The sequence below is a fragment of the Orcinus orca genome, chromosome 8, assembly GCF_937001465.1.
Source record: "Orcinus orca chromosome 8, mOrcOrc1.1, whole genome shotgun sequence".
Classification (NCBI taxonomy): domain Eukaryota; kingdom Metazoa; phylum Chordata; class Mammalia; order Artiodactyla; family Delphinidae; genus Orcinus; species Orcinus orca.
In genome coordinates this window covers 68,135,593-69,289,025 of record NC_064566.1, presented here as the reverse complement: position 1 = coordinate 69,289,025, position 1,153,433 = coordinate 68,135,593, and the positions used below count along the sequence as shown (strand labels likewise).

General features: G+C 41.0%; 3 protein-coding genes, 4 long non-coding RNA genes and 1 pseudogene across 20 annotated transcripts; 6 read left to right on the top strand and 2 right to left on the bottom strand.

Annotated features, from left to right (window-relative positions):
- Positions 1-10,909: 10,909 nt before the first annotated feature.
- Positions 10,910-81,076, top strand: LOC117202158 (uncharacterized). Its single transcript, XR_004484351.2, has 3 exons — positions 10,910-11,426; positions 61,273-61,343; positions 80,998-81,076. It is a non-coding gene; the product is annotated as an uncharacterized LOC117202158 (long non-coding RNA).
- A 28,239-nt stretch (positions 81,077-109,315) lies between these two features.
- On the bottom strand, positions 109,316-213,175 carry DEUP1 (deuterosome assembly protein 1). 6 transcript variants are annotated; one of them, XM_033431926.2, is made up of 15 exons: positions 211,279-213,175; positions 209,454-209,526; positions 181,917-182,088; positions 180,429-180,524; positions 173,299-173,433; positions 168,725-168,838; positions 166,479-166,721; positions 160,418-160,563; positions 156,908-157,013; positions 151,833-152,030; positions 150,040-150,126; positions 132,170-132,193; positions 128,845-128,996; positions 123,258-123,372; positions 109,316-110,386 (listed from the first exon to the last, which is right to left on the bottom strand). In XM_033431926.2, the coding sequence occupies exons 2-15, from the start codon at positions 209,498-209,500 to the stop codon at positions 110,210-110,212; spliced, it is 1,812 nt and encodes a 603-aa protein (XP_033287817.1). In that variant the 5' UTR covers positions 209,501-209,526; positions 211,279-213,175; the 3' UTR covers positions 109,316-110,209. The 6 variants fall into 6 exon arrangements, with proteins under 6 accessions (XP_033287817.1, XP_049569604.1, XP_049569603.1 ...); XM_049713647.1 differs by having other exon boundaries at positions 211,354-213,175; XM_049713646.1 differs by lacking the exon at positions 211,279-213,175 and adding an exon at positions 210,684-211,264.
- A 123,116-nt stretch (positions 213,176-336,291) lies between these two features.
- SLC36A4 (solute carrier family 36 member 4) lies at positions 336,292-386,620 on the top strand. 5 transcript variants are annotated; one of them, XM_004271888.3, is made up of 11 exons: positions 336,292-336,423; positions 351,235-351,358; positions 352,514-352,604; positions 354,025-354,113; positions 355,138-355,233; positions 357,288-357,372; positions 362,225-362,452; positions 364,415-364,513; positions 367,904-368,073; positions 376,282-376,451; positions 382,342-386,620. In XM_004271888.3, exons 1-11 carry the CDS (start codon positions 336,372-336,374, stop codon positions 382,647-382,649), a joined length of 1,512 nt encoding a protein of 503 aa, XP_004271936.1. In that variant the 5' UTR covers positions 336,292-336,371; the 3' UTR covers positions 382,650-386,620. The 5 variants fall into 5 exon arrangements, with proteins under 5 accessions (XP_004271936.1, XP_033287815.1, XP_049569607.1 ...); XM_033431924.2 differs by lacking the exons at positions 352,514-352,604; positions 354,025-354,113; XM_012533784.3 differs by lacking the exons at positions 336,292-336,423; positions 351,235-351,358 and having other exon boundaries at positions 352,548-352,604; positions 354,025-354,084.
- A 130,226-nt stretch (positions 386,621-516,846) lies between these two features.
- On the top strand, positions 516,847-519,346 carry LOC101288576 (elongation factor 1-alpha-like; annotated as a pseudogene).
- A 13,441-nt stretch (positions 519,347-532,787) lies between these two features.
- LOC117202156 (uncharacterized) lies at positions 532,788-540,761 on the top strand. 3 transcript variants are annotated; one of them, XR_007478731.1, is made up of 4 exons: positions 532,788-533,474; positions 538,255-538,414; positions 538,523-538,995; positions 540,657-540,761. It is a non-coding gene; the product is annotated as an uncharacterized LOC117202156 (long non-coding RNA). The 3 variants fall into 3 exon arrangements; XR_007478732.1 differs by having other exon boundaries at positions 538,255-538,627; positions 538,908-538,995; XR_007478730.1 differs by having other exon boundaries at positions 538,255-538,995.
- On the top strand, positions 535,598-538,143 carry LOC125965158 (uncharacterized). Its single transcript, XR_007478734.1, has 2 exons — positions 535,598-536,104; positions 537,903-538,143. It is a non-coding gene; the product is annotated as an uncharacterized LOC125965158 (long non-coding RNA).
- Positions 540,503-1,115,444, bottom strand: FAT3 (FAT atypical cadherin 3). Of its 3 annotated transcripts, XM_033431923.2 has the most exons (27): positions 1,112,156-1,115,444; positions 934,763-935,077; positions 758,511-758,572; positions 694,916-695,230; positions 692,379-692,589; positions 683,631-683,770; positions 656,609-656,884; positions 653,951-654,161; positions 645,049-649,122; positions 640,724-640,920; positions 639,552-639,705; positions 636,771-637,004; positions 601,743-602,136; positions 598,992-599,202; positions 597,610-597,747; positions 596,336-596,479; positions 593,158-593,355; positions 589,271-590,069; positions 578,056-578,190; positions 575,877-576,034; positions 568,000-568,468; positions 555,084-555,237; positions 552,105-552,760; positions 548,333-548,446; positions 546,173-546,232; positions 545,387-545,422; positions 540,503-544,758 (listed from the first exon to the last, which is right to left on the bottom strand). In XM_033431923.2, exons 1-27 carry the CDS (start codon positions 1,115,442-1,115,444, stop codon positions 544,133-544,135), a joined length of 13,770 nt encoding a protein of 4,589 aa, XP_033287814.1. In that variant the 3' UTR covers positions 540,503-544,132. The 3 variants fall into 3 exon arrangements, with proteins under 3 accessions (XP_033287814.1, XP_049569260.1, XP_049569259.1); XM_049713303.1 differs by lacking the exons at positions 545,387-545,422; positions 546,173-546,232; XM_049713302.1 differs by lacking the exons at positions 545,387-545,422; positions 546,173-546,232 and having other exon boundaries at positions 598,992-599,206; positions 601,747-602,136.
- LOC125965159 (uncharacterized) lies at positions 841,904-842,528 on the top strand. The gene is made up of 3 exons (XR_007478735.1): positions 841,904-841,983; positions 842,174-842,231; positions 842,458-842,528. It is a non-coding gene; the product is annotated as an uncharacterized LOC125965159 (long non-coding RNA).
- Positions 1,115,445-1,153,433: the final 37,989 nt, after the last annotated feature.

Here is a 1,153,433-nt window from a genome sequence, read left to right as displayed (position 1 = left end):
GGGTTGCTGAGCAGGAGAAGGATTTCAAAACCCAGGCAGAGAGGGAATTATGAAGGATGTGAGAGGGGCTTGTGAAAGGTTAATCCCCGTCTGCTCTGACGGAGGCTGGCAGAGACCGAGAACTCTGATGGGAGACACTGAGGTCCTGGAGTTACCGGAATGGGAAGCCTTTCAGTGATCTCTCAGACCCTGCTTGAGGCCATCAGATCATGTCGGAAATCTTTTCCCGAAAGCTCTCTAGAGCTCTCAGGCGGTAGGGGCTGCCAACCCCCAGTTCCCCCAAGCAGAAGCAGCATGTGAGGGATAGGACAGGAGAGACCCTCCTCCCTTATCAGTCATCACTGCCAGCCGTTTTTCACTCCAGCAGAAATTTAGCAGGTATATTAAAATGCATCCAGGCACAATAAAACCTTGTTTGAGGTTTAAAATACAGCTTGTCAGATGAGTATTTAGTGGTGTGTTTTAATATGCGTAAGTGCAAACCGGAATTTAATGTGTAGGCTAAAGTACCCATTAGCAATTTCGTAAGTGAGCTAAAATTGTAGTGTACATGAGCAACTCGGGGGGCCTGTGGGGGGAAGGGGAGAGAGGAAACAAAATAGCATAAAACTTTGGGATCTTTTTTTCTCTTTATTATTTATTTTATTTTATTTTTTAAATTTAATTTTATTTATTTATTTTTTATACAGCAGGTTCTTATTAGTTATCTATTTTATACACATTAGTGTATATATGTCAATCCCAATTTATTATTTATTTTATTTTTTAAATTAAATTAAATTTATTTATTTATTATACAGCAGGTTCTTATTAGTTATCTATTTTATACATATTAGTGTATACATGTTAATCCCAATCTCCCAATTCATCCCACCACCACCAACCCCCGCTTTCCCCCTTGGTGTCCATACGTTTGTTCTCTACATCTGTGTCTCAATTTCTGCCTTGCAAATTGGTTCATCTGTACCATTTTTCTAGGTTCCACATATATGCATTAATATACGATATTTGTTTTTCTCTTTCTTACTTCACTCTGTATGACAGTCTCTAGGTCCATCCACATCTCTACAAATGACCCAATTTCATTCCTTTTTATGGCTGAGTAATATTCCGTTGTATGTATGTAGCACATCTTCTTTATCCATTCGTCTGTCGATGGGCATTTAGGTTGCTTCCATTTCCTGGCTATGGTAAATAGAGCTGCAATGAACATTGGGGTACATGACTCTTTTTGAATTATGGTTTTCTCAGGGTATATGCCTAGTAGTGGGATTGCTGGGTCATATGGTAATTCTGTTTTTAGTTTTTTAAGGAACCTCCATACTGTTCTCCATAGTGCTGTATCAATGCACATTTCCACCAAGAGGGCAAGAGGGTTCCCTTTTCTTCACACCCTCTCTAGCATTTGTTGTTTGTAAATTTTCTGATGATGCCCATTCTAACTGGTGTGAAGTGATAGGGGTATTTTTTCTTCATTCCTCGAAGTAGGCCCTTGAATTCCCAGGTGACTTTATAATGGAGTTTCCTCTGACTTATTGACTTTTTGAAAGATTTATTTATTTATTTTTGGCTGCATTGGGTCTTCGTTGCTGCGCGCAGGCTTTCTCTAGTTGCAACGAGTGGGGGCTACTCTTTGTTGCGATGCGTGGGCTTCTCATTGCAGTGTCTTCTCTTGCTGTGGAGCATGGGCTCTAGGCGCTTGGGTTTCAGTAGTTGTGGCACGTGGGCTCAGTAGTAGTGGCTTCGCGCTCTCGAGCGCAGGCTCAGTAGTTGTGGCACATGGGCTTAGTTGCTGTGCGGCATGTGGGCTCTTCCCGGACCAGCGCTCAAACCCATGTTCCCTGAATTGGCAGGCAGATTCTTAACCACTGTGCTGCCAGGGAAACCCTGATTGATTATTTTACCATATGTTTTACTGAGATAGAATTCACATAATATAAAATTAGCCCTTTTACAGTGGATAATTCAATGGCATTTAGTACATTCTCAGGGCTATGCTCTGCATCCATCATCTCTTTCTAGTTCCATAACATTTCCATCACCCCAAAAGGAAACCCTGCATCCATTAAGCAGTTACCTCTCCTTTCCTCCTCCCTCTGGCGCATGGCAACCACTCATCTATTTTCTGTCTCCATGGATTTAACTATTCCAGATCTCTCTCTCTTTAATTTTAAAATTTATTATTAATTTTTTGCTTTTTTCTGTCTTATGATTCATAGAAGTGTGTGTGTGTCTCTCTGGATCACAGGCAATAATGCCTGCTGCTTTGGAGAAATTCAGAGGTAGCAATGCTGGGAGCCAATATGTCAGGTTGTTGAAAGGAGAGGAACTACAGGATAGAAGGTATACAGGTAAGGCTGTAGAACCAATACCCGTAAGGCTAGGAGACAGTCCTACCAAATTTTTCCCAAGGGGGCTAGTAACCTTTTTGTATTATCAGCCCCTCGGCAGTCTGATGAAGCTCTTGGACCTTTTCTTAAGAGAATAATTTAGATGAAATAAAGCATACAGGATTACAAAGGAAGCCAATTATACTGAGATGCAGTTATAAAATATTAAAGTATTTGGTGATCAAGTGTTATGTATACCTCGTTAATACATTGACTAATGAAACCTAGCTGTGGATCTAATAACACTGCAATTTTAAAGTAGTGAGAGGTGTAAATTATATTTTGAGATATCTGCAACACTATAATGTGATATGAAAATATCTGAGTTCTATTGATGCCAAAGTCACAGGTATTGCTAATAATACTGTGGTTTGTTGCTTATATTCATAATGGAAAGGAACAAGCATGGAAGCTAGTGAAAGCAAAGATACCATTTTCCCCCAACCAGATTTATCCACAGACTTTGCTTAAGAATCCTTGTTCTGGAATCAGCGGTTTCTAACCTATTTTCAGCCACGGATTCTTTGAGAATCTAATGAAAGCTATCTGTAGGCCATCTCACCCCCAAAATGCATTATCTACAGGTATAAAAATTATATCATATTTGTGGAACTCCTAATGGACATCCATGGACCATTTCCAACCATGGACCCCCGGTTAAGAACTCCAATTCTACGTGTACCAGCAGTCAAGGGCAGTGTATGATTTAGCATTTCTTAGCTGTAAATAACAGAAACTAACTCTGGAGCCAGGCATGTTTAGAGGACCTCTGTAGCAGAAGCTTCTGGACAGTCTTATCTGTATCCCATATCTAGAATAAGTAAGTTCCATCTGGGGCCAGGTTTTCAACCCTTGATCATTGTTCCAATGTCTGAGTGGGCCTAGCTCAGGTCAGGTGCCCATCTCTGCACTAGGAGAGCTGGGCACCTTGATCAAATACCTCAGCAGACTGTATCTAGTGAGAAAGAATAATTTCTCAGAGGAATTTGAGGCACTATTATCAAAAAAGAAAGGAAGAAAACAGAAAAGAAAAAAAATTACTGTGGCTATAAGGCAGGCAAAAGAGAAGATAAATTTTAAGTCCCATGAAAACTAATGATGAGTACTGATTTTTAAAATTATTATTATAAGACATACTTTTTGGGAACATGTTGATGTTTCTGAAATCAGGATATCGCTCTCAATATGTGTATACACTGAAAGCAGCTCTCTCGTCCCAATGCCCAGAGAAGTAAACTGTTGTTCAATCAAATCAGTGTTGCATCTTACAGCTGAGTCTTAGAACCAGGGAACTGTGGTCTCTCAGAGTCAATCAAAGCCATACAGGCCAGATTTCCTGAAGCTTCAGAAAGTGCTTCTATTCCTATACTCATCATGCCATTTTCTTTTTTTCTTTTTTTTTTTTCCGTACGCGGGCATCTCGCCGCTGTGGCCTCTCCCGTTGCGGAGCACAGGGTCCGGACGCGCAGGCTCAGCGGCCATGGCTCACCGTCCCAGCCGCTCCGCTGCACATGGGATCCTCCCGGACCGGGGCACGAACCCGTGTCCCCAGCATCGGCGGGCAGACTCCCAACCACTGTGCCACCAGGGAAGCCCACCGTTTTCTTTTAATCTCTGCTCTTCTAAAGCATACTTACTTTGTCTAGTGTGGCTCTTCTTTCATATCAGATGTTTACCACACAAGTAAACGCTGAGATGAAATCCAATTCAATTAAGCAGGTGTTCACTGAACAGCAGCTACGAGGCAAGCTCTTTTCTAGGCACTGTGAGCATCGTGCAAGGAGAATAAAACAGAGTCACCTGCTCTCCAAGAGCTTACAGCTTAGGTGTAGAGGCTGCTCACACACAGGAACCAGGAAAAACACTCACCTGGACTGGTAACCTAAGTGATCCTCACTTGATGTGCTCACCCAAGTGCCGCCGCCGGGAATCAGGAGTTGAGAGAGCGGAGTGTGGGTTGAGTAGTGAAGGAAGACCATCCCTGTCCTGTGTCTGTACCTGTGAGGCCACAGGTCTCCCAGGACCCCTCTCTGAAAGCAATGAGGTACCGTGGAGTTGCACTCCTTGTCCTGGCCATCATCCAAGAAATACAGACTCCCTGGGTGAGGAGGACCACGTACCCCAGCATGGGCTCCCCATGGAGCCACCCCCCATTCATTTCGCAGGTCTCTGCTTTAAGGTCACTTCCAGAAAGGTCGTCCCAGACCTCTCAATTTAGAATTAGGTCCTGTTATTAAACTTTCTCAAGGTGCCTTGTTCTTTTTCTTCAAAACACTTAAAATCATTTGTAATTACATGTTTATTTTTCTCTCCACTGGTCCGTGAGCTTTTCTAGGGAGGGAAAGGACTGTGTCTTTTTTGCTTGCCTCTGCATTCACGAAACTCAACAGCAGTGCCTGCACATACGAAGTGCTCAGGAAATACGCGTGGAGTGATGGGAGAGTTAAGTATAGGCTAGAAACCGCATCAGTGCTTTCTGATGATGATGAAGCTCCTTTGAGGACAAGCGCACAGTTGATAGGAAATGCCGTTTGATATTAAAAAATGTGCCAGACCACAGGGGCAGCTGGTATATGAGTCATTGATGAACATCTTAAGGGTTATGAGTCTGAGAGTTAAGGTAGTTAAGAAACATTGCTTTTTGGTTTGGAATTGAAAACCTGTGGTGAAATACTTACAACCTATGCAATAAAGGTGGGGTCTCCTGCTCTGTTCCACCCACGCCAACCATTCCAACTGTTCTGCCTTTAACGGGGCTCTGGGGAGTTGTGTGTTACTGTGGTCTTACTTTCCCGAGCCCCCCCCCCCCCCCACAAAATGCCATGAAACCCTGAAAGGAATTAGATGACCATGAAGACAGGCAAGTTAATGAAGCTCTTATTTCTGTTGAAATAGAAACTTAACACTTGTCAGCAGGGAGAAAGTTGTGAAGAAATTAAGTTGAAGGAATCCACTGGTGTTGCTGGCTTGAGAGTTTGCTTTGGTTGCTAGCGGTGGGGTGGAGTAGGGATTCCTTTCCATTCTTTAGCTGAAGACTTAAATTTCAGAAACCCAGAAGCAGTGAGCATGAAGATCTTGGTTGAACTTTTCATTACTGCTCCAATGTCTTTGTACAAATGAAAGCAGAGATCCTAAAACTTTCCTTATATGGGATTTTACAGCTTTATAAAAATGGGCAAGTCTCCCTTTACTGCAGAATTGAATAGGTATAAAATTTGGTTTCAAGTCTTTATTTTTTTAAAAAAGTATATATGTATGATATTACTACCAGTGAGAAAAAGACTTTTTTTTTTTTTTTTTTTTTTGCGGTACGCGGGCCTCTCACTGTTGTGGCCTCTCCCGTTGCGGAGCACAGGCTCCAGACGCGCAGGCTCAGCGGCCATGGCTCACGGGCCTACCCGCTCCGTCGCATGTGGGATCCTCCCAGACCGGGGCAGGAACCCGTGTCCCCTGCATCGGCAGGCGGACTCTCAACCACTGTGCCACCAGGGAAGCCCCCAAGACATTTTTACTATAATATTGATACTTATGCAGTAGTCTTCTCTGAGGAATTCAAATTCCAGCTAAGAGTATGAAATGGGTAGGCTAGCTTCTGGTGGAAATGTAAATGTATGGGACTTAATGCTACACCGCTTGTCAAATACAAGAAATTGGGTATTTTCCTCAGTTTAGGGAAGATAAATTTCACCCCTTTTCTAGTTCTAGAAGAGTCTTTCCAGAATGTCAGCTTCTGGGAATTCTTATTGGATTTAACTTTAACACCAGTTGTGTACCTGTGGAGGGAAACATTGCCAAAGGTGTTAACTGTTTGACGTCTGTATTCAGTTGGGCTTTAGGTGAATTACTTAAGTGTGCTAGGTCTCAGTTTTCCCCTTTGTAACACAGGGATTAAAAACAATATCTCCTCTTAGGAGTAAGTAGCCCCCCTCTGTTGGAACAGTGTTGGTGACCTAAGAAGGACTCCCTTTGTCACAAGCACACACCTACATGCCTGCATGCATACACACGTGCACACGCACATACACACGTACTCTGTCATTGACCAGACCCCAAGCCCAGAGCCTCATTCCTGACCGGACATCTCCGGAGCCACCACCAACCTCCTCCTGACCCACGGCCACAGACGTGGTCCTGGGAGTGAAGCCTCTTTAGGCTGTACATTCTAACCAGCTAATGTGTCTGCCACGTAGGCGACAGGCAGGAAAGGAAACAGAAGCACGATTCAAACAACAACAGCTGAATGAGTGATGGTCTATTGAGTCTGCTGAGCCTTTGCAGGGGTCACCCAGGTCTCTGAGATTGTAAGGTAGTAACGTCCAAGGCTTTCAGATTGCATGGCCCTGTAACATTACAAAGACGTTTGGGGGGGGTACTGAGATTGCCAACTTTTTATTTTGCTGAAAAATGGCTGAAAACAAAACCCCAAGCTCTCACAAGTCTCATATTCATTGATACAAAAATGGAATGCATTTAGCTTTACATTGCTCTAATAAGATCTTGTTTTGCCCCTGAGTAGTAAAAACATCTCCAAGGACCTGCGGCTGTCAGCAGATGAGCCTGGAACCCTGCTGTAGAGGCTGCACAGCCGGGTACGGAAGGGGCCGAGGGAGCAAGTTTATGAACATACACGGCTAACCTGTGCTCCTGGCAGCTGCAGCCAGGCCACGAACCCAGTTTTAGCTTTGAGGCTTCCTACTTCTGCAAACACACTCTGAGGCACGCTGCCTTCACCATTCTAGACCTCCCCTTTCTTACTTCACTGCTTCTATAATTTATCTCTCAAGACTGGCACAGCCCAGCGCAACATGGCACATCTAATGCACAAGGTAGTGTTTCCTCCTTCATCCTGAGTGTGAGTTCCTGTCCTCTCCACAGTGTCACAAGGTGTGTCTTCCACAGACCTATACCCTCATGTTCTCTTTGTTTTTTTTCACCATTCTTACAAAGCTAATGTCATGCGGACTGAGTCAGAAGAATCATAAGGCCCATATTATTCATTCATTCATTCATTTAATAAATATTGAGAGCCAATTATGCCCTAGGCTCCACACCAGGTGTTGGGGATATAGTAGTGGGTAAACAAGCACAGTCCTTCTCTCATGGAGGGAGACCATGACAGAAACAAACAAACAAATAAATATATATTTATAAAATGTGATGAGAACAGTGAAAAATCAGGAGTGGCATGAAAGAGTATCACAGCTGGAGTAGTTAAAAGCTTCCCTGAGAAAATGACATTTAAGCTGAGGCCTGAGAGGTAACATAGTGGACGTTCATTGGCTTTGGTCACCTTCCATCCACTTTCTCTTCTTTTGGTAACAACACCTGATGATTAATTTTGGGGGATTTCATTCGGGGAGCCCCATTCTTCTTGGGTTGGGGTTGTGATCAAGCTAGGTCATGTGACCAAGCCAGGTCAAGCTGGCTTTCATTCAGGGCTTGGAATCTTGTATGGAGTGACGCGAGGACAGAAAAAAATTGGAGTGGGCAGAGTGTTCTGAGGGATGGGTTTGCCAAACGAATGCCTCTGGAGGGCTAGCTGCACCAGACCCTGTGGGGCAAGATGAAGACTTTGGATTTTATCCTAAATGCAAAGGAAAGTTGTAAAGCTCTTTTGAGCATGGGGAGGATATTTTTAGTAGCAACCAATGTCACAAAGAAAAAACAACCCACCAAACAATCCAATCCAAGAAACAGCGTAAAGATCTTTGAGTTGGTCATCTCAGTTTTGCTCTGAGCCAGCTCCAGGACCCTAGGAATTTGTAAGGCTCTTCTAATCTCACTTAGCCCCAGTGTCTTTATCTATAAAATGAGGTGGTAGATTAGCGGATCTAACTTCCCTTCCTTCTCTGATGTTCATGATCTATAGTCAAACCTTGTCAAATTGGACAGGGTGTCCATCATCAAGAAGTTAATAATAAAATAGAGAGATAAGGACTTCCCTGGTGGTCCAGTGGTAAAGAATCCACCTTCCAATGCAGGGGATGCGGGTTCCATCCCTGGTAGGGGAGCTGAGATCCCACATGCCACAGGGAAACTGAGCCTGCACGCCACAACTACTGAGCTCACATGCCTCAACGAGAGAGCCCACGTGCCGCAAACTACAGAGCCCACGCGCTCTGGAGTCCGCGCACCACAACCAGAGAGAAGCCCGCGCCCGCAACGAAGAGCCTGCGCCCCGCAACAAAAGATCCCACATGCCGCAACTAAGACCCGATGCAGCCAAAAAAAAAAAAAAGAGAGAGAGAGACATAAATACCCAACCTCTGTAACACCTGCTGTGCTCCAAGGAGTTATAATGTTTAACGTGGTTTTAAAGCTGATTTTGCCAGCTTATTGTCCTGTTGGCTGCAAAAGGATTTTAACCAGCACTAGGCTCCATAGCCATTCAATGAAGAACTTTGAAAGAAGGAATGACTTAAAGTGTGATACTCTGCTAAGCGGAGACACATTAACTTCAATTGAATGCTTCATGACAGAAAACACTAGTGAGAGTATTGACTCTTGGCCGAATTTCACCGAGACCTTGCACCTGTCGAAACGCCTGTGTGTGATGTGTCTATCAGTTATCTATTGCTGCCAGCACTTAGTGGATTAAAGCAACCACCATTTTATTTCTCACAACTATTGGGTTGTCTGGGTCATTTTGGCTAGTGGCGCCTAGGCTCACTCATGTGGCTACATTCAGCTGGTGGGTTGGCTGGGGTTTGCTACAGCTGGGATGGTGAGCCTCTCTCTGCCTGAGCCTTTCATTTTTAAGGAGGTTGGACCAGATTTCTTCACTTTCTTCACAGTGTTACAAGAAGGCAAGGAGCGAGGCACACGTGCTCATCAAACATCCCTGCGTTTGCCATGTTTGTTGATGTCCCAGTGGCCAAAACACGTCGTGTGGCCAAGCCCAGGGTTAATACGGGAGGGGGCTACATCATGGGCATGGGTAGGCGGTGTGATACATTAGAGGTCCACAGTATGTGGACTTTCCCTCTTAGATATGCATTGCAAGATATGCAACTTTAACTTATAAATTCTGGTACTCTCACAAAAACACAATGTACATGTTATTTCTAGTATAAGGAAGCATTTGGAGTCACCTTATTAAGGGACTGAACCCTACATCAAATGGTTCTGTTTGCCTCACAAAATCATTCATTAATTTTTTGCAGTGGTCTTGGAAAGTTATGTACATATTTAGAGGAAAATGGCATTTACAATTATAATGAATTAAAGCAATCTATATTGCAGAAACACTGCCCCAATTTGGAACTGAGGCTTCCTAATTTCATATTAGCAGCATGTATATCCTCCCAACCCCTCTGCCCTAGCATGTGGGTGCCTGTCTCATCCACTAGACCTCAGACTCCTTTGAGGGCAAGAATCGTACCTCACCAATGTTTGTTTCCCTCACTCTTCCAGCACCTACAACACTCAGTGGATGCTCCCTAAATGCTTGTTAAATAAATGAATCGATAGTTGCCTTTTATTAAACACCTATATGTTCCAGGGACTTCACTCACAGACTGGATCACCAATTCTCTCAATGTCACAGATAAGCATCATTCTCCACAATTTACAATTGAGGGGACTGAGGTGCAGAAAGCCCAAGGCAGATGGGCTGGGATTCCAGCCCAGTCCTGTCTGATGCCACTTCATTGCACTCACTGCTGTTTTATGTGCAGAGCAGGAAGGAGACTGTTAAAAATGAAAAGACGGCCTCAAGGTGTTGAGAGAGGGCAAGGAGAAAACAGGAAGAATCTGTAGACCACGGGGGCCCTTAAACATTGACTGCCTTTGCAATAAAATAAACACTTGTTCATTAAGAGATTGGCCACTGAAACCCCGGGGGAAAACCTACAGGAGAGCCAGTTCTACAGCTCTTAAGACCAGCTCATAACTGGTCTTAAAACCCAAGACCCGTTAATTCTTCGGGGTGGGGAAGAAGAGTGACTGGAAAGGCCTTGCTCCCGGGGCTGGCTCTCCTGGGTAGGTGACAATACCCCACATACAAGGGTATTAAGGTGTCCCCAGATGAAAAGGTAGCCATAATTTTAATTTTTGCCTGTAGTTTTTATTACCTACTAGATTAGTAATAATAGTAACAGCAGCTACCACTTAGATACAGTATAGGTGGGGTGGAGGGGTTGAGCAAAGTGCTTTACACAGAGTGCAGGATCTCAATTAATCCTCACAACAACTCCATGAAGTAGATTTTATTACTCTTAATTTATAGGTGAGGTAACTGCCCAGGGAGATTAGCTTTCCCGAAAGTTCCCAGCTTTTAAGTGGTAGATCTATGTAAAACCTAAGTCTGTTTGACTAAAGGCCCTGAGTAACTTTGAGCTGCGGGCCTTGTGCAACTTTGGTGCTAGTCTGAGGTGGGGAATTGTGAATCCTATTTGTTCATGCAACGCTGCGCAAGTGTGTGTGTGTGTGTGTGTAATTTACAACAACAACAAAAAATCCAGATGGGGATCTGTCCTCTGGAGGTTTAGAAGCCTACGTGGGTGGAGAGCGGCCAAAATCTCTACTCATTCATTCACCCTTTCACTGCTTCAGGAAGTATTTGTTGCGCCCTTGGGTACTCCAGGCAGGGCGCTAACCTAGCCCTAGGAGAGAGAATGACGAACACGAGAGACGTGGTGTTTGTTCCCCAACCCTATTTTACTTTTTCGTAGGCGAGGCATTCAGATTTAGAGAAGCAGGAAATGTATCGACCCAGGTGGGGCACGGAGGAAGGGCGCCGAGAGGCTGGCTGGTCAGGGCAGGCTCCCCGGAGGCAGCGGCGGGGCCGGGGCCGCCACAAGGGAGGGTCTCCGGCAGAGCGGAACCGGGCTGGGAGCGAGCCTTAGGGCGGGGGCGGCCGGCGAGTTAGGGTTAGGGCGAGAGGATTCGCCTTCCCGGCGGCAGAGGGCGCCTGGCGCTGCGGTCCGGCGCGCCGGAGCCGCCCGCGCGGACGCCGAGAGAAGAGGCGAGGCGGGGAGCTCGAGCGGCGGCCACTGCCACGTCTTCCCGGCAGTGGCGGCGGCGACGCGGGAGGAGGTGAGCGGCGGCGGCGCGGGCGGGCAGGTGGGCAGGGAGCGGTGCGGGCGGGCACCGGGCACCGGGCACCGGGCGGGGGTGCCGGCGCCGGGATAGCGCGGTTCCCGCCACGCCGGCTCCTCCTCTGCGCCGGGCGGACAGCCGAGGCCCGGGCGCCGAGCGAGTCCCGAGCGCAACTCGTGCCGGCGGGGCGGGCCGGGGCCGAGGGGACACGAGCCCGCGCGCCATTCGCGGCGCGGGACGCGGGATCCCCGCCGCTGCGGGGCCGGCGCCGGGACCGGGAAAAGTTGGGGCGGACAGAGCCCGAACGGGCCGGGCGGGAAGTGCGGGTGCACGGCTGACACCCGGGGCGCGGAGGGACGCGGGGAGAAGGGGGTCTGGGCCGGAGGCGGGAGACGCGGGTCCTCTGCGGGCGGAGAGAAAGGGGTGCGCTCAGATTCTCGGGCTGGAGCAGGCAAGTGTCCGGCGGGGACCCCGCGAGTGAGGAGGGAGGGAGGCCCACGGGGGGCGGCCACTGGGGGGACCGGAGGCGAGTGGGTGGCGGGGTAGAGCGATGGGCAGTGGGCTTTGCCTCCTCGCGCCTCTGTTGGGGCAGACGCTGAAAGAGGGGTCGGGCTCAGAGTGGGGGACGCCTCTTGGCGTCTGAAGATCCGGTGGGGAGTTCCAGTAACTGGTGGAGGAGGGAGCGGAGCGGTGCTTCCTCTAAGGCTTGGGTCAAATACCGTCCCTCCCGGTCTGCCAGATTCACCTCCCAGACTGCAGTGCTTTTGTCCTGGGGAAGTTGAGGAGGGACCCCTGAGTGGATGGGATATTTAGATGTTCCCAGGGGAGTAAGATTGGGCTGCATGAAATCATAACTGTTGCCGGGAGAAAACGCAACTCTGACCCTCCCCTAGCCACCCCCCACCCCCCATTCTCTCTCCAGTACCGGCAACGTCTGGATTCCCTGGGCTGGGCTAGCAGATCCCCAAAGCCCTGCAGCGCATCTGCTCACAGGTCGTGGGTATCCTAAAGGGGCACAAGACATGGCCTTTTATTCTCTGGGACTGAGGTTGGCTGTTTCAGAAACAAGTGGTTCTGGAGATGCTGGATGCTTTATTAGAACAATCTGTGTGGTGCCCCTTGACAAAGGAGATGACTCATGTTAGCTTTTTTTTTTTTTTTTCTTCCCCTTCCAAATAAACTTCGTATTCACGACACAAGTATGCCAGATCATTTGCAACAGTGATAGAGCTGGAGATCTACATTGTAGGCCTTGAGCCCTTGTGCTAGTCCTAGATATATTAGCAAGGATTATGGCCTTGGATGCATCACTTCCCCTCTCTGGAACTCAGTTTCCTTATCTGCAAAATAGTGTATAAATAAAGAGCTAGACAGTCTGATGGCGCAGGAGAAGGTGTCTGAGGGAGACTGACATCTTTTTCCTTGTAAGTCGAGATCGGCCACACAAAATCAAACTCAGCCTATTACGAAGAAACTAGGGTGGACTGAACACAGCTAAGAAGCAAGAAAGGCTGCATAAAGTAAAACAAACCCCAAAACTAATAATAATTGGTATTAGATTTACAGTATGGATATTGCTCTCATGTAGGCAATTAGTGTACATGGCTGTCCAGCTGTCATTACCATAAAGCTGTTAACTGTGCTTAAAAAAATTACGTATGTTTCATCTGTGGACCTGAATTTTATTCTTTTGTTTGAACCTTCAAGCCTGGAGTAGATGCTCAGTTGGATGGGTCTTGGCTCAGCCTTCCTCGAAGGACCTCCCCAGGATCTCTCATTGCCATAGTAGCCTAGATTTCCTCCTGTCTGACTGATGCTGCCTTCCTTGTACCAACACACTTCTGTCATCTTTTCCGTTCTAGCTTGAGAAGTGGGGAGCTGATCCCTGTTGCATCTGGCATTTCTGAACTTCCCAGGTTTCTTTCCAAGTGAGTAAAATTAAGTGAGGCAAACAATGCATTAGATGCAGCACATTAAAAATAGCTCAAGGTAATAATGTATCTGCCCCAGCCCTATTCCCTAGACCTCCTGGGCGACCTCTCACTAGGACATCCGTGTCACTTGCCGGCCATCTCGTTTTGGACGCTCAGGGTCATCACAGAGCTGAAATGACATGGTTGGGTCAAACAGCACATTCATGATCAAGCCGTGATGCTGGAGGGAGAGGAGGATTTTTTGTGTATTTTATCATAACTGAATGCTCCTGCCGTGTTCTCTTCCATTCGTAGCTGTCAAAGTCCGTATTGGGTTTGACCACATCACGTTCAGTAATCCTTTTCTGTCAGTGTCTTGGCAGCAGCAGTTAGTGGTTATCTCTAAGTTTGAGGTAGTGGTAAAATTATATCCTCTCTAGCAGGTAATTAAGTTGAATCTTTAAAATATCTGTAGTTTATATGTGTGTGTGTGTGTGTGTGTGTGTATAAATTTTACTTTAGCTGAGGGCTATTAAATGAATAAAAATCATGTTGCTAATAATAGTTGTCATTTGAGCCCCTACCATTGATCTTGCGCTGTGAGGTGAGGAAACAAAGCTTCGACAGGGTACAACTCTAAGTGCTACCACTGGCTTTCACAAGTTACTGGTGATCTTTGAAACCAAACAGTGTTTTACAATAGTGGAAAAGTAATTCTTAACTATCCTATAGGGCTGTGATATTGAATGAGATCTCGTATATGAAAAGCAATGTGGAAACTTGTAAAGCGCCCTCCAACCTAGGACAGTGTTTTACCCTAAGCACCTGGGTATCCCCAGGTGCTTAGGGTAAAGCTTATGAGTCCATGAGTCTTGATGTCTGATGGGCCTGGTGTACATGCTGAGCCCATCGCCTGATCCCTCTGAGCCCGATTTCCCCGTGTGTAACATCAGGATGATAGTATCTGCCTTGCATTAAATGAGATGCACTTGTGAGTTGCAGTGGGTGCTCAGTGACGGTTGGCATCCAGCCCTTTCTCTCCCCTCGCCCATGGACACTTGGGATAATGGGATTAAGTCTTCCAGTAGGAATTGTCCTCGAGGGAGAAAGGCTTTTAAAGTACATTTTTGTACTTATAAATAATTCTTTTAGCTTTTAGCTGCCCACTCCATCCTCAGCACATGCAGTGGATATTCTAGGACCTACCGTCATCTAAAAGGAGGGAATTGCTGGGACTGGCACAGCATTGTGAATCAACTATATACTTCAATAAAAATTTAAAAAAAAAGAAAAAAAAAAGAAAAGGAGGGACTTGAACCAAGCCAGAAGCCAGAAGGGACACGTCTTTGGTAGGAGGCTGAAGATGGATGTAGCTAGTTTCCCCTTTGCCCATTGTGTGCCCTTCTCTCCTCTTTTATTCATTTTGTGGGACAGGGAAAAGATACTGAGTTTTGGGACTTCGAGCTGGTAGGAGGCATTGTTAGAGCTATAGTATAAGGTGGGAGGGCAGTGCAGATGTGGGCTGGGAAGGAGATGGAAGAGTTGACTTTGCCAGTAAAACCTGGACAGTTTGGTGTGGGGGAAGTCTCTTTTAGATGTAGGATTTGGCTAAATATGGGGCCAATTTGTATCGAGTGCTATAGGCTGTCTTGTGGGGCTTGGAAGTTCTTATGCTCCAAGCAGAGTTTGACTGGTTGCGGTGGCATCATAAATGAGTTGCCATAGTAAGTTGTATGCGGAAAAGGAAATTAAATTCCAGGAGGGTGTTTGTTGTGACTGATGCCAGAATTTCTCTGAGAATTTTATTAAGATTCAGTCAGTCTATAAAAGTACTTCTTAGTCCTCTGAAGGTATTAATTAAGAAATAGTTTTTTAAAAAAAACCAGAAGGGTCTCCTTTGTGAGCTTTTGAAATGTAATCTTCCTAAATCTTTGGAAAAAATGAAGTCTTTAAAAAAAAAATCACAGAGCTGTCTATTTTAAAAGCAGTCCCTCCAGAGTAATGTTTCCTTCTCTTCCCATCCCTTCATTCCTCTCACATTATTTTGATAATGAGTTAATTTTGGGGTCCTCTACATCTTGGGAGCCTAATGTGTACGCCCCTTCATTTTTAGATCTCGGATATGCCTTCTTCTGCGTTTACTCGTATTCATTCGTTACGAGGAGGTAGCACCGCAAGGTGGTGAAGAGCAGAGAGGCTGGAGCCAGCTTGGGGACAGGGAGAGTCGTGGTCATTCTTGGAGAGCCGGGCTCTCCTCAGCTTGGATTAACCCCCGTAGAAGCTCTGGAGGGCGATCCTGTTATTCCCGTTGCACAGATGAGGAAACAGAAGGCTGCGCATCCTCATGGTTGGGGGCGGGGTGGCATGTGTCACAGTCCGAGCGGCAGCTGTGATCTCTGTGACGGCACAGCCTGGGCAGGCAGAAGTCGCGCCCACCCTGCCAAGGTTGGACTCCGTCCGGAGGCTGTGGTTTAGAAGGGTGGCTCCGTAGGCTGTGTGGACTATGAAATGCCCTGAAGAGAGACAAGGCCATCAGGGTAATGGGCATGAGAGAGGATGAGGGCTTGAACTCAAGACGTTAAGATGGTGGCAGGGGTGATGCAGCAGAGGGAACGGGCCAGCATGGTTGGTGCTCAGTGCTCTGGACTGGGGTTGAGAGAACGAGCAGTCAAGCCCTCTTTCTCTCCTCACCCCTTCCCTGTTGCCCCTCTCATCCTCACAAGCTGGGTAGTGGAGACACTGTCTGTAGACTGCAAGCATCTCTGTAGAAACTCAAATTTGCCTCCTTTGGTCTCTCATGACAGCCAGAGAAAGGTGCCTGAGGAAAACCCCAAAGCGCCTTCCCCTGTCTTTGCCCACCCACCCTGGGCTTAGTTTCTGCCTTTCCTGGAGCATCTCAGGATGGAAGTCAGGTTCTCAGACCCCATTCAGAGAAGTGCTGGTTTGAACATTCAAATGTGTAGTGAAACTGTTGAAGGGGAAAAGCCCCCAAAGGAGGAAGTCTCCCTGGGGTGCAGTCGGCACCCCACAGTTCCCTGGTGGACCCAGTGGACCACAGTGGCTGTGGTCCTCAGTTCGGGCTGTTCCCCAAGGGCTGATCTGCCTCTAGGCGGGGGTGACTTGTGGTCACCAAGCATGCAGGGGCTGGTCGGGAACGGGGAGTGGAGGTGGGCGAGTTCTCAGTGGTGGCCAGCCCTGCAAGGAGGGGAGAACACCCTCCCCCGAAGGGTGCAGCCTCGGTGGGGAGCTGAGCCATACTCAGGAGAACCGGAGTCAGAGCGAGGGGACACGGTTGGTCCTGGTTGCTAGCGTCCGCATGTCCCCACCATAGGACGCACCACTGCCGCATCAGAAATATGCTGGTGCCGTGCCCTCTCCCCTAGTCAGTGCCAGAGTCTGTAAGAAACTTGCCCAGGCGTCCATTTTCCAGAGTGCATAATAGCCGTGCCCTTCAGATAGTTTGTTCTTGCTGGGCTCTGGCCAGTTGGTCGGGTTCTGGCTTTGCTTGGGCTGCGTCCTCATGGAGAGGAGGCTGAGAGTTACTTTATTGGTCTGCCTGCTTCCTGGTGTCCGCAGTCACGGCCATCTCTGCGGACTCCGCTCCCCTACTGTTCGATGGTCACCCCTTTCCCTCCGAGATGGGACTTCTTTTCCTTGTCCTGTGGGTAGCCCCCAGCCGTGGACTGTTGAAGTGCCCAGTGAGTGTGGCGCACTAACAGGGTACCTATTTAATGGGAGGAGAGCGTTTTGTGTGGGGATGTCAACTGTCAGGCTGCCTCCTGAGCAGCATGTCCTAAGCAAAGCCCCTCTGTTTTCCTTTTTGCTCCATGTTTAGCTGCGTGTGTGTGTTTGGGCTGCGTGTTTGTTTTAATTATTACTAGGAAGCCAAAAAAGGTATTTATCAAATGTTTGAATTTACAGAAGTGTTACTATGGACAAGCAGAAATAGTAGCTGTATGTTTATCCAGGATACCACTGATTTATCTCTCCTTATTCCACCTTGTTGCTGTTTTGTTGGAAGAACCCTCTGATTTGTATCCTGGTTCAGTTTGGATTTTACTGTTGAATGTGAATAGAGGCTGGCCTGGTTGTTTGCTGAAGTGGAGGGACTCGAATGGGTGGGCTTCAGGCTGCCAGCCTTGGCTGTCCCTGCAGCCCCAGGAGCCTGACACGCAGTGCCTTTGTCGGGAAGGTGGAGTTTGGCCAGGCTTTTTCTTTGGCTTCGCCTGGGAGCAGCTCTGCTGGCCACAGCAGGTGGCCTCCTCTCTGCTGCGGGAAAGGGAATTCTCTCTTCATCTGGTTTTTACTTTCTTCTCATCCTATGGAGGTGAGAGGGAAGAGAGTCTCAGAAAAGTGCGTCCTGGAGCCAAGCGGGTTCAGGGCAGGACAGGTTTGCAGCTTCCACAGAGCTTACCCCAAAGTTTTCCTTGCACCCGGCATTTCCCTTCTTCCCTGTTGATCCCGATCCAGTCTTGTCATCTGTGGTTTAGAGACTGCACTTGAACTTTATCAGTCACTCTTGGGAAGACCTTGGAGTGTGGCACCAAAACTTGTCCAGATTGCTCTGTCAGTTTCACACCAGAACACGAAACCCTGTTTCGGTGGCTGTGGTGCTATTTTTAAATCAGTTCGATGGCTTTTTTCTAAATGATATAGGGGATACATGAATATATTATGCTCATGCACCTCACCCTCCCGTCCAAATAGTGGAGAAGTGAACAGCAGATGTAGAGTCCTCCTTCCTCTGGCACCCTTCCCCCCTGTGCCGCCTCCCTGCTGGGTCCTCAGCACTAACTAATTGTAATTTCCATCAGCCTATACAGACGCAAACACATACAGTTTTGTTTCTTTTGTAAGCATAAATCTGATTGCACGATATATATTGTTTCATTATTTTATCTTTTCACAATGGATCTTGTAGACCTTTTCTTGCATGTAGTTCTTCTCTCTTTTAATTTGTCTACAAAACATTTTATAGTATAGATATATCATAATTTATGAGTCAGTCCCCCATTGATAGGCATATAAAGGGACTCATTAGTTTTGCTATTATATCTTCATACATACATGCTGTTATGCACACATGCGTGTGTTTCTCTAAGAGTGGAATCAGTATGCCACAGGTTCTACTCATTTAAACTGTTACAGCAAATCCCGACACTGTGCTCGCCAGGGCTGTACTGGTTTAAACTACCAATAGTGTATGAGGCTGCCCATTTTCCCACAGGCTGCCATTCTGCTAGGTGATAGAAATGGACAGTGTTTAGTAGGCATTTCACCCATCACTGGTATGGCTATGAGACTCGTTTGGCTTCCGGATCTTAATTGGGCGGGGGGAGGTGTCTATCATAACCATGGAGGATGAGGGAGCTGAGCCCCCGAGGACCAAGGCTCTGCTCAGGGTGTCCTGCCGCCAGGGGTGGCAACGTGGCCCTGGAAGCCAGCGCTCCTGGTTTCACGTTCTCTCCGCTTTTCCCAGAGGCTGGGCACTGTAATAGAGCACTATAATTTTGGTGTCACCTGCCAGAGTCTTTCTGCGAGCCTCTCCCCGAGGAAGCAAGTGCTTATAAGCAGCACATTGATACCAGTTGTGTTCTGCACAGCCAAGGCAGGGATTCCAGGCTGGTGAGCTGAACTGGGGGAACGTATAAGGATCACATGGTGGAAAATCAGACTCTCTTGCTTCTGAAATAGGCTCCATGCATGTAGTGAAGCGCGGTTCTGCGTGTGGTGGGGCTTTCCTTCCAGCAGTGTGGTGATCCGTGCCCCACTTCCCTGGTTTGTTATGGGAATATTGTGATGGTTTGTCTCTGAGCAGGGTTCCTTAGAAGGTGTTCCAGGGGCCTGATCTGGTAGAGGACACATCTGGAGGCCGTCACCTGGGCCGTCCCTGCAGGCTGAGCAGCCCAGTGGGTTTTGGGAGGCTCTGACTTACTGAATGACAGCGTCCTTTACCTGTGGTTCAAAGAGGGCCAGGGAGAAGGAGTGATAGAGGGGCAGCCCGGGGTGGTGAAGAGACTCTAGGATCATTTCCAGCTCCCACTCCGTCATTTATGGCTGTGTGACTTAAGCACGGTTATCCTTTCTCCCGGGGCCTCGGTTTCCTCATCTGTAAACCAGGAATAGTATCAGTACCCACCTCACAGGGTTGTTCCGGGGATTCAGAGCGTAATGTTTGTAAAGCTCTGAGCATATTACCCAGTGAGTACTCAGCAGTTGTAAGCAACTACTACGCTTGTTTGTGTCCTCCTGTCCTTAATAAGTGTTTTTTAAATGCATGAACGAGCGTTACATTTGCTAAATGTAAAAATACACATCCTCTAGTAACGAATGTCAAGGAGGGCAGAGGCAGACCTGGATCAGCTGGGGTTGTGGGAGGGTAGCTGGCGAAGGTAGCAGGTTGGGCAGGAGAGCACATTTGATGTCCTCTTCCGACACCAGTCCTGCTGTGAGACACCGAGGCCCCAGAGCAGAGGCCTTCCCTTTTCTTAAGTAGATTGTGTGCTGGGGATCCTTCGTGCTGCCTCTCCCTTTTGTTTTGGAGGAGGCCGAGCCAGGCCCTGAGAGGTGAGGTGCGGCTACGGGCCTGGTCGTTCAGAGCAGAGGTGGGACCAGGTCTCCAAGCCCTGGGAGGTTGAGGCTCCTTACCCTGCTCTCCACGCAGGGTAAATGGGCCACGTGCTGCCCATTTCAAGATGCAGGAAAAGAGAAGCACACGGTGTTGGGCACTTTGCAGAGCCTGCTGTCTGCTGCTACTGAGTTCGCTGTGAGCTGAGGTCGCTCAAGTGCAGGGAAGGTAACGGAAGCGTAACCCGCAGTGGGGCGGGGCTGGGGCTCACGCCTGGGTCTGCCTGGCTCATGCTTTACCTTCTGCCTCGTCACAGCCCTAACGGTGCTGGCCCTGGGATGCTGTCTGTGCTTGTTTCACACCCCCGACCATGCACGTGTGCCTGTGCGTGTACGACGGCAGGTTCTTGTGAAGTCCCTGATTGTTTGCTGATGGTTTACCCAAACTGGAGAGACCTGCGGTTGAGTGTGGGGAGGACTGTACTCAAGGCTCCAGAGCCGCCCAGGCCGCCCAGGCGCAGGTGGGCAAAAGGAAACCTCACTCCTGGGAGTGGAGCTCGGTGGAGGAGCCTGGTGTCTGCGGGCCTGGGAGGACCAGAGCTGGCTGGCGAGGACACGGGCAGGGCCTGGGCAGACTGCAGGGCTTACAGAATGCCAGGTGCAGAGGCCCGAGATGTGAGTCCGGTAGTGTGTGTGGAAGTGAACTACGAAAGCAAGATCAAGTGGCCTGCGGTGTGAGAGAGGTTTCAGAGTAGCGTGTGGTGCGTGCCGGAGGTGCTGCCCTAAGTGTGCATCAGTGGCACGGAGATGTCACCTTGGCTCCCGGGGTCTGAGAGGGCCTCTCAGAAGCGGCACAGATTAAAACAAGCCTTGCTTGCTTCTTGGAGAGCAAGTCGACCTGGCTTGTGATCCACCCTCAATTTGCAGATGCGGACCCTGAGACCCGGTGACCTCCCTGGTTCGGGGTCACAGCCCTAACGAGGACAGGCAAGCCTGGCGCCTGCCCTGCCTGCCCTCCGCTCCACACGTGTGCTCACGGAGTGCTGCATATAGCAGCTGTTTGCTCGGCACCTGGAGTTGCTCAGGGTTACTTCTCAAAGGAGCAGGCTGGGTCCCAGTGCAGTTCTGGTCCTGGCTCTGCTGTCTCTGAGCAGAGCTGGGACGTTAGCCCCTCAGTTTTGCCCTCTTGTAGGGTGGGTATAGCACCCCTGTCTCCCTTTCTAGGCTTGTTTTTGTTCACTCAAGAGCTGTTCAGCAAATACATTCTTTTATTCAGCTGGATGCTATTCTGTGTGTCGGGCGTTTTGCACCAAGCAAAGGATGTCAGAATCTTGTTCTCCTGGAGCTTATTTTCTCCTGAGGGGCAGCAGACAGTAGCTGGTTATAGTTGATGGTACGTGTCCTAGTTTCTTAGGGTGCTGTGACAAAGGACCACAAGCCGGATGGCGTAAACCTCAGGACCTTACCCCCTGGCGCCCTGGGGCTCTGAGGGAGGACCTGTTCCCTGCTTCTGCCCCAGCGTCTGGTGGTGCCGGCGTGCTTGGTGCCTGGATCTTGTGGCTGCACAGCTCTGCTCTCTTGCCTCCCTTACCACACGGCCTCTTTCCCGGGTCTGTGGCCCCTCTTTTCTTATGAGGGCCCACCCCCCTCCAGTGTATCCTCATCCTAACTACGTACTTCTGGGAAGACCCTCTCTGCAAATGAGGTCACATTCTGAGGTTCCAGGTGGACGTGGATTTGAAGGGACGCTGTCCGACCCAGAACGGTATGTGAGGTAGTAATGGCTGCTGAAAAGTCCGGGCAGTGCCTGGGGCAGGGGGTCGGTGAGGTGCTGAAAGGTGGTGCAGGCAGGCCTTGCTGAGCAGGTAGTGTTTGAGCTTCCACGTGGAGGAGGGGTGAGGGGTGGAGGAGGGGTGAGGGGTGGAGGAGCTGAGGTATGGAGGGGATGTGGTCCAGGCCGAGGGAACAGCAAACACGGAGGCCTTGAGGTGGGCATGTGCGCCTGCCAGACTGGTACGGGGACAGTGACGTGGAAGTCGTGTGTGTGTGTGTGCATGCACGTACGCGCGCGTGTGTGTTCATGAGGCTTTGGCCTTTTGCCCCCGCGAGATGGGAGCCACTGTTGAGTCTGCGAGCATGCCGACAGCAGCGTTGGCGTGTGGACCAGCTCGTCAAGGGTTTTTCCAAGTTCAGACGGCCATCGCAGCGCCTCGTCCGTGCGCCGTGATGTTTTGCAGTGATGGTTACTCGGCAGTTTCTTTTTGAAACGTCAGTGCTGTTGACCCTTGATCCACCGCCCTTTCCAGTCGGTTCTCTGTTCCTTCTGGATGCCTTTCCACCCACCCGCTTCCCCACACTGAAACCACAAGCATGAAGAAGAGAAAGTAGACAAGGCTGGGGGTGGCCAGGGCTGCTGGGAAGCCCGGCACGCGTGGCAGCCCTGGTGGGAGCTGCGCCTTCCCGCCAGCCCCGGGCCATCTGGTGAACGCTGTGCCCATGGTGAAGGTGTTCCTCGCCCTGGCAGATCTAGAAACTGCTGAGGTCAGTGTGAGGTCAGTGCGAGCTCAGGGCGCTCAGCTCCCCGCATCCTTCTGTGGATCAAGCCACTATGCCGTGAAAAGAGGTGAGTCAGCCGCCTCGGGCAGCGGCCTCCCTTGGCCTGGAAAATACAGGGCAGGGAGGGACTTGCAGAAGCACCTGCGGAGAGCCCAGGAGCCTGTCGGGCAGTCACTGCACTCACTCGGCCTGGGGCCCTCACTGCCACCCACTTTGTCACTGGCCTGCAGAGCTTTACATTCTCATTCACATTTGCTATAAAAACAGTCAGGCCTGCGATGCGAGTGCCGTCATTACAGAGAAGAAGGCACCCCAGGTGTGGCTGGCCCCATGGTCCGGGGCCCATGCCAGTTTGGTTCGCGTGGTCCTGGGGGGAATCATAACTTTGGATTCCCTGGCGTCAGAGCTGAAGGGAATCTCCTTATCTGGCTCACATTTAATTTCCTCCCTAGGCCTCCAAAGGAAAGGGCCTGGCATGTCTGTGACTGGGGCTCCGGAGGAGCGGGCCACGGGTGGCCTTGATTTCAGGCGCTCTTCCCGGCCTCCGCCTGCGAGGGCGGTGCCAGGAGCAGCCCGTCCAGGGAGGTGATCCGGGAGCCCCCTGGCGCCGCCGCCCCTCCGGGGAGCACCGCTTTAGAAGATAGTTCCGTGTAAGCGGAGATGGAAATAGAATTCCCCGGCGCTAGGAGCAGCTGCTCCTCTGTAGGATTTCAGGAGCTGCCTTTGGGCACCAGTCACTCACTAACCCCTGCCTCCCAGCAAAACACACACCCACGCAAAATGAAAGTGAGGCAGACTGTGCCTGGCTAGAGACGGAGCGTTAGAGTGTGTTTTGTGGGACTGTAGTTCCTCTCCAGAGTCTTTTCTGAGGGTGCTTCCCCAGTACAGCAGAAGAGCTTCCTTGTTTGCCAGACGCTACAGGAAGCTTTGAATCAGGTAGCGTCCCCAGGAGTCTGTGGAGTCTGGCCTCGATTCCGCATTAGAGGCAGGGAGGCCATGCCCAAGAGTGGGAGCCAGGCAGGGCCCCAAGGGTTCTCGTAGAACAGGCCACTTGTCCTGTGCCCAGGTGGCCTTTGTCTCTGTGCTGATGGATCTCAAGCACTTGGTAAAGAAGTGCTTGTACATAAGTACAGGATATGGGCCCTGATTTTTGTTTGTTTGGTTTTGGTTTTTGTTTTTTAAACTGGGCAACTGTGAGTTAGCTCAGGACCCTGAGAGCTCAGTCTCCTGGCCCCGCAGCGAGACTGGTCTCATCCCTGCAGCCTTGGGGCATCTTTAACCTGGGGGTTGGATGACATGGTTGTCACGCGTGTCTCCTTCCTTGTGCTCCTCGCAGCCCTTTGCACAGGTCCTGGGGTGATTTGCCTGCACCTACGGTGGGAGCTCCCTGAGGGCAGTGGGAGCCTGGCACATGCGGAGCTTCCAGGAGCTTCCCTGCGGCCCTTGTCCTGCTTGGCCAGATCCCCAGTGTCTTGCTTTCTGGGTGAGCGTTGAGGCGGAAGGAGGAACAGGTGGGGGGATTTGATGTGAACCCCCCTCCTGGCTCTGGGGGCAGGCGTCCCCAGCTGTTCAGCATGAGCTCCTTGTTCCCGTCTCAAGTTTCATGCAACTTTTGATCCTTGTGCTAAACAAAGTGCCTTTATTTCTGGATGTTGTCATGAGAGTTGTTTTTGCAATTATTGGTGAGGCAGAAAAGAACGGATCATGACGACAGAGTTGTCTATATATTCCAAATTTAAGAAATGTCTCTGCATTAGAAAAATACTACAAAGAATTTAATTTCAGTGGTTGTGTCTGGATTTTGGTATTACAGGAGGTTTTTTATCTTTCTGTTTTTTGGCATTTTCCATGTTGAGCATGTATTGTCTAGATAATAAAAGCTATAAAAATTACTACAAATAATAAATAGCTGTGTATTAGGATCCAGTATGTGCTGTACACTGTAAGAACTTGCCATTACACTCTTATTTGATCCTTACTATGAACCTGTAAGGTTCTCTTTTTTAAAAAAATACAAATGCTGACATATTTTATTTTATTGTGGCGAAATCTACAAAACTTACCTTTTTAACCATTTTTAAGCTCTGTGGCATGAAGTACATTCACCGTGAGATCCTTTCTTTAAACTCCTTATTTTATAAATGAGGAAGCTGAGATTTGGAGAAACACAGCTGCTTAAGGTCACAGAGAGTAAGGAGTTCCAGAGGCGGGATGTGGATGTAGGGCGATGATACTCGGAGGTCTGGGATCTCTGGTTTGTGGCTGTTGGAGTCTGTGATTACTTACCCTGCCCCACGATCGCCGCTTGATCGCAGAAAGCCTGTGTGTGTCTCGTGTGTGTGTCTCCTTTGACAGCTCTAGGGTTGGGCTTTGCGTTTTTACAGGGAGGAGCGTGGTGAGCCTGGCTCGGGGCATGAGTGGCTGACATAAGTGACACCAGGGTTGATGATTTCCGTAATCCTGTTTGTCTTTGTTTGACCCGTGGAAGCGTGTGTGTACATGGGGTGGCAGGGTGGCGAGGCCTGTGTGTTAAGAGCTCTGTCTCCAGCAGGTGCTCAGCCGTAGGGGACAGTGGAAGGAGCAGTGGCCTAGAGCTTAGGTACCTGGCTTCCTCGGGTCTGGGCGCACGGCACGGGGTGATTTTAGAGAAAGGGCATTGCACTTGGAGTTACAAGTTCTGTGCTGCAGTCCTGATTTTACCACGTGGTTGACACGCTTTGGCCTCAATTTCCATATTTCTAAGTGGGTGATAAAAATGCTTGTTCTGCTTGCCTCCCGTGATTGCAGAGGATTAAATGTCATGATGGGGGAAAAGCACTAAGTAAACGAAAGGCCTACCAAGGAAATGTCTAAGATGGGAATTTTGAGCGCTCAGTGGTGGGGGGAGGAGTGTCTGTGGCTGACCCCGGAGACTTGAGAAGGGAGGATTTGGATGTGAAGAGTGGCAGGTTTGCTTTGGCTCGTTTTCTTTGGTTGGGGCCATCAGCGTGCTTCCTCCACCATTGCTTAGTTGGTGACATATAGGGTCCCATTGCCTGCCTGTATGTTGGGATGCTCTGGGATTTTACTGGCATGTGACTCTGCCAAGGTCCTTGGTCCACGCCCCCCACCCCCAACCTCCCCAAGACTCACATCCGCCTAGTGAAATGAATTGTAACGGAGGAGGTCACTTTGTAGCCACATGGTGGTTGAAACTATGCAGCAACTTTCCCTAGTTTTGTCTGTCTTCCTCCTCTTTACAGCAAGTACCAGTCTGTCTGTTTCTATTCCCTAATCTTGAGGAGACAAACACAGGAGTGGGTGGGGCCTGGAGGATTGTTGCTGGTGAGGGAAGGCTCTCCCCATCTTACGGTGGATGCAGCGCTTGCGTCTTTCTGCACCAAGACACCGTGCTATGCAAGACACTGTGGAATATCACAATAAAGAAGACAGGGTCTCAGCTCTCAAAGAGCCCACTGTGTCCTGGAGAAGACGCAGCTACTCCAGAAACATCTAGAAGGGTGAGGGATAGGTAGCTTGCAAAGCAACTGTCAAGAGAGGTGGTAGCCCTTTGTCTAAATGAATGAAAATGCATCATAGGGGCTGGTCAGGGGGCTGAATTGTCAGCATGACTTTGGGACTCTTTGCTTTTTAACAACCACTTGAATCAGCTGTTTTAAAGCTAGGGCTTCTGTCTGGCTACCCCCAAGATAATTTTTTGAGCCATCACTGTTTCAGTGCACATTTCAAATGACAGGAAAGCCAAGGATTCTGTGTAGGGCCCTGCGGAAGTCAGTGGTCCCATCTCACCGCCTGCTTGCTTTTGGCTTTGGGAATGGTACTAGAAGACTAAGTAGGTCACGGAGATCTATTTTGAACTGAGTGTGGCTGGGCTGCCCGGACATTTAATTTCCGGATCAAATCCTGTTGGACTTGTTTGCCCAGGAGGTTGGCAACGGGCATTCTCTGGTCAGTCGTGTTGTATATTTATAAAGTGTGAAGAGTCTGGAGGTAGGGAGACATGCCAGCCACTTCTCCGTTCCTGTAGGTGCGCCGGTGGTGGAGAGGTTTCAGAAACCTTCCGGAAGCCAGGGGAGTGTAGTTTTCCCACGCTGCTTCCTTGAATTTTCTGAAAATGGTCAGTCCTCACTAACTTCATGAAACCTTTTTCTTTTAAAGAATGAAATTTAGTTAGTACCCAGAGCCGGTTGGCTTCTGTTTATATTAGTAAGCACTGCTAGTTGCTGATTGGACCTTTTATGTACATTATTTTTTTTAATCCTCACAACAACTTTGGAAAATGGGGATTACTGTCCCCGTTTTGTAGGCCAAGAAACAGAACCAGAGTGATGCAGTAATTTGCCAACAGACCCGGTGTGTAAGTAACAGGGCCAGGGATTTGAACCCAGGTCCTTCTGACCAGAGTCTGGCCTTTTGTACCACGCCTCACTGGTCTTGGGAGCCCTGGGAATGGAAGACGTGCCCAGTTGGGAGTGGGGAGTGTGGTAGCAGCTCCTGGGCCTGCTGTGAGGCAAGGTGTGGCCTTCCTCCCAGGAGGGGCCAGCCGTGGGTGTTGAGGTTGCAGACCCCCCAACTCAAGGGGGCTTCTGTGTGCAAATGGAGTTATGTTTTAAGCTATCGCTCTGATATAACTGGACCACAGAATCCTCAGAATTTTTACTCTTTGTTGGATTTGTCTCCCGTTTCACTCTTTTGCTCTAGGTGTTCTTGCCTAAGACCTAGGGTGAGTGCAGTGAGGGGGTGAGGTCCATGAGACAATGTAGGTGGTGATGGAGTCATTTAAACCTCCTCCCCTGCGTGCACGGGCTGTCCACCTGAATATCCCTCTATCTTCCCTACATTTTTGAGAAGGAAACACAAGCTTTTGGGTATGCGTTTGCTTTGTCTTGCTCTGCAGTTTCTTCCCCCGAGCTGCTTACAGAGTCCCAGCGGTAATGCCGCTGCTCGAGGTTGTTTATATTTGTAGATGTGTTGGAGTTTTGGGTGCTTTGCACAGACATGGCCTCACCTGATGTTCCCAGCAAGGCTTCATCACCCCCAGTTCACAGACAGGGATTCTTAAGGGACATCACAGACCTGAGACTTGGAGGTAGCATACGCCATAGCCTCCTCTGAAAGTTTCGGACACATCAGAGGAGGAGTTTATTTAAAATCAGTTGTCTGGGGACTTCCCCGGTGGCACAGTGCTTAAGAATCCGCCTGCCAAGGCAGGGGACACGGGTTTGAGCCCTGGTCCGGGAAGATCCCACATGCCGCGGAGCAACTAAGCCCGTGAGCCGCAACTACTGAGCCCACGCGCCACAACTGCTGAAGCCCGCGCAACTAGAGCCCATGCTCCGCAACAAAGAGAAACCACCGCAGTGAGAAGCCCGAGCACTGCCACAAAGAGTAGCCCCCTGCTCGCAGCAACTAGGGTAGCAACGAAGACCCAACACAGCCAAAATAAATAGATAACTAAATTTAAATAAATAAATAAAAATAAAATCAGTTGTCTTCTGAAAGTGAAAGCATGGCCCTTCAAGTGCTGTCCCTGCTGGCAGGTATGCAGTGGGGCTTGGGGGCAGCATCCTAGTTGGCTGCTGGACCCAACCTAGTTTCCCTCCCAGTCATTTCCTAGCTTTTTACTTAACCTCTGAGTCTGTATCCTATAAATTGGGCATAATAATAATATCTAAAAGAGCTGGGTGAGATGTAAATGACACAGTATACATGAAATCACCCAGAACTCAATGAACAGGTTATTATTTTCTGTCTTTATTTTATTTTATAATTAATTTGGATTTTAATTTACCTTCATTATGTAGAAAATGACACTCTTAAAAAAAGAGAGAGAAAAGAAAATGGCATTCTAGACCTGAAATTCAATTCAGAAGCAACCAGTAAGACAATTATTGGATCTCATTCTTACAGAATTCTGAGCAGATATATAAACTATGTGACACCATAAGCAATCTATTATAATATTAAACACATGTTCTACACATGTTCCATCTTTGTTTTAAACCAGCATGACTTGGAGAAATCAGTCCTCAGCTATAGGAGCAGAGACCTGGGAAACTCCCCTCCCTAAGAGCCTTAGTAACTGACCTCTCCTGTAAACTCCCTCCTCCAAAGCAAGAGGGAGAGGATGAACTATAAGGACCCTAATTTTAACTAGAATTTTCCCAAGATTTTCCTATTCTTTTTGGTTTTGCAGTGGAGTAGCTGATGTATGCTTCATTTGCTGGGACCAGAGCTCTGAGGAGTCCTTATTAATAACCACATGGCCACTCTCAAGTGCCCAGGCCCAGTATTTTAAAAAATGAAGAGATGCTGAAACAGGATTTTAGAAACAGGTATTTTAAATTTACACACTGGACACATTAATACTTTTAGCCTACACACATGCAATGACTGTATAATTATCTTGAGATGATATTTTTTAACATCTTTATTAGAGTATAATTGCTTTATAATGGTGTGTTAGTTTCTGCTTTATAACAGAGTGAATCAGTTATACATATGTCCCCATAGCTTTTCCCTCTTGCATCTCCCTCCCTCCCACCCTCCCCTCTAGGTGATCAAAAAGCACTGAGCTGATCTCCCTGTGCTATGCGGCTGCTTCCTACTAGCTATATTTTACGTTTGGTAATGTATATATGTCCATGTCACTCTCTCACTTTGGCCCATCTTACCCTTCCGCCTCCCCGTATCCTCAAGTCCATTCTCTAGTAGGTCTGCATCTTTCTTCCCATCTTGCCCCTAGGTTCTTCTGACCATTTTTTTTTCTTTTTTTACATTCCATATATATGTGTTAGCATACGGTATTTGTTTTTCTCTTTCTGACTTACGTCACTCTGTATGACAGCCTCTAAGTCCATCCACCTCACTACAAATAACTGTTTCGTTCCTTTTTATGGCTGAGTAATATTCCATTGTATATATGTGCCACATCTTCTTTATCCATTCATCTGTCGATGGACACTTAGGTTGCTTCCATGTCCTGGCTATTGTAAATAGAGCTGCAGTGAACATTTTGGTACATGAATCTTTTTGAATTATGGTTTTCTCAGGGTATACACCCAATAGTGGGATTGCTGGGTCGTATGGTAGTTCTATTTTTAGTTTTCTAAGGAACCTCCATACTGTTCTCCATAGTGGCTGTATCAATTTACATTCCCACCAACAGTACAAGAAGGTTCCCTTTTCTCCACACCCTCTCCAGCATTTATTGTTTCTAGATTTTTTGATGATGGACATTCTGACGGGTGTAAGATGATTTCTCATTGTAGTTTTGATTTGCATTTCTCTAATGATTAATGATGTTGAACATTCTTTCATGTGTTTGTTGGCAATCTGTATATCTTCTTTGGAGAAATGTCTATGTAGGTCTTCTGCCCATTTTTGGATTGGGTTGTTTGTGTTTTTAATGTTGAGCTGCATGAGCTACTTGTAAATTTTGGAGATTAATTCTTTGTCATTTGCTTCATTTGAAAATATTTTCTCCCATTCTGAGGGTTGTCTTTCGTCTTGTTTATGGTTTCTTCCCTTTGCTGTGCAAAAGATTTTAGGTTTCATTAGGTCTCATTTGTTTATTTTTGGTTTTATTTCCATTTCTCTAGGAGGTGGGTCAAAAAGGATCTTGCTGTGATTTATGTCATAGAGTGTTCTGCCTGTGTTTTCCTCTAAGAATTTGATGGTGTCTGGCCTTACATTTAGGTCTCTAATCCATCTTGAGTTTATTTTTGTGTATGGTGTTAGGGAGTGTTCTGACTTCATTCTTTTACATATAGCTGTCCAGTTTTCCCAGCACCACTTATTGAAGAGGCTGTCTTTTCTCCACTGTATATTCTTGCCTTCTTTATCAAAGATAAGGTGACCATATGTACGTGGGTTTATCTCTGGGCTTTCTATCCTTTTCCATTGATCTATATTTCTGTTTTGGTGCCAGTACCATACTGTCTCGATTACTGTAGCTTTGTAGTATAGTCTGAAGTCAGGGAGCCTGATTCCTCCAGCTCCGTTTTTCTTTCTCAAGATTGCTTTGGCTATTTGGGGTCTTTTGTGTTTCTATGCAAATTGTGAAATGTTTTGTTCTAGTTCTGTGAAAAATGCCAGTGGTAGTTTGATAGGGATTGCATTGAATTCGTAGGTTGCTTTGGGTAGTAGAGTCATTTTCACAATGTTGATTCTTCCAATCCAAGCACATGGTATATCTCTCCATCTATTTGTATCATCTTTAATTTCTTTCATCAGTGTCATACAATTTTCTGCATACAGGTCTTTTGTCTCCTTAGGTAGGTTTATTCCTAGATATTTTATTCTTTTTGTTGCAATGGTAAATAGGAGTGTTTTCTTAATTTCTCTTTCAGAGTTTTCATCATTAGTGTATAAGAATGCAAGAGATTTCTGTGCATTAATTTTGTATGCTGCTACTTTACCAAATTCATTGATTAGCTCTAGTAGTTTTCTGGTAGCATCTTTAGGATTCTCTATGTATAGTATCATGTCATCTGCAAACAGTTACAGCTTTACTTCTTCTTTTCCAATTTGGATTCCTTTTATTTATTTTTCTTCTCTGATTGCTGTGGCTAAAAGTTCCAAAACTATGTTGAATAATAGTGAGAGTGGGCAACCTTGTCTTATTCCTGATCTTAGTGGAAATGGTTTCAGTTTTTCACCATTGAGGACGATGTTGGCTGTGGGTTTGTCATATATGGCCTTTATTATGTTGAGGAAAGTTCCCTCTTTGCCTATTTTCTGGGGGGGTTTTATCATAAATGGGTGTTGAATTTTGTCGAAAGCTTTCTCTGCATCTATTGAGATGATCATATGGCTTTTCTCCTTCAGTTTGTTAATGTGGTGTAACACGTTGATTGATTTGCATGTATTGAAGAATCCTTGCATTCCTGGGATAAACCCTCCTTGATCATAGTGTATGAACCTTTTAGTGTACTGTTGGATTCTGTTTGCTAGTATTGTGTTGAGGATTTTTGCATCTATGTTCACAGTGATATTGGCCTGTAGTTTTCTTTCTTTGTGACAATTTGTCTAGTTTTGGTATCAGACTGATGGTGGCCTCGTAGAATGAGTTTGGGTCTGCTATATTTTGGAAGAGTTTGAGAAGGATAGATGTTAGCTCTTCTCTAAATGTTTGATAGAATTCGCCTGTGAAGCCATCTGGTCCTGGGCTTTTGTTTGTTGGAAGATTTTTAATCACAGTTTCAATTTCAGTGCTTGTGACTGGTCTGTTCATATTTTCTATTTCTTCCTGGTTCAGTCTTGGAAGGTCGTGCATTTCTAAGAATTTGTCCATTTCTTCCAAGTTGTCCATTTTATTGGCATAGAGTTGCTTGTAGTAATCTCTCATGATCCTTTGTATTTCTGCAGTGTCAGTTGTTACTTCTGCTTTTTCATTTCTAATTCTATTGATTTGAGTCTTCTCCCTTTTTTTCTTGATGAGTCTGGCTATTGGTTAATCAATTTCGTTTATCTTCTCAAAGAACCAGCTTTTAGTTTTATTGATCTTTGCTCTCGTTTCCTTCATTTCTTTTTCATTTATTTCTGATCTGATCTTTATGATTTCTTTCCTTCTGCTAACTCTGGGTTTTTTTTGTTCTTCTTTCTCTAATTACTTTAGGTGTAAGGTTAGGTTGTTTATTTGAGATGTTTCTTGTTTCTTAAGGTAGGCTTGTATAGCTGTAAACTTCCCTCTTAGAACTGCTTTTGCTGCATCCCATAGGTTTTGGGTCGTTGTGTTTTCATTGTCATTTGTTTCTAGGTATTTTTTTGATTTCCTCTTTGATTTCTTCAGTGACCTCTTGGTTATTAAGTAGTGTGTTGTTTAGCCTCCATGTGTTTGTATTTCTTACAGATTTTGTCCTGTAATTGTTATCTAGTCTCATAGCGTTGTGGTCGGAAAAGATAATTGATATGATTTCAATTTTCTTAAATTTACCAAGGCTTGATTTGTGACCCAAGATATGATCTATCCTGGAGAATGTTCCATGAGCACTTGAGAAAAATGTGTATTCTGTTGTTTTTGGATGGAATGTCCTATAAATATCAATTAAGTCCATGTTGTTTAATGTATCATTTAAAGCTTTATTTCCTTATTTATTTTCATTTTGGATGATCTGTCCATTGGTGAAAGTGGGGTGTTAGAGTCCCCTACTATGATTGTGTTACTGTCGATTTCCCCTTTCATGGCTGTTAGTATTTGCCTTATGTATTGAGGTGCTCCTATGATGGGTGCATACATATTTACAGTTGTTATATCTTCTTCTTGGATGGATCCCTTGATCATTATGTAGTGTCCTTCTTTGTCTCTTCTAATAGTCTTTATTTTAAAGTCTATTTTGTCTGATATGAGAATTGCTACTCCAGATTTCTTTTGATTTCCATTTGCATGGAGTATCTTTTTCTATCCCCTCACTTTCAGTCTGTATGTGTCCCTAGGTCTGAAGTAGGTCTCTTGTAGACAGCATATATACGGGTCTTTTTTTTGTATTCATTCAGCCGGTCTATGTCTTTTGGTTGGAGCATTTAATCCATTTACAGTTAAGGTAATTATTGATATGTATGTTCCTATTATCATTTTCTCAATTGTTTTGGGTTTGTTTTTGTAGGTCTTTTCCTTCTCTTGTGTTTCCTGCCTAGAGAAGTTCCTTTAGCATTTGTTGTAAAGCTGCTCTGGTGGTGCTGAATTCTCTTGGCTTTTGCTTGTCTGTACAGCTTTTAATTTCTCCGTCAAATCTGAATGAGATCCTTGCTGGGTAGAGTAATCTTGGTTGTAGTTTTTTCTCCTTCATCACTTTAAATATGTCCTGCCCTCCCTTCTGGCTTGCAGAGTTTCCGCAGAAAGATCAGCTGTTAACCTTATGGGGATTCCCTTATGTGTTATTTTTTGTTTTTCCCTTGCTGCTTTTAATATTTGTTCTTTGTATTTAATTTTTGATAGTGATTAATATGTGTCTTGGTGTGTTTCTCCTTGGATTTAACCTGCATGTGACTCTCTGTGCTTCCTGGACTTAACTATTTCCTTTCCCATATTAGGGAAGTTTTCAACTATAATCTCTTCAAATATTTTCTCAGTCCCTTTCTTTTTCTCTTCTTCTTCTGGGACCCCTATAATTCAAATGTTGTCCCAGAGGTCTCTGAGACTGTCGTCAATTCTTTTTTCTTTATTCTGCTCTGCAGTAGTTATTTCCACTATTATATCTTCCAGGTCACTTATCCATTCTTCTGCCTCAGTTATGCTGCTATTGATCCCTTCTAGAGAATTTTTTATTTCATTTATTGTGTTGTTCATCATTGTTTGTTTGCTTTTTAGTTCTTCTAGGTCCTTGTTAAACGTTTCTTGTAATTTCTCCATTCTATTTCCAAGATTTTGGATCATCTTTACTATCATTATTCTGAATTCTTTTTCAGGTAGACTGCCTATTTCCTCTTCATTTGTTAGGTCTGGTGGGTTTTTGTCTTGCTCCTTCATCTGCGGTGTGTTTTTCTGTCTTCTCATTTTGCTTATCTTACTGTGTTTGTGGTCTCCTTTTTGCAGGTTGCAGGTTTGTAGCTTCTGTTGTTTTTGGTGTCTGTCCCCAGTGGCTAAGGTTGTTTTAGTGGGTTGTGTAGGCTTCCTGGTGGAGGGGACTAGTGCCTGTGTTCTGGTGGATGAGGCTGGATCTTATGTTTCTGGTGGGCAGGTCCATGTCTGGTGGTGTGTTTTGGGGTGTCTGTGGCCTTATTATGATTTTAGGCAGCCTCTCTGCTAATGGGTGGGGTTGTGTTCCTGTCTTGCTAGTTGTTTGGCATAGGATGTCCCTCACTGCAGCTTGCTGGTTATTGAGTGGAGCTGGGTCTTGGCGTTGAGATGGAGATCTCTGGGAGATTTTCGCCATTTGATAGTACGTGGAGCTGGGAGGTCTCTTGTGGACCAGTGTCCTGAACTTGGCTCTCCCACATCAGTGGCACAGCCCTGATGCCTGGCTGGAGCACCAAGAGCCTGTGCTCCACATGGCTCAGAATAAAAGGGAGAGAAAAAAAGAAAGAAAGAAAGAAAGAATAAGATAAAATAAAATAAAGTTATTAAAATAAAAAATAATTATTAAGAAAAAAAAATTTAAGTAAAAATAAACAGACTGATACAACCCTAGGACAAATGGTGAAAGCAAATCTATACAGACAAAATCACATACAGAAACATATACATACACACTCACAAAAAGGGAAAAAAATATATCTATCGTTGCTCCCAAAGTCCACCTCCTCAATTTGGGATGATTCGTCGTCTATTCAGGTATTCCACAGATGCAGGTACATCATGTTGATTGTGGAGATTTAATCCGCCGCTCCTGAGTTTGTTAGCGGAGATTTCCCTTTCTCTTCTTTGTTCGCACAGCTCCCGGGGTTCAGCTTTGGAACTGGACCCACCTCTGCATGTAGGTCGCCTGAGGGCGTCTGTTCTTCGCTCAGACAGGACGGGCTAAAGGAGCAGCTGATTCGGGGCTCTGGCTCACTCAGGCCGTGGGGAGGGAGGGGTACGGATGCGGGGCGAGCCTGCGGCGGCAGAGGCCGGCGTGACGTTGCACCAGCCTGAGGCGCGCTGTGCATTCTCCCGGGGAAGTTGTCCCTGGATCCCGGGACCCTGGCAGTGGCGGGCTGCACAGGCTCCCTGGAAGCGGGGCGTGGAGAGTGACCTGTGCTCGCACACAGGCTTCTTGGTGGCGGCAGCAGCAGCCTTAGCGTCTCATGCCCGTCTCTGGGGTCCGCGCTGATAGCTGCGGCTCGCGCCCGTCTCTCGAGCTCCTTTAAGCGGCGCTCTTAATCCCCTCTCCTCGCGCACCAGGAAACAAAGAGGGAAGAAAAAGTCTCTTGCCTCTTTGGCAGCTCCTGACTTTTTCCTGGACTCCCTCCTGGCCAGCCGTGGCGCACTAACCCCTTCAGGCTGTGTTCACGCCGCCAACCCCAGTCCTCTCCCTGGAATATGACCTCCGAAGCCCGAGCCTCAGTTCCCAGCCCCTGCCCGCCCCGGCGGGTGAGCAGAGAAGCCTCTAGGGCTGGTGAGTGTCGGTCGGCCCTGATCTTCTGTGCAGGAATCTCTCTGCTTTGCCCTCTGCACCCCTGTTGCTGTGCTCTCCTCCATGGCTCCGAAGCTTCTCCCCCCCTCCACCACCCGCAGTCTCTGCCCACGAAGGGGCTTCCTAGTGTGTGGATACCTTTCCTCCTTCACAGCTCCCTCCCACTGGTGCAGGTCCCATCCCTATTCTTTTGTCTCTGTTTTTTCTTTTTTCTTTTGCCCTACCCAGGTACCTGGGGAGTTTCTTGCCTCTTGGGAGGTCTGAGGTCTTCTGCCAGCGTTCAGTAGGTGTCTGTAGGAGTTGTTCCACGTGTAGGTGTATTTCTGATGTATTTGTGTGGAGGAAGGTGATCTCCGCGTCTTACTCTTCCGCCATCTTGAAGTTCCTAGAGATGATTTTTAAAGTCTAAATTTGCGGCCTCTGGACTTGCCTCTCAGAAGGCCTACTTAAGCATCTAGCAGATTCAGTCTCACTTTTTTTTTTTTTTTTTGCGATATGTGGGCCTCTCACTGTTGTGGCCTCTCCCATTGCGGAGCACAGGCTCTGGACGCGCAGGCTCAACGGCCATGGCTAACGGGCCCAGCCGCTCCGTGGCATGTGGGATCCTCCTGGACCGGGGCGCGAACCCGTGTCCCCTGCATCGGCAGGCGGAGTCTCAACTACTACGCCACCAGGGAAGCCCCAGTCTCACATTTTTGACCGTCTAATGGGAGGCCTTTCATCCTACTTACCGTCCCTACCTCTTGTAAGTTTGATTCTAGACAAGTATAGAGCAAGTTCCAGAGGAACTGGAAGAGTGGTCAGCAATTTTCGATCATTGGTGATTCCAGTTTTGTGAATACTTGTTATGTGATCTTGAGCAGTTCACCTTACGACCAGCCGAAGGAACTTATCGTCTCATCAGGGGGGCAGCCCTGGAGTTGTGACGGTCCTGATATTGCTGTGGGTGCAGACAAGGATGCTTTTCTTCCAGGCTTGTTGGTGGTGGTTTCTAATTCTTAATACATGAGCAATTTGTTAGCTTTGTTTTTTTCTACTAAAAGAATTATAAATAGGATTGTGGAGTGGACTTTTCAGCATGAGCTGCTCTCTCCTTGGGCTCCTGGGCTTCAGTTACACCGTCTGGCACAGTGGGTTACAGTCACCTGTTTACCATTCCATCTGCCCAGCTTGACGGCAAGCTCTGCAGGGGCAGGCACTTGGCCTCGGCCCTGTTACAGCTTACATGTCATGCTTTCACGTGGGACACAACAGTTACCTACAGAAAAGATTTGAAGGCGTTGGGATCACTTGACATGGCGGAGAGGCTGTCGGGGGAGTCGTCAACTGCAGCCGTTTATTTTGCAGAATTGGCTGTCAACCACCAGGGGGCGTTGGGAGCTGTGTGGGCCCAGAGAGGCTGACAGTCCTCGGATGTTCGGGCCAGTCCTACAGAAGAGGCTTGTCTCCCTTCCCCACCCCATGCCCATAGCACCTCTGTTGAGTAACGTGGAACCAGGTACCAGGCAGGTGTCTTATAACAAGCCCAAGGGGTGAGTAGTATTATCTCCTATTTTATAGGCCAAGATCTGGAGGACTCACCCAGCTAATACACAGGCAGGTCAGTCACCATTTGAATGCAGGTCTACAGATTCCAGATCCCAGGCCCTTAACTAACATGACACACTGCTGCCTCTGCCCTGGAGGCATATCCAACCATACATATTTAATTAACCTGACAGCCCAAGAAACTTAAATTAGACGTAAGGGAGAACTTTCTGATATTTTTTGCCTTTTTTAAAAAAAAACTTAGAGTTAATGGGGCATTCTAGAGCAGGACTTTTCAAGCTGTCATCCAGAATCCGTAGTCACAGAATGAGTTTAGTGGGTTGACACATTAAAAAAAAAAAGGGAAAGGGACCTAGGGGTAGGAGATTAAGAGATACAAGCTGCTATGTATAAAATTAATAAGCAACAAGGATATTCTGTACAACACAGGGAATATAGCCACTATTTTATAATAATTTTCAATGGAGTAGAATCTATAAAAATATTGAATCATTATGTTGTACACCTGAAACTGTAATATTGTAAATCAACTGTACTTCAATTAAAAAAAAAAAGGAAAGAATTAAAAATATCAGTGCCTCACACATGGTAAGGCTTAGTATATGTGAATGTGTCCCAGATTGTGATGGAAATACATTTCTGACTGGAAATACATTTCATGGCCAAAAATGCCCTAGAGAGATAGGGATTCGTTTAGATCAGTATAGGTTAGATGGTAAAGTCCTTGGGGGTAGGGATCTGCTTCCTCTTCCTTTTTATGCTCCCACCATCCTTAACCCAGTGCTGGGTACACAGTTGGTCAGTTGGTCTGTCTGGGAGAACTCGTTAGAAGTTTCCCTTCAGACTGGAAGAAGTCAGAACCCGCCCTGCACTCTCCTCAGGAAGAGATGACAGTGGCGGTTCTTCCTGGGCTTTGTGTGTGAGGAGAGCAGAGAGCCACCCAGCGTGCGATCGTTTAGAGCTCGGCTCTGAAGTCCGAGCAACCTGGGTTCGTATTGTGTGTGCAGCGCCCAGGTGTGTGGCCCTGGGTCACTCTCTTAGCTTCTCTTACTAAGCTTCACTTCCTCTGTCTTTAAGCTGGGCGTAGTAACGAGGGCACCTACCGCAGAGTATGGTGAGGATGAGAAGAGAGAACTTGAGCTGAGGGCCTTTAGTACAGTGCTTGGCATCCGTTGAGTGGCAGGAAGCCTTATCTGCTGCTCTTGTTTCTATGATTCATATTAAGAGAGATTAAGTGACTCATGCTGGACCTACTGCAGGTGGCCCCTTTTTAGGGCTCCAGTCCTGTGATGGTTGTGGATCTTGAACGGAACTAGCAGCCCAACCCTGTGGTTTGGTTGTGTAGTAAAAGGACGTGGTTGTTGCAGTGGAGCAGGTGTCTGTGCAGGGAGATGTTCTGGTTTCATAGTTTCGAGAGAACAAAGCATCTTCCGCATACAATGGGATGGCACTATTGTTGTAAAATCTGAGAATATAATGGCATTTCTTAGAAAAGTCAGGTGCTTTTTATTTAATCAAAGGGCATCAGTTTCAACTTAATGTTATTTTTTTTAAACCACAATTTTCAAAAAGTAACTGTTTTCTGAAACTGAACATAGCTATGTATATGATTAAACTGGTGATTTTGTAATTTTTTTTTATCTTTATTGGAGTATAATTGCTTTACAATGGTGTGTTAGTTTCTGCTTTGTAACAGAGTGAATCAGTTATACATATACATATGTCCCCATATCTCTTCCCTCTTGCATCTCCCTCCCTCCCACCCTCCCTATCCCACCCCTCTAGGTGGTCACAAAGCACCGAGCTGATCTCCCTGTGCTATACGGCTGCTTCCCACTAGCTATCTGTTTTACGTTTCATACTGTATATATGTCCATGCCACTCTCTCACTTTGTCATATTCGAAGCTCCAAGATCTGGTACATACTGATTTCTGAAATCGCCACCTGGGCCTGGCAGCACCACCGTCCAGTCAGAATTAACTATGTGAAAATAAATATGTGACTTGTTGAAGGTGTAAGACACTGGGAAAAATCCCAAAGGGATGCGATGTTGGCTTCAGCTTCTAATTTTTCAGGTCTGAGTCTGATCAGTTCTGTTGTCTCGGCTGGAGAGTCTTGAGCCTTCTTTCTCCCCATAGTTAAAAATATTTTTGTTCTTTATATCCCTTAGTGCTAATTGGTTTTTTTTTATGTCTTGGAGGGAAAGGTGATAGACACTAAAAATTATCCAGTGAAAGAAAGTTTCTGGTGTATACTTTAGTTGAAAATGTGATTTCCTCCCTTCCTTGGAAGCAATGTTAAGAGCACGGATTTCAGCTAGACCTAGATTTCCATCCTGCCTGTGTAGCCTTTTTTCCCTCTTATTTTTTCCTGCTTCATTAAGGCATAATTAACAATAAAAAGTGTATATTTTTAAAGAATACAGTGAGATGATTTGATATACATATACATTGTGAAATGATCGTCACAATTAAGTACATTGACACATCCATCTCCTTACATAGTTACCACTTTTCTGTGTGTGTGGCGAGAACGTTTAAGATCTACGTAGCAAATTTTAAACATACAACACAGTATTATTAATTAGTCTCCATGTTGTACATTACACCCCTAGAATTTATTCATCTTATAACTGAAAGTTTGTACTCTTTGACCATCATCTCCTTGCCTCCCTGCTCCCCCAGCAAGCACCATTCTGTTCTCTGCTTCTCTATGAGTTTTGACTTTTTTAGATCCACATATAAGTGAGATCATACAGTATTTGTTTCTCTGTGTCAGGATTATTTCACTTAACATAATGCTATCCAGGTTCATCTATGCTGTTGCAAATCTGCCTGTGCTTCTAACAAGCTGTGTGACTTTGGGCAAGTTGCTTAACCTCTCTGTACCTCATCTGTGAAATGGGCTAATGATAGTACTACTGCCTTATAGTTTGTTGAGGACCGAATGGGATAATATATGTGAAGCCCTCATTGTAATGTCTGCTCGTAAACTCTTCAGCACATGGGTGCTATCGTCGTCGTCATCATCATCATCATCATCATCATCGTCATGAATATTGTTTAGAGGAAGGCCTTCCAGGAGACCAGGATTATAGACCTGGCTTTGCCATTGTTAACAGTTGGTCCTGGATATGTTGCTGAACCTCTCTGTACCTCGGTATTGTTTTCTCTAAAACAAAGGAGTGGCACGGATGCCTCACACTCCTTCTGGCTCTAATACTCGGCTTTGCATGCCAAGCATTCTGATTTTTCTTGGGCCCGAGTGATGTGATGCTGGTTGCCAGGAGGATCCCACTTTCTGTGAAGGAACTGTAGCTCTCTGCCAGCTGTTGGTCCTGATAACCTTTGTTTTTCTTTCCTAGATTTTATATTCTCAGCGAATATCTCTTCCCCTGGCTTCTGTCAAATGACTCCTTGTGCTTTTCTATATTCCTTCCAGTGTATTCAGACCATACGTATGCCTGGTGGGCTGGAGTTCTCAAGTCTCCGTTTGACAGAGCCTTGCATGTAAGGGTTGTTACAGATAAGGGCGATCCCATCACTTTGCTGTTGGTTTTTAAATCACGTCTGTGTTTGTCTTTATCACATTCCCCTGTCCAAGCACCAGGGCTGCCTGTATCTGAAGCAACCAGGGAAAGCCACTCACAAGAAAAGCATGACTTGTTTGATTCATAATAAGCTACCTTCTCGCTTTGTTTCCTTCCTGGGTTTAGTTCGAACTTCAAAGGGCTTACTAGAACTAATCTGGGTGTGATTTTATCTTTTGCAACTGCATCTTTGCTAGACTCTGCTTTTGCCAAAAGTGGAGCTGTGGAGTTAATCTCTGGCCTGCCGCTGGTATTTCAGGTGTATCTTTGTGTTCTCTGGGACAGGCGTGCACAGTGAATTAATTGAGTTGTTGTCAGCCCGCTTCCTAATCGAACACCTGCCCAGCGAATGCCACCAGCATGCCTGCCTGTTTCCTGACTTGCCAGCCGTCCCAGTCATGTCGGTGTCTTGCTTGTATCAGAAGAGTCGGTTTTGTCATTTGTGGTTAGCTGACTGTGCCTTCAGAGAGCTATTTTCCTCTTCACTTAATTTAAAGGTGTCGACGTGTCCTCTTTTGGTACAGTCCCTCTGCGTTCCCATGTTGCTACTGTCCTCCCAGCTAAAATCATTGGTGATTATCAGCCTCATAAAAGCTTCTGGAAGCAGATGTAGAGAGAGGGTATATGTGCACCCTGGGCTGCTTCTCAGGCTCGCTTCACTCTCCCTTGGTCCCAGACTAAGTTTCAAGTGAGTCATTCTTAAAGTGGTGCTCGTGGTTTAGAGCTGATTCGAAATATTACTTTAAGGGACAGGACGTACAGTTTTTTTTATTAAGACTTTACCTTTTTAGCACAGTTTCTGGTTCACAGCAATCTTGAGCAGGAGGCACAGTGATTTCCCACGTTCTACCTGCCTGTCCCCACCACATACGTAATCCCCCCATTATCAGCCTCCCCCACCAGAGTGGCACGGTGGTTACAATTGACGACCCTATGTTGACACATCGTAGCTGCCCAGAGTTCATAGTTTCCCTTAGGATCCACTCTTGGTGCTGTACATTCACTGGGTTTGGACAAATGAGTAATGACATGTATCCATCATTACGGTATCATACAGAATGCTTTCATTGCCCTGAAAATCCTCTGTGCTCTGCCTGTTCGTCCTTCCTTCCCCACTAACCCCTGGCAACCACTGATCTTTTTTTTTTTTTTTTGCGGTACGCGGGCCTCTCACTGCTGTGGCCTCTCCCGTTGCGGAGCACAGGCTCCGGACGCGCAGGCTCAGCGGCCATGGCTCACGGGCCCAGCCGCTCCGCGGCATGTGGGATCCTCCCGGACCGGGGCACGAACCCGCGTCCCCTGCATCAGCAGGCGGACTCCCAACCACTGCGCCACCAGGGAAGCCCAACCACTGATCTTTTTACCACCTCCATAGTTTTGCCTTTCCCACAATGTCGTATGGTTGGAATATACAGTATGTAGCCATCTCAGATTGGCTTCTTTCACTTAGTAATATGAACTTAAAGTTCCTTCATGTCTGTCCATGGCTTGATAGCTGATATCTTTTTAGAGCTGAATAATACTCCATCGTCTGGATGTATCACAGTTTATCCATTCACCTACTGAAGGACGTCTTGGTGGCTCCCAATTTTTGGCAGTTGTGAATAGAGCTGTTATAATCATCCAAGTGCAGGTTTTGTATGGACATAAGTTTTCACATCTTTTGGGTGAATGCCAAGCAATGTGATTGCTGGATTGCTGGTAGAATGTGTGTAGTTTTGTTAGAAACTGCCAAGCTGTCTTCCAATCCCAACTGCTTTATATTTCCACCGGCAGTGAATGAGGCTTCCTGTGGTCCCACATCCTCGCTAGCATTTGGTGTTATTATCAGTGTGCTGGGTTTTGGCCGTTTTAATAGGCGTGTAGTAGAATCTTGTTTTAGTTTGCATTTTTCTGATGACAAATGATGTGGCAAGATGGTTTTTTAAAGGGTGCTGGGGGGGTTTTTTTGGCACCAAGGGTTTGTCTTTCCCAAAAGAAAAATGGTTTTACTAAAAATGAGAGCCAGAGCAGAGAATCCAGTCTTCCCTGATAACAGAAAACCTTCCCAGTTTCGGGCCTGTGCTGGGTCCTCTCAGCTGTTTTCTTTGGTTCAGAAGTCTCAGAGCCCACCTCGTGGTTTTGAGTGGACCCTTGGCTTGGGTGTGATTTTGTTGTTAAAAATATTGTGGAGACACTGCAACCCTTGTTAATTATTTGCTAGAATTGCATTTCTTAACTTTCTCTTCTTAGTGTTTTTGGCCTTTTAAAAAGAAGTGTACTGTTTGGGTTCCTTCTGCCCAGATTCGAACTTACAGAAAGAAGGGATGAGACTAGAAAAACATTTTTTTAAAAAACTTCTTTGATCTCACTGAGGTTTGGCATTTTGCTTTCAGTGTCCTTTTGGCTTTTTGTAGTATTTCATAGTTTCAAAATATTTTAAAGGGTTCCTCAAAAAGTTAAATGTAGAATTACCGTAGGATACAATAGTTCCACCCTCGGTATATGTGTGAAAGAATTGGAAACAGAGATTCAAATCTTTATACACATGTCCATAGCAGCACTGTTGACAATACCCAAATGGATACAACCCCGATGCCCATCAGTGGATAGATGGGGAAACCAACTATGGTATATCCATACAATGGACTGTCACTCAGCCATGCAAGGGAATGGAGTACAGGAAGATACTGCAACATGGATAAACCTGGAAAACGTTATGCTGTAGGTGAAAGAAGCCACAGAAGGCCACATGTTGTATGATCCCATTTATATGAAATATCCAGCGTAGGTAAATCCGTAGACAAAGAGGAAGCAGGTGGTTGCTAGGGGCTGGGGCGAGGGGAGCATGGGGATTGACCAGTTAATGGTACAAGTTTTCTTTTGGGGTGATGAGAATGCTTTGGAACTAGATAGAGGCGGTAGTTGCATGGCATTGTGAATGTCCTAAATGCCACTGAATCGAACACTTTACCACGGTTAATTTATGTTATGTGAACTTCACCACAGGTAAAAAAATCTTTGGAGGGCCAGCCCATATGTGTCCTTGCCAAGGGTGGCTTTTCCAGTGCCAACACACAAGAGTCGCTCTCCAGTAAGGCTCTTCAATGCGGGTGCAGCAGGGAGTGTGCAGCCCCCCTTCTGGGGCTGGGCTGGGCCTCGCTCCTAGGCTCAGCTGATCACCAGCGGGGAGTTAGTCCAGAGAGCTGCCTGCCCTCCCCTCCTCCCCTCAGCCTTTTCCCTCTTCTGTAAAGAGGGCTTGCCGTGAGCATCAGGTGAGACAAGGGAGGAAGAGCTTGGCACCCTGTAAGTGGTCAGTAAATACCAACCTTTGTCTCTGGTCTGTGGAAGGAGACAATGAAGTGGACTCAGCTCAGGGAGAGAAGCAAAATGTTGGAACTAGAGAAATGGGGGTGATTTCAGTCATCTAGGTTTAGGTTAGACCTTTGAGAAAAGTATCAAAAACTCCCACTTCTTAGATTCCTTTTAGAAGCCACCATAACCACGTGTAGCCAGGGGAGCCAGCGAGAACAAAGAATATTTGTAGAGCATGAAGAACTGTGCCTGGCAGGTAGCGAGGGCGAGAGAAGTGTTTGATTAAATTAAAGGAGAAGAGGGACTTCCCCGGTGGTGCAGTGTTTAAGACTCTCCTGCACTCCGAATGCAGGAGCCCCGGGTTCGATTCCTGGTCAGGGAACTAGATCCCATATGCATGCCACAACTAAGAGTTCACATGACACAACTAAGGAGCCCACACGCTGCAACTAGGCAGCCGGCGAGCCACAACTGAGGAGTCCGCGAGCTGCAACTAGGAGCCTGCCTGTCGCAACTAAGAGACCCGGGACAACCAAATAAATAAATAAAAAGAGGACTCCCCTGGTGGTGCAGTGGTTAAGAATCTGCCTGCCAATGCAGGGGACACGGGTTTGAGCCCTGGTCCGGGAAGATCCCACGTGCTGCAGAGCAACTAAGCCTGTATGCCACAACTACTGAGCCCGTGCTCCACAACTACTGAAGCCCGAGTGCCTAGAGCCCGTGCTCCGCTACAAGAGAAGCCGCTGCAATGAGAAGCCCGCGCAGTGCAACGAAGAGTAGCCCTCGCTCGCCGCAACTAGAGCCCGTGCGCAGCAACGAAGACCCAATGCAGCCAAAAATAATAATAATAATAAATAAATAAAAAGAGAGACACGTAGATCTCTTAAAAGAAAAAAGGAGAAGGAAGAAAACCCCGGGTGGATTGTAGCCCTGCTAACGAGGCAGCGGCCGGGTCCGTGCCTCCTGCCCACTCCTTTCCCTTACACGGGGCCCCTGTGGGGGCTGAGTGCGTTAGCCCGTCAGTCTCTGCAGAGAATTGCGCTCCCGCCTTCAGCTCGGTGGACTTGGGTTTGTGTTTCTGATTCCTGGTTCCTTCCTCAGAAGGGACTTTAGCAGTCCTCTGTGCAGAGTAGAGGACTAAGAAGACGTGGACCTAAGGAGAGACCACCTTCACTCAGTTGTAAGAACGGAGAAGGGAGGAGGGGAGGAAAGTCTGACTTTCACCGATGAAGAAACACAATGTGTATTTCTTCCTAGCACAAAATTCTGGCGTGGAGATCTCTAGCTTTAGGATATTACTCAGATGTAGATGGGTACGTTGATCTCTCTCTTTTCTAATTCTGTTTGTACTAAGCGTCTTTACCGCACGATTAGCACCGTATTACGCCCTGGCTGTTCTTTACTGTTGTTGCTTCACATTTTAGTGCCAAGTAACGTCAGCTGTGGTGTAGAACGAGTGAGGTCACTGGACTTGGGGTCTGAAGAGCAGTGGCTTAGCAGTTGTGTGTGCAGGATTTCTACTTCTTTTTATTATTTAATCTGCCTTAAATAAGCCTTCTTCCTTCGTTTGGAACTGATACTTCTTCCCCCTTCTGGAGAAGTGCTTCTCTTCTGCCTACTCTTGGGACCTGCCAGGTGTGGTTCCTGATTGGTCCCCTGTGCCATCTGTGGACCACTGACCCGACTGGGCCAGTCGGGGCCCTCCTCGAATCTTTTTTTTTTTGTGTGTGAAAGGGAAGAATTTATTATGAGGCCCCAGGTATCTCAGAGACTCCAAGGCAGTAATTTCAGCCATGTGATAAGGAGGTTAAAATGGGGCTTGACCCCGCCTGTTTCTACAGAGCTGCCAGTGCAGGGCTATCCTGTACCAAAGGGAATGTGAGGCAGCCTCCTATGTGGAGATTACAAAGGAAAAGCGTAAAACTGGTTTTACCACTTTGGGAGCCCTCAGCCAGATCAAAGAAATTAAGGGGAGGCGGTGCAGACTGTGGAGAGGGGAGAGGATTTGATGGAGGGATGTCTTAGGACATCATTTCAAACGCATCTCCCTGGAGTTTTGAACTCGAGGCCCACGAGCCTCTTCGTCTGGGGTGGTGAGGCCGGGGACATGGGGGTCTGGCACTCCAGTGGCCCTGGTTTCCTGTCTGGAGGAGAAAGCTGGGCTGCCCGGGGGTGGGAGGAAGCTGCAGGCAGAGAGAGGCCGGGAGAGGGACGGGGTCGCTGGGAGTCCCTAGCTGCCCCACGGCCCCGTCGCTACAGCTAGTTTTCTCTTGTGCCCGCACCACTCAGAGGTGCTTTCTTTTGTTGCTTATAACAAAGTTCTGAGTAATAGGCCTGGTGACCCTCAGCGACTCACTGAACTTCTCTCAGTCTGGTTTTCTCTCACGTGTGCAGCAGGTAACCATAATTGCCTCAGTGACTGAGATGTTCAAATAATGTATGTGAGAGCGTTGGGCGGAGTGATAATAGGAGATAAGCCGTTACGAGTTTTGTGATTATTTTATTAACTACTTGACACTAATGATTTGATTATTCTGAGCGTTGTTTGTTTCTTAGTTTAAGTTAAGCATTCTTCTTTTTGAAAAGTTTATTTTTATTTTTTTTTTGGCCCCGCTTGTGGGACCCTAGTACCGGGGGCCGCTGCAGTGGAAGTGCGGAGTTCTAACCACTGGGATGCCAGGGCATTCCCTAAACACTCTTTCAGAAACAAGTGATGCCTTTAGCACGTTCCATTTGTTGAAGTCATGGAGTTAAAATAATCTTGACCTACGTATTTGTAGGAAGTGAATGAATGGGTCTTGTTAAATTGTGGCCTTCTCAAGCCTAAAAAAGCTTTCTCCGAGCTGAGCCCTGTTTATGTCTTTGGTGAGTATTGAGTGTGGACTTCATAACAGATGGGCTGTTTTCCAGCCTCTGTGCCAGGGAAAATAGTGCTAAAATTCTAGAGTGATTGCATGCTTATTTGACTTTGGAGTTGAGCAGCCTTGGGTTTGAATCCCAGTGTTGCCACTTACTAAACTATGTTGTCTTTTTGAGTCTCAATCTTGTCATCTGTAAAATGGAAATAATCATCCCAACCCTGCAGATTGAGGATTGTAGGAGATGTATTTAAGGTCCTTAGTTGTGCATTGTATGTGGTAGGTACTTAATAAATACAACTGTTACTATTAAAAATGCCAGCTTTAGTAACAGTTGCAACTAAAGGGGGTAAGACTAGAAAATATGAATTTGGAATTTGATGCCAAAATAAATTAATCAGTATAAAAATCAGTCAACTACTATGGGGTGCCTTGTCTGTGCAAGGGATGGGGGTGGATGAATAAGAAGGTGTGTAATACCGTTCCTGTCTGTTGGGGGTATAGGTCATGTATATGTAGGAAAAACAGGTGACATACAAGGAACTGGGCTTTGGAGATGGCAGAGGATCGGAAACAGAGAGACATGCCATAGAAGGCCTTGAGCTGATGGCAGAATGTAGCAAGCGAAGTGATGTAAAGAGTTAAACATCCAGCATGACCTTTGGACGTTTCCTGTTTTATATTTGGTCTTCCTGATTCTCTCCCAGACCCGCTTAGTGTTTCTCATCATTATAATGAAGATCCCCACACCCATCGTGCATTCCAGAGTTTTAACATTTTTTGAAGACTCGTTTTCTCTGTGAACAGTTGGCCTTTTGTTGGCTCACACCCTTAAGTGACCAGAATTCTCCTGGCAGATTCTGCCTCCCCACTCCCATCTGCCGTGCCTTGTCTCAGTTTCCTGAACTGTAAGTGGCCTTTTCGGGAGTTTTATCCTGTTGCATCGCTGAACTGAGCACCTACCAGAGGCAGTGGGTAGGGCAGCGTGCTAGGGAGGCCTTGCGAGCAGAAAGATGGTGGGGTGAGCCAGGGTGGTCCCTGCCCTAAAGCAGCTCACTTAGTAGAGGAAACAGATGGGCAGACGGACTCTAATTAAATGTGTTTAGTGCTGGATGTTGGTCAGATAAGGAAAGACATTTGGCGGGAGCCCCAAGTCCCCGGGTCCTCCATCAGGCACTCACTCACTTCTGGGCATGGTTCACAAAGGCTGTCCACCTCCCCAGCACAGTCTGGAAAAACGCATTCTGTATCAGTAGCTGTGGTTCTGGTGTGAGATCTCTCTACGTGGTTCCCTGCTTGGTGGAAAGCGTTTAAGTGAAGGCTCCCTTTGTCACCTCACCCAAATCCTCCTGGCAGGAAGTTTAGAACGTAGAGTCTGATCTTTCCATCTCCTCCCACAGACGTACACCTGGTCCCCGCCCCCCCCCCCCCCCCCGCCCGCCACCACCAGGTTCCCGTCTCAAATGGTACCATCATCATTCCAGAGGCTTGAGAGTCACCTGACACCTCCCTCTCTCCCCTGTAACTGACTAATCATTCCCCAATCCTATCAGTTCTCTCTCCTCCATTGTCATCACCCAGGTCCAAGCCATCATCTCCAATTGGAGGTCATGACCCCAGTGACTGGGTTCTGAAATTAATTTAGAGGGTCTTTACCAGCGTTAAAAAAAAAAAAAAAAAAAAGAAGTAGAATGGAAAGCGTGAGAGTGGAGTACACATAGTAAGGTTGAGTTTTATTTTGTGAAAGTTGTGTTTGTGTATAATAAGAGTTTTACAGAAAAAGGTTAATGTTGCGAAGGGCTTTTCATACACTGACTTACTTCTCCCTGCAACAGCTGATGCAGTGGTATCGTTGTTGTTATCTCTGCCTCACAGGAGAGGAACTGAGGCTCAGGGAAACTAGCCAGGTCAGGCTGGTAGCCTGCCTCTCAGACACTGTGTGTGTGGACACATACTGGGTTACACAGTAAAGTGTCTTTCTCACTCTGCAAGTTGTGGTAAAAACAAAAGTTGGAAAGTTTCTGTTTGACAGACATCTGTACCTTTACTCTTATCCTCTCCGCCTCTCCAAGCTGCAGCCCCAGTACTCTGCATTGCAAATTGGATGCTGCTGCTTCTCTGTAGCAAGGCCCTAAGCTTTTAGGAGGGTGTGCAATCTATGTGGTCACAAGGCCTGCCTGCGCAGCCTGGTCCTGCTGACCTCCTGAGCCTCGCAGCTCTTCCTGGCTCGAAGGAAGGCTTGGAGAACTGCCGGGACCCCTGCCTGTGCTCCCATGACCTCTCAGACTCAGGCCCTGCATGACCTGCCCCCATGGTACCCTGGACTGCAAGTTCCCAGCACCTACTACATCTATAAAGAAATAGTTCCTTGTTCACTTGATGTCTGTCTGGGGTCCAGGGGTGCAGAGACTGGTGTTCCATTAGCTATGGGTGGTGAAGAAAGGTGGAGCCTCGCGTTTGGCTTGAAGAGCTGTTGGTCCACGTCTGTTGGGTGGGCTCTCAAATCCCCGTGAGGGTGGGCAGTGTGGTCGAGTGAAAGAGTCCTGGGCCTCACATCAAGAGATAGGGGTCGGGGCTTCCCTGGTGGCACTGATGCAGGGGAAACGGGTTCATGCCCGGGTCCAGGAGGATCCCACATGCCGCCGAGCGGCTGGGCCCGTGAGCCATGGCCGCTGAGCCTGTACGTCCGGAGCCTGTTGCTCCGCAACGGGAGAGGCCACAACAGTGAGAGGCCCGCGTACCACAAAAAAAAAAAAAAAAAAAAAAAGAGATAGGGGTCCTGGCTACACCACTTCTTTGCATTTCAGCCCTGAGATGTAAAATGGGGGTGATGACACTGTACCCATCCGTATCCTGGCTGATTATGACAATCAGGGGAGATAAATTGTGCATGAAAGTTACATGACAGAGGGCGTTGGCTGTTTCGGAAGGTGGTGGTTTGACTTTTTCTCCCTTCTTACTTGGGACTTCTAGTGCTTGGCATGTCCCTTTGAGATTGGAGACGCCCTCGGGGCCCGGTGGTAACAGGCCCACAGGGTCAAGGGCAGTTCTCTCATCTGTTGAGTGAGTGTAGCCCTGGGCCAAAGCCATTCAAATTCCTTCTTTAAGCTCACATATTGGTGATTTTTCAAACCATCATCTTTGACCTTGGGAGCTTTCTGTCTTAGAGTAGCCTAGTGTCAACTCTGTATTCTACATAGGCCCTGAAATCATACCTACAGTGAGAATAATTACAGCTTGCGTTTACTGAGCACCTGTCACATGCCAGCTGCACGCTCACTTCCCTCTTCTCCCACCAACTTTGGGGAGTCCATGGTGGACTTCCAGTCTTGCTGAAAAGGAAACTGAGCCCAAGTTCGAGAAACTTGCCAAGCTCTTCTAGTTGAGTTCTTTAGAGCACACCATTCTCATTTTAGTTATAACTATCCTATTGATTTTTTGTTTTGTTTTTGTTTTCTTGACTTAGAAAATAATGACTCTAAGCTCCTCGAGAGCAAATTTTAATAGCTGTCGTTTGTCTCTTCTCTGTGGTCTGTGTTCTTGATTGGCGTAATCCACCTTTTCCTGGGTGAGACTCTTGTCGTCCCGGCGAGCATTTCCGTTCCAGTGGTGGACTCTGCTCGGGCCGCCTTCCTCTCCAAGTGCTTCCTGCACCCTTTGCCCCCTGCCCTGTGGTGGAGTGGATAGATTGCACGCTCTGGAAATAGGAGCTGATTTTCCCTCCTCCCGACTTCTGTTTATTTCTAAAGGCTTCTGTTTGTCTTCTCTGGGCTGCATCCATTTTCCCTCTTTACTGCTGCGGTTTATTGCTCTTACTGGCTCCTTTATTTTTATTCTTCAGACTTGCCCCAAATGCATCTTGATTTTGGTCTCTTTCGATTTTTAAAGCCCTGGACTCTGTTACTGATGATTTCCCTCATTTTGCAGTATTCTAGTTGGTTGCAAGTCTATTTTGCAAGACCCTGCTTCTTTCGCTTCCATCATTAAATTTTAATACATTTCTGTTCCTACTCTTTTATAGAAATTTATATTTCAGTTTTTAGATTGTAGTAATGGACCTTCAGTGTGCTACAGCTTGGCTTCCCATCAGACTGACTTGCTTTTAGAATCATAAGTTCATGGAGCAGAGGGCAGCTTTATGTTGTCCTTGCTCTTTCTTTAGAAGGCAGATCTGCCGTGTCACTTTGGTGCACTACACCCCTTCTCTGGTTCTTGTCTGATCAGTTCTGAACCCCTCATCACAGTGCGGGAGGCCACTGCTAGCCCTCTCCTGCTGCCTCTTCACCCTTCCCTCCTCACCACCCATGACCCGCAGCTCGCCAACTTTTCGTTTCAGGACCCCTTTAAAAATTCTTAAAAACTAGTGAGACCCTCAAAGAGCTTTCAGTTATGTGGATTATATTTAGCAATATTTACAATATTAGCAATCAAAATTGAAAAGATTTTAAAGTATTCATTAAATTAGTTTAAATATAGCAATAATAAACGCATTACATAACACAAATAACACTTTTAATGAAAAGTAACTATTTCTAAAGCAAAAAACATTTAATGAGAAGGGCGCCATTGTTTTAGTCTTTTCCAGGTATCTTTAATGTCTGCCTTAATGGAAGACAGCTGGATTCTCATCAATGCTTTTGCCTTCATTCTGTTGCAGTATGTTGTATTGGTTGAACTGTATGAAGAAAATACAGCCTTACATGGAATGTAGTTGGAAAAGGGAGGAATGGTTAATAACCTTTTCAGTTAATTGTGGAGAGTCTTTGAAACTACATCGGAGCTTGACAAGGGATAGTTTCTTAAAGGTTTGTTGCAGTATAGAATCTGAAACCATGTATCAGTGAACTTCTCATATTCTGTTCCATTAAAATCTTTTGGTCTGTCTTGCACTTTAAAAGGATCTTTTATGCATTTTGTAACATCATGCATGACTTATTTGGATAATATCACGTTTGTTAATGTCACTGCTGCTGTCATCTGAAAAGCCAAGTACTGAGATGCTCTAAAGCTCACAGTGGCCAATACAAGTTTTTCCAAATTTTAATGTTTGCTTGAAAGCTCAAATTTTTCTTTAGCAACAGATACTGTCAGTTTTCCTTGAAATAACAAGCTCACTTTATTCCTTCTAAAAATACCCAAATCTGAGTCACCGTAGTTTTTCTGTCAGTCACTCTTCCAGTTTAAAATGGTGTCTGGTGGAAAGGAGTGGCTAATTCAGCTTGCAGCTCAGTTGTACGAGTGCTTTGTCTTCCCAAAAACCAACCACCCTACTTTGGCTTGTAGCAGAAGTGCTTTATGAGTGCTTCTCATTTTGTCACAAGGGATTTTAAAAAGATGTGCACTCGAGGTTAATATTTAACGAAATTCATAATTTTTACTGCTTCATTAGGATAGTCTTAGTTGAAATTGACCTTTTTTTTTTTTAAACCGTGAAAGTATGGCAGTAGAGAACACAATGACTACTAATACAGTCAGATGCCACTGCCTTGCTAAGGCACCAGCAGTTTTCCCCACCATTGTTTTCGCACCATCAGTGAAAATATCACACCGTTGAAGTTAGTTTTGACCTGGCAGCACCCTCCGAGAGGGTCTTGGACCATACTTTGAAAACCACTGGAGAAGAACAAACTGTCTTCATTCCTCTGCACACATTGGACGCTCTTGCTTCCCGTCTGCCTGGAACACTCTCTCCCTTCTTGTGTCTAAGAGTGCAGGTATTCACATATGTATGTATATATATGTATACATGCATATATGTGCATGTGTCTGTCTGTCACTTCAGTTAATACTGGTTGTACTCATCATGTGCTTGTGGGTCTCTTCCAGTAGACGGTAGACTGTGAGCCAGGTTTCTTATTTATCTTGGGTGGCAGTAGCCCCAAGTACCATGCCGATTAAATGTTAACTTGTTTAATGTTGCCTGTCTTCATCATCATCATATTATGATCATTTCAAGGGCTTAATAAATGGTCTTTGAACAAATGAAGAATCTGTGTTAGTATTTTCCCAGGGTTACCTTAGAACATTCGTTCCCTGATATCAGTAAGTGTTAATCATGAAAGGGCTTCTGTGGTTAAGTTGATTTGGGAAGTTCAAATAGGTATTTAATTGAAAGCTTTCCCATATTCTTTATTATATAATATGCATTGTGAATTTTTAAGGGGGATGGGAGGCTACAGAATGTAATATTTCTCCTGTTGAATAGCACGTGAACCTTCTTTTCTTGGTAGATCTCATAGGATTAGTTTCCTTGGAATTTTCTTTGGGAAATAATTTCGTAGACTGGCTTTTCCGTTTTTACAGATTATGAAATTGATTACCCATGTTTATTCATGCATTAATTTATACCTCAGGTATTTAACGAGTACTTCTTAAGGTTAGACGCTGGTAGGTTTAGGCATACAGTGGCAAGCAAAAAGAAAAAAACAGACTTTGAGAAAATAGTGATACACTATTTGTGTGAAGTAGATGGTTAAGTGGGAGATTCACGTATCATCAACTGATCCCCCGAAATTACAAGTGTTGTGTTGATAGTATGTTGGAAGGTACAGCTGTCTGTTGGTATCCAGGGGAGATTGGTTCCAGGACTCCCGCAGATACCAAAATCCCCAGATGCTCAAGTTCCTTGTATAAAATGGCGTAATATTTGCATATAACCTCTACACATCCTCCTGTATACTTTAAATCATCTCTAGATTACTTATAATACCTAATACAATGTAAATGCTACGTAAGTAGTCGTAAATACAATGTAAATGCTATGTAAATAGTTGCCAGTGTGTGGCAAATTTGTTTTGCGTTTTGGAACATTCTGGAAATTCTTTTTCTTTTTTCGAATATTTTTGGTCTGTGGTTGTCGAATCGGTGGATGTGGAACCTGCAGACACAGAGGGTGGACTGTACACAGTGCTAAACCATTTGCTTTCTGTTGTTTTCATTTTCAAAGCTCTGCCGGTCCTGTTTAGGTATCCCTCCCAGCATTTTGCTACTGCTGGCATCCCTGTGATCCAAAAGACTGATGAAGAAGCTCAGTAATGATGGGGGCCGTTTGCCCAGCCGTATCATCTGAGAGTATAGCGTGTTGGAGATAGAGTCTTTTAAAATGTGAGCCAACCTCTTCTTAGTGCCTGGCACATAGTAGGTGCTTTTATATGTTGATTGGCTGGACAAAGAGCGAATAAATGTGCTCAGAGACTAAAGGATAAACCCCACGCTGTGGTCCCATTACTCCAGTGCCCGAGCTTGCTGCGCCGTACAGGGTGGGCTGAATAAAGCCGTATATATGCTTTTCATGCCTCGCGGCTCTGACCTGGCCCATGTTGGAGGGAACCAGTGACTTTTACCTTCTCTGCCCCAAAAAACAACACACGAAGCACATCCTCCTTTCTGTTCTGATCCAGTTCTGCCCATATATTGCGGGAAAATGTTAATACACTCTTTATATGAAAATATTTAATCAAAGGATGTGATGTTGATACAGTAAAATTGGGCTTTGGTCCTCTGACTGCCTGGACAGATGATAGCAGGAGGGTTTTGCAACACAATAGGATTGGACTCCGGGCTTCGGTAAGAAGATTAAGCCGGTGTTTCATGCGATGATTCATTCTGTGAAGTCACCTACAGAGAAGTCAAACATTTCCATGCTTATTAACCAGAGCTCTTGGTTTTTGGTGTGTGGCCCACACCACTTTGGGCTGGCTGAGCTCTGGGAATGCGTAAAGAACTCCCTCTGGTCCCTCCTCCCCATTGCCACGTGTGGATAGAGAGACAGGAAAACATGCAGCAGCTCAGATTATCCTCTTGTTTCAAAGCCTGAAACTTCTTCAGCCACATCATGTTCCTGCCAGAGTCTGAAAACAAATAGGCTTTAGAGAGGCTGAGGGTTGAGTGGAGTCACTTAGGGAATGGAATGCACCTGGGTGGCTGATTTTTCAGGTTTTGTTCTGAAACTGAATTAAGAAAATTCTCAGGGAGTTTTCTTGATTTCTGATTTTTATGATTGAGTTAGAGTTGCAGAAGTATGATGAGTTGCTAATTAAAAAATTTTTTTTCTTCGTTTCTTTGTAAAAGGAATTCACATTAATTGTAGAAATTTGGAAAAATACCAAAAGGCATAATGCTGAAAATTACCCATAATTCTAGTATTCAGAGATAATCACTACAAAACGTTTTGTTGTATTTGTATGCATTTTTATATGCATAATTAAGATCATTGTGTATAAATTTTGATTTCTACTTTTCCCATTTAACATATGAATATTTTATCTTGCATTGAGAGCAGTACAGCATGGGAGCTTGTGTTAGTTTCCTGTGACTGCAAATTTCCACAAACTGGTTGGCTTAAAACCACAGAAATTTATTCACTCAGTTCTGGAGACCAGAAGTCTGAACCAAGGTATAAGGATTGTACTCCCTGTGGAGGCTCTAGGGGAGAATCCATTCCTTGACCCTCTCAGTTTCTGGTGGCTGCTGGCATTCCTTGGCTTGTGGCCCTATCTCTTCAATACCTGCCTCTGTTTTCACATGCCTTTCGTGTGTGTGTGTGTGTGTGTGTGTGTGCGTGTGTGCGTGTGTGTGTGAGATCTCCCTCTGTCTCTCTTTGAGAGCATTTGTGATGGCATCTAGGGCCCACCCAATGATCGAGGATATCTCTCCATCTTAAGATTCTTCATCTGCGGAGATGCTTTCTCTATCTAAGGTAGCACATACAGGTTCTAGGGTTAGGACCTTTGGGGCCATCACTGTATTCAGACTATCACAGGATTTAAGAGTATGGACTTTTTTTTGTTTTTTTTTAGCTTATGATGGTCTGCTTTATTTAATATCATGTTAATGTATGTTTTCTTCAATGGATATATATTTTTTTATTTTTCAAATTCTTTTCCCATTTAGGTTGTTACATAATATTGAGCAGAGTTCCCTGTGCTCTACAGTAGGTCCTTGTTGGTTATCCATTTTAAATATAGCAGTGTGTACATGTCAATCCCACACTCCCTAACTATCTCTTCCCCCCACCGTTCCTACCTGGTAACCATAAGTTCGTTCTCTAATTCTGTGAGTCTGTTTCTGTTTTGTAAACAAGTTCATTTGTATCATTTCTTTATAGATTCCACATATAAGTGATACCATATGATATTTCTCTTTCTCTGTCTGACTTACTTCACTCAGTATGATAATCTCTGGGTCCATCCATATTGCTGCAAATGGCATTATTTCATTCTTTTTAATGGCTGAGTAATACTCCATTGTATATATGTCCCACATCTCCTTTATCCATTCCTCTGCTGATGGACATTTAGGTTGCTTCCATGTCTTGTCTATTGTAAACAGTGCTGCAGTGAACATTGGGGTGCATGTATCCTTTTGGACCATGTTTTTTTCCAGATATAAGCCCAGGAGTGGGATTGCAGGATCATATGGTAGCTCTGTTTTTAGTTTTTTTAAGGAACCTCCATACTGTTTTCCATATTGGCTGTACCAATTTACATTCCCACCAACAGTGTAGGAGGGAGGGTTCCCTTCTCTCCACACCCTCTCCAGCATTTGTTGTTTGTGGATTTTTTGATGATAGCCATTCTGACTGGTGTGAGGTGATATCTCACTATAGTTTTGATTTGCATTTCTCTAATACTTAGCAGTGTTGAACATCTTTTCACGTGCTTCTTGACCATCTGTATGTAAGAGCATGGACTTTTGAGTCAGATTGTGTGGGCTCAAATCCCTGTGTGGTCTCTTACTAGAAGGATGATCTTGAGCAAGTGTCTTAACACTTGGTGCCTCCATTTTCTGATCTGTAAAGTGGGAATAATAACAGTACCTACTGGGAATTCCCTGGTGGTCCAGTGGTTAGGGATGTGTTCTTCCACTGCAGGGGGAACGGGTTCCATCTCTGGTCAGGGAACTAAGATCCTGCATGCTGTGCAGCACAGCCTAAAATAAAAATAACAGTATCTACCTAAGTAGATTAAGAAGGTTCATATATGTAAAGCACCTGATAAGCTTAGGACAGTTCCTGGCCCATGTAAGGATTAACTGTTATTATTGTAGTTGTTACTTTTATTAGAAATACTTTGTAAAATGTCATTTTTATGGCTGCATAAAACTTGATTCATGCATCTACCATAATTTGTCTAATCATTTCCTTTTCTTGGCTATTAACTTCATCTCTAATTTTTTTTTTTTTTTTTTCGGTACTTGGGCCTCTCACTGTTGTGGCCTCTCCCATTGTGGAGCACAGGCTCCGGACGCGCAGGCTCAGCGGCCATGGTTCACGGGCCCAGCTGCTCCGCAGCATGTGGGATCTTCCCGGACCGGGGCACGAACCTGTGTCCCCTGCATCGGCAGGCGGACTCTCAACCACTGCGCCACCAGGGAAGCCCCATCTCTAATTTTTTAACTCTCATATATAACCCTGCCATGGATATCTTTGAGCATTAAGTTTTGTCCCCATTTCAGATTCTTTCCCTAGTGTAGAGGTCTGAAAATGGAATTACAACATTAAAGGGTGCGTACAATTTTAAGCCATTTAATAAGAATTTGTCAAATTGCTTCCAGGAAGATTGTGCCTGTTACACTCCTACCAGTAGTTGAATGATGGGAGTGCCCGCTTTGCTGTGGCCAGAACTGCATCAAGTGTTATCATTTTAAACATTCTCTGGTATTTTGACATGGTCTGCCCCTTAAGGCTGAAATGTAACATAGCAAAAGGAGTCAACATAGTAGTTCCTTTGATAAGGAGTGTTCTTGCAAGGCAAGAAAACTTCTAATGAGAAATGAAATCCTTGCTTTGTCAAATTTCCAAGCGCTGCCTCCATCCTGTTATGAAGCCTGGAAACTTCCTGAGTGTTTTCTGAGGTTACAGGGCAGGATGTTGGGGGAGAGGATATGTCAGCAGCAGGACAGGTACACAAGGATTTTAATAAACCAGTTTTGTTTCTGTTCTCAAAGTTGGACATTGAAAACTCTGAGCATTTGATGGGATGAGGGAGGCACACTTGAACAAAAAACCCTGATAAATTTAATCACTTTACAACTGAAGCCATTTGAGGGACGGGAGGATGGGGCAGGGAGGGAGCGGCTCCTGCACTGCCTGCAAGGTAAGGTGGGAGACCAGCCTTGGGAAGGGCTGAGGGAACAGTGTGCACCTGCCCCTCACCGCCCTGCCACCCGGCAGCCTCCTTTCCTTTACCAGGGGTGTCCGTTGCCGTCTGGTCTTGCCCGGGCTCCTGGGCTGCAGAGGAAGAGCTGGGGTCACAACTGAGTGAGAGGCAGGGCAGCGTTTTTTTTCTCCAGCAGTGAACTGATGTGAGTGTACAGTGCACAACAGGTACAACTGGTCACGCATGAATTCCACAGTATCCAAAGCAGTTGTAGTCGGCGGTATGGTGGCCCCAAAGATGGGTTTTGCTCTTTACATTTTCTTATATTATTGTTGTATATTTAAGTTTGGTTCTAATATGCTGTTGAATTCGGTTTGTGAGTATCTTGTTGAGTATTTGATCAGAACTCTTGAGAATGAGGAGGTGTTACACTGGCTTCATTTACTCTTTTATGTGTGTCCCTACTCATATCAGGGCCCTGGAAGGCAGGAATTGAGAAGCAGCTTATGTATTTTGTATACCTGTGTTAGGAAGCATAGTATACCCTGTTGCTCCCTCCCTCCAGGGTGATCTCCCTTAAACCACGTCATTACGTTGCCTTAGCAACTGCTATTTGCTATGCTTTTCTTTTCAGAAAAAGTTGTATAAGCTTTTCCAAATAAGGTCCAAGTAATGTGACCTTATTTGGAAAAACGGTCTTTGTAGATGTAATTAAGATAAGGATTTTTTTTTTAAAGAAATTAAGATTTTATTCTAATGAGAGTCCACCAAGATTTCTACCCAAGGAGTGACATGATTTAATTAACATTGCTTAAATCTTGTTGTCCTTTCTTTTTTCTTTGGCCCCACCATGCGGCCTGTGGGATCTTAGTTCCCTGACCAGGGAAGGAACCCGTGCCCCCTGCAGTGGAAGCTTGGAGTCTTAAGCACTGGACTGCCAGGGAAGTCCCAAGATAAGGATTTTTGAGATGAAGTCATCTTGGATGACTTCTCTAGTGGGCCCTAAATGCAATGACAAGTGTCCTTATAACAGAGAGGAAGAAAGAGATTTTACACACACACACACATGCACACACGCACACACACACAGAGAAGGCAGTGAAGCGGAGGAGTGATGTGGCCCCAAGCCAAGGAAAGCCAGCAGACACCAGAAGCTGGAAGAGACAGGGAGCATTTTCTTCTTCCCTAGAGTCTCTGGAGGGAGTGTGGCCCGGCTGACGCCTTGATTTCAGGCTTCTGACCCCCAGAACTGTGACAGAATAAATTTCTGTTGTGTTATGCCACCCAGTTTGTGGTAATGTATTATGGCATCTGCAGGAAACTTGTACACCAGTCTGTGATCTGTTCAACAAGACATTTCCACTGATCGCGTGCTTGGCTGTGTAGCAATGTCATAAGCAGTAAAAGCTTCAAAGCTGCCCTTAATTTCTGTACTTATTGTGAGCCAACAGCAAGGAGGTGGTGGATGGCACTGGTTTGCAGACCACCCTCTGAGTGCCACAGGTCCTGTCTCCCTCCCTGGTTTTGTGGACAAGGAAACTGAGGCCCGGAGGGGAGAAAATGGGTCTGAGTTTAGAGCACAGGTGCCTCTGCTGCTGGGAATGGACAGATAGGATGTGGCACCAGCCTCCCGGGGGCCAGGTCTGGGGTGAGCGGACAGAATTGCTGCCCTTCAGCCTGTCCTGCAGGCCCGCTGGTGTCCCTGTCGCTGTTCTGCACCCTGCAGAGTGAAAGTTGATGCTCCAATGAGCCCCTGGAGCACTGAGCTGCCTAGAAGGCCCAGAAGCCTTTGCTGCAGCTAATGAGCCGAGAGTAGCAGGCGAAGCACCCTGTCAAGGGTAGAAGTCACAGCTCGCTGTCGACTTAATTTCTAGCTGACTGCTTCAGTCTTTGTGGTTTGGGTCATATTTTCTCTCTGTAGCCCAATTTTAACATTCTACATTTTCAGAGGGGTAATTATCTCTTAGAGAATATGGGATTAGACTACAGTCATCTAGACTCTTAATGCTGCTTGAATAAAGTCCGTCCAACTTAACCTGGCATTCAGACCCCCTGAAGACCCTTCTGCTCTCCAGCCCTGCCTCCCAGCCCTCTGTTTCACACACCCTCATCTTTGAACTTCACAAAAACCATGCTCCCTAGTAGAGGGGACTAGAAGGTGTTAAGAGTCTTGAAGCCCTACAGTAGGTGAGTTCATGATTGACCAACTCAAGAACCAATGGAAAAGTAGGTCAAGGGGTTAGAGGGCATAAATCTTTCAAGATCTCAGGAAAAAAAAAATGTTCACATTTACTAAAGTAGACTCTAAAGGCAGCACAAACAGCTAGTACCAATCACTAGCATATGAGCTAAGTCATCTGGTCTACCATCCGGCTCCGTTGAGCCACCACATGACTGTAGCCACATGAGTAGACCAGAAGAAAAACCACCCCGCTGAGCCCAGCACTAATTGCTGACCCACAAACCATGAGTAAATAAAATGTTGATTGTTTAAGACAAAAAAAAGCACAGCGCAGTAAATCAAGACTTATCCTTGAGTTATTACATTTCTCTTTTTAGTAATGATAGGCATTGTATAGTTACTCAGTTATTCCTTACTTGCTATAGACACTTTCAGAGTCTCCCACCTTTGTATTTCATTGAGATTCTTATTTTGTTTTGTTATGGATAGTACCCATATTAAGAGCCCCTTTTCCCCAGTATCTGGGTCTCCATCTTAATATTTAATACTGCCGGGACTTTATGAATTATTTGTTGGATCTACTCTCTGGGTTTCCCACATCTCTCTCTTCCTTTCCTCTCAGGTGTTATGGGACAGTAGTTCAGAGGCCCAGGTCACTCCCTCTCATCTTTTATTTTTTCCCAAGGCTTTGTTTCAGAAGCCTTTATTTCTTCACCCTCTGCTTGTGTTTGTTTTTTTTAGTCCCAACCCTGGATCTCTTATTTTTAAATAAGTAATTTTTGTTTGCAAGGAACAGAAATGCTCTCGTGCCAGCTGTAGTTAGCAGAGGGTCTGTTGCAGGAATCTCAGGAATGCAGGGAGCAGGCTGGAGCAGGAAGGCTCCTCTAGTTCAGGGGCTGTGCGGTCCTGTTCATCTCGTGCGTGTCTGCGTGTGTGTGTGTGTGTGTGTGTGTGTTTCTCTGGATCAGGGCTCACTGCTGCCTGCCTAAGTTTGCATGTCTTTATTCTCAAATGAGGAAAGAAGGAAGGGAGGGAGGCAGTGTGGCTGCTGCAACACGCCAGTCCCTCGGGGGAGGGGGGTGACTGACGCGAACGGGCTTGGCGGGGGTGTCACAAAAAAGAGGTCTGTGGAGGGTAGTCCCACCAAACCTATTATACCTCTTTTTCTGATTTCTCGACAGGAATAACCCAAGTCACCTTTCCTGGAAATCAGTTTGCTGAAACTATTGAAACAGCAGTTCTTGAAGAAAAGGTAAATACAAGTGAATCTGTGTCCTACTAAAATTCTCTTAAGAGGGAAACCATGTTTGGAGGGTTGACCGTCCCTGTCATTCCTTAAACACACCCAGTTCTGTATGTATTATTTTACCTTCCTCTGCCTGGCCAAGTTCCTAGTCATCCCTCAAGGCCTTTATCAAGTGCTGCCTGTTTTGAACCCCACAATACTCTCTCCTTCTAACTGACACGTATCCCAACGGGCTTTACGTTACCATTCGTGCCCCTCCTCTGACCGTTCTCTTGTGGCTGTATGGAATGCAGGCGCTCCTTCTCTGTGACCCCCACCCCGTAGCAGTTCCACACTTGATTGTAGTTGCCTGTTTTCCCCAGTTACTTTCTCGAGACATATCTGAATTGTGCCTTGGACATAGTAGATGCTCCGTAAACGTTTATTGAATTCACAGTGAATTGGCCTCCACTCTAGACGGTCAGCTCCCAGGCGGATTCACTTTGTACCTCCACCACTACACCCTTATAGGGTCTGTACTATAAATCCTTCTCCAATCGATTCTGTTCTTTGAGCATGCATCAGAAATTGTTAATCTTCTCTAGTTGTCCTTTGTGTTTTGGCTGGTGGTGAAATGAAGCAAAGCTTTTATATCTAGTTTTTATTTTCCATGGGCAATTTGGGTCCATGTTAAGAGGAGTAATCCAGAAGCGGGAGGGGAAGGGAGGTGACAGGCGGGTCAGGGAACCAGTGACGGTGGGAGCATGGCTCCCCACCCTGCCTCTGCCTCCCTGTGGTTGAATGGGATTACTGGAGGTGGAGTTTGGTCATGCCCCTCTTGTCTGCTGGATGGCAGATGCCCTCCCCCATCCATCCATCCATCCATCCATCCATCCATCCATCCATCCATCCATCCGTATGATCTTCCGAGCTGCCTCAATCAACAGACAGTTGTATCTGAACCCACCTCCCTGCTCCAAACCTTTTTTGCTTTAAATCATTGAGTCAGCGGATTCCTTTTCTCACCTGCTTTTACTGCACCTGCTGAATATCCCGAAGACGTTCCTCACTAAGGTAGGAATGTCATGTAATGTTATCTGTTTTGTTGGTCACCATCCTCTTAAGAGGACTTGTCCCAGCCTTTCCTACCTGACAGTAACCAGCAGTTGTCTCTTCCATTTGAGGAGTTCTTCTCCTTTTAGAGGGTGCTTCTACACACAGCACCAGAGTTTCTTCTCCTCCCAATTCTAGGAAACAGGCAGGGGCAAACGGTAACTTCCCATTTCAGTAAACAGGCTCAGAGCAGCTAGGCGTCCTGCGTGAAGCCACGTCGCCAATGCGAATGGCATCTGGTTTTTCTCTCCCCTGCGCCACCTTGCGCATTCCCCTTGGAAGCAGCCGCTGCTCTCACAGAACCCAGGGGCTCTGTCTCACCCACTCCAGTGTTCCTCTCAGTGCGGGGAGCTTTGGCCTGCTGTGGAGAGATGCCGTCTGACCCTGGTGTTTCCTCTACCGCCAGCCAGGCCGCTTTCTTGAAAAAGTAGGTCTCTTCCTCCCGAGACCTTCCAATCAGTCTTATAAGTTTTATTTTGGTTGGGGTTTATTTAAATGCAGGAACTTTTAATTAGTTTACGTGAATGCTGTGCTGTCTTACTCTAGGAATACATAGGAAGACACTCACAGGGGCTAGAGCAGCTTAATCTAGCTGTATCTAATGATTTTCTTCCCTTGCCTTCTCCTTTAAATAATTGCAGATGGTACCATCAGTCAAGGTGGCAGAGCACACTGCTTTATTGCCATGTAGAATTGTTTAGTTAACTGTGATTTTTAAAAAAATGGCTCAACTTTTAATTAGAAAGCAGATTGTCAAAGAGATTGGAAAATAGACCCATCATGATAGGAAACCAGGTTCCGGTCCAGAAGGGAACATGTTAACTTAAGAGCAGGATGTGATTTCAGTGAGTCATTGTTTTCCTAAAATAGGCCGTCTTCTCCGGTGTTTTTTTGAGAGAGAGACCTTCCTCTACATCTGTACCGCCTTAGATTAACATTTTCCTGGGGGAGATTCCACTTGTTATCCCCCAAACAGGATGGTACAACCCAGCAGCGGAACTGTCAGGGCACAGGGCTAGATACCGAAACCCTTCTGCCGGGACGCCTTGAAAACATCAGTGTCAAGAAATCAGCAGACCTGTTATGATGCTTGTAATTGAAGAATTATCAGGCTACATACTTTACTTCCTATTGTGGTGTGATGCAAATCCCATTTTACTGTTAACAGCACTGTTTTCTCAGCCCCAAAGCTGGTGGTATCTGCTTTACTACTGGAGATCATCTTAGAAGCAGCTTGCACATGTCCTGGCCGAGTTTGGCCCCATGAGCTCCCTGTGTGGTGCACCCCCCCACCTTGAGCTGGCACAGTGGTGGACACACGAGCACCCCGAGAGGAAGGTGGGAAGGATCACCTGTGAGAACGGCCCCAGGCGTCCATCACTCCACACGACTCCTCTGTGCTTTGTAGGTCCTTTTATACCTTTGATAGCAGCTAGTGAACTTGGATAGGTCATGGGCACCTCAATTTCAACTCTTGCTCTCCTATCACAGACCCTTTCCAGACCTCCCTTCCCCCCATTTCATTAAGGTGCACAGCTGTTAATTCACTTTCTCAAGCCAGAAACTGGGGAGTCATCTGTTATCTCTCACCTTTCTCTTCCTCCAAATCACCAAGTCCTAGTGGTGCTTCTGAAGCAGATCTTGAATTCTTCTGGCTGCCCTTCCACATCCGTCTCCCAAGTCCAGTGACACCGTCATTTGCCTGAGTCACTGCAAAGGCCTTTGAACGGTTGCCCTGCTTCCACTTTCCCTCCATTCTGCTCACCATGTGGGACCCAGGGCATCTTTAACAATGCTTGTCATATCATTTCACTCCCTTGCTCAAAGCTGTCAGTGACCTCCTCCCGCACTGGGATGGATCCCACGTGCCCAGCATGGCCCACAGAGGGGACTGTGCGATCTGGGCTCCGGGCCTGGCTGGAGATCCCACAGCATTGTTGCCATCATGTTGAAGTAACTTGTGAGATGCTTTGCCCTTTCACTTTGACTTCCTCGGCAGATCGCAGTGACTGATTTTCCAGGTCGCGTTCCATGCAGTGGAATGCTGCCGGGGGACTTTACACTGGGGAGATCCTGGACGTTTGATTTTACAGTAGGGATTCTGTAGGCTGGGTCTCTACTTCTGAGACTCCCTCCTGGATGGCAGTGATCTGATTCAGACATGCAAGTCCTTTCATCAATTCCCACAAAATTCCACAGACTCCCAAGTTTAAGGCATGACTGCAGGCTATCTACTAGTAATCACAGGGATGTCATTAAAAGTTACTGGAAAAAAAAAACAACAACAGGGTAATGGTGCGATTTCAAGGATTGGATATGATGCGATGGCCACTGTCTCTAACTTACAAGATGCCTTCCTCCCTCAGAAGAGGCAAAACCCACCTGCATCTAAAGTGGAAGCCCACCAAGGTCAGTCACAGGGTTCTCAACCTCCTAAATAGGGTTCAATGGGTCATCTTCAAAACTACTTCCAATATAAAATAAATGGCAAAGTGCAACTTACTTGAATTTAATGAGAATTTAATACGTAATACTATGTACTGTTTGCTAATGCTGAACTTTTCTATTTTCATGAACTTTCAATAATTCATAAAGTTGTACATAATCTTAAGAATAAATCTCAAGATTAAGGTTATCTTGAATAAATTTCATCTAGATAAAACCACACAAAAAAAAAATGTGATTGATGTTAAATTACAGTCCATCCTCCATGCAGGTTCTGCACTGGGGGATTCAACCAACCATGGATAGAAAATATTTGGAAAAAAAAATGCCAGAAAGTTCCGAAAAGCAAAAGTTGAATTTGCCACATACCAGCCTATTCACATAGCATTTACATTGCATTAGGTATTACAAGTAATCTAGAGATGATTTAAAGTATATGGGAGGATGTGCCGTAGCTTATATGCAAATACTATGCCATTTTATAGAAGGGACTTGGGTACATGGGGGAGGCGGGGTCCTGGAACCCACCGCCTGCGGATCCCGAGGGACGACTGTACTGCAGGCTGGAGTTTCTGGATGACTGCCTCATCCTCCACTAGGCCTCGCCACGCACGCAGCGGTGTGTTCCAGGCTCCCATGGAGCGTGGACTTACGCAGGCCCTTGGATTTCCCGTAGAATTTGGAAACAGTACCCTAAGAGTGCACTGTCACCACCGTCTTGAATTTGTGACAGTTTTTAATTGCTAGGAATCTAGATGTTTAATTGTCAATCACTGTTAGCTCGGCTTTCTCATTACTAGTTTAGGGGCTTCCCTGGTGGCGCAGTGGTTGAGAGTCCGCCTGCCGATGCAGGGGACACGGGTTCGTGCCCGGGTCTGGGAAGATCCCACATGCCGCGGAGCGGCTGGGCCCGTGAGCCATGGCCGCTGAGCCTGCGCGGCTGAAGCCTGTGCTCTGCGGCGGGAGAGGCCACGGCAGTGAGAGGCCCACGTCGTACCACAAAAAAAAAAAAAAAAAAATCCTGCTTATCATTATTAGTTTAGCACCATTTGGTTGGTTGTTGACCTTGAAGAGTGAAGTGGTGCCTATTTACACCAGGGATGTGTTTTGGCTAACAAGTTTCCAACAACTGGACTTTAAAACATGTGTGAGATTTAAACGAGTCATTCATCCCCCTTTCCTGAAGCAGACGTGCACCTCTCCCGCATTTGCTTCTACAGTGATTCTGCACAGTTAACCACTGCATATGTTTTGCTGGGAAGGGGAAAGTGTGTGGGGCGGGTCCACACCCATCCACGGGCAGTGATTTTAGAGGGATTTAGAAGTGTTTGTCCTAGTTAGGGCTTGAGAAAGCGGCGAGGTAAGGCAGGGAAACACAGGTTAGGCTGTTGCAGAAATCCGTATGAACCAGACGAGGGCCTACTGGTAGTGGGGATGAAGCGGGAGGATGTGCTGGGAGATGTTTAGGAAGAGGGGTTGGTAGGTCTTGGGGGACAATTTGATACAGGGGGTGGGGGGGAGGGGAGACATCGAGGAAAACCCCCAAACCTCTGGCTTGGGCACCATTAGCAAGAGGAACAGGCTTAGATCATTCATCAAATACTTACTGAACCCCTGGTGGGGGAGGTGGACAGAAATGATGAACTCTGAAAAGAAAAGGTGGAACGGAAGAAGGGTTATTTTAAAGGTGTAGAAGTAGGTAAAAGGGTCCCTAATTTTGACTAAGGGGATCAGACAAGTTTTCTCAGCAGAGAGAGTGTGTGATGCAGGCCAAGACGAGAAGCCCCGGGCATAAATGCACGTTGCCTTGTTCTGTACCACGTGCAGCAGGACAGGAGTAACGGCTGCACTGAGGAATGGGGAGGCTGGAAGCAGGAAGACGTGCGGGGTGAGGCCTCGGTGAGGGCGGGGAGGACAGACGGGCTCTGGGTATGGGTGCAGCGTTGATTTCACTTGGAGGTGGGGGGTGGGATCTAGAGTCGGGGCAGGAGGAGAATAATCAGGCCCTGGTGAGGGCGGCAGGGGGAAGCGGAGGTGAAGGAGACCAGGGCTGCCTTAGGAAGCAGCCTCACCGTGGTCAGCGGGGTCTCTGTGGCGCCTGCAGATGGGCCACAGGCAGAATCAGCAAGGCCGATTTCGTCTTCAGCGCTCCAGGGCCTCTTGTTCTGTGCCCTTTGCCCAAACCGTCCTCATCAACCGTTCAGGTTGGTAAACAGGCTTAAGGTTCAGCAAACAAGGCGGCCTTCAAATTAAAGATCAAATATGTATCACTTTGTTAGTGGCAGACCCCACTTCAGCAGCCCGAGTTCATTGTCTGACGGGGTCCTTCTCCTCCCCCGACCCCAAGCTGACCCTTCGGAGACTCCAGAGAACACCTGGCATGCCACCGGTTAAATATTGGATAGCAGCCCAGTTTACCGCCTGCCTTTTGCAGAGTATTTGGATTTTGGCAGCGGTCGGGGCCTGCAGTGAAGCACAGATGATGGGCTTGGAGCCTTCGCCAGCGGGTCTGTAGCGTCCTCTTTGGAGTGATCTGCTCGCCTCTGCTCCTCCTCTGGCTCACCGGCTGTCAGCCGCAGGCCCCCGTGACTCTGCATCGCGGTGCTGCAAAGCCACACTCGTTTCAGGCGCCCTCCTGCCCTATTTTTTTTTTTTTTTTTTTTTTTGCACTACGCGGGCCTCTCACTGTTGTGGTCTCTGCCGCTCCGCGGCATGTGGGATCCTCCCGGACCGGGGCACAAACCCGCGTCCCCTGCATCAGCAGGCAGACTCCCAACCACTGCGCCACCAGGGAAGCCCTCCTGCCCTATTTTTGCTCGAGGCTTGCTCCCACCTTTCTTTGTGGCCTCTGCTCTCTAATCAGAGATGCAGCCCCTTGTAATGCTGTCTGTACTACAGCACGTCCCCCGCTCTCTGTCACCTTACGCTGCTTTGTCTTCCTTCATAGCACTTCACTCCTTGACACGCTACATATTTATTTGTCTCTCGTCTGCCTCCTTTTCCTGGAATGTACGTTCCGTCAGAGCCAGAACTTTGTGTTGTTCATTATTCCATCCCCGCTGCCCGGACAGTGCCTAGCGCATCGAGGTGAATTGGTACCTGATGAGATGGACCAGTCAGTTCATCCGTCTGTATATGCACAGCAGTTGAGCAGTGCCTGGCCTGTGGTAGGTGCCCGCTAAGTGTTTGATGGAATGAATTGGTGAGTGAGTGTGTGTGACTGTGTGTGATTGGCTCGTCCCCAACACTTAGGTGCCCAGCAGGTGTCTGTGGAATAAATGAATGGATGTGAGAGCTTGCCCGTCTCTTTCTGAAGCTGGCCCTCTGGGTGGGGTGAGCCCCAGTCTCTGTATCTGAGGAAGGCCCAGGCGTGCAGCCTTGGGCGCATGTTAGTTGCGGCTGCTGTTTGCATTTGACGCTTCCGCCAGTCCCTCACTGTCTCTCAGTATGTGTGCCATCAGCCAGGCGCTGTAATTAACTTGCTGTAATTTAGCTTAGGGATGAATTTTTCATTTTAAAAATGCCATAAACAACTGGTGCTTGTGATATGTTGGTTGTTAATGAAGCTCATGCCTAAGAGAACATGAGGGCGGTGCTCCGCATCTGGGAGAGAAGGGCTGTGAGCCCGCTCCCGGCCACAGGAGTGTGAGGAAGGCAGGGGAGTTCTGGCGGACCTGTGGCTCTGCATGCCCGAAGCGTTCCCCAGTGTGTAGGCAGAGCCCTGGGGTGCATGTGGGTCCTGTTTACCCAAAGGTTTGGGGGAAATAACATTTAAAGAATATTAAAACAAATATGGTTGGTTGTTGGAGGAGAATTAAACATAGCTTCGTGGTTACAAGCAGGGCTCTGGAACCAGACTGGGTGCGTTTGAATCTGTCCCACCACTTATTTGCTTCGTGGTCCTGGGCAAGTTACATAACATCTCAAAACCCCATTTCTCGCCTCTAAGATGGGAGCCTGGGACGCAGTGAGAGCCACGGCAGGCTCTTATCACAGTGCCATGCCCGTTACGAGTAAACAGCAGGGGATAATGCTATATATGATCGCTTGACATTTAAAATAAGACACAATTAAAATTTTATTCTTGCAGTGGCTTTGCCCCAGACTTGGCCTCCAGGAATGAATGTCCCCTCTCCATATTTGAGATGGAAAAGTTAGAGAAGCACTGCCTGAAAAAAAAATCCAAAACAGTGCATACAATTGGCTGGTGTGCATGTCTTCATGAATTTCCCCCCAACCTCGCCTTAGTCTTGAGCTGCCACAGAGTTGAGCTGTCAATAACAAAGGGATAAATTAGTGACTCTTGCTTTCAGTACCTGCTGTCTTAAAGTACCTAATTGAATAGCACATGAAATCGAGAGAACCTGCAGGTTTGGATAAAGAATTGCTATTTAAGGAATGACCACACCTAGAAGAGCTTGTAAATTTTCTCGTTCATTACTTCCTTTCATTCTCATAGGAGCTTATTATTCATCAAGGTAGAAAGGCTGTCAGGGTGTTTCCATGACTTCTCCTGGGAATGGGATTGAAACACTTACCAGCCCCTTCCTGCCTTGAGGTCTTCTTCATCCAGTGTTTTTCGAAGGCAAGTCACTTTCCATGGGATTAAACTGACATTTTTTTTTAATGAAATGAAACAAAGTAGAAAATTTCTGAGTGTGTTGCACATAATAAGCTTACATACCATGGCATAAAACTTTGGTTTTAGTTTGTGCTGTTAATTGTATTTCTTTCTGTGCCTCTTAACCGTTTCAAAGCAGTGTTTTGTACCTTCTTACGGGAATTTCACTTAACTTCGTTTCTGTTTAGTCATCTCCTTTGTCCTTTCCATGGTTGAGTTTGCTTCAGGTCAACTAGTGAAAACAAATTACTGTGCTTGAAGTTGCTGATCGCTGTGAATTTAACTCTAACTTGTCTGGGTTACATAACGAGATCATCAAAGGCTTTTTTGCCCACCCGTCTTCAGTGGGAGGAACTGATGGTTGAGCCGCACCTGCAGAGCTTGGTGGAATTGCAAGGCAGGTCCCGGAAAGCCAATATTTCCCCAAGGCTGGGAGAGCCTCTTCACCGCTGGTTCTTGGAAGAAGCGTGCGGGGACTAGTCTGCCCTCACATGACCTTCTTTGTTCTCTGAGACCAGCAGGAGAGGCCTGGGAAATGTGACAGTAGCTTGAACAGAAAAGGGAGGGAATTGGCTTAGTGGAACGAACAGAATTGAGGCTCCTGCAGAGTTTTCCGCTCCTGAGCTCTGTGTGTGTTGGGGGTCAGGGAGGCGCACGTGGAGGGAGTGGGGCTCCTTGGACAGGCCGCTGAAGCCTGAACAGCGGCAGCGCTTCAGATGCCAGGTCCTGGGCCAGGCGCTTTTCTTTTGCAATCTCATGTAACCCTCACCTTGTGTCATAGTGGCCTGACGAAATCCTGTCCTGGTTAAGTCTAACATCCCCCGACTCCATCCCCTGCACCTGCACCTGTGCGTTGGTGCCAGCCCCCAGCCGCCTTGCTCTAAGCTCTGAGGCCTCTGACTGCAGGCTGGTGGTCACCCGTCGTGCTCCGATGCATCCATCCCGCTTGCCCGCTGTTTCCCAGCTTCTCTCTCTTCAGACTCCAGCATCTCCTCCCTCTTCCTGCCTCCCAAGCTGATGACCTTCTTCCCATTTCACCGAGAACCAGCAATAGCCCTGCGAGAACTTGCACAGACTCCCACCATCACCTTGGGCCCATCCGGGGCCAGCCCAGCTGGTGCTCCAGCTCCCCTGGGCGGCTCGCCAGCACTTCTGTTTCCTTCCTTCTCCTGATCCATCTTCCCCTGTGACACAAACCTTCTATAAGTGCCTTAAAAAACAAACAAGTAGAACAAAACTCTTGTCCTTATATCCCCTTCTGATTCTGACCCTATTGTCATAGTGACGATGAGGATGATGTTGCTGATGGATGACGATACTTACATAGTAAATACTACGGGCCAGGCATTCTTCTCATATACCAATTCCTTAAGGGATTGTTCTCCCCATTTTTCAGATGAGAAGTGTGAGGCACGGAAAGATTAGGGAACTTGCCCGAGGTCACAGGGCTGATAAATGGCAGGACTGGGATTGCAGTGCAGACACGCAGCCCCCGGGTCCCGCCTTGAGAAGCGTTGGCGACTCGTGGTCTCCGTTCTCTAGCCTGCTCCCTCCCTCCCTGCGACCCCCTCAGATCCGGGCACCCTCCCCACCTCGCCACCCCACCAAAACTCTCCCCTCAGGTCACCGATTACCTATACGTGACCAAGCCTGATGAGCGGCTCCTTCTTCCTGGAACACTTTCTGCACTTGCCTTCCAAGACACCTTACGCTTCCAGTTTTCTTCCTTTCATACCTTTTTAGTCTCTTACTCGTTGCTCTTCAACTCTGCAAGTCCTAAACCTCAGAGCACACTGGCCCTTCTCTGTCTGCGCTCGCTCCCCAGCCTGGCGGCTTGCAGTGCTGACAGCTGCCACGCTCCTGTCTCCAGCCCAGCTCTCTCCCCAAGCACAGCCTCATGCATCCAGCTGCCTGCTCAGTGTCTCCACTGGGGACAGCTAATCGCGTCTCAGACTTGACGCATCCCATTGTCCCCACACCCCTACGTGGCGCCGCCATTCCTGCACTTCCTTGGGCCATAGAGCCTTTCATCATTTTATGTTTTCACACTCCAGTTCCAATCTGCTGGTGAATCTTGTTGGCTGTCCCCTCAAAGTACCCGACCACTTTTCCCCACATCTGCCCCTCCCTGGGACCAAGCCACCACGTACCTCCTGAATAATTCACTCATGTCCTCACCGAGCTCCTGGCCTCAGCCCTTGCCCCTTGCAGTCAGTCGTCCAGCAGTGCTTTTCCTTAGCACAAGCAGAGCCCCCCGGTGGCCCCCGTCTCGCACAGGTCACTTCCTCACCTCCTTTGAGCCTCTGGTCCGGTGTCACTTTCTCATGAAGCCTTCCTTGATTGATTTCTCTAATTTTGCAGCCTCTGTTCCCCCAACCTTTATTTTCTCTAAAACACGTAGCATCATCTGACACATATTCTGTTCATTTGTTGGTTGTCTGTCTCCCACATTCCCTGTAAACTATCCAGCATGTCTCCCGACATACAGTTGATGCTCAAAAAATATTTAAATGCTAGGTAGTTTTATCCCTGTTTTATAGACAGAGTAATTGAAGGTCTAAGGGCCACAGACCCCAGAAGTGCCAGGATGGGGATTAACACCCAGACGTGAGCTTAATTGCTCTGTCTGCTCTTTTTCTTGTAAAAAAGGACAATAATAGGTAAGATAAAGAGTTACCATGAGGAGGAAATGATTACTGCACAGGAAAGCACTTTGCAGGAATGTTACTTATCCGATTTATTGAGAACCCTAGCTCTTTATGTCTGTGTTATTCAGCAACCCACCCCAAAGTTCTTTTGTGTTCTCGGGTTTTTATTTAGGAGTAGCTGACACTGCCACCGAATTACATAGTTTCTTCTTCCTTCACCCTTGGTGAGAGAAGTATGTACACGTGTTTGTGCCTGTCAGCTTCCGTCTGTGGCTCTGACCCTCCCCACAGGCCGGCCGGTCGGGAGCTCCCCGACCTCTGAGGCCGGTCGGCAGCGGGGCGCTGGAGCCAGCGTACGTGGCTGTCACTGCTCACGTCTGTGTTCCCGGGAAGGCGCTTGCGTTATCAGCTGGTGCCTAGCGGGTGTCGGGAGCCCCATCCCGCTCAGTTCTCCTGGCGGCCTGCCCAACCCGTGTCCCCGTCTCTGCGGCAGACAGAAGTGAGGTACTCACGGCCCATTACGGCTAAACCCCAGGGACGTACAGTGAAGTGAGCACACTCCATGAGCCACAGAGCTGCTGTTCTCGGCGCGCAATTTCGGTTTCCCTGAACTCAGGGCAGCTTCCCTGGGCTCACGGCGTAGAGCATGGAGTGGTGCAGCCCTCCTGACGCTTCATGTTTATAATGACGCAGCCAAGAGCAGAGCTGGTGGAGATCTGCCCCACATACACCCTTCTTACGTGTTGTTTATTCATTTGTGTTCCTGATTTTGCAGTAGGAGAAAAACGCAGCCATTTTCTCAGTGAGCATCTTACACCGCCTTTTCTGGAGACAGGAGAGCTGCAGGGCTTTGAAAAGGTGGACAGCGTGGAGGATGGGCGGGCAGTCTCTGGCCTCCATCCCTGGGAGCGGCCCTCCAGGCGGGCCGCCACCTGGGCTGGGTGTCTGTCCTTGCATTGACTGTGTGGGGAGGAGCGGGTGCAGCCGACAGTCTGCGGCCACTTAATGGGCGCCCCTGCAACAGCCTGGGACATCCTGGGGGCCTTCTTACAGAGCAGCCTGGCCCACCATGAGAGTTCAAGCAACCTGCAGTGCGTCTTTAAGCCCAGGACAGCTTCTGGGAGTCGGAGCAAGTAAGGAACAGGCTTTATCCGCTGCCAAGTGAGACAAGCACCTGGAGGGCCTGTGCTTCTGCTCACATACCCTCCCTCCTCGTGTCCTCAGCCTCCAGAGTTGACGGGCAGGAACCCGCCGTGGACTCTTGACCCTGTGTCCTGTGACCCCATGGGATGGCCCGGCTACCTGGAGGCAGCTGGGTTGGATGGGAGGCAGACAGAGCTGGGTCTGAATCCCAGATGCACTCTGACTTACTACCTGGGCCCTTCCCTTCTCTGAGCCTCAGTTCCCTTGTCTGAAAAATGGGATAAAAATCGCAGTGCGGTTTGCGTGTTTGTAGAGGGCTTTAGTGCGGTAGCCTGACAGGTAGTGCGCAGTGCGGTTTGCTTGTTTGTAGAGGGCTTTAGTGCGGTAGCCTGACAGGTAGTGCGCAGTGCGGTTTGCGTGTTTGTAGAGGGCTTTAGTGTGGTAGCCTGACAGGTAGTGCGCAGTGCGGTTTGCGTGTTTGTAGAGGGCTTTAGTGCGGTAGCCTGACAGGTAGTGAGCCTTCGGGATGTGATAGCTACTGTTCCTAATTGTGGGCTGACCTGGAGGCACTGTTACTGTGGGGTCATGCAGAGAGGATGGGTGCACTTTGGAATTAGGTCTGAGTTCAGATCCTCAGTCCATTCATTCACTCAATATTTAATGAGTGATTGTTATGGATTTTATACTAGGGTTGAGACTGTGCTGGTTTCCTAATGGTCTTTGATCTTGGGCAAGTCACCATACTTTTCTTTTTTTATTTTTTCATAAATTTATTTATTTTATTTATTTATTTTTGGCTGTGTTGGGTCTTTGTTGCTGCGTGCGGGCTTTCTCTAGTTGCGGCGAGTGGGGGCTACTCTTTGTTGCAGTGCGCGGGCTTCTCATTGCGGTACCTTCTTTTGTTGTGGCGCACGGGCTCTAGGCATGTGGGCTTCAGTAGTTGTGGCATGCGGGCTCAGTAGTTGTGGCTCATGGGCTCTGGAGCACAGGCTCAGTAGTTGTGGTGCATGAGCTTCATTGCTCCGTGGCGTGTGGAGTCTTTCCAGAGCAGGGATCAAACCTGTGTCGCCTGCATTGGCAGGCGGATTCTTAACCACTACACCACCAGGGAGGTCCCCATACTTTTCTGAATCTCACCTTCTTCACGTAAAATGGGAGTGAGCATACCAATCTTGTGTTGAGAATGAAATGAGCATTTCTAAGTGGTAGCTAGCTGGTTTATTATCTTCTGCTGTAACCTTTTCTCCTCTCCTGTAGAATTTTCTGCTGTAACTCTGTGCTTAGTACATGAGATGACTGCTTGTCCTCCAGCTTTGGTGTTCGATCCAGAGATGCTTGCTGAGCACCTGTTATGTGAGAGGCGTCCTGCCAGCCCAGGGCAATATTATTCCTAACAAGACACATTTGCTCGCAGAGGAGTGCTTAGTCCAGTAGGGACATCAGGGGCCCAGCCAGTTAGGCGGCGGCCACCGGTCAGTGCTGCAATAAAGGCATAAACTGAGTGCCGAGACGGCACTGAGGAGGGAGTGCTGAAGGCCAGGCACAGGAGTGACCAAGGACGAGCGTCTGTACCAGGAGGATGCTGGTGCATGGGGGAGGGCACACGGCAGAGCTCCTGCACGGACACGGGCATGGGATGTGAGCGTGTGGGGTGGGCACTCAGGCGTGTTGGTAGCCGTGGGTCATGTGAGGTATGATGAGGCTGGAGAGATCCATTAGGGCGGGGCTGTGAGGGCCCCGGCGTCCTTACCGCTGTGAGTTGAGGCTGTGATGTGGGAAGCTTATCAGGGGGCTGGACCTGGTGCTTATTGCATGGGGCAGGCACAGCACTGCCCAGCTGAAGTGTCATGTGAGACACTCATGGAATTTGAAGCTTTTGAGTCACCCACATTAAGACAGTGAGAAAAAACCAGGGGAAATTAATTTAATAATACGTTTTATCGAACCCAGCATATCCAAAATGGTATCATTTCTCGTAATTAGTATGGAAGATTTTAATGAGACAGTTTATATTCTTTCTTTTGGTACGGAGTCTTCAAACTCCGGTGTGTATTTCACAGTACAGCTCAGCTTGGACCACAGCCACATTTCCAGTGCTAGTAGCCGCATGTGACGAGTGGCTGCCATACTGGGCAGTGCAACATCAGCCTGTCTGGGATACGGGAGCTGGGGGTGGTCGCTGTGATTCTGAACCTTCCCTCAATTGCCCAAGCCAACCTTCTTCTCCCATCAAGCCTCTGGGAAAACCTGCCCAGCAGCAGACTGGTAACCAGTGGTTTTCAGCAGGGAAGAGAGAGAAACTGGGGGGTTCCATCACCCAGGGGTTATATGGTTCAAAACCAAAAAAAGGGCAGCATTCCCTGGTACCTCCCTCCGTACATGCGTCTGCACTGGAAAAACCTCCCTGGAAAGGGAGTTACTCTGTACCATTTACTGAGCATCTGGTTTGGCCTGTTAATCAATATCTCAGATAATACTTCAGTCTTTCTCTCCCGATGACTCTACAAAGCAGGTTTCCTTATCCCATTTTACAGAGGAGGAAAGTCAGGACATGAGAGATTAAGTACATTGCCTGGGGTTGTATAACTAGACATGGCAGAGCTGAGGCTCAAACCTGGTTTCAAACCCACGTTCTTACCTCTGCTCCTGGCTGTTTCCCTAATAGGTTCTAAGGCTGTCATGTACATTATGGTTTCTAAGTAGGAAGAAATATACATAAGGATTTTAATAAGCGTGTGTGTGCACAGTATACGTATATATATGTATAGAGAAAAAAGACTGGAAGGCTTAGCCAAAAAATCATAAAATGATTCTGTCGGAAAGGATGTGTTTCCCCTTCCTCTCTGCCCCCCCCGCCCACCTGCCCACGCACCCTGGGGACCGGTTGGAACATTCCAGTGCTGACCAGTTGCCATGGGCTTGTTGGTGGGGGAGGGGCACCGGTGGAACTCAAGTGTTTGTGAAGGTTCCGATCCCTTGGTTAGGGGAGCCAGAGGCAGGGGGTGGCCAGGTGGCAGTCGTGGTCGGGTTGTGAGGCTGGAACTCGGCTAGTGGCTTCTCTGTCCTGCCTGGGCTGCTTGCTGGGAAAGAGCCAGACTGCACCTTACAAGCTTCATCTCTGATTTCCTCTCTGCAAGGGGCTGGTGAGCAATGACGTGGCCCCAGAGTGGGTAAAGGGCTGGGAAGGTACGTGGGGAAGGCACTGGAGGATGCTGACTCTTCAGGCTCCGGGGTCAGGCTGATGTGTGTTTGACTTTTGACTCTGACACCCCTAATTCTGTGACAGTGGCAAGGCTTTGGGCTCCTCATTTGCAAAACTGGAGTAATCATTTTAGCCGGGGCTCCTTCACTGGAAGGTACAGAGACCCACTGGAGCCAGCTCAAGTTCAAAGAGATGTCTATCCTAAGAGTCAGAAACAGGTCAGCATAACTCAACTCAGGAGGCTGTATAGAGCTGGGCCTTGCCGGGGCTGTGCTGGAAAGGTAAGAGCAGAGTCCCCAGTGTCCAGCTCTCAGAGCGCTCCCCTCGCCTCCCGTCTCCTCTCCCCAGCTTGGCTTCCTCTGTTGTCTTCCGCACGTGGCATCGGATGGCCCCCATCTGCAGGATTTTCCAGCTTGTGTGCCTTCATGTTTCTTGGTTTAGATGTCTGAGATAGAGGCTGATTGGCCCACTCCACTGAAGTTCCTCTGGTCAGTTCTCCAAGCCGCCGGATCCAATGGCCGCTGCCTTACCTTCACTTTGTCTCGGCGGCGTTTGGAAGCCGTGCTCTCTTCTTCACTCTTGGTCCCTGGGTCCACACTTCTGTTCTCTCTTCACTTGCGTCTTCTCCACAGGCTCCTTTGCTTGCCCTTCCCCTCCTGTTCTCTGACTGTCACATGCTCAGGGCTCGGGCCTGGCCCTCATCTCCATCTACCTTGTCCTTGGTGAGCTCACCTCATCCGTGGCTGATGACTTCCAAATATAGATCTTCAGCTCAGACCGAGCTCTTGACTCATGTCCTCAACCGCCTCCTTGATATTGCCATGGTGATGTCTAATAGGCATCCTCACACATGGATAGATGTGAACAGAGCACTTAATGTCCTTTCTCAAATCCATCGCCCCTTCCTGCCATTCTCCCTACACCTCATAAGGCCGGATCACCATGCAGCCAGGTGCCCAAGCTCCAGACCTTAGGTCCACCCGTTATTCTCTTTCCCTCACGCGCCATGTCTCATCTGCCATTAGGTACCCCCCAAATAAAAGCCCACTCCATCCTCCTGTCCATCACCACGGGCCCTCCCTGCCCTGCTCTAAGGGCCTCCCTTTTCATTCCCCTGTACCCCAGTCTCCACAGACCGGCCAGAGGAGCTTTTTGAAACTTGCACCTCCCCGTGTGAAGCCCTTCAGTGCCTCCGTGCTGCTTTCGGAGTGAAACCCGACTCCTCACGGTGGCCCGCCAGCCTAAGGATGGCCTGGCCTCTGCGCCCTCTGCACTTCCCCTCCTGTCACCCTTCTGGTTCCTTCCGCTCCCTCTGCCTGCGGCTCTTCCCCAGCCTGTGTCCTGCTGGGCCCTTTTCCCTCGCCTCAGCTGTCATCTCAGAGGTGTTTTCCCTCCCTCCTCACCACTCTCTCTTCAGCCCCAGGGAAAGTGCGGGGCTGCGGTTTGAGGCCCACAGCTCAGGTGAGTGAGATCAGGGAGGCCACCCACTGGAGCCTGACCAAGACCCCAGACTTCAGGCTGGCGTGTTTGTCCTTTAAATCCTGACCAGACCGGCACTGTCCCCAGTGACGAGGCCTTTTTTTAAGCCTTGGAGAACTTCTGAATGCATCTCACAGGTGTCAAGAGCTGGTCGTCACGGGGGCTGCTGCCCATGTATGTCCACCACACCTCCGTGGGAGGATGCAGCCAGCAGCCGAAGGAGCGGGGCTGGGGCCCTTGTTAACTCTGGGCCTCTGGGGCTACCTGCCTGCGGCCAGTCCTCTGCGGGGGCGGGGGGGGGGGTGCCCTGTGAGGGTCCTGTGGGAGAATCCTGTGAAGGGTCCTGTGGAAGAGTCCAGCGAGGGGTCCTGTGAGGGGCCCTGTGGGGGGCTGGGCGACGGGCCACAGCGGGGTCCTCCTCTTTTCACAGGCCATTAGGTCCACAGGGAAATGGCTACAAATCAGGGTGCTGCCAATGGCCTCTTTTTAGACAATCTCGTGCAGCTGTGTCAGGGAGCGAACAGACCATGGCTCATAGCTTTGGACGAGGGATGCCATCCACTGCTCTGTTAGATACTCTTTACAGACCAGCTGACTGTGCGCAAGACGTTTTTCCTCTTGCCCCTTGGTGTCCTCATCTCCGAGCGGGGGTAGCGAGCCTGCCCGTCTCCCCGCAGGCTGTCTGTTGGGTGGGCTTCGGGAGCGTCAGCTCACGTGGATCCGGTGCCTTCTCCGTGCCAGGTGCCGTGTTACCGGGATTCTTGTCTCCTCCTCACCACGGTCCTGCGGGCGGGGCACTGCCATTATGCCACCTCCCCGGGGGGCAGCTGAGGCTGGTGAGCTCCGTGAGCTCTGACCAGGGCCCCGGAGCGGGCAAGCGGTGGGGAGGGAGGAAGCGGCTGCGTCCGGCTGGCCGGCCCGTCCTGCCAGGTGTGGGCGGGCCAAGCGCCATGAGGAGTGTTTTCTTTTCAAACCCTCAGTCACTCCTTCCGAGAGAGAAATTGTCCTCATTGTTCACATGATGACATTGAGGCCTCCTGAAGCCCAAAGCCGTTCAGCCCGGAAGTTGTATGTCCTTAGTTTGAACCCAGGCCTGCCTGCAAGTTCTCTGAAAGATTTGAAAAGGAGAATTTGTAAAGCTGGGGGTTCCTACACCTGTCAGGTCTTAAGGAAGTTAAGAGTGGCTATTTTCAAAAGCCTGATAGAAGGCGTAAATTTGCCTAAATGGGGCTCTCCAGAACTTTAATATGTGCTTTTGGCTGGCATCATGTCATTCCAGGGCAATAATTTCAGCCCTCTTGCACTAGGAGAAACTCCACCTGATTATGGAGAATAGGAAAAAATTTCCGGGGTCCAATCGGGGATGAGAGGAGTGGTGAGATTAGGATCCCTCTACCGACAGGGAGATTCGCACAAGACTTTTCCCGCCTCGGAACCCACATTCCACGTCCTGCCTGCCACTTGACACGTTCACTTAGGTGTAAATGTCATCTTCCTCATCAGGGTGGTGACAGGCCACCCACTGTCCTGGGGCAAAACTGGGTACACAGTATCATGATACAGAAGTCTCTCTGTTAGAGGAATATTGGTGTACACTGCTCGTCTGCCTCAGAGAGCACCTCTCTACCAGTCCCCCAGGATGTTTTATGAAGGACATTTGTCTTTTTCATTTCCCTGCCCAGTAGCCAACCCCCCCGCCCCACTCCTTCACTGTGTTTAGAAACACTCCCCCTGCTTATAGAGGTTGGAAGGCTAGGCTGTGGGTATATTGGGTCTCAGCTTGGCTGGTCACATGCACCTGGTGACACAGAAGCCAGGGCCCTGGAGAATTCGTCCTGAAGGCAGTGACAGCAGCTCCGTCTGGTTTCCAGGGGCAGTAGTGGTGGCCTCAGTGCCCCCTGCTCCAGCGGCAGTGTCCAGGTGATGATACAGCCTGAGGCCTCCTCCAGGCTCATGGTGTGAGTGGGGCTCAGGTGACGGCTGCACAGCTCCTTGCCCTGCTCATTTCCTGAGCCAGGTCCTCTTTTCTGGGGATCCTATGAGGTGCCAAAGTCCTCTGTGTAAACTCCATCTCAACTTGAATCAGCCAGAGTCTGTTTCTGTTGCGTAAAGCTCCGAATCGGACTCGTATGGAGCTGTTGCTCTATAGTTACCCACGGCCTTCGATTCATCCCCCAGGCCCCTGACAGCACCGCTTCACCGCCTGAGCACCTCCACGGGGCACAGAATTTACGAGATCCTAGGTTGAGTGGGTGGCTGGACCGAAGGCTCAGCTGGTCTCTGTTTATCGTCTGTCTGACCCAGCTCTCGACTCTGCTCGCAACCTAGGGTGCACCCCTAGACCGTGGGCTCTGTGAGCACAGCCCCGCGTGTTCCACCTCTTCCTCCGCACCTCGAGCAGAGCCTGGCACATAGGAGGTGCTCAGGAAGGTTTGGGTGGATGGGTAAAGGATCAAATGGAGATCAGAAAAGTCGGTGCCTCCGGGCTCTCTTCGGCCCCAGTGAGGCTGCCGCAGCCTGCGATCGGGTCCTGGGCTCGGGCAGGAAGGGAGCCACGGTCCTGGGATCTGCAGGCTGCCGGCGGTTCAGCGCTGGAGGTTAGCTGGGGAGATGGTAGGATTTAGAACAGTGAAGTAAATAGGTGGAGCCTTGGAAGGGAGAAGGGTGCCCCCCTTTCCGCTGAGTGGAGGCGGCATAGTTAGTGCTTCCCAGTCCCTTCGTGTCATGAAAGCAGTCTTGTTCATCTGGTGCCCAGCGCCTGGCCAGCTGCCCCTGGAGCTGAGAGGCCCTGTCTCAGTGTGCCGGTCACCTGTGCACAGCACACCTGCGGAAGCGCTGACGGTGATAGAGCCCCAGGAGCATCCTGCTTAGCTCCACCACCCACCACTCAGAGGGGCTGCAAGACCTCTTCTGTCCTTAATACTTGGGCTGCTAAGTTGCAGATACTCTTCCTGGTTTAGCGTTTGCCTTTGCCTTTGCGATTCCTTTTCCTTTCACTCCGTTCATTCTTGATCATAGTTCTCTCTACAGGAGATTCTGCACCTTGACCGGAGGAGCGTGACCCTTCCTTCAAATCCCTCTCCGGACGCACCCTCCTAGCATCCCCTAGGAAAGATGCGGCAGCTCAAGGGGAAGCCCAAGAAGGAGACGTCCAAGGATAAGAAGGAGCGAAAGCAGGCCATGCAGGAGGCCCGGCAGCAGATCACCACGGTGGTGCTGCCCACGCTGGCTGTGGTCGTGCTGCTGATCGTGGTGTTCGTGTACGTGGCCACGCGCCCCGCCATCACCGAGTGAGGGACCTCCCCCCCAGAGCGGAGGCACGGGAGGGGAGAGCAGAAGAAGAATGGCTTTCATCCGCAGAGATTTTCGTGATGCTGAGCTCTGAGCCAGAGGACCCCGTCTTCTCTGGTCTGTGACTTGATTAAAGTTTCTCCACTTTTCTTGGGAGGGAATAGGGAACGCTTTATCAGTGAATGTGCCACACACCTTATGGTCCACTTCATGTGCCTTTCAGACTTCAAAGCCGTGTGTGTGTGTGTGTGTGTGTGTGTGTGTGTGTGTGTGTGTGTGTGTGTGTGTGTGCGCGCGCGCGCGCGCGCGTGTGTGTTTCTCACCTACAATTGATATGTAGCTCCACCTGGTGAGAGGAGGAATCTCTGGGTCATGGATCAGTTGGAATCAGTGCTCACCCCATCCCCTTTGCTTTGAACATGACTCTTTGCTACACGTGTTCATGATTTCCAAAGGGACTGTATTTCTTCTCTGTGCTTCATGTGATTTGAAATATGTCGACTCAAAAGTGAAATATTTATTTTTTGAATAAAGGAGATAATAGCCTTAAACTGGATGTTTACCTTGTTTTGCCAGGAGGTGGCCTTGCTCTCCCGGGAGCACAGGAAGGTGCTGTCCGTGCGGGTCCCCTGGCTGGGAAGTATGTCCCTCTCACCTAAAGTCCTCTGGGCTTTCTCCATCTCCCCCCTTCACTCCCTGCTGTGAATCACTTCTGGTAACATTGTGTTTTTTGACTGGCTCATTTTAAGTTTGAGAGACTCTTGAGAGGGCCAGAAAGGATGCATGAATTAGTCTGTTTCAGCAAAAATAAGAGTTCTAATTGGAATGAGACCACAACTGCTTTTAGCGAACAGCAGCAGCACAGACGTGGTCCTGGAGGTAAAGGTCAGGCTTGGTTCAGTTCCTGCAGGGGTACAAATTGTCAACAGTCCAGCTGAGTTGGGGATGCAAATTGGCTGTGCTGGAAGGGTTGCTTCATTGTATTTTAGGGCATCGTTAGCCGTCCTGGTGGCTGGTGGAGTGGGCCCCTTTTGGAAGTCAGATTCATGGTAACTGCTCTGAGGGTGTCTGCTCCTCTGTCGTTGCTGATTAGGGGGAGATCTGTGGGGAGACAAGTGCTTGTCTAATCTCGGTGGCTGCATGACTCGCTCACTGATTGCACAGGCGTGTTCTGGGGGCATGGAGCGTCTTGGAGTGAGTCTCTAAGAAGACGAAGCAGCTGCTGGAAGGAAGGGCTCCAGCTGAAGCTCGGATGCTGGGCTGGGCAGGGCCGACGGAGCTCTGCGGGCCTCCGAGGGAGACCCTGTGCTGCCCCACGTTCACTCCAGTGCCTGTGGCCCTGGAAAGGGATTCGCTGAAACATTTATCAAATGCAGAGGCTGCTAGCGTCAAGTTCCTCTTAGGTTTCCGTTTTCCTCCCCCTTATTTGGTTCTCTGAGGAGCCTTAGTGCTTGCTGGCCCGAGAAAGCCTGGAGCCTGCTGCCCCCAGGACGGCTCATTGGGGTGAAGGAGGGGGCGGGGCTTCTGCACCATCCCCGCCCTCACGATGGCCACTTAGCCACGAAATGCAGCGCTCCGCCCCCTCCCTCCCCAAGGACAGCCTGTGTGAGGACAGCCTGTCCGCTCCAGAAGGAAGAGCCCAGGTTGTGCTGGGTCCTGGCCTCATCTGTGTTCAGTTTCCAGCCTACCCCTCAGAGCTGTGGATTTCCCAAACCCCCGGAGCTCAGTTTCCCCATCTGTAATAGGCAGTCCAGGCACTTTCAGGGAAGTGGGCCTCTCGGGGAAACAAGGCTTTTAGAGCCAGCCTGACTTTTTATGCAGGTTTTGCTGCCAGAACCCCCCTCAGTCCACTTCCTCCTGTGAAAATGGAGGCTCTCTTGCCTCGTAGGACTGTTGGGAGGAATCAATTGAAATAATACATTTGTGATGCCAAGTCTAGCACCTGGGATGTAGTAGTTACTCTGTAGTAATTTCTAGCATTTCACATGTATTCATGTAATCAGGTAATGTATATATGCAGTTTTCCACGTATTAACTCATTTATTTCTCATATAGCCCTAGGCGTAGGTACTGTTAGCGCTCAGTGTTACTGCTGAGGAAACTGAGGTGGGCCAAAGGACTTGTTGATGTCATACAGCTAGTCAGCGGAGGAACCCAGGTTTGTTTATTTTAATGCTTTTGTTATGGGAAGTTTCGCACATACACAAAAATAGAACAGTAATACAATATACCTCACGTACACCTCGACCAGCTTCAGCAAACCGCAACACATGGCCACTCCTGCTTACCCATCTCCACTGCCCCTCACACCCAGACACCTTCCTGTGCACACGCACACCGGATTATTCTGCAGCAGAGCAGGAGATGGGATTTAAACCCGGGCAGTCTGGCTCCAGAGTCCATGCTCTTCATTATGAAGACCTGTTACCTCTTAATAAACACTAATTTCCCCCTCTCCACTCTCCCAGCCTAAAGTAAGCTTTCCTGCCCAGGTGTGTGAACAGCCCTCACTTGCCCACAGCTGCCGTGAACAACCTTAGATGCCATCTTTGGACCAACAGGCCATAGTTTAGCTTTACCCACTGAGTGTCTGACACCCTGCTCAATCTCTCACCCTGTAGCGATCAAGGAGAAATACCTGTTTCGTGGGCTCCTTAGAAAAGCATCTCAGTATTCGTGCTTAGGACATTTCGGGTGTGATGTGAAAAGAGCCTGAGGTTTGGGAAGCAAAGACACGTGTGAATCCTCACCCCACCACTTTCTAACCAGATGACCTCAGTCAGGTCCCGTGACCTGAGCTGTAGTTGCCCCACATCTGTCAGGTAAGGTTCATTTTAACTGTGTAGAGGATGTTGGGAGGATAAATGGAAATAAAAAAGGGGTGTGACATTGTTCCTAGGACATTGTAGATGCTCAATAAATAGCCATTCTCTGTTTGTCAGTGCGTTCAAACCTCACAGGACATGCATGAAGGAAGGCCAGCCTCCCAGGGTGTCGCTTGCCAGACTGACACTAGACCTCACACTGGATGACATATCCTGAGGTGCTTCTGGCCCTTATTTTCTCCCACTGTTTTTCTCTTTGTTGTCCATCGGGAAGCCTGGTGGAGTTGCACTGGATTTTCAGGTGAAGGCAATTACCAGGCAGGCTTGGTGAAAGCAGGCTGAAGATGGACTTCTGAAAGTTAACAGAACTTTGATGTGAGCCCCCTCCTGGCAGGAACGAGGTGCCAATTTACTGTGGACTTGCTGGGTGGAATTGAACAATTCTCAGGGTAAATGGTACTCTCATGTGGAGGCACTGGGTGATGATTTGAGACACCAGCTTCCAAACTGTGCTCAGTTATTCAATGGCTTCAAGGCAAAACCGAGTGATTTATTAGGAGTTTCACAGGTCATGCTGGGGTTCTGCAGCAGGATCTGGGGCTCTTGGCTTTCGGGGTCCTCATGTCAAAGCCTAACATTTCTCGAAGAGCAAATTCCAAAAGAGGAATCAGATTAGAAACAGGAATAGAAACCATTGTCATCAGTTTGAAAGGCGTCACTTGTTGTCTTTTAAGAAAATCATACCAAGATGTATTTGTGTATCTGCTGGTTCTAAAACCACCAGCTTTAATTCCTTCTCAGTCGGTTCAAAGGCAGAGCAGCACACTCCCGTCTTTCCTTCCTGCATCCTTCATGAGGTAACAGGAAGGAAACCTGTAGCCAGACTCATCTGTAAATTGGAGATGGCTTTTAACACCTGCCTCAGGTTTGTTTAGGAAGATTAAAGAGATGATTGTCTTTCCCTTTTCCCCCAAAGGATCTTACATCATTATTTACTTGCTAGAGGTAGAAAAAGAAGGAAGTCAATTATGGCTCTTGGATTTCGTTTTGGAAGGCTGCCATCACATATATGTGTGTGTGTGTATGTATTTGTGTGTGTGCATATACATGAATATATTTATCTTTTATAGCTCCGTGTTGAAAATGCCCCACATGCTCTGTCACCGGAAGATGTCTGCCTTACTTTGAATGCAATTTCTTTTTCGGGAACCACCTTTAATTCTGTGTTCTCTACAACAGCGGTCCCCAACCTTTTTGGCACCAGGGACTGGTTTCGTGGAAGACAATTTTTCCGTGGACTGGGGGTGGGGGGATGGTTCAGGCGGTAATGGGAGCGATGGGGAGCGGCTGTAAATACAGATGAAGCTTCGCTCGCTCACTGCTCACCTCCTGCTGTGTGGCCTGGTTCCTAACAGGCCGCGGACCGGTAGTGGTCTGAGGCCCTGGCGTTGGAGACCCCTGCTCGACAATATTTGTCATGGACTTGCTTAAGCATTAAAAATCAGATACAGAATCTTTGGATCAAGGAGATAGATGAGTACCTTCCTCAACCCTTCCAGAACATCTGTACTAGGATTGGGTAGGGGCTTGCACATCCTCGGAGGCCTGTCCCACCTGCCCCTGTGCTTCAGAGATCAGGGAAGAGCAGTTGTGCACATATGTTCTGCCTCACCCACTGCATCAGGCTTAATTTTTCCTTATGAGTCTATGTCGTGCAGTAGCCAGGCTGTCCTCTTCTGTTCTGAGTATTTTCTCATTACTCTACAAGGCAAACGTTTCTGACTTCAGAGTATGTCAGTTGGGTCATCTGTATTATCCCCCCGCCTGCCAGTTCTGTGGAAAGGAGCCAGTCTTTTCGAAAAGCTTTTAATCACTTGAGCTGTTGAGTAATAACTTCGGGAAGGTAGACCAGAGTGAGCTTTGGGTGCTCAGTGATGCCACGGTTCAGGGTCTCTCTCCTTCTTTTGTTCACTTCCTAATCATTGCGTGAAGGTTGTCTCTCTGAACCCTCCCAGGAAGGAAACTTCTCCAACCTGTGACTGTTTCTTTTCCAACTGAAACAAAGCACAGCTGGCCACACGGATCACAGCCACTCTTTCAGAAAGCACAGTGAACTCTTTGGGATAAGGCCCAACTCCCAAGGCATCAACTCGTTTGGATTGGAATAAATTAAGAAAGCCCACGATGAACTCCTCCTGCAAGGCCCTCTACCTGGAGTTACTTCTGCCTCTTACTGCATTACTGGTGCATTGAAAGTCTTCCATTTAGTTCATCCACCCACATTCTCCAGAGACATTGTAATTCCCTGCCTCACACAGTCCTCCCAGGTTGGGTTTTAAAAGATGTAGCAATATCTACAAAAGATATATTTAAAGCAAAAGTATACTAAAGATTGAAAATTTAAAAGATGGAAAAAATATATGTCAGGCAGATTGAACAAAAGCCATGGCAGCAATTTTAACATTAGCAAAACAATTATAAGATGAATATGCCATAAGGAGCAAAGGATGTCATATATTAGTAGTAACAAATGATATTTTATCGTGGATATGTATGTTGCTAACAATATAGCCTCAAAATATATAAAGCAAGTGACTGTCACCAGACTAGAAAGTTTTAGTTGAAGATTTTAAGATATACCGTGCAGAAATGGATAGATCAAAAGCTGAAAAGAGCAGAGATATAGATTTGAATTGTAAAATTAATGAACTTGATCTAGTAGATAAATATAGATCTTTTCACTCAAGAGAGAATAAAGATTTTTTTAAGAGCACACATGGTACAGAAATAAAAATTAGCTTAAACATTTTCAAATTTGATGAAAAATATAAACCCATAGATTCAAGATGTATAACAATTTCAAGTAAGATTAAACACAAAGAAAATGACACTTAGGCACCTCAAGGGCAAATTGCTGAAAACCAAAAGTAAATTGTACTGGGGTAGAAATCAGAGAGGCCTCAAACTTCTCTCTTTTAGCATTTGGCACTAGAAAAGCCATGCTGACAAAATTCTCAGAAGGAAAAAGCCCAACCCCAAATCTTTTTTGTAATTTTCCTTTGTATATTGTTCATTTAACAAATATTTATAGTGCAACTATGTGCCAGCTATTGTTCTTGGCATCGGAGATACACCAGTGAGCAAAACAGACACACGTTCCTGCCTGTGTAGTGTATACTCTAGTGAGGGAATATGTCAGACTGCCACTTATGTTTGAGTGTAATACATCGACGTTTATAAACATGGGAAAATTAAGGACTGTATTTCTTATGAGCATTTTATGAAAAAACTGCAAGAGGATAAGCTCCAAACAAGCGGTAAATGAGAAATCACAGCAAAGGAATTTGCTATAGGATGAAGACAGGATCCACAGTGGAAGTTACAGTTACAAAAGTTGGAAGTAAGAGAAGGTAAGAGATGGCATAAGTGTTCTGATTTCTTACTCTTTTATTATTAGGAGTAAAAAAGTTCATAATATACTTTTTCAATTTATTTATTTTTGTCTGCATCGTTTCTTCGTTGCTGCACGTGGGCTTTCTCTAGTTGCAGCAAGCGGGGTGTGCATGCTTCTCATTGCAGTGGCTTCTCTTGTCGTAGAACACAGGCTCTAGGCGTGCGGGTTTCAGTAGTTGCAGCACGCGGGCTCAGTAGTTGTGGCACGCGGGCTCTAGAGCGCAGGGTCAGTAGTTGTGGCTCACGGGCTTAGTTGCTCTGCGGCATGTGGCATCTTCCCGGATCAGGGCTCGAACCTGTGTCCCCTGCATTGGCAGGCGGATTCTTAACCACTGCGCCACCAGGAAAATCCAGTAATATACTTTAAAGTATAAAGGTAAGTACTGAAAGAATAAATAGAAATAATCAGCTAATTTAGCGGAGAGGAGAGCATGAGGAAGTAAAAGCATACTATTATTTTATTTTTTATATATGGTGTCAGTAGATAGAAGCTAAGAAATAGAGGGTTCATCAATAAGATAACCGCTGAAAGGTAAGACAACGTAAAAATTTTTTGAATGATCAGAACACGTACATGAGCAAAGGAAACAAGCCATATATTGGAAGTTATTTTAAAGCATCAATGGAAATAGTTCGTGGAATGTAAAACACGATGACAGAAACAAGACCAAACAGCCATCCTATCTGTAAATGTAAACGGTCCAGATATACTTAAAGAAAAAGGCTCCAATTGGATTATAAGGAAAACCCAAGTATATGCTATATAAAAAAAGATACACCTTGAAGTGATTCAGAACAGTTGAAAGTAAAAGGATGGGCAAAATGTATGTCAGTGATACATGTGGAAAATAACAATACCATTAAAGGAGTGCTGAGAGGAACATTCACAGCTTTAAATACTTATATCTGTAAACATGAAAAAATGACACTGTCAGAGAAGAAGGAAGCAGTGTTCACAGCCTCACTGTTAAAGTTGAATGGGAACAAAATATAAGAGGGAGAAAGGACACATGATGATAAAGTATATAATTCATGATGAAGATCTAAAAATTATGGATATGTATAAAAATCACATTTTTCTCAACAAAAATTACAGGAACTACAAAGAGCAATAGAAGCATATCAGTAAATGGAGACTTTAGTTCACCATTTTCAGCCCATGACAGAGCAAGTAAGTAAAAGATAAGGGTTTATAAGACCTAAACGACATAATAAAATAGACCTGACTCATATATATCAAATTCTGTCCTGAAGATAGAGGCTATGTCTTTTCAAGTTCCAGAAATATTTACAAAAATTGTTACTTATGTTTGTCTACTTCCTGTAAATGATGAGCTCTGTGAGATGAAAAGGGAAATTGTCTGTCTTGTTAACCCTTTATCCCAGGAAGTAACAGAGGTGACCAATAAATATTTTTGAGTAAGTGAAAGAACAATGCACAAAAGAAAAACATAAATGGTCAATAAGCTGATGGGGGAAAAAAAGCACAACTTTATAACCAAAGTTATTTCTATTCAGATATCAAAAGAATATTTTACCTATCAAGTTGGCAAAGCTTAAAAAAAAATAACATGCTCTGAATCCTTGCTTTATATATATAAATGCATACCTAGATACTGTGTCAGCTCTGCAAAATGTCAAGCAGAACAGGTAACACACACGGTTTTTCCCAGTTCCAGATCCTCTCACGCAAACGTCCAAGATGAGCCATGACCTTGAGGAAATGTACTACTTGTGTTAGGTCACATTCTAACTTTCCCTTTATTTCAGTGGGTGGCGTGGCCACAGGCAGGATGGCATCTCATCCTGATAGGCCCACAGCTGAGGTCGACCCATTCCCGAACAGCGCCCAGGAACTCTCTGCTTAGCTGCTCTTGCCCGTCACTGTGAGTCTGCCCCGCTCTGGTGCTCTCCCCCAAGGGAGTATCTACCCCAGGCTGACATTTAGCCTATAGCTGACGTGTAAATTTGCTACATGAAACTCAGAGTGCATTTCCACATAGCAATAAAGGTGCATATTTCATGGTTACCTTTCCAGACGGGCCCACAAAATACTGTTTGAATTTTAGAACCTTAGAGCTGAAAGCTCTATAGAAATGACTGGTTTAATCGCCTACTTCTTCCTGTATCACCCTGATAGATTCTGATTAGGTATCTAGGATTAGGAGAGCCTACAACTGGAGAGGATGGGCCCCAAATGCTTGTATTAATGAAACAAAATAAAAAGCAGGAGAAAGGATGTTGAAGAAGATTCCACATCCAAATACTTCCTCCTTCAAGTTAGGCTTGGGATTTGACCTCCTGCCTTCTTGTCTAACCACCTCCAGTTATGATGAGAGCTCATCTCAGCTACATCCACAGTGGTAATGTGAGTCCATGTGCTTGAAGTAACCATGGGGCTGGGGCACAAGAATGATGACAAACCCAGATGTCATGTTAAACCCTTACAACCACTTTCATTCCTCATGTGTTGGCTCAGACTATGATTATTTAAATAAAGACCTCTGGTTAATGAAGGCGAGTCAAACACATGCTCCCTCCTGATGATAAAACAACAGTGAAGGAAAAGGAACTAAATTCCCAGGATGAAGAGAAAGTGAGAAGCCTTTTTTCCACATCTAGCCCCCAGAATGCATCAAGGAGGATCATGAACTTCAGACAGAAGAGTATCTTCTCCAGGTAATTTAATAGACCCAGGAGAAAAGACCTAAGGACTAATGTTGTGGGCTCCCCAAAGAAGCGATCTATTTGGATTAGCCTTCAGTAGAACCCTGGGCTTCAGTAAGCTCTACCAAGCCTCACCCGTGGACACAGAGCTTTTTAGTGCCTCACCCTTAAATATAATCAGACAGCTAAGGATCACAATACAATTGTTAAGAGGCCAAAATAAACAATTACAAAGCAATGCAGCGGAAACAGAGGCCACACCGAATGGCTGGGTAATGACTGCTGTATTGGATGAAAGAGTTCCTAACATGAATGTGAATACGGATGCTTTAAATATGGTGTTAAATTTTTTTTGTGTGCTGCACAGTGGACAAAACTGAGATCGTTAACGGAAAGACAGAAAGTTAATACCAGTCCATGCAATTCAAACAGAACTCCTGTTCAGAGAGCAATCATATTTACATGGACCACAACACAGTTGAATAAAACAAACAACTAGCGTCCATGATGCAGTGAAAATCCAGGATGTAGGAAAGTAGGGGTGGCATATAACTGGAGAAGATGCGCTCACAATACTGATATGAGAGCAACGATAAGAGAAAGAGGATTTTGAAGATTCCAAATCCAGAGGGGGTTACATACCCACTGCTCTTATCCCCTTCCAAGTTAGCTTTGGGAATGGACACTTGCCACCTAGGAAACCACTGCAAAAAGTGTAAGAACTAACTACTGTAAACACATTTTAAGACCTCTGATTGTGTCTAGATTTCTCTAAAGTTTTAGCATCTAAGACAGCATTGAATGAACATGTAGTGTTTCTTGTTGTTTGCATTAAGCTCTATAAACTACTACAGCCTGTGGGCCAAATTCAGCCTACCACCTGCTTTTGAACAGATGGAGAGCTAAGAATAGTTACTTTTTAAAAAATTAAGCCTTTTATTTTGAGATAATTGTAGATTCAAATGCAGTTGTAAAAAGTAATACAGAGCGATCCTATGTTTCCTCTACCTAGTTCTCCCCAATATTAACTTCTTCAAACCTGTAGTACAGTGACCTAGTACAACCAGGATATTGACACTGGCACAGTCAACAGAGGCCACAAGGATGCTCTGTTCCCCTTTTATAGCTACACCGACTTCCCTCTTGCCCCACTCCCTCCATTGTCCCGTGGTGACCACTAACCTGGTCTCTATTTCAATGGCTTTGTTATGTATATATTTGTTATATAACAAAATGTAGCCATTTAGGATTGACTTTTTTGCTCAGCATAATTCTCTGGAGAGTCCTCTAGGTTTTATATAAATCAGTTTTTTGGTTTTTTTTTTAATTGCCGTGTGGTTATTTCATGATAAGGATGTACCCTGTACCACTCCCCCCGTTAAACTATTCACCTGTTGAAGGACATCTGTGTTGTTTCCAGTTTGGGGCTGTTATGAATAAGGCTGCTATGAACATTCATGTATAGCTTTTTGTGTGTGAACATAAGTCTTTACTTCTCTGGGATAAATGCCAAGGAGTGCAATTGCTGGGTCATGTGGTAGCTACCAAACGGTTTTCTAGAGTTGCGGCGGTACCACTTTACATTCCTACCAGCAATACAGTCCAGTTTCTCTGTGTTCTTGCCAGCATTTCGTGTTGTCACTATTTTAAAATTTTAGCTACTCTGATAGATCTGTAGTGATATCCTACTGTGGTTTTAATTTGCATTTCCCTAACGACTAAACATGTTGACCATCTTTTTATGTGCTTATTTGTAACCTGTATATCCTCTTCAGTGAAATGTGTCTTCATTTTTTTACCCATATTCTAATTGGATTATTTGTTTTTTTGCTGTTGAGTTTTGAGAGATTTGTGTACATTCAGATGCTAGCTCTTTTTCAGATGTGTGGTTTGCAAATATTTTCTCCTGGTGGTAGCTTTTTTTCATTCTCTTAATAGGGCCTTTAGCAGAGCAAAAGTTTTAAATTTTGATGACTTCCAATTTATCAATTTTCCCTTTTATGGAATGTGCCTTTCCTTTACATCTAAGAACTCTTCGCCTAGCCCTAGGTCTCATAGCTTTTCTCGTATGTTTTGTTCCAAAACTTTTATAGTTTTACATTTAAGTCCATGATCCATTTTTGTATAATTAATTTTATAATTTTTTAATTACCAAAAAAGTTAATTATTGTATAAAGCATGACAAATTCTCTTGGTTTTCCTTCAGCTGAGAGCGTCTTGACTTCGCCCTTATTCCTGAAGGACTTTTTCACTGTGTATAAGATACTGGGTTAATAGTTCTTTTCTTTCAGCCCTCAAAAATATTGTGGCAGTTACTTCTGGTCTCCATGATTTCTGATTAGAAATTTGCTTTAATTAAAATTGTTTTCTCTTTATAGCTAAGGTGTTGTTTCTCTCTTGATGCTTCCAAGATTGTTTTGTTTTGTTTTCAGAAGTTTGACTATAACATAGGCTTCCCCTGTTACCTGAAAGTAGAGCGTTCCTATGAAGCCTTTTGTAAGCCGAAATGGTGTAAAGCAAAGAAGCAATTCTTTTTTTCATAAAAGCAAAGATTTTCTTCAGATTTCTTTTAGTGAGTGAAAACAGGTACTAGCATAGGTCTTTTGTAGAAGCAAAGTGGTTTAAAGCAAACTTGCGAAAAGCAGGAGACACCTGTATGTCACAATGTGGATTTCCTTGGGTTTATCCCATTTGGGGTTCGCTCAGCCTCTTGGGAAATTTTCATGCATGATTTCTTTGAGTACTTTTTTAGCCCTGCCCTTTCTCTCCTCTCCTTCCAAGACTCCAGTGACACAGTTGTTGGGTCCCTTGTTATAGTTTCACATGTTCCTGAGAGTCTGTTGATTTTAATTTTCATTGTTTTCTCCATGTTGTGCAAGTTGGGTAATTTCTATTGTTCACTGATTGTTTCTTGCAACTCCTCCATTCTGCTTGAGCCCCTCTGCTGAGTTTTTATTTGATATGGTATTTTTCAGTTCTAAGATTTCCATTTGGTTTTACTTTACATCTTCTATTTCTCTGCTGAAACTTCCCTTATTTTCATTTTTTCCTGTTATGTTTCTGATTGCTTGCTGAAGCATTTTATGGTGGCTGCTTGAAATCTTCGTTGGCTCATTCTAACATCTGTGTCATCTCCGTGTTGTCCCTCATTGATTGTCTTTTCTCATTCAGGTTGAGATCTTCCTGGTTCTTGGTATGACAGTTGATTGAAACCTGGATATTTCGGGCATTATATAATGAGATTCTGGATCTTAATTAAAGCTTGTGTTTCAGTGGGCGTATTCTGACAATGTTAGAGCACAGATGGGGTGCAGCGTCATTCCCGTCAGATGGTAGTGGAAACCCCAGTTTTTGACTCAGCTTCTATTGACACCTGGGGAGAGGGGCTCCTCGTTACTGCTGGATGGGTGGGAGTTCTGGCCCCCTGGTAGTCTGTTACTGATACCACCCTGGCTGAGAGGGGCAGGGGTTCCTCATTACTGCTTCTGACATGGACTCCAGTCTCACTGTGGGGCATAGGAGGGTGGCCTCATTACCACCCAGCTGTGGTTAATATCCTGACTCTCCACTAGACCTCACTGATGCCCCCTAGTGGAGAAGGGTAAGGATGCTTTGTTACTGCCTCCTGGGGGCTCCCTACATTAATCTCCACTGGTACTGCTGAGGTGATGCCTCCTTACCTGCTGGTGGGGATGAAAGTGCTGCTGTTCTGCTGCCCTACTTAGCCTTCTTGACACCACTTTGGTGGGGGATTTGGGTTGAGGGTGGAAATCTAGGTGATCCGCCTACCTTTGCTGGTGTGGTGGGAGAGGGGCTCCAGTTTGGTCTGTGGTGTTTGGCTCAATTAGAGTGGTTGTTGTCTAGACGTTTTCTGCCTTGCTCTGCTGCCCCTTTCCTTGTCTTTTGTCTAGAGAGAGCAGACTCTGCGGGGGCTTTTTTGTTTGGGCCCATTGCCCTTTCAAGGTTGTCAGCGTTTTCAGCTCCAAGTCTGGGATATATAAGTGGATTAGTTTGCCTGGGCTCCTGTAACAAAGTACTACAAACTGGGTGGCTTAAATAATAGACGCAAAATTTGGAGTGCCTTATATATCTAGCATAGTGTCTTCAATTAAATAAATGCATTTTCTCCAAAATGAAGCTATTATGTTTGGCCATTAAATTCTTTATTTCCTAAAGTACTCTTTTTTTTTTTTTTTTTTTTTTGTGGTGTGCGGGCCTCTCACTGCTGTGGCCTCTCCTGCTGCGGAGCACAGGCTCCGGACGCGCAGGCTCAGCGGCCATGGCTCACGGGCCCAGCCGCTCCACGGCATGTGGGATCCTCCCGGACCGGGGCACGAACCCGTGTCCCCTGCATCGGCAGGCGGACTCTCAACCACTGTGCCACCAGGGAAGCCCTCATATTTTTAATATTCAAGTAGTGTCTAAACTAAGTTTTTATTTTCTAAGCTCTGAGACTTATTTTTTTAATTTATTTTATTTTTATTTATTTTTGGCCATGTTGGGTCTTTGTTGCTGCCCGCGGGCTTTCTCCAGATGCAGCTAGTGGGGGCTACTCTTCATTTTGGTGCGCAGGCTTCCCATTGCAGTGGCTTCTCTTGTTGCGGAACATGGGCTCTAGGCGCGCGGGCTTCAGTAGTTGTGGCTCACGGGCTCTAGAGCGCAGGCTCAGTAGTTGTGGCACACGGGCTTAGTTGCTCCGCGGCATGTGGGATCTTCAAGGACCAGGGCTCGAACCCATGTCCCCTGCATTGGCAGGCGGATTCTTAACCACTGTGCCACCAGGGAAGCCCTGAGACTGTTTTTAAAATTAATTAATTAATTTATTCATTTTGGCTGCATTGGGTGTTTGTTGCTACATGCGGGATTTCTCTAGTTGTGGCGAGTAGGGGCTACTCGTGGTGAGCGGGCTTCTCATGGCGGTGGCTTCTCTTGTTGTGGAGAACAGGCCCTACGCACGCGGGCTTCAGTAATTGTGGCACGCGGGCTCAGTATTTGTGGCCTGCGGGCTCTAGAGCACAGGCCCAGTAGTTGTGGCGCACAGGCTTAATTGCTCAGTGGCATGTGGGATCTTCCTGGACAAGGGCTCAAACCCATGTCCCCTGCATTGGCAGGCAGATTCTTAACCACTGCGCCACCAGGGAAGTCCCACTGAGACTGTTCTTGATTCGTGCTTGTTTTTGTAAACTACTGTATTGAGATATAATTGACAGATTAAGAAGCTGTGCATATTTAATGTATACAACTTGATGAGTTTAGAGATAAGTATACATCTGTGAAATCATCTGTGCCATTAACTTCTCTATCAACTTCAAAAGTTTCCTCCCTCTCTTTATTTATTATTTTATTGATGATTATTTTCAGAACATTGTGTGTATATATGTATGTATGTGTATACGTTGCTTACATATACATACATGTCTATGTACATATACACACATTTGTGTGTATACATATATACATATACATATATATGTATATATTTATTTTCCTGAAATTCTTGGATGCAACTCTTGTTAATATAAAAACCTTTTGTTATAAGCTAAACTTTTAATGCAGCAAATGAAGCCAAAGAGCAGTTTTAATTTGGTTACTCATCATTTTATCCATCAGAGTCATTTGGGAATGACTCATCAAATAATTTATCTCAGCTGAGAGATATGTTTGGGATTGGAAATGGTTTGAACTGAAACAGTACTGACTTTTGGAAGATTTTCCTCAAGCTGATGAAAATGAGGAATTTCAAAGCTGTTCTGATTTTCAGAAACAAACAAACAAAAAAGAAATCATACCAAAATGGGAAGAATGTTAGCTCAGTTCTTTTTTTTTTTTTTGCGGTACGCAGGCCTCTCACTGTTGTGGCCTCTCCCGTTGCGGAGCACAGGCTCCGGACGCGCAGGCTCAGCGGCCATGGCTCACGGGCCCAGCTGCTCCGCGGCATGTGGGATCTTCCCGGACCGGGGCACGAACCCGTGTCCCCTGCATCAGCAGGCGGACTCTCAACCACTGCGCCACCAGGGAAGGCCAGCTCAGTTCTTTTCTATTTTGTCACTTTAATGTATAAAATTTTCTGATATAGATCTGTTATGTGCACCTCAAGTACAGCATAGCATCTACTTAATATGGGCCCTTTGGCCTCATATAATAATCTTTAGGCGGTTCACCATCCCTGATAAAAGGCATGTTGACCCGATAAGTGAGAAGCCTAGTTCTTTATTTTATGTGAAGCACACAGAGCCAATAAATTTTATCGCTGATGGTTCTTCCTGTTAAGGGAGCAACCGTATCATTTCTGTGTGAGTAAACAAAATTTAGGGAGTCACACATCAGGCTTCTCTTAATCTAGAAGCGGTCTTGATTATCAGTTGTCAACTGTCATTGTCAAAACAAGTGTGGATCAGTCTAACCACTTATGTCCTTGGGCATATTTTGTTTTTCCCCTCCTTGGCAGGCAGGGGAGGAAGGTGTATCAGTTTAAACGGTTAAGTGCAGCCTCTGCCATTGGGTGCCTTCCCAAGAGGGTTTACCTGTATCCTGCTGAGTGGGATTCCTAAGGCAGTGATTCTCGATGGGGCTTTAAAGAAGGGAGAACCCTGGGCTGTGGGTGGCATCCCTGCTGCCAGCAACTCGTACTGCAGGGAGTCACAAGTCTTTGATTTAAAAAAACCCCCAAACGTGGATAGATTAAGGCATCCACAAAAAAGGGTTGTTTTTAGTGGTGACTCTGGGGGTTGGGGGTCACCTTATAAAGCCCTATGTCTGTTTAGAGGCAGTGTGACCTGGTAGAAGCAGCATGGACTTTGCAGTCCCACTGACTGGACATTTTCCTGATATCTTACCCTGAGATAAATCACTCAATCTTTTAAGTCTCAAAATAACATGGGCCTAATTATTATTTTGAGGGATTATTATAAAGATTACATTTAATGTAAAAGTCACCAATCATCGAAGTTGACTCAGGAAGAAATAGAAAACCTTAATGGATCTATAACAAGGAGAAAAATTGAATTAATAACTAAAATTTTCCCACAAAGAAAAACCCAGGCCCAGATAGCTTCACCAGTGAACTCCATCAGATATTTGAAGAAATAATGCTAGTCCTTTACAAACTCTTCCAGAAAATACAGGAGTAAGGGAAACTTCCCAGTTTGTTCTGTGATGTAAAAATTGGGGTTCCCCTGCTGGCGCAGTGGTTAAGAATCTGCCTGCTAATGCAGGGGACACGGGTTAGAGCCCTAGTTCAGGAAGATCCCACATGTGGCAGAGCAACTAAGCCCGTGTGCCACAACTCCTGAGCCTGTGCTCTAGAGCCTGCATGCCACAGCTACTGAGCCCATGTGCCACAACCACTGAAGCCTGTGTGCCTAGAGCCCGTGATCAACAACAAGAGAAGCCACCACAGTGAGAAGCCCGCGCGCTGCAACAAAGAGTAGCCCCCGCTCGAGGCAACTAAAGAAAGCCCGCATGCAGCAGTGAAGACCCAACACAGCCGAAAATAAATAAATAAATAAGTAATTTTTTTAAAAAATTAAAAAGATAAAATAAAAATTGCCCTGATACCAAAGCCAGATACGACATGACAAGAAAACTACAAACCATTATTGCTTATGAATATAGACGCAAAATCCTCAACAAAATGTTAGTAAACCAAATCCAACAGCATGTAAGAAAGGATTATACATTATGATTAAGCAGGATTTGTCCCAAGAATGCAAGATTGGTTCATCCTAAAAATAAGTTTGTATAATATACTATATTAATAAGAACAAAAACCACATGATCACCTCAATAGATGCAAAAAAAGCATTTGACAAAATCTAACAGCCAATCATAAAAGCTTTCAACAAATTCGGAATAGATGGGAACTTCCTTAACCTGATAAAAAGCATATACAAAAAAACCTACAGCTAACATCATGCTTAATGGTGAAAGACTGAAACATTTTCCATAAGATCAGGCACAAGGAAAACATGGTTGCTTTCACTACTTCAAGTTGACATTGTACTGGAGTTTCCAGCTAGTGCAATCAGGTATGAAAGAAAAAAAAAAAAAGACAGTGCACCCAGAATGGAAAGGAAGATGTAAAAGCTGTCTTTATTTAAAGACAACATGATCCTTATGTAGAAAATTTTCTCTTTTACGGACTGTGATTTTGGCATCATAGCTAAGAAATATTTGCTTGACTCAACATCACAAATATTTTCTCCTACATTTTCTTCTAAAAGTTTTACAGTTTCAGGTTTTACATCAGGTTTATGATCCATTCTTAGTTAATATTTTTGTATAGTGTAAGGATCTAGATTCATCCTTTTACATGCAGATAGATACCCAATTGTCCCAGACCATTTGTTGAAGACTATTCTTTACCCCATTGAATTATCTTGGTACTTTTTGTTGAAAAATCAACTGACCATAAATACAAGGCTTTATTTCTAGACTCTTAATTCTTTCCCATTGATCTATATGTTTATCTTTATGCCACTACCGCAGTCTTTTTTTTTTGAATATTGGAATTTTATTTCATTTCTTTATATAACAGGTTCTTATTAGTTATCTATTTTATACATATTAGTGTATACATGTCAATCCCAATCTACCAATTCATCACATCCAACCCCCACTGCCCAGAATAAATGAGCTCAGCAAAGTCACAGATGACAAGACCAATGTACAGAAATTGATTATATTTGGGCTGGCTAAAAGTGCCTTCGGTTTTTAAGTAAAAATAAAAGACACATTTTTCATTTTCACCGAGAACTTGATTGAACAACGTATTCATCCTTTTGTTCCACTACCTTCTGCAATTTTTCTGGGACAACATTAAACACAACATTTGCAGTATAGGGGTCCCAGAAGGAGAAGAGAGAGAGAAAGGACCCGAGAAAATATTTGAAGAGATTATAGTTGAAAACTTCCCTAACATGGGACAGGAAATAGCCACCCAAGTCCAGGAAGTGCAGAGAGTCCCATACAGGATAAACCCAAGGAAAAACGTGCCGAGACACATAGTAATCAAATTGACAAAAATTAAAGGCAAAGAAAAATTATTGAAAGCAACAAGGGAAAAACGGCAAATAACATAAAAGGGAACTCCTAAAAGGTTAATAGCTGATTTCTCAGCAGAAACTCTGCAAGCCAGAAGGGAGTGGCATAATATATTTAAAGTGATGAAAGGGTAGAACCTACAACAAAGATTACACTACCCGGCAAGTATCTCATTCAGATTCGATGGAGAAATCAAAAGCTTTACAGACAAACAAAAGCTAAGAGAATTCAGCAGCACCAAACCAGCTCTACAACAAATGGTAAAGGAACTTCTCTAAGTGGGAAACACAAGAGAAGAGAAGGACCTACAAAAACAAACTCAAAACAATTAAGAAACTGGTAATAGGACCATACATATCGATAATTACCTTAAACGTGAATGGATTAAATGCTCCAACCAAAAAACACAGGCTCGCTGAATGGATACATAAACAAGACCCGTACATAGGCTGTCTACAAGAGACCCACTTCAGTCCTAGGGACACATAAAGACTGAAAGTGAGGGGATGGAAAAACATATTCCATGAATGGAGATCAAAAGAAAGCTGGAGTATCAATGCTCATATCAGATAAAAGACTTTAAAATAACGAATGTTACAAGAGACAAGGAAGGACACTACATAATGATCAAGGGATCAATCCAAGAAGAAGATATAACAATTACAAATATATATGCACCCAACATAGGAGCACCTCAATACATAAGGTAACTGCTAACAGCTATAAAAGAGGAAATTGACAATAACACAGTAATAGTGGGGGAGTTTAACACCTCACTTACACCAATGGATAGATCAACCAAACAGAAAATTAATAAGGAAACACAAGCTTTAAATGATGCAATAGACCAGACAGATTTAATTGATATTTATAGGACATTCCATCCAAAAACAGCAGATTACACTTTCTTCTCAAGTGTGCATGGAACATTCTCCAGGATAGATCACATCTTGGGTCACAAATCAAGCCTCCATAAATTTAAGAAAATTGAAATCATATCAAGAATCTGTCCTGACCACAATGCTATGAGATTAGAAATGAATTACAGGGAAAAAAACGTAAAAAAACACAAACACATGGAGGCTAAACAATATGTTACTAAATAACCAAGAAATCACTGAAGAAATCAAAGAAGAAATCAGAAAATACCCAGAGACAAATTACAACGAAAATACGATGATCGAAAACCTATGGGATGCAGTAAAATCACTTCTAAGAGGGAAGTTTATAGCAATACAAGCCTACGTCAAGAAACAAGAAAAATCTCCAATAAACAATCTAATCTTCGACTTAAAGGAACTAGAGAAAGAAGAACAAACAAAACCCAAAGTTAGTAGAAGGAAAGAAATCATAAAGATCAGAGCAGAAATAAATGAAATAGAAACAAAGAAAACAATAGGAAAGATCAGTAAAGCTAAAAGCTGGTTCTTTGAGAAGATAAAAAAAATTGATAAACCTTTAGCCAGACTCATCAAGAAAAAGAGGGAGAGGACTCAAATCAATAAAATTAGAAATGAAAAAGGAGAAGTTACAACAGACACCACAGAAATACAAAGCGTCCTAGAGACTACTACAAGCAACTGTATGCAACTACAATGGACAACCTGGAAGAAATGGACAAATTCTTAGAAAGGTATAACCTTCCAAGCCTGAACCAGGAAGAAATAGAAAATATGACCAGACCAATCACAAGTAATGAAATTGAAACTGTGATTAAAAATCTTACAGCAAACAGAAGTCCAGGACCAGATGGCTTCACAGGTGAATTCTATCAAACATTTAGAGAAGAGCTAACACCCATCCTTCTCAAACTCTTCCAAAAAATTGAAGAGGAAGGAACACTCCCAAACTCATTCTATGAGGCCATTCTATGAGGCCTGATACCAAAACCAGCTGAAGATACTACAATAAAAGAAAATTACAGACCAATATCACTGATGGCTATAGATGCACAAATCCTCAACAAAATACCAGCAAACAATCCAACAACACATTAAAAGGTTCATACACTGTGACCAAGTGGGATTTATCCCAGGGATGCAAGGATTCTTCAATATATGCAAATCAATCAATGTGATACACCATATTAACAAATTGAAGAATAAAAACCATATGATCGTCTCAAAAGATGCAGAAAAAGCTTTTGACAAAATTTAACACCCATTTATGATAAAAACTCTCCAGAAAGTGGGCATAGAGGAAACCTACCTCAACATAATAAAGGCCATTTACAACAAACCCACAGCAAACATCATTCTCAATGGTGAAAAACTGAAAGCATTTTCTCTAAGATCAAGAACAAGACAAGGATGTCCACTCTCGCCACTATTATTCAACGTAGTTTAGAAAGTCCTAGCCACAGCAGTCAGAGAAGAAAAAGAATTAAAAGGAATACAAATTGGAAAAGAAGAAGCAAAACTGTCACTGTTTGTAGATGACATGATACTATACATAGAGAATCCTAAAGATGCTACCAGAAAACTAGTAGAGCTAATCAATGAATTTGGTAAAGTTGCAAGATACAAAATTAATGCACAGAAATCTCTTGCATTCCTATACACGAATGATGAAAAATCTGAAAGAGGAATTAAGGAAACACTCCCATTTACCACTGCAACAAAAAGAATAAAATACCTAGGAATAAACCTACCTAGGGAGCCAAAGACCTGTATGCAGAAAACTATAAGACACTGATGAAAGAAATTAAAGACAATACAAACAAATGGAGAGATATACCATGTTCTTGGTTTGGAAGAATCAATATTGTGAAAAATGACTCTACTACCCAAAGCAATCTACAGATTCAATGCAATCCCTATCAAATTACCAATGGCATTTTTTACAGAACTAGAACAAAAAATCTTAAAATTTGTATGGAGACACAAAAGACCCCGAATAGCCTCAAGCAGTCTTGAGGGGAAAAAACGGAGCTGGAGGAATCAGGCTCCCTGACTTCAGACTATACTATAAAGCTACAGTAACCAAGACAGTATGATACTGGCACAAAAGCAGAAATATAGATCAACTAATCTATGACAAAGGAGGCAAGGATATACAATGGAGAAAAGACAGTCTCTTCAATAAGTGGTACTGGGAAAACTGGACAGCTACATATAAAAGAATGAAATTAGAACACTCCCTAACACCGTACACAAAAATAAACTCTAAATGGATTACAGACCTAAATGTAAGACTGGACACTATAAAACTCTTAGAGGAAAACATAGGAAGGACACTCTTTGACATAAATCACAGCAAGATCTTTTTTGACCCACCTCCTAGAGTATGGAAATAAAAACAAAAATACACAAATGGGACCTAATGAAACTTAAAAGCTTTTGCACAGCAATGGAAACTACAAACAAGACGAAAAGACAACCCTCAGAATGGGAGAAAATATTTGCAAATGAATCAATGGACAAAGGAGTAATCTCCAAAATATATAAACAGCTCATGCAGCTCGATATTAAAGAAAAAACAACCCAATCCAAAAATGGGCATAAGACCTCAATAGACATTTCTCCAAAGAAGACATACAAATGGCCAAGAAGCACATGAAAAGCTGCTCAACATCACTAATTATTAGAGAAATGCAAATCAAAACTACAGTGAGGTATCACCTCACACCAGTTAGAATGAGCATCATCAGAATATCTACAAACAGCAAACGCTGGAGAGGGTGTGGAGAAAAGGGAACCCTCTTGCACTGTTGGTGGGAATGTAAATTGATACAGCCACTATGGAGAACAGTATGGAGGCTCCTTAAAAAACTAAAAATAGAACTACCATATGACCCAGGAATCCCACTACTGGGCATATACCCAGAGAAAACCATAATTCAAAAAGACGCATGTACCCCAATGTTCATTGCAGCACTATTTACAATAGCCAGGTCATGGAAGCAACCTAAATGCCCATCGACAGATGAATGGATAAAGAAGATGTGCTACATATATACAATGGAATATTACTCAGACATAAAAACGAATGAAATTGGGTCATTTGTAGAGGCATTAATGGATCTAGAGATTGTCATACAGAGTGAAGTAAGTCAGAAAGAGAAAAACAAATATCGTATATTAATGCATGTATGTGGAACCTAGAAAAATGGTACAGATGAACCGGTTTGCAGGGAAGAAATAGAGATGCAGATGTAGAGAAGAAACGAATGGATACCAAGGGGGAAAGTGGCGGCAGGAGGGTGGTGGTGTTGTGATGAATTGGGATATTGAGATTGACATATATACAGTAATATGTATAAAATAGATAACTATTAAGAACCTCCTGTATAAAAAAATAAAATTCAAGTTTTCAAAAAAAAAGACTGTGGTAGTGGCATAAGGATAAACATATAGATCAATGGAAAATAACTGAGTCTAGAAATAAAGCCTTGTATTTATGGTCAGTTGATTTTTCAACAAAAAGTACCAAGATAATTCAATGGGGGTAAAGAATAGTCTTCAAAAAATGGTCTAGGACAATGGGGTATCCATCTGCATGTAAAAGGATGAACCTAGACCCTTACACTATACAAAAATGTTAACTAAGAGTGGATCATAAACCTGATGTAAAACCTGCAACTGTAAGACTTTTAGAAGAAAATGTAGGAGAAAATATTTGTGACGTTGAGTCAAGCAAATATTTCTTAGCTCTGATGCCAAAATCACAGTCCGTAAAAGAGAAAATTGATGAACTGTACTACATCAAAATTCAAAACTTTATGTGCTTCAAAAGACACCATGAAGAAAATGAAAAGAGAAGGCACTGACTGGGAGAGAATATATGCAAATCATATATCTGATAAAGCATTTATAGCCAAAATATATAAAGAATTCTTATAGCTCAATAAAAGAAGAAATAATTATGAAATGGGCAAAAGATTTGAACAGACATTTCACCAAAAAAAATATGAATACTCAATAAGCACACAAAAGATGCTCACATGATTAGTCATTAGGGAAATGCAAGTTAAAACTAGCATGAAATACCACTCACACACACTGAAATGACTCACCAAAAAGATAGTACCGGGTATGGGAGAGGAGATGGAGAAATCGGAACTCTTAGGCCTTGCTGGTAGGAATGTAAAATGGTGTAGCTACTTAGGAAAATAGTTGGACAGTTCCTTTTAAAAGTTAAACATAAATTTACCATGTGACTCAAATTCTACTCATAGGAATGTACTAAATAGAAACAAAAAGATGTCCACACACAGACTTGTATGTAAATGTTCATCATAGCTTTATTCATAATAGCCTCAGTGGAAACAACTCCGATGTCAATGAACTAGTGCAATGGATAAACAGATAAATGGATAAACAGAACACTATTCAGCAGCAACAATAAAAACAACAAAATATCAATACATGCTACAGTATGGACCACAAAAACATACCAAATGAAAGAAGCCAGATGCAAAAACCCACACTGTATATGAATCCATTTATACGAAACGTCCAGGTAAATCATAAAGACAAAGTAGTTTAGCAGCTTCCTGGGGTCGGCATGGGAAGGGGGGGTGACGGCAAATGGGCACTAGAGATCTTTGGGGAATGATGGAAATGTAAAATTGGGTTGTGGCAATGGTTGCAAAACTTTGTAAATTTAGTAAAAATCATTGCATTATACCCTTGAAATGGCTGAATTTTATGGTTTGTAAATTATTAATAGAACTGTTAATGATTAAATGAGTATATATTATAGTGGCTGGCACATGGTCCTCCATAAATGATAGTCTTATTCTTTGAAGAGGTATTTTCTCTTCTGAGCTCAGACCTAATGCCTCAAGAGGGCAAGGATGGCACGTGCTCACAGCTAGCATTTACTGAGTACTCACTGTTCTGGACTCTATGCTAACCGTTTTATGTGTATTGCCTTCTTTAATCTCACAACCCTCTGACATTGTGCCTGTTCTACAGAAAAGGAAACGGAAGCTTTGTTATGGTCCTGGGGTCAAGGCATGGAGAATACCTGGCCTCCAACAGATCTGACCTGTCCAAATGTGTCGGGAACCTTTAAGACCTAAGAATTTCTAGCCTGGTCATGGGTCTGGCTAGGTGGCTCTGAGCATCTCCTTTGTGCTATGCTTGGCCCTCCTGAAGCCTTTGCTGTTTGAAGCCTTGCTGTTCTAGGTTACCTGGCAGTTCTGCTGTGCAATGAAATTGCTGGTCACCATAACAATAATTACCTGGCTGACTCTGACTCATGTTTCTCCTTGTCACAAGACTGTGACTGCTCTTCTTTGAGGTGTCAAAGAATTTTTTTTAATGAAGTATAGTTGATTTACCATGTTTCAGGTGTATAGCATAGTGATTCAGTTTTGTATATATACACACACACACATATATAAACATATATATGTGTTTTTCAGATTCTTTTCTATTATATGTTATTACAAGATTTTGAGTATAGTTCCCTGTGCTATACAGTAGGTCCTTGTTGGTTATCTATTTTATATATAGTGGTGTGTATCCGTTAATCCCAAACTCCTAATGTTTCCCTCCCCTGCCTTCCCCTGTGGTAACCATAAGTTTGTTTTCCATGTCTGTGAGTCTTTCTGTTTTGTAAATAAGTTCATTTTTATCATTTTTTTTAGATTCCACATAGAAGTGATATCATATATTTGTCTTCCTCTGACTTACTTCACTTAGTATGATAATCTCTTGATCCATCCATGTTGCTGCAAATGGCATTGTTTCATTCTTTTTTATGGCTGAGGAATATTCCATTGTATATATGTACCACATCTTCTTTATCCATTCATCTGTCGATGAGCATTTAGGTTGCTTCCAGGTCTTGGCTATTGTACATAGTGCTGCTGTGAACATTGGGGTGCATGTACCTTTTTGAATTAGAGTTTTTGTCTTTTCTGTATATATGCCCAGAAGTGGGATTGCTAGATCATATGGTAACTCTATCTTTAGTTTTTTAAGGAACTGTTCTCCATAGTGGCTTCACCACTTTACATTCCCACCAACAGTGTAGGAGGATTCGCTTTTTGCCACACCTTCTCCGGCATTTATTATTTGTAGACTTTTTAACGGTGGCCATTCTGACCGGTGTGAGGTGATACCTCATTGAGGTTTTGATTTGCATTTCTCTAATAATTAGCAACACTGAGCATCTTTTCATGTGCCTGTTGGCCATCTTTATGTCTTCTTTGGAGAAATGTCTATTTAGGTCTTCTGCCCATTGTTTGATTTGGTTGTTTGTTTGTTATTGAGCTTCATGAGCTACTGTGACCCCTCTTGACCCGTGTTGGAGGATGGTGCTGTGTGGCAGGTAGCCTCTGAACACTGCCCAGTTGGCTTCTGTGACTTGTGCCAATGTTTTTGCCTCATGCCTGCCTTGGGAGTCCCTGGCGGTCATGAAAATTTTTCCCCAGGCTCTTCCCTCAGCCAGGACTCATAGGCCCATTGCCCATTCATTGTCATCCCTGGCACAGTGAGTGCATCCTCTCTGTAGCAGGAAAGAGCCTTTCATCAGTTTGGAATGCTTTATCCCTTAGGGTTGAGCTCTTGGTGATGCTCTAGGCTATGGGATTGGGAGGGTAGGACAGAGTTTCAGTTGCTAGTTGGGTATAAGTCCTTGGGCCCAAATCCCTCTCACACTAACTTCTGCATTCCTGGGATTCTAATGGTTTCATTTGCTCTAACTATTAAGCACCATGGCTGCTGTTCTATATTAGATTCCTATTAGACATTAGTTAACACATATAAAAGAAGTGTGTAGATGCTCAGATGGTCCTACGTTAGGTCAAGTATGAAGTGAAAATCTCCCCCCACGCCCATCACCATTCAGACAAATTCACAGTTCTGTGCTCCCTTCTGCAGCTGACAATTTGATATGGCTAATAGTTTGTCTTGTATCTAAACTGCCTCAAACTTCCTCTACTTTTTGCCTTTGCTAAAGGCATTCCCCATGTTTGGATTCAATCCACCCACTGACTGCTTCTTATCCAATACCTCCCTGTGCTAGGTGCACAGGGGAGGCAAAGAAGCCTAATACTCCTCTTTTCTAGGAGCTTTCAGGCTAGTTGGAGAGACTGGAGGTGCATGTATAAAGAGGAAATGTACATTAAGTGAGATAACGGGATGGGGAGGGGATAACTGCACAGCACTGTTAAAACCACGATTACGGATTGCTTGGGTCAGGTTAACCATGGTTGAGGCATGGCAGGGATCTAGACAAACTCACCGCAGGGCAGGCCTCTATTTAGGCAGCCCAAGCTGCTGAGCTGATTGCTCTCCCAAAGGGGAGGGCGCTGTCTCAGGATCATGGTCCTGGGGAGACTGCGTCCCACTTAGCCAGAGCGGCACTGTTGACAGATAATCCAGAGCTGTCCATCATTTTGTTTTAACTGACATTTGGGGGTTATCTGTGTTTTTCCAGCAGCCTTCCCTCCTTCAAATTTGGTTGATTCTCAAACCAGTTTGCTCCTGGATAATTAAGAAGTAAAAGTATATATTTAGGCCATTACAAGGCAAAAGTTAACTCAAGTCCCACCTCCTCTTTGAGTGGACTCCCAGCGTTAGGTGACCTGATTGGTCTTTCTCCTGCGGCTCTGCTTCTACTCCTTTCGTTGTGTTTTAGCTCAATCATGGGCTAAGCTGACTTTTGTAATATGAAGGGGGTTATAACCCTCTTCATGGCATGGTTTCTGTAGGAAACTGTATTCTGTCCTGAGGTAGTAACAGCACAGCTGCCTCTCCTTCGACCCCTCCCACAGCAACACATGGGCAACTGCTCTGTCAACTCCCTGGGTCCCGGGAGGGGAGGGGAGGGGCTGGGAGGGGGGAGGGGAGAGGGGAGGGGGGAGGGGAGGGGGAGGGGGAGGGGAGGGGGAGGGGGAGGGGAGGGGAAAGGAGGAGCAGCAGGTAGGCCTCACTCCTCTCCTTTCAACATTCAACCAGAGCTGCTTGCTTTTTATCTTGACTGTATATATATTGGGCTTCAGCATATGATTCCTTTCAAACGTTGAATCCTGCTGTTAAGCAAAAACTATTGAAAACCACTGTTTTAAGAAAGTGGGTATGAAGAGGAATGCCAAACCTAGTGATTTAAAAGAAGTTTGCTTGTGGACTTGACATAATAATCTGGAGGGGCAAATGCACTGTGAGTCCTGGACATATTCCAGGTTCATGCTCTCTTGACTTTGTTGTTTTAAAATCATTGTAGTCTAGAGTCTTCGATCCAGCATGCAGACGTAGTGTATTTTAAAGATACGTACCTTTAAATTTTTGCATTGTTTGCATTTGCATTAGGGATATAAAGGTTTTAGAATTTGTTTATGAACTGTCCTTTACCTAAACGTACTTTTTCTTCCCATCTTCTAAAGATAACACTGAAAAGTATTCTATTTTCTTTGTGTCCAGGCTAGAAATTACTAAATTTCTAATTAAAGCTATGGTAATGGGTTATTTTCCTCATGTGGGTCATTGTACCCTCTGATGTTTTGCCATGAAACATGGCTTCTGTGGATAGAGCACTGCTCACCACCTGCTTGCTGACAAGACATAATGCTGGGAAGTGGTAAGAGCCAGAGCTGGGAATCAGAGGCTGGCGTTTCTGACTCTTGCTCACCGTGATTCTAGTAAGTTCTTAACAGCTTGATTCCCAGGAACAAGGATACTAGCCTTGCTGACTGCACAGGCTTGTTTTGGGCTGAAATGAATAATGCTCTCTGAAGGCTTTTTGCAAATGTCAAGAGCTCTACAAACCCACGTGGTTGTTTCAGTTGAAGTGGACAGGGCTCTGCATTTCCCGTGGCAACGACACTTGTCTAAGGACATTGTGACTTATCTTTCCGTATGTGGAGATTTAGTTTCTTCAAAGAGAAAAAGAAAACTATAAAAACTGTAGGACTTAACCTGGAGTAATGACATGGGGATTTTTCGTAATCTTTATATAAATGTCATTTTTAAAGAAAGAAAAGTGTATTATCATGCTTGTATATCTGGAACTTGAGTTTCCTTGTTCACCACCATGCTATTACTATTCTTTACAGACTTGGCATTTATGTTTTAAGTCCAAAGAATTTCTCATTCTTTAATTGTATTTAAAACAGAGGTATGACAAAGGAGAAGGTAACAACAGCAATGCTTTATAGTTTCTTTATCTTATGTCCATGAAGTAATAATTAGTACTAACAGGAAAGCATTAATATTTGGCACATATATTTTAAGTGTGCAAACAGCACATTCCAGGTCTTTTGTGTTAAAAGAGAGAGACAGGGGGCTTCCCTCGTAGCGCAGTGGTTGAGAGTCCGCCTGACGATACAGGGGACACGGGATCGTGCCCCGGTCTGGGAAAGATCCCACATGCCGCGGAGCGGCTGGGCCCGTGAGCCATGGCCGCTGAGCCTGCGCGTCCGAAGCCTGTGCTCTGCAACGGGAGAGGCCACAACAGTAAGAGGCCCGCGTACCACAAAACAAACAAACAAACAAAAAACAGAGAGACATTACAAAGATGAATGCAGCAACAGTAAGCTGTATCTTTTTTTCCTAAAAGAAATGTTAGGATGTTTACATAGCTATTCATTTCAAAAAATCATTGGGTTTTTAAACGTAGTACAACAGAGCTGCACTTGATCCGTTTGTATTTAGAATATAGTGTGTCCCTTTCCCTCATCATGTGTTGTTACAGAGGAAATGGGTTTCAGTATACATGATTCAGGTGGGAAAAAACTGCATATTTAATTCCAAACTATTCCTCAGACTGGAGAAAAAAATCTCTTTTGGAGAAGTCATGTTTATTTTAGAGTAACTGTAGCTGAACAATTTGTTTGTTAATGCAGAAATACAAACAGCTTTATTGAACAAAATACTATGTTCTAGCTGCCTTACAGAAATGATTTACTCAGGAAAACAGAACAAAATTTCTCAGTTTCACGAATCAGCTTTGTAACTATTTTGCCAGAGCTTTTTTCCTTGGGGTGGGCGAAGCAAATAAAAAAGTTTAAAAGCTCATATGTGTCTGTTTTGTTTTAGCTTGGTGTGTTTATTAAGAGTAAATTCTGTGTGTCTTTGCAGTTCATCAATATGTGTATTCAGAAGTTGTTCAAGTTCTTTTGCTCGCTTCTCCTCCTCCAGAAAGAAATGCTGTGCGGCCAAAGAAGCGGGGAAGGCTATATCTGGGGGCAACTGAAAAAAGAAAAAGAAAAGTTAGATGAGGAACACAAGGTCTTTTACAAAAAGTTTTCATATTTCTTGGTATGCTTCACCCCTGACAGAACACTGCAACTCTTAATGAAATAATGTGTCTTGAGCTGAACTCTCTACACCAGTGTAATACAGTTGCTGCTAATGAAACCCTTAAGGAACGAAAACAGCAAGTGAAGAGTATAGTCGAGTCGGGCAAAGAAAGCTTATAGAGGAAAGAAACTTAAGGCTGGGCTTCAAGGGGGCTCGCTGCTGCATGGAGGTGGCCAGGTGAGGTGGGATAAAAGCATGATGTATAGTGGAGGTGGGTGCGTAATGCTGGGCTAGCTTGTTTGTCCAGCTGCAGTTGAGAACACTTCAGTGATGAGTGCCTGCTTCCACCCTTCATGTGGTATGGAAGTGCTCAGTTAACTGTGACCTGTGTAGTGCTTATTTACACACACACACGCACACACATACAATGGGTGGCTGAGGAATAAAGGGCAATGATACCATAATTTTACAGTGTTTCGTTCAAAATAATTTGTTCAGTTAATTTAAAAAAATAAGTTGGGGAAATCTGTACTTTAATTTTTTAGTTCTGCGGCACCCCCCAGACTTTTCTTCAACTTTTGTTTTATGGGAAGAATGGGATTTTTATAAAGCGTTTGGAGAGTCAGCGATCCGTATGCAGGTGAACTCTGTCATAGGGGGATGTAGTTCACAAGTCTGGCCTCTGCCAGAAGTGTAGGGATTGTGGCAGATGACAGTGGAGTACTGCCAGCTTATCCAAGTAGTAGCCCCAACTGTAGCTGCCGTGCCAGGTATCACATCTTTACTGAAGTAGAATGTCACAGTCTTGGGGACATGGTATGCTGCTGTTGATCTGGAAAATGCATTCTTTTTAATACTCAGTAAGGAGGAAGATCAGACGCAGTTAGCATTCTCACAGGATAGACAGTACACATCCATGTTCTCGCTCCAACATTATGTTTTATGTTAACGATGCTGTCATAATACACTCTCAAGGAGCCTGGACCACCTGGACGTTCCACGGACTGCAGACTATAGGACATGATACAGTAACATGAACATCATGCTAAGCCCTGATGAGCAAGAATTGGCAAGCATGTTGAAGGCTTGGAAAGACACAGGTACTCCAGAGAGTGAAAGGTAAACCCCAGAAGCAATTCAAGGCTTGACACTATGTTTGTAGGTGTCTGGTGATATGGAACATGTCAGGACATCTCCTTTTAAGCACAAATTAATGCGCCTTGCATTTCTTATCACCGTGAAAGAAGCATAAAGCTTGGTAGGTCTCTTCAGGTTTGGAAGGCAGCATTTTCCACTCTTGGGAGGAATAACCTGACTCATTTATTACGTGGACACAGAGGCAGTTTTGTTTGTTTTTGAGCAGGGCCCAGAGCAAGAAAGGGCTTTGCAGTAAGTTGGGAATGGGGGGAAAAGCAGTCCTGCTAGTTGGGTGAAATGACTTAGCAGCTCTCATACTAGAAGAATTTCTCATAGAGAAGAGTGCTCTGTGGAGCCTTTGGCGAGGTTCGGCAGGGAGTTGTGTTACAAACCCTTGAGATTCTGCAGCAAGGCCATGCCATCTGCTGCAGAAAACTGTATACTATTTGCAGAACAGTTCCTGTCACGCTAGTGCGCCCCGGTTGAGACAGAGCATCTAAGAAGTAGACAGGATGACTTGATCTAGCTTCTGTCCTTGGCCACTCCAGTGGAAATTATGCATGGGCCGAACAGCACCATCTCCCTTTTACCCAGGTTCATCTAGCTGCTGTTCCTGTTGAATGGCTGATCTGCTTGCAGTAGAGGCCAAAGCTGAGCTTCTGATGTGGCACCGTCCCTCAAGGACATCAGCCAGCCTCTCGGTGGCAATTAGATTACATCAGGTCCCTTACACTTTGGAAAGGGCAATGTGTTATCCTTACCAGAACTGATGTGTATACTATAATCTGCCTTTCCTGCCTGCAGGGCCTCGGTCAGCACCACTATCCGAGGGCTCACAGAGTAACTGATTTACTGACATGAGATCCTGATTAATAATAAACGAGCCTACTTTACAGCAGAGGAGTGTGGCAGTGAGGGCATGACCGGGTATCTACTGGTTCTACCACATACAGCATGAAGTGTCTCCAGAGGATGCTAGCCTGATAGGCTTCTTGAAGGCACAGCTGAGGAATTAGCTTGGAAATCATATCCCACGCGGATGGGGTGCCATTCTTCAGCGTATGGTAGAGACTTTAAACCAATGGCTGTTATAGGCTGCTGTGTTCGTAACAGTGATCTGGGAACAGAAGGGAGGATGTAGGAATGGCTTCACTCTCTGTTGGCCCTCTTGGAGAACTTGTTCCTTCTGTCTCTGTCTGGTTGGTCTACAGGTCTTTGGTCTCAGAGAAGCAATGCCTCTCACCAAGTGAGACTGTAAGAGTCTCCCTAAACGTAAAGCTTTGGCTGTACCTACTCACTTTGGCCTCCTCATGCTGACAGATCAGAGGCACAGAAAAGAGGGACTATACTGGCGGCGGGAACTGACCCCAAGCATCATGAAGAGGTAAGGCTACTACTACATAATGGAAGCAGTGAGGAATAGGTTTGGAACTCGGGTAATCCACTGAGGTGGTCTTTTGGTGCTCTCATGCCCAGATTTAAGTGTAGATGACAAACCACATCCTGATAAGGGCACGGGAACCAGGGGCTCACCCCACAAGGCAAGCCACCTGGACCAACAGAAGTGCCAGTTGAGGGGGGCGGGAACCTAGAGTGGGTGAGGAGATGATGAGTATCAGTCAAGCCCTTGAGACAGCATCAAGGGCTGTAGTTTGCTCTACCAACCCTCCTCTGTAAATTCTCCCAGAAATTATAACCAGCCAGAATCTTGGAGAAGCTATGCCTGAATGGAATGAACAACATGAAAAGCACATGGCTCTGAGTGGTTCAAGAAGTGGACCGCAGTGGATGCCGCTGGTGCTCTACCTGGATCCCTTCACCAGGCTGGTGCATCTGTCCTCCAGCTGCTGCGGGTTTTGGCTGCTAACAGCTCAGAGCTGGCCACTTCTCTGGAGATCTGCCTGTGGCTAAACTGGAGCCTCCCGCCTCACCTGGGAAGTTACTATTCCCCCCTCTTCTCAGAGGCAGTGACTGATTGACACAGGGCCCGGAACACCAGCCAAGAAGATGGCAGAGTAGAAAGGCCCTGAGCTCACCTCCTCTCACAGGCACATCACAATCACAACTGTCTGCAGAACAACCATCGAAGAAAAAGACTGGAACCTTCCAGGAAAGATCTTCTACAATGAAAGGCATAAAGAAGGAACCACAACAAGATGGGACTTGCGATATAATCAAATCCCACACCCTCCCAGGTGGGCGACTCACAAATGGGAGAATAATTATATTGCAGAGGTTCTCCCACAGGTGTGAGAGTCCTGAGCCCCACATCAGGCTCCCCAGCCTGGGGTTCCAGCACTGGGAAGAGGAGCCCCCAGAGCATTTGGCTTTGAAGGCCAGCAGGGCTTAACTGCAGGAGCCCCACAAGACTAGGGAAAATAAAGACTTCACTCTTAAAGGGCTCACACAAAATCTCACGTGCACCAGGACCCAGGGCAAAAGTAGTAATTTGATAAGAGCCTGGGTCAGACCTACCTGCTGACCTTGGAGAGTCTCCTGGAGAGGGAAGGAGTGGCTGTGGCTAACCCTGGGGACAAAGACACTGGTGTCAGACATACCGGGAAACATTCAACTGCATGAACAGTCCTGACAACTGACATCTTGGATCATTAGCACCAAGACCAGGCCCCACCCAACAGCCTGCAGGCTCCAGTGCTGGGGTGCTTCAGGCCAAACCACTAAGTGCGCAGGAACACAGCCCTACCCATCAGCAGACAGGCTGCCTACAGACTAAAGAGCCCACAGCCGCCTGTGGACACACCCCTAGACAGGGCCCAGCCCACCAGAGGGCCAAGACCCAACTCTACCTACCAGTGGGCAGGCACTGGCGCCTCTTGCCAGGAAGCCTGCACAAACCTCTAAATCAGCCTCACCCACCACAGAGCAGACACCAGAAGCAAGAAAACTACAATCCCACAATGCAGGCCTCCTGGGACTAGCTGGGCCCTGGCCGTGCCCAGTAGCAGGCCAACGCAACCTTCCAGACACCTTGGACCCCATAGTCAACTGCCTCCCCCCGCAGTGATCTGAAATGAGCTCTGGGATCCCAGGGCCCTGCAGCCAGACTCTAGGAACCAGCTCTCCCTGCCACTATTCCAGCACTAACCCCAGGATCTGGCTTTACCTGCCAGTGAGTTGGCGACAGCCTCAGTCTTTGGGACCCTGATTCCACCCACCAGTGAGCACTAGCCCCAGGGCCCCCTAGGATTCCACAACCAGCTGCCTCGTGACCAGGCCCCACTAAACTGCAGCCAGCAGCAACTGCACAAGGCAGGGCCTGGCAAACAACCAGACTAGGGGCCAACCAAGCCTTCCAGACCACCCACATAGCCTGTCATAAGAGGAGGACCCACCCAGCCCTCTTAGGGGGAACCCCTAGAGCATATACCGTGGGTGCACTGCTCAGATGCATAGGATGCCTTCTCCAAGGTCGAGAAACGTTAACTTACCAACCACATACATAAAAATACAAATAGCAACTTAGACAAAATGAGGTGGTAGAGGAGTATGTTCCAGACAAGATAAATCTTTAGAAGAAGAACTAAGTGATATGGAGATAGTCAATCTACCCGAGAAAGAGTTCAGAGTAATGATCATAAAGATGATCAAAGAACTCAGGAGGACAATGGATGCACAGAGCAAGAAGTTAGAATTTTTTAACTAAGAGTTAGAAAACATAAAGAACAACCAAACAGAGATGAAGAATACAATAACTCAAATGAAAAATACACTAGAAGGAATCAATAATAGAATAAATGATTCAGAAGAATGGATCAGTGAGCTAGAAGACAGAGTAGTAGACATCACTGTCGCCGAACAGAAAAAAGAATGAAAAGAAATGAGGACAGTTTAAGAGACCTCTGGGACAACATCAGGTGCACTAATATTCACATTATACGGGTCCCAGAAGGAGAAGAGAGAGAAAGTGCCCAGGCAAATATCTGAAGAGGTAATAGCTGAAAACCTCCCTAACCTGGGAAAGGAAATAGTTACCTAAGTCCAGGAAATGCAGAGACTCCCATACAGGATTAAGCCACAGAGGAGTACACTAAGACACACAGTAACCAAAATGAAAAAAAATTAAAGAGAGAATACTAAAAGCAGCAAGGGAAAAGCAACAAATAACATACAAGGGCATCCCCATAAGGCTATCAGCTGATTTTTCAGCAGAAACTCTGCAGTTCAGAAGGAAGTGGCACAATATATTTAAAATAATGAAAGGGAAAAACCTACAATCAAGAATACTCTACCCAGCAAGGCTCTCATTCAGATTGGATGGAGAAATTAAAATCTTTACAGACAAGCAAAAGCTGAGAGAGTTCAGTACCACCAAACCAGCTTTACAACAAATATTAAAGGAACTTCTCTAGGCAAAAAAGAAAGGCCACAACTAGAAACAAGAAAATTATGGAAGGAAAAACCTCACCAGTAAAGGAAAACCTAGGAAATCATCCACACACAAAGCTAGTAGGGAGGTTAAAAGACAAAAGTAGTAAAATTGTCTATATCCACAATAAGCAGTTAAGGGATACACAAAACAATTAGATGTAAAATATGATATCAAAAACAGTAATCGGGCTTCCCTGGTGGTGCAGTAGTTGAGAGTCTCCCTGCCAATGCAGGGGACACGGGTTCGTGCCCCGGTCTGGGAAGATCCCACATGCCGTGGAGCGGCTGTGCCGTGAGCCATGGCCGCTGAGCCTGCGCATCCGGAGCCTGTGCTCCGCAACGGGAGAGGCCACAACAGTGAGAGGCCCGCGTACCACAAACAACAACAACAACAAAAAACAAACAAACAGTAATCATGAGGGAAGGAGAGTACCAATGCAAGGCATTTAAAATGCATCTGAAATTAAGAGATTAGCAACTTAAAACAATCATGTATATATGTAGACTGCTATACCAAAACCTCATTGTAACTACAAATGAAAAATCTATAATAGATAAACACACAAAAAAGAAAAAGGAATCCAAACATAACACTAAAGATAGTAATCAAATCACAAAAGAAGAGAACAAACGAAGAAAAGGAAAAAAAAAAAGACCTACAAAAACAATTAACAAAATGGCAATAAGCACATACATATCAATAATTGCCTTAAATGTAAATGGATTAAATGCTCCACTAAAATACACACACTGGCTGAATGGATACCAAAACAAGACCTGTATATTTGCTGCCTATAAATTACCCACTTCAGTTCTAGAGACACATACAGGCTAAAAGTGGGGGGATGGAAAAAGATATTCTATGCAAATGGAAATCAAAAGAAAGCCAGAGTTGCAGTACTTATATCAGACAAAATAGACTTTAAAATAAAGGCTGTTAAAGAGACAAAGATGGACACTACATAATGATCAAAGGATCAATCCAAGAAGAAGATATAACAATTGTCAATATATATGCACCCAACATAGGAGCACCTCAATATATAAGGCAGATGTTAACAGACATAAAAGAAATTTACAGTAATACACTAATAGTGAGGGACTTTAACACCCCGCTAACATCAATGGACAGATCATCCAGACAAAATCAATAAGGAAACACAGGTCTTAAATACCACATTACACCAAATGGACTTAATTGATATTTATAGAGCATTCCACCCAAAAGCAGCAGAATACACATTCTCTTCAAATGCACATGGAACATTCTCCAGGATAGGTCGCATGCTAGGCCACAAAACAAACCTTGGTAAATTTAAGAAAACTGAAATCAAATCATGCATCTTTTCTGATCACAACGTTATAAGACTAGAAATCAACTACAAGAAAAAGAATTGCAAAAAGCACAAACGTGGAGGCTAAACAATATGCTACTGAACAACCAATGGATCACTTAAGAAATCAAAGAGGAAATTAAAAAAAATATCTAGAGACAAATGAAAAGGAAAGCACAGCAATCCAACACCTCTGGGATGCAGCAATAGCAGTTCTAAGAGGGAAGTTTATAGCAATACAATCCTACCTCAGGAAACAAGAAAGATCCCAAATAAACAACCTAACCTTACACCTAAAGCAACTAGAGAAAGAAGAACAAACAAAGCAAAAAGTTAGTAGAAGGAAAGAAATCATAAAGATCAAAGCAGAAATAAATGAAATAGAGACTAAAAAAAAATAGAAAAGATCAATTAAATTAAAAGCTGGGTCTTTGAAAAATAAATAAAATTGATACATTTTTTAGCCAGACTCATCAAGAAAAAAGAGAGGACCCAAATCTTAGAAATGAAAAAGCAGAAGTTACAATGCAACCAACACAACATAAAGACAAAAGATCATAAGAGACTACTATGAGCAACTATGTACCAATAAAATGGACAACCTAGAAATGGACAAATTCTTAGAAAGGTATTGATACAATCTCCCAACACTGAGAAATAGAAAATATGAACAGACCAATTACCAGTACTGACATTAAATCAGTCATTTTAAAACTTCCAACAAAAAAAGTCCAGGACCAAATGGCTTCACAGGTGAATTCTATCAAACATTTAGAGAAGAGTTAAGACCTATCCTTCTGAAACTATTCCAAACAACTGCAGAGGAAGGAACACTTCTGAACTCATTCTGTGAGGCCATCACCCTGATACCAAAACCAGAAAAAGATATCACAAAAAAAGAAAATTACAGACCAATATCACTGATGAACATAGAAGCAAAAATTCTCAACAAAATACTAGCAAACAGAATCCAACAACACATTAAAAGGATCAAGTGGGATTTATCCCAGGGATGCAAGGATTCTTCAATATATACAAATCAATCAGTGTGATACACCATATTAAGAAATTGAAGGAGAAAAACCATATGATCATCTCAATAGATGCAGTAAAAGCTTTTAATAAAATTCAACATTCATTTATGATAAAAACTCTCCAGAAAGTGGGCATAGAGGGAACATACCTCAATATTAATAAAGGCCATACAGACAAACCCCCAGCTAACATCATACTCAATGGTGAAATGTTGAAAGCATTCCCTCTAAGATCAGGAACAAGATAAGGATGTCCACTCTTGCCACTTTTATTCAACATAGTTTTAGAAGTTCTAGCCACAGCAATCAGAGAAGAAAAGGAAATAAAAGGAATTCAAATTGGAAAGAAGTAAAACTGTCACTGTTTGCAGATGACATGATGCTATACATAGAAAGTCCTAAAGACGCTACCAGAAAACTACTGGAGCTCATCAAAGAATTTGGTAAAGTTGTAGGATACAAAATTAATATACAGAAATCTGTTGCAGTTCTATACATTAACAAGAAAATATCAGAAAGAAAATTAAGGAAACAATTCCATTTACCATCGCATCAAAAAGAATAAAATACCTAGGAATAAACCTACATAAGGATGCAAAAGACCTGTACTCCAAAAGCTATAAGACACTAATGAAAGAAATTGAAGACCACACAAACAGATGGAAAGATATACCATGTTCTTGGATTGGAAGAATCAATATTGTTAGAAATGATCGTACTACTCATGGCAATCTACAGATTCAATGCAATCCCTATCAAATTACTAGTGGCATTTTTCACAGAACTAGAACAAAGGATTTTTAAATTTGTATGGAAACACAAAAGTCCCCAAATAGCCAAAACAATCTTGAGAAAGAAGAACGGAGCTGGAGGACTCATAATCCCTAACTTCAAACTGTACTACAAAGCTACTGTAATTAAAACAGTATGGTACTAGCACAAAAACAGACACATAAATCAATGGAACAGGACAGAAAGCCCAGAAATAAACCCATGCACTTATGGTCAATTACTCTATGAGAAAGGAGGCAATAATATATAATGGAGAAAAGACCATCTCTTCAATAAGTGGTGCTGGGAAAAGTGGACAGCTACAGGTAAAAGAATGAAATTAGAAGATTCTCTAACACCATATACAAAAATAAACTCAAAATGGTTTAAAGGCCGAAATGTAGGACCAGATACTATAAAACTCCTTGAGGAAAACGTAGGGGAACACTTCATTTCAGGCACCCACTCCCATGGTCATATCCTTGACATTGTCATCAGTGATAACTGCATTACTTACTAATAAAGATTTTATGCAACCCACCTATTATCCTTCCATCTGACTTAGTCTAGTATTCCCACTTTCTCATATCTTCCTTCTTTTCTAACTCTGCTCATATTCCGTATCCATTATGATAACCATTCCACAACTTGTCCCTCCCTATATCCTGGCTTTATCCTAGGTATTTGGTAAAACCCAGGCCTAATTAAACTGCCTGCACCATGCCTGTACCTGAGCAACTGAATGCTGGGCAGGTGGATGGAGGAGAAATTACATTACTCTAGGGACTGGTTTCACTTGAAATTCATGACCACAAATTCAAAGGGTTAGTTAGCACTGCCTGGCCATTCTACTGCACTTCCCTAGTATGTTCACTTTCTCACTCATGGCATTGTGGCCTTGCCTCTTTCTCAGGTGGAAACTCCTTCATCTCTCCACACCACTTGCACCTGGAGCCATATTTTAGGCCATACTCTGTTTCAGAGTCTTCCTTCTACCTACACTGTGGATTCTATTCCTTCTTACCTGCTTAATGACTTTGCTTCTACAAATGAACCTCATCCCTCCCTGGGTCCCACCCCACCTCTTTCACCATCAAACTTTCCTCCTCTCCTTGAAGATGCCCATTGGACCACTAAATGTTATGGTCTAAGGCTCTGTCTTGGGACAACTTTTCCATTTATACTCTTTTAAGTATTATCAACCAGTCTGATAGATTTAAGTATCAGCCTTATGCTGATTACTCCCATATTTTATTTCCAGCTCTGATCTCTTCCTTGATTAACAGGTTCACATATCTATTGCCTATTTAATATCTCCATTTGAATGTTTAATAAACACTTTAAATTTAAATGTCTAACCTAGAAATCATGATTTTCTCCTCTAACCCTGGCTCCTTCCTAGCCTTCCATGTCAGAGAGTGGTATGAGCATCTACCTGAGCTCAGGCTGAGATCCTAGGAGTCATCTTTGAGTCCTCTCTTTCCCTCTCTCCCATAGCCAATCCACTGTCAAGTCTGATCTCTCCAAAACATTTCCTGGATCTAACATGGGATGCCTAACCAGTTTAAACATTTTCTGGGGTTTTTTGTTATTGTTTGTTTTTATAATTTGTATCTAATAGTGCTATATCATGGAGAGGCACTGAAAAATTACATAATACACTTTGAATACAAGCAAAGGTAACTGCTAAGAGTACTACTAGTTTCTGAGGTGAAAAACCTACATATCTTTTAAAAATACGTGATTATGTTCAGTAAATCAAATCACAAGGTAGAAAATTTCAGCAAAGAACTGGAAACTAAAGAGAAAAATCAAATGAAAATCCAAGAACAGAAAAATAATAAAACTGAAATTAACCTACATGAGACCACTTCCTCAAGGCTGGCTCTTCATCTTATGCAGAGACACCAACACAGAGAGTCAGGGAAAACGAAGAACAAAGGAATATGAAATTTAAAACCCTTCCCACCTGTTTTATGAGGTCGGCAAAATATGATACCAATGCTTGACAAAGACAACAAAGAAACATTACAGACTAATTTTTCTCATGAACATAAAGCAAAAATTCTAAACCAATACGAACAGACCAAAGCCAGTAATCAAGTGTGTTTATTCTAAGAATTCAAAGTTGGGTTAACAATCTAACGTCAAGAAAAAAAACACCACATTAACAGAGCAAAGGAGAAATTATATGGTCATTTCAATAGCAGTGGAAAAAGCATTTGATAAATTCAATATCAACTCGTGAAAACAAAGTTAGCAACGTAGGAATAAAAGGAACCTTCTTAATCTTTTAAAAGGAACCTACAAAATATATATAGCAAATATTATGTACAATGATGACATATTGAATGCTTTCCCTTTGCAATTGAAAATAAGAGAAAGATGCTGGCAATACCACTTTTACTACTGAACATTTACTAGAGGTCCTAGTGTACAATAAGGCAAGAAGAAGAAAAGAAAGGTATAAAGATTTGAAAGTAGGAAGTCTAACTATCATTATTTTGATTCTGAATATAGAAAATTCAAAGAATCTACAGAACTGGAAAACATGTATAAATTCAATTGAATATTTCCATGGAAAAAGGGACTGAGGTCATACCTTGCATTATATGCAAAAAATTAATTCCAGGTGTATACTTAAGTAAAAAATAAAGAGTCAAAGCTTCCGGAAGATAACATAGGATAATATCTTTTATAACTTTGGGACAGGCAAAAGCTTTAAATAGGACACCAAAAATATGAAGCATAAAGGAAAAGATTCATAAGTACGAATGTATTAAAATTAGGAACTTCTGGTTATCAAAACATTCCATTAAGGGAAGAGGCAAGCAAGAGTGGGAGAAGATACTTGCAATACATATACTCAACAAAGGGCTTATATCTAGAATATACCAAGAACTCCTATAAATCAAGAAGAATAAAGAGAATCCAATAGAAAATTAGGCAAGAAAATCAAACAGATACTTTACAAAGGAGGATATCAAAATAGCCAATAAATTTATGAAAAGGTGCTCACCTCATTAGTCACCAGGAAACAAGAATTAAAATCACAATAAGATGTTGCTACACACTGACCATAAAAGTTAAAATTAAGACCAATAACACCAACTGTTAGAATATAGAAAAGGAGAATACTCACACACTACTTGTAGGGATATGAACTGACTCAAACAGTTAGGAAAACAGCTTGACAGTACCTGCTAAAGCTGACCTTATGCATATTCTATAACCTAGCAATTCCACTCTTAGATATAGATCCAATGGAAATATGTACACATGTGCACCAAAGGACACTTGCAAGAATGTTTTTAGAAGCAGTATTTGTAATTGCCCCAAACAGCAATAATTCAAATATCTCTCAATAGTAGAATGGATAAATTGTATCAGTATCATTATATAACAATCATTATATATAGTATTTATATACAATGTAATACTATAGAGAAACAAAAAGGGATAAACTACAGCCAACAATATGGATGATGACTCTCATCAAACAATGTTGAAACAATGTTGAGCAAGGGAAGCTATACAAAAGAACACATATAGTGTAATACCATTTATATAAAATTTACAAATGGCCACAACTAATTTACGATGTTAAAGGTCAAGACAGTGGTTATTTTGGGAGCGAATCAGAGTGACTGGAAGGGCACAGAAGGGAGCCTCTGGAGTACAACTAATGCTCTTTTTATTACTTGGGTAGTAGTTACACTGCTGTGTTCCCTTTTCAATAATTCATCAAGCTGTCCAATTCTGATTTGCACATGTTTCTGTATGTATGTCAGAGTCAATAAAAGAGTTTTTTTTTTTTTAAAAAAAAAACAGGCACAAAAAATCACTCGTAGCTCTTTAAAATATACAGATCTTTGAGGGGTCTTAGAATGTGCAGAGGTGACTTGCATTTTTTTTTTAAAAAAAGTCACCAGTAATTCTGGCCTGTTCTAGAAGTGAAATACTTCATGAAACATTATGGATCCTTTCCTTCTATAGGTAGTCACGGCCAGATGATTCACAAGACCCATCTTGGAGTCCTATTCAAGGAGCAATGTTTTTTTTTAACCACTATGTACACATCAGTATGTCAGTATCAGTGTAAGAGTAATCACCCCATAAAGGAAAAAAAACAATAACCAATAATCAGCAACTCACCATTGGGAATACTTCATCATCACTAACCAAAGGACTTGTCATTTCTTTGGTTTGAAATGGCGAAAGTGGCAACGAAGGTGTTGCACTTCTGTTTGGCTCACGATCGTGGCTAAATCTAAAAGAGAAGGACTGGTTGTCGTTATTGCTCCCAAGGACACCTGCTTATTTATGGGGCTAAGGATTTAAATTTCTCTGATATCTAACTGTGAGGAAAACACAACAAAACGTTTGTGCTTGTTATCTGGGTATTTCTTGGAAAATAATTTTGCTGATAATTTCTATTCCACTTAAAAGACTTAGAACAATTAATAATGAAGCAGAAAACTTTTATAATTGTTAAAAAATATTCTGCCATTCTTATTGCCTACGTTTTTTCCCTTTCTGTGTTTTACTGTTTTATCTCTTGGCCATTTAATTAAATAATATTAAAACAGTTTGAGAAAAATTTCAAAACAGTTAACACGGCTGCCCTTGACAGTTCTAAATAGGTACTCTTTTTTTTTTAATTTTCTATTTCACTTAACCTCACTGGCTTTCTTAGCAGAGTTATTCCTTTTTTTTTTTTTTTTGATGCTAATACGTCTCTGTATAATAATAATTCTAATTTCTAAGGAGCTTAATAATTTATAGCATGTTTTCAATTTACATCATCTCCTGAACTCCTCCACCCTTAGTTGTATGACCTTGAGCAGGTGACTATATCTTTCTGTGACCTTAATTTTTTCATTTATAAAAAAAGGTTGTTATGAGAATTGAACTCCACAATTTGATGAAAGGCACAGTATAGAATTTGCTGTTTGTGCTAAGATATGGGGTAGAAGATGAGACTGAACAAAATACCAGTGAGATTTTAAATTTTGGTATGCTGACTAAACAAATGAATAATGAAACAAAGAAACAAACCAACTTACCCTAAAATTTTACACAAAAAGGTCCTAACAGTAGGGGCTGTTTGGAGCTAGATAAATATTTTTTCTGAACCTTAATTCATGAAAATGGGGTTTAAATTTAATCAAAATCATCAAAGACCATGAAAACATAAAAACCCCCTGAATTTAAAATTATTTATTTTTACTAATAATTCAAATTCTCCACAGGTATTGATTAACCATTTTCAAAGTCTTCATATTTTAACTTCACACCGTTCAAAAAAGTTACATTCTTTTCCTCTGTTCTTATCCAAAGACTATCTATATAAACTTGTTTTTTATTATGCAAACATTTTCAAAGCTATGCATACAAATAGCAATAAAAGGTAAGTGAGGCATCTGTAAATTGGTACATAAAAACAAACACAACATGCTTTACATTTTTACTTATCTTGAAATAGATCTTTTTTTAAAATCCATTCTTCCAAACCATAATTACCATGGAAACAGGACAGCAAATTAAACTGAAATAACATGGTTTATGATGTGCACAATAAAATGAAACCTCCCACAATTCAAATAGAATTACAACAATTGCCTAGTACATCTGCACAGAATCTTCAGCTGAACCTTTTAATTTGAATGAGGCTACCATCTATACTTCAAAGCACAGTGGGGAAAAAATAAGATAATTATAGAAGTGGTTCAAGAAATATACGTCTCTCTATAATCTCAATTATACAGAGAATTCAGGGAAAGTATTATTTGTCTTAAATTATCTAAATAATTATCTCAATTATCCATTTGGCTTTGGATGTATAGATACAATTTTACGGTCTTAACTACTAAAATTTATGTATGAACATTCTCTTTATTGTAAGATCAATAAAATGTAGAAATTGAAAGGAAAGACTACATTATGAAGTAAAGTACTTTTGCTTTAAATCATCTTTATATCTAAGTTGTTCTTCTAGAATACAGTTATTCAAATACTTCATAAAACTACCTTGCAAAAACATGCTAAGAATATCAATTTAAAAGCTATCTTAAAAATTATTTCAGAAGGCTTTTAATACACTCTCACAAGCCGGTCTGTTCAATTAGCTTTTCCACAGGCCCCATTCTAAGGCCTCTGCCTACTTTGCCAGGAGTGCAGGACCTGGCTGCTTTGCTGGGGAGCAGAACTCTATCCAACGGGAGTCAGCTTGAGACCTCAGTCAACTCTGCACAGTTTACAGAGTTGTCCGACTGTACATCCAATCCTGGCCCTCCATTAATTTTATAACCCTCCTTGGGCTGTCGCATAATGTCCTCAGCATGGAACAGGATCCCTGCACAAACTATGCTAATTTACCTGCTTCCAGCCTTGCCTTCTAACACTCCACATAACGCTCCCTTATTCTATGAACTACTCATTATTTCCTGGCCTAGAACTCTTTCGCCTGCTGTGTTTTTCTCCTGATTAAGCAACACCATGGTGCCAAAACTTACTCAACTTACTTTTTTGCTTCTAACCAGCTATTCATTCCTTGACAAGGGATCCTGTAGAGTGGTTAAGACAAACCTGACTTTGTGGTTTTTTAGTATTACAAACTTTTAATTTATTGACTAGATTTGCTTGTGATTACCAAAACCTTTCCAGTACAGGATATAATTTTTAAAGCCGTATATTCAGTTTTAAGTATGAATCGTATATAGAGATAAAGCTCCATTTATTATAAAACTGATTTGCCATTAAAATTAGTTGTATATTAATAGCTCTGGATACCACTACTCTAAGTGAGAATGTAAATGATTCTTAAACTTCAAAACTCTAACTTTAAAAACCTTTTAAAACATTTAATACATCCTCACCAAATTTAATTTCATCTCATTCATTAATTTTTTTTAAAGTGCTGAATAACTTTCTTATTGGAAAGTAAATCCTCTGGAATATCCTAAAAGGCTTCACATTTTAAGTGGATGAGCATGAAAATTTTCTTATCACTTCTAACAGGAGTGAAAAACAACAACAAAAACTGAGTCACCTCCAAGTGGATAAAAGATTATTTTAAGAATACAGTATACAAATCTTCCTCAGGTAAAAGCAAGAAGTGGCTAAAAATTAGACTACAGACTTAAAAATTTTGTGGAACGTTACCTTTATATACCTTTACCTAAAAGCCTTTTCCTTTCTAAAATAGCTTAATATGACCTTATTGCATTAACCATTGATATGTAAATATGACTATGTATTTTTTAAAATTATTTTCTGCCTAATCAATACACACAGCTTTCACTATTTGACCTCACTGAGCCGTGCTGTGAGGGAAGGAAAGCACATTGCCTTTTTCACTTGCTAAAATTAATAGATATGTGCTTTACAGTTCTCCACTGGTGAGTTCACAGTGTCCTTGCCTCTCAACAACTCTTTCCCCATAGTGGGTTTTATATGGTAATAATTTATTCAGAACATTTGAAATGCTGTTTCTTTTAAAAAAATCAGGTCACTGGAGAACACTGAAATCAGACAAGCCATTAAAACAAATTTAATGAAACTTTCAACAAATCAGACTGGCAGGACACAAGGCTTTGCAGCAGGAATAGTCACCCAAACTGCTTATTAAGATAGTCTCCTGCTGAGCATTTTACCTCTTATGCTGCTCTCTGTGTCCCCTACTGTCTTGTTTTCGTTAGGCATGTTTAACACATTCCCTACTGCCTGGCAAAGAGAAAAGGGAGCAATCCAAACAATAAAAACACTCTTTAAAAATAGTAAAAAGCAGAGTAGCTGTCTTTTTGTTTAAATAACAACACCTAGTACCTTCATCCAAGGCTTTCAAAGTTATTCCCAACAAGCAAGAATAGGAAACAGTGTTGTGCATCTAATGGGCACTCAACACAGACCAGTGACTAAGATACACTGGAAGATCCTTTGTAACACAGGGGCCTGCTTTCTCCTACAATGAGAAACTATACAGATGGGGTGGTGAGTTGACCCATGGAGAAATGAATCCATAGTGTAGGGAAGCACTTTGTAAAGCGTTCATTCTATATTAGAAAATACATTCTTACCCTCAAATCAAGATTAGGCCCCTTTGGACAGATTTTCAGTTATACTGGCCGGTCAACGTGGGCACACTCACCAGAGAACCGGGCCCTGGTGGTGCAGTGCCCGCTTTCATCCTCCCCACACTGCTTTTGTGCTGCTGCTCCCACCCCATCACAGCACCCCACGCACAGTGCTTGTTTTGGGTAGCAGCCAGTCTTCCCTTATTCCCTTCCCTAACCACCTGAAGAGGAGTTATTACTTTAGCACTTCTGAATGCTTTCTGTTTCTTACATCAGTTTAGAATATATCCCTCTAATACATACAGGGCTGGGGCGGTGAAAGTGGGAGAGAGCTGTACTACATCCGCAAGAATGCTGAGCAGACATTTTTAGTACGGCCCCTGGATTTATGGATTTATCTACCTGTAGAACTGGACCGCTTAATTACAAAGATAAGCCTGGCATCACTCCTCCCCAACAGGACTATCTTTTGAGGAAATGTCAGATTCAGCCATTTGTTTATCCACCAAAATAATATACTTTTTAGGTACTGTGAGTTGTTGGAGTAGTATTAACATTATTATAAATACTAACAATTTTGTTGGTAATAATAACATCAGTGATAATGGCTAACATTTAGGGGACTATATAGTTTACATGGAACTATGTTTTCTCGTATAATCCTCAGAAAACCCCTATAACTATTATCTGTATTTGTCAGGTGGGAAAACAAAGGTTAACTGAATTTCCCAAAGTTGCAAATATTAATTATATTTTATGAAAACAATATGTAAAGTTTTCATGCTAAGCATTATGAGCTTCAAAGCAAAAGTTGTATTGAAGTTGGGTCTGGACTTATTAATTTGCCGTTTCTAAGCACCATGGAATGTTAATAAATGAAATAAGTTTGGGGAATGTTGCACATCACACCTGTTCCTGGAAACTCACAATGTAATTAGCAATATTAATGACTTTGAGAAATCCTGTAGAAAAGAAACTTGTTTGTCTTGCTGAGCATTTTCCAAGTATGGGAAAATGGTGAAAGAACTCCAGAGACAGCTCTGACTCCATAAATACTTTACTAAAGTTGAAGAAATTAGCCAATTTTATGGCTGATGTATTTACTTAAATTTTGAACTAAGACATTTTAAAGAGCCTGGGGATAATGAGGGCAGCAGATAGTGATTTTCCACACTCTTCTTTTCACACAGAAAAGACCTCTCTTACACATTCATAGGTTCTTTCCTATGAAATGACCACAGTTTTTCACCACTGCCAGAGTGTCAATATAAAGTGTATATATATTTGAAGTAAAGTCAGACATGCTATCTTCCTATATTTTGACGTAAAAAATAAGATTACTTATTTGTATATTTTGTATGCCACATCAGGTTCTAAGAAGGGTGTGAAGTGACGAAAACTCATTTTAACACTCTACCCATTTCACTGTTATACTTTGAAAGCTATTGGCAACACAGAATTTCATATAAAAAATGGTATATCTAGACTATTGAATTATCACCATAAAATAAATGTTAAACAACTGAAGAGAAAGTATATAAAATTATAATTTGAATTGTTTAAAAATAAATGTCACTTAAATGTCTGTACATTTATGTCCTTATGTAATGGTGTCAGCATACCAATCTTCATTTTTTCCCTTATTTTTTTGGCTCTGATAGGCATACCTTCCTGTTTCTTTGTAGGTATTTTGGTTAGCCCATGCTGATTTTCCAATGGCCTGAAGTTTTGCAAGATCATTTTGAAGCCTTTCATTCTCATATTCCAGTTTGTTAATAGATGTATGCCTTGCATGTTCCCTGTTAGTGAAGTCCATACTCTAGAGAATAAAATAAACTATCATTGAAAAAATTGTTACTTACAAGTGACGCATGTTTTCTGTGCGTTTGGACACACGTTGGAAAGACCCTTTAATTTGAGTCAAGTGATGTCGCTCTACTCCTGTGTGCCTCCTAAATGCCTCTTCTCACCCCCGCCTTCTCACAACACAGGTACTCAGGGACAGCTGCCACTGAACACATCCCAGTAAAAGGGGTGCACACACTACTGCCCACGCTCCAGTACAGAAAAGGCTCACTCCACGCATTACCGTTCTCTGCAGCTAGAAGAAATTGGCTAGATAAAGGAGTTTTTGTGTTTATAGGGTATGCCTTCTAGTGCTGATTAATAATGGAACCAGAATTAACATAGCTTTCAATTTTAAAAGATTTTTTTCTGATTAAAACAATACGTGTCATTATAGAAAATCACACATCAATTCCCCACTGTTGGGTGATGCAACAAATTATATACTAAATCCATGTAGACTGGGATATGATTCTGGACCATTCTATACCAAGATCATTAGATCCTGGTTGAGAGCGTGCCAATACCACACAGTTTTGAGCAATGTAGCTACATGATGAAGTTTTACTCTCTAGTACGGGCAACCCAATTTTAATGTCTTCATAAAAGAATAAGCAGCATATTTAAATCACAAAATGAGAGGTTTAGAGCAAGAAGAAAGATTCCTGATGCAGTTTTAATTAAATGCTGTAAGAAGTTTTTTAGGGAGAGTCTAAACTTTTTTTTTTTTTTTGCGGTGCACGGGCCTCTCACTGTTGTGGCCTCTCCCGTTGCGGAGCAACAGGCTCCGGACGCGCAGGCTCAGCGGCCATGGCTCAGGGCCCCAGCCACTCCATGGCATGTGGGATCTTCCCGGACCGGGGCACAAACCCATGTCCCCTGCAGGTGGACTCTCAACCACTGCGCCACCAGGGAAGCCCTAAACTTTTTTCTCACAAAATTTTAAAAAACAGGATATATACTCACATGAAAACTCATGAAAATGCTTTAAATGACCCCATGTAGTCCTTTATAGTGTTATGATTCGAATACCCATAAATTATGTAGTTGCTGATTAAACAATAGCTCTCTGCTTTCAGAAGGATAATATTTTAGCACAAAAAGCATGACATGAGTAAAATATCTTTTGAAGCTACAAATGTCTATGTTTCAAAGCTCATAAGACTATAGTTGATTATGGCTTAGAACTTTCATTTATAAGTTTCTAAATTTAAGGCTTTGAGTGCCATTTCATATGGGCTGCCATGCCATAAAGTCATTCAAAAATTTTTGACTAATTGCACATTTAAAATTATTCATATACTATCATATTAGTATCAACATTGATAAGTATAGAAATATATATTAGGCATTTAAAATGTTTACCTATTTGTCTTATTTTTTGCTTCACAGGCAAAGTCTGTTTATTAAAATTTTTGTTTACTGCCTAATGTATTATAGAAGTTTATGAATTTTAGAAAGATCTTACTTTTGAATGAAAAAAAAAGTGCTCCAGGAGATCAAGTGTCCTCAAAACAGTACAGCAAGGGTTATATGCTTATATGTCTATTGACCAAGATGCCCTTTGGGAAAGAAGGGCCATTCAAGGTATTTCTCTGCTTGTTAGGCCCTTGCCTTTAGTATATCTCAACTTTGCTCATTTGAGATACACTGCTGCATATAAAAGAGTAATCTATAATCTGCTTTAAAAGAGAAAGGATTGTTTATTCTAAAATTAGAGCAGATTTGTGATAAACATAAAGGAGGCAGATCTTATAAAATTTGTACGCATAAGGAGAATACTCATACGCACAGATCTGTTTGAAAAAGATCTTGGAAAAGATTCAAAATTTTACTCCTAAAAAGACATCTACTGGTCAAAATATATAATTCTTGATGGTCTGCTGCTCTGTTACAATTTTATTCCAAAATTTTCTATAAAATTAGATTCCATCTGTGACTCTTTGGCCCAGTGTTGGTTTAAAGTAATTAAGAATGATAGTAATGATTTTTTTAAAAACCCAGAATTTTCTAAATGCACCAAAATTAAATGTGGTGTGAGCATGACCTGAAAGAATTACACAGGTAATGTATCTACACGATTTGTATTTAAAAGTGTTTTCCAGTTTCCTGGACAACATTTTGGGGCTCTCTCGTTTTATTTTTTTCCAAAATACTTTTCTAGGGATTCCAGAAATATATCCTCCACTAGATGGTTATCATGCATTGATTAAACTTTACCTCTGTACTGCTGATCAGTTCTTTTACAGGCCCATTATCTCAATTTCTTGTTTTTTTCCTCCCAAATTTTACGGTTTCATAGTTTTTTTCTTTCGACTTTTTTTCTTGAAATGGAAAAACCTGCTGGTGCCTGTTTACTTGAACTCACCGGCTCAAGGCTAGTTGAGGTGCTGAACCGTCTGAATGATAGTACTTTGTATGTGCACTTTTTCTCTTAAATTCATGTGTATTCTACAATAGTAATTAGGCTAACAAAGTACTTCTACAGAAGGACTGGCTTTAATCATGTTAATTTAAGGTTACTATATTAATTTTTAGTATATAAATGGATTTTTAGATGCTTATGAGGGTACTAATTTTTTATGCTGTTATTTTGTTTAGCAAACTTTATGGATAGTGAAAGGCAAATTAGTCTTAAAAATTACCATAAATTCTGAGTTCTGATTAAATCTAACTGGATTACACCTTCATTAAATAAAAGAAAATTTAACAAATACAAATATAGGTCTAAATAAATATGGAATCACAAAAATCTATCATGATAAAATTGATTCTTCATAATTTACCCAGGAGCAGAATAAAGATAAACCCCTCACTTTTCTCCATACAGTCAAGTTTTTGCACAAAAAACCTCTTGCTAGTACTGTTCCTATTCTAAGTGTCTCACTGAGACCGGAGGACAACTTACATACCAGGTGGATAGTCCCAACAGTAAATTCTCCAGAGGAAAATGGGGGTGGTCACAGCCCCAGGTATGCAATAGGTTAGAACTGAGTGCAGGGCTGCTGTTCCTACCTGGGTAGGTCCTACCACTGGGTGGGTGTCATTTTTCAACCTTTTTTTCCCCTAAGTGTAAATAATCAGGGAGTTTCACAATTAATTAAGCAGAAAAGTTCTCAAAGCTCTAGTTATTCAGAAATGACCTACCTTTATATCAGTAATTCCATTTGTCTAGGAAGGAAAAAATAATTGTTATTTTAATATTATACAAATGCTACATATTTTAGAAGATCTAAAAATAATGATGTAAATATTATGTTTCTTATTGCGTGAGGTAACGTTTCAGCACAAATTATTTAATTGTATGTTTACTTATTAATTTTAGTGATTTCAGAGCAAATTAACTATCTAATTATGGGATTTTAACATATAGCAGATATGAGTTTTCTTTATTTAATCTTTAAACAGATAAGTGCTAAATAGGTGACAATAGATTATAAAGGCTTAAAGAGCCGAGTCATATTGAATTCTTTTTTATTATTCAATAGACACAAGATTTTTCTCTTTGGGCAGTGGCTTGACTATTTCAATTATCAAAGTCAATTCCAAATCTTCATATATAAAAAATGGAGAGCAATTATAAAGTCAACTTCCTATGAGGGGAATGTGTTCAAGATGGCATAGTAGGAAGATCCTGAACTCACCTTGTCCCAGGGGCACACCAAAATTACAACTACTTATAGAGCAACTACCTATGAGAACAACCTGAAGACTAGCAGAGAAGATTTTCCATGACTAAAGTTATAAAGAAAGAACCACAACGAGACGGGTAGAAGGGGTGGAGACACAGTATGGTCAGGACCCACATTCCTGGATCAGCAACTTTCAAATTGGAAGAATATCATAATTGCAGAAGTCCTCCCCAAGGAGCAAGGGATCTGAGCCCCACATCAGGCTCCCCAGACTGGGGGTCCTGTACCAGGAAGATGAGCCCCTAGGATGTCTGGCTTTGAATACCAGCAGGACTTATGTTAAGCCAGAGGGCTGTAGGGAACAGAGACTCTGCTCTTCAAGAAAACACACAAAATTTCTCATGCTCCAAGTCTCAGCACAGAGGCAGAGTTTGAAAGGATCCGGGATCAGATAAACTTGCTAATCTTGGAGAGCCTCCTGGAGCGGCAGGAGGCAACTAGGACTCCCCTGGGGATGATGATACAGGTGGCAGCCATTCTTGGGAGCTCGTTCTACCACATGGATACCAGCACTGGCAAGCGCCATTTTGGAGATCTCCCTCTAGCCTCTTAGTGCCAGGGGTTACCTGCCCACCAGCTGGATGGCATCAGTCCCAGGACTTCATGGGCTGCACATCCAGCTGTGCCAGGACATGGCCCCACCTATCAGAGGTCTGGAACCAGCCTCAGGCCCCACAGGCCCCATGGTCAGCTATGCTGGGGCCCAACTCCACCCACCTGTGGGCCAGCATTCACCACATGAGGCAAAGCCTGGCAGCCACCCTCGCAAGGGCCCAGCCCTGCCAACCAGTGTGCCCACAGTAGTTAGCCATGCCATAAGAGAAGGGTTCATGCAGCCCACATATGAGGCATCCCAAGAGCACACAACTCTGGTGAATAGAGGGGAGTGTTCTGCTGGGCCCCATAGGACATCTCCTACATAAAGCCACTTCTCCAAAATCAGGAATCATAATCAACCTACCTACTATGAAGAAATAAAAACAGAAAATTAGGCAAAATGAGGTGAGAGAGATATATATTCCATATGTAGAAGAGGTAGGTGAAGGGAGATAAGCAATCTACCCAATAAAGAGTTCAAGGCAATGATTTTAAAGATGTTCAATGAGCTCAGGAGAAGAATGGATGAACACAGTGATAAGTTTAACAAAGAGTTAGAAAATACAAAGAAGAACCAAAAAGAGCTGAAGAATACAATAACTGAAAAAATACACTAGAAGGGATCAATAGGAGATTAGATGATAGAGAGGAATGGGCCAGTGAACTGGAAGACAGTAGTGGAAATCACCCAACCTGAACAGAAAAAAGAAAAAATAATTTTAAAAAATGAGGACAGTTTAAGATACCTTTGGGACAACATCAAGGATACTAATATTCACATTATAGGGGTCGCAGAAGGAGAAGGGAGAGGGAAAGGAGCAGAGAACTTACTGGAGGAAATAATAGCTGTAAATCTCCCTAACCTGGGGAAGGAAACAGACATCTAGGTCCAGGAAGCATAGAGAGTCCCAAATAAGATGAACCCAAAGAGGCCTTCACCAAGACACATTATAATTAAAATGGAAAAAAATTAAGGTAAAGAGAATCTTAAAAGCAGTAAGAGAAAGCAACTAGTTACATACACGGGAACTCCGAAAGACTGTCAGCTGACTTTTCAGCAGAAACTTTGCAGTCCATCAGAGGATGGCATGATATATTTAAAGTGATGAAAGGGAAAAGCCTACAACCAAGAATACTCTACCCAGTAAGGCTATTATTAAGATTTGAAGGAGAGACAAAGCTTTTAGCAAAAGCTATAAGTGTTCAGCACCACTAAACCGGATTTACAGGAAATGTTACAGGGACTTCCTTAAGCAGAAAAGAAAAGGTCACTACTAGAAATATGAAAATTAGGAAAGGAAAAACTCTCATTGGTAAAGGCAAACATACAGAAGGTAGTAAAGCTAGTAGAAGGTTAAAAGACAAAAGTATTAAAATCATCTATATCTATAGTAAATAGTTAAGGAATACACAAAACAAAGAGATATAAAACGTGACCTCAAAAACATTAAACGTGAGTGGGGAGTAAAAATGTAGAGTTGTCAAAATGCATCTGAACTTAAGAAATCATCATAAACATAGTCATCAAATCACAAGGAAAAAAGCAAAAGAAGAAGAAAAGAACAAAAAAGAACTATGAAAACAATGAACAAGATGGCAGTAAGCACATAATTATTAATAATTACTTTAAATATAAGTGGCCCAAACACTCCAATCAAAAGACACAGAGTGGCTGAACAGATTAAAAAACAAGACCCATATATATGCTGCCTACAAGAGACACACTTAGATCTAAAGACACAAACAGACTGAAAGCGAGGGGATGGAAAAAGGTATTTTATGCAAGTGGAAATGAAAAGAAAGTTGGGGTAGCAATACTATCAGACAAAATAGACTTTAAAACGAAGACTATAACGAGCCAAAGAAGGACATAGCATAATGACAAAGGGATCAATTCAAGAAAAAGATATAACAATTGTAAATATATATGCACCCAACATGGGAGCACCTAAATACACAAGCAAATATTAACAAACATAAAAGGAGAAAGTGAAAGTAATACAATAATAGTAGGGGACTATAACAACCTACTTACATCAATGGACTCATCATCCAGATAGAAAATGAATAAGGAAATACTGCCCATAAATGACACACCAGAGCAGTTAGAATTAATAGATACATACAAAACATTTCATCCCAAACCAGCAGAATACACATTCTTTTCAAGTGCACATGGAAAATTCTCTAGAATATATCACATGCTAGGCCAGAAACAAGTCTCAATACATTTAAGAAAATTGAAATTATATCAAGCATCTTTTTTGACTACAATACTATAAGACTAGAAATAACTAAACGGAAAATTGTAAAAACAAAACAAAACAAAACAAAACATGCTGTTAAACAACAAATTGGTCACTGAAGAAATAAAGAGAAAATACAAATATCTGGAGACAAATGAAAATGGAAACACAATTCGAAATCTATGGGAATGAAGCAAAAGCAGTTCCAAGAGAGAAGTTTATAGTGATACCAGCCTACCTCAGGAAACAATAAAAATCTCAAATAATCTAACCTTGCACCTAAAGAAACTAGAAAAAGAAGAATAAACAAAACCCACACTTAGCAGAAGGAAAGAAATCGTAAGATCAGAGCATAAATAGATGAATTAGAAGCTAAAAAAATAGAAAACATTAATGACACTAAGAGCTGCTCCTTTTAAAAGATAAAAAATTGATAAACTTTTTAAAAGATAAAAAATTGATAAACTTTTAAAATGAGTCAGACTCATAAAGAAAAAAAAGAAATACAGCCCAAATAAATAAAATCAGAAATGAAAATGGAGAAATTACAACTGACACCACAGAAACACCAAGGATTGTAAAAGATTATTATGAATAATTATACACCAATAAAATGGACAACCAAGAGGAATGGATAAATTTTTAGAAATGTACAATCTTCCAAAACTGAATCAAGAAGTAGAAAATATGAACAGACATTACCAGTCATGAAATTGAAGCAGTAATCAAAAAACTCCCGATAAATAAAAGTTAAGGATCAGACAACTTCATGGGTTAATTCTACCAAACATTTAAAGAAGAGTTAATGCTGATCCTTTTCAAACTATTCCAAAATATTGAGGGGGAAGGAATGCTTCTGAACTCATTCTGTGAGGGAGGCCAGCATCAGATTGATGCTGAAACCAAACAAAGACACCATACACATACACATACACACACACACACACACACACACACACACACACAAACACACACACCCCACAGGCCAATATCACTGCTGAACATAGATGCAAAAGTCCTCAACAAAATACCAGCAAATCTAGCTCAACAACACTTTAGAAAGATCATACACCGTGATCAAGTGGGATTTATCCCAGGGATGCATGGATGGTTCAATATCTGCAAATCAATCAATTTGATACACCACAGTAACAAATTGAAGAATAAAAGTCGTGTGATCATCACAATAGATACAGATAAAGCTTTTGACAAAATTCAACATCCATTTATGATAAAAGCTCTCCAGAAAGTGGGCATAGAGGGAACATACCTCAACATAATAGAGGCCCTATATGACAAACCCACAGTTAACATCATACTCAACAGTGAAAAGCTGAAAGCAATTCCTCTAAGATCAATACCAAGACAAGGATACCCACTCTTGCCACTTATTTAACATAGTACTGGAAGTCCTAGCCACAGTAATAAGACAAGAAAAACAAATAAAAGGATTTCAAATCGGAAAAGAAGAAGTAAAACTGTCACTGTTTGTAGATGACACGAAATGATATATAGAAAACCCTCAAGATGCCACCAAAAAACTATTAGATGTAATAAATGAATTCAATAAGTTTCAGGATACAAAATTAATATACAGAAATCCTTTGCATTCCTATACACTAATAATGAACTATCAGAAAGAGAAATTAAAAAAAATTCCCATTTATAATCACATTAAAAAAATAAAATACCTAGGAATAAATCGACCTAAGGAGGTGAAAGACCTATACCTGGAAAACTATAAGACACTGATGAAAGAAATTGAAGATGACTGAAACAAATGGAAAGATATACTGTGCCCATAAGTTGGAAGAATTAATATTGTTAAAATGACCCTTTTCCCCAAGGCAATCTACAGATTCAATGCAATCCCTTTCAAAATACCAACTGTATTTTTCACAGCACTAGCAGAAATAATTCTAAAACTTGTTTAGAAATGCAAAAGACCTTGAATAACCAAAAAATATCTTGAGAATGGAGAACAAAGCTGGATATATCATGCTCCCTGACTTTAGACTATACTACAAAGCTACTGTAATCAAAATAGTATGGCACTGGCACAAAAATAGTACATTGATCAATGGAACAGACTAGAGAGCCCAGAAATAAATCCACACTTATATGGTCATTAATCTACAACAAAGGAGGCAAGAATATACAATGGGAAAAAGTCTCTTCAATAAATGGTGTTGGGAAAACTGGACAGCTACATGCAGAAGAATCAAACTGGACTACTCTCACACCATTCACAAAATAAACACAGAATGGATTAAAGATTTAAATGTAAGACCTGAAACCAAAGAACTCCTAGAAGGAAACATAGGCAGTATACTCATTTACATTGGTCTTAGTAATATAGTTTTTGGATCTGTCTCCTCAGGCAAGGGAAACAAAAGCAAAAATAAACAAGTGTGTTTACATCAAACTAAAAAGCTTTTGCACAGGGAAGGAAACTATAAACAAAATGAAAAGGCAGCTTAACAAATGGGAGAAGATATTTGTAAATGATACATCTGATAAGGGGTTAATATCCAAAATATATAAAGAACTGATACAACTCAACATCAAAAAATAAAACTGATTAAAAAATGTGGATGTCAATAGACATACAGATGACTAAAAGACATGAAAAGATGCTCAACATCACTAATCATCAAGGAAATGCAAATCAAAACCACAATGTGATTATCTGTTAACACCTGTTAGAAAGGCTATCATAAAAAAGACAGAAAATAACAAGTGTTGGTGAGGATGTGGAGAAAAGCAATGTTCGTGCCCTACTGGTGGGAATATAAATTGGTACAGCCTCTAAGGAAAACAATATGGAGGTTCCTCAAAAAATTAAAAACAGAACTGTCATATGATCCAGCAATTTCACATCTGGGTATTTACCTAAAGAAAACAAAAACCTAACTCAATAGCTAAGATACGGAAACAACCTAAATGTCCATCAATAGACAAATGGATAAAGAAGAGGTGGTGTATATATACAATGGAATATCATTCAGCCATAATTAAAAAAAAAATGAAATCTTGCTATTTGGGACAACAAGTGGATCTAGTGGATGGATCTAGAGGCTATTATGCTAAGTGAAATAAGTCAGACTGAGAAGGACAAATACCATATAATCTCACTTATACGTGGAATCTAAAAAACAAAACAAAACAGACTCAAGGATACACAGAACAAACTGATGGTTGCCAGAGTGGAGGGCGTAAGGGTGGATGGGTGAAATAAGTGAAGGGGATTAAGAGGTACAAATCTCCAGGTATAAAATAAATAAGCAATGGGATGTACTAAACAGCATATGGAATATGGTCAATAATACTGAAATAACTTTATATGGGACAGATGGTTACTAGACTATTGTGGTCATTTCATAATATATGCAAATGTTAAATCACTATGAGGCACACCTGAAACCAACATATTTTATGTCAAGTACATTTCAATTAAAATAACCTTCCTATATGAAGTAAAATGTTACATAAAATATATATGATTAAATGCTATTTTAATAAGATCACATTGAAGGCTATACATCAATGGCATTCCATTTTATGATAGCCCATTAACACATCTTTAGACATATATATTATATATGTGTATATATATATATATGTGTGTATATATATATTATATATGTGTATATATATATACACACATATATATGTGTGTGTGTGTGTGTGTATATATATATATATATATATATATATGTGCTAAGTTCTCCAGATGTAATCAAATATCAAAAAGTGACTCTGCCTTTATGGAAAATATAATAAAATTGAGTAGGCTAAAGTAACATGTATGAAAAAATAGTAAATAATATAGATATGGTATAATTATGTGTTAAATTATGTTGCACCAAGTAGGAACTCAAATGTTTTCTGAATCAATGAATGTCAACAATTATTGGGACTGAGATCATCCAGAAAGTGAGATAAGACAAGGCTTCAGTGATCTTTTTAATGATATTAGAAACGATTTTCATGATAACTTATTCATGCTTCTTAGACTACAGGTGAGTCCCATAAATCCGCAAGTATTCATTGAGCCCTACATTATACCAAACCCTATATGAAGAAAAAGTATAAAACATAGTCCACTTCTTCCCTCAAGAAGTCTATGATTGATGAGACAAAACATACCCATACTAAACAATTAAAAAAATAAAAGAAGACAATTCTAAACTTAGTGCTAAACTGTTATAACTAAGTGCTAAAGAAAGTCAAAGACAGGAGAACAAAATGGGCCCTAGAGTAATGGGAAATGAATTCATGGAGGAAATAAAATTTAATCTAGTCCCTTAAGGGACTGGTAGGATTTTTTTTTTTTTTTTTTTTTTTTTGCAGTACGCGGGCCTCTGACTGTTGTGGCCTCTCGCATTGCGGAACACAGGCTCCGGACGCACAGGCTCAGTGGCCATGGCTCACGGGCCCAGCTGCTCCACGGCACGTGGGATCCTCCTGGACCGGGGCACGAACCCGTGTCCCCTGCATCGGCAGGTGGACTCTCAACCACTGCGCCACCAGGGAAGCCCGGGACTGGTAGGATTTAATAAAGAAAAGGGTATGTCTTTACTCTCATAAAGTAAAGGAAAGGTGGAGGACATATAATAGGTTAATTAATTCATCATTCACTCATTCATTTATTCATTCACTCATCCAACAGAAGATTTTTTCAGTGCCTCCTATATTCAGGCACTATAGTAAGTGCTGAGGTACAATGGTAAACTAGGACCATAACTGCCCTCAGTGAGCCTACTGGTAAGGGGATGGGTAGCTGACAAGAAACAGGTAATTTTAATATTGCGGTATGATAGGTGTTAAGTAAAGGATGCTATGATGGCTTCGAGGAGGGACTCTTAACAGAGGAAAATCGGGGAAGATTTCGTATAACACGTAAAATTTATGTGGAGAGACTTGAAACACTGATAGGGCATGGCCATGTGAAGTAGGGAAAGGGGATTTTTAGGTAGAAGGAAAAGCATGTGCAAAGGCCTGGTAATAAGAAAGAACATGAGAAATGAGCATCACACACACAGATGAGAATAAGCTACTCTAGCTATAGTGGAGGCTTTGTGTAAGTCACTACAGGGAAACAAAGTGGGTGAGCCAGATTAAGGAAGCCGTGGAATGTGAAGAGTTCTGCTTCCTATGGGAAATTGAGCACATGTTCTACAAGGAAAGTTTATGTAAAGAAAGCATATCTGGTCTGAGAAGTGCCCAACTTGGAAGCCATTCTATGATCCAGAAGAGATAACTTACGTTATCTCTATCCTTTAAGAGAAAGTACACAGCCAGAGAAGCAGAGGGCCAAGGCCAAATCTGAAGGATGAGCAGAGGAAGAAGGGTGAGGAGCCAGTGGAGAAAACAGAAGAAACAGACCACGGGATATAATAACAGTTAATATCATGCACTTGGAGTTATCAAGCTATGTGATCTTGGGCAAATTACTTACAAGCTATGTGATCTTGGGCAAATTACTTAAAAACTTAAAGATTTCATTTCTTTTTCCGTGAAATGGGGATAATAATACCTACCATACACACACGGTATAAGGATGTAGACACTAATGTACGTAAAGTATTCGGCAGAGGGCAAGGCATGTAGTAAACACCCAATGAACAGCAGCTCTTTGTTGTTATACAGTTCTACCAGTCTCCCTGACTTTTTATCTCTAGTCTCTGTACATTATATTACCTTATCATGACTCATTCCCACCACTCTGTCTGGCTAATTATTCCTCAGATGCCTTTTCTGACTCCCAATACTGGGTTAGGTAATCCCTATACAGCCCCCTGCACTCTGCAATTTCCTATCACTCTTTAGCATAACTATCTAGTTAATTGTCTGTATCCACTAATGTATGTCTCCTTCCACTAATATTAAGCTCCATGAATTCAAGGATGTAGTCTGACTTACAATCCTAACATACTGCCTGACACATAGCAGACATTCAATAAGTATTTATAGAATGAATGAAAACATTCTGTGGTGACTGTGGCATGCGATAAATACAGAACAGAATAGAGAACCCAGAAATAAACCCATACATGTACAGTCAACTAATCTTTGACAAGGGCACCAAGAACACACAATGGGGAAAGGATGGTCTTTTCAATAAGTGTTGTTGGGAAAACTAGACGTTCACAAGCAAACAAATGAAACTAGACCTCTATCGTAGACTACTCAAAAAAACTAACTCAAAATAGATTAAAGACTTAAATGTAAGACCTGAAGCTGTAAAACTCCTAGAAGAAAACACAAGGGAAATAGCTGTTTAACATGGGCCCTGGCAATGATATTTTGCATATAACACCAAAAGCACAGGCAACAAAAGCAAAAATAGACAAGTGGGACTACACCAAACTGAAAAGCTTCCTGCACAGCAAAGGAAACAATCGACAGAGTGAAGAGGCAACCTATGGAATGGGAGAAAATATTTGCCAACCATTTATCTGAAAAGGGGTTAATTTCCACAATATATAACAAACTCATTCAACTTAACAGCAAAAATACGAACAATAAAAATTGGGCAAAGGGCCTGAATAGACATTTTTCTAAAGAAGACAAACAAATGGCAAGAGACACATGAAAAGTTATTAACATCACTAATCATCAAGGAAATGCAAATCGAAACCGCAATGAGATATCACCTCACACCTGTTAGGATGGCTAGTATCAAAATGGCAAAAGATAACAAGTGTTGGTGAGAATGTGGAGCAAAGAGAACTCTTGTACACTGCTGATGGGAATATAAAGTGGGGAAGCCACTCTGGAAAACTGGTCGGAGGTTCCTGAAATAATTAAAAATAGAACTAACAGATGACCCAGCAAACCCACATCTGGGTATATATCTAAAGGAAATGAAATCAGTATTTTGAAGAGATATCTGCACTCCCATGTTCATTGCAGCATTGTTCACAATAGCTAAAATATGGAAACAACCTAAGTGTCTATGAATGGATGAATGGACACAGAAAATTCCACATAATGGAATATTATTCAGCCATAAAAAGAAGGAAATCCTGCCATTTGTGACAACATGGGTGAACCTGGAGGACATTATGCTAAGTGACATGATTCAGACAGAGAAAAACAAATGCTGTATGATTGCAGTTATATGTGGAATTTCTTTAAAAAGTCAAACTGATAGAAGCAGAGAGTAGAATGGTGGTTGCCAGGGGGTGGAATGAGCAGATGTTGAATCAAAGAATACAAAGAATACAAACTTTCATTTATAAGGTGAAAAACTTCAGGAGATCCAATGTACAGCATAATGACTATAGTTAATAATACTGTATTGTACATTGAGAATTAGCAAAGAGAGTAGATCTTAAGTGTTCTTACCACGTACACACACAAATGGTAACTATGTGAGTGAAGGATGTGTTAAATAATTTGTGGTAATCATTTCACAATGTATATATACATCAAATCATCACATTATATACTTTAAATATAAACAATTTTACTTGTCAATTATACCTTAATAAATCTAGGGGGGAACAAAAGAAAGCTTTAAGAAACCAATGTGAAACTGACTAACTTCATTAAAACGTGAGTGCTAACTTCTCTGTGGGATATATATTTTCTAATATTCTTGTTTTGAGGAGGGAGGGAGACTTGAAAGTTGGCATCTTGCTGCATCTCCCCTGTACCATGTTTATTTCTAACCTTTTGCTCCTGAGCCAAGTGAGTGAGGCTCCTGTCAGGGAAAGCTGGTGAAGACTCCTTCCCTCCCTCAGAGCAAGCAGGGCCACGTAACCCAGGAGGGGCTTGGCTGGGTTATATTAGCCCTCTTGGGTGTGCCTGATCGTCCAGTTCTCAGAGACCAAGCCCACTCTATGACTGGCAGAGTGCATTTGAAGAGAAACATATAGGAAAACATTTCACAGCAAAATTGATGGGATGCAGCAAAAGCTATATCCAGAGGAACACAGAGAGCTTTAAAAACCCTTACGATTAAAGAAAAAGATATAAACTTAAGAAATTCAGTTTTTATCTTAAGATATTAGACAAAGTACAACAAAACAAATCAGGAAGAGGAAATTAATAAAAGACAGTAATAATGAAATTAGGAAGAATAAATAATAACAAATCCAAAGTCAATACTTTTAATACTAATAAAATAAGCAATGATTCTGTGTGCCAGACTTAAAAAAGAGAGAGAGTTAAACTATACAAACTTAGAATTAAGAAAGGAAACAAATACAGAATATAGAAGAGATGCAAAGAACTTTAGGATATCACTCCCTTTGGTAACAAGGAAACATACTGGAATGGGTAAAGATTTCCTAGAAAAATAAAAATGACCACAAACAACCTAAGAAGAAGTGAAATTTGAATATACCAGGTACCCTGAAAGAGAATAGAAAGGTAATTGAAAATCTACTTCGCTGAAACTTCAGTTACATATATATACATTCTTTTCCATTATGGTTTATCGTCACTGGTTCAACATCCAGACAGTTTCATAGCTAAGCTCCTTCTAACGTTTAAAGAACTGTAATTCCAATATTATTTAAACCATGCTAGACTGCTCATAAATACGGAAAGCCCCCAATTTATGTTATAAAGCCAGCATAACTGTATAACAAGGAAGACAAAAGAGAACTATATACAAATCTCATTTATACACATACATCTTAATTTCTAAATAAAATATTACCACATAGAATCCAGAAATATATCAAAACTGTTAGAGTATGACTGTGATATGTTGAAGTCCTAACCATTATTAATGCCTTAGAATGGGACTTTACTTGTAAACAGGATCTTTACTGAGGTAATCAAATAAAAAATGAGGTCATTAGGGTGGACCCTAATCCAGCATGACAGGTATTCTATAAAAAAGGGACATGTGGACACCGGGAAAGACATGCACAGAGGGAAGATGATATGAAGAAACAGAAAGAAGATGGCCATGTGAAGACAAAGCATTGGAGTGATGCATCTACAGTCCAAGGATTGCCAAAGATGGTTGGCAAATCACTAGAGGCTATAAACAGGCAAGGATGAATCCTCCCACACAGGTTTCAGCGGGAGCATGGCCCTGTTGACACCTTGATTTTAGACTTCTAGCTTCCAGAACTATACAACAGTTTCTATTGTTTTAAGCCACCCAGTTTGTGGTACTTTGTTATGACAGCACTAGACAGTGAATACAATGACCAAGAAGGTTTATTCCAGGAATTCAAAGGTGGATCAATATCAGCAAATCTGTCAATCATAGTCTATTACACATCAACAAATTAATGGACAAAAACTACATGATGTCACATATGCTGAAAAGGCATTTGATAAAACCGGCAGCAAATCTTAAAAACCCTAATTAGGAATAGAAAGACAAAATAAAGACCGTAAGTCAAGAACAAATATTATCCTAAACAGTAAAACTCTAAAACAATTTCATCAATTAGACAAATTTGTCAACAATCACTATTATTATTTAATATTCTCTTGGAAGTGTTAGCAAGTTCAATATGACAAAAATTACTGATATGAACAGGAGAAAGGAAGAGATACAACTACTTTTGTTGAGACAACTGCATATCTCAAAAAACTTAAGAACCTCTAGTAAAATGCCTACTAAAATTAAAAGATAATTTGGCTCTTTTTTCTATATTAGCAGTAAGTTTTTAGATATGGAAAAAGGAAAATATTCCACTTACAATAGTGACAAGAATTATAAAATGCTTGAGAATAAATTTAAAAAGAAAGGCACAGAATTTATACAAAGATGATTGTAAGGTCTTATTGAAGAGCATAAAATAAGAGATGAAGAAATGGAAAGCCATGCCATATTCTTGGATGGCAAATTTTACTATTATAAAAATGACAATTCTTTCAAAGATAATATATAAACTTAATTCAATTCCAGATAGAATCCAACAGGAAATTATCAGGAGAAACTGGATTAACTGAGCTTAATATTTATATAAAAATTTAAATAGGATTCCTGTTTTATGTCACATGCAAAAGTGTTATTCAAATGGATTAAAGACTTAGATGAAGAATATAAAGATCTTTGAATAAACTATATGTATTGTCTAGAAGTTGGAAGAACCATGTTACACAAGGAAGGAAATTCAGATGCTATAAACAAAAGGATGTACATGTTTGACAAATAAAGGTTTAAAATTTTTTGTATGATAAAAAGATATCATAAATAAAATTAGAAACAACAAATTTAGAAAAATGCTGTTATAAATTGACAAGAAAAAATTGTCCAAAGAAAATGAGTTTGAGTTTTGCTCGAGAAGAAGGAGCAAAGAATATAACGAATTTATAGTACATTGTCAATAAATACGCAAAAATATGCTCACTGTAGTCAGGGAAATGCAAATTACACTACTATTGAGAAATCACTTTACACCCATCAGACCGACAAAAATATAAAAGAGCAATAACACCTATTATTTCCACTAAGGATGAAAGAAAAGGGTACTCTCATACAGAGACGGCAGAAATACTATTCAACAACAAATATTTTAAAATTAAAACATATTCTTTGAATCGGCAATTCCATTCTCAGAAAGCTATTCCAAGATGTATGTACAAGGATGTTTTTGACAGTATTGTGTATCTGTGTAAAAATCTAGAAACACGGGCTTCCCTGGTGGCGCAGTGGATGGGAGTCCGCCTGCCGATGCAGGGGACACGGGTTCGTGCCCCGGTCCGGGAGGATCCCGCATGCCGCGGAGCGGCTGGGCCCGTGGGCCGTGGCGGCTGGGCCTGCGCGTCCGGAGCCTGTGCTCCGCGACGGGAGAGGCCACAACAGTGAGAGGCCCGCGTACCGCAAAAAAAAAAAAAAAAAAAAAAAAAAAAATCTAGAAACAGTTATTAATTATGAATGAATTACAGTTGACCCTTGAACAACAGGGGTTTGAACTGTGTGGGCCCACTATCCATGGATTTTTTTCCCTAAATACATACCACAGTACTACAAGACCCAGAGTTGGTTGAATCCTCAGATATGGAGGAGGGCTGACTGTAAAGTTATGTACACACTTTTGACTGCATGGAGTTAGCGCCCCTGACCCCTGCGTTATTCAAGGGTCAACCATAATTCTGAAAAAATAGCTGAATAACTTTTGGTACATTCACATCATGGGATATTATTAAGCTACTCTATACAATCAAATAAGACCTAAACTTGTTGACATAGGATCTGCAAAGGATACAAGACACAGAGAAGTGTGTAAAATCTAATCCATTAAAAAAAAAAATTAAAACCCCTAAATAGGTATATGACTACACACACACACAAACATGTATGAAAAAACACAAAATGATACATAGTGAATAGTTAACGTGTTATCTGGTGGATGGGTTAGGAGGTTGCTAGAGAAATGGAGGAAAGGGAAAGGGGAGAAGCAAGAGAAAAAGAGAGACTGCACTAAAATCACTAGTGTGTAAGTTACTCTTCAATTCATTAAAATTTGTATATACCTTACATGAGTATATATACATTTATTTTTTCTAAGAAATTAAGAAAAATAAAAAGGTGTTTCTCTACTGACTTGTAGAGTTGTCCGTGACACATAGTCAAAAGCCAGTTTAGAATAATGTATATATTACACATGTATTTCTGTAAAACAACACTCAGCTCATCCCTCCTAAGTGTGTACACAAGCAAGGAAAAAGTTATAGAATGCTACACACTAGCTGGTTAGCACTGAATACCTCTGGAGTCCAAACTGGGATTGGGGATAGGAGCAGAGATAATTAGCTTCTTCTTTACACATCTTCACGTGTTTTATTTCTTGAAAAAATGAAAACCAATAAATGAACAAAGCCAAATGCCTACAGGAGCCAGAGTGAAGCAGGCTTAGTGGGGGCTGTGACAAAGCAGAGTACACAACTAAAAACATCCAGATTGGGGGCTTCCCTGGTGGTGCAGTGGTTGAGAGTCCACCTGCAGATGCAGGGGACACGGGTTCAGGCCCCGGTCTGGGAAGATCCCACATGCCGCTGAGCGGCTAGGCCCGTGAGCCATGGCCGCTGAGCCTGCGCGTCCGGAGCCTGTGGTCCACAACGGGAGAGGCCACAACAGCGAGAGGCCCGTGTACCGCAAAAAAAAAAAAAAAATCCAGATTGAAATGTAAAAAATTAACATAAAAACCATTTATTTGAGAGAGAAAAAGACATAGATGAGGGCAGGATCCTAAATAACGTTTTCGTGTATCCAGTTTAAAAAAAAAAGTCCTTGTGTTACACAGATTTTCTGTAACAGACAGGGAAATCACACATACTTTACTTTTTATCCATTTATACTCCAATCACAGGATCCATAACAAGGCCCAAAGAAGAATGCAGAATGCTTCTATTCTTTGATGCTGGAATACAGACTATTAGGAGAACAAGCACATACTATCACAGAAATATAGTATCATCATCGGCAGAACACGCTTTGACATAAACTGTAGCAATATTTTTTTGGATCTGTCTCCTAAAGCAAAGGAAATAAAAGCAAAAAAAAAACCAAATGAGACCTAATTAAACTTAAAAGCTTTTTCATAACAAAGGAAACCATCAACAAAATGAGAAGACAACCTACTGAATGGGAGAAAATATTTGCAAATGATATGACCAATAAGGGTTAATATCAAAAACAGCTCATACACTCAACATCAAAAAAACAAACAACCCGATCAAAAAATAGGCAGAAGAACTGAATAGACATTTTTCCAACGAGGACATTCAGATGGCCAACAGGCACATGAAAAAATGCTCAACATTCTTAATCATCAGAGAAATGCAAATTAAAACTACAATGAGATATCACCTCACACCTGTCGGAATGCCTCTCACAAAAAGAACACAAATAACAAATGTTGTTGAGAATGTGGAGAAAAGGGAACTGTCACACACTGTTGATGGGAATGTAAATTGGTGCAGTCACTGTGGAAAACAGTATGGAGGTTTTTCAGAAAACTAAAAATAGAAATACCATATGACCCAGCAATTTCATTCACGGGTATGTAACCGAGAAAAACAAAAAACACTGATTCAAAAAGATATATGCACCCCAATGTTCACAGCAGCATTATTTACAATTGCCAAGATACAGAAGCAACCTAAGCGTCCACCAACAGATGAATGGATAAAGATGATGTGGTACACACACACACACACACACACACACACACACACACACACAATGGAATACTACTCAGCCATAAAAAAGAATGAAATTTTGCCATGTGCAACAACATGGATGGACTTGGAGGGCATTATGCTAAGTGAAATAATTCAGAGAAAGACAAACACTGTACGATCTCACTTATATGTATAATCTAAAAAATACAACAGACTGGTGAACATAACAAAAAAGAAAGAGACTCACAGATAAAGAGATAGGGGTAGGGGATTAAGAGGTACAAACTATCATGTATAAAATAAACTATGAGGATATATTGTATAACACAGGGAATACAGCCAATATTTTATAATAACTATAAATAGTGTATAACCTTTAAAATTGTGAGTCACTATGTAGTATACCTGTAACTTATATAATATTGTAAATCAACTATACTTCAATTAAAAAAGCAAAAATAAAATACTGACAAAAAAAGAAATACAGTATCCTGGCTTAAGAAAGGACCTTGGAAAATGCCCGATCCAACTTCCTCACTTTACAGCTGAGGAACGTGAGGCCAGGTTAAGCACCTGCCGTACTCGATTCCCTCCATTCCCTGCATGGCAGAAAATTATTTTATCTCAGAATTTTCACTCAGAGCAAATAAATGGTAGACAAGTAACAATGGTATTTCATTAGTTCAATAAATAAAAGTTCTTCTATTTTACATGTAAAAAACCAACCCTCAACTGTTATATTAAACATTTGAAATGAAAGGCACAGAACCTGTTTAAGTTGCCTCGTGTAAACCTCTAAAGACACTGCTTGAAACCACACGGTCAGTCCTCAATCATTCACTGATCCATCCTTTTTATTCAACCAGCATTCACTGAACACTGTCTATACTCCTGACGCTGGGAGGTACTCTTGATACACACATTAGTGAGGCACAGTCTTTGTTCACCATCCAGTGGGGAAGTGATAAGCTATGTAACAAGTTGGACCCAAAATACAAACCAAGTGTAGATGGAATGATTTATTCTGACTGGAGTTTCAGGAGCAGCTTCATCAAGGGGAAAGCTGACACATGAGTCAGGCCATGTAGGGTTTAGGATTCCAGAGGTAACAGCAAGAGCAAAAGCAAGGAAGTAGTGTGTTTGAGGAAATGATCAGAATTGAGCCCAATGCAAGAAAAGAACAAGGGAGAAAACTAGAAATTCACATGTTCTAGCCTGAGGATAAAAGTAAATTCAAACTAAGTGCAAGATAATTTGCCACCCCATCTCCTGCATGCCTGACATGTGGGAAGCATTCAGTAAAGAATGTCTGGGTAAATCCTGACCAACTAAGTAATCTCTCTGTTCAAGTTACTGAATGATTTCAGCATATTACCATGTACCGCCCAGGGTCTAAATCTCCCATCATGCCTTTCAGGTGTGTGATTTCAGTTCTGACAGCTTTATCTCTCTTATCTGAGACCTGAAAGGAGATTAGTAGTTAAAAGTGAATGTAAAATTCATAATAAAAGTTCACAATTCTATGAAAATTAATTTTATTTTGTTAATGTAAATATTTTCAAAGTGTAGTGAAGGGAAACACTTCTTAGGCAGGATCATCATAAATCAGGTATTTTCATTCAGTTCTCAGGTCTTCAGCAGGCCCCATTTTACCCTCCTTTTCTGATTGGTGCTAAATTAAAAATAGATACTTACAATAATGATTCATTATACTTTTCTATTCCAAAATTCCATTTCTCACTTCTATTTTTTTATGGTATGCAAATTACCATCAGAAAAATTACAGTTTTAAAAACATGCTTGAATAATAGTGTCCGTTAAATTTGTTCATGACCTGATTAATTTTTACAATACGCAAATATGATTTCATGTTTAATTTTGTTCCTCTTGATACTTCTGCCAAATTTCCTTCTTTTTTGTGACAACTTCATTTTGTCTCCTCATTTATTTTTTTCCCTAATTTCTTCTACTTAAGAGCACTTAGACATAGCATTTGCCCTTTTATTTATCTAGGGCTCATTTCCATATAAAACACTTCCCTTAAAAAGGTTTACTTTTGTAAATTACAAAATATATTCTCCTTGACAAAAATCTAAAAATATAGAAGAATATAAATGTGAAACTAAAAATCATTCATGATCCAACTACCCAGATCACTGTTAACACCTGTAAAAATATCATTTCCTTTACAGGTGCAACCAATGCTATTGTCCTATCTGTGCTGTTTTCCTGTAATATTATACAAATTAATCACAGTTTAAAGCTTATATTTGGGCAAAGGCAGAATCTTTTCTTGTTTTTACAATACTCAGGATTGAAATATCCCTGTTATTTATGAAGTAACCCTCATATGCCTAGAAAATTATTGAATGGTGCTCTCAAAAACCCTATTTGGTGGTGAGATGAATTGGGAGATTGGGATTGACATATATACACTGATATGTATAAAATAGCTAACAAATAAGAACTTGCTGTATAAAAATGAATAAATAAAATTTAAAAATCTCTCTATATTTGGGGTAAAAACACTGAGAAACCCTATACTTTCAGTAGCAGGCCACCAGTTTGATGATGAGTATGGGACTGAGGGAATTTCAAAACGAATAGGAGGGGAGGGAGGGAGGGAAGACTTAGAAGTCACTTGCAGTATTTTAACAGTAGAACGTTATAATGGCTGTTTTTCCCCATGAACCAAGCTATGCATTGAGTGAATATTCAGTAAATATGAAGTAATCTTCGTGTTTCATGTCCATTTTTTAAAACTCTAAAACAAAGGTATGAAATGGGAGTGGGAAGTGTCCAAGAAAAGCTGGAGTAGAAGCTTTTTTTAAGATACAAATGTTAATAGAAGAGAACTCTGGAAAACAAATTCAGGAAGAAATCTTTGACCAGAGCATGCTGTGGGAGGTGATCAGAATATGGGTCACTAGAAAATGTTAGCATGAGATTTAAAGAAATTTTCTTGTGCTGTCACTTGTTTCCCTGGTTCTTGTTTGATGACACTTCGCATTATCTCACCAAGGTTTTATGTGACTCCACAAAGCATTTCTGTGCTGTTAGTCTCAGAAACAATACAAGAAATACAACCCTTTTATTAATCAATAAGGAAGGCGACTATTTGCACTGAGCAAGAGTGACCTGGACAGGTGCTTCCTGCCGCTTGCATACCTGTTGTTTCGCCAACATTTTCTCTTTTATTTCTAACTCCATTTTTAACTGTCTCTCCAGAAAGGCAGCTTTCTTCATGATAGTTGCTATAGTGATTTCCTTCTGATGAAGCTCCTCAGTTAGGTCAGAGATTTCATTCTTCATTCTTTCCTGCTCAGAGCTATGGTACTCTTCCTCCTGATAGAGTTGGCTTCTTATCTGCAGCAGATAGTTTCCAGAAAATAGTAACAAATCCTTTATACAGCAGCTAAAAGGTTTTATTGGCTATGTTCGGTCTTCCCATCCTATCTTAAAACTTTGCCAGACCTCACTTTACCCTCCTTTTCTGATCAAAGCTAAATGAAAAAGATACTTACAATAATGATTCATTTACTTTTTCCTTCCAATTTCAAAATTTTTTTTTCACTTCTATTTTCTATTGTATGTAAGTCATCACCAACTACTGATACCACTTTAATGACGACTTTGACAGGAAGGTGGGGAAAGTATTATCAAGCACTTTTCCCCCAGCTTCATTGACGTATACTTGCTATACAAAAACTGCACATAGTTCATGGATAAAATTTGGTGAGTTTGGACATACACTTGTGTTACTATCACCAAAATCAAGAAAATAAACATGACAATTACCCCTAAAAGTTTCTTTGTGTCCCTTTGTTTTTTCAATTTTGTGTACGTGTGGTAAGAATACTTAACTCAAGCTCTACCTTCTTAACAAATTTTTAAGTGCACAATACCTTACTGTTTACTGTTGCACTGTGTTGTGCAGCAGACTGTGGAACTCACTCATCTCGTGTAACTTACTTGATACCCATTAAACCACCACTCCGGATTTGGTGCCATGGAAGAGCACTGGACCCACAGCCCAGAGGCTGATGAACCATTTTTTAGGGAGAAAAAAATTGGCTTAGAGAGGTTAAGTGACCTGCTCAAATTCATAAAGCTATTAACTGGCAGAGCTAGGTCTAGAACTTAGGACTGTTGGATCTAAATTCAGTGCTTTTTTGGACTAAATCATGCTGTACTATTTGCGACTGAACACTATGTTTTTAAGAATCTTGTTACAATAAATTTCAAACTTAAGGTGTCCATCAGAAAGCATCACCTACACTTCTTAAGCCGGTGGAGTCTCATATTCTTAACTTTAGCTAAACCTTCCACGGTAGAAACCTCTGGATCACCTTGGACTCCTCCCCTCCCTCATCCTCCCAAATCAAGTCAGGTAGCAAATTCTGTCCCTTCTATTTCAACCTCTCTTAAATCTCACCTCTGCTTTCCATTCCTACTACCACTGTCTTAGTCCAGCCTCCTCCCGTCTTTCTAGAAATCTTTCACTCTCTCTAATTCTTGAGGATCAGAGATAAAGTATGTAATTACCGGTCTCAAAAAAAAAAAAAATCACAGTCCATCGGGGGAAACAGGAAAATAAACAGTTAGAACACAGTGTAGCAACTGATATAAGCAGTATGTAGTGGAGTAGTGCTTACTCCAGCCTGGGGATGCCAGGATAGGATTCCCAGAGGAAGGGACATCACACGGAATACTGAAGGATGAATGGAAGCCAGATGGAAGAGAGAGATGGAGGTGAGCTCCCAGGCAACGAATGCAGTGAAGGAGCGGGGTCAGATGGAGAAGGCACACTCAGTGAACCCAAAGGAGCTTGGAGTGGCTGGGACTTGGCGCGTTGTGAGAAGGCAGGCTGGAGAGTTAAGGAGGGGCCATTCACAAAGAGATTTATATGAATTTACCCCTCAGAACTTACTTCAAAAACTTTTTTTTCATTTCATCTTTAAACATTTCAGGATATATCTCTAAAAGAATAGCGGTGTGCTCTCTCTCTTTTCTAACGTAACCAGAATACCATTATAATGTCTTAAAAATATTAACAACAATTCCTCAATATCATACAGTATCCAGGCACTATCAAATTTAAAATTGTATCAGAAGTGTAATGAATGGTTTGCAGGTTTGCTTATTTGAATTGAGATCTAAATATGGTCCACACATTGCGATTGGCACCTATCTTTTTTTTTTTTTTTTTTTTGCGGTACGCGGGCCTCTCACTGTTGTGGCCTCTCCCGTCGCGGAGCACAGGCTCCGGACGCGCAGGCTCAGCGGTCATGGCTCACGGGCCCAGCCGCTCCGCGGCATGCGGGATCCTCCCGGATCGGGGCACGAATCCGTGTCCCCTGCGTCGGCAGGCGGACTCTCAACCACTGCGCCACCAGGGAAGCCCCTGGCACCTATCTTTTTAAAGCCTCTCTTTGTGCATGCATGTGCGTGTGCACGTGTGTGTGTGTGTTCTGAGTACTCTGCATACATCGTCTTATTTAATCACCACAATCTCTATATTCCAGATCAGAAAATTAAGATACATAACTGTTCACAGTCACATTCTTGGTGACAGGCAGTCTGATTCCAGGTCCTTAACCATTGTTCTATGTAACCTCTGTGAGCATAGCCCTAGAACGTGGTTCCCACATTGGAAAAAAGCCAGAGTGGGATGACCTAACATGGAAAGTTCTCAGGTCAGTAAGGCAACCATGGTCCAGCCTCAGGATTTATACCATCAATCTCTCATCTGAGTCTATTCTTTTTACCAAAATTTTTAGAATTTCAGGGTTGGACATAACCTTAGAAATCACATGGCCTAACTCCATCATTAAAAAAATGGAAAAACAAAGGGTCATAGGGAAAGGAACTGACTGGGTCTAAGTTATCCAGCTCCTAAGAGCAGAAGCATAGACTAGGAGACTGAAGTACAAATACCCTTACCCCAGGACAATATTATACATCTCCATTCATCTCCCATCTTCTCTCTCCAATTTTTTTCTCTTACAGTTTATTTGATGAACAATGGGGTTGTTCTATCATTTGCCCCAATTTGGATTTTGCTGATTGCATCCCCATGGTGTAGTTTAACATGTTCTCTTAAAATGGTATTTTTAAAATGTGGGAAAAAAATGAATATATTATCATGAAGAAGGAGTAAACTATTTTCATTATTTTTACAACATTTAGATATTAAAACATGCTATACTGAAAAATTTCTTTTTAAATGAGATTAATTTACCTAGCTGTAAATGACTTTTGGCTTTATTAAAAATGTCAATTTTATCACAAAATAAGTTACTAAAAATCATTCTATAATTGACAAAAGAGAAAGAAATAAAACACTTGCAAGATTCATAGTACATGGCTCTTGTTGGTTTTATTACAAGAGAATGAAAATGCTCTCTACAAACACTTCCCAGAAACTATAGCTATTTATACACAATTCATTTGTTACCTTTTCTGCACAGCAATGCATTATCTAGAGGTCTCCCAGAGTCTGTAAAGAGATTTGTGTCTTGCAGTCTCTCCCTCCACATCAAAACTGTGCAAAATCAGTAGATTCCTTCTAAGTTTTATTACTCTACCTAAATCTATGAGGTTAAGAACGGTGTAACTATACTTTAGGAGGATTTAATCAACCTTTTATCATAATGTATTCACTGGGGACTCCAGTCAAGAACAGTTTTTAAAGTTATATTTTAAAATATCAGTAAAATAAGTTTCATGGGATTATGTGAAAAATATAAGGAAAATGATCAGTAATTCATAACACCTTTTCTACACTTAATAGTTGCCTGACAGTCAATTCTTCAGGAGATGGGATTTGGCTTTTACATTATTATATTTCCTACAGAAATAAGCAGTACAGCAACAGTCCTACTAGATACTCAATAAATGTTTAATTTATACAAACAACTGAATTTATGACCCTATACAATTATGGGAGACTTCAGCCTTAATATTAATTAATTTGTTCTCTAAATATTTATTTTCACTCATTGTGTGTCAGGCACTTTGCTGGGCACTGGATGATAATTCAAAGCCACATCCAGTATTTTCCTGCTTTTAACAATTGTTTAGACTATATAGCATTGAATATTCTGTGTAATCCTTAAACTGAAAGACCAGAGAAGTGGGTAGCAGCCGTGAGAAACTCATGGGAAAGCCACTACTGAATCTGACTAGAGGAAGAAGAGAAGACAGTTTTTGTAGCTGCCTAGCTCCTGGCAGAGTACTTGGCACATGTTAGGTGCTCAATGACAAAATGTGGGTGTCACCAATAACAAGAGCAGCCAACATCTATTAGGTGCTTCCTCTGAGCTAGGTAGGCCCCGTTTTAAGCACTTTACTTGCATTATTTTATGGATTTAATGGAAGAGTATGAATTCATACTCTTAAAGGAAGAGTATGAATTCTGGAGCCAGATTGCCTGGATTCAAATCCGGCCCCTGCTACTTACTAGTTGTATAATATTGGTGGAAATTGCTGACCTTCTCTCTGTGCCTTAGTTTCCTTAAATGTAAAAGAGGGTAGTATTAGTACCTACCTTATAAGATGGTTGTGAGGAATACATGAGTTAGGATTTGTTAAGCCCTTAGAACAGCTTCTGGCACATGGCAAGAGTTGTTTAAGCTTGTTTAATCCTCATCACAACCTTATGAGGTAGGGCGAATTATCCCACCCCCATCCTAGAAATGAGAAACATAAGCAGCTCGCATAGGCAACTTCCCAAAGCTCATGCACCTAGCGTGTGGTTGAGTGCAGGCCTCTGCTTTCACACTTCCTGCGCTCAGCTACCCTGCACTGAGCCACAGGCCCTCTGTGTTTCCTGGGCAGTCTCCCAGCAGCAGAGTGATGACCTAAGGTTTGTCTTTCTTGTAGCATCACACAGAAGAGTGTCAGAATTAGCAGCTTGGTAGGTTATTATCTTAGGAGAAAACACAGAAGGAAAAAGAAGGGAGTGTGGGGGCTTCCCTGGTGGCACAGTGGTTGAGAGTCCGCCTGCCGATGCAGGGGACACAGGTTCGTGCCCTGGTCTGGGAAGATCCCACATGCCACGGAGCGGCTGGGCCCGTGAGCCATGGCCGCTGAGCCTAGGCCACAACAGTGAGAGGCCCGCGTACCGCAAAAAAAAAAAAAAAAAAAAAAAAAGAACGGAGTGAGAGGGAAGATGTTTTTCCCCCTTTGTATTCAGAGACTTCAGATCTGCCTGGAAGAACAAAGCTCATTATTTGCCATACCTTGTTCAATTCTTTTTCATGATTTGGTTGATCTGGGGTCACTGCAAACAGCTCTTTCCGTTGTTTTTCTGATTCTTTAATAGATGGTGAATAAGATGATTCAAGTCTACAAATTATAATGAGTAAAAATTAAGCTTAACTTGATAAATTGTTGTGATTATATTGTTAATTTAGGCCATCATAGGATGCAGAGATAGATTATTAGTCTGCTGGAAACATTTCTAGTTACAGAAATGGCAAGTTCTAATACATTCAGGTCCCATAAGTATTTGCATATTTAACTGAGTGCAAATAGTCTTAGTGAAAAAAATAAAACCTAGTTATTAATATGGAATTTCAATTATACATTAAAAATTGGCTGAATACTGGATTTGCATATGTAGATAAGATTTTTGGATAAGAAGAAAAGACTGTTTGGTATAATAAAATAGCTTGGGAGCCAGTTTAAAAAAGAAAATACACCTGACCTGCTTCTACATCGTGGAAAGGAACTATGTCAGGAGATGTCCGAGGGGAGCCGCTACTCTGTAAAAGTGATTCAAAATGATTAAATCTGACAGGCTACCCGAGAGAGTGCAAATATGTCTATTTTTTGGCTGCTCAATTTATAAAATGGAATAGCAACCATATATGGACACTAGAGAGGAAAGGCAGAAACTAGTATAAAAAGTACCATTTCCATAGGAAGGTTGGAGAACTAGAAACAGGTAATGTTCACTTCCACATCAGGGAGGTTGGTAAGATTAAAAAAACATTAAAACAGAAAAATAAAGATAACCAGGCAAGAAAAGAAACATGCTTTCCACTATTGCTGGACTAACCTGGTAGAGTCTGGGGTTTTGAGGAATGTACCCACCTATAAGTGAGCATAATTTTAGATTTCCAAAGAGCTTTTTAAAAAGTTCCACAAATCAAAAACTTAAGCCACACATTCAAACACAACAAAATCTGAGTAATGATAGAGAAATAACTAATGTAAAGATGGAAAATAAAGGGCTCTTTTCAAAGGTATAAATTAATAGTGATATCCCTGAGGTACATATGTCTGGACTGGACTGCTTTTATTCTGATTATCAAATATACATGTTAAGTGTAGAAAACAGTTTATCAGAGTATATACTGTGATAAATTGTCATCTAGGAAAAACTGTTGTCAGCATTTTTGTGTATATTAATTGTCTTTTTTGCCTGTGCATATGTGTATAAAAACATACCTGTTTCCTGTACAATGAGAATGTACTGAACACATTATTTTTCAGTCCCCTTTTGTTTCCCACTCAGTAATATATTGTATTTTATCCAATATTCTCCTAAAACATTATTTCAGGATCAACCTTAAATTTCTCTTATTTGCTATGATTTTAAAAAGGTGAAAAATGAAATTTCCTAATTTTTTAATTCTTCTTAAGCAATTCAGGGAGTGGAATGCTGAACTGAATGGTAAAACCTCATAATGACCTTATAAATTTCAGTAAGTGAATGGAACAAACATCAAGCTTTAATGTGGACAAGTTTAAAGAAGAAAACAATAATCATGCTAATATAAAGATATAAAGGAACTATCATTTATCTTGTAAGAAGGGAATGTAGAAATTATTTTTATAACTCTCAGAACATATCAGCCCAAGGTGTTTCTATAAGTAAGACAAGAAAAAGCTAACAAAATCTTAGCATTATGGAGAAAGGTTCTGAAAATGAATGAAGACATTATAATGCTACTATTATAAAGCTATTGTGTGTCTACACTCAGTAGCCATGGCTGCTTCACCTTAATACAGCTGTAAAGACAAAACAGAGTCTAAATTCAAAAAAAAACCCAAAACAATAAAGAGGATAGAATCATGCTCATATGAGCACAAACTAAAAGAATTAGAAACTTTCAGTGGGAAAGATGAAGGCTGAGAAGACTCTGCCCAAAGTCTGAAATACAATGGAAGCTGTGAAAAGTTAAATATCTATCTTTTCATCAAATCTCAGAATACTAGAACTGAAGAATATCCTCCAAATTAGAAAGATGTAGCTTGGAGACCAAAATATATACCAACTTAAATAGAAGATGGCAAGCAGGCATACCAGAAGAGTCGTATTAGCCAAATATGTGAATAACGGCAAGATTTTAGATTAAATCATGTATTGAAGGACAGTTGGCAATGTCTGGAATTCAGCATTGGCCTTGTGAGGAAGTTCCAGAGAAAATACCTACAATGCTCTTCACAAACCAGAGCTAGACATGGGTTGAATGGTTTGCTCTTGTAGGAAACTTCTTACGTTTTTAGGCATATACATTCCTTGTGCAAAGACATTTCTCACCAACTCACCACACTGGGACAGTGCCTTGCACATAATATATTTCCAATGGATTTATTAATGATCAGTGGTGATGACATATAGCTTATATATCTGAGCACTCTATAATGCTAACTGGCTAACAGGCATTCTACCATCCCTGGTTAGATGCACAGTAGGTCATTTTTACGGATCTTAATTTGCCATTTGTTGTTAAGCGTAGACCTCAAAGAAATGCTAGCAGATCCCACAACTTTGAAGAAATAATTATTGCCTTTAAAACAATGTAATTATCCTTCAATAAAATATCCCTTACCATTTGGCTATTCAGTTTCTAAAATCCTATCATTGGTCTGGCATTCGCCTTCAGATGTATGAAGGATTCAAGTTCTAATGAGAATTAGAACATCAGTGAATAGTTAGAACATTCAAACTGTCTATTCACAAACATAAACATTTAATAATCCTCTGAAGTTCCATTTCCTTTGTGGTTATGTAGTACACAATATCTGTCTGATTTTAAAAAAGGGAAAAAAAGTCTGGTCTAACAAAACCCTTAATGGAACTGACACGGTGGTGAGTGTGGAGGCCAAAATAAATACAACATTTATGAGTGAAAAGTTAGTAACAGGTTTAAGGCCAACAAAATAAAAATATTTGAAAAATATGGAATAAATCTTATTTACCAACACTGATAATTAAATACCAGCTCTATACTATTGTTTTTACGATATTCTGAAGAATAAAGTTCTAAGAAAGTCTCTGACTTCATTATGACACATAAATATCCACATATCAGAGCATGATATAATTTTCTAGGTGAGTAAAGATACTGATTTTGAAGATAAATAATCACTAACTTTTTTTTTTTTTTGCTGTACTCGGGCCTCTCACTGTTGTGGCCTCTCCCGTTGCAGAGCACAGGCTCCGGACGCGCAGGCTCAGCGGCCATGGCTCACAGGCCCAGCCGCTCCGCGGCATGTGGGATCTTCCCGGACCAGGGCACGAACCTGTGTCCCCTGCATCGACAGGCGGACTCTCAACCACTGCGCCACCAGGGAAGCCCCCATTAACTTTATTTTTAATATCTAATATTACCTAATAATTAACAGCATGTTAATAGAAAACTGACTTTTAATTCTAGTTTCAAATATAAAACTCTTAAAAATATTCAAACATGATGTTTTGAATAGTTTTTCTCAGGCTGCTGAATATAAAAATATACCTTTTTTTATTTTCTGGAGCACTTTGGCACTCTCCTAGTTTTAATAATTCTCTGTACAACTGCAATCGTTCCATTTCTATAATTCTCAAGAGATCATCACGTGATTGTAACTCACTTTTCACCTCTGAGAGTCCTGCTGCCATGGCCTAAATAAAAACATCAAAAAATTTCAGTCCTCACATTTGGATATCATGATGTATAATACTTTTAAAAATATTTAACATCTATGAAGCAGCCTAATTTCAAATGAACTGATATATAATCCTTTGCTATCTCTGTCTTACAGAATTTCATTCATTTATTCAACAAATATTTACTGAGCTCTTACTCTATGCTCAGCACTGAGGATACAGACACAGGATCTGTCCTCATGAGCTTACAGTCTAGTGATAAAGACAAAGAAGCATCCAAATATGGCCATACTGTATGAAAGAGGGAAATATAAAAGTATGAATAAAATATCAATGCATAAAATTTGAATGAATGCAAATAATTCCTAATTTAAATAAGATAATAGCCAAGAAAAATCTAATTTCAAAGCTGGCCAACAAAGTGAATTATAAACCATGGTTTACGGTTCCACTATTGCCCAATAGTAGCCCTACTTCAGCTGGTAACTAGAAATACCAGCAATCCTGTGAGCCCAGTGTTTTATTTGGCTAATAGCAGGGACTTGAGCAAGTTTAGAAGCTGTTGGGAAGGATCTAGTTGGGAGAGAGAAGGGGTAATACTAACAGTGTCAGGTTCCTGAGAAGGCAGGTGGGGTGGGTCCCAAAGCACAAGTGAAAGAACTGCCTAAAGCAAAAGAGTCCCTCTGCTCCTGCAGTAGGAAAGAAGGAAGGAAGATGGAATGGAGACACGTATATGCATTTGGAAATGGGGAGCTAGGAGAGGGGCTACCTGTTGGCTTTTATTTTCCTTGTGAAGGAAAAAGGCAATGTCAGGTCAGTGGAAGGAGAGGTGGAGGTGGGGGTAGGGGAGGGGTTTTTGAGAGTGGAGAAGGTTTGAGATGGCCTTCAATGGGCATGGGAGAGTTAGTTGTTTGGAGCAACACAGTAGGACTCCTGGCAATGTTGATACTCATTTGAGGTTTGTGCCCATGACCTGTTGAGTGATTTTCTCCAGCAGAACTTGGCTGTTCTCTGGGAGAGAGGAATGGAAGAGTCCTTTCATATCAACAGGTCTCCTCCACTCAATTACACAGAGAAATGAATATTTATTAATGTAATTAATATTAAATACATATTAATATATTTGATGACCCAAGTCATCGAATCCATCGCCATTTTTATAGATGAGGAAATTGAGGGCCAGACTTGGTCCAAAGTTACATAGCTCATAAGTTGCAGATTCTGGAATGGAAAAATCCAGATCTTTTGTCTACTAGTTCAGTTAGAACATTCAAGACGCAAAAATAATTGTTTCGTGCAAAATAAGTAAAGCAGACCTGTAGCTTATCGGTAAAGTTGGGGGGGGGTGTTGTTCTGAGGGCACTGCTAATAAAGGCTGTAAAAAAACACTGTTGATATTTTCAAAAAATCATTTGTTCAATAATGCTTTATATATCAATAATAGATTCATTCAAATATAATCCATATACCATAAAATGCACCCACTTAAAGTGTAGAGTTCGGTGGATTTGAGAATATTCACAAAGTTGTGCAAGCGTCACCACTATCTAATTCCAGAACAGTTTCATCACTCCTAAAATAAACCACATACCCATTAGCAACCACTCCTCATTTTCCCTTCCTTCCAACCCCTGGCAACCACTACCGTATGTTGTGTCTCTATGGAATTACCTATTCTGTACAACTCATACAAATGGAATCATATGACATGTGGCCTTTTGTGATTGGTTTCTTTCTCTGGGCATAATGCTTCCAAGGTTCATCCATGTTGTAGCATGTATCAGTACTTCATTCCTTTTTATTAATAATATTTAATTGTATAGATATACCACTTTATTCATCAATTGATGAACGTTTGGGTATTTCCTTTTTTTTTAGCTATTATGAATAATGCTGTTATGAAATTCATGTATAAGCTTTTACGTGGACATACATTTTCTTATTCATTAATTCTTATGCAAAAATTCACAGCTTAGAATTATAATCATGTAGACAGTATAGGACATATGGGTTCCCAGATAAACTTTCTTTTTTTTTTACCAAAGTCTTAAATATAATGTATTATTTTCCAGGAGACCTAGAGACCTGGGCTCAGTAAAAGACCTAGCTGCAATACTTTAGCCCCAGAAATTCCTGGCTGATTGGGAAATAAGAATGAAAATATATTCAAATAGGTGACCTAACAGACTTGTTTGGATAAAGTCCTTGTCTCAAATAGTGGGGATTTTTCAGATGAGGTTAAAATTCCAAAATAAACAAAAGAAATATGAAACAATAGATTAGCAAATAGAAAGACAAATTAACTTGATGTGAATTTCATCGATTACTTTACCCAATTGAGGAAGGCACTCTCCCGGCTCCCTGCATTGTAGATTTACTACCAGGGAGCAATCTAACATGAACCTGCATGTAGAAGAGTGGGCCTGCCTTCACTTGGGGAAGGGGTGGGGTACAAAAGGGCTCTAACTCCAGGACAATGAAATGTAGTGTCACCATGGAATTCTGCAAAATGTGATAATAATGGAGTCTATTTGTGTACTGTCATTAGAAAATAATACCTAAAAGAGAGACATTTGGGGCTTCCCTGGTGGCGCAGTGATTGGGAGTCCGCCTGCCGATGCAGGGGACACAGGTTCGTGCCCCGGTCCGGGAGGATCCCACATGCCACGGAGCGGCTGGGCCCGTGAGCTATGGCCGCTGAGCCTGCGCGTCCGGAGCCTGTGCTCCGCAATGGGAGAGGCCACAACAGTGAGAGGCCCGCGTCCCGCAAAAAAAAAAAAGAGTGACATTTGGAGATATCATTAAGGGAAAAAAAAGCTTCTTTGTGATCTAGCTGCACAGGTAGAAGAATTTATGTTAGAATTGAAACTTTTACAATAATAATGATTTGACAGGTTTTTCTAACATGAAGGAATATGTGAAAGTTTTTAATTATAATTGACAGCGTTATGTAAAATTGATTAGAAAGTGCAAAAAAATAAGCTTTGTTGATATTGATAAATTGAGTTGTTTTTTGACTTGTGTAATATCTCTTTGAATTCAATGTTAATAATACTGAGTTGACACAAGAATTGGTGATTTAACTTAGATTAGGTGATTTAACATTAGCATGCTTTTGTATAAAAGTCAAATCAATTATTTGTCAGTGTGGATGCAAATATTCAGGAAAAATGATTCTTTGGTACTTGATTCAGTTACTGGAACACTTTCAAGTTTGCTTGGAACAACTTGGGTATGTAAATCTCTACTTTTTTAACTGTAAATTTTATGAAATCTTAATACAGTTTGGGAATTTCCGGTGAATACTAAACATCCAAATTGAGATGTGTAAGTGTAACATACACACCAGATTTTGAAGACTTAGTATGAAAAGAAATGTAAAATATCTCATTAATAATTTTTTACATTGATTATATGTTGAAATGATAACTCTTTGGATATATGCTGTGTTACATAAAGTTTATTACAATTATCTATTAATTTCACCCATTTTGTATTACTTCTTTTAATGTGGCTACTAGAAAAGTTTAAATTACATTTGTGGTTTGCATTATATTTCTATTGGACAGTGCTGCTCTAGTACCTTAATGACACATTAACAAGCAAACAAAAAAGGTCCATTTTTTTGGCATAGATACTAGAAAAAATGCAGAACAATTTATTTCTGTCATTAACTGCCAATGGGAAATATTGTACACTTTCAAAATGTGAGTAATGCAGCACAGTAAATAAACATATTCCATGGAATTAATAGCTATGCTGACACATTTCAAGGTTGTGGAAAGACAAGTGAGAAGGTGTGATTCGTGTGAAAATTCAGATGCAGCTGGCATTAAAGTGTGTTGTAAACTAGAGAGAATTTTATATACAATAAGTGACAGTAATTCAGACTGAAATGGTTGTCTTTTTAAATTCATGTGCAAGACGTGGAACACCATCATATGACAGTTTTGCAAAAAGAGAAGAGAAACTTCTTTCTAAATACATGCACTGGTTACAGTGATTATTCACTTCTAATTATTCCCATTTGGTAAAATATAAATTTTGTAAAACTAGTTTGAGGCCCATCTGTTTAGTTAGAAATTTGCTTAATGGTTTGAGAGAAGCAGTGAGTTTGAACCCTCAATCAGCTATCAAGCAGTAAATAATTGATACTTATTCTAAAGCAAAAGAATGAAACGTAAGTAAAATTTGGAAGTAAAACAGGGAAAAGACCAAACAAAAGCATCATTTTCAGCATTTTTTTCTAGTTGCATCAAAATTAATTAGTGTTTTCCTGGAAGTAGAAATCTTAGCTTTTAGACACCTTGAAGTTTTTGAAGCAAATTACTTCTCAAAAATCTTTTCATTAGAACTATAATATATTTTTTTTGTGTGAAACATACTCCAGAATAATTTGCTTTTTTTTCCTGCAAGTGAACCCTTGTGATCCTGGTGCAGCCTCTAGCAGTATAAAAACAGCTGCAAACTGTAAATTTAAGTCGTCTTTAAATCAGGGCCAGAGGTGTGACCCGTGGCCCCTGTCCAGGGGGATGAAGGGGAAGCAGCCCCTGGGAGGAAGGGGAGCCTGTCAGAACTAGCAGTCACGCAAACCCAGCTCCACCAGGACTGGTGGGCTGATGGCGAGCTAAACACTAGAAAGCACCTGGACAAGCTCTAGAGCAGAAGAGGAGGGGCTCGTCTCACTTACATTCTAGTGAATCCAGAGAAAACATCATCAATAACTTTTCTGTTTCTAGAAGATGTATGACTTTCTCAGTGTTTAGCATTTGTGGTTTAGCCTGGTTTGTGTACATCTGCTTTCTCATTTGTATTGGAATAACACCCCCTCCCCAAACAAAGCTGGAGTTTGGGGTGGGAAGCTGTACTTCTCGTAGAAATGCCACAGGATAGGAGAAGCCGGGAGCCTGTGCTCTGTCCCCTTGCCAACGTGGGGACAGGGGAACACAGAAGATAGATGCTGGCAGAGAAAGAAGTGAAAGGATGAATCCCACATGTAATCCCACATACAATGTGGCAGAAGGAGGGAAGGAGAAGTCGGCCCAACACTAAGAAGTGACCCTGGGAAGAAGAGCCTGAGGTGGAATATCTTAGAGAAGTGGGAGTCTGCTCAGGCAGTGACCTGGAAAGGTGACCTCAGCCTGAGGAGGGAATAGAGTGGGACTAAGAAATGGGCCAACTGACACAGAGGAATCAGTAGAAAGAGGCTGAATGTTTGCTGGTGGGAGATAAGACCTAGAATGGGAGAGAAAACCACAGAATGTCTCAAATAACTGGGAGAGCCATGAATAAGAGATACATATTTAGTCGAGAAATTGGTAATGATCAATTTTGATGAATGCTGCATAACCTTCTTAGCGGTTCCAAGAGAGAGACAAAAAAAACATTTTTGAGTTAAGAAAAAAATTAATCCTTGGAAAAACCATCCATCACATCTACCAAGGTGGAGTTACCTCCTATTTGGTAAACGATTATGATAAGGTTAATGGCGATAAATCACAGGGAGTGACCCTCATGCCTCTCAGGGAGGTGATTAGATTGTCAAACCCTTAATCATTTCCTGGGTCTCCAGCCCAGGACTCCTGAGAGGCAAAGAGGCACAGTGTCAGAGAGAATGAACACTGGGGGCAGAGGGTGTGGTGTGGCTAAAGGGCCATGGTTTTTAGGAAGAGAGGTCTGTGAGAGACCACTGTTCTACGGCACTGGTGATATTTATTATCACGTCGCTGCAGAACCCGAGTGCACCTAGTGGGGAAAAGTACCCACGGGAATACTGAATTTACTCATCAAGTAAGAGTTACTTAGTAAGAGGAAATATGAGCTGAATTTACATATGCAATAAAAAATTAGCTTTCTAATCCACATGCCTGTTGAGTCATCATTTGTACAACTCATGGGCTATAACAGTTGAAAAACAAATAAATCCTTACCTGGCACTGTCTTTGGTACATTTTCAGTTCTTGTAAGAGCTTCTGATTTTCATCTTGTAACTTATTCCTGCTTAGCGCCATTTCACTCACAGCTGATTTTAATTTTTCAATAATGAACTCATCTCTTTCATTGGTTTCACAACTGGTATCTGGTTCGCATATCCAAGGAATTTCAGAGCTGCTGTCTTCTTCTATGCCCTGTTTTTTACTATTTAGTGGGGTTTGGTAACTTTGCGCCTGTTTCTGAGAAATATGAAAATTGTGTCAGTTAAGTGAAGAATATCGTATTTAAGCTTACATAAAGTTCAAGAATGATAGAAAAGAATTAGTAAAAACATCTTTAAATATATTATTAGATAATGAAGCTTTGTCCTTCATAATTCAGTCTTGTGTTTATTCTAAAACCTCAATTTCAGGTGGCATAAAGAGAAAATATATCTGTATAAACTCAGAGCAAAGATGCAGAGTAGAGTAGATGGCTTTTGCTAGGGAATTCTTATTCAGCAAAAAAGAAAATATAGAAGATATGAAAAAAAGCATGGATTCAATTACATAATAGCTGAAAATGTCTCTATGACAAAAAATAAACAAAATAAAAAAAAACTGGATTGTACAAAGAAGTTGTCAACATGTATAACAAGGGTAATTTCTGATGTACAAAAACTTCTATACATCAATAAGAAAAAGACAAACAACACAAAAGAAAAGTGGGCAAAGTTTATGCACAGGCAATTCACAGAAGAGGAAATGAAAAAGGCTGAGAAACACAAGAAGAGATGCTCAACCTTACAAGTAATCAGAGAAACGTAAAGCAAATGAAGTCAAGGTTACTATTAGTCCATCAAGTTAGTAAAAATCAAAAGACAGATAGTCCATGCTGGTGAGAGTAGGGGTAGTCTTGTTGCCTGTTCATGAATTATAAATTACTATCATTTTTAAGAAAGGAATTTGCTAATATTTATTAAAATTTTGAATGAACACACCCTTTGGCTCAGCAATCATTTCTAGGATTTTTATTTAACAAAACGAAAGTATTCGTATTTAAAGATGTACATACAAGGGTATTTGTTACACTACTGTAATAGCAGAAAACTGGAAACAACCTGAGTGTTAGTTAATAAGGAAATGATTGAAAGAATTATGGTACATCTGCGATATACTATGGTATATATGATATATATACACTATATACTTTGAAATATTTTAATTAAGTAGTGACTCAAAAGGCTATTCATGGCTTATTAAGTAAAAAAGCAAAATTTAAAAAAGAAAAATATACAATTTCCACACAAGCATATATTTACATATTTGTACAAACAAAAGAAAATGTATGTGAAGATAAACACCTAATTGTTAACAGTGTTTATATTAAATGGATAAGAATGAAATAGAGGATGAGGCTATCAGTTTTACATCACATTATTTTGTATTGTTGAATTCAGGGAACATGTATAACATATAATTCAAGTAACTTAAAGAAAGAATGAAAAGTAAGTATATATCAAACAAAAATGTTTCTTACCAGCTTTAATAAAAATTCAAAATTCCTTAGGTAAGCCTTTAAGGCTTATTACAATCTAATATCCGACTCGCCAGCCTTCCCTCCCGCCTACTGCCCCTTCACCTCCCACATGGACTTCCAGCCAATTGGCCCACTTTCCATTCCCTGAATTTGCCTTATTCTCTCTTGCCTCAGTGACTTTGCTCATGTTATTTCCACCACCTGGAATACATTCTCTCTTGTCTCAAAATATAGCCATTCTTCTAGGCCCAGGCCTAGTCCCACCCCTGCTGGAGGATGTTTCCTGACTATGTCAGTCCAAATTTTTCTCGTACTCCTTCGACCTCCAAAAGGATTTGTATCCTTTTCATTCACTTGTCATTAATTATCTGTAAACCTGTACATGTATTATCTGTGTCTAGGCTGTAAGGTTCTAGAGTGCCAGGATCAAGCAATCTTAAGACTTTCTAAATGACTTGCTCATAGGCATGCAAAAACATGTTATTTAATGACATAATAACAATGGAGACTTTCAATAGCACCACCTTCTGAGACATACAGACTAAAGTCACCATTACAGATATTTCATGCACTTGTAACTCTACCCAGTGTTGGACCTACCCTGGTTATTTTCCCTTAGTTGGCATTTGTATCTGTAGAAGGATTACATGTTGAATGGTAAAGAGAGTAATAGTATTTAACTTCTAATTTATTCTGATTTAGAGGATAGTATTAGATAAGGTACCTGAAATGGATTACACTTCTCAGATAATACTTTTTGTTGAGCATCTAAAGAAACCAGATGAGTCTGATATAGTATCTCCTGCTTGTCCCATTCTCTTGACTTTGCTCTAAATTCCTTTAAAAAGTGGAGAGAGAAATATAAATTGAAAAAATTATTCATTTTAAAGCACAATGAACAGGGCTTCTTTCATTTGTACATCTTTCTTCTGAGAAAAAAAGTAAATCCATTCTTTCCCCATTAGGAAAACAAAAAAGTATCAAATCACTCATCTTGGATTTAGTAATAGATATATCTTCTAATTTTTGCTAGGAAAGTATGGAATTGAATCCGCTATTTTATTTTTAATTTTTATTGGAGTATAGTTCCTTTGCTGCATCTTTTTAAAAATAAGGATTTTTGTTTGTTAAAAATATAAACAAATTTTTATAACAAATACTGATAACAAATAGCGGAGTTTCAAACAATTTTTTGCATCAACCAGTACTTCCTTTCTATTTCCTGAGCTGACACCAGAAGTTTTTTTCCCTTCTTTCATTCTTTACACTCAGTCACCAAACCTGCTCTCTTGTTTTTGAGGGGGTGGGGCTTGGACTGATTTAGTGACTTTGTACCCTGTGGCTTTCAAAACTGTTATCCCAGGTGAAGCCAAGATTGACCCATTCTTGAGAACAGACAGAACAACCATCTCAGGCCTCCTTTAGGCAGTACCAACTGGGCTAAGCTGGGGAAGAAGTGGTAGAACTACTTGATACAGCATGCTCTCAGTTCTTCACCGTTTTGCTCAAGTAGTGTCTTCATGGAGCCTGGTTATCTGTTCACAGATTTATAAGAGGAAAGAATGTGGCTTTGGGAATCCCAGAGAAAACTTCACTGCTTCTCAATTTTGCCTAGGGCTGGCCATCATATCTCATCTTTCTGTCCAGGCTGTAAGCAACTTAAGGGTAAGGACTATGTATTTCATTACTTTTGTATTGCTCACAGTGCATGACAAAGTGCCAGGCACCACGTACAGGGATGCACAAACAAAAGCATGGTATTAATATTTCCAAAAATGTAAACATTTCTCACTAAATTTTGCAAAGAAAACAATGTGGTTGGAAACAAACTCTATAGCTACTTAGTCCATAGCGATATATTACTGAATGTAGATACATGGCATGAATGCATTGATGTTTCCAATTATCAGCTCAGTAGTATTAATTGTAGTATTAGTAGTATTAGTGTCCAGCAGGTACTGTGGAGAGAGGAGAATTTGGAAATATTTCATGATTAAAAGAAACAAATTTTCGAAAGAAAAAATCAATTTATATATAAAATAAAGTAGGGAAATGTACATGTAAATAATTGTAAATTATTAGTACAGTAATAGTGCCACATAAAAGCCATGCAGATGATGCCATGATTATCTTAGCCATCCCCAATAATATGTCAATTAGAAAAGAGTTCATTTGGCTAGAGAGATTGGCGATGTTTTGAAGATGGTTGAAATGACTGGATTGGCTAGCTGGAAAATAAATATACTAATTTAGAGAATGAAAGCTACAACTTGCTTAAAATGAGAATATGGCATTTCATATTTTCTATAGAGAAATGATTTTAAAGAATATTTGGGGAAATCTTCATTTTATAAATCCAAAAGTCCCAAAATAATCAGTGAAAGAAGGCTATAAATTGGGAGGCTTTTATAGTAATTAAAGGTGACCTGAAATTGTGTGGTGGTAAGAAAAATGGAGAAATATAGATAGACCCTGTTTTAAATATATAATAATACCCTGATAAATAGACCATATTTATTAAGATAAATGGAGACAGTTCATTTAAAGTTATTGATTTTGATTCTGACATTTGACAATTTAAAATTAGGTACATGAAAACAGGGTCTTCAGAAATAGTGACAAATTTACAAAACTAGGTACACTTCAAATCAGTACAACGTGGATTAAAAAATTGCTGTTTAATTTAGAAAGGAGTATTTGGAGTCAGAAGCCAAAATGTGGGCAAGGTTGACTTGCACAGTTCATATCTTTCAATGATATTAATACTTAACACCCAACAATCTCAATCTTGACAATAAATATTTCCCAGCATGCTTTAGGAGGAGGCAGGAACATCAGCCTCACTTCCTTACAAATTCTACAACAGGTAGAAATGAGGCCAAGAATGAGGCCAAACAAGGCTAAAAATGTGTGTCACAAACATATAGGCTGGTCCTTATAACTGTCCTGGCTTCCTCGGTCTTACAGATGTATTGGTTTCAAGATCAGCAAACAAGTAAGCACAATATCTCCAGCAGTCATGGGGCCGTGCAAAGACAGAGAAAAGCTTTATGAGGATTTTGTAGAGACTGGAGGTGTCAGCCCAGGCTCCAGTTCCAGAGGCTCTGTACACTTGCTTAAACCTCTAGAGTACGTTTTCCACAGCTAGAAACCTTTTCTGGGTCTTTAAGTTTGAGAGTGGATCAGAGGCATTAAAATCAAAGTTTCTAGCAGAAGCTATATTATTATATATAGTTTTTAATCCCTCTACTAAATCTTGAGAGGCAGAATGACCATTTCTTTAGTGATTACTGTATGTCAGGGACTCTACAAACCTCCACTTGCAAGATAGTTTTAACTTTTTAGTATGAAAATGTCCATACTTACATAAAAGTAGAGAGTAAAACAAACTCCCATATACCCTTCACCCAGCTTAACTACTGTCAACTCAGTCCATCTATATTTCATCTATCGCTCCACCCATTCTTGTTGGAGTATTTTAAGGCAACTTCCAGACTTCATGTATTTTTACCCCCAAATGCTTGAGTGTGCATCTAAACACACATACACACACATATATTTTTTTCTTCCATAACCACAATGTCACTTATATTTTTAGCCCCCATTTATTGGTGAAAACTGTAATCTCCTACACATTAAGTTTTCAGATGGTTCTAAGCAAAAACTGGCACATGAAGCATTTCTGTAATAAAGTAGATTAAACTGTATCTACATAGTGTGCTTAAAAATGATTGTATAAGTACAAACATATCAAGTCATACTTTGCTACTAATTTCCACTATAATTTCATGAGATACATTTTATATAAATATTTAGCTCCCTAAATGTAAAATGTATACACACAAAGTACTTAATTTAAGGCTTTTTCTTTGTCCAAACAATTTATATGAATGTAATTCTCCCACTAATCCCCATGAGAAGTCAATCAAATGGAACATCAGTGACTTAACTGCATTTTCAGTGAAAGCTCGTGTATATTATGTCGCAATCTTTGGGCATCTTCTGTGAGACCAGAATATTTCAGAAGCCAGTCGAGTTACACCATTGCAAGAGCCAGGGAGTTATACACAGTGCATTTTCCTAGAGGGTCAACCTTACTCAGTGGTAGTAATTTTGTATTTAAAAGAAGGTACATTTATTATTCAGTACAATATAAAATTTGCAGGAATTTAAAAACTAAAACCAAAGACTTCCAACAAAGTTCTTGCAATAGGCTGGTTTTAGGACTGTGATTCCAGATTTTTTTTTTTCCTGCTCTTAAAAATATTTTGGAGGAAAAGTTTGAGAAGGACTCAAGAAGAGTCATGATAAAGATGAAGAAGTATGAAACAGGGCAAGGACAATTAGATAGGAGAAAGACAGAGATAAGAGGCATTAGACAAAGGAAAGGGGCAAATCTGGGCTGGAATATGAGAGTAAGAGAAAGGAACAGATCAAAGATTCCTAAGAGGTTTCTACCTGGGTGATTGGGAAGTACAGAACCATTACCTATTAACAAAGTAGAAGAAACTGAAATCATTGGCTGACGGTGGGAGAAGCTGGGGTTTAGGGCTTGAGAACAGTGAAAAAAAAAATGACTGGGATAACATGATAGGGGTCAACTTGAGGTCAATTAAAAAACAATGATTGAGCAGCACTGGGAATTTAGCTAAGGTTAGAGAACAGGGATTCATACTAGAATCTATTTGCTGTTATGTGACCAGTAGCAGGAATGCTCAAGGGCACAGGGAAGAAAAAGAGCTGGTTTATTTTTTCCAAGGTTGGAAAGTTAAGGGCATTAAAATAAGTGTATCTATGCCATAGTAAACCTTTATAGGGACTGAGATTTTAGAAGTTCCGGGTAACATGGGGTAGCTATATTGGAGTGGCACTACCTCTTCAAAGAAAAGATCCTGAAACTACAAGCTCTGTTCTGAAAACTGCTATGAGGCTTCTTTGGGATTTAAGTACCTAATAGTTAAACAGCCATTAAAAGATTTACTAGACACTCGCTTTAAGTGACCCCAGGGATGTCCTTCAATTTCACTCAACATCTGCAGTTCCTTTGAACTTTTTTTTTTGCTCTCCAAAAATGCTGATACACATAAAAGATGTATAAATCGAAGTGATGTTTTAATTCACTAAGTGCCTGAAGGGAAGGTGCACTAAGAAAATATATTCAATGAGAAGTTGATTTCTAATGGAGTTTGTTACCACAGCGGTACATGTCATTGTGTACACTAGAGACAAATAGCCCTCAACAGCAACAACAAAAACCAATCTCAATACACAGGGAGAAACTAAGAAAATATAGCTCACCTCTAATTTCTGGTTCAAATTGCTCAGTTCAAAGGGTATTTCTTCTTTGACGTGTAGTACTTCTTTTTGTCGAAAATTATTTTGTTTCATCTGGTGTAATCTCAGTTTTTCAAAGCTATTAGTTAGTTTGGAGAACTGTAAATAATACAGAACGATAACATTTTACTATTGGTTATTTCTAACTCGATTTCACGATAGTTCTTTTCTTGTGTACCTCTTTCAAAATTTAAGTCACGATTAGGAAATGCAGTAAAGCTTAAATGTTCCAATTAGTGAAGATAGAACTAGTTATTAAAACTAAATTATTGAAGCTGAACACAATTCAGCTTTCATGTAAATTTGGAACTTCATTAACTGCACAGTTAAACAGCGATTCACTTGATAAAATGTTTTGTTCAGTTTTGTCTTAACCATATGTAGCAAGGCTCAAAATTTAAAACAACCAAGTTTTTTTCTTATTTTTATTTAGTGACATCTTGTGTTGACGATTTTAATCTCAGTAACTCAATCTATAAAATAACCAACTTATACTCCATTTAAGAAAACTGAGGACTTAATTTAAAAGATACAAACAACATACACTTATTCATGTTGATATAAGTTTAAGTAAAATTAAATATCAAGCTTGATATGATCTTTTTCTTACCAGTAATTCTTGTTCTAACTTAGACTCTGTATTATTTTTTTTCTTGCTTCTACCTTCAAGTAATTGATTATAAGTGTCATGGTCTATCAACATCTGTTGATAGGAAATTTCTAAATAACTTAACAAGTTTTTTTGTTTTTATTTTTTATCTTGAAATAAGTATAGATTCAGAGGAAGTTGCAAAGATATTACAGAGAGGTTCTGGGTCCTCTTCATCCAGTTTCCCCAAATATTTACACCTTATTGAACTATATAGTACAGTATCAAATCCAGGAAATTGATGTCAGTACAATATGTGCATGAGTGTATCAATAGTTCATTCCTTTTTATTGCTCAGTATTATTCCATGGTATGGATGTAACCACAGTTTGTTTGACCATTCACGTATTGAGACGTTTTTGGTTGCTCCCAGTTTTTGACTATTATAAGTAAAGCTGTGAACAATTGTGTCTACTTTATCTGACAGTAATGTAGTCATTGCTACTTCCTTTTTCCTTCTCACATTGTTTTTAAAATTGATATATAATTCACCTACTATAAAATTCACCCTTTAGAGTATATACTTCATTGGTTTCTAGTATATTCATAGTTGTATAACTATCACACTATCTAATTTCAGAATATTTTCATCACCTCCATTAGAAACCCTATATCTATTAACAGGGACTACACATTTCCTCCTTCCCCAAGGCCTGGCAACAACTAATCTACTTTCTGTTTCTATAGATTTGCCTATTCTGATCATTTCATATTAATGGAGTCATACAACATGTAGTCTTTTGTGTCTGGTTTCTTTCACTTAGCATAATGTTTTCAAGGTTCATCCATGTTGTAGCATGTATCAATATTTCATTCCTTTTAATGGCTGAGTAATATTTCATTGCATGGATACACCACATTTTGTTTATCCATTCATCAATTGATGGACACTTGGATTGTTTCCACTTTTTGGATATTATGGAAAAATGCTACTATGAACATCTGTGTACAAGTTTTTGTGTGGATATATATTTTAATTTATCTTGGGTATATACCTAGGAGTAGAATAGCTGGGTCACATGGAAACTCTAAGTTTAACTTTTTAAGGAACTGCCAAACAGTTTTCCAAAGTGGCTGCACCATTTTTCATTTCCAGTGGTAATGTATAGGGTTCCAATTTCTCCATATCCTCACCAACATTTGCTGTTATCTATCATTTGGTTAGCTATTAGCAGGTGTGAAGGGGTATCTCATTATGGTTTTGATTTGCATTTCCCTAATGACTAATGATGTTCAGCACTTTTTCATGTGCTTATTGGTCATTTATATATCTCCTTTGGAGAAATGCCTATTTATACCTATGCCCATTTTAAAATTTGGTCTTCTTTTTACTGTTGACTAGTAAGAGTTTTTTTTTTTTTAAATTATGGACACTAGTCCCTTATCAAATATATGATTTGCAAATGTTTTCTCCCATTTTGTCGGTTGTCTTTTCACTTTCTTTTGGTGTGCTCTGAAGCACAAAGGTTTTTAAAATTTTCATGAAATCAAGTTTACCTAATTTTTCTTGTGCTTTTGGTGCCAAATCTAAGAAACTATTGCCTAATCCAAAATCATGAGGATTTACTCCTATGTTTTCTTCTAAGAGTTTTACAGATTTAGTTTTTATATTTAGGTCTTTGATCCATTTTGAGTTAATTTTTGTCTATGGTAAGGATTGAACTTAATTCTTTTCCATGTGGATATCCAGTTGTCCTGTCACTGTTGAAAAGACTATTTTTTCTCCATTGAATTATTTTGGCACCACTTCTGCTTTCTTTTGATTAATATTTGTAGGGTATATATTTTTCTATCTTTTTTTGTTTTTTCTATTTTTTACTTTCAATTTACATATGTAGTTATATTTGAAGTGAGTTTCTGGAACACAGCATATAGTTTGGTCATTTTTAAAATTTACTCTGTAAATCTCTATCTTTTAACACGTGTATTTAGACCATTTTCATTTAATGTAATGATTCCTATGTTAGGGTTGAAGCCTGACATTTTTTTTGTTTTCTGTTTGTTATCCAGGTTTTGTTTTCTCTCTTTTAGCTTTCCTGACTTCCTCTGGGTTCTTTGAACATTTTTTAGAATTCCATTTTGATTTATCTATAGTATTTTTGAATGTATTTCTTTGTATAGCATTTTTAGTTATTGCTCTAGGTGTAATATTATAGATACATAGCTTATTACAATCTACTGGTGTCAACATTTTACCAGTTCAAGTGAAGTGCAGCATCTTAGTTCTCTTTATGTCCCTTTGCCATGACCCATTTCTAACATTATTGTCTTTAAGAAATTTCTCAATATACATTAAGAATCACTTTAGACACTGTTATAATTTTTGCTTCAGCTGTCAAACAATTTATCAATAGAAAACTCCAGAGAAGTAAAGTCTATTGCATTTACCCATGTTTTCACTTTTTCCATTTTTTTTCTTCCTTCCTGATGTCTCAAAAGTCTTTATCATTTCCTTTCTACCAAGAGAACTTCCTTTGGCTATCCTTTTAGGGCAGATCTATTACTGACAAAATCTCTTAGTTTTCCTTCATTTGAGAATTTCTCAATTTCTCTTGATTCTTAAGGATATTTTCTCTGAACATGGAATTCTGGGTTGACACTTTTTCTCTTTCAGCAATTGAAAATCATTCCACTTCCTTCTGGCCTCCGTGGTCTCTGATAAGAAATCCATTATCTGAATTGGCTTTTCTATATAGGCAAAGTGTTATTTCTCTCTTCCTGTTTCCAAGACTTCGTCTTAGTTTTCAGAACTTTGACCATGATGTGTCTTGGTGTAGATTTGTTTGGATTTATCATATTTGAGTGTCACACAGCCTCTTGAATCTGTAGATTTACATCTTTTGCCAGGTTTTGAAACTTTTCAGTCATTACTTCTTTGAATACTTTTTCAGTCCTACTTTTTTTTCTCCTCTTTTCTGGGACTCTGATGATACAATTTTTCAACCTTTTGTAATAATACTACAGGTCCTTGAGGTTCATTTTCTTTTAGTCTGTTTTCTCTCTGTTATTCAGATTGGGTAATTTCTATTTTGCTATGTTCAAGTTCACTGATTATGTCCTCTATCCTCTCCATTCTGCTTTTGAGCCTATCCATTGAATTTTTTTAGTTTGGTTATTGTATTTTTCAGTTATAAAATTTCGAACTGCTTGCTCTTTAGTTTTATTTCTTTGCTAAAATGTTCTAATTTAATTTGTTTCAGGGATGTTTGTAATTGTTCACTGAAGCATTTTTATAATAGCTGCTTTAAACTCCTTGTCAGATAATTCTAACACCTATATCAACTCAGTGTTGGTGTCTCTTGATTGCCTATTCTCATTCAAGTTGAGATCTTCCTTGTCTTCAGTGTGATGAGCGATTTTTTAACTGAGGCCATTTTTGGGTATTGTGTTACATGACTGTAGATTTTATTTAAATATTGTGTTTTAGCAGTCCTTTTCTGACAACATCCCAGTAGGGAAAAATAGAATGCTGCCTCGTTGCTGTCAGCTGGCAGGGAAAGTTCAGGTCTTAACTTGGCCTCAGCTGGTAACTGGGAGGAGGTATTCCTCATTACTGCTGAGTGGGAGTGAGAGTTCAGCCTCCCCACATTTTCCACTGACAACACTTTGATTGGAGGGGCATAGGTGCCTTGTTACTGCTTCTCACACGGCCTTCAATGATGCTGTAGTGAGGGGCGTAGCCCTGTTACTATGGAGAGGTGGTGAATGTCCTGACTCCTCATTAGGCTTCCTTGGATACCATTCCAGAGAAGAGGAGGAGGGCTGCCTCATCACCACCAGATGGGCAGAGAAGTCCAGGCTCTCCACATGGTCTCCACTGACACCATGGGCTGGGGAGGGCCTTGTTGACACCCCGTGGCGATGAAACTCCTGGATTTCCACTCAGTCTTCTCTGACTCCATCCAGGTTGGGGCCTGAGTTACCTCATTATAGATAGTAAGGGTGGAACCGAGGCTGTCCACTCAGTCTCTGCTGGTGAAGTGGGTTTGCAGCCATAGTCTTATTCTGTGGCCTTTGGCTAGTGTCAAGCAGTTATTATCTAAAAGTGTTTAATCTTGGTAGGTTGTCTGTTCTTCTGGTTTTTCAGTTGTAGGCAGCAGGCTTTCCTTGGGGCTCTTTTTGTTTGATTGTGCCCACTGGAGTGTCTGGGTTGCTGGCTTCTCTGTTATCCAGTCTGGGATATAAGAGGTAAAAAGAAATTCCAGGAACTCACCACCATGTTGTTCCTTGGGTCCCAAGGTCCTAGTTGGTCTGTCTTTCCTCTCCACTTCTCAGAGTCTTCTTATTGTTTTATAAATAATGCCCAGGATTTCTAGTTCCATTTAGCAGGAAGAATAGGGGAAAGTACATTGACTCCATCTTTCCAGAAGTAGAAATCTCAAATATATATATAATTATAGTTTTATAATGGTTAGAAGGAAAAGAAAACATCCCATTTTATAAAAGGAAGCAATTTCTACAAGAAAGTTTTGACAGAGTTGAGTTTTTTAAGGCAGAGTGTGGTAAAATGTACCCTTAAGAAATTTTAGGGAAATAAGGTTGTAAAGAAATGAGGAATTTCAAAGAAAGAAGCAGTAGAGTGAGCCAGCAGCAACAAAAGCATGTTTGCCACAAGATATCATTTTCTGGTTAGAAAAATGACATATTACTAGTTATTATGCAAACCAAGTCAAATACATAGTACTTTTCTTTTTCTCTCTGTCTTTTTCCCTCCTTTCCTCTTCCTTCTCTTCTGCCTTCCCCCCCTAACTCTCTCCTTTCCTTTCTTTTAACCAGAGAAGAAAAGAGAGGCAGAAAACTGCACCGGAAGCATATGGCTGTTCTCTCAACAACAATGTAGTGTTTCCAAAGTGTATTCTATGAAATACCTGTTTATGGTGTTTACATTGTAGCTGTGCTATGGTGTTAGTTGGTTTTAGTTTAAAAAACAAAAGGGTTCCATGGTCAAATATGTTTGAAAAATGATGGATTAAAAAGGCTAAATGGATGTTTTTAAAGCAAGACTTCTCACAGCCTGTAATACGCTACTATGCACTGTGAATGTCCAGGAGAAGAGGACGAGTAAATAGCATTTCCTAAGCTCTCAGTGTTAGTACACAGAACAAATTTTTGTGAAAATTGCCGTAAAGACATTTGTTGGCTAGCTGGCAGCTGAGTAATAAAATAGAGCTGCAAAGTATCAAATGGCAAGGATTCATATATTAAATGACTGCTCAGTGCCTGTAAACAAGCCCAAAACTTTTTAACAACAGACATGAAAAAAAAATCCAGAAATTAAAGATCTGGTAAGCTACGGCTGAACTCGTTCAATATAATTTAGAGATGGTACTTAACTTGTATCTAGATTTCTGTATTTTTTCAAACTTATTCCAGGTTGTGATCTCTTTGTTTATACTGAAAAATTATAGTGATTCAATATTTATGTTGCTATGTTAGAGCTTCATCTTTATAGAAAAAGTAAGGTTGATTGACTTAAGTGTTAAATGCTTAGAGTCTTAACTAGGAAAACCCATATAAAGTTTCATAATTCAAGCTACCATCTAGCAGCAGCTATTTAAATTGCAGGCAAAATATCTAGGTAGACTTAAGAGCTAGTCTTGTAAGATCATACCCATTAAGTGGAATCAAATGCTTCATATTCCTATTGTAATGGCTGATCACCTCCCTAAAAAGGTACATAAGGAGGAACTTTAACTTCTTTGGGCTCTTTTAACTATATTAACATCTGTGAAATCTCTGCACTCCAGAGAAAGCTGGTTGTAAAGTAAAATTCATAATCAAACCATATTTCCCATTGATTAATTTACTAAGTGAAGCAAGGATACAGTACCTATGAGACCTGAGATGCTCAGATGCTTATTGCCCTATGTGTCACCTGTGGGAAGAAAGAGAAGACTTTTTGCTTCCTAGCACAGTGGGGAGTATAATATAGGGATAAATCAGAAAGAAATCAGTATCCCTCTCATCATATATGCAGAAGCCTTCTCATTTATGAAACAGCCCTACCAGTAATAAAGCAATAAAGACCAGTTTTGTTCTTTCAAATATCTATTTCATAAGAGCAAACCTCCATATTTTAAATTGCCATAGAAGAAAGGACACCCCTATTAGGAAGTAGTGACTACAAAAGATAATACTTTGTTGTTGTTGTTCACAAAGCTAATTATCATGATATAATTAACCTACTAATCACTTGATAAATAGAAAGCCATTAGTCTAGCACTGTGCTAAGAGTTAAAGGGATACAGAGCTGACAATCTAATAAAAGAGACAAAATCAATACACATAAAACAATGAAAGACAGGGCCAAACATATAACCTGTAGTTGAAATACTAGAACTTTTGCTTGTACTAAAAATAATTCATTTTAACAAAATTAACACAATTTTATAGGTCAAAACATATACCAAAACATATAATATTAAATTGGAATAAGTTTCCTTACTTGAGCTTTTAGGGTTTGTAGTTGTCCTTCGTAATTCTGAGTCATTGCTAAGTTACATTTTTCCAAACTGTCCAACTTCTGTCTAAGTAACCCCACCTGAATTAAGAATAAAATTTAATTTTTCTAAATTTTGCCTGACAAAATCAGAAAATGTACAAAAGAGGAGTACAGTTCAAATAAAACTGCTGTACCAAGAATAAATATTTGTACTGTGGTTCTTAGAATAGTTATTAATAATTAAATTCACAGAAACCAAATGTAGCTAGCACTATTCCACTGGGTACACATTAAGACAGTATGGTATGGATGTTTGACAAAAGATCCTTCTCGCTGGCACATTCTAAAGCAAGATTTAAAATTTACTTCGCATTGTCTTTTTGGGAGGCTTATGTCATCGTTCCTGGGGCAGAACCCCTGCAGACACACTTCAGCCTTTATTTTAGGTGCTACTACCTTCAATGGGAGCTCTGTTTTAGTGGTGTTGTGGAATAATTGTTACATTTTTATAAGGACTAACAAATTAAAAAGAAAAAGAAAAATGTCTAAGAGGAGTTCTTAGGGATTTGGCTTACAGAATTTGTCTGCTTAAAAAGTAGGCGAGGCCCCTGCTCGCACATCTGTATTGTGACAGGTACAAAAATGAGAAAATAGTCCCTTCCATATGTCAGGTCTTATGACCTGCCTCTATTGATAACTAACTAGGCCAAACATTAACTTAGTTAACCATGACAAAAAACTAAGTTCCATTGAGAGGCCATTAGAGGTAGAAAAACGGCCACTGAACAAGTTGACTTGATGTTTTAGTTATTAGCATGTGATCAGTAAACATGTTTCTTATGCCTCACCCCAAAGAAAAATTCACAGACATGAAAGTCCACATCAGGTGAAGCGTATGCCTTTCCTGAACTCCTCTGCAGGCCCGAGAGCACTCAGACCTCCTTCTACCATCACCAGCTTGGCCACAAGCACCTTCACCGGGGCCCAGGGCATTCCTCCCAAGTGGGCGCCCAGGTACACACACACTCCCTTCACCAAACTGTTTTCTCTCTTGTTCTGCAATCAAGGCTTTACCTTTTACTTCTTTTAGGAAAGATTTTTCTAGCAGATGAGAAAAGGCAAATGCTCCTGAACTCTGCCTCATCCAAAGGCACAGCTTTGTTGACTACTTTGTTTCTACAGCAGCAAAGGCACATCTTTGCTTGCAAACAGCATTTATTTCACATACATATTGAATGTTTGTTCACTTTCCTAGATGACATTGACTAGACTCTATTTCTGTCTGCATTGGCAAATTACTACCAGTTTAAGCTCTGCTTGCCGCTTATTTGATAGAATACATTTAGCACACTGTGACAGAATTTCAAGCTATAAATGCTATTGCTGATGCCCGATAAAAAGTATGTGTAATGAAAAATATATTTGGACAGGACAAATACTATTTATAACAGTCTGAGGAATTAACAATTTATTAACACATCTATGCAGTACCTCTTGACCTTTCTGTTCTAAACAAGTTTGTGCACTTGCCAACTCTTGATCCCGTAGATCTAATCGTGTCTCCAGAGCCCGCATCTTCCTTTCCCAATCCAGTTTTTTGTTGTTTACCATGATGTCAATTTGTTCCATTAATTCCTGAAGCTCAGCCTCACAAGGAGAAACTCTGGCAATTGTAGAAAAGTAAAATACATTTAAAAAGAGTGAAATGTGAGAACAAGAAAAATTATGGTCTTGCTTTGAATAGCTTGATCATTATTTCCTCAAATTGTTCAATTATTTAAATAGGAAGAATTCCGAAAACCAGAGGTTAACGTTTTAAATTAAAACTAAAAGCTAATTTCAGAGCTAACAGTGTACATACTTTTCAAAGGCATTTTAAAAAGTACAGTTGCTGCCATAATATAATGCAATATATTGATAAAGTCACTGCCTGCATTTCTCTTATGTACTGGTGGTAATGCATGGATCTCCCTGACCCAAAAGTTTTGACTTAGACAAGGGAGTCCTAAAATGAAAAAATATTGTGTGGATTACATCAGAAATAAGGTCACAATAAAGAAAGTTAGTTTAAAAATAATAAATTAATTAATTAATTAATTTTAGAGTGGGCTAATTCGAAGGAAAATTCTAATTATGAAAAATGATTCCATGCTCTTACATGTAAATATACATATACCTATGTGCTTATCATAAGTTGAGGAGGTTTGACGGCAGGTCAGCTGGGGCTTCAATTGTGCCTGCCAGGGAGAGAGGAATAAGCCCAGGCTAGGTAGGACCAGATTCAAATGTACTATCTGGGCTACACTGCTGCTCCTTCGGGAGAGAAACTTGGTGTGATCTGGCTGGTGGTATCTCTTTGGAAGGAATCTAAGTGGGCAGGTGTGGGCAGAGTAATGTAAGATTTTAGACAATGGGGATACTATTAGTCAGAAAAGTGGTAATATTTTGAGTCTAGGAAGGTCTACCGTGTTTGAAACAAGACGCTTGATGATAACTAGAATTATAGAGACCGAGAGTTGGAGAGATTGCTAAGTGCTCCCAGGGCAGGGTTCTCCTTCATAGAAGCTGAAGCATTCCGCAAGGACCTGGTATAAATCCAGTCATTCAGCCTGGATAAGCAGGTAGATGTTGAAGCCTCAGACTTCAGCTTAAAGAACACACAAATGTCCAGATGAGAAAAGCAAGTTACTTCAGTATCCATTCAATGGTGCTGATAGGGCTTCCAATATATTTGCGTAGCTGGGAGGAAGGCAGGAGAGGCAGGTGTAAAAGACATCATTTCCTCCATTTAGTTTCACCAAATCAGAATTTTAGGGCTAATTAAGGATCATTTAGCATTTTTAAAAAACTGAAGCCCAGCGATATCAAGGTCACACATTAATTAATGGAAGAGCCAGAACTAGATCTTAGATGGCTGCTTCCCATCTTAATTAAGCTCCTTCCTGTATACCACACAGCAAAAGACATGGTGTTTTGCATAAGAACTTGCTTGAAAAATGTAGTACAAATTAGCTCTGTTGCAATAGGTTTAGAAATAGGTATTTGAACTCAAAGAACTCAGAATTTCCAGAATCCCTTTCTCAAGTACCCAGAATCATCCTGAACAAGAGATGTCCCTTTGATTGGCTTATTCAACAGCAGATTCACCAGTTTTGACACCACAGAGGTTTTAAGTACAAAATGCCATTCTTAAGTCTTCTAACATTCCTGGGCTAAGGCCCAAAGGCTCTCAATTTTTACTTAAAACCTAAAACAAGTCTGAGGAAAGGAAATACTGTTCCTCTATAAAAAGCTTGATTGGATTTTGGTTGGAGTTCTGATGTGGGGAAAAAAAAACAGAACGAAAAGAATGGTTTTCATACCATTTTTATTTCATAACACCATGTATCACCCTTTACTGTAAATACATGTTGTCTATTTATTTCTGCTGGTGTAAGCTCTGAAAGAAAAAGGACTACATCAGTCTTGTTCATCACCATCTCCCCAAGGCTTAGCACAGTGCTCCAGCACATAGCAGATGCTCAATAAATCTCTGAAGAGTCAACAAATGAGTTTTTTCCATTACTATCTCCTTGGCATATAGGAATGTACCATACTAATAGAATTAAAATATAGGCCTAAAGTAGAGTGTGGCATAATATGAGCTACTCAATTGGTATTGTTAAATAAGTGAACAAAGTGTTTATTTCCTGGTTATGACTATGATATGCAAAAGTCAGAATATTAGACTTCAAGGTGGAAGGGCTTTTACAAGTCATCTAGTCCAACTACCCATTCAGTGTTTGCATACCTTCCACAAATGTTTCTGGAGAGAATCATCTATCATACCCCACTGATCAGATTCAGCAAATCTAGGACAGAGCTCAGATTCTGCATTAGTAACAAAGGTATCAAGTACATGCCACTTGGTGCATGCCAAAGTTTGTGATCTGTTTTGTAATATCACTGCCAAGAGGTCACCCAGCCTAGGTCTGAACTTTTCCTTTAGCAGGTAACCACTGTCTGAGATTGCATCTAGACAGAAGTGGGTTTTTAAAAGTTCTTTCTTATACTGAAGAACTTTTTCATCCACTGGTCCTAATTTGATCCATTGTAACCACTGAGAACAAATGCCTTTTCAACACTGTAGACTATAAAATACTTGAATACAGTTATCAATATGCTGAATACAGTTATCAGTGTACCTCCAGATTCTCCCTGAGTCTTCTCAATGTTCAATATTTGAGACTGAACATACTAACAGACAATGCCAGAATATACGGTAATGGATTCTGACCCAAAACCTTTGCGGCAACAGTCCTAGAATGGTCAAGACTTGGTCAATGACTGACAGCTTCCCCAATTTTGCCTCCACTTCCAACTCAGGACCAACCAGAGAAAGGCAAATATGTTCCCCAAACCAATCACATAGGAGGCCCTGCTTCTAACGATCCTGCCTCTAGCTTCCCCATGTCGACAGCCTAGGGCTGAGGCATACCTGAAGCCTTCTGGTTTTTCACTGTTAAGCCTTCCCACTCTCCTGCCTGTCTTTGAGTCTGCCAAATGCAAGTGATAGCTGACTCCCTTTTTATAGAAATCTTTGAATAAATAGCCTTCATTTGTTCTTATTGGGTGGTCTTTGTTTATTTTCACAAGTTATCTTTATTTCCTTCAATTGCTTGTAGAGATTTTTTTTTTCTCTACCATTCACTACCTAGTATACTGTCTAGGAAATACTACATGCTTAATATACAGTTGTTGAACTGTGTATTAGTTGAAGAAATGAATGACTATTTTAAGATTTTCAGAACCTTCATAATCCTGGCGGCTCTCCTCTGAACAAGTTCCTTCCTGTTTGTCGATTTCCTCCTTGAAATGTATTGTTCAGAACTTTAACATGGTACCCAAGGTATGGTCTAATTAGCTCAGAGAGGGACTCTCACATCCTTTGTTTTAGGTGATACATACTTTCATTCAAGCAGATGAAGATCACCTTAGCTTTGAATTTGGGAGGGGGAAGGGTAAAGCAGTGATATCATATGACTTTTAAGGCCAGTTTTTTCTTGCTAAACACGCTTTTTCCTTTTCATGAATGCTTTGAGTAGAGCCACCTACTCACTATCTTGTGATTGTTTCATTTTGGGGGATGCTCCAAGGGCAGGGATTTATATTTATTTTCATTACATTTCAGTGTTACAGTTTCAGCCTCGATGTAGGTTGTCATCACTGATTCTTTAAGGAAGCAAACATTCACAGGTGACTTCTCCCCACTGTGAGAGGAACTAGGAAGATAGAGACACAAGACCAACTGCCTGTGTATAGGAAGACTTGCAAGGCAGGCAGGTACAGTAACAGATTGATGAATACATACAGTTCTTTTGGGAACAGAAAGGAGGGGCCCGAATACCCCTTGGGTATTGGACAGCGTGGACTATCACAGAAGCCTTCCTGAAAAGAGGTAACACCTGAACATATATTTTGTGATCCTGGTACTGTCAGAGAATATATTCACTATACCTCCCAATTTTGTGTCAGCATTACTTGTTTTACATATACAGTTTTTTTTCCATAGAAGTGATTGTTAAATGTCATAAAGGACAGGAGACAGGACAGAGCCCTCTGGCCTTCCATTATCAAGCCCTTCAGGGTCACAGTGATCTGTTGATTATTTCTTTTATTATAATCAGATGTTAGTCCAGTTAATTAACCTTACTTTTTTCTCCCACAAAATATGTGGTGAAAAGCCCTATAAAATATGCCAAAGCCCAAGTACATCTCTGTCTATATGTTCTCTGATGTACCAGCATATATGCACTTTGAAGCAAGGCTGGTCTAGCATGCAGTGGTCCAGGCGCATCCACGCTGAGTCCTGGTGGTCACTGCTTCCTCTTCTGGATGCTCACAAACCACTGATAATCTTTTCCAGAGTCTTACCTAAGATTTAGTCAAACACACTTTTACATCAAATTCAGCTTTTGGTCATATTTAATACTCCCTTTTGAAAGTCAATTGTCTAATCTTGTAGTATATTTTCCCTTCTTCAGTTTCTCAGAGATAATTAATAGCAGTTCAGCTGTCTCAGTATCAATATCTGTTCCAAAATCTAGTGAACTTTAAAATAAAATACAAAAGGCTTAGTTTAGCCTCCTCCATAACTGGACAGTACATCATTTATATTTTTATTTCTTCCTTTAGTCAAATGCTGACTAACACTATGCTAATTACTTTCCTGTACTTCCTGTCATGAATCCTCATAACATCCCATAAAGTAGACCTTATTATTCCAAGTTTAGAAAAGTTGACTGAGGAGCTAAAAAAGAAAAAAAAAATTCTCTGAATCTTTCAGCATTGGAGACTGGTTGGATTGTGCTGGATAACACTACTTAAGACATGTAAACCCCCGCCCTAACTATTGGGTTTATCCTTGGGAGCAATTCACAAGAGAAAAATCCTGAGGTCAGGACAGCAGTCTGAATGCATTAAGCCAGAAAGGAGGGGGCACATTGAGACTTGCAGGGTAACATATCAGTCTGGGGATCCTAGAGTTAAAATATCAGGACATCATTATTTGGAGATGAAGAGAGAGCAAACTAGAAAGCTGGTGATGTAAATGGAGGCAGTAGTGGCAAGTGTGTTGGGAAAGGGCAGGGGAATGGAATGTGGAGAGAGCCATTCAGAGTAAAAGGGGCTAGAGTAAGATACATGTAATATATGTCACCCCAAAGTCCTTTAACAATGGGCTTAGGTGCTGATTCTTTTTTTTTTTTTTTTTTTTGCGATAGACAGGCCTCTCACTGTTGTGGCCTCTCCCATTGCAGAGCACAGGCTCCGGACGCGCAGGCTCAGTAGCCATGGCTCACGGGCCCAGCCACTCTGCGGCATGTGGGATCTTCCCAGACCGGGGCACGAACCCGTGTCCCCTGCATCAGCAGGCGGACTCTCAACCACTGCATCACCAGGGAAGCCCAGGTGCTGATTCTTAAAAGGCAGACCTTCATCAGACAGATAGCTATGGTGACCACATGATTTGTTATCCAACCCAGGACAATTTTAAAAGTGAAAGGGGCACTAATATTAATTATTCCAGGACAACAGGTATAAACAGTGGCTGTTCTCGGCAAACTGAAATGTAGAGTCAGTCTATACATCACCAGTCTGGAAAACAGAAGGGGATAACAGGTCTATTTAAAAAAAAAAAAAGAGTGAGTTCAGTTTAGGACATGAGAGATGTCTGACAGAAATGGATCTTCACCTTGGGAGAGAGAAGAGGGGCTCTGCCTTAAAAAACAAATATAGAAGTCATCACGGAGAAAGGGGAGGGAGAGAGGAAGGGAAGCAGGGAGAAAAAATAAAGAGGACACTATTTCATGCAACATGGACAAGCCTAAGAAAATGAGTTTCCAAAAGGCTGATGAGCAATCTTATCAGGTCTTACCTTTTTCAAAATATTCTAATAAAACTCATTTTAAAAATGTATTAACATACTATCTGTCTTAGTTATATTACTATTATTTAGTTCTACTAAATGTATAGTGCCACAATATATTCAAAGTGGTGAAAGAAAAAAATTTTCAACCAAGACTATTCTAACCAGCAAAGTTATCATTCAGAAAAGATATAAAGAATTTTCCAGAAAAGCAAAAGCTAAAGGAGTTCATCACCACTAAATTGGCCTGACAGGAAATGTTAAAGGAACTTCTTGAAGCTGAAAAGAAAGGGCACTGATTAATAACAAGAACACATATGAAAGAATAAATCTCACTGGAAAGATAAATATATAGTAAAGGTAGTGAGTTAATCACTTATAAAGCTAGTAAGAAGATTCAAAAACAGGTAGTAAAAATAACTATGATTACAACAATTAAGGGATATACAAGATGAAAAGATGTAAAATGTGACATCAAAAACATTAAATGCAGCAAGGGAAAGAGTAAGAATGTTAAGCTTTACAATGGTATCAAACTTAAGTTATTATCAACTTTATATCAACTGTTATAGATAGCAATTGTTACATGTAAACCTCATGGTAACCACAAAGCAACAACCTATAGTAAATACCCAAAAGATAAAGGAATATAAGCATACCACTAAAAAAAGTCATCAAATCACAAAGGAAGAGAGCAAGAGAAGAAGAAAGGAACAGAGAGGAACTGTAAAAACAGCTAGAAAACAATTAACAAAATGGCAGTAAGTGCACAGCTATTAATAATTACTTTAGGGACTTTCCTGGTGGTCCAGTGGGTAAGACTCCACACTCCGAACACAGGGGCCTGGATTCCATCCCTGGTCAGGGAACTAGATCCCACATGCATGCCACAACTAAGAGTTCACATGCTGCAACTAAGAGTCTGCACGCCACAACTAAGAAGTCCACATGCCACAACTAAGAAGCCCTCATGCCATAACTAAGAGTCTGAATGTCACAGCTAAGAAGTCCACATGCCACAACTGAGACCCAGCACAGGCAAAATGAATAAATAATAAATAAAAATAATTTTTAAAATTAAAAAAAATAATTACTTTAAATGTAAATGGACTAAATTCTCCAATCAAAAGACACAGAGTGGCTGAACAGATAAGAAAATAAGGCCCATCTATATGCTGCCTACAAGAGACTCATTTAGGATGTAAGAACACACATAGACTGAAAGTGAAGGGATGGAAAAAGATATCTCATACAAATGGAAACTGAAAAAAAAGTTGGAGTAGCTATACTTTTATCAGACAAAATAGACTTTAAAACAAAGACTGTAACAGAGACAAAAAAGGGCACTGTATAATGATAAAGAAGTCAATCCAACAAGAAGATATAACATTTGTAAATATTTACACACCCAACGTAGGAGCACCTAAATATATAAAGCAAATATTAACAGACCTAAAGGGAGAAATAGACAGCAATACACTAACAGGACACTATAATACTCCACTTACATTAATGGATAGATCATCCAGACAGATAATCAATTAAAAAACATCAGCCTTTAAACAACACATTAGACCAGATGGACTTAATAGATATTTATAAAATACTCTATCCAAAAGCAACAAAAACACAGTCTTCTCAAGTGTACATGGATCATATGTTAGGTCACAAAACAAGTCTTACTAAATTTAAAAGGACTGAAGTCATATCAAGCAACTTTTCTGACCACAGTGTTATGAAACTATAAATTTATTATACAAGGAAACTGGAAAATTCACAAATGTGTGGATATTAAACAACATGCTACTGAATAACCAAAGGTTCAAAGAAGAAATAAAAAGAGATAGTAAAAAATACCTTGAGACAAATGAAAATGGGTATGTAACATACAAAATTTATGGAATGCAGCAAAAGTAGTCCTAAGAGGGAAGTTTTAGCTATAAATACCTACCTCAAGAAAAAAAAAGTCTCAAATAAACAATCTAACTTTACACCTCAAGGAACTAGAAAAAGAACAAACAAAACCCAAAGTTAGTAGAAGGAAGGAAATAAAAAGATTAGAGCAGAAGTAAGTGAAATAGAGATTAAAAAGACAATAAAAAAAGATCAGTGAAACTAAGCTGGTTCTGTGAAAAAGATAAATAAAATTGACAAACCTCTAGCTAGACTCACCAAGAAAAAAAGAGAGGACTCAAAATCAGAAATGAAAAAGGAGATATTATAACTGATACCACAGAAATAAACAGATCATAAGAGACTACTATGAAAAATCATACACTAACAAATTGGACAATCTGGAAGAAATGGATAAATTCCTAGAAATATACAATCTACCAAGACTGAATCATAATGAAATAAAAAATCTAAACAGACTGACTGCTAGTAAAGAGATTGAATCAATAATCAAAAACCTCTCAACAAACAAAAGTCCAGAACCAGATGGCTTCACTGGTGAATTTTACCAAACATTCAAAGAATTAATGCCAATCCTTTTCAAACTCTTCCAAAAAAAAGGAGGAGGGAACTCTTCCAAACTCATTTTATGAGGCCAGCATTACCTTGATACTGAAACCGGACGAGAATGTCACAAGAAAAGAAAATTACCTGGTGAACACAAATGCAAAATCCTCAACAAAATATTAGCAAACCAAATTCAACAGGCATACACTACGATCAAGTGGGATTTATTCTAGGGATGCAAGGATGATTCAACAACCACAAATCAGTCACTGTGATATGTCACATAGACAAAATAAAGGATAAAAATCATATGATCATATCAATAGATGCAGAAAAAGCATTTGACAAAATTCAACATCCATTATGACAAAACCCCTCAATAAAGTGGGTACAGAGGGGACATACAAAAGAACTTCAACATAATAAAGGCCATATGTGACACGCCTACATCATACTCAATGGTGAAAAGCTGAGTTTTTCCTCTAAGATCAGGAACAAGAAAAGGATACCTACTCTTACCACTTTTATTAAATTTAGCATTGGAAGTCCTAGCCAGAATAATTGGGCAAGAAAAAGAAATAAAAGGCATCCAAATTGGAAAGGAAGAAGTAAAACTGTCACTCTATTAAGATGACACTATATATATATATATATATATACGTATATATATATATATATATGTATATATATATATATATATATAGTATAAAGACTCCATCAAAAAACTAATAAACAAATTCAGTAAAATTGTAGGATACAACATCAATATACAAAAATCTGTTGTATTTAAATAAACTAATAATGAATTATCAGAAAGAGAAATTAAGCAAACAATCCCATTTACAATTGCATCAAAAAAGAATAAAATACCTAGCAATAAATTTAACCAAGGAGTTGGAAGACCTGTATATTGAAAACTACAAGACCTTAAAGAAATTGAAAACAATACAAGTAAATGGACAGATATTCCATGCTCATGGATTGGAAGAATTAATATTGTTAAAATGTGCATACCACCCAAATCAATCTACAGATTCAATGCAATCCCTATCAAAATCCCTATCCCAATGGAATTTTTCACAGAAATAGAACAAATAATCCTAAAATTTGTATGAAACCATAAAAGACCCCAAATAGCCAAAGCAAGCTTGAGAAAGAACAAAGCTGAAGGTATCACACTCTCTAATTTCAAACTACATTACAAGCTATAGTAATTTAAACAGTATGATATTCAGAGAAAAGCAGACACACAGATCAAAGGAACAAAATAAAGAGCCCAGAAATAAACCCAAGCATATATGGCTAGATAACTGATGACAAAGTAGCCAAGAATACACAATGGGGAAAGGACAGTCTTTTCTATAAATGGTTTTGGGAAAATTGGACAGCCACATGCAGAAGATTGAAACTGGACTAATACTTTTACACTATACACAAATATTAACTCAGAGTGGATTAAAGACTGGAGTGTAAGACCCGAAATTATAAAATTCCTAGAAGAAAACAGGTGGTAAAGCTCTTTGACATTATGCCTTGACGATGATTTTTTGATTCTCACACCAAAAGTACAAGGAACAAAAGCAAAAATAAACAAGTGGGACTACATCAAACTAAAAAGTTTCTGCATAGCAAAGGAAATCATTGACAAAATGAAAATGGAGAAAACATTTGCAAATATCCAAAATATATAAACAACTAATACAACTCAATACAAAAAAATATGATTAATAAATGAGCAGATCTGGGGCTTCCCTGGTGGTGCAGTGGTTGAGAGTCCGCCTGCCGATGCAGGGGACACGGGTTCGTGCCCCGGTCCGGGAAGATCCCACATGCCACGGAGCGGCTGGGCCCGTGAGCCATGGCCACTGAGCCTGTGCGTCTGGAGCCTGTGCTCCACAACGGGAGAGGCCACAACAGTGAGAGGCCCCCATACCGCAAAAAAAAAAAAAAAAAAAAAAAAGCAGATCTGAATAAACATTTTTCCAAAAAAGACATACAGATGTCCAAAAGACACATGAAAAATGCTCTTTATCATTAATCTACATCACTAATCGTTAAACATAATGCAAAAAAACCCCACAATGAGATATCACCTCACACCAGTCAGAATGGCTATTATCAAAATGACTAGAAATATATAGTGTTGGCAAGGATGTGGAGAAGAGAGAACACTTGTACACTGTTGGTGGGAATGTAAATTGGTACAGTTTTTATGGAAAACAGTATGAAGGTTCCTCAAAAAATTAAAACTAGAACTACCATACGATCTAGCAATTACACCTCTGGGCATTTATCTGAAGAAAATGAAAACACTAACTTGAAAAGATATATGCATCCCCATGTTCATTACAGCATTATTTAACAATAGCCAAGTTATGGAAACAAAGTAAACGTCCATTGATGGATAAATGGATGAAGATGTGGTACATGTATGTATATGTGTGTGTGTGTATAGACACACACACACACAATGGAATATTATTCAGCCACATAAAAGAGTGATATCTTGCCATTTGCAACAACATGGATGAACCCTGAGGGTATTATGCTAAGTGAAATAAGTCAGACACTGAAAGACAAATACCATATGTACTCTCTTATATGTGGAGTCTAAGATATATATATATATATATATAAGATATATGTATATATACACCAAACTCATAGATACAGGTAACAGATTGGTGGTGGCCAGAGGCAAGAGGTGGAGGTAGGAGAAATGGATAAACTGTTTTTTCAGTTTCAAAAATAATAATAAATAGAATTGAACATTTCTGTGGTGGCTCACAACTCCTATTTGCACGTCACATTCTGTACTACACCTGAAACATAATTAGAACCAAATGAGAGAGACTCCAGCAGAACTCCTAGAACTCACTTTTGTAGACATGTCTGTGGTGTCAGCCTGCTCTTTAGTCAACTGTCTCTCCTAAAACAGTAAATGAAAGATTTATCACTTTATGATTTTTAGGTCATAGTTTCATGGTTGTCCTTGTTCAAAATTAATCATTGAATTATAGTTAAAAGTAGCTTTTTCTCAAGCACTTTTTTTTGTTGTCCAAAAAATGTTATTTACTGTCACCATGAGTGTTTGCTGACATACTAGCATTGCAATGCCTATTCTTATTGCATATTTGAGATGGTGGCTCATATTCAGCCCATTCTTTGCTCTCATTTGTGACAAGCTTAATGTTAGGATGTGGAGGAGGTGTAAATCCCACTATTCCAATAAAGCATGCTTAACTGTACTTATAAAGGCCTTATTCTAAAGCCTTCATTATAATCATCAAAAAAAGATGTTTATAGAAAGAAAATGCAATGTCATAGCTTTCAAGTCTCTATCAATGTTTTATAAGAATTCTAGGAATATACAAATTTAAAATCTCATTTTTTTTATGTTCTAAAGGGAATGGAAATTCTGTTTAAAGATCTACATTACAGATAAACTTTTTCTTGAAACTTTTCTATGATAATTATTCACATTCTGAGTAACATCTTGGTTCACAGATCGAATGAGGTAAGGAGACAGTGAAATGTTAGCAAGCACTAACCCTCTTTCTTCAGGGTGATTTCTACAATCATCTAGAAGCATAAATAATTATCTGAAAAATTATTCCATATTAATACATACAAACATAGGATACAATTAATAGTAAATAAATATTTACACACGCATTAGCTTAGATTTTTTTGTTTTTTTTTTATATTTCTTTTCTCAAGCCTATGGGAGAGGTTGAAAGTAAAGCAAATCTGGACATATTATAAAGCCACTGAAAAAGTATGAACCCAAAATCAAATTTGTATCTGACGTATATTGCTATCCCATTTTCAACATCTATAATTACCCTTTGTAATTTTTTTGACTATTTAAACATTTAAATATTTAATGATTGACTTCCACTAATAACCATAAGTATGGATTCTATGAGCCAGTCTCTTAAGACAATTAAAATTCCCTCCTGCCAAAAGGTCTATCTGATGAGAGACTGCAGTGTTAGTACATGCGAGGACAGTCACTTTACCCTTTTTCTATTTAAAACTACAGCCGTCTATTTCACTGGATCCTAACAGTGAAGAATTAGGCAAACACTGATAAAATCTGTTTTTCCAATGCTAGAAAACTAAGAAATATACTGTTCCCTAAATGTTAGAAATTTCTAATGAAACTTCTAATGCCAGCTTGTTCTGGTAACTTCCAAATCTGTATCTGCAGCCTGAGCTGCTGAGCTCCGGACTTCTCTAACCAACTACCTATTCAACACTGACATTCCCATAGGCGTCTATAGGCATCTCAATCTTCACAAGTTCAAAGCCGAATGCTAGACTCCCTGTGCCACAAACCTGCTCCCACTCCAGTCCACTCCATTTCTTTAATTGGCACCATAGTTACAGTTACTCAAGATAAAAAACTCTTCATGATTCTAGATTTGGGTTTTCCTCAAACCCCAGAACCATAGTCCTATTGGCACTGCCTCCAGTATACTAAATTCTGACTACTTCTTACCATATCCAGTGATAAAACCCTAGTCTGAGTCATCCTTATCTCTTGTCTGCTTCCATCCTTATCTCCTATGTGGCTAGTTGCCTACTCAACATCCAGCTTTCCTTTCTTCCATATCAACAGAGCTCTGATGTCATTCAGCGTGGAAATGTGTCCAGTGAAAAAAACAACTACATTTCCCAGTCTCCCCTGGAGCTAGGCATGGCCATGTAACAAAATCTGGCCTATGAAATGTAAGCGGAAGTTGCCGTGAAGCTGTTGAAAAGAAGGCCACGGCAGTTGCTGTTGGTGTCCCACACATCTCTCACACTTACCACTTCAGGGCACTCAGCCTGACTTCCAGTGGACAGAACCTGCATTTCTTTGCCTAAGTGTCTTCTCTTGCTACTGGAGTCCTCTTTGCCTCCTGTGTGATAGGCCAGCAGTGAAAGGGAATTGAAGCTGTCCCAGGAGCAACCTTCAACCAATAACTGTCGGTTACTGGTGTATAAACATTCATTTGCTTCTTGGATGGAAGAACTCTGAGGAGTGTGATTTATACTGGGTTCCAGAGTTTCCCCATCAGGATTTTGCTCCAGTCACCCTCAATGGTACTTGGTTTGATAACCTGCCTTTCCTTGTTTTACTTCCCCAACCCTACAGGTGATAGGCTGAAAAATGGCCACCAAAGATGTAAGGTCTGAGTCCCCAGAACCTGTTCATGTTATTTTATTTGGAAGAAAGTTCTTTGTATAAATTAAGTGTCTTGAGATGGGGAGATTATCCTACATTATCTGGGTGGGCCCTAAGAAAGAGGCAGAGGGAAATTTGACACACACAAGAAAAGGGGATATGAAGATGAATCAGACACAGATGTGAAGATGCTGGCCTTAAGGATCAGAGTGATGTAGCCACAAGCCAAGGAATGCTGGCAGTCACCAGAAGCCTGAAGAAGCAAGGAATGGATTCTCCCCTAGAGCATCTGGAGGGAATGCAGCCCTGCTGACACCTTGATTTTGGCCAGTGACACTGATTTTGGACTTCCAGACCACAGAACTGTGAGTAAATGCATTTTAGTTGTTTTAAGCCACTGAGTTTGTTATACAGCAGTCATAGGAAACTAATAGACCATACTTTCATCTCCCAAATAAACTACTTGTATCCAAATCCTTGTTTCAGGGCTTTGGCTTCTGTAGGAACCCCAAATAAAATGCTGGCACGCTCTCTTTTGTTTTTACCCATTGCCCTTCCTCTGCTCCCTTCCTGGAAGGCAGATGCGATGCTGGAGATGGTTCTGCCATCTTGCAATCATTAGTTGGGGCCAAACAATAAAGCCACACACTGAGGGTGATAAAGCAGAAAGATACATGTAGACTTGGATATACAGCTAATTATTTGATCTTTACTTGGATGGCTAACAGGCATCTCAAACCAAGCTTGCATTTTCTCCAGTCTTCTTTATTTTAATAAATGACAATCTTATCTTTCCAATTGGGGGGACAAAAGCCCACCATCGCATCTCCTTCCTGCACACTCCACATTCAATCTATGATTTCTAAATATTATCAGCTTTTCTGTCACAACATCCCCATTTGTCACTATTTCTACCAACCTGATCCAAACCACTGCCATCTCCCACTGAATTAGAGTTCAGCTTGTCTGTCTTTTCTACCCTTGCTTTGCTATGGTCTAGTCTTCACATAGCAACCAGAATGAGCCTTTCAAAACTTTAGGTCAGAAAATGTCACTGCTTTGCTCAAAGCCTTCCAGTGACTTCCCATTGTACAGAGTGAAACCTAAAGTCTTTACCAGGGTCTGGAAGGCCCTACAGGACTTGGTTCTATTTGTCTCTCTGAGGTCACCACCTACCACCTTCCTCCCGGCTTGCTCCTCTCTAAACACACTGGCCTTTTTTTTGTTCCTTGAAAATACTAAGCATGTTCCTGCCCCAGAACCTTTGCTTTTGCTGTCTCCTCTGCCTGGAATGCCATTCCCCAGGCCATATTGAATATATATATATATATATGAATTATATATTTTCATATATAATTCATATATATATTTCATATATATATTCATATATATGAATACATATGAAGAGAATCCTCACTTTCTGTAGGTCTTTCTTCAGATGTCACCTTATCAGATGTACTTTGTAACTCTCTACTACCATAACCTGATTAATTTTCCTTCAAAGCAGTCACTACCATCCCTCTGACAGAATATACCCTCATTTATCTGTTAAAATCTGTCCCCCCACTGCACTGTAAGCTCCATGAATGCCTGATGGTATGGTAGAGCCAGCTTCAGCTCTGAACTGCCAACCTGCAGAAAAATAAAAACCCTAATCTGTTTGGGTATTGTGTTATGAGACTCGGGATCCTTTATAAAATTTGTGCTCAACAGGCCTTTTCTGAGAATGCACCATCAGAGAGATGGGGCGCTGTCTCACTCCTGCCAGGCCATGGTGGAAACCACGTTCTTGACTAAGCATCTGTTTGCTACTTGGGAGAAGGGACTCCTCATTGCTGCTGGGTGGCCAGGGGAGGGGTTCAGGCTCCCCACTAGTCCTTCGCCAATACCACCATGGCTGAGAGGGGCAGGGGTGTCCTCATGGCCCCCATGGACACTGTGGGAAGTGGGTGGCCTCGTTATCATTCACTGCTCAAAGTGTCTGTTTTTCTTTGCCATCGTAAGTATGTATGTATCTCCCTGAGACTGTCTGTGATCTGAGGCAAGATTTGGGTATTCCAGGGTCCCTGGGCCACAGCACCAAATGTGCCTCATATCCCACTTCAGTTTCTTATATGAATGGTACAGACTTCATCTGTACTCTGACCAGCTGTCCTTCATGAGTCAGCTGTTTTGCTGATCCACCCATTTTTTTCCTATTCTTGAACTTTTTAAAAGTATTTTCATAATTTGAAAATAAGATTATCACAAGATATTTGCATTTCTGCTTTTCTCTTTTTTAGAGAAAATTTGGAAGCCATTTCACTGCATGATTCTATAGTGCACCTGGCTCTGTTATGCTCTTTTTGTACATAGCTTTTACATGAGCTACGGTCCAGTGAAACTGCTTTTTCCGCCGCAGGGGAGAGAACTAACGAGCTCCTCCTGTTTCTATCATTTTCATGTTTCAACACCTCTCTGTTTCACCAATGCTCTGACAAGAGGCTTGCAACTGCTCCAAGTGGTTCCAAAGTGCCAGACCACGGAGCATCTGCAATGTCAGGTCAGGGTGAGTGTGCCTGGATCCTGATGTACATGCCTAGGTTTACACATATCATGGCTTATTTCTTTTTCATTTTTTTAAAAATGTAACTTGTAACTAATACAACCAACCTTTTGTAAACATTGTTCTGTAAAAATTACGTGCAAATTTATCCTACACTGAGGTAATCTTTAATCTTTGCCTTAACTTAATAGCAGCTTAACAAGTCTTTCAAAGGAATCTTTCTCTTCCCTTCTTTCTTCCCTCACTCCCTCCTCCCCTCTATCTCACTCCCTCCCCTTTCTTCCTAAGTGTCTTTCCCTCCTTTCAAAGTCACTCAGTGAATTCCTACAACCACTTAGCATTGTGCTAACACTTCAGGGTCTAACTTCAAGGTCTGAGATATCAGAATTCTACCCTAGGTCCACTTCACTTTGCTTCTTCAGAGAAACAAGAAACTAGAACTTGTTAAATTTGATTACTCTGGAGAGGAATATGTGTATTTTGTGGGGGATAAATTATGAGGGAGGGAGAATAATGGGGTAGAGTCTGGGCCACTCAGATACGAGAATCAATCAAATTAAAAATAATTTTCAATGTGCAAAAATAATACATGACAATTTATTAAACTACAAATATATATTGACTTATATTAGAATTATTTACAAATTATAATTAAAACTGTATTTAACTCATAAGAAACAGGTAAATAAAGTTGTGATTATGAATAGGCCTCAGAGGGAAAGGACACTCTAAAGGTTAAGAAAGTTGTATACTCGGGGTCTTTTGTCTTTCCATAAAAATTGTGAATTTTTTTTTTTTTTTTTTTTTTTGTGGTACACGAACTCTCACTGTTGTGGCCTCTCCCATTCCGGATGCGCAGGCTCAGCGGTCATGGCTCACAGGCCTAGCTGCTCCACGGCATGTGGGATCTTCCCAGACCGGGGCACGAACCCGTGTCCCCTGAATCAGCAGGTGGACTCTCAACCACTGCGCCACCAGGAAAGCCCAAATTGTGAAATTTTTGTTCTAGTTCTGTGAAAAATGCCAGTGGTAATTTGATAAGATTGCATTGAATCCATAGATTGCTTTGGGTAGTAGAGTCATTTTCACAATGTAGATTCTTCCAATCCAAGAACATGGTATATCGCTCCATCTATTTGTATCATCTTTAATTTCTTTCATTAGTGTCTTATAATTTTCTGAATACAGGTCTTCTGTCTCCTTAGGTAGGTTTATTCCTAGGTATTTTATTCTTTTTGTTGCAGTGGTAAATGGGAGTGTTTTCTTGATTGCACTTTCAGATTTTTCATCATTAGTGTATAGGAATGCCAGAGATTTCTGTGCATTAATTTTGTATCCTGCTACTTTAACTAATTCATTGATTAGCTCTAGTAGTTTTCTGGTGGCATCTTTAGGATTCTCTATGTATAGTATCATGTCATCTGCAAACAGTGACAGCTTTACTTCTTCTTTTCCGATTTGGATTCCTTTTATTTCTTTTTCTTCTCTGAATGCTGTGGCTAAAACTTCCGAAACTATGTTGAATAAGAGTGGTGCGAGTGGGCAGCCTTGTCTTGTTCCTGATCTTAGTGGAAATGGTTTCAGTTTTTCACCATTGAGGACTATGTTGGCTGTGGGTTTGTCATATATGGCCTTTATTATGTTGAGGAAAGTTCCCTCTATGCCTACCTTCTGGAGGGTTTTTATCATAAATGGGTGTTGAATTTTGTCGAAAGCTTTTTCTGCATCTACTGAGATGACCATACGGTTTTTCTCCTTCAATTTGTTAATATGGTGTATCACACTGATTGATTTGCGTATATTGAAGAATCCTTGCATTCCTGGGATAAACCCCACTTGATCATGGTGTACGATCCTTTTAATGTGCTGTTGGATTCTGGAGGAATCAGGGGCCTAGACTTCAGACTATACTACAAAGCTACAGTAATCAAGACAATACGGTACTGGCACAAAAACAGAAATATAGATCAATGGAACAGGATAGAAAGCCCAGAGATAAACCCATGCACATATGGTCACCTTATCTTTGATAAAGGAGGCAAGAATATACAATGGAGAAAAGACAGCCTCTTCAGTAAGTGGTGCTGGGAAAACTGGACAGGTACTTGTAAAAGAATGAAATTAGAACACTCCCTAACACCATACACAAACATAAACTCAAAGTGGATTAAAGACCTAAATGTAAGGCCAGACACTATAAAACTCTTAGAGGAAAACATAGGCAGAACACTCTATGACATAAATCACAGCAAGATCCTTTTTGACTCACCTCCTAGAGAAATGAAAGTAAAAGCAAAAATAAACAAAAGGGACCTAATGAAACTTAAAAAAAATTTGCACAGTAAAGGAAACCATAAACAAGATGAAAAGACAACCCTCAGAATGGGAGAAAATATTTGCAAATGAAGCAACTGACAAAGGATTAATCTCCAAAATTTACAAGCAGCTCACGCAGCTCAATATCAAAAAAACAAACAACCCAATCCAAAAATGGGCAGAAGACCTAAATAGACATTTCACTAGAGAAGATATACAGATTGCCAACAAACACATGAAAGAATGCTCAACATCATTAATAATTAGAGAAATGCAAGTCAAAACTACAATGCGATATCATCTCACTCCGGTCAGAATGGCCATCATCAAAAATCTACAAACAGGGCTTCCCTGGTGGCACAGTGGTTAAGAGTCCGCCTGCAGATGCAGGGGACACGGGTTCGTGCCCCGGTCTGGGAAGATGCCACATGCCACGGAGCAGCTAAGCCCGTGAGCCATGGCTGCTGAGCCTGCGCATCCAGAGCCTGTGCTCTGCAACAGGAAAGGCCACAACAGTGAGGGGCCTGCTTACCGCAAAAAAAAAAAAAAAAAAATCTACAGACAATAAATGCTGGAGAGGGTGTGGAGAAAAGGGAACCCTCTTGCACTGTTGGTAGGAATGTAAACTGATACAGCCACTATGGAGAACAGCATGGAGGTTCCTTAAAAATCTAAAAATAGAACTACCGTACAACCCAGCAATTCCACTACTTGGTATATACCCTGAGAAAACCATAATTCAAAAAGAGTCATGTACCCCAATGTTCATTGCAGCTCTATTTACAATAGCCAGGACATGGAAGCAACCCAAGTGTCCATCGACAGATGAACGGAAAAAGAAGATGTGGAACATATATACGATGGAATACTACTCAACCATAAAAAGGAACGAAATTGAGTTATTTGTAGTGAGGTGGATGGACCTAGAGTCTGTCATACAGAGTGAAATAAGTCAGAAAGAGAAAAACAAATACCGTATGCTGACATATATACTGGAATCTAAATAAATAAATGGTCATGAAGAACCTAGGGGCAAGATGGGAATAAAGACGCAGACCTACTAGAGAACGGACTTGCGGACACACGGAGGGGGAAGGGTAAGCTGGGACAAAGTGAGAGAGTGGTAGTGTATATATGGACATATACACACTATCAAATGTAAAATAGATATCAAATGTAAAATAGTCGCATAGCACAAGGAGATCAGCTTGGTGCTTTGTGACCAGCTAGAAGGGTGGGATAGGGAGGTTGGAGGGAGGCAGATGCAAGAGGGAAGAGATATGGGGATATATGTATATATATATAACTGATTCACTTCGTTATAAAGCAGAAACTAACACACCATTGTAAAGTAATTATACACCAATAAAAACGTTAAAAAAAAAAGTTGTATACATAGAAGAGTACTCCTTTAAAGGAGTTTTCTGAATTCAGATGTGAGAATGTGCTTTAATATTCATCTGCCTTGGTCTTTGAAAATATGACTTTCACAGCAGATAAAAACATTTTGGTAGATCATGTAGCAGTACCTAGATTTTAGGAAGGATTTTACAAGATTCTATGAATGAGATCAATGACTCAGATATAAGTCACAGAATAAAGAGTAAATGATTCAGTAGAGAAAATGAGACTTTTGGTTGAAGGTGGATGAACATACAAATTTTGCTCCCTTCCCAAATCCTACTAAAATAAAGCAAAGGAATATTTTTAACCTACAAGGTTAAACCTACAGGACAAAAAAAATGGGAGCTAGTATTGGAAAAAGCCAAGAAGCAACCCACTAGATATTTCTGGAAGTAGGAGGTGAACGCTGGCTGCCCAACTTATACCCTGTAAGCAGGAGGATTTCGAATCACATTCTCTGGAAACTGATCAGCCTGAGACAAAGGAAAGAGACTACCCTGATAATCAGACAGTGAAGACCACTATTAACAAGCCCTACCCCTGTACACTGGATCTTCCCATCAGCTTCCAATGCCATTACTCTTAAATAGGAGCAAGCAGTCAGAGATCACAGACATCTGAGGGAAGTTCACACAGCGAGGTCAAATACACACAGAAAGACATTGTTTGAAGAAAATTATGCAGAAAGAAGAAAACTTCAAAAAATTTATGATTAAGATACTAGAGGTATTAGCTCCAGGAAAAACAAAACATGCAGGAAAGGAAGAGTAATCACAGTATACTATATGGCTCAGAGGTGAAGAGTATTTATAAAGGTAGAGGTATTTATAAAGTTATAACAAGGCAAACAGAATATTGATCCAACCAAAATTATAGTGTATTGAGAGAACGGAGGAATGGTGTGTGTGTGTGTGTAGCAGGGATGACGAGGTGACCAAAACTGAAAAATCAAGAAGGAGCAATGTAAGCATGTTCTTTAGAGATATGGAGATAAATATCAAAGGATTAGCCAGAAGAAATGAAAGTGGTTGCCCTTCGGGAGTGGAAAACTGGAGCAGGAATAGGAGATTGCTGTTTTTTGGTAACAGTGACAAAGAACCAAATGACTTTTTAAATTACACACATGAGTAACTAAGTAAAGGAAAATCTGGATAAATATTGTTTTTCAGTTAGAAAAGATATTTTAAAGAAAAAAATCCATTATATGTGCATCCACTTATATTGTACAAGGAAAATGACATTTTTCAAAACATCACTCCAGAATTCAGAAATTTTGGGACTCTCTGTGTTTTATTGACCTTAGCATTGCTCAGTGCATTTGTGGAATTCCTATTTAGAAATGACCTTCAGAGATAAGTTTATTAAACATAAGCTTTAATAATCTTAAATATATTAGACTGCACAGCACATTGGATGGTGGTTATACTGAGCCCTTAGGGAGCTGTAGCTGCACTGTAGTTGGTGCAATGATTTCTCTGGAAACGTAATTGATTTCTCTTCTAGAGTAGCAGAGGCTGGGAGAAAGGCAGTGCCGTGGAGTAACTGTTGGGGTTTGGAAAGAGGCACAAATTGAAGGATGTGGAGAAATATACCGGAGCCACACCCACAGAATGACTGACTGTAAAGGAGTTAATATAAGAAGCAAGAGATAATTTCAAACACTTCTTATTCACATTTTTAATGAGTCAAAGGGTGTATTGCATTGATAAAGAAAAGCAATTTACTATGTAAAAGGAACAATGAAATAAACATACAAAAAAGAAGTATTGGAAATAAAAACATGGTTGTCAATACTAAAGATCTCAAGAGAAGCAATAAAAAACCAGAATGTAATCATTGCTGAAATAAAAATGACAAAATGCAAGGAATTCCTCCAGAACACAGAACAAAAAAGACAATGATGGAAATTATGAGAAAAAAAGAAAAAGATGTAGGCATTCTAGTAGATTGAAACAAGATGGTGGAAAATTACTAATCAAAGGAATAGAAGAAAATTTCACTGAGCTGAAGAGATTTGAATCTTCAGTAATAAAAGTGTTCACCAAATGCTGTGAAGGATTATTGAGAAAGGATCTATACCTAGAAAGTTATCTTGGTAAATTTGTAAATTTCAAGGATAAAAAGAAATCCCATAAGCCTCCAGATATGAAAAAAAGAAAAAGAAAGGGATAACAAAACCTGGAGGAGAGAATGAGACTGGCATTGGACTTTCCATCTTCAACACTACACTTCAAGACCATGGGAGTAATGACTGTTACAGAGTTCCTGTGTAAGGGTAAAAATAAGACATTTGGACATGAAAAAAGTTAAGAAGTACACTACCTATGTTCATTTTTATGAAAAGATTACCTAAGGCAGTACTTCAGTCAAATTAAAAATGAATTTCAAATAAATTAAATTAAGAACAGGGAAAATTTTATATAATAGTAATAAGTGATGCAATAAAATTTACAGCTGTTAAAGAGGAATAAAATAGATAACATTATCCTATATATAATCATTTATATATAAATTAATAGAAATCAGGACTAGAAATCCAGATTATTTCTTGGAGGTGAGGTAAGGGAATGCGGAAGCAAAAACAGTACTAAAGGTGAAGTCTTACATAGGATTGAGGGAGGTCAAAGTTACACTAAAAATTCGGGAAGCCAGACTAGAAATCCAAATTTTAAATATTTGTTGGGCTTCCCTGGTGGCGCAGTGGTTGAGGGTCCGCCTGCCGATGCAGGGGACGCGGGTTCGTGCCCCGGTCCGGGAAGATCCCACATGCTGCGGAGTGGCTGGCCCTGTGAGCCATGGCCGCTGGGCCTGCGCGTCCGGAGCCTGTGCTCCGCAGTGGGTGAGGCCACAACAGTGAGAGGCCCGCGTACCGCAAAAAAAAAAAAAAAATTTGTAAAAAATGTAAATTAAAAACATAAAATAGGATGTAGAACTTCTAAGAAAAAAAGAAAACTAGATAAGACTAGCAAATGCTGGCAAAGAAAAAAGGGTCAAATGTTAATATATTAATGATCATAAAATCCTCTTTTTAGTGGCAAAGACATTCCAATTGAGGTATATATATACATTAATCTAACCATATGCTACTTATAAGAGACACAATATGATATTAAAAAATATTGCAAACAAGGGTATGGGAGAATAGAAAATATGTATTGGTCTCTGCCCCCGGTTCTTGGCACAAAGTTCCTAAAACCCTTGTAATTTCCTAAGTGATAAGAACTCTAGGGGCATCTCTTGCTCTAATATTGGTCTTAGACCTTGGTTCCTGAAACCTTAGTAATTTCCTGGGTGATAGGAGTGTCTTTTGTTCTAATGAGGCAACTTTGGGCAGGTTCCTAGATGACTCCTGGATGAGGGCTGGTCACCAGAAAGACCAAGTCATGATTAGAAACTTGGAATTTTCAGCCCCGCCTCTCCCCCCTCCATTCCCTTGTGTAGGGAGATGGTCTGAAAACGGAGTTAGTGATCAATCATGCCTACGTGATGAAGCCTCCATAAAAATCCCCAAAGTATGGGGTTTGGAGAGCTTCTAGGCTGGTGACCAGGTGGAGGTGCTGGGAGAGTGGCATGCCGCTTCCCATATACCTTGCACTACGCATCCTTTCCATCTGGACGCTCATCTGTATCCTTTAACAAGCTGGATGAAAGTAAGAGTTTAAAGGTAAGTGTTTCCCCTAGTCTGTGAGCTACTCTAGCAAATTAATCAAATCCGAGGAGGGGTTATTAGAACCTCTGATCTGTAACTGGTTGGTCAGAAGCACAGGTGACAACCTGGGCTTGCAACTGGAGCTGAAGAGGGTGGTGAGCAGTCTTGTGGGACTAAGTCCTCAACCTGTGGGATCTGGTGCTGTCTCTAGGTACACAGTGTCAGAACTGAGTTGAATTGCAGGACACCCAGCTGGTGTCCCAGAGAATTGCTTGGTGGGGGAAAAAACCTCCACACATTTGGTGACCAGAAGTGAAGTGATCTCTGTGAAGGTAAAGGAGACACACAGGGAAGAAAGACACAGTATGGAAGAAATGGGTTTTTCCCTACAAAGGAATGAGAAGACTGAATTTTTTCCTTTATAAAAGGGATGAAGAAGGCTATTACAGACTAATGCAAATTAAGAAGAAAGCAGAGATGGCAATATCAATATCAGGCAAAGTAGAATTCAAATAAAAATCACTCACTTATACTTGTGAGACATTCTATGAAGCTAAACCATATAATATACCATGAAGCTATAACATCCATGAACCTCAATATATTGAGCAACAGAACACTGGACATAGAAAATTAAAACTGCCTGAAATAAAAGAAGAATTGGATAAAAATTACAATTATAGTAAAGATCTGTCTTAAAATGTGACAGATCAAATAGACAAAAAGGTAATAATGGATTTGAAAAGCATAATTTAAACATAATAATAATAACAATTAAACAGTTTGGCTATATATGTATAACTTTTTAACCTTTTTTCTTAAGCAAAAGAGAATATACATTTGTTTTCAATGCCTAAAGGACATTAATAAAAGTTGATCATGTAACAAAGCATAAGAATAATCTTAATGAAACTGAACTATCATATAGGTCATATTCTATGACCATGGATGTAGGTGGATTAGAAAGTAATAATAAAAAGATAATTAAACCCCACCCCCAGAAGTTACATCTCCCAAATATCTCTTGAGTCAAAGAGGAAATCAAAACTGAAATAATAGACAATTTAGAAAATGAGAGTGGGAACACTAATTCTATGGCCTGCAGCAAAGTTGAGCCCAAGAGGAACTTTAGCTTTAAATGCTTGTATTATTTAAAGAAATCATGAAATCCAGAAATCATGAAAATAACTGAATCATATTTTTCAACTCAAAAATCAGAACAGGATAAGTAAAATAAAACATAAAAGGACAAAGAGCAGTAATTCATGAATAAAACAAAAACAAAGTAAAATGTAGACATGGTTCTCTTAAAAAGTCCAATAAAAGTAGATTATTTATTCATTCTATAGTTATTTATGTTCTGGGCATACACTCTGAAAAGAAAAAGGACAAACTTGTCTGATTCACTTTGTTGTACAACAGAAACTAGCACAGCATTGTGAAGCAGTTATACTCCAATAAAGATGTATAAAAAACAACAACAAAAAACCCCATGACAAAAATAAATAAATAAATGTTTCATTTAGAAGTTTAGGTTGATAATCATGGCACAAACACCTATAATTGGGAGAAATCTTGGATAAATAAAAATCAAACCCTGTTATAACCTAGATGTCAGAGAATCATGACTCACCCACATCATAAATGTTCTGTGTAAAAGGTCCCACCTCAGGCCTTTGTGTTTTCTGTTCTTCGTGTCTGGAACCGTCTTCTCCCAGACAGAAGCTCTGCTCAAATGCTGCCTTACCGGGAATCTTTGTTTGACCACCCCATTTTCATCCTCAGCCTGCTTTACTCTTCTTCATATCACATATGAAACATGTTGATATCTCCCACGGTCTCTCCCACTAATGTAAAAATCCCTTGGAGGAGCGGGCTCTAGTGTGTTCACTGCTGTCTTCCTGGTGCTTAGACCAATGAATGGCTCATTGTAGACTTTAGATAAACGAAATCTTCGTCAAATGAAGGTTGCTCCACAAATCATTACTGTGTATATAGGTGACATAGTTTGATAAGCATATAACAAATCCGTGATGAGTGAGGTTTTATCATCTTCATGATCTAAATTTTTACATATTTCTCAATAGTGCATGGGACAGAGGCAAAGCCAACCCGGCTCTCCATTCTTTGGAGACCAAGGTCGACAAGGTCTGGTCCCATGTCTGCTGTTGTAAGTGGTGGCTTTCTCATGGAAACCTCCAGTAATTCTCATTCACTTCTGGTTTGTAATTACATTGTACCCAAATGAGCTCTATGGCTCCCTACTAAATACTAAGTTCTTTAAGGTTTGTTCCTTAACGGTCTTTGTATGAGTCAGAGAGCTTAGTGTTGTGCCTGGCATACATTCAGTCCTCCATACTTTTTTCCAAAAGAATGAAGAGAAACAGCAGTCTCCACGCCTCAGATTTGCAGGAGTGAAGTGATATCTGGTACCCAACCTTAGCTTCAAGACCTTCAATCTGCATCATAGCCCTTAGTGCCATCTTCACACCAGGGACTTACCACCTGCTCAATTCAGAACCCTATCCTGGCTCTGCTATGGATTCCAGGCAGGATGCTCCCCACATCTTTTTGCCATCCATTTCTAATGTAGCAAAATGCTGGGATTGGAGCCAGACATATCTGCTGAATTCAAAGCCTACCTTCTCCAGAAACCAGCTGTGTATTCTGGGCCAAGTTCCTGCTTTATTTCTCTTTCTTTCTACCTTTCTGAACTCAGTGTGACAGAGGCTGCTAGTTGTTCACCAATATCCATTCTTTTTCCTTTTATTATAGTACCTCTAAGCTTTAACTGGCCATATGGCTGCCCAGTTAGAGACTGCATTTCTCAGCCTTCCTTGCAGCTAGCTCTTGCCCTGGTGCTAAGTTCTGGCCAACGCGGAATGAACAGAAGCAAGGCTTGTCACTTCCAGGTCATACTCCTAAGAGGAACCGGTCTTACTCTCTCCTCTAGCCCTTCCCCCTTCCCTCTGGCAGGAGCACAGTCATGACGGTGGGAGCTAAAGCAATCATTTCAGGCCCAGAGCTGGAAATCATGTAGTGAGAATGGCAGAGCTGCCCTACCAGCCCTGGTCTGCTCATCTCTGGTCTTGTGGACGAAACAGAAATACACTTCAATCTTTTTTAAACCTCTGTATTTGGGGGTCTCTTTGTCACAAGAGCTTAGACTATACTCTAACTAATATGCTCCATTTTGTTAGTTGTAAAATGAGAATGACACCTAGCAGGTAAAATGAGAATGATACCTAGCAGGGCTGTTCTAAGGAGGAGTATGCAGTAGAAGTTTAAGAATCGTGCAGCTTTTAGCCTGATGTCAAAGTCACAGTCTGAGCAGAATAACTGAAAGTAAGATATCTGGAGTGTTTGACTAGTGCCAAAGTGAGTCACAGTCAAGATCAGGCACTATAGTATCACCCCTATCCCCAATCCCTCTCCCACTTTCTCCACTCCCTCTCAACTCCCTAAGTTCTAGGGTCAGCCAGTGGCCAGTTGGCTAATGAAACAGTAGGAAGAGAAACCTTTATGGTGCTGGTGGCAGGGCAGGACAGACATTTGTCAAAAAGAATTTAATTTTTTACAATGGCAAATGCCATACAAACTCTATTCCTTATCTCTTCCTGAAACGTTTGGTAAAATATCCAGTTCTTGCTGCAGTTTTGAGGAGCTAAATCTGTTCTGAGGCTATGTTTACATTTTGAGTTCAGCCTTCAGGGCAAGCCTGGAGGGATGCTTGGACACTCAATGCAGCAGGAAAGGAGCAAGCTGGCCAGGAGCTGCTGCACTGTGGAAACCCAAGAGCACATGAGGCCTATGTGGGCATCCATCACCCTAGAAAACTGGAAAATTTCACTAAAAGTTGGAAAATGGTGATTTTTGACTACAGATCCATAGTCAAAACTGGAAAGACTCAAACTATAGATTCTTAATTTAAGTCACTTGAGTTTCTCCCAACCTCCTCACCAAAAATAATTGGTATATCCTCTATTAATACTAAGTTTCAAAATTCACATATCATCAGGGAGATTTTGGCATAATTAAGTACCAACATAATTAAAAAGCAATGTCTCAGCACTTACTCCACTGTATTATGGGCTTGGTTCTCCATGTCAAGAAACTGCTGCATCTGGTTTGTATTTCTTGATTTTTAATCTGTGAGGAGGAAAAAAATGATCTAGATTCCTAAAATGCTTACATTTATTAACCTATAAAACAAGAAAATTTTGCTACTGGCAAACCATGTTGTTATATGAGTTTTTCTGAGTGTAGTACTCTTGGTTCCACAAAACGTAGAAACTTGCATGTGTGTGTGTGCCCCATGCATTTACTGGCTTAGTGATGAGTTGAAATAGATGCTACTGACTGAAGTGAACATTCATTCACTATCTAATGAACAACAGCTTGGTGCCAGGTTCTTTGCAAAGTGCCAACACATGAGATGAGTAAAACAGAATTCCTACTCCAGACGGGTCCCAGCTGAAGGGACTCAAGATTTCCTTCCTGCTGGTTCCCCTAAAGGTCTGCCTTTATTTGAGTAGATTCTTTCTTTGGTCCTGTCCGGATTTAGTTAGAATGAATATACCACGAGATTTAGGACAAAAAACGTAAAATTGCCTAAAAATAGAAATAGAAAATAAAAATAGAAAAAGAAAATAAAAATAGAAAAATAGAAATCTTAACAATTCCTCAGTGGCTCTGTGGGCACCTGCTCACCCTTTTGACAAAATAGGGATGTTAGTACTTCCTAAAGTAAAAAAAAATGGTTTTCCCAGCAACGTAGTTTTAATTAAAAAGAAAAAAATCTATGAGGATAAATGGACAAATATTGAAAAGGACTTTGACTCCTCTGAATAAAAGTTAAACAGCATTCAAGACGGTAGAAAGAGGAGGAAGACAGGCGGGCTCAAATCCCTCTCAAATCAAAGGGATTAAAGAGAGACCCTGGAATTGCGAGTGGAGCAGAAGGGCGAGGAGCAGGAATGGGCAATGAAAACTTGACCAGTACGTTCAGATGAATAATTTCATTTTGTAGGTTCTCAAATCCCTCACTTTAACATCAGGGAAACTGAGGCACAGACGAGCCAAGTGACTTGCCCAAAGCCACACAACTAGAACACAGACCTTCCAATTTAGGGAGAATCTCTGTTCTGAATTCTACAGGGTCAGTCCGAGCCTCTCTCCACCCGCCCCGCAGCCCGCGCCCCCCGGGAGGGTTCAAGGCCAGCCTCCGCGGAACAGCCTGTCTGTTGGGGGTCCCCCGCCCCTCTTGGGCGAGCTGGGCTAAAGGTCGAGGGTCCGAGGAGGGTTACCTGTGCCACGCCGCGCTCTCCCGAGAGGTCTGAAGCCCCGAGAGTAGGAACGCCGGGGCCACCGCCAGCCCGGCCCGCCCCGAGGGGCCCCGCCGCCCGCCGCCCGGGCCCGCCAGCCCGCCGCGCGGCCTCCGAGGCCGTTACGGCCTCTCGCTCCCGGCCCGCCGCCTCCGCAGAGCCGCCGCTGGCTGCCATGGGGACGCGGCCGAACTCGCTGCTGCCGGGGGTGAGGCGGCGTATGGGCTCGGCGGCGCGGCGGGCTGACCCGCGGGAGGCCGCGGCTGCCGCGCCTTGCCGGGCTACCCGGGACCTCGCCGCCCTGCAGTTCTGCGTGTGGGGTCTGCTCAGCAGACGGAGGGCTCCCCGAGACCACATTCTGGGTGCTGTCCACTTTGTGGCTCCCACTGCTTGGCAGAGTGTCCGGCACTCGACGGGGATCCGGGAAATATTTGTCGAATGAATGAACGAAATAACGAGGGAACAAAGTGTAAACAGCTGGGGGGAGGGAGGGTTCTGCATCCAGGTTCCTTAAATCCCCTGGCTTCCCCCTCCTCTTACCCACATTTGAAATGATACGAAAAAGAAATAGACTTACGGCAAAGAGAGCTGCCTTTCGAGTCACCAAAGTGTCCCCAGCTAGGAAGAGCTTTACTTTCAGCAGCAACTGTACCTGTCTTTCCCATCCAGCGCATTGGGTCCTTAGAGCAACTCTGCGAGTTAGACGGAGCAGATAGTGTTGCTTCCCTTTTAGGGAGAAGGAAATATCTCCTAAGTGGGGGAACACGGACGGAACTCAGAGTGATTGATTCCAAATTCTTTCTTTTTTTCACCAAATTCCAAGTATAACTGATGACAGAAGCTCTGTTTCATGGTTCTGATTTCAAAGAAATGATAGGAAAGAATATATGCATAAATACTTGTACGTACACACACACACACACACACACACACACACACACACACATATATATACCCATTTTTTTTCTATTGATACCACGAGTGATATTTTAAGCACTTAGATTTTGTGTTTGGAAAATATTCTAGCATCTATTTTAGGGACAGAATTCCTTGCAATACATTCAGTCGATTAATTCCTAATTCTTAAAATCTTTTATTTGCACTCCACTTTTATAATATTAACATTAATTTGCTACTTTAATATGGCTATCAATTTAATACTGACCTCAATTCCTCCATCCAAATTCCAAAATAACATTTGCTGTTTCTCGACAAATTGAGTTTCATAGATGAATTGTGTAAAGTAACTCAGGTCATTAGTGCTAATAAGTGTTTCATAGTTCTCATTATGTTTGAATGAAGAAAGTGATCATTTTATCTTAACTTGAGACCTTCCATTATTCTGTAAACCTTAGTCATATTCTCTATTCTTGTCTAAACTGAATGGATCAATGTATTTATTCTGACCCCAGGAAGGGAAAATGGAACTAGGAATGAAATTTAATGAAGTTTCAGGATGCCCAACATCACTCTTGCTGTGTAGCTCTTTACCATTGGTAAGTACTTTTATGTTCATTAGTTCCTTATATGCTCAAAGTGTACCATGCAACACAAGTGTAACAGGTGTTATTGTAGCTCTTTTTAGCATATTAGGAACCTAAAGTTTAGGGAGAATAAAAAAATTTTGTCCAAGAGGATTCATCTAGTTCAAGTGCAGCTAAGATATGAACCAAGATCATCTTACTTCAAATCCAGTGCTCTTCAAACTCTGTCCTAAAATTAAGGTTGAGCAGGTTTCTTTAGCAGTCAGAATCTTGCACAGGTAACTGTAGATGTATTTAAAGCCATATTTTCACAAGAAAGAATGAATGTGAGCAGGGCTTGCAAAGCATAGGTATGTGAGAGTTCACATACTATGACAGATTTAAAGAAATTTCAATACAGAATAGAAATACCCCATTCAATTTAATAGGAATAAAGGTTTCATTTCAGGGTGAGACTTAAAATGCAAAGACCTACCCTCCCCCCCTCCTCACTGCTCCATGACTCCCCGCCATCAAGTAAGAACTGCAAAGCCTTGAATTTACCCAGAAATGTACCTATTATTAGATCTTTTCAGGTGAAATTGTTTTGAAAGGGATGAGGAGAGGATCGAGGATGGTGTTTGGAAGAAAAGCTAAGGGATGAATTATGTAGAATAAATAATAATCATTATAGACTGAACCTTAAACATTGAAAAACCTTCATTAACAAAACAGTTTTCATGCCAAAATTTATAATAGTAGTACAGAAAACAAACATACAACTTTAATATATGGAAGGTTATATAAATTATCTTTATGTCTTTTTATCAACATGGGAATATTTATTTTTATATCATTTTCAAAAGAAGGCTAAAAAATTATATATATTACAATGAAAAGTTATGACTACCTTATGCATGGAAAATATTTTAGAAAAAAATTTTAATAATAATAATTATGAAATAACCATAGAATTGGAAGAATTCATTAAGGGCACCTAGTCCAACCCTTCATTTTTTTTTTTTTTTTTGTGGTACGCGGGCCTCTCACTGTTGTGGCCTCTCCCGTTGCGGAGCACAGGCTCCGGACGCGCAGGCTCAGCGGCCATGGCTCACGGGCCCAGCCGCTCCGCGGCATGTGGAATCTTCCCGGACCGGGGCACGAACCCATGTCCCCTGCATCGGCAGGCGGACTCTCAACCACTGCGCCACCAGGGAAGCCCCCCAACCCTTCATTTTATATAAAGAAACTCAGACCCAAAGAATTAAAATGATTTGACTAGTTTTATTTCTAGTTAATGACAAAAATAGAGATTAGAATCCAGGTTTTTTCCTTATGGTCTCTTGCCACTTCTATAAGTGGAAGCAGGTTGAGGGAGTTTTCTGGAGATGCTTCAATGCATATTCCAGTTGAGAAAATAGCCATTCAGGAAAAGGAGATTCGGTCTTTAGAACCAAGGCCACCCTAGAGACAGCACTGTCCCATAGAAATATAATGCATACCACCTATCCACCCATGTAATTTAAAATATTCTAGTAGTCAAACTTAAAAAGTAAAAAGAAACAGGTGAAGTTAATTTGAAAAGCATATTTATTTAACCCAACATATCCAAAATATGTTTTCAACATAGAGTCAGTATAAAAAAATTGAGGTATTTTACATTCTTTTTTTCTATACTTAGTCTTCAAAATCTGGTGTGTAGTTTTTACTTCCAGCACGATCAGTTCCTAGAGCCATATTCAAGTGCTCAATAGCCACACATGACTGGTGGCTACCACATTGGACAGCATATCCCTGGAATACGGGTGCCTGGTCAATGTACTAAAGCCCTTTGTTAAGTGTGAAGGGTCATACAATGAGAGAGATTCTAAGTATTTGGGTGTGATTTGAGAGGGACTATGAAAGTCTCCTCCCTCAAAATCCTCATTAACCTTCTCTGCATTGGGAGAGGGATTGGAGCAAAGCATAACTAGGCCCCTTAGCCAGGCAGGGTGAGGCCTTTCACTGCATCATGACTCACAGTCCTGTCAATTCTCCTCATCAGGGCTGCTTCTCCAAAGAGAATTCAGACAATTCAGGTTTGATGGGAGGGCCTCTTTGTGTGGGCTGGCCAGGGGCCCAGGTGCCACAGAAGCACGTCCTCCTGATGGGAATTAGGAACACCGGATCTCATTTTAGGTTCAGAAAACAAAACTAAATTTTTTGGAAAATGGCTACCATGATTTTTTCCTATAGTTTTCCTTCTTAGAGGTCCTTAGTGTTTTGCTTTGTGGTTTTGAAAATGTAACCCTCTCTTGGATATTAAAGGGAACCAAAGATTTTTTACAGTCTTGAGCTAAAGTTTCATGGGTGGAATAGCTTATTTCCTGGAATCAGGTATGGCAGGGTTAATACTGAAGTGAAAGGTTCCCAACGGGAAGACAAATTTGGAGCCAGGGGTCAACTCTTTCCAAAAGCTCATCTCTGTTAAAACCTTTCAGGTCTCGAGCTAATATGATAGTGAGAAATTATTGGGTCAAAATCGAAGAAAGGCAAGGACCTAGAGAAGTGAGTCCAGAGCTCAATGCTGCTTTTGCCTGGAAGGCATTCGATGTTCTGGAAGGAATAACCACAAAACTGAGCAGCAGTTCTGGTAGTCTTGGGAAGCAAAGCGGCCAAAAGACAAAGCCTGGGCTCACCCCAGATAAGGAGTCAATAAATACCCTCTGCCTTTAAGCTGGAATCCCAAAGAGCTTTGCCCTCAGGAAAATGGGAAGTGGAAATAAATCAGTCCTCTCACTAACCTGCAGCCCAGCTTTGGATCACCTAAGTAATTCAGGACAATCTCAGTCTCTGAGCATGGATAAGGCAGTGTTGGACTGGTAGATTAAAACACCTGGAGAAAGTTAGCAAAAATATTCTCTGGTGAAGATTAAAATCGTTCTAGGCCTCAAATTCTTCCTAAGAATAATTTCTCAAATAGCGGAACAGATGCAAATATAATCTAGGATCAGGAAACAGGGAAAACTGGTAGAAAGTACAGACCACAGAAACAGAACCACAGAAGATTTATAATTGGAATCAGACAAAGATTATAAAAATATGGATAATATGATTAAAGAAATAAAAATAAGATTGAAAAATCTGTAAGGAGTGCTAAATATAAAAAGCAACTTGGCGTATTTGAAAAGGAACCAAATAGAAATTCTAAAGCTAAAAAAATTACTAATAACAAAAATTAAGAACACAGCAGATGAGTGTAATAGTAGATTTGATACAGGTACAGAGAGAATTTGTGAACTGGAAAATAGATCAGAAGAAATTTTCCAGATTGTAGGGAACAGACAAAATATTGGAAAATATTTTAAGATGAAGGTTTACAACTTTAGTACTTATTAATAGGATTATTTGTTGTTATGAAAATAAAAATAGATACTATATATGGAAGTAGCTAGTACATGCCCTTGCATTTAGTGGGTACTCAAGAAGTATTTGTTGAATTTGAAATTTGGTTATTTCACAAATCATCTTTGTCACTTTTTATAAGTTCCATTTCTTTGTCAAAGTATTCAGGTTTCTCTTTTAATTTTTAAACATATTAATCATAGTCATTTTCTATTCTGTGTCTTATAATTCCAATCTCTGAAATGTTGGGATCTATTACTGCTATTTCTTATCATGTTATCTTATTTTCTTGTATGTTTTATGAGTTTTGACTATAAGATAATTTGGGGGGGGATTTATTTCTGGGACATCTTTGAGGCTAGAATTGAGGTTAAATTCTTCCAGAGGATTTGCATTTGCTTTTGAGAGTTGCCTTACAGCATAACCAACCCCAAATTATTTTATATTAAATTTTTGACGGGAGTTTTTTTTTTTTTTTTTGTGGTACATGGGTCTCTCACTGTTGTGGCCTCTCCCATTGCGGAGCACAGGCTCCGGATGCGCAGGTTCAGTGGCCATGGCTCACGGGCCTAGCTGCTCCGCGGCATGTGGGATCTTCCCGGACCGGGGCACGAACCCGTGTCCCCTGCATCGGCAGGCGGACTCTCAACCACTGCGCCACCAGGGAAGCCCTTGACAGGAGATTTTTAAGACAACACAGGTAATATGAATGAATGAAAAATAAGTGTAGGGACAACTTTTGATATAAATTTCCAGAGAAAGAATTTTCCTTCACTTAGGGTCAAAGTTAAGATAGGTATGTGTTCTGCTGTTCCATTTTTGTGACCAAAAATAAGTGTCTTTTATTTTAGAATAGTTTTAGATTTACAGAAAAATTATGAAGATAATACAGAGAGTTCCCATATACCCCACATCCAATAGCCCTTATTATTGACATCTTTTATTAGTATGGTCCATTTGTTACAATTAATAAACAAATGCTGATGTATTATTATTAACTACAGTTTGTACTTTACTCAGATTTCCTTAGTTTTTACCTAACATCCTTTTTTCTGTTGCAAGATCCCACCCAGGATAACACATTACCTTTAGTTATCATGTCTGCTTAGGCATCTCTTGGCTGTGACAGCTTCAAAGAATTTCCTTGTTTTTGATGATCTTGACAGTTTTGAGAAGTGCTGGTCAGGTATTTTTGTAGAATGTCCTTCAATTGGAATTTGTCTTGTGTTTTTCTCATGATTAGACTGGGATTATGGGTTTGGGGGAAGAAGATCACAGAAGTAAACTGCCATTTTCATCACGTTGTATCAAGGGTACCTACTGTCAACATGGTTTATGACTGTGGGTGTTGATCTTGGTCACCTGATTGAGATAGTGTTTGTCAGGTCTCCCCACTGTAAAGTTACTCTCCCCTCTCTTTCCACTCTGTGCTCTTTGGATGGAAGTTATTAGGTAGAGCCCACACTTAAGGAGTAAGGAGTTTTGCTCCATCACCTCCTTAAGGGTAGGGTCTCTATATAAATTATTTGAAATTCCTCTGCATGGAAGTTTTGTCTCATCTCTATCATTTATTTATATCTGTATGGACTCATGGATATTTATTGTATACTTTGAATTATAATTCAAAGCCTTTTTATTTAGTTTGTTTCTCAAATTGTTCCAGCTTTGGCCATTGGGAATTCTTTCAGTTAACTTCTATGTCCCTTTGACATACTCTCATCATTGTGGGTTTTAGTTTAGTTTAGTTTTGGGTTTTTTTGAAGTACTTCATGACTTTCTGGCATTATAAGATGTTCCAGGCTCATCTATATCTATAAATGTCTATATCTACAAGTATCTATGAATGCTTCTGTATGTAACCATTTGTTTCTTTTTTTTTTTTTTTTTTTTTGCTGTACGCGGGCCTCTCACTGTTGTGGCCTCTCCCGTTGCGGAGCACAGGCTCCGGACGCGCAGGCCCAGCGGCCATGGCTCACGGGCCCAGCCGATCCGCGGCATGTGGGATCTTCCCGGACCAGGGCACGAACCCATGTCCCTTGCATCGGCAGGCGAACTCTCAACCACTGCGCCACCAGGGAAGCCCCACCATTTGTTTCTTTATTAGGCTAAACATGAGTTCCCATTGTAATCTCCAACTAACCTATTATGTGGATCATTCTAACCTCCTCTCCTTGCTTATGTGTAAACTCCTACTCCAACAGGAAAAAACTGGCTCCCACCATCCACCATCTATTTACTTAATTACTCAACTGCATAAGTATACAGGTATCGCAGTATTGGAAGCGTTAACCTGTATCCTCTGAAAAACAACTTTATCAATTAGAGTACAGTACTTATGTACAGTTAATTTTGCCTTTTTTTACAGATTCTATTCATACCCAAAGTTACTTAGATCAGTACCTTTTCCCCTTACCTCTTTCATACATTTATAATACAGTTAGAATGTCACATTTTGCATTCCATCCTGGGATCCTTCAACCCCCTAAATCACTTTTTATAAATTTGTATGCATTAAAGTTTACTCTTTGTCTGTCATTTACTTTTATAGTGAGAGTAGACTTCGGGGATCCCAGTTTTTTGCAGGGGTCTTCTATTGGAATCCTCACCTGGGCTGGTCCTGGGCTTTATATCCATTGCCCTTCTGCCCATAGTCATCACAGTGTAAGAAGAAACACTCAGGGCAAAGCTGCTGTTAGCATTCACTCCCTTGTTAGAGGTCTTGCTTTTACTTGGGTTTATAAATCTAACGGTTCCGTTCTTTCTTTCCAACTCAGCAATATATTTATATTTTATATTTTATTTGTTTTGATAAGGAGGGTTGTTCAGTATACCTAATCAAACATGCTGCCAGAAATGGAAGTCTTTTCTACATTATTTAAAATTTTTTCCTATCATATTATATATAAATGTTCTTTAAGTTTCCTCAGCTCTTTATTTTTAGAAACAGCAACAGTAAAAATTATGAATGAGTTAAATAAATAATGCTTCAAGATCAGCCCCCATCTGCTATAGATGGTGTTGTTAGTGAGAGATTAGAGAACAGACTATAGCAATGTGTAGAGTAAGAGAATATGGCTTTAAAATATATTTAGAACACAGATTTTATATTAGGAAATCTAACTATCATTATTTTATTGTTATTTAATTTTATTGAAATGACTTCTATGAATTGAGAATTACTTTCTGTGTATCTCTGAGTGTCATGTTTCCTAGTTATCCTATAAACAGTGGTTAATGTGCAGGTGGCTGAGTAAAACTGAATTAGAGATACATGAAGAAACAAATTTCAATGGATAAACATTCTATCATCACCATGAGAGACTGCAGCTCCTGTTTTAGAGAGATATCAGTGTTTTATCCATTTTAGTGTCACCCTTCAATGAGCATATGAAACAACATGAAGGTTGAAGGAAAGTGACTCCTAGTACCTTTGTTTCTTAGGTTTGTGTTGCAAGACTACTCATCATGTTGCCACCATTATGCCTCTTTTTGTTCCTGGTATAAAGCATGTTAGCACTGTCCCTGTTGCTACCTAGTATGAGTTGTTATGCCTATAATAAAACGTTATTCCAGGAGGCATCTGAGTTCAGTGTTGAGGGAACATGAGTTTGCCACATTCAATAGGAAAAAAGAAAACCAGAACATTTTTCTCTTTTCCTTTTCCTGGACAAAAATGATGAAATCTCTTAGATATGTCTCAGAAAAGGAAGCAGAGAAATATGTACCATGAAATCTAGTTCCCAGTGCCCTTACATATAGTGCCGCTTACTCCCCACCTGCTTGCATTCTACAGTGCTTGATTCTACAGAAAACTTGTTAGAAAACAACTTTTGACAATTTAGGGATTGATCATCTCTAAAAAATAAATTTACATCATTCTGATGGAACATTGTGGAGTGTCACCTGAAAAGTATACTTGCCTTCAGTTTATGGTAACCTCAACATCCAGAAACCAAAATTATCTCTGAAAGTTTGTAAATTGCTTTGTAAAGAAGGCATCAATCTCATTATCATGGGGTTGTGCTGAAATTCATTATGCAGTCCTATATCTGAACTGACCGGGAGAATTTTCTCAGCTTGACATAGATCCTTAGATGGTAGAGACTGATGATCATTGTGAGAAGAAACCACATTTTCTTTTTTTTTTCTCTTTTCATTGTTAAATGTTTCAATTGCATTTCTCACTTTAACTGGGGCTAAGTCACTTACCTTTCGATGGCTGAATTAGGTTTGTTAACAATGAAGGAAAGGAAATTCATTCTTCTGAAAAAAGAATCAATAGCAGTAGACAGTGCCCTCCAAGCAGGAAAAAATATATAATTTCAATGTTCATCATTTAAAATTGTGGAATTCTTATCTTGAACCCTTCTTTTCCTTTGAATATACAATATTAAAATACAACTATACAAGTGATTTATTTCTGAGAAATTCAGCTGAGCATTACAGAAAGAAGATGGGCTTTGAATTCAGACAGATAAGAGTTTGAATCCCAACTCTGTTATTTAACAGCCATATGACTGGCTAATTTATTTAATTTCACTGAATATTAGTTTCCTCGTTCCATAGTGGGAAATAACAGTAGTTACAGGGCTGTAGTAAATATTAAATTAGGTCAATGATGTATTTAATGTGCTGTGCTTGTCACTCAGGAGGTACCTAAGAATAGTTGGAATTAGCATCACTACATGGTTGTTTCTATTGTAGTGTTATTATTTGTTATATAACTATTCTGCTGTGTTTTATATATTCAGAGAGAAAAACTTTTAGAAGCAAATTAGCCTGGACAAGTTAAAATAAAGAGCTTATTCAGAGAACACCTGAATGATAATTAAATATTGATAAAGGGAAAGGGAAAGGTAATTAAATTAATTGGTTGCTAAGGTATTTTTCCCAATTAAAAGTCAATCCCATGGGGTTAAATAAAGACTTTCTGTGTGTCGAAATTTCATTTACTATTCCATTATTCATGCATTCAAAAACAGCACATTTATGTAATGTGAACTATATGCTAGGCATTGTGGGAGAGGAAAGATCAAGGGGTAGGAGCATGCAAAGAGAAATTCATATGATAAGCAAGGTGCTTTTTTCAAATCATAAATATACAAAAAAATGCTCATCCTCACCAATAAAGAATACAAATTAATAAAAATATCAAATAGGATTGAGAAAAATTAGAAAGACTAATAACATTTAAAATTGGCAAAGAGAGAGAGACATTCTCATCTACTGTTTGGGAGAGTATAAATTGTTACAATTATTCTGGGGAGGCAATTTAACAATATCTACCTAAATTTAAAATGTGCAAGCCTAAAATTCCAATTTTAAGAATTTATCCTATAGAAATAATTTCTTGAGGACATAAAGATAAACATACAAAGAGGTTTTGTTGCAGCATTGTTTATAATAGCAAAAAAGGAAGGAGGAGAGCAATAGAATAGTGTACACCTGTATTAGCTATGTATTGCTGTGTAACAAATTACCCCAAAAATTATCAGTTGAAAACAACAAATATCTATTACCTTATTTCTTTAAGGGTCATGAATTTGGTTTTGGCTTAGCTGGGTGCTTCTGGCTCAGAGTCTCTCATGAGATTACAGTCAGGATGTTGAACAGGACTGGAGGCTTTGAAGACTTGACTGGGACTGAAGGATCTGCTTCCAAGATGGCCCACTCCTGTCTGTTGGCAGAGGACCTCAGTCCCTCTCTACATGGACCGTGTGAACCTTTCCATGGAGCTTCTTGAGCATCCTCATGACATGGAAGGTGGCTTCTCTCAGGAAAAATGATCTAAAAGACAGCAAGAAGGAAGCTGCAATGTCTTTTATGAACTAGTCTTGGAGATCACACATTATCATTTCTATAATATTCTATTCATCAGCACCAAGTCAACAAATCCAGTCTAAGCTCAAGGGAAAGTGAATTAGGCTCCATTTTGGGAGGAAAGGGTGTTGAATGATTTATGGATGTATTTTAAAACTCTTTAACTTGTCCTCTGGCCACAGATTAAAATTATTCTCACATAGAAAATATACTCATCCCCTTCCAACACCCCCCAACCAACCCTGTTTCAACAATTTATTGCATTGGTTTAAAGTCCAGAAACATGTCAACTTAATCAGATCCAGGTGAGGCTTCGGCTTGTCAGGTGTCATTCCTTAAGTGAAACTCCTTGAGTATGGTTCCTTAGATCTCAAGCCCTGTGAACGAAAGAGACAAGTTATCCATATATATATACATCCATATACACATACATAAATACATACATGAGGGGATAACTCATCCTATATATATACATATATATATGTATGTATGTATATGTATATGTATATATGGGACAGGCACAGGATAACCACTCTGGACATTCTTGTTCAAAAAGAGAAAAAATGGGATGTCCAAAGCAGTCACTGTTCCATAGCAATTCTGAAATCCACTCAGCTACATGTTAGAAGTTCTTGATTCAAACTCATTCCTACTCCTGACCAGGAATGATTGTTCATGGCTCTTGGCTTCAAGAACCTCTGAAGGTCACCTGGTACATCAGGTACATTTTCTACTTTCCTGATTCATTCCTTGAAAGTTAGCCTATTTTGGAGCTGTGTAGTTTTCTCAGTAAAATTTTGGAGTTCCAAATGCCTGTTTTCATTGTGTACTATCTCCTTCAGTCTAAGCTGGTGTTATTTCTGTAATTATAATTATTTTTAGAAACTCTGTGGGCCTGCCATGAATCTTATCAGGGTTCACTTCATTAGACAAAAGCCACACCCACAAATCTCTTCAAGGTAAATTCTTCTCTACCTTGAACTTCTGCTGAACTATGGAAGGACAGTATCCTTTAGCTTCTTCAAAGCTCTGTTGTTTGAACAGTTCTCTGAGGCACCATCTTAGATCTTCCTGAGGTCATAAGCAAAGTATTTTAAAGCTATACTCTTAGCCTCATCTCTAAACTAGGCTTTCTTGGTAGTGGCCTGGAATTGATCTTTGCTGCAAACCCATTTCTTCATTTTAGTTTTGTTTGCCATCTGCAAAGACAGAATTTTTAAAAACCATCCAGTTCTGGCTTCTTTGTGTTTAACAATCCTTCCTTTGGTTTCTCTCTTTCCTCTCATATTTCATTACAATCAGCAAGAAGAAACCAGGTGGCACCTTCAGCATTTTACCTGGAAATGTCCTTAACTAGATCACCTGGCACATCATGTACATTTTCTACTTTCCACATTACCACAGGGGACAGACAGTCTTACTAAACTTTCTGCCACTATGTGACAAGGATCCCCTTTTCTCCAGTTTCCCTAAAGCTGTTCCTCACTTTCCTGTAAGCTCTCACCAGAGCCTCCCTATGGCAACCAGGCCTCTATTAACACTTTCTGACACTCTCCTCAAAGCCTTTACAGCCTTTGCCCACTACCCAGTTCCAAAGCCACTTCCACATTTTTAGGTACTTATTAGTATAGCACCCAACTTCCAGGTATCAAAATCAGTATCATTATCTACTGCTGTGTAACAAATTACTCCAAAACATAGCAGCTTATAACAACCATTTATTATATCACAATTGCTGTGGGTCAAGAATCAGGAAGCAACTTAACTGGGTGGCTTTGGCTCAGGGTCTCTCATGAGATTATAGTCAAGATGTCAGTGGGGCTGTTTTCACTTTTGTAAATTGAAGTATAGTTAATTTACAAAGTTGTGTTAGTTTCAAGTGTACAGCGAAGTGACTCAGTTATATATATACATATATATATATATATATATGTATATATATATAATCGTTCTCAGATTATTTTCCATTATAGTTCCATTATAGGTATTACAAGATATTGAGTACAGTTCCCTGTGCTATACAGTAGGTCCTTGCTGTTTATCTATTTTATATACAATAGTGTACATATGTTAATCCCAAACTCCTAATTTATCTCCTCCTCTCCCTCCCATGGCATTCTTTTAAAGGCTTCAGTGGGGCTGGGGAATCCACTGCCAAGATGGTTCACTTGAATGTGTACTGTCAGAGAGCCACTGTTCCTCGCTGGCTGTTGGCATGGGACCTTAGTTCCTGGCCATATAGGTCTTTCTTCAGGGCTTCTTGAGTGTCCTCATGACAAAAAACTGGCTTCTCTCAGAATGAGTGATCTGAGAGAGAAAGAGAAAAGGGGAAGCTGCTATGCCTTTTATGATCTAGTCTCAGAAGTCACATAATGTCACTTCCACCACATTCTATTCATTAGAAGCGAGTCACTAAGTTCAGTCCACACTCAGGGGAGGGGAATTAGGCTCCACCTTTTGGAAAGGAGTATCAAGAATTAATAGACTTCTTTTACTTTGTGAATGTATTTTAAAACCATATCGATACCGATTAAAAATAATGAGGTATGTTAAAAAATACTAACTTAGAAAAGCCTTGTTGATATATCATTAATTAAAAAGAACAGAGCAAGCAATGATATATATAGCGTGATTTTTTATTTTATTTTTATTTTTTATATATTTATATATATAGCGTGATTTTTTTAATTTTATTTTATATATAGCGTGATTTTTTTATTTTGCAACCAAATCTTACATATGTAGGTGTAAGCATAAAAGTTTCTAGAAGCTTACAGATGAAAATGTTGATAGTACTTACAGAGGTATGGTAGGTGGTTGGAAATGAACCTAGTGGACTGCAGAAGAGTTTTACACATTACATTGAAAAAGAGGAATAATTACAAGTAATTTTTTACTCCTTCTTTGTGTCTTTCTGTGATTCCAAACTTGCTAAAATAAACATGTATTGCTTATATAATTAGAAGGTAGCAAGTGTGCATAACAGGGAGAGATTTAACTTTTAGCTATAAACATTGGATTGAGATTGGAAGAGAATGGGGATGAGACCTTACCCAAATCTCAACATAATGATCAAAAGCCCAACAGGAACACCAGTTTGTTAGTACTGAAGACCTGATTTGTTGAAAGTGGATAAAATCAGCCCTGTAAATTGTGAAAAACATAATTTCAATTCTATCTGTTGGACGACAGGGTGTTGACAAGATTTTAAGAAAGAATATATAACAAAGGATTTCTGATTAATACGGAAGATTGAAACATGCCTTCCCTACTCTCCTCTCCTGAAATTCCACTACAATGTCAATAGAAGATGAGATAGACACATACACACACACACACACACACACACACACACACACACACACAGAGAGAAATAGAAGAAGAGGGGAGAGGGAGGTAGATACTGATAGAGAAAGAGAGAGGGAGAGAGAGAGAGATTGCAAGAGAGAGAGAGAGAATGAGAGAGAGAAGGAGGAGAGAGAAAGGGAAGGGAACAGGAAGAGAAAGAACAGGAAGGAAGACAGTGGTGTAATTTTGGCAGCTGGAAAGCTGATGGATTAGTGGTGACTGACTCCTTAGACCAGGGGAAGCTGAAATCTAAGCCTACAAGAGCTGAAGCTAAGAAGTATGTCAACTCATGCCAGGGATTTCCAGAAAAGAAAGCTCAGGAATTGAATCCACCAAGTACTTCAAAATATTGGGGAACAGGTAGGGAAGAAAACAGAGTGTTGATTGAACATCTACATAGGGTGTACCCAGATCCTTCCCTCTATACCATTCCCCAGCTGGATAACTGCCTCTTCTTGAATCTGGCAGAAAACTAGAGGTTTACTCTCTGGAGATGTCAAACCAGAGGTCTCCAGACTTAGGGCATTCAGCAGAGAGGAGGACGGAGTACCATACCAAAAACAGGGGAACTGAATGAAAGCCTCTATTCTAAACAACCTCTTCCATGGCTCAGCTCTTAGAATGCTGGCAGTCATATTTAAAGGCAGGAGATTAGAGGATTCCTCTCTGAGGAAAGTGATCAGCCAAAGAGGAAAATGAGAAAAACAAAATAAACTACTTGCACTTGGGAGACCCCTAATGAAATAGCTCTGTTCTACTCATTATCCTTCAGTGAAGCCAAGTCTTTAATAAGCCCTATCCTCTCTTCTCACAATTTTAAGTCCCCTTTCTTAAATATGAGCAAAATAAGAATAACAAGAGATTTGGGGGAACTTTTAACATCAGACAGACCAAAACAAATAGAAAAAGTTAGCAGAGATGAAACAACATAGGAAGCAGAAAAAACAAAAACAAAAAACTATAATCATCTTCAAGGATGATTACATCCCTCCATTACATCCATGACACATGCACACAAAAGTTATAAAAAGAACACTTAGAAACCCAAATAGACCTTAGAAATTTTAAAATATGATACAAGAAATTACAATTCTGGAATAAAGTTTAGAATGCATTAATGATAGGTATATAGAAAGTTATCAAATGAAAAAAGTTAACTATTAATTCTAGGGAAAACGTAACATTATAAAAGAAAAGAATATAATACAGTACTTGGCTAAGATAAAAATAATGTTCACATAGACAAAATAATGCAAACTCAAATACTGATCTATTTAAAAATATGATATAGATAAATGTGTGGGTAGATGAAGAAGGAGTCTGTGTGGTGTCCAGGGGTGTCATGATGTATCTTCAACAGTCGGGAGAGCCTAGAAAATCTCTAAAATACAAAATTAATAAATAGTAGAATAAACTTGCTCATTAGAAAGCTGTGGTAGGTATTTGTCATTTCTTTCCAGGCTGTCTAACTCCTTTTGAACAACATACTGTTATATTTGGGGAATTTACTGCCATATGAATCCTGTATCCCCAAAATAAACTCCCAAATTCTGTTCCAGTGTCCTTTTCAGCTAGCACAGACACATGTGACCTGGGCTCTGCCAGCAGACTCACTCCCATGAGATTCTGATCTAGAAGTGAGCAAACTGAGGAAGGTGATCCCATATGGAAAGCATGTGGCTGGTGAGGGCTGTAGCAGAGCAATTCAGCTTTGGAGGGCGGCCACAAGGTTGAGTTCCAGAGCAGAATTGACATCCATGGGGCACGTGGTGGTAGAATGTCTTTTTTCAGGGGGTCTGCTGTATGGTTTAATCACTGTTCTTGGAAGCTTAGCATCCCCATGAGCTACCCCATGTCTAGAGTCAGTCTGTTGTTTCCAAGTACCTAACAACTCTCAGAACTACAGAGGCAAATACGAAAAGAATAGCTAAAGAACTTGAAATGGTTACCTCTGGGAGTGAAAATCAAGGGTGGGAAGAGGTTGATCAGGAAACTACTGATTTTTGGCTTTCTCTTGGGCTTTCTAACCATGACTATTTGACTTTCTAGCTATGTACATATATAAGTTTGATAAAAATTAAAACTGAAACAAAAGAAAACAAAGAGACAATAAGAACTATCTTTTGGAGAGTATAAATGCACCACAGAGTGCTACATCTCCTTTTTTTGTCTGTGGGAGACATCACCAACCGATAAAGCTCTCATTCCCTACAGAGGCTGGAATCTCACTCACAGTCGTTCCCAACACTTATTTTTAGGTATATTGGAATTCGGTCTTCAGTTGAAAACTCTTTGCCATTCTTGGCCTAAGAGGAAATGCTCAGTCTTGTGTAGGCCTGGCCTTGCATTTCTGAACTTAAGTGAAAGAAAGCCCAGAATATGTTTCACGGTATACAGAATTAGAACATATATCCTAATTCTGAGAAATACCTTTATTAAAGGATGTACGTCAGTACTATAGAACTCTGTTATTCCAGTGAAACTGCTACAGTTGAAAGAAGTCATTTAGGTTTCTGAACATTAACATGAAGATATACTTTGAAGCTTTACAGCACTATGATTAATAGAATTTTATTACCTCAGAGTTTTCAAAGTAGCTTAATCTCTTCACTAGCAGTATCGGCCTAGCATTTTATAAGAAAATCATGTTCCTTCAAGTCAACATATAATAAATTCACATCTGGAGATGAGGCTACTATGACAACATGACAATTTATTGTGGTTTGAACACCTTTGGAAAAGGAATTATTAAAAGGAAGAGAACAGAAATGCTTTGGGATAGAAAAATAGAATACCAGAATTATCTGGACAATTTTTAACAGTCATTTGCAAGGACTTATTGGCACTCTTTTATCTTGGTGTTCTTTCTTTCTTTTTTCATTTCTATGACACAGTGGTAGAATTATTTGTTCTCTAATGAAAACGAGTTTCTGTACAAGATTCAAGAAGCATACTTAAATTCATCAAATACAGCATCTGTTAAAATCTCCTGGCATTAAAGAAAATGTTTAACTGGATTTATTTCCAACCTTTTTATGAAATGTAGAACAATTGAGAACTAATTAGAGATCTAATAACCCTCTCTACTATTTCTACAGGTTGGACCATTGCTTTATGTAGAGAGAGGTATATCAAAAAAACACTTTCTAAACAGCTTTAGGGTAGACATGAAATTGAATAGAAGGAATACATTTTTCTCTGAATCTACTGTCTTCATTGTAAAGGTACAGAAAGAAGTTAGCTACGAGATGAAAGCCTTATTGTGAAATGTGTAGAACAGGAGCTAGTGGGTTCCCTCAGAGTTTCCTGACACAGCCATGGCATCTGTGCTATTCCTCAAGCAGGACACATCTGCACTGTCTTTGATTCTTCCTGCTCTCTCACTTTTTTTTCTCAAATTGAAGTACAGTTGATGTAAAGTATTATATTAGATTCAAGTGTTCAACATAGTGATTTGACAATCAAATACATGACAAAATGATCAACACAATAATTCTAGTAATCATTTGTTACATACAAAATTATTACAGTATTATTGACTATATTCCTTATGTTGTCTATTACATCTTGTGACTCATTTATTTTATAACTGGAAGTTTGTACCTCTTAATCCCGTTCACCTATTTTGCCAAACTCTGCCTCCTCCTCCCCGGCAATCGCCTGTTTGTTCTTTGTATCAATGAATCCATTTCTGTTTTGTTTGCTCATTTGTTTTGTTTAGATTCCACATATAAGTGAAATTATACAATATTTGTCCTTATCCGACTCATTTCACTTAGCATAATACCTCTAGGTGCATCCATGCTGTCACAAATGGCAAAATTTTATTCTTTTTTATGGCTGAGTAATACTCCACTGTGTGTGTGTGTGTGTGTGTGTGTGTGTGTGTGTGTGTGTGTGTGTTACATCTTCTTTGTCCACTCATCTATCCATGAGCATTCAGGTTGCTTCCATATCTTGGCTTTTGTAAATAATGCTGCAGTGAATATAAGGGTGCATATATCCTTTCAAATTAGTGAAAATTTGTTTTCTTAAGGTAAATACCCAGAAGTGGAATTGCTGGATCATATGGTAGTTCTGTTTTTAATGTTTTGCAGAACCTCCACAGTGTTTTCCATAGTGGCTGCACCAATTCACATTCTCACCAGCAGTGCACAAGGGTTCCCTTTCTCCGCATACTTGCCAACACTTGTTATTTATTGTGTACTTGATAATTGCCATTTTAACAGGTGTGAGGTGGTATCTCACTGTGGTTTTGATTTGCATTTCCCTGATGATTCGTGATGTTGAGCATCTTTTCATGTACCTGTTGGCCATCTGTATGTCTTCTTTGGGAAAATGTCTATTCAGAACATCCACCCATTTTTTAAGTGGATTGCTGGTTTTTTTTAAAGAAAAATATTGAGTTGTATGAGTTATTCATATATTTTGGATATTAACCTCTTATCAGACATATTTTCAAATATTTTTCCCATTTGGTAGGCTGCCTTTGTATTTAGTTGATATTTTTCTTCTCGGTGTAAAAGCTTTTTAGTTTGATATAGTCCCATTTGTTTATTTTTCCTTTTGTTTCGGTTGCCTGGCTCCAATGCCAGCCAAGGGCACCTGCCAGGCCTGGTGAAGTGTGGGGGCTGTTTTGGAAGAGCACCATGCTGTTGGGTTCATGGGTGAACCCAGGGTTAATTGGTTGCATGGGGAGACTCAGTAATGGCACCTGCCAGCACTGGGCCAGCTAGGTAGGGTGAGCTAGAAAGAAAAAAACCCAACCAACCAAACAACAAAACTGGCATCCACCAGCTCCTTTATAAGAAAAAGTTCCATCAGATCCCTGCCCTCAGGCACATACCCTAAACTTAGTCAATGAATCTCCAGGTGCCTTTCATACTGCTGCTTCTGTGCTGGGCCTTGGAGTTTTTGTGCGTGCCCCTTAAGTGTGGATTCTCAGTTTCCTACAGCCCTCTGGCCCACTTGGATATAAGTCCCACTTGTTTTCAAAGCCGGATGTCATGGGGGCTCATCTTCCCTGTGTGGGTGCCCCGGGCTGGGGACCCCAATGTGGGATTTGGAGCCTTTGCTCCTCAGGGGGAACCTCTGAGGCTGTGATTTCCCTTCTGCCTGTGGGATGTGTATCCCAGCCAGACCATGTCTCCACCCCTCCTATTCATCTCAATGCGGCTTTTACCCTTTACTTTTTTACTTATTTATTTTTTGGCCACCACGTGGCATGAGGTATCTTAGTTCCCCTACTGGGGATGGAACCTGTGCCCCCTGCAGTGGAAGTGTGGAGTCTTAACCACTGGACCACCAGGGAAGTCCCTACCCTTTATCTTTAGTTGTAGCCCTCTTTTTTGCTAGTCTTCAGGCTGTTCTCAGAGATAGTTTCCCCATATGTAGTTGTAAATTTGGTGTGTCCATGGGAGGAGGTGAGCTCAGGATCTTCCTACTCTGCCATCTTGAACCACCTCCACACCTTTACCCTGGCATTTTTCAGTCACACTTTCCTATTCCTTGGAATTTGATTGTGTCTGTCTCGTCTTTATTTTAATCACATGGCTAATGTGCAAGGGCACATGTTTATAGCTTGAATTTTCTGGCCCACAAAGTCTCAGAGGAGGTTGCATCTCAGGTCCTGGAGAGGAAGACCCAGCAGGGCATGGTAAATGAGATATGGGGCAATGCGGGTAATGACACAGTGTTAGACAAAGCATCAGAAACACTAGGTTCCCAAATTCTGCCAAAGCAGTGGAGCAACTTTGGGTAAGCCACTTAACCTCTGAATCTCATTTTTCTCATCTGTGAAATGAGATGATTGGGTTTAATCATCTCTAAGATCCTTCCCTACACCCAATCCCTTAATATTGATGTGGCATGTCTTAACCTTTTAGAATTCCTATGGATGAGTGTTAAACATAGAAAGTATGTAGGAAGGGTAGCCTGTATTCTCTTAGGGTAGAGGTTTTTTTAACCAAAAAACATGACCAGTGTTAAAGCAGTGCCAAGACAAGTAGAGTTCACGTAGGAATCCATTTGAGTAGTTTAAGGTTGCTATGATTACGTCTAGTTAGAAAAAGGTATTAAGAAGCTGAGTATAAAATATCTTTATAGGAACTATCTATGTAAAGAACAAAGCTTCAAGAAAAATGAAAGGTAAACTCCCTAAAGGCATAAAGTGACTCACATATGTTTTTAGTTGTTTGTTTTTGAACAATGTATAAAAGGGAATAGTATACTTTTTTGGTAAGGATACTTAACTTGGTTGGGTAGGATATGGGGGGTGGGCGCAATTCAGATCACAGCCTTAGCCCTATCTCACAAATTTGGGCAAATTAATTATTTTTCTTTATTTCTGGTTCATCATCTGTTAAACTTTGAAGGTTTACTGTTTACTTTTTAGTACTGTATAAAGGAAGGTAATTCAGCAGAGTGTTAGGGGAAAAAGACTGTAGAGTCAGACAGAACTGGAGTTGAATCCCAGCCCCATGACTTACCTCTCATGTGTCCTTGGGAAAATGAAGTAATCTCTCTGAGCTCAGTTTTCTCATCTGCAAGGAGAGAACAGAAATCTTCTGTGACAGAAATTTTCCATTTTTGCCTGCCAGGCATTTTTCTACCTTCCCGTAGGGACACTCACTCCATGTGCTTAGCTCAGTAGGGGTTGAGCTCTGTTCTATTCGCATGGTTGGATACGACCTGGGCCTGGTCAACCACGTTGCCCACCTCCCTAATCAATCTCAACTTCAGGGAGAGGCAGAACGCCCAAGGGAGCCAATCAGACAATTCCCTGGGATTTTACTCCCAGACTGTAGAGAAGATGCTTCCCTTTTGTTTGGGTTACTAAGGGGGTAGAATATAAGTTTGAGTCTATTGACGCCCACCATGATTGCTATAGGAAGAGAGATTTTGGTGAGATAGAGATGGGGATAAGGAAAGGGATATAGATGGAGCTCGAGACAGAGGAGAGGATAGAGATAGAGCTGAGGAGAGGAGTAGAGTTAGGGATAGGAAGAGGAATACAGTTAGAGATAGGCATAGAGATAGAGTTGGAAGTAGGGATAGGGACGAGGGTGGAGCTAGAGGTAGGGACGGGGATGAGGGTGGGGCTAGAGGTAGGGACGGGGATGAGGGTAGGGTTAGAGGTAGGGATACAGATAGTACCTTAATAGCACTGTTTGAGCCCTGGATCCAGCTGAACCACTACCCTCAGATCCTTTGGCTAATTGAGCCAGTAAATTCGTTTTGCTTAAACTAGTTTGACTTGTGTTCCTATCATTTACAACTAAAAGAGTCTGAACATAATACTTATCTCATGGAGTTATGGCAAAAATTAAATAGAACAAAGCATGGAAAGCACATACCACAGGGCTTGGCAGGGACAAGTTGCCACAGTAAGATGCTAAACAGGTGGTGGCCATTATGATAAGTAATTAAAGCTAACATGTACTTATTTATACTTTTATGCCATTTTTTACCCTAAGAAGGTTCAAGACAGAGATGGTAAAATATAAAAATTTAAAACAGTATAGTATAAAATGTTGATATGGTTTTTTAAAAAAATAAAAAAGAGGCTGCCTAAAATCATAACAAGGCCACAGACACCCCAAAACACAACACCAGATGTGGACCTGCCCACCAGAAAGACAAGATCCAGCATCATCCACCAGAACACAGGCACTAGTCCCCTCCACCAGGAAGCCTACACAGCCCACTGAAACAACCTTAGCCACTGGGGACAGACACCAAAAACAGTGGAAACTATGAACCTGCAGCCTGCAAAAAGGAACCCCAAACAGAGTAAGTTAAGCAAAATGAGAAGACAGAGAAACACACAGCAGATGAAGGAACAAAGCAAAAACCTATCAGACCTAACAAATGAAGAGGAAATAGGCAGTCTACCTGAAAAACAATTCAGAATAATGATAGTAAACATGATCCAAAATCTTGGAAATAGAATGGAGAAAATACAACAAAAGTTTAACCAGGACCTAGAAGAATGAAAGAGCAAAAAAACAATGATAAACAACACAATAAATGAAATTAAATATATTCTAGAAGGGATTAATAGCAGAATAACTGAGGCAGAAGAACGGATAAGTGACCTGGAAGATAAAATAGTGGAAATAACTACTGCAGAGTAGAGCAGAAAAAAGAAAAAAGAATGAAAAGAACTGAGGACAGTCTCAGAGACTTCTGGGACAACAGTAAACGCACCAACATTCGAATTATAGGGGTCCCAGAAGAAGAAGAGAAAAAGAAAGGGACTGAGAAAATATTTGAAGAGACTGTAGTTGAAAACTTCTCTAATATGGGAAAGGAAATAGTTAATCAACTCCAGGAAGCACAGAGAGTCCCATACAGGATAAATCCAAGGAGAAACATGCCAAGACACATATTAGTCAAACTATCAAAAATTAAATACAAGGAACAAATATTAAAAGCAGAAGGGAAAAACAGCAAGTAACACATAAGGGAATCCTGAAAAGGTTAACAGCTGATCTTTCAGCAGAAACTCTGCAATCCAAAAGGGAGTGGCAGCACAGATTTAAAGTGATGAAAGAGAAAAACCTACAACGAAGATTACTGTACCCAGCAAGGACCTCATTCAGATTTGATGGAGAAATTAAAAGCTTTACAGACAAGCAAAAGCTAAGAGAATTCAGCACCACCAAAGCAGCTTTACAACAAATGCTAAAGGAACTTCTCTAGGCAGGAAACACAACAGAAGGAAAAGACCTACAATAATAAACCCAAAACAATTAAGAAAATGGTAATAGGAACATACACACCTTAAATGTAAATGGATTAAATGCTCCCAACAAAAGACATAGACTGGCTGAATGAATACAAAAACAAGACCGGTACATATGCTATCTACAAGAGACCCACTTCAGACCTAGGGACACATACAGACTGAAAGTGAGGGGATGGAAAAAGATACTCCATGCAAATGGAAATCAGAAGAAAGCTGGAGTAGCAATTCTCATATCAGACAAAATAGACTTTAAAACAAAGACTATTACAAGAGACAAAGAAGGACACTACATAATGATCAAGGGGTCAATCCAACAAGAAGATATAACAATTGTAAATATTTATGCACCCAACATATGAGCACCTCAATACATAAGGCAAATACTAGCAGCCATAAAAGGGGAAACCGACAGTAACAAAATCATAGTAGGGGACTTTAACACCCCACTTTCACCAATGGACAGATCATCCAAAATGAAAATAAATAAGGAAAACAAGCTTTAAGTGATACATTAAACAAGATGGACTTAATTGATATTTATACAACATTCCATCCAAAAACAACAGAATACACATTCTTCTCAAGTGCTCATGGCACATTCACCAGGATAGATCATATCTTGGGTCACAAATCAAGCCTTGGTAAATTTAAGAAAGTTGAAATCGTATCAAGTATCTTTTCCGACCACAATGCTATGAGACTAGATATCAATTACAGGAAAAAACCTGTAAGAAATACAAACACATGGAAGCTCAACAACACACTACTTAATAACCAAGAGATCACTGAAGAAATCAAAGAGGAAATCAAAAAATACCTAGAAACAAATGACAATGAAAACACAATGACCCAAAACCTATGGGATGCAGCAAAAGCAGTTCTAAGATGGAAGTTTATAGCTATACAAGCCTACCTTAAGAAACCAGAAACATCTCAAATAAACAACCTAACCTTACACCTAAAGCAATTAAAGAAAGAAGAACAAAAAAAACCCAAAGTTGGCAGGAGGAAAGAAATCATAAAGATCAGATCAGAAATAAATGAAAAAGAAATGAAGGAAACAATAGCAAAGATCAATAAAACTAAAAGGTGGTTCTTTGAGAAGGTAAACAAAATTGATAAACCATTAGCCAGACTTATGAAGAAAAAAGGGAGAAGACTCAAATCAATAGAATTAGAAATGAAAAAGAAGTAACAACTGACACTGCAGAAATACAAAGGATCATGAGAGATTACTACAAGCAACTATATGCCAGTAAAAGGGACAACCTGGAAGAAATGGACAAATTCTTAGAAATGCACAACCTTCCGAGACTGAACCAGGAAGAAATAGAAAATATGAACAGGCCAGCCACAAGCACTGAAATTGAAACTGTGATTAAAAATCTTCCAACAAACAAAAGCCAAGGACCAGATGGCTTCACAGGTGAATTCTATCAAACATTTAGAGAAGAGCTAACACCTATCCTTCTCAAACTCTTCCAAAATATAGCAGAGGGAGGAACACTCCCAAACTCATTCTACAAGGCTACCATCACTCTGATACTAAAACCAGACAAAGATGTCACAAAGAAAGAAAACTACAGGCCAATATCACTGATGAACATAGATGCAAAAATCCTCAAAAAAATACTAGCAAACAGAATCCAAAAGCACATTAAAAGGACCATACACTATGATCAAGTGGGGTTTATCCCAGGAATGCAAGGATAAGAATCACTATAAGCAAATCAATCAACGTGATACACCATACTAACAAATTGAAGGAGAAAAGCCATATGATCATCTCAATAGATGCAGAGAAAGCGTCTGACAAAATTCAACAAACATTTATGATAAAAACCCTCCAGAAAGTAGGCATAGAGGGATCTTTCCTCAATATAATAAAGGCCATATATGACAAATCCACAGCCAACATCATCCTCAATGGTGAAAAACTGAAACCATTTCCACTAAGATCAGGAACAAGACAAGGCTACTCACTCTCACCACTATTATTCAACATAGTTTTGGAATTTTTAGCCACAGCAATCCAAGAAGAAAAAGAAATAAAAGGAATCCAAATCGGAAAAGAAGAAGTAAAGCTGTCACTGTTTGCAGATGACATGATACTATACATAGAGAATCCTAAAGATGCTACCAGAAAACTACTAGAGCTAACCAATGAATTTGGTAAAGCAGCAGCATACAAAATTAATGCACAGAAATCTCTGACATTCCTATACATTAATGATGAAAAATCTGAAAGAGAAATTAAGAAACACTCCCATTTACCACTGCAACAAAAAGAATAAAATATCTAGGAATAAACCTACCTAAGGAGACAAAAGACCTGTATGCAGAAAATTGTATGACACTGATGAAAGAAATTAAAGATGATACAAATAGATGGAGAGATATACCATGTGCTTGGATTGGAAGAATCAACATTGTGAAAATGACTCTACTACCCAAAGCAACCTACGAATTCAATGCAATCCCTATCAAACTACCACTGGCATTTTTCACAGAACTAGAACAAAACATTTCACAATTTGCATAGAAACACAAAAGACCCCAAATAGCCAAAGCAATCTTGAGAAAGAAAAATGGAGCTGGAGAAATCAGGCTCCCTGACTTCAGACTATACTACAAAGCTACAGTAATCAAGACAGTATGGTACTGGCACCAAAACAGAAATATAGATCAATGGAACAGGATAGAAAGCCCAGAGATAAACCCAGACATATATGGTCACCTTATCTTTGATAAAGGAGGGAAGAATATACAGTGGAGAAAGACAGTCTCTTCAATAAGTGGTGCTGGGAAAACTGGACAGCTACATGTAAAAGAATGCAATTAGAACACTCCCTAACACCATACACAAAAATAAACTCAAAGTGGATTAAAGACTTAAATATAAGGCCAGACACCATCGAAGTCTTAGAGGAAAACATAGGCAGAACACTCTATGACATAAATCACAGCAAAATCCTTTTTGACCCACCTCCTAGAGAAATGGAAATAAAAACAAAAATAAACAAATGGGACCTAATGAAACTTAAAAGCTTTTGCACAGCAAAGGAAACCATAAACAAGACCAAAAGACAACCCTCAGAATGGGAGAAAATATTTGCAAATGAAGCAACTGACAAAGGATTAATCTCCAAAACATACAGGCATCTCATGCAGCTCAATATCAAGAAAACAAACAACCCAATTCAAAAATGGGCAGAAGACCTAAATAGACATTTCTCCGAAGAAGATATACAGATTGTCAACAAACACATGAAAGAATGCTCAACATCATTAATAATTAGAGAAATGCAAATGAAAACTATAATGAGATATCCTCTCACACCAGTCGGAATGGCCATCATCAAAAAATCTACAAACAATAAATGCTGGAGAGGGTGTGGAGAAAAGGGAACCCTCTTGCACTGTTGGTGGGAATGTAAATTGATACAGCCACTATGGAGAACAGTATGGAGGTTTCTTAAAAAACTAAAAATAGAATTACCATATGACCCAGGAATCCCACTACTGGGCGAATATCCAGAAAATACAAAAACTCTAATTCAAAAAGATACGTGCACCCCAATGTTCATAGCAGCACTATGTACAATAGCTAAGAAATGGAAACAACCTAAATGTCCATCGACAGATGAATGGATAAAGAAGATGTGGCATATATATACAGTGGAATATTACTCAGCCATAAAAAGGAACGAAACTGAGTTATTTGTAGTGAGGTGGATGGACCCAGAGACTGTCATACAGAGTGAAGTAAGCTAGAAAGAGAAAAACAAATACCGTATGCTAACACATATATATGGAATCTAAAAACAAGAAGAAAATGGTCAGAAGAACGTAGGGGCAAGATGGGAATAAAGATGCAGACCTAGTAGAGAATGGATTTGAGGATATGGGGAGGGGGAAGGGTAAGCTGTGACAAAGTGAGAGAGTGGCATGGACATATATACACTCCCAAACATAAAATAGATAGCTAGTGGGAAGCAGCCGCATAGCACAGGGAGATCAGCTCGGTGCTTTGTGACCACCTAGAGGGGTGGGATAGGGAGGGTGGGACGAAGGGAGATGCAAGAGGGAAGAGATATGGGGACATATGTATATGTATTACTGATTCACTTTGTTATAAAGCAGAAACTGACACACCATTGTAAAGCAATTATACTCTAATAAAGATGTTAAAAAATAAAAACAATAAAAATTGGCTTATCAAAAAAACAAAACAAAAACAAACAAAAAAGAACAAGTTGACTTGTTCAGGCAACAATGATCACAAGGACAAGCCCACACTCACGCATGCACTACTGCGTTTGTTTTGCTCCATAAACATCTGAACACTTATACATGGGTGTGCATATATGCACAAGCACATACACGTACACGCACACACTATACAACAGATCAAAAATGTTGCACTACAATTCCAAGTAGGTTGGTCACAGAGATTAATAATAAACATGAAGCAGCCCTGTCAATTCCAAAATCCAGAGGATTCAGCTTTCTTTTTAATAATGGTAAAGCCAGAAACAGCCTTATAAATATTTTTAAACATAAACTCCTAGGCTGTATTCCTTAAAAAAGTTTTCAAGTTCAGGGGAATTCTGAATATTTTATGATGTCAAAGAATTTTGGGGGATTTGGGAATTTTTAAGAGCTAAAATTTAAATATTTTAGGTAATAGTCAAACTAAGTATAGTCATTAAATCACTGTTTTAGACACTGTGTGTATCTGTAAATCAGAGACTGGTTTTCCGATTCCCAAGACAATAAGTCCTTAAAATAAATAGTCCAGTGGGTTTTAGCATCAGCAAAGAACAACTTACGAAATCTATGACACTGTTAGATTTCCATCTGTTCCAGGAGCTGTTGACGATACATGTGAGGTTACCCAGGCACTATTTCAAAATGATATGAACTGTAGGGACCTTTAATCATTTGCAGAGTCACTATGTGAGGAAGCCACATGCCAGGTGCAGGACAGCAGATGCAGTCCCCAATTTACCAGGTTCATGTCACAATTCATTCCCGTTATGGCAGTCTGGTATTCAAAATCTGCTTGAAACTAGACAAACATATGCTGGATGGCTGCATGTTTCTCAGGCTCATATATTATACCTAGCAGGTTTCTGGATAAATTAATTTATTCCTGATCTGCAAGAATCATTTGGAATTGTCTCTGGTCATCCATGTCAAAACCTTAAGGTGCTAGAGACTAAACCAGGATGAAACTCCCAGGCTTCCCAGGACCATGACAGAGCCTTCCACATTTGATGCTAATATATTGTAAAGTATGTGCTAATGAATTACAAATGGTGTCACACAGTCTTTGCACGTTGTCATATTAATTCAAGATTTCAGAATTTCAAAATGCATTTTCAGTATGGTTCAAGTGTATAAATATCAAGGAGGCATTGACCTTTATCAAAATGATTTTTTCCTGTTAAAAAGATCAAAATTTAACATAACAGGGCACACGATTTGACTTTGCTGTAAAGTGGTTGATGAGGAGAACTGTATCTGCCCCCAGATTATTCACATGAGGACAGTGAAACCTTTCATTTGCACTTTTTTGGGGAATGGCAGGAGTGTGGATGGGAGCTGGGGGAGAAAGAGGAATATTGCAACTAGTGAGAAAAGAGAACTGAAGGATGTCAGTTCTTTAATTAACATGCTGCTTGTCATCTTTAGCACAGAGAATAACAAAACCCTGCAGGCACTAAATAAAATGAGCCTTTGAGAGGTTTCTCATCCTAGGCAATCTACAGTTTGCGTCAATTTGGAGTCACTGATGCAAACATTTTGTTCAAATACTTTATTGTTTGCTAGCTGCATGACATCCACAAGAATGTTTTCAAGGTCAAATGAATATTTTGATAAGTCAGAGTGTGGGATTCTGTGAAGTAGGCTCCTTGAGGTAGATCAGGGACCTTGAATGACGCAAATTGGAGCTTCACCTCAAGTCCCCAAACCACTAATACGCTTACACAGCTATCAATTCCCCCCCCACCTTTTTTTTTTTACTTTATGTACTTTTTTATTGAAGTATAGTTGATTTAAAATATTATATTACTTTCAGGTGTACAGCACAGTGATTCAGTATTTTTACAGATTATAATCCATTATAGCTTATTACAAGATAATGGCTATAATTCCCTGTGCTATACAATATATCCTTATTGCTTATCTATTTCATACATTGTGGTTTGTATCTCTTAATCCCATGCCCCTAATTTGTCCCTCCCCCCCTTCCCTCTCCCCTTTGGTAACCATATCTGTGAGTCTGTTTCTGTTTTGACATATTCATTCGTTTGTATTATTATTATTTTTTAACATCTTTATTGGAGTATAATTCCTTTACAATGGTGTGTTAGTTTCTGCTTTATAACAAAGTGAATCAGTTATACATATACATATGTCCCCATACCTCTTCCCTCTTGCGTCTCCCTCCCTCCCACCCTCCCTATCCCACCCCTCCAGGTGGTCACAAAGCACCGAGCTGATCTCCCTGAGCTATGCGGCTGCTTCCCACTAGCTATCTATTTTATGTTTGGTAATAACACCCACTTTGTCTCCAACAGGATTTACGACTGGAATCAATCAGTTCCAGCCTCAGGGGAGCCCAGACCAGAAGAAAATAAAACAGTAAAAATACTGATTTTTGTCTTACCTTGTCAGAATCTTCAATTTCAGGGGCAAATGTTTTGGGCACCTTTATGACCACCACATCATTCCCCATACCATTAGAGCAGCAATCACATTGAACTTGTTCACTGCCATGTCCCCATTTTCTGGCCCAGTGCTCGGCACATAGCAAGTACTCAATAAATATTTGTTGAACAAAAAATAGATTCAAGGGTCACATGATTAAAACTACCTCTTCAAACTAACCTAGGAAACATCCCAGGGAGTTTTAAGCAATAATTAAAATCTTATATTTTGACTCATGTCCCAGAAACTTCTTAAGGGACTTGGGAATTTCTAGTATGCTAACCTCTCATTTTGTAAAGAATCGTTGTGTGTGCTTCTGGACTTATATGCTAACAAATAATTGAGGTATTTATCTACTCGTAACTGTAGAAAACGAGTCCAAACTGTAGGAGCTTTCTGTATTAAAACAACCCTCCCAAAAAAGATTTACTCTTTAGGGGAATAATATAAATTGTGGGACATTTTAAATTGTGATTACATAGACAATTCTAATAGTACATCACCCCATGGAAGAATAATACATTCTAACCAACATTTTCATCTGTTTCATTGGGAAGGGAAGTCCTTTCATGAAAACATCTTACACAGCAGCCATCAGGGGGCACCATTAGTGTGATCGTAGCATTGGGGAACCTCTGTTCCCCATCATACTGAACAACACCTTAACGTGGGTATCTTGGGTTGAACTCTGATTAGAGTTCCCATGGGTTTATTTGGGAGAAAAGGGGGAGAGTGAGTGATGAGTTCCCTCTAAGTAAAAATACAGTAGGACATCCAGGCTCACTATTCTCCCCATTCTCCATTCCCAAGTACTGCCATCACTAATCAAATCGGTTTCATTCTTTCCTAGTTTATCATTCTAAAAACTATGTATTGGGCTTCCCTGGTGGCACAGTGGTTAAGAATCCACCTGCCAATGCAGGGGACATGGGTTCGAGCCCTGGTCCAGGAAGATCCCACGTGCCGCGGAGCAACTAAGCCCGTGCGCCACAACTACTGAGCCTGTGCTCTAGAGCCCACGAGCCACAACTACTGAGCCTGCGTGCCACAACTACTGAAGCCCGCATGCCTAGAGCCCGTGCTCCACAACAAAAGAAGTGCAACAAGAGAAGCGCACTGCAACAAAAGAGTAGCCTCTGCTCACTGCAACTAGAGAAAGCCTGCGCACAGCAACGAAGACACAATGCAGCCAGAAATACATAAATAAATATAAATTTAAAAAATAAATAAATAGGGCTTCCCTGGTGATGCAGTGGTTGAGAGTCCGCCTGCCGATGCAGGGGACACAGGTTCGTGCCCCAGTCTGGGAAGATCCCACATGCCGCGGAGCGGCTGGGCCCGTGAGCCACGGCCGCTGAGCCTGCACGTCCGGAGTCTGTGCTCTGCAACGGGAGAGGCCACAACAGTGAGAGGCCCGCGTACAGCAAAAAAATAATAATAATAAATAAATAAATTAAAAATAAATAAATAAGTTAAAAATATGTATTGTCATTTGCTGGATACTTCCTAAAATGTGAATATTTAATACTTAATTTAATTTTTAAATGGTTGCTGTGGCACTGACTGCTAGTTATCGCCCAATACATTATATAAATGAGTTATACAAACATGTTATAAAAGATGATCTTGGTCTATTGACCCGTGGGTTGTTTATCACTTCACCGCATGTTGAGATCTATTTGTTCAAAAGTCTACTGGCATCATGCTCAAAATTGTACACATCCAATTCTTTTAAAAATAGCCCCAATAGGGCTTCCCTGGTGGCGCAGTGGTTGAGAGTCCGCCTGCCGATGCAGGGGACGTGGGTTCGTGCCCCGGTCTGGGAGGATCCCACGTGCCGCGGAGCGGCTGGGCCCGTGAGCCATGGCCGCTGAGCCTGCGCGTCTGGAGCCTGTGCTCCACAATGGGAGAGGTCACAGCAGTGACAGGCCCGCGTAACGTCAAAAAAAAAAAAAAAATAGCCCCAATAAGCAGATTTTTAGCCATTTAGAGTCCAACTGCTTTGTATACCCTGTGAAACCTTTCCCAAGGTTGTCATGATACCTGTCATGTCCTGATAAGGTAGAGCCCTGTGGTTATGAGATCCCAAGCTGCTATGGCCCTTCTGAGCTCTCTGACCCAGAGACTTATCACCCTCTCCTATCCTCCTCTCCTGTGAGGTCTCTTGCTCTTTTCCTCCTAGATGGTTGCCCCCCACATTGTAACTTCTGGACTTTCTCCAGCAGTGATGGACTTCCCTTCTCACACAACTTCATCCAAGTGCTACCCATGTGAGGACACAGCGAGGAGACAGCTGTCTATAACAGGAAGCGGACCCTCACCAGACACCAAATCTGCCAGTGCCTTGATCTCAGACTTCTCAGACTTCAGAACTGTGAGAAATAAATGTTTGTTGTTTAAGGCACTCAGTCTATGATTTTTTTGTTACAGCAGCCCAAACAGAATAAGACAACAATCATCATAGGAGAAAGATTACAGGCAAGGCTCAGAGAAGTGTGAGCAGGAATGATATTTGGGGAACAGCAAACAGTCTAGTGGTTTAAATCATACAGTGCATGCAGGGAATGATTGGGAGACACGTTTGAAAAGTGTGTTTGGGTCACATTAGAAAGCCCTTAAATACCAGGGCCCTGAATGCCATTGATTTTGGCTGGCAGTAGAGGGTCCCTAAAGGCTCTTGAGTGAGACAGTGATGTGATGGGAGCTGTGTGCCTGTAAGATGTATCTGGAAACTGTGTGAAGACTGGACCAGAGAGGGGGAAGACAGGAGATTAAAAAGATACCACTTCAGTGGCTTTGTAGTTATCCAGCAAGATAATGAGAGTCTGAACTAAAGTGGTGGAGGGGGAAGATACAAATAACATTCAGAGATTATTGATCATTCCTCCAACCGTAATACAGATGATGCCATCCTAAGTCTCTCATTCCGTCTATTTTTATCATTGATGCTATAGGTAGCCAGACAAACTGGCACTGCTGGTAGCATGATTATATTTCTTCACATCAAACACATCAACATACTCACAAAGAGATCTTGAGCTTCCCAGAAATACACAGAGTATGTAGGTAATTTACCAAACTGATAGAATTAAATACTCTAATAGAATAAAAACAAAATGGTTAACTAAAGAGCCTTGTTGGCTGGAAACAGCAATTTCCCATAAAGACATTTATTTCATTGAAAATGAAGTTCATAAGTTCATGTGTTGGTGGGGTATCTTTCTATAAAATACAGTTGCATTTTTCAAAATACCTACTAGCCTCAAAAACTAATAAAATTTAGGTTAAAGATTTCACTTGGAAGGAAATAATCAAGGATAGTGGGCTTCTACAATGCATGTGAAGTAACTATCTCAAATAACATTAATTGCCCAGGTGCTGCTAACAGGGCCCAGGCAACTGGGACATTAAAACTGCAGCCATAATAGAGAATTATTTCAGAAGTTACTTTAAAAAGCTTTTGCCGATTAGTCTCAGTGGGCTGTTTGCCTCTCTGGCATTTCTTTTACCTCTTCCTCTTCCCCAAATTGTGGGGCAGTCCTTTGGTTCTTGAAAGTCACTTGGAAGAAACAAGTGACCTATGCTATACTAATTGTTTTCCATCACTGAATGTTTCCATTTCCACAGGGAATGGTTCAGGACTCATGATCTGACAGGGAATCTATGGAAGATCACTGGCTTTTCCTTGTTAATAACAAAAACTCTGACTCAGATTGGCTAAAATAATAAAGACTTTTATTTCCTCTTACAACAAGAAGTCTAAAAGTAGAACAATCCCAGCCATACCATAATAAGCTTTCCAGGGGCTTTCCTGGTGGTGCAGTGGTTAAGAATCCGCCTGCCAATGCAGGGGACACGGGTCAAGCCCTGGTCCGGGAAGATCCCACATGCCGCGGAGCAACTAAGCCGGTGCGCCACAACTACTGAGCCTGCGCTCTAGAGCCCGCGTGTCACAACTACTGAGCCCGTGAGCCACAACTACTGAGCCCACATAGAGCCCTTGCTCCACAACAAGAGAAGCCACCACAATGAGAAGCCAGCGCACTGCAACGAAGAGTAGCCCCTGCTCGCCACAACTAGAGAAAGCCCGTGTGCAGCAATGAAGACCCAATGCAGCCAAAAATAAATTAAAAAAATTTATTTAAAAAAAAATCTGCTGACCTTTAAAAAAAAAAAAAAAAAAGCTTTCCAGGTCTCAGCTTTGTCTCCTCCATAGTTTGGTATTGTCCTCAGGATGGTTTTCCTCATGATCACAAGAAGGCTGCCAGTAGCAACTACCACAACACACTTCCTTTCTTATACCAAGCAGGTGAAATAGAGAAGGAACCTCTTGCCTTTTGATATAACTGGGCTAACTTAGGACATAAGCTCAACCTGAGATAATAACAGACCAGGAGAATACTTTCCTGATTAGCTTAAACCTTAATTCCTGATTCAATCATTGGTAAGGGGGGTAAAAGTACTATGATTGGATTATACTAGTCAGGATCCGTGCTAGGGGCTAGAGGTGGGATGAATATCCCCCCAAAGCAATGTTCTCTTAGAAAGGCAGAAATTAGAGGTGGGGAGAGATGATGTAAAAAAATGTTAAGAATACATGTATACATGTAGCAACAATATGATCAGTGAGTTGCAAAATAGATTACTCTGCAGAAATGTCAAAGTAGGGGTAAGAGATGGCAGGGAACTGATTAGATGAGTTAATCCTATCAAGGACTTAAAATAGTAGAGGGTAGAGAGAGAGGATTTGGTGTGAAAATTTTTTAAAGAAAGAGATGCTGGTGTGCTATGAGTCTCAAGCCCCCATCCTAAGGGGGAAGGGTGTCTACTCCTATGGGGGCAAAGAATGTCACCTGCACTTCAGTTAACAAAGAATGTCGCCCGCCATCAAGCCATCAGCCATTGCAGCCGTGCCCCCCTCCACCCCGCCCACGGTGTGCCCTGGGGGGAATTCCAATGGAGAAAAACATATTTTGGCCATAGATAGTTAAGATGTATATCAAAAGTATAATTCCAATGAGCCCAGACTCTTGGATCTTCTCACACTTAGAAAAGCACTAAAATCATTAATTTGATATGTCTGTTTCTTGGGATTAGCAGTAATCTTTTGATGGTCAACTACATGTTTGTTTTTGTTTCTGAGCAAAAACTCTTGTATTTCATGGCTTCTCCCTTACCTCCTTGGAACAGCTCCTTGGAGCTATCTGAGAGCTTATCTCCCAGGCTATAATCTTCAGTAAGGTCTCAGGATAAAACATAACTTGCAACTTTTACGTTGTGTGGGGTTTTTTTTCAGTCAACACCTAACACAAACTGAGTAAGAGGGGCCGAAAGGGAATCATTTGGGTAGCTTGCTGTTTCCCCTGCAGTTACAGAATCAGCATGGATGTGGCTTGACTCCTCTCCTCAAAATCTACAGGCCGGAGATGGGTCGGCAAGCTGTTTTGGTGGCAGAGTGACGGAGGGTTGCTGCTATGCTATGATGGACCTGCACTCACAGAGTTTTGGGGACAAGGAATGTGGGAATGTTTCCTGTGGCCGGGATGTGGGCTATATGTGTGAACTTGAGAGCCAGTGGGAGAACCATCTCTAATCCTTTCCATTAGGATCATCGTAGAAACAAAGAGACCTCAACAGAAATGATACTGAGCTGGATCACCCATTCCCTAGAGCTTGTAGAGGAAGGAATTGCAGGCATAGCATGTGTTCGCCCAGATCAGAGAAACTGCAGGTGAAAGACCACTATGATATCAAGGTCTTTAAAAGTGAGTAACTTTAAACGTCTGCCAGACCCAGAAAGTGTGAAGCCATATTACAAAGTACCAGTCAAATGAGAAACTCTCCTTTCCCTTCCAACCTCTCTGATATCCACTCCCCAAGGGATCATATGCTGGAAAACAAGCTGGATAAAGAATGAGGAAGGAAAGAAGGACCACACCCTAGAATGCCCTGCAGGTGGCCAGTCTATAGCAGGACCTGGTTTTGTTGATTTTAAATTTAAATCAAGTTCAGAGAGCATTTTAAATTATTGAATTGACACTGTCTTTGTATTCTAAAGTGACTTTTGAACCTTGTATTAGTTAAGAGAGATCCATAAGTCATATGCTCTCCAAGAGTTTTCACCCTGGAATCACTTTCCCGTGGCCATAATCTGCATGAGCAAAAGGGATACTCTGTGCCTTGCCTTCAATATCCAGGAAGCTAGTGACTGACTCTCAGACCTCTGCTACAGCTGCCGCAAAAAAGCAAGTGCTTTGACAACTGTGCTTGCAAAAAGCAGCAGAAGCATGGCCTCTTATGCATGATGTCACTTCCTCCCAAATGTGGCACGGGTCTATCTGCCTGATAGACTCTAGATCAAGCTGAAGGGAGTCTGGGCATGTAATCTTAACTTTGCAGGCTCCAGCATGAGGCAAGCACACCCCTGTCAGGGGCTGGCATGGGATGGAGGGAGCCAGCCTGCAGTGTCTGCCGTAACGCCCACACCACACACCTGGTGGTCTACATCCTGAGTAGTTTCACTGCATGAATGTGTCTACTCAAGAGACAGGACTAATAAGAAATTGCTTCATGGCCTTACCGTACACTTGGAAGCCATCTACTCACCGGCATCCAGGTGACATCCAGGTGTGACCTCTCTCACTCTCTCCTGCCAACTGGCCACCTTTCTCCTGGCTCCTCCCTTTCCTTGAGCAATGAAGCTTCTCCCCACAGGTCTCTTCAGAGCCTGGTCACATCTTACCCACCCTTTGGGGTCTCCCTGAAGGGCCCCCGGCCCCAGGAGCCTTTCCTTGGCTTTCCAGGTTCCTCTGCGTTCCCTCTTTTTCTTCCTGTCCAGAACACTTCCATTTTGACATGGGATTATATAAGCCTTGGATTCGTCTGCTAATTCATTCATTCAACAAATGTTTAAGGAGCCCATACAAGGTGCTTTGTTGAATGTCAGGTGGTAAAGGCCTGGTGCCTGTCTTCTTAAAGCTTACAGACTATTATAGAGGAAACAGACATTAAACAAGTAAACAGCATGTAAATGTAGAATTACAGATTGCAATCAGAGCTATGAAAGAAAACTTTCAGATGTGTTGAGAGAGTCAATCAGTGGTCTGTCTCGAGTGGTCAAAGAAGGTGTCCCTTAGGAAGTGAAATCTAAAACAGGAGGTCTAAGTAGGGGCTAGCCAGATGAACAGGGGGAGCAAAAACATGCCAGGAAGAAGGAATCATTAAAGGCCTTGAGTCAGGAAGAGATGAAAGCATTTTAGGAATGGAGAGGACAGTACATTTGGGACATTGTGGCAAGGGGCAGGTGGCAGCAGTGAGAAAAGTTTAGAAATATAACCTGATTATGTGGGTCCTTCCTGGTTGTGTTAGGCACTTTGGACTTAAAGCTAAGGATACTGGAAACATTTTTGAAGGATTTATAGCAGAGCAGTAATATGACCCAATTAATGTTTTAGAAGATACCCTAGTTCCTCAATGGAAAATGGATTGCTGAAGAGCACGAGTAGAAAAAAAGGAAATTAGCTAGGGAGCAATTACAAAAGCCCAGACGAAAAGTCATAGTGGTTGGCCACTAATGGTGGTGGCAGGGGAGATGGAAAGAATGGTTGATAATTGAGATCATAAGCTTCATGTCTTTTGTGCATGCCAGGCATCTGGCTTGGTGAAAACCTATAGCTCTACTCAGTAAGTAAATATAATAAATCAATACAGTAATTAGTTAATTACATGCTGCTTTAACCTTTTAAAAAGAGGAGCTGATCTATATTGTTAACTGGATCAAACATCTCACAGCAGCTGAGAAAGCAATTACGTAGACATATAGTCAATCTGGTTTGTTTGCTAAGTCAGTCTGGTTAATTTGGCTATATTAACAACTGAATAATATAGACCATGTGGTTATCCAGAGTACTAGTTCAAGATAATACCAGTTCTGTTTAGGTCATTTTCATTGCTCATTAAATAGAGCTTTGAATGCACAACTTAGGATTTTATAGTATATAACCGTGGTTCCTAAATATTTTTTATTCCATAAACCAATTTTCTTTTCAAAAACTAGGGGAACTGCTTAATGTGACCCCCTTTAGTTTGTCAAGAATGGGTATTAGAACAAACAATCAAGTAACTACTCTCAGAGAGAGGGTTCTTAGCTGCAAGCGATAGAAACTAAATTCTGTCAGATTTAAGTAGGAAAGAATTTATGATGAGAGTTTTTTGTGGCTCACAGAATCACCAGGAGGGCTGGAGACTTAGGGCCAAGCTATCAAGAACACTGTCCAAATCTTTGATGTGATGAAGATCGCACAGCCACTGCCAGTGCCATTAAGCAGTCGACACCATAGGTTAATCACTAAGATCACCAATGCTGCCACTGGATGGCTCTGAGAACTGACACGTGGCCCTTGGAAGTAGATATAGCCACTGCTGCTGCCACCGTCCCTCCCCAGAATGGTTGCTGGGCAGTCCTTGCTTCACAGTGCCGTTTTCGGTTCAAAGACTGCTATGAACTTACCATTAGTGGAGCGTAGCTCAGGGGCTTGTGTCCTCACTGCAAGGAAGATAGGAAACTGAGCTTCCAGGGCTGGAGGTAGGCAGGGCTTCCCAATGAGATTTATAAAGTGCAGAACTTTCCAAATATAGGAATAGAGTTTGGACATCAGGATCCTAAAAAAGAGTAACAACTACCATTTATTATCCCCATCAGTTCATACGAGAAAAAAAACATTTAGTTCTAAATTGTAAAAGGGGACAAATTACAGTATATAGAATAGCCTATTAATGGAATAAAGTGTTTTTTTAAATAGAAAACTCACTGTATTGTCCTTACTGTTTTCTTTTCTTTATTCATGGGGAAACTCTGCCTTGAGGCAGCTTGATTGACAGAACAATTTTGGAAACCCTTGTGTATAGAGGACACGGGCCTTGGATAACAAACTTGGTCTTGGCATTTCAGCTCTACCACTTACTTAAGCAGTTGTATAATCTTAGGTATGTTAGATCTGAAATTCGAGGTCATCCTTTTTAAAATGGGGATAATACTTCCTAACTCTTAGACTTGCTGGGGGATTCGATGACATAGTGTATGTAGATGTATAGCAGGACCTGGAACATAGGAGCCAGGGGTAGATGCTCCTCTTCTGTTCTTCCCATCTTGTGCCGTAAGGGGTCTGCATCCTGCACTAGAACCTGAGACTCTTAGCCCTTCCAGCCATGGGCTGCACTAGTGCTGTTTGCTGTTGAATCTCCAAAACCTAGCTCAACGCCTACAAAATAAGTGCTCAGTGACTGCTTGCCAAATAGACAAGTAGGGCTTCCCTGGTGGCGCAGTGGTTGGGAGTCCGCCTGCCGATGCAGGGGACACGGGTTCATGCCCCAGTCCGGGAAGATCCCACATGCCGCAGAGCGGCTGGGCCCGTGAGCCATGGCCGCTGAGCCTGCGCGTCCAGAGCCTGTGCTCCGCAACGGGAGAGGCCACAACAGTGAGAGGCCTGCGTACCGCAAAAACAAAAACAAATAGACAAGTAGCTCTTACTTAAATTATTACTAATTATGTGAAGTAATAATGTAAAACACATGATATCATCCTTGGCACAGAGTAGATATTAAGTATAAATGTGAGCTCCCAACTTCCATTTCTAGTAATAATCAGCAAGTTTCTTTGGGCCAATCCTCCTCCTAGAATGTTTTTCAATGTAGTAAAATATATATAATATAAAATTTACCATCTTAACCATTTTTAAGTGTACGTACAGTTTAGTGGTATTAAGTATTTTCACAATGTTGTGCAATCATCACCACCATCCATTTCCAGAACCTCTTTTTTTTAACTTAAAAATTTTATTTTTTTAGAGAAGTTTTAGGTTTATAATAAAATTGAAAGGAAGGTGCAGAGATGTCTTGTAAACTCTGCTCCCACACATGCATAGCCTCATCCATTCTCAACATCATTCACCAGAATGGTACATTTCTTACGAAGGGTGAACATACATTAACATATCACAATCATCCAAAGTCCATAATTTACCTTAGGGCTCACTCTTGTGTTGTATACTCTAGAGTGTGGACAAATGTATAATTACATACATGCATCATTATATCATACAGAGTATTGTCACCACCCCTGTGCTCTGCCCAGTCATCTCTTCTCTTTCCCCACCTCCCCTCACTCCCCCACAACCACTGATCTTTTTACTGTCTCCATAGTTTTGACTTTTGCAGAATGTCATATAGTTGGAATAATACAGTATGTAGTCTTCTCACATTGGCTTCTTTCACTTAGTAATATGCATTTAACATTTCTCCATGTCTTTTTATGGCTTGGTAACTCATTTCTTTTTAGCACTGAGTAATATTCCAATGTCTGGAGGCACCATAGTTTACCCATTCATCTACTGAAGGACATCTTGTTTGCTTCCCAGCTTTGGCAATTATGAATAAAGCGTCTATAAATATCAATGTCCAGGGTTTTGTGTGGACATAGGTTTTCATCTCGTTTAGGTAAATACCAAGGAGCATGAACGCTGGACTGTATGGTAAGAGCATGTTTAGTTTTGTAAGAAACCTCCAAACAATCTGCTGAAGTGGCTGTACCACCAGCAATGAATGAGAGTTCTTTTTGCTTCACATCTTTGACAGCATTTGGTGTTCTGGATTTCTGCCATTCTAGTAGGTGTGTGGTGGTATCTAGTTTTAATTTGCATTTTCCTGATGACATATGTGGAGTATCTTTTCATATGCTTATTTGTCATCTATGTATCTTCTTCAGTGAAGTGTCTGTTGAGGTGTTTGGCCCAGTTTTTAATTGGGCTGTTTGTTTTCTTATTGCTGAGTTTTAAGAGTTTTTTGTATATTTTGGATAACGGTCCTTTATCAGATGTGTCTTTTGCAAATGTTTTCTTCCTACTGTGGCTTGTCTTCCAATTTTGATATTCTTTCACAGTGCAGAAGTTTTTAATTTTAACTAAGTTCAGCTTATCAATTATTTCTTCCATTGGATCATGTCTTTGGTGTTGTATCTAAAAAGATATCACCATACACAAGATCATCTAGGTTTTCTCCTATATTATTTTCTAGGAGCTTTGTATTTTTGCATTTTACATTTAAGTCTATCTATGATTCATTTTGAGTTAATTTTTGTGAAGGGTATAAGGTCTGTGTCTAGATTCATTTTTTTTCATGTGGCTGTCCAATTTTTCTAGCACCATTTGTTGAAGAGACTATCTTGGCTCCATTGTATTGCCTTTCCTCCTTTGTCAAAGATAAGTTGACTATATTTATAAGGGTCTATTTCTGAGCCATCTATTCTGTTCTTTTGATCCGTTTGTCTATTTTTTCTCCAATATCACTCTGTCTTGATTACTGTAGCTTTATATTAAGGGCAGTGTAAGTCCTCCAACTTTATTCTCCTTCAATATACATTAGCTATTCTGGGTCTTTTGCCTCTCCACATAAACTTTAGAATTAGTCTGTCAATATCCATAAAATAATTCGCTGGAATTTTCATTGGGATCACATTGAATCCAAAAATCAAGGTGGGAAGATATGGCATCCTGACAATATTAAGTATTCCTATCCATGAACATGGAATATTTCTCCATTTATTTAGTTCTTCTTTGATTTTTTCATCAGGGTTTTGTAATTTTCCTCATATAGATCTTAAATATATTTTATTAGGTTTTACCAAAGTATTTCATTTTTAGGAGTAGTAATGTAAATGGTATTGTATTTTTAATTTCATATTCTACTTGTTCATTGTTGGTATATAGAAAAGCAATTGACTTTTGTATGATAAACTTGTACCCTGCAACCTTACTATAATCACTTAGTTCCAGGGTGTTTTTTTGTTAATTCTTTTGGGCTTTCTATATAGACAATCATGTCATCTGCAAATGAGGACAGTTTTATATCCTCCTTCCCAATCTGCATACATTTTATTTCCTTTTCTTGCCTTATTGAGTTAGCGAGGACTTCTACTATGATGTTGAAAAGGAGTGATGAATGGCAATATCTTTACCTTATACCTGATCTTAATGGGAAAGCTTCAAGTCTCTCACCATTAAGCATGATGTTAGTCACAGGGGTTTTGTAGATAGCCTTAACCAAGTTGAGAAGGTTCCCCTCTATTCCTGGTTTACTGAGAGTTTTTACATGACAGGGTGTTGGCTTTCCATCTTTTCGTCTGCCAAAACTAGAATTCTGTGCACATTGAAAAACAACTCTCCATTCTGTCCTCACCCCAGCTCCTGGCAACCACCATTCTACTTTCTGTCTCTATGAATTTGAATCCTCTAAGTGCTTCATATAAGTGGAATCACACAGTATTTGTTCTTTTTTGATTGATTTAGTTCATTTGGCACAATGTCTTCAAGATTCATCCATGTTGCAGCATATGTCAGCATTTATTCCTCTTTAGAACCGAACAATATTCCATTCTATGTATAAACCACATTTTGTTTAGCTATTCATGTGTCAATGAGCACTTGGGTTGCTTCTACCTTTTGGTTATTATGAATAATGCTGCTAGACACGAAGAAATGCAAATATCTCCTCAAGACCCTGCTTTCAATTCTTTTGGATATATACCCAGAAGTAGAATTCTGGATCATATGATAATTCTATTTTTAATTGTTTGATGAACCACCATAGTGTCTTCCATAATACCTGCACAATTTTACATTCCTACAAACAGTATTCAAGGGTTCCAATTTCTTCAAATACTTATCAACTTGCTATTTTCTTTTTTTGATAGTAGACATCCTAATGGGTATGAAATGGTAGAGCAGCCCTCCCATTATGTGCGGTTTCACCCTCTGAGGTTTCAGTTACCTGCAAACAGCCATGGTCTGAAAATGTTAAATGGAAAATTCCAGAAATAAAGCAATTCATAAATTTTAAATTGCACACCATCCTGAACAGCATGATGAAATCTTGTGCTGTCCTCTGTCCCACCTGGGATGTGAATCACCTCTTTGCCCAGTGTATCCTGCCCTTAGTCACTTAATAGTTGTCTTGGTTTTCAGATCAATGGTCAAGGTATTTCATTACTTAATAGTGGCCCCAAAGTACAGGAGTAGTGATGCTGGCAATTCAGATATGCCAAAGAGAAGCTGTAAAGTTCTCCCTTTAAGTGAAAAGGTGAATGTTCTTGACTTAATAAGGAAAGAAAAACAATTATGTACTGAGGTTGCTAGGATCTACGGCAAAGACAAATCTTCTATTTGTGAAATTATGAAGAAGGAAAAAGAAATTCATTTTAGTTTTTCTTATTGCAACTCAGACTGCAAGAATTATGGCCAGGGCTTCCCTGGTGGCACAGTGGGTGAGAGTCCGCCTGCCGATGCAGGGGACACGGGTTCGTGCCCCAGTCCAGGAAGATCCCACATGCCGCAGAGCGGCTGGGCCCGTGAGCCATGGCCGCTGAGCCTGCGCGTCCGGAGCCTGTGCTCCGCAACGGGAGAGGCCACAACAGTGAGAGGCCCGCGTGCCGCAAAAAAAAAAAAAAAAAAAAAAAGTTATGGCCAGAGCGTGTGATAAGTGCTTAGTTAAGATGGAAATGGAAAAGTCATTAAATTTGTACAATAAGATATTGAGAGAGAGAGAGAGAGGGAGACCACGTTCACATAAGTTTTATTATAATATACTGTTATAATTGTTCTATTTATTATTAATTATTGTTAATCTCTTACTGTGCCTAATTTATAAATTAAACTTTATCATAGGTATGTAAGTATAGGGAAAAACATACTGTATATAGGGTTTGGTACTATCTGCAGTTTCAGGCATCCACAGGGGCTCTTGGAATGTATCCCTTGTGGCTAAGAGGAGACTACTGTATCTCATTCCATTTTGAATTTTAAATGCTGGATTAAAAATAACCTTCCTAGGCATAAAAGAGCAATCACACATAACAAATATTCACTAAGTCAAAATCTAAGGAAACTTAAAACTCAGGGAGAACTTCAAGTCATTTTTGCCCTGATTATTTTTATTGGCCCAGAAGAAACAAAACTTTATAAATGAGTCTCGGTTCTGATAGCCTTGCATTCCAATGGGGATCAAATTCCATGTCTCCTACCCGAGGAGTTTCACTAGGTCCCATTTGTTTATTTTTGTTTTTATTTCCATTTCTCTAGGAGGTGGGTCAAAAAGGATCTTGCTGTGATTTATGTCATAGAGTGTTCTTCCTATGTTTTCCTCTAATAGTTTGATAGTGTCTGGCCTTACATTTAGGTCTTTAACCCATTTTGAGTTTATTTTTGTGCATGTTGTTAGGGAGTGTTCTAATTTCATTCTTTTACATGTAGCTGTCCAGTTTTCCCAGCACAACTTATTGAAGAGACTGTCTTTTCTCCATTGTATATTCTTGCCTCCTTTGTCATAGATTAGGTGACCATAGGTGTGTGGTTTTATCTCTGGGCTTTCTATCCTGTTCCATTGATCTATATTTCTGTTTTTGTGGCAGTACCACACTGTCTTGGTTACTGTAGCTTTGTAGTATATTTTGAAGTCAGAGAGTCTGATTCCTCCAGCTCCATTTTTTTCTCTCAAGATTGCTTTGGCTATTTGGGGTCTTTTGTGTCTCCATACAGATTTTAAGATTTTTTGTTCTAGTTCTGTAAAAAATGCCATTGGTAATTTGATAGCGATTGCACTGAATCTGTAGATTGCTTTGGGTAGTATACACATTTTCATAATATTGATTCTTCCAATCCAAGAACATGGTATATCTCTCCATCTGTCAGTATCATCTTTAGTTTCTTCATCAGTGTCTTATAGTTTTCTGAGTACAGGTCTTTTACCTCCTTAGGCAGGTTTATTCCTAGGTATTTTATTCTTTTTGTTGCAATGGTAAATGGGAGTGTTTCCTTAATTTCTCTTTCAGATTTTTCATCATTAGCGTAGAGGAATGCAAGAGATTTCTGTGCATTAATTTTGTATCCTGCTACTTTACAAAATTCACTGATTAGCTCTAGTAGTTTTCAGGTTGCATCTTTAGGATTCTCTATGTATAGTATCATGTCATCTGCAAACAGTGACAGTTTTACTTCTTTTCCAATTTGGATTCCTTTTATTTCTTTTTCTTCTCTCATTGCCATGGCTAGGACTTCCAAAACTATGTTGCCTTATTCCTGAACTTAGAGGAAATGCTTTCAGTTTTTCACTATTGAGAATAATGTTTGCTGTGGGTTTGTCATATATGGCCTTTATTATATTGAGGTAAATTCCCTCTATGCCCACTTTCTGGAGAGTTTTTATCATAAATGGGTGTTGAATTTTGTCAAAAGCTTTTTCAGCATCTATTGAGATGATCATATGGTTTTTATTTATTCAATTTGTTAATATGGTGGATTGCATTGATTGATTTGCATATATTGAAGAATCCTTGCATCACTGGGATAAACCCCACTTGATCATGGTGTATGATCCTTTTAATGTGCTGTTGGATTCTGTTTGCTAGTATTTTGTTGAGGATTTTTGTATCTGTGTTCATCAGTGATATTGGTCTGTAATTTTCTTTTTTTGTAGTATCTTTGTCTGGTTTGGTATCAAGGTGATGGTGGCCTCATAGAATGAGTTTGGGAGTGTTCCACTCTCTGCAATTTTTTGAAAGAGTTTGAGAAGGATAGGTGTTAGCTCTTCTCTAAATGTTTGATAGAATTCACCTGTGAAGCCATCTGGTCCTGGACTTTTGTTTGTTGTATGATTTTTAATCACAGTTTCAATTTCATTACTTGTGATTGGTCTTTTCATATATTCTATTTCTTCCTGGTTCAGTTTTGGAAGTTTGTACTTTTCTAAGAATTTGTCCATTTCTTCAAGGTTGTCCATTTTATTGGCATATAGTTGCTCGTAGTAGTCTCTTATGATCCTTTGTATTTCTGTGGTGTCATTTGTAACTTCTCCTTTTTCTTTTCTATTTTTTTTTTTAATTTGAGTCCTCTCCTTTTCTTTCTTGATAAGTTTGGCTAAAGGTTTATCAATTTTGTTTATCTTCTCAAAGAACAAGTTTTTAGTTTTATTGATCTTTGCTATTTTGTTTCTATTTCATTTATTTCTGCTCTGATCTTTATGATTCCTTTCCTTCTATTGATACTAACTTTGGGTTTTGTTTGTTCTTTCTCTAGTTGCTGTAGATGTAAGGTTAGGTTGTTTATTTGAGATTTTTCTTGTTTCTTGTGGTAGGATTGTATTGCTGTAAACTTTCTTCTTAGAATTGCTTTTCCTTCATCCCATAGGTTTTGGGTCATCGTGTTTTCATTGCCATTTGTTTCTAGGTGGAAATTCTGTATCTTGATTGAGGTGGTGGTAACATAGGTATATACATTTGCAAAACTCAGTAAACTATTCTTTATATGGTGTACATTGTTATCCATAAATTATGCCACAATTCATATGATATAACAAATTTAAAAATAAGCACAGATGTAAAACTACAAGGAAAAGGAAGAAAATGATTATCCCAGTGATTTCCTCCATCTAGAGGAACATATGGGGGGGAACTTCTAGAGTCCTGGCAATGTTCTATTCTTGACCTGAGTTGTGGCTATCTCAGTTTCACTTCATAGTTTTTTTTTGTTAAACTGTAAACATATGTTTCATGTACTTTGTGTATATGTAAGTATGTGTATGTATATATTTCACAGTAAAACAAAAAATGAGACATAACTAATTTCATAAAAACAGTGTTTTCCTCTTTTGCACTCATGGAGTGGAAAATCATGAGGCAATCCTCATTACCATTCACAGTTAGGTAAGGGGTACAGTGAACAGAACATGTTACAGTGATCATGTTGGTGGAAGAACCTAAGCTTATTTATTTAAAACAATTTATGGCAAATGCCTTGTTTCAAAAAATATTTTAGTTGCATATAATTTCCCTCTGATGTAAGTATGGGATTTGGTCCCTGCTTCAGTGCCGAGTACAAGAGAAATTTCTCTAGATTTTGAGACGGAGACTCAAGTTAAGAGAAGTTTAACACCCTTGTAAAGTAAACTATATTCTTTGGATTATGTTTGGACTCTGAAATGTATACTTTCCAGATAAGTGTTTTTTGTTCATGCTTTTGGTTTTTATTATTACCATGTTTATATTCCCAATAAATTGCCATATTTTTTCACAGAAATGAGTTGATGATTTTATCAGCCAGGATAAGTTAGATTATGCCATGGTAATAAAAAATGGCAAAATCTCAGAGGATTAATAGAATACATGTTAAGTGCTCAGTCACACCAAGTTTCCTTTTGGCCTGGGTGGTTCTGCACACAGGGGTTCTCTATGTGGTGCAAGGTCAGGATGCTGGGCTGCTTCAATCTCATGGTACCTCCATGTCAAAAGGCACTTCCAGGACCACCAATGCGGGGTTGGGGGGCAGGGGGAAAGGAGAGCTGCACAGTCAAGCACTGGCAATGAAATGCTTCCGCAAGCAAGTGATGCATGCCATGCATTTCATTGGCTAAAGCAAATCACATGTTTATTACATTCTGGGGAGGGTTGGGGGGTGGGCAGGGAAGCATAATTCCCCTACGTGGTCAGAAGGAGAGGAGAACCGATGTGTTTGTTAGCAGTATAATGTCCGCCTCCATTACATAGCAGAATTAGGCCAAATTAATGTTATATTTTGTAAAGATGAATTGAGTCCCACTCAAATGGCAAGCATAATGATGATGGTAATATCTTACTTTTGTTTAATACTTTGGAAGTTATGAAGCATTTTCTCAACATATTTTTCATTCATTTATTCAGCAGAGTTTAAAGCAATGGTTATGGGCCAGGCACTATGCTAGGTACAGAACATGTGAATAAGACAGAGGCTCTGCCCTTCTGCATGATAATCATGTGGTAATTGCAATATCGAAGCTTGGATGGGTACAATGATGGCCAGAAGGAGAGTGCTCTGTATCATCAGGGAAAGAAAGAGGAGGACCTCTTACATGAAGTAATACTTACTTAAGTCTGGGTTTCAAAGATAAGTAGAAATTTATCAAGCAGAAGGGATGGGGAGATGGGAAAGACAATATAGAGAGTGAGAAAAGCAAGTAAAAAGGCATAGAGAGTTATCTTACATGTTCTCCCAAACCTCCAGGAATTCGGTACTTGCCACTCTCGCAATTGTATAGGTAAGGAAACTAAGGTACAAAGGAGGAAATGATTTTTCTCAGCTCACAAACTTACTACAACGGAGACTAGAACTGAAGTCTTTTAATCCTATGTTCTAAACACACATCATTAGCATCTAAACAAAAAACACATTTTAAAGTAACGAACATATATAATTCACTCCACATATCTTATCCATAATTAATGGCTGGCATAAAATCAATATTCAGTAAAGGGTGATAAAATGTTAAAGCTCTAGATGACCCTGCCTACTATGCACAAGGTATTTTTGCTCCATATGGGCAAAAATTGCATCTCTCTCTTTTTTTAAAAAATTGAGGTATAATTGACATATAACATTATATTAGTTTCAGATGTACAAAGTTATGATTCAAGATTTGTGTATATTGTGGAATGATCAACACAATAAGTTTAGTTAACATTCATCATCACACATAGTTAAAAAATTTTTTTTTCTTGTGATGAGAACTTTTAAAGTTTACTCTTTTAGCCACTTTCAAATATGCAACACAATATTATTAACTATAGTCACCATGCTGTATATTACATCCCCCTGACATTTATTTCATACCTGGAAATCTGTACCTCTCATGTCCCTTTTTTTATAATCATATCTGTGGTTTCAACTACAGTATCTGATACATTATAGGTTCTGTATAAGCATTTATGAAAGGAAAGAAGGAAGGAAAGAAGGAAGGAGGAAGGGAGGAAAGAATCTCTAAGTCCTTACTTTTAAACTAATGGGAAAAGTTTCCTTAATCTATTTGAGCACTAAAATAATCCCTTAATTTGCATTCATAGACCTTCCAGTCCACTATATGTTTTTGTGTGAGACAGTTCATTTTTCACTATGACGTACAGTAGATAGGACACAGAAGCATGGGTCACAGGGAAAAAGCCCAATGCAGTGCTTTGAACATGGTAGCTATTCCCTAAGCATTCATTGAATGGCTGAATGGCAAAGTCAGGTCGGTCATTATTCATCTGAAACAACACATCTGTGTGGTTTAAACCTTCAGAGACTAGAGATTTATTGCACATTAGCGATTACTTCAAACACTGGAGATTAATGAGGCATGAGATATTACTTCGGACTTCAGTGGTCTCAGGAGTTTAGTAAACACTGCAAGCTCTCCAGTCAGTATTGAAAGGTCTGATGGGGCCACAGCAGGCCTTATTTATAGAAACTCTGGTTCTGCACCAGTGATGGGTCTGCCCTTTTTACTGTGAGAGAAGATTCAAAAGACTGTCTAGGGTGATTGCACGTCAGTACTTATCTCAGTGGCATATCAAAATGCCCCAGGCAGTCACCTTCAGGAGTGTGGCTATTCAGATAGCCTTGTAGCTGAAAACACAGAAGCTAAAGGCCACCTATCAGTCAGCAATGAGTTTTAACAACTTACTATGCACCAAAGAGTACATCAGTCAGTCATTGAAATGGATACTAGAGAAACAAACACAAGGAGTATTCTTTGCTCTTAAGAAGGATGCAAACCAGATGGGGCAGTATAAGAGGATAATGAAAGAAGTCTTGAATCAAGTGTCAAATAATCGGCCAATAGCTCTACAAGAAAGGAGAGGCCACAGGGTACCAGGAGCTCCTAGGAAGACTTAATGAAGGGAACGAGACTTGAGGTTGCTTAGTTTTGGACACTCACTCCTGCCTTCGGACTCCTGTGATCCAGGCACACAGTACTTCACCCCATGTGAAATACACACATATATTTCCTGCGACATATATGAAATTATAGGTGTCATGAAGTTATTCATGGGCTGCTCACTCTGCCTAGAATATTTTTCCTCCACTTTTCAGCCTGGCTGAATCCCTCTTCAAGGTCCAGTTTAAAGATGGCTTCCTTTCCCAGGGCGCTCCCCACCTCCTTCGGCACCCGGGCAAAAGTTAATCACTTCCTCTTTAGCGCTCCGCCAGCCCTTTGTACGTGTCTCAGATGCAGCACTAACCACGCGGCACTGTAATGAATTGTTCATGTGTCTGCTTCCCCACTTCATGCTGCCTGGCAAGGCATGAGCCCTCATTAAATGCTGCTCGTATGGGTGGATGGATAAATTAACTGCAGGAGAGCTTTCAAATGAGAGACCAGTGGGAGATCTGGTAAGATGGGTTCAGACTTTGAAGGACCTTTTAAAGACAAGCCAAAGGGACGGGGGGAAGGAAGGAAGGAAGAAAGGAAGTAAAAGATATGCTTAAGTAGGTTAAGGGAAAAGACTGGAGCTGGATTAGTTTTTTAGATGACCCAGAAAATAAAAGCCCTCCATAATCCCACTTCTCAGTGTTATCTACTATGAACATTATTTGTGTCTCCCCAGCAGTTTTCTATGCATAGAAATACATTGGCAAATTTCCCTAGAGTTTACATTACCACTATTCATGTAGGAGAGTGTCCAAAAATCCAGCCAGGCAACAGATATTTATCGTGTGCTTATGAATTACTATATAATTGTAGACAAACCAAACATTATCCCTGCCTTCCATGGATTTTCCAGTATAGTGGATAAAACAGCACCTAAAAAATTATATATTGTTAAGTAGATGATTAAAATGTGCAAAGGCTCATCTCCACCATTGCTTTGGATGTTTTCAGCAGAGGCATGATATGATGAAAGCAGCGCTTAGAATGATTAAGATGCCAGCAGAATAAATTGAAAAGGATAAATGTTATGGGGAGCTGGGCATGGGTAATGGCAATGAGGATAGAGAAAAAAGTGAACCCAAGAAATACTTTAAAGCAAAATTTCTTAATCTGTGGACCATTTGGGGCTACAAGGATAACTATAGAATTCTGAACCCTCAAGTTTAGACTTTATGTATAGTTTATCTATGTATTTTTCTATGGACAGTAAGTTTTATAAGTTTCATTAACCTCTCTGTAGGGCAATATAGCATAGTGTTTTAAAATCACTGATACTGGAGTTAGAAAACCTAGGTTCAAACACTATATCACTTAGTAGCTTTGAAACCTTAGTAGAGTTACTTAACTTTCTAGAGATAACAAAGCAACAAAAGAGCAACGATGTAAAGTACCTATAACCCAACTGTTTTTATTCTACAGAGTCCATTATCCAAAAGATAAAAATCAATACTTTAAGTAAAGAATGGATGGGAATTCCCTGGAGGTCCGGTGGTTAGGACTCTGAGTTTCCAGTGCTGGGGGCCTGGGTTCGATTCTTGGTCAGGGAACTAAGATCTCGCAAGCCACGTGCCACAGCCAAAAAAATAAAATAAAATAACATAAATAAAGATAAATAAATAATAAGAAAGAATAGACAAGGCTTGATGTCAGACTGGTAATAAGGGAGGAGAGAGGAAAAGGAGTAGAAGAAAAGGGATTCTGGCAGAGGAGGTAAAATGGATTAAGATTTACCATAGGAGCATGAAGGACTCCCAGAACAGTCCACCTGTAGTGCACAGTTTTCAGAATGCAAGGAGGGGCCAGATTATAGACTTGCTTTCGCAGGTTTAGAGAGTTTGGATCACTTTGCTGATTATCAAAAATGTTGACTCATTTTCACTGAATACTAAAAGCAGATGTGGCAGAGTGGGGAAGGGAGGAGGGAGGAGAAGAAAGCTGAATGGGAGAATGGGGGTGGACAAGAAGACTTCCAAGGTCCTTCAAATTCTGAACATCTATGAGTAGACACTACTGACATTGCAACTGATGAAATCATTATACTTGACTGGGAGTTGGGGAGGGACTTCAAGACTTTGTTTACAAATAATAATGTAAACATTACTATTAAAAATAATAATGTTTACATTATTGTTATTATAATGTAATATAATACATTACACTATAATAATAATGTCTCTATCTCAACAGAGACACCCTGACAAGATTCTAAGTTGTCAAAGATCATACAACTTAAACATGTGTATCTCATTGCCAAACCACACCATCTATAGTATACTGTCAGTTAATGTATTTATCTTACTATATTTTCTCCTTTTCCTTTTATAATTTTAAGACTAAACTATAGAAATGCTATAAACTGACCATTAAATTATTTTTGTTATACTTCCTTCATTGATTAATACTTGTGTATATCTTTCAATTGTCTTAGAAATAATAGAGTTGTATTGCATTGTTTTGTGTTTTATAATCTTCTTTTAACTTAAAAATATTTTTTAATGCACAAAAAATAGAAGTGACCTGGGCCTCTCTTGTTGTCTAAGTAATCCTTAAGATCTGTTAAGCCACTGTGATAAAAGTGGCAGAAAGTGGCACCTCGGGCTAGGAGAGCACAACATTTTTAAAGGACTCTGGAGAATTTCTGCTCTAGCTGTACCTTGAACACTGTAAAAAAATAGAAAAAAGAAAGAAAGGAAGGAAGGAAGGAAGGAAGGAAGGGAAGAAGGAAGGAAGGAAGGAAGGGAGAATGGAAGAAAGAAAGAGGGAGGGAGGGAGGGAGGAAGGAAGGGAGGAAGAAAGAAAGAAGGAAAGAAAAAAGGAGAGAAAGCAGGGTACCTTCAAGATGGTGGCAAAGTAAGACATGGAGATCATCCTCCTCCCCACAAATACATCAGAAATACATCTATACGTGGAACAACTCCTACAGAACACCTACTGAACGCTGGCAGAAGACCTCAGACCTCCCAAAAGGCAAGAAACTCCCCACGTACCTGGGTAGAGCAAAAGAAAAAAGAAAAAATAGAGACAAAAGAATAGGGACGGGACCTGCACCAGTGGGAGGCAGCTGTGAAGAAGGAAAGGTTTCCACACACTAGGAAGCCCCTTCGCGGGCGGAGACTGCGGGTGACGGAGGGGGTAAGCTTCGGAGCCACGGAGGAGAGCACAGCAACAGAGGTGCGGAGGGCAAAGCGGAGAGATTGCCGCACAGAGGACCAGGGCTGACCGGCACTCACCAGCTCGAGGGGCTTGTCTGCTCACCCGCTGGGACGGGCGGGGCTGGGAGCTGAGGCTCGGGCTTCGGAGGTAGGTTCCCAGGGAGAGGACTGGGGTTGGCGGTGTGAACACAGCCTGAAGGGGTTAGTGCACCACGGCTAGCCGGGAGGGAGTCTGGGAAAAAGTCTGGAGCTGCCTAAGAGGCAAGAGAGTTTTTCTTCCCTCTTTGTTTCCTGGTGCGCGAGGAGAGGGGATTAAGAGCGCCGCTTAAAGGAGCTCCAGAGATGGGCGCGGGCCGCAGCTATCAGCGCGGACCCCAGAGACGGGCATGGGATGCTAAGGCTGCTGCTGCCGCCACCAAGAAGCCTGTGTGCGAGCACAGGTCACTCTCCCCACCCCCCTTCCGGGAAGCCTGTGCAGCCCGCCACTGCCAGGGTCCCGGGATCCAGGGACAACTTCCCTGGGAGAACGCAAGGGGCGCCTAAGGCTGGTGCAACATCCCGCTGGGCTCCACCGCCGCAGGCTCACCCCACATCGTGCCCCTCCCTCACCCCCGGCCTGAGTGAGCCAGAGCCCCCGAATCAGTTGCTCCTTTAACCCCGTCCTGTCCGAGTGAAGAACAGACGCCTCAGGTGACCTACACGCAGAGGTGGGTCCAGTTCCAAAGCTGAACCCCGGGAGCTGTGCTAACAAAGAAGAGAAAGGGAAATCTCTCCCAGCAGCTTCAGGAGCAGCCGATTAAATCTCCACAATCAACTTGATGTACCTGCATCTGTGGAATACCCAAATAGACAACGAATCATCCCAAATTGAGGCAGTGGACGTTGAGAGCAAGATATATATATTTTTTTCCTTTTCCTCTTTTTGTGAGTGTGTATGTGTATGCTTCTGTGTGTAATTTTGTCTATATAGCTTTGCTTTTACCATTTGTCCTAGGGTTCTGTCTGCCCTTTTTTTTATGTTTGTTTATTTTTTAGTATAGTTTTTAGCGCTTCTTATCATTGGTGGATTTGTTTTTTGGTTTGGTTGCTCTCTTCATTCTTTCTTTGTTTCTTTTTTTATTACTTGTAAATTTCTTATAATTATTTTTTATTTTAATAACTTTATTTTATTATTATTATTTGTTCATTCTTTCTTTTTTTCTCCCTTTTATTCTGAGCCATGTGGATGACAGAATCTTGGTGCTCCGGCCAGGTGTCAGGCCTGTGTCTCTGAGGTGGAAGAGCCAAGTACAGGACATTGGTCCACCAGAGACCACCCAGCTCCACATAATATCAAATGGCGAAAATCTCCCAGAGATCTCCATCTCAACGCCAAGACCCAGCTCCACTCAATGACCAGCAAACTACAGTGCTGGACACCCTATGCCAAACAACTAGCAAGACAGGAACACAACCCCACCCATTAGCAGAGAGGCTGCCTAAAATCATAATAAGTTCACAGACACTCCAAAACACAGCACCAGATGTGGACCTGTCCACCAGGAAGAGAAGATCCAGCCTCATCTACCAGAACACAGGCACTAGTCCCTCCACCAGGAAGCCTACACAACCAACTGAACCAACCTTAGCCACTGGGGGCAGACACCAAAAACAACGGGAGCTATGAACATGCAACCTGTGAAAAGGAGACACCAAACACAGTAAGTTAAGGAAAATGAGAAGACAGAGAAACACACAGCAGATGAAGGAGCAAAGTAAAAACCCACCAGACCAAACAAATGAAGAGGAAATAGGCAGTCTACCTGAAAAAGAATTCAGAATAATGATAGTAAAGATGATCCAAAATCTTGGAAATAGAATGGAGAAAGTACAAGAAATGTTTAACAAGGACCTAGAAGAACTAAAGAGCAAACAAAAAATGATGAACAACACAATAAATGAACTTAAAAATTCTCTAGAAGGAATCAATAGCAGAATAACTGAGGAAGAAGAATGGATAAGTGACCTGGAAGGCAAAATAGTGGAAATAATTGCTGCAGAGCAGAATAAAGAAAAAAGAATAAAAAGAATTGAGGACAGTCCCAGAGACCTCTGGGACAACATTAAATGCACCAACATTCGAATTATAGGGGTCCCAGAAGAAGAAGAGAAAAAGAAAGGACTGAGAAAATATTTGAAGAGATTATAGTTGCAAACTTCCCTAAAATGGGAAAGGAAATAGTTAATCAAGTCCAGGAAGCACAGAGAGTCCCATACAGGATAAATCCAAGGAGAAACATGCCAAGACACATATTAATCAAATTATCAAAAATTAAACACAAAGAAAATATATTAAAAGCAGCAAGGGAAAAACAACAAATAACATACAAGGGAATCCCAAAAAGTTTAACAGCTGATCTTTCAGCAGAAACTCTGCAATCCAAAAGGGAGTGGCAGCACAGATTTAAAGTGATGAAAGGGGAAAACCTACAACCAAGATTACTCTACCCAGCAAGGATCTCATTCAGATTTGACAGAGAAATTAAAACTTTTACAGACAAGCAAAAAAGAGAATTCGAAAGCTAAGAGAATTCAGCACCAACAAAGCAGCTTTACAACAAATGCTAAAGGAACTTCTCTAGGCAGGAAACACAAGAGAAGGAAAACACCTACAATAACAAACCCCAAACAATTAAGAAACTGGTAAAAGGAACATACACACTGATAATTACCTTAAATGTAAATGGATTAAATGCTCCAACCAAAAGATATAGACTGGCTGAATGGATACAAAAACAAGACCAGTACATATGCTGGCTACAAGAGACCCACTTCAGACCTAGGGACACATACAGACTGAAAGTGAGGGGATGGAAAAAGACATTCCATGCAAATGGAAATCAAAAGAAAGCTGGAGTAGCAATTCTCATATTAGACAAAATAGACTTTAAAATAAGGATTATTACAGGAGACAAAGAAGGACACTACATAATGATCAAGAGTTCAATCGAGGAAAAAGATATAACAATTGTAAATATTTATGCAACCAACATAGGAGCATCTCAATACATAAGGCAAATGCTAACAGCCATAAAAGGGAAAATCGACAGTAACACAATCATAGTAGGGGACTTTAACACTGCACTTTCACCAATGGACAGATCAACCAAAATGAAAATAAATAAGGAAACACAAGCTTTAAATGATACATTAAACAAGATGGGCTTAATTGATATTTATAGAACATTCCATCCGAAAACAACAGAATACACATTCTTCTCAAGTGCTCATGGCACATTCACCAGGATAGATCATATCTTGGGTCACAAATCAAGCTCTGGTAAATGTAAGAAAACTGAAATTGTATCAAGTATCTTTTCCAACCACAATGGTATGAGACTAAATATCAATTACAGGAAAAAATCTGTAAAAAATACAAACACATGGAGGCTAAACAATACACTACTTAATAACCAAGAGATCACTGAAGAAATCAAAGAGGAAATAAAAAAAAAAACTAGAAACAAATGACAACGAAAACATGATGACCCAACACTATGGAATGCGTCAAAGGCAGTTGTAAAAGGGAAGTTTAATTACAATCCTACCTTAAGAAACAAGAAACATCTCAAATAAACAACCTAACCTTACACCTAAAGCAATTAGAGAAAGAAGAACAAAAAAACCCCAGAGTTAGCAGAAGGAAAGAAACCATAAAAATCTGCACAGAAATAAATGAAAAAGAAATGAAGGAAATGATAGCAAAGATCAGTAAAACTAAAAGCTGGTTCTTTGAGAAGATAAACAAAATTGATAAACCATTAGCCAGACTCATCAAGGAAAAAATGGAGAAGACTCAAATCAATAGAATTAGAAATGAAAAAGGAGAAGTAACAACAGACACTGCAGAAATACAAAGGATCATGAGAGATTACTACAAGGAACTATATGCCAATAAAACGCACAACCTGGAAGAATTGGACAAATTCTTAGAAAAGCACAACCTTCTGAGACTGAACCAGGAAGAAACAGAAAATATAAAGAGACCAATCACAAGCACTGAAATTGAAACTGTGATTAAATATTTTCCAACAAACAAAAGCCCAGGACCAGATGGCTTCATGGGCAAATTCTATTAAACATTTAGAGAAGAGCTAACACCTATCCTTCTCAAACTCTTCAAAAATATAGCAGAGGGAGGAACACTCCCAAACTCATTCTCCGAGGCCACCATAACCCTGATACCAAAACCCAAGCAAAGATGTCACAAAGAAAGAAAAGTACAGACCAATATCACTGATGAACATAGCTGTAAAAATCCTTAACAACATACTAGCAAACAGATCCAACATCACATTAAAAGGATCATACACCATGATCAAGTGGGCTTTATCCCAGGAATGCAAGGATTCTTCAATATATGCAAATCAATCAATGTGATAAACCATATTAACAAATTGAAGGAGAAAAACCATATGATCATCTCAAAAGATGCAGAAAAAGCTTTTGACAAAATTCAACACACATTTATGATAAAAACCCTCCAGAAAGTAGGCATAGAGGAAACCTACCTGAACATAATAAAGGCCATATATGACAAATCCACAGCCAACATCATCCTTATGGTGAAAAACTGAAACCATTTCCACTAAGATCAGGAACAAGACAAAGTTGCCCACTCTCACCACTGTTATTCAACATAGTTTTGGAAGTTTTAGCCACATCAATCACAGAAGTAAAAGAAGTAAAAGGAATCCAAACTGGAAAAGAAGAAGTAAAACTGTCACTGTTTGCAGATGACATGATACTATACATAGAAAATCCTAAAGATGCAACCTGAAAGCTACTAGAGCTAATCAGTGAATTTTGTAAAGTAGCAGGATACAAAATTAATGCACAGAAATCTCTTGCATTCCTATATACTAATGATGAAAAATCTGAAAGAGAAATTAAGGAAACACTCCCATTTACCATTGCAACAAAAAGAATAAAATATATAGGAATAAACCTACCTAAAGAGGTAAAAGATCTGTACTCAGAAAACTATAAGACACTGATGAAAGAAATTACAGATGATACAAACAGATGGAGAGATATACCATGTTCTTGGACTGGAAGAATCAACAGTGTGAAAATGACTACTACCCAAAGCAATCTACAGATTCAATGCAATCCCAATCAAACTACCAGTTGCATTTTTCACAGAACTAGAACAAAAAATTTCACAATATTTTTGGAAACACAGAAGACCCTGAATATCAAAAGCAATCTTGAGAAAGAAAAATGGAGCTGGAGGAATCAGGCTCCTGGACTTCAGTCTATATTACAAAGTTACAGTAATCAAGACAGTATGGTACTGGCACAAAAACAGAAATATAGATCAATGGAACAGGATAGAAAGCCCAGAGATAAACCCAGCACATACGGTCACCTTATTTTTGATAAAGGAGGCAAGAATATACAATGGAGAAAAGACAGCCTCTTCAATAAGTGGTGCTGGGAAAACTGGACAGCTACATGTAAAAGAATGAAAGTAGAACACTCCCTAAGACCATACACAAAAATAAACTAAGAATGGATTAGAGACCCAAATGTAAGACTGGACACTATAAAACTCTTAGAGGAAAACACAGGGAGAACACTCTATGACATAAATTACAGCAAGATCCTTTTTGACCCACCTGCTAGAGAAATGGAAATAAAAACAAAAATAAACAAATGGCACCTAATGAAACTTAAAAGCTTTTGCACAACAAAGGACACCATATATAAAACAAAAAGACAACCCTCAGAATGGGAGAAAATATTTGCAAATGAAGCAACTGACAAAGGATTAATCTCCAAAACATACAGGCATCTCATGCAGCTCAATATCAAAACAACAAACAGCCCAGTCCAAAAATGGGCAGAAGACCTAAATAGACATTTCTCCAAAGAAGATATACAGATTGCCAATAAACACACATAAGGATGTTCAACATCACTAATCATTAGAGAAATGCAAATCAAAACTATAATGAGGTATCACCTCACACAAGTAAGAATGGCCATCATCAAAAAAATCTACAAACAATAAATGCTGGAGAGGATGTGGAGAAAAGGGAACCCCTCTTGCACTGTGGGTGGGAATGTAAATTGATACAGCCACTATGGAGAACAGTATGGAGGTTCCTTAGAAACCTAAAAACAGAACTACCATACGACCCATCAATCCCACTATTGGGCGTATACCCTTAGAAAACCATAATTCAAAGAGTCATGCACCACAATGTTCATTGCAGCTCTATTTACAATAGCCAGGACATGGAAGCAACCTAAGTGTCCATCGACAAATAAATGGATAAAGAAGATGTGGCACATATATACAATGCAATATTACTCAGCCTTAAAAAGAAACAAAATTGAGTTATTTGTAATGAGGTGGATGGATCTAGAGTCTGTCATATAGAGTGAAGTAAGTCAGAAAGAGAAAAACAAATACCGTATGCTAACACATATATATGGTATCTAAAAAAAAAATGGTTATGAAGAACCTAGGGGCAGGACAGGTATAAAGATGCAGACCTACTAGAAATGGACTTGTGGACACAGGGAGGGGGAAGGGTAAGCTGGGACAAAGTGAGAGAGTGGCATGGACATATATACACTGCTAAATGTAAAATCGATAACTAGTGGGAAGCAGCTGCATAGCACAGGGAGATCAGCTTGGTGCTTTGTGACCACTTGGAGGGATGGGATACGAAGGGTGGGAGGGAGGGAGATGCAAGAAGGAAGAGATATGGGGATGTATGTATATGTATGGCTAATTCACTTTGTTATAAAGCAGAAACTAACACATCATTGTAAAGCAATTATACTCCAATGAAGATGTTAAAAAAAAAAAGGAGAGAAGGAAAAATGCAGGTTATTTTCCATTTACTGCTAAGCAAATGTTTGTCTTCAATAAGACAGGTCACAAGTGCTCTTTGAAAATCTATTTTTTATTTGCCTAGGAACTTAGGAAATAAAAAGAAATTAAAATGTATGGTTTTCTGTTCTCAAGCTCTCAATCTAACTGTGTAATCAAGATTTATGTCTAGGAAATAACTATGAAATAAAAGTAGACAAACCCTGGACCGTCCCTTGGGATGCTGTTTTCCTATTTCTTTCCTTTTATGGTGTAGGAGGACAGTTTGTAATAATGTCTTTAATTATGTAAAGCCCAAACTATATCTCCAGGCTGATGATGCTAAATGCATCCCATTTCCTGAACACAATGTGTAAAGCACTAAGCGCATGCCATGTTCATCTTCCCTTCCAGAAAAAAGATGGTTCCTCGCACCCAAAGTTACTGGGATTAGTGTCATGTGACCCTGTCACCTGGCCAAAATTGATTGAACCAGAAATCAGGGTCAAAAGTAATTTTCAAGAACTGAGCATAGTAATAGAACTAAATATTTAATGAGCACTTAAGTCTGTGAGTCAAACACTATGCTGAGGTCTCCGTTGGATTGTTTTATTTAATCTTCACAACAGTCCTATGAGATTGGTCAGAATATTATCAAATGCATCCTAATAACAATACACATATAGTTACAGAGATACCCTGACAGGATTGCAAAAGTTGTCAGTAATCATCCAACTTTAACTGCGTGTCTCATGACCAGCCCACATCATCACAGAGGCTTAGTAACTGGTCCAATGTCACAGGCTGGTAAGAGGGGCTGCTGGGGCTTGAACCCACCTTTCTGTTTGCCTCACTCTAGAGCTCTTACTCCTCACCCTTAGCCTGAGTGGTCAGCTCAGCCTGTTCAACAAGGATGTTCCATATTGTTTGGCTTGACTGAATCAAATCCTCTCTCCCTGGAGGGTATGTTGAATGTGACATTTTTAGAGAGAGAGGATGGAAGTAACAGAAATATAAAAGAAGTAAAAATAAGAGAAAAGGCTTAGGAGAATGGACGTTAGCAGAAACCAGGAAGATTGAGATGATAGCTATGTCATTAGGGATAAGACAAGGTCACAGAAATGCTGAACACACTAAAGGACCCTGAAAATAAGTTCATTTGTATCATTTTTTAAAAGATTCCTCATATAAGCAATATCATACTTCACTTAGTATGATAATCTCCAGGTCTATCCATGTTGCTGCAAATGGCATTATTTCATTCTTTTTAACGGCTGAGTAATATTCCACCATATATATATGTACCACATCTTCTTTATCCATTCCTCTGTCAATGGACATTTATGTTGCTTCCATGTCTTGGCTATTGTAAACAGCACTGCAATGAACATTGGGGTGCATGTACCCTTTTGAACCATGTTTTTCTCCAAATATATGCCCAGGAGTGGAATTGCTGGGTCATATGGTAGCTCTAGAGAATGAATTTATGGTTACCAGAGGGGAAGGGTGGGGGGAGGGATAGATTGGGAGTTTGGGATTGACATGTACATACTGCTATATTTAAAATAGATAACAGGGGACTTCCCTGGTGGTCCAGTGGTTGGGACTTCGCCTTCCAATGCAGGGGGTGTGGGTTTGATCCCTGGTCAGGAAGCTAGGATCCAACACGCCTCTTGGCCAAAAAACCAAAACATAAAACAGAAGCAATATTGTAACAAATTCATAAAGACTTAAAAAAAATAAGATAAAATAGATAACCAACAAGGACCTACTGTACAGCATGGGGCACTCTGTTCAATATCCTGTAATAACCTAAATGACAAAAGAATCTGAAAAAGAATAGATACATGTATATGGATAACTGAATCACTTTGCTGTACACCTGAAACTAACACCACATTGTTAATCAACTATACTCTAACATAAAATAAAAATTTTAAAAAAGAAAAGTAAGCAAATAAAAAAAATAATGACCCTGAAAGATATTCAGCATTCCAGCTTCACTAGGCCTGATGCTGTGACACCTCTTCAAAGAAGTTACCTGAGCACATCTCTGCCCTCGCTCCCTGAGCAGCCCTAAGTGACACAGAAATGATCTTTTGCTTGGGCAACAATTAGGTTCCTAAATAAACTGTCAGAGAAGAAAGTTAACTCTGGTACCTAAAACACTTGGAGTGCTCTTTAATTAATGACATAGATTACCCGCATTTCAAGAGAATTTAAGAGCTAATTTGACTATGAATTCACACCACTTAAAAGCTTACTTGAAGCAGTTTCTGAGACTGAGAGTCTTGGTAGTTTTCCAGCCCCTCAGCTTCTTGAAGTTCTCTCCCAGCATTAAATTAGGCCACCGTTGAGTGAAGATATAGTATTATAGTTTTTGCTCTAAAGGAGAGTCATGTAAGGAGCATCATTTGAAATAATAAATTCACTTTGTTTCACTGGAAGGAAAAGTTCATTTTTCCAGGTAAATTCCTTTAATCATAAAGAGAATTTTAATAATGGATCTCAGATGCCTGGGACCATTTATACAGCTGCTGTTCAAGTACTTTTTGTTCTCACTTAAAAAAAAAAATGACCTGTTTTATATGTTTTACTATGATACGTTATCCCGGACATTTTTGAAAGTGTTAGGTTGAACCATCTGAAGTTGGCAGTAGACAATCATTTTTAACCTGTAGAAGGAGCAATTCCAGATGGTTCAACCTGTAAATCAGAAGTAAATACTTTTGGATATACATTCATGGGGAAAATTCCCAAAGGGAATATGGCAAAATTTTAACTGTGAAATCCTGTAGTGGGACAATATACGCTTTTTATTTTCTATTTCCTGCTTTTTGTATTTCCTAAATTTTCTATTGCTTCTACTTTACTCAACAACATTGTTGCTTCTTTCTCTTTACTTCTTTCATAGATTGTGACTTAATACCCTGTACCTATTACCCTGTACTTATTATCCACAGTAACTACCTTGCACTTATTACCCTGTGATTATTATCTCGTATTGCACTTTTTTAAAGGAACAAACCCTATGTGTCTCTTCTGTGAATTTCTTGAGAGCAAATACTGTGTCTATTTTATCTTTATAGTCACTGTACCTGGCACACAGGAGGGATTCAACAAATGTTTTACCAGTTGAATGAATAAATGTATCTATGTCTGGCTTAACCAAATCAGAACACAATTCATATACAGTTTTTTCAAGTAATTGATTTTTCTAAAAAAAATTGAATAAAGCTTCATAATGACTTCTCATACTTTACATCTTCTATTAATGTGCTAACCTTTGGATGACATACATTCTTATATTATATTCAGGTGACATTTACATTTCTTTTCAGCTTATTCTGACCGAACAGTAGCTTTTAGCATTGCCTGACTATAGCGCGAAGATCATACTTGGATGTTTTCCAGATTTTTTAAATTGAACAGAGGCCATGTTCAAAGGATGTCCTTGACTCTTGTCCTTGTGGCTTGGAATTGTTTCTTTTAATGAACCTAGGATAGCCCAATTCTACAGCAGATAACCTTGAGGGCATTTTGACTCAGAGCTTTCCTCTGTGTTTTACATCAGTCAGCCTGTGTAGTTTACAGCATCTCTTTAAGAATGACCAGTTTCAGATCATAATGATGCCTTGGGCTGAAATGTATTAACAGCTCCACTTTCCCATGTACACAGAGGCGATAGGCTGTGATAAAAGCCAATGCTTCTCAAAAGTTAATGTGCATACAAGTCACCTGGGAATCTTGTTAAAAAGCAGATTCTGATTCAGTTGGTTTGGGTTGGGCCCGAGGTTCTGCTTTTCAACAAGGTGATGCAGGTCTGAGTCCACAGTTTGTTTGTTTTTCTTCCTTTTTTGCGGTACGCGGGCCTCTCACTGTTGCGGCCTCTCCCGTTGCGGAGCACAGGCTCCGGACGCGCAGGCTCAGCGGCCGTGGCTCACGGCCCCAGCCGCTCCGCGGCAGGTGGGATCTTCGCGGACCGGGGCACGAACCCATGTCCCCTGCATCAGCAAGCGGACTCTCAACCACTGCGCCACCAGGGAAGCCCAGCCCTGGGTATTCTTAAGTGCTCCAATTTTGGAGTCTTAAGAGGGTTCATCTCTAGTAAAAGTTCCACAGGCTGGTGGCATTGCATATAAGCCCTGCCCCAGGTTAGCTAAAGTTTCTGGTGGTTCTCCATCCCCCTTCATCTTTCTAAATGCCCTCTACAAGGTACCTCACGGAAGCTCAGGGTTCTCACTGTGGCTTTCTACCTGGGCATCCACAGCCTTTCCCTATTCTCCAAATGTCCTGTCATGCATCCAATCAATCCAAGTTCCCACTTGAAATTAATTTGAAGAACCAGTGCTCAATAATGTGTCAACAGACAACACAGTTTAATGTGGTGATTTTCAATTTGAAAACAAAAGTCTTTGGTTTACATCCTTGCTCTGCCATTCACTAGCTATGGTTCTCAGCAAGTCATGTAGTGCCTGTGGTAGGCTGAATAATATCTCCCAAAGATCCTAATCCCTGGAACCTGTGAGTGTTACCTTGTGTTGCAAAAGGGACTTTGCAGATGTGATTACATTAGGATTTTAAGATGGGGAGATCCTGGATTATCTTGGTGTGCCCAGTGTAATCAGAGGAACCCTTATAAGAGGGAGGCTTGAAAATAAGTGGGAGAAGGCAATGTGAAGATGGAAACAGAGATGGGAGTGATGCAGCCACAAGCCAAGACAGCCTCTAGAAGCTAGAAGAGGCGAGGAGCAGACTCTCCTGGAACCTCCAGAAGGAACCAACCCTTCTGATTGATTTTAGTCTCGTAAAACTGATGTTAGACTTCCGGCCTCCAGAATTGTAAGAGAATAAATTGCATTGTTTTAAGCCACTAGGTCTGTGGTAATTTCTCAAAACAGCATTGGGAAATTAATACAAAATTTCTGTTTCTTAGTCTGTAAAATGGGGCTAATGATAGCAAGGCTAATAGCAGCATTGACATGAGTTTTTAAAGGGATGCCTTCCTAATTGAGGACACCCAAATCAAATACACCTTGTCTATAAAAGCGGTGCTCAAAGAAGAGGACAGACAGATTTAAAAGAAAAAGTAAAGAGATTTTATTTTGTGTTAGGCACTAAGTTTCTGTTCTGAAGGAACTCACAATGAGCTGGGCATAGATATGGAGTCATCGCAGGGGCACGTGTAAAGGTTCAAAAATACTAGAAGAGTCTTTTGGTAGAGGAGTTAAGAATAGCCAGCTCTACCACCTTAAAGTGCCTACAGCCATGCCTGTACCTTTCCTTAAATACACCTGTCCTTCATACTGTTACACAAGCCCATAGGGGGGTAGCTAATTCTGCTTGGGGATGGTGTGGTGTTCAGTTTTATGTGTTGACTTGACTGGTGCTCAGATATTTGGTCAAACATTATTTTGAGTGTGTCCATGAGGATGTTTTTGGATGAGTTTAACATTTCAAATGATGGATTGAGTAAAGCGGATTGCCCTCCCTAATGTGGATGGACCTCACCCAATCAACTGAAGGTCTGAATAGAACAAAAAGGGTGACCTTCCCCAGAATAGGAGGGAATTCCTCCTGCTTGACTACCTTTGAGCTGGGACCCTGATCTTTTTTTCCTGCCTTCTCGCTCAAACTGAGACATCGATTCAAGACTGCTGGCCTTCAGACTAGAACTACACCACCAGCTCTCCTGGGTGTCCAGCTCGCTGACTGCCAATCTTGGGACTTGTCTGTCTCCATAATTGCATGAACCAATTCCTTATAATCAGTCAATCAATCGATCAATCTCTCTCTCTCTCCCCATCTGTATCTCTATCTCTATATACGCATCCTATTGGTCCTTTTTCTCTGGAAACTCTAATACAGATGAGTATCTGGAAAGGCTTCACAGAGGAGGTCACTTTTCAGAGAGATGTTGAAATCATGGATAATCTATTTCTAAATATTCTACTTCATAATTATAAATTGTCAATTCCTCTGCCAGTCATCCATTTCAAAATACATTTAGGGTTGAGATGAATTTAGGGAGTGCTTATTGTGTGCCAGGCACTTTGCTAGGCACAGAGGTGGTATCAAAGAAGACCTCAGCGCTGACCCTCTAGTGAGGAAACAAGACAGAGCAATGTCATGTGCACACATGATCTTTTGAAAGTGGCAGTCCCATTCTTACAAAAGAAAAACATGATGCCCAGTTAAGATTGCCAGATAAAATACTGCATGGTTCATGCAATTATTTGTTATTTATCTGAAATTCAGATTTAGTTGGGCACCCTGCGTTTTTAATTGCTATATCTGGCACCTCTATGTCCAGTTCTCACCCTACATCCAGAGGAGTATCGAGATTGGGAAGACATGGCTCTCCTTTAGGCTCAGAAAGGAAGATGCTCTTCTCTTCTCTTCTAGATTATTGCATTCTGTCCTGCTGCCTCTACCTGGGACTTGCACTGCAGACACTGCCCTTCACACTTGCTGGCAGAGCAAATCCCCTATATATCCTTTCAGAAATGACGGAGGGAAGTCCTGCTGGGACACAGAAGAATGCCTGGGTCTCTGCCACCGGGGAGTGGAGAGGACCTACATGACCTGACCATATTCTGCTTTCCCCAAAGCCCCACCTTCCTTGATTTGCTGTTTGAGGTACTTTTAGTTAGTTAAGGTCAGGGCCAGGTTGGGAAAGATGCAATCATTGCTCAACGGAGGTTGAAAGCAGGGGATTTGGAATTAGCAAGCCTGTGTTTGAATTGTTACTCTGTCACTTAACTTGCTCTATGAACTTGGGCAGGTGACTTAACCTTCCTAAGCCTCCATTTCTTCATTGATAACGTGGGGATGATCACTCTGCTATGAGGATTAAATACAGTGATGTGCATAAGGACGGTGTCTGGTACGTAAGGACATGTGCTCAATAAATTGTTGCTGTTATTATTAACACTTCTGGGTCTCTTTTACATCTAGTTTATTACTAATTTTTGTTTCAAATATGCTAATGCTAACATTTTTGTGCATTGGCTTTTTTTTAAGTTTTGAATTTGTTTCTTGGAATAAAAGCCTAGGAGTGGGATTATGAGGTCAAAGACTATCAGAGGCACAGACACTGAGCACAGACTCTGGAGCCAGACTACCTGGGGTCAAACCTCGGCTGCCCTACTGCCTGGCTGTGTGAGTTGGGACAGGTTCCTTCACTTCTCTGTGCTGTGGTATTGTAGAATCTAAATTAGTGTTAGTTGTTATTATGACTATGTGATGGATCTTAGCGTAACGGGCAGGTTATCTTAAAAAATGATAATAATTTGATAACCTATGTTAACTATCCCATCAGACTAACAGCGGACCTTCTTCTTTGTGTATCATTTTATCAAAAGTGTTTTCACATTCCTTCTCTGCTTTTTAAAAATCTAAATCTTGGTTTTTTGTGTCATGTATTTGTTTATTTTTGTTTTTCACCTTATCTGTCATTTCCATCACAAAATTTTCCATTGTTTCAAGGGTAAAATTTGGTACTTTGATAAGTGAATGGGGAAGATCTTTTGGGAAAAGGAAGCCTTTTTAGTTTTTAATTCATCAACTTCTTTTTTTAGTTATTATTAATTCCATTCTTACATTTTCCTTAGGTTTGTTTGTGGTTCTCTTTTTCTGATTTTTTTGGGTTGAGTGTCTAATTGATCTATTTCCATTCATTATTTTTTACTGGAGTATAGTTTATAATGTTATATTAGTTTTAATTGTACAACACAGTGATTCAATATTTTTATAGATTATACTCCATTTAAAGTAATTGTAAAATATTGGTTATATTCCCTGTGATGTACATTACATTCTTGTATGTTATTTACTTTATATCTAGTGGTTTGTACCTCTAATCCCCTACCTCTATCTTGCCCCTCTCCTCAGTCTTCTCCCCACTGGTAACCATTAGTTTATTTTCTGTGTCTATGAATCTGTTTCTGTTTTGTTATATTCATTTGTTTTTATTTTTTAGATTCCACATATAAGTGAAAACACAATATTGTCTTTGTCTGACTTATTTCACTAAGCATAATACCTTCCAGGTCTATCCATGTTGTTGCAAATGGCAAAATATCATTCATTCTTATGACTGAATAATATTCCTGTGTGTGTGTGTGTGTGTATCACATCATTATCCATTCATCTGTTGATAGACACTTAGGTTGCTTCCATATCTTGACTACTGCAAAAAATGCTGCTATGAACATTGGGGTGCAAATTAGTATTTTTGCTTTCTTAGGGTATATGCCCAGTAGCGGAATCATATGGTACTTCTATTTTAATTTTTTGAGGAACCTCTATAGTGTTTTTCATGCTGGTTGTACCAATTTACATTCCCACCAACATTGAACTACATTTCCCTTTTCTCCACATCCTCACCAACATTTATTATTTGTTGTCTTTTTGACAATAGCCATTCTGACAGGTGTGAGGTGATATCTTATTGTGGTTTTGATTTGCATTTCCCTGATGATTAGCGATGTTGAGCATCTTTTCACTTGCCTGTTGGTCATTCGTATGTCTTCTTTGGAAAAATGTCTATTCAGGTTTGCCCACTTTTTAATCAGGTTGTTTCTGGTTCTGTTTTGGTTTGTTTGGGGTTTCTTTGATGTTGAGTTGTATGAGCTCTTTTTTTTTTTTTTTTTTCGGTACGCAGGCCTCTCACTGTTGTGGCCTCTCCTGTTGTGGAGCACAGGCTCCAGACACGCAGGCTCAGCGGCCATGGCTCACGGGCCCAGCTGCTCCGCGGCATGTGGGATCTTCCCGGACAGGGGCACGAACCCATGTCCCCTGCATCGGCAAGCGGATTCTCAACCACTGTGCCACCAGGGAAGCCCTGCGCTTTGTTCTTTTTCTACTTTAGATGAAAAGGTTAGGTTGTTTGAGATTTTCTTGTTTCTTGAGGTAGGCCTGTATTGCTGTATATTTCCCTCTTAGAACTGCTTTTGCTCTGTCCCATATATTTTGGAAAGTTTTGCTTTTATTTTCACTTGTCTCAAGGTATTTTTTTAATTTCCTCTTTAATTTCTTCATTGACCCATTGGTTTTTTTAGTAGCATATTGTGTAGTCTCCATATGTTTGAGTTTTTCCCATTTTTCTTCCTGTAATTGATTTCTAGTTTCATACCATTGCTTGGAAAAGATGCTTAATATAATTTTCTGTTCTCTGAATTTGTTGAGACTTGTTTTGTTTTGTGGCCTAGTATGTGATCTATCCTAGAGAATGCTCCATATGCACTTGAAAAGAATGTGTAGTCTGCTGGTTTTGGATAGAATGTCCTGAGGTTATCTATTAAATCCAACTGGTCTAATGTGTCATTTAAGGCCACTGTTTCATTACTGATGTTCTGTCTGGATGATCTGTCCATTGATATAAGTGGGATGTTAAAGTCCCCTACTCATTATATTATTGTCAATTTCTCCCTTTATGGCTGTTAATATTTGCTTTATTAGGCGTTCCAAATTAGGTGCATATATGTTTACAAATGTTAAATACTCTCCTGTATTGATCCCTTTATAATTATATAATGCCTTTCTTTGTTTTTTTATTACAGACTTTGTTTTAAAGTCTACTTTGTCTGATATGAGTATTGCTACCCCAGCTTTCTTTTTGGCTTCCATTTGCATGGAATATCTTTTTACATCCTCTCACTTTCAGTCTGTGTGTGTTTTAGCTCTGAAGTGAATCTCCTGTAGGTGGCATACAGAAGGGTCCTTTTTAAAATCCAATCAGCCATCCTATGTCATTTGACTTGAGCATTTAGTCTAATGACATTTAAAGTTATTATTGATAGGTATGTACTTACTGCCATTTTGTTATTCATTTTCTGAGTTTTTATAGTGCTTCTCTGTTCTTTTCTTCTTCTTTTAGTCTCTTCCCTTGTGGTTTGACGCCTATCTTTGGTACAGTAAGTCCCCTACATATGAGAAATTTATGTCTGTCAAAGATGCAAACGTGTGTTCCAACAACGTCAGATGTGAGTGAAATTGCAGCCTGCCCTCTGTCTCCTATTGCTGACGATCCTTCAGCTCTACCATCTCCCACCTCCTCTCCCTCCTCCAGTCAGTACCTCTCCTTGCTTGTTCACTTGATGCCAGCCCCTGTATGCCAGCTGTTGTACTGTACTACTGTACCTTCCAAGGTACTGTACTGTAAGATTAAAAATGTTTTATTTTGGGGCTTCCCTGGTGGCGCAGTGGTTGAGAGTCCACCTGCCGATGCAGGGGACATGGATTTGTGCCTGGTCCGGGAAGATCCCACATGCCGTGGAGCAGCTGGGCCTGTGAGCCGTGGCCGCTGAGCCTGTGTGTCCAGAGCCTGTGCTCTGCAACGGGAGAGACCACAACAGTGAGAGGCCCGCGTACTGCAAAAAAAAAAAAAAAAAAAAAAGTTTTATTTTGTTGTTTGTTTTCTATGTATTATTTGTGTGAAAAGTATTATAAACCTATTACAGTACAGTACTATATAGCCGATTATGTTAGTTGGGTACCTAGGCTAACTTTGTTGGACTTACAAACAAATTGGACTTATGAATACACTTTTGAAACGGAACTCATCTGTATGTAGGTGGCTTACCGTGTGATGTTTGTGTTTCTTTTGCTCTAGTTTTTGTATATCTATTGTAGGTTTTGATTTGTGGTTATCATGAAGTTCATATATATTGACCTATATCTACTTGTATAAAACTGATAGTTATTTAAGTTCAAACACATTCTAAAAGGTCTACAATTTTTACTCCCCCACCTATGTTTTTTGTTTTTGACATCATATTTATGTCTATCCTTTAACTGTTTATTGTAATTTTAGTTGATTTTACAACCTTTGTCTCTTAACCTTTGTATTAGCTTATTTAGGTGGTTGATCCACACCTTTACTATATATTTGCCTTTATCAGGGGGATCTTCCCTTCCTATAATTTCTTATTTCTTGCTGTAGACTCTTCTATTTCACTTAGAGAGGACTCTTTAACATTTCTTTTAGTGTCAGTTTAGCATTGATGAACTTTTTTAGTTTTTGCTTGTCTGAGAATCTCTTTATCTCTCCTTCAGTTCTGAATAATAACATTTCTGGATAGAGTATCCTAGATTGTAGGGTTTTTGCCTTTCAGCACTCTAAATATATCATGCCATCCCCTACTGGCCTGCAACTTTTCTGCTGGAAAGTCAGCTGATACCCTTATGGAGGGTCCCTTGTATGTGGCCCTTTGTTTTTCTCTTGTAGCCTTTACAATTCTCTCTTTATCTTTAACTGTTCCCATTTTAATTATGCTATGTCTTGGTGTGGGTCTCTTTGGGTTCATCTTGTTTGGGACTCTGTGCTTCCTGGACCTGGATATGTTTCTTTCTTCAGGTTCAGGAAGTTTTCAGGCATTATTTCATCAAATACATTTTCTACTCCTTTCTTGCTCAGTTTTCCTTCTGGGACCCTTATAATGTGAATGTTAGTATGCTCATTCATTATTACTTAATAATGAAAGAACTTAAAAATACAAATTTACCTCTGAGTATAAATTTGGCCATATCTCAAGTGTTTGATACGTAGTGCTATGATTGCTGTTTTCTAAGTAGTCTGTAATTACAGTTTGATTTCTCCTTTGCTCTAAGTTTCATGGAGACAGTTTTATTATTTTCAGAAAGTTGAATTTTTTTGTTCACACTTGTCAATAATTTCTGTTTCTATTGTATGTTGATAAAGGATATTGATGGAAAATTCTGTTTATTTTTAGAATTTATAGAGATTTTCTTTGTGGTTTCCTATATAATCAATTTCTGTAAGTAATCCTCTGAGCACATGAAAAGGAAAAGTGCAATATTCTAATTTTCTTAGGTACAGAATTCTACATATATATTTATTGCATTACCTCATAATTAAATTATTTCTCTTGTCTGTATTAAGATTTTTAAAATGGGTGACCCACGGATGAGCTTCAGGAGATCTGTGTGCACTTTTTTTAGGGAGAAGGCTCACAGTTTTTTCAAGTTCTCAAGGGGATCTGTGGCCCCCAAAACATTAAGAAACTCTGCTCTATATCCTACTTGATCTGTCAAAGAGTAAGAAAGGAGAGTTAAATTACTAAATATAACTTAAAATCAACATTAAAAATTATTCTGAAATAAATAAAAATTGTAATTATTTTATTAAGATACAGGATTCCTGAGAAACGGTTATATTGATATTTACTACTTATACATCCTGTAAATAGTGCTAAGTGGCTTTGCTTATTTTATTCCAGGACCTTGAATGAGATTCATAGGAAGCTGGGCTTCTACAGGATAGCAGAAAAAGGGCTAAGTCCCTTTAGCAAAATTTATTCTGGAACAAGTTGGTCACATGTTTTCCATTTTCCCTGTGAGTTTTGCCCTCAGTCTTTTGCAATCTCCTCTGATGAATTCTTCATTTCTTTTTTGAAGACTCCTCCTCAGTTAATGCTCTGAGGAAAAAGTCCCATTTTCGAAAGCTAATCATGTCCTTAAGGTGACTCAGTTCAAAGTCACGTACTTCCTAAAGTGAGGCAGAGAGGTAAATGCAACAATTTCTAGGATGGGAATGACAGCCACTTAAAAACCAACAGCCAAATTATAGGTGTACATGGAACAGAAAGTATCTGCTGACAAACAAGTCATGCATTTTTAAATGATGTACATGAAGAATTTAAAGTCCACCTTAAAAGAAAAATTGAAGAGGTCTTAAAAGGAACAGTGATGATTGAAATTATGATTTATGCTCTACAAAAGTCCCTATACCTAATCCTTAGAAGAATTAGAAGTTCTCAGTGCTAACTTATCCAATAGATACACAATACTAGGCTCCTATGCATAATACTTTCAGGGCCCATGAAAATACCTTAATTTTAATTTTGTTTAAAAGCTGAAGAAAAAATGACTATAACAGTAATAATGTATATATAATAATGAATATAGCCTGGATTGCATTTGCCTTTATACCAATGCAGTCATAAATATAACTGATAAATATATATTATACATAATATACATATATATTACAGACGTACATCATGGGTCCCATTTTTTTTTTATGGAAGAAAAGACCCATGAAGGCAAAAGTGCCTACATCCCATTAAAGTCATAATGGGGCCATGCAAATAATTATCTTCTCAACATTGTGAATGGTCAGTAACTAAGTAGATGCCTTTTGAAAGTTTTTGATGTGTGTTTATGCATGATTTTGAGGCATTGTTTAAAATAAATTATATTCTCTTAGTAGAATGAAAATTGAGGCTGTGTAGCCTCTTTATATCTGTGTTTCTTTCTTCCTGTTTGCTTCACTCTGGCTCTTTCCACGAACTTTTACTTGCTCAGTTCTTGCACATGGCTCAATAGTCCCCAGCCCCAACTCAGCATCAGATCTACCACTGACATCGGTTTTTTGTGGATCTGAGTTCAAATTCTCTGCTGGAGCAGCCTCTAGTCAGCTGTTCACCGTACATCCAATTAGCTGTGACTAATCTTTCTCCTCTCATTCTTCCCCCCACATTCTTGCATGCCCTTCAGTCCCCATGGTATGTGTGGCTGGCCCTCCTGCAAGCTGTGTTGGGGCAGCTAATGAAATATCTTCTACTGTATAGTTTTAATATGACTAGATTATACTCACAGCAAAAAACAATTACAGGAAGCATGAGCCTAGCAGTAAGTAGTGGTCTTACTATAATTATATTATTATACTTTCTCATGCCCTTGATTGTCATTTTGCCGCCTATTCAACACATAGAAAACAGGAGGCTCCTCCCCAGGAAATGCCACTTGCAGAGACTATGTCCAATCTAGGCATCAGTGAAGAGCTACGTTTCATAATCAAGCAGGACTCCTGCCTTGAGACTAAGCCATTATCTGAAGATTTACAGACATCCCTCTAAGCCCCTTTTTGCTGGATGAGTGACCTATCTGAGTATTCACATCACATATGCTTCCTGTCACTTTGGGGTTGTAATAAGCCTTCTTCATTAATGGCTATGTATTAGGAACATCTGAGTAGATGTGACTTTAATAGCAATTTGAACTTTATTTAATTATCACAGTGTCACACACTTTTCTACCTTTGTAGAATTTTAATACTCAATAAGCACAATATTGTTCCACTATAAAGAAGTATGATTGGTGCATAGCAATTTGGTATTACTAAGACTTGTATTATCTATCTCAGGTAAGATGAACTATGAGATACAAAACTTTTATCTGTCATATTTTCAATTTATAAGTGTCACTCCTATTTAAATTGAAGAACAGGAAAGCTTATGGTCTTTCGTGATAAGAAGAAAACCTTGAGCAAAAAAGACTATATCAATGACAGTTGTTTTTCCTTTAATATTATCTTACTAAAAGAGAAGTAGGAAAAGTTCTTTTATGGATATTGTATCAGCCATGGTTAAGTTTTGAAGAGCAGAATCTATTCAACAAGTTTAAGAGAAAGAGATTAAATAAAGGATGTTTTATCATTTACTGTACCATTGGGAGGCAAAAAACAAAAAAAGGCCCTTTTTTGAGGGCTGAACTTCCAAGATCAGCTCCCAAGATGAAACTATGGAAATGGGTCAAGGGAATAGTTGCCTCTGCAGTGGTCAAGAGGCTGCAGATTCAGGAAGCTGGTATCTTAGCTCCCTGCTCCTAGACACATTGCCTCTCTGCCAATGCCACTGTCCATAGCCAAATGGTGTGCCATCTTGTCTCTCTTCCCATATGGCTTAGGTCTCAATCAAGCCTCATTTGACTACACTTTCTTTGTGAAGCTCTAACTGCAAGGAAGTCTGAGAAGTGTGGTTTTTAGCTTTCTGGCCTCTACATGTTAAAAGGGGACTAGAATGGGGGTTGAATGAGCCAATTTAGAGTATTAACCATGGGTACGTGATTGGGTAATATTGAAAACTTGAGTAACAAAGGTGCAAATAAGATATGGTCATCTTTGGGGTTTATTTTTCCCCTTTCAGGACTGGAAATGTATTAATCACAATCTTTGATTCATGATACACTCATATCAGTGACCTGTGTATGGACCCCAAATTACTTAATAGTAAATTAATATCATGGACCCACCCATCACCCAAATAATAGCTAGGTCCTTGACAATAACCAACATGTAACCAAATATTCCCTGATACTCCCTTACCCTAGGAAACCATCACCCTGAATTTCATGTTTTATTGCATCTATAGGTATACTTGCAAAATACCTTTTAAAAAATTTTAGTAGTTTCTGTCCTGTTATAAAGATGGAATCATACTCTATGTAACATTTGGTTCTTACTGTTTTCATTGAATATTCTGTTGCTAGATTCATCTATATTTTTGCATTTCACTGTAGTTCATTTCAACTGTTGTATTCTATTGCTGAATATGATAATATTCCATTATGTGAGTATTCATCCATTTTTCTCTTAATAGACATTTGGACTGCTTCAAAATTTTGATGCTGTGAATAGTGCTGCTGTAAACATTCTTTCATACATACAAGAGTTTCTCTGGGTTATTTACCAAAGATGGAATTACTGGGTCATGGGAATTTTTTAGTTTGGATTGGAGTTCTACATGTTGAAGGTCATCAAAATATATATAATTTTCAGCCAAGTCTGGTTTAAAAGTAATAAACTAGGGCTTCCCTGGTGGCGCAGTGGTTGAGAGCCCGCCTGCCGATGCAGGGGACATGGGTTCGTGCCCCGGTCCAGGAAGATTCCACATGCCGCGGAGCGGCTGGGCCTGTGAGCCATGGCCGCTGAGCCTGCGCGACCGGAGCCTGTGCTCCGCAACGGGAGAGGCCACAACAGTGAGAGGCCCACGTACCGCAAAAAAAAAAAAAAAAAAAAACCCTAATATAATCATCAAAGAATATGAAGGGCTTAGAGTTTTTTCTCAAAAAGCCTATATTCCATTGGAAGAAACAATTAATATTTTATCTTTAGTATTTTTTGTACCTTCTCATCTTCTGAAATACTTCTTACCCCAGGGACCCAACATACCTTTCCTACTCTCATTTGAGAGTGGTCAGCTAATAGAAGTTCCTTGATACTCAACAAACAATCATGCTTCTTAGACTACAACCTTAGGACCATGATCTCCATCACATTTCTCCAAAACCAATTCCTGTTCACTGTACACTCCCTTAGCCATTGAAGCACAAAGCTATTCTGCCACACTGTAGGGAAATCTTGGGGTTCCAACCACATTAGTAGGAAATTGATGAGGACACAGAGTGTCCATTAAATCCAGCTTGATTTAGTGTAACATAATCATCAGAGGGTGATCAGGTTTTTGATTTACATCAGGCTGCCTAAGCTATAGAGAGAACTCTTAAATTTCATATCTGTCATAGGATGGGTTCCCCTGGAAAATGACTCTGATATAAAGATTTATGTGCATGTGTTTTATTGGGAGGACTATCAGTTACAATAGCTGTCAGGGAGTGAGGAAAGCAGGATTGAACAAAAGAAGTTAAACTGCAATACAGTTGCAAGAGAGGCCTCAGCTGAATTCCTGGGAAGCTCCGACACTGAGATGAACCTTTAGAGATGTCCTGAATTCAGCAAGGGGCCAAGACCTTTGTACCACATATAGAACAGTTATAGGATGCATGCTGCCCTTGGGAAGGGGGTGTAATCTTGAGTGGGTCAGCTCCCTTTGACCAACGGTGATTCATGGGGAAGGCCTCTTGGCAGCTGAGAGGAATGACTGCTCAGTTCTGAAGAGGGATCTGGGCAGCATATCACAGCGTCCACACAAGTCCATCTCTTGGGCTACATGGATCCATTTGCTTCTTACAAATTCACCCCATCTTGGAACAACAACCTGAGGATTCTTGTTGGTCTATTTTCTTGGGGAAAGTCACAAGAGGAAAGTTAGTGGCCTAAACTATACGCCCCTTCAGCTTATGGTCATAAGTGATGCTCCAAGTGTTGCTCTTTCCTCTACTGCCCATTCTAAATTCCCCACACCCCAGCTAGCACCTCTGCTGGTCTAGGTGGCTGACCTGGTGTGACAGCTCAGACTCTCATTACCGTGGGGTCTGAGCCCCTAGTCAACATGCAATTCTTGGGCCATGGCTACTGTTAAAATTAGGTAAGAGAATAACAAGGGATACTGCAGTGGTTCATTGGGATGCTAAATATATTCTTTTTTGCTCCTGCTGTGTAAGAACATAGCAGCTCTATTCACAATAGCCGAGACATGGAAACACCCTAAATGTCCATCAACAGATGAATGGATAAAGAAGATGTGGTGTGTACACACACACACACACACACACACACACACACACACACACAATGGACTACTACTCAGCCATAAAAAAGAATGAAATAATGCCATTTGCACCCACATGTATGGACCTAGAGATTATCATATTATACCAAGTGAAGTAAGTCAGAGAAAGACAAATACCATATGATATCACTTATATGTGGAATCTAAAATATGACAAAATGAACCTATGAAACAGAAACAGACTCACAGATATAGAGAACAGACTTGTGGTTGCCAAGGAGGAGAAGGGGTGGGGAGGGGATGGACTGGGAGTTTGGGGTTAACAGATGCAAACTATTACATATAGAATGGATAAACAACAAGGTCCTACTGTATAGCACAGGGAACTATATTCAATATCCTGAGATAAAAAACCATAAAGGAAAAGAATATAAAAAGAATGTATATATATATATGTATAACTGAATCATTTTGCTGCACAGCAGAAATTAACACAACATTGCAAATCAACTATACGTCAATAAAAAATAATTCAGTGGCACCCTTACTTGTCACCTGGTGGAAGCATTATGTATCTGGGAATCAGAACCTCTAAACATGTAGAGCATATAATGTGAAGATAAAAGCATAAATTACCCCAATGGGTCACTGGTGGTGATGATAAGTGGGACCGCTTCTACTTCTACTCCTTCTTGGACCTATGTAGTCTACATATTGGGTCCAGTACCTTACAGTGATTATTGGTTTAGTATACATATAAGGCCCTAAAGGATGGTACACCATACTCATAAAGCATCATCACCAATCTGGTGTCTTAACTGTGCCTTCAAAGAGCTGTTCCATTGCTCTATCACGCCAACATCCTCTGGCTGGTGTGATATGGAATAGGACCATTGGATCTCATGGAATAAGTCCCTTTGTTGTGAATCAGGTCCCTTGGTCAATTGCAATGTTATATGGGATCCCATGTCAACAGATCAGTTATTCCATGAGCCCTCAGATGGTAGTGCTGGCTGAAGACATGCAGGCAGGAAAGGCAAATGCATACTCAGAATATACATCAATTCTAGTCAAGATGAAGTGCCAGGGTCAAAGTGGTCCCATTTAATTATTTTGCCGTCAAATGGCCGGTTAGTCTCTTCAGGAATGGTATAATAGCAAAAGCTCAGTCCTTGTCTCTGTTACTGACAGGTTAGACATTTCACAACAATGGAAGTTGTATTAGTCTTGGAAAGTGGGAGCCCATGTTATGCGGCCCACGTACAGCGTTTATCCTTGAAAGCATGGCTCCTCTTGTCATGCACTCATTGTGCCAGTAGTGGGCTGGCCAAGTCATTCTGTCTACTTGGTGATTTAGTGCCTATTTCATGGTGGATGCTCTCTAATGTGATTTAACATGTCATACAAAAATCTTCACACTTTTCATCCACTCCCTAAGGTCCATACACAAGTCTCTTGCCCAGTTCTCCTGGATTGTGACCTAATCTTTCTTCTTCTAAGCCCCTGACCATGAGTTTGTACAGACACACACACACACACACACACACATTTAATCTCGGGACAGTTGTCTTTCCACACAAAGTGTCTGGTCAGGTACATTTTCTGAACTCTTTGGGAGGATTTCCCTTTATTATTGTCTTTTACAGCCATTCTTGATTGGGGCTGCAGTGCAGTAATAGTCTAATTTCAGTTTCACCTACATATTGAGCTGCCTCACCAATGAACCAAGTTCATTCTATTTCCTCTTTCATCCCCAGGTCATAAAAGACCCATCTTAGTGTGAGCTAAGGGAGAGGCAACAGTGGTGGATGGCATGGGAGTCTAACTGACCTGATCATTCAGCTTACTTATGCCCTTTGTCCCTGTTCACGCTGGTCCCAGATATACCACTTCCATCTTTTGGAGAATTGCTTCTGGAACTGCCAGACTTCATGATTTAGTGAGTCTGACAGAATCCTGATCGTGATGGACAGTTTTGATCAAATCATCACCTATATCCTATGGTCAGGCTCTATCATGGCTCTTTTTCAAATAACGTATAGTTCTCTGCTGTCAATGGCATGCCTTACTCCAGAGCCCCAGAGTTCCATGTTGTGATTTTTCTTACTGAGATTTGTCATAAGCTTCACGTGGCCTCTCTCTACACCACAGATACATCTAATACTACACGGTCTGTCATGTTATATGGCTCAAGTTGTAGGGCCACTTGTCCTACAACCTGAACTGCTGCAAAGCCTGTTCCTACGCTGGTCCCCACTCACAGCTGGCAGCCTTCCATGTCAATTGGTGACTAGGTTAGAGCAATTGCCAAGTGTGGAAGTTGCTGCCTTCAAAGCTGAGAAGGCCTTCTAGATGTTGTGCGTCTTGCTTAATGGTGGGAGGTACAAGTTGTAATAATTTATCCTTTACTTTGGAGGGAATGTCCCAGCATGGCCCACACCACTGGACTCCTAAAAACTTTAATGATGTGAGTCCTTGAGCTTTAAAGAGTTTATATCCACTCCCTGGTGAACATATATCTTTCAAAGGCTTCTAAGGTTTCTGATGTACTATTTGCTCATCTGGTTCAATTAACATGTCACAGACATTGTAAACCAGTTTGATGTACTATGGAATGATGAGATGGTCTTAGCCCATTCAGAATATACTATGACAGAGGATGGTAGAGTTAACATAGTTCTGGGGCAAGACTATAAATGTATACTGTTACCTATCCCACTTGAATGTCAACTGATCTTTCTTCATGGTAGGGATGGAAAAGAAAGCATTCACCAGATCAATAACTGCATACCACATACCCAAGACCGTGTTAATCTGCTCTAGCAAAGATACTACAACTAACACAGCCACTGAAAATGGAGCTACTACTTGGCTGAGTTTGTAAAAATCCACTTTCATCCTCCAGGATCTGTTTGGTTTTTATAGGGACCAGACTAGTGAATTAAATAAACGAGGATATGATGGGGCCATCATGCCTATATCCTGTAGGTCTTTAGGGGTAACACTAATCTCTGCTCTTCCTCTCATCAAGTGATATTGTATTGATTTTATAGTCTTGGTCAGGAAGAAAGGAAGTTTCAGAGGCTACCATTTGGCTTTCCCCACTACAATAGCTCTTACCCCATACACAAAAGAACAAATGAGAAGGTTCAGCCAATTACCAGGATGCCCACGCCAACTATATATTTGGTACTGGGTCCATGGAACCAGTGAACACACAGTGAACCGGGAACTAGACCATGACTCCATTTATTACTTGCTCCATATATCCCCACTCTCATAAAGGGGCCATTTTGAAATAGGCCTCAGTGGTTCACATGGGTATCATTGTCAACTTGGACTCAGTTTCCAATAGTCCTTGAATGTGCAGATATTCTTCTTTCAGTATATGGTAGCCTGAATAGATGGCTGTAGGTTCCTCTGGGGAAGGACTGGGCTGGGGGAATCATTACTCCCATATACTTGCCATAGGTCCACACACTTGCAGGTTCCTTCTTTATGGGGACTTGGCCTCTCCTTCAGCCAATGGGTTCCTTGACTGAAAGTTGCTCAGATAGGACAGGGTAGAAATTGAATGGCAATGCATTATAACTCAGCCAATCCTATGGGGAGCTCTGAACTGGGATGGCCATTCAGAGATGATCTGAATCAAAGCAAGGGGCTGGGCCTTTGTATCCCCATATCAACTAGTCACTGGATGCAGGCAGCCCCTGGGGTGAGACCACAGACTTGGGCCAGGCAACTACCTTCAGCTGAGCGCAATGTCCGGAGAGGGCCTCACCTGTGAGCTGTCAACTTACATTTCTCAAAGCTGGGGAGATGAGTTCCTTGATCTTCAAGGGGGCATCTGGGTTTTGTCTCATGGTACCATTATAATATCAGAAGTACTTTCTCTGGAGTCTCTTAAGCACCATCTGAAAATTCTCTCCTCAAAATCCAGCTAACACCTCATTAGCAAGTTGTCAGTGTCTTGGCTGTTTTCTTTTCTCAAAATGTGTTCTACAGAACACTAATACTGTGAGATGTCCATCAAAAAGAATTCCATAATCAAACAAGTTTGGGAAATGTGGCCTAGCTTATGCCACGTTTGCAGGCTCACAAGCATATTAACACATTAAATTCTCTGAGATGACTGTCAGTATAACAAATTGTTTCCTAATATTAGTATTTCTAAAACTTTCCTTCTTTTAACAGTCCATGCAACTAGAATTCCAGAGAACAAACTTTGGATGAAGCTCTTTAATGCTTAAAGAGATTTCTCTTGGCTTTCAGCTTTCAAGGATTTTTCTAATTGATTGCTCTTCAATCAGGTAATGAATGTATGCCTTTCTTTTCATTCCCACTGCTCTCAGCCTGATCTAAGTCATTATTATCTTGCAAACCTAGACTACTGCCATAGTCTCCTACCAGTGACCTTCCCCTAAGCTTCTCTTACTTTCAGTCTTTTACATAGACCTGAGTAGAATCAATGGTCTAGAACTGCACTCTCTAAAAAGTATCCACTAGCCACGCGATGGAAATAAAACATGCACAGATGAAGCAACTTGAATTAACTAGAAAATAATAGATCAACCACAGCATGTACTTAAAATAGCCTACAATAGTGTGATTCAAATTGAATACATAAAAGCAGAGGAGAAGAACTCTTTATTCCCCAGCATTGTGTACACAGTTTCAAAGCCAGAGGTCAGAGGACTGTTTTATGATGACTGGCTGCCTTGCCCAACAATATGCCAGATGGAGGCTTAAGAAATTGTCTCTCAATTCTAAAATAGTAACGTCTACAAAGCTGAACACTGCTCCTCTGGTTTATCAACCGTTAAGGAATAAGCGGGGGGCCAGATTTTTTTTTAACAGAATTACCTGGAGTGATAATGTTCTAAATAAAGATCACATGAAGTAAACATCAAAGTTAATAAAATTACTCTCTTAGTTTCCTTTATTTCGGGAAGGTACTTAACTGGACCCATGTAACTTTCTTGGCCTGTGCAAAGGATAATATAAATCCCTGAAATTCATAAAAAGATGAGGCTCTCTCCAGAAGGTATAGGTCTCAGGGTAAACCACACTATGTGGTCTTCCCAACAGCCAAATGTTCATGCCATTGAAATCTGGATAAAAGGGACACAATTTTAGCTTTAGAGAGGAACTGAAGGGCAAGAGGATGCAAAAGGGCAAGATACAGCCTGAAGAACGAAGGATTGGGGATGTCAAATGGTTGGGTACAGTTCCATTTAATCTTAGTCTAATTAAACATTTAGACTAAGAGAGGCAAAGTAAGATGAATATAGAGTCCATAAGTAAAATAGATGAGGGAAGCGGTAGAGAGAAAAAATAGCAAAGCCTCAGATGTCGTGCTCCCAAGTAAGAAAGGAAGTAGAGAATAGTTGGGGCCAGGCCAGCTAGAGAGTACATGTCCCATACAAGGAGGGCATGGCCTCTACACAATTTCCAATTGTTGCCAAATGGAAATTCAGAACTTGGGTCGGCAGAGCTTCTGACTTTATAAGAGAAATATTTAAAATATTCCACTTAAAAAAATGTCCTGGGGATCAGTTGTAGGGTTGAGGGAGCGATTTAGTATATTTAAGTCCAGAACTACTTTCATAACTCATGCTTTGGACCTTGACTGGTCCAAAGCATGAGTCTATCTTGAAGAGGTTGATGTGATCAACATTGATTGTTTAAATGAGTCGCATATAAAACAGGCCACAATATATCATCAGGCTAGATTTAAACATAAAATCTGTAAATGCAAAATCTGCATCTTTGTTATTTAGTGATGACACATTGAGAATAGTTTCCTCAGTCAGGTGCCCAGTAGTTTTCTTCACAGAGTCAAGGAAAACAAGGCTTGGAAATGACCCTTTTCTCTTTTCCAATGTTAAGCCCTTCAAAACTGCTTCTTAAAGACATTCAGTCTTCCATCATTGGCCTGAACATTAATGTTGAGATCATAGATGCCAAATGAATCGTGGGAATATCTCAAGGGAGGAAATCTTTACAAACAAACGCAGGTTTTATCTTCCTCATTCAGAACAGCTGCCTGATATCACATAGGCAAAATCTTGCTATAACACAGTGTTTTGATGTTGTATAGGTGCTGCCATTATAGAGAATGCTGCCTACAGAGGTTCATGGCTCATCAGGAAAATGTTGCTCAAGTACCCTTTCTTCCATAAGAAAATTCCAGAAAGGCTGTTTTTGTATTTTTATCTTAAGAACCCTGGAGACTCCCATGAGCCTAACTAGACTTTTACATGTTGAAAGTATCCTGCTGCACTGATGGGAAGGAAGCAGTAGCCCCTTAAGTCATCAGACAGCAGCTATGAAATGGCCCCCAATTCCCAGGTACAGTTGGGACAAGAAAGCCCTGGATGGGAGGGTAGAGGAAGGGATCCTGAGGGGCTATTTTCAGAGCTAACTGCAGGGCTGTGGTCAGGCTTAATCTCATAGTCATAGCAGCAAGTGATCTGTGGAGAAGAGAAAAACAGAGAGATTGTCCTAGATGTCACCTTTTTGGGAGGTGGGGTGGGGGAGGAGATGGAGAGGGCAGAAGATAAAATATAATTAGGGTCAGAGTCAAAAATTCAGAATCTTTTATAGGTAGGAAAATCTGTCTGCTGTTCCAACTAACCCCATCAGTCTATCAATTGCCTGTCTGTGATACTCCCTTGCTATATTATTTCTAACTCCAGCTTGCTGTTCCCTATTTAATTCTTTTGAAAAAGGATTGAACTAATGAACTTTTATGAACTAATGAACTAATATTGTTCATTTTAACTAAATTTTACCTATATAAACATTGTGATTGGACCAGGGGGGAAGAAACCCACAAGGACTTCAAATATCAAAATTACCAAATAGATATAATAAAGCAACTATGCTGACGTTTTTAAAAGAAATAAAAGACGAGTCTGAAAATATTTTATGGAACAGAAACTATGAAAAGGGATATAACACATTTGAAAAAAAACTAAATAGAATGTCTAGAAATTATATATATATATATATGTGTGTTTGTGTGTATATATACATATATATATATTTGATATTAGAAACTCAGTGTACAGACTTAGAGATGGAAACAGCTGAAGATAAAATTACTAAACTGGAAGAAATAACTGAAGAAATTAAAAAGAATGAAGCACATAGAGACAAAAAGATGAAAATATGGAAGAGGAATTGAGAAACATGAAGAATAAAATGATACATTAATTATATCTAAAAAAAAAGGTCTAACATACATTTAATTGGAATTTCAGAAAAAGAGGATCAAGAAAGTGGGCTGAAAGATAACAGCTAAGAATTTTCCAAAACTGAAGAAAATAATACATAGTTTCAGGAAGCATAAACAATCACAAGAAGGATAAATAGGAATAAATGAATCATAGACAAATCAAAGTGAAATTGCAGAATACAATGGCAGAAAAATCTTAAAAGTTGACACAGATAAAATATTACTTTTTTTTGAAGTTTATTTTATTTTTTTATGCAGCAGGTTCTTATTAGTTATCTGTTTTATATATATTAGTGTATATATGTCAATCCCAATCTCCCAATTCATCCCACCACCACCACTCCCCAACCCCCAACTTTTCCCCCTTGGTGTCCATATGTTTCTACTCTACATCTGTGTCTCTATTTCTGCCCTGCAAACTGGTTCATCTGTTACCATTTTTCTAGATTCCACATGTGTGTTAATGTATGATATTTGATTTTGTCTTTCTGACATACTTCACTCTGTATGTGAGGTGATAACTCATTGTAGTTTTCATTTTCATTTCTCTAATAATTAGTGATGTTGAGCATCACTCATTTTCATGTGTCTCTTGGCCATCTATATGTCTTCTTTAGAGAAATGTCTATTTAGGTCTTCTGCCCATTTTTTGACTGAGTTGTTGGTTTTTTAACATTGAGTTGCATGAGCTGTTTATATATTTTGGAGATTAATCCATTATCCGTTGGTTCATTTACAAATATTTTCTCCCATTCTGAGGGTTGTCTTTTGGTCTTATTTATGGTTTCCTTTGCTGTGCAAAAACTTTGAAGTTTCATTAGGTCCCATTTGTTTATTTTTAGTTTTATTTCCATTACTCTAGGAGGTGGATCAAAAAAGATCTTGCTGGGGCTTCCCTGGTGGCGCAGTGGTTGAGAGTCCGCCTGGCGGTGCAGGGAACATGGGTTCATGCCCCGGTCCGGGAGGATCCCACATGCTGCAGAGTGGCTGGGCCCGTAAGCCATGGCTGCTGAGCCTGCGTGTCCAGAGCCTGTGCTCCGCAACAGGAGAGGCCACAACAGTGAGAGGCCCGCGTACCGCAAAAAAAAAAAAAAAAGATCTTGCTGTGATTTATGTCAAACAGTGTTCTTCCAATGTTTTCCTCTAAGAGTTTTAGAGTGTCCTGTCTTACGTTTAGGTCTCTAATCCATTTTGAGTTTATTTTTGTGTATGGTGTTAAGGAGTGTTCTAATTTCATTGTGTTACATGTACCTGTCCAGTTTTCCCAGAACCACTTATTGAAGAGGTTGTCTTTTCTCCATTGTATATCCTTGCCTCCTTTGTCATAGACTAGTTGACCATAGGTGTGTGGGTTTATCTCTGGGCTCTCTATCCTATTGCATTGATCTTTATTTCTGTTTTTGTGCCAGTACCATATTGTCTAGATTACTGTAGTTTTGTAGTATAGTCTGAAGTCAGGGAGTCTGATCCCTCTAGCTCTGTTTTTTTCCCTCAAGACTGCTTTGGCTATTCGGGGTCTTTTGTGTCGCCATATAAATTTTAAGGTTTTTTGTTCTAGTTCTGTAAAAACTGCCATTGGTAATGTGATAGGGGTTGCATTGAATCTGTAGATTGCTTTGGGTAGTATAGTCATTTTCACATGTTGATTCTTCCAATCCAAGAACATGGTATATCTCTCCATCTGTTTGTGTCATCTTTAATTTCTTTCATCAGTGTCTTATAGTTTTCTGCATACAAGCCCTTTGTCTCCTTAGGTAGGTTTATTCCCAGGTATTTTATTCTTTTTGTTGCAATGGTAAATGGGATTGTTTCCTTAATTTCTCTTTCAGATTTTTCATCATTAGTGTACTGGAATGCAAGAGATTTCTGTGCATTAATTTTGTATCCTGCAACTTTACCAGATTTATTGATTAGCTCTAGTAGTTTTCTGGTGGCATCCTTAGGATTCTCTATGTATAGTACCATGTCATCTGCAAACAGTGACAGTTTTACTTCTTATTTTCCATTTGAATTCCTTTTATTTCTTTTTCTTCTCTGATTGCCGTGGGTAGCACTTCCAAAACTGTGTTGAATAATAGTGGTGAGAGTGGACATCCTTGTCTTTTTCCTGATCTTAGAGGAAATGCTTTCAGTTTTTCACCATTGAGAATGATGTTTGCTGTGGGTTTGTTGTATTTGGCCTTTATTATGTTGAGGTAGGTTCCCTCTATGCCCACTTTCTGGAGAGTTTTTATCATAAATGGTGTTGAATTTTGTCAAAAGCTTTTTCTGCATCTATTGAGATGATCATATGGTTTTAATTCTTCAGTTTGTTAATACGGTGTATTACATTGATTTGCGTATACTGAAGAATACTTGCATCACTGGGATAACTCCCACTTGATCATGGTCTATGATCCTTTTAATGTACTGTTGGATTCTGTTTGCTAGTATTTTGTTCAGGATTTTTGCATCCATATTCATTAGTGATATTGGTCTGTACTTTTTTCTGTAGTATCTTTGTCTGGTTTTGGTATCAGGGTGATGGTGGCCTCGTAGAATGGTTTGGGAGTGTTCCACCCTCTCCAATTTTTGGAAAGAGTTTGGGAAGGATGGGTGTTAGCTCTTCTCTAAATGTTTGATAGAATTCACCTGTGAAGCCATCTGGTCGTGGACTTTTGTTTGTTGGAAGATCTTAAATCACAGTTTCAATTTCATTACTTGTGATTGATCTCTTCATGTTTTCTATTTCTTACTGGTTCAGTCTTGGAAGGTTATAGTTTTGTAAGAAATTGTCCATTTCTTCCAAGTTGACCATTTATTGGCATAGAGTTGCTTGTCTGTTACGATGCTTTGTATTTCTGCAGTGTCCGTTGTAACTTCTCCTTTTTCACTTCTAATTTGATTATTTATTTATTTTTAAAGATTACCCATTCGTTTGCTTGATTTATTTATGGCTGTGTTGGGTCTTCGTTTCTGTGCAAGGGCTTTCTCTAGTTGTGGCAAGTGGGGGTCACTCTTCATTGCGGTGCGTGGGCCTATCACTATCGTGGCCTCTCTTGTTGCAGAGCACAGGCTCCAGACGCGCAGGCTCAGTAATTGTGGCCCACGGGCCCAGTTGCTCCGCGGCATGTGGGATCCTCCCAGACCAGGGCTCGAACCCGTGTCCCCTGCATTGGCAGGCAGATTCTCAACGACTGCGCCACCAGGGAAACCCTCTAATTTTATTGATTTGAGTCCTCTCCCTCTTTTTCTTGATGGGTCTGGCTAAAGGTTTATCTATTTTTTAATCTCAAAGAACCAGCTTTTAGTTTTATTGATCTTTGCCATTGTACACTTTGTTTCTATGTTATTTATTTCTGCTCTGATCTTTATGATTTCTTTCTTTCTATTGATACTAACTTTGCGTTTTGCTTGTTCTTTCTCTAGTTGCTTTAGATGTAAGGTTAGGTTGTTTATTTGAGATTTTTCTTGTTTCTTGAGGTAGACTTGTATTGCTATAAAGTTCACTCTTAGAACTGCTTTGCTGCATCCCATAGGTTTTAGATCATAGTGTTTTTGTCGTCATTTGTCTCTAGGTATTTTTTTTGTTTGTTTTTGTTTTTGCCTTACGTGGGCCTCTCACTGTTGTGGCCTCTCCCATTGCGGAGCACAGGGTCCAGACACGCAGGCTCAGCGGCCATGGCTCACGGGCCCAGCTGCTGCGTGGCATGTGGGATCTTCCCAGACTGGGGCACGAACCCGTGTCCCCTGCATCGGCAGGCAGACTCTCAACCACTGTGCCACCAGGGAAGCTCCTCTAGGTATTTTTTGATTTCCTGTTTGATTTCCTCAGTGACCTCTTGGTTATTTAGTAATGTGTTGTTTAGCCTCCATGTGTTTGTGTTTTTTACATTTTTTTCCCCTGTAATTGACTTCTAATCTCACACTGTTGTGGTCAGAAAAGTGCTTGATATGATTTCAATTTTCTTAAATTTATTGAGGCTTCATTTGTGACCCAAGATGTGAACTATCCTGGAGAATGTTCCATGTGCACTTGAGAAGAAAGTGTAATCTGCTGGTTTTGGATGGAATGTCCTATAAATATCAAGTAAATCTATCTGGTCTATTGTGTCATTTAAAGCTTGTGTTTCCTTATTAATTTTCTGTCTGGATGATCTGTCAATTGGTGTAAGTGAGGTGTTAAAGTCCCCCACTATTACTGTGTTACTGTTGATCTCCTCTTTTATAGCTATTAGCATTTCCATTATGTATTGAGGTGCTCCTATATTGGGTGCATACATATTTATAATTGCTTTATCTTCTTCTTGGATTGATCCCTTGATCATTATGTAGTGTCCTTCCTTGTCTCTTGTGACATTCTTTATTTTAAAGTCTATTTTATCTGATATGAGTATTGCTACTCCAGCTTTCTTTTGATTTCCATTTGCATGGAATATCTTTTTCCATCCCCTCACTTTCAGTCTGTATGTGTCCTGAGGTCTGAAGTGGGTCTCCTGTAGACAGCATATATATGGGTCTTGTTTTTGTATCCATTCAGCAAGTCTGTGTCTTTTGGAGCATTTAATCCATTCACATTTAAGGTAATTTTCTCTGTGTATGTTCCTATTACCATTTTCTTAATTGTTTTGTGTTTGTTTTTGTAGGTCCTTTTGTTCTCTTGTGTTTCCCACTTAGAGAAGTTTCTTTAGCATTTGTTGTAGAGCTGGTTTGGTGGTGCTGAATTCTCTTAGCTTTTGCTTGTCTGTAAAGCTTTTGATTTCTCTGTCGAATCTGAATTAGATCCTTGCCAGGTAGGGTAATTTTGGTTTTACGTTCTTCTCTTTCATCACTTTAAATATATCATGCCACTCCCTTCTGGCTTGTAGAGTTTCTGCTGAGAAATCAGCTGTTAACCTTATGGGAGTTCCCTTGTATGTTATTTGTCACTTTTCCCTTGATGCTTTCAATAATTTTTGTCTTTAACTTTTGTCAGTTTGATTACTATGTGTCTTGGCGTGTTTCTCCTTGGGTCTATCCTGCCTGGGACTCTCTGCACTTTCCGGTCTTGGGTGGCTATTTCCTTTCCCATGTTAGGGAACTTTTTGACTATAATCTCTTCAAATATTTTCTCAGGTCCTTTCTCTCTCTCTTCTCCTTCTGGGACCCCTATAATGCAAATGTTAGTGCATTTAATGTTGTCCCAGAGGTCTCTTAGGCTGTCTTCATTTCTTTGCATTCTTTTTTCTTTATTGTGTTCCATGGCAGTGAATTCCACCATTCTGTCTTCCAGGTCACTTATCTGTTCTTCTGCCTCAGTTATTCTGCTATTGATTCCTTCTAGTGTATTTTTCATTTCAGTTATTGTATTGTTCATCACTGTTTGTTTGTTCTTTAATTCTTCTAGGTGTTTGTTCTTTAATTCTTCTAGGTCTTTGTTAACATTTCTTACATCTTCTCAGTCTTTGCCTCCATTCTTTTTCTGAGGTCCTGGATCATCTTTACTATCATTATACTGAATTCTTTTTCTGGAAGGTTGCCTATTTCCACTTCCTTTAATTATTTTCCTGTGGTTTTATCTTGTTCCTTCATCTGGTACATAGCCCTCTGCCTTTTCATTTTGTCTATCTCTCTGTGTGGTTTTCGTTCCACAGGCTGCAGAATTGTGGTTCTTCTTGCTTCTGCTGTCTGCCCTCTGGTGGATGAGGATATCTAAGAGGCTTGTGCAAGCTTTCTGATGGCAGGGACTGGTGGTTGGTAGAGCTGGGTGTTGCTCTGGTGGGCAGAGCTCAGTAAAACTTTAATCAGCTTGTCTGCTGATGGGTGGGGCTGAGTTCCCTCCCTGTTGCTTGTTTGGCCTGAGGTGACCCAGAACTGGAGGCTACAGGCTCTTTGGTGGGGCTAATGGTGGACTCTGGGAGGGCTCATGCCAAGGAGTACTTCCCAGAACTTATGCCGCCAGGGTCCTTGTCCCTGCAGTGAGCCATAGCCACCCCCCGCCTATGCAGGAGACCATCCTACACTAGCAGGTAGGTCTGGTTCAGTCTCCTGTGGGGTCACTGCTCCTTTCTCCAGGCCCTAATGCGCACACTACTTTGTGTGTGCCCTCCAAGAGTAGAGTCTTTGGTTCTCCAAGTCCTACTGAAGTCCTGCAATCAAATCCTGCTAGCCTTCAAAATCTGATTATCTGGGAATTCGTCCTCCTGTTGCCAGATCCCCAGGTTAGGAAGCCTGACGTGGGGTTCAGAACCTTCACTCCAGTGGGTGGACTTCTGTGGTATAGTTGTTCTCCAGTTTGTGAATCACCCCCCCCAGCAGTTATGGGATTTGATTTTATTGTGATTGTGCCCATCCTACCATCTCATTGTGGCTTCTCCTTTGTCTTTGGATGTGGGGTATCTTTAATGGTGAGTTCCAGTGTCTTCCTGTCGATGACTGTTCAGAGTTAGTTGATTCTGGTGCTTTCGCAAGAGGGAGTGAGCACACGTCCTTCTACTCTGCCATTTTGAACCAATCTCCTAAAATACTACTTTTAGTAGTCTTAGTAACAGAGTAATAGTTGGACCAAAAGCTGACTACTCAGCCACAAAATGGAACACAGAATATTTTCAGTGTGTTGAAATTAACTGCTAATCTAGGATATTATACCTACTTTTTATTTCAAAAATGAGGAGAAAAGACATATTTTTAGCTCAAGGACATCAGACAGAGTTTAATATGAGCAAACCCTCACTAAAGGAAATTCTAAACAATATACCTCAGGTAGAAGAAAAGTAATCCCAGATGGAAGGTCTGAGAAGCAAAAAGAACTCAAGAGCAAAGAAAGTGATAAATAAGTGAGTATAAATAATAATAATGCATTAAGTTAAAAAACAAAGAAAGAATGAAAATACATGATGATAGGGGACTTCCCTGGCAGTCCAGTGGTTAAGACTTCACCTCCCAATGCAGGGGGTGTGGGTTCGATTCCTGGTTGGGGAGCTTAGATCCCACATGACTGGAGGCCAAAAAACCAAAACATAAAAACAGAAGCAATACTGTAACAAATTCAATAAAGACTAAAAATGGACCACATTAAAATAAATCTTGAAAAAAAAAGAAAATACATGATAACATTTATGTTGTGTGGGTTAGAAAAATGGATGAAAATGTTCTACGGAAAAGACAAATACTGTATGCTAACACATATATATGGAATTTAAGAAAAAAAAATGTCATGAAGAACCTAGGGGTAAGACAGGAATAAAGATGCAGACCTACTGGAGAACAGACTTGAGGATATGGGGAGGGGGAAGGGTGAGCTGTGACAGGGCGAGAGAGAGTCATGGACATATACACACTAACAAACGTAAGGTAGATAGCTAGTGGGAAGCAGCCGCATGGCACAGGGATATTGGCTCGGTGCTTTGTGACAGCCTGGAGGGGTGGGATAGGGAGGGTGGGAGGGAGGGAGACGCAAGAGGGAAGACATATGGGAACATATGTATATGTATAACTGATTCACTTTGTTATAAAGCAGAAACTAACATACCATTGTAAAGCAATTATACCCCAATAAAGATGTTTAAAAAAAAAAAAGAAAAATGTTCTATGGTTCTAAGGTTATATTATGAAGAGGGGTAAAGGATTAATTAATTTTAGAGGTTTATAATTTAAGTGTAAATTTTGTAATATTTAGGAAACCACTACAAGAATGGAAACAGCAGGCACATGTTCTAAACTCATGGAAATAAAAATAGAATGATAAAAAATATTCAATCCAAAAAAGACAATAAAGGGGAGAATAATAAAGAGGATTGGTGGGACAAATAGAAGCACAAAATGAGGTGGTATATTTAAGCCCAAACATTATCAGTAATTACATGAAATATATATTAATTAAATGCTTCTGTTAAACTTGTATTTCACCAAACTGGAAACTACTTAAATGTCATCTACAGTAGAATGAATAACTATAGTATAGACACAGTATGGAATATTGTACTGCAAAAAATAAGGGTAAAGACAATTTAAAAAATCTGCAGCTATATACAACAGCATGGATGAATCATACAAATTTAATACTGAGCAGAAAACAGAACACAAAAGAATGCACACAATATATTCCATTTAAATAGAGTTAAAAATAGTCAAAATTCAACTACTTAGTTTAGGCATGCATATACTGAAGGAAAAACTATTTTAAAAGTAATGATATGATTATCATTCAATCTTGAACAGTGTTTATCTCTGAGGAAAGGGGAAGGTTTGTGAGCAGGACATGACACATATGCGGGGAGGGTCTGGAAGGCTGCTAATGTTCTATTTGTTATTCTGCAATGACTGCAGGGTGTTCACTTTATAAATATTTGGAAAAATGTACTTATATGCATTTGTATGAATGTAGGTTACATTTGACAATAAAATGGTTTTAAATCATAAATTTAAAATTATTTACTCTCATAGTCTCATGAATATGATTTATTGTCAGCCATGTATTCTACTCATTATATAATTTTGAGTGCTCTGCATGTACTCACGCAAGGGGACGGATTTCTGTCTTCAAGAAACATAATTTGTACAGGGGCCTCTAACCTTTCCAAGTTTAATAATGTATTTTTAATCTAAACAATTTTCAGCCTCAGGAATTAGGCATTTTAGTAGCTGTTACTTGGAGCTTTGTTAATGGGAGGGGGAAGATTTTATTAAATCAATAAAGCCTTTTAATAAATTTTTATTTTATTATTTTATTAATCACAATAGCATCTATCTGTCAAACAGCAGAATGTATTTATATGAGCCGAATATTTCATTTGTAATTTCACTGGTAATGCTTTATGTGCATATTCATTCATTCATTCACAAAGCCTTATTGAGATCTACTTCTAGCCAGACACTATGACTCTGGGTTCATGGACCCTGAGCAATATTTTTAAGTCCCCTCTGCACAGGTCTGTGGTACCCAGGTTGAGAATCATTGATTTATATCACTTCATCATAGTAATGTCTCTATACTGGCCTCTCTGCTGAGAACTTCACACAAAAAATTAAAGGGACACAGATCTTGCCACACCAGATAAAAAGGATATGATGCAAAGTCATGGCTGTGTACACAGATTCTCAGAAGGGACCAAATCTAATATATTTGTTTTAGGATATTATCCCTTTTATTTCTCTAGCAGCCATTATTTGCCTAGGATTCATCACAAACACTAGATGGACATTGTTCTGCTTCTCAAGTCTATTTTATTTTTGTTTATTAATTCTAATCATATATATTTCCAAATTCACCTCCAAATCTGCCCCTTCCTGCAGTGTAGCATAGGAGGTAAGAGCATGGGCTCTGGGCTCACTCTTTACTCATGACTTCAACAAGTTAATGCGTTAATGCATCTCTCTATGTTAGTGAAGAGTCTCTTGGATGCAAGCATCAGAAAACCCTGTTGGAACTGTATTGTTTGTAATTTAGAGAATAAATTGTTAGTTTCTTGATTTTCACTTTTGTCCAGATAAATGGCACTGGAACGAGACATTTGCTAGGGAATAATAATACTAATTTGCAAAGATAGGCGACGAGGAGAGCAGTGCACAAGAGGTATTGTAAGATATTCTGGATAAAGCTGTACCTGGATTCAGCTGTGCCTGAACCAGATTGATCCTGACTTAGAACAACTGAACATATGCCGCATTGCCAAGGTTTTGTTTAGGTCCCACTTCTGCAAGGGAGCTGCTCCTTACCAGGAAACTCCTAGAGGCCATACTGAACTGGGAGGGTTGTCTCCCTGAGTAGCTGCAAGTGTGTGTGTGTGTGTGTGTGTGTGTGTGTGTGTGTGTGTGTGTGTGTGTGTGTGTGTGGGGCAGGGGGGTGGGGGGGGAAATGAACTGGACTCAAATGACTCAAATGGGCAAAACCAAGGTTGCGGGAAGGCAGACAGTTCCAGAAAAAAAGTGAGGTCATAATTAGATGATGAAAAAGGAGGCAGAAACTGATGGGATCAAGACCCAGAAAACATAAGAGGTCATAGTGCAGAGTGGTTATACGTGGATCCAAGAGCCAGAATCCTGGGGATGACAGCCAAGATCCACTAGCTTCTGTTTCACCTTGAGCAGGTAACTGAACCTCTCTGTGCTTCAGGGCCCTCACTGAGGAAATGCACATGAGAAGTCAAAGTGTGATACTTGTCAAGCACTCCCATCTATGCCTGTACCATGGAAGGGACTCAACACATGTTAGTTATAGTTACTACTCCATCAGCATCATGTTTTGCTTTCACAGTCCATATGCTGGTGTCTGACCGCCCAGTGCTCCCGAGTTTTACAGGAAAGCAGGGAGCCACCATCCTCTCCCTTCCAATCCTAGCTCTAAAGTTCCCACAGAAGATATCTTCCCTGCATGAAAGCTATGACAAGAAAACAGGGTCACATTGTAAAAAAGTGACCACTCACACCAAAATAGATGAACTAGGGATCATAATTCAAGAAAAGGGGGAGCAAATCAGTTTCCATAACAACAGATGTGAGGAATGACTTGGGAGATAACATAACAGTACAAACAGCCCATTGATGGGCCACCTTTATTCAAAATTAAATCGTCCTTCTCTATACACAATGCCAAAGTGTACATTAAACCTGAATATGTGACCCAGATGGAACTGTGCTTAGCCAGGTCAAAACTGATATTTCTGTGGTTAAGAAAAAAAAAAAGATTCCACTCCATGAGATCAACACTTTTATTTTATATCTCACCAGGTTTTTATTCTGTGGCTTTTCTTTCAGTGCTCTACTTCTCAGTGTTTTATCTCAGAGTTTCTGAATGTTCTCCTCTAACAACCAATATAAACACAATAAACAGTGTAACAGTCAAGACCCTTGATATAGAAGTGGAGGCACATTAGCAGCAAGGCATCCAACGACACTGAGATAAAGCAGAGAAAAGCACAACATAGCTGTGAGTGGGGCTCAATGAAGAAGGTACAGTGGTGGGGATTGTGGTGTGGGGAGAAGGCTGAGAGCTAAATTTCAGGTGTTATCAGAATATTACATAGGTATGTTTGTGGCCAATTATAAATATAAGAAATGCTTAGAATGGTATTATAAACAGAGTAAGTGCCAAATAAATATTATTCAAGTGAATGTAGGAATGAATGAATGAGAGATCAGGCTTTTGCTATCATTAGCATATAGGCATTTTGATAAATCATGGAATCTTAAAATTAAAAGGGGCCCAAAAAATCCCTTTGTCTACTTCCCTCACAAGTGGTTTTAGCTGAAGTACCTCAGAATCTCGAGTGTGAATTAAGAGCCAGTAAGAAAGAAAGAAAAAGAAGTAAACACTGAAGCATAGTTTTGTTTGTTTGGTTTTTTTTTCTTTAGGGAATACAAAGTGTTCTAGAATAATAGATCACTGAAGGACAGTTTTTAGCAAAAAAGCTATCATGGGAGAATTGGAAAGGACCCCAAAAAGGTCACCTGTCATGCCATCTCTCCTTCAGCTGTAAAATACAGAAATCATTAGTTAATACCAACACTGTTCTACATTTGTATAGTACTTTTGGTTCCCAAAGTGCATTCAAAGACATTATCTCCATTAATCCTCACCAGGAAGTAGGTATTCTTTTCTGGTATCAAAAGAAATTACTACAGGTACATGTAAAAGTATGAGATTAGATCACTCCCTAACACCATACACAAAAATAAGCTCAAAATGGATTAAAGACCTAAATGTAAGGCCAGAAACTATCAAACTCTTAGAGGAAAACATAGGCAGAACACTCTATGACATAAATCACAGCAAGATCCTTTCTGACCCACCTCCTAGAGTAATGGAAATAAAACCAAAAATAAACAAATGGGACCTAATGAAACTTCAAAGCTTTTGCACAGCAAAGGAAACCATAAACAAGACCAAAAGACAACCCTCAGAATGGGAGAAAATATTTGCAAATGAAGCAACCGACAAAGGATTAATCTCCAAAATTTACAAGCAGCTCATGCAGCTCAATAACAAGAAAACAAACAACCCAATCCAAAAATGGGCAGAAGACCTAAATAGACATTTCTCCAAAGAAGATATACAGACTGCCAACAAACACATGAAAGAATGCTCAACATCATTAATCATTAGAGAAATGCAAATCAAAACTACAATGAGATGTCATCTCATACCAGTCAGAATGGCCATCATCAAAAAATCTAGAAACAATAAATGCTGGAGAGGGTGTGGAGAAAAGGGAACACTCTTGCACTGCTGGTGGGAATGTGAATTGGTTCAGCCGCTATGGAGAACAGTATGGAGGTTCCTTAAAAAACTACAAATAGAACTACCATATGACCCAGCAATCCCACTACTGGGCATATACCCTGAGAAAACCAAAATTCAAAAAGAGTCATGTACCAAAATGTTCATTGCGGCTCTATTTACAATAGCCCGGAGATGGAAACAACCTAAGTGCCCATCATCGGATGAATGGATAAAGAAGATGTGGCACATATATACAATGGAATATTACTCAGCCATAAAAAGAAACGAAATGGAGCTATTTGTAATGAGGTGGATAGACCTAGAGTCTGTCATACAGAGTGAAGTAAGTCAGAAAGAAAAAGACAAATACCGTATGCTAACACATATATATGGAATTTAAGAAAAAAAATGTCATGAAGAACTTAGGGGTAAAGCAGGAATAAAGACGCAGACCTCCTAGAGAACGGACTTGAGGTTATGGGGAGGGGGAAGGGTGAGCTGTGACAGGGCAAGAGAGAGTCATGGGCATATACACACTAACAAACGTAGTAAGGTAGATAGCTAGTGGGAAGCAGCCGCATGGCACAGGGATATTGGCTCGGTGCTTTGTGACAGCCTGGAGGGGTGGGATAGGGAGGGTGGGAGGGAGGGAGACGCAAGAGGGAAGACATATGGGAACATATGTTTATGTATGACTGATTCACTTTGTTATAAAGCAGAAACTAACACACCATTGTAAAGCAATTATACCCCAATAAAGATGTTAAAAAAAAAAAAAAAAATCCACCTGCCAGTGCAGGGGACATGGGTTCGAGCCCTGGTCCAGGAAGATCCCACATGCCGCAGAGCAACTAAACTCGCGCCACAACTACTGAGCATGCGCTCTAGAGCCCGCATGCCACAACTACTGAAGCCCGCGCACCTAGAGCCCATGCTCCACAACAAGAGAAGCCACTGCAGTGAGAGCCCGCACACCACAACGAAGAGTAGCCCCCGCTCGCAGCAACTAGAGAAAGCCCCCACGCAGCAACGAAGACCCAACGCAGCCAAAACTTAATTAATTAATTTTTATAATATAACAAATGAATTTGCAGAAAAGTGAAACAGAAGGCTTGTGACCCATCAAGACATTACATTAATAAAATATTAGCATTATCATTTACTTTATAAAATTATGACACAAAAGTATTATTCTTTGCATTTTGTAAGATTATGTTCTTACTCATGTATCACTATTACTCCCATTATGTTTTATAAGTAATAAAATATTTTTAAAGGGAAAAAAAAAAAAAAAAGAAATTACTAGCCCAGAAGTAATGGGTACTTGTTGACTTACAGAAGCACAGTTACCTGAAGACAGAAATATGGAATGTCTTTATAAAAGACTGCTCCACAAAAATACACGTTCGTTCATTTGGTAACAGGGAGAGCTGTTGAGTTAACTGGTATCTTGTCTTTTTGAAGCTGTAAATTCATCAGCATTAATTTGGAAAGTATTTTTCTCTCCCCATCCCAAGACCACAGCAAGGATGATTATCCAAGTGGGGAGGGGAGGGAAAGTGGGGAGTGGTCCCGCCCTTGAGAAGACTTCTCAGGCACTGGGAAGGGTAGAGGGGGTGTGTGTTCTGGGCCTCACCTTGTACCTGTGCACCATTTGTAGGCAGTGTTGGAGAGGGACAGGATTTGGAAGGGAGTCCTGCTGGCAGGGGTCAGAATAATGGGGGTGAGGGGTATAGTGTAATCCTCCCAGTGCAGCGAGCCCAACTGGTTGCAAAAGACCAGAGCTTCACTGTACAGCCCAAAAGGCCCTTTACCTCCACTTCCCTCAACTGCATAACTCTCTTAACCCTGGGATTTTGCTATGAACTGTAGGAGGTGGAAATAATTTTTAAAAATAATAAACTAATACTGGACTTGCTGTGAATCTTGGTAAGTTGATATTTGATTTGATTTAGAAATATAAAGAGGTAATGTTTCTTGCACTTGAGTATCATAGAACAATTGTGCTTGGGTTAGTCTTCATTCAATAAGCATTTATTGAGCACCTACTGTGAATATGAACATACTTTAGGATACGTGCTGGGGATGTAGTGAGAAACAAGACAGAGATGGTCCCTGTCTTTGAGAAGCTGGTTCCATCTATCAGGAAAGATAGACAAACAAGGAATAACACTGCAATGTGCTGAGTGTTACAACAGGACAAGTACAGGCTCTGACACACCAGTGACCAGGGCTACATAACCTGGTCTGGGGGCCTGGGAAGGCACCCCTGCAAAAGCCATATTTAAGCAGAGGCCTGAAGGATTCTGTCCTGCATTACGCACTTCACTCCCACCATTACCATATTAAGCCCTTACCACCATTACAGGGTATTCGCCATTTTCAAATCTCTCCCTCAGTATTAAGCTCCTGGAGGTCTTGGAGCACGATGTAAAAAAAATTGTTTTAAGTCTCTGTATCCCCAGCACCTCTTGCAGTCCCCTTCAAACAGCAGCCTTTCAGTGCATGGCAGCTACGTGAAAAAAAAAAAAAAAAAAACCAGAATAAATGAATAAGTGAATGAGTGAGTGAATGAATGGGTGGAGTCTTAATCACACTATATGGCAGAACTGCTAGTGTTTCTTTTTGAAGGATGCAGGCTGTATGCTGCATCCTAGCTAAGCAGTGCCAGGACAGTGCTCTTTTCCACGTGGCCAGGTGAGACGCATCTGCTAATTAAGGCTACACTGCCACTGTGAGGACAATGCAGGTAGTGCCAAGATTGGGCAGGACCTGATACCCACTTTGGTTCTCTGCTTCAGTCTGGTGAGAGCGCTACCAATGCAGACTCATTGATGAAGTAGGGAAAGGCCCCCATCCTCATGGCCCCCTTATTCAGGCAGCCACCTGCCCTACTGCAAAGCAAGGGCTTGCAGTCTTTCTTGAAAGTGGCAGCCCAGGCAAGAAAATGGAACTGCACCTTCATGGCACAACTTTGGGTACACAAAGAAATTGCCACATTTCTTCCTCATACATAGGCTGGAGAAGAGACTTCTAACCCCGCCCCACTGCTCCCATTGCCCTGGAAGAGCCCCTTGTTGACCACTGACTTAGTTCAAGTTGCTTTAACCAAATGCCAAGCATAGGGTGGCTTAAACAACAGAAATTTATTTCTTACAGTTCCAGAGGCTGGAAGTCTGAGATCAGGGTACCAGTGCAGTCAGATTCTGGTGAGAGCTCTCTTCCTGGTTTGCAGATGGCTGTCTTCTTGCTGTGTCCTCACATAGAGAGACAGATGATCTCTTTCGGGTCTCTTCTTCTAAGAGTACTAATAATCCCTCTCCTGAGGGCTCCACCCTCATGACCTAATCATCTCCCTAAGGCCCCACCTCCAAATATCATTACATTGGGGATTAGGGCTCCAGGATATGAATTTGAGGGGCGGGGAACACAAACATTACGTCCCTAGCAACCATTCTTGGATGAACATGATGCATCGCCCCATCGCAAGACCTGGCACGCCTTAACTGAAACGTTCTCCTCATTGGCGTCACTTCTTCTCTCCTCTCCAGGGAGCTTTAAATGCTGGTAAACACCTTAGAAGGAATAATGTGCTAGCGCCTTCCCCAGGGAGTCTCCTGGCCAGTCCCCCAAACTTCTGTCCTGGCCACTGCTGGGTGGCCTGAGGCACTGGGAGCCAGGACACCTGGGTTCTAACCCCAGCTCTGCCCATTCTAGGCATTAAACCTCAGGTTAGTTGATTAATGTCTTTGAACCTTAGCTCATCTGTAAAATAAACATGAAAATACCCTATCTATCTTACAGGACTGCTGAAAGAATCATATGGTATGTATATTAACTCTCCTTTGTAAGCTTTAAAGCACTACACACACACAAAGTATTAGTTTCATTAAGTCCTACATGTCTGAAAAATGTATGAAATAGCGATGCTGAAAAAATGTGCGTTCATGTTGTGGAATTCTCACTGTCTCTGCTTGTCACCCACATAGCCCAGGGAACCACGAGCCTGTGTCCCTTTCCCTTCTTTCTCTCATTTCTTTCTAATTAGATCACTGAAACAATAGTTATGAGCAAAATTTAACATCCAAACTATTTATTTAGTGCCTACTATGTATCAGGAAGGGTTCCAGGTGCTGGAGATACCAGAGATGAATGTAGACAGGTTCCTGCCCTCATTCACTGGGGCTAGAGCAAGGGGGTGAAACAGTCCTTGCCCACAGGGGCTTACAGTTTAGTGAGGGAGGTGGGAATTAAACAATCACACAAAACTTAACTCATGCTAAGTATACAGAAAAGAAGGCAGATGTTTCGTATTGTCCAGAGTTTCTATCTTGTCCTTAGAAACCCCCAACTATTATCCAGGGGGGAGCATTAACTAAATTTCCAATATTTTAAAACTCCTTTCAAACCAATACTTTAAACAATTCTCCATCAGGCAATGCTCAGAATCACCAGCAAAATGCTCAGCTTTTCAGACTGTCCTCCCTTACTTCTGTTTCAGTTCCAAAACAGGTGGGGCGGTATAGGATGTGAGGCAGGGGCAACAGTTGAGGTCCTCAAGCTGTGCGTCCTCTCCCTCTTGCAGTCTCCAGGGAAGTGCCTCTTGCAAAGTGCCTCCTGTCCTCCGGCGGACCCGAGTCTTTGCCACATTCTCTCTCTAGCCTGTGGGCTTGACAGTCTACTCCTGACGTCTATTGTGACCTGCCATGGCTGACCTGATGGCGGACCCAATGGCTTTCCACTCAGCGTCTATTCGATACGGGAACTGAATGGTCTCAGGAGAGTTAAATCTCATGGCCTCCATCTGTGACCACACCACTAGATGTGAGACCTGCCCCAAAGACCTGAATGAGAAAGGGCGGTAATGCTCCTACTGACCTGATGAGTCGTCCCCAGTCCAGACCCAAATGAGGTCTACTGGGACGCACACGTCTTGTTCTCCTCTCGCTCGCTACTTCTGCCTCTTCCCACCAATGCTCAGGGTTGGAAAGTAGGTGATATTTCTTTTACTGCCTATACATGATATCTGTCTCATCGTACCGTTGGTGAGTCTTGTGGCTTCACTAAATACCCTTTGGGAGAACCTGGATGCTAAGTCCCTGCTCCCAGTGAATTCATTATCCCTGTTCACTCCCTGGTCTCCCACAGCTGCTGACCTTTTCCACACTGCTTTCCGCATGCCTGGACCCCGCTCCCCCCGCCTTCCGTCTAAAGCAGTGCCAACCATGGATGTTACATGCACTAGACTCCTCCTGAATGACAGGGGGTGAGGGTGTGGGGATGCAACAAAACACAAGATGGGAAACAATTGGAAATCAACTGGTAAAAGGCACTGACTTTAAAGACCCTCTGCTGTCCCCACCATAGTGAATATCTCGCTTGTGACAATCTCAGCTCTTTCACAAAGCCCTGCCTGCCATCGTTTCCTGGACTCCTTTCACCTCCCTCTAGCCAAACATTTCTCTAACTCTCTCAGTACCAGAGACACTTGTTAACAGGCAGCCAGTCTACTACTCTGCTATGGAGAGAATTTTAGTTCTCATTTTATCTGATGCTAAGCTGAGAAGCAGCATAGAGTAATGGTTAAGCTTATGGGTTTTAAAGCCATTCTGCCCAGGTTTCAAATCTGTACCACAGTTTCCCCATCTGTAACTTGGAATAATCAACAGCTCTACTGACTGGGGCTATCATGAGGGTTATATGAGGAATATACGTATGTAAGATGCTTATAACTGTGCTTGGTACCAAGTGAGCACTCAATGAAAGGTAAATGTTATTTTCTCAACTTCCCCTTTCCTAGGCTATTCCTATACCATTGGTTCTCAAACTTTAGCACACAACAGAATTATCTGGAGGGCCCAACCCTAGAGTTTCTGATTCAGTAGGTATGCAATGCAGCTGGGGAACCTGTACATCTAATAAGTTACCAGGTGTTGCCATGAAGCTGCTCCAAGAATCATACTGTGAGAACCATAGGTCTAGACAATTGTTTGCCATTTAAGAAAGTACCATTAAGGTTTTTTCCTTGACATGAAAACCATTGATCTCGCCTTCCTACCCTTAAGAAAAAGTAGAAGCTTCAACTTGTACTTTGTACAAATTCCACAGGCAGAAAAGAATATATTGAGTATGTTGCGTGTTCTGTGCGAAAGAAGAGAAAAAAATATACACATGTAACTTCATTTACTGCAAAAAAGAAACTTAGGAAAGATAAACCACAAACTAAGAGAAACGTTTACCTAGACTGGGGTAGAAAGGACAGGAGATAGAATGACATTTCTCTGAGTATACTATTTTTTTGTATACAGTTTTTAACTTTTGGAAGCATGTTAGTATTTTGCATACTTAAAAATTAAATCTTGGGCTTCCCTGGTGGTGCAGTGGTTGGGAATCTGCCTGCTAGTGCAGGAGACACGGGTTCGAGCCCCGGTCTGGAAGGATCCCACATGCCGCGGAGCAACTAAGCCCGTGTGCCACAACTGGAGTCCGTGAGCCACAACTACTGAGGCCCGCATACCTGGAGCCCGTGCTCTGCAACGAAGAGAGGCCACCGCGATGAGAGGCCCGCGCACTGCAACAAAGAGTGGCCCCCGCTCACTGCAACTAGAGAAGGCCCGCGTGCAGCAGTGAAGACCCAACACAGCTGTAAAAATAAATAAATTTTTTTTAAAAAAAGAAAGTTTATTAAAAAAATTAAATCAAAAAGTTTGTTTTTCTTTTAAATCGATTTATTTATTTATTTATTTATGGCTGTGTTGGGTTTTCGTTTCTGTGCGAGGGCCTTCTCTAGTTGCCGTGAGAGGGAGCCACTCTTCATCGTGGTGCGCGGGCCTCTCACTATCGCGGCCTCTCCTATTGTGGAGCACAGGCTCCAGATGCGCAGGCTCAGCAGCTGTGGCGCATGGGCCCAGTTGCTCCGTGACATGTGGGATCCTCCCGGACCAGGGCTCGAACCCATGTCCCCTGAATTGGCAGGTGGATTCTCAATCACTGCGCCACCAGGGAAGCCCAGGTCCTCTCCACAAAAAGTCTGTGGAGAGGAACTGAATAAAAATTGAATTAAATAAAAACAGAAACAAATTAAGTTAACAGTATATCAAATGGATGACAGAACTACATAGAAGGGGGAAAAAAGAGAATGAACCCAAGTCATTTGGAACACAGTACTTAGATATATACCCTCAGTCGAAAGAAAAACAGAAAAGCAAACATATATTGTTTTTTGTAGTGATATGTGTGTAGCAATTCTGAAACTATTTTGTGTGCATTTTAGGACTAAGCAAATGAGTAAATATAGTGATGCTTCTAGAGGGCCAGGTTTTCCGTGTGGGGAAAAGGAAGTACAATTTATGGAATTGGGAGAAATAAGGAAGAACCTATGCTATTTGCTTAAAATTGGAGATATCAGTATGAAATCATAATTTTAAAAAATTAAAAAATAATCTGTATATGTGTATATATTTCCCAGGTCAGTTTGCTGAAAAAACCTAGAAGTAATGCAACCCCGGTAGCAATGAACAGGCGTAGCACTAGCATGTAGCTCTTGGTGTTTAAATATCATTCCCCATTAAAAACAGCTGAGTCAAAAGTACAAGATAAGGGCTTCCCTGGTGGCGCAGTGGTTGAGAGTCCGCCTGCTGATGCAGCGGCTGGGCCCATGAGCCATGGCCGCTGAGCCTGCGCGTCTGGAGCCTGTGCTCCGCAACGGGAGAGGCCACAACAGTGAGAGGCCTGCATACTACAAAAAAAAAAAAAAAAAAGTACAAGATAAGACTAGAACATTTTGTGTGCAGAAAATCTTTAAAAATATGGGACTTGGGCTTCCCTGGTGGCACAATGGTTGAGAGTCTGCCTGCCAATGCAGGGGACACGGGTTCGAACCCTGGTCTGGGAAGATTCCACATGCCGCGGAGCAACTAGGCCCGTGAGCCACAACTACTGAGCCTGCGCGTCTGGAGCTTGTGCTCCGCAACGAGAGGCCACGACAGTGAGAGGCCCGTGCACCGCGATGAAGAGTGGCCCCCGCTCGCCGCAACTAGAGAAAGCCCACGCACAGAAAAGAAGACCCAGCACAGCCAAAAATAAATAAATAAATGAAATTTAAAATATATATATATATGGAACTTGACTGTGGAGAACAGTATGGAGGTCCCTTAAAAAACTAAAAATAGAATTACCATACGATCCAGCAATCCCACTCCTTGGAAAATATCAGGAAAAGACAAAAACTCTAATTTGAAAAGATACATGCACCCCAGTGTTAATAGCAGCACTATTTACAATAGCCAAGACATGGAAGCAACCTAAGTGTCCAAAGACAGATGAATGGATAAAGAAGTTGTGGTGTATATATACAATGGAATATTACTCAGCCGTAAAAAAGAGCAAAATAATGCCATTTGCAGAAGCATGGATGGACCTAGAGATTGTCACACTCATGTCTGAGTGAAGTAAGTCAGACAGAGAAAGACAAATATCATATGATATCACTTATGTAGAATTTTAAAAAATGATAAAAATGAACTTATTTACAAAACAGAAACAGAGTCACAGACGCAGAAAGTAATCTTATGGTTTACCAGAGGGGAAGGTGGAGGAGGAATAAATTAGGAGTTAGGGATTAACAGATACACAATACTATATATAAAATAGATAAATAATAAGGACCTACTGTATAGCACAGGGAACTATATTTAGTATCTTGTAATAATCTACATGGAAGACAATCTGAAGAAGAATATTTATATATATAATATATATATATATTCAGTATATATATACGGAATCACTTCACTGTACACCTGCAATACAACACTGTAAATCAACTATACTTCAATTAAAAAATGTACAAAAAGTAGGGCATGTAAAAAAGACGGAGGAAGAAGCGTGGATGGATTTCTACTGGCCAAATCATTGACAATTTGAGCAAAATAATAATAATAAAGAATAATGATAGTAATGGATTATAACACATTGGGGAAAAAATACAACCAAGAATCCATGAGTCCTTAATTATACTAAAAAAAGAAAAAGAAACAAATAATAAGGATGGCAGGAAGGCTGTTCTTTATAGTTGAACGTCAACTAATAAATGTAGAAGGAATAATAGAAAATCACCATTTTTAAACCATCATACCAATATTTGGCTTAGATAAGAATTATCAAGGAATGCTAAAATGATTACGTGGAAGTCTGTTAGGGATAAGCATATTCACACATTCTGAAAATTTCTCCTCACAGATTATTAACTATAAGAGGAAAAAATTACTTTTACAGTAGGCAACACTGTAGCAAAGTAATCATCGATGGGATAAACTGGTATCACATGTTTGCTGATAAGATGCACCAAGGTCAAAACATCACTTATGTAACATTCCTCCAAAAGTGTATAACCAGAATTTAATCATGAGAAAATTATCAGGCAAACCCAAATTCAAGAATAAGCCATAGGGCTTCCCTGGTGGAGCAGTGGTTGAGAGTCCGCCTGCCGATGCAGGGGACACGGGCTCATGCCCCGGTCCGGGAAGATCCCACATGCCGCGGAGTGGCTGGGCCCGTGAGCCATGGCTGCTGAGCCTGCGCGTCCGGAGCCTGTGCTCCGCAATGGGAAAGGCCACAACAGTGAGAGGGCCACGTACCGCAAAAAAAAAAAAAAAAAAAAAGAAAGAAAAAAGAATAAGCCATAAAGCAAGTGGTTTATGCTCTTCAAAAATATCAATATCAGAAGAGACAAAGAAAGGCTGGGGGAAAAATTGCAGATTAAAGGACATTAAAGAGCTATGACAACGAAATGCAAGCCACAATTCACTATTGGGTGAACTATTAGGGAAAAAACCCACATTGTTGTAAAGGACATTATTGGGACAACTGCTAAAAATTTTTATGAACTGCCTATTACATAATAGTGTTATATCATCATTACATTTTCTAAATGATCATTGCTCCATGTAAAAGAATGTCTCTCTTCTCAAAAGATAGATGCTAAAGTATTTAGGAATAGATGGTTGTGATGTCTGCAACTTGCTCTCAAATGATTCATCAATAAAATTATAATATATATACATATAGTTATGTATGGAGAGAGATAAAGCAAATGTGGCAAAGTATTAGCAATTGGGGAATCTTAGTGAAGGATATATGGGAATTTATTGTTCTAACTTTGTAATTTTCCTATAAGCTTGAGACTTTTGCAAAAGAGAAAGGTGAAACAAATTTTTTAAGTCTTTAGGTGAAGTTCTCTCCCCAACAAGATGACATTATTTTCCCTTTAAGCCCAGGGGTCTTCCACTAATTTTGTTTTACTATTACACTTTTCTGTTGATAACTTTTCCTTCCCTGGCTTGGGAAGCAGGTGGAGAGAAGGTGATGGGCACGATTTGGATTCAGTGCATTTATAGTGTCTCCGAGAGATCCAATGAGACAGGGACTCAGGGGAGAGGTTTAGGCTAAGACATGGAATTAAGTGTCAGGTGGTGATACTTTGAGTTTTTCTGGGGGGAGCTTGGAGGATAAGAGTATCACAATGAAGGAGACTAAGAAGTGGCACACATGAAGGGAGAACCCAGGGGTGCCATGTCTCAGGAGCTGTGGAAGGACAGAATTTCAGCATGGAGGACATGGCCAGCAGTGTGAATGCCCCGAGGAGTAAAGCAGACATCTTCAAAGTCCACTGGATTTGGCAAGTAGGTGGTCCTTGGTGGCCTGGTCAACAGCAGCTTCCAGGGGGAAGGCAGTGGGATTGGTGTCAAAATCATGCTTGGGTTTGGGTGCACTAGAAGTGAAATTGCTGAGTCTACAATTCCAATAACCCTATTTTGAAGACAATGAGAGCAAAACTGTAGCATCATAGTGACAGTTGGGTGAAGGCAGATTTTTATTTTTGATTTTTAAAGCTGGAAGGGATCTGCCCATGGAAATTTGCAGAAGTGGAAAGGGGAGATTCCCAGATTAGCAACAGTCCAGAGGAACCCATGGGCAGGGGATCTCCACACAGTGGAGGGGCCAGCCCTAAGGGGGGAAAAGAGTGTCTTTTCCTACCTCGCAGCCTGTGGTCCTCAGGGCCCTGCCTTCTGTCCTGGATGCCCTTTCTCTTCTATAGGGTTCTCCTCTCCTCTCTCAAAAACAAACCAGAATGTTCCCTTCTTTCCTAATATCTCCCCTGATGAGCCACCCACAGGATCCCGCAAAGCATTGTACCGATCTGGGTAGGACTCAGAATTTGGAGTCAGAAGACAGCTTAGATTTTTCCACTTGACTTCCTGTGTTATCTTTCCCGAGCAGCAATTTTCTCGTCTTTAAAACGGGAAAATATACTTTATTGTGTAGGTTTTTCTGAGACTAACTTAAGATAATATATGAAAACACTTTAAAAACTCTAAAGCGAACGTGATTAAGTAGCTTCCAGTTTTCATTGTTTGTTGTGTGCATATTTTGTTTGTTTGTTTAGGTCTGTTATGATCGTGGCAAAGATTCATCCAGCAGTTATTTGTCAAAGGCTTACCATGTGCCAGACTCTCTGTCCTCAGGATCCGGCAATGTTCTAGTGACCAGGAGACCTGGAAGTTGCCAAGAACGCTCTCTACGGCCACTGGTTTCTGACTGGGCAGCTCACACAAGATCATGAGCCTTTGCTTTTTGGGAGGATTAAAAAAAAAAAAAAAAAAAGCGTGGCAACACAGACATGGACTCTGTCCGTGTTTTGTAATTGTGATGAACCGTATAGTGCAGGTCAATGGGAGCCAGCTGGCAATGATCGCAATGAGATTATAACTGAGGACAGCTTCTAATAATCTAATTTTCCACTAGGTGACAGCAGAGCCCACGGTATTACCTTAATCATTGCTCCTTTCCAACAACTAGGTCTGAGAATCTTCTGAAAGATCCTGCCATTCTGGAGGGAGTAATTGTTGCTAAAACGATGATACATGGCTTTGAGATGTCATTGTTGGTCTCCTGAGAGACCTAAACTCCAGATTTTTAAAATGAATTTTAGCTTTTGACATTCTAAGTCACTTGAATTTATGGAAACAACTACAACAATAATTTTAAAAGCTAACATGTATTAAGCATTTGCTACATGCCAGGCATTGTTACATGTGTTCAGGGCCCCTGAGACAACCCTACTTCTTAGAGGCTTCTCAGGGACAGAAAGTTTCCCCTTTAATAAAGAGCTAAGCCTTCCCCATGCTGCTCCTGTAACCATAACACTAACTACATAAACATGGCCTCACAGTTTACCCTGCCTGGGAAAGGAGGAGTTTGGCTAAGCATACGAAGAGCCCTTTATAGGGTTGTACAGACAATTTCATTTATAATTGGTGTTTCTCAGAGCACTTTTCTTTTTTAAAAACCTTTTTCGTCAAACTCATGTTAACCCTTGGTCGGGTCCCCTGTTGGTGGTTCACTCATCTTGGGAATGTCTGGTGAGTTTCTAAGTGACTCAATGGAGGCTTTTTTTCAGCGGCTGAGGCTGAAAAGCCAGGCAGAGTGAGTTTGACTCACTGTGGCACAAAGCCTTAACCATCAGAAGGAAGAGAATTAGAGCAAGTGGCTGGCATCTGATTCTGTCCCGTAAATGTCTTCTAAATGCTTGTCTTGGCCCTGAGGAGAGCAAGGACTGAGAAGTAAAACGACAGGGCAGTTTTGGAACACGCTGAGGCACAAGCAGGCCTGCTTTGGTTTTTTCTACCCGAATATAACACAGAAACCAGAGAGGCATTCTAGCTGGCTCCTACATAGCTATTTAAACTTGTTACTTATTTCTATATCTGAAAGAATGCTATAAGTATAGAGAAAATTTCAAAAGGCACAACAAATCATACAGTTAAAAAGTAAGTATTCCCTCGCACACGTATTCCCCACAGGCACCCACTGTAACCACAGTTAACAGTTTCCAATGCTGCCCAGCTTTGGCACCCAGAGAGAACCGCTATGCTCAGTAGAATTGCAACAGAGATGCTGGCTCCTGACACAGCAGCTCGGGGCAGCTCAGAGCTGCACTATCAGTCTGTTAACACATAACACCTCCTACTGACTCTCAGGGGCTAGGAGGTCACGGTGTGTGGGAAATTGAGCCAGAGAAAACTGGGAATTAATGAGAAGATGGCCTTATTTCTACCCATAGACTGATGTGCCCTGGGAAAATTCAGTGTACTATTATTATAGAAATGGCATATGTTCTCAGATGAAAGTTTAAAAATACAGCTAAGTATATCTCCTTATGTAAGTGCAGATATATACATGTGTGTGTGTGTGTATATATATATATACACACATACATATATGTGCATTTTCACATGTATATATGAGTATATATTTGATGCAGTTCCTCCCTGCAATATGGACCCAAGAATTAGCAAACAATGTCTCCGTGAGAGAAAAGCTGAGATTCCTAAAGTCACCAGGAGCCTGATCCCACAAGGTCATCTGGAACCACAAGAAGGAACAACCACTGCAGAGTGGCAGCCAGGCTGGACGAGCACACCCCAGCCCCTGGCACTGGCCCAATGTGCATTCACAAAGCACATACGCTGCTTGACCATCTCAGCTGACACCTAGCGTAATTACTGCGTCCTGGTCCAGTCACAAAAAATGTCCCAAGTTTGTCAATAAATTATATGATCACACTAAATACAATTCTTCTGTGCTTCATCTTCCCCAGCACAGCTCCTTCAGGGGGTTGGAATGATTATGGACCTCTGAGTTAGGGCAGGCTTAGGAGTCTAGCAGCTTACGTACCCAAAGCTCTAACCATCTTTCTCTCCCTGGGGCCTCTCCTGTCTAGCAGTTCCCTATTTCTGGGGTCCTTGAACATAAAAGGGCTACCTCCAGTCCAGACAATGAAACTCCCCACCCTCCCTTCGAAGACTGGTTGTCCTAAATCCCTATATCCCCTTTCTTCAAAGGCCTGCACTCAATAGCACTAAGGGAAGTTACTGCTGAGAAGGGTAATTTCTCAGGATAGTTCTTTTGGGTCCCATCAAATCCCTAGCATGTCACCTGTAACACAAGAAAAAGAAGAAAATAAAACTCCACCATAACCCTCAGCTAGAAATTTCCAGTGGTTACTATTATCAAAACATCTTCCTCTGGATATATATGTAAAGTCTTTTATTAGAACTAGCAGTTTTTCATCTGATTTGTGTAACTTTTCTGGGTAAACAATCATGATTTGCAACTAATAACTATGTTGACACCCTTCCAATCTTTATTTATTTAATCTTTTAAATATTCTTATTTTAGAGTCTAAAACTTCTAGGATAAAATTAAATAATAACAGTGATAGCTGGCTTGTTTTCTTCCCGACATTAGTAGAATGACTCTAGTATTCTACCACAAAAACTGATGTGTGCTATTGGTTTAGGACAGGAATTTGTGTGAAGGGAGTATCCTCCTATTCTAAGTTTACCAATTACTTTGGTTGTAATTTATAGAATAAATTGTTAGTTTCTTGATTTTCACTTTTGTCCAGATAAATGGCACTGGAACTAGACATTTGCTAGGGAATAATACTACTAATTTCACAGCATTGTTGCATTAACTTATCACATTGCCTAGAAAGTAGCAATTGCTCAATGAATGCATTATTATAGCTATTGTTAGTAATTATTATTATTCTATCCTTCAGTGGGATCATAGTGAAAAATCTCCTTAGAACAGATTTTGAACAGTTAAAAGTGTTAAATCTAAGGCTATCTAATAATCATTCTAAGGTCACTGTGCTCTTTTCTTTAAGGGTAGTAGGGTGACCAACTTTCCTAGGTTGCCAGGATTGACGGGTTTCCAGGGATGAGGGCTAGATGTACATTTCTGATTGTCTGGTACCCTTCACCTAAGGTTGCCCAGGGTCATCTCAAATTCAGTATGTTCAAAACCAGACTCATCATTTGAGCTTTCAAATATGATCCTTTTTCTGTTTTTTCCATCTCTGCCAGGACTAGTACCAACCAACCAGTACAAACCAATTTAGCCTGAGCTTAAATGTCAGAGTTATCTCATTCCCTCCCCCCATCTGGCCAATGCACAGACCCAGCTGGTTCTAACACTGTGCTATGTTCACCTCAGCAGAGCATGCCCACTGTCACTTCCCATCAGGCCTCCTCACACTTCACTTGTATTGCAGGGGTGTATTAACTCAGCACCCCGAGATTAGGCTGTGTCCCACCTGATTATCCTCTACGTTGCTGCTTACGTCTTCCTAGAGCTAAAATCTAATCACAGCAGTCCCCAGAAGATTAGTGGTTCTCAACTGGGATGACTCCCCAAATTGCCCAGGAGTTTTGAAAAACTGAACTGCAAATGAGACTTACTTAGTCTCTGGTATTGGGGCAAGGGCCTGTGTACTTTGAGAAAGCTCCTCATGGGATTCTGATGACTAAGAGTCATTGCTGTAATGGAACCTCAATGCCTAGTGAAAACACCTTAGATTTGTTATTGTGATATTTAAGGCACTAACTTTTGCTTCGAGCCTTATCTCCCTTACTCCTTACATATCCCAAAGTCTGGCGCAAACTGACTACAACAGTTACTGTTTCCTGAATGCCTCTTGATGTGTCATACCTTTCATTAGTCTGCTTTCGTTACCAGGAATACCCTTTCTTCTCCATTTGTTTCTCTCAAATATGCCTTTTCTTCAAGGGCAAGCTTAAATGAGACTAATTTCGATAAAAATACATTTAAAGCACTTAGAATAGCTCTTGAGTGATAATAAGCCCTCATAAATACTAGTGGATGTTGTTATTATGATGATATAAATTTAAAAATTCTACCTCCATGAATCCTTACCTTCCCCTAAGTCAAAACTACTCTCTCCTTCTTTTTTGTTTCCATTGCCCTTTGTTTCTACTCCTTTTAGGGTACTTGTCAGATTCTATTTCATTTTCCAGTTATTTTTGTACCAGCCTCACCTCTCCTGGTAAGTGCATCCTTGTTTGATGAATTCTGTGCTGGTCAAGGACCACATCATATTCAAAACCCTATAGTCGGGTCTTCCCTGGTGGCGCAGTGGTTAAGAATCCGCCTGCCAATGCAGGGGACATGGGTTCGAGCCCTGATCTGGGAGGATCCCACATGCCGCGGAGCAACTAAGCCCGTGCGCCACAACTGCTGAGCCGGCGTGCCTAGAGCCCGTGCTCCGCAACAACAGAGGCCACCCCAATGAGAGGCCCGCGCACCACGATGAAGAGTAGCCCCCGCTCGCCGCAACTATAGAAAGCCCGTGGGCAGCAATGAAGCTCCAACGCAGCCAAAATAGATAAATAAAATTTATAAAAACAAACAAACAAAAACCCCTCTAGTCCCCACTTAGTCTTGCTCACAGTTATATTCTCAACAAATTTTTACTCTTTTAAATTGAGCTCTAAATGATCCATGTTCATTGCCAATCCAGCCAGAAGCAGATGTTAAGGGGCATTTCCAGCCTTCATGCCCAGCACGTCTTGTCTCAGAGCTGAGCAGCGGAGAAGCCTAAGAGCCCTTTAAATTAAAAGTGGCAAGAGAATTTCCAATCAGAGCGGGGAGAAGAAGACATTAACGTTGTTTGAGTACATACCGTCTGCCAGGACACCATGGTCTGCTCGCCCTTGGAACAGCTGTGTGGCGTGGAGCTGCTCTTGCCTCGTCACGTACTCTTCCCTCCCGTTGTTTGCTCAATGTAACATTTACGTCTGACATTTGCTTAGTGCACCTCCCCAGTTGTTTCTGAGCCTGGTAAAGAGGAAACAGTTCACTGGGTGGTAACGCCAGGTACTCAAGATTTTCATCTGAGAATTCGGGACCAGAGCTGTCAAGCAAGGGCACAATTTGTGACTGATGTGTTAGCAGTGCTCTTTTGAAAAGTGTAACGTACTGTTGAAAGTCAAAATATCTATAATTTGTCCTTACTGTCGGCTAGGTGGCTATTTAAATTGTTTTGGAAGGATGAGTTTCAAAGAGCAGTGGCTTTACCCAAATCCACACTCCTGGGAGGGGTGACAGTATTGGCCCATGGCATTATGTCCCTGTGAACGGTATCAGAAATGTAGATCCAACTCGCTGGAACAAGGGACAAGAGTGGCTCTCTGGGCACGTGCTCCCATGTTGGAAGGTGACTAGCACTGTGCATAGGGTGGCCATAAACTTACTATTCGAACTGGGACATTCCAAACAACGGAGTAAATTGGGGCTATCCCAGGCAAACTGGGACCTTTGCTATCAGAGCATGGATCACCCCATGGGAAGTGGAGTCGAGGCAGCCGCTCTTTTCAACAACAGATAAGCACCAAAAGAGAAGGTGTGAATCCTGAGAGCAAGTACAAAGATTCCTGGATGTGCCGGATTAATCTTGAAGTGACTGAACTATTCAATAGGTCTCTGTACTGTGACCTAACGTAAGAGCAGGCTTCTCATCAAAAGAGCAAGTCATGCATTGGGTCGGCTGAGGAGAGCCAGGCCTCTTCTTGTAAACAGCGCCCTGTGACAATGGGGAGGCGTGGACTCTGCCTGGACACTGAAGCTAACACCTGAACTGGGAGTGTCAGTGGGGGGGGGTCGTCACACTGACTGCATCCGCCGTCTTCTGGACTCTCCAGCCAAGGGGTCATCCTAGGGCCTCTCCAAATCCTGACTCCACCTTCAAGGCTCAGTCAGAGGTGAACTGCTCTAGTAAGTATTCTCACGGTCCTTCAAATGCCACCGCTTCCCACTTCCTCAGAACTGCTATACCTCCTCTACTACAGATTTTGAGATTTAAGGGGAAATGCATCACCAGCCCAACTAGAAGGCACCTCTACTTATTTTTAACCCCTGTCACATTGGGAAGTCGTTCAGTCCAGTTGTTCCGCCCTTGGCATATACAGCTGTGCATGGGTAAGTGTTCTTGCACGTGGACTGTTTTGTGTTCCCAAATTGATTGGGCAAATGAACCATTGTCCCTCCTCCACGCACATGACTTAATGATCAATGAATACTTGTTGATTTTGAGAAGCTTGTTTTGTATGTAGAACCATCCTGGGTTTGTTCCAAGTGGAAGAGCTATTAACTTCAAAAATTACCTGAGCTTTCCCCTTATTTCTCAACACATTACCAAAAAGCCCTATCCTAATCTGGTATGGATAATCAGATTGCTTAGAGACACAGCGGCATGGAGTCAATATTTTAGCCGGCAGGGTGATGCTGACAGCCTGAAGTATGCAGTGGAAATGGTATAATCAGTAGAAGCTTTAAAATCCATCAGATCAGAATTGGGGTCCTGGGTCTGGTTTTTACTATGGGGCTTTGGGATTCACTTCCTTTCTGAGCATCAGTTATTTCTAAAATATTGATAATAACATCTGTTTTGCAGGGCTGTTGCGAGGATTAAATGAGATAACATATAAGAAAGCACTTAGCATGAGGCCTAGAACAAAGTAAGTGCTCAGTAAATGTTAGATAATCCTCAAGCTGAATGGGCTCCCTATGTTGTTTTAGGGGATGCCAAATCCTGTAAGCCTAGGACAGAAGATGAGAGTGGTTGTACGAAAAAGAGGAATAAAGAATCTCAGTGATTACACCTGATGCCAGATGCCTGGAAAGGAGTGTGGTAAAGAAACAATAATCCTGGAGTTTGGATTGGCTTCTCTGGAACCTTTCACTTTAAATGTAATCAGTTGTAAACTGTATCCTCAGCCTGAAAATATTTCAGCAAATTTGAGAAACTACAGAAAAGCATTTCCCAAAGTTTGGTCCATGGAACACCAGTCCTAAGAGTTAATTCATGAAAAATGGTTCTGATGTCAAGTGTGTTTGTTAAATTCTGCATTCTGCATCACCCTCTTGGGTATGGCCATGCACATTAACATATTAGAGACCATAAAAACTCGGCATTAAATAAAACTGTTTCGTTTTGTTAAACTTATTTGACCATGGAACACTTTCCACATGACATTTGTTTACACTGACTTTACTATTCCAAAAACAAATTTCAGGAAATACGGCTTTAAAATGGTGGCTCTCAAACTTTAGCATGCATCAGAATCACCCTGGTGGGCTTGTTAAAATACAAATAGCTGGGACACACCCTCAGCATTTCTGAGTCAGTAGGTCTGGGGTGGGGGCCAAGAATTTATATTTCTAGCAAGTTTCTAAGTGATGCTGATGTTACTGGTCTAGGGACTACACTTTGAGAACTACTGTTATAGAATATAGAAATTCCACCAGGCTCTCTCATGTTATTTCCTAGAACAATGCTTCTCAAACTTGAATGTGCCACCAGTCACATTGTATTGTTTTATAAATAGAGATTCTGATCAGTAGATCTGGGGTGTGGTCTGAGATTCTTCATTGAAAGACAAGGATGCTGTTGGTCCATGGACCCAACTTTGAGAAGTGAACCAATAGAACGTGATACTGCCCAAGCTCTTTTGCTCTCCAAGTAATGAGGCATCCTTCTATCAAAACTTCTGGTAAGTATTTCTGTAAATTCCAAGTTAACCAGAAAAGTAAACTGATTTCCTTTGTCTATCTGGACAAACACAAAATTTCACAGAGGATTTGTGTGGAGCAAGTTTTCTGCTGACATTATCAAGCTAACATAGACTTGAGTAAGAGCCTGTAATCTTTTCTTCGTATGATTTACCGTAAACCTTATAGTCATCTGAATGAAAGCTTGTATTCATTAGCTGTGGGTGACAGGGACCCAACGTAACAATGATTCAAATAAGATTTCTCTCTCACAACGAAGTCCAAGATGATGTCACTAGTTCTACTCTAGGAAATCATCAAGGGCCCAGGCTCCTTCTGTTTTGGTGGCTTGTCATCCCTAGAGTGTTACCCTTATGTGCATGGTTCAAGGGCAAGACTCATACGCTGCACTTATTCTTTCTGCTCAGATCGTATTGGCCAGAGTCTAGTCATACAGCACACATGGCTAGGTTCCCATGTGCAGAGTTAAAAGTTGTATTTCAATGAAAGAAAAAGAAGGGACAATGAATAATCTCTGTTATAGCAATGATACTAATAAATTGTGGAAGGGGAGGGAAAATGGGGGCATGGGGATAGCAATTTGCTTGAGGGACATTCACTTAAGGTATTAAGATATGCTTGTGTGTTACTCTAGACCTGGTGGAAAGTACTGTTGTAAAATACACTTTTTAAATGTTTCCTGGTTTATCTTTCTTTCTCAACAGTAAAAGAAGATAATTACAAAGACAGTAGATGGTTCAGCAGCAAATCTTTATAAACCCGTTAAATGGGTTTCAGGAGTCCTGCAAGGAACCGATTCCTGTGAATAGCAGCCGTTACCGACATGTTCTTCCATTGGTTTGGATAGTGTACAGGAGAGCAGCTTTTCTGGGGGAAATTCTTTGACCATTCAGTTGTAACAACCTGGAATTCAGCCCAATTTGGGCTAGTGGCTTCATTTTTTCAGGACATGCTTAAAGAAATCAAGCTGTGGAACATGCATAGCAATTGTAAGGCACTATTTTGTACAGCACGAGGCTGTAATTTATGGTCAACTCCAGGAGGTACCCTCTTATGCATGGAAAACCTATCCACCATGAATGGGAAGTCTACTCTGTCCCCATTCCTACTGTACTAGTCCAAGTCCAGAAGGTATGAGGCCAGGCAAATTTTATGCACGGAGAGCTATATTCCAGAATCAAGTTTTTTTGTTTTTACCTTTTTTAATTGAAATATAATTGATATATAATGTTTCAGGTGTACAGCATAGTGATTCAGTTTATATATTTATATATAAACACATATATATATTCTTTTTCAGATTCTTTTCTATTATAGGTTATTCCAAGATATTGAATATAGTTCCCTGTGCTATACAGTAGGTCCTTGTTGTTTACCTATTTTATATATATATAGTGTGTATCTGCTAATCCCGAACTCTTAATTTATCCCTCCCCCCATTCCCCTTTGGTAACCGTAAGTTTGTTTTCTATGTCAGAATCAAGTTGTGGTAATTGACATGTAAATGAAGATTATTACTAAGAGTCTTGTTTTTAAAAACCTAAGTGTTGTGATATAAATAGCTTTGTCTTTTATTTCCTCAAAGAGCTACATTTGAATGATCGCCAATAAAGTCAAACTTGTTAGATGGTAAAGAATCTCTTGACACAATTAATGTAGATCCAAAGAGCTGATTAGAGGATGAATTAGGAAACACATTATGCAAAATGAACTGTTCCTTGGTCAATTTCTCACTTCTCTGACTTAATACAATAGTCCATCTTTAAGAAGTCAATCACTGATCTAATTTATTATAAAATGGATGCAGTCTATTGAGAAAATCAGGTCAAAGTGCTTAGCCATTTTATGAGGGAAAAATCAAACAATGAGCAATTATGGGCTATTATGACTGAGAAACAAAATCGACAGAAAGAGAACCATATAAATGGAGCCTAATGTGGTTGGCTACCAGCTTGGCCTTAAAGGAAACAGGGTGGTGACATTTTCTTTTTAAAAGGGTACCTTTTTCTAAGGACGTCTTGTCTTATAAACTTCTGAGGACATGAGCTGGAATGCAATCCTCTAGCTGGAACATCTCCTGTCTCCTGAGTGGAAACTTTCTAACTTCCATGCCACTCTTTTTCATTACAAAAAAGCAGATTATGTGTACTTATTTTCTCTAATGAGGTCCACTGGGGATCGGCATCTCCTAGGCAGATTTCCCTAGTGAGGTATGGTTCTACTCCTTCCCAATGCAGCTGGTATCACTCAACGTTATTAAGTTGTGAGAAAGCTCCTCAGATCACCGTGGAGAGTGTTCTAAGTAGTGGAAATTCTAGGATTCCTCAGGCCTGACATGTGTCTCTGGTGACCTACTTACCATAAGTAAGTCTTTCACATACTCCCTTTGAACTGTGATAAAAAGTAGGCTACACAAAAACTGACGGGTATGGCCTATCAAATCAAATCCCAAACCAGACCCTGATGTTAAATCCTGAAACGGAGGGGGCTTATCCAGTTAAATTTTACACGTGAGGATACTGAATTCTTAGTGACCAGAGAAAACCCAGACTTCTGTACTTGGCATGACAATAGTTTCATTAGAAGGCAATGAAGGTTAAATAACTTCCTTATAGGTTAATATTTAACCAATACATAATGCTTAAAATGGAAAGCAGCACAGTTTTGAAAGCACTCTTCTTCTTTTAAGCCTTTTGGAAGGACGCCTGGGATTTATTTAAGTACAAGTTTTAAGCCTTCTTACCATTTATATTAAATACCAAAAGGAATAAATAGCATGTGGGAAAATAAGTGTGTGCTTCCTAGCACTTGCCGTAAGTCACTTTTTCTATTGCCCTTCACAGGGTAATATTTTCAGAGGACAATGTTGAATATGTGGGTAGTGACATTTATGTCAGTTAAGCCCCAACAGTGAAGCCCAATTACCTGATTTCCTGAGGATCTTCCTTACCTTTCATTCTGTGAGAACAGACAGACAATACGTACAACGCACTAATGACTCAATCACACCACCAACCAGTGGCCTGCAGCGTGGAAATGCACCCACAACCTGCCAGCTCAGGAGTCAGGCCCTCCCTCAAGTGGCTGGGAGGCTCAGTGGTTTGCAACATGCATCCCAGCGTTGCAACTGAACTTGGTTTTCAGCTGTGGGACTTTGGGCAAGTTGCTTCATCTGTCTAAGCCTCAGTTTTTTTTCAGCTAAAAAATGGGGTAATACAACACCTGCCTCGTAGGGTTGCTGTGCAGGGTAAATGGGGTAATTTATGAGTGAAACTCACTTAGCGTGGGGCTTGCCTCCATGAAAGTTAGATTCCCTTGTTGTTACATTTATTACTATGAGTACTTTCAACAAAATTAACTAGACCATTGTGATGTGAGAACTCATTTTCTTACCTTTTTAAAATATGACTTAGAAGAAAAGGTTAAGAGCAAGAATCTAGTTAAAGGGACCAAACCGAACTAACCTAACCTAGCTCTTATCACTTTACCCCCTCTTTTTAACCCCATCTTTGCCCCACTGCCAAATGGCAGAAAAATGGAGCCTCCGTGGACAATTTTTCCAGGATAATTTACAATTTAATATACAGCCCTAGGACAGTATATCCTCAGTAGGGCCCTCCAGGAACTGGACATGGGGAAGGGAAGATGAGAGGAGGGGACTGCAGAAAATTCTATTCCCAACTTAACAGCCCTGAAGAAAGGGGAAGAGCCTGGAGATGATAGATGGATAGGCAGAGTGAGTGACATATGATAGGGGCCCTCACTTGGTACCCATGTACTGCTCTACCCAGCATGCTTTATTTTTTTGGTCAGAAGCCTGAGTGTTTCGCCAAAATCAAGGCAACAGCTGCTTCACTAACTGCCACCTTCCTACCTGATGATTATTGGCCTGAATCAATAACCACCCCCAAGAAAGTTACTGAGGTGGTAACGAAAGCCATACAGGATTCCAAATTTTAAGAACTTTCTGGGATACGGATGTGATTTCCCATTGTCTGAATAAATGTTTCTGGAGACAGTGTAGTTGAAACTTGACAGTACTATTGGATTTTGAGCTAATCGTTTAACTTCTCTTACTCTCAGTTTCTTCATTTGTAAAATGGAGATAATACATGAAGTCTTCTTAGGGAAATAAATGAGATTATGTATGTGCAGTTATAAAGGTCTCACCAGGAAACAGCTGGCATACGCATACATACTCATACAAAGTGCTAATTGAGGAGAGTCGAGGAGAGGAACTATTTACAATGATATGGGCAGCTTTTCAAGAACATCAACAGGGGATGATGTGGTATCCGAGGGCAGGCAGTGGGGAGGAGGAACATTCCTGCCTCTATGCCTGGAAAGGCAATAAGAAGGAGTGTTTACCAGGACCCTGGAGAGGGCTGCCCGACAGAAGCTGTGACTTTCTTAGAGGGATGCAGCCAACCTGTAGGGACTTAGTAAGGAGGGTACCAGAAAAATGAATTCCTGACCTCCTTCACCTCTGTCCTAGGATCGACCTCCTTCCACTATCTCCAAACCTCAAAACCAATTGGAGGCCCATTGAAGCATTCTATACAGGACAGCCTTCTGGGGCCCAGAACAGGATGGAAAAAGTGGGAAAGAGGATCTGGGGGGGAAATGGAAGACAAGTGGAGAACGCTTTCAGGCACATAGTATTTTGTCTGGTGCCTAGGTGGTATGTAATTATAATTATTACAGCAAAGAAAAGAATACACAGACCAGGTTTCAAATTCTAGCTCTACCTTTGTGGGCGTGAGTGGCAAATAAGCTAAGAATTTTTCAGAAACGTTCAAAGCTTTATAAATGTAGACTTTCTGAACATTTTCAGAAATGTATTTCAGTGGTCTGCTTATTGTCAAGAGGATTTTCCCGATAATATTGTCTCGTATGCTCAGTGGTACATGTTTCAAGCACAATCTTAACTGTATTGCTTCAGCTTTCTGGGAAAAGACCCTAAGTGTGGTCGATCTGGGATTTAATGGTAATTCCACTGACACCCAGTTCATTTGGGTTCCCTTTGTCTTGAAGTGTCAAGCTTTTCTAGGGAGTCCTTCTTGGGTCCATTAATGAAACAAGTATTCAATTCAGAGTCTTCAATAAATGCCACGTTGTGTGGAGAATTTACCTTTTCCCAATCCAAATGACAAAAAGACATTATTGATGATGGTGATACAATTTTGCATATAAATAATCTAAAAGCAGGATGTAGCAGTAGTTGGGTAAATTGATATTTACTGTAGGACAGCAGTCTTTCTCAAGACGGGTCCCTCTCATTTTGACTATAAAATTTCAAAGGACTTTTGAGAAAATCTCCTCTCTTCAGTTGTTCCCAGTCATTCGAATGTAAATTCTGAAACTGCTGTCTCCCCAGTCACAGAGATAACTGACATTAAAAATGAAGTATTTGAAATCAAACAAGAACAGGAAAACGTAAATTTTAAAAAATAACAAACTTCACATATAGATGACTTTCTTGAACACCTGTCTTGACAAAAATTAGTGTTTGGCAGGGACCATGACTTTCCCTTTTTGTAAATTTAGTGTTTGTTTTTATCATGTACTCAAAGAATCAAACAAGACATAATGAAAAACCAGCTCTCCCTACAATTCCCTTTCTCAAGAGGCAACCACTTCAAACTCCTCTGGTAGTTTCATTTGGTATTTACCTCCGTATCTGTAAATAACACTCTTACAGTAATACTGATGTTTCAGCTTTAGATATTACCTATTTTCTCACAACTCTGAAAAGTGAGGATTTAGCTCTTTTACACAGCCTTCACAGAGAATATTTCTCCCCACCACACCCACATCTTCGAACAGAGTTGTAATACATTCTCTGTTAAAGTTATGTTTTGTGTTTTTATTATTATGACTTGACACATATTATTCCCTGCAAGGAAAATGGCACACTGTACTTATATTTCTTTTATCAATGGTTTGTGCTTGAAGGTATCCCTTCTTGGTACCTTCTGTTCTCCTGCCCCAATTTGGACTGCTTACTCTCTAGGACTGCTGCACAACTGGGACCCTGGCATTTGGCATTTTCTTGGGATTCACCTCTCCCGTGTTGGATCCCTGCTTTCCTGGATCCCATGTCTACTTCTTCCTAGGTTTACCCCTTAATTCTGATGGAGCATTCCTCCCATGCTTTCTAAGAGAAGGAACATAGGAAGTATATGTTTTGAGCTCTTATATATCTTAAAATGTGTTTATTTTATGCTTTCATCTGATTGATAGTTTGGCTAGGTATCAGGTTCTAAGTTGGATGTGTTTTACTTCGGAAGTTGTAATGCAGTGCTCCACTGTCCTCCAGCTTTTGTTGTTGCTACTGGGCAGTTAGATGCAACTGCAATTGAATGTGATCCCTTCCTTACCTTTTATTTATTCATTTTTTATCTCAAAAAGCTGTTAGGATCTCCCTATTCCTTTCAGTGTTCTAAAATTTTACAATTTAGGTATGTCTTGGCTTAAGTCTGTTTTCATCTGCTGTACTAGGCATTCAGTGTTGTACTGGGCAATCCTTCTAATTTGGAAACAAATACCCTTCAATTCTGAGAAATTCTGTTGTATTATTACTTTGATTTTTTCCTTCTCCTTGGACCCGCTAGACGAATCCTTAATTTTATTATTTTTTCTATTTTCCTTTCTTTTTGTCTTTTTGTTCTACTGTTTGTTCCATGAACATTCCTTTTTCCGTGGCATTCTATTCTTGTTTTATGGATGCACTATCTTTTAAAAATTTTTTATTTGAGAATATCAGGTTTTTTTAGTTATCTTGTACTACTTGCATTCTCTTTCCCCTAGGCACAGTTTTCAGTTAATTTTAATCTACTAACTCAGTCATAAAGAGTTAAATAAAACAAACTTATTGGTAATAAAAGTATGGTTATCAGCAACAATTACTCCAATAAAGAAACTCTTAAGAGGACCAGTGCTGGTCAGCATGTTTCCTAAATTCTTCAACAGAATACAGAAGTCATTAAAGTGGATATTAATTAGAAGATGGTGAGAAATTATCTCTATATACATTGAAAACATAAGAGGGTAAAACATATTTAAGATACATAATAAATAATATTTTACACAGAGGGAATCAAAATAGAGTAAATGCTGAGGATTTGGTCCGCTCAGCTTTTCTTTTTTGGAAACTGTTACCTTCTTCACACTGTCATCTGCAATAATTTCATCAGTACCTACCACATATATGACTTTGTTCACCCCTCACTTTACCAGTCTGGGGTGAGAACCTAATCTAAGTTGATCTCATCACAACTCTTTCCTGAGAAATTTAAAAACTGCAACTGAAAAAAAAGAAACTAGTGTCTTTCTGGACACCTGAACTGTAAACTATAGAAATTGCGACGGTTTAGGAACCATGTTTCCTGCCAGGTAAACCTTAGAAGCAGAGGACCTCTGCAGCAAAACACTGCACAGATATACAAGCAGGTGCACAGAGAAAAGCAATGGCAGGAGAAGGAGACAGAGTCTCAGAGGCATCAAAATCAGCTGTTCCTGACCCCAGTCAAATCTCTGTCCTGGGGATCTCAGTAAAAGTCCCCCTTTGTCTTAAGTTAGTTTAAGCTGGTCCCTCTCTCTAGTACAATAAAAAACTCCTAATTAATATGTTCAGTTTACTTGATGCTTTCTGTGAACTAGGCAATGGACTAATGTTCTAAATACTTTATCTCATTAAATCTTCACAACAAACTGTGAGGTTGGAAATATTATTTTACACATGAAGAAACTTTTGAGATCTAACTACTGTATAAAAGATGCTATCTAGATGTTCCACAGGTGTCTCAAATCAACATGTCTGAAACACAGCCGTTTCTCCATCTATGAAATGGTGAAGGCTATTTTCACAGCCTGAACTGCTTTTCTCCCTACATACATCTAACTCCTTCTAATCTTGAGGTGTCAGCTTAAATGTTCTCCGAGAAGACTGTCCTGCCTATTCAATCTGAAGTAGTTTCTCCAGTAGCACCCTATTACTATTTTCTTCACCAACACTGGGATTACATAGTTAATATTTTGTTTAGTTCTTTTCTTTTGCATCCTCCTATACTAGACTATGAACTCCAGTTCATACCAATATTCTCTGCCATTACAGACCCTGCATCTAGCATAGTCCCTGGCACAGGGGAGGTGCTCCATAAATGTGTTTGGATAAATTAAAGCTTTCTAAATATTTCCCTTCATGTATCCATGAGGCTATATTCAACAACTTTCAACACCTATTTACTGAACCACTGATACATGCAGGGCACTCTGCTAGGCCTTTTGAGACACAGACAAAGATACAGCTTCTCTCCTGCAGGCATTCACAGTATAGCATAAGACTCGGACAGGGAAATAATTATAATGCACAGGGAGAGATGTTACAACAGAGATATGAACAAAGTATGGTAGTTACAAAGGAGGAAGTAATTGACATATGATCCAGGAAGTTAAAGTGAGGAAAAGAAAGAAAGGAATCGCCAGGGTTCAAATAGTCAGATTCTTTATAATGCCTTTATTCTAATATAGCTTTTCCCTATACGCTCTTCCAATTTACAAGATCTGGAGCAGAAGTCACAGTAAATATCTCTCAAGTAGTGCAATATGAAACCATATAATTGGCTTGAATTTTACGGTCATCCCTATCACTTGGCTTATCTCCATATCAGTCTGTAAAAACACTGAGCCTGGCTGCCTGCCTCGGCCCAGGCCTCCATTACAGGTCAGACCTTTTTCCCTTCCACACTGCCAGATCTGCTTTTCCTGATGCTGAGATTAGAGGACAATGGCTTTTGATCCCTTTTAACACTCAAAGGATAATGTTGCTCTTTCAAGACACTGTCCCAAGTGTTCTCACTACAATGGGTGGTTTCTTGGACAGTTACCTATCCGATGCCTGTCTTCTCTCCCACTGATCTGTAACTAGGTACCCCACCCCAATACGGCTTATGGACTATTCCTCTAGTTATGATCCACCACGATAGAGTTCTTTTTTCTCTATCTCCCCTACATCTTTGTTATATGTCAGGAACATTTTACAGAAAACCTTTCTTTGGGGTTTGCAAGTGTATGTTTGTGAATGACTGGGGTTGATTTAAGGAAAACAAAGGGTTTTGGCAAACCACTAGTAAAACTCACAAAAGATGCAACAGGAGGAAAGGTACAGATATTACGTAACTGCGTACTTTTTAAATCTTAGCATTTTAAATATTTATCACTATCACCATGTAGTTATATCAGTGATCCTAGAAATCAGACACACAACCCCCATCAAAACAACAACAACAAACCAACTTTCCTCAGAAGACCCTACTGAAATAGAACGGACAAAAAGAAAAAGTCTTATGTCCTGGCTTTAAAGAACTATGAAATGAAAAAAAAAAAAAAAAGAGCAATTTCAAAATTAAAGCACTTTCATTCTATCCAAAAGCCTGCTTCAGATGTACCCACCTGAGGGGCCAGCTGCATATTGTAAGCCCCAGCTCTGGCTGCAGACAGAATTCCATCTTTGCCATTTACTACTTTATTATCCTTGGACAGGTTACTTAGCTCTGTGCGTTTAGTTCCCACATCTGTAAAATGGATATACACATTAGAATTATCGCACAGGCTTGTCATCTGAATTAAATAAGACAATGCATGTACAGTGCTTAAGAATATTTGACACTGCATCAGTATAATTACTCTTAACCTTAATTTCCTTTCAACACTGCGGCTAACGTCAAGTATCTGAAGGGCACTGAAAAATCCTTAAAGTGAAACTATATGACTAAATGAAACGCTACTTGAGGGCACCCTCTATCTCTAAATAGAGACATAGAGACGGAAAAACAAGTAGTCAAAACTCCAACATGGATGGGGCAAATTCCCTCCTACTTTGCATTCTTCAAGGTGCCTTGCAGAATGCTAAAGCCTTGCAAGTAGATGGCGTCCTGGAATTTGAGCTCGTGGTCATCTGTAAAGACACCCTCCCCACCCTCATCCCCACCAGGGAGCTATAGGCCTGGGTCTCCGCCAGCTCTAAGTTACTACCCCCAGTTATCTCCAAAACGTCCCTCCTCTCCCGTTACCCTGCCCTTCTGCAGCCGGACCTCCTCTCACTCGGGTCTTCTACCCCGAGCGCTGCTCACTGGCCGCAACCCAACGCCCCAGGAAGGCTCCTCGAGCCCCGGCGCCTCGGCCGGGCCGGGCCGCCCCACTGCGCATGCTCCCCGCCGAGCGGGTGCGGTGTGCTGGGACGGGCGCGGTTCCCGCTCAGCCGGGAAGGCCGTGGCCACTCTGCGGCAGGAGCGCGCGTCCCGGGGCGGCACCGTCCTGGAGACCCCCGAGAGATGGAAGCTGCGGCGCCGGCGGCGGCCGAGGCGGCTGGGCACGAAGAGCTCGGTGGGTGCTGGGCGCGGGCGGGGGCGCTGGCCGACGTGGCGCAGGGATGCGCGTCCGCGGGAAGCGCCGAGGCCCCGAGCCCGCGCTCGGCCTCGGCCGGGGGTCTGGGGGCGGTGCGGGCGTCCGCGCGGCCGCCCACCCTGCCCCACGCGTCAGGGTTCGCGTTTCCTGTCCCTAGACAGGGAGAAACGCGGAGTGGCTTTCCGGTCGTTGTTGGGGTTTCTTGGGGGTCAGGGTTCTTGGGGTTGTGGGTCTGGCGTAGGTTTGAACGTAAAACCATCAAAGCAGACCTCCCTGGGACATTTGGTTTGAGCCGAGGCTTAGGAGGTGACTGACCTCCGAGTCAGCACCTGCACAGGAACGAGTTGTCCGATATGAGAGCTGGGTCAGGCGAAAAGCTAGGCCCTATAGAGGGCGTCAAAATGTACGTGTGTGTATGTGTGCGCGCGCGCGCGAGCGCGCGCTGACGGTTGTCGTGCGCTGGTGTACGTTTCAAAGGCAATGCAGAGCCTTCGCAGACTCTGTTTTTTTCCAACGATGCTTTAAGGAAGTTGCCATGGTTTGGCCTTTCAGACACGGCAGCCCTGTTCAGAGTCCCTGGTGAATCCTTAATTTACCGTCTGCCACCCCAGGAGTGGCGAGTGGGACATGCTGACCAGACTGAGATACGACGTGTAGTTGGCTCACTTGGCAGAGTTTGTTTGCCTGCTTTCCTCTGGTGTCTTGTCTCCTTGGCGACAGGGAATGCGAAACTTTGTTTATGGTTTCCCGCTGTCAAAAGTAAAACAAAAATAGAGATCGAGGTAGTAATAATATTGTTCCTCCCAGTTAGATGCATTGTATTAGGAATATTTGTAATTCGCTGCTAAATGATTAAAAAAGAAGTTGAGCTTTAAAGAAATACTTTATTATAGTAACAGATTGCTGTCCTGTAATAATGTGCAGGGCACTTTGCAGTTGATTTCTTTCAAGTCACAGTAATGGTAGAAATAAACGTAACATGTTATTGAATGTTTGCTGTGTCGAGCAGTGTAAGTGCTTTACATATGTTTTGTTTCCTTTAATCCTCACAACAATGGGGAGGTAGGTGCAATTATTATCCCTGTTTTATAGATAGAATAATTTTAAGCTCATTAATGGCAGTACCCAGATAGGAATCCAGGTTTATCTGTTTTAAATTCGAGGTGGGAATTTACCAGAACTCCAACATGGATGGGGCAAATTCCCTCCTACTTTGCATTCTTCAAGGTGCCTTGCAGAATGCTAAAGGTGGGAAAATGTGCATTCTCATGCATTGCTGGTAAAAGCAGTATAATATACTTATCCTTAAAAATGCACACATCGTTTGACTCAGCATTTCTACTTCTAGAAATATTTCCCAAGGAAATAAGTCATGTAACATATCAATAGATGTTCATTACGTTATTTATAAATGTGAAAAGCTGGTGACTATCTAAATGTCCAATTAAAGGAAATTGTTTAGGTAAATTGTGATATAGCCATGTAGTCATATACTGAATAGCCCTTTAAAGTCATGTGGGAAGATGTTCGCCATATGTATTTTTACTAACTGAAAAAGTTTTCTAAATTATTTTAATTTTTTAAAGTTATGTCCCTTCATTAATTCAACACATATTTGTGGAGCTTCTCCTATGTGCTAGGCACTGCTTTAGACATTTGGGATACAACTGTGATACATTTGTGAAGAACACAGATCAAGATTCCTGCTCTCATGGAACTTATATTCTAGTAAGAGGAAGCAGACAATGAACAGTAAAGACAATTATCAGTTAATTTAAAGTACATTAGGCTAAAAGTGCTATGGAAAAAAGAGCAGAGTAAGGGAAATCCGGAGAGAGCGTGGGAGTTAGGCAGTTTATAGCATTTTATAAAGTAGTCAGAATGGGCCTTATTGAATAGGTGGGACTTGAGCAAAGGCTTGGAAGAGGTGAGGGAATTAGTCAAGTGGATATCTGAGGAAAGACTCTTCTAGGCAGAAAGAACAGCTGGAGTAAAGACAGAAGTAGTGAGGAGGGCAAGGAGGCTGAAGCAGAATGATCAAGCTGGTGATGAGGCCAGATTATGTAGGACAGCGGTCCCCAACCTTTTTGGCACCAGGGACTGGTTTCGTGGAAGACAGTTTTTCCACCCGGTGAGTGCGGGGGGTGGGGTGGGGGGATGGTTCAGGCAGTAACGGGAGCGATGGGGAGCGGCATATGAAGCTTTGCTTGCTCACCTGCCGCTCAACTCCTGCTGTGCGGCCTGGTTCCTAACAGGCCGTGGACCGGTACCGGTCCACAGCCTGGGGGTTGGAGGCCTCTGATGTAGGGTCTTGCAGTTCCATGTGAAGCCTTTGGCTTTTGCTCTGAGAGAATGGGGAGCCAGTGCAGGGTTTCAGCAGAGGAGAGACATGATCTGCCTTAAATTCTAAAAGGATCATACTGTGTGAAGAGTGCACTGTACGGGGCTAAAGTAGAAGCAGGGTATTTCAGCAATTCAGGAGACAGGTGTACATGTCCTTCACAGCAGTAGTGGTAGCAGCAGTGGGAGTGGAGAGAAATGGTTAGACTCTGGATATATATTTAAAGTAGAATGAGAATGATTTCCTAACAGATTAGATGAGGGGTGAGAGTGAGACAGAGACAAGGATAACTCCAGGGACCTGAGTGTCTAGAAGAATGAAATTGCCATCAGATGAGATGTTGTGGTTGTTGTACAATACGTCTACAGATTCTCTGTTGTTTCTCTCGTCAAGAGGAGGAACTTAATTTCCCTCCTTTTGAGTGTGGGCTGTATTTAGTAACTTGCTTCTATTGAATAGATTATGGTGGAAGTGATGATGTTTGACTTCAAAGCTAGGTCCTAAAAGGCATTGTGCCAGGCTCTCATTTTTGGATTAGTTACTTGGGGAGAGGCAGCTGCCATGTTGCAAGGATACTCAAGCAATTGTAAGGAAGGACCCACATTGCATAGAACTGAGGCATCCTGATGGCAGCGATAAGTTGTTATACAGTAATCCATAGCCACTTGAGATGGGTTAAGCCAGGAAGAGCAGGTTTGGTGGTGAAGATGAGGAGTTCAGTTTGGGGCATGCTGAGTTTGAAATGTCTATTAGATATGACAGTGTAGATGTCGAGTAGGCAGGTGGATTTATGTCTAGAGTTAGGGAGATGTCTCGGCTGGAGATATGAATTTGGAAGTCATCATCATGAAGATAATATTTAAAGCCATGGGACTGAATGAAAATATACTGGAGTGAGTGTATGTGTTTGTGTATACTCTAAAATGTTGCCAGCAGTAGTTTCTAGGTGATGAGGTCATTTTATTTTCAAAAATGTTGCTTATCTTTATATTTTCTGATTTTCTACAATGACCAAATATTTAATTTTAAAAAGAATTTTAAAAATGGGGTGTCTGTGTGAAAAGCACTGGTAGAGTTGTTAAGATACAGGTTTCCTTAAGGTCTGCACATTATTTCAAAGAGGATGGGGACCTCTGGAAGGTGAGCGAGTGAAGCGTCATCTCCCACTGCCCATCGCTTGAATTACCGCCTGAACCATCGCTGCACCCTCCCCCTCCCAGTCAGTGGAAAAATTGTCTTCCATGAAACCGGTCCCTGGTGCCAAAAAGGTTGGGGACCACAGCTGTAGTGAATTTAGCAGTTTCCTGATAGTTGCACATTTAGGTTGTTTCCAAATTTTCAGTATAGTGGTTTGTTTTTGTTTTTGTTTTGTTTTGCAGTACGCGGGCCTCTCACTGTTGTGGCCTCTCCCGTTGCGGAGCACAGGCTCCGGACGTGCAGGCCCAGCGGCCATGGCTCACGGGCCCAGCCGCTCCGCGGCATGTGGGATCTTCCCGGACCGGGGCACGAACCTGTGTCCCCTGCATCGCAGGGGGACTCTCAACCACTGCGCCACCAGGGAAGCCCCAGTATAGTGTTTTGATTAAGATCTTTGTGCAGAAATCCTTTTCTCCATATACTGGATTTGCAGAAGTGGAATTACTCGGTGAAAAGGATAAACATTTTAAAGGTTTCAATACATATTGCTAAATGAATGTGATTTTTCTCTATTCTGACAACAGGTGGAAATTTAGGTTGATTTTAGGTTAGAAAATTCAGGTTGAAACAATTGCCTGGGCAACATAAGAGAGCATAAAAAGCACTGCCTAAGAATGTTCCAATTGTATGCACCATTAATGTATACATATGGTGTATAATGTATGGTTTATAATATTGAATGAAGCTAGTACTTCTTATTCATTTATATTTTTCTATTTGTAAATAGAAATAATTTTGTCTAGGTAGTTTGATATCCATTGATTAATAATTTATTTTATAAGGCATTGTTAATTCTTTTTTTTAACTGAAATATAGTTGCTGTACAGTATTAAATAAGTTACAGGTGTACAATATAGTGATTCACAATTTTTAAAGATTATATTCCACTTATAGTTACTATAATATATTGGCTATATTCCCCACATTGTACAATATATCCTTGTAGCTTATTTTATACCTAATAGTTTGTACCTCTTCACTCCCTACTTCTTTATTGCCCCTCCTTCCTTCCATCTCCCCACTGGTAGCCACTAGTTTGTCCTCCATATCCGTGGGTCTGCTTCTTTTTTGTTATATTCACCAGTTTGTTGTATTTTTTAGATTCCACATATAAGTGATATCATACAGTATTTACATTTCTCTGTCTGACTTATTTCATTTAGCATAATGCCTTCCAAGTCCATCCATGTTGTTGCAAATAGCAAAATTTCATTCTTGTTTATGGCTGAGCAGTATTCCATTGTGCAATCTACAAATTCAGTGTGATCGCTTTCAAAATACCAATGACGTTTTTCACAGAACTAGAACGATTACATTTAAAATTTGTGTGGAAACACAAAAGACCCCAAATAGCCAAAACAGTCTGGATAAAAAAGAACAAAACTGGAGGAATCACAGTTCCCGACTTCAGATTATACCACAAAGCTACAGTAATTAAAACGGTATGGTACTGGCACTAAAGCAGATACAGATCAATGGAACAGAAAGAGAGCCCAGAAATAAATCCACACACTTATGGACAATTAATCTGTGACAAAGGAGGCAAGAATATACAATGGAGAAAAGATAGTCTCTTCAATAAGTGGTGCTGGGAAAACTGGATAGCTGCGTGTAAAAGAATGAAATCAGAACATTCTCTAACACCATATAAAGCATTGTTAATTCTTAACTATAGTAATCACAAGCATTTTTCAGAGCTGTCCAATTCAATATTTGGCCAAAGGCAAGACATTGGCAAGTAATAGACTTTATGTGTAATGTAAGTTGGATTTTGTAATTTTTAATTACTTTGCATGAGTATTCCTGTTTTATTTCATATGTTCTTACCTCTATTAAAGCTTATCCAATGTTAGGTTTTTAAGTATTTGTCTCCTTCACTAGTCTCAATTTCCTTCTGTCTGGCATAACATATTTTGTCTGTATGCATACTCAGTATTATAGCACCGTTTGTAGCGCATAAGTGCTCAGAAATATTAATTATTAGTAGTAAATGAATTAAATTCATGTCAGATTTATATTTTAAAATCCTGTAAAGCAAAATTTTTTTCTAATATTTCATTATGTAGGAAGGGGAAGAAAACTAATATTTATTGATTACTTATTATGTGCCAAGGACGAGGCTCTATGCTTCATATATATTATCCCATTTCACTGTCACAAAACCCCCGTGAGGTAGAAATTACTACTCTCATTTTCTACATGAAAAGATAGGCCCAGAGGAATCCTGGGTAAAATATAAATCAGATCATGCCACGCCTCTGCACAAAACTTTACTTTTGTCCAGCATGGTAGCCTTTAGCCATATGTGTATCTGATCTGAAATATGGTTTGTCTGAATTAAAATATGCTGTAATTGTAAAATACACTCTGGATTTCTAAGACTTAGTATGAAAAATAGAATGTAAAATATCTTGTTAATAATTTTTATATTGATTACATTATCATTGAAATGATAATATTTTGGATATATTGGGTTAAATAAAATGTTATTAAAATTAATTTTACTTGTTGCTTTTTTGCCTTTTGCTTTTTGATAATGGCCACCCTACCATGTATGAAGTGACATTTCATTGTGATTTTGATTTGCATTTCATGATGATTAGTGATACTGAGCATCTTTTCTGTTGGCCATTTGTATGTCTTCTTTGGAGAAATGTCTGTTCAAATCTTTAGCCAATTTATTAATCAGGTTATTAGGTTCTCTTTTTATTTGTTTTTGTTTTTCTTGCTCTTTAGTTGAAGGAGTTCCTTATGTACTTTGGAAATTAACCCCTTATCAGATATATGGTTTGCAAATACATTCTCCCATTCCTTAGATTGACTCTTCACTCTGTTGATTGTTTCCTTTGCTGTGCAGAAGCTTTTTAGTTTGATGTAGTCCCACTTACCTATTTTTGCTTTAGTTAACTGTACTTTTGGTGAATTATTCGTGAAATCATTGCCAAAACCAATATCTAAACCTTTCCTCCTGTGTTTTCTTGTAGAAGTTTTACAGTTTCAAGTTTACATGTAAGTTTTTAATCCATTTTGAGTTGATTTTTGTGTATGGTATAAGATAAAAGTCCAATTTCATTCTTTTGTATGTGGATACCCAGTATTCTGAGCACCATTTGTTGAAAACACTGTCTTTTCCACATTGTGTATTCTTGGCACCCTTGTTGAAGATCAATTGCATAGACTGATTTCTGGGCTCTCTATTCTGTTCTGTTGGTCTGTATGTCTGTCATTATGCCAATATCATAATGCTTTAATTACAGAAGACCTTAAATATCCCAAAGAATTTTGAAAAAGAACAAAGCTGATCACACTTCCTGATTTCAAAATATATTACAAAGCTAAAGAATCTTTCAGTATCTTAAAGCATAACTTTACTCTTGTGAAAAACTGTTGTGCTGAGTTCCAAATAGCACTGGGATAATGGCAGCTGCCTAAATCCTAATCTCTTCACATATCCTCCCCCAAAACCTGTTAATTCAACAAGGAGCACAAGTAAACACATTCATGAAATTCTTCTTATAGCATTAATAGGAGACCAAGGATACCACAAACTTCAAATAATCCGTAAATAGAAAAATAAACAAAATTTCAAACAGAGCTCCTGTCACTGCTGCAAATATGGAGAATGGAGGAGGAGTCTTTAGAATCTCTGTGGAAAAGAGGAGGGGGAGCAGGAGGCTTGGAAGAAGCACAGTGAAAATCTCCCTTAGAAAGAGAAAATCTAAACTAAAGTGTTAAAAGTCTAAACAGAGGTCAGGTCGGGGAGTTGGTAATTCACAGGGAAGGAACACAGGGTATTCCTGTATTCCAGGAATACAGGGAAGGAATTTGAACATTAGCAGGAATAGAGGAGGCAGCCTTAGCAAAACATTGCCTCTGGAGGAGAAGGAGATAAAAAAGCAGTGGAAATGCCCCTCAGATCCCTGGAAGTAAAGAGAAGAAGGAAAGTAACAGGGGGGAAATTGAAGATTCTGCAGAAATGGAAAAGAACCAGAAGACATGCCAGTTACTCCCTATGACCCCTGATAACTCAACATCATCCATTAAATAAACTGAACTTCACTGTGCTAACAGAAGGAAATACTGTCAAACTAGTATCCCTGTCAATAAAATGCCTAGCAATAGGAGAAATCATAAATAAAGAATAAATTACAAGGTGCCTAAGGGAAATATTGAAATGAAATTTTAAGTCATTGAATTTCAAAGAAGAATTTAAATGAGGTAAAGAAAGACAGTAAAAGGGTTCTAGAGAAAGTAGTTGAAATGGAAGACAGACAACAAAGATCCAGCATGTAATTGGAATCTCTAAAAAGAAAAACAAAATATTTGAACCAAACAAATGCTTAAAGATATAATCCAAGAACATTTTCCAGAAATAAAGAAAACCTAAATCTGTATATCAAACAGACCTACTTTGTACCCTTTTGACTCAGACTGCTCAACCCTAAGACATATAATAAAACCATTAGACTTTTAAAACAAGGGAAGATTCCTCAGGACCTCAAGCGAAAAGAACAAATTATGTAATGGCTGAGAAAATTAGTCTGACATAAGACTTCTCAAGACTAGCATACAAGGTAAAGTAAGAGTAGAGCAGCATTTTCCAAGAAACTCAAGGGTAGAAAGTATGAGCCAAGGATGTTCTGTCTAGCTGGCCTTCATATCAAGGCTATAGAATATAGTTTAAAACATACAAAAATTCAGGGAATACTGAGCTCATGAGTCCTTCCTGAGCAATCTACTAGAGCAGTGGTTCTCAGAGTGTAGTCCCCAGACCAGCAACATCAGAGTCCCCTGGGACCTTGTTAAAAATGTATATTCTCAGGTACACCTCAGACCTGCTAAAATCAGAAGCTTTGGCATGGAGTATATCAATTTGTGTTTAAGCAAGCCCTGCAGGTGGTTCTGATGCACATTCTACAGGAGAATGAACTTCTTCCAGCAAAGGGATGATTGAGGAAACTTTGGCAGAGGACTGATCACAAGCATTTAACACATTGATTGTAGATTTAAGTCTAAGACATGAGTGGCGACATGATTGAACAACAGTATGTAAAGCATTTTGTAAATTGCCAAAGTAGATAGAAAGAATACAACTGAAAGATGAGAGAATAAGAGACACAGAAAGGCAAAAGTAGAATTAGACCATTAATTGTTGTATAGGTGGAAGTCAGAGGACACCATTTAAAACTGATAAACAAGATAGTAAAAGAATAAGAATGGGCTTCCCTGGTGGCGCAGTGGTTGAGAGTCCGCCTGCCGATGTAGGGGACACGGGTTCGTGCCCCGGTCCGGGAAGATCCCACATGCCACGGAGCGGCTGGGCCCGTGAGCCATGGCCGCTGAGCCTCCGCGTCCGGAGCCTGTGCTCTGCAACGGGAGAGGCCACAACAGTGAGAGGCCTGCATACCGCAAAAAAAAAGAAAAAAAAAAAAGAATAAGCGGAGACTTCCGGGAAGATGGCGGAAGAGTAAGACGCGGAGATCACCTTCCTCCCCACAGATACACCAGAAATACATCTACGCGTGGAACAACTCCTACGGAGCACCTACTGAACGCTGGCAGAAGACCTCAGACCTCCCAAAAGGCAAGGAACCCCCCACGTACCTGGTTAGGGCAAAAGAAAAAACTACACAGAGACAAAAGGATAGGGACGGGTCCTGCACCAGAGGGAGAGAGCTGTGAAGGAGGAAAAGTGTCCACACACTAGGAAGCCCCTTCGCGGGTGGAGACTTCGGGAGGCGGAGTGGGGGAGCTTGGGAGCCGCGGAGGAGAGCACAGCAACAGGGGTGCGGAGGGCAAAGCGGACAGATTCCAGCGCAGAGGATCGGGCCGACCGGAACTCACCAGCCGAGAGGCGTTTCTGCTCGCCCGCCAGGGCGGGCGGGACTGGGAGCTGAGGCTCCGGCTTTTGTCGGAGCGCCGGGAGAGGACTGAGGTTGGCGGCGTGAACACAGCCTGCAGGGCGTTAGTGCACCGCGGCTAGCCGGGAGAGAGTCCGGGGAAAAGTCTGGACCTGCCGAAGAGGCAGGAGACTTTTACGTCCCTCTTTGTTTCCTGGTGCACGAGGAGAGGGGATTAAGAACGCTGCTTGAGAGAGCTCCAGGGACGGGCGCGAGCCGCGGCTAAAAGTGCGGAGCCCAGAGACAGACATGAGATGCTAAGGCCGCTGCTGCCGCCACCAGGAGGCCTGTGTGCGAACACAGGTCACTAGCCACACGCCCTTCCGGGGAGCCTGTGCAGCCCGCCACTGCCAGGGTCCCGGGATCCAGGGACAACTCGCCCGGGAGATCGCGCGGCGCGCCTCAGGCTGCAACGTCACGCCGGCCTCTGCCGCTGCAGGCCCGCCCCACACTCCGTGACCCTCCCTACCCCCCGGCCTGAGTGAGCCAGAGCCTCCGAATCAGCGGCTCCTTTAACCCCGTCCTGTCTGAGCAAAGAACAGACGCCCTCCGGCAACCTACACGCACAGGCGGGGCCAAATCCAAAGCTGAGCCCCTGGGAGCTGTGAGAACAAAGAAGAGAAAGGGAAATCTCTCCCAGCAGCCTCAGAAGCAGCGGATTAAAGCTCCACAATCAACTTGATATACCCTGCATCTGTGGAATACCTGAATAGTCAACGAATCATCCCAAATTAAGGAGCCCTGTGGATGAAAGGCTCTTGGTGCTGCAGCCAGGAGTCAGTGCTGTGCCTCTGAGGTGGGAGAGCCAACTTCAGGACACTGGTCCACAAGAGGCCTCCCAGCTGCACATAATATCAAACAGCAAAAATCTCCGAGAGATCTCCATCTCAACGCCAGCACCCAGCTTCACTCAACGACCAGCAAGCTACAGTGCTGGACATCCTATGCCAAACAACTAGCAAGACAGGAACACAACCCCACCCATTAGCAGAGAGGCTGCCCAAAATCATAATAAGTCCACAGACACCCCAAAACACACCACCAGACGTGGACCTGCCCACCAGAAAGACAAGATCCAGCCTCATCCACCAGAACACAGGCACTAGTACCCTCCACCAGGAAGCCGACACAACCCACTGAACCAACCTTAGCCACTGGGGACAGACACAAAAAACAACAGGAACTACGAACCTTCAGCCTGCAAAAAAGGAGACCACAAACACAGTAAGATAAGCAAAATGAAAAGACAGAAAAACACACAGCAGATGAAGGAGCAAGATAAAAACCCACCAGACCTAACAAATGAAGAGGAAATAGGCAGTCTACCGGAAAAAGAATTCAGAATAATGATAGTAAGGTTGATCCGAAATCTTGGAGATAGAATGGACAATAGAATGGACAAAATGCAAGAATCAGTTAACAAGGACCTAGAAGAACTAAAGATGAAACAAGCAACGATGAACAACACAATAAATGAAATTAAAAGTACTCTAGATGGGATCAATAGCAGAATAACTGAGGCAGAAGAACGGATAAGTGACCTGGAAGATAAAATAGTGGAAATAACTACTGCAGAGCAGAATAAAGAAAAAAGAATGAAAAGAACTGAGGACAGTCTCAGAGACCTCTGGGACAACATTAAACGCACCAACATTCGAATTATAGGGGTTCCAGAAGAAGAAGAGAAAAAGAAAGGGACTGAGAAAATATTTGAAGAGATTATAGTTGAAAACTTCCCTAATATGGGAAAGGAAATAGTTAATCAAGTCCAGGAAGCACAGAGAGTCCCATACAGGATAAATCCAAGGAGAAATACGCCAAGACACATATTAATCAAACTGTCAAAAATTAAATACAAAGAAAACATATTAAAAGCAGCAAGGGAAAAACAACAAATAACACACAAGGGAATCCCCATAAGGTTAACAGCTGATCTTTCAGCAGAAACTCTGCAAGCCAGAAGGGAGTGGCAGGACATATTCAAAGTGTTGAAGGAGAAAAACCTGCAACCAAGATTACTCTACCCAGCAAGGATCTCATTCAGATTTGATGGAGAAATTAAAACCTTTACAGACAAGCAAAAGCTGAGAGAGTTCAGCACCACCAAACCAGCTCTACAACAACTGCTAAAGGAACTTCTCTAGGCAAGAAACACAAAAGAAGGAAAAGACCTACAATAACAAACCCCAAACAATTAAGAAAATGGGAATGGGAACACACATATCGAAAATTACCTTAAATGTAAATGGACTAAATGCTCCCACCAAAAGACACAGATTGGCTGAATGGATACAAAAACAAGACCCATATATTTGCTGTCTACAAGAGACCCACTTCAGACCTAGAGACACATACAGACTGAAAGTAAGGGGATGGAAAAAGGTATTTCATGCAAATGGAAACCAAAAGAAAGCTGGAGTAGCAATTCTCATATAAGTTATATATATATATATATATATATATGTAGTTTGCTTGAGTGCAGTGTTTTTTGTTTTCTGTACTGAATTCATTAGCATGGGTCGGTATAAAATTTAGCATAGGTCAATATGTAATTTGTAAACTAATAAGGTCTTAAAAGTGAGGAATTAAGTCTTTTAAATTTAATTATTTATTGTAAAGAGCAGAATAGCATACATAAACAGGTGCCTAAGGAAAACTTGTATTCTAATATGGAACTCTCATGAACACCTTTTTTTTTTTCTTCTAACGGTATGATAGTAGGCCATTTGATTATTTTTATGGCTTTAACTTTACAACAATGAAATATTCGTAAATTTTAAAAAGTATTTTTCTTTATTTGATGCGGGTGGGATACTGGAGAAATGAAAGGTCAAACATCTATTGAGGAATCCATACTTGTCTATATATTGTGTACTTTTATTTCAAGAACTGATTTAAAATTCCTAAAAGGATGCTATAATAAGTTATTATGCCATTTTACAGACTGAATTAAGTGAATTTCAGGGAGGTATGAAACTTGCCTAAGGCTATCCAGCTACCAAGCGGTAGAAGTGAGAATTAAATCCAGGTATACATATTAAAAAAAAAAAAAAAAAAAAAAAAAAAAAAAAAAAAAGAAGGCGAGGGCAGCACCAGGGTATGGGGTTGTTAGTTTTATAGGGGTGAGTAATTTCATACACTGATGAGTGGGAGGAGTATTCCAGCTATTTTGGGGAAGGGGTGGGGATTTCTAGGAATTGAGCCACCGCCCACTTTTTGACCTTTATGGTCATCCTTGGAACTGTCCTGGCACCTGTGGGTGTGTCGCTTAGCTTGCTGATGTGTTACAATGAGTGTATACTGAGGCTCAAGGTCTAGTGGAAGTAGACTCGTCCGCCATCTTGGACCTATTTTGTTCTAATCAGTTTATGTTGTGTCCTTGGGCTATGTAATTCTTTTAAAGGTTGTGCCCTGCCCCCTTTCCTCCTGTTTCATATTGAATATATAATATTTACCAGAGTATGTTTTAATAATTAATACATGATATATTGTATAATTAATTTATATATCATATATATAATGATATCTATAGGTATTTGTTCTAATAAGTCATTAAAAATAAATGAATATTCAAAAAAAAAAAAAATAAGCGAAAAAGAGGATTAAGGGCACCATAAAAGATAAAATGGCAAAGGTAGCTAGTAGAATAGCTCAACTAAATGCAATACATGATCCAAAAAATAATTACTAAGAGAACCTTATTAGTACAGTTGATGAAACTGGAAAATAGAATGTAGATTAAGTAAAAGTATTGATCAATATTAAACTACTTGAACTTGATTACTGTGAATATTCAGGAAAATATTCTTGTTCATAGGGAATACATGCTAGTGATAGGGTAAAATGGCATGATATATGTAATGTACTCTCAAATAGTTAATAACAAGTGATAAACATTTGAGAGAAAAAGAAAACATGGCAAAATGTTAAAATTTATTGAGCCTGTAAAGGGTACATGGGAGGGTTTTTTGTACTATTCATGCAAATTTAATGTAAGTTTGAAATTATTACAAAATAAGTTTTAAAAAGTTATGTCAATCAGTCATTTCCAACTAAATCATTTAGGTTACCCCAATTCCCTGTTACGTAGGTTTATTGTATGTATTTGAATGGAACAAACTTTCACTTCTTTAAAATATCCTATACTTCAGACCTTACTAATGCATATCAGTCATCTCAATAAATTTGAATTTAGTGAATTTTACGAGAACAAGACGGACAGTGATGACTAGTGTTATCTTTCTCCTCAGAAGGAGCAAAATCATGCTAAAAATTGCTAGATATAAGAATAGATTGTGGTACTAAAATTTTAAGATTGGAATGGCTTTATAATTTTCTTAAAGCATTTAAAATTATGCTTGCCAGCAATTCCACTCCTGGGTATATGTACAAAAAAACACAAAACACTAATTTGAAAAGCTACATGCACCCCAATGTGCACAACAGCATTATTTACAATAGCCAAGATATGGAAGCAACCTAAGTGTTTATGAACAGATGGGTGGATAAAGAAGATGTGGTATGTATGCACAATGGGATACTACTCAGCCATAAAAAAGAATGAAATTTTGCCATATGCAACAACACGTTGGGACTTGGAAGGTATTATGTCAGACAGACAAATACTGTATGATATCACTTATGTGGAATCTAAAAAATACAACAAACTAGTGAGTATAACAAAAAAGCAGACTCATGGGTATGGAGAACAAACTAGTGGATGCCAGTGGGGAGAAGGAAGCGGGGAGGGGCAATATAGGGGTAGGGGATTATGAGGTACAAATTATTAGATATAAAATAAGCTACAAGGATATATTGTACAACATGGGGAATATAACCAATATTTTATAACTATAAATGGAGTATACCCTTTAAAAATTGTGAACCACTATACATACACCTGTAACATATAATATTATACAACTCTACTTCAGTTAAAAAGTTTTTTTTAATTTTTAAGAATAAAAATAAATAAAAATATGATTACCATTTATGTACTCAGTATGATTTGAATCTAACAAGAGATGGAAGTTCATTTTATTATTTCTTCACATTTTTCACCCCGTAATTCTATCATCATTTACTATAAACCTCAGGTAGACAAAACAGAAAACATTTTGCATTGAATACTTATGCTTTTCACTTTGCACTGCTTAGTCCAAACCAAATATCCAGCAAATGAGTCTAGTTGTTTCTTTCTAAATACGGTAGAACTCAAAAGTATTAATGTGAATTAACTTAGGGTGGAAATAGTAAAGATGCGTACAAATGGCATGTCCTATTAAAACTGTTATTTATACCAGCTTTAAGCCAAGTTTTAAAATGGTAGTGAAGCACTTTTTCTTTTTAAAGATATGGATATAATGAGACCCTTAATAAATGAGCAAAACTTTGATGGGACATCAGATGAAGAACATGAGCAAGAGCTCCTGCCTGTTCAGAAGCGTTACCAGCTTGATGGTCAAGAGGGTATTTCGTAAGTGTTAAGGTTAAATGTCATTTTCTCTTTTCACTCAGTGTATATTTTGTAATCATCTGCTATGGACCAGGCACTTAAGTAGATACTACAGAAGACACAAAGATGAATAAGATACGGTTCTCACCCTCAAGGCGTTTATAGTCTATTTGGGAAGGAAGAAATACATCTAAATTACAGAGCCGTGTGTAGGAATTACTAAAATGATGATATGTATCAAATGCTATGGATCTTGAAAGAAGGGAGATCAGATTGAGAGGAAGAGAAATTTTAAGAGAAGGGGCTTCTGAAATGGTTAGGAGTTAGACCGTGGGAAGTAGGTAGTAAACACTTCTTTATGTTGAGTGAACAAAGTCATGGTCCCAGGGAAGCAGTGGAACATTTTTTAAACTTTTTTTGTTATTTTGTCATCATGAATAGATTTGAATAAGGTATTATTCTAATAGTGATTTAACAGTTAAGCAAAGTAACATTTTAATTGATCAAAAAAGAATAAAGTAAAAAAATTTTTAGGCAAGCATTTTTGTTTCATAAGTTAAAAATTTGTGCTATTCTTCCTAGTTTAATTTGTTTTTTCTTGGTCAAGAGACCTCCTTCAAATGCCTCTTGGAAACTTTTCTTAGGTGAAATCCCTTGGGATTTCATGTTGTCTGAAAGTTAATTAGTATTTATCTTACCTGATGATACACATAGTTTTAGAAATTGTATGTTTTTTCTTTTAATTAACTTCCTCTGAGGTTGATAATCATAGATCAGCTATGTTTAATATCATGATTACATAGATAGTGCAACAAATTGCTGTTTTACCAGCTTAGCTGTATATAGTCTTCAACATTGTTCTGAATATCATAGCAGCAAAGAATCTTATGAGAAAATTACCTTTTCTTTATTACTTTAATAAATACAAAAATACTTTCACTTAAATAACTCATTTAATCTCCATAGTAACCCTCTGTATTCCACTTTTAAGTAGCAAAGATAGGACTTGAACCAAATATAACTTTTGGCTCATTCAGCTTCTGGTTGAATGGAAATGTTAATTTGATTCCTTGCCTAGATTAATTTTTAGTTCCCTTCTAATGCTAAAACCATGGTCATGTGATTTTAATAGCTTTTGTTCTAAAATGTTTAAATCTTACAACTTTTACTTTTCAGATTTGTACAAACTCTTATGCATCTTCTTAAGGGAAATATTGGAACTGGTCTTTTAGGACTTCCACTGGCAATAAAAAATGCAGGCATAGTGGTAAGACTCATCTTTGTAATCTCTAGTTAAAATACGGTTATCAGTCTTAATTTACAGCAAAAATTACAAGTTAACATCTGACCTAGTCAAATATAACCTGGTCAGGTGACAACTAGATAATCATTTAGCTGTTGCTGATAAAATTATGTGAACTGTGATAATAATATCTAAAAATGAGAGTTAATTACTCTTTTCATTTCTACTTAATTACTTATTTATAATATTTGACAGAAAGATCCTAAATCACTATTTGATTTTTCCGGGTATGGTTATATCTTATTATTCTTTTGGATTTTCAGGAATTTAAGTAATATGTTCATATCAACAAACATTTATAGAGTATTTGTATTGGTGAAATTTTATAGTTTTTTAGATTCCAAATAAAATATGTAGTTTTCAGACTTAAAGAATAATAGTTAAGAAAAGGAATAATAATATCATTTTTTGTTGTTTGTTTTTGTTTTTTTGCGGTACGTGGGCCTCTCACTGCTGTGGCCTCTCCCATTGCGGAGCACAGGCTCCGGACGTGCAGGCTCAGCGGCCATGGCTTATGGGCCCAGCCGCCCCGCGGCATGTGAGATCTTCTCGGACCGGGGCACGAACCCGTGTCCCCTGCATCGGCAGGCGGACTCTCAACCACTGCGCCACCAGGGAAGCCCCTAGGAATAACAATATCTTTTGAAAACAAATATTCAAAGTTTTGTTAGAACCAATTATTGTAATTATAGAGAATCCTGATAGGGGAGAATTCACTTATGAAGTAGTGAAATTATATTTAACTTTTTTTAACTGACCAGTTTTCTTAACAACAGTTGTAACTATCATCTTTCTCTGCATCGGACTTTGTCCACCCTGATTTAGAGAAACAACATTTTGTCTGTCTCTCAATAATCAGGCATCATTTTAATTTTAGTAAATAAGTACTTGAAAATTTTTATGTACCACTTTTTCAAATAATTATTTTCTAGGCACAGTTTCTCACACGTAATTCTCAACAAGCAATCTATGGAAGAAGTAGATTGCCCACAATGCCAGATGATACAGTGCTTTTTAATCATTTAGATAATGATTCATAGTTGCATATACTTATAATGGTGAGACACTGATAGTCACAGATTTGCCATCCGATGTTAAGTATGATGTTGTATTCTATTCTACTTTGTTGCATACCTATACTCTACATTCATAGCTTTGGATAGCCAAGTCGATAAAATGGAATCATATGTGGTTGTCTTAAATATTACTAAATTCTTTCTGTATCAGGTTCACTAATTTCCCTTATGCAAATGACTCTTTAATCATTTTGTCTAACAAATATTTACTCACTGCAAATTAGTAGTCTGTTGTCTCATTGTTTATAAGGTAACTTGATTTTTATTAAACTGAAATATTTAAATATTATAAAATGTTTCCCTCACAGCTTGGACCAATCAGCCTTGTGTTTATAGGAATTATTTCTGTTCACTGTATGCACATTTTGGTACGTTGCAGTCACTTTCTATGTCAGAGGTAAATGTGGATTTGTCAAGTCTATTTAATTTATTTTAAATCTATATATTTATTTAAAGTATCAGATAGTCTTATATTTCTACTGTGCTTTGCGACTAGAAGTTGTATTTCCTATAATCTGTAACATAGACAAGTCTAGGATAATGAATATGGGAAAACGTAGGATTTCATATGATTGCAATCTAGTCAGAATATATATACTTCTTTTAAAAGAAGTGAAATAGAATGGTTTCTTTTATTTAGTGTAAGTGAAAAAACTCAGGGAAGTTATATGGGGAAAGTGGAGACAGCAGGGCTACTTTTAGTTAAAGAATAATGGTCTTTAATTTGTTAGTAATTTCATTTTGGGTGTAATGCCTTTGCTGCTCTTTGCTGATATGTGGGTTGGTAGATAGTCAATGAAACAATATTTTGTTTTCTTTATTTTTGCATCATAAAATGATTCTATTGGATAGTGAACCAACTTTTTAAAAAAACGAGTATTGTCTATTCTGATAAACTAACATTCTAATCTTAACTCTTTTTTGTTGTTGCTAAATGTTCTTAAAACTTCGGGCACGTCATTTATGATCTTTAAATGACAATATATACTTAAAAAAATAGGAGAGACAACATGGCTATTTTGATGATTAAATAGGGTAGTTTGTGTAACAATATATTATAAAGCCCTGTACAGATGTATTAAATAATGCCGTTCTAAGAATGGAATAATTTAAGCTTGAACAGTGCAGTTGATGTTTTTAGATAATTGAAACATTTAAATCAGTGAAACACAAATACTACGTTATATGAATGCAACAAATACATAAACTTTAACAGTGGATAAAAACTAATATACCGGTAAGAAGGGTATATAAAAATTTTTAATTTCATGAGATAACTTTAGAAGTATGCAGATCTCAAAATTTCAAAAACTCCTCTGTCAGTGTATAGCCCATTTATCTGATGTTCTTTTCAAGAAATGGATTTATGGACCAATTAAAAATTTTTCTTTTTCATATGCATGTATGTCATTAAATTTCAGGTTTAAAAGGTCAACATTAGGGTATAGTGACACTGTGAGTTTTGCTATGGAAGTAAGTCCTTGGAGTTGTCTGCAGAAGCAAGCAGCATGGGGACGGTAAGTACTTGCTATGTTATTAGTAATTATTTTAAGTATTAATAATATTTAAACTTACATTAATTTTAAGTATTTTAACCTGGCAAGATACATTAACAAAAGTGTGATAAAGTTGGGAGGAAACAATATTTAGAGTTAGACAGACTTGGATTCAAATCTCAACTCTACCATCTTACAAATTTATGACCTGGGTCCAAGTATTTTTATTTTGTTTTAGTTTTTCACTATCAAATGAGTAATCCTGTGAAGTATTATTATGGTAGTCTAAATAAAATGATATTTATAAAGCACCTAGCTAACCTCTGGTATAATCATGATCAATAATTAAGTAAAGGAAAAAGAGCAAGAGGAATGTTGCTATCTCTATTTCAAATAAAATTGTGGTGTTTAGCTACATGTTCTTAAGACATCCAAAGTATGTATTTTAGCATAATCTTGTTTTTATTTTTGTATTGTTTAAATGTAACTTTATTATTGGTGGACATGGCTAATCAAAATCAGGTAAATACAGGACTGGAAAATAAGCACAGGCAATTCACAACACACTGGCTATTGTACAAATGATACATGCGGTAGAAATTAAAAGAAGGAAAAAAGCAGTGTTAGTAGAGTAGTTTATGGTTCAATATGGCCTTTCTGGGGATTTTCAGGACGTTAGATGTGTTTATGAGCTGCTCAGAGTTCACAGCCTGATATGCTGTGTAGGAGAAGGAAGAAAACAGAGCCTAATGCCCTAGGGATTTGCCCCCAGAACCCTGTCTTCTTCGTTCTTTGCCCCCAGTCTATAGGCAACTTTGTCTATTTTTTTCTATCAAAAAGAATGGCTTTCAGATAGAAGTGGCTGGAATGATTGTTGGTAAGGATACTAAAATCAAAGGTGGATGAAGAGATCTTAAGGGAATACCTCATATGTAATTCATCAGTGAGAAGAAACTTGAATTCATTTCAAGGTACCAAGATTACTAACTAAATGAGATCCCTGAAGAACGATAGAGAAGTAGAGAGTTATGGCAAGAATGAAGATGGGCACGGGCGCTTCAAGTTTCAAATGGGAGGAGGAGGGTCTGTAGATTTTTTAGACTAGGTTGCTTGACAGCTTGACATTAATGGTCAAACAAGAGACTATAACGAATTAGTAAGTGCAAGCTCTTGTGTCACTAATTGTTCCCAGAACAATAGGGAAAGGTATGGGCTGTATACTAATAACATGTAGGCCGACTTTTGATTATAATAATACCCAAATAAAGCTCATTTGACCGGTGATTTCCCTTTCCTACTCCCATGTGCTATTTTATGTAGCTGGAATCTTTTAGAGTATCTAAAAGAATATGAACAGAGCTAAGCTCCTGGATAGGTCTCTGGTGGAATGACTTAGGGCCATGCCCCCAGTCCTCTCCCATTCCTGTTCTTATTAGTGATTTGGATAGTAGGGAATATGTTCATCCTGTTTGCTGGGAAATACACTGGGTTGGTCTGAAAAAGATCTTGAGAAGTAGGAGAGATGGGCTTAAAGTAACTGATGAAATGTTTTCATGAAATCATTTTATAGACAGATACTCTTTTTTTTTTTTTCTTTTTTGCGGTACGTGGGCCTCTCCCTGCTGTGGCCTCTCCCGTTGCGGAGCACAGGCTCCGGACGTGCAGGCTCAGCGGCCATGGCTCATGGGCCCAGCCGCTCGGCGGCATGTGGGATCTTCCCGGACCCGGGCACGAACCCGCGTCCCCTGCATCGGCAGGCGGACTCTCAACCACTGCGCCACCAGGGAAGCCCTAGACAGATACTCTTAAACTGTTGAATTTTAGAAGGAAATGATGGGAAAATATGGGCTTTTAACTTATGTAACATATTTTTGCTTAATAAAAATTCTAGTGATATACAGATCATAAATACGTGCTCTTTGTAGAAAATAAATGCTTTAAGCCTATTTCTTATTGTAATGAAGTAAAAAGAATAAATACTATTATGAAATGTTTTAAAATAGTTAAAAAGAGAAAAAGTACATCGACATCTTAGCAGCTCTTATTAATACTTATTTGTGGGTATCTCTTTTCAGGAGTGTGGTTGATTTTTTTCTGGTGATAACACAGCTGGGATTCTGTAGTGTTTATATTGTCTTCTTAGCTGAAAATATGAAACAAGTAAGTATTTTTCTCCAGTTTTTGAAATCATTTTCTTCTGATGCCATGGTTATGGCATCATATTTCCTCTGAGTAAGCTGTGGTTGAATATGAAAATGTGTTTCTTTCATAAATCATGTATCTTTCTAGATTTTCCTTTATTCGTTTTTTTTTTGCAAGCTGGATTCTGCTGTAATTGAATTTTACGTTTCTTGCTATTATATCAATAATGCTTGTTCTTTCAGATCAAAACAGGCATAATTTACTGATTCTTGGCTATTTGGAATTTAGACCTCAAAAGCAGATACACGGATGTTTTGGTAGCATATTTTTTACATTGATATTTTATAAAAAAGTATATAAGGCATTAGCCAGCAGCCTAAAAAGTGAAGTTAAAAAGTGGGCATTATTAAAATCTCATAATTATTGCCATTGTCTAAAAAGATACTGTGTCCAGAAAGGTACAGTGTTCTGTAGTTCTCTCCATATTATAAAGGTTTGTTTTAAGAGTGGTTTGCAGTCTTGGTAGAGACTGTCAATTTGAACAAACATGCAAAGCACTGAAATAAAAAAGCTCCCCTATCAGAATAATGCCAAAGCACATTTCTTTATGTGCTTTAACTGGTACTTGGCCTATTATTCCTACTTCACCCTCTGCTCTTCTTTATTTTAATCAATAACATTTATTAGTATATACAAGTGCATGGTGCAGTAGTAGGCATTATATATAGTAATATGTAGAACTTCTCATAAGTATTTTAATGCAGAATATGTGTTCTACAGAATCTATATATCTAAGTATATATTTGACTCATTTTTCTAAGTTATAAACTGCTTCATTTTATATTTAGACCAAGATTTGGCAACATTTTTTATAAAGGGCCATAATAAGCATTTTCTGTTTTGCAGGCCATATGATCTCTGTCTCAACTCAGCCATAGACAACAATACATTAGATATGGCTGTATTCCAATAAAATTTTATTTGCAAAAATAGGTGGTAGAATGGGTTTGGTCTGCAGGCCAAAGTTTAATAAAGCCACCAGCTTAGGTTTTTAATGTTGGAAAGGGTCACTGAGTCTTTCTCTTATAAATAAGAGAGTTGATGGTTTTATCAGCATGACTCATTATAGATGATGCGCCTTTGAGTTTACAAGTATTTAGTTCCACAAGTCACATATTTTTAGGGCTGCTAACTAAGTTAAGAGGCTGTTTATTGGCAAGATAGACATACCATCTTAGCAGTCATTTACATAGAATACAGTGGAAATGGTGCCTTTCTAGGATTGTGCAGCATGGTAGTACTATATCTTTTCTATCATCTCCTAAGAGAGCTACCAACAAGCTTGATTTAAAGTTATAAATAATGCTAATAATGCCTTATAATATTATATTTATAAGCTATGATATATATCCTTTAATTTTTTACAACTACTCTGTAATATAAATTCTACGCTCATTTTATGAATGAGGAAACCTAGTCTCACAGAGCATGAGCAGTGTCCCCTAGGTCATGTGAATTGGGCAGAAGCTTAGGTGCCTGACATAGCTGCCACACAGTATATTAATTGTTCATCACTGGGCAGGACATTGTCTGATTTTAGTTGTGTGTATGTGTATGTGTGTGACATAGACTGTGTTAAGTACATAAAATAAATATAAGCTTAGGATTGGTGACTTTCTCCTATGAAATGATATCAGATGCTTCCAAAGTTGAATGGAAGAATTTAACTCATTTGCACATATCCTAAGAAGACCAGGTAGAAAAAGTGACTCTCTGGAAGGTAAGGAGAAGCTTGCTGTAGATAGATGAAAGATCTTTTGAGGCATGAAGAGCAATATGGAAAAAGACATTCAGTCAGACTTGAGACTTGAAAAGCTGATTTCACAACGCTGAGCACCTCACCTCTGCAGAGCAGACAGATGGTCATTGAAACAGCATCATCAGAGATTTTCCCTCTCTGCAGAGGTGTTCTCACACTTGATAGCAATCTCCAATAAAAGACACATGGTTTGATTAAACCTTACTAATTGCTACTACTTTTACAGTTAAAATTTGTAAGATTTTTACCTCCTTAATCTACATAAAATTAAAGATTCAGTATTTCATCGAATCAAAGAATTAAGAGTTTAGTTCGCATACAAACGTATGCATCTCCTGCTTTGTAACTGTCACATGGCTGTTCTTGATCCCGTTAAGCCATTGTGGACAATCGACAGGGGGAGAAGAACTGTGGTGCTTCCAGTGATTCTAGTCCGTGGTGGTTATAGTAGCTCCTCTCTGTTCTCACTCTAAGATACTCAAGAAAATGTCAGGTAGACAAAATAGTGTATATGAGCATGAAGAGTTGGGAAGGGATTTTACATTCAGAGGAAAAAAAATGTTGTGATACCAAAGACCATGGACTTTAGAGTCAGAAGACCTGAATTCAAATCCGTGCTCTCAGTTTTAACTCACACATTGGGTAAGACCCTCTTGTGCCTCGTCAAGCCTCGGTTTCCTTATTTGTAAAATGGGAACGGTAGCAGAATCTCCCCATGTTCCTGATAAATTTATTGTGAGGCTCAGCTGACAAAAGGTTTGCAAAAGCCTTTATAAAATGCATTATGCATTTTATATGCAGTATGCAAATGTAACGTATTGTGTCTTTAATTCTACATTTTAGCTTTGCTGAAGAACATAATCTGCCTTTGGAATTTTAACCATTAAATTACTGAATTGAAAAGTTAATAAATAGTAGAATTTAGTAAATTTGAGATCTTAATGGAAACAACTGAATTTAGTAATTTTATTTTATAATATTTATTTCAGTGTTTTGCATTTTGGTAAACATGTGAGATCATAGGAAGTCCTATTAGATAGCCAGTCTCTGTCTCTAGAGGGCACCAAAGGATTCAAATGTTTACCTGAATCTTGCTCTGGGTATGTATCTACATTTTTATTTTACTTTATTTTTTAATCTTGAGAATTTTTATAATCATCTTTCTGCCAAAGAATACTAATCATTATGAGAGATTTGTGGTAGAATTGATTTCAAATTCCCAAGCACCTAAAGACTCAAACAGTCCTTTCTAAAATTGGTTATATAACTGCTTTTCTCTTACCAGGTATCCTTGTTAGAGCTTAACTTTGATCATTATCTAATCTGATTATTGGACGTACTTCTTTGATACAGAAGTATTTGGCTGTAAATAATTTGATTACAGAGGAAATTGGGTCAACAAATAAAATAAATTCTTAAAAGCCAAGTAATGTGAATTATCAAATTTGCTTCTATTTCAAATTATAGAAAATAAAATTAAAAGTTTTAATGGGCAATTACAATATAAATGAGAGCTATGCATTTCTTAAATGGTACATGGTGTAACCTGAGAGTTTGTTAGTCCTGTGTGAGTTATAAATTGCCAATATAACTTAAAACTAGTAGATATATTCCCTGCAGTTTAAGATGATATGTACATTTGTAGTGACACTAAACATTGCTTATTGTGGATAAGTGTAAAATTAAACACTTAAATTATTATTCATATCAGGATTTTGTTCTGTACTTCTGACTTTTTGGCCTTTTGTTACTGTATTTAAGGAGAGAGAGAGAGAGATGTCAAGGTGGAGGCCAGGTGGCTACTTGGGCAGGGCCCCTCTTTAAGGATTGCAGCATTTTGGTCAGGTAAACATGTACCTGTCACAAGCTAGATTCTGGGATCTCAGGCCTGGGTTTGAATCCTAGAACCAGGACTTACTGGCTTGATATTATATGGGGTGTTTTTTTTTTTTTTACCCTCCCTAAACCTCAGTTTCCTCAGCTATAAATTGATAATACTACCACCCACCTCAGAGTGTTGTTTTGAGGATTAAATGAGATGTTGTATAACATTTAGTTCAGTACCTGACACATAGAAAGTACTCAGAAAATACTTGCTGTTATTACTATAGGGTCTGGTTCTTAAGAATTTATGTATCCAGAGACTTGATAAGTCTTTGCGTTCCATTGTGTTCAAAGAAGGGTACAGTATTTGGGGCAAATAGATTTTCACTGGAATTTATATTATAGTTTGATCTGCCTGTGCTGTGAGTTTTAAAGATTATTTTTAAAGTCCTCTATAATTTCATTTCTATTTTTGTAAGTTGGATTATGTGATTAATTGAATCAAGGACAATTTTTAATAAATGGAGCCTATAATCATTGAATCTCTTTTGAAAGTTGAATATAGTTTTATAGACGTGGCTGAATAAATTTTGAGGCAAAGTTGATTTATCTTGTAGAAGTTTTTTGCTCTAATAAAAATCTATTTAGTGTCTAGCATGCATGAAGATAGTTGATTTTTAACAAATATTTATTGACAGTGATGATAATTCATCAGCAGTTGCCTTATAAAATACCTTTAAAGTTAGGCTCTGATTTCTAAATTTAATTTTGAGTACTGTACATTTCTAAGAGGTACTTAGAGATTGTTTCTTACTTTGAAAAAAGTATGTTAGTAGAATACCCAGTGGCCATTTTGGACAAGCATGCTTCCACTTCTGATTATCTGAGAAGCAGGTTGAGCCTTTCTAGGCATCACGAGCACTACATTCACAAAGCTTCACAATAAATTAGTACATCCATCCTCATAATTTTCTAGTGAACTTTCTTTTCACAGTATGATGAAGTTATTTTGCAAAGAAGATTATCCTATTTTAATTATCCTTAAATTTGATATATATATTTCTAAGACACTAGAGTATCTTAAAACTGTGTATTTTATTTATTGTAAATGAATTTATCATAGAGTGTATATAGATCATAATTTTCTTCATATTTCTCCTTTATTATTATAAGTTGATGGAAGTTTTTTTCCCCCCTCTTCCTTATTCTCCTGGTAATCCTGTATAGGTTCATGAAGGGTTCCTGGAGAGTGAAGTGTTTGTTTTGAATAGTACCAATTCATCAGATCCATGTGAGAGAAGAACTATTGACCTAAGGATATATATGCTTTGCTTCCTTCCATTTCTGATTCTTTTGGTCTTCATTCGTGAGCTCAAGAATCTATTTGTGCTTTCATTCCTTGCCAACGTTTCCATGGCTGTGAGTCTTGTGATAATTTATCAGTACATTGTTAGGGTAAGTATAACATGTTTTTAACCGTGTCATATGTTTCTTAACAAGTAAATATTTTTCACTTTGGAGGTAAAAGTAATGATAAGTAAAGACTCTACTTCATATGTGTCACGCAGGAGATAATCAGGGAACTCTGGTTTCCTTCTCGGGGATACTGTTTAGTTGAATAAGCAATATATGACATAGAGATTGAAAGCATAGGTTTTGTAGTCAGATCTGGTTTTGAATCCTGGTAAGTATGTTTCTGGGCTGTATGATGTTGCTTCAGAAGATAGTAATACCTGACTTATTAGAGCTGTGAGATTTAGGATCGTGCCTTAGTGCACTACCTAACGTGAAACAAAGAACTCATTAGTGTTCTGTTTATTCCTTTAAGATTTAAACCAATCACAAGAGACGGGAATATAGACGTGATTTTATAATTTTCTTTCACTTCTGAATCTTTATTTGCTGCCACCACTTCAGCTCACTGCCACTACACTAGGCTGTAACCTCTTTATCTGATGTATGCAATAACCTCAATTCATTTCATTGTTGGCAGTCTGCAGATCCTTAGCCAAGTTTCTTTAAAATATTCTATTGATGGGATTCAGGGGATCTGCAAATCCCTGAAAATTATTTATAAGATTTAGTGTTTCTGTATGTATATATGCATTTTTCTACTGAGCAGCTGTATAGCTTTCATTTCTCATAGGAGCCAGTGACTCAAAAAAGGTGGAGAATCCTATTTTTTCCTGATACAGTCCATTTTATACATTGCTGCCAAAGCAGTTGTCCTAAAATCTCCATTAGCAATTCATTACAAATTCTTTTATGATGGATCTATGTTTCCTTTTTGCCCCATCTTAATTCCAAAGCCTGTAGACTCTTTGTTATAGCATGTGAGAGTGAAAGGGGACAGGCAGGAAGATCTCACAAGGCTTTCTGGAGTTCGTGACCCCTTGGCTGGACATGTAGGAGTTAGTGGAGCAGAAAAGGAGGCTCCTTAGGTAGAGGGAACCATGTGAAAAGGAGGCTCCTTAGGTAGAGGGAACCTTGAAGTACAGTTTAGCGTTATCCAATAATCCAAACATTTTAATAAATTTTTCATTTTGACCCTAGCTTATGTTTCACCATTGTATCACACAGTTCTACCTATGCTTCAGATCTTCTAAATCTATTCCCCAAATTTTCCCTGTGCTGTCACACTTCAGTTTCTTTGTTCATCCTCTTTCATTGGCCTTGAATTCCACTTCTAGTCAGGTAAGGCAGAGAACACAGGCTGGTGAGGAGACTTGGGCTAGCTGGAAGAAGTGGCCAGTGTGGACCCAGGGATCTTGAACAAGATGTGCAGTCTGTGAGCTTCCAGATAATGAGAGTTAGAAGAAGGCTATGAGTCAGGACCAAGAAATCAAAGCCAGAGTCAAGGCATAGGCACAAGTAATAAGGGTAATGGCAGCTGTCAGGTCAAAGAGTAAGATGCTGAAACCACGAGGAGACCTGTTCTAGAGAACAGCACAGCGATATTGAGATAGAAAGCCAAAGTCGGGAAATCTTAGAGACCAAAAGAACAAGGAAAGTAGAGTGGGGAATGAATTTCATTGGACACCGTCAGCAGTGGTTGATAACTGACTATATGGCTCTCAGCTCAGACGTTGAATATGCTTATGTATTTCCTATTGTGGCAGGAGCCATACCCAGTGAGAACAGCCTGGGACTTACAGGTGGAAACAGGTAATCAGGAGCATTTAGCTCAGATGGAATGTATGGGCTTGAGGGAAACAATTGCTTTTGGCAGTGAAATCCTAACGGCTTGGCTACGTTTAACATAGGATGCTTAAAGTTTTTATTGAAAGAGTTATTCACATTTATAATACACATTTGCTGCTGTGAAGCTCAGAAGTATATGATTTCGCTCTTCCATTTTAAATTCTTTCAAGTAAGTAAAGATGTAACTTATTGACATCTTATTTTTTCTTTCTCCAGAATATGCCAGATCCCCACAACCTTCCAGTAGTGGCTGGCTGGAAAAAATACCCTCTCTTTTTTGGTACTGCTGTATTTGCTTTTGAAGGCATAGGAGTGGTAAGGATTTAGTCTTTATTACTGTTTTATTTAAATCTTAAGTTAATACAAGGGCTTATTTACATTTAAAAATGCCTGTTTTTCTTTTGTTTCTATTTTTTTATTCCTAGAAAACGATTTGCATTTTGGTACGATAGACTTGAATTATAGTTTACTTCTACTTACCAAGACTTTTATCTTAGATGTATCACTTTTTCTTAATCTGTAAAGTGAGAACACTTGAATAGATGATTTTTTAACATTTTATCGTGGAAATTTTCAAACCTATACAAAACTTAGAGAATAGTGTGATGAACGCCTATGTAAGCATCACCCAGCTTCAAAAACCATTAACTTATGGCTAATTTTGTTTGACCTGTATTCTGTCTACTCTAGCAAGTCTGGGTTATATTCAGACAAATCCCAAACATCATATTTTATAGACTAGATGATTTTAAATGAATTGAAATTGTTACAAAGTTACTATTGCATAAGAAGAGTCAAATATAAATTCTCTTCTTAGATTTATACGTATCATACTTGTTTTGAGAAATGATGTCATCATAAAGCTAATACCAAGAGATACAAACATCCTGAGAATTCTGAGATCCTAAATATTTCCATTAAAGATGCTTCCAGTTCATTTCAAGCCTAGAATATGTAGATTTGGGGAAAGTTGAATATTGCTGTGTACTCCACACCTTATGTTTCATAGCCTGATGGTTTGGTATGGGAGCAAAACCACTCATAAACATCTATTTATATGAACTGCAGACAAAACAGAACTAAAAGACAATTTTATGCCATTTTACTTGGGTTTCTGCTCTCTCTGAATTCTCCTTTATAGAATTCTCACTAATTCTTACAGCTCCACTTATCTGTGTTACAGACATAAGTGTAGATTTTCATTTCTGCTTTAACTAGTAAGCTCTAGTTAACTGTTGGACGTTTCCAGTTAAGTGTTGTTCCTCTGACATCTCAAATTCAACAACTCCGAAGTCTGACAGATAACCTTTTTTTTTTTTTTTAAATCTAAAACCAGTTTCACTTTCTCATTTCTCTATTTATTTTAGTTTTACTTCCAGTCACTCAAGCTTGAAATGTTGGAGTATTTCTTTTCACTGTGTCCCTGGTTTCCCCATTCCAGTCAGTAATTAAGACATGTTGAGTCTTCTTTTCATATTTCCCCAAATCTATTCCATAAAGGAGATTATGTGTAAAACACTTAATGCTGCTTGAGGGAGCCTCTGTAAATGTTCATTTCCTTCTCTTCCTCCTTTTCTAGCTGCATTGACACCGTTCTTGGCTTTAGCTTCTTATTTCAGGTCTGGATTATCTCCGGAACATACAAACTGTTCACTGTTCTGTTTTCTGTTAATCACTTAAAATTTCCACGTAGACCTGACTAACGCACCTGAAAAGTGGAGATGAAATTAGTTATTATCTCATGAGGTTATTGTAAATACGATGTGATGTATTACATGCAAATCTTTTGAAAAATACCTAGCACATTGTAAGCACTCAGTAAATACTCGTTATTATTACTTAGTGTCTTTCACTGCATGGTCAAATTGTATGGTCAAAATCTCCAAATATTTGCCTAAAAAATTAACCTTTCAGTTAGCCTTTTTTCCTTTAAAGGTTTTTTTTTTCCCCATAATGAAAATATTCATCTTATTAAATTGACAGACATTAGATACAGATGGATAGATATAGGAACAGACAGAATATGGATGTATACTAACCCATGTATATACATGTCTATTCTATATCTATATAGATATAGAATAGACATGTATATACATGGGTTAGTATACATCCATATATTTCCTAACTCTGTCTGCTGAGAGAACTGGAAGCAGTGGCACCCAGTAGCAATGAGCACACTCAGCGCCCAGATCTTGAGTTCTAAATACAGTTCTCCAACAAAGGAACCAAAGTTCTTTGGAGAAAGAGCTGATTGTAGGGCTGAAGCAAGGAAATTCAATGTGGGTCTGGAGCATCTTGTAGTGCCAGAAAGTATGGAAGTGCTCAAAAAACGAAAGAATGGATGCATGTCAAAGGGACACAGGACCCAACCTGATAGAATTCATGAGACCAAAGATGGAACGATATGAGCAACAAAATAAATAATAGTGTTTGGGATTCATACTCAAAGTATAAAACAAATATACATGAATCCATACTTATACAAATAAATGATTAAATAAATAAATACATAGGGCAGATTTTCAAATAACTTATGTAGATACCCCCCCTCCAGGAGCTCTAATTTAATCCCCTCTGTCTGTAGTGACTTAACTTCCAATGAATAGAGTATGATGAGGCAGGAGGAAAAATCTCTACAGGCAGAGAAACCTGGCAAACACTGTTTTGCCCAAGTGATCAAAATTAACTTCACCAGTGATAAATCACGTTGATAGCATGGGTGATGAGAAGGGCACTGCACCTCTGTGGTATCCTTTTCTGAAACCTATTTTCCCAGTCTAGTCATGAAGAAAACATCAGACAAACCCAAATAGAGCGACAGTGTACCAAATACCTAACCAATGCTCCTCAAAGCTGTCAAGGTAATGTATAATAAGGAAGGACTGAGAAACTGCCACAGACCAGAGGAGATTAAGGAGACAGGACAGCAAAATGCAATGTGCTGTCCTGGATGGGACCCTGGAGCAGAAAAAGGACGTTAGTGGGAAAACTAGTGAAATGCAAATAAAGTTTGGAGTTTAATAGTAATGTACCAATATTGGTTCTTAGTTGTAACACAGGTACTTAGATAGTGTGAAATGTTAACAATAGCGGAAACTGGTCAGGAATATATGGGAGTCTTCTGTTTATCTCTGCATCTTTTCTGTAAATCTAAAATTATTCCAGAGGGAGGGAGACGCAAGCGGGAAGAGATATGGGAATATATGTGTATATATAACTGATTCATTTTGTTGTGAAGCTGAAACTAACATACCATTGTAAAGCAATTATACTCCAATAAAGATGTTAAAAAAAAAAAAAACAAAAAAAAACAAGCAATGACATGAATCAAAATTAAAGAAAAATTCAAATGGCTAATTAGTATGAAAAACTGTTCAACCTTCCCAATCTCTAATTTATAACTGTATAATAGTTTTAAGTATTAAAGAAGGTTTTGAAAAGTAAAAAAAAAAAAAGAAAAAAAAAAATTATTCCAGAGTAAGAAGTTTATTTTAAAAAACCTGACAGATAGTTTTGCCTACTAAGAGCTGATTTCAAATCTTTTTATTTTAAGAATAAAAAAATCTGTAGTGTGAAAAAATATATAACACGTAGAAAAATACATCAACAATTATGTTTGCATATAAACTATAGAAAGATTAATTTGTGTACATATAAGACGGGATATTAGATTGTTTTAAATTATTTGCATTCTCTTCTTAGGTCCTTCCACTGGAAAACCAAATGAAAGAATCAAAACGCTTCACCCAAGCATTGAATATTGGCATGGGAATTGTTACAACTCTGTATGTAACATTAGCTACCTTAGGATATATGTGTTTCCACGATGAAATCAAAGGCAGCATAACTTTAAATCTTCCCCAGGATGTGTGGTAGGTAGACAAGAGTTTGTTAACCTAGTTTGTGTATTTTGTAGTATAATTTACCAATGTTTCATGCTAAAGGTGTATTCTTGGTTTTATGATTTAAACATTTAAAATCTTTACTGTGATTTCTTTGTGTAATCTAAATTTTTTTCATAATCTTCAGAAGAGCTCACCTGTGATTTTACATACTATGGGATTTTTTTAAAAGATTCAGAATTATAGGGTGTTCCAAATTTGAGTAACATATAAGAGTAAAACATGACTTTTATTTATTTATTTATTTTTATTTTTTGGATTTTTTGAATTTTATTTATTTTTTTATACAGCAGGTTCTTATTAGTTATCCATTTTATACATATCAGTGTATACATGTCAATCCCAATCTCCCAATTCATCACACCACCACCACCACCCCCCGCTGCTTTCCCCCCTTGGTGTCCATACAAAACATGAATCTTTTAATATACACTCACCTTATTAAAAAAATTTAATACTTATCCTTGCTGTCAAAAATACAACACTGTGGGTTCCTGATTAAATAATACAACCCATCACTCATGGCCCTCACTGTTTTACTGGTCACCTTTAATACTGTATGTGCCCCAAGTCCTTTCTGAACACAATTAGGCCACATTGTACAGTCGAGCCTCAAACAACATGGGTTTGAACTGCATGGGTCCACTTATACGTGGATTTTTTTCAATTAACATATTAGAAAAAATTTTTTAATTAATTTTTATTGGAATTTAGTTGCTTTACAATGTTATGGTAGTTTCTACTGTACAGCAAAATGAATCAGCTGTACATATACATATATGCCCTCTGTTTTGGATTTCCTTCCCATTTAGGTCACCACAGTGCACTAAGTAGAGTTCCCTGTGCTATACAGTATGTTCTCATTAGTTGTCTATTTTATACATAGTGTCAATAGTGTATATGTGTCAATCCCAATCTCCCAATTCCTCCCATCCCTCCTTCCCCCTTGGTATCCATACATTTGTCCTCTATGTCTGTGTCTCTATTTCTGCTTTGCAAATAAGATCATCTATACCATTTTTCTAGATTCCACATATATGTGTTAATATACGATATTTGTTTTTCTCTTTCTGACTTACTTCACTCTGTATGACACTTTCTAGGTCCATCCACGTCTCTACAAATGACCCAATTTCATTCCTTTTTATGGCTGAGTAATATTCCACTGTATATATGTATCACATCTTCTTTATCCATTCCTCTGTTGATGGATATTTAGGTTGCTGCCATGTCCTGGCTATTGTAAATAGTGCTGCTGTGAACATTGGGGTGCGTGTGTCTTTTTGAATTATGGTTTTCTCTGAGTATATGCCCAGTAGTGAGATTGCTGGATCATATGATAGTTCTATTTTTAGTTTTTTAAGGAACCTCCATACTGTTCTCCATAGTGGCCGTATCAATTTATATTCCCACCAACAGTGCAAGAGGGTTCCCTACGCCACACCCTCTCCAGCATTTATTGTTTGTAGATTTTTTGATGATGGCCATTCTGACCAGTGTGAGGTGATACCTCATTGTAGTTTTGATTTGCATTTCTCTGATAATTAGTGATGTGGAGCATCTTTTCATGTGTTTGTTGGCCATCTGTATATCTTCTGTGGAGAAATGTCTATTTAGGTCTTCTGCCTGTTTTTTGATTTGGTTGTCTCTTTTTTTGGTATTGAGCTACATGAGCAGCTTGTATATTTTGGAGATTAATCCTTTGTCAGTTGCTTCATTTGCAAATATTTTCTCCCATTCTGAGGGTTGTCTTTTCGTCTTCTTTATGGTTTTCTTTTTGTTTTTATTTTCATTACTCTAGGAGGTGGGAAAACTGGACAGCTACATGTAAAAGAACGAAATTAGAACACTCCCTAACACCATACACAAAGATAAACTCAAAATGGATTAAAGACCTTAATGTAAGGCCAGACACTATAAAACTCTTAGAGGAAAACACAGGTAGAACACTCTTTGACATAAATTGCAGCAAGATGTTTTTGACCCACCTCCTTGAAAAACTTGTTGAGATTTGCGACAATTTGAAAAAACTCAGAAACTACATAGCCTAGAAATATCAAAAAAATTAAAAAGTTAGGTATGTCATAAATCTATAAAATATATGTAGCTATACATATAACATACAAAATATGCGTTAATTGACTGTTTATCAGTAAGGCTTCCAGTCAACAGTAGGCTATTAGTAGTTACTTTTGGGGGGAATCAAAAGTTATATGTGAATTTTCAACTGTCCGGGTTGGGTTGGCACCCCTCACCTCTATGTTGGTCAAGGGTCAACTGTAAGTAAATAGTATTAATATTCATATTAATATTATATACATCTTAATATTTTCTTTAATATTAGAACCATATTCTGCTAAATGAAGCAATATACAGGGTTTTTTCTTCTTCCAGAGATTGGTCTTTGGAGATTTAAAAAAGATATTGGCAGTCATTACAATGCAGACTTGCTACCTTATTTATGAAATGGAAGGTAACTCCTTAGTTTTGATAAATGCAAAGAATAAATGCTGATTTAATTGAAATCACACCACTCCTTTAGCTGCTTGGGTAGAAGTCTGTGAAACCTTAAGTTTAAATAGTATATATTTTGTAAAATAGATAGCTAGTGGGAAGCAGCCGCATAGCACAGGGAGATCAGCACAGTGCTTTGTGACCGCCTAGAGGGGTGGGATAGGGAGGGTGGGAGGGAGATGCAAGGGGGTATACGTACATGGGGATATATGTATATGTATAGCTGATTCACTTTGTTATAAAGCAGAAACTAACACACCATTGTAAAGCAATTATACTCCAATAAAGATGTTAAGAAAAAATAAAGCACTGTTTCCCATTAAAAAAATAAAATAAAATAAATAGTATATATTTTGGCTGGCTTCCTAATGAGAGTTTGACTGCTATTCAGTAATCATTTGAATCCTGGGTCTTCACTGGAGTCCAGAATGTTGTTAGAACAAAGGTATGTAGGGAACTATTTATGACAGAGAGAAAGTACCTAGAATAGTTTCCAGGTTGCACAAGAGGCATACATGCAGTGTGTTTATTTATTTATTTTTAATTGTAGTTTTACTTTAGCTATGACATATTTACAAAGGTATTTCAAGATGGAACATGTTTTAATGTCATACATTTGTTTCAAGCTGGAGACATGACTACAAACAAGATACATGGTTGTTCAGCATTTATTTCATTAACCTATTTTATAGTTGATTATGTAATTTTGTTTCCTTCAAATGTGCTTCTTTTTTTTTGTAACAGTTTAATGTGGAGTAGAAACTTAAGTAGCTTAATATAAGAGAATCAAGGCTAAAAATTATGGTAGCTTAGTTCCTCTTTCAAAGACAATATAATGTCTAGAAAATAGGATGGTATTTTTCTCCACTTGGAATAATATTCAGACTAAATCCTGAAAACAAATTTATAAATAAATTTGACAAGTACTTTTAATGTCAACTATAAAATGTAGGTGGGGAAACAATCTCAGAATTCTTCCCTACTCTTACTCACGAAAGTATTTACCGAAAGTCTTAAGGGCGAAGGTGAGAGTGCATGCATGTCAAGTTGAGATGTTCCTGTCCGCAGGGAATTAAGAACATGGTGAAGGAGCAGTGGGCAAGGCTGTGGAGGGAGTGCTTTTGGTATTCACAACTAAATCCTGAGCGAGTGATACTGTCCCTGCAGTAGCTTTAATTAATCCTTCCCTTTTTCTGCATCCCCTTCCCACCTCTTGCCTTATCCCTAATTGCTGTGGCTCCCCAGTTAGAACGGAACTAGTCGCAAGCCTTGATTAAAAAGGGACTATCAGATCATAGTTTCTATTCAAGAAAGCCTAGCTAGACACCTGCTTTTTTACTTAGAAGAGGAGAGCCTTGTATCCTAAGAAACAAAAATCTGGAAAAAACAGGAAAACAAGTCAAGATACTCTCCTTTAGAGAACTTGTAACACCTTCTCATTGTGTATATATGCCTTCTGTGGCCTATAGTCTTATTTCTTTATGGTCTTCAGCTGGGACAGTTAAAATACTAGCCATGGCTGGGGGATGCTGGAGAGGAGATGCTTGTCTGTTATAGTGATAGTCTTCCAAAATGAGAAGTTTGGACTAGAACAGTCATGGGGTTATATCTAATGTTCCTTTCTTGAAATGCAACCCACCCGTGCTTCAGGCCATAAGCCTAGCAATTTAGAGACTATACAGTGTACTCTTTGTCGGCTGGGCGTGAAATCCAATGACTGTCACAAGAGCCTAGGGAACTCATAGCTGCTAGCTATGGGAAGCTGTAAAGGGCTTTTGATGCCACATTGACTTAAAGTCTCAGAGTTCATACGGGGTAGTTCTAAAGATTGAATTAGAAAGCAGCCCCAGAATAAAGCGAGTATGGATTAGAGAGGCTCCAAGTTATAATTATTTATTACCCTCAATCTTAGTGAGGCATCATTTTTTAAAACTAGTTACGAATAATATTGTTCAATATATTGCATTTAGCTTTTGAAGTAAAGGGTGTATTTTAAAGATGATAATGAAGTAAATTCACAATTCTGAGCTAGAACATTAGCACCTTGAGGGCAGGAACCCTGCATCTTCTGGGTTTGTGATGCATCTCCACAATCTAGCGCATTACTCAGCATTTAAGAGGCACTTAGTAAACGTTTGTTAAATAGTATTCTAGGCATAAAAGCATTTCTCTTATTGCTACTAGTCTTAGTTGAATGATGTTTTAGCAGAGGTTTTCCAAGGTTTCCACTAAAGTAACCCAAATAGCAGACACACTTCCACTAACAGATATCAAGGATATTAGGTTTTCATATAGACAAACACTGAGAAGCAGTTAGGTGACGTCTGCTGCCCCACACGTGGCATTCTTCGTGAAGCACACAATGGATAGGGGAGATTCAACCAAAAATAGGAAAGTAGCATATAAGATACCAGGAAGGTATGGAGTAGGTATTTTAATTTATTTAGAATATTGAACTGGGACTTCATTTTCCCCCCAAAACAGAACAAACCTTCAGTCTGAGCTCATGCTTGCAGCATATAGGAGCTATAGGAGGCTGAGTATTCTGGGAAATAAAACTCACAAATAGTGGCAGGTAATCAAGCTACACTACACCTTAACTGACCCTACCACACAATCAGGGAGCTGAACTCTGAGGAGTTTGTCCCCTGAGATGAAAATATTTAGGCAAGAATGGACTCACCAAGAGGCACAGTAAACAAAGAAGTAAAGCAGTAAATTTAGGGAAACTGGAAAAAGAAGGTTTGTATATTCTGGACTATTCCCTCTGTCCTCTCCCTCAGTAATTCTTCATGATCTTCCAATATTAAAGTTGCCTGTATCTAGGAATCCTGGCCCAAACGGCTTCTGCCTCTCCTTTCCTCTGTCATTTTCTTCCTCACAGTGAATATTATTACATTGAAAATGTAGGGCGTCTATCAAATTCATTTTTCATCTAACAGATATTTATTGTATGTGTTTTTTGTACTAGGAAGTGTTCCCAGGCACTAGTGATAACAGCAGTGAACAGATAAAAAAATCTCTCCCTCGTAGTGCTTACATTCTAGTGAACATGCTACAGGATTGTAGCTAGTTCTCACAAAGACTTCTTGACAGATCTTAACCCTCGAGATTCTTGACAGTCATGAAAGGTCCAAGAGGGAAAGTGACTTACTAGATTCTTTCCAAGAGTAGCTTCTGTATTCAACCTTGAGAGAAAGAGAATCAGTCAGCCACCTATTTCCCAGGTTAGCTTTAAAAAAATTAAGATATTCTTATCTATGAATTTTGTTTAGGTATTGATTTCTTAGCCAATGTGGGGAAAAGAATAGAAACATTGCAGTTTTTGAAATCCTCTGTTTTCAAAACTTATGTTTTCACTGGACTATTGAGTTGTTTTCTCCCCCATAATCTGATTCTATATATTGACTGCAAAATAATTATTTAAAAAATATATTTCTGCTCATTACTAAGATACTACATTTCTTTGCTACCAGTATAACAGACTTTGTTTTCAAGCAAGAGTCATTTCATTTTTGAAGTATTTTTATTTTTGATAATGATTAGACGTAGTTTCTAAGAATCACCTATCCATACCCATTTTTGATCATTAATATTAATTTAATTAACATTTAATAAGTATCTATCCCCTGCCAAGTGCATGGGGGGTTATACAGAGAAGAATAAAACATAGCCTCTAACTTTCAAGAACTTTGGCACTGAGTTTTGTTTTGTTTTGTTTTTAAGACTTGTTTTCTTTCTTTCTTTTTTTCTTTCCTCCCTCCCTCCCTTCTTTCCTTCCTTCCTTCCTTCCTTCCTTCCTTCCTTCCCTTTCTTCCCTTTCTTCCCTTTCTTTCTTTCTTTCTTTCTTCTTTCTTTTAAATTTTTAGCTGCACTCCACAGCATGTGGTATCTTAGTTCTCCAACCAGGGATCAAACCTACACCTGCTGCACTGGAAGGCAGTGTTAACCACTGGACCGCTAGGGAAGTCCCTGGCACTGAGTTTTAAAATACCTTTTAACGTGTACCATATGTTATTTAAAAGTTGGTTTATATTCTTATATATCATCAAAACAAATTCCTATCACTTTAAGCAAGTTTTTTTTATCCTTTTGAGAGACAGTTTACTGGGTAGATTCTTCTTTCAACTCTTCATTTCTAAATCTTAGTACCTATGGACAATTACCACAGATATGCTTAAAACCAAAATGAGAACAAAGGTTGATAAGATATAGAAAAGTTGAGTAGAGCAAAATAGTACTTGAAAATGTAGATATCAAACATAGAAATTAGTGGGTTCTTAAAACAAAAAAGAAGTAAAAAGTGGAAGAGTTGATTTTAAAAGACTGTAGCGCTTCTCTTAAACACTCATTTCTATATTACTCTTTGGTGGATGATTAGCAAATATACCAGCTTCTGAAAGACCCAAACCATTTTATTTCCCATTTCTACTCTGTGTAACACCAAGTGATAGTAATTATGTATAATTATTACTGAATGGTATTAATAATAACCAGATTCTTAACCCATACAATTTGTTTTATATAAATAGAAAAGTAATTATACTTATATACATAATGATATATTTTTAGATATATTGGTAATCATATTTTTAAAACATGTAAGTTAAAATATAATTAGAAAAAAAGAAATGTTGTAATAATAAACTGATAAGAATATTCATTTAATTCTCCACAATTACGTATCAGAGTATATGAAGCAATCTTTTGGTTATTTTGTACATTTCAGTAGCTTGACCATTTATGTTTAAGCATCAAGCTGAGAAATATATCTTGAATCATTTTAAAATTAAGATAGTATTGTTGCTGGCCCTAAGGCATTCCTTCTTGCCTTAATTATGCTGTTTGTAGTATTTTCAAATCTATTTCTCTCTCTTTTTTTTTTACAATTTTTTCACTTTGTATTTTGGGGACTTCATTTTTTTTTTTAACATCTTTATTGGAGTATAATTGCTTTACAACGTTATGTTAGTTTCTGCTGTATAACAAAGTGAATCAGCTATATGTACACATATATCCCCATATCCCCTCCCTCAAATCTATTTCTACTCAGCTTTCTTCCTTCCTCCTTCACTCGTATGGTGAATACATTATAGAAGGAGACTTACTGAATTCCTTCTTGCTTGACGACAGTTTAGGAAACTGTTTATAATCTTGACATCTAAGTGATACCATGCAGGATTTGTCTTTCTGTGGCTTATTTCACTTAGCATAATGCCTGCCAGGTTCCTGCATGTTGTTGTCTTAATCTAACTTTCTTTTTAATGACTCAAATAAACAGAGAATAGACTGGTGGTTGCCAGGGGCTGGTGGATGGGGAAGAAGAGGAGAGTTTGGTAAAAGGGTACAAATTTTCGGTTAAAAGATGAATAAGGTCTGAGGATCTAATGTATAACAGGGTGACTGTGGTTGATGTGTGTTATATAATTGAAATTGCCAAGAGAGCAGAATCAAAGTGTTATCGCCAAAACGGAAAAAAAAGGCAAATATGTGAGGTGATGGATATGTTTGTTGATTAACTCAGTTGTGGGAATTCTTTCACAATGTATACGTATATCAAATCATCACGTTGTGGACTTTAAATGTATTATAATTTTATTGGTCAGTCATACCTCAATAAAGCTGGAAATAAAAGAATGACTAAATTTTGAAATTTTTTAACAGGTTATATCAATCAGTGAAAATTCTCTATTCCTTCGGCATCTTTGTGACATATTCAATTCAGTTCTATGTTCCAGCAGAGATAATTATCCCTGTGATCACATCCAAATTTCATGCTAAATGGAAGCAAATCTGTGAATTTGCTATAAGGTCCTTCTTGGTTACTATTACTTGTAAGTATCACTGCATATTTATAGCATAATGATTTTTATTGTTGAATTTCTTATAATGAAGCTACTTAAAAGTATATTTTTTTATATTTTTAAAACAATTTTGTTCACCTAGCTGGGATACATTTTGGTTTAAAATTCTGTTATTCTATATCTATAGAAGAAAAACACAAACTAGTTCCTATCACACTTAAAACAACTAATCAACTTATTATTTTGGAAATGACCTCACTCATGATTGAAATATAAGTATATTTAAATCAGATGCATAAAAGACCCCTTATATTGTTGGTACACATTTTACTTTGGTTTTCTAGTTTTCCTCAACTTTTTTGTATCTGTTAACTTTTGTATATTTAACATTTTAACTCTCCATGTCTACCTATACGAATGGGTTTTTTTCTGTTTTGGTCTTTAATAATTTCAGTGGCTTATTTTACTTATTATTTGAAGGAGTGTGTATAATCTCTTATTAAAGTTTCACATTGTAGAATGCCTCCACAAGGTAGAATTAAGGATGGAGGCTCGTGGAGAGGGAGCTTGAGTTTGGGATAGTGGAGAGAGTATGAGTTTTACAGTCACACTGAACTGACGGTTCAAACTCAGGCCTCCCACTTACTTGCTGGTGTCTTTAGGTAAGTTATAAACCACCTTTGATTCCTGCTTTCCTCAACTGTGAAATGAAGATAAGACATTTAAAAATATTAACAAAGTAGTTAGAAATAATTGTTTTATTGCCACCACTTTTACGATAATCTCAAATAGAAAGATGACTGCAACACTGAACTAACGGAATGGCTTAGAATGATACCAGGGACCAGATTACTGGGGATTTGGGGGAACAAGCAGCTTTGGAAATTCTATAGAAGATGTGAATAACCATCTTGGCCCACTCAAGGTTAGAGAATGGTAGAACTAGAAATTCTGGGCAACTCTGTCAATTACATTGAGCAGCTTGGGGTGGAGCTTATGCCTAGATTTAAAGAATTGGGTGTATTACATTGTGTTCAAAGAAAAAGCAAAACTGGGAAAATTAGATAAAACTTATTTTTCAAAGTAATCACTTAAATGAAATAAGTAAACTAAGAAGGGAAATCACATTGAGGAATGACGTCAATAAGCCCATACTTTGACGACTAATGAAACATTCAGGAGGAAAAAGTTACTTTAAAACATTTTGGAATATTTTTTACACATTGCTTTTATTGACATTTTGACAACTACTAAATACAAAGACTTATTTCAGTCAAAGTCCTTTTATCAGTAGATGTAAGACAGTTCTATTCTGATAGTATGTCTCCTTTTAGAGTTAGTTACTGAATTTTAATAACTTCATCCGTTTCTGCACATGGGCTGCTGTCGTTATGTTGAGCTGCCTGTCTGCTGAGGTACAGACCATACTGCACATCTGTTACCAGGGTTTATTCCCAGAAGCCAGGGCTTTTCCTCAGGAGCTGAGTTCATGTCACAGAGGACTGCAGCTTTTTCTTTGCTGCTTCTTTCTTTTAGTTAAAAGTGGGTAAACCTACTTAACCATATATGAGGGTTATATTTACAGCATACTTTGAACAAAGAGAACACAGAGCGTGCCATATTCTGTCCTACTTCACTGAAACACATCATTGGACACTGAGCTTCATTCACGTCTTGGCCCATCCTTCCAAATTAAAGTAAAAGCCAAGTGATATTCATGACGGGACTGTTTTGAATCTATTCTCCAAAGCACTTGATGAGATTCTGGGTCAGGCTCTTTATTGATGAATGTGTGGAGAGCTGATGGGACCTTGTCATATCTGTAGAACAGGCAGTGCAGCACTAGCAATGAGAGTGGAGGCTCAGCTGGGTTTGCATGTTTCAGCGTTCCATAATCCCTTCCAAAAACTGAATCCACGTTTACAGGACGGGTCTTCAAAGTAGTGGGCTCATCAGCTTGGGTTATACTGGTTATGTCTAAGTCTCCATTTAGTCTTTGAATCACTGTTTCACAGTATCTTCTTGGTGGAACTCAGAAGCTTGAAAGGATGGGTCAGACTCTTCCTGCATGTTCCCTGTAGGCACTTACCTGCTAGATAGGCATTGCACAGGTGAGGGAGAAGAGTGGATAGAAACTGGCCAGAGGCCACCTTGGACTACAAGAAATGCCTTTTATTTTAAAAGCAGACCTGTAGAAAAAGCTGTTAAATTTTGATTTGACACAAGTATTTTGACTCCCTGTTTGAATTGAACCTGCAAAATATGTTAAATACTGCTTATTTCTGTTATTGTCCAATTCATTGATCCTTCTACTATTTCTAATTTGAAAAGCCCTTGGATTTGAGAGTGTTCTTTCTACTTTTAGTAAACTATGACGACATAAAGCATAAATCTTTGGTAGTTTGTAGAATACTAAGAAGACATACTAAAATCCTTCATTTAAGTTAGTTGTCACTGCAGATGAGAAAAAGTACCATTCTGTACACTAATATTCTATCTTAAGAGTCAGTAGGTATATGGAGAGGACCATTCACTCTTTGTGTAATTAAAATTTATGTGCTAGAGTGTTTCTCACAGTTTTGTTGTTGATGTTACAATATCAAGCATTTTATTTTATTTTCTGATATATCTGCTTTCACCATTTAGATGCAAAAAAATGGACCTAAATAGGCTTTTTTTTAATGTTAGAGGAAACTTTGTACCTTAAGGATACATTCTTTTTCTCTATAATATAGTTTTGGGAAATACTGGATAAGCTTAATTAGTACTTAATAGATATATTCATAACAACTGTCTGTAAATGACAAGGGGCAACCTATTTATAGTAATCCTATAGCGAATATTTGTAATGAATAAACTATCCTTATCCCAAGCTTTCCTTTGACTTACTGTTTTTGTGATTTTTGAGTTCTTCTATGTTGGATTTGCCTAAAGTGTATATATTTCTCTTCCTTGTCTGACTAATAACATTATCAAATAACGTTTCAAGCCATTTTTTACTTGCAGATATCTATTGGTTATATAACATTGAAAGAATGACTTTAATCAATAAATTTCATGATTTAAAAGTGTTTGATAGGGCTTCCCTGGTGGCGCAGTGGTTGAGAGTCTGCCTGCCGATGCAGGGGACACGGGTTCGTGCTCCGGTCTGGGAAGATCCCACATGCCGCGGAGTGGCTAGGCCCGTGAGCCATGGCCGCTGAGCCTGCGCGTCTGGAGCCTGTACTCCACAACGGGAGAGGCCACAACAGTGAGAGGCCCGTGTACCACACGCACACAAAAAAATTAAAAGTGTTTGATAAGTGGAATTTTAGTCTGAATGCGTAAATTCTAAAATACTATAGTGTTCCTCCGCATGGTTTTCCAACATTTCACTTGATTTACTAGTAACATATTGGATTATCGGAAAACACTAATGATGAAAAATAGATTCCATTCTTCAGATGGCAAGGTTGTAGTCATGTTTGTATGGTTGTCCTTTTAAATACTGCCACCTACTATAAGTAGGTGAAGCATGTTTCCACAAAATGGATATAGTCAATGAATTTTAAAAGGTTCTGATTGTGTTTGAGAGTTATACTTTATAGTTCCCTTGAGAGAAGTGTTAAAAGGATGTAGCACGCATCCATTAAACGGGTCCACTTTATAAAGTATTTCTAGTTTAGAGTTCCAACTTCTTCAAATTCAGTTGTTTTACTTAGGAAGGTTTCTTGTACTTCAGCCTTGTAGGTGTGCAGCTAGATTTATGATCTCAAAATAATTTTTAGGGTTTTAGCTTTTGTAATAATTTAAATAAAAAGTGGTAAATAATTGTGGTTCTAAGAAATGTGGTGTTTCCAAATTAATTCCACATCCTCCTGAAAAACATCGAGGGCCACAAAGAGAATAGGGGAGGGGAGAAAACCATAAACTGAAAATTAAGAAGCAAAGAAGCCAGTAGACTGCAAACTCAAGACTTAATTACAAAGAGCATGAATTAAATTGTATATATACCACAGAAAGTTCAGTAAGAGACAAAGACAGAGAAAAAAGAAAAGCAAAAGGAGGTAAACTTAGAAATAAAAGAGGGATAACAAAGATTGGAGAGAAAACTGATACCTTTTGAAGACAAGTAAAGAAAGCCAACACATACATAATTAGAGTCCTCACAGCTGGAACTGTGGTTACGTAGTCACCTTTGGTGGCAGTGGTGATATAGTTGTCACAGCTTTCATGTGAGCAAACTCAGCTGTTATTTCTGATGGCAGCTCCAACCCTCAACAGATCATTCAATGAACCATCTAAGGACAATTTGGAGAAAGAATATGCGTCTTTTTAAAAAAACTTATTTATTTTATTTATTTATTTTTGGCTGCGTTGGGTCTTCGTTGCTGTGCGCGGGCTTTCTCTAGTTGCGGCGAGCGGGGGCTACTCTTCGTTGCAGTGCGCAGGCTTCTCATTGCGGTGGTTTCTCTTGTTGTGAAGCACAGGCTCTAGGCACTTGGGCTTCAGAAGTTGTGGCATGTGGGCTTCAGTAGTTGTGGCACGCGGGCTCTAGAGCACAGGGTCAGTAGTTGTGGCGCATGGGCTTAGTTGCTCCGCGGCATGTGGGATCTTCCCAGACCAGGGCTGGAACCCATGTCCCCTGCATTGGCAAGCGGATTCTTAACCACTGAGCCACCAGGGAAGTCCTGAATATAAGTCTTCATTTTTGCAAACCTCCTGTCGGTATTTGGTAAGATAAAGATAAAGATCAAGAAAGTTCCAGATCAAAACTTGCAGAAGACTTGATGGTAGCTTGGACTAAAATCCTATTGACAATAATGGTACATTATTTTTTTTTAACTTTTCATTTTGAAATCACTTAGAAAAGTTGTAAAAGAAAGTAGAATTACCATAAGCCCTTTACTCAATTTCCTCTAATGTTATCAGCTTACATACCACAGTATAGTTAAGGAAATTAACATTAATACACTGCTGTTAACTAATCGACCTTATTTTGATTTTGCTAGTTTTCCCACTGATACCCTTTTTCTGATCAAGGAGCCAATCCAAGGTCCCACGTGAATTTACTTGTCATGTCTACTTAGTCTCCTCCAGTCTTGACAGTTATCTTTTTTTATCTTTCTTTATGTACCTTGATGTCTTTGAAGTGTCAGTAATTTTGCAGAATTTCCTTCAGTGTAGATTTGTGTGATGCTTTCTTATGATTAGGTTGAAGTTAGGCATTTTTAACAAGAGTGCCACAGGTGATGCTTTGCACTTCTCAGTACATCACATCGTGGCATCAATATTTCTTATTACTGGTGATGTTAACATTGATCACTTGGTTAAGGTGGTGTCTGTCAGATGTCTCCACTGTAAAGGTACTCTTTTTCCCTTTATAATTGATAAATATCTTGTAGAGAGATATCCTGTTCTCATACCGTTTTTGCCCACTAATTTTAGCATCCTTCATCGACTTTTCCTGCAACAGTTATTACCGTGGTGTTTGCTTAATAATGATTTTCTATTTCCAATGTTTCTTCTATTTTGGTTAATTGGAATTCTAATGTAAGGAATAGCTATCTCTTCTCTCTCATTTATTTAATGATTTATTTATATCACACCACCCCAGGTTTTGTGCTTTATAGAATGAGCTATATGGCAGAGTAATGAAAATACATTCTTCACCCAGAACTTCATAGCAAAAATTAAAAGTCGTTTATGTAAGAAACTCTGTTGATAAGTCAAAGTCCGAGAAATATCACTCACTGTTTTGGTTTCTCTCTTTGTTTTCTTTTTTAGCTCAGAACAGAATGTGACAGATTCTCCCACAAGCAATAGTTTAGTAGTGCCTACTTGCATCAATTAATTTTAATGTAGTGAATGTATCTACAGTTAGTGTTCATATAAGTATTAAATATTTACATAAGGAAAATTTGTATTTTCAATTTTCTAGGTGCTGGAGCGATTCTGATTCCTCGTTTAGACATTGTGATTTCCTTCGTCGGAGCTGTGAGCAGCAGCACATTGGCCTTGATCCTGCCGCCTCTGGTTGAAATTCTTACATTTTCTAAGGAGCACTACAGTATATGGATGATCCTGAAAAATATTTCTATCGCGTTCACTGGAGTTGTTGGTTTCTTGTTAGGTGCATATGTGACTGTTGAAGAAATTATTTATCCTACTGTCAAAGTTTTCGCTGGCACTCCACAAAGTTCCTCTTTAAATTTGAATTCGACATGCATTACATCTGGTTTGAAATAGTAGAAGCAGAATTATGAGCCTCAAGTCTGAAAATGATGAAAATAAGAACATTGGAACACATTGCCATACACTTAAAAACCATTTTCTTTCGGCACAACATTGATATTTTGGCAATAAATTATAATTCTTTACCAATACTGATAAACTACGACAGATTTGTGGCTTTACGTATTAGCAGCAATTTCAAAAATTTTAGTTCTGAAAATTGAAAAAATTAAAATGTTAAAAAAATTAAAGAATGAAAATGCTTCTGTTATTCTTCTCTCAATCAAATACTTTAACCAGGATTCTCTCTTTTACCTCCATGCTACTCTGTTACCACCGAGTTGAGGAGAGAACAGGATTTCAACAATAAGAGAATAAAAGAAGTATAGGTGACTAAAATCTGACCATCCCAATGAATTTTAAAGTATACTTTGTATATAATGTAGAAATATCTCGATTATGTTTTTATTAGAGAGCCAAATACTTATGTTTTCCCCGTGGAAGTTTAGAAAACTCTCATTAGCCATAATGTAAGAATCAGAAAATCCCCCAAACCAGAATTATTTTTACACTATTCTTTAATGGTAGCTTACCTTCATATTGAAAACCAAAAGGCACTGTGCAAGATTCTGACTTAGTGTTTCAACCAAATTTGAGAGACTTTAAAAGTTATCCAATACATATTCCCTTGTTTTTTTTACCTGAGGAAATGAATAGCCAGGATGGTTAAGTAACTTGATCAAGACCACTCAGCCTTGAGATGAAGAGAACCTGATCTTTTGATTCCCAGTCCAGGATTTTTTATCTTTCACTTCACATCCTACAAAAAGAATCAATTATGTTGTTTAACCTTAATATTAAGTCTGTTTAATTATATTTCAGTATTTTGTAAGTCATGATCTTTGACAAGTATATGTGACCTGAGCAGAAAGTCAGGGAACTCTCAAAAGCCTGCACTATGGCCGTGTAAGCCTCAACATGGGAAAGAAGCAATGCTTTTAAAACAGAATAGAAATGCCTTGCTGGTTTAACTGCTGGATGGTAGAAGGTGCCCAGCCGTCCTGTGTGTGGATTCAGCTCTCCTTATTGTTTCTTTCTTTCTAGGTTTGTAGGCACTATCTTTCCTAATGGCAAGAAATAGAGATCTGACACAATACAGGACTTGTGTACTCTTTTCGGCCTCATGGCTTTCCTTATCATAGCCTTCCGTTGATCTGAATGGGCAGAATAAGAGAAAGATTCAGGCCTAGGAAAAAACCGAGACAGTAATAAACTCTGCTAGATACTGAGACACTCCAGGCTTCTTCCAGAGAAATACCTTTTATTCCTCCATATTCTTCAAGCCCAGTTATTAACCAAAACAGAGAATCTCAGTGGGCATGGAATATGAAAATGGTTAAGTTTAAAACTAAGAATCTTGATATTTTTTTTTAAATTCATACTTTAAAACTCATCGAACTTTTTAGTCAGGTTGGTGATACTCTAATTTGTAATACTGTAAGATATCACCAAGATCACAGTAGTGTATATATTCTATATTTTTATATGTAAATGTTAGCTCAAGTATTTTTTTGCTTACATCATTGAGTCATCAAGTATAATCCAAAGATATATCAGAAGCTTTATTTTGGTACAGATTCTTAAGAATCAAAACTTTTTAAAAAACATTTGCATTGAGAATCACCAATAATTGTGACACTTTTATGTCAAATCTGTTATGTTGAACCTTTAGTCACGGGAGAATGTGGAAGAAGTTATAGGCAAAGTAATTGTCATTGAAACTAATGTTATATAATCTTGAATCTAAGAGTAAATTAGGTGTTTTTTAATGTATAACTTGGTATAATATGACTTGAAGACTATTATTTAATAGAAAGCACTATTAGGTTTTTGTCAGCTGTCTTCAGATAGTATTTCTAGTCTATGTGTGATATTTTATTTTTATACTTTCGCCTTTGTTTATTTTCCTTACGGAATTTATCACATTTAATGAAATTTCAAATAGCTGATAATAGTAATATATAAATTTTAAATTCAATGAACAAATGTTGAGTACATTATCAACCAGGCTTCCTTAAGCAATGAGTGCTGACTTGACATACAGTACTCAATTCACTAAACTATCAGTACTTTAAATACAAGAGAAAAGTTGAAATGCAGAAAGGAAGAGGGGCTAAGAAGGGAGAGAGCAGTTTTAATTCTTAACAAGAAATACTATTTAGATGTATAAATGCACTCTTACTTAAGGATTTTTAATGATGTGTTTTATTTGCAAAAAATCAAGCAGTATTTTTCCTCTGAAAATTTAGTTTTAAAGAGTCATAACATTTGGAGAAGATATTTTGATTAAACCAGCTGTTGATTTTACTTTGGGACCTGGAAAAATGAGAGTGATTGCACCTGTCAAATTTTGTATCCGGTATCTTTGGTCCATTACATTATTGCTTAAATGACTTCAGCATTTCATCTGCCACCACAGTAAATCACCCTCTTCTCTGAAAGCTAATCAGGTGCCTACGAGCCTTTTCTACTAGTGGAGTGGGGGGGGGGGAGGAAAGCTTTATTCACCTCTGATGACCTCTGAGCTAAGTCAGTCATCACTGTTCCCTTACAGCCAAAAGGGTTTCACCAGTTTCAGAGTCAACTTGTCAAAACAGTGGCTTTCAGACCTTTTTTATTTTTTATCAGAGTATTTTCTTGTCCCGCCATGGCCAGATTTCTCCACAACTGAAGTAAGACCTAGTTTTTTCTTAGTTAAAGACAAATTTGTATGGTGTTACCAAATGAAAAAAAGCACTGTGTTAGCAAGTGCTACATTATGTTTTAATTCTGTCCTCTCTGGATTCTCCTCTATTGAAACAATTTCTGCCTTTTGCCTATGTAATGCAATTAACATTTTTGTAAGCATTTTATGCAACGTGCATGTTGTAAATGTCCTAACGTGGGGTGATTTCATTCACTGTTTTCATAGTAGTTACAGAAAAGCTCTCTAACTGTAAAGTACTATACAAATATTAATTGGGATATTAATTGACATCCTACATTAGTGCCATGTCCAGCTGTGGACATGCTTACTGTAGCTTCCCCGTGGCATCTTCTGGGACTGACATGCCAGAGATGGCAGTACAGCAGCTTAGTACTGCATTTGTTTACTGAAAGTATGTACCCACTCCTTTCTTCATTTGAAAGGGAGAGGATACATAATAGAGCTAATGGAAATAACAAATAAAATTATGTAAGTGATACCAGTGGCTCAATGAATATGTTCTGTTGAGAAAATAATTTGGTAAAAATATAGACCATTGATACTATAAAATGAGTTTTTTAAAAATGAGTCTTTTAATCTTTTTGGCTCAATTAGCTCCCCTTCATAAGAAAATTTGAGAGACTTTGTTCTAAAAATCATAACAAGATACTTCTTAATACTAAATGGCTGACTGTAATAGTTAACACTTTGGCAGTATGATTAACCATAATTAATCTTACTTATGCCACTAGTGCTCACTAGGCTAAACACCTTTCTGAAAGTGGTTGGTTTTGACCTAGGGGATAAGAAAACATGCTTTAGAAATGCTGTTTATTGCCCTATGATAAAATGAAGTGACAAATCACTCTCATTCTTAAAATTTTATATCAAGGTTACCTAGTTCTTATGTATACACATACACACACTCCAGTAGTCTGTGGAGTTAGATACTAATTTGCCATTTAAATTGGATCCAGGAAGGTGATGTGTTGAAAGATTACTCTGAAGATTATTCCATTAGTTTTCTTCATGAGAAATAGGAAAATATGTGTTTATACCGTGAATAAATTAAGCTATGGATTTTGGTTTTTCAAAATGATGTTTGTTTGAATGAAAACTAAATATCAGTGCACTTGAGTTAATTCTTTCTCTTTTAACTTATTTTTCTTTATAATATGAAAAAATGTCTTAAAGTACTGTAACTTCTGAATTTTCAATAAAATATTATTTTGCTTGCAAATACCTTTTTAAATAAATTTTTCTTTTATAAGGTTAAATGACATTGAAAAAGGTCATAAACTGGAAAAGGCACTAGTATATTCTCATAATAACATTTTAATAAGTGTTTGCGGTTAATTCCTTGTCATGTGACCCTCAATCTTGGAAGCTGATATTATGCACCTCTGGGATTTAAGAGCAGAAGTTGACTAAAAATGAAAGGTCGTACTCAAAACCATGACGAGAACTTCCTTCAGAGTGAATACAGGGAGGGCAGTCTGCAGATGCTGCATCCATGAGGCCATTTACCACTCTCTTAAGGTCAAGAATATGTACCAGTCCCACTAATACATTTTGCTTGCATTATGCCAACCCCAAATCAGAGACCATAAAGGTATTTACACTTTTACATCAGTAATTCTGCTCTTTGAACTTAATTGAAGGACATACTATACTTCATCAGAAGAGAAAGACCCTATACCTAAAGCTGCATTGGCAACATTATGTTTAATAGTGAAAAACTGAAAACAACCTAAATGTTCAACAATAAGGAAATCACAAATTCTGATATCTTAGCCTAGCATACAATGGGGATCATATTAATTATACTAATGTTATATTGAAGATTAGTAATTTGATAAAGAATAAATACATACAATTAATTTTTAACTGCAGCTGTGTAAAAATATGCTTTTGGACCAAGAAAGAAGGATCGGCAGAAAGTGGAACCATAGTGCTAGGAGAAAGAGATGGGTTTTACTGTTTTTAAGTGACTAGTTAAAGGAAGGCTGTGAGAGAAAAAGAAATAAGATTTTGAGAGAGGAACAAGGAGTTTATAAAGCTTTAGTAGTAGTAGTACATGTTCTTGTCAAGCAACAGAAAGAACATAAAGACCAAAAAAAAAAAAAACAGACAAACAAAAAAATACAGAGTGGGGATAGGACTGGGTACATAATATACAGGTATAAATGCAATGAAATACCCTGTGGAATACTTGCTGGAGGAGAAAAATTAAATATGGCCACCTTATAAAATTAGTGTTTTTTTAATGTAAAATGTTTAGTGTTTGTTCTTAACAGATACGCACTTTCTCTCAAAATTTTGCATATACATTTATGGGGTTCACATTTCAAGGGGTCCACAGACCCCAGGGGAAGGAATTCTTAGAAAAGGTACATCAGTTTTTGAAGAACAGGTTTGGTTCAGAGTTCCCCTATGGAGACAGATTTGTTTGAAGGCTTAAATGGTATGAAAGTCTTTGATCTTCACTGTTAACCTGGTGCCATGAAGCACAGGACCACCTGTACGAGATAATAGAATGCTTCTCAAATGAAAGTTAATACATTCATCTTGCCAAGGAATTAGGGAGTAACTTCCCCATCCTCCATCCTGGATCTAGATACGGGCTACAGGACGAGGGCTGGACACCGACCACCCAGCCTGCACTGAGTGGAGAGGAAAGGTATGCTGGGCGTGGATCAAGGCTGAGCAGGTCTTCAGTAGAACAAGAAAGTGAACAAAAAATGGGCAGTGCAGAAGCAAGTGCCTTCAGATCATGGACCTACAGTGCCTTACATACTGCTGTAGCTCCAGTACCTAACAATACTCCACGAGGGCACAGACTAGGTGCTACAGACTCCCCTGCCGTAAATCTCCTCTCCTTCCCCAACCTCAGCTGTGCAAATATCAAGGGCCTCACTCACTCCCTGCCTCAGCCTCCAAATTACACCAAATTGCCAGTTGCACCACAAACACACAATACACCATCTGGTTTTCATCTCCATGACTTCATCATGTCTTCGTGCTGAAACTACTTCCTTCTACTCCCTCCCCCATTGTTTCCTGGCCAATCCTGGGTTATTGTTAAGATACAGTTTAGGCATGCCTTCTACTGGGAAGCCTTCCATCTATCATCTCCCCCAGCCAGAACGAGTTGTGTACTCCTTCCTTCACACTAGCAAATGACCTTGGGTTCATTAACCCACTTTCCACACTGTGGTAATTCATTTTCTGTGTCCATCTCTCTATTAAATTGGGAGTTCTACAAGCATACCGTGTGTGTGTGTGTGTGTGTATGGATACATATATTCATTTTTTGGTTCCCTCTCTGTCTGTCCTCCCCTAGAGAATATAAGTTCCATGAAGGAGGCAATTTTGTCATTTGTGTTCCCTACTGAATATCCAGTGCCTAGAAGAGTGTCAGTCACATTAGAGAAGCTCAAAAAATATTTGTGGGATGAATGAATGAAATGACAAAAATAACAAGGAAAAACCCATATTAGAGTTCTGGCACTTAATAAAATCTTCAGGTGCAGGGGCCAAGTCAAGTTTTTGTACTGGCCCCTCCAACGCTGTGTCTATTTATTGAATGACTGTGGCCGATGACACTCTTTTCCCACTTTGTATGTGAGCTCAGCCAGCTACAGAACTATAAAGCACTCAAGTCTGAGTCTCTTATAGAAAACCCTATGAAATAGTCAAGCCTTAAAAACATATTCAGGAGATTCTGGGAATGGATGTGAAGTCTATACGTAGGAAAAGATTGAAAGTCCTTCTTCGCAAGCCGTTATGTCTTCATGTTTTATACAAGCAGATTGTTCTGTAGGAAAAAAAATGAGGTTACACTTTCTGCCTATTGTACAAAAGATTACATCTGACTTAGAATGCAAGTGGACAATTTCTGCCTAAAAAAGTATCTGTCTAAAATATAATATCTAGTCCTGATATCTGAGGGTATTTTCCTGAACTTTTGATGCCTAATGGATCCTTGCTGCTAAGACTCATACATTCAGTTTCTTGGAATCTTCTCACGCAGGAGAGTATTCTCTGGCTGTTCCGAGAAGCTACCTCTTGTCAAAGTGCATCACAGTATATGCCAGAGAGGGACCCCAGTGCAAATCAAGAATCAGAAGCTATCACTGTTGGGAAAAGTGATTGCCAAGGTGATCATTTTGTAGAAATACCTAAAAATGGAAAGTGAAATTAAGAAGAATAGCAGAGAGGGCAGACAGCAGAAGGAAGAAGAACTACAATTCTTCAGGCTGTGGAAGGAAAACCACATTCACAGAAAGATACACAAAATGAAGAGGCAGAGGACTATGTACCAGATGAAGGAACAAGATAAAACCCAGAAAAGCAACTAAATGAAGTGCAGATAGGCAACCTTCCGGAAAAAGAATTCAGAATAATGATAGTGAAGATGATCCAGGACCTCAGAAAAAGAATGGAGGCAAAGGTAGAGAAGATGCAAGAAATGTTTAACAAAGACCTGGAAGAATTAAAGAAAAAACACCTAGAAGAATTAAAGAACAAACAAGCAGAGATGAACAATACAATAACTGAAATGGAAAATACACTAGAAGGAATCAATAGCAGAATAACTGAGGCAGAAGAACAGATAAGTGACCTGGAAGACAGAATGGTGGAGTTCACTGCCATGGAACAGAATAAAGAAAAAGAAATGAAGACAGCTTAAGAGAACTTTGGGACAAGATTAAACGTACCAACATTCACATTATAGGGGTCCCAGAAGGAGAAGAGAGAGAGAAAGGACCTGAGAAAATATTTGAAGAGATTATAGTCGAAAATTTCCCTAACATGGGAAAGGAAATAGCCACCAAAGTTCAGGTAGTGCAGAGAGTCCCAGGCAGGATAAACCCAAGGAGAAACATGCCAAGACACATAGCAATCAAATTGTTCATTGAAAAAACAAAAAACAAGACAAAACAAGCTAGGGTACAAATGCCTCAGAGAAAACAAAACAAAGAAACCGTGGGTATGTTTAAAAGCCACATCAAGATGCAGCAATACAATATAAACAAGTGCTTGACAGAGACAATGCAACCAGAGTAGATTAAGAATTTGTTTGTCGCTACCCCAAATAAGCTGTCAGCTTTCGATTTGATTGTGGACTTAGAGTTTTCAAGGTACTACTCATTAAATCTCTCCATTAATTCTGGGTCCATGTTTGACTTGAATATCCAGGTTTATCAGATGGAGCCATCAAACATTTACATCCCCAGTCACCTATAATTGTCATTTTAATCCTCTAATTTACCAGCAGTAAAAGAGGCAGGAAAGAAACATAATGCACGTAGAGTAGAACCTAATGTTTGAATTATTGAGCCCAAAGTGAAAAAGGTTAGCAATGAGATCATCCCTCTTCCACTGACATGAAATAATTAATCTTACCATTAATATTATGTTCCATTTTTATAATTTAAATACTTATCATGTCTCTTTCTAGTCAATTAAAATTAATGGTCCACGAGCACACTGAGTAAACCATTCGGTGGTTTGGGGATAACAAAAATTTGAGAAATGCTGGTGAGAGATTGTTGGTGGAAGGAATGGCTAAGGGAATTGGCTAGGTTACAGAAGACCTGACAGTAATGAAAGAGCGCCCCCAGGTGGTTTTTCCTGGTTGTGGACATGGAAAATTGGGAATCAGTGTTGAAAACGGGTGCAAATGTCGGCATTTGCCGTTGGTGACGACAATGAATATGGGGATAACTGAATCTTTTGAGACTTAAAATATAAGTGATGGAAATGATCACATTTTTGTAAAATAAATTGCATCATTAGTCACCATTTTTCAATAAAAATTGAGACACTGACAGAATGACAATAGATCAGAAACACTTTAAATCTGCCAAACAATGCAAACAATTTTTCCTCTGACAAGAAGATTCACTTGCCAAAATTTCAAAATGCAATATTGCTTTTTGTACGGTATTCGGGGCATCTTCTCTCAACGATTACCGTGAAAAAGCTCATTGAGCTTTGGGAAAAAAGAAACAGGTGAAAGAACAAATATTTTTGGTATCCACATATTTTGTTAGTCTTAGGTCTAGAAATATTGTCACAGCAAGAAAGAGAGAAACTCCCTAGATACTAAACCTCATAATATTATCACCCTTCAGTTCAACCTCATTTTCAAAATTGATTAACTTGATGAAATTGCATCATGATGGGTATAGCTGGTAGGAAAAAATTGTTCTAATGGTATGTTAGTCAGGACAAGTAATATAGCTGCTCTAAATCACCCCTGTAGTCTTAGGCAGAGGGAAAATGTGCTCCTAGGAGCTGTAAACATTATAAAATTACTACTTCTTAAAAAAAAATTACTACTTCTTGCTCATTATAAAATTTTACTTCTTGCTCATGTCACAATGTGCTGTACGTTGGACCCGCCTCTCCCATGTGGGGATACAGTGATAATAAGTTCTTTGCATCTTGTGTCACTGCCACATTAAACTCATGGCCTCCAAGGTCACCAAGGAAGAGAAAGAGAAAGCATGGACAACTTTTAGTGGAGCTTTGTGGCCAGACCTAGAAGAGGGGTACATCACTTCTACCCACGTCCCATTGCCTAGAACCTCATCACATGGCCTGTGTTAATAATTCCAAGAGGGACTAAGAGAGTCTTTCTGTTTGCCCAGGAAGAGGGAATGGGGTTGGCAATCATGTAGTAAGTCTCAGCTAGAGATGGTAATAAAAATACTATTTTACACCAAAAAACAATTATACTATTAGGATCCAAAAATCATGTAAATTTTAAAAATATAGCACAATAATTTAAAGAAATTTTGAGCTTAAGGGTTTCGATGGAGTTAAACTATGGACCCCTGAGAAAACACATTCGCACACTGATGTTTGAAGAGATATCTCGGTAACGAAGTTTGAGAAGTTGCTAGCAATGTCCTCAGACCGAGCAAGCCACATGTTTTCATCTTGGTGATTAATCAACATCAGAGAGTCAGGATCAGGTACATGATCTGTACACTTAGCACAAAGCTTCCTCTCACACATTCCCTCCCATCATTCCATTAATGGACATAACCGACTCATGAAAGATGGAAACAGCTGAGGTGCTGATCTTATTAGCGCTGTGATCTGAACAAGGAGACCTCAACATGGGAACCTAAAAGGAGGAGGTGATTGAAGATTAATTGCTGTTGTAAAAGGGGTGGAGGAATCCAGTCTGTTCAGACTTTTAACAATTTAAAAAAAGGAGAGGAGAAATTTCACAGTGGAGAGGAATATGGAATGATGTTTCACACATGCTTCACTCCTGAAATTTGTATGTAATTTTTCTCTTCAAAATAATGGTTAGAACTGCACAAGAATCAAACAAGGAATGCAGCCACTGAACCAAATTTAAAAGTCCCTTCTGAACACTGCAAGGTGTCAATAAACATTTGATGAATTAAGGAACAGAGGTAAAGAATTGGATTGCAGTACTGACAGCTCCTGAGTATAGCACCCGGTCATTTTTCATTAAAAAGGTAAAGTCAATCATTAAACTTGCTGTTTTGAGAATTAATTGCCTGGAATTTCAATAGCATTAAACATGTAATCATTACATGACTTCAAGTAGTTACTGTAAGTTTCATGTTGTTAAGTAAAAAGCATAATTTAATACAGTTAGAATAAATACATCTGGAGATAACAGGTAAACATGAAAGTAACCAAACCTTTACAATGAGTGTAGACCCTACCAAATCACAGATTAACCCTATGTGGTTTGCAAATATTTTCTCCCAGAGTGTAGGTTGCCTTTTCATCCTTTTCACAGGGTATTTTGTAAAGCAAAGATTTTAATTTTGATAAAGCTCAATTTATAAAGTTTTCATTTTATAGCTCATGCTTTTGGTTTCAAGTCTAAGAACTCTTCGCCTAGACCTAGATCCTAAGGATTTTCTCTTACTTTCAAAACAAGTTTTACATTTTTGCCTTTTACATTTAAGTCCATGATCCATTTTGAGTGAATTTTTGTTTAAGGTATGACGCTTAGGTCAAGATTCATTTTCCCCTGTCGATGTCCAATTGCTCCAGCACCATGCAATAAAAAGGCTATCGTTCCTCCATTGAATTGTTTTTACACCTTTGTTAAAAATCATTTGAGGTTATTTGTGGGTCTATTTCTGGGTTTTTTATTCTGTTCCACTAATCTATGAATTTATTCCTCCACCAATATCACACTGTCCTGGTTATTGTAGCTATAGAATAAGTCTTGACGTTTGGTAGACTTTATTCTTCATTTTCAAAATTGTTTTAGCTCTTCTAGTTCCTTTGCTTTTCCACATAAATTTTAGGATAATCTTGCCTGTATCCACTAAAAACCTTTTAGTAGGTTTTTTTTTTTAGCATAGTTATTTGCTTACAACTTTAAAAACAACAAATGTGAGAAGTCATTGTGTAATCATTTTATGTTCACATCAATAGTGTTCCCTTCTTTCTGGAGGATTCCAGTTTCAGCCTGAGGTCTTCAAGCCTGGTAGTTGTCCGTCTATGTGGGAGCACAGAATGGCTCCCATCAGAAAGAGATGGAGGTCCTCATGCTCCCTTTCCACCAGCTTCTCACCCCCAAGAATCTGCCTCACTTGGCATCCTGAGTATAATGCTGTCTAACCCCTTGGTTTGGCATCTTGCTCCTTACTTCTAACCTGCTGCTTTGTGTCTCTATTAGACTCCATTAATGGAAGTCCAATGCAGAGAATAAAATAACCTAGGAATTATTTCAGCTATTTCTGATAGTCACTTTGCCAGTGGTAGCTGAGAGTTGCCACCCAAGCACTTCATCTAAAGATTTTTCACAATAGGGGTCAGCAAGGCTTAGGGGCACTTGACTTCATAAATGGCACTTAGACCATTTATGTAAGAGACTTGAGCATCCCCAGATTTTGGTATTGGGGTTGGGGGAGACCTGGAACAAATCCCCCATGGATAAGGAGGGACAACTCTATATATCATATTTTATCACTTCTTTGTGGAGGACAATGACACTGAACAGTTAAGGGATCAAATTAATTATCATCCTCTGACATTATTCAGCTTTAATGGTAATAGCTCTTGGCATTTTTCAAAAGTCAGACAATGAAGTAGTAACTTCTTTAGGTGATTATACGAATGCTGCCAGGCAGTTTTACTCTCCTTAAAAATGTAAGGAGACAAAAAAAAGGAGACAAGCTCAAATTAGAGCAGGTCAGATGTGAAAAAGAAGTTCCCAAAAGTGTGATAGGCATGGAAATGTTTTATTGAAAGATGGAGTACGTTATCTTGAGATGTCTGCAAAAGATTTAAAGATTTCAGCTTGGAGCAAGAGGAATTGATTAAATTAATTCAGAAAGTCTTTACAGTCTTTAAAGTCTTTTCATTATTAAGGAAATTCTGAACCAAAATTCAGATCCTTGAAAACATGTCTAAAACCTCTTTGGTTATAATAAGGCAAGACCAAACAATCCCAAATCTCTCTGAATTTAAGGATTATTCAGACAATTAAGATTTTGGTATGAATTTAGTAAATTAATTTGGATTAATGTTACAATTAAGATTTTATTACCAATTAGGACCTCTAAAGAAGAGTTGGCTTTGCAATGAGAATTGCAATGTTACTTCAATATGGCTGAAATATTTTGGACACACACACTCATATACCATACATAAGTGTGTTGCAGATGAATGTGTGCATACTCCTATGTCATTAAAATTCTTCTAAAGTATTTATATAATTAAATGAAAACTTCTAAAAAATATATTTTTTATTTCAGTTACATGTTTAGAGATATAAAAGCAAAACATCTGACACCCAAATGTTGCAAATTAAAAAAAAATTGAAAACTGTGCTATAAACAACACATTATAACTGCTGAAATCCCAACACTATGGATTTAACTGAATTCAGTTTCATGAACATTGAGGGAGCATCTTCTAAGTATTGATGTCTATGTTGAGTACAAGATTTTCATCTCATGATGGTGGACTCAGCACATATTGGGCTGTCCTCTGTCATCAGACCCCTCTGAAATAACAGCGAAGAGATACAAAGGGAATAAAGGCATTATAGCAAAGAGAATCGCAGGAGAGTTGTCAACAAATGAAAGAGACTTGAACTCCAGGACCTTGATTCAGACGTGTAAGCTCCTCCATCCATTAAACCAGGGGTCCCCAATCCCCGGGCGGAGGACCTGTTAGGAACTGGGCTGCACAGCAAGAGGTGAGTGGTGGGCAAGTGAGCGAAGCTTCATCTCCCGCTCCCCATTGCTCCTCGTCACTGGCATTATTGACTGAACCATCCCCCCCCAACCCCGTCCGTGGAAAAATTGTCTTCCACGAAACAAGTCCCTGGTGCCAAAAAGGTTGGGGACCGCTGCATTAAACCAATGAATTCTCTGTTGCTGACTCTGGGCTCTTTCTTCCGTCTTGAAGCTGCGCAAGGACAGGCCTTGTAGGCCTACAGGGTGTAGGGGGGAAATGAACAAGGCGGGTGATGTGGTGCTAGTTGGCACTCTTGATCCCTCGTTTCTTGCCCCCATCAAGGAAGCCCAGACGGAGCAGAACTTATACCCTCACTCCAGGGCAATGAGACTGTGAGTAAATGCTCCCGTTTCACCAGGATGTATCAATGGGGTCAAACTGGGAGCTGAACTTCCACTCTCACCTAGACCAGTACCCTACACCTAAATTGAGTGACTGCCTGCAAAAATGAAGAGAAATAGGATCCAGGACTGATCTTGGGTGGCCTTGGCCTGCAGCAGCTTGAAGCAAGATTTCAGTTCTGCAACCAGAGATTGAAATCAGGCCAAGGCAATGAGTGCTGAATCCTAGCCACTAGACCAGTGGCCAGTGACAAGGCTCTGGCCTGTTGGCTTTGTAGAAATGAATTCCCACAAAGAGACAAGTAAAGTGAAAGTAGTGAAACAAGTAAAGTGTTTATTAGGAGGAAAAAGGCTACGTGTGGATAGACACATGGGCGGGCCCAGAGAGAGTCATGCCGTTGTGGTAGTTTGAATCACTTCTATGGGACATTTCTTCCAGGTTTCCTTTGGCCAATCATCTTGCTTTGCCTGGTTCTGAGTCCGTATTTGGTTTAGCTCAGGGTCCTCCCGTGTGTGCATGCGCATCTCTTAGCCAAGAAGTATTCTAGCAAGGAAGTCTATGGGTAGGTTGACATGACTAACTGTGGGGTGGTGCCCCCTCCCTTTTGACCTCCGAGGGGCCTTTCTGCACACGTGTAGTCGGGAAGGCCTCCTTGACCTCAAGAATGAGGAATATGTGATCTCGTATCCGGTCAGGGCACAGCTCCTTGCTCCTGCTATTATCTTCATCTTGGAGAATTTGCGCACAGGGGACAAACTCCAGCTGCTCAGCCTGGGGCCCGTCTATCTCCTGCCTCTGGATCTCACAACATAATATCCAAACTGTGGGGTACAACCAAAAAAATGACTTATAACAAGAATCATCTCAACGTGAATGAGAAAACACAATCCATGGACGCTGCAATGACAGAGATGTTGGCATTAGCTAGCGAGGATTTTAGAGTAGCCACCATAAAATGAGCAGTTAAGACCATGTTTGAAATAAAAGATAAAATAGAAAGTCTCAGCAAATAAATGATATATATGAGGAGAACAAAGTAGAAGTTTTAGAATGGAAAAAATACAATATTGGACATTTTAAAAAGTCCTCCATAAACTGACATAAAAAATGAGTCCTCACTGGGTGGACTCAATAACAGAAAGAATGTGACAGAGGAAAGAATCAATAAACATAAAGATATGAAAGCAGAAATGACCCAATCTGAACAACAGAGAGAAAATGGGTAGAAAATAAATGAACAGAATCCCAGGGACCTGTGAAACTATAACAATAGATCTAACATTTGTATAATCAGAGACGCAGAAGGAGCAGAGGAAGAGTGGGGCTCAGAGTATTTGAAGGAGATAATAATAATTTAGACCTTTTTGAGCAAGAGATTCCTCTTTTATTTTATTTAAAAATTTTTATTTTATATTGGAGTATAGTTGATTTATAATGATGTGTTAGTTTCAGGTGTACAGCAAAGTGATTCAGTTATACACATGCATATGTCTATTCTTTTTCAGATTCCTTTCTTGCATAGGTTATTATAGATTACTGAGTAGAGTTAAAACAGCAAAAATTTTCAGAGGCCTCCCCATGGTAGTTTCCATACTTTTTATATGCATCCATAGGAAAAATACAAATAGCAAAAAACTACAATGAATTTAGTGGTGCTTTTAAGTAAACCTGTATTGTGTTATCACAATTACCTTGGACATTAGCAAGCATGCGTGTATGTGTGAAATATTTCCTCAGCCATCCAAACAAGACTTGTTGTACACCATCGTTTGCAGATCCCATGACATAACTCTGACTTCTAAGGATGGTCACTGGTTCATCCACTTGTTCATTCATTCAACAAATACTTACTGTTCCCTTAGTCTGGCCCACATACTGGGAAGTGTAGTGTTACAGAGAGATTTCTGCACTGGACACTGCTGTTTCGCAGCTGACCCATCACTTTCTGCTGCTGTAGGAAATGTCTCCTCTTGGCACTGGCCAGCATCAGCTTATCAGTGTGTAGCTTGTAAATCTGATGAGGACCTAGTTGGTCTTTTTCGGTTTTGTTTTCTGAAGTTCTAAAAATCTTCTTTGTGTTAGAAAGTCATTTTGGTATTTGCTATTTAATGTTCTGTAAACAATCTTTCCTTGTAGTTGGGTTTTGGTTTTGGTTTTGGTTGTCACAGTGTCCTGTACTTATTCAACTCTTCACCAAAAGCCCAGTCTCATTCTGGTTGGATCTTTCTGTTACGGAACTACCTTCTAGTTCCCCATGACAATTGCTGCCTGCTTTGTCTGTTACCATCACTGTTGCAACCACTGTCAATAGGTTTGGTCAAGACCATGTGAATTACTGTCAAATGAATTAGAAATTTGGGTGAAGGGAACTTGTTTCTACTTGGATTGAATTTTAGGCCCAGCAAATATTTTGTGACCATCTTGCTGTGTTGACCAAAATGGCAAAAGGTCACATTTCTATTCCTCATCTTACTAATTACTGAAATAACAATTCAGTACAATTACTAATTAACTAAAAGTTTGTGAAAATTAAATGTGATGTCAAAGGATAATTTTCAAAAATTGGTAAGAAATCATGACTTTCAGATATAAAACGAACAAAGATTTTATTCAACTTATTATATGCATGAATTATAATGCAGTAAAGAAATGTTGAAATAAATTTACAAAAACTATTCTATGCATAGGGCAATAGTCAATTTTATCCCAGCAGGGCACATCTAATTTACATTTCCATAGACAAAAATGTTTGCATTGCTGTCAGTTTGCAACAAATTAACTTCTATCTCCACAGAGTTGTAAAATAGCCTAGTCAAAGTCACCTGGTGATGGAATTAAATATATAATTCCCAGGGCCTTCAGCCTTTTATTGAAAGGATATCCAGTAACCTCTCGCCCATTTCAAAGTCTTAAATTTTTCTCTATAGTGATAAAAGCTATAGTTTTCCTTAGCACAGTTATGGAAGGCAGAATAAAAAACATATTTGCTAAAACTACAGAGGAAGAAATTGCATCTCTTTTATGTCTTGTGCTTAGTTTTTTTTAACAGATAAAGAGAACAAAGCAAGCATAAATATTAATAATTATGGTGAAGACATTGTAAAGACTAACTTCACTTTAGTTATCCAAAATACAAATAAAAAATGCAGTAACTCTTAACTAAATGCAAAATAGAAACTCATGGTAAATGTGTGTTTTGCTTATGCACAAAGGGCATACACCCTATCAAATGAAAATAGAGATTTGTGTTTTTTTAAGATGTGGAATTATTCCAATCAATTCTTTTCCTTTTAATGAAAAAACATGCACCCCCATGTTAGTAAGTCAGCTGGGAACATGGGCTCTTCTTGCTTAATGTAAATAGCCTAAATGTGACATTCAAAGTGATCTCAGGTGGCCTCAGCCTGCAGTGGCTTGAAGCAGGATTTCGGTTTCCAGCTAGAGATTGAAGTCAGGCCGCGGCAGTGAGAGTGCTGAATCTTAGCCACTGGATCACCAGGGACCAGTGGCAGTGACAAGGCCCTGGCCTGTCAGCTGTGTAGAAATGAACTTCCACATAGAGATGGAAAGTAGTGAAACAGATAAAGTGTATATTAGGAGGAAAAAGGGTACTTGTAGATAGATCCACGGGCGGGCTCAGAGAGAGAGCTGTGCCCTCGTGGTTGTTTGAATCACTTCTATGAGACATTTCTTCTGGGTTTCCGTCGGCCCATCATCTTGCTTTGCCTGGTTCTGAGTCCGTATTTGGTTTATCTCAGGGTCCTCCCATGTGTGCGTGCACATTTCTTAGCCAAGATGGATACTAGCGAAGAGGTCTATGGGTAGGTTGACATCACTTACTGTGGGGTGGTGTCCCCTCCCTTTTTGACCACCAAGGAGCCTTTCTGCACATGTGTAGTTGGGAAGGTCTCCTTGACTTCGAGAATGTGGAATATGTGGTCTTTTATCTCTTATGTGGGCAGGGCCAAGCCTCTTCTCTTGCTCCCGCTATCTTAGAGTATCTGTCTACAGGGGACAAACTTCGGCTGTTCAGAATGGGGCCCATCTATTTCCTGCCTCAAAAGGAGTCTAAGAAGCAATTTCCTTAAACTATGGGCATTTGGTTGACTTATTTGATTTAAGATTAATTTATTCTTTTGTCTACAAGTTCAGTGTATTTTAATTTTCAAACAGTAGTTTGTTCAGCAAGCATTGATTATATATCTTTACTAAGTGCCTAAAGCCATACGAACTAGCTTTGTCTTCTATCATTCAATACTATAAAAAATGTTATTATTAAATCAAATTGTAATCAACCATAAGTGGAAGGCTAAGATCAAAGCAAAATTTTTGAACTCAACTGGTAGGAAAGCTAAGTGGGTAAGACAGCACTGGAAAATGCTCACTTCTTTGACTTGGATTTCCAAAAGACATTAAGAGCTAAGCAGTATGTTTCTCCTGCAGCTCCCCCCCACAACCCCATAGAAATTCACAGACCTCACAGAATTCTTTGTAGAGTTCAGACAAAAAGGATGCTCATTCACTTTTCCACAATTGTACCAAAACAGAATTCCACACCTTGTCATCTTAATTTCCACTACCGGAATCCCACCCCATCTCCTCCTTCCATACTAGACTGAGTTCTTTCTAGGGCAAGATTTGTGTCTTGTACTTAGGTAGGCACCATACGCATGTTCTTAGCACCTAGAGTGCCTAGCATATAGTAGGCATTTTTTTTGAGTAAAAAGTTTGTTAACAGGTTAAAAGAAAGAAGAAAGAACAAGTTGATAAAAAATGAACAATTAGACATTTTTCTGAGTTATCAAACATCCTCTATAAAAATTCAAACTTCTCCTAAAGGATTACGGGATCACCAATAAATGACACCTAGCTGATTACTTTCTGATACCCAGCTCTAAACAAAAAGGTGTTGGAAGTTCTGATGAAAGAGCCTGGGGAAGGATGGAGATGTTGTTTCTGAGCTTGGGGCAGGAAGGAAAAGACAGTGCCAGGAATTGGGAGAGACAGTGAGAGATGGGAGAGGTTTGAGAAATAATCTCCTTTCCTTCATAGCTCTGCCCCTTACCTACTTGCCTGGGAACTGCTAGGGAACCATTTCTTTTTATAGAGACCTGTGCACAGCAGTAATAAAAGTTGATTGGGTTGATGAATGCTCACCATCACACACCAACCCCATCATCCCACCTTGGAGGGCCAAGGAGGCCAGTGCAAAAACTAGGGTTCTTATAGCCTGGGTGAGGAATGGATTCTCCGGGCCCTTCTTCTTCCTATGATTTCTGTTTCCTGGGTAAGGGAATGTCATCCTCTGGGAAGAGCAGGGATCAGCCCTGCAGGAAAGGGCCCCTTTTTCTGTGAGGAGAACTGAGCTAGATTGCCAACTTGCATCTCACAGGCAGCCTTGCTTCTAACATCACTGCAGGCACGGTGACACCACATGGGAACTCCCTCAAGTTCCCTCTCCTCCTTTCCTAACACCTCTCACAGCAGCACCACCTGCATTTCTTTCTCTTTTGGGTGGGCAGGTAGACTTATAGACATGAAAAATGCTGAATCTCACAAACAAGATGTCCTCTAGTAGGTGGATAAATAGACTGGTACATCCAAACAATGGAATATTATTCAGTGCTAGAAAGAAATGAGCTCTCAGGCCATGAAAAGACATAGAGGAATTTTAAATGCATATTACTAAGTGAAAGAAACCAATCTGTAAAGGCTACGTACTGTCTGATTCCAACTGTATGACATTCTGTAAAAGGCAAAACTATGGAGCAGATATCCTAGTTAATGTTTTTAGCGCTGTAAGCAGTTTGGGGCAGGAAAGAGCTCTTTGCAAGAAAGAGCTCTCTACAGGAGGCTCCTTTTGTTTTGTCACTAAACTTAAACCAGACACCCCCATGCTCTATTAGAAAGTTTTCTAATGATTACTGCTGAAGGATGTCTTGCAATCATAAGAACCACGAGGGCCGGTCCAGTGGTAAAATTGGTTTGGAAAGGGGAGAAGACTGTGGGGACCTCACTAGGGCCCAGGTGGGTGCCCCAGGCATTTCTAGCTGATAATGTTACTATCCATGGGCTGAGACCAGCACAAAGCATTCGGGGCACCATGCACACACACTAACAATGTTGGAATGGCCACTTCTCATTACGCACTAGAATACTGGCTAGAACATTCACCTGTCTTGAGTGGCACATAATAGAAAATGCAATCCAAACTGGGATAAATGAGAAAGAAGATTTGTTGGTCTGTGTGCCTGGAAAGTCCAGCAGAAGAGTAGGCATTAGCCTTTCTGATCCAGCAGCTTAACAATGTCATTGCCAAGGGTGCAGTTTGCTCGCACATCTTTCGCTCTGCCACCCAGAATGTTAGTTCCATTTACAAGCACATCCCAGTAAGTTGGAAGCTGCCTGACTTCCAAATGAAGACTTGCAGGAGAAAAGGTACATCTTCTGCCCCAGCATTCCAGGTGGAATCCTGATCGGACTAGATTAGATCATGTGCCAAGTCTCAAGAAGATGACCATGGAGAAGACAGTCTCATGGTCACAAGTGCTGCTCAGCGCTCAGTATCAGGGCTCACTGCAGGCTGGAAGGGAAGCTACTCTCCCCAAGTACAGGGTCTGCAAGGGGCAGAGATGGAAACCTGAGTACTGTAAGCAAGAGGGGAGGGGTGACCAGTGCTGAGTAGACCCCCATAAATGTCCACTAAGTCGCCTGAGGACACTGTATGGGAACCGTGAGTTCAAGTGCGATCAATCACTGGGAGTGATTGAATGAAACCAGGAGTAGAAATAGAATAATGCTGGCTGTGAATTTTGTGAGCATTTCTTTTTAAAAAAATTTTTAATTGAAATATAGTTTCAGGGGTACAGCAAAGTGATCCAGTTATATATATATAACTGAATATGTGTGTATATATATAAATTTTCAGATTCTTTTCCATTATAGGTTATTACAAGATATTGTGTATAGTTCCCTGGGCTATACAGTAGGTCCTTGTCGGTCTTGTTGGTTGTCTACTTTACATATAGTAATGTGTATATTTTAATCCCAAACTTCTAATTTATCCCTCCCCACCCTTTCCCCTTTTGTAACCATAAGTTTGTTTTCTATGTCTGCGAGTCTATTTCTGTTCTGTAAATAAGTTCATTTGTATGATTTTTTTTTAGATTCCACATATAAGTGACATTATATTTTATTTGTCTTTCTCCATCTGACTTATTTCACTTAATATGAAAAATTTTAGGTACATCCATGTTGCTGCAAATGGCATTATTTCATTCTTTTTTATGGTGGAGTAGTATTCTATTTTATATATATATATATATATACTACATCTTCTTTACCCATTCCTCTGTTGATGGACGTTTAGTCTGCTTCCATGTCTTGGCTATTGTAAATAGTGTTGCTATTGGAGTGCATGTATCTTTTTGAATCATAATTTCTACAATATATGCTCAGGAGTGTGATCACTGGGTCAGGAAAAAGGTATTCCATGCAAATAGAAGTCAAAAGAAAGCTGGAGTGAGCATTTCTTTCTAGAGTTAAGGGCAGTCACTAAGTGTGAAGGCCTGTTTGTGTTCAGTTAGAGCAAGAAATCCTTATTTGGGGAGTTAGATCTGAAATGGTGCCCAGGCTGAGTATGAGCTCTTCCTTTGGCCGAGTAGGTTTCTCCTGGGCTTTAAGGAACTTGGCTGAGAGCGAGGACGAACAAAATCACTGGGCTTCCTGGAGGTCAGCACAGCCTGGGATGCTGTCTGTGTGGGCTGATGGGCATTCTCAGCACACGGAGAAAATAACAACTTGAGTTTCTGCTTCTTTGTAGCAAGGAAGCTCATAGGAGATCTCAGAAGTCAAAAAAAAAAAAAAAAGAGCTTAAGCCAAGTGTCTGGCAATACTCTGACCTGGGAAAGGAAGCCCAGACCATGGGGAAAGTGTCGCTTACAGAGGCTTCACCTCTATTGGCCTGGCACACACCTCTCTGCTTTGGGCCACTTTGTGCCCTGAGAAGGATTTGACATATCATGAGTCCTGGCTTTCTTCATTGCCCTTCAACAATATTTAAGGAGGAGCTGGAGAGTAGGGATGGTAATGAACACGATGGAAAGGAGAGGAAAGAATGGCTGGAGAGCGTGGGGCATGTGCATATGTGTGTATGAGATGTGACTGGACCAGCAGAGGTGGATTGGTCCTTGGGGGCTACCTCTAGACACAACCCAGAAAGTTCCCCGACTCTGTGTGTCCTCTTAGTTTTCTTCTGTCTGTCTGAAGAATCTGGTTTGTAGGTCTGAGTCGCCTGGACATTAAATTGCTAGAAGGGTGAGCAGGAAGGGAGCAGATAGAGCAAACCACACAGTACCCACGTGGCATCCACATGGACACAGTGCCGCTGCACAAAGCCAGGGAGGGGCCTGCCTTTCAGACCCAGCCAGAAAGATGAACCATGCTGCTACCAGCCATGAACTCCCACCAATACACGGAGGAGGTTCAGTCAGGACTCAGGTGACAAAGAACAGAAACTCTCTCAAGTTAGTGCAGATAACGGGGAACTTTCTGGACCCCAGGGTAGCATGTACGACCGTGCCTAATGCGGTCTGGGAGGTTGCTGGGCAGCTGCCCTCTCCACCTCATTTTTCTTGACCACATAGCCCTTAACTTGGGTTCTTTCCACGCTTCTGCTCTGGTCTCCTCTCAGCAAACAGCTTTCTCTACCTTCCCATAAGTTCAACTTGCATGTGGATTGTTGTACCATGGTGCTGACTGATCCCAGCTTGACAAGACTTTATAGCTCCAATACTCAGAACCTGTGACCACCCTTCCTGTGCCAGTTAGTTAGTTAGTGAGAGCCAGCAACTCTGTGGTCAGGGTGGAGTCCCTTGGCATAAATGTGGCCACTTAGGCTCCTTCCCTCAGTATGGGCTGTGGGGATGAGGTGGTCATGCATACTGGGGGCATGTTTATATTAAAAACTAATTTCTTATTTACCAGAAATTCAAATTGAACTGGGTGACCTGTATTTTTATTTGCTAAATCTGGCAACCCTATAGGGGGCACTCTGAGGGAGTCTACCATAAGGGCCAAGGAAGCGATAATCTTTCAAGAGCACCTTTTTGTCTTTCAGTCAAAATATCAGCCTTGCTGTTTGTAACAAGTTTGAATCACGTAATTTTCTGAATGAAAGTTATGAAATGGGAATAATTATCTTATTAAATAAAAATAATTAGATAAGATAATTATTTACATTGTTCTGAAATAAAATATGAAATAGAATAAAAAATAAAGCTAATGTGAGTGGGTGGCAGATTTGATCCTATGTGTTCCAGGGGCCGGACTGAAGAATCACCAGGTAAAGTAAGTTAGGCTTCTAACAAACTGTGGAGACTCAGCAATTTTTGGTTCCATTGCAGCTTTCACCTTTCCCCTGCTTTAATCCACTCTTTTATAATGAACAATTCTCACGACTGTCCCATGAACATCCAGAGTTTCTTCTGGGGGCTTCTAATCAGTAACTTGAGAAATACTAATTAGTTGTAAAATACATTTAATAATAAATGTATCTATGGAATGATGGCAACCCTGTTTATTTTTTTAGTATGTGTAAGAATGACAAAGAAAATGCAAGAATTGTTAAGGTAATGGGATGGTGAGGGGTTTCTTTTCTTTACAATTTCATTTACAGTCGAGGTGCTGAGGTAAGGAATACAACTTTATTTGGAAAGCCGGCAGACCGAGAAGATGGCAGACTAGGGTCCTCCAAAAGCCATCTTATTGGGTCTGGATGCCAATTTCTTTTATAGAACAGAGAGAGGGAGGAGGTGAGGAAGTAAAGTAAAAAGGCCATTTATCTTGCAAAACATCTCCTTGCATGGCCTGCACAGGGGAGGGGATGTGTTAATTTCTTCTTTTCTGCAGCCATTCACACACAGGTAGGCACAGTCAGATTGTCACCCTGTGAGCTGAACAAAGGCACTTTGGTTTAACATTCAGGCAGAGGGGCAAGGTTCTCTGAGGCAGGCCATTATGTCTGATTATAACAAAAGCAATGAAAAGCAAAGGTTAAAGTCAAAGAAACAGATCCAACATGCAGTCAAAATTGGCTCTTCCCTGTTACAACTGGATTAAAATGATAAACGACCACTCTACCCAGTGGAGGAGTAAATTCTTTCTAGAGGAAGGTTACCTCTTCTGGAGCTTAAACATGGTTTTGTACACGATGCCTGGCAATAAATAAACATTATTAGGCATGCCAAAGACAGGACACTATGACTAAAACCATGAGAAAAATAGTTATAGAAGACCCACAGGTGATCCAAAGATTAGAGTTAGCTGACAAGGATTTAAAAAGAAACATGATTAATATATTTTTTAAATAGAGGAGGAAATAGGTAAAATAGATGCAAAGATGTAAACTTTCATTTGAGTTTGGAATATAAAATAATTAAATTAATTCTAGAACTGAAAAAATATTATAAAAGAACTAAATAAAAATTTGAACTTTAAAATACAATAACAAAATTTAATAATTCAGGGGTTGTGTTTGACAACAGATTAGACACAGCTGAATAGAAAACTGAAGAACAGGAAGTTAGGTCAGAAGAAATTATACAGAATGAAACATGGGGAAAGAAGAGGATGAAAAATACAAAAAGAGGGTATGAGACATAAAGAAGGTAGTGAAAAGGTGTACTATATGCTTAAATGGATTTCCAGAAGGAAATGAGAGAAAGAAAAGGACAGACACCATGTGTGAGGTGATAATGGCTGAGAATTTCCCAAACATATGAATGATCTTCAATTCACAGATAAAAGAAAAAGTTCTGCAAACCCCAAGTACGATAAGTAAAAGCAAATCCACACCTAGACACCTCAAAATAAAACTGGTGAAAATCAAAGACAAAAAGAAAATTAAAAAAGTAGGCAGAAAAGATTACCTTCATTGAGGAACTATTACACTGATAGTTGACTTCTCAACAAAATCAAAGTATAGAATTTTGTAGAAAGAGAATAGCTGTCAGTCTAAAATCTGATACCTAGCAAAAAGTTCCTTCAAGAATGAAAGTGCAATAAAGGCATTTCAGATATGCAAAACTGAAAGAATTAATTACTAGCAGGCTCTGAAGGCAGAAAGGATATTATCCCTGAATGAAGTTTACAAATATTGGAATAAATAATGAACAATGGAAGAAGGCAAACATATCAGTAAATTTAAATGAATATTGTTTCTATAAGCTAATAATAATAATAAATTGTGACTTATCCATATGTTAGAAAGAGAAGGACACAGAAAGGGAAAGGGAACAGAAAGAGAACAAAGAAAAAAGTAAGAGAGAGAGACGGAGGTAAGGGGGAATTTAAATATATAACAGCCTATACATCAGCAAAAGTGTAAAAATTGGGAGAGGGTGAATAAAGTTAAATTACTTGAAGCTCCTTGCTTTATTGGGGAAGTGAGAGGAAGTAATAAATTAATATTTGTTTTCAACAATTCTAGAATTAGTATTATAGTTCCTAAGAGACTAGTAAAAGAACATATTACTTCTACATGAGCATAAGAAAACAAAAGGAATCATCAAAAAGAATCCAAAAAAAGGCTAGAAAGGAAAGGAAAAGGAACATAGAATAGGCAAGACAAATAGAAAGTACATACAAATGTATGTACAAATATATAACAGATAGATATAAATTCAAATACATCAGTAAGTACATTTAATGTAAATAGCTTTATATCATAAAAAAAGGTAAAATAATTCAGACATTAAAAACAAACAAAATCTAAACACAAGCTGCTTATAAGTGACATGCCTTAAATAAATAGATACAGACCTTTGACTGCAAAAGGACAGAAAAAAATGCAACTATACCAATACCAGACAAGATAGGTTTTAAGTCTGAAAGCATTACTAGAGATGAGAGATGCTTCATAATTATAGAAGGTTCAATTCAACAGGATAATATAGCAATTCTGAGTTTGTACAAATGAAATAACATGGACTTAAGCTATATAAAGCAAACACTGACAGAACGACAAGGAGAAATCAACAAATTAACAATTATAATGGGAGATTTAACATCTCTCTCTCAGTAACAGCTAGAATAAAGACACTAAATCATTAAAGCTATAGAAGATTTGAACATGATAAACTTGATTTAATGGACATATCTAGAACGTTGCACATGACAGCCACAAATAGACCTTCTAGTGGGTCATAAAGCAAGGTGTGAAACAAACTTCAAAAAGTGGAAATCATACATTATATTTTCTGTCCACAATACAATTAAGTTAGGAATTAATAATAAAATATAACTAGAAAACCCTCTTATGTTCAGAAATGAATAAATATATTTCTAAATTTTTAAGAAGATGTCAAGTGATAAGTTAGAAATCTAGTACCTTGGACTATAGCTCAAAGCAGCGCTTAAAGAAAAATATTTGTTCTTAAATGCATATATTTGAAAAGAAGTAAAGCTGAAGATTAATGAGCTCAGGATTCATCTAAAAATTTGAAAAAAACCCCTGCAAATTAAATCTAAAGAAAGTAGAAAAAAAGAAATAATGACAAGAACAGAAATTACTGAAATAGAACAAAAGTGGACTAGATCAGCAAAGCCAACATGGTTTACAACAGCCCAGGGGAAAGGAATTAAAATTTACTGCATGCCTGTCTGTGCTTTACAGTCTGCTAGGGCCCTTAAAAATGCTATTTAATTCCCTTTAATAACTTTATTGAGATATAATTTACATACTATAAAGTTAATCTATTTAAAGCATACAGTTCAGTGGGTTTAGTACATTCACAGGGGGTGCAACCATAATTACAATCTAATTGTAGAACATTTTGGTCCCCACACAAAGAATCCCCACACTCCCAGGCAGTGACTCCCCATTCCTCTCCAGTCTCCCCTCCCCTTTCAAGCCCCTAGCAACCACTATTCTACTCTCTCTCTCTAAGTTTGCTTTTTTCTGACATTTCATATAAATGACCTCTTACAATATACTGTCTTTCATGACCAGCTTCTTTCACGTAGCATAACGTTTTCAAGATTCATTCATGCTGTGGTATGCATTAGTACTTCATTCCTTTTTAGAGGTGAATAATATTCCCTTATATGAATTACCACATTTTGTTTATCCATTCATCAGTCGAATGACACTTAGCCTGTTCCCACTTTTTGGCTATTATAAATAATGTTGCTGTGAACATTTATGTCCCAGTTTTTTGTGGATGCATTTTGGATTTCTTGAGTTGCAGGAGTTCTTTTTGTATCCTGGATATAAGTTCCTCATTAGATACATGATTTGCAAAATTTGTTCCCATTCTGTGGGTTGCCTTCTCACTTTCTTGACAGTACTATTTGCAAAACAAAAGTTTTAAATTTTGATAGAGTCTTAACAGTTTGGTAGTTTTAGCAGTTACATTTAGGTTTATGATCCATTTTTTGTTTATTTTTGTGTATAATTTAATGTTTACAACAGCTCTGTAAGATGAGTGCTATTCTATCCATTTTACATGAAAAATAACTGTGACTCAGAGTCTAAAGTAGCTCCCCAAGATGAAACCAGCATGCACTGAAACAGGGACTCAGACTCAAATTTCAAATCAAATCCAGATACAAAGTTCACGATACCAAAAAGCCTGACTGGCATTTCTAGCATATGAAATCTCAGTCCTTTTTGAAGTTGGCATTTTATTCAAGGGTATACTCATTTCATAAAATGCTGTTTCATTTAGTGTTTAAATTGAAAAAAAATTAAAGCAGTTTGGCCAACATCTTCTGGGGCTGAAGTTCATTAAAAGGACATGTACTATAAGATGAAAATACATACCAGAAGACCAACTAGACTCTCCAGAGCATGGTTAATGAGTCTCCTAAACCACATCCCATTACATTTTATTTCTTAATTAAATGCTACATAAACTATTAAAATGCACCATTTCTACTGTATAGCTAGCAACAGCACTACTATCAAAGGACAGTAAAGAGGTGTCTTAAACCAGCTGCTTCATGGCATCAAATAGCCGATGTTTTCTTTGGGTGAAGAAAACTCAGATGATGCACAAATGAAAAATAGTTACCAGGAGAAAGAAGAAAAATAAGTCAGGAAGGAGGGAGCCATCACTTATTTTTGAAGGCAAATGATCTAAACAATGTTTGTTTATGAAACTGTCAGTCTAAAATGAGTCTAATGAGCTGGCCATTTAGGAATATGTTTTGCTGGAAAGTTTCAAAGCCTTGTACAAAGTACAGAGAGAGAAAGAAGAGAAGAGGGAGAGACAGAGAGATACACACAAGTGATGAATACTTTCTTCTGTATAGAAAATCTGATGACTAAACACTTGCTCCCTGATTTGGAGGTGGCCTAGAACTCAACTCTCCTATGGATCTCCCAAGAGACAAATTAAAGTACTTGAAACTACTTCGCTGGAAGAAGAGATTGGCAGCAATGGAAAAAGTGAGCCATGCAGGATGTGCTGACATTACAAGTGTATTAGCAAGAACTTTAAGGGGAATTGTGCTTTTGGTTTACTGTCTTAGTCCATTTGGGCTGCTCTAACAAAATACCATAGACTCGGTGTCTTAAACAATAAACATTTACTTCTCACAGTCCTGAAGGCTGTGAAGTCCAAGATCAAGGCACTAGCAGCACTGATTCCTGGTGAGAGCTCTCCTCCTGGTTTGCAGAATGGATATCTTCTTGCTGTATCCCTACGTGGACAAGAGAGAAATTATCTTTCTGCAGTCTCTTTTTAAAAGGGCACTAATCTCATTCATAAGGACTCCATCCTCTTGACCTATCACCTCCAAAGGCCCGGTCTCCAAATACCATCACACTGGAAATTAGGGCTTCAACATAAGAATTTGGGGGAGACACATTCGATCTATAGCACTTACTAATACATGAACCGCATACTATAAGTAGAAATGTAAGACAAATTACCAAGAAGAATTTAGTGAGCTACATACAAGTACCCTAGAGCATAGGCAGTCAAGAAGTGTGTTGTTGTTTTGGTAACAAACATCCTGATTTTTGAATAAAATCTTCTAATCAGTCTCAGAGCTCCCAGTATGTGAAATAAATAAATACAGAGCCTGTCTTCTCTTTGTGGAGGAAATAGCCCAGAACCCCAAATGGTTCTGTCTCCTCCACTTTCATCTAAGATACCTTTGTAAAACATCAGGAAAACTACAGCTGCTCCAGTGCAATAAATTTTCTTTATTTTCTTACAGCATTAAAAATATTTTAAATGAAATAGTGGAAATAATAGATGGCAGGTATTTTGTTTTTAAGACTTTAAGATTTGTCTTGGCAAAAACAAAGCAAAAAAACTGGCAACTATACATCAGCAACTCAAAGTTTTTAGAAAAAGCAATTAAACTGTTATGCATTGAGTTGTGTCCTAGCAGAAAGATGTTGAAGTTTTAACCTCCAGTACCTCAGAATGTGACTTTATTTGGAATTCGGGCTTTTACATAGGTTTCATTTCAAACTAAATTTCATTTCAAACTAAAATGAAATTATTAGGGTGGGCACTAATCCAATATAACTGTGTCTTTATTAAAAAAAGGAAAAGGGAAATTTGGCCACAGAGCCATACATGTGTAGAAGGAAGACGATGTAAAGACACAGGAAGAAATCCATCTACAAGGCAGGGAACACTGAAGCTACCAGAAGCTGGGAGAAAGGCACAGAGCAGACCCTTCCCTCACAGCCCTCAGAAGGAACCAGCATGCTGAAACCTCGATTTCAGACTTCTAACCTCCAGAACTGTGAGGCAATAAACGTCTGCTGTTTAAGTAAGTCACCTAGTTTCTGGCATTTCACTATGGCAGCCTAGGCAGCTAATGCACAAACAAAACTTGAAATCTCAGAGTCTGGGGAACACTGTAAGCAGACTCAAAAGAAAAATAAGACACTGTCTTTTCCCAGAGAAGGAAGGCAATCAACCTCAAGGGAGTCCCTCCCATGTCCCAGGCATTGGGAAATGTTTGATTGTACTCATTATCACATCTAAATTCTCATAGCAGCATTAAGACATTGGTTATGAATCCAGTTCTATGGATGAGGAAATTGAAACTCACAGAGAATAATCTGATCTTGTCCAAGATCATAACACCCATAAGTGGTGAGGCTGAGTCCAAAAACATGATAGGTAATATTACTGAACATTTCCTATGTCTAGAAGCAATTATAAGGGGTTTACATGTATTAACTCATTCAATTTTCATAACAACCCTGTGAAGCAACAATACAATTATCTTCAAGGAATTTTCCGCATAGATACCTTGTAATTCTTTCTTAGATTAATTCCTCTAAAATAGTTTTGTTGCAGTTATAAATTTTTCAGTTGTTTATTGATAGTAGAAATAAGTGTTATTAATTGTTGTGAGTTATAGAACACCATGGTTAGTGTCTAGGCTCTAGGTCCACACCATCTGCAGTTTCACCCCTTGCTCTGTGACCTTGGGCAAGGTATTTAATCTCAGCTTTGTGTCTTTGTTACTTTATTTGTATAATGGGGATAATAATAACACTTATAGAGCTGTGCGAATTAAATGAATTAACATATTTAAATTATAAAACTGGTTTATAATAAGTATTATCTCTCAGCATCATTATTTATTGTTATTATCCCATTTTATCTGTAAAATGTAGTTTTTGCCTGTTTGGCCAGAAAAATAGGTTTTCAAGTCAGGCTGACCTGGGTTTGAAATGCAATTCTGTCATCTACTAGCTGTGTGACTTTCACAAAGTTCTTCTCCAGAAGATGGGGAAAAGACAGTCTCTCTAATAAGTGGTGCTGGGAAAAGTAGACAGCTACATGTAAAAGAATGAAATTAGAACATTTTCTCATATCATATACAAAAATAAACTCAAAATGGATTAAAGACCTTAATGTAAGACTGGAAAACATAAAACTCCTAGAAGAAAACACAGGCAGTACACTCTTTGACATAGCCCTTAGTGATAGTTTTCTGGATCTGTCTCCTCAGGTAAAGGAAACAAAAGCAAAAACAAGCAAGTGGGACTTAATTAAACTTAACAAATTTTGCACAGGGAAGGAAACCATGAACAAAATGAAAAAACCTACTGAATAGGAGAAAATATTTGCAAATGATATGTCTGATAAGAGGTTAATATCCAAAATATATAAACAGCTCAAACAACTCAATATTTAAAAAATCTGATTAAAAAATGGGTAGAGGAACTGAATATACATTTTTCCAAAGAAGACATACAGATGGACAACAGGCACTTGAAAAGATGCTCAGCATCACTAATCATCAGGGAAATGTAAATCCAAACCACAGTGAGATATCACCTCACACCTGTTAGAATGGCTATTGTCAAAAAGATAACAAATAACAAATGTTGGCGAGGACGCGGAGAAAAGGGAACCCTAGTCAGTGCTAGTAGGATTGTAAATTGGTGCGGTCTCTGTGGAAAACAGTATGGTGTGGTTCCTCAAGAAACTAAAAATAGAACTACCATATTATCCAGCAATTCCACTCTCCAAAAAACAAAACCACTAATTCGGAAAGATTATGCACCCAAATGTTCACAGCAGCATAATTTATAGGGCTTCCCTGGTGGTGCAGCATAATTTATAGGGCTTCCCTGGTGGTGCAGTGATTGAGAGTCCGCCTGCCGATCCAGGGGACACGGGTCCGGGAAGATCCCACATGCCGCGGAGAGGCTGGACCCCTGAGCCATGGCCACTGAGCCTGTGCGTCCGGAGCCTGTGCTCCGCAATGGGAGAGGCCACAACAGTGAGAGGCCCGCGTACCGCAAAAAAAAAAAACAAAAAAAAAAAACAGGTGGGTTTCTGTATTTAGGTCATATTATATACATTTCTGTGGAAATTTCAGTAAGACATCCTCTTCATCATCAAATTGTCTGGCAGGTTATTACATAAGTGTATATGTTGTTTCGATCTTCAACCTGATGGTGCAAATTTCTCTACTAAACTCCTCATTTCTGGAAAAATAGTATTTGCAATATAATCATTTCTTATTAGGCATTATCAATATTACTAAAGGGGCTCAAGTAAGAACAATGAAGAAAACTTTCTCTGTTTCTCACTGAGATTGACAACGTCCTTTCAGACAAAGGGATACACGTTGCTTATTAAACTTTTATGTTTTCCTTGTCCTTTTGCAAACACTCTCACGTCATTTTTAAGTTCTTTTCTCCCTTTACCATTAAGTTGTTTTTCTCTTTCCATATACACCTGTCTTCATATCAAGAGGGAAAGATTAGCCATTAGAGTTCAGATACCCCTCACATTGTTGGATTTATCTTTCAGTTTATGTCAAGGGAGCGGTAGAAGGTCGACCTTCTTCTTCTTCCAGCGTTTTCTTTCTGTGTGCATAATTGTAGTGTTTTTATGTAATAGAGATGTCAAGACCCCTTTGTAGTTTGAACTCATGCTCTTCCCCCAATCACAGGTAAGACAAAGAGTACCACTGAATGGATAACAAGGAGTATCATATCATTAGTACTTAGCTACCTCATTACTGTTTTAAATAGCCTGTAATTACTTTCAGCTGCTACTAATGAGCTTCAACTGTGGGGAAAACACCTCCTTAAGTAAACATATGGAAAACTACATTTGCTCACCTTTTCAAGTCAGTGGAGAGAGTATATTGGCAGGCTTATTGGCAGTAAAAGTCAGGATGATTTCTTTTCTGTGGACAATCATGTTGAACTTTCATCAGATTGACCATCTTCACTCCACATTCTGGCTTCTATTTTTCCATGAGATTTTTCTATTCAGGGATCAATCTCTGTGAAGCATCTGTTTAATTTCATTCAGTTCACTAAAATCTGGAGAAGTTTTAGCTGAAGGAATAATTTTTTTTCCCTGGTGAGCATCTTCAGCTCACATGTTCAGAATGATTAGTGTAGACTCTTAACAACCTTGGTAAAGCATATAAAGAATTATGAATAGTGTTTACTCTCCCAAAAGCACCCTTCTTCATTCCATTCCTCAGGAATTCACTGAGCATTTACTATACGTGTTTTTTTTTTTTTTTTGCGGTACGCGGGCCTCTCACTGTTGTGGCCTCTCCCGTTGCGGAGCACAGGCTCTGAACGCGCAGGGTCAGCGGCCATGGCTCACGGGGCCAGCCGCTCCGAGGCATGTGGGATCTTCCCGGACCGGGGCACGAACCCATGTCCCCTGCATCGGCAGGCGGACTCTTCTTTTGCGTACCGCAAAAAAAAAAAAAAAAAAGAAGTAAGGAGTTGAGTATCACTTTTATTTGTAATATATTTAATTGTAACTTTAACTTAATTTTTAATAATGGCTGTATTTAACAACTGAAAACTTGACACTTGTCTCTTGCGAGCTGGCTAAAGCCAGCTCCAGCACACCCCTGCATGGACCCTATCATACTTCTCAAGCCCACAGATATCTCCCTCTGTACACATGTGCCATCTATATAACTATTTTCATAATTTATTCAAGCAATCATTTATTGAATGGCTACTATGAACCAGATATTCTAGTTCAGGAAATCAGGCAAAAGGCAGATAAAGAAATAAAAACACAATTTCAGCTATAATCAGTTCCACCAAGAGGACAGTGACTGGGGGGTGAGAGGTACCATTTATAGGGAAGAGAGAGACTAGTGGATGAGCGGAAGTGGGGAGCTGAGGCAGAGGAATAGGGCTTGGTGTTAGAATACATTAGGTTTCAGATGACTTTAGACACCCAAGGAGGAGATGCAATTGGACAATTTCTATGAAGATTCTACAGCTCAGAGTGGAACCAAGGCTGAGGGTATAGTTAAGGGTATCAGAAGCATAAATGGTATTTAAAGTCACAGGAGGTGATGAAATCATACACAGAGTAAAGATGGAGAAGAAAAAAAAGACAGAACCCTGATACTCCAACATTTGGAAACCAGGTGTTATAGGATGAACTCTGTCCCCCTAGAATTCTTCTGTTGAAGTCGTAATCCTCAGTACCTCAGAGCCTGACTGTATTTCTGTTCGTGCAAGTTCGTGAGCCCGATGCACAGTGAGGCCAAACGAACCAAAACGTCGGAGTTTGGAGCAGAGAAAGGTTTGTTGCAGGGCCCTGAGAGGGAGGAGGTGGGCGGCTCATGCCCTAAAAAGCCCAAGCTCCCCGAAGGGTTTCGGCAAAGCATCGTTAAAAGCCAGGTGATGGAGGGAGGTCCCAAGGTATGTGATCAGCTCATGCACAGTTCTCTGATTGGCTGATGGTGAGGTAACGGTGTGGTGTCACAGTGTTAACATTATCAGTACTTAAGCTCTAGGAGGCCTGGACCTACGTGCTCATGGCCAAGTAGTTAATACCTTCTATTTGGTGGGGGGTTTTCACATCTGTAAAAGAACTCAGGAAATGTGCATCAAATACTGTTACCTTGGTACTTCAGAGAGGAGTTAAAGCAGTGGATATGGGGGAAGGCCTGTCCCAGAAAGGCCCCCTAGGGTCCTGCTCGGTTATATTTGGAGACAGGGTCTTTAAAGAGGTAATTAAATTAAAATGAGGCCAGGTGGGTGGGTCCTAATCCAATGAGCCTGAGTTCTTATAAGAAGAGACTTTAAGACACAGACAAGTAGAGAGGGAAACCACGAGAAGACCCAGGGAGAAGATGGCCACCTACAGGCTAAGGAGAGGGGCCTCAGAAGTAACCAATCTTCTTGACACCTTTATCTCAGACTTCTATCCTCCAGACTTGTGAGAAAGTAAATTTATGTTGTTTAAATCACCCAGTTTGTGGTACTTTGTTATGGCAGCCCTAGTAAACTAATACACCAGGCAAAGAAATGAAATATATTTTGCCTTCCATCCACTTTTCAAATAGGTATTTCTTCTTTCCTCAGCTAAACTATAAGCTCCTTGAAGACGGGAACCTTGTATCCGCCCAGTGTCTATCACACAGTAGTGGCTCTTATCATTCTTGCCTGTGTGAGCGTTTAATTGGGTCCAACGGCAGCAGAAGAGTGGCTGGAGCCCTTTATAGAAAGCAGAAAAACTGCTGAGAACATCAAGATCTTTGTTCCATGCAAAACAGCTCTCAGGCATTCACATCATCCCCTGCCAGTGTGCTTGTGTTATAGGAATACTGGAACGTCTTATATGTGCACTGAATTTCTTTCACACATCATCTTTCCCCCCAGTCACCCACCTGCAAGATAGGCAAAGTGTGTATTTTTACCACCATTCTACAGCAGAGAAAGCAGGCCCAGAGAGGGGCAGAGACTAGCTTAAGGCAGGTCTGGGGCAAGGTCAGGGATTTAATTCAGGTTTCCTATATCCCTGACTGATCAGAGTCCTAAGGAGTTCTTGGTAAAAAGGCTGATCCCTCAAGGGAACTCCAGGATCCAAGAAAGTATCACATTAAAAGTGTCTTCAAGAGTATAGGACAAAGAATTCCCCAGAGAACAAATAGCACATAAACCAAGGAAGGAGGAAACAATCTTTGTACCAAAGTCAGAAGTAAACAAGTTTGTATTATGCATTATTCAGAAAAGACATTCCCTATCATGACCCAGAGTGTCATTTCACTTTACTAGGCTGGGAATTGATCATTTTAATAATAGACTCAGGGGTTCCAGAGGCAGGAACACTTCCTGCATTTGTAAATACAACCTAATTTCCTTTCTTTTAGAAATGACCAAAATGCAGGCTTTGGGTACCAACAAGGAAATTAATATAATTTGCTCATAATATGTTTCTCCAAGGACAAACCTAGAATACATATTCTGACACTCCTTCTAACTCATAGTCTCTCCAGACTCTTCAAAGACTGGAGGCAGACTGATCTGTAGCACAATTATCTAGCATAAGTTGCTTTTTCATCTTTGTCTTTGCACAGGATGTAATCCTTACACAGCTGAAAAGCTTGCAAGTGCATATTTGTCCTGCCAACAAGTCCTCCAAGTGTCAGTGGTCCATTTCACAGGAAAGAACACCTAGCTACCTGCAAGCCACAGTTGGAAATTTTCTGCACATAAAACTGGTTGGACCATTTTAGAAAGAACTGACTGGTGCATTTACCTTTTTGCTTAGTGTTGTTTTTATTTATTTATTAAAAATCCACATTAAGTTTAGTTTCATTTACTTGCAGCCAGATGCATCCCAAGAACAAACATAATTTGTAAATGTCTTCAGTCTTTTAGTCTATTACCTACGTCTGTAACATGCTATTTTTTCCCATATTTTCCATTTTGTATTGTGATAAAATAGACAACGTAAAATTTACTATCTTAATCATTTTTAAGTGTACAGTTCAGTGGTGTTAAGTACATTCATATTGTTGTGCAGCCATCACCACCCATTTATATACATTGTGTATTTTTATATTTTAAAAACATATTTTTATATTTCTAAAAATCATCAAATCAATCTCTTAATCAGAAAGTCACATCTGTGATCCACATAACAATCTATACACATCACAGACACAAGAAGGCAGGAAGAAGAAGCTGTCAGAGGGGAGCTGTTGGATGGGGAGAAAGTGGACTAGTGAAGGAATTAGAGTTCCCTAGGAGGCCTAGGAGTGTTTTGAGGAGGGAGGTAAAAAGAGAATGAGAAGGTCATAAATTGTGTTCAGTTAGGAAGAGAATGTAGTTTGAGACAACACAGAGGGAAGATTTCAGGAGAAAGTGGAGGCATGGAACTGAGGAAGTCAGGCAGCAAGTTGAAAAGATAGAAAAATGCTGACCTGTCTGCTTTGGGTAAGTCATGGAGATGCGCCCCCCGCCCCCCCCCCCCACCCGCAACCTTGTGGAGAAGCCCTTCCTAGGGTCCAGACTCAAAGCTCTATCAACAGGCCAGTTGCCTCCATTCACTTGTGGTGATTAAAGGGCCAGTTGCATCCATTGACTTGTAGCCTTAAATCAGCAAACAATGCTCAGATTGCTAGTCCCACCAAGTGGTACCTCAGCTGTCCTTTTGGCTGAGCTCTGCTGAGTCGCTAGGAAGATGCAAGGTCTGGTGGAACCTTGATAAAAATGGCTCAAAGTGTAAAGAATTCATGTTTACATGCAATCAAAACACATGCTGCATCACATAGTGATTCCTGTAACAGTAGCAAGTACACCTAGTCTGAGGAGTCAGGGATCTTCCTCTGAGGAAATGACACTTAGGCTGATATCTGAAGGAAGAGTAGGTACTGAGTGTACCTGATGATGAACATTTGTACCCTTTTCAGTTTGGGGAAATATGAGAGTTCCAGTTGCTTTATATTCTCACCAACACTTGGGACACCCAGACTTTTTAGTTTTAGTTATTGTGGTCAATGTTGTACCTTATCACGTTTAATTTGCATTTCTCAGAAAAGTCATGAGGCTGAGTCTCTTTTTATGTTTATCAGTTATTTGGATATCCTCTTCTTTGAAGAGCTTATGTCTTTGCCCTTTTTTTTTATATTGAGTTCTTTGTCTTTTCCTTATTGACTTGGAGGAGTTCTTTCTGTATTCTGGTTGAGTCTTTTGTTGGATATTATTATTGCAAATATCTTCTCCAATAAATGGCTTGCCTTTTCACTTTAATGGTATTTTTTTAAGGAAGAGAAGTTCTTAATTTTAATGAAGTTCTGTTAATAAATCTTTTTTTATGCTTAGTACTCTGAAGTATTATTTAAGAAAAATTCTTCTACCCTAAGGTCATGAAGATATTTACTTCCAAAATTTTCATTGTTTTACCTTTAGTATTTAGGACTATGATCCTTACGAAATTAATTTTTGTGTATAGTGTGAAGCATAGATCAAATTTTTTTGAAAAAAACATATGAATATGCAATTGCTCCAAAAACATTTATTTAAAAGACCATTCTTTCTCCTGAATTGTAGTAGTGCCTTTATTATAAAGTGACTATAAGTATAGATTTGTTTTTGAAGTCTCTATTCTATTTCATTGGTCTATTTGTCTACCCTTACAACAATACAAATTGTTTTGATTTTTATAGCTTTAAAATAAGTTTTGAAACCTGGTAGTTTAGTCCTTTATCTTTGTTTTTCTTTAAAGAATTCTTGGCAATTCTACATCCTTGAATTTCCATAAATATTTAAAAATCAACGTTTAAATTTCCAACAAAAAACCTGCTGGGATTTTGATTGAGACTGTATTGATTGAGACTGTATAGATCAATTTGAAGGTAATTGACATCTTAAAAATATTGAATTTTCCAACCCCTTAATACAGTTTATCTCTCCACTATTTAGAAATGTAGATTTCTCTCAGTATTGTTCAATAGTTTTCAGTACAGTGGTATTGCATATCTTTTGTTAGATTTACTTAATTACTTGGTGGTGTTTGACACTATTGTAAATTGCATTTTCATTTTCCAATTGTTCATTGCTAGTACATAGAAAAACAATTCATTTTTATATACTGTCCTATGTTCGATGATCATGCTAAAATCAGTATTTAATTTTAATCATTCATCTAATTAGATGTTAATTTTGGATTTTTTAATAAACAATTATTCCATCTGTGAATATGAAAGTTTTACTTTCTGCTTTCTGATATTTACACCTTTTATTTATTTTCCTTGCCTTATCCCACTGGCTAGGACTCCCAGGTCAATGCTGAATGGACAAACTTGTCTTTTTCTCATTTTCATTGTTTAGATGCACCTGTACCTCCTGAGACATGGGAATACTTAGGAGAAACAAATGGTTTTTTAAAAAGAGGACAAGAATTGGAAGCTGTAGCAAGGTTAAAGAGGACTTGTGTTGATTTGGGATGACTTCATGAAACTTCAGTGATGACTGGGACAAGGATGGAGATGAAGCTTCCCAGGCTTATTTTGAAAGGCTGTATCTCTTTTGAAAGAAATGTTGATATTTTTAGACCTTACATGAGGACAGTTATGAAGTATGACTGTGAGGGTGTTGAGGAATGTTAAAAGACTGTTCAGAAAAAATATGGTCAAAAAGTGGATGAGACTTCTACAGAATGTAAGAGGAAACTTAGAAGAGGACTTTCTAAAAAGTAAAAACTCAAACAACAATGCATCCATGGAAGGAAAAGGTGACAGTAAGAATTCCCACAGAGAACCATACCATCAGTCCATAGATTTTTCTCAGAATGTTTTACACACACACACACACACACACTCACACACACAGACACAATAGTGACAATGGCTTTTAAATACATATTAAACACAGTAAATACATAGCTCAATGAATGAACCAAGTCACAGGGACCTTTTTGAGACAGCACACACATACATATATACTATGAAAAAAACTTCTGTGACAGGTTACACCTCCAGGAATATCTGATTCCCCCCTGCTTGAACTATATATAACTAGTAATGATGAAGGTTTATCTGCAATGAATATCTGTTCTTCCTGTCTTGTAAAATTAGACTAGAGGAGCTTCTGTGGACTAGTCAATAACCCCATCTCTTAATTAAATGTGAGTCTGATAGATCAGCCAAAGCAATTTGCTATCCTTAAGGGACCTTTATTGAGTTGTCACTTAATAATAGTGATCATATATGACCAAGTCTGTTGAAGCACTGCTGGGGAGAGTGACACAAATGTCAATTTCTTCTATTTTTAATTTGTTAAGACTCTTGAAGTATTGAGATTTGATACAGCAGTTAAAACTTTAAGGTTAGTCCTTTTAAAAAAGTAAAACTTTAAGTTAACTTAAAAGAGAAAATGAAACAAGTGAAATTAATTTTAATAGGTTTCATTTAACCCATTCCCAAAATATTATCACTTAACATGTAATCAATATGAGATATTTTACACTCTACCATCTCCTACGAAGTCTTCAAAATTCAGTATATTACCTTATAGCACATCTCAATTCAGACGAGCCTCATTTCAGCTGCTCAACAGCCACATGTGCCTAATATGGGATACTATAGTTCTAGGCTTGATTGGATAGAAACATTTTGGGCAAGAAGACTTCATAGACAATGTTGTACACTTCATATCAGGAGGCCTAGGATGTCGTGGTGTCTCACGATTAGTGATGTAAATTTTATCATTTGATTAAGGGGGTGATCATCAGATTCCTTCATGACAAAGGTATACTTTCATTCGTACATCAGTGAGAAATCTGTAGGCTGATACTTTGGCACCATGCAAATATCCTGTTCCCCAATCAAATTTCACCTACAGATTTTAGCAACCAGTGCTGTTGTTTGCCTTACCGTAACAGAGGCTGGAATCTACTGACTCTAGTTCCATTATTCTTTTATATTCATTAACTTTACATTTGTAAAGAAGAGCTTTATCTCATCCTTTCCCCCTTTTTCGAGGATCACTATGGCTTGTGGATTTTTATTTACTTGGTATGTTATGATTAAATCAGGTTTTAAAATATTCAAATTATTGTAAATTTTGGGGCCTTAAAGCTTATTTCTGTAAAGCAACTGGTAAATGTGTCTTTACTTAGACACTTGACTAAATAGCAGTTTTCCAAAAAACCTTATAATCTACTTTAAGGTAAAATACTGATAACATTTCAGAAGAGGAATATTCCATAGTCTGTAACATGGCTATATCACAGCTGTTTTTAAAGGTTCATTTCTTATACTAACAGTGGCAGGGATTATCTGTTAGCCAGAATGTAAAAATGTATTCCACCGTACTCTGTCTAAACAATGGGGTTATTTATTTTATAAATAAAACAACTGGTGCTGAGGCAATCATAGACTGCTACTGCTAATCTTTCACTCTCCACAGACGTGCATCTCCCGACAGGTGTTCCATCAATCGTGGTGATAAAGATTATGATGTCATTCATAAGCTGACTCGTGGTATTTTGTTTATTTTGTGTTACCTTATGGGTGATTTTTCACTCTTTCCCCAAACTCATACCTTCCCCCACGCTAATAAACTAAGAAATTTATTTCACATCATTTTAAAAGAAGAAAAGCAGGAATCATAAAAACTCTCTTTCCTTTTATAAAGTAAGCCAGGCTTTTCCTGTATGAGCAACTATCCTCATTCAACATCAGGATCATCTGTAGTTCCCCAGATTCACCAGACAAGCATGTTTGGGAAGCTGCACATCCTTCTATGCCTTCATGTTTCTTCAAGATAAACAGTGAAATTTGTCGTACGCTTAAGCGGTGATGGAAACATCCCTCCCTTGGGCTGGTGCCTCCCTGTGCCAGGTTGCATGGCAAAGTAGTCCAGGTTAGTAATAATACACAAAACATTACTCACTTACTTTTACTCCTATAGCCCTCTTCTGACCTCACGGCTACTTGCTTATGTTACTTCATCTTATTTAGCAGAAGTGCTGGATTTTCTCTGCAGCATCAATTCGCATTGTCTAATATTTCTGCACGTGGAATATGAGTTTGGTGCAGGGATGGTCCATTGACCCTCAGGAAAGACATGTCTAAGCATCTCTTCTTTTTGAACACACTCTTAGACCAGAGCTGGTATAGAGCACAGCTGCAGTCTTTGTCTTCCCCAGTCTATTTAATCAGAGCTGGATGAAATTTTGTCATTAGTACTGTCCAGTAAAAATATAACATAAGCTACAAATGCAAGCAAACTATGTGATTTAAAATTTGCTGAGGGGCTTCCCTGGTGGTGCAGTGGTTGAGAGTCCGCCTGCCGATGCAGGGGACACGGGTTCGTGCCCCGGCCTGGGAAGATCCCACATGCCGCGGAGAGGCTGGGCCTGTGAGCCATGGCCGCTGAGCCTGCACGTCCGGAGCCTGTGCTCCGCAACGGGAGAGGCCACAACAGTGAGAGGCCCGCGTACCGCAAAAATAAAATAAAATTTTCTGAGAGCCATATATTAAAGGTATAATGAATAGGTGAAATTAAGTGCAATGATATAGTTTAATTAATACATGCACAAAAAAATCATTTGAAGAGATAATAAATATTTTTAAAAATCATTAATGGGATATTTTACACTTTTTAGAAATGATACCTTTGAAATTTGGTGTGTATTTTATACTTACATCACATCTCACTTTGGACCAGTCACACCTCAAGTGCTCAGTGACCCTGTGTGGCTAATGACTGCATTGAACAGCACAGGTCTAACCCTATTTTCCTCTGAAAAGGAAATAAAAGCATATTCTTCATTTGTTCCATCTGATGACAGCTCACCAGATAAAACTTCTTGTTATATTCTGCTAACAACTGGTCAGAAGTCTCAGAACCAGAAAGATAACAGAACATGCTAGCAGTTGAGGAATTTGACTGTCTCAACTACACTTTGCAGTGCAGATCTGGTTTGGGTGGATAGAGGAATTTTACCCTTAAGGGTATCAAGGGCCATTTCCGTGATGATAGGAAATAGATTGCAGTTTTGCTGTGTTTGGAGGATGCTCACATAAGTAATTCCAATAGGCTCAGATTCCTTAGCCTGCCGTCAGACACTGCCAAGTCTGCATGGTGCAGAAGCATGCGGCTGGATTGCTGGAGGATTACCCTCCTTTCAGCCTCCCAGAATGAGCATTTCCTTGAGACACTCAGAAGCAGCTGATTGGGTGCAAAGACACCTGCTTTCAGTGGGAGTTCATCAAGGAGCCAAAACGTTGAGGAGCTTCCAGTGCATTTAATTTACCCAGAGGTCTCTGCAGGGACAACTAGGTGGCACTGTGGAGGGCTTCCAGGAGGAAGCACACATGGATGGAGTACATTTTTCTAGCCTATGTAGTTATCTGTAATTTGCCTTAGGCAGGTGCTAAAAATTTTGTGATTATATTGACAGCATGGTTTCCCTTGCCCTGGTCAGAACATATTTAGAATAAGGTTAAGGACCGTAATGGTAGCATGACATGCTTGGTGAGGCATTTAATGACTTTCCCTATTGCCCATACCAACAAGCTTACAGAGCTACGGCTCTGCATCACTCAGTATTGCAGGAAGTTTCCATAGATCCGATGTGTGGGAGACAGTACTCTTCCTCACTGTGTTAAGACTACCAGCACCGGACAATTTCCTAAGAAACTTCTGATAACATCTTATCTCCATTTCCCACTAGTTTTGTCCCCTCTCATCCCACCCCCCACCCCCGACACACCCTCACATGCGTACACAAGTTTTTCCCAGAATTAAAGGGCCTGGCTCATATCACTGTCTGTCAAAGGATTCAGCAGCCATAAAGGCATGCCTTAAAGTCATTAATAATCACACGCATAAGGTCCCCTTGCAGAGTTTCTTTTCCACATTTTCTTTATCCTTCACAGTCCTCCTTACAAATGATGTCCTACTGCTGCTTGACGACACTCAAGGGTTCATTTTCCCTTTTGGCAATAATCAAACCTGGGGTCCTTTAAGCTGTCAAAATTAACTTTGGCCACTCTACCCAGCATTCAATGTGGATCATTATTTTGAGCACCGTCGTGTTTTAGAGCTATAATACTTGGGGTCTGCAGAAAGAAATCCTCAATGTGATACCCAAGTGGTAATTCACTAGAATGTTCACCTAGATAATTACCTAGAGATGGGTTCCAGTCCTCCTCTGTGATGCTGAAAATCTCAGGGTCACACATGCCAAAGACACCTGCTCTGTAATGCATGCTGTAGTAAAGTAGCCTCTGATGATGTCTGCTCTGGTCCACGTGGGGCCTTTGGCATCCTTCCAACCAAACAAAACCATGTCAGCACCTCTGAGTTTTCAAGAAGACATATCCGAAGAAGATGAAGACTGATGGTTGCAAGCTCCCACGCTTCTCACTAAAGTGGTATTGGAGAGATTGGACCATACTTCAAATTTATTCCTCCAGCAGCAATCTCATTAATATGCTGGGGGTTCAAAGTAAACACTCTCTAAAGCAACTGTCCTCAATACAGGACCGCTGATGACCGCACCCCAGCTGGGAAAGTAATGCTTCCTGCTTATGACAAAGGTGATGAACAAAATCACCCAGAGGACTTTAAAACGCCAAGCTTCACACATCTCAGGAACATTATCTGTCACTTCCAGCACTGCATTTACTCCTACAGTACCCTACAGAATACCAAGTCACTGCTGTGGCTTTATATGCCTAGAGGGATGGGTTAGCTGATCTCAGCCTGGGTGCAGTAGAGCGCAAATATTAGCTTTCCATCCATCCTGAGAACAGAGCAGAAAAACATGCCCATTAGCATGAATACAATCGGGCCCTTTTCCAGATCAAAATGATCGTTTTCAGTATCTCAAAGGTATCATAATTAATCTGTGGGTGTATTTCATCTTACCCTGAAAGTGATATAAACTTACGCTATCAGAATGGCAGAATGGAGTGCCATCTCACCCGTCTTTGAACAGTGGTGTAAGCAGATAGCGTTCATTCAAACTCCTCTCCCCCAAAGGGATCCCTGGGTTGCAGAGGCAGGGGTCGACCGTGCAGCTTTCGAAAGCCCATCCTGAAGAGAGACCCTCTAGAGAAGGCAGTTGACCAGGGACCTAGAGGATGTCACCTCACAGGTTGCTCTAATCACAGCACTGCGCTCACTCCTCTGAAGCAGGTGAGGCAGCCAGAGAAGAAAACAAGCACTAAATTCACTGGACACTGACTCCAAGGATCACTGCTCCCATCGCAGCAGGCAGGCCACGTGGAGATGTCCTACAGTACACTGGATATCCTAGCACTCGACAACTAACCAGGATGGAAGGACCCTCCCACCCAGAGGTGGCCATCGGGGAGTCACCAAGTCAGCACGCGTGTATGGACAGTTGAGGCTGCCCAGCCATGCACACAGAATAGAGAGCGTCATGTTCACTGCATACATATTCGAAAAGATAGATTTGTCTGAGTACTATCTTTGCAGTATACCAGCCGTAATCAGAAGCTGTACATTCCTCTTACAGCAATGCCATCACTCTCTATGGATCAAACAACTTATTCTCTTCGTTCCACTGTAAAAGCTCTTCTCTGTCAACTGGTATCATCTGGCTGACCTCTACTATTTCAGAGCTCTCATGGACCTACATATTTTCGATTCTGAAGCATTTTTGTAAAATGGGGGCATTGTCTCATATTCCCCAGGAAGCCCAAGGCTCAGAGTGGTCTCTTCCCAAGTGATCGTCTGCTGTAATGCACTCACGCTAAGTCTTGAATTGTGGGTGATAAACAGTCTCAAAGGTCAGCACTGGGGCTTCCCTGGTGGCGCAGTGGTTGAGAGTCCGCCTGCCGATGCAGGGGACACGGGTTCGTGCCCCAGTCCAGGAAGATCCCACATGACGCGGAGCTGTTTGGCCCATGAGCCATGGCCGCTGGGCCTGCGCAGCCACAACAGTGAGAGGCCCGCGTACCGCAAAAAAAAGAAAGATCAGCACTGATAAATTTGTTTAAATATTATTCAAATTGGTTCTCAAGTTCCCCCTTTAACTTATTCTGAACATGTGTGCTACATAATTTAATATGAGCTGTGTAGCCTGGGTTCTTATATATATTCTAAGTATTTTGGGGATCCAAAAACACATAGATATTTACCCTTCATAAAAGTCCTCCACTTATGCCATAGCAGAGCCTCACATTCATATTTCTTTGAGGAAACACATCAAAACTCTGGCCATTCAGTGTCTTTCTTGAAAGTTAATCTGTGTGGTATTGTCTTTCCGTTGTGCCATTCTGAAAGCTTAGGAGGAGCGGGGAATGCGGTGTGGAACAATTCTCATGCTATGATGATAGACAGCTGTGAGAAAAATATGTGTGCAATTGCATTGGTGTTTATTCTTACAAGTTACATGGCATTGGCCACAGATGTGAGTCAACCCAGAAACATCCTATTTGTCATTCTGTTATAACAATCAGAGTACAAATGTATAAAAACAAATTGGGGGCGTCGCTGATCCCCCAGAAACAAGATGTTCCCATTCACCATGGTCACGTATTAGCCACACCTAAATGTTCCTCAAACAATTCCCCACCTCTCTGCTGTGTCATTGTTTGAAAGGAAGACCCCCCAGGCCTTGTGAAGCACCCCTACCTGGGGCACCAGCAGCATCTTGCTTTTCTCTGGGAATTGCATCAGGGCGGCAGCAAAAATAGGAGTGAGCCTCCAAGGGATTAAAACTCACAAGATGTGAACATTATAATGAATCCACCTGAGTACAAAGAACAGATTTTAAATTTCTATGTGCCCTTCCCTCTGATTATTTACTACCATCATGTTATCCTCCTCAATCTATCATCAATAAGCTTGCTTTACTCTGCAACAAGGAAGCCCACAGCCTGCTGGACTCACATGAGGCCCAGGGCTGTTCACACTTCTCTTGATTATTGGAGATTATCATTATTAACCTCGAGGTCCACCTCTGCCAATGAGTCTCTGCAAACTCTCGATGGCTTCTATAAATTATAGTGTCTGGTTTCCATTCCCAAAATGGAATTTGTGGTCATAGTCAATACTATGAAAATTTCACATAGAAATTCTCAGTTTCTTTAAAAAAAATCTTTTTGACCTCCCCGTTGTGGCCTCTCCCGTTGCGGAGCACAGGCTCCGGACGCGCAGGCTCAGCGGCCATGGCTCACGGGCCCAGCGTCTCCGCGGCACGTGGGATCTTCCCGGACCGGGGCACGAACCCGTGTCCCCTGCATCGGCAGGCGGACTCTCAACCACTGGGCCACCAGGGAAGCCCCTGCCATATTCTTAATAATCTGTGTTTCTAACTTCAATTCTGTTATTGTAAGCAGCTAAGCATTTCCATCAAGATGGATGAGAGCTTGCTATTTTAACCCCACAGTGGTTTATTTGCTTTCAGCCAGACTACATAGTATTATAATCTACATACATACAAAATATATGTATATATTATATATACATATTTGTAATATTAAAATTTTCAATAGCACACACCTGTATCACAATTTCCAACTCTTAGCAGGCTTATCACTGGCACGTTTTTGTGCATCCAGGGGAGGGCTAGGGGTGGTATTTGAAACTGTTTTCAAATACCACCATTTTTATTGCAGCTTCTCTCATATTCATATAACAAAAGCCATCACCATTATATAGAAGACGGAATATGTGTTCAAAAAAAGCCACACATTTCCTTAAAAAAAAAGTTATATACAACCAATTTTAAACATACTTTCCTACTAACCCTCAAAAAGGAAATGTTTTCACTTACCTTGTGTTGTAGGTATAACTGGACACATGGGGTGAAAAGGTATCAATACAACAAACCAGCCTCCCACCATTTGCCACCATAATTTATTCAAATGGGTAAGAACTGCCCCATATTCACTCCCAAAATGTTTGCTTCAAATTACTGGCAGGTGAGATTCAGGGATCAATCAAAGTGACCTGGCGGGATTAGCAGGTGGGCACGCAGCCTCTAACGTGGAGAGAAAAGAGTGGGCTCAGATTACCCCTTTATTTTTGTTCATGAAGGCAAAAATAAAGCACAAATTGAGAGACACAGCTTTCCTTACAAAAACCAGGTTAGTTACTACACAGACCGTCTATATTTTTGAGTCTTTTCTAGATTGTCAGGAAAGGACTCTTACCACAACCTGAGGAATAAGGAGGCATTTGAGACATTTCAAGTCAACAAAGTGTCCTTTTTTCTAATGTCCCCAAATAAGATCACCAGCCCCACTCCAGGGATTTGTTTGCTTCAGATGTCTTTCTGGAGACTTGAATCCTCCTGGAGTTACATGGTTGGTCCAGAGATAGCCCACTCACAAAGCTTCTTTCTTAAATACTGCCAGGGAGATCAACATTATACCATCTGACAAATGGTATAATGATACCATTTGTGATACCATCTGATAAATTTGATACCATCTGATAAATTTAGGAAAATTTATGATCCTGATGACAAGATCATGCCCTTATTAAGTGGTTAATGAGACATACTTTCGGAACTACTCCATCCATTTTGGTGCTGGCAAACCTTTATCCATTATTTTTCAAATGAAAGGATGCTATGCTCATATGCAGACAAGATACCTCTACATATCATTGACAAAATGTGTTAATAAAATTACTACTCATTCCTACAAAAAGTTATAAAAATACTACTTAGAGTAGCAGAAATGAGTTTCTTGAGAATTATTTTAGCCCCTCCCACAGTAACCTTGGGAGTTGATGGAGTGCCAGGATCTATAGATCCAAGTCCTTTCATTCCAAAGTCATGTCTAAAATGAGTGATATGCATGCCGATGGAATGTTTTGTTTTAGGTCTCATTGTCTCTTTTTTGGAAACATTTAATTTTTCAGTGCTATAGGAATAGGGGAGTGTGTTTTTGTATTGCTAGCAATTGCCAGAATCATCAAAGGTCAATGGTGAGAATTTTTGAGTCTGACTTTGTGAGAATTTTATACTTTTAGAAAATATGGTCTATTTTCTATATAGTAATTTATTTAAAAATACTCTAGTAGTAAAAGCGTGGTATAAATCCCTGTTCAGGTTAACCTTATATTATTCAGAAAGATTTGTTTAACTGACAGTGTCACTCTCCACCATCCACCCCCTAGCCCTGCCCACCCCCCGGGAGAACATTTTCAGAAACCCTAGCCAAAGAGTGAAGTTGATTCCCTCTCTCAGACACACAGCATCGCTGGTTGCTGGTTTACACGTCTTCTGGTGTTTGAAGGCAGCTGTTCTCATTAGTACTCTCTAGCTGTGAATGGGAGTTAGAGACCACCACTTCACCTGTTTGCTCACGCCCCGGGAATAAGAGAGGAGTGGCTTTATGTTTCCAAAGGAGAGAGGTACCTTCCAGTACGGTTCATAGGGCAACAAGAAGCATTTTTCAGAATGGGTCACTCTTTCACCATTACATAGGACTGGAACAGCACAGGTGGGCTGTGCACATGGACTCTGTGCCCAGAGAGAAGAGAAACGTTCAGCTGCTTTGTGGGCCTTTCCATTCACCAAGGGCTTTAATTACCTTTAGAATAATGACAGCTCCAGATCTATTCTCTCCAGCCAGGAATTCTTACCTGAGCTCCAGACAGACAGATCCATCCAGCTGTCCACTGGCTCTAGTGTCCCACACATGATCATTATTCTCTCCCCAAAACCTGTCCCTTGCTGCTGTTCCTCCTCTGTATCTATGCCACCCAGTGTGTCCTCACATCACCCGCCATCCAGAACCCTGTGTGTGTGTCCATACTTCTGAAAGGTGAACAGCTTAATTCAATAGAATTTTGCTTTTCATTCATGGTGGGGGAGTCTGTCTCCTTTCTGTCCAGCTGAAAGATGCCATTTTCATGTGTGGCTCCCAAGGTCACTCTGGACAAGGACACCCAGGCATATGACAAGGGCAGAGAGAGTACATTTGGCCTGCAGCCTGTAGTTTGCTGACCCTTGATTGAGAATGTCAGCTCCATAGAACCAGGAGACTTACCTGTCTCATTTATATTTCCCGTGTGCTCAAACATATTTGACCTTCTTGGGGAAGAATCTTCATATTGTGTTTGAACTGAAATCTGCTAGGGGTGCTCTTTAGTTCAAGCAGGATTCAGAGGGAAAAATCTTTACTAGATTCTGATGTTTTCTCGCTAATGAAAGAAAGCACTCAGCATATATAAAATAATGTGTTAATTAAGAGTAGACTTGATGTGTGCATTTAAGGCTTGTGAGCAAAATCAGTTTCCTTTAACAAGTGTATTTGACCATCTAAATGAACAAATAAAGTTTCCTAGAATAAATGTTAAACAAGTTTTGTGGTTCTAACAAATGTATGGCTAAAATTTACAGTGCTGTGAAAGTAAATGAAATTTTTGTAGTTAAATAACTGAATATCTTGGAGAACTGTCAACTTGCTTTTCAACACCCTGGAATTATCGGTGGGAGAGAAAGAGAGAAATTTTAATCAAGAGAGAGATATGTAACCAAGATTCATTGGATATCAGTAGGCACTGAAAAAGGGAACATAATACAGAGAGGGATTACTTGGGCCAACTTTCCTCCTGAAAACAACTGCAAATACTATATTTAAAAAATACCTCCTCTGTCTGACTTATTTCGCTTTGTATGATAATCTCTAGGTCCATCCATGTTGCTGTAAATGGCGTTATTTCATTCTTTTTTTTATGACTAATATTCTATTGTGTATATATACCACATTTTCTTTATCATATAAAATATTATATGATATCACTTATAAGTGGAATCTATTGATTTAAAATGATACAAATGAACTTATTTGCAAAACAGAAATAGACTCAGACATAGACTACAAACTTATGGTTGCCAAAGGCGAAAGAGGGCAGGAATAAATTAGGAGTTTGGGATTAACAGATACACACTGTTATATATAAAATAGATAACCAACAAGGACCTACTGTATAGCACAAGGAACTATATGTAATGTCTTTTAATAACCTATAATGGAAAAGAACCTGAAAAAGCTGAATCACTCTGCGGACACCTGAAATTGACACAACCTTGTAAATCAACGATACTTCAATTAAAAAAAAAAAAACCTCCTTAAAAACATTGAAGAGTTGACAAGTATGCTAGTTATCAGGGATGTTTAGCACTATTTCAAGTTTTCTTCCTGCTCATAGTAGCTTTGCACTTCCCTACCCTCTTGAAGCTGATGCAGCCTTGTGACTTGCTTTGGACAGTGAAATATGAGCAGAGGTAAAAGATTTGTACTCCTCTTGGCAGACCTTCAAGATCAATGTGTGATTCACCACGACACCTTCCTCCCACCATGACAGCCAACAACACTGCAGACGATCATGCCTCTGTCAGCCTGCATGGATCCGTGAGAAGGGAAAGTGTGGAACACACCACTGCAAACTTGACACAGAGATGTATGTAATCAAGAATACATCTGTGTTGTTTTAAGTCACTGATATTAGGGGGCTTTGTACTGCAGCATACATTAGTTTATTCTGACTTATGTATTAGGATTGTAAGAAATTACCAGACTAAATTGTAAGGGAGAATGTGAACCCAGATGGCTTAAGCAGGAATAGAGCACGTAGAAGCTGCTTTTACCTTGGAGACACTTGCTGATCTGGTAAAATTTGAACTTGGTTTTGATGGTCTTGTGGTGCTGGGGATAGAGGTCAAAGTCCAGGGACTGTCAAAGGAGACCCCTATCATTTTATCCTCGAATCCTAAAGGAACTACACATGAGGGTAAGGTTGAGTCAGAAGGAAACTCACTCTCTGCGCAAGAGACTTCAAAGAAAGTTACCTTAGAATAGAGTACAGCCAGGAAGGGATTAAAAACAAAAACCAAAACTCATCCTTGCAAAATTGAAACCAAAATCTAGCCCTGTAATGGATTTATAGTCCAAATTCTCATCACATCACCTGGTGGCACTAGCCTGGAAATGCCTCCTTAGATGCTTTACAGAAGAAAACACAAATTCTTCCTACAGGAAGGATCTTTTATCCTAGACCTAAAAGAACACCACAAGTAATATTTCCAGGACAGTGATCGGTGGTATACAGTAAGATCAACTTTACTAAGTACACAAGGAAGCAAAGCACTACAAGTGACAGCCAGCAAAAAACAAGAGTTAGCAGACAGAGAATTATGAGGACTTCAGATATTAGAATCATCAGAAGCATTTTTGGTTTTGCTTTTAAAGAGGTTTATTTTGTTTAAATAGAGACAAACGTGAAAATAACTGCAGGGAAGAATGCAGTGATGTAGAAGATTACAAAATGAATCAAATAGAACTTCTAAAAATGAAAAATGCGGTTCCCTATTGCAGAATATTAATGACCTACCAGACAGGTTTAAAAGCCAATTAGACAATAGATGAAAAGAGAGAGCTAAAAGAGAGGCCAGCAAAAAAGTCATATGCAGCACAGACAGGTAAAATAATAGAAAACATGGAAGTGAGGTTAAGAGATTGAAGGACAGAGTGAGACATTCTAATATATGTTTAACCTGAGTGCTAGAAGGAAGAAGGAATGGATGGGGCAGAGGCAATATTTGGTTAGATAATGGTTGAGAGTCTCCCAGAACTGATGGAAAAATACCAATTCACAGATCTGAAATTATGATTCCCAAGTAGGATAAGCATAAAGAAATCCCATCCAATACACCATAGTGAAAGTGTGTACAGTTTTGCATGCAAAGAATAAACGTTAAAAGCAGCAAGGGGAAAAAAAAGGTAGTTTCCTTTCAAAGGAGCAATTTAGTTAGATCACCAGCTGACTGCTGAAGATCTTCTGTGGGAGTGTAAGGAGACAGTAAAGTGTTATCTTCAACATGCTGAGAGAATGTAGACTTCCCTTCTCAAACCTATAAAAATAATTTTTTAAATGAGAGTAAAATTGATGTTTTTTCCAGACAAACCGACACTGAGAGAGTTCACCAAAATCAGTTCTGATTAGAATGAAATTCTATGGATGTATTTTAAGTACAGGTGGAAGTCTGAGGTACTAGATGGAAGGAAGAGCTAAGAAATGGTAGATCTGTGGGTAATTCAAAATGGACATGGACTGTATAAAACAATATCAATTGTTCGTAGGATTTTAAAAATAGAATAAAACCAATAATCTAGGTATTATTAGAGGTGTAAATGAAGTAAGTGCTCTAATGTCCCTGTGTGATCCAGAAGGAGGGTATAAGATTTGATTAACTCCAGAGGTCTGTTAAATATGCATTTTTAATTTCTAGGGTAACCACTAAAAGAAAAGAAGCTTCCAAACTATTGGAATTAAAATGAAATTACAAAAAAAAAAAAATGAGTCCCCCCCACAAATAAAACCAGCAGGAAAGAAGAGACAGGGAATATAGAATAAGCAGGACAAATAGAAAGTACAGAATGTATACTGGTAGACTTAAACCCGAGTAAGTCATTAATCATATTAAATATAAATGTATTGTCTCAGCTAAACAATTAAAATTTGAGAAACCAGGGATTGATCTTGCTTAAATGAGGACAGAAAAAGGTTGAAATTAAGAAAATAGAAAGATACACAATGCAAATATTAACCAAAAGAAATATAACTACGTTAATATCAATTAAAATAGCTTTAGAGCAAAAAGCCTTATTAATGATAAAAAGATCATTTTTAATGATAAAGCATTAATTTACCAGGAAATTATAAAATCCTATTCACCAATAATGTCACGTCAAAATGTATAAATCAAAAATTTATAATACAAGGATAAATAAATCTAAAATATGGCAACAGATTGTAACATAATTCTGTTAGTAATTTGTAGAAGAAGCAGAAAAATGATTTCTAACCATATACAAAATTTTAACAAGTTAACAATCCTGACTTAATAGATGTATACATGCTCTATCTGACAAATGCAGAATACATACTATTTTCAAGACTACATAGAATGTTTTTATAAATTGACCAAAATAGGTCCATAGTGTATGACCAATGTATTTCAAAGGTTTGCACTCATTCAGAGCATATTCCCTGACCACAATGAAATAAAACTAAAAATATAAGTAGAACATATCTATATTTTGGAAATAATAAACACTTTACATAACTCATGAGTCAAAGAAGAAATTATAACCGAACTTAGAAAACATTTTACACTAAAAATTAACAAACTATGACATATCAAACTTGAGATGCAGCTAAAGAAAGACTCAAAGGAAAATTTATCTTTTCAGTGTGCATAATAGAAAAGAAGGGAAGTTAAAAAATCAAAGAGCTAAGCATTCAAACAGCAAAATGAATGCAATGAAATTTTTAAATGAGACAATAAAAAATAAAAAGAAAACAAACATACAACAGAAACGTTCTTTGTAAAATTAAGAAAACTAACAAATTCTTAGCAAGATTCATAAAGTAAAAGAGAGAGAATTTACAAAAGAGAGAAATCTCTCATTTGCAGCAACACGAATGTACCTTGAGGACATTATGCTAAGTGAAATAAGTCAGACAGAGAAAGACAAAAACATATGATCTCATTTATATGTGTAATCTAAAAAAAAAAACCTGAACACTTAGATGCAGAGAACAGATTGGTGATTGTGGGGGCAGGGGGCGGGGCATGGAAGAAATGGGAAAGAGCGTTCAAAGGTACAAACTTCCAGTTCTAAACTAAATGTGTCATGGAGATATAATGTACAGCTTGGTGACTATAGTTAATAATATTGTATTACATATTTGAAAGTTGTTAAGAGAGTAGATCTTAAAAGTTCTCATCACAAGGAAAAGAATTGTAACTGTGTGGTGTGGTGTGGTGATGGATGTTGACTAGAATTATTGTGGTGATCATTTCACAGTCTATATAAATATTGAATTATTATGTAGTACACCTAAACTAATATGTCAATTATATTCAATTAAGAAAGAGAGAGAAGCTACAAATAATCAATGATAGAAATATAAAGAAATATTACTACAGATGTTGCAGATATTAAAATATAGTATTATTATAAACAATTTTAGGGCAAAAACGTTAAAAATTTATATGAAATAGACACATTTATAGAGAAATGCAATTTATCAAAACTGACAAGGAGAAATAAAAATTTTGAATCAGGTGAAAATCATCTAACAAATTGAAATCAGGTAGTAAAGAACTTCCCACACAGAATACAAGCCCAGCTTATTCCAAATGCAAATTCTATATATTTTTTAAAGAAAAAGGAGAAAAGGGAGGAAGGGAAGAGAAAGGAGGAAGATGAGAGGAAGGAGAGAGAGAGTATAAATATTGGAAATGAAGAAATAAACTCATCATTATAAGAAGATAATGCATATATTTATTTAAAATCTAAATGAAATCTACGGAAATTGATAAAAGAATTTAGCAGGGTTGCCACATTTAAAAAAATCAATATATAAGAGTGAGCTATATTTCTACATATTAACAAGAAAATTCTAGAAATGACATTTAAAAAAGTATCCCATTTACAATAGGATCAGCATTGTTAGTTGCAAACAATGGAACTGACTCCAGCGATTGCGTAGCTCATGTTGATGCTAAGCTTCTAGGAACAATGGTTTAAAATCACGCAGCAGAGCTGCCCTGAAAAGGAGAGGAATTCAACCACTCCTGCCCCGACTGATGCCTTCTCTGCTCTGGAACTCAACCTTGTGACTGCCCTTCAAAGCTGAATAATTCTGTCAGAGTCCTCACCCGTGAAGGCTTTCCCACAGGGGGCCGCCTTCGTCAAGTTGCTCACTTCTAAATTGAAATCTCATGTGGGTGAACCTGGTTGGTGGAACAGGTGCAAAGGACACTGTGGAACAGAATTTTCTGGGTTCACTTACTTTAAAAATATGAAGTATCTTGAAAAAAATCTAATAAAATGTGTTCAAGAACTTACAGAGAAATTTATTGGGCTTCCCTTGTGGCGCAGTGGTTAAGAATCTTCCTGCCAGTGCAGGGACATGGGTTCAAGCCCTGGTCCAAGAAGATCCCATATGCTGTGGAGCAGCTAAGCCCGTGTGCCACAACTACTGGGCCTGTGCTCTAGGGCCCGCGAGCCACAGCTACTGAATGCACACGCCACAAGTACTGAAGCCTGCGCCCCTAGAGCCCATGCTCTGCAAGAAGAGAAGCCACCACAATGAGAAGCCTGTCAACACAACAAGAGAAAGCCCACATGCAGCAACGAAGACAGAACACAGCCAAAAATAAATAAATAAATAAATAAATAAATAAATAAATAAATAAAAAGAACTTACAGAGAAATGTTACTGAAATAAATTAAAACAGGCTTAGATAAATTGAGTAGTATACTACAATCATAGAATCAAAGACTCAATATTGTTAAAATGTAAATTTTTCCCCAAATTTATGTACAGATTTTTATAATTCCAATCAAAATCCTAACTTTTCTGTGGATTCAACAAGATGATTCTAAGACTTTTTTAATAGAAATTGCAAGAATGGAGTAGAGATTTTGGTCTACAGGAAATCAAGTCTCATTTTAAAGTTACAGTAATTAAGAACATGCGGCTTAGTTCAGGGATAGATAAATAGATCAACGAAACAAAGTAAAGAGCCCTGGAATGAATCTATTAATATATAGGCTGAGACACATGATAGAAGTGTCACTGCAGAATAATGGAGCAAGGTCAGTCTTTACGTAACAGGGAAGAACAAATCTGACTCCATATTAGATTTTTTTCCTGCACTTTAACCTTTGCATTCTATTGCTTTTGCTACCAGTTAATCACTAAAGTGATGTTGCCTACAGTTTAAAATATACATAATGGCCTATCCCCTGGAACCCTGCCTCCCATGCCTGAGTTGAATCTAAAATACTTTTGTTTAGCTCACAGGAAACATCCTGACCAGGCCCACCTGTGAATGGCTGTAGGAAAGAAGAAATTAACACATCTCTTCAGGAGTCTGGCTGGAACCAGCAAACATTTGCAACAACTTATCAGCTTTTTTACTTTACTTCCACACCCCCTCTCTTTGCTCTGTAAAAGAAACCAGCATCCAAACCTGAGCAAGAAGATTCTTTGCGACATTAGTCTACCATCTTCTTTGTCTGCTGGACTTCTGAAAAAATTCGCTATTCCTTGCCCCAATAACTTGTTTCTTGGTTGATTAGGCTGTTGTGTGGTGAGCAGTATGAACTTGGACTCAGTAATTTTACCAGAAGTGGTGCTGAGACAAGTGGATATGGGTATGGATAAAAATGGAATTGCATTCCTACCTTATACCATACACAAAGTCAAGTCCATGTGGAAGGCCAGATTATAAAGGATAGAGGATGATTCTTTCAAATGGTAAAAGGTTAAAAAAAAAGAAGAGAAAGAGTAGTAACAGAGGAAAAGTTTGATATGTTGGACCACACCAAAAAAATTATAAAGAGAATAAAAAGGTAAGGCACAGAGAGGGAAAAGGTATTCATATCACATAAAACCAACAAAATACTAGAATCCAGAATACAAAGCAAACTCCTACAAGTCAATAAGATAGAGATTAACCCAGTAGAAAAATAGACAAAATTCTTGAACGTGTACTTCACAAAAGAAGAGATCCAAATGCACAATAAGCATATGAAATAGTGCTCAACATACCAGTCATCAAGGAAATGCAAATTAAGGAGATAACATTGCTTGTCCTCCTGATTGGCAAGATTTAAAACATCTTGCTCTACCCAACGGTGACCAGGAGAGGGAGTCTTAATAGGCACCATCACTCTGAAAAACAATTGGGTGTGTTAGTGAATTCGAAGATGCCCCACTCCTAGGAGTATTCTCTAGCAAAACACGTGCACCAGGATACATGGCTGTTCATGGCATAAAAGAACACACACTGTATGATTCCTTTGTACCAAATTCCAAAACAAGCAAAACTGACTGATGTTATTTAGGTCATAAAGTGATCAAAGAAAAGCAAGGAAATGATTATGACTCAATTCAGGGCAGTGATTAACTCTTTGGGTGGGGAGGTTTGTGATGGGGAAGGGGTACAAAGGGGCTTCTGGGGTGTTGACAATATTCTCTTGCTTGACTACAGTGGTAGATATGTTAGTATTTGCTTTATAATTATCACTAAATAATCCTTACATACTATACATTATGCACTAATTGCATGTGTTACATTTCACAATGAGAAAAGAAGCAGTGTTTTATTTTATTATTTGTTTGATTTTAATTATTCTGTATTGGTTTATAACATTATAAAGTTTCATGCATATAATATGATATTCTGACTTCTGTATACTCTACAGCCTGCTCACCACCAAAAGTTTAATTTCCATCCATCACCATTATGTTCGTCCCCTTTACCCATTTTGTTCTCCCCCCACTCCCTTCTCCTCTGGTTACCACTACTCTGTTCTCTGTATCTATGTGTTTTTGTTTGGTTTGTTCATATATTTTTTTGTTTTTATTTATATTCCAAATATGAGTGAAATCATATGGTATTTTTTAAAAGTAAGACCTTTGTTTTACTTGCCTAATCCCCTGATGGTGCTCCTTTTTCATTGTGCTCCTGTGATCATAAGAGTACAAATATTCCCTGACTTTCTCTTTCTCATTTGCTGAGAATCCAACGCTTGGATTCTCCAAATACTTCCTTCAACAAAATTATTTTCTCTATGAAATATCATAGTAACATCGTTTCTTTTAATACTTGTGAGGTCTGATTTACGTTTAAGCTTATCCTTGAATTCCACATACAGTAGGTGCTTAAATTTGTCAGATGAATGCATATCCCATCCATACAATCCTTGTCAGTATAAAGAGTCTATCTCTTTTTTTCTCCTAGGAAATATCCCTTGATTTTAATTATAGTTGCACTGGAAGCCTCTGTGGGGACTTGTGAACTTGTTGAAAGTACTAGAAACCAGAGTTGAATTAATTCCATTTTTCGTAAAGAAGAAGAAAGCGGATTTTGCAAGTCTCTGACAGGCCAGGATGAGGTCAATTCAAAGCAGGATTCTGGGAAGGGTTGATTGTGATCATATAGATTTGATTTTAGCACTCTTAATAAAACAGGATGTGAACATTTTCTTGTAGAACTAAATAGTAGACAAAGCTTTTTTCCTGCTAGTAACCAGCGTGAATTTTTTTTCAATTTCGATAAGAATTATGTAGTGTACTGTCTCAAATTTTACTGTAAGCTCCTAGGAAATAGCTTTAGGCTCTACATATCAACTATGAAAACCTTTACAGTCTGCACAACTGCATTCTCTTTTCTGCCCTTGGTCAGTCTTCCTATTCTGACTTAGAGCTCCTTGGTCCTGCTTTATCCTGCTTATTTGTGCTCTACCATTACAATGTATGTTTTCCGTATAAGACACTTTCAAATCCTTAGTAAAACAAGATAAAGGCAGCAGGAAGAGAGAGGAGGTGAGAAAGGAGGCCAGGGAATGTAAACCTGGTAGAGAAAACCATGACCGTAGGTTCCAGCATGGTTTCTTTGAGCAACAAATCATGGTGGACACATCTAATTTCCTTCTTTAATAATAAAGAATTAGATTGGACAAATAGATAAGGAAGGTAGGGAGCATAGGTACCTCTGTTTGGGCAAGGTCTTACCTGAAGTGTCATGATACCCTTCTGGTCGGCGTGGAGAAATCTATAACAGAAAAGCACCAGGGAAATTTAGAACACTTGCCCTCAAGTCAAGAAGGTGACCCAGAGGGAGTTTCTGAGTGGCAAGGCTTGTGCTTGGACCCAGGCCCTGGCCACAGGCTCAGTATCTTCACCAGTGACTTGGGTACAGACCTAAACAGCATCCTCATCAAAGTTGCTAACATAGTAAATGACAATTGGGACCATGCATGGAATGCAGTATATCAAAACCGAACGAGGCACGGAGTAGGAGTGAAAAGATGCTGGTTTCAGATTCTACCTCTGCCCACCTATTAGGGTGTCATCTTGGGCAAGTCATTGATGAGCCTTTCTTTCATAACCTTTAAAATGAGAATGTTAATAATATTTACCTTGAGGCTTGTTTTGAATATTAAAGGCAATATATACAGCACCTGGCATAGAGTAGCTACTCAATAAATGTCGAATATATTTGATTGCGTAATTAGGATCAGAAAATATTCGGCAGACTGGAGACATGAATCAAATCTAATGAAATAACATGAGATGGTTTTATTTTATAATTCAGATTTGGTCAAAAACAAACAAACAAGCAAATACATCAAAACAGCTTGCAAAAGTTCAGGAAGAGAAAGCTGCGGGCATAGCTCTCTCTACAAAACTGTCTGCACTGGACTCTGACCGGGTCGCTTTGTGCAAACCTTCTGGCCAGAGCAGATCTTGTAAAGAAACTGGGAGCTTTTAGTGAAAAAGCAAAATCCCCATATGTCAGTTGTGCGATCTGGTACCACTCCGACAACAAAAGCTGGTGGTTATTCTGCCCTAGGAGTCTGCATGGCAACTTTCCAATGATGGAGACCATAGATCCCACCACAGTCATTTACAGCCCCCAGGGCAGCACATGGAAAGCATTTGCTAAATTGCATCTCCCTCACTCTGCTTTTCCTAAATCCATCTCGTCCCTGCTTTGAGCACATTCCAGGAAAGCTCTGGCCCTCCTTAGAATTCAGAGGTAGAACGTATTCTTGGTAAGGACCAGAGATATATTGGATTAATATTTTATCTAGACAGATTCTTGACAGCTTCCAACTCATAGAGAATAAAAATAATCTCTTGAACTTCTTTATGCCTGAAGAGACCAGGAGGCTTAAGAGTTTCGCACAAATCCCCTTCACCAGGTCTGAGGAGAAATGTAAATCTGGCCTTTGTTTTTTGGCCCCATTTATTCAACAGAATTTTGTGTGTAGCCACCATGTGTCAGACACCACATTAGAAACATAAAAATTGTCCACCGAAATAATCAATGCCAATTTATGATAGAAATAGAAGAGTCTTATGTGAGCCAAACTGAGGAATATAGCCTGGGAGACACAGATTCAAGAAGCACTTGAATTGTGTTCCGCCAGACTGCAAAATGGGGAAGTCTTATAAAGGTAAAACCCACAAAATTATCAATACCTAAGTTGTTTGTCAAGAATTATAACTGAAGGGGCAAGAAGTAAGGGTGCTTTTTAAGCAAGGATTGATTGGGGTCTGAAATGGTCACATAGTTACAAGGGGAGACCTTGAGACCATAAGGTTGCAGTTGGCATCTGCTAACAGACACTGTTTTGAGAACAGGCTGGTGGCATCCTTGAATCTGATACAGTTCAGAAAGTTCAAGTTCTCAGTGATACAGGAACGTGCCTGAAACCATGTCCACGATGGCCTCTCAACTCTATATTAAATGAACCACAGTTACTCCATTTTTATTTTTTAAATGCATTCTGTTCTTTAATGGGTAAAGCAGATGTATAATGCAGGCTTAATAGGCCATAAACAGGCTGTTCTGGGTGGCCTAAAGTTCAAGTTAAATCATGTGTAAGCCAGAATGACTTCCCCATAACTCAATATGTGAAAATTTTTTTCGGTCAAAAAGAATAACACTGTCTCGTGTTGGTCCCTTAACTGGCCGTGCCCAATCATGCCAGTGGTCACGGACACCCCGTGGAAAAGCAGTAAGCTCGTCCCTCAATTCTGGCTCAACTCCTCCAAGCTCGTATACCCTCCACCCACTGTGACAGTCAGTTCTCTGAAATCCCCAACCTGCTTGTTTGTTTAACGCCGCATCTATTCTCATTTGACTTACACACTGGACTCAGACTCTTACCTTGGCTCTGGCCCAAAGTCCACCCCGGGCTGCATCCAGTGACAGCCTCCACATCCCACACCCTGTGCCACAGGCAAGTCGAGCCCAGGCCTGGGTCGCTGTAGGTTCGCCGGCAGCCTCCCCTGCTCCTTAACCACCCAGGAAGGGAGAAACAGCAAACTTCAGTGGATCTGTCAACTCACAAGGCTCTCCAGACCTGCCTGTCCATCCCACGGCCAGCACAGCTTGAAGGCTTCCTCACAGACCCCCCCGGGCCCCCAAGTGCAGACCAGGTGGGCTCTCTGTATTCTCCTTGGGAAATAATCCATGCAAATGCACTGATATTTAATACTGGTATTCACAGGGCTCCCAGGACCTGGAAGGGATAGCCAACCTGTTGGGTCTCTGCTTACCTTTAGCTGTTGCCTCACTGATGACAAGCCTGCACCTGCTTCAAAGCCAGCCGAGCCTCTGCTCTTGACATCCCACAGCTGAGCTGCACAGCTAACTAATGGCCCACACAGCTGGGTGCCCGGCTTCCAGGTGACTTCTGCCATGAGCAAATCTCAGCAGCATATGCTCATGCTAGAATCAAGGAGGCTTTCATAGGAACTCAAACTGTGGCAGCATTTCACAGGCAGGAACTCTTCTTTTCTGCCATTAACCTATCTCATCAAAAATGAGTGTTATTCCCCAGGCTTGAAGGAGCTGGAATGTTTCTATTAAGAGAAATTGCACAGTGTAGCCAGAAGAAATCTGGACTAAGCAGAGAAAACTAAAATTTATTAAGCACCTACTATTTTCCAATACTTTAATCTTCATCACAGTTCAATTTGCTAAATATTTTTACCTCCACTCTACTGATAAGGAAATTTGAGACTCAGGAAACTTCGAGACTTTGGAAAACGTGCCCAGTACCATGTGGTTGGTAAGTGGCAAGGTCAGGATTTGCACCCAGGTCTACCTGGAAAGCTTATCCGCCTGCTCCACTACCAGCCTCCTTCAAGCCAGGAGCACTGGGGGGCCATCTTGGATGGTGGCTATCACACACCACATGGACCAGCCTCTTTCACTCACTTGCTGAGCCCACTGTCTCCTCTCTCAAAGGGGAATGGCCGACCTCACAGTACTTGTGATAATCAAATGTGAAGGCATTTTAACAACTCTGAAGCCCTGAGGCCTGAACTACACCCTTGAAGTAAGAGCTGTTGACACCAGGGAATCTGCATGCGCCCTCAGTGGCTGGGACCTTAGGCCACAATTTAAAATGGAAAGGCAAGTTCCCCCGGGGTAGGCAAAGTGAGGGACACAGTCAGAAGATTCAGATGTCCCACTTCACTCGCCCTTGGACGTATCTCTACATGGGGACTGGAAGGCTGTGACTTAGAGTCCATCTTGTCTCAGCTCCTGGGCTAAAAACCTGGGTGATACCTAGTGCGATCCAGGTATAAGTATGAGTCTTAGGGAAAATGTGGGGTTTCTTCTTTCTGAGTAAGGGGGGAAAGAGGGTCCTGTAATCACTGAGAGTGAAAGCTAGTGGTACTAACAAGGCCAATGGGCAAGACCCAGAGGAGCCTCCTGCCTTCATGAGTGGGGATTACAGTTATTCAAGAGAGGCAACACCAGGATTAGGGCCTTCCAGGAGCAGCTACAGAGAGTGTGAGAGTAGGGGAAACCAAGGAATCCTCATAGGGACTCTCAGAAGGGGACCTTTGCCTCAGGCATCTGGGGCAAAGGGACAGGATGGATTATAGGGTCACCTTTGTATTGGACTGTCCAAATTAACCACAGAAAAGAAATTCAACTCCTTACGGTTGGTAGGATACATCTGTATGTTAAGTTGTTGGGGAAACAGTGGATCTTTCCAACCTGACCAAGATTCATATCATCTCTACAATTCATGCCTTCTACATGAAAGAGGTTAATCTGATTTTTCTTGCGAGGGTACCAGCCAATTTGCATATAAGTGTATGACACCAAAATGAAGGAGCATCTCCATCATTTTAAATCAGTGATAACCTTTTCTCTCCCTTATATTCATGGAAGAAAATTAAAAGATGCAGACAAGTGAAAAGAAGGAAAAAATACCCATTCTCCTGTGACACAGAGATGGCCCCTTGGGGGAATCTCTTGAGGGATTACCCTTCCACATGCATTTTTACACAAATATTTTCTAGAAGTAAGGTCATGCTATCCCTGCTGATTTATGTGCCTTTTATTCACTCAACAATACGTTTTTAAAATATCAATAACTATTCATCTTCAACATCATTTTTGATGATGGCATACTATTCCACAGCATTGATGTAACTTGATGATTCTTCTACTGGTTGAATATGTAGATAGTTGACAATTGAATTTTTAAATTTTGGGTGTCATATTTATTTATTTTTAAACATCTTTATTGGAGTATAATTGCTTTACAATGTTGTGTTAGTTTCTGCTGTATAACAAAGTGAATCAGCTACATGTATACATATATCCCCATATCCACTCCATCTTGCGTCTCCCTCCCACCCTCCCTATCCCACCACTCAAGGTGGTCAACAAAGCACTGGGCTGATCTCCCTGTGTTATGCAGCTTCTTCCCACTAGGTATCTACTTTACATTTGGTAGTGTACATATGTCAATACTACTCTCTCACTTTGTCCCAGCTTCTCCTTCCCCTTCCCTGTGTCCTCAAGTCTATTTTCTATGTCTGTGTCTTTATTCCTGTCCTACCCCTAGGCTCATCAGAACCATTTTTTTTTAGATTCTATATATGTGTGTTAGTATATGGTATTTGATTTTCTCTTTCTGACTTACTTCACTCTGCATGACAGACTCTAGGTCCATCCACCTCACTACAAATAGCTCAACTTCATTTTTTTATGGCTGAGTAATATTCCACTGTATATATGTGCCATATCTTCTTTATCCATTCATCTGTCATTGGGCACTTAGGTTGCTTCCATGTTCTGGCTATTGTAAACAGTGCTGCAGTGAACATTGTGGTACATGACTCTTTTTGAATTATGGTTTTCTCAGGGTATATGCCCAGTGGTGGGATTGTTGGGTAGTATGATAGTTCTATTTTTAGGTTTTTAAGGAACCTCCATACTGTTCTTCATAGTGGCTGTATCAGTTTACATTCCCACCAACAGTGTAAGAGGGTTCCCTTTTCCCCACACCCTCTCCAGTGTTTATTGCTTGTAGATTTTTTGATGATGGCCATTCTGACTGGTGTGAGATGATATCTCACTGTAGTTTTGATTTGCATTTCTCTAATGATTAGTGACTTTGAGCATCGTTTAATGTGTTTGTTGGCAATCTGTATATCTTCTTTAGAGAAATGTCTATTTAGGTCTTCTGCACATTTTTGGATTGGGTTGTTTGTTTTATTGATATTGAGCTGGATGAACTGCTTATATATTTTGGAGATTAACCCTTTGTCAGTTGCTTCATTTGCAAATAGTTTCTCCCATTGTGAGGGTTGTCATTTCTTCTCATTTATGGTTTCCATTGCTGTGCAAAAGCTTTTAAGTTTCATTAGGTCCCATTTGTTTATTTTTGTTTTTATTTCCATTTCTCTAGGAAGTAGGTCAAAAAGGATCTTGCTGTGATTTACAGCATAGAGTGTTCTGCCTATGTTTTCCTATAAGAGTTTTATAGTGTCTGGCCTTATATTTAGGTATTTAATCCATTCTGAGTTTATTTTTGTGTATGGTGTTAGGGAGTGTTCTAATTTCATTCTTTTACATGTAGCTGCCAGTTTCCCCAGCACCACTTACTGAAGAGACTGTCTTTTCTCCATTGTATATTCTTACCTCCTTTACCAAGATAAGGTGACCATATGTGTGTGGGTTTATCTCTGGGCTTTCTATCCTGTTCCATTGATCTATATTTCTGTTTTTGTGCCAGTACCATACTGTCTTGATTACTGTAGCTTTGTAGTATAGTCTGAAGTCAGGGAGCCTGATTCCTCAAGCTCTGTTTTTCTATCTCAAGACTGTTTTAGCTATTCGAGGTCTTTTGTTTTACCATACAAATTGTGAAATTTTTTGTTTTGGTTCTGTGAAAAATGCCATTGATAGTTTGATAGGGATTGCATTGAATCTGGAGATTGCTTTGGGTAGTATAGTCATTTTCACAATGTTGATTCTTCCAGTCCAAGAACGTGGTATATCTCATCATCTGTTTGTATCGTCTTTAATTTCTTTCATCAGTGTCTTATAATTTTTTGCATACAGTTCTTTTGTCTCCTTAGGTAGGTTTATTCTCAGGTATTTTATTCTTTTTGTTGCAATGGTAAATGGGAGTGTTTCCTTAATTTCTCTTTCAGATATTTCATCATCAGTGTATAGGAATACAAGAGATTTCTGTGCATTAATTTTATATCTTGCTACTTTACCAAATTCATTGATTAGCTCTAGTAGTTTTCTGGTAGCATCTTTAGGATTCTCTATGTATAATATCATGTCATCTGCAAACACTGACAGTTTTTCTTCTTCTTTTCTGATTTGGATTTCTTTCATTTCTTTTTCTTCTTTGATTGCCATGGCTAAAACTTCCAAAACTATGTTAAATAATAGTGGTGAGAGTGGGCAACCTTGTCTTTTTCCTGATTTTAGAGGAAATGGTTTCGGTTTTTCATCATTGAGAACAATGTTGGCTGTGAGTTTGTCATAGATGGCCTTTATTATGTTGAGGTAAGTTCCCTCTATGCCCACTTTCTGGAGAGTTTTTTATCATAAATGGGTGTCAAAAGCTTTTGTCAATTTTGTCAAAAGCTTTTTCTGCATCTATTGAGTTGATCATATGGTTTTTATCCTTCAGTTTGTTAATATGGTGTATCACATTGATTGATCTGTGTATATTGAAGAATCCTTGCATTCCTGGAATAAACCACACTTGATCATGGTGTATGATCCTTTTAATGTGCTATTGGATGCTGTTTGCTAGTATTTTGTTGACGATTTTAGTATGTACGTTAATCAGTGATATTGGCCTGTAGTTTTCTTTTTTTGTGACATCTTTGTCTGGTTTTGATATCAGGCTGATGGTGGCCTCGTAGAATGAGCTTGGGAGTGTTCCTCCCTCTGCTATATTTTGGAAGAGTTTGAGAAGGGTAGGTGTTAGCTCTTCTCTAAATATTTGATAGAATTCTCCTGTGAAGCCATCTGGTCCGGGCTTTTGTTTGTTGGAAGATTTTTTGTTTTAATAAATTTATTCATTTATATATTTATTTTTGGCTGTGTTGGGTCTTTGTTGTTGCATGCGGGCTTTCTCTAGTTGTGGCGAGTGGGGACTACTTTGTTGTGGTGTGCAGTCTTCTCATTGCGGTGGCTTATCTTGTTGTGGAGCACAGCTCTAGGCACACAGGCTTCAGTACTTGTGGCATGCGGGCTCAGTAGTTGTGGCTCACAGGCTCTAGAGCAGAGGCTCATTTGTTGTGGCATACGGGCTTAGTTGCTCTGCGGCATGTGGGATCTTTCCGGACCAGGGATCAAAGCTGTGTCCCCTGCATTGGCAGGTGGATTCTTACCAACTGTGCATCCAGGGAAGTCCCTGTTGGAAGATTTTAATTCATAGTTTCAATTTCAGTGCTTGTGATTGGTCTGTTTAAATTTTCTATTTCTTCCTCGTTCAGTCTTGGAAGGTTGTGCTTTTCTACGAATTTGTCCATTTCTTCCAGGGTGTCCATTTTATTGGCATATAGTTGCTTTTAACAATCTCTCATGATCCTTTGTATTTCTGCAGTGTCAGTTGTTACTTCTCCTTTTCCATTTCTAATTCTGTTGATTTGAGTCTTCTCCCTTTTTTTCTTGATGAGTCCGACTAAAGGTTCAAGTTTGTTTATCTTCTCAAAGAACCAACTTTTAGTTTTATTGATCTTTGCTCTTGTTTCCTTCATTTCTTTTTCATTTATTTGTGATCTGATCTTTATGATTTCTTTCCTTCTGCTAACTTGGGGTTTTTTTGCTCTTCCTTCTCTAATTGCTTAGGTGTAAAGTTAGATTGTTTATTGGAACTTTTTCTTGTTTCTTTAGTTAGGATTGTATTGTTATAAACTTCCCTCTTAGAGCATCCCTTAGGATGTTCTAAGCATCCCTTAGGTTTGAGGTTGTCGCGTTTTCATTGTCATGTGTTTCTAGGTATGTTTTGATTTCCTCTTTGATTTCTTCATTATTCTCTTGGTTATTTAGAAGTGTATTGTTTAGCCTCCATGTGGTTGTATTTTTTACCATTTTTTTCCTGTAATTGATATCTATCTAGTCTCATAGCATTGTGGTTGGAAAAAATACTTGCTATGCTTTCAATCTTCTTAAATTTACCAAGGCTTGATATGTGACCCAAGATATGATCTATCCTGGAGCATGTTCCATGAGCATTTGAGGAGAAAATGTATTCTTTTGTTTTTGGATGGAATGTCCTATAAATATCAATTAAGTCTATCTTGTCTAATGTGTCATTTAAAGCTTGTGTTTCTTTACTTACTTTCATTTTTGATGATATGTCCATTGGTGAAAGTGGAGTGTTAAAGTCCCCTACTATTATTGTGTTACTATCGATTTCCCCTTTTATGGCTGTTAGCATTTGCCTTATATATTGAGGTGCTCCTACGTTGGGTGCATAAATATTTACAATTGTTATATCTTCTTCTTGGATTGATCCCTTGATCACTATGTAGTGTCCTTCTTTTCTCTTCTAATAGTCTTTATTTTAAAGTCTATTTTGTCTGATATGAGAATTGCTACTCCAGCTTTCTTTTGATTTCTATTTGCATGGAATATCTTTTTCCATCCCGTCACTTTCAGTCTGTATGTGTCCCTAGGTCTGAAGTGTGTCTTGTAGACAGCATATATATGGGTCTTGTTTTTGTGTCCTTCAGCCAGTCTATGTCTTTTGGTTGGAGCATTTACATTTAAGGTAATTATCAGTGTTTATGTTCTTATTACCAGTTTCTTAATTGTTTTGGGTTTGTTTTTGTAGGTCTTTTCCTTTTCTTGGGTTTCCTGCCTAGAGAAGTTCCTTTAGCATTTGTTGTAAAGCTGCTTTGGTGGTGCTGAATTCTCTTAACGTTTGCTTGTCTGTAAAGGTTTTAATTTCTCTGTTGAATTTTAATGAGATCCTTGCTGGGTAGAGTAATCTTGGTTGTAGGTTTTCCCCTTTCATCACTTTAAATATGTCCTGTCACTCCCTTCTGGCTTGCAGAGTTTCTGCTGAAGTTCACCTGTTAACCTTATGGGGATTCCCTTGTATGTTATTTGTTGCTTTTACCTTGCTGCTTTTAATATTTTTTCTTTGAAGTTAATTTTTGATAGTTTGATTAATATGTGTCTTGCCATGTTTCTCCTTGGATTTATCCTGTATGGGACTCTCTGTGCTTCCTGGACTTGATTGACTATTTCCTTTCCCATATTAGGGAATTTTTCAACTATAATCTCTTCAAGTATTTTCTCAGACCCTTTCTTTTTCTCTTCTTCTTCTGGGACCCCTATAGTTCGAATGTTTGTGCATTTAATGTTGTCCCAGAGGTGTCTGAGACTGTCCTCAATTCTTTTCATTCTTTTTTCTTTATTGTGCGGTAGTTATTTCCACTATTTTATCTTCCAGGTCACTTATCCATTCTTCTGCCTCAGTCATTCTGCCATTGATTCCTTCTAGAGAGTTTTTAATTTCATTTATTTTATTGTTCATCATTATTTGTTTGCTCTTCAGTTCTTCTAGGTCCTTGTTAAAAATTTCTTTTATTTTCTCCATTCTATTTCCAAGATTTTGGATCATCTTCACTATATTACTCTGAATTCTTTTTCAGGTAGACTGCCTATTTCCTCTTCATTTGTTTGGTCTGGTGTGTTTTTACCTTGCTCCTTCATCTGCCGCATATTTCTCTGTCTTCTCATTTTGTTTAACTTACGTTGTTTGGGGTCTCTTTTTCACAGGCTGCAGGTTCATAGTTCCCGTTGTTTTTCGTGTCTGCCCCTAGCAGGTGAGGCTGGTTCAATGGCTTGTGTAGGCTTCCTGGTAGAGGGGACTGGTGCCTGTGTTCTGGTAGGAGGAGCTGGATCTTGTCTTTCTGGTGGGCAGAGCCACATCTTGTGGTGTGTTTTGGGGTGTCTGTGAACTTAGTATGATTTTAGGCAGCCTCTCTGCTAATGGGTGAGGCAGTGTTCCTGTCTTGCTAGTTGTTGGCATGGGGTGTCCATTGCTGGAGCTTGCTGGCTGTTGGGTGGAGCTGGGTCTTTGTGTTGAGATGGGAGAGCTCTTGCCAATTGATATTACAAGGTTTCGGGAGGTCTCTTGTGGTCCAATGTCCTGAACTCAGCTCTTCCACCTCAGAGGTTCAGGCCTGACACCAGGCAGAAGCACCAAGACCCTGTCAGCCATAAAGCTCAGAAGAAAAGGAAGAAAAAAAGAAAGAAAAAAAGTTATTAAAATAAAAAAATAATAATTAAAAAAAAGAGGAGAGCAACCAAACCAATAAACAAATCCATCATTGATAACAAGCACTAAAAACAGTACTAAGATAAACATAAATATCAGAAACTCTTCTGTCGCACACAGTAAACCCCAAGTCTACAGTTGCTCCCAAAGTCCACTGCCTCAATTTTGGGATGATTTGTTGTCTATTCAGTTATTCCACAGATGCAGGGTACATCAAGTTGATTGTGGGAATTTAATCCACTGCTCCTGAGGCTTCACGGAGAAATTTCTCTTTCTCTTCTTTATTCGTATAGCTCCTGCAGTTCAGCTTTAGTTTGGGCCCCTCTGCATGTAGGTTGCCCATAGGCATCTGTTTCCCACCCAGACAGGAGGGGGTTAAAGCAGCACCTGATTAGGGCTCTCTTGCTCACTAATGCCAGGGAGAGGGAGGAGTACAGTAGTCATAATTGGAACACGGGGCAAGCCTGCGGTGGCAGAGGCCAGGGTGATTTTCCAACAGCCTGAGGCACACCGTGCATTCTCCCAGGGAAGTTGTCCCTGGATCACGGTACCGTGGCAGTGGCGGGCTGCACAGGCTCCCAGGGGGGTGTGGATAGTGACCTGAGCTTGCACACAGGGTTCTTGGTGGCAGCGGCCACAGCGTTAGCATTTCATGCCCGTCTCTGGGGTCCGAGCTGATAGTTGTGGCTCTTGCCCATCTCTGGAGCTCGCTTAGGCGGTGCTCTGCCTTCTGTGGGCATACAGTGAAGGAATCCCCTCTCCTTGCACACCCCGAAACAATGGTCTCTTGCCTCTTCGGCAGTTCCAGACTTTCCCGGACTCCCTCCCAGCTGGCTGTGGCGCACTAGCCTCCTTCAGGCTGCGTTCATGCAGTCAACCCCAGTCCTCTCCCTGGGATCTGACCTCCAAAGCCCGAGCCTCAGCTCCCAGCCCCCACCTGCCCTAGCGGGTGAGCAGACAAGCCTCTCAGGCTGGTGAGTGCTGGTCAGCAGCGATCCTCTGTGCAGGAATCTCTCCGCTTTGCCCTCTGCACCCCTGTTGCTGCATTCTCCATGGCTCCAAAGCTTCCCCCCTGCACCTCCTGTCTCCGCCACTGAAGGGGCTTCCTAGTGTGTGGAAACTTTTCCTCCTTCACAGCTCCCTCCCAGAGATGCAGGTCCTGTCCCTATTCTTTTGTCTCTGTTTTTTTTCTTTTTTGTTTTACCGTAGCTAGGTACATGGGGAGTTTTTTGCCTTTTGGGAAATCTGAGGTCTTCTGCCAGCATTCAGTAGGTGTCCTGTAGGAGTTGTTCCACACATAGATGTATTTCTGACGCATATGTGAGGAGGAAGGTGATCTCTACATCTTACTCCTCCACTATCTTGAAGGTCCCCCTGGAGCATATTTAAAATAGACCTAACAATATTTTAAAAATTGCACAAAAATATCCATGTGAAAATTGCATTTTGACTACTATAAAATAGATCAAAATTCTTGTAGTTAAATCTTTGTGCTTATCTTTAATTACATCACTAGTATAAATTCTTGGAAGTTAACTACTGTCTCAAGTTGTGTGCACATTTTCTCCCAAATTTTTATTTTTAAAATATTCAAGTGTAGAGAAAAAACAAAAGAATAGTACAATAAACATATAACTTTCACCAAATTCATTTCACCACATTTGCTTTATCTCTCCCTATAATTTTATTTTGGAAAGTATTAAATACTACAAACATGACGTTTCACCCTTGTCTACTCCAGTTCACATCTCCTAAGAACAAAAGTCACTAACCCTTTAACCACAACACTAGTAGCATGCCCCAACTTTTGACATTGATTCAGAAATGTTACCCAAATTTCCCCAATTATCCTCCAAATTCCTGTTAGCTGTCACCCGCATTTCCAGGATTCAATGACAAGTTATGTGTTACATTTGGTTGCCATGTTCTTTTTGTCTCCTTTAATTTGGAACAATTCCTTTGCTCTTTATTTTCTTTCACAATGTATTCGTTATCTACTGCTATATAGTAAATTACCCCAAATGTAGTGATTTAACTCTAAACACTTGTTAACTCACATTTTCTGTGTGTTAGGAATTTGAGAATGACTTAGCCATGCAGTTCTGGTTTGGGGTTGGTCATGAGACTGCAGTCATAAGTCACTTGAGGATGCAGTCAGCTGAAGGCTTGAGGCTGGGGGCTCACTTCCAAGGTGGCTTATTCACATGGTGGACAAGATGGTCTGGCTGTTGGCAAGAGGTCTCAGTTCCTCACTACATGGACCTCTCCACAGGACTATTTATGTGTCTTTCACATGACATGGTGATTACCTTCCTCCAGAACAACTAAGAATATACAAGGCAGAAGCCACAATGTCTTTTATGACCTAGCTTTGGAAGCCTTACATAGTCAATTCTGCAATACCCTATTATTTACACAAGTCAGCCCTAGTCAGTGTGAGAAGGGACTATACAAAGGCATGGATACCAAAAAGCTAGGATCACTGTGGGGGGGGAGGGGGCATCTTAGATTGTGGCTATCACACATGACATTGACATTTTGAAAAGTCCATGCCAACTGTCTTATAGGATACCACACGTTCTAGAGCTGATTGTTTTCTTCTAACTAGATTCAGATAATGTGTATTTCCCATTGTATTACATCTGGGGATGCATAATGCAGTTTGTTCTCTTACCAGTCATGCTAAGTTTGGCTACATAGTCGAGATATGCACACTAAGTTTTTGACTCACTATTACCTTCTTGACCATCTCTCTTGGCAAAGCATCAAAATCACACATGCCAATGTCTGGGTTGATTTCTCCACCAAAAAATGGAAAGTTTCCTTGTATTTTGGTTACTGAACCAAACTTTGGTCTACTTACCCAAGCAGCACAGAAAAGCCAATCTACTGACACTGGGTTGCGGTGAAGGAAAGTAAAGCATTTATTACAAGGTACCAAGCAAGGAGCATGGGCAGCAAATGCTCAAAAGGCCCAAACTCCTGAATGGCTTTTGGGGAAGGGTTTTTAAAGGCAAGGTGAGGGAGAGGGTTGCAGGGTGCCTGATCAGCTCATGGATATTGCTTCTTCTAATTGGTTGGTGGTGAGGTCACTAGATGGTATTTGGGGAATCTTAATTATCAAACCTTCTAAACTGGTCTGGGATCTATGGTGGGCAGCAGTTAAGTTCTTCCACCTGGTGGGGCTTTTTAGTATATGCAACACAACTCAAGGATATGGCTCAGGATTTTACCCATAGCTCATGAGGAGGAACTAAATGTCTTTGACTTTGTTTTATGGCTAAACAATTATTATTTTGTCTTGACTGTTTTCCTTTGTTTCTGCATTTTCTCACTTCTCTGATTAAATTTGTCTTTGGAACTTGGGGGAGGCCTAGGAGGCTAAAGTTTTTCTACAAAGAAGAAGCAGGGGAAAGGGGTGGGGGAGGGAATGTCTGTCCCCAGGAAGTTCCCACAGGGTCATGCTCGGTTTCATTTTTACACTACTTATCTTTTAGTTAGCAACAACAAGCTGTGTGTGTGTGTGTGTGTGTGTGTGTGTGTGTGTGTGTGTGTGCTGTGGGGAGTAGGGTGTTTGATGTTGATATCGATGGACATTCTGAACTGAAGAATGCCATTTCAGTAGGGAAGAGGTGAAGGGGCACACCAAGGAGTGAACTTTGTTTTATTTTTCCTTGTATTCTGATTGCCTTATACAATGTTAGACAAATAAGGTAATAGGCACTTAACAAACATGTGTTGAATAAATGCAAAAACAAACAAGAAAGGAAAGAAACCAGGAGAAGTAGAAAGGCACTTTCTAATTTATAAAATTGTAGAAACCAAAATATTATTTTCCACCAAAATAAATGATTAAGTCCCTCAGAAGTGCAGCCCCTCCCATTCCCATCTCAGGGTGGTTTCAGTCTTCCGTCCCTCCTGTCCTCAGGCCCTGCCATCATGAGGGCTCTGACTTCTGACAGTCCAGGTCTACAGTCTCCATGCTTCATTAGAAAGCACACTACATTCATCATAATAAAATAACTTTAAATGAGAAAAAAAAAGAATACATATGTGTATTTGCACAAAGCATTTCTGGAAAGAAAGAAGAAAAACTTGATACCAGTTACCTATAGGATGGAGCTGCTAACATATCACTGTGTGCTCTTTTGTGCTCTTCATATTCTTTAGCATGTGTCTGCTTTCCTCTTGTTTAAATAAATGGCCAAAAGAAAAAAAAAAGCACACTACATTCTAAACCCACTTTTCCTTTTCTGTACCATGATGACAAACTACTCGCATTGCATCTTGAGTCTTGCTTGACCACTTAGTCACCCCAGGAAGGAAGTAAAGTACTGAGTAATGATATTTTCCTAATGGTGAGAGCCACGGTAAATGGAATTGCCTGAGCTAATCTGAATGCACTTCTGTGTTCAGAATTACCCTCTCACATTCAATTCCATTTTCAATTCATTTTCTCTGTGCCATATTGATTCATGAGACCTTTCTGTTAGTTGCATAAAACTGTAGTAATGTGTCCCATGCTTAACAAAATAATTAAAATGAAAGGTCTCAGTTTGTAACAACCTTTTCTATTATAGAAAAAGAACATGGAAAAGCACCAGGTACCATGGAGTTAAATGCCCCCTCTTCAAGCCTACCTCATTCAATGCCCTATTACCAAGCTAAGCTGGGTCAGTGGAGGATGACCTTCTCAAACATTTTCTTTCTCTGATCCATTTATATAAATGCAAGAACTGAGAAGCCAGAACATAGCAAAAAGAAGAAAGGAAAGGAAGGAAGGAGAGATTTACCCAGACTACTGTGTCCAGGCACCATCACACAAGCTATTAACACCTCACTTGAGAGATGAGGGCTGAAGGGCATTAATAACTTGCTCAAGGCCACAGGTAGTCAGGAAGTGTCAGGCGGAATTCCAAAACTAGGTTCTCTCTGCTGCCAAAGCCAGTGCCCTGAACATCACACCATCACACTATTATGCCTTTTCCACAATTGGGATAAAAAGCCCTACACCTCCAACTTTTGGGGGCTTATCTCCCATACCTCCACCCGCCCAACACAGTCATACACACCCTGAACTTCAGTCACAGTAGACGATTCTCTAAATACACGATACACTTTAAAGTTATCTAAGGGTGTATATATCCAAAGGAAATGAAATGAGGATCTCAAAGAGATATCTGTGTTCCCATGTTCATCACAGCATTATTCACAATAGCCAAGATATGGAAACAACCTACCTGTCTGTTGACAGGTGAATGGATAAAGAAAATGTATACGTGCACAATGGAATATTATCTAGCATTTAAAAAGAAGGAAGCCTTGACATTTGCAACAACAAGGATGAACCTGGAAAGCATTGTGCTAAGTGAAATAAGCCAGGCATAGAAAGACAATATTGCCTATCTCACTTATATGTAATTAACCTAAATGTCAAATTCATAGTAGCAGAGAATAGAATGGTGATTACCAGGGCTTGTGGGGAAGAAGGAATGGGGAGATGTTGGTCAAAGGGTATAAAGTTTCAGTTATGCTAGAAAACTATGTTCTGGAGATTTAGTGTACAGCAAGGTGACTACAGTAAACAACACTGTAATTTATACTTGAAATTTGCCAAGAAGGTACATTATAAGTGTTCTCACTACAAAAATAAAAATGGTAACTATGTGAGATGACAGATATGTTATTTAGTTTGATTGTGGTGATTATTTATTACACTATATATATCTATGTCAAAATATCAAATTGTACACCTAAATTGTATGCAATTTTATCTGTCAATTACAGTTCATTAAAACTGGGGAAAATTTATCTGACGATGTTTGACAGGTAATATGGTTACATTCAAAAAGTATATCATGAACATCCTCCTGTCCACTTCTGCACCCCACCTCCCAGTTTCCCTCCTCTGAGTCTACACATTTTGTTTCTTGTTCCTTTTCAGAGACATCTTATGCATACATTGCTGAATACTTCTGTTTATTCTTTATTCTATTTTGTCCACTTTATTTACATAAATAGTGGTCTTCCCTACCTGCTGTTCTGCACCTTGTGCTTTTCCTTTATACTATATCTTGGAGATCATCCCATATCGAATTATAAGGAGACTTGTCATTCTTTTATGGTGCCATACTGTTGCATTGTAGGACTACACTGATGTTTCTTTTCACAGTCCCCTGTGACATACATTTAAATTGTTTCCAGTCTTTTGCTACTACAAGCACTGTTGCAATAATTAACCTAGTATGTTTTGCACAAGGATGAGCGTGTCTCTAGGACAACTCCCTAGAAGAGGAATTGCTAGATGACACGTCGGTGCCTTTGTAATCATGAGAGATCTGCCAAACTGTCCTCAGCAGGGCTCAGCCCAGCTTACGCTGCAACCAGCAACACACAAGAGGGTTTGTTTCCAGCACTGCTGATCGCACGGTAGCATATACATTTTTTAATTACTGGCAATCTGATAGGTAAAGAAATCAGACTATACATCTCAGGCATCTGTGCCATTGCTTTCGTAGTTTCCTCTGCCTCTCACACCCAGCTCTCTCTGACCGGTGGCCTATCTACTCTGAGCAAGGCCCAAAGGCCAGTCTCTATAAATCCCACAAGCAGAGGACATGTTCCCACAGCACGTTGTCCTTTCTGTTATTACATGTTCTACATTATGTGTTTAGGTGTCTATCTTCCTGACTATTAATTTCTCTAAGACAGGAGCCTTAATCACCTTGGGGTCCTCAGCACCCAACACCAGGCCTAGCCCATATGTACTTGTTTAATGAACACTAAAAATATTTTGGTTGCATGTGAGTTGGTGACAAAATTAACACACTAGATTTTCGTAGTTTGAAGTACTTTCTCCTCTCTGATATATTTGGGTGATGCCCTGCCATACTGGAGCCTCTGCGTCAGGAGCCTCCCCTGCTTTGCCTCTTAGTACCCATTCCATGCAGACAACATGGAGATGGTAACTGGGAAAGAACTGTAGAGTCCATCATCAGACCTGACTCCATGCTTCCTGGAAATGGTCTGGCTTTGACTTCTGAATGCATGTGAGCAAATCTGGAAAAATACTAAATCCTTTCTGCTGTCATGAGTGCCAGGCTTCAAGGGAACTCACCCCATCCAAGACTTAACTAGAAAGGTGTTATAGCTTTAATATTTCAGCCATGGAAAATTTCTCCCAATTTTCCTTGCAAATGTTCATCACTTAAATAAAAGGTTATATTATTGCCAGATAGAACAAGGCAGATTGCTTTTAACTGCAACCGTGGAGCTAGTTTGTACACTAAATATGAATTTGAGGTTCATGAGAACCACTCCTGACTACCCTGAAAAGGAAATGAATGTGACTTTATCACCAACTGTGCCCATTTTTCTCATTATGCAATGTGTCTTCCTCCTAGCCTACTTCTAAGCTAGGTTAAATGAAGAGAAATGATGATGTATCACATCTATTTACCTTAATTTCATTGTTTCTCATCATAAGCCATTTGTATGAGAACTGACATTAATTAATTCCACCTTCATCTATCATGTAGTTCAACATTTAATCTAGTCCCATGTATCAGATAAAAATATAGTATTCTAAACTCTGGAGTTTTTATCTTGAGTGAAACAGGAGGTCATAAATCTAAGACAGCACTTGTGTCTCTTCCTTTTGCCTGCCACTCCATCAACTGTAAGTAGCTACTGGCTTCAGGAAAGTTCAGGAGACAGAGCCATCAAGATTGATGGACTTAACGTGGAGGTGTGTATTACTGTGACCAGACTCTCAGTTCCTAGTGACTCTCAAAATATGAAGTCTATTCTGAGGAATATTATCAGCAATTCTAGAAGCCTTCACTTTGAGTCAATTCTATTTCTAATATTTCTTTATTGTTGTGGATTCCTTTTTTTGAGCCGCAGTCCAGACCCAGCACATTCTGACTCTACAGCTTTGGAGAGCCAACCAAGAGGTTAAGGTCTACAGCACTTTCTCAATCACCTGGAATGGCACCAGCGTCTGCCCGTGTTCCCTCCCTACAGCCTTCTTACCCAGAGCTCAGAACATTTGACCCTCAAGTGTAGGCTTGGACCTACCCCTCACACTGCTCAGTGGTCATGTTATAAGTGAGTGGATCTCTTATCTCTGTTCTAAAACTGGGCTCTGCCTTTTCCTTTACAGGTCCATGGCTGTGGCCCTGTCATTCTCCCTGAATCAAGTTTATGTGTCCTCTGAAGGTTCTCATTTGCTCTTGTCACCTCCCTCTGCTCCACCCTAAGGGCTGAGACCTTTCCCTTGCACTTGAAGCTTTGGCTAGGCCTCTGATTGCTGCTGCCAAGCACATTCCAGCCTACACTCCTAGCTAGCCACCCGGGGGTAAGGATATCCTGTACATCTCTGGGACCACAGACACTGGCGGTTTGCCTCAACCTGTTACCTCTCACCATTGTCCTTGAATACCTGATTCTAGGTGTTGGATGTACTTCTTCCCAGTCTTATCAATGCAACAACATCTCCCTCACCCCATTGCTCTGTTAGTACATGCAGATCCAAAGAGTTCATCCAGACCCTGCTCTGTCTGTCCTCTTTTGCTGTGGTTAAGCTATCCTTGCCCAGTGATATCATGATAGATGACAAGTCCTAGCCATGTAGTAGACTTAAAAACATTTTTGGAGAATTTCCTGGTGGTCCAGTGGTTAGGACTCTGTGCTTCCACTGCAGCGGGCACTGGTTTGATCCCTGGTCAGGGAACTAAGATCCTGCATGCCGTGCAGCATGGCCCCCCCTCAAAAAAAGTTTTTAAATCTTTAATTGTTATTAAATAAGACATCCTCACATTGGAAAAACCAATAAAGAAGTAAAGTGTAAACTGAGGGTCCCTCTCCTTCAACCACAGTCCATCCTTTTCTCCAAAGGTAAAAATTTGGTAAATGTATCTCGAGACTTTTTATTGTGTGAAACACATTATAAGCAGATGAACACACATAAAAAAGATATATTTGAGGGGGGGAAATGATACCATACTATACATGATTATCTTCAATTTGTTGTTGTTTTTCATAATGGACACAATTCCATGTTGGTATGTAAATCTATCCTTGAACACCTACATAGTATTCCATAGTTTTTATGTACTATTTTCTAGTTAACCATAATTCTGTTGATATAGAATCCAATTTTTCAGCGCTACAAATAATGAGGTGATATACATTCTCATACCAAATGGTACAAATCGTCCCACAAGTTAAATTGTTAGGTACGTACATTTACAAGAGAAAGAGACAATGGAGCAGCTGATCATGCAGTTGGAGAGAAAGGCAAGGAAAAAATCATGAAGAGCTTGTGAAATTCATAAATGTGAAGACATACAAGAATGATTTTCATAGGAGGATGAAATAACCATTTGTACATTTTGGAAAAATCACTTTGGTTGGATTATGAAAAACAGATTAGAAGGGAGTGAGATTAGAGCCACAGCAATATTAAAAGATTGTTGCCACATAACATCCAGGCTATTGTGATATGTATATACGTGGAGGGGGGGTTGTTCACACATCATTCAATAGGTTAAATAGCCCTTCAAGCTACATTAATAATGATTCATCATTTTAAAAGGCAAAATAATGAATTCACAAATACACTGCTAGCATATTGATTTTTATCGGTAATGGGTAAAGCAGTCAACAAAGTATGTACATAAACAGGAAACTGGGCAATAAAAGTTGCCTACAAATAAGCTCCTAGAAAGATTTTTCTGAGTCACCAAAATAAAGGAGACTTAATCTCAGGCTACATTTTAAATTCCATCCAACCTAATCTTCTCCCTGGATGAAATTTTGAGAGGGGACATCGATCTTTTTGAGGTCTAAAACACGACTTTAGATCCAATCAGTTCTAAACAATGATTCTGGCTATGGTATTGGGATAACTGGTGAGGCAGGCAGTACCCTTCAAGGGCTCTTGAAAGGGGCTCCAATCAGATTGGGGTAGGGGGTGTTCCCCACTTAAGCAGCAGGGATCTGAAAGCCAATATGCTTAGAAAATAGTTCATCTCCACTTGGTCCTCAGGATACAACCCATTGTCCCTCTGCATTTTCTTACAGACTAAGAAAGAACACGGGCATTTCCTTTTGCGTTAGAAATGTTCACCATTGTCTTTACCCACATTTTTATTTTATATTCATTTAATATCAATCGATCAGTTAATATTTGGCGAGAATCAAAGAAACACCCCTGAACTGGTTCTAACCTCCAGCTGGAAAGTTTTCAGTAATTCATGAGCAGATATCATCTATCTCAAGACACTAAAAGCTCAAGGGAAGAGAATTAGACAGGAAATCTGAGGCTGAACAAAACGGGAGTCATCGGGCAGGTTTGCATCGTCTATCTTTCCTGATAATGGTTCTGCTACTTGTCATAGGATGTGGTTGTTATAGTGACAGCATAGAGGAGTGGGGGGAGTAGAGAGGGCAAACTTGGACAGCAGAGTAAAATGCAGCAAGGTAAAAGAGCTGTGGGCATATTTGCTTCTTCTCATTTAACCTTGCTCAAGTCTTAAGACATCCATAGCCTGCTGACATGATGAGGTCAAGAAGACCTTGGATTGGCTCCTTTATCTTCCCTGACACTGACATGCAGGCATTCATGCGGGTTGTGTCCCACTGCGCCTGACGCCTTCCACTCACTTTTGATGATTTTTCTGTCATTCCCCCCACCCATGCTATCTTGCTTCCATCACAACCACTTCAGCAGTACATCAACCCTTGTCTGTTTATGCTGAAGCTTTCATTAGAAACAATGTGTCTAGATACTGTGTGGTGTGCTGTCACCTGTTTTCCCCCAGCAGCATATCCGAACCTGAGCTCCATTCAGGCAGGATCCTCACTACATAAGGCGCCCAACACAGTGCCTGGGACACATTTCAAGGGGGATTTATAATAAGGGGAAGAAGTAGATAAATGTTTCAACACACTAAACCAAAGGTACAAAAGATAGAAAAGAGAAAGACAGCTATAACGACAGTACAGGACTATCCCAGGATACCTAAGCTGATGAGCTTTGGTGTGTGGATTTTGTGTGTGTGTGTGTGTGTGTGTAAAGAATACAAAACAGACTAAAAAAGAATCACCAAAGACTTTGAAAAGAACTAGAAGAAGCCAATCTGGTAAAGCCAAATGCAATTCTGAATTTTAACAGAGGTCTAGCTTTTATACTTTTTGCCTAAAAGGAAAAAAATAAGGATTTTACATTCCCTTTGACTTATTCTCCTTAAACATTTTGGAAATCTTTCAAAGCACTTTTAGAATGAGCTTGTTGTGCCCTGGTCATGTGCAAGGCCCAATGTTGGCATCTTCAATTGAAATACAGGTGGCACTGCAGACAGTGACAAAATAAATACATAAACAGCTCTAATATGAGTCAAAGTAAAGGAGGTAACAGCAAGAATGTGTGTGTCCAGGGGGACGGCATTTCAGAGAAGGGAGAGGCCTCAGAGCTCGAGGGAAACATGCATAACCATGTGTGATCATGGTCTCTGAGAAAGACAGGATTCAAGCAGGCAGTGCGGGCAAAACACAGGGAATCCTGTCTAGTGGTGGACCTCAGATGGCTGGGTTTGGCTTGATGCTTGTCAACTCTGCAGAAGATCACCAGAAAGCCTCTTGGTCAAAGCTAAGTTCATGCAGCCGGCTGCAGGAAGGGAGAACACCACATTGACGGACTTAGTAGTATCTCAGAAGGGGGAGGTCAGGGAGGACATTTGTAAGGTTTGTGGGGGGTCTGCGTTTAAGTGGTTTAAGGTGAGTCTTTCACGGTGGGTAATTAATTTGAGGTAACAAGTTTTGTGACATAATAGTTTAGGAATAGCAAGTCTTGATAAGTAAACTGTTGCCTACTAGGAAGCTTTCTAAGGTGCTCAATATATTAAAAATAATACCCTAGTTTCAGGAAAAGATTTGTAAAGCACGTGAGTTTTCTCTCACTCTTGCTTACCGTCGTTTCTCCTGCATTATATATGAAGTTCTAGGGATGGGACAACTACTTTGCTGAACAAACTGGTGCCAGGCCCTTGACTACATGCAGTCATCAATTCTCCCCGTGAGCGTTGCAGGCGGTTATTAACCTCCACATTTCACAGATTAGGAGCCTGAGGACCCTCTGACGCAGGTCAGAGAATTTAGACAATGAGTAAGTTCTCACTGCTGGTAAGTGGCAGGTCAGTATTGAATTCCACATCTGTTTGATCGCCAGCCCATGCTGCCTTTCAGAGGCTCAGTGCACAAACCCAAAGTGCACAGGGTCCCTCGGCACCTCCACCTCCAGAGCAACGTGGCTTCATCCTTCTGCTGCTTCCTCAAGGGACAGGCTGCTCCTGGTGGCCAGCTAAGTCCCCCCATTGGAGACGCCTCTGCCCACACCTCTTCTCTTGCAGCACAACGATCCTGCTCTTTATTGCTGTTACTGTCACAACCCCTGACACTCTCCGCCCACTCTCCACCACCACCTTTGGCTACATTCATGAGCACTTTCTCTGGACCAGGCTTGTCTAAGTGCTCTGCAAACATTGTTACGTTGGGTTCTCACAGAAAGCCTTGCAGGCGGATGGGGAGTGAGGCATTTAAAGGACTATTTCAATTTAAACCTTTAATGGGTTGAATTCTTCCATTTCTCTTGCAAGCATTTGACTTCAGGTGGACAGAAGCTAGCATGACTGGTTCTGACAGATCCACCGTATCAGTTTTCTCGCAGTTTTCCCTTGTATCAGTGGATTTTCTCTAAACCTAGAGACCATAGTTTCCACGTTACCCGGGATAGTCTGATTTGGACATATTGTCTTTACAGAATCATTAACAGTTCCTCTTTCATTTCCAAAAGCATTTGGTCATCCTACCTAAATCTGCCTTTGCACCTAAGGAGAAAGAGTACATGTTTTGCAAGGCTGTATGGCTCACTGCAGTCTGTAAGTTCGCGCTGGTCTCAGAAAGCCTTGCCCAGTGGCAGCATCTTCGCAACCAGCAGGTACATCCCAGCTGTTTTCTTCTCCTGGCCCAGGCCAGGCTTTGTTCAGATGAGTGATGCTGACTGTGTGTGCACGGTGGCTATCTCCGCACCTGATGGGTCACGCTAGCCCAGGAGTGGGCTAGAATTCCTCTTCGCATGATGAAGATGAAAATGACGTGATTTGCAATCCATGCTAAGGAAAACAGATAGCCAAGGAAACACGAGGGCTGGGGAATTTTCATGCCCTGCATCAAGACGAATTTCCCGGTTTCTTTAGAATGCATTCATCATCAACAGCAGTGTACGGGCTCAGGCTGTGGGCTGTTGGCGGTACAGAACCTGATTTGGAAATTGCAACTTGGTCCAACGTTAAAGTTCTGCTTTTTTAAACTTCCGTACACAATTAGAAAAATGTGCTACCATAGCTATTAAAGAGAATTTAGCCCCTGAGAAGGGGGTTATTGGGAACAAAGAGCCCCCTCAGAGATACTGTGGATAATGAAGCAAAGTTAAGAATACTTTGAAGAAAAAAGATGCTTGCTTAGAGATAATCTAAATTGACACCTGTGTCAGTGTGCCTGCCAAACAAATAGGTACCTTATGAGATATTTACACAGTGGGGCTTTCCATGATATGGACCTTATTTTCAGCAGTCACGTGACGTGTCTAACTAGTCTAGTCTTACATTACTCCTGTCGTGGTGGGCAGAAGTGATTGTCCGGTTTTATAGATGGGGAGACTGAGGCTTGGAGAGTGCCCTGGATTCTTCCATGTGAACTGACACCTCCTGCTGGGGTCCACCTCCTCCATCCCCCCCTTTACTGCCCCTCTCTACCACAGAGGTGTGGAGACCAAAAGAGTCAGGGGTTTAGAAGGAAAGCCTAGAAGAGTTTTCTCCTTGCTTTTGAAGTCCCTCCCATAGAACTGTGAGCTGCTCAGAGGGACGAGACCATCTGCACCTCCTTCTGCTGACCAAACAGTGCCAAGCACAGGTAAGGCAGTCCACAGGTAAGAATCACTGAGTGCAGCTGACTTGGCATGTGGCAAATCAACGCCACCATCCCTCTCTCACACCAGGCATGTCTGGCGGTGCGCAGCGGCCATCTGAAGCAGGTTATCTGCAAATTACTTCATTCCACTAGGCCCTTTGGGTTTTTTAATTTAATTTAATTTTATTATTTTTTAATTTTTAAATTAAAAAGAATTTTTATTTTATATTGGAGTATAGCTGATTAACCATGTTGTGTTAGTTTCAGGTGTACAGCAAAATGATTCAGTTATACATATACATGTATCTATTCGGCCCTTTGTTGACCTAGCTTCAGGGTGGGGCCCGCTGGCAAGCAGATGTGGGCCTCGTCTGTAAGCATTGCAGGTGGCTTGTTGACCTCCAAGCTTCCACTTTACTACCATAAAAGAAATGGCACTGCTGCTCTATGAGTGTACTCAGAGCTGATCATAACTTGTCAGCATGGGATTTTCTAAAGAGAAGAAATAGAGAACTGTATTACTACTCGTAATCTTTTTCATTGCCCAAAACTGAAAAAACAAAGAATAGTGTTACTTAGTTTACCCTAGTAAAACAAAAATGCGTTTTGGAAAATTTTATATTTAACCGTTTGAATTTATTCGCTAAGGTCATTAGGTCAGTCAATAAATAGATCTTTCACATTTAGTCTCCCTCCATTGGGTCGTTGGGTCTTAAAGAGGCAAAATATGTGTTTGAAAACGCACTAAGATTCATACATCCAAATGTGTGTTGTTCTTCACGACGGTCCTCTTGGGGCATTGTACACATGTTCCTACAATGCTGTGGTCCCAGGGGACGTGTGGAAATTCCTCTTTGGGAACTACCTTTAGATGTCGGTCTATAAACTGCACAAGAAAATCGAGCTCAGCTTCCAGGTGTAGTTTCCAACGCTGGCTGCACTTTAGACTCACCTCATGGGGCTTTAAACAAGACTCATGACCGGCCTCCCACAAGCCAATAAGTTAGAATAGCTGAGCATTCTTGATTATTTCAAACTTCTCCAACCATTCTAATGTGCAGCAAGGACTGAGAATTACTCCTCTTTCTTTAACAGATACACCCAATTTCTCTTTGAATGATTTTTGACTGCTTGCAAATTTTAAATCTATCATCAAAAGACAGGAATGTAGGGCTTCCCTGGTGGCGCAGTGGTTGAGAGTCCGCCTGCTGATGCAGGGGACACGGGTTCGTGCCCCACTCCGAGAAGATCCCACATGCTGCGGAGAGGCTGGGCCCGTGAGCCATGGCCACTGAGCCTGCACGTCCGGAGCCTGTGCTCCGCAACGGGAGAGGCCGCAACAGTGAGAGGCCCGCGTACAGGAAAAAAAAAAAAAAAAAAAAATTAAATGTTTTGACATTGGGAAGTGGCGCTGGAAGTTGGAGTGATCTGGGGTAATCTCAGTCCTGCCACTTTGAACTTGACCTAGTCACTGAACTTCTTTTCTCTGTGACTATTGTTTCTTCCGTTCCCTTCTTTTCTTTTGGAGCCCTCCTTCCCCCTCCTCACACACTCCACATGATTCTTTCTGTGAAGAAAATCCCTTCTTTCCCATGTGGGAATACTGGTCTCTGCAGCGCCCACTGGCTTCCTGGCTGAGTGGCAAAGAAGCTTTTGGCCCTTGCAAGCACATGTGGAGAGAGTCAAGAGCGGCTGGGGGCGGGTGCTAGCTCAGCCAGCTGTTCCTGGGAAAGCAAGTCAAGCTCTGCCGTGTTCATGTGGCTCATCCCCTAATAATGCCCCAGAAGCTGGCAAACAGCTTGTAACTAGTGGGAAGAACACATTCAACTCCACGTGGAAAGTGTTTCAATTACTCTCCCCCGTTACTCCTGGGGTTCCTATAAGGCTGAAATCAACCAGTTTCTGCTGTAGATCCATCTGCCCTCAGACGTCATACCATCTCCCGACTTTCTTGACACAATTCCAAGTTAGACGAATAAAATTCTTGCTTTGTCTCCCATCGGTAAGAAGCCAGACCCTGTCTAGATGACAGTCAAAGGGAGAGCGAGTTCTCTATTCATGTTTTCTCCAGACAGGTGAGAAATCAACCAGGACACACAGCACTGCTTAACATCCGGTGCACAGGTTTCTAATGAATATTTATATCACGAGTCTTGGCGTGACTTATTTCCATCTGCCTCTATCAGACAGGGCGTATTAGTGGAGACAGACCTCAACAACAAGGTTTTGTACTAATATGGAACTCCCTTCCCTTTGCATTCATATACAAAGCACGTCCCTTCACACATACAGCCACCATAATCCCCTCCCCCCTGGCCTACTTTCTCCTTCTTTTTGGGAAATCTAGTCCTTAATGGGAACCTGGAAATCTGAGAAGGAGCCAGCAGATGTTCAGCTATCTAGTTTTCATCAGCTAGGAGAATTCTGGAAGATAAAGCTCTTCCCTGTACCCACCCTATTTTCCTAGAGGAATTTCTTGGTTTTAAATTGTCTCTGGTCATTGAGCTAAAATTGTCAATGTAGAAACAGATAGTCATTGAGTCATTTGCTCAACAAATACTGCAGAGTATTTACTAGGTATTGGCTCTGGCCTATGCTGGGGCATGGTGAGCAAGAGAGACACATCCCCTCCTCTTACAAAGCTCGTGGTCTCATAGAAGAGACAATTCAATAAAATCAAGACGTGATGAGGGTTACGATAGGGAAGTAAACAGATGATCTATCATTTCTAACAGGGTTAAACTTTCCATGCCTTGAGGTCTTCTTCCATCCTCCATTTGTTCAAACGTGTAATATATTTATTGAGCACCTATCACACTTGGGTAGGGTACAGTGATGGGTGAAAGACACGCCCCTGCCGTTGAGATGCTGACAGTGCTGTTGGGAAAAGAGACACAGAAACAGTGGCTCTTCAGTGTGGTGAGAGTGGGTTGGAGGCTAGCACGAGGTGGTGGGAACAGTGGGGAAGAACTAAGTCGTCTTGGGGCTGAGGGTAGTACTGGAGGATGCGGCTGGTTAAGCAGGACAATTCAGCAAGGGGCCGGACAAAACCACAAAGGCCTGCCTCCATCCCAGGATGGCTGTTCACCTCAAATGGGATCCTGCATGGGAAAAAATTTAAGACATAATAACAGTCTCCAAACGAATGTGAGATATTCTTGTTAGTTATATTCTGGGATAGGCATTTGAAATAACTGAACAGATAATTTATTAAAAATGTGACTTCCTCACAAATACTAAAACAATGCACTTTTATATTCACCTAAGCTCCTAATTAGATTCCCAAATTCTTTGAGAGTGGAGATTGTTTTCTTCCCAAATCACATTGTTTGTGAAAACCCTGGAGCGTGTGGATGAATCATACAAGGGCTGAGTTGAAATCTAACATCACGTTAATTTAAAAAGAAAAGGATTACTAAGCAAGCTAATCATATAAAAAAATAGGATGGGGGTATTTTAACCACTTAAAAGAATAAAATATATTTAAGAGCATATGCACCCATTTCAATAATTAACTGAGATGCTTATTACAAAATCATATTCCATAACCATCAAGGCATTGCTTGGAAACTCTTATGGAGTCATTTTATTACTTTAATTATAACAAAAAAAAAAAAACCCACCACAATTGGTCTAGTACCTTGACGTTTATAATGTGCATTTACGTAAACGGACTCAATTGTTTGTCACAAGAATCCTTTAAGGTTGATTGCATGATTTCCATTTTACAGATCAAGAAACCAACACCCAGAATATGTGAACAGAGAAAGAGGGAGAAAAAGCAAAAAGAGGCACAAGAGGAAACCAGGAAAAAGAAATGTCAAAGGGATTAAGGGTGTAGAGTGTTTGGTCATCCACAAGAATGAGAAAAAGCAGAAAAGTGCCCATGTCATCTGCCAGTTAGGAGATCAGCAGTGATGTTAGCAAGGGTGAATTCTGTTGAGTGTTGGAGGATAAACTTTTGCACTGGAGGCTGCCCTCCCAACCAGCTTTGCCTTCGAGAGAAATGGATGGTACTTGGAAAGGGCTATCCTTTGATGGAGAGATTGTGTAAGATATTTTTTTTCTCTTCTCTTTCTCTCTCTTTTAAATGAGAGAGGCTTGTATCTGACACATAATAAGCACATAGCAATCTTTTTCTCATTGGAGTATAGTTGATTTACAATGTTGTGTTAATGTCTGCTATACAGCAAAGCGATTCAGTTATACATCTATATACGTCCTTTTTTATATTCTTTTCTATTATGGTTTAATCACAGGATATTGAATATAGTTCCCTGTGCTATACAGTAGGACCTTGTTGTTGATCCATTCTATATATAATAGTCTGCATCTGCTAACCCTACACATAACAATCGTAGCTATTATTTATTATTGTAATTTTTATATTATCAGCTGCATTATTATTTATATTATTATTAGTTTTTATATTATTATAATTATATACAATTATAACAGTTTTATATTATTATTACAAAGAACAAGAAAGAGGCTCAGAAGGTTGGACTAAGCTCCCTGGGAGATAAGACGTGAGAAGTCCTATAGGGTGAGGACGATGAAGAAATTAGGACATTGCATCTAGAGTGTAAATACCCTCAGAACTGCAACTTTACTTCCCAACCCCCTAACTTTTCCTCTTTCAGCCGTAAGTATTTTAAACTGTAAGACCTCACAGCAGCATCAGGATCTTCTGAGTTTTGCCGCATATCATGCTAAATACAGACTCCGACTTTGTGCGGGGGGGAGGAAAAAGGCAGCCTAACATGAAAGTGCTCACACGCGGGGCTGCTAAGGACTCTATGGGAGGAATTATCGAGGATTATGAGCTTTCCTGATTATTTGGCTAAAGACATAATTAAGAGGTTTAAAATGCTTTCATTTTTGCCTGGTAAAGAGAAAATAAGTATTCAGAGCCGAAATGTGAAGTTGGAAAGTTCAGGCAATACCAGGGACAGAGTCTAATGGAGCCCAGTTTGGTTTTCAGCTGATAAGAAGCCCTCCGAACCCCAAAAGCTCAGCAGGTTAAAAGACGCCTGTCACCAAGGGGCATCTCCAGGCGTATTCAGTGGTAGGATAGAGCCTGGATGAAGTGGGCTCCACCTTACCTTGTAACACCTGAAGGGCAGGGGCTGTGGGTCTATTAAATATTTCCTCCAGGCCTTTCAAGAGCTTTTGCCTAGGGCCAGCCTGCTTATTCGATCATCCTTTACCTCCTCGATCAACAAGTGGGAGGAAAAGGGGCCGCATGGCAGGTTCCGCTCTAATGTAACTGGGGATGCCAACACTTGCCAGGCTGAAAAGCCCCATCAGGAAGTCTGCAATGCAGTCACCGGTTCTGGATACGAGATGATGCAGACTCTACGCATCGCTGGGCATCCAGAGGACAGAGTGGATTCCAGACAAGGACCTGGGTATTCGGCAAGCAAATCCTCTATATTTTCTTTTTTTTTTTCTGTACGCGGGCCTCTCACTGTTGTGGCCTCTCCCGTTGCGGAGCACAGGCTCCGGACGTGCAGGCTCAGTGGCCATGGCTCACGGGCCCAGCCTCTCCGCGGCATGTGGGATCTTCTCGGAGTGGGGCACGAACCCGTGTCCCCTGCATCGGCAGGCGGACTCTCAACCACTGCGCCACCAGGGAAGCCCCAAATCCTCCATGTTTTCCTGTCTAATAGTCCACATCCTTTTTCCTTACAAATCACAGGGATGTCCTAGGTATGGCTATGCCTCCGCTCACTCATAACACCTCTCCGACAGCCTCTTAATCCATCTGCGGTACAAAAATCCAGTGTCCGACCGTGGCTCTTGGTCGTCACCAGGGAAGTTAGGGTCCCTGTGCTGATGGGCCAAGGATCATGAACGCTGTTGTGCTCTCCCCTTGCTGATGGAGACTATCTCGATGTTACAGTAAGGACACGTTTCTCTCAGCTCTCTTCTGTGTGGTTGACAGTCAGGATGGCGCAGGTAAGGGCAGGAGGCTCAATTTTACAGGCAGTTTAAAGCGGGCAGCCTCCAGCCAGACGGGCAAGAGGCATATACACACTATTATATATAAAATAGATAACTAGTAAGAACCTGCTGTATAGCACAGGGAACTCTACTCAATACTCTGTGATGACCTATATGGGAAAAATCTTAAAAAAAAAATGAGTGGATATATATATATATATATATATATATATATATATATATGTATATGTATAACTAATGCACTTTGCTGTATACCTGAAACTAACACAACATTGTAAATCAACTATACTGCAATAAAAATTTTAAAAAAAGACAAACTCCCTAAGGAGTCACTGGGGCACAATTTTACGGAGCCCACTGGCCACACAGGAATAGCAGGGATCAAGATATACCCTAGTGCAGGTGCCACTCAGTGTCTGAGGACAAGAGGCAGGTGTACTTTGGGCTTTCAGTGCTCAGAGCAATTCAGTTCCATGAGAATTGTACTGATGGCGTGAGCGGTGCTGAGTAGACCTCAACTAATGAAGCAAAATTAATAGCTTCTGTCTCACTGCCTTCCTGGCATCTTGTCCACTTCAATTTGTTTCAGCAAGTCTATATTCAGTTTTAGAAATGGAATAAAAGTCTCTGCTCTCAAGGATCTCACAGTCCAGTGGGGAGAGAAAAAAAACTAAGAGCAATACAGTGAGGGAGGTGTTGTATGGGGAGGGCACGCGGGAGCCTGGGCTGGGCTGGGGAGGGGGGAAGACAGTAACCACACCTTTTATGCTATTAATGATAAAAACCAACAGCCCGCAGGGGAGCTGAACAAGGGGTTTGAAAGAGATATTAATAGCCGAAAAGAGGCAGGGAGCTTCCCAAGATGATAGAGCATCAACCTAGATGGGTGGGATGACAGGGGGCAGGGAGATCCAAGAGGGAGGGGATATATGCATAAATATAGCTGATTCACTTCATTGTGCAGCAGAAACTGACACAACATTGTAAAACTATACCCCAATAGAAAAAAGAAAAAGAAGAACACAGACCGTGTGGGAAAGACAGCAGCTCGTGTCGCATTGAGTGGGAGAAGTGAGACAAGTCTGTGACATTGAGGGGGTTAGGCAGGTCCCGGAGGCTTGTTCCAGCCGTGCTCTGGAGCTGGACACCATTCTGTAGTTGGAGGGTGGTCCCTGGAGGCAGGGGTGACCCTGGCCGTGGTAACAGGGAGGGTAGAGGAGTGGGGAAAGCTGTCTGGTGGCTGTGGACATGGTTTGCTCAAGGAAGGATGAGGGTGTAAATTGGGGCAGTAGGAGTAGGGGGGCAGGAAAGGGGGAAATGGGGAGACGCTATGAGACAAAAGTCAGGAGGGCTTGGGGAATGAAGGAACCAAAGAGGACTCCCAGGGATCAGGTGTCCGAGAGAGGAAGAGAGGAAGGAGGTCCAAAAACTAGCATCGGGTAAGCAGAGGGAATGGAAGGTCTCAAGGAGGGAGTGGCCCTCAGTGTCACACACAGCACAGAGGGGCATTTCCCATGAGGGAAGAGCCCAGGGGGCTGAGGAGGAAATGGGAAGCAATGAGGTGATTAATGGATGCAAACTGTTATATTAAGATGTCTGGCAGAAAAGAGAAAGGTAGCCCCGAAGTTAGAAGGAGACATAAGACCAAGGAAGGATTTTTTTCTCTTAAACAAAGGAGCCCCTTTTGTGTGTGTGTGTGTGTGTGTGTGTGTGTGTGTGTGTGTGTGTGTAAGCTAAAGGGAAAGAGACAGAAATGGAAAATACAGAAGAGAGAGAAGGAACTTGATGGAGGAAAGTTCTGTGAGAGCAGGAGAGGAAGAGAGAGAAAATACAAGGATGAACATTGGTGAGGTCTGGGCTGGGGATGAGTGACAGGGGCGGGCACAAGGAAAAGTCCTCAGAGCCTGAAGTGTGGCGGGCCCCAGAAAGCACACACCGAGAAATATGAAATGCCACCAGTGCCACGCAATGTGTGAGGCTCTGGAAACATAGCAAAGAGTGTAACACACACCTGGCCTTACCTTCTAGGTTGGGGCAGTGCCCTGAATCTGCCCCCCATCTTCCCTCCATCCCTTCCTGTCTGCCCTGCTCTAGTGCCATCTCTAAAAAAGTCAACCCAAAGCACGAGCAACAGAACCTGAAGACAGGGGAGTCCCTCCCTCAAAAAGGACAGTTAATCTAACCACCTACCCCGCTGTCAGGAACATCCGTGTTATGAATGATGACAGTCTGCTGCACAGAGAAACTGGGTTTGTAATAGTCAAGTAGAGGATACTGACACCTGCTAAGAATGCTGCTGTGACTTTAATATGGGCTGTGTGCCTTAGTCATTGGAAATACACATGTTCTCATTGTCACAGCCCTATTTTCTTAATAACAATGAATTAAGGAACCAGACTCAATTACAGAAAGCTCTAAGATAAATGTTTCTTAAAGTAAGTCCATACCCTTCAGTAAGAGAAGACCTGATTAATAGTGGAATGGGTGCTAACTATTCAAACTGCTGTAGGTTTTCAGGCATCTTCTGAAATCTCAATCTGCCAAAGTTATTTAGTTTACATTAATATTATGATTTTTCATAGTATGTATGACTATCGTCAATACAGCCATGGGTCAAATAAAAATTGGTTGTGTGACCGGAACAGCCTTTAATGAATGTGTCAGGAATTAATATCATTTAGATAAAGTGTGAAATTTTTTTCTGGTGCCGGGCTGTAGCAGACTCAAAGGGAGTTAGGAAGGATAGGACATACGGCGTGCCAGCAACTTAACATGCTCATTACCCACCCAGGCCAAATCAATAAGGTTTCCATGAACTTCGCTAGGACAGAAGAAGAGGCCAGCCCTCCTCGGGACGGAGGAGGGGAGAATAAGCTTGTCTCCTTCAGGCAAAAGGAAGAAGCACCCTCAACCTTCAGCCACCCCGCCCGTGGTAGCAGCCCACCGGGTCTCCTCTAAACACCCCGCTAGTCAGGAAGAGAGGCCCTGCCTCCTCCTTGCCTCCCTGGGCAGGAAATGAATTCTTGTGGCTACTACAAAAGGGCGATAGGATGGAAATACTAAATACAGCTTTCTGAGAGTAACCTGCTCTTTCCTAGGAGGTAAGCCTCTACTCAAAGGACACAATAATATCTTGAAAAAGTTACTGCAGATAATACGAGCATCCACTACTGAAATGACTGAGTTAGAAAGCTTACTTTTTTTCTTCCAGTTTTATTGAGATATAATTGACATCCAGCTCTGTATAAGCTTAAGGTGTACAGCATGATGATTTGACTCATATATACCATGAAATGATTACCGCGATAAGTTTAGTGAACATCCGTCATCTCATATAGATACAAAAAGAAATAGAAAAAAAGACATTTTTCCTTGTCATGAGAACTAGGATCTACTCTCTTAACAACTTTCATACGTAACACACAGCAGAGTGAGTTATATGTGGCCTGTTGTACATTACATCCCTAGTACTTAGTTATCTTGTAACCGGAAGTTTGCGCCTTTTGACTGCCTTCTCTCAGCTCCCTCTCCCCTCAGCTCCTGCCTCTGGTAACCACAAATCCACTCTTTGTCTATGAGTTTCTTTCTTTGCTTTTGAAGTATAATTAACCTATAACAATATGTTAGTTCCTAGGGCACAATACAGGGATTCGATGCTTCTTAACATTTCAAAATGATCGCTACGATAAGTCTAGCTACCATCTGTCACCATACAGTTGCTTCTTCTTAATAATATGAAGTTTCCAATATTATGCACAGAAGCTCACATTTTTATTTTTTGTTTGTTCTTTGGATAAAAATCATGGAGTCACAGGGCCACATAAAATATATATAACAATTTGTTTAAAATAGCCTTTCTGAATGGTCAGCCTCCTTAGAAAAGCATGTTTAAGCTATATAGTTGGCTTTCTGCTATCTTTTCATTTTAATTCACTCTAATATTTGAGTTGCCTCCAAGACCCAAACTGGGAAATGACAAATTGACAAACAGGTCATTGAGCTTCTCCCCAAGCTGGAATGGTCAGTGTGCTCCAGTGACCCTCAGGGCCAGAGTTTAGAGACTCCCTCCCTCTGGTTTTGTTCCCTGGCACACCTGAATATGGGAAAGTTGAAATGAGAGTGGACTGAAAGGGGAAAAATAGTCTCGGGATTGCAAAACTATTTTGCCAAATCACTATTTTAATCTTCGTTTAGTCCTACGAATTCCCTGCCTTCATTAAAGACCACGGTTATCACAAAACAATTTAGTTCCATCCAAGCAGAGGCTGCAGATGTCTGCTTTTGGCACTCTCTTGTTTGGAACCAAGATGAGGAGATAAGTCTAGGATGAAAATTCACTGGAGCGTTTCCATTCATTCACTCATTGTCTCAGCAAATATTTCCTAAGCACCTGCTGCGTGAACCACAGTGCTTGGCAGGCGATGGAGGTGTCGAAGATGGTGAGATTTCTGTGGCCAGGGAGGGGCACCATGGGGACCCGCACACATTGGAGCGCCTTGGAGAGCTATGGCTTCCAGCTGCTTGGATTTCCACAGCGCACCGATCTGCCAAAAAGTGCGCAAGAAAAACTTCGCCCGATTCACGCTGGCACTGATGCACCAGTGCTTCCTGGTCCACTTGCTAGAGCCGCAAGTCGGGGAAAGGCAGCAACTCACCCTAACTTTTGAGTTCAAGACCAAACTCGGGGACTGGTGACGCGGCGCGGGGCCCTGACGAGGGACAGGATCAGGGTCAGGGGCAAGACCAGACACCAGAGAGGGGCCCGACGCAGCAGCGGGCGTGGCGCTCACCTGCGTTCCGGAGCTTGCGGTTCCCGAGCACCGAGAGGAAGACCAGGAGGTTGCCCACGATGGCCACCGCGGTGGTGATAATGAGCCCGGCGGACAGCGCGGGCGCCACTCAGGGCGGCCGGGGGCTCCCGGAAGGCCGCGCGCCTCCTGCCCCAGTCCAGACCCGGCTCTCCGCTCGGCCGCCCGCCTCGCAGCAGTTGGCGAAGGAGCCGTTCTCGGGTATCGTGGACCCTCCCGCACCGCGCCAGCCGCCACGCACCCGGTCTCTCCGCAGGCTGGGTGTGCAGTGCCAAATCTGGCGCTCCTGCCGCCCCCTTCCCTACCCAGGTCGCGCGGGCCAGGGAGAAGGCCAGTGGGGAGGGGCCTGGAAGAGATAAACATGGGCAAGGGACAGAGAAAAAACGTAGGAACGGGAGGAGGATTTGGGGTGCAGGCGTTGCCCAAGGAGCGCGTCCCCCGCCCCCCCACCGCTAGCTCAGGAGCAGCTGCGACGGCGCCGCCCCGCACTGCCACCCGGAGCCCAGCACGTGCCTGGCCCAGTTCGGGCCTCAGTGCCTGAGCGCACCGTCAGAGAAGCTGTGTTTAGGGACACCCATATTTTCGGACGAGAAAAGGTGCAGTTCGTCAGGGACCTGCTGATTGGTTGTCGGAAGGAAACCATAAACAAGACCAAAAGACAGCCCTCAGAATGGGAGAAAATATTTGCAAATGAAGCAACTGACAAAGGATTAATCTCCAAAATTTACAAGCAGCTCATGCAGCTCAATAACAAAAAAACAAACAACCCAATCTGAAAATGGGCAGAAGACCTAAATAGACATTTCTCCAAAGAAGATATACAGATTGCCAAGAAACACATGAAAGAATGCTCAACATCATTAATCATTAGAGAAATGCAAATCAAAACTACAATGAGATACCATCTCACACCAGTCAGAATGGACATCATCAAAAAATCTAGAAACAGTAAATGTTGGAGAGGGTGTGAAGAAAAGGGAACCCTCTTGCACTGCTGGTGGGAATGTAAATTGATACAGCCACTATGGAAAACAGTATGGGGTTCCTTAAAAAACTACAAATTACCATACGACCCAGCAATCCCACTACTGGGCATATACCCTGAGAAAACCATAATTCAAAAAGAGTCATGTACCAAAATGTTCATTGCAGCTCTATTTGCAATAGCCAGGAGATGGAAGCAACCTAAGTGTCCATCATCAGATGAATGGATAAAGAAGATGTGGCACATATATATAATGGAATATTACTCAGCCATAAAAAGAAACGAAATTGAGTTATTTGTAGTGAGGTGGATGGACCTACAGTCTGTCATACAGAGTGAAGTAAGTCAGAAAGAGAAAAACAAAACAAAGTGAAGTAAGTCAGAAAGAGAAAAACAGACCTACTAGAGAATGGACTTGAGGATATGGGGAGGGGGAAGGGTGAGCTGTGACAAAGCGAGAGAGAGGCATGGACATATATACACTACCAAACGTAGATAGCTAGTGGGAAGCAGCTGCATGGCACAGAGAGATCAGCTCGGTGCTTTGTGACCACCTAGAGGGGTGGGGTAGGGAGGGTGGGAGGGAGGGAGACGCAAGAGGGAAGAGTTATGGGAACATATGTATATGTATAACTGGTTCACTTTGTTATAAAGCAGAAACTAACACACCATTGTAAAGCAATTATACTCCAATAATGATGTTAAAAAAAAAAAAAAAAAACGAAGGGCAGGATTTGAGGTCCCCATGCGGCTGTACAGCCCCAAAGAGGTGGTGACTCCAGGCTATGGGGAAAGATCCCAGAGCAAAATAAGGGAGAGGGTTACACTCTAGGCAGCTGCAGGAGAAAGATGAACCTGTGCTATTTATTGAGCACTTGCTGTTTATGTGGGAAGTATTGGTGATATCTCTGCCCCGTCCTCCTTAAAAAGCCATGACAATACTTAAATAGATTTAGGAACATCTATTTAAACATAATAATACTTAAATAGATGTATGGTCAATACTGGGGGGTATTATAATGTGGTTTTTGGAGGGGTTAGAACAAGAAGAAGAGTGCACTATGGTTATAGGAAAGAAGGAACTTAGATGCCCTTCCTTTAAAATGCTTGAACACTTTTACTCTGATAATAACAACTGCTCATCCCTCTTGAGGGTAAATTTATGCCAAGCACTGTCTTAAGCTCTGTTTGCATCACTAGAATCAAAATGACTGATTATCTATCCGGCGAAGAAGTACAGTACCTGGAACTCTCATACATCGCTTTTATGAGAATGCAGAATGGTACAGCCACTTTAAAGTGCTTGGTAGTTTGATAGAATTCTTAATTTATGTTTTATAGAATTAAAACATAATGTTTATGTTTTAATGTTTTCATGTTTTAAGACATATAGAATCTATGTCTTATAGAATTAAACATATACCATCCTATGACCAGAAATGAAAAGAAAATGAAACATATGCCCACAAAAAGATCTGTGCACGAATTATCCAGAGCAGCCTTACTTACAGTAACCCAGACATGGAAACAGCCCAAAGGTCCCTCGAGAGATGAACGGGTAAACAAATTGTGGTAATTGTGAATACCACCCAGCAATAAAAACTACTGATATACACAACAACATGGATTAATCTAAAAAAAATTATATTGAGCAAAAGAAGCCAGATACGAAAGGGTACATTCTATACAATTCCAATTATAGAATGGCCAAAAGGAGGAACGTATCATCTATGGTCATAGTAATCAGAGCAATGGTTGCCCATGGGGGTGAGGATTGACTGGAACAGAACATGAAATGAATTTCTGGGATGTTATTTGTATGTATGTTATTATATGTAAATTATACTCTCCCACCGCCCCCTCCCCCAGATAAAAACAAAAACAAAAAAGAATGCAGTGGAGAGGAGGGACTCTAATGGCGTGATGATGCGGAAGAAGATAATAATTAAAGCAATAAACTCCTTGAGAGGTGAGCCCATCCGGAGCCCAAGGAAGGTAGATTATTGTTAGGAGAGAGAGGCTTTCTTCCCTACAGTAGAAATGAAGCAGAAGCCAGTACAAATTCAGAAGTGTTTCTAGATTGGCATGAGATGAGGGAGTTCCTCTCTGGCTGCTGTATTCTCAGGGTGTTCGACGCTACCTCATTAGATTCAGGGGAAAAGAGTGTGGAAGATTTGAAGACAGGAGAAGGTCTGAAATGTCATTACAGAAAAGAGAAACTTTAACTAGGAAAGCATGGCAGGTGTGTCAGGAGATCATGCGCCACTGCACAGCTTAAGATGATGGTTTGAATGAAGCCAGTCAGCCTTGCTGTATTAAGCAGTAACTTGGAGCCGCTCAGGATAGACACAGAGAAGGCAGAGTGAACTTCGCTCAGGATTTCGATTTTCCGGTGAGGAGTAACTAACAAAAGGAAGTGTGAGGGTGTGATGGGAAGATGGACCCTAGGAGGACATTAAACAAGAGAAGTTGAGAAAATGGGGCAGTGGGGGGGGCTGGTGGGTCATGGGAAAGAGGTGGGATCAAGGGATGGGAGGGGTTGAATTCAAAGAGTTGTGGTGGATGAATCGGAAAACATAAATTGTGGGATTGAGAGAGTGACTTGTTTGAAACTGACGTTTCTGAGTGTGGATTTTATTGATATGAGGGCTCTGAGGTGATGATGAGAGTGGGTTGCTGGACGAAGCTTGTTTGAAATGAGAAGGTCGAGGACCCAAGTCACGGGCTGAATGTTATGCTGGTGAGAGTAAAGGAAACCCATGATTTGGGGGCGACTCCCCAATGAACAAGGAGGAATGAGCAGCCAGTCTGTAGGAGAGCAACAGGAATGAGGAAGAGACACAGCTGGATGGTGTCTAGGGGCATTTTCAAAGAAGGGACAGCCATGCTTTCCCTGTTCTTACAAGTGCACATGTAGCAAACATAGAATAGCACTTCTCTGGCTGTCAGTGGCCCTCAGAGCAATAGGTAAGTTAAATACAATATAGATTGTCCCAGTTCAGACACACCAATAACACACAATTGGTTAACTGTGTATGAAACACAGGGTATTTGCCCTGTGCTGCCCTGGTCTGGGATCATGCACATAGCCACAACTACCTCAAGACCTTTGGACATTGGAATTGGGGTGCTTGCCGCCAAGAAGTCCATGCTGTCTCCTGGCACAGCTGACCAGGCTGTGCCTTAAAAGGTCAGAAGAATGGTATAGCCAATTTGAAAGACAGTTTGGGACTTCTCTGGCGGCGCAGTGGTTAAGAATCCGCCTGCCAATGCAGGGGACACGGGTTTGATCCCTGGTCTGGGAAGATCCCACATGCCGCGGAGCAACTAAGCCTGTGTGCCACAACTACTGAGCCTGCACTCTAGAGCCCATGAGGCACAACTACTGAAGCCCACGCTCCGCAACAAGAGAAGCCACTGCAATGAGAAGCTGGCACACCGCAACCAAGAGTAGGCCCCGCTTGACGCAACTAGAGAAAGCCCGCACACAGCAATGAAGAGCGCAGCCAAAAAATAAATAAATGACAAATAAATTTTTTAAAAAAGACAATTCAGCCGTTTCTAACAAAACTAAACACACGCTTATCACATGATCCATAAATTGTACTCCTTGACATTTCTCCAAAGAAGTTGAAAACTCATCTCCACACAAAAGCCTCCACAAGGATGCTTATAGCAGCTTTATTCATAATTTCCCAGAACTGGAAACTGCCAAGATGACCGTCAATAGGTAAACGGATAAATAAACTGTGGTACATTCGTACAATGAAATGTTTTCCAGCACTAACAAGAAATGAGATATTAAGTCATGAAAGGACATGGAAGAACCTTAAATGCATATTACTAAGTGAAAGAAGCCAATCCGAAAAGGCTAGTATGTTTCCAAATATATGACATTCTAGAAAAGGCAAAACTATGCAGGCACTAAAAAGATCAGTGGTTGCCAGGGGTTAGGGGAGAAAGAGAGATGAATAAACAGAGCACAGAGGATTTTTAGGGCAGTGAAACTACTCTGTGTGATACCACAGTGGTGTATACATTTCATTACATTTGTCCAAACCCATAGAACATACAACACCAAAAGTGAGCTCTAATGTCAACTATGGACTTTGGGTGATTCATACATCTTCTGGCGAAACAGAATCCACCCTACTATCAACAAGACAACCTAAAGCAAATCTAGGGAGAGAAGTCACGATGATGGGGAGATCGGAGCTATGACATCCAAGGTGATGGACAGGAGTGCCCAGATTTAAGACAGAGGGTATCACATTCAAGGAACTGAAAAGACATCCCGAAAGAAGTAAGTTCAGGCCTGAGAATCAGGCTAGACAATAGGGCAGGAACTGGTCCAGGGAGGCCTCAAGTTCACCTTGAGGACTCTGGACTTGATCCCAAGCACAGTAGAATCTGTTGAAGGGTTTGCCGGGCATCTGCATCCTGCCCCACTCCGGCAGCTTTCCCTTCCAATGCAGAGAGGATGTCTGCCACAGAAAGCAATTCCCATGTTGACGTCCAAGTGTAGAACGGTGGTGACTGCTTCCAGTGTTCCAGGCTCGTGGCTTCTTAACATAAGAGGATTCTTTTCATAATAGGTGAAACCAACAGTGACTGCCAACAGTGAAATTAAATTATATGGGAAGAAAATTCAAACCCGAGAGAAGGGAAAGGAGAGAGCCAAAGGAGAGAGGTTCAAGATTCCTAGCTGGTTTCTTTAAAAAGTAAATCAACATTTTGAACACCTATGGAGTGTCCTAGGGCTATAAAAATGAGCAGTACTGGAGTTCTTTATGCCTGACCCCCAAGTTCAAATGCAAATCAAAATATGCTCACAGAAGCTCAGCTTCCCACATCCCAACAATAATATCTTTCACTCTGAATTGTACTTGAAACCTTTTCCAAACCACTTTTACCCAGGCCATCTTGTATCTCCTTTCAACAGCTCTGTGAGGCCTGGGGGGGCAGGTATGATTGGCCCAGCTGGAAAAGAAAGGAACAGACTCTTGGAGATAAATAATGTGCCAAGGTTGGTGGCTGATGAATGGCCAAGATGAGTCTGTAACCCAGCTGTCTAACAGAATCCAATTCTTCTTCTTTTTTTAAAATAATTAATTAATTAGGTTGCACCAGGTCTTAGTTGCAGCGGGTGGGCTCCTTAGTTGCAGCTCGCGGGTTGCTGAGTTGCAGCTTGCTGGCTTCTGTTGTGGCATATGAACTCATATTTGCAGCATGCATGCCGGCCCCATGCGTTGGGAGCACAGAGTTTTAACCACTGAGCCACCAGGGAAGTCCCAGAATCCAATTCTTTGATTGAATGTGTAATGGCTTATATTCCCCCATATGAAATATACAAAGCATATAATCAAAACTTGCTTTAGGTAATCAGTTTGCAACATGGTTGAAAGAGCCACTTGCCCTTTTAGTAATACCAGAAGAAATAATCATAACAGCCACAGCTAACAATGAGTGTTTTCTGTGTGCTAGGAGACATATGGATAATTTCATTTAACCCACCCATCTCTATGGGATGGGTAGGATTACTGTCTACTGTGAAGAAACTGAGATTCAGCTGGTAGGTCTCAGAGCTAGGATGATTCCAAAACCTGGTACACTTTTTCCCTTGCATCGGGGAATATTAAAACCTCTGGGCTCTTTTTCACCTCAAGAGAAGGGGAGCTCGATAATGTTGGACAGGTTGAACCCTGGAAGAAAAAGCTTGTGTGAGTTTTGAAAACGATGGCTTTTATTTAGATAACTTAGAAGATATACCACTGCTTAGCATCGAGAAGCTGCCCTAATCTTTTCCTGAGGTGTGATCTGGAAAGAGGGATATTGTACAAGAAAGGAGTGAAAACAAGACAAAACAACGAAAACAACAAAAACGCCACCTCTGGACAGTCTTCCTCTTGTTGCCCAGCACGTGCTCATGGCAGAGACCAGCAGAGTGATCCAGGGACCCAGCTGGGCCAGGCAAGGTCAGAGCAGCAAATTCTCTCCGCTGCTGGTTGCATGATCTTTACCTTTTCTGACTTTTCTTTCCCTTCAGAGGAGGCATCAGCCTAAGAGTTACTGTCCTGGTTACTTCAGATTTGGATCAAATCTAACAGCTCAATGTTCAAGCAGCAGGGCTTGACCCTTGCCTTGGAATCCAGTGAACTCCAGATCAGTGTTTATTATCCCACACTATCTAGGATGAATTATTTAGCATATATGTATCATTTATGTATTTATCTAAATAATTTAAATTGTTTAATTCTTGCTTTATTGGAAGATTTTTTTGTTTATGGTTTACAATTAACCAGAACGGTATGTTTTCCTAGTAAAAATAAATTGAAGCAGAAAATCGTAAGCAGCAAGATTCCAGTGAAAGGGCTACACCAAATGTGGGAGGGTTTTGACTTCTGCAGAAGGAAGTTTATCTTGGAATCTTAATGCTTTCCAGTCACAGGGAAATTTCCCAGTCACAGGGAAATTCATTCAAGGGACAAGCTGTTAGGGAAGAGAGGTCTCCGAGCTATTAGGGAAATATCGTCCAAAGGCTAATGTGGATTCTATTTCCGGGGACAGAGGGTGCTGGTGTACCCTCCTGGAGCCTCAGCTGGGTGGGGTGTGTAACCACACTCCCGTCTCGTGGGGGCATGTTTATTTTAGGAGAATACCCCTGTGTTCCTGCAGAGGTGCTGTTAGCAGACCAGGCCTCTTCCCCAGAGACTGGCTCTTATCAGCCCCCAAGGGCCTCAGTCAGTAGTGTCCTACCTTTGCCTCCAAGGCCAGTGAATGGGACACTCAGCCTGGGGCAGAATTTTAAACATGAGTGACTTGCTCTATGTTCTCCCTGTGATTGCTTAATTCATGCTATTATTTTCCAGCCAAGTTAATTTGCCAAGGCCTGGCCTGGTCCCCAAACTAATATCCACAGCCAGCTGAAGCCTTCTAGATTATAGAGAGTTGAGTCTGTGCCTGTACTTGGAGAAGCAGCCCTCCATAATGCATGGCAGTGCCTGTATCTTTGGCCTAAAAGTCACCTAGACCAGACAAGCCTGGTTGTCATTAAAGAACATATGGATTAAACATGGAAAACTAGCTTGTTTGGAAGGGCCTGTCATCACCTGTGCTACCAGACAGGGGGCAGAGTGCTGCCAGCCACCACTTGATTGACTTCCTGTGATCTGTTGTTGAGGACATGAATGATTTGATCTGGAAAGTGGCCTGTCCTGAGAGGAGACTGGATTCTTCATCCTGTGCCCAGGAACATCATGGGAATAGATGGGCACTTGGCTGAGGTTCCTGGGAATTCACTGTCCACTGTTCCACCCAGCACACACCTATCCCCACTTTTGGTCCCCGCCTCCACTCCCTATACACAGGATCCTCTGGCATTCAGGATATACCTTCATCAACAGGAGAAAGCAAAATAAGCTTGGTCCTCTTGTGGGGTCTATATCCCCCGGCCTCTCATTGTCACCCTTTACTCCTACACCTCTTTTTACTTCTGCACCTACATTCCCTAGCCAGGGCTGCATCTAGTAATAATAGTTGTTTATCGAGCATATTTAGATAATGTATTACCACTTCCTGTGCATTACTAAACAACAACTCTCTGATGTAGGTAAGTTTATTATCCATGTTTTACAGATGAGGAAACTGAGGCACAGAGACATTAACTAATTTTCCCAAGGCCATGGAGCTAAGAACTGGCAGGCCCGGGCTTGCTGATTCCAAAGCCACTTGTCTTCTTGGTTAATAATATCTCTGAGATATAGAGTGTAGTAGTTAACCCTAGAGCCAGACCACTAGCTGTGTGACCCTGGACAAGCTGTTTAACCTCTCTGTGCCTTAGTTTCTTCATGTAATATATAAAAATGAAAAATATATAAAATGCAAAATCTTCACACACAGATCCAGAAATGTCCTCATTTGACATTGAGGTCCTGGAGGATTTTGCAGCTGGTGGGGAAGCCAGGCCAGAGGCAACTTCTGGATCCCTGCGCTGGACCTCTCCTCTCTCACTCTGTAAGCATACTGAGACAGGTGGCCCAACCCGGGTTCGAAGACATCTCCTCAGTAGCCAACCTCGTGAGTTTGCTGTGTGCAGGCTCACACAGACAACTGACTCAGCAGAACTGGCTAGTTCTGAATGTCTAGACCCAGATCCTACAGGCAGGAAAAAATATAACCGGTGAAGTTACAAGTGCCCATTGCACGCATACAAATGTTTCTAAGATCCGAACCTTGGAGTGACTGTCTGACAGCCTGGTCTCTAAGGATGTGATGTTGAGGGTCTTACCTACAGTCCTTCGACACTCTGAGGGTAAGAGAGCAAAGCTTGGAGCCTCGACTAAATTAAAGCTAACCTACAGCTGATGATGACTCAGGCCCCACCCTCCTAACATGAAAATGAGACATATCCTGGGCATAAAGCTTCTGCTTACCCCCATCCTCAGGATGCACCAGGCACCTCTTCACCTCCCCTGCCCTCTGCTTTCATATCTTCCCTTTTTAATGAGCCTTCTTTTTTGGTTACCATAGCCAATCCTAGAACCTCGACTCTTTATGACATTCCTTTATGGTCAAATATCTCATTCTGTTGTCAGACCTTGGGTTCCTCCCATTCTTGGTTGGAAAATGCAGGCAGCACACATTTGTCACCTTTAGTCATGACCACTCTTTGTGGCACAGGCTTAGGTAACCCTGGCTGTGTTTCATTCTCATCTCAGAGAAAACGCAAATAGGACTACAAACGCATTGAAGAGGACCGTAGATTATTTTTTAAATGTCTTGGATGTACAGGGGGTTATGTACATACCACACGGCAAAATATATTGAGGTCCCTTTAAGCTTTGCCTTCTCTTTTCCTGAAGTTGTTTTCCCTTCATCAGCTGGATCTCTTTGCTGCTGCTTACTGTCCCCCTTTGCCCCAGCCTTTCTCTTCCTCTCCAGATTCTCCGGCCTTGAGTCCATTCTAGAGAAATATAGGTCTCTACTAACCTCCTTAACCCGTCACCCTCGTTAGCAAAACAAACTCTCAGTGTTTCTTTTCTTGCCCACTTTCCTTCTCCAACTGGAGGAAGGGATTTCACCCTTCTTAGAAAGCAGTAGGAAAGATATGAAAAAATATTGTTTCATAATGAGAAAGAGGAAGAGGTTGAACATATATCACGCAACCATTATATGCCAGAGATATTCTCATTTCCTGCCCAAGTTAGTATGTGTTATTCATCCAGGGATACAGCAACTTGCTTAAGGACAGGGTCCATTTCTTCAGGGAGTGAAACCAGGTTGGCTTGGCCACAGAATTATGGCTCCAAAGGTGTTTTCTAAATATTTTAAGTAGATGCCAACCGTTAGAAATAAGATCTGGGGCTTCCCTGGTGGCGCAGTGCTTGGGAGTCCGCCTGCCGATGCAGGGGACACGGGTTCGTGCCTTGGTCCGGAAGGATCCCACATGCCGCGGAGCGGCTGGGCCCGTGAGCTATGGCTGCTGAGCCTGTGCGTCCGGAGCCTGTGCTCCGCAACGGGAGAGGCCACAACAGTGAGAGGCCCGCGTACCGCAAAAAAATAAATAAATAAGATCTGCACCAAAAAAAATGACATCTGGCTTCACTTGAAAAATTGGAGTTTTGACATGCCTGGCCTGACTATAGTCAGAGCTTCATTGGAGCTGCCACTCCCTCCTTCCTTAGCTGGGGCCTGCATGCCACAGGGAACCACCACTCTCTACTGTGCCCTTCATACCAAGGGAGAATCCACAGCCATCTATCAGCATGCTTGTACTATTTCCTTATGGTAAATAGTTAAAATTAAACATAGGTACATAAGAGATCTCGGGGGTTGTGCCCCTTGCTCCTACCCACTAGTTCATTGATCTCACCTGCCTGGCTCCCGTAAGCACTCAAGGTTGGGAGCCTACATGACTGAGTGCTTCTTTCCTAGTTTCTCGTGGTTCTGGTGCCGATGTGTGGCAGACATCCCACAATTCCCGATGGATTGAATGACCAGATTAAATCCCACAGGCCAGGGGACAGCCTCGCTGTCTAATGTCTGCTCTCCTGCATCCTCCCTCCCTCTTTCCTGCTGCCGCCCAAGAGAAGTAGCCCCTCCTTGGTCCCTCGACAAACCTTGGAGTGCCCTTTTGGGCCAGCTAGTCCAAAATCTTCTGAAACACCTATGACTATGTAAGCAGGAGAAATATTTCAAAAATATCTTAGCAGCACGATATCAGTAAACCATGGTAGGGAGTTCCCAATTGCTGGGTTGTTACAAGCCAAGTCTAAGTTAGATATAAATAGCTCACAGTTTTGTGAATCAGCCAATTTAGTCCAGAGATTGATTTATAATCTATTAAATCACTCAGCTTAGGCCCTCTTTCTCAAAGAGAATTGGCCAAGTAGGGGTGGGGTGGGCAGGAGAGACACTGACAAAGCAACAAATAATATTATAGGGCATCTGTTCTAGATTTTCCAGTACCCCTAATTATGCCTTTTTAAATAAGGATAACTTATTAATTGGGCAATTAAATGTGATCTAATTCTTATGCCTTTATAAATATTTTCATATAAATAATTTTAATAATTAGGGAGAAAAATTCATTGTCACACTGTCTAGATTTTATATGATAGTTAAACTATACAGTTCCTTTCCCAATAAAATTGATACTTGCTGGGGAAACACAAAGAATTCTGAGGCTAAGGTCACCGGGTGACGTTAGGGCTGGGGAAATAAGATATGTATTCCTCAAGCCTCCTCGGAAAAATGATGATTTTATTTCTTATTTGTGCCTACCTCTCTCTCTAGTCTACTTCACTTTTATTTTATACCCCATTTAACTCCCTACTGGTTTCTAATAAATGTACCCTCTCCCTCTCATTAGACCAGAGCAGTTTGAGGATGGAGTGTACCTTCTTTTCCTTTTTTAGCCCCATTAGTTCCTCACGTGGTACCCAACATGCAATAAGCTGAAAATTGCTCCGCGAATGAGTGAAAATATTTTTCTGCTGAGTAGAAACTCTCACATGTTCCATCACTGTCCCCTCTCACAGCTATTCCTCACTGCTCCCTCCTCATGTGGAGGGAGACCCTGAGTGGGGTGGGGACACTGGAAGAAAGAAGCCAGAACCAAACCCACCTGCAGTTTTTCCCACTTCTGAAGGAAGTGAGGTATGCAGGAGCATCATTGTATCATGACTGTGATGCTCGTGTGAGCTGGGGGTGTGGGCTCACAGGAAGGGGTGGCCAGCTGGACACCTGGTCCCTCACTGCTGTGCGCCCACTGTGAGGACTAACCCAGCTATTTTAATGGATGCCCTCAAATAGCCTCATGCCCTCCTCAAGCTAGTCCACTGGCATCTTATCCTTAATGCTTTAAAAATGAAGTTACCACAGCCATCCCCAAACCTGATGGTTCTCTTTCATCTCCTTGTAAGAAGACCTCCCATATTCATCCAATTCTTTCCATTTGCTGGCACCATCCTATAGGTGTTACTGAACTCAGGTTCCGCTGCTCAACAATTTAATACTGAGAGACAAGTGTTGCGTAAAAGGAAAGATAGTTTTATTGAGGAAGCCAGCAATCTTGGGAAGAAGGTGGACTCATGTCCCAAAGAACCAACTCCCCACTGCCCAGGTTTTGTTCAGAGATAATAGAGTAAGTCCTCTACATACAAACGATTTCTGTTGCGAGAGCGCGTTCATAAGTCCAATTTGTTTGTGAGTCCAACAAAGTTAGCCTAGGTACCCAACTAACACAATCAGCTATATAGTACTGTACTGTAATAGGTTTATAATACTTTTCACACAAATAATACATAAAAAACAAACAAACACAAAAAATAAAGAAAACATTTTTAATCTTACAGTACAGTACCTTGTAAAGTACAGTAGCGCAGTACAACAGCTGGCACACAGGGGCTGGCATCGAGTGAACAGGCAAGAAGAGTTACTGACTGGAGGAGGGAGAGGAGGTGGGAGATGGTAGAGCTGAAGGATTGTCAGCAACAGGAGATGGAGGCCAGGCTGCAATCTCACTCACGCCTGACGTTGATGGTACAGGTTCTGGTTCCTTGCTGGATTCAACTCTATCTCCCCTCTTGGAAAAACGATCCAGTGATGTCTGGGCAGTAGCTCTTCCTTCCTCATCATAGATGACACGGTAGCACTGGATTGCTTCTGAACGGCTGCTGCAACCTTTGTGTACCATTCTATGTTTGGGTCCTGTGCCTCAAAAACTAACAGTGTCTCCTCAAATAAAGAAAATCCCCTTGCCATTTCCAGCTACATCACTGCTGCTTTTACTCTTGCTTCCAGATATCCTGGGCTTGAAATAAAGTTACTGTACTACTGTACTCTATACAGTACTGTACAGTACAGTACACAAAAGCACAACCACTTGTAGAGGATGCATACACGTGACAATGTACGGCAGGCACGTGAACTAACTTATGTGATTAGACATGTGAATGCATGTTCGCATCTTTGGAAGTTGGCAACTAGAAGGTTCATATGTAGGGGACTTACTATATAGGGAAAAGAGGAAAAGGACTACTCACTGAGGAGAGGGGTGAGGGGTGAGTGATTGGCTTGAGGACATTCTTCTGATTGGTTGGTGGTGAGGTAACCGGGAGTCAACATCATCACCCTTTTGGTTCTAACTGGTCTGGGGTCTACGTGCATATAGTAGACTTGGTGGGAGTTTCAGTATCTGCAAAACAGCTCAAAGGATGTGGCTCAGAATATTATCTAGAGGAGGAACCAAAGGTCCTTGACTTTGTTTAATGGCTAAACTATTATTATTTTTTCTTGTCTATTTTCCCATGTTTTTGCATTTTCTCACTTACCGATTAAATTTATTCTTTGGAACTCAGGAAAGGCTTAGGAGGCTAAATGTTTTCTATAAACAAGAGGCAGGCAGAAGACTTGGAGGGGATCTGTCCAGGGGAGGCCCCACTGGATCCTGCTCGGTGACAATAAGGATAGGGTGACAACTCAAGAGCCCCAGATTAGTCAGTCTCTCTACTCCTACCTTGCCTGTCTCCAACCCTTTTTCCATTTAGTAGGCAGGACTATTTTGTTTTTTAATGTAAATCAGCTAATTCCCCAGCCCAGTACCCTTCAATGGTTTCCTCTCACACTTAGAATGAAAACTCCAGGCTCCTTCCCCTGGTTGCATGATTTGATCTCATTTGCTACCAGTGTCCCCTTCTCCCCATCATTCTAGCCTCCTGGCCTCCTCATGGGCACGGTCTCTGCTCTCTCTGCACCTTCTCTCTGAAATGATTCCCTTTCACCCTGTGTTTGGAGGCTCCTTCCTAAGAGAGGAAGCCCCCTTGCCACCCCCAAGCACCACCACACTGCCCTGCTTCATTTTCCTCCTGGCACTTAGTATTAACTGCAATTATCTATTCCACTTATTTCTTTACTTGTTTATTACCCACCTCCTCCATGTTGCAAGATGTTAACAGCACACAGATTTTCAAAGACATTGTTTGGGGTCTTTCCTTGTCTTTGGTGAGAGGATTCCTGAAACTGTAGTTGCATACATAAACTCGTTCATTTTAGTCAGCAAAAGGATTAAAGAATTATTGCTAACTTTTTCAAGGAATGACAATGGTATTGTGATCATATATCTAAAAAGTCTTGATCTTTTAGAAATATATATTAAAATATTTAATACTTATATATTGACATGAGACAATGTCTGAGAATTGCTTTAAAATACATCAGAACAGGGCAATGGGGGATGGAAATGGATAGGAGTGTTGATGAATTGGCTGTAAGTTGATAATTACAAAAGTTGAGTAATACATGCATGGGAGTTCATTACACTAGTCTTTCTACTTTTGTATATGTTTGAAATGTTTCAAAATGAAAAGTAAGAAAGAAAAAAATTCTTACAACATTTTCTGAAACCTGTCATAGACGTAAAGGCTCTTTCATTTAGACAGAGACACACTGTCTGCACTTCAGATCATGCCAACTCAAGTTCATCCTTGGATTGGGCTATGCACATCTCATTTTAACAGCTGGCAGAGGTCCATGGTGCACTTCCAGAATGTAAGCCCTGAGAACAGGAAACTTACATGGTGCTCCTAGATGTACTCCAAGCCTCCGGACCGGTGCCTGGAAAAAAACAGGCACTCAGTAAACATTGTTAAACACATAAATAAAGTACCCGTTTCAGTTCATGTCATCCTTATCTTCCCAGTCACTCAGATGACAACTTCGAAATCACCACTGCCTTCCTTCTCTGGACCGCCTCTCTCACATGCGGCCCTTTGGTTCATCCCAGTGTCAATGTCCTTCATCACCACTCACCTCCACCATTGCAACAGTCCAAACTGGTCTCTTTATTCCAGCCCTTCCCCTCGCTAGAGCATGCTTTGAATGTTACCAGAGAGTTCTTTCTGAAGCACATTGAAAAACCTACTTGAAAACTTTCCCTGGTTCCCCAATCTGGCCCCTTATTAGTAATAAACATATTTTATATTTTCACAATGTCTTATAGATGGCAAAGCTCTCTCACATGTCTTTTGATTGAATCCTCATGGTCCTCTGAGGCAGAAATCTCTCTCCCCATTTTACAGATGAAGAAACTGAGACTCAAAGACTCAAAATTAAACAGTGATGGAGTATAGACAAGAATTCAGTGCTCTACAGAATAAGGAGTTAATGGGAAGGAATGTGACTTGGTTGTGGGTTGGAACAGGATGTAGACAGGGTGTATTGTTAGGTTGTTCACATCTTTTGTGGATTCTTGTAGTGTGTGTGTGTGTGTGTGTGTGTGTGTGTGTGTTATTATAATGAAGTAGAAATTTTCACTTGAGTTCACTTGACTCTCAGGAGGGCTTGTTCTTTTAGCAAAGCTGCCAGGTAGGAGGTGAAGCACACTTTCCTACAGGTGGGCTGGCAGGGCTGAAAAAGGCTGGGAGGGAGAGCTTTCTAGCAGTGGCTGAGCGTGGACCTCTCAGCCGGGAGTTGTGTCTACACAGGCCCTCCAGAGGCTTGCTGTGTGGTATGCTAAGCTAAGGTAGTTCTCTCACGGCTCCTTCAAAGAACCTGCAGTGAAGACTAGCGGGTCACACACTGGAGGCTGTGAACCAGGTGCTATTGGCAGCTGTGATTTTTCAGAAGCGTAAAAAAATTTCTGAGCCAACATTTACAAATGCCCAGAGTCTACGTGGTTTAAAAATCGGAAGATCTGGTGTCCGAGGCCCGTCTTCCAGCACACCCGCCCTGGGCTGAGCCACGTGACAGCTGCCCTCTGAGGAAGAGCTGAGTCTCAAGCCCAGACTAAGCTGATCAACTTTTCCATCGTGCCGTCCGGCTCCTGCAAGCATCTGAGTTTGGGACCCTAAAGCTTCATTAACTTTAAGACGTTTGGAGCAAATGCTACCCTCACGTTAGGTGCGGCCAGAAGGTTGCAGAGGTCTTTGGGTTATTGCATCTTTTCAATGAGAGTATATTATCTGTATGTAAAATCCACGTGGATAAAGAGAGAAATAATCGTCAAGTACTCTTCCTGCCAGTCCACAGCTGCCTAACTCATACTTCTACCTTATGATCCGGCACACTTCCCTGTGACTCAGGCATTCGGGGTGTGCCCATCTACCCGGGTCCCTGTCTCTGAGCTCATGCTGTCAACAGGAACATCCTTCCTGAGCCCTGGAAGCCCATGTCAGATTCATCTTTATATCCTTCAAGTCATTTTCTACTCATTTGCGAACATATCCATATGTGATTCTTTTTAACCTAAACGAGGTCATACTTTAAACACTGATCTTCAACTAGAATGCAAACTGTTGAGGACAGGAGTTTTGCCCGAATTGTTCATTGTTATATACCACTGCTTGACATATAAGTGTTAAATAAATATTTGTTCCATGCGTAAAGTGAAAAAGTAAACTTGTTTTCTTGCTCATAATGTCTGAGAGATCTTTCCATGCCAGTAGATATACGGATCTATTGAATTCTTCTGAATGGCTGCATACCAGTCCATGTTATCAGTTACTGTAAATAAACACCTTGGTGGCATTTATATTCTTTCCGAATTTTCATTATTTTAAACGGAATTGGGAATGATTGTTTCTCCTTATGCATAATATGACTTGTGCAAGTAATTTTTGTAGAAATAATTCCTGGAAGTGAACTTTTGGGGTCAAATTGTAAACTTTTGGGGTCAAAATTTAAAAATTTTGAAATATAGCCACTTGGTGCTCCTAAAAGGCCAGGCCAATCTATAGTTCCATCGGCAGAGTATGAAAAGTGTCTTCTTCTCTATTGCCTTGCTAACCCTAAATATTACCTATCTGCTTTATTTGGCCAAATGGATTTTAGCACCTTTATCTTCCAGGCAAAGAAAAGGAGGGAAGACAGAAGGAAAGTGGGAAAAGAGGAAATGAGGCGGGTGCATGTGAAGGAAGTGAAAATGTGCCTTGTTGGATTCCATGGGGAAAACATTGACAAGAGGTATTTCATTTTGATTCTATAAATTTTATAAGATTAATGCTAAATCTGGAATATATTATTGGCCATTGGTGCTTATCTCTGAAATACTTCTGGGAAAGTTGTCAGAACATAGGAAATTGTTGTCAAGAAAAAAAAAGAAGGAAAATTATAATTAGATCTCTATAAACATTGCAAGATTATCACCATACACGTGAGGAACAAAATTGTTTTCAAGGAAATTTTAGCTATTTTGCTGTATATGATATTCACAAGAACCTGTAGGTGTGTTTCTCCATTTTTATTGATTCTCTGAAGCACAGAAAATCCAAGCAATTAGCTTAGCATCACTCAGTCAAAGGCAAAGACAAAACTTAGAACCCTGCTTCTGACTCTCAGCCCAGTTCTCTTTCCTCTATGGTCTGCACAGTGATTAAACCACCCTTCAGTCAAATGTGGTCCGCAGAAGCACATCAGAGATGTTTTTCAGCTCTTGCAATGTGACACCTTCAACATATTGTTTAGAGCTGGTCAGTGCTGACATGATATCGTGGCTCTGAGAAGGAGAAAATGGTGAGTTACTAAGAACTTCTGTGTGTGTGCTTAACTCAAATCTATTATATCCCAAATGGTGTAGAGCCTCTGGAATGATCATTGCGCTCAATAAAATTAATACACGTAGCTTTCAGATGCAAGGATTCCTCAACTTGGGGTCCAGTTTTAAAACAAAAAATATAAATAAACAAACAAACAAAATACTTGACTAGATTATGTTCTCGAGGGCAAAAATGATTTTATTCACCTTTGTCTTGCCAAGCATGTGCTTGGCATACAGAAGGAGTTCAAATATCTGTTGGATAGTTACAATAATAGCATGCACATATTTAAAAACATGTAAAGGAATAACTTCTCTGGAGTTGCTGAAGAGGAAGACAAACAGTTGCATAAAGATTCTTGCATATGTGCAGAGTCTCTGCATTCTCTGAGATGTGTGGATGTATTGATATAATAATTAAGAGCAGAGGCTTTAAAGCCCAGACTTCTACAAAACGTCTGTTCAAGGCCATTTAGGATTTCTCTAACTCTCTCCTCAAAATCCTCCCAGCCTCCTTCCACTGCCTGCACTCCTACATTTTTAGATATTTATTTCAGCCACACTTCGTTTCCAGGTACCAAAATCTATATTAGTTACCTGTTGCTGCCTAATAATTTATCATAAAATTAGCCCCTTAAAATAACAAACGTTTACTGTCTCGCAGGTTCTGTGTGTCTGGAAACCGGTGTGATGCACTGGGTGTCTCACACTCAGGGTTTCTCACAAGGATGCAGTCAAGATGTTGGTTGGAGCTGCAGTCGTGAAGGCTCACAGGGATGACCCGCTTCCAAGCTCACTCACTTGACTGTTGGCAGAAATCAGGTCTTCTCAAGTTGCTGACCAGACATCAAGACCTTGCCACACCATGCTCTTGATGGAGCAGCTCACAACTTGGAAGCTGGCTTCCCTCAGCCAGAGGCAGAGAGCAAGAAGGATGCTCAAAACAGAAGTTACAGCCTTTTCGTTACCTAATCTTGGCAGTGACACTCTACCACACTTGCCATATTCTGTTTATTAGAAGTGAGTCACTAGGACCAGCCCACACTCAGGGGAGGGTCACACAAGGGCACGGATACTGGAAGATGGAGTCACTGGGGGCCATCTGCCGCTTATACCGGCTTAACATATGTACCTTCCATTCTTTCCTTCCTTCCTTTTCCCATCCTCCCTCATTTCCTCTCTACTTTCTTCCAGCACTTACTGTGAGTTTACCACCACCAAGGAGCTACACCAGGCTCTGGCAACACAAAGCCTGAGAACACGGAGATGCCCAGCCTAGAAAGAGCCAACAAAAATAACCATTTCCCAAGCTCAGTCCCTCACTCATTTGGCCATACACATGGATGTCGTAAAACTTTTCTTGCTTTCTTTCTTTTTTCAAATTGAAGTATAGTTGAGTCACAATATTGTGTTAGTTTCAGATGTACAGCAAAGTTTTCCAGTTACATAATACATATTTTTTCCAGATTATTTTCCATTATAGGTTATTACAAGATATTGAATATTGTTCTCTGTGTTATACGGTAAGTTCTTGTTGCTTATCTGTTTTACGTATAGTAGTTTTCATCTGTTAATTCCATACTCCTAATTTATCCCTCCCCTCCTTCTCTTTCCCCTTTGTGGAATCTAAAAAGTATTACAAATGAATCTATGTACAAAACAGAAACAGACTCACAGACATAGAAAACAAACCTACGGTTACCTAAACGTTTTCTTACTCAATGTTTTCTTTAAGTTGATTCGCCTCTAAACTCTGACCTCATCTAAGCCAGTTCTTAACACTGGCTGTCCTTTAGCAGCGCATCAGGGGGCTATTTAGCCTAGGGGTGAAGGAGATGTGGTCCACATGGGGCAATACTTCCCATTACCCCACAGCTGCTTTACCATCCACTTACTCCCACCTCACCCCGAGGGGTCACCAGCAAGGAGGTGGCGGCTTCCCTGGGAGGAGGCTGCTCTCCTGCCCTGCAGCTCCAAGCTCCGCCCCTCTTATTGCCCCTCCCCACCCGCGCTGTCCCCGCACTTGCCCCTTTCATCAGTGAAGGGGCAAAAGGACCTTGCTGCAGCCACACACAGCTCTCATTTACAAAAAACAAAGTCCTTTGCTTTCTTAGAAAGAGATGGAGCATTACTGTGGGCGCTTGTGACCCCCGGTGGTAGAGAAGGGAAAATACAAGCAGTGGAGTCTAGGAGGCTGGAAGGTAGCATCTGTCACCTATGTCCTGGAGTCTCCACTGACACTGTGCACAACGGTCCACAGAGGGTGAAAGCAACACACACACAACGATGAAACACCCTGCCTTTCACCTCGTGTTAAGCAGCTTTATTCACTTCTAAGCAATCAGCACCTCCACTAGTACAAAAACGTCCAGAAGATATAAATGCCCCTATTGTATCTGCATTTTTGTCCCCAGTATTTTGGAGCAAGATGTTGGAGGAGCTTCTCAAACTTCCCAGATACCCTACTGGCCAGGAGGACTAATCTATATCTCTGGGGGCCTGGGGGGATAGTCCTAAGCTGCAGTAGCCAAACCAAAATTGTTTTGTTTTTGTTTTTGTATTTTTTTTGCGGTACGCGGGCCTCTCACTGTTGTGGCCTCTCCCGTTGTGGAGCACAGTCTCCGGACGCGCAGGCCCAGTGGCCATGGCTCACGGGCACAGCCGCTCCGCGGCATGTGGGATCCTCCCAGACCAGAGCACGAACCCGTGTCCCCTGCATCGGCAGGCGGACTCTCAACCACTGTGCCACCAGGGAAGCCCCCAAAATTGTTTTGAAGTTTCATGATTTATTATAAAAAAGCTCATGTGAATGCTGCATTCCAATGCACTAATATATCACTATATTTAACATAAAATGATATTTTACCCAACTCTCTGAATAAAATCAACTCTGTAGAAGGATTCATCATCTTTATGCAAAGCACCTTACCCATGACCCCTGGGCCTAAGGGTCCCCAGTGTGAAGGGCATAGAGGTCATGGTCCTCAAGGAGCCAGACTCCTCTGGGTCCAATCCCAGCTCTCCTGTTTCCTGTCCATGTCACGCTGGCAAAGCAACTCCGTGCTCTGAAACACAGTTTTCTTATCTGTAAGAGCCATGTGAAGCTCTGAGCTCTGGAGAGAGCCAGAACTGCCAAGAATGGTGATACCATTATCCATACAGTGTTTTACAAGTTACCAAGCATTTCCGTGTGTTACCTTATTTAGATCAGGCACCTCGATGTGGAAGGAAGCCAGAAACCTAGGCTTGTGCCCGGAGGGACTCTGTGCTCCCAGACAAGTGATTTAACACTTGAGAGCATCTATAGCCTCACGCATGAATGACCTGTGATAATGATGTTGCAGTTCTTGGGATAATTAAGCATAATTTCCCCCCTACCCCTTCATGAGTTCTTTTGGCTGGCCTAATGATTAAACTGACACAAGACAGCTTAACGGGAGAAAAGAAAAACAACACATTTAATTCATATGCACAGAGGTCTTATAGAAATAGGACAATAGGAAATGACCAAAGTATCATTTTCGGACAAAGAAACTATTTGTGAAGATTTGACAGAACAAAGGGGCTTGTGCTTGGGGCAGCAGACTAATGAAGGAGTAACAAAGTCTCTCTATACAGCTTTCTTAGCCTTGAATTCCCTGACTCTGGTGATAAGGATGCTTTTTATCTTCCTCGTATGGGGAGGACACTTTTACACGGGAGATTTATTTCCTGCATTTGGGGGAAAGAGAGGGATCAGGTGTTTTGGGTTTTGTTTTTTGTTTTTGCGGTACACGGGCCTCTCACTGTTGTGGCCTCTCCCTTTGCGGAGCACAGGCTCCGGAGGCGCAGGCCCAGCGGCCATGGCTCACGGGCCCAGCCGCTCCACAGCACGTGGGATCCTCCCGGACCAGGACACGAACCTGCATCCCCTGCACCGGCAGGCGGACTCTCAACCACTGCGCCACCAGGGAAGCCCTGGGTTTTGTTTTTTTAATCTCATTTTTTCCCCCACAGGCTCTTTCTCAAGTAACTCTAGTTCGAAATAATCAATATGACATTGAGGCATATTTGAGGGCAGCCTGCCCTGGGACCCAACAACATCTGTAACGTGGGCAAATCTCAGTAAGCAGTCATTTTCCCCGGTGCCTGGAAGCAGCTGCAGAGTGTGGGTAAGCACACCAGCTCTGCAGCCAGAATGGCTCAGCTCCTACTAACTGGGTGACCTTGGGCAAGTTACTTAACATCTTTCTGCCTCAGTTTCCTCATCTGTCGGAGAAGTATGAAAACAGCATCCTCTCAGAGGGTTGCGAAGATAAATGGCTTGATAGAAGACACACTCCAATAGTGGCTGGTCCATAGAATGTTAAGGATTCCAGTAGGTATTTGTGTGTAGTTGATTGACCATAGGGAAACAGAGGCTCAGAGAGGTTCCCCTCAAAATCAACATGTCTTCCTTTCCCCAAGTGGAAGATCCAGGATTTGAATCCAGATAAAGATTCCAGATCTAGTCATATTTTTGCTGTTCTCCAACAGGGTCTCCTGGGAGTAGGGGCTGTGCACTCTACATCAATTTATCCTCCACTGGAAGCCTCAACTCCCTGGAGTGGGCCCATGGAAGCCAGGGTTCACCCAGTATTCCCTAATATAAACAGCAAAGCTTCTCAGGCTAATTACTTCTAGTCCATGAAATAATGCATTATTGCTTCCTGGAGAGGTTGGAAGATAGACAAAAGCCCCTGTGTTTAATGGAATTTCTTTCTGAGACTAAACAGCCTTCTCAGTTACCTTAAGATACTATAGGGAGCCAACACCATTGTTCTGATACCTAATACCTGCCTGGGCTCAAAAGAGTTATAAAACGTAAAAGTAGAAAGAGACTGTAGGTCATTTCCTCCAAATATAGAAGGGGATTGAGGTCCATTGAACGTAGAGCCCTGACCCACACTCTTATATCTGTTTTGATCTATTCTATGTAATAACCAGAGACTTCCTTATCTGGGCTCCACCAAACACTTTCCCCCACCTATTAACGCTGCCTACACCCACCCTCTGTCATTCTGTGTCCAAATGTCTTCTCATTTCCCTGAAAGACTCCAAATCTCCCTCTGACCTTCCTCCTACTTACTACAGAGAGAAAGTAGAAGCCATGAGGGGAAATGCCTGTAACTTCCACGGATGCACCAGCCGCTCCTTGCCTGTCCCTGGAGAAGAGGGGTCTCTTCCAGTGCAGTGTCTGGGTACCATGCCATCATGCCTTCTTAAGGAACTTATACCATATTGGTTTCCTCGCTTTCTCATAAATCTCCCACATCGCCCTCTGCTGGTTCCTTCTACAGTAAGTCCCCTACATACGAACGAGTTCTGTTCCAAGAGCACGTTCGTAAATCCAATTTGTTCGTTAAGTCCAACAAAGTTAGCCTAGGTACCCAACTAACACAATCGGCTATATAGTACTGTACTGTAATAGGTTTATAATACTTTTCACACAAATAATACATAAAAACCAACAAACACAAACAACAAAAAAAAATGTTTTTAATCTTACAGTACAGTACCTTGAAAAGTACAGTAGTACGGTACAACAGCTGGCATACAGGGGCTGGCATCGAGTGAACAGGCAAGAAGAGTTACTGACTGGAGGAGGGAGAGGAGGTGGGAGATGGTAGAGCTGAAGGATCGTCAGCAACAGGAGACGGAGGCCAGGCTGCAATTTCATTCACGCCTGATGTTGTTGACACAGGTTCTGGTTCCTTGTTGGATTCAATTCTATCTCCCCTTTTCAACTGAAAAAGCGATCCAGTGATGTATGGGTAGTAGCTCTTTTTCCTTGTCATAGATGACACAGTAACACTGGATTGCATTCTGAATGGCTGCTGCAACCTTCGTGTACTAACTGACGTGATTGGACATGCAAACATGTTCGCATCTTTGGAAGCTCACAACTTGAAGATTCATATGTAGGGGACTTACTGTAATCAAAATTTGCACATGGTTCTGCCTCTCCCATCTTTAAGAACCAATGAAAATCTTCATTGATCTCACACCTCCCTCCAGCCACTTCCTCATCTTTCTCCTCTCCAGGTTTCAGCCAGTTTTCTCCAGGTTGTCCAAGCTCATGGAACTCCATTTCTTCACCTCTCATCCTTCACAACCCCCTCAGTCAGCCTCACACCCTCACTGCACAGCCAACAGGGCCATCACCAAGGTCACCAACAGATGACCGCTATGTTAATTTATTCATGAATTCAAGGTATGTATTTGAGTATCTGCTGTGCTGCGGACACTGTCCCAGGCACTGAGAATACACTGTAAGCAAATAGCAAAGACCCCTGTCCTCATGTGGCTCACCAGCGGGTCATGTGGGAGTGCAAAGGTCACATTTCAGTCTTCATTTTCTTACCAAAACTCAGGTCTGGCTGCTCACCACTCGAAAGCCCATACTCGAGAGGCAAGTATTGGTAGAAAGGAAAGTCTGCTTTATTTTGGAGGCCGGCAACAGTGGGAGAGGCAGACTCATGTCCAGAAGCCAACTCCCCACAGTGGGCAGCCAAGATTGCCCACTGATCTTTTAAAAAAGATCAAACTCTCTTTTAAAAGAGAGTTTCAGGAGCGTATAGGAAGAGGGAGGGGGCTACATGCAGAAACAGTAGAGTCAGCTTTGACAGTCATCTTGAAGTTAATCATACAGTGGTCTGGTCAGTGTCGTCTTGATTGTTTTCGGTACAGTTAATCTTCTGTTCCATTTCTTTGGGGCCAGTTCTCAGAACAGTGTCAGCTTATGTAATGGTTACAATCTGGTCATCATGGAGTTAACTTCCATCTGGTGGGGGCTTCAGTATCTACCGAAGAGTCCAAAGGATATGGCTCAGAAGATTATCTGTAGCGCTTGAGAGGAACTGAAGGTCGTTGACTTTGTTTAATGACTAAACTATTATTATTTTGTCCTGTTTGACTGCTTTTCTTTTGTTTCTGCATTTTCTCACTTCTCCGATTAAATTTATTCTTTGACTAAAGTTTTTCTACAGACAAAAGGCAGGCAGAGGACATGCAGGGGTGGTTCTGTTCTAGGAAGGCCCCATAGGGTCCTGCTCTGTTTTAATTTTACTTCATCTTCAATGGAATCTAATCACTTATTATTTTTTTTAATGTCTTGTGCTGGGCACCACTTCTCTTAAATGGCTGATATAGCTCAGATTCCTTATCATCCTACCTGATTTTAAATTTTTTCATTCAACACATTTTTATTGACTACCAAGTATGTGCCAAGCACTCTTTCTGGTGCTGAGAAACAGCAGTGAACGATAGAAAGACGAAAATCTCAGCCTTCATGAGGCTTATGGTTTAGTGAGAAGGTAGAAGGAGAATGCCAGGCGCAAGTGGGGCTAAATAGGGTGACCAGTGTCACTTCACTGATAAAGTGACATGGAACTAAGGAGACAAGCTATGCAGCATCTGAGGGAAAAGCATTCCAGGCAGAGGGAACAGCCAGTACAAATGCCCTAGTGCAGAGTAAGAGGGTGAAGAGCTGACAATAAGGTCAGAGAGGAAATCAGGTGGGGGAGTGTTAAATTGTGCGGGGCCTTGTGGTCCACCACCCTGAGTGAGCTGAGGGCTATTGGCGGGTTTTGTGCCAAGGAGAGAAATGATCTGACATGTGTTCTAAAAGGAACACCCTGACTGCCTTGTGGGGAACAGGGATGATGGTGGCTTGGACGAGAGTGATGGTGGTATAAGGGTGAGAAGTTATGGAATCCAACAGGGCACTGTGGAGCTCCGCAGGGCTCTTCTCCCTGAGGAGAACACTGACCTTTTCTCCCTGGGGAGAAGAACCATGGCTGCTTCTCCCTGAAGAGAAGAACCATGACCTTTTCTCCCTGAGGAGAGAGCCCTGTAGTGAGATGCCACTTGGGTGACCCCATCTCCTTCCACAGCTCCAACTGCCTTCTGCTCAATGACAGGTCCTACCCAGGCATCTTCTCTGAGCTTCTTCTCGGTGTTTCTATCTGGTTCTTAAAGTCACCTCCAAGTCTGCATGTCTTGCCCCTCTTAGACATGCCACCATCCACCCAGTTGCTAAGCCAGACATTTTGAAATTCACCTTTGATACCTCCCCCTGCTTCACCTCCACATTCACCTAGCTCCATGCCTTGGAGTCACCACTTCTCTCCACATCTTCTCTAGGCCACCATTGTGTTGGCACTAGCCTCCCAACTGGACTCACAATGTCCACGCCTGTGCCTCCAATCCCCACCCCTTCCCTAAGCTGAGGCAAAGAGAACTTTTAAAAATACAGATTTCAACAGATCATACCCCTGCTTAAAATCCTTAAATTCCTTCCCATGGCTCCTAGATAAATCCTTACTAAACAAAATCCTCACAAAACAAAATTCCAAACATACCCTGAAGCACCTCACCCCTTCCTGCGTCTCCAATCTTTCCCCATACCCTCTCCATCCTTCTCTGTACTCCAGACGTGTTAACCTTCTTCGGTTGCTTCCCACTTTAGGGCCTTTGCATGTGATGTTTCTCCTGCCTGGAAGACTCTCTGTCACCCTCTTTACTTTCTATAGCCTCTAAGTCTCAGCTCATGTAGCTTTCCCAGGAAGACCTCCCACAAACCCTAGGTGGTGTCAGAGCTCTCTCTCCATATACTCACAACACCTTGGATTTCTCTTTCACAGCATCATCACAATTGGAGGAAATTATTTAAGTAGCTGTTTAATGCTTATTCATATGCTATGCTCTGTATCCTGTCTGTCTTCTCATCATGGTATCTCCCGTGTCAAGGACAGTGTGGGCAACAAAGAAAAGGCCCTTAGACATAAGCAAGAAGGTCCCTGCCTGGCTCCTGCTCCTGCCCTGCTCCAGTGAGACCTCGTCTCATGACGCAAGGAATCTACAGGACCAAGGGAATTGTCTATTCAAGGCTCTGGATGCCCAGGGCCCTGGAATTATTTACCTCAAAGGCCTGGGATTCACTTAGATTGCCCCCCTAAACACCTCTTACCTGAGTTTCCCCTCACAATGGTAGATGATGCCATCAGAGGGAGCCCCCCCTAGGCCTGGGGTGGGTGAATCTGCACAGTGCAGTTGGGACACGCAAGCTAGGGCACCCATATGCCCGTGTGCAAGGACACAGTGTGCAGACCGAGCTGGGATGGGAGGAGAAGGTGTCAGGCCATGGGCGGGGTCGAGGTCAGCAGTCCTGCCGCATTTGGGCACAGAACTCTGAGAATTCCAAGAATTCTAAATTCAAACCAGGCTTTCCAGGTCAGCTTGAAAGCAAATAAACCATTTTATGTAATGACTTGTTACCTCGATTTAGAATTGTTGAATGGACACATGCTATGCGGATCTCTATTTGTATTCTAGCCCAGAGCCTGATAATAAGTTCTGTTAAATGAATAGATTTTATCCCTGGATCTCAGCTCAACTCATGGAGTGACTAGATGAAAAATGTACGGACGGTTCATGCAAATCAATCCCCTCAATAGCAAATGCATTTTATTTATTTAAGGTGAAGATCCGAGTATGATCCGAGCTGCCGAGTATGATCTGTCTACCGTGGGTGAGATATTTTTCTCGGCGCAGCTCTGACTTGGATGTGTCCTTTCCATGATTCAATGACAAGCATGATTAATCACAATAGCTATCATGTATTGGGCCCTTATGTTCAGGCACTGTTTTAAGCTCTTTACATGAACTGATTCATTTAATAGTCACAATCCTATGAAATAGGTACTGTTATCATCCTCTTTTTACAGATGAAAAATTGAGATTCAGAAATGTTAAGTGACTTGCCTAAGGTCACACAGCTAGTAAGTAGCAAAGCTAGAGTTAAGTTCCCAGCAGCCTGGGCTACGTATGTGCAGAAGCCCAAGTCTTCCTGTGCCTCTCCCTTGTTATGAATCCCTGGGAGCTCTTGGAGTCTAAGCCCGAATCTAAAGGTGTTAGGGCCGCACTCCCTAATGCTGAGTTGCCTTTGCAATGCATGAGAAATAATAAGGGATTAAATATGGAGGTTAATTAGCCAGATGTCTAATACCACCCCGACGAGGGAAGCATTCCGCGCAATCTCTACATTCAGTCTCCTCTTGTAGCCTTATAGGAATGCAGAGGTAGAACAAAGAGCATCGCATTACTTTTTAATAAAGTTATTGGATTTTCATTTAATAATCGTGACATCAAGGGGCCCGGATGGGGGAAAAATCATAGTTCCTTAAAGGTGAATTTTTTACAGGCTATAAACTTTAATTAGCAAATATACTGACTCCCTGAAAATGCTCTAGTCTCACCTGAGTGGATATTTATTGTTAAGCTGGGAAAACCCAAATCCCAAAGTGAAAACAGAGAAACACTTTCCTGTTCTCAGGCAATAGGATCACTGGTAGTAGCTCCAAGGACCCCCCAGGGGCGGTCTAAGCTTCAGGGCTGGAGTAAGAGAAGTAGGATGGGGGAAAGAGAAGGGAGGCAGGACATAGACTCAAAGCTGTGGATCCTTCAGAGAATTATGTCCCCAGCTACATATTTTCAAAAGATGCTCACATTCTCTCCTGTGTGTTGAGGGGAGAATGAGACCATTACCAAGGTCAGGCTCAGTATCAGATTGATATACGCCCTGCTCTCAGGGACATTAAGAAGTCCCTAGAGAAAATATAGGGTAGCTTCAGACAATGTCAATATTAATCAACAATTTAGATATTTTGCGTGACAAAAATGTTTTTATTTTAATGTTATTCTCTGCAGCGTTATTCATAACAGCAAAAAAATGAAAACACCTTTTGAACTCTGGGATTGGTGCTCAACGCATATCAATTCTCTTTTCCTCTTCACCTCTCATCCTGACCTTCCACTTCCAATTTTACAAACCTGTGTTTCACAGAGTCGTTCGTTATGAGAATAAAATGAAACAAAACCTTTCTTTGCTCAACACAATTGCCATTTACTAGTAACCATGATTTGTTGAAATGACGTAATGTAAAATTTCCTAACATATGGTAAACATTGAACACATTTGCTAAACAAAACAAAAATGGTTAGAAAATGGCTAGACTTAAAATGACAGTGCTCTCCCCTTCCAAGCTTCTGTGGATATGTCCCAAACCAGAGTGATGGAAATAAACCAGACTGCAAGCTTGGGATGGTCCCAGTGATTTCAAAGCAGGTAATAAAATCCAGGTTTTGGCAGCAGTGTTCCTGAAATAAACTGCACACACTTCTCAGAGGAGAGTTACTTCTGGTCCAGAAATTGCCTACCTTCTCAAATGGTCATTCAGAACGTACATTTGTCCTGCACCAGTAAGCACTGGCTGTCTCCATGACTGAATCCGATCTACTCCTTGACACAGTCACCTCGTCTTCCCCTCTGCTTGGTCTCCCACCCTGCTACACAGATGGTTCTTCCCTTCTTGTCACACAGCCTGTTTTGGTAGGTAGATCGCATGGGCCTGGACTTGGGAAGCCTGGAAGTAGTTTCTGGCCTTGTCCTGACCCTGCTTTAGCAATTGACCGTCAGCAAGCTGTCAGCCTCTCTCTGCTTCAGTATCTACATCTGCAAAATAGTAATGGTCTGGGACTTCCCTGACGGTCCAGTGGTTAAGACTCCGCACTTCCCCTGCAGGGAGCGTGCAGGCTCTATCTCTGGTCTGGGAACTAAGATCCCATGTGCCACATGCCATGCACAGAGCATCCGAGAAAAGAGTAACAGTCTGGTCACTGTGTGACTGTCATGTTTGAGAATCTCTTTCCTGAAACGTTTACTGAACCCTCCCACTCTCTCGCCTCCGGTCTGCGCTACCCTAGCTGTGTGTTACCTCTCTATTAAAGCACTATGCATGCTTTGGTCTCATCTTTCTTTTTCTGCATCCCTGGATCTCAGTCTCCTTAGTGCCTGGACAGAGCGATGCTCAAGAACGTTTGATGAATGGATGAATGAATGAATGGGAAAACACTAAAAAGCACAATGCTCTAAATGAGGCAAACTTATCTATAAAAGTCCAGAGTTTATAGCTCAGGCTCTGTGGGTCTGTTGCAACCACTCAGTCGGCTGGTGTGTCCCAAAGCAGCCATTGACGTAGGTAAATGAATGGATGTGACTGTACTCCAATTAAATTTTATTTATGGACACTGAAATTGGAATGTCTGTCGTCTGATGTTCACATACCATAAATCATCCTTCTTTTCTTTGATTTTACTCAATCATTTTAAAATGTAAAAGTCATTCTTTACACACGGACCACACAAAAGCTGGTGCAGGCCAGATTTGGCCCACGGGTCGTAGTTGGTCAAGTTCTGCTCTAAAGTAATAGTAGATATTGTTTTTATTACAGGTGATGCTGAGACTGCCCATGGGTCCCTTTCCTTTCATGTGGATAGATACTGAGATCCGCCGAGTGTGTGACATCAGGCCTGTGTCTCCCCACCATCCGTAGGGAGGATCCTCCTGTCACCTGCTGCTTTTTCATCCTGAGGGTCTGACCAGCTACCTTTCTCCCTTCACTCTGTCCCTTCAAAGGATCTGTGACCCTCCTACCCCTGGGGTACCTGGGCTGGTTTTCAGCACACAAGTCATCTTCCCAGCAGTGTGTCATATGTGAGCAGAACGACGGTTATGGGGGTTCTGACATTCTTTGCACATGTAATTTGGTTAAGAATTGGGGTGAATTCACCTCTATCCTTGCTTATTCATTGTGCAATTATAAATAATGATTCATATTACAATTATAAATAATGATTCATATTACTTTCTTATTCATTGTGCAATTATAAATAATGATTCATACTACAACACCTTTTATTTATTGAGCACTTACTATGTGCTCAATCAACGCTGTGCTAAGGGATTTTTCACGTTGTACCTCATTTATAAAATGATTTCAAAGTAGAATTGGTTTCTTCATCACCACGATGGGCTTCTCTCTCTTTGAAGACCTATTTAACAGAGGAAGGTTGGTAGGAACCAGCTTTGGAAGTGTAACAGATTTGTTGAGAAGGGAGGCATAATAAAACCGTCAGTTACTGAGAGTTTAATATATACCAGGCACCATTCTATAGATCCTCCCATGAGAGGATCAAAGCAAATGTAAGAGGGTAGATAATATCATTATTTCAATTTTATGGTGCGAACCAAGGCTTATGAAGGTTTAACTGGTTGACAGTCATTTATCTATAGGAAGTAGTAGAGTGAGGTTTGGCCCAAGTGGTCTGACTCCAGATCCTCCTAACTTCTAACAATTCTGCCCACAACCTTAAAGTCATAAGTGTATCTCATCATTTTCCACCATCAGCATAAAGTATTGGCAAAGTCCCCTCATCTCCTTCCTTTATGTTATTTTTATATCATTCCATATTCTTTTAAAAAATCCTGTTTCTTCCACCATCACCATTGTTTTCCCTATCTCTTGTTATGAGCTTGAACTTGAAATCATTCTATCAATTCGGTGCCACGACTTGAAAAAGGTATTGGAGGGGAGAGGACCCTTCAGAAGCTTTCAAAAGATGACCTAGTGACCTTTATTTCAAGGTCAAAGGATCATTTAAATCTCCTTTTGGTTAAGGTCCCAGCCTATTCATTATGATCGAAAATATCCAGTGTGCTCCCATAGGCCTACATGAAATACCACTTCTACCATAAAGACCTGAGAATAACAAAATATACTTGCATTATACCAGGAAAGCAATATTCCAACGGGTTTTCTGTATCTCAGCAGCTGCAGCTATAAAACAGGGATTGTAATAGTGTCCAGCTCATAGGGTTATAGTGAGGATGAGATGATGCAATGCATGAAGAGTGCTCAAAACCGTGTCAGAATGTCAATACATACTCTTTTTTTAAAAAAATTTTGTTTATTTATTTTTGGCTGTGTTGGGTCTTCCTTGCGGTGCGCGGGCTTCTCATTGCGGTGGCTTCTCTTGTTGTGGAGCATGGCCTCTAGGCGCGTGGCCTTCAGTAGCTGTGGCTCGCAGGCTCTAGAGCGCAGGCTCAGTAGCTGTTGTGCACGGGCTTAGTTGCTCCGCGACATGTGGGATATGCCCAGACCAGAGCTTGAACCCATGTCCCCTGCATTGGCAGGTGGATTCCCAACCACTGCGCCACTAGGAAGGCCAGTACATACTCTTAATGATCCTTGTTATTTTACAGGTAACCCAGTCTTTGGGGTGACAAGTCTACTGGTGATCTTTGCAGTTTACAGTCAGGCTCTTGCTTTGTTCAACAATCATCAAAACAGGCTGGAGGTATGAGTCTTTTATCTTCCCAGTCCAGACCCAAGATGGGGATCTACGTGGATCCAATGGTCAGAGACAGGGCACTGTTTTGTGTTTTAATGGTGTGAAAAAAGGACAGCAATAGCTTACATTAAAAAAAACTTTATTCTCACGTTTACAGAATCAATAGGGTTTGAAGGGGTCATTTCAATGTCCCAGTTATATTCATACTACATTACACAGAGGAAATGATAAGCATATATCCTATACGTACATACATTATATGTAGTATTCAGAAGTCTGGGGATTCAAGGTTTGGGGACATCTCTTGTGATTGTTAAGTGCCAAAGATGAACAGGAGTGTGATTTGTTTCTTTATATAAGAAATATGACCTCCATGGGGACTGCTCTTCTGTACTATTTTTCTAGGCTCTAAACCATTATTTTCCAAACTGTATTCCTTAGTGAATTAGTTCCATGAGTGGTTAATTGTGTACCTCTAGAAAAGCGTTCCCCAATCAAATACATGGAGTGAACTTTAAAATGAGTTTTCTTTCAATGAAACAGGGTTCCTATAGAATCTAAAGCATGAATTGCTCTGTTCTCATCACTGACGAGGCTGCTGCTCTACCCTGTGCTAATGAAGACACAGTTCTCCTGCCACTACATTTTTATTGGCTTCTCAGGTACTTAAATTGTACAGATTTTTGTTTTTTGCTTTTTTGGGTTTTTTTTGCGGTATGCAGGCCTCTCACTGTTGTGGCCTCTCCCGTTGCGGAGCACAGGCTCCGGACGTGCAGGCCCAGCGGCCATGGCTCACGGGCCCAGCCGTTCCGCGGCATGTGGGATATTCCCGGACCGGGGCACGAACCCGTGTCCCCTGCATCGGCAGGCGGACTCTCAATCACTGCGCCACCAGGGAAGCCCTGTACGGATTATTGTTCAGCTGGGGCACTTCTCCAGAACATTAACTTCACCAATTACTAATGAATTTTCTCATTGTTTCTTCTTTTTCAGTTTCATTTTCTGAGGGTTAGAAAAATAGATTTCCTCCGTATGCTGACAATAGCCTCAACTCACCTGCCTAACCTTACCCTCATTCTTTCTGTTTTCATTCCTTCTGTTCTTGCCAAGTCTTTCGACTACTTCCGTGCTTCACCAAAGGTGGCAACCTTGACCTTTTCTACTTCATGACATCCCCCTCTGCACCCTCATTCTTTGCATGAAGGCTACAAATGTTTATGGCCTTGTTAAAGTAACTCCTCATTCATTCGTTCACTTGTTAAACATTAAGGACCTACTATGGGCTGGACAGTGTTGTAGGATCTGATTGAAAGGATCAATAAATGAATGGATTTCCTCCTGCTGGAATTTGGGAAGTTCTGTTAAGTAATGCATGGCTAGGTTATGTTTATCTTTTTGGGAGAAAAGTGCTCTATAAATCAGGGAACTATTATAACATTTACATATTGGTCCCATGAAAAATGATTTAAGCAGTTTCCCTATAATACACATCCTGATCATTTGCATTTATATAGCACATTATTGGCAAAACAACAACTTTGTCCCTCTGAGTAGCTTCACTTAAAGTGGCTTTCCTTTAATTATCTCTCACAGAGCAACTATAAAATGACTGTAAAACAATAGGCAAGTATGTGTGTTATCCATAAAGGCTAAATAACAGTTAAATTATAAACACTGTGCAGTGAACCTGACATTCCTCAGGATAATATTTTAGATGTTCACCTGATGTACTGTCAATTCTGGAGCATTAACATCTGGATTAGGACAGATGTGCATCTGGGGAGGTAAGGAAGAGAGTGTGTTTGCCTTAGGAGCAACCCAGAGGAAGGAGAACCTTGCTTTACCCTCTAATTTTTTTTTTGTCTGTATCTTACTGTCTCTCAGTAGACCAAATGAAATGATTTCCAAAGGAGACCAAGGTAGTCATAAAACATGTATGTGTTCAGGGGCTAACAGCATGATTTCAGATTTATAAGATGCTTTAAATATTAACTAACGAATCGACACAATCGATATCTGAGTACTTCCTTTGATCCTTCATTAGTGGACTCTATGCAAATCACTGTGAATGGCATCTTGGAGACAGCAATGAATAAGTTCGTCATGATCCCTGAGCACCCATCAAAAAAAGGAAGCGTCTGATGATATTTACATAATCACTTTTCTCCTCCAGTGCTCTGGAAGTAACATCTATTTTTTGCCAGCATTGCAGAATTAAGTTTAAAGTCCTCAATCTCTACTCACTTTGAGTACAGTTGCTCTGTGGATCCCTCATGGACCCTACAGTTTCACTACCAACCCATTGGCTGATTCTCTTAAGGACTGGTGGAGGGAAAAGCAGGAATGTTTATCAGTCCTATTCTATAGGTGAAGAGGCTGCGATTCAGAGTGTCAATAGCTCATGCAAATTCACACTGATAAATGAGAGAAAGAACCTGAACTTAGATTTCTAGAATCAAGGGAGGGAAGGGTGCTCACATATATGGGATACCCACAAAATGATTTTCCCTACAGCATATGCTTCACAATGAAAAAAGTTAGAATTGGAAACATGTACTTTCACATTGCTACATGAATGGATGAAAGAATGAACGAATGAGCACTTCTATGCTGCCATCTTCCACCGACTTCTCAGACTCTTGCTGGCTTTGAAAGGAAATCCCCCGGGACGTTAACTTTACCTGTGTCTGTAGCATCTCTCTTCTAGCCATGCCACCACCACCCCTACCTCATCCTATTTCCGTCTCCATCTCTGTTGAACCACAGATGAAAGGAGCCCCTCCTTTGCCCCAGTTCTTCCTCTGGGACACTTCTCTGAGCAGGGCATGGGGCTGGAGAAGGGGGAGCCTTGAACAGTTTCAGTCTCCATCCTGTGCTGCCTCTGGGCTGAAGTTCAGAATTCACTTGCTTTTGGATTTATACTTCTATTTGGCTTATGATGCAAAGTGAGTAGAGATTGGGAGACTCCAAATTAACTGCAGTCTTGGCAGAGAGATGTCACCCCTAGAACGTTGGGGAGGAAAAGCAATTATGTAAATAAATATGATGGGGAGCTTCCTTTGTTGGATGAATGTTCAATAGAGGCACCTGTGATCAAGTCTGTCAGCAGGGTCTACTGAAGGCTTCTGCTCCCACTGCCTGTGTACAGACCTCTGTATTGTGACAGCCTACTGTGTGTGGGTGTGAGTGCGTCACCCTAGCTGCCTGGGACTGTCACATTAGCTGCCCTGGGAATTCCTAGAGGTGCGGATCCTTCTTGAACCACACCTGACACGTAAAGGTTTACGTATTCAAATCAGATTGAATAGGACTTGCCTGAGACTCAGTTTTTACATCTAGGATGAAGTGCTGCACTAGAATGATGCCTAGGGGACTTCCAGGAGGTAGCATGTCCTGACTGCGGTGAGTATGTTGTTTTTAGAAAGGAACATGTCTTGATTAAAATTCCACCCCTACTCCTGCCTACATGCTGGTTGTGTGGTCTGGACAACTCATTTTACTTTTCTGAGCCATATGTGAAATGGAGGTTAGGCAAAAACAGCTTTGGGGTGGGGATGCAGTAACACAAAATGCTCCGGAAATATTTGTTGAATGACTGATGCTCAGAGAGCTCATAGGAAAAGCTTTCCATTTTAATAGGGCTTGACTAGATCTTCCCACACTGCCCTTTCCCCTTAAAGTTGTCAAGTTCTGGAACTTGAAGGCCCTTTCCCTTTGTCTCTGTGTAAGGAGTTGTTGGAGTAGAAAATCACTAATTTAGAGTCACTCCAATATCCAGTTCTTTGTCTTCTCCGGTGCTTGGACTCCAGCTCCTGGAGTGTGGGCTGGATGAGCCTGGTCTTGCTTCTCTCTCGCGCTGTTGAGTCAGGGAGAGCGGATATCCTAGTCTGCCTCATGCTTCAAGATCACCACGGGAAAGACGCTCTATAAGTATTTGTGCAAAGAAATAACTCCTTCTTTCTTAGGATTTGATTTCCTATTTTTGCAGGTCTGCAAACTGGATATCTCCTTATTCAGGTGATCAGACCCTGGGAAAGTCAGCTTTCCCTTCTTCTCATGCACACACTTGAAATTGGACTGAACTAAGTCAAAACAATTCTTTTTTAAAATTAATTAATTTTTAAATTAAAATACAATTTGTTTACAATGTATTAACTTCTGCTGTACAGCAAAGCAATTTCAGTTATACATGTATATACATTCTTTTTCATAGTCTTTTCCACTATAGTTTATCACAGGATATTGAATATTGTTCCCTGTGCTATATAGTGGGACCTTGTTCTTTATCCATTCTATATATAATAGTTTGCATCTGCTAACCCCAAACTCCCACTTCATCCCTCCCCCACCTCTTCTCCCCGTTGGCAACCCTCAAGTCTGTTCTCTATGTCTGTGCATCTGTTTCTGTTTCATAGATAAGTTTACTAGTGTTGTATTTTAGATTCCACATATAAGTTTCAGGTGTATAGCACAGTGATTCAGATATATATATATATATATAACTGAAATATACATATTCTTTTTCAGATTCTTTTCCCTTTTAGGTTATTACAAAATGTTGAGTTCAGTTCCCTGTGCTATACAGTAGGTCCTTGTTGTTTATTTTATATATAGTAGTGTGTATCTGTTAATCTCAAACTTGTAATTTATTCCCCCCCCTTTCCCCTTTAGTAACCATAAGTTTGTTTTCTACATCTGTGGGTCTATTTCTGTTTCATAAACAAGATCATTTGTATCTTTTTTTTTAGATTCCACATATAAGCAATATCATATAATATTTGTCTTTTGGCTGGCTTACTTCACTTAGAATGATAATCTCTAGGTCCATCTATGTTGTTGAAAATGGCATTATTTCATTCTTTTTTATGGCTGAGTAATATTCCATTGTATATATATATATATACCACATCTTCTTTATCCATTCCTCTGTCGATGGACATTTAGGTTGCTTCCATGTCCTGGCTATTGTATCAGTATTAGGTGTTGAACCTTTACCTTTAAAGTTCCCCATGACAAACTCCAGTTTGTTTCACTTTGTGGGTTTCTTCTAAAATTTACTGGTACTGTTGTGCAGACTTAGTCTATGTCTGCGATGGGTTCTGTCTCTAGAAACCTGAATAAACTGAGGAGATCTCATAGCTACACCTCTGCTCACTAACTCTAAAGACCAAGAGGCTTTGGTTAATAGTTACGTAGATAAATTAATTAATAGGTGTATTTAGTTCATATGCCAATATTGGTCACATTGTCTAGTTTTTTATGAATCAACCCTATCTGGAGTAACTTTTCACTACAAGGTCACCTCTTCTTGTATTTATGCAGTTGCCCAACAAGCACATCTTGATCTTATAACTACATTTGTCTCAGTGAATTCTCATTGCACTCTGCTTGTCATTCTAAATGATTTTATTTCATCCCAACTCCTCTGAAGCCTGCATTACAGTCACTATAGATTCACTTCTAATTCTTAACTGTCCCAGTCCAGAAACCCTGATGACTTTCTGTTTATATATTGTAAATACTATTTCTAATAAAATGAAAATGAATTGCCAGGACCCTTCGAATTTGTAAATAATGGGAATATTTCCCTAGTGGCCGCCATTTACACTAGGCTGGGAAAGTCGTTCTATCAGGAGTACTTACCCTTCAGCTGATTCCAATGTCAGAAAACCTCTTCATTCTGATTATTCTTTCAGTTCTGAGTCAGCCAGGCCACAGAGATGTAATGTAAATGGCTTAAATGGAAGAAGTATAATAATAATAATTCTTAATGAGGAGACAGTCTGGCTCAGCAGAAGCCTGGAAACCCCGAGACTAAGGGGTATCCTCCTGTTTCTTCATTTATGTGTACCGTGACCTTGGGCAAATTGTTCGGTCTGTATGTGAGCACTTCACCTCTCAGTGAGTGGAGTCTGGCAGCACAAGACAGGGAAAGGAAGACAGGACCATAGTAGATACTGGTTACGGATCACTGGCCACGTGCCAGGCACTGTGCAGGATGATCAAGTTCAACCTCAAGCGAAGCAGGAGGTAAGTATTATCCCCATTTTACAGATGAGGCAACGGAAGCTCAGAGATAGAAAATTCACATAACTGGGAAGTAGAAGAGGCAGGATTTAGACTCAGGTCTACCTGGTTCCGAAGTGCAATTGTCTTACATTCTGAATTTGCCTTTGTGCTATTTCAAAGAGGCCAAAACGAGATGGTACTATAGTCTCATTGTAAGACTAGGGAATTTCAGATCCAGACCAGGGAGAGATCAGCTCAACTGCACCAGGTGGAAGTGCTGCAGAGTCAGGAAGGAGTCTAGACTCTGACCCTTTAGAATTCACTGCAGGGTCCTCTGGGTACTCTTTCAGGGGCTTGAGCTCGACTTTGGGATGAGGGAGAAGATGTTGACAAAGTCGTGTGTTCCTCATCTTGATGACACGGGGTCCCCCACTCTTTTCTGACCCCCCTCTATTTATGTGGCATACACGTCAGCTGCACCCCTCGGCTGAGGCCCCATTCCCCACTGCCAGGACTCCTGTGGTGGCCTCCTAAGGGGCTCCCTGCCTACAGCCTCAGTCTCTCTGAGCTTCTCATCACTGAAGGAAGAGTCATTTTTCCCCCGAGGGCAATAAAGGGTAATCAAGAGATTGAAGCAGGGGGATTACATAATTAGACTTACAGTTTAGGAAAACTAAACTCTGAGGAATTAATGCATAATGATATTCCCCCTTCATCTCTTTAGCCATTGTTTTCTCCCATCCACTTCCTGTCCTCCAGGCAAATTGAGTACAGAATTGTGTTCAACTGATTATTCTACCTGACCAGCGCCTCCCTCCTCTATAAGCCTTGAGATGCCATGGTCTTGAAGACCTGTTAAAACTTCTCTGTGAAGAGGTCCTCATCACCCTACACACTTGGGAACTGTCCAGAAGAGCCTCATTCTCAGCCCTCATCACGCACTCATTACATGGAAATAGTTTCTTTGTGGTCTGTCTCCCTTACTAAAGTGTGAACCCCTCAAAGACAGGGGCTGCATCACTCGCATTGAATCCACAGCTCCCAAGGCAGAGCTAAGCAGTGGTCCCTCTTACGTGTTAGTGGAATGAATCAGTGGGCTCCGTAGCTCTGCTTCTTCTCTTCTAAAAAGTGACTGGGTGAGGGAAAGTTGTTAATAGTGGGGGACCAAGGAGTTGCAGAACCTTTGGATAATCCTTTGAATATCTTAGACCTTGATTCTTCTATAAAATTGGGGAAGGGAAGGGAAGGGACAGATGTTTCCTGAGGACCCCACTTCTCTGATATTCTAGCTTTTTGGTTCTTTAGGGGTAAAGGTGGGGATGATGATTTAAGAATGAGACATGGGCAATGCTCAAGGAGGTGGGCCTCAATGGGATGGGGAACACTGAAAGTCTAGAGTATTGGCCTCTTGCCGTCCTGGGTCCAAGCTTGCGCTGGGGAGAGGGGCTGGAGAAAGTCAGCATTGACCGTGTGTGAGTGATGGAGCTCTGCTGAGAACTTTCCCCGGGAGGGAAGAGGACATGCTCAGCCTCGAAGAAAACTCCAAATAACCACAGCCAGCCTCAAAGCAGTCCCACAAGCTTTCCCTCAGCAATCCCAGACTGCTGACTTGACGGAGCCCCAGCTGGGATTGCTGTCCGTCATGGAGCCTGAGAGCTTTCCCGAAGTCAGACCATGACTGCTTCCTAATTCGGAAGCCTCAGCCTCCGGCAGAGTGTTGAGCACTATACTTCTCAATAAACTGCTCAACGAATGAATGAATGGCCACAACCTCTCAGCACCTTAGTCTTGGAAAGTCGCATGCAAAGTCTGCCGCCATGCAGCATTCATTCCCGCCAAAATTATTGATTTCTCTTTCTTTCTATTTTTTTCCTATTTCCAAAATCTTCCCTTCCCCCACTCCACCCACACACCTTCTCACCCACCCTCTCTTCACCCCTATATTCAATCAGTCCAAGAAGTAGTCTGTGCAACTGGGCTTGGGGGTAGGGAGAGGCATTACTTAACCAGTTCCAGCTCTGGTATCGGATTTGGGTGGAACCAGAGGAGGGTCCAGTGCTAGGTTTAGAAAAGCAGGAGGCACAGCTGCTGCAGCTCTTGCTGGATTAACTTTGTTTCTTTTTCTCTGGAGGTAGGGACTTGCATGGGGCAGGAGAGAAGTTGCAAACTATGGCGTGTTGCGGTTTCTTGTACAGGAAGTGTGCTGGGGGTGAGGGTTGGATGGGGGGATTGGAAGGATGGGAGGAAGGCCCACACGGGAGAAAGGATGGATGGGCCAGGACTGCTTGGAAGTACCAGCTATGGAACTGGGATTTTGACCCCTGCCAGGGCGTGAGCCTGGCAAGTCTTTTACTTTTCAGTTGATGCTACCATGTCCCAGGCTCCAGGCTAGGCTGTGAAGTGGGGGGGGGGGGGGGGTGCTGGGCAGGAGCAGAGGGGAGGGGAGGAGAGGAGAGAGGCAGGCCTGGAACGCTGTGGCCTCACCTGCCCCGTGCTCCGCTCTAGCAGTGACTGAAGGAAGGAACCCACCGCCATGGGCAAAGAGACGACCCGTATCAATATCGTTGTCATCGGCCACGTGGACTCTGGCAAGTCCACCACCGCCGGGCATCTCATCTACGAGTGTGGGGGGATCGACAAGAGGACCATCGAGAAGTCTGAGAAGGAGGCAGCCGAGGTAAGGCACCCACGTGCGGTGTTGATGTCTAGCAGTGGGGGCGGGGAGGATTGGAGGATGGATGTCCCACTTCTGGGTGGGTCTGGTGGCAGAGCGCGGACAGTAGGGTGCGCTGTAGGGTGCCATTGAATTCCCTGGGATAGATCCCTCTGCTCGCCATCAATGCGCACTACTCACTCCCCACCCCTCCCCAGATGGGTAAGGGCTCCTTCAAGTACGCCCGGGTGTTGGACAAACTGAAGGCAGAGAGAGAGCGTGGCATTACCATCCACATCTCCCTGTGGACGTTTGAAACCAGCAAGTACTACATCACCATCATCGATGCCCCATGAACATGATCATGGGCACCTCCCAGGTAAAGCAGCCCTTGTTCCCAGGGCCCTCCCTTTCGGATGGGGGCGGGGCAGGCGCAGAGGAAGGGAGGAAACTCAGGCTTTACTTCCGGGACTCTGGGAAGGAGGGTATCATAAGCCTCAGAAGGTTTTCCTCATCCATGCCAATCATCAATTCTGAAAGAACCAGAGGAGGACAGACTCTGTGAGGCTCAGATACGGGCCCCCTTTCAGGCTGGGGCAGGGACCAGGTTTTCCGATGGCCAGACAAGTAGATCACTTGGGGAGGAAGAACTACAAGCTCATTTATGGGACTAGGTGAGAGTTTAACTGGGAGGCGGAACCTCTGCGCAGAGCAGTAACCAAGGGACCCACGAACTTATCAACTTCTGGGGAGCATCCTGTCCCCGAGCTTTCCCAAGGGGCCTGGGACTGCCCGGAACTCTAGCAGGCTTCCCAGCCCGGCCGGCGCCCCCTCCCCTAACTAAGCCCTTGACCCCGTAGTGTCTGTGTCCTGCAGGCCGACTATGCAGTGCTTATCGTGGCCGGCGGCGTGGGCGAATTCGAGGCGGGCATATCCAAGAACGGGCAGACCCACGAGCGCACGCTTCTGGCCTTCACCTTGGGCGTGAAGCAGCTGATCGTGGCCATCAACAAGACGGACTCGACCGAGCCCACCTTCCCGGAGATCACGGAGGAAGTGAGTGCCTACATCAGAAGATTGGCTACAACCCTGCGTCCCTGGCCTTCGTGCCCATCTCGGGCTGGCACAGCGACAACATGCTAGAGCCCAGCAGCAACGTGAGTGCAGACCAGGTCTGCAGGTGCGTGTCGCGGGTCTTGGTCCCGGTCCTGGTCCTGTTACTGGGGTGGGCACACCGGGAGCCATGACCCAGGCTCACCTCCACTGCGTTCTGCATCCTCCCGCAGATGCCCTGGTTCAAGGGCTGGAAGGTTGAGCAAAGCACCACTGGGGTGACTCTGCTGGAAGCTCTGGACTCCATCCTCCCGCCCACTCGCCCTGTCAACAAGCCCCTGAGGCTGCTTCTGCAAGACGTGTACAAGATTGGAGGCGAGGTGACAGGGCTTCTTAAGGAATGAAGGAGCTGAGAATGAGGTCTGGTGTCTGACTTGCCAGGGTTCAGATCCTGACTTTTAAGGTAGGATGACGTGCCAAAGCCCCCAGCGTTTCCAGTGTATCTGATAGATATGTAGCATGACTAAGCCGGTCCTGGGTCCTGGTGCTTCCTACTAGTCCTGTAGGTGGCCTTGGTCCTTGAGCCCCAGGACAAGGGACTCCCCCAGAAGCCAGTTCTCACTGGGTGGGTCTAGAATCTTTCTGACTGCCCTTCTTCCCATTGCACAGGCATCGACACTGTGCCCTTGGGCCGTGTGGAGACCGGCCTCCTGAAACCTGGCATGGTGGTCACCTTTGCCCCTTGCAGCGTCAGCACTGAGGTCAAGTCTGTGGAGATGCACCACGAGGCCCTGCCCGAGTCCCTGCCTGGCGACCATGTGGGCTTCAACGTGAAGAACGTGTCTGTGAAGGACATCCGTTGTGGCAATGTGGCCGGAGACAGCAAGAACGACCCCCCCTGCCTCCCACGGAGGCCGGCAGCTTTGTGGCGCAGGTAAGCTCCCTGGGAGGCCACGGGCCTTGGTGCTTGGTGGTGGTGGAAATGCTTCTTAGAAATTAGCCCCAACTTCTACAGAAGGCACAGGTTGGCCGAGAGTTGGCCCCAGATCACAGGTGCCATCCTATCTCTTCTAATTCCATCCTCCTTCCCCGCCAGGGTATAGTCTTGAATCACCCGGGACAGATCCATGCCGGTGCTGGACTGCCACATGGCCCACGTCTCCTGCAAGCTTGCTGAACTGAGGGAAAAGATTGACCGGCGCTCAGGCAAGAAGCTGGAGGACAACCCCAAGGTCCTGACGCAGCCATAGTGCAGATGGTCCCCAGCCAGGCCATGTGTGTGGAGACCTTCTCTGAGTTCCCACCTCTAGGTGAGCCAGGGACTGATGGCTGCTGAGTCCTGGGAAGGGAAGCACCTCTGACGGAGGCCAAGGAGCCTTTCCTTCTATGCCTCTTTCTAGAAATTTCACTCTTTCTTCTTCCTTGCTTCCTCCTCCAGGCTGTTTTGCTGTGCATGACATGAGGCAAACATTGGCCACTGGCGTCATCAAGGCCATGGAGAAGACAGCATCTGTGGCCAGGTCACTAAGTCAGCAGTGAAGCCAGCAAGAAATGAAGCATGTCCTTCTTCTCCCTGCAATTCAGTTTCCTCAGCAACCTCCACCATGTAGATTAGATACTTCTGTGTATTGACTGAATAAAATTAATAATAAAATTTAGACTAGCTGTCACGGTTTCTTCCAAGGAAGAAAGCATGAGGTCAATGAGGAACCTCTGGGTAGAACAACTAACTTAAGGCTCATAAGCTTCAAAGCAGTTTTATGCTCTGGTTGGTGAACACACCATTCAGGTCTTAACAGCCTTCTCCTACCCAGGGCTCTATCCTATCCTTCTCCTCTTTCCCATAGGAAGAATTGTTTGGGGATGTGGTAAAGTATAGTCACGATGGCATAGGGTGGGATCTCAGTGCCAATAGGTTAGTCCAACACTACCATGTCCTCAATTCCTGATGCTAAGTGCTGTAGCATTCAGACTCCTGAAAGAGTCAATGCGAATTTCTCTTAGGCAGAAGGGAGGTACTATATATGGATGTTGGGCTCAACCTGCTGCCCACCGTGTTCACTTAGGTTAGGTTACGATGCCTCGAGGGTGAGGAATGAATGGAGCTCTGTAACCTTTTGTTCCCTAATTTCTGTTTTCCATTTTTCAGATGCAGCAGAGTATCGCCTCATGGCACTTAATAAGCTAAATTACATGCTCATTCATCATATACTGGGAATCAGGCCCCCGAGGTCTGCCTGTGGTGTATTCATCCATCCATCAGATATTGGCAGAATTTGTGCCAGATGTTAGTGTGACCCCTTAGACTTACTTAGTGTGTAGAGACAAGTAAATATCAGGTGGTGATAAATGCATAAAGCAAGGGAGCGGTGAGAACGGTAAAGGTGGAAAGTAGACCATGAAAGATGCAAGGCAGTGAAGATTTCCAGTCACCCAAGCAAGATGGCAACTTGGACCGGGAGGATAGTCATGATGGAGATAAGCAGTGAGAAGTACTGACTATATTTAGAAACTGACAAATATCTAAAAATTGGATGTGAGATATAAGGAAAGGGGGTTAAAGGTGACATTTACGTTCTTGGCCTGAGGAATTAGAAGGATGGAGCTTCTATGATGAGAGGTGGGGGTGGATCGCTAACTAAAAGAGATGCTGTTCTGGAGAGGGGAGAGGTCCAGGCTGAGATAATCAGGGGCGTAATTAAAACATGGAAGTTTGATCCCTTGCCCAGAAGCATCTGCTAGGAGGTGCTAGGACATGCACATACACCCAGCCTTCCTGGAAGTAAGTTAATCAGCTGCATGATAATTGCAATCAGTTCTCTATTGGAAAAGTCATTCATCTTCAAACATTGAGAATGCTATTAAAAAGTATGAAGGCCTAAGAGGGCTGTTGGAGTCCTTTCTGTAGCCATGTTGGGAATGGGCAGGAAGTGATATTCCCAATCACTTTGGGACTTTGATGTCCAAGATTTAGACCAAGTGTGCAGTGATCTATTTTTTTTTTCACTCATCAATAACATTACCTGTTCCTGCCTGTCAAGTTGGCTTCCTTTCATGTGCAAATCCCCAGGGAAACCCCACACCCAGCACAAACCTAGAAATAATAGTGGGATGACACATCAGAGCTGTCTCTGTGCCAGGTATCAAAAAGCTCACCTGTCTCCAGTGCCTTGAAGCCTGTCAAATTCCAGCTGCTGTCAGCATGACTCTGCCTAATGGAACCCGGACCAGCTTTGGAGTACCTCAAGCCTGTCATGTCAAAGGCTACCCAGACCCAGGCCAGTGCAGGAGCTGTGGCTGGGATAGAGCGCAAATTGCTCACCTGTTGGATTCCTCATGCCTCCTGGGGTCTGTGGAAAATGGCTCGTCCTTTTTGTCCTCAGAACACTTTATTTAAAATTCTCAAAATCATAACCACAGCTTTGCTTAAAATGATTGAGGAACTAAACTTCCAACTTAGATGTGTCCTTAATATATACTTGAAAAACGTTTGTTGATTCGTGAGTGAACGTCAACCTACTTCTGTTGAAATAAGTGAATGTCTGAGTGCCAATTTACTCAATTTTCAAGAACACTCACGGTCTTGACCTCGTTTCTTAAAGATTCCTTAAATTCAATTTGAAAAGAACATTACAAAGTGTCATGGTTAATCCTCTAAGTACCGTATTCTCTACTGAGTAATTCCATACTGGGTGGGAGTAATTCCACTGCTGGTAAGTGAGCAAATCTCATCTGATTAGAAACTCCAAGAGCCTATCTGTGCAGCACAGCAAAGAGCCACCAGAGTTTGGCACCAAACCGTGGCTACGGCAGTTCAGGCTTGTAGTGAGAGCTCCGGCATTTTACCTGAGAAGTCGTGTGTGCTGGCCCAGGCCCCCTCCTTTAGTCCTTAACATGATGTTGCAAATGGACCTAAGGCACCCCGTTCGTTCACAGTGATTAGGTTCTTGGTGGGCAGGTATTGGAGGCCTCTACTTGTTAGATATCACGCCCACCCCTGAGGCCAGTTAGTACGATGAACCGAGTCTCAGACAATTCCTTCACGTATGCTTCTATTAGCAGGCATAAAACAATCACATGTCTGTTGTAGAGTCTGATGAGGTCTCTAAGCCACTGGAGACCGTTCAGTCTCTGATGAGCACCTGGTATGCAGGTGGATGACATCCCAGCAGCAGGTTTCAGCTGGCCTTCTAGTGGGGGACAGAACCCCCTGAAAATGACTCAACACAGGATAGAATCCTTAGGTTCCAGCTGCCACTTCAAAGGGTCAAGTCCCCTGGGTTCACCTGTTCATCCAGGAAGATGCCCGTACAATAGTTCTAGTCAACCCATGTGTCAACTCCGCTCCCTTCACCAGTGAACACTCTTTACTAATACCCATGACAACAAACAACACACCCTTGGCGCTGATTGGAGATAAATACGGTTGAGACGTGTGATTATGCTGTCCCCTACACCTCTGAGGTCAGAGGGGCTTCTGATTACTCTTTCAAATGCTAAATAACCATCTCTAGAGTCTGTTGTCCCACTTAGGGAACTTCAAATATTAAACAACCACCCCTACTGTACAGAATAAATCTACCCTACCCTGTCACGACATGCCACCTTGGGCCCACTCTTTCCTGAGAGGTCATGTTGCCCCAACCCAGCCTCCTCTCTCACTTCCCGGGAGGCTTGACTCACTTTCCGGGCAGCTGCTTCCCTTCCAATCATGGATGGATGCTGGGGGAGCTTCCCTGCTGTCACTGGATCACCCAAAAGCCTCAGACCCAAAAGGAAGCACCCTGGCTCTGAAATTTCAGTCTGTGCCTGTGTCAGACTCCAGGGCTCTAAAAAGCTTCCTGTCAGGTCATCTGTAAGCCCGTCTCCTCAGGCCAAATAAGGAGGCTCTGCAGCTCCCAACTCACTCCTTGGGGTGGTCTGTGCTTTCGCAAAGGGAGCTCGTTCTGCGCTGACACACAGCTCTCACCGGGTCCCAGCCACTCAGCACACCAGGCTGCAGCTGACAGCCCCCGAACCTGAAGACTCACTGCGGATGCCCTGCTTCCTCCACCTGAGTGAGGCCAGGAAGACACAAAGTCGCTTATTCTTTCATTCATTCATCCCCTCTTTCACCAGATGTTCATTGATGGCAAATGGGGTTGAACTGGATCGTACACTTCATCCTGTTCACTTAGATCCCACCACCTGGCAAGGGAGACAGACAAGTGAATAGAAAAGTATAACACCATATAAGAAATGCTGTGACAGGGCTAACTTCAGGACGCTATGGAGAACACAGGAGGAGCAACAACAAAGCTTGAGGAATCAGAGAAAACTTACTGGAAATGTTGACCTCTTAACAAAATACATGTACAAAGGCCCGGAGGGAGCCGAAGCCCGGAGGTCAGGATGGGGGGCTTGCGGATTGGAAATGTCAAGAATGGGCAGGTCTTTGAAGGGCTGTGATGTCAAGCTGGGGCGTCTGGACGTGGTGGTGAAGGCAGTGAGAAGCCAAGCTCAGGTGAATAGTCTTTCTCTGCATGAGAAGTGTAAGCTTTGAGCTGCCTCGGAAACTTGTCTTGGGCTCTAATGCAAAGAGAACACGGCGACTAGATCTGATTTGACACTCCCCTCTTCGGCTAGGTGGTCAGGGTACCCCTCTGCCCACTTTCGTCAGGCCTGAGAGGGCCTACTAGTGAGGGCATCCATGTCATTGGCATGGAAATAAAGGAGCAAATCTACCAGACTGAGATAGTCCCTTCCCAGGGTAGAAGCTAAATTGGAATTCTAAAATGGCTCTCTTGTCATTTGTCTGAATACAATGGATTTCTTCTTGTTATACTAAACCAAGTCCCAGATTCCAGAAACACAAATCCAAGCCGCCATTGCCCATTCATATAAACAATTGGCATTTTGGCCATGTAGGGAGATGCACCAGCTCATGTTTACAGAGTGGTTTGCATTTAATGATGACAACGTAACACAACTGAGAAAAGCCACCCTATGGGAAATCTGTTTTCCTTCTGCTCTGAAAAGAAAAATCCCACCACATCAGACAGAACAAACATGTCCAGCATTCACAGATAGCAGTAGACGAAGACCCTCAAAGAGAAATCTGCCCCCCTCCTCTTTACTTGTAGGTCAATTTGAAGTTGGAAATATTTCCAGAGAAAAACTTCATACCTTACTCACTCACATTCCCGTAATTAGCCAAGCCCTAATTATTCCCTGTATTGTCTTTGGCACATTCCTTTTATGAGACAATGGCGTGTAAGACAATGGTTCATAACTCAAACACAGGGCCAATCTAAATGAGAAACTGGGGGAGGGCTCATGGGACGATTACATTATTCATGAAAAGACATCAGAACAATTGGAGGATAACATTAGGTTTTAAATCACAGCGGCAATTACAAGACAATTATCCAAAATGGTGTAATTGCCACAGCTACAGGGTGTGTGGCAGAACCGACACAGCGTTTGTGCCACTCTCTTTTAACACCATGATTAAAACTGGTCTGTTTATTGTAAGAGGAAATTCTACAGAAGAAAACATTTGTATTCCCTCCTTCTATGCCCCATAGAGCTGGCAACCCGAGCCTAAGTGAAAAATGGAACCAGAGGCCACGCTCAAGTCTTTCAGGCCCCCCTGCTTTGCTTACTCCAAATGTGCCGCTCTCAGTTACTCTACCTTGTCCTTGAATTTCAATCCAAGTATAGAACCTGAATTCCACTTTTTCTAGATGATTTCCCTCAGCCAAGGACACCCCATGGGGGGCAGTGGGAAGTCACTTGCTTAGCAGGCAGCAAACTGGGGTGTACTCACTGTTTCAATACTTACTGACAAGCCAATTTAGTATCTGCTCTTATAAAGGCAGCTACCATGCACTGAGTGCATACAACATGCAATATGCTTTTCATATCTTTTTATTTATTTATTTATATTGAGGTATAGTTGATTTACAATGTTGTGTTAGCTTCTGGTGTACAGCAAAGTGATTCACTTATATATACATACACACACACATACATATATATATATATATATATTTTTTTTTTTTTTTAGATTCTTTTACATTATATGTTATTATAAGATGTTGAATAGAGTTTTCTGTGCTATACAGTAGGTCCTTGTTTTTTATCTATAGTAGCACTATTTACAACAGCCAAGACATGGAAGCTACCTAAGTGTCCATCAACAGATGATGGATAAAGATGTGAGATACACACACACACACACACACACACACACACAATGGAATATTACTCAGCCATATAAAAGGATGAAATAATGTCATCTGCAGCAACATGGATGGACCTAGAGATTATCATACTAATTGAAATAAGACAGAGAAAGATAAATATTATATGACATCACTTATATGTGGAATCTAAAAAACAATACAAATGAACTTATTTACAAAACAGACTCACAGATGTAGAAAACAAACTTATGGTTACCAAGGGGGGAAGGGAAGGGATAAATTAGGAGTTTGGGATTAACAGATACACACTACTACATATCTTTTCTTATTTAACTTAACCTCCATGGGTCTTGGTTTTCTTTGTATTATTTATTCAACAAGTATTTCTCTATCTAGCCTCTTCTTTTTAATCAGGCTCTGTTTTGTTTTTTGGGTTTATTTTTGCGGTACACGGGCCTCTCACTGTTGTGGCCTCTCCCGTTGCGAAGCACAAGCTCCGGACGCACAGGCTCAGCGGCCATGGCTTACGGGCTTAGGCGCTCCGCGGCATGTGGGATCTTCCCGGACCGGGGCACGAACCTGTGTCCCCTGCATCGGCAGGCGGACTCTCAACCACTGCGTCATCAGGGAAGCCCAATGAGGCTCTGTTTGAACAGCTTGGGTTGCATCAATGACAAAACGAAGCCCTGCCTTCTTAGCGCTTACCTCATGGGAGTCATTTTGCACAACCTCATGTATACAAAGTACTGTCTACAGCATGGGTAGAGCCAAACGCTGATTGGCTGCCAAACATTGTCCACCTTTTTCCTAATCTCCCTCTTTCCTTCCCTTTCCTTTTCTCTCTCCTTTCCTTCCAGGCTGGATTTGCTTCAGAACTCTGTGTCTTTTCAGATCAACTCAACAAACACTCCTTAAGCACCTGTTAATTTGATAAGGAAGGTCTAGCAATATTTAAAATGAGTATATCTTTGATCTTATAATTTTGCTATTAGATCTTTATTGTACAATATTCTTGCACAGGATTGCTAAAATGTGTTCAATGTCCCAAACTGGAAACAAAAATATCCATCAACAAGGGAACTGTTAAATAAATTAGGGTGCATCCTTGCAGCAGGATATTATGCAGCTGCTGAAAGAATGTACTGATTATAGGAAGATGTCCAGGGACTTCCACAAAGTGAAAAGGGCATGTTTCGGATCAGTGTGTACCATTGGGTCCCATATTTGTAAAACAAATTTCACACATTTACATTTCATTATTTTAAAAAGCCAGAGAATACGAATCAAATTATTATATGGGGGTCCCTTTGGGGAGTGAGTTGAAGATAGGAAAGATTTTAGCTTTCTTCTCTATTTGTCTTCTGATTTTAAATGTGTGTAGATAACTTTTATAGTTAAAATAAAAACATATGAAGAATTCAGAGATGACTAAGAGGACATGGCATTCAGCCCTGGAGGAAGTTAACATTATGTGTCAATTTGGCTGGTCTATGGTGCCCAGATATTTGGTCAAACATTATTTATAGTGTTTGGTTAAACACTATTTTGGTCAAACAGTATTCTCTGAAGGTGTTTTTTTGGATGAGATTAACATTTAAGTCAGTGGACTTCAAGTCAAGCAGATTATCCTCCATTATATGGGTGGGTCTCACCTAATCAGTTGAAGGCCTTAACAGAGCAAAGACTGATCTCTCCAGAGCAAGAAGAAATTCTGTCAGCAGACTGCCTTTGGACTTGAACTATAACTCTTCCCTGAGTCTCCACACTGCTCGCCTACCCTATCAGATTTTGGACCCACTAAATCACCACAATCACATGAGCCAATTCCGTAAAATAAATCTCTCTCTCTATGCATCCTGTTGGTTCTGTTTTTCTGGATAACCCTGACTAATATGAGGAGCATATGGTTTAGTGGACTAATGACTCTCCCAGGGGAGGGGTGGATCCTCCAGGGAGTCCTTGAGCTAAACATGTGATCAGTGAGAACACCAACACAGTGACTTGGGGGTTGTTTAGAGCTCCATAATTTTCAGCCACCCCAAATAAATGTGAAACCTAAGAGTGTGCTTGGTCTTCAAAAATAGCTTCAAGAAAGTCTTCATAGGACCTTGTGGAGATTGCCTCTGAAAAACAAGGCATGGAGTTTTAGAAAGCACCCATACCCATTCCTCATGACCAGCAGGGCCCTGGGCTTTGGTCTCTAGGTCTCCCAAGGCCTCATGGAAGCATCAATGTATCCAAGGGGGCTCATCCTCAAACACAAGACCCTCCCAACCCAGTGGACAGGCTCACGATCCTGGAATGTCCAGAGAGAAGGGGGCCTCCTCCTTTCTGATACCAGCCTCAGAAGATTCAAGATTCTTCTCATTCTCCCCTCCTCTCAGCTTTCCCAGCTTGGAAACTTCATTTTCTATGAATTCATCCATGACCCTCAAATATAAAGAAGGTAAATTATTATTATTATTTTTTAACATCTTTATTGGGGTATAATTGCTTTACAATGGTGTGTTAGTTTCTGCTTTATAACAAAGTGAATCAGTTATACATATACATATGTTCCCATATCTCTTCCCTCTTGCGTCTCCCTCCCTCCCACCCTCCCTATCCCACCCCTCCAGGCTGTCACAAAGCACCGAGCCGATATCCCTGTGCCATGTGGCTGCTTCCCACTAGCAATCTACCTTACGTTTGTTAGTGTGTATATGTCCATGACTCTCTCTCGCCCAGTCACAGCTCACCCTTCCCCCTCCGCATATCCTCAAGTCCGTTCTCCAGTAGGTCTGTGTCTTTATTCCTGTCTTACCCCTAGGTTCTTCATGACATTTTTTTTCTTAAATTCCATATATATGTGTTAGCATACGGTATTTGTCTCTTTCTTTCTGACTTACTTCACTCTGTATGACAGACTCTAGGTCTATCCACCTCATTACAAATAGCTCCATTTCGTTTCTTTTTATGGCTGAGTAATATTCCATTGTATATATGTGCCACATCTTCTTTATCCATTCATCCGATGATGGGCACTTAGGTTGTTTCCATCTCTGGGCTATTGTAAATAGAGCTGCAATGAACATTTTGGTACATGACTCTTTTTGAATTTTGGTTTTCTCAGGGTATATGCCCAGTAGTGGGATTGCTGGGTCATATGGTAGTTCTATTTGTAGTTTTTTAAGGAACCTCCATACTGTTCTCCATAGTGGCTGAACCAATTCACATTCCCACCAGCAGTGCAAGAGTGTTCCTTTTTCTCCACACCCTCTCCAGCATTTATTGTTTCTAGATTTTTTGATGATGGCCATTCTGACTGGTGTGAGATGATACCTCATTGTAGTTTTGATTTGCATTTCTCTAATGATTAATGATGTTGAGCATCCTTTCATGTGTTTGTTGGCAGTCTGTATATCTTCTTTGGAGAAATGTCTATTTAGGTCTTCTGCCCATTTTTGGATTGGGTTGTTTGTTTTTTTGTTATTGAGCTGCATGAGCTGCTTGTAAATTTTGGAGATTAATCCTTTGTCAGTTGCTTCATTTGCAAATATTTTCTCCCATTCTGAGGGTTGTCTTTTGGTCTTGTTTATGGTTTCCTTTGCTGTGCAAAAGCTTTGAAGTTTCATTAGGTCCCATTTGTTTATTTTTGTTTTTATTTCCATTACTCTAGGAGGTGGGTCAGAAAGGATCTTGCTGTGCTTTATGTCATAGAGTGTTCTACCTATGTTTTCCTCTAAGAGTTTGATAGTTTCTGGCCTTACATTTACGTCTTTAATCCACTTTGAGCTTATTTTTGTGTATGGTGTTAGGGAGTGATCTAATCTCATACTTTTACATGTATCTGTCCAGTTTTCCCAGCACCACCTATTGAAGAGGCTGTCCTTTCTCCACTGTACATTCCTCCCACCTTTATCAAAGATAAGGTGTCCATATGTGTGTGGGTTTATCTCTGGGCTTTCTATCCTTTTCCATTGATCTATATTTCTGTTTTGGTGCCAGTACCATACTGTCTTGATTACTGTAGCTTTGTAGTATAGTCTGAAGTCAGGGAGCCTGATTCCTCCAGCTCCTTTTTTCGTTCACAAGATTGCTTTGGCTATTCGGGGTCTTTTGTGTTTCCATACAAATTGCGAATTTTTTTTGTTCTAGTTCTGTAAAAAATGCCAGTGGTAGTTTGATAGGGATTGCATTGAATCTATAGATTGCTTTGGGTAGTAGAGTCATTTTCACAATGTTGATTCTTCCAATCCAAGAACATGGTATATCTCTCCATCTGTCAGTATCATCTTTAGTTTCTTCATCAGTGTCTTATAGTTTTCTGAGTACAGGTCTTTTGTCTCCTTAGGTAGGTTTATTCCTAGATATTTTATTCTTTTTGTTGCAATGGTAAATGGGAGTGTTTTCTTGATTTCACTTTCAGATTTTTCATCATTAGTGTATAGGAATGTCAGAGATTTCTGTGCATTAATTTTGTATCCTGCTACTTTACCAAATTCATTGATTAGCTCTAGTAGTTTTCTGGGAGCATCTTTAGGATTCTCTATGTATAGTATCATGTCATCTGCAAACAGTGACAGCTTTACTTCTTCTTTTCCGATTTGGATTCCTTTTATTTCCTTTTCTTCTCTGATTGCTGTGGCTAAAACTTCCAAAACTATGTTGAATAAGAGGGTGAGAGTGGGCAACCTTGTCTTGTTCCTGATCTTAGTGGAAATGCTTTCAGTTTTTCACCATTGAGGATGATGTTGGCTGTGGGCTTGTCATATATGGCCTTTATTATGTTGAGGAAAGTTCCCTCTATGCCTACTTTCTGCAGGGTTTTTATCATAAATGGGTGTTGAATTTTGTCAAAAGCTTTCTCTGCATCTATTGAGATGATCATATGGTTTTTCTCCTTCAATTTGTTAATATGGTTTATCACATTGATAGATTTGCATACATTGAAGAATCCTTGCATTCCTGGAATAAACCCCACTTGATCATGGTGTATGATCCTTTTAATGTGCTGTTGGATTCTGTTTGCTAGTATTTTGTTGAGGATTTTTGCATCTATGTTCAGCAGTGATATTGGCCTGTAGTTTTCTTTCTTTGTGACATCCTTGTCTGGTTTTGGTATCAAGGTGATGGTGGCCTCGTAGAAGGAATTTGGGAATGTTCCTCCCTCTGCTATATTTTGGAAGAGTTTGAGAAGGATAGGTGTTAGCTCTTCTCTAAATGTTTGATAGAATTCGCCTGTGAAGCCATCTGGTCCTGGGCTTTTGTTTGTTGGAAGATTTTTAATCACAGTTTCAATTTCAGTGCTTGTGATTGGTCTGTTCATATTTTCTATTTCTTCCTGATTCAGTCTTGGCAGGTTGTACATTTCTAAGAATTTGTCCATTTCTTCCAGATTGTCCATTTTATTGGCATAGAGTTGCTTGTAGTAATCTCTTATGATCTTTTGTATTTCTGCAGTGTCAGTTGTTACTTCTCCTTTTTCATTTCTAATTCTATTGATTTGAGTCTTCTCCCTTTTTTTCTTGATGAGTCTGGCTAGTGGTTTATCTATTTTGTTTATCTTCTCAAAGAACCAGCTTTTAGTTTTATTGATCTTTGCTATTGTTTCCTTCATTTCTTTTTCATTTATTTCTGATCTGATTTTTATGATTTCTTTCCTTCTGCTAGCTTTGGGGTTTTTTTGTTCTTCTTTCTTTGAATGCTTGAGGTGCAAGGTTAGGTTGTTTATTCAAGATGTTTCCTGCTTCTTAAGGTGGGCTTGTATTGCTATAAACTTTCCCCTTAGAATGGCTTTTTCTGCATCCCATAGGTTTTGGGTCATTGTGTCTCCATTGTCATTTGTTTCTAGGTATTTTTTTATTTCCTCTTTGATTTCTTCAGTGATCACTTCATTATTAAGTAGTGTATTGTTTAGCCTCCATGTGTTTGTATTTTTTACAGATCTTTTCCTGTAATTGATATCTAGTCTCATGGCGTTGTGGTCGGAAAAGATACTTGATACAATTTCAATTTTCTTAAATTTACCAAGGCTTGATTTGTGACCCAAGATATGATCTATCCTGGAGAATGTTCCATGAGCACTTGAGAAAAATGTGTATTCTGTTGTTTTTGGATGGAGTGTCCTATAAATATCAATTAAGTCCATCTTTTTTAATGTATCATTTAAAGCTTGTGTTTCCTTTATTTTCATTTTGGATGATCTGTCCATGGGTGAAAGTGGGGTGTTAAAGTCCACTACTATGAATGTGTTACTGTCGATTTCCCCTTTTATGGCTGTTAGTATTTGCCTTATGTATTGAGGTGCTCATATGTTGGGTGCATAAATATTTACAATTGTTATATCTTCTTCTTGGATCGATCCCTTGATCATTATGTAGTGTCCTTCTTTGTCTCTTCTAATAGTCCTTATTTTAAAGTCTATTTTTGTCTGATATGAGAATTGCTACTCCAGCTTTCTTTTGGTTTCCATTTGCATGGAATATCTTTTTCCATCCCCTTACTTTCAGTCTGTATGTGTCTCTAGGTCTGAAGTGGGTCTCTTGTAGGCAGCATATATAAGGGTCTTGTTTTTGTATCCATTCAGCCAATCTGTGTCTTTTGGAGGGAGCATTTAGTCCATTTACATTTAAGATAATTATCGATATGTATGTTCCTATTCCCATTTTCTAAATTGTTTTGGGTTCGTTATTATAGGTCTTTTCCTTCTCTTGTGTTTCTTGTCTAGAGAAGTTCCTTTAGCATTTGTTGTAAAGCTGATTTGGTGGTGCTGAACTCTCTCAGCTTTTGCTTGTCTGTAAAGGTTTTAATTTCTCCATCAAATCTGAGTGAGATTCTTGCTGGGTAGAGTAGTCTTTGTTGCAGGTTTTTCTCCTTCATCACTTTAAATATGTCCTGCCCTCCCTTCTGGCTTGCAGAGTTTCTGCTGAGAGATCAGCTGTTAACCTTATGGGGATTCCCTTGTGTGTTAGTTGTTGTTTTTCCCTTGCTGCTTTTAATATGCTTTCTTTGTATTTAATTTTTGACAGTTTGATTAATATGTGTCTTGGCGTATTTCTCCTTGGACTTATCCTGTATGGAACTCTCTGTGCTTCCTGGACTTGATTAACTATTTCCTTTCCCATATTAGGGAAGTTTTCAACTATAATCTCTTCAAATATTTTCTCAGTCCCTTTCTTTTTCTCTTCTTCTTCTGGAACCCCTATAATTTGAATATTGGTGTGTTTAATATACTTTATTAAGTATAATAAAGTTATTGAATTAAAAATTAATTATTTAGAGAAAAAAAGGGACGGATAGAACCTTAGGACAAATGGTGGAAGCAAAGCTATACAGACAAAATCTTACACAGAAGCATACACATACACCCTCACAAAAAGAGGTAAAGGGGAAAAAAATCATAAATCTTGCTCTCAGAGACCACCTCCTCAATTTGGGATGATTCATTGTCTAAAATTGGGAAGGAAGGAAGGAAAGAAAGAAAGAAAGAAAGAAAGAAAGAAAGAAAGAAAGAAAGAAAAGTATAATAAAGTTATTAAAATTAATTATTATAAAAAAATTTAAAAAAAAAACCAAGAACGGATAGAACCCTAGGACAAATGGTGGAGGCAAAACTATACAGACAAGATCTCACACAGAAGCATACACATACACATTCACAAAAAGAGGAAAAGGGGAAAAAATCATAGATCTTGCTCTTGAAGCCCACCTCCTCAATTTGGGATGATTCCTTGTCTATTCAGGTGTTCCACAGATGCAGGGTACATCAAGTTGATTGTGGAGCTTTAATCCGCTGCTTCTGAGGCTGCTGTGAGAGATTTCCCTTTCTCTTCTTTGTTCTCACAGCTCACATGGGCTCAGCTTTGGATTTGGCCCTGCCTCTGCGTGTAGGTCGCTGGAGGGCGTCTGTTCTTCACTCAGACAGGACGGAGTTAAAGGAGCCGCTGATTCGGGGGCTCTGGCTCACTCAGGCCAGGGGGAGGGAGGGGCACTGCGTGCGGGGCGGGCCTGCGGCGGCAGAGGCCGACGTGACGTTGCAGTAGCCTGAGGCCCGCCGTGCGTTCTCCCGGGGAAGTTGTCCCTGGATCCCGGGAACCTGGCAGTGGCGGGCTGCACAGGCTCCGCGGAAGAGGGGTGTGGATAGTGACCTGTGCTCGCACACAGACCCCTTGGTGGCGGCAGCAGCAGCCTTAGCGTCTCCCACCCATCCCTGGCGTCCATGCTTTTAGCCGCGGCTCGCGCCCGTCTCTCAAAGGTAACTTATTAACACTTAATTACGATGCCTTTGTAGAAGCAAGAAAAATATTTAAATATAACAGAGTGAAAAAACAGAAGATGAAATGATGTCTATACTGTGATTACAATTATGAAACATTATGCAAATGAATGAAAGACTGTAAAGTAATGATAGAAAATGAAAACAGAAATTGTTAGGGTAGTAGCAGTGTGGCGAGTTCTCTCCTGCAACAAACGCTTATTTCATATTGCTCTTGTTGCTTATCAATCAAAAATATTCAATCAAAATGAAAGAACAGTCATTTTGCCTGAGGAGGACAGGGTTAGTTATCTCTACTGGGTTTGTTTCTTACCTCTAGGTCTCCTGGAACTAGAAACTAGAATCTTAGCGGGTGCCAAGCACCTATCATGTTTGTACCTGTAAGCAGCATCTCATCCCAATTTTGTAAGGTAGATATGGTGTTTTAACACCAGATTTCAAAATCCATGTGTCAGCTGGGTTCGTTCCTTCTGGAATTTCTGAGGACAAATCTGTTCTGAGTCTCTCTCCTAGTTTCTGGTGGTTGACAAAAATCCTAGGTGCCCCCTGGCTTGTAGTCATGCCACTTCAATCTCTGTCTCCGTCTTCATATGGCATTCTCCTTGTGTGTGTGTTCTCTTCTTATAAGGAAAATAGCCATAGTGGCTTAGGGACCACCCTAACCCAGTGTGACCTCATTTTAACTTGCTTCCATCTGCAATAACCCTATTTCCAAATGAGGTCACATTCACAGGCACTGGAGCTAGGATTTCAACATCTTTTCAGGGGACAAAATTCTGAGTGGGACCTTCTGAAATCTTGATAGTACAGTTAGAGATTTTATAGGTACTAAATGAGGCAACAGATATTGGAACATCATTGTAACTCTCTTGAAAATGCACGTCGGATAATTGATGTATGAAAAAGCATCTCAAGTACCCTTGGAAATAGTTACATAAGCGATGCCTGAAAGAATGTGAAAAATGGGTAATTTAAGCACAGTAGATTGTAGCCCATCTTCTGTGAATGCTGGGTTCATCAAAAAGTGAATTTTTTAAAAAGTGAATTTAATTTTTAACTATGAGTACTAATTGGGGTCTAAAGCTGTTGACAGCCTCTTCCTGTCAAGGAAAGAGAGTTTAATTTGGTGGTAACTCAACATAACCTCCATTATATATCAGAATAATTTATTCATCCCCTTTGTCCCAGGGCAAGTAATGAAATAGATTCACACACACACATGCACATAGTAATTACAAAGAGAGCAACATGGGCAACTTAGTGTTAGAGAAAACGAGAGTCAATTGTAATTTGTACATTTTTCTCTCAAGTATTTTTTCAGCTCTGACAATCATTTCCATGATTTAGATTCAATCATTTGATCCTAACTTTTGCTGCAAAATCAGAAGAAATAGTTTAATTTGCTCATTGCACTGTCTGAACATTGCTCTTTACATTATCCAAATTTAAACTCTATGCCACATGACAGGAAAATTAAATTTTCTCATTGTTAAAAATGATCAGAATAATTCAGAAGCATGCCTCCAGGTTACAGTTTCTCTAATTACCTTGTATCTTGAATTCTTAATTAATTATATTCTGAGACATGAAAAAGTCCCTTTGTGCTCAGAGCCCATCCTAAGCTTTTTCCTGTGCTAGGTGAATTATTTACACAGTAAATCTTATCACTGCATTTCAGTTTTGCCCCTGAAGTTGCTGCCCTTTTGGTCATTTTAATCTCATTCCTCTCAGAGTCAATTTCCTACCATTTAGAACAAGCATTCAGACAGTTAGCCTCCCCACATACCAAGATCTCGTCACCTGTCACTGAATTCCTTTGTGACCTAGTTAAATGACATTCTTTTTTTGGGTGGGTGGGGGTCACAGGAATGATACAGCCTTAAAAATCTCTGCCTGGGGCTTCCCTGGTGGCGCAGTGGTTGAGAGTCCGCCTGCCGATGCAGGGGACACGGGTTCGTGTCCCGGTCCGGGAGGATCCCACATGCCGCAGAGCGGCTGGGCCCGTGAGCCATGACCGCTGAGCCTGCGCGTCCGGAGCCTGTGCTCCGCAACGGGAGAGGCCACAACAGTGAGAGGCCCGCGTACCACACACACACAAAAAATCTATGCCTGGAGAAGGAGCTCCTGAAATTGATCAGGGGCTCGACTTCATTAGAAAATAACTGGGTGAGAGAAAGGATGGGCCTCAACACGGATGTGCAGCCGCATCAAGGCCCCGTACCTCTTATCTGTGCAAAACACATTTATTTAAATAAGAGGCTGGATAATGCTCCAAAGAGTTTTCTGGCAAAGCATGACTCCAGAGAACACCGGAGCATTAACTCAAAGGATTTGTCTTTTTTATTAATAGCTTTAATCTTTATGAACTGAACTGTTCCTCCAGCAGCCAGACTAGTTGGGGCTCTTGGAAATGATGAAAGCTGCTTCTATACAGGAGGACCAGGATGAACATTAGGAGAAATCATATGTGGCTACGATTGGAGTGTTTCTTATTTGTCAGACACTGTGTGCATTGCATCATTGTCTTCCTGTAACCTGCCCGTCTCACAGATGAAGCAACTGAAGTACATACAGAGTGATTAAGTAACTCACCCAAGTTCACACAGCTGGTATGTATCAGAGTCCAAGTCAAAAGTCCAGCCGTGCTTCCCAGACATTCATGTACATACATACGTATCACCTGGAGAACTTCTTAACATGCAGATTCTGATTCAGTGGGGCTGGGATTCTGTACTTCTAGCAAGCTCCCTGCTGAGGGTGATGCTGCTGGCCCATGGACCACTGTCTGAGAAGCAGGATGGTAGAGCCTAACTCCACAGCCTCTAAAGCAATACATTATAGTTCCTGTCGATGGTCCTTTTTTGTTTTCAACTGACAGAAGCTCATATGGAAATTCATGTCTTAAGGCTTCCTTTGAGTTTTTCTACATCACACAGATAATCTTCAGGTTCAAGGTTGTGGAATAACGATGGCTCAGACACAGACTGATGTTATGAGAACCTCAGCATTCAAGCTCTGTAGAATCTGCTTACATTTTTCTTGCCAAAATCTGTCTTGCCTGGACCCTCCTGTTCAAATGTACAGCCTGAAAGCCAGGCATTTAGTGTTCCAGTGAGAATGAGTTCTAGGTGGTTCTGCCAGTCAGCTGTCTGGCCTTCCTCTGTGAGCCCTGCCCTGCACAGGCAGAGAAGAGTGGCACAGGTGACAATATTTATAGAGACTTAATGGGTCATTTCTCATGGTGGCAGCAAGTTGCCGTAGCAGTCCCCAACCTAGGAGCTCCTAAGAATCTAGAGCAGCAGTATGGCCTCTGGAACATGGGGCCAGCTCCATGTACTTGGTGGAGAGAGTGAGTTATATGTTGCTACGTATTGTGTGTAACTATTGGTGGGATTATTATTTGATGAAACCATTTCGAAAGCAATTAAAGTAGGAGAAACACTCAGACTTAAAAATGGACATATTCTTTGACCAAAAAATTCTGCTTCCAGAATCCATCCTTCAGAAATCCTAACACATGTGTACATTTACATAAGAATGTTTGTGAGAGCCTTGTCTGTAATATCCAAACATTAAAGCAGTCCATCTAGAAGAGCATGATTAACTTATATGTGGAATCTAAAAAGTAAAACCAACGAATGAATATAACAAAATAGAAACACGTTCACAGATATAGAGAAGAAACTAGTGGCTACCAGTGGGGAGAGGGAGGGGGAGAGGGACAAAATAGGTGTGTGGAATTAAGAGATACAAACTACAGGGCTTCCCTGGTGACACAGTGGTTGACAGTCCGCCTGCCGATGCAGGGGACACGGGTTCGTGCCCCGGTCCGGGAAGATCCCACATGCTGCAGAGCGGCTGGGCCCGTGAGCCATGGCCCCTGAGCCTGCACGTCTGGAGCCTGTGCTCCGCAACGGGAGAGGTCACAGCAGTGAAAGGCCCGCATACTGCAAAAAAAAAAAAAAAAAAAGACAGTGAAGGCTCAACTCTGCCTTCTGGTCTAATGGGGGAGCCAGTGGTCTGCTGGTGTTGGCTTATACCGCTTTTCTAGAGTCCCAGGAATCTGTGTGCCAGTTCACATTACCTTGGTAGTTTGAAACCCGCCATGATACAAGTGTTTCTATTGAAACCCAGCAGGACGCTGTGGGGTTCCTGGGCATGGAAGTCTTTCTGTGTCCCCCGCTTCTTGTTTGTAGGGAATAGGCTTCAGCCTCCATGACCTTCCCTGAGTTCCAAACAGTAGGTTCAAGCAGTTGTTAATCAGGGAAGGGAGGGGATGCAGAGACAAGGGAGAAGCCACCAAGAAACAATAGTGCAGCCTTGGGACAGGATCCTGGTTCTGCCTCAAGGGATACACATAACAGTGTGGAGGATGTTAACTACTTGATGAAGTATTCTTCATTCCAGAGAGAAGGTCACAGTTTGATAACCTCAGGAGAACCACAGAAGCTCATCAGGAGACCACCTGAGACCAGATTAAAGGACTGCACACCCTGATTGTCATCAGTAACCCCACCCTTGAACCACTGCTATAAAACTCTTCACCAAATTCCCCCGGGTTGGGACACACAGTGTTGAGGGCATGAGCCCACTGTATCCCCCTTTGCGTGGCAAGCAATAAAACTCTTCTTTTCTACTTCACCCAAAACTCTGTCTCCAAGATTCGATCTGGCACTGGTGCACAGAGGCTGAGTTTTCTGCATCGATACCACGGAAGTTGGCAAATGCAACAAATTGGTGCACCCTCTCTTTTATCCAGTTCTTAAGCATTTACGTGCCTACCAATACGTGGACGGACAAGTAACCAGAGGATGCAGCACACCTAACTCTGCCCGCGGTAAGGATTTCCAGTAAGAAGAGACTGAATGCCTAGCCAGGGGACAGTGGCTCCAGGGCTCCAGGATCCTGGTCAGGGGCAGGTAGGTGGAGTTTTGCTGCTGGTGCAGGCAGGGCCAACTCCAGGGGTGGCCCAGGGCCTGAGGAGGGGCCTTTATGCAGCTGGTGCTCAGACTGTGTGGTTCTTACAGCAGGACCTCGCCTTCCCTCACCAAGGCTGGGCAGAGGGTGCCCCTCCCCTTCTGGAGTCCTTCCTGGTCTCAAGCTAACCTCTTGTAATGTCACTTCTCTGAAAGGTCAGTTTGTCCCTCCTCCCCAACTTGTCCTGTATATATTTTGACTTTCACTCTGTATAAAAAAATTTCTAGAGCTCTGGTCTTTGGAGGAAAACTCAAGTGCTAATTGTGCCCCAAGCTTTTGGATTTATTTATTTATTTTTTTTTTGAGGGGGGACGAGGCTTGTTGGAAAAAGCTGCCTAGAATGCGTGGGGATGTGTTTACGAATGAGTTCTGCAGAGATGTGGCTCGACGACCCTTATTTGCTCAAATCTCGAGCACTGTTTTCGTTCTAATCAGGAGAAAACCCTACAGGGTGTGTGCCCGGTAAGAAGCTACAAAAAGTTCCGGCACAGGTGCACCAGAGCCAATGGAAATCTTTCTGGAGGTAAGAAGTTTCTGAGAAAACTACCATCCCGACAAATATAAGTGCCATGGGAGCAATTAGCTGAAGACAAATAAAAGGCAACACTTAAAAAGAGTCAACACAATTGCTAATTTCATTTTTTTCTTTTTACTTGAAAACTTGTTTTAACCATCAAATTTTGGCAGTTACAAACCTGTACACTGTTGGTTTTTTTTTTTTTTTGGCTGTCTTTTTTTGTTTTTCTTTTATTTTTTAGAAAAAGAACACAAGACTGAATACTGCCAACAGCATTATATGCACAAAAAAATCTATTTCCATAAGGGACAAGACCCACTTTAAGTGTTAGCTTTCCCTTTGCATAATGTTTGGTGTGTGATGTGTGTGCAAGTTTAGGTGAGTGCACATGTGTGTGAAGAAATGATGTAATTCATTCTGAATCTGAAATGGCATAAGAATCAGGTATTTAGTAACTGAGCAAAACACACTTGTTTTCTAAAATATCAATAAAAGCATTTTCTTGGAAACAGAGAGAGTTAAATGAAAATAGTAGAACCAAAGAAAGGTTACAGTACTTTTTGAAATGTTTTAAAAACATCATTTTCAAACGTAAAATGCTTTGTGTGTGTGTGTAGTTACCTCAGAAGTTTGCAGAACAACAGCATGGATGACTTAGAATTATATTCGACCCCCCAAATTAAAGCATCCTGATAGGCATCAAATACAGTATATCTACAAAAGCCTGGAAAATTGAAACCATTATATACAATTTTATAAACATTTTAAACACCAAAACATACATCTTTTACAAACCAGCCTGTTTGTAACAGGTAAATTTACAAGACAATCTCTCTGATACAGTGCTTAAAAAGAACTGCTTCCATTTCCAAACACATTTGAACACATTTGTCACTTCCCGAAATGCAGTATTATGGGCTCATAAAATTGTTAAATAGTAGCAATTCAGGTATTTGTTTGCCAGAAGGGTACTACAGTACATACTAATGGGTCCAAACACGCTCCAAATGACTCTATGATTCTCGAGTGCATTCTAAACACTGGAAGAGACTAATTATGGCCTTTGTGTAATATTACATACTTGTAATTATTGCTTTTTCATTATTACATAAGGAAAGAAAATCTTATTCTTTTCCTGTCTCTTAGCTAGCTGGCTAAATGTTAACTGATGCCAAATCCACACATGGAGACTTTAAACCCCAGAATTATACAACCAGAAGCTTAAAGACATTGTGGATTTCCACCAGAATACTGTGCAGTTGAACATTGCAGGACAAAACCCAACACAAACACAGAACCCGCCTTCTCACAGACCACACAAAATGATGACGCTAAAGAAATGCCTCTTCAAATCTCCATTTCTCATGGTTTGAAGCTAAAAACATAAAACATAGAAGCCTAACCACTTTAGCAATATCTGTGCACTGGGAAGGCAGCCGAGTGGACAGCCCAGACAATTATCTGGGCAACCCATGCAAAATGAACACCAGATCTTCCTGAATTATTTCCCATGAAAGTGCTTTCTGGGTCCTAAGTGATTTATTTTGCTAATGTCTATTCCCCGACGTTGATTATGTAGACTCAGCGTTAGTGGGGGCAGTGGGCGGGGTGAGGGCGGGAAGTAAACAGGAGTTGGCCAATAGTGTTTTCCTTGCTTTTTATCCCAGGCTCTGCTAGTGATTCCCTAGGGTGGTTCCAGGTAAGTTCCAGGAATGCATCATCAATTCCCTTTCTAGGTCTTCACCCTGATTGTCTGATAGGGTAAACCTCAGATGCATAGACCTGACCTATTCATATCACTAAGTCTACCTCAATGGCATTTCATGAACTGGCAGGATATGAGTACATGGAAAGCTGGCATGGAACGAAACTCAGCAGAAAAATACTCATAGAAGAGAATAAATTCAACACCTATTTTATTTACCTTTTACAGCCCTATAGCTTCTGCTGACTATATGACAAACATCACTAGTCCAGCTATCCTCAACCTAATCAGAATGTGTGCAATGCAAGTAAAATGCCTACAATAGGCTATGGAAAATGGCTTCCAGAGGTAGCACATACATGTTAGAAAAATACGTATGGGAAAGATACAAATTGGCTTAAATCTTTCCCACGTGGTTCAGCATGGTGAATGGGTTAGGAATAAACACCAGGGCGGGGATGGGGGAAAAAGAAGAAAAATAAATGCACCTAGTAGGTAATATAATCAAAGTTTTACTGAATTTGCTGACTGGTCTTAGTTCCATTCTGTAATTATCATTCCATCCTCATTTTAGTAAACATTCATTTGGCGAAAGCAGTTTTGATAGATGTCCAAAGAAATGTGTGAATTCTGTAACTGCACCTTTCCTATGGGGGCTGCAAGGAAACCTAGGATCATGAGGCTTCCAGAAAAATACTCTCCATGAGTTCTCTCTTCTAGTATATTCCAAAGCAGGAATGGTGAGAAATCAGAAGGTCTAGCAGAAGCAGGCCAAATGGATGGGTTCTAGTTCTTGTTCAGCTACTTACCTGCCTGTGTGAGCTTGGGGAAGTCCCTTCCCCTCTCTGGGTATGTTTACTCTTTTATAAAATAAGGGGGTTGGACAAGGAGACCTTAAGGACCCTTCCAGCCCTTGAGTCAGTGGTCACCCCACCTAGTTCCATCTTGGCCTGACTGCAAACCATTTCAGAATCTCCTGGGAAAGCTATCCAAAAAGTGAAAAGATATCACGAGTTTAAAGATAATGAATCGAAGTATGACACAAGGTTATCTGGGATACATTTAGCTACAGAGCTACTCTGCAGAAAATTGGGGAAGATATCCTGAAGAAAGACGTATTTTATACAGGTCAGAGCCAAGAGTGGCCACAATTCTCATGGGTGATTTCACAACCGCATTAGGGTCTATTTATTCCTTCATTACTGTGTTGGTTAGGCACTCTGCCTGGAGGGGATGCTGTGTAAGCAGGACTGACTCATGGGCATTAATCTCCTTCTAGTATTTCCTGGGGGCAAGAAATGAATTGTTGGTTTTACTTTGATTGTTTTTTATGTCATTGCATTATCGAAAGTGTAGCAGCAGTTCTATTCTAGACCATTAGTTCGTCATTTTCTCCATGATTCTTGCAAATGGTTTCTTACATAAGAGAAATATCAAAGACTTTATTCTCCCAAGCAGCCTTAGTGAAATTCATTTATTTCAAGACCACAGTGCGGATAATGCTTCCATGAGTAGGTCTGACTAGGAGATAGGAAGAGGAGAAAAGCTGAGAAACCTGTGAAGTTTATGCATATACTCAGGAAGCTTGGGAATGAAAAGGAGTTTTTTTTTTTTTCTTAACCACGATCTTTCAGAAACACTGACTCCTGCAAAGAAGTGGATTGAACACAACTGAAGCAATTAAAAATATGTCTGAGTGGATGACACACAGATCAGGACAGTACGGTGGACACACCAATGCCATATGTCATCAGAAACTGTGGACACAGAGATTTGCTCATATGCAGACAGTGCAAATATGCATTTATTTAACCATGGCCGCTGCGCCCGTGGCCACAATCTGATTGAAGCAAAAGAGGAAAGTCACTCAACTCATCAACTTTAAGCTTCGACTACCGGGTTTTTGTATTTCCAGTGGGCTGATTCTCCTGTCAAATTTGGAAACTCAAGGCTGAAGCCCACAGGTCAGATGAGAGGAGAACCCCAGGGTGTAATGAAACTTTACACATTTTTCAAATGAGAGTTTAGTTCTGGAAAATTATAACAAAATACAGGTTTTTTTTTTTTTCCCTAAGAAAGCAGAGTTTTGCTTCAAGTTCATATAAATGGCAGTACCAAAATAAAGTTAACTGAACCAGAATAAAATACGGCATTTGGTGTTTCTCTGATATCATCAAGATCAGAGAAATTGGAAGGTTGGCCTCATTGGCAGGATTTTTAACATAGTCTATATCCTAAAACCTTCCCGTCAGCTTTCCTCAAGAGCAGCCTTATTGAGTGCAAGCACATATTTGTACATAGGACCAGAAACACACACTATTATAATTTACACACAAGAACTATCTACTTTCTTCTCCTTTTTTAAAAACATAATTGCATTTATAGTGATGATGCTAACAGTTTAAAACAACACGTACCTTTTATCTGCATTATCAAGAATTGTGATTATCTAGCTGAAAACTTTGAAAGTATTATATTTTCTTTTTTTTCCCTGAATTTGTGAATTCTGCTTAAACCTCTCAATATCTCTCATTCTAGAGAACAATGTACCAAAATATTCCTTTATTTGTCTTTTTATTTCCTGATTCTCAGAACAAAGCCCAATTTCTGCAGCAATGTTAAAATTAAAGTTACAGCCAAGAATATTTACTGGAAAACACAAAGACAGATAATCACATTCTTTCTAACGTTTGCACAACCTACAGAATGGTACCCAAATACCCTCACGTATTCCTCTTCATTGATATCTTTCTCAAAGATCATAAAATCCAACTATATTATATTGGATGCTTAACACAAACAAACAAACAAAAATAACTGAGCATACTAAACATGTTACCCAAACCTAATTTTATAGCTGAAAATTGGGCAGCTTATTAAAAAAAAAAAAAAAGAGAGTTGATTTGAAAGCCTTCATCCCATTTTCTTATTTATTTAATAATATTTATTCCTCTTTTCTTTTGCCTAAGAGACTAACTTTTCCAACAATCATAACTACTATTTTCATTCCCCCCTCCCCATTGGCTCAAAATTACATGCAACAATGCCTCTTGGCTTGTTGCCAGTTATTAATACTGCAAGGACCGATGCTGTAACACTTTTCCAGGGCACAGTACTGCACAAAGCCATACAGATGGACTGTATAACAATGGGTGAAATTGTTTCCCCCTTTAAAAACTAGGTGCGTCTTGTCGGTCATGAGCGCAGGGACGCACTGCCAGGGTGATGGGTCACCTCTCAGAAACAATTTCTGAACCTTTCCTTTTCAGCCAGCTAGAGTCGAGCTTGCTTGAGACAGTATGGCTCGGGAAGAAGTTCCCAGAAGAAAATACCGCATTTCCCGCTCGCTCAACACAGGACCCTTCGTGGAGATGCGAGCCCAGCCAGTCTCCCTCCGCGTTTCTGTAACAAACCGCGCGCGTCACCCGAGCGCATCCTCTACACTTGGGTCTGGTGCTGGGTCTCCATAAAGGGAATGTGAAGGCTGGCGAGGCTGAGCTCCCCGACGCTCTCATAGTCACTCATGGCTACTTCAGAGTCTTCGAAGCCGCAGCTGGCTGACACATCCGAGGACGAGGTGCCTCTGGAATTGTGCAAGGAGAGAGACACACTGTCTGCTGGGCCCGCTGCTGTCTCTGTGCCCTGGTTCATGCTCACGGCAAAAGTACTGAATTCACAGGTGGCGGGAGGGCCCACCAAATCCGTTTCGTTGGGGAAGGGGTGGGGAGGGAGGTACTGGCTGGGATGGAACTGGGGCCTTCTCCTGCAGTCTGGGCTCAGCGTGCTGGCCAGTGAGACCGGCTGGGAGGGCGGCAGGGCCTCATACTGGTCCGGGAAGTCCTCTGGCAGGGGTGGGGGCAGCTGGTCCTGACTCAAGAACTCCTCTTCGTGGGGGGGTGGGTACTCGCTGTCGATGTCGTAGCCGCCCAGGTAGTAATCGCTCTCCAACTCCCGCGTGCTGCCCTGGTGCGCCGAGCCTCCCTCCTGGTTCTCGTAGTTGGGTACCTCTTCTATGTCCGACAGGCGGGCCCCCGGCATCCAGTCAGAGGTGTCCCAGTGATAGGCTGTGAGAGAGAAGCCGTGTCAGTTAGTTTCCTCCAGAATGGAGCTGGAGTCAGGGCTCAGAAAGGAGCAGGCAAGGAACCTGACATGCAATTCTTAACATCCAGGAGACCCTAAGAAGCCAGGGTCACCCGCATGCTTTTTACAAGGGTCTCTCAGGACCAGCCATGCTCTGGCCCGGGAAGTACAAGGCAATGGCAACTCTGAGGATGACACCTGGTTGCTGCAGCATCTCCCACTCAGCCATGCCGGAAGCGATGGCCAGCGAGGGCATGCCGAGCAAACAACAGTTCTAGAACCCTCTCTCCTCTTCCTAGCCATAGGCTAAGTGCACATCCAGGCTGGCAACATGCTCGAAGAGGTAGATGCATCAGCCGTCCTGTGGACCACAGGAGGGAGGGAGATGTGCGTGCAAACAAGTGAGTTGCTGGAGCAGGGGAGAGGCTGGGGGAGGGAGGATGCTGGGCTGGGATTTTCACCTCCAGTACCAAGCACACAAGACACCTGGAACATGCAAAATTCAGATCAAAGAAACTCAGAAAAGATGGAAGGAGAGTGACAGGGTAAGAACAAACTCAGCAATTCCAAACGCATAAGTAACATATTATGCTGGGGGCATGGCAGAATCACCTCGGTTGTAGTTCTGTCCTTGATCCGTGACAGACACTGTTTAAATACAAAGTGAGAAGTAAAACTGACAGTCCAAGTCATGCGAAGAAGGTACAATAGAACATTTTAGAGGATGTAAAAAAATGTTCCTATTTCTCCTTGTTATTTGCGAAACGAAAAGATAAGTCGCATCTGTACCAGGCCCTAATAGTATTAAATCACTAATAAAAGTTACCCGATTGAAATCAATTCCCATAATATTGTAGTTTTGAATGATTTCTTAAATATCCCCAGCTCACAGTAGGTGCTCAATCAATACATGTTGAATGTAAGAATGAATTTAGTATTAATCTGGATTTCGATTAAGTGGGTACTCTTCTCTCGGAAGGGATTTTATAAAAAGAGTACCTCACATATGAAAAAAACTATGACCTGGATTTTTTTTCGAAATTGTAAAATTCACTCCAATCCAGAGAGAGACGTTCAGCGTCTCACTGAAACCACCTGTACCGCCCCCTCTGCTGCCAACTGATTAAAATCACCTCTAGTTCATAAAATAAATAAGTTACAAAGCTATATTGTACAGCACAGGAAATATAGACAATATTTTACAATAACTATAAATGGAGTATAACCTTCAAATATTGTGAATCGCTATGTTGTACACGTGAAACTTATATAACATTGTACTATACTATACTTCAATAAAAAAAAAAAAGTCACCCCTAGTTCAAAGTAACAAGGAAGTGATATTTCCAAAAGGTTAACTCTGCACAAAGAAATGCTATGGAAGAAAATAGTAAATACCTTCATTCTCTATAGTGTCAACTACATTGTTGACAAGCTGAATGACAGTCACTATGGATGCTTGTGGCCAGGAAAAGAAGACAGGAGGGAGGAGAAGGACACCTTCAGGTTAGTTATGTACTTTAAACATACATTCACTTGTCTTAACAACAACAATGGTAACAACAAAGGCACAGCATGCAAACACCCAAAGCTTCCCATAGTCCATCCATTGGACTCCAGCGGACACTTTCATCCCCCCGGCTTCTTGGAGGAAGGGAAACAGCAACAAATCCGGGGCCAGTCCTCCTGAAAGGCACGATCGGCAGGAATTGCTGGGTCATAAATTCACACCTCGTGGCCCAGTGAAATCAATCTAGGAAGGCAAAGGCCATAAGCTTACGCTAATTTCTCATTAGTGACTCCCAAAGGCTCCAAGGAAGACCTCACTATTCCCAGGGGTAATTACTTGCTGGTCAGCCATGCTGCTCTGAGCCAAATGCCAGTGATGAAGGATAACCTTTGCAGCACTGATGGTTTCACACTCACATGACGTCACCGATAGCCTAGAACGACCCGAGGCCCAGATCCCACCCGTAAAGTGTAGATGAGAGTCAGCATTTGGCCTCTGAAATAGTCAGAAACTGGGAAGGAGATTTCTGTGCTCATATGGGTTGCCTGAGCACCTGATACCAGTAGCTTCTGGAGAGGTGACCAGGCACTTTAGGAAGCCTGCTTTAGTCAGGGCCAACCTAGAATGCTAAGCCTGAAAGCCCAAGTGTGTGATGAAGAAGAGCCTGTGAGAATAGTCAACCAGGCATCATCGCTGGAGCTGCTGCCTGGAGTTTGGAAACACTACGTTCTTAGCTGCTTCTACATAAAATGCAAACCAGCAACAACTTTTCTTCTGGCTGGGGATGAAGAAGGGAGTAAACACCAAGGTAAAGAAATCTGGAGGCCTGCCTCTGACCTTCTGAGATTGCTCAGAAGAAATCCACTGTTACATGGTTTGTTACCCCGATGGTCAGATACACTGAGGTTTCCGCACCTCTCAGGAGTGCCAGGGATTTGGGATGGAGGTGGAAGAGATTTGGGGCTGGTGATGGGGAAAGCAGACTATTTGACTTCCATGACTGCTTCTATGGCCTCGGGGCTCCTTTGTTCCTGTCCTTACCTGGGGCGGGCCGGGGGCGGGTGGTGGTTGGCAAAGACTATGTCATTTTCATTTTGTTCTTCGGGCTACAAAATGCCCAGCACAGGAGTCAACATTCAGGAGAAACTCAGCAAGGGTTTATGGGGTGAATGATTACATAAATTATAAATATCCAATTTTGCCAATTGTTGATAAATGGGAAAGTAGAATAAGGTATAGACTAAGGTAAGCCTGCCTGTCACTGTCAATGACTACTTGAAATTATTCTTTGTTCACCACCATGTGGTAAATTCTCACTGTTTTATGACTATTTCTGCACCCTTTCCCTGCCCTGGGGAGACCAACCCATCCTCCAAAGCTGGTTCCTCAAGCTCAGAAAACCCAGTCCTTCATGAACGCCCTCTCCATAAACACGGGTTCACAGGAGGTAGAGGCTGCAGCTTTGGGGTGTCAGTGAGGTTCATGAACGACATGGAATCGTATGCAACATTCTGGGGGTATGTGCATTTTTCTAAGGAGCTGATCCATCGTATCTAAGATAAGATTCTCCAAAGGCCCATGACCTCAAATGATTGAAGAAGAATGAAGATACTACCTCTCTGGGAAGGAGGTTCTACGAGAAGGAGGTCTTGCCTCTGAACTAATTTCTAATGATGGGGAGGTTGGGTGGATAGTGAAGTGTGAAGAGATCGTCATGAGCTAGAATAAAAAAGGAAACAAATCACACTTTGCTAGAGAGTATCCTTTGGGATGAGGTAGTGCCATCATGTACTAAGTCAAGGAGGACGCATTACTGGAGGTCTGCGGGAACCTCCTCTACTTCTGTGCCTGCTCCCAGCTGCGGCTCAATGAGTGCTTGCTTTTTCAGCAGACACGCAACAGTGGAGCCCAGCGAAAGCTGTGAGCATAAGCAAAAGCCCACGCTTGGGCCAGGAAACAGGATGGGTCCCAACACCTTCCTCTCAACCAGTGATCGCCAGCACAGGAAACAGAGCCCACCGGGAGGGACAAATTCCATGACTTCTTACCATTGTCGTCACCAGAATCTGACTGGAAGGAGCTCAGGGACTGAACTTCTGAGTTGCTGCCTTTATTACTGCCTGCAAAGCAGGTCACTTCTCCTGGGTCATCAACCCCTTTGTCTTCGTGGACAGCCAGAGAGAAAGCAGAAATGACACTGGTTACCTTGTGCATATTTCCAGCCCCGCCCCCTGCCAGAGTTCACTTCTTGGGGCACTTTCATTTGCTTAGAGAAAATAATTTAGTGCACAATAGAAAACTGACTGTACCATCAGGGGCAAAGATCTGTCAATCAAGAAATTTACATTATGGATTCGAAACCCTTAACCTGTGGTAAATGAGCTTCCAAATAGCTGACAGCCGAAAGTCGCTGTTCCATCCTCAAAGGGAAGCGACTAAGTGAAGAGGAAAGCTAGGATGAAGTGGCTGGGCTGCTCTTTGCCATTCAGAGTTAATTTAGATCATTTACATGAACTGATGTGGTGTCAACACCAGGTTAAATGAGATTACTTTTAAAATAGGAGTATAAATATTTTATAGGCAAGAATGCCATTACACTAATCCGAACTTCCCTCTCTGGGGAGCGAGTGGAGTTCTCAGCTTTGCCTTCTAGAGGGCAGCGCCACATCATTTTTGGGAATGACAGCATTTGGCACTCTGGAGGACAGCAGTCAGCAGTGTGGATGTGCTCTTAGCCATACACTTCTCCTTCTTTGCCATACAAAGAGAGCCTGCACACACACACACACACACACACACACACACACACACACACACACACGCACGCACTACAGGGCTACTTTCTTATTTGATGGACTAAAAGAAGCAATAAAAACCCATATCTTGAAGTTGTCCAGTGAAAAATGAATTAGTCACCCAGAGACTGTCTCGCCAGCTAGCTCTGCCTTGCTTAACAAAGGGGGAAATGTAGTCGATAAAAGCTCAACAATACTTTGGGGGGACATGTGAGTTTTGGCCTGAGGTGGATTCTGGAAATAAAGCTGTCACATTACGAAGTGGGTGGAGGGAACTGATCACCAGGAAAATCATCACGGAATGTGACGGTATGAAGAGATGGGGACTCGTGATTAAGGGAACAGTTGTTCTTCATGACTAGAGAAATCGCTGTTTCTTCCACAAAACGTGCAGGCACTGCAGCTCTGCATCTGCCATCAGATGCTGAAGCCACAGCAAAACGATGAGTTGGATAAGCAACCGATACAAGTGGACAGAGATGCTAGGGAGATATTCACCTCCCAACAGCCATGTGGCAGAAAACATGTGCCTTGGAAGAGCACAAGGTGGGCACCAGGCTTAGCCCTGAACACAAGGAAGGAAATGCCAAATGATCCACCCTGGTGAGTATAGTGCTGTGCGCAAAACTCCTTTCTCCACTCTTCCATTTATTCAAAATCTTCACTGCTAAATGAAAGGAGGCTTTCTACTAACCAGGGGATTGGCAAGGCTGCAGTAAAGTCTAACTCTACCACTAATTCGAGCGGGAATATATTTATGGTTAAAATCCAAGGGGAAAGACTTGAAGTATAAGTGTGTCTACTCAGAGGTGGAGTCAGCAGAGAGCATAGTTGGAGTGGTACTAGAATAGAGGCTGTCCTCCATCATCAGCAGACTCTCTCTCTCTCCGTCCCTCTCCCACTTCCCTGGTAAAGCTCCCAAGAGCGGTCTGGGTAAAAGCACAGGCTTTGGACCCTGATGCACCAGATGCCAATCCTCACCTCTCCCTTTCCTAGTTACCGCTCTAAAGTAAGTCATTTCACTTATCCACTCCTCCAATTGGTCCCATGTGGGGCAGCTGTGGGGATTTAAGGAGACGAGCCAGCACACGGCAGTGGTGGTTTTTCATGTTCATCTGCTGCCTCTATTTTCTCACCAAATCTCTTCATCCTTAACCCTTGCATGCTGAACTCTGTCTTGAGGACTCATTGGGACATTCTTGAGATCACTAAGAAACTTCTAGGTGTCAAGTGCAGTATTTTGTTAAGACTGTGTCTTCCTGGATGGTTTTACGGTGCTCAACCCTGCTGACCTTATTGCTGACCTTACTGGCTTCTGCTTGGCTGCCCTTTCTGCTTCCCTTGCCCTCTTTTTGTTGACATGTGTTTGTTTCCCTTCCTGGCCCCAACTCCCTGCCCACCTCCCACATGTAGGCATCTCCAAGATCCTTTCTGAGGCCCAGATGGACCATCCTCTCTCTGTTCCTGCTCCCTCGGTGAGCTCACACTCTCAGAGATTCAATCATTTTTCATGTAGTTGGTGTCCAAACTTTCACCTCTGGCTGCCTTCCTCCTAAGCAACAGAGCCAGACACCCTCAGGTAACCCCTCACATGTCCCCTGCACTGACTGAGCTGCTTCCTGTTCCCATTAGGCCCTCTCCAGTAGTTTCCTACTCAAATCTTACTCATGCTTAAAGACACCAGTAGGAATACCCCCTTCCTTCATGGAGACGCCCTGTATCTCCTTGGGTCCCTGTGCTTTCTAGCTCCATTTGAAACCAGCCTCCCCCCTCCCCCCTTTACCCCGACATACATCATAGTACAGTAATCCTAGCCTTTGGAAACTCCTGCTACCCAGGGTGTCACTGCTACTCGAATATAAAGCCATTAGGCCTGATGAAAAGTCGTAGGATACAACGGAGCTTGCCTTAGTTTCATTCCGACTGATGTTAGGACAGAGAAAACAATCACCACCTCTCCCCAGGTGTTCATATAGGACAACAAACTGGTCTCTGCTCCCTCCCTCTTTGGGCCTATTTAGTCTCTTCTCCATGGATCAGTCAGAGCCATCTTTAAAAAATGTAAATTAGATCAAGCTACTTACCTGATTAAAAACTGCATTAGGGTTGCTGTTAAAATGTATCCACTCTCCCCACTGCTCACCAAGCTCCAATTACATTGACCTTGTCTATGTTCTTCAATATACTAAAGTCTTTCCCACCCCACGGCCTTTGCACTTGTGGCTCTTCTCTTTGCCTAGAATTCTGCTGTAATGAGGCCAAAAGGAGAGGGAAACACTAGCATCTGGCCTGGACCACTTTTCCTGCTTGTGGTTCACCTTCTTGTTTCCTGAACCCTGCATTCCAGCCAAACAGACGGACTTGCTTTTCTTCTGATCATGTGGGTGCCTCTATGTGGTGGAACACCCTCCTTTTCCTGGACCTTTGATCCACCATGGTCCAACTCAAATGTCCCTCTGCTCCCCTCAAGTCTTCACCCTAAGACTAGAAATACTCTCTTCTGACCTTCCATAGCACACTTCCTGTATATCACATAAGTGGCTACGCTGCTTGTTTTATTGCCAATGGTGTGCTATTGTGAGAAGAGCATGGGTTCTACCTAAATGGGAATAGAATTTGAAAAAAATAGATACATGTATATGTATAACTGAATCACTTTGCTGTACACCTGAAAGTATCACAACATCGTTAATCAACTATACTCCAATATAAAATAAAACTTTTTTTAATTTTAAAAAAAAAGAAGAGCATGGGTTTTAGAGGCTGGCAGCCCTGTATTGGAGTACCAGCTTCCTCTTACTAGCTGTGTGATATTGGGCACATTATGTATGTTCTCTGAGCCTTATTTTCCCCATCTGTAAATGGGGATAAGAACCAGGGCAATATTTCAGGGCTGGTGTGAACATTTAGGGTCAGAACATGTCCTACTGAGAGCTCTGTGCCTCCGGGGCGCTCTCCCTTCCCGAATTTCCTTCCAGTAAACACGAGCGGAAGAAATAATGATGCATTACTACTTCCGACTCACTTTCAGTTCCGGCATCCCAGCCATTCTTCCGGATGGAATCGCAGTCAGAACGGCAGGGGGACACGGCAGGGAGGTTGGGGGCCACACTGCACACGACCACACCCCGCCTGGCCGTCAGGATGCGCGGTGACTCGGGGTGAAATGTAGTCATCTCCTGGTGCTCGCCGCCCAGCCCGTCCACGATCTTGTCCAGGTTGCTCCTGGAGTCGCTCTGGAAGCACGGGGTGTAGGCCATGGGGCGCACAGGGACCTGCGGGGGCCCCACCTCCTGGTAGACGTTGCGGCTGTCCCCGCCGCCCCGCAGGTTCCGGAATGGAATGCCGTTGCTCTTGTTGAGCAGGGCGGCCGTAGCAGGGTCCTGCACCAGTGTGATGTTGTTGCGGGAGTAGTTCTTGCGGAAGACCTTCTTGCGGAAGAAGATGAAGAGGATGACGAGGACGAAGATGACGCAGAGGACCACGGCGATGCCGATGAGCTCCTCCTTCCCCACGTAGGAGTGGCCGGCCTGGATGTTGGGTACCACGACGGGGCGCAGGCCGCAGTACTGCCCCACGTAGCCTGGTGTGCAGTTGCAGAGGAAGGAGCCAAACACGTTCACGCAGGCGCCGCCGTTCTCACACTCCTCCCGCTCGCACTCGTTGACGTCCTCCTCGCACCTTCGCGACAGAACACACAAAAGCCCCCCTCAAACATCAGGACCTGCGGACGTTCCATGTTAAAGCGACATCTTTAAAGGAGAAAAAGCGGACTTCCCTGGTGGCGCAGTGGTTGAGAGTCCGCCTGCTGATGCAGGGGACACGGGTTCGTGCCCCGGTCCGGGCAGATTTCCACTTGCCGCGGAGCGGCTGGGCCCGTGAGCCATGGCCGCTGAGCCTGCGCGTCCAGAGCTTGTGCTCCGCAACGGGAGAGGCCGCAACAGTGCCGCGTACCGCAAAAAAAAAAAAAAGAGAAAAAATACCTAAAGGGTACCTGAAGCAAGACAAAAATGATGTGATGCAGTGTATATGGGAGGTGGGTGAGCATTTATGCACCCACCGTAGACCCCGGTGATCATCATGCATTAAGGGATTTCTCCCAATGCAATCTCTCCCACATTCTGACCCTAGCGGGTCGGAGGAAGGAAACGGCTGCCATGGGAGAGAAGAGAAGGAGCAGAAAAAGAAACCACAGATGCTGTTGAAGACGTACTGGTCTCCAAAATGCTCAGGGCCAGATGCATCTCAGAATGTAAAATTTTGCAATTTTAGAAATGACATACAGTTCATATCTTTCATATTATGTAGAATACCCACCCCATCCCAGGAACTGGTGCTGACATAGGCCCCATAATCAAATATGCCAGTGTTTCTACAGTAAAGCATATGGATATTCACAATAAATGAGGGAAATAAAGACTAGAAGTAGCCTCGGAATGGGTTTGGCTGACTTTGCCACCAAATTAGTTTGCCACGAATTTATCCTCAGTCCTTTTAGTTCTCAGAGCTTCTGGTATTGTAGAGCTACACTTAAAGAGCTGTGAAGCTAGACACCCTATAATAGAGTTTCCAGGGAGAAGAAAGTTTTTGGTTCTGACATTTCTCTCTAATAGATACAGTCATTTTTGGTCTCTCTGGGAAGCAGGGGTAATAGGGCATATGTAGGCAGTGGGTGGAGGGCTAAAGCATCGTATCTTCTGGATTCTATGCTTATGTTAAAGGCTAAGGCTAACGCATATTATCAGGAAAAATGATTAAAGCATTCTAACGAAAAATAAATCCATTTTATTCTCTTTAAAGCAATCCATGACTTGTTTTGAGTATAATTATAAGGCAAACATGTAAGTCTTACTCTTTCTTAGTTTAACATCATTTAAGAACATAGATCTTTCTTCTTCCCTGTCCTCTACTTCCCCAGTTATTCTGGTATGTTCATTTTAAAAGGCCCGATCACTTCTATCTTTGGTAATCCACCGTTTAAAATGTAGTCAAATGTCCCTAATTTGAACAGATTGAGGCCAGGTCAGCTGGAAATTAGTCAGAATCACAGAGTATTTAAAAATAAATGCAGCTTTATTACTTTAAATTACATCCAACAATTCAAAGTCAGCTAAGTATTTCCTGGTAAAGTCCTCGGGAGATTTACTTTAATGAATACGTAAGACTGATCTGTAATTAGAATATCACTTTGCTTCAGATTACGTATACATATATATATATATATACTTCTAAAACCATCAAGGAGAGTTGAAAGCATTGTTTTACTAAGAACTTAAAACATTCCCTTTCCATTCGGCTCACACTTTAATTTCCCTCTTCCTTGGGGGAAAAAAAGATTTGCAAAGGAAACGTAAGTTTTCAGTTTCTCAGAATGATCATAAAATGCTAGAAAGTAGAGCCCAGTTTATGAGTTCTGGGGAAATGGATAGTATATCTGCCTCAGAGCTATACTGGAAATATTAGGGGTCAGAGAAGACTTTCTTTAAAAGGATTGTTTTCCTGATTACAGAACACATAGTAATTGTATAAATTTTTGAAAATATAGAGAAGTATAAAGTAAAAATATAATTAACCCATAACCCCACTACCCAGAGATAATCCCTGATAACATTTTAGTCATTTGTAAGCACGCTTTGTATTCAGATAGTAACCCTTTGCCCATCCTATTAGTGGTGAATATTTTATGTGCGTTAGGTGTTTTTTTGTTGTTGTTTTTTGCTTTAATATTTATTTATTTGGCTGCGCCGGGTCTTAGTTGCAGCAGGCGGGATCTTAATCGCCGGTGCGGGGTCTTTAGTTGCAGCGTGCAGGATCTTTTTTAGTTGTGGCATGCGGGATCTAGTTCCCTAACCAGGGATTGAACCCGGGCCCCCTGGATTGGGAACGTGGAGTCTTAACCGCTGGGCCACGAGGGAAGTCCCAATCCCAGTTAGTTTTTTACTGTTTGGTTTTCTTAGCAACAAGAAGCAGTGTAGAGAAAGACTAATTGCACAATCTCACTTACGTGACTCCAGTGAGCCCAGCTTTGCAACTGCAGATGAAAGTGTTTCCTATGGGGTCACAGGAGCCTCCATTCCGGCAGGGGTTTGGGAAGCAGGCTGTGATCTCCGATTCACAGTTTCTCCCGGTGAACTGGGAGAGACAGGTACACTGATAACCTGGAGAAACAGAGGAACTCATGAGCCATGGATGCCACTGGTAATGCTCAGAGTGCACGGACTCGGCCAGACATGGCCTAATTCCTCTGAATCAAATCTTAGGCAGGGCCCAAATTCCCAAGATGATTAGCAAATTGGTTATTTTGAACTTGGAACCCATCTTGCCACAAAAATGCCAAGTAATGGTTTGGAGCTTGTGCTAGTCCACAAAAATTCACCTAATTAACCACATACATGAATGCTAGTGAGAATGGTAAGCGACACCCAGGGAACAGATCCCAAAAACAGAAACCAGGATGGGGCAGAAGATGCTTTCCCCACCAGGCTGCTACTGTAAAAGGTAGGATGTCTCCATGAAGGAGTTTATCGTAGGTTCCATACTCATTTCATTAGAACTCATTCTACAGTAGCTTCCTGAGAAGGGGTTTATAAGTAGTCAATGTTGTGAGACCTTGAACATGTTTTTACTCCACCCTTACACTTCTTTGATAATTATGTATGGAATTCTAAGCAATTCCCTCTATGTTACTTTTGAGAAATCAAAAGTTGTTTTGGTTCCTGAAGTTTGTGTGTGACCTAGTTTCTTTTTGTTGCTAACAGTTTGGAGGGGCTTCTCCTGTCCCCAACAATTTTCTGAGCTTTCACAATGATGTACACTTAACTTGAACCAGTACTGGGCTCTCACAATTTCTCTCACTGGAAATTGTGAAACTTTCTTTATTGCATTGATGATTTCCTTTGTTTTCTCTATTCTGTTTTTATGGAAGTTTTATGGTTTGGATCTTAGATCATTTGGATCTTCCTTTAATTTTATCTTTCTCTCATGTTACACTTCTGTGGGGTTTTGCTTTACTTTCCGAGAGAGTTTCTCATCTTTTGAAACTTTTATTGAGATTTTCATTTATGTTATCATAAATAGTTTCTTCCAAGTTGCTTTTCTCTGTTTCTGTGATTTGGTCTCTGTGAAGGTAGATTTTCTGTATCAAGCTGATTAGGCTACGGTGCCCAGTTATTGGTCAAACACTAGTCTAGATGTTGCTGTGAGGGTATTTGTGGATGTGATTAACGTTTATAATCAGTTGACTTTAAGTAAAGCAGATTACCCTACATAATGTGGGTGGATTTTATCCATTCAAAAGAAGGCCTTAAGAAGAAGGAATGCTGCCTCAAGACTGAAACACAGAAATCTTGGCTGAATTTCCAGCTACGAGGATTTCAAAGTAAAGACTGAAAAACCTACTCTTCATGAATTTCCAGCCTGCTGTCCTGCTCTATAAATTTTAGACTTGCTAGCCCCACAATCTTGTGAACAAATTTCTTAAAAATCAATCAATCAGTCAGTCAGTCTATCTCTCTCTCTACCTACCTATCAATAATGTATCTATCTACCTTGCCATCAATCATCTATCTATCTGTCTATCTATCGTATTGTTTCTGTGTCCCTGGAGAACCTTAATACAGTCCATCTCTTCCACATGAGAGGATTTCCTTTTTCTGGTAATCCTGGCTTATCAGCTCATATTGAAGAGTGGGGTCGAAGAAAACTAGAAATCGAAATCTGATAGGAAGCTCTAAGCACATCAGTGGGGCCTGTCAACAACAATACTGTGTCAGTATCCTTGGGTTGGTCAAGGTTGGTTAATTTCCACATTAATGGCTCTATCATCTGCCCAGAGGGAGGGTAAAGGCCTGGTTTCTAATGTTTGGGGGAGTGGGTGGTAGTAGAGGAAGAGTATTAGTGGGTCTCAGCATCCAACAAGCACATCATATTTACTTTGGTTCGCAAATAACCATCCTCACTCTTATCTGAAGGGCTCTTGGGCCAACCTCTGCTCCCCAAGTGGTCAGTGACTGATGCTGGGATATTGTAGATTGATCTCTATAGGTATAAGATAGCTAATAATCTATAGATTGAAATACAGCATGCTCTCATGGACGTTTTACTGAATCCCCACTCCAGAGAACTCTCACATACAGGAGGACATTATGACTGTGTGTGGGTGTTCATAGGTTTGGAGAGAGAAGGACTCATCTTCAGGAGGCAAGTGGAAGAGGCAAGAGAGAAATCTTTACACTCCTAAGAGGGAGGAACTGGGTAGCCCCAGCCTCCCTGGCACTAAGAACCCAGAGGGCCAGAGGTTGAGGCTCTGAGAGACATAATACTCTTGAATGCAACACCAATGAAATACCAGGGAACTAATATATAAGGAAAGACCACTGTTGATGCAAACTGTGTCCAGAGATGGGCGGCCTGAAGTCTATGGGCAGGATGCATTAGTCTGGGGTCTGCTTGCTTCAACTTATGCTGCTGACTTGGGGTAATTTTTTTTCCAATTTGGGCAGTTGCTCACCTAAATGGAAGTGGGGATTGCTGAAAGCAGTTGGAACTGGGAAAAATGCTTCTTTTTGTCACCTGGCTAGTCTTTGGTGAGGATGGCATGCCATTTAGAGGGAGAGTGACTTGTGAGAATGAATTCAATTCCTTTTAAGACTAAAGGGCGGGGCGGAACAACCACAGTAGGGAATCTGCAAAGCAGGGCAGTGATGAGTAGGGAGGGCAGTCAGGAGGGGGAACGTAAGGCAAGGTGGGTCAGCTCAGGTACAGTTCCTCCTTCTCCAGCTCCTATTTGACAAGCCCTGGCCTTTTCTCAAATAAAACCATAGCAGCAGTAGTAGGGGGCCAGGGAGGGGCAAGGAGGAACTGTCTGGAAATAAGGGACATTTGAATCACTATTATGGAAACTGGATTCTAACGAGGGTCATGGGTTTGATTATTTTGATTGGGTGTCTTTCTGCCTTGGAAAATCAGAATTTAAAATGAGGCACTCCCCTTGGGGCTTCCCTGGTGGCGCAGTGGTTGAGAGTCCGCCTGCGGTTCGTGCCCCGGTCTGGGAGGATCCTACCTGCCGCGGAGCGGCTGGGCCCGTGAGCCATGGCCGCTGAGCCTGCGCGTCCGGAGCCTGTGCTCCGCGACGGGAGAGGCCACAGCAGTGAGGGGCCCGCATACCGCAAAAAAACAAAAAACGAGGCACTCCCTCTAGTGTACTGTTTTACTCTCACACATTTCCTTCTGCATTTTGTCATTTTCATTATCTTCTGTGGGATATCCAGAGCTACTTGATGCAGCCGTCAGCCTGACTGATTAACCTATTCACTGAGTGTCGAAGCCATCGGCAGTGGTGTGCTCCTGGAGCCAGCTCATCTAGGGTGGAAGGTACTGAATTTTAAGTATTCAAGAATTTGGCAGACAGTTATTAAACCACTGGTAGCCTGATGCCAGCAAGGCTGGGAATATTTACACCACAGAAATCAGCAAACACGGCAGATCAGGGCTTTTGTTTTTAGAGATTTGGTTTTCCAGCACACCCCTGAAATAGGGACTGGGGGTACAAAGCCAGAAAAACACCATCGACGAGCACAGAGAGCACTACAAACTTTGCACGAGGCAGAAGCCCTGTTCTACCTCTGAGAAAACTAGCTGTCCATTTTGAAGAAGATGATGATGGTGGTAGCTAACATTTAGTGACATTTATTATGGACCAAGAACAGTTCTAAGCACTTTACATGTATTAACTCATTTAAATCTTAAAACAAGCCTTCAGTGAAGGTACTATTATTATTCCAATTTTATAGATGAGGAAACCAGGGTACAGAGAAGTAGAGTACTTATTTGCAGTCATGAAACTAGTGTAGACTTGAACCCCTGTAGTCTGGCTCCAGAGTCCTGAGTTGTTCAGTATTATCCTGAATTGTAAGTTTAACAATCATACTTTATTACACTCTCTATCTGGATTTCTCTGTTTATTAAAAAGAGAAGCAAACTTTCTAGAATCTGTTCTCGTGATGTCAAACCCATGGGACAAGGGAGGTTTTTGAAGAAATCTTGCCTAAAAGCAAGAAAAAACTTTAAATTTGGAGGGATTTTTATGTCAACATGATGAAAGGGAAAAGCAATTGGATTTTAAAAAGTGGTCAGATTTTCTTTTTTAATGAAAGAAAAGTTATATTTGCTATTTAGCCTTTGTGAAAGAGGCTTGTTGATAAAATTAACCTGTTCTAACGAAGCATTATTTATGATCTCATTATCCTGGCCTGGGCCTTATTATTAATAATTTTTAAAATGTCAACAAGTCTGCCATAATGATATTAAGTGATGTAATGTCTAAAATCACTTTGGCATTCTATGAAGGATCACAATAACCCCATGAAAGGAAAATAAGAGGCCCCATTAACATCCCTACTCTATGGGGGTGTTGGAGAGAATAGTGGCTTAGTTCAACTATGTATAGCTAGTAAATGATGAGTTTGAACTTGAATCCAGGCTTTCAGATTCTCAAATCTTTCTACAAGACTGTATTGGCATTGGAATTTGTCAGTAAGCCAGAACTCACAACTTACTAGGAATCAGGAGGGGCCTGTAGTTACTCCCCACAACTCTCCAGGGAGCCAATGAGATGCAGTGAGACGGACAGCATCAGACATCCTTCTGGGAGCCAAATAATCATCAAATAATAAAGCTAATAGCATAATAAAGCTTCTGCTCTCCCAAAGCATTACCATATGTTGATATAAAACACAAATAGAGGGAACAGAATTCCCAAAGATAGCCAGGCATTATTTGATCACAAATAATATTTTAACACTTTTGTGAATGTAAAAGAAAAATAAAATTCAGGGGATAATCTCAAAGTCTTATTAAAAAGAGTAGATTTTTTGTCTTGGGTTGGGGGAGAATGTCAAATAAGTAAACTATCACCAAGAACAGCAGCTTATTATGCGCTAGGAAAAATGCTAAGAATTTTCCATGCATTATCTCACTTAATACTTGACAACAACCCTCTGCTGAGAGTACTATTATTTTACCAAAGGGGAACTGAGGCTTACATAAGATTGTTTGCCCAAAGTTACACAGTCAGTAAGTGGCAGATGCTACTTCGTACCAGTTTCCAGATGTAAAAAAGATAACTGTCACACTAGCACTGAAATACCTATTAAAAACAAACGAACAATGCCATAGCTTCTCTCCCCTCAAATCCTTGTGAAATGAAAAGTGTATTTTATTTTATTTAAAAAATTTTTTAACATCTTTATTGGAGTATAATTGCTTTACAATGCCATGTTAATTTCTGCTTTATAACAAAGTGAATCAGCTATACGTATACACATACCCCCACATCTCCTCCCTCTTGCGTCTCCCTCCCACCCTCCCTATCCCACCCTTCTAGGTGGACACAAAGCACTGAGCTGATCTCCCTGTGCTATGCGGCTGCTTCCCACTAGCTATCTATTTTACATTTGGTAGTGTATGTAAGTCCATGCCAATCTCTCACTTCGTGCCAGCTTACCCTTCCCCCTCCCCGTGCCCTCAAGTCCATTCTCTATGTCTGCGTCTTTATTCCTGTCCTGCCCCTAGGTTCTTCAGAACCAACTTTTTTTTTTTTTTAGATTCCATATATATGTGCATAGGGTATTTGTCTTTCTCTTTCTGACTTACTTTATTCTGTATGACAGACTCTAGGTCCATCCACCTCACTACAATAACTCAATTTCGTTTCTTTTGATGGCTGAGTAATATTCCATTGTATACATGTGCCACATCGAGAAGTGTATTTTAAAGCCTTGCCTCAAAGCTGTGCTCTTGTTTACAATCCTTCTAGTTACAGCCGACACAGATGGTTTTGAAATCTGCACCCAGATGAACTTAAAATGCCCCCTCCTTTCCTTGCTCAAAGAAGAACATTGCAAAACCTATGAAATGCAAAAACAGAAGTGGTTTGAGCAATTATAGAATGAATTTGGGCTGTGTAGGCAAATAATCAAGATAATTCCTATCTTACTCCTTTGACTTTAAGTCATTTTCCGACCTGATTCACCCAAGTCATAGCGTCCACCTTCGGCCCTGTTCACCTGGGGTAGGTGAACATCATTCTGATCCAGTTTGGCTGCCTCGATAAGGAAACTCTACCTTCCGCACAAAGGTGGAAGTAATGACAGATGTGCAACTAGCACTTGGGATCTGAAGTCAGCGTCAACCACTATGCTTGCTGAATTACGACTGCATTTAGACACTCCAGGAACTTTACAGTCTGGGGAGGCAGCTGTGATGTGGTGGGTCCACGTCTAAGTTCGGGCTGCTCCTCACCAGCTGGGTGTGATCATGGCCGAGCTGCCTGACCTCTAGGGACCTCCCTGTTTTTATCTGATAATTAAGCCTCACTAATACCCACTTCATAGGGGATAATGAGGTTTCTGGATTCATCAACCACAATGCAGCCCACAAACATTAGGTGCTTTATTGTTGTAATTACTGTAATTACTATGGATTCTGAAATCAGCTTCATTTCTGGGTTGCTCATAAAGCAAACAAAAGAAAGCCATGGGGGTTTTTTCACTCTGACTTTTAGGCTGAATATTGGGAAATACTGAAAATTCTAGTCCACGTGAATCTCAATGAGTTTGAGAAAACTGGTGGCCACGTTATCACGTGAGATGCTAATCATAAGTGGCGTGAGCTTAGCTGAGGACTATGGCCTCTGTCATTACTTCACCCTCTCAACTTGTAGTCACTCTGACCTTTCTCTTTCCCTAAGCAGGGTCCATGCAATACCTTTAGACCTTGTAAGATGAAAACCTTTGCAGGTGAGACCTCTAATTTCCCCTAGGAAAGCTGGCCCACATTTCACATATTGTATATTGGGCTGAAACTCTAATACTTTCCTTGAGGACCTGGAAACATTTAATGTGTTAACATTAAGCACAAAGTAAATTTTCACCTTCTGGCATGTTCTTTTGTGTCTGCACATAACCTGGCTGCTTTAGGGTTTTTCTATTAATATCAATATTATATTACTAATGCTGTTACCATGAGGCTTTTCTAAAGTACCCCCCAAAATTACCTCAGTATTTAGAAGAAAGTCACCCAGAAAAAAACACTTTTTCCCCATTAGCTGCAAAGCTCAGTCAAATTTGCCCATAGTATATTATCTGGGAGCCTGGCTTTTCCTTTCTCTGTCCCCCTGTGCTTAGTGGGCCAGTGGGCTGAGCACATACAGGGAACCTGTCTAATTCCCTTAAGCCAGCTGTGAAGGGTGGGAGGCCACATAACTGGATCCACTGGTCACAGAGACAGCAACACAATTTAACACAGAGCTCGACACAAATCAGTCACTTGATTAAGTCTGATAGACTGAATTAATCTAGACACAAGTCAGGGGCCCAAAATACTCAGCAAAATGATGTGCTACTCAAAGTAGCACAGGTCACTCTGTAGCTGAAGATGCTTCTATGCCCAACTATTAACAAAATCTGGGAACTTGTTGTTTTATGCACCTTGCTTAGAGGGAGTAGGTATGCACTATTACTTTTATCTTTGAAACGGGGCTCAGGCGACCCCAAACTTCTGACTGTCTGGGGAACAAAGTTCAATCTTTACACTAAATCAATTATTAAAAATGCAAGCTGTGCATCTGACATTCAATTTCTGAATGTCTTATGTTTCCTGTAATTCACTGATTCACATTCTGGCAAATACAGAGTTTACTGGGATTCCCAAATGTCAGTGGTTCTCAAACTCAGAATTGCATAAAACTGTCTTGGATGCTTGTTAAAAACAGAGATGCCCGAATTCCACACTTGCAGATTCTGAGATTCTGATTCGTAGGTTTGGGTCTCTTTCTTCCTCCAAAGTTTTCACTGAGAAATTTTTTCTTGGTGGTAAATTCAGTAACTTGCAAATACAACTCAGTGACCTAGGAGAATGTTCCTTGGATGTGGACAGTGGATGACAGAGACAAGTCAATAGATTCTCCTTTTCCCTTAACAACCAAGAGACTCTTCTATAACAAGGTCTTGTTTTAATCAGGTCCTCAGATGGTGCAGAGGCACCTTGGAGTTTGAGAACCACTATATACAACACACGAAAACGGAAAAGAACTCATTTCTTTTTGGCGTTTCAGGGCAGTTCAGAGACAGAGAGAGAAATCAACGTATCACCTAGGGATATTGTTAAAGTACAGATTCTGATTCATTCTGAGTTGCTGCATTTTTTTTTTTTTGCGGTACGCGGGCCTCTCACTGCTCTGGCCTCTCCCGTTGCGGAGCACAGGCTCCGGATGCGCAGGCTCAGCGGCCATGGCTCACGGGCCCAGCCGCTCCGCAGTATGTGAGATCCTCCCAGACCGGGGCACGAACCCGCGTCCCCTGCATCGGCAGGTGGACTCTCAACCACTGCGCCACCAGGGAAGCCCCTGAGTTGCTGCATTTTTAACATTTCTGGTGATGTGGCTTCTGCTGGTCCCTGGAACACACTTTGAGTAACAAGGGTTAAGAGCATAGGCTGGGGGGCTGGGCGGGGGGGAGGAGTTCCACAAACCTGGATCACATCCTGCTTCTTCACTTTACTGTGTGATGTTGGGCTAGTTACTTAACCTCTCTGGCCTGTTTCTTTATCTGAAACATGGGGGTTGAAGGGAGCAAAGAATAGTACCGATCCAGAGTACTGGGGTGAGAACTGTGTCACAGCACAAGTAACACAGTACCAAGCACAAAATGACAAAATAACAAATGGAACTCTACCATCGAAAAAGTTATCAACTTCTCATTTTAAGAGTTAAGCTTGCAGTCTCATGGAAGTCATCTGAATGACTATTTCTGACCTGGTAGTCATCAGTTGCTGCCTTGCTTCGCCAAATTATAGTTTAGCCTCAACTTGGCATTCCGGTCATGGGCTTGAGCTGAGTAGGATAGGATAAGGCACGAAGGACTGGGGCCTCCTTTTCAGAACGTGGGTGCTCACTGGGCTGCTGCCCACCCACTGGGTCTGGAAACGCAGGGGTCACGATGGGACTAGGCCATTCCTTTTCCATGGTGGTTGCTATTTCCAGGTCATGTTTATGAAATACATATAATTTTAAGGCTTTACCAAGAGAGAGCCTTCCCTCTGTGGTTGATTTACAGAGTCATATTTACCTCTTATTACAAGTCAGCATTCTGGGCTTTGACTCCCCTGGGGTTCCCGTGGTTTGCTCCTGGGACAGTCAGAGGGATAACCCTGGTCAAATCTGCTGACCATGCCATTCCAAGCTAGTAGACTCGGCTTCCTTGCCCCTCATGCCAAGGGTTTGGTTGGGTTTGGAGGTGGCTGGAGCAGAATCCTGCTTCTCTGAAAGAAATCTGCTTCTTGCTGTGGGGTGCCTGCTATTAAAACTCTGAATGCTCTGGAACAAGGGCCTGGTGCTAGGATTGTCACAATTAGAGAGTGGAGTCTGTCACCAGGAGAGCCAATGACCAATACCCCAGCATTCTTGAAGGGCCAAGAGAATGATTATGCTAAAATATGTCTCATGGAATTTTAGAGCAACACATAACTCAGGGTTCCAACAACAGTAAGATGTTCAAACCATGAACTTGTGTTATCAACATTCTCACATGGAGTCACTTTAAGCACCTCACTCTACTTTCTCCAGTTCACATTTCCTATCTGAATACTCCATGCATCCTAGCCTTCGATCTGGGGAAGCAAGACTCTTTTCCTATGATTAGATACCCTGGTAGCCAGAGGGAATTCTTCCAGGCATGAATATTCTTTCATTAATGACTCAGTATTATTGTTCTTTTTATTTTATTTATTTATTTATTTATATTGTTCTTCTTAAACCATCACTCACAACTAAGATGACTTTTCCTTTATTTATTTATTTTTGTGGTACGCGGGCCTCTCACCGTTGTGGCCTCTCCCGTTGCAGAGCACAGGCTCCCGACGCGCAGGCTCAGCGGCCGTGGCTCACGGGCCCAGTCGCTCCGCGGCATGTGGGATCTTCCCGGACCGGGGCACGAACCCGTGTCCCCTGCATCGGCAGGCGGACTCTCAACCACTGCGCCACCAGGGAAGCCCTCCTTTATTTTAAATAAGCTTATAATTAGCGAAATACTTTCATAGATATGAGGTAAAGGGAAAATTGTTGGTTCTTCCTTTTCTTGTCCTCCCATCCCTCCCTACTATTTGGCAAGAATTTAGGGAATTTGCAGATAGGATACGGAGACCTACCAAGAATTCCTCTGATAATGGGGGCAAGAAAATGGATTCTCTCTCCTCTTTCTTAGAAACCAAAACCCCAATCCTGACAGCCAGGAAGCAGGTAGGTACCTCCTCACACATCAGAAGAGGGCTCCTGGACTCCCCTGGTGGTGCAATGGTTAAGAATCTGCCTGCCAATGCAGGGGACACAGGTTTGATCCCTGGTCCAGGAAGATCCCACATGCCGCGGAGCAATGAAGCCCGTGTGCCACGACTACTGAGCCTGCGCCCTAGAGCCCGCGAGCCACAACTACTGAGACTGCGTGCTGTAACTACTGAAGCCCTCGTGCCTAGAGCCCGTGCTCCACAACGAGAGAAGCCACCGCAATGAGAAGCCCGCACATCGCAACGAAGAGTAGCCCTCACTTGACGCAACTAGAGAAAGCCTGCACAAAGCAATGAAGACCCAACGCAGCCAAAAAAAAAAAGGCTCCTGTGCCTTTGATTCCCCAGGGAAGCAACAGAAACACTCTTCCTGGATTTTCTGGTGAGTGGCCACGAGTTTGGTGGCCCTGGGCTCAGTACTGTTATGCATGAGAGCACGGTACTTCCCCATCTGGACCACACCCGGGGGGCTCCTGAAATAAGGACCACTGGGCCCTCTCAACTAAACAGGTAGTAGGCTTGAGAGAAGGGAGTTGTATAGATGGAGGTGAGGAAAGACACTTTCTTTGTTTAAGGAAAACATTAGCCTCCTGGTACAAAGGAGAGCTTGAGCTGATGAAAGGCTTTATTCCCTTGGAAGAAAGAGTACCTCCTGTAGAATCCCAAACCCAAGCCCAAGCCCAATCACAGGGGAAAGTGAGGAACAGGGAACAAAGAGGAGTTTGAGAGAGGATGCAACCCATGGGTAAAGTTGGGTCCCTGGGGAGGGGAAAGCAGGTTCTTTAGACCATGTGAAAAAGTATATGGCAGGTGGGTCCTCAGTCCTGAAATTTGGTTAAACCAAACGAGATTAAAAAAATAGAGGAAAATTGCTGTTTCTGATGTGGGTCATAGTCATTTAATGAACATACCTGCACTGAATATTTAGCTCAGGGATTTCATGGCAATTAAAAAATTAAAATGTACACTGAAGAAAAAGCAAGATTCCTCAGTCTTTTTCCTTAATACAGTGATTATTACTATTTTAAAGCTAACCCATTGTGGAAGCCCATAGCTTTGCCGGCAAAAACAACGTCCTGCCATCGTTAAAAGTATGTTACAATTTGTGGCTATGTACCCAGCATTTGACATGGAGTGGTGTTCTATTTCAGCCCAAATTTAATTACATGCTCCTTTTATATATCGTGGATGGCTCACAGTAGCAGCATTATTTTGCCTGGTGAAAAACTGGCCACGACTTGTCATAATGGGCTGGTTTATAGAACCACTGAAGTATAGTTACTGCCCTTCATTCAGGAATTATGGCGCCGTAACAACACTTTACTTACATATACTGCTGAGACAGTATAAACAGCAAATAGATTTCTTAAATCGAGACAGCAGAAATTTCCCCCCAGGGCACTTGGCCCTCATTGTGGCAGTAACATATGCAAGTCTAAGTAACTTCGTTGTCTGTGTTTCGGCACTGCATCATTTCATGGGCAGTTTATAACATTCTAATAATAAAATCGACTCTACATTTGGAGTTGGGCTTCACGAACATTAGATGGTAATGCACACAGCAGAATCTCTAAGTGATTTGTGAGGAAGGTTTAAATTTGGTAATCACACTCCCACTGAGAGGCTCTGCAGAGGAGCTAAAGTGGAATCAGGAGTTAGGCTGTTGCGGTGGCAAAGCCTTCAACCAGGAGAGCGCCTGACCTAGTTTATATCAACACGGATCCTGCATCTGGGTAAAGTCAGGGATGCTTTCATCGTCAGACTCCTAGGACTTAAATAACCTTGGCTTTTCCCTCAAACAATAGAAACCCTCTATAAATCTACACCACTCCTCCCCTCTTTTTTGGCCTCCCCTGTTCTTTCTTTCGTCTTCATGATGTATCTCTGGGGGGAATTTTACAGGGGTAAAGTATCATTGCCCTCACTGACTGGTTTGTCCTGATATTTCATGTAAATTGCCCTCTCCTTATTCTCGACTTTCTAATCCTTCATAGAGTTGTCCCTAGACTTATTTGTAATACACACGTTTTAAAAGCATGCTCTAAAATATGTCCACTACACTTCTATTTCTGGGGTGGTGAGTTCACCCCACACATCCTTTAGCTTCTAGTAAAATTATATGGCTACCCGTGAAAGGATAGTGCATGGATGCCATAACTCAGACTGCTACCCATTGTTCTGCAGTGACTTGCAAGTGGTCCAAAGGGGGCAGATACTTAAAAGGAGATCCTATTCCTCCAGGCTGCTGAGGCCTGGAAGGGTGTGGAGTGGGCAGGGAAGGGGGCAGCCGTGCCAGCATCTTCTGGGCTCCTGCAGCCAGCTCACTGCTCCTGTGGGATGCTGCAAACGGATTGGCTAAACTGGACGTTCCTGTTAATTGTCAAGCTTTGTGACTTCCTTAAAGGGGATTGAGAAGCTGGGCCAGCATTATGGGTGCATACACCTCTCTGGGAGAGCACTTGGGTTGGTCATGCTTGTGACAGCGAGTCCCCCTTCAGGTCTGCCCCCCATCGCCCCTACCCCCCCACCTCCCCCCACCCCCTCCCGGCAGGGGCAGGTGCCCAGGGTGCAGGCGCACTCACCCCCGGAGGGCAGTCCGGCGCAGCTGCCTCCGTGCTGGCAGGGGCTGCGCTCGCAGGCGTCAGGGTAGAGCACGCAGCCCAGCTTCAGCTCGGTCAGGCCCACCACCTCGGCGAAGCTGCTGCGCTTGTTCTGCAGCGGCAGTTCGTTGTTATTCAGCACCACGGAGTCCAGGCAGCCCTGGAAGCCGCTCAGCACCTGCGTGACCCGCGTGTCGGTCAGGCTGCGGATGTTATCCGCCTGCACCAGGGCCCCGAAGTAGATGGTACTCTCGGTGCTCAGCGTCTGGAAGTAGAGGGGCGCCCTGCGCCGCTCCACGTAGCTGTCGTCCAGGGACAGGCTCGTGAAATTGCGGTTGAGCTCCAGGAAGACCGAGTGCCAGCTCCCGTCGTTGACAGCGCGGCCCGAGATGCCCAAGATTCCGGGGCCGCTGCCGCAGTCCAGCTGGAACCACAGCTTGCCGTCCACGATCTGTGCGGGAACGAACACCGCAGCGCTTTTTAATATGCATCTGGCAATAAGTTCCTGGACACCCTGTTCCCAACCAGCCTGGGCTTTAGAATGGACAACGCTTTTGATCCAGCCATAAATCTGCTGTGGCTTGATTTTTAATAGTAACTCTCCCTCCTCATTATACGCCGTGCAAATGCATGCCTGATATTTCACAAAGCTTCTTGTATTTAGCAATATGACCGCAGGTTCAGAAAGCCACACTTACATATTTAAGAATGCTCCTATTCTTTCCGTCTTCATCCTTTAAAAATTCACAGCTATTTCTTGTTTAGGGAGTCTGTTTATTCTCTGCACCCTTCCTAGTTACTACCAGCACAGGAATGATTTCTGTGGACTCATTAATGTTAATTACGAATATTTATTGAACATCTACTATGTGCTAAGCAATGTGCTAGGTGCTATGGGGACCACTGTTAGCAAAAGTGGTCTGCCCTCATGGGGCTTATATTTGAGTGAGGGAGATGGCTATTAATCAGATCAGCACAGAAATACATATATATCCCCAGGTAAGTTTGTGTGACTGTGCTGTAGGGGAGAGAAAGAGGCCAGGTAGATTTCTTACTTCGCAGCATCATACATATTTAAGATGTAAAAACCCTCCTATTAAACACTAGCCATCTTCTTAAAACAGTTCTTCAGGACCGCTGCTCATCATTTAGGTTAAGATTATCTCACAAAGTGCTCAGGGCTTGGCCATTTGCTAAGAATGTATGTATATTTGATGACCTCTGGAACTCCAGAAGGATCTGGTTAACTCTTTACACCTTGTAGATACTTCCAGCCTCTGATCTGGGGTCAGCTACGACAGAGACTTGCCTGCTTTTTTTATTGCACTGGTGCAGAGAGGGCATCTAAGTCCCCCCACCCTCAGCAGCCTGACCCCAGAGGGACACCAAAATCAGGAAAGCGTGCTACTAAAGGATGCTGGCGAGTTGAAAGCTGTTGGGCAGGTACTGGTCCTCCATGGAGACCCAGGTTCAACTGTTGCCGAGGACACAGGCTGGCCTTTGAATCCTCTGTCGTCCACCGTCATCTGCATTTCTCAGAAATGCAAGATGGTTTGAGGATCCAGGGATTGAGGGCTGGACCCATGTCTAGTCAACAAATTGTTATTGGTCCATGAAGGAATTCACAGCTCGAAAACTGTGAAACAGAAGCTACTTTTCTGGTCTTTGTCCCTGGATCTCGTGGAGGCCAGTGTCTCAGTCACGCCAGGGCAGCTGGCCTTTACTTAGGATCTATGTATAGTCCTATGTGAAAACCTGGGTAGAGAACATGAACTTGTGGAGAAAGAGAAGGGAAGGGACAGAAGGGGAGGGAAGACAGACCTTCCAGGCACTAAGTGCCAAGGAGGTACAAATGTCAAGTGAATTCATAGAAATAAACTGAACCAGTCTTTCCAAAATGCGTTTGGCTACTGATAGATCTGTTAGGAATGATCACAACCTCACCCACCCTCACAAATGGGGTATTTTTCTACGCTTCAGTGTCTTCCGCAGACAACTAATTCTTAGGGTCTCTCATGACTGCCCCTATGGCTCTATGAATTTGCTGTCACCCTCTCTTCCTGCATGTAAAGTTTATGCCACATAAATGTGTGTATATGAAAGGCAGGGGGCTCTGTGAACCAGGCAGAGCCTTGGGAATTTAGAAATGAGAAATCTAATTCTGGCTTTGTCATGTATCGTCCAGGTCCCTTGGAGAGCACTGGTTGGCCCCTCTGGGTTTGAGACTCCTTCTATGGAAAGCTGTGACTTATTTTACAAGGAGACTGACTGTGTCCACTGCAGAACGGTCAGCCCCTCATTCACAGTTAGTACATACATCCTGCGCTCTGTAATGCAAATGTACGAATGTGAAAAGACTGGAGACAAATTTTAATTTTCTTTTCAGAGACCTTTCATGTGTAATCTTTGCTGTTGCCTTTGTCATTTTTTCTGTTGTTGTTCAACAAAATGGACTGAATGAATATTGTAAATCATGCCAGAATACTTGCTCAGTGACAACTCCTGGATAATATCCGTATCTTTATTTCAGTGTAGGTAATCAAATGATCAGATGTGACTTTAGGGACTACCTGCCCCTGACACAGTCCATCTGCTGTTCTGCTCAGTGGCTACAGGGTGGGGTCCCCAGTCTATCAAGGAAAATCTTGTGGTGAGGGTGCAGTTCATCTAAGGTTTGGAAAAGGATGTATTCAATTAATGTATGACTTGGTCCATTCCCCTCCCTAACGCCCTACCTCTTGGGATAATAACCAAGTTACAAACTCATCCAGGAGAACTGATGTGGCTCTGACAGCCTCACATACATCGACGTTCTATCACTAAGGAACAGAAAATTCTCCCATGGTAACACCGAGCATGGTTAAGTTTCCCTTTTTCTTTCCTGTTGAAAATAATAAGAGCGGCAACACCGCTGAATGAATAGAAAGCCAGATGCTTACATGAGCCTCAGGCTTTTGAAAACAAAAATGATCCGTACCTTCAAAATTCTAGGAGTTTGGAATTATAAGCCTTGTCTAAATGACAAACAAGAATGTGGATGACAAAAGCTACCTTGCAAAAAGTTAATGTTCGGCCATTTCACAAGTATATTATGCCAGGGAGAGGAAAGAACACTTTCACATCTGAGTCCTCTCATCTTGGAAAATTATGTGCCGATCATATTTAGTATTTCTGTCTTCAGAATAGGGTTTATCCAATTTTAAAGGATCTCTCTTTTAAGAGGACAAAGCTTTCTCAAAGCAGAGGGCAAGCTATTTTAATAGAAACTGAGGTGTGCACGAAACTGTAAGAAAAGTCTACAGCGAGGATCTGAATGATGTGCGGGGGACGGGGGAGGGGGCAGAGGCACGTAGGCAATGTGTTCAATGAAATGCATAATTCAGAGTGTGGTCCTACTGTTACGAAATACGCAGGTGTTCAGGGTTGTCTGAAATCGGTGATGTGCTTTAACCTGGATCTTCTGTGGCCTGGAGCTTGGGAGACAAGCTATCAGAGCTGTAAGAAGTCATCTTGTAGGAAAGTACGATTTTGAGTAAAAAGTATGAATTATGGCATAAGTCTTACTGCTTCAGATTGTTCATGTGTGGCTCTAGCAAATGCACCATCATGATAAAACTTTTAAGAGGGTCATTAAATAGTCTTTGAAAAGCGAACTTCTTGAAAACCTATTTTTAAGGCAGCCATGAATAGCTATCTGGCATACAGTAGATGCTCAAAAAATACACTTTGAATGAATACATGAGTGAATAAATCTCATTCCCTCAAATCTCTTCTTTTGATAAACACTGCTGTACTCCTGACCTGTTTGCCACTGCCAGAGGGCCAGGTCCACTACTGATTAGTTTAGGCAAGTCAATGATTCTCTCTGAATCTCAGTTTCCTCACAGGCGAAAAAGTAGGCACTCACATCTATGCACAGGAGAGTGAGAATACAAATATATGTACGTGAAAGTACTTCATAAACTCTTAGGTATTTCATTATTACTATAACGTGTAATTATAAGTTAGCTCACTTCTCAGTGATAGCTTTCATATATCCTTGAAACTCTGGAATCTTGTGAGGTCTTCCTTGTTACTCTTCTGATCTGTGTTGCAAGGATCTGACTCTTCCCAGTGGACTGTTTTATAAACCAAATGAGCTTTCCTTGACTATCTTCCTCTTAGTCCTGGGGTCTTAACTAGCCATGTCTGAGAATCATCAAAATGAAGCCATGTTTTATCTATAACTTTCCCCAAAGGTCAAATGTGATCTTTCTAGATTAACAAGCAAGTACTTCTTGTGCTTCTGCTATAATATTGCACCTGAGAGACTAACATAGGGAAAAAGTTACTTGTGTCTCTCCTGGTGATCTGACATGTTTCTTTTATAGGTTCGAGGACAGCCACAGCATCTATCCCACCATTTTCATCCTGACTTTGGCTGCCAGGAAACTCAGAGTTATGGTTTGTGTTCAACTAACCCCTGGTCTAGATTTTTCAATGACGATATTCTGTCCGTCCCTATTTCATTGGTTGAGTCTTAACCTTTTGTTTTCATCTTATTTAAAATTCAAGTATAATTGACTTATCAGATGTGCCACATGATTCGATATTTTGATACATTACAAAATGATCATCAGCGATAAGTCTGGTTACCATCTGTTGCCATACAAAGTTACTACAATATTAATGACTACATTCCCTACACTGTACATTACATCCTCATGACTTATAACTGGAAGTTTGTACCTCCTAATCCCCTTCCCCTATTTTACCTATCCTTGCTTTCATCTTAATGGTGCTTTGATTTTATTGCATTTGAGTATTTATGGTAAGCCTGGAATCTCTTTTGGAAGAAGACAGGGTATCAATGATGAACAGAAGAACGAGCGCCTTTACTGCTGCTAAAAGACAGCGTTGCTCCTCGTCCATGAGAATGTTCACTTCCCGAGGTCTCCATGCAGTTCTTCAACTGTCTTGAAGGGGTGCCCTTCACCCCACAGATCGTCTTAAGTACTTTTTAGGGAATGTGCTTTAACCGGGAAAATATAAACAACCAAGAGGTGCAGTTTAAACAAAGCATTTCAGCGTAGTCATTGAACCAAAGTGCAAGGCACATACTGTGCCTAAAGCCAATGAAATTAAATCTTGCATGAGGCTGAAAATGTTAAGCAAACAGATTCAAATCCCCTAAGTGGATATTCCTGGCAACTGTAGGAAAGTATCTGCAGTAGTTCAGTACAGCTCTGTCCTGCTTTGGGCAAAGCCAACATATGAAAAGCAAACTTACAGAACAGACAGATGGGGGTGAGCATTCGCATCACAGAGGGACTAAGGGAAGGGTTCCTTCAAATAGCAACCATCCCTAGTTTATTAGAATTCCATTTATAGAGATTCAATTGACACAACTTTCAGAAACATGCTTGTTTCACGAAATACAATATACCTTAGGAGCTAGCGCTGACTAAAAGGTTTAATTATTCTTCTTTCCCATCTCCAGGGTTCTGCACATTTTAGACACTTGCCAGTGAAGTGTCAAATGGCAAGCTCCACTTTAGAATCGAGCCATTCATGTCCAATATTTTTGTTCTCTTTCAAATTTAATGCCATTTAAGAGAATTGCTAATAGAAAGTATTTGCCTCCTAAGGACGTTCAGCAACAAGCCTTACTGAAGCTTGAAGGGGAGAGGTGCGAGGTCAGCGACACCCAGGCGCAGCCCCTGGGGGCTGGTACGTCTGAATGGGCAGAGCACCTTCCCAGTAATTATACAAACCCCACTGCTCAGGGCTAGTTAGAAAGTGAGCTAAGGACCCTAGGCAGGTTGCTTCACAGGCTAGGAGGTTAAAAAGACAGAACTTAGGTTTTTGAATTTATATTCTTCCGCCATGAAGATCTGGTTGGAATTCATTGTTTTCTAAAACTGTGCATCCAGAGCGTTTAGCTTGTTTTCTTTTGAAAACACTGCTTTCCTAACAGAGCTGAAATTATTGTGAGTTGAATGAGTCAGGGTATTGGGAGATTGCCCACGAAAATGGCCAACTTTAAACTCCAGCTCTGTGCTCACTCCCTCTGGACACCAAGTAATACCTGGCAGTACAAGAAGGAGGTACATAAAGGTCTATGTGGTAGGAGAAGCCACAGGCATTTAATGTTCTACATACTTTCCTCCCTCCAGGATTAAAGCCTGGGTCATCTAATCAACTTGGATGTGACCTAGCAATCAAAGAACAGAAGCTAAAAAAGCCCACCAGGATCCCAGTTAAGCTTAGTGACAGAACAGTAGGAAGGAGAAAATCGCTAGCCATTTCCACTTGGATGGGTATCTCCTACTGGACAGACTTCACCCGTCTCTGAACACACTTACGGTGGGCTGGCATAGCAGCCTGGTGAGAATAACATTCAATTAAACATGTCTTCCTCCTACTTTTCCCTTCTCCTCTCATCCTGGAAGGCTTAATCTTGTCTACAGATGCCCAGATGTGATTCTGGATGAAATGAGTTATAGTTACAAAACTGAGAGCTGGGGAGAGCATCGAGATAAAGAGCATGGTGTGAGAGACACTGGAAGTCAGGTCCAGGCCTGCCACTTATTAGCTGTACAACTTTGGGTAAATAACTTAACCTCTCTGAACCTCTATATGCTCCTTGATCAAATGGGGCCGATCGTATATATATATAACACATTTATTATATTAGCTTTATGACACAAATCAAATGAGGCATGTCATGCTGTTAGTATTATTGTTGTTGTTTTCATGAAGGGACCAGAAGCTCTGATCTGACTACAAATGCCAGACTTGCTCTAAAGCAGTGGTCCCCAACCTTTTTGGCACCAGGGACCAGTTTCGTGGAAGACAATTTTTCCGCAGACAGGCTGGGGTGGGGTTAGGGTTGGGGAGATGGTTCAGGAGGTAATGCGAGTGATTGGGGGATGCTTCAGGTGGTAATTGGAGCGATGGGGGGGATGGTTCAGGAGGTAATGCGAGCGATGGGGGGGATGGTTCAGGCTGTAATGCAAGTGATGGGGGGAGGGTGGTTCAGGCGGTAATTGGAGTGAGGGGGGGATGGTTCAGGCGGTAATTGGAGCGATCGGAGGGATGGTTCAGGCGGTAATGCGAGCGATGGCGGGGAGGGTGTTTCAGGCGGTAACGCGAGCGATGGGGGGATGGTTCAGGAGGTAATTGGAGAGATGAGGGGATGGCTCAGGCGGTAACACGAGCGATGAGGAGCGATGGGGAGCGATGGGGCGCGCCAGATAAAGTTTAGCTCACCCGCCGGCCGCTCACCTCCTGCTGTGCAGCCCGGTTCCTAACAGGCGGCAGACTGGCACCAGGCCACGGCCCAGGGCTTGGGGACCCCCTGCTCTAAAGGAAATCTGGTGCCTTTGGAGGGTTTCTGAGGCTGGGCATGTTTTAAAAATTGGGCTACTTGGGCCATAAGAGGGCCTATGGAATCTTCTACAGCCCAGATGTCCAGTTCTTCCCTGAGCGAGAACACAAGTGACCTTCAGGGGTCATTGGGGATAGACCCGTGTGGTAGGAGAGGATACAGTCAGTCTTTTGAAAGGACCACCCTGCCGTGGAATTGATCAGGAAACACATTCTAATGAACTGTTGAGTGATTACAACTCAGAGGAGGCCGGCTCTTGAACCTACTCCAGAGAGAGGTGCCCCAGTCTCTGAAGAGCTAATTTTGAAGCTGAATGTATGAAAGGAAATGGAGTGTTGGCACACTTCCCACTTCTGCTGCTGCTCCCCTGGCCCTAAAGCCGGCTTCTGGTTTCTGAACTTAAAAGACAAAAGGATTTCAGACCCCAATCCAAGAGCCAAAATACTAACATGAGAACTGACTGCAGGAAAAGAGAACCTATTTTCATTACCTTCAGAATGATGCAGGGGTTTGCTCTGGTGTACATTATAATCCCATTGCTTTGCAGTGTTCGCAGACGCAGGGCCAGTTTAAAGTCCTCTTCTTTGCTATTTTCAGAAAGCCGGTATTTGATGTAACTGTTTCCAGCAAAGCTGAGAGAAGTGTGCCCTGAAAAGACCATGATGAGGAGATATAGATACTTTTAACAACCAGAAACGAGCAGGGACACATGAAACCACCCAACAACTACCAAGCAAGTGGATGAAAGACCATGGGAAGTTAGGGAAGCCACTGAGGAGAAACCATTTTGGATTAAAAACTGTTTCTGCATTTCAGGTCACACTCTAATTTCAAAGTGAAAAAAAATTTACTAGTCAGATGCTGAAAAATCTTAGCTCTCTCATGTCAAGGACAACTTGGTATATTCTCTAACCTGAATTATCTTAGTGTCACTAAATTCCCAATTCCTATTTTCTAAAATTAGCACTATTAAAAGATATCCCTGTATGCCCACCCTCATCACTTAGATATTTAAGAATTTTCAATGCTATGAAACAAGGGAAAGACAAAACTATTCTCAAAGAATATCCAGGGCTTCCCTGGAGGCGCAGTGGTTGAGGGTCCGCCTGCCGATGCAGGGGACGCGGGTTCGTGCCCCGGTCCGGGAGGATCCCGCATGCCACGGAGCGGCTGGGCCCGTGAGCCATGGCCGCTGAGCCTGCGCGTCCGGAGCCTGTGCTCCGCAATGGGAGAGGCCACAGCAGTGAGAGGCCCGCGTACCACAAAAAAACAAACAAAAAAAGAATATGCATATTCCCCAAGTATCCTAATGCAGAACAGACAACTTAGGTCATTTGCACAAATGTTGATAAGGATAATGATATAAAGGAAGTTCATGTCTTGTGCAGTCACAGCTCTGCCTTTTGACCATTAATTTCAAGGCTCCCCTTCCTAGAATCGTTAGTTGCACCCACATCACCCAATTCTGAGTTAACCCTCTCTTTTTTTTATTGTCTCCAGCTTTATGTTTTAACAAGCAAAGTAATGGCTGAAAAGCCCTCTGGCTGGGGGGGGGGGGAAGGGTGGAAAGTGTGGAAATATGCCAAATGGATGATAATCGTGGATTATGAAGAGTTTTCCATATGGAAAGGAGAAGGGAGAAGGGCAGAAAGGGACACCTGAAGTTAGGAGACTTGGCCTTACTGTCACCCTGCAGACCCACCTGCTGTGTATACAGCAGGTGTGTTGGGGTGAGGTCAGCATAAATATCTTTTAAGTCTAAACCTTAGAAGCCTTCAAAGGCAAGTATGCGGGTGATCTCTTCAGTTCAGGGGCAGCTCCATTCTCGAAGTCAACTCTGAAAGAGCTTTGGCTTCCATTTTTAAGAACGGTGCTTGTCTTTGCAAAGGCTGAGTTTCTAGAACCCAGTGCTTAACAAGTGCCTTGCAAATACTAGGCGTATTTATTCCCATTATAATGGCTATTATAATCATCACTCAATAAATATTTCTTGGATTCCAAAATTGGTATCAGTGTGCCTATATTTGAAATACATCTTCTACCAAAAAAAAGGTTCTATTGGTACCAAAAATGAACAGGACTCTTTTTAGAGGAAAGAAGTGGTAGAGCATATGTGAATCAAAAGAAGTACTGAAGTTGAGTGATAATCAGAAATGGAGGATCATTTGGATTGAAGTAACACAAATACTGATTTTTTTTCTTTCTTTAAGAAACAGAGGTGAACACCTCCCTCGCCTTTTGGGAACACGCAGTTAGTTGTACATGTGCAGTGGAGAGTCTCTTGATCTAGGCTGGACTTACCCTACAGAAGGTCAACTGAACTGGCTCAGCTTTACCTTCTTGAAAGGTGGAGGCTTTCCTTGAAAGGTGGAGGCTCTGAACATCAAAGGCCATGCCACAGATACTCCGACTCCTCTGCCTAACCAACAGCCTTCTATTTTCCATAATTTCACACCCTTAACATCCATGTGACATGATTGAAACACACGCTGTGACCCCCCATTATATAAGGAGCCCACAGGCATTGCATGTTTCCTGAGCACAGGCTGCAGCTGTAATAAATCTCAAGTATTTGAGGGGGGAGGCTAGCTGGAGTCCATGCGGAAGGAAAACGTTGCATGCAGACAGAATATGAATTTAGACCCTCGTCACCCTACCCCGCTCTGCACCTGAGCACTCTCCGAGCTTCCCCGGTGGACACTGGCAGAGGAACGGTCTCCTGCTGGCTTCGTAACCGACACACTGCATGTCCCCTGGACACGGCTTCTCCACGCAAGGATCGTTGGACCCTGGGCACAGTCCTCCTGTGACAGAGGGGAACACGCATGATCAGTAGAAAGGCAATCACGCTACACTCCAGGAAGTCCAGGAAGCACAGGAATGGGTCAAGAGCTGGGCTCTATAGGCTCTGAGCTGAGAGACAAAATGGCCGCCCAGAAGCAGGAATGCCTGCGTGAGCTTCACCTGGTGTGGGTGCCCATCAAACATCCCTGCATCTGCCAAAAGCTCACTGCCAGAGTGAAGTACGTTGGGGGCAAAGAGTCAATGGAGCTCCTCTGTTTAGGCTAAAATATGCTAAGGTTGTGACTGGGCCAACTTCTGGTGAAGAAAGATCATACCACATGGGCTCTCGTGTCTTTATTGGATGGGGCTCCTGCATACTGGGGGCCATTTGAATGCATCACTTGAGTTTAGACTTCTTCTATGCTCCTTGCCTGGAGCCCTGAAAATCTTAGGTAGACTTCACAAGACGTCAGCTGTTGTTTTCAGATTGAGGGAAAAAAGACTTTTCTAAAGAAAAGTATGACTCATTCTAGATTGTGAAAGCACAACTCGCATCGTTTCCTAATCCCTTCTGCTCCGTGCTATTGTATTGATTAGCTGTAAATGTGCCCTGCTGGCTATCAAACATAGCAGAATTTTCCTTGGCAAAGGAAGGCTTCCTTTTCACCTGTTCAATGTTCATAGCACAGTGAGATGAAAGGTTAATTCCTCAGAAAGGAAATTCTGGAAGGCAGATTATCTGATTAAGGTGGAATTCAGGACCCAAGGGAGTTTTTCAGAACTGTGGTGACGGCAACTATGGGTCCACCAAAGAAAACGCACTTTCCAAAGGTCTTGGATATTTCAAACGTAATTAGGTGAGACTGTAGAAAAGAAGACACAAATTGAAAACAACTCACAGCTGGGTTAGCAGTGGACTAAAGAAGCACCTTTTCTCTGTGAACCAAGAACACACTGGGCCTCAGCAGCATCTTTCCTCAGCAAGATCTGGCCCATTCTCATCTTCCTTTCTATACCAACTCTTTCCTCCTCATTAAGCATATCATTCCATTATACAGTCATTTCTTTGCCCAGGAGAAAGCAGACATTTAATGCTAACTACACATAAACATTTTAGGAACTGTAATCCTGGAGGGGAGAGATGTAAGTATAGCACTAGCAAACTCAGAGTTCATAAATCTTATTTTCCACTGGTTGAGAGCTCAGCCATAAAAGATACTCTTGGCAATGACCCAGCTTACAAAGTCTTAGAAGATGAAGGGATTTTTAACTGAAAATTCGGACTGATCTTCACAAATGGTTCTAGAAGACCTAAGTGCCCTGAAATACATCTTCCTCATTTCATTCCAAGAAATCTTTATTCCTGCCATGTATTTATCAATATTTATAGAACCTAAAACAGCTGTTCAGCCACCTTATGATCTGTTTCAAGTGGCTTTTGATACCAGATTTTTTTTTTTAATTTTTAATTTTTTTGGCCACACCATGTGGCATGTGGGATCTTAGTTCCCTGACAAGGGATCAAACCCGTGCCCCCTGAAGTGGAAGTGCAAAGTCTTAACACTGGACCACCAGGGAAGTCCCTTCAAGAGGCTTTTGATAACCAGTTTTGGAATTTTTGATGCATTCATCCAACAAAAAAAAAATTTTTAGGGCCAGCAAGGTAATAGGCCTGGACATATAAAGATGAAAAAAAAAAAGGTCCCATCTCTTCCTCCCCACAGGAAACAACACAAACACATGATTACAGTACAATAAAGTAACTGCATTGCGAGAGGTATGTGAGTGCAAGGGAAGCCCTAGAGAAGGAACAATTGTGTTTCCTGGGAGAATGTCCGAAGTCCTTGCAGAGGAAGAAAGCATTTTAAAAACTCTGGCTTGAAGGATGAGCTCTTTTGAGTAGCAAGGAACTGTGTTTCTTGGGAATGAATCTACCATCGTTAGTGGCTTGACCGCATGCACGTGTTAATGTTTACTTACGGTAAGTTCACAACTCTCCCAGCCTACTCTGTGCTGTCTCCATGATTGGATTCATTTCCGTTTCTGAGGCCTGCGAACTCCTAGGTGGCTCCTACCTGTTGACTAGTCAGCATGGGCTCAAAAATGGAACCACGCCACAGGGAGGTAGCAATGAGCATAAAGGAATCACAGAATTCATCCCATCAAATGGATGTAACTCTAAATTACCTGGGCATTAATTTCCAGTTAGACATGGGAACAGTAATTTATGTATTTAAGAAGTCTGTTCCTTTCCATTCTGTGGACGTGCCTCTTCCCATGTCCTAGTTTAACCGGCCAAAAGATATCCTTTCTATAAATGTCTGTGTTTGTTTCTGAGATACAGCTACATATACTACATTCAGAGTCTTTTTTGCCCTAATGCAATGGCTACGTTGCTTAGAAAACTTGCATTATCAATAATGCAGTTTCAAAGCCTCTGTTTTAAAGGGGAAAAGAGGACTAGATAATTTCAAACCCATGATAGCAAAGCTATTTTCTCCTGCCAGGAGTTATGGTAAAAAAATAATAATAATAAAAATTTAAGAAAAAATTTAAAAAAACCCAGCTGTAAGTGCATATAATAAAGGTTAAACACTGTATTTCAGAATAAACACAGCATTTGAGTACTTCTCCCTTTTATTCACATGTTTTGGCCTTTTATTTTACCACCAGTCCTGCCCTGGTAGTTAGCATTGGGCTTCTCACTTTATCACCCATATCGCTTATATTGGGTTAAAGCACAAAGTCACTTAGATCAGTAACTGGAGTTCAAATTCACAGTTCTTTTGCTTCTTCTTTCCTTATGTCATAACCATAGAACCCATATAGTTAAATTCATTAAATTAATGAACTGCATTAGATCCAGCCCCCCTTATAAAAACTCTAGCTGGAAGACAGATAGAAAATATATTAATATATTATAATAAGTGCATTCTAAATTAATATAAATATTAAACATATAATAATGTATATTTCTATTCATTCCAGCAGTCATTGACTTTGATAGGTTATTTTTCCTTCCTTTTCTTTTTAATAGGTTTCCTAAGGCAGAAGGGACAGTTCTGGCAAGCGATCTGTCTCTCGATGCTTTAAAAATCCTAGGGGGCCTCCTCCCTGCCTCCCGGCCCGGGACGGGAGTAGCCGTAAACGTTCTGGCTCCAGCTGCTGCTGTCAGTTTGCTCTGTTCACCGTCTGCTCTCTTGTGGCTCAAGGAAGTATGAAGGCAGATTAGAGTCTGGACGTCAGTGTAAATGTAACATGCTCCTTAGCTGGGGACAGATGTGAGCATGTGCACGAAATGCAGTCTTTTCCAAGTAGAGAAAGACTTCTGGTTACTGAAAAACAGGTTTCCCCAAACCAAATACTCCCCACATGCGATACTGTAGTTCTTCTCTCTCTTCAACTATGAAAAGAAATTAGGTCCTTTCTGAAATATTTATCGTGAGAGGGACTTGACCCTCATACGCCAACCCTGAACAGTGCCGTGTGTCCTTTGACCTCCGATGTACCCAGGCCTGGGTCTTTGGGACACTTTCCTGGGGATAACAACCCTCTTCCCAGCCAAAGCCGTAAAGTTTCCAGCAACACAGAATCCAGTATGCTTTCAATGGGTGTTGAGGGGTTAACTTGTTTTTAGAAAACATATGCTCACATCATCCCCTGTGCAGAGAAGCACTCATACCTGCTATCGTTAGGAGTCTTAAAGACCCTCTCTCTGGTGGAGGAAAGTGCCTCATCCACTCCCGTACAACCATTAAGGGACAACAGTGTCTGCTCCCATTGGCTTCTGGGAGGAAGTTTATCTTATTAACTGTCGTTAAATAATCCAGGTTTAATTAACTTGTTCTGTGATCAGTGACAGCTTGGGGGGAATGCAGGCTCTAGACCTTCATGATCTGCATCTCCAGGCATCCATCAGTTTGGTGCCAGAGTGAGCATGAAGGGAGAAAGGTCCCACTTTATCAAACCCACTGACATCATTTGTGGTGAGTCAGGGCAGGGCAGAAGGATCAGATGTTTTTAGCAATTGTCAGAGCATAAAGCAGGCAGAGAAATCTCTGTTTCCCATCCCTAGGTCCCCTGTGGAAGGTGGGGCACTGTAATAGGAAAGGGTGCGGCATTGACAGGCAGCAGCCCTGGATTTTGGCCCTGACTAGTTATTCAACATATTTCCTGTGTGGCTCTGGACAAGTCACTTGACTTCTCTGGGTCTTGCTTTTCTTTTGTGAAAAATGAGGATAATGATTGTTCGTAGAGTTGTGAGCATTAGATGGGCTAATGTACGTGAAAGCAACTTGTAAAGAAAAAAAATTAGAATAAAAACAAATTACTACAATGTCCCCAAACTAGAGACACTAGGCTGACAATATGGCAGAGATCTAAACTCCAGTGTAATCCTTTTCTTGCTGTTCTTTCTGGGTCAGAGTCACGATCTGTAAACTGACAGATGATATGAAATACTGTGTGCACGGGAGGAGCTTTTTATTAATCAGCGTCACAGGCCATGTGCAGCTGGGTTAGCCCCTCCACAAGCTTATCTCGGACAGAGGTATTCTTTTCACAAAGTCTCTCTACCAGGAGAAATGTGCCCATGATGTGGCCATTCATCACAAGGTTTCCCACCCCTGAAACTTCGCTCGGTTGGAAATTTAGGTCACTTTCTACAGAGCTGACAATATACAATTCACTTGAGCAGAAGCTCAGAGCTTTGGAACCTGCAGGGAGGAGGAAGGTGATCCTCCCGTGGTTTTAAAAGGGTCTTACTTCCCTATGTATGACTCTCCTCTCCTTATCTCCCCAGAATTCCCACAGCTCCCAGCGTTAAGTCTATGCCTTTAGCTAATACCTCAGTATTTAGCTGTGACTATTATTGCTGCCACTTTGAGCTTATTCAACCTCTTGATTTATATCACTGCCTCATTATACTGAGAATCTAATGACTGATGGTAAACATCCTACACCCTGAGTTCGCATGCTTTGCCAAGATGCCACGTCTCAGCCAATGCCACATAAGTCAATAAGCTTCCTTCTTAATTCCTGGCCTGCATGAAGTTTTAAAACACATTCTCCTAAGGTCCCTTGGCTTTGAAGTGGTTTCTCGTGGTTCTCCCAGAAGCACAGAATCATGTTGATTGGTGTTTGCTTGGCTCCGCCATATTTTCTGGATGATTCTGCTAAAGGCTGAGTACAGTTTCATCCAACATATCCTCTCTGGGGCAGCTGTGTGTGGATGGAATATATAAGGGGTGATCCACATGGTGAGAAGCTGGTATCACTTCCACACTGGGTACCTCCAAACCTCTCCTGGCACTTCCAGGACTCATGCATGCTGGAGATCAGGGATCTGCAGAGACACATCTGTTGTGAATGAGAAATAAAAACTTCCCAGTTTTTAGGGGGAATCTGGTTAAGATTCGGAGATAACACTAAATTATTCAGAATCCCTGGGGTTGGGACAATGGGCTCTGTCCTTTGAGAATTAGCAGTAACAATCCCCAGCCCAAGTGCAAACCCAATCTCAGGTTGTTTTATGTTTGTTTGTTGTTTTTTTTTTTGTGGTACGCGGGCCTCTCACTGTTGTGACCTCTCCCATTGCAGAGCACAGGCTCCGGACGCGCAGGCTCAGCGGCCATGGCTCACGGGCCCAGCCGCTCCGCGGCATGTGGGATCTTCCCGGACCGGGGCACGAACCCGTGTCCCCTGCATCGACAGGCAGACTCCCAACCACTGCGCCACCAGGGAAGCCCTGTTTTATGTTTTTTAAAAACTCATCAAGGCTAAGTTTTAAGTGTCTTACTGCCTTGCAGAAGCGTTCATCATTTTATTTTATTTTATTGTGCTTATGAGAAGTACATCACTGTGGCTGCCTCTCACAGGCTCCTTTTACCTGTCTTACCATATTTTTCCAAGACTGTCCAGACTCCCGACCATCCAACTCAATCCAACTGAGCTCCCTGTTGTTCGCTCAGTACATGATGCTGGTTCTTGGTCCATGAGAATGGGGACCATGTTAGCCTCACTCACCACTGTATCTTCAGCAGCCCGCCTAGGGCTTGGAAAAGTATTTAATTCACTGTTGAGTGAGTGAGCAAATGAAAGGGTGCCCCGAATCCCTGGGCTTTTCTCTTCACTTCTCTCTCTGCTCAAAATACCTTCCCAGGACTATTCATTGCTTCCAATGCCTTTCATGGACTCCTTCAAGTAGGACAGAGGATTCCTTCCTTTATGCTTCTTCTGTGCCCCAACTACTAAAGGAATTACAACTCTTTCTAGCTCCTATTTTTCACAGCCAAGGAGCAAAGGAACTTCTGTTGTTTGTCTAGAAAAAGAGACTCAAGGGGTCCTAAAAACTATCCTTAGATGACTGGAGGGCATCTTGTATAGGAGGGGTTAGACAGCTCGGGTTCTGTGTGGCTCTAAATGGTGGAGCTGGGTGACATCACAAGGAGGTGGATTTTGGTGCCCTAGAAGAGAGAAGTTGTCTTAGGTCCATCTTGTGAGGTAGTGAGTGCCCGGACTGGGGTTCAAACCTTGGCTGAATTATTGTGCCAGGAGTACAGTAAACAGGATGTCTGTAGTGGGTGGGAGGTTGGACTGGGTGAATTTCAAGTTCCTTTCACATCTGTGCAGAGGTGATAGGGTACAGTGGTTAGGACTGCCAGGTGTGAATCCTAGCTTGACCCTTACTAAGTCTGTGACCTTGAGCAAGTCAACTGACCTTTCCAAGTCCAAGTTTCCTTAGCTTTTGAGGAAAGTTAATGATACCTACCCTTGAGGGTTATGATGAGGGTTAAATGCAATGACACCTGTGTGAAACACAGCTCAGTAACAGGTCACTGCTCACTAAATGTTAGTTGCTATGTTTGTCCCAGCCTTTATCTGTGCACTGCACCGCACGCGGTTTCTCGCCTCTATTCCTTGGCTCTAATGTTCCTCAGGCTTGAGCACTCCCTCCCCATCACCTACCTAATTCTAGGCATCCTTTCAGACCTAGTGCAGGTGGCATCACCCTCAGTGTTCTTCTCCCTGCCCTGCAAACCCTCACAGTGGCATCATACACCACTGGCTGAGGGCACGGCTGCCGTCACCCTCAGCCCTGCCAGCACAGAGCTCACCCACGGCAGACGCTCCATGCGTTTTACTGGAGCTCCAGTTTCGAGTCTGGGTTCCATACCTGAACCAGGACTAGACAAATCAGGCATCCACTTCCACTAACATTCTCATAAACACATTGGTCTTAAACTCTGATGGTCTCGTGGCGAGTCCATTCTCTTGGACAAAGCGTCTCCTTTTTGATCTATTTCTAGATTAGACTTTTGAAAAATCAATGAAAATTTTCCAAACTGGACAATCATCACTGCCCCATGGGCTGCCCCAATGCTCTGTCCTCTGGCTTCCGCAGAGGAGCTCAAGGGCCTTTATCATTCCCCATCGTTTAGGTTGGTGTCGGGCTTTCTTACCCAAGTGCCAAAGTTCACCGAACATCTAAAGTTTACCAGGAGCCACCGCACGACCTCAGAACTCTCTCTGTAGCTCTCAAACTTTTGTTCAAACGTGATGCTTTGTGGGGGCTGGAATATCATGAGGCTCTTTGGCACTAAATTTCAAGCCTGTTTGCATTTTGTCAAAGCAACTCAGCATTTTGGTTTAAGATGTAAATGATGTTAATTTGACCCAAAAGTCTGCATGAGAGAAAGATGGGTTGGAAGTTGGGAGGAGGGCAGAATATTGAGGCCAAATCTGTATAAATATTACTACACAGCCCAGAATGGGCAGCTACCTCTATTTATCATCCTAATTATTCCACCAAGTGGTGGGAAAGTCCATTTATTGTATCTGCCAACCTTCTAGGGTAAACAGACAAGCAGCAGTACTGGGTGTGCGTGTGTGTGTGTGTATGTGTGTGTGTTTGGGGGCCTGGGGGCATTTACTGACTTCAATTACCTCTCCTTTCCAATAAATGAGAAAATGTCTAAAATGATTAATGCTTTCCTTAACAGTTCTTCACTGTATTTTTATTTACGAGGATACTTCAGAAAAACCGAGAGAGCCATTACTATGATAATTAAGAGTTTGCCCTCTGAACCCAGAGGAAATTGTTTCTATTTTATGTTGATGTGAGATTTCTTAGAGTTTGGTTTCCTCACCAAACTCGCCAGAATTAGAATCACCCAGGCTACATATATAGTGGCTCCCAGGCTCCACCCAAAACCTCCTGCTATATTTGAGTGTGGGTCTCAGGAGTGGGCATTTCTAGTAAGCCACAGGCATAGTGGAGTCTGAGATCCTCTGCTATTCTGCCATGGGTCTATGAGGTTGGTGATCAGTCAGGAAAAATGGGGTTATTTGAATATTCTTACAGAGTACATAGCACTGGGGTTATGAATCCTATAAAAAATGGAAGAGTTCCTGTTCTTAAGATGCAGGGAATAAAACAAGGGCCCAAGATGAACCTTTATTGAATCAGCATGCCCTTCTCACCAGCCGTATGGCCCTGGGCAAGGCAGGCAGCTACCATATTTATAAAAGGGAGATTATCGTATATCAGCTGCTGAAGATGGGGATTGGGCCAGATGATGTTCTGAGGTCCTTTTACCACTAACATCCAGTATTTTATTTTGCAGCTTAATTACAAGAGGGACTTAAAGGTGCAAAGGGGCTGAGTCTGCACAGAGTTCTTGTTCAGGAAATGCTCACTTTTTAAACCGAGAAAGCCTCCTCTTGGGACGTCTCGGGGCTGAATCACAAAAACTTCCAGCATTCTGGGTTTCCCGGGAGTGGAAAGATTTATGGGGACTCGAGGACAGGAGTCCTGGGCCAGGATACCACCTTGAAACTCATTGCATTTAAAACATCAGTGTCTCATGCAAAATGCAGAGCAAGACCCCTCTCTCCAACAAAATCTAAATCCCTGCTTTGAAGAAAACAGCTAAGCCTGCCCTCCCCTTGTCTCTTCTTGAAGAACTCATACTCATCCCTCAAAACTTAGAATATAGGTGGTCTCTGGTGCCTAAATGTCACAGAAAGCTTTCCTCTGGCCATGATAGGGACTCTGTCCTTTTTCCTCCCCAGCATTCCTTATAACACCATTAATGCAAACAGGTACTTGCAACAGCTGAGTTCACAATAGCCAGCTCCTAAGAGCATGGACTGTGTCTTTTTTCACTTTGAATCTGCAGTGCCTAGGACATTGCCGGCACCACAGTTTTCTACTGAACGAAATGAGTTCCCAGAGCACAAGGATTAATTAGCTGGTTTAGTTTCTCCTGCAGAGTCTGCACTGTCCCGTCTCGAACCTCTTTTGAACCCTGCTGTGAATCACTGCAGGAAGGCTCTAGCAGAGCTCTGGTACATAAATCAATTTGCCTACAAAGGAAATATAGGTAGGGTCTGGACGACTGGCATTCATAAATCCTGCATGTTGGTGGCTGCTGCCAGAAATGCATTTCACCTAGCACACATGCTTGGAGTTCCTTTGGAGCTACTTTGGAGCTAATTTACATATTCAACAGTTTGGATATCACTGCATCTACGTGATGAAAACACAAACAGAATTCACTGGGGACCACGAAGTGAGTGGCCAGCACTCTTCTAGGCTGCTCGGAGGTCATCAAAAGGTCTCTCGAGGGAGCTGTGATCTCTGGGGCCTTCCTCTGATGAACTCATTCTCCAAAGTGCAACACAAAACGTTCTACAAGGGAAGAGGGCAGGGGCCCTGCCTGTCCTCAATTACCTAAAGGATGTTTTATAAATGGCTTCTCTTCTGGCCACAGTACCTTTAGGCCAAGTTTTCACTGGCTAGAAAAACTCCAGGTGCAATTTTCTTCGAAGAGGGCAGTGAATTTATGGTGCCACATGTCAGAGAGAGAAAAAGAGGGAGAGAGCAAGGTTTCTTGCTGACCACTGTGGTCATGCGACTCTGTGCAGCTAGGGCCTCTGACCAGGGAAGGTCAAGGTTCAGAGACTCTAGTTACGTCGACAAATACAAACCATTCCATCTCTGCCGCTCTGAGGGCTGAATCCACCCCTTGACTGTGCTCCGGAATATCTGGCCCCTGTTTTTCACTGAAGCAAATCCAGCTGCCTTTCCCCTCTGCGATAGCTTCTGAATTTGTTTCCCTGCCTCTGGCCCGGCCCCGTCTAACCCATTCACCTCTGCAGCCAGCAGGCTCTTCATGAAATACAGACCTGATTCTGTCACTTCTCCCCCCTCAGATGAGCCAATGGCTCCCACTGCTTTGAGATAATTTCTAGAACTTCACCCTGGCTAATGGCTCTTCTGTGATCACTGGGCTGACTCACAAGTCTCCTTTGTCATCACTGGAAATCTCTTTCAATCCCCTCATTGTAGGTTGCTGTCTTGCCCCTAAGCCTCATACAAACAGCCCCTCCACTGGAATGCTGTCCCTCCCCTACCTGTTATCACACGTCTAATTCCTACTTTTTTTTTTTTTAACATTGAAATATAGTTGATTTACAGTGACGTGTTAGCTTCAGGTGTACAGCAAAGTTATTCAGTTCTACGTATATATATATATATTCTTTTTCAGATTCTTTTCCATTATAGGTTATTACAAGATATTGAATATAGCGCCCTGTGCTATACAGTAAGTGCTTATTGTTTATTTTACATATAGTACTGTTATCTGTTAATCCCATACTCCTAATTTATACCCTCCACCTTGCCCCTTTGATAACCATAAGTTTGTTTTCTATGACTGAGAGTCAATTTCTGTTTTGTAAATAAGTTCGTTCATATAATTTGTGTTTGGATTCCACATGTAGGTGATATCATACGATACTTAGTGCAGCCACCATGGAGAACAGTATGGAGGTTCCTTAAAAAACTAAAAATAGAGTTATCGTATGATCCAGCAATCCCACTCCTGGCCGTATATCCAGAAAAGACAAAAACTCTAATCTGAAAAGACACACGCACCCCAATGTTCACTGCAGCACTATTTACAATGTGCAAGACATGGCGGTCAGTAAATATTTTGTCCAACGAGTGAATGAACGAATGCATGCATGCCAGGATGGTAATCCAGGCCACCTCTGAAAGCTCAGGACTGGGGAGGGCACTCTCCAAACCGCACTCACCGTTACAGGTGCAGCGCACGTTCCTGTAGAAACGCGGGCACACGAAGCTGATGCGAGCTGTGCTGTAGGTCATGAGCGCGTGGGAATCCAGCGACAAGCCTTGCTCGCAGTGCTGCTCCTGGCAATCCAGCCCGGAGCAGTTCTTCTCCAGGATGGCTGAGATGCGCATGACGTTCTCCAGATGTCTCCTGGCGTTGGACAGCTTCTGGATCAGGTAGGCCGGCTTGTAGAACTCACTGTTGGGCGTCTCCACCGCGAACAGCATGTCCAGCTCATGGGTGCCCGCCACGGGCTGGATGCTGATGATATGCAGGCTGTCCTGCTTCTGGGTGAGGACCGCGTTCCGCAGGGTGCGCCGGAACCCGTGCATGTGCAGCCCCACAAAGTCCTCGGGGGATACGTTCTCGAAGCGGATGGTGACGGTGTTCTGCAGCATCTCGTGCACCAGCTGCTCCACATGCACGACCACGTCGATGGGCACCTGGAAACGGCCATCACTCACTGACACGTTCAGGATGTACTTCCCGCTGTCCAGGCCTCCTAGGGCGATGATTTTCCCATCATGACTGTTCACCTTGAACAAGCTTTTCTGCTCCGATTTCAGGGCAAATGTGAGGACATCATACACATCTTGATCTGTGGCATGGATCTTCCCAATGACCCCACCAGGAAAGTCGTCCTCCATGGTGACAATGAAAATTTCCAGGGGGATGGCTGTGGGCTTGTGGATGCTTTCCTCGATGACCCGCACGCGGATGTAGGAGTGAGAAACTTGCTGAGGTTTGCCTGAGTCTTTTGCCTAAAACAACCAAGAGGGAGAAAGCCAAGGAAGTAAGAAAAAAAACATAATAATTAAAAAAAGATCAACAAAACTCTGAAGATGTCTGTTCCTTTAACCATGTTTGCTTCTTCCTCCATCCCCTGCCACTATTCTGCAAAATGTTGAGGATGTGCATTTAAGTAAGAGGAGTGATTTATCACCTGGGGTCCCCATATGTACACTCTGTTATGGACAATAAAATGTGTCAACACAATAAAGCCATGGGGGTGAATTGGGAGGGAGAACAGAGGGTGCTATAGGATCCAGCATGCCCACAACAGGCTGGCCTTGTTTTAATTTTGGACAGAAGCCACAGGGGAACCCCATAAAGTGGCATTCCCACTTGTAGGAGAAATCTTTGTTCTCTTTGGCTTCTTTGCTTTTGATTGGACCAGACAGCACTTTTCTGCACATTTAAGAAACAATGTTATTTTAAGTGAGAAGTACACAATATCAGGGTTTAGAATAAAAGATGGTACACTGAAGGGCAAAATAGGTAGCCTGAAAAAACCCATTTTGACTTCCTTCTTTACATAAGAATTGACAGAACCACTACCCTGAAACAGATCATTACTGAGAACCTGCCATGTGCAATGTGAAGGTAGTCAGTGTTGTAGGACTTCTGAGAAGGGCAGATTCTCAGGGGCTGGGTCCCCAGGGCGGGTATCTCGAGATGTGGGGCTGCAAAGGACCTTGCAGGCCAGGTACCATCTGAGGAGATGTGTCCTTGTTTGTAGAAGGCAGTAGAAAAGCACAGGCTTGCTCATCACAGAGACCTGAGTTTGAATCTTGGCTCTGCCTCTATGTGTCTGGCCTGGAGTAAGTCACTTAACTTCTTCGAGCTTCAATTTCTGTATCTTTAATTTGAATAAAATAGTCATATCTACCTCACAGGATTCTTGTACTGCGGGGATTAACAGACAGAGTGATTGCAACGTACTTAGCACAGGCTTGACTCATAGAAGTACTTAGTATGTGACAGTTAATGTAATGTTGTCATTTTTATTATTACCATCACCATATGCTTTTAAAAATGAATTATATGAACCGGAGATGCTGAAATGGAAAATTCATGTAAGAAGAGATAAATTTAGCAAATTAGGTTGAACTTGAAGTGAAACTGTGTATGGCCTCAAAAGACAGTGATGGGGCTTCCCTGGTGGCGCAGTGGTTGAGAGTCTGCCTGCCGATGCAGGGGACGCGGGTTCGTGCCCCGGTCCGGGAGGATCCCACATGCTGCGGCTGGGCCCGTGAGCCATGGCCGCTGAGCCTGTGCGTCTGGAGCCTGTGCTCCACAACGGGAGAGGCCACAACAGTGAGAGACCCACGTACCACAAAAAAAAAAAAGACAGTGATGAGTTTGGACTCTATAGGCCAGAGGTTGCCCACTCAGATGTTGAAAACCAGAAAGGTGACAGAAAGGCATGAAGCCACTGGGTGTAAGGTGGCAGACTCATGGGCTTGCGGCCTGAGAAGGACTGCACAGTCATGCCTGCCTAAAGTCTGAAAGAGTCAGAATTCACAAGTTTTCAGGCACTAGGGAGCTCAGACGGATTTAGTTTAGGGGTTGGCACACTTTTTCTGTAAAGGGCTAGATAAGAAATAGTTTAGGCTTTGGGGTTATATGATCTCTATCAACTACTCAACTATCATTCCAGCAGAGAAGAAGCCCAGAGCATATGTAAATGAATCGGTGAGGCTGTGTTCTAAAAACTTTATTTATAAAAACAGGCCGAGGACAGGATGTGGTTCAGGGGCTATTATAGTCTGTTGACCTCTGGTTTAGTGGAATGACATAATCAAAGTGGACTGATATAATCAAAGTGGAATGATTAGCCTGGAGGAGTGTAGGGATAGATCAGAAAAGAATGAGGCTGAAGCCAGAGGAACACCCGGGAGGCTTCTGCAATAGTATGAGTATCGGGCGATATAGAATAAAGTGGGGTGATGGCAAAGGGAACATATCTGATGCACACGGGGACCTTATGAAGGCAGAAACGTGCGACTTGGTGGTAGTTTAATATAAGGGACTAGTAGGAGGAAGCTCTCCATGGTGTTTACAAAGCCTGAGTTGTGAAATATGCTCTCTAACAACCAGAGAAGGTATGCAAAGAACTGTACTAGCTTCTGTGAGAAGGCACTAAAACTCTCTCCTTGCCCTTGAGGACCTATACTGTGATATAAAATCATTCACATAATATTGTTGGACGCGTGGTTGGCAACTGAAGAGTTTATCAATGTGCTTGGACCCAAAAGTCATTAATTTGGAAGGTTTCGTGGAGTAGAGTAAGCCATAGTTTATCCAGAGAAATAAGGTACACAATGAAATGCTACATAAAGAATGGCTATTGTTGTTATTGCCACCATCAATAATGAGTTTAGGTTGCCCTCTGTGCCAACTGTGGGTAAAAAAAGTCACTCAGTTTCACTGATGGGACCCACATCTTGGTACTGGCAAAATTTGCACCCAGTGAATTTTTGGTGCTCCCTCTTTCCTGCTCCTATCCACACCCTTCCCATAACTGCCACTTTTGCCTCTTTGTCTCACTTCATTTTACACCATGACCTTGAAGAAGCTGAAATGTTGGGAGGCCATTGCCATCTGAATCCCTGTTCCCCTCCCATCTCACTGGGGAAACTTACCAAGTTGAGGTCTCTTCAAAAGCAGAGGCCATGAAATAGCTCAATCACATTAGGACAAGGATTGGTTCCTTCCCCACTCGGGTTGACCTGGGAAATACTTCTCAGTACCAAGCAGCAAGGCTTGACAAATCAGTTGTCTTTGGGGCTCAGCTAGAACCCCAGGAATTTTCAGAATGCAGATTTAAGCCCAGTGACCGTCAGCCCGGCACACCCTACGGGAACGTCCCACTTCAACAATGATGCTTCCTTTCCTTCCTGTTCAACTTCACATACAGAGGCCACTTTTATTGGTGTGAAATTGAATTTGAGATTAAAATCAGTAATGAGTTATGTTGACTTGCTTGACAAAGAAAACCCAACCAATGGGCCCAGCAACCAGCACGAGAGAAAGCTGGCCTGATGCGGCCAGAGGATGAGGCTGTACCTGGACACACAGCACATACTCTGGAGACTCCATGTGCTGGAAGACCACGGCTGAGCGCAGGATCCCATCCGAGTCCAACACGAACGCCTCCTCTTCGTTTCCCGACAAAATAGAGAAGGAGAAGGGAGGCCCATTGTGAAAGGAGTCTCTGTCTGTCACCACGAGCTGCAAAATGCTGGTGCCTACTGGCTTATTTTCCTGCATAAGAGAGTATATTAAAAGGGAAGATAAAATTACACCTCTCTTCACATTTAAAAAGAAAACCCATCATTACCAGCTGAGAGTGCTGTGCTAGAAACAGGGCTTTTTGCGGAAGGGATTCCCTGTGATGTTATCTTGTCTTCTGAAAATGTGCTGGCCTCTGTGAGCGTCATGTTTCCCATCCTTTGCTGCCACTCCACAGCTGCCCTGTGAGACAGTGAGCTGCAGGTGAAAACATGAGAACTTGGCTTTGAATGGGTTTGCAGGTTCCAAGGATACTGCTGGTTATACCTTGTCCTCGAAAGGCTGGAATTGCCCTGAGTTCACCCGAACGGCTCCAGAGATACACGGTGCTCATCAGCCTTCATGACGATGTCAGAAATCCTCTTGGGCCAAGAAAACATCAACCTTTCAGGATGGGAAAGCACTTCGTCACACTTACCACAGCACAGTTACGCGGAGGCCCAACATGGTGACACGAAGTCACAATACCGGACTCTTTAGGGGGACATCCTGGCAACTTCCCAGGAAAAATACAAAGGCGGGTGTCAGGTGAAAAACAGGGCTTTTCACCCCAGCCATCAGAACACAGTTTTGCTATTTCTTAAGGGAAGGGAAAGGGGATGGGATGGATATTCCTCAGTTAGCGAATGAAGAGAAAAGGAATCTGTAAGTTTCGGAAGTCCGGATGTCATTATGCCAACAGGATTTTGCAGAAACTCTGCCTTCTACCCCAGATGGAAACACAAAGGCTCCTAGTTACTCCTTCTTGGGCCCAAGGTTGTCCTTACTTTGAAAACACCAAATTGAACTCCTCGGTAGCTCAGGCACTGGTTTCCTTGCTCTGCTCTGTTTAGACTTCAGCATTCCCACAGCTCGGGCCTGAAGTCATTTTCATTCGTTCAGGCCTTCTGATGACATTGACTTTGGATTAACTGAGTTTGGGTCCCAGAGATGGAGACAATGATACCCTACATGACAGCAGTCACGGGCGGGGTGGGCACACTCATGTGTTAGGCGCTGAATTAGTCTTATGAGAACCATGTGTTGGAAAAAGAAAATCATTCTGGGGTGAACAATGGGAGGAGCATTTTTTTTGCAGGAGAAAAGAACCTCAGATACTTCTCATGTTGCTTCTCCTCTCAAGTGGCCTTTTGGTTATCAGGAACTAGACACCGTCTCCCTCTGGAATAAGTTGTGGAAACGTCCCAGCCCGGCGTAGATTTATTAGTGCAAGCTGACAGTATCCTCAGCCCCACACAACACAGAAGATTTATTGATTTGTTTGCTCTCTCTATAAAAGCCATTTCCTCCATACAAGAGAGAGGGTAAGAGTATGTGTGCCTGAGGGGTCGCATCCGAGGAAGGAGGGTGAAAGAGAACACAGACGGGCCCAGTGTTGCAGACAAGAAGCCACGGTCCCTGCTCGTGGGCTCAGAGTCTCTGTTCTCTCCCTGCTGACTTCCTGAAGCGCGTGTGAGAACAGTCTGTCAAGCTGATCGACGCGTGTCATAACACTGACCTTGAGTAGGCAGAGCCCATTTGGCGCTGGGCTAGTGAGCGGAGGTGGGGGAGGGGGGGCAGAGAGCACCATCGTGGGGACAGGTGGGGAGCAGAGCCATGGAGGGACGCGGCAGTAGGGGAAGGGGCAGAGCCTGGGGGGGAGCTCTGTGGAAGCTGGAGAGGGGCAGGAATGCACAGCTGCTGGAATGAGCATCAGAGAGGAGAGGAAACCAAAATACCGCTGGGGAAGGAATCAGGTTTCGCTGAGAAAGGGGTAGGAAGGGAGCAGAGAGCTGCTCAGCCTGATTCTGGGGGGGCTCAGTGGTGTGGGGAGCTGGGGGCCTATAGATGGCCAGACTCAAAGTCTTGAATGTTGTTCCAAAGGCGCCCCTCAAGATGGGCGGGTGATTCTGAGGCTGATTTCCTAAAGTATCCGTGGTCCCCACAAGACACATATATCCATCCCGGTCTCCTGGAAGTCCTCCATGCTGACAGTATTCCTGGACTGGATTTCCTGATCCTCTTGAAGTCGGACTTTCAGCTTCTAGAAATACTGGGAAATGGACGTAGCTTGGCGCTTAGTACCGTGCTCACGAGATATCTTTTGAATTAAAAAAAAAAAAATAGCTGGGAAGAAAAGTCGTTCTCTCTGAGAGCAGAACACCAGCAGTAAGTCACTCTCTCCTGCAGTCTAATTTTAGAGAGCAAGTGGGTTTAAACTGCTAAACAAACTGCTTATGGAAGACTGATTTTTTTTTTTTTTTTTTTTTTTTTTTGCGGTACGCGGGCCTCTCACTGTTGAGGCCTCTCCCGTTGCAGAGCAATAGGCTCTGGACGCGCAGGCTCAGCAGCCATGGCTCACGGGCCCAGCCACTCCGCGGCATGTGGGATCTTCCCGGACCGGGGCACGAACCCATGTCCTCTGCATGGGCAGGCGGCCTCTCAATGACTGCACCACCAGGGAAGCCCTGGAAGACTGATTTTAATGAGGAGCAGCTCTAGCCTGATGGCCAGTCTCCCTTTGACAAACAAGATGGTTCGTATCAACCTCCCTCCCCTGCTAGAATAGCACAAAGTGGCTTAAAGGCAGCCTGTCCCTGTGGGAAGAGAATAGTCTTTTCAGAAGACAGACCCGAGTTCAAATGCTGACTCTATCACCTAACAGCTTCATGATCTTGGTTGAGCTACTTAACCTCTCAGATCCTTACCTCCTTCACTATAAAGTGAGGGTGGTCGTGAGGATAGACCGTGTACGGAAAGCACCTGACACTTGAAAGAACCCCATTGGCCATAGCACTGATCGACGTTTTATGAATCAGTTGCAGTAGAAGAATCAGGCTCTTTTCATACTAGCCCTATGATGGGATGAGTTGATATTAGGTAAAAACAAGAGTAAACCATGATGAGTAACTAACAGCGGAGGAAGGAGGATGAGTGCATAAGGACAAGAGCCTGGGAGGCCAGATTTGCTCACCTGAATCACAGCAGTATAGTTAGCAGGTGTAAATACTGGGCTGTTGTCGTTTACATCAGAAATATCAATGTTGACAGTGGCAGTTGAAGACATCGCAGGAATGCCGCTGTCTACTGCCTGGATGAGCAGGGAGTATCCAGACACCTGCCAAAGCACAAAGGGCCGACAGTGAAGAATCGCAGCGCTTGCTTCCTTCTGGGCTCGCTCAGGCGCTGCAGGCTCACAGGGCTTTGCGGAAGATGAGCCATCTTCACGTTGAGTCTCTAGACCGGGGTGTTTCAACCTCGGCACCAACTGGCCTTTGGGGCCAGATAATTCTTAGTTGTCGGGGGCGGACCTGTGCGTTGCAGGGTGTTTAGCAGCGTCCCTGGTCTCTACTCACTAGAAGTCAATATTGCCTCTGCCTGCTTGTCACAACCAAAAATGTCTCCAAATAGTGCCAGATGTCCCCTGGGGGTAAAATCAGCCCGGGTTAGAACCACAGCTCTTGGCCGTCGTTCAAACTATAACAGTTGTCACTGATCTGTCCTAAGTATGACATTTCATACTTTGGGAGTATATTACGGGCTTCTATTACCCAGTGAAGTCTTTCTACGTTTAAGCGTCACGCCTATGGCATCTTTTTCCATAGTTAAATTTCACTTTGAAGACATATTTTTGGTCCAAAAAGGCAGTGTTTAGAAACTTAGTTTAACCTCGGGCAGAGGAATCCGCTGGACCATTCTTTCTGACCTAGATACCTTCAGGTTATCCTTTTGTATCTGCTCACTTAGGGTCAATGCTGTTCATGAAACCAGGACCACAGGATCCCGACGCTGACTATACTTTTCTGCTTTCTTGCTTTGGAAGGACCAAAATTCAAACCATCTAGAAAGTCAGGTTTTTGCTTTTTCTTTAAAGCCTCCAAAAATAAGAAAATACCAGCATCTACTGGCAACAAATTCTTTCTAAGGTCTAATGAAAATACTTCCTGCTGCATTTTAGTCCATCCCCATTTACTCCCATTATTCAACGTGTGTTTTTTTGTTGTCGTTGTTTGTTTGTTTTTTTTTTTGGCTGCACCTCGAGGCTGATGGGATCTTAGTTCACCGATCAGGGATCAAACCCAGGCTACGGCAGTGAAAACGCAGAGTCCTAACTACTGAACCACCAGGGAATTCCCACTCACGTTATTTAGAATGGAGAACCTTCCTACTTATACTCATGGAGTCTGTGTCTGATTTCAGTGAAGGGGTGGGTGTGGATGGGAAGGGAGCAGGCCTAAACTAGCTTACCCGTTCCCGGTCCAATTTCTTTTTAACCTTCACAAGTCCCAAGACAGGATCCACAGCAAATTCACTGTCTCGATCTCCATTCACAATGGAAAATCGAATCTGTCCATTGGGCTGGCTGTCTGCATCTTCTGCTATTAGCTTCACGGGACACAAGCAAAACAAAGCAAAGACATGACACGACAGACAGAGAAAAGGTTTATTCTTAGGGTCCAGGTCTGTACAAATGGGCACAACTCTGAGAGTTTTCTTAGGCGTTCTACTCACCAATGCCAGGGGAAGAGATTTGGCGTTGGCCGGAGGAGGAAAGCACCATTACTAGAGCTGCCGTTTTATTTATGTTCATTTTTATCTGCCTACAGCCTGATGCTTGTTAGGCCTGATTTTCCTCAGGCCTTGAGCCAGTAAGGATAGACCCAACACTAACTGATAGGGATACTTCGGGGATTCTTTCCCAATTCGGCAACACAATGGTCTCTGCCACTGAGTCAGGTATTTTCTAAATGTATGCATTCTCATGTTAAGGAAATCCAAGAAAATTCCCTTTCCCACATGGCAAACACACAGCCCCACTGTCTGCTGCTCCACATTGGTGATGTTGGGATTTATATGTATGGAAATAGTCTTGTAATTGTTTCAGGCCCCAGGAGAAATGGCCTGGGAAGTCTACCTTGGATGTGTAAAGAATGAACACCTGGTGCTGCAGGAGCCAGATGTGAGGGTGGGTGGAAGGGACCTCTCCCACCTAGGGGTAATGAGGGTGCTGAGGACGGGACTGACTCACCGTTCCCAAATGTAATTTCTATGTCCCAAATGTAATTTCTATGTAATTTCTAAGAACCTGTGTCCTCCTAATACATAGCTTGCTCTTATTGGTATAGAAAAAATTCCTTCCAGAAAGAGCTCCTTTAAGAGTAACCAGTCAGTCTTAAGCTTGATCCCATTTGTAGCTGCCCTTCTGTATGTGTGTGTGTGTCTGTGTGTGTGTGTGTGTGTGTGTGTGTATGTGTATTTGGGGGGGTGGGAAGGATTTTTTTACTCTGTCCTTAGCCATCTACTAACTTGTCATCCAAGGTCACAAGCTAGTAGGAGCTATCATTAGAAATTCATTCCATGGTCTGTTTTGTTTCTCAAAAAAATACACTCCTGGGAGGAACGTGATGAGTGATCACTTACACCTTGATATAAATGAACTTCATCAGACCCTTTCTAACAGAATGTGGAGAAGGAGTAGTTGAAAGGCTGGTGTCTGACTAGAGTTCTTGGGGACCAAAGGACGCTGAAAAGAGGAAGTGCGAAGAGAATCCAAGATAGACTCTGCTCCCTTTTTCACTCTCTTGAGGATTATTAGTCCCAGGTGTCTGGACCACGCCCCTGGCACCTACCGAAATGACAGAGTCCCCGACCGAGGCGTCTTCACTTATGACAGCACTGTAGACATCTTGGCTGAATTCGGGAGGGTTGTCATTCACATCTGTGAGGTTGATGTTGACAGTGGCCATGGCACTGAGGGCGGGGGTGCCCCCATCTTTCGCTTCCACCACCAGGTAAAACCTTCTGCATAGTTCAAAGTCCAGGACCTCAGACACAGAGATACTCCCTTTGAAGGAAAATGGGGAGCTTTAGATTTGATGAGGAGAAACTCTGGTCAGCAGTCCCACAATCATGGTAATATTTGTAACATCATTTCCAGCCAAGAGTTTGAGATATTCAGGAATTGGTTTACTTAATACCCAGCTCAAAGCAACCCAGAGTCTGATTAATGCTGTCAGTTAAAACATTGCTATCCATCAGACACAATGCTTAAGAAATCAGGTCTTTGCATGTTTCCGCAATAGCTTCTGAACTTCCCTCGGGCAGCCTGAAAATCTCTGGCATTATTCACTCTCAGGCAATTTGGGAGGAGGGACCGGAGCAAGCATCCCCTATGAGCATCTCCCCAGGATTCCTCAGGTGGACCCAGGCAGACTGAGAATGTGCCAAGATGCGTGGACGTGATTGTATGACCCCGTCCCTCATCAGTAAGTATATACTTGCAGACTTAACCTAACTCTTAAACTGAATTAACCACTAAGGTGCCTCCCCTACTTATAAGCCGCTTTTCTGAAACTTTTATGGCACAAAGAGGACAAAGACCTCAGAAAGTTCAGGATGTAGTGATGTGACGGAAAAGGAAACACTTGGGGATCTGTTACCGAATAGCAAGCGTGAGTTTAGTGTCTACAACTACAGAGCAGAGCTAATACCCATGGCACAGAGTTCTTAAATTAAGCAAGGAGAACAGGTGAAAGCAGCTAGGTGGGGGCACCTCCGCGAGGGGCTCCTTGAGTGTTCTTTCCCTCCCATCCTAGCCCTTTCTGGTGGGCGACCCAGTCCTGCCTCCTGCACTTGGTAGCTGGTCATTGTACCGTCTGCAGAGCAGTTCTCGAGGGCATTCACCTCTCTCTCCCACCTGGAAAACAGTCACTAGGACCAAGGTGAGTACATCACATCTGTTCTCTTTCCAGACAGGCAGCTTCTCAGGGAGCTAAGCCTGCCCTTCTACTTAAGGAGAGAAATAGAAGTCATACCTAAAGCAAGAGCCTCTTTCTCTCCATAATTATGTTTTCTTAGCAATTACCACCCCTAGCGCTTTATTTCGCATCCCAGCCTCGTTATCCAGAGCCAGATTTAAACAGTACTCAACCATTTCCCCATGGTATTCATATACAATGGCCATAACTAGACATGCTAAGGCTAACACACATTTAAATGAGGAAAATCCCCATACATTTTAATTTGAAGTAATGCACTTAATAAACAGGGTTACTACTGGGAGAAGCTGTTGATGCAATCCTTCCATTAATGTTTCCGCCCTCCTATACTAAGGCAGGGACTACGTGTCCTGCAATTTTTGCACCCCCATGGCATAGCAGTGCTATATAGAGGTTAGAGCATGTATTCCAGAGTCAGGGAGATCTGACTTCAAATCCTGGATCCCTGCACCACCCACAACTTACTCACATTGGAAAAATTAACCTCTCTGAAGCCGATTTGCTCATACAGAAAATGGGAGAAATAACTAACGACTTAATAGGAATCTGGTGTATCTGCCACGTTACATGAACATTGCTAATTGCGATAGTTTCTTGCTCATATGTCTTGGATTATCCAACAGAAAACAGACCTCCTTTGCCCTCTTGCTCAACAAGCACATATTCCTTGAGTGATAACGGAATTACGTCCAGTAGCCAGAAGGTATGAGGGACTCACCTTTCTTATCTGTGAAATGGGCTGCGTTGCTTATTCATAGGGGGATAGGTAAACAAATAAGAATATCCACAAAAGAGCTTTGAAAATATTAATATAAACACTCTTTGAAAACGCAAGGGTGAGTATGTTTACTTTTCAAAGAATAGCCAAACTTTTTTCTGAATTATCCTCTTCACTTACTCAAAACAGCCCTAATAGTTATTACTCCCCGAGGAAGAGAAAGCCCTAGGGTTCTCTTTGTTCTCTTGGTTTCTTTCTAGACATCTCTTCCCCAGGAGATGCCACATCCTCCCGCAGAGTTTGAAAAGGGCGTGGTGAGAAATGGCAGTGTTCTGACTATGGGAGCAGTGAGTAGGAATCAAATACAATGCCCATTCCAGCCGGTCGGGTGCTGGGTTTAGAAGGCCTGAAGGTCACTGTGCAGATCACTCATTAACATCTGCCTTGGTAGGTGACCAGAGAGTGGCCACCTGAGCGTGGACAGTGGCAACTGGAGGCTAATCCCCAGGAGCTGTTCCAACACAGAAATATAGGACCCAAGTAACAAAAACAAGCAAACAGAAAAGAGAGAGAAACAGACCCTGAGGCTCCATCTGCAAATACTATCTCCCCATCTTGAACCACATGACTGTTCCCGAGCTTGTCAATCTGAAAAATCCTGGAGCCAACCTAGGGGCCAAGTATTTGCCCAGTGAGCCCACAGCAAGGAGCTGAAACTTAGCAGGGGGCATCCTTGGAACAGAGTGTCAGAGGGCACTCTGGGGTCGGCATGCAGGTCCTGCTCTGAGAAGACTTGTTTCCACCAAGAAGGGCGGTTGATTAGAGGGTTAGGAGGAGAACCAGGGTATAGAGAAGCCTTAGATTCTAAGTTGGTTGCTGTTTACCCACCTGTCTTTGGGTTGATCCTAAATTTCCCTTGCTCATTTCCAGACCGGATGAGGTACGTAATCTCGGCATTTGTGCCTATATCTTTGCTGGTGGCAAAAACAACAAGGACTTGGGTGCCAGGGGAGGTGTCCTCAGGCACCGTCACCAGGTAGTCCCTCCTCTCAAACACAGGGGGGTTGTCGTTAATGTCCAGGACGGTGATGGTGACAGTGGCCAGAGAGGACAGGGCCTGGCCGGGGCTCTGGTCGGTGGCCTGCACGCTGATGCTGTAGGAGGACTGTTGTTCTCGGTCCAGCGGCTGCTCCAGGATGATGATGCCAGACGAGCTGTCGATGGAGAAGAACCCGTCGGCCGAGTCGGCCAGGGAGTACACGACCTTCCTGTTGGTGCCTGTGGGAGACGCGAGAGCGTGAGCGGAGAGTGACGCAGGCAGACGCTCTCTGCACTAGAAGACTGTGGCTTTGATGACTGTCTAACGGCCACACAAAGAAAAACGGTAACTATGGAAACCAATGGCTTTGGTCCTACGACGACTTCAGTTTATAACAAATATACAACTGAACCAAATGGTAAAGAAACGGAAAATATTGGTAAGAAATATCAGAAATAGTTGGATCTAAAGCAAAACGTTTTGCATGCATGTGTCACGTTGTTATGAGTCCTTCCTTCAATGTTTTCAAATAACTGACCAACTGTCTTGATCATGTTAGAGAAACTGACTTCAGTTCTTCTGGCTCGTGTGGCTTGGACAAGTTACAGTATTTCTTACCTGCCTAGGCCACAAGGAAGATGAAAAACGCTTTGAAAACAGCGAAGAACATCTAACCTATTATTATTCAAGCCCTCAAGCAATTTCTTCATATCTTTATAACCTCCATCTGAAACTGTTATCCTGAGGATCGCTATGCGTCTCCTAATAAACCATCCAGCAACTTAATAAAAAAAGAAATAGTTGGATCTTCTCAATATATTAAAGAACACCATGCATCCTTAAGAGAAACTCTAAGATGCCAATAGGTATAAGCGTCAGGATGTGCCACAGAAAGAGAAAGACAAATTAATTAATTAACTCGACACATTTTTATCTAGACTCTATCAGGCACTATTCCAAAGACTAGAGATTCTCATAATGGACAAGAGACAAACATTTCCTGAGGGAAATTTTTACTTTCTGGTGAGAGTAAATAAGAAATGAACAAGAACAAAGAATCAGTAAAATACATGGTATGTTTGGGAATAAAAAGGGAGAAGAATGAAGCCATAATGGGGGGGAATCGTGAGTGCTGGGGGGAGAGGGAGTTTGGGAGCTGGGGAGAAGGGTGGTCCTTTTAATACAGGTGGTTGGAAGTTTGGCATTTGAGTGAAGACCCGAAGGAGGGAGGGAGGGAGTGAGCAGTGCAGAAATCTGAGGAAGAATGCCGCAGGCAGAGGGACCCAGGCAAACCTGGGGTGGGAGCCGAGCTCGTGTGTTTGAGGAGCACGGGGGAGAGGACCAGTGTGAGCAGAGTGAAGAAGAGAGATGCAGGCGATGAGAGCAGGGTGGTGACGCACTGGGGAGCAGATTGCCTGGAGGGGTGGTGGTTGGTGGTAGTTGGGAAGCACTGGAGGGCTCTGAGGAGGGGAGTCACACGGTATGAATTAGATATTAACAGGATGGCTCAGGCAGCTGGTTATGAACAGAACAGCAAGACAGGAAGCAGAGACCCACTGGCAGTCTCCTGCAGGAAGACAGGTGTGCAATAAGGGCAGCTGGAATGGACGGTGGTGTTGGAAGGGGTGAGACGTGGTCGGGTTCCAGATGTACTCTGAACACGTGGGTGTGAGAAGTGAGGGGCCCTAAATGTATTCTGAACTTGGAGGTGGTGAGAATAGATCGCTTTCTCACCGTGGAGCTGGCAGGATGTGGGATGTGAACAAAAGAGAAGATCCCAGAATGACTGTTAGGTTTGGGCCCGAGCGACTGAAAAGAGGGAGTTATCATCAGTTGCCATGGAGAGGACTGACTGCGGGAAGACGATAGGATTTGGACGAAGATCACGGGCCCTGTTTAGCATCGATTAAGTGTGAGATGGACATTTTATATGTAAGTGGAGATTCAAGTAGGAAGTTAGCAGAGGAGGCTGGAGATCAGAGGAGAGGTCCAAACTGGAGTTACATTTTTGAGGGTCTTCAGCATTCAGAGAGCCAGCAGAGCCATAAGAATGGATGCGGTCATGGGCTTCCCTGGTGGCGCAGTGGTTGGGGGTCCTCCTGCCGATGCAGGGGACACGGGTTCGTGCCCCGGTCCGGGAAGATCCCACATGCCGCGGAGCGGCTGGGCCCGTGAGCCATGGCCGCTGAGCCTGCGCGTCCGGAACCTGTGCTCCGCAACGGGAGAGGCCACAACACTGAGAGGCCCGCGTACCGCACAAAAAAAAAAAAAAAAAAAGAAAAGAATGGATGCGGTCGTAAGGGAATATAAAGGGAAAAAAGAAATACAGTGGCCAGTAAGCCTAGAGCACCCCATCAAGGGAGGGAGAGGATCTAGTCAGAGGGTGGTCTCTAGTTCCATGGCTTAAAGAAATGCACGTAGTTATCAAAATACCATTTTACCTTAATAGATACTGAAGCTAAAACCTACCAACCAGGAAATGTTCATTAACAACCAACAAATCAATGAATGATGATTGGACCAACTTCCGATTCTGAAGATTGATTTAACTGTTTTCATCCGAGGAGCTCAGCACTTCAAAATGGTTTATAAACCTCAAATTCACTAGGAGTTACAGTTTATAAGAAAGAAAACATAACAACTTCACAGGCCGAAAAAGCATCATGTTGAGCCTAAACGCTCTTAATGAAGACAGTCATCAGTCATGACTTTAGCTATGACAACTACCTGAAAATGTCTTTTGCGAATCATGGACCCCTAGAATATAAGCTCTTACAGGGAGGGCCTACGCACTGTCATTTTCTACTGCACCATCCACCATCTCACCATAGGGACAGGTCTTTGGCAGTAATAAGAGTTAAACATTTCACTCCCTCAATGTACAGTTTCCCTTAAGCCAAAATTCCAAGCAAACCAATAAAATCATGTACCTGGAGGGAATGACAGAAATTGCATTATGTGGCGTTAACCAGAAGGTCAACATTGAGAGTTTGTTCATGGTTCCATTCCAGAGAGTCCATTTTTTCCAAAGTTTCATCATTTACTTCTATTTCTCTTTCAAAACAACCACCCCGTGATATATAAACATCAACCTCTGATTTTATTGGTGCTGGGATGAAAAACAAGAAGTCTTTGCTCTTTCCTTGCTGTCCCTTGAAATAAGGCCCCAAAGCAGGTGTTTTAGGGATGCTTTCTGGCTACTTTCACAGGTGGCTGCAAGATTAAACTTTTCAACATAAATTCCTGGGGTGAATACACAGAGGATCGCGGAGGTGATCAAGCTTGCACCTGAAAAACAATAACCCTGCCTGGGTGTCGGAGCTGACTGTGTGCCCTGGAAGCTGCCTTGACTGACGGGATAGTGTCAGGACACTTCTCAAAGACACAAAAATGCATTTATGGAAACACATCAGTGATTGACGTAAATACACCACATGGGTTTTCAAATCACACACGTTCCCTGGGGATTTGACTCCCAGCCCCAGCATATGGAAGAGCACTCTCACCAACAATAAGATGGGGCAGGAAGTTCATGCAGGATCTTTCCTCTGAACATCTGCTGACAACACCCACTTCACTGACGCAGGGATTTCCCTGGGGCCACTAGCATATGTAGGTAAGCAGGAGCGACAAAGTCCTATTTTCAGATGTGCTCCTGGATAAGCTTCCTCTTCAGGCTTGAAGATCACGTAGGAAGAAGGCCATTTCTGACCCTGTTCTGAAAGCCATGGTGCTCCAACCCACTGAGTTAGGAGAGGTAGGGGCTGGGTTTGCACACTGCCGCTCTCTGTGGCAGCAAGGCCCAAAGGGAAGGTGCTTTTCATGACCGCCTGTGTTTCCTTCACTGGGACAGATAGCTGAAATCTAATTAAAAATACTGCCTGTGTTCCCAGTCTGCAGATTTCTCTCCCAGCCCTATTCAGAGGCCCTCGGCTCTGCTCAGGCCTCCAAGCAGGAGAGGCCGTGTTTTCAGAGCTTCCAGCTCAGCCGGTTAGCCCTGTTGTTGGAACCCTGCGTTTACAAGGCTGACATTGACCAGCCACACAAAGACCACGGCTCCCCTCTGGGTAGGTTCTGTTCCTTTAAAGCTTAGGGACAGGGAGTTTCTGCTTTATCACGGCAGAAAACCATCCCCAACAAGTTGCGGACCCAAACTCCCCCTACTCCCCGTATATTTTGCTTCTGACAGTATCTTGTGCATTCACACCAGGAGGAACAGGGAGATTTACGGTTTACCTCTCCTTTCTGTTACCAGTCAGACTTATATGAAAGTAAGACTAGAAAAGGTTGGGGCAGGGTGGGCACCCAAACCAACAAACCTGCTAAGTGGTATCTCTTGTGATTTGGTAGTTCTGAAGAAAAGAGCAGGATATATTTTTGGAATGTATCTAAACTCCAATTTAGACACAATTGCAACAGATTTCAGTGGTTTCTAGAAATCAAGTCAGATGCATAAATGTCAACGTGCAGGCAATACTTCTGTTGGAGCACTCGGGTCTTTTGCTGTATTACCAGGCAATGGGGGCTCTTTGTTAAATGAATGCAGGTCCCGTCACTAAAGTGGAAACTTTCTATCCAAGGGCGTTTGATAAATGCCATTCTTCAAATCACCAGCTTTTCGCTACGTACCAGGCAGAAAAGATGAACCCGAGCAGAAGACTTGCTTGCTAATTGGTCTAATGCTCTCACTGCATGTCACGACGTGTTATATTAAGGTATAACGTTAATCCATCATTTCGTGTCTGTGTTTTTAAGTACGTAATTCTTTTCTCCAATTTGCACTTAATTTAATGAGGACGGAGCTACTCAGCTTCTCAAGATGCTGAAATGCCAGACTACCAAGAGAAGTATGATTTTCATCGCATGTGAAGTTTCTGCGCATTAACTGTGGCACATGGAGCGGGCAGGCCTTCAGAGGATTAAAATCAAGTAAACAGAGAATGCTTAAAATCCCGATTTGCTCAAAGGAAGTAACAGGTAGTGGCATTTTGTGGAGTGGGGTGAGAGGAAAGAAATAGCATGTACAAATTCCCAGAGAGAAGGCTATGAAATCCTGGGGCGGGTGGGTTGCCAGGGGCATCTATATTCCCTCCCTTGGAAGATTTCTAAATGGAGGCTAGGTTCCTCTCAACTGGGCCAAATGAAAAGAGGGACTGTTTGGGGAGCATGGACTGTACAGAAAAGTCAAAGTTTTAAATGCTTAGGAATGAAGGCAGTGTGGTGCAGTCTTGGAAGACAGGAGATCTTGCTTGTAGCCCATGGGTTTCCCAAGTATACTCGTGTAGCTTAACCTCGTTGTGTCTCAGGTGTCTTCATTATTTAAATGATAGAACCTAGTCCATTGAAGTGTAAGATGATCTTCCAGCACTGTGGTTCATTTGCAAGTTAATTAATGGAGTTGGTTTCATTTTTATTTTCAAAGGGCTGACCCTCTCCTCCAACTGGCCATGAAGTTCCTGGACCTGGGCATAAATGGGCTGAGTCGCCAAAGGAAAAGTCCACGTTCAACCCAGTGATGATGAGCTATTGGACTCTTCTGGATGGGATGGAAACTTAACACAGTAGTTTCATACCATTCAGTTACATGTTGAGAGTTCACACATATAGTTTACAGCAAGGCTTTTATACCTCAGTGAGAAATAACGCCCACTGCTAGGATCATCCCCAAGGATCTCACCTAGTGTCAGAAGAGCTCAGCTTGATACTTGAGATTGTTAGAATCAGTACCAAAACCAAATGGCCAGAGCAGCCAACACAGCAAGGACACTGAGACTTTTTTTAACCTGGTCTTTAAAAATGTTTTCTCCCCTCCTTCTGAGATCAAGCTCCCTGGGCTTAAGGAACCTACAAGAGCTCTGCTCTTACTCAGGGGGGTCTCATGATGGCTACTGCTTTGACTCTGTCAGGGCAGGGCCATGTCTGTGACCTTCACACTCTATCCTCCAGTGGCTGCACAGGATCTGGCCTGTAGGCAGCACACAGAAAATGGGGGTTGTACTAAATTGCTGTAAACTGGCTTTTCTAAAGGGACTTGAATTTATACAGAATAGATATCCGGGGAAAAAGTAATTTGAAACAGTCTCAACAATCATACTCTAGAAACACTTTTAATTTTGGTTCTAATCATGTGCTTTCATATCAGCTTGATTGATATACTGAGGTGTCATAATTTATGTACAATAACCTGAACACATTTGAAGTGTCTAGCTCATAAATTCTGAGAAATGTACATCTCCGTGGAACCACTATCCACATTAAGATACAGAGCATTGCAATTGCCCCTTACAGTTCCTTCATGTCCCATGGCTGTCAGTCCCTCAATCCCATGACCTAGGCAATCTAATAAGTTGTTTTGAACCAACACTTTCTCCCGTCTTCATGAATGTCTATTTATCAGTGCTTGAAATCCCACAAGTACATTTAGATTTCAGTCTTTAGGACCCAGGCGTGGTGATTAAGACACATTTAAGCTACAAGGATTACCTTTTGAAGAAAAATGCTAAACAAAGCTTTGGTTCTTGAATATGTCATTGCATTCCTTTGCAATAGCCTTATCCTTAAAATATAGTACTTTTGAGAAGCACAAGGGTTCTGTCTTTCTCACCGGAGACACTGGCTATGACCCTCCCATTTGATAAGGATTTGTCAAGTGCCACTTGTTTGACTATTCCAGGCACCATGCTGAGGTGAAGTGGAGCCCAAAAGATGCTTCCTTAATTCTAGGAGCTTAGCAACCTGACAAGGAATTACGTAAACTATTAACTATGTATTAAAGTAATATCTTAGCTATCAGATCGTTTAGGGTTTCCTGCATGTCTTCCAATCCTACCTGAACTGGAATGTTGAGTTCTTTTGATTCTACCTCTGAGAGACCTCTTGAACGTCTGTGGCCGGGACTCACAGTCAGGCAAGGCTCCACCTTCTCTCACCTACACTGTTGCAAGAGACCCCTAACTGCAAACTCGGACTCCATCCCTTCCTGGCTAAATTTAACCAGAGTTAAGTTCCTAAAACGCTGGGCCCAGTCCTGCCCCACCTGCTCAAGATAGTTACCGACTTCTCACTTCTTACAGCAAGAAGTAAAAACGATTGAGAATGGCTTTCCAGTCCTTTCCAGTCTGGTCCCAGCCCACACTCTCCAGGTCACTTCCTGCCCCACTTCCCTGTTGGGTGGTCTACTGCAGTCACTCCTGAAGACACACTCACATTTACTCTTGCAGGTCTCTGCTCATGCTTTCCCTTCTACTCAGAACATCCTCTTCCCCGCCTTCACTTGTCAAGATCCTACATATTCTTTGCAGGGTCTCCTCTGGGATAGCTTCCTTAACTTACCCAGTTGCCCCCTTCCCTTTGCTTCCTTAACATCATTATTGCATTCTCATTAGTTATATTTATATCCTTTCTCCCACTAGATTAATGTATCATTTAGGCAGAAGGACCATGTCTTTTTTTTTCCTTTCCACTTTACTTTTTCCCCCAGTTTTATTGAGATATAATTGACATACAGCCCTGTGTAAGTTTAAGGTGTACATAATGATGTGACTTACATATATCATGAAATGATTACCACAGTAAGTTTGGGAATAGCCACCCTCTCAGGTAGATACGAAATTAAAAAAAAAAATTTTTCTTCGTGATGAGAACTCACATAGGATTTGCTCTCTTAACAACTTTCATATATCACATACAGCAGTGTCCATTATACTTATCATGTTGTACCTTACATCCCTAGTACTTATTTATCTTATAACTATAACAGGAAGTTTGTACCTTTTGACTGCTTCCATCTGATACTCCCCACTCCCACCCCCTGCTAAGGGGCTGTGTCTTATTATCTTTGTATCCTGGTTCTGAGACCAGGGCCTGGCACACAACAGGAGAGAATGAATGTTGAACTGCAGAAGAAACAGCCAGGGGACCACAGCAAGCGTATGATGAGCCTGCTAACACGATGAAGGTAGGGGTGGTGTGCACACTGCTGTTACATGCCCACCGCAAATGCATGGGCCAAAGAACTGAAGAGCCTCCAAACAGTGTGAAGTGGAGAAGTCAGAAATATTTAATACTAAAAATGTACATAAAACATTCATAGGGCTTCCCTGGTGGCGCAGTGGTTGAGAGCCTGCCTGCCAATGCAGGCGACACGGGTTCGTGCCCCGGTCTGGGAAGATCCCACATGCCGCGGAGCGGCTGGGCCCGTGAGCCATGGACGCTGAGCCTGCACGTCCGGAGCCTGTGCTCCGCAACGGGAGAGGCCACAGCAGTGAGAGGCCCGCAAAAACAACAGCAACAACAACAACAACAACAAAAAACATTCATAGATTATATACAAAGCTATTGCTAAATAGATGTTCTCATTTGTGAAATAAACTAGTAACTACACAATTTTCCAAGAATAAGGACTGGCTGAATAGAGCACAGCACATTCATATCACAGAATACTATATATATCATTACGTAAGAGTGTAAAAGAGTATATAGTGACACAGAAATATGTTTGCAAGCCAGTGAAAAAAGGTTACAAAACAGTATCTAGTTTAGAAGCCCATTTTTGTAAAGAACAAGGTGGAAGGGATGTCTATCAAAATGGTAACATTGCTTAGAATTGACTGTTTTTTTCTTTTTGTCTGTCCTTCCAGATTTTACACAGTGGACACAGATCATGTTTGTAATAAGTAAAAGAACTATTATAAGACTCATGTACATAGAAAATAATTCTTTAGTATCAATCTTAGAGAGTAGTCAAATTTTCAGGTTATTTTCCAGGCCAGTTTATTTCTCAACATACATACTACTTGAAATAATTGTAGAAAAAGGTATTTTTATAAGATTCTTTTTCTGGATCTTTCCATTCCTCATTTTAGTTTTTGCTCAGAAAGGCACTGACTTTACTTAGAAAATCACTTTTTTGGGGGTCAAAGTTCTTATTATAAAGTTATTTCAAGGGATACATTCTTAAAACTATTTAAGCAGTAGAAGAAAGTTGCTAGCCTCAAATTCTTCTCTCATTGTCTGTGGGAGGCAAATAAAATTCTATCACAGTGAAAGAGCTCAAACTGAACGTTCTTTTCTGTCTTTAAAATATGCCTTCAGATGATAGGAAATAAAGCAGAAAGTTGCCCTGAGGAGTTCCATGGAATTGCAATTACTTCTGAAGTCAGAAATGACTTTTAAATAGACTCTCTAATTATGTCTGCTTTAAGTGCCTTTTAAAAGTTTTTCATTGGGTGATAACTAATCCTGACACATTCCCACATGCAAAATACCAACTCTGGGGTTCAGTAGTCCCTTTTGACTCTTTTTGAATAGTCAAAAAAAAAAAAAAAAAAAAGACAGAAGGCGGCACCAGCCACAGAGTAAGGGAGATCCTGACTGTACCAGAAACTTCTTGGGGACTTGTCATTTGGGCTGGCACCGGCTCTGCTGGGTAAGACTGGCCACAAGATGTGAGTTCTCACAGAACATAAAAATGCAGGGGTCCTTGTGTGTGTGTGTGTGTTTCTGTTTATCCTTCATAAATTCATTTATTTATTTTTTTATTGGGGTATGGCTGTTTTACAAGGTTGTGTTAGTTTCTGCTGTACAGCCAAGTGAATCAGCTATATGTATACATATATTCCCTCTTTTTTGGATTACTCAGCAATTAAAAGGAATGAAATTGGGTCATTTGTAGAGATGTGGATGGACCTAGAGTCTGTCATACAGAGTGAAGTAAGTCAGAAAGAGAAAAACAAATGTCTTATATTAACGCATATATGTGGAATCTAGGGACACTTGTTTAAAAAATGTTAACAAATGACTTATTTACAAAACAGAAACAGACTCACAGAGAAAACAAACTTATGGTTACCAAAGGGGGAGGCATTAACAGATACACACTACTATATATAAAATAAACAACAAGGACCTACTGTATAGCACAGGGAACTATATTCAATATTTTGTAATAACCTGTAATGGAAAAGAATATATATATATATATATATATATATATATATATATATATATATCTGAGTCACTTTGCTGTACACACCTGAAACTAACATAATATTGTAAATCAACTATACTTCAATTACAAAAAAGAGTGAAGAAGTTCAGTGCAGCCACAGCAGAACATTAAACCAACGTGGGGCCCTTCTAAACACGGGGCCCTGTACAGTTGCAAAGGCTGCACACTGATGAAGCTGGCCCCATTGCTGAGATTGCCTTCTGTGATCCCTCAGAAGTTGCAGCTCATCAGGGTATAACTCTTTCAAGCATCTATGGCTTGGCACTTTGCTAACTGGGATAGTCAATAAATTTACTTATGTATTAATAAATTTATTAATTTATTTTATAAATAAATTAATCCATCAACCACGTACTCAAAACTCCATCTCTATTGGGGCACAGAACTTCTATGCTGAACTGCTACTCAGCAGTAACACTAAAAATGTTTCCTGGGTGGGTTGTTGACTCTGACCATTGGATCAATTCATTCATCCATCCAATAAATATTAACAGGACTTCTGCCATATGGTAGGCACTGGAGATACAAAGAAGAGGGTCACAGTATCTCTACCCTCAAATGTCTCCTATTTCTCAGGAGACAAACATGTATATAGCTGATTGTTGGAGAGAGGTGGCCAGGGGAAGTTTCCCAGAGATGGAAGCAACTGAATTGAACCATGAAGGAAAGACAGGAGTTGTCAGGAGTACCAAAGTGGGAAAGTGACAAGAAGAAAGGGCATTTCGGGTGATGTGAACATATGTGAAGTTAAGAAAGATGAAATTGCAAGGGGCACTCAGAGAAGGGTTAAGGGATCAGTATTGCAAAATTACACATTTAGAAGGGCAGGTGTTGAAGCTGTCTGTTTTCGGAGCTGCTAGCAAATTACCAGAGCTGTTATAAGCAATTATAGCTATAGTAAATGAAAAACTGTGCAGAAGTTAATGGATACATTAGCAGAGAGAGAAGAAGGAAGATTGGAAGGGGTGAGAGGGAGAGGGTGTGTGGGTGGGAAGTGCTATGTGCTATGGGAGAAGTTATTCCAAGAGCTCCCCACTGTTGATGGACAACATAATTGCCCCCATCAAGGAGGCTTCACAAGGTGAACTGATAGCACGGATCCTGCAGCAAAGCTGGTAAGCACACTCCACTGACTCTCAACATCCCCTGCAGAGGCACCGAACCGAAGCTGGGGTCCTTGGATTCTGAACAAAATGCACAGGGGTGATTAGAAATTCCTCCAGACAGCTAGCGCTCCCTTAAACCCATCCTGTGCACTGCTGTGTGTTGGATCAGGATCGATTCAAAGGAGCAGCTCAGAAGGCTGTTACCAACCTGTGGCATCTATGGATGAGACAGCGTGTGAACGTGTGAATTCACGGGAATGAGTCGCAGAGGTCAACTCTAAGAAATCAGAATTCCCTGCCTATAGGTGACCACTGAAACAGTTCACTAAGATACTCCTTTCTGAAAGGAATGTGCCGTTTTATTTGGTAACTATTGTTTTGACCTCCCCCTGCTTGGACGATTTTAAAAAGAGGAATGATAATAACTTATATGTGTCCAATGCAAAGACTCCTAAACCAGGCAAGACATCACAGTCAACTATAGAAAAAAATGTACGTCCAGACCCATCTCAGACTTCCTGAATCAGATTTTGGAGATGGAGCCCTGGCCTGTATGTTTATTTTTAAAAACTCCCAAGGGGATTCTGGTGTACAGCCAGGGTTGACAACCAATTTGTCTCATTTTTCTGGGTTATTTTATCTCTGCTGCTGGATTCTGGATTTGGGAGGGGGCAGTTCCTAGTGCCCTAATCAACTGAAGGCATCCTATTTTCTTGGGCATAGGGGAGGTCAGTCCATTCCCAAATTAAGCCCCGTGTGACAGAAATATTATCTCCAATGACTGGAGAGGGGAATTTTCAGCCTCTGAGATTTCTACACAAGGGAGCCCAGGCTCTGTGTGTAAAAACACTTGAGAAAGGAATCCACATATGTTCTAGACATGACGTTAGGGGATTTAGGTGGAATGTCTACTTAGTTCTCCCAACAACTTGGCAGTTCAGCAGACATGTATCGAGCATGTACTGGGTGGCTGGTGCCTTGCCTGCACTGGTGACTGGGCTGGTATGCCAGCCCTCTAGGAGCTCACAGTCTGGAGAGAAAACAAGTAATTAATATCTCATCTTTCCAGGGAGGAAGAGGAGTTCAAAGGGGTTGGGGAACTTATTTAAGGCCAGACAGTTAGTAAGGGTTGGAACTGGGATATTTAATCTGGTCTCATCCCAAAGCCCCTTTGTGATTCCCAAAGTGACAGGACAATGTGACGCAGAGGTGATGGGGTGTCACAGTCTGCCACGTAGCTGCATGTAGTGCAGCAGACGTCCTGATGCTGGTGGAAGGTAAAGAATTCGGGGAGGGTTTTATGGCGCCCTGGAGCTCTTTACTCAGGACTACTACCCATTTTACAGACGCCTTGGGAGGGGGCACGAAGCCTTTTTGAACTTCAGTTTCTCCACCTGTCAGTGGGAGTATCAAGGTCTGCCCTAGCCGTAGCAAGATTACATGTGTAAGGGTTTGGGGCTCTTTGGAGAAAGGCTTTGAGCATGAGGTTATCTTTTTTGATATCTACAACAGGCAAAGGGCTTTGGCTACAACGTGCTCCAGAGAACAGCTCATGTCTCTGTCTTTAGGGGGATTATTTAGTTTTTACAAACATTTTAACAGTTTCTCAGCTGCCTTCAAAGATTTAATACTTCAGAAAATAGCAGGGCTTGAAAGTTAAGAGAATAAATCATAAGAGTTCTTAAAAAAAAAAGAAAATAGCAGGGCTTTGGGGAAGGAAAAAAAACATATTAAATCACTGATTTATGCAGCTTAGAGGTAATAATTTCTAAGGCGTTAAGGAAAGACATAGAATACATGATACTTAAGAGCACACAGGCTGACATCAGAATTGAATCCTTCTCAAAACATCTTCTGGAATATATATATTTATATATGTATAACTGAACCACTTTGCTGTACACCTGAAACTAACATAACATTGTAAATCAACTATATTTCAATAAAATTTTTTTTTAATTTTAAAAATAAAATAAAATTTTCATTTCTGTCAGAAGAATTGATGAAGCTATTAAGGGCTTCCCTGGTGGCGCAGTGGTTGGGAGTCCACCTGCCGATGCAGGGGACATGGGTTCGTGCCCTGGTCTGGGAAGATCCCACATACCGCGGAGCGGCTGGGCCCGTGAGCCATGGCCGCTGAGCCTGCGCGTCCGGAGCCTGTGCTCCGCAACGGGAGAGGCCACAACAGTGAGAGGCCCGCGAACCGCAAAAAAAAAAAAAAAACAACTATTAAAATATTAAAAAAAAAACAAACCCCACAACATCTTCTGGTAGAAATGACTAGAGAACAGAAAAGAGGATTGAACTGAGGTGTCAGGGTACCCTCCTTTTAGATCCAGCTCTGCCACTAATGAAGTCATCTTGGGTAAGTCTCTATCTCTGAGCCCCAGTTCCCTCCTCAGAAAAAGAAGGGCTTTGACTGGATTTAGTCTCAGGTCCTTCCCAGCATAACACCCCAAGATCTATAAGGACTATGATTCACAGAAGGAGTAGGCCTAGTGCCCCAGGGAGAATCCATGAACCCAGGAGAACAGCAGCAAAGAGCAGCCAACAGCTGTTACGTCATCACTCACCCTGCCCACGTCATGGCAGCCGTGTTCTCAGCTTTGCTGAGCCGCTTCTCCTGGAGGCAAGGCCCTGTTTTGATTGCCCCTGACCCACGGGAGCCCTTCTTCCCTCTGGGTAAAGCCTGTGAAAGGATAATGGCTATGGTGGGGAATTCTTAAGGATTCGTGGGTAGAATTCAGGAGGTCCATGAACTTGCACTAGTGTATTAGTTCTCTATTGCTCTATGCCAAACTACCCCAGAAGTTAGCAGCATGAAACAACAAATATTTAGTACCTCATCGTTTCTGTGGGGCAGGAATGGCTTAGCTGGATCCTGGTTTCTCATGAGGCTTCAGTCAAGCTGTTGGGCAGGGCTGCAGTTTCATCTGAAGGTTCCAGTGGAGGCAGGCGTGGGGTCCACTTTCAAGCTCACTCATGCAATCGTTGGTGGTCCCCAGTCCCTTGTCATGTGGGCCCCTCACAGGGCTGCCTCACCATATCCTAGCTCTCTTCCCCAGAATGAGCGATGCAAGAGAGAGTCAGAGGGACTGCTTTGCCCAGAATTGTGTCCCCCACCAAATCCGAATGTTGAAGAGCTAACCCCTAATGTGACTGTATTTAGAGATAGGGCTTTTAGGAGATATTAAGGTTCAAAAGGTCATAAGGGTGGGGTCCTAACCCAACAAGATTGGTGGCCTATAAGAAGAGGAAGGCAGAGAGAGCTCTTTCCCTCTCTGCGCACACCAAGGAAAGGTCACGTGAGCGCCCAGTGAGAAGGCAGCCACCTGTGAGCCAGGAACTGACCATGCTGGCACGCTGAGCTGACATCCAGCCTCCAGAACTGAGAACATTAGTTTCTGCTGTTTAAGCCCCTCAGTCTATGGTATTTTGTTATGGCAGCCCAAGCAGACTAATACAGAGAGCATGCCCAAGAGGGAAGTCACAGTCTTTCTGTAAGCTAATCTCAGACGTGATATCAGCCATCACTTCTACCATATTCTATTCATTAGAAGTGAGTCAGGAGTCAGCACGTCCAGCGGACTCTCAAGGAAAGAGGTGGGAAGACCAAGAGGTAGGGGGGTGGTCGTTGGAGGCCATCTTAGAAGCTGCCTACCACCGAGGGAAAAATTTACATCTTTATTTTCAGTAACCTCTAACTGGATTTAGCACAACATTCAATGGTAAATGTTGGCAACTGATCACAGTAGTATGGGCAGCAGCTGTGCTTCTGTAACCAACAGAAATCACAACTATTTTCATAATTTATAGTTGTGGCACATACCCCCCCTGCTTACCACTACTCCAAAATATAAAAGTTATGAGATCTACTGTGTTAGATCTTATTTAATGTATTAAGGCAGAAATTCATATTACTATATAACAAGTTTAAAAAATATTTGGACCCCATTTCTTCTGTAACTTTTTGTATTTTATTTTATGAATTGTAAAACATTATCCTGAGACACGATCTGTAGGTGTCACCAAACTGTTAAAGTACTGGTGGCACAAAAAGTTTAGGAATTCCTAAGCGAGTGGCTCTCCAAGTGCGGTCCTGGGACAGCAGCATTAATATCCCCTGGAAATTAGTCCGATTTCCAACAAGCTCTCAGGTGATACTCTTGGTCCAGGGACCACTTTTTGAGAACCACTGCCCTTGACTAAAATATAACTATTGATATCTATTAACCAAGCCTCCTTTGGTGCCACTAACTAGTTTTTCTTTCAGGGCAAGTTAACCCTTCAGAGTTTATTCATATGTTAAATAGAACAATAACAAAAATATCTGCCAACCTGCAGAAGTTGTTGTGAGAAGAGGAAATAATATATCTGCAGTACTTGGCATGGTGCCTGGTATATAGTAGAAGCTCACAAAGTAAATGTTATTAGTCGTATTATGATTTTTGTCATTTAAAATTCTTACCAAGCCCCAGTCTTGCCTTTCGGGGCTTAAGAGTAGGAGAGAAGAGATATGCAAGCAGTTCCATGTAAGGAAAATCTTGAGATGCTGCTGGAGATTAGAGCAGGATATCCAGCTGCAAAGAGGGCAGATGTGGCTCAATGTAGTTCCCTCATTTCTAGTCACTCTTGGCTGAGCCTCTCACTCACCCTTCAAGGTTGGCAAAGCAAGCACTACACTTGTCCTTCTAACATTATACTCATAAAAGAGGAAACAGTCTGAGGGAGACCAGTTACTAGCTGAAGGTCATGAAGCTTGCACACGGCACAGGGCACTAATCATCCAGGGCTTTCCACACACCCTTGTGGCCTCTTGAACTCTGGTTACTAGGAGATGTGTCCCTGAAGGACATTTAGGGATTAACCCCATGATATGCAGGGTCTAGAGGAGGCCAGGGGTGCTGGCTCAGCTGAGGTATGAGGCTGCCAAGAAGCTATCTACTTGGGAAGTCCTAAAAGAGAAAAATGGCAGGCCACCTGCATGCCTCCATTGTGGGATACATGGGTACCTCCAACTTCCTTCACAGACTCCACAGACTGACACTTCTTTCTGCCCCACACAGCTGGGTGCCAAAGGCTATGGAAAAGGAATGCTTCAGAATTTATCTCTTTTGTCAGGTGTGACATTTTTCTTTTGCTTTTGGGGCCCAGTGTAAAGGTAACATATTCAGCTAAGTCCTTCCAAGAGTACATGCTGAATGGATATTTGTTTTCCTCCATGAGACTAGAAGGTGATGATGAAAGATTTAAAATCAAACTCCATTACAGGGACCTCTGTGAGACCAGAAGGGTGACGAGGGAATATTTAAAATCTAACACCATCCCAGGAGTTGACGCTTTGGCCATCATATCTGAAGGTAAGGGAGAGCTCCAGTAGACAAATGTTTCTGACTCTGACAGACTGGTCTGAATGACCCTCCCTCAGACTTCATCCCAGGACGATGCAGGAAACAGCCAGCCCAGAGCGCTCGACCCACATGCTTTTCTGTCATCCTTCCAGCATTTTATGGTGCACTTGCACTTAACTCATCTCTTAGCTGTTCTTCCTGAGTCTTTTTTCACGGCTCAACAAGTGGCAGCCACACAAGGCTAGGAATGTGTCAGAAGAGGCAAGAAACAATTGGAGAGATCCATTTAAAGTGGTTTGGTCAGAAAGATCTCTATTTAATAACCCTCAGTGGTTATTTTCGTGAACATTCCTCTCAGGTAAATAATTTCCTGCTCTTTCATGAGGAGCTACACGCTCAGAGCAAATGATGTTCTGAGATACTGGGCCAGCCCTTCATTCTAACAAGATCCATTCTCTGGAAAACCAAGTTCATTCCAGCTTCTGCCCCATGAGAGCACGCTTGGAGTCATGATGCCATCTATCTCCCTCGTGAAATATGCAGAAAATGAATCCCCAAATGGACTGCAAGCTTACATTACTACAGTGAATGACAGTTCAAAATTAAGGACGCTGAGGGCTGCTGGAAAACAAACACTTGGGTAAAAATGGAAAAGTTCTGGGAATTCCCTGGTGGTCCAGAGGTTGGGACTCCGCACTTCCTGGTTGGGGAGCTAGGATCCCACAGGCTACACGACGCAGTCAGAAAAAAAAAATGGAAAAGTTCTGTCAAGAGGTACGTGTTCTCTGTTTCTTTCCTGTTCTCTGTTAATATGAAGATCTAACTATTAACTTTAGAGGGAAAAGCATCATTCTGGAAGACTCTGAGAGAGAACTTCTCATCTTTTCAATTTATGTAATTCACTCTACTGGTTGGGTCTGTTCATTTCTATAACCCAGCACCTACAGAGCCCTCAGTGGGTGAGGAACTTCTCTTCCCCACTTCTTTGTGACTCCCTCTCATGTTGCCTTTAGCCCCTGAAACTAGCTCCCTTCCCTCACCTCAGAGCGCCCAGCCCAGCTGCCGCCACGTTAGTCTCCTCTTACCACATGGAGATGTCTAAGGGTGGATGTGTGCCTCCTAACTGGGTTATCCTCAGCATCTCCCTCTTAGTTTCTTCCTTTGAGTGTCAGTTGTTTTTTTTTCTTTTTGCCCCTCTCCTTCCTTTGATTTCTAAGGTCAAGTGGTCTCTCCAAACTGCTGAGGCTCACCCTCCCTACTCATATGAGTAATGCTACCCTCTCCAGTCTCTTTGGGATCTGCTGGGGCAGTTGTCCTTTCCTGCTTTCATCATTGTGGCAGAGACAACAAGTGCTCACCAAATACCCCATGGCCTCTCCTAAATTCCCCAGCCTCTTCTGACTACTTCTGGGCAAGGGAAAGTGACAGTGATGTGGGTCTCTCCCAGGCTGAGTTAGCTAAAAGCCTGTGTGCCTCCTTCATCCCTCTCCTCTCCTGCTGCAGTGACCTTGGGCACCAAAGGTCAAGAAGATCCTGTTGACAGGATGGAGGGACCAGATCTCCACGTCACTGAATGGACTCATGCTAACCTGCACTTCAGGGCAAGAAATAAACTTTTGCTGGACTAAGCCACTGAGATTTTTAAAAAGTTACCTCAGTCTCGTCAAGCCTATCTTGGCTAATACAATCCTCATCTCTTTCTTTCTCTTTTGCTACTGGATCGTTCCCCTCTTCTTGACCCAAGTTCAAGCCCCCACCCTTTTCTTTTTAACATCTTTATTGGAGTATAATTGCTTTACAATGGTCTGTTAGTTTCTGTTATATAACAGAGTGAATCAGCTATACATATACATATATCCCCATATCTCCTGCCCCTTGTGTCTCCCTCCCTCCCACCCTCCCTATCTCACCCCTCTAGATGGTCACAAAGCACCAAGCTAATCTCCCTGTGCTATGCGGCTGCTTCCCACTAGCTATCTATTTTACATTTGGTAGTGTATGTATGTTCATTCCACTCTCTCACTTCGTGTCAGCTTACCCTTCCCCCTTCCCATGTCCTCAAATCCATTCTCTAGTAGGTCTGCATCTTTATTCCCATCTTGCCCTTAGGTTCTTCATGAAGATTTCTTTTTTTTTTAGATTCCATATATATGTGTTAACATATGGTATTTTTCTCTTTCTGACTTACTTCACTCTGTATGACAGTCTCTAAGTCCATCCACCTCACTACAAATAACTCAATTTAGTTCCTTTTTATGGCTGAGTAATAGTCCATTGTATATATGTGCCACATCTTCCTTATCCATTCATCTGTCAATGGACACTTAGGTTGCTTCTATGTCCTGGCTATTGTAAATAGAGCTGCAATGAACATTGCGGTACATGACTCTTTTTGAATTGTGGTTTTCTCAGGGTATATGCCCAGTAGTGGGATTGCTGGGTGGTATGGTAGTTCTATTTTTAGTTTTTTAAGGAACGTCCATACTGTTCTCCATAGCGGCTGTATCAAATGACATTCCCACCCACAGTGCAAGAGGGTTCCCTTTTCTCCACACCCTCTCCAGCATTTATTGTTTGTAGATTTTTGATGATGGCCATTCTGACCAGTGTGAGGTGATACCTCTTTGTAGTTTTGTTTTGCATTTCTCTGATGATTAGTGATGTTGAGCATCCTTTCATGTGTTTGTTGGCAATCTGTATATCTTCTTTGGAGAAATGTCTATTTAGGTCATCTGCCCATTTTTGTATTGGGCTGTTTTTTTGATATTGAGCTGCATGAGCTGCTTGTATATTTTGGAGATTAATCCTTTGTCAGTTGCTTCATTTGCAAATATTTTCTCCCATTCTAGGGGTTGTCTTTTCGTCTTGTTTATGGTTTTCTTTGCTGTGCAAAAGCTATTAAGTTTCATTAGGTCCCATTTGTTTATTTTTGTTTTTATGTTCATTTCTCTAGGAATTGGGTCAAAAAGGATCTTGCTGTGATTTATATTGTAGAGTGTTTTGCCTATGTTTTCCCCTAAGAGTTTTTTTTTTTTGTGGTACGCGGGCCTCTCACTGTTGTGGCCTCTCCCGCTGCGGAGCACAGGCTCCGGACGCGCAGGCTCAGCAGCCATGGCTCACGGGCCCAGCCGCTCCACGGCATGTGGGATCTTCCTGGACCAGGGCACGAACCCACATCCCCTGCATTGGCAGGTGGACTCTCAACCACTGCGCCACCAGGGAAGCCCTGAGAGTTTTATAGTGCCTGGCCTTACATTTAGCTCTTTATTCCATTTTGAGTTTATTTTTGTGTATGGTGTTAGGGAGTGTTCTAAGTTCTTTCTTTTACATGCAGCTGTCCAGTTTTCCCAACACTAATTATTGAGGAGGCTGTCTTTTCTCCATTGTATATTCTTGCCTCCTTTATCAAAAATAAGGTGACCATATGAGCGTGGTTTTATCTCTGGGATTTCTATCCTGTTCCGTTGATCTATATTTCTGTTTTTGTGCCAGTACCATACTGTCTTGATTACTGTAGCTTTGTAGTATAGTCTGAAGTCAGGGAGCCTGATTCCTCCAGCTCCGTTTTTCCTTCTCAAGATAGCTTTGGCTATTGGGGGTCTTTTGTGTTTCCATACAAATTGTGAAATTTCTTGTTCTACTTCTTTGAAAAATTCCATTGGTAGTTTGATAGGGATTGCATTGAATCTGTAGATTGCTTTGGGTAGTATAGTCATTTTCACAATGTTGATTCTTCCAATCCAAGGACATGGTATATCTCACCATCTGTTTGTATCATCTTTCATTTCTTTCATCAGTGTCTTATAGTTTTCTGAATACACGTCTTTTGTCTCCCTAGGTAGGTTTATTCCTAGGTATTTTATTTTTTTCATTGCAACGGTAAATGGGAGTGTTTCCTTAATTTCTCTTTTAGATTTTTCATCATTAGTGTATAGGAGATTTCTGTGCATTAATTTTATATCCTGCTACTTTACCAAATTCATTGATTAGCGCTAGTAGTCTTCTGGTAGCATCTTTAGGATTCTCTATGTATAGTATCATGTCCTCTGCAAACACTGACAGCTTTACTTCTTCTCTTCTGATCTGGATTCCTTTTATTTCTTTTTCTTCTCTGATGGCTGTGGCTAAAACTTGAAATACTATATTGAATGACAGTGGTGACAGTGGGCAACCTTGTCTTGTTCCTGATCTTAGTGGAAATGGTTTCAGTTTTTCACCATTGAGAATGATGTTAGCTGTGTGTTTGTCATATATGGCCTTTATTATGTTGAGGTAAGTTCCCTCTATGCTTACTTCTGGCGGGTTTTTATCATAAATGTGTGTTGAATTTTGTTGAAAGCTTTTCCTGCATCTGTTGCGATGATCATATGGTTTTTATCCTTCAATTTATTAATATGGTATATCACATTGATTGATTTGCGTGTATTGAAGAATCCTTTCTGGGATTATTCATGGGATAAACCACACTTGATCGTGGTGTGTGGTCCTTTAAATGTGCTGTTGGATTCTATTTGCTAGTATTTTGTTGAGGATTTTTGCATCTATGTTCATCAGTGATATTGGCCTGTAGTTTTCTTTTTTTGTGACATCTTTGTCTCGTTTTGGTATCAGGGTGATGGTGGCCTTGTAGAATGAGGTTGGGAGTGTTCCTCCCTCTGCTATATTTTGGAAGAGTTTGAGAAGGATAGGTGTCAGCTATTCTCTAAATGTTTGATATAATTCGTCTGTGAAGCCATCTGGTCCTGTGCTTGTGTATGTGATTGGTCTGTTTATATTTTCTATTTCTTCCTGGTTCAGTCTTGGAAGGTTGTGCTTTTCTAAGAACTTGTCAATTTCTTCCAGGTTGTCCATTTTACTGGCATATAGTTGCTTATAGTAAACTCTCATGATCCTTTGTATTTCTGCAATATCAGTTGTTACTTCTCCTTTTCCATTTCTAATTCTATTGATTTCAGTCTTCTTTTTTCTTGATGAGTGTGGCTAATTGTTTACCAATTTTGTGTATCTTCTCAGAGAAGCAGGTTTTAGTTTTATTGATCTTTGCTATTGTTTCCTTCATTCCTTTTTCTTTTTTTTTTTTTTAAATTTACGAATATTTCATTGTTGTAAAGTTAAAGCCATAAAAATAATCAAATGGCCTACTATCATACCGTTAGAAGAAAAAAAAAAAAGGTGTTCATGAGAGTTCCATATTAGAATACAAGTTTTCCTTAGGCACCTGTTTATGTATGCTATTCTGCTCTTTACAATAAATAATTAAATTTAAAAGACTTAATTCCTCACTTTTAAGACCTTATTAGTTTACAAATTACATATTGACCTATGCTAAATTTTATACCGACCCATGCTAATGAATTCAGTACAGAAAACAAAAAACACTGCACTCAAGCAAACTACATATATATATATATATATATATATATATATAAAACTTATATGAGAATTGCTACTCCAGCTTTCTTTTGGTTTCCATTTGCATGAAATACCTTTTTCCATCCCCTTACTTTCAGTCTGTATGTGTCTCTAGGTCTGAAGTGGGTCTCTTGTAGACAGCAAATATATGGGTCTTGTTTTTGTATCCATTCAGCCAATCTGTGTCTTTTGGTGGGAGCATTTAGTCCATTTACATTTAAGGTAATTTTCGATATGTGTGTTCCCATTCCCATTTTCTTAATTGTTTGGGGTTTGTTATTGTAGGTCTTTTCCTTCTTTTGTGTTTCTTGCCTAGAGAAGTTCCTTTAGCAGTTGTTGTAGAGCTGGTTTGGTGGTGCTGAACTCTCTCAGCTTTTGCTTGTCTGTAAAGGTTTTAATTTCTCCATCAAATCTGAATGAGATCCTTGCTGGGTAGAGTAATCTTGGTTGCAGGTTTTTCTCCTTCAACACTTTAAATATGTCCTGCCAGTCCCTTCTGGCTTGCAGAGTTTCTGCTGAAAGATCAGCTGTTAACCTTATGGGGATTCCCTTGTGTGTTATTTGTTGTTTTTCCCTTGCTGCTTTTAATATGTTTTCTTTGTATTTAATTTTTGACAGTTTGATTAATATGTGTCTTGGCGTATTTCTCCTTGGATTTATCCTGTATGGGACTCTCTGTGCTTCCTGGACTTGATTAACTATTTCCTTTCCCATATTAGGGAAGTTTTCAACTATAATCTCTTCAAATATTTTCTCAGTCCCTTTCTTTTTCTCTTCTTCTTCTGGAACCCCTATAATTCGAATGTTGGTGCGTTTAATGTTGTCCCAGAGGTCTCTGAGACTGTCCTCAGTTCTTTTCATTCTTTTTTCTTTATTCTGCTCTGCAGTAGTTATTTCCACTATTTTATCTTCCAGGTCACTTATCCGTTCTTCTGCCTCAGTTATTCTGCTATTGATCCCATCTAGAGTACTTTTAATTTCATTTATTGTGTTGTTCATCGTTGCTTGTTTCATCTTTAGTTCTTCTAGGTCCTTGTTAACTGATTCTTGCATTTTGTCCATTCTATTGTCCATTCTATCTCCAAGATTTCGGATCAACCTTACTATCATTATTCTGAATTCTTTTTCCGGTAGACTGCCTATTTCCTCTTCATTTGTTAGGTCTGGTGGGTTTTTATCTTGCTCCTTCATCTGCTGTGTGTTTTTCTGTCTTTTCATTTTGCTTATCTTACTGTGTTTGTGGTCTCCTTTTTTGCAGGCTGAAGGTTCGTAGTTCCTGTTGTTTTTTGTGTCTGTCCCCAGTGGCTAAGGTTGGTTCAGTGGGTTGTGTCGGCTTCCTGGTGGAGGGTACTAGTGCCTGTGTTCTGGTGGATGAGGCTGGATCTTGTCTTTCTGGTGGGCAGGTCCACGTCTGGTGGTGTGTTTTGGGGTGTCTGTGGACTTATTATGATTTTGGGCAGCCTCTCTGCTAATGGGTGGGGTTGTGTTCCTGTCTTGCTAGTTGTTTGGCATAGGATGTCCAGCACTGTAGCTTGCTGGTCGTTGAGTGAAGCTGGGTGCTGGCGTTGAGATGGAGATCTCTCGGAGATTTTTGCTGTTTGATATTATGTGCAGCTGGGAGGCCTCTTGTGGACCAGTGTCCTGAAGTTGGCTCTCCCACCTCAGAGGCACAGCACTGACTCCTGGCTGCAGCACCAAGAGCCTTTCATCCACAGGGCTCCTTAATTTGGGATGATTCGTTGACTATTCAGGTATTCCACAGATGCAGGGTATATCAAGTTGATTGTGGAGCTTTAATCCGCTGCTCCTGAGGCTGCTGGGAGAGATTTCCCTTTCTCTTCTTTGTTCTCACAGCTCCCAGGGGCTCAGCTTTGGATTTGGCCCCGCCTGTGCGTGTAGGTCGCCGGAGGGCGTCTGTTCTTTGCTCAGACAGGCCGGGGTTAAAGGAGCCGCTGATTCGGAGGCTCTGGCTCACTCAGGCCGGGGGGTAGGGAGGGTCACGGAGTGTGGGGCGGGCCTGCAGCGGCAGAGGCCGGCGTGACGTTGCAGCCTGAGGCGCGCCGTGCGATCTCCCGGGCGAGTTGTCCCTGGATCCCGGGACCCTGGCAGTGGCGGGCTGCACAGGCTCCCCGGAAGGGCGTGTGGCTAGTGACCTGTGTTCGCACACAGGCCTCCTGGTGGCGGCAGCAGCGTCCTTAGCATCTCATGTCTGTCTCTGGGCTCTGCACTTTTAGCCGCGGCTCGCGCCCGTCCCTGGAGCTCTCTCAAGCAGCGTTCTTAATCCCCTCTCCTCGTGTACCAGGAAACAAAGAGGGACGTAAAAGTCTCTTGCCTCTTCGGCAGGTCCAGACTTTTCCCCGGACTCTCTCCCGGCTAGCCGCGGTGCACTAACGCCCTGCAGGCTGTGTTCACGCCGCCAACCTCAGTCCTCTCCCGGCGCTCCGACAAAAGCCGGAGCCTCAGCTCCCAGTCCCGCCCGCCCCGGCGGGCGAGCAGAAACGCCTCTCGGCTGGTGAGTTCCGGTCGGCCCGATCCTCTGCGCTGGAATCTGTCCGCTTTGCCCTCCGCACCCCTATTGCTGTGCTCTCCTCCGCGGCTCCCAAGCTCCCCCACTCCGCCTCCCGAAGTCTCCACCTGCGAAGGGGCTTCCTAGTGTGTGGACACTTTTCCTCCTTCACAGCTCTCTCCCGCTGGTGCAGGACCCGTCCCTATCCTTTTGTCTCTGTTTAGTTTTTTCTTTTGCCCTAACCAGGTACGTGGGGGGTTCCTTGCCTTTTGGGAGGTCTGAGGTCTTCTGCCAGCGTTCAGTAGGTGCTCCGTAGGAGTTGTTCCACGCGTAGATGTATTTCTGGTGTATCTGTGGGGAGGAAGGTGATCTCCGCGTCTTACTCTTCCGCCATCTTCCCGGAAGTCCCCATTCCTTTTTCATTTTTTCTGATCTGATCTTTATGATTTCTTTTGCCTGCTAACTTTGCTGTCTTTTTGTTCTTCTTTCCCTAATTGCTTTAGGTGTAAAGTTAGGTTGTTTATTTGAGATGTTTCTTGTTTCTTGAGGTAGGATTATATTGCTATAAACTTCCTGCTTAGAACTGCTTTTGCTGCATCCCATAGGTTTTGGTTCATTGTGTTTTCATTGTCATTTGTTTCTAGGATTTTTTTGATTTCCTCAGTTATCTCTTGGCTATTTCATAGTGTATTGTTTAGCCTCCATGTGTTTGTATTATGTACAGATTTTTTCCTGTAATTGATATCTAGTATCAAAGCATTGTGGTCAGAAAAGATACTTGATATGATTTCAATTTTCTTACATTTACCACGCTTGATTTGTGACCTGAGATATGATCTATCCTGGAGAATGCTCCATGAGTACTTGAGAAGAAAGTGTATTCTGTTGTTTTTGGATGGAATGTCCTATAAATATCAATTAAGTCCATCTTGTTTAATGTATCATTTAAAGCTTGTGTTTCCCAATTTATTTTCGTTTTGGAAGATCTGTCCATTGGTGAAAGTGGGGTGTTAAAGTCCCCTACTATGAGTGTATTACTGTCGATTTCTGCTTTTATGGCTGTTAGCATTTGCCTATGTATTGAGGTGCTCCTATGTTGGGTGCATAAATATTTACAATTGTTATATCTTCTTCTTGGATTGTCCATTGATCATTAAGTAGTGTCCTTCTTTGTCTCCTGTAATAGTCTTTGTTTTAAAGTCTGTTTTGTCTGATATGATAATTGCTACTCCAGCTTTCTTTTGATTTCCATATGCATGGAATATCTTTTACACCCCCTCACTTTCAGTCTGTATGTGTCCCTAGGTCTGAAGTGGGTCTCTTGTAGACAGCATATATATGGGTCTTGTTTTTGTATCCATTCAGCCAGTCTATGTCTTTTGGTTGGAGCATTTAACCCATTTATATTTAAGGTTATTATCGATATCTATGTTCCTATTATCATTTTCTTAATTGTCTTGGGTTTTTTATTGTAGGTCTTCTCGTTCTCTTGAGTTTCCTGCCTAGAGAAGTTCCTTTAGCATTTGTTGCAAAGCTGGTTTGGTGGTGCTGAATTCTGTTAGGTTTTGCTTGTCTGTAAAGGTTTTAATTTCTCCGTGGAATCTGAATGAGATCCTTGCTGGGTAGAGCAATCTTGGTTGTAGGCTTTCATCACTTTAAATATGTCCTGCCACTCCCTTCTGGCTTGCAGAGTTTCTGCTGAAAGATCAGCTGTTAACCTTATGGGGATCCCCTTGTATGTTATTTGTTGTTTTTCCCTTGCTGCTTTTAATATTTGTTCTTTGTATTTAATTTTTGATAGTTTGATTAATATGTGTCTTGGTATGTTTCACCTTGAATTTACCCTGTATGGGACTCTCAGCATTTTCTCGACTTGATTGACTATTTGCTTTCCCATATTAGGGAAGTTTTCGACTATAATATCTTCAAATATTTTCTCAGTCCCTTTCGGACCCCTATAATTCAAATGTTGGTGTGTTTCATGTTGTCCCAGAGGTCTTTGAGACTGTCCTCAATTCTTTTCATTCTTTTTTCTTTTTTCTGCTCTGCAGTAGTTATTTCCACTATTTTATCTTCCAGGTCACTTCTCCGTTTTTCTGCCTCAGTTATTCTGCTATTGATCCCTTCTAGAGAATAATTTCATTTATTGTGTTATTCACCATTGTTTGTTTGCTCTTTAGTTCTTCTAGGTCCTTTTTAAATGTTTCTTGTATTTTCTCCATTCTATTTCCAAGATTTTGGATCATCTTTACTATCATTACTCTGAATTCTTTTTCATGTAGACTGCCTATTTCCTCTTCATTTGTTTGGTCTGGTGGGATTTTACTTTACTACTTCATCTTCTGTGTGTTTCCCTGTATTCTCATTTTGCTTAACTTACTGTGTTTGGGGTCTCCTTTTCACAGGCTGCAGGTTCGTAGTTCCCATTGTTTTTGATGTCTGCCCCCAGTGGCTAAGGTTGGTTCAGTGGGTTGTGTAGGCTTCTTGGTGGAGGGGAGTAGTGCCTATTTTCTGGTGGATGAGGCTGCATATTGGGTTTCTGGTGGGCAGGACCTCGTCCAGTGGTGTATTTTGGGGTGTCTGTCACCTTATTATGATTTTAGGCAACCTCTCTGCTAATGGGTGGGGTTGTGTTCCTGTCTTGCTAGTTATTTGGCATAGGGTGTCCAGCACTGTAGTTTGCTCATGGTTGAGTGGAGCTGAGTCTTAGCATTGAGGTGGAGATCTCTAGGAGAGCTTTCACAGTTTGATATTACGTGGAGCTGGGAGATCTCTGGTGGACCAATGTCCTGAACTTGGCTCTCCGACCTCAGAAGCACAGGCCTGATACCTGGCCAGAGCACCAAGACCCTGTGAGCCACATGGCTCAGAAGAAAAGGGAGGAAAAAAGAATGAAAGAAAGAAAAGAAAAGAAAAGAAAGTAATTAAAATAAAAGAAAATATTAAAAATTAATTTAAAAAAAAGAAAAGAAAGAAAGAAGAGTCCAACCAAATGACAAAACAAATCCATCAATGATAACAAGTGCTAAAAACTATACTTAAAAAAATAAAAATAAAAGTAAACAGACAGACAGAACCCTAGGACAAATGGTAAAAGCAAAGGTATACAGACAAAATCACTTGAGGAAGCATACACATACACACTCACAGAAAGAGAAAAAGGAAAAAAAAAAAAAAGAAATATATATCATTGCTCCCAAGGTCCAGCGCCTCAATTTTGGGGTGACTCGTTGTCTATTCAGGTATTCCAGAGATGCAGGGTACATCAAGTTGATTGTGGAGATTTAATCTGCTGCTCCTGAGGCTGCTGGGAGAGATTTCCCTTTCTCTTCTTTGTTCGCACAGCTCCTGGGGTTCAGGTTTGGATTGGCCCCGCCTCTGTGTGTAGGTCGTCTGAGGGTGTCTGTTCTTCACTCAGGCAGGACAGGGTTAAAGTAGCAGCTGATTCGGGGGCTCTGGCTCACTGAGGCCGGGGGGAAGGAGGGGTATGGATGCGGGGTGAGCCTGTGGCGGCAGAGGCCAGCGTGATGTTGCACCAGCCTGAGGCGCGCCGTGTGTTCTCCCGGGGAAGTTGTCCCTGGATCCTGGGACCCTGGCAGTGGCGGGCTGCACAGGCTCCCGGGAGGGCAGGTGTGGATAGTGACCTGTGCTCGCACACAGGCTTCTTGGTGGCTGCAGCAGCAGCCTTAGCATTTCATGCCCCTCTCTTGTGTCCACCCTGGTAGTCACGGCTCACGCCTGTCTCTGGAGCTCGTTTAGGCGGTGCTCTGAATCCCCTCTCCTCAGGCACCCCAAAACAATGGTCTCTTGCCTCTTGCGCAGGTCCAGACCTTTTCCCGGACTCCCTCCCGGCTAGCTGTGGCGCACTAGCCCCCTTCAGGCTGTGTTCACGCAGCCAACCCCAGTCCTCTCCCTGGGATCTGACCTCTGAAGCCCAAGCCTCAGCTCCCAGCCCCCGCCCGTCCCAGCGGGTGAGCAGACAAGCCTCTCGGGCTGGTGAGGGCTGGTCGGCACCGATCCTCTGTGCGGGAATCTCTCCACTTTGCTCTCTGCATCCCTGTTGCTGTGCTCTCCTCCGTGGCTCCGAAGCTTCCCCCCTGTCACCCCCCATCTCCGCCAGTGAAGGGGCTTCCTAGTGTGTGGAAACCATTCCTCCTTCACAGCTGCCTCCCACTGGTGCAGGTCCCGTCCCTATTCTTTTGTCTGTTTTTTCTTTTGCCCTACCCAGGTACGTGGGGAGTTTCTGGCCTTTTGGGAGGTCTGAGGTCTTCTGCCAGCGTTCAGTAGGTGTTCTGTAGGAGTTGTTCCACATGTAGATGTATTTCTGGTGTATGTGTGGGGAGGAAGGTGATTGCCTCGCCTTACTCTGCTGACATCTTGAAGGTCTCTGAAAAGCCCCAACCCTTAAAACCCAACTTAAATGCTAATACCACTTTGTGAATCCTTCCTGAATTGTCCCACTTGAAAATTCATTGCTCATGTTTTCATGTTCCCACAGGGATCTGTGCTAGCATTTTACATGTATTGACTAATCGTTACAAAAATCCCTATTTTTTCTGGAGAAAATCATAATCCCAAAGATACATGCACCCCAATGTTCATTGCAGCACTATTTACAAAGCCAGGACATGGAAGCAACCTAAATGTCCATTGAGAGAGGAATGGACAAAAAGATGTTGTACATATATACAATGGAATATTACTTAGCCACAAATAAGAATGAAATAATGTCATTAGCAGCAACATGGATGGACCTAGAAATTATCATACTAAGTGAAGTAAGTCAGACAGAGAAAGACAAATATCATATGATATTGCTTATATGTGGAATCTAAAAGAATGGTACAAATGAACTTATTTACAAAACAGAAACAGACTCACAGACTTTGAAAACAAACTTATGATTACCAAAGGGGAAACATGGGAGGAGGGATAAATCAGGAGTCTGGGATTAACATATACACACTACTATATATAAAACAGATAATCAACAAAGAGCTACTGTATAGTGTAGGGAACTCTACTCAATATTCTGTCATAACCTATATGGGAAAAAATCTGCAAAAGAATGAATATAGGTATATGCATAACTGAATCACTTTACTGTACACCTGAAACTAACACAACATTGTAAATCAACTGTAGTCCAATATAAAATAGAAATTAAATTTAAAAATAAGCAAAATTCCTACTTTTACAGATGCAACTCTCTTATAACATTGATTCCATTTTTCTTTGAATGTTCTTTTGTGCTTGCCTGTTTCCCACTATGACTGTAAACCACTCAAAGGCAAAGCCTCCCTACTCTGTCATGATTAACAAACTTATTATCTTTATTCCTGACTTTTTCCTGAAGGACTGTACTTTAATTCCCAATGTGTCTCCAGTTTTTCAGCTTTCTACACCAGGTCCTGCTTCAGGCCACCTAAGCCATTTCTATGCAAACAGCACTTGCACCTGGTGCACGAGTTTGAGTTCTTGTCTAGCCTGTCCATTGTGCCTTCAATCCAGTCAGTACCAAAATCGACAGATTTCACATGTAAAATCTCTCTCTCCTCTGCCCCTTCCTTTTATTTATTTATTTGGCTGTGCCGGGTCTTAGTTGCGGCATGCGGTATCTTTGTTGCCGTGTGTAGGATCTTCATTGCAGCATGCGGGATCTTTAGTTACGGCATGTGAACTCTTAGTTGTGGCATGGGGGATCTAGTTCCCCGACCAGGTGTCAATCCTGGGCCCCCTGCATTGGGAGCATGGAGTCTTAGCCACTCGACCACCAGGGAAGTCCCTGCTTCTTCCTTTTAAATCCCAAAGCTACTACTCGAATTTTGGCCCCTGTGATCTTTCTTGATACTCTCCTAGAAGATTTCCTAACGCCCATGTTAGATGCTCCTATCAGATTAGCATTTCCCAAACCCAGAACTGATGAATTTCTTTTCTCCGAAGTGCTCCGTGTTTCTTTTCTATCTATTGGTTTAAGCACACAATTCCTGGTCTTTGTGAACCACCACAATCAGGCCCAGATGCCTTCTCTCATCTCACTGCCTTCTCTCTGTCCTTGACCATGTGATGATCTCCCAACTATTTAATTGGGTCCAGAGTTTCCCAGCTTTGCAACTTCATCCTCCTGGTTCCTGTTTTCCTGAAGGCCTTTCTCCCTCTGCCTGTTGAATCCCATTCATTCTGCGAGCTATGCCTTTTATTCAAGGTCTATGTGTTGCTGATTTATGCCCTTCACTACTGCATAGAACCTGGGCCTGTCACTGCACATTCCTTGTATCGTTCCTTCCAGAATGCCTGCTACGTAGCTACTCATTAAATATCAGTTATATTGAATGGAAAATAAATGTAATGAATGTTACAAGCTTCCAAGTTTCTCCAAAATCCCTGAAAGAAGTTCTAACCTTTGTAGGAAATATTTTACAGGAAAGGGGTGAGTTGCTCATTAGAACATTTCCTTGCTTTATGTCCCTCATCCATAAGAGGAAAAATATGTCCTCTTGAATCTCAAATATCTGGACATTCGCCTCTCAATAAATCATGGTCTCTGGCATATTTTCCAGTGCAAGTTTACATTTTATTTCCATGTCACTTTGCCTAAAATGGTCACAGATTTTAGCTCCAATTTTCACCTCTGCATATTCCATTTGCTAGCTTAAAAAACCCTCAAAATTGAGAACCTGGACACAATTCCTATCTTAAGAGGTACGGTAAATAGTAAAATATTAACCCCAAAGAGGTGGTGCAACAAAAAGTCTCCTAATCTTTACTGAAAGTATTAAATTTTTGTAAATGTTAGGTCTTAAAGTCATGTCATTAGTTCATGGGATTGAGGATGTTTCCATTTTACAGGAAAACTAAGAATTTAACGCTGAAATCTAGACAGTTGCCATGCTATTTCTTAGAACTCATAAATTGGGTGCTAAAATGGTCTTGTCTTCCTCTGTTTTTATTTTATTCCTGACCTAGGCAGTTGGTTCATTATGAATAATGAATTTGGCATAGGAAAAGAGTTGTTTGGCTAAAAGCAATAATATTTTTTAAAATTAGGAAACCAGGATATGAAAGGTTAGCAAGTCACTGTAAGCATTTTGAATTTACGAAGCAATGGAATCGGATTTCAGATTAATATATCTTTGTCTTTTCTCTGCAGTTTATAGTGACTTAGTATATACTGCAGCCAAATGCTGTTGAAATCGTTTGTAACTTTAGGTAAAGGAATATGCTTAACAAAAGAAGTTTCATGAACCAAATAGCCCTGTCATTTTTACAAATGGAACCAATGTTCTTCACTAGGGTCAGAAACCAGTTAGACCACTTGGATGGATCTCAAAGGAATGATGCTGAGTGAAAAAGGCCATTTTTAAAAGGTGACAAACTACACGATTCCATTTAAATAACATTTGTGAAATAACAAAATTATAGATACGGAGATTAGTGGTTGCCAGGGGTTAGAAACTGGGAAGGAAGTGTGCGGAGGAGGTGGGTGTGGTGGTTACATGAAGCTTCACAGGTGATAAAGCTGCATAAAACCACACCCACACACAACCACACACAACCACACCCACACCCACACACAACCACCCACACACAACCACCCACACACAACCACCCCCCCACACACACAACCACACACACACAACCACACCCACACACAAACACACACACACAACCACACCCACACACCCACACACCCACACACACACACACACACACAACCACACACACACACACGCACCTGCGCCAAAATCTGAGTGTACTACAGTTATGCAAGATGGTATCATTGGGAGAAAGGGTTGGGTGAAAAGTACACGCCACCTCCTGTACATTTTTGTTTTTGGCAATTTCCTGTGAACCTATGATTATTTCAAAATTAGAAGTTCTTTAAAAATCAGACATTTCCTTGTCACTTTAGAGAGGGGCCTATGAAGTCAGGTGGTAACATAAGGAAGTGAGGTGGCTGGGGATTGGGAGGGTGAGAACTGGCTGGTATCAAGGAGGCAGCTGCTACTAGGCTCCTACCATGGTGGGACTGTGCACCTGGAATTGCTGAGTCTTCTGAGTGCTGTTTTTAGAAAATGCCAGAAATTGAAAATTCAAATCAGTATCTCTTGACTTTTATTGACAATTAATTAATTCAAACTTTTTGGAACACTGTATGTAAGCCAAACTAAAGATACTGGAGGGCTGGATTCAGTCTTAACGATTCATGTGCAAACTCAGCTTCAGGCCAGAGGCTGAGTTTGGCCACCAGATGATTCGCCCACTCCACACACTGGTCATCTCAGTACGCGGCTCAACGCTCCTCTGTGCTGCCTTACAGAAGACGGAGAAATGGGGAAGCAGGCTGCTAATGAAAATGGCATGAGCCCCCAGTCACTGACACCCGGGACTCTGGAGAATGCGGGTTTGACTCTGGAATCCCCCTGCAGGCTCTGACCTAGACCTTCACACCCACCTCCTCAGCATGGTGCCTGGAAATAGCAGGTGCTCAGCTTGCCTTTTTAGAGGTGTTCATTTGTTCTTTTCCGGCTGTCTTAGTTTTTATTTTTTTAAAGCTAAATGAATTCTACAAAAACTGAGAATATGACCCAGAATCTGGTATCCTATGCTCTGGTTTTCCGGAAGCGAATACAATAGCCTGGTGAACACATCTTATATGAGCAGCGCTCATAACTCCGTGTCTGTCTGAAGCTCTGAGCGTAAGCTAATTTTTTGCTAATTAGTGCAAATGAGCAAAGGGAGGTGCCGATAAGGTCGTTATTCTGGGTTTGGTCTTTGAAAGACTTTATCATCTCTGTCCTGCTAATGCCCAGAGTCTGGTCAACCCTTCTTCCCCAACTGCCAACCCGGACAGCTGACTCAGAAGAAGTGAGAAGGACGGAGCTAACTGCATACCCTCCAGCACAACCACATCTGTGAGTCAATAACCTCTCCCCACCTCCACTGTCTGAAACATCATGTGCACTGATCAGACTCCCTCTGTGTTCTGTACAATCTCTAGTACATAGAGCATACCCAGTTCCTTTAGGAAGGAGGTGAGTAGAAAAACTCCAATATCTTAAAATTGAAATTTTAGTTTAAATTAAAACATTTTTAGATCTTAAAATTTCATCTCTGGCCCAATTACACATTCTCAGAGTCAAATTTAAATTATTAATGATTCATTTGCATGATTTCTGTCCTCTTTTCCCCAAAAGTCTGCTATCAAGAGTCCACAGAATGTTTTCCAATACTCATTTAAAAAAGAGTATTTGTAAGTATTACATAATTATAAATCAATAAAAGAGTCTTTTCCGGAGTTCCCTGGTGGTCCAGTGGTTAGGACTCGGCGCTTTCACTGCCAAGGGCCCGGGTTTGATCCCTGGTCGGGGAGCTAAGATCCCATAAGCCACGTGGCACAGTCAAAATGAAAAGAGTCTTTTCCTGTTTATCTTTTTTTTTTTTTAACCAAGCTTTACAATATGCAGATTTTTAAAGGGTTGGTTCTCAGCCTCAGAAATTATGCTAATGAGGTAAGAACAATAATTCATAGTGTAGCCACTAATTTCTCTAAGGGGAAATATGCAGAGACCCTGGGCTCTACATTTGTTTTCAACTAATTATCATGTATTTACTTTTCCATTAGTCCAATAATTTTTCTTTCAATTCAGAATTAAGCAATAAGACCCTGAATTATATAAAGGCCTGTTTAGCATAACAGACACACCCCATCATCCCCCAGTCCCCTGATTTACAGCTCTTAAAATGCACAACCAAGAGGCTGTCTATATGCCCTTTCGTATTTAGATTCCATCATGCAGTCACCTCAATAACTTATGCATTCTCAGAAGGACTACCTAACAATTAACTCCGATCTTTTCTAACTCACCATCTCATTATGTAAAGTGGATTGGAACACAAACTTTATTAGCAACTTTCAATTCTAATTCCTTCTTATCGCCCACACCCACACCCCTCCTAGTAATGTCAGTTTATATGAGCAAAATACTCTGGAAAACGGCAGTTAAAAAAAGTCCACATTGGACTGGCAGCACATTTCGTAATTGGTCTTTGCACTATGGGGTACCACCATAAATCGAGATTGCCGTATTTCAGCTAAAGCATGGGATGCAATTCTTTATAGAAATGGAAATGAATTCTCCCTGCCACACAACACAGCATTTTAACTATGTTCAGGAGGAATGGGCAAGTAAGAAAGCTATTATTTTTATGCTAAAGGTTAAAAAAAGTGCAAACCGCAAGATCTTTGTTAAAAGGTAAAGGAATTCATAGTATCGCTTCTTCAAATCCTAGAAAGAGGCGGGAAGATGCCTTGCAGAGTTCTCTTGTGCATATGAAGTGTGTCAGTGGAAGAGCTGAAATGTGGTTTAATGTACTTGTTTTCATGGTAAGGAGCCAGGGTGGGCTGATGAAACTAAAGGACAGGTAGCACCTGAAGATGTGTCAGATGTACAAACAGGGAGGCATCCCATCAGTGCAGCTGACTTACCGACATCGGGATCTACTGCTTGAACTCTGGTCAACAGAGCCTTGGTGGCTGTGTTCTCATAGACACAGGCGTTATAGTGGTCGGACGAAAACACTGGGGGGTTATCGTTCACATCCTCCAGGATCAGATGGACGTCAGACTGGCAGAACCTGCCACCCCCGTCGGTGGCCCTGGCGATGAGGCTGTATGCAGGGACCCTCTCCCGGTCCAACAGAGCCAAAGTTTTTAACTCACCTGTGAAAATAAATGACGTAGCTTTTCAAAAACTGTCTTTCTTTGAAGAGCAGAGAATCAATTATTGTACATACAGAATCCCCAGTACAGGAAGGATCGCTGACATCTGGCTCCAGTGCGTCATGCTTTGAAAAATCGAGCAAGTTCAATTTTTTTAAGCATCAGGGGAAAAGTGATAGGATTCTGGACGCAACAAAAAACCAACTGTACGACCTTCAGATGAATTAATCCCACTGTGAAGACTCTTGTTTCAGGGATTCCTTCTCTTGGCAGCATGGAGAAGCTCCACATCTCTTTAAACATCTCAAGAACTGCTCTGGAGATCGGCCTTGTTTCTGGATTTTCTCCAGAAAAAAAGCATGAAAAATGGACCAGTATCCTTAGTTCTCTAACGGTCAATCAGGTCCATGATTTGTAAACTCAGAAGGGGCAGTCTGTCTGCTTCCAGATATTTAACATTTTTTTTTACCCCATCTTTTAGAGAAAAACAGTCAAAACAGGCTGGCTTTAGCAGAAAGAGGTCATGAAGGAGTCCTACTGTGCCAGGCGAACCCCACTTGCTGGAGAGTGGTAGGGCCTGTGGCTGTTGGGGGAGGACTCCAGTGGGGGCTTATCTGAGAAGCTTAAAGCAGCAGCTCTTTGGCAACCAACATGGAGGGAGGTTATGTCTGTATTTTAATCACTCAGATAGCTGTACTGGTCCTGAGTGTCAGCCCCTGGGGGGATTTTGTTATTCTTGCTACCTAAATTTCAATGGATGATGGCAATAAGCACAATGACAGAGCTGAATAAATACTGTTTGGTGAAAAGTAGGACTCATGAAATACTATTATGTACTCTTAACAAAATCAGTAGAAGTCACTGGGACGAAGCCATCTATACTTATAAAGTTGTTCCTCCTATGGCTTCCTGACTGCAGCCAGTTCTCAAATCTAGCCTGGATCATTCTCCCCTTCTCCAAAACACCCAGGGGGTTTTCAGTTGGGCATTCAAGACCCTCCAAAATCTGACCTAAAGTTGTTTTTCCACCACTTTTCTCACGAGCCATTCTGCGGCTCCTCTGACCAGTGACAATGTTGTACACAGCTTTCCCTGGATGTGCCGTGCTCTCTGCCCACGCTGCCCCCGTGACCGGCAGTGTCCTGCTTTAGCTCCTAGAATCCTGGCTCATTTCAAATGCCAGCTCTGCTTTAAATGTTTCTCCTTCCCTCTTATCAGAATATTAGCTACTTCTTCCTCTGTGCCCCGATATATCTCTCCCGGGCACTCATTCTGTCTTTCACTATTATTGTTGTTATTTCTGTTATTATTAGTATTGACTTACAGCTCTGTCTTCTCCACTGGGTTACAAAATCCCTTGGGGATGCTTTGTTTGGTTCATCTTGGAATCGAACACAAATATCCCATAAAGTACTTTTAGGTCTAGTAGTTAATAAATGTTACCTATTCAATAAAAAATTGCCAGGCCTCTTTAGCCAAGTAGCATATTGTTATGTAGCTAAGCCCTTCCCAGTAAGATGCACCGGACATGGGAGAGAGCTAGGGAGGAACTAATACCTCCTGGAGACTCAGAAATTAGTTGTTGTTCATTATGATGAACACAACACTGGAAATATGCAAATTATTCAATCTTTACACTTCATTGAAAAATTGTCAATGGATGGGCCATCCAATACACAACACGGAGATAATTTACCTCCATAGACAATGCCTTTTCCATTATCTATGGCCTTCAATGCGGGCATCTGCCTTCAGGGTACATAACCTTTCACCTTATAAATTTTACCTCAATATGTAAGCAAGTCTGAGGACTCATAGCTTTGGAGAAACTAGACAGGAATGATGAATAAAAACCAGACAAGGGCTTCCCAGGTGGCGCAGGGGTTGAGGGTCCGCCTGCCGATGCAGGGCACACGGGTTCGTGCCCCGATCCGGGAAGATCCTACATGCCGTGGAGCGGCTGGGCTCGTGAGCCATGGCCGCTGAGCCTGCGCGTCCGGAGCCTGTGCTCCGCAACGGGAGAGGCCACAACAGTGAGAGGCCCGCATACCGCAAAAAAAAAACCAAACAGACAAGTATGTTAATAAGCATCCCTATGGATGTAAACCATAGGGATGTAAACATAGGGATGTTTCATCCCTATGGATGAAATCCCCAAAAGGGATTTCAACAGGGCAAAACTCTCCTTACTATGCACTGCTGTCTGGTTTGCATGGAAACTTGCATTTGTGATAGAATTCTATTTATACTATTTATAGGTCAGCTGCTTTAACTCATGGATATGAGAAAGAGAAGAAGCAAACAGACACATCCGATTACTTGGTGCTGCTAAATGTAGGTAAAGTCAGGGCAAGTTTTATAGGCCACGTGAGGTTTCTGTCCTCCAAACACCATGTGCTACTGGTATTTCTTAAGAGTCCAAGATAGCAGGGCATCATATCAAGGCTCTTGTATACTAACTACCCCCTAGTAATAAGACCATGTGAGAGTTTAACTTCTCTCGTGGATTAACAATGGCATTTACCCAAAGAATAAATTTCGCCTTACCACTTTGTGGATCTAGAAAAAATTCATTGTTTCCAGATCCATAGAGTGAGTATCGTATATCTCCATTGGATCCAATATCAGCATCCTTGGCACTGACCTTCAGGATGATTTTGTTTGATGGAATGTCTTCGGGAAATAATGCTGTATATGCAACCTAGGCAAAGGTAAAGAAAGGGAATTGAATCATTAGTGTTTGTGGGGCAATTGTCATATTTAGCATTATAAATGATTTCTTTAAAAATGCATTCGCATAATTTATCTTCAGCTATGTTTTTCCTTTACCACAGAATCATCTTATACCATATGATGAAACAGAGAATATCTCTTGCTTTGCGCCTCCCATGCTCGTCATCAACAACTACTGATTGGGCACCTACTATGTGCTAGGTACCACTGAGATGCTAGAAGTACAACGGAGAAGAAAACAGACAAAAATCCCCACCCCTGTGGAACCATGACCACATCACATATTGATCATGCCCCTCTCAGTCCTTGGGACCCTTCCACTCTTTAAAGAGCCACTACTAACATCTGGCATTAGTATGAGAGACTAAATCTATTTGCAACACTTTTCTGAGCTAAAGAGCACCAATACTGTCTCTCAATCCACATGTAAGGAAAAGGTAAATGAAGGGTGATTTAACTTTGGTAAGAAAGGAAATAAAATCAATTACTGGCACCTTGCATTCGCTGTCACGCTTTGAACTGTGGTGGAAAGGCCACTTCATAAGGGGTCTGGAGACCCAGCTTCATTACCAACGTTGCTACCAACCAGCTGTGTAACCTTATACAAAAAAAGTAATTCATACTTCTGAGTGGTCCATTCTTCTTTTATGAAATAGGTGATTCCGACAGAAAAATTCATAGTGTCCTTTATGAGTCCTTAAAAATTATTTAATTTTGAGACTCCTGGTTTTATTTTTCTGTTTGTTTGATTTTTTTGGTGGGCAGAATTAGGTACTGATCGTGCTAACTATACTCTTTTCATGTTTATAATATTTCATCCTAGAGTCCGCCTCTTACCCTCTTATAACCATTTGGAGCTCGTTAATTAAGGAGATAAGATGAGAAAGCAGCCTGGCTTTAAGGAGAAAAGTGAAATGGGTTTTGACTTAATTTTAGATAAGCAGAGTAAAAAGCAGTGATATATCCGACACAGCCACAAATCTCACCTGATCACACACTGGGCTGTTGTCATTCACATCACTGACAGTCACTTCCACCATGGCCTGAGTGACAAAGAGCCCATCAGTGGCGGTGATATTGAGGAAGTAAATGTCTTGTTCTTCTCTATCTAGAGGTCTCTTCACGTAGACCTTCCATTCGCTCTGCACCAGGCCCAGGGCAAACCTTCCTCGGGGGTTCCCTCCTGTGGTGAAAAAGAGTTTTTGAAGATATGAAATGAAAAGCTTTGATCTCCACCTACAGCAAGAGGCCTGTGCGGGGTCATCCAGGTGCCTCTCAAACTGCATCGTTTACGATGCTGAAAAAAATGGACACTCACTTCCTTTTGACGCTCCTGCAACAAAGCACGATATTTATATGCTTGGCTTGTGTGGAAAGTAAAACAGTAACTTTCCAAGAGAAGAAAATGCACTTAGAGAAGCTGGAGATGATCTCTTGTTTAGCTCCCCTTAAGGACAATCAAATTCAAACTGTGAACAATCAATCTTCTTATCGGGCTGATACAACTGTCTTTCCACTTCGTCTCAAGAGAGGATGTAATACACTATAGCTCTTGTTACCAAGACAATTTCATTAGCCGATGATCATGCAATCAAGGAAAGGCAGTCAGTTCTATTAAGGAATCTTAATGAAGCCTTTATCATACAGCAGCTCTTCTTATAAGGACTGAAGTTTGGGGAAGAAAAGTCTGTGTGACAGAGGAAGACCCATTAGGATTAAATAGCCCCAATGCAGGGTCATTGAAGGAGCCGTTCAAAGATAAGCACTGCAATTAGATCAAATTTAACACAGTGAAGCTGGTGAAAATGGAAGAAACACGTAGAAAAGCTAGAGTGGAACCGCTCTTGATGAGGCTGAAACAATGAATGTAGTCCCAGCAATATGACTTTCCCACGTCACTGAATTACAGGGAGACAAAAGCAGCTTGGAGGAAGGAAGAAGAAAACCACCTTGACCTTCCAAACCTGAAGGGGGAAACAATGTCGCTTCAAACACGGAGGAAGACTGGAAGAGACAACTGGCAGAAGTCCGGAATCCAGTTAGGTCATCGCCGTCTCGTTTATTTGAGCATTCACACGTATTTGTCACCTGCTCTGGGCCAGGCACTGTGCCAGGCAGTGGGGCTACAGCAGTGGCCAAAAGTGACCAAAATCCCTGCTCTTGTGGTGGAGCTCACTTTCTGATGGGAAAGACTGACAATAAACAAATAAATAAGGAAAGCCTACTGCCTGCTGGCTGCTGCTTCACTGAAAAAGGGGAGCCACCTTATCTTCTTACAATGAATCTGTAAAAGAACAGAGGGCAAACCCATGGTCCTGCCGGAGGGACTGAGTGAGAAGTAGTGGAACCTTGAGCGCCAGACTGCACTCTGGATATAAGGCATGGGGGGTGGGGGGGACGGGCATCCAGGGGCTCAGCAGTGTGGAACAACTGTAACCAAGCAGGACCCTGTGAGGCCTTCCTACAAGACCTCCACCTGCCTTTTGTCTGTAGGAAAACTTTAACCAAAGAATAAATTCAATCAGAGAAGTGAGAAAATGCAGAAAGAAAGGAAAACAGTCAAGCAAGACAAAACAATAATACTTTAGCCATTAAACAAAGTCAAGGCCTTTATTCTTCCTCAAGGGCTATAGGTAATATTCTGAGCCATGTCCTTTGAGCTGTTTTGCAGATACTGAATCCTCCACCAGGTAGAAGAATTTAACTGTGTGCTGCCCACAAGCACGTAGACCCCAGACCGGTTGGAACCAGGAGGTTGATGAAGCTGACTCCCCATTACCTCACTACCAGCCAATCAGAATGTCTGTGAGCTGATCACGCCCTGCTCCTTGAACACTAGACGACTCTTCATTACCCTCTCCAGGGTGGGACACACAGTCTTGAGGGTATTAACCTGCTGTGGCCCCTTTTGCCTGGCAAAGCAATAAAGCGATTTCTTTCTACTTCACCCTAAACTCTGTCTCCAAGATTTAATCTGGCACCGGTGCACAGAGGCCAAACTTTGGCAAAACAATGACAGGATAAATGGACCGTACTGGGCAGACAGTGCAGAGAAGGTGAGGGCTGCACATTCCTCTAGGGTAGTGGTTCTCAACTCAACTGACAGTGGCTGTGCGCAAACCCCTGGGACATTTGTCAGCTAGAGACATTTCTGAATGTCACATCAGGGGTGATGCTGGTGGTGGTGCTACTGGAATCTAGTGGAAAGAAACCAGAGGTGCTGGTAATCATCCTACAATGCCACAAAAGAGACTTACCCAGCCCTCAATGCCAGTAATGTTGAGGCTGAGAAACATGCTCTGGTGAGGCACGGGGTCCTCCCTGGAAAATCACTTTCCTCTACCACGGGCTACGATGCAATTTTACTTCAGTTGAATATGATTTCAGCATGCACAAATGTAACCTCTCTATCAAATGCTTCTGGTGCAGGCCCACACTGCTCTTTTGCGAAATAAAATGATTAATCGCCCTTTGTTCATCAGTGGCAGGTCAGCCAAGTTGTGTGACATCAGGAGCAAAAGTTAAATCTAATAAAAATCCGTTGGTGGTTGGCACGGCTAATGGTAGCAGTAGCTTGAAGCTACTCTGTTCTCATTACTTTGGTAAAGTTAGTGGGATGGTCCCTTCAACCATCCACTGAGAATTCAGAGACGATGTGTAAATAATTAAAGCTGAGTATTTAACCATTCTTCCAAACAGAAAAGTATCCTCAGAATGCCTAAGAAGGGTTTCCCTGGTGGCGCAGTGGTTAAGAATTTGCCTGCCAATGCAGGGAACACGGGTTCGAGCCCTGGTCCGGGAAGATCCCACATACCGCGGAAACTAAGCCTGCGCGCCACAACTACTGGAGCCCGCATGCCTAGAGCCTGTGCTCCACAACAAGAGAAGCCACCACAATGAGAAACGCGCACTCTGCAATGAAGAGTAGCCCCCGCTCGCCACAACTAGAGAAAGCCTGTGCACAGTCAAAAATAAATAAAAATTTTTAAAAAACTTAAAAAAAAAAAGAATGCCTAAGAAGTTTTTTGTCTGAAACTGAATGCAAATGAATCAAAGTTGTTGCTTTACTCACCTTTCTTTCCTTACCACTATCACTCATGTCTTTACTGCAGAAATATACATTTCAATGAAAAAAAAACCCACAATGAACGGTATCAGACAAAGCACAAATGCATTAAGACCTTTAAACAGAAAACAGCACCGAGAAAACCGTTCCATAAAGAAAAAGAGTAGTGCTGTGGAGGGGAGGTGTGGTGGTCCCGAGCAATGACACATACGCTCTTCTGTGGATCTTATTCTGCAGTGATTAATTAACTTTCCCACTAACATACTTAAGCAGATTCTGTGCCCTGAGGGCACTCTAATTAATTCATTTTTCTCTTTGAATAATGTAGTTTTTCTAAAGGGAGGCCACCTGACTACAAGTACGGATGGATTCTTTAAAATCTTTTGGCACTTTGCTTATGTTCTGCCTTTGAATGTCATGACATCAAAATATTAGCTTTAAAACCCCCAAATAGTTTTCAGGAAGACTGCTCCCATACCACCAACCCTCTCCTCTTTGCAGTTTAAGGCCAGCCACCCCCAGAAAGCTCTTCCTGATCAGTGACACCTCTTCTTCACTCTGACATGAGATCCTCTGCCCCTTAGAGTAATGGTGATGCTTTTTGGGCACTCTGGGTGACCTCATTTGTCTAGCTTGGCTTTCCTATTGAACTGCTGTTTACTATCTGGAAAGACAGAAAAGGGATCCAAGAAAATTGTGATGTCAGAAGACATACCCTTTGACTTGGAGTTATAATTGAACATTTTTCAGCAAAAGGTCAAACCATGTCCTTTGATTTGTATGTGTGTGTTGTGTGCGTGCACGCATCTGAGTTTTTACTACCAGGAAAGACTTGTAAGTAAAGCTATTTATTTTTCTTACTGCTACAGAAAGTAGGAGAAAGGCATATACTTAAAAAAAAACATACATTCCCCTGCCCCCAATCAAAAAGAGCTGCTATTTTCATTTCTTCCACTGAGATATTTGGCTGGACTCTTTTTTAAATGATAAACATTGACTCAAGGACTGAGTACCAATCTGGGTAATCTGTCATAGGCAAAACAATGAACTCCAAACTAAGGCTGAGTTAGTAACAACTAAAAAACTGACGCTACTCAGATATTTTCTTCAGCCCCAGAGAGGTAAGGTAACTTTTCAAACCCTCATCTCATCTTCCTTCTTCTCTCCCACTCTTACCCCTCTGCCACCTTCCATCTTTCTTTAGAAAGCAGAGCACATAGTGAAAAGCAAGGGTGACAGACTTACCTGTAATATGATAGCTCACTTGTCGATTGATGTCAGAAGAGTCTCTGTCCCATGTGCTGAGGACAGCTACCACCTCGCCCGGAGGGTCGCTCTCCTTCACGTTCCCTCGGTACACCTCGTGGGCAAAGACCGGAGCGTTGTCATTTATATCCGTCACCCTGACAGAGACCAATGCTGTGGAAGAAAGAGAGAAGGCCTCCCCGAGGTCGGAGGCCACCACGGAGAAGGTGAACGTGGGGTCTGTCTCGTGATCCAGGTCTCTCAAGGTACTGATCCAGCCTGTGTTGCTGTCAATGTTGAACGCTTGCATCACCTTTTCAGGTTGGGAATCTGAGTGGAGGGAGTAGGTGACCTGCCCATTGGCTCCCCAGTCCATATCGATGGCTCTCACCTGCGTGAGTTTGGTGCCCACAGGCATCCCTTCCATGATGATCGTCTCATAGCTTGAAGTTTCAAAGACTGGCTTGTTGTCATTCATATCCAGTACCTTGATGTCTACATCCACCGTGAACACAAGGTCTACCTTGTCCAGGGGTATAGTGGCTGCTACTTTGAAGTGGAAAGCTGGGCTGATCTCATGGTCAAGACGTTTGTCCAGCTTGATGGTGCCTGTGTCCTGTTCTATGATGAAGACAGCTCCTTTGTTATTTTCCAGCCGCTCCCCATTAACTGTGCTGAACTTGACTTTCTGATTGGGCAAAATCCTCAGGGTGTCCACCGTGCTCCCAATGGCTGTATCTTCTGAAATGGTGAAGGAATACTGAGACTGGGTGAAGGACGGCAAAAATGTTTCAGGGGGTAAAACGTGGATGTAGACGGGGATGAGGGAGTGCTTCACCGGAATGCCCCCATCCACTGCTTTGACAAAGAAGGACAGCACTGTGTTTTTCAGCTGGTTAAAATGGCCTTTTGTGACCATCCAGCCATTGTCAGGATCGATTTCCAGGAGGTCAGCCACCGAGACCGAGGCCTCGCTATAGAGGGAATAAGTAATCCTTGCATTCGCTCCATCGTCTGGATCCATGGCTTGAACCTGAGTGACCAGGTGACCCCGTCCGACATCTGCCCTGACGCTGGCTCTGTATTCCACCATCGTGAACTGGGGGGCATTGTCATTTTCATCCACCACAATCACCCTCACGGTGCAGAAAGTTGTTCTCCCTCCGCCATCAAGGGCCCTCAGAAAAATACTGATGTCTCCTTCCAGAGGGTTTTCCCGGTCGAGCCTTTCTGTTGTGATGACCTGTCCATTGCCATCTATGAGGAATCGATCCTTAGCAAAGTCATTGATGATGGCGTAGCTGACCTGCCCATATGTCCCTGGATCCCCATCCGTGGCTCGAACGTGAATCACCTTTGTCCCAGCCGCCGTGTTCTCTCTCACCTCAGCTACGTAGGTGCTTTGAGAAAAGGCAGGGCTGTACAGGTTGGCCCCGAGGACCCTGATATGCACCTGGGCAGTGCTAGTGAACAGCCCATCAGAGACGGACACATTGAGACTGTACAGAGGCTCCATCCGCTGCTTCCGGTGGTTGGAGAGCGTGATGACGCCACTCTTGCTGTCCATCAGAAAGCTCGTCCGGTCATTCCCAGATAAAATGCTGTATTCCAGCCTGTCAAAATCAGAGCTGTCTGCATCGGAGGCTTGCACACAAGTTACAAAATGGCCCCGGGGGGCTAATTCACTCACATAGGACTCATAAATGAGCTGATTAAAGACTGGAGGGTTGTCATTCACGTCCGAGATGTAGATGTGAACCAGGACCTCGCTGCTCAGTGACGGGAAGCCATTATCTGTGGCTCTGACTTTCAAAGTGCAGTGCTGCACTAACTCATGGTCCAGCATCCGCGCTGTCAGGATTAAGCCACTTGCGCTGTCTATGTGAAAATAATCTGTGCTGTTGTAAGTATCCTGGACAATCTGATAATGGACCATTTTATTGTTTTCTGAGTCTGCATCCGTAGAGACAACTTGTAAAACAGGTGTCCCAATGAGAGAAGCTTCGGATAACGTTGTATTGTACGTGGGTTGATCAAAAATAGGGGGGTTGTCATTGACATCATTAAGGAGCAAGTCAATGGTGACTTCAGCCCTGGCCCCAGTAAGGGCATCACTGGCTCTTACTGTCAACTTGTAAACAGATGTAATTTCATAATCCAAAGGGCTAACGACTTTCAGGACCCCAGTGTCAAAGTCGATGTTAAATTGTTTATAAAGGTCCCCATCAATAATGATGTATATGATGCCTTGGCCTTCTGGGCTGGTGGCGTTGATGCTTAGAATGGGGGTGTTGACGCTGATGTCTTCGTTGATGGACGCTGTATAAAAAGGCTTATCAAACACAGGCATTGCTTTGTTGACAATAGTGATGGGAAGTTCCACGGATGTGGACAAAGAGGGTTTTCCACCATCTCTGGCTAGGATGGTGACTCCATACTCAATGTTGGACAAGTCAGAGTTGAAAGCTTCTTTTAAAACAACTTTCCCTGAATTAGGGTTAATTTCAAAGTGGCCATAGTCATCCTGTAAGAGGTAGGTCACTTCTCCATTTGCACCTTTGTCTTTGTCAATGGCTGTCACTCGGTAAATCAGGGTGCCAGGCTCAGCATCAACTTGCACAGCAGCATAGTAAGGGAGGCCCACGAAGACTGGAGAATTGTCATTTATGTCTTCGATGTTGACCCTGACCACCACCCTTGCCACCCGCAGATGGTCTAGCTCTCGGCTGGCTTCCACAACCAGCTCATATAACTCTTGTTCTTCACGGTCGAAGGGGACTCCGGTGGTCTGAATGACCCCTGAGGTAGATTTTATCTTGAACTTATTTCCTGGGTTTAAGATGCTGTACTTTAAGGGCTCATTAAGGCGATTTCCCACTGCATTGACAATAGCAACTTTGGTTATGTTCGTGTTGTTCTCTGAGATGGAGGTGGAGTAAAAGCTTTGTGTAAAGTGGAGGCCGCTGTCCATGGCTTCTTTAACCAAGATGGTGACCATGGAAGTACTGTAGAACTTTCCATCAGACACCTTAACTATCAGCATGTAGTGATCTTTGGAGAGGCTGTTGTTTTTAATAGTGAGCACTCCACTATTTGAGTCAATTAAAAAATGATCCAAGCTGCCTTCCATTAGGCTGTACGTCAGTTCCGGGGGCACCTCGGAGTCAGGATCCGTGGCACTAACTTTCAGAACCTCCACTCCGACATAGGTAGGTAGAAGTAAGACAGTCTCAAACACGGCCTGAGTGAACACAGGTGGGTTGTCATTCACATCTGTCACTTCTATGTTGACTTCAACGGGACTCTCTGCCGTCAGCTGGGGGCTACCACTGTCTCTCACGTGCACATGAAAATGGAAATGGGCGATGGTTTCATGGTCCAGGTTCGCGATTGTTCTGATCGCACCTGTGCTGGAGTCCACTGTGAAGAACTTCTTGGCCGTGGACTCAACAATCTGATACACAAGCAGAGCATTGCGATTGCTGTCGGCGTCGGTGGCTCGAATCACCAGCGGGCTGTTGTGCAAGCTCCTGACGATGCTATTGATGGGGGCTGCCTCGCTTAGGCTACCCGAATACTGAGAAAAGAGAAAAACTGGTGCATTATCATTTTCATCAACAACCTGAATATTGACTGTGATGTTGGAAGCCATTCCTGCCATGTTCGTGGCCTGGACAATGAGTTGATAAGAGGAGGTATGCTCGTAATCCAGTGCCTTGCGTGTGGTGATGACTCCAGAATAGGGATTTATGGTGAAAACCCCATCAACGTTTCCATCTTTGACTTCATAAATGAGGGTGGATTGACTGATGGCAGAGATTAGAATGACTGATGTTCCAATATCAACATTTTCATTTACTTCTGCTTGGTAGTCTTTGTGAGTGAACTTGGGGTGAGAATTATCAGACATGGTGACAGAAATTCGCACAATCGCGGTGGCAGACATCGGCGGGGAACCCTGATCCGTGACTTTGACTGACAGGACAAACTGACCCATTGTTGTCATGTCTGGCTCTTTAGAAACAGTGATGATGCCCAGGACTGGTTCTATCTTAAATGTGTTCCCAGTGTTCCCTACAATAGAAAAATCAACAGGGAAATGAGTTCAAGTGGGTCATTTTCTGAAGATTAACTCTTCACCTTAAGGCTACTTTACACAACATGGCAAACAGCAATTATTCATTTTCACTCCTCATTCTGAAATAAAACGAGAGACTTCCCTTTTAGGGGTATTCAAAAGCAACTGAAATGAGTTTTCCAGTAAATTGTGAATTTCAGATCAGTATCTTCTTAATTCAGGTTAACAAGAACAACAACACAGCTCTGTGTACATTCAAACTGGGAAACAGGAGAGTTTGTAGGAAAGACTTTCCTGCTTAGGATTTTCTTATTTCCAGACTGGGCTGGCACATGCCAATGACACTGATAAAAAGGCATTTATCCTGAAACCAGTGCCATAATTCTGTGTTCTACATTATAAGAAAGAGGGTTGTAGGGATTTCCCTGGTGGTGCAATGGTTAAGAATCCGCCTGCCAATGCAGGGGATACAGGTTCAATCCCTGGTCCGGGAAGATCCCACATGCTGCGGAGCAACTAAGCCCATGCGCCACAACTACTGAGCCTGTGCTCTAGAGCCCGCAAGCCACAACTACTGAGCCCACGTGCCACAACTCCTGAAGCCGATGCACTTAGAGCCCATGCTCTGCAACAAGAGAAGCCACTGCAGTGAGAAGTCCGCGCACCGCAACAAAGAGTAGCCCCCGCTCGCCACAACTAGACAAAGCCCACACGCAGCAACGAAGACCCAACGCAGCCAAAAATAAATAAATAAATTTAAAAAAATTTAAAAAGGAAGAGGGTTGTAGGAATCGCTTCAGAACATTATCATATAGTCATTCGGTTTAAGAGTCTCCCAGAGGTAAGCTTTGCTATGTGGAGTTGGTATAGTTTCATACGTATCATCAAAACCAACTTCATCCCAAACACTTCTTGGTGACGGGGGTTTGCTCAGGTATGGAGAATTCTTCTCAAGTCACCATTTGCTTGTAAGCTGTGAGAATCTTTTCTGACTCTCCTTCTATTCTTCACTTCCCTACACCCCAACACACACATCATATGCACACACAGACATAAAAGTAGACACGAAATGTGTAATGGTTCCATCTGTAACCATTCTAGTTGCTCAATATTTGAGACGTTTCTGATGAAATAAGAAAGTGTTAAAAATCTGAAGCAGCACAGAAACCAAGAACTTGAGCATAATCCTTATGAAACGAAGAAACTGGCACCCCACTTTGACAAACCTGACATGGGAAGGGCTGTGAACCATGACACTGTGGAAAAGAGGAGGAGAGAATGGGGAACACAAAACTTGAAGAATGTAAAGGATGTGTCTCACAGGTAGTGAACAGTGGGAAGCAGCATCCTTCACCATGTTACTTTTTGCTTCTCTCATGAGGCTTTCCCATGCTTCTCAAAGAACACATGCTTGTGTGTCTAGATTCTTTTACATCACAAGTTAAAAGTTTGGTTATTCAATTATATCTGAATTTTTCTTTCTTTTTGAAGTGCCATAGTATGGCAACATACAGAGACTTTAAATGTCTTATCATTAAGATAGGCTCCAGGATTGAGAGCGCAGTTAGATAATGTGTTTGAAATATACAACACATACAGCTGTTTGCACACTTCTTACTACATACTTATTACTTAAACTTTTCCATGTCTGAAAACAAAACTGTCATGTTCGTATAAAATCTATTTCTATAAGATGCTTATTTCTCAAGAGGGAGCAAGTCCAACAAAGAGATAAAGAATTTGATTCTAGACCCCAAATATGAATATTAAACAAAATTATCTTTGACGTCAGCATGATTTTTTACTTTGCCACCTGAACATGACCATTTTGTGGTGACAACAAGAAGGTCAATGAACTCACGAACAGACTTGCAAATTTTCAATAAATAGCACCGTGGAATTACGTGTGATTCCAATATTCGATTCATAGACCCTCACAAGGAGGCAGGAATCATTTCACGTTAGCATCTCAGGGGAGGAAAATATAGAGATACCTGAGTAATGGTCACCTTCCAGCAGTGGCAACACACGCAACCCTGAATGATGAATGCCACATCCTCATTATGGTGTCCCATGTGGAGTTTCAAGGTGAGTCCTTTCTTACTCCAGGCTCGTACATACACAGCAAGATATATATGGCAGGGATGAAGGCAGGCCAGCTTCCGACCTTGAGTAGAGCTTCCCCATCCCGCTGTTCCATGGCTGCTGACCTGCTTGTTACCCCCTTCCAGGATGCTGTGCTCATATGTCAGGTCCAAATGGGCTCTTTGCCTCTTTCCCTCTCCAATGCACTGTCCCATTTTCTTAGAATCCACTTCCTGCTTATTCTCTTCTTCTGTACTTAAATCTTTGGAAGCTAATCTCTGCTTGCTTTCTTGGAATCTATGACTTCTTATAGACTCTTGGCAACTGGGCAAAAGCTGTGCTGACCTTACTTATCATTATTAATCTGGTATACAGCACAGTGCCTGGCACAAATAAAAGGTGCTCAATAAATATTTGTTGAATGATTGAGAGAGGTAGATCAAAAAAGATGTTTAAGTCTCTATCTATATATATCTTGGGGTCCAATATGCCCCCATCCTAACTCAACACTTTCTTAGTCCTGGTCTCTCCTGTACTGCCCTGTCTCTGAGCCACCCATGAACCACTGTTGGCACCAAACGTCAAACCTGAACTAAATATAAGACTCGAAGTTCTGCACTTGAATTCCACCTCAGTCTTTCGGGCCAAAATGAAAAGGTTCAGTAGTTGCTTTAGGCCAGACAGGGGATAGGAAATGTATGGCCCACCAGTAAACAGAGTAAAATCTTGCTTCTCTGAGGTTTTTGAGAGCACTCAAATAAAACATATACTTTACACCAACCTCTTGTTATTTGATTCAAAGTCCTGAACTATCTGGGATCTGCTTGTATCCTACCATGATCCGTGAAGAAACTTGACTTAACTAAAAACCAGTCCAGGTCAAGTGTAGGTCTGTCTGTCCTGTAATTCTCATTAGCTCTTTACACATCCAATCAAAGGATACTTTTTGAGATACCAAGCATTCCTGTGGGATTTCTGGAAACTCGACTTTTCTATATAAAAGATGTTTTAAGGAAATAACTTTTCTCTCTAGTTTTAGCCAACTGTTGAAGAAATGACTGAGTCCTTTCCCTATGTTCAGCACCCGGCTATAGTCTGTGGAAGCTGAAAGATAAGCGAGGCAGAATTTTCAGCTTTATGGTAAATTACTCTTAAATTACTCTGAGAACCTCCAAATTGGTTTCAAAACGTCTGGCTATCTGAGAGGAGTATATGTAGTAGCCTTCATGACAAATGTAAAAAGCAAGTACACACGCAGACAAATGCTTAGAAGATGTTAAGAAAAGTAGAAATAAAACCCTATATCAAAATGATTACAATGTCATGAAACAATGTATATGCATGAATGAATTACGAGAAAAGGAAAAATACATAAGATTAGGGGAAAACTATAGAACGGACATAAAGAGTTCTTGGGTTAGGTGCCATTTCCTGTGGCAATATTTAAATATATGTATTTTAAAGTTTCCCTATATTATTTGTGAAGTTAAAAGAACAAGGACTGTGTAATGAAATAATTAAAATATCCTCTGACAAACAAGAGATGAAAAATAGCGTTTATAAAAAGAGTACTGTCAGGCTTTAGGCTAAAAGGAAATTCCATGGAAATCTGGAAAAGAAAGGGGTGAATTCTCTTGGGGTACCTGGCTGTTCTGAACCAACATCTTTTCTTCTTTTTTGGTATAGAGTTTAGCACAGACTCATGTAAAATGTAGGTGCCTAATAAAGGAAATAGATTTAGATTGTCATTAAATACAGGGGCTATTTTTAAAGAAAGTCATTGGCTTTTTTTCTAATACTTTTTAGTCCAGAACTGTCATTCTAGCATTCATATTTTAATTCAACCACTCACAAAAATGCTCCATATTTACATCAAGGGAAAGAAGCCTTTCCAGTGCTGGCATGAAAGGAAACAGCATTTGGCATTATGCACGACAGACATAATGTTGCAGAACGTTTTGGGAATATGAGTCTTGAATATTCAAAAAAGACAGAACAGGGGAAGGGAAAATAGAGCAGATAAAGGATATTTGTAATTTTTAGGCTCACAGTCCTGTCTTTGCTTGGACATTCATCTCTCTGTCATAAATGTTTTCTAACTGTCCAACTGCAAACCATCAGGAAACTACGGTCTTGCTTTCTAGATACTAAAATTGATTTTTAAAAAAAATCTCAAATTTAACAACACGAGAATCTGCATTTATTTATCTGTCAGGTTAAGCAAGCAGTTCAGTACCTACCAACTACTCTGCTACTCAGATCACCTCCAATGAAGTGAGTTTGTGCTAAACCTAACCCTAACCCTAGGAATTTCTGAAGCCCACAGCCCACAGCTCACCTACTGACAAGTAAGCATTGACCTTTAAGATTCAATTCACCGAACTCTCTGGCAGCCCTCAAATGACGGGAGGCTTTGGTTATTTTAGTCTGAGGCCAAGGCTTGTTGACCCATCAGTAAAAGCCACCGAGTTTATTACACTTTCTTCTCTCTTCTCCATTCCAGAAAAATCTGAGATTGAACACAGTAAAAGGAAACTCCTTCTTCGCTGTCAATGATGGAAAACATCTTACTGAAATGCCAAGAACCTGATACACCATCGTTGTGCAAATAGGGCAGTTGCTTGGCCAAAAAATTCATCCGGAGACTTTCCAGTGGTAACTATGTGAATTTTACATGGTGATAAATACTACTGAGGGTCCAATGCCACGCATGACACTGCAATCTGCACCAGCTCTCACCTGCTTCTATGGTATATATGAGTTCTGCATTTTCCCCTTTGTCTTTGTCCAGAGCCGTCACTTGCAGTACAGCTGATCCCAGAGCAGCCGATTCGAACACAGATGCCTCATACAGCGGGTTGGTAAAACAGGGGCTGTGATCATTAGCATCTTCCACGTTCACAATGACTCGGGCCAAGTTTCTTCGATAAGGAAACTCCTGATCTCTGACCTTTAGGCAAAATATAAGAAGCAGTAGGACTAAAATCTTTAAGTTGCAAAGAATTCACCTGGCTGTGCCTAAAGTGAAATCAAAATGAAATAATGCACAAAAACCGCCGGACCCAGTCCCAGGCCCAGAGAAGGTACTCAGTAAGCAGTGCTATTATAGAGCGAGGACGCTGATTGTGAACACAGTGAGAGCTGGGGCCACGCTGTCTTTATTGCTCAGCATTACGCCTGGCCTCTGGTCTGTGTTCAGTCTGTGCTTGTAGAACTGATGTCAGGATATCGCAAACACAGCACTTTCCTCTGCCCCCCTCACCCTCCACCCCCCGGAATTTGTGTATACAGTTGCTAATGGAATGGTGGATGGAGGCCCTTGTAAAGGGGAAACTAAAATGTGGAATTAATGAATGCAATGTAGCCACTGTCATTCATTCATTCATTCAACAAACCTTTATTATCATCTATTATCTACCAAGTCCTGGGATTGACTCTTGTGGTTCAGCGGTGGATGAGCTACAGTTCCTGACCTCAAGAACCTTATAGTTGACTGGGGAATCCAAACAAATAAGTAGAAAGATACAAGGCCCAGAGGTAAGTGCCAGAATATGAGTAATTAGTAAGGATGTTAGCCTAGCTTGGAAAAGGTAACAAAACCAAGTAGAAGTAGTAAAGTGCTGGGGGGCGGGGTGCGTGGCATACATTTCAGGCAAGAAGAACCAACATAAATAAAGTCCCAGAACTAAGAGAGAACGCCGACCACTGGGAAGATGAACCAAATCTTAATTTTTGAAATGTGAGACCCCAGCACTGTGAAATCACCAAAGAACCTTGCCTGACTGCTTTAAAGTTTTCCCTGGTTTGCATATGGCAGAAGCGTGCAACTAATCAATTCTTTAACTCTAACACATGATTTTGCTATCATTGTATGTAGCATTAATCCAATGCGTGCTTTTTGCTTGTTCAATTTTAGATCCCCTAACTTCAGAGAGATTTGAAGAAATTAGAAAATATACCAAGAAAAGCTATCAAAGGGAAAGGGTTTTTCAGAAATATTAACCTAAAAGGAATTGAGCAAAATGACTGTAAGGGCTTAGCTTGGAGAAAGGCAGCATAAAGGAGTTGTTTGCTCTAAATATTCAATTACATAAATGATAAATGATACAGGGTAAGTGCACTGAATTCTAAGTTTGTTAAGGAAAGAATGAACAGAAATGGTTTGAAGAAATCGTGAGAATAGAGTTAGTCACTGGCAGTAGAGTTCTGCTCCTGAAGAGATATATGCAAAAGCTAGCCGGTGAGTGTGATGAGTTTCCCTGTCTGTAGACCAGCCTGCCCCACCCAAGGACCAAACTTTACTCTGTACTTTGGGATTATTGAAATCTAGGTCTGTTCCAATCGAATGTCCAAAGGTGCAGGGACTTTGTCTCTTTTATATCCTCGGTGCCTAGAACAGAATTTAGTATACAGTAGGTGCTTGAGAAATATCTGTTGAATGAATGAATGAACGCCCAGAGGGATGGATCTGATGAACCCTGAGTCCCTCTTCTGTTCCCTGGAGTCTCATCTGGAAACCATAGCCACAGGCATGGAACTCTAGTTTCTTCTTGCCCAGAGACTTGGAAAGGAAGAGTAGTACTTAGTGGAACAGTACTTCAGCTGCTTGGGAATTGGTAGCATCTTAGTGTATTTTAAAGCCAATCAGTACAAAGATTACATCTCTGCCATCCTACCTGGTCTTAAGGAACTCAGGGGGCCCTGTTAGGCAGTGGCTGTACAATTGTCCATAGGGTTCTTGGATAGTTAAAGGGACAGGTTTTAGGTCATAGACAAGGGTGTTTATTACTAATCTTTACTTCCCAATTATGTAAACTAGCCAAACTTTGTTTTAAAATGAAAGCATCTTCTACATAATTTGGAGACCCCATGAACCCAAATTCAACATTCTCTGTAGGCTTTGGTGAGTTTTGAGATCTCTTTTGTGGGCCAGTATTTACCACTAAGTCCAATGCCAGTGCAATAAGTAATCAATCAGTTCTCTGAATGCTTCCAAGGACTGAGCATTATACAGGTTGATAAATGATTACCCTTGTAATTAACTTCTCAAGGAACTTCTTTTAAACTTTTCCACAAAATCTTCTGGATGTGAACCAGTACAGAAACACGGCCTGTTCCTTCCTGCTCAAATCAGGCTGTCAGCAGCCTTTACTGAGCGGCCACTGTCTGTAGAGCTCATCTAATATTTCAGTTTGGCAAACATATGGAGTCACTATCTAACAATAGTAATTCCTCACTGAACTAAAAAGGCAAGAATGAATGCAACCCTGTGGTTGAAAAGACCAAATTTACTACTACTTACAAAATTCAAGGGCCCTGTACATCTGAAGGCTAAGGCATGTGCCTTGGACGGTCAGTGATTCTGCTAGGAGAGCATATTAAGCAGTTTGGTCCTACCATTATGTTGAGTATGTGCTTGTCCTGGGCTTCGTGGTCCAGCCTCTCGGCTGTGTAGAGCACGCCAGTGCTGGGGTCAATCCGGAACTTCCTCATGCTGACAGAATCTATGCTGCTGTGGACAGTATAACTTAGCTTGTGCTTCTCATCTCTGTCTGTGGCTTCAATCTGCAATATCTCGGTATCTGGAAGCACATCCTCGGAAATTGTCACATCGTAATTTGGCTGAGAGAATTCTGGGCCATTATCATTATTATCCAGCACTTTGATAAATACCTATAGTTAAAAGGAGACAAGAGTGATGACTAATGCCAATTTACTCATTTCTAGTAAAAGAGGCTCCCTCCTTCTCTCCTCCCTCTATGTTCCTGGATCCCAGCTTCTAGCAACTACTTTAATATGTAGGAAGATTCTTATGAAAGCACTCTGTAATTAGAGGTTGACGATAAACCCGTAGTTCACATTAGCAGGAACATAAACTATGAGGATCAATATTCTCACGATTAAGTGAACAGATGAGACAGCCTCTGGGGTGGGGGGTGATAATTCTAGGAGATTATTTGAGGCACAATGTAAGAGATCACAAGGTGACCTTAGTTTGTTAAGTTCCTATTATCTTACATTCTTGTTATGTGCTTCTTATAGTAGACCTAATGTGGAGGCAGTGACAAGATAAGTAACAAAGAGGCAGAGGAAAGGGAGGTGTGAATACAGAGGTGGCTCTCCTTCAGATGGGAGGTGTCTAGCAAAGAACATGGTACTAATGATAGTTAAAATATGAAGTTCCCAAGTTGTTTCAAAATTTTTCAGGCAGATTTTATAAAAGTAATAGCTTAATTAACCCTGAATATTCATCACTCAGCTTTGATAATGACCAATTCATGGCTAACCTTGTTTCATCTTTATGCCCATTCATCTCCATCTGCTCCCTCATATTATTTTGAAGCAAGTCCCAGACATCATATAATTTCAGTATACATCTCTAAAAGATAGGGACTCAAAATAAACACACACATACACACAATACCACTACTGCATCTAAACAGAGAAAACAGGAATTCCTTAATGTCTTTAAATATTCAGTTGGTGTTCATACTTCTGTAATTGTTTTGTAATGAGTTATATATGTTTGCGTACATGTGCATATATATTTTCAGTTTCTTTTAACCAGGATATGCAAATAAGGCACAGACATTGCATTTGATTGACATTTCCTTTAACTATCTTTTAATTTGTAGGTTCTCCCTCTATCTTCATCGATTTCCTAGCAATTTTTATGTTGTTATTGTTGGCAATCAAAAAATTGAGCCCTTTCCTCTTTAGTTCCCACAGTCTGAATTTTGCTTATTGTATCCCCATGGTTTTGTTCTACATGTTCCTCTGTCCCGTGTATTTCTTATAACTTGGTAGTTTTATGTAGGAGACAATAAAATTCACATTCAATTTCCTTCTTTTTTTCTTGACAAAAATCTTTTATGGGTGATATATTTCCATCTGGAGAAACATAATGTCTAGTTCTCTATCTTGTTCCATGATATTAGCAGCCATTGATGATCATGATATAGATAATATTAATTCATTAAAAATACAAAACAGTAGTGTTTTAATTCTATGATTTCTTCCCCACTTATTAGCTAGAATAGTTCTAAAAAGGAAGTTTTCTTCAGTTATTCGGTTACTCTGAAGTACACTTCATGTTGAAAAGGAAGGAGAATTCTTTTCCTTGATCATTTCAAAATAATGAGTTTGTTCTTCAGCTCCTCCCAAAGTGATCAATAAGGTATTTTTTTTCAAGCATCATTATGAGCTCATGAATTTAATCACATCTGATGTGTTTCTGTCCACTGTAGTTACTATATTTATTGATGCACAAATGGTCCTTCCTTGGCCATGGGGAGCCTCTTCAAGTTGGCTTCTGCAATGTTCTGACACAACCCAAGTAGTCTTTGATAGCTTCCTTGCTTTCCAATAATTGCTGCTGGTAATTTTTTCAGGGTCATCTTGTACATATTTTCTGCCCCAGTCTTGAATTATCCATTTCTCCAAGAAGTGTTGGTTTCTTTTTAGTTAGAAGTGGCATTTAGAGACCACAGTCTGGGGCTAGGAATGCTTATTGCTGCTAGCTTTGCTAGTTTTTCAGTGGACAGAGTCAGGAAAGTGTTTTGTTTTAAACAATTATTTCATGAGTTCATATTGATACTACCAATTCAAAATTAAGTTGTCAACAACCCTGTCTATCAGTGGCATGGCACCAGCCCTGGGACCCCCCGAATCATGTGGCCAGCTGCACTGGGATCCAGCCCCATCCACTGTGGGACAGCAGCCACTGCATGTGGCAGGGCCTGGCAGCCAATTGAGCTGAGAGCCTACCAGCACATCCACAGTAGTTGACCTTGCCACAACAAAAGACCTCATGCAGCCCACATAGGAGGCACCACTAGAACATATAGCCCTGGTGACAAGAGGGTAGTGTGCAGCTGGGCTGCATAGGATGTCTCCTACACAAGGCTACTTCTCCAAGACCAGGAAACATAACTGAACTACCTAATACATAAAACAAACACAGAAAATAAGGTAAAATGAGGAGACAGAGTAATATGTCCTAAATGAAAGAACAAGACCAAACCCCAGAAGAAGAACTAAGCATAGGGGAGATGAGCAATCTACTCCCATAGAATTTAAGAGGATGATCATAAAGATGCTTAACGAGCTTGGGGAAAGACTGGATGAGCAGAGTCATAAGTTTTAACAAAGAGTTAGAAAATATGAAGAAAAACCAAACAGAGCTGAGGAACATGATAACTGAAGTAAAGAAATACTCTAGAAGAAGTCAACAGTAGATTAGATGATACAGAGTAAAGGATCAGTGAACTAGAAGACAGAGTAGTGGAAATCCCAAGCTAAACAGAAAACAACAAAAAAAAGAATTACAAAAAATGAGAATAATTTAAGAGACCTCTAGGCCAACATCAAGCACACTAACAAGCATACTAAAGGTCCCAGAAGGAGAATAGAGAGAGAAAGGGGCAGAGAGCATACTTGAAGATATACTAGCTGAAAATTTTCCTAACCTGGGAAAGGAAACAGACATCTAGGTCCAGGAAGTACAGAGAGTCCACGCCAAGAAAAATAATAATAAAAATGTCAAAAATTAAAGATACTCATCCTTTTTTATCATTTTTATTTTTTATAATTTATTTTTTAAATATTTATTTATTTGGCTGCACGAGTCTTAGTTGCAGCATGCAGGATCTTTCATTGTGGTGCATGGGCTCCAGAGTGCTCGGGCTTAGTTGCCCTGTGGCATGTGGGATCTTAGATCCCTGACCAGGGATTCAACTCACATCCCCTGCATTGGAAGGCAGATTCTTAACCACTGGACCACCAGGGAAGTCCCAAGAGAGATCCTTAAAAGCAGCGAGAGAAAAGCAACTAGTTATAAACAAGGGAACTCCCATAAGACTCTCAGCTGACTTTTCAGCAGAATATTTGCAGGCCAGAAGGAAATGGCATAATATATCCAAGTGCTGAAAGGGAAAAAAGCCTACATCCAAAAATAATCTATCTGGTAAGGATATCATTCAGAACTGAAGGAGAGATAAAGAGTTTTAAAGACAGGCAAAAGCTAAAGGAGTTCATCACCACTAAAGCAACCTTACAGGAAATATTAAAGGGATTTCTCTAAGTGGAAAAGAAAGGCCACAAATAGAAATTTAAAAAATTATGATGGGAAAAATCTCACTGGTAAAGGCAAAATATAGTAAAGGTAGTGGACTAAGCACTTATAAAGCTAGTAGGAAGGTGAAAAGACAAAAACAGTAAAATCATCTTTATCTATAATAAGTAGATAAGGAATACACAGAATAAAAAGATGTAAAATATGTTGTCAAAAACATAAAATGTGGGGCGAAAGGAGTAAAAATGTGGGGCTGTTAGAATGCATTTAAACTTAAGAAATCATCAACTTAAAATAGATACCCGTACATATTAGATGTTATATATGAATCTCATGGTAACCACAAATCAAAAACCTTTAACAAACACAAAAAAATAAAGAGAAAAGAATCCAAATGAACACTAAAGATAGTCATCAAATCACAAGGGAAGATTGCAAGAGAATAAAAGGAACAAAGGAGAACTACAAAAACAATCAGAAAACAATTAACAAAATGGCAATAAGTACATATCCATCAATAATTACTTTAAAAGGAAATGGACTAAATGTTCCAACAAAAGACATAGAGTGACTGAATGGATAAAAAAGAAAACAAGACCTACATATATGCTGCCTACAAGAGACTCATTTCAGATCTAGAGACACGTACAGACTGAAAGTGAGAGAATGGGAAAAGGTACTCCATGCAAATGGAAATCAAAAGAAAGCTGGAGTAGCAATACTTAGACAAAATAGACTTTAAAACAAAGACTGTAACAAGGAACAAAGAAGGGTATTACATAATGTTAAAGGGATCAATCCAACAAGAAGATATAACAATTGTAAATATATATTTACTCAACATAGGCACACGTAAATACATATAGCAAATATTAACAACATAAAGGGAGAAAATAACAGTAATACAATAATTGTAGGGAACTTTAACACTCCACTTTTGCCAATGGACAGATCATCTAGACAGAAAATCAATAAGGAAACATTGGCCTTAAATGACACATTAACCACATGGACTTAATTGATATATATATATAATGTGTGTGTGTGTGTGTGTATATATATATATATATATATATATATATATATATAATATATAGAACATTACATTCAAAAGCAGCAGAATACACATTCTTTTCAGACACACATGGAACATTCTCCAGCAGAGATCACGTGATAGGCCACAAAACAAATCTCAACAACTTTAAGAATATTGAAATCATATCAAGCATCTTTTCCAACCACCACATTATGAGACTAGAAATCAACCTCAAGAAAAAAACTGAAAAAAACACAGATGTAGAAGTTAAACAATATGCTACTAAACAACCAATGGGTCACTGAGGAAATCAAAGAAGAAATAAAAAAAATACCTGGAGACAAATGAAAATGGAAACACAATGACCCAAAATTTATGGGATGCAGCCAAAGCAATTCTAAGAGGGAAGTATAATGATGTAAGCCTACCTCAGGAAACAAGAAAAACCTTTAGCCAGACTCATCAAAAAGAAAAGGGAGAGGGCCCAAATAGATAAAATTAAAAATGAAAGAGATGTTACAACTGATACCACAGAAATACAAAGGATCATAAGATATTACTATGACAAATTTTATGTCAATAAAATGGACAACCTAGAGGAAATAGGTAAATTCCTAGAAACTTATAGTCTCCCAAGACTGTATCAGGAAGGTAGAAAATATGAACAGATCAATTACCAGTATTGAAACTGAATCAGTAATCAAAAAACTCCCAACAAACAAAAGTCCAGGACCAGATGGCATCACAGGTGAATTCTACAAAATGTTTCAAGAGTCAGTATCTATGCTTCTCAAAATATTCCAGAAAATTGAAAAGGAAGGAATGCTACTGAACTCATTCTACGAGGTCAGTGGAACCCTGATACCAAAACCAGACAAAGATACCTGCCAAAAAGAAAATTAGAGGTCAATATCACTGATGAACATAGATGCAAAAATCCTCAACAAAATATTAACAAACTGAATTCAACAATACATTAAAAGGATCATACACCATAATCAAGTAGGATTTATCCCAGGGATGGAAGGATGGATGGTTCAGTATCCACAAATCAGTCAATGTGATACACCATATTAACAAATTGAAGAATAGAAATCATATGATAATCTCAGAAGATGCAGAAAAGGCTCCTGACAAAATTCAACATCCATTTATGATAAAAACTCTCAACATAGTGGGTATAGAGGGAACACACCTCAACATAATAAAGCCCATATATGACAAACCCACAGCCCAACATCATACTTAATGGTGAAAACCTGAAAGCATTTCCTCTAAGAAAGGAACAAGACAAGGATGCCCACTTTCACCATTTTCATGCAATTGGAAATTCTTTTACGTATTGGAAATCCTAGTCACAGAAATCAGACAAGAAATTTAAAAATTCAGATTGGAAAAGAAGAAGTACAACTGTCACTGTTTGCAGATGACATGATACTATATATAGAAAATGCTAACACCACCACCAAAAAACTACTGGAACTGATAAATAAATTCAGTAAAGTTGCAGGATACAAAATTAATATACAGAAATCTGCTGCATTTTTATACATTAATGATGAACTATCAGAAAGAGAAATTAAGAAAACAATCCAACTTACAGTTGTATCAAAAAGAATAAAATACCTAGGAATAAATCTAACCAAGGAGGTAAAAGACCTGTACTCAAAACTATAAGACACTGACTGATGAAAGAAACTGACAATGACACAAACAGATGGAAAGATATACCATCTTCTTAGATTGAAAGAATCAATATTGTTAAAATGACCATACTACCTAAGGCAATCTACAAATTCAATGCAATCCCTATCAAAAAAAATTGGCATTTTTCACAGAACTAGAACAAATAATTCTAAAATTTGTATGGAAATACAAAAGACCCCAATCTTGAGAAAGAAGAAAAAAGCTGGAGGTATCATGCTACCTGAACTATCCTACCAGGCTACATTAATCAATGAAATATGGTACTGGCACCAAAACAGAGACATAGATCAATGGAATAGACCAGATAGCCCAGAAATAAACCTATGCTTATATGGTCCATTAATCTATGACAAAGGAGGCAAGAATATACAATGGTGAAAAGCCAGCCTCTTCAGTAAATTGTGTTGGAAAACCTGGACAGTTATATGCAAAAGATCAAACTGAACTACTTTCTTACACCCTATGCAAAAATAACCCAAAATGGATTAAAGACTTAAATGTAAGAGCTGAAATCATAAAACTCTTAGAAGAAAACATAGGCATAACACTCTTTAATGTTGTGTTAGCAATATATTTTTTGAATATGTCTCTCCAGGCTATGGAAATAAAAGCCAACAAAGCCAAAAACAAAACCAAATGGGACTACGTCAAACTGAAAAACATTTGCACAGTGAAGGAAACTATCAACAAAACAAAAAGGCAACCTGCTGAATGGGAGAAGATATTTGCAAATGATATATCTGATAAGGGGTTAATATACAAAATATACAAAGAACTCATACAACTCAACATCAAAAACCCAACCTGAATAAAAAATGGGCAGAGGACCTGAATAGACATTTATCCAGAGAAGACATGCAGATGTCCAACAGACACATGAAAAGATGCTCAACATCACTAATCATCAGGGAAATGCAAATAAAAACCACAATATCACTTCACACCTGTCAGAATGGTCAAAAAGACCACAAATAACAAACATTGATGAAGAGGCTGAGAAAAGGAAACCCTCATGCACTGTTAGTAGGAATGTAAATTGGTAGTGCTGTTATGGAAAACAGTATGGAGGTTCCTAAAAATTTTTAAATTGAACTATCACATGATCCAGAAATCCCACTTCTGGGTATTTTTCTGAAGAAAAAAAAGCACTAATTCGAAAAGACATATGTACCCTTATGTTCATGGCAGCATTATTTACTATAGCCAAGATATGGAAGCAACCTAAGTGTCCATCAATAGATGAATGGATAAAGAAGGTGGTGTGTGTGTGTGTGTGTGTGTGTGTGTGTGTATACATACACACAGAAACACACACACATACAATGGACTATTACTCAGCTATAAAAAAGAATAAAATCTTGCCATTTGCGACAATATGGATAGACAGAGTATTATGCTAAGTGAAAAATCTCAGAAAAGGACAAATACTCTATGATTTCATTTATATGTGGAATCTAAAAAACAAAGCAAACATAACAAAACAGAAACAGACTCATAGATACAGAGAACAAATTGGTGGTTTCCAGAAGGGAGAGGAGTGGGGAAATAAGTGAAATAAGGGGATTAAGAGGTACAACTTCCACTTACAAAGTAAATAAGTCACAGGGATGTAATGTACAGCAAAGGGAATACAGTCTAATTGATAATATTATAGTAACTTTTTATGGTGACAAATGGTAAGTAGACTTATCATGGTGATCATTTTGTAATGCATAAAAATATCGAGGCATTATGTTGCACACCTGAAACTAATACGATATTGTAAGTCAATTATACTTCAATAAAAAACAAAACAAAAGACAATATTAAGGTACCCATCAAGGTTTTTACTTAATCTCATTCTTTTTACCTATCTTCCTTCTCTCATGATGACATTTCTCATGCTCAATGACATCACCATAATTATTCACCTATCTGAATGTTCACATATCTGAAATACATGCCCAAGTCTCTGAATAACACCAACATTGTTATTATAATCACATTACAATTATGGTCATTCAAACTAATTTAATATTATTTTGTCTTTTTGTCCCTTGGATTTATCCCACTAGGCATATACAGTCAAATTAGTATATGTAAAGCCACTTAGAATAGTTCTTCCCTGTGCATACATGCTCCCAACTGGATACACATATATGTTCATCTGCTTCCATTTACTTTCAAATTTTAGACTTGCTTTTTTAACATTTAATTTTGTTTTATATTATATGTAAATTACCAATGTTAAATTTACAAAAAGTTATAGTCAAGCTTAGCTTCTGTATCTTTCTCTTTCATGTATTCCCTTCTTCTTCAGGTAACCTTTTTGTTTTTCAGTAATGTTACATTTTATCCATCTATTTTATTAATATTAACATACTGTATACACTCCCCTCAACAGGTTATTTCACTTAACATTATATCCGGGGTCCCCAACCCCTGGGCGGTGGACCAGTAGCAGTCCGTGGCCTGTTAGGAACCAGGGCTGCACAGCGGGAGGTTAGCGGCAGGCAAGCAATCGAAGCTTCATCTATTGCTCCCCATTGCTTCCCATCACTCACATTTCCACCTGAACCATTCCCCCTCCCCTCCTCGTGGAAAAAGTGTCTTCCATGAAACCGCTCCCTGGTGCCAAAAAGGTTGGGGACTGCTGCATTATATCAATAGTTCTCAACTGAGGATGACTTTGTCTCCTGGGGTCATTTCACAATGTCTGTAGACATTTTTGGTTGTCACAGCTCGGGGGAGGAATTTTCCTAGAACCTAGTGGATGGAAGGCAGGGGAGTTGCTAAACATCCTAAAATGCACAGGATAACCCCTGCAACAAAGAGCTATCTGACTCAAAAGGTCAATACTGTTGCTGCTTTATATCATGAAGACCATGCTACAGCAGTACAGAAATACTTCTCCATGGATAAATGTATCTAGTTAACTCAATCAGTCCTCTATTGACGTGCATTCCTATTTTTGCTCTTCGAATGACCGTGCAATGAAGAGCCTTGTGCTTGTGTCTTTTCACATTTTTGCTAACATATATTTCTGTCCCAATTGGGATCGCTGAAACAAAGAAGTGCTTATATGGTTTTGTGAGATACTTCCCATATTCCCCTACCTATAAGTTTGATTACTTTGCCTTTCTATAGCAGTATTTAAGAATGACTGTCTTCCCACAGCCTTGCCAACAGAGGATGCTGTAAAACTTTTGGGGTTTTGGCCAAGCTGATAGATGAGAAATGTCATCTCAATGTATTTTAAATTTTTCTTTCTCTTGTTATGAGTGAGGTTGAGCATCTTTTCATATGTTTAAGAACCATTTGCATTTCTTTTTCTGTTAAAACTATATAAGTTCATTCTTCTACGGGTTAGATGGTACTTTTTTCCCTTTATTTTGGGAGCATGAGGATACACATTGCAAATGTTTTCAATTTTGTCATTTATCTTTATTTTGTTTATGGTAATTTTTTTTGCCATGCAAAAGATTTTATTTTTATTTTCATGTAGTTGAATGCATCAGTCTTTTCCCTTATTGTTTCTGGATGTTAAGTCATAGTTTAGAGTATTTTCTACATTTCCAGATTTTGGTGATCATGCTTATTTTTTTAAAAAAATTGAATTTAAATGCTTCTTTTTTCTTACATTTACATCTCTAATCCATTTGGAATTTTTCCTAGTATATTATGTGAGGAATGGGTCCCATTTTATTTTATTCCACATGGCTCTCTATTTATTTCAATGCTACTTTTTAGCAGACCATCACTTCCTTACCGATTTGAGAAGTCACTTTTACTGTATACTAACTCTACCTATGCAGATAGTATATTTCTGGCTTTTCTATTTTGTTCCATTGGTTTATCTATCTTTTCATGCAACAACATCAAAATGTTTTAATTACAGAGGCTTTATAGTATTTTTTTCCTTCCAGTTTTCTTGAGACATAATTGACATAAAGCACTGTGTAAGTTTAAGGTGTACAGCATAATGATTTGACTTACATACATCATGAAGTGATTATCATAATGAGTTTAGTCAACATCTATCATCTCATATAGATACAAAATTAAAGAAATGAAAAAACATTTTTCTTTGTGATGAGAACCCTTAGGACTTACTCTCTTAACAAATTTCACATATAACGTACAGCAGTGTTAATTATATTTGTCATGTTGTACATTACATCCCTAGTACTTATTTATCTTATAACTGGAAGTTTGTACCTTTTTACTACCCTTCATCCAGTTCCCCCTCTCCCTCCCACCTGCCTTTGGTAACCATAAATCTGATCTCTTTTTCTATGAGTTTGTTTATTTGTTTGCTTTTGCAGTATAATTGACCCACAATACTATGTTAGTTCCTGGTGCACAAATAGTGATTCCATATTTCCATTATATATATTTTAATTGTTTGGAAAAGCTAGGCCTTCTCTTTGTTCTCTTCAGGATTTTCATGGTTATTCTTGATTGTTGTTGTTGTTGTTTTTTTGTCTTTATTGAATTTGTTACAATATTGCTTATGTTTTATGTTTTGTTTTTTTGACCATGAGGCATGTGGGATCGTAGATTCCCACCCAGGGATCAAACCCGCACCCCCTGCATTGGAAGGTGAAGATTTAACCCCTGGACCTCCAGGGAAGTCCCGATTGTTGTTCTTCTAAATTAACTTTATAGTCAACTTCTATAGCACCTGACAAAATGATAGCATTTTAAACTGGGGTTATGTTAAAAGTACAGGATAATTAAGGAAGAACTAATTTCTTCATGATGGAGTCTTCCTATCCAAGAACATAGTTTGTCTTTTTTCATTTGTTCAAATCTACTATTTTGTTTTTCAGGAGTGTTTTAGTTTTCCTCAGATAGGTTTTGAACACTTTTAAAGTTTATATATGTGCTAACCTAAATAGTTTCTTTTTCATTACACTTTTTCACTGTTTTTTTTTTTGGGGGGGGGTGGGCTATATATGGAGGCCATTAATTTTTGTATGTTAAATTTATAACCTGTTGCTTTACTAATTTTCCTATCATTTGAAGTAGTTTTTCCATTCCCTCCTTGGAGCTTTTCAGATATATAATTACACTACATGTAAATAGAGGTCAGTTTACCTTTTCCTTTATAATTCTTATAACACAAATTACTTTATCTTAGCTAATTGTATTGGCTAATACTTACAGCACAATGTTAAATAGTAGTGGAAACAGTGATATTCTTGTCTTATTCCTGACTAATAAGAAAGACTTTAGTGGTTCTCCATTAAATAATATGCAAGCATCTGGCTGCATTCTAGACAATTATTTACTCTTAGAAATAAATTTAGTCAGACCATGGTTGTTCTTATAAATAACTGTACTATCCATCACTTTGGTGGAGATGTGCTTTTTTGAGTGAGAGGAAAAGGGCTGTGCTACGACTTCTGTGCCAGGACGACTTGCCGTGGGAGTGAGCTTGACGCGGGGACAAGCTTTGCTTGTAGTTTATGGTAGAAAAAGTTTAGAGAAGTGTGCCTATAGCATTTTGGGTATTGTTTTATCTCCACTGTATTTGGAAAGCCATACTAGATTCTTTGAATGCCAATTCTTTCCTTTAAAAAGTTCCAGTTAACTTAGTCAAGATGCTAAAATATTTGTGTTCACAGAAGCAGTCATATTAATGGGATAAAAGAGCCTTTCCGGCCAGCAAGCCTGCCCTGACCTTCCTGAGGTTTCAAAGTTGATGTGCTCTTGAAAAGCTTGCCTCTTTCTGCTTGCTTTGTCCTGAGCCTAATCTACAGTCTGAACAAGTGTTTCTCTGTAAAAGACTTCCCTTTCCTCATTTGCTTTTTATTTCCCACAGTTGGGGCCATTTGTGAGCTCCTGAACTACCAAACAAAGCAAAGTAACTCTCAAAGATGTTGTGTTCAAAATGGTAATTGAAATGCCTAAAGAAGTACAATGGATTCAAAGCAGGAGGAAACCTGAGTGTGGGAAGCCTCTTCAGAGCTGGTTTCAGTGCTGCTCACCACAAACACTTTGGGTTTTGCAGGCTCGTCTAAGCTAAGTCTGGGTAGATGCCAAGTCCAGCCTTACAAAGGCTCATGGCATGAAGTGTCCATGGGGTGAGTTGGAGGGTAAGGCCTCTGTCTTTTATTAGAACCAATTAAATCCTGAATTACTGAAAATTCTGTCCTGCCTCTGTTTGCATTTCAAAACCAAACTTAAAACATTCTACAGTTGTGATTTCAAGGATGATGCCTCTTGTATTCTCTCCAAGCTTACAAGTTTTGTTTTTGAATGCCTAAGGAGAAAAATCGTGTGCTTGTTTTCCAGTTTATAAATCTGTACCATATTCATTTCTTAAACTGTATTATCTCTTGTTTCTCAATGAGGAAAATGAGAATCAGAGAAATTAAGGGATGTGCCCAAGTCACAAGGGCAAGGCCACGCTCAAATCTAGGTCTTATGGAGCCAAATTCTGTATGCATTCCATTATACAGTTTCCATGTGCACTTAAATTATATACACATTAACTATAAATGTACAAAACATACATGTGAACAAACATGTGTGCAAATATTACGTACCTTGCAATACAGAAATCCTAATTTACCAAACACATAACTGACACGACCATTCTCATTTCAGGAACATTAATCAGGGATTATTCTGAACAGAAAGTTCCCTGCTGGGTTTCCCTGGTGGCACAGTAGTTAAGAATCCGTCTGCCAATGCAGGGGACACGGGTTCGAGCCCTGGTCTGGGAAGATCCCACATGCCGTGGAGCAACTAAGTCCATGCACCACAACTACTGAGCCTCTGCTCTAGAGCCCGCATGCCACAACTACTGAAGCCCGCGCGCCTAGAGTCCGTGCTCCGCAACAAAAGAAGCCACTGCAATGAGAAGCCTGCGCACCACAATGAAGAGTAGCCCCCACTCATCGCAACTAGAGAAAGCCCACGCACAGCAACGAAGACCCAATACAGCCAAAAATAAATACATAAAATAAATTTATACATTAAAAATAAAGAAAGTTCCCTGCTGCCTTTAAAATTGGAATCCATTTTTAAGAATTGATTTACTCATAAGTTGTCAGGCACGGATCTATTACATTCAGTGAGATTTTATCATTATTATTTTTTTAACAGAAAGTCTCACAGTAGAGTTGGCTTGCTGCCTTATTTCATCTATATAATTGCACTTGTTCCAGCATTGTCTTAGCCTAAATATACAAGGAAGCTTTGGGCCACTGCCTTTTTCACCTGCTAAGAGGGAGATGATATTAAAGGAAACAAAAGAAAACCCTTGATGAGGGTGTCCCTTGAAAGCCCCTCAATCCAGGGATCATGGAAAGGCATTAGCAAAAGTGATTTGTTTCTACCCTCCACCTCCTTTTAAGCTGGTGCAAAGTGGAGGAAAAGGGTAAGACAAAATCCAAATCTTCAAGTTAAAGTCTGCTTTGTAAGAAAGGAGGCCACTTAGGAACTCCCAACATCACCTAGAGATAAGAGAGGAATGGAATCCCCATGGCCGTCAAGGGCAAGGCTAACCCAGGAACGCACATCACAGACCACCCAGCCCCAGAGAATAGGGACCCGCTGGCTGGAAGACTTAGCGGCCAATCTAAATTAACTGCCTTGTGGGGCTTAAGAAATGTGGAAATGATCTGAAAGAGTTTTAATCTCAGGTTTGGCTGTGGAGCATACAAATACAAGCTGATTTTCATATCTTTATAGATCAAAGCAGGACATGAATAAGAAAAGCGTACGAAAATCACAAAAGCACGTATCATAAGTCCCTGAATAAAATCGATGTAATTTTTAGATTATTATTTGGGCATGAATATCTCTGCTGCCTTTCATGAATAACAGTAAAAGCCACACACATAATATTTTATAGTTAGTAGGTATATTATTACAGTGTTAAGTTGAGAAAAGACTACAATAATAAAACCTACATGTGTCTGACACGTCACAGCTCTCATGATATCGCATAATATCTTATTTATTCTTACAATAACCCCTGAGGTATGTAAGATCTCACTTGCATTATGTTGGAGAAACTGAGTCTCACAAGAGATAGAGCTTCCTTCTGTGGTAACACAGTCAACCACTGGTTAAATGCTGACTTTGAACCTGGGTCACCTGATTCAGGGTCAGTGCTCCTTCCACTAGACAAAATACTTCCCCTAATGAATTAAGCTGTATATTTTATATACATAGACATGTAAGGGAAAGTTCCTAAGATGGTATCTGATTTTGAGAAGGAAGAAGTGGCTTTGTATATCTACCTGTGTACACCTAGGGTGGCCACCTAACCTGTCTGTGCCTCAGTTTTTCACTGGAAAAATGAATGTAATGATAAAACTTGATTTAACTACTCCCAGAGTGTCAGGGAAATGAAGCTTGTTAAGTGCTATTATGCAAATAACAGGTGTTATATATTAATTTTCATCTCTTGGTCTTTTGGACGAGCCAGGCTCTAGATTTATTTAAATTTGCAATGAAGATGCAGCAGCTCATATGGGTTTGGTAGATATATGGGGAAAGTTGTTAAAATTTGTCATTTCTCATCCTTGGTAGTGTGTGTCTCTGTAGCTCATAAGCTCAGTGGGTGGCAGGGAGGGCTATAAAGAGGTTGGGGTATTTTGCTCTCTTCCTAGCATGTATGACCAGCGATGAAACATTCTAATGGCCATAGGTGGTGCCATGTTTACGGGGCAACCACTTAAACAGTGTCCCCCTCATAACTAGTAGAGCCAGATGAGCGTCTCTTCCTGCCTTAGGATAGGTAGCAAAGATTTAATCCTACTTTTGCGAGGCAGCACGGTGTAGTGGTTGAGAGTGCAGAGCAGTCTCTAGAATCCAACTGCCTACATCTAAACCCTGATCTACTCAAGTTACTTAACCTCGTTTTGCTTCAATTTCCTTATGTGTAAAATGGGGATGCCAACAGGGGATTCGTTTCCTATTTCCAACGTAATAAGCTATCATGGATTTAGCAGTTTAAAATAACACCCATTTATTATCTCCTAGTTCTACAGGTCAGAAGTTTGAGTATAGTGTGGCTTAGAGTCTCATAAGCCTGAAATCAAGGGGTCGTCAGAGATGTGTTCCCTTCTGGAAGCTCTGGGGATGAATCAGTTCCAAGGTCACTCAGGTTGTTGGCTGCATTTAGTTTCTTGAGGTTAAAGGCCCGAGGTCCCTGCATCTTTGCTGGCTGTCAGCAGGATCCTCTCTCAGATCCTTAAGGCTGCCTACATTCCTTGCTGTGTTGCATCTTCCATATTCAAACTAGTGATGATGTTTCAAATTCTCTCATATTTGGAATCTCTGACTTCCCCTTTGCTGCATCACTTCCGACTCCAGCTGGACAAAATCATCTGCGTAAGGGCTCATGTGATTCGACTGGGTCCACCTAAATAATCTAGGAGAGTCTCACTGTCCTAAGATCTGTATCCTTAATTACATCTGAGTGCCCCTTTTGCCATGTAACATATTTACAAATTCTGACGACTAGGACAACATAGACATCTTGGGTGTGGGACGTGGGTGCATTCTGCCCACCACAAATAGTACTTGCCTCATGGAGTAATTGTGAGAGTTAAGTGAGTTTGTTTGTTTTTGAATATAATATAAACACTTGGGTTTTTAATCTATTTTAAGTGTTTCAGTCCATTATAATAATTATTCTTTTTGATGCTCAAATTATCCCATCTTTGACCAGTGGAAGGCAGTTCAAGTTGTCTCTCGTCACCTTCTAACAAGATTCCACTAGGTTTTTCTGGCAGGATAAGATGCCCAGGCTCCTGCCCCAAACCTGGAATCAGCTATTTCTATGAGGAATCCTGGTTCCTTTCCATGGGAAATGGTATGTAGAGACCACAGTCTGGGTGCTAAGAGTAGAATCTCTCTTCAAATGGATTTGTAGTGCTCTTGTATGTTTGGACAATAACTTCATCCTTCTCAGCATCTCATTATTCCTGTCCCTTATGAACCTCTGGTCTCACTTCCCCTCTTATTTGTAACAGCCAGTGTTCCTGTGATTCCTCACCTTTCCGCCAACCAGACTGTCCCACTTCTCTTAATTTTTTCATTCTTCTCATCTAAGCCAGACACCCTTGCTCATCTCTGACCTTCTACGACATCAAGTGGGGAATACTTCCATAATGCTGAAGAATAGTGGTACCCTTTTTCACAGATTATTTCTATTTTAAAAAAATTTCTTGAAGGGAGCTAACTTCCTATTTGCTATCCAGGGCTTTGGTAGGCAAACTTAACTCTTTCTTAACCCAGAACAACAGTGCTTTGAAACACCATGGCAGCAGCCAGCCCAGTCACCAGAGCAGGGAGGCATCAGAAAACCAACAACCCCCTCAGGTATGTATGTTTCCTAGGAAGCCTGGGTGACTGCATGTTGAAATTGTTAACTAGAGTTTCTGAGTAATGAAAATATTGAGGAGTTAGTTTACCTTAACCATTTTTGAGCCACCTACCCACTTAAAAACACGATAAATACTAAGGGGCTACTCTCTGAAAAAATATACATGCACACCAAAATATATCAACAATTTCATAAGCTTCAAGGATCTGCCAGGGACTCAAACTATCTTGAAGAGTCTAATTTGTTTGCACAACTAGGTTCTGATTTGCATCAGGTTGTTGGAAGCAGCTGGATGTGGAGGTTGGGAGGGGGTGTGGACAGAAGGGAACATAGCTGGAACCAGGGTGTTGGTTTTAAATTTCTCCACTCAACATTATTCATGCTCTGGTCTAGACCAATGAATGTTATTTCTGGTGCCCGTCATGAATTATTTGCTACCATTCCACAATATTATATTTGTAGAAATTGGAAGTCAGCTCTTAATAACTTGGGATAATTCTTGGAATACAGAAAGCACTCAAAAATGTTGGCTGGTTTTAGGCAAAGCAAAGACTGTCAAAGAGCTGTCAAATGTGGCCAACCCAGGAGGGACCATCAGGAACCAGGAAAAGCTCACTAACATACTCTGGGTCTTGTGTGCTTACAGAGCTCTTGACAATTTCTATATGGTTCATCAGCATTGACAGTGCCTTAATGGATCATCTCTCACTTTCTACCCCAAGACTAGTCAGATGGTTTCCAAGATGGTTCTCCACTAAAGGCTTGGGATGCAGCACTGGATAATCCCTTTTTCAGAGCACTGTCTCAGGCACTCACTTATTTCTCACAACAACCTGTGGGGCAGTCCCCATGATACAAATGCTCAGAGACGTTAAGTGATAATGGTAATAATAATAGCAGTAGTAGCTACTATTTATTGAGCATTCATTATGTTTCAACCTCTTGCTATTATTTTTTTGTTTAATTAATTTATTTTTTTATTCAGCAGGTTCTTATTAGCCATCCTTTTTATACATATCAGTGTATACATGTCAATCCCAATCTCCCAATTCATCACACCACCACCACCACCCCCCGCTGCTTTCCCCCCTTGGTGTCCATACATTTGTTCTCTACATCTGTGTCTCAATTTCTGCCCTGCAAACCGGTTCATCTGTACCATTTTTCTAGGTTCCACATATATGCGTTAATATGCGATATTTGTTTTTCACTTTCTGACTTACTTCACTCTGTATGACAGTCTCTAAATTCATCCATGTCCCTACAAATGACCCAGTTTCGCTCCTTTTCATGGCTGAGTAATATTCCATTGTATATATGTACCACATTTTCTTTATCCATTTGTCTGTTGTTGGGCATTTAGGTTGCTTCCATGACCTAGCTATTGTAAATAGTGCTGCAATGAACATTGGGGTGCATGTGTCTTTTTGAATTATGCTTTTCTCTGGGTATATGCCCAGTAGTGGGATTGCAGGGTCATATGATAATTCTATTTTTAGTTTTTTAAGGAACCTCCATACTGTTCTCCATAGTGGCTGTATCAATTTACAATCCCACCAGCAGTGCAAGAGGGTTCCGTTTTCTCCATACCCACTCCAGCATTTGTTGTTTGTAGATTTTCTGATGATGGCCATTCTAACTGGTGTGAGGTGATACCTCATTGTAGTTTTCATCTGCATTTCTCTAATAATTAGTGATGTTGAGCAGCTTTTCATGTGCTTCTTGGCCATCTGTATTTCCACTATGGAGAAATGTCTATTTAGGTCTTCTGCCCATTTTTTGATTGGTTTGTTTGTTTTTTTAATATTGAGCTGCATGAGCTGTTTATATATTTTGGAGATTAATCCTTTGTCGATTGATTCATTTGCAAATAGTTTTTCCCATTCTGAGGGTTGTCTTTTCATCTTGTTTATAGTTTCCTTTGCTTTGCAAAAGCTTTTAAGTTTCATTAGGTCCTATTTGTTTCTTTTTCTTTTTATTTCCATTACTCTAGGAGGTGAATCAAAAAGATCTTGCTGTGATTTATGTCAAAGAGTGTTCTTCCTATGTTTTCCTCTAAGAATTTTATGGTGTCCAGTCTTACATTTAGGTCTATAATACATCTTGAGCTTATTTTTGTGTATGGTGTTAGGGAGTGTTCTAACTTCATTCTTTTGCATGTAGTTGTCCAGTTTCCCCAGCACCACTTACTGAAGAGACTGTCCTTTCTGCATGGTATACCCTTGCCTCCTTTGTCATAGATTAGTTGACCATAAGTGTGTGCATTTATCTCTGGGCTTTATATCCTGTTCCATTGATCTATATTTCTGTTCTTGTGCCAGTACCATATTGTCTTGATTACTGTAGCTTTGTAGTGTAGTCTGAAGTCAGGGAGTCTGATTCCTCCAGCTCCATTTTTTTCCCTCAAGGCTGCTTTGGCTATTCGAGGCCTTTTGTGTCTCCATACAAATTTTAAGATTTTTTGTTTTAGTTCTGTAAAAAATGCCATTGGTAATTTGATAGGGATTGCATTGAATCTGTAGGTTGTGTTGGGTAGTATAGTCATTTTCACAATACTGATTCTTCCAATCCAAGAAAATGGTATATCTCTCCATCTGTTGGTATCATCCTTAATTTTTTTCAACAGTGTCTTAATAGTTTTCTGCATACAGGTCTTTTGTCTCCCTAGGTAGGTTTATTCCTAGGTATTTTATTGTTTTTGTTGCAATGGTAAATGGAAGTGTTTCCTTAATTTCTCTTTCAGAGTTTTCATCATTAGTGTATAGGAATGCAAGAGATTTCTGTGCATTAATTTTGTATCCTGCGGCTTTACCAAATTCATTGATTAGCTCTAGTAGTTTTCTGGTGGCATCTTTAGGATTCTCTTTGTATAGTATCATGTCATCTGCAAACAGTGAAGTTTTACTTCTTCTTTTCCAATTTGTTTTCCTTTTATTTCTTTTTCTTCTCTGATTGCCATGGATAGGACTTCCAAAACTATGTTGAATAATAGTGGTGAGAGTGGACATCCTTGTCTTGTTCCTCATCTTAGAGGAAATGCTTTCAGTTTTTCACCATTGAGAATGATGTTTGCTGTGGGTTTGTTGTATATGGCCTTCATTATGTTGAGGTAGGTTCCCTCTACGCCCACTTTCTGGGGAGTTTTTATCATAAATGGGTGTTGAATTTTGTCAAAAGCTTTTTCTGCATCTATTGAGAAGATCATATTGTTTTTATTCTTCAATTTGTTAATATGGTGTATCACATTGATTAATTTGCATATATTGAAGAATCCTTGCATCCCTGGGATAAATCCCACTTGATCATGGTGTACGATGCTTTTAATGTGCTGTTGGATTCTGTTTGCTGGTATTTTGTTGAGGATTTTTGCATCTATATTCATCAGTGAGATTGGTCTGTAATTTTATTTTTTTGTTGTATCTTTGTCTGGTTTTGGTATCAGGGTGACGGTGTCCTCATAGAATGAGTTTGGGAGTGTTCCTTCCTCTGCAATTTTTTGGAAGAGTTTGAGAAGGATAGGTGTTAGCTCTTTTCTAAATGTTTGATGTAATTCACCTGTGAAGCCATCTGGTTCTGGACATCTGTTTGCTGTAAGATTTTTAATCACAGTTTCAATTTCATTACTTGTGATTGGTCTGTTCATATTTTCTATTTCTTCCTGTTTCAGGCTTGGAATGTTACACCTTTCTAAGATATTGTTCATTTATTCCAGATTGTCAATTTTATTGGCATAGAGTTGCTTGTGGTAGTCTCTTAGGATGCTTTGTATTTCTGTGGTATCTGTTGTAACTTTTCCTTTTTCATTTCTAATTTTATTGATTTGAGTCCTCTCCCTCTTTTTCTTGATGAGTGACTAATGGTTTATCAATTTTGTTTATCTTCTCAAAGAACCAGCTTTTAGTTTTATTGATCTTTGCTATTGTTTTCTTTGTTTCTATTTCCTTTATTTCTGATCTGATCTTTATGATTTCTTTCCTTCTGCTAACTCTGAGCTTTTTTTGTTCTTCTTTATCTAATTCCTTTAGGTGTAAAGTTAAATTGTTTTTTTGAGATTTTTCTTGTTTCTTGAGGTAGGCTTGTATAGCTATAAACTGTGGTGAGAAAAGATGCTTAATATGATTTCAATTTTCTTCAATTTAATGAGGCTTGATTTGTGACCCAAGATGTGATCTGTCCTGGAGAACGTTCCGTGCACACTTGAGAAAAAAGTGTAATCTGCTGTTTTTGGATGGAATGTCCTATAAATATCAATTATATCTATCTTGTCTATTGTGTCATTTAAAGCTTGTGTTTCCTTATTAATTTTCTGTTTGGATGTCTGTCCATTGGTGTAAATGAGGTGTTAAAGTCCCCCACTATTATTGTGTTACTGTTGATTTCCTCTTTTACAGCTGTTAGCAGTTGCCTTATGTATTGAGGTGCTCCTATGTTGGGTGCATACATATTTATAATTGTTAAATCTTCTTCTTGGATTGATCCCTTGATCATTATGTAGTGTCCTTCCTTGTCTCTTGTACCATTCTTTATTTTAAAGTCTATTTTATCTGATATGAGTATTGCTACTCCAGCTTTCTTTTGATTTCCATTTATGTGGAATATCTTTTTCCATCCCCTCACTTTCAGTCTGAATGTGTCCCTAGGTCTGAAGTGGGTCTCTTGTAGACAGCACATATATGGTTCTTGCTTTTGTATCCACTCAGCAAGCCTGTGTCTTTTGGTTGGAGCATTAATCCATTTATGTTTATGGTAATTATCAGTATGTATGTTCCTATTACCATTTTCTTAGTTATTTTGGGTTTGTTTTTGTAGGTCCTTTTCTTCTTTTGTGTTTCTCACTTAGTGAATTTCCTTTAGCATTTGTTGTAGAGCTGTTTTGTTGGTGCTGATTTCCCTTAGCTTTTTCTTGTCTGTAAAGCTTTTGATTTCTCTGTTGAGTGTGAATGATATCCTTGCCGGGTAGAGTAATTTTGGTCGTAGGTTCTTCCCTTTCATTACTTTAAGTATATCATGCCACTCCCTTCTGGCTTGTAGAGTTTCTGCTGAGAAATCAGCTGTTAATCTTATGGGAGTTCCCTTGTATGTTATTTGTCATTTTTCCCTTGCTGCTTTCAATAATTTTTCTTTGTCTTTAATTTTTGCCAAGTTGATTACTACATGTCTCGGCATGTTTCTCCTTGGGTTTATCCTGTATGGGACTCTCTGCACTTCTTGGACTTGGGTGGCTATTTCCTTTCCCATATTAGGGAAGTTTTTGACTATAATCTCTTCAAATATTTTCTCGAGTCCTTTCTCTCTCTCTTCTCCTTCTGGGACCCCTATAATGTGAATATTGTTGCGTATAATGTTGTCCCAGAGGTCTCTTAGGCTGTCTTCATTTCTATTCATTCTTTTTTCTTTATTCTGTTCCGTGGCAGTGAATTCCACCATTCTGTCTTCCAGGTCACTTATCTGTTCTTCTGCCTCAGTTATTCTGCTATTGATTTCTTCTAGTGTATTTTTCATTTCAGTTATTGTGTTGTTCATCTCTGTTTGTTTGTTCTTTAATTCTTCTAGATCTTTGTTTAACATTTCTTGCATCTTCTCTACCTTTGCCTCCATTCTTTTTCCGAGGTCTTGGAGCATCTTCATTACCATTATTCTGAGTTATTTTTCTGGAAGGTTTCCTATATCCACTTCATTTAGTTTCTTTTCTGGGGTTTCATCTGGTACATAGCCCTCTGCCTTTTCATCTTGTCTGTTTTTCTGTGAATGTGGTTTTTGTTCCACAGGCTGCAGGATTGTAGTTCTTCTTGCTTCTGCTGTCTGCCCTCTGGTGGATGAGGCTAAGAGGCTTGTGCAAGTTTCCTGATGTGTGGGACTGGTGGTGGGTAGAGCTGGCTGGTGCTTTGGTGGGCAGAGCTCAGTAAAACTTTAATCCACTTGTCTGCTGGTGGGTGGGGCTGGGTTCCCTCCCTGTTGGTTGTTTGGCCTGAGGTGACCCAGCACTGGTGCCTACCTGGGCTCTTTGGTTGGGCTAATGGTGGACTCTGGGATGGCTCATGCCAAGGAGTACTTCCCAGAACTTCTGGTGCCAGTGTCCTTGTCCTCATGGTGAGACACAGTCACCCCCTGCCTCTGCAGAAGACCCTCCAACACTAGCAGGTAGGTCTGGTTCAGTCTCCTATGGGGTCACTGCTCCTTCCCCTGGGTCCTGATGTGCACACTACTTTGTGTGTGCCCTCCAAGAGTGGAGTCTCTGTTTCCCCCGTCCTGTCAAAGTCCTGCAATCAAATCCCAGTAGGCTTCAAAGTCTGATTCTCTAGGAATTCCTCCTCCGGTTGCCGGACCCCCAGATTGGGAAGCCTGACGTGCGGCTCAGAACCTTCACTCCAGTGGGTGGACTTCTGTGGTATAAGTGTTCTCCAGTTGGTGAGTCACCCACACAGCAGTTATGGGATTTGATTTTATTGTTTTTGCGCCCCTCCTACTGTCTCACTGTGGCTTCTCCTGTGTCTTTGGATGTGGGGTATCTTTTTTGGTGAGTTCCAGTGTCTTCCTGTCGATTATTGTGCAGCAGTTAGTTGTGATTCTGGTGTTCTTGCAAGAGAGAGTGAGAGCACATCCTTCTACTCTGCCATTTTGAACCAATCTCCCTTGCTATTATTCTGTATATGTAAACTCATGTAATCCTCACAGCACCTCTAATGATGTAGGTACTGGTACCCCCATTTCATAGATGAAGGGACTAGGGTGCAGAGAAATTAAGTGACCTGCACCAGCTGGAGGTGACTCAGTTAGTAAATAGCAGAGTTGGGATTAGGACATGGATTTATTCCCTACAAAGCCCAGTTTGTCAAATACTATGCTATTTATATAAAGCACAATAATATCCTACATAAAATCAACAACTCTTTTTACTGAGGCCCTGTCCAGGAGGTTTTTGTAAAGAGGATGCTTTGTTCTTGTGTTTAGTACGTCTGCATCCTTATAACTTGAAGTCCACCGAACCCTTTTACATTCTGTACTCATGCTAGAGAATCTCAGAGAGGAAAAGGATGTTTATTCGTCACCAGATATTGTAGCTCTGAGGCACAAGAATTCTGGGAGAACAGGCCAAAACTGAAGATGAAGGAACGGTTTTCTTGTAGACACAGAGGTCCCTGAGGCTGTGATTTATTTGACATTTGTGAAGTGAAATTCAACAGGTTTTTTATGGCTGATTTGAAGCCCATGTCATACCATGTTTTATGGTTCCAAATGAACAAAGTAGAGAAAAGTTCCCCAAAGAAAACTGAACAGGTGTTTTGGGGGCTACAGGACATTTCTGTTATATGGTGAAGAATCTCCATTTGATGGTAAATCATTAAGTTGCCTGAGGTCATGGGTTGGAGTGTGCTTTAGTGGTTTCTAAAAGAAGCCTAGAATGCCTTTCCTTTCCACAAATATCCTTTTAGTAAAAATGTCCTTGACACTGAGGGCTTTGACTAATTCAGAAATTGCTCCTGTCAGCACTGCCAGAGGAGCCATGGCAGATGTGAGCAGAGGCCTGGACTGGCAGAGGCTGGTGGGTCCTCAGGCTCAAATACACCCAGATAGACAGAATATTGGTTTTCTGATGGTAATAATGTTGGCACACATTATTTTGCTTTGGAAACTGTTAGTTCTCACTTCTTGAGAAGGTCATGGCCCTGGAGACACAGGGTAACTTGGGAGCTTTTGACAAGAAAATCTCTTGATATCCTAATTTATTAACCTATTGAGCTTGGGCTTGCCAAAGGGAACCTCCAAGTTCACCCCGATTCTCTAATTCCTGAATGGCTCTAGAGACAAGCCTAACTGTACACTAGTCTGAAGTAAGATCAGCAAAAGCAGGATGTGAACAACGTGTACATTCAAAGTCTTGTAATACATGCTTCCATATTAATTTTTTTTAAGTGGGTGCACATCAGTTATCTGGGTTTAAAACTCTGAACCACTGTGACTTCAGGCATGTATTACAGTTCCCTGCACATGGTATGAACTCAAGAAATATTTGTAGAAAAGATGCTGTTGAATGATTTATCATCTGGTCCTAATGAATTTCTGAAATAAAAGTTTCATAGATAATTTTTTTTTGGTTAACATTTATCAGTTGTGTGCTTTGGAGATCCAGCATACCTGCCATTCAGACCCTATTGAAAATGTAATATCTACTATCCATTAATTCATTCTAAAATATTTAATATGTATCTATAACATTCTGGGCACAATGAATCACCATTTAATTCCACCGTTATGAAACTCTGGAGAAAAGTAAGTAATGAATAGGATTCCATGCTTTTATTTGTATTTTATCCAAATACGTCTTATGTTTCTAAGTGGTGCTAAAAGGTTGAAGTTGGATATGTTAAGACACGGCTAATTTAAAAAGTCTAATTTGAATTCCCATTTAAAGTGAATTAGCACTAAAGACTTAGCAATGCTACAAGTGGGTTGTTTTGTATTAGTCTTTAGATTGTGTGATTCATGCAGGATCTCAATCTTGGGGTCTTTTCCAGGTATCTCTATCTTTTGAAGATACTCTGAAGCAGTCTGGATTTAGGTAGGGTGACCATACAATTTACTGTCTCAACTGGGGCAACTTTGAGTGTGATAATTACACCAGTGCAATAAGTATAAATGGGATTCTGTCAGGCAAATAGGGTCGTATATCCATCCTAGGAAAGGACATGGGTTGAAAGATCAGGAGTTGATACACACGGGCTGCCTTATCAAGTGCATGTCACGTCCCCTTTCTGGGTTTCAGTTTATCTGAATGAAAAGTAAAAGGGTTGTACTAAAACCAAAGCTACTGTTTCCTTCAAACTCCGCCACTTTATGCTTACAAACAGTCTCAAAGGAAAGAGTCTCATTATGTTTTTGAAACAGCTTCAAACTGAGAGACAGCTGGACAGACAAACACATAAAACCCTTCTCCTCTCCCCTTTTAAAAACCACACTGTTATAAAAGCTTACATCATAGTTGAAATAAATCAACACTTGCTTACTTTAGGGTTGGTAAACATTTCATCTTCAATACCTGAAGCATTGTGTTGAGAAGGATTCTGAGGCCACATCTGCGCTCAGCAGGAAAGAAACCAAAACAAACAAACAAACAAAGACCCTTGATCCATTAGTGATGGTTTCTGGGGTCATGGGAACAGAAGAGAGAGGCAGGGAGGGTGGGAGGGGTTAGGGGCTGTGTGTGTGTGCCAGTCCTCTGCTATAACTGGCTTAAGGTCTCTGGTGCTAAAATACAAAACAAACAAACAAAAATCTCATATGTAGGGTAAATCTGCTCCATATTGATATCTAACACTGTATTAGTCTCACCCAGAGATTTTTTTTTTTGTTTTGTTTTTGCGGTACGCGGGCCTCTCACTGTTGTGGCTTCTCCCGTTGCGGAGCACAGGCTCCGGACGCGCAGTCTCAGCGGCCATGGCTCGCGGGCCCAGCTGCTCCGCAGCATGTGGGATCCTCCCGGACCGGGGCACGAACCCGCGTCCCCTGCATCGGCAGGTGGACTCTCAACCACTGCACCACCAGGGAAGCCCTCACCCAGAGATTTTTTTCTCCTCTTCCTTGTTCTCAGCACCCTTTCATGAACACTCAAGTAGCAGAGTAGAAGTGATGGTCCTCAACCCTGGCTGCATGTTAGAATCACATAGGACCTCTGGGGATGGGGCCCAAGCTTTATTGGTTTTAACATCCTCCACAACCAGGGGATTTTACTGTCCAGCCAGGATGAAGAACCACTGGCATAGGGTCTGGAACGGGAGATGGGAGCCAGGACACCAAGCTCTCTTGTTCTTTATTAAGGCTGTGTGACCTTGGATATATTACTTAGATTATCTTAGTTTGTAAAATGAATTTGGACTCAGGCATTCTCTAGCTTTAACTTTCTGTGACTAAAGCATGAGGAGGTGAAGAATAGCATGGTGTGTTAACTCAGACACTACAGATGTCCTTCTCTTTGTAAATTCAAGGAAAGCTGACTTTGTTGTCAAAGAGATAAATCTTACAGGAAATGATCGGGAAACAAATACACATCACTCTCCCATGCATGAAAAATCATAATTTCTTGAAAGAGGCAGCTAAGTTATATAATATTGTTGATAGAATCCTTTGTCTAAGCTGTTCTTGCAAATGCTTTTTTTTTAAGTGCTAAAAATCCATGGACATAATTTACTACTTTCAACACATATTTTAATTGCTTGTACCTCTGACTTTAGCAGACTTCTCGGCATTCCCACTATTTAGTAATTTGACATCTTACCTGAGTGACAGCAACATTTGTCCCATCGGTGACTTCCACACTCATATTATAAATGGACCTCTGCTCTGCATCCAAAGGTTTTGCAATGACAATGGTCCCAACGCCCTTCTCTGCGTCAAAAGAGCTGTCAAAATTGCCCCCTGACGAGTTCACAAAAACAACAGGAAATTAGCATATCTGAAAAGTTATTACACATATTGAAGCATACAGCTTTAAAGGGACATCTTATATAGAAACGTTTTTTGACAGGCATCCCTATTGCTCAATTTTGTACATCTTAAATGGGACCCTTTGTTTTTTAACTTAATTCATATTTCAAAGCACAGCCTCTACAATGCATAACAAATATCACAAAAAAGAATGTATTGCAAAAATCCCCTCAGCACTAATGTTATAGCAGTGAAGCATAAACTGACTCCAGAAAATATTTAGAAAGCCAAAGTCCCTTCAACCCCTTGTGGCTTCTGGGCTAGGAATTTGTAGATCCTTTGCTTTTCCAAAGTATTGATAGATTAAATTCTAGGTAAACAAACAGTCCAATTATTATTAACAAAAATGAGCAGACACTCTGAAATCCATTCCAGGATTGATGGTAAACATGTGGTTGGTAGAGTTCAGATTCCCTCAATTAGATGTCAGAAATAAAGTTATAAATATTAGAAAATAAGAAAAAGCAATAAAATTGAATTTCTTATTAAAAGTTCTCTCTCTGTAAGTTGGGATATTTATAGAAATATATTTTTGCCATCTTGACAGTGTGACTTAACTTCCTCCCCCCAAAATAGAAAGTTTATGGGAGATTTACAAAATGAAATCTGGAAAGAAGGAGATGAAAACATCAGCTATGGAACATCAACTGATAAAATAATCCATAGAAAAGTTTAGAAAACTTTACTTTTCTCCCCCTGAACTAGGTGTAATCCATAATCTGTAACTAATGTGCCTAAGACAGCATAGACTTTGTGGAAATTACTGTAGGTGTTTCCATCTCTGTGAACCAAAGTATAGTTTATGATCTTTTTCAAAATGAAAGATTTTTTTTTTTTAAGGGGAGAGAAGATATTGGTATAAGTGCTGGAACGATTTTAATTAAGTATCAGTATATGTTCACAAGCTCTATTTACTTTAGCCTGAAATTTCATCATGTCCACAAATTTTGTTTTTGGACAGTAATTTTATTTAACTACAGCACGTAGGGCAATGCATTTACTGAATTTCATATTTTAGAAAAGAAATCTTGGCTTCTCTTTTTTGCATTTAATTTTGATTATCAGTCAACAATATACAATTTCTATGATATTAGAATTAGAAATGGGCAGATGAGTTAAAGGAAAAGAGAATTTTACCTGAACTGCTGGAATCTGATGTATAATGACACGAAATAAATAATATGGTGTATTTAAAAAAAACCTGGTCATACATATGACCAGGTTTTTCAGATACTTATTGCGTGTAGCTGTCATATACACCTGAGATTATTTAATTGCTAGAGAGAACATAATTGCCCTTGACATTTAATTAAAGTTAAGGAGATATGGGTGTACCAGAGAATTGCTTGGAGATGTAGTTTTCAAAAATTTCATCTCAAAAAGAGACTCATCTTCCACTTAATATCTTTAATTGATTTACTGAGAAATACTAAATGTTAACTCCAAAAAATGTCTTTTGAAGAACAGGATAAAGAGAAAGGGGAGGAAATCTAGGCTGAAAGGGAAGTAAGCCTTAGGTCACCATGCCTATTTCAAAGGGAATGTTTCATCTTGATAATCACATGAAATGAAATGTACGACTGATTCAAGTGTCTTGAATAACCCTCCTAATGAGCAAAGAAAAATCATTTGCTATCAAGTGGTATATTATGAAAAAAAAACCTCTGCCATGGAAACTTTCAAAGAAAAGACATAAAATTGCCTCAGACTGTGTAGAAGGAAAGATGGGAAAGCAACTTCTCAAGCCATTTCTAGTGGGTATTAAATCATATTTTAAATCACATTTAAAATCATCTTTAGAATGTCTTCCTAACCAAGATTTTTACTTTCTTAAATTTGAGTACTATGATTTTTTGGGGGGGGGAGTGGAGGAGGGTCAATTATTTTGGAAAGTGAAAATTTGTAGGTCAAAGTAAAATAGAAACTACACTAACTATAAGCCTTTAATTTGCTCCAGTTTGAAGACAAATAAAAATGAAATTTAGAGAACACACAAGCAAAGATTTCCAGTTTCAGTTACTGTTTCCATGGGGCAACTCTATTTCCTCTCCCTCACTGCCCTAGAGTCACATTTTCCTCGGGGCCTTCCCTATACAGAAATACATCATCGTTTCATGTGCTTAGTGGCATAAAATTTACATATTTTACATATGGCATATAGATTGTGTACCTTCTTATTAGTCATTTTTTGTATCAAAAAACATTTTTGGCTACTTTTATGGTGGTGTTTTTTAATTTTTATTTTATGTTGGAGTATAGTTGAGTAACAATGTTGTGTTAGTTTCAGGTGTACAGCAAAGTGATTCAGTTATACATATACATGTACCTATTCTTTTTCAAATTCTTTTCCCATTTAGGTTATTGGAGAACACTGGGCAGAGCACAGGGAACTCTCCTCAATATGGTAGTGATTTTTTACAGTTTTCTCTCCTCCTGCCTGTGTGTGTGTGTGTGTGTGTGTGTGTGTGTGTGTGTGTGTGTGTGTATCTCCCCCATTCACCTTTACTGTTTCAAATACTCTAGAACAGAAAAGTTGAAAGGGGCAGGGGAGATAGACAAAGAAAGCCTGTGAGTGTCTTTCCATCCATCAATAAGGCTAGCAGCCTCTGATACTCACTTCCAGGGCTTTAGCTCCTAGTTAAACCAAGATTTCATGTAAAACCAGGTTCCCCAAATCTTCCCTGAGTTTTAAAATGAATTTCTGACAAGGGATACAGAATCTGGACCAGCAGTTCACCATCAACCCTCCCGCAATTTCATAACCTACCACTTAAGCCTCCCATTTCATGAACGACTCCATCTCTCTCCCCCAGGCCTCAGTTTTCAGGCTCCCTTTTAGCCTGAAAGGTTATTTCATTTTGTAGGAACCCATGTCCAATTCATCTGGGGTAAGAATATTAAATGGAAGGAGTCTGCTTTCACTAGCAGCATTCTGTTTAAAGAAGATGTGCTTCCTCAGAGCCAGTAACAACATGCAAAGCCAGAGTGTGCTGGGGCAGCAGCGCTGGGCTAAACAAAGGGTGGGGAGGAGGGAGGACACTGCGGAGCTGGTCTGATTTCAACAAAGTGGGGAATTAAGAGAAGTCACAGCCTGAGCGTTGCTGCAGGGGTGTGAGGCAGAGATGGTTAAAAGCGAGGTTGTGAACAGCCCACATAACAGAGAATTCATGTCAGGGACATTTCTCTTTGACCATTTTTGGTCAAGACGGGTGTTAAGGAGTAAACAAAGAGCACGAGAGAGGCGTGTTGGATTTCTATTGGATTCTAAAGTTAAACATTGCAAGTCGGAGTGTCCCAAAAAGCTTTAAAAATGGGACAGGAATGAAACTACTTTGAGCCAGCAGCTACTGCTGGAATATACCGGGCAGCAGGGTGTTGGGCCATGATTTAGTTAAGCTTTTCTTTAAAGAATCACCATCTCTCCATAATGAGATCCAATGCTGACTATCTCACAGCTTTCCCTTTAGAGAAGCTTCCGGGCCTCTCCCCTAGCTATGATTCCAATCCACTCTACGTGCGATGGTAAAAATACCAACCAAAATCATCTAGTAGTCACCAAGGGAGACGAGCTATGGGAGAAGCTTCCAAAACACTGAGCCGCTGAATCTCAATGAATTACAGGAGTTGTTCGCAAGCTGTTCATTCAAGTTCAGCATGTACACCTAACTTAAGGAAAAATGCTAAACACCATTTCTATGGCTTGATCATGAATAATTTTCTGCCTTGGAATGAAGCAAGCACAGTACGGGGCTAAAACGGATATTTACATGGAAGGCAGGAGATGCAGGCTGGAGGTGGGAAACAGTGGTAGGAAGGAAAATCATGTCTGGAATCTGGTTTGAAATTCATTTTCTTACAAACGATAATATCCGAAGCTGTTTTAGGCTTTTTATTATTTTCCTAAAGTCTCTTCAGGTGTGTTCCTATGGACCACATTGTTGCTATGGAGAAAAGAGAGGCATGTTCGGGATCCAATTAGAAGAAATGATGTCAACTGATGACTCTGAGCAAGCGTCATCGTGATGGAGGAAGAGCTGTATTAAAAATGGGACACAGACATGGCTTCACTTGGGAGGGGTGTGGGGGAGTTTTGTGATAAAGAAATCTGGCCACGAGGTTAGAGAAGACCCAGAGAGATGAAGTGCTAGTCAGGGTACCATCAAAGACTTTACCTTGCCTATTTGATGGAACCCTATTAAGGGATGGCTCCATTAGGGACAAGGTTGTCTAAGGACAGGTATAAGCTTATGAGACAGAAGCAGTCAAGAACCCAAATTCCGCAGGAACCTATGACAAACTAAGGGCCCAGGCAGTCCTTCTGAACTTGCAACACAGAAATGTATTTCTGCTAGAGCTGGACCCATGTGTTCCCTTGTACCATCAGAGGATTATTTTCAAAGAACAGCCTTTCTCTCCTCTACATATTGGGTGAGGCAAATGAACAGAGATATTTTAAGTGCTTACTGTCTACAAGGAAAACAGTTTTTCTAGTCTAAGTCAGGGGAAAAGCTAGAAAAGTGGGTGGTAGCCTCCCCCATCAAACTGGAGGTAAAGAGGAATGGTTTCAAGTGTGTAATAACGGTGATCTCTACAATACAAATATTTGCCCGTGGGATAAGGATACAGGGACCAGATTGCACGCACATTAGAGAGTATGTAAATCAAGATGCTGCTGAGTTGAAATCATAGTCTCCTGAGAAGTGTGAAGATATGTGATAAAGCCACAAAGGATTGTGGGTTAGTTTTGTTCCCTTCATTTTCTTTCCCTTTTAACACAGGGAAGGAACATGCTGTGCAATGGGCTGTTTAACCACAGAACAGCTGAACTTTATAATGTTTCCTTTTAATTATAGCTTTCTTAACTCGGTTACAAGTGGGCTTCTGTTTCTGGAAGCTGAGGAGAGTCCAGCTCCGTAACATTGTAAGCAGTGGTCTCTTTGGAGGCACAAGAAAGTATCTGGCAGGTCCTTGTTGGCGGGATCTGGACTTGGGAACGAAATCTTGCTCTCGACATGGTTTTTGTGAATTCATATCACAGTGGGAGGAAAAGAAATGCAGTTAAACAAGATTCGGGCAGATTTCAAAATATGGAAATGAGGAGACAATACTCTCAGGGGAAAAGGCATGCTGGAACACTATTTCTGCTGATTTAATGAGAATTCATTAGTTATAGCATTTGTAAGCTATAACTGTTAGGCCGGGAGGTGGTATTGTCTGTAACCATAAGTGTCTGTATAGGTATCTATCCAGCTATAGTACACTGCTATGTTTCTTAAGTACTGAGAATCACTTTCCCTCTCTCTCCTCTATGTTAGCCTGGCCAGGGAAGATGTTTAGGTAAGGAGGAAGGGAAGAGACAGCAGAGAGTTTCAGTGGCCAAGGATAAACAAGCAAGAAAGCTTGAAAGTAAGAATGAAACATCTGAATATGATAAAGGAAACAATAGGTTTTTAGAGAAGGGGAAAGGTGGTGTCAGCAGGTTGAAAAAAATATGACTCTGTCAGATCAGAAAGGATTTTCAGGAGGGGGATTTTCTGGAAGGAGGACCATATCCATTCTGAGCGCAGCCAGCACCCGGGGAAAAGTTTGTAGTTTTGCCGTGAAATAAAGAGTTGACATTTTAATATGTTGGCTGGATGCGGGGATGGAAATAAAATCACGTTCTGTTTGAGCATCTGGCCCAGTAAGTTCAATTTTCAGGAGAAGCTTGACTAGATGTTACGAGATATACAGTGACATCTGTGATGGAAGTATCTACACTAGAGGAACAACCCGGTAGGTCTTCATTAAGAGAAGTACTTGTGTACTAAAACTGAGAGGATTCTATAAAAAGAGTATAGATTTAGGAATAAAGATGGAGAAACATGAAAACGGATAGCCATGTTTTTGATCATGATTCCTGGATATGGATTTGAAGCAGCCTAAAGGGACTCCTTCCAGTGAGGACTTTCATCTGTCAACTGCCCGTCTCTTCTTGGACCAGTCCTCATTTGGTCAAAGGTGCTGTGTTGCTCAGGCTGGGAATACAGTGGAAGGTCACACTGACTCTGGATGGGTCTCAGGGGGCATCAGTAGTGTTAACACATGGGCTGCCTGGGGCATCTCCATCGGTCACCATTGTTTATTCCACTCACCGTGGATGGACATCAAAAGAAGCATTGGCAGAAGGAAGGAATCAGGAGGAAAAGACCTTGACCTTAAGGGTTAACAATGAAGCTAAGATAAACACAAATGAAAATGTACACTAGCACTAATAATTCTGGCATGGAATTCATGCAAGTAAGGTTACATGTAGCACCACTAGGCATGCTTACCTATATACACCATACACACACATGCAGGGATGCTGAGGAATTGCAAAAGTGACTGGATAACTGGGGTCAGGTGGTTGGTCAGACGGAGCATCAGCAAAAGCTGTGCTTGCAAGATTTCTGACAAGAAGTGCAAACAAGGGCATCCTGGGGTGGGTGGGATGTGCTGCACGTCAGGAGGTTGCATGCATGCATCACACAGGGAGAGAAGCAGTGCTGTCAGGCTGTAGAGGTGCTTGCAAACTGGAGCGTCAGGGGAGGAGGGAGATGAAATGGTGGCTGATGGCAGAGGGCAACTCCTCTCACATCTCGGGACAGCATGGCAGGAGCCCTGCAGCCTGTTGGCTTTCCACTGTACTCTTCCTCAAGTTATTTAAAAGAAGTCATGATTGCACCAGGGACACATTGAGACTGAGATGCATCTTCTGTGACTGACTGAGGGTGGTTCTGAAGGAATCACCAAAGGTGACAGCACAGACAACCAGACGATGCATAGGTGTGACCCTCTGTTTCACAAAGAAAGAAGACACTGCATTGGATAATAACTTAATGACCTGAAAATGACTGAGAAGATACAGAAGCGGAGACATCTTTAATGGATCAGAAGAGGTTCCATTTCAAATGCGTTAAGTGGAAATGAAGACGGAGTTGAAAGCTTGGGGATGAGGATGGTCATGTACAGGGATGGTGTGATTAATGCCCATTAAGTAAAACACAGATGTTCTACTGGCATTCCATAAAATGAAATAGGCAGAAAACAAGTCCTTTCTTTTGGGGAGTTCAGAGGACCCTCTACTGAAGTTTGACTGGGGGCCATGGGGCGTTCTTTTTCTGTGCTTCATTGAAACAGATGTGGAATGTTCTAAATGCTTTCCCCAGACCCAGCCATTCCTGGGAAGAGAGGCAGGTTCCTACCCATCCTATCCAAGCAGTGACATGTGGAAGGAAATGATTCCCCCAGACCAGCTCTCTAGATTCGCTGCCTTCCACGGAGAACCGCGGGAAGTCAGCTCCAGCTCGACGCAGTGTCAGATCCAGGGCTGACGCACGCTCTCTCCCCTCGTTTTGTTTCCTGGCCCTCAGCACTTATTTCCTCTCCACTGCCTCTCACTGCCTGGTTGTGGAGGGCAGTGGTGCTGTTTTGCCCTCTCTTTTTGTAGCCTTGCGTGCTTGCTTGCTTTCTTTCAAGGAATTTAAAGGTTGGCTTCCAAGGTCTATCCTGCCTGCATCCATCTGCTTTCTGTATTCGGTTCTCACGGGAAGCTCTCCCTGGCTATATATCTAGGCTGCATTTCCTGCTCTTCCTATTGTGGACAGCAGCCAGGGACTCTCCTGGTGGGGCCTTCTGGTCTACGAATGGCACTCCTGCTGCAAAACCGAGGGGTTGGGATCTACTTGAATTTAATTTTCAATTGGAAAAGGCCCAGTTAAAGCAACCTACAAAAAGATCAAAACAAAACAACAAAAAGCCCACATACCTCAAAACCAAAGAACAAAAAATTTTTTTAAGAAATCAAAACAACCTCCCACCCCTGCCCCAAATCCAAACCCATCAAACCTCAAACAAAGGAGTCACTGGATACGAGTAATGCAATAGCTGTTAGAGGCATGTATGAAATTTGTGGGCTGCACTTCAGCCTGTCACAGGCAGTTATGAAAGATGTAATTTAATTTGCTTAAAAAAAAAAACCCGTAAAAGGCAGATTGGATAGCTGTATTTTAGCAAATGTGTTTGCACTAAGGGTACCTTCTGTTGAACAGTTCTGCCCACAAGCTGTCTGTAGAATATAGAACATCTCTCGAGCATGCTTGCCACCTTGAAGCAGGGCAGTCGGGAGCAGAAAAAAAAAAAAGAACAGAATGCAGAAAAAGGTGAAGAAAAAGAGAGAAATGAAGGACAGCAAGTCCAGTACCATCAATACATTTAGAAATGAGATTAGCCAAGTGCGACAATAGAATTTAAATGACACACAGAAAGACATTAAGATTGCAGTAAATAACGTACTATGGAAAATCCAGCCAGAGAGCACTTTCTGTTCAGCTTAGCTACAGAGTCAGAATGAAAGCACAGGTCGATTATTCATTTTACTGGCTCTTTTGCATTCCAGCACTATATATCTTTTAATCTTAGTGCTAATCGTTGTGTTTTTTGTTTGTTTGTTTTGTTAGTTGCTCTGAACAGTCAATGATTACATTGCCCAGTACTGCTCTGGAGGACTCGAACTTACCAACGATGTCAAACCACAGGGGGGTGTTAGCTGGCTGCACAGACACCACCCCTACAATCTCGGTGACTCTATCGCTTTCCATGACTGTAAAGTTATAAAATGGCTCATCGAAGGTCAACGGTACAGGTGAAGGAGGTGGTTTCTTAATCCATTCAATGTGGAGGCGGGCCGTGGAGGACTTCTGAGGGCGCCCATTGTCCACTGCCTTTATCTACTCACACACGGAGAGAACAGAAAACTGTCTTAGAGCCCGGATCCTGGTGGAAGTCTCGATCTGTCACTCATATGTTGTTGGGCTGAGAGTCCTTCCTTATCACAGGGCCAGCAAGGGGAAGAAGACAATGGAGATCTGAAGAGAATGGGCTCAGGAATTGGGGAAAACAACTTGGTCACGTAGGGGACCCACACCACATCTGCCAGAAGGTGATTTGAATCACTGCCAACCTTGCAGATGTGGAAAACTTGAAAAATAAATGGTGCACTTACAAATTTTAGTGTTTTACGGACACGAATGATAGTTACATGAGTAGCAAGAGCTAATTTGATTCCTTATACCTCTGGTGGTAGTGTTGGAAAGGGAACAAAGTGCATCACATAGACACATAGAATTGTCACATAGGATTCCAGGAGGATAATGGGAGGGGGTGTGGGAAAGGCATCAGCCTTGCAAAATTCGTCTCAGAGGCCCTTCAGTTACGCTAACTCTGAAGAGGTGAAAGAGACCTCTCTTGGTGGAAACATGGGCTCCTCGAGCCAGTGGGGTAAGGAAGAGGGTGTTAATGACTCTTCTTTATGGTCTGATATAAGGACTGAGTAAAGCATGTTTCCTTGCTCAGATATGCAGGGTTAACAGCTGTGGTGTCCTGGATTTAAATGTGTGTGTTGGGTGGGGTGGGGGGGAATGAAGTTAAGTCCGACAAGCAGACATCAATGACAGAAATTTAAAAATCAAAATAAAAAAATGGATTTAAAAATATTACATCAGTAAAAACATTTTTAGGTGCATAGCTAATAGCTATAGCCTTTAAAAACAGTGACAACTCATAGCTCCCTAATGCTATGTTCATGGATGAACACTCTGCCCCAGAAAATTCCTGTGAGATGAAGGACGCTTGAAGGTAGATGTCTTAGGTAGGGTTTCCTAGGAGAAGAGTCTGAGATAGGGATTTGTGCACAAATGGTTTCAGGAGGAAGTGTTCCCAGGAGAAAGGGAGTGAAGAAAGCAGGATGGATGGGGAAGATGCTAAGCAAGGGTGTGGTCTCAGCTGAAGTCTAACTTCAGCCTGATCCCAAAGGGAGCTCTGAATAATTGTATCAAAGTGTTGGATCCACCTGGAGGCAAGGAGGTTGGACTTTTATATCTGGTATCAGTTAGTAGTTATTGGCTGTGGGCTGCTGGGCTGGGGTAGGAGTGTGGAACCTCTTGGGCCAAAAAGTTCAGCCAAGGATGACCCTCTGGAGAAGGGGGCAGCTGTGAGCCCTTAGCAGCCAACACTCACAACAGTTGGGGGATGTCTGCACCAGCCTGATAACGGGGATCTGGACAGGGTACCAACAGTATCCACTGCAATCCATCCAGTCCTCAAAGATTCCCATTGGCAAGTCTCACACAGCTGCAACAGCACATATTACATGAGAGCTGCTAATGGTAGAAACAGGGCTGTTTTTTATTATTATTGTTATTTTCTTTTCTCTGCCCACTCTTCTGGATACATTACTGAGCAGGGAAAGGAATCCAACTCCAGACCATAGGAGTAACAAAGATAAATAAATGCACTCTGACTATCCTTTAAAATAATAAAGGATTGACCATTCACAGTGGACAAGGCTGAAGACTAAGAGAAGGATGGAAGATGGTGCTAACTCTTGACAGTTGTTGAGACCCTGGGAAGTGCCCAACACCTGTGAGGCTGAGCAGTCCCCCTTTGGGCATAGGCATTACAAGTCTAAAGTGGTTAGGGGTGGGGAGTGCAGGCTGGCACCTTAGGTATGGGAGTTTAAGCCTCTATTTGAGATGGTGCTCATGTTTGTTTTTATTTTTAATTTTCTAACAATGAAAAATTTAGTCATTTTTTACTTAAGTTTCTTCACTTTTTACGGAATGAGCCTAGCTATGATTTGTGTCTCACAATTTATACAGCTAAATTCATGTTCTAACCCATTGTCAACAATTATAAGAGTTGTTTTCTTTGGGAGATTTTCAGGACATAATGAGTGGTGGGAAGGTTATGTCACTCTGCTATTCCCCTCCCCTCAGTTTACATCTATGCTCAGTACCTTGAAGTGATCTGGGGCCACAGGAAGTGTAATTGAGTAAATGATGGAGCAGGCTGTGTACTGGGAATGGGGAGTTTGGCTGATAGGACACAACCAAAGGAAACGGCCTCATTAAGAATACCACTGAAACAGAAAGTAGCCTTCCACTGTTGTGTGGCTGCACTTTTTACCCCAGAGATTTTTTGCTTAAAAAATATACATGACTAAGGAAATAACTTCCTCCCCCGCATTAATGTTATTGAGGTTCAGAAAAATCTTACCGTTAGAATGTCATAACTCCCTGCTGTAAATTGCTTTCTGGAAGAAACCATGCCAGTCTTAGGGTCAATGAAGAACTTTCCATCATCATTCCCATCCACGATACTGTAGGAAATTTCTGCGTTGGGGCCCTCATCTCTATCAAATGCAAAAGCCCTATAAATGGGTTCTCCCCTCTTCTTCCGGTCACGTTCTGGCAGCTTGATCTGGTAGACCTTCTCTGGGAACTGGGGCTTGTTGTCATTTTCATCCAAAACCTGAACCACCACCCAAATGGTTGACTGTTTTGGAGAGAAACCACCATCTGTCACAGTCACCTGAGTTTTGAAAGAGAAAGCATTTTACAATTAGAAAAGAGAAAAACGTTTTTCGCCACTCTTTCCCCTGCCACCCCATGAAAGGTCTATTCTGTGCCTTAGGGCATCTCAACTTCTCTTATTCCTGTAGCTCATGTCAAATGCATAACTCTTCATAGTTCATCCATAAAAGCAGGGAAGGCCCTAAATCCAGTCATGGAAATCATTGCTGAAAGGGCAGGAAGGAGGCAAGGCTCTTATTGTGGTGTGGAGTGGAGAGGGAGAAGAAATAGGATTGACTTTATGAAATGTGTCAGGTGATATAGCTGCAGTAGACTTAAAATATGCTCCCCTCAACAGACACAAAAAACAATATAACCTTTATTATATGTTAACCCATGGGTATTTCATCTAATTCTTGGGAACTGCTATGAGCATTCGAATTCCTTCAGTATTCATGTTCCTTTCTTTCTTTTCCATCTTCCTGTAAAAATTGTGATTTTTACATTGTCACCGAACAAAAGGAAAACTCTGATGTATACTTCACAATTTTAATGGCTGGTTGTAAGCACCTTTGACAGTTAAAATATGTTTTTAACAGTCACAATATAATTTTTTTCCTCTATGGGAAGTGGGGGGGATGGCCAACCCCTTTCCATATCTGAGATGCTATTCTTATGCGTGTCTGTGAAAATTGACAGAAGAGAGAAAAGAAGAATATGTAGATAAGGAATTTGCATGGCAGATATAAAATGTCTTTGAGTCTTAGTGTGAATAATCTTCTTCTTGGTCATAGTGATGATGATTATTATCATATTAATACTTAATATGCAGATGGGGCCATATAAGCACTCTTCCACGTACTATCTCATTCATTTTCCAAAAACACTCTCCTCAGTAAGTGGGGCAGTTTTGTTTACTCGCATTTTGCAGGTGAGAAAACAGAGGCTTGAGGTCTCATTGTTATGAAGCCGAAAGTCAGGTATTGAACTTTTGGCAATTCTTGATATTGTGTTTAACCACAAAACCTAGAGGAACCTCTACTCAATCTTTAAATCATTACCTTGAATAAGACAGCTTATTACCTCAAAATACATATTTGGAGGCTGGAAGGAACATAAAGATGCACTCAGCATCAATAGGAGAAAAACAACAGTAAATTACAGCCTCTGGTCATCCAGTTTTCCACCTAATGAAGCAACCTGACAGGAAAAATGAAGGGAAAAAAAGGCCCAAAATGTGGAAAAACAAATTTATGGCTTTTTACAAAATGGAACTGCAATCTAGTTAGGTTTCTCTTACAAGCAGCTTAGGAGAATGGATTTAATAGACTTCAGATAAATTTTCGTAGGAGTTCTTGCTTTCTTTTAAAAATCCATCACCCTGATACCAAAACAAGACAAAGATACTACAAAAAAATAAAATTACAGACCAATCTCACTGATGAATATAGATGCAAAAATGCTCAACAAAATACTAGCAAACAGAATCCAACAACACATTAAAGGATCATACACCATGATCAAGTGGGATTTATCCCAGGGATGCAAGGATTCTTCAATATATGCAAATCAATCAATGTGATACACCATATTAACAAATTGAAGAATAAAAACTGTATGATCACCTCAATAGATGCAGAGAAAGCTTTTGACAAAATTCAACACAGATTTATGATAAAAACTCTCCAGAAAGTGGGCGTAGAGGGAACCTACCTCAACATAATAAAGGCCATATACGACAAACTCAAAGCAAACATCATTCTCAATGGTGAAAAACTGAAAGCATTGCCTCTAAGATCAGGAACAAGACAAGGATGTCCACTCTCGCCACTATTATTCAACATAGTTTTGGAAGTCTTAACCATGGCAATCAGAGAAGAAAAAGAAATAAAAGGAACACAAATTGGAAAAGAAGAAGTAAAACTGTCACTGTTTGCAGATGACCTGATACTATACATAGAGAATCCTAAAGATGCCACCAGAAAACTACTAGAGGTAATCAATGAATTTGGTAAAGCCGCAGGATACAAAATTAATGCACAGAAATCTCTTGCATTCCTATACACTAACGACAAAAGATCAGAAAAAGAAATTAAGGAAACAATCCCATTCACCACTTCAACAAAAAGAATTAAAAACCTAGGAATAAACCTACCTAAGGAGGTAAAAGACCTGTGCTCAGAAAACTATAAGACACTGATGAAAGAAATCAAAGATGACACAAACAGATGGAGAGATAAACCATGTTCTTGGATTAGAAGAATCAATAGTGTGAAAATGACTACACCACCCAAAGCAATCTACAGATTCAGTGCAATCCCTATCAAATTACCAATGGCATTTTTTACAGAACTAGAACAAAAAGTCTTAAAATGTGTATGGAGACACAAAAGACCCCGAATAGCCAAAACAATCTTGAGGGGAAAAAAAACAGAGCTGGAGGAATCAGACTCCCTGACTTTAGACTATACTACAAAGCTACAGTAATCAAGACAATATGATACTGGCACAAAAAACAGAAATATAGATCAATGGAACAGGAGAGAAAGCCCAGAGATAAACCCACATACCTATGGTCAACTAATCTATGACAAAGGAGGCAAGGATACACAGTGGAGAGAAGACAGTCTCTTCAATAAGTAGTGCTGGGAAAACTGGACAGCTACATGTAAAAGAATGAAATTAGAACACTCCCTAACACCATATACAAAAATAAACTAAAAACGGATTAAAGACTAAACGTAAGACTGGACACTACAGAACTCTTAGAGGAAAACATAGGAAGAACACTCTTTGACATAAATCACAGCAAGACCTTTTTTGACCCACCTCCTATAGTAATGGAAATAAAAACAAAAATAAACAAATGGGACCTAATGAAACTTAAAAGCTTTTGCACAGCAAAGGAAACTATAAATGAGATGTAAAGACAACCCTCAGAATGGGAGAAAATATTTGCAAACAAATCAACGGACAAAGGATTAATCTCCAAAATATATAAACAGCTCATGCAGCTCAATATTAAAAAACAAACAACCCAATCAAAAAATGGGCAGAAGACCTAAATAGACATTTCTCCAAAGAAGACATACAGATGGCCAAGAAGCACATGAAAAGCTGCTCAACATCACTAATTATTAGAGAAATGCAAATCAAAACTACCATGAGGTATCACCTCACACGGGTTAGAATGGGCATCATAAGAAAATCTATAAACAATAAATGCTGGAGAGGGTGTGGAGAAAAGGGAACCCTCTTGCACTGTTGGTGGGAATGTAAACTGATACAGCCACTATGGAGAACAGTATAGAGGTTCCTTAAAAAACTAAAAATAGAATTATCATATGAACCAGCAATCCCACTACTGGGCATATACCCTGAGAAAACCATAGTTCAAAAAGACACATGCGTGCTTCCCTGGTGGCACAGTGGTTGAGAGTCTGCCTGCTGATGCAGGGGACACGGGTTCGTATCCCGGTCTGGTAAGATTCCACATGCCGCAGAGTGGCTGGGCCCGTGAGCCATGGCCACTGAGCCTGTGCGTCCGGAGCCTGTGCTCCTCAATGGGAGAGGCCATGACAGTGAGAGGCCTGTGTACAGAAAAAAAAAAAAAAAAAAAAAGACACATACACCCCAGTGTTCATTGCAGCACTGTTTACAATAGCCAGGTCATGGAAGCAACCTACGTGTCCATCGACAGACAAATGGATAAAGAAGATGTGGTACATAAATAAAATGGAACATTACTCAACCATAAAAAGGAATGAAATTGGGTCATTTGTAGAGACGTGGATGGACCCAGACTGTCATACAGAGTGAAGTAAGTCAGAAAGAGAAAAACAAATATTGTATATTAATGCATATATGTGGAATCTAGAAAAATGGTACAGACGAACCGGTTTTCAGGGCAGAAATAGAGACACAGATGTAGAGAACAAACGCATGGACACCAAGGGGGGAAAGTGTGTGTGTGGGGGGGATGAACTGGGAGATTGGGATTGACATATATACACTAATATGTATGAAATAGATAACTAATAAGAACCTTCTGTGTAAAAAAAAGAAAAATCCATCCAGTTTCCTTCCAAGGTTATTTTCCCAATTGGTTTGTTATGTTTTACAAAAGAAACACGTCAGGCCATTAGGTGCCAAGGCTGGATTTTGACTCTTGAGCTAATTCTTGGACATGGTAATTTCTGGAGAGGCATGTTTTACTGCTGCTGCTGAACTAAAATGTTATACTCCCAGGTGAGCTGTGTTGACCAAAACATGTTGATTTCTTGGCTGCTCAACTCCTCTGCCTCTCTTTACTGCTTGAACGGCTCCTTTTCCAAATCCAGACAACTCTCGCTGTCTTTACCGTGCACAAAATCACCTCCTCATTGTTTGTCAACAAACTCCCTGCAGTGGGCTCCGAGGTGGAGCTCTGGGGCTGCCTCAGGGCCAGGTGGCTGCCAAGGAACAGAGAGGCCCTCCTGGCTGCAGTTCACTGCTCACCTGAGGCTTCTGCTGCTATAAAGATGCTTCCTTTCAGGGTTGACCTGGATTTAAAAACCCAGGTCCTCGAGGTCTCTGCTTATAGGCAGCGAAGGGTGGCAGCTGCAGAGGCTCATGAAGCAGCCTCCACGCATGAGATGGGAAGCAGGCACACCTACATCACCGCCTCACCCTGGGTACCAGCTCTCATGCTCCCCCAGGCCACGTGGGCATCCTTCAGGTGCTCCAACACAGTGTCTTCCATCTCAGGGCATTTGCACATGCCGTCCTCTCCCCCTCCCTTCACAGGATCTTGCCTACTCATCCTTTGGATCTAGCTGAAATGCCATTTCCTCAGAGACGCCTCCTTGACCTCACAGACCAAGCGCCGGCCCCCCACTCTCTCCACCTCCTGAATTATGTACTCTTAATTCACCCTATAGTTTTCTTTTGCAACACTTACGGTTGTGGAAATTAATTAAATACATGGTTCTCCACCAAGCTGATAGGCTGCATAAGGGCAAAAACAGATTTTGCCTTTTTGTTCACTGCTCTCACCTTTGTGTCAAGCCGTGCTCCATGTTTACTTATTTAATAAATTAGACTCTAACTCAGGTCCTATTTGGACAAGATCTTTAGCCAAAGCTGTCTCACCTTGTAAAGGCTTCGTAGATCATTCAAGGCCCTTTATGAAGTCACCCCAAGCTGCCTCTCCACCCATAACGCCTCCATTTCCTTACCCAAGGCTTTAACCACCACCTGTTTGCTGATCATTCCCCGATATGCACTCTTGTGTCTAAACCACGTTCCCTACCTCCAAGCCAATGCGTTCAACTATTTCCCAGGAATCTTCTCTGTGGACCTCTCACATGCACCCCAACCCCCCAAAAGTCACAGACAAATCATTATCCTCAAACCTCCTCCTTTTTCCATTTGTGTCGTCTCAGTGACGACCACCCCCCCCCACATTCACTCACACACTGGTCTGCACCAGAATCCTGGGCATCCATCTAGTGTCCCTGTTCTAACTATCCACATCCAAGCAAATGTGAAGGCCAGCAGGCATCTCTCACGTGCACCCCTCATGCCAACCTCTTCTGCCATACTGCCCTGGGACAGGCCTCATTTGCATCTTGCTTGGACTCCCACAGGGGCCTCCTGGTCTCCCAGCCTCTAGCCTTCACCTTTGTTGTAAGGCGTTATTTCTTCCTCAAAAATCTGATCATGTCACTGACCTGCACAGCATTTTTTCAGGGGCTCCTTGAGGCTGAGGATCTGGCCTGCCTTGATTCTCAACATGTGCTACCTGCCCCTTTCCACCCTCCATGCTCAGCTACACGGTGAGCCTGGGGGGTCCTGAGTATGCCATGCTCTTACACCTCCATTCCTCTGCATAGCTGTTTGTTTCCATAGAAGGCCTTCTTTTGGGAATACGCCTGACTCATTCCAGAAGCTTGAATTCAAACACTCCTTCTGCGAAGCCATTCCTGCCTCCTGCAGACTGCTGTAGACGCCCTCACCTTGTTCCCACTCCACTACGTGCATAGTTCCAGGACGCTAATTATCATCTTACAATTTTTTGTGTCTGTTTGCTTGTTGGTCTGCGCTCAATCCTTCCAGACCATGAGCAACTTGAGGTCAGGAACCATCTCATTCCTTGTTCTGTTCTGACACCTGGGACAGTTCTAAGTGCCAAATACATGTTGTTGAGTGAAACTGAGAATTAATCTACCCCAAACTCTTCCCTATGATAATAAATGGAGAGAACATTCAGACAGTGAAGGGTCTCTGCTTCTTTACCTGTAGGAAATGAAGAGACTGATAATGTAAGATCTCCCAAGTGCTTTATGATTCTCTGAATGGGGGTCAGGTAGAGGTAGGCACAATTTTAACTGTGCACTCTGGGGTTCATACCCATCTTGCGTCACTGAGGACATTGCCGATCCCATGATTACTCATAACGATTTCTAGCTACTTCCAAAACTGTGCTTGACACTGTGGACACTTGTCTACAGTTTACTCAAATGATCTATTTGTGTGTTGGCTCCTTCAGGACACTGTGAGCCACTCGAAGGTAGGAACCTTGTTTTCTTCATCTCTTTCCTGGAAACTAGTGTACTCTTGATAAACGTTTGCTGAACTGAACTAACTCAAAGTCTTAAGGTCCGTTATCACTCCTCTAGACCCACTCATGTCTCCAGCCATGTTGGTACCTGGAATATTAATTGTTGACAATTCCGTCAGCTCCTCAGACTTCACACTTCATGCTGCCCTAGACCTCAGCCCATCACGTGGAATTAGCCTATATGGAAGGAGGAATAGCACTGGAGACCTAAGCCAAACTGAGATGAATCCCCATTATCTCCTCCTCTGCATCATTTTTCATTAATGATGCAAGGAATTAGCCATTGTTTAGAAACTATCCATGTGTCCTCTCACTCTGCCACCCTAACCTAGATTTTCTGTTCTCATCATTGATCAATAGTCAGTGGCTTGGCAATTAATCAACGTTCTGAAAGATTAATTTCTTTAGTTATTTACAGCTAACAAAAGGAACCAGAAATAACACAGTACCCCTGAAAGGACAGCACAGCCCGTTTCACTTTTCTATGATACCCTTGTGGTCTGTGAATACCAGGCAGAGCCAGAAGGCAATCAGCATGGCCCAATGCATTATGAGGACAAAATTACAAAGAGGAACCTGTTGTTAAGTCTATCCATGGAAGATGCAAGAGCTTTATAGGACCAAAAATGCGTGAACGTTGAGAATTCTGGAGTTATGGCAGCTGTTGGAAGGCCATGTTTCTCAATCATTGAAACTGCCTGATGTATTTATTTTAGTTTTACCTCTCCATGTAGTAGAATATAAGTACATAAGCTGCCTGAGAGCCGAGACCTTGTGTTTCGTCCACTGCCTTGTTCCCAGTGATTACAAGAGTGTCTGAGAATATATTCAATATGTCTAAGATGAAGAGTTCAATTCTGTCATTCTCTTCAGCCCTTAATTTACCAAAAATGGCTATTTCCAGGCCACTAACCACTGGACTGCCAGGGAATTCCCCTATATTTAAAATGATAAACCTCTCTTCAGGAATTACATATCTCCCCCCCTGCTCCACTTTATATTTGCCTTTGACACTTTATATCATCTGAAATATTATATACACTTCACATATAAGCTTGTTCATTGCATGTCTCCCTCTTTAAGACTATGAGCTCTGTATATGCATGGATTTTCATCTCTTTTGTTCACAGATATTTCCTGAGCATCTACAACAGTGGATGTAATAAGCATTCAATAAATATTTGTTAAATGAATTAATAAAATATTCATCCAGTGCCTTCTTGGTACAAAACTCTTTTCTAGGCAAATTGGGACATTAACCAACCAACCAACCAACCAACCAGCGAGCATGGATTCCTATCAAATTTACCCCTCCCCCATGCCCCAAATCCTCTGCAATGTTCCCGACCTGCAATCATCTGGCCTTAATTTAGATATTTTCAATAAGAAGAACTAATCCCTTATGAAGCAGTCTACTTGTTGTTTGATAGGTTCAATCTTCCCAAAGTTCTTCTTCTTATTGAACCTGTTTCTATCTACCAATTCTTAGCCTAGAGTGACTGTAGCTTCCTATAGACTACTTCTACTCTTTGTAACTCTACAGAAAAACTCAAATTCCTCTCCCACATTGTCCCAGGTATCTACTGCTGAGTAACCCCAAATTAGGTGGCTTAAGATAACCATAATCTTTTTATTAACTCTCCTTGTTCTAGGGGTTGAATGGAGCAGTTCTTGTATGGAATCTTTCATGCAATTCAAGTCATAGGTATCTGGGCCTGTGGTCATCAAACAAGTCTTTTGGTTGATGGTGGCCACTGGCTGGGACCTCAGCTGGGGCTGAGGTCAACGGGCCCAATATCTACAAGTAGCCTCTTTGTGTGGCCTGTGCTTCCTCACAGCATGGTGGCTGGGTTCTGAGGAAAAGCCCTAAAGGACAGGAAGTGGCAGGTGCCAGTTTCTTAGGGCTTGAACCAGACACTGGCACAGCAGCACTTGATCCATATTCTGTTGGCCAGCAGTCGCAGAGTCCAGATTCAAGAGGTGGGGTCATAAACCCCACCTCTAGATGAGAAGAGGGTCAAGTAATTTGGGAGCTATATTTTAAAACTACTATACTCATAAATCCTTAAGGATATTTGAGAATCCACACCCCAGACTGAAAAAATTCTAATTCATATAATGTTCTCTCAGGTCATTCATTATGTATAATGAACTGCTATTCATTATACTGGTTGCCTCTGTCAGGATGTTTTCTTATATACCAGCTTCCTTCTTAAAATACGATGGCCAGGACAAAACAATAGCATATCAACCTTACTCAGACTTGTGTAAATTGCTGTAGTCTTAGAGACAATCTCAAGTCCATTTATTCAGCTCATGACTCTACTTATATTGAGTGGCAGTCCTGTCACACAGCTCTGTGACATGATTGAATTAAACCATTTAGGTCTTTTTCTTATGAGAAGCACTAAACTATAAGTGTGTGGTTTCCTTCTGAAGGCCAAAGTACAGGATTTTACATTCATTCCTATTCAATTTCATCTTACTGGAGGTTTTGGCTCCCTATCCTAGGTTACTGGGATAATCCTAACGATGACAGGAAGCAGGTATCAAAAGCTTACTAGGGGGCTTCCCTGGTGGCGAAGTGGTTGGGAGTCTGCCTGCCGATGCACGGGACACGGGTTCGTGCCCCGGTCCGGGAAGATCCCACATGCCGCGGAGCGGCTGGGCCCGTGAGCCATGGCCACTGAGCCTGCGCATCCGGAGCCTGTGCTCCGTAACAGGAGAGGCCGCGGCAGTGAGAGGCCCGCGTACTGCAAAGTTCAAACAATCTCATGAGATAGGTACTACTATTACAAGCCATTTGATAGACAAAGCAACTCAATTTATGGACTTGTCCAAGGTCACACTGCTCATCGTGGCAAGGCCTTGTTTTATTCCTAGCTGCTTGATTTTAAACCACGGATCAGCACACTACAGGCCAAATCTATCTGGACACTTGTTTTTGTAAATAAAGTTTTATTGGGTTGCAGCCACACCCATTCATACCATCTATGAACATGTTATCTATGACTGTTTTCCTGCTTTAAAGGGGTAGTTGAGTACTTGAAGTAGAGATTGTATGGGCCACAGAGCCTAAAATATTTGTTATTTGGTTCTTTACAGAAAAGTTTGCCACGATCTCTCTTCTAAACCTTGTGTTCCGCTGCCTCTTTGGTTACACGGATATCACTGACTGCATGTCTGCTTTGCTCGGTCCTCTGTGTGATCGTTTACATTAGCACGATTTTTCACAGGAACCCTGGAGACACTGCCATTTCTATTCTACAGCTGGAGACAATAAGACCCAGAAGCGATGTAACTTTTGCAAGGCCATTCAGCCAGTAAGACGGGACATGGGTTTGCACCCCAGTCAGCTTGGCGTCCCAGCTCCTGCTCTTTTCCCTATCCTGAGCAGCCCATCCCGTGTAGAAGCATCTGTTAACCATCTGTTTAAAATTCCCTCCCCAAGTGTGGCTTTGGATCAGCATCAAGCTCGTAGCTGTGCTTCTAGAGTCAAGCTTTTCCCTCCTTTGATAATTGGGATCATCTTCGTCTCCTGCCTTGTGGCACCCTTCCTGTTCTCAATTGCTGAAAGACTGCCACCAGGTCATGGGTCGTGGCTACAACTTCTTTCAGCTCTCCAAGACTTATTTAGCGCAGCTACACCTTCTCTTACTATTTTGTTACACGTCTACACCTTCAGCTCCCTCTTACAGAATTTGCCATGCCCTTCACCCTGATAAAGGCAGTGGGAGGAGGGAGGGTGAAACTGAGTGGTCCCCAGTGGCCATTTCTGTTATCTCTTACTCATCAGGCACTTAGTGTTTACTCTGTGCACACACTCTTCTAAGTCCTTAATAAATATTAACTCATTTATCCCTATATCAGTCCCAGAGGGAAGGTGGGATAATTATCCCCACACGGCAGATCAGAAAGAGGTTTAGTGGGACTTCCCTGGAGGTCCAGTGGTTAAGACTTCGCCTTCCAATGCAGGGGGTGCGGTTTCGGTCCCTGGTCGGGAAGCTAAGATCCCACATGCCTCGCAGCCAAAATGACAAAATATAAAACAGAAGCAACATTGTAACAAATTCAATAAAGACTTTAAAAATGGTCCACATCAAAGAAAAAGAAAAAAAAAAGAGGCTTAGAAAGTAAAGTGGATTCAACCTGGGCCAGGGTCTGTGCCCCTAACCACCACCCCATGCTCTCTCTCAGCTAAGTGCTCGTCCCAACTCCTTCCTGTGAACACGGTTGGAACATGCCCTTTCATTGGCCTCGGCACCATCGTTTCAGCTTTGAGCAAAGCTGGCAAGTCTATGGCACGTGGGCCCTGGCAGCTCCAATCTGGCAGCTACACCCTGGGGCCACAGTAGGCATCAACAGTTCACTCTTCACACCGCAGGTGGGATGTGGCCTCACACATCTAGGATGAAATCATCCAGAGTGCTGTTACTACCGACCCATCTGCCACGGTCTAGGCTGAACACGCCCCAAATCCCGACTTGGCTGCCACATACCTTCTGCCCATCTGGCAATACCCTTTCTTCTTCCGAAGTACTCTGTGCCCTTTTTCTGAGTCTCCTGATTGGTCTGAGCTATTTCAGCACCTGATACTTTTCTAAAGCAGAAGACAAAGCTTAAAGGAGAGTTATTTTTACCTCCCCCCGTTTCATTATCAAAAGTCTAAAGACCTGGCTAATAGATTCTGTGCAAGGAAGAAATCTAAAGATAAAGCCAATTAAACTAAGGCAGAGTTTCCAACCACATGAGGCAAGTCAGTGTCAGATGTGCTGCAATATTTGATCCTCCTAACTCTTGAGTAGATGCCTGTGACCTCTTACAGCTGGATCTCTAACTGGGGCTGGCCTTTCCCTTTACCTAAAGGTATCACACAAATGTTATCATCTTCTATGTGCACCATAAAGGGAAAATGGTTAGGAAGCCCTGTAATAAATTACAAATAATGTCACCCTTCTCTTGGATCTGATTATATTCTACCACAATATGCCTGGAGGTCACTGGATTCAAAGGACACTCTCTCCATGGGTAGGATTTTAGATGCTGGTGCCGCTGACAGTTAATTCTGGTGAGGATGCCTATCTGCTTTCACCAAGGACCAGTTGTGGATAGCACAGTTTTTACCACTTACCTGTGCTTGGGTGTCTCCATTTATGGTCACCACACAGGTAGGCAAATGGATGAAAGGACCACTGTTGAGTATTTTCTTATCCCTGCCATGTCGCCATATGTATTGCAGAACCTCAGGGTAGGAGAAAGTCTCTTTCCTTACCTCTATTATATTCAGGAAAGCACAGTCACTAGACGTTAAGAGAATTCAAGAGTACGTGGAGTTTAGACCCCATTCTGCCTCAATCTGCTCACTTTACAGATGAGGAAATGGATGTAGACCAATGAGCTTCTTAACCCAACGTCATGTTACTGGCAATAACCTCAATCTTTCCAAGAAATTAGTTCCACAATTTCAAGCTGCCCTTTGAGTTTCAAATGAGGCATACATTCATAAATTCTCAGATATAAATATCTGTGTGATTTCAATATGGCAGAGGCTTTAATTTAGGTATTTTTCAAAATGCTAGACTCTTGAAACAATAAAAGAAATGTGTTTAGAGTAGATGTTATGTTTACTTTTCATGTTTACTTTTTATCTTCAAAATGTTTCCAAAACATTAAATCTTTAATCCACCCAAGATAGCAGAGGAGAGGTTGAAAACAACTTTATCTCCTCCTCACAAGTGAAGCAACAGAGAATGACCTTCTCAAATAATAATCAGGGGCTGATACCAAGGCAGGGGGTGGAATTCAGACCTGTGTGCCTATGGGTTCAGACTCCTGCATTGCTGGGAAGACAAGTGCTTCCTGCCATTTCTAGAAAGGAAACTATGAGCAAACAGTAAATTAGAGGGTAGGTTTCAAAGGAGGAGCCACTCTTTTTTTGTTTGTTTTTTTGGTGGTACACGGGCCTCTCACTGTTGTGGCCTCTCCTGTTGCAGAGCACAGGCTCCGGATGTGCAGGCTCATCGGCCATGGCTCACAGGCCCAGCCGCTCCGTGGCATGTGGGATCCTCCTGGACCGGGGCACAAACCCGTGTCCCCTGCATTGGCAGGCAGACTCTCAACCGCTGCGCCACCAGGGAAGCCCTAGGAGCCACTCTTGAAGATAAACTTTCTGAAACTCCCAGTATCACTCATATTTTCCATGGAGGAGGAAAAGAAATAAAAAACCAGCCATAAACTATCTGCCTTTAGATTTATTACATGTAATTCCTCTTATTTGACCTATAATTTGGCATTAAGAAACCATGTGGGGATGGGAAAGTATCCTGGTCCCTTCCCACGCTGCATTCCCTATCCCATGTTGCTATCTATTAGGTACAGTTGAGGGACATACTCTCAGGTATTTCGGGAGATGTATATTTACTAGGTTGAATACATTTAGAGAACGGTTTGTTTTATAAGGGAAGAGTCTCTATCTGAAATTTTTAAAAAGGAAGGGATGAGGAATGAAAGGAAAGAAAGGAGGGAGGGGAGGAAGAGATGAGAGGAAGGAAAAGAAAAGGAGGAAGAAAACATTAAAGTATGCGGTGAAGTAGGGAAGGAAAGAAGGGGAGGAAGGAAATAAGGAAGGCAGGTAGGTAGGTAAGATTTAAGAAGAGGTGAATCTGGATGGAATAGAGCAGTTTTCTGAAGAGAATAGGAGAAAGCCATTGACAAAGTCATGGAAACGAGAAAATTCATTCACTTGGATAAAGAAGATACAGTGTATATATACAAAATGGAATATTACTCAGCCACAAAAAAGAATGCAACCACTTGCAGCAACATGGATGGACCTAGAGATTATCACACTAAGTGAAGTTAGTCAAAGACAAATATCATATGATATCACTTATATGTGGAATCCAAAAAAATAATACAATGAATTTATTCACAAAACAGAAACAGACTCATAGACATAGAAAACAAACTTATGGTTACCAAAGGGGAAAGGAGGGGTGAAAGAGATAAATTAGGAGTATGGGATTAACAGATATACATGACTATATGTAAAATAGATAAGCAACAAGGATTTACTGTATAGCACAGAGAACTATCTTCAATATCTTGTAACAACCTATAATGGAAAAGAATCTGAAAAAAATATAAATATATAACTGAATCACTTTGCTGTATACCTGAAACTAACACAATATTGTAAATCAACTACACTTCAATTGAAAAAAAATCCATTCACTAAATGCTAGGATTGCCAATCTTTGGGGAACAGATTGGAAAAATCGAATGAGAGTTTGCTCTGAACTGTCTTTCAGAAAGTTTGTTTTTCCTAAAAAGTTGTTTTTGGAAAGGTACAAACCAGAGGGGCTCCGTGACCCATGGAACCATGGAACCATGGAAGTTAGGTCTTCAGGCCACTGAATCATACTCCTCATTTTTGTGATCTTTCTCCTTGCCCAGAGACACCACATTACTGGGGAGCCCCAGGACAAAATCTGCTCACAGTCCATCCAGAGACAGTGCGCCTGTGGTCTGTCTTCTGCAGGGCATTGATTCCCACAAGTCTGTGAGCCACTCCCAGGGCTAGTGCAGTGCTAGCGCAGAGTTGGTGGTCAGTAAGTATTTGTTGGTTGAATGCACGTTTGAACCTTGTATCTCAGGACAATGAAGGCATCTTTTGCTTGTCATGTGTAGACCCAGCAACTGCTAAATGGCAGCTTTTTAAGAAAGATCCTTGACCGATTCACTTGGACAGTGGCTGCTAATATTACATCTTTGTCCAAATCCCTTCTTTGCACTTCAGGAAATAAAGTATTTCCCAGCCTGACATCTCTTAAAGCTTTTCTTTCCCTGCAGAGAGGTATACATCAGCTACTAATCTCATCACATTTCCATTTCCTTCCAGGCTCATCCACTCATCATTTTCTATTCATAAAACTTGCTTGATTCTAATCTTCCCTATCAGCGGGAACTAAACACCTCCTCAAAGTTTATTTAGAAGGATGGTGATTACCACACATGTGCTAACTCCCCCTTTCAAACAGATGGGGCCAACCTGTGTGCTCACATGTGGGCCATTAAGAAAGTTCTGCCATGAACCAAGGTGTGACATCACATTATCCCTGGGACTAAATCCCCCTGCCCTATTTCGCAATTCCCCTGACACCAAGGCCTCAGTCCATCAATACACGATTCCACGCTCCCCTCTCTGTGAAACAGAATCCACCAGGTATGAATTATAATGGGAAGTGTATATTAGTAGCTTTCCCCTCTATTTCACAGCACCGGACCTCACACCTTACGTTACTTTTATCCTGGCAGACTCTCATGCCTTAGCTCCATTGATGCTGTGATTTGGTTGTAAGCTCTAACACTCTCCAGGCACCAGATTTTTGGTCTTTCTTTCCACAGTAAGGGCTTAATGCAAAGATAAGGACACTGTTCTAATTACCAGCTCAGGAAACACAGCTTTTCTCCTCTCAGCAATTCAACCTAGGTTTGCAGGGCAACTTAGCGGGTCATTTAATACTTTGTCTACCTAAAAATATGAATTTTAAGGCTATTAATTTAAAAAATTGAGGCCCATGTGTATATATGATCGCACATATGGACTAAGGGAGGTATCATGAACTGGCGGCCAAGAGATATACTTTTATTTGGCCCATACAGTTTATTGAAAAAATTTCTGTCTCCATTGAAAACTAGAGAGATATCACATAAAAATTCAAATGCCCAGTGTCTCCTGAAAAAATCACAATAACTGGCCCACCCCTCTCTATTGTGTTCCTAACTGCCGCCATGTCAGGTGTCATTCATCATCAATACTGTGCGGACATTTTTCTTGGAGTAGAGAAATATTTCTCACTATCCACATTCCTATCAAAAATGGCAGGGCTGGGCTTCCCTGGTGGCGCAGTGGTTGAGAGTCCGCCTGCCGATGCAGGGGACACGGGTTCGTGCCCCGGTCCGGGAAGATCCCACATGCCGCGGAGCGGCTGGGCCCGTGAGCCATGGCCGCTGAGCCTGCGCGTCCGGAGCCTGTGCTCCGCAACGGGAGAGGCCACAACAGTGAGAGGCCCGCGTACCCCCTCCCCCGCCAAAAAAAAGGCTATAAAAGTTAGATGGAGAAAACTGTATATTCAAAGGCAAAAATGGAATAGAGCATATTTCTTTTGGTAAGTTAAGTACATTCTCATAAGTTTAATATGCAAACACTCAGCCTGCTACATACTTGACTCATTTATGATGCCCGAGTGGGCTCCGTAGACATTTGAGTGTGTAACCCTTGGTTGAAGGTCTTGGTAAAAATCTCTCCCTAATGATAGGATGTATTTATATTTTCATGTGTGGTAGAGAGAAAAACATAGCTCTTGGCAGAGTCTGTTAAGAGGAATATAGATGGACCTTCATCATCATTCCTTCTCCAGGTATTATGATTGCAGATACTATGGTTTTAGAATAATTAAAAGTTTGCAAAAAAAAAAATTAAGGCATCTTTGGCCACGCGATCATTTAAACAAGAAACATGAGTCATCTTGAACACTTCTCTTGCTTTCCTCCCACATCTCACCAGTCATTAATTAGGGATACTGAAGCTCTGAAATAGAAACAGGTGTCCTTCCTCAGGATGGGTGCAGCCCTGCATCTGGAGGCACAGCTTGGTGACAAAGAGTGCAGGCCAGATTCATGCCCAGGGACCACCTTGGCCAGGAGTCCCTGAGCAGGGCACAACCTGTGTCACTCCAATGACAGCCCTGACGAGTTCTACCTCTGAAACGTCAATTGTAGCTCTTGGTTCTTTCTTCTCTCTTCTTGGGGTCCAGCTATCCTTATCTCCTGCCTAAACCAATGCACCTGTCATCAACCTGGTCTCCCTGCCTCTGGTCTTGCCTCTCCTGAGTCCATTCTTTAGAAGACCAGAGAATCTTCTAAAATGAAATTCAGATGATGTCAATCTCCTGCTGAAAGGTCTTTAATGGCTCTCCATTACTTAGGACAGATTTCCATAAAATGTGTCATGGAGAACACGAATCCTGCAAGGCGAAGAGGGTCCAGGATCCGAGAAGTTTGAAGAACACTATAGAACTTTCTTGGAGCTTCACGATGCACAGAAGCAGAGTGATGGCTCGGAGAAAATCTAAGCAAGGAAGTTGCCTCAACGTTGTTTAAACCAGCATTGCCCAAGCTTATTTGACAACAGAATGCTTTTGCTGAGTGATGTTTATTAACATCCTTCATATTTGACATTTCAAGGAACATACTTTGGAAAGTGCTGAATTACAGGATAAAGCCCATACTCTTATTATTTATTTATGTTTGGCTGTGTTGGGCCTTCGTTTCTGTGCGTGGGCTTTCTCTAGTTGTGGCAAGCGGGGGCCACTCTTCATCGCGGTGCGTGGGCCTCTCACTATCGCGGCCTCTCTTGTTGTGGAGCACAGGCTCCAGACGTGCAGGCTCAGTAGTTGTGGCTCACGGGCCCAGTTGCTCCGCGGCATGTGGGATCTTCCCAGACCAGGGCTTGAACCCGTGCCCCCTGCATTGGCAGGCGGATTCTTAACCACTGCGCCACCAGGGGAGACCCATACTCTTCATATTAACCTTCAAGATTCTTCAGTATTGATACAGCCTGTCCACTGGGCTATTCTCAACCTCTAGTTTCCACCCACTCTATACCTAAAGTTTTAATCACATAATCAGATCACTTATTCAACAAATACATACAGTGCTTACAATGTGCAGGGTTTTAGACATGGGGTATACAGTGGTCAGCAAGATGGGCTCCCTTCCTTCCGGGACCTCAAGGTCTACCTGTTCTTCTAACATGAAGCGTGTACTTCAACACCCTTGCAGCTTTGCTGGGGTTCCCACTGCATAGAATCCCCTTTACTTCCCTGTTCTTGCAGTTCTTACAAAATCCTCCAAGGCTCCATGCAAATGTCTGTTCTTTTATGACGTCTTCTCAAGAGATCATGTGCAGATAGGATTACTCCTTTTCATTTTTCACTTGATTTCATATACTAATACAATGCTGATCACACATCTAATTATTACATGTCTGTCCTCTTTAACACCATTGCATTGAACCAGCCTGTAAGCTCCCTGGGGATGAAGGCAATTCCACATCAATCACTATATTGGCAGCATCCTGCATGATGTCCCGATACATAATAAATGCTAAACTAACATCAGTTTCTTTTGGTGTTCATAAGAGGCGTCAGGGAAAAAAGCCCTGCCTTGGTGAAGGAATTATCTATCCTGTTTTTTGTTCCTTATTCTACTGGCATGTTATCTTAATTTTGAATCATAGCAGAGATTGTTAATAAATTAGGATAAATTAGGTAGATACCCTATGGGTTAGAAACAAACATTATTCATTATCCCATTAACACAGCCATTAAGAAGCCTGTGTTCTCTTGTATTCAACACAGAACAGGTAGGGTTTGTTCTTTATACATGATAAAATAAAAATCCCCGGGGAAACATGGCTCAGGATACAGCTACTAAAAGAGAAAGATGGTTCCTCTTAGATATTTAAAGCATCTTAATTACTTTCACAAGACAAAAGGGAGCATATGCAAGTTTTAAATAAAGATCAATTCAGTAGACTTAAATAGATTCACAAAGATAAATTCAAGGGTGAATATAATGAATATGCACTATTTAGGAAGTATTTATCACGTATCTGAATTCAGCAAATTTGTCAGATGTGTATTTACATTCATCCAGCTTTTGCCTTCCAGGGGAATATAAGACACACATACCCAGTCCGAGGTCTAAACTATGTCTCCTCTTCTGGGAGCCTTCAGAATTTATGCTTATTTCTATCAAACCATCTGTAAGTCTGTATTAAAACTGTCTGTGAGTTCCTTGAGGGCAGGAACTGTGTCTTTCATTTTCCCATTCTCAGTACCTAGAGCAAGATGAATGAAAGCAATGTATGGAAAAGTAAACTGCCAAAGCTATGAAAACTCAGCCATGAAAAATACTAGCAATAAAAGAATTCCATGCTGTACCCAGAAAATGAAAACAATCACAAATAAAAAATATAAAACCTATCCATCAAAGAGCCTAGAAATGTTCATATTGTAGTGAAGAATGTGAAAGAAAAAAATCACACGGATGCTCTAGTATTCCTTTTATTATAAATTCTTGAAAATATGAATGACTGTTGCAAAATCAAGAAGGCAACAATTTTCTTTTTAAGCATTTATATATTTTTTTAAAAATCCCTTCTTCCAGAGATAAGGAAAAGAAAAAAGCCAAATTATCTTTTGACCATGGAATCAAATAGATTTCACCAATCCAATAACTTAAGAAAATAAATAATCACGTGAAAAACTTAAAAAAAAATGACTAAAACTTCCACTTTGTTCCTCGTCAACACTACCTATTGAAATCCCATTTAAAGCTTAATTCTTCACTTTTCACTCTTCGGCAGTAGAGGCAGAGGGCTAAGTAAAAACATTCTCATCATTATGCCCCAGGCAGCCCTTATCACCAGGCCTAAGTAATGAAAAACAGTGGCTGGTGAACTTTCTGCCCATGTCAAAAGCAAAATAGATTAAATGTGTTAAATCATCAAAGATAAATGAGTCACAATGCGCAGGAAGCAATTAAAAATGTATAACTCAGGGGCTTCCCTGGTGGCGTGGTTGTTGGGAGTCCGCCTGCTGATGCAGGGGACGTGGGTTCGTTCCCAGGTCTGGGAGGGTCCCGCATGCCACGGAGCGGCTGGGCCTGTGGGCCGTGGCCGCTGGGCCTGTGTGTCTGGAGCCTGTGCTCCGCAGTGGGAGAGGCCACAGCAGTGAGAGGCCCGCGTACCACAAAAATAAATAAATAAATAAAAGTAGAACTCAGTTGTGCGTCTATAAACTCTAGAAATAGTCTTTTTGCCCAGTCAAAACTACTGAAAAGGCATTTGAAACAAAAGACCTCCAAGAAGTACTCAGTTTCTCTGCTGGGTGGAGATATAATACAGTAGTTTCCACAGATGATACTTTACAATCTTGAATTTTATTCTTGGAGTGAGATGATGATGATCAGATATGACTCCCTAGAATGTACCATATTCAGACGGGCCACCGTTGTCCCCATGCTTAACAGATACACCCTCCCCATTCATTTTGTGAACCGCGGCTTGCCATTGCCAGGACAGTTCTACTTTCTCTATTTCCTCCCCAGACTTTTTCTCAGAAAATCATGTCCACAAGTACCTACGAGTGAAACCTGAGATCCCTGGTGGGCAGCGCTGGAGAAAAGTGAATAATGCATAATGAATGTCTCTTTGCAAGAACTCTACTTAGCAGGGAGCTGAAACTATTTTTACTTTATGGCAAAAGCACTCTGAGAGAAATATTCCCAAACCACGTTTCAAAATGTGTGAGAGGCAGCGGAGATTGCCAAGCACTGGGTGAGATTTAACACCACTGCACACTCAGGGAAGGTTGAGGTGTTTTGCTCCAATTGTCCTGAAAAATCTCATTCCGGACGTAAACATGGAACTCTGTGAAGGTGCAAAGTTCCTTCTCCTTCTGGCTTTGTCTAAGGAGTGTTTCAGGGATCCCAATATTTGACCAACGTAAGAAAAAAGAATTCACTAAAATATATGGAAAATGTCCTAGGAAGCATTATAGTTTGACAGTAAGAGGAACTGGCTTATGAAGCTCCCAAGCAGATTGGATTTTTACTAGAATAAAAAACTAACAGAAACAGGGCTTCCCTGGTGGCGCAGTGGTTGAGAGTCCGCCTGCCGAGCAGGGGACACGGGTTCGTGCTCCGGTCCGGGAAGATCCCACATGCCGCAGAGCGGCTGGGCCCGTGAGCCATGGCCACTGAGCCTGTGCGTCTGGAACCTGTGCTCTGCAACGGGAGAGGCCACAACAGTGAGAGGCCCGTGTACCGCAAAAATACAAAACAAACAAACAGAAAAACCTCACAGAAACAGACTCCCAGACATAGAGAACAGACTTGTGCTTGCCAAGAGGCAGGGGGATGGACTGGGAGTTTGGGGTTACTAGATGCAAACTATTACATTTAGAATGAATAAACAACAAGGTCTTATTGCAGAGCACAGGGAACTATATTCAATATTCTGGGATAAACCAGAATGGAAAAGAATATAAAAAAGAATGTATATATGTATAACCGAGTCACTTTGCTGTATAGCAGAAATTAACACGACACTATAAATCAGCTATTCTTGAATTAAAAAAAAAAGTCAGCAGAGAGCTTATGAAAAAACTGACTCTTGAATAGACTTAAAGAGGGTGGGAATATATATTGATCATAAATAGTTATCAGTTTCCGTGCTCCAATGAATAGGCCCACAGCCTTCCTTGGAAATCTCCAGAAATTATTCAAACAGAAAGATCACACAAGGCATCAGGACGTTGTGTCAGCAGCAGCTGAAGGCTACCTGGCAGTGAATGATGTATGGCTGTTATCCAGGTTCTGGTCCTTTTGGTTTTGAAATCTGATGGTCAGGGGCCCAGGACACAACGCTGCAGCCCAGGGCAGGCTGAGCGTGAGATAACCTGTGCTCTCACAAAGCTGTCCCCCTCTGTCGTTTTGGGTTCCTGAGCCAGATCAAGTCTCAGGGCTCTTTCTCAGTGCTTTTGAGTTTGGTGGGTCTGTCGCCAGGGTGATTGACTATTGAAAACCACAGGGTGACAGGGACCCTTCATATTCTGGATCCCTAAGCCACTACAATAACATCATTGACGCCACCTCATTCATGCCACCCCTTTGGAGCACTTTCACATTTGTTCTCCCAATGAATTGACTAGGGAAGTTGCTCAAGCAATATTAATCCCATTTGACAGCAGATGGAAGACCCAGCACAGCACAGGGTCCAGTCCAGGCTGATGCTATGACACCCTCACAGAATCACAGGACACCAGCTCGAATTCACATACACTCCTAGGGAAAATCAGCTAAAAGTGGGGAAGTATCATATCTTTATATACGCAAGTGTATCGTTTATATTAGAATACTTTGCATTCACTATTATCAATCTGAAATATGCATTGTGTTCAATAATTACTTCTTGGGGACCTGCAATGAGAAAGCACTCTTGCAGGGAGAGATTATGAAGATAAATAAGAACACAGTCTCTGCCTTATGTGAACTTACCATCTGGAAGAGACAACAGATATGTTTACAAATAATGAAGGGGTGATGGAAGAGAGAAAAAGCTCTCTATGTGGGCTGTGTATGGAAGTAGTCCGTCTAAAACTTCTTAATGCGTCATCAATGCAATGGCGCCTGGGGTGTCCCAGGGAACCCGGTGTTTTAAAGGAATGCCCTTTACTTTTGGAAAATCAAAGTCCCAGAAAAGAAATCTATATTATTGATTTTTCTTTTTCTAAGGCGATTATGGAAGTCTTCCTCAAAAAGTGAAATGTTTTTAAGTGTATCTGGAGTGATGTAGTTGTGTTGTTTTGGAGGGCTGCCCAGAGGATTTCTCAAGGTTCTGCTTGTCCTTAAGACCTGTACTTCTCACAAAAAATGCTATAGAAGAAAAGCTCATAGCCTTACACATCTTTTTTTTTAATGGGTTTATAGGCTATCAAGGTTATTTACCACTGATTCTCAGCTCCCCCGCCTCCCCTGCCCCTCTAGTCCTGTGTCAATGTGAACAAGGAAATAAGTAGTCTTAGTTGTTTCATAGCCTTCTTAGAACCAAGAGGGTCAAGAGGGATGCTAGCTTCTGGATGACCTGACATCAAGGACAGCAGCGTGGAAGAACTAGGTTTCTTAGCATCTTTATACATCTGAGCAATTCCTAGCACTGCATGGCTTCTGGACTCTTGTTATGTGAGTTATGTGAGTAATACATTTTCTGTAACTTAAAGTTTATTCTTCCCAAACTTCAGTAACTAATTCCACTGAATTAAATAAACAAAAAGTTAAAATAATTAAATATTTGAATTTTTATTTTTATATTTCATTGAAATATACTGAGATTTCTGACTGTTCATTTTTAGAAATTCTGTGTCAAAATTGAACTAGCCAGGTAAATTGTTATCTAATGGCTGGGTTATCAATTTTAGTTATTCACATGGCTTTATCATGTGTTCCTTTATGAATAAACTTTCCTACGCATACATGCAAGCACACACATATACACAGTGATGCAGACGTACACACACTCTGTAACTGTGGTTTAGGAAGATGCTCTGGGTGAGGTCCTTAACCTGCCTTTGGATGCTGTAGGTAGGGATTAGGATCAAATTACTTGCATCTGACACCACCACATCATAATAGAACAAAATGCTCTTTGCTATTCTTTAGACTATAAGTACTGTGGCTACCCAGAGAGAAACCCTGTTCATAATGAAAGGATCCCAGATAAATGGAAATCAGAGACTAAAATCAGGGCTGGTATATCCTCTTTGTTACAGAGCGTAATCAGCAGACCAGGCAGATTATTCAAAATTCCAATTTCTTCCCCCTCTGCTGACAGTACACTTCATCTTGTGCTTTGCCAAACATTTTGAATTGTGACTGAGAATTCTGTGAGGTATTACTGCTTCAGTCTTCTGAAAGTTGCAATTAAGTACGCTCTATGTAGATGTCACCTTGCCACCTTTTTGGAAAGGTATAAGAGAAAAAAATTAGCCTTCAGAGGAAATGAATTCATAGTTAAGACTCTTTCTTCTTCCTTAACCACATTCTGTTGTCTCTTTGTGGCGACAAAGGTCTGTAATCAGAGCCTGGTTCCAGCTTTCTAAAGGCATCAATGAGATGAGCAGGAGTGGGGTGGGAGGGTCGTATCTCCTTTTACACGTATGAAAGGAGGAAAAAAAAAAAAAGACCACCCTGGAAGTGACTGAAATTGCATCTGAGTGACAGATCTTTTAAATGAATGGATCAGATTTTGACCAGATAGCTCAAATACTAGGAATCGTTCTTTTTCAAAAAGGTACAGGTGTTGTTATATTTATGACTTTCTTCCCAAAGACAAACTTTCTACCATCTCAGTATCTAAATGAGGGCTGGGGACTTTCTGGAGTTTTTGGTTAGACAATGCTAATGGCCTCTGGCAGCAGGGATTCAGAGAGAAGGCATAGGTATAGCCTTAAAATGGATTTGTTCTTTTAGCAGTCTCTTGTGGGTCTGACCAAACACCTAAAGGGTCAATTGGCATTCTTTATTTTCTATTACTTAACAATTCTGCCTCCACATGCCATTCTTCTACTCCATTTCACTCTTTTGCAGTGTAATTGGGTTCTACTGAATCAATGGGAATCGTTTTCATGGTTATCTGAACGCAGTCTGGTGGCCTGTGGGTGAGGAGATTACAGTGTGCTCTGTGGAGGGTGAACATCTGGGCCTGGGGAGCATCCTGCAAGGCTGGGGTCATAAAAGTCATTATCTTGTTCATTTCAAAAAGTTGGTGGGCTGGGGGCACCTCAGCTCAGGCTCTCTGCTGGTGTTTCTTAAATGGCAGCTCCAGATGGAGATGTGAAATGTCTGTCAGTGCAAACAAGTCGGCTGCCAAGAGTGGGACTTCTCCGTGATCTGGAAGAATAACTCGGTTCCCAATCACAGCACTGTGCAGAAGCTCAAGGAGGATCACATTATACCTTCAAAGAGCCATCTCCAAGACGGTGGAGAGCAAGAGAAAAACAATACTTCTGGATCACAGAGGTTTGTGTTCGATTCCAGTTTTTCCACTGCTTCCGAGCTGATCCAACCTTTTGGAAAGTTATTTAAATTATGCCTCAAATGCCCATGTCTGTTATATGGGAATAGTGATATCTACCTCATAGAGATCTAGAATTAAATGAAATGTTCTGTTAGCTATTCAGAAAACATGTTTAGAGCACCAACTACCTGCCCTGGGAATAAAAAGATAATATATCCTCCACCTCTGTCTTCCAAGAGCTTTCTTTTCCCCCATTGCAAAATGATTACCACTATAGCTGACCACCCCCATTGCATCACATAATTACTATTTCTTTCTTGTGGTGAGAACATTTAAGATTCACTCTCTCAGCAACTTTCAAGTATATAACACAGTATTTCCCAAAAAAGGTATACAAATGTCCAACAGGTACAGGAAAAGGTGCTCACTAATCATCAGAATCAAAACCACAATGAGCTATCACCATATACTTGTTAGCATGGCTACCATCAAAAGGACAAGAGATAAAAATTGTTGGTGACGATGTGGAGAAAAGGGAATCTTTGTGCACTGTTGGTGGGGATGTAAAGTGTTATGACCAAGAGCTTTGAGTCTAGTAGTGTACATAAGTGTACAAAACAGTACCTTGCATGTAGCTGATGTTTAATAAATACGTTTGCTTTCTACTAAATTATTTTCTTTTAAAATGTAAAAAAACTTATTTTAAAATTTTTATTATTTTTATAATTTTCCTTTAAAATTGTTAACATGCTCATGGAAGCAGAGCAGTAACTACTATTATTAATTTCTTTTTTTTTAACATCTTTATTGGAGTATAATTACTTTACAATGGTGTGTTAGTTCCTGCTTTATAACAAAGTGAATCAGTTATACATATACATATGTTCCCATATCTCTTCCCTCTTGCGTCTCCTTCCCTCCCACCGTCCCTATCCCACCTCTCTAGGTGGTCACAAAGCACCGAGCTGATCTCCCTGTGCTATGCAGCTGCTTCCCACTAGCTATCTATTTTACGTTTGGTAGTGTATATATGTCCATGCCACTCTCTCACTTTGTCACAGCTTACCTTTCTCCCTCTCGTATCCTCAAGTCCATTCTCTAGTAGGTCTGTGTCTTTATTCCTGTCTTGCCTGTAAGTTCTTCATGACCATTTTTTTTTTTTTTAGATTCCATATATATGTGTTAGCATACGGTATTTGTTTTTCTCTTTCTGACTTACTTCACTCTGCATGACAGACTCTAGGTCCATCCACCTCACTACAAATAACTCAATTTCGTTTCTTTTTATGGCTGAGTAATATTCTATTGTATACATGTGCCACATCTTCTTTATCCATTCATCTGTTGATGGACATTTAGGTTGCTTCCCTGTCCTGGCTATTGTAAATAGAGCTGCAATGAACATTGTGGTACATGACTCTTTTTGAATTATGGTTTTCTCAGGGTATATGCCCAATAGTGGGATTGATGGGTCGTATGGTAGTTCTGTTTTTAGGTTTCTAAGGAACCTCCATACTGTTCTCCATAGTGGCTGTATCAATTTACATTCCCACCAACAGTGCAAGAGGGTTCCCTTTTCTCCACACCCTCTCCAGCATTTATTGTTTGTAGATTTTTTGATGATGGCCATTCTGACCGGTGTGAGATGATATCTCATTGTAGTTTTGCTTTGCATTTCTCTAATGATTAATGATGTTGAGCATTCTTACATGTGTTTGTTGGCAATCTGTACATCTTTTTTGGAGAAATGTCTATTTAGGTCTTCTGCCCATTTTTGGATTGGGTTGTTTGTTTTTTTGTTATGGAGCTGCATGAGCTGCTTGTATATTTTGGAGATTAATCCTTTGTCAGTTGCTTCATTTGCAGATATTTTTTCCCATTCTGAGGGCTGTCTTTTCATCTTGTTTATGGTTTCCTTTGCTGTGCAAAAGCTTCTAAGTTTCATTAGGTCCCATTTGTTTATTTTTGTTTTTATTTCCATTTCTCTAGGAGGTGGGTCAAAAAGGATCTTGCTGTGATTTATGTCATAGAGTGTTCTGCCTATGTTTTTCTCTAAGAGTTTTATATAGTGTCTGGCTTTACATTTAAGTCTTTAACCCATTGTGAGTTTATTTTTGTGTGTGGTGTTAGGGAGTGTTCTAATTTCATTCTTTTACATGTACCTGTTCAGTTTTCCCAGCACCACTTATTGAAGAGGCTATCTTTCCTCCACTGTATATTCTTGCCTCCTTTATCAAAGATAAGGTGACCATATGTGGGTGGGTTTATCTCTGAGCTTTCTATCCTGTTCCATTGATCTATATTTCTGTTCTTGTGCCAGTACCATACTGTCTTGATTACTGTAGCTTTGTAGTATAGTCTGAAGTCAGGGAGCCTGATTCCTCCAGCTCCGTTTTTTGTTCTCAAGATGGCTTTGGCTATTTGGGATCTTTTGTGTTTCCATACAAATTGTGAAATTTTTTGTTCTAGTTCTGTGAAAAATGACAGTAGTAGTTTGATAAGGATTGCATTGAATCTGTAGATTGCTTTGGGTAGTAGAGTCATTTTCACAATTTTGATTCTTCCAATCCAAGAACATGGTATATCTCTCCATCTATTTGTATCATCTTTAATTTCTTTCATCAGTGTCTTATAGTGTTCTGCATACAAGTCTTTTGTCTCCTTAGGTAGGTTTATTCCTAGATATTTTATTTTATTTTTTTGCAGTTGTAAATGGGAACGTTTTCTTAATTTCACTTTTAGATTTTTCATCATTAGTGTAGAGGAATGCTAGAGATTTCTGTGCATTAATTTTGTATCCTGCCACTTTACCATATCATTAATTTCTATTTGCTTGTCTATCTATCTACCTACGTCCATCCATTCATCCTTCTAATCATTCATTCATGTACAGTCTGTGTCCATCAGTTTAACACACACACACATCTGGAATGAACAAAGGATTTAGTGTTCAGTGGACTTCTGGGGTGCCTGAAAATTTGAGGGCAAAAGCTGTATAAATAATGACTTTCATGACACTAGCTTCATGGAGTGGTCTTAAGCAAATGACTTTGCCCTAAGATAGTGAAATCTTCTTCCAGGAAAGACCCCTGTGTGAACTGTGATGATTACTCTCTCTGAACTGCAATTCAGTTTTACAATCATGAAAATGGCTATGATTAGCCCCCTAGTGACCTGAAAGTGTTAATGCTACTTCCCAAGGTGTCAAGCAAACAATCAAGGAGAAGAGAATTGGTGCCGGAAAAATCAAGCTCATCATTCAGCACAAGGTGGGGTCAGATCTGCATGCTCCAAGTCAGACACGACCTGCCCGGGCTCTACTGAGAGTTCCATATGGTGGCTTTTGAGAACCCTTGCCTGTTTGATCAGCCACCAAGTTCCTTTAATTCTACCAGCCAAATCTATTAAAAATCCATCTTCTCTTCTCGATCCCTACCTTAGTTCAGATCGTATCCATTCCCCTCCAGACCGGGGCAATAGCCTCCTGACTTGTCTGTTTTATCCTGGTCCTGTTCCAACCATAACCCTCCTCCCTGTTGCAGGCTCAGGGATCATTTTGTACAGCAAACCTGATCATTTGCTTGACAGCATTTTCAGCACAACCTCCCAACACATCTGCATACCATGCCCACTCTTCCTCTTTCTGTATGTGTACACACACCTCATTCCTTCTTTCTGGAAATAAACATACCTTATTCTTCTTCTTCTCACCTATCTGGCAAAGATTTCTTTTTTCATTTTTGAGCACTTATAATGGTCCAAGGAAACAAGTGCATTGCTTTTTTTAAAAAAAAATGTAATAGACTTTTTTTTTTTAGAGAAGTGTTAGGTCTGCAGAAAAGTACAGTTTTCACATGAGGTCTGCAGAAAAGTACAGTTTTCACATGCCCCCTCTTCCCAGTTTCCCCTATTGTTTTTTGGGGTTTTTTTGCAGTACGTGGGCCTCTCACTGTTGTGGCCTCTCCCGTTGCGGAGCACAGGCTCCGGACGCGCAGGCTCAGCGGCCATGGCTCACAGGCCTAGCCGCTCCACGGCATGTGGGATCTTCCCGGACCGGGGCACGAATCCGTGTCCCCTGCATCGGCAGGCGGACTCTCAACAATTGCGCCACCAGGGAAGCCCCTCCCCTATTGTTTATATCTTGTATTACTGTGGTGCCTTTGTTATAACTGGTGTACCAATATGGATATATTATTATTAACTAACGTCCCTGGTTTACAGTAGTGTTCATTCTTTGTCTTGTACATTCTATGGGTTGACAAATGAATAATGACATATGTCCATAGTTACAGTATCACATACATTAGTTTCACTGCCCTAAAAATCCCCTGTGCCCTACCTATTCATTCCTCTCTCACTCCCTGAAAACTCCTGGCAAGCACTGAACTTTTTACTATCTCCAAAGTTTGCCTTTTTCTAGAATGTCATATAATTGGAATCAAACGTAGCCTTTTCAGACTGGCTTCTTTCACTTAGCAATGTGCTTTCAAGATTCCTCCATGTCTTTTGGAGGCTTGACAGCTCATTTCATTTTATCATTGAGTAATACTCCATTGTATGAATATACTATAGTTTGTTTATCCACTTACTTATGGAAGGATATAATAATTGTTTCAACGTTTTAGCGATTATGAATAAAGCTGCTAGAAACATCCGTGCGCAGATTAAAAAATATATATATATATATATATTTATTTATTTGGCTGCGTTGGGTCTTGGTTGCCGCACATGGGATCTTCGTTGCAGCGTGCGGGATATTTAGTTGCTGTGGCACGCGGGATTGTAGCATGCAGAATCCTTAGTTGTAGCATGCAGAATCCTTAGTTGTGGCATGCGGGATCTAGTTCCCTGACCAGGGATCGAACCGGTGCCCCCTGCGTGGGGAGCACGGAGTCTTAGCCACTGGACCACCAGGGAAGTCTCTGTGTGCAGATTTTTGCGTGAACACAAATTTTCAGCTCATTTGGGTAAACACTAAGGTGCCTGATTGCTGGGTCCTATGTTTAATTTTGTAAGAAACATCCAAACTACCTTCCAAAGTGGTTGTACAATTTCACATTCCCAGCAATGAATTAGAGTTCCTATTGCTCAACATCCTCACCAGCAAATACTGTTGTGTTTTGGATTTTAGTCATTCCGATAGGTGTGTAGCATGTATTTCATTGTTGTTTACCTCCACTTTTTTTTTTGAAAGCCAGCTCAAGTGGTTCTATTAACTTTGTAATGAACTCAATGCTTATAAGAACTCTCTTATATCAGGTGTTGACGTTCTTGAACTAGAACCTCTATGACTACTATGATTTTCAGATATCTGCAGGCAATGCAAGTACCATTTCATTTATGTGCTTAATGAATATTTTGTTAGTCATAACATTGTTTGTCAACTAAGTCAGATAAACAAGCTTATGATATAAACTTAGCTATAGCTAGATATTACGTATAATAAATGTGCCCTGGATTTGACATCACCAATAACTGCAAGAGCTCTGAATCTCTCAATTTCAAACATAACCCTCTGTGACATCACCTCCTACCCTCCCAGCCTGCCTCCCTCAGCACTCCTGCTCAAACGTCACTATTACTTGTGAGACCCGATATCCACTGGCCTTTTCACAGATTCACTATCCACCATGTCCTTCATTCATCCCCTCCTTACTCAGCTTGGATTCTATTCTAGCCCACTCAAGGTCTTTGCTCTTGCAATTTTCACTGCTTTTCCCTGTACCACCATTTTTAAAAACATTTATTTTATTGAAGTATAGTTGATTTACTATGCTGTGTTAATTTCTGCTGCACAGCAAAGGGATTCAGTTTTACACATATATACAATCTTTTTCATATTCTTTTCCATTATGGTTTATCACAGGATATTGAATATGGTTCCCCGTGCTATACAGTAGGACCTTGTTGTTGATACATTCTATGTATAATAGTTTGCATCCGCTAATCCCAAACTCCCAATCCTTCTCTCCCCCTGCACTTTCCCTTTGGTAACCATACATTTGTCTTCTATGTCTGTGAGTCTGTTTCTGTTTTGTAAATAAGTTCATATGTGTTATATTAAGATTCCACATATAAGTGATATATGATATTTGTCTTTCTTTTTCTGACTTACTTCACTTAGTGTGATAATCTCTAGGTCCATCCATGTTGCTGCAAATGGCATTATTTCATTCTTTTCTATGGCTGAGTAGTATTCCATTGGGGTGTGTGTGTGTGTGTGTGTGTGTGTGTGTGTGTGTGTATCACATCTTCCTTATCCATTCATCTGTCGATGGACATTTAGGTTACTTCCACATCTTGGCCATTGCCAATAGGGCTGCTATGAACATAGGGGTGCATGTATCTTATTGAATTATAGTTTTGTCCAGATACATGCCCAGGAGTGGGATTGTTGGGTCATATGGCAGCTCTCTTTTTAGTTTATTGAGGAACCTCCATACTGCTTTCCATAGTGGCTACAAAGATTTATATTTCCAATAACAGTTGTCCACCATTTTTGATTCCCTCAGTACTGGATCATTACTTCAGAATAAGTAATAGCAGTAGTCATCTTAAAACAAAATGAAACAAAAACGTTTCTTAACTCAAAGCTTTTTTGTTACTGTTATTGCTTCATTTCTTCACTCTCCTTCATAGCAAAACCCCCCAAAGACTTGAGTCTACTTGCTATTACCACTTCCTGACCCCCTCTCCCAGTCAACCGGGCTTGTGCCTGCACAGTTCCATTGAAACAGATTTATCAGTGTCACCAATGCCCTACACTAGCCACAGCCAATGGTCTGTTCTGTCTTCATCTTACTTGACTCCTCACTACTTCTGACACCTCCAACGATAGCCATTGTGAAACACAATCTTCTCTGAGCTTCTAAGACACCCCTGCTTGCCTGCTTCCCTGCTGCCTTCACTGTCTCCCCCTCTGCTGTCTCACTAAGATGTTGGACTGCCCAAAGCTTTCAGCACTTTCGTCTAGTCTATCTACATTCTCTGTCTCATGGCTTCAAAAACTATCCATATGCTGATGACTCCCAGGTGTAGATCTCCAGACTTGAATCTTTTCCTAGAGCTCTAATTCCCTTGAATGAATTAGAGTGTAAAATCGTTTAATGGCTTCCCATTACATTTGGAGTAAAATACAGAGGGTTATTTTTTTGTTGTTGTTTGTTTTTTTAAACACAGTGTTTTCTTAACCACGTCTAAGTGCTTCCTCTTACTGCTTCCCCGACTCCATCTCTTGCTGCTAACTTACCCATTTAATTGGTCCCAGCGACTCACAGTGTGCTTCTTTCTGCCCCTGAGACGTTCATTCCTGATTGGGGCCTTTGTACTTGCTGTGGCTTCAGTAAATCTTTTTGTTTGTTTGTTTGTTTTTTTGCGGTACGCGGGCCTCTCACTGCTGTGGCCTCTCCCGCTGCGGAGCAACAGGCTCCAGACGCGCAGACTCAGCGGCCATGGCTCACGGGCACAGCCGCTCCGCGGCATGTGGGACCTTCCCGGACCGGGGCACGAACCCGTGTCCCCTGCATCGGCAGGTGGACTCTCAACCACTGCGCCACCAGGGAAGCCTGGCTTCAGTAAATATTATCCCCTACCTGCCTTCTTTTCATTTAGGTCTTAACTCAAATAGGATCTCCTCAGAGAGGTCATCTGCTGACTATATTTGCTAAAGCAACTCCCCTGCTCACTCAACTATATTATTTTACTGGTTAATATATTTCTTGTCCATTTCATCCCACTTCAACACCAGCTAAATGAGGATAGGCACTGTAACTGTCTCATCTCTACTTTATCCTCAGTACCTGAACAGTGCCTGGCACAGACTAGATGCTCAATATATACATTTGGTGACAGCTGACATTATCTCATTTAACTGCAAATGTGCCTTAGCCTTTAGAGTTCAATTCAAATGATTGATTTTTCTACCCTGCTTCCCTGATCAAGGAGACCTCTTCTTCCTCTAGAGCTTTACAGCCTTTGGTACAGACCTGTATTTGAGCCCTTATCCACGTTCACTGTGATTGTTCCCTTGAATTGCCCCAAGAAGAATTTGCTGTGTCCCCAGTATTTGACCCACTGCCCAATACATATTAGGCACTCAAATATGTGGGATTCTTACTGACATCACCGACACCAAACTGAACTTCAGCTTGCTTCTTTATCCCCACCAGAGATTTTTGTTTTTTCCAGAAGAAGGAGGTAGAGTCCCATACACAGGATCTGGTTATTAAGAACTCTCACCATAATTAAAGTAGTGATGTTCCCCTATGGATTAAAACATCAGACACTCAGAGAGTGTTTCGGAGTCTGGAAAATTTAATGCAGCTTCCAAAAGTGCCAATTTATCACAAGGGAGTTACTGAGGACCCTGAACATGCTGGCTTATTAAGTGGAAGCACTTATTAACCAGATGCTTTCCAGCAAAGAAAAGTATACTTATAAGTGCCTCTCTGTTAATAAAATGTCAGACTGAAGCAACTAATTAACACTAGAAAACTTATTTAAAAAAACGGAAATAAAGAACGTGAAGAATCATTTACTTACTCTTGAACAATCATCTATGTTTTGATGATCCCCAGATCTGTACCTCCGGTTTCAATTTTTTGTTTCTCCCACATACACCCAAGGTCCAAATGGGAAGTTTCGCTTTTTTGACTCCCTTGCATCTAAAACATAATGTGCCAAACTCAACTCACTATTCTCTCTCTCAAAACACATCTGCCTATTTCATCCTGGAACCACCATGCCCTCATCTATCTCAGCTTATAGACTTAATAGGCTCTCCCCTCTCCTTTTCACACTATTGGTTCTTCTTTCCTGAAGACTTCTATCCATCTCTTCATTTCTGTTTCTGTTGCTCTCCCCAACACCTGGTCTGTAGTTTCATAACTAAATAACAATTACATACCCGGTATCAAGCCTCAAGTCTCTTCCTCATCTAGGACACTGTATACATGGTGCTAAAGCACCATGTTTGGTATATCACTTTGCAGATAAGAGACCACCATGATGACCAAATTCCATTATAGTCTTGCCTCATCATACTTATTCAGATTGGTTTCTTGAACTTTCAAACATGAGCCTTGGGCTAGTAACCCCAGAATATGCAAAGTTTACTTGAGTCTTCATCCCAAGCCCTTCCAGAACACACGACTATTTTAGTCATCCATTATATGGTTACCAAGCACCCTATGTCTCCCAGTGGCTCCCAGTTGTATCCAAACTCTCTAGTAAGACCCGCAAAGCCTGTTGACATCCAGCTTTGCTCCTCAATCTTTGCTACTCTGGTGTTCCCACTGTTCCTGTCCCTTTCCTCTCTCTCTGTCTCCTGTCTCCCCTAGATTTCAGTCAGCTACCTACCCCTCAACAAACCTGCCATCTTTATGTCTGGAACACCCTGTTCAGTTTCTTCCTGGGATGAACTTCAACTGTTTTTAACATCGAATTCAGTGGTTTTCCCTCAGGAAGCTGTCCTTTGTCACTTTCCCAGCAAACCTGCTCTGTGATTGCTTGCACGGCACTTATCAAACTATCCTAGAAGGTTTGTTTACTGTCCATTTTTTCCTCACCAAATCATGGCCTCTTTGAGGGAAGAAACAATATCTTACTGATCTTTGTAATCTCTAGAAACATAGAAGGCACTCAAAATATGCTTATTGAGTGAGTGAGTGATGGACAAAAGAATACCTGTCCAAATCTCATCCTATTTTCAGGAGTGTAGATTGGGCCAATTCACTTTCACAGGCTTCTCTATGGTTCAATTCTATTTTGATCTTTCTATGCATGGATTCCTATAGCATCCAGCCATTCTCTGTATTATAATTAAATTCTACATTGCCATATTGTCTTGCTCTCTCATTCCTGAATGATAGGTCTCTTATGCCTTTCTGGCAATGCTGTGAGCACCTAGCATAAGAAATAATTAGTAAATTGATGAATGAATTAACTGGGTGAAAAATAGATCCCCAGATGGCAAAAATAAAACCAATGGAAAAAGTAAAACTGAAGTTAGAAGGCAGAGTCATTCTGCGGAAGTTGATGGGAAACCACAGGCAACTGAAATTTATGATCTATAACTTGAATACGAAACTCTAAATACAATTAACAAACATTTATTACGCGGTTTTTATGTGCTGCCATTACCCTAGATACTGGCATTATGCCATAATTTAATTTAATGAACTGACCAAAAAAAAAATCACCCTGAAATTATAATAAAAAACCCCCAAACCTATTCTATTAGAGATACAAAGAGAGAACACAGATGAAGGAGCAACCAACTGTACTCTCGAGGGTCTTCTTACTGTCCTGAATTCTTTTTTCCCCCCAAAATGAATCTAAGGTCTCATAGAAATTCTTAAGCCACCAGAGAGCAAAACACTTTCATTACCTTAGATTTGAGATGATATGGGAGCCATTTGCTATGCAAAAGTTACAGAGAAGAAGTAAGAGTGAATCTGGATCTCTTAAATGATGCTGGACCCTCTGTTTTAAATGCATGTTTTGTAAAGCCTGCATCTCTGTGCCTTTCAGTGGGAAAAGAGCTGGGAACTCCTGTGAGATGGAGCTGAAAGATGGGTGCTGTTGTTCTATCCCAGTATTTTTTTTTTTTTTGGGCGGTACGCAGGCCTCTCACTGCTGTGGCCTCTCCCGTTGCGGAGCACAGGCTCCGGACGCGCAGGCTCAGCGGCCATGGCTCACGGGCTCAGCCGCTCCACGGCATGTGGGATCTTCTCGGACCGGGGCACATACCCGTGTCCCCTGCATCGGCAGGCGGACTCTCAACCACTGCTCCAACAGGGAAGCCCCCCAGTATTTCTTAACATGTGCAGTATTGATATTTGGGGCCGTATAGTTCTTTGCTGTGAGGGATACCCTGTGCACTTGGGGTGTTTAGCAGCATCCCTGGCCTCAACCCACTAGATGTCGCCTTCCCTTGTGACCACCACCAAAAAAAAAAAAAAAAAAAAAAGTCTCCAAACATTACTAAATGTCTCCTGGGGGCAAAATTGTGCCTTGTTGAGAACGAGTGATCTATGTTGTGCTTTGGAAGAACTTCGGGGTTTGAGAACTGAAACGCAAACCAACAGTTAGTTTCTTTATATGCATTTCGTATGCACTAAAAACATTTTTTCTCTCTTAATGACTTTTACTATGAGTTTTCTTTTTTGACATAGCTATTTACATATTATATATGGATAGGTATGTCTTAGTCACATTGTACATACAGTTTCATCTAGGGTCTTTCATTTATCTTTGTTAAGAAACTCTAAATATTCAAGACCTCTCTTAATAATAAGGATAACCTGTCTTCTAGGATTAGTTACAAACCTAGTGATCTCAAATCTAGTCTCTGACAATCCTTAACGTTCTAAATAAAGACTTCCCAGGAATATAAGTTCTAAAACACTACAACAGCGTAAAAATACTCCCTAGCAAGTGTCAGAGACCCAAAGGCCACATCTAATGAATTTTAGGTGTTCAACCCTGCTGTGTAGAAGCCCAGGAATGCTGTGACCAGCCAATATGTTCTCTCGAAGGCTGAGAACTCTGAGAAGGGCAGAAGGTGACAGAGAATTATAAGAATAAAAAAAGAAGAAAAGGAAAGGGAAGCAGTGAGATCAGCCCCAGTGAAGGCAATGGGAAGCAGTTATAGAACAGCAGGCAGCAGGCAGAGGGAAGCCAGGAGCTTACAGGTGAGTGAGACAAAATACAGAAACATGTAGGAAGTTTAGGATGTCACCTTAAGGACAAAGATCATCTTTAGAGCACGTAAGGAAACAGAAAGGGCCCCTACACAAGAGGAACATGAGAGACTTTAAAGAAAGCCAGCCCCTGCTCCTCTGTCAATGCCCACTTGGCCCTCGGTCTGCACCTGCTCCGGCAGCCCCATTGCATCACCCATGACAACAGATGTGGTGATGCTCAACTCTACTCCCGTAGTCTGTTTCGGCAGGCAGACACTGCATTTTCTATTTTTATTCATTTAAAAATAAAAAGCTCTGGCTAACAGGTCCTCCTCTCAGACTCGCTCATTTCACACCATGCTTTTATTTTTTTTAAAGCTCTTATTACAACTCAAGCTAAATAACTATTTGTGTAACTTTTATTTAATGTGTGTCTTCCCTGTTACAGACGGTAGCTCCCATGAGTTCAGGGGCAACATCTGTCTGAGTCACCTCTGTACACCTACCTTCCTAGCCCATAACTTGTGGCACTTGATATTTATTTTAAAAGAATAAGTCTTTGGGGCTTCCCTGGTGGCGCAGTGGTTGAGAGTCCGCCTGCCGATGCAGGGGACACGGGTTCGTGCCCCGGTCCGGGAGGATCCCACATGCCGCGGAGCGGCTGGGCCCGTGAGCCATGGCCGCTGAGCCTGCGCGTCCGGAGCCTGTGCTCCACAACGGGAGAGGCCACAGCAGTGAAAGGACCGTGAACCGCAAAAAAAAAAAAAAAAAAAAAAAAAAGAATAAGTCTTTGATTATCTACTTTGTTCCCTGAGGGCACCAGATACCAGAAGAAAACCAAATTGCTAAAAATCGATAGGTTGAAATAAACAATACACAGAATGACAAGTTTGCCAAAGCCAATTTGGCAAAAATCAATGTGCTAAACTTACCAAAACATCTTATTTCTTGTAACTGTTTACAAAGTTAATGAAAATTCATATTACATTGAGTGGTTCTAATAGCTTTTGACGATTTTAAGGAAACATTAGATGACTTTTTTCATTTTATTTTAAGAGCAGCATTTTACTGAATGTTCATTTTATTGAGAGAGTTAAGAATCAGAGTGATTTAGATTTCTACTGAATAGATTTAATATTAAGATAAATTTAATAGTTTCTCAATCTTTTGAGTAGTCCCATCCTATTTCCTTTCTACTGCTTTGGACAGTTCTCATTTTTCACGTTAAATCTGCCTGCCCACTGCTACCATGGTGACATATCCCATTTCTCAGATATCCCAGTGGCTACATAATAACAAACAGGCTTATCATTTGAGACGGAAAGGCTTTAGACATTCCAGATTTCTTTAGTTGTTTTTGAATGTCATTTTCTGTTATGCTAGAGTTTGACCTTTTTCGTACTTTCAACCAGAATGACTTATCAGCCTTAATTTGGTGTTTTTGGCAACTCGTTAAATTTTATCATGTCAAGTGTGAATGGGTGGTTTGGGGCATCTATCGTCCATCCTTTGCAATTAAAAATATTTCAAATTTTATCATTTAATCATTCTTTGACAAATGACACAAAGGGTGTTTCAACTTAAGATTTGTATTCTGTTGTTTTAATTAATTAATTAATTTATTTATTTTTGGCTGTGTTGGGTCTTCGTTGCTGCACGTGGGCTTTCTCTAGTTGCAGTGAGAGGCGGCTACTCTTCGTTGTGGTGGCTTCTCTCTTGTTGCGGAGCACAAGGCTCTAGGCACGTGGGCTTCAGTAGTTGTGGCACATGGGCTCAGTAGTTGTGGCACATGGGCTTAGTTGCTCCACGGCATGTGGGGTCTTCCAGGACCAGGGATCAAACCCATGTCCCCTGGATTGGAAGGCGAATTCTTAACGCACTGTGCCACCAGGGAAGTCCCTTAAGATTTGTATTCTAACAATAAGTAACCATACTCACCATATCTTATTGATATGGTTGTTCTGGGTCTTTCCTCAGCAAATTCATGTTTATGATGAATATATAGGAAACTAGTGTCATCCTGAAATTGTAGTTGTTGGCAATAAAATATATTTTTTCTAAAGATTAAACATATTGACAAGAAAATTAAACTGTGACCCTTAGTTTTTGAGAAATTAGATCTTTTTAAAGTGCTGGATATAGAAAAGAAAAACTTGAACTTTGTAGAAACTGTCAAAGCTGTTAAAGCAATTCAACCCAATGTGAAGTTCTGTAAACTTTATAGTTGGTATTTTAATACATTTGATGAAGTGGCTTAAAGCTCTAGACAAGAGAGGTTTTTTGTAATTGATTAATTATAAGTTTTAAAAATTAAACAAGCTTTAAAATTGAAAAAATAAATGGTCTACTTGCAGAGAGATAACGGAGAGATGTAAAATCTCTCCAGTGTGGCACCCTGACAAGGTTTTTGCCACTATTCCACTCCTGACTCGATAGACAGAAATGTCGAAAAAGAGCCTCTATATAACTGTAAACCTGAGGATTATAGCAAAGAAAAAGGATCTTGCTTTGAAGAAAAGAATAAAAGCTCTTTATAATCCTAAATTAACATGCTATTAAGAAATTTGCCTAGTACTTTTATTAGAAAAATCTCAACTGTATCTGAGGCAACAGATTATAGAAAGAAAAATTTAAAATACCATTTAAGACGCTAGATTTCTCTATCTATAGAATGAGCTTTTAAAAGGTCTAAAGGAAGAAGGTCTTTTTTTTTCTCTTCTTCTTCTATCAGGTATCTTGGAAGCAGGCATTTAATATGATACCATCACTTGGGGAGCTGTGTTTATAGAAAATGAATGCCTAGGGATAGGAAATCAAACTGAACACTCCACTTTGATTAGGTAGCTGGGTGATGGATTTTTCTCCTTGAGACCAAAGCTTGAACCTGAAGAGGATTTTCAAAGTTGGATTGTAAAATTTTTAATGACTATGCACAAAGGTCTTTGGTTCTCTTAACTAATGTCAAATGCTGTGGAGCTGAGTGGCTTTTCTGACTCGACCCCGGCCGTCTGCTTTTCACCTATAAGGTGAGTGCCCCTCTCTTAGGGACAACTGGCAGTAAGATGATGATGTCACAGATTTAACAAGGTTGTGAGATCATATTTGGCAAATTCTGACTAGTTGCTATTGATTTTCCTTTTGATGAGTAGCTTAAACAAGATTGTGGATATTATCTATTTCTTTTCTAACATTAGTCAATAGGATATAGGGTGTTATTTCCCACTCTTGTCTTGATATGTTTCTTGTTGTTTTCATGTGAATGCTTTGGTCTACTCCGGAACTTTCCCCATTGCTGCAAGAGAAGTTCTAGCTGGTAAGTAACCAGAATCAGAACAAAAATTAAAATGAAGTTGATTCTCAATTAGACAATGTGTACTAATTACAGCATCATTTTAATCCCATCCTGGGTTCTCCCTGCTCCTCTAGCTTTGGGCTTCTATTTAATGTTATTCACTTTAGGAACACAAAGAAATATGTATGCTAGGTAAATCTGTGGCAAAACTCAAAAGCAAAATTTGAACAATTTTAGCCATAGCTGCTGTTATCCCTGCCACTTTCAATGGGGTGATTAATATAAAATCAAATACACGTGTAAATATTATGACTGTACATTTAACAACACCCAGGGCCAAATTATCTTCATCATGAAACTTACTTTATTGAAAATGTAAGGGGTAAACTGAATAGCACCAGTTAGATTCAGCTAGATTGTTTGTCATGGTGGATTGTAAAAATGGCCACAAAATTTTGTAGCTCCTCATAGCGAGAGGTGAATTCTATTTCCCTATGTTTTGAATCTGGGCTGCTTGGTGTTCTGGACTGAATGTTTGTCCCCCATCCCCCACCCCACTGTGACGGCATTAGGAGGTGAGGCCTTTGGGAGGTCATTAGGTCATGAGAGTGGAGTCCTCACGAGTGGATTAGTGCCCTTATAAGAGGAGCCCAGAAAGCTAGCTTGCTCTATTTTCTTCATGTGAGGGTACAACATGAAGTTGTCAGTCTGCAACCTGGAAGATGGCTCTCACCAGCCCCTGTCCATGCCATGCTGGCACCCTGATCATGGACGATATAAACAGTCTATGGCCATTTTTTATAGCAGCTCAAACTGAGTAAAGCATTTGGTGACTTGCTTTGACCAATAAAATGTAGTGGGAGTGACCCCCTGTGCAAGTTCCAATCCTAAGTCTGAAGCTAGAGGATGAGCGGCCACATGGAGGAAAAGTGAGCACCTTGGATGCCAGCCTGCCAACTGCCAGACAGGTGAGTGAGTCTGTCCCAGATCAACTGGCCTTCATGTCAACTGAATACAATCTCTTGAAAAAGCGGAGATCAACCAAACCAGCCCAGATAAGAACAACCTAGCAACCAACAGCATTGTGAGCTAAATAGAATGATGGTTGTTTTAAGTCACTAACTTTTGTTACATGGCAATAGGTAACTGATGCAGATGTTTCATCTTTTATACTTTTGACTCTATGGGAGCAGGCCCATCACAGTGGGGCTCAATAAACACCTGCCAATTGGCATGAGCATCAAGGATGCAGCATTTGTATCTCTTAAGATGCAGCCATGGCCACAGATAAGACACAACTTTTAGGAAATTTCCTAGGAAGTTGATGTTTTCACCTTTAATGTTGCAGTTACTCTGTTTCAACTGAGGTTTTTTAGGATCACTGATGCCTTTATAAGTATATGTAAATTAAACCATTATTTCATTCCTGCATCAGGACATAGCTTTAAAAAAAATCAGCTTTATCAAGATATACTCTACATACCATAAAGTTCCCCTGTTTAAAGTGTTCAATTAAATGGGTTTTAGTATATTTACAGAGTCATGCAGTCATCACCAAAATCTAATTTTAGAACATTTCATCACCTCAAAAGGCACACAGCTTTTTGCTTCATATTTTCTAATACCGATAGCTAATAAGGACCTTTAACATCCCATTTAATTTGTGATAACGTATTTCCTGCATCAGCCCAATTATCCTATACTGAAACACATGCAGCGTGCCTTGTTACTAAAAACCATGCTATGGCATTTAGAATCCTGGACCATCACACAGAAATCCGAAGAGTAAAACAACCGCTGAGTTCAAATGTTATTTGCATTAAAGGAGCTTATTTAGCAGATTTTGAATTTGAAGTCCCATGGTAGTTTAGTAATTTATTTTTAATGCAGAAATATTAAGCAAATTTAGATGGCTATTAAGACACTTCAAATTGCTATTAACAAGATGAAGAAGAGTTAAGTTCCAGAAGCTGGAGTGTGGAATCTAGAAATGGGAATGTGGAATAGAGTTGAGATATGTTGCACACTTCCAGAAGTGTTAGAAAGCATGTCGGCCACTCCATCATCCAGTGTGCAATACTGTCCAATTAAGGGTGTTCCTTCACCAAATATTTCACAGTTCAGTATTTCAAGACACGTTTTTAATGAAAACATATCTCTATTTGTATGGTTAAAAAACAAAATGGCAGGGAAATAGATTCATTTTATAGAAACTAACACCACAGCTCACCTTAGGTGTACCTATCTATTTCCTAAAGAAAGGTTAACAAGATTACATTTTTAAAGCATTTTAAATTATAGATTAAAACAGCTATACTGGCAATGACTTCTTGATTCATTTCCAGTATATCAAGCTCTAGGTAAAAGAAGATAATCAACCCAAGAGTTTCAAAGATATTAAAGTGCTCCTGAAGATCAATTAGTAATTATTCCACAACAGGTTTTAGTGCCTAAGAGTTAGATGCTATGATAAGCAGTGGGAGGATACAGATGACAATCAACCTCTTATTCTACTTAAGAGATATCCCCTGGGATCTCTCTGTAAAGTGGATGGATTTCAAATTCTAGATCCCTGCATTCTACACGTTCTGGTCATAACTAGGAACATTAATTAAGCCCCGATGGCATGGAAAACATCTCAAGGGAGAGTCATGCAACAAACATTTATCAACCACTTCAAATGTGCTATGGGAGACACAAGGTGAAAAACAATCTGTCCCCCATGGAGTAACCTGAAGGCATGACTCTCAGCTTTTCCCTCAGGGTCAGGTTTCCCTTAAACAGAGGAACGACAACGGAAAGTAAAGTCTTCCTTGGACTTTTCTGTGTGTCTCAGGAGGAAGCATCCATTTATTAATTACTAATACCAAACTTACTTCCAAATAAGGTTTGAGAACACTTAATAGGAGAAGCGTGTGTATACGTTTAATCATTAAAATTAGGTATATATGTAACATATGATCCAGCAATCCCACTCCTGGGCATATATCCAGAAAAGACAGAAGCTCTAATTCAAAAAGATACATGCACCCCAATGTTCATTGCAGCACTATTTACCATAGCCAAGATATGGAAGCAACCTAAGTGTCCTTTGACAGATGAATGGATAAGGAAGATGTGGAATATATATATATATATATATATATATATATATTTATATATTTATATATTTATATAAATAAAATGGAATATTATTTAGCCATACAAAAGAGTGAAATAGTGCCATTTGCAGCAACGTCGATGGGCCTAGAGATTATCATACTGAGTGAAGTAAGTCAGAGAGAGAAAGACAAGTATCATATGATATCACTTATATGCAGAGTCTAAAAAAATGATACAAATGAACTCATTTACAAAACAGAAACAGACTCACGGACATAGAAAACAAACTTCCGGTTACCAGGGGGGAAAGGAGGGGGAGGGATAAATTAGGAGTTTGGGATTAACAGATACATACTACTATATATAAAATAAACCATAAGGGCTTACTGTACAGCACAGGGAACTATATTTAATATTTTGTAATGAACTATAATGGAAAAGAATCTGAAAAAGAATATATGTATGTGTATATATATATATATATATAAGAATCACTTTGCTGTATACCTGAAACACAATATTGTAAATCAACTATACTTCAATTAAAAATGCTTTAATGAAAAATTAAAAAAATAAATTATATATACATATTTAAAAGAAAGGTAAAAAGAAAAGGGTTGGGGGATAATAATATGAAAAAACCTAGGATAAGGGAAGCTACTACTGTTTAGCACAACAGTTCATTCCATAAAAGAGGGCTGAACTCTTTATCTCAGAGAGGAGGAAATGCCCCTTAGCCCCACCTCTAAACTCTGAGATCCTGCTGCAAGGGTCCTTCCTGGGAAACAGTGAATAACATAGATAACAGTATTCTGAGTGGCACTTTTAAAAAATATTCAGAGAGAGCTGGATACGGCTCTGTAGCATAAGAACTTCAATAAAAATCAAGAAAATAATGCTGTAAAAATATTTCCATGAGAAGCCAGAGTAAACCAATCCAGGTAGACGGTGTTCTGGCAATCTGACTTGATACAAGGATATAGTTCAAAGCATAGAGCACCAAAGGCTAACATTCCTCAGCCATTCCTTTGGGGGCATCAACTTACAGGAGATGCAGAGCAGGTCACTCAAACTTAAGATCATTAGAATTACCTGCAGTGCAACTGCTCTCTGATGGGACTCTAAGCATCAGGACTGGATACAGAGAAACTAATGTTCACTAGTAGAAGTTCATTCATATACACATATTTACTGAGCACCTATTATGTACCAGCACTAATCTAGAGGCTGAGATTCAGGGGAGAACATACAGACTTGGTCCCAGCCATTACTGAGCTTACAATCCATAGAGGGCAGAGAAGGTAGAGAAATAAAATAATATACACATAATTTTGTTTAAAAGATAATTTCAGGCACTAAGTGCTATGAAGACCCTTGCAATAAAGAGTAACAAAGAGTCTGACTCCATTTTTCAGCTTGCTGATGGCTTTCAGGCCTCACCACGTTCTCTTCCCCTTACACTCCACATCTGGGCAAGCTGATAAGAAAGCTCAGGTGCACCTTTGGTGTCGGCAAGAAATTCAAGCCATGTCAGCCCCAGCTCAAGGGCAGGAACCCTCACCCCAGCCTCACCCCAACCGCCATATATATAACCCCAAGCCCATCTCCCTTCCCTGCTTTCTCAAGCAATTTTTGGACCAGCTTAGGCGTTCACCCTGCTCACCCCAGAAAGCACATTACTCCAATAATAGACCCTTTCATACCCTCCTGGTGAATGTGTGGCAACATGAGTCTTGACATTTGAACCAAAGTTTGGATGGAGGGGCCATATTGCCTCTGAGAAGTGATCACATCACAAAACAGGGCAAAGTCTCAGGATTACATGCACTATAAGAAAAGCAGCAAGGTCTCTTGGGGCTAGGCTCAGAAACTGAACAATGTCACTTTTGCTGAATGCTATTGGTCATAGCAAGTCACCAAGCCAGGTCTTCACCTCTTGATAGGAGGAGCTGCGAAAATGTGTGGTCATTTTTACAATCCACCACGACCATCTAGCTGAGTGCAGTTGGGCAACACACAGTGTACCCATTTCGTGGTAATGTGAGTAAAAGTCTTTTGATGAATATCACGACGGATAATTTTGTCCTGATGAAGGGCTTCTCCACTCTGCAAGAGGTCGGGGCTGGGGTCCCAGGGGGCCAAGTCTTATCACCTTATATCCCTGTGAAGCTGAGCATAAAACCTGCATATCCTAGGCACTGAAGAAATTATTATAGACGTGAACTAAAGTGCATTTTAAGCTAAGCACAATGTCATAGCTAAAGCATAGGAGTAAAAGGGAAACATGCCTGTCATGAAACATTTTGAAAAATTTTCCATATATGTCCATACATCATCTCATACATCATTCACATTTTTCAGTCATTTTGAACTCAGCAGTGTCAAACTGAGGCCTCTTGTTAGATGGATGACAAAGCCATTGGAGATCATTCTGACACTCTAATAACATAATTAGGCACCTGATCTGTAGGAGGGTGAGTCATCATGAGCCTCCCGACAGACCTGTGAGATGGGATAGAAGGGCTCACCTTGGGAAGTGTGATGCACACACCCGCAATTCTATGGACGCGTGCTAGCTGAAGTGCTGAATTAACTTCCCCCGTTGGAAGGCAAACGTGTGTATCTGATTATGGATGCCGCTGCCTTCCTTAGTTCTCAAAATGCCCTTCTGATCTTGCATCCATTGGGCAAAATACTTACTGACTTCGCTAGGACTGAGCTAAGCCTTAGGAACGATGAAACATACAGGGGTTTTTGCCTTGAAGAAGAAGGAAACTAACGATAGTTGATATATTGCTCTATGCTAGTCTCTTTGCATATCGTTTCTACGCAGCACTTACAACAGCCCAGTGAGGTTTTAATATTATAGATTATGAATTTGTTCTAAGTCTTTCACCAAATATATGGCAGAATCTTGATTCAACCCCTGGTCAACTTCAACCTACACACCCAGGCTCTTTCCAGCCTATAACAACAGGTTTAGTCCAGTTAGGCAAATATTCCATCAGTTTCGATTCTTTGTTAGAATACTAGACCAGTACTACAGTTATTAAAGGAAAACCTCCCTACCTTCCCCCAATGAATCTCTCTTTAGATTCTACCTCTACACAATTGCGATTCCATGGGAGGATGGGTTCATCAGACAACGTGGCCCTGGTGAATGAACTGCTTGCTCGTCAGGGTCAAGTCCCAAGTACATGCAGTAAAGAAGGAAATTAAAATACATGGACGCTAAGTCAAACTCACCTCTGCTAGAAACAGTGAAGTTTCCAGATTAAGTCTTCCCTGATAAATCCAGCTCTTAACTCTTGTAGGACATACAAATTGTTTCTCACAATTGGGTGCATAAGTTTTTGTTTTTGTTTTTTTTTTCCGGTACGCGGGCCTCTCACTGTTGTGGCCTCTCCCGTCGCGGAGCACAGGCTCCGGACGCGCAGGCTCAGCGGCCATAGCTCACGGGCCCAGCCGCTCCGCGGCATGTGGGATCTTCCCGGACCGGGGCACAAACCCGTGTCCCCGCATCGGCAGGCGGACTCTCAACCACTGCGCCACCAGGGAAGCCCCTGGGTGCATAATTTTATTACGTACTGTTCTGCAGTTAATTATTGATTCACTTGTGTTATTCTGGTGACCTCCAACTGTTTTAGGGTAAACTTGAGTGTAATTACCATGTTTTATGTGTTGCAAGTACTCACATGTATGTGTGTATATGTGTGTGTACACAAATATGTGTATCTGTAGTTACTTATTTATTGTATTAACCATGGGCTGTTAATCAAATTTCACACCAAATATTTGCATATTCTCATGAATGATAATTTACATAGATTTAAAGTCAATTTAAATATGCCCAGAGCATTTTATTACACTTATTGATAAAATAGATTGTTAAGAAGTAGGCTATAAAGCAATTATACCCCAATAAAGATGTTTAAAAAAAAAAAAAAAGAAGTAGGCTAGTTGCCCGACAAGCCTCAAATGAGATACGAGAAAAGTTAAGGATTTTTTTAGGTAACCCCAACAGTTTTCTCCTTTTAAATGAGGTTCTAGAACAGATGGGGGTTTCCCTTCATAGATCATTCATTCATTCATACAAGTATATAGTTCCAGAATGCTTACTGGATGCCAGATACTGTGTCAGGTATCAAGGACATTACTGGTATCAGAGCTCTCTATGGGTAGTTTCTATTAAGCTAAAAGGAAAATGCAATTTCATAGGAGAAAATATGTGGAAACTATCAAGATATTATAAAGTCTAACGAAAGCTGAATTAGGCTGACGCACAAACTTGGTTGTCCTGATTAAAAAATCGTGTTCCAGCTCCATTTGATTTCTATTTCAACCTCTTCCTTGGACACAGATTGATTGAGGTTGGTCAGAGCTATTTAACTGTCACAGATCTACTAGAATTTTCTCTGTTTCCTTCTTTTTGTGTTAGGGGATTGTGATGTAGATGGCTTGGAGGATAGAGACTGGAAAAGCCAGGATATTGAGCCTCTAAATTTTAGTGTGGGAAGTAAAATTCCTCTGCGTTTAAATGAATTCTTGGACAACCCAATGGCTTTGCTCCAAAAATGGCCTGCTGGAGTGGAGGATAATCTCACATGGGTCATTACACTTCCAAGCATTAAGCCTCAGAATGAGCATTAAATTAAAATTCCCTGCACCTAGTAGGCAGAACATTGTGATACTCAAAAGATGTGGAAGTGCTAAATGAATTCTGAGCAATAATATTATTACCACTGCATATTTATTGAGTTCAACAGGGTGCTAAGTACTGTACAGACAGATAATACAAGCAGCCTATACAGAGAAAAGCAACAGCAGTAGTCTTATAACAGCCTCCCATTCATCTGCTTTAGGAATAGACAGTGTAACTAGACTTGTTAGAAATAATCTCCTCTTTTCAAAAGCATCCTCAAGGTTTTCTACGCTTTTGTTTGATTGGAAAGTGGCCGATTTTCCACAGTTACCATTTATGAATGTAGCCAAGTCTCCCAATTTCAAAATTACCACAAGAATGCTGCAGGCATTAAAATGAAGAACTTCATCCCCTTGCAACTGGAAATTACAAATGGAGTTTTCTGGGAAATCTTAAATCAGCTGTAAAATATGATATTATGTGCCACTATGTTTTTTATTTGACTGGGGAAATACGCATTCTCAAAATTAATAATATTGCTCTTTTTAACTAGCCTTCAATTTTCTGAAAAAAGTGCATACATTTGAATGCCAAAAGAATTTAAAAATTGATGAGTGAAAATATTCAAAGTTGAAGCATGAAGCAAATTTCCTTTTTTAACAAATCTAGACACAAATAGAGGAAAAGTTCAAGTACAGTGTACCCAATATGTACACGCAAGAAGCAATATGCATGAGGATGAGACTCAAGAATAACTTGGCATACACAGAAACTAACTGAATTTCAGAATCCTAACTTTATTTAAATGCCAGCCCATCAGGGTTAGAAGAAGAAAAAATTAAGCATTTTAGAGAAAATGGGTTATAAACTGTCACTGTTGAGTTTAGTGTTCTGACAACTTTGAAAGTAACTATAATGTAATTTCTCAAGTTGGTAGCTAAAGTAATGGAACATCTGGATGCCAATGAAACGTATGACAGTCAAGGAGAGAACAGAAAAGCAGCGGGAAAAATGCTTTTCCTCTGCTTATAATTCTTTGTGGTTTTGAACTCTTGTTCCAAACCTTGGCTACAGCAGTCAAAGGCGGCTCTCTTCTCAATGATTCACCTATCATTCCTGATCCTATGAGCCTACGTCTGGGCCTACTTATCATTTCCAGTAGCTGTCCTTTCCACCAGCTTGCCTCCTCAATGTGCTATCAGGCTTCATGCCTGAACACCTGTGTGAAGTGGTAAGAAGTGTGTATGATGTCTCACGTAAATGGGTCAGATTTCAACCTTATAGGCTGGGTCTGGCCTTTGGAAATGGTGTCTCCAGATAAAACCTTTATTAAACAAACACAGAATCCAGTGCATGCTGTCCTGGGGTTAAGTGACCCTAACGTGGACAATATAATGAAGCTGAACTGTAGAGAAACAAGATCCAGATACATTTGTCTTACCAACAGGCAACCTCATAGATGCTGCTTCCTTCTATGGTTTCTGAACTGGCCTTGCCACTTGTCAAATGACTAAAGTTACATATTTATGTCATCGGAAATATCTGGGCCCAGGCCTATGCAGCTTAAGCTCCTCGCGGATAAGAACTAATTGTAACTGAGTTGAGATTCATTTTCTCCTTCCTCCGTCTAACCACAATAAAGAGGATGGAGAAAGAACATTTTTTTTTTTCAATTCAGTTCAACCCATACTTACTTGGGGTCTAATAAGTGTAACCTCAGTGCCAGGAGGAAAACTGAAATTGTCATTAAGGACTTCGTAATCTATGGTCTCATAACACAGACATACTCATGACTGATATATTTCTTTCCATTTTTACCTTAAGAAGGGATATTTCATAGAAGCATATTGTTTTTCCTGCCCTCCCTCACTAAAAACCACACTTCAAGGTTGTCTGAAAGTGGAGTCTCTCTGGGTGCAAAGATGACTTATTCTTGGCATGCGCACCAGAGTCTTTCCAGAGTCCCTTTTACTTACCAGCGCCAAGTTGAAACTGATGTGACATGTATAGGGAGTCAGGGCTGCCCTTCTTCCTACTAGCTCTCCTTGCCATCATTTGATGGGATTTTGTTTTGAAGCACGGGAAGGCGTATGTACCCTCTCAAAGACGTGTCAAGCCTCAGATACAGTTTGGTTTGGATCCTTTCCCTCTTTTGACACCACAGTTTGTCAGCAGTAGAGAATGCAGACAGCCATGCCAAATGTGAATGTCGCCTGCATGCCCATATTTGGCAAATGTTGACCCAGATCTTTAATTTGGGATTTAAACAGTTCATCATCTAGTAGACGATATCTAAGGCCTGCTTAACGCCGAAATTTTATGATTCTGTGGGATTTATTTGCACTTTTGTGAAAAGATGCTGACAATACATCATTTTGCCTTCACTGAGAAAACGTTATAAAGGAAAATATTAATCTACAGTGGAACAGATGGGGATAGTTCGTGTTTGTGGAAAAAACGTTCAGAAGTATAACGTACCTATTTAGTTTACGTGTTCAGGTTTCCAATAAAATTTTCCAAATGACATGAGTGAATATGCAGTAGTCCCTTTTTTTCAAGTGTTTTGGAGATATTTATGTAAATATTTTCTGACGCTGCATACTTTTGCCTTCAATAAGTGAATTCTATAAGGTAGGGTCTCACAACTTCAGCCAAGGGAAGGATTTTTGCTTATATTTCTGTGCAGGCTGGTCAAGGGCCTGAAACAATCTGCTAAGTGATATTAGATCATGTCCAGGGTCTTTCTTTTAGTTGATCTACAAGCAGGAGGTTAAGGAAATGCCTGCTTGAAAGTGGACTCCAAACCCACACTACAGAAGTGTTAATAGGAGAGCTAGGAGGCTAGGCTGTATCCATGCAGTCTTCCAGAATAAGTGATGATGGTCCATTACTTAAGGTCATTAAAAACCCTACCACAGACTGCTATTTAATGAGATCTCATGCAACCAAAAAAAAAAGGCATACTGAATCTGAATCTTTTAACATAAAAAATTCCCACAATAAACTGATAAATGCAAAAAGGAGGGTATAAAACTATAGGTATAGTACGATTTCAATCTTTTTGACAAATTTTATGCAGGATTATATGTAATATACGAGCTTATACACATAAATGCAAAATAAAAGTTCCTAAAGTTTATACTCCAAAACCTAAAAAGTAAACATCATTTCATGCGGAAATTATGAGTGTTACATTTTTCTTCTTTTTTGCTTATCTTTATCTCTCTATTTTTTAAACAATGAATGTGTATTATATATAACATGCTTCTGGTACATCATAGTTACATGTTTCTACTTATTCTGTAATTTGAAATAACTGTATTTAAAAAAGAAAATCCTACCATAGGCACTAAGTAATTTCTCAAAGAAGAGTTTTGAAATAAACTCTAATTTTCTCCCTTTCACTGAAGTGTATAGACACATGCTTTAAACCATTAGAAACTGAGGTCAATCTTCCTTACATACGGATGTCCTTGTGATATGACAGGAACTTTTAAATGAGTTGCTCCTGGAAGCGTCATTTTTGAAGACGGGTAAATGGTTTTGTGCAAGTATCTAAGCACATATCATGAGTCTGTCACAGTCTTGCACAGAGAGATTTGTAATTCTTCATCCTGAGGTGGAGCAAGCACGTCCTGCTACCACTGACAGACAGAACAACGTCTCCTGTTGTAAAAATGCTAAATAAAAACCCCATCGTGTTCTCTAGCTGAAAGCACCTCTCTAATTCCTGGACACCACAAGAGTCTGTCTGCCGTAGCCCTGTCTCCCTGCTGGCAATGCTATAATGTGCTTTAAACTTAATTTTAGCCTTTCTGACTTGATGGTAGTGATGATAAAGGTGAGACTTTGCCAAACTTATTCACCATGGCAAAGAGGCTGCCCCACATTGTAAAGAGAAAAATTCAGTCATCTGGTATCTGTGGGATACCAAAAGTTGCTTTCACAACACTCAATTTAAAGGCAACACAAGAGAAGATCAATTCTCTCTATATGGAGAAGACATTCTGCTTTTTCAGAACACAGGGCTTGATTGATCAGAGGCCCCCTGCCCTGTGGGTACTAGTTTCTTAGTTTAAAAATGTCTTTGTGACGCTTCTTAAGAGGGCTATTAATGAGTACTTATACATTAAAAAAAATATTGAGCTTTTCCTATTTCATTTGAAATAGTATCCTAAAAGTAGATTTTATCTCAATTACATATTAGCAAAGTATACCATAGCATGGAACTTAGCCCCATGTGCAATTTAAAGATTTATTAGCATCTTTAAAAATGTATAGTGGCATGCCAAGAGTTATAACAGGGTACCTCATGAAAAGTCTTCCTTCTGAATTATGTATTTATGACCTCCTGAGGATGACAGATTTCAGGGAGGTAAATGTGATGTAAGAACTGCTTTTAGGCTCCAAACACACACTCAGGGGTTTGCAAGAGGCCTCTGTACTGACAGGGATGCAGTGGGGTGAAGGCTTTTCCCTTCCTGCATGGCAGCTGGCACCAGGGGAGGCCTGCCAACCTCTTGCCTAGGCACCGACTTTTGTGGGTTTCTGGGCAGTACAGATCACTGTAGCCTGGGAAGCATGGGTTATCTGGTCTGTAGATTTCCTGGAGCCCTAAACTTAAAGTTCAATCTTTTGTGAACTTTAATGCCCATGATGTTCCACGTATTGTTCTAGGTGCTGGGAGTACAAAGAGGGGCACTCCTTAGCTTGCCCCCCCACCATCCTACTGCTGGCCTCTGCCAAAGACAGGGCCAGGAAGGGAGACATTGCCGAATCTCTAGGGAGCCCATCCTGCAGCTTGCTAACAGAGCTGAGATGGCCTGAAGGAGAGGCCGAACTTGAAACTACCAAGGGCAACGAATTTTGAATTACGGCATCTGTCACTGGGTATTAACCATGGTGTGGAAGACCTCTACGGAGAATCTCTTGCCTATTCATGATCAGTTTTATTATTTCCATTCAACTGAGGTGTTGACATCTGAATGAATCAGGAAAAATTCCCATCATGTGTTTAAATATTAACAACTAAACACAATTTAAGGCCTTAACGTCACTATAATTCTGGGGAAAGCTTGGGAGTTAGTGATGAAGCTGGCTAGGCCTAGAGATGGCTAACCTGGAGAAATTAACGATCTGGGAATGCTACAGCTCTGCCATTTGAGCTAGGATGCCTTAGTCTCCCATCTCAGAGTTTGGCTTAGAAAGCCAGGGGAACTGCACATCATCCAGCAGAGCCCCAGTGACCTTCTTCATAGCCAGGCTAGACCCATGGTTGACTCCTTATTCTGCCCATCTTTGGAGAATGAGCTGTTCCAATTTAGATGGTCATAATCCATTTAAATGGATGCTGGCAAATGGAAGAGGATAAATCTCTGAGACTTTGGGCTTGTCTCCAGAAAAGGAAGGAAGAAATTAGTACTCTTTTGAGTGCACACCATATGCCAGCATCTAGGTACATTCATAGATGCTGTCTTGCTAAAGTACTATAAATATATTCAACAACCATGAGCCAAACTATACATGCAATGTAATATAATACACTAAGTGCTCTGAATTCTGCCACAAGAAGACTGCTTCAGGAATCAAAAGGGAAAATTGTAAGCTTCTAATCATAATAGCTGACACATGTTAAACTCTTAATATGCGCAATGTACATGCACCATGCCAATCCTCACAAAATCCTATGAAAAAATATTATTATTATTATCCCAATTTTACAGGTGGGGAAACTGAGGCTAGGTAGATAAGAAAGAAAGGTTACGTGGCTAGTGAGTGGCTAGGCTTCTCTGTCTCCAAATCCTAGGCTTTAACCCTCTCTGTCTACATTTGTTGTACATGATTAGTTTGATGTAAACTTTAAGAGGACTACTATAATTAGGACATTGTTATGAGAGATGCTTTATTTCTCACTGAGTCAGATTAAATAATTGTGCAAAATACATTCAAAAAGATGAAATAACCAAATTTATTACAGGTTTTCTCAATTTTAGAGGAACTGTATTTGCTCCAACATACTGACCTATTTTCCTGGGCTCTGAAATCTGGGACTCTCTTGACTTACCTTCCTTACAATCATCTGTATCCTGCTTACAACCCTCTCAGCATTTCACTAAACCAGTCCTGCTGCAAAATAGATGAGGTTGGTAGCCCCTGATTTGCCATGAAAGCAAGTCCCTTGAAAGGTCCCAAAACAACAGCTCATTTGAATAAAGCTGTCTGCGGCATGCAGGAAGCAAGCCAAAGTAGTTTTCCTTTTTACTAATAGAGGCAATTGAGTTGAAATCTCAGGTTCTGAACCTGCTGCCACTCCATTTTTTATTTTCCCACAGACAGACTTAAAGTGCTCAGCTGGGTCATATACGGTGTTAGGCATGGGTGTGGGTGGTTTCTGCAGCGCCCCAATGAAATCAGACTGGACGGATCATTCTGTAGCTCACAGAGTGTGTTGCACAAATAAACTAGAAAAGCAACACAGTGGGAGAAGAGGGAAAAGGAGCTAGGGAAGCAAACGGCAGAGGGTCAATTTACCATCTCGGCACTGTGGAGAAGCCAGTCCGGGCTTCCGGGCCGTATGGTTTGTTGGGAGTTCTCATGAGTTTTCAGAGCCAGGCAGGAAATCTGAACCTCTTCTCTGAAATGGGATAAGCCATTTGTGTGATACCAGGCTTGCAGGGTAAGGGGTCCCCCCACCGGCCCACAGGACCCAACCATCGCTTGCCCCCGAAACTTGAAGGAAGCAGCAGTATGGTACCACATCAGGAAACCATTCCTAAATGAAAACAAAAGCAGAGTCTTGGCTCCCTGCAGCCTGTGTGTGCAACTCAACAAGCTGCGATCCCACTGGAGCAATTATCTATCTGCCCGCACATCCCCGGTGAGCAGAGCGCAAAAGCCCGCTCCTTTCCAGACTGAGCCACTGGCTGGAAGGACCATCCCAGGTCCAAGGGAACAGGTTTCATTCACTGTTACTCTACGAATCAGAGTTCAGACTTAAGGGGAAACAAAACAAATGCAACCTTTCGCAAATAGGTAAATTAGAGGGTGGTTATTTATGGAATCAAAGATTTATTTCAGACAACTCTCCTAGCATATGTAAGTGTTGGCCTGCAGGTTATGAACTTGGAGGCTAACCAGGGGCACAGACAAGCAAGGTTAAGAGGTGGAGAACTGCCAGGGGCAGACAAAGCAGACATGATGCCCAAGCAACTCTCTGTCACCCAAGGACCCAAAGCAACCGCTCCCTCCTTCCCTCGGTTCACATGGAGGCTGAGTGGGAAGACGGCCCTCAGCTGAGATCCTAACCAACTCCGTACACTCTATCATTTCCAACCTCAGCAGGCTCTCTTAAGACTTAGCCCTGAGCTCATCTCTTATTTTTTTTATGGGCCCAAAGGGTCATGCTGTGAAAAAATGGGTGAAAAGATGACAAGAAATTAATTGCATTCTACAATACATGTGAATTACTTCCCCTGTGAGATGATTACATATTATGAGGCAAGTAAGAAATCTTCCTTTATATCAAATGTTGCAAAACAGGGGCTCACTGGCTTACCAAGTGTTCCAAAAAAATGGAGGTGCCAAATTTGGTATGCAGATCTGATTTTGTTTTTGTTTTTGGAAAAAATAAGACTTTCTGGTAAAACTGGCTGCTTCATCTGCCACTGGCTGAACTTTTATAGAAGGGGCAGGTGAGACCCACAGTACTTCTCCCTTCCACCCTCACCAGCACACATGCTGGTCCTCTGAATTACCTGCCCAGTCCTGTGGGCATCTGGCAAACTCTGTTTTGAACAAACTATCTTAGAATTAATTTTTGCTTTGAAAAATTTGCTTGTGTGTCTGATTCAATATTTACTCTTCCGTCAGTTGGGAAAATCAAGTGGTCCGTCTGCAATTCACACTGCTGGGGATGTTCTCACAAAAGATCATTCTTAAGGACCCACACAAACCTAGACTGCTCTGCAGGAATTAGAACGGCAACCCTTGCTCTTACCTCATATGCATGTGTGTGCACACACACACAGACACATACACCACCACCACCAATACTCCTTTTTAACTAGACTGGAGTGCCCAAGGCCATCCCTGCCTGGTTTGCTGGGGCACTGATAAGACATAAAAATGACACTGATTTAGGAAACTCTACTGATGGGGAAGGGTTTGTTCCTGAGCAAGAACAATTCCTGTGGGTAAAGAGACAAGATTTCTGGGAAAGATGAGCTGGAAATGCTCCCTGAGGAGAGTGGAGGAAGCAGGCAGTCAGAAAGGCAGTTGCTTGAGCCTAGGGAAGCAGGAGAGACCTTCTGTGAAGAATTTTCACTTGCAGGTTCTCCCCCGCCTTGTAGTATGGAGTGTGGAACATGGAGGTAATCATATTTAGATGGAGGTTTTAGCCTCCTACACTGTAAGTGTAGTTGCCCTGGTCCCTTAGTAAAGTCTAATGCGTGTACGTAGCCTTGTAAGGTGGTGGTGTGAGAAGAGAGGGGCAGGGACAGGCAGTGAATGGTCTGGCCTGCTGTATGAGTTACTAGAGCTGCCATTACAATGGACTACAGACTGGGTGGCTTGAACAACAGAAATTTATTTTCTTACGATGCTGGAGGCTTAGGAGTGTTACCAAACCAAACGGGTCTGCTTGCCTGTGCACAGTAAAGCCAATCTACTGACACCGGGTTGTGGTGAAGGAAAATACAGCATTTATTGTAGGGCACCGAGCAAGGAGAACAGGCAGCTCATTCTCGGAAGACCTGGAATTCCTCAATGGCTTTCAGGGAAGAGATTTAAAGGCAATGTGAAGGAGGGGGCTGCAGGGTGTGTGATCAGCTTGTGCACAATCTCAGATTCGTTGGCATCAAGGTGAAGTTTCAAGCATCATCAACTTTCTGGTTTCAACCAGTCTGGGGTCTATGTTCTTGCGGTCAGTGGTTTTCATCTGGTAGGGGTCTGTTTCCTGTAAAAACAGCTTAGAAGTGAGTGTCAGGCCTTCATCTATATCTTTCAGGGAACTGGGAGTTTGGTGATTCTGCGGTGTGGCAGATTTATAGTCTAAATTGTTACCAGTTTCCCAGCCCAACAGCTCTTCTTTGTTTCTACCTCTTCACCTTTTCTAATCATTAGTGATTGAGTCAGCCTTTAGAGACTCAAGGAAGGCCTGGGAGACTAAAGCAAAAGGCTTTTTCTTCAAAGGACAGGGACACAGGGCCTTGCATAGTTTCAATTCCCCCTTTTCTTTGATACTGCTCAATCTTGAGGGGGACAGGTTCAGGAAAAGAAAGGGAGTAAAGATTTGGATAGAGAGGTTAATCATAAACCCAGCAGAGGAACTCAGTTTTAGGGGGACTCAGTCTTAGGAGTCTGAGGTGAAGGTATTAGCAGGGTTGGTTTCTTCTGAGGCCTCTCTCTTTGGCTTATAGACGGCCGTCTTCTCCCTGTGTCTGCACATGGTCTTCCCTCTGGATGTGTCTGCGTCCAAATTTCCTCTTCTTGTAAAGACACCAGTCATGCTGGATCGGAGCTTACCCTAATGGCTTCATTTTAATTTAACTACTTCTTTAAAGACTCCAAATACAGTCACATTCTGGGGTACCGGGGGTTAGGGCTTCAACATACGAATTTTAAGGGGAATCTTAAGGGGATACAGTTCAGCCCATAACACCTGGTATACAGTCACTCTTCTGTTGGAGTCCACACTGGCACTCCCAAGACAGGCACAGCATCCTCTCAGATGGACTTTGTCCTGGAGCCTGGGCTGGGGCCCAGCAGCAGAGCGAGCCCCTGTCCAACGCTGGGCCTACTACTCTGAAGAGCAAACAGCTGAGGGGGTGGTAAAAGAACAGCCAAAGAGTGTAAGAGAAAACCTCCACGTGTATGCTGATCCTTGATGGGGGTACTGAGCTGAGCCTTGGGTAAATCTGTTATAAAACGAGAGTGGGAAAAGATGATTCCATTTGCCACACTTTAACACACTGATGGACGTATAGGCCTATATATGTTCTATAAGAAGAGGAAGACCTATACTGGACACTACTATGAAGTGATTGTGTGACCTTGGACCCGTCTCTTCTCTTTTCTAGGTCTCAGTTTCTGCATCTATATAATGGGAGAGAAGCAGTTTGGATGACCTGAATGAAAAACAGCCCCCTGATTCCAAGACAGCAGCTAACTGTAGTAGCTCATAAATAATCAGCAATGTAATCTCTGCGAATAGACCTCAGCACGAAGGGCAAAGAAACAAACATCCAGTGGGAAAAACATACTAACTCCAAAAACAGAACCTTGGTGCCTAGCCCAATACCAGGCTCAGAATAAGCCTTGAAGAAAGGAAGAAAAAAAAGAGTGAGTTGCCATTAACTCCATCGAAGTTGATACAGCACAAACACGAACAACTAAGACTAGAGAAGGTACAGTCCTAGAAGTAAAGAACGGTAAGAGAGGGTTCTGGGGCTCTCTTGGGAGCTCTGGAGAACAGAAGTCACGATCACTCTGCTTTCGAGGCCCGTGCCTGCTACAGGTGCTGTTTTTGTGCATGGACACACATCTTTTCCTGAAGGCCTACTGGTACTTCCTGTGAAGTTTTCTGAGGGTGGCAGAAAAAAGAGCCTAATGAGAGAAACTGCCATTTCACTTGGAGATAAATTATCAAAATATGGATGGCTTAATGGGTTGAGATAGACCTGCAACTCTTCACCACCAGAAAGTACCATCACCTCAAAAGCGGCTGCTTACTAAAGTAAGAAACCACTAAGGATGTGCACTCACTAAAGAAATCAATTTGCATCCCAAGGCAAGAGGAAATGTTATAAAAACTTACCGAAGAGCAATATTTCTTTCCCCTCAGAAAATAAAACTATAAAAAGGGATGAGAATTTCAGACAGGAAGAAAAAATAGTCACAGGAGATGCACCTTACAGAGGACGATGGATGAGTATTCTAAAGAGACAGATACTAAATAATTTACATTCCTATAGATCTAGCATATTCCTCTGTAATGTGTTTTGTTATTTATACCGACTGCACTATAAAATCTCACCACCTTCTCTGGGCTACTTCAAGATATACCCACACAGACAACATAATTTCTCATCCTCTGTCTTTATACTGGGCCTTGTCATCTTTTTTGATTTTCAAATAAAATACTCTCTCTGTTCTCTTCGGGAGACTTTTACCAGAACCATCTGCCCCTGAACAGAGAAGCATTTCAAGATCAAAAGAGAGGCAAAATCATACTCTTTTTTTTTTTTTTTTTGCTGTATGCGGGCCTCTCACTGTTGTGGCCTCGCCCGTTGCGGAGCACAGGCTCCGGACGCGCAGGCTCAGCGGCCATGGCTCACGGGTCCAGCCGCTCCATGGCATGTGGGATCTTCCCGGACCGGGGCATGAACCCATGTCCCCTGCATCGGCAGGTGGACTCTCAACCACTGCGCCACCAGGGAAGCCCAAAATCATACTCTTTTAGCAAACAAGATAAAGATTCACACATAATTAGGCTGGGACTATAGTATTATTTAAATGGATATAACTTTTAAGAATAATCAAACTGCTGTAAGCTATTCAAACACGGGCCAGCTCTGAAAAAGAAATGGAACTGACAAGGTGTTTATTGAGGACAAGGAGAGCAGGGAGGGGGAAAGAGTGTGGGGCAAACAACGGTTTAACAGAATAGTGTCCCTACGTGCCAGACCCTCTGTGTAGTTCATTGATGAAGTAGGGATTAGTAGTAGCCCCATTTTACGGATGAGCAAATGGAGGATCAGAGATAATTTAATTTGGCAAAGCAGATGGAGAGAGGCAGAACAGTCCATTCTTTCTGTCTCCAAGCCTATGCACTTTCCTGTGTGCTAATACCCACCTCCGTGATCTCATCTAGGAGTAAAATAAAGGTCTCAGAGTAATCATTCATTCACACACCCTTTATTGAGTGCCCCCTGCTTTCCAGGTACTTAACTAGATGCTCTAAATAGAGAGGTGAGTAAGACAGTTGGTGCTGACAACACCCGCCACTGTCCGTGGAACACATTGTCCTACAGAGGTCATCCTGGGGACGTCTCACCTTTCATTTTTCTTTTTTTTTCAAGTTGAAATCTTTTATTTTGCTAAAATTTATGTATTTTGTAAAACGTATTTGCTAAAATAGAATATAACCGTCCCCATTCTCTGGTTTCTAAACATTTAACCGCTGATGACTTCCATAAGATATTGTTCTTCATAGTTCAGATGCCTGATCTGAACAAATGTGACTCCATATTGGATCAGTTTATTTTACTTTAACCTTTGTATTCTATTGCTTCTGCTACAAGTTTAGAATGTTGCCTTATAGAATGAAATATACAGGAGAGCCCATTCTAAAGCCTCTGCCCTTTAAAGGTATAACACTTCTCCATTCATATAGAGATAAAGTTGCAGAACAGAGAATAACATTTGTCTTGTTGGAGGAACATCATGTCTCTTGATTCATTGGCCTGTCATGCAGTGAGCAGTATGAGCTTGGACTCGGTAACAATTTCATATGCTCTTTACACCAACCCCATGTTAGAAACCACTATCCGCTCTTTACAGATGAAGGAAAGGGGGTTCAGAGAGTTGAGAGCCTGTCTAAGTTCTGTGAGCAGTGCCCACATATAACCTCAGGCCTGCCTGAATGGAACATCCATGCTTTCCCACACCACTTCCATGCACTATCTTGATAAATCAAGTTTCATGCCCGTAAGGAGATTAAATTTAGTAGGTGAGGAAACAATCTATACAAGTGATTATAACATAAGAAAGCGTTAGTGCATTTATTCCCCTATTTCACAGCTGCCTTCTCTGTTAATGAGGTAATCAGGGCTAAAGTCACAACCACTAAGCTAAAATGTTAATTCACCGTTTAGTTTGCGCATCATTTTCAACTTTGTGCATCTATTTGCTAGAATTAGCCTTCTACCTCCACTGCAATCATAACTGGCTATCAAGGAATGCATATGACTTTGAATAAATGAGCTGAAAATTCCATATTTTTGCACTTCATGGTAGGGAGAAAAGATCAGGCCAATATTTTCACATAACAGATTTCCAAATTAGGCAAGAAGTAACACTTAGAATTCACCAGAGAAATATAAGCTGTACTTGTGAAGTTTTCTGTAGTCCTTTGCTGCTCTTGTTTCTTTAGCAAGCTCCTTAGATTCTGGTAATGACAATCCCGTCTTATAGTCACAGATTTGAGATGAATGTTCTACAGACTCCAAAACCCTTACAGCGCATACACAGTCAAGTTAAGTATCTGAAATTAATGCACAGGCAGAGTACCCGTAGTATACAATTGAAGTGCTTTCCATCATGGGGATAGCAAACTATAAACAAATCATTAATGTCCTTCTGGCTACCTATGCAGAAGTGTACCTGCCAGGTCAGCTTCTAAATGGATCCTTTCAAGAAGAGTCCATTTTATTTGATTGGGAAGGAGAGATATGCAATAGAACCAGAAGGTTAATGTGAGTTTAAAAGGAGCATAGGGTTATCTTGGCAATTAAAGGCTTTCCAGGAGGTTAATTACCCACACCCAGTGCTTACAACTCACAAAATGTGTCAGCAGTTACAGAAATTTGTGTACAGCAGAGAACTCTCTTCTGCACTCTGAATGATATTATTTTACTCACTTTTTTTGCAGGGCTGAGTTAAAGCAATATTCTGTCCATGATCCATTCAGAAAAAAGAAATGAAGGCCATTCAAATGCTCACAGCAATGTTATATATATATATAAAAAAATGTGGCTAAGAACTGTACAATTTAGAAAGTGAGAGCAAGACTGTACGTGAGAGAGAGAGAGAGAAGAGGAGGAGAGACAGAAAGAGTAGGAGATAGAGATTCAAGTGGTTTTTGAAAACCTTAGCAGGGTAGTTTACCAAATGAAAGAGCACCTGTGATGGGGAATCCTGGCATGGGGGCAGAGCTGGGGGGCGAGTTAGTGTAATTCAGATGACCTGTAGGTTTTAAAATCTCTACCCTGGAAACTTCAGAAAACCCATATCTGCTTGCTAGCTAGAATCATGATGGGATTTGTATTAGACCCTCATCCAAGTCACCGTCATCTTTCACCTGGGTCCCTCTCAAAGCACCCGCCTCCCAGTCTTCCTGCTACGGAAGCCCTGTCCCAGCCCGATTCTGCTCAGAACGGCCAGTGATCTCTCACTCTGCAATCTTATCATGCCCCGACCCACCCTGCTTACTGGCTTTCCACTGCACTTGGGAGAAAATTCAGAATCCTTACTACAGCCCTATTTGCTTTTTCCAACTTATTTCCTACCACCTCTACGGCCCTCTAACTTTATACTCAATCACACTGGTCTGGGTTCTGTTTCTCCAACAGAAACTTGGCTTCATGTCACCAAATGTCACCTCCTCAAAGAGGCCCTCCTAACCGCCCCATTGAATGTTGCCTATCACCCCCTCATTTTCAAGCACTATTATGGAACCTTCTTTGAGTGGTCTCAGAGAGTTTGTGTCTGAAGTGATAGCATGTATTCATTGATCACGTGTCTCCCCATCCTTCCTGTTCATTCTGTATCCCTGAGACACAGCTCAGTCCTGGGGACACGGGCTGAGTCCAGTGGTTGCTGCCTGTGGCTCCTTCAGTCCTGCAGTTGCCTGGAGCTACTGTCTGTCTTGGACTGTGGAGATGAAGCTGAATCTGTAGGAGAGTTCAGGTATTGTGACACCATATGATAATAAAACCACAATGATATTAACTACGTTTTACTGAGCACCTGTGTTGTCCAAAGGACCAAAGTGTTGAGTGAGTATTCATGTAAGTCTGTAAACGATGTGAAACTGTTTAGGATTCTTTTGGGAAGTGTATTCAAATGCCTGGAAAACACTTTTGCCTCTTTTCCCTAGAGTCACACTCTGCACGCCCCCAAACACCCCCAGAACACCACCTTTCCAGGGACAAGGCAGTAAGTGATCTCAGGCAGATCCCCCAGTTAATGAGACACCCTCTGTTTTCCCTGCTGGGAGGTAATAGATTCAACTACCTGAGAACATAGCCTCTCCAGGAGGCCTGGACACTGCTGCAAAGGAAAGAAGCCCATGAATATAACATAAGGCGTTTTTATTCTGGCAAACCGACTCTAATTCTGGACCAGGTATGTAGCCCATTAGGATGATTTTGAAAAAGAATTAAAATAATTATTTTTCAGCAGCCTGGAGTCTTTCATCTTTATGTGACGGTAGCAATGTTTTAAAAGGCTTATCACAAGGCTGCATAATAATAATAATCCTTTATTATGTGTAGTGCTTTAGGAGTTTTAAAAATACTTTGATATAAAATATCAAGTTTGATCCTAACAGAGATCCTTTGAGGTATATGGAGTAGCAATTATGTGCCACACTGAAGTCCAGGGCAATGAAACAGCTTCCAAGGCTCCAACCTAATCATAGCAGGGAAGCCCTAGGACCCAAGGCACGGATTCCTAGTCCAGTGTTCTTTAAATAAATCATTACTGCTGAACTGACTTAAAGGGGAATTTCAGAAGAGATCTGAGGAGTGTGTGAGTGTGTATAGGACCTGTGGATTCCAGCGAGTGGTTCTTGGGACTGACAAATCATTTTAGCAGCATGGGCACAATAAAACAAAGCTCTACCTCCTAAGCATTGTCATCCGTTCGGTATCAGACTGTCACACTTAAATCGCCGCGTCATACGTACTACCCAGGCTTCAAGCTTCCCAATAAAGATACTCGCTATGTATGGAAAGAATGTTCCACAAGACTCTTTCATATCTACTTTCTCATCCCTGGTCTTTTTTCCTCCAGAAATAACGCTCTTATAGTTTTTATTGCTGTTGTTTCTGTCTTCATGAATTATAGGAGCACATTTCATGGTTTCAGAAACAGTCTTCTCAGGCAGTGAATCAACTGGCAGCTTTCTCTCTCTCAATCCCTCTCCCAAGAAAAGAAACGAGGGGCTGAGCAGAGCACTTCTTCACAAAGGACGTACTTCACTTTTACTGAGGCACTTCGGCCCACTCTCTTTTTACCTCTGAGGCCATGATGGCTTACAGGGCTCTGCTCCTGAACTTTCTTTTCCAGTTATTGACAAAGGGGCACAAAGTCCATACATCTGCTTGCTTTCAGGAAACGCAAAGTCCCCACCCTGCCATCTACTTTCTGCACACAGGAGTGCATTCAGAGGAATGCACCAGAAATCTCCAACTTCAGAACCAACCAGCCCAAGAGAAACAGCCGCATTTTGCAACCCACTGTTCACACACATTCAAGTTCCAGTTCCCGTGGAAGGTTAAAGCAGTTGAGGAAAAGTCACTTTTAATGAATACCGGCTCCCTCTAGGCGCTTACCTCCAGAAAATGTTCTGCCTGCTGTTCTCGATCCAATTTCCTTGAAGTTGTTGTAATCAGACCTGTGTAGAAATGAGAATATTTGACTTTTAAATATCTGGGGCAAGCAGCTTACTGAGGGTGGGAAGCAAGTCCAGTTAAAGCAAAAGCAAAAGCAAAAGCAATGGGGAACAGTATAACTGGCCAGTCCTTAGTGACAGTCAGATGGTCTCAGAATTATTCTTCAAACAAAATAAAATTTACAAAGAAAACTTGAAAAATTTGTTTCTCAGTTCTGCTTACCACATATGAGGTATTTTCATCACTTTGGGGATATGAAACCTCACTAAAGAACCATTGTTTTTCTGGAACTTCAATGATTCATTTGCATATGACTGATATTCTACCATAGGAAACTTATTAAAGATTTTAAGAGTTCTTGAACAATTAATAGGTTGTTGAAGCTGATTAGAGGCAGGCTATAAAACAGAACTTTTCTTACTTAACATTTTTCTGCTTATATAATCTTTTTGGTTATACTTGACAAAGAAGGTTATTTCTGTAATAACTACTTGTACACATAATTATTTCAAATATAATATCTCACATACAGAAGATCTCATATACTGTAGTTTTATCACTTTGTATTATTTGTTTAAATCTTTACACAAAATAAGTTCCACGTGGGAAATATCTATCTTTCCTATGAATGGCATTTCCCATAAATGAATCACCCCTTTGAGTATAAAGGCAAAGAAAAGGGAAGGAGAAGACAAAACCGTCAAGGACACCCAATTTGTCTATTGCAAGTTTTATTATGATTATTGTCAAATGGCAATGAGGAGGTCAAATTTACATTCTATTTTTTGATTCTTCAATGCCCCTGAAGATAAGACACCATGGACTGGGCTCCTTTCATGGCATATGCTGATTGACATGAGATAACAGAGAAATCACACGAAAAGCTCACTCCCAGTGCTGGTGAGGTACATGAAATATAGAAAAGGTATTTTATCGAAATCTGCTGAGGAGCTCACGTTTTTGTTTTCAGGTGGGAGTAAGACTACCAGAGGTTAGATGACTTCACATGGCCTTCAAAATAAAATCCCACCGCAGCTGGCATGGCTATTTACAAGCTGACCCTGAGACAGGAGGGAAGGGCACAGGGCACAACCTTTCAAAGAGTGACATAGCCGTTGAGGATATAACAAAACTGGCTAGAACCGATTAGGCCCAAGAGGGTGGAAGATTAGACTTCCAGTAGACCTTGAGCCTCATTATATGCTCATTGTAATACATTAGTATCAGCTAAATGACACACCCACAGGCACTATGACAGCTCTGAGGCTAACCTTAAAAGGCCAAATAGTGAGTGGTGCCCAGTTTCTGGAAATCCCCACCCCTTCTCTGTAAGTGTTGGCCCACTTGTTAGCCTATGAAATTACTCAGCCTGTAAAAATTAACCACCCCGTATTTCGGGCCACTCTTGCCTTCTGAAATGTACCGCATTCTGTCCATGGAATGTGTATCTCCCTAAATACACCTTCTTTCCCACTTAGTTCTTGGGGCAGAGCTCCCTTGCCGGCCCACCTGTATCCCTCAAAAGCACCCTATATTAATAAATCTACTTCTTACCTATCACTTCACCTCTCGCTGAATTCCTTCTGTGCAGAGACATAAACAGCTTGAGTTTTAGTAAGTCCTGACCCCAGGTGAGTGATTTTAACTAAAAGACAGTGGGTTCGAGTTCCATTCCGTGAGTTCAAGTCCCAGTCTGAGTTTTGGCTGGGTTCGAGTTCCATCTGAGGTGCGATTGGGTTCCAGCCCCAATCTGACCTGTGTGGTTTCAAACCCACTCCTCTCCACTCTCACCTGTCCACACTCCCCACGGGAGGGAAACCCACATTCCCATTGCATAAATGATCTGTCTCTCCATGAATGCTTTCTGGAATGTGCCCCACTCATCCACAGATTTTTTCGAATTTAGCTCAGGTGTTAGCTCAGGTGTTGGAGAGGTGACCCTCTCTCCCAGCGTTAAGGGTCCACCTGATACATACTAACAGAATGAGTAGACTCCACCACAGTATCATTCCTGGCCTTTTACTGCAATCCTTTGCTCATATGTCTACATTTTACCGCCAGACAGGTTGACAGAGTGACTTCATGGGAAACACCTGCCTTCCGATTCAGAAGCCCTGCGGTCCACCTAAGCCCCTGGCCTAAAACAAAACAGGAAGTTCATTAAGGATCAGTTGACAAAAGTTGCTGTAGAAAAGATGGATTATTCATATTCTAATCTTCAGTTTTGCTACAGACAGACTTAGAAAGTGTTTGTTTTGGAGGGTATTTTTTTGTGTGGGGGGAGAGTATCTGTGGATGGGGAGGGAGTGTGTGCCTTTAGTATTCATTTAAACCATTTCCTAAATTCCTCTATGGGAATGGCACAGTGCTAGGCACTTCTGAACTATTGTCAGAGTTGACAGAGAGAAGACCGTTCTCAAGAGTTTCAAGGGAGAGAATCGGTAACTTCCCTTTCTCTAGCTACCCATCAGAACCTCCCGGGAAACTCAAAAAGAGATCCTGTGCCCCACTCCATCCCTCATTTACTGTGTCTAAATCTCCTGGGGTGATACCTTGAGATGGTCCTCTGATTCTAAGAGAAGGCTTTCTGCAATTCCACCATCCTTTGTTGAATCTCACTATGATTTTTTATTGACATGAATTTTTCTGCCCATCCAAGGATGAAATACACCTGAGAAGCTTTAGCATCTGGATCAGACCTTGGGCTCAGTGTGTGTGTGTGTGTGTGTGTGTGTGTGTGTGTGTGTGTGTTGGGAGGGTGAGCGAGGGCGGGATGGAGATGTGTGAATGCACTGGTGCACTGAGGTGATAAAGGAGGAATAAAGAGGAGCCTGCTCTCTGAGTCATATTGACTAAGGGTCAGCTTGGTCACACCAGGGAGCATCTAAAGCACAAATCCGATGCCTGCATTTTCAGGCCATGCTATCCCAGAAGATTATATGTCACGGTGCCTCTTTCCAAGTGAGATGTAAGTGTGTTCTCCAAAGGAGCTGGGAGGCTTTCACAGACCTCACCACCTCTTCAGGGGGCATCCTCTGTTAGAGGTCACAACGGGAATGAGAAATACTTGTTATATGGAGGCTATACACGGGTGAAAGGGCTGTCAGCCTCTGCTCTTGTTCGCCTGCTGCCCTTCCAGGAACAAAAGACCAGGAACCCTTTTGTCCTCTGTCTGCACTCCCCACCCCCTGTAGGATCTCGTGTCATTTCAGGTCCTCCTTGCCCAGGTCATGCAGCCACAGCCCATTGTGGTATGACGGTGCTCAGGAAGGAGGTCAGCTTCCTCTCCCGATTATCCTGAGGGTAATTCTTTAGGAAAGCCACTTCGTTTCACAATGCCCAGGTATAAGTGGGAGAGCAATGTGGCTCCCTTCCATCTGCCTACCTCCCCCAGGATGTGCTTTTCACCTATTTATCAGCCAACAGGGAAGAAGACAGGCTTCCTGAAAAGTCTGAAACAACATAAACAGTGAACCTGGAGCTGTGAGAAAGCCAAGGAGTTTCTGCTTGTGGAGGAAAGGCAAGGAAACCTCTGCATTTCTCTGGGTTTCTATCACCTTTATTTTCACAGATCTAAAGTAAAAGGCAGGGGAAAAAATCTAAGTCAAAAGTGAAAATCAGGGCTTCCCTGGTGGCGCAGTGGTTGAGAGTCCGCCTGCCGATGCAGGGGACACGGGTTCGTGCCCCGGTCCGGGAGGATCCCACATGCCGCGGAGCGGCTGAGCCCGTGAGCCATAGCCGCTGAGCCTGCGCGTCCGGAGCCTGTGCTCCGCAACGGGAGAGGTCACGGCAGTGAGAGGCCCGCGTACGGCAAAAAAAAAAAAAAGTGAAAATCAGTAGGAAATGGGACAAGTTGGGGCAAGGGACAGAGAGTGACTTCTAAGGGGTACAAGGTTTCTTCTGGGGCTGATGAAAATGCTCTAAAATTACAGATGGTGATGGTTGCATAGTTCCATAAGTATTCTGAAAACCATTGAATTGTACGCTTTAAACAGGTGATTGTTACTGTACATAAATTATGTATCAGTAAAGCCAGATTGTTATTGTACGTAAATTATGTATCAGTAAAGCCATTTAAAAATCAGTAGGAGATCACAAACTGTGCCTTTTAGATTTGAACACGTCTTCCATGTTTGGAAGAGACAGATCTTTTTTTTTTTAATTCAACCTGCTTTTTAAAATTAATTAATTTATTTTAAATCTTTGGCTGCGTTGGGTCTTTATTGCTGCGCACAGGCTTTCTCTAGTTGCGGCAAGCGGGGGCCACTCTTCGTTGCGGTGCGCGGACTTCTCATTGCGGTGGCTTCTCTTGTTGCGGAGGACAGGCTCTAGGTACCCGGGCTTCAGTTGTTGTGGCACGTGGGCTCAGCAATTGTGGCTCACAGGCTTTAGAGCGCTGGCTCAGTAATTATGGTGCACAGGCTTGGTTGCTCTGTGGCATGTGGGATCTTCCCAGACCAGGGCTCGAACCCGTGTCCCCTGAATTGGCGGGCAGATTCTTAACCACTGCGCCACCAGGGAAGTCCCTAGAGAAGACAGAAGTTTAAAAATACTTAAACGGGGGCTTCCGTCGTGGCGCAGCGGTTGAGAGTCCACCTGCCGATGCAGGGGACACGGGTTTGTGACCCGGTCCGGGAAGATCCCACATGCCGCGGAGCGGCTGGGCCCGTGAGCCGTGGCCGCTGAGCCTGCGCGTCCGGAGCCTGTGCTCTGCAACGGAAGAGGCCGCAACAGTGAGAGGCCCGCGTACCGCAAAAAAAAAAAAAAAAAAAAAAAAACCAAACAAAAAAAAACCAAACAAAAAAAACTTAAACGGTTGAATGACTAAGTGAAATAAGCCAGGCAAAGAAAGACAAACACTGTACGATGTCTCTTACATGTGGAATCTAAAAAATACAACGAACTAGTGAATATAACAAAAAAGAAGCAGACTCGTAGATATAGAGAACAAACTAGTGGTTACCAGTGGGGAGAGGGGAGCAGGGAGGGGCAATATAGGGGTAGGGGATTAAGAGGTACAAACTATTAGGTAAAAAATAAACTACAAAGATGTATTATACAACACGGGGAATATAGCCAATATTTTATAATAACTATAACTGGAGTATAACCTTTAAAATTTGAGAATCACTATATTGTACACCTGTAACTTATATAATATTCAACATCAACTACACTTCAAATAAAAAATACATTAAAAAATACTTAAATGATTGAGTGAATGAATGAATGAGTTAGTTTAGGAATCTGGTAGGAAGAGGGGCTGGAATGAATAGAGCCATCAGGTTTGTCCATGGGGAATCTAGAACATAAAAATAATGAAAGGTACATTTTGGGTTAAAGTCACAACTGGTAGTTATTTGCACTGAAAATAAACCTTGTTGTCAAGACACAGCCAGCTAACCTAAGAAGGGGCAAAAGCTTTCTTCCTTCTAAAGTTGTGTACTTAGGATGAGCTATGGAGCTGTAGCTGCACGGTATGTTTTACAGTCAGACAGCAACGAAGTGAGCCATTCCTCCGGGTCCAGAGGAATTAGTCAAAATTGCCAAAGCTGCATCTTCCTTTCTAAACAACTTTGCTGTAGCTGAATGTCTTAGAACAGGGCAGAAACTGTAACAGATCAATCTCCCTCTTCAACTGCTCTGATTCATCATCGTGGAAGGCACCCTTATCCTGTAATCTCTGCAAGAGAGAGGCGTATACATCACACATGTAACTGTAGACCCACTGGGCACAGTAAGTTGGGGACTGACATGATGAAATCGAATTTCAAAGATAAATCATAGGCAAGTTTTTGAATGTGGTTTGGAGATATAAACAAACACATCATTTGATATAATTACATATGCAAACCTCCAATTTAGGAGGGGAATTACGCCAGTCCTAAGTGAATGATATGCTTTAAAGAGGACGGGAGAGCATATGGCTGGAACCGTGCAATTACTTTAAAAAGGACTGTTTTTGATTTTTTTTGCTGTGGAAATGGGGGAATCTAACGACCTTTCTGATAAACAGTCTGAGCATGAAAATATGGCTGCCTTTTCCAAAAAGAACTGAAAATGTTCTATGTAGTTATGGTCAGAGAAGTGATACTTGTAAGGATGACATATTTCCCCTGCTTTTCCGGCCTGTGGGTGTCCTGGGTCTCAGCTGTGTAATCTATTGTCATGACATTGACATTTCCCTTAAGTACCGCTTGAAACAGTGTAGGTCTTAGCTGTTTCAGCATAATTTTCCAGGACTGTTGGAAACTGAGTTTGGTATTACAAATACAAATGGAGTATCAGCCCTGTGAGCTACAATTAGTGCTTACTCTCTATCTTTTTTCATATTCAATTTCGTCTGCTTACCATTTCTCCATGCCTACCCTGGCTATCTGGTTAACCCTCTCACCATCCTTCCAGATAGTTCAAATGTCACCTATCTGCAAAGCCTTCTCTGACCTTGCCTCCTCTAGCATGTGGTAAGTAACTCATCTATTGTTTGGATCTTTTTCTAGACCACAGTTTCAGGAAGGCTTTGGGTGGTTCACCAGTTGAGCTCAGGAACCTCAATCAGTGCCTATTATGTTTGTTGAATACAACAGTACGACTAGTACAGCACCCAATATTTGGCTCTATTTATTTGTTAAAGAGTCAATTTTCCCTAACAGGATATAAGTAAACGTAGTTAATAGATCTTATTCATCTCATGTCCCTGGCATTTAATATAGAACCTGGTACATTGAGGGTATCAAGCAAAATTGTTTGAATGAGGGTGACAGGGATGCAGTCTCTCAGAACGCTCAATATTGTTTTCTTTTCTTCTTTTTTTTAAAAAATAAATGTATTTATTTATTTATTTTTGGCTGTGTTGGGTCTTCGTTCTGTTGCGCAGTCTTCTCATTGTGGTGGTTTCTCTTGTTGCAGAGCACGGGCTCTAGGCATGCGGGCTCCAGTAGTTGTGGCACGTGGCCTCAGTAGTTGTGGCTCCCAGGCTCTAGAGCGCAGGCTCAGTAGCTGTGGTGCACAGTCTTAGCTGCTCCAAGGCATGTGGGATCATCCCAGACCAGGGCTTGAACCCATGTTCCCTGCACTGGCAGGTAGATTCTTTTTTGTTTTTTAACATCTTTATTGGAGTATAATTGCTTTACAATGTTGTATTAGTTTCTGCTGCATAAAAAAGTGAATCAGCTATATGTATACATATATCCCCATATCCCCTCCCTCTTGCATTTCCCTCCCACCCTCCCTATCCCACCCCACTAGGTGGTCACAAAGGAACTATCTGATCTCCCTGTGTTATGCAGCTGCTGCCCACTAGCTATCTATTTTACATTTGGTAGTGTATATATGTCAATGCTACTCTCTCACTTCGTCCCAGATTACACTTCCCCCTCCCCATGTCCTCAAGTCCATTCTCTACATCCACATCTTTATTCCTGTCCTGCTCCTAGGTTCATCCGAACCATCTTTTTTTTAGATTCCATATATATGTGTTAGCGTATGGTATTTGTTTTTCTCTTTCTGACTTACTTCACTCTGTATGACAAACTCTAGGTCCATCCACCTCTCTCCAAATAGTTCAGTTTTGTTTCTTTTTATGGCTGAGTAATATTCCACTGTATATATGTGCCACATCTTCTTTATCCATTCATCTGTCAATGGACACTTAGGTTGCTTCTATGTCCTGGCTATTATAAATAGTGCTGCAATGAACATTGTGGTACATGTCTCTTTTTGAATTATGGTTTTCTCAGGGTATATGCCCAGTAGTGGGATTGCTGGGTCACATGGTAGTTCTATTTTTAGTTTTTTAAGGAACCTCCATACTGTTCTCCATAGTGGCTGTATCAATTTACATTCCTACCAATAGTGCAAGAGGATTCCCTTTTCTCCACACCCTCTCCAGCATTTATTGTTTGTAGATTTTTTGATGATGGCCATTCTGACCGGTGTGATGTGATACCTCATTGTAATTTTGATTTGCACTCCTCTAATGATTAGTGATGTTGAGCATCCTTTCATGTGTTTGTTGGCAATCTGTATATCTTCTTTGGAGAAATGTCTATTTAGGTCTTCTGCCCAGTTTTGGATTGGGTTGTTTGTTTTTTTTGATATTGGGCTGCATGAGCTGCTTATATATTTTGGAGATTAATCCTTTGTCAGTTGCTTCATTTGCAAATATTTTCTCCCATTCTGAGGGTTGTCTTTTCATCTCATTTATAGTTTCCTTTGTTGTGCAAAAGTTTTTAAGTTTCCTTAGGTCCCATATGTTTATTTTTGTTTTTATTTCCATTTCTCTAGGAGGTGGGTCAGAAAGGATCTTGCTGTGATTTATGTCATAGAGTGTTCTGCACATGTTTTCCTCTAAGAGTTTGATAGTGTCTGGCCTTAAATTTAGGTCTTTAATCCATTTTGAGTTTATTTCTGTATACGGTGTTAGGGAGTGTTCTAATTTCATTCTTTTACATGTAGCTGTCCAGTTTTCCCAGCACCAATAATTGAAGAGGCTGTCTTTTCTCCACTGTAAATTCTTGCCTCCTTTATCAAAGATAAGATGACCATATGTGCATGGGTTTATCTCTGGGCTTTCTATCCTGTTCCATTGATCTATATTTCTATTTTTGGGCCAGTACCATACTGTCTTGATTATTGTAGCTTTGTAGTATAGTCTGAATTCAGGGAGCCTGATTTCTCCAGCTCCGTTTTTCTTTCTCAAGATTGCTTTGGCTATTCAGGGTCTTTTGTGTTTCCATACAAATTGTGAATTTTTTTGTTCTAGTTCTGTGAAAAATGTCACTGGTAGTTTGATAGGGATTGCACTGAATCTGTAGATTGCTTTTGGTATTATAGTCATTTTCACAGCGTTGATTCTTCCAATCCAAGAACATGGTATATCTCTCCATCTGTTTGTATCATCTTTAATTTCTTTCATCAGTGTCTTATAGTTTTCTGCATACAGGTATTTTGTTTCCTTTGGCAGGTTTGTTGCAATGACAAATGGGAGTGTTTCCTTAATTTCTCTTTCAGATTTTTCATCATTATTGTATAGGAATGCAAGAGATTTCTGTGCATTAATTTTGTATCAGTGGGTGGATTCTTAAACACTGTGCCACCAGGGAAGTCCAATATTGTTTTATACAGAATGGCCACAATGGCCCCAAAGCATGGGAGTTAAAGTTACCTGAATGCTTTCATCCATTCTTTGAATAATTTTAATGTTTTCCCAACTTTTGGACAACCTCTTCTGTGCTGATAGTTGGAGATCATTAGAACAGTTCCTGATAGTCTTATTTTTTAATTTTTCAGTGGCTAGTTAAAGATTTTAATCTTTAATGTTAGATACAGGGGCTACTTGCCCATTCTATGGTTCTCCAACATCCTGGTTTCTATCTAATTTATGGGGAAAGGCGGGCAAAAAATAATACAGTAGTATACAACATTTATTGAGTACTATGTACCAAACACTATACTGAACAGTTTGCATATGTGACCTCATTTAATCTCACAAGAGTTCAGAGACACAGCAACTATTTTGACTCTGTTCAGAGTAGGAAACTGAGGGAAATAACTTGCTCAAGGTCAGCTATGACTGAGCCATTATTCAAACTCAGGGACTCTAACTCTGAAACTTCTCCACTATGTTCCTAGCAGAAAAGGATATAGAGCCATGGCAAAGCCACCTGCATAGGAGCCAGGAGACCTGCGTCTCAGTTTCACCTTGGTCAGTAACTGGTTATGAGATTTGAGCCATCACATCTTTTTTTTTCTAGACCTGTTTCCTCATCTAGGAATATCCTGAAGTCTCTTTTCGATGTGAAGAGTCTATAGTAATATAGAAACATTACAAGGCGATCATTCTTCTTCTTCCTTTCCTGCTCCCTCACTGGACCCCACTTTCTGTTATGGACCTGAGTCCAGCTGTGCAGGACATGGGAGGGTCACCCAGGCAGGAACAAGAGGGGCTGTGTTCTGGTTTTTATTTATCCACAAAATCAACACTTAAGCACTCATATGCATATTTCTAAAAGGAGCAAAATAAAAACATCAGTTAACTATGAATGTATGTTTTTAAATAGGAAAAAAAAAAAAAAACTGTTGTTATTCTCAGGTTTATTGTCTCTTCTACAAGATTCTAACTTCTAGAAATGTAACAGAGAAGAACAAACCTGACTCCATACTGGATCTATTCCTTTAGCTCTAGGGCTCTGCATCTGGGTAAAAGAATGTTTCCTATAACCAGAAATATATATGATAGCCCATTCTCAAGGCTCTGACCTTTAAAGGCATAACACTCTTCCATTCATATAGAGATTAAAAAGTTGCAGAAAAGAAAATAACAATTGTCTTGTTGGAGGTTTATAGGAATATTGTGACTAGATGTGGACAGCTGCGAGAACAAAGGATTCCTGCACCAAGTAGTTTGCAACAACCAGCCACACCCCTTCCCCTTTTAGAATAAAAGAAGCCTGATCAGGTAAGTTGGTTCTTTGGGACACTAGTCCACCATCTTTTCGGTCTGCTGACTATCAAATAAAGTCACTATTCCTTGCCCCAGCAATTCATCTCTCGATTTATTGGTCTATCATGTGGCAAGCAGTAAGAGCTTGGACTCCGTAAGAGAAAGTCTTTTTCTACCTCTCATTTCAGCCTATTAGAAAGGCTTAAAATATTCCCTATAGTATTTACAGATGGACATCAGACTGTGCACTGAATTAATTCAAAGAGAATGAAATGGACACAGTACATGAAAGTTTCAGGTTGTAGAAAAAAATTAAAGTTGAGGTGAAAACACATATCAGGTTTGCTTAAAAAAGACAAAATAATGTTTGTTTGGACTACATGATGTTTCTTTCAAAAGAAAAACCAGAAGGAAAAAAACATATACATATGAGAGGGGTTAAAAAAAGGATTCTGGGAACTGGCCCCATCAGGCATTCTTCTTAAGTAAGTGCTGTTTCATCGGATGTAAGGATTTGGAGTTGTTCAATTGGGCACACAGTGCTGCTATTAAATTTCCTTCAGAAAATCTGGGGACTTCCTTGGTGGTCCAGCGGTAAAGAATCCGCCTTCCAATGTAGGGGATGCAGGTGTGATCCCTGGTCAGGGAACTAAGATCCCACATGACGCGGGACAACTAAGCCCTCGCGCCACAGCTACTGAGCTTGTGAGCCTCAACAAGAGAGAGAAAACCCACGTGCCACAACTAGAGAGAAGCCCATGCTGTGCCGCAACGAAAGATCCCACATGCCTTAACAAAGATCTCACGTGCTGCAACTAAGACCCGATGCAGCCAAAAAATAAAATAAAATAAAATAAATTTAAAAAAAAGAAAATCTGACAGGAGAAATCATCGATGGAATTCTAAGCCTGCAACTTGGACTTTTCTTTATAAATAGTGATTTCCAAGATGCTGATAGAAGTTTTAAAGCTGTATAAGTGAGAATGCATCTTAAACCGAAGTATGAAAGACCTTGTGGGTCAAACATGATTCATAGTTGTTGGTTTTCTGTCACAGGTAACTTTCACTTATTTTTCTTTGCAAGCCAATGGATAGAATTTCCCAATTCTGCCTTAGCAGTAGGGAAATCGCAGGCAGTTCTCTCCTGCCAGAAACACTTTCCCCTTTGGATACAGTATTCTGTAGGTACTACAGGTAGCAAAGGGGAAAAGCCAGCTTGTAAAGGAAAAGTGTTCATGCTGGCTCATACCTTGCACCTTCCCTTCAGGCCTGGATGACAGATGGACTTGCCTGCAGCCTGGAGGGAGAGTTCTGAGGTTCAGGCAAATCCCGCTCCCTCACTGTGCTACTCATTACAGATGAAATCGATTGGGGGATCTGGGTCAAGGCAACCTGTCATTAGAGTGAAGGATAGGATAACAAGGGAGGGGTAATGCTGAGGACGTATGGTGGAGAATATTTCCAAAAGCCAACTCCTCTGAGTAATTCTCTCTCATACAAGGTGATCCTGCCACACGCACCCGCCCCCCCCCACACATGTACATGTACACACACATACACTTAGGACCGGAGATGCTGTGTACGAGTCTCATTTTGCCAGAATACCTGGATACTTACCAGTCCCATCTGTTCTTCCCTCAATTCCTCGCCTCATCACCAATCCTCATGGCTCTCTCCCTCCCAGTCTCACACAGCCCTCCGGCTCTGCCTTCTAATTCAGCCTAGATGAAGAAGTATTTGTGCACCTGAAGAAGTCTCTAGGCGATTTAGCTAAACCTTGAATGCCATATTGGATTTCTTCAGAGAAATTAAGCTACAGATGGTGAACCAATATTAGGGATGTCGCAAGAAATGATGCCATTTTAGGTGCCATTAACATACCACTGATGTGTGTGCTCAGATGTGCAATATGGCGCACGTCTCCCCATTTCTCTTTCTGCCAAGATATATTTTTTTACAGAATTCTGAATATTGGATGATCAAAATAAGGAAGAAGTGGCTGGCAATCTAAATTATACTATATGGATGGGTTTTAAAGATTATCTAGCCTGAGAGGCACCATGAACCACCATCATGTACCATCAAGTAAACAATACTTAGGCTGTGACATCAGACTGCCTGACTTCACATCCCCGTTACCAGCCCTAGGCAACTGCCTGTTCTTCGGTGAGTTATTTAGCTTCTTTAAGTAAAATGAGGCTTATTAAATTAAATAATCAATTTTAAATGCTTGGCTTGGTTCCTGGGACATATTAAATGCTCAAAAATGTTGCTCTTATTATTAGTTCCAAGAATAATGCCTGGAGTATCATATGTGTTCAATGGTCTAATCTTGCTTCCTTCCCATCTTGAGATTCCCCTCACATGGGTCTGAACATTGGGGCAACAAAAATTGGTAAACTTTCTACTTCTTACCCTGTCATCTGACAGATAAGGAAACCAATGCTCACAGTTTAAATAACTTGTTCAAAGATATATTAATAAGAAATCCTTCATCCGTGCATTGTTAAATTTTATTGAGAGGTGAGTGTATATTCTTATTTCTCAAAGTGTGACGTGGCTTCGCAGCATCAGAATCACCTGGGAGCTAAGTCAGAAATGCAGAACTGCAGGCTCCTCCCATACCTCGGTGATTTGTACCTATGCTAAATTTTGAGAAGCCTGACTCTAGACCATTGCTGTGCAAACTTGGCTGTGCACTGGAATCACCTGGGGAGCTTTAAAAAATACTGATGCCAGGGTCCCACATCCAGACATTCTGAATTATTTGGTATGGATGGGGGCCCAGGTACAGGGATTTTTAAAAAGCTCTGGATGGTTGTAACAGTAAGCCAGGGGTGAGAATCACTGTATATGCATGCAGTCGTTAGCAATAGGTGCTGGGGTTATGGTAATTAGTTTTTCTGGCTTATCTAAATGGTCTAGTTTCTCCACAATGAACAACACTCAATTTTATAATATAAGATAATTTAAAGGCCAGTAAAGTGAGACACCTGGCACATGGACCCCTGCATATCTTCCTATGAATTCTGCAAGGTTCTATGCTGAACCCTCCAAGAAGAGGACTAAACTATGTTTGCCAGATCTGTTCTGACTTCACATCTGCTACAGGCCTGGTGTCTTCCCCTAATACACTGGATTACCTCAGCTACAGTTTTCCATCTTCACCCTGGCACACTTTCTTATATTGTGTTACACGTTTCCTAGCATCTTCTGGCCCTCAGGATCCTCATAGCAGAGGTTAAACCCCACCTCCGTGGTGATGCTACCTCTCTCCCACAAAAGCATATTTTTACTTGAGACACCGTGGGAAGAGCCAAGAGGATACAAGAGTAAGTCCCCACATTTGCCCTCATGAAACTAACAATCCAGTAAGGGAAACAGACATGTACGCAAATAACTATGATACTAGGTGTGAGCAAAACACCCTGGACAACTCTGGGTGCCCTGAAGAAGGATTACTGCAGAATTGTGCAACTAGAAAAGATGAGGGAATAAGTTGAATTTGTCCTGGTTTTTAATGGTGAATAAGATTCTAACAGAGAAGTTGGAAGAAGTTAAAATGTCAAATCTGTAGCTAAGAATCATGAGACAGAAGGTTAATGAAAAAGGTAAATCTAGGTTTAAATCTTGGCTCTGCTATTTCTTAGCTGTGTGACCAAGGACAAGTTACATCACTTCTCTGATCTCAGTCTTGTCATGTCTGACGTGGGGATAGTAATAACTCCCTCATAGGCTTTTGGTTAAAAGTGATCCAGATGAAGTGCTTAGCATGGTGCCTTGCACTTAGCAGATGCTGTTTTGAAAAATAGAAACAGCATCTATAAAAGGCAGTGCATTACCTTTAATTTGTATTAAAAACCTGAAGAGCACTGGGATGCTATTTCTGATCACATTTTAAAGGAACACCTTATTGTCTCTAGATTGTTCACCTCTGACAATGTCTAAAAAATGTAATAACCAAACAGCTAAAAGCTGAAGTTTCCTTCTGCTTATTCAAATGAACGCTGTAAAGTTCATTAATTCCTGCCAGACTCCAGAGGTGTGAAAGCCACCACTGCACTCCCCTTAGAAATGATTTCACTGCAAATAACGTCTCTACATCTGTTTTCACATGACAGATAAAATCAGGAGGACGGTTAAAGTGCAAATTACTCAGAGGACGTGCAGAGTCTTGAAAACACACACGTGCTTTGTAGGTGTGCAATCCTTTACAATCATCTCTGCTCTATGAGGTCTTAGGTAAGAGCCATGTTTTGAAACCCAATTAAAAACATCTGGGAAAAACATCACTTGTTATGGAGAGCTTTGAAAGTTATCAGAAGACTGACAACACTCTTTTTTTTTTAGATATCACACATTTTCCAGTTAATTTTCACATAAGTCAATCCTTTTCTTTTGTCCTAAATTTTTATATACACTGTTATACCTTATTACTTTTCATTCTACCTAAACCTTATTACTTTTCATTCTACCTATCTGAGAATTTGTAATAGGTCTGTGGCTGATTGAAGTTTACCTTTGTACTACCTAGGTAAATTAATAGGGTGGAAAGTTCTCAGGGGAATATTTAATGTACTCCAGACAAACCATTTGCAAAGCACTTTAAGAACCCCCATTTTGATGTTCTAATTGCAAATGGCCCACGTAACTATTCATTAGAGTCCATCCAAGCAGGTCTTTTGTTTGGCAACATTTTGTTAACACTAGCATTAACCTTATGTGTTTATTTGAAAGCAGGAAACGTGTGTTTCCTGAAATATTCTAGAATCTGCATTTTCAACTTCTGTTAAATCCTCCTCAATGAGAGTCTGAATTAATGGAATTCCACGGTCCTTCTCTTCTTTGGGAAGACTACCATCTCTTGCAAGAATGATGAAATTTGTGCTTAATCATTCATCAATGAATGCAACGACTTTGTCAAGCCTTTTAGAATGTTGTGTGCCTTTAAAAATGTTGTGTGCCTCAGTTTCTTCCTCTGCAACATAGCAATGATTTAATGGGGAAGCAATTAACTTCTTCCTTACTATGAATAACATATGCTATTTTTTCCTTTATAAATATAAGTGGAAATAAAGGCGGAATTAGAATCCTTTCTAACTCCTTGAGAAAAATGCTTTATCAATTCAGGGAGGAGTTGTATACTCCCTCTACTCTTTTGTAGAAAAATTTATGAACAATTCCATTATAGCTTTATCACTTTGTATTTTGTTTGCATGTTTGTTTTCTTCAATAGACTGTGGCTTCTCCAGGCCATTATATTTTTACTCATCTAATGTTTGTTAAAGGAATATCTTTTAAGGCTTATCTGTATATCTTTCAAAGTTCCTGGCATATGGATGGTGATCAATAAATATTAGCCTATTGGATGAATAAACTATCCTACTGAAAATGTGTATGGAAGTGTGTGTGAACATAGGTATGTGTAACACCACCCAAAGCAGGTAATGGTCCACATTCATGGGAATGATCACTCAGCATTTATATTGTGGCTTGCAAAGCTTCCATGCCTTTTGGAAAAAGCTTCCAAATAAATTCTAAATGGAATTATATGCTGTGATAATTAGTATTTTGGATTTTTAACATACAATGTTACAAGTTCATAAAGCCATGTTTTTTGGTATCTATGTCAGAGTCTGCAGGCTGTGTGGCTGAGGTTAAGGGGGGGAAATGGCAGATTGCCAATGCTAATGACTTTTTCATTACTCTTTCTAACATGTATTTTATTCCTCTTTTGCCTTTACTTTTTTGTGTGTGTGTGGTATGCGGACCTCTCACTGTTGTGGCCTCTCCCGTTGCGGAGCACAGGCTCCGGACGCGCAGGCTCAGCGGCCATGGCTCACGGGCCCAGCCGCTCCGCGGCATGTGGGATCTTCCCAGACCGGGGCACGAAGCCGTGTCCCCTGCATCGGCAGGCGGACTCTCAACCATTGCGCCACCAGGGAAGCCCTGGGGCTAACAGTTTGTACTGGGTGTGTACACAAGACGTACCCATATAAAAAACCAGCAAGCCAAATAAAAACACCACCCATGTTAAAATATCATCATCTTTGCTGGCATTCTGAGTAATTCAGTATCTTCCGAACAAATGGCTGTGCATACAGAGTCTGAGAGTGGATTTTTAAACCATTCAAAACAGTGTCAGTCCTTCTTTCTCAGTGAAAATGAGCTCAATTCTGCTGTGGTTGTAATTAGTGGATAATTAGTACTTGTACGTGTCGATGCTACACGTGATGGAACTGGCGCCCAGTTTAGCACCCATTCAACAAGATTATTTAATTTTGCTGCAGTTTTCATTCTTGTGAGTCACATTGGTGTCCTGGCACTAGAAGACCTGGAACTCAAGCTAGACTAAGGTTTGAAATTATATTAATGGGTTTCATTTTTCCCATGGAAAAGAAAATTGCTGGAAGGTTCTGCATTAAAAAACCAGAGCAGCAGACAGGACAGAGGGCAGGACGCATTGTAGTGTCTCATCAGCCATTCTAGGCTCTGAATTTTTAATATAACATGGACTACAGTTTAAGCCCGAGTGTTGGCTTGGCACCACTGGGGTACTTGCCTTCAGAGAACGCTGACAGTACTGGCGGCGGATAGATAATTATAGCTAAACTGTTGAAGAAAGGTAACACAGGGGCACAGAGGAGTCAGCCTTGATCTCCACCTGAGAGTGCAAGGGAAGCCTTCCCATGATGACTTCTCTTGGTTGAAACAGCAGTTTGCCAGCTAGACACGGAAGAGAGGACCTTTCACAGTATTCTGATGGGACAGGAAAAGTGCAGTAGGGAAGAACAAATCTGACTCCATATTGAATCTGTTTACTTTAACCTTTGTATTCTATTGCTTTTGCTACAAGGTAAGAATGTTGCCTATAGCCTGAAATATACAGGATAGCCCATTCTCAAGGCTCTGATCTTTAAAGGCATAACACTTTTCCATTCATATAGAGGTAAAAAGTTGCAGAATGGAGAACAACATTTGTCTTGTTGGGGGTTTATAGGAAAGTTGTGACCTGACCTACGTGCACAGATGCAAGAACAAAGGATTCTGACACCAAGAAGTTTGCAGCAATCAACCACACCCCCTCCCCTTTTAGTATCAAAGAAGCCTGACTTCTAACTTTGGTAAGATGGTTCTTTGGGACACTAGTCCACCATCTTCTTGGTCTGCTAGCTTTCTGAATAAAGTTGCTATTCCTTGCCCCAACACATTGTCTCTCAATTTATTCGCCTGTTGTGTGGTGAGCAGTACAAGTTTGGACTCGGTAACAAAAGCACACAGACAAGAAGGACCCCAGTCCTGTTTCAAAGTTACTTCAGGACACCTTAGGGGAAACCTTGGAATTTTGTATTATTTATTGTTGGAAATGGAAAGAAAATAATACCTTTTTTCTTACATGCATTCAATCAGTCAGCTCTGCAAGGTGCTCTTTTAACTTTTAACATGGAAGTGTTTTTACAGCACTGTAGATGACGATGGGCAAAGTTCTCTCTCTACTTCTGTCAGACTCAGAAAAAAGGGACCAAGACTAAGTTGCAAGCAAGTACCTGAGCCTAACAGAGGGACAGGTTGGGAATGCTAGGAGAACGTCGGTGAGTTACCATTTAAACAGAGCTTCCTCCCCACTCCCTTTGCCTCCTCTAGGAAGCAACACTTTTGGAAGGTGGGCAACCATCTGCCCAAGACTATCCTGGTTTTAGCATCAAAAGTCCCAGTTCTGCATCCCAAAAAACCCCTCAGTCTTGGGCAAATCAGGACGGTTGGTCGCCATAGTTTTAGATCACAACCGAACGCCAGGTTTCTGCAATGAACTTATTCAAACAGTAAATTTTCAAGGCCAGACACATCTTCAGAGTGTTTACTACTTGGCCTGGTATCCCCCTTGGGTTTGCAGATGAGGAGACTGAGGCCCAGAGAGTGGCAGCACCTTGTCAGATTCCACAGTGCTTAGCTCCAATCAGGTGATGGCCCTGCTCAAAACCACTCAACTGCTTTATGACTTCTTTTTGTCTTCCTTCCATGATCACACATTTTCCTAATAGAGCTAACAACTGGCATCGTTTTCTAATTATTGTCCATGTTGCCAGTGGTGTGCTGAGCACTTTACATGCAACATCTCATTTAATCCTCCTAACAGTTCTAAATTACTGTTCCTAAATTGTAAATACTATTATCATCCCCATCCCCGTTTTGCCGATGAAGAGATGGACTCTCAGCAAGACCAAGCAACTTGCAGAAGTTACACAGTTAGTGAGAGATCTGAAACTTGATCAGGTTGTCTGACTCCAGAATCCTTGTTCTTAACCACAAGGACACAAGACTTCTCTTCTGATTCAATTTTATCTTCCACTATTTCACGTAAAATGACTCCATCATTTAACCAAAATATTTGAAAAAGCATAGGAATGATTTTGTTTATTCTTTTATTTTGTCTCTCATTCATTATTCCATTCACTGGAAAAGCATCTTCAGATAAGTGTCTATACTTGCTTTTCAGTTCCCAGTGGGTTCGGGGCCACATCAAATCTTTCCGTTACAATACTGCTTCAGAAAAGTGCAAATTTAGTGTGTGGACAGTGTTTTTGTCTTAAGCCATTGAGCTGTAGTATGATCAATTCAATTAAGTGTCACTGGGACCCCTGCCCCCCACAATTAACCGAAGGATACCCTACAGGGATCCAAACACCATGCTTCTCTTAAGAACTCTGCCAAGACCAGACCCATATAATTTGGATTCTGCTGGATCTTCTCTGAGGGTTTCTCTCCTTAGGTTCTGTCCTCTTCCATGTCTCCTTGCTCATCTCTTTCTTTTGAAAGAAAGTCTTCACACTTAACAAATTCAACTCAATTCACCAAAACATTGGTAATTTATCACTAGATTCCAGCTACTCAGCAATTCTTCCTTCACATTGAACGTGTAAAGCTTATTTCTGCTTTAAGCCTTTGCCCTTGCCCTTCCCTGGGCCAGGATCCATCTCCCTACACCCCCTCCACTCCCCACAGCTGCAGGGCTGATTCCTTCTTCATCACACAGACCTCAGTTCAAATATCATCCACAGAGAGAACACTTCCCTTCTCTGATCACCACATCTAATATCTCCCCCTCCTTGTTTTATTTTATTCTGACCCTACTGTCTGAAATTATCCTGTTTGCCTACTTGTTTACTTATCTATTGTCTGTCCCCTTCTCTAGAATGTAAGCCTTGCAAAGGCAGGAGCTTTGAGTTCTTATGCACTGTCATATCTGCCGCACCTAGAAGACTGCCTGGCACATAGTAGTCCCTCAGTAAATGACTGTTGAATGAAAGGAGAAATGCCTCTATGAAAAAATACTTGTAAACATTGCTGAAGCTCTCCTGTCCTTGCCTTTAAATATTTTGCATACTTTTCTTTCTACTTGCATTTCCCCAGTGAACGTTTTCGGTATGGGTTTTGATTACATGACTAAAAGTTTCTGGATGCTCTCCATTTGGGAACTAGCCTGAAGGACAGTGGACGGGAGTGAAGAAAGATCCAGGTTTGGTTCCAAGCTTCCCCACTTCCCAGCTAAATGATCTTGAGCAAGTGACTCAAAACTCCTTGAGCTTCAGGTGCTCAAGGCTCCTGAAAGCACCTATAATGCAACAAGGAAGGACTTGATGTGCTCCTTACTCTCTCCTTATATAGTTATTAAGTATATTTAACTTTTATAATTTTACCTAACTATCTGTCCGTACTGAACAAATAAATGATGAATTTGAAAATAGGAAGAATATATGGAAGTTCAGGAATATCTTAGAATTCTCTATTCTCTTTCAAAAACCCAGGAGCTTGGAGTGTCAACTGTCAGGAAAGGTCCGTTACAAGTTTGGTTCCATAGCAATGTCTGGAGGTCAGCACCCTGCTGGCCGGAAATTCCAGGGAGAGTATGTAACTTCTACCACAGACCAAAGAGGCTAGTGTGAGGGTTAAGCGATCTAATCTCATTTGAGTCAATGGACTGAATTAAAATCTCAGAGTTGATGTTAATCTCCTGCAAATGAGATCATCAGAACAGCTCTCTGCTCCTCTGGGCAGGCACCTCTTACATCCATATCCCTTCTGCTCAGTTGTAATTTTTTTTTTTTTTTTTTTGGCTGCTCTGTGCAGCTTGTGGGATCTTAGTTCCCTGACCAGGGATCGAACCCAGGCTCCAGCAGTGAAAGCACCAAGTCCTAACCACCACTGCCAGGGAATTCCCTCAGTTGTAATCTTCTACCTGAGTAAATGGGCTCCTCTGTGGCAAGCCCACAGGTAGAAGTTTTCAGCTCTCTCTTTTTTTTGACCCTGCCCCTGTTGTTTTGCTAAGGGCATTAGTGGCCTTTGGTAAGAAAGACGGCAGCAGACGATACTGGAGAAAACTCCAGGGCCCAGAGAACAAGGCTAAACCCCAGTTTCTCCCCTTATATACTCTATAATCTTATGCAAGTCACATAGCCACTCTGATTCAGTGTCTGCATTCTCACAGGGATAATAACAACTTCTAGCCATGTAGCACATCCATTTATCATCATCCCTGCCACCGTATCTTCGTAGCCTATTGAGTACAAAGTCTCAACCCCACCTGATGTTCAGCCCCTTTTGTGATCAGCTCCCAGGCTTCCTTTCTAGCCCTAAATCTCCTCTACACGGTGTCCAGACATAGGTTTTAATAAATGCCAGTTGAGAGAATGAATGAAAATGAGAGGCTCTAAGTAAGACAACTTTAAAAGAGCTATTTCAAATAAAAAGTGTTACTTTAACAAAAATAGGACAGTGATTAAAGTCTCTTGGTTTTCATATACAGAGATATGAATAAAAAAGGTTATATAATAATAGACTCTACAGACATTCTGTAATTAAACAGTCATGCTTTGACTAAGATCTACTTCTCCTAACCGTACCTATTTCAAAACCCAGTCTAACTTTCATCTCATTTATGGAGTCTACAAAAACGTATTGAATGCCTTTGGGCTATGCACCAGGGGTCCTTAACTCCTTTGGGAAATTTCCACGTATGACCATTTGGGTACAACGCCTGCCACTTCATGTGCCTGAGCGGGAAGTGTCTTTGTGGCAATGATGCTGACCTCAGCCAAATCTAGGTTAAGATGACCAGAATCAAACAGACTAGATTCCAGTCCAAGCCTTGCTCTTTACTTCCCATGTGCCATTGGGCAGACTCTCTTTCCTCATCTGTTAGGTGGGGAATAATACCAACCTTTTATGTCTTCCTGTAAATATAAATTACGATCATACACATAAAAGCATGAAGCATGAGGGTTGGAGCATAGCAGGTGATGAGCCCATGTGAATACCTGCCTTATCCTGGCCTTGGCTGGACCAAAACTAAACCACGCATTGGTAGTGGAGCCTTCATCTTGGTGCAATGCATCCTATTACAGCAAAGGTAACAACAGTGATCATAGGCCAGAACAGATAGCTGCCTTCAGTGCTTTACAGGCATTCCCTGTTTCTTTTTTCTGATGCTTGCAACCTCCACCTCTACACTTATTGCCTGCTCCCCTGTTATTACATCCCGGAAGGGATGTCACAAAAGGCTGCTCCTGTCAAGTGGTCTCAGGATGAAAACAGAAAAGACCCGAGTATCCAGGCAGCTGCATCCTCTTATAACTTTCTCACCTGTGAAAGCAAGAGGCTGGAGGCATCACCCCAAATCACCCGACTGACCTAAAAGGGGAGAGCGTTTGTTTTTCTCCTGTGAAAACTTTTAACAAGCAATAATATGAGAGAAATCAATCATGTGTTTAACTCCTCTAGGAAGGATTCTTAGCGGAGAATACAATCAAGTGAAATTTAAGTTCAATTTGACCCAAGTTCTCATAAGATAAACACTCCTCAAATGGAGGATGATGGGAACCTCATTATTTAGAATTGGACAAATAACCTACGGCAGTGTGATTATAACCTGGCAGCAGCTCCGGTTTGCTCAGCAAACTGTCTGAACCTCTACTGGGAACATTTAACACCACATGTATTTTGAAATCACAGGCTACATCTACAGGCAATAAAGACTGTTTGTTATCTCTCAGATTCATTGCAGTTGCACAAACACCCAGTTAACTCAGCTATAACACATCTGCCCAGAGAAATATTTACTTTTGGAGCCTCCAGGGTGCGCTTTAATTTTTTCCTAATTGCTATCCATTGAGTTCTAAGTTTAAGTGCTGTTGAGATGGACTTAGGTCCTATTTCTATCCTGAGAAGTTCACTGCTATCAAACGCAAAGAGCAGATTCTCAAATGACCTTAGCCGTACTCTTAGGAATTGTTTTCTCCCTGCAGTCGTGCAGGTGAGATTCTCCCTGAACCTAAGAAGATGAATTTTTCTTGCTGTTCATTCGGCTTCTCAGTAGAGCAAATGGACAATAAATGTTTCTCAAGGATCACAAAGAGTAACACGCATGCTTCTGGCTAGAGAATTAGATTTCTCAGCCACTCAAGCCATAGGAAGCAAATTTCAGGACATGTCTTTAAATTGTGAGGTTAACAAGCATTTATATCCCATTAAAAGGATAAAAAAATGGAGTCAGAGGAAGATCAGTTTCAGAGGAGAAACAGGAATAAAGTCTAGCAGATCTTGTTCCCAGAGGGCGCACTAATTATGAAAACATCTTAATAAACATAACATTTATCCTGCTCCTTCCAAATCTCTAATTATGTACATTTTTCCTAGATCACTATGTGCCTTTAAGAAGCAAAGTGAAGGAACACAATTCAGATCCAAGAGGCAGGTTGGAGTGGGTAGGGGAGGAAAAGGGAGGAGTGACATACTGACCCCAGGTTCTCAATGTTTTTGCACTCAGATCCACACCTCTCTGTGCGCCAGAGCACGTGTCCAGAAACCTCTTCCTTTCTTTCCTTGCCCAAGACCTCAGGAGCCCCCAGTCCTCGGAGGCACCAATGACACAGTACTTTGTCCTCTACATCTCCAAATTCCTCATTGCTTCCCACATCACATCCAGCACCTTGTCTGGACCACACAAGAAGGGCTCCTCACTCACCTGGGTTTCATACCAATCTTCAGATTTCGGACCGTCTCCATTCCAGACTCCTAAGACTTTTTTTTTTTTTTTTTTTTTTTTGCGGTACGCGGGCCTCTCACTGTTGTGGCCTCTCCTGTTGCGGAGCACAGGCTCCAGACGCGCAGGCTCAGTGGCCATGGCTCACGGGCCCAGCCACTCCGCGGCATGTGGGATCTTCCCAGACCGGGGCACGAACCCATGTCCCCTGCATCGGCAGGCGGACTCTCAACCACTGCACCACCAGGGAAGCCCCAGACTCCTAAGACTTTTTATTGCAGAATTAGAGTCCAGACTAGGTGGAAAAGTAGTATATAATGATCACATTGTAGCGAAGGAAATAATAGCTCAATACGTAATGAACTAACATAGCACCTTGTGAACATTTAGGCATCTCCTAGACGCCAAAATACCAACTGAATTGCAAACTTTTGGAGGAGAGAAATCATGTATCATCCTTTTTTGCATCTGGGTGCCTACCAGTTAACCGCCTCCTGGAAGCCTCCCTAATTCCTTATTCTCCCCCAGGATGTCTTATACAGTCTTCTTGCACTCACACGGTGCCACATGCTAACATCTATCATGGCACGTACCACCAGGATTGTTATTGCTGATACACTGATACTTGTCTGAACTTGACCATGAGTTCCTCATGACAAAGTCTATGTCCTCAGTGTCTAATACTGTCTGACCCACAGTAAATATGGAATAAAGGCTTGTTGGATGAATACACACAATAGGTGTTCCTTAGTGTTTGTTGAATTGAACATAATTGGATAGTTAACAGTAAAAGTTAAAATTAAAATGACACTTGGAAAAAGCTTGATAGTTTATAACTTCTTTGCCGAGTACTGAATATGAGTTGGTCATGTGAAAATGAGGAAATAATCTAATTTCAATTTAATTCCCCTTTTAAATCACTTTAGAAAATTAGCCTGACCTTCTGATCCCAAAGCCTGAAGTAAAGTAGCCTAAATCGAAAGCCAAATCAAACTAATGAATGGTTTTTAAGAATAACCCCATGCAGAATAAGAATAACTAACTCCCAGAGCTGGAAAGAGCTTTAAAGTCCATTTCAGAGCCAGTACATGAATACTTTTCGCAATATTCCTACCAGACAGTCAACCAACCTCTACCTGAATTCTACTCACAGTGTCATGACAGATCATCCTTCACTTTTGAATCTAAAAGGGGATCATAAGCTCCTCCTTCTAGGGATAAAAATGTGTATCCCTATAATGCTCACCTCAGCCCTCCCTCCAGCAAAACACAGAAAAATCTTGTCCTGTTCTACACGGCACCTATTCAAATACTTAATGACAAACACTAGATTTCTCCTTTGTTTTTCAAGAATAATCATTATGTCCCTGTTTCTCCCTCTGATTCAAGGATTTCAGATCATGTTCAGTCATGGTCACCCTCCTCAAAACAAGCTACCCAAATCTGTATATCTGGTTAGATCATAAAGAGATAAAAACAATATGGTTGCCAGAGACTTCCCACCGTAAATCATGACCATTTAAAACAAAGGACAGGGCTTCCCTGGTGGCGCAGTGGTTGAGAATCTGCCTGCCGATGCAGGGGACACGGGTTCATGCCCCGGTCCGGGAAGATCCCACATGCCGCAGAGCGGCTGGGCCCGTGAGCCATGGCTGCTGAGCCTGTGTGTCCGGAGCCTGTGCTCTGCAACGGGAGAGGCCACAATAGTGAGAGGCCCACGTAACACACACAAAAAAACAAAAAAAACCACAAAGGGCAGAGTCTTCAGCAGTATTTACTTCAAGGTTTCCAACGTTTGGAAACGCTGCAAAACCCATTTCTGCTCTAAAGATGCGTCTGTTAGATTTTCCTGCCCATCCAGTAATGGGCAGCCTGCAGACCACATGGATGGAGGGCCTGACTCTGAAAGGGTCTTTCAAATGGGATAATGATGCCAGGGTGCTGGGTCAAGTGAACCATGATTAGACTGATGGAGAGTCTGGGGATGAGAGGGTACCCACTGCATATTTTGTCCTTTTTGCTTAGCGTTGAGCCCTGCCAAAGACCTCATTCATTCATTAATTTATTCCAGAAATTATCTAATAAGCCTCTATTATTGCCTAAGCACTCAGATATAAAAAGAATATAACAAAGAGCAAAACGGATACAATGCCTGCCTTCATAGAATTTACAGTCCAGTAGGAAAGATGCACATTAAACAAATAACACACACACATAGGACGGGTTGCTATAGTAAGTGCTTTGAAGGAAAATCAGTGGATGCAATGAAATGGATAAAAGGGGACCAAATTTACACTGCAGGGTACAGAGGCCAGTTTAAGCAAGAGATCTTAAAGGTGAGTCCTGGAGAATAGGCACAATTTAGTTGGCCTGAGAAGTGGAGAAACATTCTGGGCAGTAACCAGTATGTAGTAGCAACGTGAGGTGGAAAAAAACTCGGTGAATTAGTGAAAATGAAAGGAGGTCGGGGGACTTCCCTGGTGGTCCAGTGGCAAAGAATCCGCCTTACAATGCTGGGGATGTGGGTTCGATCCCTGATCAGGGAACTAAGATCCCACGTGCCTCGGGGCAACTAAGCCTGTGTGCCACAACTACTGAGCTCACACGCCTCAACTAGGGAGAGAAAACCTGCACGCCACTAGAGAGAAGCCCGTGCACCGCAACGAAGAGACCACATGCCGCAATGAAAGATCCCACATGCCTCAACGAAGATCCCGCGAGCCGCCACTAAGACCCGACGCAGCCAAACATAAATAATAAAATAAATAAATAAAAAATAAATCTTAAAAAAAGAAAGAAAGAAAGGAGGTCAGCGTGACTGCAGAAGACCGAGCCAAGGAGTCATGGGGTGGGCTGAGGCTAGAGGACCAGGCAAGGGCTTTGTATGTTGGATTTTGGACTTTTTTAAAATTTATTTTTACAGCAATGGAAAGCTACTTAAGGGTTTTGAGGAAGGAAGTGACATGATTGATTATCAGCTCGGGAACTGGAGGCTTCCAGAGCCTTCCTCTTGTCCTGTGAGTAAGCTCCGGCTAGACATGGAGTGGTTTTGTGTCCAATTTGTCTACCCTAACCTGTCTCACTTCCCCACTACAGGTGTGACCCATTTATAAAATGCTTTTTCTCTTTTGCAATTCAAGCCATTTCTTCTGCAGATGCGATCACAGTGTAAATAATCTAGCACCCACTTCGCTACAAAAAAATTTCAGGCAATGGAATTCAGGAAACTGTCATGAAACACTATTTGGCCCCAATTCCCAAGCACTCAGGCCCGCTGGCTCAAAAGGACATCTGATATGTCAACACAGCTCATCCCCTAAATGAGGCTGTTCAGCTCATTAACAAAGTACTTCCTTCCAGAGGTAATTTGAGCATCCTCTAAAAGGGTGCGATTTGCTGTGTTTCATTAATAAAGGAACATGTAATGCGGTTGCTGATCTGTATCTAGAAAAGGCTGCACAGTGGTTTTGTTGAATTGGGCAGGGAGAGGCACTGGTTTTAGTGCTGACCAGTATCTTGTCAAGTGAAATTTGTGAACAGGAAGTCTGCTTTAAGGAATACTCCAGAATGGAAAGCAGTTATCTCAACCCAAAGGAATGAAACACCCCTATTACAAACACATTCACTGAAGATAAACTAGAGGTTGCCCATGCTTTAAAAGCATGTCTAGAAAGCAGATGCTGGGTCATCAGGAATGAAAGCCATCTCTGGGCAGCGCCAAGAGGAAGCGTTAGAACATTAATAAAAATAAGGATACAACTTCTGGTTTTTCCTTTTAGCCAGAAAGCACCACTGTGGTATCCATATGAGAAGACTTATCATGCCTTTTGACAGCTAAGAAAACAGACACAGAGGAGTTAAACGGCTCCTCTGTAGTCACATGGCCAGTTGTTGATGAAACTAGGTCTTTGACTTCTGATCCATTTCCTGTCTACAGCCCATGCTGCCTGTTTGGAAGGGCAGTAGTACTAGCTAGCTCTCATGTAATCTCTACCATCACACTGCAAGGCTGGCATGATTATTCCCATTTTATGGATGGGAATTTTACTCTGTAAAATGATTTGCCCTAGGGCCTGTAGCTAGTAAGTGATGGGGCTGGAATTGGAAACCACAGTTGCCTGTCTGCAAAGTATAGGCTCTTACCATTTTTATATTGCCACCAGCTTCTGGATAAGAAGTCCAGCCAACTTTTCCTAATTCAGATAGGAAAAATGGGCTGTTTGCTCATACGGGCCATAACAGGGACCGGCAAAGTACTAAGGAACTGGTAATTGATGTGTCCAAAGCATGGATTCTGTGTAGGACAGACCAGGTCTAGGAAGAACAGACAAGAGAAGGGTTAGGATCAAAATCTGTATATTCACAGAGCCATGGACATGGTAAACACGGTGCCAGTGAAATTCAGAAGGCGGTTGTCGGCAGGGAGTGAATTATTTCATTTAATTAGCACAACTGCACAGCATAGATTTTGTGATCACCGCTCTACAGACTCAGGAGCACTGAGTGACTATGTGAAATCACAAAGCTAGAAAGCTCTGGAGCGAAGGTCTGTCTGTCTGAAACCAAGCCCAAACCCTGAAGGGTGAAAGAGTCAGTGTACAGCAAGTGAGAGAAGGGATTACTTGAGATGGCAAGAGTCAACTTCGACCCTTTATCTTAGGGAACAGAGTAGTGTGAAACCATCAAAAAGCTGAAAGAAGATCTAGATAAATCGTGGTTGAAAGTACCATAAAAGATGTCTCGGAAAGCCAGGGATGGTTTACAGGCCCCCTTGTAATCCTGTAAATTAAAGTCACTGAAGACAGCTATGTCCTCACTAGACAGCCTTTGGAGTTGTTCAAGTACCCTGCTTGGTTTATGACGTCTGTACTTCAGCTCAGTCAAGGGGCTCCTTCCCTGGTTGGGGACGTTTTCATGCTGCTTGGACACAACCCACTCTGAAAGTGGACCCCAATGCCAGAGTAGCACCGTGGAATATTAAAGCTTAGAAGATGCTTAGATGTCATCTAGTCAAACTCTCACATTTTACAGATAGAGATTGAAGAAACTGAGACCCGTTTACTAAGCAACTTACTTGGTGTCAGGCACTGTGCTAGGAGCTTGACACACATTCATTCTAAACCTCACAATGATCCTAGAGAAAAGTATTGTTTCCCTCGTTTTATAGATTATTGGAGAGCCAGGTTCAGGAAAGTGAGGACTTGATCAAGGTCACATGGCTTTCAGGTAGTAGAATCCAGATTTAAACCCTCATTGTGTGAGCCCACAGCCCATGTTATTTCTCCCTCTCTAGTTCAATCTCTCTTTCTACACTGGAGACCCCGACCACTGCCTGAGGCCAGAGTGTTTCAGAACAGCCTGGATCACTTTAAAAACAGAGATTCCCGGACCCTCTCTGACAGACCTAACGAACCTCCTGTAGGCAAGGATCACGTCTTCTTCCTTTTTTTTTTTTTTAACTTTTTATTTTATATTGGAGTATAGCCAATTAACAATGTTGTGACAGTTTCAGGTACACAGCAAAGTGACTCAGCCATACATATAGATGTATCCATTCTCTCCCAGACTCCCTTCCCATCCAGGCTGCCACACATAACATTGAGCAGAGTTCCCTGTGCTATACAGTAGGTCTTTGTTGGTTATCCTTTTTAAATATAGCAGTGTGTACATGTCAATCTCAACCTCCATAAGTATCCCTTCCCCCGACCCTTCCCCCCATCCGGTAACCATAAGTTCATTCTCTAAGTCTGGGATCACGTCTTCTTCTTTGTGTTTTCCACTTTCTGTGCTGAGTTCCCGAGAGGAACTGAGGATGTGCATTTGGAAAAGGCTCCCTTCCTGGGTAACAGGATGGAGAGTGATGGATTGAGGTCACATTCAGCCAACCTCAGTCCTGGGACAGGTGACTATGGGAAGGTCCACTGAGCAGCTTTTGTAAGATCTCCTAGTGAGTCCTGACAACTTTGTTGTCCTGCCACCCAGTTCTGAAGACACACTGTACTCCCAAACCAGAGGAGACAAAAAAGGCAAAATACCAACCCACCAGCCAGGGCAGGTTTCATGCTTCTCAGATGATCTTTCCTAATAGGGAGCCCAAGGCAGTCTCTCGTCCCTCCACCCTTCCCTGAGCCAGGTTCTATTTACACACATCACTAGCTGCTCTTGAAAGGGCCTCGGTGGCGAAAGTCGCTCACGATCCACTTTTATATGAGAGTCTGACATTTGGGAAGCAGAAAAAAAGGAATCAGTTCAAGCCAGTAACATTTCTATGGGAAAGGCCCCTGATCCACAAAAGAGTGAGTGAAAGTGGCAGTTAACCCTGTGGTGGCCTTATTGTTCCTCATTCATACTTGGGAACACTAGGACCTCCGAGAGGAGGGCTCGGAGAAAGAGGGCTGCCACCTGTTGCTAGGGATGACATCACCACCCCAGCAAGAGCCAACATTCTTTGGGCAGCTTGTGTGTAAGTCGTTAATCAGCACTGGCTCCTCTGCAGCCCCATTCACTAAGGTCTCAACTGTCAGCACTCTGGCTTCAAAATTCCAAAGGCATCTGCCAAAATGCCTGGCCTCCATCCTAAAGGGACTTGGCTGGCATTCAAAATTACCTTGGAGGGGAGGGGTGAGGGTGGTGTGGGCATATTCTCTCAGCTTTTTGTCTCTGTTGTGTTTGTTTACAAGCCTGAGGGGGTTAAGTAGGAGAGAGGAAAGGGTATAAAGGGCTGGAGAGAAGAACAAGAAAAACCTACCTCATCCAGTGTAATGGGAATAGGAAAGAGTGTAATAGGGAAGAACAAATCTGACTCCATATTAGATCTGTTCCTTTTCCTTTAACCGTTGTGCTTTGTTGCCTGTGTTTAGTTATGCCAGCTCTGCACCTTTTGTAAAAGAAGGCTGCCCATAGCTTGAAATATACAGGATAGCCTATTCTCAGGGCTCTGACCTTTAAGAGTATAACATGTTTCCATTTCTTTGGGCAAGAGCCGCCCATCTCCTTGCTTGGCCTGCAATAAACCTTTCTTTGCCCCAAACTCCCGTGTTTCGGTTTTGTCTGGCCTCACTGTGCTTTGGGCACACGAACTTGCGTTTGGTAACAATAAGTCCAATGAAACACTTTAACATAAGTGCCAAAGCCCACTTCTCACTACTTTTTTTTTTTTTTTAAATGTTTAATTGCTGGAAATTTTCTTTAAGAATTAACTGCAAATGGATACAAACTACTATATATAAAATAGACAACAAGGCTCTACTGTATAGCACAGGGAACTATATTCAATATCTTGTAATAACCTATAACTTATAATGGAAAAGAATCTGAAAAAGGATATATATAAAACTGAATCACTTTGCTGCACACTGGAAACTAACACAGCATTGAAAATCAACTATACTTCAACTAAAGTAATAAAAAAAGAATTAACTGCAAATGGTGTGGCAGTCATATAAAAGATCTGCTGTCCATTTGGAATCATAGATGTTATAGATACAAGTGGAATCTTCAGCATCACCCCTTCAGGTTACAAGTGAGTAGTAAACTCAGGCTCAGAGATGCTGTGTCTTGGCCCTGGTCCTCTGTTGCCATTAGCCAGCTGCTCACCAGAGCTGGTTTCCTCTTCTTCCTGGGCACACAGCTGGACTAGACTGCCCAGCTTCTCTTGCTGCTGGACACGGCCATGTGACTGACTCCAGCCAATGGAATATGAGGAGATGGGATGTATGTCACTTTCAGGTTTCCAAAGGATAACCTTCCATGCCCTGCCTTCATGCTTTTTCCCCTTCTGCTGGCTTACTGCACTCAACATTAAGGCTGGAGTATAGTTCAGTTCTCCTACCTTCCCCTCCTCCCCTCAGAGCAATTTACATCAGCAACCTGTCCCTTAAGGATATATTTTAAATACCCTTCAAATTCATCCTTAACTATGGATTAGAAATAAAATCTGGATATGCAGACCATTATACATAGGATGGATAACCAACAAGGTCCTACTGTATAGCACAGGGAACTCTATCCAATATCCTGTGATAAACCATAGTGGAAAAGAATATGAAAAAGAATATATATATATGTATAACTGAATCACTTTGCTGTACAGCAGTAATTGACACAACAATGTAAATCAACCATACTTCAGTAAAATTTAAAAAGAAGAAATAAAATCTGGATAAATTAATCTATCAAGTATTATCTATTTCCCTGCCAAATTAACATCCTGATCAATTAAACCATCAAACACAAATGTTTTACCCAGACTCCTCTCAAGCTTGATGTTCCTAGTTCACTGCTTTTACTACATTCATAACTCAACCCTTTTCTAAGCCTCTTTTTAGCAGCAAGTTGCCAACAGGCAATGTCATAAAATTTGCATCAAATGAGGCAGAGAAGGTGTTTCAGAATAGAGTGCTAAAAGAGAAAAGATAAGCTTGGAGTGCAAGCGAATTTTTGAAGTGGAAGAAAGGGAAGACCCAATTAGAGCATTTTCCCCCACAGAAAATGTCAGCATCCTTGGAAGACCCTGGTTATACAGGTAGACATGGAATGTTTCTCAAGGTGGCTGGTGGAGAACAGAGAAGGCGAGGACCACAATGAGTCAGAAAGGAGAATAGGCACACATAGCTCATTTCCCTTGAAGCTGAGACCAGGAAATGAAACACCGAGTTCCTGCTTGACTGATCTCTGCTTATTCCCTTAATTTTTAGGGGTTCAGAGACCTGCCTCTGAGGTGACACCACTTCTTCCATAATTCAGTTGAGGAAAGTGATAGAAACCCTAGAAGAACTCTCTTGGGGACTCGTTGGGAACTATACCTATTGCTATCACCAGTCTTCCCTATCTTGAGTATTTTCTTCTTCTTTTTTTTTTTTTACTAATTAGAAAGAGAAGCCTTGCTGTCAGTAGAACCAGATGAACATAACTACAGTTGGTACTTGTTACATTTTCAAAAATCTGTTATTTTCACTGGAGTCGTTCTTCTGTACTTGACAACATCACGTCGTGAGATGCATCTGGACAAACATTCTTCTCTGGCAAGAGCACAAGAAAGATGACTGGAGGTCAGGTATGGCAGGGCCGTGGCATTCAAACCAACTGCCAACATGCATTTGTGGGAGGTTCCTGAGGAATCTTAATTTATTTTTGAGGCAAACAGGGACTCTTCTAACCTCTTCTGTCTCACAGTATTAAAATGATTTTGGCTGTAGAACATAATTGGATAAAAATGACCTAACTAGCTCTTGGAGGAGTTTGAGCACAAATCAGCACAGCAACTGTCATCGATGACAAATGGGACAAATATGACTCCTTGCTGAGGATTTTAGGATACGAATTTCAGACCAAACATACAACCAAAGAAAACTGTTCCTTCTTCATTAAATCTAATGCTGCAAACAAAATCCCAAACAAATAACCAATCCACTCTTGTTGGCAGTGAAGGTGGGTGCAGATGGGAAGGAAATACTGAACGGGGGGAGAGGAATTTATAAAACATTCAAATGGCAAACAGATAAACAATATAATATTTGAATATTTTATATAAGGAAGATGTTTTCCTACAGGATCAGAAGTTAGTCTAACAACTAAAATTCTGGGACTAAGGTATATATCAAATGCATTACCTATTTCACATTCTCATCCATAAGCTATAATGGTAATTATTATTCTCTAAAGAGATATAAAATTTCTCTTAAAAAGTGTATGTGGGGCTTCCCTGGTGGCGCAGTGGTTGAGAGTCCGCCTGCCGATGCAGGGGACGCGGGTTCGTGCCCCGGTCTGGGAAGATCCCACATGCCGCGGAGTGGCTGGGCCCGTGAGCCATGGCCGCTGAGCCTGCGCGTCCGGAGCCTGTGCTCCGCAACGGGAGAGGCCACAACAGTGAGAGGCCCGCGTACCGCCAAAAAAAAAAAAGTGTATGTGTGTGCATGTGTGTGTGTGTGTGTGTGTGGTGTGTGTGTGTGTTGGTAGGAATGACACATTTGCCAAGTGCAGACAATGTGTTAGATGTTTTATCTCTACTAACTCATTTTACAGAAGAATAAAAAGTAAATTTAAAGGAGATTTGAGAGCCGGGTTAAGAAATGGCATATCAAGAATCCGTCACACACCGTGATTCTGATTGTAGTCATCTCTGTCCTTCATTCATTTCACAGACATTGATTAGAGTCTCCTGTATATCAGGCAGCAGCAGGAGAACTAATGTCAATCAGACTATGTCACTACCTTCAAGCAGTTTACAGCCTGGTGGGAGAGGCAGATATGGGAAAAGAGCTTGTTAAAATGCAACAGATTAAAGGTGCTAAACTACTCACTCTATGCACTAGCACTACAGGAGCACAGAGTAATGAATGGACTGGTCATTTTGAAGAGGAAACAAAGGGAAGAATCCAGTTGGGTTTCAAACGATGAGTAGGAGATTGCCAAGCAGGGAAAGGACACGCCATGCCGAATGTGCATTTTGTGTAGAAGCATGTAGATGAGAACAAGCATGTATACCTGGAAAACACAAGCCCAGACATGGTGTGTGATGTGTTGGGGGGTAGAGGTGTTAAGATAGGCCAAAGGTAGAAAAGGCCAAATTGTGATGGTTCTTTTATTATACTGTAAGAAGCATGGTTTTAGACTTTGGTAACAGAGAGCCAGTGGTGATTTTAGAATCTCCAAGTCATACGAGCTTATCTGTTTTCAAACAATAACCAGTGGCCACATGGAGGCTGACTAGGGAGGAAAAAAAATAGAATTGAATCAGCTGATATAGGATGGCAATGAATAAGAGGAAACAATCAGGTTCATGAAGTAGGAGTGAGAATCTATCAGATGTGATGACTGGTGTGCTGTGGGAAGTGAGAGATGGGGCATGTAAGGAGGATTGGTTTGACCAACTAAGTGGGTGGGTGTGCTGCTTCTCAGAAAAGAGGAAAGAGTTTAGACTGGTAGAACTTTTGGACGTGCCGGACGCAAGATTCTACATGAGACATCCCGCTAGAGGGACACCAGAGGCAGTTAGATATTTAGGTCTCCAACTCAGGAGAGAAGGCAGGGGCAGTGATGGTGTACCTGGGTGTCAGTCAGCAACTACCCTCCTCCTGAACTGTCACTTTCGTGCAATAACTTCCTCTAGCTCCCCCACTGCCCATGGAATTGGGCGCAGACTCCTTATTCTGGCTTTCCAAGACTGTCCTGAACTAGTACCAACCTCTTCAGCCTTCTCTCCCTCAACCTGGATGCTCAAGCCAAGCAAACCACCTGCCTGCTTCCTAAACACATCCTTAGGTATTTGCTGTTTCCCCAGCTCAGCATTCCCTTCCTGCCTGCGTTCACTTCACTGTTGAAATCTGACGTATTTCAGATTTCATCCCAAATCCCATCTCAGCCATCCAATGTTCCCCCAATGGTACCTCTCAGTGATAAACGACCTCCTCTTCCTCTGGCCGCCCATAACACGCAGTTCACACCTCTGATGCATGGTCTTGCCTCCTCCGCCTGGCCCATCACTGTCTCCATAAGTCACATTGTAATGGGAGTTTACCAGAGCAGGGCCATCCCCATAGGACATGCTAAATAAAGGAGTGCAGGCTCCTTGGGCTTCCAGCATTGAACGTCCTTTTCTCTGCTCCTGGGAACACAGGGTCTTGCTATCACATCGGAAGCTAAAAGCTTCAGGGCTGATCACTTGGGCCCCAGTGGGGAATAGACCGTTCAGGATGATGTGATGAAACATGACAAATGACTTAGTGAACTGACACAATTGCAAAGATTAGACCTTCTCTCTTTTCTGGTGTTCATCCAGCTTCTCTACTTGTCACGACCCTTCCTGCCATGCCTGAGCATTAAGACTTCCATGTGCAGAGCCCAAGAAGAGGCAAAAATGTGTTTTCTTTGGCAATTTAAGCGTGAGGTTTTCATGTTTATATACTCATTAGATTTAAAAAAAATGATTATTGCCACTTGTGTGAAAACATAAGCATCTGTGACCCCGACGATGGCTAAATTCAGGCTGTAACCTCAGCTGTCAACAGCTTAAGATCTTTCCAGGAAAACAACACAACTCGACCTCTAATTATAAAGGAATTTATTCTGGAAAGGAATCAGGTTAATGAGGGGTGGACCTCGGAGCAGAGGCAGCCTCTTCTTCTTTGTAAATTCTCTCATCACCTAAGAGTTAAGAGATGCAGAAACAAGTAGAAAGATGCTCTCCACGCCCCAGCTGCTGCCTCTAGTTTCTGTTGTTTGCCAGGCTGATACCACACTGATAATGGCTCTTGGCATAAGATGCCTTAGTCTCACTCTACATTAGTTGACAAGACACTAGCAACTTAGATTCTGAATGCCAACGTGATGGCTATGTCCTTAGATTCTGGATGGATATGTCCTTAGAAGGAGCTAAAACATAGCTCCTTCTATATTTATACTGGTCAAGCATGTTAATGTTATTCTAATAATTACAGTAACTGTAGTAATAATGTTAATACAGAGGTAGAAGAAACACAGATCATCTGCTTGGCTACCAAGAAAGCCAATTCTTTTGTATAATAATCACCCACATTCACAGATGTGTAAGGCATGCATCTTACATCTGCTTGAAGATCTTCTGGCTGTTAAACAAAATACAAAGATTCTTTGCATCTCCCATCTTATAATTCCTTTCTCACAATCTCCGCCTGGACTATATAAATAGTCAGTTCTTATTTTAGTAAAAAATTAGATGCTAATTTATTGATCATCTGTAAAACGTCTCTTCCCCCTCTCCAGTTCTTTCTGAAACACGCACTTTTTCAATTTCTAAAGACAACTGAGTTTTTCCCCTACGTGAATTTCTTGATGTTTCCAAACAGGTCAGTGGAGATGGGAACACTTATTTATGTAAGAGGACATGTGTCAACATGCTCTAAAAGAAGAAAGAAAAAAGGACACCAGTGATTCTTCATAGGAGCACTGCCAGCCACATACTTTAATGCCCATCCATTATGCCTTGGAATCCATGTGTGAAACTGTCTTCATGACTCTAGGGGGTCCTTGGAGGCAGGATGTGGATCTTGGAATTGAATTCATTTCAGGGCTTCGCCACATATGGTGATGGCATCTCCTCGTCAGAACAGTGGGGCAGTTCTGGACACATCATGGACCATGGCCAGGGTTCAAAAGACCACATGACTTTCTGTCCCCTCGATGTGATCACATTTTATCAAGTTTAACCCATGAATATTTTTTGCGTACCCTTGACTCAGATATAACTGTGTGTTGCTTGTGGAATCCGACAATTTGTGTCTGATTAGCTTATTACCACAAAGGCACTTCCTGGAAAGCCCCTCTTGCCCCGCCCCCTCTCGCCCCGCCCCCTATCACGCCCCCCCCCCCCCCCCACACACACACATCCCAACTCCACCTGCTCCTCTTGGGTTCGGAGCCATTTCCAATACCACTCAACATATTTCTTTGGCTCAATCCCACAACTATTTTTACTTCATTATCAAGTACTTACAAAATGAAGTGGCCAGATTAGAAAAAATATATATGTGTAGATAGAGAAGTAGAATAATATTTTTTTAAAGATTACGTTTTACTAGGTCTGTTGATACTACTCTTTTTGCCATGGGACCTAAATGTTGAAGAATCCCCACTGTGAAGACATCTGTTGCTGTTTAAGACATAACCTAGAACATGATATATTTTGTGTGCTTCTGATTTTGGAGAAAAATTTAGGTGAAAGCTATATGATGAAAGACTTCCAGCCCATGATGTCGGTGGCAGGCTGACACTGTTATTTCCCTTTGTCTCAAAGTTGTGAAACCCAGAACAAGGAAAAGCTAATTCCACAGTTTAGGACCGCAATTTAAAACACTGCAAGAGACCCAGACTTCTCATCCCCTGCTTTCTTCTTAGCGTAACACTGACTCTCACAATGATTACAGTCGCTCTGAAAAAGTAACGGCCTCGGGGGCTTCCCTGGTGGCGCAGTGGTTGAGGGTCTGCCTGCCGATGCAGGGTACACGGGTTCGTGCCCCGGTCCGGGAGGATCCCACATGCCGCGGAGCGGCTGGGCCCGTGAGCCATGGCCGCTGAGCCTGCGCGTCCAGAGCCTGTGCTTCGCATCGGGGGAGGCCACGGCAGTGAGAGGCCCGCGTACCGCAAAAAAAAAAAAAAAAGGAACGGCCTTGGGACACCTCTCCACCATGTTGAAAACGAGATTTCATTAGCAAGTGGGCTGCAGTCTGGGGCGAGCAGGACTGGTCATCACTTTTGGACATTTTAGTGGACAGACCTCTACTCTGAACCTCAGAAGAATAATGCCTACTTATCATCACCCAGCACCTGCCCCCACCACTTGGTAAGATGGCAAAGAAAATGAAATGCTCTTGACATTTGTATTCAGTCGGGACTCTAGTGTTAATTTAGGAAATCATCCCTTTCGTGAATTTAAAGATACCTTTATAAGCCCTGTTCCCCCCTGACCCACAGCACAAATATTCTTGTATTGCAAAGCATCAATTTATTCTTAGCTTAGATGCTAAAATACTATATGTTATCACTTACATGTGGAATTTAAAACATAACGAAAGGATGAATATAACAAAATAGAAACAGACCCCCACCGAGATATAGAGAACAAACTAGTGGTTACCAGTGGGGAGAGGGGAGCGGGGAGGGGCAACATAGGGGTAGGGGAGTAAGAGGTACAAACTAGTATGTTTAAAATGAATAAACTACAAAGATGTATTGTACAGAACAGGGAATACTGCCAATATTTTATAATAACTTTAAATGGGGTATAATCTATAAACATTTTGAATCACTCTGTTGTACACCTGAAGCTAACACAATATTGTAAATCAACTCTATTTCAATTTAAAAAAAACACTTTGAAATAAATAAATAAAAGGCAGTAGAAATCCAATGAGTTATCTGGGTTTTTATTATATTTACTCATACTTAAGTGGAGCACCCTACAGTTTATTAGACTGTGAAAAAAAAAAACCCTAAGTGGTGCACATAATTGGTACACTGTCTTCCTTAATTTTCCTTTCATGTTTTCCTTTTGCTGCCTGGAAAGTACAACCGTATTCCCAACAGGTGGCTCTGTGAGAGTCCCAAGAAAGCTCTAAATCTTGGCTGCTGCTTCTGTGTTTTTTTTTTCCCCAGTACCTTTCCAACATTCCTCAGAGAGCTACTATGTAACAGAGGCATTCCCATAGGGTTGGTGTCCACACATACCGGGCGTCCAATCTGAGCGCCCTGAGATGCTCTTGGCAGAAGCTCCATCACCCCTCCCGCTTAGATACTCCCTGCAGTGTGTCTTCCTCATTGTCAATCATCACTCATCACTCACATTTTGGGAACAAGGTCATCTACTACCATCAGCTTCACACCTTTGTTCTTTTCTTTTATGCTCCAGGCTTTACAGTAGGGGTCCGACCGAGGCAGCAGCCCTCCTAAGATATTATTTCTCTAGAAACCAATGTTCCTACACTAACACTTGACTGTTTTTCCTCTCAGAATTTTTCACTGGCAAAATGGGGATAATGATGGGGAAGCTGTGAGGGAAATTGTTAGATAGCACTTGTGAGCATTCTTTTTTTTTTTGCGGTACGCGGGCCTCTCACTGCCGTGGCCTCTCCCGTTGCGGAGCACAGGCTCTGGATGCGCAGGCCCAGCGGCCACGGCTCATGGCTCATGGCTCACAGGCCCAGCTGCTCCGTGGCATGTGGGATCCTCCCGGACCGGGGCACGAACCTGCGTCCCCTGAATTGGCAGGCAGACTCCCAACCACTCCGCCACCAGGGAAGCCCTGTGAGCATTCTTAGAAAGAGAAAGTGAAAGAAGAATCATTCTTTGATGTTCATCGGCCCGGCTTTATAACAAATGGGTAGGAAGGTAGTTTTCCTATCAGCTCTCTGGTCTAACAACTGCACCCTCATTTGGGAGTAGACACTTGAACGTACAACACAGTTGTGTTACACTGAGGACTTGCTGTGTTATTACATTCCCTGTGTTCTGTCCTCCAATAAGGATGAACAGCAGAAATAGCATGGAGTTGGGAGTCAGACCCCCTTGGATTTACATCTGAGTTCTGCTGCTTGATCCTGGACAAGTGAATTCACCTCCGTGAATTTTAGTATTCCCAACTGTTGTAAAGAGGGAGGGACAGCTAGCCAGGCTTCCCTCAGTGAGGGTTATGTAAGAATGCCTAGCATATTTTAGTTTCTTTTCTCTCTTCCATAAACTCCTAGTTTGATACATAGCATGAGAATCTAGGTTCCCCATCCCCGAACAGGAGCTTCAGTTGGATAGTGAGGGTTTTTTTGGTTTATTTTTTTAGATGTTGGGGGTAGGAGTTTATTAATTAATTTATTTATTTTTGCTGTGTTGGGTCTTCGTTTCTGTGCGAGGGCTTTCTCTAGTTGCGGCGAGCGCGGGCCACTCTTCATCACGGTGCGCGGGCCTCTCACTATCGCGGCCTCTCTCATTGCGGAGCACAGGCTCCAGACGCGCAGGCTCAGTAGTTGTGGCTCACGGGCCTAGTTGCTCCGCGGCATGTGAGATCTTCCCAGACCAGGGCTCGAACCCGTGTCCCCTGCATTAGCAGGCAGATTCCCAACCACTGCGCCACCGGGGAAGCCCAGGATAGTGAGGGTTTGATAGACTGAAAGGGGGAAAGGGATGATGACAACACTGATGATGATGATGACAATGGCCAAGATCTTGAGGACAAGGACTAATTTTTAGACCCTTTACCCCTAAGGCACCTACAACTCATTCAACAAGCCGTAGACTAAGCTGATGGAGCAGGTTGAACCAGCTGGTTCCTCAAAAGAGCATTTACCTACTCAGAAAACGTCGTGGGTCCTTGAAGCATGTCTAATTGCAGAGAAGAACTTGAGAAAACAGTGGCATAACTTCACAAAGACTAAAAATGCTTGGGCCTTGTGTTTTACGTAATCACTGAGCCAACAGCCTCTGGGAAGGCAGCCAGGCAAAATGGCAAGATCAGTGGACTGGGGCTTTGCAAAACTGGATGAACTCAGAGGAAGCCAGAGGCCATTCAGTCCGGCTTCCTCCCACCATATCACTGATGGATGCCAAGCAAGTCCTTCTGCTCCGTCCCTTGTTCCTGACTGAGACCCTGCCTCATCCTAATGCCCACACTCGGAATCATTCTGAATCTAGCCCCATGCTGCCCAATACACTTGCCACCATCCTCATGTGGCTACCGATCACATAAAATGTGGCCAGTGCAACTCAGGGTCTGACTTTTAAATTTCACTGAATTTTAAGTAGTTCAAATTAAAATTTAGAAAATTTAGAAACCGATACTAGTTTTGGAAAACTTTTAAATAGGTTTGGAACCACCTGGATATGTGAATCTATTTTTTCAACTGTAAATTTTATGAAATCTAGATACAGATGAAGAATTTCTGATGAAAACAGCATTCAAATTGAGATGTGCGATTCGTGTAAAATGCACATTGGATTTTGAAGATTTGGTGTGAAAAATAATGTAAAATATCTCATTCATATTTTATATTCATTACATATCAAAATTATGTTTTGTACATAGTAAGTTAAATAAAATATATTATTCACATTAATTTTCCCTGTTTATTTTCACCTTTTTTTAATGTGGCTAGTAGAAAAATTTTAATTACATATGTATATCATATTATATTTCTATTTAACAGCACTGGCCTATACACTCCAGAAATGGAGATAACATTTCCAATATTATCGACTGTTAAAAATGTGCTGGGAATATCATATCTTTTGTAATGGATTTGTCAGGGCTAACAGGGCAAAGGCTTTGGAGCCTAGAGCTGAATTTAAATCTGGCTTCTACTGATTTAGATATCATCGGTGTCTTATTGCCTGAGGTCTCCCTGAACTCTGATACAAGATTCGAAAGAATTTTCTTTCCCTTTTATCTCTAGGTCCTCTGAAAATTTGATAAATATGCCTTCTACTATTCGGTTGAATGACAAAATGCTGTGGAATTCATCTGAGAGGGTTTCAAAGAAGACATGTGAATGCCACAGCACGCTCCAACTTCCCACCATCATTTGTAACAGTCAAGACATCTCCCTCCACAGCCCCACGGAAGGGGCTCTTCTATACTCTACATGTTGACTTCATAGCCCTCACCAAGAACCTGGCTAACTCAGACTCCAGGGCCACACCCACTATTTGCTTTCTGTGTGCCCACAGTGCAAATAATAATCAAATGGTGCCTTCTGCCATCAGAATTATGACCTAAGAAACATTAAATGCATACTTTTACCTTCTCACGATTATCTTTATTGAGCAAAATTGACTCACTCTAAGTGATGGCAGATGACTGGATGCACTACAGGAGATGTATTTTGCGGATGACTAACCACTCAGTGTAATAGGGGATCAGCCCAATCCCTATTCTGGGGGTGGAGGGTGCGTCTTTTGTGATGCCACTAAAAAACAGACATGCTTTATACAAAGAGATCTGAAAAATGCTTAACAGTGTTACTTTCCAGTGGAAATATAAGCTTTCGATTCAAACCCACCCTCTCCTCTCCTAGGGCAGAGTCTTCTCTAGCTTAATTCTTGGTGGTGGTAATCAAGTTTTCTTCTGTGCCATAGATATTCCCTACCTTTTCTCCCCGTCCTGTACACACACACATACACACACACAGAGCAATCTGTAAGGCAGGTGTTTAGGGGGAGGAAACGTGGTAAAATGAGCAGCAGAGGAGGGGGCAGAGAAATAAATAGGAAAAGGCAGAGCTCCAAGGCGCACATCTCAATTGATCTGTTTCAGTTCCTCCATCTATAAAATGGAATCCGGGCTGATAAAGTCTTCCACCCAGGGATGCTGTATTAATTGGCTAATTAATGACTGTAACTCACTCTTAAAAATTCAAAGAATGCCATTAATGCTAAGTATTTGCTAGGTATTTTTTTTACACAGAAACCACTTAAAGTAATTAGCAAAACGATGGTTGCTCTGAATTAGAAAGTAAATTTAAACTTGAGAACTCATTATTGGGATGGCAAAAAAGGCAGAACTCATGGTGGTCTAAGCCATCGTTGTGAGAATTTTATGTCAGTATCTGGTGGTTTGGTTGTGTCATTACGTCAAGAAGATGGGCTATATGCCATAAGCAGATGGTTTGGGTTATAAAAACAAGTATGTAGCAAACAAGACATCCATGCAGGTGCAAAGAATAAAGTAAAAAAGAAAGCATCTATATGTTGGAGGCTGAGGACCTAGCCCAAGGCAAGAAATCACTTCCGAGCCCCCAGGTCCCTAGACCAGAGCTATAGAGTGGATTTTAATGGAACAAAGCAAATTCATCACCAGTTAGCTATCTATAGGCTACAGTTGAGACGAAGGGAAATTTAACAACCAAGCCCCATCTTCATACCACTGAACATTACATAATTTTGTTTCTATACCCAAGATGACCTAGCACTCATCGTTCCCAGCAGAAACATTTGTCAAAGGGAGCAGAGGCAATGGTTTGAATCAAATGTGAGGTCAAGGAACACAATTCCATGGACTCACAAACCCAAAATTCAGAGGTCTGTGAGCCTTTGCCAGCGTGTGGGCAAAGATTTCAAGCATTTCGCAGCCCAATCCATCTTGTGCCCCCCAAGAGATGCAGTGATGGACAGGATGGAATGGATTTAGTGCATCTAGGAGCTTAAGATTTAGTTAGGGTAACTCACTCACTCAACTCATTCATTCATTCATTCAGTATATATGCAATGAGGACTAAATGCAAGGTGTACTGCTGGACAATGTGAGGTTACAAAGCTGAACACGACACAGAACTACTCTCAAGGAGCCTCCTGCCAAACTTCAGAAATCAACCAATAACAAACTACAAAAATAAACACATTTGCACCCAGCACAAAGCTCAGTACCTGGTGGGTACTTAAAGAAAGTTGAATAGCTGAACACGAGGCAGAGGGGGTAGATGCCATGTTCAAAGCAAACACTCTGGCAGGTCATAGTCAGGAGAGGATACTTCCCACCAAGGAAGGTTGCTGGAGCACCTTAAGTGAGAGCTGAGCCTGAATGATCTGGAGCGGACAGATGGGACAATGAGACAAACGTGTACCGAAAAATCACAACAGTGATAACAAGCATTTATTATTGCTTATTTTGTTAAAAGGCTTATATAACTATCACGTTTTGTCCTGACAACAAACCCGTTTATAGATAAAGAAACAAATGCAGAAGAATTAAGCAATACATCCACAGACACAAAGTGACAGAGCCAGTATCCCTTCGTTCATCTACTATTCACTAAGTGTCTACAAAGTGCCAGAAATTGCTCTAGGTGCTGGGGATACAGAGCTTTACAAAACTGATACTGTTGCTGCCCTCCCAGGGGGTTGGAATACTGAAGGAAATGTATCCATTACTTACTAATTTAACTCCTGAACACTGCCGAGGATGCAATATGTAAAGTCCCTTAAGTAAGTGGATTTCTGCCATCGTTGACCAAGAAAGAGAGTCAAACTAATCTGAAAAACTGCCACAAGAAAATAAAGGAACAATAGCTTAAAATGGAGTGATTTAGTAATTTATAAGCAAATTTTAAGACAAAATATTAAAAGGTTTAGAAATATTACAACATCTCCATGAGACTTCCAGAGAGCTTTGAGAAATGGTGGGTAATGTGCATAGGTGTCATTTTTCTAGAACCACGAGAGACCTTGTTTTTAGAGGCAGTACAACTAATCTATTCCAGTGAAAAATAAAAAAGGAAAGTGTGTGTATTTAAAATTCACTGAAATATTAATGCTAATTAGAGTCATACTTCGGCGGCCAAGAAGAGAAGATGTAATTTCTTAGGTTCACATCAGGAAGGCATAACAAGGAACTGGACTTTCCAACTACAATTTATGAAACAGTGAACAACGCAATGATTTAAGATTGATCGTAAACCAGACTCCATTGTTTCTTAATACTGCCAGAGCAACCAATTGCTTTAGGAAAGAGAGTTCTGGGTGCTCCCCAACACACTTATAATTTAATACATTTTTGGAAAGCAGAGATCTGGTTTTGATAGCCTTTGTCAGATGCTAATACATACAGAGCATCATACTGGTGGGGAGGTGGGCTACAGAGATGATTCGGGGCTCCTATTTCCAAGAAGCTTACCTAGAGTGAGGTTTGGAAAGTCCACTACACCCCAGCTTGTAACACCATCTGCTGTTAACGCCAGACAGCAGATGAGGGCCACTGGAATGGTAGAAAGGGCCACTGGGACACAGAAGCAGTTTCAGTGAATTCTGGCTTGGGGATTAATATAGGCTTCATGGAGAAGGAACATTTTAGTTGGTTATTGAAAGATGTGCACACACAAACACTGCATGACAAGCAGAGAAGGGGATTTTAAGCAGCCTGTGAGCCCAAATGCAAGATATAAGCAAAGGAAATGAGGTAGCAGCCAGGGCCAGAAGAGGTGGTAATACTTCAGGGAGCATCTCCCCAACTCCTATATTTAAATGGGAGATGCAAAATTGTTGCAGTAATACATACAAAACGATGGCTACCATTTCCCAGCCAAGTGCCTTCAGACTCTTTTCTTCTCTCTGTTTCTGAGGTGCAATTAAAACAAAGGGAAACATTCATCTGAAGAAGACAGTCTTTTGGGTAAGTGGGAGAGAATAGGAGAAGCATGGCATTCCACAGCTCTTTATCCCACGTAAGCTACTGGTTTCTGATTTTAGTCAAAGCCCTGTTTGCAGCTCTGAGGAACACAGGAACAGTTTTATTGGAAAATGTGGGCCAGGGTTTTGCATAAGTTCATCTCTTCAAAGTGGCCTAGTAAATTCTTGAAAGCAAAATCAGTTTGATGGCCTTAAAAGTGGCATTGGAATTAAAAATTTAAAAATTATGTCACTTTGAATATCTGACCTCCTTAATGCGACAGGCATATGTCTGGATATGGCTTACAGATTTGATAAGAACCAAGCTCCTTTCAGGCTGGACTGGAGGGGCCTTTCTGTCAGTGGCAAAAAGTGGGAGGTGATCAGAGCACCAGCCTTGCGAGCAGGGCTTTGGAGTCAGCTGCCCCGGTTTCACCGAGGACAAACTGTGGAGTTTTGGGGAGGTGAGAAACCCTGTATTTCAATAGGTATGTAAAAGGCATCATAACGGCACCCCCCTCACAGGTTTACTGGGATGACTACAGTGAGGCTACGTGTTCAATAATGTCAGGGCATATATGAGTGAGTCCCTTACTCTCAAAGTGTTTACAGTCCAGACAGGAAGGTGGACAATTTAAAACGAATACGTTATGCAAATTATCAAATCAATTTCCATCTCTTTAAACCAAAGCATCCCTTAGACGTCAACCTTCAAAATCTCAGGAATTCAGGAGTTGGATAGGAAAGATTTGACAAGGAGGGCTTTGGCACTGCCTATGGGAGACAAGTGCTGACCTGTTAGATGCTCATTCCCACACTGTCCAGAAGAGGTAAATAGCAATAGATTGGAGGAAAAACTGGGAAACCGGGAAGTGTGCAGTGGGTCACCCACTCTTTTGTCAGAGGCATCTGTTATCATCATCAGTTTCATTTCCAGATACTGACTGTGCACCTCAACTCTGGCCAAGATGGAACTCTGTGGAGTAGGGGCTATGTGGTTGTATTCTGAGAACGAAAAAATTATGTCTGAACTCATATTAAAAGACCCAGATTTCCCCCACTGAGACTCTAGTCTAAAGCAATACACAGTCCCAGATGGGATTAGAAGAGTGACGGGCATTTTTTTATTCCATACTGAGACTGAGTTCACACAGCAGGAAAGCTTGTTCCACGTTTTACCTGTCCCTGAAGCTGGGTGTGTTGACCAAGCCCAGCAGTCCTCTTGGGAGCAATCAGCCTGCAGCACCAATAGTGCTGCCCTGACTTACCTCAGCCCAGCCGGCTTCACAATTCTGTGTCCCTTGTGCACATCTGTCTCCCTCCACTGAACAGTAAGTTGCTAAGTGAGGTCTAGACCCGCTCAGGTATCTCTCCCCACTGTATCTCTTTTGAGAACAGCTGCCATTTAATAACCAATAATTGGTTATCAAATAAATAGGATGATGGAGCTACAGGAGATGATCAGGGCTGCCAGCCCCACTTTGCTTCTCGAGTGAGTCCCCTAAGCCAAAGGAGGACAGTACCTTCCCATAACTGCAACCAACATCGTGAGCTGGGTTGGTTCATAGGTAGAAAGTTCACCAGAAATAAAGCTATTGCAGAGAGAGGGCTGGATTACTGATGAGATAAGGGTGCCTAGTACTCCTAGCTAACTAGGTATCCCTCACTGAATGGTTACCATGTTCCTTGTGCTTAGCTAAGCTCTATGTATGAAATATCATTGAATCCTCACAATTACCCTTTGGAGCAATTATTTTCGTTTTAACCACATTTCGCATGCAAGGAAGCTGGGACTTGGAGAGGGTAAGTAATGCTCCCAGGGCTGAAAAGGGCTGGATCATGGGCTCAGTCCTAGGGTTGTTGGTGTCTGGTACCAGCACATGAGAACCAGCTGTGCTCTCATCTTTTGCTAACTGTATTTAGCAATTTCACTTGGGTAGCTTGAACTTGGCCGTGGTGGGAGTATATCACCATGGAAATCAGCAAGCACTATAAATCAGGTCTTTATGTGTGTGTGTGTGTGTGTGTGTGTGTGTGTGTGTGAGCCAATTCTTCCCAGCACATCCACTGACTACGGCTGTCTGATTCCAAAGTCTCTCTGCTAATGAACCATTACCCCATATGTAATCAATAGACAATACTGCATGGACGTGGCAATGCCTGCATGTTGGCATGACAAGGGCCGTGTGTAATGATGACTGCAGACAGAAGGACAGAGGTATGTGGGGAGACTAGAAAATGAACACTGAGTATTAAGATTTGTCAGGAAGCCCCACACACAGCAGGTGAACACTGTGCCTGAAAGACCCAAGCCACCAGAAAGTTATGTTCTTGTAAAGCAGAAGGAATAGTTCATTAGTTTCCACCACAGGCTGGAACAAATATCTCTCAAGATCAACTGGTGCCCCTTCTCTGATTCCTAGCAGACTTCTGATACTTGGAAGGAAGAGCAGACTCCAGCATTCTGGTTGTTAGAAAGTTATACACTCAACTGTAATGACCGAAAATGACACTTTTGTCAGCTCCTGGTGGTCCTGGTCACTCATTCTCTAATGCTTGACCCCTAGGTGGTCCAATGAAAGCACTCGTCTCTATACACAAAGATAAGAACCCAGCAGTCTCCTCAGAGGAACCTGACTTCCTCTTCATTTATTTCTTCTAGAAATTGACACGGGAGAAAGAAAAAGGCAAGAATGGCAAAGGAGGTCATATACACAATGGTACAAAGTGGGTGTTCAATCAATGCTTGACGAACAAAGGAGAAAAGGTAGTGAAAAAAAATCACGGTTTTAATTTGATCCTAAGTATCTCATATCTAGATCTCTGATATCAAAACTTGTCTAAGACAGCTCAATCTGGCTTCATGGGGATACAAGGCCCATTTTCCTTCATTTGGTATCCTTTGCACTACATGACAAATCTATGAAGCCCTCTGAGATTAGAGTCTGACCAACAAAAGCACTCGGCCAAGATGCCGATGCCTGCTCTGTACCTTTGGAGAGGATCCTTCTAAAACATGGTGGATGGACGCCAGAATAGGGACCTGCTGGCAATCTGACAAGGAGATAAGTCCTCAACCACAGGTACAAGAAATGGGGAGTGAAGAAAGAAAACAGCCCATTGCACAAGAGTTCTAGAGCTCGGTATTCAACTCAGGTGTAGCCTCTGCCTCGGTCAGGCCACAGTTCCCAAGGATGAGTGGGAGGCGTTTGCAGATAAAGCACAAGCAATTTTTTAAGTCATAAACCTCCAGACGAGCATCAGAAGCTGATTTTTATGGTACTCCCTAGAGTCTTGCTTGCTATAAAACACCATCCTAAGGTATCTGTAGCTGTGGACTTCCATTTTGAGGTTCATAACTCTCATAACGGAAATCAATAGACCCAGTGATCCTATATTCTTCATAATTAGTAAGAAATGCTGGTCTTCATCACAATTCAGGGTGAGACCTGTTTCATCACATGCCCGGACACTTTTTCACACACTAGTTATGAAAGACAAATATCACCTTTTATGCCTCACTGGGCAGGTACATGAAGCTGAATTATAAAGACAAATAGAGGCAAAGGGACTCAGAATAGGACTGTGGAGAGAAGGGATGGGAAACAGATGGAAAGGAGAGTCAACTGCAAAGTTACCCAGGGATACTTTGCAGCATTCCTGGGTGATCCCTGTTGTTTCTTTTTTTTGTAAATATAAATTTATTTATTTATTTTTGACTGCATTGGGTCTTCATTGCTGAGCGCAGGCTTTCTCTAGTTGCAGTGAGCAGGGGCTGCTCTTTGTTGCGGTACACGGGCTTCTCATTGCAGTGGCTTCTCTTGTTGCGGAGCACGGGCTCTAGGTGTGTGGGCTTCAGTAGTTGTGGCACTCAGGCTCGGTAGTTGTGGCGCACAAGCTTAGTTGCTCCGTGGCATGTGGGATCTTCCTGGACCAGGGCTCGAACCCGTGTCCCCTGCATTGGCAGGCAGATTCTTAACCGCCCTGCGCCACAAGCGAAGCCCCAATCCCTGTTGTTTCTTGACAGCTTCACACTGTGGGGTCATCATAGGCCTTATTTAAATGTGCATCTTCATGCCTGCTATGAGTCCCTGGTCAAAAGTTTGTGTTTCCAGTTGTTTGTTGGATCCTGGTCTTGGGACACAATTTTGAAGATGGCCTGTGTTTTGGGGTCAGGTCCCCCAGGAAGTAGACTGAGATGAAGATTTGTGTTTAGGCAGTTTATTGAGGAGCTTCTTGGGATCAGCAGTCATGAAGCTGTGACAGGCGTAGATTAGGCAGATGGAGGAACTGAAAGGCAACAAAAGCCTCAGCTGATCCAAGGACAGCTCTGGCGCCAGGATGACCCTGCAGAGTTGTTCTACCTTGAGGAAAGCAGGCATCGGTATATCCCTGGATGCAAACTGTGTCTGGAGAGGGCATATTGGTTCTCTTCAGCTAAGACTATTCCCAGAGATGGAATCAACAGAGGGTCATCGCTGCCAGCACTCCCAGAAGCAGGAGGGATGGTGTCTCAGCCCTACGGAGCCTGCAGAGCACACCACAGCTACCACTATAGTTAAGAGCCGTCAAAGAGGCCACAGGCATACAATGCTATCAGAGTGCCTTGTCTGATTTTCAGGGCTGTCAACGACTGTAATCACCCTTCAACTCACCATTTTCACCTTCTTTGCAGAAAGTCTCATTCCTCCCAACAAAAATAGGGCAACTTGATTCATCTGCTATTTACTCTACAACCCAGAAAGAATTTTATCATTTCGCTACCCCACTCACCCCTCCACTCACCAGAACAGATATGGCAGACCAAGTCATCAGAATGAAGACAAAAATGCCTTCTCCAATTCCAATAGCCCTGGTCTCTTAACCACTTTCCTCTTCCTGGGACATTACCAGGTGAATTTCTACTGAAATCTTCGTTCAGCCCATTCTATCCCTGGGAGGTGACAGTAATCTACTGAAATCCAGGTATACCGGTGAGATGAGACTAGGTTTGCTTTTCATAGGGTGAATGTACAGCATGGTAAACAAGCACACTGTCATTTCATTTAGCGATTTCCTGTTCTGCACGTCTGACATTTATTAAAAAACCCTGCGCATGCTGGAATGGTCTATTTGTCCCATCGAACATGAGACAAATGTCTATCTACTATTTCCTGTGTTCCTTGTTTAGAAAGCCAGAAAAATTAAGATCCAGAAATATGATAAGGGAAACAGAGCTTATTTGATAGACTGCTCGTTGGCGATAAAGCATAGTGTTGTCTTTCCACCTCTACTCTAAACTTGCTGGAAGTGCAAAATGTTATCTTACTTGTTCTGGGACCTCCCAGACGCCCCAGCAGAGGTTGCTGCTCAGTGCAGAGGAACTGAACAATGTTATAAGAATTTTGAGTTACTCTCTGAATGAGGAAATAATTTAGAAGAAAATACCCATGAAAAACTCAATTCCTTGAGAAACATATAGGCTGTATCAGCTTGAAATACTTTGTCATACTGATGTCAGACAATTCCAGTTTTCCAGTTAAGGCAGGCTCCTTTATTGTAGCATTCAAGGATTCAGTCGGGTGATCACACTCACCTTGTTCATTTTATTTCTAGCAATTACCTCATTTGAAGTCCATGGCTCACATTTGCTATTGTTCTTAACATCCTCCTGTACCTGGATCCTAACCTAAACTATATATTCTCTTTAAATGAGGATCTATGTTATTTGTTCTTAGTGATTTCTATATCTTTTTTCTAACTCTAACAATTTGCATAAGCACTCAGTTCCTGTTTGCTCAATTTATTTTGTGGATGGTTTTGAGGTAGATTAAAGCAAAAGCTCATACAATGAGCTAGCAAAACGGAAAGGGAATTAAAACATTAGGATTAAAGAAAAGGAGATGATTCAGAAATGCCACACGGAAGGCTCAACATAATTGCCAGAGGTTCAAGTTGGGTTCTGAGCCTCCAGAAGCTAATGGGACGAAGCAAAGAGGAATTGTCCTGGTTCTTACCAGAAAGAAGAAAGCAGAACAGATCTAACAAGGCTTATTCTTAGCACGATTCTGAAAGATAACTCTCTGCAAGGTATTCTCTAAGGAGGGACGCAGTCAGTGTTTCACAGGAAATGCAGTCGAAAATTATATATGTTGTTTCCTACAGTGCCCTTCCCAAAATGGTGATGGTCATGTCCTTTTATCTCCAACTTACTGCCAAATAACAACTTTTAATTAAAGAAATGCTGTTAATGTTGTCGATCCTTCTTCTACACCGATATTTAAGCAGATGTTCCTTCTTTGGGAATACCCTCCTTCAACCTGTTTTAGGTTTTGAAATCTTATCTTTTCTTCCAGGCTCAGGCCAAAGCTCACCATGGCTTCCATGAAGTCTTCCTTCAAACTGCTGATTTCTTACTCTGCATTCATGTGACGGTCACCTAGATAGCACATACCATTCTTGTCTAAATATTGCTTTCCGGTTGTTCGGTAAATTTGCTTTTCAGTTAGATGGTGTGGTAGATTCAAGACGGCTGCGATTATTTCTGTTACTAGAGGGGGAGTCACTTACCCTCCCTTTGAATCTGGGCTGACCTTAGGGACTCACTTAAATAATTAAATATGGTGGAAGTGGTATTATGCCCATTCCAGGTTTATCCTCTCAGATAACTGGCATCTTCTGTTTTGCCCTCACGAAACCTGGCGTTGCCACCCTGTTGGAAGCCCAAGCCATGTGGAAAGGCCACGTAGATGCTACAATCAAGAGTCCCAGTTGAGCCCAGCCTTCCATCCATCCCCGTCAAGGACTAGATACGATGAAGCTGAGCACCACCAAATGACCTCCATCCACACCATGCAGAACAAAAGAACTCCCAGTGGAGTACTGCCCAAATCCTTAGCCAACAAAATCTTGAGAGCTAATGAAATGTTAGTCGTTTTAAGCCACTTAATTTTGGGGGTGGTTTATTATGTAATATTTGGTAGCAAATCATAAACATCCTGAGGTTGAAATCATGCATTTCTACTTAGTTTCTTAATTCACTTCAACAAATAACCATGGAGTATCCACCATGTACCAGGCACTATTATAAAAGCTAAGAGATACAACCAAAGAAATACAACAAAATCTCTGCCCTTTTTAAGCTGACATTCTAGTGAGGGAGGTAGACAATTAACATGAAAACAAATAATGTTACTTTTGTAACATCCAAATTGCCAGGTACAGAGCTAACTATAGAAAGTGACTAAGGGATGCTGTTACTTCTGTGCCCTCAACACAGGTCAATGTGTCACTCTCCATTGTACTGAAAAACAACAACCAAAAGAACGTAGCTGAAACTGAATCCAAGTATTTGAAGACTAAGTTATTAACAAGTCAGATAAGCCAGAGAAGTTGATAAACAACACGTTTCTGGAACGATAGGTATAATGAAAGGATGTCTACCTATTTCTCAAAAGCAGTGTCTCTTTTACCTGTGGAGCCCTAAAACTTTTATTAGGAAAATGAGGGCAAACCTCCAGGTCTTCAGAAATGTAGGTTACTCCCTAACCAGTGTAGAGCGTATCGCTCCATAAAATATCAACATCAAAACAATATAGAAAAAATAATTACAGACAGTGTTAGTCTTGTAAGCTGATAAGGACCAGATGGTCTTTTGTATTTATGGTTTTCCTTGTGCATACAAATGCTTTAGGGATCTAATTAGCCTTCTACAAAACTCAAACTGGGTAATTACTATCATTATCCCCTTTTCAAATAAATTTGAAGTCTAAACTGCAATTATGGTTTTTATCTTACATTTGGTATTCACATATTTTAAGAATTGTTCTTTGCCATCTACTCAGAAAACTTCTTAACATGAACCGAAGTAAATAAAGTGCAGGAGGATGATAAAAAACTATTTTTTAAAAAAAGATGCATCACTCCGTTAGAGGAAAGTGCTGACAACCACCGAAGCACTTTCTCAACCAGAGTCCTGTTTCTGTCACGTTTTCACTCCAATCGAGAATAAAGTCCCTGTTCTCTGAGACTTTAGTTTTCCACTTACGCTTTGCACAGCAGAAGAGAAGAATTTCTACATGGAGACAAAACCAGTCACGCATGTTAGAGAAAGGATTCTCTGTGAGATACAACGTGCCAGCCATTTAAATGAACTCCTGACTCTGCCCCCAAAGTGCAATACCTGGGCTGGCGATGAGCTATGGAAAAGAAGCAGTGCACATAACAAGGCTGGCACGTCATCTTTATTGGATTTTTGGCCTCGGGACAGTCAAGTCACATGACAACAGCATCTCTGGACTGCAAGGCGAGGGGAGACACGATCATGTGCGCCAGTGAACTCATAATAGAGAATTCATCAAAATCTATCTCCAGTGAGAAGTACGTGGGCGCGGGGGGTGGGGGGTGTGAGGAAGCAATTGTTTCATTTCAGGCGCAAGGCCAAGGATTAGAGGTGATCAGGGGCACATGTGTCTTCCTTGACAGGACAAAACACGGACACTGACAAGTGATGAAGAACCGGCACCTCTCCTGCGACAGCTCCCAGGGAAGAGGGTCAACAATACTCAGAATGTCTGGCTGACATCTCAAAATTTGGCATCGTGATGACTGGTCCAGAGGGCAACATCCAAAAATAGTTGACAGAGAGAAAAAGCCAGGTGATGAACCGGAACTGAGGGGGATGCCTGGCCCTGGGGAGGTACCTCTACTAAAGAGGGCTGCTGTATGTCGATGCAGGTTTCAGAGGTGGCCCCCCTGACCTGCCTGACAGAAGGATGGCTCTGGGGCTGCCACCTGGACCCTTCACCCTGGAGACTGCCCTGGGCTGCAGGCAGCAGTGCAGGCACCCAGACATTGACAAGGATGACTGCAAGTTAAGACTTTATATTCCCTGATAGGATTGCAGTAACCCTGCAGCCCACTGAAAAGAATCTCCAAGGCATGCATTCACTCTTCCATTTAATAAACAAATAGTTACCAGGCATCTTCTTAGGGTTATGCACGGTGTGAGGTGATCTATGCAAGTTCAGGTGTCAATGAAGACATTGGCCTTACAAATACTGGCATCATAAAAGGCGTTTGAGACGAAGCCCAACACTGTGGCAGAGTCGAAGTGCCCGGAGCAGTTCTGATGGCCTGGCAGGTGTGTGCACAAGCAGTGGTGAAGTCTTTGTGTTGGGGGATTTGTCATGCAAGGGACTGTCTGTCTATCTCTGAGTTCATGCACCTTCTTGTAATCTCATCTTAACATTTGTACAGCAATTTTTACAGTATCTCTTGACTATCATCATTGCTCTTGTTGGAAGCATGACAGGTGATATTGTTCCAATTTTACAGATGCACAAGATGGATCAGAGGCAAGATGAAAGGACTTGCCAGAAGCTAGACAGCAAGGAGGGAGCCTAAGCAGGACTCACAACCAGGTCTTTTCATGATAAATACAGACTTTCCAGACACTTCCCTGTCTCATGGGGCTTTCGCTGAAGCCTCCAAATGGAAGTTTGGATGCGAGGGCTGCTAGGCATCATGAATGTCCCTCTTGCTTCTGAGCTTGCAATTCCAGGGTCCCAAGGAATCTGAATCAGGGCAGGACCAGGGTATCTGCTTTAATTAACATGTAATCTGATACAGCAGGAAGAGCAAAGATTTACTGTCGGCAAGAATAAGTGGCCTGGATGAGCTTCATCAAATAACCTCTTTAGGAGTCTGCTTCCTCACAGGTAATCATACCTGTGGGTATGTAGCAATTAATAGTGAACCAAAAGCATCCTGGGGCTGATATCATGTACACTACTTCATTTATTCATTCATACCACCTCACCAGGTCACAACGAGCATGGAAGGAGATGATGGGAATAATGCACAGGTGCAAAGCCTGGCACAGGGTAAGGATTAGTTCTGCTCCTCTTTCCATCAGACTCCCCTGTGGGCTTCGTCTATTCTGAAAAGGCGAGGAAAGGGTTTTTAAGAGTTCCCACCATGGGAATGCCCCAGAACTCTAGGCGTCTAGGGAGAGCCTTGCTCTGGCTAAATGTCAGGGAGGAAGCCAGAGGGAAGTGTCAGGCCATGACATAGTCTTCTGTCTCCCCAGGAGGGCAGGGGGTAGAAGCCATGTCCCAGTGCTCTCCAGGTATGCTTGGCCGGTCCTCAAATAGCCAGCAGTGCTTCGGAGTGTGCCCTTGTTCAGGGATGCATACTAAGGGGAGAAGATAATAGCAACCATCTTTGCAATATCATAAGCATTTCTTGCTGATTTAAATATATTCTCAATCCTCCGGTTAGGATAAAATCCGAATCACCTTCTAACAACCGTCTAGCAGAGTGGGCTTCCTGCCAGTCAAAGAGTTTTGTAGGGCCTGGACAATTACTGAGATGACAGTCCAGTCTTGTACTGGAGGTTAAAATAGCAGATTGCATCAGCTCTGTGCCCTGATGGTGATGCACCCTTTCAACTTGCTCGGCTGATGGGGCAGGTGGGCCATGCTCCTGCATGAAGGCATCTTTGAGTCATGGTACTCGGGGACCCAAAGACAATCATGGTGCAGGGTGAAGATGGGAAAGAGGATGGAGCTTAAGGCCAAGGCATTTCTGGCAGGTACTTTTTCTCCACCTATATCCATGGCTGCCTTGGGTCATTTCTTCAACTTTCACAAAGGCAAATCACAAAGGAAGATTCACAGGCCCCTGTTTCAAATACATGCATCTCACAACTTACCACAGCTGCTCCCATTTGCAGGGTACAGACATGTGGTCCAGGTTAAACCATGCCTTTCACAGGGATTCAGTCTTCCTCAAAGGACCCCAACAGTGTGCTTTGTGATCTCCTTCAACCTCATGTTCCATAGATCCCAGTATCTTAGTAGTAATTAGTATTTTGAAATAATTTTTCAGCTAACCTAACAGCTAATTTTTGTCTGTGTTTCAAAGTTATAGTGATAAACTTCACTTCCAAACTTAACACAAATGATAAAATAATAGGATGGTTATAACTTGTAGGCACAATAGTTGATAGGTGTGTGTAGTGGGTTGAATGGTGGCACCCCAAAAGATAGGTCCATGTCCTCCTAACCCTCAGAACTTGTCCATGTAAATTCACTTGCCAAAAGAATCTTTGCAGATGTAATTCAGGATGTTGAAATGAGATCATCCTGGATTATCTGGGTAGACCTTAAATCCAAAGACAGGTGTCTTTAAAAGAAAAAGGCAGAGAGAAATTTGAAACATGGAAGGCCATATGAAGATGTAGGCAGAAGCGGAGTTATGCAGCCACAAGCCAAGGAAGGCCTGGAACCACAGAAACTGGAGGAAGCAAGAAAGGATTCTCTCCTAGAGCCTTCAGCAAGAACCTGGCTCTGTCATACCTTGAATTTGGACTTCTGGCCTCTGGAATGGTGAGAGAATACGTTTTTGATATTTTAAGTTATCAAGTCTGTAGTAATTTGTTACAGCAGCCCTAGGAAACTAATATAGTATGTTTATAACATGTAGATATATGATCTCTATATCTATGTATTTATATCTATATCTGTGTTTCTCTCTCTCTCTCTCTCTTTCTCTCTCCAGTGTGTATGTGAATTATATGGTGAATTTATTGTTTTATCACATAGGATCTAAAGTCCTTCATCATCCCAGGTTGCAGGATGGGACAAAAAACAAGAGAGACTGTCACCCATTGACCAACTGCATTCAACACCTGTGGCTTATGTGGGGAAAATATATAATTACACTGGGGCTCTTAAAATGGGAATTGAGTAGAAATAAATCCATACAGGGCTATCTCTTACTCAGAAGGAATCATTAAATACTAAATAAAGTTAGTGTACCTGAAAGAATTTGAGCTAACTGCATTAATAAAAAATATATTCAAATGGAAAGGTAGGGTATACTCAATATTCAAAGGGATATACAGCAGGAAACTTAAGAGTAACGGTTCATATAAAGTATTTTGTAATTCCATGTCCTTGTTTTTATGTGGATGCATTTGGGAAAACTTCCTGATATGTTTCTAACCTGTTCTACAAATAATAATAGTTACAATGGTGAATTAATATAACCATTAATTAACCATTGTAATGTAATGTATTAATTCATAATTAATGATTACTGAGCATTTACTTTGATTCAGGCAACAGGCCAAACTATTTACATGCATTATCTGGTTTAATGAATCCCTACAGAAGTCCAGCGAGGAATGGATCATTACACCTGTTTTTCAGGTAAAGAAGTAAACATCATGTTCATCAACATGAAGTGACTCACCCAAGCTGGCGGTTGTTCTAACAAGCAGGACTGATAGGACTCTGCCCCTCTGCTGTCCAGAGTTCCTGACCTAATAAGTACATAGTGGGCCTGGGGCAGGTGGAACCTAAAATCTGTTGTGGGATCCTCTCATATACTTATAATTAGTGACAAGACCCTGATGTGGCCTCTCCAAACTCCCTGCCCCAATTTAGTTGAAGACAGAAAAAACTAAACAAACAAACAAACAAACAAAACTCCACAGTACTGAAATGAAGACTTCCAGGAACTAGGAGGTATTAAAAAGACGAATAGAGTTTGGACAGGGAGAGTGGGGAGAAAGGCACTCCAAGGAGGAAGAATTGGGAGGTAGAATGCTAAGGCTCATTTGGAAATCTGTCCTGGCATTGACCATGGACGCCTCCAATGCCAAACTCATGCATCTGAGTACAGCCCAAGCCCTTTCCTATTAGGTGATTAAATAAATTTACTATCTAGAAAACACACTTGTAAAGAGGTTAAGAGTGAGTAAAAGCCATGTAGTTCATAAGATAAAGTGGTGATTCTCAATGGCAACAGAGACTACCTGTAAATAAACCCCACAGCTGGCTGGTAAAGGACTGAAAAGCACAGTATCTTTAGAAGCGAAGGCCCCAGAGGCACTCAAACTCATGTTCCTCACTGGTTGAGGAGATTCACACAACTCTTAGACATTTCTGCTATGAGTTAGGGATACTACTGCTAGGGATATTACTCGGCTCAGGTATATTATCAAGTACCATGATGAAACAGTAAATGGCTCCCAGCAGAAGTGGCAGGCTAGTGGTAGGCTAGATACGAGAGAGAGAGAGAGAGACAGAGAGAGAGAGAGAGACAGAGAGAGAGAGAGAGAGAGAGAGAGAGAGAGAGAGAGGAGAGAGAGGAGAGAGGTGTGATACTGAATTTTTCACAACTGCATTGCAGTGCTATGTGCTGAGAACTACAGGATGCTGTGATTCTACCTGAATTGCAGGAAAAGCCACCCGGCTCTCTGTGTATTCATGATCCTTAGAGTTTCATTTATTAGACTAGAGGAATCAGGTTTTGTTGACTCCCCAACGTAAGCAGAATGGGGGGAACATTAAAGACAGTGCCAGGGAATCTTGCTCTAGAGTGGCAGGTATTAAATATGAAGCTCCTGAGATCCCCCTATGGCACTGTCCTTATTTCTCTCCCCTCACGTGCATATGCTGATTCACATAGAAGGGAAGGGCTAGAAGGTTGATTCCAGGATAAGAGGGGATTTGGTCTGGAACGCAGCCTGACTTATTTCATCAATGTCTGTGCCTCGAGCTATTAGCATCAATATAGTTACCATACTATAATAACTAATTAATGTAGTTAAAGGAGAATGTAGTTAATTGAGAAATGTAGGTACATAGGGAATGACATACATCGACTGTGCTTGGGAATACGGAATCTGTACCTTCTCAGTTAGACAGGGCTAATGTCAGACTAGTAGAGGCTCTAAGAGGCTAATCATGAATCAGTGAACAAGTACCATAACATTCTGAAACATGACTAATATCATTACCAGACCAATCATCATCGAGTTCCTTGATTGTATCAGGTTGAACTTCTGGAAGAAGGGATTGATGAGCATTGGAAACCAGGTCTGCAGCCCATAATGGGCCCAGTTTCACTTCTTGCTTCATGTATGTATACAATCCAGAAAAGCAAAATTCACATCAGAATGTCTTCATGACTTCTGAAAACTATTACTGACACTGATATTTGCTGTGATGCATACTAGTAGGTTTCCAATACAATTGTAAGATTCACAGTGCGTCCAAATGGTTTCTGGAAGAAACCACATTTCAGAACTCCTATTCATTTAGATTTAAATCCCACAGTGCCAAGTATGGCTTTCCCCATTTATAAAATCTGGACTCCATAAAGCCCAAAGTTATGATACAACAGAGCGTACTCAATTCTCTCAGAGGTAAAGGGAGAATCAGAGAGGTTTTATCAAGATGGACAGTCAAGATGGGATATACTTGAGATCTTAAACCAACTGATGCAGAAACACGAGTCAAGAATGCTCAAGAAAAAAGTCTTAAAGTAGGATTCTGACTACTATATTGCACTTGGGTCAAGATCATGTTCAGTAGATCATGAAAAGGCACAGGAGTTCAAGGTTATGTATATACTTGCTTACACATGCCTATTTGCTTTCCATATTATTTGATGTAGCTTAAATTTAATATGCAAATGGTTGCCCTATCACCCAGTCCAATGAGTCCCTCTCAACCTTTTTAAAAAGCATGTTAGTGAGCGGTGTGTATTGCAAATTGAAGTCAATAAAATCCGTGTGATGAGATTCATGTTTTCACATGACCCATGCCAGCGGATGCACCACACACAACATGGAGTACATGGGATCTCTGAACCTCAAGAGTACAAGTTACCTGAAGGAGGGGTATGCGCTGTATTAAGGTAAAAAAAGAATATTCAAATGACATGCAGCTTTTGCTAAGAGTCAATTTTATTTCCAGCTGCCTCCTATGCCTGACATGCTGGTTCATTTATTTTAAAAACAAAAGCCCATGTATAATATATACCGAGAAGATATCATTATCCAGAGACATGACAGAGTCAGTATTATTTCCACAGTACAGGAAGTATTCAGTAGCTCAGCAAGGCAAGATAAACCCCCTTATTCACAGTTACCTTGCTCTTGTTTTCTTGGGAGATTTTCATAAACCACATGGAAGTGAACACTTACAAAGTTCCTACAGCTCTTTCAGCTCTTAACAATGTATGTTGATGCCTGATCATAAGTTACTTGCCTATGCAGTGAAAATGAACATTGTGTAGCTATTTATCAAGCCCTGCTGTGAAGAAGGCATTGGTGACCTCAGTGCGGTTAATGATGGAGACACCGTACAGTGATTATTAGTCTTTGCAATGACACACTGCAAAAGTGAGAGAACATAACAACGTTTTCAGCAAGATAGGTAGCAGGTTACACTGTCTTAATTTTGTTATTAAGTGAAACAAAAGGTGTAGAAATGGGATTCATCCTTCCGGACCACCCCTCCCCCCGCCCCATTAGCCATTCTCTTTTCCAAGATAACGGCATGGGGTTCTAAGAAGTACAAGAAGTTTGGTACTTTTTATTAAACCAATATTTGATGGAACATTGGTCTTTCAATCATTCATTCTATGCCTTACACCACCTCCTCCACAGGCTGTCAGCTTCATGGAGGCAGGGGCTGTCTTTTCCTTTTCATATGTCTTTGGACCCCGCCCCCTTTCTCACTTTGGTCCTGACTCTCCCAACAGAACTCCTGGAATTGAATTTTTACCCAGTAAAGGTTTGCTGTAGTTGAATGAGGGATCCTTTGAACGTTGACAGAAATGGGCAAGTTGGAGGAGGGTGGAGAAACCACTCTGAGAAGAAAATGTGAATGGTAGAAATAAGACATTGTTGAGTTTGCAGTGACAGCAAGATGCCCAGTTAGAAAGGATGGACAGGACCAGTACTGAAGTTCTGGGTGATATTGATATTTGGAGCCAAGAGAACTTAATTTTACTTAGGATTGGTCATTAGTCATTTGAAGAATGAACTAGCTGAGGCTAACAATGAAAAGGACACAGATGCATTGTCACCATGGTTCTTTTGCCAGAAACGGGCTTACTGATCAATCTAGCCTGCACCTTCACCTAAGCAAAAGGAGGACGTCTGAAGCCAGTTCGAGCAAAGTCTTCAGTGAATTCCAAACTGTGCTGTCAACAGAAAGCCCAAGAGCTGTTATGAATCTTGCTGACTTTATTATTTTTTTAAATAACACGTTGATTTCTCCTTTACTGTTGGATCTTTGCTTCTCAGAAACTAGTAGATGCCCAGGGATGCTTTTGAGAGCTGCTAAAATTCACTGCCCAATAGTTAGGGAGATCTAATTTGTCTAAATTCTATCTAAACCTCTCAAGCCATACTCGTCTCTGCTGCATTAAGTCCTTTAAGAAGCTGTAATGACTGAAAGGAATTGTATTTCACAAAGAACTCTGACAGGAGTAGGGATTATGGATAAGGTAATGATAAGTCTCTGATTTATAGAAAGAAGAGTCTATGGTATAACTTACCCTCACCTTCTTCTGCTCAGTCCTATATCATGACCAAAGTCAACGGATGCCTTTGCATCTTTTAAGAATAAAGACTCCTGTAGGAACCACTTACATCTCTCTCTTAGGCTGTGTTACTGAACACCTGGTATGCTTTTCCTAAAGAAATTATAGCCACGTCATATTGAAATATTTATTTTGAGTTGTAAGACAGAACACTTTTCTCCTCTGCTTTAATCTTCCCTTAACACAAAAGACTGTAAGTATTTAAGTCACTCCAGTTACACCAAAAGAGAATAATCAGTTTCTGTTCAGTATTAGCTGAGTTAAACAGCAGCTCTGTTTCCAGAAAGATAATAATGTCAAAAAATTAGTGAGAAAACAGCAGGCATTCAGGGGAATTTAACCGTTCAACAAATGACTGGAAGGTGCTTCAAAGTCAATTTAAATAATTTTTAAAAAATTACACCCTGACTTGAAGCCTAAGAACTCTTTTTCTCTATATATAATTAAAACATAATGCTGAAGACCTCATCAGGCAATGATTCCTGATATTTTAATAATAAAGTAGAATATCCTCATGATATACCTTATTATTATAGATTTTAACATACTACAGATTAAATCAATTCTAGTGGAAAGACTAACTACAGCATCCAGGAAAAGCCTGGTTCAACCAACTCTTCTGCATAATGGTTTCCTCAATATCAGTGACAGGAAAATGCCCTACTGAAAATGTTGTCTTAAATATTCTGCTGGAGAAGTAGATCAGAATGACGGGGTAAGAAATCTCAGCATCCTAGCGGGCTCATGCAGGAATAAAGCTTGTGAGAATCCGGGCACAGAGGAAGCAGAGTAAGGATTGCCCAAGAAACAGCTTGTATCTGTCTGCTCAGGCTGCCATAATGAAAGACCACAGACTGGGTGGCTTAAACAACAGAGTTTCATTTTCTCACAGGTCTGGAGGCTGGAAGTCCAAGGTCAATGTAAGGGCTTGGTCAGTTTCTGGTGAGGACTCTCTCCCTGGCTTGCAGATGGTCGTCTTCTGGCTATGTCCTTGCATGGCCTTTCCTCAGTGCATATGTGGGGAGGACAGAGCAAGCTCTCTGGTGTTTCTTCTTATGAGGTCATTAATCCTATCAGACCAGGCCCCAGCCTTATGAGCTCCTTTAACCTTAATTACCCCCTTAGAGGCCTCACCTCCACATACAGTCACATTGGAGATTAGGGCTTCAACACAGGAATTTTGGGAGGATACAAACATACAGTCCATAACACTCTTCATCTCATTCCGGTGTTCATTTCTTTCCTGTCCTTTGTGGAGTTCCAGGTCCTTGGAGTGTGCATGACTGTCCCTAGCTGAGGAGAGCCTGGAGAGGATCTCACCACCTCTCTGCTTTCTGAGGCTCTACAGAAAACCCCATACTCTACACCCTGAAGGACATGAGCAGTGCATGATTCAGGGATTAGAAAATGAAATTCATGGAAAAAGGTCAAAGGAACAAGAATTGCATAGCTGAAAGAAGAGAAGATGGAGGGGACTTAACAATCTTTAATATAGGAGGAGACAGTATGCACAGAATTCTGACCAGCTGCTCCGTCTTGCTACTGGGGGCCAATCAGGAGAAAAGGGAATTCAGCTACAACACTGGGAGAGATTTAAATGAGATATAACGGATAGACTGTTGGACAGTACAAATTTGTCACCTGACCATGAGGACTGAGAGATAGGAAAATAGATTACAAAGCGGGGACTTGGGCTTCCAGGAGCTGTAAGAAATAGGGGTCCAATTTATTCAAAGAAGAAACATAGGTGGACAATAGGCACATGAAAAGATGCTCAACATTGCTAATTATCAGAGAAACGTAAATCAAAACCACAATGAGGTACCTCCTTACTCCTGTCAGAATGGCCATCATCAAAACGTCTATAAATAATAAAGGCTGGAGAGGGTGTGGAGGAAAGGCTACCTTCTACACTGTTGGTGGGAATGTAAATTGGTGCAGCCAGTATGGAGATTCTTTAAAAAACTAAAAATAGAACTACCATATGATCCAGCAATCCCACTCCTGGGCATATATGCGGAGAAACTCTAATTTGAAAGATACATGCACCCCAATGTTCATTATAGCACTATTTACAACAGCCAAGACATGAAAGCCATCTAAAAGTCCATCGACAGAGGAATGGATAAAGAAGATGTGGTGTATATATATATATATATATATATATATATATATATATATATATATTCAATAGAGTATTAGTCATAAAAAAATGAAATAAAGCCATTTGCAGCAACATGGATGGACCTAGAGATGATCATACTAAGTGAAGTAACTCAGAGAGAGGAAGACAAATATCATATGATATTACTTATATGTGGAATCTAACATATGATACAAATGAACTTATTTACAAAACAGAAACAGACTCACAGACATAGAAAACAAACTTATGGTTAGCAAAGGAGAAAGGGGGTAAGGGAGGGATAAATTAGGAGTTTGGGATTAACAGATACACACTACTATATATAAAATAGATTAACAACAAGGGCCTACTGTATAGCACAGGGAACTATATTCAGTATCTGGTAATAAACCACAATGGAAAAGAATCTGAAAAAGAATATATATATAACTGAATCACTTTGCTATACACCAGAAACTAACACAATATTGTAAAACAACTATACTTCAATAAAAAGCAGAAAATGAAAGAAACAGGGGTCTAAAATGGCAGGAAGAAGTAGTGGTAGATCAGAAACAAAGAGTTCTGTTGTGTGAAATGCTATCCATTTCAGACTTTACTGTTGGAATCTCTGCATTTCCAAATCTGTCCTGGCCTGTGAAGGGCTGCCATGGTCAAGAAGAAGACTGTTTATAACACAATATTCTATCAAGCAGAGGACAGAGGGCCTCAATTCCTTGGCATAAGGAATGAAAAGTTATGTTATACCACGATCATTATATTATGCTCCTGTACCCATCTCTGCTTTAGTCCAAGTCCCCTGAGAGAAGAAACAGTTCATTTAATGCCTATATCCACAGCACTTACTAGCACAGTACTCAGTACATACAGGTAAGGACAAATAAATCTTTCCTTCCTGGAGTAAAAATAGTGACACCTACAGGCAGAGGAGGAACCCAACTGAACCCTGACACGTTCAATTTTCCTGTATCTTTAACCTCATCTATTGAGGGTCTCTCTTGAAGAACACCATTGGAATGGAGATCAACAGTGATCAGACTCAGATTTATCAAGTGATCTACTGCCTTCCGTCCTTAACCTCCAAGACGAGTAAGTAGCAAGATGAATAAGGGCCCGATAGAACATGCTTTGCTGACCAATCTATTGTTTAAAAAGGGGAGCTCATTATCTTTCACTCTTAGGCTTGAACCTTTTGTTCTCCTTTCCGAAACCAAGTCAGTCCCCTGAATTTGAGGACAGAGAATGAATAACACACCGTGGAATTATTCAGAAGTCTGTTGGACTATGCTGAGTCCCTACTCAATCGTCGACATTGTAGAGTTCACAGGGCCATTATCCTGATTTTTAGGACGCTGGCAACAAACAAGGCTCTTAAAGTTACTCTCTGACATCCTATTTGGCTTACTTTGGTCTGGAAAATGTAACCATCAAATCCACTGTTCTCTAGGAACACCCAACAGACAAGAAATGGCTCTCTGAGGCTCCATGGAGCCAGGACTCGCTTACATCAAACCTGGGAAAGTTCTCTCTTTGATATTAAAAGCTATTGACCCACGAGGGATTAAAACCCCTTCAACTGTAGTCCTCTTGTGAGTGAGAAGCACCTTATGTTTGTGAACCTACTTATGCACAGAGTTGGTTATATTTAGTCAACCCCCCAATGTGTCATAAAGTATGAGAGAATGAAGGAAAATAACCAGGAATGCACAATTAATTTATCAAATAAATATAGTCAATTATACTACCAACATTTCAGTGAATTAATATAAGTAAAGGTAGCAGGTACAAAATAAGGAAAAGCATGTAGAAAATAACCATAGGTGGCAATGTCCTCTCAAATACGAGACACTTTTTCGGAGGCAGTGAAAATAACTGTACCTACTTCCCAGCCCACTGTGTCCACATGGTCTAAAACCTATGTTTCTCCAAAGACCCGAGAAATGAAGATAGGCACTTCCTTTCTGACCTTACGCCCAGAATAGAAATTAACCTCTGATTACACATCCACAGTGAAATTTGGAAGAATAAATTTACAGGCCAGAAGGTGAAACCGTGTCAATGCTTCTCTGTCTCCCGCCTCTGACCCTGGAGCACATGGAATTTCCCTGATGACACAGATTGGGGCTGTGTTCTATTAGAGGAATTTGTGTACAACCATGTCTTATTTACCTTCTCGACATTTTTGCAGCCCCCTGAACAGAAGCTGGCCCTAAGGAGGCCTCGGTTAACGTCTGCAGAAGAGAAATGACTGCCTCGCCTTCAGGAGCAGTCCAGACGAGTCGAATAATGCTTTTTGAAACCATTTTGCAGGAGCTGATTATCCAGCTGTTGCCTCAGCTCATCCCCGAGCTACAGCTCCTTCCCCACTTACCTGCCTACCTCTTGGCCATTTTGCCTCTCATTAGCGCCTTTCATGAAAGTAAACTGGGAAGGAAAAAATGTGAAATTCGTATGACTGCCAGTTTGACAGCAGCAGAAGACAGATAATACAGAATGACTCAAGATTCTTATATTATCTGTAGATTTAAATTATCCATACCATGCCTTGTCCTCATTAGCATGGATAGTCAAGGTCTTGCTAGAATGGCTATATTTACTATATGGCAGGTTATGCAGCAAATGAGCCTACAAGTCTTCATAGGTATTCTATGTGGATGGTTTTCCATAAAGAGTGGCTGAAAGCCAAGAAAAATACTGCACATATAATCCTAAAAGCAGTAACTGGAAACATGGCCTCTCAAATGTCAACTATCACCCATGGCTACACTAATAACCACTTATTTAAGTTGACATATTTCCTCCAATAAACTACAAACGCAGCTATCATGCAAAGGGCCAGAAAACCCAGCAGGTCTTACAGAGGGAGGCGTAGGGTCAGAAGGAAGCTTCCATAAAAATCAAAGGAAAAGATGGAACTTTCATTTCTCCCAAGTCATCATCTGATTGGACAAGGGCTTGCTGCCCTGAGCTATGCTTTCTGCCTGTCCCCAGGGGAAAAGAATGACAGGTTTTTGGAGAACAGTATGGAGGTTCCTTAAAAAACTACAAATAGAACTACCATATGACCCAGCAATCCCACTACTGGGCATATACCCTGAGAAAACCAAAATTCAAAAAGAGTCATGTACCAAAGTGTTCATTGCAGCTCTATTTACAATAGCCTGGAGATGGAAACAACCTAAGTGCCCATCGTCGGATGAATAGATAAAGAAGATGTGGCACATATATACAATGGAATATTACTCAGCCATAAAAAGAAACGAAATGGAGCTATTTGTAATGAGGTGGATAGACCTAGAGTCTGTCATACAGAGTGAAGTAAGTCAGAAAGAAAAAGACAAATACCGTATGCTAACACATATATATGGAATTTAAGAAGAAAAAAAAATGTCATGAAGAACCTAGGGGTAAGACAGGAATAAAGACACAGACCTACTGGAGAACGGACTTGAGGATATGGGGAGGGGGAAGGGTGACCTGTGACAGGGCGAGAGAGAGTCATGGACATATACACACTAACAAACGTAAGGTAGATAGCTAGTGGGAAGCAGCCACATGGCACAGGGATATTGGCTCGGTGCTTTGTGACCGCCTGGAGGGGTGGGATAGGGAGGGTGGGAGGGAGGGAGACGCAAGAGGGAAGAGATATGGGAACATATGTATATGTATAACTGATTCACTTTGTTATAAAGCAGAAACTAACACATCATTGTAAAGCAATTATACCCCAATAAAGATGTTAAAAAAAAAAAAAAAAAGAATGACAGGTTTTAGTTTTTCAATGATATTTTGTTACAGATCCAACAGGGAAATCAGAGACTCAGTGAGGAGACTGCCATAGTGATCCTTTGTGACAGAGAAGACCCAAGCCACACTGACCATGCCTGTAATTCCCTGCTAATTGGAGTAGGTCTGGAGAGAAGATACAAGGGTGAGTAACTCATTGTCAAGTTGTGATTCATAGCAATGAAACTAGAGAAAGGTCAGTTTTAAACAAAATAGCTGGCTCTTGCAGCGTGAGGGAAAGATTCCAGCTGACCTAATTTGGTGCTGGGGACCTGAAGGAGGGAAATAAATTGAAAAATTCTCGACTTAATACCAATACCAATCTGGTGGCTGGCAATTCGGGTTTTAAACATGCTAGCCCTGAAAGCTCATCGCTTTGTGTGTTTGATCTGTAAGTAAGAATTCCCAAAGAAGCTGTGTGCTGGATGGCTCATGCTTTCATTTATCTAATTCTATTGATCACCTGCCAGACATTCAGCTAGATGCTGAGAATATAGCATGAAGCAGCCATATTTTCTAACTTCACGGCTCTAACCATCCAACGGGGGTGGTGAGAGCATGAATTACTGCTAGATACCTGGCAGAACTGTTCAAAGTCTGTCACAAAGGGTAATAAAGGCCTGAAGCTGGGAGAGGAGAAAATACAATCAAGAAATATTCAGGAGAAAAACTGGAAGGATTTGGCAATGTTTAATGTTAAGGGTAAGAAAAATTAGACGAAGATGACTTCAAGTTTTGGCTTCATTGAGAGTGGAATCTCTCCGGGGAGAAAACAGGCTGTGGATAATTTAGGGAGGAAGAAAAGTTTTGGACAAGCTGAGTCTAAGGCGCTTACAGGGTATCTGGGCACCTGCGTCCAGCACACGGAGATTTTCATGAGAATCTGAAGCTTAATTAAGAGATGGTCAGCGTTGTAGGGACATTTGGGTGTCATCAACATATCTGAGGTAGTTAAACCATAAGAGGGGATGAAATTGCTCAGTGTCTGAGCAATTTCGTAGGGAAATACGATTAGAAGGTTAAGCATGGTATCCTGGGGTAAACCAACAGCTGAGGATAAGGATGAGAAATTAGAATCCACAAAGGATACCAAGAAGGAACCGTCAAAGGGGCAGGAGGGATGCTCCGGAAAGCACAGTGTCACAGGTGCCAAGTGGGGAGAGAGTTCCAAAACGGGTGTGACCCACAATGTCCAGGGCTCAACAACAGGGCCAATGTGCCGCTGCACCCAGCAGTTAGGAAGAACCGCAGTGACCCTGGCAAGAGCACTTTCACTGGCATGAGAAGGATGAAAGTCAGTTGGAGGAGGGCTGGTGAGTGGGCAGGAAGAGAGGAAATAAGAGGCGACAAGTATAGATTAGTGTCCCAATACTTGACAGGGTCACCCAGGGAGCATGCTAGAAACAGATCTCTGAGCCACACTCTGAATCTTCTGAATCAAATCTCTTCTGAATCAAGAGGAACCTAGGAATCTGTATTTTATCAGGCTCCCCTTGTGACTCTGATATAGAGGTTGGTTGGGAACAGTAGACTATTCTTTCAAAACACTTGGCACAAAATAGAATGAGAGAGACGGGTGGGAGTCTGATTTAGATGGGAGGGGGAAGGAGGAATCAAGACAGGAGAGACTTGAACATACTTAAAGGTTGGTGTCGGGGGAGACAAGTGAGAGGTCAGGAAAGAAGAGGCAGAAAGAAGATCCTGGTGATGTTAACTGCCTATCACATAGGAAGAACGCAACAAAATGTCAGTCCTCTCTCTTCATTTTCCCTTTAGCAGAATGAAATGTCTAGCATAGTTATGAGTCATTGAATTCTCTCCCTGCTACTATACCTTGATTCATTTCCAGTTACACTGATTAATAAAGAATGATCAGCTTGTAGGAGATGATCTAGGTGCATGCTACACATTAATTGGCTCTGCTAGCGAGTGCTACAGTTTTACGTAGTATCTTACGTAAGAAAAGTTGTACATCCTTCTTTCTCTTGTCGCTGTTTTAATCCTGAATGTCCAAGAAGCCAGGCTGTTTGAGAGCGAATAGAAGTTCGACTAAATTAGGAAAAGAAAATTTGATGCAGTTTTTCCTTCAAAAAGTCTGTGATAGGATGATTTCAAGAATTCCTGCAGTGCAGTGTGTTTGTGTGTGTGTGTGTGTGCCCGCGGGCGTGTGCATGGGCCCTTCTTGTTTCAGGAGATCAGGCTGCTAAGTCACCACTTTAAATAATAGCTCCACACACATGACATCATAATAGTATCCACAGCAACTGTGAATGATATTACAAACCTGTCTGGGACTAAATAGGAAAGATATGCAAGAAGACAGGAGTGGGCGATCTCCTAAGCAACAAATGTGCTTTTTCCATGGAAACACCACCTCGTGGAAGAGAAAAGGAAACAGATAATAGACATAGGTACACAATGGTTCCTAAATATAGCATTTCACTAAGCACTCTGTCAATTGCAATTTAAAGACCATTCAACCTATGAGAATAATCGCTGGAAGAAAAGCTTCCCCTAGTTTAATGCTTCAAGAGAAGGAGGGCAGAGGCATTTTTCTTGAGGTCGGTCATCACATATCATCACAGCTGCTCACAAAAGAGGGCGAATGGGAATGGAGCAAGATATCATCAGTTCAGGTTTGCTCCCACTTTAAGACAACACCAAAGAACAGAAGCCTAACTTAAGAAGCCAGATAAATTATGAGTAGGTAACGAGCATTATAAAAATCCCGTTATGAAGAGAGTCAAGATAGACTCCTTTGAAACAGCAAGCTCCCACGTGAACGGATGATAAAATGTACCTTCTAAGAGGTTTTTTGGGGGGTTTTTTTGCGGTACGCGGGCCTCTCACTGTTGTGGCCTCTCCCGTTGCGGAGCGCAGGCTCAGCGGCCATGGCTCACGGGCCCAGCCGCTCCGCGGCATGTGGGATCCTCCCGGACCGGGGCACGAACCCGTGTCCCCTGCATCAGCAGGCGGACTCTCAACCACTGCGCCACCAGGGAAGCCCCTGAGAGTTTTTTAAACAGTTTTAGGGAATAATTTGCTCAACTGCTAATGACAGTGAGCATATTCATTACTCAGAAGTAAAGATGAGATTGCTAATGGCCCACTATGTGCAGTCACCTGCTACACCCTGGGCATCAGTATCTGAACTATCCCATTCAGTGACCAGATGAAGAAGACTGTATCGTCTCGGGTGTCACATGAGAAGCGCGAGCAAACATTTTCCAGGACACACGGTAGGTGTCTGGCTATGACTCAGACCTGTTTCCTGACTCCAAAGCCCCTGACTCTGCGCTCTGGGCTCAGTAGCCTCCCTGCCCAGGCTGCTTACTTACAAAGCTGTTCACACCGTACTTTTTCCTGTAATCCTTTCATGATTAGTGTCAACTCATCCTTATAATGCCGTCAACCTATTTATCAAGAGCGTGCACATTTTGCTCTCTACGTTATAATCATCCACTGTTAGAGAAAAGGGAGACTTCAAGAGAGCCTGTCCAAGTTATCTTTTTTTATTGCTCAGGAAACCAAAGTCCAAAGAGAGTAAATTCCTTCCACAGAAGTGAGACTTGAGTCACAGTATTGCCTGGCTCTCGAACCCCAGCTTCTCCCCAACCCACATTCCTATGACCTAATCCTTGTTATTTACTGTTGATAAATTATTTTCCTAACTGGGCTTCTCTATCCCCTCTTCCTTTCTCTTGCTTTGTCTCTGCTAACTATAAATTCCTGGAGATTTAGGAGACATTTTATATCATAAAATTTTAAACCCTGGGGACTTATTTCACAAAGGACTCCCTTTCACTCTGTTAACTGCTTTAAAGGAGACTTTCAGAGGACCTGGCTGCCTTTTTCCATCCCTCCCCAGTACATCATAAAGTTGTACATCTTTAGGTTGTATTTCTCTTCTCTGATGTAATAGAACCTTCACCTATGAATCAAGCCATCGACCTTATTTGTTCATAGAGGGCCACTGAAATGTTGCCTCTGTCCTCCTTGCTAACCTTTATATAAAGAGGTCTGTTTCATTAATCTGCAGGAACATTGATTAATGTTAACATGAGTTACATGCATATCAAAGAAGACCCCGATGCTTTCACAACATTCAATTTCCTTTGAAGACCTTTAAAAAGTAAGACGTCTAGATTACCCATCACTAATAAATGGGGATTTGCAGGCTGATTAAAATTCACAGGGAGAGGAAGTCTATGTCTATTTCAACAATGCTGCAGCTTCATTAGTAAGATTCACTCATTTTTTTCTTAACTGTATGTCCCTGGGTGAGTTAAAAGTGTAGTTATATCAAATGGCTCTTACTGGGATGAAGAGCCTTAGTGATTGGGTTCCCTCCATATCAGAACAAGTACCATGCATAGTTTATGAGAAGTAAAATAAGCAACCTTAATAGCTGGCAGAACCAATGGAGCGAAGGATATCTGCCTTGACAGCCCTGTGACAACCACCCCATTTACTCCATACTCTCCTTAACTCTTTGTTGGGTTGGGGAGAAAATTCAAACCTCTTCACGATCACCCCAGTTCTTTGTGAGAGCTCACGTCACTTTTCCATCAAGACAAAGTTCTAGAACTACTCCTCATTCATTCTGGAGCTGGCATGTATGAGAAACTTGAGAGTCTTCTGGGATATAATATTTGGCCCCAAAAGGACCCAAGCAAGTGTCAGAAACAGAAGCCACTGAGTCATTTGCTTAATTTCATTTCCTTAAATGAAATTAAGGAAAGCATCAGGTTCATGTTTGGAAGAACCCCCAAAGTTGGATGTGCCATGACAATGTCAAACTCCCTTTTCCTTGATCTAAAATATCTTTCTGCTTAGCCAACAAAATGATGCAAATAAATTCTTTTTCTGTAACTCTCTAACCTAAAAAGACCCAGCATGTTATTTCTCCAAATTCCCTGATTAAATCAGGGGAATTATATCAGGTTACCGAATGAAATCTTAACTTTTGAAACTATTATCTCAATTGTCTTTCTTTAAAAGGACCTTTCAGTAAGAATAATTTAGGAAATACAATACCAGTGTCTTTCTTCAGTTGGGGAGAAAAAGAACCTTGGATAAATCCAAAGTCAGACTTTGAGGCTGCTCCAGGGGCTATAATAAAAGGAGCTTTCCAGAGTAACACTTGGTCATTTTCCAAACCTCAGGCCTCTTCCAGCTAATCCTCCATTAGGATGTCATTCGTTTGGTTCACTTCAAAGCTCTGGCTACTTTCTTGTATTTTTCTGAAAACAAGGAGTTATCCGTGGAAATGATTTTGTCAGGCGATTTGGCAAGTCACTTACAATACTCATCAATGTCAGTACTTTAATTAAATCCAGGAAGTCCCTCTGCCCGATGTGATTCTCCTCTCTGGGTCGCAATTTATCTCCGCCTTCAGCAGGACCCAATGTTTCAAAGCGACAAAGGTGTGGAATCTCAGGCCTGGGGTTAGCTACGTATGTCTCAGGATTTGGGCAAGACTGACTAATCTGCTTTAAAAAAAAAAAAAAAAAAGTGAAGGACAGATACTTGGTTTACTGACTTAGAGGCTGACAATGTACTCACCCTACCTCACGCCACAGAGCATGAAATGACCATAGCCAATGACAACTTGGGGGAAAATAAAGAGTCAGTATGGTGTCTGAGTATATTTAACTGCTAAATTTGACATCTTTGCTCTCTGGGCTATCCGTCTGAGTTTTGTTGGGTGCTCCAGCTGACAATATGATTGTGGAGAGCTTAGAGAGGCTGTTTTTGCTGGCCTCAGGTGTCACTGCCGGGGATGATAGCCGCTACCTTGAGGAGGAGGGAGTTGAAGCACGGATTAATGTCATCCGAGAAGAATGTCTTCAATGCCATAGAATCTGACAGCCCTTGAATAAGCTGGACAGCTCATGGTTTCTCCACAGGGCCACTCCTTTAGGCACTGTCAGGGGACTAAACCAGTAAAGTAAGATGAACACAGAAACAAAGGTGCTGCATAGGCATAAAACGAAAGTCACAAAAGCAAGCCGCTTATGTGACCATAATACTATAATATATTTAAGCAGAACATGGCACGGGCAGCATAGCATGAAACCAGTCTCATTCTCCTACCCCTGCATCTACCAAATCTCCTTCTCTTTTGCTCTCGGTGACTGGCTCCACACCCACTGTCACAGGTTGAGTTGTATTCCCCAAAAAAAGATATGTTGGATTTCTACCCCCTCAGTACCTTAGAATGTGATCTGACTTGAAGAGAGGGTCTTTGCAGAGGTTATCAAGTTAAAACAAGGTCATTAGAGTGAGCCCTAACCCAGTAAGACTGGTGTCCTTAAAAAATGGGGGTGAAATTTGGATACAGGGACAGACACACATAGAGGAACAATGATGTGAATAAACGAAGGTAGAAGATGGCCATCTGCAAGCCAAGGAGAGAGGCTCTGAACAGATTCTGCCCTAACAGCTCTGCTGACTCCTTGATTTCAGACTTCTAGCCTCCAGAACTCCTAGAAAATAAGTTTCTGTTTAAGTCATCCAGTTTGTGGTACTTTTAACAGCAGCCCTAGCAAAGGAAAACTCCCACCAAGCCAGACATTGACATTTCCTCTGTCTCTCTCTCTGGACCTATAGCCAAGCAGTGTTTGGTCCCACTAATTCTACCTACCTAATGTTTTCAGAATCCATTCACTTTTCTCCACCCATTGTTAGACTTTAGTTCAGACCACCATCGTCTTTCACGTGGGTCCCCACCAGAGGCTTCCAGCTGGTTGGCTGGCCTCAGATCTCATCATCCTCCAATTCCCACTGTTGCCAAGGTGGTCTTTCTACATTGCAAATCTGTTTCTAAATCTTCACCACATACCTCTTGGCATCAGGGTAGAGAAAGTATGCTTAGCCTATACGTGCCAGACCCTTCAGGATCTGACCCAGCCAGCTTCTCCTAGACTTTTATCTTAATTTTCCCTCCCTCAAAATCATGCTTCTAGCCTTACCTGGTTTCCTACACCTGACAGGCTCACCCATCTACATGCGTTTGTTGATGTTATTCTCTCTGCAGGGAACATCCTTCCCCTTGCTCTTTACCTGGCAAAATACTGTCCTACCACAGCCAGGTGTTATCACTTCTGGGGGCTTCTCGGGGAAGCCTTCTCTCATCCCAGGTAGGCTTAGCTCCTTTCCTGAACTTCTTCCATAGTTTCTGTGCATGGTGTTACCAAAAGTCTTGCTACAGTGCGCATTAATAGCATCTGGCCTGTGAACAACTTGGGAGCAGAGGCTATGCCTCGTGTGCTCTTGTATCCTTGTTTGTTTTGTATCTAGCCTAGTGCTGGACACATATTAAGAACTTCATACACATCTGTTGCATGGGAGAAAAGTTTTAATATTTAAAAGCAGGTGATACTAATTCTATAACACTCTAAATGCTACAATTTAAGAAAACATCACAGTATCTTTCCTCTCCCCTGCCCCAATTTATTGATAGTATCCTTTATACAGCAGTGAGCAAGTGATAGATTATCTTGCCCTCATACAACATTGATATAGCATATTCCCAATCTCTTTTTGGTGCTCATAACCAAAAACATGAGTCCACGTATACTCTGCTCATCCATCTGATTTACGACTAATTAATACCAATCTGATTTAAGTCAATTCAGTGCAATTCTAACAAACACATATGCACGGTGAGTACTGCTGTATATGTTGCACGTTAAGTAAGGGACTGAAAGGGGTGGGAGTAAGCAGGGCAGATGGCATGGGAAAGATCAGAAATACTAAAGTGAACAGCAAGGTCCCTGTGTTCTGTGTAAGCTCAACGATCATTGTAAGCTCACCAATCATCGGGGGAGGCATACCTCCTTCTCTGCAATATTCAATTAAGCTGCTACATGGAACGATGTAGGGTAGACATGACAGAAATGGCTTGTGTTCACATTCTTTTCTAAGTTTCTAAGATGATGTCAGGGCTGAACACTAAGGCTTTCAAGAGCAGACAGTGAAAGGCACTCAAAGACATCCCTGGGGTCAGCCTCGTTACAGGAGGTGTCTTGAATCCAGACTTACTGGGAGGCCACCCTGGGGGAGGTCTCAGTCAGTGACTGATATATCCTCATGGAACCACCCAGGAACACAGCCATAATTCTTTAAGAGGAAGCTTGTTCACACAGCAGAAGCAGACATGAGGCTGCTTTTGCAGTCAAGTTTCATATAGAGAGTCTCAGGGAAGCAGAGCATCATTTCAGGCAGAAGATTTAAACTCCTTTTAATTAACCTCTGTGGCTTCACTGTGAAACTAGTAGGGCTCAAAGGAGAACTCCACATGACCCTGCACTTGAGAGGCCCTCCTTTCCTCTCTTTTCAGTTGATTTTTCACTTCTTCTTCCTAAAACCTCATGAAAACAGGTCACGCATGACTTGTGATGTGTGATGCTTCCGCCCGAAGGTTGATATATAAATACACACAACATGTCTGTTTCTTATCACAAGGGAAAACCTCGCGTGCTCCCCAGAAGTCAAGGCTGAGGAAGCAGCAACGATAGATTCACAATCAAAATCACTCAACAATGATCTCACCCTCTATCTCTCTATTTGCTTGTGTAAACATTTGCTGTTGTACGTCCTCTACTGCCTCCAAAGAATTGCTCAGCAAAGGATTATTGGGAATACTGTCTAGGATCAATAAATAACATATATAATAGTATGAAAATAACTGCACTAATAACAGGGACCGATCTCAGGAACTCTTTCATAATTATATTCTACAAAAATTTTAAGGTGCTGGATGCCAAAGGTGAGGGCAGAATTCTTACCTGCAATGGGCTTAGGGGCTTACCACAATAAGCCCCTAAGTGTGGATCTAAAACTTGAATATATAAGAATTATGTGGTTTGCTAAAATGCAGATTCTTGGGCCTCTACTCAGAGTACCATGCCAACATCTGATTTTTGAAACAGGAATCCCAGGAGTTTCTGATAGAGGGTTACTGCTGATCAAGTCATAAGAAACAACACTGTGAATATTTATTCAGGATGGCTTTTGTTACAGGCTCATACAACTTTCATGTCATTCTTACATGAACTCAGGCAATTCAAAGAACAGACTTTAAAAATCACAAACATTCAAAGAACAGCATGGATTACAAGGGTAAGCCTTTAAAGTGAAAGAACAAGTAGAAGAACCATCCTGATCATTAATGGTAAAGGAAACAAGTTGGTCATGAGCTATATGTGCTGTGGAAATTAATGATGTGGAGGACCAAGCCACATCACACAGTGAAGATTTTGTCAAGTGTCTGTGGGTGATTCTCTCCATCTTCCCCAAAGAACTGATCTGGTTAAATGAGGTTCAGCATTTCAAGGAGGAGGATTAGGGAATGAAATATAAACCTTAAGGATAAGCTAGAAGTGCTGGTGATTTAATCCATTGGGAAATATTCATCTTAAAACTAATTTTTCTTTTCTCCCAACTTCTTCCACAAGACAAAGAATTCTTCTGCTACCTCCATTTGTTTGGATATTCTTGATTCCCTGATGAACCTAGAGCACACGTAAATACATTCCCTGGTTGACTGGGAAGAGATATTCAGGGATAAAAGGCAGGGCTAAATTTTGTAGTCAAATTAGGAAGTAGTTTTCAAGGTCAAGCCTTGATTTAGGATGGTACTTTCTATGGACTACACGTTTGTATTCCTCCCAAATTCATATGTTGAAACCCTAATGGCTAATGTGATATCTGGAGATGAGGTTTTGGGAGGCAATTAGGTCATGAGGGTGGAGCCCTCATGATGGGATTAGTGTCCTTATAAAAAAAGTCTCCTTCCTCTTTCTGCTCCCCATCATGTGAGGATATAATGAGAGGATGGCTGTCTACAAACTAAGAAGAGAGCTCTCACCAGACACTGGATCAGTTACCACCTTGATCTTGGACTTCCCAGCCTCTAGAACTGTAAGAAATAAATGTTTATTGTTTCAGCCATCAAGTTTATGGTATTTTGTTACAGCAGCCTAAAAAGACTAAGGCAGTGACAGAGGGAACAAAAAACAGCACAAAAAATCAAATAAAAATGTCTTTTAAGGAAATAAACACAATGGACTCAAACATCAATTAAAAATCTGCACTGCAAGAGAATTTAAAAAAATAATGCAATGTTGAGAGTGTAGTAAATAAAAGAAAGAAACCAACTAACATTTTCCCTCATTATCTGAGGAGATAGTATGATTGAAATTTGGTTAAAAAAAATGAAGCTAAGCTAAGATTTTTGTTAAAGGAAGCTACTGAAGAGAAAGGTGAAAAAATTAAACATGGGGCTTAAGTCAATAAAAAATTTATACTATTGAGATTTCTGTGTCAAAGCACAGACTGCATAGAACAACTAGGCAAAAGATCGACAAGGAAATAGAAGACTTGAACAATACTATAAACTAACTAGACTAAAGAGACATCTATATATCACTCAGCAACAAACCACATTTTCTCAAGAACACATGGAACAGGATAGATTGCGGATAGGCCATAATACAAGACTCAATAAATTTTAAAAGATTAGAATCATGCAAAATACATTCTCTAACCACAATGAAATGAAATTAGAAACCAATAATAAAAGGAAGTTGTGGGACTCCTCATGTATATAGAAGTTAAACACACTTCTAAATAACCCATGAGTCAATGTAGAAATCACAAGGGAAACGAGAAATACTTTTGAGATAAATGAAACCAAAAGTATGACATACGAAAACTTATGAGATGCAGCTAAATCAGTGCTTAAAGGGAAATTTATAGTTGTGCATGACTGTATTTAAAAAGAATAAAAATTTCAAATCAATAACCTACACTTCCACTTTAAGGAGCTGGAAAAAGAAGAGAAAAGTAAACCTAAAGCAAGTAGAAAGAAAGAAATAATAAAGAAGATAGTGGGAATACCAAAATAACAAAAATAGACCTGGGGCTTCCCTGGGCAGTGGTTAAGAATCCACCTGCCAATGCAGGGGACACGGGTTCGAGCTCTGGTCCAGGACGATCTCACGTGCCATGGAGCAACTAAGCCCGTGTGCCACAACTACTGAGCCTGCGCTCTAGAGCTCACAAGCCACAGCTACTGAGCCTGCGTGCCACAACTACTGAAGCCCGTGGGCCTAGAGCCCGTGCTCCACAACAAGAGAAGCCACTGCAATGAATGAGAAGCCCACTCATCGCAACGAAGAGTAGCCCCCACTCGCCACAATTGGAGAAAGCCCACGTGCAGCAACAAAGACCCAATGCAGCCAAAAAAAAAAAATTAAAAATAAAAAAATAAATAAAACCCAGGAGTCTTAAAAAAATATATATATACATATATATATACACACACACACACATAGACCTATAATAAGTAGAGAGACTAAATTAATAATAATAATTTAAAAAAATCTTCCCCAAAATAAAAGCCCAATTTCAGATGGCTTCATTAGTGAATTCTACCAAACATTTAAACATGAATTAATTTCAAATCTTCACAAACTCTTCCAAAAAATATGGGAGAAGGGAACACTTCCCAACTCATTATAGAGCATTATCTTGATGCCAAAACTATCATAAGAAAACTACAGACCCATATTTTTTATAAATATATATGTAAAAATTCTCAACAAAATATTAGCAAACTGAAGCAAGCAATGTCTAAAAGGGATTATACAACATGTTGAGCTGGGATTTATCCCAGAAATAGAAGTTTGGTTTGACATCTGATAATTAATATAATATTCTATTTCAATAGACTAAAGAACAAAAACCATATGACTATACTAATAGATTCAGAAAAAGTGTTTGACAAATCCAACACCCCTTTCATGAGTAAAACACTAAATAAATTAGGAATATAAGGGAACTTCCTCAATTGATAAAAGGCATCTGAAAAATCCCCACAGCTAACATAATACGTAATGGTGAAAGAATGGATGCTTTCTCTCTAAGTTCAGGAATAAGACAAGGATGTATGTTCTTGCCACTTCAATTCAACTTGTACCGAAGGCTCTAGCCAGGGCAATTAGCGAAGAATAAGAAATAACAGACATCAAGTTTGTAACAGAAGAAGTAAAACTACCTCTATTTGTAGATGACATGATCTTTTATATAGAAAACCCTGAGAAATACAAAAAGAAACATTAGAGCTAATGAGTTCAGCAAGGCTGTAGGGTACAAGATGAATACACAAAAATATCAATTGAATTTATATGCACTAACAATGAACAATCCAAAATGAAATTAAGAAAGTAATTCTATAGGAGCCCATAGCATCAGAAAGAACGAAATCCTTGGAAATTAATATAACAAATAATTAAGTCATACATACAAATGTATGACTTGTACTCTGAAAACTACAGTGTTGTTGAAGGAAATTAAGACGAATAAATGGAAAGATATCCCTTGTTCATAGATCACAAGACTAAATACAGTTAAGATGGCAATACTCCCCAAATTGACCTAGAGATTCACAGAATACCCACAAAATCTCAGTTGGCTTTTTCTTAAGAAATTAACAAGCTAATAATAAAAATTCACATGGAAATGCAAGAGACAAAATAGCCAAAACAATCCTGAAGAAGAAGAAAAAATTTGGATGAGTCAGTCTTGCTGATTTCAAAGCTTACTATATAGCTACAGTAATCAAAACAGTGTGGTACTAGCCTTAAGATAAATGTATAGTTCTATGGACTACAATTAAGGGTATAGAAATAAACACTTCCACTTATGATCAACTGATTTTCAATAAAGATGCCAAGACAATTCAAAGGAACAAAATAGTCTATACAACAGATCCTTCTGGGACAACTGAATATCTACATGTAAATGAATAAATTTGGATCTCTGCTCACATCACAACAAAAAAAAGACTCAAAATGAATCATAGACCTAAATGCAAGAGCTAACACTATGTAACTCTTGGAAGAAAATACAGGATTAAATCTTCATGACCTTGGCTTAGGCAAAGCCTTCTTAGATATGACATTAAAAGCACATGTGACAAAAGAAAAAAGAAAATTTGAGTTCATAAAATTTTTAAACTTTTGTTGTTCAAAGACCATCATCAAGGAGGTGAAAAGATAACCCACTGATTAGGAGAAAACATTTGTAAATCATCTATCTGATAAAGAACTTGTATCCAGAATATCTAAAGAACACTTACAACTCAGTAGTAAAACAAACAATGGCAAAGAACCTAAATGGGCATTTCTTCAAGAAAGAAATACATATCCTCAATAAGCACATGGAAAGATAGTTAACATCATTAGCCATAGAGAAAGGCAAATAAAAACCACAATGAGACACTGCTTCAAACTCAGTAGAATGGTTAGAATCAAAATAGACAGATAAAGACAAGTGTTGGTGAGGAGGTAGAGAAATTGCTCATACATTGCTTGTAGGAATGTAAAATGGCATAGCACCTTTAGAAAAAAATCTAGCAGTTACTCAAAATGATAAACATAAAGTAACCATATGACCACATCCACTCCTATGTATATTCCTAAAAGAAGTGACAATATATATTCACATAAAAACTTGTACATGAATTATTCATAATAACCAAAAAGTAAAAAAATCCAAATGTCCATTAACTGATGAATGGACATACAAAATACTCCATACAATGCAATATTATTCTGCAATAAAAAAATGAAAAATTGATACATGCTACAACACAGATAATCCTTGGAAACATTATGCTAAGTGAAAAAAGCTACTCATAAAAAACCATATATTATATGATTTTATTTATATGAAATGTCCAGAGTAGGCAAATGTATAAAGACAGAAAGTAGATCTGTGGTTGTCAGAATATAGGAGGATTTGAGGGAGGTAGGGAATGACTGACAATAGGTACAGGCTTTCATTTTGGGGTGATGAAAATGTTTTAAAATTGGTTGTGGTGATGGGTGTACAACTCTGTCAATGCACTAAAAATGATCGAACTGTACAATTTAAAAATAAGCAAATAAGGCACATATTTCATCACTCATTTTATTACTATCAGCTTCTCAGTTAAGCTGTCTGATACATTGATGAAGGAAGTTCTTAGGGAGTCACCTGCCTCATTTTCCTTGGCCAGTTCCCAAGTAGAGGCTGAAAGGTGGGGTTTGGAGAGTAACCCCAAAGGATTAATGAGAGAGGAGAGTTGATGGGTCCTTAAATATGAGTATTGTGTTTATGTGTGTATATGTGTGTGTGTGATGTGCTCATGGGATTTTCAAAAATGAATATTGAAAACCAGTGATTAAAAGAGGAGTTAGAACCATTTTTTCTTCTCATTGCTTTTTAAATCAGTCTAAAGTTGGTTTAGAATTTAATTGCGTTATTTTAAAACAGTTCATTTTTTACGCTTAATTACTTTCGAACTTGATTATTTTCACCCTTGATAAAGGTGTTTTAAAATTAACTCTCTGGTTTTCTTGTTTTTTAGATTTTAAATTTATTTATTCATTTCTTTCTTTCTTTCTTATTTATTTTTGGCTGCATTGGGTCTTCCTTGCTGTGTGCAGGCTTTCTCTAGTTGTGGCAAGTGGGGGCTACTCTTTGTCGTGGTGCGCGGGCTTCTCATTGCGTTGGCTCCTGTTGTTGCGGAGCATGGGCTCTAGGCACGTGGGCTTCAGCAGTTGTGGCACATGGGCTCAGTAGTTGTGGCGCACAGGCTTAGTTGCTCCACATCATGTGGGATCTTCCTGAACCAGGGCTTGAACCCGTGTCCCCTGCATTGGCAGGCAGATTCTTAGCCACTGTACCACCAGGGAAGTCCCTCTGGTTTTCTTAAGTCCTAAATAGAATAGCTAGAAAATTCCACAAATGAGGAAAAGGGAAGAGGTTAAGAAGTAACAACTGTGAATGACCCAGTCTGGTGACTTCCAAAGTCTTCCTGACCGAAGAAGGCCAAGAGACATTATTCTAAAAAAACATTAAGACCAACAAAACAGAAACGTTGCACATATATACCCTATTATATACTCCACATGAGCTGCAGGAAACTCTTACCTTAGAATCCAAGAAGGTGATCCTTGAGTTTGATAATAGGCTATGATTTTCATTTAAAGAACTTTAGTGACTCTAAATATAGGAGATACTTTCAGTAGGTAAGTAAAGTTTACTCCAGGACCCCATCCTACTTTTTAGCTTTGTTACTCAGTCTCTTCTCCCCAACACCTGCATAATACACATTCACGCTTAACGGAAACATCACTATTTCTCACACATCTACCCACCTATGTGCCTTTGCTTATACTCTTCCCTCTGCCTATGGTGACTTTTCAGGGTTTTATCTTCACCTATCAAAACTGCAGCCATCCACCAATGAACCTATCTATGCAGCAGAAACAGACTCACAGACATAGAGAACAGACTTGTGGTTACTAAGGGGGAGGGGGCTTGGGAGAGGGATGGATTGGGAGTTTGGGGTTGGTAGATGCAAACTACTACATACAGAATGGATAAACAACAAGGTCCTACTGTATAGCATGGGGAACTATATTCAATATCCTGTGATAAACCATAATGGAAAAGAATATAAAAAAGAATGTATATATTTGTATAACCGAGTAACTTAGCTCTACAGCAGAAATTAACAGCTACACTTCAATAAAATATAAATTGAAAAAAAAAAAAAGACTGCAGCCATCGTTCAAGTTCTGTCTTCAATGCCACTGTCTTTTAGGAAGCGTCTTCTGATTTCTCCAATCAGTGCCATCTCTCCCACCTGTGAACTTTACATAGCACTTCCTTTGAACATATCTTATTTAATTTTTTTTCTTATTTAATTTTATGTCACAGAAAGTATGTACTTAAATTGTCCCTACACTAGAATTTAAGTTAGCAATGGATTTGGTTCAGAGAAGGCTCTCAAATATTTGTGAAATGAGAAAGAACACCATCGCTTCTCTCTGACACGATCGATGTCATTTCTCTTCAGTCAATCTTTACCAATTCAATTCCCCGCATGAAGACAAGCCTTCTGACAGACCTGCATATAAATCCTGGCTTAATTCAGGTAAGAGAAGTCCCTGCACTTATTTCTTACTGTTTTTCTTATCCTGCTGTGTCTATGAATATTCCCTAATTAACCAGCACTCCAAGCCCTGTTATAGTCTCCAACTTTCTCCCATTCCTCTAATTGAGAAAAAAAAAAAAAATCCACTGGTAAAACTGATAAAATAGATTCATATCATTCTCATTATCAGGTATGGATTCAGAGTCAATGTGCAAAATGGGGGGTTTTTGTGGCGGTGGGATGGAGAGGTAAGTAACCAGTTGTCATTTTTATGGTTATTCTGAGACAAAGAGAAAACAATGGTTTAGTATAAAATTGAAATGTTTTTGTACGGAACACCTTAATAAGTAAGACAAGGGAAGAAAAATGTGGAGACACTTTAAACAATAAAATAGCTAACAGTGAGTGTCCCCAGTGTGCCTAGTACTGTGTGGATTAACCACTTTTCATGTATTATCTCTTTCAATCTTCAAGCTGCCCTATGAAGTAGGTCCTATCTTTCTCCCGCATTTTGAAGAGGAGGAAACTAAGACATAAAAAGTTAAGAACGTTGTTAGAGGTCACACAGTGAGAGCAAATGTGCAAGTCAAGTTTCCTTATGCAGTCTCAACTCTTCTTTCTTCTGAGGCGTAGAGATGTTTGGCCCTTCGCAATATTTCCTGAATGACCTCTGTTGAGGCCACTGCAATTGGATCTCTTCCCTCCCCCAATTATTCCTATACCACCGAAGTATATCAAGAAACAGAAAGAAGACAGTCATTCAATAATCTTATTTGGCCATTTACTAATTCTTCCTTGAATTCAGAAAAAAAAACCTCTTTGAAGATCTGAAGCCAAATAGGACATATTAGAGATCCAAAGTCAAAGAAAGAAACTAAACTGGCTTTAATCTCTCCTAATCCTGGATTTTGAAATACTCTCCAATTAAGTGTGTTCAGAAAAGAACATCTCACATGAAGGACGCCAAGGACTGAGACCAGTAATAGTCTTTGCACATTTGCTCTTTTACTCCGGGGGAGTATCTGTTAAGTGCCTACTGTGTGTGAGGCATTGTCTTCAAGTCAGACAGACATGGTCTTTATCCAGTGAAGCTTTTAGGATGGAAGAGGGAAGCACTAAAGCAATGTCTTTAATGATGTGATTTCAATTATAAGTGCTCTCAAGAAATGTAGGGTGCTTTGAGATCTTAAAGAGGGGAACCTCACCTGATCTGAGATGCCAAAGACAGATTCCCTTGAGGACAAGACACTTAAACCAAGATTTCACAGGTAAAGAGAGGAAGATCGGAAGCCTGTAACTTAAAAGGGAAAAGTTTTAAGAGACACTAAAAGTCTAAAAAAGAGAAATTGGGCCTAAATACTGAACTGAAATATACAAATGATTGAACTTTAGAATATCTTTAAAAGAGTGTAGGTTTATTCTTTTCAAATATGTAATGTAGCATAAATAAATGCTATTAGAGTGTTTTCAGAGATAACACAAACTTGTTTTAAGGACTAGGTATGAACTCATTAGAATTACTCTGCAGAATCCCATTAGTATCTTTAAAAAAAGTCAAAAGATAGTGTCCTTAAGAAGAATCTGTCTGACAAAAACCCGTGCATAGACTAGATGCTCAGTAAATACCTCCTGTAAGGGTGACTGAAATACTCCTTCTGATATAGATTTTACGTCTATATATATGTATATATGTACATATATATATATTCTTTTTCATATTCATTTCCATTATGGTTTATTACAGCATATTGAATATAATTCTCTGTGCTATATAGTAGGACCTTGTTGTTTATCTATTTTATATATAGTAGTTTGTATCTGCTAATCCCAACCTCCTAATTTATCCCTCCCCCCCTTCCCCCTTTGGTAACCATAAGTTTATTTAAGATGAAAAAACTTTTATTTGCAGCTCTCATAACTGCTGGTTTTCACTTTTGTATCTGATCTCTAGTTTTGTTTTGTTTTTTAATCCCCACACAAGTTTTGATACCAAAGTACATTGTTTTGCCCACAATGTCTCTCAGCTTAGACAGTACCTGAGCTAGAATGAGCTTTTGGCACACTTGTTTTTCGTGAATGCACAAAGCAAATCCACATTCAGATTCCATCAGGGATCATGTGCTTCACTCCAAATATACACACACTCTCACACGCGCAAAGCAAATACACAGAACAACCTGCAAATTCCAAACAAGTTTTAACCTACATTTACAATAATTATGAACTAGAAACTCTCCAACCCCCATTTTATGCCTCTGGAAGTGCTTTGCTATTATCAAGGAATTACTTAAAAGTTCATTTCTGCTATGGGAGTTGCAGAGACACACCGTGGAACAGAGGCTGTACCTAGTCCATTTGAGTTCTGAAAACCGAAGGAACCACAGTTAATTGTTCAGTGATCGCGAGCAAATATCAGTGGGAAAGCAAGGACCTTTTTGCTCAGTAAGTGCTCAAGGATACATTGCTCAAAATGTATGCAAAACAAAACAACTATGTTATAAGCAGCCGCATTCATAAACCTCAGACACAAAAGTAAAAAATTAGGAGATATCTCTGGGAAAGGTTTCCATTTATCTTAATGCTTTCCCTTCCTTGCTCTGTGCCACAAAGCTGTAGCCTGGGGAAGCCTGGCAACGGCTTGCTTCCAGCCTTTCCAAAGCTCCTGCAAAGGTAGGTTCTGAGTGTTCCCTGGCTGGCTGACTCTCTGTGGTTACTTCCACCTTCCCTGGCTGAGATGCTGTCCCCTAGGCACTGAGAACACTGCCGAGTTAGACAGGAGTTTTGTTTTGTTTTGTTTTTAATGCTGAACTCAGGACTGTATTTTCACAAAGAACATTATCTCACTATCAGGTTCTTTTTAATTCCCTGATTCTTACAAGCATAATTACCCAGGAACGCTCCTAGGCAATCAGCTAGCTAGCCCATTAGAAAAGCTATATCCTGTTTCATGATGCTGTGGGGAGAGAAGAGGTAGGCTGGAGAAGTTTTGAGGTAGGATGCAAAAGGAAGACACAGGCAGAAAGTATGTAACCTGAAAATTCACATATTTCACACCCAAGCAGGATTTCTCCATTTCGTTTTCCATTAAAAGCTGAGTAATTGCAGTATGAAAGTGTGAATACAGATTGAAAAGTAACAACTAACAGCATATCTTTCTGTGAGGAGTTGAAAATGAAAAGTAAATTAACTGAGTGTTGGCAAGTATCAATATCCCGGTAATATAAAACCCATCAGAACTCATGTGTGTAATACTGCCTCAAACAACTCACTGGAAATGGAAATAAAATACATTAGCCTAATGTCTGAAGATTTTTAAGGTCAGGGAATTGGTATTTGTTCACAGCAAAAAGGCAGTGATGACTCAGCTCCTTCAGATATATGTGAAATTTGTTACACTTATCATCCAGGTGTCATTATCTTATGGTTCCTGCAGGGATCCCAGCTTTTAATTTCCTGAACACACTTAAAACCTCAATGACAATGTTAGATGTCGTGGTATTTCATTTTAAGGTGAAAAAGATAAATGTTCCAAAATGGAAGGCACTCTTTGTTTACTTGACCACATTTCTAAGGAAATTTAGGTAGATATGAGAGATCTTGGTCCAAAGCCTTATCAGGATAAAGGAAATTGGACAGGGCTATGGTAAGTGGAAACCAGTAATATTAAGGGTGACCAAACACATACTCACATTTACTCACAGGTATACAGAGAACTTGCCTCACAAATGAATCAGCAAGAAAAGTAAACTACCTTTAAAATGGAAAATTGAGAAATGAGAAAATGTAAATGAGAAATTAATAATAATTTTTTGACCAATGTGACTCATGTGCCAGGAAAAGTTTATAGTAATACATGAAATATGGGGGCAATTTTAACCACATGGTATTCAAGAGGCTGCTCAGCATTTGAATTGTTTATTTTAAATACATGTTTAAAATATAGTTCTGCTTGGTTAATTAGTTTAAAGACTGAACAGCAAAACAATCATTATCCCTTCAGATATGCAAGAAATTCCTAAACATTTGCTTCTAAGCTAGTTTGAAAACAATGCGGGAAGAACAGATAAAGTTCCCCAAGGAGACATAATATCCTGTTACTAACCAATTGTTATATTCAAATGTCTCTAGAAGTTAATTTTAAAAATCAGTGTAATTGCTACCATGTTTCTTTGATCAATGATGACAGATTAAGGCAGCTAGCTGCACTAGAGCAAGTCATTTTCCCCGTCTCTTAGTCTCCTCTGTCAGCAGCCACTCTACCCTGCTTCCAGGCTGGTGAGAAAGAGGTGAGAGAGTGTAAGAGAAATGATGGGTCTCCATGGGAAAATCTCATGAAGTAAATTTCAGCGAGTACTTTCACTGATCACCAACAAACATTTCTAAGCATCACAGAAAATTCACATCCACCAAAAATACTAAGTGGGTTCCAAACCAAGAGATACAAACATTACAACAGACTACTCAGGTGAAAACTAAGGTCACCAATGGGATGTGATGGTTAGATTACACATCTTCATTGCTAATGGTTGGTGGCTTGGAACAGAGAGGATGAAGATGCAGGAAGTTGCCAAGCTGCTCTGTAATCTAACAATGTGTTAGGGTCACTGTTCTACCCTCCATTGTCCCATGTCACTGTCTTAGTTGGGAAGGGGTCCCCACTGCAAACCAAATGAAATTGAAGAGAGGTATGGGTACTTCCCACCCCCATCTGCTCACAGGAACTGATTAAGAACCAGACTGGAATTAAGACAGAGTCAGGTTTGAGTCATGAGCAAATCAGTTTCCTCAACTTTAAAATGTGATTTAGGGCTTCCCTGGTGGCACAGTGATTAAGAATCTGCCTGCCAATACAGGGGACACGAGTTCGAGCCCTGATCCAGGAAGATCTCACATGCCGCAGAGCAACTAAGCCAGTGTGCCACAACTACTGAGCCTGTGCTCTAAAGCCCAGAAGCCACAACTACTGAAGCCCATGCGCCTAGAGCCCACGCTCCACAACAAGAGAAGCCACCACAATGAGAAGCCCGCACACCGCAATGAAGAGTAGTCCCCACTCGCCGCAACTAGAGAAAGCCCACGCTCAGCAACGAAGACCCAATGTAGCTAAAAATAAATAAATAGAAAAAAAATATAAAAAAATAAATAAAGTAAAATGGGATTTAATAATGACAACCTCAAGATTAAATTAAACCATGCATATAAAGAAGTTAGAACAACAGGCACAGAGTGCTTTACTCAACAAATGAAAAGTGCTTTTATTACTGCTATTATCATCTTCAGCAAATGGAGATGTTTGCTCACTGGTGAGCTGGAAAGAGGAGGTGGGAGGACAGAAGCAGTCCAAAGCAGTCCACCTCTCCTGCAGGCTGGAGTTCCAGGCAATGCCCAGGGACTGGGTCTATGGGGTGCCAGGTCCTTGACCTAGAGAAGTGTCCATTCTCGGGCAAGGACATGCAGACTGCACTCTTGCCTTGGCAGGAGGAGGGATAACTGCAAACTGGGTGAGCCTGGAAAGGATGATGAGGCTTCACCCCGAATGAGAACAGAATTTTCTGGTTAGTAATTTAAAAAAATAAAATAAAACCTCATTAGGAAACTCTTAGGACAGAATTATGAGGCTCGCACACTGCAGTAACAGAAACCTCATAACTCGTTGGATTGAGAAAACACTGAAGCTTTCTTGACTTTACGGAAATAAGTAGCAAGCTGGAGGGAGCTGAGGTCTGGGAATCAGTCACCAGTTGTTGATGGCCTAATGAGGGAAAAAGCAGACGCTTTATCACACAACTAACTCATTCAGCTTGTAAATGAGGAGAGAACATGAGTTTTCGGTTAAAGGATGACATTCTTTGTTCACTGAATTTACTGTCTGCCCCCTCTAACATGCTTCCCTGGCTTGTCACCCGTTCCAAAAACTGATGCTTGCAGGCGATGTGGCGAAGGGGCCCTGGCGAAGACTATTACATACTCATCACTGGACTATGGGCCCAGGACTGTGGACACTCCTGGCAGCAGTCTAGGCTCTGGCTTTCATGAGTTGACTTGGGTAAGAATGACCCTCCCTGAGTTTCCGTTTTCTCATTTGTAAAATGGGGATAATAGTAGCTATTTTATTGCATTATTTTGAAATTTAATTTTTGTAAGGTTTAATTTTTTTGATTTGTATAAAGCATACAAAGCAGTAACCTGTAAGTTGTTTCAATTATTATTATGTCATTTGTACATTCAGAGGGGATTTCTCTGAATTTCCAGAGAGGGCTTTCTCTTTATACTTTATTCTTTCTCATAGCACGCTCTTCTGTCCCTCAATATTTACTAATGTGTGTTGATTGAAGCATCTTTTTCTGCAGATGATACCTGTCTAAGGGCAGATATCATGCTTGTTTTGTTCATCACTGTTCTGCAAGGCCGTGCCCATTGCTGGGTAAGAGTCAGCACCTGGTAAATACTGTGGGATGAGGGCCCACCAACCCCGGTCACTGCCCAGCCCACTCTAGACGTCAGAGAAGCGTGGTCCCAGGTGCTCCAGGATACCCTCCTTTGACACACACGCTGCTGATCTAAACCCTTGGCCGGAGGAGGTTGGCTCGATTTTGTCACTTAGACAGGAATCAATAGGTATTTGTCAAGCTCCTCTTGTCTGTCAGACTATGTGGATGTGAGAATTCAAAGGAAGACACAATTCAGGCTTCTGCCTCGCAGGAATTCTGATTGCGAGTGCAGCAGGAAGTTGGAAGGGGACATATTCATGATGCTGGAGGCACTGGGGCAAATTTCATAGCACGTGGCCGGCCCCGTTATAGCTCCGCGCCCTGAATGCAGACTGTGGGCTGGGCACTATGTTTGGTGCTTTGTATACTTACCTCATTTCCATCTCCATAAACATCTCGCAGGAGGCATTACATGTACCGATGAGGAAGTACAAGTTCAAAATGTTTAAATAACTTGCTCACGGGCACTCAGCTAGTAGATATCAGAGCCCACATTTGAACCCAGGCCTGTTTGACCCGGAATCCTCTGCTCTAAGCATTACTGCATGTCCCTACTGCCCTGGCTTTTCTGAGGAGTAGGGGCACTGTGCCAGTGAGGGATGCAGGGGACCAGCGACCAGCCCTCCTGGAATTCAACACTGCTGCTGGGAACAGAGTAATATGATGTAGGATGGGCATATACATTGGGGTCAACTGGGGTCAATGACAAAATCTCTAAGTTTAAGTAGTGAAAGGAAATTCTCCTCTTGGAACAGTGATTGGTCGTGAGGTAGAGCAGGGTTTGGCTTGGGGGAAAGACTATGGGATTGGAGACCACCTAGGGAGGATTATAAACTAATCACCTGCAAAAGAGGACAATTCTTGTGTCATTTATTCCTTTGTGATTCCCAGCCTGGTAGTGGAGATGTAGAAGATATTAAAGTATAATTAAATATAATTAAGTTTATAAGGTTATTCTGCACTCCTCAAGCACAAATTCATAATAAAAGAGAAAAAAATAATCCTTGCCAGCAAATTGGTCCATACATATTAACACTTCACTTTTTTATAACATATTTTTTGAATATTTTCCTATTCGTTTAGCAAAGTTACCCTGGGAAATATACTTTCAGGGATCTGCCCCTCTGGGTGGGAGTACTGAAAACTCATCAGCACAGCTGATGGGCACATTCACAGAACAAAACACATATAAATACTGAGAGGACCCTCAAGGAAATATATATGTGACATGCATTTCACTGTAAATGAAACCTGTGTTGACCTCCTCTACATAGGGAAATTCTGGTGCATATCACAGCATTTCATATATAAGCAGCTGGGAGGGTATTTTAGACTGAGCATTAAGTGTAAGATAAAAATACATATCTTAGTTTGTTATCAGGATGCAGAATATAAGAATCCAGTACATGTGAAAACAGAGATCTTAGAATGTCTAAAAGTCAGGAAGAAAAATGTATCATAAAAGGATAAATCATGCTTCTTTCTGGTACTATATTTTCAATGCTCGTTATTTAAGTACAAGCTGGTGAACTGTTCAGAGCTGTTCAATTTCACAAACATACAGTAGACACGTATTACGTACGAAGCTTGGTGTTAGGTGTTGTGACGATCCAAATATAGGGCAAGACCTTGGGGGCACAGAAATCGATGGGATAGAAGCAGACCCCAGTAAGGGCTCTGAGAGGAAAAATAAAAAACATGCACTCGAAATATCTAATGATTTAAATGGACTCTATCCCTTTATGAGAAATGTAAAACTTCTTAAATTCCAACTCCTTTTCGAAATTGAGGTGCAGTTTTATTTCATGGGGCTCTAATAAAGAGCAAACTCCTTTTATTGAAATGGCCAAGCGATTACCCTTGAGAGTTGCAAATGAACAAACACAGTTCATTATTCTCCCATCATTGAGACTTTGGTGAGTTGAAGGCTCTTGGCCTAACTCATTCATATACAATCTAGTCCTTTGGAAGGAAAGCAGAAGTCACTATGGAACTGTGGGATCCTGGAAATGCTTTTCCCAAAACAGCATGTGACAGGCATAGCTACCACGAGGGTAGATGGGGCAGCAGCAGACAGCTGGAGAGAGCCTGCCATTCTCACTAATGACTTGGAAGCCCAGTGAAGCTTACCAAAGTCTGAGAGTTACTGAGAAAACATAAGCCATCACAACAAGACTTCTGTACATTAATTCTGCTTAGTAAAGTTTGGCCTAAGTGATTTATCACCCTGTCTCACAGTATGCATACTGAAAGTAATGAAGTCTTTGCAATATGAACTTTCCTTATAGCACAGGGCTAGTAAATCTTTGTTGAAAAGCATGTCGAAGCTGCCTGGATGATTATTTTTTATTTTTTGGCTGACACCTGGCAGAGCCAACAAATAAATGAAAATTTGCCTCCAACCCTGAGTCCACTGAATCTTTTGTTCAAGGGCTCAGAAACCTTGCACTATGTTCTTCTTCTTTTTTTTTTTCAACAAATCAAGCAATAAATATCTACTATCCCTTCTATCAAGGAAGAGGCTGCTTTGGGGTTGAAGTAGATTCCAATAGCTGTTTAGTAATGAGGAAAACAAGCATGAGGGTCGAGCTGAATAGCAAGCCAGGAGTACCAAGTGGCAGCTCATCTGCGCCTCTCGGATTTACCACATGCTTCATGTGCACCTGTATCCCTAAGCATTCTTGCAGAAACATAAAGCATGGGGGAGGCAGAGTGGTGAAGAGCAGGGACTCAGAAGTCAAGCAGTCTGGGTTCAAATCCTGACGCCATCTCTCATTATCTGTCACCCTGAACAAACTAACTGGCCTATTGTGTCTGTCTCCGCATCTGCCCAATTGAGATAAAAAGGGATGGGCGTCTCAAGTAAGGTAATACACATAAGCACGGAGGACTGTGCCTTGCACATGGTAGAAACTTAATAAACGTCAGCTATGATTACTCTTACTGAGGGAGAAGCAGAACCAAGTGTGTTCTAAATACCTGGCTGGCATCGGCCCAGTTTCATCTTCCAAAGCCCCAGATTCACAGAGTGCACATGCTAGCAGAGTTTAAGGACGAGCTCTTTTGGAATGAGAAACTGGGTGCAGTGTAACTTCTTCTACGGGAACCCTCAGAGGCAATCAGGTCTTGGCACTGATGGTGTGAATACCAACTCTAAGCTGTTCTGCAGAAGGATAAACAGAGAGATGTAGCCTTCTCAGCTACAGAAGTTTATTCCATATGTAACAGATTCCATTGGAAGATTCCACACGTCCCTCCCTCCAACTTTATATCCTTCACTGCCATTCTTCTCAGACTATCTTCCCACACCGCCCCGCTCACATAAACACACACACACACACACACACACACACACACACACACACACACACCCCTTGCATACTATGCTTTTTACTTCGAAGATGCCTGCTTGGAATGGCTTCACCTGTCTATACACTCATCTCCACTCCTGCCCCACCTCCACCTTCTTCTCCTCACAGCATCCAGGCGACCTTTCAAAAAACAGTTGGTTCACATCACTCTCCACTTAAAACCTTCTCCTGGCCTTTTGTTGCCCTTATCACAAAATCTAAACTCCTATGCGCTCCTGCCCTCCTCCCTCTCTGATAACATCTCCCACCCACCCCCTGGCTGCTGCCTCAGCATCTTCTCCTCTGGTCCTTGACGTTGCTAAGGTGGCTCCAGCCTCAAGGCCTTGCATTTCTGTTTCTTTTATTGGAACTCTGTTCCTCTGCTCTTCCCATGGCAAGATCCGTCTCGCCATTCAAGTTCCAGCCAGAAGCTCACCTCTCTTGTGGCCTTCCCCAGCCACCTTCTCTAAAGCAGCCCCTGATGGCCGCACCCCATCAGTCTCTATCATTATCTTTGCTATTTTTCTATCTCATTTGTTTCCAGCACTTATTACCCTCTGATGCGTTCTATATTTTTCCCTTACTTGTCCTATTGTCTTTCTACTCTCACATACATGTTCCAGGAGAACAGAAACCTTGCTTGCTTGTATACTGTAACTTCTGCACCTATAGTACAACCTTGCCCATAATCTTACTCCATAAGTATTTATTGAACAAGTACATGAAGGAGTGAGGGAGGGAGGGGATCTACAACTCTAAGTAGTTCTTTGAGGTTCTACTCAAGAATAAGCAGAATAAGAGTTCTTCTCTTTTTCTACAAAGTCTTCTCTAATGGCTTCACCTAATGTGAACTCCCAATGCACCTACTCTCACAATTAGGCATTTTCTCATGAGCATACTTGTCCTGTTTTATCTGAAGAAATGTGCATCTTCTCTCCCCCACTCACCTAACTTCCTTGAGAGCAGCAACCTTGACCATCTCAGAGACAGCTGCAAGTCAGGAGTGATCAGAAGTTCATGTACTCAGCTAGGGGAGAGGCTGCTTGGGTCTCACTAAGCGTCTATATACTCTTATTTTAGGCACAGTTTCAGCATCCAAGCAGATTCTGACAATGAGAAATGATAGTTAAGAATAAGAGGTAAAGAAGACAGCTGTAAAAGTAAAAAGTAGGTAGAAGAGGTCAAAAGGCATGTGTGGGAGGGGGACGGCATTACATGGTGAGGGCCAACTCTGCCTACCTCAACAATGTCGTGAAAGCGACTTCATTACAGCCCATGGAATCATGGATGTGCTGGGGATCACAACCAGTTTTTTTTTTAATTGGGGTATGGTTGCTTTACAACGTTGTGTTAGTTCCTGCTGCACAATGAAGTGAATCAGCTATATGTATACATATATCCCCTCCCCCTTGGACCCCCCCCACCCAATCCCACCCATCTAGGTCACCACAGAGCACCGAGCTGAGCTCCCTGCGCTATACAGCAGGTTCCCGCTAGCTATCTGTTTTAAACATGGTAGTGTATATATGTCAATCCCAATCTCCCAATTCATCCCCCGGCCCCACTCCCTGTGTCCACACGTCTGTTCTCTACGTCTGTGTCTCTATTCCTGCCCTGCAAATAGGTTCATCTGTACCATTTTTCTAGATTCCACATATGTGCGTTAATATGCGATTTTTTTTTTCTATTTCTGACTTATTTCACTCTGTATGACAGACTCTAGGTCCATCCATGGCTGGACAAACTCTAGGTCCATGGTCTTCTCAGGGTGTATGCCCAGTAGTGGGATTGCTGGATCATATGGTAGCTCTATTTTTATTTTTTAAGGAACCTCCATACTGTTCTCCATAGTGGCCACACCAAGAAAATCATAATTTGAAAACATACATGCAGCCCAATGTTCATAGCAGCACTACTTCAATGGCCAACACATGGAAACAACCTAAATGTCTATCAACAGGTGAATGGGTAAAGAAGATGTGGTACATATATACAATGGAATACTAGTCAGCCATAAAAAAGAATGAAGTAATGCCATTTGCAGCAACATGGATGGGTCCAGAAATTATCATACTAAGTGAAGAAAGTCAGACAAAGACAAATATCATATGATATCACTTATACATGGAATCCTAAAAAAATGATGCAAATAAACTTATTTACAAATCAGAAATGGACTCACAGACATAGAAAACAAACTTCTGGTTATCAAAGGGGAAAGGAGGAGGAGGGATAAATAAGGAGTTTGGGGTTAACATATACACACTACTATATATAAAACAGATAAGCAACAAACACTTACAGCTCCCTGTACAGCACAGGGAGCTATATTCAATATCTTGTAATAACTTATAATGGAAAAGAATCTGAAAAACAGTATATATATATATAACACTTTGCTATAAGAGAAAGTGTACACCAGAAACTAACACAACATCGTAAACCAACTATACTTCAATAAAAAAAGATATTATTGGGATAAATAAAAAAGGAGTCCTTTGAGGTATAAGCACTTAAAAGTATAGGTTTCAGTTATAAGAATTCTCCCCTTTGGGTGGGACACCTTTTTCCAATGAGGTCAAATAAATAAGGCATTCTTGTTGTAAGCTTAGCACAGCCCTGGGCACATACTTTTTACTGATGGAACTGTTTCCTTGGGGAACCGACAGCCTAGAATGTGAAATCTAATCTCCACAATCCCTCATTCACTTTGCTAAGGGACAACCATTTGATCTGATATTTTCTGGGATTGTGATGGGGGTTGGTGATTGGCACTTCTGAGCTTTCTACTAAAGTTTCTTCCTGGGATGTTGAGACCATGCCCTTAGGAAAGAAATGAACTCCCTGGATAGTAACACTAAACAAAGGGGTGAGAAGAAGCAGTGGAACATTCTCATCTCCAGATGTGAAGCAGTCCAGAGGGGATGTCCTCTTCTCAGAAGCTTATTCTATGGCCAGCAGGTGCAGGATGGTAAGGAGGAAAGAGCACAGAGCTAGGAGGCAAAAAAAAAAAAAAAAAAAAAAGAGCACAGAGCTAGGAGGCAAGAGAAACTGACACTTATTATTTCTTTTGTACTAGGAACTGTGCTGAGTACTTTTTAACCATTAACTCACTGCATATTAAGAATAGTTCTACTAGGTCTTTTCTATCACCACCACCACCATCATCACACTGAAGAAGAAACTGAGGAAGAGACAGCTTAGTAACTGACTAAGATTAGCCAGGTAGTAAACAGAGGAGCCAGGCCTCAAATCCAGACCTGGTCCCACCACTTTCTAGTTGGATGTCTTACGCATCACCTAAAATTTCTGGGCGTCAGTTTTCTCATCTATAAAATGGGAATAATCCCCACTCTCTCCCTCACAGAGTTGTGTGAAGTTCCAATGATGCCCTCAAATCCCTGTGGAAACTTCTACATGACATACAAAAGTAAGCTCTGTATATCTGATTATACAGATGATTTCTATGTGAATACCCACGTAGCACAAAAAACATGTTTTTCTCAAGCCTAAGAAACCATTTATAAAAGGAAAATGTACCTAGACTTTATACAACAAGTTCATATGTTTTTTTTCCCCTCATCAGAGTCTTCAATATCGATTTCAAAATTGTTCTCCAACTATGAGCTTCTAAGAAAAAGTTACCCTGCGGAGATTGTTCTCTTAGGAAACTCCAAATAAAATACAGATCTTTTAAATGAATGAGGCCATTTGTATTCCCATGGGTTACTGATGCATTTTGCTTCCATATTTCAAATATTTTCCTAAAGGCTTTTTCTTCTTTTGATTCATATAGGTCTGGCATGTTGAACTTAGTTATAAACTTGAGACTAGTCATGCATCCCTGGGTCATTTGTTTTGCATCCTGTTCTCAATAATATACAATAGGACCTACTTCAGAAGAAAAGTCTACATTTCTCAGAACATACTTGAAACAACATTTTTGGCAATCAAGGAAGGCAAGAAATATGCCAAACCTTTTACTCCTATTCTCTATGCAAATACACAGCTAAGGAAGAATTGCTTAAGAAATGGTCAAAGGGGCTTCCCCAAACCGAGAACTCTAAATCCACGAAGGGGCCTCCATAATGGAAATGGTAGGGCTTGGCGAAAACCATAGAGACCAGAGTTTAAATCATGGCTCTATCCCTTCACCAGCAATGTGAGTCTAGGGAAAAGACTTAAACTCTGAGTCTCAGTTTCCTTAGCTATAAAATGGGAATAATGGTATCCTATAAATTGCCTGTCACTTGTAGGTGCTCAATAAAATGTTAGCCAAAAAAGAGGATGCATTCATTTAACTTTGAGAAGATCTGATGGATCACTATGTAAAGGCTATCAGTTGAGCTATAACTTAATGCAGCTGTAAGAGAAGACCTCCATAGAGTCATTTCTAACCAGAACATCTACCCATCAATGACACAGTTAAATGTGACAGCAGACAAGTTCTCAGCAATTGAGCTAATTTATGAAAACACTGTGTAAACCATAAGCACATCCAAGAGGATGAAATGAGATAGGTTTAATGAGAAAGAATACTGGAGCAGGGGAAGTGTTAAAAGGAACAGAGTGAAGTAAGGAACGGGCACAGAGAAGAAAAGAAGAGGATAAACTCAAAAGTGAAGGGAACAAAATCCACACACATTCAATATTGGTCATTCAAGTGATGAAGGGGAGGAACATGGGGAAAGAAAATCACTAAATCTCAGTACTACAGGGTGGGCACACTAGGAAAGAACTACTCAGTAACTGTGATAAAGCTCATGAGAACTCAGGTGGCCTTGTTGGGGGAACTGGGCCCCAGCAGCTGGTGGTACTAAGAAAGGAGGGATGTCTGACAGTATTGAAGCCTGATATAGGTTGTTTAGTCAAAACTTTTTGATAGAGATTTCCCTGGTGGTCCAGTGGTGAAGACTTCGCCTTCCAGTGCAGGGGGTGCAGGTTCGATCCCTGGTCAGGGAGCTAAGATCCCACATGCCTTGTGGCCAAAAAACCAAAACATAAAACAGGAGCGATATTGTAACAAATTCAATAAAGACTTAAAAAAAAAAAAAAAAGCTTTTTGATAATCATGGCCACTAGGAAGCCGGGAGGAAAGCAAGTTTGTTGTTCTTATAATTAGATACCAAAGAGCATGGTATCTGACTCAGCAGAATAGAGAAGGAAGCCCATTCTCACTGTACCCATGGCTCACTTCCTTGCACTGTGCATGAGAGGGTCAATAGCAAGATGCTTATGTCTCTCATCATACATCATCGTGCACTGAATACGGTCCGCTGGCCACCCAATTCAGAAAAGCATATCACCAAAGCATGGCACACCAAACCACCATCAGCCCCTTGGGTCATCTGGAACATATGTGTAATCTAAACAAAAAATTGTGTTGGTTCCGAAAATGTGGCCCAAGGCAAGCTCCTGAGGTCCCCACTGATCTGACTACCCCCCTATCCTATACAGAAAATTACAGAGCTGTTACTGGTGTGTCTTGGAAAGTGAGATTTGGAGGGTGCAAGTGGTGGGCGGGTCGGGGGAGAAGGTGGTGGAGCTGGGTTCCACAGTGGGGAAGGCCTCACAAACCGTGTACTGGCCCAAGAAGGCTAGGCTCTCCCAATGAATTATTTTAAAAAGAATATATGTCCTGGCTATTGTAAATAGTGCTGCAAGAGGGCATGGGGGGGGGAAGGGTAAGCTGGGACGAAGTGAGAGTTGCATGGACATATATACACTACCAAATGTAAAATAGATAGCTAGTGGGAAGCAGCTGCATAGCACAGGGAGATCAGCTCGGTGCTTTGCGACCATCTAGAGGGGTGGGATAAGAAGGGTGGGAGGGAGATGCAAGAGGGAGAGGATATGGGGATATATGTATACATATAACTGACTCATTTTGTTATACAGCAGAAACTAGCACACCAGTGTAAAGCAATTATAGTCCAATAAAGATGTTAAAAAATAAAGAACATATGTTAAAATGTAGTATATTTCTTAGCAAAATAGGGGTTACCCTGTGGGAGTTGTGTGTTGATAAGGATGACCTGGAAAACATCACTCTCAGAAGCCTTCTTACACCAATGAGCTCTCTCTCCACCACCTCAATCCCCCCAATCTTTCCTGGACCACACACACAAACATTACCCAATGCTCTCTCTTGTTTTAGGCTAATCAATAAAAAATGGTATCGATTACTCCTCCAGGACCCAGGAACCTGGATGTCAAGCATGAAAACATGATAGTTGAGGGTGGGGAGGTGGTCTAGGACTCTGACCAACACCGTTACTGTCTAACATTAATAGCATTTGAGAAGGTGCCCGTAAGCACATGAGGTGTCAGTCTCAGGGGTGAAACTGCATATGAATGAGGTCATATTTATTTATTCCATCTAATGCCTGATACACTACCAATGAGTACATACAATGCTTCCTAATGAGAAAGTATGCCTTGTACCTTGGAATAAGATGTGGGAATAAGCTTGCCTTTATAAAGGACTTAATTATTACTCCGTTATTTGGGTTACAAAGGTCTTGTTCTTTTCTTTCTTAGTTCACAAACCAACAAAAGAGAGACCAAATTCAACAATGGAAATCCTGGGCCAGGAAGTACCACCATGATGTTCGGGAAGAAAAGCAATTTGTGTTGTGGACAGAATGCATTTCTCTACCGTTATAACCACAGCCTGTTAAAAGCCTGTCAGGAAATAAATAAAACACTTTTTGTTCCGTTGCCCACATCCCTGTACTCAATTCAACAGATTCCAGCCTTCTCAGAAATGCAATCGAAGGTGAAGCCAAAGAGGACACACAGCTAGGGAGGGCAAGTGCCCCAGAGGAGGCTCGACGGGGACACGGGCCCCTCAATACTTGCTTCACCAGACACTCTGCCTCCACCACCCTCTTCTGAACTCACATGCTGTTAAAATCAGATTCAACCAAGAGGTTCACATCCCTGACAAGTCCCATCCTTCCTGCCAAAAAGAAGCATTCATCTTACCAAGGAAAAGAGGAGTGAAATTAAAGAGCTCACATGGTTTATGCAGAGTACACGCAGGCAGCAAGATGATCCTTATTCCTGGCTCCAAAGGAATACTATATGTATGAATGAGTACTTTAAGACGTATGCCTTTTCTACCATTATATCTTATTTTAAGTGAACCCTACTGCCTGTATCTATTTTTTCCTGCAAGCAATCCACCTCACGCTCATTCAGAAGCCCTACCAAAATAGAAAGCGCTCTGAAGCGTCCTGTGGATTCTGGCAGCAAACGTCAAGGGTGGGGAAGGGGGCTGGGTTTTACTGTAAAGCAATCTGGGGTATCGTTGCAAACTGTATAGGCAATCTTTCCACTAAGAGCCTCTGCCTTCTGAGTAATCCATAAGTACCAACAGACCCTAAGTGCCATCCACAAGTTCAGGAACTGTTATCTTTCTCACCACCATATCCCCACGCCCAGCACAGTGCCTGACCCACGAGGCATTGAAAGTATGTGTTCAATACAAATGTGGTCCACTGACTAAGTGAAGAATGACAAAGGTATGAGGGGAATTAGTACACAGAAGTGGCAAATGGTCTGGGTTTCATGGTTCTGAACACCTGGGGAGCAAGGAAGACTATTCAATCATTCTCTTATTCTCTTATGCAGATGTGCAAGTTAAATTACTGGGATCCCAGAGTCCCTGCAGTGCACACCCACCCCCAGCTCCCTGAATCCTGCCTCTGATTCCTTCTGGTTCTAATGCTGAGCCCTCACTGTTACACACGCCACTGCTTACCAATGGGTGAAAAGAAGATTGGGGAGAAGGGGTCCCTGCTCCACCTATTTTTGTTCAGGCTGTGGATGCAGTGCAGAGTAACGATCTGTGTCTCTGAAATCACAACCTGGAAGTGGGAACATATGTAACTGAGATAATGCTTTAAAATAAAACTTATCATACCTGGTTATTACTTTTTGCTTCAATAGTCTTTCCTGACCTAGCTCAGGAATCAAATCCTGTATTATGATGGTATGTGTTCCAATAAGACATTAGTAAATACATTTGAAATATAATCTGCTCATAATCTTAGGATTCCTTTCAATGTGAAATCTTGAGACAGGGTGCTACACCTTGCAACAGGGTCAGTGTTGCCCACTCTTAACCTGTTGTTAGTTACCCTTCCAGAATGTGGAAGGGACAGAATACATCTGATTGTTAGCTGAGGTCAGCAGGTAACTTTTGATCAGTCAACTGACTACAAGAGAAACACTCTCAGAGCTCAGTACAACCCGGCCCAGGGTCTTTCACCAGCAGGCGCTCCATAAACATTTGCTAAATGGCTAATTAAAACCAAATTAGACCACCTCACACCCATTAGGATGGCTACTATCAAAAACCCCCCAGAAAATAACAACTGTTGGCAAGGTTGTGGAGAAACTGGAATACTTACGTACTGTTAGTGGGAATGTACAATGGTGAGGCTGATCTACAAACAGTATGGTGGTCCTCAAAAAATTGAAAATAGAATTACCATATGATTCAGAAGTCCCACTTCTGGGTATATACCTAAAATAATTGAAAGCAGGGTCTCGAAGAGTTACTTGCACACCTGTGTCCATGGCAGCATTATTCACAATAGCCAAAAGATGGGAGCAGCCCAGGTGTCCATCCACAGATGAATGGATAAACAAAATGTGGTGTATACATACAATGGAATATTATTCAGCCTTAAAAGTGAGGGAAACTCCCACACATGCTACAACATAGATGAATTTGGGGGACATTATGCGTGCAAAATAAGCTAGTCACAAAGAGACAAATAGCACGTAATTCCACTTATGTGAGGTACCTAGAGTTGTCAGAGTCACAGAGACAGAATAGTGGTTGGGGAGAGGGAATGGAGAGTTGCTTAATGTGTACTGTGTTTCACTTTTGCAAGATGAAAAGAGTTCTGGGATTGGCTGCCAGACAATGTGAACGTACTTAACGCTACTGAACCGTACACTAAAGAATGTGAGAACGGTAACATTTATGTTATTGTATTTTGCCACAGTTAAAAAAATATAAATCCACAGAAACACACAAAAAAGATATCCACAACACCTAAAGAGAGATCATTCTTTAATATCATCAAATACCCATCAGCAGTCAAGTGTCCAATGGTCCCATAAATGTAATGAATACTTTAAATAGAGCTTGTTTTCATCAGTACCAAAAAAATGGTTCATATTCTTTTAAAAAAAGAATTAGGAGATTTAGAAGATTCCTGATCTATTGTTGGGCCATATGACTGTCTACAAAGGAGTTAGTGTCTAGACAAGTTTAAAAATGACACATGTTCCTTGATCACAAGATAAGAAGGACTTGAAGGCAGGGGCTGTGTCTTATTTACTCTGTATCCCCAAAGCCTAAGGAGGAGCACTGAATAAATGGACAGATAGTGCATTCTTTCATTTTAACTACTGCTGAAACAAGACAGGTCCAAAGAAACAGAAAATGTTCATTTTCCTTTGTAACAATTCATATGTCAGAAGCTGGATGCTATTCTGCCTGCAGCCAAGATGATAAAATTGCATGCCTTTTTAGGAGTAAAAATATTTTAAGTTCCTGTCATGAGCTTTGTAAAACAACTGGTATGCTTATAGTTTAGGAAAAATTGACTTGGTATTCCTACTAGTCTCTGCAATAGTGAAACTGCATTAGACATTAAAAAAACTCTTTCTGAGAGGATAACATTATAGGTGGAATAAGGCAATTAAGAGTGACGTAACTCTCTACATGCCACACTCTGACATGCCATCCGATGGCCTGAACCACGGCTGCATACCCCCACCCAAGGCCTTACCCTGTAACTCTGAGCCCCCCCTCTGGCCCCTCCTCCAGCCATGCTGCCTTTCCTGACTGCTGCGGGTTCTGAGACCAGGCCCCACCCCATGCCTGTCACCCCCACCTAGGCCCCACCCCCAAGGTCTTTTCCCACCAAGCAGTGTCCTGAGCCTAGGCCCTGCCCCCACCCTAAACCACGTCCCCACCTAAGCTCCGCCCCCCCCAGCCAAGGCCTTTTCTGGCCTTTTTTTTTTAGGTTGTGGTTCTGTTTTACGTTGTTGATTTTTTAATATTTTTATTTTTTCTAATAATTTTTTTTCCAATTTTATTTTATTCTTTATACTTTGTTATTGTTCTGCTCCTTTTGGCTGTTCCCCCCAACCCCTTTTTTTTTCCTTTTTCTGTTGTGGTTCTGTTTTACCTTGCTGTAGTTGCTTCACTTACATATTGATGTTTCCTAACATATTTTTTATTTTTCTTATTTTATTTTATTTTTTATTCTTTGTTATTATACTGCTCCTTTTTTTTTTCTTTGCTTCTGCCACATCATGTGGCTTGTGGGATCTTCATTCGCAGACCGGGCGTTGAGCCTGAGTCTTGTGGTGGGAGAGCCGAGTACAAACCGCTGGACTAACAGAGAACCTCAGACACCTGCGAATACTGATCGGAGTGAGGTCTCCTGGAGGTCCTCATCTTGACACCAAGACCCAGCTCTGCCCAGCTGCCTGCAAACTCCAGTGCTGGATGCCTCAGGCCAAACAACCAGTAAGACAGGAATACAGTCCCATTCATCAAAAAAATGAGACAACCAAAAAATAGGTTACAGACAAAGGAGCAAGGTAAAAACTTACAAGACCAAATAAATGAAGAGGAAGTAGGCAACCTACCTGAAAAAGAATTCAGAGTAATGATAGTAAAGATGATACAAAATCTTGGAAATGGAGCCACAGATCGAGAAAATACAGGAAATGTTTAACAAAGACCTAGAAGAACTAAAGAAGAAACAAACAGAAGTGAACAACACAATAACTGAAATGAAAAATACACCAGAAGGAATCAATAATAGAGTAACTGAGGCAGAAGAGGGAATAAGTGAACTGGAACATAGAATGGTGGAAATAACTGCCGAGGAGCAGAATAAAGAAAAAAGAATGAAAAGAATTGAGGACAGTCTCAGAGACCTCTGGGACAATATTAAATGCACCAACATTCGGATTATAGCAGTCCCCGAAGAAGAGAAAGAGAAAGGGTCTGAGAAAATATTTGAAGAGATGAGATCGAAAACTTCCATAACATGGGAAAGGAAATAGGGACCCAAGTCCAGAAAGTGCAAAGAGTCCCATACAGGATGAACACTAGGAGAAACACAAGAACACACATATTAATCAAACTAACACAAATTAAATTCAATGAAAAAATATAAAAAGCAGCAAGGGAAAAGCAACAAATAACATACAAGGGAATCCCCATAAGGTTATCACCTGATTTTTCAGCACAAACTCTACAGGCCAAAAGGGAGTGGCAGGATATATCTAAAGTGATGAAAGGCAAAAGCCTACAACCAAGATTACTCTACCCAGCAAGGATCTCATTCACATTCTACAGAGAAATCAAAAGCTTTATAGACACGCTAAAGCTAAGGGAATTCAGCACCACCAAACCCGCTTTACAACAAATGCTAAAGGAACTTCTCTAGGCGGGAAACCAAGAGAAGAAAAAGACCCACAAAAACAAACCCAAGTCGGTTAAGAAAATGGTAATAGGAACGTACGTATCAATTACCACCTTGAATGTAAATGGTTTAAATGTTCCAACCAAAAGACACAGACTGACTTAATGGATACAAAAACAAGACCCATACATATGCTATCCACAAGAGACCCACTTCAGACCTAGGGACACATAAGACTGAAAGTGAGCAGATGGAAAAAGATATTCCATGCAAATGGAAATCACAAGAAAGCTGGAGTAGCAATACTCATATCAGATAAAATGGAATTTAAAGTAGACTGTTACAAGAGATAAGGAAGGACACTACATAATGATCAAGGGAGAAATCCAAGAAGAAAACATAACAATTATAAATATTTATGCACCCAACATAGCAGCACCTCAATACATAAGGCAAGGGCTAACAGCCATAAAAGAGGAAATCGACAGTAACACAACAATGGTGGGGGATTTTAACACCCCACTACACCAATGGACAGATCGTCCAGATGGAAAATAAATAAGGAAACACAAGTTTTAAATGACACAATAGACCAGATAGATTTAATCAATATTTATAGGTCATTCCACCCAAAAGCAGAAGAATACACTTTCTTCTCAAGAATATTCTCACAGAATATTCTCCAGGATAGATCACATTTTGGATCACAGATCAAGCCTCAGAAAAGTTAAGAAATTTGAAATCATATAAAGTGTCTTTTCTAACCACAACGCTACATGATTAGGAATCAATTACAGGAAAAAAACTGTAAAAAACACAAACATATGGAGGCTAAACAGTGTACTGCTAAATAACCAAGAGATCACTGAAGAAATCAGAGAAGAAATAAAAAAATACCTAGAAACAAATGACAACAAAAACATGAAGATCCAAAACCTATGGGAGAAAGCAAAAGCAGTTCTAAGAGGGAAGTTTATAGTAATTCAATCTCACCTAAAAAAACAAGAAAAAACTCAAATAAACAATCTAACCTTACACCTAAAGCAACTAGAGAAAGAAGAACAAAGAAAACCCAAAGTTAGCAGAAGGAAAGAAATCATAAAGATCAAACCAGAAATAAATGAAAAAGAAATGAAGGAAACAATAGCAAAGATCAATAAAACTGAAAGCTGGTTCTTTGAGAAGGTAAACAAAATTGATAAACCATTAGCCAGACTCATCAAGAAAAGAAGGGAGGAGCCTCAAATAAGCAGAATTAGAAATGAAAAAGGAGAAGTAACAACTGTCACCACAGAAATACAAAGTATCATGAGAGATTAGTATAAGCAATATATGCCAATAAAATGGACAACCTGGAAGAAATGGACAAATTCTTAGAAAAGTACAACCGTCCAAGACTCAACCAGGAAGAAATAGAAAATATAAAGAAACTAATCACAAGTACTGAAACTGAAACTGTGATTAAAAATCTTCCAACAAACAAAAGCCCAGGACCAGATGGCTTCACAGGCGAATTCTATCAAGCATTTATAGAAGAGCTATCACCTATCCTTCTCAAATTCTTCAAAAATATAGCAAGGGAGGAACAATCCAAAACTCATTCTACAAGGGCACCATCACCGTGATACCAAAATCAGACAAAGATACTACAAAAAAAGAGAACTACAGGCCAATATCACTGATGAACATAGATGCAAAAATCCTCAACAAAGTACTAGCAAACAGAATCCAACAGCACATTAAAAGGATCATACACCATGATCAAGTAGGGTGTATCCCAGGAATGCAAGGATTCTTCAATATACACAAATCAATCAATGTGATAAACCGCATTAACAAATTGAAGGATAAAAAACATATGATCATCACAATATATGCAGAAAAAGCTTTTGAAAAATTCAACACCAATTTATGATAAAAACTCTCCAGAAAGTGGGCATAGAGGGAAACTTCCTCTACATAATAAAGGCCATATATGACAAACCCACAGCCAACATCATTCTCAATTGTGAAAAACTGAAATTATTTCCACTAAGATCAGGAACAAGACAAGGTTGCCCACTCTCACCGCTATTATTCAACATAGTTTTGGAAGTCTTAGCCACAGTAATCAGAGAAGAAAAAGAAATAAAAGGAATACTAATTGGAAAAGAAGAAGTAGAACTGTCACTGTTTGCAGATGATATGATAGTATACACAGAGATCCCTAAAGATGCTACCAGAAAACTACTAGAACTAATCAATGAATTTGGTAAAGTAGCAGGATACAAAATTAATGCACAGAAATCTCTGGCATTCCTATACACTAATGATGAAAAATCTAAAAGAGAAATTAAGGAAACACTTCCATTTACCATTGCAACAAAAAGAATAAAATACCTAGGAACAAACCTTCCTAGGGCGACAAAAGACCTGTATGCAGAAAACTATAAGACACTGATGAAAGAAATTAAAGATGATACAAACAGATGAAGAGGTATACCGTGTTCTTGGATTGGAAGAATCAACATTGTGAAAATGATTACACCACCTACAGCAATCTACAGATTCAATGCAATCCTTATCAAACTATCAATGGCATTTTTCACAGAACTAGAACAAAAAATTTCACAATTTGTATGGAAACCCAAAAGACCCCAAATAGCCAAAGCAATCTTGAGAAAGAAAAACAGAGCTGGAGGAATCAGGCTCACTGACTTCAGACTATACTACAAAGCTACTGTAATCAAGACAGTATGGTGCTGGCACAAAAACAGAAATATAGATCAATAGAACAGGATAGAGAGCCCAGAGATAAACCCACCCACATATGGTCACCTTATCTTTGACAAAGAAGGCAAGAATATACAATGGAGAAAAGACAGCCTCTTCAATAAGTGGTGCTGGGAAAACTGGACAGCCACATGTAAAAGAATGAAATTAGAACACTCCCTTAACACCATACATAAAAATAAACTCAAAATGGATTAAAGACCTAAATGTAAGGCCAGGCACTATAAAACTCTTAGAGGAAAACATAGGCAGAACATTCTATGATATAAATCACAGCAAGATCCTTTTTGACCCACCTCCTAGAGCAAAGGAGATAAAAACAAAATTAAACAAATGGGACCTAATGAAACTTAAAAGCTTTTGCACAGCAAAGGAAACCATAAACAAGATGAAAAGACCACTTCAGAATGGGAGAAAATATTTGCAAACGAAGCAACTGACAAATGATTAATCTCCAAAATATACAAGCAGCTCAAGGAGCCCAATATCTAAAAAACAAACAACCCAATCCAAAAATGGGCAGAAGACCTGAATAGACATTTTCCCAAAGATATACAGATTGCCAACAAACACATGAAAGGTTGCTCAACATCACTAATCATTAGAGGAAGGCAAATCAAAATTACAATGAAGTATCACCTCACACCGGTCCGAATGGCCATCATCAAAAAATCTACAAACAATAAATGCTGGAAAGAGTGTGGAGAAAAGGGAACCCTCTTGCACTGTTGGTGGGAATGTAAATTGATACAGCCACTAAGGAGAACAGAATGGAGGTTCCTTAAAACACTAAAAATAGAACTAACATATGACCCAGCAATCCCACTACTGGGCATATACCCTGAGAAAACCATAATTCAAAAAGAGTCGTGTACCACAATGTTCACTGCAACTCTATTTACAATAGCCAGGGCATGGAAGCAACCTAAGCGTCTATCAACAGATGAATGGATAAAGAAGATGTGGCACATATTTACAATCAACTATTACCCAGCCATACAAAGAAATGAAACAGAACTATTTGTAGTGAGGTGGATGGACCTAGAGTCTGTCATACACAGTGAAGTATGTCAGAAAGAGAAGAACATATGTCATATGCTAACACATCGATATGGAATCTAAAAAAAAAAAAGTTTCCGAAGAACCTAGGGGCAGGACAGGAATAAAGACGCAGACATAGATAATGGACTTGAGGACACAGGGTTGGGGGAAGGGTAAGCTGGGACGAAGTGAGAGAGTAGCACTGACATATATACACTACAAAATGTAAAATAGATAGCTAGTGGGAAGCAGCTGCATAGCACAGGGAGATTAGCTTGGTGCTCTGTGACCACCTAGAAAGGTGGGACAGGGAGGGTGGGAGGGAGACTCTAGAGGGAGGGGATATGGGGATATAAGTATACGTATAGCTGATTCACTCTGTTATACAGCAGAAACTAACACAATGCTGTCAAGCAATTATACTCCAATAAAGATGTTAAAAAAAAAAAAAGACACATGTACCCCAATGTCCACTGCAGCACTATTTACAATAACCAGGACATGGAAACAACCTAAATGTCCATCGACAGATGAATGGATAAAGAAGATGTGGTACATATATATTAAGGAATATTACTCAGCCATAAAAAGAAATGCAATTGAGTCATTTGTAGAGATGTGGATGGACCTAGAGACTGTCATACAGAGTGAAGTAAGTCAGAAGGAGAAAAACAAATACCGTATATTAATGCATATATGTGGGATCTAGAAAAATGGTACAGATGAAGCTATTTGCAGGGCAGGAATAGAAACGCAGAGGTAGAGAATGGAAGTGTGGACACAGTGGGGGGAAGGGAAGGGTGGGATGAACTGGGAGATTAGGTTTGATATAAATAAATTACCATGTGTAAAGTATATAGCTATTGGGAACCTACTGTATAGCACAGAGAGCTCAGTTCGGTGCTCTGTGATGACCTAGATGGGTGAGATGGGGGCAGCGGGGGAGGTCCAAGAGGGAGGAGATATATGTATACATATAGCTGATTCACTTCATTGTACAGCAGAAACTGACACAACATTGTAAAGCAATTATACTCCAGTAAAAAAAATAAAAATTAATAAAAATTAAAATTAAAAAAGAGAGTGACATAATTAACACACTGAATCCTAGCTGCTATGCTTCTATTGCTCTGATCTGATTGTTACATCAAATGAATGCATTCTTGGGACGCATAGAAATACATGAATACATTCCACAGTGTTCCAGAATCCTTCCAAAATCCTCTCCGAGAATATTCCTCTTTTACAGGGCTCCTTACATGTAAGGCCTGTACTATGGACACACCCAATGCAGAAGCCCATTTGTGGGAAGCACAGGGGCCCATTAGGAACCATAAGCTATTCCGGCACTTACTTCAGAAATGAGGGATATTAAACTTCAGCCTTAGAGGATATGAGGTCACCAAAACCACATTTCAAAGCCAGAGGCCGTCCTAAGTACTTTAAAGTGGATTTTATTGTTTGGCTCCTAGGCCAGGTAAATTTACATTTGGCTGGTTATAGAATTCTTTCAAAGGGTCCTGAATTTGAAAATGGCCAGGCCATTAGCTTCCTCTCTTTTGTATTTGATTTAGACACCCACAGAGGTCAGCCTCCTTGGGCTGATGGTTGAATTTTAAGTCCAGCAGTAGAAATGGGTTGGGCTGGCTGCTTTCCAATTTCTACCCCTTTCTCCCTTGTGATCAACTCAGCCTCTGGGTCAAAATCCTAGCTCCCCTAACCATATAAACGCATAGAGGGATTGTTATTCAAAGATGAAGGGAAAGAAAGGATGTAGGAAAAAGGCAACAAATATCTCCTTTGTTTTGTACCTCTACATCAGCATGCTATGCCCAGCACATAGTGAATGCTGATAAGCTATCATAGTTAAGGCTCAATAAGCAAATGCTTTGGAAGCATTTGTACCTGATCGAATGAGATGATTACTGTAAAACAGAGGACTAGTCTATGGATAAATAAATGTTAGCTTTCGAGCACTCTTTCTTCAGTCTTTTTATATAAAGTCAGCTATTTTTAAGGTATAACAGAAGCAGTGATAACTAGCTTAAAATCTGAGTTTGGTCTTATGATGAGAAATTGTACTTTGTGAGCCTGACGACCTTCTGTCACACGACTCCTCAGATGCGTATCCATCCACGATCTGGCCTCTACCTACTCATGTGGTTTTTCTCCCTTACCCTCCACACCCCCTCCAAACACACTAGTGTGCTCTCTTTCTGAATTTTCTATCTTGTAGCTCAGCTCTTCCTCCTGACAGGCAAAGCCTTCCTACCATGCGTGCCCACCTAAATTTTAAAGGCCAAGTTCGAATCTTCCTTCTCCCAAGAAGCTTCTGCCACACTTTCTCATTTTGATTTACTCTGTCGCTCCCACTCCCAACCTCCTACAGTATATTGCTGAAACCTTGATTATATCACTTATGAGTAAGTTCCCTGAACTAAAAAAAAAATCTCTACGTGTTGGCCTCCATGTACCAAGCGCTTGAATCGTATACACAGCACTTGAATCATAGCAGCTGCTTAAAGAATATTTATAGAAATGATACCAAAAGAAAACAATGAGAAAAAAAGATTCCACAGGGAGAGAAATTTGTTCCAACTTAGAATTCTACTGAAATTTTATTTGGGGTAGATGTGAGCACCTAGGTACCTATTTGTATTGGTCTGATGTAGCAGGCTGGTATTCCATGGGCTTGCTGATGGTACAAGATTGATTTCCTGTATTTAAGCATCCTTTTATGACAAACGGTGCTTGATATGGAAGGAGACAGCAGCCTCACAATATGAATAGCCTCAATTAGGCCTCAGTTAGACGTGTCACATCTTTGTTACTGAGATCGGAGGGGAAGAAATGTCCTTTATGTGGCCACAGAGAGAGAGACAATCAGAAGTCATTCTAAAAGATAAGCTTGCTCAAGTAAAGCAAATATGATTGATATATCCACTTTGCTGAACAAGTGAGCAAGTTTAAGTTTAAATAAGCAGCACAACTTAATTAGGAGGAGAAAATTGTGCCTAGGTGGCATTAGGGGAGAGAGGGTCAGGATTTGGGATCTATAGATTGAAACTTGGTAAACTTCTTCATACCTGAATTAACTCATTCAGTGAAAATATACTGAGTACCCATAAGTGCTAGTTATATGCTCTTTGACAAAACTTTCACTAGAAAAGGGGAAGTGCTGCAGAAAATAAATCTGTGGTGGAAACTGTCACTTGCCCACCACTATCTGTCCTCTTTCTTCACAGTAATGGAAAATCATGGCCACTCAGCTGGAAACCACATTCATTCCTTACCCCTCTTTACGGCTGGGTATGGCTAGTTCTGGCCAATGGAATGTAACTCCTAGGTCATCTCCAATGTAGAGGTCAAGCCATATGCCCTGGACTTCCTTCCTTTCCTTTTCTCGTGAGCTAAAACATGGATGTGCCTAGGACTCAGCTTCAACCATAGAGGTCAAGATAATACCCAAGGAAATGGTGAGGTCATAAGATGGAAAATTTCTAGTCCTTGACTGATCACATGGAACAGAGCCACCCCATCTATGTGGACTGTCACCTCATACCTGTCACATTAAAGAGAAATAAACTGTCTTCATTATGCCACTGTACTTTGGAAGTTTCTTCATGATGGCAGCTTAATTTTTATCCTAATAAAATTCCTCATTATTCCCTAATATAAATTGTCCCAGAACTATTGGAATGTGGCTGCATTTAGCCTTTTCTAGAGTCAGAATGGGGACCAGGCTATGATGATCATATTTTGTGGGAAATGTGTCATATGCTATTTGCTCTTCTATGGATCTTTGTCTACTTTTGCTCCATCCAAACTCATCTGGCTGACGTCTGAAAAAAAGACTGGCTGATTTCTTTCTCACCTGCTCTGATGGATACCAGTGAGTTGCTGAATGGTCTGGAAGAAGCTTCTTAACTCTTTTCATCTGCGACAGCATAAATACCCATTTTCCTCTATGCACTATTCTGTTAATTCACATCAGTAGAGCAGAGAGTGTTCCAAAGCAGGATATTACTAAGCCTCCTTTACTGCAACTGCATAAGCAACATTGCAGCTAATCACTCAGGAAGTAAAATCAGTAGGAAGTTGTCAAGAGGGTCAGCCTGTAATTAATCAATGAGTTCCCTGCCAATAAAGATAGTATATTCTGGTACATGTGTAACTGAATTTAATGGATGTACCATACTGGCGAGTTACTGGAAAAGGAAAACATTCCATCTTTGCCCTGGAACAACACCTTATCGCAAAAAACAAATGAAAAATCTGTGCATCATGCCAAATAACATCAAAAGGAAGAATAACAGAGGCCATAGCTAGAAACACTGTTACTCTACAATGGACTCAAGGTGAATGACAGAAAAGGGACATCACTGATGAAAACATGCATGCTCTCCAAGTCTGGAGCACAAATCTATTGGAAAAGATCCTTAGACCTTGTATGGTCATCCTTTTGATAGTAAAGCAAAGTAGGAGACCTAAAGTTTTGGATTTTTTTTTTTTTTTTTTTTTTTTTTGCGGTACGTGGGCCTCTCACTGTGGTGGCCTCTCCCGTTGCGGAGCACAGACTCCGGACGCGCAGGCTCAGCGGCCATGGCTCACCGGCCCAGCCGCTCCGCGGCATGTGGGATTCTTCCCAGACCGGGGCACGACCCTGTGTCCCCTGCATCGGCAGGCGGACTCCCAACCACTGCGCCACCAGGGAAGCCCTTGTATGTTTTTAAGTGACTCAGAGGTGTGGTGAGGGATTTTACAGCAGACTTTTAATAAATGGAGAGTTGTTAGTTCGTGTTGCTGGCCAACCTTGCTCCAAGTCCACTGCTGAGGAAAAATGAACAAATTTGTTCCTTGCTGAGATTCAGCATTAGGCAAAGCTTGCAATCTCGTCTTCTCCAAGCCTCCCTAGGAATGAAAGTTCTATGTTCTAGTACCATGATGTGGTCTGAGTCAACAGACTCACCATTCTAAGATCACGATGCAACATTCAAGATCAATATTTCATTTTGCTAAGTTAAATACGGTATACTTTAGCATTTTTAATTATTAAAAAAAGCTTAAGTAGTTAAAGTGAGAGGGGGACATTTCAGTTTGTGTGACTGCAAGTATTTTGGCAACACTTATCAAAAGTCTCAAAAATATGCATTTCTTTCACCTGCAAGTGTGCTTCTAGGAATTTTTTTCTAAAGGGGAAATAAAAACAGATCCACTTAGAAAGATGTTGACCAAAGCACCTTTTTAAAAAAAAAAATTAGTTTATATTGGAGTATAGCCAATTAACAATGTTGTGACAGTTTCAGGTGTACAGCAAAGGGACTCAGCCAGACATATGCATGTATCCATTCTCCCCCAAATTCCCCTCTCATCCAGGCTGCCACATAACATTGAGCAGAGTTCCCTGTGCTATACAGTAGGTACTTGTTGGTTATCCATTTTAAATATAGCAGTGTGTACATATCAGTCCCAAACTCCCTGACTATCCCTTCCCCCCATCCTTCCCCCGCCCCATACCCATAAGTTCGTTCTCTAAGTCTGAGTCTGTTTCTGTTCTGTAAATTGGTTCATTTGTATCATTTTCTTTTTAGATTCCTCATATAAGGGATATCATACATACTGAGTGAAGTAAGTCAGACAGACAAAGCACCTTTTTAATAATAGTAAAAAATTTAAAACAGCCCCACCCTGGATATTGGAGACAAAAGAAAAGGGGGTACATGGGATCTGCTGAAATGAAATAACATTAATAACGAAGTTATTCAATATTAAATATTAAATAATGAAGTATAATTAAATATTCCACTTTCTACAGATCAAGGTCCTTTCCTTGAGGATCATGAATATAATTTAATGAATTCTTTTGAATTTAAGAGGATTATAAAAGTGGGCCCATTTTAGTATCAAGTTAAAAATCCTTAGAAAATATCACATTGATATTTTCCCATGTCTAGAAGAAAGTGAAGTAAAGAGAAGAACATCAGCTGTAAAGATTCTCATCACTACCACTGCAGGTAAATGTATACTAATGAGAAATCAGGTGTGTAGCTCTGTACATTTCATTTCTGCCATGCCTCTCACATTTGAAATTATTCAAAGACAAGAAAAACCTCTTTCCCTTAATTACCTGGAACCAATGTTCTAAAAAATTCTCCAGTTAGTATCATTCAGAAACATGATTTTCACAAAAGCAATTTAGGAAAAGAGGTTGCTGAAATATAGCCCATTTCTTAAAAGCATGGTATTTCAGTGAATCAGAGTACGTTCTCAAAAGAAAGCATATAAAAATATTGTCATTATTCAGACTCATTATTTGCAATTAACAGAAACTCTTTTTAATCCACAATTAGTGGAGTTTAATAATCCCTGATTCTGGGGACTTGGTTAAATTCCAAAATTTTAAATTTACTGACCAAAAAAACTAGAAAGTCAGAAGACAACTGTTACTGCCCAATATTATTTCTTTCTTTTAATATTATTCTTAATATTTAATATTATTATTTAATACCATTGCTATTAATAATTAATAATAATTATTATTTCTTTCTTTTAATTTTTATTTCAAAATAATTTCAAATTTATAGAAAAGCTGCAAGTAGAGTGTAAAGAACTTTCATACATCCTTCACTCAGAAACCCCACTCAAATTTGACTAGTAGTCCTAATAATTTCCTTTCCAGTCAAAGGATCTAATCCAGGATCACATGTGGCACTTAATGGTCATGAGTCTTTAGTCTTTTCCAATCAGGAAGACATTCTTCAGTCCCTCTTGACCTTCATGACCTTATCATTTTTGATGATGCAGGCTGGGCTCAGGTGTGCTTATTGATACTGAAGTGTCCCTACTGAACAGAGCTAAGAACTATCTGTATATAAATACACACACACGTGCCCTTACATCTATATTTATCTCTACAGATACCTATATATCTTGAAAACATACCAACGCCTCTAATTCCAATCCAACATCACAGAGTCAGTCTAGCCTATCTCTTCTCCTATTTGCAACATCATTCTTCTCTGACAGTAAGAAAACTGGCTTCCATTATCCACTTACTTATTTGCTCAATACCCAATATGTCACTAGTCTCATCTACTGACATGACCCAGCCATTGATCTTCTCAGCACTTTCCTCTCTCCAGCTTTGACCTCAGTAGGCCCAACTCCAACCTGGCATCCCCCTTAACTTGGGCTTTTTTTCCTTTCTTCTGAAATAGAAAGGAGGGGGAAAGAAGAAGGAAGGAAGGGAGGGAGGGAAGAAGAAAAAAAAATTTTGGTAGCAATAGGTATGGTACATTTCAGGGACCAAAAATGAAAAAAAAGAGTAAGAGCATGGGCTCTGGAATCAAACTTGGGTTGGAATCTTGAATCTGCTACTGAGTAGCTGTGAAAATTTGGGGAATTTACTTTACCAATTTGTGCCTGGGTTCCCCATCTTTAAAACAGAAATCATGTGCCTATCTTATAAGACTAATGTGTTCACATATGTAAAGCATTTAGAAAAGCATTTGGAACTTTGTAAGAATAATTGAATGCTAGCTATTTTATTACCTATGTATAGAAGTGCATCATTTTTCTCCTCAAGGTAATACTATAAGAGATGTAACTGTGAGACAATCATTATAATGCGTTCAGTCAAGCTTTCTACCTTAAGATGTCCTGGCAAGTATACTGATGATGGAAACTATAGAGAAACAGTGCAAAATCAAATTTATAGTCACCAGAATTAGAAACAATGAAAATGAAACTCATTATAATATCCAGCCCTAACTCCTTCCTATTCTTCAATCCCTCAGGTCTCTAGAATGTCCACATCATAAGAACAGAGACTGGGTTATCTTGATTATCAAAGACTTGTAAATATTAATTACTGTCCCAATAACTTCATTGTCAATGACTGCTGTTATCATTTCCATAATTTTTCTTCCCACAGGATGTTAAATTAGGTGTTTTCTCAGCAGTTAGCATTTCTAAAATGAAGGTCTCTACATGAATACAAAAGGGTATCATTTTAAATTATAAATCTCTAGCTCAAATAATCTAAGTAAATTCCACAGGCTATTCAAAACACAGCTCAAGGCAAAATACTGCCCTCCAGCTGAGATAATGACTTAATTTTCCAATCAGGGTTGTTTTTTGGCTTTTTTCCAATCTACTGAAGAAACGTTCCTCTGCATGTTTAGAAAATGAAGTGGAATATTCTAATTTATAAATAGTTACCACACACATCTCTGTGAGGATCACAAACTATCAAAGAATTAAAGTATATGCATTCCCATTCTTTTGTAACACTTTTCTTTTTACTATCATGCTCACCGTATCAGTAGCCTGCCTAAGACTGGTTTCCACCTCTATTTCATATTCCTGGGCATAACGATCTCACAAGTCTCATGGCACTAATATGGCCACAAAGTGAAACATTAACTCAGCCTGTGCTCTCACCTTTGGCTCTACAAACGGGTTCAGGAACTTTTACTGAATGTTTGCGTCCCCCCAAATCCATATGTTGAAACCTAATCCTCAGTGTGATGGTGTTTAGAGGTGGGCCCTTTGGTAGGTGATTAGGTCATGACGGCAGAGATGTCATGAATGGGATTAGTGACCTAATAAGAAGAGCCAGGAGAGGGATCCCTTGCCCTTCCCACCATGTGAGATTACAGTGAGAAGACAACTGTCTATGAGGAAGCGGGCCCTCACAAGACACTGAATCTGTGGGCACCATGATCCTGGTCTTTCCATATTTATTTTCTCCAAACTTTGAGAAATAAATATCTGTTGCTTATAAGTCACCCAGTCTATGCTATTTTGTTATAGCAGCCAGAACAGACTAAGACAGGCACATATGAGCAACAAGGCAAAAAAGCTCCCCCAAATGTATTGCTTAGCCCCCAGGAACAGGCTTAGCTAAATGTCAAGTAGCAGAAAAGGCTTTCTGCACCATAAAAACCACTTCAATAAACTCCGTGAATCACAGTTAAATCAATTTTTTTAATGACTGAAAATACAAAGATTGGGTCTTTGCAGAATCCAGGGCCCACCGCTTTGATCACCAACGTCCTTGTGAAAATGAAGTCTCTGTGCCCTGGGAGGGAGGTGAGGAAGCTGTGGGCAAGTGGCTGCTGAGCAAAGGGCACACCTAATTCCCAACCATCCATAGTATATAACAAGCATGATAATAAGAGCCATTGTTTACAGAGAGTCAAAACTAGCCAAGCCATACAATGTCCTTTAATAGTCTCAGAAATACAGAGAGGCAGCTATATTTTATCACAATTTTTTAGACAAGGAAAGGGAGAATTAAAGAGTTTCTGAAACTTGCCTGAGTTCACCCAGATAGCAAGGGGCAGAGCTGGAAATTAAACCCTTTTCTATCTAAGGGTGATCCTTGCCTTGCCACAAGAATTTGCACTTTGCTTAGCACCCATAAGAATTTTGTCTAACCTCGATGACTCGATTAAAATGCTTCATCTACTGTCTCTCTGGTTTTCAGTATGCTGTTTGAAATCATTTTCTGTAGGCAAGTAGAGTCAGACAACCTCAATTCTAAAAGTCCTTTCAACTAAAAGTGAAAGAAGGAAGAATGGAAGGGAGGGAGGGAGGAAGGAAGACTCTTCAGTTGCTGAGCTGCCTGGGAGCCGCATAAAATTAAAATCTTAGACAAAAATAAGCAGAACATCAACTTCAGATATAGCTGATAACAATGACAACGGAGTTGTGGCCTGTGGTCAAAGGGTACGGGAGGTCTTTTTGGAGTTTTAGAGACACGACTGGGAAAGTTGTGTAACTTTCCAGACCAAGGGTCATCAACAGAAGTGTTGGCAAAAAGAGGGGCAGAGAAGGGAGAAAGACTCAGAATAGGAGGCAAGAAGGCCCAAAAGATGTACCATTTACACTTTGCAGTTTCGTTAAAGATCCTAAAGGCAGAATATGTGTCAGATGAACTTTATCCTAGGGTGGTCACAACCTTTATCCTAGGTTAGTTGAGCTTTTTTTTTTTAATTTATATATTTATCTTTGGCTGCACTGGGTCTTCGTTGCTGCGCGGGCTTTCTCTAGTTTCGGCGAGCGGGGGCTACTCTTCGTTTCGGGGAGTGGGCTTCTCATTGTGGTGGCTTCTCTTGTTGCCGAGCACGGGCTCCAGACACGCGGGCTTCAGTAGTTGTGGCACACGGGCTCAGTAGTTGTGGCACACGGGCTTAGTTGCTCCGCGGCATGTGGGATCTTCCCGGACCAGGGCTCCAACCCATGTCCCCTGCATTGGCAGGCGGATTCCCAACCACTGCGTCACCAGGGAAGTCCCTGGTTGAGCTTTATTAGTACTTTAGTTTGAGAGGTTACAGACTTCCATCCATTTTCCTCTAAGTCTGGTTTCCACAGACCAGCCCACAGCAAAGCTTTCCAGCAAATCCCTGCCTTCACCCAACAGAAAGGAGGGAAATACAAAGGAAGGGGAAGGCTATCTTGCAAAGCTTCCTACACTTTTCCCCTGTTTTTCTTCATTAATAGAGAAAAGAGTTTCTCTATTCAAGGAGAATATTCCAAGGCGTCCTCCCTAATGGGAAAGGTCTATGTAATGCTAATTAGAGTCACTAAATGCAAAGATATTTTCTTTTAGACAAGGGAGCCTGAATTAAATTTGATTTAACATAATTGTAGGAGATGGGTGGTTTTAAAAAAAATATTCTGCAAAGTGCTAATGTGATTTCACTGTAATAACTGTCTAATAAAGGAAACCAATATTTACAGGGAAGTATATTAAGTGTAACAAAATTGCTAAAGAGTATTTAATAGGTGCCTTATCATGCTCAAGATATTTCACCTCCACTGCTTTCCACAGTACCTACTGTGGCTAAGTTTTGCACCTAGGTTTTGCTTCTATGCTCAGAAGAGGTCCATTCCCATGTTAAAATTAGAGAAATGCATTTTCCAAGTATTGAACAGCCCTTTTATCTTCACAACAGAATATCCGAAGATGAGCTGGAGTTTATATGATTCACTCCTTTAAGACAAAGTGAAATTAGGTTACCTTGAACTGGAGTTAATATGATTCACTCCTTTAAGACAAAGTGAATTAGGTTATCTTGAAAGGTGTCATGCCATTCTGTGTGCCATCACATTATTTCACACTTACTAAGCTAAGTATAGTGCTTAAAGAATCTTTCCAGCCAACAGATTTCATCTGAAATCTAGCTCTGGGCAAATGACTGAATGTCACTGAGCCTCAGTTTCCTCATTTATAAAATAACAGATGTAATAAACGCTTATCTCTTAGGGATGTTGTGTAAAAAGGTTGCTAGATTTAGCAAATAGATTTAAAATACAGTCCGTTCAGTTAGATTTGAATATCAGATAAACAACAGATAACATTTAGGATCATTCTTTAGTGTATTACAGGACTCAATATTTGCATCCTATATTTTACCTGGCAACCCTACTTGTGTATATTAAGTTAAATAATTCATGTTGAGGTACATACTGTGTGCGTGTGTGTGTGTGTGTGTGTACCCACATACATACATATACACCGGTACAGTCATATTTTCTGGGGGAGGTGCAATGGCAAAAGAGAAGTCTGTGGAATCATCGCCCCTGGAAGACTTTATAAGCTAGCCGTTAAGATGAGATGCGCATTCCTGGAACAATCACAAAATGACAAGTCAGCCAAGGCCAAAATCATAAATGCAATGTATGGGTGAGGATGGAGAAAAAGTCAGATGGCCTGAATTTAGGACAAAAAAAATCATAAAGAATGTATCTTGAATTGGGTTCTAAAGAAATTCTTATGAAAAAAAAAAATGACTAAAGAAGAGGGTGTTCTACACGAGGGGTCATCCCAGTACAAGCAAATTTCCCCAAAGAGGTATGAGCCTGTGGTCCTCAAGGGTCACCAAGAATAGGCCATCCAAGAGATGGGACTATTTGACGGAACAGGGCAAAGAAGTTCACCTAGAGAGGGTGAGGGCAGATTACACAAGGTTTTGGATGCTGGTGTAAGAAGCTGATTTGTTAGCTCCATAACAACTATAATTCCCTTTCCTACAAGAAGACAGCAAACCTCTGTGTCCCTGCTAGGATCTGGGGGATGCTGGATTGTGACTTGCATTTGGGCTGAAACAAATATAGGGAAAGTAGAGCCAAGAGCCAGTTCCTTTGCAGAATTGAAATGGAAAGCCAAACCAAGAGAGCTGCCCAGTGAGGGCTGTGACATGATGGAATGATCCAGAGAGGCCAAGCTCAAGCATGTGGAAACAAGTTAGAAACTAGGAACCTCAAAGCAAACATGGGAAGATGGAATCGAATGAAAAAGGTAATGGTTGGAAAAGCTCCCCGAGCTACTAAACTGTACCTGTGGGGTTTTTATGGGTTCTCAAAGCTTAGCAGGAGAGGGCAAGACTGCCAAGGGATCCAAACAGGCTCTGATGAGGTAGCCAGGGCAGGAATTCAGCTATAAATCACCAAGAGAAGCCCAGAACAAGATGCCAAAAGGAAGAATGACCAGAAGACACTCAATCCAAAGGCATAAAAAGCAAGACAATGGATGGTGCATAAAGAGGACGCAGGAGGGGAAGCAGATTCAACAGATATTTAGTTAATATCCAATATGTGCAAGATGACATTCTAGGCTTTGCAAAGAAGAGAAGGATAAGTAAAACATCAATGCCTTCAAAATGCTCCTGATCAAGGGGGAAAAGAGCGAGATTAAGATAGAGAACAATAAACAGCCAGATTCTGATAAGGTCAAGAGAGGGCATGAGCCAGGTACCATGGATGTGCCCAAGACAGGAAACTGTCTTACCAAATTGGGGGTGAGGAGGGAATCGGAGAAATGCTTTTTGAGTTGAATCTTAAAGAATGAGTAGGATTTTAACAGGTGCAGCTAGTGTTGGGGAAAGAGCATTTCCAACAAAGGTGACATCAAACGATCATGGTAGCATCACCAGATGAAATGGAACTATGGGTCCAGGATATATTGAGGCATCTAAGTAAGGCTGCTCTGGAATTGGGTGGAAAAACAAAACTAGAGTTAAGGTGAAAATGAGAACCACAACAGCAGATATGAGTCATTCTTCTTCCTGACCTAATCTTCTACTTAACACAAATAGAAAGCTTATATTTAACTTTTTTCCATGCTAACTTAACAAAAACAAGATTATGATGGAGGCCGCCTTACATGCCTTAAGCAATTCAAACTATTGGGCATATAATGTACCCTGAATAACTAGGCTTATGTCATATTCTAGTCTATGCCAAATTATTTGTTTACCTTAACTACTGGAGTTTTTTTAAAGCATATTAATTATATTGAAATATTCAGAGATTACAGAATTACTGCTTTTTATAAACTTTTAATAATTTTCAAAGAAGGCATCCCATTTTCTTTGCCATCTGGGTACAAAGATGTTTCATAAGGTGATGGAGTGTGGCTAGTCTCCTAACTTCCAAAATCTTTCCATGACAGGTACTGACTATGGGGCAGCTTTTCTGATGCCATTGCCAAGGTAGTCAGACTTCTGTAGCTATGAGAAAGAGTAACGGTATTATTTCTTCTCGAAAATGGAACAGAGGTCTTTACTTAATATGCCAAGTAGCATTTGATTGGGGTCCTGCAATGCTGCAGCTCTTCTAGTGAGAGACTCCACATACTAAAACACTCTGTCCCCAAATTTAATTATCTTAGGGCATGACCACACGATATGATAGAATGTACCCTTTTATCCACAGCCTCTAGCAATCCGCTGAGATGGAAAGGTGGCCTATTATTAAATAGATCTCCAGAAAAAAAAGAGAGAGTCTATAAATTCAATCAATAGTGCATTCCAGTAGCTTACAACCTTCAGACGCATCAGGGTCTCCCTTGGGCACTGCTTACAATCCTCTGGTCATAATTTAAACCAATTTCTTTTCATTCTATCCTCCAGTCACCATCCATCTCTCATATTTCTCTCATCCTGCAGCCTTGTCTCTTATTTTATTCTCTCCTTTCAACCTTTCCCTAACAAGTTCTGCTTCCTAATTCTGAGTCATTTTCACTGATCCATTCCTGACCTTTTCCAAATATTTCATTTGTCATAAGGTCTGACATAGCAATTTAATAAGAACAGACCACTGATCTTTATGTTACAAATTTTACTCCCAGATTAGTCTGGATTTTAGCTTACAACACTATTAATGGGGCTATAGATACTCATCTGGTTTTGAATAAAGAACTGTCTTAGTAGAACCACTGGCTCAGAAACGCCCTTATAAGGTAATAATACCATCCAGTCACCAAGATAACCGACTATTTTTATTTTCATCAGTTTTTCATTCCTTTCAACTCCTCTGTCAAAGCCACATACTTAATTATTTTTCCAGCATTGGTTTTTTATGACATATTAGACAATTATGGTGAAAAATGTTACTTTGCCATGTGCTTTTCTTCGAAAGAACATAAAGCTTCTCTCACAAGTGATCTAATGTGTCCTTAAAACACTCATCTCTGAGAGATGGAAGGTTTTATTACTCCTTATTTTATAAACAGGCAAAGTGAGGCCTACAGAAGAAGACATGATTAAGGTTTGACAGACGGGTAAAACAGGGGTGAGAATTGGGGTGGACATCCCCAGCTCTCTGCTGCCTAATGCAGCTGGAAGATTGCACTGGATAATAACTCTCTCAAATTTGCAGTCCATTATCAAAATAGGAAAAATTTCCAACCCCATGTAACGGTGCTGCAGGGAACAACATCACCTGGTGGAAAGCCCACGTGGTATGTGTTCTGAAGTCTTCTTAAAGGTGTGACTTCTAGTAGGTCACTCACGCAATCTGGGTTTTTGCTCTGTAAAGTGGTCTCAATAACAGGGTAAATGTTATCAAGGGTAAATTAGAGAGTACACAACAGGACTTCCAAACTAGCTACAGAAGTTTTCACTGCAAATGAGCAAACCATCCTCAAATCCTCGAATCTTCAATGCATTGTATACTTAATTAAAATGACTTGGCACACGCACAATCTGTTAATAAAGAGAACCAAGTAACCCTGTGAACACTACTAGTCAGTGTTGGTAAAATAATCCTGCAAACACTAATAGTGAGTGTTGGTCAAATTACTATTTTTTTCTTTTTTTTATCCTTAATATTTAATATTCAAATAGTACTTTTCTTGCAACTATTTCAGTATCTCTTTGAGTCCATAATTGTTTAGCCTGCACATAATTTTTAAACATGAAGCTCAGAGCTTACATAAAAGCTATGTGTCCCTTTATACCGTGCATACTATAGGTATTGCATAAGGATCTGCTAGATTATTTCTAATATATTGGTTACTTGCAAATAATTTACTTTTCAGTGTGTGCACTCTCTTTTCACAGTTCTCTCCTTATCTCTTTTTCTATCTAAACCTCAATTCTTTTCTCTCCCAGTTTTTCCACAAGATACAAGTGAAGGAAATAAAACAATAAAAAATTATACCACAAAAATTTTAAAAAATCACAAATAGATCTGCGTTTTTCTTTGGAAATGGCCATTATCTGCCAACATTCCGATGCCCTGTGAATTTCTTTGTTGAGTTCCAGGCAGTCTACCTGCAGGAATCTCAGTGCCACAGTAGTAATTGTTTTTTAAAGCATCATTTCTTTCTTGAGGAGGTTAACATTTTATTGTAATGCATGTACTGCTTAATGTCTTCTTGGAGGTTATCAAAAGTAAAATCTAAGTTAGAGAAGGAAGGTTTTTTTTTTTGTTGTTCTTGTTGTTTAAGCTGTTTTTTTATCACTTGCAGGAAAGGTATAAATAGTTCTCCCTATGTTTCTCCCTCCTCTACGTGACAAAGGCTCCACTGATTGGAACTTTTGCCTGGAAGTTAATGCCAACTTTCAGAGGAGGTACTCCTCAGAGGATGCCAACTTAGTGTGCTTTGCCCAAATCTGCCATTTTTAGCATTTCCTCACAGAGGCTAGAATTTGAATGGATTACTCCTATGGCATAAAAACATTTCACGAACTGTACTTACTGAAATAAGAACAGCTTACACATCCTGCTTGGGAATGAACATGTGGTCTAAAACACGGAAATATTAACTCTCTTCTCGGGCTAAAGATTTATAAATTTGCTTGTGATACAATCCACCTGTTTGTCAAAATGTCCCAAAGACCTCACCACAAGATGCTATTCAATGACATAGGTAAGGTCGTGTTAAGGTTGGGACCAACAAGTAATTGAAACCAAACCAAGTAACTAAATATTCTCTAGGAATTAACTTTAGGGGGCTCTCAACCACCAGAGAAATGGAAGGCTGTGTTGCTTCTTCAGTTTCACCCCTTAAGGACCTGAGGTCCTTCCTTAAAAAACTACTCTGATCATTTGCATATGCTGCAGAATCCCATCCCAGGTTGAAGCAATTACCTACATTGGCAAAGATGATACTGAGGATCAGTGCACATTTTTTTTTGGATTTATTTATTTTATTTATTTACTTTTGGCTGTGTTGGGTCTTTGTTGCTGCTACACGTAGGCTTTCTCTAGTTGCAGTGAGGGGGGGCTACTCTTCTTTGCAGTGCGCGGCTTCTCATTGCGGTGGCTTCTCTTGTTGCGGAGCACGGGCTCTAGGCGTGCCGGCTTCAGTAGTTGTGGCTCGCGGGCTCTAGGGTGCAGGGTCAGTAGTTGTGGTGCACGGTCTTAGTTCCTCCACGGCATGCGGGATCCTCCCGGACCAGGGCTCGAGCCCGTGTCCCCTGCATTGGCAGGCGGATTCCCAACCACTGCGCCACCAGGGAAGCCCAGTGCACATTTTTAAACTCTCAATTTATAATTCATTTTTATGACAGCTCATTATTAAACTAAAGTAATTCGTATGTAAACCTCAAACTAAGTGTGGCAGATTTTACTACAACCTAAAAGGCTAGGTATCTCTACTTTATCACAAATTCTGACTTTCCATTTCTAGTCTCAAAAAACTGAAAATAGTCCTGAAGAAAAGTCTTCTTCATTCTGCCTACTAACACTTCTGCATTAAAAAAAAAAAAAAAAAAAAAAAATAGCATAATTATAAGAAGAAGATTCTCTCAGGGAAGAAGAGAGGGAGAGAGGAGTTTCAGTTTATTGCTGAAACTGTACCATTTAGAAGTACATGGTACTTCTAAGTACATGGAGTCAGCATGTGCCCTTATCACTAAATTATAATTACAATTCAGTGAAGTAACTATTATCAACCTCGTTTTACGGATAAAGAAATTGAGACTTAATGAAGAGAAGTGTTAATATTATCAAAAAGAGAACCCCCTCTACCCACTCTCCCAAAAATACCAAAAAACAAAAACAAACAAATAAAAACCTCAACCAATTCGTTTACAAGATCTTTAGAAGGGATAATTATATACTTGGATAATTAAGTTGAGAATATGAGAGACAAAATATAGAAATGGTGTTTAAATGCAAATTTGATTCATTTCAGGACATCTCATTACAGACTTGCACACAGTGTATTATTATTACTATTATTTCTTCTGATCATTTGCAATCAATTTATGGTGTTGCCTGAGAAGTAGAAAGAAGTAGAAGAAACCAGACTGAGGGTTATGCTGGTATCAGGCACTGAACGGGAAGCCAGAGGGATAAGTGTTTATTTCGTGCCTTTAATGTGTCAGAAACTGGGCTAGAGTTTACCTATATTCTTTCAGGTAACCCTTACATCACCTGTATTAGTCTTATATATCGTCCCTCAAAATTCATGAAGTAGCTAAACGATATCCATGGCAAACAACAGTATAAATTATTAATAAATGAGAAAATCAGGGTAAACAGAGAACAATGATAGGACAGTTTTTTTTTTCTTTTTTTTTTTTTTTTTTGCAGTACGCGGGCCTCTCACTGTTGTGGCCTCTCCCGTTGCGGAGCACAGGCTCCGGACGCGCAGGGTCAGCGGCTATGGCTCATGGACTTAGCCGCTCCACGGCATGTGGGATCTTCCCGGACCGGGACACGAACCCGTGTACCCTGCATCGGCAGGCGGACTCTCAACCACTGTGCCACCAGGGAAGCCCTGATAGGACAGTTTTTAATAAAACAAGTCATAGCGCAGGAGGGAAGAGATATGGGAATATGTGTATATGTATAACTGATTCACTTTGTTATAAAGCAGAAACTAATACACCATTGTAAAGCAATTATACTCCAATAAAGATGTTAAAAAGAAAAAAAGAAAAAGCAAGTCATAGGCATCATAATAATAATCTGTTTTGTGTGGTTGAGAGCTTGGTCTCTGAAGACACCAGATCCGAATCCGAGTGCAGGCCAGCCATCAACCCCACTCCTTAACGGCGGTGGATCCTCGAGTCAATGACAGACACAACTCAAAGCCTCAGTCTCCTCTGCAAAGGGGAGAATGATAATGGGAGCGTCACTACTCCCACCCAGGGCTGGGATAAGACATAAAGTCAAGAACATAAATACCTAGCACAGTGACTAAAATGAAGCAACGCTCCACACACATTAGCCATCGATATTAAAAATAGTGCACACTACGCAGTGTACAAAGAGGTGTGCCAAAGACCCAGTACATTTACTAGAAGCTCACCAGGATTTGGCTCAATCTCCAACACACTGAAATAAGAAGAAAAGAGATCTCCTTCCAGATTTACAGCTTGTATTAGCAGAAAACAGATCAACTGCTAAAGAGAAGTATAGCTGCTTCCCCTCTGGTTAAGGAGGCTGGTGACAACACTTCCCGTGGTGGCATTATTATCCCCATTTTATTGACAGAGAAACAAAGCCCTGCAAAGTTAAACTCCAGGCTCAGAAGCACAAATGAGAGGCTGAGGAGTGCACAGGGCTCGTTCTACTTGAGTCTACGGCCAGGTGAAGGTGTTTGGAGTCCACTGAGGGATTTGGGGCACACCATCATGGGAGCAGACACTTCTGTCATCTCTGACATGCACCATGAACACATTTCAAATTCTAAGTTAGATGTCAGAATGGGGAGTTTGGGGAGGGATTTTTATTTCCTGTTGCTCTGTTGATACAGTATCATCTCAGACACGTGTGTCTAACTTTGGCCGCCAGAGACCATAACACATAAAACAGGTGTGTAGCACTGCTCTGTGGCAAAGAGCCTCACCTACTGCTACACTATTTTCAACTAGCAGGGAGACATAAATCAAATTTCGCTTTCCTCTGAAGGCCCCTGGAATGTTTGGAGGCATGTCAGCCTTGTGAAAACTAATGTTTGCTCTTTTATTAAACGTGCCTTGAATGGAATCTGTCAGTTATATGTTGTGGCTGGATGGAGACCTTTCATTGGAGGTGATTTCAATTTTCTTTATTGGTTTTTTTAATTGACCAGTACGTTAGTTTCCTAAGGCTGCTGGAACATAGTACCACAAGCTGAGTGGCTTAAAGCAACAGAAATTTATTCTCTTATAGTTCTGGAGGCTACAATTCCAAAATCAAGGTGTCAGCAGGGTTGGTTTCCTTTGGAGGCTCTGGGGGAGAATTTGTCCTGTGCCTCTCTTCCAGCTTCTGCTGGCTGCTGGCAACCCTTGGCTTTCATTGGCTTGGAGCTGAATTAACTCCGTAAGTTCGATCACTGTCTCTGTCTTCACGTGGCCTTCTTCTCCCTGGGTGTCTCTGTGTCTTCTCCTTTCCTGTGTCTTTTAAGAACACTCACTATTAGACTTAGAGCCCCCTTTATTTTTTTCAAGTTATTCCAATGAGAACTTTATTTTATTTTTTTAATTGAAGTATAGTTAATTTACAATGTGTTAGTTTCAAGTGTACAGCAAAGTGAGTCAGTTATATATTCATATTCTTTTTCAGATTCTTTTCCCTTATAGGTTATTATAAGATATTGAGTATAGTTCCTTGTGCTATACAGTAGGTCCTCATTGTTTACCTATTTTATATATAGTAGTGTGCATATGTTAATCCCAAACTCCTGATTTGAGAGCCCACTTTAAATCCAGGATTATCTCATCTCAAAACCCTTAATTACATTTATTCCCAAGAAAAGGTCATGTTCACAGGTACTGGGGCCAGGACTTGGACATATCTTTAAGGAGGGAGTAAAACCCAGTGTAACCAGTAAAGTCTGTGGTTGTCTGTGTTCACTTCCAACAAAATTGAAAGTGGAGAGATGTTTCTAGGAGTCATGGAGAGACTTCCTGTTGCGGTAAAGTTTGATCTTTTAGGGAAATTTCTTCTATTCCCTACCAGCATAGTCACCCTTAGGGGGTCAGGGAGCAGAGGCTGAATTAGCCACTTCTTCAGGATCTTCCCACAGCACATTTATTTAAGCATTTATGACCCAAGATAGTAATTTAGCTGATGCTTCCCTATTAGTCTTTTGGCTTATGAGAGACAAGAACATCCCTTTTCATCTTTGTGCCTTAGCAGCTGCACAGGTCCCAGAACATAACAATTAACACAGTTAAGCTACAGGGAAGGTGGGGAAAAATTAAAGAAACTGGAATAGAAGATAGAAGATAAAATAGCATCAGTTTTGTACGACTCATCACTGTTGCCTAAACCAAGCCATGGCATTTCTCAGTTTTGACATGAATCTATTTCTAACAATCCACCTTCTCTTTTTCACTTGCATTCCAGGCACCATCTTCATATGGCATGTTTCTTAAATAGGTTAGCAAGATACTGCATGATTATCAGTTAACTCATCAGGAAATCAAATGCTTAAATTGTAAGTAGTGAAAATTCAATGTATATTACAGAAGATGAAGGGTTCTGTTGTCATGGTAACCGAACAGGCTGAACAACTCACCCATTCGGCAATTAGCTACTTCAGTGACTGGTTAACCAGTTAAAAACACCTCAACGTACACAGTCATTTTAATTCTCTTACTCCTGGGAGAGACTTCAGTTTTATAGCTCTCCTGACATGTGAGTGGTCCTAATGATTCATTGCCATATGCTGCCTTTCATCTAACTATGTTATTAAGATTGCAATGTTGACAGATTTTTTAAAAAGCGTGGTCAGTTGTTAATACTCTGCTCAAATAGCACAGAGAGAGACATTTAAAAAAAATATCCCTTGACATTTAGGGCATGGATGAGAAAATGCTGAACTATCTGTAGCGCTTATTTCATTTTATTTTTGTCGTCAGATGCTCAGGGTTATCATTTCGTCCAGGCTGGCTTCAGGCTGAATCTCATTTGAGAATCTGTAGGCTTTTAAGCATAAAGATTACCCATGAAATTTGTTGGTAGAATAATACAGTAACTTAAGTAAATTATACCTTTAAAACAGTAGACCTCTAATAAGATCTTTCAATTTAAATTGTACAATGAAGGATGTCTTTCCCCATGTTTTACCATAAATCACAAAGGGTGGTGAGCCCCATGAAGACAGGAGCTGTGTCTCCTTAATGCCCATGTGAATTTCCAGTGCCAGGGACATAGGTGACACTCAGCCAACACTGTCTGAATGAAAAAGGGGATTTATGGTCAGGTACCTATGAGGGCTGTAAAAGCCAAATGTCATTTTGAGGTGGAGACTTCAAGCATTCCTTCCATCCCCAAGTATGTGACCGGCAATGCTGTAGTTCAGATGTTTTCAGACATACAAAAATGCTACATCCCTGAAAACTCTCACATAGTTACCCAAGAGTAAAGCCAGGAGAAAACAGGAAGAAGGATGGTGAGAGAAAAGGAAGAAATCAAATGTGGAAGGGAATCAAAATGGGGAAGACGCAACAAAAGAGAAGCAAGATTTAGACAGAGAAAGAAAACCAAGGACCAGAGAGAAGAGCTAAGTACTGGAGGAGAAAGGGAGAGAAAAATTAGAGATAGAGAGAAAGCAAAAGTGACAGCGTCTGTCCTGGTCTTGACGGCCTTGTGCAGAAGACACGTTAGTGTCTGTTGTTAGCTGACAACAGTATCGCATGTTCAAATTCCAGCGAATAGTAACATTTTGCAAAACTTGTCTTAAGTCATGGTAAAACCTGCAAAGAGAAGCAAGCTGCCCCTGCACGGTGAGGACGGTGGTGACAGTCATTCCGTGAATGAGCAACCTTTAAGCTGGGGAGACGTGGCTTAACTGAGCTCATGACTGCCGACGGTTCGGTTTGGGGTACAGGTCCTGTGGTTGGCGGCTGCCCCTTGTCACTGACTCTCAGAGCCCAAGAGGGAGCCACTGGCCGTCCTCCCCTCTGGCCCCTGGCTGCCTGTGCCCCAGCACCCGAGCAGCACAGACCTGGAGCAGGACATCTGTCCCTAAGGAGAGGGGAAGGACACTTCAAGAGCCTCCCTCCCTGGGCACTTCGCCTGTTCATCCAGGTCCCTTGTCGATGCCCTGGTTTTCCCCTCTTTCCCCTTCTTTCATTCTGCACTTCCAGGCTCTTTTGAAAAAATCTAAAAGATCCCAATGTTTATAGCTAGAGAGTTTTAGAAACGGCTAAGAAGTTTGCTCTTTATTTTTAATCCAAGCACCCAATACGGTCCCTGGAATAGAACAAAATAAAATGGTAGTCGACAACCTTTATTGAAAACTGGATAGAGGACAGAAATTTCATCCTCAGAGGATAAATGCACCAACAAATTAAGAAGCTTCTGACACTGCTATTACATCTTGCTGGGAAGTTCAGTTCCACCAGCTATTAAACAATGAGAATCTTGAGAAACCCTGGAGAAGACTGTTTCTGTGTGATCAGAACAGGGTCCAAATAGATAGGCACTGTGCCTCTTTTAATCAGTGGCATTAAAATGCCAAGTAGAGCCTGCTCTTTGCAAATATCCCTTGAAGGCGGACAATGCAAAGTAAGTTGTGTATTTATTTAATTTACTGAATTTTCTGCACATAAGTGTCAAAATCTTTCCTATATGTTTTCTTCAAAATAGTCTGATGGGTGAAAGGAATGCTAGAGGTATAGATGAAACAAGATTATCCAAGGGTTGATGGCTACTGAAGCTGGAAAATGGGTGTACAGAAGTTTGTTATACTCTTCTCTTTCTTTTGGTGTATGTTTAACAATTTTCATAATCAAAACATTGCGAAAATTTCCCAAGATAACATCACTAATGATTATCCAACACCATGCTTAGATTCTCACTCACGCAGTCCTTAATCAGACATTTACTGAGACGTAATATATGCTGAAGCTGCTTTATACGCAAGCACAGAGTGACCAAGGCTGTCTTAGGGAGCTTACCCTCTAGAGGAGAGCTACAACATGTGCATCTATTATTATTATTACATGGCAGAGGCTGAAAAGCGCTGCCAGTGAATATAGGGCTAAAGAGTGAATTCAACTTAATTATAATTTTGCATCCTAGCCAACTACTGCATGCTCATTTTACCCTTTGCTCAACAGCAAAATCCAGTTTTACTACATGGTGCCCACACAACTGTGTTAAGGACGCACTGATCACAATTCTCATCACCAAGTGAAATTGTGAATTTCAGACACCTTGCTGTCAGAGACATTAAAGGAACATACATAGTCAGACAAAAGCGAGCAATAACACATCACAGGCTGACAAGGAGGCCTGCGGTGAGATGAAGCCCTCAGTCGTAGCTCCAGATAGCTTGAGCTGTTGGAAATCACTTTTCCAACCAATTACTGCGATGAGTCACTGAGATGGTAAAAGCTTGCAATTCCCACAGCAGACACCAGTCTCCTAACGAGGCAGTGAGCACGCTAGCTTCATTAAATATGCAAAATGATCAAATTAAAGGGGGGAACTTTAATTGAGTGGGGATGTGTCCACTCCACTTCTGATGAATGCAATAGGACATGTAACGCAGTTTCTGTTAGGGAAAACAACAATAAGAACCACGACAACAAAAATTACACAAGCAGCAGTCTTTCTGCTCAATTTCCCTCCAGTACAGCAGGAAATCTACCAAACTTACCAGTTGGGAAAGTAGGGGTAATAGTATTTTTAGTGTCCCAGTCTCATCTTTCCTTACCCTTCTCCTCGTGGTTAATATTCCCTCCCTCCATCCACCACATCAAATATTCAAAACAAGCAAGAACTTAATGACATAAATGATAACGTCATTTAAACTTTGACTGAAAGCTATGTATACTTACGTGGACTTGCGTAGAGTTTCCATTTTGACCACAGTAGCTACATTGATTCAATGTTCTAGGAGCTGTGCCTTTTTAAGCACATTCCTCCTACCTAAGAACGATGCTGTAAATAAGTATGCTTGTTATCTTCACTTTACAGAAAAGGAAACTGAGGCACTAAGGTTAAGTAACATAAGATCACAGAGCTAGTATGCAGGGGAGCAGCGATTGCTCCTAGGTTGGCTGGTACCCAGCTTAGCCACTGGGTCAGATACAGACGCACTAGAAGCTTCGACCTTATGTGTAAACACAGGGCTTGGCTACCTGCTCAATGAACTTCAGTCCCGTGACACCTGATGGGGTAGACACAATGGGGGAAAAGAAGACCTTTTAACTCCGGAAAGTCAAGCTATACCCAGAATGTCCTCGGAAGCAAAACCAATGGTTTTCTTTCTTTTTAAAATTTTTTAAAAAATTTTTAATTTACAATAGTGTGTTAGTTTCAGGCGTACAGCAAAGTGATTTGGTTATACATATACATATGTATATACCTGTATTATTTTTTATTCTATTTTTCCATTATAATTTATCACAGGATACTGAATATAGTTCCCTGTGCTATGTGTGTGTCTGTTAATCCCATACTTCCAATTTATCTCTCCACTTTGGTAACCATAAGTTTGTTTTCTTCGTCTGTGAGTCTGATTCTGTTTGGTAAATAAGTTCATTTGTATCATTTTTAGATTCCACATATAAGTGATATCATATGATATTTGCCTTTGTCTGTCTGACATGTCACTTAGTATGATAATCTTTATGTCCATCCATGTTGCTGTAAATGGCAGTTTCATTCTTTTTTATGGCTGAGTAATATTTCATTTATATATCAATATATACCACAACTTCTTTATCCATTCATGCGTCAATGAGCATTTAGGTTGCTTCCATATCTTGGCTATTGTAAATAGCGCTGCTATGAACACTGGAGTGCATGTATCTTTTTGAAGTAGAGTTTTCGTCTTTTCTGGATATATGCTCAGGAATGGGATTGCTGGATCATATGGTAACTCTGCTTTTAGTTTTTTAAGGAACCTCCATACTGTTTTCCATAGTGGCTGCACCAGTTTACATTCTCACCAACAGTGTAGGAGGATTTCCTTTTCTTCACACCTGCTCCAGCATTTATTATTTGTAGACTTTTGGATGATGGCCACTCTGACCGTTGTGAGGTGGTACCTCATTGTAGTTTTGATTTGCATTTCTCTAATAATTAGCAATGTTGAGCATCTTTTCATGTGCCTGTTGGCCAAAACCACTGGTTTTCATGAGGACCGGGTGGTGACACTAGTTCACAGTTTTAGTCAGTGAAAGAGACAAGTAAAGATAATTAAAATACAGTGAGCTGAGGGTTGACAGGCATCCAGGTGGAGAAGCCACCAGAGGTCAGAGCACCGTGTGAGTAACGGTTTGGAAACATCCACGGTGACTTCACAAAGGGCATCTTTCAGCAGAGTTTTGAAGGACAAGTTGAAAACCATCAGGTAAAGAGAATGAAGATGACATTCGAGGCATGTACAAATGTAAAAGAAAAGACTTAACAAGACTAAAAAGCAAACAGTGGCCAGAGAGTGAAGGTGCCTGTATGCCAGGCTAAGGAGTATGGACTTCATCCTCTCATCGACTGGGAGATATTCAAGGGTTTTAAGGGCTGATAACCAGTCTAGCCACGGTGATCTAATGGTTGCCTGAGGATCTGTTACACTTTTGTGTATCTGAGCCTAATAGGAACACATTTTCTGTTCTTTGCATTGCTGGCATTAATCACAACAAAGCATCGTCACCTACAATTTTTGGCTCACTCTAAAGCATATGCACAATATAAAAATGGCTTAATTGTCTCCTTTTCCAGTATCTGATGATGCCTGCAGGATACTGTGAATACTACAAGTGGCAGGTCGCCACCTAACTCATGGATAAGGGGCAGTGCCAACATTAATCTGAGTATTAAATATGAGTAAAATTTAAATTCTTCTGATCTTGCAGGAGAGGTTAAAGTAAATGTATTTAGAAATTACAAAATGCATTTTGCTTGTGCCCACTCTGCTGCTCCATTTGCCTACGGACACATGCTGTATGTATTTGTTCCTCGCTATATTCTCAGTGCCTAGAACAGTGCCAGGTGGCAGAGTAGAGATTCAATAATAATTTTTAAAAATTATTGATTGATTGATTGATTTTTGGCTGTGTTGGGTCTTCGTTGCTGTGCATGGGCTTTCTCTAGTTGCGGCGAGCTCTCTTCGTTGCGGTGTGCGGGTTTCTCATTGCGGTGGCTTCTCTTGTTGTGGAGCACAGGCTCTAGGCACGTGGGCTTCAGTAGTTGTGGCTCACAGGCTCTAGAGTGCAGGCTCAGCAGTTGTGGCGCACAGGCTTTGCTGCTCCACGGCATGTGGGATCTTCCCGGACCAGGGCTCAAACCCGTGTCCCCTGCATTGGCAGGTGGATTCACTGGAAGGTGGCACTGCACCAACAGGGAAGTCCCCCCAGTAATATTTTGTATTGACTGAAAGGGGTGAATTTGTTTTAATTTTTAAAAAATTTTATACAATTTTTAAAGGTTACTTTCTATTTTCAGTTATTAGAAAATATTGGCTATATTTCCCATGTTGTACAATACATCCTTGAGACTATCTTACACCTCATAGTTTGTACCTCCCACTCCCCCATCCCTATAATTCCCCTCCTCCTGCCCCACCCCCATGAAAGGGGTGAATTTTAAATTGGGTTTTAAAGCAGGTTAGGTGGAGGGAAAGTCAGTCTCAAGAATTTATTGATTTTTTCAGCTAAAATGAGTCATTTATCATAATGTCGATCCTTGGCTCATATCTCTTGGCTGAAAGTTAAAGAACACTGAGACTTTTTTTTATTATTGTTAATAATAATGACAATATATTTGGATAACCTTTTAGTTTTTGAAGTTGGTTGACATAAATATGTTTTCCAATCAATCACAAGATATTGAGATGACTGCTCAAAAATGTTTTACTGATAGGAGTACATGATCAAAAAGTTGGGAGACCACTGTGTTACTTAGTAAACCCCCATGATTACTTACAGTCCCTTACATGATTACTTACAGTCCCTCCCTCTTCCTCACATATTTTCTGCTGCTTCCATAGAGCCAATATTATGAACAGAGAATTCCTTTTATACTCAAAGAATAAAGTAGTTACCCAGAAACCATTTTGAAAACATTTTCTGAGCAATTACTCCACAGATGACACTGGGCTTGGGGGAGAAGAATCTACAGGCAGAAGACAGCAGAGAAAGAAGAGGCAGAAGCCCCCTACTCCAGCTCTTCCCAAATATAGTCCAAAAATCAAAGCTGCTCATAAAAATTATCTCAATGCATACTCTCTGAAGCAGTGTTAAATGTTATATCCATTATACAGGTAAGATGATTGAGGCTCAGCAACGTTAAGTACTAATATACACCAGAGTAACTGGGAGAATATGAATTAACATTATAAATCTATATCTCAGCTTTCTATATGCACGAGGTTATTCTAGAGAATATGTAAAATGCAGAAAGAGGAGAGAGAGACAGGCAGACAGGATAGTTGCCATAAAAAAAAATTCTGTTTTGTACAGTTTATGTGGCTAACTAGTATAGGAGGCAGCCACATGTACACATCATATATAAACAAATATCCAGGTACTGACTCATATATGAAAAAACTTCATGTTAAATGGTGAAAGGCTGAAAAGTGATAATCAGAGTTAAACAGAACCAGGTAAGGGATCAATTAACACTGCTGTTGAGAGGTGAAAGCATCCAGATAATAGAGCAGAGGGGTAAAGGGAAAAATTACCTTGGGCATAAACTTTAATTACTCAACTTAGTGAATGAATATAGATGCTATTACGATCAACATCTCCAAATACCCCTTTTTCATGGCCAAGAACCATTTAAGATTATCAAATGGTTGATGCCAATCAGAAACAAATTTACTGTTCCCTCTGAGAAAACAAAAGGAGAAAGTCATGGTAGCTATGAAAGACAAGGTTTTTATGGAGTTGGATAAATTCCTACCTGTAAAATAAATATAGCTCAACATTATAAAGTACTTTTAACTGCATGGATTTTGGTGGACATTTTATGAAAATTAAACAAATAAACAGTTTAATTTTCTCTGTATAAATGCTATACTTTCCTTAAAAGAGTTCTCAGAACATTATTAAAACATAAAGCAGATAACATTCATGTATGAGGCAGATAAAAATGTCACAACGGAACCATTTAGGGTAAACACACAAACACACCCTCACACACACACACACACACACACACACACACACACACACAGTAGAAGAATCTGAAAGACTGTCAATACTGAAGGAGAAGAACTAGAAAAGTGTCAGCCACACTGTACACACTAGGGTACTGTAGTGACAAAAACATCCGTGAAATTTGGAAAATTTTCCTTGTAGGTGCCTCAGATAGGCTATTAAGTAACTGAAAGAGAAATTTTCTTTCCTACTGGTAAGTGCTGCCTAACCAGTCTTAAATCACCTTTTAAATATTCTGTCAAAAAAGTTGATAATATAAGAGGGTAGTGCATTGACAGGCATTCTTCCTTTTCTAAAAGCTTCTCTCAGAATTTCTAAAGCATGAAAAGTTTTTGCAGTAAATACTCCAGTATTTCTGAAGAAATGTTTAGAAGGCCAATTGGTGACAGCAATAGAATAATAACAAAAAAATAAGCAACAGATAAATCACAGGAGCTGAAATATATAACTCAGTCAAGAATTGACCAATAGGGGCTTCCCTGGTGGCGCAGTGGTTGAGAGTCCGCCTGCCGATGCAGGGGACACGGGTTCGTGCCCTGGTCCGGGAAGATCCCATATGCCGCGGAGCGGCTGGGCCCGTGAGCCATGGCCGCTGAGCCTGCGCATCTGGAGCCTGTGCTCCACAGCGGGAGAGGCCACAACAGTGAGAGGCCCGCGTACCGCAAAAAAAAAAAAAAAAAAAAAAAAATTGACCAATAAACAACATCAAAACACCAACCAGAGGTAGCCCAGCACCTATAATGACCAAAAATGATGTGATTGTGGGGATGGAAATCTTTAGAAAACCCAAGGATAAAATTAGATGACAGAAGTTTCTATGATCATGCACAGTAGAAACAGTATTTTTCAACAAATCCCAGTATTCTCAAACCAAGGACTATACCCATAAAAAGGAAACTATGTCTTAGGACAATAAAAGTAAGTAGGAAAGCATAGGGGTAAAATTTTGTGACTCTGGATTTGGCGACGTGTTCTTAGATGTGACAGCAAAAGCACAAGAAACAAAAGAAATGAGCCGATAAATTGGACTTCATCAAAATTAAAAACTCTCATTCATTCTTCGAAGAACACTATCAAAAAAGTGAAAGACAATCCACAGAATGGGAGAAAATATTTGCACATCATATATATCTGATAAGAGACTTGTACCTAGAATATATAAAGAACTCTTACAAATCAATGATAAAAAGAAAAATAACCCAATTAAAAAGTGGGCAAAGGACTTGAATAGACACTTCTAGAAAGAAGTATCTATATAGATAAAGATATATCTATAAAGAAGGTATAAAAATAGGCAAGAAGTACGTGAGAAGATACTCCACACTATCAGCCCTTAGGCAAATGTAAATCAAAACCACCATGTGACATGGAAACAACCCAAATGTCCATCAACAGATGAATGGATAAAGAAGATGTGGTATATACATACAATGGAATACAACTCGGCCATGTAAAAGAATGAAATTATGCCATTTGCAGCAACGTGGGTGGACCTAGAGATTACCATACCAAGTGAAGTAAGTCAGACAGAGAAAGACAAATATCATATGATATCACTTATATGTGGAATCTAAAATATGACACAAATGAACTTATTTATGACATAGAAACAGACCCACAGACATAGAGAACAGACTTGTGGGTGCCAAGGTAGAGGGGTGTGGGGGAGGGATGGATTGGGAGTTTGGGGTTAGCAGATGCAAACTACTATATATAGAAGGAATAAACAACAAGGTCCTATGTATAGCACAGGGAACTATAGTCAATATCCTTTCATGAACCATAAAGGAAGAATGTGGAAAATAATATATATATATATACACACAAAAATATATATATTCAGTTTATATATATATAACTGAATCACTCTGCTGTACACCAGAAACTAACACAAATTGCAAATCAACTATACTTCAATAAAAAATAAAAATCACACAAACCAACAAAATCCCACGATGTGATACCACTTAACACCCTGTTGGGTGGCTAAAAACAAAAAGTCAGATAATAACACGTGTTAGAGAGGATATGGAGAAATTGGAACCTTCAAATTCTGCTGGTAAGAATATGAAATGGGATAGCCACTTTGAAAAACGGTAGGGAATGCCTCAAAACTTTAAACATAGAATAACCATATGACCTAGCAATTCCACTCCTAGGGTATATTCCTAAGAGAGTGAAAGCGTATATCCACATAAAAACGTGTACATGGATATTCATAGTAGCATTGTTCATAATAGCCACTACAACCCAAATGTCCATCTGCTGATGAATGGGTAAACAAAATGTGGTATATGCAGATAACATTCAGCCATAAAAAGAAATTAAGTGCTGATACATATAACAACATTAATAACCTTAAAACACTATGCTCAGTGAAAGAAGTCAGTCACAAAAGACCACACATTATATGATTCAATTTACATGAAATGTCTAGAATAAGCAAGAAAATAGAGACAGAAAATGTTAGTTGCTACTTAGGGCTGGGGCACAAGGGGAAAGGAGAGTGACAGCTATAAGGTCCAGGTGTGTACAAGTTCTGAAACTGATCGTGGTGATGGTTGTACAACTCTGTGAATATATTAAAAAACACCGATTGTACATAAATAGGTGAATTGTGTGGTATGTGAATTATATCTCAATAAAGCTCTTACAAAAAAAGTTACTTGGAGGTTGCCAGGGGCTGAGGCTGAGGGTGAAAATACACACGGTACCACAGAAATAAAAGAAATATAGTACATAATGGGGTTTTGAGGTTGACAAACATAGGTATGGATTCCAGTTAAAATACTTATTAACTGAATGATTTGGGGACAGTCACTTATTCTCTCAAACCTCAATTTACCGCTTCTGAAAAGAAAGTAACAATTACACCAAACCTACAGAATTATAATAATGAGCACCATATTTCCAGTTTGCACTGAAAACTCAGAATTACCTCGTTTCAGTGGCCCACAGACCCCTACAGCTACCAGCAAGTGCAAAACACAAACAGCGTCCTTAAGAGGAGCAAGTGCTCGCCTATGTACCTACATCCCCAGCCTACAGGTCTGGGCCCTCTAGACCACTGAGTGTGGCACTCCTGGAACAGTAATTGAGATCTTAGGGTTGAAGAAGAAGAATTACTCTTAAAATGCAAAAGCAACTTCAACTTTTAAATACTATGTTACTAAGTCTCAAGTCCCTCATCTCCGGTGCGGAGAGACTTCACTGGTTGTTATGAAGATGAAATAAGATGCATGGAAGGAATTGAGCACACAGAACACCTAGCGTGTTAGAGCATTCTGAATGATTTCTCTGAACCATTGGCAGAAGCCAGAAAATTGTGCTGAACAATGAAGGCTCTGGCTCAGTGTTACTTTCACTGATCTGTGTTTTAATACCCTCTGAAGTTCTCCCTGACCCACACTAAATGGGGCTTGGAGGCATGCGAAGGTGAAGGAATAGACCCTGGAAGGTCTCCCCAAATTAGCTCTTTGCCATCGAGGAAAGCAATTATCCAGGCAGGTGCTGAGCAACTATTTGGAAAAGCTCCTGAAAAATTCTTCTCTGGGTAATCAAAAATATAAAAACACCACACAAACAATTTTGCCCCTGTATTATTAATTACCTTTCAGGACAGAAATAAAACAAAACAAATTATCCCTGCTGAGTAGCATGATAACCAGAGACGGCACCAGATGAGCTAAGCCTGTTTCATGCCAGAGACAAATAGGGCTTGCTCGGTGCCAGAGATAAATTGGACAGACTCATCTCCTACTAGAAATAACCCTCAAAATACAAAAGCAGGTTTAAGCACTCAGCAGCTTAAACACACACACACACACACACACACGCGCACACACACACACACATACACCAGTAGTACATACAAAATACATCATGCTCTGCACTCACGCTTTGGCTTCTGAGAGACCATTTGAAATGTAATGTAATGCTGGTTAGGCACGAGCTTATCTTCAGGAAAGGAAAACTCCCTTTTACCTAAACAAATATTTTCTGGAGTTATTCAAATAAATTCCTATCAGCGGTTAGTAATTATGCTTCCTGGAATAAGCCCCCTGACAACCAGTACCTCTCAGAGGACAGAAAATGTCCCCTTCTCTTCCAGAGATCCAAGTCTTTTGCACGCCCAGACCCATCCTAGAGAATGATGGCCCTTTACGGGATGCTTCACATCTCAAAGCATTTCTCACAAGCCAGAGGCTGGCAGCAAATGCCTGATATGATAGCAGGAACCATCCACCTTGGCCAAATAAAAAAAGCCATTCCAAAATAAGGCCCATAAAAAAGCCTTCAGGCTTACAAAACTTGCACATTTTGTCAAAGGCAATCCTGGTGAATCTTTACCCCAAAATAAGTCACCCCTCAGGAATAGAGGATGAACTCTTTTATTTTCCTTACTAAATTCAGAACATTTCTAGGTTCTTAGCACATAAGAGGCCAATATTTCAAGACATATTAAGGCATCCTATGATTCTATTTTCCTCTCTTCCAAACCAGGACAGCCTTACTAAACCATAAGTTCTATCACTCCCTCTATTGCTCGTGAATTTACAAAGGCTCCCTGCAGTCTGACTGGGGCAGAGAGCTGCAGGCTGTCCCCAGACCATGGCTGGATTCAGGGTAGGCCCTGCATCAACACCGGAGTTTATCAAGAATGGAGCAATCCCATCTTGGCAAGATCAGGGCTGCAGAGATAAGGGGGCTGGGGTTAAGCAGGGAGGAAGTCGGGGCTGACTTCTGGCTTGTTGGTTGGTCACAGACCACAAGGCCCAAGGCAGGCAGTGAAGGTGGACCCACAGTGACCAGAAGAACTTTAATTGGTTTAAGGTCAGTACTCTGAACAGCTTTTTGGGAAGGAATTTAATTTAACAGCTTTTGGGGAAGGAATTAATTTGGGAAGGAATTTAATAGTTAAATTTAAACTTCCTTTGAGCCTGTGATATTTTGCAGGTTATCGACCTAATCACAGTAGAAAACACAGGTGGAGGAGAGTCCTAGGAGGAAGAGGGATCCCACAATCCATCCCACTGCTTCCCATAACGTGGTAGTGGGGTGCACTGAAGGTAGAAGCAACTGAACGGGAAGCCAAGGGGACTCACATAAGGCAGTGTCAACACCCTTGATAAAATACGAGCCAGATTCTTCTGTAGAAAGTGAGGATGGAAGAGTGAAGGGTTCAGTGGGAATACTTGAAAGAGAAACTGGGAGGAATGGGACAGAGAGTAAAAGGAAGATAAAAAATATGAAAAATGGGTTTGCCAACCAGCAGTTAGAGACTATTTTAAAAGTTGAAAGTGATAAATGCATTAATTGACAGGAATTCAAATTTTAATTGAATCCCTACTATAAGCCAAGTTTGGATCGGGGCACAGAGATGTATGAAACAGTGTATGGAGCTCAGAGTTCCGTTGGGAGACAGGTAAGTAAATAGGAAGTTACAATTCAGTGTGTGGTTAGTGCTGTGATCGTGTGGTTAGTGTGTGATTGGGCATTTGTGAATAATAATCTGTATTGGAGCTCTGATTTTTTTTTTTTCTTCCTCTAGTGGCGCTTGGCAGCCTAAAATTAACAGAACTGAGGACTTTAGTGACCCAGAGGTATGGACTGATAAATTGGGTGTGGAAACAGTGTGTTCATTATTGTGTTTCAGCACCTTGGAGAGTACCAGGATCCGTGAAGAGCTTTGATTCCACCCCCGACTTTTGGTGGGGGAATTAGAACACAATTACATGAATTAAGGAATAAATCATCATGGCTTTTCACTGAGTAGGGAGGCATGTGAACAGAGAAAGAAGACAAAGGGATTGTGAGAATTCAGTTTCAGGGGCAGGACTCAATGAAAACATACTGGCTTTGCGTTGTTAATGACCTGAAGAGTAGAGAAGTTGATTTTGTTTGAAACGATGCATTTTTGATAATCATCATGAAGTCATTATACGCCCTGAGGATAACAGTGAAGGCAAGGATAGAGAAGATGTTGGTACGGAACACACAGTTCATGGGAAAACATCTGGAAGGCTGGTAGATAACAGCGAAAAGAATGGAGAGAATTTAGGGCAAGAGACTGAACATGTTCTTCAACCCTCCTCCTCCGTGTTACGCAGAATAAGAGAATAGCCTCTACTTGAGAAGGTTTCCAGAGTGAAATCCTCTACAGGGAGGTGGCTATGGGTAAACTCATAAAAACAACAATAGTCATAGCCAACATTTGTTTAGCGCTAATTATTACATCCGGGTGCCGATTTAATCACGGTGCATGCCATTGCCCCACGTAATCCTCGCCATAACCCAGCATGGACAGCACTGTTAGTCTCATTTGAAAAATGAGCAGGCTGAGGCTTTCCGGATTCTTGTTGAACTTGCCTGATCATAAGCCCATAGTAGCAGAGCCAGGATGTCAACACAAAGTGTACTCTTAACCAATAGGCTACAGAAAAGGATGATAAGTGTAAGATTTGGGGTGAGTGGGATAATTTATGTGTGTTTGTATGTTTTTGATTAAAAACATAAAATGGCATAAACTTCCCAAAATGAATCTGTGAGTACTGCTGATTCTGTGAATGACTGAGCCGAGTCTCGCTCTGGACCAGCCATGAAGAGGGTGGGTGGCTGCCAGGATTAGTCAACCCAGGCCACCGCTCTCCCTTTCTGCTCAGAACACCAGGCACAAAGGGGCAGTGATAAGAGCAGCTTCCCTGCTTGGCTGGGCTGTGGGCGTTAGCTCAGAACTAACTGACCAGAAGGTGGCCTAGACACGCCTGAATGGACAAAGCAATACAAACCTTAAAGAAAAAACAAATTTGTCCCAGGAGTTAAAGTATACAAACTGTTATCCCAGAAGGCACTTGGCTTCATAACAAAGGAAAACATCTTCAAACAACCACAACTTCCCATTTCCATTTAAAACTAATTTTGTGGCATGCAGTTCAAGTTATTTCCAATGTAAAGTTACATAAGAATATTATTCCTAACCATAACCAAAGGAAACATTTTTTATTTTTTGCACTCAGCTCCTTAAATCGTTAACACTGCAGTACCATACCATAGCAGTGATAATCGCAGAAGCTCAGAATCATCACATCGAGCCATCATGTTTTCCAGGAAGAGAAAAATGTATCTGGGCTTATGGTATCTCTGCAAATTTTCACTTTAAAGCACCAACTAGTTCTAGATATCACAGGAAAAAACTGGAATGAATTTTTTTTTTTTTTTTGGTCTCAAAGCTTTTGTTATGACCAAAGGACTGTAAAACATGCCTCTGTAATATTAGGTATTCTCTTTCTAAGATACTAGTGAATTAGCACAGTCAGATGAATGAATAAAAAGTGCCACCAGCTCTTTAATCCCCAGTGGCATCATTACCCCAAATCACATAAGTTTCTGTGCAGCAGACACAGAATCAGAAGGTGTGGGGAGGATGTTTCATACTTTCTCCAATGCCAGCCACGGAACTGCTCGCAGCCAGCAAAGAAACTGGCAACAACACATCAGGACACATATCACATATGGTTCCTTTTAAGGAAAGGGGACTCTTCTGCCTTATAATCAGCACACATGGGCCATAGGAAACTTAAGGCCTGGAACAAAAGCAGGGCACAGGAGGACACACTTCTTGACTTTTATATTATGTTAGGAGGAAGTGAGATCAAAGATTGGGGTTAGAGTTAGGTTGTAGATATTACAAGCATTAATATCATCCACCAAGTCACCTACTTCTGCTATATCTTCTCTAGTTGTGGGTTTGAAATACACAACCAATGCTGCCAAGTCCTCCATTTTCTTTCTCTCCTGAACTAAATCCTATCCCACCCTGCATCTCACAATGATAAAGAAATAATGAATTCTAGAACTTCTGTCCTCGATTTCCCCATCAGTGCCCCTCTAGGGCTTAGATTTGCTCCTAGTGTGGCAAAAAAACCCAGCTTCATTCTCTGTTCTGCACATAAATTTCTGGTTTTCATGAATAATATCAACCTTTCCACATTTGAAAGCTAAACAGGTGCCTGGTAACTCCAGGGTCAGAGTATTCCCAGCGTGAATTCCTTCTTTCTGGAAGAAACAACCTCTCTAAACTCTAAGTTCTTTTAAGCCAATACTTGTATCTCATTATCTTGACACAAAGTAGAAACTCCACAAACATTATTATTACTTCAAAAGGAAAATATCTGTTATTTGGACAAGATCTAGCCTTTGACCTAAGTATAAAGAGATGATGCTTATACTTGCAAAAATACAACTGGACTGTTTATTTTTAGCCATAATATTATCAAATGCCATAAGGGAGTAATATTATTCCTTGAAAACTGGGGGTTTCTTTCTTTTTCTGTTTCTATTTTCTTTTATGCCCCTCTCCCATTTCTATTTTCTTTTTTCTTTTCTTTCTTCATTAAATTTTTTATTAAGACTTTATCAAGGACAGGACTTCCCTGGTGGCACAGTGGTTAAGAATCCACCTGCCAATGCAGGGGACACGAGTTCGAGCCCTGGTCCAGGAAGATCCCACATGCCGAGGAACAACTAAGTCCGTGCGCCACAACTACTGAGCCTGTGCCCTAGAGTCCGTGAGCCACAACTACTGAGCCCGCGTACCACAAATACTGAAGCCCGTGTGCCTAGAGCCCGTGCTCGCAACAAAGAGAAACCACTGCAATGAGAAGCCTGTGCAACACAACGAAGAGTAGCCCCCACTCACCACAACTAGAGAAAGCCCACATGCAGCAACGAAGACCCAACACAGTGAAAAAATGAATAAATAAATTTATATTAAAAAAAAGACTTTATCAAGGGTGTTAGAGACCATGTTAGAAGAAGAGAGTAGCCTCTTCAGCAAAAATACCAATAAGTCCTGAGCCTTTAAGAAACTTCAAGTTATCTTATAAATAGCAGACCAAGGACTTGAATCCAGGACTCATTAATCTAAAACCAGAATTCATTTCACCATAAGAGTCTGCCTCTCCCCCTCTCTCAACAGTCAATGAAGTACATTCTTTATATTTATTGACAGTAGTAAATATGAGTGCTGTCCTTCGTTTTAAAAGCAGAATATTTTGTTTTCCTCTCTGTAAAAATCTTCAAGTGAGCTGGAATTTACTAATATGATTCTTAAACATGACTTTTTCCATTTGAGTGTGTGACTTGCTATAAAAAGAGACACTCAAAACTAAATAATTTCAAATTTAATTATTCAAGTGATAATTAGTTACAAACACACCTTTTTTTTTTTTTTTTTTTTTTTTTTTTTTGCGGTACGCGGGCCTCTCACTGTTGTGGCCTCTCCCGTTGCGGAGCACAGGTTCCGGACGCGCAGGCTCAGCGGCCATGGCTCACGGGCCCAGCCGCACAGCGGCATGTGGGATCCTCCCGGACCGGGGCACGAACCCATGTCCCGTGCGTCAGCAGGCGGACTCTCAACCACTGCGCCACCAGGGAAGCCCCAACACATCATATTTTTATGTTAAAGAAAGAAAGAGTGTCCCTTTAAGTGATTTTGCCATGGTTTTCTACTGTCATTCAATAACTGCTTGGTGCTGAGAAGGCTGAAATTTTCATTTGAATTCTTATATTTAAATTTTTACATCACTGGCTGCCACTTCAGGGTATGAGCAATTTGTAATGTTAGCAATTCTTTGGAAGCTGAATATTAAAATCTACTTTTATATTTCAAGGGTTATTTCTAATTACATGCACAATTGCTGATCCATCTGCCTACTACATAGATGTCTGTGGTTATATATGCTTGAATAATTATTGAAAATTAAATAACATCGTAAACAGTCAAATTAATTTCTTTGAGCATACTAAAGGCAAGAAGGCTGTGCTAAGACAAAATATGATTTGCCCTAAGAGACATAAAGACAGGCTTATCTTATACCTCACTGAATTTGGCACATTCTATCCTTACTTGATAGAATCTTTTTAAAAAAATTCTGAAATTTGAAACAAGTAACTCCTGAGAATTATTACTGAACATCAACCAACCTTAGCTGGATGAGTAATTTAAAATTTTAGTCTAAAGATGTTTCACGTTCAACCAACCTTAGCTGGATGAGTAATTTAAAATTTTAATCTAAAGATGTTTCACGTTCAAAACAAGTCCACAGCGTGTTTCCTGTAATAACATGACCAAGTGTAGCAGTTTCAATAAGAAATGATTTCATTGCATGTTCTAATGTAATAGAGAACTGTAAAAGACTAAAAATTCCTGGCCTGTCTTCTGTTTCTACAATAACAGGCATTCGTTGTAAAATGTGAAAAAAAATAAGAAAGGCTGGATTTCAAAGTCCATGAAAATGATATTTTTCCAAAGTTTAGTAGGGAAGTTGAGGAAAAATGGCTGAGAAAACACACAAGCACGCACACGCACACACACACACACACACACACACACACACACACACACACACACACACACACACACACACACACACACACTTCACGGGAAAAAGACAAAGATCACCCAAGCAAGTTGCAATAGTGAAACCGGTCAGGTGGGAGGAAGCCTAAGGAATAGGTCTCCCTGTTTTAAATGCAAAAGGTGAGAGAAAATTAGATCCTCTGTTTTAAAGTTGGCTGAGAGCATTGGTATTGACATAATAGTTTTCTTAGAGTAGAGGGATTTAGAAAGTCCCAAGAAAGGCAAATATGAACCATATATTTCCACTACAGGTTCTTTCAGAGAATGACCCCCAGGCTGAACCCAGACATCTGATGAAGTTGAGGATATTTTCTGGCCTCCAGTTGGTCTATAGAAACCACTGGGGCTTAGCCCTGCCCCAGAGGGATCGAATCGAAGATACAGATAGAGGATGATGGATAGAAAGGAAAATGTACTTTGAGGTTCAGACTCATCTGGGCCATAGAATTTGGGAATCTGGAGGCTGGGCCACACTCAAAGACAGGCTAGTGAGGGGCCTGAGGTCAGATCCAAATGGTAGCTCAGGTACCAGGAGAAGAGCAGAAAACAAGTGCTGGTTCATGGACCTAGTGACAAGCAGCAAGTGGGGTGGGTAGACACCTCAGAGCCAAAGAGGCAGCTTAGCTGGAGTGCTGCTGAGGGAGGTCAGAGGGGCAAGCAAGGGGCCTGCTGAACACAAAGAAACCCATAATGAGCTGCCAGAAGACCAAGGGTATACTCCAGTTGGGACCAAAAGGCAAGTGTCTCCTGGATCATCCCAGGTCCAAGATACCCCAAAGACCAATGTATGTCAACACATCATCCTATCAAGCCATGTTTAAAACCATGTTTTAAATGTTAACTAAAATCCTTTTCCATAAGTGGTTTCTTACGAGTACAGCTCTCCGCGATGCAGACCTAAGTTAGAACCTGCTTCTCTATCTGCTGGCTGTGTGACTTTGGGAAAGTCACTTGACCTCAGTTAATAATATACACACCACTTAACATTGTTGTGAGAATTAGAAAAGATACTGTATGGAAAGTGTTTAGCACAGTGCCCAGAGCAGGGCTCTTCCCCAGGCAGTTCATGTTCTCATCCTCTTTATGCTGGCTCCCTCCCAGAATGCCCTCCATCACACCTCCACCTATGGGTTTATACACAACCCATCCTGAGACTCCTGGAATCTGGGTTTAGTGTCCCCCAACCCTGGATTTCCACAGCGTCCTGTCTCTTCAGAAGACTCATCACACTGTGCTACTCCTCCACATCTATCTCTGTGCCCCATTGAACCTTGAACTCTATGATGGCAGCAACCACATGCACCTTATTTGCTGGGCCATCTCCAAACTCTAGGAAGTGCCTGGCAAATAGTAAGCAAAGCATTAACTTTGCTGAGTTAATAAATGAGTGAACGAGTTCAGGGTCTGGATCCTCTGTAATCTCTTAAACAATGTTGAGCTCTCCTTTTCTCAATTAAAGTAGCTATTACCCATGATAATATTTTTTCTTAATTACACAGATTTATACTGTGGCTTATGTCCTGCATATACGTAGGTATACCCCTAAGAATATATTTTAAATTTTCTTATTGCCACCCTCTTCCACATTTAGCAGGGGGTCAACAAACATCCAATGAATTAAATTAGGTTCATGACTTTTGGCAAATCGATTAAACTTTGTGTATCTCAGTTTCCTTCCTGGTAAAATGGTTACATAAGCTCCGGACACCTTTGATTCTATGCTTGTACTAAAAGAAAAAAAATCAGGTGTGAATTACCACTCAACACATTGATATACAGCACAGACCCACATACACAATCTGTCTTCTTATAATTTTCAATTAAGGTGCCATAGGATATCAAGAAGCAGAGGACTCCCAAATCAAATCCTGTATCCAAGGAAAGAATTGCATTTCCATATGGAAGGGCACTCATTTTGCGAAGCACCTGTAAAGACCCAAATCTGCTCATGCCAAGGACAGTTTTAGCATGAAGGCTATCAAATAACATACTTGCACACACAAAGCCTGTTTTTTGGGGGGTTTTTTTGCAGTACGCGGGCCTCTCACTGTTGTGGCCTCTCCCGTTGCAGAGCACAGCAAAGCCTGTTTTGAAAGAGAGAAATGTAGCAACCAGGTGGAAGGAACAAGGTAATTTCAAAAGTCCTAGCTTTCTCTTAGCAGGGGATTTGGGTAATAGCTTGCCAATTGCTGGTTACTGCTGCCAAGGACCAAGACTGCTGTGTTCAAATTGCTGGCAATGGCCACCTATTGTTTGTGAATTTCTACCTTAGCAGGGACTCTGCAGAGAGGCTACTCAGGACAGCAGGGAACTGGATTTGGCCAATACTCGCAGGGGTCATCACTGCCTAATGTAGAGAAGTCGCAAGAGAGCAACTTGAGAAAGAGGACACGTGTGAAAATCTCCCTGAAAAATTTCCTGAATCTTTAGCCAAATATAAATATATACATATACATATATACGCATATATATGTATATACATACAGATGGATTATGTCTTCTGCAAAATAAATCAAAATAATATTAATAATTATCCACTCTAATCACTGAACATTTACAAAACCAGAGCCTGCAGCCTGCTGGCTCTTCTCGCTTGGCTGGTAGTCTATTCATTTAAGCTGGGTGGTGATACACCACACAATAGCTCACACAACCGGATGAAGGAATCCACTGGGAAATTTTTGTCTGATGAACTCAAATATAGACACTTTGGCATCTCTTTATGGCTTAACTCCCTAGTGTTGTCTGCTAACTACCATAGAAAATGATTTAAAACAAAAGTTGGCTTTTAATTCTTGAAGGTTTCTCCCCTTTCTGGTCAAAAGGCCCAGCATTCTAGAGGCCCTGGAGTAAATCCCAACTGTTGTATTTACAAGCGGTGTGATTTGGGCACATTTAGAAAAACTCTCCGGGCTTCAGTGTCCTCATCTATAAAATGCAGCTAATATAATGCCCTTCTCCGGCTGGCTGAAATGAAATGGAGTGAGAGCATATGTGTAAGGCAGCTCCTATTACCAAAAAAATGTTGGCTATCATCTCTGTCTCTGTATCCACAGTGTACTGGACAAAAACACAAGCTCTTGAGTCACTGGCTCTGACCTTGAGTCCTTATCCTGCTACTTACTAGTTGAGCGACCCTGGCGAGTTCAATTCCTGAATTTCCTTTTTTTCAATGATGAACTGGGAACGATCATATTGATCATTAACTATGCTTGGCAGATACACCAAAGTATGAGTCATCAACATCATCAACCTATACCTTCACCAAATGCCAAAATCACAACGTTCTCGTATATCTTCTTCTACTATTATTTGGGATCCACTACTTAATCTGTGTTCCAGCTCACTGGGTCATGGAAACCATGAGGAGAGAAAGGAACTTCAATAATAGGCTGATGGCAGGTGAACAATAACAACCTTAATCTCCAACATAATAAAACTATGTTATGACTAAAGGAGCAGAAAATATTTTGAATGGGCTTATTCGTTTGAAATATTCTTATATACAACTAGATCCGCTCGTACTAAAATATGGGTTATCGCTTGTCCTAAAGGAAAATGTCCTCATAGTGGGGGACACTGCCTAAGATAAGAAAAATGTGAATGAGTCTGTGAGGAAGTGTGTATCCAATAATCTCTATTGCCTTTCCAAGATGAAGAGGCAATTATGACATTTTCAGGCATTAGGGACTATTCTGCACATAAAAGAAGTATTCCATAATGGGGTTTTCAGGCTTATATAGCCTTAGAACCAGATAGTATTATGATCTCGGCAGGCTAATTAGCCAGACTTTCTTTTTTAAAACAACTGACTTAATATACTAAATAAAAGAGAGTATAAGCCCGATGTCAACACTCAATGGTCATTGCTGGTGGCCAATGGAACCTGCAAATGCCAACTTCTCTCACTTCAGTATTACATTCTAAATTCCACACCAAATAACTAGCCTTATAATTTAGGAAAAGCTTTGATTTAAACTGTGTTTAAAATATTTTCCTCTTAGTAAGGAAACTGTCTCTCCCTCTTTTCTCTCCTGTCTTCCTAAAACAAAAACATAAACAAAAGTCTGTCTTTGAAAAGACCGTTTACTGATACATAAAAGCTACACGGGTATACGTTTCCAGGGAAACTTAAGCAAGAATCTAAGCACCAAGTCCTTTGAACAAATTAATTTTAGAAATTAGACATAGCTTTGAAAATGGTTACAAGGGCCCTAAAAATTGAAAACTTATCACCATCAGATTCAGAGGAAAGACATGAACTTTTTCATATTTAAACAACATCATCAAGCTAATTTCCTTATGCTGTTCTTTTCTCATGGAAAAGTGAAAGATAATTCAAGTACTAGAAAGGCAGTCTCAGACTGTCCTTGTGTTTAACCAGAAGAGCCTAAAGCAAACAACTGCGGCTGAGAGAGAGTTCCATAGACATTCCCTAGGGAGGAAGTTCTGCTAGGATGAACCAGTAACGAAAGGTCTCAACCATAACTGGTTAGAAAAGCCCTTGATAGGCCAGAAAAAAATTTATTTCATCTCCATTTTCCAGAGGAGGAAACCAAGGCTCAAGGAAGCTAGGTAACATGTCACTGATCTGGCAAATGACTGGACTAAGGATTAGGTTCAAAAACGTCCGATACAGTTGACTAAAAAGCCTTTGATTCTACATGAATGGACACTGCCTCTCATTAGCCAGGATCCTCCTTTGTAAACTGAGGTCTTGGACTAATAAGATGATCTCTAAGATCTCACTGGGAACAAATATTCTATAAATCAAGGGCCTAAACACTGCCCTGAGATTCCAGCCACCAAAGTCCCTGCTCCTATAATGCAGAAGGCACCCCCTGGCCCTCCTTCAGCCATGCATCCCCCAACAAAACCAAGAGTCTGAGGACCAAGGAGATGTGCCCACTTGGTGTCACTGCATGACCCTCCACACACATTCTAAAGTCTAGATTCTGGACCAAGCTCTGGTTTTAGGGATTCTGGAATTCTCTGCCTCAATGACCACCTATAGCCTGTTTCCAGGCCTGAGTGGGTCTCTTCACTGGATCCATTCTCCCTGGGGTAGGCCACGCCTCCGCATTGCCCAGGGTTGGTTAAGAGGCAGCTGTTTATAGGAGGCAAGTGTTGGAGCGTGAGAGAGCAGAGCTTAGCCACGTGGCCTGAGGTATCCACACATGTGCACCTGGAACAGAGACGGGGGTGAGGAGAGAAGCTGGGTAGGAGCAGGGGCTTGCAGGGCCTGCTCTTTCCACTCTACTTTGTCTGGTACTCGTAGGATGCAGAGAACTCTAGTTTTAAATATGGCCTTTCAGCTTTGAATATTTGTCAAAGTCTGAGGATGGAACATATTTTATTAAGTTTTGCTAGCTTGATTTATTACTTTTAAATATTTATACTTGTGGCATGTGGGTCTCTATTTGTTCTTATTTTGACCTTGGACCTGCGAAAGTTAAGGCCATAGGCACGTTTTGTTAGGTTGGTGCCTACGACTGCTTCTTTTAGATTTAACTAACGTTATATAAAAATTGAGGGATTTTGCATGAAAACCGTGATCTATAGCATCCCTTGAAGAAAGAGCTGGCCACTTCAATGCAACATTCTGTACTCAGTCATCCTTTGGGATTAAAAAGTGGCAACCCTCTTTTATGGGTTGGCCAAAAAGTTCGTTCATATTTTTCTGTATGCTAGCTCTAGTAGCGCTTAGTTGTCTTTAACTTCATTTGAAACAATTTTGTTAGTTGTATGGTGACAGCTGTCATATCAGTGTGCATTTAAAAAAAACTTGCCAAAATTGGTGAATTTTTGTGTAGCCATTTTAGTATTGAAGATGGAAGAAAAACAGCAACATTTTCAGCATATTATACTTTATTATTTCAAGAAAGGTGAGAACGCAAATGAAATGCAAAAAAAAAAACCAGATTTGTGCAGTGTGTGGAGAAGGTGCTGTGACTGATCGAACGTGTCAAAAGTGGTTTGCGATGTTTCGTGCTGGAGATTTCTCGAAGGATGATGATCCACAGTCAGGTAGACCAGTTGTAGTTGATAGTAATCAAATCGAGACATTAATTGAGAACAATCAACGTTATACCACGCAGGAGATAGCTGACATACTCAAATATCCAAATCAAGTGTTGAAAATCACTTGCACCAGCTTGGTTATGTTCATCGCTTTGGTGTTTGGGTTCCACATAAGTTAAGTGAAAAAAACCTTCTTGACCGTATTTCCGCATGCGATTCTCTACTGAAACGTAACAAAAATGTTCTGTTTTTAAAACAAATTGTGACAGGCAATGACAAGTGGATACTGTACAATAATGTGGAATAGAAGAGATGGTGGGGCAAGCGAAATGAACCACCACCAACCGCACCAAAGGCTGGTCTTCATCCAAAGAAGGTGATGCTGTGAATATGGTGGGATTGGAAGGGAATCCTCTATTATGAGCTCCTTCCGGAAAAGCAAATGATTAATTCCAACAAGTACTGTTCCCAATTACACCAACTGAAAGCAGCACTCGACGAAAAGCATCCAGAATTAGTCAACAGAAAACACATCATCTTCCACCAGGATAACGCCAGACCGCATGTTCCTTTGATGACCAGGCAAAAACTGTTACAGCTTGGCTGGGAAATTCTGATTCATCCTCCATATTCCCCAGACATTGCACCTTTGGATTTCCATTTATTTCGGTCTTTACAAAATTCCCTTAATGGAAAACATTTCAATTCCCTGGAAGACTGTAAAAGGCACCTGGAACAGTTCTTTGCTCACAAAGATAAAAAGTTTTGGGAAGATGGAATTATGAAGTTGCCTGAAAAATGTCAGAAGGTAGTGGAACAAAAAGGTGAATACGTGGTTCAATAAAATTCTTGGTGAAAATGAAAACTGTGTCTTTTATTTTTACTTAAAAACCGAAGGAACTTTTTGGCCAATCCAAATAGATGGGGGTTGGGGGACGGGGGGCAGGATTGTCTGTTTGGCCACCTTCAGTGGTTTCAGGTAAAGCTGCCAGCTAGACCTGTGTAGTCAATGTCCTGTTTTCTGTGCAGCTATTTGACCAGGCTCATACTGCTCCCTTATGTTACCACCTACCTGTCCTGGCAGGCATCTGAGCACAAGACACCTGAGTTGAAGAAACCTTAAGGTATTAGCTGAATCACCTCACCTAAAATTAATCTAACTGAGCTTGTTTTGTAAACAAATAAGTGTGATTTGATGTGACTGAAGATATAACCCCTGGCCTCACAACTCTCTCACTTAAGACAAGAACATGCTGTAATCACTTGAATTGAGAGAGAAGTCTCTTTAATTCTCCATCTTTCTCCGGTTCAGGGCACACTGGATGAGCAGTTAGTTAAAGAGGTCCTTCCTGACTGTGCTCACAAAAAGAAAATTACCCCCTTAAAAAGCTTTGTTGAAAAATAATGAATTCAAACAATGAGAATATCATTTGTATCCTCGTGTTGGAGTCTGTCTTTAAAAGAAGGGCAATGTTATTTGTGCTTCCATGTGACAATAATATTTTTTCTGGATGTTGAAAACTCTAGGGTGACTCTAATTTCAGTTCAGATCAGAAAGCACCAAGATATGGTTTATGAAAGCAAAATTAATGATGCCTTCAACATCCCTTCTTGGTTTTTTTCTCCTCATCATGTATTAATCTGCTGGGGATTGTTCTACATGTTAAAATACAAAGTATGAATTGCTGTTAATATGCTGTTGCCAGGTTAAAGTACTAGAGAATGTGAAGATGTCAGAAAACAAATCCCAGAGCGAAATGAAACACTGTTTTCCTTAGCTTACAATTACCATACAAATAGACTCCTTCTGAATTTAAATTACAATGACAAAAAAAAATCCTTTACATTCACTTAAACACACTGACAAGAATGGAAGGGCAGAGGAGCTGCACGCTGCAGTTCTGGGGCTAGTATCACCATTTCTACAGTTTCACATGCAAAAACACAATCAGACAACACACTCTCACTTTGAAACTTGGAAAGTATCATGTTGCAAAACATTACGGCAGATGACATTTCTTGAATTAAAAGCAAAAATCTGTTATCTTCAACCACAGGGAAAAGTTATTATAAACAACGTATGGAAAATCTAACAAGCACGCAGAGAGAGAAGTGGAAAAAAATGACAATTTCTCTAAGTGCAGTTGTAAATGTTTCCAGGATCAAAAGCTTAACTTTAGAAATGCCCGGTCACATCCTACTATCAGTTATCATCTCAGGATGGGAAGGCTATTTGCTAAGCAACAACATATCCAGAGGTGGCTCAGAAATGGCTTTGGTATAGAGCATGAAACACCCATGACTGCACAGGGGAAATGCTATCTTTAAATAGATGCTTGGCAAGGCAAATTCCCATACAAACCCAGGACAGTGGGGAAAGGTTGTGTAACAGGGAAGAACCAAATCCGACTACATGTTGGATCTGTTTCTTTTACTTTAACCTTTGCTTCCTGTTGCTTTTGTTAACTAAAAGGTCGCTGTCTATACACAATGGCCTGCCTCAGGGAACACTGCCCCTCTGCCTGAATGTTAAACCAAAGCGCGTTTGTTCAGGGAAACATCCTGGCCCTGTCCACCTGTGAATGGCTGCAATAAAGAAGAAATTAACACATCCCCTTGCCGAGGCTGGCCATTCCAGGGGACAATTGCAAATCTTATGGCCTTTTTACTTTACTTCACTTGCTCATCTCCTCTCCCTCTCTGTGCTATAAAAGAAACTGACATCCAAACCCCAATAAGATGGTTTTTCAAGAGACACTAGTCTGCCGTCTTCTTGGTCTGCCAGCTTTCCGAATAAAGTCGTATTCCTTGCCTCAGCACCTCGTCTCCAGATTCACTGGCTTGTCGTGCAGGGAGCAGAGTGAGCTTGGTCTTGGTAACAGATGTACCTGACCATCTCTGCTTCCACACCTTCACGTATAGGTCTCTTCTCTCCTTGACACCTGCACATTTTAAAAATCAAGTTCACATCGTCCCTACTCCCCAGCATTTTGGTTTGGAAGGTATAATGCATGGCCTCTCGACAGAGAGAGTACAAATTTGGACCCCCTCATTTGTAACCTTTCAGAGTAAGAATTCTGGCAAATTTATTCTCTCACTAATCTATCCAATCATTTATTTATTCATTCAACAAATAATTTACTAAACATCTACTACTTGCCAGTCACTGTTCAAGACAGAATATACAGGGGTCAACAAACAGACAAAAGCCCTGTCTTCATGGAGCCTCCATTCTAGTGGGGAAATAAAGAAGCAGCAAAATAAACAGGTTACAGATATACTCTGTTAGATGGTGGTAAGTGTTTATGAGAGAGATAAAGCAGGGAGGGGCATAGGAAGAATTGGGAATTGCAGTACTAGATGGGGTGGGCAAGGAAGGCTGCTTTAGAGGGTGGCACTGGAGGAAGGAACTAGTGAGCCAATCATGCGGGGGATCAAGGGGAAAAGCATTCCAGGCATCAGGACCAGAGGGGGCCACAGCCCCAGGGCGAGAGTGTGCCCAAGTGCACAGGTGACACAGCAGTGAGGAGTGGGGCGTGGGGGGCCAGAGAGGGGAACCCATCAGAACCGTCCTTAGAGGCCAAGGGAAAGCTCATGCTTTGACCTAGTAAGACCGAAATTTTTTGAGCATCTGTGGTACAGTGAACGTTAATTACAGCACCTGCCTCTGACCGTTCAATAAGACATGGGCACGGTGTCTGGCTCACCTCATCTCAAAACCTGTCGGAAGGGAGTTAGTTGCTTCACTGCCATAAGATCCAACCACAAGAATGGCCATTCCCGCTCAAACAGGAGCTCCCTGAGGGCTGAGGTGGCCGACTAACCCTGCCTGCCCCCAGAGGAGGGCGCTGCCCATCGAAAGCACCAGGAGTCTTTGTCAATTCTGAGAGCTCTCCTGGTTGGGGACAGGACTCTGGGAACCTCTACTAAGGGTGATGACTCTGCTAAAGGTCCAGGTTTCACAGTGTGATTTACTTCCTGAGTTGGAGGAGACAGGTCAGGTGATGACAGTCTGTCTGATTTGTGGTTAAAACAGATCCGTGGCTCTAAATTTACTTTTTTAAAAAAACTTTTACTGAAGTATAGTTGATTTACAATGTTGTGTTAATTTCTGCTGTACAGCAAATGGATTCAGTTATACATATATATATATTCTTTTTCATATTCTTTTCCATTATGGTTTATCACAGGATATTGACTATAGTTTCCTGTGCTATACAGTAGGACCTCGTTGTTCATCCATCCTATATATAATAGTTTGCATCTTCTAATCCCAAACCCCCGATTCATCCCTCCCCCACCGCCTCCCCCTTGACAACCACAAGTCTGTTCTCTGAGTCTGTTTCTGTTTCAGCTCTACATTTAGTTTTGAAAGGATACCAGCTTCTCCTCACCAACATCCTTTTAGAAATGTATTCACTTTAACGTTTAGCTGAGAACTGTATACCCCCAAACAGAACCATCTGAGATTCTTCATTCCACAAGAGGCCTGACGCCAGGGTTCAGGCATGCTCCTCCAGTGCATGGAAGTATTGGTTTACAGTCATTCTTGTCTTGACAAAGAACCCAGGATGCAGGAGAAATTAAAGCTATTTATGGGTAAGGAGCCATTTGTTCAGTAGGGATCAATAAAAATGACATGAAGTACTGCAAAAATTGTAACAAAAGTCTGAAGACCCTGCCTATCTTAAGGGATGACGTGTTATTCCTTTTGCACTCCCAGGGCCTAGCACAGCACCTGACACGGAGAAGGTTTTCCATATGTGTTTGCTGAATCAATTAATTCATAATTATTACATAAGTCAAGGCACAATAATATCAACTCATGGAAGGCCAGAAAATACTGAGTTTAGTTACGATGAATTTATGATACAGACCAAACCCACAGGTACACAACACGCTGCTTCCAATATTTTGTTTCTAATGAGGTTTATAGACATCTGGCCGTATTTTTATCACAACCCCTTTCTTTATTTTAACTCTCAGTACAATGGTTGGCCTTCCTCAGAAATAAAGGATCTAAGTAAGATTGCTTAGTAACCGAGATTTGTCTGCCGCTTTTGATTCTCAGGTATAAAATTCTAATTCTAGAGAACTTTTCCATAGGTGGCCTAGGTAGACTTTCATCTTGCAAACCAGTTTATTCTAAACCTATCATAGATAAAATGTGTGAGAGTTTTAATACCGTGAAGCATCATATAAATTACAATTATGATTGCAATTATTATTATATCTATTAGCAAAGACCAACTCCCATTTTCCTCCTGTTTATAAAAGTAAAAGGCATTTCCCAAATAATGACCTGCTTTCCCCGCTCCACATGTCAAATCACATTAAAATCCAACATATTAGAAGGACAGCATCACAGAGGTAGAAGGTCACTGTGACATTGTTTTAACCATGCCCGCACCTTTAACCATTTCAGTTAATGTTAAGACCTGCCACAAAATTGATGCTGCAATTCCCAAAGCACTTTGATAACCTAGGATTAACTGATTTTAAAAAAAGACTAAGGACCACTTAATTTTCTTTTGTGAATACTTAGGAAATTTCCAGGACTGTGTACATTCTGATGACTTGTAGACTGTGTCAATATAAACTTTCTTTCAATTCCTCAGAGGCAACTGAATCCAGAGATGACATTTTGAAAATAGTTCAAATGTCAAATGGAAGTTTAAACAAAAGCAATTAGGCAGGAGAATTTCAGCCATGGTTGGACTTCAGAAAGGTGTAAGCACTCTTTGCTACAAAAGGAGTTCAGAAATCCCTGAGCAATGTTAATAAATGATACGTATTATCCAAAGTATGTATTTCCTTCCCCCCTCCCTCCCTCCCTCCCTCCCTTCCTTCCTTCCATGTTTCCTTAGAGCATCTGCTGTGTGTAAAGCACTGTTATTGGAATGGAAAACAACTCCCTATTTCCCACTGTACCCTGGTGCCTACTTCAGTGTCTGGCACACAGTAAGGGCTCAATAAACAACACTGAATGTTGAATAAATGAACAAGTAAACAAATGATAAGTAAGAAACACGCCTTTCTACTCTGAAGACTCTTGTTTTCTTATAATACAAATGCCAGCACATTTCTTATACTATGAACAGCCTAAAAAAAAAAACAGAACATTTACTTGGCTTTACTTGCCTTTGCCACAGATAGCTTGGAAGTTGGAAACCAGAAAACCGTACCAGAAGAAAACTAGAAATCACCTCAGAGATTAGCTAATAGGAATCCAAGTAGACAGTGAAAAATGAAGTTGCATAATTGTAGGGAAAGCCTAGTAACTATGGCCTATGTCAAAAAAAAAAAAAAAGAAGAAGAAGAAAATCATCCAGAATACTGTGATATACAAAGGTACTTATATTTTTTTAAAAAAGTATAGAATGGTTTCCTTTAGGACAAGAGGACATCAAGCAAGAACAATGCTTTGAAGGCACACGAACAGTTTGAAGGGACAGAAATTACTGGAATAAAAACGTTCTCCCTCAGTCAACAGGGAAAGCTTCAGAGCTCATAAGGTTTATGTGACAGGAGTTTCATGAAAAGAAACCTCCCTCACCATCTTACCACCTATGATTAATTTTGAAAATAAAGTGGGTTTTGAAAATAATTTGTTTCCTACAATTTTCTTTTACTGGAAATGGACCAGAATTGTACCGTCCCACATGGTGTTCATACAGAGGCAGCCTCTTCATCAAAGCAGTCAGTCCAGGAGAGGAGCAAAACCAGCCCTGTGATCACTGAAATTAACGCCACAAAGCCTGGTTACTGATGCTGTGCACTTTTACTCTGTGGGAGGGGTCTTCAAAGTCACCCTTCAGAGCCTGGTGATTCTCAACCTACTTACTATTCGAATCCCTTATTTATACGATGTCTCAGCAGATGAGAAGCATCAAATTAGAAGACAGAGCCCTGGGAGAGAGAGGCATGCTGATAATAGAAGCCAGTGCTGTCAAGCTGAGCTTAAGTGAGGAAACCCAAACAGTAGTACATTTGATGGCCCCAGACAACCATTAAGATTCCAGAGGGAAATCCTGTATCCATGACAGACTACGTAATTTGCAGGGCCCAGTGCAAAATGAAAGCACCAAGCCTCGTGTTCAAAAATTATTAAGCATTTCCAGATAGTGCCAGCAGAGCATTAAACCATATAAGTGGCCCTTCTGAACATGGGCCCTAGGTAACTGTCTGGGTTGTAGGCCCATGAAACCAGAACTGCTGGTATCGTCATGTTCAGCATACTATGCTTGCTGAGTTGAAAGACACATTTAATACACTTTAGAAAGTGATCCAGAAACACAGGTGTTTATTGTAGTTTTGGCACTTAAAGGTTTTTTTTTTTTTAATTGAAGTATAGTTAACTTATAATGTGTTAGTTTCAGGTGTACAGCAAAGTAATTCAGTTATATATATATATATATATATATATATATATATATATATATATATATATTCTTTTTGAGATTCTTTTCCATGATAGGTTATTATAAGAAATTGAGTATAGTTTCCTGTGCCCAGTAGGTCCTTGTTGTTTACCTATTTTATATATAGTAGTGTGTATATGTTAATCCCAAACTCCTAATCTATCTCCCCTGCCCTGCCCCATCGCTATCCCCTTTGGTAACCATAAGGTTGTTTTCCATGTCTGTGAGTCTATTTCTGTTTTGTAGATAAGTTAAAGGGTTAAACTTCAGTTACGTGGGAAAACCACTTATGTGTAATTCCTCTATCTTGGGAGGTACTAGATATGACTAAAATTCCAACATGTAACTTCAATAACAAGCTCCAGATTCAGCCTCAAACACGGGTTTTCCCTTTGTTATAAAGTGGTTTTTTGTCTTGCAAAAACAGCCTGTTTGTTTTTTTAGGGCTGAGAAGTTTCCTATATCTTTGTGTTCCTCCCACACCTATGTACAGAGTCCCAAATCCACAAAGGCGTATTAAATCAGACAGCAATGAAAACACAAAATAACTTAAGCCATCTACTAATTATGATAACCCAGTAAAGTACTGATAGAGATCTATCGAAACTATCTCTGGTATTTCTAAACATATAAATATAAATCCACCAGGTATATTTGATTAACTATAAAAGTGAGACTTTGGAGACTGATTATCAAAGCCCACTTTACATTGAAAATCATTTCATTGGACACTAAAAACACTTAAATACAAAATTATAGAAATACGTCTAAATCTAGTTTCATAATAAACCATTTTAATAAATAACCCTATTTCCCGTGCATGAACATCATTTCTTCAGAGAAAAGCATTTCTCACTGTGACAGAAAACAATTTAACTAAGTAAAAAAATGAACAATTTAGTATGTACATTGCCAAGATAAAGTATGTCTTTATAAAATAGGAAATTTTACAGAGAAGAGAAATTAACTTAAGTGGTAGGAGGTAAAATTGGATTTGCCTTCCTTAACTGAAGTATCTGTAATGGCAACATATTTAAAAACGGTGCACTGGCAAAGGCTCAGCACTTTCTACCTGTAATAGTAAGTTTCTAAAGTGATGGATTTATTTTACATCTCCTCACTCATGTTCTCAGATGTTTTCCTTCCAAAAATAGCCTATAAATATTATAACATTTATTACTGCCGGAAAAATGTCCCGTATAAGCCCTTGATATTATTTACTTAATCTATTCATTTTAAAGCTATGTGACAGCAGCAATGAATGACAGCTGATGGTGAAATAATTCTGCACTATGAGATCTGAAAGAGTAGGGTTCTTGTTTTATCATCCTTGGACCCTCTATGCCTAGCACAGTATACTGGTGTACAGTAAGCACTCGTAAAAAAATGAACATTTAGTATATATTTGATACCTTCAAGGCTATTTAATCAGACTGATTCTTCATCAATTTTCAAGAAAGTATTCTTTATAAAGCACATTTTGATGAAAGTCAAGAATGTTGGATGCATTTAATAATAACTATGATAGCTAACATTTGTTGAGCGCTTCATATGTACAAGGCTTAGCTAAGTGCTTTATAAAATACATTGATCTGTTAAATCTTAGCAACAACTGAGTTAGTATCCCCATTTTCCTGATGGACAACGTGATCCATAAGAGGTTAAGAAACTTGTCTATCACCATAAGGTTAATATGTGAACGAGATGGGGCGCCAATCCAGGAAGAATCCATGCTTCTCACGGGTGTACTTGGCGAATTTCACAGGGTGAAACTCAGAGAAAACAGGTGGTTATCATGCACATCTTGTTCAAAAGATTAAGGATAAATGGGGTTGTCTAAAACAGGATAATTTGCTTTTAACAGAATTGTTGGCATATTTTCCTATGGAACACTACAGATAAAATTTAAACCAGCAAATATCCATCTAAGAACTAGTAATAAAGAGAGACAGGGCTTAATCCAAGCACATGCTGGAGACCACAGATACTTTAGGTCATGACTCACAGAATTTCACAAATAAAAGATGAAAAGTGATGGTCAACATTCAAGCTAATGTAGATGAAAAATCCCAGCAATGATGTGACTTATAAAGACAAACGCCTTTCACTGATTTCTCCCTTAATTACTAAACCTAAAGGCTCCTTTTAGGCTTTAACCTTTGTGCACAACTGACACTAGAGAACAGTTCTTCTTTCTTGAGCCTCTCTCCTGACTTGGTTTCCACAGCAACAGTCTTTTATGGTCCTTTCATTTACGAAAGAGACACCTATACCAGACTTTAATGGAAAAAAGTACGTATTATTACTGCAGGGTACGTTAGAGAATCTAAGGGCAAAGAGTACAGCTGAGTGTCACTAACACCTGGACCAGCCATTGGAAAGCCTTCAGGGTCAAGCCTATCAGAGCCTGTCTGTCTCTCCCTCAGCTGCTTCATGCCCACAGCCTCTGTCTTAGTCCATTTGGACAGCTCTAACAAAATATCATCAGCTCACTGTTTTAGAAACAACAGAGATTTATTTCTCACAGTTCTGGATGATGGAAGTCCAAGATCAAGATGTGGTAGATTCGGGGTCTGGTGAAGTCCCACTTACTGCATCTTCTAGCTGCATCCTCACATGGCAGAAGGGGAGAGGGATCTCCCTGAAGTTTCTCTTATATGACACTAATCCTATTCATAAGGGGTCCACCATCATGAAGTAATTACTACCCAAAGGCCCCACCTTCAAATACTTCAAATTGTTTCAGCATATGAATTTTAGGGAGACACAAATATTCAACCACAGTTGTCAGGTTTACAACTCTTCAATTCTACCCCCACTAGAGATTATCTCTGAATCCCAGCAATAAATTCCTGGGAGAGAGAATCTTGGTCCCAGTGTCAAGGAGGGAAGGATTGGGGGTCAGTACTCAGAGAAAAAGGGATGATGTTGTGGGCTACACAGATATCTCTAACATTATTTATAACAAGGTATCTTCTCTGTGAGATTTCAAGCCTGATGTTCCTTTTCACTGCACCCCGAAGACTGTCTTCACCTCTTGTGTTCACCCCTTCTCAGAGTTACCAAGTTCCAGTTAACTGTATTTCTATTCTGTCTCTCCTATCAGTCCCCTTCTTTTCTTCCCTTCAATGTCACTGTCACCTAAAGACTCAAAGACTTAATCAGACAATATGGATGCCAAATTAGCTAAAATAAACTCCATACATATGAAGACAATATCACTTTACATTTACTGAGAATTTACTACACGCTAAATGCTTATTAAAGTATTTTACATATATTAACTCATCTAATCTTGGTGGTGAGCCAATTCATTAGTTAATGAACTTATCCCCATTTTCACAGTGGAGTAAACTGACGCTCAGAGAGGTTAAGTAATGTGCCCAACATCACACAGCTAAGAAGTGGTAGAGCTGGGATTCAAATGCAAAGACATCTGATTTCAGTGTCCAATCTCTTGGACACTACTCCTTGTGGCTTCTTTCCTGCCAGTGTTATTATGAAGCCCAACCATGATACTGAATGGCAAAGTGCTAAACAGACATTTGTCCTTGTGCTATTAAGTCACGAGACTACTATCAGTAACTCACCCCAGGTTGGTTTTGTAATTTTATTGTTATATTTCCATATGCTTTCCTAGAATAATCTACCTCAACGTGAATAAAATTTATGGATTTTTAAAACACTTGTTCATTTTTATAAGAATGTTGAGAAACTAGGAACAAAGTCATTTAAAAATGACAGCAAATACCAAGGCCAGACTATAAAGTAGCAACAATACTAAAACCGGACTTTGGGTTCTCAAGGTCAATGGTGAAACTACACTTCATCCTGTATTTACTATTCAGGTAGAAACTTCCAGTGCTTTGAAAGAAAAGTGCTTCCAGAGAATCCACTTTAAATGACTGAAAAGTGACAAAATAAATGAGACTCTGATGAGATTCTGATTTATGAAGCACACCAATGACACTCAATAGTAACTTCCACATGGCCTTCTGAGTTACATAAAAATACTCCCACGGGTTTCCCTGGTGGCGCAGTGGTTGAGAGTCCACCTGCCGATGCAGGGCACACAGGTTCGTGCCCCGGTCCGGGAGGATCCCACATGCCGCGGAGTTGCTGGGCCCGTGAGCCATGGCCGCTGAGCCTGCGCGTCCGGAGCCTGTGCTCCGCAATGGGAGAGGCCACAACAGTGAGAGGCCGCATACCGCAAAAAAAAAAGAAAATACTCCCACAATTGGCCCTGTAGGGCACGAGAGCACCACCCACGGATGATCTTTCAGGAGTCCTGAATGATCATAGCATATATAGCAATGATTATAGCAAATGATTATAGCAACTCAATGCCACACAAATCACTCAGCAAATCCCCTATCCCTTTTATTTATTTATTTTTAAAATTTTCATCGTAGTATAGCTGCTTTACAATATCGTGTTAGTTTTCACTGTATAGCAAAGTGAATCAGCTATACATATACATATATCCCCTCGTTTTTGGATTTCCTTCCCATTTAGGTCACCACAGAGCATTGAGTAGAGTTCCCTGAGCTATACAGTAGGTTCTCTCATTAGTTATCTATTTTATACATAGTATCAATAGTGTATATACTCTCCCTTTTAGAACTCCCCAAATCATTAAACTTAACCAGATCATAAGTACTGCAAAACAAACAAAAACGATCTATCTAACTAAAGCCTGGATTGACTAACGCAAAAACTGCTAAAATTCTTAGGTTCCATCCTAAGCGACATCATATGATGTTTGTCTTTCTCTGTCTGGCTTACTTCCCTTAGTATGATAATCTCTAGGTCCATCCGTGTAACACTTATATACGGAATCTAAAAAAAAAATGATACGAATGAATTTATATACAAAACAGAAATAGACCCACAGACACAGAAAACAAACTTACGGTTACCAGAGGCAAAGGCGAGGGAGGGATAAATGAGGAGTTTGGGATTAACAGATACACACTACTATATATAAAATAGATAAACAACAAGGACCTACTGTAGAGCACAGGGACCTCTACTCAGTATTTTGTAATAACCGAGAAGGGAAAAGAATCTGAAAACGCATATATATATGTAGGTATAACTGAATCACTTTGCTGTACACCTGAAACTAACACAACATTGTAAATCAAGTATACTTCAACAGGAAAAAAATCTGAACAATATATTAAAAAAAAAAAAAACTGGAAAAAAAACCCTGCTAAATTCTTAACATTTGGTGTAGTAAGAAGAGCACCACATACTATGAGTCCTTGCTTATACCAACCACCTTTACTCCCTCAGGAGAACTCAAGCTTCCCACCTGTACCCTTGGACTGCCCCTTGCATAGTTTCCAGGGCCTGCCGTAAAGAAGTACCACAAACTTGGTGGCTGAACACAACAGAAACTTCTCATACAGTTCTGGAGGCTAGAGGGTGAAAATCAGGGTGTCAGCTGGGCCATGCTCCCTCTGAAGGGAGCCAGTCCTTTCCAGGCTTCTGGTGGATGCTGGGAATCCTTGGCATTCCTTGGCCCGTGGCAGCATACCTTCAATCTCTGCCTCTATCTCCAGCTTCCCATGGCCATTTGCCCTCTGTGTCTGTGTCTCTGTGTCCAGCAGTCCTTCAATTAGGGTCCACCCTAATACAATAGGACCTCATTTTAACTTGATTACATTTACAAAGACCTTATTTCCAAATAGGGTCACATTCATGGGTAGAGGGGGATTAGGACATGAACATGTCTTTTGGGGGGACCCAATTCAACCTCTAAATACCTGCAAAACAAAGAGTGTGTACAATCATCGAAAGGAATTCCCTGAGCACCAGAGTCCTCAGATCATTAATGCATTCATTGAGTTGCTCACGTTTTCACTTTCAATGGCATATGTCTTTAGCATTGGAGACCATTAATCAGCGCAACCCTAGTTCTGTATGACCAGCTGGGTGACCTTGGGCAGGTCACCAAGGTGCCCAGAGGCCCAGTTTCTTCCCAGGACTGTGGTAAGAGCTAAATTAGATAATATCTGAAAACACAGGTCTGGCCTGGGCACAGAGCAGACCTGCACTCTGGCTTCCCTGGCTTAAGGTTCCTCTTCCCACCTTTCCATCACCCCTGGGAGGGAGGGGGCACACATCAGGGGGTATCCAGGAGTCCCCCTAACAATGTCGGGGAAGAATGAAGAGAGGTGGGCAGTGGTTTCAATTAAAATTCACTGTTTCTCTCAGAACAGAAGAAAGTAATAAACCAATGCAGTAAATTACTGCTGTGGAATTAATGCCCAGATAAAAGAAATAAAAGGGAAATTTACGACCTTAATCAATCTCTTTTTTCATATATACATATAACTCCATCATCTGCTTTATTTACGTGACTCTATCACCCTCCCAAATAATTCTCAGTAATTTCCAGCAGCAGCTACGCCTGCAGCTGAGCCCCAGGAGCAGGCTGGGTATCTTCCGGAGATCTAGGAACACCGCCCCCTCCTTCCCACCCCTCCTCAGTGGGCTAGAGGACGTGGAAGAGCATGGAGGCCCAAGCAACACCACCAGCCACACAGAATGAGCAGCATCCATCGCCTCGGGGAGGCGCCTCTGAGCCACCTGCATGTGCAGGGGCGGTTTCCAGCCAGGCATCTCTTCGCTCCAGCTCGTGTCTGTTCAGTCTTCCCTCTCTTTTACTGAAGTTCCTCAAACCTGCCTGGAATTCAATTTTTTTTTTTTTTTTTTTTTTTGCGGTACGCAGGCCTCTCACTGTTGTGGCCTCTCCCGTTGTAGAGCACAGGCTCCGGACGCGCAGGCTCAGCGGCCACAGCTCACGGGTACAGCCGCTCCGCGGCACGTGGGATCCTCCCGGACCGGGGCACGAACCCGCGTGCCCTGCATCGGCAGGCGGACTCCCAACCACTGCGCCACCAGGGAAGCGCTGGAATTCAATTTTATAAAAGTCAAGACCTGAAACTCTTTTTTTCCGAGTAACAGTCATATTAACTCAAAGATCCGAATCTGTCTCTCATGAATGCTGTTGCCTAATTAGCAGAGCCGTCCATCAAAACGTGACTCAATGTGGGGGTCAAAGTTTTCTTTCCTATGACTGATGGTGGCACCAGTTAGCAAAGTCTTCACAACCTATGGTGTACACAAGGACCGTGATCTGAAACGCTGGTCTAAGTCCCCACAAATCTACCAGTTCCCTGAGGTTTGTAAATGAACACTGCATACGTACAAGGGATGCCAAAGACCTCAGAGAGCCTTAATCTAGATACAGGACTGCAGACTCCCCAACTGAGGGCAAAAGGATTTTTTTTTTTTTTCACTCCCTTTCATTCCAGGGAAGTAACAATCCTCATATTTATCTGTCAGAAGGCTGACATTAAGCAGGAACAGGATTTGGAGCTACTTAAGTATTTCAAGGGAATAAACTCTGGGACCCTCAAAATAACCCCTTGATGCTGTTTTCTGAAGAATGCTGTGCAAAACCGACTTTGGTGAGAATTCTGTCCAAACACTCAGAGTTGAGAAAACAATAACTTCCTCCACTTTCATTCTGCTGTAAGTTTTGTTATTGTTTTGTTCTTTTTTTGCTAATGGATTTGATTTCAAATATTCATAAAGCCTTTAAAATACAAAGAACCTGGAGTGAGAGGGAAGTGAGAGGCAGCTTTGGAGTTCTTCCTTTTTTATTTTATATCATTTTATTATTGTTAATAATATATATTTGCATCTGTTTCTATATATAGATATATGCAGACAAGCACTTTTTGAAAATGTTAACAATACCACCACACCTCCCTAATTAGTTACTCATTTTGTAGGGTGTTTTGTTAAGGGCAAGTGAAATAGAGTCTTAGAAAATATTCCACATTAGTTCAGTGGTTTTCAACCGGGGCATTTTTTACCCCAGGGGATGCTTGACAATGTCTGGAGGTATTTTGGCTGTCACAACTAGGGGAAGGGGCACTAGTGGCATCTCGTAGAAGCCCAGAAATGTTGCTAAACATCGTATAATGCCTAGCACAGCTCCCAAAACAAAGACTGATCCAGTCCAAAATGTCGAAAGTATTGAAGTTGAGAAACTCTGAAATCGGTACTTACATTCACAAGAGCATTCAAAAAAAAAAAAAAAAATCAAGGCACAGGAAGGCAGAACCTCAGTCCACTCTAGGTGAAAGCACGCTCTCCTCTGCAATGTCCCCCTCTGCACCCTCAGAACCCCGCCACCCCCAGTTCACACTTATGAGTTGATCAAATGGGGAAATGCACAATCTCCCCAGTGACACAATGACAGTGCAGAAAAGTTCCCTTTGTCCTTGTTCATGTGAAGCACATTCACAGGGATGCAAAGGTCACTGCTGAATTTAAATAACCTCCTGTGATAAATCTGCATGAGGCCGATTTGTTCTACTGGACTCGTTGGATTAAATGAACACAATTTAATGTTCTATAGGACAAGGCCTCCTTTCATGGCTGAAAGAAGGAGCAAGGGTGATTTACAGTTTCATACGTACTTATTCGCTACATTATCTGCTTTGTGCCTGGACTTATGAATAACAACTCATCATCCCGCGGTCATTTCTACCCATTCAGGAGAATTTAGCTTTCCATTAGGAAGGAACAAAGAACAAGAGACTGTAACAAGAGATTTCTGCAATGTTCACTTGAAAGAAAAATCATCAATATTTGTCCCCTTGTCCTTCACCTTGTGTGTTTTTTTCTTTGTAATCTCTGATGTTATAACATAAAGCCAGGTCTCCTTCTGTTTTCCAGGAAAAGGTAGTTTGTTAAGCAGATTATCCCCAAACAGAGCTGGGCATCAACAGAAGGCTTAGCTTACTTATGATACCAGATTATTTTTAAGCACCACTCTCTTATGAGCCATTGCTCTTTTTATAATGATAAACTAATATCAAATGTTTGTTGATTCATTAAAGTATTTCGGAATTCCATTTAGCAACAGTTTCTGTTTAATGTTATATATTTGGAAACAAGAGAAGTGTATCCAAACATTAATATAACCCAGAATTTTTATTAACCACAAGTCTTAGGTATCACAATGTTTCTGCTCATGGACCATTAAAGAGACAGGATTTTCATTTTTCTCTACTTCATAAAACAGAACGTATAAGCAAGGGTATGAGAGTTGATTCTGGGGGTGGGTACAGAGAGCACTTTGCATTCATGGTCAAATTTCAAAACCCCAGCACTGTAAGTCAAGAGTATACACCTGAAACTAACACAACGTTGTAAATCAACTACACTCCAGTAAAATTTAAAATAAAGGAGTGTACGGATAAATTACAAACTTGGCTACCTTGTCCTCAGGTCATCGCTCAGCACTGTGTTACCTCCGTCTTTTGTTTCTCTTTGGATACTGAAGTCTAGAGTCTTGCTAACCTAGTTTTCAGGGGAGCAATGTCAGCATCACACAGGAACTTGTTAGAAATGCAAATGATTGAGCTCCACCCCAGGAATCCTTAGTCTAACAAGCCTGCCAGTCAATCATCATCATGCTGAAATGTGGTCTAGATTTTTCTCTCTCTGTTACTCCTCCAGGTAACACTTACCGGCTTCGTCTTATACCATACACTGAAAGGCAAGCTGGTATTATTTATTTGTTTGTTTGTTTGTTTGTTTATTTTTGGCCACGCAATGCAGCAGGCTGGATCTTAGTTCCCCAACCAGGGATCGAACCCATGCATGCCCCCTGCAGTGGAACCAGAAAGCATGGAGTCAACCAGTGGACCGCCAGGGAAGTCCCAAGCTGCTATTATTTAGAGTTGGTTAAAGAACTAATAACATCCAATATTATAATAAGTTATCCCTCCTCTTTGTATAGGGAAAAATGTCTAAGCCCAAGGGAATCAATCGTTAAGGTTAGGCTTTGAGGTATTCCTACAGCACACATGCTTTTGAAGAGGTCCACTTTCTGTCAGCTCGCCTGAGAAGAGGAGAGGGCAGCAAGTCTTCCTACACATAAGTATGCTTTGGTCAGGTTAATCCCAAGAGGCTCACACAAAGCGAAAGCAAGCTGAGCTTCACCTCTGCTCAAATTTAGGTGGCAATGCCAGTGGCCAGAGCATGGACCAAAGGGAGACCTCCCAACTGAAGGAAGGAATTTAGAAAGCCCATGCCCTGGCTAGTCAACCATTAAAAGGTCTGGATTAAATAAGGCTCACTTCCAGAAACACAGGCTCTCAATACAGCATTCCCTAATCCTGGATCTATGTTTAACAGAGGCAAAGGAAAGAATAAAGGGATCTATCTTAGGTATGTTTTTTCCCTCTAAAAAGTTATTTTTTTAGGCCTCTCAGAAGGAAGATATAAGACCCAAGGCTTTTAAAAATCTAAATATCATCAAACAAGAATAAAAGAGATGTGAATAGTTGCTACTTCTAATGTCTTCCAACACTCCAGACATTTATGAGTCTTTTAAAATTCCTTTTCTAATGATATAAAGGCCTCTCCAACTAGCTCAAGTAGCAACGGATGGGTTTTCAAGGTCAGCTTAACTTGTTCATAGTCCCTGGGTAATTTTCTCGCTTCTCTCTTTGCAGACTGACCCATTCTTCAGGGCCCATTTCAGGGGTCTGCAAAGTCCTCACACCATCCTCTCCTACTCCAGCTGGCACTGAACTCTGCCCCACCCAGACATGTTATCCTGTTCACAGCTCATATTCCACAGAGTTTGACCATTTATTTTTTATAAACTGCCTTACATTTTTGCTAAAGTACGTAGTCTGTGTGAGGGTCCTATTTTTCCCATGACAATAAATTCCCTGAATGCAGTAATGTCTTATACTTCTGTTCTATCACCCATCCCACCAATACCTGGAGTCTAGAACAGCAGTGGCACACAGTAGTGCACAATACACTTTATAAAACCCCGTGGAAGGTTCCAGTGCTACACACTGATTAGGAAGGAAAGACATCACCGCCTTTCAAGTATGTCTCGTTTGCAGCAACATGGCTATACCTAGAGATCATCATACTAAGTGAAATAAGTCAGAGAAAGACAAATATCATACATCACTTATATGTGGCATCTTAAAAAAATGATACAAATGAACTTATTTACAGAACAGAAACAGACGCATAAACATAGAAAACAAACTTATGGTTACGAAAGGGGAAAGGGGGGGATAAATTAGGAGTTTGAGATTAACAGATACACATTACTATACATAAAACAGATAAACAACAGGGTCCTACTGTATAGCACAGGGAACTATATTCAATATCTTGTAATAACTTATGACGGAAAAGAATCTGAAAAAGAATGTGTGTGTGTGTGTGTGTGTGTGTGTGTGTGTGTATGTGTGTGTAACTGAATCACTTTGCTGTACCCCTGAAACCAAGACAACATTTTAAATCAACTGTACTTCAAAAAAAAGACAGTGGGGTTCGGGAGAAGTATGCTTGCAACTCATGCAAACTTGACTCTAGTGGGGAAAACAGGATGATTAATAATAATAAAAACAACAGGGGCTTCCCTGGTGGCGCAGTGGTTGGGAGTCTGCCTGCCAATGCAGGGGACACGGGTTTGAGCCCTGGTCTGGGAAGATCCCACATGCCGCGGAGCAACTAGGCCCGTGAGCCACAACTACCGAGCCTGCACGTCTGGAGCCTGTGCTCCGCAACAAGAGAGGCCGCGATAGTGAGAGGCCTGCGCGCCAAGATGAAGAGTGGCCCCCGCTTGCCACAACTAGAGAAAGCCCTCGCACAGAAATGAAGACCCAACACAGCAAAAATAAATAAATAAATAAATAAATAAGCCAAGCATTTGAAGCCCTTATTAAAAAAATAATAATAATAAAAACAACAATATTTATCGAGTGCTCCACTAAATGCTGGCATGCTGGCACTATGCCAAATGGTTCCCATACTGGAGACACGGCTACAATAAACATTCTGAAATCCTAGAGGAACTTCCCACACCTGTTCCCCAATTCAGCCTGGATGTCCACTCAGCAGCCAGCTTGGATTCCTTTACAAGTGCTGGAAGGAAGCATTTAAGTCCCTGCTCACCCAGAGGGACAGGTGAGCACCAGCCTGCTGGGTGTCTCCTGCTCAGAACACGTGGGTAGGACTCCCGTTACTGAGTAGCTAAGGCAGGCGCATGCAGGAAGCTGCCTTTGATTAAAATCACCTGTTCTGCCTGGAATTAATCAAGCGTTCTCTGTACAGGCCAGAAGGGACCTCAGAGCATTACAGCTTTTGTTTCCCTTCTTAAGCCACAGGAATTACCAAAGAAAGTCCACAGACTACTGACTCTAAGTGATTTTAGGTCTGGTAGGAAAAAAGAAAACAGTTCTTTAGGTAGAGAACAGAGTGTTCATTAAAGAAATCTCTCTCCCTTTCTGGGTCCCGGACATCTGTTATCTGCTGCAAGCTGTGGACCCTAAGTATTGACATTATTCGAGTTCGCATTAATCATGTTAATCTTTCTTTATTATGTAGCACATTGCCAAAGCAAAATGGAACTCTATAAATTTCAGCTCTACCACAGAGGAAGGAATGAAAGGTCAGTTTACCAGAGTCCACAACCAGTTGAAAAAATCTAAAGCATAAATATTACCTAAATATACCAGTTAGGTACACCTCCCCCTTCATTCCTGAAAAATGTTACATTAACATAACTATTGCAGACAAAGGACTTTAGAGAGACAGGAAGTATGCCCAAAATTAAACCATCTTTTTGGAGAGCTTGTTGAATCGGATGGAAATTGCTCCATAGGCAGCATTATATTTAGAGCAACAATCTTAACAAGGGTTACACCAGGCTCATGGTTCTGCGAATCTCAATAGAAATAAGAAGAGTAATAACATGATTCTTCTAGAACTTTGTACTTCACCAATGGCCTTCAAACACATCATGAATTCAGACTTCTTGAGCAACTCGTATGAAGTAAGCAAGGTCATTGTCATTTTCTAATTAAGAATCTGAGGAGATTAACTGATGTGCCTGTAATCAGAGTTACAGCAATCAGGATGGGGTATCAACTTTCTTTGCAGTTTCACTGTGCCAGGCACCGTGGTAAGCATTTTACATGAGGACCGCTTTATGCCTTGCAACTATCCTTTCTCACTAAAAACCGAAGTTCAGAGAGGTTCAGTAACCTGCCCAAGCTCACAGAGCCCGGAGTGTCTGATTTAGTCTATGTTTTCCCTGCTGTGGTTGATGGTGTTTCCCAGTTAGAAGTGCAGAGCAAGGGTTTGAAAACCAGGACTTCTAATCCCAAATGCTACCCTCCTCCATGAAACACTCCCTAACTACCACTCTTGCCCACCCCATATTGAGTGAAACTCCTCTAACATAGTCGATTATTGCAAACCTTCACTCTACTTTCACTCTGTCATAAATATTTGTCAGTTTAGTAATTTCACGTACATTGGGTCCCTGATAGGCTTGGGCCATCTCTTAAGTTTATAACTCTCTCTATAAGATCCTGTTTGGAAACTAGTAGGCACAATAAATGCTTGGTGAATGACTAAATGGATAAACAAAATCCAGTGTTTTCTTATCGTGTGTCTGAGAATTACAAAGTGTGCTATATGTTCCTTTTAGACTATTAGAAAAGTTGGTCTAAAATGTCATTCCTGGCACAAATCCTTTTTAAAAATCTACAGCTAGGATGGAGAAATTATAAATATGATTAAGGCTGTTATGTAATACAGTCCAAATTTCGATAATACAGGAATTTCTGAAAATCCATGGGCAAACTTTTCAAAGCTTGATAAAAGACAGCTTTAGTTACATGAGTCTCCATGTTCTTCTCTCCAAATACTGCGTGGTCTATGGTCTTCACTTCCAGTCCAAATTCTTCCCTGTGACATTTATTCTTTCTTTAATTTCAGCCATGAGTGGAGGAAGAGACCAGTTGACATTGCCCTTGTGCAGTGTCTTTTATAAAAGAGGGTGCTGGGTTCACTCTTACTGGCTCAAGTGCCAATGGGATCAAGAGGGAGGATTCGGAATATGACGGGTGTGTTTCAGGCTCCACAGGGGCTGTGAAGTGTGAAGACGTCTATGCCCTCAACTTCTTTCCTGTGACTTTTTTTGTCTTTGTTCTTTTTCCCTCTTGACCCTCTCAAGTATCTGAATTCACTTCTCTGTCACCATATTACACAGAGCTCTAGGTTACAGTGAGAAAGTGAATCAGGAGGGTGGGGGTCCTCACGTGCATGGGAGGCTCCCCGTACTTAAGGGGGTGCTGAAAGGATGGACGCGGCTCCAGTTCTCTGAGTCTTCTCCTTCAAGTTCAAGGATGCCTGAATCAGACACTGATAGCTGATGACCACTCTCTGTCTTCTAATGAAATTAAAGTCAGATCCTGATTCAACACTATTTAAATGCTAAACTCTGCTTAACAAAATGACTGACCCACTCATAATTAGAAAAAAATCAATAGCTTCAGAAAAACCCTTGGCATTCTCTTTAACTTATGTTAATGGGAACCTGGCATTTATAAAACGCTTGGTGTCAGTTATATGTTTCTACTTGAACAAACATGAGCAGGAGAAATAACTATCAACTCGATCAGTACTTTGTTAGGGAAGTGGGACATGTCCCAGCCAACACACATCAATCACCTAGCCTAACTTTTGACCAAAATCAACTCACCCAGAGCGAGATAGCTATAGTATCTTCTAATTCTTCTAAATTTCATTTAATTAAAACTCTATCCATCACAACTCTCACTGAGTGTTTTACCTGCTTGTTCAGATCTAAAAGAGACAAGTCACAAGAAAGCAACACACTTCTGAGATTTACTCCGCAAAGCACTTTTTTCCAGTGTATGTACTTGTCTCAGAATGCATTCAACCAAACGCCACACCTGCCCTTTCTGGTCCTTAGTCAACAAGTTAAGCTTTCAGTGCACTCTCTAGAAACATTTTGAGCAAAACCCAAGAAAATTAAAATGTGTATGTTTTATGTAAAGATTTAGATACTGGAAGTTCTACTAAACATTGACATTTCATTGATGGGTAGTACAGAAATCACAAAACATCTGGGGCTTAAAGTTAAGGCTCTAAGGAGATTATTTATGGCATGCTGGCCTAAGGCCAAGCAAGGGAGAAGTTCCTAGAAAGAGAAGTGTGACAAAGCCAGCTACCCATAGAACCCAGCATGGCCCAGGTTACTCTGTCCCAAGATAGAGAAAGGGGGCAGCTGGCTCTCTGAATGGCTCAGGAACCACGTTTTACAATTATGAGTAAAGCAAGTCTAAGGCTTCCTGTGAAAGCCTCCGATTTCTATTAGATCACTTCACCTCAATGTCAGTTGAAATTAAAACATACCAAACCAGGCAGGTAAAACGCTCACCTTTTCAAGCAATTCCCAGAAAGGAGGATGCTGTTCTCCATACAATAAAATAAATAAGAGGGTATAGCAAGTGTCAGACTCATGAATTTAAAAGGTGGACTAACAACTAGAAACAGTCGTACGAGCATTCCCTTACCTGTTTTGATGTTGATGGCAAAAAAGTTCTGAGGATTCCCACTTGTAATCCTGTATGTCAGTTTTTCACTGGAACTAGAGTCAGGGTCCTCAGCCTGGATCTGAATGACAGATACATCCTTCGGAGAGTTTTCCACGACAACAGGATAATAAATAGGTTCAGAGGTCAGCGGGGCATTGTCATTCACATCTTCAATTTCAATGTAGACCTCAATCGTGGAATAGAGTGGAACAACGCCCCGATCTGTGGCGTACACAGTCAGCCAGTATGACCCTGTTGTCTCTCGATCAAGAATGTCTGCAGTAGAGATGACTCCTAAGAGAAAGCAGGGAAAGTGTAACTGCTATAGCAAAACAGGAAGACATTAGGTCAATCACCCCAAACTGAGGACGGCTGTGCTAAGTGATCTTGGGATATGAAAAAAAAAAATCCATCACACAAAATTAAATGGAAGTGTTTCTCTTTACATCAGAAGACTATTTTCTGCAAAACTGTACTAACCAGTTCTTCTACCATTTGAGAAGTATAATTATATTCACAAATACTTTATTTGAATTTCGGGGATAGACATATCTACACACACACACACACACACACACACACACACACACACACGAGACAGTTGGGAGCAATGGGAAGAGAGTGGGCCAGAGGTCAAAACACTTCCCATGATGCATGGGAAATCAGTGCACTATCGCATCAAAATTTCCATTTGACCTGATATCAGATTGATTTCCTATACAACAAAGAGCTTTCCTGGGATACATTATTTTGTCTGTTCATTCACAAAAATGAAAAACACCTTTAAAATATTCTTTTGCCTGTTAGGATAGAAACTATTTTGCATGCAAAAGTACAAACCTCCTTGATACTATTTCTCTACAAATCTAATGTCACAGTTATTCCAAAAGAATCAGAGAAGAAGCCGTAAGCCATACCAACATACTTTCTGAATGAGCTCTAGCCCCCTCAAGAACTCTACAGAGTGCACTAAATAAACTCTAAGCCGCTTTGAGGGATACTCAGGGACAATCATTTTAAATTAGGAGCAGAAAAATGCCCAGTCTGCTGCCTTCCACCTTTCCCGTTTCATGGTTGAAACAAGCACCAACCAGGAAGTCAAACATCTGACAGAAAAGCCAAAGAGAAAATGCTGTGCTCTTGAATATCTTTACAGCCCTCACCCAACCACCAAGGCTATAGAAACTTACTACAGGAACTGTTAAGTACTTTCCACTGCGATGGGAAAACTCTGGGATTCAGCTTACAAAATCTCTAAAAGTAGTCAGGATACACCTGGAAGGCGTGTAATTCATGTAAACCTTTATACCCTAAAAAAGATCCATGGAAGCAGTCAAGAAACACTTCTCCAGTTCTGACCTGAATCTTCTATCCTCTGTACTCCTGCTGGATTAGGCACATAATTTGGCCTGTAGAGCTTGCATAAGCAAACTGCCAAGTATAGCACCTGGGAGGGAGGAGGGCATCTTTCCAGAAACAGGCCAGAAAAGTGAAGGCTGCCTGTAATTCAGAACAGCTATACGATTCAAAGGGAGATCGCCCAACGGATGCTGAAGTTTCCGTTCTAAAGTTATCCACCAAAGAACTCTGTAAGCTTTATAATTCTCTCTTATAATGAGGGCATCAAGTCTCAGATGTGAGTACGTAACTTGTCCAAGGTCACACAGCTAGTTGCAGAAGAACCCGGATCTGTCTTCCTCGAATGTTCCAGTTTCAACCCAGACTCCATGACTTACTACCTCTTTGACCGTGTACAAGGTGTTTGAACCAAGCAAGCCTAGTTCTATCACCCATATCTCAGTGCTGTGGTGGCAATCATGTAATTAAATGTATGCCGAGAGTTTGGCAAAATGCTTGCAACACAGTAGATGCTGAGTATATGTTAAATCAATAGGAATCAAAAGCAACACCCAAAGCCTTGTAATAGTAACCATCCCCCAAAGCAAGGAACAATCTTGAGAGGAGAGAAGTTTGCGATGGAAAGTCTTGTTAGATATTTTTTTCTCCTCTGGTCATGCGGCATACTGTTGCTTGATCTTTCTGACTTGCCCATGATACCTTTTCATGAAAATATCTGGCCAGTTTGGGGAACAGCAAAGTCAGTCCACTAAAAAGAGAACTTAAGAAGGAACAAAATCAAAGAAGTTAGGTCAGCTTTGTCTGTACCTCGCCTGACCACATACCATGCACACACGCACTTGTGCGTACGCGCACACACACACACACAGATTTGTAGTCACAGAATTGCTCTGGGATCCCTGGAAGTCACTTAAATCCCTTTTCTTGGACCTGTCAAACTGGGACAGGCTCTGGACCTTACAGGCTTTGGACATTAAATGATTTTGAGAAGTCCTTAGATGAAAGGCATCCACTAATGCAAATTAAAATATATGGGTGGAATTTTACTCTATTTTTTAATGAAACATCAGATACGTCCTCTAGAAATTAAAATTCTCTCTCATTAAGATAAAATATGTCTATGGCTATATTTACTCATTAAGTAGAAGTGCAAATGAGTATCTTGGAACATACGTGTTCAGGCTTTGCTCTCATGATCCAAAAATTTGAGGACAAAATGAAAAGAAGGACTATGAAATGTGTTGACAATTATTATAAGATTCATCCAAGGCTCCATATTAACTATATTAAACAACCAATGCCTAGTGATAGCATTTTCTCACTTTCTCCAGTGCTTCACAGCTAATTATGATCCACGTGGTCACAATTAAAAATGTAAATCCACATGAGCTTTTCTATCAAGCAAAAACTCACTTCTGAGGTTGCCCAAAGACTGCCAAAATCATGTCATAAGCCCATAGCTTTGTAACAACTACCATACATTCTTTATTACTTTTTTTCAATTAAGGCATAATTGACATACAATAAACTACACACATTTAAAGTAAACAATCTGTGTGACTTCCCTGGTGGTCCAGTGGGTAAGACTCCACGCTCCCAATGCAGGGGGCCAGGTTCAGCCCCTGGTCAGGGAACTAGGCCCGCATGCATGCAGCAACAAAGAGTTAGCGTGCTGCAACTAAAAGATCCCGTGTGCCGCACTGAAGATACGGCACGCCGCAACTAAGACCCGGTGCAGCCACAATAAATAAATAAAATAAATTTAAAAAAAAATAAAATCCTCTACAATTTCTCTAAAAGAATTTAAAAATAAGCCATTTGTAAGTTTTGACACCCGTGAAACCATCACCACCAAGATAAAAAATGTGACCATGACCTCCGAAAGTATTCACCTTCCCATTTTTAATCTAATTAAAATGCTCTCAAATTTTCCCTACCCACAGACAACCAGATTAGCTTTGTCACTACAGACTAATTAGCATTTTCTAGAACTTTACAGAAACGGGATGATACAGTATGTGCTCTTTTTCTCTGGCTTCTTTCACCCAGAATAATTATTTCTGATTCATCCATGTTGTTGTACATTTAAAAATACAACAGACCTTCTAATTTATGAGTAGTATTCCATTGCACACGTATAGCACAATTTGTTTTTAACCATTGACTTGTTGGACATTTAGGTTGCTTTCAGTTTTTAGATATTATCTAAGTAGCTAAGAAATCTTTGCCTATCCAAGGTCACAAAGATTTTTCTCCTGTGTTTTCTTCCAGAAGTTTAAAGTCTTAGGTTTTACATTTATACCTATGATGAATTTTGAGTTAATGTTTGTATATGGTACAAGCTATGGACCTAAGCTCATTTTTCATATGTGGATGTTCACTGTGCCAGCCCCATTTGTTGAAAAAAAAACTATCTTTTCTCCACAGAATTGCCTTTGCATCTTTGTTGAAAATCAATTGACCATATAAGTATGGGTCTACATTTGGACTCTCCATTCTGTTTCATTGATCTATTTGTCTATTTTTATATCAATATCACACTTTCTTAATAACGCTTCATAATTAGTCTTGAAGTCAGGAAGTGTAAGTCTTGCAATTTTGCTCTTCTTTTTCAAAGTTGTTTGGGTTATTCCAAATCCTTTGTGTTTCCATATGAAGTATAGAATCAGCTTTAGAATCCATATGAAATTGAGAAAAACCTATTCGGATTTTTACTGGGATTATAATGACTCTATAAATCATTTTGGAAAGAACTGACATCTTAACAACTTTGAGTCTGCTGATCCATGAAAATGGTGTATCTCTTTATTAATTTATGTTTTCTTGTATTTCTCTAAGCAATGCTGTATAGTTTCAGAACACAGATCCAGCACATCTTTTGTCAAATTTATCCCTAAGCATTTCATATTTTGATATTATTAGAAATGGCATTATTATTTTAATTTAAATTTAAATTGTTTGTTATTAGTATATAAAATACAACTGATTTGGGGCTTCCCTGGTGGCGCAGTGGTTGAGAGTCCGCCTGCCGATGCAGGGGATACGGGTTCGTGCCCCGGTCCAGGAAGATCCCACATGCCCCGCGAGCCATGGCCGCTGAGCCTGCGCGTCCGGAGCCTGTGCTCCGCAACGGTAGAGGCCACACAGTGAGAGGCCCGCATACCACCAAAAAAAAAAAAAAAAAAGAAAAATACAACTGATTTTTGTATATTGATCTTGTATGTTGCAACCTTGTTATACTCACTTATTAGTTATTACAGGGTTTTTACAAATTCCATAGTGTTTTCTACATAGATGATCATATTATCTCCAAATAGGGACAGTTTTACAACCACTATCATCACCTACACATTCATGACTATTTAATCATTGTGTGCTGGGATTATGATAGGTGCAATAAATGCATTCATCATTAAATTTTTTAAACCTATCATTCATTCAGCAAGTATTTCTTAGTGCCAAGCACTCATGAGGTAGTTACTATTTTTATCGCCATATTACAGGTAAGGAAAGAGATTTAAGTTAAGTAACTTATGAATGATGACTCAGCCAGTAAACAGAAGCTCCCATTCTCAAACACTGGTCTGTCAAACTTGAGACTGGTTGCTCACCAAAACAACATTATTTTCTCTTTTTTTTAACATCTTTATTGGAGTATAATTGCTTTACAATGGTGTGTCAGTTTCTGCTTTATAACAAAGTGAATCAGCTATACATATACATATATCCCCATATCTCATTATTGTCTTTTTAATCTATATAGACATCAGAGTCACATAGTATTTTATGTCCAAAGAAATTCTTTTTTCCCCTCTGTTAGAGAAGTGTCATTAATTGGGCAAACAGTGTTGAGTTAATATGATACTTTCCTATTTGACTTCTCCAAATTGACTGTAGAAATCATAAAAAGGTACTTCTTGGTATTTCTTTGTAGAATATAAAAACACAATCACAACAGTACTGATTCTCTGCAAAGAGAGTCTTTTTTTAATTTATCAAAATATGCAGAACATAAATGTTTGTGACATATTCGTAGTCCGTTACCTAACACAGTCCCGGAGTGTTTATCCCCAGAAAAGAGTCTCCTTCCATCTGCCTGTTAGAGAAAGTACATTCTACAAGAAGAGTATCTGGCTGCTTAATCACTGTGGTCTCACTGCGTACAACAGTGCCTGGCATGTAGCAGACACTCAAAAAATGTTCATGTATGAATTTAAATCCTCACACTGAATCAGCAGTAGGTTAGTTTACATCACAGATGAGATAAGTCAGCCTCACTAAATCAGATCTGGAAGGGACTTCGAAGATCAATAGGTATAACCAAACCCCTAATAATCAGTAGGTATATGCTCCCACATGATGCCTGACCCAGCACCCAGCCTCTGCTCTGAGTTTGGTGACAGGGTCCGCATCATTTACTATGGAGTTTAAGCTAATGCAGAGTTCTTCACACTGAGGCAAAACTTCAGTCTCTCTAATTTAAATGTTTTCCTAACTCATATCCTAGAATAAAATAGAACAAGTCTGCAAACCACCATTCACCTGTGATAGCTCTTCAAATATCAAAAAATGACCCTCTCCATGGTTTTTCTTCTCCAGACTAAGAATTTCTTCCTCATGTGCCACATAGGCTTCTATTCTCTTCTTCCTTGTCTCTGCTCTGAACCAAGAATGAGCAATTAATAAATCTTATTTAAAAAATAAACCATCCACAGTGAGCTTCTAGCAAATTTCAGGGAGCGCTGCTCAGTAGAAAGAACTCAGGTGGAATATCCCAGATGCAGATACATCCTTAACCTCTTTGCATTTTCACCTATCACAGAAATGCTCAATGTGGATTCAGTTGAGATGCCAAATTTATGCTGATATTCACGAAAATAAAAAAAGTCTTTAGAAATACAGTTGGGATTTTTTTATTTTTGAGATAAGCTTATGTTTATAAAATTTTTCTTTTCCTGTTTCTTCTTTACTTGCTGTATAAGTCTAGTAGCTGACTAGAATTATTTGAGAAACCTAATATTTAATTGTATAAGCAGATACACAAACAGTATTTATTTATTTATTTATTAGAACTGTGCACAGCTTGAAATGGAATTAGTTGATCCCAGCATGAAGCACATTAGCTGTAATTGTTCCTTCTTATTCACAAATATTAGAAAAACTATATGCACCTTTTTCTCATAGAATAAGCCCTACGTATTGGAGATGAAAAGAAAAACATGTATGGAGCTGCTCAAATCAGATGGCCATCACACACTGGGTTATTTAATTTACCTTTTTTCCAGCCATATCCCCATATGTGGCACCCAAAGTCTCAAATGGCATCTTGCCCCCAAAGAATGGCAACCAAATACCCACAACAGCTCTAAAACGACCTGTCAACAAATGGTTCAGGGAGTGCTTTGGAGGTTGTGGGCCCATAACATGATGAAAATCCCTCTGCCAGGATAAGTACTATAGATTCTGAGGCAGTTAAAAAAAAGACAACAAAATTTTAAAAACACCCTGGTTGCATATTCTTTGTAGATACCTCTAATAGACGTTTACTTGTGCATATATATTTAATTCTTATTCCCAATCAGTCAAAATATTAACTCCCAATTCTCAGTGCATTTAAAATTTGTATTGACTTTTTATTTTGAAATAATTATAGACTAACAGGAAGGTGCAAAGAAATGGACAGGAGTCCCTGGGCAACCTTCACCCAGCTTCCACCAATGTTAACATCTACATGTATTTTTAAATTGCTTATTTCTTCAAGAATCAAACACTTAACTACATTTATTTCTGAGAGAATATGAATTCTTTCATGGGCTCCATAACCCCCTTTAGCCAACCCTTGCTTGCCTTTATTTAGGAGGATCACACAGTTACTATTTTTCTTTCTTTTCCTATTCATCCCCAGACCTGTATAAAGCTCTTATTGCCTTAGGAAGGATCACTGTTCTGAGCAGAGTGTGGTGATAATTAAGGGAAGAATGGGGATTTTATCCTCATAGGCCCAACCCAGGGTCAGTCCATGCACACCCATGGTCATACCTATAACTGTTACCACTCTGAAATATACTGAAATCAACTGAAATCAGCTAAAATGGGATGAACCAAGATGCATAGAGCAATTGCGGGTGGAGAAAATCTTAACTTAGATGTTTAAAATACTTCAAATACATTTTAGCGTACACGTATTATATATGCATATGCTTTTATATACTTTATATATCACGTATTTGACACATAATATATTTAAATATATAATTTAAGGCACTTTTTAAATCGGGAATTTTAAGTGAATCACCCAGCTAATCAAGCGGCAGAGTCAGGCCTGGAATCTGGAGCTGTGAATCGGAGTATGCACTCTTTTCATTACTGGAGTTGCCTGCTGACTTACCCACATGTGTCCATTATCATGAAAAAGAAGGCAATTCCATGCCCCTGCGCTCTCAGTGGGTTGGTATCAGCTCTTTAGTAACAGGAAATTCAATAGTTTCATTACTTTCCTCCATTTCTAAAAGTTGCTGCAAGATATTATTCTGAATCCATTTTTATATCTTCTCAGAAGATTCTCAGTTGTTGGAATGGTTTGAGACCAGGAGAATTAGAAGACTGAGTCTTCCTTAAATATCCAGTACTCCTTTGCTTTTGTACAAAGCAGTCTGCACGTACTGCTCCTTCAGCCCCTGTCTCCCCAAACCAAACCTTCTTCTCTGTTCTTCAAGGAGGTTTCAGATTCAGAGAACACCCCTCACCCAGCCAGACAGGGGTCTGGGGTGGCCTCCATCTGCCTTTATCTTAGCACTTTATTTTTGTCCCTTTCCCAATCTACGACAAGCTCCCTATGGGCAGAGACCATTCTATCTTGTTTTTCTCTATTCTAGGATGGTGGCTAGAAATTTGGAACACTCTAAATGTTGAATAAATGAATGAAGGATAACATCATAATATTTGGTAAATGCAGGCAAGTTGGGATGTCTGGCTCTTTTACAGACAAGCACTCTGACGCATAAGCTACATTAGGAAAAACAAAATGAGTCATCTAGCTATCCTGTTTGCCTGTGATCACTAGCCAGAATAAAATGGGATAGACTGAGCTTGTCATGGATTTTAGACGTCTCTAGCGTATATGCAGAACTGATAGTTAAGTGGCTCTGAAAGTCAACACTCCATCTGTGAATTATCCTATGTGATAAGACAATTTTCTTAAAAACCATGTCCAGTTTTGAGTTGTCCCTTTACTACCAAGAATAAGGATGGTGTCATGGTAACATCTTCAAGGCTTAAAGCCAAGATGCAGCTTGATGAAGACATCAGTTGATTTTATCATGCACTTAAATGCTGCACTGCCCACAGGCACACACCATAGGCAGCCAGAATTAAAGTCCCGGGCCCCCAGATAGAGAACCAGCAAGGTGCTCTCTCTCTGGCCTCTCATCCACTGATTCTCACCGGACACTTTTGTTCTACTCTGTTCCCTCCTCTTCATGCCAACTCCTACTGATTAGCTATCTTTCATCTTTGCAGAAGGAGAAGCAAACATCCACAGCACAGTCGTGGGGAACAATTATGTCCTGAAATGCAAGCCGCCTTCATTCCGTGTTATTTCACAAGGCTCAAAGCTGGAGATCTGCACATTAGATTAAGGTGAAAGGCTGCAGGCTGAATTCAAGCTTTTATTTGGAGTTAATGAAAATGGACAGCTCTCCTTGTCTGTTTGGGACCCAGAAATTCTAAAACTTAGCTGCGTGCTCGAAAGCGTCACGTGAAGTTCCGTGCGCTCAGTAAACATACACTTGGTATTTGATTTTTTCTTAAAGACAAACTTTTCGGGACCTGTTTTCAGTGGACTCAAAATGTACACCTGTGCTCTCTCTTCAGTAATTCTGGTCTGTGTAGCTGGCACCAGGCGCCAACAGCCTAAAAACAGGAAATGGACAGAGGACCAGGCTGTGAGCGACACATCCAGCTTGCATTATTCTTTGTTTGTTTTTTTTCTTCTTTTCTGTAACCCAGATTATTCCCAGCCTCAGATTCTTTCTGTGGTCTGTGCTAATTTGCATACCCCCATACCCAGCAAAATGATCTGGATCCTCACAGCCGAATAGAAAGGAAGATTGAAATTTAAAGCAATGGAGAAAATGATCTCAATATATGCAATAAAGTCAAGAAGTAATTTTGTTAAGTGTCTAAAAACATGGAGGTTACTTCACGAAGGGCAGTAATTAGCTGGATTCTGTTTCTTTAGAAGAACTGAGCATAAACTTCAGCGCAAAGCATTTTGGTTAGATACCTAGAAATATTTTCTGATAGTAATGGAGAGGAACAAAGGGATAGCTCTCTGAGGGAAGCTGAAGTTTCTGTCTATTCCTATGTTTCAGTGATAGGAGAGAGAGAGAGAGAGAGAGAGAGAATGAAAGGAAGGAAGGAAGGAAGGAAGAACGGGAGAAAGAAAGGGAAAGAAGAAAAATAATGAGGAACTCTTTTGCCTAGCAGAAGCTTTTGGAGCATTCACATTGGTTACTTAGGTAAATCTGTGCTGAAAACAAAATAAAACTTCATTGTAGAAGAAAATATGCAAAATAAATGTTTTTAAAACACTCATTATTTCATGACTCAGAGATAATGACTGTTAATATCCTTGATGTATTGCCTTGTCCTATATTATTTTCACTCCAAAGCAGCATATTTCTCTGTAATTGTGGATCCTCACGTACCATCGTCTACTGAACAGCTTTCCATATTGATAACTGTAATTCTATACATTTTGTTTTTAATGCCTGTGTAGTAATGCCCACTTGCCCATTAGCCCACTAATAATAAAATGTAAGCTCCCTACACGCAAGAGTTTTCTATGTTGCATCTCTGTTGTATACCCCAGAGGAGTGGCTAGTACACACTAGATGCTCAATAAATACTTGTTGAAATACAGTGTTTATCATTTATATAATGAAGGCCCTCTTGCTAAGTCATTTATTAGGTCATATTTTATTTTTCACTATTATAACTCATGCTTAGATGAATAACCTTGCATCTATATCTTTTTTCAATTATTTCTTAGGATAAATTCCTAGAAGCAGAAACGATGAGTCAAAGGGTCTGTACATTTTTAAATGTATTTGAATCAACTGTCTTCCAGAAAGGCTACACTAATTATAATCTTACCAGCAGTTTCTGATCACATTTTTGACTAAATCTTTATAAGATCTGTATTGTTGGTGAAACAAAAACCCAAAATAGGGACTTCCCTGGTGGCACAGTGGTTGGGAATCCGCCTGCCAATGCAGGGGACACGGGTTCGATCCCTGGTCCGGGAAGATCCCACATGCCGGGGAGCAACTAAGCCTGTGCACCACAACTACTGAGCCTGCGCTCTAGAGCTCGTGAGCCACAACTACTGAGGCCGTGTGCCACAACTACTGAAGCCCACGTGCCTAGAGCCTGTGCTCCGCAACAAAAGAAGCCACCACAAGAAGAAGCCCGGGCACCACAATGAAGAGTAGCCCCTGCTCGCTGCAACTAGAGAAAGCCCGCGTGCAGCAACAAAGACCCAACGCAGCCAAAAATAAAAATTAATTAATTAATTAAAAATAAACCCAAAATTTTAAAAAAATCTTCAATTTACCATCTATAGAGGTAACAGCTGACCTTATAAAAACCTTTAATCCATTTCTCATTGTATTTTAACCATTGGACTCAATGACAAAACGCCATGTTTTTGTGGTGAGATAAAACATTATTGACAGAGAGATGGTGCTAAAAATTTTATTGAAAGGAAAGACTTTACATGAGGCACAACTTTAATTAAATTAAAATCTGTCCACAAAACCAAATTCTTCAGCCTTGAAAAGTGCTGTGGGATTTTTTAAATGAAATGTCAGAGCACAACCTTTAGCTCTTCAAGTAACATTAGATATTAGATATTAGTCATACTTTAATCCAATATTTAGACTTATTTACTACCAAATTTCATTCAGCATAAAGGACACCTGGATCCTCTGAGCAGACTAGCTCTATAAAAGTCTTCATTTGGACTGGGAAATGTTTAAAATTTTTTCCCACAGTTTTATTGTGATACAATTGACGTACATCCCAGGATAAGTTTAAGGTGTATGGCATAACGGTTTGACTTACATATATTGTGAAATGTTTACCACACTATATTTAGTTAGCATCCATGATCGTATGTAGATACAATAAAAAATTTAAAAAAAATCTGAGACTGGGAATTTGAGTTTTGCTTAGAAAAGGCTTTTCACTTTCAAGAAGTTAGACTTGAAGAAAGACCCCCGAACCAAAATGACTGGGTAAATGCTTTGGAGTGTGTGCACATACAGGCGTATTCTCAAAAGCTCCTGTGTTTACTCTGCAAGCAATGCAGGATGGTACAAAGTCCACTCTTAAAAATGGGACTTCTCCACTTGAACTTTCTGGAAATTTTCCCTTTTGGAAAACTTTTTCTCCAAGTTAAAGGGAACACTTTTTCCTTCTTTTTGATTTCTCCTATTATCAGAATATGGAAACTATAAGTCAAGCCGCATCCACCCAGATACAAAGCTCTTATCTGCCACCCCACAGGGAGCAATAGCCTTCAGTAACTTCCTAATAAAATAATGAAAACATACAGCTCACTTATTCTTTTCTCAAGTGAATGCACTCTGACTTTCACAGCTGAGTGGATATTTACCAAGAAAATATTTTTACTGAGGTTGCACAGATAACTGCATATTTGATACCCAAATAGCTGAATTGATTCCCTTGGCAAAAACACAATCTAGGTGATGGAAGTGAAACACAGAGCAAACAAAGAAAGCTGGATCAGGGTCTAAGTTTAGTATTGTGGTTGCTTTTTGCTATATGTGGCCAAAAACTTAATAACTACGTTTATTAGGATACGTTTATAAAAGCTTACCTAGGAGAAAAGTACCCTACAGAACTTCTGTATTCTTTCATCCTTTCACGTTAAATCTCACTAAATTGTCTTTTCCTTTGATCAATGTTGTGGAAATCACACAGACAATGCCATACTTAAGTAATTAAGTTAGGTTGATTAGGTTATAGGGACTATACATGCCCATTAGAGCACATGAATAAAATCCTTGAAACCACCTTACCTTTCTTCACAATGGAAACAATAAACTCTTTGTTTTCCTATTTATAACCAAATAAGCACCTACAATAGCCCAAAGAAACCAGGGCCCAGAAGGAGGAAAGTGTCTGGTTTTCGCTAATTGAGTCTCCCCCATTCTCATCTTCTATAGATCCCTTGGATTGTTTTCCAATTTTCATTCGCATTTCATCCCATTAAATGGTTCTAACCTCTGACAAGCGCACATCACCCCAGATTCATCTTCTATTCATAACTGAGATGAAATGTGCCCACTTGCTCTGTCGACAGCACCAGAGGCATTGACAGGACACAGATAAATACTCATTCTGTCTGATCAGCCTTGGAGGAGAAAACAAATGCACACTCCTCATCTACCTATAGTCCTTAAAATCAGTGCGCACAGCACAAGGCATTTTTGGTAAATATGTAGCTGTTGACGTGCAGTGAGAAGTGAAAAGAAGAGGGAACAAACACTGCTATGAAGACTAGTTTGTTGTTACCATGCTGATTTTATGCTGCAGGTAGGAAAGCTTTTTCAAAATTTCTATATTTAAAAGTGCTTAGCAATTCTAAGCTGTGTAAATAGCAATACAGGTAAATGTTAGTTTTAGGACAAATTATTGAGATTTGTGAACAAATTGCTCTGCACTTTTCTCAACATGGAGATGAAAAATCATGTTGATTTTTCTCCCCTTTGTAAGAACATTAATTTAGATACTGCCCATAATGTGACTCAAGTAATATGCATGGGATCAGAAACAACTATATTACGAGCTCTGAAAACAAAGCAGTAATAATGTGATCGCTGTATTACTGTGCAAATTCAAGATAATATGAAAATTATTTTATCATATGATATTCCATTAACATACTGATTAAAACATGTACGTGAATGGCTCCCACGAAGGGTTCTGATGCTAGTATAGACAGTGTATGGACATTACTGATAAATTTCCAATAGCCAAAGGAAAGTTTAGTCACTGAAATTAAAATGTATGAGACTGGTATTTGGGAGGTGTCACTCAACAAATGTGGCTCTAAGTTAAACTTAGGATAGCTCCTTGTCAGACAATATGGACAAAATAAGGTCAAAGAGAAAAGAGAGGAGGTGTTCAGAAAGGAGGCCTCTCTGGGTTCTCATGGGCATTGCTACACCCACCATTCCTGCTTTCCTGCATCTACACTTCAGAGTCCAACAGGGGTGAAATCCCAGGTACCTGTGGAAGGTTGCAACAGCAAAGAACAACGTGGGAAATGTGGCATTAAAGAGGACGCAGGGAGAAAGACAAATACCATATGATATCACTTATATGTGGAATCTAAAATATGACACAAGTGAACTTATCTACGAAACAGAAACAGACTCACAGACATAGAAAACAGACTTGTGGTTGCCAAGGGGGAGATGGGGGAAGGCTGGAGTCGGAGTTTGGGATTAGCAGATGCAAACTATTATATATAGAATGGATAAACAACAAGGTCCTACTGTATGGTGCAGGGAACCATATTCAATATCCTGTGATAAAATATAATGGAAAAGAGTATGAAAAAGAATGCAAATATATGTAGAACTGAATCACTATGCTGTAAAACAGACATTAACACAACATTGTAAATCAAGTATATTTCAATAAAATAAGTTTTAAAAAACTAATATAAAGAGAACAGAAGAATAACCTTGGATTTTCAGGAGATCATCCTGGACTGTAGGTTGCACAGGGAATTTTTGTGTTGGGGTCCATTCTGACCAGCTATCTGCTCAAAGCCTTAGGGATGCTTTATAGGCACAGAGGTACTGCCTTGCCTTTCCGAGGAACAGGTTTCATTGCATGTGACCTTAATTCTGGGCTGAGTGTCTATCTCCCCACTAGGCTGTAATATCCCCCAGGGCAGAGAGGATCATGCCTGTCTTACTCAACACAGACCCAGCACCTATCTCAAAGAGCCCATCTCAAAAAGCCCCTGACAGTTTGTGCACAAAATACTTGAACATTAAATATTTGTTGAATGAGTGAATGGTGTTTCTACTTCCAATGGAGCTTTGATGGCTGTGCAGGAAGAGCCCAGCCAAGAATTATTATAAATCCATTAACAGTGGCCAACATATGGCAATGAGTTAAAAAGCAAGAAAAAAAAAAAAAAAAGCACCTAGTTAGCCCCAGCAGACTGGAAACAGGAAGAGCTGCTAAAAGCAAAGTTTAATTAAAATAGCAGGAGGCCCAGCTGAGAAAGTCTAAGCTTCTCACCGGGTGTCACGGTCTTCACATAACCCATGTAAAGCCGCAGTAGAGGTGGATCAGTAACCTCACCCCACTGCAGAGACAGTCCCAGAGAGGGCAGCGACACATACCAGCACCACACTGGAACTTTCAGCTTCAGCTCCTCCAACGTGCATCTGGTGCATAACCGGAAGCTGCGACCAGAGATGTAAACAAACAGCCAAAGTCATGAGTCAAGTGTAACATCTGCTCAGTCTCCAACAGAAAGTCTTAGCAAGTTCGAGAACAGTTGCAGAGGGAGAGTCAGCCAGAGCCATTCTCTCCAGCAAAGACCTGAGAGCCTTTGCTCAGAAAAACTTGGTTTGTACATGAGCAGGTGAACCCCAGAATCCAGAGTTAGTTCAAAGGAGACAGCAAGTCTACCTCGGCAATCTCTAGTAGGCACGTATGGCCATCTCAAAGACCTTTCCACTCCTCTCTCCAATCTCATCTCCTGCCACCCCCCGCCCCATCCACCTGGACACTCCAGACACCCTAGAATGGCTCATGTTGTCCCCTCTGTCTGGAAGAACCACCCTCCTACACCTTTAAGACACAAATTCAGCACTTCCTGCTTTGTGAAGCCATTAACCCCCAAAACAGACTTGGCCACTTATTCCACCACTATATTTATAGCTGCCTTTACTATGGCACTGAATACACTCTTTTGCAGTTTTTTTTTGTATGTCTGACACCTCAGTGAGTGTCTTAAAGGGGGTCAATGTCCTATTCATCTTCTGTGCTCTTGGTCCCTGACACACATAATCACTTAGCCAGTGTGAACTGGATGAAAAGGAAACCCGTTCCTGAGCTGCAGCCATTCACAGAAATGTCCTGCCAGGGAACGTGCCAACAGGTAAATCTTGTTGGGAAGATCGTAAAGTCCAAGATAACGGGATAATTGTTCTTGTGAAAAGAGAAATTACAGCAAGGAAGAGGAGGCAAATGTGTAATATATTCATTCATAACCAGTTCAAGGAATGCTTCAAAGACATGGCTGATACAGGATTTTTAAATCAGCTATAAAAATGCTTTATTTTTAGTGGGTAGAACTGATCTGTCCTTTGCATGATTTCTTGCAGAGAACCAGTATTAAACTCCTAAGTCACAGTTGTTCACAACCAGCGGACCTCTGGAATACCTTACTTCTGTTTCTGCTATCAAATCCGAGCCCTGAGCAGAGACCAGAAAGGTTTCAAATGCCCATCAAACAAACAGTCATATTCTCTGGGCAGCATCCAAAAGAGATGGGTGGGAAAAAAATCACTAAAATAAGTTAGACCTGCTCCCTCCATGCCCGAGTCTGAGCACCGACCTCCCAAGAAGTCTGGCTCGTTCGTGGAATCTGTGCGGTCTTCTGGCTATTACATTGTATTTTTCATGGCACAACTAGCTTTTGTGTATGATCTGGACCTGACAGCTATGGCTGTTCTAAAATGAAAAACTACAACTATTTAGCTTCCATTACATAATAATTCACAATCTCTGATGTAAATGTTCAAGTCACTTAGGACTCTGATTTGGAACAAAGTATCTGTTTTAATTCAGATGACAGCAGTAATTCATCTGGACAACATGATTCATATAATGTGCTTCTCCTTCACTGTAACCTCTGCCGTTATGAAACGACACTGTTTCATGAGACCACCTCGAAAGAGTAAGAAGCAAATCCGTTTACATATGAGTCCTATAATTTATCCAACGTATAGAACTTTTTCTTCCTACAGGCAGAGAAAGAACAAGGGGTGCATTATTTTTTAAATTATAATTAGTAATGATCACTTAGTAAGATATGAAATCAATTTAATAGGTCCAACCTGTATATGTTTTTGAATGAAATATAATAGGATGGAAAAATCAGAGTGTGTTCTGTGTGATAAGGATAAACAGTGTTTTGTAAAACTTGTACGTGTGAGAATGAGAGAAAGAGTAAGTACAGTGGGTTGTGATACAAAATGTATTTAAATGTATTTTTTACTGAGGCTGATAGCCAAATAAGGTAGAAAACCACTGATAAAACAACTGTAAAGGACTCCAATTCTGAAGTCAGGAAGCACGGTGAAAATGCAGGTGAAAAGTCCTAATTTTATCTCTGTCATTTATTGGTGATGTGCCCTTGTACAAGAAACAACTTCTCTGCCTGTTTCCTTACCTATAAAATAGGGATGGTACCTCATAAAGTTACTTGAGGTTTAAATAATATAATGTGCTTAATTCACCTATTAAGATAATGGTAGGGAACACTGTTTACTATTTAAAATGCCTAGCACAGTGCCTGGTATATAATAAACACTCTTTAAATGCTAGCAATTAATTGTTTTGTATATTATTATTTTTAAAGGATTACTATTGTTATGTAAGGTAATATGTGTATTATGATCAGGTATTGCCTAAAATGTAAGAATCAAATATCACTCTCCACGTTCACTGGACATCACTAAGCAAAGTAGACTGGCACTCTTTTTCTGTCCTTGCCACCCTTCCTCATTCAAATCGCTTGATGTTCAGCTGTAAATTAAACCCTGGCTAACAATACCAAGGAACTGTGAACTGAGCACTGTATTAGCATTTCATCAGCTGATCTTAAACTCACTTCCCAGACTAAAGCAAAGAAGATAGGTAAATAATGTTAGAGCGATAGCTACCTTGTATTGAGTGCTTATAGGCACTGTATTAAACCCATTTTATAGATGAGAAAACAGGTTTGAAAGTTTCAATAATGTTTTCCAGGCCGTATTATTAGTAAGTGAGAGAATCAAGCTTTGCTCCCATGTCCATTTGGCACATCTTGAGACCCTCCACACGGTAAGTTACATGACGATCATCAAATCCAAACATCCACCTGTGGCAGGCCTCAACTTGTAGCATCCTTTTGGTCTGGGTTTGAAGGCCCATTATATTCATGAGCTTCCTACTCCCCAAACCCTCTGCTCCATCAATAGGCAGTTGTGACTGTTAGAAAGCCGTTTCTCATATCTGGCCCACATACTTGCCTGCCTACACTTTCCACCCATTGAAACAGTACAGAGTATATATTCAGTCTCTTCTACCTCACATAACTTAATATGATGAATGACTCTCTCCTCTCTGTCTTTTCTTCTCTGGAGTCAACATTCTTAGTTGTCTTTGGACTTCATTCTTACGTGATGACTCTTACCCATTTTCCACATGCTGTTCATCTTCTTTTAGATGATATTCAATCTGAAAACATCCCTTAATGCAATACTCCTGATGCATGTGGCCTGTCCAGGTTACTGGAGAACTGGTTTGTTTAAAACCACACTTGTGTATCCCTGTCCTTGGAAGCTGTGTTAAGCTCCTTGGAAACAAACTACCTCACACTCTGCGTCATCTCCAGGTTTTGGTCACCGAAAGTATCAAAGTAGTTTTCAAATGAACTGCCAGGCCATCTTTCCACCCTGCATTTCTACAACCACACTTCTGAACCTCAATGAAAGTTTTATTTGTGTCCCTATAATATTTCCTTGCCTTGCTTTGGGCCCAGCTTTCCAGCCTAGAGAGGTCACTTCGATTCTTAATTCTGTCTTTCATAAAATTAACTCTTATTCTCAGGAGCATATCACATGCAAGCGTAAAAAGCATGCGGTTACATTAAACCGTTATAAGTTGACAGACTATTTGAGCAGATGGAAATATATATATACACCCACAAAAGCGTCCATTTTTGCTTCTCTCATGAAACTGTAAACTCCACGAGTTCATGAGCACTGCATCCCTCTCCTTTTACTACATCGTGTGGGCACAAAGGTCACCATATTCATTTTCACTGAATGATTATTAATTTTCACGTGTCAAAATTCACTGCTAGAATTGATGATAAGCCAAGAGGCAGGAGAGGAAATAAAACGCCACACATGTGAAGTACGGGTGCAAAGGCAAGGACTGGCACATGTTGCTTCCCTGAACCCAATCAATCATAGGGTTGACAGAAAATGGAAATTCTTATTAGAAAAGAGCCCGACAGAAAGACAAAGAGAAAGAGACAGGAAGAAAACATGCACATGCACATGCCTACATACACACACACACACACACACACACACACACACACACACACACACACACACAGTTGACTGGTGAAATCTTCAAGTAGTTACTAGAAGGCTTTCACACATGAATACCGCCATTTAATGGCATTAGATCCTTGACTTTGTGTTACTATTAATAGACAGCCTATTAGGGCCTTGCTATTAATGGGTTTCCACAAGGCAACATGATTTCCCAGTAGTATATTACCATTAATTGGTAAAAGGCACTCTAGGAATACCAGTCTAAGACAATAGCTCAGCCACAATTAAAACAGAATTGCATTTGCTGACCTAAACGACAAAGCAAAGTGTGCCTGGGAAATTCTCTGCAATATTTTACCACCTGAACTAATTAAAGATCACTTTCTCCATACAGCCAAAGAGCAAACAGAGAAATACCCCCAGCTGAAGACTTTCTAGTTTGATGGTTACTATAATGAGTTCAGTCCCAAAGGTACAAGACAATAGGAAGCAGCTTCTATCTGAAGGCTGTGAAATGAAACTCTGACATCCCTTAATTTTGGAGCAATTCTTTCTTGTGTAGTATCAACTCCATCCAAAGGCCACAGTCCAATTTTTCTACAATGAACATAGGGAATGTAGGGGGGAAATTGATCTCATTGTAGCCTGCTAAATTTCTTACACAGATTTAATGTTGACAAAGATTAAGAAGAGCATATCATCATTGCCAGACTGTGTGCTGGATGAATTTCATTTATTAACTTAGGGGAGTCTTCCTGCATCTAAAGCAGGCAGCAGACTAAAAATGTTTCTACTATATGATTGAAGTACCTTTACACAGGCAGCCCTAGGTACCCCAAGTTATTGCTCTATTCCCTGGAGGTAAATTAAGGTGATACTTTTCCTTTTCCCCAACTGTAATAGGATTGTACATTCTGCTTCTGGCAAAACCGATTACACTATTACCTACTGCCAAAACCTCATTCCTGAATGCTGATGTGTGTTCTGTCACATTTGGCTTGAAAAAATTACCTCTTACTACTTTGTTCTGATAAGGGGGAATCCTGCAAGAAGGCTGTTTTCTGGGAGAGAAAGAGAAAAACAAAGGAAAAATGCACATTAGACACTTAATGTGAGTTAACAGACGTCATTATTTGAAAACACTTCATCTTGTTTTTCCTTCTTCAAATTCCTTTTACAATCAAATCATGTTGGCCAGCACTTTAGAGCATCAATGCTGTCCCAATAGGTGCAGGTTATTTTTAATCTTCAAGATAAATCTGTCCTTAGAAGAAAAATTACCTCATGATAATAAGATATCTAAAATTAAACTAAATTATATAATAACTTAATCTAAAGTAATGTTCTATGGCCCAATACAAATCTTTGGGAATTGATCCTTAAAGGAAAAAATAAATATGTAATGTGTGTAATGAGTCTTAGTATTTGTGTCAATGAGCCTTTTTAATTCCAGTCAACAAATATTTATTGAGCATCTACTACATTGCATGCACTTTCTCAGTCTGTGGATACAGTGTGGAATGTGAAAGCCCAAGGAGACTTAAAAACATTTTCAATTTTACAACATTATTTAAGTTTTTTCTAGCATATTGCATAGGCCTCAGTACAATCTCAATCTGAGTATGAAAAATTTCTTCATCTATCAGACCCCTGACATTTGTAAAGGGAAAGGATATTCTGCATTAATACTCCAAGTCTCAGATGCTGTTATAGCTTCTTCAACTTCTATGCTATCACTTTTTTGACAAGTCATATTTTTTGTGCATTCCCTTCCAGCACAAGTTAATAACTGGGTTTCCAAGTTTCTCAAGACGTAATATTTCAAACGATGGTCATTTGCAACAAAGCAATCAAAGCTTTGCTCATGTACAAGGTGACTCAAGGTGGCATGGAGAACAACAAAGCCAAGTTCAGATGTGACTGCTGGGAAGTCAGCCAGGCTCATTCACTCTGCGTATCCTTTGCTTCCATGCAGCATTCCAAAACCAGGAGATTACAACTGGATTCTCCGCAAAATTAGGAAGTGCTCATATCAGGTACCCTCAGAGCAGTTCTTATTCAAGAACCGTTGGTGTTAAATCCCTGATTACTAAAAGTATACTCTGCTGGGTACGATTTAGCAAGATTTCACTTGGTTATCAATTATAGTTAACATTTGGATAGTAGATGACAGTTGCCCTTTATAAATTGTGATAAAATACATGGTCCCTAGCTACCACTCAGAAAATCATCTCAAATGATTAGATCAGCTCACACCACGTGGAGACTTTCCCAATTCCTTTCCTGCCTCCCCCCAGCAGAATTAGTCACTCCATCCACTAGATTTCCATAATAAATTCTCTGTACCGCTAATAAAGCACTCACATGCTATACAGCAATTATCCCTTTTAACATATCTATTCAAGGTCATAGGACATACAGCAGTCACTTCTGTATCAAAAAGACAGTAGGTCTTCAACAAATGTTTACTATATGAATGACACCAAAATAGCCTTTATAAGTACACCTGCACTAAACATTACAAGTCATCGCATTGCAGAGCAGTGGGGAAAGAGGAAACTCTGAGAAGCCCTTTAGTCCACCTTTGCTTTTAAGCAAGACCTTACAAAAAAGCCCCAAAACTGCATTCCTTTATACAGTATCCTTGTCCTATTGATTGATGGTATCTGACCAATTTAAGCTGTGTCACCTTAATAATTACCAGATGATGTCATATCAGAAAGTCTTGGAGACAGACCCAGGTCAAGGTCTGACTCTGTCATGAACCAGCTGTGTGACCTTCAGCCAATAATTAAACTTCTCAAGGGCTTCGGTTTCCCCCTTCATAAAAATCGAGCTGAGAATGGCACCTACCTCACAGGGGAGTTAAGCGAGAAATGTTTGTGCCAGAGCCGCATCGACTTTAGTTTCTATTTGCATCGAGTTTTCCAGGCTAAAATGATATTTTCCCAACCAAAGCTCTGCACTAGGCACCTGCTGGTGGTATTTAAAATGCACAGACATTAACTTTGATTTGAATCCTTTCACTAAAAATAAACCTCCCAACAGAGATTCACTTATCAAACAAAAATGGCTCAGACCTCAATTAAGTGCCAGGCAGCAGAGAAACAGCTGTGGTCCCTTCTCTGATGGAGTGAAAAGACTAAGAGGGGATGGAAACCAAACCCACCACAGTGGAGAAGATGAAGTGTGTCACTGGATACACATCAAGTTCATAAGGAAGGGGAATCCCAGGGACCTAAGGAAACAGGTAATAGAGATGCAAACTGGGCTATAGAATTCCAGATAAACTCTAGACAAATGCAGCTGAACTCCATCACCAAAGTCAGATTCAGTGCAAAACATGCTCTACTCAAGTGAGGAAGCTAAACACAGGCCATCCTGTGGCATGTGAAGCGTTTAAGTAATCACAGTGAAGGGGATGGAGGACGGAGTGCAAGTGTGTGAAATCACCTTATGATTATCACCTACCACTGTGAATGCTGGGCATGGAATAGTACTTCCCAGCTCTGGAGTGTTGCCTTCAGGCTCCAACAGCACAGAAGGGTCTCTTCAAACCCTATTCTTAGAAAGTAAAACTTAACCTCCTCCCTCTTTTCCTAAAGTGGTTTGCAAGACTAATACCTTTGGGCTAGGTGCTGAATTCCTTCCTTCCTTCCTTCAATCCAACAAGTAATTGGCAAGTGTCTGCCATCACTGCCCTAGAGACAGAACCACCAGTGTGACTAGAGCAGAGGCCCTGCACTTGGGGTACAGCTCAGAGGAACTTTGACATATGGCCGTGGAGTGTGAAAGATATGGCCACGGAAGGGTGTGCAGGGGAAAGAGAGGCACAGATGGGGATGCTGTGAACTCCGCCTTGGAAAGGTGTCATAGAAGGTCCCACAGAGGAAGAGCATGTGATCTGGGTTCACAGGATGAATAAGATCGCTAGGCAGGAGAGGAGTTATGGGAGAAGAGGTTTTCCAAGAGGCAGTAGAAAGTCTGGTGCTGGTAAAGGAGGGTGCCAGGGTTAGAAGTGGGGAGGGAGGGAGCAGGGGTGAGGTGGAGAGGCAGGGGGAGCAGATGGCAAAGGTCCATGACATGACATTCATACAACAAACACTTACTGACTGCTATGTGCCAGGCACTGGGGATAGAATCGTGAGCAAAATCTCAATTCAACTGGAATATTCTTTAGGTAAAAAGTTACATATGCTGTAAAACCCATTGGCTTTTATTAAATGTCCATTCAGTAGGTGGGGCAGCTGACGGGGTGGTTATGTGATGGTAGCGATCCTAATCCAGGCCTTCACCCAATACCCTGCACAAGAGGTTTAATCAATCCACAGCCCCCCAGTTTTTTGCACTGAAAATCGTCAGTGCTCATCTTTTGGATGGATCTGCACCAGAGAAAATGCACTTATAAGGAAGATTTTCCAGATTACCAAAATTAATAGCTAAAACTTGGAAATGTCTCCTCAACTCTGATTTAAACCAGCTGATTTGGATTCCAATAGCTAAGAGCTCAGGACCAAAATCTTCCCCATCCCACATGGCTCGCACTACAAAGAACTCTATTAAACTACTCTGTCAAGGGTCTGAAAAAATAGTGTACTGTGTACATAGTTCTATTACTCTCTCAGGACCTTCCAGTGGATGTTATGTCTCAGAAGTCGCTGGAGTTGGTTGGACGACCTCTCCAATATGGACTCCATTTACTAGCTGCAAGGAGATTATTCCCAGTGATGACTAAAGACAGGAGAGCGTGTGTTAGCCATTGACTCAAACAGCAAACTTCCTTGCTCTGAAAAGTTGTAGGTGCCTGAGGAAAAGACTTTCAAAACTGATCAATGGCTTGATTTCTGCTTCTTTCCTGCACATGGGCAAACTGGAGATAATGTGCCTCTAAACTACTTTAGGAGAAATAATGGAAATCACAGTGACAAGTATCTTCAGTTGTTTTGAGCCAAATCAGCCAATCAATATTTGCTGAAGATTTCATTGTGTACAAATTGTTGCAGCTGTCTAGTGCCATCCCATTAAAATAGGCGTTTGGGAGAAGAGGCACGCTGAGGCAAGAGACCTGTCACTAATCACTTGTGTGACCTTGGATAACTCACCCTTGCGAAAAGCCTCAGCACCTCACCTGTTCACAAAGAAGGATGTCCTTTGCCCTGCCTACCTCGCTGAGTTGCTATGAGGAGCAAATGAGATGAGTCTACAAACGCACTTCAGAAGACGTTCTCCTATCCTTGAGGAGGTTATAGACCAGCAAGGAAGGAAAAACATACTAGACCGCTGTAGATTTCTATTTACCTGACAGCTTTAAAAAAAAAAAAAAAAATCCTTTAAATTCCATCTCCCAAACCAGTTTTCATGCTGCCCCTAAATTATGCTCAGTGGTTTCATGATTTAAGCTTATAATTTATGTATTAGGATTATTAATGTGTTAGGATTATTTGGTCCTTTGGTCCATTCCTGGGTAGAATTGGGAACTTGAAATACAGTGTTTTTTAAGGTAGAAATCGCATTTTCCACACATTCTGTTAAGGCTCCCACATTACCCAGGACAACTTCCCCTGGTTGTTTCCTGACAACACCAGCAGTAACATATAGGGTGGTCGGGGCGGGGGGGAGGAGTGCAGGTTCCACAGTAGGACTGGTTGCCTTTAAATCCCAATTACTTATTATGGAAAATATTGGGCAAGTCACCTACATTCTCTAATCCCCAGTTTCCTCACCTGTGTAGTATGTATGACAATACAACCTCTTATCTTACAGGGTTATTGGGGAAAATTTAAAGAAGAAAGTGTACAGAAAATGCCCACCACGGTGCCTGGCACATTAATGTTTATTAATGATCATGATGATGGCAACCAGAGGGTAGATGCAATAAACTCAGACCACGGAGCGGATATATGCAAGGGACACCCTAAAGTCACTCACACATTGGGTATGTTAACCATATAGACTTCTCAATTAGTGTCAAAGATGGGTCAAATGCATTATCTCTAAGTAGATGATACTAACCACCTTTTTACCAAAAATGCAAGTAAGCATCAGAGAACTTAAACAATTTGCATGAGATCACAGAGCTACTAAGTGATGGAGTGAAGACTCTCCCCCAGGTCTGTGAGGCTCCTGCTGATTCCAGCAGGCCATTCTCCCAGCCCACTGCTGATTCTAGCTAAGTCTCTGAAACTCTTGGACTTCATATATGGTCAGTTCCCAGTGGCACCAAGACAATGAAGCTTGAAGGATCTACTCATAGTTCCATTCCTGCCATTATCCTTCAGCATGTCTGTAAATCCTTTTTGCTTCCTTCCCTGTCTCCTTCTTTATATGCATTGGGGCACAGGTACCAGGGCTGTGAATTCAATGAAGATTCATTTTTCATAGCCCGTTGGCCCTGAGAACTCCAAGTCTTGTTGGGGACACACAGGAAACTAACAAGCATTGTTAAGTATTATAATAAAGATGATCACACATGCTATGTGATTACAGGAGGGAGAAAAGTACTATGGGTTGAGCCTTGGAAATGACGGCCGTGCCCATCCTTGAGGGTGGAAGGGCAATACAACCAGAGTGAAAGGAGCATCAGGATATTCAAGGAACAGCAAGAAGAGGAAGGTGTCTGAAGAAGTAACAGAAGATTGGGCCAAAGCTTACTTAAGATACCTGAACTCCAGGTGGAGTTCAATCTGGACCAGGGGAACTCTAAGGACTTAAGACAGGAAACTACACACCATCAGTAAAGTGCCAGGGCAGTAGCTACAGCTCAGAGTAAGGCCAGGAGCCGAAGGACAGGAGCTGTGAGTGTACATAAGAAAATGCTGTCCACCTCCTGGGGGTCTAGTGCAAGCAGACCCCCAGAAGCCATGGCAGAAGTCACTGAGCCAGAGAAGAAATTCTGGGAGTTCAAGCTAGGCCTGGAGGGAGTGCAACCGGGAGATCGGTGCAGACAAGGTTGAGACCTCCATCCAAGGTGAAAATCATCCATGAGAAATGTCTAGAGTTGTCTAGAGGTCAATGCTGAAAAATTTCACCTTGGAGAATGACAAAACGTCAAATTCACTGAAGTGTGGAGGAGAGAAGACTCTCTGCATCTTATGCAAAACTGAAAGAAAACAAAGCCAAGGAAAACAAAAACTCTGTAATTCCCCTTATTTTCACCCCTGACTTTTATTTAACCTTATTTGTTTTTGCCGGCAGTAAAATCCAGAGAACATCTTGATGATAACTGCCTCAGGGAGAAAGGAACCAGCATTTGTTCAGCATCTACCGTGTGCCAAGAATTTTAAATGCTTTATTTAATTGAGTTCTTGCAAATCAGCCGGTGAGACTCAGAGAAGTGAAATAACTTATCCAAGGTAACAACGCTCTGATTTACCGCTGCTGCTGCTGCTGCTGCTGCTGCAGGGTTAGTACCAGATTGGGATGGTGGGACTATTGTCATGGTAGGCTCTCAGTGTGAGCTCCAAAAGATAGGAATGCATCTTATCAACCTTTTTTTTTTTTTTATCTTATCAACCTTTGTTTCCTCCAAAGCACCAATTAAAATGGTTGGTGCTGTCATCACACTGTCATCATCCTCGTCATAATAGCAGTAAAAATAAAGCTAACATTTATGCAGCATATCTGCTACCAGTGTTTTAGATTCTTTGCATACTATCTCTAATGCTGAATACAATCTTGCTCATTAAGTGTTATGAGCTCCATTTTAGAGATGTAGAAACTGAAACTTAGGGGAAAGCATTTGTCCTAAGTCACACAGCAAGCAAAAGCCCAAACCAGGATGCAAACCCAGATTTGTTAGTGCACACATATGTATAGGGTTGATGAATATATCAAATAGAATGGATTTTCACCAAGTTGAAGCTGTGGTATAATACAAAGGAGGGAAATCTTCCGCGATATGAGTACATACATAGTTATAAATAGGTTCAGAAGCACATAGGGCTGGCAGGTTGCGTTGGCTGGAGATCCACAGCCCTGCATTACTGCAGAAGAGCACACTGGGTACCACTTCCACATCCTGGCCCATCAAAATTCTCTTCAGTATAGACTGTGCAAGGGACATTGTACCAGGGGCCATGGATACAAAGCTAGGAAAGATGTGTTTGGCTCATGTGTTCAAATGTTCACCTACATGTGGTTCGATTCTTAGAAACACCCACTGAGGAGAAACAAGCCCAGATCTGTGAAGCCCTGAGGCTGGGCTTGACTGTATCATCACTGCAGTATAGTCTCTGCATGAGCATCTTAAGAATTGGTGATATTCACAGGCTGTCTGGCAGAAAGAATTATTTATTCTCAGGAACAAAGTGAATTTATAATCCAACTCTTAATGTGAATTACTGCTGGAAAAAAAGGAACTTAACACATCGTTCTAGTGTCATCCCACTACTCCTCCCAGAAACACTGCAACAATGCCAAAGAGCTCAGGATTTCTTACACATGAGGCACAATTTCAGGCCTCTGTACTTTTGCAAACCACATTCTTTGTCAGGAATGCCCTTTCCTTCCCTTGTCTGCCTGGAGAACTTTTAGTTATTTTTAAAAACACAGTTCTGGTGTCACCTCCCCCAGGAAGCCTTCCCTGACTCCTCCAGCTTGAGTAAAGTTTCTTAGCCTTGGCACTATTAACATTTTGGGCTATATAATTCTTTGTTGTGAGAGGTAGGGCTGTCCTGCACATTGTAGGATGTTTGGCAGCATCCCTGGTCTCTAACCATTTAAATGTCAATAGCACCCGGCCAGTTGCAATAACAGATGTCTCCAGATATAGTTAAATGTGGCGCTGGGGTAGGAGGGATTGCCACCAGTTGAGAACCACTGAGCTAGAGTATTCTGGTGCTAGGTCTGTACCTTGGTCATACTGGCTGAGCCTTAATCTAAGCAGAGGAATAAATCATTGGAAGTCCCTTCTGGTTCCATGTTTCTATGCTAAGTGAGGTTGAGATTTAAAAAGAAGAATTTGCCAGGTGGTCCACTCTGGCAAACACGAGATCCCTTCCTATATTTTTAAAATTTCTTCACAGAAGAGAACTATCCTAGTGAGGACAAGAGAATGATAAATTCAAGCTGTATGGACCTTGGACCCTGTCCTAAGTTTAGGTATCCTAAAAGTGGAACTAATTTTTGCTTCCTCATAACGTTTCTGGGAAAAGTGTAATACTTACATCAAGCTGCCTAGCAAGACCACATCTCCCCTTACCCCAGAAGGTTAGGAATGGGTTAATGTGTGAGAAAATGCTTCGTAAATTGTAAGTGCTAAACAATGGTGAGGTGTTACTATCTGGTTTTTAAAAATCAGTAATAAAATTTGAGCTTTCTTTTCTCAATGTAGCATTCAAACAAATTTTTAAAAATCCCTGTTATATGAATTAGCAATAATAATGACCTCCTTTCACACACATGGTCTCTTTCGATGGTCTCTTTGCTCGGGCTGGCGTTATCTGGAAAGTGAGGAGACAACCTGAAAGAACTAAAGAATCGCCCCATGTTCCCCGAGCCAGAAAGCAGACACTCAAATCCAGTTTGTGAGAACAGCCCTCTTTCCAGTGAGCACTGAAGTAATATTTTAAATACAGAACAAAGAGCCATTCAGCCCAGCCTTTCTGAAATTTGAATTACATCCCTATATGCACAACTAGGTAGACAGTGGAGACCATTAGAACTGATTATGTCGATGGCTATCATCATTAGTTGCACATAAGCCAGGATTAAGGATTTGTAGACATAAAAAAGAGCTATTTCTTTTGTCAAAAGCAATTATAATTAATTCTCAAAATATGTATATGTTCAACCCAAATCAGATGAAGGAATAAACCAAGGGGAGAGATGGGCTCCTGCCATAACTCCATGTAAGAACTCTTAATTAAACCCAGACATTCAAAAGTATTTTCAGAAGAAAGGTTAATGAAATGGGGTAGGGAGGGAAAACATCTCCAGAGAACCTTGCAGACTCTAGTTTTCTGGGCCAGCTCTTTTGTTGCTCTCAGGATAAGTAAAAAAGCTACAAAATGCATTTCTCTTTTAGGAGTCAAGGCTGGAACTAAGCTCCTCTCCAGCACACTGCAAAGAGAGCTATGCTGTAATGTATTTTCCAGCACTCTAACCAGCCCTGGAGAAGAGTAGCTGAGCTCTGGACACATAGTACTTGATCTCAGAGAGAAGCCAATATAGTTTGGTTTAGATGAATAATGCCTATTAGCATCTGGTAGATGTTACAACTTTGGAAATACGTTAAAGGAAGAAGGAAAATCTTAAGAAGCAAAGATGCTCAAGTGTTTGACCTCATACACTTACTCAAGACTACCTTTCCTCCGTGCTCCACGGCAACAACAAATCAACAAATTACAGCTGATGGTACAGAGTTCACTGGAACCCATGATCAAGAACGAACCTAACAGACTCTCCATATGATCTCAACACAACCCAGCGGGTGAAAAGTGGAGCTTAAGGGCCAGTACAATTAGAGATTGAAATTCAGAGGAAACTGCATTCCATCCAAGTGGAGAGGATACACATGGATCCGGGAATAGGCCTCCTGGTAATAAGTCCTGGCCCTGTTACTGATCATTCACTCATCACCTATGCACTGTAGCTTTTGACTGTCCATGTCATGCCAGGTACTGCAGGGAGTACAGGAGCTGAGATGAGAAACAAAAATGGTCACGGTTCCTACTCTCATGCAGCTTATAATCTAAAAGGGGAGATGGACATGTGCATTAAAAAATTAAAATTTCAAGCAGTGAAGTAAAGGAATATGCATCTACGGGAGATCACAACAGTCACAACACAAAAAGCATCACCCTCACCATTTACTGAGAGCATACCAGGTACCAGGAATAGCCCTCTGCATTTAACTCATTTGATTTTTCTAACTTGATGACGTAACCCCACTTTACCATCACCCCCTTTTACTGCAGAAGATGTTAATGTTCCTAACTTGATGAAGGAACCTGCACTCATCGCTTTAGTATTGAAGAAATGGAGGCACAGAAAGGTTAACAAATGTTGTCCAAGATTCCACAGAGCGTAAATGGTGGAACTGAGATTGAAACCCGGACAGATGGATTTCAGCAGCCATACTTGTAACCTCCAAGTGGGTGTGTAACAAGGACTCCTTGTCCAGGCTGAAGTCAGAGAAGGCTTTGCTGAGGAGGTGACCCTTGAGGTGGAAGGTGGTTATGGGTTCATCTAAAGAGAGATCAGAAGTGAATCTGGGGGGAGGGAGGTTCTAGGCAGAGGAGGGAAAGCAGGGAGTGGGGCTTGAGTGGCTGCAACAGCAGAACATGTGAGACTGGCTGGGACCTGGGACCTGGGACCCTTTACTGCAGTGCTTGTACCTGGTCAAACATCTCCAGCAACAGAATACAGAGAAGCTATAAGGGACTAAAAACAACTGCATGCATGCACAGTTGGGGCAAATTATGAACAACAAGATAAAAAAGGCCAAAACCCAACTGCCACTTCTGAGATGTCAGGAGCAAAACAGGGTACTGTGTGCATGGTCCCTGCACACAGCACCGCCAAGGGGATGGGCAGACCACCTAAGTCCCCTCTTTGGCCCGATCCCTGGACCCAGCCCTACTCTCACCCCATATAAGGGATCAGCTCACCACCGGCCTCAGGGAGCGAGCAAGGCGACCTGGTACTTGTTTCCGCTCTCTCTTGCTGCAGCATGAGCCCCAGTAAAGTCTTGCCTGAACTCCTTGTCTGGCCTCTTATCCATTTCTATTGATTAGAGAATCCAAGAACCCTGGTGGGTAATGCATGCACCTTGCAGGCCAAGGTGAGAATTTGCATCTTTATCCTAAAGCAGCGGGAAGTTGCTGAAAGGCTTTTAGGAAGCAGTAATATGATTTGTGTTTGAAGAAATTCTCTGGCTGCAGTGTGGACGAGGCAGCAGACAGGTTCAGAGGAGGTATGGAGAGAACAAGTAGGATATAAGCAACTGTCTAGGGTCCAGGCCAGTGATTCTCAAAGTGCAGTCTCTGGACGAGCACCATTACTGTCCCCAGGGACGGTTTTATAAATTGAAATTCTTGGGACCCACCCCAGACCTATTGAATCAAAAACTCTGGGGATGTATTAGTCATCCACAGCTGGGTAAAAAATCACCACAAACTTAGCAGCTTAAAACAGCTTATACTTATTATTTCGTAGGTCTGGGGGGCCACTGCTTAGGTGGGTCCTCTGCTCAGGGTCTCATAAGGTGGCAGTCAAGGGATCGGCGGGGCTGTGTCTTCATCTGCAGGCTCAACGGGGGAAAATCGGCCTCCAAGCTTGTTCAGGTTGTTGGTAGAATTAATTCCTTGTGATTGTAGAGCTGAGGGCCCTGGTGGCTTCCTGCTAGCTGTCATCTGGAGGCTGCTCTCAGGTGCTGGAGGCTGCCCACAGTTCCTTGCCTCATGAGCTTGCTCAAGGTGGCTGATTACTTCATCAAGCCAGCAATGTCTCTAGAACAAATCCATTAGCAAGACAGAGTCTTCTATAATGTCCCATAATCATGGGAGTGACACTCATTACCTTTGCCAAATGCTATTGGTTAGAAGCAAGTCACAGATCTCTTGCACAAAGGGAGAGGATTATATCAATGTATGAACGCCAGGAGGCTGAAATTGTGGAGGACCACCTCAGAGTCTGTCCACCATACTCTGTATTTTAAGAAGTCTTCCAGGTAACTGTGATGCATGCTCAAAGTTAAGAACTACTAGTCCAGACTATGGATTTAAGGGGCATGTAGAAGGTACAATCAAAAGAACTAGATGCTGTAGTAGCTCTATTAGACTATGTAGTTTAGCACTGTGGTCATGAGCATGGCCTTTGGAGCCATGAAGATCTAGATTCAAGTTCCTGCCACTTTCTGGATTGTGTGACCTTGGACAAGTTACTTAACCTCAAGCAGCTTCAGGTTCTTTACCTATATCATGGCAGTCCCATGGAATCCACTTCTTAGAGTTTAGGGTTGTGGTGAGAGATAACTGATGATCAGTGTAAACTATGTCTGGATGTCTGACACACAGATATGCTCAATAAATGCAGGCTACTATTAAAAACATCTGTGGGATTCAGCTTCCTCTGTAAAAATGAGATTAGATCACATAATATATAAGGCTCCTGATTCTAGAATTCAAATATTATAGATGAAAAATCTTGCTTTACAGAAGGGTGTTTTTTTTTTTTTTTCTTTCCTCTGCTACCTATAATGGTAATAGCAACACCCAGACTATGAGGTTTTTGTTTTCTGTGTGTTTTTTGGTTTTTAGTTTTTTTGTAAATCTACTGTGTTACTGGAAAGGAAGCCCCACCAGCCTCCTTTTTGCTAGAGAAAGGTCTTTTGCGTAGACCTCCCGAAAGCTTCGTATACCCTCCAGGGACCCAGTTCCTGTACTTGCCTCCTCTGAACGAAATAATCCGAAACCGATTAAAACAAGTCATACAGACACCCTCAAGGACGTATCTAAGCAATTATTAAGTGAGGATCCCATTCTATGGGAACGTGTGCTTTAGGCATTTACCATGAAGTGTTGTCATTGTGGATTTACTTTTCTATCTCCCTTACTTGACTAAAAACTCCTTGGAGGCAGGAACCACATCATACTGCCCTGGATAAAGGGGAGGAGAAGATTCTTCCTGAAAGAGGTGATGACTTTTATACGCCACCTTTTTTCCTCTATTCTGTCATGTCCCCTCCCTCTTCCCCAATCAAGGTTATACTTCCCAATATTTGGGGAAAGCTTTGCACTAAGAATGCCTGCGAGTAGGGATCCGAAGAGAGTTGGACACTGGGGTAAGATCTTGGTAGAATATAAAGGAAAACTAATTTCAAACCCTCCTCTAGTTCTCTGTGCCCATAAAGGTAAAGATAGAGTTCATCGTTGTGTAAAGAAAGCTGTGTTGTTAAGGAAAACCACCTGAATGGGCTTTTAGCCTTGCAAAGGTGAAACAAAGACTCAGAGGATAGAGATGAGGATGCAATAGAGGAGGACATGAGGAAACTTCTGGATGATACCAAACTTACAGCTATTGGTTGTAGAGTTCTGAGTAATGTTCTTTGGGAAGGCAAAGAGGAAAGATAGACTATCTGGGATTGTTAGACTGAACTTGATTGCAGTATCTTGCACAAAGAAAGTGCTTAAAAATGCTTACAGATTCAACTACAGAATGAATGAATTAATGAAATCAAATGCCATATTCTTCTCCCTGTACATTGTAATTTGATCTCTCTTCACTGACTGCTGAAATAAGAGACGGACATGGCCCCAAGAGCAGACTCATGTGTAAAACAAGCACCAAAAGATGCCCATCTAAAATAGGCACCGCCATCTGCCTAAGTTGGAAAGTACAATTTAGTAAAGAAACAGACAGAACACGTAGTTCAGAGAATGTTAATCCACAGTCAATAAAGTAACTAACCAATCCGTAGTAACAGCCCCCCAAAGGACAATTCTGGAGTATTTTATTCCGAGAGCAAATTAAAGCAAAACAAAGAGGAGTCTACCAAAAAAACAGCAGACTCTCCTCTATTTCACATATGAGTCCTTAGAGGAACTCATGGAAATTATCCATATCTTACCCATATCTCCTACCTGCAGTGTACAGTGTCAACCTAAAATCCCCTTTGTTCGAGCGCAGCTACACTGGATGAAATCTGAGATGAGGGCTCTACCCTTTCTATTCCCTGCATGCAGGATATGTTCAGAATGAACTATTCATGAGCAGTATTGATCTAGGAACAGAGTCAGAGTTTTGATAAGGTTACAATGAGCCAGTTACCCAATCAGAAGTCCTTTCATCTTTAAAGATTACCTTAAAACAGTAGAATTTAAAGATTACCTTAAAACAGTAGAATCTTTAAAGATTACCTTAAAACAGTAGAATTCTTAGGGTACATAAAAGCTGGTATTTTATTCTTTGCCACTGAGAAGTGTTTCCATGCTTTTCTGGTGTGCTCCAGCGGCTGGCAAGCATTCCCACAGGACCTGTGGTTGTTGAGCACATACAAATTTGTGTGCTTGTGTTGGGGGGAGGGCAGGATGGGGACAAATGTTTTCATTCACATCATATATACATGACCATAGCATTCGCTTTTCAGACACTACTTTGGGGTTTGGGGCTTTTCATTTCTGTGCGATCTATTGGATTTGGTTCTCTTATCAAGATTACTGAAATATCAACATGTGGTCCAATTATTTCAGTGGTCTAAACACAGCTTTAGTCTGGTCCTTTTCTGTATCAAGAGAAGCATGACTTAAGAGATCACTTTTCTGGGCTTTTCTAGACACTTGGGACACTCCAAGCTCCCATATGTCTTCCAAAATGAAACCAGCACGGAGAAGAGATGAACAACATATATTTCAGTCTTCAACATTATTTACTATATATGTTTCCAGAGAGTAAGTAATGAACACACATACAACCCAATACTAGGATTCCAAGCAGTTAAAATGGCCTGTTTTCATTACATTATTGGCTGCCATGATACAGGCAAGCTTCTCTTTAATTTGAAGAATTGTTCTATTTGCAGTCAATTGAGATTAAATATGACCTGTTTCTTCCTTAGAGGAGCCACCTATGGGCTTACTTCTTTGTACTTTAAACTGTGAATCTTGTTCTCCAAAAATTGTACACTGAGTAAACTGTTAGGCTTATAAACATACACATGAACACTCCCTCATTCACTTTCATCACACACGCATTTTCAAAGACGTTTCTCAAAAATTACTTGTCTAATTAACTTCTTTATGAACAAATTCTCTTCACCTACAGATGAGCTACGGTGGCAATCTAGCAACTGGGTGTCGGATTTCAGAATATTATTAATAGTGGTTATTAGCTGAAGATACAAATTAGAGGCGAACATAGAGAGTGAAATTTGCAGTTACTGCTCTGCGGAGAGATGGCAAGAACCACTCAGTCCCTCTAATCTAATTTACATACAATAAACTGGGTTTTAGATTAAATGATTTGTTTTTTTTCCTGTAGTTCACATAATTTACATAAGATAAAATTAATGCGTCGTTATTATCATCCTCCAACATTTTAAATCTTTGTTTTTCTTTCCCTGAGGAGGCCTAAGGAAGGCAATATTCCATTGTTCTAAAGTGATTTTCATTTTCTCCCTTTCCCAGGTAGATTTCATCTTGAGTGGAAAACTATACCTGTATCTATCCACCTGGTACAAAGAGGCACTCTTATTAACAGTCTTTAAGAAGTATCTTCCAGAGGTTTCTTTCTTTATGATACTACTCAAACACGAGTGAAAATCCTAACATGGGTAAAATTTGTCCAACCTCAGAATCTACTTTATGGTAATAGTTCTAGAATAAGAAAGTAAATAAAATATAAAATAACAACAACAAAAAATAAAACTGTTAAGGGGGGGTAGAATACCACAGTGAAACTGGTGAAGTAACGAGAATTTATTTTTATAATTTATGTAGCAGGCACAGGGCCCAAGTTTCTATGCCAAGAAGACAGACCTTAGGACAGAAGATTGATCTCTTAGAAAATTTGTGCAATGGTCACGTTGAAAAAGTGAAGGAATGACAGCCCTTGACCACCTGTCTGTCCCACATGCTATTCTTAGGATCATTAACACTGATTATGACACATGATATACCACTCTCACCTTAGTGTGTAACAGCAATAAAAACTGCCTTAACTGGGCAGGCTAGATGGGAATTACGTCACGGCAACAGGCAATCAAAACTTGCGATCTGTGAGAGAGTGGGCAAGTCAGTTAATAATCTTGAAAATCAGTTGCCTTATTATCTGTAAGAATTTGAAAGATAAATGTAATAAGTATTTACAGAGTGCCTTTCTGTGTCAGATACTATGAAAGAGTCTAGGTTATTCAACCCTTTGTGTTAGATTATGAGCCTAGTGACAGAAGAGGATGTATCTTCCGCACGCATCACTGTAACCTCTAGGGGTATGATGTGCTTGGCAGTGCTTGACATGGCAGAGATGCTTAATACACTTGCATGGAAGAAAGGGAGCAAAATAAGGGTAGAGGAAAATATAGATGAGAATAAAAGAGAAATGGGATAGGATTCATACCCACACAGTCTCACGGTCTAATAGAGTTGCATAAATAAATATTAGAAAACAACTTTGTTTAGAAACAACAAAAGAAAATAAAAGAGGGAAAATAGTGTTTTGCAGGGGAAGTGGGGAAACATTAAGAAAGGAGTTGGGTTATGATGGACATGCCGAAAATTTCCAGAAAAATGTGCTCCTCCCACACAATACTCAGAGTTCGTTCAAATACTGTGTTATCTGTGCACTGTAGTTCATGTAGCTTGTCTAAGAATCGGCACCGGCTGGTGGCTATTTTTGCAATATGAGTTTTACCAAAAGACGCACCAACATCTCCCAGTTCATTTACTTGGCTACTCCCAATACTTGGTTGTGCCAGTGTAATTCAAAGCACCAAAGAGCATTTATGACTCTTTCCGTACTGTACATGCAGTAATTTTTCTTTCTTTTCTCCACCTTGATTTATGATGACAGCTGCTCTTTGTGACTGCCTCTGAGATTGCTGGTCAGCTGAAATCTGTTGGCTGACAGCAAAGGCATTATAAATCCAGGAAAGCTAAAGGGAACTCTCCTTCTCCTCTCACACCTAGGGAGGCTGCGCTTTCTACCAGGAATGCTGTCTCAGCAGCGGAGGCCGATATGGAGCTGGGGAAGGGTCAGGCGCAAAAGAGGAGGGAGGAACTGGATGTCCAGGCCAGTCTCCAGATGTGAGGTGGAAAGCAGAGGTCTTGGGGGTTTCTACAGCAAGCTGGCAGCACCGCAAGGTAGAGAAGAAGCTCAAGCAGAGATAAAAGGATGCACTGGGATGAAGCAACTGAAGTACCGATGCAGACCTGGCAATGGGGCCAGAGGACAGTGATGGGCTGTAAAATCAGAAAGAACGGGGTTTAAGTCCCGATGCCGTTTCTTATTTACTAGGTGACTTTGGGGAAGCTTTTTTTTTTTTTTTTTTTTTTTTGGTACGCGGGCCTCTCACTGTTGTGGCCTCTCCCGTTGCAGAGCACAGGCTCCGGACGCGCAGGCTCGGCGGCCATGGCTCACGGGCCCAGCCGCTCCGCGGCATGTCGGATCTTCCCGGACCGGGGCACGAACCTGCGTCCCCTGCGTTGGCAGGTGGACTCTCAACTACTGCGCCACCAGGGAAGCCCTGGGGAAGCTTTTAAATTTCTTTAAAACGTAGTTTCCTTGGCTATAAAATGGGAAGACATAAAAGAACATGCCCACTAAGGCTGTTCTAAGGATTAGAAGGGAATACTGTGCATTCTCAGCAGAAGACCTGACACATAGTAAGGACCCCAAAGTTACCAACGGCGACTGCTGTTACGGTTAAATCTATGATCCCCACTATAAGAATTTTAATTCGAAGAAATGCTTTCATAAGTGCAAAAGGCTACCCATTGTAATAATGTTGGAAATGATGAAAAATGGAACATGATCCAAGTATTCACTAACAGAAGCAGGGTTTATGGTGTAGTACATCCTTACTGTATTAAAATGAATGAGATCTACTCATGTGCACTGACATGGCAGGTGCCCAAATGTATAATTAAGTAAAAACCACATTCAACAATATATATAGTATCAGCCAATTCCTCTAAGTAAATTTCATTTAAAAAATTTTGAAAAATATAAGCATTAAGTTATTAGAAATGGTTATCTCTGTGGAGTGAAATTAAAGGAGACTTTAATTTTCTAAATTATACTTTGCATAGTGTGTTTTAACAAAAATGTATCCATTTTGTAATCATATTTTTTACTATTATTTTCAAGGAGCAGATTTTGGGATGGCTGAGCTTTTTCTTAATAGTCTTTTCTCAATGGTCTGTTTGCTACATGGTGTCCTTATGGGCACTAGAATCACATATCTGGTATTTTTCTACTTCCTAGTCAGAAATTTAAAGCCACCCCTGATCTGGTAACTCACAAAAGAGAGAAATCAAAAAGTGCAGTAATTGACAGGACAAGAGCTACAAGCATGAAACACTTATATTTTAGATGTTGACTCAATTCATTTCATTAGTCAATTTGCTTCTGAAAATCCTGAGAAATTAGCAGAACTAATTCAACATTACTCTGTAGTTTTCCTTGCATAATACTAAATGAACAAATCCAAGTCCCCCTTCAATTAAAAACAGTCTTCAAAAAAATTTCGCAACAAAATAAACTGGATTCATGCACTAAAATAGGTAATATACTATTCCCTTGAATTTAGAAGTTTCCTCTAACCTCATAGCTTATGCTTTGATTGTTTTTTTCCCAGAGCTTTAGAATTTGATTTCTGAAGCAATAATGCAAAGCTAAAAATATCACCAGGATCCCAATATATAAAACAAAGAGGTAAACATACTAGACAAACATAATTTTTCAAACTATATATAATTGGAATATCATCATTGCCCAGGGAATTTTACTAAGATGAGCAAGGGTAGAAACAGCATGATTCCAGTTTAACTGACTGGAATAATTGAGTATTTTCCTTGCGATGCATACTCATATATGAGACAGCAAGTCAACAAATGCTAAAATGAAGCAAAGATCACACTGACGATCCAAGTCTTCCTGATCACCAGTTTAGGTTCTTATAAATGAAGCCCTCTTAGTCATCTTTAAGGAAGAAACTCTAAGTTTGCAACAATATTTTGTCACATATGAATGAACAAAAGGATTGGACGATAACAGCAGCTTAGTCGCTTCCCTAAGCTTCTTTCACACAACACGTTTGCAGGAACTCCCTTTAGCATCTTCTCTTACGGGCTCATCCACAAAGATCGTTTCACTCCACATGATTTATGCATTTCTTTACTTGGCTATGCAGCATTCAATGAAAGGATTTTATTAAACTCACAATCAGCAACTGGTTGACTCCCCTTGTGCTTATAACAAAGCATTTACATTCACTTATGGTCACAATAAAATGGGCACTGCTTCCATTTATATGATCCTGGAGCCTTTCTGATCTCCCTGAAAAATCCATGTACATCGTATAACGCTACGGAAAGGGGACCTATGGAGGATTAGCTACCTTTTGCTCATGATCTTTGAGGACACTGGAAAATCTGTTTTGTGTAAACTTACCAGGGAAGCAGAACACCAAGTCAGTTGTTCCTCTTGCCTTTCACCCTGTGGGTTGCATTCCCAAAACACACTCACCAGTGCAATTTTGGTATAGGGAGCCCTTTGATGCAAATGCTTTCCTTAATTTGATAGTAAAAGTTCTAGTATTAGTTTGCTTCATAATTCAAATATGCAGAGGCAGCCAACTCCAAAATACATCAACTCTTTGAACTTCCTCCACTTAAAATGTGTGTCTCTGGCACTGTTTTAATGGCCTCCTATTCACCCTGTTATTAAGGGAAGGGTTCCCGTCCTACGGTCATGGGGATGGCTGGACACAGGACACTCAACACTGGACAGATGAGATCAACTGCAGTTTAATAGTCCCAAACACTCACAGGCCAGGTAAGGGGAATGCATGCCAGACAGGACCACACAGGGGCTGCACTTGGGAACAAAGTGAAGCCACAGGGGCTATGGGAGACAGGCTTTAATACCAAGACCACCCCTGTCTCTCACCAGACAACGTGATTGGCTTGTCTGAATAATTCTGCAGGCTGGCAGGAGCCAGGCCAGGTCCCTTTGATAAAGGAGAGTATTTATTTGACCAGGGAGCCGAGTGGGGAGAGGAACTTGCAGTCAGGCCATGTAAGGCTTTCCTGAGTTGACCAGACGCTATTAGGGCAGCACATAATACTGAGCCCCAATTTTAGGACTTACCCCAGAGGCACATAGTAAATACTCATAAATATTTGCTAAACAAGTGAGCGAATGAGTGTTGAAAGAGGAACCTTGGGCTAGACACTGAACGTCTTAGCTGCACTGCAGCCGTTTATAAAGTCTATAAAATGGAAATTGTAGTATCTTTTCTGTTTATCTCAGGAGGCTGTTTGTGGGAATAAAATCATTAACATATGTGGACAACATCCCAAAGCCTTCAAAAGGCCTGAAGGGTCCTCCACAGATGACCTGTCGCCCTTCACATCCATCTCCCTCATATTCCAGGCACACTGGCCTTTTTCCATAGATGGCTCCACAGCCTTCATGCAAGAGCAACGGAAGTTAAAGATATTCCCTTAACATGCTTTCAAAGCACCCCGAATTTCATCTACAACTCAAGTTGAAATTGTCTGTTTGATGTATGTCTCCTGAATGCCTGGCACACAGTAAGTGCTCAAAAAAATGTCTGTGGGTGGAATAAATGAATAGAATGTGATACAACTGTAAAAGCATGCTTAGAAGCTATCAGCATGACACACGATTAAAAGGGCAAAATTATCATGACTTCAACTGTGGGGAGAGTCCACTTACACCCTCGTCCACCTTGCCTCCCCGCCCTGAGCCTCGTAGCTGTGGCGCTGTCTGCCTTGCAGAGAAGGGACACTTGGCCTGGGCTCGTGGGTCAGATCACTCAGGCTTTTTTACCTTTCCCAGCCCAAGAGCTGGCTTCTGCCAGAGCAACCTATCAGCCACCTACGAAGCAAGAGGAGAATTTGCAGCGTTAACAGACGTCCATTTTTTTTACAGTGTAAATGGAATTTGACACAACCAGAAAAGTCTGTAAGAAACCAGTTCTCCCAACTGTTATAGGTAACAGATTATCATGAAAAATTCTCAATTTTGTAGAGAGTTCTACACAAACTGAACAATTTTATTGGTGGAAGAAGCTGTGGACGGCATCTGACCTCATCATTTGGTCTATAAGATGAAGAAATGGAGGCCCAGAAGTGACTTGCCCAAAGTTACACCAGCAGCCAGTAACTAAGCTGGAGTGAAATCCAGGTCTCTAGCCATATATGTTCTCTTCTGCATTTTCTGCAGTGTTCTTTTCTTTTGTGTGTGTGTGTGTGTGTGTGTGTGTGTGTGTGTGTGTGTGTGTGACAATATTGAACATGGTGGGTTCCCATACTGACATGCAAGAGAGTGAACAGAAGCAAAGCAACATAATTTTTCCAAACTCAACAGATATGAGTTGAAATACACATACATTCTTATAAATGTTTGCAGGTATTTTTGCCACCAAAGGGGGTAAAACCTTTTCTTCAAGGGAAGTTCTTTCCCCTGAAAGTAAATGAGTGGGAAAGATTTAAAACATAATCGTTTTGATTATCAATTAAGCACTGGCATACTGGTTGTCTATAATTAGGTTGAAACAGCCATTTTTGGAGGTCAAAAACAATCTAATATTGTCAGGGTCAACTGGTTCAGGTACACATAAACAGAAGTAGAACATCAAGTTTCTGCCCTCAAGAAGTTTACATCTTCTTGGAAAGAAAAGTCAAAAAGTTATAAAAAAGAAAACTAATAACCCAGAGCAGTAGAAGGGGTTGGGGGGTGCAGCGTCGTCCTGTAACTACTGTCATGTGTTTACATTGTAATGGGGTATAAATACAAATAGTTTATTCTTTGAACAACTATTTTCAACTATGCCCTATCAAATCACCATTTCCTGACCCTTAATGACAGGCTTGGTTGTAGTGACTTTTAGTTATTAAACTTGGGCCAATCCTGTTTCAATTGCTTTCCCAACATTACCTCAATGAATACTCCCCAAATGTCCAAGAGTAGATACTATTATTGACCTTATTTTCCATTGGGAAAAAATCTGAAGTTCAGAGAAGTTAGGAGACATCCCCACGAGCCGTGAGATAGTATACGGGAAAGTTCCAGATTTACATGCTACCGCTTAAGCAAGGAGGCAGGGATTCATGGCAGGGGGCAGTCACAGGTAGTCACTAAATGAGCTGAAGGACAACGCTGGTGAAACTGGAAGAAACACAAGGACACCAAGCATCGTGCTGAAGTTAAAACCCACAGAATCTGGCTCGTGACTCAATAAGGAAGTCCAGAAAGAAACTTTTAAAGAAGAGGAAAAAATGGCCTTCAGGATGTCAAGTCGGGGTGACTGGGAAAATGATGTTGTCATCTGTATAGTCTGAGAGAGCGCCAAGGTGATGAATTACCAGCTCACGATGTTCTCTGTGAAATAAATATCTTGAATACCGAAATTAGTATTTCCCAGGCCTAGAAAAGCATTTTATCTTGAAAATGTTTGGCCTCACATAGCCAGTTCTTAACTAGTAAGAACACAGCGGTTCTTAACTGCCTTAAATAACTTTTCTACACTGTAATTTTTCCCTTAAGAACACTTCAGAGAAGTAACACTTCACTGTACTAGCCAACTCAGTCTACAAGGCCTTCTGGTTTCTACTCTGAAGGCTATTACCAGGGATAGAGTTACTGACTGTTAATAAGCCACCTGGTTTCACAGACCCACACCATCCTGCCATTTTGACAGACCTCCCAGAGCATGCTCTTGTAAGTTAACCAAGGTCAAGGCTGATTATGACTTGCATACCCAAAGCTGTCTAACCGATCTCATGTTCTAATATGGACATAGAAAAATTCAGTGAACCCTGAACAGATGCAGCCCTGTACATTTCCTGGGCCTCTGCTCTGGGGTCAGGCGCCAGCTGTGTCAAGTGTAAGAGCTTCAAAGCTGAATAACATGTTTTCTGCCTTCAAGAAGCTCACATCCAAGCCTGCACATGGACAATAGAATAAATAAGTACACTAACACAAATTAAGTACTAGAGGAGATGTAGATATAAAGGGTGAGAGAGTAATTGATTCCAGTGAGATAATAAATAAGGTCAGGGAAAGAACATGATGGACTATTTGAAGTGAAGACATGTCTCTAAGAACAAGTGCTCACAAAAGCATAGGTATATGAATTACCCAGAAAAGAGAGGAGAGGCACACTTAATTTGGGGGGTTAGGTTGCATATCTCATTTTGTACCTATTTATTCACTTCCCTAAAGTAGGAGTCTGACAGTTTGTATTTTTAGAATATTGCATTCACCACCTACAAAAAGCATGAGGCTATGGACAACAAAAATACACTTCACACCAGAAACCCCCAAAGAGTGAAATCTACATTGTCATCTGCTATACAGAACAAATAGTCTTATGTTACCATAGAAACCCCACTCTCTTTGTGGGAAAGTATTTTAAATAAAGCTGTCAGATTAAAGCTGTCTCTATTAAAAATAATAAACGAAAGACCAATCATGGTCCCTTTGGATTTACCAAGAAAGTTCATCAATGAACTTTCCACCAGGTATTAAGAAACAAAAATAGTAGCATATGGAGGAATGTTCAACACAATTAAAGTACACCATTAACATTTTACATTACTACCTTTGACTGCTGGCAGTCTGAACAGAATTAAACAACTGGTTACACAAAGCAAGGCTTCACATGATGGTCAAGGTGGTGGAAGAAATAAACAAGTAGAGGAGAAAGTCACAGCAAATATACTTGATATGGGTAATTTTCTACCATTTTCCAGAACAAGTTAGTTTTTAGCTCCTCTGTACCACTTTCTTCAACTCCAAATGCAGAGCACTCATAATAACTGGCTTATTTTAGTAAATGTACATTACCCTCTTCCATCCATGTTCCCCCCACCAAGCTCTTTGGGTGTCCCAGTTTACAAAGCTTATGGGTTTCATGAGGGCAAGGATTAGCTTCTTATTCTCACAGAGCTCACTCAGTACCTAACACATAGCTCACTCAATTTATTTTGATCAATTCAGTGCAGTCAAATGTCTTCTATGCCACTCCAAGTGAACTGCTAAGTCATTCACTCTCCACTTTCTGCACTAGCATGCTATTGACTCGTTTTGGGCATGCTGCCTGCTTCTGCGCATATAGTGTATGGCGTGTGTGCTGCTCCGCTGCTGAGTCTCATAAAATTCCAAACTTTCTTTCTGCTTCCACAATAAGAGACAGAAGAGATAGTAGACTTTGATGTAATTTTATGACCCAAATATATTTAGATGGCTTCTAAGAATGGTTTTGAAAGTGGGTTACACAAATGAGAGAGATCCTCGCTCTAACATTGCCATTTGTTCAACTGATTTGAGCTGACCTGGTCAGGTGGCTCCAACATAAAGATAGTGGTGATCTAGCCAAAGCTGAAACAAAACAAAAGGCTGCCCTCTTTTTTTGGTTTCTTTTTAATTAATTAATTAATTTATGGCTGCGTTGGGTCTTCGTTGCTGTGCGCTGGCTTTCTCTAGTTGCGGCGAGCGGGGGCTTCTCTTCATCGCGCTGCGCGGGCTTCTCATTGCGGTGGCTTCTCTTGTTGTGGAACACGGGCTCTAGACAAGCAGGCTTCAGTAGTTGTGGCACACAGGCTCAGTAGTTGTGGCTCGCGGGCTCTAGAGCGCAGGCTCAGTAGTTGTGGCTCACGGGCTTAGTTGCTCCCTGGCATGTGGGATCTTCCCGGACCAGGGCTCGAACCCATGTCCCCTGCAATGGCAGGCGGATTCTTAACCACTGTGCCACCAGGGAAGTCCCAAGGCTGCTCTCTTGACATGAGTCCTCCAGTCATATTCTGTGTTTCGTAGATGCCTCTTTACCTCCCACTAACCCAGTCCTGGAATCCCCCCGCCCCACACATGCTCACCCACACTTGTGCACACACAGGCTCACTAGCTCACTGCTGGCCAGCCTGGTACCTCCATTAGACACGTGAACCTAGAAAGGGAGTTGATCTCTCAGTTGAGTTGTCTCATAAATCACTCACCTCTTCCTTTGCTGCACATTAACCTTAGGTCTTTAGTTTCTTCCTTTTCACTTGATTTTATGACCTGCTCTCTCAATAAAGCCTTTTTATAAAGATTTGTATGGAGGTGACTCCCTAAAAGTAAACTTCAATTTATATATGACTATGATGATTCTAGTCTGTAACGGTAGATTTAAAATATCACGCTCCAAACACATACACATAAATAAGTGAACGAAGGATGATCAGAACTCTTAACTATTTGAAATATTCTCATATATTTCTTGTTCTGCTGAGGTTCTCTGTTTGTTTCTTTGTTTTGCCTTCCTCTGGTCAATAAGTAAGTGCGGAGAAGGCGGAAGATGGCGGAAGAGTAAGACGCGGAGATCACCTTCCTCCCCACAGATACACCAGAAATACATCTACACGTGGAACAACTCCTACAGAACACCTACTGAAGGCTGGCAGAAGACCTCAGACCTCCCAAAAGGCAAGAAACTCCCCACGTACCTGGACAACGAATCATCCCAAATTGAGGAGGTGGTCTCTGACAGCAAGATTTAGGATTTTTCCCCATTTACCTCTTTTAGTGAGGGTGTATGTGTATGCTTCTGTGTAAGATTTTGTCTGTATAGCTTTGCTTCCAACATTTGTCCTAAGGTTCTTTCCGTCCCTTTTTTTTTTTTCTAAATAAGAATTTTTTAATTCAATAACTTTATTATACTTTATTTTATTTTTACTGTATCTTCTTTCTTTCTTTTTTCCTTCTTTCCCTCCTTCCTTCCTTCCTCCCTCCCTCCCTCCCTCCTTTCTTTCCTTCTTGCCTTCTTTCCTTCTTTGCTTCTTTCTTTCTTTCTTCCTTCCTTCCTACCCTCCTTTCCTTCTTTCTTTCCTCATACTTCTACTAATTCCCTCTACTTTTTCTCCCTTTTATCCTGAGCCTGTGGATGAAAAGCTTTTGGTGCTCCAGCCAGGAGGCAGGGCTCTGCCTCTGAGGTAGGACAGCCAACTTCAGGACACTGATCAACAAGAGACCTCCCAGCTCCACATAATATCAAACGGCGAAAATCTCCCAGAGACCTCCATCTTAACACCAGCACCCAGCTTCACTCAACGACCAGCAAGCCACAGTGCTGGAAAACCTATGCCAAACAACTAGCAAAACAGGAACACAACCCCACCCATTAGCAGAGAGGCTGCCTAAAATCATAATAAGGCCACAGACACCCCCAAACACACCACCAGACGTGAACCTGCCCACTAGAGAGACAAGATCCAGCCTCATCCACCACAACACAGGCACTAGTCCCCTCCACCAGGAAGCCTACACAACCCACTGAACCAACCTTAGCCACTGGAGACAGACATCAAAAACAGGAGGAACTACAAACCTGCAGCCTGCAAAAAGGAGACCCCAAACACAGTAAGATAAGCAAAATGAGAAGACAGAAAAACACACAGCAGATAAAGGAGCAAGATAAAAATGCACCAGACCTAACAAATGAAGAGGAAATAGGCAGTCTACCTGAAAGAGAATTCAGAATAATGATAGTAAGGTTGATCCGAAATCTTGGAGATAGAATGGACAATAGATTGGACAAAATGCAAGAATCAGTTAACAAGGGCCTAGAAGAACTAAAGATGAAACAAGCAACGATGAACAACACAATAAATGAAATTAAAAGTACTCTAGATGGGATCAATAGCAGAGTAACTGAGGCAGAAGAACGGATAAGTGACCTGGAAGATAAAATAGTGGAAATAACTACAGCAGAGCAGAATAAAGAAAAAAGAATGAAAAGAACTGAGGACAGTCTCAGAGACCTCTGGGACAACATTAAACGCACCAACATTCGAATTATAGGGGTTCCAGAAGAAGAAGAGAAAAAGAAAGGGACTGAGAAAATATTTGAAGAGATTATAGTTGAAAACTTCCCTAATATGGGAAAGGAAATAGTTAATCAAGTCCAGGAAGCACAGAGAGTCCCATACAAGATAAATACAAGGAGAAATACGCCAAGACACATATTAATCAAACTGTCAAAAATTAAATACAAAGAAAGCATATTAAAAGCAGCAAGGGAAAAACAACAAATAACACATAAGGGAATCCCCATAAGGTTAACAGCTGATCTCTCAGCAGAAACCCTACAAGCCAGAAGGGAGTGGCAGGACATACTGAAAGTGATGAAGGAGAAAAACCTGCAGCCAAGACTACTCTACCCAGCAAGGATCTCATTCAGATTTGATGGAGAAATTAAAACCTTTACAGACAAGCAAAAGCTGAGAGAGTTCAGCACCACCAAACCAGCTTTACAACAAATGCTAAAGGATCTTCTCTAGGCAAGAAACACAAGAGAAGGAAAAGACCTATAATAACGAACCCAAAACAATTTAGAAAATGGGAATAGGAACATACATATCGATAATTACCTTAAATGTAAATGGACTAAATGCTCCCACCAAAAGACACAGATTAGCTGAATGGATACAAAAACAAGACCCTTATATATGCTGTCTACAAGAGACCCACTTCAGACCTAGAGACACATACAGACTGAAAGTAAGGGGATGGAAAAAGATATTCCATGCAAATGGAAACCAAAAGAAAGCTGGAGTAGCAATTCTCATATCAAACAAAATAGACTTTAAAATAAGGACTATTAAAAGAGACAAAGAAGGACACTACATAATGATCAAGGGATCGATCCAAGAAGAAGATATAACAATTGTAAATATTTATGCACCCAACATAGGAGCACCTCAATACATAAGGCAAATACTAACAGCCATAAAAGGGGAAATCGACAGTAACACATTCATAGTAGGGGACTTAAACACCCCACTTTCACCCATGGACAGATCATCCAAAATGAAAATAAATAAGGAAACACAAGCTTTAAATGATACATTAAACAAGATGGACTTAATTGATATTTATAGGACACTCCATCCAAAAACAACAGAATACACATTTTTCTCAAGTGCTCATGGAACATTCTCCAGGATAGATCATATCTTAGGTCACAAATCAAGCCTTGGTAAATTTAAGAAAATTGAAATTGTATCAAGTATCTTTTCTGACCACAACGCCATGAGACTAGATATCAATTACAGGAAAAGATCTGTAAAAAATACAAACACATGGAGGCTAAACAATACACTACTTAATAATGAAGAGATCACTGAAGAAATCAAAGAGGAAATCAAAAAATACCTAGAAACAAATGACAATGGAGACACAACGACCCAAAACCTGTGGAATGCAGCAAAAGCAGTTCTAAGGGGGAAGTTTATAGCAATACAAGCCCACCTTAAGAAGCAGGAAACATCTCGAATAAACAACCTAACCTTGCACCTCAAGCAATTAGAGAAAGAAGAACAAAAAAACCCCAAAGCTAGCAGAAGGAAAGAAATCATAAAAATCAGATCAGAAATAAATGAAAAAGAAATGAAGGAAACAATAGCAAAGATCAATAAAACTAAAAGCTGGTTCTTTGAGAAGATAAACAAAATAGATAAACCACTAGCCAGACTCATCAAGAAAAAAAGGGAGAAGACCCAAATCAATAGAATTAGAAATGAAAAAGGAGAGGTAACAACTGACACTGCAGAGATAAAAGAGATCATGAGAGATTACTACAAGCAACTCTATGCCAATAAAATGGACAATCTGGAAGAAATGGACAAATTCTTAGAAATGCACAACCTGCCAAGACTGAATCAGGAAGAAATAGAAAATATGAACAGACCAATCACAAGCACTGAAATTGAAACTGTGATTAAAAATCTTCCAACAAAGAAAAGCCCAGGACCAGATGGCTTCACAGGCAAATTCTATCAAACATTTAGAGAAGAGCTAACACCTATCCTTCTCAAACTCTTCCAAAATATAGCAGAGGGAGGACCACTCCCTAACTCCTTCTACGAGGCCACCATCACCTTGATACCAAAACCAGACAAGGATGTCACAAAGAAAGAAAACTACAGGCCAATATCACTGATGAACATAGATGCAAAAATCCTCAACAAAATACTAGCAAACAGAATCCAACAGCACATTAAAAGGATCATACACCATGATCAAGTGGGGTTTATTCCAGGAATGCAAGGATTCTTCAATATACGCAAATCTATCAATGTGATAAACCATATTAACAAATTGAAGGAGAAAAACCATATGATCATCTCAATAGATGCAGAGAAAGCTTTTGACAAAATTCAACACCAATTTATGATAAAATCCCTGCAGAAAGTAGGCATAGAGGGAACTTTCCTCAACATAATAAAGGCCATATATGACAAGCCCACAGCAAACATCATCCTCAATGGTGAAAAACTGAAAGCATTTTCACTAAGATCAGGAACAAGACAAGGTTGCCCACTCTCACCACTATTATTCAACATTGTTTTGGAAGTTTTAGCCACAGCAATCAGAGAAGAAAAGGAAATAAAAGGAATCCAAATTGGAAAAGAAGAAGTAAAGCTGTCACTGTTTGCAGATGACATGATCCTATACATAGAGAACCCTAAAGATGCTACCAGAAAACTACTAGAGCTAATCAATGAATTTGGTAAAGTGGCAGGATACAAAATTAATGCACAGAAATCTCTGGCATTCCTATATACTAATGATGAAAAATCTGAAAGTGAAATCAAGAAAACACTCCCATTTACCACTGCAACAAAAAGAATAAAATATCTAGGAATAAACCTACCTAAGGAGACAAAAGACCTGTATGCAGAAAATTATAAGACACTGATGAAAGAAATTAAAGATGATATAAATAGATGGAGAGATATACCATGTTCTTGGATTGGAAGAATCAACATTGTGAAAATGACTCTACTACCCAAAGCAATCTATAGATTCAATGCAATCCCTATCAAACTACCACTGGCATTTTTCACAGAACTAGAACAAAAAATTTCACAATTTGTATGGAAACACAAAAGACCCCGAATAGCCAAAGCAATCTTGAGAACGAAAGAAGGAACTGGAGGAATCAGGCTCCCTGACTTCAGACTATACTACAAAGCTACAGTCATCAAGACGGTATGGTACTGGCACAAAAACAGAAAGATAGATCAATGGAACAGGATAGAAAGCCCAGAGATAAACCCATGCACATATGGACACCTTATCTTTGATAAAGGTGGCAGTAATGTACAATGGAAAAAGGACAGCCTCTTCAATAAGTGGTGCTGGGAAAACTGGACAGGTACATGTAAAAGTATGAGATTAGATCACTCCCTAACACCATACACAAAAATAAGCTCAAAATGGATTAAAGACCTAAATGTAAGGCCAGAAACTATCAAACTCTTAGAGGAAAACATAGGCAGAACACTCTATGACATAAATCAAAGCAAGATCCTTTCTGACCCACCTCCTAGAGTAATGGAAATAAAAACAAAAATAAACAAATGGGACCTAATGAAACTTCAAAGCTTTTGCACAGCAAAGGAAACCATAAACAAGACCAAAAGACAACCCTCAGAATGGGAGAAAATATTTGCAAATGAAGCAACCGACAAAGGATTAATCTCCAAAATTTACAAGCAGCTCATGCAGCTCAATAACAAGAAAACAAACAACCCAATCCAAAAATGGGCAGAAGACCTAAATAGACATTTCTCCAAAGAAGATATACAGACTGCCAACAAACACATGAAAGAATGCTCAACATCATTAATCATTAGAGAAATGCAAATCAAAACTACAATGAGATATCATCTCACACCAGTCAGAATGGCCATCATCAAAAAATCTAGAAACAATAAATGCTGGAGAGGGTGTGGAGAAAAGGGAACACTCTTGCACTGCTGGTGGGAATGTGAATTGGTTCAGCCACTATGGAGAACAGTATGGAGGTTCCTTAAAAAACTACAAATAGAACTACCATATGACCCAGCAATCCCACTACTGGGCATATACCCTGAGAAAACCAAAATTCAAAAAGAGTCATGTACCAAAATGTTCATTGCAGCTCTATTTACAATAGCCCGGAGATGGAAACAACCTAAGTGCCCGTCATTAGATGAATGGATAAAGAAGATGTGGCACATATATACAATGGAATATTACTCAGCCATAAAAAGAAACGAAATTGAGCTATTTGTGATGAGGTGGATAGACCTAGAGTCTGTCATACAGAGTGAAGTAAGTCAGAAAGAAAAAGACAAATACCATATGCTAACACATATATATGGAATTTAAGAAAAAAATGTCATGAAGAACCTAGGGGTAAAGCAGGAATAAAGACGCAGACCTCTTAGAGAATGGACTTGAGGATATGGGGAGGGGGAAGGGTGAGCTGTGACAGGGCGAGAGAGAGTCATGGGCATATACACACTAACAAAGGCAGTAAGGTAGATAGCTAGTGGGAAGCAGCCACATGGCACAGGGATATTGGCTCGGTGCTTTGTGACCGCCTGGAGGGGTGGGATAGGGAGGGTGGGAGGGAGGGAGACGCAACAGGGAAGACATATGGGAACATATGTTTATGTATGACTGATTCACTTTGTTATAAAGCAGAAACTAACACACCATTGTAAAGCAATTATACCCCAATAAAGATGTTAAAAAAAAAAAAAATAAGTAAGTGCTAGAAAACTAACAGGGAATTTAGTATTTTGTAAAGTTAGGAACTGAAAACTTCCACCCCTAAGAGTGAGAATTGTACAGCTTTGTCTTTGTGGGGAACATGCAGCCAGCTTTTCACATGTATATGTGGGTCCTTTCTGAACTGTTTCACCGTTTCCCTGACCCTGGGGTCCCCACATGAATAGCAGTTCAGAGCAGCATCCCAGGGTACATCCATGGCCACTGTTCATCAGTGACCCAAAGACAATAAACAGACAGCCTGGAACAGAATAGCCAGCAGAGTGCTACTGGTACGTGGAGTTCTCTGCCAGGAGGGGAGCAATGCAGCTTGGGAGAGGTCACTAAAAATAGCACAAGGATTAAAAAAAAAAAAAAAAAAAAGAAAGAAAGAAAGATGCAGAGAAGCTTAGAATCTCCAAAGAGACAGGAGAACTAAGGAAGAGTGGGATCCCAGAAACTAGAGGAGAGATACAATCTCTACATTCAAGGACCATGCCATGAAAATGGTGAGATACTCAAATAAAAAACAGCCTTTAATCAAGACCCACAACGGTAAGACCTAAAAGAGCCATCCGTATCCAGGTAAGGCATGGAGAAGCGAAAATTATTGAAGACCAGTGGACAACTAAGAAAGGTGATGTTCCCATGGGGCCTTCCATGTGTCGTCGTCATGATGACATCACTGCTTATGATAGAATCAGTGAGGAACAACAGAGTATACAGACAGCAAAGCACAGTTTTAGGCATCTCCAGTATTATCCCCACCTTCCAGGCTTCTTAACTCCTTTTTGTCACCAGTCTAGGAGTAATCTGATATCAGTCTTTACCTTGGCCTCACCTAAATGGAAAGAAACACTCTACTCTTTCCCTCTTCACTTGAGAACTTCAGGTTTTAGCTTTGATTTCTGATTTTTGCCTCAGAAGGCCTTTTGAGGGCCCCTAGCTTACAGCAGTCACCCCTATTCTAGGAGCCCAGCAACTCTTCTGAGACACCCCGACCCTCTGATCCCTTGTCTGAGGCCTCTTGCCTCTGCCACACTACATTCTAAGCACCTGGAGGGCAGAGATGGCACGATGGCATCTATCCCTTCGACCCTGTATTCCCAGCGCATAGAACACACTCAGTCTGTGAGTTCTGACCAATAAGGGTAGAATCTGTGCCCACCTCACTAGTCTCAAACCCAGAATTAGTTTGGCTGTAGTGGCTTGAGGCTGTCATAGGACTTAACCTATTCTTCACTATTCTTTAACCTATTCTTTATATTTTACGTATGCTCTTTTGAGGGAACATATTGGTAGATCTCTCTATTATATCTCCTCCTGGTAATAAATTTCTGATAAAGAAATGTATCACTGGCACAACCATCCTTCATTAGAAGAGAAATTATGATAGCCTATTAGCTGGCCTAGGAGCCCCTGATACAAAATGACTTGCACTTGTGTTGGGAACAACCAGAGGCGTGAGCCTCAATGCAGGGTTTATTGGAGATCACTGGGGTGGTCCAGGAGAGCCTTTCATCCCAAAGGAAAAGAAGGCCGCTCCTTTATCTCCTGACAGTCAAGCATCATACCTTCCATTTGGAGTTAACATCACCTAATAACAAAGTATCCAAGCAATGTTTGTGATTTCCAGCTTCACAAGCATGCTGGCAGCAGAAGTGTCCTGACAAGAGCCTTAAGTGACAGCGATAGGTACAAAAACAAATCCTGCGGATGCCTGAGGAAGTCACTTCTTTAACAGTCTTTCTACACAAAACGCCCATGAAGAACCCAAATCTTTCTGGACTAGGACTGCAGGAATGGCATATTCTCTTTAACCTACGGAGAAAAACCATTCTGAGCTTCTCGCCAGTTCCGAGGTTCACACAGTGTTTTCTCTGTGAAGGGACTGGCTGACTTGCATGAGGCATAAAATATATGATTCATGGGACACCCGGCTTTAGGAGTTAGTTTTTCACTTCGGTGCAAAAACAAGTGTCTCATAAGCACTTGGAGAGCTCTACCACATTTTGTCACAGGAATAAATCCTAAAATGCAATCTATTTCTGTCCGTATTGATGCCTAAGATGAAGGAATCAAAGACGTGCTTACTAAATTTGCAGGTCAAGTTAAGCTAGGTGACATTCCAATACTATAAATGACTGGATAACACTTCGAAATGCTTGCAATCAACTAAAAAAGGATCCCAGTGGAAAAGGATGAAATGCTAAAGATGGATAGAAGATGGGAAAAGATAAGATGGTGGCTGACTGATTTGATCTTTCTCTTTTCTTTCTCTACACCCCACTCCCTGAGCAACTCCTTCTCACACACACATGACTGAGATTATTGCTAATTGCAATTAGGTTAACAAACATTTGCTGAGTACCTGCTGTATGGTAAGTACTGTACCAATTAAGTGTACAAACATGAAGGACACAGTCTCTGACTCTAAGAAGTTTATAAGCCTAATTAGGGAAATAGATACACACACCAAGAGTCACAAGTGAGGACCAAAGCCTGCAGAAGTTGATATTCACAGGGACCCAGGAGTACTCAGGAGAGACTGAGGATCAGGGAAGACTTTCCCCAGCCATTTCCATTTAAGCTAAATTTTAAAGGGTAAGTGGGGTTTACCAAGCAGATAAAGGGCAAAGAAAATTTCAAACCTGCAGAAAGAACAATCTGGAAATCACCGATGAATGGAAGAGTGAGCAGCCTTCTAAGAACCATGATCTGGCCTGTAGAGTGAGAGCTGGTTAGGAGAGTGCAGAGCTCGGATGATTAAAGGCCTCCACTGCCAGGCTAAGGGGCTGAACATCATCTAGCATCTTCAGAAGCATTTAACTGCAGGGCAAGATAAGAGCTTTACAAAGACTCTTCTGGCCACTGGATAAAGGGGAAGCAAAGTGGGGATGGCAGGCAGTCTGGAGGCCATGACAGTTATGTTGTGTTTACACTGAAGAGTAGATTCAAACTCTGAAAGGGTGTTGGTAGTTCAATTTTTATGTAGAAAATTCAGTTGCAAGGGAGGCTCACAGCACTATAGGTTGTACATCGTAGACACTCAAGAACGTGTGTTGACTTGAGCTATTAACTTAGCTGGAAACAACTTGGGAGTCTAACTAACCAAGGGCCAGGTAGTTTTCTTTACAGAGAAAAATTTGTTCCGCTGCATTCAAAAATACCCTTGACTCGTCAGCGTCTTCAATCGCTTGTTGGTTATCACAAGACAGATTAGAGAGTGTGGGTTCAAACCTATCACGAGTGGTAGAAAAAATATTCAAAAGTAAGCTACAGAGACCAGATTACCAAGCTGCCATCAGAAATGGTGTTGGCCAGTGTTGGAAAGGGCCGGAGGAATGGATAATCACTTATAGTACTCGTGGAAGTAAAAATCATTCATTTTTCAGAACACTAAAAAGTGCAGTGGAATAATATAATATATACACTATGTACTGCTTATTTAGCTTAAGAGCTAAAACTCACAGATATAAATAAAACCCCACCCCATTTCCCTCCATACATCACTACTGTGAATTTCTCATTTTCATGCACACTTTTTAATATATTTACTCCATGTGAATATCTCCAAAGATAATATATGATGTTTTGTTTGTTTTAAATATTATTTAAATGATATATATAAAACACAAAAAGCTGGCTTTTTTGATTCCTCTTTTTTCTCTCAGTATGTTTTTTGAGATTTATTTGTACTGATCAATGTAGCTCTGGTTTATTCATTTCACATCTATATAGTATTCCACTGCATGAATACACTGCCCTATGTTAGATCCATTCTTCCAGAAATGGACTTTTTAGATGTTCCCAGTTTCTTATTATTAGAAGCAACACTGTCATAAACTTCATGCTCTTTTAGGAGAGTTTTCTCCAATATTGATTAGTGTCAGTGCATTTTCAACTCTTCTAGATATTGTCGAATTGTTGTCCAAAGTTGTTGAAACAATTTACACCCTTCCCAGCAGTGCATGAGTTTCTATTGCTTCACAGCCTCAAAATCACTTGGTTAGAGCCAAATTTAATTTTTGTCAAGCTGATAGGTGTGAAATGGTTCTTGTCATTTTAATTTGTTTTCTTGATTACCAGTGAAGGTGAGCATCTTTTCATGTTCACTGACCATTTGGCTTACTTTTTTGTATACTAATCCTTCATTTAAAAATTTTATAGAAAACAAATTATTGTTATATATTAACTTTAAGGCCTTAAAAATGCTTTCATACCCTTTAACCCAATAATTACACTTAATTAATTAAAACTAAGAAAGTAATAAAAGTCTGTTAAAAGATTTAGGCTTCAAAGATGCTCATCAAAACATTGTTTGTAATAACAAAACTTGCAAGCAATATACTTAAGTAATAGCCAGAAACATATGAAATTCTCCAACAACAAGAAAAGGAATTGGCATAACCATAAATAGACTGCTATATAGACATTAAAACTGACATTTATAGAAGAATGTTTAATGTGTAGAAGAATGTTAAAAATATATTAAATGGGAGAAGCAGGTTGCAAAAAATATGACAGTGTGATCATTGTTAGTTTATGGGATTATAAGTATATTTTCTTCTTTTTATTCTTATCTTTTTTCAAAAATTTCTATAAAGGATATAAAATGTTTTTTTTTAAAGCTATGCATATAAATATAATGGGGAGACTCTTTCAGAATTGGATTATCAGGAGAAAAATTAATCTAAGAGACAATTTTGAAAAGCACCAGATTGCAAAGAGCATTGAAAGCTACAAATAAGACCAGTGTGTACATGTATGCAAGACTTCTGTTCCCAAGACCAGATATTTCAGCCAAACCCACTGAAAATGATCACCCTTGGATCACTGCTGTCTCACTTAATGGAGAATAATAACCCGAGAAGTTCTGTGGGTTCCATATACAGCAGGACTCAGTGTTTCCCGAAGGATTTACCATCTAAGTAAGACAGATGACACAATTAAGACAAACAGACACTGGATGGAAAAGGCAATTTGTACCTCAGTCATGGAGTGGGCATATGGTTTCTATGTCTAGGCTTGTATTTGAGGACAGCTTAAGGAGAGTCAAACGAGATCTAAGTAGAAAATATAGCTAGAAGTGGATTCTGAGGGTTATAAGAAGTACATTTTATGCAGTTGATGGTAAAAGACATCATCAACTCAGAACGAAAAGACTGATTTTAAAACACCTCGACCAGAAGTCTAATGGTTTGAACCACTGGCATAACTGTCTTTCGTTTATGAAACACTTGCTTATAATCACCCCCATTTTTGAAAGAATCAAGGTCAAGTGTAGGAAAGAAGAGAGAGAACATCCTTCATAGTTGGACTCAGATCAGCCTTGGGCATGTTTCTCAACCTCTTTAGACTCAATTTCTTCATCATAAGAATGGGATAGTAACACAGTATCAACCTTGCATGGCTATTGGACCTTTAGAAATAATGAGAATAAATACTATGTGCAGCATGCTGGAAGCACTCAAAAAGGGGAAAAGGTGAATCCCAGGAATACGGTGGTTTCTTCCGCAAATGGAATTGGAGCATCGTTGGATAATATACCCCAGGTATTTAACTGCTGCAGTATGTAAACTAAATGAAACTCTAAAAGCTTTGATTAAAAGCTTACTAGCAACACCAGTTGGTTTCAAGCTTTATTTTTTCTATTTAGATTATATTTATTTTTCATCTTAAATAATCACAAGGTAGAACGATTTAAAAGATACTTTATAAAAAGGAGTCACCCACAGTCAAAGACAAATCCTAGCTCCCCTGGTTTCTTGCTCCTGTAAAATATACAATTAATATTTTAATCTAGCTCCTAAAATAGTATCCAACCATTTGTCCTTTGTTTTGCCAAGAAGACACAGATGGTGAATCAGCTTATAAATCAGCCCCCAGAAGTCTTGAAGGCAAATAAGTGCTTTATAAATCAGGGTTTTAAAAAGGTCTCATTTTTATAACAGTTATTACTTTGAAGCAATCTTTCCCTAATTATCTTCATTAAACAGGGCTAATTTATGAGTTCATGAACAATTTTGGGTTTTTGAATGAAACAATCAAGATCCCACATGCCTGCCTTTTCTCTTTTAATTATCACTAACATATACACTGACCTTGATCAGCCTTATGATAGGTTCATTAAGCTATGACCCTAATAGACAGTGAAACCGTGCTGAGAAATTATTATTCAGCATTAAAACTCAGAATACACTTGAAAACAACTTTGGGATGATGAGACACCTTGGTAGTTTGGCTATGACCTCACATCCAAGAAAAAGAAATGATCAGGAAAGAAAAGTTATATATAAAGATTGACACAAGCCTCTAAAACTATGCAAGCTCTCCACACATTGTTTGCCTTTGTGCTGATCTTATCTCAGTTTCTCAGAGGGAAAAAAGGGGACATTATGTTACACCTCTCTTCTGAATATATTGAGAGCTAGTGCATTATAGATGCTATAAGAAAGAGTATATATGACAAGAGGACTTCCTAAGGCTTCTATCAAGTTTATAAGGCACCACATTAGGTCAACCATATTCTAATCTGGTGCATTTTATTATAAGAAAATGTTTACTGTTGTCTAATTGAAGAAAAGAAAGTGAAATTTCTGTAAAAAGGCATGTGGCATGGAGAGTTACTTTATACAGTGATTCCTCTGTTAGTACAGGGCTACAATCCCTGATCTATCCATAATTCTAAAATCCCAAAAGCTCTGAAAACTCATTTAACTGCAAAACCTGATCTAACCAGAAACAATTTAATGATTAAACACAACCTGGGCCAATGTGAGACTCTTATACTCAACCCACCACTGTGACTCTCCATATGTTTTGCCACTGAAATATTAAAGTATTTGATTACAAGCTACTGCCCTAGACCCAGCTGAGGATGTCATGTAAATGTTACAGTATATGCCCCCTCCCCCATTGCCTTTCAAAAATTCTGGAGAATTCTGAATTCTGAAACACATCTGGTCCCAAGGGTTTGGATATGGGATAATGGACCTGTGTTAACATTTGTATTTTTCTTTCTTCTAATGGGAAGAAGGAGGAAGTTAATGCTGTAGCCTTAGGGTTGGAGAAACACTGAAGCCTCAGCAAATGTTCAGAGATGGTGATGTTCTTGCCTCCAGATTAGAGGGCACCACGGTCAGGTCAGCCTTCAACAACATTCATCATCAAGTGTGAGGTTCATTCTGGGCACAGGATGCAGGCACAGCCTGAAGGAACTGACAATGGGCGACAGACCAACAAAAAGGAACAAATCTTTGACTACAGAGCCCTGGACATATGCAGACGTGATTAACTAAATTATATAGAGGCCAAGGGATAAGGGCAAGGAGGACTGGTGAGCGAGGTCATCATGGGTTTGCTTCTTTACACAGAGTAGGAATTGAAGCTGGGATCATGACTCTTCTCATTAACCCAAGGAAGGGAAGGATTAATGGAAAAAGCAAGATAATAACTAAAGGGTCCCCAAGGTGCATACATGTCTGTGTGTGTGTGTGTGTGTGTGTGTTCACAAAAGAGAAGAAGATAGTTATTATACATGTCAAAAGACATTAGGAAACGAGTCACAGATGTGGCAACTTGGCCACGCCAATTGGACAGCACGATGGGGACAAGGTGAGGGATGCTGAGTGCAGAAGTGATAGATTTTGAATCATGGTTTCAGAACCTAGAGATAAAATTCTAATAACTCAACATCCAGGAATGATTTTCTTATTTATATATAAGCATACCTCATTCTATTGCACTTTGCTTTATTGCACTTCTTTACAAATTGAAGTTTTGTGGCAACCCTGCTTTGTCAGACGGCGGTTAGCATTTTTTAGCAATGAAGTATTTTTTAATTAGGGTATGTACATTGTTTTTTAGACATAATGTTATGGCACACTTAATAGACTACAGTATAGTGTGAACATAAATTTTACATGCACTGGGACACCAAAAAATTTGTGTGAGTCACTTTACTACAATACTCGCTTTATGGCGGTGGTCTGGAACTGAACCCACAATACCTATGAGGTGTGCCTGTACACCCCTCAATTTTAGGTTTTCGATTGCTTGTTGTCCATTTGATGTTCCCACCTTCTCGTTTAACTGTATAATTGATAACAGTAATAATCATCCTGTATATCTACATAGATAGTACTCCATAATTTAATAAATACATTCAAAGCATGATTTGTTGAGACAACAATGTTCCAAGGACAGGTATTATTATCCCTAAAAATGAAACTGAGGTTCAGAGAGTCAGAGTTCAAATCACCGTTTGAGCTTTCCTACCTTGGATAAATATATTAAGCTATTAAAGCCTCGGTTTCCTCATCTGGAAGATGAGAACAATAGTACCTACTGTACAGAATTGTTAGCAGAATTAGATGAGGTGATATATATGAATGTGCTTTTCAACACTTATTAACACTAAAGCCCTATAACTAGTGCCTGTAACTGTGGCAATTACATGTGTGACTTTGTTCGTGTTTTAGTCTTAGGACTCATCCCCAATCTTTGCTCCTCTCTTCCGCCAAGCCACAATTTATTTTTGAAGGCAGAGCTTTATAACATAGCCGAAGTCAGTACTGGGAAGCCTCAATTCAATTTTCACTTTAAAAATAATTTTGATAATTATACTGGCTTAATACGAACTTTCTGGCATAAAGCAAACCATAGTTTAGCAAGATACTCAACATTTAAAATGCAATTCCATTAGCTTCCAATTAGTAGTTTTCACACGTACAGGAAAATTAAATTGATTTAGCACCTTTCTCCTGTCCACAGTAATACTGAGGATTTTTTTCCCTTGCCGTTATTGTACCCTGGCTGCGAATATTAGTTACCCTAACTGCATATCACATAAGTCAAATAAATACTTCCTCCTCCCAGCCCTCCCCCCAATAATCATGTCTGCAGCTGCTCCAGCATGTTTCAATGGCCATCCACTGGAACTCATTAAGAAAGCATTATGTATAGTAAATTAAAATGCAAGGTCTATGATCTGCAGACAAGACAAAAAGATGACAAAGCTTATCAAATACATGCTTTGGCCTTCTCATTAGCTCTCAGAGTTTAAACGGCATTGTCCTCTCAAACAGGTCCGAGCGTATCTTTATTTGTTAGGAGCAGAGCAAAGTCAGGCAAGCTTTATGTGTTACAGATATTTCAACATTTCAAAGAAATAACTTTAAACGAAAATTGGAGCCTGCGATTAAGGTTTGGGATAGTCTAAGAAATATTCAGAAGTAGTTATTTTCGTATTCACCCTTTCAATGTTCTTTCACAATAACCAAATCCATCTGCTTCAGCATTACTGGTCAATCCATGATTATGAAATGCAATGGTATTATTTCATATGAGAAATAGTTCCCACATAGGCCTTTTAAGGGGCTTTAGATGCACCTCTACTGAGGCATTCATGGCATGATAGCTGTCCCCTGAGCTTCCCTCATGGTTGAAGATATCCCTGCTAATGGGAGCCCAATGGAGGGATGGGGAGGGAGCCTCAAATCATCCTGTATGAGAAACAACTGAAGTGGTTGGGGATGCTGACTTGGAGAATCAAAGCCAGGGGGTATATGACATCTGCCCTCAGATATTTCAATACGGAAACTTCCACCAAGGATGAGACCTACTCCGCAGGAAGAGAGAGGGGCAGATATGCCAGAGCCAATAATTAGACTGCATCAGGAGGCAGGCCCGCTTGTGATAGAGCTGTGTTCCATTTAGATGACCATCACTCCCGAGGAATGTTAAAGGAGTAACCGTCCCTCCACCAGATAGGACTAGGTGATCTTTAAATGCCCTTCTTACTACTGGGTGCTATTCTTCATTAAAGCCCTAGTCAGCCTTTACATTGCTGACTGCAAACTTAAAGATGACTCTGGTCTTATATCCCCAGCATCTAGCACAGTGGGTAGCACACACTCTTAAGACCAGCAGCCATGCTTTACTGAGCATTTACTATGTGCTAAGTATTCCACATTCACTGTGTCACCACATTCATGGACTTTCATGAGATACCTAGAAGGTCTTATCTCTGTTTTACAAGTTAGGAAACTGAGGGTCAGAGAACTTAATCGTCCAGAGTCACACAGACAGAAAGGGGTTGAGAACTACAGTTCAAACTCATGCTTTTCTAACTGTAAAGTCCAGACATTGATCCTTTGCAGTCCTGTAATTGACAAGTCTCAGCACAGATATGGGTACCAGAGTGCCTATGTAAGAATAACCTGGGGTGCAAACACAGATTCTAAAAATAACCTAGAAAAGCTGACTGGGTGAGTTTCAGTGGGAACCAAGAGCTGGCATTTTTAACAAACTCCTGAAGTCAAATCGGATGCTAATAAAAATGGCTACCATTTACTGAACACTTATTAATTGCAGGTTACTACACTAAGTGCTTTACATGGACCATTTCATTAATTCTCCCAGGAACTCTAGGAGGGAGCTGCAGTATTGTCCCCATTTTACAGATAAGGAAACTGATCTTTGGAGGGGTTCAGAGTCCTCCCCAAGGTTACACATGCTGTCAGCTAGCAGAGCTGGAATTTGTCCACAGGCCATTTTCTTCTGGAACTAGTACTCTTAACTAGTACTCTTAACTAGTACTATATTATCTCCCAATAAACACAAATGATTCAATAATTTGTTAAAGAGTATCAGCCACTCATTTGTTGAGAAAAGGCTGATATAAACTAAATGCATTCCAGAGACTATATTTAGAAAACAGTATATAAATTTGTATACATTTGTTAGGCATCTTTTAAGTGCTGGCACAAATATTTGTTCCTTGATGAAGCTTATACCCCTTAAAAATAAACTTCTCACTCTACGGTTGCTTCAAAGCCCATCAAACTACCCTCTGTCCTCACCCCCCACCTCCCCCCGACTCTTGCAGGGCCTTTCCAGAGGCCACAGGACTTGTAGATCTGGGTGCTTAGTTAGCACAGTTCTCAGCAGACACCAGCGTGTGTTTATGGGAGGAAAAAAATAAAGGGCATAAAAGGTGCCAAACGGACAACAGATTTGGTTGCAGGAAAGCTGTATTTCTTTCTGAGACAAAAGAGAGCATGAGGTGTTGGAAGTTTTGTTGGCCAGGGAATAAGACAAACATTCTTTTAACCTCTTACATTTTACTGGAATTCCGATTCCTAAAACAATTCTCCCCGCCCCCAGCTTTACTGAGGTTCTACTGGAATATAACAAATCTAAGTTGAAGATGATTTGATATGTTTATATTGTGAAATGGTTACCACAATAGGGTTAGTTAACAAATCCATCACTTCACATAGTTACGTTGCGTGGGTGTGTGTGTGTGTACAATTAGAACTTTTAAGAACTACTCTCTTAGCAATTTTCAAGAATACCACACAGTATTGTTAACTATAATCCCATGCTGTACATTAGAGCCTCAGAACTTATTCATTTTATAATTGGAAGTTTGTACCCTTTGACCAATATCTCTCCATTTCCTCCGCCATCCAGCCCATGGCAACCATCACTCTACTGTCTGCTTTTATAAATTTGACTTTAAAAAAAATTCCACATGTAAGTGAGATCATACAGTATTTGTCTTTCTCTGACTCATTTTACTTAGCATAATACTCTCAAGTTTCATCCATGTTGTTGTAAACGGCAGGATTTCCTTCTTATTTTATGGATGAATAATATCCCATTAGATTATATATAGGAATAACATTCACATATATATAATATATTACATTTTCTTTACCCATCATTCTTTGCCCGTTGTTGACAGACACTTAGGCTGTTTCCACATCTTGGCTATAAAACATAATTCTTAATGAAAAGCATTATCAAAGGAGAATCAGTCACTGCATCAGGATATTCAAACTTGAAAGCTAATTAATAATATAGATTTGGAACTCTCCAGCATGAACTGAATGACTCTGGGTAAAACATGCACAAAGCATCCTAGATTTTCTCTGAGAATAAAAAAGGAGGAGACTGTACTTTGTGGAACTTCTCGATGTGTTCCTCTACGCTCCCCTGGGTTCTCTCTTCTCCTTCGTGTTTTCTCATCTGGTTTTGCCTTCTTCCGCCATTTCTAAACACAGAAGGATGATGAATCTGCCTTAACAACCCAAATAAAATCTTAAAGCTAAGATGAGCGGGCATTTGCTTTATAAGCCAAGGGAAGAAGAATGAACTAAAGACGATGTAAACAACATAAAAACACTCACGGATTTGGAGTATAGGATTCTGGTCCTAAGAATAGCCATGGATACAGCAAATTGCTTTCCTGAGTCCCAAATCGTTTTCTTCCGGCAGATTGTTACCCTCAGTCCCAAAGGGAGAATATCAAGGCACTCCCTGCTTTTTTTCTCAGCCAGGTTGATCTCTGGCTACCAGCGTGTCTTCCCGAACAGGAAGGATTAGTTATGTCACAATGCTTGTTGAGCCCCGTGGTGGACATGAGAAATACCAGTTAAGTCACCTTCCTTGTTTCAGTCTAGAAGAGGAGACAACACGTGAAAAAGCACTTACTACACCGTGATAAGTATCGTGATTGGGAAGCTGTGGGTACACCAAGATGAGGCAGAGGGAGAGAGGAGAGTTTCTCAGAGGAGATAGACTTCTGACCTTAACCTTCAAAGGCTTCTCTCATCTGGCCTCTGCCTCTAACTCCAGGCTCCTCTCTTGCTACTTCACTACACCTCTGCCCCATCTGCCACTTATTTACTGAAAGACCACCTTTTTTTCGCTGAAGTCAGCCCTTCACCCAGTGTCCTCTGCCTTGAAGTCCCCCCCCAGCTCTTCATCGTCACCTCAGGTGTTGATCTGAATGCCAGCTCTTTCTCCATGTGTGGCTGTTTCTAACTCTGCTCTAAGGATTCTCCAGCATCACAACTCCCATCCTTTTTCATATCCCAATGTTCTCTTTTTAAAACAGGGCTTTGCGTTTTGTAAACAAACAAATTATAAATGTGTTTACTCTAATGTTTATAAACATGTTTACTCTGATTTTATAAATGTGTTTAATCTGATTTTGTCTATCATTTCTTCCAGACCATTAACTCCATGAACGTGGGGACTACGCCTGATGCAGTTACTATATCACACAACCAGGCCTGCTGGGGAAGGAGGAGAAAGTGCCAGGCAGCAGAGCCAGCATGAGGGAGGCTCCTATCTCTGTGCTCTCATCTTCTAGAAAAATGCAAAAGGACCCTCCAAGGGACCAGGATTAGAGCGAGACAAGCAAGGTACCTGTCTCAGGTGCAAAACTTAAGAGGGTGCCCGCCCAAAACACCATCATCTAGACAGAAAATATCCTAATACAACATTTAAAAAAAAAATCAACATTAATGCAATCCTTGATTAAAAAGTATCAAAATTTTAAATAAAGGCAGGATCAGTATTACAGATTTTTCCTTTGACAACAGGCTCGAAGATGGTAAGGCATGGCACAGCCCTTCAAACACTTCCTTGGTCCTTACAGCTCAGAACAAAAAGCATCTCCTATTTGGTTTCTGGATGACTTCACAATATATCTGTACGTCAGCGGTGATGGCTTCTCAGGAGAGGCGTCCCCTCCGCTGTTCACAGAGAAACATTCTACATCATAAAGCTTCCCACTATACGTCTATAACATAATTATACTTTAGCTTATACAACATCCGTAACATACACCTAATGAGAGAAGAGATGCTGGGTGCATGTGCCTGCACGTGAATGAGCATGTTCCTGCAAGGTATAAAGGTCACTGACTCGCAGCATGATTCTAAATTTCATCTATTTGTCTTACTAGCAGTGGTGCCTTTGGACTGGTAGCAAGCACACTCTATATCATGGGACCCCAGGCACAGACAGATATACTTTCTAATACTGTTTTCAGAAAGTTTTCAATTTCACACGAGTGCTTTCTTGCCTGCTAAAAGATCACTGTTAAAAAAAGTAAGGGCTTCCCTGGTGGCGCAGTGGTTGAGAGTCCGCCTGCCGATGCTGGGGACACGGGTTCGTGCCCCGGTCCGGGAAGATCCCACGTGCCGCGGAGCGGCTGGGCCCGTGAGCCACGGCCGCTGAGCCTGCGCATCCGGAGCCTGTGCTCCGCAACGCGAGAGGCCACAACAGTGAGAGGCCCGCGTACCGCAAAAAAAAAAAAAAAAAAAAAAAAAAGTGAAATCCAAACCCACAAACACTGTCACAGATAAGGCAGCAGCACTCCCAGTCCATTCATTTGTGTGACTGACAGCTGCATAGTTAGTCCAGCCCTGCCACCTGCCTGTGGGTTAGAGCGGGACCCGTGCAGAACACGATGCACGCTGTGCATCAATGCAGGGATCACTGCTCTGCTTCAGCAGAGATGTGATTTCCCAACTGGCACCTCCCTTTGCAAAACATCACTCATTCACTAGAAAATAAAAACACATCAACAAGCTGCCAGGGAACATACAAGAGCTTAATTACCTACCCTCTCTTTAATATGTGGATTCAATATTTATACTTCCATTTCTCTAACCTCTGAAAGAGATACAAAATCCATTTCCCAGGACTCACTTTACAGAGCACTGTTAAAATTAAGCTGTGCCCAAATATCCAAGGCAGGCATCATTGGAGGCAAAACGAAGACAGAGAACAGCTGCTTTTTAAAGCTGGCTAATAAATAGGTCTCTGGCAGCAATAAACTCTGAGCGAAAGGCAAAACAAAGGAAAACATATTTTTTTCTTTGGCTTGCACTAACCATAGCTCTTCTTGTTTAATATTACAGTTTGAAGGAGCTCCAGGCTTGCCAACAAGGCATGCAAAGTTCAAGATTAACTAGTATTTGAAGCAATGGCAAAAACACACCATGTCCTGCAACAGCTAGCTTCCCTTTTTTTTTTTTCTTCTTTGCGGTACGCAGGCCTCTCCCGTTGCGGAGCACAGGCTCCGGACACGCAGGCTCAGCGGCCATGGCTCACGGGCCCAGCCGCTCCGCGGCATGTGGGATCCTTCCGGACCGGGGCACGAACCCGTGTCCCCCTGCATCGGCAGGCGGACTCTCAACCACTGCGCCACCAGGGAAGCCCGCTAGCTTCACATTCTTGATCCCCAGGGAAACGGGTTTTGATGTTTGGCCAGAGAGATGTGTGGTGGCCTCAAACCAGTGTTGGCTGTTCCCCCAGTTAAGCAAGTGGGGTCCTTGCTCTACCCTCAAATGAGCAGGAGGAGAATGAGACCCCATCTGCTCAAATTTGAAAATTTGAATTTGACCAGAATGATCCATGTAGTGCTTTCAATTCATTCCATCATCAAATACTTCCAAGCCCCTCTTCTGCTCCAGGCGTAGACAGGGAAGTTAGAGAGCATTTCCAAGAATACGAGGAGCTTATTTAATGGAACCTGACCACAGCTTGGAATGTAAGCACACATGGTGTATTATGACTATAATGTGGAAGAGGACTCAGGCTCAGAGATGCGCTGAGATTTACCCAAGCTGCGAAGCTGGCTAGGAGCGGAGGCAGGCACCCAAAGTGCCCCCTTCAGTTTCCCGCATTTCGTGCTCTTTTGCCTCCTGAGCACTACGGGAGCAGCTGTCAGGACCAACTGGAAGGCCCTATGCGCAAGGGGATGCACTGCGGTTTCTGAAGCCACAGGCTCTGACGGCTGAGAGAGCTGCATCACACCCTGCTGTGCTCGCACGGGCCAACGCCACCTCATTCAGGAAGCTGTCCTTCCTGGGCTGTGCTCTACCAGGGTCCTTGCACTGCTAAAGGACAGATGGTCCCACACCTTAGCAGACCTGCTGCAGTGAGGGTCACAGGACTGTAACAAAGGACAATCTGCATTTCAAGGTTGTCAACCAATGCCTTCTTAATATGGAGAGGTGTAATCAACGGTCTCAACACATTATGATAAATAGGTGTAAAGGTTGCTTAAATTCAAATTTAGCAAATCATTATCAAGTGCCTGTGCTTGGCCCCCAGAAGGCATACACAATGTTGGTTGATGAATTTCGCTGAATGAAGGCAATGGGCTAAATGCTGATGGAATCACAGTGCAAGGACTCCTGTGTTCTCCTTAGGACTAGGTTCAGCTCTGCCTGGCAGCCTGCTCAGACCCCAGACCATGCAAACCGTGCTGCCTCTTGTCAGTTCTCCCAACAGGACATCACACCATATAAATGCTAATCACGTAAAACATCTTCAGGAAAGCCAGTGAAAAACCATCTATCTTTCAAATGACAGTCACAATGGCCCGCACCACTTAGGAAACTGAAAAGTCCCTCTGCTGTGGCTGGAAAGCGGAATGGCAGAAATAAGGGGGGTGCAGAGAGCAGTGTTGGGTTTCTCAAAATTTCTTGGCAAAATATGGAAAACAAGTTCGACCTCACTCTCAAATGAACAAGTAGTGGAGAAAAATATATGTTACGGGCCCTAGAAGTTTAAAGAAAATGATTCCGTGGAAAATGCAGCTAATGTAAACCTACATAGTCAGGTGCAAAGCGTACAAGTAAATGTCAGAACCTGGAAAGAGCAACAGAAACACTGCTTCCAAATATAGATTAATGGGCATTGTGGCATTTATTATTTATCAGTTAGCCCTGTATAGTTCTACCTACTGCTTCAAGTCCCCAGGGAAAAAATACAATAAAATTCCATTAGTTAAAATATTTAGAACAACGGAACTGGAATACCACAGTCTCATTATAGTGCTCTTCACCATAGAAGAAAAAATTTGGAAACCACCTGATAAAAGGTGGTGTTTTGGGGAAAACTAGAGATTTTCTTCTGGCCATAAGTAGGAGGCTTTGAAGAGGAAGGTAATTTTTTTTTTCTTACCTGTTTCTCTGTGAGAGATAAGTAAACTGCTGGCTTAATTCTGACCCAATGCCTTAAGATGTTTCAGTTTGTTCGTTTTAATGTATAATTATATTAAATAGAATCTTATTCTGAGAGATCAGACTGATTTGGATGAGGTCATTTTTGATGATTATTTTAAGGCAAGGATATCCACTAATATTCATCAATTAGCTCTTCTCCCTTTCTCGGGACATGCAAGGTGGGCCAGGGTCCTTTTTGCAAAGCAACTCACATGCAACTACCAGAAGCTCTGCAGAGTGATTACAACCACAAAATCCCACTGCTAGCTTCTCAAAGCTCACAGGTCCAAGCCACACCAGACCATACACACTATTCTCCCATCTGAAACACTCTTATGTTTCTTCTGGACCTATTTGTACTTATCTTGTATTTATCACCCACAATATCTACTTCAAGAAGGTTTTCCAGCTGCCCTCTCTCACAGAGCTTTTGGCCTTTCTCTGACCTCTTGGGGCAAAGGGTCATAGCCTCAAATAGCAAGGGGCTCAGGTGACTGGCAATGCAGAGAAGGGTTAGTTCTCATCTATAGGACCTCCAGGCTCTCTTTTCCTTGCCTTGGAAAACACATTCTAAATATATCACATTCTATACTCCATCTGCCCTTACTCTTAGATTTACTGCTTGGGATCATCTTGCTCCTGTGTCCTCCTCTACCCAGGAAATGGATGACAGTTCCACCTTGGCCCTTACCTCCTAGCTATAGACCCATGACCATCCTCTTTACTCGTAAGTTTAGGTCAAGCAAAACACTGGAATGAGCTGCATGCCATTTAAGCATAAGATAGTTTCATCATAGTGCTGTTCGCCATGGCACACACACACAGAGGAAAGCACCAGAAGTGGAGGTTGGTTGAAAGAATTACAGTGCATTCGTACAATGAAATAGACTTCAGCCATTAAAAAACATTTGTTGTTGAGAAACATTTATTAACAGATAAAAATATTCACCATTAAGGATAAAAATAGGTTGTAAACAGTATGGATAGTATAATTCCATTTTCAGAAAATGTATATATATACACACTAAGACAGGGATATGAAGAGCTATACATCAAGGTATCAACCACGTGTATCTCTGAGTAGTGTGATTATGGATTTCAATGTTATTCCTCACTTCGTGTATTTATATTTTATAATTTGTCTATGATGTCCAATTTATTGCTTTTACAATAAGAAAAAATTAAAGTTTTTGTGTTGTTGTTTTGTTTTTTTTTTAACAGTCATTAAAGAAGGCAATGATGAGGTACTTGGGGTGAAAAAGTTGGAAATTACTGTTCTTGATTACAAGTTATACCACATATGTGGCAATGAATCATAGGTTGCTTATAATTTCATATGCTAGGTCTGCCTCCCCAGGGAAACTATAAACTCCAGAAGTAATAATATTATTATAGGACTTCCCCGGTGGTGCAGTGGTTAAGAATCCACCTGCCAATGCAGGGGACATGGGTTGGAGCCCTGGTCCAGGAAGATCCCATATGCTGCAGAGCAACTAAGCCTGTGTGCCACAACTACTGAGCCTGTGCTCTAGAGCCCGTGAGCCACAACTACTGAGCCCCCATGCCACAACTACTGAAGCCCATGAACCTAGAGCCTGTGCTCCGCAACAAGAGAAGCCACCACAATGAGAAACCTGCGCACCACGACTAAGAGTAGCCCCCACTTGCCGCAACTAGAGAAAGCCCACATGCAGCAACAAAGATCCAACGCACCCAAAAATAAATAAATAAATATTTTAAAAAATAATATTATTATATGCAATAGCTAATTGTTCCTGAGTATGTACCAGGAGATAGGTACAGCTTTAGGTGCTTGATACGCTCTACTTATTTAATACTCATAGAGACCCTATGAAATAGGTATTATTTCTGCACCTTTTTAGATGAAGGAACCAAGTGATGGAGAAACCTGCCCAGGGTCACTCAGTTAAGAAGTAGTAGAGGCAAGATTCTAGTCCAAGTCCTTCAAAATCACAACATCACATAGAACTGAAAGGCAAAAATCTCGTTGCAGATTCTCAGAGCCCAAGGATCCAAACCACAGCAGACCACACAAACCTTGCTCCCCCAACTGTAATGCTCTTCTATCTTATCTCTACTTATTTATAAATGGCTGAACTAGAATATTATATTCTTCAAGAAGCTTTTCCATGTTGCTAATTAATAGTAGCCATTGATATATATTTACTAAATAATAATAATAGAAGTTAACATATATTGAGTGTTTATTGGGTTAAGAGTTTGCATCTTATAACACTAGCTCTATTATCATTCTATCATAAAAGAAAAGATTCTGAGAGGTTAAGTAACTTCAAGATCCCAGATTAAGGAATAGAGCTAGGATTTAGGTCCTAGCTCCATTTAGGTCATCTCACTCAAGAATTCATGTTTTATCCCACCATTCAATTAACAGAACTTCTGCTGTGGTCAAATGAAAAAGACTATATTCACCAAAAGGCATTCTTTCCACCCAAAGTCATGCCATATCCTCAAGCTGGCAGAAGCAGACAATTGTCAATGTTTTCCTTGCTTCCTTGATTTGATTTCCCAGATCACTGCCTACAGGAAGCCATGCTTCAGCCTGGAAAACATCAGCCCATGAATTAACAACATAATTACCGCATGATATCAGCCAACACTGCACAGTAGTGAACAGGTGTCCTGGTAGAGTAAGATTAATGAAGTGACTGCAGCAGGAGCTTGTCAGAGCCACAGTTTCTGGGAACAGAGTCATCATGTTGAAATTGCAAGGCTTGGATAAACTGAAACCATACTTAGAGAATTATCTTGATTCTCCCAGACTAGGTTCAAACTATCCCCTGATTTTTAAAATAGAAATGTTATCATCTTCACATTCACAGAAAGGAAGAAAGTATTTAAACATCCTAGTGTCAAGGATATTCAGAGATGTTCCCTGAAGCACATTCTCATGCAGTGGTTGGTCTACAACCATCCTACCATGACTGCCCAAACTCGGCTTCCATTCAGATCCTAGAAGATTGTCAATTCTTGAATGGAAGGCACATGGGAATTCCATGTTCTGTAGGAGCATGGGCTCCAGCACTGAATAGAGCTGACAACAGGGGAAGCTCAGTCAAAATTTCCTAACCTGCCTAAGCCTTATTTTCCTCATCTATACAATGAGGCAATTCATAGAATTGTAAGGATTAAAAGAGATGATGCATATTAATAGGGCTTGACCCATGGAAACACTAAGGAAAGGTTAACTATTACTATTATCATCTATTTCCTAATAAATGCATGCACACATTTCTACGTAAATTACACTGTAGTTGAAATTTCTCTGGCCCTCAAAGACCAGTCCAATGTTCTAGTGAAATACCTTGTTTTAAAAATCCACATCCACCTGTCTATCAGGGTTCCAAAGGACAGATGGCCCCACACCTTAGCAGACCTGCTGCAGTGAGGGTCACAGGACTGTAAGAAAGGACAATCTGCATTTCAAGGTTGTCAACCACTGTCTTCTTAATATGGAGAGATGTAATCAACGGTCTCAACACATTATGATAAATAGGTGTAAACGTTGCTTAAATTGAAATTTAGCAAATCATTATCAAGTGCCAGAAAGTCAACTTAAGTACCTACCTAAGTAAAATTAAATGTTATCCTGACAAGGTTAAATGAGGTTTCTGGATGCCTTCCTGCTGATTTTCATTAAATAATAAAGGCTTCCCCCATTTGTGTTCCCTCTCCATTGGGGAAACTTGACAGTGGAGCTGAATGAAACAGCAACATCAAAGAATTAGAAATGTGTGCTACGTATATTCACCATATGATCTGCATTCCAGATGGTGTTGTTGGGAGTAAAGGAGAACTGGATGTACTGCACTCCTAGAAGGAAAGGCAGGGAAGACTTTCCCACAGGGGCCATCTTGGAATGGACCCGCATTGTCCAGAAGAGTAGCCACTGGTCACATGTCGCTACTGAGTTCTTGAAATGAAGCTGTGGGAACTGAGGAATGCTTAAGTGCAAAATACGCCCTGAATTTTGAAGATTTAATAGGAAAAATGGGGAAAAAATGTAAAATATGTTTAATAAGATACTTTAATATAACTTTTCTATTTTCATTTATTTATTTATTTTTGGCTACATTGGGTCTTTGTTGCTGCACACAGTCTTTTTCTAGTTGTGGCAAGTGGGGGCTACTCTTCATTGTGATGCATGGAGTTTTCATTGCAGTGGCCTCTCTTGTTGAGGAGCATGGGTTCTAGGCACACAGGCTTCAGTAGTTGTGGCACATGGGCCAGGCTCATTAGCTGTGGCGCACAGGCTTAGCTGCTCTGGAGCATGTAGAATCTTCCTGGACTAGGGCTCAAACCCGTGTCCCCTGCATTGGCAGGTGGATTCGTAGACACTGTGCCACCAGGGACGTCCTCTATTTTTAATATTAATATAACTTTTATATCTTGGATCTAGTGGGTTAATAGAATATATTATTAAAATTATTTTCAACTGGGTTTTCTTTGTCCATTTCACTAGAAAATTTAAAATCACATATGTGGTGAGCATTATCTATCTATTGGATAGTGCTGATTTAGACCATGAGGTACTCAAATCATACATGTGTGTACAACATTTTGCTTCCCTTAAATGGAAAATCATTTGATGGTTTATTAGACAGTTAATAGGTGTTACATTAAAACAAAACTGGGATAGGCAATAAAATAATTCCTTGGACAATACAGTCCCCCTCAATAAATGTTAGTCATTTATATACATAGTTTTATCATGTTGAATACAGTGAGTCAAAGTGTAGGTTTAAATAAAGCAAATTTCTTTGGTCTAGGACTTCTCAGAGCTACTACTCTACTTTACACATACTCTATATATCAAAAAGATATGTGAAGCTTTAAATGATACATTAAGCAAGATGGACTTAATTGATATTTATAGGACATTCCATCCAAAAACAACAGAATACACTTTCTTCTCAAGTGCTCATGGAACATTCTCCAGGACAGATCATATTGTGCATCACAAATCAAGCCTTGGTAAATTTAAGAAAATTGAAATCGTATGAAGTATCTTTTCCGACCACAACGCTATGAGACTAGATATCAATTACACGAAGACATCTGTAAAAAACAGAAACACATGGAGGCTAAATAATACCCTACTTAATAACCAAGAGATCACTGAAGAAAACAAAGAGGAAATCAAAAAATACCTAGAAAAAAATGATGATGAAAACATGATGACCCAAAACCTATGGGATGCAACAAAAGCAGTTCTAAGAGGGAAGTTTATAGCACAAGAAACAAGAGGAAGAACCAAGATGGCGGAGTAGAAGGACATGCTCTCACTCCCTCTTGCAAGAACACCAGAATCACAACTAGCTGCTGGACAATCATCGACAGGAAGACACAGGAACTCACCAAAAAAGATACCCCACATCCAAAGACAAAGGACAAGGCATAATGAGATGGTAGGAGGGGTACAATCAAGTAAAATCAAATCCCATAACTGATGGGTGGGTGACTCACAGATGGGAGAACACTTATACCACAGAAGTCTACCCACTGGAGTGAAGGTTCTGAGCATCACGTCAGGCTTCCCAACCTGGGGGCCCGGCAACAGGAGGAGGAATTCCTAGAGAATCAGACTTTGAAGCCTAGTGGGAATTGATTGCAGGACGTCGAAAGGACTGGGGGAAACAGAGACTCCACTCTTGGAGGCCACACATAAAATAGTGTGTGCATCGGGACCCAGGAGAAGGAGCAGTGACCCCAGGGGAGATTGAACCAGACTTACCTGCTAGTGTTGGAGGGTCTCCTGCAGAGGCGGCGGGGGGTGGCGGCTGTGGTTCACCGTCGGGACAAAGACACTGGCAACAGAAGTTCTGGGAAGTACTCCTTGGCGTGAGCTCTCCCAGCGTCTGTCATTAGCCCCACCAACGAGCCCAGGGAGGCTCCAGTGTTGGGTTGCCTCAGACCAAACAACCAACAGGGAGGGAACACAGCCCCACCCATCAACAGTCAAGTGCATTAAAGTTTTACTGAGTTCTGCCCACCAGAGCAACAGTCAGCTCTACCCACCACCAGTCCCTCCCATCAAGCCTCTTAGATAGCCTCATCCACCAGAGAGCAGACAGCAGAAGCAAGAAGAACTACAATCCTGCAGCCTGTGGAACAAAAACCACATTGACAGAAAGACAGACAAGATGAAAAGGCAGAGGGCTATGTACCAGATGAAGGAACAAGATAAAACCCCAGAAAAACAACTAAATGAAGTGGAGATAGGCAACCTTCCAGAAAAAGAATTCAGAATAATGATAGTGAAGACGATCCAGGACCTCGGAAAAAGAATGGAGGAAAAGATCAAGAAGATGCAAGAAATGTTTAACAAAGACCTAGAAGAATTAAAGAACAAACAAACAGAGATGAACAATACAATAACTGAAATGAAAACTACACTAGAGGGCTTCCCTGGTGGTGCAGTGGTTGAGAGTCCGCCTGCCAATGCAGGGGACGTGGGTTCGTGCCCCAGTCCGGGAAGATCCCACATGCTGCGGAGCTGCTAGGCCCGTGAGCAATGGCTGCTGAGCCTCCGCGTCTGGAGCCTATGCTCCACAACGGGAGAGGCCACAACAGTGAGAGGCCCACGTACCACAAAAAAAAAAAAAAAAAAAAAGATTATTAAAAAAAAAACTACACTAGAAGGAATCAATAGCAGAATAACTGAAGCAGAAGAACGGATAAGTGACCTGGAAGACAGAATGGTGGAATTCACTGCTGCGGAACTGACTAAAGTAAAAAGAATGAAAAGAAATGAAGACAGCCTAAGAGACATCTGGAACAACATTAAACGCAACAACATTCACATTATAGGGGTCCCAGAAGGAGAAGAGAGAGAGAAAGGACCCAAGAAAATATGTGAAGAGATTATAGTCGAAAACTTCCCTAACATGGGAAAGGAAATAGCCACCCAAGTACAGGAAGCAGAAAGAGTCCCATACAGGAAAAACACAAGGAGAAACACGCCGAGACACATAATAATCAAATTGGCAAAAATTAAAAACAAAGAAAAAATTTTGAAAGCAGCAAGAGAAAAACGATAAATAACATATAAGGGAACTCCCATAAGGTTAACAGCTGATTTCTCAGCAGAAACTCCACAAGGAGTGGCATGATATACTTAAAGTGATGAAAGGGAAGAACCTACAGCCAAGATTACTCTACCAGCAAGGATCTCATTCAGGTTCGATGGAGAAATCAAAAGCTTTACAGACAAGCAACAGCTAAGAGAATTGAGCACCACCAAACAAGCTCTACAACAAATGCTAAAGGAACTTCTCTAAGTGGGAAACACAAGAGAATAAAAGGACCTACAAAAACAAACCCAAAACAATTAAGAAAATAGCCATAGGAACATACATATCAATAATTACCTTAAAGATGAATGGATTAAATGCTCCAACCAAAAGACACAGGTTTGCTGAATGGATACAAAAACAAGACCTATCTATATGCTGTCTACAAGAGACCCACTTCAGACCTAGGGACATACACAGACTGAAAGTGAGGGGATGAAAAAGATATTCCATGCAAATGGAAACTAAAAGAAAGCTGGAGTAGCTATACTCATATCAGATAAAATAGACTTTAAAATAAAGAATGTTACAAGAGACAAGGAAGGACACTACATAATGATCAAGGGATAAATCCAAGAAGAAGATATAATAATTATAAATATATATGCACCCAACATAGGAGCACCTCAATACATAAGGCAACTGCTAACAGCTATAAAAGAGGAAATCGACAGTGACACAATAATAGTGGGGGACTTTAACACCTCACTTACACCAATGGACAGATCATCCAAAATGAAAATAAATAAAGAAACAGAAACTTTAAATGACACAATAGACTAGATAGATTTAATTGATATTTATAGAACATTCCATCCAAAAACAGCAGATTACACTTTCTTCTCAAGTGTGCACAAAACATTCTCCAGGATAGATCACATCTTGGGTCACAAATCAAGCCTCAGTAAATTTAAGAAAACTGAAATCATATCAAGCATCTTTTCTGACCACAATGCTATGAGATTAGAAATGAATTAAGGGGGAAAAAATGTAAAAAATAAAAACACATGGAGGCTAAACAATACGTTACTAAATAACCAAGAGATCACTGAAGAAATCAAAGAGGAAATCAGAAAATACCTAGAGACAAATGACAATGAAAACACGATGATCAAAAACCTATGGGATGAAGCAAAAGCAGTTCTAAGAGGGAAGTTTATAGCTATACAAGCCTACCTCAAGAAACAAGAAAAATCTCAAGAAAACAATCTAACCTTACACCTAAAGGAGCTAGAGAAAGAAGAACAAACAAAACCCAAAGTTAGCAGAAGGAAAGAAATCATAAAGATCAGAGCAGTAATAAATGAAATAAGAACAAAGAAAACAATAGCAAAGATCAATAAAACTAAAAGCTGGTTCTTTGAGAAGATAAACAAAATTGATAAACCATTAGCCAGACTCATCAGGAAAAAGAGGGAGAGGACTCAAATCAATAAAATTAGAAAAGAAAAAGGAGAAGTTACAACAGACACCACAGAAATAAAAGGCATCCTAAGAGACTACTGCAAGCAACTCTATGCCAATAAAACGGACAACCCGGAAGAAATGGACAAATTCGTAGAAAGCTATATCATTCCAAGATTGAACCAGGAAGCAGCAGAAAATATGAGCAGACCAATCACAAGAAATGAAATTGAAACTGTGATTAAAACTCTTCCAACAAACAAAAGTCCAGGACCAGATGGCTTCACAGGTGAATTCTATCAAATATTTAGAGAAGAGCTAAAACCCACCCTTCTCAACCCCTTCCATAAAATTGCAGAGGAAGGAACTCTCCCAAACTCATTCTATGAGGCCACCATCACCCTGATACCAAAACCAGACAAAGATGCTACAAAAGAAGAAAATTACAGACCAATATCACTGATGAATATATATGCAAAAATCCTCAACAAAATACTAGCAAACAGAATCCAACAACATATTAAAAGGATCATACACCATGATCAAGTGGGATTTATCCCAGGGATTCAAGGATTCTTCAATATACGCAAATCAATCAATGTGATACACTATATTAACAAATTGAAGAATAAAAACCATATGATCGTCTCAATAGATGCAGAAGAAGCTTCTGACAAAATTCAACACCTATTTATGATAAAAACTCTCCAGAAAGTGGGCACAGAGGGAACCTACCTCAAAGTGATAAAGGCCATATATGACAAACCCACAGCAAACATCATTCTCAATGGTGAAAAACTGAAAGCATTTCCTCTAAGATCAGGAACGAGACAAGGATGTCCACCTCACCACTATCATTCAACATAGTTTTGAAAATTTTAGCCACAGTAATCCGAGAAGATAAAGAATAAAAGGAATACAAATTGGAAAGGAAGAAGTAAAACTGTCTCTGTTGGCAGATGACATGATAATACATATAGAGAATCCTAAAAGTGCCACCACAAAACTACTAGAGCTAATCAATGAATTTGGTAAAGTTGCAGGATACAAAATTAATGCACAGAAATCTTGCATTCCTATACACTAATGATGAAAAATCTGAAAGAGAAATTATGGAAACACTCCCATTTACCATTGCAACAAAAACAATAAGATACCTAGGAACAAACCTACCTAGGGAGACAAAAGACCTGTATGCAGAAAATTATAAGACACTGATGAAAAAAATTAAAGATGATACCAACAGATGGAGAGATACACCCCGTCCTTGGATTGGAAGAATCAACATTGTGAAAATGACTATACTACCCAAAGCAATCTACAGATTCAATGCAATCCTTATCAAATTACCAATGGCATTTTTTACAGAACTAGAACAAATCAACTTAAAATTTGTATGGAGACACAAAAGACCCCAAATAGCCAAAGCAGTATTGAGGGGAAAAAAAGGAGCTGGAGGAATCAGGCTCCCTGACTTCAGACTATACTACAAAGCTACAGTAATCAAGACAGTATGGTAATGGCACAAAAACAGAAATATAGATGAATGGAACAAGACAGAAAGCCCAGAGGTAAACCCACGCACATATGGTCACTTTATTTTTGATAAAGGAGACAAGAATATACAATGGAGAAAAGACAGCCTCTTCAATAAGTGGTGCTGGGAAAACTGGACAGCTACATGTAAAAGAATGAAATTAGAACACTCCCTGCATAAAAGTAAACTCAAAACGGATTAAAGACCTAAATGTAAGGCCCAACACTATAAAACTGTTAGAGGAAAACATAGGCAGAACACTCTATGACATAAATCACAGCAAGATCCTTTTTGACCCACCTCCTAGAGGAATGGAAATGAAAACAAAAATAAACAAATGGGACCTAATGCAACTTAACAGCTTTTGCACAGAAAAGGAAACCATAAACAAGATGAAAAGACAACCCTCAGAGTGGGAGAAAATATTTGCAAATGAAGCAACTGACAAAGGATTCATAGCCTCAATTTACAAGCAGCTCACGCAGCTCAATATCACAAAACAAACAACCCAATCCAAAAATGGGAAGGAGACCTAACTAGACATTTCTCCAAAGAAGATACACAGATTGCCAACAAACACATCCAAGAATGCTCAACATCATTAATCATTAGAGAAAGGCAAATCAAAACTACAATGAGATATCAGCTCACACCAGTCAGAATGGCCATCATCAAAAAATCTACAAACAATAAATAGTGGAGAGGGTGTGGAGAAAAGGGAACCTCCTTGTACTGTTGGTGGGAATGTAAATTGATACCGCCACTATGGAGAACAGTATGGAGGTCCCGTAAAAAACTAAAAATAGAATTGCCATATGACCCTGTAATCTCACTACTGGGCATATACCCTGAGAAAACCATAATTCAAAAAGAGTCATGTACCACAATGTTCACTGCAGCTCTATTTACAATAGCCAGGACATGGAAGCCACCTAAGTGTCCATCAACAGATGAATGGATAAAGAAGATGTGGCACATATAGACAATGGAATATTACTCAGCCATAAAAATAAACAAAGTTGAGTTATTTGTAGTGAGGTGGATGGACCTAGAGTCTGTCATACAGAGTGAAGTCAGAAAGGAAAAACAAATACCATATGCTAACACATATATATGGCATCTAAAAAAAAAAATGGTCATGAAGAACCTAGGGGCAGGACGGGAATAAAGACACAGACCTACTAAAGAATGGACTTGAGGATATGGGGAGGGGGAAGGGTAAGCTGGGACAAAGTGAGAGAGTGGCACGTACATATATACACTACCAAATGTAAAACCGATAGCTAGTGGGAAGAAGCCGCATAGCACAGGGAGATCAGCTCGGTGCTTTGTGACCACTTAGAGGGGTGGGGTACAGAGGGTGGGAGGGAGGGAGACGGAAGAGGGAAGAGATATGGGGATATATGTATATGTATAGCGGATTCACTTTGTTATACAGCAGGAACTAACACACCATTGTAAGGCAATTATACTCCAATAAAGATGTTAAAAAATAAAAAAGATATGTGGCCTGTTGTTTCTCATACTCATTTGATCACACATCATTTTTATTCTTTTTTTCTTTTTGAGCACCTTAAGGGACTAATTTTTTTTTTTTTTTTTTTTCAGAAAATGTTTTGGGAAATGGCTCTAGTCCTTACTTGGACTGTGAAGAGGTAAAAAAGATGAGTCTTCTATTTAGGACCAGAGAACTTAGAATTTGATTAGCACAATAAAAAGACCCAAAGAAAGGGGAAATGCCCATTTGGACTGGCCTAATGTATACAGTACATAGTAGTAAATGATAAATACTTAACTTATAGCATTTGGTTTTATTGGTGAATAGCATGAAAAGCAGCATTTGAGCAATAATTTGCCTTACTATGACCCATTCACTGAACCCAGGCTCTAAGATTATCTTTTCATTAATTTCTTAACGTTCAAATCGCCTCAAAGCTGATTTATTTTGGGCGAGAAGTAGAGAGCTAATCAGCAGTGGTGTGAGTGGTAGTGGGTAGAAATCAGTAACAAAAACAGGGATATCAATTTAGCATTGCCACAGTGGATGTTTATGGGGCAGTTATCCCCCTGCCCTCTTTTTAGACATTTCTATCAAAGAACTAATATATGCTTGTTCCATTTAGCATTAACAGAATCACAATGCACAGATCATTACAGCACTGTCCCTATGGATACATGTTCCCATCACAGTACTTTAGCGATCCTCCATGCTTTTCAGAAAATCTCTTCTCTGTCATATTCTTATTTATTTATTTATTTATGGCTGAGTTGGGTCTTTGCTGCTCCGCGCGGGCCCTCTCTAGTTATGGCGAGCAGGGGCCACTCTTCACTGCGGTGCACGGGCTTCTCATTGCAGTGGCTTCTCTTGTTGCGGAGCACGGGCTCTAGGACATGGGCTTCAGTAGTTGTGGCACGTGGGCTTTAGCAGTTGTGGCGTGCGGCCTTCAGTAGTTGTGGCACGTGGGATCTAGAGTGCAGGCTCAGTAGTTTTGGCTCATGGGCTTAGTTGCTCCACGGCATGTGGGATCTTCCTGGACCGGGGCTCGAACCCGTGTCCCCTGCATTGGCAGGCGGATTCTTAACCACTGCGCCACCAGGGAAGCCCCTCTTCCATATTCTTTATCAACTACCACTCCTAAGTAATTGATCAACCCCTCCTCAGTGGCAAAGATGTTTATGACGCTCTTCACAATGACAAAGGATTTCCATTAATCTCTAATTGCCTCTTGGTAAATACTACTAGATGCCTGGATCATTTCCTTGAAGGTGTGTGACGTCTCTGTAAAAATCCATGTTTTGGGACTTCCTTGGTGGTCCAGTGGGTAAGCCTCTGCGCTCCCAAGGCAGGGGGCCCGGGTTCGATCCCTGGTCGGGGAACTAGATCCCGCATGCATGCCACAACTAAGAGTCCACATGCTGCAACTAAGAGTTTGCATGTCAGAGACTAATATCCTGCATGTTGCAAGTAAGACTTGGCGCAGCCTAAATAAATAAATAAATGTTTAAAAAAATAATCCATGTTTTTATAGCTAGAAGGATACTCTACGGACACACAGATACTATCACTTGCGTATTTTTGGCATTAGCTCCAAATGAAATAAAGGTCATAATGAGTCCAGAGGAAGAACACACCCTTTACCAGAGCTCACCAGCAGAGTATGTACAGATGAAATGCTAATGCTCATTGGCTGAGAGCATATCTACAGTCTGCTCTTTTAACTCCCATTGGCTGAAGGCAAACACCCATATTCAGAGCAGTCATTAGGTAGATAGATAGAATTCTATCCTAATGGATTGTTCTCTCTCTCTCTCTCTCTCTCATTTGTCCATCAGTCTATCTATGTACATTTAAAGAAAATTTCAGAGAAAACAGGGCTATAAAGAATCACAGTTGTTTGGAGAAATGTTTAAAAAGATATACACTCAAAAACATTCCTTGCACATTTTTTAGGCAGGTACTTGTGACCAATTCACCCTAGGCACTCTCAGAACTTAAGAAAAGAAAATGCACATACACAATTATTGTGGTCTAAAAGTTGTTTTTGTTGCAAAAACGTTAATGTAACCTACAACTAACTTTTTTCTCCCCTATGAGGAAGTTTAGTTCTCGCCCATGTTCATTAATTTGGTTGCCAATGGTTCACGTCCCTCTGTTTCACATGATAGGTGCTACCAAGAAAAATAAAGGGAAAATTCATTATTAAATTTCACAGAAGTATCTACATGCATATGATAAGGAACATACAAATACTGCTACACTCACATAACTAATGTTCACTTCCCTTCATTCAAAAAGGTTTGCTTCTTTCCTCCTTTAATGTCTTTCATAAATTTGTTCTCCAGGGACTGCTGGCTGCTGTTAATTATGCATATCAACTCCCGCTGTGCCAGAGGAAACTTAATTATTCTAATTTTCAAGGTCATAGAAATATCCAAAGGTGCCAGTTTGACAGTCCAAAGAATAACCGTAGCCCAAGGGAATCAGAGGCAGGACTTGTTATGGAAGGCTGGTTACAACCTTATCCACAGAGCTGTGCTGAAGGTTCACTAGCTTCCCAACCTGAATTAAATTGTTTAGGACAAGCTCCCCAGAGTGACCGGCCAATGAACCTGGCCATAAATAGGAAACACTTCCTCGCCACATGCAGGGAGCGCAGTTTTCTTTCCAGGGTCCCTCAAAGCTGCAACTTCTTACAGACAGGCAAGTGCTTACTATTGCAACACCACTTAAACCTTCCTGCTTATCTGCTGAGGTTTCAGCCATGAGGACAGAAAAGAGAGAAAGGAAGTGTTCTGTAGAATTTTAAATAAAAGCTGTTCTACAGTTGCTGGGAAAAGTAACTCCAGAGAAAATTTCCAGAGATGGACCAGCAAGAATCAGGATCCTGTTTTACATCATCTTGATTTCTCAAGGAACACTTATCTGGAAGCTTTCAGTATGGAAATAGGCCATACTGAAAGATGAGTTTCTAAACAATGCAAATCTATCTGGATAATAATATTTCAAGGGAACATAACTTATAAAATGTCCATACTATCAGTTTAGCATAGCCACGAAGGCAAAGGATATTTTAGGCTCCTTAAAATTACTAAGAAGTAAATAGGCTTTGGGATTTCACGGCTTCTGGGCTATAACTTCAGATTCACTGGAAGGAGATTCCAAATTCCCATGTCCAACTCTGGGTACAAGATTTACCTTTTTCTTCCTACTTCCCAAATCTTGCTGCTGCTCCTAATTGCTTCCAGCCCTGTGTGCTTCATAAAGCCTTTCAGGAACCAGAGGCTGTGATACCATATCTCCTTCAGGACATTTATCTAGCTTATTCATAAAGATCTTCCAGCAAGCCTCCTAGTGGAAACTGCACCCATAATCCCTCCACCATCACTCCACACCTCCCCCACGGAGCCACAAGGAAGCTGAGCTCTGAACATGAACGCAATTTGAGAGCAAGGTCCCGCCTCTGCAGGAAACTGTGTAAGCTGTCCTTAAAGATGATGCCATTCAGCCATCTAATGCCAAAAGTTTAAAAACTCAATTAAATATTAAGCATCATGATAATCACATGTGAAAGAAAGGGATTTAAAAAACAACAACAACAGCAAGGCTTCAAGGCAGTTAATGGGTCCTCAGCTGGCCTGCTAATGCTGAGAACATCAGGTCAGGCAGGAGGTATGCAGATGGTTGTCACAGTTCATTGGTGCTGAGGCAGCATTCCTCTATGGCTAAGGAGGTGGCACGGCTGGGCAAGAGATGTCACGGGGAAGGAAGCTGATTTGCAAATCATCTGTGGTCCAAAAGCAAGTTTCTCAGACGTGGGCTTTGGTGTACAGGGTGAGAGTCAGTTTTGAGAGGAAGAAGTCCAGTGGCCAAGATAACTTCATAAGGAAGTGACCTATATTATGGAAAACAAGGCCACTAGAACTTTCAACAGCCAGTTAACAGCAAAAGCAGAAGTAGCAAGCCCAAAGGAGAAAATACCTGCCTATGCTTCTTGGATAGTTGATGTAAAATCTTGTTTGGGATCCTAGAGGATGAATGACCTTTTACAGTTCTTTCCTATGTCAAGATTCCACTCATTCAATTTGGAGAAAAGCTCTACCTCAGCCTCGGTGGAAGAGTGGAAAGATTGTATTGAAATTTCAGCTCCCCTGCTGAAGGAGCTGTTGAAGCCTTTTGCAAGTTACTGAGTTTCTCTGTGCCTCAGTTTTCTCATCTGAACTTTACCCTACACTGTTTTCATGAGAGCATATATTCCCTAAACATGCTCCTATGCCCCCTCTCCAACACTTGACTCATTCCATCCATCTCTAGTTGGAGTGACTCATCGGTTTAGCACATTTGGGAAGAAAACTAGGTGCACTCTACTCAGCTCTACACTTTCTCCTCTTGCGGTTGAGCTGCCCATAGGGAAGCGCAATTCATCTGCCTAATTCTGGGATTCATTCTTTGCAAAGCTCATTTGGCTCTGACACTAACTTACATCTGCCAACTTAGCGTCTCTACAATAAAGATGATATTCTGGCCTCCATCTTTGCTCTTTTGCTTTATTTCTCAAATTATTCAGAACTCAGGCTGAGAGGAGTGATACTCTTTCCTAATCTCCCTCAGGCACCCCCATCAATCTGCAGACTAGGTATCAGGATGCTGTGAGGAGTAAATGCGGAGGCATCTGAAACCATCTACCCCTGAGCTCCATTCAGAGTCGGATTTCACAGAAAATTGGCTGAATCGGAATCTTGCACTCCTTTGCTGATCTGGTGACCCAGGTGGGCCTCATACCAATAGGCCAGCCAGCCACAGGCATCTCCAGACTCAAGACAGAGGCTGGCACCTGGGTAGCCACACACTGCCCTTGGGAACTACCTGGGCAGCAACATCTGTAATCCTTGTAATACATTTTGGAGCACAAAAAACTTAACGGCAGAATTCAGAGATCAGTGGCTCTAAAGTGGGCTTAGTGACAGTAGTCTAATCCCAGAGACTCTGAATGCAAGAAAGCTGGGAGGAGGAAGCCTGAAATCACAGCCTTATTTCCCCAGCACACTTTCAGCAGGCAACAAGGACAATAAATTAATGAAGGGGGAGGGAATCCAGCCCGAAGGAAAACTCCAGCTGTGGTTAAAGGAATTTATCACAGAGAATGAGAAAAGAAATTGGAATCCTGAGCAAACATGTTTGCTAAAAACTAATTCATGTTCTAACCTCAGAAGTGTGTGGATGTATAGTTTTTGTTCTGCCTGCAAATATGTCCTGTGCTACCCAGGCCTGTCAGAGTGCAAATTTTGCATCTTGAAGATTAGGGAGGATGATGAACCATTCTTAATATAAAAAATAACTGTCTCCATGACTTTAATAACAGAATAGGCTCAAGACTTATCATTCATAATGCTATACACTTTTCTGCCCCCAGAAAACAAGAAACCTTCAAGAGTCACCTCTTAAGTGGAAATGCACATAAATCCAGGTACAATCATGGAAAAAAACAGGGGAAAAAAACTTGGCGAGAGCAAAACTGACCATTCAGCTCTCTAGGGGTAGATAGATTATGATGGCTAACATTTACTGAATGCTCGCTTTTCGCCATATATTGTTCCAAGCACTTTCATAAATTAATTTCCTTAATCTTCGCAACAAACTTTGAAGGTAGGTGATATTTTTACCCCCATTTTACAATCAAGGGAATTGGCCACAATAAAGCAAAAAGACTTGTCCAAGGTCATAAAACTAGTAAATAGCTGAGCCAGGAGCCAAACCCAGGCCATCTGGTTCCAGAATGAGTTCATTCAGCCATCTCCCAGAAGCCCTCCCTCTGGCTCTAGAATGAGCTTTTACAACTCCAGGTCGATTTGAACCTCATTCTGGATCCTGCCTACCTGTCTCTGTGTTTGCAAGATTTTATTCAGCATCCACCTTCTACAAAGGTACAAGCACTCTAGACAGGCCTATCTTCCCTTCCTACTGCTCAAGGGATTAGCTTTGGATAAAAGGAGCCACTCTGGTTCTTTCCTTTCCACTTCTCCTTCCAGAAGTGTTTCCACATCCCTGACTATTGGTCCTCGCTCACAGCGGGGGATGGACATGCTTATATGAAGACACTTGTTTTGGCAACGTACACAGGGAAACCTTGTCCATATTCAGCAAAAGAAGTGTGTTATTTCCAAATAAGACCAGGGAAACTTCACTCTGTGCCTTACCCTCATAGTACTTATATATAAAAGTTTACCTTGCTTTGTACAATTACTGTATTTCAGATTGAGGTCACAGGAATTTTCATTATAAAACTGTTTAGCTGTTACTGGGCATTTGGTGGGCCAGGCTTGCACATCTTGAAGAGCTCCACCTATTTTTATCATTTAATCTCCACCTACAAGTAGATATTACTGTCCTCACTTTACAGCAAAGAAAACTGAGATTTGAAGAGTTCAAATACTTCCCCAAAGTGACTCAGGGAGTGAATAGTAGAAACAGGGTATTAGTCCAAGTCAGCCTAACTCTGAAATATGTGCTCTAAACCACTATATATATATATACACACACACATATATATATATAGTTATGTATATTATATATAAATATGTATTATGTGTGTATAGCATTTCTAGTTACAGAATATGTGAATAACAATTATTAGGCTACATTCAATCAACATTTATTTGCTACAAATTTGTTCTGCAGTATGCCAAACTGCAAATTTAAAGATGGGTTTTAGACAGGATAGTCAATCTCAAAAACCTTACAATCTAGTTGATTTTAAGAGATAGGAAGTGCTGAAAATGCTATGACATAAGACTGCAAATCCAGATGTATCAACTCCAAGGACTACTTGCAGATATTTACTTTGATGACTACCTGCAACTATTTGAAACTACACAAAATGTCTTTACATAAGTGAAAAACTGAATATGAAAAAATATATGTTCCATTTGCAATGATAAAAAAACACCAGCAGGTCAAAGACTTATAGATAGTACGCAAAACACAAATAGTTTTCGTATTAGGATGGGATTATGAATATAGCCTATAGACGTATGGATATCTTTACAATTTAATACATGAGAAGATTATTATAGAAACATTCTATTCAAGAAGATCATAGCATATTACTTTTTTAGAAGTGAAAATAAGAGAATTGTGTAAAGGGACCACTCACTCTACAAATATCTATTGCATCCTTTCTGGTCTTTGATTGGGAAGCTTGTTTTAAACCTGATATTGGTTAGGAAAACTGAAATCCAAAATTAGTTAAAATTAGATATAAAAGAGATTAAAAGAGACTGAGAAAAGGGCTCATGGAGGAGTTAATTGGTAAGTTTAGGGCGAGTAGAGGTATAACTGTTAAGAGCATACAGAAACTGCCTCTGCCACTTCCTAGCAGCAGGACTTTGGGTGAGTTTCCCAACACCTCTTTCCTGGCCTCAATGTCCACATCTGTAAAATGGGTATAGTAGCACATCACACAAGGTTGTTTTGAGATTATGAATATAAACATTTATATCACTTATGACACATATCAGTTACTATTTTGAACTGACTTTCACTTTCCATAGACTTCTTTTTCCCTCCAGCTAGATTTTAACTTGTTTGGCTGGGGGATCAATGACTTTGGGTCAATGAAATGTTGCATGAATATATGACTATTTTCATTCAGTGTCAGATAAATTCTGTCAGATATCTGACAGATAAATTCCCCAAAGAGGCTGATTAGTGTATTCATAAGGAGGCAAACAAATGGATTCGGAGTTCAATTTACACTTCAATTGTGAAGGACATAATGTGTTAGCATCAGACCTTTTGCCCTAACAGCAGGTTTTATAAAGAGAAAATACCGATTAACCTGAGGTCATTACTACAGAACACCAAACTGTCCCACATCTACTTGTGAAAATCACTCCCAATGTCCTTAATACTTTCATCATTGAACTAATGATGGAAAAAGGCATGGGGAAACAATCACAGATCAGAAACGTGAATAGGTTCCCTTGTTGGTGGAATTATAGGTAATTTTTCCTTGTTGAAGACAATACATACATAATACATATATACACACATACATAAAAATAAATGTTCAGCCATTCTTAATCTAAAATATCATCAGAATCACTCACAGACCTTCTTAAACATTCAAACTCCTGCCCCCCATCCCAGAACTCCAAAGATTCACAAGTTAGAATTTCTGTGAATAAGTTTCTTTTGTTTGTTTGTTTTTTTGCGGTACACGGGCCTCTCACTGTTGTGGCCTCTCCCGTTGCGGAGCACAGGCTCCAGACACGCAGGCTCAGCAGCCATGGCTCACAGGCCCAGCCGCTCCGCGGCATGTGGGATCTTCCCGGACCGGGGCACGAACCCGTGTCCCCTGCATCGGCAGGCGGACTCCCAACCACTGAGCCACCAGGGAAGCCCCTGTGAATAAGTATTTTTAAACAGACATTCAAATGATTGAAAGGGTCAGCCAGGATGGACTATCACTGGATCCATGTGGGATGTCTTCCTTTGCTCTGAGTAACGAGCTTCAACAACCCAGACCTGGATGGAAGATTTGCTTTCCCTCCCCAAAAGAAACCAGTTGGGAACTCTTCTGGGAAGGAAATGTAAATCAGTGATTCTCAACCTAAACTGTATCAGAATCTCTGGGGAAGTCTTTGCAAAACACAGTCACCCAGGTCCTATCTCCTGCAATTCTGACTCCATTGTTCTGGGATGGTACCCTGAGCATTAACTGAAAAAATTTCGAATGTGATTCTAAAACACAGCTGGGTTTGAGAGCTACTGATTTTAAAAAGTATTAGTTCCTAGGGCTGCTATAGCAAAGTACCATAGACTGGGTGGATTAACCAACAGATTTTGTTTTCTCACATTTCTGGAGGCTGGGAAGTACAAAATTAGGGTGTCAGCAGGGTTGGTTTCTTTGGAAGCCTCTCTCCTTGGCTTGTAGATGGCCATCTTTTCCTTGCATCTTCACATTGTCTCCCTGCTGTGTGTTTCTGTGTCTAAATTTCTTGTTTTTATAAAGACACCAGTCAGATTGCATTAGGGGCCATCCTACTGGCCTTATTTTAATTTAATCAGCCCTTTAAAGACAATCTCCAAATGCAGTCACATTCTGAGACACTGGAAGTTAGGACTTCAACATACAAATTGGGGAGTGGGGCACAATTCAGAGCATAATAAACAGTTTTGAATTTTATTGTGTATTATCAAATGACAGAACGTTTTCCTTCTAAGACAGAAGCCATTGAAAGGGAATAGTCATTACATTTCAGTTCTGTGGTGTTAATTTCCTCGCAATGTATCTTTGAGAAAGGAAAGGGCATGTTCATTGACAGCTGCCACAATCAAGTATCCTGAGCATTCTTATCTGACTTCTGTGAAACCCAGCCATCCATTCGTAAACATGTGTGCTTCTAAGAAAGTAATATAACCTATATTGTGCATTATTTTGCCCAATAATATTCATTAACATCCTTAAAGTATTTTTCTTCTTGGGAACCTGGTGGACATTTCCCCCTTTGTCTGAGACAAACTCTAACAGTTATCTATGTTTCATTCTTTCTTCTAATGACACAATTTTTATTATATTTCTTTATCAAATTTTCACTGTAGCATTCACTCTATGGAGGACCCTAGTTCAAGCCTTTTTACAAATAGATTAGCTCACATTGTAAACTCCACACTGTACATGCAGAGCTAGGAATGAAAATATGGAATCAACTGATAGGAAAAAAAAAATGTCAGCCTTTGAATCAGAAGTTTAAGCTCTAGCTCTGTCACTTAAGCTTCATGACACATAGAAAATAATGTCACACCAAAAAGTCAGTTTCTTCACTAACTCGCTTTGTAAATTACAAAAGAATAAATGACTTGAAGGACATTGTTATTACCTCTTCCTCTTCTTCTTCCTCATCCTCCCATTCTTCCTAATTTCTTTTTCTTCTCCTCATTATTTTCTTTCTTCTTGTTATTATTATAACCCCACCACCAACAGCTTGACATTTTGGAACAAGGAATTGAAAGAGAAGAACTCATTAAGAAATAGTTATCTCCCTACATACAATGAACTGTTTTCTTGCAAAAGCCCTTCAGGAAATAGCTCAAAAGAGAAATGTTTTAGAACAAAAATAAAATACATGCTTCCTGCTAGACTGGCCTTAGCGACTTGAAGTATTAACTGGACAATTCTCATGTGTAAGAGACCACATAGCTGTTCATCTTTGGTTTTCAACTTCTGTTTGTAGGACCAAGTCAAGGACTTAAATCACATACTGGCAACAGTTCAAAAGATTCCAGGAGAACCCGAACATTTCTATAAAAGCAAAATTAAAAAAAAAAAAAACATGTTGCGTTAAGTCCTTAGAACGAAACACATATGCCAGGAATTTTTTCAGTAGCTCTGTAAGCATTTGACAATACAGAGCGGCATGCACTTGGGGACTTTAGGCTACTGATGTCCCATCCCTGCTCCCAAACAGCCATGCTAAATTTGGAAAGCTTATTTTTAGAAACAATGAACTAGGGAGAGCCTCTCTTCTCTCAAAAGACTGGTTTGCTGAGTTGATTTTTCTCTCACTGATTTAGGAGATTTCAGAATTATATTTCCAGGTTTGAAAACATAAGCTCATATAAATGTACAAGACCTGAAAATATTCCTTGACAAAACCTCTTAAATAGTTATGTTTACAATTACAATAGAATCAAAACAGCAATATAAGAGGAAACAACTTTTGGCAGGTCTATCAACTTGTGTTTGCCCATCACCATAGAGTTTTCAAAGTGCTTATGTATATCACACACTATTTCATTTGTGCTTAGAAACGTTTCTTGGAAATAGAAAGAAGGGAAGCCTTACCTTCGTTTTAGAGGATGCTGAAGCCCCAACACCTCAGCTCAAATATCTCAACTACTAGGTAGCATGGAAAAAATCGGACACTATAAAGATGTACTTTGGGGCTCATGATAATTACCTGCCAAGCTTCATCAGAGAAGGAGGACACATCCTGCTTTTTGGTTCAATAGTGTGAAAATATGGCCTCTCTGGGTACCAGAGCAGCAGGCAGATATAAACACATTAAATGCAGGCAGTTGTATACAGTGCGAGAGCTTGACCAGGATCATGTCTTGATTCCCCTTACCATCCATCAGCTTTGCAGGAAACTTTCTGTGTCTGTGCCTGACTGCTGCTTTGTAAAGTGCATTAAGTCTACATTTGCCAAGTAATGTTTAAGTTTCTTCAATGCAGAGACAGTATGGATACATCTGTTTTATGTATGTATGTATGTATGTATGCATGTATTATTGGTTGTGTTGCACATAGCAATCTGAATGCCACAGGTGCTCAAATATACTTCCTAAGTGTTGCATCTCAAAAGAAAGCCAACAATTTATTTCAGGGCTTCAATACCTCACAGAATGTCTCATGAAAGAGATGCACTATTTTTCAAAACATATCAGGTCTAAAGTAAGCCCTGGCTCATGAATGTGCTGGCAGAAGGTGGGCAGCTGAAAGTAAAATTAAGTCTCTGAGGGATCTTTCTAGAGTTTACTGAAGTAGTTTCATGCCCAGGAAATTGATGAGGTCCTGGATAAAATACATCCCTAGGAGTTTCCTGGTCTACAGTGGCTGGATCTAGAATTATTCAGTTGTTACTACTTACATTTTAAATCCTAATGGAGCTCCACTTGGGTCTGTACGTTAGTTAAGGGACAGAAAGAGAAAACTGTTTTGTGGTGGTTTAAAAACAGACTCCCCTAATGGGCCTTTGAGATGCCATTTTGACTTTTAAATCAGCAGGACAGACAGCAGATCCTCTGGGTTCTGATAGGGAACAATGAAATCAATCAAGCAGCTAAACACTGATATTAAAGGCCGGTGGCACCCACTGTGGAGTTTCCATTGATCATATTCATCCTTCCCGATTTGGGGGTCAGCTATAATTCACAGTCAGTGCTAAAATGCTTGAAGAAGTATTTATTATCTTCCAGACACAATTTATTGCTTTTGATTATTCATTTTTCATTACTATGGGAAAGCAAGATTAAATTGTTTCAGAAGTGACTGCTTATATTAATCTTTCAAACACATGCTCCACGTAAAACTCTCTGTCAGGGAAACAGATATCATTCCTGCTGCCAAAACAGCCATAGATAAAAGTAAACAAACACGAAATAAAAATAATTCTAGCGTCCATTTGGAGGCTGGAGAACAGAAGCAGACAGAGAAGATAGAGGGTGACGGGTTCAGAGAACAGGGAAAAATGCTTGAGAGTGCATTTATTAGACCCAGCAAATTTATTCTATGAACATTTTAATTTCAACAGTCATTTAAATTAGCTCTTTATTTAACTGTGAAATTAGATTACTCCTCCGTCTCATGTGCAGTACGCTTATGAGCTTAATAGACGACAAGGAGTGAGGCGGGAGTCACAAGACATCTTTGAATCCAAACAAATTGCCTCTTGGCACTTGGAGAGATTGGAAACAACCACCTTACTTTACACAACAGGAACCTGAGACCCAGAAAGGTTAAGGGACATTCCTGAGGTCACACAGCTAGAGAACAGCAAAACCAGAACTACAACCAACTTTCAGAGCAAGCCTATTCCATTAAACCACTCGGTTAACACGTAATCGGCTAGTTTGGGGGTTTGAAAGCACAATTATGACCATGCTTTTGGTAAAATATTACTTTCCTTTCGACTTTCCCTCCTTACGGAAACTCTCCTTTGACACTGCATGGCATTCCGCTCCGTCTCTAATTTCAGTTTCTTCAGTTGACACCCGTCCACCATGACCACTCATGCAGTGGATGCACCTTAACACTCTAGTCTTTCTTCTTTATATGCTGAAGACTCTAATTACAAACACCTCTGAGCATCACTGCCTGAGAGCTTTTTATTCCAGCCACAGAAGTGCAAACCACCTGTGCAGGACAATCTGGAAGGGCCAGCATCCATGTCCCTGGGAGCAGTCCTCAAGCAGCAATGGTCCGAGAGCTGTGGACAGGGGCTGCCTTGGCCTCAGCTGGGATAAATCTAAGGTGTGTTACACATCGTTTCCCAGAGCTTTCCAGCAGGGCTGAGCTCCACTGGCCCAAAGTGCTCACTGGCTCCATGACACACCCTTTACTGGCTTCTTTCCCTTCCTGGCCTCACTTCCTTACCCCCTACTAATGTTGCCCAGGATCCCCCCTAATTAAGGGCTTGAATTCAAATCCTTGCCTCCAATTCTGCTTCTGGGGAAACCCATTAACCAAACACTATGCTGGACATCTCTAATTCTGCACTTCAACTTAGGCTGTTCTTTCTGTCAGGAGACACCTCCTGTGCGTAACCACCTTTTCCAAGTTACCCATCCTCAAGGCTCTGGGCCAGGCTCTGCCCTCCCAAACCTCCTTAGCCAATCAGCCAGGGAGACCGCACCATCCGGAGAACTGTGCACCTCTCAGGAGCACAGGTCCCCTATGAAGATGTTTACATGTGTATTTACTTTGACTACAATCCACAGACTAAATCATGAGCTCCTGGGAGGCCAACACCCTGTCATGTTCATTCTCACCTCCACGAGAGCAACTGTGGTTCCATGTGGTAGGCTTTGCTCCACGTCTACTGAAAAAAGGTGAACTTTTTAGAAATGTCCCTAAATAAAACCATGTGTTTCTTCTTGAAGGATGCTTCCTTACGGAGTTATTTTTCTATCTTACGGGGAGATCTGGCTTTCACATTGTATAATAAACATACCTAATAAGACACAATATATGAAAGAAAAGTGCTAAAATACTCTCAATTCTGTTTTAGATCAGAGGTACTGGAGCCTGGAGCCTGCGTGTTGCAGAAAAAAAATTTTTTAAATAGCCTTGTGTTTTGTTACTTTGAGACCATTTGTTAATGCTGATGAAACAAACGTTCCTATAAGTGAAGGAATTTGGGCATCAGAGAATTCAATTATATGCAACATGAAATTGACGTGGAGATTCTTGATGCTATAACAAAGGAAGGCTCTCCCACAAGCAGCCATAGGCCAAAATAACGATTTGTGCCTCTATCAAAATTTTTCCTCGTATATGAAACCTGAACCAGATATGGGTCCCTTGGTTTCCTGAAGTTGGTATGACAGCTTGATCATGGATCTGGTGGCTTAGCTGTCTTACAATCCAAAAGCCTGCAAGTCCCCAGCAGCTCCTAAGTCCATTTCCCATAAACTTGGTGCCCCAAATTTATCTTGGGGGAAAGAACACCAGCTAATCCAGGGGGATCAAACATTATAAGCAAAAACACGAGGACAACTTGGCCTTCTCTCAATCCCTGCACTTCCTCTCCACTCCATCAGTCATAATCGTGAGTCAGGACGTGATTTCCCTCATCCCAGCAATAATATCCCAGTGAGCCTCGGAACCTCGCTTTGTATTTTTTAACTCAAATTGTGTTTTGGTTATAAAATTTAAAAATTCAAACAGTAGATAAAAGCATGAAGAATAAAGAAAAAAATCACCTATATTCTAGAGATGGAGAATGCAGATGGCTGCAGAACAATGGTGAATGTATTTAATATGACAGAGCTGTGCTCTTAAAGATGGTTAAATAGTAAATTTTATCTTACGTATATTTTAATTCAATTAAAAAGTCACCCAAAGGTAACCACTATTAATATTTCTGTTTAAATCCCTTCCGGACTTTTATGAATGAAGGCATAGGCCATCATACATCCACATATATTTTTTATGAGATCATACCAACATAACATTTCATACCTTCTAAATAATTATAGCATTATTCTGGTAATCTTTGTTGATAAATAACATCATTTTTAATGACTAGATAACATTAAATTATATAGATTTGACATCCTTTAACCAAGACCCCATTATTAGATATTTGATTGTCAGTTTTTTGTTTAATAAATGTATTTTATTTATTTTTGGCTGCGTTGGGTCTTCATTGCTGCGAGTGGGCTTTCTCTAGTTGCAGTGAGCAGGGGCTACTCTTGTTTGCAGTGTGTGGGCTTCTCATTGCGGTGGCTTCTCATGTTGCAGAGCACGGGCTCTAGAGCACAGGCTCAGTAGTTGCAGTGCACCGGCTTAGTTGCTCTGCGGCACGTGGGATCTTCCCGGACCAGGGCTCGAACCTGTGTCCCCTGCATTGGCAGGTGGATTCTTAACCACTGCACCACCAGGGAAGTCCTAGGTTATTAGTTTTAAACCATCATCTCTGCATACTTTTCTAAAATCAGAATTGCCAGGCCAGGCGGAGACACATTTGTAAGTTTTCAACATAAACTATCAGAGTACAAGCTATAATTCCACTTTATCTAAAGAAAGCCTCCCTTCCTATCCATCCTCACCCAATTACTCTCCCTTAGCCCAGGTCTAATCATATCTCAGTCTCTCTTTCTTTCTTACTGTCTGTCTGTCCGTTTCTCTCTCTCTCTCTTACACACACACACACACACACACACACACACACACACACACACAGAGACATACACATACTAATGATTGAACTTTAAATTCCACGTTGGCATCCAAGACAGCCATGATCAGGTTTCAACTACTTTTTTAGAGTTTGCATCTCGCTCTTGCACTCATGCATTACACAGCAGAGCCAAGCTGGATTACTCCCAATGTTCCCATTAAGACCCTCAATTCCCTGTCTCTGTGTCCTTCCTTCCTGGAATATCCTCACCCACCACGAACACCTGTTGAAAATGTAATTTCGCAGCCCAGCTCAGTGTGGATTTGTTCCTGCCCTTCTCCATGCTCCATCATAATAATAGCTAATGTTTACTGAAATGCACTAACCAGGGGCTTATTTCATTTAACTTACAACAGCCCTGTGAGCTATATTGAAACAATTTCCACTTTCATGCAGATGAGGACACTGAATCTTGGAGAGGTTAAATAACTTGCTCAAGGTCACATAACTAATAAGAGGAAGAGCTGGATCCAAACCCAGTTTCTCTGCCTACAATTAATCACTGTGTAATTAACACGGGCAAAAACCATAATTCGAAAAAGAGTCATGTACCACAATGTTCATTGCAGCTCTATTTACAATAGCCAGGACATGGAAGCAACCTAAGTGTCCATCGACAGATGAATGGATAAAGAAGATGTGGCACATACATACAATGGAATATTACTCAACCACAAAAAGAAATGAGTTATTTGTAGTGAGGTGGATGGACCTAGAGACTGTCATAAAGATAAGTCAGAAAGAGAAAAACAAATACTGTATGCTAACACATATGTATATGGAATCTAAAAAAAAAATGGTTCTGAAGGACCTAGGGGCAGGACAGGAATAAAGACACAGATGTAGAGAATGGACTTGAGGACACGGGGAGGGGGAAAGGTAAGCTGGGACAAAGTGAGAGAGTGGCATGGACATATTTACCAAATGTAAAATACATAGCTAGTAGGAAGCAGCCACATAGCACAGGGAGATCAGTTCAGTGCTTTGTGTCCACCTAGAGGGGTGGGAGAGGGAGGCTGGGAGGGAGGGAGATGCAAGAGGGAAGAGATATGGGAACATATGTATATGTATAACTGATTCACTTTGTTATACAGCAGAAACTAACACACCATTGTAAAGCAATTATACTCCAATAAAGATGTTTAAAAAAAAAAAAAAGAAAGAAACTGGAAACTCAGAGGCCAAAATGGAACCGATGGACCTCAAAGGCCAGAGCCATGTCCTGTTGGGTCCTTGCTCCAGGATCTGAGAAGCAGATTTTCATCTCTGTCCATAGGATAGGTAGTTCCTGATAGAACTAGGAACTGGGTTAGGAAGAGCCAGGTACCTGAAGTTATGCTAAGCTGGCAGACAGTGTCTTAACTCTGACAGGTGGGAACCCATTCCGTCCAGAAAAGATTCCTGTCAAAGTAGAGTTAACTTTGCATATCAAACTACAGGGAAGGGCTTCTCTGGTGGCGCAGTGGTTGAGAGTCCGCCTGCCGATGCAGGGGACACGGGTTCGTGCCCCGGTCCGGGAAGATCCCACATGCCGCGGAGCCGCTAGGCCCGTGAGCCATGGCCGCTAAGCCTGCGCGTCCGGAGCCTGTGCTCCGCAACGGGAGAGGCCACAACGGTGAGAGGCCCGTGTACCGCAAAAAAAAAAAAAAAAAAAAAAAACTACAGGGAAGATAAAGAGCGCTTTACATCTGAGAATCCTCTGGGTGTGTCACAAATGAATGAAAGCATCATCAGAGGTACTTTATGCATTTGCAAGTTAGAAACCTGGGAGCTACTAGACCACAAAGATGATGTGAGGTCAGAAATGGTATTTCATTCAACTTAAAATCCCAAGCACTTACCACAGTACTGGACACAGAGCAGACAATGAAAATACAAAGAAAACAGGAAGGCAGAGAGAATCCCAAAGAATAAAGTCCTTAGGAGCTGTGTTATCACCTTTGGCTGTTTCTTGTGATTCTAACGCCAGTTACTATCAGTCACAGTAGAGACACCAGGGAAGAGCTACCCACTGGGGCACCGAAATTTCATACATGAGAACAAAAATTTAGAGATTATTTGGGACAGCCATTAAAAAAAAATAAAAACAGCTTCATTTAACGAATCCTGGCGTACATATATCAATACTAAGTAACGTGTACACTGCTAGAATTGCATTATGTTTATCCAATTGCCAGAACAATTCTGAGAAGCAGATGTGACATCTTCATGCTACGGAGGATCAGAGGCACAAAAGGTCAAGCAGCTTGTGTCACACAGCTAATGAGTACAGGAGACTGATTTTAGGTCAAGATCTACCTGGCTCGAGAACCCGTGCTATGAACCAACATCAAAGACTCTAGACTGAGGCAAAGGTTCTACAACAGCAGATGCAGGAGAGATTCCAAGTCCCTAAATCCTACTTGGGTTCTCTCCCCATTGTATCATGACCACGAGCTTCTAAAGTGATGACCTCAAGCTTGCCTGACCACGTTTTCCATAGAAATAAGGCAGTCTGATGGTTGTTCAGACTAACTACTGATGACGATTCTATTCAACACAGATTTATTTTCAAGAGTGAAAAGAAGTACTTGGGCATGAGCCCGTATTGTGTTGGCTGTCAGCAGAAATGATGTAAATAAACCAGAACATGAGATTCTAAGAGAGCGACGGTCTCCCTTCATCCTCTTTCCTAAAAATCACGTGTGATGCACTGGCAGGGAGGAACGTGAGCATCCCCAACAACAATTTCCACTGCAGCCCCACCTTGCTTTCCTGGCCTGTGAGTTCTTCAAGTCCTGGACTCACCAGGCTCCCTTAATCCCTTGTGAGGTGAAACACTCCAAGACTGATAGTGCCTCTCACCTGGTCAGTATCCTCTGAAGCTTATCACTCTCAACCAGAGTTAATGGCTCCCTTGAAAAAGTAGCTTTTTGTTGCCATTTAGCAAGCAGCTCAGCCCTCCATGAAGGTACCCAAGGACGCTGAGGGTTGGTTCGCCCCTGGCCAACCTCAGGACCCAGAGCACGCAGGGCCCAATAGGAAAGCTATAATCCTATATTCAAAAGCAACTAGGAAGCTATCTTTTAAAGAAATCCAAACAAGGGAAAAGTTTCATTCACAAAGCAGTTCACTGCAGCATGATTTACAATAATAAAAAAGAACTGGCAAGTATCTTAAAAGTCCAACAGGGAAGAACGCTAAATGACTTAAATATGATGTGCTCACATGATGAAAGACGATGCTGACTACAAACATAATGCTTATAAAGGTACTTATTGTCACTGGAAAGTGTTCCCTTATTAACTCACCTGACAAAAACACAAGATACAGAAGTACGTAAGCCATGCAATCTCACAATTTTTTAAAAGTTCACAGAAAACAAGGTGGAAGGAAAATACTCAAACATTAATGATCCTACTACACTATGATCAGTTATCATTTTTCATTCCTGCTCCTTCTTCGTACTTCTTCAATAGCTTCCAAATGTCCTATAATTGGCAAACGATCCTTCTAAAACTAGGGAAAATGCAAAACTTAAGATATTCAGCGCTAAGTTGACTATCGGGTCGGCAAAGATGAAGGACAAGAGTTTCACTTGGATATTTTTCAATATGAAAAGTTGCAGAATTCTCTCTCCTTCTTCAAAGATCCTAGCAAGGCCAGCTTTCTGCTCAGGGTTTACCAGTTACTCTGTTGCAGCCAACTATAGGGCAAAGCTGCCTAATGGGTAGTTCCTGCCACTTCATGAGAATTAAAGCTTTCACAAATTCTCTGGCTCTTCAGAGCCCTCACAGTTTATCTTGGAGCAAGAGAAGTGGCAAGTTGTTGACTACTTATAGAGAAATTTTCGTAGCAGTTTCTATAGGATAAACAGTGTGTCCCAAGCTATTCAGGAGTAGTCTTCTCCAAACACTTCATAAAAACATTTTGTAAGATATAAAACATCTTTAAATACGAAGTTACATATAACTCACATTTAGGTAAAAGGTAATCGAAACCACGAAAGTGAGCTGTTAAACCTTTTTAAAAAAATTATTTTAAGAAGTCACAAAGTCAAATTGGAAACACTCAATAACTTCATTGCCAATAACTATGAATAAAAGTAAACAGCATAACAAAAAGCCTGATAAACTGTCCAGCCTCAGCAGAGCCTTGGGGCACTAAAGAAAGCTTTGTAGCTATGTTCATCCACCATCTGCCCTTCTTAAGTAAGTGGGGTGTGCTGGATAATTTTCCATGACAGCTCGGCTAGACTATGATGCCCAGTTGTGTGGTCCAACACCAGTCTAGATGTTGCTGTGTAGGTAATTTTTTATGTGATAAACAGTTAAGTCAAGAGACTTGGAGTCAAGCAGATTACCCTCCAGAATGTGTGTGGGCCTCATCCAATCAGCTGAAGATCTTACAAGCAGAGACTGAGGTTTCCCAAGGACGACGGAATTCTCCTCAAGTCTGCACCATGAAAACCCTGCCTGAGTTCCCAGCCTGCTGTCCTGCAGCAGCATTTGGACTCAAGACTGAAGCATCAACTGTTAGCTGAGTAGCCAGCCTGCTGCTCCCCTGCCTTACGCATTTCCAACTTGCCAGTCCCCATTAAGCACGTAAGCCAATGCCTTAAAATAAATCTCAATATCCTCCCCGTCCTCTCTCCCTTTCTGTCTCTCCCCCTCTATACAGATAGATGGATCTAGATGTATATAGATCTATATATCCCATTGGTTCTGTTCCTCTGGAGAACTCTAATACAGGCAGAGTGACACTATTTCTTAATTAGCTTGAGGCAGTCCCGGTTTACACCTGTTGTGGTCTAATTAAGAGCTACCCCTTTCCCTCTGAAATGTGTCCTGGCTGGGATGAGAAATCATATGATCTCTTTACACAAAGAGCTAAAGATAGATTTACGATATTCCCAAGTAATAAGCTCTTTTCACTTACAATGTTGTGTTTCAAATTTCTCGGTGACCCACAGTAAGAAATATATTTTCTGTCACAAAACTGAACTGACCCTTATGATGTGCAATGCAATGGGCTATTTTATATTTTATAATGTGTCATTTCAAATGCTCTCTGCCACCCACTAACTTTACTGCATGATCCATGGATGGGATCATAACTCAGTTTGAAAAGCACTGACTTGGACGAATTCAGGGCTGGCTGGCATGCAGTGTTCCTAATTGCCTCAGGACATACCGGGGACAGGGAAGGAGGAAGGGTGAGGCCCGTGTATCAGAGATTTTACTTTGTCTACACTCCATCCAGTCTTCAGTATCACTTCTCCTAAATATAAATGAAGCAATAGTAAATAGAAACCCGTCAACCAGCAATATGATTCTGGAGTGTTTTCCTTGAGTGCATATCTAGTTTCTTGTGACTCCTACATACAGAGAACAGGAAAAATGAATCCATTCTACTGGGTTATGCTGCCTCTCGTTTCACTCTCCTCCAACTCAGTTAATTTCCCTTGCAGGAGGACCCATGATGTCCAGATCCCATCTGTGGCCATTCAGTAAATATCCACTGACTGCCTACCAGGCACAGGGCAGGCAGGGTTTCCTCTGCCACCAAGTTCCAGCAGCTCTCAGCGGCCATAATCCCAGGTGTGTTTCAGGCTCCATGGCCCAGCTTCAGCCTCCTTTCAGCCTTTTGTCTCCCTCACCACACACCTTTCCATGCCCAATGCAAACACACTTATCCATACATGTACCCTGGCCCCAGCATCCTGCCCGAGCCTCTGGTCAAGCACGCTTCTCCCCCACCCCATGCACCCTACCAAGTTTCTTCTTTTCAAAGCCATTCAGCCTCCATCCCTTCTTCTTAAAACTATTACTGTTTGCAGATGGCATGACGCTACACATAAAAAATCCTAACAATGCTACCAGAAAACTACTAGAGCTCATCAATGAATTCAGTAAAGTTCCTGGATACAAAATTAATATACGGAAATCTCTCACATTCCTATACAGTAACAATGAAATATCAGAATGAGAAATTAAGGAAACAATCTCATTTACCATCTCGTCAAAATGAAAAAAATACCTAGGAATAAACCTACCTAAGGAGACAAAAGACCTTACTCCAAAAACTGTAAGACACTGATGAAAGAAACTGATGACAACACAAATGGAAAGGTATATTGTGTTCTTCGATTGAAAGAATCAATATTGTTAGAATGACCATACTACCCAAGGCAATGTACAGAGTCAATGCAATCCCTATCAAATGGCATTTGTTACAGAACTAGAACAAAAAATTATAAAATGTGTATGGAAACACAGACTCCACCCCCTTGACATGGCGTTCCAGCTTCTGCCAGTGACTGAACAAGCCCCACAGCTTCAAGATGGAATTTGTCTCAAGCCAGAGGGGCCCAAGTTTAACACAAGCACTTTCCCAGAAAAAATTGCCCTCAGGAACCAAAAAAGTGAAGGGAGATCAAAGAAGCACAAGTCAGAGACAAGGGAAGGAATGGGATTGGAAGAGTCAGGCAAAGGGGGCAGGACGGCACAGTCTAGTTCAAGAATGAATGGGTCAGGACTCAAACAAAGGAGGAAACATTGTGGAAGCAGCTACAAAAGAGAACTAGGTATCTCTCTTTTATTTATTTTGTTGCTCCAGGTCTCTTAGTTGCAGCAGGCAGGCTCCTTAGTTGCAGGAGGCATGCTCCTTAGTTGTGGCATGTGTACTCTTAGTTGCGGCATGAACGTGGGATCTAGTTCCCTGAGCAGGGATCGAACCCAGGGCCCCCTGCATTGGGAGCGTGGAGTCTTAACCACTGCGCCACCAGGGAAGTCCCACTAGGTGTCTCTCTTGATGGCAGAATCAATCACATTTGACAAGCTAGGCCAAGGAACAGGTGACACAAAGGTGGCAAAGACACAAAGCAGAGCTCAAAACTTTGTTCTGCTACATTGACTGGTGGACCCAGACGAAGGTCACCTCACTATCTCAATCTGCATTTGTCAGTATCTGCATCTGTCTAAAACGGAGGAAAGAACAGCAGTTTATGGACAAGAGAGGCTACGATGAAGCATGTGACGGCTTACCTTGCTGACCTCGGTCTACCTGGGGCTCAGTGAATATTTGTCCCCTTTCCTGGCAGTCAGTACCCCCTCATAAATGAAAAGCTGCCTCTGGCTCCAGTCTCCAAGATTACAAACGCACAAGAAGATATGGCCAAGAGAAAAGGGAAATATATCTTTAATGTTTTAAGACTGACTGTCACTCAATAAAATGAAAAAATTTTAAGCAAAAGACAGTATTTCAGAAAGCTTCCTCTTCAAGTCTGTTTAGAGACAAAAATTTAAGATCTCCAAAAGTTGCTGAGGCAAATTCCATAAACCCATGTAAGCACACAATTGCTCAATTACCATACACAAGGTCACTTGCCAATAGAACATGAGGAAGATATAAAAATAATGCAGATGCCTTATGCAGGTCTAGATGGCTTCAGCAACAGATTGAAAGAGACTCAACAGAGAATAAAACACCAAATTGAAACTTATTAATATAAGACCAGACGTCTTTTCTAATTAATTTTGCAGACAAGAGCTCAATGAATGAAAACTGAATCATATCTTCTTATCTAAAATGCATAAAATGAATTTTTTTTAATGCCTAGGTTCTCAGCAATAAGAAACTATTAAATAGCAAGGCAGAAAAATTAATGTAATTAAATTCAAAATGATATTCAGATTACATTAAAAGTGAAATTCGACTGAAACAAAAACCGAAGAATTATTCTTCAAGATATATTCAGATAAAATTCAGATAAAATCATCTTATCCAAACCTCAAAGAATGCTCTGTTCATTCTTTTGAAAGACACATTTCTATTGAGTTATGCAATATCAATGGGCAGGAAAATTATCTGAGACAGGAAAACATTAGTTAATGGAAAAACGAGAAAGTTAATAAACAAAATCAAACTGGGTATTTTATAAGTGCTGCTGAAAATACAATTCATAGAAGTAAAATACCATTGTTATGATGGAGCATAATAAACCGATTACTTGTCTTACAGGTTATGTGTGATAGAAATCATTTAAATCAACTGAGTTACTGTTTCTTACCAATTTGATAAAAAGGGAAAATAGTGTTAACAGGGAATCAAGTGCTCCTTTGGGAGCTTAAAAACAAGTCAGCTGGGTTTCTAAGTGCACTTTAATCTGTTTATTTTTCCCTTGCTTTTAAAAACAAGAAAGGAAAGATTTACTGAGTAAAGCTGCAAAAGTCCTGGAATTTGTAGAATTTAAATAATTAGTAAGCATTTAGTTATGATGGGTATTCTCTCTGCCCTCCAAGCCCCATCAGAGTGGAGAGGTAGATCAGCGCTTACGCGAGCCGGGTCTTCTAAAACTGTTGAATCCTTTGGGACCAGAACTTGGATGTGAAATCCTGCTCAATATAAAATTGGGTGGGATATGAGAACGGGGGCTCTAGGATGTCTCCATGAATGAACGCTGAGTGAAGCTATCTACGTGCAATCTTGGTTCAGCCCTTCCACCACTGCATCCTTTATGAGTGGTCAAAAAAATATTCACTTTTGGGAAAGCAGAAACCATAATGTAATGACTTATTAAAAAGACTTCTTCCTATTTTCACTGGAGTATAGTTGATTTACAATGTTGTGGTAGTTTCAGGTGTACAGCCAAGTAATTCAGTTATATATATATATATATATATATATATATATATATATATATATTCTTATTCAGATTCTTTTCCCTTATAGGTTATTACAAGATACTAAGTATAGTTCCCTGTGTTATAGAGTAGATCCTTGTCGGTTATCTATTTTATATATAGTAGTGCATAAGTTAACCTAAGACCCCTCCATTTTACAAATTATAATTATCAGCTAAATTGCCCTAATAAATATTAAGCATCAACAATACCCCCAAGGCAGGGTTCTACAAACTTCCTCCGTAAAGTGTCAAATAGTAAATATTTTAAGCTTTGTAGATTTGGACGGTTTCTGTGGAAACTATTCAACTCTGCCATTGTATGGCAAAAGCTGTGTCCCATTAAAACTTAACAAAATCAGGCGGCCAGCCTGCAGGCTAGGCTTTGCTAAGCCCTGCTCCTATAATCAACTATAGAAATCACAATGGGCTTAAAATCTAAATGGGGGAGACCTTCAAGATGGCAGAGGAGTAGAAGTGGAGATCACCTTCCTCCCCACAAATACATCAAAAATACATTTACATGTGGAAAAATTCCTACAGAACACCTACTGAACGCTGGCAGGAGACCTCAGACTTCCCAACAGGCAAGAAACTCCCCACGAACCTGGCTGTGTGGCTAACAGGATCTTGGTACTCTGGCCGGGTGTCACACCTAAGGCTCTGAGGTGGGAGAGCCGAGTTCAGGACATTGGTACACCAGAGACTTCCCGGCTCCACGTGATATCAATCAGTGAGAGTTCTCCCAAAGATCTCTCTCTAAACGCTAAGACCCAGCTGCACTCAATGACAGGCAAGTTACAGCGCTGGACACCCCATGCCAACCAACTAGCAAGACAGGAACACAACCCCACCCATACCAAACAGGCTGCCTAAAATCATAATAAGTTCAACAGACACCACAAAACCCAACACTAGAGACGGTCCTACCCACCAGAGAGACAAGATGCAGCCTCATCCCCTAGAACACAGGCACCAGTCCCCTCCACCATGAAGCCTACACAACCCACTGAACCAACCTAAGCCACTGGGGGCAGACACCAAAAAAAACAGGAATTACGAACCTGCAACCTGTGAAAAGGAGACGCAAACACAGTAAGTTAAGCAAAATAAGAAGACAGAGAAATACACAGCAGATGAAGGAGCAAAGTAAAAACCCAGCAGACCAAACAAATGAAGAGGAAATAGGCACTCAACCAGAAAAAGAATTCAGAGTAATAAGAGTAAAAATGATACAAAATCTTAGAAATAGAATGGAGAAAATACAAGAAATGTTTACCAAGGACCTAGAAGAAGTAAAGAGCAAACAAACAATGATGAACAAAATAAATGAAATGAAAAATTATCTAGAAGGAATCAATAGCAGAATAACTGAGGCAGAAGAAGGGATAAGTGACCTGGAAGATAAAATAGTGGAAATAACTACAACAGAGCAGAATAAAGAAAAAATAATGAAAAGAATTGAGGACAGTCTCAGAGACCTCTGGGACAACATTAAACGCACCAACATTCGAATTATAGGGGTTCCTGAAGAAGAAGAGAAAATAAAAGGGACTGAGAAAATATCTGAAGAGATTATAGTTGAAAACTTCCCTAATATGAGAAAGGAAATAGTAAATCACGTCCACAAAGTGCAGAGAGTCCCATACAGGATAAATCCAAGGAGAAAAATGCCAAGATACATAATAATCAAACTATCAAAAACTAAATACAAAGAAAAAATAGTAAAAGCAGCAAGGGAAAAGCAAAAAATAACATACAAGGGAATCCCTATAAGATTAACAGTTTATCTTTCAGCACAAAATCTCCAAGCCAGAAGGGAGTGGCAGGACATATTTAAAGTGATGAAAGGGAAAAACATACAACCAAGATTACTCTATGCAGAAAGTATCTCATTCAGATTCAATGGAGAAATTAAAATCTTTACAGACAAGGAAAAGGTAAGAGAATTCAGCACCACGAAACCAGCTTTACAACAAATGCTAAAGGAACTTCTCCAGGCAGGAAACACAAGAGAAGGAAAAGAACTAAAAAAACAAACCCCCCAAAATTAAGAAACTGATAATAGGAACATACATTTCAATAATTACCTTAAAAGTAAATGGATTAAATGCTCCAAACAAAAGAAACAGACTGGTTGGCTGGATACAAAAACAAGACCCATATATACGCTGTCTACAAGAGACCCACTTCAGACCTAGGGACACATACAGACTGAAAGTGAGGGGATGGAAAGATATTCCATGCAAATGGAAATCAAAGGAAAGCTGGAGTAGCAATTCTCATATCAGACGAAACAGACTTTAAAATAAAGACTATTACAAGAAACAAAGAAGGACACTACATAATGATCAAGGGATCAATCCAAGAAGAAGATTTATCAATTGTAAATATTTATGCACCCAACATAGGAACACCTCAATACATAAGGCAATTGCTAACAGCCACAAAACGGGAAATTGCAGTTAACACAGTAATAGCAGGGACTTTAACACCTCACTTTCACCAATGGACAGATAATCCAAATGAAAATAAATAAGGAAATACAAGCTTTAATTGATACATGAAACAAGAGAGACTATTGATATTTATAGGACATTCAATCCCAAAAAAACAGAATACACTTTCTTCTCAAGTGCTCATGGAACAATTTCCAGGATAGATCATATCCTGGGTCACTAAACAAGCCCTGGTAAATGTAAGCAAATTGAAAACATATCAAGTATCTTTCTCGACCACAACGCTGTGAGACTAGATATCAATTACAGGAAAAAAATGTAAAAAATACAAACACATGGAGGCTAAACAATACATTACTAAATAACCAAGAGATCACTGAAGAAATCAAAGAGGAAATCAAAAAATACCTAGAAAAAGATGAAAATGAAAACACGACGACCAAAAACGTATGGGATGCAGCAAAAGCAGTTCTAAGAGGGAAGTTTATAGCAATACAATACTACATCAAGAAACAAGAAATATCTCAAATAAACAACCTAACCTTACACCTAAAGCAATTAGAGAAAGATGAACAAAACAAACCCAAAGTTAGCAGAAGGAAAGAAATTATAAAGATCAGATCAGAAATAAATGAAGAAGAAATAAAGGAAACGATCACAAAATAAAACTAAAAGCTGGTTCATTGACAAGATAAACAAAATTGATAAACCATTAGCCAGGCTCATCAAGAAAAAAAGGGAGAAGACTCAAATCAAAGGAATTAGAAATGAAAAAGTAACAACTGACACTGCAGAAATACGAAGGATCATGAGAGATTACTATAGGCAACTATATGCCACTAAAAGGGACAACCTGGAAGAAATGGACAAATTCTTAGAAAATCACAACCTTCCGAGACTGAACCAGGAAAAAATAGGAAATATAAACAAACCTATCACAATCACTGAAATTGAACCTGTGATTAAAAATCTTCCAACAAACAAAAGCCCAGGACCAGATGGCTTCACAGGTGAATTCTATCAAACATTTAGAGGAGAGTTAACACCTATCCTTCTCAAACTCTTCCAAAATATAGCAGAGGGAAGAACACTACCAAACTCATTCTACAAGGCCACCATCACCCTGATACCAAAAGGAGACAACAATGTCACAAAAAGAAAACTACAGGCCAATATCACTGATGAACATAGATGCAAAAATCCTCAACAAAATACTAGCAAACAGAATCCAACAGCACATTAAAAGGATCATACACCATGATCAAATGGGGTTTAGCCCAGGGATGCAAGGATTCTTCAATATACACAAATAATGTGATACACCATATTAACAAATTGAAGGAGAAAAACCATATGTAATCTCAATAGATGCAGAGAAAACTTTCAGCAAAATTCAGCACCCATTTATGAAAAAAATACCCTAGAAAGTAGGCATAGAGGGAACTTACCTCAACATAATAAAGGCCATATATGAGAAATCCACAGCCAGCATCACTCTCAATGGTGAAAAACTGAAACGATTTCCACTAAGATCAGGAAAAAGACAAGGTTGCCCACTTTCAGAACTATCATTCAACATAATTTTGGAAGTTGTAGCCACAACAATCAGAGAAGAAAAGGAAATAAAAGGAATCCAAATCGAAAAGAAGTAGTAAAACTGTCACTATTTGCAGATGACATGATACTATACATAGAGAATCCTAAAGATGCTACCAGAAAACTACTAGAGCTAATCAATGAATTTGGTAAAGTAGCAGGATACAAAATTAATGCACAGAAATCTCTTGCATTCCTATACACTAATGATGAAAAATCTGAAAGAGAAATTAAGAAAACACTCCCATTTACCACTGCAACAAAAAGAATAAAATACTTAGGAATAAATCTACCTAAAGGGACAAAAGACCTGTAGGCAGAAGACTATAAGAAACTGATGAAAGAAATTAAAGATGATACAAACAGATGGAGAAATATAGCATGTTCTTAGATTGAAAGAATCAACACTGTGAAAATGACTATACTACCCAAAGCAATCTACAGATTCAGTGCAATCCCTATCAAGCTACCAATGCCATTTTTCACAGAACTAGAACAAAAAATTTCAGTTTGTATGGAAACACAAAAGACCCCAAATAGCCAAGGCAGTCTTGAGAAAGGAAAATGGAGCTGGAGGAATCAGGCTCCCTGACTTCAAACTATACTACAAAGCTACAGTAATCAGGACAGTATGGTACTGGAACAAAAACAGAAATATAGATCAACGGAACAGGATAGAAAGCCCAGAGATAAACCCACACACATATGGTTACCTTATCTTTGATAAAGGAGGCAAGAATATACAATGGAGAAAAGACAGCCTCTTCAATAAGTGGTGCTGGGAAAACTGGACAGCTACATGTAAAAGAGTGAATTAGAACACTCCCTAACACTGTATACAAAAATAAACTCAAAATGGATTAAAGACCTAAATGTAAGACCAGACACTATAAAACTCTTAGTGGAAAACACAGGCAGAACACTCTATGACATAAATCAGAGCAAGATCCTGTTTGACCCACCTCCTACAGAAATGGAAATAAAAACAAAAATAAGCAAATGTGACCTAATGAAACTTAAAACCTTTTCACAGTAAATGAAACCATAAACAAGACCAAAAGACAACCCTCAGAATGGGAGAAAATATTTGCAAATGAAGCAAATGACAAACGATTAATCTCCAAAATTTACAAGCAGCTCATGAAGCTCAATATCAAAAAAACAAACAACCCAATCCAAAAATGGGCAGAAGACCTAACTAGACATTTCTCCAAAGAAGATATACAGATTGCCAACAAACATATGAAGGATGCTCAATATGACTAATCATTAGAGAAATGCTAATCAAAACTACAATGAGGTATCACCTCACACTGGTCAGAATGGCCATCATCAAAAAATCTACAAACAATAAATGCTGGAGAGGGTGTGGAAAAAAGGGAATACTCTTGCACTGTTAGTGGTAATGTAAATTGATAACAGCCACTATGGAGGACAGTATGGAGGTTCCTTAAAAAACTAAAAATAGAAGTACCATATGACCAAGCAATCCCACTACTGGGCATATACCCTGTGAAAACCATAATTCAAAAAGAGTCATGTACCAAAATGTTCATTGCAGCTCTATTTACAATAGCCAGGCCATGGAAGCAACCTAAGTGTCCATCGACAGATGAATGAATAAAGAAAATGTGGCACATATATACAATGGAATATTACTCAGCCATAAAAAGAAATGAAATTAAGTTATTTGTAGTGAGTTCAATGGACCTAGAGTCTGTCATACAGAGTGAAGTAAGTCAGAAAGAGAAAAACCGAATACCGTATGCTAACACATATATATGGAATCTAAAAAAAAATAAATAAATGGTTCTGAAGAACCTCGGGCCAGGACAGGAATAAAGATGCAGATGTAGAGAATGGACTTAAGGACACGGGGCGGAGGGGAAGGGTAAGCTGGGACAACGTGAGAGAGTGGCACTGACATACATACACTAACAAATTTAAAATAGATAGCTAGTGGGAAGCAGCCGCATAGCACAGGGAGATCAGCTTGGTGTTTTGTGTCCACCTAGAACGGTGGAATAGGGAAGGTGGGAGGGAGACGCAAGAGGGAGGAGATATGGAGCTATATGTATACGTATAGCTGGTTCACTCTGTTATAAAGCAGAAACTAACACACCATTGTAAAGCAATTATACTCCAATGAAGAAGTTAAAAAAAAGTCATGTACCACAATGTTCATTGTAGCACTATTTACAATAGCCAGGATGCGGAGGCAACATAAGTGTCCATCAACAGATGAATGGATAAAAATGTTGCACATATATACAATGGAATATTACTCAGCCATAAAATGAAACAAAATTGAGTTATTTCTAGTGAGATGGATGGACCTAGAGTCTGTCATACAGAGTGAAGTAAGTCAGAAAGAGAAAAAACGAATACTGTATGCTAACACATATATATACAGAATCTAAAAAACAGAAAAAAAAATGGTTCTGAAGAACCTAGGGGCAGGACAGGAATAAAAATGCAGATGTAGAGAATGGACTTGAGGACACGGGTAGGGGGAAGGGTAAGCTGGGACAAAGTGAGAGAGTAGCATGGACATATATACACTACCAAATGTAAAATAGATAGCTAGTGGGAAGCAGCTGCATAGCACAGGGAGATCAGCTCGGTGCTTTGTGACCACCTAGAGGGGTGGGATAGGGAGGGTGGGAGGGAGATGCAAGAGGGAGGGGATATGGGGATATATGTATAGGTATAGCTGATTCACTTTGTTATACAGCAGAACTAACACACCATTGTAAATCAATTATTCTCAAATAAAGATGTTTAAAAAATATATCTAAATGAACTTTCCAAGTTTCTCCTGCCTGTGACATCCTTAAAGGAATGATCTTTATATTAAACAAGTTTCCCACATTCCTTTAGGACTGTAACAGGTTATCCTTGAAAGATGGCAAGTATCCCTTTAGTCAACATGTGATTTTGTTATTTCGCCAGAGGGATGGCATGAAGTCTTTCAAATAAATTACAAAGAGTACACCTGAAATTGACTTGCTGGCTCCAGATCGTCACTTATCTCATTTAAGACCAGTCAGGGGTCCTGGCTTTAGTGACGGGTATGCAGTTGAAATGAACAAGTATACAACAGTGACACCAGTCATAAATATAAAGCATTAGAAAGGTAGAAAGTGAAATTGAAAACTCCTCAGTTACCTTGCTAATCCAATCATGGAGATAAGCACTAACCCAACACACCTAGGGATTAAAGAAATCCGAGGTCCTAAAGAAATGTAATATAATCCTCCTATCTCTGCTTTATATCGTATTATTTATCTTCATGGGGATCTTCAGTTTTTTCAAGCCCTAAACTTTCTGCTTCAGGCACCCTTTATAATGGGATTAACAAAAACTAGGGCCCCATGAATTTCCTGGATCTTTGTAGGTCAATATAAATACCCATCACCTGCAACCTGTACAAGGTTTTCCTGGACGTCAGCTCAATTTAGAAATGTGGAAGTCCCTTAAACCACTTTTAAGAATACTACATAGAAATGAACACAGCATACCACCATGAAACATAAAATTTGACAGCAACAGAAATGTTGTGTTCATGAAATCTGTTTTATCATTAAATGCTTACCTAAAGAAAATAAAATCCAGAAGTCATAATAATGGTTCTGGAGAGTTTCTATAGAGACCACTAATACATTTAATATAGAACATGAATTGGGGGTAGGGGAGCAGGAAGCCTGCACTAAAGGTTTTTCAGAACCAGTAAGTCAGAAGCCTGGTGGGGAGGCAGACAGGGAAAGGTCAAAGCCTCTTCTGAACACTCCTTTGCTTTGCTGGTAATTTCTAAAAGCTAGATTGATGTTTGACCAGGAGGTCCAGATATTATAAAAATGTTTTCTTCTCCAGGCCTAGTGATTTCCTAAAAGCTACAATAGGTACATCTATGTTTTGCAAAGACTGAAAGCACTCTGAGGGCAGTGGTTCTAATATCTCTCTTAGTGTCATATACTACAAAGGCAATTTCCAGCAAAGTTATATCAATTTAAAAAAAAAGAATAGAATTTTGATTTGATAAAGAACTCAAACAAATTCCCTAAGCAAACTACATTTTGCATCTGTTACTGCGGGCATGGATGAGCCCTCTTGGCTGGAGTGGTCCCCAGAGCAGCAGGGTCAATAAGCCCTTCAAATGCTTCCTGGGGACCTGCAGGCACAGCGAGGCAGACGTGCTCTAAGTTGCATCTTTACCAAAGGTGCTCACCGCCTTCTAATGACGCCTGGAGGGTGACAGCGAGGATCTCAGCAAGGCACCAAATCTGACAGCTGCCTGGTGGTGCTATAATGGAAAAGTTTTTCTATTTTATGGAGAGAGGAAGGTTGTTTAACACTTTCACTGAAGTTTGTTGTTGTTGTTATGATTATTCCTAAATATTATTTGTTAAAATAATTTCTTCTCTAGCCTAGTAAAAGCTGGCTTCTTCAGGGTATGAGGTTATCACTACATAAAATACATTTACTAAGTGAAAGATTTACTAAGTGCAGCCGTAGAAATGCTAAGGTAAAAACTGAGCATGGCATTAGCATTAGCATTTACTAATACTACCTCGGTTATCCACTATGAGAGAATTGTCAAGACGTGTGAATTCTTCTCCTTCGTGTGTCAAAATGTATTAAAAGGTATTTTGATAGGTGATGGAATCAGAGTTGGAAGGAGAATTTAGATATCAGACACAGAAACAGCTCATTTTGATCAAGATATAAGTGAGATTCCGCTAAGTGATAAGCCCGAGGCGACACCCCCCATTGGTGACTGCAGAAAGGAGGCTAGAATTCCCACCTCAGAGTCCCCTTCCAGCACCCACTCAACAGGTATGTGCAGGGCACCTGCTCGTTTAAGGGAAAAGCACCTTCTGAACCTACTACTATTATTTCCTCTCCTAAATTTAAGGAAGGTGTTTCTCACGTAAGTTGAAGAACAGCTATTGCTTAAATATCCCCAGGGAGCACCAATGATACTGTATGATATGATTAGTAAAGTCGGAATCTATTACTTATTTGGGTTTTTTTTCAAATTTATTTTTGAAGATTCTGTAAGTCAATTCTTTCCCATCAAGAGTGGTTTAAGACTAAGTACATAAATCTCCCATCTATGTGACTCAGCCCATGCTGCGTGGCTCTGCCCGGTAACTTCTCCACTGTATCTTTTCCCTTTCTGATAAATTTCTATCCATCTGATAAATCGATTCAGGTACCATTTCCTCTCTGAAATCTTCCCTGACTCACACACTCCTGGAAAGTTGACCATGGCCTCTTCCATGCTCAGTTTTTACCTTAGCATTTCTGTGGCTACACTCACCCATCACACCCCTCGGTAGTTACTGTTTACACATCTGTCTTCCTACTATATGATACATTCTAGGAGAACAAAGTCTATTCTTCTCATTTTGCTATTTCCACAATCCAGCAAAGTACCTAAGAAGTATTCAATACGTATTTTTTAATGTTGAATTTGAGAGTGTACAATTCAAAATCGAGACCCTGGAATGGGTTTAATTATATAATGAGAAACAGCCCTATTACCAGCTGACAGCAAACTCTTCCCCACAGCTGTGATTTAGAAATAACCTTCATAATAGGTTAGCATTTTTAAAAGTAGGAACTAAACAACAATAAAATCACCACGAATTCCTAAGAACTATCAAAACAGCAGGTTGTATCAAGGCAATGATAACTAGGAATTCATTTCTAAACCTGAAAAGGGAGCTCAGACAATCAAACAATTGCTTAAATACCCTCTTTTATCTTCCGTTCCCTTGCTCCAGCTCCTGGATCATTCTGCATGGCTGGTATTTTCCAAGGCACACATCCAAGCTGGCTTGGCCAAATTCCCCAGGCCACTGCCTAACCTCCAGCATCTGTCCTGGCACCCATCCTCTCCAACCAAAAGTCAGACACATCCATCTTTCTCAGCAGGATGCGGACAGACCTGCACCTGTGAAGGATGTAGAGGAGCCTTTGAGAAAGGGTCTCATCAGTTTCTGTGTGCTTGCCTCTGAACTGGGACTCACGAAACAAGGGTATCTCATAGGTGACCTCATGCCTCACAAAAAATCTCATCCATCGGGCAAAGTTTCTGGGGTGGGTTGGTAAAATGTTAATTCCTTTCGAGGGACTGGTGACAACTTTTTAGGTGAGCTTTTTATGTCACAAGTCAAGTCAGTGTTGTGTAATGGATAAAGCACTGACAAAATTTAGAAATAATCTGATCCAGGTGGCACAGCATATCCATTTTCCCAATGAAAGAAAAATGTATAAGAAACACTAATTCGAGTGTCATATAAATTATCATTAATGTGAACATGAAAAGTTAAACAAACGGGTTTCAAGGAGTTCTGTCTGTGTGAAGATGGTTTGCTCTTGATTGTAAGCAACAGGGTTTAAAACACAACAACAACAAAAAATCTTATACTGGAAAATGAGTACATTTACCCACATGATTATTCACACTCTTTCTCACCTTCCAAGTGATAGGGGCTATAACAAAGCATGTTTCAAGGGCCAACTTGGACCTTGCAAAGCCAATGGCACCAGGGAAACCCCCAAAGTTAGTCCTACACTTCAGATGCTTTGAACCATCTGCCTTGTGCCTGGTGGTATTTTTGTTCCTTTCTGACACTCTAGATGTTCTTTCGTTCAACCGTGATAATACAGGGTCTTCTGAAAGTATAGCCATTGATATATGAAGCACGGAGGCACAGTATGGTCTACTGAGACCCCACTCTTCTGAAACTGTGGCCAACATGAGGGGAATAAGTTGCAATTCTGCTGCTCCAGTGATGCAGGAGGACAGATTAGCTAATGGCCTGGGCCATCTGTCCCCAATCCAAGGCTTCTGATTCTATGCCCATACTGGTTCAGACATGCCAAGAACACACAAACATCCAGGAATGCAGTACCCAAGGCATGTAACAAAACGAGAGGCTGATCAATCTGTGGAACGCCATCAGCACTCATTGCTGAGTAAATTTGATCAAATGAGAACATATTCTAAAACTTGGGAAATGGCAGAATTATTCTAGGCTTATAATTTACAAAGAGAACAAGTTAAACAGGCACCATGATTATTCAAGCTGAAACTGGCAGGAGAATCCGTTTTTTTCCCCAGGACATCAGTAAAAGAGAGTTTCGTATTTTTTCAACTGGGAATGTTCTGAAGCAAAGACACCACTTCAAAAATATTAAAACACAGCCCAAATTGATCTAAGTAACTGTATTCTTTAGATTTTTTTTTTAAAGCCCAGTTGCAAAAGGTTAGTGTGTTGTGCTCTCCTGATGAGAAAATTACGCTATTATTATATGCAGCTTTGTCAAACACATTTCCAAGAAAGAAAATCATCTAGCCCACGAGATGTATTGCTTGTAGGCAAACAGGAAGTGGAGAAATACAAAACTGATGCAATGCTTTATAAAGGCAAAATAAGAAAGGACAGGCTAAAGTAAAAATTCTATGAACATCACTACATTTTGTTTTGCGATGGAAAACCACAAGTGCCAGAGAAATCACCTAGAAGGTTTAACTTTCTAATCAATGTCAGGTATCCTGTATTGGCCAGAACACCAACGCATGGAGCATTTTTCATGTTCTCTCTACAAACATTAGTCTCTCACTTGTTCACTAGTTTCTGGGGCAGCTCAGATTTCATAAGAGCTCCTAGTTCCTTGCCCATAAATTGGGGGCCTGGGGCACGATGATCTCTCCCAGATTGTTTTTAGATGAGTGAATTTTGTTGTAAACAAAATGACTCAAAACAAAGCGTAAGGGGGAGAGACCTTCAAGATGGTGGAGGAGTAAGGCGTGGAGATCACCTTCCTCCCCACAGATACAACAGAAATACATCTACACATGGAACAACTCCTACAGAACACCTACTGAACGCTGGCAGAAGACCTCAGACCTCCCAAAAGGCAAGAAACTGCCCACGTACCTGGGTAGGGCAAAAGAAAAGAGAAAAAACAGAGACAAAAGAATAGGGACGGGACCTGCACCAGTGGGAGGGAGCTGTGAAGGAGGAAAAGTTTCCACACACTAGGAAGCCCCTTCACTAGTGGAGACGGGGTGTGGGCAGGGGGAAGCTTCGGAGCCACAGAGGAGAGCGCAGCAACAGGGGTGCGGAGGGCAAAGTGGAGAGATTCCCGCATAGAGGATCGGTGCCGACCAGCACTCACCAGCCCGAAAGGCTTGTCTGCTCACCCGCCGGGACGGGCGGGGCTGCGAGCTGAGGCTCCGGCTTCGGAGGTCACATCCCAGGGAGAGGACTGGGGTTGGCTGCGTGAACACAGCCTGAAGGGGGCTAGTGCACCACAGCTAGCCGGGAGAGAGTCCGGGAAAAAGTCTGGACCTGCCGAAGAGGCAAGACACCACTGTCTTGGGATGAGCAAGGAGAGGGGATTCAGAGCACCGCCTAAACGAGCTCCAGAGACGGGCGCGAGCCGCAGCTATCAGCGTGGACACCAGAGATGGGCATAAAACGTGAAGGTTGCTGCAGCAACCAAGAAGCCTGTATGCAAGCACTGGTCACTATCCACACCTCCGCTCCCAGGAGCCTGTGCAGCCTGCCACTGCCAGGGTCCCGTGATCCAGGAACAACTTCCCCTGGAGAACACACGGCGCACCTCAGGCTGGTGCAACGTCATGCAGGCCTCTGCCACCACAGGCTCACCCCGCATTCCGTACCCCTCCCTCCCCCTGCCAGAGTGAGCCAGAGCCCCTGAATCAGCTGCTACTTTAACTCCGTCCTGTCTGGGTGGGGAAGAGACTCCCTCAGGTGACCTACATGCAGAGGCGGGGCCAAATACAAAGCTGAACCCCAGGAGCTGTGGGAACAAAGAAGAGAAAGGGAAATCTCTCCCAGCAGCCTCAGCAGCAGCAGATTAAATCTCCACAATCAACTTGATGTACCCTGTATCTCTGAAATACCTAAATAGACAACAAATCATCCCAAAATTGAGGCGGTAGACTTTGAGAGCAACTGTAGACTTGGGGTTTGCTTTCTGCATCTGATTTGTTTCTGGTTTTATGTTTATCTTAGTTTAGTATTTAGAATTTATTAACTTTGGTAGATTTTTTTATTGATTTGGTTGCTATCTTCCTTTTTTTAGACATATATATATATATTTTTTTTACTTTTGCTCTTTTTGTGTGTATGCATATGCTTCTTTGTGTGACTTTGTCTGTAGAGCTTTGCTTTTACCATTTGTCTTAGGATTCACTCTGTCCTTTTTTTTTTTTTACTTAGTATAGATTTTAACACTTGTTATCTTTGGTGGATATGTTTTCTGGTTTGGTTGCTCTCTTTTTTCTTTCTTTCTTTCGTCTCTTTTTTCATTACTTTTTAATTTCTTTATTTTTAATATTTTTTATTTTAATAACTTTTTAATTTTATTTTATTCTTTTTATTTATTTTCTTTCTTTTCTTCTCTATTTTCTTCTGAGCTGTGGGGCTGACAGGGTCTTGGTGCTCCGGCCGGGTGTCAGGCCTAATCCTCTGAGGTGGGAGAGCTGAGTTCAGGACATTGGTCCACCAGAGACCTCCTGGGTCCACATAATTTCAAAGGACGAAAGTTCTCCCAGAGACCTCCATCTCAATGATAAGACCCAGATCCACTCAATGACAAGGAAGCTACAGTGCTGGACACCCTATGCCAAACAACTAGCAAGACAGGAACACAACTCCACCCATTAGCAGACACGCTGCCTAAAATCATAATAACGTCACAGACACCACAAAGACACCACCAGATGTGGTCCTGCCCACGAGAAAGACAAGATCCAGTCTCAACCACCATAAAACAGGAACCAGTCCCCTCCACCAGGAAGCCTACACAACCCACTGAACCAAACATAGCCAATGGGGGCAGACACCAAAAACAACGGGAACTACGAACTTGCAGCCTGCAAAAAGGAGACCCCAAACACAGTAAGATAAGAAAATGAGAAGACAGAAAAACACAGAGCAGATGAAGGAGCAAGATAAAAACCCACCAGACCTAACAAATGAAGAGGAAATAGGCAATCTACCTGAAAAAGAATTCAGAGAAATGATAGGAAAGATGATCCAAAATCTTGGAAATAGAATGGAGAAAATACAAGACACATTTAACAAGGACCTAGGAGAACTAAAGAGCAAACAAACAATGATGAACAACACAATAAATGAAATTAAAAATTCTCTACAAGGATTCAATAGCAGAATAACTGAGGAAGAAGAACGGAAAAGTGACCTGGAAGATAAAATAGTGGAAATAACTACTGCAGAGCAGAATAAAGAAAAAAGAATGAAAAGAATTGAGAACAGTCTCAGAGACCTCTGGGACAACATTAAACGCACCAACATTCGAATTATAGGGGTTCCAGAAGAAGAAGAGAAAATGAAAGGGACTGAGAAAATATTGGAAGAGATTATAGTTGAAAACTTCCCTAACATGGGAAAGGAAATAGTAAATCAAGTCCAGAAAGTGCATAGAGTCCTATACAGTATAAATCCAAGGAGAAACATGCCAAGACATATTAATCAAACTATCAAAAATTAAATACAAAGAAAAAATATTAAAAGCAGCAAGGGAAAAGCAACAAATAACATACAAGGGAATCCCCATACAGTTTACAGCTAATCCTTCGGGAGAAACTATGCAAGCCAGAAGGGAGTGGGAGCACATATTTAAAGGGTTGAAAGGGAAAAACCTACAGCCAAGACTACTCCACCCAGCGAGGACCTGATTCAGATTCGATGGAGAAATTAAAACCTTCACAGACAAGCAAATGCTAAGAGAATTCAGCACCGCCAAACTAGCTTTCCAACAAATGGTAAAGGAACTTCTGTAGGCAGGAAACACAAGAGAATGAAAAAAAATTCAAAAACAAACCCAAAAACAATTAAGAAAATGGTAATAGGAACATACATATCAATAACTACCTTAAATGTAAATGGATTAAAAGAGCCAACTAAAAGACACAGACTGGCTGAATGGATACAAAAGCAAGACCTGTATATATGCTGTCTGCCAGAGAACCACTTCAGACCTAGGGACACATACAGACTGAAAGTGACGGGATGGAAAAAGATATTCCATGCAAATGGAAATCAGAAGAAAGCTGGGGTAGCAATTCTCATATCAGACAAAATAGACTTTAAAATGAACACTATTAGAAGAGACAAAGAAGGACACTACATAATGATCAAGGGATCCATCCAAGAAGATGTAACAATCATAAATATTTATGCACCCAACATAGGAGCACCTCAATACATAAGGCAACTGCTAACAGCCATAAAAGGTGAAATTGCAGTAACATGGTAATAGCAGGGATTTTAACACCTCAGTTTCACCAATGGACAGATCATCCAAAATGAAAATAAATAAGGAAACACAAGTTTTAAATGATACATTAAACAAAACGGACTTAATTGATATTTATAGGACATTCCATCCAAAAACAACAGAATACACATTCTTCACAAGTGCTCGTGGAACATTCTCCAGGATGGATCATATCATGGGTCACAAATCAAGCCTTGGTAAATTTAAGGAAATTGAAAGTGTATCAAGTATCTTTTCCGACCACAATGCTATGAGACTAGATATCAATTACAGGAAAAAATCTGTAAAAAATACAAACACATGGAGGTTAAAAAATACACTACTAAATAACCAAGAGATCACTGAAGAAAACAAAGAGGAAATCAAAAAATACTCAGAAACAAATGACAATGAAAACACGATGACCCAAAACCCATGAGATGCGGCAAAAGCAGTTCTGAGGGAAGTTTATAGCGATACAATCCTACCTCAAGAAGCAAGAAACATCTCAAATAAGCAACCTAACCTTACACCTAAAGCAATTAGAGAAAGAAGAACAAAAAAACTCCAAAGTTAGCAGAAGGAAAGATATCATAAAGATCAGATCAGAAATGAATGAAAAAGAAATGAAGGAAATGATAGCAAAGGTCAATAAAACTAAAAGCTGGTTCTTTGAGAAGATAAACAAAAGTGATAAACCATTAGCCAGACTCATCAAGAAAAAAAGGGAGAAGACTCAAATCAATAGAATTAGAAATGAAAAAGGAGAAGTAACAACGGACACTTCAGAAATACAAAAGATCATGAGAGATTACTACAAGCAACTCTATGTCAATAAAATGGACAACCTGGAAGAAATGGAAAAGTTCTTAGAAATGCACAACCTGCAAAGACTGAATCAAGAAGAAATAGAAAATAGAAACAGACCAATCACAAGCACCGAAATTGAAACTGTGATTAAAAATCTTCCAACAAACAATGGCCCAGGACCAGATGGCTTCACAGGCGAATTCTATCAAACATTTAGAGAAGAGCTAACACCTATCCTTCTCAAACTCTTCCAAAATACAGCAGAAGAAGGAACACTCCTAAACTCATTCTACGAGGCCACCATCACCCTGATACCAAAACCAGACAAGGATGTCACAAAGAAAGAAAACTACAGGCCAATATCACTGATGAACATAGATGCAAAAATCCTCAACAAAATACAAGCAAACAGAATCCAACAGCACATTAAACGGATCATACACCATGATCAAGTGGGGTTTATTCCAGGAATGCAAGGATTCTTCAATATACGCAAATCAATCAACGCGATACACCATATTAACAAACTGAAGGAGAAAAACCATATGATCATCTCAATAGATGCAGAGAAAGCTTTCGACAAAATTCAACACCCATTTATGATAAAAATCCTGCAGAAAGTAGGCATAGAGGGAACTTTCCTCAACATAATAAAGGCCATATATGACAAACCCACAGCCAACATCATCCTCAATGGTGAAAAACTGAAAGCATTTCCACTAAGATCAGGAAAGGGACAAGGATGCCCACTCTCACCACTCTTATTCAACATTGTTTTGGAAGTTTTAGCCACAGCAATCAGAGAAGAAAAGGAAATAAGAGGAATCCAAATCGGAAAAGAAGAAGTAAAGCAGTCACTGTTTGCAGATGACATGATACTATACATAGAGAATCCTAAAGATGAAAACTACTAGATCTAATCAATGAATTTGGTAATGTAGCAGGATACAAAATTAATGCACAGAAATCTCTTGCATTCCTATACACTAATGATGAAAAATCTGAAAGTGAAATCAAGAAAACACTCCCATTTACCACTGCAACAAAAAGAATAAAATATCTAGGAATAAACCTACCTAAAGAGACAAAAGACCTGTATGCATAAAACTATAAGACAGTGATGAAAGAAATTAAAGATGATACAAATAGATGGAGAGATATACTTGTTGGATTGGAAGAATCAACATTGTGAAAATGACTATACTACCCAAAGCAATCTACAGATTCAATGCAATCCCTATCAAACTACCACTGGCATTTTTCACAGAACTAGAACAAAAAATTTCACAATTTGTATGGAAACACAAAAGACCCCGAATAGCCAAAGCAATCTTGAGAACAAAAAACGGAGCTGGCCGAATCAGGCTCCCTGACTTCAGACTATACTACAAAGCTACAGTAATCAAGACAGTACGGTACTGGCACAAAAAGAGAAATACAGATCAATGGAACAGGATAGAAAGTTCAGAGATAACCCAAGGAACATATGGTTACCTTATCTTTGATAAAGGACGCAAGAATATACAAGGGAGAAAAGATAGCCCCTTCCATAAGTGGTGCTGTGATAACTGGACAGCCACCTGTAAAAGAATGAAATTAGAACACTCCCTAACACCATACACAAAAATAAACTCAAAATGGATTAAAGACCTAAATGTAAAGCCAGACAATATAAAACCCTTAGAGGAAAAATTAGGCAGAACACTCTATGACGTAAATCACAGCAAAATCCTGTTTGACCCACCTCCTAGAGAAATGCAAATAAAAACAAAAATAAACAAATAGGACCAAATGAAACTTAAAAGCTTTTGCACAGAAACGGAAACCATACACAAGGTCAAAAGACAACCCTCAGAATGGGAGAAAATATTTGCAAACAAAGCAACTGACAAAGGATTAATCTCCAAAATGTACAAGCAGCTCATGCAGCTCAATATCAAAAAAAGAAACAACTCAATCCAAAAATGGGCAGAACACCTAAATAGACATTTCTCCAAGGAAGATATACAGATTGACAACAAACACATGAAAGGATGCTCCACATCAGTAATCATTAGAGAAATGCAAAACAAAACTACAAAGCAGTATCACCTCACACCAGGCAGAATGGCCATCATCAAAAAATCTACAAACAATAAATGCTGGAGAGGGTGTGGAGAAAAGGGAACCCTCTTGCACTGTTGGTGGGAATGTAAATTGATACAGTCACTATGGAAGATTGTATGGAGGTTCCGTACAAAACTAAAAATAGAAGTACCATATGACCCAGCAATCCTACTACTGGGCATATACTCTGAGAAAACCGTAATTCAAAAAGATTCATGTACCACAATGTTCCTTGCAGCTGTATTTACAATAGCTAGGACATGGAAGCAACCTAAGTGTCCATCGACAGATGAATGGATAAAGAAGATGTGGCACATTTATACAACAGAATATTACTCAGCCATAAAAAGAAATGAAATTAAGTTATTTGTAGTGAGGTGGATGGACCTAGAGTCTGTCATACAGAGTGAAGTACGTCAGAAAGAGGAAAACAAATACCACATGCCAGCACACATATATGGAATCTAAAAAAATTAAAAAAAATGGTTCTGAAGAACCTAGGGGCAGGGCAGGAATAAAGACATAGAGAATGGACTTTAGGACATGGGGAGGGGCAAGGGTAAGCTGGAACGAAGTGAGAGAGTGGCCTGGACATGTATACTCTACCAAATGTAAAATAGATAGCTAGTGGGAAGCAGCCACATAGCACAAGGTGATCAGCTCTGTGCTTTGTGACCACCTAGAGGGGTGGGATAGGGAGGATGGGAGGGAGACTCAAGAGGGAGGAGATATGGGGATATATGTGTATGTATAGCTGATTCAGTTTGTTGTAAAGCGGAAACTAACAAAAAAAATTTGGAGACTTGGAATAATTATATATGTATTTGAAATTTAAATAAATAAATAAATAAATAAAAATAAAGGTACCACATCTTTAGAGGAGAAAAAAGAAACAAAGCCTAAGGATAGGAGACAAATAGAAATGACAAAGAGAGGAAATGATACTCCAGCATGCAGCACAACAATGAATTATAAGAACTGAGCATTACTAACAGAGCAGAGATCTATCAAAGAAGCCTCTGTATCAGGGCCCTCTCAGACCTCGTCACATAAAACGCAAAGCGGACAGAGAAGGTAGGTGTGGCATCACCCGTTTACATAGCAACAGAGAAAAGGACAACCTATGCCAACATCACCAAGATAAACACACAGATCCCGGAGTTGGAAAGAGACTGAGCCATGAAAATTGCATCTCTTTCATGAAAGGCTCCATTGAGACCAGCCACACCTTCATCTCAGCTCTGCTAAGAACATTTATTTAGTCTTCAACACTTTACAGACTCCTGGGTCAGAAATTTTCCTCTCCTGCCTGTCAACATATATGGAAATAATGTTCTTGGTGAAAACTCAAATGACTATATAGAAAAGTGTCTTAAATTTTCAACTTTGTGCCATTCAGCAAACCCACCCACACTATTTCCTCTTTTATTGCTTTTAGTTCAAGCCGGAAATGCTGAAATTCTAGACATCCAGTGGAGTATGAAGGGGCCTCTCATGGCAAGATACAGCACAGGGAAGCCCAACTCAGACTAAGGACACTCTCCAAAAGGAATCTTTCCCCCATCCCTTACCCACAGAAACTTAAGCACAAGAAAGTGATAAGAACAGAGGTGTAAATGGAGAAAAATGTGGCACCTTTTGACAGATGCCATCTAAATATTTTAGGGCTAGATGAGCAAATGATAATGGTGGATAAAAGGCACGTGTGGTGGGCTTCCCTGGTGGCGCAGTGGTTGAGAGTCCGCCTGCCGATGCAGGGAACATGGGTTCGTGCCCCGGTCCGAAAAGATCCCACATGCCGCGGAGCGGCTAGGCCCGTGAGCAACGGCGGCTGAGCCTGCGCATCCGGAGCCTGTGCTCCGCAACGGGAGAGGCCACAACAGTGAGAGGCCCGCATACCGCAAAAACAAAAACAAAAAAACAAACAAGCAAACAAAAGACACGCATGGTACACAAGTGTCAGTACACATAAATAATAACTCCCATTTGTTAAACACCTACTATGTTCTTTTACATACAATAACCATCTTTTCGACATATGGTTCATGATGATTATCATGAAAGGCAGATCCTTTTCTTCCTATTGTACAGAGGAAGGCAGGGCACCATTCTCACTGTCTGGCCTATTGCCAGATAAATGTGTTTTCAAACCAAGAAGGGTTCCTTTGCTGACTTTAAAAATTCCATAGATTCCCACCATGGTAGTTGGACTTTTACTGTGTTAAGAAAGCATAAGAAGTTAAAATAATATTTTGCTAATCCCTATTACAGCTAAATAAGTGAGGGAAAAAAGAAATGCATTTAGGTGGAAATCACAATAGTTACTGAGTCTGCAGACAATGGCCAGTACTTACATGGATCTAAGATTCCATGCGAACAATCCCCAGTTCCCCATGAATCCAAGGACAATATGTTGAAAAATACACTCTCTTACTTCTGTAGGTAAATTCCCACAAAGAAAAGTAATATGTGGGGCTCAAGATATTAATCCACTTGCCTGCAGAGGCAAAGACCTCAACCAGCGCCAGCTATAATTTGGGTCTTTGTAACTTTGGAGAAATACGGAAGATTTGGGGAAAGCCCAGACAAGGGCAATGAAAATGATAAAAGGGTGGGAAGGTAGGAGAAAAAGCTGACGAATGAGGATTAATTAGCCTGGGGAAGAAAAGACAGTAGGGAACTTAATATTCTACTTGAAATACAGCAAAGGCTGTTACACAAAATATGATCACCGTGTTCACAATTCCACTGAGAATGAAAACAGAGGAAACAGCCTTATGGAAAAGCATGATGAATTTACATTAAGTCTAAAATAAATCTTTCATTCTAAGAGTTGGAGGCACTAAAATAGATGGCGGCTTAAGGACTTTGCAAATTTTGCTTTCCTGCAGTGCCGACTCATGTTCTGTCTGCTTCTCTTGCCCCACTTAAATACCACCTCCCCCATAAAACCCCGAGTCGCTCTTTATACACTGAATATTTCTCCAATTTTAGCAAGCACCAGTATCACCTGGAGGGCTCATTAAAATACAGATTCCTGGGCCCCAGCCCCAGCATAGGTTCAGGCGGGGCCAATGAAATTGCATTCCCAACAAGCAGCAGGACTGCAGACACACTTTCAGAAGCAATGAAATAGATGCAATCTCTCCCTACTCTATGTCTCCTAAAAATACATTTGTAATTCTCTGGGCATCTGCCATTGTTCTTCTACAATGTTCTTATGGCATTTTATGTACTTTCCTACTAGACTTTGGTCTGATTCAACTTTGAAATTTCTACAGTTCCTAGCACAATGGGAGTAGCATGCAGAGCCTAAGTAACACCATCTTTAACTTGTTCCCTTAAAAGTAGGTCATTCTAAGAAATAATGCCATTGGCAGAAACATGGATGGACCTAGAGATGATCGTACCAAGTGAATTAAGTCTGGCAGAGAAAGACAAATATTATATGATATCACTTATATGTGGAATCTAAAAACATAATACAAATCAACTTATTTACAAAACAGAAACAAACTCACAGACATAGAAAATAAACCTATGGTTACCAAAGGAGAAGTGGGAGGAGGAGGGATAAATTAAGAGTTTGGGATTAACATACACACACTACCGTATATAAAACAGATAAATAACAAGGATTTACTATATAGCACATGGAACTATATTCAATATCCTGTAATAACCTATTATGGAAAAGAATCTGAAGCTATACACCTGAAACTAACACAATACTGTAAATCAATCATAGTTAAACAAATTTGTTTAAAAAGTGGGTCATTCTGGGCTTCCCTGGTGGCGCAGTGGTTGACAGTGCACCTGCCGATGCAGCGGACGCGGGTTCGTGCCCCGGTCGGGGAAGATCCTACATGCCGCGGAGCGGCTGGGCCCGTGAGCCATGGCCGCTGAGCCTGCGCGTCCGGAGCCTGTGCTCCGCAACGGGAGAGGCCACAGCAGTGGGAGGCCCGCGTACCGCAAAAACAAAAAACAACAACAACAACAAAAAGTGGGTCATTCTGACTTTGTAACTTACCTAGAGGTTTTCCTGGCTTTATCATTCCTCATGTTTTTCTTTATCCTGTTTCTTTGCCTAAGTGACCCTACAGTTTCAGGACCTTCCAATCTATGCATAGGAAATTGTCACATATACCAACTGTACCTAACATTCAATAGTAAGAAAAAAAATCTAGGGTGATATATGAAAATTTCCTTCCAGTAAGGTTTCTTTTTCCTCATTAGAGTTTTGGCTTATGTCCCCAAGACTATATTCCAAGAAAACGGCAGGAAAGGAGCCATATTTTTAATTTATTTTTTATTTTGCCTGGTTCTGGCAGGAAGGCCAAGGAGGTCAATGAGGAAATGAGGACCTGGCATGTCTGAAATCGTGCTGGTTGCAGCTGAAGTCTGGGCCAGAAACTGATCTGGAAAGTTATTCAATAAACTCACCCTCCTTCCCATCAGCTACTAAGCTTACTTACTGGCTAAGAACTAAAGGCAAAAAATGACACAAGAATTTACACACCAGCAAGAATATGGACCCCCTAACGGAAAAACTGGGGAAATGCCTCTTGGGCTTCAAGTTAACTCAAATTGACTCAACAAAGGTGTTTATCAGATTATATGCCCATATCATAATCTCTCAGATGTCTCAAAAGCATGGTTCAAGCTCCACTCTCCCCCGTGATTAGTCCCAGAGTGATTATTCACAAACACACACACACACCATAAAAGAAATTCAAGTACAGTGAAATTTTAAATGGCCACATTATGCAATTAGTATACAGGTGAGGAAGCCAGGACAGAAAATGGTACAAAGGATTTCTGGATTTGTGGAATCCCAAAGCTGCAGTACATCTGATGATAACAAAAAAACAACAACAAAAATATCGCGGACCACCTTACAAAGAGCAGATACAGTCATAATCCTAAAAAGATCCTCAGGTAAAAGAAATCTAAAAAGTGGACTTGTTTTTATTCCTTACATCTTGACACTTGTTTATTCCGTGCAATGTTTTTTTTTCCTTTTCCGAAAACCAAACAATGCATGCTCTTTGTTACTTCTTACAAATGAGTGGATAAACAAATGCTCCAGCACAATTTAGCAGTCAGAAAGATGATGTCCATTCCACTCTACTTCATTCAGGAAAATTCAAGGTCTGTTATCCCAACTGCCAGTACAGAACGCTGTCTGAGGCTGGCAAAACACAAAAGAAAATAAAAAATACGAGTCCACTTCATCGAGGAACCACAACAAGAAGTGACTCTAAGCTGTAACTGCTACCCTGCAATCACACCAGCTCAAACTGTGAAATACGGTCATTATCTTATGGAACTGATCTAATTTTGTACTCAATGCCTTAAAATAAAGGGTTTCTTCTGTATACCAAATACAAGGACTGGGACCAAAAAAAAAAAAAGATAATAATTTGACAGCACTTTCAAGCACAGCTATTTTCCTTCCTTCTGTCACACTAAATAGTACCAACTGACAACAACTCCACAGGCTCAATGAATGAATGAAGAACAGGTATTTGCTGAGCTGCGGAAATGCCACAAATAAACTATAGCAGAGGACTGATACTAGCTCATTAGAGGGCTTAATACGCAAGCACAAACAGTATATTTAACAAAAATCTGCAAAGGTATTGGAATGCAGCTGGCATAACACTTGATGACATTTTTTTCTTCAGTACAGAGGAAGGGAGGGGAAAATATGCTTATCTCTTTAAAAATATCAAGGTTCACGCTGCACTGTGTTTATATATATTTACATTTACATATATATAAGAAAACTTTGTTAATTCAGGTTAATAAAGAAAGCAAATATACTGGGGTGACATTTATTAACATCTGTGTTAAAATCAGGAATAAGAATTATATATATAATACTTGGCCGGAGGAATTTAATTTCAAATACCATGAGAAGAAAGCCCAGAGAAGATGTAGAATCTTTTCTTAGGAGATTTATCTGCAGAGCAGGAAATAAAAACAACGCGTCTATACATAACGTTTAATTCATTAACAGTTGACAGGATTATTAAAGAACAATATTTAAAGATGGGCATACTTTTAAAACAGAATTCTGCTGAAAATGATTCCATTTTATTTTCTCATCAAAGAAAGGCCTTAGCCTAATCCCATAATTTGATAGAATAGAATTAAAGTCACTCTCTCATTTACTGAAGTCATTAAAAATGCCTTCCTTAGCTTCACTGTTCCATAATTTCCTTTGGCATTAATGTGCTTGCTAATCCTCTCACTTTCTCAACATCACCACTTAGGCAGATTGTCACACTTTCCACATTTAATCCCTGCTTCTGAGGATTTTTCTGCCCTCGTAGACTATGATCCACGGATCACTGAAAGGGGTATCCACACCAAAAATGTGCCTGAGAACCTGGATCCCAGCCTGGCCAGGCAAAGAAGGATGAGGTCTGAGTGGGCACAGTGGGTAAGGGAGGAGCTTGAGGGCTGGCCTTTGTGAGTGTCTGCTATGGGCCCTGCCTGGGTGAGGGCTCTCAAACACATTTAATTCATTGCAATCTCGTGACTCAGGCTGTGATTCTTACCCCCATGGTATATGGAGTTAGAGGAAGAGACTCAGAGAGCCTAAGCAACCAGCCACGGTCGAAACAGCTAAGCAGAAAAAGGGCTGGAATTCAAACCTCAGGCTATCCCAACTGCTATGGACTGAACTGTGTCCCCCAAATTCATACGCTGAAGCCCCAGCACACCAATGTGTGTGTATTTGGAGACAGGGCCTATAGGAGGTAATTAAGATTCAATGAGTTCATGAGCATGGGGCCTTGATCTGATAGGACTGGTGTCCTTATAAGATGAGACACCAGAGAGCATGGCTCCCTCTCTCTGCCCCCTCCATCTCGTCCTCTCTCCAGCTCTCTCTCTCAGCATGCACTCAGAGGGAAGTCCACATGAGGACAGGGCAGCCGAATAAGCCAGGAAGAGAGCTCTCACCAGAAATTGAATCTTGCTCGAAACTTGATCTTGAAATTCCCAGTCTCCAGAGCTCTGAGAAAATAAATTTCTATTGTTTAAGGCCCCCAGTCTGTGGTATTTTGTTACCATAGTCCGAGCTAACTACTCTTCCTTGCCTCTTTGCCTCACGGGAGGCAAAGGTTCATTCCCCCTCAATTTCTGCAGCAAAAGCCTCGTTCTGTTCTCCTTGCTCTTTCACTGTCGCCTTATTAGCTGCATCTATATGAATGAAATGGATGATTCTGAAGGAGGCTCATCACAATTTAACAGGAATTAATGTCCTCTTATTATAAGGGACCCTACAAGCCGCTGCTTAACAGTCAGCAACAACTGGACTTGATTCATGTCAGATGAACATCAAGAAAAATCCATTTATGACCCCGAAGTCGTGAAATTTAGCATAATTACACATGCTCTTGTTTGGGTAATTTTTTCTCTCCTCATTAAATTAGGGGTCTACATTAGATTTCAATCTGATCAGTCCTGACTAGTTATATGTCTGGAATCAAGGGCACTTCCTCTCAAATCAACCCAGGGTTTCGCAGGCAGACTACACTACATGCATGAATCAAAGCCAAGGTACGAGCACTGAAAAACTTAGAAAATAACAGTTCGACGACAGCAGAGAAATTCACTGAAAATTTATTCATGCTTTCCCTCAACAAACATTTACTGAGTACCTACTACGTGCTAGAGAGTGTTCTAGGTGTTTGGGAGATATATATGAAGCAATAACATGTGAGCATCGTTCTAAGAAGCTCTGGAGCACCGTGCCTGCCTTTCTTTTCACCACTGTAATCCCAACTCCTCAACAGCACCCGGCACTTGGCACTGCTCCATCACCAAACAAATGAATAAACACATTTTCTCAAAAAGGATCCCTTACGTGTTACTAACCAATCTCCATCGCCCAATCTTTCTCTGTTAAACATACTCTGCCCCTCCTACTCTCTTGCAGTATCTCCTAAATAATTTTTCTAGCAAATAAAATCATCTGGCTTAAGCCTGAACAGACAGAGTTCCCTTGAGTCTGGTCTCTGGCAATTAGAGTAACTGTCATCTTCAAAAAAGTTCAGCCTTCCAGAGTCCCTTTCTCTAATTGTCTCCAGGAGTCTAGCCTTCTAAGATATAAGAGAAAATTCCTTAAATCATTAACTTGACAACACTATGAAGAAACAGAGGCCTCTCCGGGGTCTGTAGGGTGGATTCCTCGGCTGGTCAGGAAAAGGGCACAAACCTGGAGAATCTGCTGTTGCCTAGAAGGATGTGTCTATCTAATCCATGTTGGCAGCCTCGGTTACCTGGGTCCTAGAGGCACCTGGGATCTGCCCACTGGGGAGCTACTAGGATGTGCTGTTACTGGTTCCCGGAAAGGGACTGAAATCAGTGTTCCTCCAGGCGAGGCTCACATGGGGCCCATGATAGGAAGGATTCCACGTGAGTTATCTTTCCCTTTGGAAACAATTCTGGAAGTCCGTGCAGTCTGTACGACTTTCAGGCCAGCAAACTAAGCATGTGCATGAAGGAAAGAAATCAGATTATGTTTGGGGAAATGAGATGCTGTTCCCTTGGTTACTCTGATTTAGGAAGCACTAAGGTATTTATTTAAGAAAGGGAACAATGAGTTACAAAGCAACTTTGAAGTATCCCTTATGTGTTAAATATACAATTAGAAAGGAAGTGTATAAACTACTAAAATATGGTTTTATCGGGGACTGGAGTAACACAAGGAACAAAACAGCACCAATTCTGGAGACTACTAACTCCTAAAACAATTTCTCAAGGAACACGACAGTCTCCATAGAAACATTAAGACAAAGTCATAGAATGTAAGGCTCAAATGGTAAAAGAGAATCCTTTTAAAAATTCTGCTGTTGCCACACTAAAAAGCGAAAATTGAACTCTTAATGGCGCCCGAGAAGGATATATGAGCAGCCATATATAAATCAAACAGCATGAACCAAGGAATGAAGCGGCTTTTTTTGGCTTTTACAATAACAAGGCATATTTCAAGGGTCAAGATTATGTCCTGAAAGAGTCAAAGTTTCAGAATGTTCATGGGTTTAACTAGGAAACTCGGAACAGTCCAAAACGATTTTGCTAAAAGAAAGCAAAATGTCACTGGTCATAGAAAATTTTAAAGTTTTGCAAATTGACTAAGGATATAAAATTTCTAGCCACTCCCACTCGTTACTTTCTCTACCCCACCAAATATATGCTTTGTCTAAAAGTTCTCCAGTTGGTTCAAGGCTCTTCACGTATAAACGGGAGCCTCATTCTCATGCCATCCTTTGATACCACTCAAAAGAGGACTTGATGAGATCACGTTATATAGCCAGTTCTTGCCAAATAATAAAACGTCTTTGAACGGGGCTTGAGAGGCTGTGCACCATGAATGTCACATACAGCCCCCGGATGTACCTCAGTACTACCTTTGCTTCTCTAAAGCATCACGGGAAGGCGTTAGGATGGAATCTTCCACGGTAAGAGTGATATATGTAAACTTGGGGAAAGTAGAAGCAACCCCCACACCTGGAAGTGAAGTATCTGTCAAACAGAAGAGTTCTGCTTGGGAAGAAAGAGCCATGAAGAACACAGGAAGAAGCCGTAAATAAGAGGTGTTTTAGGACAACTGCCAGTAAGCCAGCTTCATCCACTGGTCATACTGGGCTCTGGAGGCCGTGACCCACACACTACGGGGTCAGGCCATGACCAAACACAGATGGAAAACCTCCAAAGTCCACAGATGCTCAGTGAGGGATAGTGTGAGGATCTGACAAGGATGGATCATCTACTCGAAGTTATTCGGGATAGTTTACTTGGGATTAGATTCTTCCAGCTCTTTGTTATTCTTTCTCCCGCCTGACAAAATTAATCACTCCTTATTCTGGGCCTCCCATACCCAGTCATACATTCCACCAGTACGGCACCTGTTGCAGTGCATTTTAGTTACAGACACATCTGTCTTTTTAGTTGCAAAGCTCCTTGAAAGCAGGAATCATTTCCTTTTGACCTTTGTACTCTGAATGGTGGCAGAGAGACTGGTATGGAATAGATGCTTGGTATTTGTTAAATGGAGGAACAAATGAATAAGTTCACAGGTGAAAGTTCCAAAACTTTTGTTTTCCTTCATAGGATAAAATCCATACCTCATACTTATCTTCTACCACTCCTCAATATAAACATTTTTCTTCCCACTGGAGCAGAATGACCTACATTGACCCACACATTCCCACCTCTAGGCCTTTAACAATGCTGAAGCCCTGGACTAGAACATCCTTATAAACCCGTTCTACCTCTGAAAATGGCAACCCCAAATTTTAAGGTCTAGTTCAAATCTAACTCCTTTATTTTGACTTCCTAAACGTTATCCCCAGCTTTCATCTCTAAACTCCTACTATACTTGTGATCTGTAATATCTTCATGACACTTAATCACATGTTGCAATGAATTGTATTTAATTTGCTTTTTCTGGGAGTCTCTGTGCCAAAGGGCAACCCTTCTTCTTATGGAATAAGTGGGAGTAAGCGTGGCTCAGGGAAACACAGCTAGTCAGTGAGAAACCTAGGAACGGAACAATTTAAGAAGACACTGAGGGTAGGGACTTAGAAAATTGGGTAAAATAGCAAAGAAACAAAAACCCTAATAAGAGATCAATGTAATGAGACATCTTGCTCAGCCACCGCAGTCTGTTTCTACTCGTTGCCATTACAGTTTTCTTTTTGCCTCCATCCTCATCCTTTTTTGTCTTTGTTCAGAGACAGAATAGTAGATGAGAGTTTAGGCTCTGAGCTGTGCAAGTTGAAATCTTACTCACCCATTTATAGCTATATGAGTAAGCAATTGCTTAACTAACCCCTTTAATCTGTTAATCAGATCTCTTAGTTGACAAATGTCTTAATGTTGAACTATCTCCTAGGAGAAATCCTTCTCAGACATAATGTATTTCTGTAGGTTACGCTGTTGGGTTCAGTTGCTAAGATTTTGCTTAGGATTTTCACATTTATATTTGCAAGTGAGAAGTGCCTACATTTTTCGTATCCTGGGCTTGTCCAGTTTTTTTTTTTTTTTTTGCGGTACGCGGGCCTCTCACTGTTGTGGCCTCTCCCGTTGCGCAGGCTCCGGACGCGCAGGCTCAGCGGCCATGGCTCACGGGCCCAGCCGCTCCGCGGCATGTGGGATCTTCCCGGACCGGGGCACGAACCCGTATCCCCTGCATCAGCAGGCGGACTCTCAACCACTGCGCCACCAGGGAAGCCCGCTTGTCCAGTTTTGATGAAAAAGGTTAGCCTTATAAAACAAATTGTGCCATCTGCTTCACTCCCCATCCCCACTTTTTAAAATTTCCCGGAAGACTTTGTATAAAATGGAGATTATGGACTCCTTGCAAGTTAGGTAAACTTGATGTAAAAATATGGATCAGTACCTTGGTGATGGAGGCCAGGCTGGGTAGAAGTGGGAAGACAGTGGAAAAGTTTTGATTTCTGATTCTACTGTCTCATGTTCACCTCACACTTCCCCACTTCCTTTAAGATCGTCTCTTTGTCTTTGGTTTCCTGCAGTTTGAATATGACATGTGTAGGTATGGGTTTTTGGTATTTGGTTGGTTGGTTGGTTGGTTATATGGTATTTAACCTGCTTGGATTTCTCTGAACTTCTTGGATCTATGATTTTGTGTCTGTCATTAATTTTGGAAAGTTCTCAACCATTATTACTTAAAATATTTCTTCTGCCCTGTTCTCTCCCTCTCTTCTGCTGCTCATAAAAGAAACACTGCATCTTTTATACTGTCCCACAGTTCTTGGATGTTCTACTTGCCTTTTTTCCCATTCTTTTTTCTCTTTACATTTCAGTTTGGGAAGTTTTATTGACTTACCTTCAAGTTCACCTATTCTTTCCTTTTGGCTATGTTAAATCTAGCTATGAATCTATCAAAGGCATTCTTTGTTTCTATTACTGTTTTTTTTTTTTAAACTTCTGTCATTTCCTTTTGATTCTTTCTTAGAGTTTCCACCTCTCTGCTGACATTAACCGCATGGGCTTGTACCTTATCTATTTTTTTCACTAGAGCCTTTAACATATTAACCATAATTATTTTAAAATCTCTGATCATGACAAAATCCATGTCATATCTGGGTCTGGTTCTGATGATTGTTTTGTCTTTTCAGACTGTGCCTATGTGTGTGTGTATGAGTGAGAGAATTTTTTCTTGCCTTTTGGTATGACTAGTAATTTCTTACTGAAAGCAAGACATGTCCTATAGGATAGTTACTGAAATAAATAGGACTTTAGTGTGAGAATTTATACTAATCTGGCTAGGAGATAAGCTGTGTTTAATGTTTGGTGTAGCTATTGGTACCCAAGGCTTCAAATCCCCAGAGTGGGCTTCTGTGTTCCCCCTCTCTTAGCTTTTGGGCTTCCCTTTTTATTCTTCTCAGAAAGAACCTGTGTTTTGCAGCCTCTTCAGCTCTACCCCACTGTTACTATTACTGGAAGCTTGTGGGTGTAATGGTAGGTTGTGGGGGAGAGGAGTGTTCTCAAATCCTCGCTTAAGTCTCAGGCTTAGTGAGCTTGTGTCTCAGGGGTGTGGCTTTCAGAAGTGTTTTGTCCCTCTCCAGGAGAAGAGCCTAATTTCTCAGCTCCCAGGCTATAACCTTCCCAGTCTATTTCCTTAAAGCTCCCTCCCCTGTTGACTATGGCTTTTATTTATTTATGTTTCCCTTAGGTGAGAGGAAAGGCTTGGAGGCAGCTGTGGTGGAGCCAGTTCCCTTCCCTCAGCTGGGATAAGGTTTTAGAATTGCCCTCTAGAGAAGTCCTTCCCCCTTGAGAGTAGACCTTTGTTAGGGAGAAGAGTCTCAGAGGGTTTCCTTTATTTCATCCCATCTCCTTTCCCAGAGCCAGGACGGGAGCTTTCTTGGATCCTCCTTCTGAGCACCGGGCAGGTTCCAAAGGTAAAGCTTGTGAAAATGTGGTGACCTACACATTCTCCTGGGTCTATTTCAGCTCCCAGGAGCTTCTCAATCTCCCACTTGTCTACACTCAGCCACTAGGAATTCGTCAAAATTTCTATCAGAATGTTCCTACCAGTTTATAGCACTTACTGGTTGGTGTCTGTTCCAGGTAACCAAATTCCACGAAAAGTCAATTTCCAGTTTGATCAGGTTTGTTGTTGTTGATGTGTATAAGAATGCTGCCTGCCATGTCAGTAAACAAAGGAAACTGCAGCTATCAGCCACTACAGCTGCCCCCGAAGGTAAGCCCTGAGGGAACTCAGGAGGGAAACAGAATGCCTGCCATCAGGCCATCAGACACTGCAGCCACTCCCCCATGGTGCACCCTGAGGATACTCAGGATGAGAAGCACAGGATACTGACCCTAGATATCTGAGATGCATATCAAAGGAATGATTTCAGTGAGCCCAGACTCTTGTACCTTCCCATACGTAGAAAAGCGCTAAATACCTTAACTTCAGATATCTGGTTTTCTTTCATTAGTAGTAATCTTTTGATGTTCCAACTACCTGGTCTTTGTTGCAAAAAATCCTATATATCCTGGCTCCCCCCTTACCTCTTTGGAGCAGTCCCTCAGAACTATCTAAGATACTATGTCCCAGGCTTAGGTCCTCAGTTTTGCCCGCAGAATAAAATGTAACTCTCAACTTTTAGCTTGTGCATATTTTTTCAATCGACATTGTAATGTTGGGGGTAACAATAGCCAAGCTCTTTGCATGTCAGAGCTGGAGCTAGAAGTCTCCTTTTTATGGTTTTAATCTTTTCAGGTTTTCTGTTTCTTTTTGGGTCAGTTTCAGTAATCTATATATTTTCCGGAATTTTGTGCATTTGATTTAGATTTTTAAAAGTACTGGCACATAGTTGTTCATATCATTCTCTTTGTGAGTGTATGCACATACACAAATTTTTAAATTTCTAATAACCCTGTAAATAAGCATTCTTTTGAATATTACCGATTTGTGTTTCCTCTCATTTGTTGATCATATCAATTTTCATTGTTTTATCATATATTATACTCAGTTTCTACTTTTATCTTCCCTCTATTTGGGTGTTTGTTATTTATCTGGCATTTAAATGTCCAAGTCTCAGTTACTTTGGGAAGAAAACTACATGGAGAATACTTTTCTCATAGAGATGTTTGTAAGAAAATGCACATCTGACAAAGAATAAGTAATGCACAAATGTAAGATGATATGACCATTGACTGCCAACCCACAATACTTTTAATTTCAGACATCTTTATTTTAAATGCTTCCATAATCTGGTTCATGTACAGTGCTTTTACCCTTTCTTACCACCTTATCTTCTGAGCATTAGACCTGTTTGTTGAGCACTGTGATCTGCAGACAGAACACTTAAAAAAGCACAATCAAAGTCAAAGCATATTCCTTGTGTGGATAAGCGATCCAAGGCTAAGACAGTTACAAAGAAAACGTCTCTTAGTTGTTTCAAGCCGGGCTGCAGATCTCCTGTGTGTTTCTTTGGCTTTATCTCACTGAGTTAATAAAAACACCACTTGACATTTCCTAGTAAATACCTAGTGAAGATACATATCTGCCTTTTTAAAAGTTCAGCTTAAACCCACTTTGCTAGATAAAAATACTGACACAAGCAAAAAGTCACCTACATCAGTAGAGAAAGCTCTTTCTGTGAGGTTGTGCATTCTCTTCCTTACAATCTCAGAGGTGTTAAGGAAGAGCCAAGAGGAGCCAATAATCCCTGCACTGAGATAAGAGCATACATCCCAAGAGCATCCTTGAAGCAGAGCAGGCACAAAGAAACACATCTATCAAGCTCATTTCTTTCTCCATATTGTTTCACATTTAATGTGTCTCCTATTGGCTGGTATATGGTCAGGCCACTCACAGTGGCTGTTCTCTTGCTCTCTGTACATCCCCTGCTTGACCAGTGCCTGCTTCACCTACACCCTACTCACCTGCCTACATACTTGCCCCTGCCCCAGGTAGTGACTGTTCTTATCAAAGGGGCAGTGAGGGGCCTGCCCCCTCTGCTAGTTTCCCTGGTAACCAATGAGCCAACTGGATGTCAATTCCCCCTATAACTGACAATCCCTCCTTCCCCTGGGAGCGAAGACAGTAGCCACATCCTGACCACCATCCACAGCAGACAGTGGGGTGTCGCTTCAGACATGTAAGCTCCCCTGACTCCTGGCTTTTTCTTTGGTCTTAAAGCTGGGCAAGTGCAGGCCTTGTAGGCCTGGGGGGCGCAGCCCAACTGCTGGGTTCTTCTTTCCCAGCCACATGTCCTGTATCTGTGGTAGAGGTACAGATGGGGAGGGCTGCAGAAGATTTAGACAAGAGTCCCCTGAACGGAGAACTGATTCATGCAAGTGGTCATCAAAATGTAAACGCTCCCTAATCTACCACCGCTTAACCAACTCACCAAATCAACCACTGCTCTTGATTCCTTCGGTAAAATAGGAACCCACACCCATGGCTAGACTGAATGGGTTTAGCCAGTAGGCCCTTCTCCGTGATCTCTTGTCTTCTACCCCCACCAACTGGGCTGTTAGGCTGAGAATCAGCTGGGTTTGCCAGCTTTACTTGTTAACAACATTGTATAATTTAAGCAAATATTGCATAAGCTAATAAAATATGAGTGTGAACAAAAAGAAAATTAAGTTGAATGAGAATGGATTTTTGTTAAATTAGCCATCAAATTAGACATGAGTAAGACCACTGTGAAACTTTCCAGGAAAATAGTTAACTATTTTCTACATCGGTAGAAAAAGCTTTACTCAGAATTCTACACTCAGATTGCTCTGTGTTTTAAATTCTCATTTCATTATTTTGAAAAAACCCTCCAAAAGGAAACTATAAGTGATATGGGCTTTACGCAAGAAAAATGATGTGAAACATCAACCATGGGACTCTTAAGACAACAACAGCAGCAGTAACAAACACAACTCTTGGTCCAACATTAAAAGACTGGAGAATAAATGAATAATTTATATCTTGTACGGTATGTGTATATAATTGTTAATAGTCTGAATTTTTTGATTAACAACTACAGATCCCGATCACGTCAGACATAATGGATTCTGTGTAGCTTCACCGAGCAGATTAAAAGGTACTGCTCCTAATTTCCCTCTCATTTTCACTTCGTTTTTTATTACATTTAACTTACCAAGTATCTCATTATATTTTCCTCTTAATTTTCACTGCAATCCTATAATGTAGGGATTATAATCTCTATGTTTTATAGGAGGGAACTGAAGATCAGAGAAGCCAGGTTCAAACTCAGAACCACTGTCCCAAACAGTGTTTCAAACTTACATGAAATTAATTTTGTGAGAAATAAGCAACATTTTTAATAAAAGAAGAGAATAGATATTAAGACATTATTTAAGGGTTGGTGTTTATGATGGGTTGAATTGTGTCCCCCCAAAAAAGATACGGTGGCATCCTAATTGGGGCTATCTCCCACTCCATTTCCTCAGAAAGTGACCTTATTTGGATATAAGGTCTTTACAGAGGTAGCCAAGTTAAAATGAAATTATTAGGGTGAGTCTTAAACCAATACGACTGGTGTCCTAATGAAAAAGGGAAATCTCACCAGGGACAGAACACACACAGAAGGAAGACGATGCAAAGACACACAGGGAGAAGAGAGCCAAGTGACTGCGGTGATATCTACAAGCCAAGGACACCAAAGATTGCCACAAAACCCCAGAAGCCGGGAAGAGGCAAGGAAGGATTCTCCCTTAGAGTCATCAGAGACAACACGGCCCGAGCCAAACTTGATCTCAGACTCTGGCCTCCAGAAGTAAGACAATAAATTCCTGTTATTTTAAGCTACCCAGTTTGGGGTACACTGTTACAGCAGCCCTAGGAAACTAACACAATACCGTTTTGAGAAAGTCTTTGTAGAGTCCCTTTGGAGCGTGTGCTTATGTGCATAGGGATGTATATTCTGGTTCACAATGTAAAATTTAATTCCTACTGTGGATTGTGGCCAAAAAAAGTTTGTGAAACAGTGTTCCATAACACAGGCAAATATACTATCACTGAAATCTATCTGGGCAATCTCCTTAAGACAGGAGACAGGAAAAAAAAAAAAAAAGAAAGATGGAGCGTTTGCAGGGTGGGGAATGGAAGGAGGTTCCAGCTTTTCTGGGAAGATAGGCAGGGAGAACAGTATAATTAAATAGAGTAGCTGTTGGTCGGGGTAATATACTGTATGAAACTGGCCATGCATCACTTGCAAGAGAAGACAAAAATAGCTGTTTTTGGCAGGTATTTAGGGAAAAGGTTTTTGCCAATCCACTTTGCATAAGTAAAAATGATTTAACCCAGCCCAAGCTTCAAAAGAAACTGTGAGGCATGTTAATGATGTTGGGAACTCCATCCAGACAGGGAGAAAATCAGAGTAATGGAAAAGCAGACCTTCAGGGACCCATGCGCTGTTGACAGCAGACGGCAGAAGATTGCTTAATATTCCTACACAATTAAACTAATTCCCTTTAAGCTTCCTTCACATACCATAAACAAGATCTCCTGATCCCTTAGAAATTAACTTTTCACATCTGGGCAAACGTATTGCTTAATGCCCAAATCCCCAAAATTCCAAGTTCTTTTTTTTTTTTTTTTTAACAGAGGGCAAAACAAAAACCACTTTGTGAACAGTTTTAGGCTTGCTATTGTAATGCACATTGTGACACAAATTATGTGGCACAAAATTCCTATAACATACCATTATATTATCATTAACAGAAAAAACTGCATTATTACCAAATCTCATGTATGCATAAATGTATGCAGTCAATTAGGGTGTCAAAGGGACAACAAAAGGAAACCCAATGACTTATTCTGCTACCAGAACAGGAGGGTGAGATGGGGTAGCCTAGCATGATTTACTCGTGAGCTGCAGTTGCTCATCTGATCACTGTATTTGCGTAGCATCCTGGGCTGGGGGAAGCCGCCGGTTCATACACACCTCAGTACCCATTACCCACCGGCAGCAAACCATCCTACGATGCTATCCCTCCGTGTAAACCAGATCTCCCACTCCCAGGTCAGATTCAAACAGGCTGGGCCCTGGGACCTGGAACCTTGGACCCTTTGCTGCAGTGCTGCAATGCTTACAACATTGAGCAACAAAATACAAAGAAACTATGAGAGATTAAAAACAACTGCACGCATGCGCGGCTGGGGCAAATTATGGACAAGATACAAAGAGACCAAAAATCCAATTGCCACTTCTGAAGAGCTGGAAGCAAAAACAGGGTATTGGGAGCAAAAGGAGGGTACTGCGCATGCCTCCTGCACACAGCACCACCTAAGGGGTGGGCAAGACACCCAAGCCACCCCTCTGGCCTGACCCCTGGACACACCCCTGCCCTCACCCCATAGATGGAAACAGCTCACCCCCCTTCTTGGGGAGCCAGCAAGGGAAACTTGTTACTTGTTTTTGCTCCCGCCTGCTGCAGCAGGAGCCCCAATAAAGCCTTGCCTGAATTTCTCGTCTGGCCTCTTATCAATTTCTATTGATTAAGGGAAGGTCAAGAACCGTGATCAGTATCAAGATGAGAACGAGCAGATGGACCTTTAAATTCTGCCCTTCTGGCCCCTATAAAATACCTGCATATGAGGTAGCAGGGCAGCAGAGCAAGTAGGGCCACAAAGGTTTAGATAAGGAAACAAATCACTCACAGTGTAACACTCTACTCAGTAGCTCCCCGTCTCTGGTTCCTCAGGAATAAGGTGGATTTACAATCATACTCATCTCACAGAGTTTTTGAGAATTAAATGAGATGGTAACTGTAAAATGCCTGGCTCACAGATGGGCTCAGACTTACGATATGCATCTTTGATTTAAACTTACCCTTCTATGTGAGGGAAGCTATCACCCAGTCCTTCTATAAACATTTCAGTGTCCTGAATGGGCACGGGACTGAGTAGGCATCAGGGTGGGATGGCTGTTAGGGAAGGGAGAAGGGGAAGGATACAAGGGTGAAAAGGCTAGTTTCCCTGAGCTGGACAGGCTCAACACCTACAGAGAGAGACACCCAGACAAGTGTACACCACAGCACAGCCGGTTAAATATTACTTGGGGTCAGGGATGCCCAAGACCAGAGAAGGTGACACTGAACCCGGGTGACAGGGATGCAAAGTAAGGAGAAAAAAGAAGGCATGAAAAAAAAAGTGTGTCTTTATAAAACGGCAAGAAATGTGGTGAAACTGGAATGCAGGACTCTTAGACAATGGTAAGAGAGAAAACTAGTAAGAAAGACCTGGGCGTACAGTCTCATTTTGTAAACACAAATGAGCAAAAAGGTGCCCATATATAGAAGGGGACTGAGCGTCAACCAGATGGGCTGCAATATTTCAACAAATAGTCATTGAGCACCCAGTAAGTGATCGGTGTGACCCAAATGCTGAATAATGTCAATACTGTCAAACAATTCAAGTGTCTAGTTCAACATTAAGTCTCTTCATTTTACAGAAAGACAGAACAAGAAATCAGTAAAGGACAAAAGGAGGATATATCTAGGGAAATTATAGAGAAAAAGTATTTAGAACTACTGAAAATATTTAATTAATAGTCTTAAACTGAAAAAAAAAAGTTATTTATAGCACTCTTAACTGGGTTAGAAAGGATTTGGGGTTCAGGTATTCATTCAGCAAATACCCAATACCTGCTATGTGCCAGGCGTTCTTCCAGCCAATGGGCGAGGCAGAAAAACAAAACAGACAAACATCCCTGCTCTAACGGATACTGAATTCTAGGGATATAGTTATGGTGTTCTAACTTGAAAAGTTAGAGAGAAGTAGGAAAATATTAAAAACTTTTAACCTCTTTTAAAGATTCCAATAGCCTCCATCTGTGTGTATATAGATAGATTCAAATGCTTTATGGCATGTATATTAAGGAAAAATATTAATTCCTATTAATTGTGGAAACTCAGGAAAGATCGTGAATCTAATTTGGGATAAAAGAGTTTTCTACTTTAATTCTTGTATACAGATCATTAGATAAACGTTTAAATTTTTATAATCTGTTGGTGACTTAACCATACTGTAATGCCTCCTAAATAAATCTTATTTGTCAGTATTATTCTTTCTCTGAGTGATTTATTGAGTACCTCCTCAGGGCTCAACGTCGTAGTGGGCTCCTAGGAATAGAAAAGAAAAACACGAGTAGCCCTATTTTTAACAGGCTCATCACTTCTTTAGGAGGAAGAGGGGGTAGAAAATAAAACATACTTTGTTGGGCTTCCCTGGTGGCGCAGGGCTTGAGAGTCCGCCTGCCGATGCAGGGGACACGGGTTCGTGACCCGGTCCGGGAAGATCCCACATGCCGCGGAGTGGCTGGGCCCGTGAGCCATGGCCGCTGAGCCTGCGCGTCCGGAGCCTGTGCTCCGCAACGGGAGAGGCCACAACAGTGAGAGGCCTGCGTACCGCAAAAAAAAACAACAAAAAACAACAAAAAAAAACCATATACTTTGAAACAACTAGAAAGCAATCAATTCTTGAGATATTGCAAGGCAGCACATCAATAGCATATAAAATTCATGTGTTAGTGCCAATAGAAAGTGGGATACTCCCCAACCAGAAGTTAAGACACTCTTTCCTGCCACTTAGGAAAACAACTGCTTCATGCTATTCTGTTTAATGATGCTTCTCATTAACAAGCCAGTAGATTAGGCCTTGGAAAAATACTGCTCTCTTTGTAATTAATTAATCCATTCATTACACTGTCAATTACTGTGGGTCAGAAGTAAATTCAACATTATTTTTAATACCTATTGTTTCTGAAATCAAAATTACAAAGTATCCCACCACTTCCCTTCAGCTATCAAAGCCAAGCACAAGCTGTGCTTATCCCAACCGAGATGCCGGTCGTTGATCTATGATGCCTCACCCCTAAAAGACTTGGGGATGCGGGTCTTACTGCTGATGAGAACATATGGTTTGGGTAGTTTGGCAGGAGAAATCCTGGCAGAAGAGTCTCAGAGCACCAGCAGATGCTGCCATAGCACAGGCATCCAAATGGTGGCATAATTGCCGCTGCTGCTTTGATGCCACATGTTTCACTGTGATGACAGCAATGCCTTCCTCGAGAAGCTGGTGGCAAAACAGAACCCCTCCCCAGTCCCCACAGGCAGAGACACAGGAGTGTGAACAAACACGCTCATGCCCCACATGCATACACGTGCCCACAAAATCAGGTGAAGTTGGCCTTCCGTGGGTCTCCTTCATCTGTCTCTAATGGTGTAAAGCCAGCTGGAAAGGGAATGGCAACTAGAGAACTATTTTGTTCTTCGCTTACATAACTCTGACATTTAGGTTCCATTCAGAAAACAGGGAGTCACCACCAGCTTTCCACCCAACTCACAGTCAAGGAAAAGATGGCCTGTTAGCAACTCAGAGATGGGATCAGAGTCCCCTGGTCTCCCGGCAGCCTGAGGCACTGCCAGGTCCCGAAAGCTGTCACAAATTGCTCAGATTCGTCTTCATCAGACTCATTCAGTTGGTCAACAAATCCTTGTTGATCACCGCTATGGGCTTGAAGGGGAGGGGACTTCAAGAGTCACAACCACAAAATAGCTGAGGGGTGCTGCGCAGCACCCTCCTTCCATACCTGTTCATCACTTTCTGCCATTCATTCCACCTTGACTGAGCAGGGTCAGTCTAGCACTACAGTCAGTCTGGAAACAGTTCCAAACAAGACAGATGCGGTGGTCCCTGACTCTAGTAGAGGAGTGAGCCAGACATACTGGCCAATACAGTGCAGCATGCATCCTGATGCAATAAGGTATCAGCTGGTGTAGAGATGCTGAGGGGTGGGCAGCACACTGAGTCCCAAAGAGAAAACACCATCAGCCAAGTTGGCTAGGGAGGAGCACAGCCGAGGCAGAGGGAGCAGTTCTAGAGCCGGGCAGAAATTTGTTCTTGTGTGTCAAATACTCCAAGCTCTTCCTCTTCATCTGTTAAATAAGAGAATGTGAGGAAAGAACCTGGGGCTCAATAATTCATAGCCATCACTGTCATTACTATGGTTGTATTAATCATAACAATAACAGCAACATTTGCAGATGCTTAGAGGTAAGAAAACATATGGAACATTCTGGAAAATTAACATGGTTCAATTTGGCTGAAATATAATGTGTATTTGTGTACATGTGTGTGAGAGAAAAAGAGAGGAAGACGTGAGGAGAGAGAAGGAGAAAGAGAGAATAGATGGATTATCTGATAGTAGATGTCAAGGTTACTTCCAACTTGAGCATGATGCTAAACTGCTGAATTCCAATGGAATGGACACAACTGAGCATTCCAGGCAACCATCACCACTCCACTGGACAGCAGAATAACTCCTGGGCACTATGAACAGAACCTTAGGACACATATCCTATCTATCTCAAAGAATTGTTGATGTTAATGAATCCCATCCCTAACTCTGAGGTGCCAAGAAAAACTCCAGAAAGGACAGTAGAAGTAAGTGCATGGAAAGACGGCCACTGTCATGCTAATTTAGATAAATCTCCAAGTGGGAGGGAGTAAATGATCTAAAAGCACAAAACTGCCCAGCTGTCTATTTTGAATGTCAAACATTTGTGTAGTGTCCATTTGTCACTAACTGAATGAAAAGCAGACAAATTAATGAGGTGACAGAACACAGAGCTAAACCACACATAAATAAGAACTCACAGTAAAGCATACAAATTGTCCTCCCTCGACACTGGAACAAAGTTACTCTGAAGAAGCGAGGGGAAGAAAAACATTATGCACAGGATCTTGTACAAAGCACAGATCCAGGAGCTAAGATGTCAACATAAAGAATCATTTGCCTTCAGCCGTGGGGCCTAAGCTTATAGGTGACTGACACTGATTTCACTTTTCAGTCAGAATAAAAATTAGGAGAATGAGGGGCCACACAGCTTGGGAATGACTAGGCTAGAAAACTTTTTGGGGGACAGGGGTGTTACACTCATTGGCAAGGCTGCGGGAACACTTCGGAATCTTCAACTGTCTGACTCCAGACTCCAAGCATTATCAAAGATGCTAGCCCCAACCTGCACCTACAGGCTGAAGGACGGCTTGGAACAGTTGGAAGAACACGAGATTTTTGTCTCTGGCAGACAAACCCAGAGTTCACATCTGCTGGGTTCTACCTCTTTCCAGTTATGTAGCCTCAGGCCAATTTATTTAGCCTCTCTGGAGCTGTTTTTGAATATTAAGTGGGTCATTGCTTAGTAGAGCCTTTCATCAAGCCACTATGAAGATCAATAAACAAACACACAAAAGATAGCCTCAGTGACTCTCCAGTGCCCACAGGCTGAAGTCTGAACTCTAATCTCACATTCAAGGCCCCCGATGCCAGCTTCTAGCCCTAACCTGTAACTACAGGATTTAAGTACATCCACAACACTTATGCTTTTCCACAGCTATGCACTCTGATGCCCTCCTTGAAGGCTTCTCCTACCCTCTCACTTCCCAGGTCCTACTCATCCTCAAGGTCCAGCTTTGGTCCCACCTGCTCCTGGAAACCATCATAGAGTGTCTTTACTTTTTTCAAAATATAGTCAGTCCTACCCTGGTCAGAGATTGGTTTCCTTTGCAAGGCTTTGAGTATCCTGGGTCATGAAAAGGGGAATGCCGAAACTGGGCGGTTCACATCAAGGCTCAGCAGAATCTCAGGAGGAAATATTGGATCTAGTGGGTGGTCCACCAGTACCATGCAGACAGCAATCAATGAAGGCTTGATAAGCAGTGGTAAGCAACTACCGTGGTTCTTTGAGCTGACATATGGTGCCCATTCCAAAGGTGAAGGAGAGTAGGTTTTGGCTGAGCTCCCAGACATAGCCATGGCCAGCATATGGCATACTCTCCACACTTGGTTTTGCTTGTCTCCTTGACCAGCCCAGGTCTGGTCCCATCACTGCAAGTCTCAGACCCCTCCTCCCTGCTCAAGTCCTAACTAACTCTCCTTCTCTACCAACCCAAGGATCCTCAGCTAGTCTTGGGAGAATCAAGTGGGGAGAGGGAAGCTTCTAAATCTTCCTCTAGTCTCTTTCCAATCTGTGATTATGGCATAAAGTCTAGGGTCAGCTTTTTCAGAGACCTTCTTTTTTTATTCTCAGGAGGCTTTTCTTCTCCCAACAAAACTTAGCTCTTAAGATCAAAACCTGTGCTTTTAAAACTGCTATTTTTGATGTAGACTTCAAAAGCCTATTTTGGAAGTAAAAAATTATATATATAGCTTTTTTTTTGCTTTTGCTTTCTTTGCTTTTCTATGGACATACTTCCTGCTTATTCTGCTCCCTGCCTAGAATGCCCCTAATTCTCCACAAGGCAATGTGAAGACCACCAGCTGATTAGAAAGACTGAACATAAGCCAGTGTGGAAAAGAACAAATCAAAGTTTAATATGTCAGGGTGTTACACTGCTGTGATTGCACATTTAAGAGAATAAGCACTGGAAACAAACAGACCTGACATTTACTCTGATACTTACTAATATGTGATCATTAACTTCTCTGTGCTGATTTCATCCTCAGTAAAAGTGAAAAGTAATAGTACGCGCTTCTAACTGCTACTGAGAAGATTATTATAAAGCACTTCACCAAGATGGTCACAGCCATACCACTCAATAAATGAGAGTTTTTTATTGTGTACCATTCATTTGACAATTGATTATGTTTTACCTTAAGGTATATCTAATATCATTAGTCTTTATTATTTAAATCTATTTTTATTTCATTATCCTTGCATGTGAGCCTTCTCTCCCCAACTAGATTTTAAGTTTGTCTACTGTTTTCTCACCTGTAAAACAAGAATAAGAATAACGTGCCTTGTGAAGTTATAATCATTAACGGGAGCGGCTATGAGTATTTAGTCTGATTCCAGGACAGAGAACACTAGCCAATACTGTTATATCCCTGAAAGGCAAAAAACAAGTGCTCAGGAAACTCATCTATGAGCTTGAACCATGCAGGGAAGGCAGGAGGCTTGGGAGATACTGTCAGGGCCCCCACTGATATCCTAATGACTTTGCCATTTCAGGGTGCTTTGTATGATTTCCCTCCGCATCTCTGTGTCTGAGAGATTTTCCTGAAACTAATTAAGGCTATTTTGCCCATCTCATAGCAGGCTGAATGTGCCAGGGAATTAATCGCCCCCATCCCCCAGCAGCCCCCAACCAGTGACTGAACTAACATGGCACCTCAATACTTCAGCTCCCTCACCCCTTGAACAGAATAATTTCAAAATGTGTTTTACACCATTTCCCAGAGTTTCTCCTTGGAATCAGCCCCAGTTATTCTCTGTGGTAAATGTCCTTCATTGGCTGCCTTCCATTCTTGAATTTCTTCCTCTCTCCCTGTACTAACACTCTTTGCTCCCTGCTAATAATCTCCTTAAATTCAAATTATGGGAAACCCAAGCTAAGAGAGGGGCTCCTGTACCTGTGCATTATTCAGAGCTTCCACAGAGATGCAGTACCCCTCCACCCACCTTCAGGTACGGTGATGCTAGTGAATAGGGTGGTTTAGTGAAAGGAGCCTAAGTCAAAAGTTCTAGATTTGGTCTTGGCTTTCACTCAACTAGCTGTGTAACCCTTTGCTATGGATTGAATGTTTCTCTCCTCCCAAAATTTCTATGTTGACATAATCCCTAAAATGAGGTATTTGGAGATGGGGCCTTTGGGAAGTAATTAATTAGGTCATGAGGGTGGGGCCCTCTTGATGGGATTAGGTGCCTTTATAAGAGACAGGAGAAACTTCTAATTTCTCACCCTGTTCATCCATTCTTCTCCCAAGTTCTTGGATCATCTTTACAATCATTACTCTGGACTCTTTCTTGGGTAGATTGCTGGGCATATATCAGAAGAAAACGCTAATTCAAAAAGATATGTGCACCTCAATGTTCACTGCAGCACACTGACAACTGCCAAGACATGGAAGCTACCTAAGTGTCCATCAACAGCTGAATGGATAAAGAAGATGTGGTATATATACATAATGGAATACTACTCAGCCGTAAAAAAAGAATGAAATAATGCCATTTGCAGCAACATGGATGGACCTATCAAATTTTCATACTAAGTGAAGCCAAGTCAGACAAAAAAAGACAAACATCATATGATGTCACTTATATGTGGAATCTAGAAAAAATGATACAAATGAACTTATTTACAAAACAGAAATAGACTCACATACATAGAAAAGAAACTTATGGTTACCAAAGAGGAAGGGAACGAGGAATAAATTAGGAGTTGGAAATTAAAATATACATACTAGATAAACAACAAGGCCCTACTGGATAGCACAGGGAACTATAGTCAATATCTTGCGATAACCTATAATGGAGAAGAATCTAAAAAAGAGTATATATATATGTGTGTGTGTGTGTGTGTGTGTGTGTGTGTGTGTGTGTATACATATCTGAATCACTTTGCTGTACACCTGAAACTAACACAACATTGTAAATCAACTCTATTTCAAAAAAAATTTAAATAAAGAGGAGAGAGCTTGCTCCCTCTCTCTCTCCCACTCCCCCTGTCATATGAGGATGCAGAGAGAAGACAGCGGTCTCCAAAACAGGAAGAGGGTTCTCACCAGAACCTGACCATGCTGGCACCCTAATCTTGGACTCCCAGCTTCCAAAACTGTCAGAGAATAAATTTCTATTGTTTAAGCCACCCAGCCTATGGAATTTTGTTAAAGCGGCCAGAATTGTCTAAAACACCTTGAAAACAGTTTTCAATGCTCTGACTTTGTTTTCTTATCTTTAAAAACGGGGCTAACAATAACACCTGTGCCACGGTGCTATTCTGAGAGTGAGACGATAAATTTTGTGTGTTACCATGGCACTTGCTGGGCCCAGCAGGGAATAGGAAAGTTGAACAGACAGTGGCCTTGCCCTGAAGATGCTCCAGGATAGTGGAGGAGAGAAGACTCAGACCGAAAAAACTGCAATACAAAGAAGCACAGATAGAATGTAAAGAAAGTCCAGTGCAGGGAAAAGGACGCGAGTCTGCAGTCTATTTTAAACAAGGTAAACAAGCATGCAGACTGCCCAGATAGCATTCCTATGTAAAGAATTCCTTAGCGGGCTTCCCTGGTGGCGCAGTGGTTGAGACTCCGCCTGCCGATGCTAGGGGACACGGGTTCGTGCCCCGATCCGGGAAGATCCCACATGCCGTGGAGCGGCTGGGCCCGTGAGCCATGGCCGCTGAGCCTGCTCGTCCGGAGCCTGTGCTCCGCAACGGGAGAGGCCACAACAGTGAGAGGCCCGCGTACCGCAAAAAAAAAAAAAAAAAAAAGAATTCCTTAGCACTCCCTAGGCAATTATGCTCTGAGTCCCCGTACTATTTTGGATACACTTCTATTACAACACTTTACTCGTTGTTTTGCATTTATCTGTTCGGAAACCCATCTTCCCCAGGAAGTTAGTAACCTTCTTCAGGTCAGGACTACCAGGCCCTGTTGCTTTATACATGCAACCCCTTCATCACGCCACCAGGAAACTTACTACAATATCTGATACACAATAGTAAGTCCTAAATAAATACTGTTGAAACATGAACCCAATTTGGTATCCTGCCTCTATATGTAACCTGAGAACAATTAAGAAGTAAATTATAGCCACAGGTTCCTGTTTCTGAATATTTCTTTTCTTTAGTTTTTTTTTTTTTTTTGTATTGAAGTATAGTTGATTTACAATGTTGTGTTAGTTGCTGGTATACAGAAAAGTGATACAATTATATATATAAATTTTTTCCCTAGATTCTTTTCCCTTATTGGTTATTACAGGATATTCAGTAGAGTTCCCTGTGCTATACAGTAGGTCCTTATTGGTTATCTATTTTATATATAGTAGTGTGTTTATGTTAATCCCAGACTAATTTTTCTTTCCCACCATTTCTCTTCCAGGAACGCTCTTGACCTGAGGCTTTGAGCACTATAAAACAAATGGGCAAGAAATATTACCTTCCATCCCCTGGGCGACGGTCAGAAGATCAGGAGGCCTCTCTCTCGAGAAGCATATTAAAATGACCTGGCCCAGTGCTGGCGGGGAAAGGGCAGCGCCCGATCTAGACTCAGCCACAAGGTGAAGGCACATTTCCCTCTAAGAACCGGTTTTTCCTTCGCTTTCAAACACATAAATAATTATGATCCATCCACAAAACCATGCTGAAATCATAAAACTTTCATTACCTTATCAGCTTGGACCCAAAGCATCAAAAACAAGTCAGTGCTAATCTCCATCTCCCTGCTTCTAAGTGCTGCCTCCCACAAGCCTGGCAGAAAGCCCCAAAATGGAAATGAGGTGTCCAGAGTAGTTCCCTTCACCAGAAGAGATCCTTGTCCTGTATTTAGAACAAGCACAGCAGACCTCAGTTCTTTATGGACGGGACAGTTATGCTAAAAAGACAGAACTTAACGTAAGCCGGTAACTCCCCAACTACTTAGTGAGGAAAAACCAAGAGATATACATTGATGCAAGCAGAAGAAGGTCATTTGCATGAAAAAAGCCATGCTTTCCAGCATTACCTCTACAGCAGTGCTTTCTCTGGGCCACTCCCATAGGAAACTGTTGTGTCAGAGCCTCATCAAAATCCACTGGTATGTTTGGCATCTTCCCACCTGAACAATGACCTTTCCCCTGTATATTTAATCTAGATGAAAGGTCTTGGGCTTCCCTGGTGGCACAGCGGTTAAGAATCAGCCTGCCAATGCAGGGGACAACAGGTTGAAGTCCTGGCCCGGGAAGATCCCACATGCCACAGAGCAAATAAGCCTGTGTGCCACAACTACCGAAGCCTGCGCTCTAGAGCCCATGCACCACAACTACTGAGCTTACGTGCCACAACTATGGAAGCCCGCGCACCCAGAGCCCGTGCTCCGCAACAAGAGAAGCCACCGCAGTGAGAAGCCCGCGCACCACAACGATGGGTAGCCCCTGCTCGCCGCAACTAGAGAAAGCCCGCGCGCAGCAACAAAGACCCAACGCAACCAAAAATAAATAAATAAATTTATATTTTAAAAAAAGTTCTCACCATCCCATGCACCTCATGACGAGCCAGAAACTTGAGGACCATCATTAATTCACCCCACCACCACCCATCCTTCCAACGCAGACACATTCATGGGTTGCCAAATTTGATGAATTCTGCCTCCTTAATATCTCGCGAATCAGTTCCTTCACTCATCCCTGCTGCCCCACCCTTAGTTCAGCCACTTACTTCTGGATTTTCCACAACTAGTCTTCCTGATGCCAGTCCACACACCCCCGCCGCCACTCCACGTACATGTGGCTATTGACTAGCTTTCCAAAAGGCTGCTCTGATCATGTCACTCTCTGCTTAAAAATCATTCATTGGCAACCAGCCCCATTCAGCCTTAAACTTAAAGACCCATGCCCCTCCTCGCTCTAGACCTCTAGCCATGCTGAACTAAGGATGATTTTTCACCTTCCCAGCGTTCTTACTCTCCTCAATGTTTGCAAATGCCACTCTTGTGTCCTTGGTTTATAATGAGCCGCACCCACCGCATGAAGCTAATACCTAGTCTTTATTGGGATGTAGTTCAACTGGGCCTCCTTGGGGAAAGGATGCTCTGATACCCTCTCCCTCCAACGCACATAAGCACACACACACCAGCTCCCACAGCCCCTGGACATTGCTAGCTTTCACCATATATCACAGTACATTATAATTCCCCTTTGAGTCACAGGTCTCTCTAACTGTGTTCCCTGCAAACGTCTTTGGAGCTACAAAATCTGACAGAGCTCCTGCCACTCAGTGAGGACTCAGGAAATGTTTGTTGGAACAAAAAAATGAAAAAGATGAATGCATGAAGGCACAGCATATTTCTTATTCTGTGATGGAATGATCTGGCCCCAGATCCACTACCCAGTAACAATCAGGCTGTAGTGGGAGCGTTTTAATCAACTGAGCACACCAAGGAAACCTCCCAAATAAAACAGCCCCCAGGGAGCTCTCCCCTCAAATGGGTACCAAGTGGCTCACAACTTATTTATTATTTCATGAATCTTCTCTTGCCTTCTCTCTCAAGTTTAAATGACCAAAGGGCAGTGACTGACATCCATTCATTCAAGAAATATCTAACAAATACTAATGTGTCAGGCAATAATCATAACTGACACTTACACAGCACTTACGGTACACATACTGGGCTAAGCAGGCTCCATTATGTTTTTGTTTTTGTTTTTCTATACGCGGGCCTCCCACTGCTGTGGCCTCTTCCGTTGCGGAGCACAGGCTCCAGACGCGCAGGCTCAGCGGCCATGGCTCACGGGCCCAGCCGCTCCACGGCATGTGGGATCTTCGCGGGCCGGGTCACGAACCCGTGTCCCCTGCATCGGCAGGCGGACCCTCAACCACTGCGCCACCAGGGAAGCCCTCCATTATGATTCTGTGTTGCTCTAGGTACTGGACTAGGGACCAGATACATAACTTTGTACGGCATGGGAAACACTCCACCTAAGCATTCCTTCAGTGTCTTTTCCAACAAACATTTATTGAATATTTACTATGTTCAAAGTCTTTTAATTAGGCATTTTCTTGAAGTAGGTATCCTTATTTTATCAAAGATGAAACTGAGATACAGAGAGATCAATTAATTTCCCCAAATCCCACAGCTGAGAAGTGGCAGAGCTGGGATTTCAATCCAGGTAGCTGGTTCCAGAGTTCCTTTTTTTTAAATCCTCTAAACAAAACCACCTCTTGCTCATGTCTTCAAAAGAATAAGAATGGTTATCTCTGAGTGGTGGCAGTAAGAGTTTTCTTATCTCCCTTTCTGATCACCCCGCCTTTTTGGTTTTTTTGCTTATTCGTGTTTTCTAGTTTTTCTACATTGAGCCATGTCATCTTGAGGATAATTTATAACAACAAAAAAAAATGATTTGGCTGACCATGAGATGAAAACAGTTGCTGTTACATTATAAAGAAAATATGCAGAGAGATAATAAAATGCTAATTTGATGAGCTGTCTAAAATCAGCATGAGTCCACTTCCAGACTCTCCACTGATGGACACTCAGGGACCCCAGCCCACTTCCTGTGCTGCCAGCTATCCCAGCCGGAGCCACAGCTAAGGAAGATGTTGCCGTAATTTCAATGCTTACAAGTGAATTTAAGAAAGAGACGTGATCAAGAAAAAAAACAGGAAGACCTGGTGGTTGGTGCTGTTTTCTTAGGAGAAAACTACAACCTGATTTCCAAGTGAAAACATTCAAGTTCAAGCTCTGTTGTCAGCGCATGGGAGTAGGCGCTAGGTGTGCCCATGCTGTGCTGTGCAGCCTGAACTGGCAGATCCTCTCTCTGCTCTGTCTTCTGGGTGTCTGCAGAAATCTGGGTCACTCAATCACATGGCTGACCCACATTTACAGAAACCCAGCCTTCCCATCCTATTAGAAAAACAGCAGCTTTGTGGAAGCGAGCTTTATGAATGACTAAATTTACAGATAAGCCCATTTTAATTAGCTAGAGAAGAACCCCACTCCTTCTTCCAGACAAAGCCAATACTGATTTTTCTACATCAGCACATCTGTAAACATCTCCCCATCTCTTCCACTGCCCTGGTTAATCTACTTTAAATTCCTTTTGAATATCATTAATTTGCTTCCCTCACTTTTTAAATTTGTACATCAGAAGGGCAGTGCTTTTGAACCATCAATTTTCAAGGGATGATGGCAGTGCGTGATCCCCCAGATGCGTGGTAGTCCAGCTTCTGCATGTGCTTAAATTCAGTTTGCCTCAGATTTCCACAATGAATCACCACATTGTGAGAGTGGGGGTGGAGGGGGGCGCTGAGGGAGGGATTAGCTTAAGTGAGTTGTGAGTCAAATTCTTTTCTGCGGTTTCATGGTCAGAATTCTGAGACACACACATACTCCAACTACTTTCCTTTTTCTAGGAATAAACCCTCTAAAAAATACAGTTTTGTCATTCAAATGTGCTACAGGAATTTCCCTTTCTCTTTGGGCAGCAACCCTTTACCTATTTCCTCCCTGATACACAAGACAAACAGAGAAAGGATCAGGGCCATTTAGCAAGAATGGGAGGATCAGGTATGCAGATGAGAAAATGAGGGATGACCAGTGTGAAACCTTCAGAGATTTTTACAGGGAAATGCCCATCTCTATACCCTTCCCAAAAAATCACTGCTTCAGAGTTAAAAGATGCCCCCCTGCTTCCCATCACATAAAGAGGGAGGCTGGTATTAATGACTTACCACATTTATGTCTGCACATGTTCCTGTGGGGAGGCAAAACCTCCTTGTAAAATGCATGTAGATTTCTTTGTTAGGCTCTAGTGACTCCTGGGAAGTATACCTTACAATCTGAGCGTTCCAGATGAAATAACCAAAGAAATTTGTGGGTTCAAATTTATATGTTTGGATCAGCAGGAAAAGGGACAGCATGCCAAATTAGGCTCAGTTTTCTTTTCTTTTTTAAAATTTTATTTGCCCATCTCTTTACTTCTTTCCTTTCTAAAAATGTGTTTGCTAAACTGTGGATCAGGGAAATTCTATAGATCTAGCATAGCTGGATGTCAGCAAGGCATTTGACAAAAATCTCTCATGAAATCCCAGAGGACATGACAGGGAAAATGTGGGCCAAATGACAAGCCAGGGAAAGGGGTATAAAACTGATTGAATTTCAGTACACACAAGGCAGTGTCAACTTAGAAAAGAGTCTCCAGCGGCTTGCCTCGGGACTCTGAATCCAGTCTTGCATCCATCAACATTTTTCCTAATGACTGGGATTAGGTCACGGATATCTCACCAAATTTTCTCATGACTCAAAAAGGAGGGACAACAGATATGCTGGATAACAAAGCAAGGCCCCCAGTGGCTTCCATAGGCTAGGACGGTGGTCCTCCAAGTATGGTCTGCATATCACCTATCTCAGAATCATCTGATTTAATAGGAATCATCCAGTTTGAAATGCAGATGCTTGGCCCACTCCATACCTGCTGACTCGTGGCAGACACTCTTTAAGAAACACATGTACCCCAATGTTCATAGCAGCATTATTTACAATCTCCTAGATATGAAAGCAACCTAAGCATCTATCGACAGATGAATGGATAAAGATGTGGTGTATATATATATACACATATATATATCACACATATATATACATACACATATATACGGTATATACACACACACAATGGAATATTACTCAGACATAAAAAAGAATGAAATAATGCCATTTGCAGCAACATGGATGGACTTGGAGGGCCTTATGCTAAGTGAAATAAATCAGACAGAGAAAGACAAATACTATATGATATCACTTATACGTGTAATCTAAAAGGTATAACAAACTAGTGAATAAAACAAAAAAGAAGCAGACTCACAAATATAGAGAACAAACTAGTGGTTACCAGTGTGAAGAGGGAAGGGAGGAGGGGCAATATAGGGGTTGGGGATTTTTTAAAAAGGGTTATTGTGGGATTATATGAAATCACGTGTGTGAAACTTTTGAAAATTGTAAAGCACTGTAGAATTTAAAGAATCTTTCATTCAATTAAAAAATCAATTAAAAAAAAAAACACTGAACAAGAACACAGTCACCTGAAACATTAGGTCCTGACCTATAGTTGGTGGGTCCGTGAACATCTTTCCTTATACACACTTGAAAAAAGCCGTCAAACTATGGCTATCTCAAAATTAGTAAAACCTGAAGGAGGAAAAACCCTCCAGAGTGTTTGTTGTTGTTATTGTTGTGTTTAATTCAAGGAAAGACCAAGGAGTATCTTAAAATGAATTTAAGCTGGAGGCTGACAGGCATCTAGGTGGTGGCAGAAGGATTAAATCCAAAGGACACTCAGGTAGAATGAAATAACGTTCCAGTGTAACCCTCAGGGGTCCCTCTTGTGAGGCAGGACCTCATAAGAATCTCCCCTCAGTAAATGGAAGGTTTTGTTCCAAGTGCCTTCCTGGGACAGTACCTCAGCAGGTAATTCCATTAGCTTTGGCACTTTAATAACAACCAGATTTACCAAATGAAAACTGCAGAAAATATTGAACAAAGGACAAAATACATATTGCTTGTTCCTGAAAATGACACTCTAGCTGACACCCGCCCCCCACCCCCCGGCAAAAGTCTCTGTGATTCTTATATTTTAAATAGCAACTCTGAAATCCACTTCCAAGAGTCAGTGTAAGACTCATGCAACTTTCAAACTGGAGGAAATTAAAAATACATGTGAAGCCATGTCTTTTTACTATTAAATACTGGAAGTCGATATTAAAATCTGGAATCAAAGGAAAATTCAGATCCTACCCCCTAACAGGAGGCATTTTCATGAAGTCTGCTGTCTTCTAACATAATATGCAATTGATCTGAGCCAAAGGGTTCAATTTTCTCCTGGATCTTCTGGCATTTTATGAGATCTGGCCCTCTGAAAGTAACTAATACTGCAATGAAGAAGCAACAAAAACTCATGAAGCAAAAATCCTGCCGAAAGTATACAAACTACCCTCCAATGTTTGAGAAAAAGACAGCATCTCATATTTCTTTCATTCCCTTTTTAATGCCTGGTACACTCGACTTCCCATAATGAATATTCGGTGTTCAAAAATATTTCCTTTAAGAAGAAAGAGAAAACAGAATGGGGTACTTAAAATGGGAAATTAATCCATACATTTCCAGAATGTTACTAGGATCCTCCAAAAAATACAATTCTAAAATGAAAAAAAAAAAAAAAAGTTCAATTATCTTTCAGCCATCTCGCTATCTGCTTGAACAAAAATATATGGGTTTACTCCTTAAAAGTCAGATCAAAGCTGCTTCAGAAAATTAACATCTTTCTTTTATCACTAAAGGGAAGATAAAGCAAGATGTGGTTTTATTCTTGAAACTCACCTCCTGGATTTATGATAACATAAAAGAAATCCCTGGCCCTAAGATCCCACCTTCTCTTTTAACAATGGGGTAATTGAATCACGTGGCATCTCATTCTTTCATATGGCTATATTCTATGCTTATGAAAAAACGAAACAGAAGATAGAAAACAGACTGGTGGTCTCCAGGTGCAGGGGAGAGAGGGGTGCTTAATGGGTACCCAGTTTGGAACTAGATACAGGTGGTGGTTGTACCAATGCCACGGAACTGAACACTTTAATATGGCTAATTTCATGTTATATGAATTTCACCTCAATCAAACAAAAACCAAAAACAAAATCAGGAAAATACCAATGTTTCCCTAAGGACATAATCCCATGAGCAGCTCATTGACAGAGAGAGGTCAGTTGCGGGTATGGGGCCTAGAGTGGGAGTCTATATTCTGGTACCCACTCATGGAAATGTGACCCCGTATCTCTCCCAACCTATGAAAGAATTCTGGCTGCTAAATAAAAGACTGACGTGTTACCGGGAGGTTATCTACTAAAAGGGAATTGGCTTAAGGATGAAGGGATCTGGGTTTCACCTTGGCTCTATGAAGAGAGCTAAATTATGCTGTGTATCTCTGAAGTCTGGATAATCATGCCTCAGAGGGTGGCTGCGAAGGTCACATGGGCACCACCTCACATGACAAAGCACAGTTCACATGGTTTCTTTTGGGGTGCTCAAAAAAGAAGAAAAGAAACAGCTGTATAACCACAGTTGACAGATGAAGCAGATGGCCAAGACTGGAAAAGGATGACGGGGGCATGCAGAACCTATTAAGAACCACGAAACGCTGAGGGCCACAGAGCAAGTGGAATGTTCACGTACCAGGTCCACACTGTTCACTCCAGGCATTAGCAAGAGGCACAGTAAGTGTCAAAGGTCAACCACAAAAGGGAATTTTGAAGGTATAAGAGACACACTCTATGTGACAGGCGTGTTCACATTTGTTTTCAAACTGCACCTTCCCCACATAAAATCCCTGTTATAAAATTTAACACCAGTTATCTTGAGAACAGACCCTCATCTGTACCATTTTGTTCCTGGCTTGCTTGAATACACACACACACACACACACACACACACACACACACACAGGAATCTGATTTAATGATTGTCAGGCTCTTTTGTCATCTATAATCCAGCTAAGTGATTTTGGTGGAGGCAAAGACAGAATAATCTGCCTTGGTCTGGGTTACCACCAAATAACGTTAGAACTACCTGGTATGTACAAAAGAGATGGTTTCCTGCTCGTGGAGACCATTTTCCTGGCCCCATGAAACAGGGTAACCCCATCAAAAGTGGCATACACTACTTGCCAGGAGAAGAAAGAAGCTATGGCTTGGTAAATACAGAAATGTCTGATAATTGAATGCCTTATGTTTCAAATTTATGAATGTCTGGGTCTGTGGGGACAGGTACTACTGAGCACCAGTGATGCCCATTACATTCCTTTCAGAATGAGAAAGGCTAAAATAAATATACAAGGAATCCTGACCATGTTTGGTATATAAAGTAACTCATTTAGTATATAGTACAAAATCATTTGTGGAACAAGCTTAAAACTATGTTATCCCAAGAAAAATAGAATATTTCCTACCTAAAAAGAAGATGGAATGAAGGGGAAGACAGAAGATTTTTAAAGAAGTCAGAAAAGTGTTGCTGACAGAAAGCACATGGACGGGAGGGTGGTAGGCAGGGTGACAAGGCCAAAGATCTAACTTGGAAAACCGGTAAAGTACTTTTGCAAAGAAATACCAAAAGAAGTCAATGCATATAAAGTAGAAATTAAGGATGAAGATAACCTTTAAGAGAGTGGTGAAACTGGAGTCCCTTGGCACAGTGGAAATAGTATGGAAAGTCTTATATAAAAACTGCTGTCTGAAATGAACTCAAAGTTCCAGCCAGGGTATGCGGTAGCACCCACTCAAGGAGACAAGGATGCAGAAAGGGTTAGTGAGCTGAAGTGATCAATAATAGGTTTATGGGGTCTTACTGACAAATAGCGGGGAGAGAAAGAGAATAAAAGAATTATGTGGAGGACAAAGTCCTTCCGATAACAGAAATAGAAAGAGTCAGCCTAAGAACTGGCCATAAGGGCATTAAACACATTACAAGAGAAGAAGAAGCCAGGTAACAAGAAAGCACTGGATATCTGAGAGGATGAAATTTATAAGGAAGCAATGGGCAGCTCTGTGGACATTTTGTTGGTCGTGTTCAGGTAGGGAGAAAGAAAGCTTACATAGAAGTAAAAACCCTACGGTGGTCAATGAGACATAGTGAAAATCATGAAAAAGTCAAATTATTTTCAAAAGTAAGCTTTTATCATAATTTTTCTCTCTACCTTCGATGGCTGGGAAAAAATAAGCCAGTATTTGCAGGGAAGCTCTTCCATGATAGTCCACGTCTCAATTTTCTTAATCTACGTATTGGTTATTCAAAGCTTTGAATCACAGAAGAAGAAAAAGGTACTGGAACAAACCCTCCTGTACTCAAGAGGTGAAGCTGATGGCCAGAAAACACATCTTCTTCATCTAATCCAACCTCTCGAGAGGAATGAGACAGAGACATAGAGCGCTATTGGATATACACAGCCAGCCCCTTCTTCTCTTCCTTTCCTTCCAAAAATTTCTACTCAGCATTGATTATATGCCAAGCTCTGACTAGGCAAGACATAGGACACAATTGTGCACAAGAAATAAATCTTTGGAATTTTGGGATTGACATGTACACACTGCTATATTTAAAACAGCTAACCAACAAGGACCTACTGTAGAGCACAGGGAACTCTGCTCAATATGCTGGAACAACCTAAATGGGAAAAGAATTTGAAAAAGAATAGATGCATGTATACGTATAACTGAATCACTTTGCTGTACACCGGAAACTATCACAACATGGTTAATCAACTATACTCCAATATAAAATAAAAAGTTTTAAAAAAAGAAACAAATCTTTGGAAATCCTTTGTAGTGTATATATCTCACATCTTCTTAAATCAATCATCTGTTGATGGGCATTTAGGTTGCTTCCATGTCTTGGCTATTGTAAATAATGCTGTTATGAACACTGGGGTGCATGTGTCTTTTTGAAATAGAGATTTTTGTCTTTTCTGGATATATGCCCAGGAGTGGGGTTGCTGGGTTGTATGGTAGTTCTATTTTTAGTTTTTTAAGGAACCTCCATACTGTTCTCCATGGTGGTTGCACCAACTTACATTCCCACCAACAGTGTAGGAGGGCTCCCTTTTCTCCACACCCTCTCCAGCATTTATTATTTGTAGACTTTTTGATGATAGCCATTCTGACTGGTGTGAAGCGTGACTCACTGTGGTTCTGATTTGCATTTCTCTAATAATTAGTGACATGGAGAATCTTTTCATGTGCCTGTTGGCCATCTGAAGCTGTGGTATATATACACAATGGAATATTACTCAGCCATAAAAAAGAATGAAATACTGCCATTTGCAGCAACATGGATGCACCTAGAGAATATCATTCTAAGTGAAGTAAATCAGGCAGAGAAAGACAAATATTATATGATATCACTTATATGTGGAATCTAAAAAAATAGTACAAATGAATCTACATACAAACCAGAAACAGACTCACAAACATAGAAAACAAACTTATGGTTACCAAAGGGTAAAGGAGGGGAGGAGGGATAAATTAGGAGTATGGGATTAACAGATACAAACTACTATATACAAAAAAATAGATAGGCAACAAGGATTTACTGTATAATACAGGAAACTACATTCAATATCTTATAATAATCTATAATGGAAAATCTGAAAAAAACATGTATATTATACGTATATATACACATATAACTGAAACACTTTACTGTACACCTGAAACTAACACAATATTATATATCAACTATACTGCAATTTTAAAAAGAAGGAAAAAAAGAGAAATAAATCCTGCCTTCAAGGAGCTTTACAATCAAGCAGAAAGAATAAGACAAATGCACAACTGATGCTGAACCAAGATGATGGGTGTAGTTCAAGCTGGGCCTCTACACCCAAATCTTGCACATGCTCGGCTATTCCAACAAAACCAGCTGATTCCAGAGAGTTAGCTGGAAACAGCCAGTTCAATACCTTGGTAGTATGACTATAAAAAAGTTCTGAAAAAGTTCTGTCACCTGCCTTCTGGGCAGCTGAAGAATCTTAATACAGACAGAATACAGGATACAGAGTCTAGATATGATTTTACATGACTAGACAACAGTTTTTATTTCCTAGGTAAATGGGGAGCACAGTTGGATTTTTTACAATTATCATGTATAAGCTATTAAGTTTATCCACCAGCAATAACTCCCATTTCTGGTTGAGTGTTCCTGGAAGAAAAATATAATTAAACTTTGAAGATAGATTGTTCAAATTGTTAGTCCTAAAATTACATATTCATAGACACAAGAAGAGTCAATATAATACACTGGAAATATGAAGCATTTGGGTAAGTCACCAAACCTCCTTGTGCCTCATTTTTCTCATTTGTGAAATGGAGAGAGATTAATAACTCACAGGATGCTGTAACAATAAAATGAGATGCCACATGCAACAATAACTTTAAACCTTGTTATCATTATACATTATATGTTCTCGTTCAAGCTGCTGTATTCAACTACAGTTGGTGGTCAGAAACATTGGCTCCTATGCACGAACTCTTGTTGGGTTTCATTCATTTCTTTATAACCATATGTGTACAGAATGCACAGGTTTGAAAATTTGTGCCTGAGCATTCGTAAGCCTTTAAAGCTGCTTACAACTGAAAGTTTTTAATGTCCACTGAAGGGAATTTACACTGTATTTACGACCTGCACATAATCATTACCTTCCAATAAAAATGACTCATTAACTAAAAAGCTATTTTCACCCACGAGCTCTTAGGATATATTTGCTTACTAAAGGAAATCCAATAACCTCCTGCTTGGTATGTTCTGCATTTCTTACTACAGTTATTTGTGGTTCACATGTCTATTCAAGGTTCGCCAAATCTGAGTGACTCACAAACACTAAAAGACAGAAAACAATAACAAGAAACACACAAGCTAACAAAACCACACTCATTTTCCGAAGTGAGAGATGCTAGGATCCATTTGAGAGGGACAGAGAACTTCTGATCTTTATTTGGCTTCTGGTGAGAAGCCAAAACATAGCAGGGCTGCTGTTTCCAACATCTTTATTAAGAATCCCATGTGCCAAGTAGGAAAGATTCCCCTGCAACAGAGAGAAATCTTCTTGAAAGTGACAGGCCATCTACTCAAACCTGGGTACCAAGCTCTGTATGTTAATTGAGTATCTAAGGTCCCCAGAATGATGGACTATTTGCCCCAAAGCCAACACTACCTCTGTGTTACCCACACGGTTGCTTTCCCACTATAGCTCTGTCTGCCTGAAATCAGAACTGGTACTAGACAAAGCAGATGATTTAATTTTACTAAGGGCTGGAAATTCGACCTCACAGCTGGAGAAACTGCATTGGGTTTGATCAGAACAAAAGAAGGCAGAAACCTCTCCCTCCCACCTACCCCCACCAGTGGCCTGGCCAGCCAATTCCAGCAGAGAATATTCAACAGCCCTGTGTTCACCCAGGGAAGTCAGAGGACCAGGACTGGGGGCAGGCATCACTGTGTTTAACAGACCCTGCCAGGAGCCACAGGGCGATCGTTGTGTTTGTTTGTGTTTTTCATAGCTCCCTAATATTTTATAACAACAATGCTACTGTTTCTCATTTTAATGTGTAGTGTTTTCATGTTGGGCTTATTTATCTTACCCCAAACAACATAATAATTGCAGAGTAGAAAACCACTTTGGGAAAAATAGTGTTTGCATATGCTAATGATTTCATTTCAAGAGTTCCATGACTAAAAACTGAGCATGTGTGATTAAAAAAAAAAAGTGTGCTTTCATCTTCGCTTCAAATGCTAGGTATGATGTTTTTAGGGCAGTATACAGCAGAATGTAAAATAAGTTGTAAAATACCGTAGAGGATGGTCACCCAAAATCTTCACAAGTGTAAAGTGAACATACAGTCAACTCCAGCGTAAGCCATTCTGGTGAAAGGTGATGTCGGCTTATGGCAAATTCGGTAACTCCACACCTCAGTAATAAATATGGTTAATGATGACAACCTAAGACATCAAAAGCGTCTTCTGAATCATCGAGACAGCTCTGAGCAAAACAGTGTGCATGCTTATAAGTCCTCAGTTCAAGACTCAGTGGTACCACTGACCAGCTCTGGGGCTGTGGAAAAGTCACTTTATCTCAGTAAGTCTCATCTTCCTCAAATGTCAAAGCAGGGCACTGGGCGAAATGTGCTCCAAAGAATCATCAAAGAGTTTTGAAAAATCCAGTTCAATTATAATTTTAGCAGGAAGTGTATTAAATTACTCCAATTCTTTGAAAATTAGTAATTTAGGTACAGGGTGTGTACATGTTTATTTTATTAAACAGGACAGAACACTTCCACTTTGCCTGCACACATGCCTTATCTTCCCAACTAGAATAGAAGTCCTCCAAGCAAGGAACCAAGATCCACTCCCAGCAGTTAAGACATTACACCTGCTCAGTTGGACACGTTTTAATACAATACCTTTGATAAAAATGAAAGCACAGTTGCTGTGAAACAGTATCAGAAAAATAGACTCTAGAAGGAAGATGGGAAATAGTTATATAATTAACAAGGGAAATAGTTTTTCCTCTTATGACGTAGGCATGTTGAAATTAAAGGAAATTTGAGATGGGATACATTTACATCAAGACTTTTGAGTCACTGGAAAATACTTTAAAACAGGATACTTCTGTGTTGAACAAATCTGCATTTACAATTGTGTCTTTTCAATTATATTCTTCCTACAGTTCATAGTGATTTTGTTAATCACAAAGAGTAGTTACAGGGTTTGTCTGTGGCAATCAACTGAGTTTGTGCTCCATCTTTCTTGCCTCCCTCCAAGTTGAAATAATAAGTTTCCACATCTAAAATCCCTTCAGGACTTAATCCAGAGACCATCTTCTTAGTGAGGCCTTCTTTGGAACACTCCACCACCTGATTTTTCTGCGTGATTTTTCTACTTAGCACTTAAACCCACCTAACATTTTACATGTTATACTTATCTTGATTATTATCTCCTCCATTAGAATGTTAAAAGGATAAGATTTCTGTCCATTTGATTCGCTGGTCTAGCTTGCTGCCTAGAACAATGCTTGGCATATAGTAGGTGCTCAATGTATATAATAACATACCATATATGAAAATACCAAATACATAACATATTATAACTTATATAACATGTAATACTATATGACATATGTATTATAAATTATGTTGTTTTATATTATATATTTTATATTATATTTATATTATATACTGTATTATATATTATTATATTTAGTACATATTCTATTTTGTTTATATATGTTCATTATATTATATATTGCATGCTATAATATACAATGCCTATTTTAATGAACTGCTGAATATTGTAGATATTCCCTTTAAGCTCCTAGCAACAAAGGCACATAAGAAAATCGATGCACAGGGCAGCAGCAGGGGTGGGGGCAGGCATTTTTCTAAGAGGACCCAAACATGTGGGCTCCAGGAACAGTGTGTGGTCAGGACAAGAGCAAGGGCTGCGAGTTAGATGATCTGAGTTGAAACCTTGGCTCTGCTACTTCCTAGCTTTGTGAAATTTAGCAAGTTATTCAACCACTCTAAACTTCAGTTCCCACTCCTATAAATCTGGGGTCATAAGAGTCCTTGGCCCATAAGTTTAATGTGAGGACTGCATGAGTTCCAGTACATAAAACACCCTGCAGAGCCTCTAGCAGATAACAAGCTCTCCAATAAAGTGCTAGATGATGGTGGTGATGATACCAATGAGGAGGATAACAAAGATGATTGTATTGTGACAAGGAACGAAGATGGGAGAGTAAGTTCAGCAGACAAAATTCTCACAAAATCCTCAGCTTCTAGTCTCTCTTCTACCTCCCCCTGCATTTCTAGCCCATGAATTCATGCACAAACATTTGATAAAATAGCACTCAGATGTCAAGAAAGGAGAGGTGTTAAAACAGGTTTTGCCCACATCAATCAAAGAACATGAAGTGCTGGTACTTCTTCCCATGCAGTTCTTAGCAGTCCAGGGCCCAGAGAAGCAGGAATCACAACACCCTGACAAATCAGAGCTATGGGGAAATGTGTCATTTCGTGTAACTGAGTTTTGTAAGTAGCTTAGCATCTGCTCAGGTAGGCATCACAATTTTATGGGTTGTGTTTCATGTTGCTTAGATTTTATTTGTTTGTTTCAACGAAAAATCTGTCCCAAATACATTGCAATTCTCTGCCCAGACCCTGTTTGGGCATCGCCAAGATCCACTCAATTCAGTCTGCTCCACTACTCTCCCACAGCCTCAATTGTTCACCAGCTTCCTGTGAGGAACCCCCAGTGCAACAGCAGGAAAAGGAGCTCACTCACAGTAACGCAGGAATGCTGACCAGGCTGTACCCACAAAGTATTGGCTTTCCCACCAGCGGCCCAAGCATACCCAACGCAACTCAGAAGAGTTGGGGTGTTGATGCCCCCACCTGGTGGCAGATCTGACCAATAAGAGGTCAAAAACAGGAAAGAGCCAATAGAAAAATTGCTTGCCCTTCCCTCCAACTCCAGGCCAAATGGCCCAAGATGCAGAGGTTCTAAGTGGCCTCCCTGGAGACGGCAGGGTGACTGAGAAACAGGCTGGTTTTTGTTGTAAAGCTGTGACTAATTTAATATACCAATTTATATTTGGACTCCCTTCCTTCAGGCCTGGCCTCCTTCTTTCCTTCATTCTTGTTCCCCTGGGATTGCACCCTTAATAAAACATTAGCATGTACTGTAATTTTTGCCTTGGGCTCTGTTTTCTAGGGAATCTGGGCCTCTGCAATAGTTGGGACTCTTCATTATAATGATCATCTCTTATACTGTGAGGTAATGAAGTGATGGGCTCCCTTTGGGTCAGCCCTTAAGGAGATACTTAGGGCTGTTCATCCAGAAAGTGTCTGAGGTATAGTGATTAAGAGCTCAGACTGGTGCTGGCCTGCCTCATTCAAATCCCTGCTCTACCACAAGCTGTGAAACCCTGGACAAGTAATTTAAAATCAAGCTTTTGTTTCCTCATCCATAGATGTCGATAATCGGGGTACCTACCTTACAGAATCCTTGTGAAAAGTAAATGAGTTAATACTCTTCAATGCCTGGCACGTAATAAACACCAGTGGCAATGGGGGTTAGCCACTGATTTCTCTCCCTGTCTGATGAACAGGGCTATTTCTCGTTGTTGTTAGTATGCCTACCTACAGCAATTTCTATGCTGTGCAGTTTCTAAAATACTGTAGTATTATACATCAAGAAGTCTAGCTTACTAGAACTGTGTGCAAAGTAAAATTAAAAAGCTCTAGGTAAAGGGCTTCCCTGGTGGTGCAGTGCAGGAAAGAAGAATCTGCCTGCCAGTGCAGAGGACACACGTTCGAGCCCTGGTCCAGAAAGATCCCACATGCCATGGAGCAACTAGGCCCGCGCACCACAACTACTGAGCCTGCACTCTAGAACCCGCGAGTCACAACTACTGACACCCACGCGCCTAAAGCCCATGCTCCGCAACAAGAGAAGCCACCGCAATGAGAAGCCCACGCACCACAGTGAAGGATAGCCCCCGCTCGCCACAACTAGAGAAAGCCCGCGCACAGCAACAAAGACCCAACGCAGCCAAAAATAAATAAAATAAAATTAATTAATGAGAAAAAGAAAAGGTCTAGGTAAAAACCCAAGAGTTCATGTAAAGCAGAACAAATTCATTCTAAAGATTATTTAGAAGGCTCCCAATAGCAATTTTTGCTTACACTCTGGTTCTTGAACATATTGTACCAAATTATCAAGTTCCAATTTAGCTAATTATACAGTTTTGAGTCATGTGGTATGACTGTGGAATATAGAATTCTGACTTAGCATTAACACCACTGGGTGTCTACACTATCCTAGCTGTGAAACACAGGAATTTAGTGACCATAAATGAAACTCCTACTCATCCCAATTCTGATTATTTGCCTTCTAGGATAAAACTACCTGACAGACAGATGGACGACGCCTGCACTTTTATTTATTTATTTATTTATTTTAATAAATGTATTTTATTTTATTTATTTATTTTTGGCTGCGTTGGGTCTTCGTTGCTGCGTGCGGGCTTTCTCTAGTTGCGACGAGTGGGGGATCCTCTTCTTTGTGGTACGTGGGCTTCTCATTGTGGTGGCTTCCCTTGTTGCGGAGCATGGGCTCTAGGTGCGCAGGCTTCAGTAGTTGTGGCTTGCGGGCTCTAGAGCGCAGGCTCAGTAGTTGCGGTGCACAGGCTTAGCTGCTCCACGGCATGTGGGATCTTCCCGGACCAGGGCTCGAACCCGTGCCCCCTGCATTGGCAGGCGGATTCTTAACCATGGCTCCACCAGGGACACCCCGACGCCTGCACTTTTAGCAATCAGGACAATGTTTTATGAAATTGTCATCTAAAAGTTAATCACCGTGTTTTCAATTCAAGGCTCTTTCAGTCTAATCGTGTGGCAAATATTTCTTTAGAAGTATACTCAAGGTGTGAGAAAGATATGAATAACTCTACCCAGGTTCCAGGAAAGATGCTGATATGCATGGGAACAGGGGATAGACAAACATGGAAGAAAACCTTAACCCTGCTTTGTATCACCACAGCCTCATTCAAGATCTCAGGGCCTCATGCTGGCTCAATATGATGTGATATCTATTGAATAGAATTCCCTGTTAAAGCTGACCTCAAGTCAATGTTTCTTTTTAAAAATAACAGGGCTTTATCAAGGTTCCAGAAACATCTTACCAATGCCAGCAGCCCATGGGGATGGAAATTACCGATTGTGAGATGTGCTACTGATATGTACGATATAGTAGCAATAAATTAGATTATCAAAAAACACTTTCATAATAATGTTGAAATTCTGATTAAGTGAAACCCCTAATGGTTTAGGGGAAACCTCAAAATCATGCTTTTAGGATACAGATAATGAGTCAAAGCAAAAGAACTCTGTGACTGTCACTAAGACAGCTCTCAAAGACCCTTTTTTCTTGGCTTCCAGATCCTAGTGTATACTTCCTAGTGAATTCCCAAATAGGTGTTATAAAAGAGAGTGGGCCCAAGAAACAATGCATTTCTCTCACCAGCCAACCACTCAGAAAAGGCAGGAAGCTCAAAACTCTATTTTTTGAACTTGCAGACTTCTTACTCTTCAAGTGCTGCTTTGGCTACACACTTCCAGGGCACCTCCTTGAGATATTTGGAGATATCAGGGAGCCAGATCCACTCACATGTAACCTTGATTTTATGTCCTTTGCACAGTTTTGTCTGTTGGTTCAGTAATACATGAGAGTGACAAAAACCGTAAACCTGGTCTAGGGGTCGGCAGTCTACAAATCAGGACTAGCCTTTGTGGCCTGGCCCAGCTCAGTCCCTCCCTCCAATGATCTTGAAGACTTAACTTCTTTCAGAAAAATGTTCATTTACCAACACTCCTAGGCAACACAACTAGGCACATTTAATATGAAGCTATCAAAGTCAAAGCTTCCAAGCCCCATAGAGGACCCTAGCAATGATTCACAGGGTTACACATTTCTATAAATTTTGCAAAAGTAATATACCTAAACCACAATCATTTAAAACTTCTTTCTCTTTCCCCTCAACTTCTCCTCTATTATACTCTGCATTACCAGATAAAGTAGTTGTAAGCATCTGAGGGATCTAAGGGAGAATGAGTTGAAGATACATTAGGTTTGCATTTAGTGGCATATATTTATGTGGTTCACCATCAATTCCATGTATAGACAAATTGTTGTTAGCTGTCCAGTGTAGGAATGGCTTCCCAAAACGCTTCTACTACCCATTGCACTGAGACACCCAGCATTGTAGCATGGAAGTGAAGGGAAAGAACTTGTATCACCATATGACCATATCCTGGGGTGGCCAGCACTAGAATTACGGCCATTGGGAAGAAGAGACTAGGTACAAAACGTACAGAGCCAGGAGCTAGTCTGTGGAAAATTCCCCAATCATTAGACATGTAAACTTGTAATTAGAAGATTTGGTTCTTGCCTATAGAGTCAAAATCAAAGTTTTGCAGCAAAGTTTTCTCCTGAAATGCAGCATAAGTGCACCATGAGTTCTTTCCTTTGGTGGATTAGATTATCAGACACGGAAATTACTAGACGTTTTTTGTTTACAGAGCACAGACCTGTAGCAGTTATTATTAAGAGCAAGTAGATCTGCAACAGTTCATACGAGAAATAAACTTGATGGAGATGTTTTCAACTTTGACACCGATGGAGAGAATACACATAGCACTACCAATAACAAGCTGTGACTCTAGAGAAACATTTCTAAACTCTCAGTGAAAAAACAAACTTCAATCAACCACATTGGAGGAAAAATAATCTTTCTGCACTTTTTATAGAAACAATTACAAGATTATTATCCTATAAGAGGCAATCAAAGAAAAAAGGCAACCAAAAAATGCAGGGGAAATAAGTATTAGAAAGGTGTGTTAGACAATCAACAAAATATTATATTTTTCCTGAGCTTTGTGATATTTGTGTTTGTTGGCTTTCAAACTCATGAGTTACTGTGATTTCTTTCCTCATTCTAAACAAATACAAAGACTTTTTTAGTCATACTTTTTATAATTTTTCTCAAAGCAGGCACACAAATTGCATGAGCTTTAAGCCTCACAAAACCTGGATCCATTTCTGGGGTTATACATTCCTTGACAATTAAGCCTTGCTTATATATCATCATCAACTGACTTTAATGCCCTGGTTATCTCTCAGACTGCCTTGTCTCTAACTGGAATTTGTAAAAATCATCCCACTGTGCCAAAGGGTGATGCTAAGGCCGCAGTGAATATGATGAATAGCCAGCACAAGGCACTCACTTACGTTGTGTCACTTGGGTATCCCACGGTTTGCAATTACATGCTTTTCTATCTCTGCTACCCATCCTTGACTTAATCATCTATGCATCTTCTTCAGTGCAAAGCACTGTGCCTGCAGAGAATCTGTGCACTATAACTGTGGCAAGTAGAGAAGGAAGAGGTGGAGGATGAGGAAAAAAGGGAGCAGAGAAGCTGCGAGAGCAAAGAGGCAGACTTAAGAATGTGGGGGAAAATTGAAAATGGTTTAAGCTCTATTTTATAGATCTTGGGGCTAAACCACAAAGCCTTTATGTTTTTACCATAACGTGTGTGTGTGTTTGTGTGTGTGTGTATGCTGGTGTGTGTGTACCTCAAATTCTTATCTTCATTCCTTCAACATTTATTCACTTTTTGACTCAAGACATTTCCTCTTCAATATATTATTTTTACTTGGTACTATTCTCACTAGCATGCTGCTTTTTAAAAGCAACTCGAATATTAACTATGCTATGTAAATGAAAATCGGTGAATTTAATCACAAAGAGTGTGGCCCTAGAGGAGCTACTAAGTCCTCCAATGTCCAATGGGAAAATTTGGAGAGTCCTATTATATTCAATCATTGTATACCAGTGCCCAGAATTTAATATAAGTTGAATTGAATCCCACACACAACTCTTTGTAGATTCTGTCTGTCGATAAGACATGCGTTCATAAAAACTGGCAAGCTAAAACTACAGGCTGCAGCCCATTTTCATTTTCATTTTCTTTTCAGTGAAACACTGTGAATGTAGCGGCATCGCATAAATATTTATCAAACTCTATAAACCTTCCAAATGTGATGATAAATGAAAATATCCTTCAACAGGCATATAAAACACCTGCCGAAAAAACATTTTTAGGAGACTGAAATGAGACGCAAGCTATCCGAAGTCACAGAAGGCAATAAATTTATTCCACTACCTTCTGGAGAGCCACTAATACATGAAGCAAGCATTTGATTGTTTTTGTAACCTCTGCTTACTAGGCCTCTGAAATTTCATTCTTTGTTAACTGAAGAAGTAAATATAATTCAGTATCACTTGGCATTGAGGAAATCATGACGCTGGCATGAAGGGCCAGGTAAGCCATGGGAAACTTCTATTATTAAAATATAAAAGGAAGGGCTTCCCTGGTGGCGCAGTGGTTGAGAGTCCGCCTGCCAATGCAGGGGACACGGGTTCGTGCCCCGGTCCGGGAAGATGCCACATGCCGTGGAGCGGCTGGGCCCGTGAGCCATGGCCGCTGAGCCTGCGCGTCCAGAGCCTGTGCTCCACAACGGGAGAATCCACAACAGTGAGAGGCCCGCGTACCGATAAAAAAAAAAAAAAAAAAAAAAAAAATATATATATATATATATATATATATATATATATATATATATATATATATATATATATATATAAAAAACAAGACTGATTTCAGAGAAAAGACCACACAAGTTGCTAGGTTGTTGACTTGCCACCCTATTTGGATTTCGTCTTTATGCTGGTCACTAGTTTTATAATTTACTAGTTACCTAGGGACAACAGCAGCTCAAAGTTGATATACAAGGCAGGCATAATTACAGATTCGAACCAACAGTCTTCTATTAAAACCTAAACTGCCTTCAGCCAGCAGTTAAGAAAAAAAGGTCAAGAAGGAGGCACGTGCTGAAAAGAGTAATAAAAACATGCTCTTCATTATTTTCCAGAAGCGTCTAATCCTCTCTCTGGCCTGATTTACATGACAACTACTACGTTCATCTGAATGTTATGGAGTGTTCAGGGCTCCTCCGGGAACATTATATTTCTCTCAAATAATTATGATCAAGAAGTCTAGAGCTAAGGTTAAAAATCCAGAGCCGAGAAAAGTTTCTGCTGTCACTTGATCATAACGTCATTCCTCTCCTTTACTTGCTCTGGTCCCAGGGGCAAATTTTGAGCCAAAATTCAGTGATTCTCTTTTGACCTAGATGGGTAGAGACAAAATATCACCTTGAAAAAAGAATGAGGATGGGCAACACCATTTAGTTTGGAATCATCATGAATTGCACCAAAGCCGCCGAGTAGCATCTGCCTTACACCTCAAATTGTCAAAAAGGAGTTGAACAGGAAAGTTTGGGGAGAAGAAACTGGAAAGATTACCAGTAAGCTAGTAAGATAAAATATGATTTCAGTAAGAAACAGTAAGACAGTAAGATAAAATATGATTTCTGGTGCCTCTGAATATCAGAAAAGGGAAGCTTATATTTTATGACATTATGCAAGAAACATGACCCTACGGATATTATCCACCTTTTAAAATATCTGGGTTGGGACATCCGATTTCTGCAATGACAAAAGCTTCTCAAATTTCTAACAATACAAATGTTCCCGTTCTTGGTTTTCATCCACCCACTCTTGACTCTCTAATTATTACTCTGCAGATAAAAGAGTATTAGACTCAGCACTGGCAGCCAGTAAACATTCTTCAGTTGAACTAAATAAATAAAAGCTCTATGTATTTATTCTTTCCCTGGCCACCAGTTGAAGTGAATCCTTCTCCCTATAGAAGATCAAGTACAGCATCTCAACACTGGAGAGCTCGAAAGATCCTGGTCCCACTATAGAAGGCCCAGGTCTGATACCTGTAGCTCTCTGTGTCACCACTGCCTGTCCCAGTGCCTTCCACAAAGGTAGTGTCCAACTAATGTTAAGTTATGAAGAAAATAGTGAGAGCTGTCACATGCTATGTTAGGCTGTATTATTATTCAGTAATTATTATTATTAATTATTCAGTAATTATTCATTCCTCTTCCTCCCTCCCTCTGTAAGAGAAGTACTACTCTCTACCCCACATCAATGTTGAACTTGGCCCCAAGACCTTCTTTGGCCAATGGAATGTGGGCCAGTCTTGAGCAGAGGCTTTAAGAGGCACCACAAACTTCCATCAGCCTCTTGCACTCCTTTGAGAACTTTGAGAACACTACATCCCAGACAGTGAGTACTCCCTTCAGCCTGGGTCCTGAAGTAGGAAACACATGTAGAACAAATCGTAACTCAATCTACAGCCTGCAACAACTTCAACTGTCTTCCCAGACTTAAGAGCAAGAAGAAAAAAATCTCTGCTTTTATAAGCCACTGAAATTTTGTGATTGTTTGTTATACAGTAATAATACAGAAAAAAATCTGACTAATACGTATGCTTAGCAAGGTTATTATGGCACACTGCAGTGGAAAAGAGGGGAACTGACATGCGATTTGGAGGCCATTGCACTAGAGCATCCAGTTCTAACAACTTCCAGATGCCTGACCCTGTTTGGGCAAACCTCACTGAAACTCACCTGCTGGATTACTATGACAACTAGAAAGTACCCACAAAGCACCTAGTGCTTAGCACACAATAGGTACTTGATAAATGGAAGCAATAATATAATTAGTAATAACGGATGGTAAAATATCTTCCTAATTACCCATGATTAATGTGCTAAACTGGAAATTGTTTATCTGGATTAAATACTTCTTTAACACCAGGTAAATAAAAGAGTGAAGTCATTGTTCAAGTTTGCAGTTTACAAAAGAATCTAATAGAAAATCACTGTTTAAAATGTACAGTGTGTTCTGTATAAACTTTCTAAAACTTCTGTGTAGTCAAGAATATGCATTCCTATTATGTCAAAGAATAAGAATGCGTTCTTTGTGAAGGAAAAAAAAGATTAAATTGCATCTTCCAGACTGGTCATTTAAATTGTCGTCAAATCCACTGTAGTTGGGGGCCCCTCAGTTAATCCAGTTACTGTGAACATTATTAAACATTTATTAAATGCCCATGCATGGTAAAGAATTTCAAAGGTATGGTTTTGTTCACTGAGCTCCAAAAAGGTCAAGAACATAAAACTACTAAATGGATCAACTAATCCCAGCATAAGCTGTCTCACAAAACAGGAGCACTGCAATTACTGAAGCACAGAAATAGATTTTGATCCATTGGGAAGGCATTCAGAAAACTATCACCACTAATGAATAACAGAAAATTTATTTCGATTGGAAAACTTGACTAGAAAAGAAATTTATCTAAAATATGAGCTCAATTCCCTGCCTTTCCAAAGAATAAGGAACAGGATTTTACAGAAAAGATATAATCTGATAGACACACTCTAAGGAGCCCAGGTAAATTTAGGGTAGTGTTTCTGAACCACACACAGAAGGACCGCTTGGAGTGCTTGAATGAAGATCCCTCAGCTCCTACCCCAGACCAACTGAATCAGAATCTTTGGGAATCAGTCCTGGGGATCGGCACTGCTGACAAACTCTCCAGCTGATTCATGTGCATGCATAAGTTTAGACCCATTAAACAAGGCAAGCCATGACAGAACCTTTGCCGGATGACTTAAGGTTCTTGAAAGACGAAAACCCCAACAACTTTAGGCCATTTTATTATACCCAAGGGGTCATATGAAACAACAGAGTCCAAACTTAAGACCCAGTAACAGCTGTAGGGCTAAACAACCACTCATTCTACCAGCAGCTCAAGCCATGATTTTTAGAGCTGGGAAGCAAAGAGCTGATTGATCATTCAACAGTAGCGCAAACCCAGGAGCGCCATGGTGATGGCTTCTCTTGTTGGACATACATTTGCCAAACTTCTCCCTAACCCTAGCATCCCCATGGCACAAGTCCAGGCAATCATTCCTCATCAGCTTTTTGGGCTGGGATGTTAAAATCTGCAAGAAGTGAGACAGAAGGAAGATGGTTAAGAATATTACCATATGGAAATTATAATCTTCATAAAGATTTCAACATTAAGTTGAAACTTTTTTCCTCTAACCTAGAGAAAAAGATAGTTTTGCTTCCTAAAAGAAGGAAACAAAATGAAATAAAAAGGAGGAAAAGATTGGGATTGACATATATACACTAATATGTATAAAACAGATAACTAATAAGAAACTGCTGTATAGAAAAATAAAATAACATTCGAAAAAGGAAGAAAAGAAATAGTCACTATGGTTTTAAAAATGAATAATTCTCTAGGAAAGTAAATCAGAAACATGGGTAATGAATCCAAAGAAAAGAGCACTGAGTTAGGACTGAGGAGAGCTGGTTCTAGATCTAAATCCTCTAATGGGTATGTGGGTTTGCACAACGCACTTAGCTATTTGTTACCCCAAGGGAGTTGATGTCATAAGAAAAGAGATTTTTAAGTCACAAAGCAATGTCAAAATGAAAATGGAATTATCATCACTCATGGCAAAACTTACTTTATACAATCCAGAATATAAGGGAATAATGCAAAGTAGGGAGTTGCAGAAACAGACTCATAGACATAGGAAACAAACTTATGGTTACCAAAGGGGAAAGGGAGTAGGGATAAATTAGGAGTTTGGGATTAACAGATACACACTATTATATATAAAATAGATAAACAACAAGGACCTACTGTATAGAACAGGGAACTATACTCAATATCTTCAAATACCCTATAATGCAAAAGGATCTGAAAAGGAATATGTATATATATACACACATATATACATACACACACACATATATATATAACTGAATTGTTTTGCTGTACACCTGAAAGTAATACAACATTGTAAATCAACTATACTTCAATAAAAATAATTTCTATTTATGTAAAGAATTATAAAAGCAGCTACATCATCAGATGACTATACACACATTTTCTGAAATAACACCCAAGATGAGAACAAAATAGCATGGTACAAACATGGAAAATCTAGGCCACTCTCACCAAATTGCACCTGCTCTTCTCTGCATTAAGCTACACCAAGATGAAACTCATGAAAACAACTCATTGTGGCTTGATGTAGTCATGAAGGTTGCAGTTGTTAATGATTCAGCCTGACACCTTCCTGTTGACCTACCTACCTACATCCACCTGAGTCCCAAAGGTAAGCTTCTCACACTGAAGAGCCACACAAACAATGGGACTGTGAGGAAGAAGGAAGGTGATTAATGGCTGGTGCCATCAGCCAACAAGCCCAGGATTGTAAGGACTTTGAAACCCGTTTAACACTTTATTGCCTTACAGATTTTAGATCAACACCAAATTCATGTGTATCTAGGATCATGCAAGGAAGCCCATACTTGTCTTTAGATGTGAGACAGCAGTGTATACTGCAGTTACTCAGAGCTACACTTGAAACCAGGTATCTTCTCTGAACATCAGTTCATGAGTTGATGAGTATTAGTTCTGGAGGGGCTGTTGGGAGAATTAAATAAGACTTGACTCTAAAACCCTTCATATGGTGTGTCACCTATTGCAAGTACTCGATGAAGTCATTATTATTAATAGTAAAGTATTAGCATAGAATAGACACCCAGTAAAGGTTACTACTTTTTCTTTCTCATTTTGTACCTCAGAGGTAAAAATATATTCTAATCAAATGACAAGCTATATATAATAAGATAGAGTATATGGCTACATCAGAACCCAGTTTTCTTGACATTTACCTTCTCCTTCATTATGGCTATGGAGATCAATTTTACAATTTACACTAGCCAAAATGAGAAACCATTTATACAAAAAATTTACAACTTACAGTTTAAATTTTTGACAGTATACACAGTTTTATAACTCCTATCCAATATTTAATACCTTCTCAAACCCTTTTTCTAGTATAATTAATGTACAACTAGCATCCCTATGATGACACCTTCCCACTATCTGTTTTCTTCATCATCATTACCGGGAACAAAACACCCTGTGAGTGTTGTAGAAAATGATTTACTGGATACAAATGTGCCCCCAAACTGTAAAGTGCTAATAGTACCATTCACACAGGAATAGAGAAGACACAGTCCCTGTCTTGAGATGTGTACAATCTAGAGAAGATTAGAAAAAGGCACTGTGTTGATCAAGGAACACACACACACACACACACACACACACAAGCAGGTGTCTAAGCACCTGTACATTTAAAGGCAAATAATGACAATAATAAGAATAGAAATAAAATCTATACCTGTATCTATGACAGTGTATAAATAAACAGGTAGGGGACAACGAAAATATTGGGACTATTTTGTCCCATATTTTAAAGTGTTTCTGTAAAAGGTAAATCCTTACAGATAAAATCTTAAAACCATTTTTTAAATAAATAAAAGCCACAACGTGCCTCCTCTAGTCTATCATGAAAACATTTGTAGAAGGTTGCCTCCATGCATTAATGGGGCCGATACAGTGCAAATGCCTGTCATTCAAGGGCCAGATGTGCCTGGGAAACACAAGAGACGAAGCAACTAATGCAATATCACTTTAGAAAAGCCTTACTATAAAGGGAAACACTGGTATATAAGATCCATTTGAAAATCCATTTCACACTTCTAATTTAAAGCCAATTCAAGTGTAATTTACTTTATCAGGGCCCTTAATTTAGTGAAGGTCAGAAGTGCACTCAACAGAGGTGAAAATTATTTACACTTATTGAAAGATAACCTGGTGATGGCAACGCTGAACAAGAAAAACAAAAACCAGGGACTCCCACTGAAAACCACTGGCTATCACTGTATAAACAGGTTTTCTTACAAGTCAATGCATTCTACGGAAAAGCTTTTACTTGCATCACCTCTGCACCAAATGCAACCTCATTTGTCATTCCATTTGAGTGCAAGAATAGCCATTCACTTTTCCAATGTTGACAATTCATGAGAAGAGAAACAATAATTCTGGCACAAAATATGAAACTTACCACTCTCGTCATCTATGTTGAACCTTCCAAGACCACTGCCATCCCTGATGGAGTACTGGATCTCTCCATCCCTCCCGGAGTCCTCATCATGGGCAGTAACCTGCAGCACACTTGTTCCAATCCGTGAGTTTTCTTTTACAGATCCAACAGCAGCAAAGTCTGGGAAATAGGGAGTATGGAGGTTTTCATTGACGTCCACCACTTCCACCTCAACAAAGGAAACGGATGACAGAGAGACAGGCCGCCCTTTGTCTTTGGCCCGAACGGTGAGGTTATAGAACTGTTGCTTTTCATAGTCGAGCTCTTTGCTCAGGCGGATGGTACCACTTGCTTTATCTATTTCAAATCTCCCATTATAATCATTGACCAAAGAATAGCGCACTTGACCCCCCAGTCCCAGGTCTGGGTCATGGGTCTCCAGCCAAGCAATGACAGTGCCAATGGGGAGATCTTCAAGAACCTTCACACTATAGCTACTGGGAATGAAAGCCGGGGAGCAGTCATTGACATCATCCAAGAAAACCTTCAGGGTGACAACCGAAAACAGCTGCTGGCCACTTTCTGCCTTGTCTCTGGCTTCTATTTTTAAAGAGTAGTTTGCTTTGGATTCCCGGTCCAACTGATCAGCTACATACACAATTCCAGTGGAGCTATTGACGGCAAACTGCTGTGTATCTGTCAAGACTGAGTAAGTCACTTCACCATTAGAACCCAAGTCTTTGTCTCTGGCTTCCACTTGAATAATCTCAGTGCCAATACTTGAACTTTCAAGAATGTTAACTGAGTAACTGTCTTGAAGAAAAATCGGGCTGTTGTCATTAGCATCCTCCACATTGATGGTGAGCAACCTCCACGCAGACTTTTGTGGGTTACCTAAGTCATAGATAGTGATATTAAGGAGATAGAGGTCTCTGTGTTCTCGATCCATGGGCATAAGGACTTGAAGCTGCCCGGTCTCCATATCAATATTAAAACAACTATCCGTATTCCCATCGGATATTGTAAATAGCACCTTTCCATTGAAGCCAGAGTCGGCATCATAGGCTTTAATCTTCAGGATGTTAGCACCAACTGGCAGATTCTCCTTCACGGCCACATCAGAAGGAAATGACTTGTCAAAATGTGGCCCCTGCCTATTAATTGAATAAAAGTCAAGAAATCCATCTTCCAGATTCAGCTTCCCATTTGCTTTGGCCTTAATGAGCAGTTTCTCTGCCAGCTTCTGAGCCACGCGAGTTTCTCGGCAACTGAAGTTCTTTGAAGACACCTTCCCGTGCAGGACTGAAATGTTAACAGACATAGGATCCGCAAAATTCTCCCCATCGGTGGCTGTAATCCTAAGGGCAAAATTTCCATTTTTAATTCCAGGATTCATCAGTGACTTTTTAAGCTGCAATACACCAGAGTCTGGGTTTAAATAAAAGAAACCAAGTTCATTTCCAGAGATGATTTTGTACTTTACGAGTTCCAGTTCATCGATATCGATCGCTGAGACAGCTGTGATATGGCCCCCAACTGGAAAGTCAGAGGAAATAACTCCCTGGCAAGCCACTTTTTCAAAGAGAGGGCTGTTGTCGTTGACATTTCCTATTCGAATAGTCACATTGACCTCACTTTCATGGCGGTATGGCGAACCCCAGTCAGAGGCTCTGACAATGAACCTGTATGTTTCTGGCGAGGATTCAAAATCCAATGCTTCAGTTGTGCTAATAACACCTGTAAACTGGTTAATGGCAAATGGCAACAAATTCAAGCTGGCAATACTATAGGTGATGTACCCATTTTCTCCTTTATCCTTATCGGAAGCTGAAACTGTCAAAACGCTTGTTCCCGTTGGAACACTTTCATTCACAAAAGCATCATACAGTGGCTGCTGAAATTCTGGGGTGTGATCATTCGCATCCTCTATGCTGATGGTGACTTGTGCTTTTAAATCTCCTTCTTTATTTGTCACCCCTAGTTTATAAACCTCCTTCTTAATGGTATTCAGTGGCTGTGCTGTGACGATCAGACCTGACCGAGGATTAATTCTGAAGTACTGTGCATCCTCTCCAGGGGATAATTTGTATTCCACATCTAGAGGTTCGGGACTTAATTTCACTATAGCAACCACGACACCAGGAGGAGAAAATTCACTAATGCTCACATCGTACGTTTCTTTTTCAAACCTAACTGGAACAGTGTCTCTTTTGGGGTTGGCAATGTGGACTATCTTTACTGCTGAAAATTTCTGAGGTGACCCCTTGTCTTTGGCTTGAAGAGTGAGATTGTAGCCATAGGGAAAGCTCTCCCAGTCAACCTGCTTCTTCTCCTTAATCCTGTACTCATTCATCCACTTTCCTTCCTTAGCCAGGAAGAACTGATCTAAAGGATCCCCAGCCACGATGGAAACAGACTCAATCTCTCCATTGGCTCCTTCATCTAGGTCATCCACGGTCACCAGCGCATATATGGGCTCTTTGTCCAGTGAGGAAGGAACATGAGTGACCACGTGGAGAGTTGGAGCGTGCTCATTTATTCGTTCAACGTGAACGTAAAGCTTTGCAGTACTGCTCACTCCATTGTTTCCATAGAGCTTCATCCCCCGGTCCACAGCCAAAATTTCCAGATCATACCTATTCTTTTCATCATAATTTAATCGTCCACTTAAAGAGATGACACCACTCGTGGGGTGAACTGAAAAGAGATCAACTTTGTTCTTAAAGTAGTAGTAGAATTCTCCATTGGAACCGATATCTGCATCTGTTGCTGTCACCTGGGCAACACTAGTCCTTAAAGGTGTGCTTTCTGCGATTGTAACAGAGTAGGTTGTGGGTGAAAATAAGGGTCTCAGATCATTCATATCTAAAACCTGTATGCTCACTTTAGTCCATGCTTCCAAATCTTCTCCTCGAACAGAACCTTTTACTATCAATAAATAATTGTCCTGAATTTCCCTATTCAATATGGCAGAATTGCCACCTTTAGTTCTTATTCTGAGAAAACAGAAATCTGCAATGATGACTTCCTCTGCTTTGAAAAAGCCTTCTTCATCTCCAGACACTATTCTGTATTTGATATCCCAGGACAGATCTATTAAGGTGATGCCCATTCTACTCTGGCTGTTGACGTAGGTCCTTGCTGCCGAGTTCTCATACACGGTAGCATTATAAATGGAATGTGTGAAGTGGAAACCAAGGGGCCCGGTCCCTGGCAGCCCCTGAGAGACAGTGGCCAAAAGCTTGAGAAGCAGGAGGATGAGGCAAGAGGGAGGCCGTGTACCTACACAGTATCCCATAGTTATATCCATCACATCATACTTCCATCCTGGAGGGGGAAAAAGAAAGAGAGAAAAGATACATTAACCTAGAGGAACATGGGAGAAGGAACAGGAAATAACTGTTATGAAAGAGTGCTTTTTAAAAACTTTATTATAAAATCTTTTTACTAAAACATCAATATGAGAAAAAAAAATTAGAATCCTTACCACTACTAGATGGAATACCGCAAGGAATTCAAAACCACTAGGATTTAAATTTACCTTATTTGATTTTTTTAAATGACACTTTTACACTGCTGACAGCATTGTTTATTGGTAGAAGATTTCTTGCATTCTGAAGGTCAATTTAGAAATATGTTCTGGAAGCCTTAAAAAGTGCATTTACCTCTGACATAAAATTACCTTCTAGGCAATTATCCTATGGAAATAATTAGACAATTGTACATTTAGAGCACAGTTTAAAATACAAAAGATTGAAACGATATTAACTGCTTATCAATAGAGAAGCAATTAACTTGTGGCACATTTCATAAAACAAAATACTATGAAGCCATTAAAAATAATGATAAAAAATAAATAATGATAAAAAGATGTATATTTTCTGATGAAGTAAGATGTAATGCTAAATTTAAAAAAATCATAAAACAGAATGTATATATGATATCATTCTATTATTATTTAAACATTTATATATACAAGTGCATTTTTACATTTAAAATGAATTAACTGTGTTGTGGGTTTGGGGGCATCTTTGCATTTTCTAATATTTCTTCAGTTAACATTGTTCATCTATGGTTGTGTAATTACTTTTATAACTATGATCTTTAAAGAAATGTTTTCAAGGTATCACCATCTTCTGTTGTGTTGACTTTTAAACTGATCAAGATTAAGGCATAATCTACTACCATGAGGATGAACCAAACAGCATGTAACAAACAAAGCAGGAAGGACCATCCCTAAGGAGTTGCATGAGCTAAGTGATATTCACAAGTGGACTGTGCCACTAAGGACAAGGGAGGTAAGAAAGATTTTGTGCAAGAAAAATTTAAAGAATGACAAGAGATTTATTTTCTTAAGAGTCACTGAAGGAATTACTTCCAATTATTTTTATCAGCCACTATTAAATTTCCAAGTCACCACAGCTCTGACTATGTAGATTATCAAAACATTTTCCTATATTAACTCTAAAATCTGTCAAGTGCTTTAAAAATAGAGAGGGGAAATGCTATTTAACAGGGAAGAGCTAAGCCTATTTATACCATGATGGCTTTTAGAACAACCAAATGTATTAGTTCTTCCACCAAGACATATTCACCGGACCCTCCCATTTCCTCTCTCCATCTCTTCTATAGGAAACAGAATGGGAGAGAAGAGGAGATAGGAAATGAATCCTTTAGCCGGCACACTGTGACTTAGCCCTTTTGTTACATTTAATCCTCACAACACCCTAAGTACGATTTCACCCAACTCCATGTTAGAAAACTTAAAGAAAAGTTAACCCACTTGGTTGAAACACTGGCCCAACCAATGTCTCCCAGCTGGTAAGTAGCAGAGCAGGATCTCGAACCCTGGTCTTTCTTGCTCTAAAAGCCATGCTTTTTCCTATCACACCACCATTCTTCCTAAATTATCTATAAGCAAGAATGAAATAGTCAAGGTTCCCTAGAAGCACATATGACATAATTTCATTCTGTTGAACTAGTCAGTATTTATCATTGATGGAAAAGCATAAAACCCACACGTCCTCTCTATTTGATGATCTCCATTCTGGATTTAAACTAATTGCAATCACTGGCTGCAAGCTAAAATATCCCCTATGGAAGTTTAGCATCTACAAAGATATCTTTGTAGTTTATAAAAATATCCAAGGTTGGCAAGACACATGCTATTATACCCTTTTTTGGATGAGAACATCAAACCTCATTTTCCTAGTAGCACACTCTCTCCACACCCCATACACTTTCTCATTTTTTTCCCCCCAACTCTGCCTTACAGGAGACTCTCATAAGTGAAATTCTGGGCCTGCATTTGCTTGGTTCCAACTGAGGAGGAAATATGCCTTGCTGCTGTCACCCGGTAAAGTACCAAGGAAACACTGAGTAGGTGGGTAGAAAGAGTACAGTTTACTATACGGATTTTGTAAGCAGAATAGACAATAAAAATGAAAAGCAGAAAGATGGGATGACTTTTTATAAAAGAAGTTAATTTCATATGCAGTTCCTCCGGCTGGCTGTCCTTTGGAAATGCCCCATGTGCTAAGTTCTGTGCAAAGCAACAGCTTGGATGCAGAAGGTTCAGGAGAGTGAATCCCAGGGGACCAGTGCGACTGGAGGTGCCTCTCCGTGGAGGACACTCAGCTGAAAGATGGGAGTGACACAGCCCTCTGTAGAGACCACAGATAGAAACCAGCAGAAGCTTTGATAAGAACCCGTATGACTCATGAAATTCTTTTATTTCATCATCTGAGAATGCTCCAAAGCAGAAGAGGTATTTTAAGGTTCACTATGAACACAGTGGAAGGAGACAAGGTTTTTATAAGGGGATGACCGAAGGCATGTGCACTCTCTTAAGGTAGCAAACAGGTTACTCCCAGCATCTCCAGGGAAATACAAAGCAAGTTTCTGCCTCGTTTCCCACTCACTAGTCTACACCCAGGGCACTCCTGGGGTTTCACCAATACTTAGCCCAAGGAGTCTGGACTCTTTGATCACCAGAGAAGAAAACCATTCCAATGGTAAATTCAGTTCAATTGAAGTTTTCTTAGTCTGTCTCCCATCCCCACCCTAAGTCCAGATTGAAGGAAACCTGATGGGATGAGCCGAACTTGGGCACCACTCTCTTCCCAGCATGCAGTCCGGCATGTACCACCAACCACGTATCACGTAGGAGGCATACAATACTGGTTTGCTGAACAGAATATTAAGGTACAGAAGTAAACAGAGGCCCAGAAGCCTTTAACATGCTCAGTTTCCAAATCCCCAAAATAAGCACGTCTTACTTCAGGAAACAGAATCAAGAAATTATACTGATTCAAAGGAGCCTTAAAGAACATCTGTTTCAATCTCTTGAGTTTACAGATGAGGAAACTGAGGCCCATAAAGAGGACGAGATTCCCTAACATGAGGTCTCAGATCTCCCCGGTTCGAGCTGATACCAAATGGAAATGTGTGTCAATTGCATTAGTTTTCCTTTGAGTTATATTACAATTTTAGCGCTGTGGTTTATCAACATTTTGCAGCCATCTTTGTTTTCTGACATCTTATTAGTCTCCCTGGTGTTACTGCCTCCTCTAAGTAGTTAACTGTTTATAAGTAAATGTTGAAGTGCCCTGGGGGAGAGTTACTTTTACAAACCCTTCTGGTGAATCCTTCAAAACACAGAATGCTGTCATAATATGAAAAACATCATTCATGTTAACTATTTGAAAATCAGTACTTTTGCATACTGAGTTTTTCTTTCAGCAAGATACACTGCTGGAATACTTTTCTTATAAAGCAGAACCAATGGTCTTAAATGCAAATGAAAAGACTTCAAACCACACTGAAATGGAACTGTATTATTGTGCTCTGAAATTTGGATTTAACTCCAAAAACTTGAGCAGGATTGAGCTTGTTGGCTTCAGTTGTTAAAACCAAAAAATATCTCATGAAGTTTTGGTATCTTTATTTTTGAAAAAAAAAAAAAAGTCTTATATGGCACAAATTATTTCAAAACCTTGAAGTTTTCTCCATCAATTTAGAAAATAAACAAGTGCTAGAAGTGAGAACTTCTTTAAAATTCTGCAAAGTAAGTACTAGAATTAGTTTTTGGCTTCCTTTTTTTAGTATGCCAAGATGACTGTTAAGATGTTTTCTTAAAAAAAGAGTCCTGCTTTCTCCACATTGAAGCCAAGCTATCTGTGAAGCCAATATGATAGTGATGGTGTTTGAGAAGCTCTGCACATTGATTTATTTTACTGCTTCTGGATTATTTTAAAGAAAGCACTTAGTTCCCAACCTCAGAGCCTATTTTCTACAACTTAGTAACATAATCAATAATTTTTGATATAATCTCCAAAGAGATCATCAACTCATCAATCTTCGAGACATTTATTTTCCAGAAGCAGTCCAGCATGCCTCACCATCCAGCCCTGTCCACTCAGGTAGAGGGGATCTTAGCCTGGGATATAAAAGGGCATGCGGATTTTCTTTCCAGGGATGAAAAAATACCACAGACCTCAGGGCAATGAAGGCCACCTCTCTGGGAGTGCCTTGACTCAGTGGAGTCCTGGAGTGCCTCTACTTGCTTAGGTAACCTGAGGAAGCTGTATTTTGCCATCAGTTAGCTGGCCTCTTTAAACAGTTGGGATATCTGAACAGTAGAAACAGCATCTTAGAAAAGCATTCTATTTTTTACTCCATCTCTTCGTATCTTACAGATTTTCAAAGGGTTTTGTAAGCCAGAGATGATGCTTGGGGAATGTGCTATGACAGCCTGTGAAACAAAGAACAAAGTCAGTCTCTGAAGGGCCACCCCTTTACAGGCATCCTTGACGAAGATGCCTTATGTTCAAACTGCAAAGGGAAGGTCAGTCACGGCTCAGGTGTGCTGCGACTGTGTCTGAAACCTACACAAACGCTCTGTGTACACTGGTTCTAGAACACACACTCTGGTGCATGACTGCCTGGTTTGAATCCCAGCACTGCTCTTCATTATTTTTTTTTTTAACAAATTTATTTATTTATTTATTTATTTATTTATTTATTTATGGCTGTGTTGGGTCTTCGTTGCTACACACGGGCTTTCTCTAGTTGCAGAGATTGGGGGCTACTCTTCACTACAGTGCGCAAGCTTCTCATTGTGGTGGCTTCTCTTGTTGTGGAGCACGGGCTTTAGGCACGCGGGCTTCAGTAGTTGTGGCTCGCAGGCTCAGTAGTTGTAGCTCATGGGCTCTAGAGCGCAGGCTCAGTAGTTGTGGCACACGGGCTTAGTTGCTCCGCCGCATGTGGGATCTTCCCAGACCAGGGCTCGAACCCGTGTCCCCTGCATTGACAGGTGGATTCTTAACCACTGCGCCACCAGGGACATCCCTAGCACTGCTCTTTAGTAGCTGTGTGACCTTGGGTAAGCTATTTAACCTGTCTGTGCCTCAGTTTCTTCAACTACACAATGAGAATGATACTGCCTACCAAATCGGATTTGAGTTAATAAATATAAAGCACTTAAAATAGTCCATGGCACGTTTTAAGTATACAACTGCTGGCTATTAATATCATTAACTAAGGCAGTTTTTAGAGAGGGCAAAATCTGTGAGTCACAAGAGAGGGATAATGGAGGAAATTTACAACCTTCGGTGACATTTTTTTTTTCCAACAAGAGAAGCCACATTGAAGGGAAAGGAAAGGATGTCTTCTTTACTAAAAGTAAAGGATCACTCCCTGAGACCCAAAGGTCAGAGATATCTGACTTGAATAGAGGTTTGCCACTTACTGGCTGGGTGACTTTGGGGTAACACTTAAAGCTTTTTTTTTTTTTGCGGTACACAAGCCTCTCACTGTTATGGCCTCTCCCGTCGCGGAGCACAGGCTCCGGATGCGCAGGCTCAGCGGCCATGGCTCACGGGCCCAGCTGCTCCGCGGCATGTGGGATCTTCCCGGACCGGGACGCGAACCCGTGTCCCCTGCATCGGCAGGCGGACTCTCAACTACTGCGCCACCAGGGAAGCCCCACTTAAAGCTTTTTAATTCTCAGTTTCCTTATCTTTAAAACAGGGATTATACCAGTTCCCACTCTCATGAAACAGGCTTACAACTATGTCTGCCACACAGTAAATGTGTCACAAATATGTACTGGCACTATAATTATTAAGGTGTTCAGAAGAAGGGATACGAAGTAGAAAATAACTGAAAACTGGGCTGAGAATAAGGGGTCAAGAGGAAGACAATCCATGGGGTAGTCCATCCCTAATAGGAAAGACACCTTTCCACAGACCCAGGCTCCTGCCATGCATGGGTTGGGGTCAGAGGCAGGGAGGGGTCTTTTGCATGGTAACACAGGCTAAGGGTTCTTGCTGAGGCTCTGTAACTCATTCCCAACTCCTGAGTGTACACTTTCAAACTTAGGAAACTATAGCTGCATTAGGGACCTAGTCCTCAGATTTGGCCTTTAATTCCTGACAAGTTCTAGCAGGATTTCTCCTTGCAATGATGAGCCCCAGCACAGCCAGATACTGCTAAGCCCTATCTTCTAGAGCAGCATATTTCAATATGGCTTAAATTACCATCCTCATGGCACTACTTTATGTTCTGGGTCCTTGCTCCTGAAATCAGTTATAGACTGGCTGTATGACACACTTGGGAATAAAGTTTTACTCTCTGGCTGATGGTAATGGCTGCCTGAAAAGTAGAAAAAATGTTTACTGTGTAGTTTTCTTAATACAAATCATTGTAGCTAGAGAGTGTACAGGATAATATACTAAGCATTTGCGTCACAAATAATTCATGTCATGCCATTACTCAGATGACATTATGATATACTAAACCAGAGGCATGGAAACCCAATGAGTTTTACAGACACAAGGATCATAAAATTGTCTCATCCAACAACCCAGTTTTAGAGTTGAGGAAACACACCGAGAGAGGTTATGTAATTTGGACAAGGTCACACAGCTCGCCAGTAAAAAAGCTAAAATTAGACCTCAGATCTCTACTGTGAATCTGTCTCGTTGCTATTGCTTCCTTTATAATACAGGTCTCTACTTGTTCATGCTTATAATTATTTTCCATCTTCTTAGATTTAGCTAAAATGCCTCATACTTTATGAAGCAATCCTGGAGATACCCACCTGCATCCAAAAGTGAGCTCCACATCTAAAGCTGAGATTCTTAAACTTTAGCAAATGTCGGCAACATGGTAGGACTTGCTAAAGCTCACATTGCAGGGCTCCACCATAGAGATTCTGGATCCGTTGGTCTGGGGTAGGGGCTGAGAATTTCTTTTCTGACAAGTTCGCAGGAGATGCTGGTCTTGGGACGACCAGTACTCTGAGAACCACTGCCCTAAACTGTCTGTAGCTTATCTATATGCACCTCCTGAGAGCACTGCCTTCCTTGTATCAAAGTTACTTATGTGTGTTTGTAAATTACATACTGGACAGTAAGCTCCCTTGTTTCTTCTTCTTTTACAGTATCTAACTTGAAAAGGCAAAACTTCAATCAATTTTTGTCGAGTGAGACTTGTCTAGCCAGTGTACACGGTCTAGACAGTGTACTTCACAACATGCTCCAGGGAGAGGATGAAAATGAGCATTGGACAAATCAGGAATTATAGTCATTAAACCTAGACACCTTGGAGAAATAGTACACCATTTCCCAAACTGTGTCCTACGACACATCATTCTATGATATGAAAATAGGTGTGCAACTAAAAAACGTTTTAGGAAATGCTGGTTGAACAAAGCTAAACGGATTTCTTAATTTAGAACTTCTTGGAGCCTTTACTATGCTCCAAAATAAACTTTCCCCATCTCCCTTCCTTAGTCACTTCTAATAATTTGCCCTGCTTTGTTAACTCCCTAGGAAAGGACAATCTGTATTTACTGTCTACTTACACTAGGAAAAGTAAAGTTCCTTGGTACTTGGTCAGGATTCAGAAATTCTCATTGCATACACAGACATACTATGTAAATTTTGATCCCAAGGGATAGTATATGCACTACTTCTAAAATGTATTTGATCATGAATTTCCTCCCCATTCCTACCCCCTCCCCATACCACCACCAGCAGGAGAAGAAACAATATTTTGTTGGGGAAACACTGATTGAGTCCAAGCTAGATATTGTGGCTCAGACAGGTCAAACAGCTGCCTGGAAAGCTTTGGAGGTGAGGGCTAATCCCAAGATTCTTGAGACTGGTTCATTATTCTTCACCATATCACAGGGTATGTTTTCCCATTTCAACTAAGCTGAGACTTATCCCTGAAGAAACTGCTTCACTATTTGTCATATAAACACATCTCCATGCTCCAACTGAAGAAAAAGCTGAATGTTCTATAGTGTGTTGTATATTTTCTTTTCTCATTAAAAAAAAAGGCAAATAGAGAATTTTCACAGTCCTATGAGCTACAAAGACTGGTATGAGGGGAAGAACCTTATTAAAGTTAAATAATCATCCTTATATTTTCATAGTTTTTATTATCTGTTTTTACTTAGTCAATGATCAAAAGCAGTTTGCCAAATCAAAAATATTCTGAGATGCAAAACCTAAAACCAAGTTCATATTTCACACCTCTCTGGAAAATGGTGCTTGTCTACTTGAGCCCCAAGCCTAAGCAGGGTTTTACAAGCAAAAGAGTATTTCATTGACAAGGATAAGATATCAACTTCTGTCATTCTGAACAAGGACCAAATCCCAAACCAAAGCCTCCAGTTGGCTCTGCCAACCAACCAAGCAGAATGTTACCCAAACCCAATCTTTTTCATTATAATAATACTGTAAATTCTCATTTTTTCCAGTTGTGCACATCTTTCTATTGTCCAAGAGTGGTCTCTCAGGAGAAAAGTCAGTCAGCATGAAGCAAGTGTAATTCAAGTTGGTCCTGAGAAAAATGGAAGATTCAGGCCACACAGCGGCAGTGTTATGAACACCCTCCTTTATTTTCTCCCCAGGTGCTAGAAATATTTCCATACAACAGTGGTTAATGTCAAGTATCATTTCATCAGTAAATGCTTCAAATTCAGGGGTAATTCAACCAGGGGCTATAAGAAGGAAGATTAGCATGTTGTTCAAGCCTTTTAAAAATCACTTTTCCCTCTGGAGAAAGAAATTCATCATGGGGTAAGAGAAAAAAAAAATGTATGGAGTGGATATAATTTGCTTCTATGCTTGGCTGTCTGGGAAAATGTTCCAGAAAAATGCATGATTTCAATTTTTCTCTGGTGGGCCTCGCTGACAGAAACCAAAGAGTAAATACATTAGTGTTCACTTATGCTCAAGATTTTTTTTAAATGAAGAAAAAAAAAGCAAAAAAGAGCCTTTTCCAAGTAATAGCATTTACTCTTGCATAACTGCCTGAAAGAAAAAAGAACCCAAATAGTTTCAGATGGAACAATTGTTTTTAACAGTGTTCATTCCAATAGTTAGGGGGCAAAATGCAGCTGAAGGGAAATGTGTTCTCTGAGCCCTTAGCTTAGTACGTTCTGACACAACCCATATTTACTGCTGTGTTAAATCCCTGTGGTCTGTCCTATTTCCAAAAGTTAACATCCTTTCAGCCATCCCAATTGCTGTACCCCTTTAAAAGTGGGTCTCCTTCAAGGAAAAGAGTATTCTGCATAGTAAAATCAGGCATCAGGAAAGCAGAATATGGGGGAGCATCCCTCAGTACCTCCCTTCCCCACTGTGATAAGTGATGGTAATGTTAGGAAGTGCATCCTTGGGAGAGCTGAGGAAGGGTGAGGTACACAGAGCTCTGGGACCAAAACAAGGTAATGGGGTATCAGGTTTCCCTCATCCCAAAGAACCTAATCACCAAAGGAAGATGTGAAAATGATAAAACACCCTAAAGACTACTGGAGGACTTCTGGGAGAATTCATTCAACTCCAAAGTTTTCCAAAATTACACATGGGATCTGGTCTTATTCCGGACAAAGCAGGTCACAAGTTCTAGAAGGCAGTTCTGGAAAGGCCTAGGTGTTTGGCTAAATGGCCCCCCCCCCAAATGTAAGAAGGCAGCAGCACTGGTCCCTAAATATTATGCACAGTACAGCATTGCTAAATGAATCTGAAAAGAAAAGAGATACACACTCAACTCTCTACAATGGCGTGATACTATATGTGTCACCTCATGAAGGCTGGGGAACGGGCAGATGAAGATGGGAAAAAGAATACGTGGGCAAGAAATGAAGAAACAATACATCCGGGAATGGGTGAGACTCTTTTAAAAAAGGTATTCTAGGCAGCAATCCCAATACACTCAAAAAGGAGAAGAGATGAAAAAACAGGTTAACTTATGGAAGATGAACACACTATGGTGAGAGGTAAAGAATACAGGAGAAGGCAAAGAAGACGATTTGGGAATAAGCAACGAAAAAAACTGGCCAAGATTTAAAACAGCTCACATGTAGGTTAAAAAATGCAGTCTCGAAGTTTGCTGACAATCCAGAAATCTTGTCAGTCACGTCTCCTCACATTGACATCACTGACAACTGTGCCTTAGCAAACAGGGCACAAATGCAGATTGGCTTCCTTCAGCTCTCCCATACTCTCCATTAAGGTTATTTGTTACTGATTCATGGGTTTATACTGACACTGCTTGGATTAGTACCCAGTGCTAATGAGACCAAGGTCACAGGTTCAATCCCCACTACCCAGAGTCTTCCTAATAACAGGTCATCAAGGACAGCTGAGCATCAACTTCCCTCCATCTCAACTGAGAAGGCCAAGGATTCAGAATCATGTGTCAGTGGGGTCTTCACGTTCACTAAAGAAAACATATTTCCTGAGAGGGATGAGATATTTGTACCATTTCTGTACATCCACATGGAAGGAGTTGTCAAAGAACCTCGGAGCACCTAGATAGTAATTTTCAGCATAACCAACCTTAGCCTAACATATTAGGTCCAGGGCGGGGTTACTATCCCAAAGCACTTGTAAAAGGACTAGGTGTGAGCACCCAGTGCCTCAGAGCTGGCTTGACAAGAACTGTGCCCCCTCGAATGGAGCCAAAAGGCCAAGGGTAGGTCCTATCTTTGGAGAATAGCTACTAAGCACACACGGACAAGGCTGGTCAGTGGAGTCACCCTGAGAGATGCTAAACTGCTACTTTCTGCATCTCTGTCAATACTGCTGCACATTACAATTTGGGAAGAATTAGGACCCAAAGTGGTGGGCGTGGCTAATGAAATGGTTTCCTGGGACATCCCCTCACCCCGCTTCTTGGGACCCTCGTATCATTTTGGAACCTGAGAGCCAGAAGTGGAAAACCAGTCAAATGTAGGTTCAAAAAGACAGTGAAAAGAAAAAAAAAAAGAAAGAAAGAAAGTGAATGTTATAAGAATGCAGCAAGTTCAAATCCAGGACTTTGGAGCTGCAGATTAAAGTTCACTCACGGCTGACGAGAATGAGGGTGCCACTGAGGGCACATTTCCTGTGCTTTCAGGATAATAAAGACCAAAACTGTTAAAAATGCCTGAGAAGGTTCTGCTGAATGTGGCCCTCGCTTCTTTTCTGGACTCATCTCTAACCACTCTGCATTTAGCCACACTGGCCTTTTTCTTGTTCCTGGCAGATCACCTCCTGCCCCACGCACTTTGTACATGCTGTTGCCCCTGAGTTTAACTCTTCCCAGCCCCATCTCCATCAGGAAACACGTTCCCAGTCACCACAGCGTCTGTATCCCTCCAGGAACATTTCTCCGATCACCAAGACTAGCTGTGGCTTCTTGTTATCGGTCCTCAGAGCACCCAGAACATTTCTTTCATTACAGTTATTACCATTTTAATTATATTTTAATAAGACCATTTGGAGGGCTTCCGGGAAGATGGCGGAAGAGTAAGACGCGGAGATCACCTTCCTCGCCACAGATACGCCAGAAATACATCTACACGTGGAACAACTACAGAACACCTACTGAACGCTGGGAGAACAACTCAGACCTCCCAAAAGGCAAGAAACCCCCCACGTACCTGGGTAGGGCAAAAGAATAAACAGAGACAAAAGAATAGGGACGGGACCTGCACCTGTGGGAGGGAGCTGTGAAGGAAGAAATGTTTCCACACACTAGGAAGCCCCTTCGCGGGCGGAGACTGCGGGTGGCGGAGGGGGAAAGCTTCGGCACCGCGGAGGAGAGCACAGCAACAGGGGTGCGGAGGGAAAGCGGAGAGATTCCCGCACAGAGGATCAGGGCCGACCGGCACTCACCAGCCCGAGAGGCTTGTCTGCTCACCCGCCGGGGCGGGCAGCACTGCGAGCTGCGGCTCGGGCTTCGGTCGGAGCGCAGGGAGAGGACTGGGGTTGGCGGCGAGAACACAGCCTGAAGGGGTTAGTGCGCCGCGGTTGGCCAGGAGAGAGTCCGGGGAAAAGTCTGGAGCTGCTGAAGAGGCAAGAGACTTTTTCTTCCCCCTTTGTTTCCTGGTGTGCGAGGAGAGGGGTTTAAGAGCGCTGCTTAAAGGAGCTCCAGAGACGGGCGCGAGCTGCGGCTAAAAGCGCGGGCCTCAGAGACGGGCATGAGACGCTAAGGCCGCTGCTGCCGCCACCAAGAAGCCTGTGTGCAAGCACAGGTCACTCTCCACACCCCGCTTCCGGGGAGCCTGTGCAGCCCGTCACTGCCAGGGTCCCGGGATCCAGGGACAACTCACCCGGGAGAACGCACAGCGCGCCTCAGGCTGGTGCAACGTCACGCCGGCCTCTGCCGCCGCAGGCCCGCCCCGCACTCCACTCCGTGCCCCTCCCTGCCCCCGGCTTCTGTGAGCCAGAGCCCCCGAATCAGCGGCTCCTTTAACTCCGTCCTGTCTGAGCGAAGAACAGATGCCCTCCGGCGACCTACACGCAGAGGCGGGGCCAAATCCAAAGCTGAGGCCCTGGGAGCTGTGAGAACAAAGAGGAGAAAGGGAAATCTCTCCCAGCAGCCTCAGAAGCAGCGGATTAAAGCTCCACAATCAACTTCATGTACCTGCATCTGTGGAATACATGAACAGACAAGGAATCATCCCAAATTAAGGAGGTGGACTTTGAGAGCAAGATTGATGATTTTTTACCCTTTTCCTATTTTTGTGAGTGTGTATGTGTATGCTTCTGTGTGAGATATATATCTGTATAGCTTTGCTTCCACCATTTGTCCTAGGGTTCTATCCGTCCATTTTTTGTTTTTGTTTTAATTTTTTTCTTAATAATTATTTTTTATTTTAATAACTTTATTATATTTTATCTTATTTTATTTTACTTTCTTCTTTCTTTCTTTTTTCCTTCCTTCCCTCCTTCCTTCCTCCCTCCTTTCTTTCTTTCTTTCTTTCTTTCTTTCTTTCTTTCTTTCTTTCCTTCTTTCTTTCTTTCTTCTAATTCTTTCTTTCTACTTTTTCTCCCTTTTATTCTGAGCCGTGTGGATGAAAGGCTCTTGGTGCTGCAGCCAGGAGTCTGTGCTGTGCCTCTGAAGTGGGAGAGCCAACGTCAGGACACTGGTCCACAAGAGACCTCCCAGCTCCACATAACATCAAACGGCGAAAATCTCCCAGAGATCTCCATCTCAACACCAGCACCCAGCTTCACTCAACGACCAGCAAGCCACAGTGCTGGACAACCTGTGCCAAACAACTAGCAAGACAGGAACACAACCCCACCCATTAGCAGAGAGGCTGCCTAAAATCATAATAAGGCCACAGACACCCCAAAACACACCACCAGACGTGGACCTGCCCACCAGAAAGACAAGATCCAACCTCATCCACCAGAACACAGGCACTAGTCCCCTCCACCAGGAAGCCTACACAACCCACTGAACCAACCTTAGCCACTGGGGACAGACACCAAAAACAACGGGAACTACGAAACTGCAGGCTGCAAAAAGGAGACCCCAAACACAGTAAGATAAGCAAAATGAGAAGACAGAAAAACACAGAGCAGATGAAGGAGCAAGATAAAAACCCACCAGACGTAACAAATGAAGAGGAAATAGGCAGTCCAACTGAAAAAGAATTCAGAATAATGATAGTAAAGATGATCCAAAGTCTTGGAAATAGAATAGACAAAATGCAAGAAACATTTAACAAGGACCTAGAAGAACTAAAGATGAAACAAACAACGATGCATAACACAATAAATGAAATAAAAATACTCTAGATGAGATCAATAGCACAATACCTGAGGCAGAAGAACGGATAAGTGACCTGGAAGATAAAATAGTGGAAATAACTACTGCAGAGCAGAATAAAGAAAAAAGAATGAAAAGAACTGAGGACAGTCTCAGAGACTTCTGGGACAACATTAAATGCACCAACATTCGATTTATAGGGGTTCCAGAAGAAGAAAAGAAAGGGACTCAGAAAATATTTGAACGTATTATAGTTGAAAACATCCCTAATGTGGGAAAGGAAATAGTTAATCAAGTCCAGGAAGCATAGAGAGTCTCATACAGGATAAATCCAAGGAGAAATGCGCCAAGACGTATATTAATCAATCTGTCAAAAATTAAATACAAAGAAAACATATTAAAAGCAGCAAGGGAAAAACAACAAATAACACACAAGGGAATCCCCATAAGGCTAACAGCTGATCTTTCAGCAGAAACTCTGCAAGGCAGAAGTCACTGGCAGGACATATTTAAAGTGATGAAGGAGAAAAACCTGCAACCAAGAGTACTCTACCCAGCAAGGATCTCATTCAGATTTGATGGAGAAATTAAAACCTTTACAAACAAGCAAAACCTGAGAGAGTTCAGCACCACCAAACCAGCTTTACAACAACTGCTAAAGGAACTTCTCTAGGCAAGAAAGACAAGAGAAGGAAAAGACCTACAATAACAAACCCAAAACAGTAAAGAAAATGGGAATAGGAACATACATATCAATAATTACCTTAAATGTAAATACACTAAATGCTCCCACCAAAAGGCAAAGATTGGCTGAATGGATACAAAAACAAGACGCATATATTTGCTGTCTATAAGAGACCCACCTCAGACCTAGAGAGACATACAGACTGAAAGTAAGGGGATGGAAAAAGATATTTCATGCAAATGGAAACCAAAAGAAAGCTGGAGTAGCAATTCTCATATCACACAAAATAGACTTTAACATCATAAAATAATAAAATATTAGAAGAGACAAAGAAGGACACTACATAATGATCAAGAGATCGATCCAAGAAGAAGATATAACAATTGTAAATATTTATGCACCCAACATAGGAGCACCTCAATACATAAGGCAAATACTAACAGCCATAAAAGGGGAAATCGACAGTAACATATTCATAGTAGAGGACTTTAACACCCCACTTTCACCAATGGACAGATCATCCAAAATTAAAATAAATAAGGAAACACAAGCTTTACATGATACATTAAATAAGATGGACTTAATTGATATTTATAGGACATTCCATCCAAAACAGCAGAATACACATTTTTCTCAAGTGCTCGTGAAACATTCTCCAGGACCGATCATATCTTGGGTCACAAATCAAGCCTTGGTAAACTTAAGAAAATTGAAATCATATCAAGTATCCTTTCTGACCACAACGCTATGAGACTAGATATCAATTACAGGAAAATAACTGTAAAAAATACAAACACATGGAGACTAAACAATACACTAGTTAATAACGAAGTGATCACTGAGGAAATCAAAGAGGAAATAAAATAATACCTACAAACAAATGACAATGGAGACATGACGACCCAAAATCTATGGGATGCAGCAAAAGCAGTTCTAAGAAGGAAGTTTATAGCAATACAATCCTACCTTAAGAAACAGGAAACATCTCCAATAAACAACTTAACCTTGCACCTAAAGCAATTAGAGAAAGAAGAACAAAAAACCTCAAAGTTAGCAGAAGGAAAGAAATCATAAAAATTAGATCAGAAATAAATGAAAAAGACATGAAGGAAACGATAGCAAAGATCAATAAAACTAAAAGCTGGTTCTTTGAGAAGATAAACAAAATTGATAAACCATTAGCCAGACTCATCAAGAAAAAAAGGGAGAAGACTCAAATCAATAGAATTAGAAATGAAAAAGGAGAAGTAACAACTGACACTGCACAAATACAAAAGATCATGAGAGATTACTACAAGCAACTCTATGACAATAAAATGGACAACCTGGAAGAAATGGACAAATTCTTAGAAATGCACAACCTGCCAAGACTGAATCAGGAAGAAATAGAAAATATGAACAGACCAATCCAAGCACTGAAATTGAAACTCTGATTAAAAATCTTCCAACAAACAAAAGCCCAGGACCAGATGGATTCACAGGCGAATTCTATCAAACATTTAGAGAAGAGATAACACCTATCCTTCTCAAACTCTTCCAAAATATAGCACAGGGAGGAACACTCCCAAACTCATTCTACGAGGCCACCATCACCCTGATACCAAAACCAGACAAGGATGTCACAAAGAAAGAAAACTGCAGGCCAATCTCACTGATGAACATAGATGCAAAAATTCTCAACAAAATACTAGCAAACAGAATCCAACAGCACATTAAAAGGATCATACACCATGATCAAGTGGGGTTTATTCCAGGAATGCAAAGATTCTTCAATGTACGCAAATCAATCAACGTGATACACCATATTAACAAATTGAAGGAGAAAAACCATATTATCATCTCCATAGATGCAGAGAAAGCTTTGGACAAAATTCAACACCCATTTATGATAAAAACCCTGCAGAAAGTAGGCATAGAGGGAACTTTCCTCAACATAATAAAGGCCATATATGACAAACCCACAGCCAACATCATCCTCAATGGTGAAAAACTGAAAGCATTTCCACTAAGATCAGGAGAGGGACAAGGATGCCCACTCTCACCACTCTTATTCAACATAGTTTTGGAAGTTTTAGCCACAACAATCAGAGAAGAAAAGGAAATAAAAGGAATCCAAATCGGAAAAGAAGAAGTAAAGCTGTCACTGTTTGCAGATAACATCATACTATACATAGAGAATCCTAAAGATGCTACCAAAAAACTACTAGAGCTAATCAATGAATATGGTAAAGTGGCAGGATACAAAATTAATGCACAGAAATCTCTTGCATTCCTGTACACTAATGATGAAAAATCTGAAAGTGAAATCAAGAAAACACTCCCATTTACCATTGCAACATAAAGAATAAAATATCTAGGAATAAACCTACCTAAGGAGACAAAAGACCTGTATGTAGAAAATTATAAGACACTGATGAAAGAAATTAAAGATGATACAAATAGATGGAGAGATATACCATGTTCTTGGATTGGAAGAATCAACACTGTGAAAATGACTCTACTACCCAAAGCAATCTACAGATTCAATGCAATCCCTATCAAACTACCACTGGCATTTTTCACAGAACTAGAACAAAAACTTTCACAATTTGTATGGAAACACTAAAGACCCCGAATAGCCAAAGCAATCTTGAGAACAAAAAACGGAGCTGGAGGAATCAGTCTCCTTGACTTCACACTATACTACAAAGCTACAGTAATGAAGACAGTATGGTACTGGCACCAAACCAGAAATATAGATCAATAGAACAGGATAGAAAGCCCAGAGATAAACCCACGCACATATGGACACCTTATCTTTGATAAAGGAGGCAGGAATGTACAGTGGAGAAAGGACAGCCTCTTCAATAAGTGGTGCTGGGAAAACTGGACAGGTACGTGTAAAAGTATGAGATTAGATCACTCCCTAACACCATACACAAAAATAAGCTCAAAATGGATTAAAGACCTAAATGTAAGGCCAGAAACTATCAAACTCTTAGAGGAAAACATAGGCAGACACTCTATGGCATAAATCACAGCAAGATCCTTTTTGACCCACCTCCTAGAGAAATGGAAATAAAAACAAAAATAAACAAATGGGACCTAATGAAACTTCAAAGCTTTTGCACAGCAAAGGAAACCATAAACAAGACCAAAAGACAACCCTCAGAATGGGAGAAAATATTTGCAAATGAAGCAACTGACAAAGGATTAATCTCCAAAATTTACAAGCAGCTTATGCAGCTCAATATCAAAAAAACAAACCACCCAATCCAAAAATGGGCAGAAGACCTAACTAGACATTTCTCCAAAGAAGATATGCAGACTGCCAACAAACACATGAAAGAATGCTCAACATCATTAATCATTAGAGAAATGCAAATCAAAACTACAATGAGATATCATCTCACACTAGTTGGAATGGCCATCATCAAAAAATCTAGAAACAAATGCTGGAGAGGGTGTGGAGAAAAGGGAACACTCTTGCACTGCTGGTGGGAATGTGAATTGGTTCAGCCACTATGGGGAACAGTATGGAGGTTCCTTAAAAAACTACAAATAGAACTACCATATGATCCAGTAATCTCACTACTGGGCATATACCCTGAGAAAACCATAATTCAAAAAGAGTCATGTACCAAATGTTCATTGCAGCTCTATTTACAATAGCCCGGAGATGAAAGAAACCTAAGTGCCCATCATCGGATGAATGGATAAAGAAGATGTGGCACATATATACAATGGAATATTACTCAGCCATTAAAAGAAACGACATTGAGCTATTTGTAATGAGGTGGATAGACCTAGAGTCTGTCATACAGAGTGAAGTAAGTCAGAAAGATAAAGACATATACCGTATGCTAACACATATATATGGAATTTAAGGGAAAAAAATGTCATGAAGAACCTAGGGGTAAGACAGGAATAAAGACACAGACCTACTAGAGAATGGACTTGAGGATATGGGGGGGGGGGAGGGTGAGCTTTGACAAAGTGAGAGAGAGGCATGGACATATATACACTACCAAACGTAAGGTAGATAGCTAGTGGGAAGCAGCCGCATAGCACAGGGAGATCAGCTCGGTGCTTTGTGACCGCCTGGAGGGGTGGGATAGGGAGGGTGGGAGGGAGGGAGACGCAAGAGGGAAGAGATATGGGAACATATGTATATGTATAACTGATTCACTTTTTTATAAAACAGAAACTAACACACCATTGTAAAGCAATTATACTCCAATAAAGATGTTAAAAAATTTTCTTTAAGTAAAAAATAAATTTATTAAAAAAAAAAAGACCATTTGATTAATATCTGCTCTCCCAACTGGACTATAAACTATATGAAGGAAGAGACCATCTCTTAGGGTCATCATTCTTGTCCCACACCAAACCTAGTGTTTGGCACATAACAGGTGCCCAATACTTGCTGTTGGATAAACTCTAAATGTCTTATGAAACCATGGAATTAGAGCAGTGGTTCGCAACTGGGGACTATTTTGTCCCCAGAGTACATTTGACAGTGTCTGCAGACATTTTTCATTGTCACAATGAGGAGAGAGGTGCTACTAGCATTTGGTGGGCATGGGCCAGGGATGCTGCTAAACATCTACAAGACACAAGACAGGCTCCCAAACAAAGAATTAGCATCAGGGCTTCCCTGGTGGCGCAGTGGTTGAGAGTCTGCCTGCCGATGCAGGGGATATGGGTTCGTGCCCTGGTCCGGGAAGATCCCACATGCCGCGGAGCGGCTAGGCCCGTGAGCCATGGCCGCTGGGCCTGCGCGTCCAGAGCCTGTGCTCCGCAAAGGGAGAGGCCACAACAGTGAGAGGCCCGCGTACCGCAAAAAAAAAAAAAAAAAAAGAATTAGCATCAGGAGTAAGATATCAATTAATGCTGAGGTTGCAACTGGACTAGGGCAACGAGGGCAATTATATTGAGAAGGGTAGTAGCAAGTATATAAAATAAAACGACTCCCAAGAAGAATGGTTCATGGAAGAGACACTGCACAGAGCTCTTCTGCTGCCCTTGAGATGTTCACAGGATACTGACCCAGGGAGAACAGCTCTGAGTGTCTGGTACTAAGAATTGAGCTCCCCTCTGTGAGGGATGGGATGGCCTCCATCCCCACAGTGTGAACCTGGCTGGGTTCTCAGCTACCTGCCCACAACACAGAATGAAGAAACCTTCACCCCTCGGTGGTGGAACCATTTGACCTGATTTCTCCAGGAAGTATTCACGTGTGGCAAGACCATCAGTCACCCTGACAGCTAGACTCCCTGTTTGCTCCCAAGGACTAATGTTCTCCAGTTTTCCAGCAACCTGACTTGGATCTCACTCTTTACAGAAGCATTTATTCTGCCAACAGAGCCAAGACCCTGGGAGACTGATCTTTCCAGGTCAATGGAGGGCCACCTCTCTCAAGGGTCACATAATTTTCTCTGCATGACTACGAAGACCACAGCCTCCCCAGGCTTTGAGCTGCCTCACTTTTCCATGGCTTCAAAAGAGTCATTTTCCTCAGCAGCGTGGTCTACCAGGCAGAGTTCTCAAACCCAGTCCTGGATTGAGAGGCCAGGCACAACTCCCCAAATTACCCCAAGCTACAAGAACCTAAATAGATTTTTAAACACTCCTTTGCATCAACAGTTGCTGGAAAATAAATGGGGCTGCAAGTCTAACAAGACTTAAACCAACTACTCCCATTCCATGAAGTTAAATAGAGCTTTCTTCCAGTCCACCCTGAGTCGATGTAGTTAAAAACCAAGTCCACACTTTTCCACCAATTATGTATTACAAATAAATAGTTTACACAAGCATGTGTAAACTGTGAAAGGGGGAAGCCGCCATACTGAGCAGCCACGGCAGATGTTTAGGGACAGCTGTACAGGGAAGCTGACAAGAATTTAGATGAAATTTACTTTAAAGTCCCACAAGAGTGAGAGAAGGTTTGTTTAACCTTTATCAAACCATTCCACCTAAGGGGTTCAGATCTGAATTTTCCTTTAGAACAGATTTCTGGTGTGTTTAACATGCCTTTCCCACTTCCTTTTTTTAACTAAGGAAAGAAGCCCTAGTGGTTTGACCATTATGAGCAAATTTCATCCAACCATTACAAACGTTAAGCCCAGAAGCATGCTTTTCAATGTCCATGTGTTATTAGTAAATGCGAACAGACAAGAGTAAATATTATTAATAAAGAATGTAGCAACAGAAAAATCTGTATACCAAGCACTTTAAGTTCTGAGCTTCACGAATCCACCAGGCTATACTATAGTTTTCAAAAACCTCTATTTCCACATCCAAAAGAGAAGTGCTAGCTCTCAGCCTCACAAAGGTTACAATACCATCCTTCCACTACTTATGTGTTTTTAGGAGAAAGAACAAATGATATTAGTGAAAAATTACTTAGATTAAATGTCCCTAACTAGAATTGTAGGCATCGCTACACTTTGCCTCCCATATTTTCTGCAAGATCAAATACCAGTCATTCAATAAATATTTGTTGACTTGGGAAATGGTAATAACAGCTAACACAGAATGAGTGCTTACCACATGGCCAGACATTGTGCACTGTTTTGTTATCTAAGATAACTTGAACACTGGTGCTTCCAGAGTTAGGGAGGTTAAGGAGGAAGGAATTTCGGAGGTAGTTTTGTAATAGGGAAGAACATATCTGACTCCATATTAGATCTGTTTCTTTTACTTTAACCTTTGTACTCTGTTACCTGTGCTTAGTCATGCTAGCTATGCACCTTTTGTAAAAGAATGTTGCCTATAGCCTGAAATATACAGGATAGCCCATTCTCAAGCCCATTTTAAATGTGTAACATTTTTCCATTCATATAGAGATAAAAAGTTGCAGAACAGAGAATAACATTTGTCTTGTTGGAGGTTTACAGGAGCATCATGACATGACCTACCTGGACAGGTGCAAGAACAGCTGGAAAAGGATTCCAATACCAAGAAGTTTGCAACAACTAACCATGCCCCTCCCTCACCTTGCCTTTCAAAATGCTTTGCTGAAACCCTTTGGGGGGGATTCGAGGTTTTTTGGGCACGAGCCACCTGTCACCTTGCATGGCCCTGCAATAAACATTTCTCTGCTCCAAACTCTGACTTTTCAGTATTGTTTGGCCTCACTGTGCACTGAGCACGTGAACCTGTGCTCGGTAACAGTTTGGTGCGTCGACCTTGCCATGGAGGTCGAAAGATAATGCTCAGAACTCAATACTCATCACGTGGGCTTGCTGATGGCAGGGCCAGGATAAGAACTCAAGCTCTAAACCAAAAATAAACAGTTATAAAACTATTATCTTTTAAAATAATTTCTAGAAGTACAAAGAGAATGTTTATTTACCATACTCTGATGGAATTGCAAATGGAAGCCATATGGTCTGCAACCCTACTTCTACCACTCCAGAGTTTATTTGGATTCAACATGTCACTAAGAAAGAGTCAAGAAACATTATTTGGTAGTTTAAGGTTATCTGGTTTTACCATCGAAGAGTTACTGGTGATTTGATTTTATTAAAAACTGGCCCCCAAAAGTCAGTTCTGTTCCAGATTATCATAATGTTGATCTCTCCACTAAGTAAAAGTGAAGCCAACAAATAAATGATTTGTATATTTTTGCCCTTCACAATTCAGACACAGATTATATAGAATATATACTCATGTGATTCAATACATATCAATCTTCCTTTGAAACTTTGGACTTTGATTTTGGGGACAATTTTGGGATGTCCTTCTTGCTCTAGCTTCTTCCTTTTCCACTGATTTAATTTTAGTTTCAGTTCCAGAATCTTTTTGTTTTTAACAACATGTTCACAATCTCTGTCATATTGTATGCAGTTACTTCTGGTCTAGGACCTCCTCAATACAATTAGCCTATAGTTAGAAAACAATGTGAAAACACTTAACACTACTGAACACTATATTTAAAAATTGAGGGCTTCCCTGGTGGCACGGTGGTTGAGAGTCCGCCTGCCGATGCAGGGGACACGGGTTCGTGCCCCGGTCCGGGAAGATCCCACATGCCGCGGAGCGGCTGGGCCCGTGAGCCATGGCCGCTGAGCCTGCGCGTCCGGAGCCTGTGCTCTGCAATAGGAGAGGTCACAACAGTGAGAGGCCCGTGTACCGCAAAAAAAAAAAAAAAAAAAAAAAAAAAATTGATAAGGTGGTAGATATTGTGTTATATGTTTTTAAACCCCAATTTAAAATAAAGTATAAAAAACATTAGCCTTCCTCAAAGCCATGCTCTTACATTTTTTTACATCAGATTTATATACTGATATACTATGCAAAGCCTCTGAGGTTTTTGGAAAAGCCACAGTTCTTTTGGAAAGTGGGTGTGATTGTTGTAGATTACATAATGGCAAACAATCACCTCACGCAAACGCACGGAAGTACCCAATAACTCTAATACATCACCTCTGTCCATCATCCATCCGATCAATCAATTGCAAAACCCCACTGCCTGACAAGAAAACCATAATCAACCACTTTACCTAAATAAAAAGTCAAAGGAGTGAAATCTTCCGTTTCGAGTCATTTGGGAATTTTGCATACATTCAGTGTCTGAGTCAGGGGAAAGACAGTTGGGGAATGTTTGCCTTTTTTTTTTTTTTTTGAACAAAAACAAGTATGTAGGTTTCCCTATGTAGATCAACAGAAGAAGGATCCAACACTGAGGAGGGGAGGAAATGGGCTAAATGTAACTCCCGGGATTCTCAAAGTGAGCAGATGACAGTGATGGTGTCCCGTCTCGTGTTCCCGGTGCAGCATCATCAGACATTTAACGCAGTCAGCGCTTCTCCTTTCTAATACATGCAGAGTTCCTCAGGATCCTGGCCTAGAGTGCCTTCAGGATAAGAATTTCCACAGGTCTAATCAATGGTGAACATACAGGGCAGTCCCTCCAGCCCGACATTCCCTCACAGAAGCCTAATTTAATTGTGATCAGTTCTTATCTGAGTCAGCTCTTCACTGACAGAAGAGAGCATCTCTGAACAGGTTTCACAAATGCTGGCCCAGGGCTGTTTCAAAGGCTTCCCATAATTGAAGCAGCTATCTTTTCTCCTCAAGGTGGTGTTTTCGTATTCTACCAGGGAAAGAATTATAAGCTTGATATGAATGGCATTATTTGCACATAAGATGCACCCTTCTAACTCAAGGAAAGAATCACTCTTTTATCAACGACACTCTCTGGAATCCCTCTATAGATGACTGAAATTTAAAAATGGAGAAAGAAAGAAAATCATCAGCTATAGATTAGCCTCTTAGGTGGGAGTATAAAATGAATCCTGACAAAAGTCATAAGCCATTAGTAAGATATTTTGCAAAGTCTACCAAAGATAATGATGTTACTTTCTTTAAGTTATGACTCTCACTTCCTTTGTGAAGTCACTCTAAAAGAGAAGAAAGGCAATATGGAAATACTGGAATACTGGTCAGTTCCTTTGCTTAGCAATTCCATTTTCACCCTCAGTCCTTTACCAATTGTAATCTACTTAACTGGGAGCAAAATGAAAAAGGTTTTCTCCCCTTTTGATTTTGTGGAGGGGCGGAGGTGGGAATCAGGGGAGGGTCATGATTAAACAGATGCTTTAGGAAGAGTACTAATGCTTCACAGCTCAAGAGTGTGGGGTATAACCGGAGAGAGCCCTAATATCTTGTCCTTTCTTCAAAAATGTCTCACTGCTGCCTTAATGGAGAAATAAAAAATACTTTAAAATTAAAACCTACATTTATGAGGCAGATGTAGGGAGGATAATTTGAACATGATTAAGGTTGGAAAAAAACTTTCACAGTTTTTCTTGTCTTTGATACTTCAAGATAAAAATCTGGAGAATTCTGAATACGTTCCAGGACTTGCAGCTCCAAATTCCCCACCAGATAAGGAAATTCAGAGAGAAAGAGCAGCTGTATAGATAAGAGGAGGAGGAGAGGTGTAGAGGGACAGCCAAACAGTGAGCGCTGACTATACTTTCCTCCCGGGCACAGGTTGGGGTGCAAGTTGCTGCTTCACTTGACTGCCCGACTCCCTTACACCAGAATTTCAGTGATTCAGGTAAGTCAGTTAAAATGATTAGAAAGCTAACATTGCTAATATGATTTAATGAGAATCTGAAACACAGAGAAATCCCCATTACAATAAATATTTGTAACTTCACAAAGAGTGCAGATCAAATCACTGGTGGCAATGTCCAAATACCCTGGTTATGATTCCATGTTGAATGACCTTGCATCAGCTATTTGACCTCTTCGGTCCTCCCCAGCTATTTATAATTTAAGTATCTGGCTTTCAGTGCTGCTTATTTTCAGCTCAATTTTAGTTATTACCCTATAAAAATGATGCTTGGGTTTTGGCATGACCTAGGAACCATTAATTATCTAAAATTCCCATTTATTTTATGATGAAATCATATAACCCCCACTGTTATTAAGCCCTGGTTCAGCAACCTAACTTAATTCAACCAACATTTATGAAACATCTAGCAGAGATAAACTTCAAGGAGCTTAAGGGAAGGAAAATGCTAACAGAACACGGCAATACTATAAAGATGCAAAGTGTTGTAAGAATTCAAATAGGAGGCTAATTGTTTTGTAGGATGGAAAATAGAGAAACTCCATGAAGAAGGAAGCGTTTAATAATATTTTACTGAGTGCCTACTAAATGCCAGGCATTGTGATCATATATGCCTTACCTATATCATTTTATTTCATTCTCACGATAAATTCATGAGGTATCACTACCTCTGTTTCTCACATGATAAAAGTGAGGTTTGGAGAGTTTAAGGTTCTTGCCCACATTCTCATTCACATATGATAGAACTACAATTCCAGCTTGGTGTGTCTGACTGCAACGCCCAGGCTCTCGCCCACCACGGTATTACACTCTCATGTGAGGTGGGTCACAAAGAATTCTAATGATTGATTGGAATCTTTTTGGTCCCAACTCCAAGAAAGTGAAAACACAGATGTGGGAAAGTGCAAGGCCATGAAAGAACCAGTGACCCAGTGTAGCTGGACTAGAGGAAGCAAGAGGACACGATAGGGAAAGAGGTAAATAAAGCTCAAGTGGTTGGCCTCCAAGCCTTAAATATCAAACTGAAGATCATGAACTTTAGCTTGGAGGCAATTCTGGAACCTTCTCCCTACCTGTTTTTGTTGATTAAGGAAGCATCAAGATGGAAGAGCTGCTTCAGGAAAATTATAGCTCTGTAGCTGGTATGTGTAGGATGCAATTAAACAAAGAGATAAGAACCAGGGAAGTCTGATAAGGGACACTAAGCTAAGAGAAGGCGATCTTAAGAAACGTAATATAATAGCCTTTAGTCAAGTTAATTCATCTCAGCTTTAGTGTTTTGTATATGCACTCTTGTCTAATGTATTATTTCTCCTCTTATAAATCCCCCTTGTTCCATATCAATACTACCTTTATTCAACAAAGTAAAAAATGATTTTTCTTGGAAGGAAAAAAGTCACAAGAATATAGTAGAGAAAATTCTTCTTTAAAAGCAACGTTCCAATTCTGTTTTCATTCACATTAGGTTTCATTGTATTATGAATTTCACAAGCTAAAGACAAGAATGTTAGTATCGCACTACTGGAGTATCTCAGTCCATGATCAGGGCAAAGAAGTGAGGAGGCAATGTTACGGCCACTGTGATTCAAAAGGACATCAACTTCTCCTGAAGCCCTGCGGCAGAGACTTTCATAAGGAGGGGTTCACTGCCAAAAGTACAGCCCGCACCTGCCCTGGGGGGCTGTATCCAGTGCTATTTTACTAGGATCTGCATTTCATGTGCCTCCGCCATAAGCCTTTATTTGGTCAAACTATAATATATGATCTGCCTGAAGAGAAAATATTTATTCAGATCAGAGAAGGACTTTTAATATCGTAGAGAGGTTTCGATGGAACCCACATTTCGAAAAAAATGGAAGAAAGAAAACATACCTTATGTGCACTGCATTTCATGATCCATTCAACCATAGATAATGTTTAACTGTGCAACAGGAGTGCTAAACAATGCTAAATGACTCTTGATCTATTACATCCAGAGATAGGCTGAAAACTTATCTCAAACGGCACTCCAAGTATACATTTTATTTGACATGATAAAGTATTTTATTTTCTTAACATTTATTGTTAAGAACAGGTTTTATTTTCTTAACGTTTATTTATTCAACTCTGTACAGATTCAATAACAGAATCTGAAAAGCTGTAAATGTGGTTGTAGATGTTTCTCTCTCTCTCTCTCTCTCTCTCTCTCTCTCTCTCTCTCTCTCTCTCACACACACACACACACACACACACGCATACACACTGTCCTCCTGTCAGTTTCACTAACAAGAAATCCCTTCCTTTACTCCATTACCATAATTTGCAAGCTAAAGTCAATGGAAACTCATTAAAATGCTTCACGTTATTCAATATTTGCTCTGTTTATCAGATATTTAAAGCCTTTCCTTCCAAAGTGCTAATGCTCCCAATAATAAAACAATTACACATTTTGAGACATAATAGCAACATGTAAATGAATATTTACTCAAATAAATAACAATGAAGCAATAAAGTACTCCATTTATTTGCATAGTTTTTTGTCCATTACCCAATGTCAGGTCCTTACAATTTATAATAAACCCTAGCCAAGCAGTGGAGCTGAAGAAACTGGATTTGGAAAGTGAGTAGGAGGTGAACTCCTGCTTGCTTATGACCCTGGGCAAAACATTTCAACTTTCTGACCCTGTTCCACCTCTCCTATCACACAGAGCTACTATGAAGCTATGTATCTGAAAGTAACCAGAAGTGTAACATATGAACTGTTTCTCAGTATACTGAGGAGGAAGCCAAGGACAAGAGAGAGGAGATGTCTTGCAGAGTCCAAATCCAGTGGGCAACAGAGCCAAGACAGCCGGGCTAGATTCCCCCATAGGCTGACTCACAATTTTGGGGGCATCAGCAAAGCAGAAAGGGGAAGAGTGTAGCTTCCATAAATTCATGCCAAATTCTGCAGTCATACGGTCAAGAAATATATTATTTTAATTTCAATATACATGGAGACTTGTGACATTTCCCCCAAAACAGCATTTTATTTTGTTTTACATATGGTCTCTAGGATAATAATTCAGCTCTTCTGCTATCTCCTTCAGTTTTCTTTCCACTACCCTACCACTGCTTTGGGGTTTGTCTGTTAGTTTTCTTCTTATGCTAAGGATTTACAACCCTTGCTTTAAAATATTAAAAGTACAAAACCATTAATGTTTGAGTTTAAGAACATGCCCGATTTCTAGCGACTATGAAAAATACATTCAAATGAGGCTGACGTTTATTAAGCCCAGGTAAGAACTTCCTATGATATCACCAAGTGTACAAGTTTCAATCTTACCCCACAGCTTATTACTGCAGAAACTGTCAAGGTACTGACTCACTCACAGGTAAGGCTCAAGAAGGCTTGGAAAAGGGTAACAATCTAGAAAGGAAGAGGTTTGGGGGGTTTTGTGTGTCTGTTTGGGGGTTTGCCTTTTGTTTCTTGTGTGTGTGTGTTTCTTTTTCATTCAGCAACAGCCTCCTTTTTGCAACCTGTTCAGACCTCCCTGCATGAAACTCCCAGGCTATCACAAAAGAACTGGATGCTTGTGCAACGATTACCCTCTGTTTACTGTCTGAGACAAGAAACAAAGAAAGATAGGTGCCCAGCAACAGAAGCGCAGCAGGAAGAATTTGAGTTGGCCCCCATCTTTCAGAAGCTGAAGTTAAAACAAGTTAGCAAACAGAGACAGTTTTCCCCCAGCAACTCCCTGAATCCTCAGGGCTCAGCTGGCTTGAGGTTTTAACTGACAAGATTGTGTTAGGTGCAAACAACTCCTAAGGATCTATGAAAGAGAAAGACTAGTGCCTGTTCAGAAACTGCCTGCCAAGATCCAATTCCCACAGAGTTCTCCAAGGTCTAGTTTTGGAAATGTCAGCTCTGGAGTAAATGAAGAGTCATGGGGTTTTGTAGCAGGTAAGTGAGAATGCAGCCAAAGGGTGGATGGATGCTTTAGTGCCTGTCTCTAAACAGCCCTTCATCTCCCCAAAATGAGAGGTGGGGGGACTTTTTGACACTCCAGCTGGAATTCCAGCATTTTAATTTGAGCTGGTGCAGAAACAATACAGAAGCACTATGAGATTCTAAGCGGGACACAGATACGCCCCAGCTCTCAGCATTGCAGGTGAATTTGGAGCAGAGTTCAGTGATAATCTGTGATCATCACCAAACCTCTGTTTAGCATCTTCTATGTGCACAGCACTATGCTAGCCGGACACTGGGGGATAAACAAAAGTAGACAATGTGAACTTCACTTCAGAAAGCTTAACTCATCACCCCTATATTTACAGTGTGGAAAAGACAATTCAAATTTCCCTTTTAATGTCATAGTTCTTTAAAATGTATCTATAATGCCAGATGTTTCAGGGTACAATGAGTCAAGATACAACCTTCAATGGCATCAGAGGAAACTTGACCTATATCAGAAAGAAGGTCAAAAAAGGTTCACGATCATTTGTAGCACTAGTACACCTTATAATCTCACCCTCTGCACAGAATTTTCCAAATTATTCAGGTAATTTTTATATGGACCAGCTAGCTTTTTCTTCACAGCAACTCTCTGAAGCAGGCATTATTTCTCATCTTACAGGTGGGGAAGCTGAGGCTCAGAGAGGTTAAATGACTTGGGAAAATTAGTCAGCTCCTAAGGCCCACAGCAAGGACAAACATCCCAGGGTCTTGGTTCACAGAGGTCTCGATTATTATGGACCCCAAGCAAAATTACTTCAGTTATGCTTCAAGTCAGATGAGACAAGCATTAATTCATGAGGACGGCTTGTTTCTCTTCAGTAGATTTTAGTTTAAGGATTTTAGTTTAAGTTATAATTGGTTTAGTGAAAATCTAATCTTTAGAGACTTCTCTTGAAAAAAATTTTGAACGCCCTTTTGTGATGTGGCATGCATCTATGTGTGTCTGTTCCACCCTGACAGAGACACGGCAAAGCTCAGGGTCTGGTTCCCTCCCTGCTCTCACCTCTGACCTTGGGATGACCACATCCTTCACAACCCGATATCCTTTTCTGCTCCCTTTCGTGAATCTAAAGATTCAGAGAAAAGGGGACTCAAAATAGATCAAAATTTCACAAGTGATCTTCAACTGCCTTGCAGCCCACCATCTTCCTAACCTAAGATCTGGTTTCTGTTTTTCTAAGAAGGACTTGCTGAGGATAAATCCCTTCTGCATGCATTTTTGTCCTGACCTCATTTCCTCTATAAGCAATTCTCTAAGTCAGTTACCTATATATGTTCCCTAAGTCATTCATACACTCGGGTGACTTGAAGACATTTTTCATGAATTCCGCTATTGTCTCATTCTGCACTGACAACAATGCATCTGCTTTATGAGTGGGATTCTCTTCCAGAAGAAATATACTAAGTTCTGCAATCCAGCATAAATGCAGGTCTTTCTCAGACTCCACTAAACTTTCCCCTTCATCTCAAGATGCTTCCCCTAGAAAATATCTTCTTGGTCATCACACCTTTTTGTTGTTGTTGTTGTTGTTGTTGTTGTTTTGTGGTACGTGGGCCTCTCACTGTTGTGGCCTCTCCCGTTGCGGAGCACAGGCTCCGGACGCGCAGGCTCAGCGGCCATGGCTCACGGGCCCAGCCGCTCCGCGGCATGTGGAATCTTCCCGGACTACGGCACAAACCCGTGTCCCCTGCATCGGCAGGCGGACTCTCAACCACTGCGCCACCAGGGAAGCCCCACCCCTGTTCTTTTGCACTGTCTACTAAGGAACCAATTCAAATGACTAACTCATTATCTTTCATTAGTCACTGAACCCTCGTGGACTGGTCCTGAAACACACCATGATGGGCTTAAAAGTAGGGCATGCGATAGTTTACAGCTTCTAAGATCTTGGTGGGGAAATTGCTTCAAGGGACCCCAACACCCTGTGAGTGATTTGGACCACCAACCTCACCCCGAATGGCCCTCCAGATCCTGGATAACTAGGAGTTCATTTTATTTTTGGTGCAATTTTATATCTTATTTTCTTTCCTAAATAACTGTTAATTTTTAGCACTTCATAGTAAAATGAGAAGTCTACCTACAGTCATACATGAATCAGGAATCTATACCCTAAAACAAACAAACAAACAAAAGCAAAAGAAAAAAACTTTAAAAGGACTAGAAAAAAAAAATTATAATATTTCCAAAATCTTAGCAGGGAGAAGTCCTCCCTAAAGATGGCACAATGCTTAGAAAGCCATAAAGGAAAAGGCTAACAGATTTGACCACATATAAATTAAAAACATCTGAGTAGCAGAAGATACCATAAACAAAAGACTAACGACAGACCAGAGAGAGCTCTTACAGAGGAAAACAAATACAGTCAGCTTTCCATATCCACAGGTTCTGTATCTGTGGATTCAACCAACCATGGATCAAAAAGATTCAAAAAAAAAAACTGCAGAAAGTTCCAAAAAGCAAAACTTGCTGCTTGCTATTTACATGCATTTACATTGTATTTACAACTATTTACATAGCATTTCCAATGTATTAGGCATTACAGGTAATCCAGAGGTGATTTAAAATATAGGGGAGGATGGCCTAGATTATATGCAAAGATATGCCATTTTATGTAAGGGTTTTAAGCATCCAATGATTTTGGTTTCCAAGGGGAGGAGTGGGGTGCTGGAACCAACCTCCCATGGATACAGAGAGAGAGAGAGAGAGAGAGAGAGAGAGAGAGAGAAAGAGAGGGAGAGGACTGTACTGATAAAGAAATTTGGAACAAGGACATGAACTAGCCCTTCACAGCAAAAGACATACAAATAGCAAAAAAAAACTATGAAAAAGATGTACAACCTTCACATGATCAGGGAAATATAAATCAAATGAGAGCCTGTTTTGTTTATCAAATTGGCAAACCAGAGTCACATTCCCCAATGTTGGTGAATATGCGGGGAATCGGGCACACTCAAACCCTGCTACTAGAAGGGTAATTGGGGATGATAGCTTTGGAGGGCGATGGGACGGCACTTTCTTTGACTCTGCAATTTCACTTCTTTGAATCTATCTACAGAAATACTGGCATAATATGTTCTACGACATTGTTTTTAGTAGTGATGTCCTAAAGAAAGACTAAATGCCCTTCAGTAAGGAAGGGTAAATACCTCCGGTGACTCCATCCAGTAGAATATCAGGCACCCGTTAAGAAAAATCAAGTCTTTTTGACTAACAGGGAAAGATTTTCTTAGAACAACTACAATTCATTTTTTAAAAATATGTGTACAGATACATACACTGTATGGTGTAGAAAAAGGTCTGGAAGATTACACACTCAAAAATCACCCGAAAGAGGGATTCGAATGCGGTAGGAGATTTGACATTTTATTTTACATTCTTCTTTATTGTTTGAAGAATGAAGAGCTGTTTAAAGCATACTATTTGGAGCATAAAGAACTGTGATTTTTCATTTGGTGGTTTAAACACAATCTTCTAAAGCATCAAAGCAGATGGCAGCCCTGTGCCACAACTGCCCTCCCTGTGTCACATGAAGTACGGTCACCAGGTAGACAACTGCCCACGTCATGGTATAAAATTGCCCCGCTTCTAATACCACACAATCCAACACTGGTCTTCACTGAGTTCACTTTTAAAAGATGGGGAAAGCTAAAAAAGCCCACGGCGGTAGATGTTTTAAGGCTGCAAAGCTGATCCTACATACAGTTGAACACCCTCTGATTTATAAGTCATCTTCTAAAGTCAGCATGTCCCTTAAATACATGGTGGCCCTTTGGCCAATGTACTTGATTCAACAGGGAAAAGGAAGATGAGGAAAAGGATGTGGCACTTGTGAAGAGGTGCTTCTTACAGAAGCCAGAGCCCAGGATGGGAAGACTTAGGTGCAAGGTCTTGGTTTTTCACTTTTTAGCCAGCCAGCCTTGAGCATTATCTGCTCAACCCGTCTCAGCTGCTCAAATGAAATAAATAAAGTCCCGGAGGGATATCCCTATCTAGTTCATTTTCCTGGTGTGACTAGACATGATGATTAATGTGAACGCCTTTTGAAGTGGATAAAGCATTACACATAGCGTTATTCTTATCTTCTCCACATATCCCACAAACTAGAGATCCTTTTCAGGGCCATGCTCTTTAAAAATGCAAATACCCTTGCTAAAGTTCAGCATCATTTAACAACCTGACGTCCATCAATGTCATCAAATAATCTGGCAGCTAGCTGAGTCTGGCTTTATGTTCAGAGAATGGAAAAGCTACCTGGAGAGGGGAGTGGCATTCTGAAGCAGGAGGGCATGTCTGGGTGGCGAACAAGCATCCAAAGCGCTTAATCTCTGGGAAGAACTGAGAAGAAAGGGAGAAGGGCAATGTCCCTAAATCCCAGATGGAGGGGCAGCAAGAACAAGACAGAAACCAAAGCCCATGCAACACTCAGAGTTAGTCTGCAAAATTAAAAATCACAGCCTTTCTGGGTATTACCCTGTCTCTTGCGAGAAGAGGAAAACAAAGTGACAGGGGCCCATGGAAGCTTCCACCTCTTCTTTACCCATTTTTATATCTGTTTAGACTCAGAGCAATAACCCAAGAATCCCCAGATTACCTTAAAACTGCACACCCCAAAGTGAGAGCAACACCCTGATTTTAGAAGCTGAAGAGGCCAAACAGACCCATTGTTTTATCGGTAAGAACACTCTCAGATTAAGTGACTTCCTCAAAGTCATTGCCAAATGATCTTTACTGGCAAAACCAGTGGCTGGGACCTAGGAATCTCAGCTAAGGGGTCGGCTACTGTCTCCATTACGCAGCCATGTGGGGAGCTGGTGATGTCCGAAGATCACTCAAGGGCTACATGCAACAGAAAAGACACATTCAACTCATCTTCTAATTATCTTGGGAAAAGCCACTTGGCTCTTCTTGACAAATGATTACAGAAAATTGCCAAATTCCTTTTACTAGGAAAAAACACACAGACTAGTAAATGTTTTTTCAATGTTTTACAAGCTGCCATACTATAAATTCTTGGCTTCTGACTTTTCTGAAACACTCTGCCCGCAAATAAGAATCCATCAGAGTCTGAGCACTCCAAGAAAACCCCATTGTCCTGGTCTTTCAAACACAATGCGACCTATTTCTGTCCATTCCCTGCCTCACTCTGCTTGAACTATAAAGAAACTTGAATTCTCTGATTCCATGGTTCTGACTCCTGGCTTTGCAAGTAGAAAAAAATAACAATAATAAAAGGAAATCTTCCATTCAGCCTAAGTGCCTTTGAATAGGAAGCCTACAGAGGTATTTTTTTCTTTTTATGCAGAAAAGAAAAAGTCAGTAACAAGCTGCATGATAAGCAAAAGCGATTCCATGTCTTTTCATAAATATAATTGAAAAGCATCTAGGCTGTATAAGGAATACCTTAAAGTTCTGGTTATGCCTGTTTCACCTCGAGAAAATGATAGAGGAAAGGAAAGGGAACTTCAAGGTTGCTTCTCAGATGCAATACTAGGATAAGCAAGTCGCTACTTTGTATTGGGCCAGTGAGTGCTGATTTTAGGAATGGTTTAGTCCCTAGAACTATTACAGAATTATCCAACTTTGACTCACTAATCTAGGTAATGAAACTGAGTCAATATACTTCCCTATTTCTAAGTGAGTCTTGGGAGTTCATAAGACAATAGGAAATTAGCCTCCAGTTTCTGATAAAGTAGGAGTGAGGGTGGGGGTGGGGAAGGGTGGGCTCTCACCTAGATGAATGCAGACTGTGCAAGGAGAATACACCAGGGGGCTTCCCAGGGTCCCAAGAGGGTGAGTCGGGAGCAGCAGGCTTCATGCTTGTTTGGATGTTTTTTGGTGGAGAACCAGTCACGGTCAAAGATGGTCCAACATCACATCCATTATATCCATCATAAACTACAACCATCCTGATGGATGTAACCAAGGGAAGGGAAGCCATCCTGAAGCAAAGGATGGAGACTGGGGCAGGCAACTGGTTGGCTCAAGTGCTTCCTTCCTTGTCCATTGCACCTAATAAATAATACAGACATTAACCGTGTTCAGTTCACATGGAGGAGGGTTAGAGCGATTAGGATTAACTGTTTTCCCCCAGGCATTTAATTCCTCTAGTGCAGAAGGCAGCTGGTACAGAAACTAAGCTGAGGTCTGCAATACTGCAGAAGACCATTTTTGTCTACTCAATATTCATCATCCTGCTGTTGCCTAACTAACACCATGTTTATTCAGAGAGCAAATATGTCCAACTCCAGGTGATGATCACAGTTGGTCTCCTTTGCAGGTAGGATGTGATTCAGTTTAGGCCAATGAGACTAGCAGAAATAAGGGATGATACTGGGTGACAGGCAGCATGCCCCTTCCTCCTTCTTTCTTTCTTCCTACCTGAATGGGGATGTGATGTCTGGAATTCAGTAGCCATTTTGCAACCATGTGGGAAAAAAAGGAGGGAAATCTTCGAGAATCATAGAAGCACTGAGGTCCACATTGCTGAGGTCCTTAACCAAAGCTAGCAATCACCCACCTCAGGACTACTTGCTATATTAGAATGATAAACTATTTGTTGAAGCTGTTGTAGCTGGGTTTTCTATTACTTGCTATCTAATGCATTTCTAAAGAATACAAACATTTTCTATCTTCTTCAAAATGAAGCGTTAGATAAAATACATTTACATATAACTAAGGGGGAAACTCGAAACACAGCCAAAGTAAAAAAGAGAAGTTAAGGAACACCTTAAGACTTAAGGAAGACCAAAGACAGCCACCAACATAAGATAATTTCCTGAGAGCAGAGATGTATTAATTCAGAAATTCTATTCCAGGTTCATATCCATATCATTTACCACTTAGTCTTTCAAGGAAAAGAGATAAAAAATACATTCATTTTATGTTAGTGAAATTGACTCCAAACAATAATTATAGTACCACTTATAAAGTACTTACTCTGTACCTCACACTTGTGTTTTAAATGCACTGTCTCATTTCACCTTAAGATGACCCTAGGAGGTAGTTTTAATGAGCTGCTTTTCACAGATGGGCAGCTGGGGAAACTGAGGTTTAGAAACTAAATTACTTGTGCTAAATCATAGAGCTAGTACAGGATGGACCCTGGGTGACCCCGATGCTCAGAGTTCTTAGCAAGATTATGTTGCCTACTCAAGAAGTACTTGTTTTAAACTACTTTGCCAACATGAATATGGTATGGGAGCCAGGCCCTAAATTACAAAGGCTTAGGCATGCATGAAAGAAATGCACACATCCCCGCCAATAAAAAGAATGACCCTGAATCTATGTCACTCAAGCTGCTGTAGACATGCCACAGTCCTGCATTCCAAAAGCACAGACACCATTTTAGCCAGATGTCAAATGAGAGTTAAGGTAAGGAGTGATCTGACAGAATAAAGAAATGTCAGCCTCCAATTAAAGCACAAGTAAAAACAGGAGAAAAAGAAGAAGAGGAATTATACCCATTCTGTACACCTAGGGAGTCATCGATAATAGGCCCAAGGTTTCTAACTTAATAGCGACCATCAACAGAGGGCCTTCTACCTTTTCTCAGCAAAAAATTTCTTTCATGCAGCTCTAGCCACAGGGAGCAGAATATTTTCGCTGTGCTACAAGGAACCAAGAAGAGGTGTCTTCGGGTCCCCACCAACTGTTCGGAGCTGTCAAGTCTGGCAGGCACATCAGAAAGGATAAAGTCTAGCTGGTCATAATTGTACCTTAATGACTTCACAAGCTATAGGACTCTCACCTGCTCTAAACGTCAAACAGCAATCCCCAGAGAATGTTCAGATTCCAGAGATATGTCCCCAGAGCCCTGACATAATTTACCTAACATGCTTGAAATGGGTTTTAAATGTGATCAGATTAAAGGTCCTGGTTCCTGGAGTATCCCTGCCAGAATCATCTTCAAATTCCTGGTGACAGTCTTCAGTCAGGGCCTCTGTCTAACCCACAGGGAGTTCCAGCTTGCAGAATGTCAGCGATAATTGGTCTTTTCTTCAGAGAATCTTTAGATCAATTATTATCATCATGAAATGGGTTAGAGGCCACCACGTGTGCACTGCTGTTGGTGCTTTGTTATCATATTGTACATGCACGTGGCTTCACTGGACCCTAAGACAAGGTCTACAGTGAACCTGAGTCTGCACTTCAGCAATTAAGGTTTTTGATGACTGAACAAAAAGTTTCAAAGCCCTTTCATCTACCTATGATCTCAAAGGTCCATGGTACTGAACCTCAGCCACAGTCGCTTGAACAGAAATGGTGACCTGGTTTGCAGTGTCTTAATAAGTGAGCGGAGACTCAAATGTGAGTTTATGAGAAACAGCTTTCTACACAGAAGGATATTCAAAATGAAGAGAAGGTTGTATTTGCTTTTCACCTGATTCTAATGGCTGTGAAGGGAGTTACCGTTAGAGTGTATCATCTCCTCTCAAAATACAGCTGCATCCCAAACGTCTTCATGGATGTCCACACAGAATCCTAAGTCTGCAGTGAATTGCCTCAGTTCCACAGCTCAGCTCTGAGGCTCTCAAATGTGGCATCAGAACATGTATGAGGAGAAAGTTAAACCCCTTTGGAGGGGCTTTCCCAATTTTTTTCCCCTCAGAAAAATCATCTTCTTTTCAGGATCAGTATTTTCTGTATTGTATTTGTCTAATTATATCATTTTAATTAAGTCATTGTCATAACCCCCTTCAGCATAATAAATTAATAATCTAGACTCCAGTACTAGAAACAATCAAGATTTTTTTTAAATTGAGATCATTCACTCTCTCCTCTCTTGGAAGACTTATTTATTTTATGCCAAGAGCTTATCAGGGCTTCCCTGGTGGCGCAGTGGTTGAGAGTCCGCCTGCCGATGCAGGGTACACGGGTTCGTGCCCCGGCCCGGGAGGGTCCCACGTGCCACGGAGCTGCTGGGCCCGTAAGCCATGGCCGCTGGGCCCGCGCATCCGGAGCCTGTGCTCCGCGATAGGAGAGGCCACAGCAGTGAGAGGCCCGCGTACCGATAAAAAAAAAAAAAAAAAGTTTATCACACTCACTTTAATTACAAAATTCCCTATCTCTGGAGATTTGAGTTTTAGAAATCAAATAAGTTTAAGCATTATTCCCTAACAATTTGAGAGAACAGAACAGTTTACTACATATTACATTCAACATCTTGGGAAAGTCTGCTGCAAAAAAGAAAAAAAAAAGTCTAAGGATAATATAAATGAAATAAACAGCACTATAAAAAATAATAAATAACACATCACTGTGGGCTCAAAAAACTGCACGTGATCTTTAGTGCTATCTGAACCACCACCACACACAAAATACACAACTCAAAGGAAAGTCCCAAACCAATACTTGTTGATGGTCGTATTTTTCTTTAAGCCTTTAGTAAGAGAATGCATTGACCAGCATTTTCTAAACTGTTAGTTCCATAAATGTCGACATGCATTTCTCAGACAAAAGGAGTTCGGCAGTTAAATAAATTGGGGCAGGAGGGCTGCAGTCTGGCTGACA

Bases quoted from the DNA above. Each gene is read 5' to 3' on its own strand.
- DEUP1 (XM_033431926.2), bottom strand. From the start codon at position 209,500: ATGCAGCAGTTTCTTGACATGGAGAACCAAGCCCATAATACAGTGGA. The intron at 182,089-209,453 runs GTAAGTGCTGAG...TACAATTGCCAG, and splicing joins CAAGCCCATAATACAGTGGA to AGTTTCTCCTTGTGAGGCTG. The intron at 110,387-123,257 runs GTGAGTTGCTGA...TTCTTTTTTCAG, and splicing joins ATGATGAAGTATTCCCAATG to TTGCCCCCAGATATAGCCTT.
- FAT3 (XM_033431923.2), bottom strand. From the start codon at position 1,115,444: ATGGATATAACTATGGGATACTGTGTAGGTACACGGCCTCCCTCTTGC. The intron at 593,356-596,335 runs GTGAGCAAATCT...TCTCTTATGCAG, and splicing joins ACTATACTGCTGTGATTCAG to GAAAATAAGCCAGTAGGCAC. The intron at 546,233-548,332 runs GTAAGAAGTCAT...CCTGGCCACAAG, and splicing joins AGATTCTGGTGACGACAATG to CATCCATAGTGACTGTCATT.
- SLC36A4 (XM_004271888.3), top strand. From the start codon at position 336,372: ATGGAAGCTGCGGCGCCGGCGGCGGCCGAGGCGGCTGGGCACGAAGAG. The intron at 355,234-357,287 runs GTAAGTACTTGC...ATCTCTTTTCAG, and splicing joins AAGCAAGCAGCATGGGGACG to GAGTGTGGTTGATTTTTTTC. The intron at 357,373-362,224 runs GTAAGTATTTTT...AATCCTGTATAG, and splicing joins TAGCTGAAAATATGAAACAA to GTTCATGAAGGGTTCCTGGA.